Genomic DNA, 1,082,347 nt, shown 5'->3' on the forward strand with positions numbered 1-1,082,347 from the left:
TCACGAGGAGAGGTTTAGATTTCTGAGGGCTTCATGGAGCAGAACCATCTTACTAACCCTTGACATTTTACTTCTGGCCTTAAGTGAGAAAGAAATTTCTCTCATATTTAAGTCACTGTTGTTTTAGAACTCACACAAAATCAAACACAGTCTTACCTCAAACATCACAAAAACTATCTAGCACCTGGAACTTGAGAGCTAAAATGAGATTACTGCTGTATCATTTAACAAAATCAAAACAATAGAAAGTGTCTGCAATGATAATCAAAGTTCTTTATTTTCTCTATTAATTTCCTATATTTTGGAAAAATAGCTGTGTCTCCAAATGTACTTTCACTGAAGGAAGCTGATGACCAAAGCATTATTTGAGTAATTATGGGGAAAAAATTTATTACCGAAAAAACAAATGTTCCATTCAGTTTACATTTTACACATACTTAACACAAGCAGGAAGGAAAGGTCCAATGTCAGAAATAGAGACCATTCTCTTTCACTGAAACACCACTGCAGAAAAGAGCCTTCAGCAATTAGAGATCTGAATTTGAGAGATTTTAAATCTCATTCAAAATAAACGTTGCCTAAAAATGTGAAAACGCATACCATTTTCTGAAAGTCTGTTTTGAAGAATGCCTTTTTATCTTTGTGGTTGGCTTTCTCTTAGACATTTTGCAGTTTATTTAACTCAGCATTCTAGCTGCTTAACATTCAAATTTAGACACACTGATTATGTGCTCCACGCTTCTGAATAGTTAAGTATGCTCTATAAATAAACACATCATTTGTGTTCTATTACTACACTCCCCCAAAGCTCCACATAATTGGAATTAACCTAGTATTTACTTATCACTAAATATATTTTTGTTAGAAAGGATACACAGCATATGAAATTACAGGATTTTCATGAATTAAAGACAAATTTTAGAACTCTCAAATAATATTTACAGTGTAAACATCACAGTTATTACATCAGGATGAAGCAAATCACAACATTCACGACACTATATATTTTATTTGGTTTTGATACTGAAGTTGTGTTCTTGAATTACTTATGTAGAACTCAAAATATAATCACTTCGCCTATCGTTTTCCTTCACGAGTTCTGAAAAAGAAAGAATTGGTGTTTTGAGCATAAAAATATTTTTATTTACAGCTTCTTAGTTTCACTCACTCATCCACTCATTTGATAACATCTGTACCCCTGTGCCCCTTGTGAACAGCTTGTTATGACAGGAGATCATGGTCTGGGATATCAGGAAGGTATCTTCCAAAGGACTGATTGTCAGAAAGGGAATTAAAATGTGAAAAGGCACTTTAATTAGTCATTATAATTACCCATTTGTAATTTTCGCAAATGCTTGGCATGCAGGATTTCCCATTAAAAGGGTTTATCCAAAGTTACCCATTCAGAAAAGAGAAGAAGGGAGGACAGAATCTCATGTATGATCTTACAAAAGATGGAGGGATTAATCCTCCTTTATAGTTCAGTGCCCGTTGTATTTCTTGATTAAATGAAATAGCTTCTTCTTGTAAACTTTTTTTTTTCAAGAAGCTCTATGTAATTTTTCTTCTTTGAGCAAAGGGACTTGTTTCTCTGATGTGATAAGGCACGGGCGTGTGCAAGACCCTCAGCATACGTCTCTTGTGGACAAAAAGTAACCAATGGGGCAGATGTGGTCAGAGACACTAGCCCACTCTTGATCACTCTCACAAAAACCTAAGCCATCTGCTCCAGGAACTTCAGCAAGACCAAGGATTGCCTTCAGTCTGAGCGTGGGGCTCGTTTAGTCTCCTCGAGCCACTCAGTGTTTGTAGTCCAGCCTATCTTTAGGTTTCACAAATACAATGTTATGGTGAGACAGCAGCTCCCATTCATTTTACATGTTATCCTGGGGGTTCCATGTTAACCCACAAAGCCAAAATATATTCACTCTGTAGCCCTTTAGGGAAAAAGTTTACCAACCTCTGATACACTGATGATATGAAATTCCTTTAAGCACTTGCCCAATATTTTTATGAGCTAATGTAAGCATGAATGTAACTCAGGAAGGAATTACGTCTTGTATCCACATGTACATAAAAGCAACTGGGATAACAAGCTTACCACTTAATAGCAAAGGGAAAAGCCTGCATATGTTTTCTCTTTTCAAAAACGATTTTACCAGAAATACTATGAGGTCAAAGCACCTACACTCACTCAATAGGTGCAAGAAGCTAAATTTAACCTTGCGGCATGAAGCTTGGTATGGTTCAAGGAATACAGTTAGAACCAGAGTGCCCTGGTGTTTTCATAATAATGAACCATGCTGTAATTTAGTGGTATTTTTCTGCACCTAAATTAAATGCCGTGCTAACGGTCAATTGTGGGGCTAAACCTTAAATTAATAAAAGCAGTGTGGCTCAAGTCTCAAAAAGAAAGCCAGTTTTTCTCATGTGAGTCAGATTCCTCTGTTTGATATCTCAACCAGAAGGAGAGGAATAAGTCTGAGTAAACGAGGGGTACCATGCAGGTGGCAAACTGTTTACCCATTGTGAGCTCTCTCTTTTTTTTCTATCAGAGCACCGCATGAATCATTTCAAGTGTTTACTGGGCTGGGGTCCACTTCGGATAGAAGTGTCCTTTTCCATGAGGTCTCATTGTGAGAACTCTGAGATGTTTTTTACTAAGTGATTCTTCCCTATTCCAGTAATTAGATGTTTGCTATAAGAATAAAACAAGAATGGACAGAATATACCCACCACTGGGAAGCTGTCAACAGCTTTCTTCCAAGGGCTTTTCATTATTTTTCTAGCTCTTCGGGAAAGTCAGGTGATTCTCCCTCACTGCTGCACATCAGAAAAAGAACATCATATATGTTAAAGGCCTTAGATGAGCAAGCTTCCAAAGAAATGATGATGTATGACTTACGCTGTTCTCTGTGCTCTGCAAAGTGCACTGAGGGCTAGCCAATAATCTTTGAGGTTGGTTATTACATATGAATTTTTCCTGAATCATAAGGTATCTCAAATTATTTGTACAGAATTATAATAGTGGTGGGCAAAGGCATCCATCTTGTCTGATCTTCCCCAAGCAAGATTGCCCTTAATTCTGACCATTGAAACAAAAATAATTAGAAAAAAAAAAAAAAAGAGAGAGCACCCCACTTCCTCCTTATTATAATCCAATATTTGCACTCCATTAGAGAGACGTAAGTCTTACAGAATCTTAGAATACAAAAGTACTCGTGGTTTGATTTGGTAAAATAAAGATACTGAGTATGTATATGAAGGGAGTCACATATGGTATCAAACTGCTAATTGACTGCACTTTACATGTTTAAAAAGCTTAAACTTCTGATAAAGTTCCCAGATTTAGAGTAGATGTCTCTACAGTCATTACTTTTAACCCTGGACACACAGTAGAATCAAGTGGGTAGCTCCTAGAAACAAAAACAACAAAACAAACAAAAACAAAGCACCAATGCCTAGAGCCATACCTCCTACCTCTAGAGGCACTAATTACCTGACAATTGGTTTTGGGTAAGGCCCACACATCAGCATTTTAAAAATTCTCCAGGGTAGTCAAATGTCAGCCAAGGTTGAGAATTACTGTTTCACAGAGTATAGAGAGTGAGATAGAGAAATAAGTCTTCATATGTAGCTTCTATTTTTGAACTCATGTATAATTTCTCATTTTAGCAAGTTCTCTGTTTCTTTACCTCCTCTTCCCATTGAGAATGGAGTTCAAGTACTTCTTTACAGCCATTTGTTTTCGAAGGCGGGTATAGTTGTCGGTGAAGACTGCATCAGAGTGGCGCTTGATTGGCCCCTGGTCTTCTGTGATGCTATTGCTAAAGAATGCAGGGGAAAGGAATGCAAAGGATTTTAACAAGAGATAATAAATGTGCCAAAGTTCCAAATTTCTTGGAATAATTTGGATAAAATTAGATAAAAAAGAATTCTAATGCCCAACTTCTTTTCTATCACAAAAAGACTAAGAGAAAAATACATCTAAGCCCAAGGATAGGGGAGCAAGGAATAATCCAACGTATTTTGGCATTTACTGGGAGCCTTCATACACATTGTATATCAACTGTGCAAATAATTAACATAAAAAGATGGAGGGATAGTTGATGTTGTGTTCTGCCATTGGGAGGAATATTTCTTTAAAAGTTAATTCTTTAGAAGCTTTGCCACCCTGAACAGTGCCATCTAAATATTCAACAATTGGCCATTTAAAGAAAGAAACTTCATATGCTTGGTTTGATCAGGAATTAAAAAAACAAATACTATAGTAAACATTAAAATTTGCTTCAGTGTCTCATTTTTTTACTGTGTCTAGTTCAATTTGATTGCAGATTGATAAATGATTGCCACTTAAGAAAAATAAGTGTGTCTGTAGTCAATGAGTAGGATATCACTAAAAACATATTTCCCTAATCCATGGGCATGGTATATTTTATATAAGAATATAATTTTGGGGGTGCCTGGGTGGCTCAGTCATTAAGCTTCCAACTCTTGATTTCGGCTCAGATCGTGATGTCATGGTTTGTGAGATTGAGCCTGCATTGGGCTCTGCACCGACAACACTGAGCCAGCTTGGGATTCTCTCTCTCCTCTCTCTGTCCCTCCCCCACTCAGGCTCACACACTCTCTCAAAACAAATAAATAAACATTAAACATAATATAGATTATTTTTCAACCAAATTGTACATCATCAGAGTTATCAATTTTGAGCAAAGTAAATAAATTGCTAACAGTGAAAAAATAACTTGCAGATTAAATAATTATAAGGTGTTTGATAAAGATAATAAATTCTCTTTACCCAACCCGTTTTCCAATAAGGGATTCAAGGTATTTTTTGGCAGAAAGTTGACCCAAGAGTCTACTAAAGTCACTGGTGAACACTCCATCAGCATGTCTGGCATTCCTAAAATAAAGAAGAAGAATAGCCATTATTTTGTAAATGTTTTTCTAAAATATTATTTTGCCTCATGAAACAAGAAAGAAACTTCTCAGCTTCTTTGAAAGCTTCTCATGCAAAAGAAGGCTTCCTGACAACCTAATGAGGTATTTTCTTGTCACTTATATTAAGATATACTCCAAATTGTAGCTCACACTTTGAAAAATTAAAGAAATTAAATTTTTAGAAGTATATCTCAATATTAAGTAATGCTTCCTGGTAGAGTCTATAAAACTAATTCTTCTTCAATAAATATTGATGGGAAAAAATAATATATTTAAGTTAGTTTCTGTTTATTTATTTATGGTGCTTTGTTTCTTCTACCTTGAATAAAGATATATACAAGAGGAAACAATCTTGATTTTTAGCAAAAACCTTATTATACTTTTTGCTATTTCTTTTATTAAAACATTTGGAAACAAAACAATCTCTTAAGATAAAGAGGCCCTTGGGGACTATCAATCACCTTTCCCATCCAAATCAGGAACTTTTATGTTTTGCCTTCAGTGTAGAGCTACTCTGTCTATACTTGAATGCTGTTCTAGACAAAGGGTTCTGTGTAAGTGAATGATTTATTGGTCCTGGCTTTTTACAACTTCTCTATATGAAAATCATGTACAGTTGCTAGAGCTGCAATAAATCAGGCTGCATGAAGCCACAGCACATGGAAACCTGTAGTGTGCTGTAAAAATAGCTTCATGGTGACACAAAATGTAAAGCATTTATATTTCAAAAATATATATATATATATTTCAAAAACATATTTTCTAAAATAAAACTCAATAAACACAAACTCACCTGGACACATCGTAATAGGGTGTGTCATTTTCAGCTAATGCATTTTGCAAGATGTCAGTGTCTACTTTTAAAGAAACCTGTTCAGGTTCATTTGCTCCTTCAAGTGGTATTCTGTCATCTAACCTATTAGGGAAAAATATGGTAGAAGTGTAATATATTCCTTTCACAGAATATAGTGGAATATAGTGCTTATGGTTTTATAATCATTGGAAATAAGATACTCAGTATTCTTGAGCAGTATTACCCATTCACAATATATGGATAGCATAGTTAGACTTACTGACTTCTGTGGTTTAGAGTATAAATAGTGAAATTTTTGATTATCCCATAAAACAGATGCCATACAACTTTTACAAGCATAAGAGTTACTTAGTTCAATCGTGTTAGTGCATTAAGTAAAGTATACTTCATTAGGAATATTTTCACTTTGCAAAGTTATTCACAGGTGGAAAAATTTTGTACAAAATAGAAAGTTCAAAAAATTTCAAATATTCAATATGAAAACTAGGAGCAATTCATGTATTTATTGGTGTTTAGCATCATTTGTCAAACACTTCTCACTAGGTGAATATTAACTGCTTTTCCTTCTCTAGGTCTCTAAGATCTTTTTCAAAGATTCACCTTTGTGTGATAAATTTCTCTATATTAATCAAGTACAAAGAATCTCTCCATCTCTGAATAGTAACTCAAATTCAATACATTTTGTGAGGGCTTCTTATTTCTAGTATTATGTATTAATACAATTTTAGTGAGGAATGTACAATGCTTTACTGAATGACTAAGAATAATCATGCCTATACATGGACTGTGACTATATTTTTTAATGCATGCACATTTTGAACACCTGCACACTATTAAAATTATAAATGTGTATATTTTCACTGTTAGAGTAAACCTCCAAGGAGTATGTCAGCTCCTGGGGACTTATGTATCTTCTGGTGATGTAGTAGTTGGGGGAAGTAACAAGCAGTCTTCTTTGCATGAAACCTAGCAATCAATGCAAACTTCAGCATTCTTGTGATTGTTGTGATACGTAACATAACAATTCAGATAGAATCATTCTATTTAGTTATCAGAGCAACATAAGATCTGGCTTTAAGCAGTTTTCACAAACACTAATAGCTAAGAGATAATTCACTCTATTGAGTATAATTCTACCTTGAAAAAAGAATAAGAAATGGGAAAATGAGCAAAGAAATGATGATTTTGCCTGTAGATATAGTGGTGCCTATAAAGTGGAAGGAAAAAATCAAACTAATGTAGTTTTTATTTAGTGTTTACTTCTTTAACATAAATTTATTTCAGATAAATCTTTAAATAAGAGTTATGTTATAATTTATGAATTTGAAATATGAAATATAACATAGAGAACAGTAAAACTAAGGATTTATGGTTGAAACAAGATACATTAAAATTCACTAACTGGTAGATCAGTTATTCCACAATTTATAATATTGACAAATTGAATCTGGCTAGATAGGTAGGTCTGTCCAGCATGATTGTTCACAGCAATATGTTTCACTAATTAGCTACTAACCTTAAGGTTATTTACTGATTGATCTTGAAAAGGAACTTCAATGAAGCAGGCAACTAAACATCTATTTTTTTCCATCAGAAACTGAACTGAACTGAGATGACAGAGGATAAAATCTTATTACTTATCTAAAACCGGTTTTGAATTGAAAGAATGTCAAATCCTTCTTCCTTCTTGTTTGGAAAGGTGATCCACCCTAAGCTTAAAACTAGTCATTGACACTGTCTCTCATGCCCCGAGAGTGGATTCCAAGGTGCAGAACAGTCATATTGACTTGATGTTGAAAAAACTTGCTTAACACACCAACCAAAAGATTTAAATAAATAATACATAACCTAAAAAATTGAGTTGTCCAAAATAACATATAGGAAATTCCTATATAGATGAAGAAGGAATGTTCAACTGCATGTACTGAAGGAATACTTACCTCAGAGAAGAGGGTGCTCCAAAAAGAGGCCACGCCAACATTTGTGAGAAGAGCATGCTGACCAGCATTAGCAGCACAAGGGGCTGGGACTTACTTCTGGTTTCCATCTTTGTACCTTGAAAGGGAGAGAATCACATCAGCTTTTCCAACCAAAGATATCTCAAAGTAATTCCGAGTGTCTAGCAGTAATTTATGAAGGCTCCTGCAGAGTTTGGAAAAAGTAATTTTTATCTGGTAGAAGGAGTTAAACTGCAATATGATAACTTTTTAAGTCAAAAAGATTTTTTTTTGGTGGCAGGTGTTTGAATAAAAATTGGAATCCTTTTCAACTGCTGCCTATCACTTACCAGGCACATAGTGGGGCTGAGTGTATGTGGAATGCCATACTTTTATAGTGCTGGAAGTATCCATACAGCAGAGTTGTAGCACCCATGTTTAGTATCTTTCCTAACTAAAGAAACAGTTTAAGTTTCTAATGTCTAATTAATATAACACTGGAGTACCATCTATTTAATAATGCTTTGTCTATACATGTATGTATATACATCTATATATACATATCAGTGTAAAAGTTATACATGAATTTCTTTTTCCTCTTTTAATTGTAGATATTATTAAAAACTTATTTCCTTATGCCTGGGTTTGAACAACTTAACTCAATCGTTAAAATTAATACCAAAAATTATTATACCACATATTATCATTGAAATAATTTTTGCCATAAAAGGAAAAAGATACTAAAATTAAGGTTTGTGCTTTTATACAGCTAACCCACTTACATGTTTCATTTCCAAAGTTTCTAGATAGAAATTTAGGAATTTTGGCTTTGTTTGTCTTGTCTATAAAAATTGCAGAATTTAGACTTAAAGAGGAAAATAAATGCTTCCTTGATTCACATAACTAACATATGAAATAGAACAACACTAAAAAAAAGAAGTTGAAAATCTAAAACAAATGTACCCACTGAACCCTTCAGTCAAAAATGTATATACAAGCAAAAAAAATACTTTAATTCATTTTTAAAAAGACAGCATTGAGTAAAAGTATACAGTAATCCAGGCAAAATATCTTTCAACTAAAAGAGTTCAAAAAATCCACTGATATATAAGAAGTTGAAACGTTTCTATCTACACTCACCAGGTGACTTAAGAAACTTGTCTTTTGTTTTTTTAAAGGAGGAACACTATAAAATTCTTTTCAAGAGAAAGAAATATTCAATATACCCTGAGAAAAGTTTGAAAGCAGGAGGAGGGAAAAAAAGAAGAAAAAGAAAGATAAAGTTTTCACTCACCTTGCCAAGTAGTGTTCCTTGGGAGCTTTCTATAATCAAAGGAGATTCTTGGAGCTGTCTTAGGTGCTGAAGTCCTCTGAGGCCGAGAAAGTTTCCACCAGTTCTCTGCTCTCAGAGCTGAACCAGAACTTGGTACTGGTTGGCTATTATTGCAGGCAACTGCCTTTCACTCCACTCTGACCAGCATTTCAAAGCCCATCATTTTATAGGGCTTACACTTAGGGCTGAGCAATCACAAAGCTCTCTGAAAGACGTCACAGTAGTACTCCCACAGGATGAATAGGGCTTGTGTTCTTATTAAATTGTCATTACGTCTGATTTATATAAATTTATAGTGAGTAACTTCAAGATGTAAGATATAAAGAGGAAATTTACTTTTCTTTATGTGAACAACAAAAAAAAGGTACCAAGCTTAATATGAAATGTTTTAATCTTTGATTAGTAGTAATGAAATAAGAAAAATGGTTAGTGTTATAGCCAGGGCCACTGGGGTTCCTTCAGAAAACAGGAGTTCTATGTGTAGAAACAAATGTAGAAAAAAACCCAAATACTTATGTTAATTTTGTCTACAAATTCATAATTCCCCTTTATTATTAAATATCAGTTCTAAAGCCTTTAAAATTTTTTATGCTATTCACATAGATCCCGATTTAGTCTTTCTTGAGATCTATCCTAATTTTAAAAGCATCCAGAAATAATTTTCCATTTTTCTATTATTACATTTCCTTTGTGTTGAAACTAATCCCAAGATAAAAGTTTCTGAAAGACTCTAAAATAGTGCCATATGCACACTGTTGTCAAAAGTAGTCATGGTACTGCTATTTTACATTTGTACAAAATATCACAATTCCAATGCACTTTCACATACATGATCTCAAATAACCCAAAAAATATCAGGCAGTATATATCTATCTATCTATCTATCTATCTATATATATATATATCTCAATTTTCCTTCTTTCATAAGGGAAGAAATTTTCATCAATTGTATAATAAGTCTTTGCACCATATAGAATTATTTTGTTTCTGCCCTTCATCCCTAAATACACAGCCACACCAGCTTTTTGAACATTTCCAACTTAGTCAACTGGCAGGTTTCAAAGAACTAGTTGGAAAGCATCTGTGGAGTACTTTGATAAATTCTTCATTTCGGTTTGTGGGGCTTTAATTCAAATTAGACTATCATACATTCAATCAGAGTTTCAGGTAAAAATACAGCCACATGAACAACTTCATGGACAACAAGGTAAAACACCATCTTTCCCATAATTTTCTTTTAAATTTCCAGTGTGTGTATTCTTTTACATTTTTGTTCCTAAGTTCCTCAAGGGAGAAAGACTCTGAAGCCCCCTTTCTTTCTCCTGCTTTAAAAATTTAGTATCTACAGCTTAATTCAAATCCAGACTGATCCAGTAAGAGAATATCCTGCTATGCTTAATCATATTTTCTAATCCAGTTACAAGAAAAATTAAATGAATTAAATTTCAAAATGTCTGGAAATTTGTTTCCCAGTTGACAGCTCTGACTTAAGCCAGAGTTCCTGGGGCTTAATTCCAGGAAATCTTTTTTTACCTGATTATTACAAACTACAGGTTGAAACGGTTCTCATGTGGAATGTTTTATCCTTAGCTCTTCGTCACTCAATTCTCAGTGAAGCAACTTTATTTAAGAACAGAAACAGCAAAGTAAGTTGATTGAAAATAACAGAAAAACTAATGCTGAACGATAAGCAGAAAAATTTAAATGAAAAAAGACATAAAAGTTGATTATTATTTGGTCTAGGGAAGCATTTAGCATTCACAAAGAGTAACTACATTAGCTTTTTCCAGTGGCAAAAACAGTTTCTCCCATTATGATAATAAAACACAAAAGTAAGAGAAATAATTCAATTTTATTACTTCTGGATAAAGATAAACCAAATCAAAGGACCACATTTTTTTCCTATGAATGTAAACTAGAAAGCATAACTGAATTTCCTAATGGGATCATAGCACCATCTGCAGGTTTAAGGTCTTAATTCACAGGTTTTGGTTTCTTTGGTGTTTTTTAAAAAATGTGTTTCTTATCTTTTCTTTCAAGGAAATGAATGTAAATCAGAGGTCCTTTAGTTAAATTATGGATGCTTACAGAAAAATAAACATAAAATAATACTGTAGTTGAATTTATCCTGAACATTTTACTAAAAAAACTCAGTAAATACAAAAATACAAACATGAATTTATTCTTTTAATCTGCTTTTTTCCCTACTTTAACATATCTTTCCATAACTTTCCAACATATTTAATGAAACTTATTTCCTACCGTAAGGCTTTTCAATGAAGTGATGTTTATAAGAACTGTCGTTCATTCATACAGTTAGAACAAATCTCCAAGATTCTCTCTTTACAAATAGGTAAACTGACATCACTCAGGTGGTTAGTAACAAATATAGAATTGAAAGATAGCTCTTTGGATCTTGATAATAGCTTTCTTTCTGTTAAGAACTGGTGATTTTCTATAACTGTTGTTACCACCATTATCGATGCTAACACATCATAGAAGGAAAATAAAAACATATTAAAATATTGGCATCCCTCTCTCCTTTTTTCATCAACAGGACCAAGAGTAGAGAAAGAAAACTGGCATCCCAAACTAAAATATACTAAACGTAGAGAAGTCAGATGGAAGGAATTTTCAAGCTCAGGAGATAGGCAGAAATCTAGATTCACTCTTTTTTCCGTAGTGCGAAGAGCTAATAGAGAGTCCTTATTGCTGCCGTGGATGATATGCCCGTTGTGTCCCCTTTGGCCTCTTGGTGTGACAGCTTTGTTTTCCTAACTGACCCCAATCCACACCCAGCCTGAGACCTGGCCATCCTGCCTGGGTAATCCTAAGGGGTTATGTCAAGATGAGAAGTCTGTAAACCACTGGTTATGAGCCACATATGGCTGATCCCTACGATTTTTACATCTCTCAAACTAAAAATGATGTTTGCATGTTTAAAAGGCTGGAAAAAAATTTTAAAAAATATTTTGTGACAGGTGAAACATATTTGAAAAAAAATATGAAATTTAAATCTCAGTGTCCATAAATAAAGTTTTATTGGAACAGAAATGTCATCACATATGCATCATCAATGGCTGCTTTTGTGCTGCAATGGTCAAGTTGAATGGTTGTGACAAAATCTACATAGACCAAAACACCTAAAATGTTTACTAGTTGGCCCTTCACAGAAAAGCTTCGTCAATGTCTGGTCTGGAGTCTCCTGTCTGAGGAATTATTTAAGAGGTCATGTTTGTTTTAATATCCTTGAGTCCTCTAGCTATCTTTTTAAAAAAAAAATTTTTTTTAGTATTTATTTAATTTTGAGCGACAGAGACAGAGCATGAGCAGGAGAGGGGCAGAGAGAGAGGGAGACACAGAATTTGGAAGCAGGCTCTAGGCTCCAAGCTGTCAGCACTGTGCTGGACGCAGGGCTCAAACTCACCAATTGCGAGATCATGACCTGAGCTGAAGTCAGATGCTTAACCGACCAAGCCACCCAGGTGCCCCAGTCCTCTAGCTTTCCACTGGGAAATACATACATATATACACTTTTAACATATACTATGTATAATATACATATAATATGCATATATTCTGTGTAATATATATTTATGCATGTTTAACATACATTATGCACACCTGTATAATTTTCATATTAAAAGTATATGTATACATACACCTGTATATAATATTTGTGTTATATATTAACAGTATATAAGTACATATATACTTAAAAAAATTTTTAATGTTTATTTATTTCTGAGACAGAGAGAGACAGAGCATGAGTGGGGGAGGGGCAGAGAGAGAGAGGGGGACACAGAATACGAAGCAGGCTCCAGCCTCTGAGCTGTCAGCATAGCTGAGACAGCTGGGGCTCGAACTGACAGACTGCGAGATCATGACCTGAGCTGAAGCCAGACGCTCAACCGACTGAGCCACCCAGGCGCCCCAGTACATATATACTTTAAATATTATATACAATTGTTTATAATTTTGTAATGTGTAAAATGTATTTTGTATATTCTTTCTAAGAATATATATACTTTAAAAAAATTTTTTTTAATGTTTACTCATTTTTTGAGAGACAGAGAGAGGCAGAGCACAAGCAGGGTAGGGGCAGAGACAGAGGGAGACACAGAATCTAAAGCAGGCTCCAGGCTCTGAGCCGCCAGCACACAGCCCGACACCAGGCTCAAACTCACGAACCGCAAGATCATGACCTGAGCCAAAGTCAGACGCTTAACCGACTGGGTCACCCAGGCACCCCAGAGTATATATACTTTTAATCCCTTTAACTTAGAAAATTTGGGTTTACTTCCATGGTTCTCATATTCTCATATCAATGATTTGATGGGGGAAAAAATTAAGACGGAAGTAAATTTTCCCTTTAAAGCTACTACTACAATTCATTCTGGAGTCAAAAAATGTGTTACTAAATATTAAGCAATTGGACACTTAATTATTTAAATGATAAGCAGAGGACAACTTTTCTTTGAACTCTACAATGCCATCACCTATCCCACTTACTGATGCCAAGAATTTTATAGAAAATCATTCCTGTATTTCAGAATGTTCTTGTTTTAACCAAGACACGTGTAGTAAAAGTAATGTATTAAATGCTATAAGCCATTTATAGCTTACTTTAGGGTTGTGTTTATGAAATAATTTTTTGAAAGTAAATTTTGGAGGAAAGCTGTAGAAAAATCAAAAAACCACAGTATTCTAAGATGAGAATATTTACAAATAAAGTATTAAAGATTTAAGAACAAATCTATCTGCTTCCCATTGTCATATGTCCTGCATGTACTCCCCCATAGAACATTACATGTAACCAACTCGCTGACGCTCTCAGCTTGGGGATCAGAATATGTGAGGTCCACAAGGAGAGGGAGAAATTTAGAGTGTAAGAAATGAAAAACAACAGTGTCCAGCTCCTGGCTCTTAAATAACAATGAAGTCTGGATGTTGGAATGAAAGAATCGACAAAAATATTTACTGAATGAGTTCTCATGTCCCCTTCATCACTATATCCATCCTCCCCATAGAGGAAAAAGCCTCTGAGATGAGGAAAAGAGATTATTCAAGATGGAGAGGAAATTTTTGCCTGTAGGTTGGTGAGAGTTTATGGTAGATTTGAAGGAATGGGTAACAGAACCCTGTCCTATTAAAGACAGGGGGCTAAATAGTAGAAACTAAGTTGGTTTCTTTTCTTATCTGATTGCTACAGCAAACCATGGAGGAGCACTCTTTGCAATGGTATCAGAAGAAGCTGATAAACCTAGAGGACAAAAAAAACCCCACCATGCCCTGCTTGGTAAAACCCTAAATGCTGTCAAGGGGTAAAGAGTGGAAAGGCCCACCAGTCTACCAAGGCCAGATTATACCCAGGGATGAACAAACATTTGAGCAGATGACAGTATGGCACAGAGCATCTCCCAAGGGCCAAAAAGCAGCTTCCCAGATTTCATGTTGTTATATACACTCTCAGAAACTTAGATGCTACTCTGAGAAAAAAGAAAAGTAGAGCAAATCCTGAATTGGCAGAATTTTAAATCTTAGTAATTTCTTGGTAAATACAATAAATGTTTATACATTGTACATTTTCTGTGGAATGGGAGATCAAAATAGAGGAAATACTTTAAAACTAAATTTTTTTGTATGTCCTACTATGTGGTCTGCGAAAATCTATTCTTGCTATTGCTTTACAAATGACCTTGAGTTGTATATGATCATGATCTGCATAGGAGGAGCCTGTCCAGAACCTTGTATCCTACTTGGTATCAAAATAACTTTATAAAAGACTGTGAGACAGGCCATTGATCCATCGTAGAATAACAAGGCGTGCCCTTGAGTCTTCCTCTTACCCCCTTGTCCCCTTGGTCATTCAAGTTGATCTCCAGCTTCAGCTCTGTTTCCCTCCTTAGGCTTCCCCATCTTATTCTTTGGCCTTCAAGCTCTCACCCTCTTTCTTTCATTTTGCCTCAATCTTTCTATGACCTTGTAGTACACCCGAGTTTTGACTTGCTGTCAGGACAGATCTGATCCCACAGGCTGCAAACCCAGATGCTCCTCTCTGTTGGATACTCTCCAATTGCCCCTTTGGATCTTCTATTTGCTCTTCTCCACACTGCTTTTCATTCCCTAGAGGCTGACCTCCAGATGTATCCATGCCATGGGGTCTCTGGTTAAGCCAAAAGGAGGCACTAGTAGGAAATTAAAAGGACAGAAGATTAAAGGAAAGAGAGCTCTGAATATTTACTCCCCATAGACCACGGTTTGGTAGAGGTTACATTCCTCCACCAAGACCAACATTTTGTAGGTATTCCCTCAACTGCAACCCTACAGGTGCCAGCAGCTTCCTGGTGAAGCTAGTCCATAAGTTCTTTGCCACTTCATTGGTTCTTAACATCTTTATTAAACTCACTTCCATTCACCTTTGGAGAGAGCCATTTGTGTCCTGTCCTGTGCACTCCTACTTCTGCACCAGGACCTCACACTTCTAAGAATAACTGGACACATTTCATTTCAGGATTCAATAGTTTTAGAAGTTCTGCTCATTTTTAAAGTTGTAGTATTTTTAATTCAAGTTGGGAGAACTCTTAGAATAATTAATGTGGAAGCTTAGAGGAATGTCACTGTCACCCTGAGCAGGTCTGTCAGATTGGTGAACAGTTGGTTTTTGAAGACTGTGGCTGAAACACAGATAAACTAGAAGCCCATTCAGACCCTTGATGCTACTCAAGCCCCTTGAAGAAAAGAGGCTGGATCCATTGTGAGTCCTGGTGGGGAGGAAAGGTCAATGTGCTGCCAGAAGCTAGACATCAAAGCCTGATGGAGGTCTTTCCCGGGAATAAGTAGCAGAACGGCCCTGGGGAAGGAGATCTGAAGCAAACATGGCCTGCCACCTCTCCAGGCTCCTGGCGCCTCATCCTCAGGAAAGAAAACCTCACTGTCTAGGAAGCAGGAGCTCTGGCTATTTGATAAATTTGTTGCTGTTGTTTTGGTTTTTTTTTTCTTTCTTAATCATCACTCTAATATCCTGTATTTGTAGTCATTTCACTGTACTTTCCAGTCTGGGCAACTGATGTTCTATCTGACTCATGAAACCATAATTTTCAGTGACAAGAATTTAAGATAATTTAGTCCTGCTCCTTTGTTTTGAGAAATTGTAACAATTCTATGTCCCAAAGAGGCAAGTGACTCCAAATGCCTAGCAAAGCTGGGATTAGGACCCTTTCTTTTCTCTCTCCAAATTCACTGACTTTTCACTGGACTGTGAAGCCAGCAGATTAGCAACCCGTAGAATAGAGAATGGGTTGTTATGAGCCAAAGTGAGAGGGAAGAGAAGGGAAGACACCATGACTACCTTTGCTGCTGTGAATAATGTGGGTTTACCAGAGACACTTGACAGCATTGATGATATCAACAGATAGTTAACATCCAGTGATTTTCATTTGTTTGGAAAGAGTTCTCCCCCAAAATAATAACCAAAGGAAACTGTGTTGAGTGAAATCACAACAGGGAATGGCTTTCTGGGTCCACACTAGTCTCTTTGTGCCTCCAAGGTCTCTAGATTACCTCAAAGAAACACCAGGCACAGAAAGAGAAAGCCCATCCCTGCCAGTTTTTCTGTCAAATAGTTCTGAGCTTAAATATTAGATAGAAAAAGCATGTAGTGTTTCTTACTCTTCTTCACAGTAAGAAGAGTTGTCCTAGGCATTTTTCTTGAAAAGGGAATAAGAATTAGACACTTTTAAAGTTTTCTGTGTTTCTAGGCACAGATCTCAAAGAACTGACAATTGTACTTATATGTATATATGTGGGAGCTCTCATCATTTGAGGAGGGGGGAAAAGTCCAATGTGAGAATCCAGGTTCTCTGGAAACAAAACTGAGGAACCGCTGAAGAAGGCTGGGTCTCCATTCTCCCTCTCCTATGCTACTGCCTTAGTCTCCAGTGTGGCCCTACTGCCTCCAGCCTTCTTTTTAAACCCTTCTTTACAAGGTTGCCAAAGTGATCTTCACAAAACATATCTCTGATCACATCTTTCCCCTGTTGAAGCTTTTCTATGGGTTTCCCATTGTTCTCAAAGTATTGACCCGGCAGAGGCATGCAAGCCTGGTACATGCCACTCTCAATGTCTTCTTGCTGAGCCCACCCAATCCGGCCATCTTCTCAAGCCATGCTGAACAACCTTCAGTTCTTCAGAACTATCATATTCTCTGTTGCCTCTACTACTCACACGTACCATTTTCTCCCTCAGAAATACCCAATCCAATCTCCCCTCCTTCAGGTCTCAGTTTATGGGACACTTTTCCAGAAAGATCTCAAACCACTCTTCCATTAAATCTGGGCCAGGTGCTCTGCTTTGGGGTTCCCATCAATTCTGTATTTCCCCACAGCATAACACTGAACGCACTGTGTTATTGTAGAGTATTACATTTCATACACCCTGAGACAATTTTAACACATGCAAGCACAGAGCCTGACACATAATAAGTGCTCAGCCGCTATTTTAGATAAGTGGATGAGATTGAAGTTGTGTTCATTTCAACTTTATTCGGTTTGGATTTCAAATATCTTTATTTTTATTATTTTTTGGTTCTCTTGGCCCAATATCCAATATTTCTTTCCCATCCTCAAATTCAACCTAGTCTTTAGTACAAGATGTTATTTTTTCCCTGATATTACCAATTTTATCTTTTTAAAAAATTCTCAGCCATATCTATTATTTCTCTAGGGCTAAGTCTCACTAAATAACAAATAGGTTACATTTTAATCTTGAAAAGAAATACTAGGTTTTAGCAGCTCTATGACTAATGCTTGATTAGTATACTGGTGAGTATTTCAACTTGGATAAACATTGACCCAAGCCAGTAAAATTCTTATAAAAATAATATATTTTCATGGGGCACCTGAGTGGCTCAGTCAGTTAAGTGTCCGACTTCAGCTCAGGTCATGATCTTGTAGTTCATGAGTGCGAGCCCTGCATCAGGTTCTGTGCCGACAGCTCAGAGCCCGGAGCCTGCTTCAAATTCTGTGTCTCTCTCTCTCTCTGCCCCTCCCCTGTTCACACTCTGTTTCTCTCTCCCTTAAAATAAGTAAACATTAAAAAGAAGTTTTTTTAAGAATAACATATTTTCACAAAAGAAAAGGGAATGTTTTTCTAAAAAGTGAATGATTCATCACTCTTTTAGAATGTCTTTCCTCACCCAGCTAGACTTGCTTTTGTAGCACCTAATCTGTATTTTTCTTTCATAGTATTTTCCACAATGCACTCAAATGGCTATTAATTTAACTATGTCTCTACTGAAACTGAGTTCTATGCATCATTATATCCCTAACACCTGATACATTATAAGTTCCCCCCAAATGCTTACTGATCAGAAAGAACTTAATAATTTAAATGGGAAAAATGGAAAGGTGTTTCTAATTTAAAAAAATTAATTACCTCTGGTATTATTTAATCTTAATTTTGCATCTCTTCTGCTTCTAAGGCTGAAGAAAAACGAAAAAAAAACCCAGAAATTCTCTTCTATAAAAGAGTTCCAATTATTGTTTTTAATTTATAAAACCTCTAGAGTTGCATTCATTGGATTTATAGAACAAGTTGTTTGCAGACTAGTGTTCCAAAGAACTAGCTCTTCAGCTATGTGGTTGTACTGAAACCACTTCAAGAGTTGGGAAACTATCACCCATGACCAAGTCCAGCCTGCCACCTGTTTTGTATATCCTGCAAGACAAGAATGGTCCAAACACTTTAAATGGTTGACAAAGTCAAAAGATGAATAATATTTTGCGACACATGACAATGAAATGAAATTCAAGTTGTAGTGTCTATACACAAGGTTTTATTGAAGCAGAGCCATACCCATTTGTTTAAATATTGTCTATGCCTGCTTTTGTGCTACAATGGCAGAGTGGAGTCATTATGGCAGAAATTGCGTGGCCCACAAAGGTGCAAATATTTACTACAGGCCACTTACAGAAAAAAAACTTGTCAATCTTGGCTCTGTACCAACCAAAAGCTTTTTAACATCCATTAATTTTTCTTCTTCTTAGTGGAAATCTTGAAGTTAGTTACTCATGTACTACATTTATGGAAATTGTCTCATGGACAACAACTGTGAAATACTCCTTTCTGGCTTTACTAAAATGTTCATGCACTCCATGTTTGAGGCATTCAAAGAAAGGCCAAGCTATCTCTTTCTAAAAGGTGAGTGAATAAATAAAATGAAAAGCATATTTATTTGCTAGACAAACCTGATACAATAGTAGATAAACTGTTGCTTTTAGGGGCACCTGGGTGGCTCAGTCTGTTAAGCATCCAACTTTGGCTCAGGTCATGATCTTGCAGTTTGTGAGTTCAAGCCCCGAATCAGGCTCTGTGCTGACAGCTCAGAGCCCGGAGCCTGCTTCAGATTCTGTGTCCCAGTCTCTCTCTGCCTCTCTCCTGCTCGTACTCCTCTCTTTCTCTTCTCAAAAATGAATAAATTTCAAAAAAATTTAAAAAAAAGTAACCTGTTGCTTTTAACCATGGAAGAAAAGTAGTACTTTCATTTTCTATTTTATTTAAAAACATAAAGTTGAAAGCACCAAATACTCTCAGTTTTCAAGAAAAAGAAACAGTGAAAATACAGATATTGCATAAGTAATTATAAGGTGGATTGACCTAAGTGTATTGTGAGAACTGGAACAAGTATTTCTGTGCAAGTTATAGTGACACTGAGATTTATCGAGACCGTAGAACACCTTAAAAAATAGTAAAAGAGGGAAATAGGGAAGAATATTCCAGGTTTAACAAAGAATATTTGAGAAGGCCTGGAGGTATGGCATAAATAAGAAATTGATAAATTTCCTTACGCTAAAAGAGAGAAAAGCCCGTAAGTAGAGATATGATATGAGTGGATATTTGTTTCTAAAAGATCAGTCTGGCCGCTGCATGGAATACAGGTTAAATACAGACTGCAGAAAGACCAACCAATCAGTCTGAGAAAGACTGGAGTTCAAGTTTTAAAAAGAATATTAAAGCAGATTTGTCACTCAGAATGAAGAGATCTTTCATAGATGCTTCAATTCACAGACTGTGAGAAAAATGTAAGCAAACTTAATGTTGCCTCACAGTACATAGTAGGAATAAAAGTGGAGACATTTTGGTCACAAAGAGAATTAAGTTCCAGGCTCTTTCGTTTTGGTAGAAAAGAGATAGTAATTGTGCAGTGTTGAGTGGGTAGGCATACTGTCAGTACCCATTGTTCCTCAGAAAATTGGGTCCTTGTCTGGTAAACAGGACATTTTTTAGGATGCACAACAGAATCTGCATAGGCCTAGTGTGCCTTTTAAAAGGCCCAAATGGGTACAGTCCTTACTCTTTTCTCAGGTAGAAGGACTTGCAGCAGTTGGGGAGTTAACTGATTTGAAGATGATTGGACATTAAGTCATTCCACTGGCCAGATATTCAATGTCTGGAGTACCCTTTCCAAGAACAGCTCACCAGTTCTCTGAAGGCACCAATCTAACATGTCAGTACATGCTTATAATTCATAGCCATGGTACTGGTGCCTAAATCTGAATTGTTCTGCTTCAGTCAAACTATAGGAGCAGCCTTTACAGCTAATGGTTGTACGATCTGAGTATTCAATAATCATATAAAACAATGAAAGAATATTTCAAGACAACGGTTTTGGATGGTAATGAGTATGTGTAGATGAAAGTTGCTTAAAAGGGCATAGACCCCCAGGTGGGTTTTTCCCAGCAAAATCCTACTAAAGCAACTACTTAAGAGGTGGTACAAGTGAAAACACAGTAGTGGTTTGGCTTAAACTAGTAGCAGTGGATGGGTTGCTTAGTGACTCTGGAAATGGGGGATGTGAGAGGGAAGACTAAGAGGTTTCTTAGATTTCTAGCTTGAAATAAGTAGGTGTTGATAGGCTTGATAGAAGAGGAAATAGGGGGGAAGACTCAACTAGTGATCGGTACAATTAGATGAGGAGAATTGTTATAAAGTAAGGCCCAGATGTTCAATTTAAGGAGCTATAAATCCCCTAATGAGGTGTTGGAGGGGCATATAACTTAGGAATTCAAAAGAAATGTAGAAGTAAGAAATGTATCAGGTTCATCAACTTGACTAAGGTAAAAGAAACCAAAGGGCTAGGTTGGATTGCCTAAGGACAAAGTGTAGAAGAGAGACAAAAAAGATCAGAACATGCTTTACCACTAGGCATAGAAGGACAAGTGAAAAGAAGGCTATTGGTGGCCCAGGATAAAGCCAAGAATAGGGGTTGTAAATGGAAGGACTGTTTTCAAGGTGATCAGCAGTAGTGAATCTTCCTGAGGGTAATTGAAGTTTTACATAAAACTGTTTGCCATGGAGTCCTCAACAAAAGTGAACTTGGGGAGATGGGAAAGGACAAATCTTGGGATTTGCTGGGATGTCAGAAGAGAGTAAAAGAAGCCAGAAACTCTACTGAAAATTCTGGCCTTCAACAGGGAGGAGGAGGACAGCATAGTAATTGAAAAGAAGAGGCTTTTCACCATGAAGGAGCTTCCATGTATTTTAGTGATGATGGAAAGGAACCAGTAGAAAGTGGGGTATTGAAGATGTGAGACAGGGTAGGCTAATTGATAACTCTGGGTTTCTGAGAAGTCATTACGGCCTATTTACTCCATGGAACCCACAGAAAAGGAGAAAAAGTCTGATGTAGATGTGAGAATGTTTTGGTAGGAAGTTGAGCAAATTACATTTGGTGGCTCCTATGGAAAATAGAAGGTGAGATCTTAATCTGAGAACTGGCAGAGGTATAATATTTTTATGATGAAAGATAATTTTGTGAGACAGAGGGTTGAAAATATGCATTAAAAATTTAAGATAATTAGAAATGCACAGTGGAATATATAGGAAATGTTGAGAATCCCAATGATCAGGATTTTAATCATTTGTCCTTTGGTGGAAAATGAGAAATCTAGGAAGGGGAACAGATGTTAAAGGGATGATGATTCATTCTGTGTTGGAGAGGTTGTATCAGCCATCCCAATGCAGATATTTAGGAAGCAGTAGCTCATAAGGGTCTATAGTCTAGGATAAGAATCTGGGCTGGAGATATGGATTTGAGAATCACCAGCATTGATATAATAGCTGAAATCAAGTGAGTAGCTGAGCTTGCTCAGGAAGAGAGAGCAGAGTGAGAACAGGTCTAGAATAGACTTTTCAAGGGAATAACAATGTTTAAGGCATAGACAGAAGAAAAATAACCAAATAAGATTGAGAAAGAACAGCACAAAAGTAGAAGAACAGCAGAATAGTCCTAAGGAAGCAAAGGGGAGAGATTAAGGGTGGGGAGAATGGCCAGTCAGATCTCTGGAGCACTGGAAAGGTAGGGCCTGAAGAGTTCCCTGGATCAGACAAACATAAAGTATCTTTGGCTAGAGTCATTTCAGTGGGGCTGAAGGGGCAGAAGTCAGACTACAATAGCTTCTGGGTGATGAAATTGAAAGTGGAGAAATTGAAAAAAGAAGGCTTTCCAGAAGTTTGATTTTGTCATGAAGGAGACACATATGACATTACTTCAAGAGAAATTAAAATAAAGAGGTTTTTTTTTTTTTTAAATAGAAGAAAACCTGAGTATTTTTAACAGCTATTTCCTCAGGGGAAAAGAATGCCATTTTATTTCTATAAAATTTCAGTTAGCTCTAGGAGTTCTTATTTCTGCTGATAACAGAGTCCAGAACTGCTGTTGCAAGTTCACAGATACTTCTTAGATAAATAAAGACATTTTACATCAAGATTTAGTCACCTCCAGGGTTCAGACCCTTCCACTGCCTGTTTCTCCCCTTTTTTTTCTGAAGGTGGTCTAAGCTCCTGGGGGTCACCAGGAAGATGGGGAGTTGTGTGTCAGCTGTCCTCTGTCCACTGAAGGCAGCTAGTGCATCCCTCTTGGCAAGCCTGGAGGCTTCCTAGACCAAGGAGGAATACTGACCTAATGTGGTTAATGCACAGAGTCAGGTCCCCAGAAGAAATATTTATCTGTTATGACATCTAGTATGGTCCAAGCCAACTTAGAGGCTCCTGGGTAGCTCAGTCGGTTAAGCACCTGACTCTTGATTTCGGCTCAGGTCATGATCTCACAGTTCATGAGATCGAGCCCCAAATTGGGCTCTGCACAGTGCAAAGCCTGCTTGGGATTTTCTCTCTCCCTCTCTCTTTGCCCTTCCCCCACTCATGCTCTCTTCTCTCTCTCTCAAAACAAATAAACATTAAAAAAAAAAAGACAACTTGAAGAGAACCTATGACAAATTTGCCATAAAGAATTACAATTAGCCAATGAAAACAAAATTATAATTTGTTCTTGTATGATAGTAATTCTGCCAAAAATTATAAAGAATCAACTGTTTTTTCTATTACTTATTTCTACTCAATATGAGTTAGTGAAAATACCAACCAATAAACAGTCTACATTTACATTAGTCCACATTAGTCTACAATAAGATATTAATGGATCATTATCTTAACATTTTTAATGCTATAAACCACTGAGAAGCACTATTTAAAGATTTTTGATTTGGGGGCCTCTGGGTGTCTCAGTTGGTTAAGCATCCAACTTCGGCTCACATCATGATCTCACAGTTGATGGGTTTGAGCCCCACATCGGGCTCTGTGCTGAAAGATCAGAGCCTGGAACCTGCTTCAGATTCTGTCTCCTTCTCTCTCTGCCCCTCCTCTGCTCATGCTCTGTCTCTCTCTCTCTCTCAAAAATAAACCTAAAAAGATAATAAAAATATAAAAATAAAGAATTTTGATTTCTAGTGTAGCTGCTCATTAATAAGATACGTTAATTAAATTGGGGAAGATGTGGGAAAAATAGGAGAAAACTATATTGCAAAGATAGAACTAAAAAAAAAGAAAACTAAATTAAAATAAAGAAAGAACAGAAGAAAATTAACAAAAACAGAAAATTGAATGAAACTAATAGTAAATAAGACTATGGAAGGGGTAGAAGTTTATATGAAATTGGCACAGATTCCAGATATATCTTTGCCTTTTCTGACAACTGGACCTCAGCCAGCTCTACTGTCCACGGATTTACAGACTGCTCAATCTACCAAAACTGGATCCCATTAGAATCAAGAGGTTCCTTTACAGCAATGGAGGTGCAACAATGGCACATATCTATGGGACACACTTCCACAATTACATGTTGCTCCTCCCAGAAGCTGCTGGCCAATAGATATAATACTTGAGCTCAGAAACTAAGGAATAAAAGTAAGAATAATCTTGCTCATCACCATCATCCGTTATTCTCAGTGACCCACTTAAAGAATTTGTGGTTCCCATTTCTGCAAATCTGGGCTTATGAGTTTATTTTGGTATTGAGTACATAGAGGGAACAGGTTTCCACCTAGGAGCATGACAAGAGTCCCATTCAGTTTTAGGTTATGCTGTCTTTTAGTGCTCTTTTTCCATCATGTATATTAAATGGACAAATACAGGAGTCACAGCCTGAGGAGAGAATGGTGGCCAGAGACTCAGACATCTCACAGGTAAGAGTCTGTTTCATCCCGCCCCGTAGGTGTGCTGTCGAGTTGATCAGGTGTGCTAGTCAAGAACGAGGGGAATCTAGAATGAGTAGTACAGTAGTCCTCCATTATACATGGTTTTGCCTTCCATGGTTTCAGTTACCTGCAATCAATAGCGGTCTAGAAGCAGATGATCCTTTTTCTGACGCAGCGTCCGAAGGTCAATAGTAACCTAGTGCTATGTCACGGTGCCTACGTCATCTACCTCACTTCATTTCATCATGTCAGCATTGTATCATCTCACACCATCACAGGAAGAAGGGTGAGTGCAGAATAAGATAAATTGAGAGACCGAGACCACATAACTTTTATTACAGTATGTTGTTATAATTGCTCTATTTTATTATTAGTTACTATTGTTAATCTCTTACTGCGCTTAATTTATTAATTAAACTTTATCATTAGTATGCATGTATAGGAATAAACACAGCATGTATAGGGTTTGGTACTAGGCACTGTTTCAGACATCCACTGGGGGTCTTGGAATGTATCTGTGTGAACAAGGGGGGACTCCTATAGTGGTGACTATGAATTTCAGTCTCAATTGTGAGTTACATACAGACCAGGTGCAACAGCAGGGGCTATGTTTTGTTCCATTATCCTTTTACAATTTTCCTGAGAAGAAAGAATTATCAGTAACATGCTCCCACACACAGATAATTATTATGATGATATTGATGTATACTTTTGAAGAGCTTCTTCCTGAATGTGTTATATAAAAAGCTCTTACAGGGTATACATCAATATCACAATGATAATTGTCTGTGTGTGGGAGCATGTTACTGATAACTCTTTCTTTTCATCTACTTTTCTAAATTTTAATGTACCTGCATTTAATATGTACTATTTTTAGGGAGTACGTGAAATTGTAAAGAGGTACCCAAAAATAATTGAGTGGTACAAATACATTTCAAAGATAAATCTTTTGAGTGATGTTTCTATTCTTTCTTAAAACCAAAGGAGAAAAAAACAATTCTTGGGATATAGTAAGGAGAGATGCTCTTTCAAAGATTTTGATAGATGAAAAGTTAGAAATTGGAGGCTCTAATCAATTGTAGCTTCTTCCAAGAAATAGCAGATTTCAAATGTATTAGGATTACTGTGTCTTTACAAAAATCCCCAAGTGTCAATTCACCCATAAAGTATGATTTAAAGTGTAGAGAATCAAGATAATTCCAGAACTTAAAACCTTCCAAACTGGGGGTTTTTTTAAGCTGAAAGTTTTCTTTAGGATAAGCAGACATATTAGATGTCAAAATTTCTTGGTCACTTTGTCCTCTGAAACAGCTTGAAGTTAATGTACTAAACTAGGGACAAATTACTTAACTTGGGCTTCAGATTTGTTATACTAACTACACCCTTTTCCATTCCTATCCCCTATCCACTTTCACAGCGAGTAAAAAATGGCCAAGGTCTTTCTAAAACTTTCCTTTTAGCTTTGTTAACTTAAGTGCCATCAGATAATAGCTGACAGACATGGAGAAGCCACATGCTTTATGAAGTCAAATGAGAAAAATATATCTTAGCTGTTCCTCAATAGTTTTAATTTTGAATATTTTCTCTCATTCTTAGAAACTATTTGAAGGACCTAGAAATAGCTTGAAAAATAGCTAATAAATGAAAGACAGGATATATAATTATAATAAATCAAATAAGATCATCACTAAATATGGAGAATCATAAACTAGAGAAAAGTGAAATGTATTCACAAATGCTACACCAATGGAGGCCACATTAAATAGTCTAAAACTGGTGCCTCTGAGTTGCAAGATAATCACCTGCTTGCTTGTGTCCTCTGAGGAAGGTGGGGGTGAAGGTGAAGGTGGACATGTGACTAATCTGAATGGAAAGATCTAGAAAAGGGAAGACATTTTTTTGAAGTGCCCTTACAACCTTAACCTATAAAGACCTTTCAAAATTAACTTTTGCATCCCTAAAACCATTCTTCTTAAGAATGTGCTTATGATTAAAGGAAAAACAGATCTATAAATCAGATATGACTAAATATACTTTAATTTTTATGTAAAATATTAGCTTTTCGAACATAAAGGACATTTATCCTTTTGTTCTTACTTCCTCGTAAGATACCTCAATTCTAGAAAATTACTTCCTCTGAGAGAAGTCCTCTCAGAGGAGCAGAGTAATTTACTAACATAAAAACTAATTTGCATTTACTTCAAATTTTTACTTATTTATAAGATTTACATCATTAAAAAAAGATTTACATCATTTTGTAAGTTAGAACTATTTTATTCCTTTGTGCTTACTTTTCAAGTTTAGGCATCTCTTTATGTATTATGTCTACTTTTGAGTATTTTAGACTTTTTTGCCTGATTGCCTAGATTCCATCTGGCTCAACAGTAAGAAAAGAAATAAATTTCCAAGCACTTATCAGAAAATATGTACATTCTGAAATTTTCTTCCAGTTACTCAAATGAGAGTTATCATTTTTTTATAAAGGAAATAATAATCATAGCATTTCAGAATGTCTTTATTTCTTCAATTTTCTTTTTCTTTCCCTAAGGGAGGCATGAATTCTAAAAGGAAAAGAACTTGAAAGATGTAACATTTGAAGTGAAATAAAAATTGCAAAGGAAGTCATATGCTCATTTGAATACATATGCATTTAAAACTTGTATCTGTTTAAAAATATCAAATTTAGGGGCATCTGGGTGGCTCAGTAGATCAAGCATCCTACTCCTGATTTTGGCTCAGGTCATGATCTCTTAAGCAGGAGCCTGCTTAAGATTCTTTCTCTCCTTCTCCCACTGCCCCTCCCCTGCATGTATGCTCCCTCTCCCTATCCCTCTACCCCCACAAAAAATCAAATTTAAAATGGAAAGACGCTGGAAAAATAGTTGAAATATGGCAAAAAGTTAATAGTTTCCTAAACCAAAGCATTCATACAAAATGGTAATGAAATACAAAGTGCCTAAAAGAAAAGTAAGTAAACAATATGAATAGACAATTCACACATAGAAAAACTAAGATGGTTAATAAATACTGAAAAATATTCTACCCTGTATTTATGAAAAATGAAAGACTTTAATTGAAATAAGAGAAACTCATCTTTCAAAGAGTCTAGGTTTTGGGTTGTTTTTTTTTTGTCTTATTCTTTATTCCCCATTTATTCTTTGCCAGCAATGAGGTACATCAATCTATATCAAAACTGTTAAAAATATTCATGATTCATTTCTACCTCTAGAAAACCATTCTAAGAAAGTAATGAAATAATCTTAAAAGCAAAAATTATTATTGCAGAATAATTTTTATTTATGTTTTTATTTGTTTATTTTATGTTTTATTTTATGTTTTATTTTTAATAGTGAAAATCAGGGGCACCTGGATGGCTCAGTCGGTTGAGCGTCCGACTTCGGCTCAGGTCATGATCTCACGGTTTCTTAGTTCAAGCCCCGCGTTGGTCTCTGTGCTGACAGCTCAGAGCCTGGAGCTGCTTCGGATTCTGTGTCTCCCTCTCTCTCTGCTCCTCCTCTGCTCACACTCTGTCTCTCTCTCAAAAATAAATAAAGATTAAAAAACTTTTTTTTTTAAATAGTGAAAACAAGTACACCATTATAAACTCTTTCAATAATTAACTATCCAATTAATGCAATATTATGTAGTCATTAGTATTCTGTTTAAGGAGTCTATCTAGCAACAAAGAAAGCCACTTCTAATGTTAGGTGGAAATTGCAAAGATAATTTTATTACCTTGTGAGAAATACCTTATGTGTAGGAAACAGCAATGCTGAAAGTGACTTCCTCCCCCCTACAAATGTTAAAAGGAGCTGTATTTTTGGAGGAAGCCATTGATAATCTTTCTCTTTTTCTTGTTTTTCTCAATTTTTCAAATTTTTATTAATGAATTTAAGTTGCTTTTAATTGAAATGTCTTTTTTCCCCAAAACATCAGAAAAAAATTAAATTGTGTCTGACATGTGATAGAATATGGTGTTTGTTTTCCATGGAGACAAGTTTAAAAACAAACTAAGTTTTGTTCTGACATCTGAATTTCATCTTTTTTCTCTCACCATTAAAATGGTAGTATTCCACACATTAGTGGGAAATTCTAAACACATAATATAGTAGCTGAGTTTGCCTACCAACTTGGGTTTGTTCTTTTTGTTTTTAGGTTTTTTTTGTTTTATGTTTACTCATTTTTGAAAGACAGAGAGAGACAGCACAAACAGGGGTGGGGCAGAGAGAGAGGGGGACACAGAATCTGAAGCAGGGTCCAGGGTCTGAGCTGTCAGCACAGAGCCTGATGTGGGGCTGGAACTCACGGACCTCAAGATCATGACCTGAGCTGAAGTCTGACCCTCAAACAACTGAGCCACCCAGGTGCCTGCTGGGTTTGTTCTTTTTAAGCACATACTATGTAGTAGCAAACAAAGTCTTAAGGCTTGATTTGCATAATTTCCTTTGACCTAAATAATCCTATGAGGTATTGTTTTCTCCATCTTCAGAAGCAGGAAAAGGCGGTATAGAGAAGTTAATTAATTGGCACAATATTATCCCACTAATGAGTGGAGGAGCCAGTATATGAAAGGTAGGAAGTTTATTAATAACTGGTGAAACTTTGAAGACTTCTAATGAAAACCTAGAAACCTGTCTAGGAATTTTCAAATGTTAATCAGAAAGAAAAAAAAATCACAATGTTAAGGAAAGAATAACAAAAAATGTATAATTCCATTACAATATGACCTCATTTTTTTCCCATTTCCTTTACCCGTTTATAATTTTTATTGTTAAAATTATAATAGATGTTAGATGTTTATTTATAAATTAGTATTTGATATCTTTTCTGGACACTTAGCCAAATATTCTTCATGATTTTATAGAATCACTATGGTTCCTTATAATATTTTTAAAGTATTCCATTGTGTTGAGACAACTTTCTTTATCCCCCTTAATAGGAGACCTCTCAGGTTCCCTCACACTCTGATGTTTTCTTATATTTGGTTATAAATAAAGACAGACTGAATTTCTCCATGAATATAGCTTTTTGCTTTCCCTAAGTAATTTTATTGGGATGAATTCCTTGTAGTAGGAATTGCTGTGTTAACTTGTATAAGCAATCATGAAGCTGGCTAGAGAGATTTGAGAGGAGGATAAATCATTTAAGTGGACTCTCTTAATTATGTACAAATGCAGCCATCCTTCCTATGCTTAAACAGTAGCTGTGTAAGAGAAGACATCCAGCTATTACATTAGCTGTTGTGAAACCCTAAACAAAATGTTCACTATACGAATGGTCTTGACAGAGCAGTTAATTACTTCCAGGAGAAAATAACAGGGATTTTTTTTTTTTATGTTTCCTTGCTCTTTAATGACTGAATAGTATTTTGCGTGAAATAGATGCCTTGTTTCTTTATTAAATCCCTTTACAGACAGTGCAAAAGCAACATTCTTTTATTAGCAAATAATATAATTGTACTATTGCACATGGAGGGAGGCTAGCTTAGTGGCTAAGGCATACATTGTGGATGGATTGAATGCAAGCTCTACCATTTACATATGTATAAATTCACATACACACATTTACGTGCATATATATGCTTAATATATTTTTCTTAATACATAATATATAGTTAGGAAATCTTAATTCATACGTAAATTCAATAACACACAAATACATACACAAGATGTATAATAAATTTTTATATTACCTTTTTCTTTTTTTTTTTTTAATTTTTTTTTTTCAACGTTTATTTATTTTTGGGACAGAGAGAGACAGAGCATGAACGGGGGAGGGGCAGAGAGAGGGAGACACAGAATCGGAAACAGGCTCCAGGCTCTGAGCCATCAGCCCAGAGCCCGACGCGGGGCTCGAACTCACGGACCGCGAGATCGTGACCTGGCTGAAGTCGGACGCTTAACCGACTGCGCCACCCAGGCGCCCCTATATTACCTTTTATATTATCTACCTAAGACCTTAAGAAACTTAGGACCTGACTCCTTATTGCCAGAAAGAAAACTTTTAACTCATTTATAGCTAACAATCATATTCAGCAAGGTATCTTATTCAGTTACAGAGGAATACATTTTGCAAGCAATTTATATTAGTATGTTGTTCCAGGAAATTGTTTTGCTCAAAGCCAGACAGCCTAAGGGTGATTTATTCAACTTTTCTTTGGTAATGTTCAAAATAAGCCTTTGGTTACACCTGCTTTTAAAATACTCATGTTAAACTTATTAGCACACTATATGAAGTTATTTTTTTAATTTTATTTGAAATACACCCCAAATGATTTTCCGTAAAAATCTTTATCTTACCTAAAGAATATACTCTGGGCTCATCTCTAAGCATACATGAAGTAGATTTCTGTACCAATTAGCCCTAAGTCAGTACCTCAACTATCATGACAAGAAGCCAAGTCTGCCCTGGAGAGCTGACTCAGAGCATACATTTTCTTTTTTTTGAGAACGTACAGAATATTTTTCATTCTGAGAAGTGGGTAGAGAGCATAATCTTAAAACTCATTATCATATATATTTTCAAAAAGCTCATTAAGAAAAAGATATTCATAACAGATGAGCAGTCTCTTTGTTTCTGTGAATCAGTGGTTCTCAATTTTTTCTGAAGCAAATATCCTTCTGATAAAAGTTACAAACCCTGGGGCACCCGGGTGGCTCAGTCGGTTGAGCGTCCAACTTTGGCTCAGGTCATGGTCTCGGGGTTCTGGGCTCCAGCCCTGCAGCAGGCTCTGTGCTGACAGCTCAGAGTCTGGAGCCTGCTTCAGATTCTGTGTCTCCCTCTCCTTCTGCCCCTCCCCTGCTCGTGCTCTGTCTCTCTCAAAAATAAACATTTTAAAAAAATTTTTAATGAAGATATTAAAAAAAATACAAACCCTGTCAGAAAACTGCATCCATGTTCATAAATACCCACTAATGTACACAATTTACAGGATTCCTAGAATTCTTCCTTCAAAGTTTATGTGTCAACTCCCTTTGGGTTCTAGAAACCGGTTAATAAGGTTTGTTCAAGGTATTTCCAAAATCTCTTCGCAGTACCATTGAAGTGCTGATTACCTTGAAGATACTGTGGCATTTACCCCAATACCCGAATTTTCACAGATTTTTTTTTTGGTCAATATGACAAATGCCTAAATTAAGACACATCTCCATAAACCTCCTTGCTTTAGCTATCCTAAGGCTGTTGTTTAGGGTTTTGCTCATTACATGATACAGGATCCTCTTTAGGATAAACTTCAAATGAATGATCATTAGGACTTAAAATTAGAAATTATTTTGCTTCGCTTGGATGAACGCTTTCTCTTTATTTTAAGAGCACTTCAAATAAGATAATTGTTCGTGTTCTTTTTTTTTTTTAATGTTTTTATTTGTTTTTGAGAGAGAGAGAGAGAGAGACATAGAGGCAGAGGCAGAGCACGATCAGGGAAGGAGCAGAAAGAGAGGGAAACACAGAATCCAAGGCAGCTCCGGGCTCTGAGCTGTCAGCACAGAGTGCAACACGGAGCTGGAACTCACAAACCATGAGATTATGACCTGAGCCGAAGTCAGAGGCTTAACTGACTGAGCCACCCAAGTGCCCCTCATGTTCCTGTTTAAAAATTTACAGCTACTGTGCTGACAGCATGGAGCCTGCCTGGGATCCTCTCTCTCCCTCTGTCTTCCCCTCCCCCACTTGCTCTCTTCTCTTTCAAAATAAATAAATAAAATTAAAAAGAAAAACAAACAAAAAACCTTACAGCTAGAAAGTTAACAGCCAATTCTGTGGCCCCCGGCCAAGCTAGGTTTGGAATGTAAGACTGTTTTTTTTTTTTTTTTTTTTTAACACGAACCTAATTACTGGCTCTACTTTATTTCTCCTTAGCTTTATCATCTATTTCTTTTTTTTTTATTTTTTTTAGTGTTTATTTATTTTTGAGAGAGACAGAGCACAAGTGGGGGAGAGGCAGCTAGAGAGGGAGACACAGAATCTGAAGCAGACTCCAGGTTCTGAACTGTCAGCACAGAGCCAGATGCCGGGCTTGAACTCACAAACCGCAAGATCGTGACCTGAGCCGAAGTTGGACACCCAACCAAATGAGCCACCCAGGTACCCCTATCATCATTTCTTATTGACATTTTCTTGTTTAGAAGTCCTTTCATGAATGTTATGTAACAATGCAAAGAGGGAAGACATAAAAGATAAAAAAAAGAAGGAAAACAAATTTTTTTTTAACTGTTATATTTTTTTATATTTCAGTTCTTTCAAAGCAAGCAATTAATTAAATATTTAATTATGTTTATAGTTTAAAGTTTTACAAGAAACTTTAGAAAATTTAGAAAAGGGGTACCTTGATGGCTCAGTGGGGTAAGCGTCCACCGTGGGCTCAGGTCATGATCTCACATGTGAGTTTGAGTTTGTGAGTTCGAGCCCCATGTCAGGCTCTGTGCTGACAGCTCAGAGCCTGGAGCCTGCTTTGGATTCTGTGTCTCCCTCTCTCTCTGCCCCTCCCCGACTCGTGCTCTCTCTCTCTCTCTCTCTCTCTCAAAAATAAATAAACATTAACAAATTTTTAAAGAAAGAAAATTTGGAACAAAATAGAAACAAGTAATCATTCTTTTGACAATCGATATGTTCCAGTGCTGGTTGCTAAATCTCAACGGCCAAAACTTTATTTTCTTTTTTTAACTGCAAAACATTTTAAACATCTTTATTATTAAAACTTCCAAACATACAGAGAGTTAAGAAAATGGTGTCATGAACATTCACATCACCTAGATTTCGAAATTGTTAATATTATGTTGTATTGCTTCTTTTCCTTTTTTTCTGCTAAAGTAGTTTAGAGTAGATAACAACTACAATGTCTCACCTCTATCGATGTTAATGTGTCTCTGAAAAGTGAGGACATGTCTCTACATAATCACATAGCACTCTTCCCACTTAACAAATGTCATAATAATCTCCCAATAGCACTGGATACCTAGTCTGCATTCAACTTTCTCAGTTATCCTCCTCCCAAAAATATCTCTTACAACTGCCAAACTTCTTAGCCTCAGAAGGGGTGAAGTAAGCATACTCAAAGTGCCTCTTCCGCTGTGTTTAGCTATTTCCTTTACTTCTAAACATCAATGCACGTGGATCCCACTAACTGGCTAGTAAAAATGTAATGATGGAACAATCTTGTTGTGATTCCATTCAGCAGCAAGAGTTAACTCTAGACTATTTCAGTCATTAATAACAATTATTCTCTAGGAAAATTTCAACTTTCAATATTATTATAAAATAAGGTATCATTTAGTATAAAATAATCAAAGATTCTGTTAATTAAAATCAATATACATTGATTTTTAATATAAGCTCACCGTATTAAAAAGCTTATTTATTTACAATGTATATACCTTTGAAATATAAAAAGCTTTTCTTCCGATTCTTTCAGTAACGCTAAATATTGTCGCCCTGTTAACATTTGATTATACTCTCTGTCTCCCTTAAAAAAAAAAAAAAAAACTGGATTCAATACTAATAATTTACACCAGTCCTTGTATATTCCACCATTGAACATAGTCTAGTTCTTTTATGTGCTTTAGAATTATTGGCATAAATTTCTTTTTAAAAATTTTCTTTTAATAAAAAAAAAAATTTCTTTTGGTAGCATTACCTCATCATAAGCATTGCCTAATTTTATAAAGCATCTGTAGATCAGGGATCTGGCATATGTTGTCTTATTTTTAAAAACAAACTTCCAGTAAATGTAGTTTTCAGTTTACACTTATGAAGTCAAAATGTCAAGATGACTCAAAAACAATACATTAAATTACAAATGAACTTTACAGATTTGATTTGGTAAAGATAGCACAAGATTCAATGAGACCTTGTGTCTAAGATATGCCTGAGTGAGCAATCAGAGATCATTCAGGAAGATAATGTCAAAGTCCAGGCCCACATCACTTATGCAAATACCTTAGGGCGAAATTAATCTAATAGAATGAAACATGTTCTTCAAAAAAAAAAAAAAAGTCAAAGCATGTGGGAAATGTTACTGAAGTGTCTCCTCTAATGAAAATTTCAGTGAGGAATAAACTGGGGAAATGCATGCCTTTTGGGATATGGCAGAGGACAAATCGGTCCCTACACAGGTCCCATTATTTATTTCTACCCGGAGAAAACACCACTGAAGACTGGATTTCTCTGTGGCCAGGTGAATGGAAGTGTCTAAACACCAAGATTAAAATTTCCTCAAACAATATATTTGACCTTGATGTTTATCGCACATGAGCATCTCCTCATTCCAAGACCTTGCAGGAAGGTAAAGAACAATACATTCTACACCGTCCAGAAGACATGGATTTAATAAAGTTGCAGATTTATTCTGGAGCATTGGAGGACTGAAAGCCTTGCCTTATATGGTGCAGATTTTGAAATTGATACATTGACATGGCAGTCTATTGGTCATCAGTAGGCATCCTACATTTTGTTCCCATTTACAAGAGATTCATGGTTGAAGAAAGATATGCCAGTGAAATCTATCGACTCCTTAGAGAGGGTGGTCTTCGTTCCCACCTACTATTTCATATCGTAAGAAAAGCAAACCCAGGAGAAATCACTACAGTATTCTGGTGAAGGAGTGGTGGGATCGAGTTCTCATTTTTAGGAACTATGCACTTTATGTCAGTAGGCTTTCCTAGCAAGATTGTCTAAATACCAACATGTCAGTAAGCAGAAACACTTCTGGAGTGATAAAGGGCTCTGAAATTTTACTCCTTCATAAAACCAATGAGAATTCAGGTGAAAAATGAGACTTTTCCAGTACTCTGGAAATTAACTAAAGGCTTGAAGCAACCCAAGGAGCAGCTGTTCGAGCAAAACAACTGAATCTCCGTGCGAACGGTGGGCTAGGTGGCATTTTAACTTGCTTCTTCCCAGCCTGTTCTTTCCGGCTCCGTGGTGGTGTCGTCAGCAGCCCTGCAACCACAGTGTCTGTGAAAAACAACCTATCGGTCAGTGGGGAAGTCAAAACGGGTCTTGTCCCAGTAAAAATAGAGCTGGACGGCAGAGTGGTAAATCCAGGCATTGGGAAACAGGCAGCGCGGTGAGTTTGATTCCTTAAAGAAGGAAAATAAAGGAGGATAGCCCTACAATCAGATCTGGGGAGACGACACATTCCAGAGTAGGGAGAGGGATCCCAACAAGAGCATACTGGTCTAGGGACTTGAGGAGAGTGCAGAGTTCAGGGGGCTGAGGTAGCTACAAGTTGCTGCACAGTTATTGCACAGCAGGAAACAACCGGCTTAACAAAGCCTTTCTGACTTCGGGGTGGATAAAAATCATAAAATGTATGTCAACTAACCTGGATTTAAATTAAAAAAAAAAAAAAGAAACATTACACACTGATAAAATTGATTTCATAAAAATTAAGACCTTGCGTTCTTCAAAATACACATGAAAAAAATGAAAAGGCAAGCCACAGTTGGGAGAAAACATTTGCCAACACATGCATCTGATACGGGACTTTTACCTAGATTACACGAAGACCACTAAAATCTCAATAATAAGAAGACAACACAGTTTTTTAAAAGTGGCAAAGTATTTGCGAAGATACTTCACAAAAGAAAGAACATAAATAGCTAATAAACACCATGAAAGCCACTCAGAGTCTTTAGCCTCAGAAAAATGTAAATGAAAACTGTGACAACACCGTACATCTACTAGAATCAATGACATTTTATTTATTTATTTATTTATTTATTTATTTATTTATTTTAATTTTTTTTTCCAACGTTTTTATTTATTTTTGGGACAGAGAGAGACAGAGCATGAACGGGGGAGGGGCAGAGAGAGAGGGAGACACAGAATCGGAAACAGGCTCCAGGCTCCGAGCCATCAGCCCAGAGCCTGACGCGGGGCTCGAACTCCCGGACCGCGAGATCGTGACCTGGCTGAAGTCGGACGCCCAACCGACTGCGCCACCCAGGCGCCCCAACAATGACATTTTTAAAAACACAGAAAATAGCAAGCATTCACAAGGATGTCGAATAAAGGACAGCCCAGACAGCTCAGAGCCTGAAGCCTGCTTCGGATTCTGTGTCTCCCTCTCTCTCTGCCTCTTCCCCCGCTTGCGGTCTGTCTCTCTCTGTCTCTCAAAAATAAATAAATGTTCAAATAATAAATAAATAAATAAATAAATAAATAAATACAATGGTGCAGCCACTTTGGAAAGGAATTTTGCGGTGTCTTAAAGGCAGGCTTACCGTGCAATCCAGCAATGCTATTCCCCAGTATTTTCCCAAGGAAGCTCACGACATAGGTCTTGTAATAGTTTCCTATGGCTGCTGTAACGAGTGGCCCCAGACACGTGGCTTGCTACAACAGGCATGTACTCTCTCACAGAGAGGGGGCTGAAAATCCAGCATCTTTCCAGTAGGCTAAAAACCAGGTGCTGGCCCGGCCGCTCCTCTTTCAAAGCCCTAGGGAAGAATGTGTTCCTTGTGTCTTCCAGGCTCTGGGGGCTGCTACCATTCCTTGGCTTGTGGCAGTATTACTTCCGGTTTTAAGGCCAGCATCTTCACGACTCTCTCCTCTGTCTGCACATCACCTTCTCCTCCCCCTGTGTCAGAACTCCCTCCGCCTCCCTTATAAGGGCACTCGTGATGGCATTTGAGAGCCCACTGAGATAATTCAGGATAATCTCCCCTCCCCCCCCCAAAAAAATCTTTAATTTAGTCACAGCTGAAAAAGCCCTGTCTCCAAATAAGGTAGCATTTATAGGTTCTAAGGATTAGGATACTTTGGGAGGCCAATGTTCAGATTACTACAGGTCCATACAAAAATCTGTACACAAATATTCATAGAAATCTTATATGTAATAATCAAAAACAGGGAATAAAATGCCCAATAAGTTAACAAGCAAATAAGTCATAGTATAGGCATTCAATGGGATATTATTCAGCTATAAAAAGAAATGAATTGGGGCTCCTGGGTGGCTCAGTCGGTTAAACGTCTGACTTCAGCTTAGGTCGTGATCTCACGCTTCATGAGTTCAAGCCCCGTGTCAGTCTCTGTGCTGTCAGCTCAGAGCCTGGAGCCTGTTTCAGATTCAGTGTCTCCCTCTCTCTCTGTCCCTTCCCCGCTTGTGCTCTGTCTCTCTCTGTCTCTCAAAAATAAACAAAAACTTCAAAAAAATTTTTTTAAATAAAAAAAATGAAATGAATTAGCGAAACATGCAACATCATGGATGAATCTCAAAGTACTTTTCTTGAGTGAAAGAAACCAGCCTCAAAATAGTACATAGTGTAGGATCCCATTTGCACAAAACTCCAGGACAAATAAAACTAGTCTATAATGATAGGAAGCCCCATGTTTACTTGCGGCTTGGGGTAGAAAATGGGAATTGATCACGAAGGAGTATCAGGGAGCATGTTGTGATGATGGAAGGGTATATATATTGGTTATGGTGATGATACCATGGGCGTATACATATGTCAAAACTGATCACACTTCAAATGTTATGCTTCTTATTGTATAGGAATTAAATCTCAGTGAAGTTTATTTCAATTATGGACTTTAATAGGATTTGTTCATTTTAAAAATTAAACTTCTTCGGGTGCCTGGGTGGTTCAGCCTTGATTTCAGCTCAGGTCATGTTCTCACGGTTCGTGATTTCGAGCCTGGCATTGGATTCTGCACTGGCAGTACGAACCTGCTTGGAATGGTCTCTCTCCCCCTCTCTCTGTCCCTTCCTCACCTTCTCTCTTGCTCTCTCTCTCTCTCTTAAATAAACTTAAAAAAAAATTAAACAAAATTTTTAAAAACTTAAAAAATATAAAAATTAAACTTCAGAATGGAAAACAAAATCCTATATGCTCCCATCCAAATCCACTTAGAGAAGTTATTTTTTAATATGTGTTTCTTTCTTTCTTTTTTTTAATGTTTATTTAGTTTTTAGAGAAACAGAGACAGAATGTGAGTGGGTTAGGGGCAGAGAATCCGAAGCAGGCTCCAGACTCCAAGCTATCAGCACATAGCCAGCCCTATGAGGGGCTCGAACTCATGAGCTGGGAGATCGTGACCTGAGCCGAAGTCAGATGCTGAACTGACTGAGCCACCCAGGTGCCCCATAGTATGTGTTTATTTCTTATTTCATGTTGATGTTTACATTTCTTAGCCATGTTTAATTTATTCTTATTTATTTTTTTAATCTTTTTAATGTTTATTTATTTTTGAGGGACAGAGCACAAGTGGGGAAGGGGCAGAGAGGGCGACACAGAATTGGAAGCAGGCTCCAGGCTCTGAGCCGTCAGCACAGAGCCTGATGCTGGACTCAAACCCACAAACCATGAGATCATGACCTGAGCCCAAGTCGGAAGTTTAACCAACTGAGCCACCCAGGCATCCGGGATTTATTTTTAGATGAATGAGAAAGATTTTTTCTTTGGCCATCCAGTTTCCCCCAAAACATTTATAAAATCAATTTTTTTCACTTATTAGAAATTCCACCCTATCACAAGTAATTTTTCACATAATACCTGGCTTCTACTTCTGTACTGTTATTCTATTCAGTTGCTCTGTACACAATTTTTCTTTGATTTTGTTTGCATGGTATTTTAATTATTATTTTAACCCCAAGAATGCTTTGATATCTGGTAGGCTAATTCTCCTTTCCCAGAATTTTAATGACTTTGTCTCTTACCTTTTATTTCCACATGATTTTCTATTTTCATCTAAATTAAAAGACAAACACAAAAACAAAAACACCACAAAACCTAAATTGCCAAATTGGGATTCTGACTAAAACAATGCTGAATGTAAAAATTAAGTTACATAGAAAACATCTTAAAATATTGTGGCCTCTTATGCATACAGAAGGCATGTCCTGCACATAATATTCAAATATTCTTTTACATCCTCCACTATGCTTACAGTTTGTTTGTATAAAGACATTTCTGGTGCCTTGCTACCTAAGACAGAAAATGACTTATATCCTTATTGGGATTACGTTCCTTAATATTGTCAAGTAAGACGTTTTATCCTATTCTCGTGTTTCATCTTGAGTTTGACTTTTTCTCATACTGATAATAGCTATAGTCTAATATACATTTGCCTACCCTTTTACATTCAACTTTCCTGAAACACTTCATTTTGGGCAAGATTTACAACAACTGACAGTTGGATTTTTTGATCCAACTGAAGCCTGTTACTTTGTGTGTGTTCGTCTCATTTGTATTTAGTTTTGTAAACAATGCAATTGATTTGATATTAATTCTGACATCTTATCTTAATGCTTTCACTTTTTACTTTGAATTATTATTTCCTTTGTATTCTACCATTTTCTACATAATCTGTTCTTTCTCAACATGCCAATTTTCCTAAGCTAGATATTTCATACTTAATTTTACTAGCAGTTGCTGATATAATTTCTCATTTTATGCTTATACCCCTATTTCTCAATGTATGCTTCAAAAATAAAGCAGTATATACTAAATACTTATTTAGTTAGAATATTTTTGGCAAAATACTGTAATCTAAATCAATTTCTTTTATATAAAAATGGGAATTTGCTGGAAAGTTTTTGTGGTACCTGGTGAAATTTTAGAAAGATTTAATTGCTCATGCCATAGGAAGGAGAGGGATCTATGCAACCAGGCTTCAGGAACTACCAGAACTGAGAATTTCAAAGTGATTAGCACTTTTATTTTATTCTGCTTCTCTCTGTGAATCAGTTGAATTTCTTCCTTACCATATGACAGAAGAGAGCTTTTATTTATTTATTTATTTATTTTAAAGTTTATTCATTTGTTTTGAGAAAGAGAGCACAAGCATGTATGTGCCCGCAGGGAAGGGGAAGGGGGGGGTGCAGAGAGAGAATCCCACACAGGCTCCTCACTGTCAGTGCAGAGCGAGACGTGGGGCTTGATCCAACCAACCGTGAGATCATGACCTGAGCTGAGATCAAGAGTCCGACACTTAGCAGGCTGAACCACCCAGACGCCCCGACAGAAAAGAACTTTTAAATTTTACTCCTTACAGTTTTAGCCATCTGAGAGATATTGGCCCATCTCTCTCAGGATCCTCCCCCACAAAATCCTTTGGAAAGGGCCACTGGATTTACTTGATCAGATACGTTCTCCTAGAGCAATCATTGAGGTGATAGTTGATGCAGTGTTCCCGCCATAATCATATGAGTAGATTAGTCAGGGGAGAGAATGTGGTTTTCATATATATTCCATAGTCCAGCCATCCAGGCATGGACTATAGTTATGTTTTTAATGTTTATTTATTTATTTTGAGAGAGACAGAGAAAGAGTGCGTGCGCATGAGCAGGACAGGAGCAGAGAGAGAGGGGAGAAAGAATCCCAAGCAGGCTCAGATCTCTGTCAGCACGGAGCCTGATATGGGGCTCGCTCTCACGAACCAGGAGATCATGACCTGAGCAGAAATCAAGAGTCAGATGCTTAACCGACTGAGCCACCCAGGCGCCCTGAGAATGTCATCTTCAGAACAGTAGGGGTTTTGTTGGCAAAATGCTGTGTCCTATACATTCATGCTATGAAAAGTAAGGAAACTATCCCTCTTTTGCTCCCATCCCTCAGTAGCTAATTAATTTGGAAATTTTTGGCTTTACTTTTTCCCCTAATGTGTGATTGACATTCTTTTTTACATTATAAAAAAAAAAAAAAAAGAGCTGCATAACTTGTAGAGACAAGCAAACATAAGAGAGGGAGGGAAAAACATTCTGGAAAACAGTATGGAGGTTCCTCAAAAAAGTTAAAAATAGAACTACCCTATGACCCAGCAGTTGCACTACTAGGTATTTATCCAAAGAATACAGGAGTGCTAATTCGAAGGGATACATGCACCCCAATGTTTATAGCAGCACTATAGACAGTAGCCAAAGTATGGAAAGAGCCCAAATGTCCATCGATTGATGAATGGATAAAGAGGATGTGGTATATATGTACAATGGAATATTAAAATATTACTCGGCAATCAAAAAAAATGAATTTTGCCATTTGCAACAATGTGGATAGAACTAGAGTGTATTATGCTAAGCGAAATAAGTCAGTCAGAGAAAGACAAATATCATGTGATTTCACTCATATGTGGAATTTAAGATACAAAACAGATGAATATAAGAGAAGGGAAGCAGAAATAATACAAAAACAGGGAGGGGGACAAACCTTGAGAGGCTCTTAAATACAGAGAACAAACTGAGGGTTGCTGGCGGGGTGCTGGGCAGAGGGATGGGCCACATGGGCGAGGGGCATTAAGGAGGACACTTGTTGGGTTGATCACTGAGTATTATGTGTAAATGATGAATAACTAAATTCTATCCCTGAAATCATTATCACACTATATATTAACTAACTTGGATTTAAATTTTTTAAAAATTTAATTAATTCTTTAAAAAAAAAGAGAAAGAGGGAAAGAGACCTGGTATTTGAATCCATGATTGCAGCTTGTTTCATTTGCCTCTAAAGCCTGGCTTCTTCCCTGTGGGGGCTTCCTTGAGATACTATTATAATCAACTCCTACAATCATATTTGAAAGCTGGCTCAAATGAATTATTGTTGAGAACTAATATAGGGAATGCTCTATCCAGATCTGCTATGTGCGCAATTATAGTGTGGTGATAGAATCTCTTGTGTTCCTTACTTCTTTACTTGCGGCCCTTTGATCTTTTTCTGAGCACCCAAGATGGAGAACAGAATAGCTTCTGAATGAATATTTAACATGCCTTGTGGATAAAGCAGGGGGGAAGTCTGCAGTCTGAGATTTGACTCTACACTTTCTCCCTCATTTATAACATTTCCCTCAACTGTGGTCGTTTCTATCACATTGGGAGGATCTCCTGCCTTGTGTGGTAGAAATACCTTGGATTGAACTTAGTTCAGTGCATAATGTTTAACCAGATACTTTTGTGATAAGACATTCATATTGGAGGAAGATCCTTTAACTTCTTGAAACTTATCATATGTACATATGTGTGTGTACATTTTTGCTCTAAGACTATATGATGCATTCCTGAAAAATTCCAGGTTCTACAAAACTAAGCACTACAAATAATATTGCTTATAGACAAGATAAGTTTAGGGGCAAGCCACTCTAAAACCTAAAAGACCTGTGGAAGTTTGTAACTAGAGCGCTAGCAAAAGCAATAACAATCCTAATAATATTACTATGGCAGTTGAATGTCTAAATAGTATTTGTACCTAGCATCAGAGTAAGTCAATCTATCATAACTTGAAGCCTAAAGCAGAAGCTTCTTCATTCATAACATAGTCTTGGAGGACATTTAATTCTCTATTTTCATATACATTAAAAATCTGATCCAGGAGATAGTTGTCTTCATAAACCATTGTTTCAATATAGGAGAAACAGTTTTGCAACTTCTTCATCTATAATCACAGCATTACCAGAGAGCTCAACATATGGAAAACCCAGTGCTTGGTGATGCCAATAAGTCAGCCACTACTTGCACTAAAATTAGGCACTTATGCAGATTTTTACTGTTTTTCTTGTGATTTTTAGATGTTGATAGAGGTCTTTTTTTTCTTAATTTGAGAACATTTCTTACTGATCGCTTCAAAACATGAATATGCTGGGGAAAATCCCAAATGATCTCATAAGACTTTCTACTGATATTATTCCACCTACCAATCGTGTATGAGGCTAATCACATCAAAGTAGCAGAACAAACTTTACAAATATATTTCTCTGCGGGTACAAAGAGTTTGTCTTGAGACTTCAACAGTCTTTGATGGAAAACCTGCTTAGAGGAAAAAACAAACAAACAAATAAACAAACACCCCCCCCCCCCCCCCCCCCCGTTGGACAGAGTAATTATCTTGAGCTTTGTCAAATCAGTTGATTGGTCACTGTTTGGAGCAAGGAGTGGTTAATTTTTCCAACCACACACTTACGGTCTCCAGCCTGTGTCTCTTCACATTGGGTATTCACATTGCGTGGCAGAGTTTCTTCCATTTACCTGATTCTCTAAATATCACATTGTATCCCCGAGCTGGAAAGTGCATGTTATTCTTGGTGTCCCTTGTCAATCTCATCAGAAGTTTATTGATTGTTGCTATTCTTTGTGGATTGTTTGGTTTTCTTTTTCATTTTATTTTTTTAATGTTTGTTTGTTTATGTATGTATGTATGTATTGAGAGAGAGAGAGAGAGAGAGTGAATGGGGAAGGGGCAGAGAGAGAGAATTCTAAGCAGGCTCCATGCTGTCAGCACAGAGCCCAAAGTGGGGCTTGAACTCACAAAACGTGAGATCATGACCTGACCTGAAACCAAGAGTCAATCACTTAACTGAGCCATCCAGGCCCCCCTCCCACCCTCCTCACTCCCTGTTCTCTGTGGGTTCTCAAAAGGACCCACAACTAAAACTCTCAAAAGGTTTTAGTTTTCCTTACTTTCAGCATAAATGGAGTTTTGTTTTCTATTCAGGATTTTTTATTTTCATTTTCAGCTGTGAATTTCCTCATTTCCCACTGATCGTATGAGTGCTTTACGCAAACATCATTAACTCATTGGCACGCATTTTGTCCATATGGCCTCTCAATTTGCTCTTTAATTTGGAACAAACATCGTACTCTGAACACCTTTACCCTGGGATTCCCACGACCATTTGGCCGTTTGGCTTCTGGTTACTTACTAGCCACGAGCCCTAGCTTCTCCTCTCCTAATTGTAGCCAATAACACAAAATAAGTTTCAGCATTCCCACTGCCTACCTTTTGCCCTGCTAAGGTTTATCGACAAGCCTGGCTTTTTGTCAGTAAAGACCCTCTTTAATCATGGAGTGTCTGACATTCTGGAAATCCCACAATTCACGAACATACCCATTTCTGCAGCTGGTTTTGAGTAGTCTCAAAGTGAAGGCTATAAGCAGCACGGGCTTCTGGCTGCCGTGGTGCATACTAGCCCTGGAGTTCTACCTCCTGGTCAGCTGTGTTGGCACTAGGATCTAGTTTTTGCACAACATACCTTGCAAGAGCCACCATGTACGACAGTGTACTTAAATGGCTGCTTTCTAAGAGAGATCAGACACCTGTTCTTCCTGCACCCCTTGGATTCACTCTAAAGCTATAAGACTCAAAGCTCTTCGGTAACTATAATGTCTGAACCGCCAGAGTCAGAAATGGTAACCATTTATCACCTCAAAACTTGAACTATTTACTTTCCAAATCAGGTGAGGCAAATGTCTTACGTCTGTCTACATTATCTCAGCACACCTAGGGTATATGAGACTCTGGTTAATATTTTTTGTAGGGCCCTATTCTATTAAAAAAAACTTGACTTAAAATGTTTTACAGGAACCCCCTCTACTTTTCCCCCTCTGCTTGCCCCATTCATGAATCACTTAATAAAGCCAATTAGAAAAATATGACAAATAAAGTGTTTTACAAAATTCATGGGCACATGTGAAGCATAGAGATCTTTCCATAAATATTTAATGTGTTCAGAAATAACACTTAAATAGTGTTATGAAATCAAATAATGCATAAAAATTCAAAACACATAAAAATTCTTCATTCTGAGTTAGTTACCCCAAATTAGCATGTTAGTCCCATTCTGGTTATCTATCGAATTTTGATTCTACAACAGAAACAGGCCCCATTCAGCAAAAGTGGTGTGGTTACGGGGCGCCTGGGTGGCGCAGTCGGTTAAGCCTCCAACTTCAGCCAGGTCTCGATCTCGCGGTCCGGGTCACGATCTCGGGGTCTGTGAGTTCGAGCCCCGCGTCAGGCTCTGGGCTGATGGCTCAGAGCCTGGAGCCTGTTTCCGATTCTGTGTCTCCCTCTCTCTCTGCCCCTCCCCCGTTCATGCTCTGTCTCTCTCTGTCCCAAAAATAAATTAAAAAAACGTTGAAAAAAAAATTAAAAAAAAAAAAAAGTGGTGTGGTTGCCTAGACTGCCTCCTTGAACTGGGACCCAGCCATAAGAAGGCAGAAAAACCCAAAGATAAAAGCTGTAAAACTCCCAGGACATCTGGTCCATCCCACACATAGTATAAAGGATCAAAGAGCACCCCAGAAAGAAGAAACAGGGGACAAGACCCACCTGGGTTCTGATCCAGGCTTAAGACACCTTATCCAAATAGCATTGCCAGTAATGGCCCGTACAACACACTGACTTGTGACTTGGAAAATTTCAAGAAAGTATCCAAAGTGTGGAGTCTTGTGAGACATACAGCCCCCAGAGCAGTGATCCACCTGCCTGGGCCAGGGCAGAATTATCCCAGTAAAGACAGGCTAAGAGTCTATTTCTCATCACCGACTCCTTGAACTGGTTTGGGGGTTACTTTCTTTCAAGTATTGGAATCATAAATATAAATATGTAACCTTAAGTAATGGGGGTTTATTAAAAGGCTGCTGCTGTGTTTTTGCCCCAGGCCTTTGCTATTCATGTAGCTCCTTCCCCTTAGAGGTGGTGCTGCAGGGAATTCTCCCTCGCTCTCCCTTCATCTCAGTCTTGTCAGCCCAAAGCAGGAAAGATCTAATTTGGTCAGTTACTCACCATCTGCTCTGAGATACTCTGGTTCAGTCGTGCATGGTCGATTTAACAAGACCGGTCTCCCTAAATGCCCCCTGCCATCTTTCTCAAAGGAAATTGTGTACCTAGCAGACACTATGAGACTTCATGATCTGTCCAGTGCAAGACTCTTGATACATTTTACCAGACTGTAGTCCCAATTTACCTTGCCACCAGAAATGTGTGAGAGCATTACTCTCTCAGCATATTTGTCAACAGTGAGGGGATTTCATTCTTTTATAAATGATCATCTAAGGTGGTAGACAAAAATGCTAGAATATTGCTAACATATAACAGAAGTCCATGAGGGAGGGGAAGAAAAAAAAAAAAAGAGGTTAGATGGGGAGAGAGCCAAAGCATTAGAGACTCTTAAAAACTGAGAACAGGGGCGCCTGGGTGGCGCAGTCGGTTAAGCGTCCGACTTCAGCCAGGTCACGATCTCGCGGTCTGTGAGTTCGAGCCCCGGGTCAGGCTCTGGGCTGATGGCTCGGAGCCTGGAGCCTGTTTCCGATTCTGTGTCTCCCTCTCTCTCTGCCCCTCCCCCGTTCATGCTCTGTCTCTCTCTGTCCCAAAAATAAATAAACGTTGAAAAAAAAAAAAAAACTGAGAACAAACTGAGGGTTGATGGGGGGTGGGAGGGCGGGGAGGGTGGGTGATGGGTATTGAGCAGGGCACTTGTTGGGATGAGCCCTGGGTGTTGTATGGAAACCAATTTGACAATAAGTTTCATATTTAAAAAAATCAAATCAAATCAAATCAAATCAAATCTGTACCTCTGGGTGGATACAGAAAAAGACAAAAACAAAGCAAAAACAAAAACAAATGCAATTTCTTAGCTGTAATATTGGCTATTTCACCATATACTTGTTAATTAACTAAATTTTCTCTTTGATAAATAATCGCTTTTGGTCCTTTACTCCTTTATCAACTTAGAATGGAATGTTTTCCATGTCTATTTGTATGAACAAACCATAACCTAGAGATACTGGCCATCTGTTTGCTATGTTTATGGTGAGTCTCTACTCCTCCTCCCTGCTTTTAAATTTTGGCTAAGTTTATCTTTTGATGAACATAATTTCAGAATTTTTCAAAAATCAAACCTATTGATATTTTCCTTTGTAATTTATTCCACCCCTTTGGCTCTTAAAAAGTGTTCCTTTTCTGTGCATGGATTTGCTAAACATTTTAAGTTCCTCTCATTTTAATATTGATTTTATTTAAAATGTTTGTTTAAACTCAGGCATACAGAGAACACTTTGGTGGTTGCCGGAAGTGGGGGTGGTGAAATGGGTGGTGGTCAAAAGATACAAACTTCCAGTCACAAAATACATAATTTCCAGGGATGTAATGTGCAGCATGGTGACTGTAGTTAATAATAATGAATTGTATATTTAAAAATTACAGGAGAGTAGATGTTGAAAGCTTTCATCATAAGAAAAAAGAATTTGTAACTATATGTGGTGATGGATGCTCATGGCACTTGTGGTGATCATTTTGCAATATATACTTATATTGAATCATTATGTTGTACACCTAAATAAATGTAATGTTACATGTCAACTATATCTCAGAAAAAAAAGCTTATTCTCTACAATTTTAATTAAGTAATTCTGGAATTATTTGTTTAGTGAAGAAAGAGTCTAAATTAATGTGTTTGGGGGGCACCTGGGTGGCTTGGTCGGTTGAGCCACTGACTTCGGCTCAGGTCATGATCTCGTGGTTTGTGAGTTTGAGCCCTGTGTCGGGCTCTGTGCTGACCACTCAGAGCCTGGAGCCTGTTTCAGAATCTGTGTCTCCCTCTCTTTCTGCCCCTCCCCTGCTCATGCTCTGTCTCTCTCTGTCTCAAAAATAAATAAAACATTTAAAAATTTTTTTAATTAACTTTTTTAAAAAGTACTCATTTTACATCTGCATTATTAATTAAAACACCTTGTTCCATTTTTTATCATGTAACCTTTTTTTGTTACCCTTTTCTATATAAAATAAGTTTGTTTCTCAAGAATAGATAAAGAATGGCCTAGACTGAATTAAAATACCAAAGTAAATGTGATAGTCACAGGTCACTCAATAAACAAACTGTGAACCGAAATTGACATCAGTTTAATTTTATTGCATAATCAACTAAACATTTCAAATCAAACAGATACAACTTAAAAAGTCTCTAGTTTTTGCCTAAATTTCACATTTCATAAATTGCACAATATTTGTAAGATACTCATTTTGATTGTTTCATAATTGAGGAAAGGGGAGGCAACAATTCTGCCAGATGGTTAAATTCACCGCGGGATTTCTGCTCCCATTTTCCTAATTTGAAAGCTATAAAGCGATTTTTATCCCAGTATAAATTCTAGATAAAAGCCATATACTTTGTTTACTTCTCATATGAAACATTAAGGATGACCTGGAAGTAAACGATAGCTTTGTTACTAAGTTAATGCTCTCCTGAAATCTTAACTGGCTACATGACAATTGCCAGATTTGTTAAAAACCAACTTATAACTAATTGGTTATCCTGTGAGAATTTTTTCTTAATACCTTTCTTCCTCCTCTCTTCCTTTCTTCCTAACTGCTTTTTTGCCTCCCTCCTTTCCTTGCCTTTCTTTTTCTTTCTTTCTTTCTTTCTTTCTTTCTTTCTTTCTTTCTTGTTGGCATATTACATTAGACAGCATCAATCTATAGACATCATTAAGAATAATTGTCCTTGAGGAACAATGGAAAATAAATGCTAAATAAAAATAAAAAACAGAATGCCGTACAGAATCTCTTACTGTGTAAAAATTATTATGTTCTTGAAACATACTCAGACACTATTAGCTGTGAGCACTGCACTGCAGAAGCTAAAATAATAGTACATTTTTCTTCATGAAAAATCCCAGTGTTCAGAGAAACAAACAAACAGCAACATAAGCTAAATAGTCACTATATCAGAAATGAACTATAGGCCTTTTGAATAATACTCCAGTGAACTTGTGTCCTTACATGAAGAGGGACAGCCGTAAGCATCTGGTCACTGAAGCTCTCTGGTGCCCATATTTGGGAATGTACCTTGTTTTAAGAGGGTGGCCCTCTGTGGAAGTGGACTCCTTAAATAAGTGTCTGCACCAAAGACCATATGGCATGGTTTAATCATTGTACAAAGACTCTTCATAGAATGTGAGGTTGAAATTCGTAGAAAAGCAAACAAGGGATGATATCTGATGAGTCGATCCAGGAAGGAGCAATCTTCATGGTTGTCGCAATGATAGACTTCCTCCCTACCGACCCCCATTTGTCTGTGAAGTCACAAGAGATGGTCCCTAGATAAAGTGCTTTCCCCAATGGCTAACTTTATATCTAAGAAATAAAATATATCCAAGGAAAAATGTAAGCTTGGTGTTACTAAAGTTTGTTTTTTAGGTCAAAGAATTGGGTTTGCTGGTATTGCTTGTCTAACAACATAACAGTGAAGGAGAGTTAGATGATCTTAGTAAACCCAAGGATTTCGCCTCAATGATGTAGATAACTATTCTTGGGGAAGGCACCAAAAGAGGCTGGGGTGGGGGGAAAATAAGTGTCAAAATTGAAGTGTCCTATAACGCCCACAGAGTTTCTCTTCCTTTGCTTTGTTCCCACACTTGTCATAAATGAGTGCCATCAAGGAACTTTAAAATCTCTGTTCTGTCACTTTTGTGCTCATATAATCCATTAAAAATCCAAGACTATAAAGTGATTCATGTCATTCCGAGGAAGGTAAAATTAAAATTCTTTAGGATAGATTTTTTTTTAAAGTGACATAGTGATTTTTCCCCCTTTATAGTCACATTGGACAGTGAATGAGGATTGTAAACCACAAATATCTAAAGTTTTAATTTTAGTCTAAAATATTTATATACTGTATCACAGCCGAGTCTCAGATAAGAACCACTGTCTTTAATAACGTTCAGGTTGAGTTAAAAAAAAAAACAAACACATAAATATATACCTTTTTGGAAAACATTACTATTCTGTGAGACAAAAGGAAAAAGTGTATTCAAAGAAAATGTGTTTTACATTTTCTGCATTGAATTATATACAGTGCATGAACATAATTCAACTTGGAAACTCATCAGCTGTTTGGGCCATGCCCTCAAAATTCCGTTTAGCCTGTCTGTAATTTTCTTTCGGGAAAAGCCAAGAAAGGGAAGAAACAAATTAAAAACAAAAGCACCCTCCTCAGGAATCTGGGAATGCTTTTATAATTGAGTCATAGGCAGGTGGGGGCGGTGTGGAAAAGCCCACTCGAAGACTGTTGTTGGACCAGTGGAAATCCGGGCGGCTCAGACTGTGCGAAGTGCTGATGGTGTGAACCGAGCTGGAGGAAGGGAGAGTCACCAGCTGACTGTCAGTTTCCACCGGAAGTGGTGGACTTTGCAGGAAGGGATGGAAAGTTGAAGCCCTGAAGCTTGATTTTCTTGGAAAGGAATTTGCCTGCTCCAGGGAAGCTTGTCGCTGGAAAGTGAGGCTGGCCAGGCTGAGGTTGCTTCGCCGTTCGCAGCCACTGTGGCGGTAAAATCCAGTTCTGTTGAGGCCATGGTTGTAAGACCTAGACCGCCGGCTTGAACTCCACTGCGAGATGGGGGCACTGGCTCTTCTTCGAGACAAACAGACACACAGAGCCCAAATAAACCCTCCAATTACGAGCACAATTGTAATGGACACTGAGAAGGACGTGATAACATCCTCTGAAACAAACAAACAAAATCAAATAGGTAATTTCATTTGCAAATGGGTGTTCAACTAAAACCACAGGACAGAGCACCAACAGTAACTATGGAGTACATGATTAATTGAAAGCGATTTTGAATTAGGGAAATAAAAGACTGCGCTAGGTCCATATATGAATATCAGCTGATATGCTTCTATTTTTTAAAGCAAAAGGATCTAAAGCAACATTTTTAGCTGTAGCATTACACCTTGCTGATGCTATTTTATCACCTGTAATAAATGAGAATAGTCTTTTTGTTTTTTTAAAGGTGATTCTTCAGTTCATAAGTGTTTATAAGGTTGCAAATATAGTCCTAAGATTATTTCCTCTTGTGCTGAGGCAGTAATAACGTTTCAGAAATTGATAAAGGATTTTGTAGTCAAATTGACTTTGCCGTTTCCTGCCTCTGCTTTCATCAACCCCAGCGATGTCTCCCACCTGCAGGCTTCATGACGTCTCACTTCCTGTGGTCATTTTGTAACAGGAAGTGCTGAGCTAGAGCCATCTGGTGGGCTGACTGATTTATGGTCTATTTCCTGAACTCCTGGATTGTAACCTGTATCTCTGACTCATTGATGACATGACCCATGCAGACTACTGTGCTCTTTCTTGGACCATCATTTCCAGTCCATGCTGCTGTCATGCCCTCACTGTGATAATGACAGTTTTGTCCCCTGGATCCATAGAATCTCTGTTATACACCAGTATCCTTCCATTCACAGAACTTGTATTTGTTCAGATTTCCTGTTCAGGGGGTAGGGGAGTTGGTTTTCCCCAAATGGAAATTCTATCTTAATGCTTTTTCTTGTGAACTAAAAACCCCTTTTTGAAGAAAACTGGGGAGCAGAGCCCCTGCTTTGAATGTAAAGACATTCTGCACATCAGAAGACTTCTCACGTCTTATCACCAGCCTTGGAAGACCCCACCACATTTCCCCATGATCTAACCCACAAGTCATGCTGATTTTCTCACTATCCCAGAGCCTGTCTTTTTCTCTCAAGCTCTGTGCTTTTCCACGTATTTTTCCTTGTATCTGGACACAACTTTTAAATTTCTGTCTGAAAAACCTGTTCTTCAAGATCCATTTCAAGTATCACTTTTTGGTTTCATCAACAAACATTAGTTACTGTTTCATGAACAAAAATTAGTTACCGTGAAGTAAAGAGGTATCTTATCTCATTGCTTATCTAGGGATTCTGTACTGAGAGGGCCAGGGACTGGAAATTAGCTCAATGAGGTTTTGAGATAGTGAAAAAACAAAACAAACAAACAGAGAGGCTGCAAATGCTTTGAAGTTCCTCCCTTTGAGAGGTAGAATCTACTTCCCTGCCCTTGAAGCTGCGCTGGCTTCACAGCCTGCTTTTACCAATGGGATGCGATGGAGATCAAGTTGTGCAAAATGCAGCCTAAACTCCAAGAGGCCTTTCAGCTTCCACTCCAGCTGTTGTCAGAAGCCCTGTAATTGCCAGCGCCCAACAAACCCAGGTTTGCCTACCAGATGATGAGAGACACATTGGGCCAGTTACCCCATTGCTCCGGCCAAGACACGGCTACCTCCAAACACATGAATGGGGTCTTCCTAGATCATTCAGGTGTTAGCCTAACAACTATGACACATGAGAGAAGACCAGCAGAAAATCTATCTAGCAGACTGATCCCCATCCAGACTACTAACCCACAGAATTGTGAGCTGAATAGATGATATTTTTAAGCTGCTGTTGTAGCAGGATTCTCGCACAGAGAGTCGTGACACCGAGGCCTTTTAATTTCCAGAAAGCAACTTTATTCCTGTGGGCACCGCTCATTTGGGTTCGTACCCGAAAGAACTGAGCACTGAACGTCACGTGGCATAGTTTTTTTTAGTGCATTTTCTATTTCTTTGTCTCCCATATATGGTAACACACACAAACATGTAGTCTGATTAAATGGTCTCAGTTTACGAGGTCATGAGGGATGTTGTCACATAGGTGCATAGCCAGGTTATCTTGAAGTTTTGTGGGTTGTTTTGTTCTGGGTTTCTCCTTTTCTCTCTCTCTCTCTCTCTCTCTCTCTTTTCTCTTTAGGGAGGGGACCCTACCACACTATGTTTTGGGGTAGATTGTTATACAGCAAAAGTTAACTGATTCAAGATTCCCAACTCAGCTTTATCTTTAACATATTGTATGATTTTTAGGAAATTTGTTTGGACTCATTTTATTATGTTTTATTTATTTTTTATTTTTTGACATTTATTTATTTATTTTTGAGAGACAGAGCGTGAGCGGGAAAGGGCCAGAGCGAGAGGGAGACACAGAATCTGAAGCAAGCTCTAGGCTCCAAGCTGTCAGCACAGAGCCCAGTGTGGGGCTCGAACTCATGAACCGTGAGATCATGACCTGAGTCGAAGTCAGACACTTAACTGACTGAGCCACCCAGGCACCCCTCATTTTATTATGTTTTAAATGAAGAAGTTAGATTTTATGGTTATCAAGGTTATTTTCAGGTTATTGTTGCAATCTATGATAATATATAGAAAATATATAATGCAAAAATAGCAAAACAAACCAATGCTAATAAATACATAAGACTACTCATTGTTCCTTAATCTTAAGATATAGAAGCAATTAGTGTCCTTCTACCTTATGTTCATATTTATCTCCTGCGTCAAGACTATGTATGTTTTGTTCTACTTTCACAATTACCTTCACAAATGCTTAGATCAAAATCCTCCAAAGCAGTCGCTTAAATCAAATCTAAACAATAAATTCTTTGTAATAGGAAGAGGACTCTAAATTATAAGATGATTTAGAACAGCTCTGCTAGACCAAGTATTGTTCTCCCAAAATGTCTCATAAAAATAATATTGACTCATAGCCTTAAAATTCAATCTCTTGCGACAGAGATTTTAGAAAATTAGGCTTTATCTGGAAACAACAAATAAATAATAAATACAGTCAGAAATTAAAATCAGACTCATTGGTTATATAGTAAAATTCAAAATTCACTTGTAACTATCAGTGCCCCCAAATATTGGGAACCTAAAAAAGAAGTTATAGGAATTCTGGGTTGCCAAGGCAATGATAGCTGTGTAAATCAGAATGTCCCAGAATTTCTTCCAAAAAAACAATAGAGAACAAGATGCACAAATAAAACGATACAAAACCCATGCCTTCAGCATAATTAGAAGACAAAGAACATCCAAGCTTCAATTACCAAGAAAGTAAACTGATAAAACAGATATCAATACCTTCTCTCCCATGCTTCTATCTCAAGTCTTCATGGAGAGAAAGGATGGTTCCAGAAAAAGTGTAGAAATGATGAAAAGGTATTCTGTTCCATAAGCACACCCGACTATAGTAAAGGGATATACAAGTGCGTGCAAGAATGTGAAAAGACAGGGGTGCCTGGGTGGCTCTGTCAGTTGAGGGTCCGACTTCAGCTCAGGTCATGATCTCACAGTTTGTGAGTTCAAGCCCCGCATTAGGCTCTGTGCTGACAGCTCAGAGCCTGGAGCCTGCTTCGCATTCTGTGTCTCCCCCTCTCTCTGCCCCTTCCCTGCTCATGCTCAGTGTCTCTCTGTCTCTCAATAATAAATAAATGTTAAAAAAAAAAAAGAAAAAAAAAAGAATGTGAAAAGGCAGCCTTGGAAAGTAATCCTTCCCTTAGGAAGAAGAGGGTAAAGTGTGCAGTCAAAAGATCTCATCTTGTAAGATTCTATTTACAGGAAGTGTCCAGAAGAGGGGTAGGGAAACTATGGGGAGAGCAAGCAGATAAGTGATTGCCTAGGGCTGGTGGGTGGGGTGGGAGGGAACGGGAGGGAATACTAATGGCCATGGGTTTCTTTTTGAAGGCCAGAGTGTTCTCAAATTAGATGGTGGCAATGGTCACACAAGTCTGTGACTATAACAAAACCATTTATTGTACGCTTTAATGGGTGAATCCTATGGTATGTGAATTATCTCAATAAAGGGGTTAAAGAGAGAAATGACAGAGAAAGAGAGGTGCTTTTTGGAAACCACACAATGAAAAAGAAAAGAGGGAAGAGTGAGGGGAAAATTTTAGAGTCCTTCAAGACAAAAAATAAAATAAAATAAAAAACAAAGGACACATAATTCCTCCCCACCTCTGTCCTCTAAAAGTCAACCAGTAAAAACACCATACATTGCTACACTGAGGAAAGGAGGAATCTACAATGACTCCCGGGATTCTGGCATGGGCAGGCAAGGGTAGATATTAGCATCATTCATCCAAACCAAGAAGAAATGTAAGATTGTGGAAGATGCTGAAGTTGAGTGCCCCTGAGATACTCATTTGGAATCAGAGTTAAATAAATATGGAGCTTAAAGAGGAGCAGAATTAGGAATCTTTATAGTACAAGAGACTTGTAGCCATCATGGAAAGCACTTACACTAAAAGCAAGAGTGTGTTTAGAAGTGAGTTGAGAATAGATTTCCAGGAAAATCACAAGGTGGCAGAAGTAAACAAAGAAACAAAGAAGGACTAGTTTGGGAGGTCTGATCAGACAAAAAATATACTAGCACTGAATCTAAGTAACAATTTTAGGTGGAAGTGATTACCAGCTACTTGCCCCAGAGACATTTATCTATTCATTTATTTAACATATAAAACACCCACTAGATACCAAGCAGGGCTAAATTTATAGGCAAGAGTGAAGAAAACAAAATGTTAGCCCTGGTGGAGTTTACATCCTATAAGACTTCAATGAAGGTAAGAAAATGTCCTCTAAGCCTGCAATAAGGGAGCCGTTGGCCACTTTGCCCAGAGCAGATTGAGGTCAGATGATGGAGGATTATGAGGGCATCTCTAAAAAGTTCAATGTCTCTACTGTGGGCAGAGAGAGCAAAAAAGAGCCTTGAACAAAGTGACCTAATAGGGAGGATAGAATACAAAGCTAACCATGATAAATGATCGACAGACCAAGGCCCAGAGAAGGGAAGATAGTTGAAACAGGTCTGAACATTCCTGCCACGATCCAGATACCCAATAATAATAATGACTTAATGTGGGAAGTAACCATAAGAATAGGAAAGAAAACACTTAGTCACAAGAGACCCAAAGTCAAAAGAACCTAAAAATTATTCCAAAGGATTACCATCTAAAACACTAGAAATAAGACATGGGGGGAGTGGGGCTATAAACTGAGGTTTAGAGGTTCTTGCTCCTAAGATCTCGATTATGATGTTATTTTCTAGCAGTGATTTAATAATTGGATTAAATCATAATGTTTTAGAAAAATTTCAGTATCTTCTTACTTCGTGAGATTTATATGCCTTTACTATTTTATGTAAGTTTACGAGACAATAGATTTGCTCAAATTTTTATTGTTTCATAATCATTAACACTAAATTTCCTTTAAGTTTTGGCTGCATAAATTCTGTACCTCACTGAAAATGTGTTTTTTGCTGTTGTTGTTGGGTTTTGGGGTTTTTTTTTTTTTTGGCTTTTTTGTTTGTTTGTTTAATTTTAGAGAGAGAGAGAGAGCAAGCACGAGTGGGGGAGAAGGGCAGAGGGAGAGAGAGAATTTCTACACTGTGCAGAGCCTGACACAGGGCTCAGTCTCACAACCCCGGGATCATGACTTGAGCAGAAATCAAAGAGTCTGACACTCAACTGACTGAGTGACCCAGGCACCCGTCACTGAAAAATTGCTCTAGAAAATAAAGAAAAATCATGAGCTACTCAAATACTCGATAGAACTAAGTCTTTTGCCTTCTTCTCAAGTAAGTAGGTCTCTGAGTCCAGGCAGTTTACTAAGTTTGGTACTTTGGCTTAAAAAAAAACAAAACAAACCTAATTTTATCTATTTCAGTGAATTTTTGTCAATCTTTTTTTTTGTGAGATGTATTACATATAATTTGAATAATTCATTATTAAATGTTATTAAGTGATCAGTCATCCCTAGAAGAGTTTCTTTATAGAATAGTTTATACCCTGGAGAATCCATGAGTTAATTACGATGAGAAACACATTAACCAAAGAATCTGGACAAAATTACTCAGAAATGCTATCTTCCTATTTAGAACAATGAATGAAAGATATACCAAGGTTCATCTAGATGTTGTACTTTTGAATAGGAAAATAAAGCATTAGGTAGAGATCTAGTAGGCAAACTATTAGCTCCTTGAAGTTCTATTATTCCACCCCAGAAAGTTTTCATTAAACCTTTAAGTAATTTTGGGGCACCTGGGTGGCTCAGTTGGTTGATCACCTGACTCTTGATTTCGACTCAGGTCTTGATCCCATGGTTGTGAGATCGAGGCCAGCATCAGGCTCTGCACTGAGCATGGAACTTGCTTAAGATTCTCTCTCTTCTCCCCCTCTCTCTCTGCCCCTCCCCTGCTCATACTCTCTCTCTCTCTCTCTCTCTCTCTCTCTCTCTGTGTCAAAATAAATCAACATTAAAAAAAACTTGGGGAGACTGGGTGGCTCAGTCGGTTAAGCATCCGACTTCAGCTCAGGTCATGATCTCACAGTCCGTGAGTTCGAGCCGCGCGTCGGGCTCTGTGCTGACAGCTCAGAGCCTGGAGCCTGCTTCAGATTCTGTGTCTCCCTCTCTCTCTGACCCTCCCCTGCTCATGCTTTGTCTCTCTCTGTCTCAAAAATAAATAAACATTAAAAAAAATTTTTAAAAATACTTTAGGTAATTTCGATATTTGGAGGAATATAATTTATAAAACACGCAATCTTATTTTTATTTCATGATTTTGTTAAACACTATAGTATGTTTCTATTTAATTAACTTAATTTATAGGCACTGTTTTGCATGTATCATACCACTTAATTCTCAAGCAAACCCATAAGGGGAATACTTTATTTCTTAGGTGTGTTGTAAGAAAATATTAATCTAAAACGTAAGTGAAGAACTTAAAATGCATAAAAAATGTACTAATTTAATACCAGATTTGGTAGCCTGTTACAAACAGAAATACTTGGGGGAAATTGTGTTAAGGCAATATTATGCATTCTATAGATAACATTCTCCTGAATCAACAGCCTCTACTGGAGAATTTGAAATATTAACAACTTCAGGGGCACCTGGGTGGCTCAGTCGGTTAAGGGTCCAATTTCGGCTCAGGTCATGATCTTGTGGTTCACGAGTTCAAGCCCCACATCGGGCTCTGTGCTGACAGCTCAGAGCCTGGAGCCTGCCTGAGATTCTATGTCTCCCTCTCTCTCTGCCCCTCCCCTGCTTGTACTCTGTCTCTCTCTCTCTCAAAACTAAGTAAAACATTAAAAAAATTTTTTAATTAAAAAAGAAATATTACCTTCAGATATAGAATTATAGATAAGGGGTTTCAGCTAAAACTAACTCTTAAACTCTTGAACTCTTCTTGGTTCAGAATCCTCATTTTAATGATACTGAAACAGAGTCTAAGTTTTATGTGGTAGAACTAACACTTGATTTGTTTTGATGATTGAATACTGACAGCTAGCATTGGTCAGGGACTATTGCTTTCACTCATAAATGGAATAAAATGAGAAGACAAATATTCAAGTTTGCAGAGTATATGCCCCTGTTTTTCTGTAAACCAATGCTACCACTATGGTCTGATCGAGGATTCTAAATATCTCTGGCTATAAGCAGATATAATAGATGATATTAAAGAGATATATTCACTTCACTCCAACTAAATGGGGATAAAACTAGAATCTTTAAAGAGAAAATAGATTCAGTTACCCAATAAAGGCCTTTAAGGGTTATAGGAGTTCCTATAGATGGTCTCAGTGTTTGTATCCTTTGAGCCTCTCTATTGCTGTCTCTTCTGACAAATAAAATGTTCTCAGTGGTTTATCTTTATTGAAAAACAGCATAAGGTTTGGGGCGCCTAAGTGGCTCAGCTGGGTAAGCATCAGACTTTGGCTCAGGTCATGATCTCACGGTTCATGAGTTTGAGCCCCGCATCGGGCTCTGTGATGACAGCTCAGGGCCTGGAGCCTGCTTCAGATTCTGTGTCTCCTTCTGCCTCTCTGTCTCTCTCTCTCAGAAATAAGTAAAAACATTTAAAAAAGAGAAAAATAGCATAAGGTTTAATTTCAAGAAAAAAGTTAGATACTTTTCAAATGTACAATCAAGGGAAAATAATGTCTTGTCTCTGAAATCGATGGAGAAAATTAGCAAAGGCAACCAAAATACGCAGAGTAAGAAATATATTTATGTGCCAGATGACTAATTTCCAAAATATACTATTCTGATATAAGAAAACAAGGGTAATGTCCAAACTCTAGCAGACCAGTGTTATAGAATATATTCATTCATCAAAATTTTCTTAAATGAAAAATTTCAGTTTGTGAATAAAAGCATTTTTTGTGGCACAAAAACTAGAACAATATTTCTAGGAGTGCAATTTGACAATAAATCTGTTTTAAATTATTCTTCTTTATGGCTTTATAATATTTCTATATTATAATATTTATGATGTTATAATATTAAATATCATATTTAACACTGTAGATGTACCATCTATGCCTGAAATTTAGGGAAATGGCAGGCAGTATAGGTAATAATAACTCAAAATATCTTATTACTATTATAAATAGAAGACTGTATAGGGTTATAGAGATATCTGAAAAGATTAAATGATAAATTTTAAATGTACATGAGAATCATGAGAATAATATATATACATTAGTAATAAACCAGTTACATTTTGAATGAATATAAATTAAGATAAGATGGAGCAGAAGTTATAAAAGTCACAGAAAAAAATCATGCTGCTTTTATATGGATTTCCTTAATTTTTGTTGTTCACTTGAGTGCACATACCATGCAAATGGCTTCTTAACCCATGAAGTTAGTCAAATATTCATATTAGAAATTACCGTACTAATTCTTAGTATTTTTTTTTAACGTGTATTTATTATTGAGAGATAGAGAGAGACAGAGCGTAAGCAGGAGAGGGGCACAGAGAGAGAGGGAGACACAGAATCCGAAGCAGGCTCCAGGCTCCGAGCTGTCAGCACAGAGCCCCACCTGGGGCTTGAACTCACAAACCACGAGATCATGACCTGAGCCGAAAGCTTCACCGACTGAGCCACCCAGGCGCCCCAATCGTACTAATTCTTATGCTGCTACCATACGTGCAGAATTTTTTAATAACTATGAACTATAATAATGACATAAGAATGTCTAAGACTTGCTGAACTATATGGTAAAAAGCTTATCTTTTTTTTTTAATTTTTTAGTGTGTATTTATTTTTGAGAGAGAGTGAGAACAAGCAAGGGAGGGGCAGAGAGAGAGGGAGATGCAGAATCCGAAACAGGCTCCAGGCTCTGAGCTGTCAGCACAGAGCCCAATGTGGGGCTCAAACTCACAAACCACAAGATCATGACCTGAGCTGAAGTCGGACACAACTGACTGAGCCACCCAGGCTCCCCTTATCTATCTTCTTAAGCTCCCTTGCATCCAAACTGCATAAACAGTGTAAAAATCCAGAAAAGCAATAAGAAAGAAATGTCAAGTCATTTTTTTAAATTTTTTATTCAAGTTTAATTAACATACAATGTTCTATTAGTTTCAGGTGTACAAAATAATGATTCAACAATTCCAAACATTTCTCAGTCCTCATCAAGATCAATGTACTCTTAATCCCCTTTATCTGTTCAAGCCATAATTTTAGTAAAGCCTGTTCCAGAATGGTCTTCCATAGGGATTTTTTTTTTAATTCAACTGTAATTAATGATTTTTCTGAACCAAACTGGAATACAGAAAACGTATAATGAAAACAGCATCTCTTGGCCATGTAGCTTTAAATTTCATATATGTAATTCCATTCTGGCAGATTTTTGATAACAAATTCTGGAAGTCTTTTTTTTTAAATGTACTATTAAAACAGTATACCCAAAAAATATACACATATTGGCACAGATCCTTCTTTTTGAAGGACAATTTACCTTCTTATTTATCAATAATCTTAAGATCTCCCTTTGAAGGTAAAAGGTACACATTCTAACCTCAGTAAGGTAAAAATATAAATTAGATATCCTTATCCTGATTTTGTAATGTATATCTATACAACTAGCAAGGGGCTGGTATATAAGTCTTCAGTGAATAATAACTATTTCTACTAATGGTTGTATGACTTACTCAAGTCATTTGGTACTTGCTGACCTATAAATAATGGCCAGTATAGTATCTTTCAATTCTAAGATTCTAATATTGAATCTGGTTTTCAGTACATCAATGCTTCAAAGTCTGTCCATTAGTATTAAAATTTAGTAGAGGTCACCATCTAGTGGCTTTGAGTTGAATTGTTCCAAATCTGAAAAGTGATTTTATCAGTGTCAACAGAATGGAACATTGATCAATTCACAATACCTTTTGCAATTTTAAGAATCAGAAGCCCAGCTAATGCCAAATAAAGCTCTTCTGTTCTTGGTACCTTAGAGTATACAGGAGGATGATTCATGCAATAAGAAGAATTTGACAAAAATATTTTGAGAGAATAATAGGGCACAGAAAACTTGATTAATCATAATAAAATGAACAAAGTGTTGGTATTTTCTATGTGTAGCTTATCTGCCAGAAAATCCTATATGGTTTTTTCTCACAATATATGCAGAATTCAACTTCTATCTACTCTGTTGCCTCCCTAGTCCAACATGACCACCACCTCTGACCCTATCATTCCCACCATTCCCTAACAACCCTCTATTCCAATACAGTAGCCAAAGTGAACCTTCGAAAATAGAAGTCAAATCACACTATTCTGTTCTGAACCCTCCACTTCTCCCAGAGCAAAAGAAAACTCCTAAAAATTGTTCTTAAAGTTCCAAGTTGACCTGTTCCCAATTATCTTTGCTCATTTTTACCCTTCCTCTGTCTTAGCTCCATCCACACCACCCTCTTTGCTGTTCCTTCAACATACTGGATATGCTCCTGACTCAGAACCTTGCGCTGGTTGTAACCTATTTCTGAAATTCTTTCCCCAGGTATCTCTGTGGCTAACTTCAGGTTTTCATTCATACGTCACCTTCTTATATAGACTTACCCTGATTACCCTATTTAAAATTTCATCTTAATAAAATAAAATAAAATAAAATAAAATAAAATAAAATAAAAATAGATCTAACCCCAACTAATTCCAGAAGAAAAATCAATCCTTTCTAGAAAAAGATAAACTTACTTAGAGTCTAAAATTGTTTCTACAATGCTTCAGCCATTACTAAGCATAAATAACAAATTACAAAGCATTCCAAGAGACAAGACCAAATGAACAAAAACCAAGAGAATGACTATATCATAGAAAAATAACCATAAATTATCAAGATATTACAGTTATCAAACACAATTATTAAAATAACCATGAATTCATATGTTAAAGAAAATACATAACAAGTTGAACCATTTCAAGAAAGAATGGGACTTATAAAAATATTTGAATAAAAATATCTGATGAAAATTAGAAAATATTTTAACAGTTATATTAAAAATATGAAATATCAAAGCACATGATATGCACTTAAAGCTGTGCTTAGAAGAAAATGTGTACCTTTGGAGGCATAAATTTAAAAAGTAGAAAGGCTGGGGTGCCTATATGGCTCAGTCGGTTAAGTATCTGATTCGATTGCTGCTCAGGTCATGAAATCATGGTTTTGTGAGTTTGAGCTCCATGTGGGGCTTTGCAGTGACTGTGCAAAGCCTGCTTGGGATTCTCTCTCTTTTTCTTTCTGCCCATTACCCACTGGTGCTGTCTTTGTCTCTCTCAAAATAAATTTAAAAACTTAAAAAATTAAAAAAATAAAAAGAAGAAAGGCTGAAAAATCAATTATATAATCTTCCATATCAAAAAGCTAGCAAAAAAAAAAAAACTAAATCAAACACAAGTAAAATGGAATAATACAGTAAATAATAAGAGAAATAAATAAGAGAAAGCAGAATGTAAAGACATAGAAAAAAGAAAAGAAACAAAGAGGGAGAATTATCAAAGCCTAATGTGGTTTCCATGAAAAAAAATCTAATAAAAAATTGATTAACTGCTGATAAGAATGACCAACTGGGAAGAAGGGAAGGAAAAAGAAAAAGAGAGAGAGAATTACCAATATCAGAAATTAACAAGATGGCATTAGAACAGATTATATAGCCAGGTTCATTTGGTTAAGTATCTGACTTAAGCTCAGGTCATGATCTCACAGTTTGTGGGTTTTAGCCCTGCATCAGGCTCTGTGCTGACAGCTCAGAGACTGGACTGCTTCAGATTCCGTGTCTCCCTTTCCCTCTGCTCCTCCCCCCGCCCTCTCTCTCTCTCTTTCTCTCTCTCTCTCCCAAAAATAAAGAAACATTAAAAAAAATTAAAAAGAAGGAAGCCTCAAATAGCAGGCAGTAGGTGAATTTCCTAGTTTGAAAAACTTCTAGCCCGAGGACAGTTTCCAGTCTGAATTATGTGGGCAGTAACTGAACACCAACTGAAAATCTGCAGTATTTCCAATCTGGAGAAATAGAGGACAGAGGTTGTGGCAACCAGAGCTGTTTGAGTATGAGAGAGAAATTTTAGAAAAGAGAATACCAGAGAGAAGGGTCTCAAAATTTTATGGATAAACATATCCTGTAACTGTGCCCAACTCCAGAACTACACTGCATGTTTCATTTAGAATAACTAGAGAAAATAAAGAAATTAACTGAACCAAACTGAGACCTGAACTGCTTGTTAAACGACAGGCTTTATAGGTTTTTGTGGTTTGAGTTCCTACTATGTTATTTTCCCATGAAAACAAATGAGAAAAAAAGTAGTCTTCAGGGTAATATAGCCGAATCCAAAAGCCCATTCTAAATGTTAAAGATACAATATGAAATTACTTGACATATGAAGAAACAGGAAAATGTGACCCATTCTCAAGAGAAAAGGTAGTCAACAAAGGCATAGCCTGGAGGCATCACAATCCTGGACTTCAAACTATATTACAAAGCTGTAATCATCAAGACAGTACGGTACTGGCACAAGAACAAACACTCAGATCAATGGAACAGAATACAGCACCCAGAAATGGACCCACAAACGTATGGCCGATTAATCTTTGACAAACAGGAAAGAATATCCAATGGAATAAAGACAGTCTCTTCAGCAAGTGGTGCTGGGAAAACTGGACAGCAACATGCAGAAAAATGAACCTGGGCCACTTTCTTACACCATACACAAAAATAAACTCAAAATGGATGAAAGACCTAAACATAAAACTGGAAACCATCAAAATCCTTGAGGAGAAAGTAGGCAAAAACCTCTTTGAACTTGACTGCAGCAACTTCTTACTCAACATGTCTCAGGAAACAAGGGAAACAAAACCAAAATTGAATTATTGGGACCTCATCAAAATAAAAACTTCTGCACAGCAAAGGAAACAATCAACAAAACTAAAAGGCAGCTGATGGAATGGGAGAAAATGTTTGCAAATGACATATTAGATAAAGGGTTAGTATCCAAAATCTATAAAGAACTTCTCAAACTCAACACCCAAAAAACAAATAATCCAGTGAAGAAATGGGCAAAAGACATGAATAGACACTTCTCCAAAGAAGACACCCAGATGGCCAATCATGAAAAAATGCTCAACATCACTCATCATCAGGGAAATACAAATCAAAACCACAATGAGATACCACTTCACACCTGTTAGAATGGCTAACATTAACAACTCAGGCAACAACAGATGTTGGCGAGGATATGGAGAAAGAGGATCTCTTTTGCACTGTTGGTGGGAATGCAAGCTGGTGCAGCCACTCTGGAAAACAGTATGGAGGTTCCTCAAAAACTAAAAATAGAGCTACCCTATGACCCAGCAATTGCACTACTAGGCATTTATCCACGGGATTCAGATGTGCTGTTTCAAAGGGACACATGCACCCCCATGTTTATAGCAGCACTATCAACAATAGCCAAAGTATGGAAAGAGCCCAAATGTCCATCGATGAATGAATGGATAAAGATGTGGTATATATATACAATGGAGTATTACTAGGCAATCAAAAAGAATGAAATTTTGCTATTTGCAACTACATGGATGGAACTAGAGGGTATTATGCTAAGCGAAATTAGAAAAAGTCAGAGTGGCTAAAATGAACAAATCAGGAGACTATAGATGCTGGAGAGGATGTGGAGAAATGGGAACCCTCTTGCACTGTTGGGAATGCAAACTGGTGCAGCCACTCTGGAAAATAGTGTGGAGGTTCCTCAAAAAATTAAAAATAGATCTACCCTATGACCCAGCAATAGCACTGCTAGGAACTTACCCAAGTGACACAGAAGTGCTGATGCTTAGGGGAACTTGTACCCCAATGTTTATAGCAGCACTTTCAACAATAGCCAAATTATGGAAAGAGCCTAAATGTCCAACAACTGATGAATGGATAAAGAAATTGTGGTTTATATACACAATGGAATACTACATGGCAATGAGAAAGAATGAAATATAGCCTTTTGTAGCAACGTGGATGGAATTGGAGAGTGTTATGCTAAGTGAAATAAGTCACACAGAGAAAGACAGATACCATATGGTTTCACTCTTATGTGGATCCTGAGAAACTTAGCAGGAACCCATGGGGGAGGGGAAGGAAAAAAAAAAAAAAAAGAGGTTAGAGTGGGAGAGAGCCAAACCATAAGAGACTCTTAAAAACTGAGAACAAACTGAGGGTTGATGGGGGGTGGGAGGGAGGGGAGGGTGGGTGATGGGTATTGAGGAGGGCACCTGTTGGGATGAGCACTGGGTGTTGTATGAAAACCAATTTGACAATAAATTTCATATTAAAAATAAATAAATAAATAAATAAATAAATAAATACTACAATATAAAAAAAAGAAAAAGACAAATATCATATGACTTCACTCATGTGAGGACTTTAAGGTACAATACAGATGAACATAAAGGAAGGGAAGCAAAAATAATATAAAAACAGGGAGGGAGACAAAACATAAGAGACTCTTAAATATAGACAACAAACTGAGGGCTGCTGGAGAGGTTGGGGGTGAAGAGATGGCTAAATGGAAAAAGGGGTATTAAGGAAGACACTTGTTGGGATGAGCACTGGATGTTATACGTAGGGGATGAATTACTGGATTCTACTCCTGAAATCATTATTGCACTATATGCTAACTAACTTGGATGTAAATTAAAAAATAAAAATAAATAATAATAAACAAACGACATAGCCTAAAATGCCCAGATGTTGGAATTAGCACACAAAAATTTTAAAGCAACTTGTATATTTATGTTCAGTGATGTGAAGGACAGTGTTCATAAAGAATGAAAAGTCGGAGGAGTGCCTGAGTGGCCCAGACAGTTAAGCTGCTAATTTCGGCTCAGGTCATGATCTCACTGCCCATGAGTTTGAGCCCCCCATGGGGCTCTGTGCTGAAAACTCAGAGCCTGGAGCCTGCTTCGGATTCTGTGTCTCCCTCTATCTCTGCCCCTCCCCTGCCCACTCTGCCTTTCTCTCTCTCTCTCAAAAATAAATAAACATTAAAAAAACCTTTTTTTAAAAAAAAGAGTGAAAAGTGAGAAATATCAACAGAAAATACAAATTCTAAGAAAGAACCAAATGGAACTAAAAAGAACATCAAAACTAAAAAAAAAAAAAAAAAAATCACTCAATGAGTCTAACATTACACTTAAGATGACAATGAAAAGATTCAATAAACTTAGAAATAGGTTAATAGACGGGGCACCTGGGTGGCTCAGTTGGTTAAGCGGTCGACTTCGGCTCAGGTCATGATCTCACAGTTCATGGGTTCGAGCCCTGCATGGGCTCTGTGCTGACAGCTCAGAGCCTGGAGCCTGCTTCAGATTCTGTGTCTCCCTCTCTCTCTGCCCCTCCCCTGTTCACACTGTCTCTCTCTGTCTCTCAAAAATAAATAAATGTAAAAAAAATTATAAAAAAAAAAGAAATAGGTTAATAGAAATCGTCCATTTTGAAAAAGAGAAAAAAAAATAATTGGTGGGGAGGAACAGAGCCTCAGGGAATTATGGAACAATTTACAAATATTTAATAGAATGGAGCTAAAAACTATTTGAAGAAATAAGACTGAAAATTTTCAAACTTAATGAAAGAAATGAGTTTACAGATTCAAGAGTCTTGAAATATCAAGCAGAAAATATGTAAAGAACTGTACACAGGCACATCATAATCAAACAGCTGGAGATCAAAGATAAAATTTTTAATTTAATTAAAAATTAAAATGACATAATTAACATTCAGAAAAAACAATTATTTGAACAACTACTAATCCCCAATAGGATACCATCATATTTCAAAGCAACAAAAAAATCAATCAAACTAGATTTTCTATATCCTGAAAATTATCTGTTAAGAATAATGGCGAAATAAATAATCTTCCAGGTTTAGAGAAAAACTCATGACTAGCAGAACTACATTAAAAGCTTTGCTAACATGGATGAAACTGGAGAGTGTGATGCTAAGTGAAATAAGCCATACAGAGAAAGACAGATACCATATGGTTTCACTCTTATGTGGATCCTGAGAAACTTAACAGAAGACCATGGGGGAGGGGAAGGGGAAAAAAAAAAAAGAGGTTAGAGTGGAAGAGAGCCAAAGGATAAGAGACTCTTAAAAACTGAGAACAAACTGAGGGTTGATGGGGGGTGGGAGGGGAGGGAGGGTGGGTGATGGTTATTGAGGAGGGCACCTGTTGGGATGAGCCCTGGGTGTTGTATGGAAACCAATTTGACAATAAACTTCATATATTGAAAAAAAAAAAAAAAGAATCTCAAATGAAAAAAATAAAAATAAAAAAAAATAAAAGCTTTGCTAAAGGAAACCCTTAGATTGAGGGGGAATGATATCAGCTAAAAGACTTAGAGCTTCAGGAAGAAATAAAAAACATCAGAAATAGTATCAGTATAAATATAAGACTATTTTCTTTTAATTTCTTTAAAATAAGCACAAACACAGTAGATAGGTGATACCTATATATACAGATTAGACTTAAAAGTTTTTAAATCTGCTCAGCAAAAGACACTTTAGAAAATAAATAAGCAAGTCACAGACAGGTAGTAAACATTTACAAGCCACATTACAGGTAATAAACATTGCCTGGATGGTGTGTTGGTTAAGCTTCGGATTCTTTTTTTTTTTTTTACATTTCTGTATTTTGAGAGGCAGAGAGAGACAGAGCATGAGTGGGGGAGGGGCAGAAAGAGAGGGAGACACAGAATCTGAAGCAGGCTCCAGGCTCTGAGCTGTCAGCGCAGAGCCTGACGCGGGGCTTGAACTCACCAGCTGTGAGATCATGAGCTGCGAGATCATGACCCGAGCCTAAGTCGGACACTTAACCGACTGAGCCACCCAGGTGCCCCAAGCTTTGGATTCTTGATTTCAGCTTCATCTTTCAAGCCCCACATAGGGCTCTGTCTGCTTCGGATTTTCTCTGTCTCCCTCTTTCTCTGCCCCACCTCCCTCTCTCTCTAAAATAAATAAATAAACTTTAAAAAAAAAAAAAAACTTCGCAAATATATATCTGACGACTGACTGACACCAGAATATATAGAGGACTTTTATAATCAATAATAAAAAGACAGAAGAAGGGGAAGGGGAAGGGGAAGGGGAAGGGGAAGGAGAAGGAGAAGGAGAAGGAGAAGGAGAAGGAGAAGGAGAAGGAGAAGGAGAAAGATAAAGAAAATAAAAATGCGCCAAAGAAATGAACAGATGCTTCTTCAAAATATATATTCAAATTCCCATAAGCACAAGAGAAGATGTTCAATGTCACAATCAGCAAATTTTTGTCTTTAAAGGCCCAGGGAGCAAATATTTTGGGCTTTTCAGGTCATACGTTATTGAAACTACTCATAAACATCATAAACACACAATTGTCCCAATAAAACTTTATTTATAAAAACAAGTCATGCATCATATTTAGCCAGTAAGCCATACTTTGCCAACCTCTGCTCATCATCATCAGGCATCAGGAAGATACAAACTAAAACCACAATAAGATAAAACTAAATACTGACCAGAAAGGCTACAATATAAAGGGTTGAAAATTAAAAAAGAGCTATTGGAAAAGATCTGAAGCAACTGGAAACCTCATATATTTTTGCAAAAAGTAAATTGCATAACCACTTTGGAAAAAGGCCTGACAATTTTCTATAAAATCAAACCTACACTAAAGCTATGACCAGCTCTTCCACTTCTAGGAAGCTACCAAGAATAATGAAAACATGTATCAACAAAAGACTCTTACAAGAATATCTGTTACAGCTCTATTCTTATAGCCAAAAGAGTAAATCCTATATTATTTCATTTATCAGAAGTTCTAGAACAAGCAAAGCTAATCTGTTCTAGAAAAAAAAATCAAAGTAATGGTTTCTTCTGGGGATGTTGCAGACAGGAACTGACTGGGATGTGGAATTAGGGAACTTTTTAGGTTTGTGATAATATTTAATATCTATGATTGAAGACAGAGTGATTCAGGTGTGTACATGTTTGTAAAAATTCAGCAAATGTTCAGTTACAATCTGTGCACTTCATTATTATTTATTTTACACATTTCATTATAGGTAAATTTGACTTTAAAAGGAAAAAAACAGAAAAAATATTGAATTCTGATTAATGATATACATGCTGAAGTAATTAGGAAGAAGTATACTGACATCTTCAGTCTACTTTGAAATGTAAGTGAATAGGGGCACCTGGGTGGCTCAGCTGGGTAAGGGGTCGACTTCAGCTCAGGTCACGATCTCGCGGTCCGTGAGTTCGAGCCCTGCATCGGGCTCTGTGCTGGCAGCTCAGAGCCTGGAGCCTGCTTCGGATTCTGTGTCTCCCTCTCTCTGCCCCTCCCCCACTCATGCACGCTCTCTCTCTCTCTCTCTCTCTCTCTCTCTCTCAAAAAATGAAAAAAACATTAAAACAATAATTTAGAAAAAACGTAAATGATAGAACCTAAGGGGTATGTGTATGGGTATTCACTGTAAGCATCCTTTGATGTTTCCCTATATTTGAACATTTTTATAATAAAATGTTGGAAAAACATATGAGAGAGTATCCCAAACAACTTTAAGGCAATATATATGGAAATTTAATTTAAGTGGGAAAAGTTTTAGAAAACACAAACTTCCATAACTCGTAGAAGAAAACGCTTCCTAACTTGTTTTATGAGACCAGCCTAACACTAGTACCAAAGCCCGACAAGACTATCGCAAGAAAAGACTATTATAGGCAAATTTCTCTCTTGAATGTAGATACAGGAGTTCTAAGGTCAGGGACCTAGTAAACGGTGCAGCCTTCTAGGCTCATGCTTACTGAATCATAATCTCTGATCATGGAGCCCAGTGAGAGATGCATTTTCAAATTTATTTATATAATTCAGATGCAGCTGCTTTAAAGACAACAATTTATAAACACTTGTTTTTCAAGCTTTCTGGGTAACTGAGATAAGGGAAATAATGGGTAGGCCATTAATGTGCAATGATGCACACGTGTCCAATGATGGACACATGTTTGTTTTACAAATACAAATTAAAGACGCATTTGAAATATAATAACATTGGCTTGCTTTTTAGGAGGAGGGAATATAGAGGACATCATTGGGGTTTGTGTTCAATAAACTCTCTCTGTCTCCAGTTTCTCTGAGAACATCCTGCTCCTATCTACAGAGAGTAGACCTGTAACATTTAATTTAGTGTATTAAATGTAGACATTTTTCTACAGGAAATAGAACTTTCAGCTATTAACCAAGGTTTTCTCCCCCTGACACTTGACTACCCAATAAATCAGTTCACAACCCTTCATCTCTTCAATTACTTTGGAGAGGATTCGTACGGTCAGCAAGCATGCATAGGAAAAGTTGATCCTTGGAATTTCTAACTGGATTATCAAATATGTAGAATGGATGAAAACCAAATAGGTAAAAACCTTGAAAAACAGTTGCTTTACTGCAATCACTAGATATTTTGAGAGAGATAAGAGTGTTCTGTTTGTTTGCTAGAATTTCAAAATGCTAAGAGTCTAAAGGGCTCAAAAACATATCTTTTTACTCTAAGAACGGTATTGGGAAAAATGAACCACAGTCTACAAGTCATGTCCTTGTCAATGTGGGTTGCCGTACAAAATACTATAGCCTGTATGGCTTAAACAACAGGTCTTTATTTCTCTTAGTTCTTTGAGCTAGAAAGTCCAAGATCAAGGTGTCAGCATGATCAGGGTCTGGTGCAAGCTTCGTAGCTTGCAGGTGACCTATTTCTCGCTGTGACCCCACTTGGCCTTTTCTCAGTGCATGCTCACAGAGAGTGGGAGAGAGAGCAATCTCTCTTCCTTTTCTTACCAGACCATTAAACCTTCCATGTAGCCCCCACCCTCCTGACCTAGTATGTGACTAGTAAGGGACTAGAAGGGATCATCACTCCATCTCTGCTCATGATGAGTTATAGATTGATTTAGGGAATCCCAGAGAAACTGGTATCCATTCTCAGCTTCCTGGGGTCCGAATGCGGTCCAAATGGGGTTTTCCCTCTGAGAAACCCTGGGTGCCTGACAGGCAGAGTAGAAGTGGGGATGGTAGACATTGGTACATCTGGGCTTAGGGCACTTGATAAACAGCTTAACCTCAAGAGACTTTCACAACCCTCGGATTATGGGAGAGCATTCAATACCACTGAGACAGATGGAAAAGTCCCTGAATAAAAGGCAGTAGTAGACTAGAGGGGACATGAAAAAAAGGAGAAACCATGCCATTAACAAAATTTGCATAGACCACATGAGCCGGATTCTACAGTAAGAGCCCTCAGCAGTGGAAGCAAGGGAGGAAAGGGCAATGCCCTAAAAACAGATGAGAAATACTTATTGGTAGATATCAGCAGAGACCAGAACATGAGGTCAAGAATCAAAGGCCCTCTCCTTCCAATACCCCTAATAGTCTATAATCCCCCCACCTTAGGCCCTTTCCAACCTTAGGGAAAGGTCCTAAGGAAGAGGAAAACAGGAAGATCTAAAGTCACAAGATTGAACATTATTATGTTAAATCAGGTCAAATTTTTACACTGAAAGTACACAAAACTTTAAAAATATCTGCCTCAAGACATTCACCTCTACAGATGTGGTTCGTGTGCTTTTGCTTCTGCATATATGTTGGTAGCATTTCTCCTGAACTCCCTGAAATTGTCCAACTACGCCTTGCTTATATCACTAACACCTAACACATTGACTAATACATAATGGGTGGCCAGTCAATGCTTCCGAGTAAACTAATAAACTGATAGGTGAATGAATGAGTGAGTTAATAAGTTAATGTGGGGAAAATGATGATTAACAAGTCCTTCCTAGGATTATCTCCTTCTGTGAATCTTCTCCGACTTACAGGAACGGATAAAGCATCATTTTTTTTTTCTCTAAGAAAGATTTTGGGACCATTTTTGCCATTTAAAAAAATTGTATATGTTTACTTATTTATTTTGAGAGAGAGACAGAGAGAGCAAGTGGGAGAGGGGCAGAGAGAGAGGGAGAGAGAGAATCCCAAGTTTAAGGATGCGTGTCTACTGTTTCATGGAGGCAGGATGCCGCAAATTTTACAGGTTCTGGTTCCTGCTGCTTTGGTGGGGAATGTTCCCAGAGAAGAAAAATTCATTAAAGAAAGCAAAAGAGAGAAATACAGGTGGCCTTCAGCTGTGTTGGCCTCAAACCACTTTTTTTGCTTCCTCTTGCGCTAATGACTGTAATGCTTGTACAACATTAATGAGTCCTAGTGGGTGATTACTATGAAAATGCAAGCTATTATTATTAGTAACAACCTGGTATCATTATCTTATTTTTCAGCATTCATTAAAGTAACCCCCCAAAAACTGATATTTGGAAAACAACTTTCCATACATCTTAAGTGCGTTAAGTTCGAGAAATTTATATATTTCAATGCGCAAGTTTTCCTTTTCTCAGCAATTCCATCTTTATTCTCTAAATTCGAAATTGGACACAATAAAAAATGCATGGTAATGTACTTGATAAGATTTTCAAAATAATATTTTTGCAGAGTCAGTGATCAAAATAGATACCAATTTAAATATAAAAAGAAATAAAATTTAAAAGGCCTACATTTATATTTTAGGAAATTTCTACATTTACTATATTTCTGTTTAGATTTTTACATTTTACACTTAGTAGTTTTTACCCCAGAAGAAATAATGTGATCTTTCATATATTTCCCCCAAATCATCAAACAGTATATCTGCTCAACATGGTTGCATTGGTTTTGTTAATGCTTATCAATGTAACACTCCCCTTCCTGGTTTTCATTATTTCCATCTATTTTCCATTGCATTCACCTACTAAGACAAAAAAAAAAAAAACCCTTTAGGAACTATCTTTGAAACAGTAAGTTCGAATTCCTTCTCAAGCACAAATAACACACAAAAAAATCAGTGTTTTTAGGATTGGTAAATAGACTTCAATTAAGCATTGTCTTATTAATTCAGGTTTATTTTATGATTATTGCCCATGTTTTAGTCAGTGGCTAGTGATTCCTTTCACTTAAGTAAACCTGAAACTTAACTTCAAATGGTCTGAAAAAAAAATAGATCTGGCTTTCACAGATTAATTTTTGTAGTAAGAGCTACTTTACTTTTGAATAATTTGTATAGTTAATTTTGTAATGATGAATTTGGTGTAAACAAATTCTAGCTATTTTTCAGTGTGTGTTTAATGCGTTCACTTTTCTTATAAATGAAGACAGCAAGCAGTATTGTAACAAATATATATAATTAAGACTCCCACAGTTTTAAGGCTTATTGGCTGTTGGGTTTTCCAAGAATTACTTATTACCAAAGCCATTCTTAACAGTATGCAAACATAATTTACTTTCTTCTTATTTTTTAATGATTATGTTAGGGTGTTCACTAATATCCCTCCTTTCCGGGCCTGAAGCAAACATAAAGGGTTGATAGTAAAAAAGAAAAAGAAAAAAAGAATTATTTCCCTTCATGCACATTTTTGTGATGGCGGACAGCTAGGTGCTAGGTGAGGTTGTTAGGGACAGTCAATATTGCTGCTCCGTTTCACTGATAGCTCCCAAAGCATCCCCACAAATCACAAAAGAAAGTATGAAATAGTTCTCTGAGGGAATTAAAAATCTGTTCTAGACAAAAAATAAGGCTATTGATCTCTTCATAAACCCCATTGATTCCTTTAAATTTTTCTTCTGAATTTAACTGAAATAGTCCCCCTTATTTTTAAAATATCCCTGAATCCAAGAATACTCGTCAATTTACATCTTAGTCCATGTTCCTTAGCATTTTCCTTCTTTAGCCTTGAACAGCTGGTAATTTTGACCTCAACTCTACTCCATTACTGATATTTAACTAGTAGCTGTGTCTGAACTCAGCCAAAAAGTACTTTTGTATTGTTTCTTTTTTCCTCTGTGATAGGCTTCCTTTTAATGTTATATGTAATGTTATTTCAAGTGAACTTTTTTTATTATAGTTTTTTCTTCCTTTAATTTCACAATAAGATTCCTTATTTTATCTATGACATCACAGTCCTTAAGTATAGATTTTGTTGTTTTGATTTCCTTTGGAAAATAAAGAGTATGACATTGACAATGAAAAAATAACCTCTTCAGCAAGTCTTGATTTCATTAAATAAAACATATACTTTATAACCTTAAGACAAATAAAACTTAATTTTCCAACAAAATCCACATTATCATATTCTAAACAGCAATTATTTCCATCTTTTCTTTTTTCACATTTTTATTCTCATTATTTTCTAATTATATTTTGTAACGCCAAAATCTATACTTGTTGCCCAGATTCTTCTTGAGTGTCTCCAAAACCCACCTTAAACACATTATGTGAATATATTTATTATAATAAACTTATGAAAACTTAAGTAACCAGTTTATGGTAAACAAACTAACTCAGAGATTTTCACTCAATAAATTATGCAGGACCTTTTCTGCATCCTAATTTTAAATTAAAAACAGTTAAAGAAAGTATCTTACCCCAAAAGTTTTCTGGCCATGGACTCCCTAAACTTGTTGTGTTATTAGCCATAATATCCACAAGAAATAGAAGAGACAGAAAAAAAAAAGAAAGAAAAGCCAGTTTGTTCGAAAGAAGCACTTTGATTCTATGTCTTTGTGGTTCAGCAAGAGAAAAATAATTTTCACACAACCCCTCATATACTTGGGTTTGCATAAAAGGAAACAAGTGTATCATGTTTCCTGCTTTTATACTCAAATTAGCAACTGTTTTTCTTATCTCGGAACTCCACATGGTTCCTGAGACACGAAACAATTTCCTTCTCGTCATTTCCTCAGCTAAATTACCAAGTTTCTTCCTCTCTGGCTGCTTTTGGGCTGAGAGGCTCCATTTCTTCTTCTCCAGCTCCTACCGACATATATAGGAAGATTCCAAAATCTAAGCTATAGCACTTTGGGTTAAATTTCTATAGGATAGAGAAAGAGACTACTTTCCAACATTTCACAATTAGATTTATTCAGCAAATTGGGGGAGGGGGGTTCTCCAATTTCCAATTTCCAATTGGAAATTCATACTCCATTCAAGTACAATTAATTTTATCTAATACCCTTTTTTATAAATCTCAGTTATTTATTAAAATTCGTAACCTGTCTCTTTCTCCATTTGGCATATTAATTTTGAAAAGCTATTTGCTTCCTTTCATAAATAGCTACCTAAAATGTAACTTAGATTTAATTTGTATTACTCTTGAATTGGTACTTAAGTATGAATAGGATGATTTCCACACAGAAGGAGCCTGTTTAAAGCCAAGTAAGAGAAACATAAATGCAAACACGGAATTACAGCAGAAAGATAAGCGCTATAAATGAAGAGTACAATGATCACAGTAGTTGTTTTCATGGAGATGTCTAAGAACTCTGTGGGAAAGTATGAACATAATTTTACCAAGAGGAGAGAGTAAGAAGGCAGAAAGGATGATATAAACAGAGAAGAATCATCACAATTCACACAGGGGATATCGTGGGTGTGACTATAGGAAAGAATTATATGAAAATTTTCAGGAGATGTAGATAAGTTAAAATTTTAAGAGTCTTTATTAGTTTTAGCTTTATTCGCTTATTATTATTTTAATTATTATTATTATTTTTGAGAGAGAGAGAGGGCGCAAGTGAGTGAGGGGGCAGAGAGAGAGGAGAAGCAGGGCTCCTGTTCACCCAGTGTGGGGCTCCAGCTCATGAACCATAGATATGATGTGAGCCTAAGCCCTATACTTAATGACTGAGCCACACAAGCACCCTTAGCTTCATTAGTTTAGACCAGTTCCTCTAGCACTGAGGAACCTTGGAAGTAAAAGTCAAAGTTCCAGAATGCACTTAACTGCCCTAAACCCGGTTCAGACCCGGTTTCCTCAATCTTTGATTAAATCAGCCATTAACTCTTGCATTCACCCTAATTGTCATTAGACTGTGATTCTTAATGGAGCAGTAATCATCTTTCCAAGGTCTGTCATACATTTCTGAATAGTTCTAGGAACATCTGGGGAAAAAATAACATTAAGTTTACTCCATATTAATTTTTGTTGCTTCTGCTCATTTTCTTAATTTTGATAGATTTACATTAAGTATAAGTTTACTGGAAGTTAGAATATAGACACTCTAAAGGAGAATAATAGAATGCCATAGAAAATTTAGAGATTTCACTGAGCAAATGTGAAGACTCATCTCTATAATATTCTTGCTATGGTTTATTCCCATATAAGTTATTATTATTGAGTAAATAAAATATCCATTTTTGCTGAAGAAAAGAGAAAGGACTCACATTTTAATAGTTACCTTTACTTTTCGATATTTTTTGGCAAAATTTAAAAATAGAAAATTAAAAGACCATCTGATATTGGAAAATCTATAATACAGTGAAAGTACACTGAAATACTTCTAAATTCTTATAAAAACAGAGTGGGATTCTTCCATTATTATATGTATTTTTAAATACACATTTTGTGTTAATATGGCCTGTCTGACTCAATAAATATTAATTTCAAAAATGGATATTTTTTAAATTTTTTTTTAAAAAATGGATAAATTTTTATAAAGAGTCACATGGAGCACATTTGCCCCAAAACAACAAACCCAGTGAGTGGAACAGATGAGTTGGGGTGTGTTGAAACTGCCTTCTGTGTAAGACGCGGAGCTCGCTCCATTTCGGGGCAGGGATGTAGTCTGAGACTTCCTTTCATTGTTTCATGTTTAATCACCTAGATTTTTTCCTCCTAAGTTTTCACTTTTGCAGATGGTCAGAACCCGGTCAAAACTCTGAAGAAAACTTGATTTCTAGCAGTTTATGACCTAAGCGTATATATATATATTTTTTTCTGTTAACAGCTTATTGGTAGCATGAGTTCTTATCTGTGCATGTAATTTGCTTGGTAAGGATTTGTACTTTTCCTTGGCAGAGTTCCATATAACTGAGTGTCTATGTCTATGGGATTTTTGAGTCCCGTGACTTGTAATGCCAAAACAGGCAGTTGATTTTTGTCTTTACAACGTTAGGTCTGCTTTTCTACTGTTCATTATTTCACAAGTTGGGTCTTTAGATCTATCTGCATTCTCCAGGAGTCATGGAATACACTGGATTTGTTCTTCGGTAAGCTAGGCATGGGACTTACTTCCCCCATTCAGGTCTGCTCAGGTCACCTCCTTATCAGGCATTCATTAGCCACCTTGCTTCTTTTGCTTCAAACGTCCCCACTCTAACCACTGTCTCCCGCATCCTCATTTCCTTCAGAACACTTATCACTCCCTGATTCTCTGCTATACATTCTTTTGCTTTTTTTTTTTTTTTTTTGGTCTCTTCCAGCAGAAGTTGAGTTCCATGGGAACAGGAACTTTACTGATTTGCTCATCTCTGTTTCTCCTGTGGCTAATAGAGTGTTCTTAATAACAGTTATTGATGTTACTAAATAACACAACAGGCTCTTAATAATAGGCTCTTAATAAATATTTATCCAATAAAGGAAAGAATTCCAAGGAATCTGAAGATGAAAGTATTTTAGACATTCCCAGTCAGGTTAATAAAAAATGTCATTTGCACTTAAAAGCAAAAGTTAACAACCTCTATTAATAGGCATTTCAATGTTTTAAAAATTTGACATGCAACTTGATACAGAATCAAATGACACAAAGGACATTGTCACACTTAAGAGAAGATATTGTATTTGACTTTAAACTTTCATTTTTAGCTTCATCTTTTAAAATAATGCTGTGTTTTGTCTTCCTTGTATTAAATTGATCCAAACAATTTTGTTAAATGGAGAAAAGTGTCAGAACATACAAGAACTACCCACAAAAAATGAATATTTAAATCTAGTTGAAAAACATATCAAGTATTTAAAAAGTCACTTGGAGGATAAGTTAAAATGTAAACATGCTATTTTAACATATCTATGCCTTTTTTATTTCTTGTTTACATGGAATAAAGTTGGTCTTCTTTCTCCTTTCTCCTTAAACTCATTTCCTCTTGGAGGGTGATGACAAAACAGAGAAAGACAAAGTAGTAGAGGTCAGGTCAGGCGTGTGAACATCTCACTGCTGGGGCTTAGGGTTTTACAAACTGCAGGGTAAATAAAGATGATTTTCTGGGACTGGGGGAGGGGGGTATTGTTTTCTAAGTAGATATGTCTTCTTGAATGTCTGAGTGATGCTACGGTTGGTGATAATGGGAGAGAGGTGGGGAGCTGACGGACATGAACAGTGAGAATCTGGAGCCACAGGGTGGGAGCCTGGAGTTGATGTCCAGGTTAGGATGCTGTCAGCCCCTTGCTGATCAATACAATACAAACCAGAGAAGAAAAAGGAATTGTCCTGTAAAAGATTTGCTCACCTTGCCTCCACTCAGGGAAATGGGAGGAGAAAACTAGGCACCTCTGAGAATTCCTCATGAAAATCCTGTGCTGAGGATCAGAAAACATCACACTGGAAATTTACATTATTTAGGTGTATTAGCAGTAACCTACATGCTTAGAGAAGCAAACTTGCTAAAGGAACAGGCTTTAAACCAAGAATGCCCAGAGATAGTTGTAAGAAACAAGGGCTTACAAAACATAAGGAGACAAACATCAAAAAGCCCATCTCCACCAAGATGCCCACACCCTGGTCCCTGATGGAATGTTACATCATGTGGCAACGTAAGTAGGGAGATTATCTTGGATTAACTGAGTGGGCCCGATGCAGTCACATAAGATCTTAAAACCAACTTGTTCTGCCCAGAGTCGGAGAAATGTGGTGGAAGAGACACATGAGAGATGCAACCAAGACTAAGTCAGAGAGACCCCAGTTTGAGCAAGATTAACATGCCTTTGTTGGCTCTGAGATGTGGGGACCATGTCCGAGGACCAGTGGAGGCTTCCAGAAGCCAAGGGTAGCCCTTGGCCAGCTGAAAGCCAGCAAGGAAATGGGGAACTCAGTCCTATGCAACTGCAAGGAACTGAATTTAGCAGTCAATGACCTGAACGAGCTCAGAGCGGGTTCTCCCCCAGAGCCTCAAGCAAGGGAAGCAGCCCTGCTAAGGTTTTGGTTTCAGTTGGATGAGGTCTGGGACAGAGAAATCAGCTAAACCACATGGTGGACTTCCAGCCCACGGAAGTAGATTATTTCCAAAGGAATGAACTCCTCTGAAAGGTGACCTGTAATGGTAACAGTGGAAACCAGGAGAAAATGAAATAATATCTTCAATGTGCTGAGATAAAAAAATCACCTGTCTACTTAGGCATCTGAGTGTTAATGAACCTATCCTTTATTCATTTATGTTTTTAAGTTTAATTATTTATTTTGAGAGGGAGAGCACGTGCACCAGAGAGTGTGTGCATGGGGGAAGGGCAGATAGAGAATTCCAAGCAGGCTCCACATTCTCAGTATGAACTCATGAACCATGAGACCATGACCTGAGCCAAGATCAAGAGTCAGACACTTAACTGACTGAGCCACCCAGGTGCCCCATTTAATGAGTCTATGTTTTAAAGATAAAAGTGAAATATACTTTTAGGAAAATAAAAATGGAACGATTTTGTTATCCTAAGTTAATTACTATAGAAGTTTGTTCAGAAAGAAGGAAAATTATTCTTGATAGAAAATTTGATGAAACCCCCAAGCCCTGATAAATATGCAAATAAATCCAAATGTTTATGAGAATTATAATAATAAATTCTAAATTGTTAGAGTAAAAAAAAAAAATCAAAACAGGACTAAAAGCCTATAGGAGAATACAGATTATAAGTAAAAGTTTCAAAAGAGCAAAAGCATTCAAGTGTCTTAATTCTTCACTGATAGGATAACGATATTGATGATGAATTATAGTCTGAAGAAAATAATGGAACTTTCTTAACCTGAAATATAGTATGCATTAAAAGCATTCAGCAGATATTGGGGCGCCTGGGTGGCTCAGTTGGTAAGCGTCCAACTTCAGCTCAGGTCAAGATCTCCCAGTCCGTGGGTTCGAGCCCCACGTCGGGCTCTGGGCTGATGGTTCAGAGCCTGGAGCCTGCTTCTGATTCTGTGTCTCCCTCTCTCTCTGCCCCTCCCCCATTCATGCTCTGTCTCTTTGTCTCAAAAATAAATAAACATTAAAAAAAAATTTAAAAGCATTCAGCAGATATCATAATCATCAAAGAAATATTAAATATTCCCTTTGTAATTTTTTGTAAATATTTCCTCTAGAAACAAGACAAATTTGACCACCATGACTATTTCTAGTCAACATCAGACTGAACAATCTTGGTAGTACAATAATAAAAATAAATAAGTATACAATATAAAAGGATTAGAAAGATAAAAATAAAAGGATAATTTGTTGTAGATTATATGATTGTCTACATTACCACAAAATAAAATGTATAAAAGAAAGAAGTCATTATTAGCAACAAAATAAACAAACGAAAAATACAACAAAAATGTGCAAGATTTATATGGAAAATGATTATATTTTATTGAAGGACATGAAAGAAAACTTGTTTTTTAAGATTTTTTTGTTTTGAGACAGAGGGAGAGAGCAAGCGAGCATGAACGGTGGAGGGGCAGAGAGAGAGAATTCTAAGCAGGCTCTGTTTCTGTGCTGTCAGTCCAGAGCCCGATGCAGGGCTTGATCCCATGAACCATGAGATCATGACCTGAGCCGAAATCAAGAGTCAGTTGGTCAACTGACTGAGCCACCAGGCGCCCCCATGAAAGAACACTTTGTATAATATGTTCATAGATGGGAACATTCAGTACTGAAAAGATATCAGTTCTCCTCAACCTACAAATTTCTTTTAATTCCTAAAAAAAAAAAAAAAAAAAAAATATTACCATCTTTCTTCAAGAAATTTGGCAAGTTGATTCCAAAATATATATGGAGGATCAAAGGGCCCAAAATGGCCAAGGCACTTAAGAAAGAAAGCTAGGTTAGGGGACTTATAGATATCGTGACTTATTATACTGCTATGGTATTCAGTACAGTGTGGTTTTGATTCAGGGGTAGAGGAGCAGATCAGAGATGCAGAACAGAGAATCCAGAAATGGATCCAGGATAAATGGAACCTTGATACACACCACACCAACAATTGGTAGAACCTAAATCTGTGTAGAAAGATGATCTGTTCAAAAAACCACATGGTTGTACAACTGAGTATCCAAGGCGGGGGGTGAGGCGGGGGGTGGGGGGGAAATGGATTCGTAATTTGTGCCATACAAAAATAAGAGTTCCAGATAGGTAACTTTAGAAATCAAAATAAGGAAGAACCTGATAACGAAAACACACCAAAAACACAGACCTAAAAGAAAAGATTGAATAAGCTGATGATATTAGAATGAAGAACTGGTGTCCCTCAAGGAACTTCAGAAAGAAAAGTATAATACAAGCCACAAACTGGTATAGAAATTCAATTGACTTCGTATATTGATTTTACATCCAGCAAACTTTTGTCAGGCTCTTATTATTTCTAATAACTAGTCAATAGATTCTTTGGAATTTTGCATATAGATAATTACTCCATCTGCAAATAACTATAGTTTTATTTTGATGTTTCCAAAGACACTGTAGTATATAATGAAATGTCATATGTCAGGTGCCAGATGTGATAACTCACCCTTTATTTTGGAAGCCATAGGTGACTGTGTGGGAGAATTGAGGCAATTCCTACCATAATAATTCCTACCCACTATGGCATTACATACAGGTTGCATCCTCAGAGGTCCTTGACTGTGCTTTACTTGATAGACTTTGGGCCTAAAACTAAGTCAAGTCTGGAAACTAGAGGAGGGATCATGATTTTTCAGTGACAGATATCAACTAAGAGCTTTTACTATTAAACTATAAGAAGCAATGAGAGCAGTAATTTTATAGAATAAAACACCAAAATACCAAAAATCAGCAGTTTCCTTATATATCATAAATAACCAATGAAAATGTAATAGAAAGCAGTCATCTTCATGAAAAAAAAACCTATAAAAGAATACACTAGGATATAATAAGAAGCATTGTACAATAGCTATCTTAAAGAAATTATAAAATTGAGTTTGTTCATTGAAGAAAAAATAAATACTGGAAATAAACATCATGCTCTCGGAATAGGAAGACCATATAATATAAAGATATCAGTTATTTCTAATATTCTATGCAATACCGAAGATTGATGTACAATATCTATTTTGAAATATCTTATTAATAAGATTTATTTTATTGGATTTGATTAGCTGGTCCTAAAATTTTTGTGGAAGTGTAAACGTGCAAGAGGTATAAATGAATATATATTTAGACAAATAAGGACTCATTTCATAGATATATATCCATAGTTCACTGCAGCATAGGTCATGATCACAAAATGCAATATTTTTGTGGAAAAACTTTGAATTAGCAAAAAAGTTGGTAACAGCCTAAAAGTCCTTAATAAGATCAATTAAACATTTTCATACTATGGAATACTATGCATTTACTTACCAAATTTAGATAAATGCATGTGAAATGAAATAAAACAATCTCTAAGAGATATAATTAGAGGAAAAAAATCAAGCTGCAAAACAAGGGTAGTAATGTTTCATTTTGGTTAACAAAACAGGGCTAGATATAAATATGTATAATATATACGTAATTTACCTGAAATGCATAGAAGAAAGAATCACATGTTGGCAATGGTTAAGCTTTGGAGAGAAATGGATACAGAGCAGGACATACAGAGGACTTTTACTTTGCTCTATATTTAACATTTTTACAAATAGATTTTAATGTGCGGATTGCATAATTATCTTCAAAGGGAAACTGTGATGTACTTAAGAAGGTTTAATTGCTTGTTGTCTCTCCAATAAATATTCTCTTCTTACCTCAGAAAAAGAATTTTTAACTCTCACCTAGTGACCCCGCTAAATCCCACTAACCAGGTGTGTGCAGGCAATTAAGGGCTGACCAATTAGATGCGAACGGAAGTGAAAAGGGCCGCTTCCGGCCCCTGCCTTAGAGTCAGGTATAAATATCATCTCTCTCTCTCTCCATTTTCCTTTCTTCTTGCTGGAAAGCAGATGATGTGGAAGTTGCTGGAGCAGCCACCTTGGATCAGGAGATGAAAACCACAATCAAGAATGGTAGAACCAGGGGCTGAGCCTCCAATGCAGCTCAGTTCATGATCTTGGGGTTTGTGAGTTCGAGCCCCACATGGGGCTCGCTGCTGTCAGCTCCCAGACCACTTTGGACCCTCTGTCTCCCTCTCCTTCTGCCCCTCTCCTGCTTGTGCTATCAAAAAAATAAATAAATAAACTTTTTAAAAATATTAAAACAAAAAAAAAAGCTTGCCGTTTGTGACATGGATGCATCTTGAGGGCCTTATGCTAACTGAAATAAGTCAGACAGAGGAAGACAAATTCTGCATGATCTCACTTATATGTGGAAAGAAAGAAAGAAAGAAAGAAAGAAAGAAAGAAAGAAACCAAGCTCTAGATACAGAGAACAAGAGAACAGATTGGTGGTTAAAGTCATGGGGATATAATATATAGTATGGTGACTATAGCTAGTAATACCATATTGCTTATTTGAAAGTTGCTAAGAAAGATTTTAAAAGTTCGCATCACACACACACAAATTTGTAACTATGCATGGTGACAGATGTTAGCTAGACTTATTGTGGTGATCATTCTGCAATATGTACAAATACTGAATCATTATTTTGTACACTTGACACTAATATGAAGCTATGTGTCAATTATATCTCAATTAAAAAAAAAAGAATGGTAGAGTCCCCAAAAAGGACCCGAGTCCCTGATAATGTAGCTACCATAAATCGCCTACTAGCATTTTTCCTTTGCAACGTATTCAAATCTATTTATGCCCGTCACATTCAGAACCAACCCAAATGTGCCTGAACAATTCAGTACTTTGGAGAAGTCGGTGACGTTTTGCTGATTTGATGTCACTCGTGAGAATAATTCCCTTTGGTTGATACAACTATAGTTTAGAGTAAGGGTCCTAAAACTTCAACATTTTAATAAGAAAATTAATTTAGCATGGCATGGCTTGTTATTATTGCAATAATCCAGGATCCTAAAATGATCAGTGTTAATTCTTGAGTATCTATCGCCCTGTCCCCGAACCTCTCGCCCACCAAATCGTTCATTCAAAAACCCATTCTAAAATCTATTAGGGTTTTTGGCAAATATTTATCATAAATTTTAGGAACCAATTTTGTTCCTTTTAAAATTAAAAGCCTTTCCTATTCTCCATGATTTTCTAAACCCACATTTAATAAATTAGTATTCAAACTCCCATTACACTAGAATCCAAATTGCCCAAACCAGGAGATTTTACTTATTTAAAAGTATATGTTAATTTACAATCTTTTTAGTGACCAATGACTTCAATTCTTTTCTTTGCAATTCTTGGTTCCTTCTTTCAATCTAAATATCGTCATCCCTAACTGAAAAGAAAGAAGTAATGTCATTTTTCATTTTGATCTTCGGGCTCTAATCATAATTTTAAAAACCATGTATATGGCTGATGGTAATACATTTGCAAATTTCATTTTGTGCTTTTTACATTCCTACAAATATATATTATGTTCCCATATAGCCTTTTTTGTCTTGCACATTTCTCTTAAAATACATATTTCAGATCCACTTGTACTACAAATGATTTTTCCTACCACTTTTTTCACATATTGCCTTTTTCTTGACTCAGCTGCAGCTCTATAAAACCATTTCTCATCTATTTCTGAATTCCACTGCAATTTTAGTCAAGTGTAAAATTCTATAATTTATTATTTTCTAAATGCCTCCTGATATTTAGTTTTTTCCCTTTGATCATGATGCATGGTATTTACGTCCCTCATGTTTTAAAATCTTATACCATCTCTGTGGACAAAACATAGGTACTTAATAACTATTATATTTACCTAGAATACTCAATGACCAATATATGACTTATTAATTAACTATTTTAATCATTAGATGTCAGTTAACCTAGTAAAATCAATATTAGTATTTTACTATTATGCATTATCATAGACATAACAATATATTTCATGCATATTTAATAATGCATGATAAATGTTGATGATTTTTATGTGTATTGATTATTTCCTCATTGACTATTTGAAGGCTTCTGAGCGAGATATTAAAGCAAACTGTGAAAATGTCTTGAATTGATAATAAACTCATCAAATATAATTTTATTTCATAATTTACTATATATGCTCATACTTCCATAAATGGAATCTATCAGCTAAGAATTGCTAATTTTTTACAATTTTTTTATCTAAAAAAATTTTCTTTTAATGTTTATTTTTGAAAAAGAGGCAGCATGAGTAGGGAGGAGCAGAGAGAGAGGGAGAACAGAATTGAAAGCAAGCTCCAGGCTCATAGCTGTCAGCACAAAGCCCGATGTGGGACTCAAGCTCAGGGACCCGGAGATCATGACGTGAACCGATGTCGGACATTAAACTGAGCCATCCAGGCGCCCTGAAGAATTGCTTGTCTGACTTGTTTATATGACCTGTTTCTCTAGGTAATTGCACACTTGTCACAGAGTAAGAACCAATAAAATAATGGTTGGCCTGATCATTCTAGGAATGTCCTTGTATTTTATTGCTTTTTGAGGGGGGAGGGGAAGGGATGGAGTCCTTAGGTACAGAGGATTGTGTTGGCCATACTCTTCCATTTCAACACTCTTTCATCATCTGTCTGTGCCTCCTAACTTTGGTGTTTATTTGCACTTCTGTTATTTGTTATTTATTTATTTACTCCTGTCATACTCCTTCACCACTCTCCTATTTCCCTCCCCCTGATGACAACTGTTCCAGTGTGTTACCCAGTCATCATTTATTTAGACGTATCCTGGTAAAACACACAGTATTTAAATACATATATTTTTAATAAAAAGGGTTGTGCTGTATACCTCATTCTATTTCTTTTGTTTTCGCATATAACACATTTTTTAAGTCCTATCCATTTTGCTGTGTGAACACCTGGTCTGTTGTCAGCAGTATATGCATTATAGTGCTCTGTGGGGAGTTACCCCTTTTTACTTATTCATAAGAAACACATTTTAAAGGTCTCTCTCATAGACACACACTAGGTCACATTTACAGTCATTTGTTTTTTGATTATTATTATTATTATTATTACTTTAATTAATTAATTAATTATTTTGAAAGAGACAGAGACAACATGATGGGGGGGACAGAGAGAGAGAGAGAGAGAGAGAGAGAGAGAGAGAATCCCAAGCAGGCTCCTCGCTGTCAATGCAGAACCCAATGCGGGGCTTGAACCCACGAACCTCCAGATTATGACTTGAGCTGAAACAAAAAGTTGGACACTTACAACTGACTGAGCCACCCAGGTGCCCCTAATTACTTACCATTTTGAATTGAATTTTATTAAGTCCAAGTTCCTAGAACCTAAATGTGTTTCTGTTATTTTCTTAATTGGGTTGCATTCATAGTTGTTTATTTCCTCATGTATACGTTAATTTTGTGTGTGTGAGTTTATATTTGGCAGAAGATAATCTATGGGAATCTTGAGAGGTGGGATTAAGGGTGCTTTCTTCTAGAACGTATTTGGGATTTTTTTTTGTTTGTTTTGGGAGTTTTGTTTGTTTGCTTTGCTGGTCAGTGGGGACACTTTCAGCCTGGGACCACTAGAATTATCATAGTGTGAGGTTTCCCTTGAGGTACTATACATTTCAATCCCATACATACATGAGGGCAGTCAGTGATTACAAATGCTCCGAAGAAACAACTATGTCTCTTGAAATGTGAGAGCTTTGGCAAGGCAGACATTTTTCCTCTTAACTCTCTTTGCCCAAGGGCAGATTTCTTTTATATCTAATACTTTCACTAAAATGTAATCCTTTTAAGAGCTGTAGTTTTAAGAAAAGGTTTCAGGCTTATCTCCTCCTGCAAAGTGGGTCCTAGGACTAGTTTTCTTTTCTCTCTCCTCAGATTCCAAATCCCAAACTGGGAATTCCTGGTTTCAGCATCCGTTCCCAGACAACCCTAACTTTAGAGTTTTTCCTCCTTCTCCAGTCACAATTCCATGATGTTTGTCATGTTTGTGGTTGCTGCTTGTTTTTGTTTTTGCCTTTGGACATGGCTCTTACTTTCCAGAGAGCTCGGAGACTCATTTAAAAATATTGATTTTATTTTTATCCTAAGAGAAATGTCTATCGATTTGGAGAAATAAGGGAGTGCAAACAGTGTGTGTGAGGAGAGATGAACATAATTTCACTTCAAAAAACTTCTTTGTAGAATGGAAAACAGATTGAGGGGGGAAGCTGAGAAAAATAGGTAAATGAAGAGGCTATCTCACCAATCTAGGAAGAGTATTATGGTAGCTTATTCTAAAGTACTGGAAATAGGGCTGTAAAAAGCATTAAATTCAAAAGCTGTTGGGAGATAAAAATGGAAAATTGGGTGGGGTTAAACAGGTTTCCTGGCACATGTAAGTGACAGGGAAACAGGAATCAAGGTAGATTAGTGGGAAGGATCAGGGTTCAATTCTGGGTAAATTGACTTTGAGATGTCTCTGAGATATTCAAGTAGAGATTTCAGTTAGGCAACTGGGTACAGGGCCTGGGTTTCTGAAGAGAAGTTGGTGGTGGACATAATCACGTATGAGCCTGTTTCGTTTCGTGTTTCCGTTGGTCATTGAAGTGATGGATGTTGATGAGTTCATCTTCTGAAGCATACAGAGGGAAAAAAGATGAGATTAGGATCAAAATTTAAGAAGCTTTAGTATTTAACACCTAGGTAAATGAAGATGAGGCTAAAAGAGAGGATAAAATTGGTGGCAAAAGAGAGAAAACCAGAAGGGTATACTGTTCTGAAAGCTAAGAAGAAAGTGTATTTTCAAAAGAAAGGGATCTCAGTATAGTAAGGGTGTTATTTCTGTCTAAATTGAGGTGTAAGTTTACCAAAGGTTTTTGGTAAACAACCTTTGGTTTGCTTGAGAGAGAGAGGGGGAGAGAGGGATAGAGAGAAACAGAGCATGTGCACGCAAGCAGAGAAGAGGGCAGAGGAAGAGAGAGAAAGAATCTCAAGTAGCCTCCAAGCTCAGTATAGAGCCTGACATGGGGCTCATCCCAGGACCCTGGGATCATGACCTGAGCCAAAACCAGGAGTCAGATGCCCAACCTGATGAGGTTCTTGAGCAAATACCTAAGAAAGAATTCTTGAGACATCTTTGGTGCAAAAAGGTGATTTTATTAAAGCACAAGGACAGAACCTGTGGACAGAAAGAGTTGAACTGGGGTTGTGAGGAGTGACTGATTATATATTTTTAAGTTTATGGAGGGAGGAGGATAGAGATAAAGTAAGTTTCTAAGCAATTTGGAAGCAAGGCTTTCAGGACCTTGAAGGACTAGCTGCTGCTAAGATAAGGTTACTTTAATCTTTAATAAAACAAAACATTAAGGCAGTAAGGCAGCCGTGAGTTCCTTGAGGAAGGTCACGTTCTGCATGTTTTAAATGTCTATCAGTGGACTGCAGGCTGTAAGGAGATTTAATTTCAGCTACATTTTTCTTGCCTTTGTTTCCTTCATCAAACTGTGCCACCGAGGCACCCATGAGCCTACATTTGTGACAAAATTGCAAAGAAATAAGCACACACACACACACACACACCTGAATGCATGTAAAACTGGAGAAATCTACAGAAGATCAATGGATGTATCAATGTCAGTATCCTGGTTGTGATGCTGTATTATAGTTTTGCCAGATGTTCCACTGGGAAATACCAGATAAAGTGTACAGGAGATTCGTCTAAGGGAATGAATAGGAAAGAAGACACAGAAGGAGGTCTCTAGGAATGGAGTCTCTCTGCCTCGACAAACTTCAGAGACTATTGGAACATGAAAACGCCTAGTTTGCATAAACGTACAAGAGAAGTGGGAATAACAACACGGAGAGATTAATGATAAGTACGTACTTGTGCAGCACACTGCCCACTTTGCCCCGTAAGGGTTAAATTGTAGTGTAGGGCTAACCTGTAGCCTTAAGAAATATCAGCTAGGTTTTAACACTGTAGATTAAGAGATAACAGCCTTGTCCTATCAATCAAGGGAACAAAAGTTGAAGGAAAATCAACTGGATTAGTGTTTGATTGGATTGGGGCAAGGGCATGTCTGAACTGTTTCCACCCCCATCTGGGAACTATTTCTTTGTTCTGTTCCCAGGTGATGTGGTCGGCTCTAAAAACTCTACCCCGGCTGTTCGAGACTGCACTCTGGTCAAGAGTGTTGGTCGTGATCGGTTGGCCTTGCCTCTCATTGCAATAAACTTTGCTGTGACTGTCACTGGTGCCCGTAGCATTCTGTTTCCGGAGTCGTGTGGATGCAAGATAACCACTTCCTGTTTGGTGCTGCCCCATTGGAATTGTTTTCGGCTCAAATAAACTCTTACAATTTTTAATTCTTTGTATTTTAGAGAGAAAGAGAGAAAATAAGTGTGAGCGGGAGGGAAAAGGGCAGAGGGAGAGAGAGAATTCCAAGCAGGCTCTACGCTGTCAGCACAGAGCCTACATGGGGCTCGATCCCATGATCCTGAGATCCTGACCTGAACTGAAATCAAGAGTCAGCCATTTAACCGACTGAGCTACCCAAGCACCCTTAAACTCTTATGCTTTAAAAAAAATTTTTTTAATGTTTATTTTCGGGATACAGAGAGACAGAGTGGGGGAGGGGCAGAGAGAGAGGGGGAGACACAGAATCTGAGGCAGGCTCCAGGCTCTGAGCGGTGGCACAGAGCCTCACGTGGGGCCTGAACTCACAAAGCACAGGGTCATGACCTGGGCCGAAGTCAGACGCTCAACTGACTGAGCCATCCACGTGCCCCAAACACTTGTACTTTTTGATATGCCTTAGTTTGTGTGTGTATGAGGGTTTTGTTTGGGGGTTTGTTGTTTTTAGCAAATTTAAGAAGGAAAGAGCAAAGGGCAAGGAGGGCTGAAGATTGGGGGGGGTGGGGTGAGGTGTGGTGCATTAGTGATAAAGGCACTGCACACTGGAGACTTTTCTTCTCAGCAAATCACCTCCCACTCTGTCTGCCCCTCCTGCCCTCATGCAGGTTTTCACCTGGCTGCAAAGCACTCCATAGTCTCAGGTTCCATTGGGACGCAGTCAGAACATCACCTTCTGGTCTTGTCTGCCGTGACAGCAAGGCAATTGTTAACAATTAGAACCAGGAAGCTCTTTTCTGCTCTCAAATAATTGGAGCATTGAAAATGACTACAAAAGTCAGGAGGAAAGCATTCTTCTCTGATTTTCCCCTTCCAAAATCTCCTCCTCTCAGGCCCCAGGCCCTGGACCAGACTTTCTTATCAACATTCAGGCACTAAAAATGTCATTTTGTGACCTTGACCAACTCTTTTAACTACAATGATCTTTTTTCCTCACCTTTATAATGCAGCTCAAGGACTTAACCTAAAGCAGGTGTACCATTTGCCTTCAAAGCTTATTTTACATGATAATCAGTTGTCCAGTGCTAAAAAGATCTTACAAGATAACACTCCTGTGGGAAACAGGAGAGCTTCATTTTTATCTTTCCAATCATTTCTAATTTGATAGATAAGAAATTGTATTCCCTCTTAAATATAACTGTTTGGTTGTAATTCGAATTTGCATTCTTTCCACAATATGTTTTCCAATAACCCACACTTTTTTATTAATTTCCTGATTATATTCCTATCCCCCTTACTGAGCAGGTTCCTTCATGTTCCTCTGTGTGCCTTGCCCATCATGCACTGCGGGCATTCTACCCCCTTGGTTGCTTGCCTGTTGATTTCCTTCTTCCGTTCCTCCCACACCTTCCTATCTTTCTCTCTCTGAACTTACTTATTATTTTTTTTTAATGTAGTGAGAGGATAATACCCCACAGAGCTGAGAAGTTATTTTTTTAACTTTATTTATTTGTTTTGAGAGAGAGAGAGAGGAACACAGAGAGAGAACCCCAAGCAGGAGCTGCAGTGTCAGCACAGAGCCCAGTGTGAGGCTCGAACTAATGAACAGAACTGTGAAATCAGGACCTGAGCCAAAACCAAAAGTCAGGTGCTTAACTGACTGAGCCACCCAGGTGCCCCAGTTGAGAAGTGATGTAATGAATGGACTCCTGTAAAGTATTTAGATCCTGAGATCAATATATGGTAACTATCATTATGCCTGACCTATTATTAATGTCTCATAAATAACAACTTGGACTAGAAAATCTCTAAGAGGTGTTCCAGCTATTATTTTAATCTAATTTAATGGTGATTATTTCATAATTTTAATGAGTTCTTACATTATAATGAGCTCTCATTTTTTTTTTAATGGCAGGTTATTAACCTGAGAAGATAATGTAATAACGTTAAAATGATGCAGTGGTGGTGGGCTTCCACAAGGACGAAACTGGTTTTATTAAGTGCTCAAATACTCATTTTAGTAGAAACTGTGGTTATATAAAGTAACTTCAAAATTAAATGACTAAAAGAAACAGAAAAGACAAACAGCAAAACAAAGGTAGAAAATATTTTTTAGTGAATATTAAATCTTGGATATATTTATTGTCATTGTGACAGTGGCATGCTTTTATAATTTTGAATAATTTAAAATAAATTTTACCTTGAAGAAATATACCTAACCAATAAAAGGAGAAAGATAGTCTGTACTCTCCTATAGGTGGAAAAAAAAAAAAAGTCTTATCACACCTATCGGTCTTTGTGACATTCATGACTCATGGCAGGCTATGGCTAAGCATTCAAATACATTGTCCAGATAGAAAATATTCTCAGTAGTATTCTCTACCCAATGTACTTGGTTACAAATAAAATGTTGTCTAAGAATAAAAGAAAACAAAACAAACAAAAACAAAAAAAAATGCTAAGATTGAGAATGGTGTTATTATATTAAGAGGAATATAATGCTGTAAATAACTAATTTTTTTTCTCCAACTTTTTCTTCCATCAGCCTCTTTCCCTGTCTCTTAAGGCCATTAAGAATTTGAAAACAAAAAGCAAGCTAGCACTGTAGTGGTTGTTTTTAAGTTTTATTAAAGGCTCATTTCCTCTAACTTGGTTCACACCCTAAGAGAAGAATTCCTTGGGAGGAGACAGTTGAGCAATGTCCTTGAAAATCTTTGTATAATCAGTAGAATTGTATTCCCCTAGGAGTGATTCTTTTCTTTTTTTTTTTTTTTTTATCATGCACAGTTTACTTTAGTGGATAACAAATGCCCATACAGCCAAAGTTATCAATGTCCAAATACTTTTATCTTGTAATTGAAATTGTTTTATACACTCTAAAGTACAAATGTTTGCTTCATACAACTGTTTTGTTATTATCGTAACCTGAATTTGCCCTTATCAAAATAATTTTATGTTTCTCATACATAGGCAATAGATATACTCCTCAAAAGATAATTATAATATCTTTTTAATACAACATGTGAGTTCATTACTTAAAGAAACCTCTAGAGGAGTATTTTTGGTAAAGTCATGATTCATTTTATACTATAAAAAATCAAGCAATGAGTCGTATTTTAGAAACAAGGTAGATATCTATTACATGAGTTCATATTATATATTTACAAATTTTTAAGTTTTTATTTATTTTAAACCTATTTAATTGTATGTTTTAGCTTGTTAAACAAATATATGTTATGAATAATATCTTTTTAAAAGCATACATGAAGGGTGCCTGTGTGGCTCAGTCAATTGAGCGTCCGACTTTGACTCAGGCCATGATTTCACAGCTCGTGGGTTCAAGACCCACATCAGGCTCTGTGCTGACAGAGCCTGATTCTGTGTCTCCCTCTCTCTCTCTGCCCCTCCCCTGCTCATGCTCTGTCTCTCTCTGTCTGTCTCTCAAAAATAAATAAACATTAAAACATATTTTTAAAAAAAGCATACATGAAAAGCAGCTTATCCCAAATTCATTTTGAGTTTCTAAAAATGTTTTGCTACATAAATTATATGACACAGAGATGATACCCTATAATGTAGAGGATATAGCCTCAGCTTTTTTGCACATAAGCACTGAATGCATGAGAATAGAGCATACATACAAGAAATGAAGTTGTGCCACATTGAAAAGAAACTGTGAATTAGTGGTGTTAAAGGAAAACCTTTACATTACACATTAAAGTTAATTAAGTCCCAATTAAGAAGAAAAGTGTTAAGTTTTTAACATTCATTGAAAAGAAGCTAAGCAAGAGCAAAGATGTGTGATACCATAAGGTTTTTATTAGAAATTAACATTTAAGAGTAGTATCCAGTAACACCCGTTACCAAAATTATAATCAAGGATGCGAATTACTTTTTTTGCCTTTCTCACATGATTTCAAAGTGGCCAAACAGAACAGAGGATCTAAAAGTGGGCAAAGGATGCTGAAACACTGGTACAATAGGAAACAATTGCAAGAAAGTTTGTATATTCTATAGTCACTCTTTTCAAAATGGTAGCCAGTTTTGGCCATTTAAAATTAACTAAGGTAACATTACATTAGAGGTTGAATTTGTCAGTCACACCAGCCACATTTCCTGTGTTCAATACCTACATGGAGGCTGGGGGCTGCCATATTGGGCACCAAAGGTACAATTTCCATCACCATGGAAAGCTTTATTGGATAGTAGTGTCCTATAATTGCCAGATTTGGAAAAGGCATCCATGAAAATGTGGATTATTTTCAAATAGCCCCAGGGCTATTCAGACTTTATAAAGTAGTGATGACAGGGGCGCCTGGGTGGCGCAGTCGGTTGGGCGTCCGACTTCAGCCAGGTCACGATCTCGCGGTCCGTGAGTTCGAGCCCCGCGTCAGGCTCTGGGCTGATGGCTCAGAGCCTGGAGCCTGTTTCCGATTCTGTGTCTCCCTCTCTCTCTGCCCCTCCCCCGTTCATGCTCTGTCTCTCTCTGTCCCAAAAATAAATAAACGTTGAAAAAAAAAAAAATTAAAGTAGTGATGACATAGTAGTGTTACGGAACTTGATCTGGAGCACCTGGCAGAAGAACCAAGTGGCACTTGGAGATCGTGGAAGGCAGAAGGTTTATTTCTGGCGGGCTCAGAGGAGATCACTCTCCAGAGGTGGAGCCAGGTCTGTGCCACCAGAGCTTAGGCAGAGGGGACAATTTGTTGTCTGTTACTTCCGCATTCCTAGTAATTTGGCACCTGAGGCAAGCGGGGTAGGAATGAGAACCTGGAAGGGGAGTCTTCGGGAGGGGACTGGAATTACCCTATCATGAATTTTTCCCTATCAGTAGAAATAAGCACCTATAGTATTAAAAGGTAATATAGTCTTATGAGAAGAACACAAAATTTGGCCTCAGATAATTCTGGATTCAAATATCACCTCTGGTAAATGACCTTAGACCCATTGCTTTTAGTCTCTAAGTCTTTATCTTTTTATTTCCAAAATAGGATAACATGATGCTTACATCATAAGAAGTTTATAAGTATTAGAAAATTATGTATGGAAAGTGCTTCCTATAGTGGCTGACACATAGTAGGTATTCAGCTATGGTAGTTATTATTTTTATTCAAAAATGTTAAAAGAACAATGCAGCTGATCATACACAGAAGTTATACCCTTCAGTAAAATGTGAGTTTCTTTGCTAGGAAACGTTTTTTTATAAAGCCTCAGTTAATTTCAGAAGTTTTACACCAAAAAATATTTGTGATCACAGTAATCACAGGACAGGGAGGAAATGACCAAGCCAAGACAGGAAGATACATAACCTCAAAGAAATCAGTGAGTCTGGAGGAGGATAGTGAAAGAATAAACTGGTATGAAAGGAAAAGTAAGCGATGATAAAAGAAGGGTGCATATATCCAGGGGCTGAAAGGAGAAAAGCTAATCTCACATGAAGTGTCTCCCAGAAATATACCAGAAATAAGTATGAAGCATAATGACATAATCAAATAAGGAAAGAAAAGTCACTTCTCACTTACATGACTGTGAGGAAACAGTTTTTCTATAAAACTATTTGTCCTGTGCCAGAGAAGCAAATGTGTCTCAACGATTCAACAGAAAAAAAGGTGGCAAAACTGCTAAAGAACATCTACTCCTGGGGTGCTTTATAACTTTAAACAAGTCACTCAAAATTGCTGTGCCACTGTTTGTGATACACAGATTGCATAGGTTGGACCACATGATGCTTAATCCCTCCAGATTCAGTAAGCAAAATTTACAGTAGGTCATTTGGTTCTGAAACCAAAATTTGCACTCTCTGAGACCATTCATCGGAAAGAGGCATTCCAAAAAAAGGCATATAGCCCAATGTCTGGTGGCACATACGTTACAGATAACCCAAATGTCACTATGGCCAAACCATATTCTCCATAGTAGAGAATAAAGGAATCAAAAAGACAAAATTTCAGAGCTAGGAAGGGATCTCCGGTGTTGTCCGTATATTCCATGGAGAAAGCATCCAGCGTCTGAAATTAACCTGGACACTTGGAAAGACAGGATGTGTGGAAGAGGAAGAAACTCACTTCTGTCACAGAAGACTGGGGCTTTTTAATGCCCACTAGTAGTAGGAATATATTGAATGAAATGAGAAACAAGGTGAAGAACTTAGAAAACTGTTGAGGTGGCCCAGAGGCCTCAGAGTCAGGAATCAATTTCCATTTGATTCTGAAAAATGAAGTCAAGACTATATAAAGACAGTAACAAAACCTTTTATTAGTATTCAACATCTATACACTGACCACCCACGTGTGCCATGCATAAGTAGTGGTAGGTACTCGGAATGCCATGATGAACGAAACAATTACAATCCCAGCCCTTTGAAACTTAAAAACCATCCATGTCTAAAATTAGGGCATTTCACTTGTCACAATGTACACAGTCAGTTTAATAAACAAATATATTTGTGCCGATAAAAGCATTAGTTTAGAAAAGTCAGCCTCATTAAGGGTCTATTGTTAAACCTCATCCACCATGTGATGAAGCACTGGGAGGGGTTGATGAAACTGACCAGAAGAAGTTGATGAAACTGACCAGAAGGTGGCAATACAGAACTCCTCTCTCTCTGCTGTCCAAACTACTGTGGCCAAAAAAACCACATTGCTTGTATCTAGCCTACAACACCCCCGTTACAAGTGCAAATCATACTTTTCATTTTAGTCATTTGCATTAGGCATGCTATGTATATTTTTATCACCAGACAGTATAGGCATTGTCAGATTTATAGTTTTTTATTGATAATCAGCTAGCTTAAAACTGCAATGTTATAGGGGTGCCTGGGTAGCTTGGGTACATCCAACTTTGGCTCAGATCATGATCTCACATTTTGGGAGTTCAAGGCCCACATTGGACTCACTGTTATCAGCACAGAGCCCACTTCCAATCCTCTGTCCTCTTCTCTCTCTGCGCCTCCCCCACTCATACTGCCTCCCTCAAAAATAAACATTTTTTTTTTTAAAAGTGCAATGTCATAAAAATCTCAGTTCTCAAGGCCCATAGGAAGACATCTTTTGCAGTTACTCAACCTCTTCATCCTTTATCCATTTTCAAAAAGGTGCAGAGCAAGATTTATGAGCATAAGGTAGAATTCTCCTATCAAAATTAGTTGCTTATTTTTTGAATTAGAATTCTTGCCTTGAAATGCAGTTATTTGCTTATTGTATTATACAAATTTTCCAGTATATTTTATGTTTCCTGAAAAAAGTTCTGGTTTTGGCCTTCATTAGTTATGCAAAATAAGTTTACCTCTCCAACTGAAATTCAACATAAAAATATTGCAAAGTTGCTTGCTCTACTTTTTCCCATGGGACCAGCTAAATATTCAGCTGCTCAATTTTTAATCAGCTGGGTTTACTTGATAATAGATATAACACTGGTAATTTAAAATTATGAATTGGTCAGTCTCATTCATAAAAATGTGGGAGTACCTTGCTCTCTATCTAAGCAGCATAAGTACTACTCACTACTCTAGAAATCTAAAAGTAATTGGAAAATAAGGATTCATATTTAATTCCAGATGGTGCTATAGTTGCTTAAAGTTAAACCTCTGATAAAAAGAAAGACATAATAAAAACTGTAGATGTTTTCTTTTTGCAGAAGTGAAAAATACACTATAGCTCCTAGTATATAGGTCAAACAGGGTGTTTGTCAAAGATCAATGTGCTAATGATCAAGTTTAGGAAAAGGACCAAATAGTCAAGGAGAACCATTGAATTCTTTCTAAATTCATCACTAAAATATATAAAAAGACTAAAAAAGAAAATTTAAATTTCAGTAATATTGAAGTTTAAGCAACTTCCAAAATCTAGGAGGAATTTTATTAGCTATAAAGGTGATGGAACTGGGTAGGAAATGGAATCAGTGATAAGCCATGTTCTGCTACACAAAGAATAGAAAGAAAATTTATTCTCCCCTCTACTAGCTGAAGCTCTCCTTTTGTGATGAATCCAGAACCCAGACATGCATTGATAATGGGAGTAATAATAATAATGGCAAGAAAATTTTACAGGTTTGAAAAAAACTAGGTAGATCAAAAGTGCATATTTTTTACAATTGCAATCCAGAGGTCCTGATTTTTAATAATATATATATATTTGGATCATTAAGACTAATATTCCATATCAGGGTGCCTGGGTGGCTCAGTCTGTTGAGCATCCAACTTAGGCTCAGGTCATGGTCTCATGGCTTAGGAGTTGAAGCCCCACATCAGCTTTGTGCTGACAGCTCAGAACTTGGAGCCCACTTTGGATTCTGTATCTCTCTCTCTCTCTCTATCTCTCTGCCCCTCCCCTGCTTGCATTCTGTCTCTCACTCTTAAAACTAAACATTAAAATTTTTTTTTAAAAAAAGACTAATAATATTCCATATCTTGGAGGTCTGTCCACACCACCTCTAATCAGCAAAAATCCATGAATTTTATGGTTTTCCCTGCTACAAATATTTCTAGAAATCCTTTAATACATTTTCAATTATAGGGGCACCTGGCTGGCTCAGTCAGTTAAGCTTTGGCTCAGTTCATGATCTCATGGTTCATGGGTTCAAGTCCTACGTCGGGCTCTGTGCTGACAGCTCAGAGCCTGGAGCCTCCTTCAGATTCTGTATGTCCCTCTCTCTCTGTCCCTCTCCCACTCATACTCTGTCTTTCTCTCTCTCAAAAATAAAACAAACATTAAGAAAAAAACATTTTCGGGGCGCCTGGGTGGCGCAGTCGGTTAAGCGTCCGACTTCAGCCAGGTCACGATCTCGCGGTCCGTGAGTTCGAGCCCCGCGTCAGGCTCTGGGCTGATGGCTCAGAGCCTGGAGCCTGTTTCCGATTCTGTGTCTCCCTCTCTCTCTGCCGCTCCCCCGTTCATGCTCTGTCTCTCTCTGTCCCAAAAAAATAAATAAATAAACGTTGAAAAAAAAAAATTAAGAAAAAAACATTTTCAATTATAATCTGAATTCATAAATCATGGTGACTTTGATGAGCAGTCTCTATCAATCTTTATATAAGAGCTAATAATTCAAGTAATATACATTTATAAAATATCTAAACATAAACACTAAGAAAAAGAATACAATTAAATAATATTGATTTGAGTAGGAAAAGTAGGGGAAGAAAGAAAGAGGAAGAACAATAAATATGCATTGCTAATATTTAAGAGTCAGTAAATACCATCTAAATATATAGAACATGCAGAGACACTAAATTGTATTAGAAGTAGGTACTGGTATAAAGACAGCCACTAAAATAAAAATATGAAGCTATCAAATTAGCAATTAATTACACATACATGAAAAATAAAAGAAAACCAAGCTGTATAATGAAATATATTAACACACACACAGAGAAAACAAGGAGCATAACAAACTATGATGACAGAGTTAACACTAAACGTGTCTATCATATTGGGAAACACAAATGGACTAAACTCACCCATTAAGAAAAGACTTTCTGATCGTATCTCAAAGCAGACTCAACTCTCTGCTATGTACAAGAAATACATCTATAGTACAATGACTCTTAAAGTTTGAAATATTTTTACTAAGATCTAAAAATACCAAACAACAAGCATAAAAATAATAGGTCACATTCTCAATATCAGATGGAGTATGTTAAAAGCAAAAAAAAAAAAAAAAAAGAAGAGAGAGAGAAAGCATTTATATTGTTTAATTTTTTAAAAGAGAAAGCATTAAAAAAAGCATTAAACCACTTAAAAATTATAGAGAACAAATGCACACTAATAACTGGATATTTATCAACTATCATAGCATACAAATTCATTTATCAACATGTGAACTAAAGGACATCCATCCAAAATTTGTTTCCAATGTCAAGACTGATGATACCCTTCCCCCCAACGCCCCGCTGACATACCAAGAAGGTATGAAAGTTTTATCACTTAAAAAGTGAGGTTTTCTAGGTAGAGCAAAGTTTCCCAGGAGTGTCTAAAAGAAGTCAGAACAGACAGGACACAGGTTTGGGGGTTTCAGTGTGGCCAGAGATGGAGTGGAGCCAAGGTGAGGGCTCCCTGGAGGCAGGAGTTGATGCGGTTTCAACTTCCCACCAGAACCAAAGGAGGGAGCACGGGCTTTCTTATCAGCTTGTCCAGATTCAAGCAGAAGGAGGAGAGGTAACACACACCAAAATGTATGCAGTCAGCCTCTTTATTGTAGTATTAAAGAACTGAACAGCTAAACCGAGCATCAAGGAATTATAAAAATGGCAACTTCAGGAAACAGCTACCACTTCTGAAGCTGGAGAAACGAAAGCAAGAAGTTGGAATTATGAAACTTAGATGCTTCCAAGAAAGGGTCCGTGGAGGGGCTCTGGGGTGGCTCAGTCAGTTGGGCATCGGACTTCAGCTCAGGTCATGATCTCATCGCTCGTGGGTTTGAGCCCCATGTCGGGCTCTGTGCGCCTGCTTCGGAGTCTGTGTCTCCCTCTCTCTCTGCCCCTCCCCTGCTCACACAATGTCTCTATCTCAAAAATAAATAAACATCAAAAAAGAAAGAAAGAAAGAAAAAAGAAGGGCTCCGTGGAGCTGAAACTCTGAGTAGGGGTGTCTGCTTGACTGGTGCTGCTATCTCTCACCTTGGAGAAAGGCCATAGGGATAGTACCAGGACCTCCAAGAGAGCCAATAGGAATCGTTAGGTTTCGGCACCCTCGAATTTCTCTATTCTGGTCACACCTTCCAGAGAGGGACAGGGCTTACTATTGGGACAGCAAGAGGAAGTTGCAGCGGCTTCCACTTGATTCCTTCTACCATAATGTCCCTTCCTCCGTAGATCAGAGAGCTGGGTCCTGCCAGCTGTGCCACTTGCATATTCCAATTATGCATTCCATAAATGGGGAACTAACCACAAGATGAACCAAGGCGCCACTGTGATTCAAACTTGGGACAAAGCTCCATCTCTCATCTGACTGTGACCTTCACTCTGAAAGGTGGAACAAAACAGCATTTCGAATTCTTAGACATGAACATCAGTTTAGAGCTATGTGCCTGATAATTCTTGGAAAGCCAGAATATTTCCTTCTTTCCCTGTACATAGCCACTCTGGCGAATGACTCGGGGGGAATTTTACAATATAATCTTGTGTCAGTTGTGCAGAATCCTTCCTTAGAAGAAGAGTCTGATCTCCCCTCCGTAAGAGACTCTGAGCATTGCAATCGCCTCCTAGGAAACCAGATTTAGAAATACTTTTTTCTGCCATTTGGATCTAAAACATGTAAGTAGGCTGTCAATCTATTTTAGTCCGAAGGACACTGTGATCAAATAGCTTCCACCACGGATCCCTTCAGGACAAAATGTGCTGAAACTTTGAAACCTGGTATCTATTAGGGTAAATGTGTCCACCTTGTCTTTGGTGATTAGGAGCTGCCCCAGCCTCTGCCGCTCCGCCGTCTCCAGTGAAATGAATGAGCCCACCTCTCACCATCATATTCACTGGACAGAGAACAGCCGTCACAGAGCTTTTCAAGGTTGCTCCTGTTCCCCTCACCAAGGTGTTTCTCAATGCCTTAGTGAAGGTCCTCTTATATAACTGGGGCATTCAGGCAGCTCAACCTCATTAAATGTAAGTCACCACTGAATCTAAATTTTTGTCAACCAACTAAATGTTTAGAGAAAAGTGGGTTACAGAGTTAATACCTTAATGTTTAAGAACCTTTCCAAAAACAATAACATGCCTTCTTTAAAACATCACCAGAAGGTCATCTAGATCGCTACCTGCAGCAAAATATTTAAAAAAAAAATTTTTAATGTTTATTTATTTTTGACAGAGAGAGAGAGAGAGAGACAGAGCATGAGCAGGAAAAGGGCAGAGAGAGAGGGAGACACCGAATCCGAAACAGGCTCCAGGCTCCGAGCTGTCAGCCCAGAGCCCGATGCGGGGCTCGAACTCACAGACCGCGAGATCATGACCTGAGCCAAAGTCGGACGCCCAACCGACTGAGCCACCCAGGCGCCCCTGCAGGAAAATATTTTAAAGATCTTATTTTTCCCCTTCTTTTTTTAATATGTTGAATTCAAAGAGTAAATATTGTACTTTCCTCACACATAATTACCTTCAATAAACAACAACAAAAACACAGGCACTATCAGGGATACAAGGCTCTTATGTTGCCTAAGAGGTCCCAGATTACAAATCTGAGAAGAGAATAGTACACCTGAAACTTAAATAGTTTATTAACTCGCAAGCCTATGTCAGTCCGTGACAGAGCAAGTGGAAAGAAATAATAAGGTATATTAGTCTTCTAGGGCTAATGTAACAAATTGCCACTAACTGGGTGGCTTGAAACATGAAGAATTACTTCATTCTCTCAAAGTTCTGGGGGCCAAAAGTCCAAAATCTAGCTATCAGCTGTGTTAGTTTCTTCTGAGATCTCTAGGGGAGAATCTATTTCATGCTTTTATCCCAGCTTCTGGTAGCTGCCAGCAATCTGGTGTTTTGGGCTTATAGACACATTACTTCAATCTCTGCCTCTATCTTGAATTCCCTTCTTCTCTGTATCTCTGTGTCTTTCCTGCTTCTGAAAAGGATACTAGTCAGTGGACTTAGGGCCCATGGATAATCCAGGATGATCTCATCTTCACCTCCTAAACTGTTACATCTGCAAAAACTCTTTCTTTTTCCCCCCAAAAGGTCACATTCATAGGTGTAAATGACATATTTTGGAGGGGGTTGAGGACCACCATTCAACCACTACATGAGAAAAGTAGAATTCTGTATTAGGTGGGGGGGGAGGGCAAGGAACCCAATCAGTTAAAATAAGCAGAAGTACAACGAGCAATATTCCTTTTTTTAAAAATGTAATCATGCTAGTTCCAGTTGTGTTTTGGGGATGTAATCTCACTGCAGCCCATTTCTTCTGCTAATTATAACTAAAACTTTTGGTAAAATACCTGCCCGCCTCCAGCCAAAGCGACTACCTAAGGGCTATGAAAAATACTGACCAGAGAAGTAAGAAACAGAGAGAAACGCATAGAAAACAACAAAATGGCAGACTTAAATCCAACTATATAACTACATTAAATGGTAAGGTTCTAAACAAACACTGCCAATCTATGTCATTCAGAATTTCCTAGCAGTCACAGTAAACAAATAAAAAGAAACCCTTATCATGAAATATTGTAATTTCAACATGCAATCAATAATATAATTTATATATAATATATAATAATATAAATTATATATTATATAATATATAAATGATATATATTATACATAGCATAATTTATATTTCTAATACACAAAATATTAATGACATATATCACATTCTTTTTTGGTACTGTCTTTGAAATCTAGTATGTATTTTGCACTTAAAGTATGTATCAGGTCAGATGAGGCTTAATAGCTCAATAGCTATGCGTAGCCAGTAGCTACTGTATTGGACAGCAGAGCTCTGAACATACCAACTAAAATTGACATCCACACAGTTGATTAAAAAAAAAAAAAAAAAGACCTTATCGGTCTTTAAAAATACTTGCACCAGAATAATCATAGCAGCTTTATTTGTAATTGCTCAAACTGGAAGCAACCCAAACGTCTATCAACTGGCAAATGGATAAACAAGTTGTGATGTGTTCATGCAGCTCAGCAATAAAAAGGAACAAACTATTGATATAAACAACAATGTGAATGAATCTCCAAATCACTATGCTGTGTGAAAGAAGCCAGGCAACAGATGATACGTATCATATGATTCAACTTCTATCAAATTTTAGAAAATGCAAACTAATTCTTAATGATTAAAAGTAGAACAGTGGTTGCCAAGAGAGGTAAGAGTGGATTACCAAGGGGCACAGGAGGAATTGTTTGGAAGTAATGGAACTATTTGTTTACCGTGATTGTTGTGAAGGTTTGACATATGGGTATGTCAAAGTAAACCCTATAAATCCGTGAAATCTATCACATTTCATTTAGACTCTAATGAAGTTTTTGAAAAATTAATAAGTAAGAAATGAAACTAGAAATAAATAACACGTCAGACATCAAAATACCCTGCCACCTGGCAATTTTTATACTCTTTTAAACAATGATTCTGCCAAAAACAAATGTACAGTGCGTTTGGAGAAACCTAAAGAACAATTAGATAATAATTATTACAATAATAACAATAATTATTAAAAATTTTTTTTTAATGTTTACTTATTTTTTGACAGAGAGAGAGACAGAGCATGAGCAGGAGAGGGGCATAGAGAGAGGGAGAAACAGAATCCAAAGCAGGATCCTGGCTCTGAGCTGTCAGCACAGAGCCTGATGTGGGGCTCGAACTCACAGATTGCAAGATCATGACCTGAGCCAAAGTCAGATGCTCAACCGACTGAGCCACCCAGGCACCCCAATAATAACAATAATTCTTATAGAAATGATGACTACTGCCGGATGCTGCATACTCTGAACGTTAAAAACTAAGAGGAAAGAAAAATGTTTATCCCATCTTTCATAAACAGACTATCTCTGGGTAACCCCAGCTGAGGAAGCAAAGCTTTTCTTACAGAATATTTCCAAGTACTCAACATAGAAGAAATGATAGAGTTTTTTTTTTTTAAATCACCATTTTGTAACACCTAATGAAATAGTTCATTAAGCACAGGTTATCACTGAGTAGACTCAGTGAAACACAGGTTAAAAGGGAACATTACAATAAAGGTATTGGGCTGTCATCACCAGAGCCCCCTAAGCAATTTAGCATCATGAAAAGAACAACCGAACACACGCCTCCTAGTATGAGCCAATGTCAAGCTCTCCATAGCACTAAGAATTCCTAACAAGAAAGTGTATCTGGGGCATCTGGGTGGCTCAGTCCAGTTAAGCATCTGACTCTGCTCAGATGTTGATCTCTCCTGAGATTCAACCCAGCATCAGACTGCACTGACAACACAGAGCCTGCTTGGGATTCTCTCTCTCCCTCTCTCTCTGCCTCTCCTCTGTTCTTGTCTCAAAAGAAAAAAGAAAAAAGAAAGCGTGCCTGGATTTAATAAAAAATGTTAGAATGAACTCCCATTTATATGAAGTATGACACCATGAAAAAACAAAGAGATAAATCTAGAATGTCAGATGTCATGTAAGACAATTGGCTCCATTTCAGTAAGAAATCAATGGCAGGAGAAATAAGGGGGGAGGGGGAGGACAATTGCTTTAGGTATAAATATGCTTAAGAGATTTAGCAATTAAAGGCCAAGTGTGGACCATGTTTGAATCCTGAGTTCTAAGAAAGAAAGAAACAAAGAAACAAAGAAACAGAGAAAGAAAGAAGGAGAGGAAGAAAGAATATTGTAAGAAATAATTTTGGGGACAATTTTGAGCATTTAAGTATAGATTGATATATTGAATATTAGGTGCATCAAAGTGCTATTATTGATTTTGTCACTGACAATGTACTGCAGTTATGTAAGAAAATGTCATTTTTTTAAAAGACATGTATACTAAAGTATGTAATTATGAAATAACTTGACATCTAAGGTTTTCCATAAAATAGTTCATCAAAAGAAAAATAATGTTTAAAATATTGGATAAAGCAAATATAGCAAAATCTTAAAAATTGATAAGATAGATGTGTATAAAATTAGGTGAAGCATTCTGTCTACTTCTGGATTTGTTTAAAGTTTTTTCCATGTGAAATGTAGAAAGTCACAAATAATATCTTGTCAATATAACAGAAAAAAGTATCTAGTTCAAGACAGCAAACAGCTCACTCATTTGTCTTCCATCCATCCACGCTGACCCTGAATAAAATAAAAGAATAAAAAGAACAAAACAAGCACAAAAAAAGGATGACTGCAAAATGAGACAGATAATAGGAGAGAGTATCTTTAGTATAGGAGAGACTGTAACAGATTTCTGGAAGACCGAAGGATGTGTGTTAATGGATGAAACCAACAATGAAAACCAGAGCAGAAATACCCTATGTGGTTTCTATAGAGCAAATGAGATACCCTATAGGGATTCCTGCCCCAAGTCAGGAAGGTAAGCAGAGTAGGGGAGAGAACTAGTACTGGAAAGAGGAGGTTAATTGATGATCTATATGTACAACAAAGACACTTCTTTGCTTCTTTGCCATCTCACTGAGCTCATGTAGGTAGCCCACTGAGGGTCACTGTCTGTCCCAGTTTGCCTAGGACTGAAGGGAGGAGCAGGGAAAGGGAGGAGAAACAACTGTTATGACTCTTCCTAAAGAATTTTAATAAGCCTTTCGGAGGAAGCTATGGTTTCTAGTGTCAATATTGGTGCCCAAGAACAAAGTTCTCCTCAAACTGTTAATTGAGTAACCTGGAACTGGACAATCACTCGAAGTAATGGCTGTTCAGTGACACACAGCCCATGCTTCCTCACAGAGAGCTCTCAGTAAAAATTACCATTCAGGAAAAAGAGTAGCAAGAATAAAGACATTTATATTCAACAGAAAGGAAACCCACACCACGTCTTCGGTCTCTTTTCTTCAATGTAAAGAATTTCCAGCTGTTTGAGAATGAATTTCCAGCTATATGAGGATTGGCAGTTTAAAGTAGAAGAACCAACATAAGTACATAAATAAGCAAAAACTGTGCTCAGAGGTGACCAAGATAATTCAGAAGGCCAGATTAATATTCGGAGAGAAGTTTAAGAAGTTATTGTGTCTATAAATAAAACCAGAAGAGCATGAAAAGCAAAATGGAAGAAAGAACGCTTAAAGATTAAAATTATGATTGCTGAAATAAAAAATTAAAGACCAAAAATAGCGTCAGATAATCTTGCAGAATGTCTGTTAAAGAGATTTTAAAAAAAGAAAAAGAAAAAGAGCAGAAGAGACACAGAAGCCAAGCAAGCAGAAGATCTAATATTCAATAAATATTCTCCCAGGTATAGGGAACAAAGATAATGTAGATGTGTAAGTGTTCAGTAAAAAGGTAGAATAGAACGTCTCAGTAATAAGAAATTAAAAAATTAATTAAAAAAATGTATTAAATAAATACATTATCCTATTGAAATTCCAAAAGATTGAAGAAAAAAGAAAAGATTTTAAATGTTATTTGAAAGAGGAAACAACACCCACAAAGAACAGAGACTCAAACTAAGACTGGAGCTTTATTAGATTCCTCCTTTATGTTACAAAAATTTTTAAGACAATTTATTTCAAAATTTCATGGAAAAATTACACTAAGAGAAATGTTTTAGGTGTGTTGGGCAGAAACATAATGCAGTTGCCAAAGTGGGGATTCATAGCCTCGTAATTAGTTTTCAAATCTAAACCACTTTGTTAACTCTGAGTCTTTAGACTGAGAGTCTATAAAGGGTATCTTTGAAGAAGGGCCTTATACGTATAGTTGGCCATAAGTAAAAACTGTGAATCTTTCCCTGAAATTTCTCCAGAGAACCTGAGGCTATTTACTCCCAAGATTACTGGAGAAAGTTGAATAGCCAGTCCTTCCAGAAGAGATTTGATTCTGTCCTGAATCTGGGGACCCCAAAACACTTGATCCCATAGTCAGAGCAGGGACTTATGGAGTCAGTGACAGTCTTGTCTATGTCTATCTTCGAGGGCATGATAGATATACGGGAGTTTGCTCTACTTCTGTATATATTTATAAGCTTTCCTAACAACATATTTAAATATTATCCCAAAGTTCCAAAATGTCCAGTGGAAACAGATATAATTAGCATTTGGTAGAATCTCAAACTCATTCCCTGATACATGGAATGAAGTCCATTTTGGAAGAAAAGGAAGACTGGAAAGTGCTGGAATTGAATGGCTCCTACATCCTCACACTCTCCTCCAGGATAGTGAACAGTAGGAATGCCATGTACCTGGCGAATTGTCAAGATTAGTGCCACCATTAAAGACTTGCGAGGTGCAAGGCTAGTGATTCCTACCATATCCTCATCTAACAAATCTGATTTAGCTGAGCAAAAGCCAGATGGGTTACACAGAGTGGCAGTAGGTTATCGTTACTTTAACCAAGTAGCAAAACCAATCACTGCTGCATTTCCAGATGTGGTATCTGCTGGAGCAAATAAAAACAGCCCTTGATATGAAGGTACTGGCTTGGCAATTTTTCCCATCTCATCAGTGAGGGAAGAGTAGAAGCAATTTGCATTTATATGGTACAAACCAGAGTATACTTTTAATGGATCTTATCCATTCTTCTGCTATCATAATATGTAACTCAAGGGGACATTGATCATTTAGATATACGGAATACCTCATTGATCCATTACATTGATGACATTATTCTAATCGGACCTGGTGAGAAGGAAGTAGCCAGCACCTTAAATTCCTTAGTAACACCTATTAATTAGCCTGAGATGGGAGATAAACGTTACTGTAAGCTCTGCGTCCTGCCTCACTGGTTAAGTTTCTATGGGTCCAGTGATATGAGGCACATCAGAATCTCTCTTCTAGAGTAAGAGACATGTTGCACAGCCCAATATGGAGCAAGGAGAGTAATATGTGCTGAGCCTTAGATTTTAGAGGTAATACACATCTCATTCAGTCAAGCTTCTCCGGCCCATTTACTTTATGTAACCTACAATGTTGCTTGTTTTGAGTAGGGCTCAGAGAAAAAGAAGATCTACAGCAAGTCCAGGCCATGACAGTTGCCCTGATCTGTGAGCTTTATGATGCAGTAGGTAGTAGAAGTATCCAGGGCTGACAGAGATGCTGTATGGAGTCTCTGAAAAGTCCCAGTAAGTAAGAATGATAGTGCAGACTCTTAGGGTTTGGGAGTAAGGTCATGCCTCCTTCTACCAACCACCATTCTTGATTGGAAAAGAATTTTCTTGGCTCTGATAGAAACTGAACATCACACCAGGGGACCAGATATGTACAAGGTTGAATAGTGTCCCCCAAATCTGTGTCCTTCTTAGACTTCAGAATATGACTTTACTTGGAAATAGGGACATTGCAGATGTAATTAGTTAAGATAGGGTTATACTTGAGCATGGTGGATCCTTATCCAATATGACTGGTGCCCTTGTGAGCGGAGAAAAGACACAAAGACACACAGGGAAAAACACTATGTGACAGCAGAGGTAGAAGTTAGAATATGTGTTTACAAGCCAAGAAATGCCAAGGATTGTTGTCCACATCAGAAGCTAAGAAAAAGGCATAGAATAGATTCTTCTTTAGAACTTTCAGAGAGAACACGGCCCTGCCAACACCTTGATTTGAAACTTCTTATCTCCAGACTCTGAGACAATACATTTCTGTTTTATTAGGCCACCTGGTTTGTGGGTGTTTTGTTACAGCAGCTCTAAGAAACTAATACTATAGGCAAGCACACAATCTGTTACACACCTTGGATGAAACTGTAAACCTGCGTATGAACAGCAGCATGTCATTGTAAAATGGAAGTGTTATCTGTGAGACAGATCTGGCTCCAAGAGCTCTGGAGGGCATTGTCAAATGCACGTGGCTCAGCCTCTCATTCCACCTGCTCCTATCGCTTTGCTGTCTTTTCCTTATCCCACACCTATGACGTCATGGGGAATTTTCTAACACGTTAAAGGAAAAACTTGGGCCTACTTCCAAGATCAATTTCTGATATGCCAGCACAGGTGAAAGGAGCAGCCACTGTACTTAAGCCCACTCAGGGGGGAAGGAAAATCCTCCCCGTTGGCAGACATTGGAGTGCTACATACATTTGCTTTGTGTGGAAGGAGAGATGGCCTGGGCTGTCGAACTACACTGATTTATGGACAAATGAATAGATTGGTCAGCTGGGGTGGAACTTGCAAAGAACCAAGTTAGACAACTGATGACTAGAGGGATGCCTGGGTGGCTCAGTTGATTAAGGGTCCAATTTCAGCTCAGGTCATGATCTTGCGGTCCATGAGTTTGAGCCCCATGTCGGGCTCTGTGTTGACAGCTCACATTCTCTGTGTGTGTGTCTTTCTCTCTCAAAAAATAAATAAACATAAAAAAAATGATGACAAGAAAATCTGGATGAGAGCCATGTAGATGAATTCTTTGGAAAACCAAGAAAGTGTGAAAGTATTTGTTTTCTACCAAATGCCTACCAGAGGGCATAGCTGGTGGAGAAGGTTTTCAGTAGTCGAATAGACAAAATTGGTTTTCCTGTGGAGGTAGTGAGTCTCTTTCCCTTGCCTTGTGCTTGTTTAATGATCTATTCGATATGCAAAGTGATCAGATGGCAGAAAAAGAGGCTATGCATGAATGCAACAGCATGGGCTTCCCGTACTAAGGCCAGCCTGTTGACTACAACTGTTGAGTGCCCAATCTGCAAACGGCAGCAGCCAACTCTGATATCTCTGATAAGTCTGACACGGCATCTGTGATTAGGGGGCACAATTTGTAGCAAAGAAAATTGATAATCCCTTCATACCCATGAAATCCATTAACTTTCAATGTGCTTCATCACCCAAATGTAGCACTTTTTTTTTTAATGTTTATTTATTTTTGAGAGAGAGAGAGAGAGAGAGAGTGTGTGAGCAGGGAAGGAGCAGAGAGGGAGGGAGACACAGAATCTGAAGCAGGCTCCAGGTTCTGAGCTGTCAGCAAAGAACCCAACGTGGGGCTCAAAGTCATGAACTGCGAGATCATGACCTGAGCCGAACGCGGATGCTTTAACTGGCTGAGCCACCCAGGCACCCCCCAGATGTAGCTGTCTTGATCAAACAGTGATATGAAATGCTAAAGTCCTAGTACCACATGAGCTGGGAGACAATATCCTGAGACTGAGGTATTGTCTTACAGAATGCAGTCTATGCCTTAAACCAGAGATCAACAGATGCTACATTCTCCCCTATAGCATAGCCATGGTGCACAGGTCTGGAAATCGAGGCAGCAATTCCCCTTACTATAATCTAATTTCCACTGAAAGAATTTCTGCTGAAAGTCTTTATAGCCTTAGATACTGTTGCTTTGAAACTCTTATGGCCTGGAAAAAGAAAGTGTGTACGAGGTTGTGATACAATGAACTGGAAACTGATTACTGGCCATTGTGGGCTCCTCATGCTTCTGTAAAAAAGGGGCAAAGAAAAGGGTTTCTCCAACTGAGCATTATAATTGTCCCAATTCCAGAGGGCATTTGGGTTTCTATTATTCAATGGGATGTGATGAGCTATAATTGGAACCTAGGAGGGGATTTACTGGAATCCTTTAATACACACTCACCCAGTAGTCCTAAATTGAGTCCTTCAGCTGGACAAGACAAGCCCATCAAGTACTCAGATTCTTCAGGAATGAGGGTTTGGGTCACCTTCCCGAGAAAAACCCATCCAGCTAAGGTGCTGGCAGAGGAAAAGGACTTAGGTCTCATGGCCATAGCAGCTATGTTACCAAAGCTTCTTCCCCTACTTTTGCCCCCCAGGTACTTTTTATGAAGAACACAAGTCTAGCTAACACGTAGGTTTCAGAAGAGTCTGACTGGATTGACATCACCTCACACTCAATATGGTAGCTGGTGGGATACCTGATTCATTTGTCCACATTGAGAGGAGATTTAGACTCTTGGGCAGGGAAATCTGGCTGTTGAGGCTGTGAAAGTCTCATAAAAAATAAACAAACAACAACAAAAAAACAAGCTAACAGGGGGTGCCTGTTAAGCTTCTGACTTAACTGCTCCAGCCCCGCATCCGGCTCTGTGCTGCCAGCTCAGATCCTGCCTCCCTCTCTCTGCCCCTCCCCCATTCATTCTCTCTCTCTCTCTCTCTCTCTCTCTCTCTCTGTCAAAAATAAATAAACATTAAAAATTTTTTTTTAAAAAGCTAACAAAATATCAAGGAAATTGTTGATTCCTGAGAAACCAGGGAATTGTATGGGGAATGATGAGTAGTCACAGAGTAATCTATGACTCAACTATATACTCCATTCATCTGGTCATAGTAATATAAATACTGGATATTTACCAAACTAGAATTAAGATTATACGCCATTACGAACATGGAAGACAGGAAGTGTATGTGAATATAAGAGAGGTGAAAACCTCTCTAAGATAGAGTTAAATGCTCATTTTCCATGGTGAGAAGTCAATAGATAATGCCCCAGTATCCAAATCAGGAAGCATGTTATTTAAAGATATGAAGGTATGTACAAATCACACATACCTATAAGTATTCCAATTTGATGCCTTTGGGGAGAGAGAATAACAGGAAGTTATACTTCTGAGAATTTGAGTTTTCTTTTCATTTTGCATTAAAGGACACAGGACATTAAGCAGGAAATAAAGGTATCTTCAGACTGTAGGCTGATTTGGGTGATTCCCCTCACACTCAATCGAATCAAACATCCTGGAAAAAAAAATACATGCAGTTGGAACAACAATGAGTTTCAAAGTAATCATTTGGCTTTTACTCTTTACCAATGTTTGACCCAGCAAATTTTCAAGTTAGTCCAACCGTATTCATTTTTATGTTTCTCTCCTAATTTGCTAAGTGTTAATGGGCATAGATTTTGGTATAACAATAGAAAAAGAAGTTAAAATTAATTGTAAGATTTATTATCAATGTTAATTTCTCATTGTAAACCCCTATCAAATAAACACACAGGTGGTTGGATTGGTTTAGATGTGAAGTTGGGACTTACTTATTAATTTTTATCTTTAGTTCCTGACGAACACTAGGTAAACAAATAAGTATTTTTGTATGTCTACTGTGATAAGGATTTTCAGGATATAATGAGAAAGTATTTTTACCAATGTTCAACAGGTTTTAAATTTTTTGTTGTTTTGTTGTATTTGTTTGGAGGTCTGGATCTCATCTTTAACTCTATTGGCATGACATTTTCCCTTAAAATTACCTATAGATGTTCCCATTTCATCAAATTCAGATAGCAAAGTCAACAGAAGATCTCATCTGTTTTTTTTAAAAGAAACTGTAATAGTTTATGGGGCGCCTGGCTGGGTCAGTCAGTTAAGCATCCGACTTCAGTTCAGGTCATGATCTCACGGTTCGTGAGTTCAAGTCCCTAGTCGGGCTCTGGCTGACAGCTCAGAGCCTGGAGCCCGCTTTGGATTCTGTGTCTCCCTCGCTCTCTCTGTCCCTCCCCCGCTTGTGCTCTCTCTCTCTCTCTCAAAAGTAAATAAACATTAAAAAATTTTTTTTAATTAAAAAAAAATGTAAAAGAAACTACAATAGTTTCAAACCTTGTCAGATCCAAATCTGCATTGTCAGTGTTCAGCTCTTATGTGGGCCAAAGAAGGTATGGTTGTCCTCTTTAAAAGTGGCTAGATGTCCTCATCACCTGAGTTTATTTAAAATACAAATGTCAATACCTTATCTAAGGCCTGAAGAATCAAAATGTCGGAGGTTGGGGGCCAAGAAAATGTATTTTTAGCAATAAATAAATTAAGATATAAATTGTATTATTCAAGTGTATTTTTCTAAGTTTTGTGATTTATGTAATAGCAATGATTTTAAATACTGTATACTCACTTTGGGGAACTGAGTTCCAAAAGCTATACAGTTTGTAAAGTAGTGCTTTTTTAAAATTTCTGTTATGTTTCCCTCCTTCAAAATAAATTGCATTTAAAATAATCCCTTTATGGGGTGCCTGGGTGGCTCAGTAAGTTCAGCATCCAACTCTTGATTTTGGCTCAGGTCATGATCTCATGGTTCATGAGATCGAGCCACATGTTGGGCTCTGTGCACTGACCTGGAAGCCTGCTTGGGATTCTCTCTCTCCCCCTCTTTCTGCCCCTCCCCCACTTGCACTCTCTCTGTCTCTCAAAATAAAAATATATACAGAAGTAAAAACAAAAGCTTTAAAATGATCTCTACACATGCACATCATCAAGTAATAACTCAGACATGGTGATTCTCGAGGGCAGTAATTGAACCCCCAAGAGAAAGGGCACCAGAAATGAGCGTGGAGGAAGTTAACCAAGAAAAACAGACAAACAGCAAACAAATGAAGTAATCAAAGCAAATCACTGCAATGCCTGAAAATGTAGGAAGAGGGACAGAGCAGGGCACAGTGGAAGTGACACGAAAGATTAGTTTCCTGGAATTGTATTGCAAAAGATTAACTTAGTGGAGAATGTCAGACTTTCTGCTGCAGCTGCAAATTGGAGGAGACGGGAGGCAGAGAAAGAAATAGAGTGGTGCTGGTATCCAGAGAAAATGAAGGAAGGACAAAGTGAAAGAAACAACCACATGTAGAAAAAGGCCTTCTTTTTGTTAAAGGACAATATTATTCTGCTTGTCACTCAGGCTCAAGACTTCTGATTTATTGATTCTTCTCTCTCAGCCTCTATATTCAATCAGTTGCTTAGTAATTGTGGCTTTTCTCTATGAAATGTCTTTTTTAAAAGTTTATTGATTTATTTTGAGAGAGAGAGAGAGAGCACACATGAGCAGGGGAAGGGCAGAGAGAGAGAGGGAAAGAGAGAATCCCAAGCAGGCTCCATATTGTCAGCGTGGAGCCCAACATGGGGCTTGAGCCCACAAACCATGAGATCATGACCTGAGCTGAAGTCAAGAGTCAGACGATTAAGTGACTGAACCACCCAGATTCCCCCCAAATGTCTCTCTTATCCATCTTCTTTTCCTTGTCACTACCAGCACCTTAGTGCAGGTCTCAATTTCCTCCTACCTAGACTCTTAGAACAATATTCTTGCCTTTGATTTCATACCCCTCTGTTATGGGCTAAAATGTGCCTCCTCAAAATTCGTTGAAGCCCTAACTCACATGACTCATGTCATTTTGGAAATAGGATGTTTCAAGAGTAAATTAATGTTATATGAGGTCATGGGGGAGGGTCCCTAATCCAATATGATTGGTGGTGTCCTTATAAGAAGATGAGGAGATACCAGAGATGAGTGTGTGTGTGTGTGCGTGCGTGTGTGTGTGTGTGTGTGTGTGTGTGAAGACACAGTGAGAAGGTGGCTGTCTGCAAGCTGAGGAGAGAGGCCTCAGCAGAAACCAGTCTCGATCTGGAGACTTCCAGCCTCCAGAATTATGAGAAAATACATCTCTGTTGTTTAAACCACCCAGTCTGTGGTGTTCTGTTATGGCGGCCTTAGATGACTAATATGCCTTCACGGTGAAGGTGGAAAAAAACTTTTTAAAATGTGACACCTATGGTTACTCTCCTTCCTGCAAATTCTTAATCACTCCCTATAGAGATGTCTTACTCTGGTCTTTAGGGGCATTCTTCCCGGGTTTACCTTATGCCTTTCCCATGTTTCAAAAAGCAGGTCTCCTCACCATTTCTACACATCCCAAATAATGTCTCATTTCCATGTCTTATACAGTCTGTGCTTCTCTATCTGGGAAGGCACACCTTTTCTCCAACCCAGTAACAGGAACAGCAGGAATCTTGTCTGAAGAAGTCCTAGGGAGTAACCTCCAGTATAGTGACCAGACTCAATGCTTCATCAGAAAGTCATTGGAACAGCTCCTTAAGCTACAGAGGCTACAGAAGATCCAAGTAGATAAAAAACACCTTCTATATTTTATTATTGACATTCAGGTCCTGTTAGCACTTGAGTCTTTGACAGAGATAGCCTCTGGGTGCATTGTTTCAGGGTCTTAGCTTGCCTGGCTTCCAGTCATATAAACTGCTCTACTCCTCAGTTGAGTTTTGCCTCCATCTCTGAGACCAGCTCTGGCTTAAGAGACGTTATTCTGACTCTCCAGAATATCTTGGTGATGTGTTAGTGCCTTGACTCTCTCTAACTAGATCCCACTCTGAACCAATAAGTTGCTGCCTTCTTCCACAATGATCAGATTACTGCCCAATATGAAAGCCCATTAGAATCCATATTATGATCCATGCTCCTAGGTATCCCTGATGCCTCTCTGTCTAGATCTGTGCTGATCATCTGTCGTAGGTCTGCCAATCATTTTTTCTCAGTCACTCTGGCACCACCTCGATTCACTTTGGATCTCATTCTGAGTTGAGAAACGTTATTCTATCCATCTTGATTGGCCCAGAATTTCACTTGCTACATGCCCCATGAAAATGGCCCACTTAGACCTGTTAGAACTGAAATGATGTTTTCATGGAATCCTTTGGAAACACTCTGCCAGTCTTAATGTGTCTATCTCTCATGTGTCAATAAATCCTATAATCTCTCACTTACAGATATATTCACAGCATCTGCTCTGTCATCACCATAGTCCAATCCACTCACAATCTTTTCTCACTGGTGTTACTACAATGGCCTCCTAATTAGTCTTCCCGCTTCTGCCTTTGATAATTCAGGCTACGATCAATGTATTAGCCAGGATTTTCTTAAAATTCAAGTTACATCGTACCATTCTTGTGCTCAGGACTCTCCAGTGGATTTCCACATCATCGAGATTAGCACCAAAGTCCCTGCAATGATCTCCCAAGTCTAACGGATCTGTCTTTCACTACTAGCTGCTATTTCTCTGACCTCATCTTCTATGACTATCCCCATCACTCCTTGAGCTCTATCCATGACAACTTCCTTCCTATTCCTCAAATAGAACAGGGAGCTTTCAACCTCAGGGCCTTTTCATTTTCTCTTTTCTTTCCCCACAATATTTTCTCCAGATATCCCTATTGCTTCCTCATTTACTTCCTTCACTATTTTTCTCAAAAGTTACAGTCTCAGTGCTATTTTCTCTGGCCACATTACCTAATATTTCAACCATTTACTGGACACATTTTTGTCTTTTCTCTGCTTTATTTTTTTCTCCTTAGCAGCTATCATTGTTCAATGTGGTATATATTTGTATGTGTATCATTTATTGTCTGCTTTCCTTTCTGGAAGATAAACGTCATGTATGCAAGAATGTTTTCTGTTTTGTTCACAGCTCTAATTAATGCAAAGAATATTGCATGGAATGTACATAGTAGGTACCCAGTAAACACTGAATGAATGGATGAATGAATGAATGAATGAATGTTATGAGACTTAACTCTGCATATCTGCCTGGATTTTGAGTCCTGCCTTTTCTGTTCTAGCCTATCATTCCATGCTTGTGTCCTTGTCATGACATATGAAGGCTGGAGGGGAATCTGAGGACCTAAATGTGCAGTGCAATGCCTTGGTGATCTGAATCACTCTAAACTAGCTCTAGGTGAAAATGGAAAAATAGTTCACTGGCTCTACAACCAAAACAGCTGTCACTCTGGTAGTCACCCTCGGACACATTCCAGCTCTGTGACTGGAGAAGCAAAATCAATTTTTTATATCCATTCAAAGACTTGTTGGTTTTCTGGTTTATCTTAGAACATAGCAGAATCCCAAAACTGTGCTCAAAAGCATTCAACAGGGAAAATACTTTGGAGTTTAACATATCCTAGTATCAAGAAATTCTCCTTCTGGTTAATCTAAATATTTTGCGCTAATAGTAAAACATAGTTATTTTATGCTCAAGAAAGAAAATAGGAGATCTCTGTCATCCACATGATAATCTTATATGTGAAAAATTGTTTTGTCTAGGAAGTATTCCTAGAAGTTAAACACTTTGTCCCACCAAATAGCTATTATTCATTCTGTCTGTAGTTCTTAATACAGGTGATGACAATAAATATGGTTAATTAAGATAAATAGTTGGTTCATGCTACTAGTCTTAGGTAAGAAAATACTCATACACATATAGTGATATGTGTATGATAATGATATGATATGATATGATAAGTATTTTTCAGAGGCTTTGTCTGCCTTTAGAACACAAGTGGCTGCCTTCAATATCTTAAGAGTCTTTAGTAATATTAGTGAGCAAAATACTTCTGGTCTGTAGGAAACATTGTCTGCTCAGGATTTATCGCCCCTCCCCCACCTTCCTCACAGTACCGAAATTTTGATTCAATTACTGTACAGAGTACATGTCATTTATCTCCCCAGCTCTGTTCTCTGCCCTCTGCCCTGGAAGGCTGACCAGCATGGACCACATCAACGGGGCTCTGGCATCTTCAGGTTTCTGGTTTGGTTGGAACAATGACGAGCTACAGTAAAAACAGCAGAAAACAAGAATATAAGATTCTTACTTTCACGAGCTCCCTCTCAACCTCCTATGAAATGATCTGTGTTCCTAAATGGGTCACTGCTCTTTTTAACATGCTATCCTCCACAGGACTCCTCTTTCAGGTTCTAGTAATCTCTCTGTCCTCTTTTCCCTTTGGGTCTGAGATTGGTGGTGGTTCTGCTGTTGCTTTCTCCAAGTTCCTGTGATATGCCTTATAATTCGAGTATACCCCATCCACACCTTTGTAATTTGGCCCTTTGAGTAAAACAAAAACAATAGCAAATATATCTCACCTCAAAATATCCTAATTTAGTATGTATGATTTCTTTAAAAATTTTTTTTATGTTTTTATTTTATTTTTGAGAGAGAGAGAGAGAGGAGTGAAAGCATGAGCAGGGGAGGGATAGAGAGAGAGGGAGACACAGAACTTGAAACAGGCTTCAGGCTGTGAGCTGTCAGCACAGAGCCCGATGTGGGGCTCAAACCCACGAACCGTGAGAACATGACCTGAGCTGAAGTTGGACGCTTAACTGACTGAGCAACCCAGGCACCCCTAGTATGTATGATTTCTGATTCCTTCGGAATGCTGACAAATACAGACATCTATAACTTGTTCATGTTAGCACCTTGCTTTGGGAAAATATTGTGTCAAGTAAAATGCCAGGGATGGGTCCTGATTGGTTAAAACCAATGAGAACATTTAATTCCTCTTGGCTTGGTTGGAAGGACAGTATTAGGCACATAACCTAAGATGATTCAATTGGAATAAATATTATAAACTTTGCCTGGAACTTTTGGACACAAGTACTTTCTTTCCCAATGGGTAAGCCAAGAAGTATGTAGCCTATTATTTGTTAGCTGTCCTACAACTATAGGGCAATCAGCCTTACAATGAAGCCAACATGTGGGCAGGATAATAGAAAGTAGAAGATTGAAACCAAATCCTTGACTGAAACTTTCAGTGAATCCGGAAATCTATTTTTTCAGACTTTCATGAGCTAATAAATCTTCCGTATTGTTTTTGCCAATTTCAGCTGACTTTTCTGTAGCTTGCATCATAATAAGTCTATGAGTCTAAACTAACACATGTTCCCACAGAAACTTGATTCTGATGACTTCTCACAAATTTTCCAGCTGCAAATAGGTATGGGTAGTGAAATAAACCAGGAAGAAGAAATTGACAAGTAAGGCTCTTGTTTCCTTTCTGGGGGCTTTTTGAAGTATTTCCAAGTAACCAACAAAACTGTGTGTACCAGTGAGTTTATTCAGCCACTCTGGGACACTCTTTGTAGGAATCCAATTAAGAAGTTCTTCAATCCACATATCTTTTCCCAATTGCAAACTCATCTACAACCTGATGTCATTACTGGCACAATTATCTTGTAAACAAAAGCTCAATTCAAAACAGTATTTAGGAAAATCATTACACACAAGTGAGGCAGAATGGTGGTGGCCAATGACATTAATTTTTAAAGTATCCAGAAACTGTTAAGGTCCTTTGAAAAAGATAGAAACAAGGGCAGAGAAAAGGTAGAAGATATTAATATATGATGAAGAACAGACTCCAATATGCCTAGACTGTGACACAAACTCAAATGAAATATGAAAAGAGCACAAAATATCAGAAGTGAATTTATTAGGAGAGTTCAGAGATCAGAAGCCATTTCAGACCAAAAAAGGTATATCTAAATAAAGCAAAAGTACAGTAACAGAAGAAATGCTTTAGAGTAGTTCCAAATTTGTGAACCAGTAAGAAAAGATAGAATTAAGAGCTGAAAAGAAAGAAAAACATTGGTTTTTACCTCTTTCCATCATGAAACATAGAGATTATCCTGTGCTGGTGACCCATCGACGATCCAGCTGTTCTGGAGACTTGGGTAACCCATTTCCACTGGGTTTGATTATAACACATCAGGTATAATTGTATAATTGATGATTTGTGGAAATCCATAAGGGATAGTAAGATTGGTACATTATCCATTTATCTACTCAACAAATACTTATTTGGTACCTTTTATGTATCTGTTTTAAACGCTGAGAATATAAGAGTTAAGAAACACAAAACTATCTGCCCTCATGGAGTTCCATCCTAAGGGTAGACAGAAAATAAACTAGATAAGTAAGTAAATACATATACAATGTTGGTGCCCAGTGCTGGAGAAAGAAAAATGGAGAAGAAGTCTAGAAATGTCATTGCAGAGAGGAGGGTATTTAAGAATTTAATATAAGGCACCCAAGAAAGGCTTAGAAGAAAGTGACATTTGGTAAAAGACCTAAAAAAAAACTTAAGGGATAAGCCCTGTGAATAATTTTCAGGGTTGTATTTCTTGGCAGAAAGGATATTATATGGAAAGGTCCCAAAGCAGGTGCTGTCTGGTTCTTCAGGAGCACCGAGGAGCTCATGTGGCCTGCGGTACAGTGACTGAGCAAAGAGTGGTATTTGAGACTAGATAACTAATGGGAAAGTAGGAGCAAATCATGTAGCCCTCACAGATCATAAAGTAACTTGAGTCTTCCCTCTAAGTTAAATGGAATACTATTGAAGGGTTTTGAGCAAAGCGTGACAGCACCTGATTTATGCTGTAATAAGATGCAATTGGCTGTCATATTAAGAATATACCGGTGGGTAGCTCAGTCAGTTAAGCATTGGACTGTTGATTTTGGCTCAGGTCATGAGGTCACAGTTTGTGAGATCGAGTCCCAAGACGGGCTCCACACTGACAGTGAGGAGCCTGCTTGGGATTCTATCTCTCCTTTTCTCTCTCTGTCCCTCCCCCACTCGTGCTTGCTCTCTCTCACTCTCACTCTCTCTCTCTTTCTCAAAAATAAATAAAAATAAACTTGAGAATGTGCTAAAAAAATAGTCAAGAGATGATTATTTATGGTGGCAGGTGTAGAGCTAATAAGTAATGGATTTTAGATATTTTTTTGGTAATCCAGGGAAAAATTTTAAGAATATTGCAGGGAGCCTGGGTGGCTCAGTCGGTTGAGCGTCAACTTCTGCTCAGGTCATGATCTCACGGTTCATGGGTTTGAGCCCCGCGCGGGGCTCTGTGCTAACAGCTCGGAGCCTGGAGCCTGCTTTGGATTCTGTGTCTCCCTCTCTCTCTGTTCCTCCCCTGCTCTCACTCTGTCTCTCTCTCTCAAAAATAAATAAAAATTTAAAAAATTAAAAAAAGAATATTGCATAGAACTCGCATATAATTGTTTGCATTTTGTCCCATTTACTTTCTCCAAATCTATCTTTCATCACATTTTTTTCTTTTTTTTTTTTTTAATGTTTATTTTTGAGAGTGAGAGAGAGAGAGAGAGAGAAAGAGAGAGAGGGAGTGCAAGCAGGGGAATGGCAGAGAAAGGAGACAAGGAATCTGAAGCAGACTCCAGGCTCTGAGCTGTCAGCACGGGGCCTGACGAGGGGCTCGAACTCATGAACTGGGAGATGAAGACCTGAGCCGAAGTTGGACACTTAACTGACTGAACCACCCAGGTGTCCCTCGTCACATTTTTTTCTGGATCACTTGAGAGTATGTTGGGTACACCATATCCTACTACTAGTAAATATTACAGAGGTTGGTTCTGAAGAACCATGGATAGTTCTATAGATATATATGTTTAGGATGGAATCAACATGATTTGCTGATTGACCAAAGGTGAGAAATGGAAAAAAGAATTGTTAAGTGTGACACCAAAGCTTTAGCTTGAGCCACTGAGAGGATGGAGTGATCACTGACTAATGTGAGGAAGGAAGAATCAAGAGCAAGTCTGGAAAAGAAGATTACAAATTGTGGGCATATTTTATTTGGGATACCTTTTAAACTTCCCAGTGGAGATCCCGGGTAGATGATTGGATATTCAAGTCTGGAGTTCAGGAATGAGGTCCGGGCTAGAGACCTGAATTTAGGAACTCATAGTAGCTACGTGATACTTAACAGTATGAAATTGCTTAAGACCCCCTAGGAGCTGGGGTAGCTGGAAGACAGAAAAGTTCCAAGGATGGAGCTCTTGGTCCTTCAAAGTCCAGAGGTGGGGGTGGGGGGGATGACAAGGAAGTAGCAAAGGATCCCAAGAAGGAGTAGCCAGAAGAAGCAATAAGATGAAGGCAATGTGTGGTGGGTTTAGAAGGTAAGTGAGGAAAACATTTTAAGGAGTAGAGAGGAGACAACACTTGTCAAATGGTTCTGATAGGCCAAGAGAGGAACAGACCATTTAATTTAGCAAAGAAGAACTAGATAAGTGGGTGCTGTGAGTTCAAGAACAAGGGGACAAGAGAAATGCCAGCAGAATATAGACAACTCTTTCAGAGTTGACTTAAAATAGGGGTGGTATTTAGAGTTCAGGCCATGATCAAGTTGTTGTTGTTGTTGTTGTTGTTGTTTTGTAATATGAGACAGGTAGCAGCATATTTACATGTTTATGGTAATCAACTAAGAAGATAAAATAAATTAATGGTTCTGAGAAGAGAGAAAGTATCAAGAGAGGAGTTCATTAGTAGCAATAAAAGACAAGTTTGCATATTATACACGGCACTGATGCAGATAGTGCAGACAGTGGTGGGAGCCTCTCAAAACTCTTTTGATTACTTAAAATGTTCAAGGGAAAGAGGAAGAAAAGTTAGCAGTTGAAAATTTAGATGCGGGGAAAGATGTTGGAAGTTTGAGGAAACAGGAAAAAGTATGAAATTTGCATAGGGAAGTGGAGAGGTGTACTGGTTAGAGAAACAGAGTATTCTGGGGCATTTGATTTCGTGATCGTGAATACAAAAGTCCAGTCAGGATGATGGAGTTTTTCTCCAGCCACGTTCAGCAGTGTGAGTGTAGGCACTGAGTAGGCAGAGTTGAATTTAACAAGGTATGTGGTTTAGCAAAGTGAGTAGAGCAAAGTGAGGAGGAAAAGTAGTTGAGGATAAATGCAAGGAGGTGAATACAAGGATTAAACATGGAATTTAGACCAGTTTAAGAGCAATAAACATAAAAGGGACGATGGGCAATGAAAAACAATGGTGGGATCCACATATGGTTAATATCGTTTATGCACTGTATATACCTTAGAGTACCCCTTTCAGGTGTGTGCCATTAATATCTGGAATTGTATATTTATTCTAATAATTTTCTGAAGACGGCACTCAAATGTCTTGTTTTATGAAACATGGTTTATTATAGCAGTTTCCAAAAGATTCAAGTGAAATATCTTGAAGACTCACTAATTCCAAGACATCATAGGGGCTAGTAGTGGCCCTACCAGTGGATATGAGGTCCTGCTTGATTAAGGGATTATTGGAATTGGGGCACTGGAGGGTGTGGGCTGGAAACAAAAGAAGTGGTCAGAAAGTGGGGTGTTAACAGCTGAGATTATCATTACGGGATAGTTGTCATTATTGATAATGACAAGGTCAAAATTATGATTCTGGGAGTGGATGGCTAACGTAAGGGAAGCACAACAATGATCTAAGAAGAACAGCTTCTGAAGGAACCATTGGGAGAAAGTGACAAGAAAATCATATTTGGGAATTAATGTTCTTATCTTAAAATGTATCAGTAAGCTAAAGGTTTTATATTTTTTTAAAAAATTGTCTTAAAATCCTAACTTTTAGAATTCTAGAACAATATTAAATATGAGTTAAAATAGATTCAGTGTCTTAAACTGCAATTTTTCTGAGTTTTGATCGAAATAAATGTTTGCATTCTCCTGTTTACCCCAAGTCTGTGGCTATATTGAATACTGTTTTGTTGGCAAACAGCCTTCATTCACAATCTGTTCTATGTTCAGGGGCTGGAAGTTTGGGAATTACATTTCCCAGGATCCCTTTTCTTTGGGGAGGATGGATGAAATTTGCATTCTGCCAGTGATCTCACGTGAGATCTGAAAGCAAAGGGGACACACAACAATTCCCCCTCCAACCTGGACGGGAATTAGTTCCACAGTGGCTGGTGGAATGCCAAGCTCCACCACCAGGAGGAGCCTCAGAGCAGGGGCATTGTGATACTGCTGGCCATTTGCGGCAGTATCTTGACCTCTAGGCGGCAGCAGCAAGTTGCTGAGTTCTGGGCTGCCCCTGCAGGGGTGTCATCTGACATTAGTCATGCTAATGGTGACTTCTCAAGCTTTACCAACAACTTCTGAGCCCCTAAATCCCTGTGTCAAATCCTCACGTTGTTTTGATTTTTCTTTAACGAATCCTGATCGGCACAATATTTCACACCAAGACTGTTCCAGACCCACAAAGATGGGAATCTCATGTTGGTTAGTTGATCTGGTTGGGTTTGCATACAGTGATGATCTCTTTTCAATGCAAAATAGAATTCTAAGGAGACAGGGCATGCAGTGGCTAACTTACTTAAAGTATCACGTATTGATGCCTCAGGTTAAGGGCCTATTGAAGTCAAGAATTCAGGAACCCAAGTTGGCTACTGCTGTGCAATAGAAAAGAGAATAGAGGACTATGGAGTATGTCAGCTACTTTTGATTACAATCGAGACCATAGAGAAAGAAAATGACAAGCCCAAGAACTTCACAACCTTGGATCAAGGCATGGCCAGAGACCCATAAGGCTTCTAAAGGACCCTTATTCTTGTAGCCACATTGTTGGTACAACCAAAAATCAGACCTAAGGTCTGTTGTTGCAGGCTGCAACTTTATAATGCAAGATGAATTCAAGGCCTTGCTAGGTCTCTTACATGAAAACCAGGGCTTTTATTGTGAAAGTGGGCTATGTGAATTGGGAAAGAACCATTTTGGAGGATTTGGGTGAACTTAGTACTTCAAACCCCAAATCCTTCTGAGGCTTCCTTGCCAGCAGAAGTGAGCCCTTCCTCCCTGGTCTGTCCTTCATCCCTTGTTAGAAAACTCCACAAGCAGAAATTACCTAGTAAGGGGCTGCCAATCTCTTAAGACCCAACCAGACCATTACTGACTGCCTCGAGACCTTGACTGTAGCAAGTCCCTTGACCTTTGAAAAGTAAGAAAGCTGTTTGGTTTAGAGTTTTCCCGTTCGTACACAGAAGTGTGTTTTAAAGAGACTTCAGACTAAGGGAGGGAGGTGGAAGGGAAAATCCAGTTTTCAGTTGCATACATTCTCATACCATAAAGATACACTTCTTGTAAGGCCCTCTGCTGATCCTTTTGACAAATAAACGACATATTTTAATTATGGCAAGTATTAGCACACTTACAGAAAAGAGAAATGATAGAAACGTAAATGATTATTTTCAGATTTCATATGGGTACCAGAACTCTAAATTTACAAATACATAGACACAGTGATGCAGCCACTGGGGTAAAGCTGAACTGAACCCAGTCTGTGAGTTTTTGCCATTCTCTGGCACATCCTACTAATGGAGAGAAGGGATATTGGGGGTCTAGCTGCCAAGCTGCATGAGAATGGGACTCCATGTAAACTGAAAGAGTATGAAAAGAAGACAGATGAGGAGGACAGGCCTTGGCCTTGGTGGAAGAGGAAATTGGAGATTGCTACCCTGGCAACTGTTTCTTGGCCTGTGATGGTCCTGTGATTATATTTTTCTGCCCTTAGGAACTGGTATCCTAAAGCAATCAGCCTGTTGCAAAGTGAAGTAGACACTGTTTTCCCTTTATTTGACAACCTCAGAAGCATCTGGAATAGTAGCAATAACTATAATAATGATGGATTGTAATTATATTGCATATCCTGACCACATGCCAGGCACTGAAGTGAGAAGTGCTTTCCAGGTATCAGCTCATTTAGTCCCTGCAATAGCCCTATGAATGAGATATACTGTTATAATCCCACTTGTGGGTTTGTAAAATCTGAACTTGAGAGAGGTTAAATTACTAGCTACACATCACATTGGTAGCTAATGATGGAGCTGGAATCCAAACCCAGGCCTTTCTTGCCCCCAAACCCAAGACTTCAACCCCTGTACTATTCTGATTTCCTTTGGCCACACATGGCCTTACGTCCCATATATTTTAGCTATTAAACTGCCCTCAAACCCACCACCATTCTTCTAATAATGAATGCTATGATCTTCCTAAAGGGTCGCTGTAGCAGCTTTCTAACTCATCTACCTGTACTCATTTTGGCTCCAATGCCCAGCCTGTTTTCATATTACAGCCAATGGGACAATTTCAGAACATGAATCTGATCATGTTGCACCACCCTACTGAAAATGCTTTAATGGCTCCATGTAAAGACTCATCAATGCAGGCTGCTCTTTCAGGCCTGCACGGTGTGTCCATTCCTTGGAACCTCCTGGGGCCCGTTGTTCCCGAAGCTCCTTCCCCTCCCTTGCTGTCTCTTCTGCAGCTACACTGGTCTTCCTCGGTTCTCCAAATGCACTGTGTACTTTTCTTCCATGGAGCCTTTCCAAGAGCTCTTTCCTTTGGCATGCGTTTGCACACCACAACCCACCCCTTTTTCGCCTAGTTAATACCCCTTCTTCTGCCCATCACTTCCTACCAGTCTTTCTGATCATTAAACTAAGTTAATTTAATCCCTTAATCAAACTATTCTCCGAAGGCTCTCGTAACACGTGCCTTTTCTTCAAGGTTGGGGTTTTATAGTTATGCGTGTGGTTGTTTGATGAATGTCTATATTCCTGATCATGTTGCCTCCATGAAGGCAGGAACCAGGAAGTAGCCACAGTACTTAGGACAACATTTGGCATTTGATAGGCGGTTAAGCCAAAGTTGTTGAATAATGGGGCTACAGCAAACCTCTACGGGGGATACGAGAAAGACGAGCCTTTCCAAAAGTCTATAATGTGCTCGGCCCTTGTGTGGAGGATGAAGATCAGCTGAGAGTGGAAGGTCAGCTCATCAGGCAACCAGCGCCGGCCAGATGGCCCCAGATTCTCACCGCCTGAGCCTAGGAAGAGAGTAGCTAGGTCTCATCAAGGAGTTTCAGTTGGTGGGAGCAATGTTTGTCTCACAACTTACTTCTCAAGTGGGTCAACCTAAAGAGGCAACTGCTTAATCCCAGAGTCTCTTAAAAGAGAACAAACCGAGGGTTGCTGGAGGGGAGGTGGGTTGGGGGATGGGCCGAATGAGTGATGGACATTAAGGAAGGCACTTGTTGAGATGAGCACTGGGCGTTATATGGAAGTGATGCATCACTAAATTCTACTCCTTAAGTCTTTATTACACTATATGCTAACTAACTTGGATTTAAATACAATTAAAAATTAAAAAAAAAAGGAAGCAATTGCTTAACACACCGAGCAGTGAGTATGTAAAATACCTTCTTATCCTGTCTTCAACAGGCTTCAGGGTGAATTGGTTCGATAAAGGTAGAGACTGAGAGGAGAACCGAGTCTGATCCTTTCCTCGTGAGTGGTAGGCCTGGAAGTTGGATCTAAGTCTGGTGACCACACAGGAAGAGGGTGTTATCTGAAGACTGGGCTGCGGTGGGTTATCTCCATGATGAGTTCTGGGATGATGGTCACCCAGAGGTAGAGGCAGGGATACACTGAGAGCGATTCACCCAAACAGCGCCCTCTCCAGACCCAGCTTCCTGGTGTAAGGAATTCCACCATTCGAAATTCTCTGGTCTCTAAAAAAATGTAAATACAAGGAAAAACAGCACATCAGATCAGATTCCTTTCAGATATTGTGGTTTTGATGGGGTCTGGAAGAAGAAGGAACTTGAAGAAAATACACAGCTAAATCGTGGAGTGTTGGTGGCAAGTGAGCAAAAGGCAGGAAGCAACGAGAAACTTCATCAACTTAGGACAGTCCCTGCATTTAGCAAATTTAGAGAATAGGAAACTGTTTTGTTTGGATTAAAAATCTGAGGGATAATTATTATTATTAAAAATTTTTTAATGTTTATTTATTTTTGAGAGAAAGAAAGAGAGAGAGAGAGAGAGAGAGAGAGAGAGAGAGAGAGAGACACAGCACGAGTGGGGGAGGGGCAGAGAGGGAGGGAGACAGAATCTGAAGCAGGCTCCAGGCTCTGGGCTGTCAGCACAGAGCCCACATGGGGCTAAAACCCACAAACCTTGAGATCATGACCCGAGCCAAAGTGGAACACGTAACCAACTGAGCCACCCAGGCACCCCGGAGGGATAATTGTTATTTTTAAGATTCTTGCAACATAGTTTTCATTGAGTTGCCATAATCCTGTTGGACTTGGGTTTTGTTGGTGGTGGAGGGAGACTGTGTTTGACTTTGCTTGGAGACCATAAAACCACAACAAAATAGATTCTCCTGGATGCTACCTAGGCAACACCAGGACCTCCTCTACACCGTGAGACAGACTTGTGATGAAAGACGCGGCTCCACAACGAACGGCATGGATACAGTGCGTCTGAAGAAACTGAAGGTGGTTCTTCAGAATCATCTTAATGAGTAACCAAGAATATAGAGAATTTAAGATGTCAAGTGCCTTCTCAGGAAATCCAAGCTTTATCAACAACAACAAAAGCCTCTAGTCTGACCAGTCTCCCTAAAATTATTTGCCACTGTTCTGACAGCCAGAAAAGTCAGCTGTTATGATGTTTGTGAAAGTTGATTTAAAAGGAGCCTGCTAAATGTCCTCGTTGAACTGCATCACTTCCTTCCTGGGACCATCAGGGAACCTCCCCAGCCTTTCAAGACAGGTTCTGCCTAGAAAGGTCAACCGGGCAGTGGGAACCCCAGGCAAAAGTTAGCGGCTAGGGCAGCGCATCTCCTTCTCCGAGCTCTCGGCCATTCCTTCTCCTCCTCTCCCCCCGGGAGGTGGACTCCGTGGAAAGATTCGCCGAGAGGGTGGGTCACAGCTCGGGTTTGCAGCTGCGGAGAAGCGCCGGAGGCCGTGCATCTCCGGGAGGTAGGGGAAGCCTGCGAGAGAGCCTCCAGGCCCCCGCCCCCGGCTCTTCCAGCCACCGGCTCTTCCAGGGGCGCGGGGCGCGGGGCGCGGGGCCGGGGAGGGGTGTGGCGGCGCCAGGGTAGCAAAGGCAACCTGCCAGGGGCGCTGAACCCCCTCTCCCCCCATCCCCCCCCCGCCCCCGGGCCGACCTTCCCCTCCGAAAGGAGCACTCGTGCGGGGGGCGGGAAGGGGGGGGGAGGCCTAAAACCCCAGGGTGCATCCGAGGGGAGGACCCGACTGCAGAGGGAGGGCAGAGTCGCCGAGCAGCTGGGCGCAGGAGTGAGCGCGCGTGCGAGCGGCCCGGGGTGGGGGGGGGGGGGGGAGCGCGGCTGCGGATCTGCCGCGGGCGGGAGCCGGCCGGCGTGTTGTGCACTCTGTAACCCGGGCGGCCCGGCTCCCTGCAGCCCCGCCGCGGCGCCCGAGCTCCCGGGGCCCGCCGCTGGCCGCGCGCTCGCCTCGCTGCCGGGAACCTGGACGAGCCCGGGAGAGCGAAGGTAAAAGGAAAGAGGAAGAGAGATGGAGGGCAGGGGAGAGGGAGAGGGGAGAGAAAGCGAGCGGGCGAGCGAGCGAGCGCGCTAATGTGGGTGCTCGCCGAACAAATTGCAGAGGCAATTGTGAGCAAGTTTGTACTTGCATGCCGGGGTTGTGCGTGCTTCATGGGAGGGAGAGGGCGGCGATGGTGGCGGCGGTGCTGGTGTGCGTACGTGTGTGACACTCAGGGATGAGGAGATAAGGAGGTGGAGAGCGTCCTCCCTGCTTCTCGTACGTAGATATCCCTATTAATATCCCCCGCTCGCGTTGTCATTTCCGCTTGTGGCACTTCTCTTGGGCTCCAGTGATGCAGAAGCAAAAGGCAGCCACCCTCTTGTTGTGATGGCCGGTACTGTTGCTACTATCAGATGGGAGATGCAGGGCGTTGGGCAAATTCTAGGAGCCTCCCTTCCTCCACCCTCGACTATTTTAGGAAGGGCTGAGGGGGGCGGGAGGGGGGGGAGGGGAAATAGGTAGCCCCGGCCGAGGGCTGGGAGACCTCGCAGAGGCCGGGCTTCAGACAGTCACCTTGCAATTGCTTCCAGGCAGAGCCTACGCTAGAGGGCAAGATAACTTTCATCTCCTCCCCGGAAAGACACGTTTCAGAAATTTTGCATTGCTGCCCGAGGAGTTCTGTGAAATGGTGGTTCACAGGGCGGCAGGTGCATGGCGAAAGGGCAGGAAAGTAGTGCAGAATAAAGCAGCTCTCGGCCGCCAAGCAAAGAAAGCCCGGTGGGAACCGCGGTGAGGTGTGCCGCCTGGGGTGCCAAGAGCTTGGAGGCTGCAAGTTCAGGCCCAGCCCAGGGAGAAACACCGGCTGTGAAACCGGTGTTAGCATCCTGGAATGTTCTTTCTCAGCTTTGCAGCTTGGGGTGGGAAACCTGTCTGTATCTGAAATTCATCTGTGAACGTTAAGAAAGTTCTAAACGAATTATTTTTCTCTTTTTGAGTGTAGTTTTGTCTTCATCTGAGATCCGCTTTACTAAAGGAAGTATTTGTAGACAAAAGCCAGACTTGTGCAAGAGAAAAATGTAGTAATTTTCAGTTAAGCAACAGTTATTAATATGACCCACATCTGCATAAAATGCTGATTTAATTAGTCGTGAGGATTGTTTTTTAAGAGGCCTGCTGTTCCCCATGATGAAAAAGATTAATAGTATGGGTAAACAGTTCCTAATATTGCTAGAACATTGTAATAAAACACATAGCTATTTTTTTTTCTTGTGTTTTTGAGTCTGTTCCTTACTTGGTGGCAAATTGAGAACAAAATGTACCAGATCAATGCTAATTTAATATGTTTCATGCTGAGGATAAAGGCACATCTTCAGACTGACTCAGATAATAATATTGCTAGCCTTTGAAAATATTTGCTCAGCTATTACATTATAGACTCATTGTTATCTTTCTTGACTAATGATTTTTCACAAACTGGTTTGTTTCTGTTCTCACTGTCCCCACATACACGTTCTTGTCCCTGGATTCTTTCTTGCAAGGGAGCCGAGGTTGGGAAAAGGTAGTTTACCATTCAGGATTTTTCAGGACTTGCTTGTCTTAAATGTGGAGGGCACCACACTGGGACCTGCTCTCTAAAAGTAGGCAACACACATAGCTTCTTGGCAACGACAGGCGGTGTAAATTGAACAGGATGTAGGAAGCCCCTGACTGGGCAAAGTTGCTGGCGTTTTCTCAGCTCTAGATACTGCAGCCACACCCCGTGGCCTGACCTTGAGAATCACACAGGGCCCAAGACTCCCCTGTGAGGGAATCGTGTTTCTCCCCCTCTTCACTGTCTGAGGCGTCCTTCCTTGTGATCTAATCCAACCAGAACCAGTGTTTGGCAAGAAGTGCCACATATACTCTAGCAAAGTATGGGAGGAAGGTAATAGATATCTTTGGGCCTGATTTATACTGCAACCTTCCCCCAAAAAGTTGAATCATGACACGTCATATTTGTCATACTGATCCGCTCTGTACTTAGTCTTTTGGTTACCTGTTTCCATGTTTGTTCTTCCAGAGAAAGGGCCAATTCTTATTTGTTCCCCTGTACATTTCATAGTAGTGAATAATTAACAGTACTATTCACTGATAGCCCATACACATACATTAGTAATATATCTATATTCACTCCAGATGTCCCTTTTCTCCCTACTGCTTAGCCATCTTAGTGTTTATTAATTAGTACCATTGCTAAAGGATGAATAGAGAAAAACAATAATTAACTTTAAAATTAGACACTTACATGACTCACTCCAGCAAAGGACTTAGAAGGGGTGGATGTGTATTTATTAGCTTTTTTATTTTTGCTTAATAGTGAATTTTAATAGGGGCTCTATTCTTATACATATATAGATGTCTACTTCAGTAATATTTATATTTCATACGGCTGTGACCCTGTTTGTGTCTTATGGTCTCAGTGCATCTTTCTCAGTTAGAAATGAACCACATCATCTCTGGTGGTTGCAGGGTTTGGAATTTTCTGTTATCGTTTCCTAGTACCTAAAATTGTAGTTGCATTGCTTTAAGATGTGTTCTTAGGGCCTAGCAGTGTTCCTCCTAATGTTTTTCCTAACGCGTTTTTTTTTTAGGAGCACAAACAAAAAACTGCCTTAGCCGCGAGTTGTCCATTCTGCTTAGAGACTAGAGAAGTCCAGGTTTGATGATTCACTCGTGTGCTTTTTTCACGGGGGCTGGTGTTAGAAGAGTGTGGTTCAGATAGGAGAATCCCAAATAGCAGACAGTGTAAATTCCCACTGCATTCTGCACAATAATTGCAGCAGATGGTTATCGATTGGGTATTCAGTTTGCTCGAACAGTTCCCTGGATTTCTCCATGAGAGAACTCACCCTGCTTTGTTGTCATATTATCGATTTCATCTCCCCCTCTGATGCGGAAGCTCTACGAGGGGCTTATCTGTCTTGTTTACTGCTATTTACTCAGTACCATTGTCCTTTACAAATAGTTTCTCAATACCCTTTTGCTGTATGAAATGTACTGGGCTCTTACTTCTCTGCCTGGAGTGGTGGAAGGCCTTAGCTACAGACGGATCTCAGTTCCTTCTCCTGGAAGGATTTGGAGACGGTGCCGGGACTGCTAATTCATACACAACCCATCAATGTCTACCTGCTTCTCTCTTTCCATCCCAGTACCGGTCCCCCTCACTGCCCACGATATCCTGCACCTATTAAAAACTCTTTTAATTTCCCTGGGAATAGTGAGCTCGTTGGTGCTGCTGGACCTTCCTCTGCCCACAACCTCAACCGCCCACAATCGCTCAGTTCCAGGAGTGAATTTCAAGCTTTTGTGACCTCTGACCAGCTATTTTAGTGGTCACTTGTGCTGCCAGTGGTTTTGGACCTGGGGAGCACGCTCGAGGGCACCTCTCTCCACTTCTCATATTGCAGGTAGAGAAACTGAGGCCAGGGGAAGGAAAATGGAAACCAGTTATTTGCTGGACCTCTGCTACATGCCAAACAGTCTGCTAAGCATATTATATATTTATCTTTTTAAACTGATGCAGGATAAAATTAAACCAATAATTTAGCATAAAATGACTTCATTTTACAGATGAAGCCACAAGTGCTCGGAAAAGTTTACTTTTCTTCAGGTCACATGGATGGAGTTAAGACTCTGCCCCAGATCTTTCTTAGTCCATAGTGTGTGGATGTCGTGGTACCATACTCCCTGTGGTAGGTCGTTACTGGGGACTTCCAGCTCACACTCAGTCAGCTAGTTGGAACAAAGCTAAGCCTAGAACTCGTATCTTCTGACCCCCAGTTTCCTTTTCTTTTTATTTTATTTGTTTGATTAATTAGAAATTTCTTATATATCCCCCTGAGTGAAAGTATCAGTAAACAGCAAGACTATCAGAATTTCACAAAGGAGGAAATGCACATATGATGAAAACAAAATATTTTATCTTCTGTCTGAAAAAGGAAGGATATTGCATTTACTTCTTTTGCAGTGAGGAGGGAGGGGTTTTCTGTAAAACAAAAATGTCTGTTGAGGGCCTGGGATGTTCTCAGGGATCCATTTGGCATCGATGGTGAGATGTCAGAGTGAGAACAGTTATAGACTCTACCCTTGCAGAATGTTCACAGTCTACTTAGAGTGTGAGACTAACAGTGGTGGTGAATATAAGACAAATTATACTTATAATAACATGGGTTGTTAGTGCTCAGTGTGTACAGGAGCATTTAAGGATGGCTTCAAGCAGGGTGGGGGGCCTGGGCCAGGTATTTAGTGATCCTTGGGATCTGCTCAGCTAACAGTGCCCCACACAAGGGCGAAGTTGTTACCGCAAGCATATGAGTGTGTGAGGTGAAGATACTGGAAGTAAGATCTGCACAGCCCCTCTGGCTGCTGAGCTCAGTTGATGGTACCACGACCCACGCAATCTCCAGGCAGAATCCTGGGAGTTATCCGAGACACTTTGACAACCCCATTGCCCATTTCCTATCTCCCCTCCCTGACCAGTCATCAACTACTACACATTTGCCTCCTAGAGATTTTTCAGATCTTACCCTGTACTCACTGTCTTATTTTAGTCTGTCATCATCTTGACTCCTGAGATATTTTCCTTAGGGATCTTTCTGAATCTTTCAGTCTTGTCTCCTTCAAATACACCCTTAAAAACTGTACCTAGAATAATCTCAATTATACTTGGGCACTTCTAGCTTAAAATCCCCCGGTGGTTTCCTATTGCCTCCCAGAGAATCAGGATGAAGCTTCTGAGCATAGCACACAGGGCCCTCAACCGTCCGGTGCTACCTCCTTCTCCAGCCTCAGCTCCAGAATGTCACCTGGGAGAGTCCTTCGTGATCCAACTCTTGGTGCTTCCCACATAGAATCATCTGTTTCTTGTGTCCATGACTTTGCTCAAGTTATTCACTCCACCTGGCATGTGTCTTTCATATTTTTTTCCTGACTAGCTCATTTACCAAGATTCAGTTCAGGGGTGAGCTCCCTCCCAGGACACTTTTCCAGAACCTTCCGATTGGCTTAGCGCCCACCCTTTGTATTTTCCATCTCTGTATTTGGACTTGCCCGTGGTATTGTTATATTGTTTTTTTTTTTTTTTTTAATATGTTGTATCTCCCACTATGTTCTAAGCTCCTCAAAAAATAGAAACTATGTCATATTCATCTTGGTACCCCCAGCCTTGACCTCTGAGACTCAGAATGGATTTGTTATACTATAGAAGTAAGACTGAATACGTAACCTGAATTTAGACATAAGTAGAGAAATTCTGAGTTTAACATGGCCTTCAAAAGATAAATATATCATATATATATATGTATATATATATCTCAAGTATTTGTATCAAGTATATATATATTTATATGTATATATATGTATATACATTATATACATTTATATGTATATATATGTACATATATATTTATATGTATAAAAGAGAGGGAGAGGAGAGTTGGAGATTAATCTATTATATAACATAAATGTGAACGAGAAGAGGGTAGAAACATGGTGATCTGTAATGCAGTGACTTACAGAAATCCTTTTTAATTCCATAATTCTTTTTTTTTTTTTTAAAGTTTTTTAACGTTTATTTGTTTTTGGGACAGAGAGAGACAGAGCATGAACGGGGGAGGGGCAGAGAGAGAGGGAGACACAGAATCGGAAACAGGCTCCAGGCTCCGAGCCATCAGCCCAGAGCCTGACGCGGGGCTCGATCTCATGGACCGCGAGATCGTGACCTGGCTGAAGTCGGACGCTTAACCGACTGCGCCACCCAGGCGCCCCTAATTCCATAATTCTTGATTGATGGTGGGAGTCATGACTTTTATGAACTCCAGGGCTGATCAGAAGCTGGCTTGGGATAACTGAATTAACATGAATTTCTTCCTTCATCTCTACTTAGTATATATGTAGTTTTCTAGCCAGCTAGAGAAAGTTATATTCTTACATTTGGGGAAGTTCACTTTCTAACAGTTTAAAGGACCCATTTGTAATATCCTCAAGGCACTTCCCACTGCTTACTAGTCTTCAAACTATGGTAGCTTTTGCCTGTGGGCAAGTGGAATATTTTTCCCCAGGAGATGAGGGCTGCTAATAGGCACATAATTCCAGCAAGGCTAAAGGCCTTGATGCATGCCAGGCCAGCCATAAACAATTATTTCTCCTCTGAGGATCCCTTGGAAAGCCACCCGTTGAAAGGTACCTCTCTAGCTCAGAAGCTGCCAAGTTTTGGGTCCTCCTTCTACTAAATATCCTTTCAAGTAGCCAAGAGAAGTCTGCCTGTGTCTTCTTACCAGTTAAGGCTACTTCACTGTACCATCTCACCCTAACTTGTTAAGTGACCAAGTACATTCTTCTCGCTCCATTATACCTTTCGGATGCTTTTCCCATAGGGCAGCAGCAATATGCAATGTTTTGCATCCTTTTTGAGATAGTGTTCTAAAACAGGTGTTATCAGCTTTGCATTCATGCATTCTAACCGGATACCCATGCATGCTAATATTAATAATGCCATCTTAAAATTAGTCGTAATTTATAATATACTCTATCACACAGCCTCTGTCTCATAAATCATACTGTTTGAATGACCACACATTCAGGTTATAATATAGTTGTCGATAGCACTCATCGATTCCTCTTGGTTTCTTTTTTTTTCCTTCTGGCAGGTGGCCCTTCCACATGGATGTGCTTTCCCTACAGGTGTGTCTGTACCATCCTTCCCTGCCCCCGGCCCGTTCTTTTTCTTCACCTTCCTCCTCATAATGCACAAGTGTGCATTAATGCCTTGGTGTGCGGCCCCTTGGTTAAGTTTCTGTCTCTGGGTGCATGTTCAACCTCCTCTCCTTTCTTCATTATTTATCCTACTTCTGGCGAAACCTTCTCTTCACCTAACCTTAGGGTTAGGAAATCCTTCTTCAAACTAAATGTCTCAATGTCAGGATTTCAACTACTCTCTTAACCTTTCTGTCTCCTTGCCCAGTCCAGGATGATGAATTAAACTTGACCAAAGCTGAGAATTCAGGATGGGGTTAGAAAGAAAATGGCCTTTCTGCTCAAGCCACCCCTAACCCTAGCCTTACAACCTGTTTTGGAGTCTTTCTGTATGGGAAAAAAAGAAGCTAAATCAAATCCATGTTGACGTCTGAAAACAGAATATTTGAAACTCACATTTTTAGAATGAAATACTTTTCCATTTATACTGTTTTAACTTATCAAATAGTTATTAGAAGCTAAGATTTTTTTTAAGTTTTTATTTTTAAATTTTGATCCCAGTGTAGTTAACATACAGTGTTGTATGGGTTTCAGGTGTAAAATACAGTTATTGAACAATTCTGTACATTACTCAGTGCCCATCTAGGAGCTAAGATGTAATCTCATTCCTGGAAATTGTACAAATGAAACAGCAAAATATATGCACAAAGCAGGCTGAAATAGCATATATAAGAGAACTTGGGAGTATTAAGAAAGAAGACTCAGTATTGGACTTCATAGTACATTCACTTTCATAGATCAATGGAGAAAGATTATAGTTTAAAGAGAAAACATGGGATACGTGAACATTTCCTTTTTAGCAACCAACTTTATTATGTGTATCTCATGTACGTATTTATTTTGTCAAATATAAGAATTCCTAGCATTTGCGTAGTGCTTAGTAAATATTTTACCTGGCAATGAATTATCTATTCGAATTGAATACAAATAGTTTTCTTTTTAGCACTAGGATGATGTATGTAGTTTTTTTTTTTTAATATTGTACCTTTTCTATTTGTTTTTCAGATTCCTAAGAGAACAGTCTTAAAATAAAAGAAAGAAAAGAAGTGGCTCAGTCTTGGAAGTGCCATCTCCTTGCCAGCTGCTGCAAGCGCTGGGGATTCATTTACGACAGAATAGATCCAGAAAGCTCCAGTATGTTTTCGTGAGTGATATGGTGCTACATCGCCCGGGGACAAGAGTGTCTGCTGTCGGTTTCCTGCTGGGGGAGACAGCATGGCTGCCTCCAGGACGGCCTCACGGTCTCCCCGGGACATCGCCAATGTGATGCAAAGGTTGCAAGGTAAGGGACAGAAATGTCAGGGTTTGTTCTGTATTTTTAAAGTACACTTTAAATACCAACTTAACTCAGGATCTTTTCAATTTGCTTGCACTTTTATTCAATTTTATGAAACTACAGCAAGGGATCACAAAATGACGTCTCTCATGCTAGCGTTTTCAGACTAGTCATGCTGTTTGAAGATGCTATCTTTTTCACGTAGAAAAGAGACAAAGACAAACCTCTTTGTTTGGTTTTATGTCTGCATTAGTGTGATCTTTAGTGGTTATTCAGTGTCTAGCTGGGAATTCAGTTATCGCCAAACTGCCCTTCAGTCACCAATGACAATACAGTGCCGTGACAGTGCACAAGGGTATCATGACGATGGTGACAAAAAATTGTACGCTGTGGTCAGATAAGTCAACTAATAGTTTAAATATCCAAACTAGGAAGCCCTCAGAGATCTAGAAAGTCTTTTAGCAAAATGAGGCAAAGAGGTGCAGAGGGTTTAAGACGTGACGGGATTAATGGCGAGTGGCAGTGTGTGGACTAGAACCACCTTCCTCACCACTGTTCTTTCTCTAATAGCCAACTTTTCTAGAAGACAATTAGCAGTGAAATGTTATAGCAGCTTATAGATTAATTCGTAATTGTGAATTACACACGCATTGAAACATGTATATTCTTTAAACCATAAAAATAATAATCTTAGAAGACTATGAAAATATTGCTTCCTTGTCACAGTCCTAATGCTACCTCTCCCCAACTTGAAACGGATATAAACATATTCAAATTTTATAGGGTTTTTTTTTCCTGGTATTTGTTGGGAGAGCCTAAAATAATGTTACAGGTTGGCTTTTTGCTCTTCGAGTATCTCCAGCAAGCAAGCGATTGCTGTGGTTTTCCACCGCGACCATCATATTAATCTCTTACAATCCCACCTTCCTCATTTATAGTGTATTTGATGTGAATAGCAGTCATTTCCAGGTAAGCCCTCTTGACTTTCAAATACAGGTGAAACTCTGGACATTCGTGGCCCAGGGCATGCTCTCAGCTACAGAAAGCCACGAGCTTAGTGGAGCTGTGCGTTTCTCCATGTCAGACCGGAGACCACCACTGTCCCTGACACCCCTGCAATCACAAGGCTCCCATGCGTGTAGATTGTCCTGGGCTGGTTTTTGATGCTTCAGTGCCAGTGGCACTTATTTCAAGTTTATTGCTGGAAGATCTCATCGTCACACCAGAAAGAGCTTGGTTAAATAAAAGAACAGATCCTTGCTGAATATGTGGGCATAGACCTCCTCCATAGGCCAAAAACAAACAAACAAACAAACAAACAAACAAACCCTGATTATGTCTACACAGTGCTAAGGATCTCCAGTTTAAATTGTAGATCTTTTTTTGGGTAGATGGAATACTGAACTTAGAGTTCCATTTTTCTGTCTGTGTCTGTCTTTGTTGTTTCCTGGGCACAAATTCCTGAGCCATGTTGTGCCTCAGTGACCTCATTTACAAAAAGATGGAAAGGAAACCAGAGGCCCCTTACAAAAGATAAGGAAGATAATTAGGTAATAAAGCAGATTTTCCTTTGAGTTTACTAAATATGAAAATTCCCTGGATCATATATATGTATATGTATATATGTGTACATATATGTATGTGTACATATATGTATGTATGTGTACATATATATGTACATATACATATATACATATATACACATATACATATATATGTACATACATATGTGTGTGTATATATATACACATATATGTATATACACACACACAATAAAGGGAAATTGTACAGGGTAATTTGAAAAAGATTAAATAAGAATCAGATTATGATTGTACAAAGTATTTACTTTTTATTCTTATTTTGCTTTGAAATTTTTTTAGTAAGGTAGTGGTTAGGTTAAGAGGGGAGGGAAGAGTACTGTGCCTCAGTCTCTTATTATTTCTGTAGCGTATAGATATGTGGTTTTTCCTGAGAAGTGTGTGTAGTAGGGGAAGGACTGGAGCCCCTCACTCCCATCCCATGCCTGGCTTGTCCCAGTGGCTGTCCCATTTTAACATCTGTGCATTTCGAGACCCCACCTGTAAAATGCGGACTGCTCACACTCTGGATTGTTTCAAGCTCAGCAAGATGATGACAAAAAGTGCTTTAAAAACTCTACTCTCATCTAATGAGCTGTTCAAATAGCCATGGAAGAAAACTGGATGAAGAGGCATAGGCTTGATAATTTGTTGCAAATTTTTCTAGCCATGCAGATTTGAGAAGGAATGTTAGTAGTTTTATATATCCTGTGCTGTATAAAACTAGTAATTTTATTACATAATAAAGTGACTATACTCACTGTATTACTTTTTCCTTTGTAGTAAAAGGAAGAATTATAACATGTGATAAGGGTATCTGACAAACTCAGAATAATAAACCTTTTACCATTCGACAGTGGACAAAATTCCTGAGCACTAGATATTTATCATTAGTTTTTAGCATCAAATATATATACACATGTAGTTTTTAGCATCAATTATATATATACATATATGCATATATACATATATATACATATCAATTATATATACATATATGCATCAATTATATATATACACGTGTATATATATGCATATTATATATGTATATATATAATTGATGCTAAAAACTAATGATAAATATCTAATGCTCAGGAATTTTTTCTACTGTATATATACATACATATATATATATACACACACACACAAACACACACACTTACATTATTAATGGCAGCAAAATGAAAGGTCTGCACTCCCACAAGGTGCAGTGGACCTAGCCTACAGCAGTGGAAACAGAATGTAACAGAAGGTGATATGGTGGATATATCTGTTAGCATATTGATCTGTTGGGTTACTTGTGCTGAATTAGCTGGCAAGGTTTGTGTCTCCACTGCATCTCAGTTCTCATTGTGCATCCTGCTGATGCTTTGAGCCCAAACAAGAGTCAGCGTCCCCAGATAGAGGAGATCTATTTTCTGTCAAGGGTACTTAGTGTCTGTTTTTACCTGCTGGAACCTCCAAACCAGTGACCATGGTGCTAATTAACGGAGGGCTAGCATTATTGTCCAGATAATGAAGACAAATGAGAGAATATATTTGAGGAAAAATAAATCTGTTAACTTAAAATATAACCAGAGTTGCTATTTTCAAAGTTCAAATCCATGAGGACATTTTTCTAGAATCCCCCCCTTTTTTTTCTTAGATAATCCAAGTAACTGTGTTATCTTTCCCCCTCTTGAGTTTTATTGTCCTATTGGATCTGTGTATAACTAATAAAAATCATGTAGCTTTGCATAATGGCAACTTGGCTTTGCTCACTTGCTTATTTAGTTTATAACCATAATTGTTGACTGTTTTTCTGCTTTTAATTTTTATTTCTAGTGCTAGGAAATTGAAACACATACACAGATTGCTACATAATTTAGCTGCTACTGTAGTAGTTCAATATTTCACCTTTGCCAATATTTGTGCTTGTTTGAGCATAATGTTTTAGGCTGGGATCCTGAATTATGGATGAGCAGACAGACTGCAATGCAGACTTTCGTTTGCTCCTAAGAGTAATGAAGGTTTCTGTAACTTCCATCAGTTTAAATGTAACCTTAAAAGCAAATACAAGACAATAGTATGATACAAGAATACTAAAATTTTAAAAGCACATTGTATATATATATATCTTTTCGGCTCTTTAACAGCTAAGGGGTTCCATTTCACAGGTGGCTTATGGAGTCATTTCAGTTGTTAGTCACATCTAAAAAATACATGTCTGGGGCGCCTGGGTGGCGCAGTCGGTTAAGCGTCCGACTTCAGCCAGGTCACGATCTCGCGGTCCGTGAGTTCGAGCCCCGCGTCGGGCTCTGGGCTGATGGCTCAGGGCCTGGAGCCTGTTTCCGATTCTGTGTCTCCCTCTCTCTCTGCCCCTCCCCCGTTCATGCTCTGTCTCTCTCTGTCCCAAAAATAAATAAAAAGTTGAAAAAAAAAATTAAAAAAAAATAAAATAAAATAAAAAATAAAAAATACATGTCTGAACTCTTAAGATTATAAATTTCTTTAAGACAATGACAGTATCTTTGTAAATGTCATCATGCTGCTACATAACATTAGCTTAAAAAAGATTTGTTGAATGGCTTTTATCAAATACATTTTTGTCGTTTGAAGATAATCTATCAAAGTTTAAGGAGTTTTAAATGGACGTATCAGTGTTTGTTACTGTAAGCCGGGGCGGCATCAGTGTAAACTTATAAAATGAGTGGTAAATGCCAGAGAAGATTCAAAATGTGCATGCAAAGGTGTTGTGTAGAGATTACTTTGATAAAAAAGGAGGATTACTGATTGCAAGGTCGAGTTTTTATTTTTAAACCTGTGAATAAGGGGCGCCTGGGTGGCGCAGTCGGTTAAGCGTCCGACTTCAGCCAGGTCACGATCTCGCGGTCCGTGAGTTCGAGCCCCACGTCGGGCTCTGGGCTGATGGCTCAGAGCCTGGAGCCTGTTTCCGATTCTGTGTCTCCCTCTCTCTCTGCCCCTCCCCTGTTCATGCTCTGTCTCTCTCTGTCCCAAAAATAAATAAACGTTGAAAAAAAAAATTTAAACCTGTGAATAAATTCAAGACGAAAGAAATGAGAAAAGGGATAAATACGTATTCTTGGAGACGTATCTATGAAATTTGCTAACTGTTCAGTAAAACCTAATCATGCCTCCCTCTAAAATGGCTTTTATGGTTAAAGTCTTTTTTGGTTAAATATGACATTTCCTGTAAATCTATTATACTGTAAAATAAAACCTCAGCTAACAAAAAAGTTAACTGAAAAGTAGAATCAGGGGCACCTGGGTGGCTCAGTCAGTTGGCATCTGACTTCAGCTCAGGTCATGATCTCACAGCTCATGAGTTCGAGCCCCACATCGGGCTCTGTGCTGACAGCTCAGAGCCTGGAGCCTGCTTCAGATTCTGTGTCTTCCTTGCTCTCTGCCCCTTCCGGACTTACACTCTTTCTCTCTCTGTCAAAAATAAATAATACATGAAATGAAATGAAATGAAATGAAATGAAATGAAATGAAATAATAAAATAAAATAGTAGAATCAACATTAATAAATAAATGGCATAATTTCCTATAGTGTAACATTAAATAAACATCAGAGAAGGAAAGGTTTGTCATTTATGAGGATTCTCATTTTTTTACAGTGCCTTGAGAGATTAACTTCTAAATTTTATTACTCTGACTTAATGACTCTTCTTATATTGCCAAAAATCCATTTATTGTATTTAGGATGAAATTCTCTATTTGGTTTAATCTCTTTCTTCCTACAACGAATGTTGTGTGCTACTATCTCAAATTTAAATACTAAGCAAAATGCAGCACAAAACAGTGATCATTTATTTATGTTTTGGAACATCATGGTTAAATAAATCTTTAATGAATAAATGGATAAATCACAATCCCTAAATTAATGAATTGAAGATGAAATTAGTCAAGACATAATGTAAAAGCAAAGGAAGAAGCCAGTTAAATGGAATCCCACTGTATTTGCCCCTTCAAAATATTTTTTTTATCTGAATTTTATTTTTAATCAAACTTGGGTTATGATCATAAAATCATGTTAAGGACACACATCTAGCCGAACCAGTGCCTATGCTCAGCTCTCAGATGCATGTGTTGTTTTTTTTTTAACTTTCATGCTTTAAAGATATTTTTCCTTCCTAACGGCATATTACATGTTCATATTACTTTTAAATGCAATAAAGTGTATACGTTATACATTCATATAATGAATGCCCTGTCCTCCAAACCTGTCTGCAGAGCTGTTTTACCTATCCTGGGTTATGGAGAAGGTGCCTGAAGGCCTTCAAGATCTTCAAAGGCCTGCAAAAATATTGGCTCTCAAATAGAAAAAGAAAACTGCTAAATCAAAATTCACAGAGGTTTAATTCTCTCTCTGCCTCTCTGTCTCTCTCTCAAAAATAAATAAATAAACTTAAAAAAATTAATAGAGATTTACAAATGTATAATCATTTCAACTAGTCAAATGTAAATCAAATCAATTCAAAAATTATATACGGGTTAATGTATTTAAATATGCAGTTTGGGTACTCTATATTGCTGTTGATATAGTATGTGGCTGGCCTCTAGGCCTAAGAGCAATTGAGGCCTACAAATAAAACATAAAGCATTCCTACACATTGCTTTCAAATTAATTCCTTTTAATATACCACTTAATTTTGTCACTCCCGTGATGAAAATCTTCCTTGACCTCTTGACCTCCTTATTAAATCCCAACTTCTTGGCTTGGCTTCCTTATTCAAACTGTGTCTTAACTGCCCAGCATTTGTCTCCTCTCGCTCCCCTACCTAGCCCTAGATATCTACCAAATGCCACTATTTGCAGTGCTTTCAAGATGCCCTGACTCTTCTGTGATCTTCTAGGGAGCTTTTGGGAATGAACTCTCTTGGCTCCTCCTAAAACCCGACTTATCTTCAAGTCTCAAATTCAGCCTCCTCCATGAAGTCTCTGTTGCTGATAAAATCAGAAATTCTGTCTAAAGCCCTTTAGCACTTTGTAGCACTATAATAGGAATTATCTAGTATTGCTTTGCGTTATGTTATGTGCGTGTGGCCAACCACTCAGAATATAAACACATTGAAGGCAAAAATTGGGTCAATTTCACATCAGTGCCCTACAGATTGACTAGGCAGTGCATTTCATAATGTGGATTCTTCATAAGTATTTGTTGAGTGAATACAATATAAATATGTAATATCATACTGATTTTCAATGGTGGAAGCAGGGCGACCCAGAAGGAGGTAATTTGGGTAAATCACCAAGAGAGATTAGAGTAGCTTGGACTAGATACTAAACAGTGGAGGGGGAGAAAAGTGGTAAAAATCTAGATTTATTTTGAAAGTAAAGCTGAAATAATTTTCTGATGGATTGAATGTGGTGTATGAGAGAGAGGAAAGAAAGTTGGCCCCCTCATTTTTCATTTTGAAATGAGATAAGACAAAAGACTATTGGGAACAGGGTTGAGGAAACTCAAGAGCTTTTTTTGGATGTGTTCCATTTTAGAAGGCTGGTGGATAGCCCAAAAAGTGGCTGAGTATATATGACTGTAGACATCAAGGGAGAGGACACAGCTGGAGAAAGTATTTGGAGATCCTGAGCGCACAGACAGTATTTAAAGCTGTGGGGTTGATCGACACCACCTGGAGAACAAGGACACATAGGGAACATAGGTTGGAAAAACCATCCACCGTTGGTCGATGAGGTGGTGAAGGAATGAGGAAGGTCTCATATATGAGATCGAGAAGCTGCAGCCTATGTGGTAAGAAAAAGAAGAAGGAAGATCTGGAAGCCAAGAGAAGAAAGAATTCAAGGAGGGAGTGATCAATTATGTTAATGCTGTTAACATTCTTTTTATGTTCATGCTTCCAAATGTTTATAGTATATAAAAAGATTATGTGTTTATATATATAAATATCAGGCCTGAGTGAGCCAAGTACATGTGCATATAGTTTCAAATTCATTTCTGGAAGAATAAAAGAATAGCCCTGTGCATTCCCCATAAAGAGTTGCAAGATTCTTGGACGTTAATTGGATAAGAGCAATTCCTTAAGAATTTATTAAGTGTAATTCTGTACTTCATGTAAAGCCCAGTCAAAAATGCATCTTAAGAATAAAATGCCTCTCACTCTGGCTCTAACAAGTCCTGCATTCTTATGGAGCCGATGGTCCTCATGAGAACAGTGCTCCCACTGATGCCCTTTTGTGTGTGACTGTCACATCTCAGTGCCTTCCTTCCTTGTGCACCTTCTGCCCTCCAAAATCTCCGCTTGCACCCCTTGACATCATTTTTCTAGGTTCTTTCCACATAACAAAGTTAATAGCATTCCTCTTGTGTTTGGAGAAAATCTTCATGGAGTCAGTATCATGTATTTTCATTGCTTTGGTCATTGTTTAATTAGTTCCTCTAGGGCATAGTTTCTTGAAAAGAAAAGAGAAGGTATGACCCTGTAAGTGTTTGGGTTATCTGAAAGATGGGGTGGACTCTGGGATTTCTTCCCAGAAATCTAGGAGGTACCCTTCCCAAGACTGGAATGGTACCCTTCCCAAAAGGACTTGAATTTGGGAAAACTGCATTTGCATTGAGGAAAACTCACTGTGCTGGTGGCTATTTAACCCTGCTTGTGTTGGATCAGAATGGGTTCTTGGGGTAACCTCTTGCAGAAGGAGGAAGACCACACTGGTGCCCATGAACTTTAGTTCCATTAATGTGTAATTTAGGGTAATAGATACCTATAAAGGGGAAAAACATACTAGGCTTTAAATTTCAAGTGATAAATTTCTCCTGTATCTTTTAAAAATGTTTATTTTTTATTTTGAAAGAGAGAGAGAGAGCAGGGAAGGGTCAGAGAAAGAGAGAGAGAGAGAGAGAGTGAGAATCCTAAGTGCAGAGCCTGACTTGGGGCCCAACGCAGGATCAGTTTCAAGAACTGTAAGATCTTGACCTGATCCAAGACCTGATCCCAAATCAAGAGTCAGATACTTAATTGACCGAGCCATCCATGTGCCCCTATCTCCTATATCTTAAGAGCCTTACAAAAATAGTTCATATTCTGAGCAGTTATTTTTCTCTTTTATTTTCTTTCTAATTGGGGCTGATGAGAATATTGACAGATTCTTTACATGGTATTCGCGCCTAAATACAAAGCTCCTGATCTTTGTATGACATCCTACAATTTAATCAAGCAGTCATTACTCAGGTGTTCAGGTAATCATGTACTCATTTGGACAGTTAAGAAGTTATGGTATAAGAATATATTCAGCTTTGTCATAATGTTGAGAATAGGCAAATCATAATTTTTTTATTTGTCTGTAGTCAAATGAATGGAAATATCTGGAAAAAGGAGAAATTGGCAACTGCCTAAAATAGGGTCTGGGCCAAATGATTTATGTAAGATTTTAAATTCCTTATATTGAAGTTTGCTTCAGTATTTTTAAAATGGTTTCTATGGTAACTTGTGTTCTTTTTTTTTTTTCATTATTCACAATGACCTCTTGCATAAAAAAAAAAAAACAATTCCTTCCTCTACTGATATTAATCTTTAATGTTTAGTAAACACTGGTCTCCACCCATGTTTAAAACAAATTATTTACCTTGAATTACACAATAGTTCTCCATTCTTTCAGTTTCTTTCTCTTCAAGTGTCACCAACATCATTCACATGGCATTTTGATCCCTTTTATCTGTTTATTCCTTATTATACTATTGACTTGTTTACTAATTTGGGAAGAAGTTTCAGATTTCCAGGACTTATCTTGTGTTTTTGTTGTTGCTGCTATTATTATTTTATGAGCCGCAGTGTTTCTTTTGCTGAGAATTACGCTAGTTATATATTCATGGCCTACATTTCCAGGTCCTTTGCTTTTCTCAGACTTCTTGTAGATTGTATCGTTTTATCCAACTGTGGTTGATATGAGCATCCGTTGCCTCAGTATTGAACAGAAAATGTAGACTTCTCAGCCAGAAGCCTGGGCATTAAACTAGACTGCACCCTTGACATTGTAACAAGAGAGATCTTTCAAATACAACTCTGATTGTGTCCTTTTCCCTGTTTAAAAGCCTACAATGACTCATCGTAAACTTCCAAATAAATTCGTCACACAAAAAGGATCTTCATCCTCTGGCTCCTTCTCATCTTCCAATCTTTGTTTGGGATTATCTTCCACGACTAAATTTTGGCGTTCAGTCATCTGAAGCGCTTCTAGTTTTGTTCAGGCAAACTTCTCTCTCATTGCCATGTCTTTTCGCGTCCTCCAGTGCACCCCCTCTCCCTTTCCTTTCACTTACCTGGGCTTCTACTCAGGCTGCAAGACTTAGTTCAGACATTGTCTCCTCAGTGAAGCCCATCCCAATACCACCAGCCAAAATGAAAGGATTCCTTCTTTGTACTCCGAACATGCTTCTGTTCAAGTATTGATTACAGCAGTCTATGATGGTTTCTTTCTTTCTGTGTCCCGTTTGAATATTAGAACCTTGAGGGTAGAGGCTTTTATCTTCTGCCACTTTGGATATCCAGTACTGAGAACACTAACTTAACATTTAGTAGATACTCAGTTCTTTCAAGTGTACGTTCCCGCATTTAACTAATATGTTTTGAGCATTTACTGTGTCCAAGTCCTCTGACTACAGATGTGAACATGTATAGAGTTCCTGTCCTCCTGGGGCTGTAGTCTACTGGAGTGACGTGATAATTAATGAAAATTCTATAAACTTGGCGATAGGTATTGTGATAGTAAGTACGTGTTTGATGAGTAAATTTAATTTCCACAAAAACATGCAGTTGGAATTAAGTAAATTGACCATGGTAGCACACTGTTTAATGGTCTAAATTATTTTCATGTTATCTTTTACTCTGCCTGGGTTGAAAACCCTTAGTTTTTTTGTTTGTTTTTGTTTTTACGTATGTAGTGTCATTATTTAGATAGGAAAGGGACTTATAGTTCATAATTTGATCTTATTTTGTAAATGAAGTAACAGAATTCTAGAGCAGTGAAGTGATAGGCAAAGGTCCTAAGTAGGTATTTGAGGAACTCCCATCTCTGACAGAATTGAGGGATAACTCGATATTCATACAAGGTTATTCATTTGCACAGTTGCTAATCATCACTGGATCGTGATGGGTAGGAGGCAAGACTGGCTATGTGATTTTGCTATTTGGCCCCGAGTAAAATAGAACTGTGGCCCCTTTGTTCAACGGTTATTAAGAATAACTAATATGCAGATTAAGCCATGTGTGGAGCCCACCTTAGTGCAGAGCCCTGTGCGATAGTCAAGTCCCACACCCATGAGGCTGGTATGGATGGAGGAGACTTTGGAACACGTGAGACCCTGAAGACTTTAGGGCCATCATGAACGAGAAATTAAGAAGTGGGAAAGGATGAAGAGAGGAGGCAAAACATCAGAGAGCCATTAGCTATTTCAAAATAGTACCTGGGAACAATCGTGTCTAAAAGGCAGGAGAGAAGAGGAGGGCTCGCTCATCCTCAGCTCAGTGCAAGGCTAATCCTCAGGCACTACTGTTATTCTTAGTCACCTGCTCTCTGGATTAACACGCTGGGGCCCAGGGAGCCTTCCTGTCACTTGCAACCTTATCTTTCTAGGTTCACAATAACTTCCCACCAAAATGAATCCATGGTCTTCTAGTGAATTGAATTTGCCCATACGTTTCATCAAAGGAAAGATCATTTTGAATACTAATTATTTTAATATCCAGTTTTCTACCACAAACATTTAGGTCATACTAGATAATTATGATAAGAAACTAGCAATTATTTTTCTTATTTCTGGGCATATACTCATGCCAATTATATCCCTTTAATTTCTCTGTCCTTATCATTAGTAACATGCAGTCATATTTGTAAGAAACGTGATATATGGCATACAAAAAGTTTTGTTGGGAATGTTTTGTTTTGATTGCATTTTATTCAGTGAAGTTGTGAAAAGTCCTTAAAGAGTGCCTTGCTCTTGTGTTTACAAGTCAAAAGGTGTGAAAACATTTAGTTTGTGAAAGCACTGCCAAGTTCATGGGTCTCATACAAGATATTAGAGTCTTAAAGAGTTAGATATTTTGAGATCATTTTCCATTTGAATGTTATGATACTTCTTTTTTTATCTATATTTATTTTTGAGAGAGAGACAGAGTAAGTGGGGTAGGGAAAGAGAGAGAGGGGGACAGAAGATCCAAAGCTGAGCTGTCAGCACAGAGCCTGATGCAGGGTCCAACGCAGGAGCCGTGACATCATGACCTGAGCTGAAGTCAGATGCTTAATGGACTGAGCCACCCAGGCACCCATGACACTTCTCTATTTATATAATTTTGGTAGGTAGACACCTATGTCTACTTAATGAATTTAATAAATGAATATAAAGTGCCTTTACATCTGACTAGAACATGTATATACAAATAGCACTCTTTAACACTTTCTGTTTGGTTTTACTGTATCTGTTTTCTGTGAAATACATGCATCTCATCTCTATGACAGATGGCTCCTTTTCAAAACAATATCTTTCACCAGCACAATAATAGATAAAGAAGGAGTGTTATTTCTGATATATTTTAAAGCTTTTCATATTTTCATCTTTCAATACTTTGTACTTTTAAAATGAATAGTTTTATGACAATATTGAGTCTTTTTCTTTTGAATTTTTAAAAAAAAATTTAATGTTATTTATTTTTGAGAGAGAGAGAGAGAGAGAGCAGGGCAGGGGCAGAGAGAGAGGGAGACACAGAATCCAAAGCAGGCTCCAGGCTCTGAGCTGTCAGCACAGAGCCTGACACGGCACTCGAACTCACAGACCGTGAGATCATGACCTGAGCTGAAATTGGATGCTTAACCGACTGAGCCGCCCAGGTGCCCCAACAATATTGAGTCTTAAAGATATTTTTATGAGTTTAATATAATGACAGCAGTGGTCGCATGAAACTTCATTAATATCTATAAATATTTGGAAGATGGTTAGTTATAGTAAAAATCTAACAGTGGCTATTTAACTATTACCCATAAAAAGATCTGCATTTTTTAGGTTTCCTAAGCGATACGTAATAGTTGAAATCTAAGTGTTCTGGAAGACTTATAGAATCTCACAATGTTTGAGGGAAAAATCTTAAATGATCAAGTTGTTTAATTCTGATTTTAAAAATAAGTGTTTGAGATTCCTAAAGATTAAATGACTTAGGCAAAGTCATGCACTTAGTTGAAGCAAAATAGTACTAGAACCTAGATTATCTGATTCTCTCCAGAATTATGAAGTTTTGTGGCATTTTCCCCTCATGATAAAATTATATGGTTCATTACTAAGCATTGCCTTTTTAGCTTGGTTATGAGTTGAAAAGCAAGATTGGTATTTAGCGTATGCTTACTTTATATAACGTTATATGCTTTGTATTTACCTCTAATTAGAGCACTTAATTACGAATAATTGGAGCTGTTCAGAGCTGTAGCCAATATCTTTCAACTTGGCAAAACATGGTAAATATTCACTAAATATTTGTTGAATGGATGTCAGGTTAGTAAATTCAGAGGGTAAAAGAGAGAGATGAGGGGGGAGGAGGGAGAGAGGGAAAGAGAAAGAGAGAGAGGGATCTTTAGCTCATCACTTCACTTTTCAACTGTGCTTCAGTGGGTGTTGCAAAGATTTCTCTGTCGGTACAACTGACTTGCTATAGTCACTTGAGCTGATAAATATCAATTACTAGACTATAAAATACAGTGCTGTTCTCAAGGATGCGGTTTCTTCTGAAAATATTGCCACATGCTCGGTTAATTTATTTGCATGTGTGTGACCCTTTGTCGTGCTATGAATGCAGGAATGAGTGACAGTTCAGTAGATATTCCATTCGTACAGCAAATGTGAATTGAACACTTCCTGTGCTCCAGATACTGTGTTAAACATCAGAGATCTAACTCTGAAACTGACAGTGGTGTCCTGGCCCTTCAGGAACTTCAAAGCTAGTGACTAGGTTGTAGCCTCGATTGAAGAGTTTTGCAATGAGTCACTCTTGAACAGGGGGCGGAGGACCCTCAGGGAGTTGGTTGAGATCTTTCCTTCGCTAGCGTCAGGCGGTCCCAGGAGCCTCCCCGGCTACTGCTGTGCTTGTCCTCCGGCTTGGGCACTGGCCCTTCCTCATGTTAATTCGCATGCCAGGTTTTAGGAACTAGGCCACGTTCTGACAGAACTGCCAATGAGCTCCCCTTCTTGCCACACTCCAGATGGGCTGTTGGGTTATGGACAACAAACTGTGGCTCCTTCTCTCTAAGCACTGCCAGGCCACAGACTGTGAAGATGGTGGGTTAAAGGATGCTCACTTCCTACCCCGTGGCGCATCCATAATGTTAGCCTGTTCTTCATTATACTAGGGAAAGTTGGCTGTTGTTCTGGGTCCAAGAAATTTAGGAATAGTGATTATTAATTATTACTTTCCTGAGCTTCCTGTTTTAATTTTGGTTAGGGGAAGGTATGGACTAGTTGACTAGCACACTCTACCCATTTTATTTAAAACCAAGCACTACTCTAATAAACACACATACACATAGTTCCAAGAATAATTACAAAAAAAACAACAAATCTTTTTGAATTCGTAGAAGCCCCAAGACTTAATCGCAACTATAAAAATGTCTTCGAACATCTGCCTTTAGAAAAGTAAAATTGTTCTTACGTTCCAAACTATTAAAGAGAGCCTTTCTGCCCAGAAAGCTCTGTATGGTTTCAGCTTAGAATTGGTTTTAACTGGCTGAGTTACTGATGCCTCAAAAAATGGGGTTTTAAGAGAGAAATAAGGAATCAGACTTAAGTGCAGACCACTGAACTGAAGTGCTGTAATGCATTTCTTCTCGGCATACTTGCTTTACAACCAGCTACACATTAATGTGAGCTTTTATGTGTTTGATAAAGAAAACAATTTCCTGTTATCCAGAATAGCTTCTAATGTGGGTCAGATTATTGATGCAGAACGTTAGACACCCCCTTTTCGTTTCAAGGACAATCGGTACTTTGAAGTACCAAGTGGCCTTTGTTTCTAGTTTAAGGAAGGAGACACGAGTCCAATTTTTCATTGCTAGTTAGCTGCTTAATAATTTAACATAGAAAATATGATGCCTAGAAAATAGATTTTATCATTCCTTTTTTTAGCCACGTAGGCTAAAAGCAATGACTCCAAATGGAAAGCTAGTAAGATTTCTGTAGTTAAGCAAACATACATATTCTTCATACACTATAGTGGTTGTTTTTAGCATTCTGTCAGTGAGATTAACTAAAACAATATATTAGATAGGTTTCTGAATTGTTTTCCAAAATTTAAATAGCTTGATTTTCCCAAATTATACAAATAACTGTTTATTAAAGTTCACCCAACATAGAAAAGTATAAAGAATGAAGTGATAGTCTTTCCAGTGTCACTACATAGATAGATAGATAGATAGATAGATAGATAATAGAGAGAAAGAAAGGAAGAAAGAAAGAAGGGAGGGAGGAAGGAAGGAAGGAAAGGAAGAAGGAAGAAAGGATTTTGGTGGACATTTCCCCCCACCCCACTATCAATGTACTCACATTCAAATGAGGGGAAGGTCTTTTACTGTGAATGCTGTTTTATTCTCTATGGGGTTTTAATGGGGCAATATATTGCGCACATCTTCACACATCAGTAATCTACAGTGACATCGAATGGCTAAAGAATATTCTGTTTTAGATAAGCACTGCTGTTGGTTTAACCAATCTTCTACTCTGTCTAGCTTTTCAGTATTTTAGGTAAGACTGATAATCCTTTAAAACAGGATGCTTTTCTTTCTGCATTGAATTTTATTTTAAGAAACAGTGAATATGAGGTAGTTTATGACTTTTAAGAATCAGTTTATGGGGCGCCTGGGTGGCTCAGTTGGTTAAGCGTCTGACTCTTGGTTTCGGCTCAGGTCATGATCTCATGGTTCATGAGTTCATGCCTCAGGCTCTGTGCTGTCAGCGTGGAGCCTGCTTGGGATTCTCTCTCCCTGTCTCTCTGGCCCTCCCCCACTTGCACTTTCCCTCTCTCCCAAAATAAATAACAAACTTAAAAAAAAAAAAAAAAGAATCACGTTTATAATTAATTTTAATGAACAAGTTCCCCCCCACCCCCAAAATGAGATTGTGAAAGTCTAATAATCATTATCAGTGACTTAAAAGTTTGAATATAAGTTAGGATAAATTTTCGATTCCTTGTGGGGCATTTTTCCAATGAAGTCCCCACACTTTTTTCCCCAGAAACGGTCACACTACCTAACCTGAAAGCGTAGCTCTGGCGTCTGCACCCACTCAAAATGGGAACGTTTCTGTCAGGAGCTGACGCTTCCTTTCCTTTGATCAGACCAATTCCCATGGAGCTAAGGGCAGAGCCGTCAGCAGCATTTCATTTAAAATGACACAAACACTGGTGCAAAATAACACCACCTGTGTTGTTCTGAAGCTGAATTTAGTCCTTCCGTGCAGAACGAACACTGAAATCAAGGATGCTGGCCCAAACAAGTCTCCAACTCTGATGTGATAGGCAGGTCAACTAACTGTCTGAGCTCTCAGTTTCATGCTGGGAGTGGGAGTGAGAAGTTGTGGGAAGTCATGAAAATACTAGGGGCCAAGATGCTAACGTTTTGCCTCATGTTCCTGGCAACAGTTGTTTCACCTGCAGAATAGTTGCTTTGGTCTGAAGTACACGGATCCTCTCCCCTGCTGGCCCTGCTGCGGCCGCCCCTGCGTTCTGACCTCTCTCACGTTTACTTCTTTTTTGTCCCTCAGCTTATGATTAATGGTCACCAAGGAGGCGACTCTCCCTCCAAGTTAGCGCTCATAGTAGGACTCGGTCCTCCCTCCCTTCCGTCTCTCCAGATAGTAACTATTTAAAGCTCGACAGGTATGAACAAAAACAAACAAACAAACAAACAGCTCTCTCTGGGTCTGGTTTCAGATCATGAGGAATCTTTATTTATATCCAACTTGTTCCAGATAGGATTGAAAATAACAAAAATGCATACAACCAGATGCAGTTTGCTTTTAAATGAGGAAGTGAGCAACTTGGGCCCGTGGAAAGTACTAATTAACATTGCCTTCATTCTTGGCTTAACACAGACGTGTCCAGATTTTTCTAAAGCTGAGAGTTGAGAGAGTTGGGGTGGTGGAGGAATGGAAGGGGAAGAAGATCCACTCAGTATCTTATTTCCAAGTTCCTTACTGCTGACTTTGACATCAATCTAAGGCGCATAAGCACTGACCAGAAGGAGTGGGAATCAAGGGGTAAGACAACCCCAGACAAACTGAAAGTGGCCAGAGAGCACTGGAGATGAATCTCCAAAGTACGAGTAGCTTTTTGCACACAGCATGTGACTGATTATAAAGGGGATGGTATGGCATGAGTAAGGAACAGATAACCCATCACGCATACACGCTCATTTTTGACATGTTCTCACATTGCCCAGTGCTTAGATTTCATTCTGTAAACCATTTCTGCCAGTGCTGTTTACATTCCATTCTTACTGGAACTATTGCTAAGTCTAGTGACTCTCAAATCACTTGAGGTCATGATCTGTCATCTTTTCTATGGGTGTCCAAGGTGCCCCTCTGCTCGTGGCTTGCATTTCATCTTTACTCCGTAGCAGTTCAGCAGGAAGGACTGTATCTCCAGGTTCTTTGTCCTTTGGGAAAGGAAAGCATTTACATCCTTATCCTGCTGCGGTTTTCTGACCTAGTTGAGGCTGTTGTCTTTTATTTGCTCCTGTTGCCCCTACCAGAGATCTCAATGGCATTGGTTATCAAAATTCCACCTCAACCCATTGCTCCCTTTTCTGTGGTTTGTCTAAGATTAAGGATGATTAAGGATGAATACCCACTTAGGCGAACCTCAGTTTCTTCAATTAAGTTAACCCTGGGCCCAGCTAGGTCTACTGTTCTTGGTGTTGACAGCTGGCACAACAATTATCCGTAAATTCTGTCTTGATAATCAGCACATGCTTGTCTTCCTTCTATTTGAGACATTTAACTCCCTATTGAACTTCGTTCCTGTTTTTGGTATAAGTGAATGCTCCCTAGCTTGGTGTAAATCATTAGAAGATACCTCGTATGGTAAATGAACAGTTGAATGAACAAGGCTTCCTCACCTTGGACAGTCTCAGATAACCTCAGGCCAATGATGACCCTCTTACTCACAATTTCTCTTTGGCGTCTTAGATTTGGGAGGTGAACATATCCTCCCCAATTATTTGATTTTCGGCTTGCAACTGTAAGGCCACATAAATACATGGGAAGATTCATAGTACAGTTTCTATTAAGAGGGAAACTATTTGTTCATACCCTCCCTGGGTGGTGCGTTCCTTAGTGAATTATCATTTTGATACTTTACCATGGCTATATTTAAGTAAGAGCTTTTAATGTCATGGTGTGTCAATTCATATTCAGAATTTCTGAACACTTTACAGATTACATTTTTTTTTCCTTTTTGAAATAAAGAGCCATCTAGAGAGAAAAACTTTCCTCCATTGATTCCAACTCCTTCCCCTCTCAATTTCAAGGAGAATTTAGACTGCTAGAAGGCAAAACCAAGAAGAGGGAAGCAGTCGTAAGAGATGGAGCTAAAAGATTGTCATCAGTTCAAAGAAAAACACAGAGGCAAACTTTCAGCAGATTCATTTGCTGCTGCTGCTGCTGCTTCTTCTTCTTCTTCTTCTTTTTTTTTTTTTTTTGAACTATTTGTCAGCACTTTTCCCACAGAGGAGAAAAGACCAGAAAAGTTACCTGATCACATCTGATTCGAAACTTCTGCATCCCATTCTCCATACAAGATAAAGGAGATGCTAAAAAGAGATTTTCGTTTGTTTTTGGTTTCTTATTAGGAAACATTTTTATTTTACCCAATTATTCCCATTTACTAGCCATTTAAATAAAAATTATTGCTTCGATGGTACATTTTGTACTCTTGTGTCTGAAAGAAAGCTATGCAAAGGTGAGATTTGTTTGGACTATCAGTTCCTTCTCACATGGGTGGTAGCAGCTGTTCCTTGTTGCCTCTCGCCATCTGTTGTTTTGTTTTGTCACCTCTGCTAAGGTTGATAGGGAAAAATCTATTACAAGATGGCCGACAGGACTGATAGGGGATCTCCAGTCCCTGCCTGAAGACGCCCCTCCTGGGTTCTTCTTCCCACCCTGCTTGCTGCGGGCACCAAATTACTACTAATGAGGAATGCGGAAGTTAGAGATTGTAAATTGTCCCCTCTGCTTATGCTTGAGGCTCAGGCCTCTGGAGAGCGATCTCCTCTGAGCCCACCGGTGTAAAATAAACCCCCTGCCTTCCGAGATCTCTGAATGTTGCCTGGTTCTTCCGCGGGCTGATCCAGACCAGTTTCCACAGCAAGGTTTTCACCACATCACGTCTATCCTCTTGCTGTTAAACTGTTCGTCTTTGTTGCTATATGTGAAGTCTCAGGGCTTGTCAACTGCTACTCCATTTAATATACTGGTCAGTCCTAGGTAATATTACTTGCCTAAGGAGAGACATTTCAAATAAGTAACGGAATCTTCTCAAGCCCACATTATTTTGGGATTCAACCCAACTAATACTTTCCATTATCCTATTGGTTCTTATGTCTGTACTTACTTTATCTTCCACTTTTTACCTACTGGTTATCGTTCCGCCTATTTAGCACTCATCTGTTGACCTGTAATACCTTATTAGAGTGCCAAATACACGACTGAATGCTTGCTGTTGCTTTCTGGGGATAAGCAGACAATAGAAGACATGGTGATAAATAAAAATAATAACCCTAGATACACTTACTTGACTCAAATGAACCTGACCAATGGATTTTAATTCTTACCATAGACAAGCAGTAGAAATTCAGTTATGACCAAACCTCATGTAACTATTTGCACTTTATTCATCCTTTCTGCAAATTCAGAGGAAAAACACTGATGTATCTGGTTGCCGTAAATGATGTCCAGAGTACTAATGCCAAGATGCATGTCTGTCTGATGTTGAAAGATAAATTTACCTCCATATGCTTAAAGGGAAAACATCATGTTGTTCAAAACTCAAAAGTCTGTTGGTTTACTAAAATATCTAGAATCTTCCAGCACAGTGCATTTAAATGAGATCCACCATTTCACATTCAATTTAATAAAATTCCTTGTCTTACTCCTTTAGGAACCCAAGGTATTTTTAGTTCTTTGATCTGAAAGTGTCACCTGTGTAGAACTGCGCTGTATGTCAAGAGAGGGAAGTTCTGGAAAGCCTGTGGGTGTGTGATAACCTAAGGGCATCAGATAAGTAGATCCAAATAAGATTGCAAAAACAAAACAAAACCAAAAAAACCCAAATCCCCAAAAACCCATTCTTCCTCTGTATTCCAAGCACTTAGTATAGCAACCCACAGTGATGTTTTCCTTGGCAGGCGTACAGAGCATTTATCAGTCTAAAATTTATGACCGTTCGAGAGACTCACAGGGTGTGGACTTACAGCTTTAAATAAATTCAGAATGATGTTTTTTGTCCCCTAGGAATTTTCATTATTGAAATTATCAAACAGTAAACTTTCCTAGATTGGGTCATTTTTTAATTTATCTTCTATGAAGCTTGAAAATCAAATCCGTATGTTCTCTTTTTATTTTTTGAATATCGTGGAAGACTCAGAAGAGGCCTCTGATCTCTTACAAAAGACTATGACATCACTTGAAATAACTAATTATTCTGCTTCTCTCTGTGACACAGATGAACAGCAGCAAAACATGTGGGTTAACAGAGAACAGCTACATGAGCAATAACACTGTTAATTATCTTGTAAAACCTCTTGTTGGTCAGTGTCTTACCTGTCAGATATGGGTCAGTTATTGAATGTATACGTATATATTACTGTTTCTTGGTCTACCTGATTCTCTTTCTGTGTAAAGAGCAGATTTACCCAGACTCTTAAAAGCTGTCATTAGCTCTCAACAGTGGTGAGTCATTGATTGTCCCTTCCTCTTGTGCTCTACAAAGAGTAAGCTTTCTTTTAACCTTACACATTCAGAGTATAACATGTCCGCACGATGCTATTTTGAAAATACTGAGCCTGAAACCATGTGTATTTTGGGGAGACACTGCTAAGAGACCATTGAGTTGGTGAAAAATTGACCACAGTGATTTAATTAACTAAGTTGTTTAAAGAAGAATAATCTTAAAATTTCCATGTGTACATTCAGTTCCTGAATCTGAGCTCCAAGCCTGAGCTTCTTCCTGGAAGGTGTGTGATAGCCTAAGGCTAGGAAATATTTTCTGTCTCTTATTTTGTTTGATTATAATAAAAGGACAGTGCATTTGTTACCACTTCATGAACCCAGTGCTTTTACTGAGTTGCAGCTCATGGATGAAGTGTCAGTCTCAGGAAAAACAAGACAAAACAAAAAAAAAAATGCATATAAAAGAATCATCTCCATATAAAGTGTAAATGATACTCAATACCATAGTTGCCATTGGCACTATGAAAGAAAAAGGAGAAAAACTTTCCATTTAACTGCAAATTATATTACATATTCAAGCATGTATTTTACGTTTTTTCCCTTCTGAATATATTCATAATAATTACAACAAAAGAAAGAATTCCTCGCATGTGGCTGGTTTCTCATTAGACACCCACTCTACGATTGGATAATAGTTGATGTGGCCCCTGGAGCTTATGCACACTTTCTCTGACCACAACAGCTGTCTGAGCTACTGAGTTAAATCCGGCTTAACAGGTATTTATCTTGAACTTGCTAAACCATATTAATTTATAAGATAGAAAATTTGAGGGAAGGGAGGAAGATACTTAGTTTAATTATTGTAGCATTCATGTCTGTGTATTTGATGTTTAAAGATAAATTTGCCTGCATATGCTTAATGGGAAAACATGCTGCTCAAAACTCAAATGTCTGTTTCTTCATTAAAATATATGGAACTCTCCAGAACAGTGCATGCAAATGAAATGCACCATTTTACATTCAATTTAAGAAAAAATCATCCAGGGGCACCTGGGTGGCTCTGTCGGTTAAGCATCCGCCTTCAGCTCAGGTCACGATCTCACCGTCCGTGAGATCGAGCCCTGTGTCGGGCTCTGTGTTGACAGCTCAGAGCCTGGAGCCTGCTTCAGATTCTGTGTCTCCCTCTCTCTGCTTCTCTCTCTTTCTCTCAAAAATAAATAAACATTAAAAATTTTTTTTAAATCATGCTTCTTGTACACTTTCCTTTTCTGCCTATATATAACACTTACCTTGAGTATAACTACACAGTTAATTCCAGGCACCATATGTAGTGGAAGGCTTAAAGAAATAATAGTGAAGGAGAATCAAGTTAAAACTATATATAACATTTTTAAAATAAGAAAATAATAAAAAATATCTCTTCATGCAAAGTTGGCCTTTAGGTATATATTAACAATTATTTGTTTTTGTTTTTTACTGAAGTATAATTGACATATGACATTATATCAGTTTCACGTATACAACGTAAACGATTTGATATTTGTACATATTGTGAAATGATCACCACAGTACGCCCAGTTAATATCTATCACTATACAGAGTTACAGAATTTTTTTCTTGTGATGAGAACTTTTAAGATCTACTCTTTTAGCAACTTTCAAATATACAATGCAGTATTATTAACTGTAGTCACCATGCAATACATTATATTCCCAGGACTTATTTGTTTTATAACTGGCAGTGTACCTTTTGACTCCTGTTGGCTCACTGCCCAACCCTTGTCTCTGACAACCACCAGTCTGTTCTCTGTATCTGTGAGCTTGTTTTGGTTTTTGGGATTTTTAGATTTCACATGTAAGTGAAATCATGTGGTATTTGTCTTTCTTTCTCTGGCCTATTTCACTTAGTGTAACGTGCTCAAGTTTCATCCATGCTGTTGCAAATGACAAGATGTCATTCTTTTTTATGGCTGCATAATATTCCATAATATTTATACCACATTTTCATTATCCATTCATCTGGTTTTGGTTTTTGTTTTTAAAATTTTTTAATGTTTATTTATTTTTGAGAAACAGAGAGAGACAGAACATGAGTGGGGGAGGAGCAGAGAAAGAGGGAGACAGAATCCGAAGGAGGCTCCAGGCTCTGAGCTATCAGACTTGGGGCTTGAACTCACAAACCGTGAGATCATGACCTGAGCTGAAGTTGGATGCTTAACCGACTAAGCCACCCAGGAGCCCTCATTATCCATTCATCTGTTGATTGGTATTTCAGTTGTTTCTGTATCTTGGCTATTGTAAAAAAAAAAAAAATCAATAATAAATTCTTCTTTATGGAAGACCCAGATCAGAGAATTTTTTTGTTTTGTTTTGTTTTTTTGTTTTTGTTTTTGTTTTTTTAAGTCCTCCTTTTGCTCCAGGTGCACCCTTTTGGAAGAGAAGCCCAAGGAACACTGAAAAAGCCCGTTGGGCCCGCCTCAGCTCTTTACCTGTGTTGGCCATGATTAGGCCAGCCAGCTCAGCCCCTCATCTCATTCCAAGGTGCATATATATAAGCCAAACTCCCCAGTTAGTTACTCAGGCTGTAAAATCTTTAAAGCATAAAAACCTAGAATTTCAGAACTGGATGGGACTGTCGAGATCACGGACCCAACAGCAGCATCTTACAGGTGAAGCAAAGCTTAAGCTTTGTCAAAACCTAACCTTTGGGTGAGCTGCTGCTATTACACCCCCTTTGTAAAGTTTCCAAAGTTCCCACTGGGGGCAAATACAGAGCCAAGTACATTTTTCTGCAACAGCTCTGTTAACAGATTTCTGTTCTAGTGATTCCAGCTTCAGGAAAGAATATACAGTTTCTGGCAAGACAGTTTGGAATAGCTTGGGCAGCATTTTTAAGTATGATGATAAAAAGAGATCAGTGATTGCTCATTTATTCACTCGCTCACTATTTAATAAATGTCTACAATGCTACTGGAGATGAGGTTGTCAGCGAAGGCTTGTGTAAGAGTTAACATTTGATCAGAGACTTGAATAAGAAGGATGGGTCCTTGAAATGCAGAAGGACATTCCAGGCTACAAACAGCAAACATCAAGCTTTGTGGAACAAGTTTTGCCAGTATATTTGGAGACATGGAACTAAGTCTTGTGCTCTAGAAATGTTCATGTTGAGATGTTATGAGATATCCAGTGGCAACATTGAAAAAACTGTTTCATCAAACAGACTGCAGCTCAGGGGGGAATTCAAGACTGGGGATAGATGTTTGTGATTTAGGGGCATAAAGATGACATTTATCTGGAGGAGATCTCCTGAAGGAAAACTGTCAGCAGAGAAAGAAGGGATCATTGCTCCTTTGGTCCTCCGAAGTATTTGTAGTTTAACAAAAGGACAGGAGATAAGAGTGGAAACAAGAAAGGAAGGCAAGAAAACACAACAAAACAGGAGAGACGACTTGGAATCCATGTCAATAGAATTTCAAGAATCAGAGTATAACCATCAATGCTAGTGTGCTGAGAGGTCATGTAATCTGCTATCTGTGAATTCAGCTTAGGGTTTGGTAGGTGTAGGTGTGGCACTGGTAAGAATGTTTTCATGACACTACTGAGGATGAAAGTCTGACTGGAGTAGGCTCAAGAGAGACTGGGAAGTAAGGAAATCTGGGTTGGTGTATTAGAAATTCCTTGGAACTTTTTCAGTGCAAGAGAGTAGGGAAAATTGGTAACTGGAAGGAGACATGACATCATGTCATGGGAGGTATTTACTTAACGGATTTTAGTTATTTTTAGAATAGATTTATTGCACGATTCAATAATTTAAAATAATGACTCTGGTTTGTATAACTGAGTCCCATGCATCACCAAACACAAAAAAAGCTTCTCGAAGATGTCATAGATATATTTATTGATATCAAGTTTAATATAAACCTTACAGACAGTATAGTCTGATCTCTTCTCAGATCAGCAACTCTGTCAGTAAGGCAGCGCATTCCATCTTTGGATAGACTGAACAGTCAAAACCAAGTTCTTCATGTGTACCCAGCGGAAATGTCTCCTTATAACTTCATGTGGCTGCCCTGGTGATCCCAACAGGCCACACAAACCTTGTCTAGCTCTTACTGCATGCACATGAGGTCCTGGTCTTTTTGGTATTTCTTTTTTCCAGGTCGATGCTTCCATTCTCCCTGTCCACTCCTTGTATAATATTCACATCCCTTTTCCAATCTGACAGCAATTCATTTCCAGTGGCCTCCGTCCCCCATAAAACGGTATTAACAGCAGATTTCCTGTGTGGACTTCAGCTCCGGAAAACGACTCCCTTATTCAGCCCGTTATGCCTCTCCAGAATCCAAGTGAATAGCAATTGAGCAGAATGCAAAAAAAGAGCATATTTTCCTGGTCCAAAATCTTGTTAAAAGAAGTTAATGATAAGGAGAGTTTGGTGCAGAGGAAGAGTCCCTGTTGTCTTCTGACCTGAGTGATGAAAGAATACTTGTTTGTGGAGTCTCACTTTATGTATATGCTGAGAACACATCTAGGCACTCTGCTTAGCGGTGTCCTACATTTTCTCAGTGCTCTAAGCAGGTTTGTCTATCCCTGTTTAGTAAATGAGAAAATAAAGGCCCAGAGACTCTAAATAAATTGTCGAAAGCAACATTATTTGCAAGTGGCCCCTTTGACATTAAAACCAAAGTCTGTTTGACCTCAGAGGTTTCTTTTAGGCATGACCTGGGTAATTCTCAATGTACGCAGATCCCAGGAGCTCCTTGGAAGCTCCTTGAGCTCCTTGCTCTTTGAAGATGGTTCTTGAAGAAGTGTCATTTCTTTTTTTTTTTTTAATTTTTTTTTTAACGTTTATTTTTGAGACAGAGAGAGACAGAGCATGAACGGGGGAGGGGCAGAGAGAGAGGGAGACACAGAACCGGAAGCAGGCTCCAGGCTCCGAGCCATCAGCCCAGAGCCCGATGCGGGGCTCGAACCCACGGACTGCGAGATCGTGACCTGAGCCGAAGTCGGACGCCCAACCGACTGAGCCACCCAGGCGCCCCAAGAAGTGTCATTTCTTAATACATTTCACTATATTATACTTTCCATTATAGTGTGATTTTCATTGTACTATACTCTTCAGATGTTTTATTTTATAAAATATTTGATTATATTGTATTCTTCTATTGAGTATCTTCTCTGGTCTGGTACTATTCAAGGCTTGTTAGAAGATGCTAAGCTGGGAAAAACTCAATTCCTGTCCTTAAGAAGTTGATAGTTCTGTAGAAAAGATAATATAAATACACAAATAATTACCTAAGGTGAAATATGATGTGTGATCGGGCAGAGAGGCACTAATAAATTCTCTGGTCTCTGGATCTATGCATGGAATTGGGAGAACATGATCAACTGGAAGTTCTTGACATTCTTGACATGAGAAAGTTAAAATGTCAGATGAATGTGAAAGCATGGGTGAGTAAGATTGTTCACAGGAAGATACATTATGCATCTTGTGAACAGCTTAAACAACAGGGTGGAGGTAGGAAAGCCTAAGAAAATTCAGAGGACAGTTTGTGGTTTAGTTCCGCCGGGGGAAAGGGTGCCTAATGGGAGAGAGATCAATGGCAGACCAGTGAGGAAAGCCAGGAGCATATTGACCACGGTATGACTTTTCTTTTGCACCTGGCAACAAGGAAGCCATTCAGGATTTATTTTTTAAGAAAAGTAACAATTTTGCTACATGTAGGAGGCTAATTTGGGACGGGGGGGGGGGGGGGAGGGGTTGGTTCTGTTTTGGTCATTAAGAGAAATTATATTTGTAATTATTTTAAGAGTAGTTAATTGTTTTTGCCTGTTTGATACTGTGCAGAAACCATTTAACATAGAAGAACAGGTAATATGCTACAACCTATTCAAAGTAAGACATATTGGGAATTGATGGATTTGCCCCATGAGTTACTTAATTTATGAGCTTTTTTCCCCATATGAGACGTTGTTATATCTTCAGGTGATTAATTTATCAGATGAACACAATTAACAAAGTTATTGGTAATAAGAAATAAGTGAAATTTTAGAGGAATTAGTTCTAATTCCCCTCTTAAGCAAAGTATGGTTTTTATATATCAAGACTATGAGTTTAAATAAACAAACAGACTGGTGAAATATGAAAGACTGTGTATAAGAAAAAATAATCGATTCAACTAAGATTTGCTAAGTTATTATTTCATTTTGAGTTAATATTACAAGTGAATAAATGTAATTCATGTTTAGTTTAAAGCTCACACTAGGTTGTCATACTGGTCCTTTGCTGTCCTCCTGATGTCCCTCAGGATTAATGATTCTTGCTTGACTCAAAGCTGTCAAATATTAATGCTGATATAAATTGATGGATAAAATGTGCACTGCGGACTGAGACAAAAAGTCCCCCTTCGGTTCTATTTTTGTACTTTTCACATGGTAATTTATGCCCTGCACTTCTATCTATTTAGACCCATTTATTACCCAAACTCATTTTTTTGATTGATTTTCTGGTAAGAGGATGAAATTTTTTTCACATTAATGGGTTTTTATTTAAAGCTCATGGAAACTAAATATTTAAAAGAAACTAGATTTATATTAAAATTCCTAGTACCGAATGGCTTTCTGAGATTACTAGTAGTCTTTCCTAGATAACCAGAACTATTAATAGAATATTTCTTTATCACATATTTCTTCAATAATCCCATGCTAACAAATAGCTAACAAATCTCTTGTAAAAGGAAGGATTGAAATACAAGCATTTAAAACTCTGGGTTTTCCCAGTTTTGCTTTTGCAGTCTACTAGCTGAGTAACTCTCCTCCTGTGTAGCTGCAGAGGGGTGAGCCAGCTGTCTCAGAAGGTGCTGTTAAGTACTGGGTGCCCTCCCAAGGACCTTGCAGGGTGAATCTTTCCAGGACAGTGGTCCCCACAGGCCTATGTGGATGCAGAATAGGGAGGGGGAAAAAGTCAGCTAGGAAGCTTCTAAAAACCTGTGCATTATCTCCTCCTGTCCCCCCGGAACTACCAGGGGAGGGAGGGTGGGCATGTGTGTTTCAAAAGAGCTTTGATAAGTCTGATATAACTAACCTACTTCTCCCTCCTCCCCAGTCACTTGCATCAATGATGTAGGTGTAGCCAGGCCTTCTGAGAGGATTCTTTTTCCTTCTCCAAGTTTAATCATGGCCTTGCTTGTCTTAAAACCAAGTCAGCCACTGGCCAGGGGTGTCACTGGCTTGCCAATTTGTATCTACTCAGGAGCTGAAACCATAAGAGAACCTGGAGAATAGTTCCTGCCTTTCTATAGGGTACCATATCACTGATCATTTCAATCTTAGAATATTTTACGTGCTGCAAATTGTCAACTGTATGTTAATGACCTATTTAACACAGGACAGTGTAAGACTCTTCTAGGCATAGATTATGTAATAAACTTCTTTGCCCTTATTGCCTAGCGCAGAGCCTCAACTTTGCAGTTTTTGAACAGTTTCTGTGGTTCTTGTCGACATTGATCTTGTTTTACTCCCTACTGTCTGCCTTAGCCCTCCATCTAATTTGAGGCATCTGTATCCGATGAGGTAGGTGGAGGGTCAGTGTTGGAAAATCTTGAAGGCCAGCTGCACGGTTTAAGTCTCTAGGTTCTTTGAATAAAGGAAAAATGAAACATTTTAAAAACTTGTGGCCTCTATGTCTAAGAGAGGTGGCCAGTAAAATTTTGGCATCATTATTCCTAAACAGAACAGCATATACAAGCCCAAGGTAGGAGTTTACCTCTTTTATTCAGAGTGCCTATCCACCTGACTTTATATTGATGTACTATTATCATAATCATAATTTATGATAGTTGAATTCCATATCACGAAAGGAATTCACTCCAGACAACAGGTCTGACCTAACACACATTACTAATGACAACCCGAGTATTTTAGCATTGAGTGAGAGAGGTGTTCTAACCCCCCGTAGCAGTATTGCCACAGAGATTCTGTATGAGAGAGGATGTGGGAAGGAAAAAGAGAAGAAGACCCTAAATAAGAGGAACTTGCTAAAGAGATGAAGTTGCCTTTTTACTCCTTTCTTCCTGAGCAGCTCTTAAAAGTAGCACACCTTTTTCATTATTCTATAGGCATCCTCTACTTTTCTGGTACTCATTATTTTGTGTGATTGAATTGGATTTGCTCCAATCCTGGTCTTTCTAAAATTTCTTCTTTTCAGTGATATTTATCACAGTGAACATTTGGAACAACCTGAATGCCTACAAGTAGGAGACTGTTCAGACAATTAATACAGCCATACCCTGGGACAATGGACAGCCTTTAGAGCAATGGTGTAGGGGTTCTGGTAGTAGATTGGGAGAAAGGGTGTTTTTATTTTATATGTCTCCCTGAGATTTATCAAAAACAATGAAAAAGGATGAAAAAATGGTGAGAAAAAAAAGTCTTCTCTAGTGATGAAATTTGAAGTGGGGTTTGTGAGCGAATGGCTAAGAAGGAATTCTTGAGACGTTTTAGTGCGGTGAGGTTTTATTATAGCACTTCTCCAAAGCTCAAAGAGAGCTCAAAGAGGACTCTATATTTAGTTTTTCCCCATGATTATGTTCATTTAGAAAAATATGCATCAGGTAATATACAGAAAAAAAAATTTACCAAAGAGTTACAAGACAACATTGATTCTATCAGACATTGGGATATATTTAACAACCACAGTAATTTAGACAGATACGTCCTTGGAGCAGAATATGCAGTTCGAAATAAGCCCATAGACGTAGGAGATGAATATTCACAAAATCATTTGGAGACAATTGGATGACCATGGGAACGGGCAGGGAAGCAGCTGACTTATTACCACATGTCCTCATGTCTCACACAGGCATAATTACACATATTCTCTCTCTCTCTCTCTCTCTCTCTCTCTCACATACACACACACACACACACACACACACACACACACACACACAGTTTCAACTGGACCAAGAATTAAATATGTTTGTTTGAAATTGACATTTTGTAAGCTAACACCACTTGATTATTAGTGATTTTACATGGTTTAAAGTGTATTTCATTTATTTATTTAATTTTTAAAAAGATTTATTTATTTTTGAGAGATAGAGACAGAGCATGGGGCGGGGTGGGCAGAGAGAGAATCCAAAGCAGGCTCCAGGCTCTGAGCTGTCAAGCACAGAGCCCTATGTGGAGCTCGAGTCCATGAACTGTGAAATCATGACCTTAGCCAAAGTCAGACACTTAACTGACTGAGAAACTCAGGCGCCCTGGTTTAAAGCATATTTTAAAACATAAAACCACAAAATTAAAGAAATTATAGAGGTTATTTTTTTCTCCTTTATAACCTGGTAGTGGGGAAATCCTTCTTGGCTTGTCAAAAACCCAGAATTAAAAAGGGATTGAATTGTACATTTGTAGATATGAAAACATCAATGAGACAAAATGTATATATATAAACTAAATAAAAGACAAATGAAAAATTAGAGAAAAATGGGTGTCACATATATGACACAAGCTATATCATTTTTTTTAACGTTTATTTATTTATTTTTGAGACAGAGAGAGACAGAGCATGAACGGGGGAGGGTCAGAGAGAGGGAGACAAAGAATCTGAAACAGGCCCCAGGCTCTGAGCGGTCAGCACAGAGCCCGACGCAGGGCTCGAACTCACGGACCGCGAGATCATGACCTGAGCCGAAGTCGGACGCTTAACTGACTGAGCCACCCAGGTGCCCCAAGCTATATCTTTTGTAATAGACAAAGATCTTTATAAATCAGTAAGAAAGAAAATCAAACAGTAGAAAATGGGCAATGGGTATAAGAAAACACCTGTATGTAGGCAGCATTCCTCCAAGTGAAGGTGCATCCAAATGTCCAGTCAGTTGTTTTTATCCCATGGATCTATTTGCACTTGTATGCAAAACTAGATTACAAAGTTATTGATTGCAGCCTTTTGGTAGACACATATATATGTTTTAAACCTAAAATCATCCTAAGCTTCCCTATAGGGAACACTTCACAGATAGTAAAATGCATCCATACGATGAAATACTATGCATCTATTTAAAAAAGTGAGGAAGATTTATATGCAGTGCAATATGAAGATGTGAAAGATATATATACTTCATTCTTAAAGTAGTCTCTGCATATGTAAGAATGTGTGAGCATATATAAATATTAACTCATTACGTTAAACATTACAGTAAAAATGTAAGGATAACCAAGAGGCTATTTTAACATTTAGATACATTTATCAAGATAAATCAAATAGAAAAAAGATAAAATATAATATGACCCTATTTGTGGTCTCAGTTTTCTTCTCTCTCACTTGCTCATCAAAGTTATTAACACTGTGTCAGGCACTATTAAGTGCTTTACACGGATTCTCTTGTCCAAACCTCATGACAACCTTAAAGAAAGCTTTTGTTGTTATTGTTGTTTGTTATCATATGTCCCCACTTTAGCCAATGAGGATATTGAGGCTTAGAGTTTCGGACTTTGCCAAAGATCACAGAGCTAGCAAATGCCACAGCCAGGAGTCGAAGCCAGGCAGTCTGGGCTTCAAGAGAGCTTATGCTCATAACCTTTGGGAGTGAGGTCGTCCTGTACATAAATGCATGGACATATGTCACACAGATTCACATGTAAAAAGTGTTTGGGGGGCGCCTGGGTGGCGCAGTCGGTTAAGCGTCCGACTTCAGCCAGGTCACGATCTCGCAGTCCGTGGGTTCGAGCCCCGCGTCGGGCTCTGGGCTGATGGCTCAGAGCCTGGAGCCTGTTTCGATTCTGTGTCTCCCTCTCTCTCTGCCCCTCCCCCGTTCATGCTCTGTCTCTCTCTGTCCCAAAAATAAATAAATGTTAAAAAAAATAAAAATAAAAAAAAAAAATAAAAAGTGTTTGGAAGAATGTAGCGTGATAGTCTCTGCATAGGATACTGTAAGTAATTGTTTTAACTTCTTGTTTTTCTATATATTTTGTTCCACGACACGTGCATTTTCAGCATGACATTTTCAGTAGGGTGGTTTGATTTAAACCATACTTCCGTGTGTAAAGTATACCTCCTGTGGCCATTATGCAGTTTTACTGTGCTACAGAGTTTTGTCTTTTAAATCAGGCATGTCAAATCCCTCTATTGTATACTGTAAAAAACTGATGCAGCCGGGCCTTCCTTGTCCTCTAGTGGTGAATTCTAGTATGTTACCTGGCAGCTTGTTGCGGTATTTTAGGTTTATACTTGACACGAAGAAAGTGATCAGATCAATGCCTTCTTATGTTGGCATTCCTACATGCCTTTTATCAGTCTCTGTTTTCTTGGGGAAAAACTGCACAAAAAACAACTGTCTCCCTCTTAGGGTGTCTGGGAATGTTTTTGTTGCTTGCTTCAGGCTGAGTTTTATCCTTACTAAGTGTTTAGACAGTCGATGCCAAGTGCAGTTTCCTTAATTTACGTTTCTGCCTATACTTCGGTTTTTCTCTTTGCTCACCATTCCTGATTTTCTAAAAATACTAATTTTAACTTTGAGACTCAGTGGGATAGAAACATTTTGATTTGTTTCACGTTCGTACTGCTTTACAAGGCCTGATGACGGACCCATCTTGGTTCATCATTGTCAAAATTATGTTTATTGGCAGACATTTCTCTGTGTTGTGATTTTCTGTGATGATGTATAGAATGTTGTCAGAGGTGGCAAAATTTCATCATTTATAAGTCTTATGCCCTGGGGCGCCTGGGTGGCTCAGTCAGTTAAGCATCTGACTTCGGCTCAGGTCATGATCTCAGTTTATGAGTTTGAGCCCTGCGTTGGGCTCTGTGCTGATGGCTCAGAGCCTGGAGCCTGCTTCGGATTTTATGTCTCCCTCTCTCTCTACCCCTCCCCTGCTTGTGCTCTCTCTCTCTCTCTCTCTCTTTCTCTCTCTCTCTCTCTCTCTCAAAAATAAAATAAACATTAAAAAAAAAAGAACTTATATTTCCAAGTTTTCTGGACTGTTTTACAGATGAACTCCTTCCTGACCGTTTCCTGGGCATTACTCATAGCCAGGGTGCTACTGGTTCTTGCTCACATTACTCGTATCCAGAGATCTTCAAAACTTCTAATCTTAGAGGAAGTATTGTAGGAATTCCATAGCACGTGAATTTTTTTTTTATTATTCCAGTGGAATTATTATGTAGTTATTTTTAGATGAATTTTTGAACTTTAGATTGGCACGAAGATAGAAGCTGTGTTTTTGCTTGTCGTGGAATATGTAAAGCTACTTTTCATCTACTTCAAGCCACTTTGTATTCCAAAAGCTTATACTGATTCCGTAGCAGGTACCTAAAGGTATGCCTGCATGGTTGTAGCTTGAGTCTTATACTTGGCTACACATCATGGGTAATACTAACTCAGTGTTTGAGACAAAATCATTTTGCGTCACAGAGCTACAACGAAGTGTTGTTTTATTTGTTTGTGTATTTGGTTGGTTGGTTGGTTGTGGGAATGAATAGCTGGCCAGAGCCATACGTCCATACTAATGTCATGTGTTTATTTTTTTAAAGCTTTTATGAATTCTTACATAATTATATTACATTTTTGTTTTATACCCCAGGAGGAACTAGAAGGGAATCATAAATAGTACCCCACTGGTTGACAAAAATATACAAATTTCCCCCTTCCCACAGTTTTGCTTTCTGCAGTTTCAGTTACCCGTGGGCAACCACGGTCCAGAAACAGATGGTCCACCTTCTGACAAGTGTCAGAGGCTCAGTAGTAGCCTAAAGCTTTATCACACTGCTTTTGTCATTCACGTGACCTCATCTCATCACGAAGGCATTTTATCATCTCTCATTGTCCGAAGAAGAGTACAGACGGTAGAGTAAGATATTGTCAGAGAGACACCACACTCCTGTAACTTTTATTACAATATATTGTGATTCTTGTTGTATTCTGTTATTATTATTATTATTAATCTTTTGTGGAGCCTAACTTATAAATTAAGCTTTATCATGGGTATGTGTGTATAGGAAAAAACATAGTTAAATAAGGTTTTTTTATATATAGTTTCAGACATCCACTGGGGGTCATGCAAGGTGGATAAGGGGGAAGTACTGTAGATGTTCTACTCCAGTCCCAAGGAAAAGTTTGAACTAAATACAAAGTAACTAAATAGAAAACAGATAGTTTACTTAGGTAATTTGTATCAATCTTTGAAGATCAGTTTTTAGCAGGTGAGAGAAGCTTAAATAGGAAAATAAATAAGTAACATGGATCTTTATAAAATGCCAGTACATCATTATTATTTTGTTTCAGAAGTTCTGTATGTGTAAGCCATACTTCTGTGCTTTTCCTCCTGCCTTTTCTGTCTCCCCAGTGTTAGAGGGGTACCACAGGGTCATGGTTAAGAATTCAGGCTCTGTGGCCATCCTACCAGAATGTGACTCTGTCCTTCGCTGCTTAGTTGCACAACTTTGGATGAGTTAGCTAACCTCTCTTTACCCTTGTTTGGCCATATAAGGCACGTGTGTTATGTTAAGGGTAGACTTCTTGATTTGTTATGAGGATTAAATGGTTATCTGTGTCAAGTACCTGGAACTCGTAAGCACTGTGTTCAATCAATGTTGGCTACTGCATTACACGGACGCAAGTAAATTCAGCTGTATCCATTGAACACTCAATGGTTAGAAAAAGGAGGATGGAAGTTTGTCCAGATGTTTTTGCATTTTCCCTTGGCCCTAGAGCATGTTAGAGAAGAATTGACATGGGAGCCCCAAGCTGACTCTTCCCTTAGTTGGTCTTGACACCAACCTGCCTCCCAGGGCAGGCACCTCACCTCCCTAAGTATAGTTCTAGGCTTAAAGATCAGATTTTCATGTGAGGTGGCTAACACAGGCTAAGTGTATCAGTCTATGAAATTGCCTTCATGTGACCGTTTTGACCTATAAAATTAGCGGTTTCGTATGGTTCACCCTAATAAGTTATTGACTGCTCAGCTGGAAAATTCTTGGGTTTTATTTGTCTTGCTTTAGAATTTAATTACTAAGAAAGATAAGATACTATGTATGTTTTTCCTCATTATTCCCCCCCCCAACCCCCACCCCCCCCGGCTGCCCAGGGAGTATGTTTTATGTTTTTCTCCTTTGTTGGGTGGTAATGTCTATTTTTGAGGCAATTCTGAGTGGTGGGAATGTGTTTTTGACAATCCCTACCTCTAATCCATCTCTCCTTTCTGCTCTGCCTCAGGGCTCATGCATTGTCTAACCCACCCACATCTGCTCTCAGGAAAACACCAAGTAAATTCAGTCATGCAGAAGAACAAATGGCAAATAAGGCTGGTGTTCTCCTGCAAAAGTTGTGTAGATCTCAGTAGCCATCATCCTCTTTAAGGAGGGCATGAATCACAAATTATGGACTGAAAGGCTCTACTGAGTCAGTAGAAGTTTTCATCGAGCTGGAGGCTGGCAGTGGGGATTTATTTGTGTGGTTCGAGACAGGAGAGTTCCCGAAACCTGTAAAATCATATATAGCCCATTTCCCAGTCCCAGTTTCTGGAGGTAGGGAGTTCCGCTTCTCCTCTTTTTTTTTGGGGGGGGGGGCGATAAAAACTTTAAGACCACATGTTGGGATTGTTGTAATAAAATAGATACCATTTATAGATTTCTTATTGTCTTATACAATCCTCACAATATCCTTAGGCAGCTGGTAGACGCTGTTATGACCACCATTTTAGGATGAGGAAATGGAGATTTAGAGCAGTGAGGTAACCTACTCAAGGCCACTAAACTAGTAATGGAAATGTCACACTAAGTGGACAACTCTGGATCGGGGGGTGGGGGGGTGGGGGGGTGAGAAAGAGAATGTTGATTGAGATGGTCTTGCAGGCCGCTTGCCTCTGAGAGTCCTTGATTTGGGGTTGTGACCCATGAGGCCAGTGTGTTCCAGAAGACCTGGCTTATGGTGGTTCTTTAATGAGGGTCATTATTTAGAATCTGAGTGGAGATAATTAATAATATATTTTAATGTATTCTCTTTTACTGGAAGATAGCTTGTTTTAAATGTTTATTTAAAAAAATTTTTTTAATGTTTATTTATGTTTGAGACAGAGAGAGACAGAGCATGAGCAGGGAAGGGGCAGAGAGAGAGGGAGACACAGAATCCAAAGCAGGCTCCGGGCTCTGAGCTGTCAGCACAGGGCTCGATGCGGGACTCGAACTCACAAACTGTGAGATCATGACCTGAACCGAAGTCGGACGCTTAACCAACTGAGCCACCCAGGCGCCCCTAAATGTTTATTTTTGAGAGAGGGAGAGCATGTGCAAGCAGGGGAGGGGCAGAGAGAGGGGGACAGAGGACCTGAAGCGGACCCTGCACTGACAGCAATGAACCCAATGTGGGGCTTGAACTCATGAACTGTGACATCATGATCTGAGCCAAATCGGACGCTCAACCTACTGAGCCACCCAGGCGCCCCTGAAAAATAACTTTTAGTTTGGTAAATATATTACCAGGGAACAGCTTATTTATTGTTCTTTATCAATAATGATAAAATGTATGATAAGATTCGTAACACTTCAAAAGCCCTCTACTCTAATAAAAGTATTTATTTACTTATACTAGCACTCCATGATTTTGTCCATGTTTATGACCAAATGCTGAATATAATAATTTGATAGAAAACAATTTAAAATACTGAATGATTGCAACCATCCACCAAGTACTTAGAAACTAAGAAACAAAACATTATTGCAGAATTAGGAATATCAGCAAATGTTGAAAAGGCCATGGGATAAGTGGCCGGTAGTATTTGGAGTGCAAGAAGCTGATATAACACAGTTGTGCTAGAATGAAAAGTGCAAACTTTGTGTTTGAGACTATTCATAAATAATAATGAGTCATTTATTTTGTCAAAAAAAGAAGTATATTGTCTAGAAATTAATAAATAAAAGCCAGTTTCTTACTAGCGTTACTGCAACACTAAATTATATTTTGCGCAGTATTATTTGTGAATCGAGATAGCCATTTACATTTCAAAAGCCCTTTGAAACTAGACATTCATAGAATACATTATCACAAGGTGATAGAACATGATTTGTTTCTGAGTTTCCTGCTGAGATTACTTTATATTTACAGCTGTCCAGGACTGCCATAAATTATGTTTGATCTTTTTTAAAAGTTAACTCTGCGTGTGTGTGTGCGTGTGTCTGTGTGTGTGTGCGTGTGTAACACTTATCTGTAAGCACTTTTATGCAGCGAAAGGGGAAGAAAATTGTCATTATTACTGCAAGGAAAGGCGTCCTACTTAGTAGTACTCTGCATAGTACGAGAACTACTGTGGACGTGTTTAAGACAAGGTGCTACTGATTATGAGACGAGAGAAGGCGAACTTCGGGTATGACGATATCATGGGAGACCTTGCTTCTGAACTAGGTGCTAAGGAGGAGAATTTTCCCAGAAGCAAAGGGGAGGTACCCAAGGTGGCAGGGCCAAGCTGCATAAAGATGGTGCAGAGGCAGCTGCGGGGGAGGAACCGAGGCTGGGTGTATGAAGTGCGGAGAGGGTCGAGTCTGGCAGAAGCAAGCTGCGGTGCAGTACAAGTTGCTATGTGGGTTATTGGTGACATGACTAGAAAGTAGGTTGAGGCCAGATTGGAAAAAGTTTGGAGTCCTGGGATCTGGAATAAGAACCCTGCCAGGCAGTGGTAACCCATTTTAAGGTGGCAAGGGAATGATGTTATCAGAGTTGCGCTCTGAAAAATCAGTCTAATGTTAGTGAGTGGTACGAATCAGGTAGCAGAGAGACTGGAGTGCGGGGAGGCCAGACAGATGCGTCAGAATCGAGTCTTCACAAAAGTACCAAGCCCAGGTCCTACCAGTAGTGATTCTGATTCAGTAAGTCTGGAGGTGCCCAGGGGTCTGCAATACGAACAGGGTCTCCAAGTGATTCTTAGACCAGTGGGGTGCTGTGTACCCTTTAAGAAACATCAAGGAAGGGGCACGTGTGTGGCTCAGTAAGTTAACCATCAGCGTTTGTCTCAGGTCATGATCTCTTGGTTTGGTTTGTGAGTTCGAGCCCCATGTTAGAAACTATGCTGTTAGCACAGAGTCCATTTTAGAACCTCTCTCCCTCTCTTTGCCCCTCCCCAGCTTGCTGTCTCTCTCTAAAAAACAAATAAACTAAGAAAGAAAGAAAGAAAGAAAGAAAGAAAGAAAGAAAGAAAGATCAAGGAAGAGTTGAGAGGTACTTGAATTAAAACTGGAATGGGAGAAGCCTGAGGGTGGAAGGAATGACAACAATCAGTGGTGACAGTGACTGCGATGTGAAGTTGAGAATTGGTGCAAGAGAGAGGCTTACCTCCGAAGACAACTGTATTTATGGGGTGATTGCCTACCCGGAAGTCCCTGCTAGACAAGGGCAAGTGACCCGAGAGAGCCAGGCAGAAGCCTTTTTGCCTTTGAGACCTAGCCTCAGAAGTCACACACCATCTCTCTGACACATCCTACTTGACTCTCCTACAGTGCCCAAATCCCAACCAGTTTCAAGAGAAAGGAAGACAGTCTCTATCCCCTCATGGCGCAGGTAGCGGTGAGTTTCTGAAAGAGCATGTAGGACCAGAAATGGTATTGTTGTCTTCTTCAGAAAATATGGTTTAAAAAAGCAAATCCCTTATGTTGCAAAACGTAAACCAATGGAGCCTACTTAGGGGAAAGCAGCTGGTTAAGTATTATCATACCCGTGGATTTACGTTGCATGGTTATAGACATTATGAAATCCAGTCTCTTCGGAAACAAACTGGAATATTAAATTAATATCTGTTTCCAAAGACTTAATGGATTTTTAGGTGGATGACTTAGAAATAAGATGTGGCTCTCACTGTTAAAAAATGTTAATGAAAGAAACATAGAAGTGGCAGTGATATAGAATATTATTAGATGAATTCATGGAAGAGATATATGCACAGTACTTAGAGACCAAAATTCTTAATTATGAAGGTTAGCAGGAAGGCAAGGTTGTCACTGTCACAGGGTTAGCTAGCCTACAAGCACCCGAAGTCAGGAACCTTGGAATCAAAGTCAGGGTATTAGAATTAAAGAATATGAAATTTTTCATCTGATGAGTTTAACACAAGAACAATAGTTTGCTATTGTTTGGGGGCTGAAGACAGGCAAGAAGTGTTTCTGCTATCTAGATTTGCATATTTAATAGAACGACACTTTACAAATACACACACACATACACAGACACACACATATACGCCCACACCCACACACTGTGTCACATTATAGTTTATACAGGGAAGGGAAATGCAGGAAGTAAAGATGTGGGTCTTGTCCCAAGCACTGTTTGTTTCTGGTGTTTACTTCCTAAGAGAGCCCTAGTAGATGCTAGAAGTCTTCTTGTAAGTAGGTAAAATTTCGTGTAATAAATAAGTAAATTATTTTATTGCCATGTTGCTTGTAACGCTAAAACTGAAACAAAACAAAACAAAAACACACACACAAAAACCTCCACATAAGTCTGTAATAACGGGGAGATGTGAAACCAGTATTGTAGCTTTTCACTCTAAATCTGATCTGAACAGTGACCATAATGATTAGAAACATTTCGGTGTTAGAAATGTTTTTGATTTAAAATACCACAACTATGTCAATTGTAGATTCAGTTTGTTTTTATGGCTCTTAGCGAATTTTCTTTACTAACCGCAGGATACACAGCCTTTTGCAAAGCGTGTGGTGGTTTGTCCATATTTCTGCCTACAAACAAGGCTCTTGCTCAGCTGGGTGACTTCTCTAACGCCCTACGTTAATTTTAGGTCCTAAAAAAATTCTGTTACTAAACCATTTGCAACTATTAGTAAACTATTGGTAGAGGATAAAAAAATAAAAAAATAAAAAAAATAAACACTTAATAAGCCCCAGTCACTGTGAGTAGCTTGATTTAATTTGAAGAAAAGACAAGAACATCTCTTTTTAATGTATGAACAATTATTATTGTCTTACAATTAAAAGCTGGCATTTTATGTGTTCCTCCATTTTGTTTTTAAAAGCCCTTCTTGCGTAAAATGATCAGTGTGAAACAGTTTTGCTTTGGCTCACAATCTGTTTTCCATAGATCTTTTGTTAATGCTCAATCATTAAGTGAAATTGTATCTCCATTTCCTCTGCTTGCTTTGAGGGTTATTTACTCTTCTTTAATCTAATGGGACTAAATGAGATTAGATTTGGGAAGCACAAAGGAAGAAACTGGATTTTTCCACTGTGTTTTTGACAGCTAGATTTGGGAGAACGTAAAATAATCTCTGTACTTTCTCTAGCCGATTTTAATAGGAAGGTCAAAAATCTGGCTATTAATTCTTACACCTGCTGTGACCCCAAGTCTCTTGCCAAGGTTTGCAAAGCCCTTTGGTCCATGTGTCACTGTCTCACTTGGAAATACCTGTGTCTTTTGGGGTGAGTCACCATTTCATAGTCATGCTTCTTTAGCTACCTCTGACAAATTTAAAATAACAATACCAAATACCTAATAATGTATACCTTCGAAGTTATTTTGATGGAAAAAGGACGAAGTTTAGAGACGGGAACACACCAAGTTGCAAATGACTAATCATAAAGAACCCTGAGTATAATGTACTCTCAGACACCGATTTATCAAAACAAAAAAATAGCACCATACAGGAGAGTGTTGTAGAGTTGGTATAGCAGGACTCAAAAATCAAGGCTAAATATGTCCTAGCATTTCCGCCTTAAATGCCTCCTAATCAGTTATTCCCAGTCTGTACTTGGGAGCTGTGGCACAGTAATATTTTGCTTGCTCTGGACCACTTGAGAATCTGCTTATGCATAACAGTTGTTATTTCTTTTGGATATATCGTATGGATACAGAATGGGAATACATACCAGTAACTGCCTGAAGCAAGCAGCTAATGCGGATTGGATTAGATTTACCATTTGTTAGCAAAGATGGGTTGGCACCTATTAAAAAAGAAAGGAAATCTCAGTAGGAGTGATTTAATGGAAAGGCATGCACCGGCATGTTTGCTTGGGTAGTCAAGGTCCACTCTGTCTTTGTTAGCAGATTACGCAACAGTTGTTTCCCAGAACGCTACTAATAATGCTGCAAGAATGACAAAAGAAACTTTGTTAACCTAAATATTTTTCAAGAGAGGTATGCACATCCAGTTGCTAAAAGGGAAGGTAACAATAATAATAATAATACAATGTAACACAGATTAAGTGCCTATTATGTTCCAGGCCCAGTGCTGTATGTTTTATATATATGATGCTCTTTAACTCCCCAGCAGCCCTGTGAGGTAGCTGTTAGTTTCTCCAGTTTAGACGAAAGGAAACTGATGTTCAGATAGGTTAAGACACTTGCTCAATGTCATACAGCTTGTAAGGGGCAGCAAACTTAGGTCATTCTGACTTCCAAGATCATGTTTATTCTCATGACAGCACACTCTTAAAACGGAAAAACATCTTAGATGATTACTGAGCTGTATTGAAGCGCAATATCACTGCTCTCTTGAATATTGTCAGTAATTAACATAATTACAGTATCATACAGATATTCTAAGGATCTGAAGCACTGGTTTTTAAACCTTAGTTTAGGTGCACCTGGATGGCTCAAGTTGGTTGAGCATCCGACTTTTTGTTTTTTATCTATTCTTTAAAAAAAAAAAAAAAGTTTGTCTTTGAGAAAGAGCGGGGGAGGGGCAGAGAGAGGGGGAGACACAGAATGCGAAGCAGGTTCCAGGCTCCAAGCTGTCAGCACAGAGCCCCATGGCCCGATGTGGGGCCTGAACTCATGAACCACAAGATCATGACCTGAGATGAAGTCAGATGCTTAGCCAACTGAGCCACCCAGGTGTACTGAGCACCTGACTCTTGATTTAGGCTCAGGTTGTGATCCCAGCGTCATGGGATCAAACATGGAGCCTGCTTGGGATTGGCTGTCTCTCCTTCTGTCCCTCTCTGCCGCTCACTGTCTTTCTGTAAAATAAAAAAATAAAATAAACCTTAGTTTGGGTACAATTACCATGAGGAGTGTGTCCAAAGAAGACTTCTAAGCCTTGTCTGAGATTCTCATTCAGAAGATCTGCTGCAGAACCCAGGAATCTATACCTCCAACAAGCACCACATTGTGATGCCATTGGTCCATGAATAGCATTTGTCGATAAAAACCTAAAGAAATGTAATTCAGCCCAAAGCATCACAAAAAAGCTTCTTTTAAAATTGTCCTGCTCATGAATAAATAAATAAATAAATAAATAAATAAATAAATAAATAAATAAAATTGTTCTGCTCAACGTAGTATTGCATTAGGAAAAACCTTATCAAGTGGGTCTTCTTGAAATAGTCTTTCTTGAAATGTCCTTCTTGAGGATGTTTGTTACGTTCCCAAAATGGGGCCAGAAATAACCCATCAACTGGTTATACCACCAAGTGTTTTCAGGGATATAATTTATTCCTCAGATAAATTAGGAACTCTTACATTTAAGATTTTGATATGCTCACTCATATTTTTCTTACAAGAGCATGATTCCAAGGATTATTCTCTTAGAATACTTACATGGTGGCTTAAAAGCACCCAAAGCCACAGGGAAACAAAATAAAACAACAGAACAAACAAACAAAATCCAGCCCAAGCCCTCTCCTAGAAAGACTTGACAGGTGGATCCCAGAGTAGTGCCCTGAATGGTGTCTCCTTGAAGGAACTGAAAGCATTCGTGTTCCTGATAAAACCAGAAGTTGGCCTATGCATCATTTTGATTACCCAAAATACCTTAAATAATTGCTTATGAATGTAGTTAAAGAGCACGCCTTCAGGTGATGGCCAGCATATCCACTCAAGAAGCGACTCTGTGGCTGTGAAACAACTCTAATGCGTATACTCTTCACCTGTCAGACTCACCCCCTTCTCTGCCCTCAAAGGTTCATTTAGTCCAATTAATGAGGGGAGATTTGGACTGGTGACCAGACTGTTCAAGATAAATCAACTAACCAAGACCTGAAGAAAGTCCAGAAGGCAGTGAGAGTGAGGGAGGAGGAGAGGCATCCCAACTCTTTCTGTCCAACCTAAGCAATTAGCAGTCAGAAAAGGAAGGACAGGTATAAAAACAAAGAGGAGGTGACAATGCAGAATTGAGACTTTGCTATACACGGGGGTAGGCACACGTCTTAGACGACTCTCCAAGAGTCTCCTGCAAATATATGTGTGTATATATTTCCACATAGTAGGTCTTGTCTCTCCTCTTCATTCTTAACCCTGGTTTGAGGTTTAAATTGTAATTACAAAATGGTATCAGTGTCCATTTTCACAGGTTGGAATGAGGAAATTCTTGCATGCCTGGGTCTTGTCATTTGTTTTTGAGAATTATATCTGATAAAGAGATGACGCGGATCTTGGATGACTGTTGCTAATGTTTTTGCCTTTTTTTTTTTTAAGTTAAAATATATTCTGTGGTTCCAGCAGGTGAAACAGGGCTTCAGTGATAGTCTGCTTTTGCAAATGAACCCATTCTCTTTCTTCATCATAGAAATTTTCCTTCTGAGATAAATGTCATTTTATGATAGGTTGATGCTATTATCACAATTTGTTTGATCATCAGATTTTTTTAAAAAAATGATTGACCTCATTCTCAAACATCTATATTAGAGTGCCCAGGTCATGCACTTTTATATAGGGAAATTTTGAGCACATTCGTCCAGAGAAAGTTATGATTTATGAGAGTCCCAAGGTTACATGCTTAGCATTTCTTGAGGATGAGTTTTCTGAAAGCTCCTTGAACATCTATTTCCATATTCACAATTGGAGAATGACAATGTGGAGCCATCTAAGGGAAGGACAGTTGTGAGAAATGGAATTCAATCTACTTTTTAAACCTTTTCTCTCCAGCTTTTCTCTCTCTATAGGGATTTAAACCACCTCCAAGTGTCTCGCCCTTGGAAACATACTCCTTTTTCTTTCTTCACTTCTTAATTTTCACTGCCTGGGGCTATTCAGCAAGGCTAACTCTAATTAGAACAGCTGACAGTGAGATGTGAATGACAAAAGTCTTAACCTTCCGGGTAGGTGTTTACAATCCTGAAATGGTTATTAGACCAAAGGTGACTCCCTGCTTCAGAATTTGTGGCTGAGATATGTTTTTTTTATTCTGGTGTGCTTTCCCTGCCTACCCTAGTAAGCCAAATGACCAGGAAAATAGAACAACACACGTCAAAACACCAATGAACAAAATTCATGGGATCTGTTTTATTTTATAGATTTGGGGCTTTCCATGACTTCATTTTCTTTACTTCTCTTCTGTCACCTTCTAAGCGACTCTTCATCCCCTAGCAGCAAGTGAGTCACCTTTAGGGAAAGAGTTTTTCTGTAGCTAATCTTTCCACCTATAGAGAAAAGAGCTTCTGGGTATCTGATGGTTAGAAGCATGATTTCTGACTTCTTGTTGCTAACTGCTTTTTTGACATGGGGCAGGTCACAGATTCCAACTATCCTACAGTTCCTAACCTGTAGAAAGTGCTCTGATTCTGGAATTCTGCTATCCTATGAGTTCCTTTATTCTGTTTATTTGTTTTGAAGCCCTTCCAATCTGAATAATTTCTCCATGAGGCATATGAAGTGAACAGTTGGGCAAAAGCAAGACGTCTACAACTCAAGGGAGTTCTAACAGCTAACTAGATTGTTACCCATTTTGAATGTGTATAATTCATGGACTTCACCTGTAACGCGAGTGACAACTGAACATTAATTCACAAAACTGGCAAAAATATGAAAATATTTTGTAGAAACTTCAGTTTACGCAGATTGTAGTAAAAATTACCTCGGTTGTTATAGCCATGCCAGTAAAATGCTAAGTATTATGTGATGATAATAGCAATATCACCCAGACATTAAAGAATGTCATGAAAGATCTAGACATCCTATTTTTAAAAATATCGACTTCTGCTCACCTTCTAAAATGCTTAAGGCAAAAGGCCAGCCCAGGATTGTGGCTTTGAAGCTGCCCTCCTCATCTGCCTCAGTCAGGAAGTGACTGGAAAGAATTTTGTCAGTGTACCTACAAATGTGCTAATCTCTTCTCAAGGGCATCGTGAACATTTGTGATGATGCACAAACTACCATTAAGTTTTTAAAAACCATTAAAAATAATAAGTTAGTTGCACACAGCAAGTAAGCAATTTAAAAGTTGAGCCACATGTTAGTCTTTAAATTATTTGAGAAAACAAAATGCTGATATTCTTTCTACCATAGAAAATGCCCCTTCAATCATAGTAATTGGTCCGGTACAAATACAGCTATCATTAGACAGTCTTGTTTCTAAGACCAGTTCCCCTTCTTTCCTCCTCGTGGGCACTTCACAGTCACAGATTTGCAAACAAGTTAAATGGTATTGTTTTCATGAAAAGGTAATATGCATGCTCCTTTTTTTTCTTTTTTGGTTAGAGTATATATATATAGTATATACTATATATATATATATATATACTATATATATATATGTGTGTGTGTGTGTATACATATATATGTATATGTGTGTGTATATACATTCTCCCCTTCATCCTGCAGCTATTATGAAATGCCTCTAAAGTACTGTTCTTATGTGATTCAGTGTGCAATGGGTTCATGTACACACATAAATGCTGCATTTTTTAAGGAATCTCTTGGATCTTTTTTGTTTCTACACATGATGTTTTTCTTTCTTCTCTTGATTTTCTTTCCTTGAATACTCAGATTCAACAGAAGTGCCAGTTCTCAGCTAGAGCTCATTGCCAAGGCTGTTGTTTAAAAAGCAAGTCTAGTCATGAGTACTTTGTTTGCTGTTCTTAAGCAATCTCAAGACAAAAACAAAAACAAAACAAAACAAAACAAAAATAGCCTTAACCTCTTGGGTTAAGAGGAGCCTCAGAATGGAACACATTGTAAGGTAAAACTTATGGGTTAAATTCATTGAAACTAAGTCACTGAGAGACATTGTATTCCTGCAGTTTACAGATTCCAAAATCTCTGTATTCCTACCTGGGTCAAAAAAGAACAGATTAAGGGGCTCCTGGGTGACTCAGTGGGTTAAATGTCTGACATAGGCTCAGGTCGTGATCTCACAGTTCATGAGTTCGAGCCCCTCATTGAGTTCTGTGCTGACAGCTCAGAGCCTGGAGCCTGCTTCGGATTCTGTGTCTCCCTCTCTGTCTACCCCTTCCCCACTTGCATTCCCTCTCTCTTTCTCTCTCTCTCTCTCAAAAAATAAATAAACATTAAAAAAAGAAGACCAGATTAAGAATCAGATTAAAGAGGTGGTTTGATTTCTGAGTCCAGTCCCTTCCTTCTAGTTTTTCAACCAAAGGCATGAATCACCCCGTTTCCATCTCTTCTTGAGACTGGGCACAGGGGTGCCACACAAATCCTTCCAGATTGGGCCTGGGGTTATGGCACAGTGTCCTGGGCAGATGCTCACCTACTGACAGTCTCCATTCTGCTGTGGGTATGAGTTTGGCATTTTCCTTGTCAGTGATGTAGGCAACAAAGAAAAGCTTTCTTGGCGCGGTCCTAGGGTCTGAACCTTCCTAGATAGCACTTTGTGAATTTGTAGGAGGAAACGAATCTCATCATGTCAGTTGCCTCTGATGGTGGGAACAATTATTAGACAGGAAGTCTGACTTCATGGTGGTAGCAGGTGGAGGACCACCCATCCTATATTTGTTAAGGGAAAGGGCAGGAAGAACCCGGCACCATTTCTTATGCTGTGAGGAGAGACTAAAGATTCAAGATGGCCTCAGTGAGTCTTGCCCCGAATGATGACAAGGCTGGGCCTCACCAAAAAGTTTAAGTTGACCACTTTGCTCTTCAACAACCTCTGTTTTTTGTGGGCCTCAGTGACTTCCCCATCTGCCTGATCCTAAAGGCACAGGGAACTCCCTCGTTACTCTGTTCCCATGAAAGAAGCTGAATATTATACGCAGAGATGGGAGAGCACATATTTGGAATGCGATAGAAGAAACTTTGTGTAGGAAGATATTCAAAAGAATATTTGGAAAGCACAGCAAAAGATATTACAGTGTTTTGGACAATCAGATATCTACACAATGTAGGGGAAGTGTTAAGAATTTAAATTTTATGCTATCTTACTTAGTCTTGAGCAAGAGTGTTTAAAAGAAAATACAACATTGTGTTTTTCATTTATTTTGTTGTGACTTCGTGATGATTTAGTTATTATTAACAACGAAATAATTGAAGAATTTGGTGGAGCTGTCAGACAGGGTCTAGACAATACTGAAATAATTACTAGACTTGCACTTTTTGTTTTTATTTTTTTTTTATTTTATTATTTTTTTTAAGTTTATTTATTTTTGAGACAGAGAGAGACAGAGCATGAATGGGGGAGGGGCAGAGAGAGAGGGAGACACAGAATCGGAAACAGGCTCCAGGCTCTGAGCCATCAGCCCAGAGCCCGACGTGGGGCTCGAACTCAGGGACCGCGAGATCGTGACCTGGCTGAAGTCGGACGCTTAACCGACTGCGCCACCCAGGCGCCCCAAGAATTTAAATTTTATGTTATCTTACTTAGTCTTGAGCAAGAATGTTTAAAAGTAGAAAATACAACATTGTGTTTTTCATTTATTTTGTTGTGACTTCGTGATGATTTAGTTATTATTAACAACGAAATAATTGAAGAATTTGGTGGAGCTGTCAGACAGGGTCTAGACAATACTGAAATAATTACTAGACTTGTGCTTTTTGTTTTTAAATGAAGTCGGCACTGGGTTGTAAATCAGGTGAGCGACCGATGATAGACCGAAACCACCAAGATCACATCTTAATGGTAGGCTAAGATCATATTTGGATCACTTGTAAATTAATAAAGGGTTATTTATTATCTCAAAGTATGGCCTCAAGCCACATTTCCACAGCTACTTTATTAGCATAGAAAATCAAACGAACACGTCTTTGCCATCAAAGAGAGGAGTTTTATGTTCCCAGATTGTTTCAGATAGCACAAGAATTCACACTCCCAGGGTTTTCTCCACAAAGATCCCTGAATTACTTACGTGTGTGGCCCTCCATCGTCAGAGTACTTGCGATGCGGACTGTATATATTCTTTTTTTCTTTCTCTATATTCATCTCGTTTGTAAAGCTGTTGGCTTCCCTAGTTTTCTGTTACAGGTCGACAAACTGACTTGTCATTTTTAGTCGTGTAATTATTGATTATCGCGAAACAACTTTTAAATAGAAAATAATTTGTCTTTTATTTCTATTTACCAACAGAGCTAAACTATATAACTGAGCACTCTCTTGTGTGCTTTCCAGATGTTAACTCCTGTTACCCTCCTAACAACCATATGTGGTGTGTGTCATTATCATCCCCACTTTACAGATGAGGCAACTGAAAGATGGAGCGTGTGGGTAATTTGCCCAAGAGGTGGAGCTGGAACTTAAACCAGGCCCTTGGGATGCATGCCTTTAACCACAATGTTACAGAGTTTATACAGTGTGTGATCCATACGGGGATCCCCATACTTGTCGATTGTGCCTGAGAGGCACCAGTCTGGTTAAAACAGATTAGTGATCTGATTCTGTATGTCTGGGCTGGGCCTGGGTAATAATCTACATTTGTCCCAAGTTCCCTGGTGATGCTGGTCCAGACACTTTGAGAATCACCTGAGCTGTCATAATATTGAGGTTATGGGAAATAAATAGCTAATTTATCCATGCTGTTTTGTTTTCATGGTAATAATTGAAAATAGGAACTTTGGGTGGTGCGTGGGTGGCTCAGTTGGTTAAGCGTCTGACTTGGGCTCAGGTCACGATCTCGCGGTTTGTGAGTTCGAGCCCCGCGTTGGGCTCTGTGCTGACAGCGCAGAGCCTGGAGCCCGTTTTGGATTCTGTGTCTCCCTCTCTCTCTCTGCCCTCTCTCCCTTTCTTGTGCTCTGTCTCTCTCTCTCTCTCTCTCTCTCTCTCAACTGAATAAACATTAAAAAAAAATTAAAAAGAAAAAAGAAAATAGGAGCTATTTGTGGCTCAGTCTCTCTCTTAATTACTCCTGGATTTTATGCTTATCTCATTTTTTTAATATCCATTTTTTTACTGAAATAACTTCAAACCTTATTTTATATATTTTAAAAGCCATTTTGTGAGTTGCCTGTTCATATCTTTGTTTAACAATGTAGTATAGCTTAAGGTTTTTCTCATTGATTTTATTTGAAATTTTAACTCTTTATTATATTTTTGCAAATATGTTACCCATATAGTCTTCATGTTTAATTATGTTTAAAATTTGTCAAGTGTGTAGTTTTTATTTTTATGCAATGAAATATAGTCCTCGTCTGTTATTTTTAGGCCTAAATTGTCTTCAGTAAACATAGATACTGACTTTATTTTCAAGTACTTGTTACAGTTACTTTATTTTAATTCCTTAAACCATTTGGAATTTATTTTGGTGTGCAGTGAGGCTCTAAATTGATTTTTCTTTCTTTTTTTTAAAAGTTTATTTATTTATTTTGAGAAAGAGAGAGAACCAGTGGGGGAGGGGCAGAGAGAGATGGAGACAGAGGATTCAAAGCAAGCTCTGTGCTCTCAGCACAGAGCCCAATGTGGGGCTTGAACTCATGAACTGTGAGATCACGACCTGAGCCAAAGCTGGATTCTTAACCAACTGAGACACCCAGGCGCCCCTAAATTGATTTTTCTTTCTTAATTTGCCTACTAGTTTTGCCTAAGCCATTCACTAAATAATCTTTCTCATTTTTGTTTGGATAGACTGGGGTCTCTTTCTGGACTATGTTTTCCATTCCATTCTGCAGTTCTCTCCTTCTCTGTTATCAAACTGTTTCAACTCACTTAGTCTTTTGTTGTATTGGAATATTTGGTGGGTTGAGCCCTTTGCTCCCCCTATCATTATGTTTCTTTTATGTAATGAAGATTATCTTCATAAAGGAGTCAGAGCTCTCATTTTTTAAAGAAAGCATATAAGAAACTGTTTTTGACAACTTAGTAAAGATCACTATTTTCTTGGATTTTTCAGAAAAATCTGTAAATTCAAAGTTACCCTTATAATGACTCTGGCATTGGGACGGCAGCTGAGTTTTAGACTAAAGACATCATGACAAAAGAAAAACCATTATTTTATTCTTCCCTGTTGCCTTGGCTTCAGAGAATGATAGAAGGAGTCAGTGTCTCCAAAGAATGGAGACGAAGAATTTAATAGAAGCATCAGAATAATCTATTATATATATACTTCACTATAGGCTTGCAGAACAATCCACGGAGAGAGACCTTTCTAAAGAAAATTTAAAGAAATTAAAAATTAAAGAAAAATATGAGTTACAGAGGTGAGGAAAACAAAAGGACATACAATTTTTATGTTGTTGCGAGAAAGGAAAATACGTTTCATTGTTGAAGTGTTGGGCATGATTTGGTTCACGTTTAAAATAGTATGTAGGACACCAGTGGATATTTTACAGGCCACAAAAGAACCTGAGTCTGTAGATTGGTTTTCTGCTCCCGAAATTATACCCTTAAATGACGAGTGTCAGTCTTACAACTGCTGTTGTTTGTGAGAGTAATACCTGAGTCAGGCCAAGCTCCCCGTGGAGTATCCCTGTTGGAAGCAAACCTGGGGTTTCTCTTCCTGCCTCACGTCCATTTGGCGGCCTCATTCCTGATGATTCCACTAGGCCTTATCCTAGAGTACCATGCATTTGAGACTTAATGCCAAAAGTGCTATTTTAACCATGCTTTTAGTATAATTTGAAAGGTGGTGGATCAGACTAGAATTGCCTCTAAATATACAATGTGCTGCTCTTGCGTCTATCTTCCTGTGTTCCCTTTGCACCTCCTTCCTATCACACTTCTTTGCTGTTGCTATTTTCTAAGCCAGATTTTTTTTCCCCTTTATGTTGGTATTGTCTCTTCCTGAAAGGAAACAATATTGCCCTTGACAAACCCAAAAATAAAAGAGAAGGTCGTGCTGGTTCCTCTAGCTTGAGAAGAGAGAGCATGTTATTTGTAAACAAGCCAGCATCTTCGTCCCGCCCAAAGTCCTGCCTTCTTCACCTTTGTCTCTTTATCTCAATGACATGAGATGCTTCGCTCTGGGTTCCCAAGGCACCAAACTTTGGGAGCAATATAATAAAAACGAGGCTACTGTATTTGCTTCTTCCCCTGAAACACACAGACTGATGTATTGCTGTAGGGGGAAAGTACTCCTGAGGGATGTGAAGAGACTATGTTTACAAAGAGGCTAGGTTTAGGCTCTGTGTCTTCCTTTTTTCTCCTTGTTCACCTGTACTCAACCCCTCCAAAATTATCAATATACCCAATCAATACTTTACACATATTTTGTGTGTAGTAAATCTTAAAAAAAAAATTTAATGTTTATTTTTTATTTTTGAGAGAGAGAGAGAGAGAGAGCGAGCGAGCGAGCGCACAAGTGGGGAAGGGCAGAGAGAGAGAGGGGGACACAGAATCCAAAGCAGACTCCAGGCTCTCTGAGCTGTGGGCACAGAGCCTGATGTGGGGCTCGAACCCACGGACCAACTGTGCCAAGTCAGTTGCTTGACGTACTCAGTTGACCTGAGCCAACGTGAGATGTCAGATGCTTAACCTACTGAGCCACCCAGGCACCCCTGTAGTAAATCATTTTTAAAAGCTAGTTAAGAAATTTGGTCCTCCTTGAAGACTACAAACCCTCTTTAACCTAACGTTTCATTCCCACATTTCCTTGCCCTTAGTGATTAATAGCTGCTTAGCAAATAGAAATAAGGCTTACGTGAGAAATTTGAAAAAATAAGACAGCTTATTTGTAAATCCATGTAAATCATTTCTGTCTTACTTGTTTTCTTCTGTGTTTCTTAGAAATAATGCCCTTTTTTAGAGGTGGCTTTTAAAATTTCTTTCAGTAAGGGAAGTATCCAAGTAAGTGGAGATTCTAAAGTGATACAAAGTTGAGGAACATTTGACTCTGGGTCTTGAGCGAATACAAGTGAGAATTTCAAGAATAATAAGGGTGAAGACTCAATGTGGAATACATAGTCCTCACCCAATAAAGGATGAAAAAAAACCCAGTGCTGTGGTGCCTTGTTGGCTCAGTTGGTTAAGCATCTGACTCTTGATTTCTGCTCAGGTCATGATCTCATGGGTTGTGAGTTCGAGCCCCACATTGGGCTCTGCACTGACAACATGGGGAGCCTGCTTCGATTCTCTCTCCCTCTCTCTCTGCCCTTCCTTGCTCCCCTCTCTCTGTCTCTAAAAAAAAAAAAAATTAAAGGAAAAAAAGGAAAACCAAAACATGCCAGTAAACACAAACAAGTACTGTTAAGTCCGTACCTTGCACTGACTTTCCATTACAGCAAATGCCATACTGGAAGACAAACCCTTATGGGGGAGTGGTAAGCCCTGATCTCAAGGCTGTACGATTACTTTATTCCCAGTAATTAAATAACTTGGTCACTAGCCCCAACCATGTCAAGATAAATTAAATCTAATGGCTCAGATTTGTTCTGTAAATATATGCTGGAATGCATTAAACTTCACACCGAGCTCTGATTCTTAGTGTTTGGAACATGTAAATAGATACCAAATTTCTCCTGGCTTACAGAAATTTCTTAGTTTTCTTGCCTCTGTTAAATGCATATTCTAGTAAATAAAATCAAAGAAGGCAATGGTCGGTTCTTTTTGCTTAGCACAAGCTGTTGCTATCATATTTAAATTAATGAGTAAAAATGAATACGACAAAAACTAACATTTATTGATGAACAAATACTATGTGTTAAGCTTTGTACAAAACATTTAGGTAAAGTGTCTCATTTAACCTTTACAGTGATTTGTGGTACTTGTGTGTCTCCCTTTTACAAATGAGCCAACTGAGGCATAAAATGGCTGAGTCACCTTTTAAAAATCTTCTGGTAAACGCGAATGCTGGGGATTGCAAGTTAGGTCTGTTGTGCTCCCAGGGCCAAAAATTTACTCCTGATGGAATTAATTATTCCATTCTGCCTCTACTGAAGAGTAGTTTTATTGTTGTTTTCTGTAAATCATGGTAATAGCTATCATTCTTTATAAACACGCTTTGTAAACAAATTTGGTATTACAATAAACAGTCCTTACTCTAACTGGGATAGAAAAATGAAAAACATTTCATTACTAATATTGTTGTAACGTCGTTTTAACAGGCTTTACTATGGCTGCAACTGATTTCTATTTTACCTTGAAATCCCAGGTCAAGAAATTATTGTATTGTAGCTTGGAGAGACCCACAAATCTGTAAACATTTCTTGCTTGGGAATCTAATCTTAAATTGTGTTAGGAAGCATAAAATGGAACTTTTAAAATACTCTTTATAGATTCTTGCACCTATATTTGTTTGTCTTCCATAACTGATATTGTATATGCTTAAATAATGTAAAAGCTCTCTAATATTGTTTATAAATGTAAATATATATATGTAAATACATATACACAAACTATTTATATATATATATAATTATATATATATAAACACACACAGAGCAGTGTGACTACCTTGGTAACTTGTTATAATGTATATTTCTAATGAGGTAGTTACAATTTTTAACTTGTGTGTCACAGTATTAGCTATTTGGATAGAATTCTAGCAGGTTCAAAGAGCAAACTAAAAATAAGTAAGATTATATCTTGTACGAAAACAAATATGAGAAATTAAATGTCATTGTAATATTTGTCTACAAAGGATTCATATAGTTTCTTTCTCCTAAGTTCCAGAATTAAAACTTTATATATATATCAAAGGTTGTAATTTGGGACTTTTAATAATTTGAATGATTTCTTTTCGACCAAAAAGAAAAAAAACCCTTATAAGCTTTTGGGATTTTAACATAGTAAGAATGCCTGAATTCCTAAGTATAGACAAAGATGGTGTTATTTTTTTCCCTTGAAAAAAGCTTCTGAAGCACTTTTTATAAATCAATAGAAAAATTGTCTTTGTAGAAATGCTGGCATTGGAGAGTGGTGCATTTGGTCAGTAAGCAGGGGGTAAGGCTAAAGAATGAGAGAATAATATGCTTTTATAGAGGCGTTGCTATAGGGATATTTTAGGGAGAATGTTGCTAGCCGAGCTGGAAGTTCCCTTGGTGAAAGCTGTGTTTGATTTAGAAACTGATTGAATTAGAACAAATTCCAAAAGTAACTATAATAGGCGGGACATGATAAAACCAAACTTCAAGACTCCCGGTGCGATAAAAGGTACTTTTGTTATTATCTGTGTGTGTGTTTTTGTGTGTGTGTGTGTGCACGTGTGTGTGTGTGTGTGTGTGTGTACTTTTTCTTTTAATATAATTCCAGTTTGACTCCCTGGTACAAAAACTTTGAGATTGTATAAATAGACTTTTAAAACAACTCTAGGTTTAAATTGTTTTCTTCCTATTTTATCTGAACTAAGCACTAATGGGAGTGGAATGAATAGTTCTGATTTATGTTCATGATTTCGGAAAACCTAAACAAATATTTACAGTGTAAGCCTGAACAGTGAAAATTTATGAGGAATGCTGAGATAAGATAAAAGCTGAATTTTAGCATAGAAATTTAGGTGATTGATATATAGGTATTTTAAAGAAATGGTTTCTAAAACTTAAGACATCAAAACTGAGTATCTTCCTCAGACTAATGAACAAAAATACTCTTGAAACCTGAATCTGGTCAAGAATTCATCACAGTCTGTTAGTGACTCAACTTTTTCTTTTCTTTTCTTTCTTTTTTTTTTACTTCCAGTATTGTTGCTTTTAAAATCTAATTTTTAAAGTACATTGGCTTATTTCATATCTTGATCTGAATGTAATGAAATTATTTCATCTTCTCTTTTATTGTTTTCAGACTCCTATAAAATGTGATGATGACTCAGAATGTCACCACCTTACCACTGTGTTCAGCTAGAAGATGGCACCCAGATGCATTTTAGTTTGCTGCTGGGGTCACGCCAACTTTTTTTACATTTTTTTTCAGTGATTAGACCTCCAACCATAATTATGTAGCCGAGACATTTTTCTTACTAAGAAACAAAGGTGGATACACTAGGAAGTCTTATGCTCATGTTTGGCTACATGGAATATAGTGAGAGCATCAAGTTTGTTCTTGACATAGCTGATTGGTATTTGGAATCTAGTATTTGGTTATATATAATAACACCAAAATCGTATATTTTGTATACATTTATTAAACTGTGTTTCCTTGATTTAAATCTTTACATCATACAAGTAACTTTTAACTAATTCTGGTTGTTCTGAGTTTCGATGAAATAATTCAGTTGAAATAATGTATTTATACTAATTTAAAATACTTAGAGGTAGGGTGGATAAAGTGAACAGAAAACTTCTTCCGTTTTCCTCAAGGATAGAATTAAAACAGCCATATAGAAGCACCTGGGTGACTCGGTCGGTTATGCGTCAGACCCTTGATTTCAGCTCGGGTCATGATCTCACAGTTTGGTATGTGAGTCTGAGCCCTGTGTTGGGCTCTGTGCTGACAGTGTGGAGCCTGGTTGAGATTCTCCCTCTTCCTCGCTCTGTGCCCCTCCGCCACTCTCTCTCTCTTTCGAAACAAATAAACTTAAAAAAAGCCCAGCCATATAACAACCATATAATATAATATATTGTAATTAATATAACTAATATAATATATATATATTAATGTCATCTATATTATAGTATACATTATTATGTTATATATTTATTTTTTAGTTTTTAATAATTTTTTTACTGTTTTTATTTATTTTTGAGAGAAAGAGAGAGTCAACAACAGCTGGTAAGGGGCAGAGAGAGACGGAGACACAGAATTCAAAGCAGGCTCCAGGCTCTGAGCTGTCAGCACAGAGCCCAACGCGGGGCCCGAACTCACGTACCACAAGATCATGACCTGAGCTGAAGTCGGACGCTCAACCGACTGAGCCACCCAAGCACCCCTGTATTATATATTTATAATACATTATGTATTAAACATGATATATAACTTATATCATATATAATGTTTTATATATTACAAATTCTTTCCTTAAGGATGTAATTTAAATAATTGTATTAAAATTATAATAGCTTCTTTTTAAATTGGGAGAGTCTTTATTCTGCTTGTCACCTCTTCCTAAGATTTCTCATCACAACTGCTTTCTTACTTCACTTTCCACCTGTGCATATATGGAAGTCAAGTCTTTCTTTTTTCTAGATGTCTTAAAGTCAGTTACCTTCAGGTGATCTGAGAAGAGGCTGGTCTAAGAAAATGGAGAGTAATAGGTCTATGGAAAACTAGGAAATGTTAAGTCTCACCCCGAAACACTCAAGTTGAAACATTTTCTTAGAACGCTGCTGGTGAAAGAAAGCACATTTTGGGCCCACGTCCTGCCTACGGGCGGGCCAGTATCTGATGCTCCCTGTTTCTTATTTGCATAAACTCCTGGCTGGTGCCCTTGAGGAGCTGCTGAGGCCAGCATCAAGCATCACTTGCAGGGGAAGGAATCTGACAAGATGGATGGTAATATGGAGGCAGAACTAGACAGTGGTTGCTAGAGTTCTCTGGTTGGAGAAGCAGAAAGGGACCTCCTGTAGGAAAGCCCAGAGGGCAGAAAGGCAGAACCCAGCTTGGGTGGTTGGATTGAGATAGCATGTGAATTAGTGACAAAGCGTTCAGACTGGTGGGACTAAAGCATCTGGACGATTTGGAGAATGTGTGTAATTGACTATCTCATCGGAGGTGGGACCTTGCCATTTCTTTGAATTATAGGCTCTTTGCGGTGGATGTAGCACAAGCTGTAGGGTGCAGCACAGGTCCTGCCCTTCAGTCTTAGGGCCCTCATTTCCCCAGCTACCCTGAGCGTTGTTTGCTGGAGGTTGACAGCTGAGCCCCTCCCCGGGATGTGTCCTCAGCCCAAGGGATCTGCCCCATCCAAGTTATGCTCCCTTCCCCAGGGAAGCCCATATGCAGTGAGTGATCAATGCCTGGGTACAAAGTCCCGGCCCCTTACCTCAACTTAGGACTTCTCTGAAAGAGATCCCAGCTTCAGAGACCTAACTGCATCTGAGTTCAACATCTCCCTCTGCCCAATGCTGCTTCCTTCACACCCTTCAAAATGTTTCTGAAAGCACATGCCAAAAAACATCCTGCTGACAAGACTTCTAGAGTGGGCTTCTCTGTTAGCCTGACCTGTGACACATGCTAATACCAAGGCAGATACAAATATAGAGATGGAGAATGAAGAGATGGAAACAGTTGGAGAACTGAAGACAGCAGGTCAAAGTGTCACTGGGGAGAAGTCCTTATAGCTTGTAGCTCAGGAAGATGGGGAAGCAAACAGGATTTAGCTCGTAGGTACTCTATCTGTTGGTTAGATTCTAGCCAATTAGTTGCTCATACGGTGCAGGGGGATAAGGAGTCCCCCTGCACCATAGGAGTTGACAATTGAGTGTCAACTCATTTGCTGAGACAATTTATTTCTGAAAGTGGGTTGTTTAATCTGAGAGTTGGGGATAGTGTTGACTATCTCTAGGGTTTGGTAACAATCATAAGATATAACAAATTCTGGGAACCCCAATGGACAATGTGGATGTGAAAGTAGATTGAAGGCACAGGCTTTGGGTTGCTGCAGAGCCGTGCTTTTCCACTTGGTGTCTGTCTGTGTCACCGTAGGCAAGTTGATGAACCTTGATAACCCCGGGGTTTTGTTTTTGTTTTTAATTTAAGTTCAAGTTAGTTCACATAGCATGTAGTCTTGGCTTCGGGAATAAAACCCAATGATGCATCACTGACATATAGCATCCAATGCTCATCCCACAAGTGCCCTCCTTAATGCCCATCACCCATTTAACCCAACCCCCACCATTCTCCTCCCCTCTAGCAACCTTCAGTTTGTTCTCTGTCTCTCTCACGCTTTGCCTCCCTCTCTGTTTGTATCTTATTTTTCCTTGCTATGTTCATCTGTTATGTTTCTCAAATCCACATGAGTGAAATCACTTGATATGTGTCTTTCTCTGACTTATTTCACTTAGCTTATTACCCTCTAGTTGCATCCACATTGTTGCAGATGGCAAGATTTCATTCTTTTTTCATTGCCGAGTAGTTTTCCATTATTTACATACCACATCTTCTTTATCCATTCATCATCTGATGGACATTTGGGCTCTTTCCATAATTTGGCTATCGTTGATAGCGCTGCTTCTCTTCATAGAGATAGCCCTGGTTTTTTTACATATAAAATCCAAGTAGGGGGATATTTTCTCACAGGGTTGTTGCAAAGTTTAAGTTAGATAATATGGATCATGAAGGTACATAACATCATGACTGCCGCATGATACCTTCTAAACAGATGATAGCTATCGTAACTATTTAAAAAATTAAAAAATGACACATTACTCTACAGATAAGCTTGAACACGTGAGGCAGTTCATTTGTGACACTGGCACTCAGCAGCTGTTGTCTCACGCGGAAGCCTCCGCAAATGGCCGAGTGGCCGCAGGTTCTGTGATCCAGTGACTTTTCATTTATGACAAAGGTCACTGCCGTCGCTCCAGTCCTGAAGCAATCACAAATGGCACACCCTCTAGGGCTCTGTTTATGACTGGACACCAAATGCAGGTCTTCCGAGTGGCTCATTGAACGTGTCTACCATCCAGGGTTGGATATGTTTGGGATTGGAATTTCCGACGTCTCCTCCTCGAACTTTGTGATTCAGTCTTATGTTTCAGTTTTACTGTTTTCGGCTTTTCTTTTGATAATTTTGCCTCCATTTTAGATTCAGGAACTTCACTGTTAAGATTGTAGCCCTCTTTGCTTCTGACGGGGACATGCAGTATAAAATGGAAGATAAGTAAGATTGTGTCCAATTACTGTGTTGTTTGGATATTGATAAAAATAGTGAAGAGAGAGAAAAGGAAAATTTAGATCCCAAGGTGTGAATGAGAAATAGTATTAGCAATATTTTCAAATATAAAATCCCTAAATGTGGGATTGTAATCCTAAACCTGCTTAAGACAAAGGGCAGTATTTTGGTGAGAAAAAAACAAAAACAACTGAATTTTGAAGATCCTAGATAAGAAAAAGTCATATTTATTTGGAAAAACTATATGTGTTTTAAAGCCTAGACTAAATATTGAATGTAAAATATGTGAACGCTGTGATCAACTACTCTCTCCCGGCCCCAAATAAAACACTGTATGTTGATTGGTTGAAATACTAGTGTTGAAGTCCAGTTTAATGTTAAAATAGAGTGGTTGTACGAAGGAGGTATTTTAAGACATTTTCCGGTACCTGCTTTCCTTCTGCTACTCTTGTGTTGCTAAGTACTTAAACCAGGAACAGATTTCAAAGTTGTGGTAGTTTTCTTGCAAAGTCAGGAGTTGGGCCACTTTTTACAATTAGGGAGCTACACGTGACACGTTCGTCCAGGGTCAGCTTAAAACTTTTCCAAAGACTTCTGTGCTAACTGGAAGTAATCCTTCATCAAGGGGATCAGCTGTCCTCTGACTTTTATTTCTTATGTGACTTTTATTTGTAATTTATTAGAAAAAAATTTAGATGTAGAAGCAGCATGTTCCCCTGAGCTCCAATGCGAGCAAACAGTAGGGGTTGGCTTTCACTTTCTCTACGCTCAGGTTGCCGTTAATTTCATAACTGCGGTCTTTTTTTTTTTTCTCTGCTCACATCTTCCATGTCACTGTTTGTTGTTACTTTCTGCTGCACGTACAGAACCTGCAGCATCATTTCTTCTGATTCCTGTTCTCCCTACTGCAGTAGGAGGGGCCACACCATACTCTCCAATGGCATCCAGAGCTGGTCAGAGCAGGATGCTAGCTCACAGGAGGGGCGCGATGGTATTCATTAAATAAATGAATCAAACAATCAGCAAATAAATCTAGTGATAATTAGGTTAGCCTAGGACACAGACTATCTAATTTCTGGCTATAGTTCTACAGATCTGTAGCCTTTATTCCAATTTATAGATTACTGGTATTTTTCTTAATTCTCACCATGCTTCATTTCCTTATTTTTTTTTTTTTAATTAAAAAATTTTTTTCAACCTTTATTTATTTTTGGGACAGAGAGAGACAGAGCATGAACGGGGGAGGGGCAGAGAGAGAGGGAGACACAGAATCGGAAACAGGCTCCAGGCTCTGAGCCATCAGCCCAGAGCCCGACGCGGGGCTCAAACTCACGGACCGCGAGATCGTGACCTGGCTGAAGTCGGACGCTTAACCGACTGCCCCACCCAGGCGCCCCTTCATTTCCTTATTTACATCTCCGCTTAAAATACCTCCTGTGCCTACTAGGCCTGGTTCCTTGTGTGAATGGAATGAGAAGTAAACATGAAAACATGAGTAAATCCAACTGTTTTAAGGATATAAGGTATTTTCATTAATTCACAGGTTATCATTTTCTTATCATTTAAAAAAAAATTTTTTTTAATGTCTGTTTTTGAGAGAGAGAGATAGCAGGGGAGGGGCAGAGAGAGAGAGGGAGACCCAGAATCCAAAGCAGGCTCCAGGCTGAGAGCAAGCAGGGGAGGGGCAGAGAGAGAGAGGGAGACACAGAATCCAAAGCAGGCTCCAGGCTCTGAGCTGTCAGCACAGAACCCGATGCAGGCCTCGAACCTCAGGTGAGATCAGGACCTGAGGTAAAGTTGGGACGCTTAACCAACGGAGTCACCCAGGCACTCCTCTTATCAATGTTTATATCCACCAATCGTGGATACAAAAAAAAAGTGCCAGAAAACAGTGGATATAGTGACAGAAAAAAACACAAAAGCTCTGTTGAAACTATTCAAATGTATTGTCTCTGGAACTAGAAGATGTTGGAGGAGGCCCCTGGTGCGAACTGCCATAGTGAACTCTCATTATATTTATCACTTTTCTTTATTATTGATTATAATCCTCTGCAGGACACATCTTTATCGTTGTACTTCCGTATCATACACACAACCCTTTATGCAAATGTCTAAGCTTTGTTTTCCTAGTCATAATCTTTTGAATTTGGGGAATATAATATGTTGGGAATACCACATGTTATGTATCACCTTCAATCAGAGCACCTTGGAGTCAGAGGCATTAATATTTCTGCAGAGAAAACTGTTAATTTTAACATTGGGTGGGATAAAGATTATAAATAGTCTCTTCTCAATTCAGGGGAGGTGTGTTTTTTTTCTCCCCACAAAATGATTTTATTAAAAATTTATGAAATTAAGACCTAAAGGTTCAAGGCTGATATATCTGTTACATCCTCCCTCCCATATCTCCATCCACATGTGATTAAAATTCTTCCTGGAAAGAAAGCATTTTCCCCGTTATTGTATTGGGAGAGACTGTGGATAACAGCCTGGCACATTAGCTGATCTATGTGTCCTTAGAAACCCAGCCATATTCAAGTACCCTGCCCCAAACAAATCCATTAAAATTCTCTAAATTTTTAAATATTTTTTTTTATATTTGGCTGAGTGACATGCTATATACTTTTCCTGGTCTGACAGTGATAAAATGTTTATAATGAACATTAAATGTTAAAATGTTATAATCTTATAAATAAAAGGTTTAATGGTTAAAATTAAAATGCGATAATGAATGGTTCAGGCTATATTTTTAACTAACCAACTAAAGCCAATCAACTATTTTTGTTTTATTTTTTTAGAGTTCTGAAAAAAGTTTTTTTAAAGGGTTAGAATATAGTAAAATAAACCAAATACAATTTTAGGATATATATAACCTCTACCCCCCCCCCCATTCTGCACCACATAAGACATGAATTTCCAGATTTGAATGACACTGTACTTTGCCACTTCTTAAATAGATATATCTCAGTGTAAAGGATTTCGGCTTAAATAAATATATATACTGTGGGAATAACCCAATATGATAAGGACTTTTTGGAGTAGTTAATTGAACAATCATAATTCATTAAAAAAATATATATATATATATATATATATTCACTTAAAACACACACACACACACACACCTTCAAATATTCATACCAGTTTATTGCCATTGTCATCCATAGATGAAAAGGGCATAGTTTAGGTCACTGATTCTCAACTGAGGTGATTTTTCCCCCTTAAAATAATTGGCAATGTCTGGAGACATTTTTAATTATCACAATTTGTTAGGGGGGAGTGGGGTGCCATAGGCATCTAATGGGTAGATGCCGGGGACCCTAACCATCCTATAATGTAGAGCACAGCCTCTCGTGGCAAAGTTTGATCTTGCTCAAAATGTCAGCAATGCTGAGGGATGAGAAACTCTCACTTAGGAGCTGAAATAATGATTTTTTTTTCTCATCCTTTGTGCCTTAGATTCATAGTGAGATAGTACTAAATTTCATAGAAGTAACTTTAATGAAACAGGGCTTTCAGAATCTGGTCATTGGTTTTACATAAAAGAAATACAATTCTAATTCCAAAAATCTTAAGAGCAATATGTCTTTCTTGACATTTGCTTTACAAAAATTGAAGCAATGATGAGAGCACTCAACAGAGGCAAAACGCCCTAAGAATCCTCTTTACTCCTCTTTTTCCTTAAGCCCACTCTTCTGGTAGCTGTTTTCCTTCTCCTCTCCTTTCCTTCTGTGTGTCCCTGGTTAATCTATGCTTAACCATGCGGAGAATAACTTTGCACGTCTTGTTCTTTGCCACTTTTTTCTCTTTTACTCATCTGATAAGAACATCAAAGGCCCAGGAAGTGGACCCAACCAAGCAAGCCTAGAAACCTGTTGTAGAAGACAGAGTGACCCGGGGAGAAAAAGGAGGATTACTTGTGTGTCTATCATACAAGTAAATGCCTTTGTTTCAGTTAGCTATTGCTGTGTAACAAATCACTCCAAACTTAAAATAATCATAATTCATTTTTCATAATCTGTGGGTTGTCACACTAGTTCACAGTTAAACATGGATGGTTTCCTAAGGACCATCTTACATATACCTAAGACAACGTGCCAGGCAGTGATTTAGTCTCTTGGGATATAATGATGGGGAAAGTACTTTCTTGACATGAAGAATGTCTGGGTGTGGGAGAGAGGAGGTGACAGATGCATCAACCTTGAATCTTTTGGTCTCAGTTTGCTGGCTTCATCTGGGATGAGTTCATCTGCAGGGTTGGCTGAACTAGCTCCAAGATGACCTCACCCATGTGTCTGGAAGTTGGTTCCGGCTATACGATAGGGCATCTCAGTTCTTCTCCACATGGAATCTTGTCCTCCAATATAGACTTCTTTCCTTACATGGTGGTTTTAAGGCAGAAATCCAAGACAGCTAAAACAAACGGCAAGACTTCTTAGGCCTAGAATCAGATGAAGAAAGTCATTTTTGCTGTGTTATTGATCAAAGTAAGGTCAATACAAGATCAGATTCAAGGAGGGGGAAATCAATTCAACCCCTTGAGAGGAAAGACAAAGTCACCTTGTAAAAGAGGATGCATATTGGAACCAGAGGATTTTGTGGTCATAATTTAAAATCTGTCCTCTGGTCACTATTATTTATATTCTTTCCACATTAGAATACATTCACCTCCTCTCAAGGCCTCAGAAATCTCATCCAATGATGTCAACAAACTTCAAATCCAGTGTCATGTGATCTGCATCTTGTCATTTGTCTGCATACAAATAAGGCTCCTCAAGTATAATTCTTCTAAATCCCCAGGCCTATGAACTAAAAAGAGAAGCGACTGCATCCATTCATCCAAAATACAATGATGAGAGAGGAGCCAGGGCCATTGCAGTAGATGCCTCTGTTCAAAAAAGGGAAGAAGGGAAAAGAGATAACAGTCGTGGTCTGAAATAATTCTGAAATCCAGCCAGGCACGTGTGGCTAGTCCCTTTAATCCAGGGGCCAGTGACATTCCCTGTCTTTTTGATAAGAAGTGGTTCATGTTTATGGATGATTGCCTTCTTTTTAAAGAAAAAATTTTTTTAATTTAATTTTTTTTTTTAGAGAGTAAGAGTATGAGTGGGGTAGAGGGGAGAGGAAGAGAGAGAGAATCTCAAGCAAGCTCCATGCTTAGCGTGGAGCCTGAGGTGGGGCTCGATCCCATGACCCTGAGATCATGATTTGAGCCAAAATCAAGAGTCAGATGCTCAACTTACTGGGCCACCCAGGCGCCCCTGGCTGACTGTCTTCTTAGCCTTCTTCCTCATCATATTAAGTGTGGTTCCAAAGTCTTGTCTTCATTTTGAACTGTCCTGTCCCTTTAGTACAAGGTGGTGGTGTTTTTGCTTAGCAGATTTGTTGACTTCCTAAAAATCTGCTTGGAGTCATTCTGTGCCACTCAAACCCCAAATTTAAAACAGTTTTTGGACCATAGGTAAAGGCTCTGTGGTCAGTGCCCTCAAGCTTCTTAGAAGCTGGTTTATCTAGTTGAGAAGGTCATGTAGGCACTACCTTAAATCTTTCTGGGTTCTTAACAATGCAGCTTCCGAGTGTCTGCCTCTTGATTTCAGCTCATGTCATGATCTCACTTTCCATGGGTTCGAGCCCCATGTAGGTGCGGAGGCTGCCTGGGATTCACTCTCTCCCTCTCTGTCTTTGCCTCTCCCCAGCTGTGCACTCAAACTCTTTCTCTCTCAAAATAGATAAACGTCAAGAAAAACAAAAACAAACCAACAATGGGTCTTACAGTCACGCTCTTGACTTATTGTTATCCTAAAACCCTGTTTTACTTTGCAAATATTTTTCCAGGAAAGACTGGGAATGTCATACCTTCTAATCCAATGCAAATGAAAAAGGGCCTTCTTTACTTCATCTCTCTCTCTCTTCCAGTATCTCAGAAGAAGCCAGTTGATACTGTCAGCTTTCTGCAAGGAAATCTCTCTAGTCGAATGCACAAGTTCAAGTTACTGCAGATGACAGAGTAGACAGTACATAAAATACACGTGGCTCTTCTGATCTCTGAGAGCAGAGTCTGCTGTCCTTTCCAGCGTCTGCTAATAGTTTCTTTCCAGCCTCCTCCCCACCTGGTTCCAAGGCTAACACCACATGTTTCAGATCTTTGTTAGAGCAGCACTAGATTCCCAGTAGCAGTTTCTGTTTCACTTAGTCTTTGCTAAAGCACCACCAAAACTTAATGGCTTAAAGTAGTAACACATTATGGTTTCTCATGTTCCTGTGGGTGGGCTGGGTGTTTCCTGCGCTGACTATGCCTGAGCTCATTTATAGAAATGCATTCCGCTGGAGCATTAGCAGGGCTGGTGGGTCCACTGACTTGGATGGCTGCTAATGGTGCTAGCTTGCACTTGGGGTACCTCGGTTCTCCTCAACATGACTTTTTCCCTCTAGGGTGCTACGGCAGCTTCCTTGTGTGGTGGTCTCAGGGCAGAGCTCTCTACGAGCCAAAATGGAGCCTTTTCAAGGCCCAGCCTCAGAAGTCCTATAAAATCATGTCAGCCATGTTATTTGGTCAAAGCAAGTCTCCAGGCCCATCTAGACTCAGGGGGTGTGGCATCCACTTTGTGTCCGCAGGAAGAACAGCAAAATCACATTGCAAATGCTGTGATAATCCAAATGAGAGGACCTTGGACCCTACCCCTGTATAACAAAGTTAGCGATGATTTTAGTAACTGTAGATATACAACTGGGATCATATGATTCTGATCCCCAAACCAGTAATTTGGTTTCGACCATCTCATTGTGGCTGTTATTTAGTTAATGGTTACATTGTTACTCTATGCTTTTGTTGTTTTTCTGTCTGTAGCCATGTCATCTGGTTGTGCAAAAAGTCCAATCTACTTTCTACTTTAAAATTTCTTTCCAACTTTTTACTGAGGTAAATTCTTCTGCAGAAGAATTCTTCTGCAGAAATAATGAAAAACTTTATTAGGTATAATTAGGAAATTATAATTAAAAATTTTTGTTTTAAATTAGCATTTATATTTTCAGGTAATGAAAATCTGTAAGACGTTTGTTTAAGTCATCATTGTCATTCATGCACCTAAAGAATAGAATGACAATCTGCAAAACACAAACAAGTTAATCATAGCCTATTGCAAGTTATCAATGTATCAATATATGATACATTAATATTTTTGTCAAAGATTGCAGTTTCAGACCTGACAACTTTATCTACTTATTTAAGCAGTTTTTCTTGTTGGTGTTTTCTTTTTTTTAATTTTTGTTTAACATTTATTTATTTTTGAGAGACAGAGAGACAGAGCACAAGTGGGAGAGGGGCAGAGAGAGAGGGAGACACAGAATCTGAAGGAGGCTCCAGGCTCTGAGCTGTCAGCACAGAGCTGGATGTGAGGCTGAACCCACGAACTATGAGATCATGACCTCAACCGAAATCGGGCACTTAACTGACTGAGCAATCCCAGGCGCCCCTCTTGTTGGTAATTTTATATTAAGATGATATTAAGGATAAATATACCCAGGAATTCATTATTTTGATCTTTATGATTGATCATGACTGATGAAAATAGACATTGTTATGTGAGTACCCATTTATGAAATGCTCTCTCTCTCTCAGAAAGAAGTTCTTATAGAAGATTTGTTACATACAAAGAACATGCTGAGGTTGTTGGAGGGGAGGTAGGTGTGGGGGGATGGGCTAAATGGGTGATGGTCGTTAAGGAGGGCACTTGATGGGATGAGCACTGGGTACTACTCCTGAAACCAACGCTACACTCTATGTTAACTAATTTGAATTTAAATAAATACATTAAAAAATATATTTGTTAAATACATTGAAATATACCAATTTCAATTACGTTTAGTATTTTTGTTTTTTAATTTTTAGTATTTTTAAAGTCACCATCTTATTAGAAGGACATTGGCATATATTTTAACTTTTTAAAATTTAAGTAATGTTATTTAAAAGCTAATGACCATGGACCTCTGTCTCACAGTTTTACATGTTATGTATGGTAAATTCATTATATGTGGACTATATTTAATAAAAATACAACTAACATGTTTATAGGCAGCAACATTTTCATGATTGATTGCAAAGGCTCCACATAATCTAGGCCACTTTTTACTGTGGTCTCTTTGCTTGCACATACATGTGTAAGTCACTTGGGACAAACCACAGTTGTGCAAAATCAGCAAGTCACTGTTACTATGACTTACGACTCACCAGGAAGAAAACTGTTGACTATAGTCAGGTGTGATAGTTTGTTAATGGTCAGATTTAATCACTGTTGCCAAATTGGGCCTCATTTCTGCATGTGTCATGATCTTATCCTGAAATGGCAAAATACCTAAGAAATATATAACAGGACAAAGAAATCTAGAAATTGAATGTCAGATCCTGCTCCCTTTATCTTTCACTTGTTTCCAGAGAGGGATAGTCACTTGGAATGTCAGGATTATTTCTTATAACATCACCAGGGCCATGTTTGTATAATAGCCTTCCTACAGAGACCTCTCTTAAGACCTACAAGGTTCCAACTCCTTAGGTCTCTCAGACCAACTGCCTTTGAAACAGAACCAGTGATGGAAACCTCCAAGGTGAAGGACTTAGTTTTCATACCTACTGGTTTGGTTTGTTTGTTTTTGTTTTTGTTTTTGTTTTCTGTTTACCTCACACAGTCTGGCCTTTAGAAAGGAATCAAGGTTCAAATTTAGAGAGGAGGAGAATTGGAGCTGCTTCTGCCCAATCATACATGGATCAAAACTTGGCCTTAAATGGGAGGCTGTTACGGGTTCCTATCTGTGGGGCACCCACCTCCTACTCTTTCTGGCTTCTGAAGCCTCACCTCGCTTTTGAGCTGACACCACCATCTTTTCTAGGCATTTCGTGATGCGTTTGCAATGCACCAGAAACCTCATAATTCTCTCTCTGGAGCCTGCTACTTCTCTTTCCTTCCTTGGTTAGTGGCATCATTATCCAGTTGCGCATGAGAAAAAAAATATAGACAGCACCCTTAGCTCCTGTCCATTTCCAATTGTTGCCTTGCAGCCATCTCACTTACCTTGTTCATCCCTGTTAAAAGAATTCATCACTTTTTTTTTTTAATTTTTTTTTTTAACGTTTATTTATTTTTGAGACAGAGAGAGACAGAGCATGAACGGGGGGGGGGGGGCAGAGAGAGAGGGAGACACAGAATCCGAAACAGGCTCCAGGCTCTGAGCTGTCAGCACAGAGCCTGACGCGGGGCTCGAACCCACGGACCGTGAGATCATGACCTGAGCCGAAGTCGGCCGCTTAACCGACCAAGCCACCCAGGCGCCCCAAGAATTCATCACTTTTAACGTGCGTTCTGCTAGTATAATCCTAAATATCCTCCCTGCTCCCAGCCTCTTCTTCCTCCAAGTAAGCTTCTACACTGCCACTGGAGTATATATTTCTGTGTCTCAGGTCTCATACGATCATGTCTTTGTCCTGTCCAAAACCGTTCGTGGCTTCCTGTTGTTCAGAAGATGGAGACCAAACTCCGTGGCAAGTGATTCAAAGGCTTTAAGAACCTGATTGTTAGCTGTTTTCTAGGCTCACTTCCTTCTTTATCCTTCTCAAACCCTCTCTGCTTTATAATTCAGCCGTAACAGATTTTTACTGTCGCTTTAATACATCATGCCATGTTTTTAAGAGACTGCCGCTTTCTCCTAAAAAGCTCTCTACCTGCAAATTTCTACTTACCTGCTGATGTTCTATGTAACGACACCTCCTTTTTTAGCTTCTCTGACTCTTCCAGCCTGTGCCATTACCCTGTAAGAGAACTAGCTACTCCTGTATTTATGTTCTCTCAATATTTTATATGTTCCTCCATTATAGTAGCTGACACATTGCTTTGAGCTATTATTTCCATATTTGTCTTTTCCATTTATTACTAGTTCCTTAGAATAGGGCCTGTTTCATAGTCTCTAGCACTTCCTTAACAAATGCGTCCATTCATTTCTTTAGTAATTAAATCATCTACTATGCAATAATGAAGAAGACAGTGATGGATAAGTCAGATGTGGTCCGTGCCATATAATCTGAAACTTAGATTCTAGTGGTGGAAACGAATAGGTACCCAAAAGATGATGGTACCGACACTGATTTAGATGAGCACCAATACTGATAACAGCACCAATACTGATTTAGATGAGATATTCAGGAAATAAAATCCACAGCCGTTCCTTATGAGTTTGTTGGGTGGGGATGAGGATAAGTAAAGACCCAAGGAGGACCTCACACTGACTGGTTTAAGAACTAGGTGGATTTTAGTTTGTATTAATAGATATTAAGGAATAAAACTCTAAAAAAATTTTTTTTAGATTTATTTATTTTTAAGAGAGAGAGACAGAGTGAAAGTGGGGGAGGGGCAGAGAGAGAGAGGGAGACACAATCCGAAGCAGGCTTCAGGCTCTGAACTCTCAGCACAGAGCCCAACGTGGGGTTTGAACTCATGAACCGTGAGATCATCACCTGAGCTGAAGTCAGCCGCTCAACTGACTGAGCCACCCAGGCGCCCCAGGGAATAGAACTTGTAAACAGGATTAACTTCTTGTTCTCTGTGATTCCTAGAACTGGAGAACTGAGTTTACATGTGTGACATAGACAGAGTTCTCTGCATTTACAACTAGTATACATGTTCACCTAAATGTCCTAACGCATTACTCTTTTTACAGTTTTGTTGGAAATATTTAGCATGCATACATATGAACACTTGGTAAGGCCGTATCATGTTGTTCTAAAAAGCAGAAGATAGAAAAATCACTATAAGATTAACAATTAAATACATTTAAATAATACCCTATTAAATATAACTACTTATACACAGGAAGAACTATAAACCAATATTGTAGAGATTAGTTCAGTGCATCATCAACAGCTTTATAAAGAAGTGTTATTGTTCATAATGCTGTTTTAATGCAGTGTGGTAGACATTCACTTCATATTTCATAATACTTCCACAATTTAAACATTTTATACTGTTGTTATCAGATTTAACTACAAAATCCTGGACTAAATTATTTAGATTTTTATATCAAAAATGAGTATTTGCTGGGGCGCCTGGGTGGCGCAGTCGGTTAAGCGTCCGACTTCAGCCAGGTCACGATCTCGCGGTCTGTGGGTTCGAGCCCCGCGTCAGGCTCTGGGCTGATGGCTCAGAGCCTGGAGCCTGTTTCCGATTCTGTGTCTCCTTCTCTCTCTGCCCCTCCCCCGTTCATGCTCTGTCTCTCTCTGTCCCAAAAATAAATAAACGTTGAAAAAAAAAAATTAAAAAAAAAAATGAGTATTTGCTGACATGATGAAGTTTTAGGAATTTTTCTTTACTTGGGGAATATCGTAAGTACAATCAGAAAACATTTACTTAGAATTCAGTTGGCTGTGTCTGAAAATATAAAAAGTAGATTGCTAGAACCCAGTAAACTGCTTTTGCAGCTGTAATATAAAAGGAAACATGTAAAGAATTTGACACTTACATATATACAATGAATGCTACAAAAAAAAAAAACAACAACCATAATTTGGGCTTTCTAAAAAAAGACCTTTTTTGCCAAAGTCTAAATATAAACTCAGAGATTTACCATCAGCTGAAACTGGCACAATAGCAGTATTGTTTCGTTAAAGGTGAGAGTAGTAAAAATATAACAACTTGAAATCAGGAAGTAATATCAATAGTTTATTACATAAATTTCTAACTCATACACTAACACTGTGCTCATTTAAGATTTTAAAACACTGACATCTTGTAACATTAATAAAATTGTGTATAATCTCAAATTGAGTTTCAAAATTTATATACACTGTAACTGTAGTCTGTTTTAAACCTAGAATTGGATTTTATATATTATGGATAAAGTCCTGAATTCTATCAAATCTGGTTTGATTAATTAAGATTATTCTGCTGCTGCATGACTTTATTCATAGAAGCTAAAGATTTTAAGGTCAAACTCAAATTGATTTAACTATGAATTTATCATTTTAATCTGATGAATATTTGATATGACTAATATGGTAATTCCCATGCTATCCTTAGGCAGTAGTATGATGGTGTAAGAACCTGACTGTGGAGACTAAAGCTTGGCTCTGCCTCTGGGTGGCTTTGGTAAAAATGCTTAACGTCTACGTGCCTTGGTTTTCTTGTGAAATGGCATTTATAACAGTTCTTGCTTGAAGACTTGTTACAAGAAGTAAATGAGTTAATATGGATGTATTACATATGGTATGTAATAATTTATTATTAAATAATTAAAATATAACGGGATCATTAGAGAGGAAATATCAGTGCCTGGGTACACATGACACTAATACAATACTGTGTGTTAATTATACTGGAATTAAAATTAAAAAAAAAAAAGAGAGAGAATACTTCTGAAGAATAAACAATACCGTGACTTTGCCAAGAATATTTCTTAGGGAAAGAAAATGTTAATAATTTTGATGAAAGGATGATTACATATATGTAGATTCATCCAGAGTATTTCCTTGCTGAGTCATTGCAAACCGACCAATTAATAATTACTTTGATTCACTGGGGAAATAACACTACTAGAAATAATTAAAAGCATTTGGAACCAGAAGATGAATTTGCATTATCACTTCCCATACTGCGTATAAGAAGATGCTAAGGGGGCGCCTGGGTGGCTCAGTCGGTTGAACGTCTGACTTCGGCTCAGGTCACGATCTCGCGGTCCCTGAGTTCGAGCTCCACGTGGGGCTCTGGGTTGATGGCTCAGAGCCTGGAGCCTGCTTCCGATTCTGTGTCTCCCTCTGTCTCTGCCCCTCCCCTGTTCATGCTCTGTCTCTCTCTGTCTCAAAAATAAATAAACGTTAAAAAATAAATAAATAAAAAAGATGTTAAGACATTATGATTTATATTATCTTAGAGCACAGAATTTATATATTTTAGGTGACAACAAGCTGCTTTGGTGCTAATTGTTTCACTTAGCATTTGCCAAATCTATCACATTTTTGATAAAATAAATTATTTTTCATTTGTTTCCTTTATACCCTCCCTTGGTCAAAAGTAAATACATGTTGAAATGATATTTTTAAAATTTGAACTAAAGCATGTCAGTTTAGTATTTTAAAATTTACTTTCTATAGTTTCCAGTAAATTCTGTTTTTTGCTCTACGTTTAGTTGTCACCTAATCCTTAATATAATAGGCCATTCATATCATGAAAGGCCTAAAAATAAATATTTTTGTCAGAGTCAGATGTATCAGATACTCAAATGAAGACATGTAATACAAAAAATAATAAAGCAAATGAAATTATTAGAATTAAGCTTTCAGCAAAGTTTGACAGGACCTTGTCAGGGAGTCATACAGTTAATTCCATTACATTTTTCTTTTTCTGAGAACTCAGAGTGGCTGTATTTCCAGTTTGTTTTGTAGTTAAATTTGAGATTTTATCTGGGTTTTCCAAAAAGATATGGACAGAACTATTTTTATTTTTATTTTTTTTAATTTTTTTTTTCAACGTTTATTTATTTTTGGGACAGAGAGAGACAGAGCATGAACGGGGGAGGGGCAGAGAGAGAGGGAGACACAGAATCAGAAACAGGCTCCAGGCTCTGAGCCATCAGCCCAGAGCCCGACGCGGGGCTCGAACTCACGGACCGCGAGATCGTGACCTGGCTGAAGTCGGACGCTTAACCGACTGCGCCACCCAGGCGCCCCCTATTTTTATTTTTTAATGTTTATTTATTTTTGAAAAAGAGAGTGCAAGCGGGGGAGGGACAGAGAGAGAGGGAGACACAGAATCGGAAGCAGGCTCCAGGCTCCTAGCTGTCAGCACAGAGCCTGACGTGGGGCTTGAACTCACGAGCCATGAGATCATGACCTGCGCTAAAGTTGGATGCTTAACCCACTGAGCCACCCGGTGCCCCTGGACAGAAATCTCTCATCTTCTTTCAAACTCAGCCCTTTAAACATCCCATATAATTCTTAAGTTCTTTACAGAAAGAAAGAAAGAAAGAAAGAAAGAAAGAAAGAAAGAAAGGGAGGAAGAAAATAAATATCAGTGCCTGGTACAGAAAAAGTATATGCATTATTTGTTTTTGTATGTACTTGAAAGTTTTAGAAGTGCATGCCTAAAGTACATTCAAGATAATGGTATTCTGCAAGTTCTTCGGATATATTCAAAATTTCTCCAAATTAAAATGTTACTAATTTTCTGCATTCCTTCATTGCACAGTACTTTTTTCTCATGTTTGTAGGCATTGGGAACAAAGTTACTGTCCTCACGGGGCTTATATTCGCATAGGCAGTCAGATGTTCTCACTTGAAGCCCAGAAGAGGTCAGCTCCAGGGATGTGGATCTGAGCACACCAGCCCTCAAAGGGCAAGGAATTGAAATGATGTCTTGTTCAACTGTGTTCCTCCCAACATCTGGTCTAGTGTTTTATAAACAGTTGACACTCGGTAGATGTTGTTGGAATGAATAGAATTCACCTTTTCTTAAAAGGGGTTAAACTGGCCCCTCCCTCTCTGGCCTTCCTATCTTTATGCCTCTAATTAAAACCTTCTTGGACCCTACTTCTTTTTGCATCTGATGTGAATTTTCTCTTGGTTCATAAGAAATTACCACAAACTTAGCATTTTAAAACAGTTTTCTTTTATCATCCTCAAAATTGGTAAGTCAGGAGGCCATGCACAGCTTGGATGTGTTCTCTGCTCAGGGTCCCGCAAGTCGGCCATCAAGAGGACAAGTCTGCCATGTCAGCTAGGTTGCATTTTTATCCAGAGGCTGAAATAGGGAAGAATGCACCTTTGAACTCATTCGGGTTGTTAGCAGAATTCATTTCCTTGTGGCTGTGTGACTGAGGTCCCAGCTGCTTGCTGACTTTTGGCAGGAGACCACCCTTCCCTAAAGGCGGCCTGCCCTTCCCTGTCACACGGCCCCCTCCATGGTCAGTTCACAACATGGCTATTTGCTTCCTCCAAGCCAAAAGGAGAATCACTCCAGTTGGCCAGGATGGAATCTAATACAGAGTCACATGTCTATAGGTGTGATGGCCCGTTGCCTTTGCCATATTCTATTGGTTAGAGACAAGTCACATGTACTGCCTGTAGTCTGCCTACACAAGGGTGTGAACCCCAAGGGGTGGGATCTTTGAGGGTCACCACAAGAGTGTTCACCACACTCCCCAGATGGTTAAGTCCCTGTAATGCCTCACATACACAGCTCTATCTTATGACGTTAGTGTAGAACCCTCGACTATGCACCTGCCCTTGCTTGCTGTCTCCACTTCTAGCTATTTCATGGCGGGGACAATGCCCTGTTGTTTTCTCTCTATCTCTTTGCACCTAACATAAAACTTGGCACTTGGTTGGTCTCAGTGAACTTTTTCAGACAGCTTTATTGGGGTATAATTGTATAGTGAACTGTCAATAAGTGAATGAAGGTTAACATCGGGCTAACATATTGAAAATTTTGAAGCATTTGCTAATAATGTTTAAAGGATTGGGGCGCCTGGGTGGCGCAGTCGGTTAAGCGTCCGACTTCAGCCAGGTCACGATCTCGCGGTCCGTGAGTTCGAGCCCCGCGTCAGGCTCTGGGCTGATGGCTCAGAGCCTGGAGCCTGTTTCCGATTCTGTGTCTCCCTCTCTCTCTGCCCCTCCCCCGTTCATGCTCTGTCTCTCTCTGTCCCAAAAATAAATAAAAACGTTGAAAAAAAAATTTTAAAGGAATAGTCTAGGGGCGCTTGGGTGGCTTACTTGGTTGAGTGTTCAACTTCAGCTCAGGTCATGATCTCACGGTTGGTGAGTTTGAGCCCCATATGGGGCTCTGTGCTGACAGCTTAGAGCCTGGGGCCTCCTTCGGTGTCTCCCTGCCTCTCTGCCCCTCCCCCACGTGTACTCTGTGTCTCTCCCTCGCAAAAATAAATAAAAATTAAAAAAAAATTTTTTTTACATAAATCGGAAATAGTCTACTTGGAGTTGTACTGTCCCTTCTTTCAAGACAACAACTGGCAAAATGGGTTAGAAAACAAAATAATATGATTATTTCTAGAGTTTGTAACTGAATGTTTTTTAGGATATGACTTCACGGTATGCTGTGTTACCTAACTAGATTTATTTTTTTTCTTCTAGATGAGCAAGAGATAGTACAAAAACGTACTTTCACGAAATGGATCAACTCGCATCTGACCAAGGTAAAGGAAATTACCCAGAGTTCTATGTTTACTTGGTTGGAGCTGATAAATCACTGAATGCCAAGTGTAATAAAGGAATACTCTTGACGCTCTTGTCACTAATACTGATCAATGATATCGACAGTTCTGTCAGCTTAACCGTTGCCTACATGTGGCATTTGCTAACATTGCCTCTGAGAAGAAATGAATGCGCACCTAGGGTCATGAGGTCAGTTCTTCATGTCAATGCTATGAATTCTGATGAAATATTTTGTTCAGTTATTTCTTCTGTAATAATGTGTATGTCATATGAAAAGGAGAATTTGTGAGGTGCCTGGGTGGCTCAGTTGGGTAAGCGTCCGACTCTTGATTTCAGCTCATGTCATGGTCTCACAGTTCGTGAGATTGAGCCCCCTGTTTGAGTCTTTGCTGACAGCATGGAGCCTGCTTGGGATTCTCTCTCTCTCTCTCTCTCTCTCTGCACTCCCCCACTTGTGCTCTCTCCCTCTCTCCCTCAAATAAACATTTGAAAAGGAAAAAAAGGAGAATTTGTGCTGAATTTTGGTTTCTTTTTTTAATTAATTTATTTAAATTCAAGTTAGTTAGCATACACTGTAATATTGGTTTCAGGAGTATAACCCAGTGATTCATTGGTCGCATATAACACCCAGTGTTCATCCCAACAAGTTCCCTCCTTAATGCCCATCACCCATTCAGCCAATTTCTTTTGGAACAGAAAGAAGCAAGGAATGGTCTGTTGTGAGCAAAGAATTTAGTATGAGTAGATTATGACAGGATTTGGGTTCTCTTCTTAGGTGCCTTTAAAAAAAGGTTTTTTTTAATGTTTATTTATTTTTTTTAACTTTTTTTTTTTTTTTTTTTTTGAGACAGGGAGAGACAGAGCATGAACAGGAGAGGATCAGAGAGAGGGAGACACAGAATCCGAAACAGGCTCCAGGCTCTGAGCTGTCAGCACAGAGCCCGATGCGGGACTCGAACTCACAGACCGAGAGATCATGACCTGAGCCGAAGTCGGCCGCTTAACCGACTGAGCCACCCAGGCGCCCCAATGTTTATTTATTTTTGAGAGAGAGGGGGTGGGTGGGCAGGGAGGGGCAGAGAGAGAAAGACACACACAGAGAATCAGAAGCAGGCTCGAGGCTCTAAGTTGTCAGCACAGAGCCCGATGCGGGGCTCAAACCCACAAACTGCGAGATCATGACCTGAGCTGAAGCCCGATGCTCAGCCTACTGAGCCACCCAGGCGCTCCTCTTCTTAGGTGCTTTGATAGCCAAGTAACTGTGGTGTCAGGACACCAAAAAGACTAATCATTCTGAGATTATCCATGCCAACATGAGGTTGTATCACATGACTATGTATTTGCACATTGTAATGACTTTGAACATAAATGCTACTATAAAACAAATTCCAATATGGCTATACTACAAGAAAATTAGTCTCATAAATATGCAGTTGAAAAAAACATGTGAACCAAAAAAACATTGCATTTGTAAACGCAGACAATTGTCTGAATTCAGTTAATGGATCCTTTGCTGCGAGTGGTACCTCCCTACAGTGTTCCAGGCATAACCCCATGAGCAGCTTTTGGTCAGTCACTTCCCCAAAGCGTCTTTTACAGTTCAGAAGCAAACAAAGCATGGTGATTTATTGCGGTCCCATTGTACAAAGTAACTGCTTACTGTGTGTCTAAGGTAGGCTTTGGAGAGAGGAAAACGTTGGTGAGACACTTTCCCAGGCCTTGAGAGGCTCACAATCCAGTTATGACAGAAGACTAAACAATGTGTCTGGATTTGGTAAACTGGGATTGTATCTCCTTTCATTGCTTTCCAGAAGCCCCTTGATGAGAAGAGAATTCTCTGACATAGTGGTTGCCCCCGGAATCTGCCCTGTGAAAAGGCAGTAAATGCCTCCGGGGGCTCATTTTCTCAGGTCTTGGCTGGTGCCAGCCAGTCATTACTTTGCTACAGAATTGTCATCAATTGGGGAAGATTATTTTTTTTTCCAAAATGAAAATAGAGTTATTGTTTTTCTTCACATTGTTAAGAAAGTTACATGCTAATTGTAATAGTAATAACAACCCTCTTACAGTGTAAAGTAGAAATCAGCTCAAATCTCACGATCTTCACCTTAAATCATCACCATCACGTTGATCACCGTTTTTCTACACCGTTTTCTTTTTAGAGACAGGGAGAGACAGAGCATGAACAGGGGAGGGTCAGAGAGAGGGAGACGCAGAATCCGAAACAGGCTCGAGGCTCTGAGCTGTCAGCACAGAGCCCGGTGCGGGACTCGAACTCACAGACCGAGAGATGGACACACAATTTCACAAAAATGATTTGCAGGATACTGCTGTGTATGCCTCTGTTTCACTCAGCCCATATTTCCGTGTTAGTGGATACGGAGCTATGTAATAATTTTAATGGCTGAATAATATTTTATTAAAAATATAATTACTTATTATAAATTATAAATTAGCCTGTAGCTTATTGATGGTCATTTAAGTGGTTTTCAATTGTTTAATGTTATATACAGTACTACACTTAATGTCCTTGGGCATATATCTTTGTGCACTTGTGTGATTTTTCTATTTAAGATACATTTTCAGAAGTGGGTCAATAGTCCTCAGGTATACATGTTTGCAATTTTAATATATACCAAGAGCATATACAAATGCCCATTTCCTTACACTATTAACATTCTTGGTGGTTAATAGTGTTTCCTAATCTAACTGGCAAAAATATTTATTTATAAATATTTATAATTATAAATTATAAGTTACAATTTATAATTAACTTTTTCAGATTTTTAAAAATAGGAGTTGAGGGACACCTGGGGGGCTCATCAATTAAGAGCCCGACTTTGGCTCAGGTCTTGATCTCATGGTTTGTTGGTTCGAGTCCCGCAATGGGCTCTGTACTAATAGCTCAGAGTCTGGAACCTGCTTTGGATTCTGTGTCTCCCTCTCTCTCTGCCCCTCTTCCACTTGTGCACTCTCTCTCTCTCTCTCTCTCTCAAAATTAAATAAACATAAGAAATTATTTTTGAATAGGAGTTGAATATCTTTGTGAAAGTTTTTCAAGTAGAATCCTTGGGATACACTCATCTATGTACTGAATACTTAAAAAGAGGGGAAATCCGAATGTATGCCATGGTGCACAGTATATGAAGGGCCTTTGTGAAGGGACTAAATGCCAAGAGCTTGTTTTCAAATATCATTGTTTTACCATTGCTCCAAGTTACTTTACATACTTACGTGATAACTGGTTATTGGACTAGGCTCTACCAATGTGCATTTTTTTTCCATTCTGTTTTCCTGCCCTGCTTTGTAAGCTCACCCCTGCAATTTCCCGTCTAAATATCTATAGTCTTACCTTTACTGGGTAGTGTCAGCCTTTCTCATTCATGAAGTCATTTCTGACCACAGGCAAAGCAGTGAGGCTGTCTGTCCCCTAGCAAACGCTCCAAGCGTGGTACCCTTGCCCCTGCACCCCTCCTCCAGTGCCTCCCCCCTGCCTTCTCTGGTTTTCCTGCCTGTAGTGCAGTAGAGTGCAAAGTCTTAGCCCTTCTCCAGAACCTGTAGCATAGGTGGAGAAGTTTAGTATGTCTTAAAATTATTTTGAACTGTGTACCTCGCCTTCCCAACACCCGTGTAGAGTCTTTAAGGCATATGCTAATTCTCAGAATTTCTTTATAAATCTTAATAGCTCTAAGCACAGTGCTGCATACCAGACAGAGGTGATTAATACACCAACAGCAAAGAGTCTATCTTTTCTTATTTTGTTAGAATCGTAAGGCTATCACCTAGGGAAAATGATTAATCTCTGGTATTGAGCCAAGTGTTTTACACAGGTTATTTTATTGCACACATCTTCATACACCTCGTAGTTGGTGCTGCTGAGATTTTAATCCAGACCTGAATCTAAAGTCCACATGCTTTCCTGACTTTACACATTTTTACATCAATGGTATTGTTTTGAAAACCCCAGAAACTTATTACTTCCACAACTGCTCCATTATTATCTTATGTAATAGAGATTTTTTTGTTTGTTTTTTTCTCTTCTGTATTTTGATTTCTTTCTTTCCTGAGTCATCTTGAAAAAAGAAAACTGAAGCATAAGAATGATACCTATACTTGCCATCCTGAATTTATTTATACTGCCATTGTAGTACCTTGCCAAACATAGATAACACTCAAATTCATTTGAGAATATAGTCCTTTCTGGACTCACTTATATTTGGAAAACATTTTGAAAATCAAATCTGACCCATGACCCTTCCTTGGCAGAGTTTTAGAGTATCTATGTATAGAGTCAATGTTTGTCTGCATTTGTCTTAGCAACTAATCACATGATTCCCAACTCATTCCTTTCTCTTTCCCATCCTTTGCCCACCTTTGTCCTTTTTTGAGTGTTCCACTTCCAGCCCTTTCTCATTCCCCCACCTACCTGTCTCCTATCCCTGCACCATCTTGATCTTTCTGTCCCATCTCTTCCTCCGTTATACCTCCAAGCAACCCCCTTACTGTCTCTATCTTAATTTCCCCATTCCTATCTTTATTCCCATTTCCATCTCTTTCTGTCTGGACCCTAAACCCTGCAAAAACACATGCAACCTGCATATCTTGGGCTTCACAGTCTCCCTGAGGTCACCTTTACTTGTACACCCAAACTGAAATGGCAGCACACACTTCCCAATCCATTGCAATGGGCTCCCTTCTGAGAATGTTAATATCTCACTTGCAACAGAAAAAAAGGTCAACTTCGTATCTTTGATCTGACCCCTGAATCAGGACATTGTGTCACTTTTCGAACTGCTGCATGGTAACACTTGTTCCCCAAGCCATTCTGTGATGCCTGAGTGTGCTTGGTCCCATCACTCTAGCACCTTATGGACGTGGAACCCAGGCACGCATGTGGACACACACGTACACATACATCTGTGGTCAGCTAAGCTTTCGCAGAAGTTTTTGTTATGCTGAGAGTCTTATTACGTCTCTTGTGAAAGCAGCTTCTTGAGTTTTTGGTCCTTGGCTCCCCATCACCAATTAGCAACACCCAGGCTTTCAGTCACACGGAAGGCCATACTCAGGCTACAAACATTTCTCACTAGAAAAAATAGCCCACAAATAAGCAACTTGACCTGTCTCAATGTCTTTTTTTTAATCCACCAGAGCTTTTTGAAACACCCTTTCTCTCTTTCTTCTTGGTTATTAAATAATCAAGGTAGTGGCTTATACTACAACTAAGAGATAGTCTACTCCCAGCATGGAGACCTGAATTCTGTCGGCTTTGAAAGAACTGGGTCCCTTGTAGTTTGTTGGATCAGATTGAGTCTGATTTGATGTGTTGTTTGTGTGTTTGCTTGTTTACTTTGTCCAACAAATACGCAACAAATTTAGACCCTGTGTTAGTCAGCTCGGGCTTTTATAACAAAATACTGTAGACTGGGGGGACTTAAAGAACAAACATTTATTCCTCATAGTTCTGAGCCTGAGAAGACCAAGATCACATGCCAACAAGGTGAGAGTCCTCTTCCTGGCTGTGTCCTCACCTGGCAGAGAGAGAGGGAACTCTGGTCTTTTTTCCTCTTCTCATAAGGACACTGTTCCCATCCTGGGGGCATCATCTCATGACCTCATACACATGTAATTCCTTAATAAAGGCCCCTCTTCCTCTACTATCACACTAGAGGCTTCAACATGGATTTGGGGGACACTCAAACATTTAGTCCATAGCAGGCCCCAAGTTCATTCTGAGGTCTGGCTTGAAGCACACGAGTATTTCTTCCAAATTTATAATAAAGGAATGGGAACTCAATCCCGGCATGATGACATGAACGAGCTTGTCTCCTCTTTCATTTCATTCATTTCAATCCCTGTAGTGCATAGCTCTGTGCTTTGGGTTCATTTCATATCATCTCAGAGCCAAACTACTTAAAAGAGTTAAAATGCATTTTATTCCTATGTTGTGTTTGTTCCCCCTACAATTTTCTGTTGAAATCTACCAATAAAGGTAAGAAAATGACCCAGGTTGAAAATACTTTTTGTGCTAGTAACCAAGATACTAGTCTTGTTTCACCTATTTATTATGGTACATAATGTGCCAAGTTATTTTATCTCTAAGAACAAGAAAGGAGAAAATTGCTAAGTTGGGAGGAAAAAAAAGAGTTTCAACTTTTTCCTAGAATGCAAGTGGTAAATATTTTGCAGGATGTCAGTTGTCTGAGAGTATTTGCATAGTAGTCATGGGAATGTTTGTGGATTTGAACTGGAATGGTAGGGGCACCTGAGTGGCTCAGTCAGTTGAGCATTGGACTCTTGATTTCTGCTCTGGTAATGATCCTAAGGACCTGGGATTGAGCCCCACTTTGGGCTCTGTGCTGAATGTGGAGCTTGCTTAAGATTCTCTCTCTCTCTCTCTCTCTCTCTCTCTCTCCCTCTTTCTCTCTCTCTCTCCCCCCCCATCTTCTGCCCCCTCCCCTCCTTGTGCTTTCTCTCTCTTTTTCAAAAATAAAAAATAGAAACAAACAAACAGGAACTGTAAACCATTTCATCCATTTGTAAAACAAGAACTGTAAACCATTTCCAATTTTTTGGAAATTGACCATTTCCAGAAATAGCTTTAATAATCAGTTGTGTCAGGTTTTAAGAGCTAGAATGTTGAATTGAGAAGTAGAAAAATCGATTCTTTTCTCCTAAGGTCAGTCAATCTTTGGTGCATTAGGACATGTCCAAAAGATTTTTCATGGAGATGCATTTGGGGAAGGTTTTTAATGGGAGAATTTTAATTTTGTTCTTGGCTGCTTTGCCCAGTTGCAAATTAACAAACTATTTCCTTCTAATTAAACAAAATGATAAACTCTTTTACTGATGGCATTCCATTCTATTGTAACAATTCTTTATAAATATTATGACAGCAGTGTGAAGAGAGAGGGTGCTTATAAGTAAGAGAGCAATCTGTTTTCAAATGAATACTTCTCTTTTTTGTTTTAATTTTTTTTTAAGTTTATTTATTTTTGACAGAGACAGAGTGCAAGCATGAGCTGGGGAGGTGCAGAGAGAGAGAGGGAGACACAGAATCCAAAGCAGGCTCCAGGCTCCAAGCTGTCAGCACAGAGCCTGATGTGGGGCTTGAACTCACGAACTGTGAGATCATGACCTGGGCTGAAGTCGGATGCTTAACCGACTGAGCCACCCAGGTGCCCCAAATAAATACTTTTCTTAAAACAAAAACCTTACTGAATCAGGGAAAAAAACCTCAAGAATCTTCTGTGTATATGTGTTTTATGCCATTGTTAGTACACAGATGTAGATTATTCAAACTTGTGGATATAATTATCAGTTCATTTTTTTTTATGTTTGCTTTGTTTTCAAATGGAAGTCTATATGCTTCTACAATTATGCAAAACATTGCAAATCAGAAATTGTCAATATAATGTAATGTAACATTAACAAAAATTAGTGGGTTGCATTTATTTTATATCCCTGATAAGTCCTTTTGAGAATGGGGTTTCATCAGACATGGACTTTATCATTTTCTTCCTTTTCAGAAAGATACCAGACTCTTTCTTTCTCCTTTCAAAGAAAGTATTTGTTTTTTACTTTTTAAATTAGCAATTAGCAATCACTCCATATTGATTTTGAGTAATGTTTTTTTTTTAGTGTTTATTCATTTTTTGAGAAAGGGAGAGAGTGGGGGAGGGGCAGAGAGAGAGGGAGACACAAAATCCAAGACAGGCTCCAGGCTCTGAGCAGTCAGCACAGAGCCCAACGTGGGGCTTGAACTCAGGATCCGTGAGATTGCCACCTGAGCCAAAGTCGGGCGCTTCACCGACTGAGCCACCTGGGCGCCCTGATTTTGAGCAATGTTTTTTTTTAAAGTTAAGTACTGATTTAGTTCTAGCTTCTCATCACTCATTGCTAAAAATATTTCTAAGTTGCGGGCTACTATTTGTTGAACTTTTACCATGTGCCCGTCACTATGCCTTAGCGAATTTGTCTTTTATTTAGTCTTCACTACAAGAATCAAATATGAGTATTGTTTGCTACATCATACAGATCATAACCGAAGTTAAGAGTTAGTTAATAAATTCAAGGTCACATAAGTAGATGAAAAACCAGATTTTAACTGCACACCTCTGAAGTTTGGGCATTAACCGTTGTGTTGTGTACTCTCATGCTTCAATTGTTTATTTAGCTCTTTATGCAGAAGATACTTTTTAAGCACCTGTCATACACCAGGGGTTGTGGGTAGAGTGGTGAACAGCCCAGTTGTACATGCCTTCCTGGAACTGATAGTGTCACAGAAGAAACAAACAATTACAGCAAAGCGTGTGTTGGTAAATGCTATGCGAGGGGAGGTGCCAGGGTCTCAGAGAGCACCTGGCAAACGTAAGCAGCGACACAGGAAACCTGAAGGAAGGCATCAAAATAGGCTTTCAGAGACAAGAACATTTAAACTAGGGCCTGAGAAATGCCTTGGGATTGGATACGTGAAGGAACCAGTGTTTTTAAAAGTTGAGAGGTGAGAAAGAGCATGGTCCAGTAAAGGAAATGGAAGAAGTTTAGAGTGCCTGAAAATATGGCTCCAGGAGTGGGTTGGCAACAGAGAAAACTAAGAATTGGTCAAAGGCCAGTCATTAAGGGAACTTGGACTGTGTTATGGGCAGTGGGAGACATTAAAGAATCTTAGCCAGGAAAATTAAATGATCGCTTTGTCTCTGAACACCTCCATCTCTCTCTCTCTCTCTCTCACTCTCTCTCTCTGTCATAAATTAGAGCAGGAGCAAGTGACATTAGAGGTGGAGTAGGAGAAACGTAGACACATTGAAAGGTATGTAGGAGTAGACTCAGTAATTAATCAGAGTCTTGGAGAAGAAAGAGTCAAGAATGACATGTAGATTTCTGATACGAGCAAATGATTAAGCTCATTCACATACATAGAGAATACAATGGGCTTGGGGGAAAGCTAGTAGTCCAGTTTTAGACAGAGAAATTACTCAGTAGAGATAAACCCATTTGATTTGGCAGTTAGGAAGTCATTGGCCACCATGGGGAGTAGCCATGTTGTAACAGAAATCAGACTGGCAAATTGATGAGTAAATGAGAGGGAAGGATGTTAGGACACTGAATGTACATTACTTATTCGTGTGCTAGAGCATCAGCTAAAACAGAACATGGGGTTTGGTAAGAGCTGTCTTAATAAGGGGTAATTTTAAGGTGTGTCTACTAAGGGTATGATCAAGAACTAACAGGGAGGAAGAGGCTGCAAAAGAAGGGAAAGAAAGTCATTTCAGAGATACAGGATCTCAAGGAGGCAAGGTGGGAGAGAAAATCAAGAGCACAGGTGGAACCTGTAGGTTTGTACCAGAGGAGAGTCATCTCTCCTTTTCTGAAACCAGGGTGGAAATAGGAAGGGTGAGTGTGGTGTGCCTAAATTTGGTATCAACACGGAGAGGAAGACAGAGTTGAGGTAGACTTGAATTTGAGGAAATTCCTACCTAATGGCGGCCATGTTTTTTAGATCTAACAGGGTAGTCTCCATTTTCGAGCAAAGAATTTATGTTGGGATAAATGTTTTATAAAGTGACCGTTGAAAAGATGTTAGTTCTTTCGAATTTAAAATTTATCTTGGGGCACCTGGGTGGCTCAGTCAGTTGAACGTCCGACTTTGGCTCAGGTCATGATCTCATGGTTTGTGAGTTTGAGCTACATTGGGCTCACTGCTGTCAGCACAGAGCTTGCTTTGGATCCTCTGTCTCCTCTCTCTCTGCCCCTCTCCTGCTCTCTCTCTCTCTCTGTGTCTATCAAAAATAAATAAAACATTAAAAATAATCAAAAAATTTACTTATCATAGCAAATTCCTGAACTTTATGCAAGATCTATAGGCTGTCGTCACTATATAGTGACACCTTGGCCCCCGAAGGAAACAACTTAAAGATGTGTTTTTCAGAAAACTTTTAGATTAGATTAGATTATTTGTTTTCATTTTTAAGTTTATTTTTGGACAGAGAGTGGGGGAGGGGCAGAGAGAGGGAGAGAGAGAATCCTAGGCAGACCCTGTGCTGTCAGCACAGATACTGGGGCTCAAACCCACAAACTATGAGATCATGACCTGACCGGAAATCAAGAGTCAGACGCTTAACCAATTCAGCCACCCAAGTGTCCCAGGAAGTTAGGTTTTTAATTAGAAAAAGATAGTATAAGTAATCTTGACATTACCACTGGTTTCAAAATTGTGTAGTTTCACATTTTTTCTCATTTCATCAAATAGAATGGAATGCTCTATTTGTATTTCAATCTTCATGGTGTTTGTTGTAAATGAATATATGGTTTGATACTAAATCCTTTGGGAAAAACAAATAGGTCCCAAATAGTTTAGTCTCATGGTTTAGTGTTCCTGTTTAGTGCATGTTCCAATATGCAAGGAACAGCCCTTTCTCCGTCTGCCAGACCTATGAGGTTATTAAGAATAAGCACTACGCATTTTATTTTGTTTATTTTTTTAAGTTTATTTATTTATTTTGAGAGAGAGAGAGAAAGAGAGAGAGAGAGCAGGGAAAGAACAGACAGAGAGAGAGCGCGAATCGATCCCAAGCAGGCTCTGAAAGCTGTTAGTGCAGACCCTGACACGGGACTTGATCCCAAGAACCATGAGATCATGACCTGAGCCAAAATCAAGAGTTGGATATTTAACCGACCCAGGCACCCCAAGAATAGACACTAAACATTTTAACTACTGCCTTTTGGATGACCTCAGGCATGGTATGAGCATTTCCCCACTTTTTAGAAGAACTTAAAAAAGAGTATCATAAAACATTATTTGGGTTCTGTATTCATTTGCAAAATTTACATAACAAAACACCCCATACTGGGTGGCTTCAGATGGGGAATTTCCTGTCTCAGTGTTCTCAAGGCTAGACAGCCATGCTCCCTCTGACACCCTGGAGAGAATCCGTCCTTGCGGCTTCCTAGCTTCTGGTAGTGTCTGAAGTATCTGAGGGTCCTTGGCTTGCAGTTGTATCAGTCCAGACCCTGCCTCTGGGTCTGTCTGGGTCTGTGTCCAGATTTCCCCTTCATATAAGGATACTGGTCATATTGGATAAGGTCCCATCCTGATGACTTTATTCTAAGCTGATTACCTCTCCAAAGACCCTGTTTCCAAAGAAGATCACACTCAGAAGTACTGGGGTTTATAACTTCCATGTATCTTGGCGAGAAGGGGTGCAATTCAACCCATAATACATTCCAGTAAGAGCACATTTTGTCTTAAAATATCACGTTAGATTCATAAACTCCTTGAAAAAGAACGCTTTTGACTTTCCATGTTTTCTTTTAATAGTCTATGCTAATGATGACTTTGACATCTTCAGAGTCCTAAAGTATCTCTTCTGTGGCTGCTAACTTCTTCAGCTGTCTTTCCATCAACGGTGTTAAAAGATAATATAGAAACACTTTCATAATTGCATTTTATCTCCGTCTGTTTCCTTATACATCCTTTAGTGGGACCATTAATTGAACTAAGATTAGGACAAAAAGAAGCAAAGAGGAAAAGGAAAATGCAATAATTCCCCCTCTAAAATAATTCTTTAAATTTTTTAAATGTTTGTTTACTTTTGACAGAGAGAGAGAGAGAGAGAGCGTGAGCATGAGCGGGGGAGGGCAGAGAGAGAGGGAGACACAGAATCCGAAGCAGGCTCCAGGCTCCAGGCTCTGAGCTGTCAGCACAGAGCCTGATGTGGGGCTCGAACTCACAAACTGTGAGATCGTGACCTAACCTGAAGTCAGACGCTTAACCAACTGAGCCACTCAGGCTCCCTTAAAATAATTCCTTAGTTGTTTTCTAAAACTACTTTAGTTTGATAATCCTAAGCATTTGTTATTTCCAAATATGTAACTAAAAGATTACAAAGGAAAATTGTCATTTCAAAATGAGTAGCCCTTTTAGAACTCCTGGGTGGCTCAGTGGGTTGAGCATGTGACTTCGGCTCAGGTCATGATCTCACAGTTGGTGAGTTCGAGCCCCACGTTGGGCTCTGTGCTGACAGCTCAGAGCCTGGAGCCTGCTTCGGATTCTGTGTCCCCCTTTCTCTCTGCCCCTCCCTTGCTTGTGCTCTGTCTTTCTCTTTCAAAAATGAATAAACATTAAAAAAAAAAAAGAACATCCTTTGTTAATTCATTGGTAATAACATAGATATAGATGTAGCAACTTCTATGCAAGTGAATAAACATTTTGATAGTGTTTGTCAAAGCTCCTTCTCTTAGGGATACACTCTATTTATTCATACATTTATTCATTAAATATTTTAACATGGTGTTTACCTACTCGGCAGTGTTCTAGGTACCAAGAATGTAGCAGTGAACAAAACTGAAGAAAAAAATCCTCGCATCATGGTGCTTATATCCTGATGCGGGAGATGGATAGTCAAGAAGACAAAGAGGCTGTTATGTTGAGAATAGAGTGAAGAGGGGCAAGGGTGCAAGGAGGGACGTACGTTAGGAGGCTGTCGAAGTCATGCAGGCAAGAGACTGGTGGCTTGGACCAAAGTAATAAGCAGCGAAGGTGGTGAGAAGTGGTTGGATTGTGGATGAGCTTTGAAAAGAAAGCCACCAAGATTTGTTGATGGAGCAGAGATGGTGTCTGAGCAAAGGAGAAGAGTAAACGATGACCCCAACTCTGCACCGAATAAAACAAATAACTTGGGGAGTGTGATTCTTTTATGCTGTGTAGTAGAAAGAATTTGATTACACATGTAAATTGTTAAGGGCAGAGTTTTCCAAGCAGATTTAAAGTTGGGCTGAGAAGTAGTCATTGCCTTTGGGATATGTATTTGGAAATAAATTAAGTAATTAAGGAAGTGGAAATGATTAGAACTATCTGTCAGAGGAAACAGAACAGAACGGGAGCTGTCTTCTCACCTTTGACAAGCAGAGGTGGAAAATAATCACAATAGTGTTTTTATGAAGGCGGTGAAAGAGGAAGAGATTACATACAAAAGTTTTAAGTTACTTCACCTTGTTTCTGGAAATGTTGGAAACATCTAATTAGATTTTCCGAATAAGATGGCGAAACTTGTAGACATTGAATTAATTTGACGTGGCTACTGCCGGCGGTTATAATCATGGTTTGACTGCTCTGGTCCAAAGATACGGTGGCAGTTTTAGACATTTTAGTGTGGTTGGGCTCTTAGCCAATCTTTAGGGAGGTAACTCACTCCACATCTGCCGGTCAACCCCTCTTCCCTTCCCACTCTCCTCTCTGTTCCTGTTGTTTAACTTGCTGCTCCCACCCATCAGATGACCATCAGAGAATGTGAACACTATAGACTGGTCCTGGGATGGGATTTTTCCCCATATACTGTCTTGCAGCCTGTGACATCGTTCCTTCCTGAAACGTATGTAAACCAGAGATAGTGGTTTGTTTGGCTTTAGAAGTGACGGGTCATTCTCTATACAGAGACGTCAAGGGTGCACAGAGCACACCTTGCCAACCTCCCTTTGTCTTGAGACCTCTCTGCAGCCTGTGCAGAAGGCCATTTTCAGAGTATTTTAGGCCGTGATTTTGTGTTCTTTTCAGCAAGCCTGACATAGCACTTAGCAGTGTGTGTGTATCTCCATTGGAGCTGAGAGTAATCTGTGCCATGGGCTTTTACTTTAGGTCTTTTTTAGTTATTGGTATCGGTGGGTATCCAGCAATCACAAGTTTTAATTTTTTTAAATGTTTATTAATTTGTGAGAGGGAGAGAGAGACCGTATGAGTGGAGGAGGGGCAGAGAGAGAGAGAGAGGGAGACATAGAATCTGAAAAAGGCTCCAGGCTGTAAGCTGTCAGCACAGAACCCGACTCAGGCCTCGAAGTTGTGAACCGGGAGATCATGACCTGAGCCAAAGTTGGACGCTTAACCAACCGAGCCACCCAGGTGCCCCTCAAATTTTAAACCTTAGGATGTGTATTAGTACTTTAAAATAAAACACTAGAGCTTTTGTGTGTGTCATAAAATGTTTTTGAGAGCTCTTTCCCCAAGAGGAAAAGCGTTCAGTCAAAGAATGCCCAGTTGTTGTGAGATTAAAAGTCATGATGGTAAATTAGGACACGGGTTGGTGCTGGCATGAAACAGGAGATTTTACCCTTTTATTTGCTCAAAGCTAAATCCTTCATGCCATAAATCTCGTTGATCACTGTGTGATATTTGAGGCTAAGGCACTCTAAGATTCTAGCAGATGTGTAGATATCTGTTGATGAAATGATGATATGCTCGTAATGTTTTGAGGTAGATTTGTACTCTTCTCCATTTCTCAATGCAACCTAACACCTAGTGTTTCTTTCACCTTATTTGATGTGCATATGATTGTACATATGATTGTGCATATGATTGCAAACTTAAAAGTGGTAAAAATATTTTTAGTGTGTTACCATTTTTGTTATTTTTGGATATAGGCATACAGTTGTCCATGTAAAGTGGCTCTATCTATCTATCTATCTATCTATCATCTATCATCTGTCTGTATGTTTAATGGTTTATCAACAACATTCAGCTGTGTCTGCCTTCTTCATTTACCAATATCAATTGGTCAAAAGGTTACAAAACATTTTTTACATCAAATACAATTAGGTTCCCCTGAAAATGCACACTCTCAACAATAAAGCATAGATATATTTTCGGTCACTTATGTGGATCTTATCATGGAGTACGAGTCGAAGGACACTGAACGGTAAATTGTTACAGTCAGAAAGTGTTTACAAAGTAATAGCAAAATAGACCCTCCTGTCAGTGTGCTTTATTTTGTTGCAAGTAAATGAACTTGATTTAAAACTATTTAACCAAGAAGTGAAATCGATTGAAAGGGTACATTCTGACCAGGCAGGAAAGGTTAGCTCAGCAGGCGTGGGTTGCTCAAATTCTGTATATTCCAAATAAAGACCTGTCTTTGGGAATGGCCCTTGACCGGCTCTTGGGACATAAGCTCTGAGCACTTGGAATATTCTGCCTGAAAGGAGTATTTTGTATGCCCAGACCTTAGGCCTGCTGTACACTTTGATGAGATCAATTTATCATAACAATGTGTTTTATGGTGAACATGTACCTGGTTTTGCTGGGGAAACAGGGACAGGAGAAGGGCTGGATGGAATCCGAGTAGCTGAGGTCATTTATGAAAGCACTGTATGCCTCAGGGACAGGCATCAAATAAAAACCTGAGCACTGGGGCTCGAGCATGCTTTTTTGTTTGGCAACACTTCACACATATCATCCCGTAGCATCCTGGGAAAAATTAGGCAACATCCCATAGCATCCTGGGAAAAATGAGGCATGTTCCTATGTACTTACACTGTGAGAGAACAGGTCACTCATCTCTGGAAAGTCCTATATCTTTTCTCCTGGACTCTGCTTCATGAGCCTTGTCCATTTGCTGATATTATCGTGTCCAGTCACTGTAATAAATTGTGTCCATTCACTGTAATAAATTGTAACCATGAATATAATAGCTCTTTTGAGTCCTGTGGGCCCTTCTAGTGAGTCATAGAGCTGAGGATGGTCTTAAGGAACTTGACACACTGACTGACCCAATCTTCAGAAAGACAGAGGCAAGTGTTTCTTGGGCCTCAACAGCAGGACCCGATAACAATTGTATTTAGGTCATTGCCCGGTGACAACTTAACTCCGGCCATCTTCTGGATCCAAGCAGAGAAGGTGATGGGTGCAGCTCAGGTCAGTCATGTAACAAAAGACAGAGCCTTAGCACAAACATGACCATGAGGGGATACGGTATGAATTAGGCCAACTTATTGTCTATGCCAATATGTGTTTATATACATAATGCTTCTGTTATTACTTTTTAGTCTTTCTTATATCCATTCACATTTAAAAGCGGTTTTCTGTTAATATTTTGCTTCTAGTAGAGTGGCAGGCACTTTGCTAATTAGTTAATACTTTTCATACTGATATTAAATAAAAATCGCATTTATAGGTTTATGATTCATTCAGGAAATAGTTAAGTGAATACCTGCATTTTTATAGTGAACTTCCTATCTAACAGGTGGCTGAAATCTAATCATGTACTAGGGGTGTGATCTAGGCCCATGGTTGAACCTCTCAGATTCAGATTCCTTCTTTGAAAGAGGAGGTGATTTCCCATAGGTGGTGGTTATGAATATTCCATGAGATAACATGTATAAGCCCTCAGCATAGTGCTTGACATATGGAGATGTTCAACAGTATATTATTCCTTCTTTCCTACCTTCTTTTTCCCCCTTCATTCATATTTAAACACCTACTGAATTAGAATGTATAATCTCTAAGCCACAGAATCATAATATCTAGTAAATATTAGAATTCATGTATGTAATTTACAGTGGGACTACTTTGTCATACTTTGTGCATCAACATTTTTCATTTCATATATAATTTTTAAATGTGATTTAAAAGATTTCTTAAATTTTTATTTCATGCCAAATAGTTATATGATACCTTTTTTTCATTAAAATTATTCTCTTATTCCTTTTCCTCCAAGTAATATCATTGTTTCTAGGGTCATAAAATAAACATGTGATATAGCAAGCATGGTCATCCTTTCATGAATAAAAATATGAAAATAGATGGTAGATAGGGCTTAAAAATGTGTTGATGCTTATAGACTAGTAAAGTGACACAAGATACACACACACACACACACACACACACACACACACACACACACACATACACACACACACACAATGTTAGAGAATAGGATATTTTCCCCAGATAGAGAACTGGTCAGTAAAAATTATGTCAAGGATACCCGTACTTTTACATTCCATAAAGATCAAGGATGAACTTTGAATCTCATTACATGTCTTTAAAGGAGCTGCTTAGCAAAATAAAGGAAGAGTAGAAGAAATAGAGAAAAAAGTTCTGTGAAGTCTGTTTCAGTAATGAGTTAACTACCAAGGGTATTAGCCAGGCACAGAGGCATGTGTATCTTCCCAGCGTTTGTAGGGACTTTTAGACCAGACAGTCCTCTTAGAGCTGGAAGTTAAGGTTTAAACCTAGTTTGAAGAGAGCTGATAGAAGGGAGTAACCACAGAAGTGAAGTACCTCTTTCTCGTTTTTGTTCTCTCCCATCTTTATCTTTCTCTCCCCTCGACACAGTTGGGAAGTTCCCTTCCTTGAACAACCTCAGATTCAGTATGAATACATTTTGGTTCCACTATAGAATATCTAAATGTGACAGACAAGGCCAAGGAGAATACAATTTTAAAAAATACTGCCCCCCAATAAAAGCTTATTACGGTTTTACCTTAATCATAATTTAAAAATGATAATTGTGGTCTTGAAAAGTGCTTGATAGATTTCTGCCTGGTGCTTAAAACTGAAAATAAGTGGGCAATCAGAACAAAACTACATCATATCGATTTTTCAGTAAGTCAGGCTCCAGTAAGTTACCTTCATTTCCAACTCTTTCTTTTGGCGGCCAGTACCGTGACCTGAATCCTGCAGAGTAATCAGATTGGTGCTATAACTATTTATAGATGTGACAGGAGAAACATTTTAGCTGAAAGGTTTTTTTTTTATTATTATTAAAACACTGTCACAGAAAATAACTGTGAGTTAGTGACAATGGTAAATGACTCCATTAGTTGGTCAGTTGCTATATGTAAATAATTCTTTGTGCAAAATGGGATAGGAAAACTTGTCCAATAATTGCTAGAACATTTTTATTCTGGTGTAATTTTTGATAAGTGTTTTTGTGGATTGTGCACAATATTTACGTTATATGCAATTACATAGAACTTGTAGAAATATAAAGATCATTCTCTAGTATTATTTTGCCAGCTCTTTGCAGTAAGGCTGGCCAGAAGTTTATTTTTCTCCCTCTTTTACTAGTTGAGGCATTAAGTAAAAAATTGATTATATAATGCTTGGCCCTATAATCAGTGTGTTGAAAATATGATACCCGTGCATTACAAATTAAATTGATATAAAACATCTTTTTATTTTTTTAATTAAAAAATTCTTAACGTTGGGGCACCTGGGTGGTTCAGTCGGTTGAGCGTCCAACTTCGGCTCAGGTCATGATCTCCTGGTTTGTGGGTTCGAGTCCCACATCGGGCTCTGTGCTGACTGCTTGCTCAGAGCCTGGAGGCTGCTTCAGATTCTGTGTCTCCTTCTCTCTCTGCCCCTCCCCTGCTCACGCTCTGTCTCACTCTGTCTCTCAAAAATAAACAAATGTTGGGGCGCCTGGGTGGCGCAGTCGGTTAAGCGTCTGACTTCAGCCAGGTCACGATCTTGCGGTCCGTGAGTTCGAGCCCCGCGTCAGGCTCTGGGCTGATGGCTCAGAGCCTGGAGCCTGTTTCCGATTCTGTGACTCCCTCTCTCTCTGCCCCTCCCCCGTTCATGCTCTGTCTCTCTCTGTCCCAAAAATAAATAAACGTTGAAAAAAAAATTAAAAAAAAAATAAACAAATGTAAAAAAATTTAAAAAAATTATTAACGTTTATTTTTGAGAGACACATTGAGAGAGACAGAGCATGAGCAGGGGAATGGAAGACAGAGAGGGAGGGAGACATAGAATGTGAAGTAGGGCCAGGCTCTGAGCTGTCAGCACAGAGTCTGAGTGGAGCTCAAACCCACAGAATGAGATCGTGACCTGAGCCAAAGTCGGACGCTTAACCAACTGAGCCATCCAGGCGCCCCTGATATAAACATTTTTTAAACATTTTTATTTTAAGGAGAAATATTTTCTCCCAATTTCTATTTAGACTGTTAATAGCCACCAGACTACATCTCTTTATTTTGTGTAGGAAGACATTGGAGGAAAAATTTCCAGAACAACTCATATTTCCTATAAAAAGAGAAATTCTGCACTACGATCTTATTTATGGGTATCTCTAAGAATCCCAAAGATATTTGCAAACCAGCATCGCATATCCCTGTTGAGTGTTATTCACTCACGATTTACATGTTTACTGCTGACTAGTGCTAAGCACTTTGCCTGGTATTAGGTATACAAAGATACATCCAACTTCTTCCTTATCTTCAAGAAGACCCACTGTCTGAGTTCCTAAGGACACAGATTTGTAAATGACTAACTGTAATGCAACACGATCATCCTAACCTAAACAATGTACTTGGGGCCAAAGAAGTACTTAATTCCCGTCGGAAGACTGAAAAAGATTAAGTATAAGTAAGTATGAAAATTGAGCAGGAATTTGCTAAATGGAGAAAGAGAAAAGTGACAATATTCTGAGTATCTACTCTTGAAATAAAAACCATCTACCATTCTTTATCATGCACAGACTGGAAACTTCATTCATTCCTTCAACAAATATTTAACACGTGCCTACTCTGAACAAAACATGGAGACACAAGATACTTCTGTGTCTGTGTTGTGTTGCAGTCTGATTGCCTAGAAAGCGAAGAATATTTTCTTTACCCATTATATATGTACCACATTTTAAGAGCCATTAATATGGGCATAGGACCTACAAAGATATTTTTTTAGAAAAGTACATTTATTCATTCATTCAGGCAGTCATTCAGCCAACAATACGAACATTGAGTGCCTGTCATGTACTCAACAATGTTCAGAAGAGAACATTTACCTGGAAGGAAGGCTTCAAGAGTCCTATCTACCTGGACAAAATTTTGTAAAGAACAGAGGAGACAGGATTGAGCTTGGCGAGTGGCCACAGTCAGAAAGAAAGGCGGGAGAGAAGGAAAAGAGGCTTGTGCACCAGGCAGGCTGATCAAGGAGGTTTGGGGAAGAAAGATCAAGGAGAGTTTGGTACCAGCAGTCGACGCAGAGAGGCCGATGGGCTGAGTTGTTCAGTGGTCACTGCTTACCTGAAGATTACATCCAGGAGCATGTGTAGGAGCAACCAGACGGGAGAGGAAGCATGAGGGACACCAGTGGAGATGCAAGAAGAGAAACATGAGAGGCAGAAGTGGGGTCAAGAAAAAATGTCCTTCAAAGTGGCAGAGACGAGTTTGCGTGTGAAGGTAGAATGGATGGATGGATGCGATGTTTTGTATGTGTCAAATCTCTTGGAATTTTTATTATTCCAAGAAAATTCCCTGCTTTGTTTCATTTCCTTTATATATTTTCAGGATAACAATCTAAGAAAAACTTCATTTGCATTTGTTCACTGAATATATCACATATTTATTAACTTTCCCTCGTTGTTACACTGTATTTACATGATTAGGATACAAATGCAGGTGCCTGGGTGGCTCAGTCAGTTAAGCATCCAACTTTGGCTCAGGTCATGATCTTGCGGTTCGTGGGTTCAAGCCCTGCGTCAGGCTCTATGCTGACAGCTCGGAGCCTGGAGCCTGCTTCGGATTCTGTGTCTCCCTCTCTCTCTGCCCCTCGCTCGTTCAAGCTCTCTCTCTCTCTCTCTCTCTATTAAAAATAAATAAGCATTTAAAAAATTTTAAAAAGGATACAAATGGACATTATGAATGATAAATAGGCCTTATATAATGATATACATATATATATATATAGCTAATACAATAATTTTGATTCTTATCATACTGATTAGTTTTCCGTGTAGCTCACTTTATTCTGAATAATTTTATTTATATGCTTATAATATAAAATCATTATTACATTTTTCCTCTATAAATTATAAGCAGTGTGAATAGTGGAATTTAAAGGAGAAAGCCTGAAAACGAAAACCTGTTATTTTTGAATGTGTATTTCACAGCATCAGAACAAAATGTATTCAGCTGTTCATTTTATAAAGAGAGAAAATGCATTTCAAATTAGAATTGTGCCATTCAGAGGCTGTAATTAATGCAGTCATAGGAGAAATAGGAATGCTCCATATCAGTGGGTAAAGAAACAAAGTCTCATTTCAATAAAATGTTTGGTGATTAAGTATCTGTAAATAGAACTTTTTTCTTTTTTAGAAAGAAAGACAATTGAAAGTCAGGAATATGGCATTAGGCTTTTCACATGGTTCAGTGAGAAGCAGAAAGCTGTAGAGCTTGAACCCAGGTGATAAATGGAAAATTCTTATTCTGTAGAATTCTGGGGACACCTGACCTCCACTGGCATCAGCACTTCTCTGCTTTTGTCTGAGCCAAGATAGACCTTAATTAAAAGTTTGACCGGGGCACCCAGGTGGCTCGGTTGGTTGAGTGTCCAACTTTGGATCAGGTCATGATCTCACGGTTGGTGAGTTCAATCCCCACGTCAGGCTCTGTGCTGACAGCTCGGAGCCTGGAGCCTGCTTCGGATTCTGTGTCTCCCTCTCTCTCTGCCCCTCCCCCACTCATGCTCTGTCTCTCTCTCTCTCTCTCTTTCAAAAATAAATAAACATTAAAAAAAATTTTTTAAAGTTTGATGAACCCCAGTCATTGGGCATTTCAACGACCTTTATAAAAAATAAAAGACCCTCCATGAATTGAAAATGGGCTTTGACTTACTTTTCCAGCAGTGGTGGATCTGCACTGATCAGCCTGTGATCTGTGCCCATGATCCTCTGGGTTCAGTGACGCATCGTGAGAGAAGCTGTGCTACATTTGTCAGGTGGAGACACAGAACATGGCCAGCTAACCCACTGGAGACTAAATCTGCAACCTTGCTTGTGCTCACGGTGCTCCAGCAGCTGGCCACTGACCTAAGGCTATTAGTGTGGCTAGAATGGGCCTCGGAAGTGTTGGGCTTGGGAAAGCCCGGGTTCCGTGCTCGCCCACAGTGAAGTGTGGAGATTGGTCCAGTGTCTCTGGCCATCTCCTCTTCCCTGCTTAGGTCCTGTGTTAATGTCTCGCTTATCTTTTATGTTGATAGTGACTTCTTTTCCTTTCCTTATTCCCTACCATTTGAGTCTTAAAAATTCCTTTCTAGAAAGAAGCTGGTATGTATATGAAAGTCCAAACATGAAGTCTCCTCAGGTTTTCAGGGCAGATGGGTGGCCCCATCCGTTAAGAGTGGGATTCTTCGGCTGAGGTCATGATCTCATGGCTGGTGAGATTGGTTGGTGAGATCGAGCTCCAAATGGGGCTCTGCTCCAAATGCGGAGCCTGCTTGGGATTCTATCTCTGTCTCTGTCTCTGTTTCTCTGTCTGTCTCTCTCTCTCTCTGCCCTACCCCCCTGCTCCGTCTTTTATTCCTCTCAAAGTAGATAAACATTCAAAAAAGTCTCCTGAGGTTTTTGAGTATGTTTATTTCCAAAAGGTTGTTTTTCTCCTTATAATTGGTCATTGCCACTCATATCCAAAATAAAGAATTTAGGGTATTTAGAAACTGTTCCTCCAGATTTCACCATAATGAGTAGCAAAGGTATGTCAGAGAGAGAAGATGCACTTTTTGCATTTATTCATTTTTTTATCTTCTAGCGGAAGCCCCCACTGGTGGTAGATGATCTTTTTGAAGACATGAAAGATGGCGTTAAGCTGCTTGCTCTTCTGGAGGTCCTGTCTGGGCAGAAACTGGTAAGGATTTTTCCTGTGACCAGATTGTCAAACTGTTCCCTTTTGGGATTCGGAGGTTGTGGGGTTGGGAGTGTAAAAGGTGATGTCCTATAAAAGTGGGTAATACACTGGGAATACTAGTGTGTTAGTGTTCCACAACCCCTGAATATATCAGTCACTTCCGGGAGCAGGGAACACCTTTCCTTTCTAGTTCCCACACACATTTAGTGGATTTAAAACTCTATATGTAGTAGTAGCAACCTTAGAAGGAAGAGTAAAGAACTTCATCAGTTATCTATCATGCTTAACTACTGCATCTTATGCAATATCTATCCAGGAAAATTACTTACAGATTAACATTGACCTCACTTACAGAGTTTGCTTTCCGTTTGGAAAGGAATGTTGGTCCATAACTGTGTATTATTTATATACTTGTTTGTTAAAAATTAAGTTTGAGATCAGCATGACATTTGTCATACACTTGTGGACAGCCTCCATCATCAGTCATTTGTCACAGGAACGGCACCTTCAGAATCATTTGCTTTTTTTTTGTGCAGTGGAACCAGCAAAGTGAAAAACACATTGATAGTGAGCTACAGAATATACTTTTCTATGTTACTTAATAATAAAGTATAGACAGTCCCCAACTTACAGTGGTTTGACTTAACGACTTTTTGACTTTACAATGTTGTGAAAGTAATATGCATTCACTAAAAACCATACTTGGAATTTTGAATTTGGATCTTTTCCTGGGCTAACAATGCACAGGATGATCCTCTTGTGATGCTGGGCAGGGGCAAGGAGGCACCACTCCCAGTGAGCCATGCGGTCATGAGGGTAAAGAACTGGCTACACTTAACAACCATTCTATACCCACATAGCCATTCTATTTTTCACTTTCAGTACAGTACTGAATAAATTACATGAAATATTAAACACTCCATTATGAGATTGGCTTTGAGTTAGAGAATTTTGCCCAACTGCAGGCTAATGTCAGTGATCTGAGCACGTTTAAGGTGAGCTAGGCCAAGCTGTGATGTTCAGTAGTGTAGGTGTATTAAATGCAATTTTGATTTGCAGTTTTTCCAACTTATAATGAGTTTATCGGGATATAACCGCATTGTTAGTCGAGAAAGATCTGCGTTTTTTTTCTGGCTTACGTTTTGTTATTTGAAAGTAGTAGAGAGGTAAGTAGTATGTGCAAAGATAAACTACTTATAAATGATGTCTATCATAATGACGAAAAGATACTCAAGAAATTACCTTCAAAATGTCGTATGACGTGCTAGAACACAGTGTCCTAAATTGGGAGCACTTATTTGTTCTTTGTCTATTGCTTCTTGACAACAGCTACACAGCCGTGAAACTTGGTTAAGTGAGTTTTTAAACGTGTATTTGCCTAAACATAAATTTCCAGTTAATTTTGTGTGGAATCCTCAAAATAGGGTTGTTTGTTGAAAAACTACAAACTGATAATAATTTTGTGTAAATCATCTCTCTAACTTGATTCATATGGTAGCGGATGCTTCTGGTGCCCTTGTGCTATCTCAGCTCACCTCCAGCTTCAAATGACTTCACACAGTGGGGAACATTGCCTACACCCTCTAGTAGTATCTTGCCTCAAACACTGGTAGCTTGCCTCCAGGTTTCCACCCTCATAGCTTTGGTCAAAAGCACAAGTTGCTTAAAGCAGCCTTGAAGTGTAGAAGAGTTAATGGTCCCGAAGGTCCTTCAACCAATGGAGATGGGAGTCCATGAATAAATGCTGCAGTCTGGCATTGGGAAGGCAGACAATTCTGTGACATATTTACACATGTCTCATGGAGTGCTTGAGTCCCCAGTAGGATTGAGGCCCAGTTGCTCACAGTGGAAACCCTCAATAGCATTTTTCTTCTTCCCTGTCTCACACTCCATGCACCCCCCTCACTCTTGCTACCTGGGATCACCTCCACAGTAAACTACATGCATCCAAGTCCTGTCTCAGGTTCTACTTTGGGGGAAATCAAACAAAACATATATGAAAAGCCAATTTGAAATATGCATGAGCTAAATAAACTAGATTAGCATTCAGATGTCAAGTCAAATCATTGACTTGAGATATATACTCCCTTGATTGCCAGATATAATTGGGCATCTTTTTATTTCCTTCTGAATTAAGCTGTTTACTAAAAGGTTAAAGGAATCTTCATTCCAATTCAGTTGGGTATTCAGGAGGTATATCATTCTGTGTCAATATAATTTTGCCAGTATACTTGGCCAACAGGGTACAGAAAGCTTGATGGGCATTTAATTGCCAAGCTAAATGTCTCTAGAAAAAGTATATATTTTGACATAAGAGTCCTATTTCTGTTTAAGTACCCTACTCATTCAGACATAAATTATAAGACCTTGAAGCTAGAAGAGATTTCAAAAAGAATCTCAGCTTTCTCACTTAGCAGAGAAGAACTGAGACATACAAGGTAGTTTCCAGTTTAACCTTTATTATTTACTTGTATTGAGCCCTCCAAGATTCTGAATTATGTAAAATGAAATTGCTCTTAGATTATAAATAATCCTTGGAAATGGTTATTTAAATTTTGTATATGTATACATTATAATTCAGGACCACATTAAAATGAAAAGCATGAATTAAAAAGGAATGAGTATCCCAGGAATTCTTGTAGAGCTTTCAAAGGGAGAATGTGGGTAAGAGCATTTCCATCAAGAGTTCTAACACTATTCAGAAATCCTAAAATATCTCATAGGTGGAACTCTATTAACAACACTGTGCTTAACATCAGAGTTCACATAGCCTGGGACTCTGACTCTGACCATGATCATCAGGGAAATGTGGCCAAATGGCTTAGTATCCCTGCCTTGTCTGCATCTCAGGGTGAGGGTGGAATCGCAGTATCTAGTCTCCTTGAATAACCTATTATGACTCTCTTGAGAAAACTATGATTTTATTTAAGGACTTAGAGTATCTTTAACTTTTAAATTACTGTTCTTAGATTTCTCTACATTCTTTGATTATTTGTGGAACATTTTCTCTTTAAATGTATCAGTGGCTATGTATCTGTAATCACACATAAATATAGGAAACCTAAATTTAATTTCACACTTAGGATTTTTTTTAAGAATGTGAGGAATTGCCGTTGAAAAATTGGAAATAATAGAAGCAACATGAAGAGTTTAAGGACTGCCGAGAAACTTATTTCTTATCCATTTTGTTAACTCTCTTTTTTTAAACTCCTTAATACTTTGCATTCAGGAGAAGCCTAATAATTCACTTAAAAGTGCACAATAATAGAAAACAAAACACTAAGTCAAAACATACACAACCCCATGCTCATTGCAGCATGATTTACAATAGCCAATATATGGAAATTACTTGAGTGTCTATCAATGGATGAATGGATAAAGAAGATGTGAGATATATGGAATACTATGCAGCCATGAAAAATGAACTCTTGTCATTTGCAATGACATGGATAGATGTTAAGGAAATTATACTAAATGAGATAAGACAGAAGAAGACAAAGATTCTATGGTTTTATTTATTTGTAGATTCTAAAAATAAAACAAATAACAAAACAAAACTCAGAGATACGAAGAACAGATTGGCAGTTGCCAGAAGGGAGGGGAGTTGGAGTTGGCCAAATGGGTGAAGGGGATCAAGAGGTACAAACTTCTATTTATAGAATAAATAAGTCATGGAGGTGTACTGTACAGCATGGTGACTATAGTTGCTAATATTTTATTATATATTTAAAAGTTGCTAAGAGAGTAGATCTTGGAAGTTGTCATCATAAAAAAATTCCATGTATGGTAACTAGACTTATTGTGCTGGTCATTTTGCAAAGTATACAAATACTGAATCATTAATCTGTGTACCTGAAGCTAATATAGTGTCATATGTTATTATGCTTAAGTAAAGTATTTAAAAAGAAAATAGATCTGTAAAAAAAAAAAAGTGTCCAGTGGGCACTCTTAGGAAATCTGGAGCATCAAAGAGCCCTGAATGTTCACCAGGTGACTTTGTTAGCCATAGATCGTATATTTAGAATAGAACTCAAGTCTGCAACTGGGCTTGGCATTATCCACTGAATATCCATCCAGCTAACGTTTCTGGAGTTCTGTTATGGATAAGACACTACCTTCTACCCTCTAAGGAAAACAAAGATGAATGAGATATGGCCAATGCCTTTTATGAGTTTGAGGCCTACTATGATCACGATATTAGGGCAGATTAAATTGTGTAAAAATAGATGCCAACTGGAGAGGGACAATACAATAGATATTTATATCTTGCTCATTTTGCTAGGGGACATCCAACAAGAAAAGTAGACACATGGTGTTTGCTCCACCAGATATCAAGTCTTAGGGTAAAGTTGTATAACTTCAGATAGTGTGGCATTGGTACAGGGATGGACATACTGACAAATGCAATAGAGTCCAGAAACAGACCAAGGCATTGCTGCATTTGATGATATTAAAATTAAAAATGTTTTAAAAGAAAAACCTTTAAAGAAAGTGACAAAAGAAGTTAAAAATGGGTAGAATATATTCACAATACATGTAGTAAAAAGATTAAGAAAAGATTATGACAAGAATATATAAAGTACATATTCAAAATAGAAACAGTACAAACTACAGGGAAACCTGAGTGAGAGATGTGAAAGGGCATTTTACAAAAGAAACATTGTCAAGGAACAGAGGAAGAGAAGTTCTATCATTGTTGATCAAGAGATGCAAATGAAGACCACAGCGAAAGACCATGTTACATACATTTAACTGAAAGAATTTTTTTTCAATATCTGTCAAAATGAAGTGTTAGACAAGATATGCACCCATAGGATTATTCTTATTGTTGACAAGAATGGAAAGAAGCACAAACGCTTTGGAAAAGTTTGGTATTACTTCAGAAGTTCAAAGTCGCATTCCCTCTGACCCAGCAATTTCACTCTTAGGTTTACAACCAAGAAAAACTCTTTATACTTGTACCAAAGATAGGGTGTACAAAAATGATCTATCAGCACAGGTCACAATAGAAATAATCTGGAAATAACCAAGATTCACATCAAAAGGAGTGCAGAAAAGATGGCCAAGAGCTGTCAAAGTGAATGAAATACAGTGACAGCAACAACATGGATGAGTCTTAGCAATATAATATTATGTGGGAAAGTGAGCCTCAAAAGATTAATATGATGATCCCTTTATATAAAGTTAAAAACCAAAATAGATATTCTTTTCATGAATGCATGTAAAGGAAATGAATCTATATAAGAAGGAAAACATTGAACTGGATTTTATGATAGTTGTCTTGGGTATAGGAAGGCAGGAGGATAGAATGGACGGTGGTGGTGGTCATATTAGGGGAATGGCTTTCATACTTCATTTCCAGGCCCTGGCTTTGTCTTAGTCGGTAGGCTAATAGGTGCTTTTTGCATTACAGAAGATAACTCATTAAATGACCAAGTGGGCCATGCATGGACCAAATATGAGACCATTATGCACGACAAGGGTTCCCAAATAAAGGACAAATAAAAAGTAAAAAAAAAATTACATTTTCTATTTAAATATTTGTTTAAAATCATATCATAGAAACCATTACCGGGGCGCCTGGGTGTCTCAGTCGATTGAGCGTCCGACTTCGGCTCAGGTCATGATCTCATGGTCTGTGAGTTCGAGCCCCACGTCGTGCTGATAGCTCAGAGCCTGGAGCCTGCTTTAGATTCTGTCTCTCTCTCTCTCTCTCTGCCTCTTCCCCACTCATGCTCTGTCTCTCTCTCTCTCTGTCAAAAATAAATAAACATTAATTTTTTTTAAAACCATTACCTGATACACTATTAATTGGAATTTAAAAGATAGGCAGTTTTTTGAGTTTTAATGAGAGATTATGTAGAGTTTTGGTGTCATAGAGAAGGGACCAGGTTACCAGCTATGCAACCATGGAGAAATTACTTCACCACAGTTATCCATTTATTTCCTGCAAATGTAAAAGGCTAATTATATCTACTTAGTTGAAATTACTTTGAGTTTTAAAATTAACATTGTGGCACATAGAAAGCACATAATGCATTTCGGTAGTGCAAACACAGGTAAGTTAGAGTATCCTTGTACCAGACATGCTAGCATGTGAATACCATTTTCATTGTTGCAATCCTACTTTTTAACCTTGGCCCATGCGTGCCATGTATTTTGGTCATTCAAACCAAGAAATGTTACTAATACTCTTAATAATCTTTCATGTTAGTATGACTGCCAAAGGAAATGGTGTGTGACCAAGAGCACTTTTTTTTTAAGAGCTCTTTTTTTTTAAGGAGTTTTGAGTTTACAACAAAATTGGAGGAAAGTACAGATTTCCCGTATATCTCCTGCTCCCACACAGGCACCAAGAGCACTTTTCATATAAATGTTTCCTAACTTATAGGAGTGATAGTCTCAATAGGCAACATGGGAGTCTTGTGAATTTCTGCTCTTGGCATACAGAGATGTGAAAGGGAAGTGTATCAACTACACTTCCAAGCACTCCAAGCACTGTGGGGTAATGCTCCTTTGTGTATCTATTAACCCTATAGAAATTGAATAATGTTGTTCTTGAATATTCTTCAAGTATACTTTTAATCCATTTACATAGATTTTATAGTTACCTTTTTTAATGTGTGCATTTTTATTTATTCCTGTTCTTTCCTGTTTATAGCCTTGTGAACAAGGGCGCCGTATGAAACGAATCCATGCTGTGGCTAATATTGGCACAGCACTGAAGTTCCTTGAAGGAAGGAAGGTAAGAGAGAGACAAAACACTTAAAGAAGAGGTGTGGGCATACTGATGTTTTTCAACATTGGCTGTGCGGTAAAAGCATTACATGTAAATTATACAGCTAGAGATGCAATATTATTGTAGCATAATTTTAGATTTACAACAAAGTGGCAAAAAATGGCACAGAGATTTCATGTCTGTACTTCAGCCAGCTTTCTCTACTGTGAAGAACTTTTATACATACTGCACGTATGTATATATAGGACAATTATTAAAAATAGAATTTTAAATTGGTGTGATACTACTAATTAAAGCGTAGACATTAGGCTAATTTCATCAATTTTTTTTTCCCACTGATGTCTTACTTCTATTCAGGATCCGATCCAGTGATACACTTAGCATATAACTGCTGTGACTCTTGGTCTCTTCCACTCTATGACATTGTCTTTCCTTGTCCTTCGTGATCTTAATAATAAGTCCTGGTCAGTTATTTTGTAGAAGGTCTCTCATTTTGGATTTGTTTGATGTTTTCTCAAGATTAGATTGAGGTTATACATTTTTGGCAAGAATTCCAAGGATGTGATATTGTACTCTTCTCAGTTCATCACGTTAGTGGATGTAGGATTCTGATAGGTCTTATGGCTGTTGATGTTACTCTCCTTCACTTGGGTAAGGCTGTTTGCTATGTGTTTTATGATAAAGTTACTATTCTTCCTTTGTAACTGAAAAATAATAGGGGAGATCATTGAGATTATGCTAATATTCTACTTCTCCTCAAACTTTGCTCACTGATTTTAGCATTGATTGCCTTCAGTAATTATTTCTTTGATGTTTGTCTAATTGTGATTAGACAATCCTTTCACATGTGTTAACTGGAATTGTTTTGTAAGAAAAGGATGTCCTTTCTCCCTGCCCCCTATTTATTTTATTCAGTTATTTACTTTGGCATGAGTTTATTTTATTTAATAGGTACAATCCCATGCTGTGATTATTAGTTATTATTTTAATTTTTATTTGTTTTTTATTTATTTTTTTATAATTTGTTTATTTTTTAAATTTACATCTAAGTTAGTTAGCATATACTGCAATAATGATCTCAGGAGTAGATTCCTTAATGCCCTTTACCCATTTAGCCCATCACCCCTCCCACAACTCCTCCAGCAACCCTCTGTTTGTTCTCTATATTTAAGAGTCTCTTATGTTTTGTCCCCCTCCCTGTTTTTATATTACTTTTGCTTCCCTCTCTTATGTTCATCTGCTTTGTATCTTAAAGTCCTCATATGAGTGAAGTCATATGATATTTGTCTTTCTCTGACTAATTTCACTTAGTATAATACCCTCTAGTTCCACATAGTTGCAAATGGCAAGATTTCATTCTTTCTGATTGCCGAGTAATACTCCATTGTATCTATATACCACATCTTCTTTATTCATTCATCCGTCGATGGACATTTGGGCTCTTTCTATACTTTGGTTATTGTCGATAGTGCTGCTAAAAACATTGGGGTGCATGTGCCCCTTCAAAACAACACACCTGCATCCCTTGGATAAATACCTAGTAGTGCAATTGCTGGGTCATAGGGTAGCTCTATTTTTAGTTTTTGGAGGAACCTCCATACCGTTTTCCAGAGTGGCTGCACCAGTTTGCATCCCCACCAGCAGTGCAAAAGAGATCCTCTTTCTCCACATCCTCGCCAACAACTATTGTTGCCTGAGTTGTTAATGTTAGCCATTCTGACAGGTGTGAGGTGGTATCTCACTGTGGTTTTGATTTGTATTTCCCTGATGATGAATGATGTTGAGCATTTTTTCATGTGTCGGTTGGCCATCTGGGTGTCTTCTTTGGAGAAGTGTCTATTCATGTCTTTTGCCCATTTCTTCACTATATTATTTGTTTTGGGATGTTGAGTTTTATAAGTTCTTTATAGATTTTTGGATACTAACCCTTTATCTGATATGTTATTTGCAAATATCTTCTCCCATTCTGTCGGTTGCGTTTTAGTTTTGCTGATTGTTTTCTTCACTGTGCAGCAGCTTTTTATTTTGATGAGGTCCCAATAATTCACTTTTGCTTTTCTTTCCCTTACCTCCTGAGAGATGTTGAGTAAGAAGCTGCTGTGGCCAAGGTCAAAGAGGTTTTTGCCTTCTTTCTCCTCGAGGATTCTGATGGCTTCCTGTTTTACATTTAGGTCTTTCATCCATTTTGAGTTTATTTTTGTGTATCGTGTTAAGAAAGTGGTCCAGGTTCATTTTTCTGCATGCCACTGTCCAGTTTTCCCAGCACCATTTGCTGGAGAGACTGTCTTTATTCCATTGGATATTCTTTCCTGCTTTGTCAAAGATGAGTTGGCTATATGTTTGTGGGTCCATTTCTGGGCTCTCTTTTCTGTTTCCTTGATCTGAGTGTCTGTTTTTGTGCCAGTACCATACTCTCTTGATGATTACAGCTTTGTAATACATCTTGAAGTCCAGGATTGTTATGCCTTCATCTTTGGTTTTATTTTTCAAGATTACTTTGGCTATTCAGGGTCTTTTCTGATTCCATTCAAATTTTAAGATTGTTTGTTTTAGCTCTGTGAAGAATGCTCATGTTATTTTGGTAGGGATTGCATTGAATATGTAAATTGCTTTAGGAAGTATTGACATTTTAACAATATTTGTTCTTCCTATCCAGGAATATGGAATATTTTTCCATTTTTTTTGTGTCTTCTTCAATTTCTTTTATAAGCTTTTTACAGTTTTCAGTGTATAGATTTTTCATCTCTTTGGTTTGATTTATTCCTAGGTATTTTATGGTTTTTGGTGCAATTGTAAATGGGATCGATTCCTTGATTTCTCTTTTTGGTGCAATTGTAAATGGGATCGATTCCTTGATTTCTCTTTCTGTTGCTTCATTATTGTTGTATAGGAATGCAACCGATTTCTGTGCATTGATTTTATGTACTGTGACTTTGCTGAATTCATGGGTCAGTTCTAGCATTTTTTTTGGTGGAATCCTTTGGGTTTTCCATAGAGGATATCATGTCATCTGCGAAGAGTGAAAGTTTGACCTCCTCCTGGCTGATTTGAATGCCCTTTTTTTTTTTTTTGTGGATGCCTGCTATTCTTTTGGGTTGTCTGATTGCTGAGGCTAAGATTTCCAATACTATGTTGAATAACAGTGGCAAGAGTGGACATCCCTGTCTTATTCCTGACCTTAGGGGGAAAGCTCTCATTTTTTTCCCCATTGAGGATGATATTAGAGGTGGGTCTTTCATATATGGCTTTTATGATCTCGAGGTATGATCCTTCCATCCCTACTTTCTTGAGGGTTTTTATCAACAAAGGATGCTGTATTTTGTCAAATGCTTTCTCTGCATTTATTGAGATCATATGGTTCTTGTCCTTTCTTTTATTGATGTGATGAATCACATTGATTATTCTGCGGATATTGAACCAGCCTTGCATCCTAGGTATAAATCTCACTTGGTCATAGTGAATATTTTTTTTAATGTATTGTTGGATCTAGTTGACTAGTATCTTGTTGAGGACTTTTTCATCCATGTTCATCAGGGAAATTGGTCTGTCTCCTTTTTAGTGGGTCTTTGGTTTTGGAATCAAGGTAATGCTGGCTTCCTAGAAAGAGTTTGGAAGTTTTCCTTCCATTTCTATTTTTTTGGAACAGCTACAAGAGAATAGGTGTTAACTCTTTTTTAAATATTTGGTGGAATTCCCCTGGAAAACCATCTGGCCCTGGACTCTTGGTTTTTGGGAGATTTTTGATTACTAATTCGATTTCTTCACTGATTATGGGTCTGTTAAAATTTTCTATTTCTTTCTGTTTCAGTTTTGGTAGTTTATATGTTTCTAGGAATTTGTCCATTTCTTCCAGATTGCCCATTTTATTGGTGTATAATTGCTCATAATATTCTGTTATTATTGTTTGTTTTTCTGTTGTGTTGGTTGTGATCTCTCCTCTTTCACTCTCGATTTTCTTTATTTGGGTCCTTTCCTTTTCTTCTTGATCAAACTGGCTAGGGGTTTATCAATTTTGTTAATTCTTTCAAAGAACTAGCTCCTGATTTCATTGATCTGTTCTACTGGTTTTTTTTTGTTGTTGTTTGTTTGTTTGTTTTTTTTTTTTTGGTTTCAATAGCATTGATTTCTGATCTGGTCTTTATTATTTCCTGTCTTCTGCTGGTTTGGGGTTTTATTTGCTGTTATTTTTCCAGCTCTTTAAGGTGTCAGTTTAGGTTGTGTATCTGAGACCTTTCTTCCTTCTTTAGGAAGGCCTGGATTGCTATTTACTTCCCTCTTATGAAAGCCTTTGCTGTGTCCCAGAGGTTTTGGGCTGTGGTGTTATCATTTTCATTGGCTTCCATGTACTTTTTAATTTCCTCTTTAACTTCTTGGTTAGCCCATTCATTCTTCAGTAGTGTAGTCTTTGGTCTCCAAATATATGTTACCTTTCCACATTTTTTCTTGTGGTTGATTTTTAGTTTCATAGCCTTGTGGTCTGAAAATATGCATGGTATGGTCTTGATCTTTTTGTACTTGTTGAGGGATGGTTGTGTCCCAGTATGTGATCTATTCTGAAGAAAGTTCCATGTACACTGGAGAAGAATGTGTATTCCACTGGTTTAGTATCAAATATTCTGAATATATCTGTTAAATTCATCCAGTCCAGTGTGTCATTCAAAGCCATAGTTTCCTTGTTGATTTTCTGTTTAGATGATCTGTCCATTGTTGTAAGTGGGGTGTTGAAGTCCCCTACTATTATGGTATTATAATCAGTGAGTTTCTTTATGTTTGTGATTAATTGACTTATGTATTTGGATATTCTCATATTTGGAGCATAAATGTTTACAATTTTTAGGTCTTCTTGGTGGATAAGACCATTAATTATGATATAATGCCTTTCTTCATCTCTTGTTACAGTGTTTATTTTAAAGTCTAAATTGTCTGATATAAGTATGGTTACTCTGGCTTTCTTTTGTCAGCCATTAGCATGATAGATGGTTCTCCATCCCCTTACTTTCAATCTGCAAGTGTCTTTAGGTCTAAAGTGGGTCTCTTGTAAACAGCATATAGATAGATCTTATTTTCTTATCCATTCTGTTACTGTATCTATGTCTTTTGATTGCAGCGTTTAGTCCAATGACATTTAGAGTGAGTACTGAATGATATGAATTTATTGTGATTATGTTTCCTGTAGAGTTGGAGTTTCTGGTGGTGTTCTCTGGTCCTTTATAGTCTTTGTTGCTTTTGGTCTTTTTTTTTTCTTTTCTCCCCTCAGAGTGTCTCCCTTAAAATGTCTAGCAGGGCTGGTTTAGTGGTCATGAACTCCTTTAATTTTTGTTTGTTTGGGAAACTTTTTTTTTTTTTTTTAATTTTTTTTTTTCAACGTTTATTTATTTTTGGGACAGAGAGAGACAGAGCATGAATGGGGGAGGGGCAGAGAGAGAGGGAGACACAGAGTCGGAAACAGGCTCCAGGCTCTGAGCCATCAGCCCAGAGCCCGACGCGGGGCTCGAACTCACGGACCGCGAGATCGTGACCTGGCTGAAGTCGGACGCTTAACCGACTGCGCCACCCAGGCGCCCCTTTGGGAAACTTTTTATCTCTCCTTTTATTTTTGAATGACAGCATTGCTGGATAAAGAATTCTTGACTGCATATTTTTTTTGATTCAGCACATTGAATATATCCTGCCACTCTTTTCTGGCCTGCCAAGTTTCTGTGGATAGGTCTGCTGAGAACCTGATCTCTCTTCCCTGGTAGGATAAGGACGTTTTTCCCTTACTGCTTTCATGATTCTTTCCTTGACTGAGTATTTTGTGAATTTGACTATGATATGCCTTGTTAATGGTCTGTTGCTGTTGAATCTAAGAGGAATTTTCTGTGCTTCCTGGATTTTGATGTCTGTGTCTTTCCCCAGGTTAGGAAAGTTTTCCTCTATGATTTGCTCACATAAACCTTCTACCCCTTTTTCTGTCTCTTCATCTTTTGGGGCCCCTATGATTCTGATATTTTTCCTTCTTAATGAGTAAGTGAGTTCTTTAATTCTTAAATCATGCTCTTTTGCTTTAATTTCCCTCCATTTTTCTGCTTCATTTTTCTCCATAAGTTTGTCCTCTATATTGCTGAGTGGCTGCTCTGCTTCATCCATCATTGCTAGAGTGGCAACCATTCGAGATTGCAGCTCATTTATAGTAGTTTTTATTTCATCCTGACTAGCTTTTACTTCCTTTATCTCTGCAGAAAGAGATTCTATTCTATTTTCAACCCCAGAGAGTTTTCTTATTTTTGTGATTCTAAATTCTGGTTCAGACATGTTGCTTATATCTGTGTTAAGTTTCTGGCTGTTATTTCTTCTTGTTCTTTATTTTAGGGTGAATTCCTTCATTTTTATCATTTTGAAGGAAGAAATTAATGAGTTAAGAAAATAAAATTAAAAAAATTAAAAACAACACAAAAAATAAAATAAAGGATGCTAGATCCTAGGTGTGTTTTGGTCTTGTTGAAAGGAGCTTGATGTATTATAGTAAAGTTGGAAAGATAAGAAAAGAAAAAAAAGGAGAAAAAAAAGAAAGGAAAAAAAGAAGAAAATGCTTGAAAATTTGAAAAAAACGAATACAATAAAATAGAACAAAATGAAATGATGGAAGCAAAATAGAATTTGAAAAATTTACAAAAAAGTAAAAAAATAGAAAAAATTGAGGAAAAATATTTTTAATAAAAATGGAAAATAAAAATAATTTTCTCTCTTTCTGTATTCAAGAATAAGAAAAGAAAAGAAAAAAATTGGATAGATGGACCAGTGAACAGACTGAAATACGATTGAAATTACATTGGTTTCCCCTAGAAGTCAAACTATCAAGCACTTTATAGTCCATAAACTAAGCAGGTGAAGAGACTTTTGTTCCTGAGGAGAGAAGTTGGCCCAGTTGGGTGGGGCTTAGTGTAATGGCTCCGTTCTCCACTGGATGGTGCTGTTTAGCTTACTGGGGTGGATTGTTGTGGCACATGTAGTCATGTATGCCTATGCGTGGTAGGAGTGAAAATGGCTTCACCTGGCTAGCCAGTTTTTAGTATCAGAACTCTGTGCGCTCCTTTACTGGCAATCAAGCCCCCCTCCTTTGCCTTTGGCTTCTGTCCTCTCCCCTCTTTTATACTGTCTGTGACCAAGGTGTCAGGCTGCCAGGCGGCACCTCCCTCCTGAGTTTTATCTCAGATGTGGCTGTGTTTCCTAACCCCTCACTTCTGCGGGACTACAACTTTGACCTGTTCTGACCCTCTGGGGGGGTCTCGCTGAGCAATGGCTGGGTGCCCGCCCACCCCCTGGAACGTTCGCAGAACTATGCTGCTGATGTCCAGAGACTGCGGCTGGGTTCCAGCCTGCCCCAGAAAAAATTCACACGATCATGTACTGGCAGCATTTTAGGGATTATGGAAAATACAACATACAACTAGCACCAGGCTTCCCCCTTAACATCCTTGTTCCAACACCAGTGAATGTGGCTGTTCTCCAGGGTTCACTGGGACCTTTGCCTGTGGAGTGGCCACATATCCTCTACCAAATGTCCTCCCAGCAGGGAAACCGTGTCTCCCTGTGTGGCCCATGGACCCCTCGTACCTCTCTCTCTGCTCCTGGAGATTCACCCTTCCCATCAGAACACTGTCAGGTGTTGAGCTGTGGAGTTTCATACTCTGTGCTCCCCTGTTTATAGAATCTTAATGGAATTTAAATGCTTTACTTTCTCTTTTTTCCCCTTTTTGTTCAGTCCCTTGCGTACTCTTTGTTTTCTCTCCAGCTGCTTTCTGGAGGGAGGGGAATGCTTTCCCGTACTCTCCCCCTGTCTTCATCCTCTCTTAGCAAGCAAAAACACCTCTCTGCCCTTGCGTCAAGTCACTTCCCCTGGTCCTACCCCCCGTGCTGTGTACCTGCTGAGTTCTGTGGTTCAGGTTGTGCAGATTGTTGTGTTAATCCTCTAATCAGTTTTCTAGGTGTGCAAGATGGTTTCGTGTTGATCTCTGGTGTAGGCTGAATTATGTCACTCTGCCCAAATTCATATATTGTATTATTGTTATTATTATTATTCTCAAATTGTTCCAGCTTTGGCCTCTAAGAGTTCCTTCAGGCTGCTGCCATACTCTTTTGACATGGCTTCATCCTTTTTTAAGCATTTCCTTATTTTCTGAAACCACAGAGTTTCCATATTTACCTTATATTTTCCCTGCCCCAGTTCTGGAAGCAACCACTTTCCTAAGCAGCCTTTTTTCCTTTTATTAGTGAGTGGCATTTGCATGCTAGGTGTGCACTGAAACTTGCTACTGAAGTTTCATTGCCCTTAGGTTCTCTCAACAGGCAGATCTAGAAAATATCAATGTCTACTAACCCAGGTATACACATATATCTGTCTTTCTCTCTTTCTCTCTCTCTCTCTTTCTCCTGTGTGGGTGTGTAAACCATTAGTTTAAATGGATACTTCTGATTCCAGTCTAAAACCACAAGGTCAGTTACAGCCTTCGATGCTTATTTATTTCTGTTTTCTCTGAAAATAAGAAACCTGGTTTTCATCTACAATGCATTCACCTGTTTTTCAATCCTAGTACAGACATGAAATAGTTTAATAATTGCTCACCACACCCCTGTGAGAAACGGACTTACTAACTGGAGAACAGTGTGGTGTAGAGTTCTTTTTGTCTTTAGTATTACAGCATTCAGTCAAAGGACTGTTTTCAAAATTCACTTAGGTTACTTCTGTTCTTCTTCGTTCCCTTCAGTGTGATGATATTATACATTTGTAATAAAGTTAGGTCATCAAATCATATTCGGTTTGAAGTAACACTCCCTCCTGCCCTTTACACACATCCTAGTTGACTTTAATTATTATTATTTTTTATCTGGGGAACTAGGCATTACCATGATTCTAAGAGTAAAAGTTACACTTAGAGAAGGCACCCCCTCTTTATCTCTACTGTTACATTCTCATTCCTCTTCCTTCCATTCCCTATCTCCTCTTAGGTAACCAAGCTCTCTAGCTTCTGATTTATTCTGCCTACATTTCTTTTGCACCAATGGACAGATGTATTTTCATATACCATCTTTTTTTTTTACATGAAGGGTAACACCTTACAAAATACTCTTGCACTCTGGTTTTTCATGTAACACTATATCCTGGAAATCATTCAAATCAGTTCATGGAGATTTTCCTCACTCATGTTCACAGCTGCATCGTATTCCAATAGCTGGAGGTGCCAGAGTTTATTCAACTACTCTCTTATGAATGGGAATTTAGGTTGTTTCTAGTATTTTGCAACCAAAACAATGCAATTAATGACTATGCATAGTACTTTCCTATTATTGGAAGTGTATTTTCAAGTGTGATTGCTGGGTCAAAAAGTAAGTGTATATGTAGCTTTGTTAGGTATTGCCATATTTTCTTCCAAATGGGTTGCAAGAACCCTTTAGATTTAGCCTTTTCCTAACTTGTGGGAATTCAGGTGTCTGTGTTTGGAAATACCAAAAACAGGTGTATAAGTAGATATCCAGATACTCCTGGAAGATAGAATGATTCAACTATTTCCTTCTAAGTCTCTATGCACTAAATTAATTTATTTACTGCACAAATGCATATTTGAATACTTTCTGTATGAGAGAAATATTCTGAAAAATACAAAAGTACTTGATTCTATTCAATGAATAATTTGTATTTTGGTCAGGTGGTAGTGAGAAGAAACAGGATAAAGTCTAGTCAGTTGTGCAAACTCCCATGCCAAAGAGAGATTCTGGATGTTAAGATGGTAGAGAAAAACAATATTAGCTTCTTTTTTGTTTAATGTTTATTTATTTTTGAGAGAGAGAGAGACAAAGCGCAAGTAGGGGAGGGGCAGAGAAAGAGAGGGAGACACAGAATCTGAAGCAGGCTCCAGGCTCTGAGCTGTCAGCACAGGGCCCGATATGGGGGTCGAACCCATGAACCGCAAGATCATGACCTGAGTAACTGGTCATGCTTAAGTGACTGATCCACCCAGGCGCCCTAACAATATTAGCTTCTTACAGAATATTACTCATTGTTTCTAGATCACTCTGATATCACTATTAATGGAGTGTTTCTCTTCCTTCGGCTTCGTCTATGACTTTTTTATAGAAAGCTGAAAAAGCCATGTTGAACAAGATATTTATAGTTTTCCATGTTATTCAGTCTCCCATTTTACCTATATAACAATAGTGTCATGCTTTATTCTGAGGTATTCTTTATGACTATAAAAACAAAATTTCCCTTATTAATGCCTTGGAGAAAATTTAAGGACTATAAAGGCATTGTTTGCAAAGAGGACCAACGAGTCTTCTTTTTGCAGATCACTTGTTTTACACAAGACCATTTTCACAGAACAACCCTAAGTAATAAAAAATTGCCTGTGAGGAGAATGAGTTTTTTTAAGGCTCTTTGATGCCCACTTTCTTACTATTTATTTATTTATTTATTTATTTATTTATTTTTATAATTTAAGAACTTACATTTCAAATGTATTTTCAGGCATTTGTCTTTGACCTTTGGACTTACCTTGCCCTCTGTTTAGGTTTTTCTTTTCTTTAAATAATAGAATATTAGTCTAGTCCTTCTTGATTTAAGGAATAATGAGGGCACTCCTCAAGTTTTCCTGGAGAAAACTCTACCATTGTGTTTATTTTCCATTTGTTTACAGGGCATTTGAAAAAAGCCTACATTAGTACCTGATAGGGACCAGGTAACTGTGACTCTAATGAATAGATCCAACACCATTTCCCCCAGATTCTTTCTCCAATGAGGCGTCAGGTGGGTCCTTCTGAACAGTACCACAAGGAGCCAACCACGGACCATCTTTCCCAAAACTTCCCTGAGTGCAGACAAGCAACATGAATTCCAATTCCTATGAAGTTGGATAGGTGATGTAAAAGATGAAGCGAGTTAGAGGTTGCCTATGGAAACAGGAGAACCCAGCAGCGCTGTGCCCTGTCTGCAAGACGGAAGCCAACATTCAGTTTGAACTGTAGTTGCGTCAGTGAAATCAAGCACGGTGATCCCAGATTTTCCAACTGAACAAGAAAAGTCAGTGATCTGGGTTTTTATTGAAGTTTAATTATTTATTTGTTATTTATTAAGTGATTCGGGTAGTTGGCTACCTGCATCACTGATTAGAATGGCTCACCCCCCACCACACTGTAGAAGGCAACTAGCATAAAGTGTCAATGCATCTATTTGTTAGGTTTTCCAGTATATCAAGAAACACTAGTAATCTGGAGTTTCAACTGAAATTTTTTTTTGAAATTTATTCCTGAATAATTTGAATATTTTTTGGAAACATCCGTGGGCCTTGTCTCAGTATGCTATGGCTACCATTGCACTACCAGAGAGTGGATGGCTTAAGTAACAGAAATTTATTTTTTCACAGTTTTGGGGGCTAGAGGCTTAAGATCAAGGTACCAGCAGAGTTGGTCTCTTCATTTCTTTCTTCTGACAGATAGACACTTACTCACTGTGTCCTCACATGGCGTTTTTCTCTCTGTGGGTGTGGAAAGAGCTCTAGTGTCTTCTGCTCTTCTCATAAGGACACCAGCCCTATTGGATTAGGGCCCACTCTTACTGCTTCATTTAACCTTAATTACCTCCTTAAGGCCCTGTCTCTAAATGCAGTCACATTGGGGTTTAGGGCCTCAACATGTGAATTTGGGGGGAACACAAATGCAGTCCACATGGGCCTCTGGCTTGCAAAATCAAACTTCTTGAGATTACATGGGCCAAGTGCCATTGTCTAGTATGGGATTCTCAAACACTGATGTACATCAGAATCAACAAAACCTAGAAGTTTTGTTAAAGCAGATTCTTGGGCAGCATTCTCGCAGCCTCTGGGCCAACAGGTTGAAGGTGAGGTCCATCATTGTGATTTCATTCTCTTTCTGGTTTCTAGGAATTCTTTAGTCTCTTCAGGTATCTCTCTATTGTCCATCCCACTCTCCTGTGCTATTAAGAATTTAATAGGTTAAGTTTAGTAGGATTTTGCAAGGGAAGGGAAGCGAAGGAAAACAAACAAACAATCAAACAAACATGAACAAAAAACCTGTGCTCCACAAGCCCATTATGGAACATACAGTTTTTAAGAGAGAAAATAATTATTGAAAACGTTTTTCTTTTATTGTTTTTTAACATTTATTTATTTTTGAGAGACAAAGAGAGACAGAGCACAAGTGGGGGTGATGGGTAGAGATAGAAGGAGGCACAGAATCTAAAGCAGGCTCCAGGCACTGAGCTGTCAGCACAGAGCCCGATGTGGGGCTTGACCCATGAACCATGAGATCATGACCTGTGAGCTGAGGTTGGCCGCTTAATGCACTGAGCCACCCAGGCGCCCCTGAAAACCTTTTTTTCTTTAGAAGTTGAGTGAGTTATCTTTAGGTTCTATCATAAGTACAATATATTAAGTTCATGGTACAAGAAAACCTTTTTTTCTTTAGAAGTTGAGTGAGTTATCTTTAGGTTCTATCGTAAGTACAATATGTAAAGTTCATGGTACAATTGGAGCTGGATTGAGGTAAGAAATTCAACTTACCATTTTTAAAAAGAGTGGTATATAAAGAAAGAGAAATAATCTGCCCTTTATGGAATACATTAACCTTATGGTTATTAGTATGTATTATATATCTGTGCCCCGTGGATACTAAAATGGAGGTGGAGAAAATTCTAGAGTAGCTGTAGACAAGAGTAATCAAAATGATTATGGGCATTGCAATAGGGTTCTGTCACAAAATTTAAAAATGTGATGTTCTTTATTTTCCACAAACATGTATTATATGTCCTATGCTGTGCTAGGTTTAAAAGAAGTAGGCACATAAGTTTGCAATTTATGCACGTTCTCAATTTTTTTTTTCTGTCTTCAAACCTGACGAATGAATTTTACCCCCGAGACAAAATCCCTTAGGTATATTTCAAGTGATTTACAGTGGTTTTCGTGCTAGCATCGTGCTAGTCCTCTGATACATAACTAGTACATTTAAACTAATTAAAGTATTTTTGCATCTGATAATTTTTTTAAAGTAAACCATTTGCAAACTTCTGAACTTTATTATTAAATCTGGTCTAAGAATTATTGAGCTAGAAATCTACGAAGTACTTTATTGTTTTTTTTTCTAATTTGTTTAGAGATTCTGGAAAGGACAATGAGCAGTTGTTAATTGTGTTCTACCGAGATTGGCGGAGACAGACTTTACCATACAGTTCATTTTGCTGAGATTTAGGAAATAACATTTTTAATTGTTGGGAAAGTATTGAAATAAATAATTGTGGACAACTGTAAACAGGTTAACATCTATCCTGAACGCTTTACGGGTACCAGTGCCGAAAAGTAAGGAACTGAACCCTGACAGCCTCTTCTACTTTATTATTTCTTGGCTTTCCTGTATCTTTAAACTATATTCCCAATCATGCTCTAAATTTGCTATCTACATTTTTATTCCCTTTGAGCAAATAACTCTGATTTTGAAAAATTCTGTATGTATGTATATCATCTTCTTCCTTTTTTTTTCATGTCAGTCCATGTACAGAGGATCACCGGTTAGTACAAATTTTAGAACTTTTAACTCCTGGCTTTTATAGGTGAAAGAGAACATAAATTTCATGCTATTTGGTAACAAATTTCAAAGTAAGTGCATTTTTTTTAAACTACTGATCACAGTTTCTTTTACGTTCCAGTCAACTTCTGGATGTAAAAAATAACCCCCACCTTTTTTTTTTTTCCTGTCTGGTATTTTGTTGGTAATTCCTTGCATGATGTCATATGTTTTCAACTTTAAAGAAATTTTTGAAATTCACTCCAGAGTCGTTTTTCTTGTGTGCACCTAATGAATGCTCCTGAGATTTCCACTGAAACCATGTGCTTGTCTGTTTTGATGGCTCACCCTACTTACTCCTGTGTACCATTACATAGGCATGACCAAATTGTACTGATGTCTAATAAAGTGCTAATTATTGCATAATTAGGTGGTCTATAATCTTCTGGTATGTTACAAGTAGAGTTTTTCTTTTTGAACAGATTAAACTAGTCAACATTAACTCCACCGATATAGCAGATGGCCGGCCATCAATAGTTCTCGGATTGATGTGGACCATTATTCTGTATTTCCAGGTATTGAACTATAGCTCCCTTTGTGGTTGATATAATGTCATGGATGGAGGTAGTGGTGGAAATTTTAATAATACTCTCCTTTTCCCTACCTTGGAGATTGATCCTTATGTTAGAAGAAATGTGACCTTCACATGTACCTTTTGTTGTTGTTAGCAGAAGAATTTCCTCTTCCCTGCAAAGGTGTCATATATGTCATATATGGAACTCCTCCAAAACACTGTGGCATAGGTACTCAGTCTGAAAAGTGAGCAGGGCACAATGGAGATGAAATATTGGTGTATTAAAGAGCTTAGGAACATTTCTGCTCTCTGGAAAGGACCAGTTTTATGCTCCTATTAGACAGTAAGGGGTGAAATTAGCTCCCCATTCCATCTAGAATAAGTTTTCTAGCCATTGGGTTCGTTTTAAAACAAGTAGACTTGATTTTTTAGACCAGTTTTAGGTTCACAGCCAAAGTGAGCAAAAACTACAGAGATTTCTCACCATATACCTTGTGTTCCACACATGAGTAGCTTCTCCCGTAACCAACATCCTCCATGGAGTGATATTTGTTACAATTAACGAACCTGTATTGACTCATCATTATCCTTCAAAGTTCATTGTTTACATTATGGTTCAATGGGCGGTATACATCTCTGAGTTTGGATTACCATTAGGTTTTGTTTTAGTCATGCATTCATGTATGTAACTAGCAGTCGTGACTGTGTATAGAGTAGTCTTAGATGCAGTGGGAAGTACCAGGAAGAGTACCACGTCAATCATGCCCTGAAGAGCTTGCGTTGTCAATGATGTCAAGAGTGTGAGTTTAAGTCACTTTCAGTTGGAAAAGTAAAACATCCAAGGAAATAACAAGACAGTTCTTATATTTTTGGCCACCGTTAATTCACAAACAGATTGAGGAGCTGACCAGCAACCTGCCGCAGCTGCAGTCCCTGCCTGGCAGCACATCCTCTGTGGACAGCATGGTCAGCGCGGAGACCGCCAGCCCCCCGAGTAAGCGGAAGGTGGCCACCAAGATCCAAGGAAATGCTAAGAAGGCTTTATTAAAATGGGTTCAGTACACAGTAGCCAAGTAAGTGCCACAAGCTTGTTTAAATTGGAAACCCTTGAATAATTTAAGTTACCGGTTTATTGCTGAGTGCACTTTCCAATATTGCAGAATTTGAAGAGACATTTGAGTGAAGGGTTTACTTCCGGTTGTTGCATTCTTTCCTTGAATTAAAATATCAACAGAAACCATCACTAATACTCTAGGAAAGTACTGTCATCAAACGAATTCCTTCATTATTCATGTGATTGAGCCCAATTAATTGTTTTTTAACAACTACACTTTGATAATGTGAGGGCTAATCTATTTAGGTCATTGTTTGGACTGACTTTTTTTTTTTTTTTTTTATGTCTATTACTTTTGAGAGAGGGAGCATGAGAGCGAGTGGAGAGGGCAGAGAGAGAGAAAGAGTCCCAAGCAGACCCTGTGCTGTCAGCCCAGAGCCCGATATGGGGCTCAAACCATGAGATCATGCATGACCTGTCCGAAACCAAGACTCAGATGCTTAATCGACTGAGCCACCCAGTTGCCCCTGGACGTCCTGCTTTTATTAAATAATCTTTACGCAAATACAGTAGAGGTTTAAATGTGATCATTTCTTCATAAGACTGTTAGGTTCTATTTGATAATAATGTGAACTCAGGTCCATATTCTGAAGTAATTGTATTCGTTGTTGTTTCCCAAAACTTTCTAGCAATTTTATCTTTAAATTTTTTTTCCGTGGGTCTCCTCTTTTATGTGGAATATAGATTCCTTTGTCAACTTCAGCTTATAGACTGTGGATTTGCTTCTGGGCATAATAAATTTATATGTGTACATTCGTGTGATAATGCTGCACAGAATATTAGTACTTTCAAGGAGTATCTCTTCATAGCAATTTCAATAGCATTTTCAATTGAGCAGACCAAAGTTTTGTGGCCTGATGTGGTCAGTGATAAGATTTCTTCACAAAGAGGTTCTGCTTTTGTATGATTTTCCTAAATGACATGTCAAATTAACTCTCTTTCTGTTTTGTTTTTTGTGTGCCTAATTCTAATCTGAATCTTATTCCCTACTTCTGAAAAATAGTTTTAAACAAGCACTTATCATTATAAAATATTGAAGCACTAAGCATAGGGAGTTCTATTTTTAAAGCGGTTGAAGAGCAAAAATAAAAATTAAATATAGAGAAGATGTAATTAGTGTTACTATTTTACACAGTTTGGTTTCACTTTTAAAGTGTGTTGGTGGTTGTCTAATTTGGGATATATTTTTATGATTCAACTTGTACTTAAAAATTTTTTTGAAAGCAAAGCTTTGTGGCTTTTTAGAATCTGTAGTAGAAATGGAATTTTAAAAACCTGCCCACAGTGCTGGTATATTGTTTGCATTTCATTTACAGTGGCAATTACTGATCTCTTCTGCAGCTAATTGGGCAGAGAGAAGACATGTGCTGGGTAGGAAGAGACAAGTGACCACATGCTAGGACACTTGTCATGATGCTATTGCAATAAAACTTTGTAATAATGTCAATGTCATATTCTCTTGCCCATTGCTTCCCACAACATTAAACTAATCAAAAATAAATTGGTTTCTCTTAATATTATAGTTGTTTGAAGTAAACTGAAATTGAATGCTGTTGGAGTTTTTCTGCATTGGTTTTGTTCTACATATGGTGTTTTAGCTTCCAGAGATGTGCGGGGATCTAATAATAACTAAAAGTCATTCCTGCAACTTGTATATTTGTAACATCAGTGGAAGTGGTATTTTCCTTATCTGTATAAATGTTCATAAATGGGATTTATGGATCCCAGGGTTTCCCACCCATCAACATATCAGTGAGATCCATTTATTTTACAGCTGCATTAAGTGTAGAGATTTGGGGAGATGACTTGTCTAACATAAAAATTTTGTGCTGAACCCATGATTCCATTATGCCTACCAAATTGTTGATAATTTTTCTAAAAGCTATTTTTTTTACACTATCCTGGTATGTATTTTTCAAGTATTTTTTTTTTACCAGATATGGGTAAAAGACTTTAGAATCTATACCCCTTTCAGTATATGACATGTTTTTAAAATGATAATCTGTGAGACTCTGTGGTCTGAATGTTTATCAGTCTTAGAAGAGTGTAGATGATAAGAAAGGGCAAAACATCCAGTAAACACCAGACATTGTCAAAACTGTATTCATTGTTTTCATATAAAATTTTAAACTATGTGAGAAACAAATAAAAAAAGCCCTTTTAGTAAGGCAACATAATCCATCCTTCTCTCTCGCGTGCTCTCTCTCTCTTTTTTTTTTTAACCAATGTACTATCCTGTATACTCTCTCAGACATGAAAGCATTAAACTATAGCATATCTGATATTTGCATACCTTATTTTGAGGGGTCTAGGAAGAACAATGGTATTTTAAGACAAAACTTAGTGAGATAATGAAACAAATGAAGATAGGTACATCCAGATCCATTGAAAATGACTTGAGGTAAATTACATATTAGAAGTCAGAAATGCCTATAAACTGGATATACTTCATCATTTCTTTAAGTGATGTGTCCAAGTCTAAGTTTGTATCACTTCTGAAAGTGGCATACCTAAGTTTTCCTAGATTTTGTATTTGAGATTCTTAAATGAAAGGTTTGGACACAAACTTAAAACTTTTTAGAAATATCACCTACTGTTTTGATGTAATACAACACATTATAGGTGCGCGTGTGGGGGGAAAGGTGTATGTGTTCAACACATTATAGAAAAATAAAATGTACTGAAACTTCTAAAATTATTCCAATGTAGTAATATTTAGGGAAATATTTTATACATTTCTTTTTGAAAATACCTAAAACAATAAACAGGTTGAAGAAAATCAGAAAATATCTAATACATGATGAATATTTGTTAGCTAATTATTACTTACACCACCTTGTTTTGTTAAGAAATAATTTGAGGTGGCTGTGAAAACAAAAACATCTTTTTGTTATTATTCTTTAATTTTTTAAAACTATTTATTTATTCCTGAGAGATAGAGAGAGACAGAGCATGAGCAAGGGAGGGGCAGAGAGAGAGGGACACACAGAATCTGAAGCAGCCTCCAGGATCTGAACTGTCACAGAGACTTGAACTCATGGGTCTCGAACTCACAAACCGTGAGATCATGACCTGAGCTGAAGTTGGATGCTTAACTGACTGAGCCACCCAGGTGCCCCCAAAAACATCTTTAAATGAGAAAATGTGAAAAAAGAAAATGTAGATGGAAAAATAAGATGAAGCCGGAGGCAAATGTACAAAAAAAGAGCTAACAAGAACACGCTGTCCCACTTGGGTGGGGATCTGCCCGTGTGCCAGACATTGGCTGAAAATATTATATGCATACTACCAGAGATGGAAACTCTGAAAGAGCTAAGAGAAGATGCAAGGTTACTTTATAACTACTGAAATCTTACAAAATTGTTTTGAAAATATACAGTTATGAAGTCAGTGATGAGATCCAGTGATGCTATTTTTAGCATGTTGTACGCAGATGGAATGTACATTGGTAAAACAGGATTTCAAGTGAAACTTAAGTTGGCAGAGATAAAATTTAAGAGCATTTATTACCTTGTTGTATTAATCATGTATCAATCGTACATAAAGTATTTATTTTTATGAAAGTGTATTTTATGCAAGCTGAATGTACATTGGTAATACAGGGTTTAAAATGACTTTTTAGTTTGCAGAGATAAAACTTAAGGGCATTTATCGGGGCGCCTGGGTGGCTCAGTCGGTTGGGCATCCAACTTCAGCTCAGGTCATGGTCTCATGGTTTGTGAGTTCGAGCCCCGCGTTGGGCTCTGTGCTGAGAGCTCTGAGCCTGGAGCCTGCTTCAGATTCTGTGTCTCCACCTCTCTCTGCCCCTCCCATACTCATGCTCTGTCTCTCTCCGTCTCTCAATAATAAATAAACGTTAAAAAAAAATTAAGGGCATTTATCAACTTGGTATATTAGTCAGTGTTACCAGCCAAATATATCTGACAGCTCATGGAAATTTTGAGACTATAGTAAAAAAAAAAAAAAAAAAAAAAAAAAGATGTTACCTCTGCTTCATTTAGAAACAGCTGTAATGAGACTAATGTTTTAAAAAGAGACTGCCAGGATATTTATCCATTGAATGTCACCTAATTAATTGGTCACCTTTAAAGGCTCTAGACTTAACCAAGGGATGTTGCTTAAAGACATCTTTGCAGCTTCCTTTTTGGAGCTGCCTTTGTATATAGTTGACAAGTTACAGATAGAAAAACAAAATTCATTGTGATTTATCGCTTTTATTTTCAACAACAAAATATTACTACCAACTGGAATGATTCTTCATTATCACAATTGGCTTCAAATTAATCATATCCACCACAAAAGAACAAAGATTTGCTACAGGACATTGTTCTCAAGACAATTCCAAAAACAGAGTTTACAAAACAATTTGATCAGGAATGCCTGGGTGGCTCAGTAGGTTAAGCAACTGACTTCAATTCAGGTCTTGATCTCATGGTTTGTGAGATCAAGCCCCACATCTGGCTCTGTGTTGACAGCCCAGAGCTAGTTTTGGATCCTCTCTCCCTCTCTCTCTGCCCCTCCCTGCTCTCTCTCTCTGCCCCAAGACACAACCAACCGAACAAACAAACAATTTGTTCAAATAATTTGACAATGTGTAAATGGAAACTTGTCTGGACTCATGTGGAGTATAGGCTCCTGTGTGATTGATTTACAGATAGGATCACATCCATTTGTATTTGTTCATTCTAATGAATTGCATACAATTCAGCCATATTATCTTGGTATGTTAATACCTGTGCATGCACAACACATTGATATGTATCACTGTCATTAGAATTGTGCTAGATATGGGGTGCCTGGGTGGCTCAGTTGGTTAAGCATCCGACTTTGGCTCAGGTCATGATATCATGGTTCGTGAGTTTGAGCCCCACATTGGGCTCTGTGCTGACAGCTTAGAGCCTGGAGCCTGTTTTGGATTCTGTGTCTCCGCCTCTCTCTCTCTGCTCCTCCCTGGCTCACACTGTCTCTCTCTCAAAAATAAATAAACACTTAAAAAATCAGTAAAAAAAAAAAGAATTGTGCTAGATACTTCAAAAATATACAATGATAAATTACTATCAATTTTGGTGTTTCATAATTTTTTTCTTTTTTATTTTACCAGACATGTTTTCTCTGAATTAGTTTCCTTTAAAAAATGTGCTTTAAATTGGATATCACAATTACTGAAAAATCTAATATAGAAAACTCTTGCCATCTTGTTACCCTCTAACAATTTTGTTTTGCCTCATTTTTTTCAAGCGGCTGATATAGCTAACTGCACATCAGTCATTGTTGAGGATTAGATTTTGCATTAGTCCTTGAGGAAAGTGCATATTACCTATTCAGATTCAGAATGTGACATTATTTTATTTTATTTTATTTTATTTTATTTTATTTTATTTTATTTTTTATCATATTAAGGCAGACGGGAATAGACGTAAAGGACTTCGGGCGGAGTTGGAGAAGTGGAGTTGCCTTTCATTCGGTCATCCATGCCATTCGACCAGAACTAGTGGACTTGGAGAAAGTGAAAGGCAGATCTAACCGGGAAAACCTGGAGGAGGCTTTCACTATTGCTGAATCAGAACTAGGAATTCCAAGACTACTGGATCCTGAAGGCAAGTTGAATAATTCCTTGTTCTTGTGTACACACATCAACTCGGTAGGTTTCTGTTTCTTAACGGCAGAAATTCCAGATGATTTCTGAGACCTTAGTAGAGGCCAGAAGTTTTTAGAAAAGCAGTAAGAAATAGTACCTTCCTGCACTAATTTTCTTTTGGGAAAATATTTGCCATGATATATGGGAGCAAAATAACAGCTCTGCTGCTCCAAACAGCACTTTGACATTGCTGGTGTCAGCCAGGTGACGTGCACCTACTCAATATGGTAAAGGGTAGAATGAAAGCTTTAGAAGTGTGTGGACTTTAGGGGGAAGAAGAGAATCCAGGATAAAAGAATTACTCTACTTATTTAACAAAGAATCTGGAAGACATAAGAGATTAATGACCTAGTATCATATCTTTAAAATGTCAGCCTTAGAAACTTGGAAATGTTGATAATCATCTAGTGTTCTGGTATCAATGGGGAAAACCACACCAATGGTCAACTGCTATTTTTCATTAGAATTATCTGGCACCTTTTTGGTAAGGCTGTGAATTTTAAGACATTATGGGAATTGATTAAACTCCTTCAAGCCTTCAAGAGACAATTTTGATGACTTTAATAAACTGTAGTAAACTGTACATATTGTTTGTCATATTGAAATAAACGGGGTAAAAGTGAATTTTCCAAATGCTGCAGACAATTTCTTATTTTGGTTGGCAGTTATGAATATTTCTGTTAATGATGCAGAAAAGTCAATACAATGAAAGCAAGTTATTTCTAAAGATGAGATTTCAGAGTAAGCATGACTACCTCTAAAACAGGGTCTAAGTGGGACACTTGTGCCTGCAAGGTTACAGATACCTACAAAGCCCTGTTTGACTTCCCGTGAGATGAAAGCAACATGGAGATCCCTTGCCACTTTGGGAACCCGCAGGGGGCCCCCCACATTCACTAGGATAGCCAACAGCTTTCCACCTTGTTTCTGCACCACACACACACACACACACACACAGACACAAACCAGTAGTATCCAATATACTGTTCAGCTCAAGGAGAAAGCCACATACATTGAGCCCTCAATTTTTCCCAGAGTAGGCCAGGAGGAAGGTATAAATGGTTTTTTTCATACCCACTCGACCAGAGAAGCTTAATGTTTTTTCTTTGATGATAGAAACTGAAGTTGCCCAGATGCAGGGCTAGCCCAGATAGAAGGTGATCTTTTGTTTTCCTAATGCAAACTACCCCCTCAAAAAGTTATTGAGCTTAAACTTTTTTAATTGAAAAAATTAAAAGTATAAAAATTAATTAATTTTTGAAAAGACATTTAAAAAAAGTCATTTAGCCCACTTGAATGTATAAACTTTTTGGAATACAGATGAAATAGACCAAACTCTATTATAACAATTATTTTATGATTTCGTCTCATGTATACTTAAATGCACTTATTGTATTAAATCATGTGGTAAATTTTTTTTTTCACTTTTACATCTCATGAAAGTTCTTCTCGTTTTTCACATGTGTCTTCCACATCAGTGATCTTGTTGTTTCTGCAATCACCTTGGAGTCCTCCAGCACATTCCAGAATACATTATCACTGTTTCCTTTGAAGCCTTTGGAGTTGCAGCACTTTTTAAACTGGCACTGATAGTCCCTAGAAATTCTATCTCCCATCACAAGAAACATTACAAAATATTAGGGCAGTTTATATTTTGCTTTTCATGGCTTTTGTTTGGTTATATTTTTTGCTTTGTGGGTATTTGTAATCTCCAAATGTAATCACCTTCTCATTGCCTTTAAAAGAGATAGTTAAAAGATGATTGAAAACATTCAACACTTTTATGTATACACTCTTACCCCCAGTCTAAGCTACTGATTAAATTTGTATAAATACCTTTGCTTGATTTTTACTGCTTTTATTACACTTAAAAATATCTTTTCAGGCTCTGTGTTTCCCTCAGAGTACTTGACTATTCAAAGTATAGTAATTTGGAGAGAATCAAGCATAAGGGAGAGGCTATCCAAGGAACTGAACATAAGGCATCTCCCTCTTTTCTAAAATAAAACTTGTGGGGGCAAGACAGAGCTTATCTATATTTGGCCAGATACAGTATACAGGCTCTATAGTCACATCATTTACCTGTAAGTGCTTTTTACTCCCCACTTGCCCCTGTTGTGAAATTTACATATTATTTATATTTTATTAATGACACAGAACATCTGAATAATCATATAGGATCTCAGATTTCTGATGAATTAATGTTGAGATTATTTAAATTAAACATGAATTACTTTCCTAAAATTTCTTAGTTAAAATGTGTCATGTTTCTGAGTCATAATATTCCCATCATGTATCATCCAAACTAAATTGGTTTCCCCTCCCTCACCATCTTGAAATATTAATTCTATTTTTCTTCTGCACTGAGGGCACTCTCTTTTGGCATATTATCTAGATTTCAATATTGTTAGATTAGCACTATAAATAATGCTAATTAATCTATCCACATTTGGTTTTGGTTGTTCCAGATGTTGATGTGGATAAACCAGATGAGAAGTCTATTATGACCTATGTAGCCCAGTTTCTGAAGCATTACCCTGACATCCACAACACAGGCACTGATGGGCAAGAGAATGATGTAAGTACTTTTCTTCTTTGAGCACTGATAACACACTCAGTGATAGTGACCCAGATGTTTAAGCATGCTGCTTTCTAAAAATTAAATTTAGATGCATTTTTTATTTTACTTTATTTTGTTTTATTTTATTTTATTTATTTTATTTTATTTTATTTTATTTTAATTTATTTTATTTTATTTTATTTTATTATTTCATTTTGGAATGCATTTCAAAAGGAGAGCAACTGAGTAAAGAATAGATATCAGCAATTGGGGAAGAGGTTACCGGGAAAGATTTTGCTGGTGGGTATGTTGGATACGTCAGAGAGCATCAATGATAAATGCTTAGACGTGTAACACTGATGAATTAAAATTGAGGAAAGATAGCCATGTTGGGAAATTCATTTAGTAATCTGAGGATGAAGCAATTTTATATCTATGTCATTTGTGCTTCTAGAACTTGAGTCCCCATATTCTGTTCAATCTGAGAAAATCTAATTTTGACTTTTAGATTTATTATATAAGTCACTAGTCACAACAAACATATGGAAGTAAGGCAAACTTGTAAAAGTTCTAATTATTCACTGTGATTAGATTTTTTCAAGCTCTCAATAGTTTGAATAACATTTATATTTTTTATACTGCTCAAATGACATATGTTCATTGTCATAAAAAAGAAAAAAAGTGAATAAAGGAAAAAGAAAATTATTTGTACTTGATCTTCTAGAGAGACCCTGTCCTAGAGAAAAAAATTAATATGTGGTGTCAGTTACCAACATTTTTTATATGTATGTAGATGCATAGAATATTTTAACAAAAATAAGAATTATAGTATACATACAATTTTATCATTTTCTTTTTCTGTCAACATTATAAAAAAATTTCTTCTTATGCCATTCTCTCCAGGACATCATCTAGATGTACAATAATTTATCTAATCTTCATTGTTGAAAATTTCTGAATTTTGCCATTATAAAAAATATGTTTATGAACAATTTTGTAATAAAACATTGCTCTATGATTCTTTCTTAAAAGTGGAATTTCTAAGCTAAAGGGAATGTAGGTTTTTACTGCTTTTTGAAATGATTTTGTCAAATTTTCCTGTGGAAACTTTGTCCCATTTTACACTTCAGCCAGCACACCAGCATGCCTATTTTCCCAGACTTTAATAATCAATATTACCATTCTTCTCATTTTTTTATTATCATTTTTTTAATTATAGTGAGGTAGATTTACTACTGAATTTGAAATGAAATGTAAGATAAAATGACAAAAGGGAGAGAAATAAGTGGAATTTTCAAGATGTGTTAAAAAGCTACCTGTCTGATTTCACTGCTCAGGTCTCAACAAGAGTTTTCAAAGCAGTTTGAGATTATCATGAAGAGAAACCAGAAAAACATTTAATACGTTTTCTAAATAGAGACAAGTCTAAGGTGTCAAAGGCCAAGGGCTCATAACCCAAAGTGTTCAACCAGGAGAAGGTATTACACTAATAGAGATCTGTGACTTCATAAAAAATTAAGCAGAACAATGGTAACTGGCATTTCCTAGGTTGCTTGGTTGAAATTAATCTGGCTTTTGATATAACTATGTTAGGTTTTTAAAAGCTTATCATTTCAGGAAACCCGTTTTGTTCTTTGACAGGATTCAGGCACACATGTTGACCACTAGAGTAACTTATCTGTAGTTAGCAAAGTAAATGTTTCTAAGAAGACCCACGGGAGGCAAAAGCCGACTTTCTACACAAATCCTAGCATGGACTGACGCATGTGCTTTGGAGTCATTTGGGGCTTTCTGGGTTTTGAGAGTATAATCGAGTGTGGTTGTTGCTCTATCAGAAAGCGTATTAGACTTAACCCCCTACAGCAATGAGAAAATCAGCTTTTCATCTGATTTTCATATCAAAAGTTTTTGTATTACCCAATTGGATTTATTTCTGATCAGGTTTCTGAGTCTGCACTGTTTTAATTTCTGTGACATTAATCATCGCTCCAGATGAGTAAACTCTGTGACTGGCAGCGTTGGAGAAACAAAAGGATGTGCTTTTGTTAATGCTCATGAGCAAGAATTTAATGCCAAAACGCTTCAAGATTTGAAAGACACACATTCCTGACATAAGCCTGTTAATATGCTTTACTCAAGAGGCTTTATTATTAAGAGATTAATTTCATTGTCTGCAAAATAAGTTCTGATTGTTCTTTTCAAGTTTTCTCTATCCCTTCCTAAAAAGAGAATGCATATGATTCTTCAGGGTTATTTCAAAAATTAATTTTGAGGAAAATATATCCTAAACTTTGCTCCTTTTTTAATGTGGCATTTGTAATGGGAAATCTAAAAATGAAGATTTTCAAAAAGAAAAAAAGAATTTTATGTTTTTCATGATGTAGGGCTTCTCTTTGCTCAATGCAGCTAAATGGCCACCTAATTCTATCTAGTACAAACGTTTTGATTTTATTTATTTATATTTAATTATTTTATAGACTCTACACATTACAGCTATTGATGCCATTACCTCAAAATACTTGGTATTTGTCTAACCAAGTCTTGGGAAATAGTTCTTTTAATTCACTTTTATTTTGTTTTATTTTTTAAGTTTATTTATTTATTTTGAGAGAGAGAGCATGAGCAGGGGAGGGGCAGACAGAGAGAGAGGGAGAAAGTGAATTCAGGCACAAGCCAGCTTCCTGCTGCCAGCAGGAAGCCCAACACAGGGCTCGATCCCACGAACTGAACCATGAGATCACGACCTGAGCTGAAATCAAGAGTTAGATGATAACCAACTGAGCCACCCAGACAGTCCTCTTTTAATTCTCTTTTAAAAAGCTGGCATCGGCTCAGGTCATGATCTCACAGTTCATGGGTGCAAGCCCTGCATCGGGCTCTGTGCTGACAGCTCAGAGCCGGAAGCCTGCTTCAGATTCCGTGTCTCCTCACTTTATGGCTCTCCTCCACTCATGCTCTGTCTGTCTCAAAAATAGATAAATTTAAAAAAATGTTTAATTAAAAAAAAAAAGCTTGGCATCAGTGTGTCTCCAGGCTTCCATTTTTTGGTATATTTGATTGCTGTATCTTTTTCATGAGTTTATTTAAAGTGTATACTTTATAGATCTATTTTATTTTATTTTATTTTTTATGTATAATTTATTGTCAAATTGGTTTCCATACAACACCCAGTGCTCATCCCAACAGGTGCCCTCCTCAGTGCCCATCACCCACTTTCCCCTCTCCCTCACCCCCCATCAACCCTCAGTTTGTTCTCAGTATTTAAGAGTCCCTTATGGTTTGCCTCCTTACCTCTCTGTAACTTTTTTTCCCCCCTTCCCCTCCCCCGGTCTTCTGTTAAGTTTCTCAGGGTCCACATAGGAGTGAAAATATATGGTATCTGTCTTTCTCTGCCTGACTTATTTCACTTAGCATAACACTTTCCAGTTCCATCCACGTTGCTACAAATGGTCAGATTTCATTCTTTCTCATTGCCAAGTAATATTCCATTGTATATATAAACCACATCTTCTTTATCCATTCATCAGTTGATGGACATTTGGGCTCTTTCCATAATTTGGCTGTTGTTGAAAGTGCTGCTATGAACATTAGGGTACAAGTGCCCCTATGCATCAGAAGTCCTGTATCCTTTGGGTAAATTCCTAGCAGTGCTATTGCTGGGTCATAGGGTAGATCTATTTTTAATTTTTTGAAGAACCTCCACACTGTTTCCAGAGCAGCTGCACCACTTTGCATTCCCGCCAACAGTGCAAGAGGGTTCCCATTTTTCCACATCCTCTCCAGCATCTATAGTCTCCTGATTTGTTCATTTTGGCCACTCTGACCGACATGAGGTGGTGTATCAGTGTGGTTTTGATTTGTGTTTCCCTGATGAGGAGTGACGTTGAGCATCTTTTCATGTGCCTGTTGGCCATCTGGATGTCTTCTTTGGAAAAGTGTCTATTCACGTCTTCTGCCTATATCTTCACTGGATTATTTGTTTTTCAGGTGTGGAGTTTGGTGAGTTCTTTATAGATTTTGGATACTAGCCCTTTATCTGATATGTCATTTGGAAATATCTTTCCCCATTCCGTCAGTTGCCTTTTAGTTTTGTTGATTGTTTCCTTTGCAGTGTATAAGCTTTTTATCTTGATGAGGTCTTAATAGTTCATTTTTGCTTTTAATTCCCTTGCCTTTGGAAATGTGTTGAGTAAGAAATTGCTGTGGCTGAGGTCAGAGAGGTTTTCTCCTGCTTTCTCTTCTAGGGTTTTGATGGGTTCCTGTCTCACATTCAGGTCTTTCATCCATTTTGAATTTATTTTTGTGAATGGTGTGAGAAAGTGGTCTAGTTTCATTCTTCTGCATGTTGCTTTCCAGTTCTCCCAGCACCATTTGTTAAAGAGACTGTCTTTTATCCATTGGATATTCTTTCCTGCTTTGTCAAAGATTAGTTGGCCATACATTTGTGGGTCCAGTTCTGGAGTCTCTATTCTATTCCATTCACAATTGCACCAAGAATCATAAAATACCTAGGAATAAACCTAACCAAAGATGTAAAAGATCTGTATGCTGAAAACTATAGAAAGCTTATGAAGGAAATTGAAGAACATACAAAGAAATGGAAAAACATTCCATGCTCATGGATTGGAAGAATAAATATTGTTAAAATGTCAATACTACCCATACCAATCTACACATTCAATGCAGTCCCAATCAAAATTGCACTAGCATTCTTCTCGAAGCTAGAACAAGCAATCCTAAAATTTGTGTGGAACCACAAAGACCCTGAATAGCCAAAGTAATATTGAAGAAGAAAACCAAAGCGGGAGACATCAAAATACCAGACTTTAGCCTCTACTACAAAGCTGTAATCATCAAGACAGTATGGTACTGGCACAAAAACAGACATATAGATCAATTTTAAATTTAATTTTCTTAATGGAAGTAGACATTGCTATGCCTTTCTTACTCCAACCAATAAAACTGATAAACTTTTTCTCTAAAGGTCTTCCTTGAATAATTAGCACTCAGTGTATTTATAGAGAAGAGAAATGAATTAATATACCTCTTTTTTGTATAGTTCACCATTTAAATCGTTAATATTTTAACATGTAAACATTTATAAAATGTAAACATTGCCAAAAATTAAAACAAAACATCAAATACTAGAATACTAACTTGCCTTATTATATTTGAGCATTTTGATGCTTTCAAAAGTTATGACGATCTCTTAAAGTAACTATACCCATAAAATTATCATCTGTTTGTTTATGGATATATGCCTCTCCATTGATTTTTTTCTTATTTCCTATATAATCTTTTGTCCTTGATTTATATTCTTTTTCTATATGTTATCTTGTTTTCATATTGTTAGGAAATACTTCCAGGTTTTCCATCTTTTGCAAATTCTATCCAAAATTTTAAGGTAAGATGTAAATAATCTTGAATTAGTGACCTCTTTCAAACGTCCTACATTCCATAGCTTACTAGCCATTCCTTTGCATGTATTTGCTTTTATATACACGTTTCTTTTAATCCATTAATTCTGTTATTTCCTTTTCTTTCTAATAGAACAAATAACCTACATAAATGTTATGAAATGTTAGTTGTAGCCTGAGCCACTCCCATGGACTTTCCCACTAATCTTTAATTATAAGATGGCATCAATTAATTTCTTCTTAATAACACTTAACAGCACTAATGAAAGGAAAAATTTACAATAACAACATTTGGCTTCTTTATATGTGACATGCAAAATAAAAACAAAGCTAAAGATTTATTTTTATATTTTAAAATATTAAGTAGGAAATAATTACTTGAAAAAGGTAAGTACTCAGCTTGTATCCTGAGGTTTATTACGTCTCTTCTGCTCAGTGTGTGGCCACATAGTTTAGTAAAGTTCATGACACATAGTAGTGCTCAGGAATACTTGCGGGATTAATGACTGTGAGGTCTGTCCCAATTCTAAGTTATCCTATTTGTTTTCCATTTTTCTTATATTCCATCTAGGGCTGAGGTTAAAGATCTATCAATAAAATATAATGATGCCAACATTCAAATAACAAATTAAAAGTAACTAATTGTATATCAAATGTTAAAGTAATTTCTATTTCATGCTCCATGAATCGTGAGTTGATGTACATTAAACATACTGCAGAACATATAAAAGTGCCTGCGTGTATATTTGGGTGAAAAAGAGAGAAAGAGAAAGAGAAGGAAAGAGAAACAGTCATGAGAATGCTGGCATGAGTTCCAGGCAGGAATGTTGCTTGGAATTTAGGTGGTCTTCTCTAGACAAAGAGACCTCCATGTCTTTGAATGCTGGTAAGGTTACCAGTCGAAGAAAAGCCGCTAGACTAAATGAGCTCTGGGAATCTAAATATTGTTTGTATTTCAGTTTCCTCTTAAGAGGAGAATGTTGAGTGTGTAAATAGCTCCATCCTTCTTACCTTATTGCAATTTGCTTGACACTGGCCCACCAGTAGAAAAGTCATTTACTAGATGAATCCTAATGAAGTTAACTTAACATAATCCTTTCTCTAAGGTGACTTTGTGAAAAAATTTCAGTTGGTGAGAAACAGGTCATTGGAGGCTCACAGTGAGGTCCATGTCATTTCGATGATCCCCCTCGTAGCGGTCACGTTGGCCTCTGGTATCTTGGAGGTAAACCAAGAGCATTTTGTTCTTCTGAGCTCATAAGAATATGCCATTTGTGCTTTTATGGGTGTGATAGTCAACCCGTCACCTGGTAATAAACCATGCGCTTTGGTCATGTTTATCTGTTCATTCAAAAGAGCCATCTTGGGAAGAACTAAAACTTTAGAGTTTTGAGCTCCTGTTCATTTCTTTCTCTACTGACCTATATGACCAATCATTTATTCTACCATTGTATATTGAGTGAGACTGAGGGCTAGACACAATGTTAGGCTAGAGAAAAATAAGATAAGTAAGGGGTTTTTACCATGGATGGAGGGGAAGAGACAAGTGGACGATATAAAAATAGTGTTTTTCTAGTGAATATTTGAACTCAGGTTGTTACAGGATCAGAGAAGTATTCTTAAAATGTGGTCACTAGAGCAGCAACATTAGATTCACCTGGAAATTTCTTAGAAACACAGATTCTCAGCCTCCACCCCAGACATACCAAGCCAAGGAAGACCGAGGGTGGTGCCCAGCAATCTATTTTCAGAAGTCCTGCAGGTGATTGTCACGCATGCTGATGTGTGAGAACCGCTGGCACAGAAGAGGGATCCAACAAGACTCTGGGTCAGAAAAATCTTTCTAGAGAGGTTGTGTCTGAGCTGAGCTCTGAGGAAGGCATTATTCAGAGCAAAATGTTTCAGGCAGGACAGGATTGCTTTTCAAGACTGGAAAGTGAGAGAAGGTGTGGGTCATGACAGCAGCGTGTGCCAATCTCTGTGCTGGGTGTGCCGCACAGGTTTTCTCGAATTCTCCCCCAAACTGGGGAAGCGGTGTGTGATATCTACTCAGATGATGGTACAGCACTAGAGAGGATTTAAAAAACATTGTGTCCAAAGTCACAGAGTTGGTACATGTCAGAACCAGAATTCGCAACCAGGTTGACCTGCCTCCATGGCCAACACTCTGTCTACTTTGCCACTTCACCTGTCATCAGCCGTTTCATCTGTGTCACAGGGCTGTGACCAAGTGAGCTCCTGTAGTTGGAAGCTATTTGTAAGTGTCAAGAACCATGTTAAATATGTTTTTGATTAATTTGGCATTCTTACCAGATAAGAAGTCTTGATGAAAAATTAGGATATTTTCACTAAATCAATAATAGAATGGCTTGCTATTATTTGTGGAAAAAATTATATAAGATCTCTATTTTTTTTTCATTTTTGAGATGTGAGTGGTAGCCTGGATACATTTATTCAGCAAATATTTTGGTAAATATTTATAGGTGCTGTGTTGCCAGGGTCTAGTAATACCATATTGAACAAAATAAATATTTTCTGACATCGTGAAGCTTACGTTATAATCCTGAATAGCATTTTTAAATAATACTAGTCCACAATGTTACTGTGGCTGTCATTCCTTGGATTCAGCCAAAATTAGTCTCATCCAGAATAGTCTTCTGGGCTGTGAATGACCTTGGATTAAGAGCACCCCCAGGCCTATGTGTTCAGTCCTCTCCAGCCATTGCTCTTCCTGAGTATTTTTGTACTTAGGGCATTTCCTCTTGAGCACATTCTCTTAATTAAATTAGTGTTTCTTGAGAAAGTAATGGAGGTGGATAATTTCAATATTCAGCAAGATAATTAAGCTATTTTTCTAGATTTAACTTTTGCCTCTTATTTCCCAAAATAAGTGAGGGAGAGGAGAGAGAAAAACTTTCAGAGACAATTGGAACTTACTAAATATTTGGGGCATTTTAGAATCAGCCAGGTATTAATCAGCAATTAAATAAATGTACAGTCATTGATGATAACGTAATGTCTGCTGGTTTCTAGAGAGAAGACGGGCTAATTTTGAAGGAAACAAAAGTCTGGATAGAACAATTTGAAAGAGATTTGACAAGGGCACAGATGACGGAATCAAATTTACAGGATAAATATCAGGTAGTGTATGAAGAAGTGATTTCAGTTTCTTAAAAGCTTTTTAATCCATGTTCAGTCTTTCTAATGATACTAGTGAGAAAAAAAATCTTTAAAGAAATAATATGTATTATCTTAACTTTGCATGCAATTGTAATAATTGTCTGTTAAGCATCTAACTTTGGCTCAGGTCATGATTTTATAGTTCGTGGATTCAAGCCCTCCATCAGGCTCTGTGCTGACAGTTTAGGGCCTGGAGCCTGCTTTGGATTCTGTGTCTCCCTCTCTCTCTGCCCCTCCCCCACTCACACTCTGTCTCTCTCTCTCTCTCTCTCTCTCTCTCTGGAAAATAAATAAAAAATAATAATAATTGTATTTGTGGGTAAATAAGTAGTTTTAAAAAATATAATACATTTATATATTGTAATATGATTGCCCTTGTAGAAATAATTAGCACCTCCGTCACATTGCGTAAGTATTTCTTTTTTGTGGTTGGGATAGTTACATTGCAGTCTCTTAGCAAGTCTGATGACTATAATACAATATTGTCGTCTATATTCACTATACTGTGCTTTTAGATCTCTAGGATTTATTTACTACTCATCGGAAGTTTGTGTACTTAAATAATATCTGTCCTATCCCCCACCTTCACCCCCCATCCCTTGGAAATCACCATTTTAATTTGTCTTTATGAGTTTGGCTTTTTGAAATACCACATGGAGGTAATATTGTATATTATTTGTCTTTTTCTGTCTGCCTTATCTCACTTAGCGTAATGTGTTGTCACAAATAGGAGGATGTCCTTTCTATGATATTTAGAAATATAGACATCTCTCCTTCTCTCCCTCCCTCTCCCCCCATATCTCTATCTCTATCTTTATCTATACCTATACCTATATCTATATCTATCTTTATCTATATCTTTATCTATATCTTTTTCTATATCTATATCTATATCTATATCTATATCTATATCTATATCTATATCTATCTATATCTATATATCTATCTTTATATCTTTATCTATATCCTTATCTCTATCTTTATATCTATATCTATATCTATACCTATGTATATGTCTATATCTATCTCTATCTTTCTCTCTCTCTCTCTCTCTCTATGTATATATCTCATATCTCCTTTATCATTCATCCATTAATGGGCACTCAGGTTGTTTCCATATCTTGGCTATTGTGAATAATACTGCAATAAACATGGCAGTGCAGATACCTCTTCAGTATCCTGTTTTCGTTTCCTTTGGGTGTATCCCGGAGGTGGCGTTAGTAGGTCTAGGTTGTGTGTGTCCACCCTCCCTGTATGTAGAGCTCCGAGGAGGCTTCATGGCTTAGAACTCAGAGTCTTAGAGATGACCCAAAACACAAACATCTAGTTGTTGTTTTTCTACAACTCATGATCTGGCAGATGTCACATAACAAAAAAATCCCACCAAAAAATGAATTCAGCGCCACATTGAAAGCTACTATAGAATAAGCCGAATTTAATAAAGGCTTGCAACATGAATATTTGGAGTGAGCCCATTAATGGGATCAGTTTCTATTGTGACCTGCCTGGTTCGACACTGTTGCACTCAAACTGAGTCCAGGGCTGTTGCTGCTGCTGTTATTCCACGCCCCCCCCCCCCACCCCGCCCCATCTCCTTATACTGCCAGTACTTGGATTTTGGCTTCCAATTTTCACTATTAAGACACAGAGTCTTACAACAGGTTTTCCCCACTAAATTGTAATTCACTGTATGCAGCATGAACATTTTCCTATTTAAAACAGCATCGCATTTTAGTGGCCAAACTATAATATATCCTAGTTTATATTTCAGTTGGTTTTGCTACATAAAGAGGGGCAATGATATGAGACTCAACATGACAGATGATAAAAGATATAGCCATTGGCATTAGTGTGTGATTGTATATAACACATATAAATTCTTCCTGACTTTAGGTGGATAATTGCATCAATATTATATTATTTGAACATAGCAAAGCAATATGTATGTGTTTATATGTATGTACATTTTTTGCTTTGAAAGCTAGTGTAATCTTTTTTTTCTCAAAAATACAATTTTCTGGATGAGTCTCATTAAAAAATGATGAAACCTGTAAACTGAGAGTAGAAATACAACAACAGAGTAAATCTACTTATTAGACTAGTGTGTGTTTTAGTTTAGGCATAAATTATAAAAAATCAATTCCAAATTATGAAGTTACCTGTTGTACAGATGTTATTTTATAAAAGGAAAACAAAAGATTAGAAAAGCACAAAATAGAAACACTCCCTTCAGACCAAAGATGAAGGGCTGTTTCTTAAAAAAGGGTTAGAGAGCTTGTGAAATCTGAATATAGGGGACATTTTCGTCTGTGTGTTTCTTACATAATCAGCATTTTCTGTTTCTACTTATCATAACAGTGTATTTTCCACTTTTTTCATTCTGTGGAATAAAATTGAAATTCTGTCAAGTAAAATTAAAGATCAATTTTATGTTTTGGTATTTATAAATTACGTGAAGTTGGAGGAAACGGAAGATAAAAGTTGTGGTAAAATAGTTACTCACCGTCTCCCCCCAGTGTTCTTCATGTGAACTTACATGTTTGTTTACTCGGATTCTTTCAGATGTGTTACCTGCTAGACTCTGTAGGGCCATTCTTACGTTCTTTAACATAATTACACATTTTAGTGGCATGTTCATTTCATATATGGACGTGGAATTTTATTCCAGGATGTGCTATTTTAATGTAAATGTAGAACTTTTATTAAAATCACTACTTTTTTAGTTTAACATTTGACTTATGGTTAAATCTACATATTACAAATTTATGTTATACACACCACGATAAAAGAAATGTCACGATAATTAATATTTTAATGTCATAAAGTTAAAGCAAAATATTATTATATAAATGAGGTCCCCTATGTAAAACTCTTTAGATAGCCTTACTTAAGCACAAATTTAGATATCTTCAAATTAGTAGTACTTTGATGTATATAATTTGTATCTCTAAGTTATTTGGTTTATTATTTAACTGTTATTTACTTTGAAGTAAAGCAACTATTTTGATTATTAACATAGGTTTATATTCCTGTTTTCTACGATTTCTTGATGAGCATGGACTTGCACATAGATTATTTAACTAGAAATGAGAAATCTTAGGTTTTACTCCTGCCTCCACCACTTGCCCTTGCCAAGTTACCTCTGGGCTTCCTATGGTAATAATAATAGGGCATGTCGATGTTGTAGGGTGATGGAGAAAGCCAGACGAGATGATGTGCAAAGAGCAGTTAGCATGGGGCCAGGCTCATCATCAGGGCTTGATGAATGGCAGTGCTATCAGTATCACGACTTGTCATTATTATCAACAACGTATATTGAGTGTTATCCAAATATGAAGGATTGTTATTTAGGAAATGTGGTTTCCTTTGCTTTTGCTGTTTTTGACTCGTGTCCATGTCGTTTCTGTTTTTCCTCTTCTAGTCATTTAAGCACTTCAGAGTTCAATATGAAATAAAAAGGAAGCAGATCGAACATTTAATACAACCAGTACATAGAGACGGTAAATTGTCACTTGACCAAGCATTGGTAAAGCAGTCCTGGGATAGAGTGTCCTCCAGGGTAAGTTCTCTCGTGATTAATTTTACTAAGGCTTATGTAATTTAGTCAAGAACATTTTCCATCATGTTTTCTAAACAGTGATAGGTCATCTGATCCTACTGCCTCTAGCTGAGGAGGGAAAGACTTAGCCATGGGAGTTTTCCTTTAAGTTAGTGGAAGTACTGAACTTGGTTGAACAACTCTTCTGCTTTGTCTGCCCTACACGTAGTTTCTTTTTTCTGTTTTTATTTTTTGTAATATTTTTTAAAATTTTTTATTTATTTTTGACAGAGAGAGAGACACAGAATGAGCGGGGGAGGGGCAGAGAGAGAGGGAGACACAGAATCCGAAACAGGCTCCAGGCTCCGAGCTGTCAGCACAGAGCCTGATGCGGGGCTCGAACTCACGAACTGTGAGATCATGACCTGAGCCGAAGTCAGATGCTCAGCCGACTGAGCCACCCAGTTGCCCCAAACACGTAGTTTCACGTAGTAGATGATGGCTTGAAATCCTGCAAGACCACCTGGGTTACTGCTCACTTTACATAACTAAATTCTGGGTTGTTTAGAAAAGGTGGCTCTCCCAAGAATGGAGCCTCAATAACTTCTCTAAAGTCTATAGCTAGGTTTCATCAATAGTTAGTAATCTTTGTATATGCACATTTATTTTTACATGCTTTAATTTAAGCAAATCTTCTAATCTGGTCTTTCATGAGCCTGAAGAAAAACTGCTCAGTAAATTTCATGTTAATATTTTGCAAACTTAAAGACCAAGATTTCAAACTTGGTCACTGAAACTTCTATCACTATTGAGAATATTTGTCTTGAACTTCTATTTACTTCATTTTTATAATCTAATCTTTTCCCCACAAACTCTACCAGAGAATAGGTTAGTTCCCAAGCACCTCAACCTATCCCATCTGGTATTCCAGTAAGTTAGGAAACAGTGCTTAAGACTGGATAAAGTGGAAGGGCACCTGAGTGGCTCAGTCAGCTGAGAGTCTGACTTTGGCTCAGGTCATGATCTCATAGTTCGTGAGATCGAGCACCACATTGGGCTTGGTGCTGACAGCATGTCGGCACAGAGTCTGCCTTGGATCCTCTGTCCCCTCCTCTTCTTGCACTCTCCTCCCCACCCCCCTCCACCCCCCAAAAGAATTGGATAAAGGGGAAGAAATGAAGAAATGGTTAGGGAATTATAGTTTCATAGAAAGAATCCTGAATGTTCCTTTCCCTCCAGAGATATCTAGATGACCCTGATTTTTCTGCACCTGTTCCCCTGTGTGAGATTTTAAAGGATACGCAACAGTGTACCCAGCGTATAACAACTACATCCTGGAGCACGTCAGCAAACCGAGTCCTTTCCCTTTCAGCAAAAGCCAAATTGAAAAATCAGTGGGGGCTTTGTGCTACTCCTATAGGTAGAAAATTGTTTAAGCTCCCAATAATACCCTTCCATGTCTAAGGTGTATTTTGTTTCCTTAAAATTTGCTTGTAACTCTAATTTCCTCCTCATTCTCCAAGTACCGCATTCAGAACACAGATATTTTCTTACTTGATAGTTATTAAATTAACACAAGATGATTAAGTTAAATCCTTATGTGGGCTTTAAAAGTCATTTGAGGGAATTTAAGGAATTGTCCTCTGTCTGAGTGACATTGTTTTTCTACTTTTGTATTTCAGCTCTTTGACTGGCATATACAGCTTGATAAATCTCTCCCTGCACCTCTGGGCACCATAGGTGCCTGGTTATACAGAGCGGAGGTGGCCCTGAGAGAGGAAATAACCATTCAGCAGGTGCATGAGGAAACGGCCAACACAATACAACGGAAACGCGAGCAACACAAGGTAAGAGTTCTGGTGGGGAGACCTTCCTGCACAGCAGTCCTAGTGTTGTCTGAAGACTTGGCTGTTTAGACCTTCCACTGATGCGGGTCTCCCAAGTGTCCATTCATACAGGTTCTGAGATGTCGCATTTCCGTCTTCCTTGCTTGCTAACGACAGTTCCAGTAGATTTATTTTCTGAAGAATTTTCTGGGCAGTTATCTTTGTTATTGCCGTTGCTATATGTTATTTTTTGAAAGGTAAGCCCACAGACACATTTATGTAATAATGTGGTTGGCTGTTGGTTCTAGACCTCATTCCTGTCTCCATTCTCAAAGGAAGGCAAGCCAAGTTACCAAGTTTTTATGTCCTTTGCTGTGAAGGGGCAGGGGGTCACAGGAGAGTGGGGATTTTAGGAAGTGGTGGGATTAGGCGTTGATGACTTTTATTTGCGACTTTTTTAGTGTACTGCAGAGTCAGTTGTGCTTAGTATAAATTGTAACATCTTCCTCTTTGGGTTTTGTGGGACCTAACTAAAAATGCTGTTTTTCATTAACATCATATTAACTCAGTCCTGTGTTTCGTACAATTGAGTTTGTGTACCTCATTTACTGTCATCGTAGGGATACTGTATATGTGGAAATCAGACAAGGGGAGGTGACCAAATATGGGCAATCTGTGGCTCACGTATATTTCCTGCCAAGATAGGAATATTTTTTTACTGCTTCAAGGAAATAGACTGTTCTATGTTCTAAACTAGACTGTAAAGCAAATTCATGACAGATTTGGTTTCAGGCCCCTCTGGGACCTTATCTTTGCAACTAGAAATGTAGAGGTACAGAGGTGGCATGGAGTTTCAGCTCCTGGCCCTCTCGGCTCGACTCACTCACCCCAGATCCGGCCGCCAAACAAGATGGACACAACAAGATTTTGTGTTCCTGCACAATCGGTCAGGGTCCTTTCTGCGTTTATTCTTGGCCCTTCTTCAGTTGTAATCAGTATCTCCAGATACTTTAAGTTTTGCTGTTGATCTCTTAGCCTCTCCCCTTCTCACCACCGCCACCATACACAAAACAGACAGAGAACTCCCTAGAATCTGCTTCTCTGGTAAGCATGACTTTGGCGTCTGCTCCATCGGTGGAGATACACACACATAAAATCCAGTCTATACTGTCTCTGAAGATAGAGGATAAGAGATCAAGTCCCAAGATTTTTCTCTGGGACTGAATCAGGTTAAGTCTTCTTAGAAGCAGAAAAACCTGGGCTATGTCCTTGTTGAGATTCCCAGTATATTAAAAATAGAGAGAAATGCTGAGACAGGGTTACACAATAATACCGCTTCAACAGATTAGCAATTCGTTGTAACTACCACCTAATGCGTCATGTAACAGTTGAAATAGTGTGTAACTGAGGTGACTAATTCATACAAAAGAAGTTACCTTAGGGTTTAAAATCAGATGTAGAATGGGTATGGATTGTGGGTTAGATGTGCTAATTCTGTGAATATACGCCGAGGGCCTACTGTGTGCCAGTTTTATGTACAAGGTGCCTCCAATCTAGAAGTTTGAGACACAGCATGTGTTTGTTGTTTGCATGATATACTTAGGTCTGATTTAAATGCTCCACCACAGAGAAAATGTCCAAGCATATTGGCTGTGCTATTTACCAGTTGATAAGATTTAGCGGACATGTTGATTCACTGCACACTCTAGGCTGCAGCAACACCTGCTGAACGTTGAGTTTTAAGTTGGATGCACACACGCTGTCCGTGTGTCTCAGTGATTATATGAACTGAGGCCCCTCATGACTCTCCTGGCTCCTTTGAGAGATAGAGACCCTGTGCCAACCATCAACTGTGCAGCTGGAACCACCTTTTTTACCAGAGTGTAACGAACAACCATAAATACCAAAATGAAATGGAGTAGGGAAAGGGTAGGGGTAAGAGCTGGAGAAGATGCTTATCTGAGACTAAAAATCAGAAAGGACTGAAGAGAAGGTCAGGGAATGCAATGAAGAGACAACAGGAAGCAAGCAGAGGCAAGTAAGGGCTAGGACTAGGTCAAGGCAAATCTCCAGAATGATCTGTTTACTGAGGTAGGAACTTTTACTAGGTCTGGGCACGGGTACTGAGAGTAGTAGAGTCATAAAACAATGTTGTTGTTAATTATAAAATCAATTCTCATTTATTTAAGATATATTTATTAGGTACCTATAATAAGATAAGCTTTGATGATGTAAGCAGTTTGAATCATTGTTGAGATAACTAAAATTCTAGTCTTCTTCAATAGAAGAATCAGCCCATCAACTTGGGCTGGCTTGGAGATGCAGTTCTCACTATATTAAGAATAGGGGGAAATCTTGAGACAGGGTTACACAAATAATGGAAAAAAGGACAACATAATACTCATTAATACATAAGCAAGAATGTTTGAGAATATTGTCTACTTATCCCAGTCTAAAAGTAACTATGGCTTTTGCCATGAAAACTTAGATAGGCTATCAAGATCTCAAATTTTTGGTTTTCTGCATGGTTCACATCTTTTAAAAAAAACGTACCACATGACGATTGTCTCTTAATACATAATCAGTGTTTGAAAACGTGATTCAGATAATTTTTAATTTTTTTTTGCAAAGGGGTTATTTTATAAATGGTTCTACCAAAGTTTTTTTTTTTTTTAACTTAACTTACATGTAGGTAGGATCATATTATTCCGAAAAGCAAGATACACCTTTACTAGCTTTTCTATTTTCCAGATACCTTAATGCGTAGTTATCTAGGAAGATGACAAAAATAGTCATAGTTAACTATAATTGAGTATTCAGCTATGTTTCTGTCTTAAGTACTTTATTTTGCTAAGCAGTTGACATGCAGGATGTGAGACAACTATTATTATTATCTTCATTTTGTCAATGAATAAACTTCAGGCAGACGGAGTTTAAATGCTTTGCCCAAGGTCACATAGCTGGTAGTCCAGATTGTTTTAAACTCTAAACTTAACTATGCCCGCAAAACTATTGCATGTAATCCATGTAGAGTAATTAAACTTACTAGTTATTTTTTAGTAGTGGAGACTTGGCAAAGTAAGGCTTTTCGTCTTAAGGAATTATGAAAATAGCCATCAAACTCTACCACCTACTACCCATCCGTGTTGCGGTTATCAATCCTACATAGGTCACTTCCCCTCCTTTTTTGAAGATTTAATTTCCTGCATGGCAATGCATGCCATAATTCTTAAAAACTTCAGTAACCCATAGATGATTCTGCCAAAAACCTGGCCTCTTAGTTTCTTGATCTCCTGTCTTTCAGTGATCCCATCCTTCCCTCTATGCCCCTGATGGGCATAAGGCATAGTCTAGAACTTGTCATCACGAGTAACTGAAACTCCTTCAGTGTCTTCTTTAAGCATGTATCTCACTGTCCAATCAAACTTGCCCTGGCTCCAAAACGTATGGACTCCATGCTCTTTAATCCTTTGATTTTACTGAGTCTCACCCTCTTCAAGGCATCTGTTCCTTTTGTACTCTATTTAAATTCAGTGCTGAATCCGCAAAGATCACTCCTTTGTACATACGCTAATTGTCTTGACCAGGTTTCCTTTGTCCTGTTGTCCTGATTAAACATAACCCCGATTGAAGCCAACTCTCTACCTAGTCCCTGCCCACGCACATGCCGCTGAGTGTGCCTGCAGAAAAACACACCCCCAGGCACGATGACTAACCCAAGTGGGTCCTTACTGCTGCCTGGCACTCCAAAGGCGTTTCCCGATTCCATTGCCTCTTTATTTCAGGGACAACTATTCCATACCTTGTTCCTTCAAATCTTCCACACCTCCTCCCATATCCTTACTCTCAGCTGGTGACACTGCTTCCTATTTCTCTGAGAAAATAGAAGCAATCAAAAAAGAATTTCCGCCAGCTCCCACGACCACATCAACCCACCTACAAGCATCTGTGCCTGAATACCCAGTCTTCACTTCTGTTACTAGGGATGAACCATCTGTGCTCTGATCTAAGACCAGCCCCTCCACATGTGTAGTGTATGAGAGCCCATCCTCCCTGCTCTTCTCCAGTAAACAATTCCTCTAGTTCTTGCCTTTTTAATTTTTTTTCTCTTTCTGCTGGATTTTTCCCACCGACATAAAGTATATGCTGTTAATCTTCTCCTCTTAGAGATTATTTAAAAAATAAATAAAATTTAAAAAATAAAAATTGTCTTTCTTCCTCCTACTCTTGCTTCCAGCTACTGTCCATTTTTCCTCCTTCCTTTTTCAATGAAGCTCTTTGAAAGAGTTATCATGCTCATTTTGGTTTCAGAATTGTCTTTTCCAATTCTTTCTAGAACCCATTTGGATCAAGGTTTCTCTTGCCATGCTATTCACGTCAGGTTCATGAGAGTTCTCCTTATTCCTCACTTAATGGTCAATTCTCAGTCCTCGTCCTACCTCGCCTATTAAAAGGATTTCACATAGTTATTTCTGAATCCTTGAAACACTTTCTTCATTTGGTTTCCTCATTTTCTTTCTGCTCCTCTTGCTGTGCCTTTCTAATCTTTCCCGGTCTTTCCACAAATATTTATTGTGCACTCTCTGTGTGCAAAGTGGTGTTCTAGGCATTTGCGATACACCCAGAAGAAAAACAGACCAAAATTCCTACACTCATATAACTTGCCTTCTAATAGGGGGAGGCATATAAGAAATAATAAACATAAATAACTAATAAGTAAAATTTATCTTCAGTTAGAAAGTAAAAGGACAGAGAATATTAGGGGTGTTGCAATTTTAACGAGGGTTGTCAGTGAAACTTTACAGAAAAGATGATGTCAAACAGGCAAGCACATCCCCACCTCAACCCCTTTGCCCTTGCCATTGTCTTTTATGTTCTCTTTTCCTTGGCCTGAAACATCTTCCCACTGATCAGTCTCTCAGTATGTTCTTCCTTGTCTCCTTTTTTCCTTTACTGAAATGTCACCTATTAGTCAACACTTTCTTGGCCACCCCTTTGAAATCACAACTCCTTTTCCCTCTTCTCTATTTGATTTTTCTTTTAGTATTTATCTGCATCTCAACTGCTCTTTTAATTCTGTATCTCAGTTAGTGCTCGGTTTTCTATACTGTAATGTGAACTCTGTAAGGGCAAGAATTATTGTTTGTTTTTTCACAGTTGTATTCCCAGCCCCTGAAAATGATTAGAAATATTCAGGCTTTCAGAATTTTAACTGGGTCAATAACACCAATTTATACTTACTGGGAAATTGTCCATTTGACTACATTTTCAATATTATTGCCATAAAATTATTCAAAATAGTTGAAAATATATTTTTTTTGGTAATCCTTTCTGTGCCTGTAGTTAAGCTCCTATTTTTCCCCAATGTTGTTTCTTTGCATCTTCTTTCTTTCCTTAATTGCACTTTTGACACTGTTGATTTTCTTTGTTGGACTCTAACCATCTTTTTTCATCAACTTTCTTACCCAAAGAATGATGACATCACTCTGTCTTGTGTGAGAAAAGCCTGGCTTAGTAATAGAGGGTAGAAACCAGGGAACCAGTCGCAGTAATCCGGGTAGAGTGGCCTGAACCGGGATGGTAGTTCTAGAGATGACGAAAAATGGTCACATTCTGAATATTTTTTTTAATGTTTATTTACCTTTGAGAGAGACAGAGTGAGCAGGGGAGGGGCAGAAAGAGAGGTAGACAGAGGATCTGAAGCGGGCTCTGTGCCGACAGCAGAGAGACCTATGTGGGGCTCAAACTCACGAACCGTGAGATGGTGCCCTGAGCCAGTGTTGGATGCTTAACCGACTAAACCACCCAGGCACCCCTGAATATTTTTAAGGCAGAGCAATTTGTAGCATTAGATATTGATTGTGAAGAAAGGGGAGTCATATTTGACACTATGATTTTTCAACTGAGCAATTGGAGAATGGAATTTCCATCAGTTGAGGTGGAGAGACAGTGAAGCAGGTTTGGGGAAAAAGATCAACAGATTAGTTTGGGGCATGCTAAGTATGAGAGTTCTTCACATCCAGGTGGACATGTAGAGTAGGCAGTAAGAGATAAGAGACAGGAGCTCAAGACACAGGTAGAGGCTGGAGATAACTGTTCAGAATCATTGGCATATAGAAGGATGTTGAAAGCTTTGAGACTAAAGATATTAAATAAGGAAGCATAGACAGAAAAAACTGTCAAGAACGGAGACCTAAGGGAATCTAATATCCAGAGATCAAAGAGTAGAAGATGAACGAGCAGAAGAGTATGAGAAAGAGCAAATGGTGAGGTGGGAGGGAATCCAGCTCCTGTGTTGTCTTAGAAGCTAAGGAAAGCAACGTATCAAGGATAGGGCATTTTCAATAACATGGCCACAGCAATGCTTTTAAAATGCAAGTTTATTCATTTCACCCCTCTCAAAACTTCCCACTAGCTTCTGCCTACTTAAAATAAGCATTCCAAAATTCTTACAAAGGCCTGTGAGGTCCACAGATTGACAGCCCTTTTCCTCTCCTCCCTTCTCCCCTGCCCCCCACCCCTACTATGCTAGTACTTCTTTTGTTCCATCTCAGTGACTGAGAGAGGTGCACTGACTGCTCCCACAGCTGCATAGATTTGTCAGTTTCTCCCTATAGTCCCATCAGTTTTTACTCAATGCATTTTGAAGCTTTCTCTTAGGCATGTTTAGAATTAACATAGACACTAGTAAATTGGAAGTTTCATCCTTAAGCGATTAATGATATAATGATTTTTATTCTCAAATCTAGTTTGTCTGATATTGTTACACTCATACCAGTTTTCTTTTGTTAGTATTTGAGGGTTCTGGATCATTAGGATTCTGAGTTTTATTGTTACCACCTTATCCAAGTTCCAAGACTCAACTTCTGCAGTCATGGTATAGATTTTTGCCCCAAACAATCAGCTTTTCCCATTGGTTTTTGCTAGGTCTGTGATCCAGTTTGGGGTCATAATTTTTAAAATTAATTAATTATTTATTTTGAGAGAAAGAGGGAAAGAGAGAATCTCAGGCAAGCTCTATGTCCAGTGCAGAGTCCTGTACAGGGCTTGATCTCACGACTATGAGATCGTGACCTGAGCCAATATCAACAGTCAAATGCTTAAGTGACTGAGCCACCCAGGCGCCTCAGTTTTGGGTCATATTTTAACAGGAGTGGGAGACCTAAGAGATTTTCCTTACTTCCTGCAAGTGCACCAGTGAATTAAAGTCACAGACTGTGCTCAGCATCTAGCTGGTTTTTAGTGAGATGGCTTTTCAGAGATCCCAGCGACATCATGCCCACTATAGTTTCTTTATCATATTTTTAAAAATGTTTTTGTTTGTTTTGATACCTTGTCATGATATTTTCAGTTAACTAGATACTGACTATAATAAGGAAGACTTCTTAGAAGGCAACTGGACATATGGGTATTCCAATATAGTCAGAGACCCCTACTTACACATTAACATATAGTCACATAGAATAAATCGGAGCTGGGCGTGGTAATGGGTCTAAATTTGCTCTGCACTCACTTGAGTGGGTCTCAGCAAAGATCATAAGCCATAGAAATGTGCCAGGAGGTTATAAAGGAGGAAAAGAGTGACTGAAATACTCATAGCCATTAGTTGGTCTAAGACAGTCTTCTGTCCCCTGTGATCAGCTCCTGCACAGAATGCCCTCCCTCTGGGCTTGAGAAACTTGTGAATATCTGAGCAGTTACCTACAATTCAAGCAGATCAATATATTATAATAACAAAATTTACCAGGATAGAAATAGTTTTCCCTTGGATTTTTCTACAATGCAAAAGCTAATGTCCCTCAAATTAAAAGGCACAAACACATATGACCTTTATGTGAACAAATACATATGACTTTAACATTTTAATTTACATATGAGTGCCTTCATTTTTTCCCCCTTCCATCAAATGTCTCTCTTACTTGTGGCTTTATGCTTTTTATTGCTTCTATTTTGTCCAATTAATCCACAAAATCTTCGTGTGGGTTAAACTAAATGCTAATTTTAATGTATTATCCTGACGGGCTAATGGGTCTTAATATTCATTGAGTGACAAACGACTGGGTGTTTATTCTGTTATTGAGAAACAAACTAAACTCTAGAGAATATGGCATGAACCATCTTTCATCTCTCTTTGCTTCTATATGAGAAATTGGCTAGGAATTGTGAAATACCTGTGAAGTCTTTATATGAATAAGCCTACCGACAATGAAAATCTCAGAAAACAAATAGAAATAAAATATTAAAATTTGTGTAGTTCTATACAGCCTATAAAGAATATTTATAAACATCACATTTGATCTTTCCAGTCTGATTTCTATAGGACATTCCCTGTGCTTGTTTGAAATCTTCTAACCAGGGGCGCCTGGGTGGCGCAGTCGGTTAAGCGTCCGACTTCAGCCAGGTCACGATCTCGCGGTCCGGGAGTTCGAGCCCCGCGTCAGGCTCTGGGCTGATGGCTCGGAGCCTGGAGCCTGTTTCCGATTCTGTGTCTCCCTCTCTCTCTGCCCCTCCCCCGTTCATGCTCTGTCTCTCTCTGTCCCAAAAATAAATAAACGTTGAAAAAAAAAATGAAATCTTCTAACCATAAGAATATTTAATAATATTGTGATATATGACTTACTTTAGATGGCAAGCAAATTTCACTTTATAATAGTCTGCATGTGTTAGAAGTAAAATAAAAATAGTGATATATATATGTGTATATATGTATATATTTATATATAAAACCATTAAAGGGTTAAACTAGTTGTGCTTAGTGTTAAGCTTCTAAAAACTAAGGGTTAAACTAGTCTTGCTTAGTTTTAAGCTTCTAAAAACCAGTTTATTCAAAATCAAGGAAAGAGAAAAATCCTAACACATCATTGTTTATAGCAGCAACTACATTTTCCTTTGGACCATGTGCCTTTAAAATGTCTGAATACATTGCTCTGCAACTGTCGTGTGTGTTTAAAAGATGCCATAATTATTAGATACAGCTCTAGCACAGGTCTTAGGGATAAGCACCGGGGCTCCTGTACAAGGTAAAAAGCCTATGAAAGGCACCAAGCCACATCTGGATGGAGCAGCACGATGGAATTGTTGAGTACATTGACTCATCGGTACAAGCTGAAAATTATGCTTCCTAGCCTCCTGTGAACATGTTTTCTCATTTTTTATTTTTTTTTTAAATCGTGTCTTAGGATCTGCTTCAAAACACAGATGCCCACAAAAGAGCATTCCATGAAATCTACCGGACCAGATCTGTTAACGGGATCCCAGTACCACCTGATCAATTAGAGGACATGGCCGAGAGGTAAGAGAATGGCTGGTTTGAAATGAAGTGCCTTTTTTTAAAAACTCGGTGGTTGTTTCTTCCATTTCTTTTCTTTTCAATGAATTGACTGTTGGTTTTTTTTTTTAAACAGAGGTGCTTACATTTAGTACCTAAAAATTGAGCTCCCATAACATATGCTAAGAATGCTAACATCCTAATATGTTATTATTTGCAGAGAGTAAACCTGAATATCCCCACAGCCTGGAAATCACAGAAATGGTTTCTTCAGAGGCTGTATTTTTATTCAGCACCGTGAAGAACATTATGTAATATTGCAAAAACAGCTTATAAAAGAAACAGATGAGAGTTGTCTTGGCAGGGGAAAGAACTAAATTACATACTTAAATCAATCACGATTTGCCTTTAAATCCAGAGCTAGAAAAGGAATCAGAGCCCCTGATAGTGATTGATCAGCTAGAGTTTAGAAGACTTTGTGCTTGTATTATATTTAGCACTGACGTGTAACAGGTTAAATAAGCACTGCTCTGTTACTATTAGTTACTTACATTCTGTAAATTCTCGGTGTTTTATTTCTAGGTTTCATTTTGTTTCCTCCACATCAGAGCTCCACTTAATGAAAATGGAATTTCTAGAATTAAAGTACCGTCTGCTCTCACTGCTGGTTCTTGCAGAGTCAAAGCTGAAATCTTGGATCATCAAGTATGGGAGGAGAGAGTCCGTGGAGCTCCTTCTACAGAACTACATCGTAAGTCTCTCTGGTGCTTTGACAAAGAAATCAGAGGACACGTGGATTTAGCATTTAATACCTATCGGTTGCTTTGACGTTGTAATTTTTATCTTGAATTTAAACATGAAGGTACCAGTATGTTAAATGGGTTTGATAGAAGTTAGTAAGCTTTTCATGGTAACCTGAAATATACACTTATATTCTTTGGAAATACAGAAAGACTTAGCTTCATGAATCATACCGAACCATTGTGACTGGCTTTATTGCTTAAAAAAAAAAAAAAAAGTTTTTGCATTGCATACCCATGACTTTGATTGTGAGCTCACTATTGAAACTGAATTAAAATACTTAAAGATCATCCTCACGTCTCTAAGAAAGAATCATTAGTAGTTCAGAAAATTCTGTTATCCAAAAGGGGACTGTCTAGTTTTTAGGTTATTAGGTCCAGCATGTCTCTGAGTTTCATTGCTTCTTGTGTGCATTCAGGAAAAGTAAAATTCTGTCTGTGAATCTCTGTACCAATTAAATTTTTAAAGACTATCTTCTATTTTGGGCTGTCAGTATAAATAATTCTATATTTACATGGAATAGTAGCCTTGCGTTAATGAAGAAATTAGGTTGTTCTATCAGTTTTCATTACATGTAATTAGAGAGTTATTTATTAAAGGTAATTTATTTCTGTTAGCTAAACATACCCCCTCCAAATTTATCAGCAATACAAACTTGTTTTCAAAGTTCATATTCATAAGGCATCTCAGTCCTGTACTTCTCCACTTGTGTTTAATCACAAATTCAAACTGATAAATTAATAAGTTTAAAATACAAATCCATTTCTAACCTGACTAGTGAGCTTTGTAACTGGAATGATTGAATGTTGATTAAAACCATATCTTTGCTGAAGCATTCTAGAACCAGAATGTATTTTGCTATATTTTGATTACATTTTTAAAGTGATTACTGAACAAGATGCATTTGGAAAATAAATAGGTTTACAGTAAAATCTTCCTGTAGGTTTACTATAATTGTCTTGGAAACATTTGTCAAAAAATGTGAAATCTGTTATATGGTATGTTTCCCTTATTCATATTTAATTGTTATGGAAAGTCATGAAAAATCTTATTTTTTAATTTCAAGCAATTACGTTAGTCTTTTAAATATTAAATTACAGACATGCATTTATATTTTTGGATTTAGTCATGTCAAATGATACACTCTGAGCTCAGTAGGTAATTATGCAGATCTGTCTTTGTTCTAGCTATTTAAGGACAGCCAATCAGACTGAAATGCTTAATGGGGCTGTTCCACCAGCTTAATGTTCTAATACAATGATGTTAGTAATTCTCTTTGAACTTCTCAGATAAAAGATATGTAAGTAGAGAGTTGTTATAATGATAAAACTTTCATAAATATTAATTAAAGAAAAACAGTACTTCTGTTTTCTCCATGAAGAGAAGTTCACTAAGCTGCTAGATTTAAACTGCTACACAACTTAAAATACTTGGCAAACTTGATAATTATGCTACATATGTGACATTTTTATGACCATTTCTGCATATTCTTATTCCGTAGTGAAAAATACCGATTTATGGCTAACCCATCTTTTCTGAAAAGGGCCTTAAAGTATTTTTTTGTTTAATAGTTTTAATAACTGGGATGTTGTGTGTTGTCCATGAGCCCAGTGTCCTCCATGTGTGATCTTCTAACCCAGTGACAACCCCAGTGGCATTTTCACATGGTTTCACTGAGGGAATCAAGCCTTTCAATGCTCAACCCACACGTTTTAGGTGGCACAGTTGGTAAGAAGTAGAATCAGGATTTGAAATCACATCTTCCCGAACCAAAAGCTATGCTTAAGTACTGAACTTTTTACTAATCTAACAAAATTGGCTGTGAAAAGTTTTTTTTTTTTGAACTTAAAAGACCAAATAATTAACATGATCTCCTGTAGCTTAGTGAACTAAGGAGTATAGCTCATGTAAATATTAGTTCCATTTAATGTTAGCTCATATCTGACAATATTTTACACTAATATACTATAGCCTGATAGTGAGAGTTGTTATTATTTATGTTACAGGCAGCATGGTATTGGGGCAGGGGGTGGTGAGGTAGGAGAGATTGCGACATGATATTAATAGATAAAATAATTCATGTTACTAAATGCATGTTACATGGGAATGTGTTGAATCATGGTTCAGCTACTTACTACCCATGTGACTTTATAAATAACTTAATTTCTAGGAGACTTAGTTTTTCCCAAATTTTTAGTAATAATAATAATAATAATAATAATAATAAAAATAATAGGATAATAGGGGCTTTTGTAAGAAACAAAGATGGACACATATTGTTTTCCTTTCATCTCACACCCCTTAGAGCTTCTCTTATGCCTTTGGAATTTGTGAGAAAATAATTTTCTTTAGAACGGACCATTTCAAAGAGTGAAGACTTTCAAACAAAATAATAAAATCAAGTTCTTAAATCCAGTCCTTCCCTTGGTTTCTAAAAAAATTTATTGTAATGAGCCATATGCTGCTACATCATCTAATAACCAAAGTAATATGCAGGATGTAAAGGTTCCATAATTATCTCTTCCTTAGTTTGAATTCTCAATTCAGTCTTATTCATATGCAAAAAAATACATCATTTTTTAAAGGGTTAGAGAATCAAAAAATGTGCTTCCTACTTACCTCTTGTACTAGGTGCTCAGGTATGCAGCTGTTGTGAGCTAAAGAAATTCTTGGAAAATATTTCATGAATGCTTGTTAATTAAATCTAGGCCACATACTATTCATAAGAGATTACCTACTGTAATATAAGTCAGGAGATAATTGTTTTGGTTTTGCTGTCAGAATTGTTCTTGACATGGCCATGTTTGTTAACACATGCTTCAATTTTACTATGGAAGAAAGAAGATCATTCTTTTTCATAAAAGAAGAACTCTTAGAATTGTGGCCTATATGAATGCAACATAAGTAATGTGAATTTTTTTATTATTTGTAATTATTTTATCAATGTAAGTAGGCGATTCTGTTAAAACCTCTTCTCAAAGATGATTTTTAAAATATTAAATTACCTGGTTCAGCTCCATTCAAGTGAAATCAATAAGTGAAACTTACTTATTATCTCTACATTGATCTTCCACTAAGTAGAAGAGTAGAAGTTTAGTGTCTTCCACTAATACTTTGAATTTAGTGGGATAAAGAGGTATCTTAAGTTTCTTGAAGTGTTATCAACAATAACATGGCTTATTTGTTGAACTTGATATCCAAAAAGTAAGCCTTATTTTGAAAGAAATAAATTAATCCCATTATTATTTTAAGTATACTTTTGTGTTTACACCCTTCTGAGAGACTGTCCAGATAGCTCCTGGTGAAAAGGAGATTTAGCAGTCCTCCTACCAAAATGATATTAATAGATAAAATAATTCATGTTACTAAATGGATTTACTCTGTATTTGTTCTCGTGTTCATTCTTAATTAATTTGTAAACAACTCTAGGAAAGGCATATTTAATTAAGGCTTTCTGTCCAGACAGGTGCAATTTCCCATTCTTTTGACCCTTAGAACAATTGTTTTTCCATTAGCTTCTTGAAATTTGAGTCAAAAATAAATGGAGACTATTTTTTAAACATTGCCAAATATATTTATCTCTTCAGTGGTCTACAGTGTCTTACAAATTAGTTGTAACTTTCTTTTTTTGATCAAATTATGGTATGTTCATTTGGTTAAATTATGCTAAATTTAAATTACAGTAAGTTACTCTTCCCCCAGTTGGAGAACAGGGAAGGTTAATGAAGTAGAACAAAAGGCTGAAAAATTAATTAGCCAGACAACTATTGTTTTACTTCATTCTCAGACAAAAATAATACAGCCTATTAAGTTACTGAAGTAAATATTCATCATGGAATCCTTCATTCCAAGTAACTCAGAGCTTTCTCTATTCACTCTATTCCTGAAGAATAATTAATACATCAATAAAACATTTTATAAGCATAAAATGCTATGCAATGTGTTATGTATGTGATGCTTTTAAGTATTATCTTGCAATATGATAAACATTTATCAATGAAATTGAGGGATGTCTGTGAAATTTTTTATGAAGTTTTAGATCTGCACTCAAACATTTTGCATCTCCATATTAAGCATTCATCGGCATATTACACTGGACTTCAGCTGGTTTTTAAAGGCTAATTTGCATTTTATAATACACTAATCAAGTATTTTAGAGGATTCAAATCAGAGGAACTAATTATACTTAATAGAAATTAAAGAGCCTTTGGTGATATGTTGTTAAGTATAATTGCATTATTTTTTGGCTTTATAATAGCAGGACCAATCTTTGAAACAGGAGCTATTTCATATTTCCTGCAGTTAACAATAACATTTACCTAAGGATTTCTTGTGCGCTCTAAATTTTACAGTATCAGTTTGTAAATTACTATTACTCTAGTAATAGTAACAGTAATAGTAATATGTAATATGTAAATTACATACAGGTATAGATACATCTTATCTGTAATTTTTAAAAAAATTAATGTTTACTTCTTTTTGAGAGACAGAGAGACAGAGCAGGAGGGAAGGCCAGAGAGAGAGAGAGAGACACAGAATCTGAAGCAGGCTCCAGGCTCTGAACTGTCAGCACAGAGCCCAACACATGGCTTGAACTCACGAGCCATGAGATCTTGACCTGAGCCAAAGTTGGATGCTCAACCAACTGAGCCACCCAGGCACCCCAGTAATTTTTGTAATTGTAGATGAGATATGTGATTATTTAAAATTTTCCTACTAGTAAACATTTTTGTACTTTCTGTTTTGAGGAAAGTGTGCACTGTGCCATTTATTTGTAATCTAAGTTCCTCAGAGCCATCTTTCACTAGAATTAATGTTCAAAGAGCCACACAATCCCACAGCTGAAACACAGTTGGATACTAAAATGTTCTTCCAGATTTAGTGCTTTCTAAATGTTAGCCCCAGGTTGTCTGGAGAAACTTCAGTCTGTTCTAAAAACAAACCCTTGGGTGGAGAAGAAATAGAGTATTTTCTCAATAGTGCTGAGTTAGAATAAACGTGTGGAATCCGTTTATATTCTCAGAATAATCAGGTTATTTTATGGCAGTTGATTTAATTTGATGTATTTTTTAAAAAGGTTGAGGTTGGTAAATTTGGGCAAAATATCCATATATGTATCCTGAAGAAACTGACTTCGGTATTTCTACATATGCCTAGAATTTGCCATCTTCTAACCATTACCCCTTTCTAGTCTTTTATAGAAAATAGCAAGTTCTTTGAACAATATGAAGTGACATACCAGATCTTGAAACAGACAGCTGAGATGTACGTCAAAGCTGATGGTTCAGGTAAAAAACACTGACAGAATTTGTTGCGATGTTGAACGCAGTAGAATTTAGAACCTACAGGTTTCTGTGTGATCACATCATTTTTTGTTTTTTCCCCGAAGGATCTTTTTATGACCATGCCATTGGCCTGGAGAGCACATATTGGATTCACATATTGGATTCAGTCCCCTTGAGTTTGCGCAATGCCTGTCTAACCTGTGTAATAATGGGGTGTGTGTGTGTGTGCGCGCGCGCGCGCACCTGTGGTCTTCTGAGAAGGGGCAAAAGAAGTGTTCAGTGTCTAAACTGTGATTTTCTAACCTATTTGCAGTTCTGCGGATTAAGTGAAAAAAACAGTAACTTGAGTATCATTATCAAGTAAATGAAAAGTTAGTGTGGATACACAAATTGTAACTAACATATGTTGGCTTCATTTTGTAAATATATCTGTCATATTGAATCGAAAATGAACTGTAGCATTTGTGATCAATACTATATATGTGAGCATCTCTTTGAGTACATACAAAATCTGAACAAATATATATGTCATTTATTGCATCCCACTTATCAAAAATTTTAAATATATTATCACCTTTAATCTTTGTAAACAGCTGTGAATATGGTATAACACATCCCCAGCATTTGCTGAATAAAATTCTAACATTTCATCTGTTAACTTCATAATCTGAAGAAGAATTGTAAGTGCAAACCAGTATATAGACCATAGAAAAAAGGTTTGGTAGATTTCAAATAAAAAGTAAGGATTCTATTTTGGTTGATCTGTTTTAGTGGAAGAAGCCGAGAATGTGATGAAATTCATGAATGAAACCACAGCCCAGTGGAGGAACCTCTCAGTAGAGGTCAGGAGCGTGCGAAGCATGCTGGAAGAAGTCATCGCGAACTGGGATCGATATGGCAACACTGTGGCTAGTCTTCAGGCCTGGCTGGAGGATGCTGAGAAAATGCTAAATCAATCAGAGCATGCCAAAAAGGTAATGTCGCTTCCTACAAGAGAAACTGAGTACACACGAACTTAGAAATGAGTCTCTCAAAGCATAGTTCTCTAGAGACTGTTATATCTTTGCAAGTCTGACTCAAGAATCTTGACTTGCCTGAAAAACTGTGCCTTCAGGTTAGTAAATTCCTTTAGGCCAAGAAATGCATTGCTTTATAGAAGTTATATTAAAACAGTTCCCTATCTGATCAGTTCAGTGTTTTGCTTTTGTGTTCAGAAGAGGAGGAACCGATGGCGGGACACCCAAACCCAGTGGGCAACAGAGGTCGCTATACTCACTATAAAGTCTATACTTGAAAGGCTCTGACCTCTGTGGATTTCCTAATTGAAGAGAGGATAACATAATAGTGACTCTGTATAATGACACATGCCAGTTGAACATCTGGGCCATCACGTTTTTGTCTCTTTGGATATTCTTTTTTGCATTTTATCAACCCTCAGTCAAAGGCCTTTTTCCGGGCAAGAATGATCTTTTTCCTTTGATTCCAGGTGTGTATGTGTGTGTTCAAGAGTTACTGTTTTGCTTTAATGTCACTTACATTAAAATATCACATAAAATGGATTTATTATGTACTTCTTAATGGGAATCTGGCATTTTCCCATGAAAAATCAATTTATAAGTAAAAGATATTAAAATGCCAGACTCCCATTAAAAAAGTATAGTAAATACATTAGAATTAGTGCTTACTGTCCAAGATCAGTTCTTGTGTAATTGCGTTTTGAGAGTAGATGCATTGTTTTTAAATGTTTACCACTCTGTATTTCACCCAGATGAAAAATTCTTGTGTAGCTGAGGATGACAAGAATTGTATACCCATACAGATTTTGGCTTTTCTGATTAGACTGACAATGCCCTAGTAGATGTCATATGTGTTAATTTCATCCAAGGGAATATAACCACCAGAAACAGAAGTGTTCTCATCTATTTATGTGGGAAGTCCTCCCACACATGGTTTTATAAAATAGATTTTGAATTCTCTTTGGTATTCTTGGTTTATACTGTGGTGTATGTGTATAAGTATGTACAAGCACACATGTATTAACTTGAAATCAGCAGAAGACTGCTTCATTGTCAGGGGAGTAACTTTAAACGAATAAAAAAGGATGTTACTGTATTCAGTGTTCCTGGCCCAGATATTTAATTAAAAAATTGTTTTCAATGGTTTATATCCATGATTGTTAATTATCTTCATGCACAATATTCAGATTTTAAAATCAAAGGTAATAGGTCAAAGGTTTATTTATAATCCACAAAGAAAACTATACATTAGTCTAAAATGTTGTACCTTTTATATGACTCTGGCACTGGTGTTTACCAGCCTGAAGACTGTACAAGTCCTTTACACAACAAAAATTCGTTTTTTTATCTGTAAAATAGAAATGACAGAAAATGGTCATTATGTGTTTGTTTGTTTGTTTGTTTGTTTGTTTTTGTCTTCAGCAAAAGATATGGCCAAGCCGTTCTTATAAAGCGACACTCAGCATTTCTAGCTCCTGTTTTTCAACCTCTCTATTGAAAATTGCATTTGGAAAAAGAACTAAGATTTACCTTAAAATTTGCACAAGTTTAGAACAAAGATATTTCACATCGTCTGGTTACTTCCATATCATTTGTTGGGTTTTCGTTTGTGGCTTACAGTAATGTGCATCGTTTATTGTTTAGGATTTTTTTCGAAACTTGCCTCACTGGATACAGCAGCACGCTGCCATGAATGATGCTGGCAATTTTCTAATTGAAACATGTGATGAAATGGTTTCCCGAGATCTTAAACAGCAATTGCTATTGCTCAATGGACGGTGGAGGGAATTGTTTATGGAAGTCAAGCAAGTATGTCTTTCAAATCTATGTATGCTTAGAACATGCATGTGTTACAAACATGCTGATAAACAGTCCGTTTAGAGGCTGTTTTATTGTTGCAGCATGGACTTATTTAGGCAGAGTGCAGATGTGTTTGGAACTGTTATGTTTATTTTGGGTCCTTTATTCTTTCCCACTTACACATTACAGAAATGTATACTTTGGTTAAGGATTGTATTGACATATGGGGCCTCATGTTTGAAATCATAATTCTTCACTTCTGTGCTAGTTTTTTTTTTTTCACAGTAATTGGACTTCCTTCAAGTGTATCTAAAATAAGAATCAGGAATCAGTCTTTCTTACCATATAACAATTCTAGAAAGTATGTAAATGTGAGGGTTACAGGCTCCCAGAGGTCGGGCTTAACTGATTTTCCGTGTTGTGCTTCTCCCTTTCCTTAACAGTATGCTCGGGCTGATGAGATGGACAGAATGAAGAAGGAGTATGCAGACTGTATTACTGTCCTGTCTGATTTTGCAACTGAAGCCCATAAGAAACTTTCTGAACCCTTAGAAGTCTCTTTTATTAATGTCAAGTTATTAATTCAAGACTTGGAGGTGAGGGGGTTTCTGGACAACAAAGTGAAAACCTGTTCTGTTGTGAAACGAAAGATCATTCATGTTACTCAGATGGTTGCAAAGTTTTCCTGTCTCCTTGGCACCCTTCTGACATGTGTGCATATCCTGATTTGCACCTCAGAATTAAAGATTGCATTTAAATAAAAAAATTTATTTGAATTTTTTAATGCTCTATTTTTTTAAAGGTTAATTTATTTGAGAGGGAGAGAGAAAGCGAGTGAGCATGAGGAGGGAGGGGCTGAGAGAGAGAGGGACAGAAGGTTCAAAGCCGGCTCAGCGCTGACAACTGTGAGCCCAGTGTGGGGTTCAAACTCACCAACTGTGAGCTCATGACCTGAGCCGAAGTCGGAAGCTCAACTGACTGAGCCACCCAGGCACCCCTCTGTTTGAATTTTTTAAAGATATGTTTTGACCATACAGTAACTTCAAAATAGGTTTGTTTTTTTTTTAATTCAGAGATTTTTTTTTTTACAACCAAATTACAAAGGACTAGGAGAAAACAGGAAACATCTACATCCAACACCTCTACATAAATGCCTCTACTCTAACAAATTTATTAAATGAATTGTGCTATTTGCATATTTTGAGAACCTTGCAGCTCTCAAAAATGAAGTAGTAGAGGAATATGTAATGACATGGAAAGCTTTTCTAATATACTATTGGGAAAAGCAAAAAACAATATCCCCTTTTTTTGTGTAAATATAAAAAAATGGGTGTAAGTACACAGAGGGGGAAATGTTCATGATATAGTGATGGATGTTGGCTCTGGTTAGCACTGAGTGAGAAGCCTGGAAGTAACTTCAGTTTTCTTTTTCTTATCTCTAATTCATAAATTGTCTACAATGACCGTGTGTTGCTTTTTTTAAGATAAGTTGTATAATTGTTAAGGTCAGAGCAATTGCCCCAAATTAACATGCATTTACTTGATTTATGATGTTTACATACTACATTCACACATATATTTTGGAAGTGTAAACTTGATGCTTACTTAAGGATTTATGGTTGCTTTTAAAGGAAAGCTTTTATCTATTTTTAATATGATCTTACCAATATATAATATATTAGCAAAGAAGGAAAGCAATAACTGGAATCTCCAAAAGTTTCTTACAAGTATAGGATTTCATACAGTACACATTGATTTTTGTTCAGCCTTCTGCAGAATTCTGAAATTAAAAGGAAATGTACGTTGTGGTAATGTAGCTGTTTCAATGGCTCCTGCAGGACATTGAGCAGCGGGTGCCTGTAATGGATGCTCAGTACAAGATGATTACCAAGACCGCACACCTCATTACCAAGGAGAGCTCCCAAGAAGAAGCCAATGAAATGTTTGCAACCATGTCTGGGCTCAAAGAACGGCTAACCAAGGTGGGAAAATATGTTAATGCGAGGGGCCAACACTGCCTTGCGCGTGCCTATACCTCCTCTGGCCAACACACTCATGGGCAAAGTCTTTACCTGTTAAGAGATCATCCTTTTGTTGTTTATTGGGATTCTTGATTTAGTAACTTTGCCATTTAGGAACTTGGTCATGAAGTTTAACAAATGAAACTATGGAGCTGATGTCAAGTAATACCTCTGTTAATTTGGAAGTACTAGGAGGTTTATTTTAATAAAATCGATCGGTCTCTTCTGGAGAAATAAGGGGTCAGTGAAATGTCATCCAACAAGGGGGGGAGATAAGGAAGAGGAAGGAAGAGGAAGAGATCATACATTTAAATGAGAAAGAGTTCCCAAATGTCCTTTTTATTGAGGTTTATTTGACTGTTCTAAGAGTATTTATGCTATTTTCTGTGTGAATAGCCCAGAACGTGGAAATTCTGCTCTCTTCAGCTCACGGAGCTCACCTTAGACTTAAGATATATACACTTGTGCCACCCGTGTACAGGGAACCCAGTGAACACTAAACACCAGCCATAAGACTTTTCTGTTCTATTGGGGGATTTTCCTTAAGAGCTTTGGAAGGTTCCATTGGGATTTCTTATCTACCTGAAGTTGAGTTTTATGCAGATGGTATCGTTTGCATTTCAGTAATTAATTTTTAATAGGAGGTGGGAGGTAGTATAAATGAAGAGGAAAATTTTGTAATGAACAATTGAGAAACAGAGGAAAAGACAGCAGAAAAACCTGTAATTTAGGAGAGAACAAGCAGAAGGAGAATAACCCACATGAAGTCAGTAGTGGGCAATTAATGAAAAGAGGAATAAATGAGATAAGTGGAAAAAGGAAGAATCATGGTATTGAAAAAAAGAGAACACTTCATTCATATATTAGAATGTTAATTTGTAATTCTTTTTATTTTTAACATTCAAGTTAAATGTTATCTGTAAAGATTGGGTACAATTCAAAGTCAACGTTACTGATTTGATAACCTTCAAACAGCTTTCAGAGCCATATCTTGGGCTTGCACATCTTAGCCAAGGCCAAGTTTAATGATTTAAGGTGACCTGTGAGAAAGCAGATTCCACCTTTGAGCACATCTAAGTCATTCTGCTTTTTTAAGCTACTGCTTCAGTTGTAGCATCTTAGTAAGTGTTCAGCTGTATCTAGGAAAGATTTATAAAGCACACTGACTTTTAATTTATTTTTATTTATTTTGATGTTTATTTACTTATTCTGAGAGAGAGAGACAGAGAGAGAGAGAGGGAACGTGAGCAGGGGAGAGAGAGAATCCCAAGTAGGCTCTGTGCTGTCAGTGCAAAGCCCAACATGGGGCTCCATCTTACAAACCGTGATATCGTGACCTGAGCCAAAATCAAGAGTCAGATACCTAACCAACTGAGCCACCTAGGCACCCAGAAACCAACTGATTTTTATACGTGTTAGCAGATTCTCTTTTGTTCAGAATCATTTTAGAAAAGCCTTGTTGCAGTAGATCAGTAGCTTTCTTTTGGTGAGTTTACCCTTTAGGCAGTGTATCTGAGAGCATGAGAATATTCATAATTTAAGAAAAAAGAGAATGGTCTATTAACAAGTATTCCATTTCCTTTCGTTGGTTCCCAAAAGTATGAATAATATTTTGGGAGCAATTCTAAGTAAAATGAGTGGGGACAGGAAGTTCTTAGAGAACTACTTGATCCTGCATTCCAACATGAAGGTGTTAAGACAGAAACTTTATGGATCTCTTGATCTCCAGGAACGTATGGCCTCATCGTGAAGATCAAGCTAATATTAATACAAGTGTAGGGGCACCTGGGTGTCTCAGTGGTTGAGGATCCGACTCTTGAGTTTGGCTCAGGTCATGATCCCAGGGTCATGGGATGGAACCCCGTGTTGGGCTCTGTGCTGAGCATTGAGCTTGCTTGGGATTCTCTCTCCCCTGCTTGCACGCTCTCTTTCTCTCTAAAAAAAAAAAAAAAAAGAGTAATACAAGGGTATAAAGTAACAGCATTTTTTAAAAGACAAGTGACAGATGAGGCTGGGTCAGTTCAGACTAGGGAGACATCCCCTGGCTTGGGAACCTTTGTAAATAAACTGGTACATGACTTGTGCGCTTGGGGTGAGTAAGATGATTGGCAGAGGGTCGTGACACATGTTGCTGGGGGAGGTAGGGAAGCACAAGGCCTGTCTGGGAAGAATGAGTCAGCCAAGTTACAGGTCTGTCCGGAGTTTAGGGTTCAAGTTGTAGAGACCTTGAAAATAAAGTTGGAAAGTCAGTCTAGATAACGTCATTCATAATGATCTCAGGTCAGGTTTTGAGGCGGAAATGAAGATAAGTTGCACAGTTTATGAAGGAGAATTCGATGCCATCTGGCTCACTAACAGCCTCGTTTAGATGGGAGGGTGCCATCCAGATGGACCCTTTAGATGAGTCTTCCTGGGAAAATTCTGTGGCATTTATTTGTCTCAGTGATTGAGTAGTATTGTGTTTTTATATCAAAATGTAACAGTACAAAGGAAGTATCATTAAATAAGAGTCTTTGGAGATCTGCAAGCACCGAATGACGGCTTCGCTGAAGAAAATGTTCTCAGAGGTGTGAACAGTGCCCTGAGCTTGTGGTGCTTAGTGGCGTTTGACGGAATTTTTGTTTTTGTCTTTTTAAAGGTCAAAGAATGTTGCCCTCCACTCCTTTATGAGTCTCAGCAGCTGTTGATCCCATTGGAAGAACTGGAAAAGCAGATGACGTTCTTTTATGACTCGCTTGCGAAAATCCACGAAATTATGGCAGTTCTCGAGCGTGAAGCCCAATCCAGTGCCCTTTTTAAACAGAAACATCAGGTAAGGGAAAGTCCCCATGAGGAGACATGGTTATTTTTAAAGCGTGTGTAGTGGGACTGAGGTGGTGCCCACAGTGGCAGGAATTCAGTTAGGACAGGAGACATTTTTCTAGAGTAGCGCTGGCAACTCAAAACAAAAATACACATCTTGTCCAAATATGAAAACCCTGTCCACTAGAGATAAAATAAAATGTATCTATCTATGTGAATTTACATAGAGATAAAATTTTTATAACCAAATTAAAAATTTTTTTTATTTTTATTTTTTTTTTATTTTTTATTTTTTTTTATTTTTTTTTCAACGTTTTTTATTTATTTTTGGGACAGAGAGAGACAGAGCATGAACGGGGGAGGGGCAGAGAGAGAGAGGGAGACACAGAATCGGAAACAGGCTCCAGGCTCTGAGCCATCAGCCCAGAGCCCGACGCGGGGCTCGAACTCACGGACCGCGAGATCGTGACCTGGCTGAAGTCAGACGCTTAACCGACTGCGCCACCCAGGCGCCCCCCAAATTAAAAATTTTATGTATTTAGATATATATAAAAGTAAACAGTTGCATTCTATTTCTATCTGGTGTCTATAATCTATGTCTTTTTTAAATCTTTTTTTTTAATGCTCATTTATTTTTGAGAGAGGGCAAAAGAATGTAAGAAAGGAAGAGACAGAGAGAGAGGGAGACACAGAATCCGAAGCAGGTTCCAGGCGCTGAGCTTTCAGCCCAGAGCCTGATGCGGGGCTCGAACTCACAAACTGAGATCATGACCTGAGCTGAAATAGGACGCTTAACCGACTGAGCCACCCAAGTGTCCCTATAATCTGAGTCTTAAGAGATCTTTTCTTTGCCTCTGAGATTATACAATCATAAAGTTCTGGGAATGTGTTTGGAGTGATAATTATTTTTCTTTGTCTCAGTTTTAGTAAGCAGATCTCCCTGCAGAACAGCTTCCCTCTCTTGAAGTTAATTGACTTGTTTAGGTGGTTTATTACAAATGACCCCATCCATCAGAGGAGGGTGAAACTTAACGGGCAAAAGGTTTGCCACTGCCTTCATTGAAAAAGATTCCTGGAAGGAAGGCACCATCACTTAGTAGAAAGAGCCAAGAGTATCTGAAGTGTCATGTAGATATTTGGATCATAGATCTGATGTAACAAATTACAAAGCCTTGATTAGCTTTTATGCTTAAAATGCAGGTAATAATACCTAGTTGAGAGCTTATTGTGAAGATTACATTAGATATTCTATAATGTACTTAGCACACAGTGGCACATAATATGTACTATATAACTAGTTATTATTATTATTATTATTATTGATAATAGAGCCATGATGATTATACCACCAAACCCTGTTCTAGTGGGCTCTCATCCTATTGGATAAAGATTGTCTCTCACTTTGAGTCAGGTTGCCGTGTCTCACATTCTCAAATCACTATACATTGCCACCAAAGAATCCTTCCACAATTAAAATAACATTTGATAGTTTAGTAATAATAATACTAATAATATTTAATAATATATTTGTTAACATATGTTACTCTCTGACCTCCTAAATCTTCAAAAGGAAGAAGTGTGTCCTTATTCCATTTTGCCAAAACAAAACAAAACCCTTGGTCTTAATATTTGCATCTAGATTCCCAAAACCGGTATCCAAATGAGCAGTTTGAAATACTTTTACAAAGCAGTTGAGGATGTCAAAATGCAAATAGTGTGGCGGCTTCAAGTCAAAAAGTGACTGTTGGCCTTTGGGCTAATTTCCATGCATCTATCAACTGTAGAAACCACTATGATGCCAGGTTACGAAGCAGAGGTGGAAAGCCCTGGGTCACCATGGCTTCTCATCCGGTGACTGTGTGACACCTACATGTCCTCCCACACCCACCAGGCTGTTGCCTTTTGTGGTTAGGGTCTGGGGTCCCTCGTTTTGTTAATGAAAGGTTGACTGACAGCTTGTGAACCTTAGGAATTCAAATGTGCCTTTTGGGATACACAAATGATATGTAATTTGCTGCAGCTCTTTCAGTAAAGTATAATGTGCATGGGTGTTAAATTTATTTAGTCAGATTAAAACCTAATATGTAGATTAATTTTGTGATTGTTCTCTCAGTAAACCAAAGGCCTATGAGTTGGATGGACAAAGCAGGCACTAGAGAAATAACAACTTTGATGCCCTTTCATTTTCTTAATGGTAATAGCACAGGCATGAAATATATAAAAAAATCTCGAAAAGCTCAATGTGACATTTAAATGCCTTATATAAAAAGCACTGACTTCGGTGATTGCTTCAAATTGAGCTCTTCTGAAAAGAAACACTTCTCTGTACTTTTGATTTTACTTATAGCTGATTAATGGCCTAAAAGCTATATAATGTTGTTCTTATTGTTTTGTAATGGTTCCTCTCTTTCCTTCTTTTTCTCACTGTTTTAAATACTATTGTTGTGGGTTTCCTTTCCCTGTAGGAACTGTCAGCTTGTCAAGAGAGCTGTAAGAAAACCATGACGCAGATTGAGAAAGGCAGTCAAAATGTTCAAAAGTTCGTGACCTTGAGCAGTGTGTTAAAGCATTTTGATCAGACGAAGCTGCACAGACAGATTGCAGATGCCCACGGTGCTTTCCAGGTAAGCTCTCTCCGTGCTATAGAGACACGAGCCAGGGAAAAATACAAGGAATGAGGACATCTAACCATCACGTGTCATGCTTCCACTCTTGCTAAATGTCTTGCCTACTGAGGTTTGGAACCAATCATTTTACTTGTTTTCTTAATATTCATCAATGTTAAAAAGGAGTTGATTACTCTCATAATGAAATGTATTCCTTCCAAGTGTTTTTTTTTTTTAAAGAAACAATACTCTTTAACAAAATGATGCTTTCAGTAATCTGGAAGCAGCATCACATTATGATTATTTTTTAAATCAAGAATATGGTGAAGAAAATTGGAGACTGGAAGAAACATGTGGAAACCAATAGTCGCTTGATGAAGAAATTTGAAGAGTCTCGAGCAGAGTTGGAGAAGGTGCTACGGATCGCTCAGGAGGGCCTGGAGGAAAAGGGGAACCCAGAAGACCTCCTGAAGAAACATACAGTGAGTTTATCCTTCATGGGGCACTTGAGCTGAGGACATGGACAAGTGGTCTTGGGTGAAAAGTAAAAAGTGTGCTCCGATCTAATACTGAGTGTTTGAGGAGAACAGGGAAGAAGAGGTGAGTTAGGGAGGCAGAAACATTTTAGGTTATGAGATCTAAAGAAAAGGGCAGCAGCAAAAAGAACTTCAAGGGCAACTGATGAGCAGTATTATAATTGGCCATTCCTAAGTCCCTGAGGGAGTAGAGAGTTATAGGATATAGAATTCAGGCTCTCCAAATGACTATTCATTGTTAGGTGAGAAATTTTTACGTAACCAACATAACTCTTTTTAAGAGATAATTTTAGGTGGATGGCTAAGTCTCTGTGCTCATTTCATGAATCCTCCATATTGTAGAATGAACACCACGTGCCTTGAAGTTTGGTAGCTGATCCACAGCTTGTCCTATCGTGAAGCCATCTTCCTGTTAATCATACTCATTTAAGTCATTTCAGTATTAAAAATGTTAGTGATCAACGCCAAGTGGAGATGATGGCCCCTCTGAGAACATGTACTTTGAGTTATTTTCCCTGAAATTCCAGTGGATATTTGTATGAACCACACTACCGCATGATGACTGCAATATATTTGTGACGCAGCTGACTGTGATGTCTGTGACCAGCCAGCATCTCCTTCAGTTTAGACGCGTGGTGCCGTGTGGCACTTTCTGGTTTGAACCACTGTTGTTTCAAAATATCTCCGCGGACATACTCCTGAGTCTGTGTGAGACTTGGTCATGCGTCGATGTGCACACGTGTTGTATTTATCAGCATTGTGTGCCATATATTTATGCATGCACTGGGTGCTTAAGCAACGGGCACTTATTTTCTCACAGTTTGGGTTTGGTGAGGACTCTCTTCCTGGCTTGTAGATGGTCATTCTCACTTTCTTCTCGTAAGACAGAGATAAATAGGGAGCAAGATCTTTGATGTCTCTTCTTATAAGGGCACTAATTCCATCATGAGGGACCCACCCTCATGACCTCATCTCATCACCCCATAGGCCTCATCTCCAAATTTCATTACACTGGGGGTTAGGGGTTCAACATAGGAATCTGGCAGACGTCGGTGGGCACAGTTCTGTCCGTAGCCTGTGGGGTCGTGTGTATTCACCTGGATGTGGATGGAAATGGCTCATAATGAACCAGCAGGGCCTGAGACACATTGCAGCTAGGGTATGAGGAATTGCAAGGCTAAACACTAGTTTCTGTTCTGCTCTTCTGACTTTACCAGAGAGGAATGAAAACTCTATTATAGGGAATCAAGGTTTTTGGCCCCTTGGCCTTCCAGAATATTCTGCCAAATTTGAAAACTGCAAAGATATTTCTTTCTAAAAAATGAAAAGCACTAGTTGAATTTCAGATGTGGTGGCTTCTGACTCATAACTATAGATAATTATAGTTCATTCCTTAAAAAAAAAAATCATAGTTGCCAGCAAGGTTTAAAGAGGGCACTGGCTGGCTAACGGGCTCGTTTTGAGGCGTGACTGCCTGACTGTATGGTGTGTAGATGCTGCCTTTTATTCTGTCTGACACTCGTAACCACCTCCCCCTCCACGCCAGGAATTTTTCAGTCAGCTGGATCAGAGAGTGCTCAATGCTTTCCTGAAAGCTTGCGACGAGCTCACTGACATCCTCCCTGAGCAGGAACAGCAGGGCCTGCAGGAAGCTGTTAGAAAGCTCCATAAACAGTGGAAGGTGAGTCAGGACATAATGGATGCACAGACATAAGTACGTATCATGCATGATGGGACAGAGCATGAGGGGATTAAGGTTCGATTGTAAGAGAAATGTAGAAAGTCATGGAAGGTCACCATAGTTACTTCTCCCACTGAAAAAAACTGAACTTGAATAAAGCATGATAAAGTATGAGAGAATTTTGTTTTTCTCATTTTTTTAGTAGCATCAATTTTATCATATTACTTAAGAGCACTCTTTTTCTTTTCCTGCGTAGGTTTGGGGATAGGAATGACAAGGGCATTTAACTTATTCAGCAACATCAGTAAACCCACTTAAATAAATTATGTTAGAGATACTATAATAACATTTTGCTGTTTTCAAGGATTTTACCATCTGGTTTAGATTGTTACGACCTCAGAAATGTAAATATGAACATTTATTAGTTAAGGACTCAGCAATGAACATAGCATGATCCATTTCCCCAAAGAGCTTCGAGTCCAGTGGGGAAGATAATTAGTTGCAGATAATGAAAGTACAATATATAATAAGTCCCCAAAAGTGTAAGTAATACATATGAAAGCTTTTGTAGAGAGAAGTGGGCCTACTTGGGGAGTGGAAAGGAGTGAATCAAGTAACTAGTTTTGAGCTTGGATTTTAAAGAAGCAGCAGGGGTCTGGGGTACATGGGAGGGAGGAGTAACAGCAACTGGAAGAGGGAGAGAGCAGGAGAGAAAGCACAGAAGTTGGGGATGTAGGGATCCACTTGGCGGGTCTAACCTGAGTGCCCCACACTGGACTCATCACATGGAAGTCGATTTCAGAATCGAAGGCTGTCTTCCCCAGCCTGGAGAAAACCTACTCTAGCAACAGGTTGACCAGTGCTATCACGAGGTCACAGGGAGTGGCGAACTTCATGTGTGTTATATGAAGAAGTCACGGGGTCTGAAAGATAGGCAACCAAAACACTTTCCATCAGGTTTTGTGAATCTCTGGATTTTTTTGTTTTCTCCATCTCAGTAACATAGGCTATAAAATCAGCTCTATGCATAGGAAAAACTCAGTTAAGGACATAATTTTTTACTTGCTAAATTTGAAAATTAAAAAATCCTTAAACCCAAGTTTTCTAATATGTCTTTAAAACTTAAAATATCATAAATGTATTATAGAATAGAGATTCTAAATGAAAGCTGTATTTATTTTATACACACACACATTCACAACATTAAGCTCTCTAGGATATAATCTGGTCTAGTCTTTCCATAGCCCCAGATCATCTTTCTCATCAGTTATCTTAGTATTTTATTTTAAAAGTAACCTTTTAAATACCATAGCATAGGGGTACCTGGGCGGCTCAGTCAGTTAAGTGTCCAACTTCACTTCAGGTCATGATCTAAAGGTCCGTGGGTTCAAGCCCCACGTCAGGCTCTGTGCTGACAGCTCGGAGCCTGGAGCCTGCTTCGGATTCTGTGTCCCCCTCTCTCTGTGCCCCTCCCCTGCTTGTGCTCTGTCTCTCAAAAATAAATAAACATTAAAAAAATTTATAAATACCATAGGATACAAGTTAGCTAAAACTAATAATTGTAAGCCTGAAGGTAATCATATAGCTTATTCTTATATCAGAAAGAACATAAAACATTTCATGTTGCTTGCGTGCTGACTGCCCTGTTTACTTGAGGAATGCTCTAAGGAAAGAGACATGGCAGGTAGTCACAGGTGTGGGCTGTTTCACTCTGGCATTTTTACTAATAAAAGTTTTCTTATCTTCGCCTTTTGTGTAGTGAGTGTAATATAGGTTCTTCCTATCTCACAGGGTCGTTGACAGAATTAAAAAAGACATATGCTGGGGAGAGGGTATGTGGAATCAGGGCGTGATTTAAATTTAGATTCAAATCTAGCTTTTCTACTTACCCTTAGCCTCAGTGGTCTGACCTGTAAAATAGGAATATTAATATTGTGTGAGGCTGTTGTAAAAATTAAATAGAATAATCCCTGTGAAACATGTGCCCCCCAGGCAGAAAGGATTCATTGCGGTCCCAATACTTACTTGGAAGTGTACAAAGCACAATGGCCAGGTGCAGACGATAGTGATTAAATCACATTGGACCCCAAGGGAATATTTTATGGTTTTTGCCACTTCAGTTGAAAATGTGTGTAATCAGAAATGGTATCATATTTTTAAAATATTCCTATGGGATGTAGGACCTTCAAGGAGAAGCCCCATATCATTTGCTTCATCTGAAGATTGATGTGGAGAAGAATAGATTCCTAGCTTCTGTAGAAGAATGCAGAACTGAGCTGGATCGAGAGACCACGCTGGTGCCCCAGGAAGGCAGTGAAAAGATTATTAAGGAGCACAGGGTACGTCTCACACACCCCACGCGCGGGCACGCCAAGTCACATTGTCACCTAAAGGATACAGCCGGTACTTTGGTTTGGGTCTGAAAACACGAAATAGCTTAATTACTTGATACAAGTAGATTAAATGGGAATCTTCTATGAAAATAGGAAAGTACTGTGTGGATCCTCACAGGGATTATATAAACGTTTATTGCTCATTAGATTTTCTTCAGTGACAAAGGTCCTCATCATCTTTGTGAGAAAAGGTTACAGCTTATTGAAGAACTGTGTCTGAAACTCCCCGTCCGGGACCCAGTAAGGAACACACCTGAAACCTGTCACGTGACTCTCAAAGAGCTCAGAGCTGCCATTGACACCACCTACAAGAAGCTCGTGGAAGACCGGGACAAGTGGAAGGACTACACTAGAAGGTAGTTGTGGAACTCTTTCTGGAGGCGGATCTGACCTGTCCTAATACTGTTAATTCCGAGATCAGTGCAAAACAAGTAATGATGCATGTTTTGTCTTCAGCAATAAAGAAAATCAAATCGTGCGATCTTGCCCAGGCTCTTATATAAAAATGCTTCATTTAATAAAAATGGGCGTCAGTCAGAAACAGAGTGAAGCACTTTATTTGTGAGTGACCCAGATGTTATCTCTTTGAAGCGAATTTGCAGTTCCTTGCTCCCCGGTTCCCTCATAGTACTAGAGGGGGGGCCTCTGCCTCTGGGTTTCTGTCTCCATCTGCTGGAGACAGAAGAGGCCAGACCTCAGGTGCTTCCTTCCTCCACGTGCTCAGGCCCTGGGACACATCGTTTTCCTTAGCTGAACTCTATCTACTCTGCCTTCTCTTTCCTCCTATGTGAAAAGTGCCCAGAGGCACCCCTGCCCCAAGCTTCATGGTAAAGGAACAGCTCCTAGAAAATTTGTTACTTGACTTGCTAATCAGTTGATGGTTAAACTTCCATGAATAAAGTCAAAAGAGAAAATGTATTTTAACCACTGGGATATTTTCTCCCTTTAATAAGAAGATACTTGTGTTATTTCAGAATTTCTGAGTTCTCATCTTGGATATCTGCAAAGGAGACACAATTGAAAGGGTTTAAGAATGAGCCCATCGATACCGCCAACCATGGAGAGATTAAACATGCCGTAGAGGTTAGTTCTGGGCCATATTTTGTGACTGGAAAATTTTCACTAATAAGAAAATTAATGGTAGACAAATGATATATTTTTTTTCTTTCTGTAAAAAAATTAAGTTCTCGAAAACTGTCTTAAAAAGAAGTCTCCTCATGTTACTGTAGAGAAGAAGTATGGAGGATTTTCTATTGAATTGTTGTTAGCTTTGAGACTTAGTCATACTCAGGGGTACCTCTAATACATCTTTAGCTAATGGGAAATCTTGAGAGGAAAATTGCATGCGTGGGCACATAACACAGCAGAGATTTAAGAATTGTTGCGGAAAAACAAGAACACTATAGGTTTTTATACATTTTCAGCCATTCCAAAGGCAGCTCACAGAATGAGGGAATTGGGCAAGGTCTCTAAGCATCATTTCTCATGTCACATTCAGTCTGGATCGGATCAGCTCTGTGAGCGTGGGTACAGCCTGATAAACGGAGCCAGCGGACAGAACCTCAAGCCTGAACCCCAGTTCGCATCCTGTGAATGACCACAGCAACCTCCTCCTCCTTAGCATGGCCTATTCTGTCTTATAGGCACACGCCATTGTGCAAATCCTTATCTTTCAGCGTTTTGAGCTCATGCAAGTCACGTAGTAGCTGTTAATGAGAACGTGTTTCCTTTCTATTCCTATCTTCTGAGGTCCACGTTTTTCTAGTAAATTTATAATCCCTGTAAATGCTAGAGATCCTCAATAATGTCATGCTCTACCCATAGGAGGATATCTATATTTGTCATTGGTTGCTATTATATAGTACCAAAAAAAAAATTCACATCTTAGAATGAAGAGATCGCTTGGTTGTGGAACTGGTCATTTTCTGTTTGTGTGAATGTGCCCTGGAAGGTCCTCTGTAGCAGCACCTTGGGTTTCCTCATGCACCCGGAGCGTGTGTAGGAGGGAAAGGCTTCCCAGATCATCCCTCCCACAGTTCCCAGACCTTACAAGGGCCGAGGCCCCAGAATATTTCTGGCCTTGTCCTGGCCAGTAAGCCCTCCCTTCCTGGATTAGAGCTGTGCTCCTATTTGCACATCCTACTATCTGGAGAACTGACTTCAATAAAGTCACAAAAATGAGGCATAGAATCTAAGTCAGTTAAGTTAAAATCAATTTTTAGGGCATCCATAATAATATTCAACAACTAAACTCTTCAAACAAAAAGAAATCAGCTCATTAAAAAAAGGGCTCTTTCAACCTTTTTTCTTTTTCTAAAAATATCATATTCCTTCCAGCTAACAGAAAATAAGATAATATATAATTTCCAATTTTGGTATCACATATTTTTCTATAGTACTTTTAGAGGCATTTTTATTTGTGATCAAAGGAATATCTATAGATATATGACCATCTAGTTATGAACTAAGCATCTAGTTAGCTTTTTGTTATGAGAGGTTCGATTTTACATATCAGATTTTGACATTGGGAAAGTTTTTTGTTTTTTGTTTTTTGTTTTCCTAGCACTTAGGGACTTTCCTTAAAGATGTAAATGAAAAGTGAAATCAGCAGCCACTCTACTGATGAACAAATGCCTGGTTCTCCTACCTCCACCGTATGAACTTTCTTAGGCTGAGTCCTTTCTTGATTCACAATGTATTTTGCTCATCAAAACTGTTCTTTCATTCCAGGAGATCAGAAATGGTGTTACCACAAAGGGCGAGACTCTCAACTGGCTGAAATCCAGACTTAAAATTTTAATTGAAGTTTCTTCTGAGAATGAAGCCCAAAAGCAAGGAGATGAGTTGGCAAAATTATCTAGTTCTTTCAAGGCTCTCATAGCTTTGTTGTCAGAGGTATACCATTTACTCATACTCTAAATAGACAGTTCTGGGTGAGAAATCTGGAAGGCTCTTTTACTTTGGGTTGTGGTTTAAGAAGTAATTATATAAAGTATAGTTGAAACACAGTAGTGAAGATACTTATTCATATGAAGATTGGTGGGGAAGATGTTTGAATTACGGTTGGTGTCATTCTTGGATATGTTAATTCAGAATAATAACCTGTATCTAAAGTATAAAGCTTATCAGATCCACACTTTTTACCCTTACTAAAAGCGTTGGTTCATGGTCAGTTGAAGCTATATTATAGAGGTTAGGTACACAGGCTTGGGAGTTCAACAAACCCAAGGTTAGAATTTAACTCTGATAGTCTGCTTCCTATGTAATCTTGACCTTGTCATTTAACATTTCTGGGCCTTGATTTTCTTTCTTATAAAACCTACTAGTGCCAGGGCGCCTGGGTGGCTCAGTCGGTTAAGCGTCCGACTTCAGCTCAGGTCACGATCTCACGGTCTGTGAGTTCGAGCCCCGCGTTGGGCTCTGGGCTGATGGCTCAGAGCCTGGAGCCTGCTTCTGATTCTGTGTCTCCCTCTCTCTCTCTGCCCCTCCCCCGTTCATGCTCTGTCTCTCTCTGTCTCAAAAATAAATAAACGTTAAAAAAAATTAAAAAATAAAAATAAAAATAAAACCTACTAGTGCCTATACTATTACTATAGCACCTATACTCAGTGCCTGACGGTAAATGCTTAATAACCAATAGTTGATAACAATAAAATATTCCATTTTAACAGACCAGTAAAATCTATTTTATGCAAGACCTACTCATTTGAAATAACTTTTTTTTTAATGTTTATTTGAGAGAGAGCAACAGAGAGACAGAGCGTGAATGGAGGAGGGGCACAGAGAGGGGGAGACACAGAATTTGAAGCAGGCTCCAGGCTCTGAGCTATCAGCACAGAGGCTGATGCAGGTCTCAAATTCACAGACTGCAAGATCATGATCTGAGCTGAAGTCAATGCTCAACCGACTGAGCCACCCAGGCGTCCCAAGAGATACTCATTTTAAACTTCTTATTAATACGTTTCAGTGTTTATATTCCTCTGTGGATTAAAATACACAAACCTATCTCCTTCATTTCTGGTAGGGCCCTTTCTACCCTCAGCAAGAACATTTTCACTGACCAGATTGCCATGCAAGTCTAATGAGTTTGTGCACGCGAAGATAATGTAAGAATGGAAAGTTGAATAGACTGTTACTATTATTTCTTAAAGTCATTTATAAACTTGCATGGAAAAATGATCATCTGGATGGCTTAAAGTTCCCTGATGCTAAAGATTTGGAATTCTCTGTAGATGTCCTTAATCTAATAGTTTGATCAACTAACCTTTTATATTTTCAATGCATGTAGATCTGTTTGAGACTCTAGCAGTGAATTTTCGTAAGCTCAAAATACTCTGAACTGCATGTGATTTTAGTTTTATGTGAAAATTTTGATATTATGTGTCAGTTTTCTTAAGAATTTTTGACTAATTGAAAAGAGTGATAGCATTAGTCAAATTTTGGAACATGAGTTATTTCAATCCTTTTGATAACCATCTTTCATGACAATAGTCTAGTTGGTGCCACTGCCATACTTTAAGTAAAATTCTGACATCATTCTTCTCTATTCTTTCTTTGATAAAGAAGCTGGTAAGGGCAAAAATAATGGTTACAGTTTTAAAAAATAAATATATGTGCCAGTGATCTTTGATCCAAGACCTAACAAATAGTTTTAGTTACATCGATAGATGAGTTTATATTTTGTTCCACCCACACACACACACATAAAACACTTTGGCAGCCTTTAAAATTAGAAATTATCAGTCTCCCTAACACTTTACCAAACCCATTTATTTACTGTATCCTCTAAGTACTCTCATGACATTGCCCATGGGACTTGTAGCAAAAATCTATCTCTAACAAATAGACACATTAATTCTTTGCACACTCATCTACCTTAAACTTCTGCATAGTTTATATTCATACCTTTATATGTTACTTCATCACTAGTAAAAGCAAAGAAAGAATAATGGAAAACATTCATGTTGTTCATGTAAAGATTTATATTAAAAGATGGATTTGACACATTCAGTGCATCCTGTGATTATCAATCCATTTAGCATTTAAATTATTGTTGAACACGAAGTGTTTGTGATTGTCCAATGTAAGGCAAAAAAGGCTGTGGGTAGATTGACAATATGTAATGGTGAATCACTTCTTTCCACAAGAGCTGTGATTTACTGAGATCTGAAGTTTGTGGTTTTCATGGGTCTTATTGCTTTGTTTGAAAAATAGCACACTCAGGTTACCTGGGCCAAACTCAGAGCAGAAGCAGGTCAAAGAAAAAGATAAATTAGAGAAAGAGAAACCGAAAGCTTCTGTGGAACACAAATGGTACACAACGTGAAAATCTTAGTGAAGCTGGAGAACGACTGGCTTGGAAAAGAAAAGATGCTGGTGACACTGAACTAGAGGAAGCAGAAATTAGACAGAAGAGAAAGCTTAAAATTTAGGAAAAAGAATTCACTACATAGCCACAAAATTAGAACTTATGTTATGGTTATGTAAAAATACTGGAATTGCATTTTCAATAAATATTCTTTTAATACCCCCCCCCAAACTTTTTCTCTAATTACTTTGAATAGGGTGGATTCAACTTTTTTATAATGCACTTTTATAACTTATAATTGGATTTCAGTCATGGGATTGTAATCAAAGGGATCCAGGAGATAATAGCTACAATATACCCACTTTTGTCATCCTGCCTCAATTGCCAGGTTGAGTGGGCACAGAGCCCACCTCAAATGAGGCTTGCAATTCACATGTCAGTTTACTAATAACTAAATAAACCTCAAAAGTATATGAAAGAATAAAAGTTAGAGATCTGTGTATATATTTTAAGTTCTTGAGATAGACTTTACATGTATTCTTAAAATCTTTAAGATTACATGAGCATCATATGAGTTACAATTTTTCATGAAAATCTAGGTTGAAAAGATGTTAAGCAACTTTGGGGACTGTGTCCAGTACAAAGAAATAGTCAAAAGTTCCCTTGGAGAGTTGATTTCTGACTCTAAAGAAGTCCAGGAGCAAGCTGAGAAGATCTTGGACACTGAAAATCTGTTTGAAGCACAGCAATTACTTCTTCATCACCAGGTAGGACGCGCTTTATCCAAGGCACTTATGTGAAGTTCATTAGTCACTGACAGAGCCAGAGAGATCAAGGGAAATGTACGTCCACAGGATGAGGGCAAAGGGAAGGGGGTGCAGGAAGGAATCCACTTGAATGGTTAAAAAAAACAAAACAAAACAGAAACTTGATACCTCTGTTCTCTGTCCAGTATTAGCCATTTCAGAAGAGCCTGCAAGATAAATTCCTAGCCCAAGTGATTGAATGATATCAAAAAGTTCAAGGAATATTATAGAGAGAAAGCTGATTGAGTGAGTTATGAAAACGTTAATAAAACTTGCTCACTTGTCCTTTTCGTAACAGAGAAGGAAAGCATAGAGATAAAGTGCTTCATATTTAAGATCACTGTTCTTTGTCATAAGGTTAAAATCCTGCTCTTCAATTTACAACTTTGAATACATCTCAGTTTGGAAAATTATAAAGCACATGAAGTACCAGACTTTTCAGAATAGTATCTTCTTATGAAGGATTAGAACTGGAAGTAAAGAAATTCTGGTACATGTATTGATAATAAACAATTTGAGCCAACTTACTTGCCAAACTCAATATAAGTAGAAGAATGATTCAAATCAAATATTTTAATAACAAAATTCTGGCTAACTTAACGTATAGCAAAATGTTAGCTAATTTTATATATGATAATATATAAACATGGAAGTTGCATTAAGAGTGTGTGTGTGTATATATATATATATATATATGAACATGTAAAACTGCAGTCTCTAGGCTTTATAGACTTATTTAATAATTATAAAAAGGCTGTGAGCACAAGAAAACATAATGCTTGGTATTACACTAGTCTCAATCATGGTAAAAGTTGTGTTTGAGTGTCAGTTTAAGTCAGAGAAATGTGAGATTACAGATATTTACATTAATATTTCAAAACTGTTCACATTTCTTGGATCACATGCTTGGATATATGCCTTTGTTTACTTTGTGAAAATTCATAAGCTATGGATTTGAGGTTTGTACATTATACTTCAATAAAAAGTTTATTTTAAAACAGCTTTCCCAAAATATCTCGGCAGGTTTATCAATCTGAATATACCCCAGAGTTAAATCTCTTAATGTCAGCATTTTTACAGCATTAATGACTTAAAAAAATTAGGGTTGAGACTTTGTGATTTGGGGCAAAAAATAATTCTTTAAGGAGAATAAGGTCAAATGAATAGTTTCACCAAATTCCTTCCGGAGGAAAGGGCCCGCCTTCTACACAAAATGTGAAATGTTTAAATTTGTCCGCAGTTAAAACACCCAAGACCAAATTAATTGTATTGTTTATCATTAAGAACACAAAATATTTACAAATAATGTCCATTTTGATCAACATAGAGTCCCCATTGCCATTTTAACTGTTCAAGTTCACTTTTGAAATACAGTTTGGCCCCACACTGCCGAGAGGTTTTACCTTTCTGTACCTCTGCTAGAGTGCTGGTGTTTCTGTCCCTGCTTAGCCGCCCAGTGAGTAACATTTATCCCCATCTGTTGAACAAATGCTTCCAGCAAAAGACAAAGAGGATTTCTGCGAAGAAGAGAGACGTGCAGCAGCAGATAGCACAGGCTCAGCAGGGAGAAGGTGGGATGCCCGGCCAAGTCCGGGACGAGCTGCGGAAGCTGGAGAGCACCCTGGACAGCATGGAGCACAGCAGGGAGAAGCAGGAACGCCGCATCCAGGTAGGAGACCGGAAGTCTAGGGCGGTGTTAACTTCCGGGTCACAGGTGATGTCTCCTTCTAGTGGGAGCGAACGTTTGTTCCCGCCTCTGATGTTCCAGGGCCGTGTTAAGTTTTTAACATGAGTTATCTCTCTTAATCGTCACATTAACCTTATTAGATGGGTATTAGAATTAGCACATTTTGCCCACATGGAAGCTTAAAAAGAAAGGGATTGAGGACTTTCACAAAAGTCACAGAGCCGCGATCAGTAACAAAGCCAGAATTTTAATCCACACTTGTCCGAATCCAGGAATTAACACTGGATCGTTTCACTTTTCTGTGCAGTCCAGCAGCCATATGTTTATGCTTTGTTGTGATCTTGACACTTTTAAAAAGTTTCTGAAGAGTTGCTATCTGCTCATTCACTACCCCACTCCCCTCTCTTCTCTTTCTCCCTATTATTTTTCTTTTTTTGAAAGAGACTGGGAGGCTCTCTTTTCCTTTATCCCTTATCTGCATTTTGAGCAATATCCTTAGATTCATAGGACTTTACAGCTGGTAGAAAACTCAGGGTGCTAGTCTACACATCCGATTTTTGTAGGTGAATTGAGACTCAGAGTGAAATTCTTATAGGAGACATTAAGATCATCTTTGTTCAGCATAACCGCATGAAATATGAAGAGAATTAACTGGAAGTTGACAGCCTAACAAATGAATGGAAATGTGAACAGTATTTTGTGACATGCTTTGATAATCCATAACATGATATGTTTATTTTTTTTCAAATTTAGGTCACATTAAGAAAGTGGGAGCGATTTGAAACAAACAAAGAGACAGTGGTCAGATACCTTTTTCAAACAGGTTCCAGCCATGAGCGCTTTTTGAGTTTTAGCAGTTTGGAAAGTTTATCTTCAGAATTGGAACAGACAAAGGTATATCAATATGACTATGCAATCCCATGGTACTCATTATTCAGAAGAAAAGCTGTGTTTCTATTCCTTGTTACTATTAATTATTATAATTATTCATGTAATCAGTACTTATTGTTGACCTTCCACTCTTCAACACACTGGTCAAGTTGCTTTGGGAAATGAAAACATAATATTTAAACATCAAGAACTAAGAGAAAGTTTTCACTGAAGTGGGAAATGGGTCGTTCCCTCACAGGCGGATACATTTAGAAAAAATCTCTCTGAAGGCAATAATATTTGTAACTGAAACTTGAAGGGCAAGTAAGACATAGAAAAGCAAAGCGTGGGACTGCAAATAAGCATTCTTCTAATGGGAAATGGCAGAAATATAAGTGTATGGAAATTCGGTTTTAAAGCAGAAAGGCGCAAGTACAATTGTAATGGAAAGTTGACTATATCACAAAGACACGTGAAGGTCTAAAGCATTACTTGCTAGGCAACATGGAGCCCTTAAAGGTTTTTAAGAAAGAGAGCCACGTGATCAGAGCCGTACTTTAGGGAGATGCATTTTTAAGTGTTTTTAAGAAAATTGAAAGGGTGTAAGACTGGTGTCATGAGATCCAATTAGAAAGTTATTGCGTGTGCGTATTAACATGAACATGAGTCAGGGTAATGGAGATGGCAGTGGTAATGGACGCAAGAGACAGAGAGTAAAGGAAAAGATGAGGATCCCCAAGGTTCTGAGCCTAACAAACGCAATGAGAGTGAGACAGGAACTTGAAGGAGTAGCTGTCAGTTGAGGAAGATGACTGACACAGTTTAGGACAGACTGAGGTTGAGGCTCCAGTGGGACATCCAACAGAGAATATTTAGTGGGTGTGCTTCATGAGATCAAGCCTATAAGCTCAAATACCTTAGATGCTCAGAGTAGACCAATAAATTGTAGGAAGTATTTAGAGAGTTGTACGGGCTCTTTCGGTCTTTTTGCACATGTTTTGGGTTAATAGAATGACTGAGTTAGTAAAGAAATGTGTTAGCCAATGTATAAGAAAGAAGACTCATGTTCTTTGGTTAATAACAAGTAATCCCTGTGCTTCTTTTCTCTTACCAGAAAGGGCTTCTGTGTCTCTCATACTGCCAATTTTGTATTATTTCTTGTATCATTAACTCACTGAGGAGTTTAAAGTCTTATAAAGCCACAGATTTTTTCAATTCTGTATTATTTTCATCAGCCATTTAAAGAGAACATCACTTTTAATTTTAATTTTTAATTTTAATTATTTTATATATTAAAACTATATCAGGTATCTTTTATAAATACAAACAGATTCTGGGGGTTAATTATCATGGAGGTGTTTTGCCCAGATTCCATCCAGCACTTCTGATACCCTGTGGCTCTAATTCCTTTGAATTTGTGTATCAGCGGTAGATGAAACAAGTATAACCTTTTTAGTGTTATTATTAAAATTTTCCTTAGCCAGTAATGGTTTGGGATTGATTTAATAATGTGAGTTAACATTTATTGAATGTATACACATGCTTGTCTAATCACTTGATGTTTACCATCTTTAATCTACAAAACAGTCCTGAGAAATAGGTATCATTTTGAGTCCTGTTGGATAAATGAGGAAATACAAGGAACAAAGGTGTTAATGATTTTGTCCAAGATCTCAGGATTACTAACTGGTAAGGTTGGGAATCAAACCTCAGAAGTCTGAGTCCAGAGAATAAACCTTTAGCTACTAGATTTTTCATTGAAAAACTGAGCTACTTTACTGTTGATATGTGCTGTTACACAAACACGTCATCTAGAATAATTGTCCTCCACTTCTTTGCTCACTTGACATTGTTAATACAGCGTTCATTCCAGTTGTAGCCCTTGAGTGGTTGTGCTAAAGAACTTGAGTGCTTTCTGTCCACCAGCGTGTGGTAGGGAGTTCACAGCAATACCATGTTTATTCTTCACAGCAAGGCTTTACTGATGAGGAAATGAAAATTCAGAGTTCTGTGACTCAAGATCACATGGCTAGTGAAGGATAGAGCGTGGTTTCAACTCCAGACCTGACTGACTCCGGAGTCTGTCCTTTCCTGCTGTATCCTACTGCCACTCATATGTTTTCTTCTTAGGACTTAGAGATATAGCCTTATAACATTATTCTATTTTGGCTTAATTTGGTTTCAGTCAACATCGTTCTGTCCTTTGGATTCCTCCTCTGTATTGTTCTTTCCCAATGCATAGCTCCTACAGAAGGCTCTCAGATGGAGGGCATGTAAGCATTTGCAAACATAATTCCACTTTCTCCATGATTTTTCCTGGGCTCTGGGAATCACCAGGAGGGGGAGGGATACTATTTTATAGTTTTGATTCTGTTCTTGGGATTCTGAGAGATTATGATGGAATTCACAGTCTTCACAACTGAATCTACCTGACTGTAAGTTCATGTATAGCCACAGTAGATGCTTATAACCACAGAATTTAATGTGACATTAGCGAATACCAATTTTTAGGATATTATGTCTCTCTGCCATAAAAAGGAAGTTGTACTTACCCATTTTTATTGTCTCAAATTGCTGGGTATCTCTCTGAAGGAATGTTGATATTTCTATGAGGACTTTAAGCCTTTCAAGCATGAAGATACAATAGTATTATGTAGTAACTATCTTACGTGGCATTATGTAATAATTCTAGGAGGATGTCTGTGGGAAGAGGTGGCTATCAGAAGTCTTACCTTTGAACATTATTTACATCAGATTTCTTCATTACCTATTTTGGAGGAGGGGAGTTTATGATCAAAATGAAAACCTCCTGTGAGCTTCTCTTACATGAGAAGAAATGAGACACTAGTTTTTTCACACAAGATTTTTTTCACACAAGATTATCTCTGGGATTAGCTTTGCTATTCAGTTTTCAATACATTTACCTGACAGAATTCAGGTAACAGCTCAAATTTACCAGTGCCTCCACCATATTAAATTAATTTTTATATTGAAGTGGTTTGCTGTTAATGAAAATCAGTGTGTGAATTTTTAAACCATGTGCCACGCACTTCAAAATGAAATTGCTAATAAAATGCTAACAGTAACTTGACAAGAAAACCATTACTATCTGAATTTTATATGAAAGCCTGAAAAATAATTCACCGAAGTCAAACAACTAGTAATTAGCAAATCCAGAGTTCTACTCCAGGTTTGACTGGCTCAGAACTTAACTTCTTTTCATCGCATAGTGTGTGGGTATGTAGTCAATAAGATTTAACAGCATTAAGATCAGATTATCTCTCTTTTCAGGGAATTAGTTAACAAAATGTTTCTTTATGGGAAAGTATCAGTGATACACCATATTGACTAAAATAGTCTTTAGTTAAATAAATATTTATATTAATTGGCCTAGAACTCTCTTATCTCTAAGACTGAAAAAATCAGTCACTATTGATCATTGCCTGAACGGAGCCCATAATACACTAACATATTGGTGGGTAAGTTAGTTATTATAATGCGGCTTAAATTCTAAGCAATAAACCCAAACCAGGAAACAATGGAAAACATTCTTGTGAGAATTGTTGGATAATTATGAAGGTAGATATTTGACTGTGTATATAAAATGAAAATAATTTAGTGAAGTGTCTATTCTGGCCATGATGAAAATAAGTCGGGTCTTATTGCTAAGAATATTATATTCTAACACTCATACATGTATGAATCCATCTATCCATCCATCTATTCTGGTAGAGATTCTGCAAGGATGTGCAATTTATTTGAGGGTAGAATTTAATAGCAGATGCCTTCCTAACAATTATATTATCTTTTACTAGGAGTTTTCTAAACGAACAGAAGGTATTGCAGTCCAGGCTGAGAATCTTGTGAAGGAAGCTTCCGAGATACCACTTGGGCCCAAGAATAAGCAGCTGCTTCAGCAGCAGGCCAAGACAATCAAAGAGCAAGTCAAAAAATTAGAAGACACACTTGAAGAAGAGTATGTGCTTGACAAGTCCTAAACTTTCTTCTCTGAGATAAAGTTTCATACAGCCTTTCCTGTATATTGTATTCAAAATATTCTTTTAAAATCTCAAAGTGTCTGTGTATTTCAGCATGTTTTGAGGAAGCAACTCACAGTTCAAAAGGAAGTGTCACCAAGACAGAAAACCATCATCTATATAATAGAGCAGAAAAAGTATGAGGGATGTGGTTTTGGCATTGTAAACTGATCTTGTTCATGAGAAAGCCATATCTATTAAATTCTGTGGCCTTCGTACAATTTCAAAAAAAGAACCAGTATTTAAGATAATTTTTGTACTGCATTATTCTGCTGTCACCAGTGAGGAAGAAGAAGAGACACTTTTGTTGTGTAAATGCTAGGCTTAAATATAGGTAACACAGACCAAGTGTCTCCATCTCCAAGAAGTTTCCAGAGCTTGTTTACAATGCCTCAATATTTGAATTGTCACTGATTGATATACTATTTCCAAAACTCAACTTCAAAAATTTATTTTACTTTTAAACATTTAATATTGCCTATGGTATGCTATTATGTACAAAATAAACACACAAAAAATCTGGAGGGGGAAAATGTGTGAAGATACGGCCAACGTTCCTCAAAATAATATGGCTGCATATTTTTATTCAAAGTTCTTTACTGGCAGATCACGAACACCTATTATTCTTAAGATAGAGGACATAATTTCTAAGGTGAATTTTAATATGTGAAACTTGTTTTGAATACTAGTAACACTTGAAATTAACATTGTACATCTGCCTAAACTTTAAAATTTGTTAGATAGTCTAAAGGAAATTAGGACTTAAAACTTTGAGAACTTTATTTTAAATACTATCCATCAAGTTATGGAAAAAAATGAAACTTAGAGTTTGTTAGAAAAGAAGCTACTTTTATTAGAAATGCCCATTTGAATCTGTCTCATATGACAACTTGCAACATAACTTAGTTTGCATTACCTGTACTGATGAGAGCATTAGGCACATCCAGGGTATACATTTGAGACTGCAATATTATTTAATTTGACATTCAATGATGCCATTGCATTCTTCTTGATGTCTTCAAGTGCCTTTTGGTAAACAGGGAAATTCTTTCAGTTTTTTTTTTTAACCCAAGGACTTATCCGTTTAATGATACACTGTTAGTTTCTTAGTCTTTTTTCTAAACTAAAAGCCATAATCACATGATTATATACGCATAGCTAATACAAACTGAATATCTATAGTTGAAATTTTGTTCACTAGATTTATAAGAAATAAAACCCAAATTTTCTAAAAGCAGTTAGGGTGCTCATGTACAAGAATGTATAAGAGTCTTTTGGAATCAAGACTGTACAAACGTCTAAGAATAGCTACAAATCATTATAGATTATAAATTGCAGGTTTAACTCTAATGATAAAACAGTTCCTGCAAGGCAGCATGAGATTCAGATTAAAAGCTCTATCTTGATTCATAAAGATGCATTTTATAAAGATCTTTGAGTATAGAGCATCCTTGCAGATCTCTTCTCTAAGAGCAAAAGGAGCTTGTCCACAAAATCCAGACTGCTAAAAGGCTCTGTGCACTGGAATCTATGTGGGCGGCTTATTGAAAGTCCTGGCAGCTACTGGTCATGTGTAGAGTTTACCTAGATTATACCTGGATTCAAACCCCTTTGGACCCAGCAATATTTTGTTCGAAGCACAGTTCCTTTCATAACATAGTGTAGATACTACCTCGTTAAATGCTCATTCTCAGAGGAGATAGATAGGAAGACATGAGGACCTTGTACTCGGGTCGAATGTGCATTTTTTTCCTGTTCCAATAGTTTCAACTTGGACATGGTCACAAGTGTCTTCACTCTCTTTTCATCTGGTAATTTAAAGGAAACTGTATTGTTGTTTTCTATTAAAATACTGCATTTTCTTTACTTAATTTGGTTAATTTTAGTATTAAAACCATGGAAATGGTGAAAAACAAGTGGGATCATTTTGGCAATAATTTTGAGACCCTGTCCGTCTGGATAACTGAGAAAGAAAAAGAACTCAATGCCTTGGAAACTTCATCATCTGCCATGGACATGCAAATCAACCAGATTAAGGTGACCTGATCACACGTTACGTTTATAATCCATGTCTAGCTTTTAAGAACTCCTTTCTTACATTTCATCAAATGCTAGTGGCCCCACGACAAATCTCTCATTGCTATGTGACTCTATTAAAATTCAATTCACACAAAATGATGAGCTAAGAGGTCTTGATTGATACTGGGCAGCACTTTATAGTTGGAATTATGTATTACTATTTTCTGACTTATGCATTCAAAGTCAGCATTGTGTGCAATATCATTAAAATGTTTTTATGGTTACATTATTCTTTTCCTTGATTTTGAATTAACCCCACTGGAGTGTTCTGTTGATTCACTTATACAACATGAAATGTATTCATCATTTACAACTGTACTTTGTAAGTATTGTTCCAAATGTCTAGCTCAAGTATTAGTGGCAATTACCCTCCCAAACCACAAGGAGGAGAAATGACTTTCTGTAGGTGAAACAATCAGACTCTACTGCTCTAATGCTTTCATGTATGAAGGGCTTTGGGCACAAACTGAGATGCCCTGATACTTTAGCTCTCCCAGCTCTAAAATAACCATGTGCATAGACTGTCATTATTCACTTCATTCAAATAGTTTAAGAAGAAAAGGACTGAAAGTCGTGAATTCTCTGTCTTTGATGCATTTTTTACACGACACACTTACAGATTGCAGCCACTTCTTTTTCTATCTAATCTCATGTTTTTGGAAGGGGAAAACCCACTGCCATTTCATTCAATTAAAAATAGTAATATAAATACCAAGGTATTTCACAGTGTGGCTCAGAACAAGTCATTCCCGTGTGCGCTGCGGAAGGGTGCGATGGTGCTTAGCTAAGCTTACATTACCGTGCAGATTATCCTGGTTTATCACACATCTTTTGCACTCAAGGCTATGTGGAATCTGGTGTATGGAATCTGTTAATGTCTTGTGTGGTGGTATACTAGGGAAAATAGATGCCAATCCACTAAGAAGTATTCATGAAATATGTTTAATATCTAAGGCTGTTTTTAAAAGTTATCATTTAACCCTTTCACTACATCCTAAGAAAACAAAGAATAGCACATTTAAATAGTTTTATCAAAAATTTTCTTTCAAAAATTTTTGACATACCCTTTTTAATTTGTTTATTCTTGCCATAATTCATTTTATTGTTATTTCAACCTTAATTCATTTCCAGGACTTCTGAACTATATCAATGATCAAATGTCATCACCTCTTTACTCTTTGGGAAATAAAATGATTACACATTTTATTTTTAAATATATAAACATTCAATTGTAGATTTCCATGTTGTTAGATTAAAAAGACATTTTAATATTCCAATATGGTATTTTGGAAACTGTCTAAAATGTATCAAATGAATATGAATAATAGAAAAAAGTTTTTGCTAGAAATAAGCAAAGATGGTGTGGAATACATTCGTACTGTGGATTTAGGCTAATAGGTTCACTTTCTGTTTCCAAACCAAAGATGATATAGGAAATATTAGAAATAAGGTAACACGTCATAGCATTTCACTTGAAAACAACCTTAGGGTTAAACTTTATGAAGTATTTGCATTGTCACAAGGGTATTTATCTAGAAGCCCACTTTTATGTTTCATTACATGCTATTCTAAATTGACTGATTTTCCTATTCTTAGTTGATAATTTACAAAAGATACACTGGGTCCATCTTCCATCTACCCTTTTTGGATTAGAATCCAACAGTATGATTACATAGTTTGCATTTATGAATTTGTTGGTGACACGTATTACTCTAAAATCTAAGAACTTCAGTCTTAATGAAGATTGCTTCACTGAGACACCCAAAACCCTTTTTGGCACCTAGGGGACGTAAATACATATTTGTTGAATTTATGAGTAATTTTTCTACAACATATCACCTTGAAAAACAGCAAAACAAAGAAAGGTTGTGTTCATGTTCAAATAACAAATCTCTATTAGAGATACCGCTGTAGTTATGCATATGAAAAATAAAAATAAGTAAGTGATGAGCACCTGGCACTAATCTGATGTAAATTATTCCTGATTGTCTCATCTAGGCAAGTTATTTCTGACTGTTGTCTCATGTAGACATAAGTCACACATTTTTTTTTTTCCCTAGGGTAGTTGTATTCTCCATTTAACTTACTTGAAACTGAGACTTGTCTGAAGTTTTGGCTTTATTTGTTTGGAAGATTTGGCTCTTTTTCTCAGAGGAATCATGTTCATTCTCTTACGCATAAATAAGCCTCTATGTATATGATAGACATATTTCCTTCCCGCACCCACATCCTTAGTGGCCATCAGTGCTTTTCACGTGTTAGCAAACACATAAAGGATCGTCCCGCTCCAAATGGGAATTATAGTCTAGGTGCTTCACTGTAGAGGCCACAGCTAATGGATAAGGCAGTGGTTCAGAGTGGAGCCCGCATCAGTAGGAGCAGCAGTGCCTGGGTATTTGTAAGAAATGCAAAGTCTAGGCCTCACCTTAGACCTGCTGAGTCTGAGTCCCTGTGGATAGGGCCAGGTGATCCTAATATATTCCAAATTTGGAAACTACTGGCATAAAGACTAGATGATAAATTTGAAAAGTCTGGTTTTAGGTAAGAGTGGAATCAGAAAAGCTTTTGCCTTGGGAAAATATGAAATACTCAACCAAGTTAGAGGGAAATTGAGTGAATGTCAATACTAGCATTTCTATGAGTTATTGGAACACAATGCTCCCCAGATCCACTGGTTACAAGGCATAACTCACAGGTTAAGCGGGAATTCTCTGTACCTTTAGAGAGACTTCTAGTTTTCGGTAAGACATGAACTACAAAAATAAAAAAAAAAAAAGAAACACAGGGACATCTCTCTGCTCACTTCACTGCAACAGGAGTAGGTATTTCCCTTTATTCTCTATGCATTGAGCACGACCACCATCAGTTTGTATTTTTCAGACACCCTACACATCTCTCCTCCCCAAATAAGGTCAGGAAACATGATGTTTGTTCATAGTTGCTCTCTAATAGCCCAAGTATGTTGAAATGTCAGCTAAGAAAATCTCTCCTAATTTTCTCTCTGTGCAGATAATCTATTATTTCAGGAAGACAAGCTTGCTCAGCCTACATTGTCATTTTTCTTGTTTTAAATATTAGGTCATAATTCAGGAAATAGAAAGCAAGATCGGCTGCATTACAGAGCTAGAAGAAGCAGCTCAGTCTTTCGCTCAGTTTGTCACCACTGGAGAATCTGCTCGCATCAAAGCCAAGTTGACACAAATAAGAAGGTACTGGGAAGAACTCCGAGAGCATGCGCAGTGTTTGGAAGGAACAATCCTGGGACATTTATCTCAGCAGCAAAAGTTTGAAGAGAATCTGAGAAAGGTAAGAATGGGTCTGTGCGTGCCAAAGTTACTATTGCCTATTGCATTTATAATGAAATGCAATACATAGTCCAGAAAGAGTAGACTAAGGGAAGATACAATTTGCCAATCATTTACCAAGTTGTCAATGATGACCAACTTTTTAAATATTCACGGGGTTCCTTTGTTGAGGTAATATAAAAACATAATTATACATTGTGTTCAGATTAGGCATTAAGGCTTATCTATTCCTTTCAAACAGTGGGGCACATTGATTTTAGATTTTTTAAAAAATATATCTATATATAGTATCATTATATTGAAAGTTATCCAAAAAGATAGGCATGCTGCTTCCTCAATAACTTTTTCTTCTTTGACATGCATCTTCCCCACCATTATTTTTGTATTTCACTAATGTTTTAGATCCAGAAGTCTGTGTCTGAATTTGAAGATAAACTTGCTGATCCAATTAAAATATGTTCTTCAGCCACAGAAACATACAAAATTCTCCAAGAACATATGGTAAGAGGAATCTGATAATTCCTGCTTGAAAACATAGTAAATATTTTTATGACAGTTAAAATTGAAAGGATTTTTATGTTACTTGGGGAACGATACAGATCAAACATACTTCACGTAACACAGGAAATAGAAGTATGCAAGTAAATCTTTATTAAAAAATTCATATGAAAGGAGTATTCATTTACAATGTATTTCTCATAATTAAGACCTGTAACTTTTTCTGATTATAGCTTTAGTAAATTCTGTTACTTCTTGCAGGCATTATAAAAAATTAAATGTGCATAAAAAAACTGCCTGTGCATAGAAGATTTTAGATTCTAACTCACTACACCCAGATGTGCAAAGAATATGTTCTCACTAATCTCCCACTGATGACTAGTTTTTTTGGTCTGGTGCCTGAACTAGTAACTACTGTGAGGTGTTCTGCAAAGGAACAGACAGATGCCTTTGGTAAAATTTAGGGGAAGGAGCAGAGGGGGAGAATCAGGCATGAAAAAAAGCTAAAAAGAAATGTGTTAATTAATATATATATACACGTTGTCCCTATATATGTGCATGGATGCACACATATAATGTGCCTAGGGCAGGGGCTACAGTGATAGAAAGCAAACAGTTGACAAAGGAATACCTGCAAAGGGGAGTGGAATTTATATCATTTGAATACTTAAAATAAGAATGCATTTTTTTAGGGCACCTGGGTGGCTCAGTTGGTTCAGCAGCCGGCTCTTGGTTTCAGCTCAGGTCATGATCTCACGGTTTTCGAGTTTAAGCCCCACGTCAGACTCTGTGCTGACAGCATGGAGACTGCTTAGAATTGTCTCTCTCCCTCTCTGTCTCGGCCCCTCCGCCGTTTACACTCTTCCTCCGTCTCTCAATAAATAAATAAACATTAAAAAAAATAGTTAACTAAGTCAATAACTGAGTACCAGAGATGATAATATTCTATTTTTTCTAACATTTAGATTTCTTAAAGCAGATTATTTTTTTCTCTGTCATCATTTATGATCTGTACAATGAGGATATTGAACGATCACAACTCTTAAGATTCTTATGAAGATTAAATGCATTTATATGAAATGTACATAACATCGAGGCACCCTTATTATCACTCCTGTTAGCAAACATGTCAGCTATATCACTCCCCATATATTTTTGATAGAGATGATTGCATGTTACATATAGTTCTTACAAATTAAACAGAGCGTGTTTTAAAATATGTATTTGGGGGGCGCCTGGGTGGCGTAGTCGGTTAAGCGTCCGACTTCAGCCAGGTCACGATCTCGCGGTCCGTGAGTTCGAGCCCCGCGTCGGGCTCTGGGCTGATGGCTCGGAGCCTGGAGCCTGTTTCCGATTCTGTGTCTCCCTCTCTCTCTGCCCCTCCCCCGTTCATGCTCTGTCTCTCTCTGTCCCAAAAATAAATAAACGTTGAAAAAAAAATATGTATTTGGCATAGAATGAATAATAATTTTCACAAATTATCTGCATTTTTAAGGGAAAGTTGAAATTATTCAGATATACAGCAATAAATTCTTATTTGGGGAAAAACCTTTCCATTTTCATTTTTGACTTCTATATGCATGAAGTAACTCTCTCACTGATGATGTCTTGCTGAAGATCATGGACAGAGTCATTTTTATTCCATTGCTGGTTATCATGACTTAGGGAAAATTTGGGGTGGTGACGGGTCTCAAAGAAAGACGTAAGCCTCATTTCTTGATGTTGTGCTTCCTTTGCTTTCCTTTTGCCTCATGTCAGGATCTCTGCCAGGCCCTGGAGGCTCTGAACAGTGCAGTGACCACAGTCTCAGCCGGCGCCCAGAAGGTGGCTAACAGAGGCACCTCCTCCGTTCAAGAGGCCGTGGCCCTGCAGCAGAGGTACGAGGAGACACGGAGTCGGGCCAAGGAGAGGCAGGCTGTGCTGGAGAACCTGCTGGCCCACTGGCAGAGGTGAGCCACTTTCCTTCCTGAGTTGGCAGCATGGATTTCAACTGCCACTCGTAGGTAGGAAATTCTGGACCGGCTGTTGGGAAACAGTCACCCCAGTTGTAAAACACATCAACTCATGTGTCTAATATGGGAACATCTTGGTCTTTGTTAGATGATGAAGATCCCTGAGAGTGGAGAGGATATATATGTACCTTCGTATTACACAGAAACGTGTGTACAAATACATTTATGAACGTGAAGGGAATGGGCTTTTTATTCTTCTTTTGCCTTCATATCTAGGAATAATGTAACCAACATTGTATTATTTGTAATGGTTAGTGTTGGACCCTGCAACTTTGGAAAGGTTAGTTTTCTGGCATGATAATCTTGGATTAATTCGTTTCTCACCTCTGCTTTCTTTAGGCTAGAGAAAGAATTGTCAACCTTTTTAACCTGGTTAGAGCGGTGTGAGGCAATAGCCAGTTCTCCAGAAATGGACATTTCTGCAGACAGAGTCAAAGTAGAGAGTGAACTTCAATCAATACAGGCAAGTTTATGTTCACATTTTCTCCTTCCTTGACTTTGAGGGTTTCCCACACTCTTGGTCCTGCTGCCTTTCTGTTTTATTGTACACTGACATTGTTCATTAATCGCCCAAAGAGTCGCTCCTCAGAAGGAGAAGTCAGTCCCAGTGACTGTTTCCTGCCCTGAGGTTAGAGAGCAATCATCAGTCCACAATGAAAAACAAGTTCTTATTTTTTTTTAAAATACACCATAAGGTGTTCTAAGAAGGGAAGTCACAGCTCTTTTTCTTAAAAATGACACAAAGATATCTGGCCATATAAAACTATTCCTACACATCTCTACACAGAACATAAGTGCTATGTGGGTTAGGGGACCAGGAGGGGGCTGAAGGCTCTGAGATCCCTGCATCCGGGCACAGTATCTGCCAAACTGCCTCACACTGTGTTCTAACATTCCTTGTACATCCACACAGTCTGGCTGTGTGTGTTTTGTCCTGCTCAGCCTAGGTCCCAGTTCTGCTTTATGATCTTTCCTGCCATCCACAGGCTATGTACTCCTTCCTCTGAAACCTGTAGCACGTTTGCTTGTATCACACACATTGGCCTCATTCAGGAGGGGAAAAAGCATGGTGACAGGCATCTGCTATGTGCCACGCTACATTATAATCCCACTCAACGCCATGTTACGAGTGTTTATCTTCCATCTCGTATTAGATGGGAACCACAATTTTTATGCACCCCTCACAGCACCTCAGAGATTCGTTGCCTGATTAAAAATAAGTCATTCTGTGGCATGAAAACAAAATGAAGAGCCTTAAAGTTTTCCAGTTTGGGAAATATAGTCTCTAAAGGAAGAGGGAGACCATGTTCCTGGTACCCAGAATTCCATCTCTATTATTGTTAGAAATGCATTGTTTCTCTTTAGCAATAGCTTTTCTTTGATTCACTTGACCTCCTCCATTTCTTCATCTTGAAAGCAATTCTGCAGAAAGAAAGTTGCCTAACTCAATAGAACTCAGACTTCAGAAAATGAATTCAGGACTTAGTAGCATTTTAAATGTTTCATTAAAGGTTAAGCAAATTCATTCTCAATCGGGTAATAAAAACTCTCTTTAGGCCTGGTCCCAATGACTTCTGTTTTGCAAAGCCTTTGGACAATAACCACCTGTGTCACATGGTCCTTCTTAGTTGATCATGCTGGGATGAGATCTACAATGTTTTCTGTTTCTTTCAGGCACTGCAAAATGAACTTGTATCCCAGGCCTCAGTCTATAGCAACCTTTTGCAATTGAAGGAATCACTATTTTCAGTGGCCTCCAAAGATGATGTGAAAATGATGAAACTACATTTGGAGCAGTTGGATGAGAGATGGAGAGATTTGCCACAGATAATTAGCAAAAGGTTGGGTTTTCTAAAAAAAAAATAAATTATATCATTCTTTTTTAAAAATGGTTAGCATATAAGGTAAGAAAACAGAGTTTTGTTTGCTTTTACTTAACCAAGCTATTCAGATAAGTATAGATGGGGGAAAATTACTTTATCATTTAAAAAATAAAAGTGCTCCAGCAAAGGAAATAGTCAACAAAACTAAAAGACAACCTACTGAATGGGAGAAGATATTTGCAAATGGCATACCCAATAAAGGGTTAGTATACAAAATATATAAAGAACTTACAAACAAAATACATCAATATGTAAAGAACTTAATAACTGATACAACTCAACATCCAGAAAACAAATAATCCAATTAAAAAATGGGCAGATGACATGAACAGACGTTTCTCCAAAGACGTGGAGGCGGCCAACAGATACATGAAAAGATGCTAAACATCACTTATCATCAGAGAAATGCAAATCAAAACCACAATGAGACTATCACATGACATCTGTCAGAATGACTAAAATCCAAAACACAAGTGTTGACGAGGATGTGGAGAAAAAGAAACCCTCATGCACTGTTGTGGAAATGCAAACTGGTGCAGTCACTGTGGAAAACAGCATGGAGGTTCCTCGAAAAAATTAAAAATAGAATTACCATGTGATCTAGTAATTCCACTATTGAGTATTTACCCAAAGAATACAAAAACACATTTGAAAAGATATATGCATCCCTATGTTTACAGCAGCTTTATTTACAACAGCCAAATTATGGAAGCAGCCCAAGTGTCCATTGATAGATGAATAGACAAAGAAGACGTGGTATGTATACAATGGAATATTACTCAGCCACGAAAAAGAATGAAATCTTACCATTTGCAACAACATGGATGGATCTAGACAGTATATGCTAAGCAAAATAAGTCAGTCAGAGAAAGACAGATACCATATGACTTCACTTATATGTGGAATTTAAGAAACAAAACAAATGAGCAAAGAAAAAAAAAGAGACAAAGTTAAGAAATAGATTCTTAATTATAGAGAACAAACTGATGGTTACCAGAGGGAAGGTGCGTGGGGGAATGGGTGAAATAGGTGAAGGGGATTAAGAGCACTTATTGTGATGAGCACTGGATAATGTATAGAGTTGTTGACTCACTATATTGTACACCTGAAACTAATATAACCCTGTATGTTAACTATAGTAGAATTAAAATTTATTTATTTATTTATTTATTTACTTATTTAAATGTTTTATTATTTATTTTTGACAGAGAGTGTGAGAGTGCTAATGAGGGAGGGGCAGAGAGAGAGGGAGACAAATGATCCAAAGGGATTAGCACAGAGCCCGATGTGGGGCTCAAACTCACAAACCGTGAGATCGTGACTGAGCCCAAATCAAGAGTCAGACGCTTAAGGGACTGAGCCACCAAGGTGCCCCTGGAATTAAAATTTTTAAAAAAGAAAGAAAAGAACCTCAAAGTGCTCAAAAATTAGCATTTCTGATGAGTCTCAGTCCAAAATTTCAGTCTTACATTTAGGGCAAATGATCAAACTGGTTGAAATATATCGGAACGGGAAGGGTTGCTGATGTTTATTGTTTTTGCCCAAGCTGTTTGTGTACAGGAAAAAAATGGTAATTAGAATTTTGCTTCACATGGTATTCCTCCACTGAGGCAGTCGCAGTGTGGTGCAGGGCTGTATCAGATGAGGTCAGAGAAGTTGACTATGTGGGTCCCTCATAGACCACAATTTTGGTTTTGGAGTTCACCTTCCTAGGTGCTACAGGAAATTGCCTCCATGTTTAAGCTTGGCAGACAATGTTCTGGTTACATTAAAACCATTCCTGGCTGTTACCTAGAGAGTGAATTGTAGGGTCTTGATTTGTCATTGTATGTATGTCCACATCACTTTTGCCCTCGGTTTAAACTCACTGCAAAAATACGTCATTGTCTTTTTCTGTTCATCTGAGGGACGTTTTAACTTTTAACACCTTTCTCTACATAGGATTAATTTTCTTCAGTCTGTGGTCTCTGAACACCAGCAATTTGATGAACTGCTGCTTTCCTTTTCTGTCTGGATTAAGCTATTTCTCAGTGAATTACAAACTACTTCGGAGATAAGCATAACAGACCATCAGGCAGCATTTGCTAGGCACAAGGTAAAGTGCATTCTTTTAAGATCAAAGAATTTATTCATAAAAGAGAGTCCTTGAATTATAAAGAAAAGCAATATTTTTTTCAAATATCCAACCATTTGACAGCAAGTTAACCTTGCATTCATATGCAAATGTTTTAATAATTGAGCATAGGGGTCCAGGCAATGTGTTATGCAGATCAATTAAGCAGATAAAACCACTTCAGATAAAATAGGCAATCACCTTAAGACACTTACTTCGAAAAATGATTTCTAGGGTAAAGGGACCAGAATGTTCATTTTTAAACTTCTTGGTTTGTTTTGTTCCAATGTTGAAAACAAATGTTGCAGGATTTTTTACCTTAAGATCCAGGGTTCCTTGTCTCGCTGCTTTGAAGAATGAAGAGGTGGACACAGAATAAAATGAGCAGCGGCCACAAGCTTATTAGAGTTTAAGATCAGAAAGTAAGAATAGTATGAAAGCTCTCTTTGCAGAGAAGGGGCATTCAAAAGTGAATGGCTGAGACTAGGGGCACCTGAGTGGCTCAGTTGGTTGAACATCCGACTTCTTTCCCTATCATACTAATAGTGAATTCCAATGCTTTAATGATACAGTTTTTCTGAATTACTCTTTAGCTTGAAAGTTATTTAAAATTCACGATTTATTTTCCTTATTTATTTAAAAAAATTTTTTTTCAACGTTTATTTTATTTTTGGGACAGAGAGAGACAGAGCATGAATGGGGGAGGGGCAGAGAGAGAGGGAGACACAGAATCCGGAGCAGGCTCCAGGCTCTGAGCCATCAGCCCAGAGCCTGACGCGGGGCTCGAACTCACGGACCGCGAGATCGTGACCTGGCCGAAGTCGGACACTTAACCGACTGAGCCACCCAGGCGCCCCTATTTTCCTTATTTATAAATTATGTATAATATCTATCCTGGCATAAAAAAATATTTAAAAAATCAGATATTGATCAAGTATTGGGGTAGTTGGAGATAAGCTACATAATAAACTTATAACAATATTTAATGATAAAACATTTAATATTTATTGAGTGCTCACTTTGTGCCAGCTTTGCTAATTGGATTTCCCCAGAGGAATAGTACTTGCTCATATCATTATGACCTCAAGTAGTTTTATCACTTAGAGCAAGATGCCCACTGAAGTTGGGCTCCTACCCTAGAAAGAGACAGGGAGATGGGGGCACTATCTTCCTTCATGATTATATTTCAAAAGTGAGAACAAACTGAGGGTTGATGGGGGGTGGGAGGGAGGGGCGGGTGGGTGATGGGTATTGAGGAGGGCACCTTTTGGGATGAGCACTGGGTGTTGTATGGAAACCAATTTGTCAATAAACTTCATAAAAAAAAAAAAAAGTGTTACCAAACTGAAAAGAGTTCATTTGCCATCGTGCAACAGAAAACCAAATACCATAGCACTGGGCTTTTGCAGAGGGAAAGATTTATTGCCAAGCACAGAGATAAGAGGCTGGCTCAGATTTGTCTCCCCAGAGGGTTGGGGTTGGGTGCATTTAAGGATAAGGAGTTAGGATGGATATAGGGGAAAAGGGAGGTATTCTCCTTTCTGAGCTGTGCATTCAGGAATTGTGTCTTTCATGGGACACATGTTCATTAGATGGCGGTGTGAGCATGACCAGCTGGGGGAGATCGAGGGGTATATCATCATAGAGGTTACTCTATATCACTTTTGGTCCCTTCTGCACAACTGCAAGGATTCTTCCCAGCTTGCTCTAGTCTTTGCTCATCTGTGGTCACTCAGCTTCTACAACAAAACAAGCTCATAAATCAGTCACATCAACCAGAGTTTCCTTAGGGTAAAACCATCAAGCATTTGTTAACTCAGTGTTGGTTTGGAAAGGATGTCTCCCATGTTCCTGAGAAACATTCTTGGGTTGTAACTGTACAGAAACTTTTAAAAAGATTTCTATCTCAAAAGGGCAGAGAATGAATTTGTAAATTCTCCTAAGTCAAGGCTCAGAGAAGCTTTCTAAAGTGTAATAGTCAAGCTGAGGAGAATATTAAGGCCATTGTGGTCAAGATTAAGATAGTAATTTCTCTTTAATGGGAGCCATGCTGACATTGTTAGCAATGCTCTAAGAGATTTCAAACATGATTTATTGTGAGCAAGTCAGATTTCCTATACAATAGTCTCATGGAGTTCATATTCATTTCTGTAAAGGAGGGAGCTAAAACCTGTGTATTTTCATCTGCTTCACCCAGTGCCTCTGACGAGAGGCTAATCTATTCCTATTATTCTTTCCTACAACTCTGTTAGAATTAGCTTTAGTGTGTGTGTGTGTGTGTGTATTAAAATTTTCAGACTACAATATATTTTATATATAGTATATATATTTAGTATTGTTATTTTATATATATATATATACATATATATGTATATATACATGAGAGAGAGAGCAAGGGAGAGAATTGTTAAAAAACAAAAATTTAACTGAGTAAATCTGAAGATCTAACTGAAGATTAAATAATTTGTGAATCAGGCAGTATCTCGTCCAGCAAATAGGAAGGAGCTCAGAGGGGTTGTACAAAATGGAAGGTTTTCCCAGGAAGGAAAGTGGGACAAGGAAGTTCTTAGCAAAAGAAAAGAAAAGATCCTTTCAGGCAAGGTCACTTTCCCTTACGGGTTGAGCTGGGGTCTTATCTTGTAGATTACCTCATCTTCCTTGGATGGGGGAGGAGGGAGGAGAGGACCCTTGTGACAGATTACCTCATGGCCAGAAAACTCCTGACTGACAAGTTAACACTATATTTCTGGAGGGGTCTGAAACTGCAGTTGGGTTAAGTATGAAATGCCAGTTTGGTGACATGACCTACCATAAGTGACTCCGTTATGGGCCGGTGATTTGTTTTTCAACTATAAATATAAAATAGTATTATATATACTATAATATAGTATTTATATATTATATATACTAGAACTGTGTATATACATATATATTTTAAATCTTCCAAATTATGCATATATATGTATGTATTTATATAAAATTTCCTTTTACTATTTCTGTGCATGATGGCAGTCTTTTCCACGGAACAAATTAGTTTCAAATCAGAGTTGTGTTTCACGTGAAACATATAGACGAGAAAATGGGAAATTTTAACAACGTCTCTGAAAGATTCGCTATAGATGGCCTTTAAATCCTACACCATCCGTTGCATTTAAAATGTGTCTTTGTTTGGGGCGCCTGGGTGGCTCAGTCGGTTGGGCGTCCGACTTCAGCCAGGTCACGATCTCGCGGTCCGTGAGTTCGAGCCCCGCGCCGGGCTCTGGGCTGATGGCTCAGAGCCTGGAGCCTGTTTCCGATTCTGTGTCTCCCTCTCTCTCTGCCCCTCCCCCGTTCATGCTCTGTCTCTCTCTGTCCCAAAAATAAATAAAAACGTTGAAAAAAAAATTTAAAAAAATGTGTCTTTGTTAATTGTTTTTTTTTAAGTTTATATATTTATTTTTGAGAGAGAGACAGCACAAGCAGGGTAGGGGCAGAGAGAGGGAGAGAGAGAATCCCCAGCGGGCTCCGTGCTGATAAGCACAGAGCCTGAGGCCGGGCTCGAACTCACAAACTGTGAGATTGTGACCTGAGCCGAAATCAAGAGTGGGATGCTAAACGCCTGAGCCACCCAGGCGCCCCCATTTAAAATGTATGTTGACACCACAAATCCTGAATATGTCCGTGTCATTAGCCACAGGGTATCTGAGCCACCAATACCCCTCTCTTCCCTTCCAGGACCACGAAGCGGAAGCAGAGAGCAAAATGGGAGACTTGCAGAGGCTGCGGGATCACCTGGCGAAGCTGGGGGCTCTGGGTCGAGCTGAGGACCTCCACCTCCTGCAGGGCAAGGCTGAGGACTGCTTCCAGCTGTTTGAGGAGGCCAGCCAGGTGGTGGGAAGGCGGCAGCTTGCCCTGTCCCAGTTGGCTGAATTCCTACAGCACCACGCCTCTCTGTCAGGGGTTCTCCACCGGCTGAGGCACACGGTGGAAACCACCGACAGTATGAATAAGAAACAGACTGATTTATTAAAAAAGGACCTAAATCGTGCGATTCAGGATGCCAAAACATTAGAATCTACGGCCGTCAGTCTTGACGGCATTCTCGCCAAAGCCCAGTACCATCTTAAAAGTGGAAGTTCCGAGCAAAGGACTTCCTGCAGAAGTACAGCTGATCACCTCTGTTTTGAGTTAGAGAGGATCCAGAACCTTCTGGGAACTAAGCAGAGTGAAGCAGATGCCCTGGCAGCATTGAAAAAAGCATTCCAAGACCAGAAAGAGGAGTTGCTGAAAAGCATCGAGGACATCGAAGAAAGGACGGACAAAGAGAGGCTGAAAGAGCCTACGCGTCAAGCTCTTCAGCAGAGGTAGGAAGAAACCCGCCGGGGCCAGCTGTGCGGTCTATTCTTTCTTTGCTCTAGAATTAACTCTCGTGCAACACTTTAACAGGATCGTATTTAGCAACTTCTTTTAATATTCTGAGGGTAAAATTAATGACTAATTTGAACTTAAGAAGTACTAAAATTTAGGGGCGCCTGGGTGGCGCAGTCGGTTAGGCGTCCGAGTTCGGTTCAGGTCATGATCTCAGGGCTTGTGCTCTATGCTGACAGCTCAGAGCCTGGAGCCTGCTTCGGATTCTGTGCCTCCCTCTCTCTCTGCCTGCCCCTCTCCCCACTGGCACTCTGTCTCCCTCTCTCTCAAAAATAAATAAACATTTAAAAAGAATTAAAAAAAAAAAGAAGTACTAAAATTTCTTTGGTTTCCTTAAGGATTTTCCTAAGGGCTGTGTCTGTGTAAGCCACTCCAAGATCTTATTTATAACAGACTATACAGATTATATTATCTATTTTTATTTTTTTATTTACAAAATTTTTTTTTACTTATTATTTTTGAGAGAGTGAGCAGGGAGGGAGCAGAGAGACAGCGGGGGATAGAGGATGCAAAGCAGACTGTGCTGAGAGTAGAGCCCAAAGCAGGGCTTGAACTCACAAGCCGTGAGATCATAACTTGGGTCGAGGCCAGACACTTAACTGACTGAGCCACCCAGGCGCCCCGTGTTATCTATTTTTAAACAACGTTTAGCTGTGAGGAGAAGGGCCTCGTCTGCTGTAGTACAAATGAAGGCAGACGATCCGAGTCGCTTTGTAGTTCTGGTGGTAAAAATCTGAGGGAATTCTTCCTGGTGGCAGCCAGCCCCTCAGAAAGACTGGAGCAAGCTCATTAGCTGAGAGTGAGGGGCGGGATATTGGCGGGAAGAAAATGGTATAAAGTGGTTCTTCAGTAGGACATGGAAATGATGTCTCTGGAAGCTTGGTAAGGTTTGAGATTTGCATTCCTTCACTTAAAGTGAAACCAGTCAGCTTGGCAGAGCAGTTTTCACCAACTGCTTTTGACTGTTTGCTCAGAGGTATGGAGAAGGCAGAGAAGTGGGCTTAAGCTAAGGTGGGGTTTTGTCAGGAGAGTTTAATAGAGAACCGAAGGGATCAGGGGGTATTTTTCTACCGTAATTTTGAAAGAAATTTTTTCCTCTAATACTATAACCTTCATCTCAATCTTATTTCTTCTTCTTCTTTTTTTAATGTTTACTCATTTACTTTCAGAGAGAGAGAGAGAGCAAGACAGCATGAACAGGGGAGGGGCAGAGAGAGAGAGAGGGAGAGAGAGAATCCCAAGCTGGCTTCTCGCTGTTAGTACAGAGCCTGACGTGGGGCTTGATCTCTTAAACTGTGAGATCATGACCTGAGCCGAAATCAGGAGTCAGAGGCTTAACCGACTGAGCCACCCAGGTGCCCTCATGTTATTGTTCCTTCTTAAAAGTTTTTTTTTTTTTTTCACGTTTATTCATTTTTGAGAGAGACAGAGACAGAGCATTAGTGGGGAAGGGGCAGAGAGAGAGGGAGACACAGAATCCAAAGCAGGCTCCGGACTCTGAGCTGTCAGCACAGAGCCCGACGTGGGACTCAAACCCACGAATTGTGAGATCATGACCTGAGCCAAAGTCAGACGCTTAACCGACTGAGCCACCTATGTGCCCCTTATTTTTCCTTCTTAATAGACCTTTTTCCCCACTGTGTTCTCAGGGTCATTTCTCTTCCACTTTTTTCAGGGGGCAGAGAAACAGCTGAAATGTGTTCATACCAAGGTGTCCATAATCGACAAGGATTGTGTCGATCTTGCCAAGACCATTGTGATGTGCTTCCTTTTAACTGGAATCAAGCATTTAGCAAAGGCTTACAGTTAGATAATAATGGCTCTTGAGGCTAACACGCCTTGTGAGCAATAAGCTGACTAGTGTAACAACAAACTTACAGAAAGGAATACAATTTGAGATGGAAAAATAGCCTCCAGAGGAAAGACAAAATGAGGAGCCAAGTACAGCAAAAGAACAAAGAGCTCACCCAGGGAGTCAGCAATCGGGTTGGTGCTGCAGGGCAGAATGGCTCTCCCTGGCCTAATTAGGTTAGACAGACAGGAGATCCTAAAATTGCTGGAGAAGAAGGCCAGGATTGGGCTCAAGAGCCATGTCAATACCTCTAACACTGAACTCACCAAAATCACACAGATCTTATAGAAAATGTTGCACTGAATTGATGGATTTATTAAGCTCCAACCATACTTCCGCTTCACTGTGCAACCTTGGGCAAATCCCCTGTCCTCTTGTAAGGTGCAGATAATGATAATGGCTGCTCTTAACCACTTCATTTGGGGAATTAAATGGAATAGTGCATGTGCACTCACTTTATCAACTCTACAGCACTACACCAAAATGCAAGAATCTATGAGTCCATGGCTGCCTCTACATGGCCACATTGTACAAGTGCTCAAAGAGTACTATATTAGGGACAAAAAATAAAGCCATTTTTATTTGAAAGGAAACAACTGTTTCCTTAAATATTATTATTTTACATGAATTGGACCTCAGGGCACAGAAGGACTTTTTACCAAAGACTGGTGGTAAGGACTCACCTACTTTACCTACAAGTCCAGCCCTAGTCTTTCAAGTCTTATACCGTGAAAGCAAAATAGAAAGAGAATACAGCCTTAATAGAAAGTTGATGATGAATAGCGAAAATGACTTTAAATGTTTCCTAAGGTAGAGTATGAATTCTGCAAATTTAAGTTTAAAAGGCATCATTCTCAGTTGAGGCACCTTAATTTAATTGCTGTGTTAAAAGTTTTTCTCGATATCTGGGGCTCCTGGGAGGCTCAGTCTGTTAAGCGTCCAACTTCAGCTCAGGTCATGATCTCATGCCTCGTGGGTTTGAGCCCCACATCGGGCTCTGTGCTGACAGCTCGGAGCCTGGAGCCTGCTTCGGATTCTGTGTCTCCCTCTCTCTGCCCCTCCCCCACTCGCATCCTCACGCGCGCTCGTGCACGTGCGCGTGCACGCTCTCTCTCAAAAATAAATACACATTAAAAAATTAAAAAAAAAAAAAAGTTTTTCCAGATAGCTATAGGTGTGCTTTATGGAGAAGAAATATTAGTTCTTACCTTTAATAAGTTAATAATATAATAACATTTTAATTCACAGGTTGAGAGTCTTTAATCAGTTAGAGGATGAATTGAATTCTCATGAGCATGAACTATGTTGGTTGAAAGACAAAGCTAAACAAATTGCTCAGAAAGATGTGGCCTTTGCATCTGAGGTCGACAGGGAGATAAACCGCTTAGAGGTCACCTGGGATGATACCAAAAAACTAATTCATGAAAAGTAAGTAAAAATCCTCAGTTGTTGTTTTCAACTTTCTATTTTGTGGCATTGGGCTGTTGTCTGTTGATTTGCGTTGGTGTGATCGAGTTGAGTATCTTTTGCCACCTTAGGTATTCTGTGTCTCTCATACGTTAAAAATTTAGTCCTACAAAACTTTATTGAGGAAGATGTCTTGAAATAACAATGGTAGGTGAAACGTAGCGCTTAAAAGCAGGAGTTGTCAACAATTACAAAGGGCTACTGTGAGAGTCTTAACCTCTGATTTTCTTTTTTTGTTTTGTTTTCCTTGTTTATAATTAAGGTATGATATACGTATAATAAATTTCATCCTGTTAAGTGTATGCCCTTGTATGAGTTTAACACACATTCAGTTTATGATTACACACATACTGTGTAAGTATTACTATGATCAACTCTTGTATAATCATTCCACCACCTGAAAAAATCCTCCTATGTCTCATTGTGATCAACCCGTCCCCCATGTCTAGTCCCTGGCAGCTGTTGATCAGTTTTATGTCTCTGTAGTATTATTTTTCTCAGAATCACATACAAATGGATTTTTTCCAGTTTGGATGATTGTAAATAAAGCATCTATAAACATTCATAGTCAATTGGGTGCATGTGCCTAAGTTTTTACTGCACTTGAGTAAATACCTTCTTTTGCTTAGCATAATGTACATTGTTATGTGTATTAATAACATCTATTCTTTTTTATGGCTGAATAATATTTGATTTAATAGGTGTACCACAGCTTATTCATTCACCAGTTGATGGATATTTGGACTCTTTCCAGTTTAATGACTATCAAAAAGCATCTATAAACATTCACGTTCAGTTTTTTTATGTACATAAGGTTTTTTGTTGTATACTATAGATTATTAACGTAAGCTTTTAGAAAGTTAACTGTGTTGTAAAATTTTATTCCATATGATTGAATATTCTCTTAAATTGTGATTTGTTAGAGATTGCACAGTATTCAATTATAAGAATATATTAGAGTTTATTCAATTAATAGCCTATTTTGGGGACGCCTAGGTGGCTCAGTCGGTTAGGCATCCAACTTTGGCCCAGGTCATGATCTCACAGTTTGTGAGTTAGAGCCCCGCATCAGGCTCTGTGCTGATGGCTCAGAGCCTGGATGGAGCCTGCTTCGGATTCTGTGTCTCCCTCTCTCTCTGCCCCTCTCTAGCTCATGCTCTCTCTCTCTCTCTTTGTCAAAAATAAATAAGCTTAAAAAAATTAATAGCCTATTTTTAACATTTGGGTTATTTCTATTTTTTTCTCCTATTATAAATAATGATGTAAAGAATATAATTTTACCTCAATCGTAGTGTACATCTTTTTCTTTGGAAAAATTCCTACATGTAGAATTGCCTGCTCAGAGACATTTTATACTTATAAACAAAAACTATCTTCTTATTTTCACAATTTTAAGAGGATTCAAATTCAATGAAAATTTATGTCATTGAAATGGAAAACAACATCCTCATGTGTATTTTACTTATTAAGCAGTGTTATTTTGTTTGTTCGGTGTGGGGGTTTTGTTTTATTTTGTTTTGTTTGCTTCCTCTTAATACACACCACTATGATGCAATTAAACAACAAAAAAATTTTAAAAAAAACAAAGATTGTTGGTATCTACATAAGTTTTAGTTGTCAAGAACATATTTTTTCTTGTCATTGAGGTCACATATTTGTTTTAATGACTGTGTGCATTCTTCATTCACTGAAACAATTTGGCCATTAGAGTGAGTTGGCTTGATCAGCACTCCTTTGACCTCAATGGGTAGAAATATGGTTTCCTCTTGATTCCAGCAGCCATCTATGAATACATGTGTGTGGTTACATATCAAGTCCAATCATAGAGAATCCTTCCCTTTCATACATCATAATAAATGATATCTTTTCTTTAATTATTATAGCCAGGGTCAATGCTGTGGACTTATTGACTTAATGAGAGACTATCAGAACCTGAAGTCAGTTGTTTCTAAAGTCCTAGAAAATGCCAACAATGTGCTTGCAACCAGAACTACTATAAAAGATCAGGAGGATCTTAAATGGGCTTTATCCAAGGTAATAATTCAAAATCTATTTCTCTTAGGGGTGCTTGGGTGGCTCAGTCAGTTAAGTGTCCAGCTCTTGATCTTAGCTCAGGTCATGTTCTTGGGGTTTGTGAGTTCGAGCCCTGCATTGACCCTGCTGGCAGTGCAGAGCCTGCTTGGGACTCTCTCTCTCTCTCTCTCTCTCTCTCTCTCTCTCTCTCTCCCCCCCCATCTCAGACTCTGCCCCTCCTCCACTCTCTCTCTAAGTAAATAAACTTTAAAAAAAAGATATCTATATAAGTTTTTTAAAAATGTATTTATTTTAGTAGACTTAGTAGGTCTTATTTTCACTTATAATGAATTCTCTACAAAACTCTTGTCAGTACATATAGAGGTAGAACATTCATGCTGACAAACTCAACTTGTTTTGTTTTGTTTTGTTTTGTTTTGTTTTGTTTTGTTTTGTTTTAGGAATACTGATATCCTAGGATTCTAGCCATTCAAAAAGATATATAGTTCATTCATATCACTGGTTTCCGCATAAGGTCAAACCATGAAATAAATTTCTCAGAGGCAAATGGTTTTGAACACCTGACTTATCGCTGATTATTTTATTAATTAAAGAAACATTTATGTCCACAGCATGAAAGTGTCAAGAATGAAATGTGTAATAAACAGAAAGAATTGGATAACTTTACAAGTAAAGGAAAACAGTTATTATCTGAGCTGAAAAAAATTCACAGTAGTGATTTCAACCTCGTGAAAACAGACATGGAGAGCACTGTGGACAGATGGCTGGATGTAAGATAATCACCTGGATTGTATGAACAGTTTAAATATTCATATTTGTCTATCATATTTGGGGGTAAAGGATTATTCGGGGATGTGAATTTCATCTTTAGCTTTTAATGCTACAGGCAAAATGACATTTTTAAGAAAAACAATATTCACATAAAGTTTAGAATTAGTAAAAAAAGGTTATTTGATTTATTTTGTTAATATTCAGTGGCAGTTTTCTAGAATTTAACTTGGTAGCTTCAATCACAACAAATTTATAACTCCGAATGGTTTTTTTCCCCTCAAAACTCTGAGATTATGGATAAAAATTGAAGAATAATTTATAAATGTCCTACAGAATATTAAACTATAATGTATAATCACTTAGAGTACTAAGACTATATTTGCATTGTATAAATCAGACTTGTAGTTTACATCCTTGGGTATTTGTTCTTGCTCTGTCATTTACTAGTTGTGTGACCAGTGAACAACTTGATCTCTCTGGAACTCTACATCTCAATCCATACATGTTTTACGTTAACTTCCAGCTCAAAAATCTTGTGATTCTGTTGCCTTTCTGTTAACCTACAATGCATTACTATTGATTAAATTACTTAAACTATATTACTAAAGTTAGATATTGATAATTGTGTACTATAATCAAATAATTAGAGAACTGCAGGAAACCTTACTTGCCTCCACTTTAAAAAAAAACAAAACAGGGGCGCCTGGGGGGCTCAGTCGGTTAAGCGTCCGACTTTGGCTCAGATCGTGATCTCACGGTTCGTGAGTTCGAGCCCCGCGTCAGGCTCTGTGCTGACAGCTCAGAGCCTGGAGCCCATTTCAGATTCTGTGTCTCCCTCTCTCTCTGCTCCTCCCCTGTTCATGCTCTGTCTCTCTGTTTCAAAAATAAATAAACATTAAAAAAATTTTTTTAAAAAATAATAAATAAATAAATAAAAAACAAAACATCCTTGGTGTGCCTGGGTGGCTCAGTCAGTTAAGCATCTGACTGGATTTCGGCTCAGGTCATGATCTCACAGATCCTGAGTTCGAGCCCCACATTGGGCTCTGTACTGGCAGTGCAGAGCCTGCTTGTGATTTTCTCTCTCTCTGCCCCTCCCCTGCTCTCTCTCTCTCTCTCAAAATGAATAAACTTAAAAAAAAAAACAAACATACCTAGGGCACCTGGGTGGCTCTGTCAGTTAAGTGTCAGACTTCATCTCAGGTCATGATCTCACAGTTTGTGAGTTTGAGCCCCGTGTCGGGCTCTGTGCTGACAACTTAGAGCCTGGAGGCTCTCTCTTTCAAAAATAAATAGACATTAAAAAAATGTTAAAAAACATTCTTACTACAGGAAGAGTCTTAAGCAATAGTGCTTAACTTTAGACAAAGTTGGTTGTACAAAGTTGGTTGTTGTCCTACATATTTATTTATTCTATAAATATGTTCAAGTCTAATTTATGTCCACTTTTATACTTCAGCATTACAAATAAAAGTGCTTATTGTGTTCCTTTCAAAAATAAGTATAATACTGCCCTAGATGGACCCTTATCCTAGAGAATGTTATATTATTATTGACTTCAATAATCCTGTTCTTAGTTTCCCAACTTACAAATGAAAATCAAATGTCTCAGAAATTCAGTCAACTCTCCCAGTGACAGAAACAATTTATGTAATAGTTAGCATTTATTTGAGTCAAGTGCACGAATTCCCTTATAATAATTTTTGTAAAACTTTGTTTTTCAGTGAGAATATAGTTTTTGATTGAGGAAGCATTGACATTATTTAGCAATTTGGTGAGGCAGGGAGCATCTTAAAGCCTCAGACTAATAGTGACATGGCTTCTGTTTTCTGTCCCAGGTATCAGAGAAAATTGAGGAAAACATGGATAGGCTGAGGGCAAGCCTGACCATTTGGGGTGATGTACTTTCAAGTAAAGACGAGATCGACGGATGGTCAAACAATTCTGTTCCACAGTTGGCCGAAAGCATCAGTAACCTGAATAATAGCGTCAGAGCAGAAGAATTCCTTAAAGAATTTGAGGTAAATTGACCACATCTACATACGTGAGCCTGTGAGCTCATTGACCAGAATACAAGAAAAATGTGTCCTTTTTTAAAAGTTCATTCTTTCTTTCAGAGACGCATATGAATGTTACAAAAGTCGTAACTATCTTTTGCTATTTACTAGAGACTTGACTAGGCAACGGATAAGACTTTTTTTTTCTTTTTTTTTATCACTTCTTAGTTGGACCTCTAAACTTAAAATATTGGTAGAGAAGTAAAAGCCCATAAAATCTATGTTTTTTCCCATTTTTCCATTCATTTCAGACTATGGCACCTTCCTACTGGAAAACCAAATTGAAGGCGTTTGTAATTTAATCATATTTAGATTTTTTTTTCATTCAAACAAGATGTTTACTGAGTACCATGTGCTGAACACTTACCATAGATGCTGGGTTCTTCTACTTTCCCTCTAGAAATGGAAGAAAACTGGAGACGGGAGTGTGACAAGCTTCCCCAGAAAGTGGCCTTTTGAAAAGCTCTTGTCACCAATCTATTTTAAACTTTTTATTTCCATTCTTGCATTCATTTACTTATTCACTCATCAAATTCTTTTTTTTTTTTCTTAATGTTTATTTTTGAGAGAGAGAGACAGACTACAAGCAGGGGAGGGGCAGAGAGAGAGAGAGGGAGTTACAGAATCCAAAGCAGGCTCCAGGCTCCAAGCTGCCAGCACACAGCCCGATGCGGGGCTCGAACTCACAAATTGCAAGATCATGACCTGAGCCGAAGTCTGATGCTCAACTGACGGAGCCACCCAGGTGTCCCCAGATTCTTAACAAGCATGTCAGGCACTCTTTTAGACACTGAGAATAAACAGTAAAACAGACAAAGCCCCTATCCTCATGGCATTTACATTATTTACATAACAGTATGTATGTGAAATGTGCAGTAGTAATTAGGCAGGGATGAACAATGAAGCAAGGTCAGAGGAAATAGTGACAAAAGATAACTTGTTTCATAAAGCATATAGCCAGCTCCTCCCCATGAGGGCAGACCGGTATTCAACATTGCATGCCTGGGTGTTGGTACTGTGCCTGGCACACCGATGGAACATGACAGATAGATGATGAATAACTGCAGTCTGAAAAAATGTAGGTGAATCAACTGTATACCTAGGCTATCTAGCCTTGACGCAAAGAGCTTTCTGGAGAGTCTTAAATCAAACACGTATTTCTAAAGGCAAACAGAAGTAGAGGAAATCAGCCCAACTTCAAGTGCAGTCAGGAGAGTCTCTTAAGATGTTATCTTTGACGTTAAATGAACATTACGGCTCAAACAGTAGTGTATGCCTGAAGAGGGCTTGTACCAGCTCTTAAAAAAATTATCAAAATTTAAAGAATTTCGCAAGCCAGGGTTAAACACAACCATCACGGAAAATTAAATTGTAGATAAATTTACAGTTAATAGAATATAAAATTTATTATACAAATTTATATAATATATAAATTTAATATAAATACATATATTAAAATGAAGCTAATAAATACTTAAAACTTATAACTCTTAATTTCTGTTCTACACACAACTCTTATCTAGGCTCTTGAGTTATGGGTCCCTATTATACCTGCCTGGGGGACATGTGGTAGGATGTTGTACTGTGGGGCAATGCTTCCAACCCCACGTGCGGTGACATCGTGTTGTAGCTCAAAATGGGGGTAACTTTTGCAAGTCGGGGTCTTCCTCTTTTGGGGAGCCAATTATGTAACTGGCACACAGTACACTCCTACTACTGACCTCTGGGATCCAGGAAGCCAGTGGACATCAGCCCCACGTTCAGCGTGTCCGGCTTCAGTCACTCACAGGAGTGGGTTTTTATGTTATTGGCTGTGTGGTATGGCAACGAATACAATCAGTCAAGTGGGCTCAGCCCAGTGCCTCATAGTGAGTTGCTGCTGCAATTCAGGAGAGAAAGTGAGTAAGTGACTAGGTGTGATCTTTTAATTGTTCATCCTGCTCCTGGAGGAAGCCAGTGGGCCTGACAATTAGTTCATCATGTCTTACTGGGTAAGCAGATTGCTTTCTGGGTAAGTAAATTGCTTTCTGGACTGAAAGTTTGTTAGTGTCCCCCGAACACCAAAACATCATATTGAAGTTGAGAGGGATCCTTTATCAAAAGTTCCTTTGTGGCTCCAAATAAATAGTTATGTTTACAAGCATCTAATTTGTTCAGTAATGGTTCTTGACCCATTTTTTTCTTTTTTTGTGTGTGTTAGTGTGGGTGCAAATAAATTAAAAATAAAAAGGAAAAATATAAAAAAAGGCTTTTATTTAAAAAAACATTTTAAAATTTTATTTGAATGTTTCTTATGTATTACATATAGTTCACAGTTAATTAGGCACTCCCAATGTGTATGTGCTTTGAGATCCTTCCTCAAAGGAATTTCTCTGCCGTGGTAGCCAGTGATATTAATGCTAATGAATAAATGACAGTTATTGAAAATCCCCAGTGACTCAAGACTTTTTAGTTAGTGTTTAATTTTTTCCAGGAGCTTTTTTTTTTTTACAGGAAAAGGGGATGGGGAGAAAGTTCTGCATACTCCCTCACACTGGAAGCGAAAGTTAATGATGGCATTTTTCCACATTCGTAAATAATGATAGACTCAGAAAATGAAACAGAGATTTTTTTTTTTTAACCCTGGCTTGAAGTTAGGACATCATGTCAGAGTTAACTCTTGAAATTATTAAATGCTGACTGTAATACGTCAATGTTTGGACGACTTATGCTTTTCGTCTTTGTCTTTTATTTTGGCAGTCTGAAGTTAAAAACAAAGCGTTGAGATTGGAAGAACTTCATTGCAAAGTTAATGATCTTAAAGAGTTAACTAAAAATCCAGAAACACCACCAGACCTTCAGGTAAGTATTCAGTCAGGTTTGTAATAACTACCGTATACTAGACTCAACCTCAAATATAATCTCTAATATAATCGATATGTAATACAATAACAATAAATTTTATATGTCATATATATACAATATATATATTCTCATTATTATCATCATAATTCCAAGAAAAGACACGGCTCTTAACCACATATGGGGGTTAAAACATTAACACCTTTAGAATTCCTTGTGCTAGTATTAATAACACATGTCTGATACACATATTATATTTGTGTTGGAAGTGATTAGCACCCTTTTCCTTACTAAATTTTAGGAGTAGTATCATCCAGCTTGCCTCTTGGACCATTTTACGTCTGGGCAGGAGCAGAAACCACATTTATGAATGTGGATATTCTTCTAATTCAGTTACCCAGTCGTTGGGTTAGGAGACATTGCCATCGCAAACCTCATTTCGGGGCTCCGTGTTCGGCACAGATCCACAGGGAGCACGAGGCAGGCCGGGGTCGACCAGGAAGTCCGAGCTACTTCAGCGAGGGAGCTGTAGGAACAAGTGGGGCGGGGGTCTCTCGGCAGCCAGCACCACAGGCTCCAGGCTAAGTGTTCCGCTGCCTTCCTTTAACCTAAGCGTTTGTTTCTGCCCTCAGGGATTTCCTCTACATTTTCCTTCTTCCTGTTGTGCCTTTGTCCTTTACTTACTGCCTCTTGCTAACCCGTCTGTCATGCTTGACTATACTTACGCTCTGACCTGAGACTGCGTGTCCATCACTTAGCATCACGGGTGGATGATCTACATGTACCAGAATGTTAGAAGTTTCACCTGAGGCAACAAGAGGGAAAGGGTGCTAATAGAAAAGTGAAAAGGAGTGCTTATGCATGTTGCCTGTGTCAAGGATATAAATGGGCATCAGGTGGACTTTTGCAGAGTTAAGATGGAGGCAGGGCCTTGGGAGAGAGCTACCGTTGTCCTCTGCTTTCTCACCATCACCCCCCATCTCAAGGAAGAGGGATCGGGACACCTGTTCCTTACCTTAAAATAAAGGGAAGAGTTTCAGTGGTGTCATCTAGAGAGCATGACATGTGCCCCTGCAGTTGGTGGATGCCAGGGCTACTATCTAATTCCTCCGAGAGACCTTAAGGGTGAGAGCGAGGCTAGCCAACTGCTGATGTGTTTGCCAAAGGAGAAGTGATTATTTTGAGTGGCCTGCATCTCAGAATCATCTGTTGTGTGAATGCCAGAGTGTGACCTCTGGCCCAGAAGTGAATTATCAGAGGAAAGGAAAGGACAAAGCATCAGTGCTTGCATATCTCAGGTTACCTGCGAAGGCTTTCTAGGGAGGAACAGGCCTCAGCAGCAAGGTAAAGAGATGCCCGCAGGCTGTGGAAGGAGAAAGAGCCAGAGAAGAGTGCATTGCTTGTATCTAGACAATGTCAGTGGGAGGTCCCAGCACTGAGAGGAGTCACAGAAAACCCCACAGAGGAAGGCCTGTGACAGGAGAGAATGCTAAATGTCACCTGGCCTAGGAGCACAGATGCCAGCTCACAGTAGTTGTCAAAACTTTCAGAGCCCTTCCCCCACCTCCTGCTTGCCTGCACCTGCAGGGTCAGAAGCTAGAGAAAATGGGGAGATAGAAAAAGAGGCACTTGACACCTTTCTTCAGATGGGCTTCCTATTTGTAGCAGATCTAGGGTAGGGATAAGATAAAAGCTCTAACTTCAAGTTCAATTTGGATTATGAAATGGGCCTAGATGTTTTCATTGTGGAATTGAAAGCATTTTGCAGTTTATCATGATTATAAGTCCTTTTATGATCTGTAGGACCAGAGGAGTCAGGGGCCCTCCTGAAATAAGTCCTTCGGGAGAAGAGAACTAGCTTCACTGAATGCTTTCAAGTGGGAGACAAAAACAAAATTGCTTTATGATAAAATTCTAAAGTGGTGTTTGTTCAGAGTCGTGGTTACATCCGGACATACACATGTGAGTGTTTCTGGAGAAGAATTCAGAACCGGGTTTTAGTCACAAACTTGGTAACTCTGTGTAGGTTTAGCTCTGCTTTTGAAACGTGACCTTCCGTTTTCCTTGGGCCCTCTGTCAAAACTGCCACTTTAACATCCACTGTCAACTGTAAATACGTACTGTTTCCATTTTCCCGTCACTTAACATGTTTGACCCCTTGCACCCACTGGTTTTCCTTCTTAGAAAAGTTGAATTAGCCTCCATGGTTAGGTTGATGTGTTTTTGACAGTTAAGCTGCACAGGAACAGAATTGCTACCCAATGAGTGTCCTGGTCACCACAGATTTTAATGAAATCCTACTTTATGTTTAGTTTATAGAAGCAGACTTACGGCAGAAACTGGAGCATGCCAAAGAAATTACCGAAGAAGCAAAAGGAACCTTGAAAGAGTTCACCACTCAGAGTACACAGGTGGAGAAATTTATCAATGATATAACAAGCTGGCTCACAAAAGTAGAAGAAGCGTTGATGAACTGTGCTCAGACGGAGACATGGGAAGGACTGAAAAAAGTAAAGGTAGGTAATAACCTATCATGAAGCATTTATACTTCCAATGGTCATATTGGTTCTCCTATTTTGTGGTGACTGGAATGAAAATAAAGACTCTGCTCTCAGTTACCTATATTAACATCAGGCCGACTAACTCATTGGATACAGCAAAGTAAGTTAACAGGTAGAGAAATGAATGCAGGTAGTAGGAAATTGAAGATGAATCATCTAAAAGCAGAAAGCATGCTTTACTTACTGTAGGGCCTGCTCATAAGCTATGCTTGCCAATATGTTTCTTTAGTAAAAGAGTAGAGCCTGTAGAAGACCTGTTCAAATTTCCATGAATTTTTCAAATTTGAATGCAGAGTAGTTTTTCATTACTTAATTATTTTTGTTGGTCAGTATGACTGCTTTTATCTAGAGAAGGATATATTAAAAAAAAAACACAAACAACAAAAACAAAAAACCAACAGTCGAGAGAACATTCTACTTCCATGTCATCTGTCCATAGAGATAATATTACTGATCAACTGTCTGTAAAGCTTGTGAGTTGAGTTGACTGTTTCACATATGTGATCTGTTCTCTTGAACATATTTTCTTACTGTACTTAAGACTAAAGAGATGTATTTTAAAATTAACTACTGGTGCTTTTCCTGTGGCCTGTGAGCCTAAAACAAAGCCCTAGTAGTCCACTGAAGAATGTGAACTTAGGGGGTGACTCCATTAATAGTTTCTAATCAACTGACTAAACCCAAGATCATGGGCTGGAATCCCTAAGAACCTATTCAATTTGCTTGGAATCCTAGACCATAATCCAAATGCTACTACCTCTCAACCGCTGTTTGCACTTGTTCCCAAAGAGAACTGGGCAAAATTCTGAGTCAACACAGATCTATTACAAATACTGAAAAAAAAAAAAATCCCACAAAAATGCATACGTTACTGAGTGTATTTCAACAGCATCAGTTTCCCAAAAAAAGTACCATAGTGGAATAGATGGAATATTTCCCTTGAATGTGATGAATATCCTTCATGGCATTTGTTTATTCTGTAGGAAATACAAAAGGAACTTCAAAGTCAGCAAAGCAACATCAGCTCCACCCAAGAAAATCTCAATAGCTTGTGCCGCAAGTACCATTCCATTGAGCTGGAGAGCTTGGGCAGTGCTATGACTGGGCTGATAAAGAACCACGAAGCTGTGAGCCAGTTGTGCTCCAAAACACAGGCCAGCCTTCAGGATTTTCTGGAGAAGCACTTCAATGGTGAGCTCTGACAAGCCTTTGCATGAGTAGTTTGTTTATAAGAAAGAATCCAAACCAAATGCTGCCTAGAAACTGCCAGCAATAGTTGGAAAAAGCTTTCCAGCAGAATATCATTTTAAATTCATTTGTATGTCCAGATTTGAGCAGTGAAAGTGTTGTGCTTGGGCTGTAGCCATAATTCTTCCTCTTTCTCCTCAAGAAAGTAGGGATTCACCATTTTCAGGATTCTGAAACTCATCTGGATTTTCTACATATAGCTCATTTGGGTGGAAAATTACTTCCACTGCTATGATGAAGTAACACAATAAACTTGGATATTGGGCCATGAAACAGTGGTAGCCATGTAATTCGGGAAATTGCCGGTCAGAGGTCCCTGACTCGGCTTCCCACCCAGCTGTGTCTTTGCACTGATGAAGATGTGAAATGACTCTAAGTCAGCTGGGTGGAGAGAGGACACGGTTCCTTCCTTTGCCATAAAAATGGCTTCAACACCCCTAGAGCCTTTGCCCCTTTGCTCTCTTACATATTCAGACAATTATTTATCTTCCTTTACCAAAAGAAAGAAACAATGGGAAATCGGATATCTTAGGAATACAAATTTCTTTTCTGTCTTTTCTCTGAGGCAATTTCTCGATTCTGCCATGAACAGTCATAGTTATGGAACATGCTATAGTATATTCTACATGATTATTATTTTCTTTCTGGAATATTCTGTAAGGCAAGATGCAATGAGCTGAAGGCCAGCATTAATTCATTATGGTAATCCACGAAGCTCATTCAGTGTTTTGGATGTATTTCTCATTTTCATTACTTTCAAAAGAGTCTATGCAGGAATTCCAAGAGTGGTTTTCTGGAATAAAGGCAGCGGCGAAAAAATCATCAGATAGAACTGGCGACAGCAAGGTTCTAGAGGCAAAGCTCCATGATCTCCAGGTATGAAAGCCTTTTTCTTCTTCTCTAAACTGTACTCACGTGCCTTCAGGTCAGACCTAAATCGTCTCTTTCCCCAGATCTTCTGAACTTTTCTTCTTCTTTAACAGAATTAGATTTCTTGAGTCATAAAGAGATAGACAATATGAAAAGTTGAGAAAATAAATCAGAGCTACAGAATTTTTGATCCCATTTTTCTCTCTTTTAGCCTATTGACTATTCTTTGGAATTCATTCAAAACCAAACCTAGTTTTAATTTTTATAGCAGTAAAAATATAAGTAATTGTATCTATACCATATCACTATGTGGAGGAGTTTTATTTATTTATTTTTAAGTTTATTTTTGAGAGAGAGAGAGCACGCACACATGAGCATGAGCAGGTGAGGGGCAGAGAGAGAGAGAGAGAGAGAGAAGGAGCATCCCAAGCAGGCTCTGCACTGTCAGCATGAAACCTGGCATGGGGCTTGAGCTCACCAACTGTGAGATCATGACCTGAGCTGAAAGCAAGAGTCAGACGCTTAACTGACTGAGCCACTCAGGCACCCCTATTGTGGAGGAGTTTTAAAATGAAGACATGGCTTGTGTTTTTCGGTAACCTACAGTCTAAATTTTGATCTAGGACAAACTCAAAGCAATAGGTATTACAGGTTTTACAGGTTTTACTGACTACGAAAAATATATGAATTCAGGAAGGAGAAAGCCATTGTGTGGTAGAGTTGAGAAGTGACTGACTCAAATTGAGTTTTTATTGAAAACTTTTTTTTTCAAATTGAAAAACTCAATTGAGTTTTTTAAATGGCTGATATGAACAAAGCAAGTATCAGTTAAGCAAGTATCAGTTAAGTATCATTTAAAAATATATTTTTTGGTGGGGGGGGGCACCTGAGTGGCTCTGTCAGTGAAGCATCTGACTTCGGCTTAGGTCATGGTTTCATGGTTTGTGGGTTTGAGCCCCGCGTTGGGCTCTGTGCTGACAGCTTGGAGCCTGGAGCCTGCTTCGGATTCTGTGTCTCCCACTCTATGCCATTCTAACACTCATGCTCTGCTCTCTCTCTCTCTCTCTCAAAAATATATAGACATAAATTTTTTCAAATTAAAAACAATATTTTTTAAATTAATGAGGAACATGAGAATTTTGTGGCCTCATTGGTGAGGACAGTTACGTAGATAACTTATGAGAAGTCAGAGTAGGAAGATCATTATAATAAAGGAAGTTGGCTTTCCAGGAGGCGTGGTAAATTTAAATGTGGAATTGTCTCCTTTAAGCTTGAGATGCAGTGGAACACCACGAAGAAACGTCTGAGTGGCCATCGCAAATGCCACCCAGGAGCACGGGGGAGAAGCAGGGCTGGCTCAGCATTTCTGCTGTGTTCTTCTGCTCTGCTGAAGCCACGCTCATGCGTATGATCTCTCAAGCGGAGGTGCATACCAAGAAGAGAGGGGACCCGCAGGGAGGACTTTGTGTGCAGATCAGAAGAGGGGGAGGGGTGCAGGCAGCCTACCAGTTAGAGGACATCCCACTATAACACGTGAAGAAGTACAGCCTGGTCTGGGTCGGGACAATGAGAACGTGGAGAGGCTGAGAGCGAGACCTTGATGAGAACGGCCTCCTTTACAGCGTGGTATTGTCCACAGTTTAGTCCTCAGTGGTTCCAGTGACTGGCTGGCATCATCCGCGATTATGAGCCTTGATTCTATCTAGTTGTACATTCTCACTCCGACCTTATTTTCTTTTTTTAATATGAAATTTCTTGTCAAATTGGTTTCCATACAACACCCAGTGCTCATCCCAACAGGTGCCTTCCTCAATGCCCACCACCCACTTTCCCCTCTTCACCCCCCCCATCAACCCTCAGTTTATTCTCAGTTTTTAAGAGTCTCTTATGGTTTGGCTCCCTCCCTCTCTCACTTTTTTTTTTCCCTTCCCCTCCCCCATGGTCTTCTGTTAAGTTTCTCAGGATCCACATAAGAGTGAAACCATATGGTACCTGTCTTTCTCTGTATGACTTATTTCACTTAACATAACCCTCTCCAGTTCCATCCACGTTGCTACAAAAGGCCATATTTCATTCTTTCTCATTGCCAAGTAGTATTCCATTGTGTGTATAAACCACAATTCCTTTATCCATTCATCAGTTGATGGACATTTAGGCTCTTTCCATAGTTTGGCTATTGTTGAAAGTGCTGCTATAAACATTGGGGTACAAGTGCCCCTATGCATCAGCACTCCTGTATCCCTTGGGTAAATTCCTAGCAGTGCTGTTGCTGGGTCATAGGGTAGATCTATTTTTAATTTTTTGAGGAAACTCCACACTGTTTTCCAGAGTGGCTGCACCAGTTTGCATTCCCACCAACAATGCAAGAGGGTTCCCGTTTCTCCACATCCTCTCCAGCATCTATAGTCTCCTGATTTGTTCATTTTAGCCACTCTGACTGGCATGAGGTGATATCTCAGTGTGGTTTTGATTTGTATTTCCCTGATAAAGATCTCACTCCAGCCTTATTAAAGACTTTCTGACTCTGGGTTCTGGGCTCTGTTTTTCTTCTCTTGCTCTGCTATCTGAACTAAGAATTGCAGTCATTGCTCCCATGCTCCGGGGTCTCTGAATAATAGCAAAATATATTGTATTACCTTTATTTCTTGAAACAGAACATTTTGGACTCAATCAGTGATGGGCAGAGCAAGCTTGATGCTGTGACTCAAGAAGGACAAATTTTGTATGCACATTTGTCTAAACAAATTGTCAGTAGCATTCAGGAGCAAATTACAAAGGCTAATGAAGAATTTCAAGCATTTCTGAAACAATGTCTTAAAGACAAGCAGGCTCTTCAAGACTGTGCTTTAGAACTTGGGAGGTAGGTTGTTTTGATAAGTGTATATTTCATCACACACAGAATATGTTTCCAAAGACTTTGAGAAACCTTAAATACAGGTTCACACTAGAACAGTAATTAATTGCTTGGACTCTGATGGTTTTGTTTGGCTTTATTTTCTATACAGAAAAATTAAGGAATTATGCATAAATGCATGTATTTTTTGTCTATTTGGTTAACTCAAAATATTAGCTTTGGCAACCAGGTTTTAGATTATCCAAGTCTTTTCTTTGTGTCCACCTCTGTTGGGTTGGAGTGACGGCAAAAAAAAAAAAAACAACAAAACAAACAAACAAAAAAAAAAACAACCACCTGTCAGATTCCTATGAATCAAGATTCCAATCGGGAAGCAATGTCAACAGAAGTGAATATAAAATTAGAAGGAAAACAACTAGGGGGAAAAGAATGTCAGTATCATCAAAACACCTTTCTAGTCACAGAGTAAATTGCTTCACTCTTGCCAGGTTTCTTAGAGAACTTACATTCTTTTCAAAACTTAGAGCCCTTGTGCTCTTGGATCATATTTAAATCATCATAAGATACACGGAGATAACTTTGCCTCCTTGTCCCAGGGCTTCCACTGCCCTACTCAATCCATTGGAGTCCCCAGTAGTAAGACACAAAGTTAAGTGCATATTGACATAGGAATGTAATCTTGCTAATAATTACCAACTGATTACCAGGAAATCAATTTGACAAGATGGGGTGACTCTGCTTAGATCTCAAGACATGTGTCCACTATTTGTCATTTTGTTACTGAAATAAATGATAATTTGGATGGGTGTGTTGTTGAGTTTTCTTCCATACTTGAAAATTCATGAGATTTTAATTGCCATCAACATTGTGACCTCAGCTATTTGAATTTATTTATTATAATGAGTACAGAAGGATTTCTACAAAGTATTTTCTTTTCTGTAGCTTTGAGGATCAGCACAGAAAACTGAACTTATGGATCCACGAAATGGATGAAAGGTTAAGTACGGAAAACTTTGGAGAGAGTAAACAGCACATCCCTGAGAAGAAGAATGAAGTCCATAAAGTTGAAATGTTTCTGGGAGAACTATTGGCTGTGAGGTATGGTGCGTAAATGGAATAGGTCCTTGCTGTACTAACAAGCTGTTACTTCTCTGGTTGGTTGGCTCTTTGCTTTGGTTGTTCATTGGTTGGTTGCTTGGTCGATTGGTTGGTTGGTGATGGTGGTTGTATCTGTTTCTATCCCTAAATGTCTAGGATACAGATGATTGTGTGGTATTCTCTATGGCAAAGTGGTATTCCAGAGAGAGCACAGGGATAGAGGTGAGGGGCTATCTGCATCCCAGGTCCACCTCCCTTTGCTCAATAAATTGGACAGGCCACTCTCTTCCTGTATTTCTTGATTTTGCCTTTCAGCATTTTGCTGCTAGTAGTACCATACTTTGTTTTTAGAGGTTATGATAAGGATAGCAGGTCATAATAAAGGGTACTCTTCATTTATAAAAATAATGCTATAGACCCCAGTTTCCATACATTCTTCACATACTTGAGCAGCCCGTTTTATTTCCAATCCGTACCCATCCTCCTAACATTCTTAGTAATGCAAAAGCTATGGCCATTAAGTCTGACTGTCCTGGACGTTCCTCTTCTTCATTGCGGTATTTGTCTCTCCGTCGTCTCTTGGCTGAGCAAACATTTCTGGCTCCTTTCCCAGGCAAAGTTCTCTGGCCTGTGCTTTTGACTTCACCAGCTTCAGGGCTTTGCTCACTGAATTCACCATCCACCCTGGCATGTTAAGTTGCTTTGTTGGTACTTGGAGTGCAGGTTGACCCCAAAGTTCTTTTTTTTTTCCTTTTTTAAAATTTAATTTATGTTTTTAATTTACATCCAAATTAGTTAGCATATAGTGCAACAGTGATTTCAGGAGTAGATTCCTTAATGCCCCTTTCCCATTTAGCCCATCCCCCCTCCCACAACCCCTCCAGCAACCCTCTGTTTGTTCTCCATATTTAAGAGTCTTTTATGTTTTGTCCCCCTCCCTGTTTTTATATCACTTCCCTTCCCTTATGTTCATCTGTTTTGTCCCTTAAAACCCTCATATGAGTGAAGTCATATGATATTTGTCTTTCTCTGACTAATTTCGCTTAGGATAATACCCTCTAGTTCTATCCACGTAGTTGCAAATGGTTGACTCAAACCTCTTAACTATCCTCTTAATGAGCAGATGTACTCATCTGTGAAGCAGCAGAGGCTAACATCCAGCCTGCTTAATCAGACAAATCAGCAACAGTGATCAATTCCGTAAAAAATGTCTAACTCCAATCATATTCATTCCTTCTTTCAGCTGAGTCTTCTTTTTGGTCAAACTTGCCTAAAAAACAAACATGCAAACAAATACACAGACATAACCCATAGTGACAGCTGCTATTGGTGTGCTAGTTTGATGACTATTATAAAATTTTCCTGGAATGCTTTGGTCTCTGTGAGCCCTTACCACGGAGTAAATTCTTCATTGAATCTATACGCGCCAACCCCCAATAGTGAGTTCCTCAAGGTCAGGGACCTTTAGGTCGTTATCATTGTTATAGTCCCAATGGCTGGTATAGTACCAGAAAAAAAAAAAGAAAATATTTGCTGATTTAATAGAAGAACAGTATCATTCTAACTATATGGCTTTCTGAAAATTACACTGCACTTTATTTGCTTTTTAAATCTTGACTCCTGTCTAGATACAATGTAACATGACCACACCTACTTCTCTCTTTCTTCCCAACTGTTAAAATGACTTTACATATTCTTCTTGAGCTGGTATTCTCTGGTGTTCCAGGACCAGGGGCTAAGAATCCTTAAGTGTGTTTGCCCCCAGGCTCTTTGTAACTGGCTACTTCTCCGGACAATCGTAATGTAGTCTGCTGCCCCCCCCCCTCCCCAGGTCCTCCAGCTGGGTCACCTGACTTCTCCCTTGCTGGCCACTTGACCCTCCCCGTCCTCTGGATTGTTTTCATCATAATATCACACTCAACTATCTGGAGGGGATGCCTTTTTTTTTTCAAAGTGCCCCAGATTTGAGATTTATTGAACTTCTATCATCCATTAAGGAATTCTTTTAGCAACAAGTGATATCCGTCGTCTTGAATTATTTAACTCACTTTGTTGCTTAAGCCAACTTCTTGTCTTACCAGATTATAAGAAATGTAATTTAGAGTAGATATAATGTTGTACAAATCATATATCACAGAGGGCCACAGGATGTTCAGAAAAAAAAATGACAGACCTTGTAGGAGATAAAGTTTGTATTCTTTTCTCAGTACTCACAAGAGTTTGTGTTCACACATCTGCACTCTCCCTTTCGGTATCCTGGAAAATTTTTGATAGACATACTGATCAGAATTCAGAACTCTGTAGAACAAGGTAAAGCCAACCCTCCCACTAAGACTACACTTTCCCTTGACATAATTAACATAAATCCAAACTGAGATGAGCCAAGTACCCAGGATACAACAAGAAAACCCATCAGCACTCATATAATGGCCTTTTGGAAGAAACTGGTTTTTTGCACGTTATCTTTTGCACTGGGTCCTGGGGATATGGGATGAATGCAATAACCCTGGCTTCTGCAGGGTGAAAGCCTGAGGACTGAGACGGAGAGGGTGCATGAGGTCATAGAAAGGGACAGAGACAGAATGGATACGGACGAGGAGCCCTGTACTCTCCTCCCTCCCTGGGGTCAGTGCGATGCTGCCTGTGGAGGTGATGCCTGTGCTGGCATTTGAAAGGCCGACTAGGAAGGAAGCAGAGGAGAGTAGAAGGGTTTTCGCAAAGGAGGAATCCTCGTGTATGCACCAAAAAGCAGAGGGTCTGGGGACAACTCAGGAGTAGAGCATGCAGTCAGAACAGAGAAATGTTAGAGATGAGGCTGGAAAGGCAGTCCTGGGCCATTTTCCGATGTGAATTCCTTAAAATGTAGGGCGGGATCTATGCACAGCATAGATGGATTGAAATCCCCGGATGTGTATTGAGTGCATTCAGAGAAATCATAGGGGATGCAGGTAGCCAGCCCTGTGAAGGTCCCCGGCATCTTCCTTTTAAAGGCGTGTTAGCCGTGAGCTCTTGTCTGGCTGCTTCTTCAGGATCGACTATGTGTTGCACTCCCGAATGTCAGAATTCCACTTTTTTTTTTTTTTTCCATTTTCTTTAGAGAGTCTCTGGATAAGCTTTCCCAGAGAGGGCAGCTTCTCAGCGAAGAGGGTCACGGGGCTGGAAAAGAAGGACGCCTGTGCTCCCAGCTCCTCACCAACTACCAGAACTTACTCAGAACGACCAAAGAGAAACTCCGGAACTGCCAGCTGGCCCTGCAGGAGCACGAAGCCCTGGAGGAAGCTGTGCAGAGTATGTGGTCCTGGGTGAAGGACATTCAGGACAGACTGGCCTGTGCGGAGAGCACCGTTGGAAGCAAAGACGCCTTGGAAAAGCGGCTGTTACAAATAGAGGTAAGCGGAGAACAGCTGCCAGACACGGACAACTTCTAAAGACCAATTTGCTTAGATTCACAAATATCTGAGCTGGGTCCTAATTGTTCCGTGAGCCTCTCAGTGAAGATCATGTGGGCGAAACAGAGAAATTGGAGGAAGGGATATGGAGGGATCACGCTGCCCCTTCAGTAGCTTCAAAATAATTTTTTATTTCATTTAGTAAGTATTCAGCAGATGTTATGGGATGCTGACTCTACTCCAAGCACTATGCAAGTCATCGGGGAAATGGAGACAAAGATTCGTGCTTCCTTTCCAGTTCACAGTCTAGTGGGAGAGACTAACCTGGAAATAGTTACCTGCAGTAGCCCATGGAGACAGGGGCCATGACCAAAGCAAACAAGTGTGTCCACCAACCCAGCCTGCAGTCAAATGAAGGGGACCTTGAAAGATGGGAGTTAGCCAGGCAGTGATGGGAGGGGGCTGTTAGGTTTCTGACAAGTGTGTCTTCGTTTTTAAAATAATTTCTTTTTACTTTGAAACTAACATTCAATAAATGTACGCTTCTAGGTTAGTGGTCCAGAGTTTTCCAAGAATTTAAATTGGAGTTAATCCTTGACTCCAAGACTCCTGATATCTGATGTTTAAAATAATTAAGTATCTGGGGCGCCTGGGTGGCTCAGTGGGTTGAGCATCCGACTTTGGCTCAGGTCATGATCTTGCGGTTCGTGAGTTCGAGCCCCGCGTCGGGCTCTGTGCTGACAGCTCAGAGCCTGGAGCCTACTTCCAATTTTGTGTCTTCCTCTCTCTCTCTGCCCCCTCCCCCCATTCGTGCTCTGTCTGTCTCTGTCTCAAAAATAAATAAACATGAAAAAAAAATTAAATAAAGCATCATTTTGCACTAGGGTCCAGGGTTTCTTGTTGTGTTTTCATTTTAAAGTGAGCAAGGTTTCTCATGGGAAACATAACTGTTTTTAAAAATATGAGAAGGTTCTAATATTCCTACTGACAGGAATTCACTGTTCCTTCATAGGACATTCTCCTGATGAAAGGGGAAGGAGAAGTTAAGTTGAATATGGCCATTGGCAAAGGGGAACAGGCCTTGAGAAGTAGCAACAAACAAGGTCAAAAGGTGATCCAGACCCAGCTACAGAACCTTAAAGATGTGTGGGCTGATATCATGAGCTCCTCCGTCCGTGCTCAGAGGTACAGAGCCTATTTTTAGTGTTCATTTTCCTAAATAAAACCTCGTGGCTTAGTAAATGATGGAACAATGCTGAGAGTATCCTGTGGTAGAGTTACCAAGCATATTATTTTAGCTAGTTATATGCATACTTCTCTTTGCCTAGATTATACTTTCTGTAATGACAAAGACAGTTTTGTTTCTTTGCTTGTTTTGTGCATGTGTGCATGTGTGTGTGTGTGTGTGTGTGTGTGTGTGTAATATTTACATCTCCCATAATATCTCTCATGGAATCTTGCACACAACGTGGGCTCAGTAAGATCCCTCCTTTCAATTCATCAAAGCAAGGGTGTATGGTCTTTAATAACTTTAATAATGTTTCCCTTTTTAGAGGAACATACAGGGAATTAATTTGTTAGCAACTGTTCAGCTTAAGTGTTTATCTTTTTCTTAATCAGAAGTAATGTCACCCACAATGGGGCTGTGGAAATGTGTGTAGGCTTTTAGATTGTCCCAGTGATGGGCGCATCCCTGGCGTTCAGTGACTAAGGCCAGGAGAGCTTATGTCCTGCGGTGCGTGGGGACGTTCTCCCACACCCAAGGATCCTCCCACCTGGGATTCCGTAGAGAAGACAGCAACGGATGAGGAGCAAGCAGAGAAGATACTGATTGTTAAGCCTGGTGTTGTTGCCGTTAAATTTATGAGTGGAGAGTGCCACCTTCCTTTCTTTTCCACGTATCTGCAGATCATCTGGCTGGCTGGTGGGACCAATGACCTTCAGTCAGAATTCTACTAAATTACATTCCAGCAGGCATATTCTGAAAGCTGTATATACTTTTAGGTCGCGGGGGAAGTGTGTGCTTAATAATAAATAAATGAATAGCGAAGGAAACAGATGAATAAAAGATTAAAGCTCATCACAAAACAAAACATAACACAACACAACACTGCAGTTATCCACACCAATGCAAACGGTGAACCATGGTTATAACTACATTTTAGAGACTTTGTTTTGTTTTGTTTTCTTTAAATACAGAGCATAGGTGGTGACTCCCAAGGCCAGCAGGACTTTGAATCTCAGGAATAACTTATAATGGTCCACAAAGAAAGAAATCAGATCCTCTGGTTCTATTATTCTAGAATGAGGACTGCTGGAGCGTGAACCAAACCTCCCAGTGCTTGGCAATAGGCTGGCTCCATAAAAGGGAATATGAATGTGGGTGAATGTTTTTTGGACGTTGGAATAAAATGTTAAATACAAGAAGCAGATTCAAATCCTTGATTCTGCTTTTTTCCAGTAAGAAATTAAATTTGACAACCACATATTAAGCAGTAGCAGTGCTCCAATTATAGAGCTAAAATAACGAAAGGAAACAAAGTAGTTTTTGCTCTTTAAGTGCTCAGAGGATAGGGTGGGATGCTTTCTAAAACGCTCCGACTCAGGTTGTGTTACTAAGACACTGTGGGCTTGTAGGATAAGGCAGGGCCTGGGGGTGCTTCTGGAGACATGAGATTGATTTGGACTTTCTAGAAAATTCTTTAAGGAAAGGGTAGCACTTCAAAGTACCTATGTTGAGGTTTCTATTGGTGCAAAAGGAGCAATTTGAGGGGATGCTGGAAGTACATTTACCACAGAACTCCAGGATACAGAACTCCACAGAACTCCACCATAGAACTCCAGGATCATAGGCTTATATGCAAGGGATGCTTGGAATGGTCACTAAGATGAGTTTAGAGTAGTTTGTAAAGCTAAATAATGGCATTAACAGATTTTTTAAATCTGTTTTTAAAAAATGCCAGTCTGGAGAGCCTTTTATTTGACAGTCTGGAGAGCTATTTACTTGACTATTACTTATATGACTTATATGACTATGTTTCTTATATTATAAATATATTAAGCCCTTTTGTCCTTTACACATTCAACTCAGGAGCACTAAGCACTGTCCATTTTTAAATGAAAATCAATCTAATAATATTATGTACTTAGAAAGAATACCTTAAATTTTGAATTCTAGTCAAGAAATAGTTATCAACTGATTTTTAATAAGGTAAACTGGGTCCAAGAAAATTAAGAATTGGTATATATTAAATAAAATTTAATTGGTGCCCCAGTACTGATGTTTTAACAACAAAATACATAACTTTGCTTACTTAGGTCCATTAGCATTCGGAAGACAAATCTAGATGCCTGTATGACTGTAACATCTTACTTCAAATTCAACATAGATCTCTTTTCATTTGAGGAAACTATTGTGGGTCAGAGAAGCAGTGTTTTCATCACAGAATAGCCTTCAGTAAAAAAGCTTACATGGATGCAATGCCCTCCTACTAAGTTTTCAGTAGGCATGTCAAGATAACTTATTTTTGTGATGTGTGACATTAATTCTAGCACTTTGGAGTCTGTGATTAGCAAATGGAACGACTATCTAGAGTGGAAAAACCAGTTGGAGCAGTGGATGGAATTCGTAGATCAAAAAGTGGAGCATCCCCTACAACCACAGCCAGGTCTGAAGGAGAAGTTTTCCCTCCTGGACCACTTCCAGTCCATCGTGTCCGAGGCAGAAGATCATGCCGGAACCCTGCACCGTCTCGCCTCGAAATCCAGGGAGCTCTACCAGAAGACTGAGGATGAATCTTTCAAGGAAACAGCTCAAGAGGAACTGAAAACACAGTTTAATGATATAATCACTGTTTCCAAGGTTAGTATTTTACATTGAAGAAAAAACTCCAAGGGTTCAGGTAAAGAATATACTCCAGGTTGAATTATAGGGGATCTGGCTGCCCTAAAACTACTTGTATATTTAGTGAACGGTTATTACATAAAGATCATTACTCGCCAATGGATCCCCGTGAATCCTTCTCTTTCTGCGGTCTTGGGATTATTTTTATTCTTTGTTTTTCACCGTTCTCCACTTGGGATATTAGTCAGTCCATTTGTTTTCTTTGTTAAGACTGAGCCTCAAATGTCAGTATTTGCAGTTCTTCTTCTGTTGTTGGCCATTTGTATCTGTTGTATTAAATGCGAGTCTGTTTGCCTCCTAGATTTCAGTCGTGTACAACGTATGTTGTGCATTTCTCTTTGTAGTATAAACTGCCTTTTCCTATTCTTATTCTCCAGATATAGGCTCCTTTATGTAAAATCAGGATTGTTTTCAGTTCTCTCTGATTCTTTGCTTTCCCCCATGAGTTTCTTTTGTGTATTTGTGACAATGTTAAAGAAAATTAGGGAAAGATTTTTTTTTTCCCTTTCTTCGTTTTCCTTTGGGGAATTCTCTTTGTATTATTAACACTACAATTTTTAACATATGTGTTAGTTTATCTTAATTTTTATTTTGCTAATGGTTGATAATGGTTAAGCTCTGTGACTCTGAGGCCAAAAAGACCTAAATTTGAACTCTGCCTTTGACCCTCTTTTGGATGTGTGACTTTGGGCATGTTACTTAACCTCTGTGACCTTTGTTAAGTGCTCTTTCCTACAATATAGTGATAAGAGTATCTGTATGACAGGAATGTTGAGAGGACTAAATGAGCAGATACATTTAAAGTGCTGAGCAGAATACTGTCCGCAGTAATTACACTGTAATAAGACTCTAATAACATACCAATAATATACTGTATTGTTGCCTAAATAATAGTTATAATAATTATTAAATGGGTTAGTAGCGAGGGATGTTAGTGAACGTTCATTCCGCATAGATTTTTGTTCTAACCTAAAGTAAATTTAAAGGAAAATGGTTGCTTCCTTAAAGTCTTTCAGTCTAATTAAGATTTGATGTCTTCATTCTAAGATATTAAACAGAAAGTTCAATAATAGGAATGAAATCATTAAGACACCTGTTCTTTTGTCTGACTTCATATTCTCAAAAAATGCCCAGTGTTAAAGTATCCTTTTCTTTGTGCACTAGGAGAAAATGAGGAAAGTGGAAGAGATTGTGAAAGACCATCTCATGTATTTAGATGCAGTCCAGGAATTCACGGATTGGCTCCATTCAGCGAAGGAAGAACTTCACCGGTGGTCAGATATGTCGGGAGATTCATCAGCCACCCAGAAGAAATTGTCTAAAATTAAGGTCAGAAAGTGTACAGATATTATAACTTCATTGTTTCATTGGTTCTTGAGTATGCCATCCCTATGATGAAGGTTCTGTGGGTGAGATTGTTAGTTAAAATGTGTCCTATTTTCTATTTGTTGATGTTTATTACCTTGCACCTCACAAATTACAAACAGAAGCAAAAAGGATAAAAGGAATTCAAGACACTTTACACTTGTGAGCAGAAATGGAACATTGTGTATACTTCCATATGCAAATTTGCTCATGGGAGACTATGAAATATTAGCCAGCTTGGAGGGCTGATGGAACCAGATACTATTTTCTAGCACAGTGATGAAAAGGCTTATAACATAACTTAGTTAAATGAATTTGAATAATAACTTGGAAATGTCATCCTAGATGTTTTCATCTGCTTTTCTAGCCAACGGTTCAACAACATAATGGAAGGCAGTGCTTTAAAGAACATTAAAAGTCTCACCTAGTTTATTCCCTTACAAGGGAGCTGGACAAGTGTATTTCTAGTTATTTGAATATTTAATTGCAGTAATTGTCCCCCCCCATGGAAAAAATAGATTTTAATCTAAAAATTAAGCAATGATAGGGGCAGCTGGGTGGCTCAGTCAGTTGGGCAACCATCTTCAACTCAGGTCATGATCTCATGGTTCATGTGTTCGAGCCCCGCGTCAGGCTCTGTGCTGACAGCTCAGAACCTGGAGGCTGCTTCGGATTCTATGTCTGTCTCTCTCTGCCCCTCCCCCACTTGTGCTGTGTCTCTCTCTGTCTCTCAAATATAAATGAACATTAAATTTTTTTTTTAAATTATGCAATGATGAAACCCTAAATGGTTTAGTTGTGGATGAGGAAATGTTGGGAATAAATAGTGTAATTATTGTAGGAATTTAAGATTCACATTGTGTTCTGATCCCTGAACATCAGAATATAAAAGTCCTATAAATAATAGTTGATTACAACAATAATAACTACATTTTGACTATTTATTTATTTATTTATTTATTCTTTTATTTTTAATGTGTATTTTTTATTTTTGAGAAAGAGAGAGAGAGCGAGAGCACAAGCAGGGGAGGAACAGCAAGAGGGGGAGACACAGAATCTGAAGCAGGCTCACAGAGCCTGATGTGGGGCTCAAACTCACAAACTGAGAGATCATGACCTGAGCCGAAGTCGGACGCTTAACAAACTGAGCCACCCAGGCGCCCTGAGAATTTATTTTTAAGTGCTTAGAAAGTATGATTTAAATCTTACAGTGACCATGTAGGTTTAAAAGGAGATAATCACACAAAGCACCTTTTGAAATTCTTATAATCTGTGTGATTCTTTAAAATGCTTCTTTGATACATTTCTCACTAATATTTTAATTTATTCATCCATTTATTCAACCAAGGTTGTACATTCCCTCAAGAAACCTGCAGTGTAGTAGGGAACAATGATGCATAAACTGATGGTTATAAAATAGTACATCAGATGTAATGTGAGTTCACTCTACTTCTAGCTTAGGCTCTGGAATCAGATGCCAAGGCTGCATTCTGCCTCTATTGATTTTCTAGCTGTGTTGGGCAAATCACTTGATGTCTGTCCTCAAGCTTCAACGTCTTAATGGTAAATTAATAACAATAGTACCTCGATCACCTAGTGGTTTTGAGGACTTAATTAGATCATGCACATAGACCATGCACATGGCATACACTCAATAAGAAAATTCAACAGATTTGGTCAACGAGGACTTTAATTGGCTAGAGAATGAAAGTGGGGGAAAAGTCAAGAGTGATGGTCTAGACTTTATGCTCTTCCAAACATATGGGAAATGTAGGAGAAGGAGCTGGCAGGAAGAAATTGGAATTTGGGAAGGAGAAAGTGAAACCTGGCAGAGGGTGACGACACTCTGAGGTCCAGGTCAGTCCAGACTGGAGGCTGGTGTGTGGGTGGGCGGGGAAGGACCTTGGAGGAAATGAGCACCTCCTCTGACCTTCAGCATCATCTCCTCCCACCCCCAAGAGTAACCGCCAAGAAGGGACAACCTCAAAGCCAAATATGTGTGTATAAGGGGTATATGTGCATATGATATTTTTAAATAGTTAAACCCAAGACAAGGAAATACATATACAAGTCATTTCAAAACACTTTAAAGTGATGACATTCTTGTTCAAAATCCGGATGGGTGGAATTAGGGTTGCAAATATTGAAATGTCCCATTTTCTTGCCTAGGAAAACTGAGATAATGCATTAGAGAATGTTTTGGGAAAAACTGATTTTTGACTACTGGTACCGTTTTAACTCCAAATTTGAAATCACCCATAAAGGCAAATTATTAAGTATTTAAATCTAATAATTAGACATAGCTCTTTTTTAAAAGCTATAGTATTTTTTCCCCAAATCACTACTTAGTATAGCACTGATAAACAAGGAAGACTTTTAGAAACCTCCTGCCAAGAAAAGGGTGGGTATGTATATTAAATGCTAACTGTGTAAGGATTCATGTGATTGCCCTTTGGACTACGATATAACTAGATACTTTTAAATTACCTATACTAAAATTTGGCTCTTGTATATAAGTGCAAGAAGGTATATTTATTTTAAGCGAATCTAATGAAATATGAACTGAATTATATAGGTTCGTTAAGACAGTTTGTATTTAACATAATCTATTAAGCATGCTTCATACTTAACACTGCTATTTTTCTACACTTATTAATTTGTAATTGATTTTCCTCTTGAAGTTTTTTCCCTAATAATCATCTTTTCCTTCGATTTAAGCCAGAACGTAAGTCATAATTTTGTATTAATACTAACAAAAACTTTAGCAACGGATATATAAATGTATAAACAGCAGATGATGAGGGCGCCTGTGTGGCTCAGCCAGTTGAGTGTCTGGCTTTGGCTCAGGTCATGATCTCACGGTTTGTGGGTTCAAGCCGCATGTCAGGCTTTGTGCTGACAACACGGAGCCTGCTTCAGATTCTCTGTCTCCTCTCTCTCTCTCAAAAATAAATAAACACAAAAAATTAAAAAAAAAACCCACCAGATGATGAATTAAGTGAGAGATTTTAAGACTCTATTCTCAGAAATGCCGCTATTTTACCTAATTTGTAACACACATTTTATTTATTTTTTTTTCAACGTTTATTTATTTTTGGGACAGAGAGAGACAGAGCATGAACGGGGGAGGGGCAGAGAGAGAGGGAGACACAGAATCGGAAACAGGCTCCAGGCTCTGAGCCATCAGCCCAGAGCCTGACGCGGGGCTCGAACTCCCGGACCGTGAGATCGTGACCTGGCTGAAGTCGGACGCTTAACCGACTGCGCCACCCAGGCGCCCCTGTAACACACATTTTAATTTATCTTGTCCTTTAGAGTATTTGTGTACTTTCAGCCTAAAAGTTATACCTATGTTGTTAAACTTCTGGTGAGTTTCTTAAAAGTAAAAATGATAGCAATAAATGAACCCAGTCTAAAAGTTACTTTGCACTTTTGGCTACGCATGTCTGTGAAATATTCGTTGTAGTTACTATGAAAATGTTTATTTAAGGTGCCGCAGTATTTGACGTTGAGGAGGGCTCATTCTGTGGTTGTGTCGGCTTAGCGTTGAGTCCTGGTGGCACAGAACTGACCTAAGCCGCTATCTTACCAGAAGGGGATGGAAACGGGGGACAGACCACGAGCGGAGCAGGGCTGCTGCTCTGTGCCAGTCCCTGCTCACTCGTCTGTCACCTTAAGGAGAAAGAGCACATTTACACATTTATTGGAGAAACACACCACAGGTGAAAGTTTATATCCCTTTGTGTCAAGACAATTTCACATATTCAAACAAGGCCTGATTTCAGGGGCCCTGTTCAGTCTGTTCCAGGATGCTGCGCGTTCCCTGGCTTCTTTTGCCTGAAACCTCAGCGCTCACGAGGATAACTCTCTGCTCTCGCAACTTAGGGGTGGGCGGATGAATTGATTCCGGTCCCCGCTCTGTACACGCTTGTAAACTCGCGGCCCGAGTGACTCACAGCCTCCTCGGTTGCCACGGCGATGTTCCATTACAGGAGCTGATGGATTCCAGAGGGACTGGGGCAAGCCGCCTAAGCAGAGTGGAGTCGCTGGCTCCCGCAGTGAGACAGAACACAAGTGCCAGTGGGTGTGAGCTCGTGGACGCCGAGATGCAGGCCCTGCGTGCCGACTGGAAGCAGTGGGAAGACAGCGTCCTCCAGACGCGGACCAGCTTGGAGAACCTGGTGAGCCAGATGGCCCTTTCGGAGCAGGAGTTCTCCGGCCAGGTGGTTCAGCTGGAGCAGGCCCTGGAACAGTTCGGTGCCCTCCTGACAACCTGCGCTCAGCAGCTAGCTCTCCTGGAGAGCAAGAACACAGACAAGGAGATAGTGGAATGCTGGCGGAAAGGACAAGTAAGTTGGCTTCCTGTTTTCTCCTGGTGGTTGTGCTAACACTTTTGTTTGGTTCTCCTTGTGGCCAGAAAGCAATGCTAGCTAACTAAAAACATGCCACGTTCAGACTTGGAGAAGTATTTACCCAACTATCTTCACAGATCTGCTCGGTTTCCTTCTCTCAGAAGTCAGGCTGTTGTAAAATTACAGATATAGGAGAGAAGGAGTTATTAGTTGTTATAGGAAATGTCCACAGTCAGTGCAGACATTTTACTTTCATTCTTATGGTGTAAGAGTTTGTAATATTGTGTTCAGCCATTCAGCCTGAAAACTAGCCCGTGGGTAGAGGCATAAATAGACGGAGAGTCATGGCTGGTGTTCTGCCAGTGAATTATTTCCAACAATTAAACGATTGAAGCTATAGCTTAAAGGAAGCATTCGGTAATCTCCTAAAGCACAACTATTAGTTTGCACCCTGATTAGCTCTCCTCGGGGTGGTTTTGACAGCTGGGCCTGAATTAACCCGTCAACATAACTCCTGTGTCATGCTCGCTGGGTTGTCTCCCAGGTCTTTTTTTTTTTTTTTTTGCTTTTGTAACGAATGGCAGCTCTTTCAGAACATGAATGTCACAGAGCCTAAAAGGGATAGTAAAGACAGAGCAGAAGCTTGAAACCCTTTCTTTTACTCTTAAATGGTATCTCAAAAGACTGTTGATATTTGTAGTTTTGTAATGCTCGGAACCATGGATATCCTTAAAAGGAAGTTTCAGTGAAGTTAACTTCTCTGTTTCTATTTATGTTATAATCATTTCAAAATAGCTTCCGCCGGTAAGAAAGTCATGTAGTATTTCCAACATTGTCTTGTTCTAAATCAAGTATTTCAGACAAATATAGCACACGACAAAATAAAACTTTATTCTTATCTCTTTATGATATTTTATTTATAATGTTTCTAGCTTCTGGTTGCTTTTTTCCTGATGCCTGTGCTGTCCTTTAGATATAAGCACCAGAATAGAGTATAGAAAGCAATTCTGTAAAACAGAGACAAGTTGGTAATAATAGTTCCAGGTAGTCAGTATTATTCACTCTGTTATAAAAGAAATCAGTTATAATATTTTTATTCTCTTCTGTTTCTCTTCCTTCCCTACCATTAATATGAGTGAAATTTTTAAAAAGAAAGTTTTGGTGGTACTTAAATTATACTACTCTTCTGAGCTGTCGTTTTTTACATTGACACTATTAGTGAACATAAGTGAGGCCTATAGAAAATCCACGTGATAATGCAAAAGTAAATGTGGGTTTTCAGTTTCACTAACAATTCAACGATGACAGCCCTCTGCTTACTGCTTCTAGGTTTGGCTCCACGGCTCATGCTTTTGATGACAATAGTACGTTACCTCTCCAGGCTCAGCTTTTCTCTTATTTTTATTACTAGTATAAGGAAGAAATGGTAATTATGCAATGGGATAGAAGTGTTAGCTACTCCTAGGGGAGCAATCATTTTACAATATATAAATGTATCAAATCGGCACGTTGTACACCTTAAATTTGTGACAATGTTATATATGTTATATGTTAATTATATCTCAGTAGTGCTGGTAAAAAATGAAAAAGTAATTTTTAAATGGAGATAATACTTCTATTACAATGCATACATAGGAAAATGTTACAAAATAATGCATTTGTTAGGATTCTTAACAACATTGTTCTGCTCTTAGGGAGCAATCATAATAATCATCATCATAATAATAATTGTTGACAATCATAATAATAATCACAGACCTTCATAAGTATTTACTTTCTCTTTTGCAATTAAGTGATGATACCCAAGAAATATTTTAAAATATAAAAATAGATCATCTATAAATTATATACAATCATGTTGCAAAGAGCTTATTTGCTGTTTGCGAATTTCGTATTTCTTAATATCCATTGGGTTATTCGTGTTTGAAATTTAGCAAATTTCTTAACTTCCATAACTTCTAAGGAAAAAAATGCATCCCAGGACTTAATTGAAACAGAAATATATAACCTGATGTTTATATAATGAAGGACTCTACTAAGATGCTTTAATCTGTGATGAAGTTATGGGAATTTGTTCAGTATAAAATTTTGGCCAAAGCTTTTCACTTTTGATATCAACTACTTTCTAAGTAACTAATTCGAATCTCTATTTTTCTTTCTTTCTTTTTTTTTTTTTGCGTTTTTGGTATGTGGTTAGTTTCTATAGTTATTACTAAGTTCTCCCTTAAATAAGGGATACAATATGGTGTAAAATAGCAGTTACTAGTATAGCATTGGAGTTTCAGAGAGAAACTTTCTAGGTATCATAAATCTTGTAAATAAGAGTATGGTAGACTCCTTTGGCCCAGACGCTAAGATAAATAAATAATTTTAAAACCAAGAGAACACCATCCCTCCTCTCAGAATCACAGTCTAAGTGGAAAGGCCAATGGGTTCAAAGCCAATGGAATGCTTGATTGTGATGAGCTGACAAGGTGTTGTGTGTCTTCAAGTGAGAAGTCCCTACCAATAGGTGGGAAGGAGGGCAGAGAGTCCTTAGTGTAGTTGTCATTTGAGCTGAGTCTTGAGGTTTGTTACAGGTGACGTGGAGAAACAGTCTGAGGACCCAAAATTAGTGAGGGACAAGAAAACACAGGAGAGAAAACTGGAGAACAGGATTCAAATCGAGAGGACATTATGCCATGCCAGAAAGAAATGAAGGATGTGTAATGGAGACTGAGTCAGATACAGAGAGAAAGAAGTAACTGAAAGAGAGTTAAGACACATAGGCTGGACTTGGTTGTCTCCTGTCTCCTGGCAGGGCCAAGATGTAGCTTAGTTTTCTGATTTAGATCAGCGGGAGGAAATCGGGGCCATTTACTAAGATGAGGAATGAAACACAGACTTGGGTTGTTGAGAGGTGTGGTTTTCTGACAAATCTAGGCCATGTCTCGATAAATATCTGAGAATACTGACAGTAACACCAACAGCTATCTGAGTAGTTACTCATCTTCTTGGCACTCCTCCTTCCCCCTTAATGAATTATTTTTTTAAGTCTTTCTTTTTATTTTATTTTTTTATGTTTCACTTATTTTTGAGAGAGAGAGAGAGACAGTGTGAGCAGGGGAGGAGCAGAGAGAGGGGGAGACACAGAATCCAAAGCAGGCTCCAGGCTCTGAGCTGTCAGCACAGAGCCTGATGCGGGGCTTGAACTCATTAACTGTGAGGTCATAACCTGAGACGAAGTCAGGCGCTCAACTGACTGAGCCACCCAGATGCCCCAATTTTTTTTTTTTTTACTGTGGCAATACCATTATTTATATGGTCCCATTTAAATATTTGGGCATCATTTACAGGTTAGGCATTCATCAGTGTGCCAGGAATTGTGCTAAGTGCCTGACACTTGTGATCTCATTTGCTCCTTGTGACAAACCCATAAGAGCCCCTGTGTAACTCCAGGGATCATGGCCTTGATTTTAGAGATGTACTTGTCAAGTCTCAAGACTTTGTTTTGGGTTAGAGAGTCACAGTACTGTGATTATTCAGGTGCCTCTCTCATCTGTTAAATTGTGAGCTCTTCAAGTACAAGAATCATCTCTTCAGTCATTTGGGGGGTCCTAAAATCCAGAAAATTGATTGTCACATAGCAGGCATTTATCAAATATTTGATGACTGAATATGAAATGAATGAATTACTAGGTAAATCGGATAGGTGGGGTATAAGACATTTTTAATGTGAAAGTTAACTGTACATATTACATAAAATCAATTATTACATATATTTTTTAATCCAAAATAAGTATTTCTTTGCTTTGAAATGATTTCTCTTGGGACACCTGAGTGGCTTGGGACGCTCTTCATTTCGGCTCAGGTCATGATCTCACAGTTCATGAGACTGAGCCCCACGTCGGGCTCCATGCTGTCAGCGTGGAGCCTGCTTGGGATTCTCTCTCTCCTTCTCTCTCTCTGCCCCTTCCCTGTTCATGTGCCCTCTCTCTTTCTCAAAATAAATAAACATTTTTAAGAAGAGAAATGATTTCTCTTTACCTTTAAACAATATACATGTCTCCAATGGCATAGTCAGACTGTTATGAAGCAATTGAGGTTATTTCCTCTTTTCTTTTTCTTGTCCCACTTTGAATTATTTGACAACCGTATCATTTGATTACTTGGCAACATTTGATGCTGGAATGCCTATCCATGCCTAGAGAAGGATGGAAATAAGCCAAGTGCTCTTGCCTGGCACAAGGAATCTGGAAAATAGGATGTATTTCTTTACTGAATCTACTATGTTGATTCTTCCCTCATAATAATTTATAATATGACTTACGCACGTATAGTGTGAGGATGTGGAAACTACCCAATTTAAGTGCTTGCTTCTCTGTCTTGTTATTTTCTAATAGGAGATACTGGATGCCCTACAAAAAGCAGAGCCTAAAACAGAGGATCTTAAGTCTCAGTTGAATGAACTTTGTCGATTTTCCAGGGACCTGAGTACATACAGTGGAAAAGTTTCTGGCTTGATAAAAGAATATAATTGGTGAGCATGGACCTTATTGTAGTCAAAATATTTTTATACAAAGAAGTAGTCAGAGTTTGTTTAAGGCATGATAAATTGATCAGTAACTACATTACTAAATTTGACTGCCTATTCTAAGAATTGCTGATTCTACCAAACTTTATTTTAATCCATTTGTATCATTTTTTTCCCTCTCTTTAAACATTTCAAATCATGGTTTTAGCCTTTGTTTGCAAGCATCCAAGGGCTGTCAGACTAGAGAACAGATTTTACAGCAACGGTTTCAAAGAGCCTTCAAAGACTTCCAGCAGTGGCTGGTTAATGCAAAAATCACTACTGCCAAATGTTTTGATATACCTCAAAATATTAGTGAAGTTTCAACCAGTCTTCAGAAAATACAGGTAAGAGTGCCAAATATCAATGCTAATCACTGTGCTTAAGTGGATTAATAAGGCGCCTCTAGATCTTTTTATAAGCCCATTAAAAATTGTGTTCAGGAAACTCAAATTTCATATACACCCTTGCTTGAAACACTTCATTGTCTGTGTAAAGAGAAACTAGTTCATTCACCCAAATGCATCCTATATTTACATATGAATAGAGATGTAGACGCTAATAAAAGTTCTTTATATGTGACAAGCATTGTTCCTGAGCATGCTAAGGTTTTTCTCACTTAATTTTCACAGGAACCATATGAAGTACATGAGAGTATTATTCCCAGTGTATAGAGAGGGCACATTATTCCAAATGCGTAGAGGTCCTAGTAATTTAATATATGCAATAAAAATGGTTTATTTCATCTCTGTGCTTTTATCGAGGAATAAGTAGAAAGTCAATGTATTTTAAAGCACAGAGCATTGCATTAGGCCTAATCTTAGCATTTTTCTTGGTAGGAATTTTTGTCAGAAAGTGAAAATGGACAGCACAAGCTAAACGTGATGGTGTCTAAAGGAGAACTTTTGAGTACTCTGTTGCCCAAAGAGAAAGCGGATGGAATCCAGGCCAAAGTTGCCACTGCAAAAGAAGATTGGAAAAAATTTCATTCAAATCTGCACCAGAAGGAATCTGCACTAGAGGTATAATAGGCGACCACATGGATGGCTTCTCTGTAGTTTGTCGTTGTAGTCATTGTCAGTTAAAACCACACCTTCATTATATCCAAATACAGTGCCAATGATTTTTGGTCATTCCTCTCTGAATATTAATAGATAACCAGATAACTGTAGGAAACAGCTCAGTTTTAGAAGTGGGAGCCTCACCAAGGAATTCAATAGCTCCTTGCCTGGTAGGGGCTGTTATAGGCTTACACTGTCCCACCAGGAACTGTTGGTTTTTACTTTTAAACAATATCGCTTAATCATTCATGTGAAATCCCTCAAGTTTGGAAGTTGTTCAAGGAGAATGAACAGAAATACCCATGTAAGACTACAAAAGGCTATGGATGGTAAGGTATATTATAACTAATGTGGGTATCAAGTAGGAGGTTTTTAGGAGTTAAGTGTGCAAAGATCCAATGGTTATGCAATTTTCTTTTATTCAGAAACAATGTGAGTTGAATTTATTACAATCATAGCACAATTACTGCCACAATGCAATTGATTTTTTTTCTTGTGAGATCGCCTGTTTTGTATACCAACTCTTGTCTTAGAGGAAAATTCAGAAGCATGAAGAGTGATTTTTTCCCTTTCAACCAATACTTCCTGGCAGAAGAGAACCTTTATTTGATTTGATCATAATTAATGCAGGGCGGGAAAAAATAATAATAGAGAATATTGGGAAAGAGAAAAAGTGTGTTCCCTCAGTTATTCCCTAGCCTGACACTATTGTAATTCTTCTTTGTTTTTTTTTTTAATATAGTTTTTTTTTAATGTTTATTTATTTTTGAGAGAGAGAAAGTGTGTGCATGCACACGTGCATGGGCTGGGGAGAGGGGGAGGTGGGGGGACAGAGGATCTGAAGGGAGCTCTACGATGACAGCAAGAGCTCAAACTCAGGACCATGATATCATGGCCTGAGCCGAAGTCAAACACTCAACCAACTGAGCCACCCAGGCGCCTCTATAATTCTTCTTTCTAATGGTGGCTATTCCTTCATGGCAGGTATCTTCCATTTTATAGAGAGGGATAACCATTGTGCAGTGCCTAGAAATTTACTCATAACCTTACAGAGGTCCTTAGTGCGATGTGGCCTGAGCTCTGAAGCGTCTATTGTTGAAGGTAGTATATCTAGCCTTGATTACATGATTGCCTAGTTCAAGAGCTGCTCAGCCAGGAGATGAGTAGGTGAGGAATAAGCTCTTTTGGCTTCCTTATTTTCCTTCCCTTTTTTCTCCCTCCCTACCTTTCTACCTTCCTTTCTTCCTTACTTCCTTCCCTGTTTCCTTCATTTATATTAGGAATACAATAGAAACAATATATACCAGCCACTATTTTAGGAATACAAAAGGGCTAGTCTTTTCCCTCTGCTCAGGGAGTTTACTTTCTAGAGAGAGAAACAATATGTAAAGAGATGATTGCAATATAACATAGATACATTCAGGATATGGCCGTCAGTCAAAGAAGGATGCAACTAACTCCACTTGGAGAAATCAAGAAACGTTACCAGAAAGGTGACATTTTAACTGAACCTTGAAGGCAAGACATTCTTTGAATTTGCCAAGGCTGATGTGCATTTCAGGTAGAAGGAACTGAATGTACAGGGCCAGCGTGTTGTGAGTGTCAGCAGGGGAGGACTTTGGGAAGTTTGACATCCACATGGGGTTTTATGAGGAACAACAAAGATAAGATTGGAGATGAGGATTAGGGCAAGATAGGAAGTGTCTTGTGTACTAAGCAATTTGATCTTGACTCTTAACCAGGGTTTTTATCTGAACCCCTGAAGAGCATTTATGTTCTCAGTTTTCCCAAGGATGTAACATAACCCATACCATTTTAGATGCATAAGAAAATTACATAGTAATTACATAATTACATAGAATGGATTCTTTAGGACACTAGGGCTCAATTCTTTCTAAAAATCCTAGCTGAAAAGGTTGAGTGAGGAACCTGCTGGTCTTCAAGCTGGAAATAAACATGTCAACTCTGACCACAGTGTAGACAAGAGTGGGGAAGCTGGAAGACCAGGGAAAGCTTCTCATAATGGTCAAGATGAGAGAGCTGAGGGCCTGAGTTAAGGAAATGAGAACGGACAGAGAATTTATATTTAAGGTAAAACACAACAGGATTTGGTAGCTACTTCAATGAGGGAACATGGCGAAGAAGGGTAAGTTAAGTTTGAGTCTAATTTCTAGTTTGGAAGATGGTATGAATGGCGATGCTATTATCTGAGACATGAAAATGGTAGAAAAAGTAGTTCTGGAGGGGATAGCAAAAATTAAGTTAAATAGGCCTGTGAAATATTCAGCAGGTAATGCCAAGAAAGTAGCAGCAAATATGAATACCAAGTCCCAACAGAGAGGATGGAGCTGCGATAGGAATGATAGTGACCATTTACCAGTGCAGGCACTATGTAAATACTTCACGTGTATCAGTGCATTTAATCCTCATAACCGTTATCTGAGGTAGGAACTCACTTATTTCTATTGTGTGGATGAGGAAATTATGGCAAAAGGTGATTAAATAATCTGCCAAGTTCTCACTGCGAGGAGGTGACGAGATTCAAACCCAGGCACTCTGACTTAAAGTGTTGCATAAATACAGATCTATAAATAGGGGGTTTTAGGAGTTTGTAGGTGGCCATTGAAACCATAGAAGAAATAATGGAAAACACATGCAGAAGGAACATTTATTTATTTATTTTTAAATGTTCATTTCCTTGTTTTTGGGAGAGAGAGTGAGCACAAGTGGGGGAGGGGCAGAGAGGGAGGGAGACACAGAACCTGAAACAGGGTCCAGGCTCTGAGCTGGCAGCACGGAGCCCGATGTGGGGCTCAGACTCACGAACTGTGAGATCGTGACCTGAACCGAAGTCGGACACCTAACCGACTGAGCCCCTCAGGCACCTGAAACCATATGCTATTTCTTATCCCATCATTGATCAAACTCGACAAAATATTTGTTAATATTTACTTATATTTCTACGAGGCCCTCCCTTCACAGAGCTTGTAAGCTGGTTGTGGAGACAAGGCATGCCTGCATGACAATCCATTAAGTACATATTGACTGGCATAAGCAACAAATGTGATAGAAGTTGAGAAGTGGGTATGAGCTCTGAGGTGGATTGGATAATGACGCAAAAACTCCTTTTTGAAAAATTTGAGACTAAAAAGCTCTAAAAAGATGGTTAACATTTATACAGATGCTGAGGTGAAAGATAGAATGTTCTATACATCAGGAGCGGGGTAGGAGGGAAGAAGGACTAGGGGGCCAGACTGTGTTGGGCCTTGAATGCTAAGTGCTAAGTAAGACTTTGGACTTGCTATTCATTTTTTTTTTTTTAATCCCTAATGTGATCTAAAATCTGGTAGAATCTAAAGATCCAAATGAAGGACTTTGAAGTGAGCGCTGAGCCTGTCCAGGACTGGCTGAGTAAAACTGAGAAGTTGGTGCAAGAAAGCAGCAAACGCCTGTACGATCTGCCAGCAAAGAGGAGGGAACAGCAGAAGCTCCAGGTAATGAGACCATGTGCCCTTCTGGCCACGTCTTTACCCCTGTCCTCTGCACAACCTTGCATTCAGGCGCACCCTGGAATTAGGTCATGCTGTCTGGAGATGCAGCGTACCCTTGCCCTATTTCTGGCGGATTTTATGTTTTCTGGCTTTCCTCGGAGGTGTGATCTGTTTCCGTCCTGTAGTCTGTCCCGTGTGTAGCCTGGAAATTGTAAAGCTTTCAGGGCGCACCAATTGCACGCCATGTTTATTTCCACGTTCTTTGGGCCAAAGCTCCGTCCACGGTGTGCTCTCCCCCAGCCTCTTAATAGTAACTTGCTTGTGCTTTTCAGTCTGTCCTTGAGGAAATAAACTGCTACGAGCCTCAGCTCAACAGGCTAAGAGAGAAAGCTCAGCAGCTGTGGGAAGGACAAGCTGCCAGCAAGAGCTTTATGCACAGAGTGTCGCAGCTGTCTTCTCAGTATCTAGCTCTAAGCAATCTAACAAAGGTAACGCCTGCCATGTGCTGTGTGTGCGTGTGGTACCGGGGCCACCCGTCTGTGCAGGGTGTCTGCTGGGTCAGGGATAAGGCGTGTGAGTGTCTTTCCCAGCCTCCCAATTCAAGCCACGCATTCGTGCAGTAGATCTTCGTGTGATTGACGAGAGCTAGGGAGGCTTCAGAGATTGAAGAGATTTTCCAAGCTCTATTATTGCACAAGATCGTCTCCTCAACACTGAAATGGTATGTTTCCCAGAGCTTTTATCTTGAAGACTCAAAGTGGAAACGTAAGGCAAAATTCAGAGTTTGGGGCCTAAACAATCTTAGGTTAAATTATGTTAGAAAAACAGGAATTCAAAGCAGTTTAAATTTTAGTAGACTACATTATAAGGAGTTTGGATCTTTTTTTTAATTCGTCTGAATTCTTTATGTTATTAATGGTTCTCAAGGACGTGTTGGTGGAGAGTTTCATTTCGGATTCTAGAGCAGAGCTCAAAATTGGCAATGATCCATATAACTGATTAAATACGTTTTCTAACAGTTTAATGTAAATGGGATACCGCTATGACCTAATTTAGAACATTCAGCAGGTGTCATGCAGGCCCGTCTCGAACTTTGTGAGCTCAGGTCTGCCTTGAGCTTTATGTGGCTTTAACATTTGTTCCCTGTATTTTCTCTTTTGCATTTCAGATCTTAGAGTGTAGGGAACCTACTGTAATATGGCTTCATCTATTTTAGTGTGGACTTATTTCTGGTCTGCTAATTTGGGTCCTCAATAAAGCATCACTGACACAGTTATAACTAGTAGGGGTCTTGTTGTAAATAGTCTATGCTTACACCCATTTTTTCTATAAATAAGTTACTTTTTTGTCTTTAGAAAATCTGGCATATATCTGAAATTAGAATGAATTAAGGGCATCTTTATATTCCTTTGCATTTATTTAGATAGCAAAAATCAATAGATACTTGAATGCTTTAAGAGCTATAACCATAAAAAAAAAGAGCTGTAAACATAGTCAAAATCTTCACTGTGTTGGATATAACCTTTAGTTAATAACTAAAATCATATCCATGGTCCCAATTTTTGAAATGTAGAGCTATTACAAAATCTCAGATAGTTGAGCCAAATGTGGTATGGGAAAGCTAGAAAGTACCGTGATTCATCTCCCACACAAGGCATTAGGAAGAGATTTTGCCGATTCCGGAAAAATGTCACAGTTGTCATGAAAAAGAGTAGTGACTAAAGTGAGGGCAGTCAATTGTAATTGTTCTGCTTTTGGCCCAGTTATTCCGGTCACAAAGGTATTTCCCGCATCTCAGGTTAATACAGACTTGCGTCATATTTGTGCAGCATATGGACCCATGGCTGATTGCAACTACTTGAAACCAATGGTTAGCTTTACAATTTGAGTATCTGTAGGTTGTAAGGTGGAATGGACCGCTGGAAAACGATTTCTGTCATTTCCAGGAGAAAGTGTCAAGATTGGATAGAATTGTCGCAGAACACAATCAGTTCTCCCTCGGGATTAAAGAGCTACAAGACTGGATGACAGATGCGGTTCACATGCTGGACTCTTACTGCCACCCAATATCCGACAAAAGTGTGCTGGACAGCAGGATGCTCAAGCTTGAGGTGTGCATCTTTAGAGAAGTGTCTCTAATCTACAGAATTTGTCTTTCTCAGAATTTCTCAAGTCTCCATCTGTTTGGTGTGATTATGTCCCACTGTCTCCACAAGAAATCCAGGAATGCTCCGTGGGTGTGACCCTGTATGCAGAGGGGTGGCCTTGCCTAAGCATCCCTGAATCATTTGGCCCCGGACATATTCACTTCTAAGTACTCTACAAAAATTAAACAAAAATAGCAACCAAATGTGGTTCCTTCTCGGATATAGTTAAGAGGCGAGTTTCTAATTACATCATAGGACATTTATTCTTCGAAAATATTTCGATGAAACTTTTTTAGAGCAAGGCACTTCCCATTTTGGTCAACTCACTTGGCTGCCTGTATCGTTCAGTCAGTTCTTCTCCCATCCCAGGATTTTAGTTTATTTCACATTTGTGATAAAGATAATAATCTGCAGTCATTCACCTTCCATTCATATCCTGGGTGTCTTATAGGACATTGGCTCTCTGTCTTGAGACCAAGGATTCAAAAATGAATAAAATATGGTTATTGTCTTCAAGGATTTCATTGTCCGAGGCTGGGGGCTGAAGCAGAGAAGACAATTATAGCAGATTGGGATATATTTGTGGTGTTACAGACACACAGAAGAGTGGAACAGGCAGGAGGGATTTGGTTGAGAACTGGAATAGATTTCTCAGGAAGTCTCCTACCTAAACCGAGATTTGAGACTGTACCAGCCTAAGCAAAAGCCAAAGAAAACAAATAGCATTGTGTGAGAGAAATTGCTAGCAGTTCCTTCTTGCTGTGGCAAAAACTGACAGCCATGAGGAGCTGAAGCTGAACCTGTAGAGGTTGTCGGGGCCCGGATTAAGGAGAGGGATGAAACCTTGTCTTTTAAGTGATAATGCCAGTTTTAGCCCTTTGGATTCAAACTTCCTATTTGTATAGAAAAAGAAGAGTGCCGTGAAGACCTCGAAATATGTAGATTAATATATACTGTGAATTAATCTACTTCTTTGGGCTTGTTGTGCTGGAGACCTCAACATTATAAAGCCCTTTATCCTGTGACCTTTGAAAATCCGTGAATTCTATTGTAGTCTATTTTTCTCTTGTTGAAAACCAGTAAAACAAAATTTCAGTGGAAAGAAGGGATTATTCAGAGCAGAATCAAGCCCTAAGAAGCTGAGGCCACTTGGCGACCAGCAGGTGACCGGTGATTGGTTGCTGACACTCAACCAGCAAGTGACTCTCCCACCTGCCCCCCCAGTCAGCCTGAGAGGTTCATGGCTCAACCTGATTGCATGTCGTTCTCCCATTCAGGATCTGAAACATTTAAAGCCACAAATGCTAAACGTGCAAATGACAAAGGGCTTCTGTAATTTGCTCTTCTAGGCCCTGTTATCAGTGAAACAGGAAAAAGAGATCCAGATGAAAATGATAGTGACCAGAGGGGAATCTGTCCTGCAGAATACCTCTCCGGAAGGCTGGCCTGCTATTCAGCAGCAGCTACAGAGTGTGAAGGATATGTGGGCTTCCCTTCTGTCCGCGGCCATTCGTTGTAAAAGGTAAGGGGAACCACAGCGAACTATCATAGCGCCAAGCCGTTACCAAAAGATCAACAGAACAGCACGGTCCCCCACCATTCCTGGGGTTTTCTTGCCCTTCTTCTTTTCCTTCCCTTTGTCCCTCCTTTTGTTCCTTCCTTCCTCCCTTCCTCTCTCCCTTCCTTCCTCTCTCCCTTCATTTCTTTCTTCTTTTCTTCTTTCTTTCCTCTCCTTTTTCTTTTTAGAACAAAAGAAACTTGTAAGTACAATATTGCGTTTAGGTTGGCCTGCAATACCATACCTACACTTTAATATAACTACATATTTCTTTTTGTTATTGTTCACTGCTTCACAAGATAAAAGATAAACAAATGTGTCATCATGTAAAGATATATTATTTATAATTTTTAAACATTTATTTATGAGAGAGAGAGAGAGAGTTTATCTATCTATCTATCTATCTATCTGTCTTTGCGTGGCAGAGAGAGAGGGGGACAGAAGTCCTGAAACAGGCTCTGCGCTGACAGCAGAGAGTCTGACTCGGGGCTCGAAGTCACAAACGTGAGATGATGATCTGAGCTGAAGTCAGAGGCTCGAGGCTCAGTCAACTGAGCCACACAGGGGCCTCTAAAGATATATTATTTAAAGCAAGTAGTTGATTTGGGAGGTAACCCCAGGAAACACCAGGAGGGGATGGGAGAGAGAGATGAGAAGGGAAGAGCAGCTGATAAAGGGGATATTCTCAAGGCGGTTCCCGCAGGGAGCGCAGTGAACTCAGTTCCCGCAGTGAGCGCAGGGGACAGCTGGAACTTGATCTGCTGGGCAGTGCCTGGAGCCAGCACAGAACAAGTGGCTCAGAGCCACCCACTGAGGACAGAACTAGAATGTTTGTAAACAAACTTGCATGAGTCAGGAGGGCAGTTGAGGGCTACTCCCAGGGGGGCAACAATCCCAGGCACTTCTCACCTACATTGCCCTCCAGCTGAGCGAGCTCCAGGGACCAGAGAATGCCCTCCCGCCCAGGAGGAGGTGACGCTGGTCCTCACGGGGCAGCACGCTGCCTGCCGTGGTGTGGTAGAAGGGTAAATATGGGTGGAGCTCCAAGTGTCTGCTACAAAATAACCCAAAGCGTGGTAGTTAAATTAGGCACAAATGATTAATGGCGTTGAAAACATAACATCAGTAATTGAGAGAAGGAGTGCGTAATTTACCTGTAAGAGAAATAATCAGATTAGACCAGTTCAGAAAACGTTACCCTATTTTTCCATTGTGATTTTCTGATTTTTATTTTTTAATTTTTTTTTAATGTTCATCCATTTTTGAGACAGAGAGAGACAGAGCACGAACAGGGGAGGGTCAGAGAGAGAGGAAGACACAGAATCCAAAGCAGGCTCCAGGCTCCCAGCTGTCAGCACAGGGCCCGATGCGGGCCTCGAACTCACGTGAGATCATGACCTGAGCCGAAGTCAGACGCTCAACCGACTGAGCCACCCAGGCGCCCCTGATTTTTATTTTTATATTCTTTTATTTTGACAGACAGACAGAGAGAGAGAGAGAGAAAGCATGAGTGGGGGAGGGACAAAGAGAGGGAGAGAGACAGAATCCCAAGCAGGCTCTGCACTGTCAGTGCAGAGCTAAACAAGGGGCTCAACTCATGAACTATGAGATCATTGGCCTGAGCCAAAATCAGGAGTCAGATGCTTAACTGACTGAGCCTGCCAGGCACCCCATGATTTTCTGATTTTTAAATCTCATGCAAGATAGTTACTGTGCTTTTTCTTATTTGCTTCTTCCTTCCTTCTTTTATTAATTCCTTTTTTTTCTCTCCTCTGGACGTCCTGCTCAACTTGACGGAGTTAAGTATTGGTCCTCTTCCTCCCTAGAGTCTTGACTCCGGAAAAGCTTCCCACAAGGGATCTCTCCCAGTTTGGCCCTCCAGCCTCTCCCAGGGTCTCACATGACCTGCTTACTGATTCCAAGTTTTATGTCCAGTCCCACTTTTCCACCTATCAGCCTGGACTTAACTGTCCCTTGCTTCCTGAGGTTATGCTTTGTCAGGGACCCAGACTCAGATTTGATCAGCCCTTGCCTTTCCGCCCATCCCGACCCAGCCCCTGCCTGTCCTGATCTGTGGGCTCCCTGCTGGTAGGGTGGACAGAGCAGAGCAGATGGAGATCCGGCAGATTGGATTTATGTGGCTTCTCAATGTAGATTGTTGTCCTTTCGAATACCTTTCAGTCAACTTGAAGGAGCTCTTTCTAAGTGGACAAGTTATCAGGATGATGTTCGACAGTTTTCCAGTTGGATGGACAGTGTGGAAGCGAGCCTAAATGAATCTGAAAGGCAGTATGCAGAACTGCGGGAGAAAACAGCCTCTCTGGGAAAAGCCAAGGTGGGAGCTGGATTTCAGACTCCATTTGTCCTCCAACAGGCGTTTTCAGAATGCCTTAGTCACGTAAAAATATGATTAGCTGCATGCTAGCACTGTATACATAGGTAAACTGTATTTGGGGCTTTACTCTAATTTCTAATGGCTTCTTAAACCAGACTTTTGTTTGTGGCTATTTTACTAGTGAGTGAAAATTTTCTCTTTCAGGAAAACTTCAGATATCCATGTTTCATGATACATTTAAAATTTGGCAACTTGCAATATCTTAATATCTTTAGCCTGCTCATCATTAGGAAGTAAAAATGATTTCTTCTTATCACATCTTTTGTATTTCTACTGTCATACATTTTTCTGATGCTTATATTAGTGAGGTGCTACACATTTTTTAGATGGATAGACAGAAGATAGATATTGGGGATATGTTCTTAAACCTTTTTTATTTTATTCATTTATTTATTTTATTAAAAAAATTTTTTTAATGTTTATTTCTCAGAGAGACAGAGACAGATTGTGAGTGGGTTAGGGGCAGAGAGAGAGGGAGACACAGAATCTGAAGCAGGCTCCAGGCTCTGAGCTGTCAGCACAGAGCCCGAAGTGGGGCTCGAACTCATGAGCTGTGAGATCATGACCTGAGCTGAAGTCAGACGTTTAACTGACTGAGCCACCCAGGCGCCCCTATTCATTTATTTATTTTTAAATGTTTACTTATTTACTTTTGAGAAAGACAGAGAGAGAGAGAGAGAGCGAGCGCGAGAGAGCGCATGCATACCAGCGGGGAGGGGCAGAGAGAGAAGGAGAAACAGAATCCAAAGTAGGCATAGGCTCTGAGCTGTCAGCGCAGAGCCCAATGTGGGGCTTGAACCCAAAGCTGTGAGGTCGTGACCTGAGCCACAGTCGGTTGCTCAGCCGACCGAGCCACCCAGGCGCCGCAAATCTTTTTATTAATAGTGGTATTCAGACATAAAATTTTGGAGCCCTTTGATTTATATCCTTATTCCAGGGCATATTTATTGGATGACCTGTTCCACCTCAACCTTACCTATGTCCTAAGCAGTACTTCTTCCTTCTACCCCCAAATCCTTCACATCCTGATATTCTCAGTCTCAGTTCATTTGTGTCACCCCTTGCTGAGTATCTTGAACCGGAAACTTCATCATCCCCAGCTCCTGCTTCCTCACCCCACTTTGAAAGAGGCATTCGATCCTGCTGGTTTTCTCCCAGAAGTGTCTCCTGACCACAGTCTATCCTTCTTTTCCTCAATTGTGACAGACTTCTAATTGCTCCTTTTGTCTCTTGTCTCCATCTCCTGTTACCTTCAGACAAAGGTGAATGTCTCACTTTCCTGCCTGGGAGCCCCATTGTCCCATTGTCTGTAGTCTCTGACCGATCTTCCTCATCTGCTTTGTAAGAATTTTAATAATCTCCTTCGTCACCCTCATTTCCTTCGCTCCCCCACCCTCCTTGCACCCATGTACTTCTACTTCCTGAAAAGGCCACATTAGACGGAAGAGATTCCATGCCTCTGCGGGAATGATCTAGCTCGGCCTCAGCCACCAGCAACCTTCCACTCCACTTTCTGAATTAACACAAGTTGTTTTGTTGTGATACCTTCACCACCCTAAGCTTACTTAGTTCTCCTATCCTCTGTTGTTCATATCTTTTTATCACTGGTACAAAGTATATGATTATATCCCGCTCTCCCTCAGTGGCTAAAGGTGCTTAATATTTCTTTACATCCTATGCATTGGGCTCTCTGGCTGACACAGAGCAAATGCTTAATAAAAGTCATCTGAATGACTAAATGGCCTATGTGATTTACGCCAGATCAGTTAACATTTTAGAGTCTCATTTATGCATCCAAAAATTAATATGATCATAATTATCTACCTCATAATATTATTCTAATGATTTATTGGCTAATTAAATTATTCACTTATTCAATAAATATTTGTTGAGAATTTGCTGCACCCTGGCATTGTGCTCGATTCTGGGTAAATACAACAGAGAAGCACTGCATTCTGGTGGGAATGCGTACACCCACCCGAGTGCGTGAATAAATACACAGTTAGAACTGATGATGAGCACATGAAAAAAAAAGTGGCACGCTGTGAAAGAGTCATCTGCACGGAGCTAACGTGGATTGTTTGGAATGGAAGGAGGGACAGAAAAGTCCTCTGTGAAACAGCAGGCTTGTAGACTATGCCAGAAGGAATGTAGTGCAGAGAAATCAGTCTGGGGAGGAGGTGGGACAAGAGCAGTCCAGGTAGAATAATCAGCACATCCTCAGGCCCTGAGGGGGGAGAGAATCTGGCTCGACAGAGGAACTAAAAGAAAGGCCACATGTTGCCGGAACAGAGGATAAACAGGGTGAGTGCTGTTACGTGAGCTGGTAGAGGAGCAGGGACCCATCCACACATTGCCACGTGGGCTAGCCTGATGGTTTGCACTTGGTCCTGACAGCAGCGGGAAGATAGTCGAAGATTTAAGCTAAGGAGTGACAGGACTCCATTTATAGGCTTAAAATCTTCCATCACTCAGGCTGCTGTGTGGAGTATGAAAAAGGAACGGAGCAAGAATTGGTGGCGGGGAATTTGCCCAGCGGGATATTGCACGAGTCCAGTAAAAGATTGTAGCAGCATGGGCTAGAGTGTTTGCAGGAGACATGAGGACAAATGTCAGGATATAACGTGGAGACAGAACTAACAGGATCTCCTCATAGATGGCATGACAGAGCAGGGAGGGAGAAAGGGTGACTTCCAGTGGTCTGAGATGGCCATCTGGATGGGATGTGGTGGCATTTACTATCTGAGAGAAGACTGAAGGAGAAGGGGATTTGGGGGTTGGTGGGGCCTGGGAAGGTATGGGAATGGAGTGGAGATCAGGAGACCATTTTTGGACAAATCAAGTTTAAGATGCCAAAGTCGATTGGGATCAATCTCTCAGAGCGAGTTCTGAGCCAGATATCAAATATACTTACACACACGCTTTATACACACGTATAGACGGATGGATCTATCGAGCTACCTGTCTGTAGATAGAAAACCTGAGGTCACTTGTCAACAACACAGTTAAATTGTCTTAATTTCAGCAGTGTTACTGATGTGTCGGTATACTTGGTAACTCTTTCTTTTCCTTTAAATGTTCTCTAGTTACTAAGTGAAGAAGTGCTGAGTTACAGCAGCTTGCTGGAGGCCATTGAACTCAAAGGGGCTGGCATGACAGAGCACTATGTCACCCAGTTAGAGTTCCAGGATCTTCAGGAGCGATACAGAGCAATCACAGAGAGGGCCAAGGTATTGCTACCCGTGTTCCACGCAGGTGCACTGAAATAGGAGGGTTTAGACCTATGCCTACTTAAAGACTCCTTTACTTTCTGGAATGATGCTTTGTGAAAGCACAAAGAACAAATGAATGTTAGTACTTTGAACATTGGCAGAAACAAACAAAAACCGTCATTTGGTGTTAGTACATGAAAGTTGCAGAAGGAAAATGATTCTCGATAAAAATTCCCAGCAATTAACCAACATAAGAAAAAATTTGGATAGCATCACAGTGAAGATTTATAAGTGTTTTCATATGTCTGGTGATGAGAGTTTTCTGAAGCAGTAAATAATCACCAGTAATATTTATCGTTCTGCATTTAGGTCTCACAAAGAAAATAATAACTTTCAAGCACATCTTACTTCATTAGACAAAGAACATGGAAAATTAAATCCACACGAGTCCCAATCCTCACTTAAGGCACAATATAAGAATTTCAGTTTTCTTCATTAGCAAAAGTGTCTTCTTATGACAAGTAAGATTCATTCAGTGTTTGGCAAACCCATGTTACATTTCATAAGGAATTCAGAGATCGATAGTTAATTCCACTAAATAATCCTCAAGACCCCTTTTCATCCTGATATTATGTGTTTGTATTTTTTACTTAAAGCTAAAGTTTCATTCTTCTAGGAAATCGTATGCCAGTGATTTAATAATCATGTCTTCCTGAAATTCCAAAAGTGAATTCTTATACTACGTCAACACTGCATGTGGTAATGTATTCCTATCTTAACCATCTTAAATGCTCATCACAGGAAGCAGTAACCAAGTCGGAAAAACTAGTTCGCCTGCACCAAGAGTATCAGAGAGACCTAAAGGCATTTGAAGTTTGGCTGGGACAAGAACAAGAAAAGCTTGACCGGTATTCAGTTCTTGAAGGTGATGCTCACACTCATGAGACAACATTGCGGGATCTTCAGGTAAAGTCTACTTCATCTTGCAGGAATTTTCATCCTGAATATAGAATTATTATTTTAAGCAATGGGAAGTTAATAGGACCTTGAATCCTGTAAAGAGCTGATAGCCATTAAGGGAGATCCTGAGTTACAGCATTCTGGGATCTCAGTCGTATATGCTATTTGAGATCCTCAGGTGGACAATTTAGACAGAGCAGGACTGGGACTTGAGGAATCTGGTCAGCTACTAAGGTGGCCGCTGTCAGCAATGGCTAATGGTCTAGTTGATGGTGTTGACTGGCCCACCTGCCTGTTGCTCCCTAAAGGATGAATTGTAACTGGAGCCTAGCAGCAGGAGTCGGTAGAACATGACATTCCTCGAAGTCAAACTGATGGCACCATTTAGTTTCAGCCGAAAGCTCCCACACTGCTGAAGGAGAATTAGCTCAGGCAGGCAGGCTGCAATGCAGGGCGAGATGAAAGACCTAGTGGGGAAAGTGGCCCTAACTCATTTATTTATTTACTCGGTCAGCATCTATTGGATACCTAATGCTGTGCAGATGCTTTCCTGGCTACTGCACATAAAGATGATTAAAATATGATTCCTGCCCTCAAGGAACTTGCACTTTAGTGAGAAATAGTGAATCATGAAATGAAAAATGAACAATGTCATAAAGAATAGACTGGTTCAAGGGATCTTATAGGAACATCAAAGAGAGCCCCGCAATTTTACCTAGAGAGATAGGGAGGGGTTAGGAGGTGGCCCTGGAAGGGACCACGAGGCACACAGAGTAGAGAATGGAGAAAGGCCGGTGAGACAAATGCATGTGCCACCAGCTGTGTGTTGGAATTTATTGACATAGTATCAGCCCTAGTGGCTATCAGCTCTGGAACCCTGAACCGGTTCCAGATTGGGCAAGAGGTACCTATAGCTTGCACAAAGGGAAAACAACAGGGTCTCGGAGGTTATCACTGGCATGTAAAATTTCTGGCTATTTCACTTAAGTCCTGGGGAGTGTATGATGGCAGGAGCACAAGTCTGAGATTAGAAAGTTTGGACTCTAATCCTTGGTGTGGGACCTCACACTGGATGACTTGGGGCAAGAGAGAACCTCTCCCATTCAGGGTCCTCCACAGAGCTGTCCGAAGGAAGGGTTAAATGAGATGGGAGCAAAACTCATTTAAATGATGCTCCATTCATGAAATACCTATGAGGGAGACGTTAAAAGGGTCCTAATTTCATTAGCTTATTTAAGGATCTAATCGATTCTCTTTCAAAATAATAAGTACTCTGGTCTGCCACGTGTAGCCGTTGTCATTTCCTCTAGTAGGGTTGGCTTTGTTTTTGCTAAATGACCCCTCTCAGCACTTCACTTCAAATTCTTGGCAAGCACACACCAAGCTCTCTAGCCTTCTGTTTGGGACCTGGGACAAATAAGTCACTTGTCACCAGCAGATGTTTCTCTTGTTCTGTTTGGAGGAAAATGTTTCACTTCAGTCAGTGGTAGCACGGCCTGAACTGGGTACCTCTTTTCTCTCCACATGTTGGTTTTTACGTTGTCTTATTTCGAGTTGCCACAAATCTTAAGAAGGAGAAGAGACGTTAGTGGTGGAAATAGCTGATGGAGAACCGTGATATTTCATCTGCGTGGCAGAACTTCCTCAGCGTCCTGAGGTCCTACAGTACGCATGGTGGTGTGGCCAGCTGTCTGGGCCACATTTACAAGTTATTTTCTATAAACTGAAGGCTTCATATGGGTCATCGCACATATGGATTTGTAAAATATTGAACCGTATTTTTCCTTCAGAATAAATAAATACTTGAAACATGGGATATATAAGAATTTACCCAACATAGTGATGATTCGTATGATAAAGAAAACTGTTATAAAATATGGAAAAAGTGATATAGTGGGAAGATTAATAAATTTAGGGCAAGGACCAGTAAGCTACAACCTATGGCCGTGATACTTACATTTTAAATAAAGTTTTATTGGAACACAGCCTTACCCATTCACTTATGTATCATTTATGGATACTTTTGTGCTGCAGTGGCAGAGGTAAGTAGTTACAGCAGAGACTGTATGGCCTGCAAAGCCTAAATGTTTACTATTGTGTTCTTTATAAAAAAAAAAAAAGTTTGCCAATCCTCAATTAAGAGAAAGTATTATACAAAGTTAAGTTTTTTAAAAAATGATGAATTTTGGAATAAAATTTCTGTTGGTGGACATTTTGATTAGTATTTCACCATATATCTTGTTCTTTTCCACTTATAAAACATTCACATTACAACATTCTTAGAGTGGCATCGTAGCTAAGAAAAAAAGTGTCCATTTGTTTGAACCACATGACATGGCTATCTTTGTAGATTAAAAAGATGGTCAGCTCAATTTCAAATGGCTTGAACTTATATTGAAGATTTAAAAAATACTATGTATTTTAACTAAACATGTTGGTACTTCTAACATTCTTAATGAGATTTCACTGGGTTCCTTTCAATTTTAGATGATCAGATCAAGTAACAGTATAGATTCCTTATACATTAGAAATACAAGTATGTAACATTCTTTTGCCAACCTCCTTAAGGAGATGAGATTTTCTTTCTATAAAAAGTAGTGTTTGCTCTTTAAGGCTTGGTTCATACCAAATTTGTAGGGTAAATCTTTGGGGCTTATGCTCTGGTGGAAGAAAAGGTATTTTGTACCTGCGAGCAGCTACGAGGCAGTTATGAAGATTGGCCTCCCAGGTTTGTATGCCCTGTACTCTCCAGATCCAACTTCTCTTGACCATCACGTTCCCTAGAATAGCTCTGGCAAAGGATCTCTCCTAGCAAAACAAAGGGTGCATGGTTCCTTTCTCAGCCACAGTATAGACTGACCCCATTAATGTCAAAGCAAGAAGCCTTAGGCCTTTTTGTAGTTTATGAGCCGTAAGAAGATTTGGTTATTCTTTTAAATAAAACCGCTTTAATCACAGGTATTTTTGCCTGGAAGCTGAAAAGCCAAATTTCAGAAACTTTCTAAGACGGTGAAGACAAATGTTGGAGTATACGTGTGTGTAAATTTGTGTATTTGTGCATTAGGATTATTTTACTGGAAATACTTCTGAGTCTTCTGACTTGAGAAATGAGGTTCAGTGTTAGGTGCACATTTCTTATAAGATCGAGAATAAAATAATGATTTTCTAATGTGAAGTTCAAGCTGGCACTGTTGACTTGGGTGAGACATGATAACTTGTGCAGGTGTAAAATATGAATGAGGTGTGACAGCCACACGTTTCCCCCACAGGAGCTACAGGTGCACTGCGCTGAGGGGCAGGTGCTGTTGAATTCGGTGCTACACACCAGGGAGGAAGTGATCCCATCCGGCATCCCTCAGACAGAAGACCGGGCTTTAGAATCCCTCCGGCAGGACTGGCAGGCTTACCAGCAGAGACTGTCTGAGACCCGGACTCAGTTCAACAATGTGGTCAACAAACTGAGGCTGATGGAACAAAAGTATCAGCAAGTAGACGAGTGGCTCAAAACACTGGAGGACAAAGTGAGTCTCAGGACTGGACGTCAGTCTAACCGGGCAGCCAAGGAGATACAGTTACATCAGATGAAGGTACAAAGTCTATCAGTTCTTGGTCTTTGTCAAAGTAGCAATGACCTTGCGTAGCGTGTTTCTTTAAAATATTCAGTAACTTTTGTCCAAGGTTTAAATTTTGCAAAATCTCTTTCTGCTTACAAAAATGGATTACTTTATGGAACATTTTTCTAACAGCAAATGCTCAATAGAATCCTAAATTAGTCTTTAATAAAATATAATTTAATGAAATAGTTTGTATTTTCTTCCCATACCCTATTACCTTGCTTCGTCAAGATATATGAATGATAGTATTGAAATCATTTAAGTTTATGGCTATGATTTGAAATTGCTCTAATGTAGTGCATTGAAATAATACTTGGTAATTAGTTTTATTCTAACTTTTATGCAAATTCAGTAGGCATGATCAAAATAATACTTAGGCCTTTGGAATTTCTTATCGTTATTCATCCAGTTTAAAATTTATCTACAACAGAACAGACAACAGAAGACATAAAAATATATGTGACTCTGTCTTTTTAAAAAAAAAAAAGTTTTGGGGCGCCTGGGTGGCTCAGTCAGTTAAGCGTCCGACTTCAGCTCAGGTCACGATCTCGCGGTCCATGAGTTCGAGCCCTGCATCGGGCTCTGGGCTGATGGCTCAGAGCCTGGAGCCTGCTTCCGATTCTGTGTCTCCCTCTCTCTCTCTGACTCTCCCCCGTTCATGCTCTGTCTCTCTCTGTATCAAAAATAAATAAACGTTAAAAAAAATTAAAAAAAAAAAAGTTTTGAGCCAGTCTAATACATAAAGTATTCAAACTCATAAAGAGTATGGTTTTTATCGTGCTATTATAATACAATTTTTCATGAAGGTTATATATGACACATTTTCAAAATTATATCTCAGAATAAATATATTCTAAACATACACTAGAATCATTTTATATATTAGTGATGATTTTATATATATTTTTTTCTTATACTGAAGTGTAATATATACAGAAAAGTGCCCGAATAAGAAGGGTATAGTTTTTATATTATTTTTCATAAGGGACATATAGTATATTTTCAAAGTTGTGTCGCAGAATAAATATATTCTGAACATACACTGACATCATTTCCTATTATGAAGATACATGCATTTGTCTTACACCCTAATGCTTGAGATTGACCCGGTTCCTGCAACATTTACATCGTTTCAGAAGTGGCACGAGGAAGTCATCGCGTACAAAGATGAAGTTGAGGATGTGGGCGCCAGAGCTCAGGAGATGCTGGACGAGAACCATGTGAGCAGCAGCATGGGCTGTCAGGCCACCCAGCTCACTTCCAGATACCAGGCCCTTCTTCTCCAAGTGCTGGTGAGTGCACCACCAGCGGCTCACGACCGGCCAGCACATTTCACAGGCAGAAATGTTCTCCCTTCCTTCAACTTCTGGTGAAGACACACATTTATCAAGAAAGGGCCTGGTACAGGTCTCTAATTTCCTGTCCAATTCTGTTTTTCCTTTTAAAGGAACAGATACAATTCCTGGAGGAAGAGATCCAGAGTTTGGAGGAATCAGAATTATCCCTAAGTTCCTATTCTGATTGGTACAGCTCCACTCATAAAAACTTCAAGAACGTGGCCACCAAAATTGACAGAGTAGATAAAGCGACGATGGGGAAAAAAATGAAGACGTTGGAGGTAGGCGGGCATACGTTGGACTTGTCTCCCAACCTCAGTTCTTGCACCCTGTTGGCCCTTTCCCCCGCACAGGTATTGGGAGCATGTGTGCTCATCCTGTTCCCCAAGAGGAGTGATGGTCTGTGGCTCACGCTTCCCTCCAAATATTATGTTGTAATCTCTGTAAGGCCAAAAGTTGGCTTTCGTTGATTTGTGATGTGATTTCACCTGAATGACTCAGACTTGTTGCTCAGGTCTGAATTCCAGTTTGATGCTTAATTTAAAAAAAATTATCTCAAATTCATGGCACCACGTATTAACAAAAGAGTTTTTACTCAGATCTTTAGGAATACTACTGAGGATGAGAAGAAGGTCAGGTTTTTATTTTTGTTGTTGTTGCTTTAAGTCTCTGATTTGGAAATAATATATTGTTCAAGACTTGTTAAAACCTATATTGAAGTAAGGAAAAGAGGACTCTGATTCGTGGCAGGTCACGTCGGGTTACAAAACTTCAGCAGTGTATTTTAAGGGGAAACTCGAGAATGGAACTTGAAAGCCTTTTCTTTAAAAGGAAAGAAATAATTTGCTTCCTGCTCCCTCTCTTCCTCAGGGTTTGCTAAAAGACATGGACAAAGGCCACAGTTTGCTGAAATCAGCCCGAGAGAAAGGAGAGAGGGCTCTTAAATACTTGGAGGATGGCGAGGCAGAGATGTTAAGGAAAGACATCCATGAGCATGTGGAGCAGTTGAAGGAACTGACCAGCACCGTCCGGAAAGAGCACATGACTCTGGAAAAGGGCCTTCTGTTAGCAAAGGAGTTCTCGGATAAATACAAAGCACTAACTCAGTGGATATCAGAATACCAAGAAATTCTACACACTCCTGAAGAACCCAAAATGGAATTATATGAGAAAAAAGCTCAGTTATCTAAATATAAGGTAGGATGTCGTTCCTCATTGACAAATGCTCGGGGAGGTCATGCCTGTAGGACTGGGTGGAGGAACATGATTCCTGGTGTGTGTCACCCTTCGTGGGTGCTGGAAAATGTCCTTAACATGTCTGTTCTACTGGCAGTGAGTGATGCAGATTTATTTGGCTAGATGTGGTACATCAGGCTTAGTTCTCCATTCGGGAATCATACCTGCTTGATACTCAGATTGTATCAGTAAATGGCGATCTTTTCTGATAGTCTGATTCAGGTATATGGGTACCCGAGGTAAATCTTCCTAGCGTCAGGACCTCATATGTATGAATTTTATCTCTTTTGTATGGAGTCTTTCCTTCATGTTGTGGTACCCAATGCCTATAAGCTGATCTGTGGTAAACTGAGAATGAGATACCAAGTTTGTAAGAAAATAAATTCTAATTAACCACCGGAAGCTTCACATTTTAGAACTTAATTTTTGAAAGAATAAGTGGTGATATGGATACAGCTATACATGACATATAGATAGATATAGGTATTTCACCTGCTCAAATGTTGAAACAGTTCATTGAGGCTTATATGTAGAATAATATGTGTGGAATACATTTGACCCAAATTATTTGGCAACAGTTTTTAAGAGTTACAGTGTGGTGGCTTGCCTCACAGCTTTTCCTTTCCGAAGCGTTTCATCCTCCAGCCATATGTCTATTCCCGTCCTGGGTTTTTCTGCCAAGGGTAACAGTGTGCCTTTGAAAATGCCACCTAAGCATCACAACCGGTTTTCCTCCCTCCCCCTCACTGAGTTCTTGATATATTTAAATAGCACGTTTAGCCTGTTATAGCAATGTAGTTGCTGGAATCCATCCCTCTAACTTCACATCTAGCTCAAGCTGCAATTAATTGCATGAATTCACAGTCAAATGATAACACCTCGCTGCCTTTTGTATTGAGTTTTTTTTTTTCCTCCAGTGGAAGAAATGAGGTGGAAAACAGAAATATGAACTATGTTAAATTTAGCCAAGGGTACGTCTTTTCCATACATCCCTCTCCACATGTGTATGGCTATGTGATGTGTTACTTTTATTCTGTATTTTAAAACTTTATTAATCATAAAGATTATTCTGTAATGTTTCACACTTATTGATTTATAAAATATCTATGAGATCTTTATTTGAGGTAGATAGTCTCACACACGGCACAGACATATGTATATATTTACTTTGATCACATAGATGAGCTGGCTTTTTTTTTTTCCTTTGTCATTCAAGTCACTTCAACAAATGGTGCTGTCCCATGAACCATCAATAAAATCAGTGAGAGAGAAAGGTGAAGCTCTCTTGGAGTTGGTGCAGGATGTCACTTTAAAGGACAAAATGGATAAACTTCAAAGTGATTACCAGGACCTCTGTGGTGCGGGAAAGGTAAGGTGAAACCAGAAATTCAATGAAAATGTGACTGGGGCACCTGGGTGGCTCAGTCGGTTAAGCGTCCAACTTCAGCTCAGGTCATGATTTCGCGGTTCGTGAGTTTGAGCCCCACGGCAGGCTCTGTGCTGACAGCTGGGAACCTGGAGCCTGCTTTGGATTCTGTCTCTCCTTCTCTCTCTGCCCCTCCCCTGCTCATGCTCTCCCTCTCTCTCTGTCTCTCAAAAATAAATATTTAAAAAACTTTTTTAAAATAAGTAAAAATGTGCTTATTTGCCAAAAAGGAGTTTTGACTTTATTTCTCAGAATATTAAGGGCTCGTATGAGTCAGGCTTTTTCCTTTTATCCAGATAGGGATTTATTTTATTTATTTTTAAAGTTCATTTATTTATTTTGGGGGTGAGTAGGGGCAGAAAGAGAGAGAAAGAGAGAATCCCAAGCAGGCTCCGCCCTGTCAGCTCAGAGCCCGACTCAGGGCTTGATCCCAGAAACCGTAGATCATGACCTGAGCCGAAATCAAGAATCAGACACTCAACTGACTCAGACACTCAGGTGCCCCTCAGATGGGGATTTTAAGTTGTATGATGATTCTTTGTGTTTTTTCTGCTCCTAGTAATTTTTTGAAATATGTAACTGTACTTACCGTATGAGTTGCACTGGGTTTTAAAAAATATAAGGCAGTCAAGAGTAGATTTTTGCCTTGAAGTTCATCTCCAATGTGTGCCTGGCTTTACAGGAGCACGTCTGCAGTCTTGAGACGAAAGTCAAAGACCATGAAGATTATAACAGTGAGCTCCAAGAAGTAGAAAAGTGGCTGCTACAGATGTCAGGCCGACTGGTGGCGCCTGACCTCATGGAGACAAGCAGTCTAGAGACAATTACCCAGCAACTGGCTCACCACAAGGTACGCCTGTCTCTAAAGCGCTGAAGAATGCAGGGTGGCTTTAACAGCTGTGCTCTTGTGTGTGTGTGTGTGTGTGTGAGAGAGAGAGAGAGAGAGAGAGAGAGAGAAAGAGTGTGAGCACACATCTCTGGATCATAACAACTGTACTTAAAGAATCAGGTCTGAGTTTCAAGAACATCTGATAACTGAGAACAGTGGAATTCAGTATTTAAGTGAAGCGACAACAGTTCAATCCTGGCTTTCAACTTCTAGACACATCGTGGTGTTTTTCCCAGCTAATAGTTTCCCCCCAGCCCCCCGAAGAATTTAATCTTTCTAAAGTAATTTATCAAAGGAAGATATTAGCTTTATTTTAGAAAAGTGTGGCCAAAGATAGGGTACAGGAATAGTAATCATAAGGTGCCTGGATCCTGGCCAGACTCTGTTCTTCCTAGCCAGGGGAACTTAACCTCTCTGAGACTCCTCCTTTTGCTGTTCTCTAAAGGGCAATAAAGATACCAGCCCGGTCACGGAGCTGTTGTGGTGTCATGGTCATTACAGGAGATGATGTACACGAAAGCATTTTGTAAACCACGAAGCACGGTTACTGATATGCACTGTTCTGACCTTTATTATTATGTATTGGTAGTAATTATATGTGCCAGATGACAGATGTCATGCAGTCACAATTTTATGGAGCAACTTTGGTGACCTTAATGGGAAACTGAATTTTAGTCACAATGTGCTCAATATCTAGTGTGTCTTAAGAAAGCCAGTTAACCTCTTCAGGCTGCAGGATGCCTTATATTGAGGAGGAAATTTTATGTAGCAAATAAGAATAGAAAAACAAGTACACAATATATTCTACTAGGCACCGAGGAAATGCCCTCAATAACCTCATGGTGCAGTGGTTCTAGAACAACTCAAAGACAAACGGTTCTTTTCGATATGGTGTGTATGCGATAACCATTAACCCAGCACCAGTTCAGAACATGGTGGACTGTGGGCTGCTGAGATCCCATTAGAGTTTCTCTTAAGTATATCGACGTGTCAACCCAGGAAACCTGGTGTTGGAATGTGCCACTTGTCACTAGTATTGTATCGCCGTAAGGAAATTAAAACCTGATTTGAAAAAGTTGGTTCCCCCTCTGTAAGGGATCTGTGAAAATGCTCACTGGAGACCACGTATGGGGATGGGGTGTGTACAAGCTGGAGTCAGGCAGAGTGGGGTCCAGAGCCTGGGGCCCTGCCATTTACTGATGATTTGACTTGGAGCATGTTATATAACCTCTCTGTGCTTCAATCTCCTTAGCTGTAAAATGATGATGATAATATACACTTATTAGGGATATATATAGTTCCTAGACTATACCAGGTACTTAATAAATGGTGCATGGTAAATATTATTTCTATTAGTATAAATACTATGTAATGTAAGTTAGGTATTATATAACTATAAATTACTAATAAGGTAGTCAATTATTATATCGTAGATATTATATTATTAATTAGATATTAGTAAATTAGATTAAGTAGTAATTGGGTTATTTTAGATGTAAATTATACCTGAGTTATAATTTATAGAGCTGCAAAATGTATGGACACCCATTTTGCTGATAATAATACCATGGAACAGATATCTCTGTAACTGTATAACTGAGGTCATCCATGAATTCACTCTCGTCTTAACGGTTACTGCATCATCCCTATATAACGTAATCTATTAAACTGATTACCTCTCCCCATGAGAGTATCGTTAAAAACAGATTTTTTGTTTGTTTGTTTGTGAATCTGGTCACCAAGGCAACATGCGAAAGTCTTTCAAAAACATCGTTAAACAGGGAAATGATTGATTTTAAACTTTTTTGATAAATTGGTTATTTAAAAACTGAAGGTGAAATTATGAGAACTCTGTGTTTTTTTCCATTTTTGCAGGCAATGATGGAAGAAATTGCAGGTTTTGAAGACCGTTTGAACAACCTTAAAAGTAAAGGCGACAATTTGATCAGCCAGTGTGCAGACCACCTTCAAGCAAAACTAAAACAAAATGTGTACGCTCACCTGCAGGGCACTAAGGACAGTTACTCAGCTGTCTGCAGTACAGCTCAGAGGGTGAGTACCCCTAGAATATTCTAGAATGACAATGAATTAAAGAGGAAGTCTGTATAATCTAGAGCTTTTAAAAAATAACGTTGATCGGGGCGCCTGGGTGGCGCAGTCGGTTAAGCGTCCGACTTCAGCCAGGTCACGATCTCGCGGTCCGTGAGTTCGAGCCCCGCGTCGGGCTCTGGGCTGATGGCTCGGAGCCTGGAGCCTGTTTCCGATTCTGTGTCTCCCTCTCTCTCTGCCCCTCCCTCGTTCATGCTCTGTCTCTCTCTGTCCCAAAAATAAATAAACGTTAAAAAAAAATATTAAAATAAAAAAATAACGTTGATCTTCAGTCTTCAGGATAACTTTGTTGCATTTCCAGATAGGAAATAGGACGATAGGTTTCATAGCCTCTGTGTGGACACACAATCACATATCACACATTTGATCGATGTGAAGATACTCAGTTTTCCCAATCCCTTTATTTCATAGATTGATTGTGAAAATTTTTAAAAATTTTGTTTTCTTTTGATTTGCACACTATCAATACTTATAATTTGCCATTTATTCTCTAACACCAAAGTAAGTTTATTCTGTACTTTTCACAATAATTGTTTTCTGTTTAACTCTAGGTTCTAGTCCAATTCAACATTTCTATGAAATCATGTAGAACTTGGATAGGGGAGGGGGGCCTGGGTGGCTCAGTCGGTTAAGCATCCAACTTCGGCTCAGGTCATGATCTCACAGTTTGTGAGTTCGAGCCCCGCGTCGGGCTCTGTGCTGACAGCTGAGAGCCTGGAGCCTGTTTTGGATTCTGTGTCTCCCCCTCTCTCTCTCTCTCTGCCCCTCCCTGGCTCACACTGTCTCTCAAAAATAAACATTAAAAAAAAAGAAAGAAATTGGATAGGGGTGCCTGTGTGGCTAAGTCGGTTAAGCATTTGACTCTTGACATTGGCTCAGGTCATGGTCTCATGGTTGTGGGATCAAGCCCCACATTGGGATCCTCACTGAGCATGGAGCCTGCTTGGGATTCTCTTTCTCCCTCTCTCTCTGCCCCTCCCCCACTCATTCTGTCTCTCTCCCTCTGTCTCTGTCTCTTCCCTGCTCTCTCTCTCACAAAAATAAATAAATAAACTTAAAAAAAAGAAATTGAATAAAGGAGTTAGTATCAAACTTGAGACATAACTTAATGGGTGTTCTTTTTTTTTTAATTTTTTTTTAAACGTTTATTTATTTTTGAGACAGAGAGAGAGCATGAACGGGGGAGGGTCAGAGAGAGAGGGAGACACAGAATCCGAAACAGGCTCCAGGCTCTGAGTGGTCAGCACAGAGCCCGACGTGGGGCTCGAACCCACAGACCGTGAGATCATGACCTGAGCCAAAGTCGGACGCTTAACCGACTGAGCCACCCAGGCGCCCCTTAATGGGTGTTCTTAATGGAATTCTTAATGTTATAGAAATAGTCTAAGATGGATAAGAATCACTCTTCTAACAAAAATTAGTTAAAATCAATGAATTGCGTTTTATCATTTCAGAATTTTTAAGTGGCATGGCAAAACGTCCATTATTTTTGTTAGTGGGCTAGCCAGTAAAAACTGGAGGTATACACGTGACATGGGAAGAATGCTCTGTCTTCATCATGATTAAAAAAAGATTCTAGGTGACATTAGTTGACTCACTGGACTTGAAAAACTCACATTCAAAAAATTAAGAAAGGAGTGGCTAGGACTCAGTTGGTTAAGCATCCAACTCTTGATTTTGACTCAGGTCATGACCTCAGGGTCATGAGATTAAGCCCACGTCAGGCTCTGTGCTGAGCCTCAGGAGTCTGCTTAGAATTCTCTCCCTCTCTCTCTCTCTGTCTCTCTCTCCCTCTGGCCCTCTCCCCTGCACACCAGAAAGTTCCATGCTGTTTTATTTCATTTCACTCCCTTTTTCCCTCTATGTCATCATCTGCAATTATTTGTTAGATTTACTTAATCCTTCAATAGAGATTTTTTTTGAACACTGATTTTGTAGCACGCATTTTCTACACATTAAGGATATTGTTTAATTGAAAAAAACTGGTAAATTTTCAAAGACAAACACATAATTTTAAAATAAATTTTTAAAAACTGATGAAATTCTAAGAACATAATCAGAACCTTGTGATTAATGTGTGTAAAATGATAAAGAAAACTAAACACCTTATCTCTTTTTAGTTCTGCTAGAATAAGAATAAATAAGAGACAGTTCCAATATCAGATGAAAATGGTGAATTTAACAGATGACAGAGAAAAGCAGAATTCATTGTTTCTCTTGTGTTAAAAGAAGAAAAGCCATGCTAACTTCATTTCCTTCTTTTTTCTTTTCTTTCTTCTTTGTTTTTAATAGAATAGTTTGTTCAGAAAAACATTATAGGTATATTTCACCTTGATTCCAAGGAGACACGTAATAGTTTCTTAGTATGTCATTATGGATAAAATGGAAATTGGTTGGCTGGCTGAGGATTAATGAATTGAGTAGACATACTAGAAGATGTTTGGATTACTATGGATTATTGTTGTCCTGGAATACAACTTCTAAAATGAAATGACGGCATCCAACTTTCCCATTCCCTATGTTACAGTTTAGTTCCAATTTGACCATATTCTTAAAGCAGAAGTATTTGAGTTAGAGAAATACTGGTTGCCTTTTCATGATGCGGTGTTTTATTTTTACGTTTAGTTTCTAGCTTAAACAAAACATACAATATTTATTAGATGGCGGTGGTGGGAGGGACTGCAAAAGCTCTGATTTATGTTTGACAATTGACTTCAAAGGTTTCACGTATTCTACCCATTTCTACTGTTACATTAGCCCTGCCCACATTCTCTTCCTCTACTCAAGATATTATAACACGCAGGTTGAGAAGTGATAAATTAAAGATGGCCATTGAGCTTTGCCATATTTTGGAACATAAGCAGACTCCTTAGATGTGTATATGGTACTGGGGAGTCCTGTGGATAAAATCCATGTAAATGGTCCGGTCAGTGTCTTTCATTTGAGTCCGGTGATCTTTATAGAGATCAACAGAGATTTCCTGATCATCCTAATAACCGTCCCATGATTGTTTCGTCTCAGGTGTATCAGAGTTTGGAACATGAACTTCAGAAGCATGTTAGCCGACAAGACACTCTACAGCAATGCCAGGCCTGGCTCTCTGCAGTCCAACCAGATTTAAAGCCAACCCAGCACCCACCTCTGAGCAGAGCAGAAGCCGTAAAGCAGGTAGTAGAGTCCTGAAAGTTTATGTCATACTGTGATTCACTCATTCAGTGAAATTGTGTTAAGTATTTACTATGTACCAAGTTGTGCTGACTCCTGAGGGCATAAAAGTATAAATAAAATCTGAGCTTCACTGTCGTCGAGTTCACGTTCTAAGCTAGGAAGATGGACACAATACTGACGGTCAGCCTGATAGAACAGAAAGAGCACAGGCAGTGTAACTGAGACATCAACTTTAATAACTACTCAGCAGCGTAACCATGGGTAAGTCACTTAATTTTTCTGAGCCCCAGGGTCCTCGTATGTAGTGATGATTGTAAGTATATTTACTTCTGAAGGTTTTGAAGAAATTCACGTGTCATACTGCAATGTACATGATTTGTAAACAGAAAGGAGCGGTGATTTTTTTTCCCCCATGGGATATTTGGCCATGTCTGGAGACCGTTTTGGTTGTCACCACGGGGAGTGTTGGGGATGCTGTTGGGACCCGCCAGGGAGACTGCTGAGCCCTGTGCTGAACAGGGCAGCCCCCACAGCAGAGATTCACTTGGTTTCAAATGTCAATAGTTCTGAGGTTGAAAAGGCATAGAGGCATAAATCCAACAAATTAGGTTGTAGGGTCCACTCCCCTGTGAGGTCTTCCATGGTCTCCCCCCCCCACCCCCCCCCACCTCTTTGACCTTTGCTCCTACTGGGTCACTCCACGCCAGCCTCAGGGCTTTGCATTTGCTGTGGATTCATCACCTGCAATGTTCTTTCCCCAGGGCATTACTGGCTCCCTCCCTGAACCAATTCCATTCCTCAGAGAGCTCTTGGAGGTACACTCCCCAAAAGAACAGCACCTCTTCATCCTACTTCCCTACCTTTACTCTGCTACATGTGTTTATTGCTACCAAACATCGCATTGCATGTTCATTTGTTTACGTATTATCTGTCTCTCTCATAAGAACATAAGCTCCATGGAAACAAGGGTTTTGTTTTCGGTACTGCAAACCCAGTGTCTAACATAGAGCTTGCAGAGACTCTGAGTCTCTTCACAGAAACACATCTCTCTGTGTTTCTGTGTATAGATTAAAGATCCACCCGGAGAGGCCTTCCTTAGGGCTATGGAAAGGGAAGACCACTGCAGGAAGTTTATGCAGAGGAAAAAAGCCCAGCCATCTTCACTTTTACTAAACTGGAATGAAGTTTACAAATGCACGATGACCTTTTCTTTCTGTCTCTAGAATGTGAAGAAGCAGGCTAGAGTAGGCTACTGATTCTTCCTCTGAAATGGAAAACAAGCTAGAATGTGAGCAGAGAATCTGGAAAGACGGTAGAAGTTTCTTATGTGTTCTCTTTCCCAGACCATAATTACGTTGAGAAGCAGCCGCTGGGCAGCTGGATCCCTGCCAGTGTGTTTTGAATTCCTTCCTGCGAATCACTAATATGCATCATTTATAACAAGGGTGAAAATATTGAGCATAGCAAGGTTATTTTTGGAATGTCAACAAGATACTACAAATGGTACAAATATTTGCTCTGTAAACATGGCATGTTTCTCTTTCACTCTGACAAGTTTGGGGTTGTTTCCAGGTCAAACACTACAGAGCTTTGCAGGAACAGGCAAGGACTTACTTAGATCTCCTCTGCTCCACATGTGACTTGTCAAGCTCTTCAGTGAAAACCACAGCAAAAGACATCCAAGAAACAGAGCAAATGGTAAAATGTTTAAAAATCACATTGTATTGGTCTGTTTTATTATATTCTCTTGCTTCAATGTTAGAAGTCAAAGAAAATATTTCCTTGGGTTATTCTTTCTATTGGATTCTACAGCCATTATAATAAGTAGATATTTGAATTTCAACTAAGTCACAGAAAGTAAGCACAAGGATACCGATGCCACTGAATTGGAACATTTAGTTGCATTGAACCACTCATCATTAGTGCCTCTTTCCGCTCCTCTTTTCTCAATTACCATTCTCTCTTCTTTTCTGATTTTTCCACTCCTTTTTGTTTTTCTTTTCTTTTTTTCCAACTTTTCCTTTAGATAATACTAAATATGAAAAGGATCCCTGATCCTTGCTTTATATTACGGATAGGAAAGAGCATGCCATCTGTCCAGGCCCTTCTAATCCATTCACGGTGACTGAGGGTGGTGTTGAGAAGGATTCTGAAGCTGTGTCTGGGCTCGTGTTGTGAGAACAACACGTTGTGAGAAGTCAGCAGTACTTGTCCGCAGCAGGTGCCAGCACGGAAGCCGTGTGTTCGCCAATGCTGCCTTAAACGTGTTAAGGCCACACGCTTGGGTTTAAAACAACAAAACTTAAAAAAGAGTCAGGTTTGATATTTAATTGACTAAATATTCACAGAATAGAGAAAGGATATAAAGGAAAAAAGTATGGGAGAAATTAAATAATTAATAATGTAGATATTAAAATCATTAGAATCGTGTGTGTTTTTTTTTAACTTTTATATTGTCAAAACAAATCTCTCCTTAAATCCCTATGAAAGATGATAAAATTCACATATCTTCTTAAAGACATTATTTACTGAGGAGCGCCTGGGTGGCTCATTCGGTTAAGCGTCCGACTTCGGCTCAGGTCCTGATCTCACAGTTCGTGGGTTCGAGCCCCGCATCGGGCTCTGTGCTGACAGCTCAAAGCCTGGAGCCAGCTTCAGATTCTGTGTCTCCCTGTCTCTCTGCCCCTCCCCCACTCATGTTCTCTCTCTCTCTCTCTCTCTCTCTCTCTCTCTTTCTCAAAGATAAATAAATGTTGAAAAAATTAAAAAAATTATTTACTGAAATAAATTATACAGTTTCAAAAGTCAGTGAAGGCAATCTAAAAATACATCCAACACTTACTTGGTGTCTTGTAAGTATCAAGAAACGCACAATCAGGAGTAATATAAGTCTTTTCTAGTTAACCCCAAGACCGAATTCATGAGTCAGTCAAGCAGATATGTCTACTGAAATGCCCAATGTAAAAAAACAGCTTTGACCTAATACATTGTTAAAACTTCCAGAGCTTTACAACTAATTGAAATCATATGGCATAAGTCTTAGACATTTAAAGTCTTCAGAAAATCTTAACATAAAACCTACTTTTCTTGAAGCAAATGAAGAATTCCTTTTGGGTTTATGACGGAGTGGGTGTGTGTGTTCGTGCACACGCATATGTGCGTGTCTGTTGGCCTGTGTACACGGACAGCCTGAAGAATTGTATCTCTGATTGACTAAACCTAAATGTTTCTACCGCTGCTAAGTTTTGCCTCTGTGCTCTCTCAAGATTGAGCAAAGGCTTGTCCAGGCCCAGAACTTAACTCAGGGCTGGGGAGAGATCAAACACATGAAGGCTGAACTTTGGATTTACCTCCAAGATGCTGACCAGCAACTACAGAACATGAAGAAGAGGCACTCAGAACTGGAGTTAAACATTGCGCAGAACATGGTTTCCCAAGTGAAGGTAGGAATTCATGGGGTCCAGGGGAGATAAAGGCGACTATGACCTATGACCGGCTTATGTCAGTCACTCCTTCAACATTAGTATAGCTATTTAAGGAAGGAGATAGAATCAGAATAACCTTGATTCGAAGCCAGGAAAGGACAGACGAGAAAGTAAATATTTAAATATATTCTCAGGGCTACAGTTAGCTACTTGGATTGAAGGACGTTCACTAGGTAGTTCGTTTCTGAACAAAACAGCTGCGGTTTAGCCGAAAGAGCTAGAAGACTCTGCCACTAAACAAACGTGAAGCCTTATTATTTACTAGCCTTTCGCCACAATATTGCTAAAGCTGTAGGATTGTAAATGTATCAATTAATTAAATGTATCTAACCTATAAAATATGTATTAATATATGATTAATGCGAAATATGATATGAATAGGACTTATATTATAGTTTAAATATAATAGAAAATTATTTAAAGTATATTAACTTGATTAGAAGCTGTACCAGATTTTTGACAAACTTTAAGATTTAGTTTTGTCTGTCATAGTGAGCCATTTATATTTTCTACTGGACCGTTGTTTGCATATGCAGAAAAAAAAGAATAGAGATACATTTTTTTCTCAAAAGATTTTTAGAAAACCAGGGCTGCACTTAAAGATAAAATACTGCCTTTTTTCCCTTAATGACTGCAGTATTGTTTCAGTCATTGTTTCAGTCATTGTTACAGTATTTATCTGTTTCTCTTTATACTTCTCAAAGTAACATAGCAAAGGAAAATACCACAGTTACCCTTTGATTCTTACATACTTGAAAATATTCATAAAGAGCTACGATTTTTAGATGTCCTCTTTGTCCTTCATGACCCCTTCATTCTACCTTCTCCAGCTACTTGAAGTGTGTGCAAATAGTATGTCTATGTGTCACTCTGTGTTTATTGGGGGCATGGGAGGCTTATTACATCTAATCTATTTTGTTGTTGTTATCCTTCAGGATTTTGTTAAGAAGCTACAGTGTAAGCAAGCATCAGTGACCGCAATTACAGAAAGGGTGAATAAGTTGACCAAGAAGCAGGAGTCTCCTGAACACAAGGAAATAAGCCATTTAAATGACCAGTGGTTAGATCTGTGCCGTCAGGCTAACAGTCTGTGCTTGCAAAGGGAAGAAGATCTTCAGAGAACAAGAGATTATCATGACCGTATGAATGTTGTTGAAGAGTTCTTAGAAAAATTCACTACAGAATGGGATAACTTAGCCAGGTAACAGCATTTCTCTAGCGGCTCACGAAAACGCTAAGCCGGAAATGTCCTCCTTTTTATAAAAATCAAAAATGTCTTACAATTTAAACATCCTATTGTCTGTCGTTGTAAATACTGATGAAACATTATTAAGAACCTCATGTTGTCCTGTGGATACAGAGTCACGGTTTTCCTCACTCGGTGTTAATGTAACCAGTGACTAAAAGGAAGATGTTTGAAAAAAAGCACCATTTTCTGCCATGACCTGAAGAGACATTCCAAACACTATTACACGGTGACTTCAAAGAATATCCCAAGAATATGTCTAGTTTTGTTTAATTATCAGCTATGAGACTATCATCAATTCATGAAATGAATCCTTCTTGAATCTCTGTATTCCATAGGTTTCTTATCATTTCTGTAAAGTGTTACATACTATATAATTCAGTCAAGTTTCCTTGTACTTTTGGAATTATAGAAATTAGTGAACAATCCAAATTCAATCAATGTGTGTCCTTTGTGATTTTGTGGCAATTGAACCCCTCTTACCTTGTTTGAAAAGGATTTCCTTCTTCCCCACATATACTGGGTCATCATATATAAACTTCTGATCACTGTAATTGTTAAAATCCACACTTCTTCTGCCTAGATTTATTAATTTGTAGCAATTAAAACTAAAAACATTATTCTAAAAAATTTTTTAACGTTATTTATTTTTGAGAGAGAGTGAAACAGAGCACAAGCGGGAGAGAGGCAGAGAGAGAGCGAGACACAGAATCCAAAGCAGGCTCTAGGCTCTGGGGTGTCAGCACAGAACCTGACACAGGGCTCGAACTCACGCACTGCGAGATCATGACCTGAGCCAAAGTCAGATGCTTAACCGACTGAGCTACCCAGGTGCCCCTAAAAACATTATTCTAGATATAAATTATAGTGCTTTTTCTGGAAGGAGGTACACTATTTCCTGATTTGTTTACCTTTCCTTGATGCTCAGCATTCTACAAGTCTTTGAGACAAATCCAGCCAGTATCAGTAAAAACCCTTGATTTGGGTTTATAATAGGCTCCTCCATCTGGTTGACACAGGTACCTCAGACTTCCTAAGTCCCAAACAGAACTCATCATCCTACGTCCCAGCCCTGTTCTTTATGCTTCAGAACTCATTGTTTTGTAATTGAAAGAGACTTATAAGATTTCTTTTATCACATGTGTTTTGTAGTCAAGGGTTGAGAGTTCTTTACGTTTCACACTTACTTTTAAAGATTCCTGATGACAAGCAAACAATATCTAAGTACATAGATGAGTAGCTGTTAGAGTTATTGGTTATATCTTACAGATTAAACTATCTAGTGCTTTATTGTTGGAGCTTCTTCTCATAGGAGAGCATATAATTCATGAATGACTTATTCATTTCTTTTAAGAATGCAGTAGATTGGTGGGGCGCCTGGGTGGCGCAGTCGGTTAAGCGTCCGACTTCAGCCAGGTCACGATCTCGCGGTCCGTGAGTTCGAGCCCCGCGTCAGGCTCCGGGCTGATGGCTCGGAGCCTGGAGCCTGTTTCCGATGCTGTGTCTCCCTCTCTCTCTGCCCCTCCCCCATTCATGCTCTGTCTCTCTCTGTCCCAAAAATAAACAAACATTGAAAAAAAAAATTAAAAAAAAAAAAAAGAATGCAGTAGATTGGTGTGCTTGGGTGGCTCAGTTAAGTGTCTGACTCTTGATTTTGGCTCAGGTCATGAGATTAAGCCCCGTGTTGGGGCTCAACGTGGAGCCTGCTTAGGATTCTCTCTCTCCCATTCTCTCTGCCTCTCCCCTGTTCATTCTCTCTCTCTCTCTCTCTCTCTCAAAAAAATGCAGATCAGTGCTAGTCAATATTTAGTGTTTACACAAATCATCCGGGGATGTTGTTAATATGCAGATCGTGTTCAACTGATGAGAGCCAGAGGTAGAAGCTAAAAGTTCAGGTCAGATGTGATGGGAGGGCAGCATTAGCCTGAAGAAGAAGCACAGAGAAGTATCTAGGCAACTTGTTTTGGTGCAGCTTCTGATATAGAAATATATGAGACATTGGATCAGATGGACTTGACAGATATATTTAGAACTTTGCATCCCAAAGCAACAGAGTATACTTTCTTCTCCAGTGCACATGGAACATTCTCCAAGGTAGATCACATACTGGGTCACAAAACAGCCCTTCATAAGTATAAAAGAATTGAGATCATACCATGCACACTTTCAGACCACAATGCTATGAAACTTGAAATCAACCACAGGAAAAAGTCTGGAAAACCTCCAAAAGCATGGAGGTTAAAGAACACCCTACTAAAGAATGAATGGGTCAACCAGGCAATTAGAGAAGAAATTAAGAAAATATATGGAAACAAATGAAAATGAAAATACAACAATCCAAACGCTTTGGGATGCAGCGAAGGCAGTCCCGAGAAGAAATATATGGGTCTTATATTCCATAATAATCACAGAACCTCTTCAATAAACCGTGAACGGAGCTGCTGTAAGCTAAGAACACCCACTTAAAGAAAATGTTGAAGTGTAATTTAACATGGTAGGAACGACCATAGATATTCACTGAAACTAATTTGTCTTTGTATCTTTCAATGTACTGACAGGTCCGATGCAGAGAGTACAGCCGTCCACCTAGAAGCTTTGAAAAAGTTAGCGCTCGCACTGCAGGAGAGAAAGCAGGCTGTGGAGGATCTGAAAGATCAAAAGCAAAAAATGATAGAACATCTGAATTTAGATGACAAAGAATTAGTCAAAGAACAGACAAGTCACCTCGAACAACGCTGGTTTCAGCTTGAGGACCTCGTTAAAAGGAAACTCCAAGCGTCAGTCACCAACCTGGAGGAGTTAAATGTGGTGCGGTCCAGGTTTCAGGAGCTAATGGAGTGGGCAGAAGAACAGCAGCCCAACATCGCCGAGGCCCTTAAGCAGAGCCCCCCACCCGATATGGCCCAGAACCTCCTCATGGACCACCTCGCCATCTGCAGTGAACTGGAGACCAAACAGATGCTCCTGAAATCGCTCATAAAGGACGCTGACAGGGTGATGGCTGACCTTGGCCTAAATGAGCGGCAGATCATCCAGAAAGCCCTTTCTGATGCACAGAGACATGTGAATTGCCTCAGCGACTTAGTGGGCCAGAGACGAAAGTACTTAAACAAGGCCTTGTCCGAGAAAACCCAGTTCCTCATGGCGGTGTTCCAGGCAACCAGCCAAATTCAACAACATGAGCGAAAGATAATGTTCCGTGAACACATCTGCCTGTTACCGGATGATGTGAGCAAACAAGTCAAAACGTGCAAGAGTGCGCAAGCCAGCCTCAAGACGTACCAAAACGAGGTCACTGGACTTTGGGCTCAGGGTCGTGAATTAATGAAAGGAGCCACAGAGCAGGAAAAGAGTGAAGTACTGGGTAAGCTTCAGGAATTACAGAGTGTCTATGACACCGTCTTGCAAAAGTGTAGCCATCGGCTCCAAGAACTAGAGAAAAGTTTGGTTTCTAGGAAACATTTTAAGGAAGATTTTGATAAAGCCTGTCACTGGCTAAAACAAGCAGATATTATTACATTTCCTGAAATCAACCTAATGAATGAGAGCGCTGAGCTGCACGCCCAACTGGCCAAATACCAACACATTCTTGAACAATCTCCAGAATATGAAAATCTCCTACTTACGCTGCAGAGAACTGGGCAGGCCGTATTGCCATCGCTGAATGAAGTCGATCATTCCTACCTCAATGAAAAGCTAAATGCTCTTCCCCTGCAATTTAATGTAATCGTTGCCTTGGCTAAAGACAAGTTCTATAAAGTCCAAGAAACAATTCTTGCTCGGAAAGAGTACGCTTCCTTGATCGAGTTGACAACCCAGTCTCTGAGTGAACTTGAGGACCAGTTCTTAAAGATGAGCAAAGTCCCCACTGACCTGAGAGTTGAAGAGGCCGTGTCTCTTCAGGAAGGCTGCCGAGCCCTGTTGGGAGAGGTGGCCCGCCTCGGGGAAGCGGTGGATGAGCTGAACCAAAAGAAAGAAAGTTTTAGGAGTACAGGACAGCCTTGGCAGCCAGACAAGATGCTGCACGTCGTCACCTTGTACCACAGGCTGAAGCGACAAACGGAACAAAGGGTTGGCTTACTGGAAGACGTCTCCAGTGCCTATCAAGAGCATGAGAAGATGTGCCACCAGCTAGAAAAACAACTGCAGGCTGTGAAAACGGAACAGTCCAAAGTGAATGAGGAGACGCTTCCCGCAGAGGAGAAGCTCAAAATCTATCACTCGCTGGCGGGAAGCCTTCAGGATTCAGGAATCGTGCTAAAACGAGTGACCGTGCATCTTGAAGATCTGGTTCCACACCTTGACCCCTCGGCTTATGAGAAAGCCAAGCAGCAGATCCAGTCCTGGCAAGAGGAGTTAAAAGTCTTGACTTCTGCCATTGGCGCAACGGTGACGGAGTGTGAGAGCCGCATGGTGCAGAGCATAGACTTCCAGACAGAGCTGAGCCGCTCCCTGGACTGGCTGAGGAGCGTGAAGGCAGAGCTAAGGGGGCCGGTGTGCCTGGACCTGAGCCTCCAGGACATCCAGGAGGAGATCAGAAAGACCCAGATTCATCAGGAAGAGGTCCAGTCCAGCCTGAGAATCATGAATGCCCTGAGTAACAAGGAGAAGGAGAAATTCACGAAAGCCAAAGAGCTCCTTTCTGCAGATTTTCAGCACACTCTTGCTGAGCTCTCAGAGCTGGACGGAGACGTTCAGGAAGCTTTACGCACCAGACAGGTTGGTTTACTAGGGCCTTCTCGTCCTGTTTTCCACTCTGCTTATTTGTAAACAGTTGTGAGAAATTCCTTGGTTTTTATTTTGGGTTAAAATCGCTTCGTTCCGGAGTTCTTTTTTGATATTATAGTGAGTCATCTTCAACCTGACTTTTAAAAAGGTCCTGATTGTTTAGGTGCCTGGTATTAATCTCATGGGATTCCACATTGACTTTTCCTTAGTTATAACACATACCTCAGTTGTCTCTCACCTTTAGAAAAGACGATACAAGATGGCACTAATATAATCATATTAATATAATAATATAATCACGTATGAGTACACTCATACTAAAATTAATTAATTAGCAATGAATAAGTAGAGATGCCTTTGTTAAACAATCTGAAGCCTGGTATGTCTAAGATTAGCGCTGGAGGCATTATAGAGAGCATGCAGTCCTGACCCCATGCCGAGCCACGTTTCTTGTGGGGTCTCTCACCAATCGCCTCATCTCTTCACCCTTTCCTCCTCTGCTCTTCCTTCCCTGCGGCACAGCAAAAGCAAGCCTCGAAGGTTCATCATGACTTTATTTGGGGATAACAAAGAAATGGGAGTATGCACAGAACTTCTCAGTTTGACCTCCCAATTGCCCCTTGTTCTGGGGCCCGCAAATTCTGTGTGTTCAAAAATAAGAGATCTAAGAGCTCCCAGACTATTCTGTTCTGACTTATCCTTTGGACCTTTTTTTTTTTTTCTCTCCCACATCTGTCCTCAGCCCCTGATTCTATGGGATTTCAGCCAGCCATTTAAGTAAAAGATGATTTTCTTTAGGATAACATAAGAGCTAAAACTTTAGGGTAAAGCACACCTGAGTTTTAATCTCAGTTACTTGATCTTGGGCAAAGTACTTACATCCCTTAAATCTCAGTTTCCGCTCCGGGGAAGAGGGATAATAATATTTCCCTCTTGGACTTCTATTCTCTGCGTAGGGCCTGGTGTAGACAGAAATATCCCGCAGTGAATCTTAGCTATCATGTAACTTTATTTTCCACATACATTAAGGTTAACACTAAATAGATTTTTTTTTTTTTAATTTTAACATTTGGGTAAAATCTTACTAAACGTCATCAGCTAAAGTTCTGACTTCTCAAACTATAGTCTATTTAGTGTATTTTTTCCCTTTCATGTTGATTCAAGGTCATTGTTAATTTTTTTTTTTTTTTTTAATTTCCCTATAGCTATAGCTATAGAGCATTTAACCTAGAGTGAAGAATCAGGACAGAAGTTACCTGGAGTTTTCATTCTCGAGAAACATCTGTTCTATAAGCTTGCATCTGTTGATCTGATGATTTTTGAACCAAAATCTCGAATCTGTTAAGGTGATCTTGTGATTGATAGTCTTAATTGATTCTCTTGGCCCATTAACTAAAGGTTGTGGTTCCAGGGGCATTTCTAATCTCCGCCATTGATTCTTTGCTTGTCCATACACATTCTTTCCTTCTTAAGTGCCAATCTTGTATGCACTTTCTGTGTCTGCTTGTACAATGATGGCTTGTCTTGTCCAGTCACAGCTGGCTGGTTACAATGTTTCCTTTCCTTCTGGATTTGAATGGATTTCATTTTATGGGGTCCGCTTTCCATTCTTAAACTTTTCTGTTTCAGTCTCTATTCAAGACTTATGGGCCACTATTTTACTTCCAGAAATTGCTATTTAGTGTGGTGAATGCTAGTTTGGACATTTGGTGTTGTTGTACTTCCTTCTCCCCACCCCCATTTTTATTGAAGGTTAACTGACAAATAAAACTGTAAGATATTTAAAGTATATAATGTAATGGTTTGAGATGTGTAAACATTGTATAAAAATTTCCCCCATTGAGTGACTTAATACATCCCGCACCTCACATTTTTGTTTTGGTGAGAACACTTAATTCCTAATGTCTTAGCAAATTTCAATGAACAATCCAGTGTTGTCCACTGTCGTCACCATGTTACACATTAGATCCTCAGACCTCATTCAACTTAAAACTAAAAATGTACACCATGTTACCAACGTCCCCTATTTTTTTTCATCCCCCAACCCCCCAGCAACTACTTGTCTGCTTAATTTCTATGATTTCAACTTTTTTTTTTTCCTTTAGATTCCACATGTCAGTGAGACCATGTGGTATTTGTTTCTCTTCCGTCTGGCTTATTTTGCTTAGCATTATACCTCCCAGGTTCATCCATGTTTTCTCAAATGACAGGATTTCCTTGTTTTTTAAATAATGTTCATAATACTTGTTTTCTTTTCTTTTTTGTAGTTGAAGTATGGTCGATATACATTACATTAGTTTCAGGTATACAACATAGTAATTTGACAAGACTATATATCATGCTATGCTCACCATGAATGTAGTTACCCTCTGTCAGCATTCAACACTATTACAACACCACTGGCTATATTCCCTAAGCTTTTTACCTTTCATCCCCACGACTTACTCATTCCGTAACTGAGAGCTTGTACCTTGCACTCTCCTTCACTTGTTTTGCCCATCCCCCCTGCCCACCTCTCTGACAACCATCATTTTATTCTCTGTATTTAGGGGTGTGTTTCTGCTTTTTGTTTGTTTTTTCATTTGTTTTGGTTTTTGATTCTACATATAAGTGAAATCATGTGGTATTTGTCTTTGTCTGACTTATTTCACTTAGTCTAATACCCTCTAGCTCCATCCATGTGGTCGCAAATGGCAACATCTCCTTTTGTTTTTACGGCTGGGTAGTATTCCATTGTGTATATGTACCACAGCTCCTTATCCATTCATCTGCTGATAGATGAATTTATCATCTATGGGTAGCTTCCATATCTTGGCTACTGTAAATACTGCTGCTATAAACATACAAGTGCATATATCTCTTGAGTCAGTGTTTTCATTTTCTCTGGGTTAATATTCAGTAGTGGAATTACTGGATTGTATGGCATTTCTATTTTTAACTTCTTGAGGAACTTCCACACTGTTTTCCGCAGTGGCTGCACCAGTATACATTCCCACCAACAGTGCATGAAGGTTCCTCTTTTTCTAAGTCCTTGGTAACACTTGCTATTTCTTGTCTTTTTGATGCTAGTCATTCTGACAAGTGTAAGGTGATATCTCATTGTGGTTTTCATTTGCAGTTCCCTGATGATTAGTGATGTTGATCATCTTTTCATGTGTCTGTTGGTCATCTGGATGTTTTCTTTGGAAATATGTCTATTCAGGTCCTCTGCCCATTTTAATTGGATTATTTGTGTGTGTGTTGGTGTTGAGTTGTTTAAGTTTTTAAAATATATTTTGGCTATTAGCCCCTAGTTGGATATATCACTTATGAATATCTTCCATTCAGTAGGTTGCCTTTGTGTTTTGTTGATCGTTTCCTTTGTTTTGTAAAAGCTTTTTATTTTGGTGCAGTCCCAACAGCATATTTTTGTTTTCGTTTCCTTTGCCTGAGGAGACATATCTAGAAAAATGTTGCCAAAGCCAATGTCAAAGAAATTACTGCCTATATTTTCTTCTTGGAGTTATATGGTTTTAGGTCTCACACCCAGGTCTCTAATCCATTTTTAGTTTATTTTTGTGTATCACATTTTCTATAGCCATTCATTAGTGAATGAACACTTAGGTTGTTTCCCTACCTTGCCTAGTGAAAAATGCTTCTCTCGACATGGGAGTACAGATATCTTTTTGAGATAATGATTTCATTTCCTTTGGATAAACACCCGGAAGTGGGATTGCTAGATTATATGGTGGTTCTATTTGTAGTTTCTTTAGGAACTTCCATACTGCTTTCCATAGTGGTTGTTATCATACTTCCAGCCAAGTGAGGTATTATCTCACTTTGGTGAATATTCAATCTGTCACATCTTTCAAAGCATATATATTTTTACAAGAGAGAGAAGTTTCAGATATAGTCAAGATACCACTAATACATTTCTTTTTTTTTAACGTTTTTTTAATTTTATTTTTGAGACAGAGAGACAGAGCATGAACGGGGGAGGGTCAGAGAGAGAGGGAGACACAGAATCCGAAACAGGCTCCAGGCTCTGAGCCGTCAGCACAGAGCCCGACGCGGGGCTCGAACTCACGGACCGCGAGACCATGACCTGAGTCGAAGTCGGACTCTTAACCGACTGAGCCACCCAGGCGCCCCAATAAATTTCTATTCCACTTCTGGCCTTGTTTATTTATTTTAACTGCCATAATAAAATCTTAGTAAGAATAGCAGAAGGAAAAAAAAGATAATAATGAATCGCAGCCACCCCCCCCTCACAAAATCCACCAACGTATCAATTCATTTGTACACATATATCCACTTGACTGAGGACTGGAAAAGAAATGGAAAAAATTAAACTATTTATGGCAAATACATTGCAATTGAGAGTTGACTGTGTTTGCAATTACTGTCTTTCAGGCTGCCTTGACCCAAATATATAGTCAATGTCAGAGGTACTATCACGTATTTCAAGCAGCTAACGACTGGCTTGAGGATGCTCATGAAATGTTACAACTGGCAGGCAATGGCCTAGATGTGGAGAGCGTAGAGGAAAATCTCAAAAGCCACGTGGAATTTTTTAGTACAGAAGATCAGTTCCATAGTAATCTGGAGGAGCTCCAGCACCTGGTAGCCAGCCTGGACCCACTCATCAAGCCAACTGGGAAAGAGCACCTAGCACAGAAAATGGCTTCCCTGGAAGAGAAGAGCCAGAGGATAATACAGGACTCACATGCCCAATTAGATCTCTTGCAGAGGTATTAGAGTTGTTTTAGTCTTTATATTTCAGTGAAATGAAGTTTCACATGGAAAAGAATATACCAATGATGTACATTAGCACCTAAATTCCTTCTTCTTAAGTGTCATTAGGCATACTGACATCAGAGCTCTGCATAGAAATGTGAGTTTATGTTGCTTACTGGCTTTTGTCTGACTTTTTTTCAAGATGTGCAGATCAATGGCAGAGTTATCAGAAAGCAAGGGAAGAGGTTATCGAATTGATGAATGAGGCAGAAAAGAAATTGTCTGAGTTTTCTTTACTGAAGACTTCTTCCAGTCATGAAGCAGAAGAAAAGTTGTCGGAACACAAGGTTAGTATTGTTGTTTGAAATGTCCTTTTGTTGTAATTGTAATTGTAATTGTAATTGTAAACTCTCATTATCATATGAGAGTTTTAGAAACAGGTCAATAAATTTTCATTTCCACCTGGATGTATTTAAATATGAGAAGAATGTTAAATATGAAAAGGATTCATTTAGCCACATTCCATAGCTTTTTGAACTTAATTAAATGCTATCACCTTTTAAGGATTCCTGTTGAAATGCATAGCTCGGTTTATAAAAAGACCTTCAGAGAAATTTGCTTCTGATAAGATGTGGCACATAATAAATTTCTGTAAATACATTTTGGTAATAATATAGATAAATTCAAATAACATTCAGACATTAATAACTGAGTCTCACTCCTATATCACAGCAGTATCAGGTGGAATATAATATACTTAAATATCAAATTCAGTTCACTTATATTTTTGCTGCCTTCTGAAATTGGGAGAATGTTATGTCAAGTAGCAAATAAACTTTTCTTTTTAACAAATAAATAAAATATTTTAATATATCAATTTTTAATAAAGACACAAATTCACCTTACCTCTTTAAAGAATTCAAGTCTAGGGGCGCCTGGGTGGCTCAGTTGGTTAAGCGTCCGACTTCAGCTCAAGTCACGATCTCGCGGTCCGTGAGTTCGAGCCCCGCGTCGGGCTCTGGGCTGATGACTCAGAGCCTGGAGCCTGCTTCCGATTCTGTGTCTCCCTCTCTCTCTCTGCCCCTCCCCTGTTCATGCTCTGTCTCTCTCTGTCTCAAAAATAAATAAATGTTCAAAAAAAATTTTTTTTAAATAATAAGGAATTCAAGCCTAAGTCAATTAAAACTTAAGTGTAAAAGTAAGAGTTACCAGAGGAAAATAAATATATGTGGGAACATTTCCTTTTGCAGGTAATTTGGGGATTTGCTGAAATCCATAGAACTTTTGAAAAATCAATCTCTGCTCATAATGTCTCTTATCATCTCCCTACCTCAGGCCTTAGCATCAGTAGTTAACTCCTTCCATGAGAAAGTTGTGGCCCTTGAGGACAAAACTTCACAACTGGAAAAAACCGGAAATGACGCAAGCAAAGCAGCCATTAGCAGGTCAATGACAACCGTCTGGCAGCGCTGGACCCGTCTCCGTGCTGTGGCTCAGGACCAGGAGAAGATACTGGAAGATGCAGTAGATGAGTGGACGAGCTTTAACAATAAGGTAACTTCCATGACTGAGGGGTTCAAATAGTTGTTTCCTTGCTGACGACGACGTAGTTTGAAAAGCAGCATTTTGTCCTTTTTTTGAAATTGGCTTTATGAAAAGCAACAAGCCTTTCTTTTTTTAAGTCTCTGTTTTAGTGCCATGAAAACCAAATTATGAAGCAAAATACATCATGCAATGTGCAATTTAATTCTAAGTTGAGGTCTGATTATTATAACGAGAAAACCAAGCAGTTGAATTTTGAAAGGAATGTAAGTCCAGTTGCCCCCATTTGCTACGCTTTTAATGAAATCTTCTTACCTGGCCCTGAAAAAGCATAAAATACTTTGTCTTTGTCATGAAAATGAGCAAGAATTAAACTCATTTCCCAAATCTTATATTTAATTCCTTTTGTGTTTTAAAGTAGGTTTCAGTGTTTTTAACTACATCTTCCTTAATGACTCAAGGCACATATTCATGTTAACAGAAATATTGGAAAGAGTTTTTCTTTTATTTGTTTCGTTAAAAAAAAGCAAAACAACTTTTCTGTTATGCAGTCTCTGATCACCCTATTATTTTGAGATTAAATTTTAAAACCCAGAATAAGAGGTGGTCTTCCTTTCCACGTTAAGGAGATTGTTCACATTTGGTCCCTGAAATTTAGAGTTTATACCATCATCTTTAAGTGCTTCAGTGCCCTAGTGGCAAATATGGCATTTATTGGAATTGGTCTGTCTTTTCAGTTTAGTTTTGAGCTTAATAGTATATACGTCTGTCATCAGGTTAAAAAAGCCACTGAAACGACTGATCAGCTGCAAGATAAACTGCCGGGAGGTTCAGCAGAGAAAGCCTCAAAAGCAGAGCTCTTAACGCTTCTTGACCATCATGACGCACTCATTCTGGAACTGGAACAGCAGCAGTTGGCTTTAGGCATGCTGCGACAGCAAGCGCTGGGCATGCTTCAGGACGGAGTCCCGCAGCCTCCTGGAGAAGAGCCACCCACTGTCCAGGAGATCACGGCAATGCAAGACCGGTGCCTGAAGTAACTATACACCTGCTCTCCTTCTCTCTTACTAAACTTGGCCATGACCCAAAGGGATAAGTGTGGTATTAGAGTCTGGGGATGCTCCATCATGCCACCTGAGAACCGTGGAGAACTATTCCCGTCATCCCTGCTTTTCAGCTTTCTTAACTCTTGAGTCATTTTTCTGACAAATATATACTAGTAGGATTTAGAAACATAGTGATGAGCTGTACAGATTCAGTGTCTACCTTCATGAAGTTTACACTCAAACAGCAGAGACAGACAACTACAGAGGCGTTTAGGTAGAGCATGGAAAGAGTGGTAAGGGCAAGCTACCCTAGGAGAGGAATCAAGGGAGGCTTCCTGTCAGAAGGAGTACTTACACGGAAGACTGAGCGCACTAGAACTAGTGAAGTGGGAGGAGGGTTTTGCAAACAGGGGAAGAGTATGTAAGAAAGCTTGGAAGTGAGCGTGTCACTTTGAAGGAGCTGTTGGGTGATGGGACAATTCATGAGAAATGAAGCTTGAAAGGTAAACAGTCGAGAGCTATCAAGAACTGCATTTTTATCAGGCTTGGTAACTCATTGGCTAACTTGGAGGGCAGGGAGATCAGAGCAAGGAGAATACCAAAGTCCAGATAAATAATAGCTATTTACCAATAGTGAACTTAGTGGAAAGAGAAAGTTAATCTGAATGATGCATAATCAGCCTGATTCACTTGTTGAGCCAGAGAAGAAATGTCAATAGATAATTTTATCCTATATTAACTAACGTTACTCATTCATAGCCTATATTCACCTCTTGTACTTACAAATGAATTCAGGGTAATCTGATTTCACTTATTTAACTTTTTAGCCAAGCTTATGTCAATTCAAAAGGATGTTGAACATTATTAATTGCCTAATTTCCAAAGCTTCAGACTTTATTTAAAGACTGGCCTCTAATAGCCAGAAACGTTCCAATTACACATTACTTTTAAATGCTGATGATTCTGCACCATTTGAGTAGATTTCCAAAGAGGGTGTAAAGAATCAAACAGTCTCCAGTTGACTTTAGATAGGAAAATTCATTGCATTGTAGTGGCCTGGGAGTGTGTCACCTCTCACCTTTCTAGGGATAAATCATTCACTTCACATGACATCTAATCTTCTGTTGTATTTGAGCTAAAATTAAGCGTTACTGAATGTTATCTCACAACTTGAGGGTGTGTCTTTACATGCAAAAAAGATATGAGGCTTTACTTTTTTTTTATGTCTGCTTTTGCTAATACGATGTCATGGATTAGGGATTTCCTTTCATTTCAAATCCACTTCTGGTTTCTCCCTTTAATGTTCCCAAAGCATGCAGGAGAAAGTGAAGAATACTGGAAAAGTAGTAAAGCAAGAGCTAAAGGAGCGAGAAGTTGTGGAGACCCAAATCAATTCTGTGAAATCTTGGGTTCAGGAAACAAAGGAATATTTGGGGAATCCAACAATAGAAATAGATGCTCAACTTGAAGAACTTCAGGTATAAAACTCTCCTCATTCCCTATACCCATCATTTAAAAATACTGTCCTGATTTTAATGAGATATATTTGTGCTGAAAAAAAATGTTTATTTATTTATTATGAGAGAGAGAGAGAGAGTGCATGTAAGCACATGAGCCAGGGAGGGGCAACCAGAGAGGGAAAGAGAGAGAATCCAAAGCAGACTTTGTGCCATCAACACAGAATTTGATGCAGGGCTCAGTTTCATCAACCTTGAGAGCCTGACTTGAGCCAAAATCAAGAGTTGGATGCTTAACCAACTGAGCCACCCATGTACCCCAAGAGATTTGCTTATATTCAATGAGTATTGAATTAAAACTTTTCATAAATGCACTATATATAAGGCTTTTAGTATTATCTCAAGGAACTTTCTTTTGTTCCGTAAAAAGGGGACATGCTTCTCCCTAGAGACTAAAGAATAGTTTGATTTTTTTTTTAAAGATGTTTCTGTAATTCCACACTTCATATATTGTTGAAAAATACACAGTCTTGTCTCTGTACCCAGAAAAATGAATTTCCTCATCAGGCTTCCAGAAGTTTCTTACTTTGATCTTTTCTTTAGCTTCTCCTAACAGAAGCCACAAATCACCGACAGAGCATTGAGAAAATGGCTGAAGAGCAGAAGAATAAGTACCTGGGTCTTTATTCCATATTACCTTCTGAACTCTCCCTTCAGTTAGCTGAGGTGGCACTGGACCTAGGAACTATCCATGATCAGGTACACGTACGGTCATAGAAGCGTGCCTTCCCATTCTTCTGTAGTTCTTGATTTTCACAACCAGGTCTCCATGTCTTCATAATCATGTCTTCCGTATAAAACAATATTAAATTAGGGTTCTTCTGTGGTGGCAAGAAGCACGTCGGATGATCACAGTTGTGAACAATAATGTTATACGATAAAAATAACTTACCTAGTTCACCTTTTTCTTAAAAGAAAAAAAGACACAATTTTTTAAAACAAATATATTTCAAGTACTCAACAAAAATTCTTGAGTACCCACGATCTGCCGGGTACACTTCTAGCTGTTATTTTGGGTTCAGCAAGATGTAAGTTAAGTAGGTGAAGATAGTTGGAGAAAGGGAAAATCAAAGTAATAAATAAATAAATAAATAAATAAATAAATAAATAAATAAGGTAGAGCCAGGGAAGAAGTTACTACCCAAAATGCATGTTGGTGGATCCTATAATGTCGCTAGAGGAAGGCCCATCAAATAAACTCTAGCTTTTAAATAACCAAAGAAAGGTGTGACACATAATCTAATCCATGTCTATGAATTTTAAAACAAATAGCTTTTTCTTTCTTTTCTTTTCTTTTTTTTTTTTTTTTTTTTTTTAGACAAAGAGATACACATAGTCATTCATAGGACTGAGATCAGAGGGACATTTCTATCATAGATCCCCAAAAGAGGGCACACTTTTACATAGTGAAAATGGCTTTGGGTGCATCTGTATGGAAACAATGGTTTTTTAGGACCTCCTCGGTGACATAACGCCACAGTTAAGGTAAAAGCAGTCAATAGAGGACAGAGAGAAGGTATCCCACTAATTCTAAAGTGCTACACGAAATGCAAAGTAGTATTCCCTCGCAGCAAATTATAAAATTCATACAGGTACACAACATCTTTTGGACCCTCTAATGTATAAAGCAAAGTGTTTTAAAAATTTCATGAAAACTCAATGCCCCTGCATCTAAATGTCTAAATAAACTAAAATGTTATTTTCTGTTTTAAGTATTTAATTGGCCTGCTTGGTTTTTCTTCTTGGACATTGGAAGGTCTACTGGGAAGGATGACTTCGCAAGTTCAGATTTTTAAGAAAAAGTTTAAATTTAAGTTTTCTTTCTCGCTGGATAAATTTTCTCTATATTAGAGTTATCCTCATGCATTTCATTTACATTGGCACTCAACTCAAAATAATCAAGTCCAAAAAAAGTATTATTTTAATGGTGTGTTTCCTCTATACTCAAGTGATTTTTTAAAGCCTTCACTTATATAAAGAAAATGTTACTTTACCATTTTCTCTCACGCATTTCATTATAGGCAGAAATATCAATGTTATCAAATCATTAGAAACTTGTAAACATTAACTGTTCCTTTTTCACCTTTCTTTCTATTGGATATGCTTAACACTGTTTTGATATATTATTGGGATGTACTTGGGAAGTTGGAAAAAGAGTTAGCAGATCACCAACATCTACTTATAAAAAAGGTGCTTGGAAACAAATCCAGGTGCTTCTAATTATCTGGAAGGGTTTTCCATTTTATGGAGACAAAGGCCTAAAAGAATTTGTGTTCCAAAGTTAGTAAATGGAGAAGCTGAGATTCAAGCTCTACCGTGTACACTTCTAGCTAAAATGAGTATTCTGTAAACATTTGATGTGTAGCTCACTATACATGCAACGCTTGTTCCTTTGCTGAAACAGCAGCAGTAAGGGGTGGTGAATAGCAAGGCCGCAGGAAAGCCATGAGAGCCAGTAACGGCATGTGGCTGGTCTGACAAAGTGCATCGATGCCAAAGTGGCGTTAACCAACTCAAGAGTCTCTTGTCAACATCTTAAGATTGAGGTTTTTAATAGCAATTATGCAGTTTTAATCATGGTTGGTTTCGTTGTTCTCACTGATTGTTTAGATCCAGGACAAAGTAAGAGAAGTTGAACAGAGCAAGGCCATGAGCCAGGAATTCAGCCGGCAAATTCAGAAGATAGCCAAAGATCTCACAACTATCCTCAGTAAGCTGAGAGCAAAGACAGATAATTTACAACAAGCTAAGATCGACCAAAAGGTAAGGAAGGAGAAGTGGAAATATAAGAGGTGCTACTGAATGAATTCCATATATTTTGGAGTTATTTTGGGGATATAGACAGAGAAAAAAAAAAAACTTTCTTGATTAGCAAGCTTCAGTAAAACCAGATAGTAAAGCATATATGTGCTATTATACAGATAATAGCATAGATAACTTACATCATATACCTCATCATTCCAATGGAGCTGTATTAATAAATGTACCTGCACGTGCAGGGAAGAGGGAAGAGTGTCAAAAGACCAAATAATTATTGGGGAATATAAATATATAAATTCCAAAATAAAGGATGACCTTGGTGGTGCTCTCACTCTGCTGATGAGTTAAGTGACTAATCCTTTCGGGGTGGGGCAGAAGGAAACATTAGCCTTCTCACTCAGCCTCATAGGAAATAAACACCAGCATAACAAAACCTCCTGTCTGCTCTGCCTTCCTTTTTTTTTTTTTTTTTTGAATTTAATTTTTTATTTTTTTAATTTACATCTGCTCTGCCTTTCTAACTGAAGAAACAGAAATGACTTGATCATGTAGAAATATTCTTTATAATACTTGGCATTTACAAAAAACATTTAAAATACCACCCTTTGATCTTGGAAAAGCTGGAGAAATTTCTGTAGTCTAATGTTCTTTTATTTGGATTACCATCTAGGTGCTAGGAGAGGAATTAGATGGCTGTAATTTAAAATTAATGGAACTAGATGCAGCAGTACAGAAATTCTCGGAACAGAATGGCCAACTGGGTAAACCACTGGCCAAGAAGGTAGGAAAACTGATGGAACTACACCAGCAGACCATTAGACAGGCTGAGAATCGGCTCTCCAAGCTCAGTCAGGTATGTCTTCCAGGCCAGGAATCAAAATCCTCTAAGGTAGAAATTAAGTGTTTGCTTTTTCTTTTGAAAAATAAAAAGATAATATTGACAATGATGAGGGTGGTTTAAGGGTAGATTATTACATACCACACCTGTTTAGTATCCTAAGATTTACATGGAAACTTGCCTTTGTTTTATATCAAACCATATGAGAAGTTCATTGACAAAGGTGGTCATATAGATGAACTTTTGGAATGAATATTTTGTAAACTAGAAAAGCACTTTGTGAAATAAATACTCATCCATGAACATGTTTTATAAAATCAGTTTGGGGTGTATTCAACTATCTTAAAGTTATAGATATATGTGTGTGTGTGTATATATATGTGTGTATATATATATGTATACATATATGTTTATATATGTATATGAAATAAAATACATAGTGCATGTAAATAATATATATAAAGATATAAGACATAGATATATCTATATGTAGATAGGTAAGTTCAGGTCACACATTCATCATAATTATTGACTGTAGACTCGCCTTTACAAATTAATTATGTATTTTTTCTGTAATCAGGGACAAGTTAAATCAAGATTGGCAACTAATGAATTACAGTACAGAAATCTGGCATGCTATAATCCCCCCACCACCTCCTTCATCAGTGGAGGTGGAATAAATATGGAAGGAGGGATAGAGAGGCACTAGATAGATGACCAAGGGATAAGAACAGAGCATATTTTTAAAAGAAAGATTATTCAAGCATATTAAGAACTTGAATTTTATCCTAAAGTCACTGGGAAGCCCTTGACAGATTTTCAACAAGGAGATGATTGTTTGTGATACCTTTAAATATCACAGATGTTATAACAATCAACCCCTAGGATTATTGTATATAAAGAGAAATAGAAGACTAATTTCTAGCTCACAAAGCAGAGTTTACATATGTTATCTGAATGTTAATGATTTTTTCAGGCAGCATCACATTTAGAAGAATACACTGAAATGCTTGAATTCATCTTGAAGTGGATTGAGAAAGCCAAAGTCTTGGTTCATGGAAAGATTGCATGGAATTCTGCCAACCAACTTCGAGAACAATACATTTTCCATCAGGTAACTTTGGGAAAAATCGTTTTCAAAGAGTGACTAAGAGAGCAATTTGATTTAACTGGCTGGCCTGACAGAAAATGTTGAGGGCCATGACATAAAATTATTGTAGGTGCCAGATAAAAAGAAAGCTAAGGTAGCCCTGATGGCTTGTCCAATGGTTTGAAAGAAAGTGGCTACCCATAAGATTTCATAAGACTGTATAAATAATAGATATCCTCTATCTCCCCTAGACTTTTTTTTTAATAGGAAATGTTAACTCAGTTTTCCCCTAGACTTTTCTTTCTCCAAGACCCAAAAGAATCACCTTTGTATAGGTCTCTCTTTTTTTGCAGCTTCTTTGAAACAATCATGTGTAGGGATGTGGTGGGAAATTCTTCCCCATGAAGAGATATGACGTGTGGAAAGATTATGGGCTCCAGACTCAGACTGATCTGAAAACCAAGCTCTGCTATTTAGGGCTATGAATTTGGAGCAAACTAATCTGCTTCCCTGAATTCAGTCTTCTCATCAGTAAGATAGAGACGTAAATGATATTTATATTGCAGAATTATCGTGAAGATTAAATGGTTTAACATACGTGCAAATATCAAGCACACAACCTGCCACGTGGGTGCCTCATTCTTCTCAGCATTCTGCCTGGTCTCAGTTGTCTGATTTTCCACAGGAAGTAGGGGTCGGCTGGGAAAGAGCAAAGAATCCATATCACATAGTGGCTGTGTTACTTCATTTCCTGAAGTTTTCTTCTGGTCACATCATCCAGGAAATTATTTCATCCTTTTATTATCTTAAGCTTGAATTAGATACAAACATCTAATAGCCCAGTTAGTTTATGGTACAATACAGAATGATTTGTACTTAAGTTGCATGGATATCCTCAAGTATTTTAGATCTCTCTCTTTTATTCGATTTATGCATACTCCTTATTTTTAATGTTTATTATTTATGGGGGGGGTGGAGAGAACACGCATGAGCAAGCGGGAGAGGGGCAGAGAGAGAGAGGGGAACAGAGGATCTGAAGCAGACTGTGCGCTGACAACAAGTTGCCCAATGTGAGGCTTGAACTCACGAACTGTGAGATCATACCTGAGCTGAAGTTGGGCGCTTAACCCACTGAGCCACCCAGGGGCCCCAGTATACTCCTATCTATACTCCTATTCCCTTTTCCATTCCCGTATGCAGGGTTCTAGATCAAAGCCTTATTTTCTCCTCCTTGGAATGTGTTAACAGATGCTAACCCGTTTCCCTGTGTACATAATCTTTCTTCTCATCAATCTTTATACTCTTCTGGAATCTTTAGTAAACCACTCCTGTCTTCTGCCTGAGGATATGCTCATATATTAACTGACAAGACTCAAGATACAATCGGTTGTAAACAATGAAAAAATATTCAACCTCATTAGAAATCTAGAAATGAAAATTGAAAAGAGAGAACACTTTAACCATCAAATTAACCCCATTTAAAGATTATGTAAAGTTCATATTTAAAGAAGTGAGAGCTCTCAAACACTGATGGCTGCTTGTTAAAATCTTTTTGAAAAACAGTCGGCAAAATGTATCATGAACATCAAAACATTACTACTCCATAATCCAAAATGTAGAAAATATACAGTATTAATAACTATAGTAGAATTTTAAAGCAAACTTAAAGGTCAAGGTCACTTTTCTGAATGAATTTTTAGATATAATAGAGTATAATGTAGTCTCTAAAATGACCATTAAGGGTTTTGTTTTTGTTTTTGTTTTTGAATAGGTCTTGCATTCACTTATTGTTTCAGCAAATATTTATAGAATGCTTTCCAAAGCTAGGAATTTCGTTAGGCCTTCAGAAAACAAAGAATATTCCCTGTCCTTGCCCCCAGGGAGTTGATAACGGAGACAAAAGATAGATCTAGACAATTGCCAACAGTGTGATAAGTGCGGGAAATGAGGGTTCGAGGTGTTGATGGAGCCCACAGGGAGGTGCTCTGCCCACACTGCCCAGAGTCTAGGGGAAGCTTAAGGAGGCCTTCTTAGGAAAAGGTAATTCTGGGCTGAGTCCTGAACAACAGGCTGCCTACTTGCTTGAAATGCATTTTAAACAAAAATACATGTGGACATCCCAATTGTAAGAGTGAGGGGTGCTCTGTTCCGTGCAGTGGAGGGCGTAGTACGGGGAAGAGGTGTGGACGAAAGCTGGAAAGAGGCATGAGAGAGAAGAATAGAGAGAGAAGAAAAGTATTGAAAGGCCTGTTAAGAACTTGGGCTTTACCCTATAGTCACTGTGAAGCCTCTGACAGATATTCTGTAGGCAAGCAACAAATCCCGGCTTGTATTTTAAGAAAGATGAGTTAGCAGCCTGTGGAAAACAGACTGAGGAAGGTAAGACAGGATGGAAGGCAGTGGCAGTGATATTCTAGAGAGTGACAAAGACTCTTTAGAGGTTGAGAGAAGAGAGAATCAAGGGCTAATACTGAGCTAGAGTTATGGACTCTGGAGAGGAGACTCTTGGATGTGGGTGGAAGAGAGGGAGCAGCCAAGGAGGGCTCCTAGGTGTTTTGACTTGGGCAGTTGGGCAGATTGAGTGCATTGGGGACACAGGACAGACACCACACATCCCACAGACGCTCAGGAGAGAACTCAGTCTGTAGATACTCTTTTGAGAGTTCTCCCGTGCCCACCTTAGGTAAAGCTCCCAAAGGTTAGCCAAAAGCAGTAAACAGAGAGAATACAGGTGTTCCTCGTGTCAGGTGGAAAAGAAAGATGGAAAATTATAGTATATGATGATCTCAATTATCCAAATATATACCCAAATGTAACAGCAGTTATCTCTTAAAGTTACCTCTGCCATATTGTGGAATATTTGATTTTCTTCTTTAGATTTTCAGTATTCCCTTTCCTTGTGAGGGAAAAACTGTACTGTATTTTGAAATTAAAGATCTGTTGCTCAAGGATAGTATCCCAGCTTCCATTTCTCTTCTTTACACATCGCACATCCCGGGAACTGAACATTTTGTGCTCACTCACCTCTGTGCCTTTGCTTATGCTGTTCCGCCTCCCAATCCTCCTGCAAGTAATATTCCGTCATCTCTAGTCTTTCTTCTCTTTCACTCTGCTCATATAATGCACATTATGTGGTTAACAATCCATGTGTATTATTAGTCCCACTGGAGGATACTATCCAGAATGACCAGGGCTGTGTTTTATTCCTCTTGCTAATCTCAAGTAGCTTCTACCCTCTTTGTTTCATTTAAAGCAACTGTTCAAAAGTTTTTTTTTGTTTGTTTGTAATGCTCTTGTGTTTTCATTTCTTCGATCGATAAGTGTCTTAGATCTTAGACATAGAATATGAGAGCTAGAAAGCATCTCTTGAGTAAATAGGAGGAAAAGTAAGCTCAACATCCTGACAAGAAGGCCTAATGTGTCAGAGCACAGATATCCCTGAGATACTCGTGTCCTGACCCTCATCAGGGAGCAGCTTGGGGTGGTTGACAGAACACGAGCCTGTCCTACACTTAACAACATGTGGCCTCAGTAAATGGTTGGCAGTTCCTAAACTTTGATTTCTTTTTCTGTGAAATGAGGAGAAGCGTAGGTGGGGAGTAGGCACAGGGCTGGGAAGGTTAGATACAAGAAGACACATGGAACCTACACGGTGTGCATGGGCACTGAGACCTGGCACTCCCTCCTAGTCTTCTGGCTTACACCACACCAGATTGGTTACCTGTACGCCTCTGCCTCCCTGTCAATGTCATGACTATTGGCAATTCCCTCTAGACCATGCTGGAAGAATCTGAAGAAATCCCCAGCAATCTGGAAGCAATGATTGAGAAATTACAGTGCCTTGCTAGCATCTACTCCACAGAAAAAATGTCTCAGCAAGTGGCAGACCTGGGACGGGAGTCTGAGGAGCTACGACAGACGATCAAAATTCGTTTGCAGAATCTCCAAGATGCTGCCAAGGTGAAACTAATAATAACAGTAGCTTAAATTAGAAAGTCTATCATTTAAAAAAAATGGTGGGTCCATAGTGGAGATGTAGTACTCGCCTCTGATATGCCTTCTTGGTTGTGAGGTTATTCTTCTCCCATGACTTTGAACTTCCAGGGCTTCTATATTGACATTCATACTGCTTTTACTCTGTAGGATATGAAAAAATTTGAAACTGAGCTAAAAAACTTACAAGTTGCTTTGGAGCAAGCCCAGACAACCCTGACTTCCCCAGAAGTCGGACGTCTTAGTCTCAAGGAACAACTTTCGCATCGACAGGTAAGCAAGAATAATCCAGAGGAAGTGAGTGGGGAATCTGTCTATCTATCTATCTATCTATCTATCTATCTATCTATCTACCTATTTTTAAAGAGAAGATAGTGAGGGAAAAATGACTTCTAAACTCAGCTATAGTCTTAGGACTCTACACGTTACTTAAAGAAAATCTCCTTGGAAAATGTTTATAACGTATGCCGGAGCTATCATTTAGTAAATGTCTCTTGCTTATGAAAGAAGCTATTCAGATAGAAACATTTTAAATTTTTTGCGCCATATAAAATGTGAACCCGTACTTGCAGCATCTGCTATCTGAGATGGAGTCACTCAAGCCAAAGGTCCACGCCGTGCAGATCTGCCAGAGTGCCCTCCGGATCCCCGACGATGTGGTCGCCAGCCTGCCGCTCTGCCATTGTGCCTTGCACCTGCAGGCAGAGGCCAGCCGACTGCAGCACACGGCTATCCAGCAGTGCAACATCATGCAGGCACGTGGGGCTGTGCCCGCCAGCGTCCCTCGCAGTCCCCGCGCCCACAGAGCCACAGCGAATGAGTCATGGGCTGCTTTTCTTAGCGTTGTGTGGGCTCAGCCATCAAAACACACCCAGAGTGTTAAATTTGACAGATTGTTGTGGTTATATAAAATAAGGAGATGAAATGCTATCATTTGGATCACCCGCAAGAGCCCGGGGAAAGCTCTATAAAAAACATCCTTTGGTGACAGCTATCTTGTAGCAGTATATTTTAGTAAAGAATGACTTATGCAAGTTAATTTTATATTCAGTTATATATTTTTATCTCTTATTATTCATCGGAGAATCCTCTAACACCTTGTAAGAAGCCTTTACTGCTAGTATAGATTGCAGATTTTTTTTTCATATTTCAGCTTATTGATGCGGTAAAGGCATTTTCTTGCCTGAAAAGCAAACCCCGTGTGACTCTCAGCCTCTTCAGCCAATAAGAGAAGAGTCGTTTACGAGGAAGGAATGATGCTACCCACCTCCTATGCCCTTTCAACTAATCTTTCACCTGCCTTATCCAAAAGTTGCCTACGTAGGTTCTCATTAAATAGCTAAGGGTTTCCTTGGTCAGCTATTCTTGCACCTTGGATTATCTTGTAATTTGTTACATAGTAAATTCCTGAGGCTGGAAGTCATGCTTCCTTCATTTTTTGATCTCCCACCCCAGCATTTAGTCAAGTGCCTCACATATAGATTTAGTATTTCTTAGGTGGAAAAATGAAGTAATCACGTTTTTCATACCGCTTCCCACCCTGACGTTGTTCTGACTAGGACATTGCCATTTTCAGCATAATTTGAATAGGGAAAAGAGAGAGGATCTAGCCACTTAGCTGCTTTGAGTCCATCCATAATCCCGGCGAACTAGTTTAGAGACAAGGCTTTGAAAGATCTGCATAAAGTTGAGGGCTCTCGTCATCCAGGGACTTGACCCATCCTTTCTTTATTCCCTAGATGCCCAGGTAAATACCACCTAACGCCATAGACAGCAGTACAGAATGGCCCACGGTGATTGATCTAGAAAGATAACCGTGCGTCTTTTTTTCTTTCAAAGGAGGCCGTGGTGCAATATGAACAATATGAGCAAGAAATGCAGCACCTCCAGGAGCTTATAGAAGGAGCTCACAGAGAGATTGAGGACACACCCGCGGCCACCAGCAACATCCAGGAGCTGCAAGCCCAGATTTCTCGTCATGAGGTGAGACAGGAAGGCAGGCAAGACACTGGCTTGGTGAGAAAATGTGATTGGTTTCTAGTGAATCAGAGAGAAAAGTTTTCCCTGGCCCGCACACAGTGTGCTCCGTTCTCGGGTAGCCCCTTTGACGGTCTTTGCATCTTGAGGGCTGTTTTTGTGGATCGTTTCCAAGACCCAGGAGCATGAGTCTGCCCCTTGATGCCAAAACTCTTTACGTGTTACTGATGACATATCTCACCTGGGATCCACCGTCTCCTGCACCCAAAATTCTCACGGTTAATACACCAAACACAGTCCACTCTGTCTTATAAAACCTGTTAGAAACAGTAGTTCCTAAGACTTTGCTGCTTTGATCACCCTCTTTAAACAGAAGAGGTATTTCATATTAAAATCAAAATCATTTGCACTTTCAAATGTAGGTTATTTCAGTTCCTACCACCAAAATCAGAGTGTAGTCTTTTTTTTTTTTTTTTTTTTTTTTTTTTTTTTTTTTGCTGATTCCCAGATTGTGACTGTTAGCATCTTCCCCATTTTCAAAAAAGCCTTCTTTCTTGTATTTATGACTTCATTATGACCTGAGGACTTGGACACCCCTTGTACAGACTTGGTCTCAGAGATCAGAGACCTTGACTGTTTGGGCCCATTGATTCTTAGCAGTGAATGTCCTTCTCTGACCTGTCAATTCCTATATGAGTTATTTCCTCTTTCCCTTGGGGACTGGCTCATAGCATCATGAATCGGGGGAAGCAATGGGATGAGAGTATCTTAATTTCTCTGTGCCAAGGGTAGATATTTAGTTTATTCTTTATCGGCTCTATTTTAACTTTGTTGTCATAAGAGCAACAAACTATTTTTTTCCAAACTAAGTATCATAGTGAGTTTCTCAGAAGATTCAATTGTTGCCTTTGAAGAATAAAATATACCAGTCTCCAAATGCAGTTCTTTAATTTTTTGACATGTCAAGTGCATCAGTAACTTACACTTATATGTGATTTACAAAATAATGTAAATAAATATCACACCTACATTTACTTCTATACTATAGATAACATCTACATTAACTATTGATTTCTTATGCCATTGGTTACATGAAATATGTTACCCAAATATTTGAGACCACTGTTTATACAATTCATACATTAGACTATATATTATAAATTAATTTTGATACTATTTTTAATCTCATTTTATACGATCCAGAATTTTTTTGTAACAGCTTTTCTATCATAGTACAGAAAGTATATATTTTTAAAATCTTATCTGAAAGAACATTATTATCATTACTATAGTGTTTTTTGGGGGAGGGCTTTTTAAAAAACAATTTACAAAGTTGTTACATTATCTTTTATAACAACTCTGTGAGGTAAGGATTTTTTTTTTAATCATCTCCATTTTACTGATAAGAAAACAGAAACTGTTTTATTAAAAAATTTTTTTAATGTTTATTTATTTTTGAGAGAGAGAGAGACAGAGTGAGCGTGGGGAGAGGGGCAGAGAGACAGGGAGACACAGAATCCGAAGCAGGCTCGACTCTGAGCTGTCAGCAGAGAACCCGATGCGGGGCTCGAACTCACAGGCTGCGAGATCATGACCTGAGTGGAAGTCAGACGCTTAACTGGCTGAGCCACTCAGGTGCCCCAAAACTGATATTTTTAAGTAACTTCCAAGGCTCCCAAATCTGTGCCTCCAAATTCCATAGTTTTTCCAGTGCAGCAGAAACTATTTGGACTATGTTATTGCACAGAAGAGAAGAATAATGGTCCAGGAAGATACATGACTTGTCCAAGGTCACATATTTGGCTCTCAGTACATTCAGCTGAAGACCATCCTCCAGGCTCTTGTTCAGTGATCTGTTCATTTTGTCACATTTTCTCTTTCCAGTTCTAAACATGAGTGTATACATTTGCAAGTTTTGTCATGTGACTTAGAGTACATTATCATAATAATGGCATAGTCATGTGAGAGTCTCATTGTATGTATAAAACAAACACAGGAAGGAAAGTGCTGAGTGCAGAAAGCCTGATTTATGATAACGTAAAAATTTGGAAGCCTGCTTTTTCCTGTATTTTCTTTTTTTTTTTATGTTTTATTTATTTTTGAGAGTAAGAGAGACAGAGCACGAGCAGGGAGGGGCAGAGAGAGAGAGAGAGAGGAAGACACAGAATCCAAAGCAGGCTCCAGGCTCTGAGCTGTCAGCACAGAGCCCGATGTGGGGCTCAAACTCACAGACTGAAAGATCGTGACGAGCCGAAGTCAGATGCTTAACTGACTGAACTGCCCAGGCGCCCCAGCTTTTTCCTTTTTTTTCAATCTCCTTTTAATGGAATTTCAATTTTGAGGTGAATCTAGTATCTAGAAGACTAGCTGTAATTCATAAAATTACTTGATAATATACTCACTTCTAAAGAATTCACATTAAAAATTTTTTAATGTTGGGGCGCCTGGGTGGCGCAGTCGGTTAAGCGTCCGACTTCAGCCAGGTCACGATCTCGCGGTCCGTGAGTTCGAGCCCCGCGTCGGGCTCTGGGCTGATGGCTCAGGGCCTGGAGCCTGTTTCCGATTCTGTGTCTCCCTCTCTCTCTGCCCCTCCCCCGTTCATGCTCTGTCTCTCTCTGTCCCAAAAAAAAAAACAAAAAACAAAAAAAAAAACGTTGAAAAAAAAATTTTTTTAATGTTTATTTATTTTTGAGAGAGAGAGAGGGAGAATGCATGAGCTGGGGAGGAGTAGAGAGAGAGGGAGACACAGAACCGGAAGCAGGCTCCAGGCTCTGAGCTGTCAGCACAGAGCCCAATGTGGGGCTTGAACTCATGAGCTGTGAGATCGTGACCTGCGCTAAGTTGGATGCTTAACCAACTGAGCCACCCAGACACCCTTTTTCTGTAATTTTTTAAATGCTGCATTTGATTTGAGAAAATTATCCTGCCACTTTTAAATCATTGGAGAGAATACTCAGGCCTCTTTTTTTTACCTTATATACAAGACCTTCTCCTGAGGGCGGGACACTGGTCACAGAAGGCAGCTTTCCTCAGAACAGCCACTTTACCTGACATTCCCATCTATTTATGTTCATCCTTGGTAATCATTTTCAGAAATATCCAGTAAAAGTTAAAAATACATATGCCTCCTGAGAATAGTGAACACATGAACCCATTAGGGCTCCATTTTAATTTAGTAGATTTAACCACCCACTAGTTGTTACGATTTAGACAGGTTTTATTATTACAGAAGGAAGTCTAAAGACCTATTTCTCCAAGGGGGTCATATGAGATGACTACAAAATGCCTCCTAATCAAAATCTTTTGAAGTGAAGACCAGAATTGGATGGTTAACAAACAACCCAATTAAGTTTTATACACAAGAAAGTTACAACTGCAGTTTAGGAGATGGATGTTTGCTGCCAGCATGGGCACGCCTCTGCAGGGTAGAGCAGTAGGGGGCCACGACCTTCCATGTAGGCAGAAAAGGTGAAGGACTGAAACTAACTCTACTTCGCAAAGATTCTTCAAATCTACCCCAGTGGGGCAAGCCATCATAAGAAGGTTTAGTGATTTTTCCCATGAAAACATGGAGTTCAAGGAGTCCATTAAGCTGGTAGATGCCTTCTATATGTGCATGTTAACTAATTATAATAGAGTAACCACAAATTAGGCACTAGGCCAGATGTAGTAAATAGCTGTTTAATCACTATTTTAAAAAAGCCCTCTTAGGTTTAATTAAGTACCTGCAACTCTAAAAGGTAAAAAGTGATCATTTCTACTTTCTAAATTCTTGCTTTAAGGGCATCTGGGTGGCTCAGTTGGTTAAGGGTCCGAGTCTTGATTTTGGCTCAGGTCAAGATCTCATGGTTCATGGGGATCGAGCCCCATGTAGGGCTCTGAGCTGAAAGCATGGAGGCTGCTTGGGATTCTCTCTCTCCCTCTCTCTTTTCCCCTCCTCCCTCTCTCTCTAAATCAACTTCAGAAATAAATAAAAGTCCTTCCTTTAAATATTCTTGTGCTGTAGTAGAAGTCAAGAAGACGGGCTACTGGCTGAGTTCTGCTGGATCATTTTCCCGTCCACTTACTCAGCTTTCGCTGGGACGGGAGAAACAAAACGGCGGTAACAAAATGATGTATATGTGTGTCTGCACAGTGTGGAGTCCTACACAGGGCTCAATCCCCCCACCATGACATCATGACCAGAGCCAGTTAAACAACTGAGCCACCCAGGTGCCCCTGTTGTCATTTTCTTTCTGAACTTCCAAGTTCAAAGCTCGAGTTTGAATGTCAATGTGTTTAAGACGATAGTATTTGTATACATACATATACATGCATAGTATGTATATGTGCATGTATGTAGGTATATACACACTCTTGTTTCAAAGAAATTGACATTTAATGTTTTTGTTGCAAAATGCGTTATGTACAAACACTCAATGACAGCTTTTCAGGCAAAGGAGCCAAATAAAAGGAATAGAAAAAATGGAGTAGTTTGGTACTTTAGGATTAAGGTTTTGGAATATACATCTTTATTTTTGATGAACACATATGCCTCTTTTAAATTTTTTTTTTTCAACGTTTATTTATTTTTGGGACAGAGAGAGACAGAGCATGAACGGGGGAGGGGCAGAGAGAGAGGGAGACACAGAATCGGAAACAGGCTCCAGGCTCCGAGCCATCAGCCCAGAGCCCGACGCGGGGCTCGAACTCCCGGACCGCGAGATCGTGACCTGGCTGAAGTCGGACGCTTAACCGACTGCGCCACCCAGGCGCCCCACATATGCCTCTTTTAAATAAGAAAGTATAAACTTAACATTTTAGAATCACCATTTTAGATTATTATTCTTTATTTAGTATTTTAGATCTTTAAGACGATTTTTAATTTTTAAAATTAAACAATTTTTACAATTTTTTCAACCACAAATGAACTTAAATTTGAACTGAGCTTCAAGTTCAAAGCTCTAATTTGAAACATTAGAAACACGCAAGGCACGAGGGGAAAATGTGATGAGTGTACAAAACTTTATTTGGGGAATAATCTGCATAAATAATTAGGGTCTCCTGTGCGCTATTTAGCTGCTTACAAAAAAAGACTCCATGGGCCACAGGAATTGACATGCAGTTTACTTTTGTGACACCATCTGTAACAGATGACTGCTCTATCTGATACACAGTATGGTCAGAGCTGAGCATTGCATTTTTTGTAGTTTTAGTCATCACATGACCTAATTTCCGTGGCATGAACCATCTGGCAGTTTCAGATTGTTTAGGCATTTTAAAGAAAGTTGCCAGTTCTTAAGGTTACATAAGTTCCGGCTTGCACCCGCAGCCTCTCCCGGGCTTAGGAGCCGGGCCGCGGGGCACTCCTTCCCGGCCCGCGCGCAGCCGCTCTTCCGGCCCCGCCGCGCCGCGGTCGGTCGGGCTGCGGGTGCGCTGCCGGCAGCCCCCTGCACTCGCACGTCCACATCCTGCCTCTCCGCCGCGGCCCTGCCGCCGGCTGCCGCAGCTCTGTGATTTCATTGGCCAGCGCTGGAGGAAGATGAACGCCACTAGTTCTGTTTCCTTTTGATGCTGCTCTGACACACGGTGGGGGGGGGGGGGGAAATGTTTCCCCAGGAGCTGGCTCAGAAAATCAAGGGCTACCAGGAGCAGATCGCCTCTTTGAACTCCAAGTGCAAGATGCTGACGATGAAAGCCAAGCATGCCACCATGCTGCTGACGGTGACGGAGGTGGAGGGGCTGGCGGAGGGGACGGAGGACCTGGACCGGGAGCTCCTCCCCGCGACCTCGGCCCACCCCTCTGTGGTCATGGTAAGTAAGGGTCAAGGCCGGGTTTGATGGGAGCCGGCGCGCTGCGCTCCCTTCTGACTGTCCCCCCCTGGCTAGCGGTTCTAGGTTCCCTCTCCGTGGCTTAACTTAGGGATCGGTGCTAGGTCTTGCAGATCAGAATGAGGAACAGTCTCAACTCTCTGACTACATTTGGGCCAAGGCCAGTTTTTGATGCCTATACCCTAAACAGTGACAATTAAAATGAAGCTGTTGGCTTGAGGCGGCTGAATTATTTAATATGCGTAAGGTTGGCCCTGCATTTGTTTATAATTCAGCAATCACACTGAAAGGCTCTGAGCTTCCAAAAAAAAAAAAAAATTCCTTTGCACAGTTTTGTAGATTTCTGGGAGATAGGAGAATCACGCTACACAAATTTTTTGTGTATGTTTTCCAAGCTAAAACACTGGCCAGCTAGATATGTTTGTGTATTCTGTTATACAAATGTTTAATAAAATATAGAAGAAAAGCTGTTATTAGAAAAATAAGAAAATAGAAAATCCAAAGTGTAGCTTTGGATTAAAATAAGTAGGTTCCATTAATTGCTGTTCTGCAGCATTATTTCCTTATCACTTTGTATCTAAAAATGCATTAGTTGTTTTGGGAATGACAGTGTTTTCCAGTGCTGCATATTTTCCACACATATGTGCTATGCCTCAGATAGTGTATGTACCTGGACTCTTTTGGCAAAATATTACTTTGGGTACAGTTATGTCCCTAGGACATTTGGAATCCGAGATGTCCACAAAAGACTCAAGTTTTATTTTGTAGACCCTTCTGTCCCTTGTATGATCCACGATTCTACTACTTATTTATAAAGACACAAACAAACATCAAGGAAAGGAAAACACTGAATCAACAACAAAAGTCTTTAATGTGATAGGCACCCTCTTTCCCTGTTTGTTTTACAAATGGTCCCTAAAGTCTTATTAACTTGAAGACAAAACTTTTAAGTACTAACGCAGAATTCGTATGTAGATTCGGGTCTCAGTATTTCTAACTCTTGGTATATCCTTACCTTTGTTTTGACCTGTGCCTGACTAGGTCTTTTGTTAACATAGCTAACTGATGTTCTGTTCGTGTCCTTTGGGCTACGTTTTATGTGATAGATGACTGCGGGTCGCTGTCACACTTTGCTGTCACCTGTCACAGAGGAGTCTGGGGAGGAGGGAACCAACAGTGAAATTTCCTCTCCACCTGCCTGTCGCTCCCCTTCACCTGTGGCTAATACAGATGCTTCTGTTAACCAGGTACCACGATTTGGCATTCCTCTAGCTAGGATCTCTGGATGGATGCAGGACTCCATTCCTGTCCTTAATAGACTGTGGGTATGAATCTTAGACTTGAGGGACACACCATTAGGTGTGAAATTGCACAAACTGTGATTGTCATGTGATAACCACTACGGGCTCAGCACACCGGCTCCTCTTCTGGGCTTCCAGCAGTGACATGAGCAAAAATTAGGTCACAGAAATTATAGCTGGAGAAGGCCATGTTATAAGGCATTATGGCTTGAGTTCTAACAGCTATCTAATAGGAGTACTGCATCCGAACAGAGAAAGAAATGTTTATGTCATTGTAAAATAGCATGATCTCTTTGTATTGTAACATTCATCGAACGTGGTTTTGACACTGATAAGCTCAGATTTTAAAGATGAAAACCTTCTACTCTTTCTTTATTTACTGTCAACCAATTTAAGGGGGATGGCCTGGTGTATATATTGGAATGTCTAAGTAGACTTGTGTTTTTTATCTATTTTTCAATAACGTTAAATTTTGTTTCCTATAAAGTGGAGATGATACCTTGTTATGTGGTGCTTTTTAGCATACATTATGTTAGATTCAGATTGTGCTAAGTTAAATATGTTAAAGAGTTTTCATCAAAAATATTATATAGAAATAAAAAATATGCTTTTACAATAGCCAAAGATTTTTAATGCATGTTAAGTACTAGTTTCTTTTTTTTTTCCTTTAACCAAAATAGTTTAGTTTTTTTTTTTTATTTGTTATTTTTGAGAGAGAGAGCACAAGCAGTGGAGGGGTGGGGGCGGGCGGGGGGGAAACAGAGGCTCTGAAGTGGGCTCTGTGCTGGCGGCAGCAGCAGTTTGGTGTGGGGCTCGAACCACAAGCCGTGTGATCGTGACCTGAGCCGAAGTCTGACCTTTAACCTGCTGAGCCACCCAGGCGCCCCTAGCCAAAACGGTCTTTAAAAAAGTTTAATGATATTACTGTGAAATTATGTAAGTGTTCAAAGAAGTGGAAATTTATTATTAAGGAAGAAGCGTTAAACAGAACAAATGTTCTATAAGCTATCTTACAAATCAGTTACAATTATTTTTATTTTAAAACAGAGCATTCAAAATAGTATTTCTGTGATTAAAAAAAAACACAAAAAACCTTCTTTCCCTAAAACAGGAATATAAAATTGATGAATGTTTTAGGTAAAACAATTCTCTTGGCAAACTGTATGTAGCTCTAGGAAGTTATGAATTTATTCATTCATCAGACACATTTTGAGTACCTGCCTGGCATGAAATGTTTTCTGGGTTCCAGGCGGGTGATAAAGGAGAAGAAAACAGTGGCCCCTGCCATCAAGGACCTCATAATTTAGAAAGGTGGATGTGGGATGACTAATAACAAAAGAGATGAGAAGAGACTAAAAACAAAACAAAACAAAACAAAAAAAAAAAAGAGAAGTTCAGTGTACCCTGGGGGAAACTTTTCTTCAGATTCTGACTTTAAAATATGTATTACTCATTCTTTGATGCTGTGTTCTTCCCTGTGGTCACAGATGTTATTAGAATCAGAGAAACTTGGCTATAGTCAGCTATTGTATAGGAAAAAACTATTCTATATAATAAACTTAATGTTCTTAAATTTTTCAAATGGAACAATAAACCGAGGCCTTAAGATTAACACTGTGGGGAGAATATCCCTGGTCTAAGATGGTAAGCCTCCATGATACTTCTTGTAAAGTGTCTCTCAATGTACATATAAAAATGCCTCGTGAATGATAAAATACACAAATGTTTTCATATTATGGTTACTTCAGCTGTCAAACTCAGTCAAATCCTAAAATTATGAGTGAGATCTTTCTTTGTTTTAAATAGATTTTGACACCCCTCTGCCATCAAGGGAAAGCATCAATTAAATCACATTGTGAACGTACTTATACGTGATACTGAAGATTAGCAAAAAAAAAAAAATGCCCTTACTCAGAGGAGGCCCTTAAAAAGCAAATGTGCTATGCTTGGTGTTCAAGCAGATCAACCCCTTCATTAAGGCCACGTGTTATTCTTGTACAATAATATAAGTCAGAGGAAAATGAACAAACACTACAACCTGGCCGGGGATGTGCTGGATTTGCAAAATTTTCTCTTGTAGTTGAGGAGGACGTTTAGAATCCTCATAAATTGCACTTTTCAGACTCAACATACTGTATAGAATGTGTGCAGCTGTTTTAGGGGGCAGCCAAATATAACTGCTGTATAAAATTGCAGCTGTTAAAGGAAGGTTTTGTGCTCGCTGCTTCTGTAAGTAGATCTCCATTATGTAACGGAGCGATTCCCCCCAACCCCGTCCACCCCCCCACCCCTCTGCAGTCAGTGGGTTCTGTCTCTCTGACAGTAGCTATTAGCTCAATGTGGTAACAGTGTAGCTTACTGGAGAGTGGAAATAACCAGGCAACCCCAGGATTTGCTGCAGGCTTCTTGATGCTATTAGAAGCAAAGCAAGAGGCGAGCTCCTTGGCAGAGTTGACAGAAGCCAAGGTTTGTACCTGGTAGAGCGCCAGGCTCCAGGTTAGAAGCTCAGCATGAGTCCCGTCTCTTCTGCCTGTAAGCTGACTGTACCTGCAACGTCCTTTAGCGGCCTCATTTGTAACGGCGAGCAATGCTACTTAATTCACAAACTTTTAAAAATTAAATGTGATGTGAAGCTTGAAAATACTGTTTAACCTGGACAATGTAAATGAAATAGTAACTGTAGCTTTCCAAATTCATTTTGTTAGGAATCCACTGGATAATAACTCTCATATCTTAAGTACAAAGCAATAAGAAACGTCTTTCTGAGGATGATTCTTTGCTATGCCAGTTAAGGCCTCCATTTTGTAATTAGAGGATTGTTTTATTTTATTGAATATATGTGGCCCTCAAATATTCAATTCAATATTTGAATATATGTAGTCCTCAAACTATTCATCTACAAAAGGCGATACTTTTTCAGGTGCTTTTAAGAAACCAGGAATTTTCTTTTTTTTTTTTTTTTTTTTTTTTTTTTTTTTTTATGAAGTTTATTGACAAATTGGTTTCCATACAACACCCAGTGCTCATCCCAAAAGGTGCCCTCCTCAATACCCATCACCCACCCGCCCCTCCCTCCCACCCCCCATCAACCCTCAGTTTGTTCTCAGTTTTTAACAGTCTCTTATGCTTTGGCTCTCTCCCACTCTAACGTCTTAAGAAACCAGGAATTTTCATTCCTGTGTAATAGGCCTGAGCAATACACATACATACCACACTCGCACACACACACACACACACACACACACACACACACACAGTCTCTCTCTCTCTCTCTCTCTCTCTCTCCCTCTCTCTCTCACCTACAAAAGAACCAGAAAAAATATTTTTTTTGTAACAAATGTATTTTATTCTGGCTCTTTTGGGGGGCTTCCTTATTTATAAAAGAGTATTTAATTTAAAAATTGTACATTTAAAACAACTTATTGCTTTTCCTTGTGGACCCAGTAATACTATTACCTTTCTTGAGGTGCTTGAGTGTCTCAGTCATTTGAATATCTGACTCCTGATTTTGGCTCAGGTCATGATCTCATGGTCATGAGATCCAGTCCGGCATCAGGGCCCATGTTGGGCTCCTGGGCTCCCTGCTGGGTGCGAAGTCTGCTTATGATTCTCTCTCACTCTCCCTCCTCTCTCTTCCTTTCTGCCCCTTGCCTCTCTCTCCCTCTGCCCCTGCCCACTCAAAAAAAAAAAAAGTACCTTCTGTGTATATTAAGTTTACAAAAGTGCTTTTATATGTATGATGCACTATAGATATATATGCCTGCCTGTTATTTGCCAAACATCCTAAGACCTGCTCAGAGTCAGAGACAAAAGGCACTTCTCCGGTCTTAACTGAGCTCACAGTTGGAGTGAGTAATCACAATAGAATGGGACAATGGCCAGGATGGGGAGAAACACTGCATGGTGAGGGCAGATTTGGAGTGCGCCCCTGAACCTGGAGTTCAGGATGGGTCAGAGGGGGCACCCTGTAGCTTTAGGAAAGGAGTGCAAGTTAAGCAGTTAGTGTGCACTAGAGTGAGGTGACGTTTTTCAGGCAAGAAGGAAAGACATATGGAAAGGTGTGGTGGCAGGAAGGAGGATGGCCCATCAAGACAACTGCAAATAGGGTCAGTATAATTAGAGAACCAGTTTCGGAGGAGGAGGGAGAAGGGGAGAAAAGAAACTGAGAGGGCTGAAGGAAACACATCATGAAGGACCACACACACACACACACACACACACACACACACACACACATTGGACTTTATCCAGAAGCTAATAGTTAACCACAGAGGGCATTTAACTAGAAGCTATGTACAGAAGTAAGTCTGAGAACAGATCATCCTGGGTCAGTGTGGACAGTAGAATAGAGATGGACAGATTCAGACCCAGAGAAGCTAGTGAGAGACAGAAGTTGCACATTCTGATGCCTGGCCAGGGCTGTGATGTCAACGGCCGGGGAATGAAAAGGACCCAAACAGCACCTCTGTTCATAAACCAGGCAGCCTGTCCCCTGTTAGAACTACCATAGTCCTATGGACACAGAGTCCAGTCTTATGTACCTTCTGGTTTGCAAAAGGAGCTATGAATCTGGATTCTTATTAAACCTCTCTACTTCGATGACATTTTCAACAGTATCATACACTGCATAAACCGAACTAAATGTGTGCAAGCCGGAGGCAGCCTGCAGGCTACGAGTTTGCAACCTGAGAATTGGGCAGTTGTTGTTCTAATGAGAACTTGAAGCAGTGCTGGGGCAAGGGTATGTGTCAATAGAATTCATCCTAAATAACCTGTGGATGGGAAGGGAGAGAAGAGATAGAGAATAAATCCCACGATCAGAACTTCTGCATAGAAGTTCCATTTATTGAAAGATGGATAGAACATGATTTTTTTTTTTTTTTGTAAATTTGTTATTTCTCATCCTGGATGTTTTTGTTTTGTTTTGTTTTATTTGTCTGTTTTTGTTTTTGGAAATGTTGAGTTTGAAATGTAAAAATGAAGATGTGAGTGCAGAGCTTATAAATAACTGAGGGAAATACACAAGTGAAAGCTTGAATGACTGGAGCTTGGAGGAGAACAGATTACAGGGACAGTGTTTCCAAAAGGGGACAGTCAGAGGTGTGGAATGCTATCGAGAGGTCAGGCAGAAGAAGGGCTGAAAATAATCGTTTTATTTTACAGAAAAGAATCATTAGGGTCAAAGCACAGCTGGGTATTTAGAAGTGGATTGGGGGGTGAGAAAGTGAACATTATCAAATGTAAACTACCATTTTCAGAAGCTGGATTATCATGTGAACAGGAGAAAAGGAAGAAACGGCAATCACAACTATGTGTTTGTGTGTGATGACCCATCACTTTGTGATTTGTGGACTTTTCTAACACGTGACACCCTGTAAGAAAAATGCCGAAAAAGAGTATGTGTTTTCAGACTGAAAAGATTTGCCTCTATTTATATGCTGAGGAGAAAGTCAGTAGAGATGGAGAGGATAGTAATGCACCAAGGTCCTTGAAAGAGTGAAAGTGGATGGGATTCTGGGAGTAGGTGGGAGGGTTATCGTCCAGCCGGGAAACTGGCAAGTATAAGATAAAGGGGAGTCTGAGCATAGACAGATTTTTGGAAATTTGAGGAGTTTCAGGGGTATCTCCTCGATGACTTCAGCTGTGTGTTTGTGTGTGTGTGGGGGGGTGTGTATATGTTCATGAGCATGTACACCCATGCGCCCTGGAAAGTAAAGTTGGATTGAGTCCTGCCTGGGATTTTCCAGGTGAGTAACGCAGAGTTTAAAGGGGCAAAGAAGGCAGCGGTGTTGGCAAGAGGAGAGTTTAAGTAACTTTAGACATAGCTGGAAGTGCACATGGGGTGAGCCTATTCAGTGATGACAGGCTATCATGTTCAAGGGTGCGGAGGACTGAAGCGGGGTGAAAGTAGGTGAGGGTGAATGGATAGAGCTTAGCAAAGACTTGAGAAGAGCAAAGTAATCTACCCAGGATGGTGACAGGATCAGGAACGAGGAGGAACCAGTCTCCATGTTCCAGTGTCTTCAGTAAAGGTTGGGGACTTACCTAGAAGTGTCAACAACAAAATAAGTACCAGGTCTCATGGCCACTCAAATATGACTTCATTTAATCCTCAGAACTCCCCAGTGTTACACACATGAGGGAACGGATGCATGAGATGTGAGTGACTTTCTCGTTATACAGCTACTTAGGAGAATTTCAACTGGAATCTCAGCTCTGACTCCTCCGGTGTCAGACTCCTGTCTGAACCCCTTTTGCCCCACAATCCTGCTTCTGTCCTCATACACACCCCCAAACACCAGCCCTTTCCTGTTCTTATTTTGGTTTCTCCAGTGTCTGGGTCCTTCTTGAAGACTTTTTACCAAGACCTTATCCATAAGACCTTACCTTATCGATAAGGCTCAGGTATTTTCCATTCAGATACATTATTATCTCCAACAGTACAACTGCAAAAGTAGTCAACTTTTTTTAATGTTTGTTTATTTATTTAATTTTTTATTTTTAAAATTTTATTTAAACCCAAGTTAGTTAACATAGAGTATAATAGTGATCTCAGGAGCAGAATTTAGTGATTCATCACTTACATGTAACACCCAGTGCTCATCCCAACAAGTGCCAGAGACAGAGACAGAGAGAGAGAGAGAGAGAGAGCGAGTGAGCATGGGCATATGCACACACGTACACACAAATGGGGGAGGGGCAGAGAGCGAGGGAGAGAGAATCCCAAGCAGACTCCACACTCCCAGTGCAGAGCCCAGTGCGGGGCTCAGTCTCACAAACAGTGAGATCAGGACCTGAGCTGAAATCAAGAGTCGGAGGTTTAACCAACTGAGCCACCCAGGTGCCCCAAAAGTAGTGAACTTTGTAATAGAAATTCCCAGAATATAAACATTACTCCCCAATTCAATTTCTATTAATACACATAAATATGCATAGAAACAATTGAAAACACATGATTATATGTCTTGATGTAGGAGAGTCCGTTATTAATACTATAAAATATGTAATGTTACTTATAACCCAAGAAATAATAAAAAATTCAAAAGGTTTGTTTTTCATCATTCACTTTGATTATTTCCAGTGTACTTCCAGGAAGTGATGAGAAGGAATCGTTTTTATTATTTCTTTCTTAGAGTAGTTTTAACTTCCCGATTACATTTTCCTTTATTTAATATTAAAAGAAGTTAATTCCTGTGAGTGATGAACTCAGAGATACGGAAGATCTGGCTGTGCCTCAAAAATGACTTAATATTATTTAAATCAAGTACTTTTTAAAAGCATGCAGCACTTTAATCAATACGTTAAAAAACAACAGTTTAGGAGATAATTTAGATTCTCTTTTTTCGCCTTATTAGTTCATCTTTTCAATATGTGCACCACTCTAATCTTTTGTATTTCTGTTTTACCAAATATAAACCAAGAATGAGTTTGGCAACTTGAAATATTTGTTCTTTTTTTTTTTTATAGAAGCCAAAATTCAGGAGCAACCGTAGTGTGCTTTGACACAATCTTTGTCTTCTCGTCACAAGAATTACACAAACCTCGATAGTTTATAGCCCCTGTTATCGCCCCTATAATAGTTTATAGTTTAGGTGAATCCCACACCCTTCCTCCACAAGGCAAACAATACAGCACACGTTAACCTAAATTTGTCTTCTTCTTGAACCCAACACCGGGCTTTGCACCCGCAGGACATTGCTTATTACCAAGCCTTATCTGCTGAGAGGTTGCAGACAGACGCTGCCAGGATCCACCCCAGCACGTTGCCATCGCCGGAGTTCTATGAACTAGGACTGGAGCCATCTGCTACCGCTAAGCTGGATGATTTGCAGCGTTCTTGGGAAACCCTGAAGAATGTGGTAAGTCTCCGAAACGTGGAAGTGTTTAACTCCGTCCACCGCACACGGGATTACCTGAGCGACTGTCTTACGAAACCCACGCCCGGAGTTAACACACTCCGTGCACAGAGTCGGATACCGTCTGTTGGGCCACAGACGTCAGGATGTCGCGTGAGGAAAGAAGTGTAGTAACCTAGAAGATAAGAGGCTAGGAGACATTTGGTAATATCCTTTTCTTCTTTAGATCAGTGAAAAGCAGCGCACTCTCTATGAAGCTTTGGAAAGGCAGCAGAAGTACCAGGACTCCCTCCAGTCCATCTCCACAAAAATGGAGGCCATCGAGATGAAACTCAGTGAGAGTCTGGAGCACGGCAGGGGTCCAGAGAGCCAGATGGCGGAGCATCAGGTACAAGTAGCGGTGACTTCGGTTTCCCGCATGATTAGGTAGTGCCACTCTGGTGACTGGTTGGCTCAGCATGTGTTTGGGAGAGGAGACTGACTTTTTTGTGTTGCATTAGATCAGTGCTTACAGAGTAAACAAGATTCCACATGGTGGTTGTTTCCACCACTTCTTCAGGGAGGGATCCAGGAAGGAAAGACGGAAATGCAGACCTTGAATTGAAGCAAAGAAAGCCACATGCCCGACGGGGCTTCTTCACTGTTATCACACAAAGTGCCTTTCCTAATAGTTGGCACGTTGTGTTGTTGCTGTCGTGAACTGTTGTGGGGATAAAATGTACTTTCATCTACCTCCTCCGGTTACTGTTGTCTTAAGAAACTTAGCCAGTATGGGCCTAGCACCTTTCCGTGATCACTTCAGAGAATAGCTCTCAGACTTAAGTGGGCAAAGAAGCAGTTGAAGAACAGGACTTCAGAGTCATAATCTTATGGTTGTACCTGACTTGAATCGTTTTTTAAAATGTTACGCAAACAGGCAAATCTTTGGCTTGACGTGAGAAACAGAGATGATTCCACTAACCTAATTCAGAAAGATGTTAAAAATACATCAATTTAAAATGCACGCTAGGGGCACCTGCATGGCTCAGTTGGTTAAGCCTCCGACTTTGGCTCAGGTCGTGATCTCACAGTTCGTGAGTTCGAGCCCCGCATTGGGCTCTGTGCTGAGAGCTCAGAGCCTGGAGCCTGCTTCAGATTCTGTGTCTCCCTCTCTCTCTGCCCCTCCCCACCTCGTGCTGTCTCTCTCTCTCAAAAATAAATAAACATTAAAAATTTTTTTAAATCTATGCTAAGAAAATGCATATATTAAAATCCAGTAAATTCTTTAGCAGTATGATCAAGTGTACTGTTAATGCACAGTCGGGTATAACTGAGAGCCAGGGGTACTGAGGTGTTCACTGAAATATCCAGTCACCATGATATGGGGAAATACTACCTGCCCTCCCCCTCGCACCCCTGCCAGAATGGAGGAGCATGTACTAACCCTCTAAAAAGGCAGAGGAAAACAAAGGTATTTTTAGATGTAAATTAAGTGCTGTAAAACATGATGTGATTTGTGTATCTGTCAAGGATTTGGGAAATTTATTAGCTTTAGGCATGAAACTCTGCACTTTTTTTTTTTCTTTGAATCCAGGAAAACCTTGGAATATATTGGTTGCTCATATATGTAGTGAAGATAAAATTGCATTCTTTTACATATATTAAGAATATATGTGGTGTTCTTGCAATATAACCCCAAAATGAGCATATTTTATCTGGAGACAGTGTATTGAGAAATAGTGGCTTCAGGTTTTTGACACTTCTGTAACTTCTTAAGATAGAGATCAAAGCGTGTAGCACCCGTCTTTAGGCCTTATTTTTGTAAAACTACCTTCTGTGGGGCTTTCTGCTCTCCCAAAGTCGTCCATAGTCAGTCTGGTTTGGGGAAGGTGCTGTACAAATATAGAGTTAGGGTCAGTCTTTGTTTACCTGGACTAAACCAATCATGAGGACAGTCCAGGGACTTAGGTGACTATTACAATGTAATTTTCTTTCAAGCACCATGGTCCTCTTTAACTGATACTCCAGTTATCGACTTGTCAACTGCTGCCACCTTACTGTCAGCTGAAAAAGTTGCCTGTGTAGAACCAGTGTGCCCCCTGGGGTTCTGTCTGCTCAGCTGCCCCTCCGCCCCAGCCCCATGCTTCACTATGCCTGGAGGGGCAGGACAAGTGACCTCCGTTTGATTATAGTTTCCTCTAAAACTTCAAAAGGAATTGAGCATAAATTACCCAAAGGCTACTGTAGTGTGAATTTCAGTATCACACTGTCAGGCCATCACGAACGAGCAGGTGTTCCAGGAGAGGGTTTACATAGTTTAATTCTCTCTACTTTTGGGTTATCTCGGCCTTTGTTCAGGGTGCATGCTTCTAGTGTCCCAGGTGACTGACTGCAGCCCCCAAGACCTTTCACTGGGTCCCCCAGGATTCAGGAACTGCCTGAAAATAGGATCGTGGTGGTCTGTCCTGACATTCCAGGGTTCCTAATTGAAAACAGAAATTAGCTCCCAACCACCACCCTGCCTCTCGGGCGTTGGGATGAAAACGTGCATAAACTGAATGTAGAGCAAAATTAGTATTTTCAAGGGATTTAATGGAGAAAACACAAAATTGCACGTTAATGCTAAGTAAGTATTAACTGTTAGAATGAATGTGGGACTTTTCTTGTAATTAAGGCCAGCCGCATGAATTTCTGTCTCTTTCTAAGCTGGGAGTGGTCATGTGAACAATTCTAGCAGCGAGGAGATGTAGCTCATTTCATGATTATTACCCATCATGGGAACTTAACATATTAATGCTCTGCTGAGAGGCAAAGAAAGTGTGAATTATGTATTGCTTTTCATATCACCCCAAATCTAAAATTTTCCATCTGACCTACTTTTGCCATCTGTACCTCAGTTCTACAAATTCTGGGACAGAGCTGCCCACGTGAAAAGCTAACAGTATCTCAAAGTCTAAATTAGCTCTTTGCTTCTGGAATGGTATTTTAAAAATTCCAAGAAGTGTTGTAGAATTACTATTTCTAAGTTCCACTGAATGTGGGTGAGGCAGTCCAGTATACTTTTTATATTTTCTAAAAATTAATAGAAACCCTTCAGTTGTTATTTCTTTCCCAACATTCTCTTGAAAGTATTAATGTTTCTTTAAGGAGCTGACCTAATACCTACATTTTTCCTCTACTTACTTGTCTAAATCTACTGAATTTGGGTAGAGTGCTGGGCCTTTCCTGTTATCTTCTCTAAATTGTATGGGGGATCTAATTTTAACACATTAATGCAGGGGAACCTGGGTGGCTCAGTCGCTTGAGCTTCCGACTTCGGCTCAGGTCATGATCTCACCGTTTGTGAGTTTGAGCCCTGAGTCGGGCTCTGTGCTGACAGCTCACAGCCTGGAGCCAGCTTCAGATTCTCTCTTCTGTCTCTCTCTGCCCCTCCCCTGCTCACTCTCGCTCTCTTTCTCCCTGGCTCTCCCTCTGTCTCAAAAATAAACATTAAAAAAAATTTTTTAAGACAGTAATGCAGTTCATAAGCTGACTTGTGGCTGTTCTAAGTGATAAGCCCTCTGTGATAGGGACCTTCATGGTCATGGGCAGCTAATGCTTTGTGGGCCTGTGTTGTCTCTGCCACATTAAGCTCAGTGATGGATAGTAGGCAGAGCTCTGAGGTAAATTTGTTTCTATTTTTGCTTTTTCATTATATATGACAACTCAAAGTTTGAAACCAGCTGTGCTGATGTTAATAGTTCTGAAAGTCACAATGAAATTCACATTTACCTTTGGTGTTAAGCCAAACATGAACTCCATGTTGTCCCCAGAGTGAGTCATTTTAGAGAAGCCTAAGGTACTTTTGTAAACCACAGAAGTGTGGTGCATATACCCTCTTTGTAAACACAAGTCAGAAACCCAAAGATGTGTGTTTCTTCTCCTCCTTAGTTTTGAGTCAGATGTTGTAAGGAGACAGCTGGCCACCAGCTGAGACAGTTATAGGGGTGAAGACATATTTGATTGTTGGATCTTTTTGTTTAAATTGACATGATACTCCACTCACATAAAATTAACCACTTTAAACTGTACAGTCAGTGGCCTTTGTTTTTTTTAATTTTTTAAATTGTATTTATTTTTTATTTTTTTAATGTTTATTTTTGAGAAAGAGACAGAGAGAGAGCTTGAGCGAGCATGGGGGGGGGTGCAGAGAGAGAGAGAGGGAGACACAAAATGTGAAGCAGCCTCCAGGCTCTTAAGCTGTCAGCATGGAGCCTGACTCAGGGCTCAAACCTGTACCATGAGACCATTACCTGAAATGAAGTCTGACCCTTAACTATCTGAGCACCCCCCCCCCGCCCACCGCTGGCACCCCTCAGTGGCATTTAATAATTTCACTATCTTATACAACTTGTATAACTATCTTATACAACTATATAAACCCTCTATCTGGTTTCAAAACATTTTACATCAGAAAAAAGTCCCGCCCCCAGTATGCTTGGCTGCTGGATCTTGAAGTTTAAAACTATAGTTACCTTCCAAAACCATCCTTGAGAGCAAAAATCTCTCCCTTGAGAGTAAACTGAAGCATGAATAGAGAGTCTTGACTCTAAGAGGATGAAAACCCACAGTTTTAGAATTCTTAATTCCTTTATTCCTTACTGCAGAACATTCAGAGGACTGTTGCAGACCATTGTGAGCCTGAAAAAGAAGCTAGTGACTTCCCTGTATACTGGATTGGTCAAATCCACTGAGAGTAAATGAGATGGCTTTTTTCTTCCTGGTTGCTTCGTGATTGAGATACCTGTTTTATCGATCATGAATTAGAATTAAGTCAACTAGATGTGCTGAGCACCTAGTATGCATGCAGCTAAAAAGGACAGACTTTCTCATTAATATATGATTGAAAAGTGTGCTTTAGGGGTGAAGGGAATTACCAACACGTTGTAGAAAAACACAATGGGATTGTGGGTTATAGATAAAGGTAAAATTTCCTTTTATCTACAGATGGAGACAAAAGGAAATTCTATGGGGTCTTTCGGGAAGCACAGATTTTAAAAGTTCAGACTGACAACAGGAGTGGGTGGAAGGCGCTATAAATATAAACACATGTGGAGAAAGGTGCAGAGGAGACAATGAGAATGAACATGGTTTAAGATAATGAGGGGCTCTCCTTCCTTGCACAGAGGATCAGTGCAAAAAAAGACATGATGGGGTCAGTCTAGTTATGGACAAGCCTTTAAAAGAGGCCATATAAGGGGCACCTGGATGGCTCAGTCAGTTAAGCACCTGACTGTTGGTTTCAGCTCAGGTCATGATCTCACAGGTTTGTGGGTTTGAGCCCCACGTCAGGGTCTGCACTGGCAATATGGAGACTGCTTGGGATTCTCTGTTTATCCTCTCTCTCTGCTCCTTCCCCACTCGCACTGTCTCTGTCTCTCTCAAAATAAATAAACTTAAAAAAAAAGAGAGACCAAATAATACGAATTTTGTATATTTGTCAGTAATCAAAATATGATTATGAAGTAGTGGAAAGTAATTGGCTGGAGAAAAAGCGTTTTGAATATATAACAAAGTCAGTCTTTAAATTCATTACAATCTCATTAAAATATTCCAGTAAGGTCTTTGGTGGAGATTGATAAGCTAATTCTGAAATATATTACAAATGTATAAGAGTCAAAAATAGCCAAGACAATCTTGAGGAAAATGAGTAAGGTTGAAGAATGTATCCTCCCAGAGAGTGAGACTTATGGAGCGGTAGTAATTATGATAGTGTGGTGTTGCCACAGACAGCCAGCTGGGTCAGTGGAACAGAATTAGAAGTCGTAGGCACACAGACACATACAGACACTTGGTTTATGTCCAATATTATACTGCAAAACAATGGATTAAAAATATTATTTTCAGTAAATTAGGCAGAATCAATTGATATTAATAAGAAAAAAAAGAATTTTGACCCCTATCTATGGCTGAACACAAAAATTAAGTTTAAGGGTATTGTAGTTCTAAATGTGAAGGTTAAAAAAAAAAGAGTTTTGCAACAAGGTTTCTCAAACTATTTGTACTAAAAAAACCTTATTTAATTTTTAAAATTTCTGACCCATCACAGACCAATATTTTAGAAGATAAAATGCTGCTAGGACATGTCAATGTCCAGTTGCTTTACAAGTTTCTTGACACCTACAATATCTCTATCTTGTCATGAATCGGTAAACATTTTGCATAGACTGATACTATTTTATAGGCCACACCTTGAATACCATTTTTCTAGAAGGTAACTTGGGAAAATATATTCATGACTCTGGGATAGGCAAAGATCTCTTAAATCGGACACCAAAACCTAACCCTGAGTTTTCCAGTGAAGGAAAATACTGATATTATTAGACTGTAATAAATTTAAGAATTTCATTTTATCAAAAGGCACCAGTAAGGAAGTCATTCCCATTAAGGGACAGCCATGTCACAGAGTGGGAGCAGATATTTGCAATACACAGAACCAAAAGGAACGCAGGCACTCCTATCCAAAATATATAAACAACTTTACACATCAGTAAGAAAAGGAAAGACTCCAGTGGGCAAAAGATTTTTAGCAGGCAATCACAAAAGAGGATAGCCAAATGGCTAAAAAGCATAGGAAAAGTGCTGAATCTCGGGGCACCCGGGTGGCTCAGTTGTTTGGCCATTTGACTTCAGCTCAGGTCATGACCTCGCACTCAAGAGTTCGAGCCCCATGTCAGGCTCTGTGCTGACAGCCCAGAGCCTGGAGCCTGCTTCAGATTCTGTGTCTCCCTCTGTCTCGACCCCCTACCCTGCTCATGCTCTGTCTCTCTCTCAAAAATAAATACACATTAAAAAAACATTTAAAAAAAGTGCTCAATCTCATTACTCATCAGGGAAATGCAAATTAAAATTACAGTGAGGTACTACCGTGAACCCACTAGAAAGGCTTCACCGGAAAGGATCCAAAACCAGGTGACAGTGGAGTGATACGCAATGATGAAAATGATCGTCATCAACATGCGTACCTTTCACAACCATGACAGGGAGGGAAAGAAGCCAGACAGGAAAGTACTTCAGGTATGATTCCATTTTTATAGAGCTCAAAAAGAGGCCAAAGTAACCTATGATGTTTACAGGTAACACTGTGGTGATCTTTGGCAAGGAGGGAGGTAGTAACAGGGAGGAGATCAGAAGAGATTGTAGAGTCCTGGGAATGTTCTGTTTCTCGATCTGAGTGGCAGGAGTGGGTATGTGCAGTTTGTGAAGATTTATAGAGCTCTACACTTAGGGTCTGTGCACTTTTCTAGATATATAGAATGACTTCAATATAGTTATTTATTAAAAAAAATCAACTGTATATGATGACACTTAATATTAGGAGAAGAGAAGGGGTTTTTGTTATTTCGTTTTAAAATATTCATTGAGAACCCACGGTCAGGAGGCACCGGGCTTGCACTGAAGCCTACCGTCCTGTGGCAGAGCTGTGAACTATGTAAGTGCAGGTACATCGGAAACTATGAAATATTGGTAAATATAAGCCTGTGTTCCTTTACTTGATATCTCGGTGCCCTCCTGTGGTAGGACCTGTTTTTTCTAACATGCCATTCAAATCCTACATAAGAATTTCTCCTGTCAAGATTCCAGTTAAAGAACGAATCATAACATACCAAAAAAATGAGAAATAAAAACCATGTATATAATTGTGATGGATATGAATAAAGAAATTAGCGTGGTATTTGCCAGAAAGAGCTGGAGGTCCTGGACTGAGGGCAAAAGGCAGGAATGTCACGAGGGAGAAGGGGGTGTGGTACAATGGCAAAAAGTGGTGAGACATACAGGTAAGATAAGGAGTTTGGCCCTTATCTTACGGGCAATAAGCCACTAAGTATTTAAAAGCAGGAAAGTGAGAGCTTTTTAAAAGCTCACCCCAGTTGCTTTGTGCAGAGTGGACTGGAGAGACCAGGTAAGCCTGTAAGCAGGTAGGCCAATCAGGAGACCATTAGAGCCATTCAGGTAAGAGAGTTGGCTCTGACTTGGGCTGGGGCAGAGGAGACACATCGGATCCATAGTGCAGGACTTGGTGTGGGATTGGATATGGTGAGGGAAGGAGAGGAGGTGTGAGGCATGACTCCTAGGTCTTGAACTTGAACAGTGAGAGGGTGTTAGCTTTCAGTGAGGTGAGGAAGACAGAGGAGGAAGCAGGCTTTACACATAATATGCTGGAGATACCCGTGAAATGTGTGTGTTGCGTATAATCCCTAAAATTTAGGACAGATATTTGGGTTAGGAACATGACCCTGGGAGCCTTCAGGGTTAGAAAACATTTGGAGCCTCAGGAATGGACACCCCCCCACCCCCCACCCCCCCCCAGCCCCGGGAGAGACTGTGAGGAGAGAAAAGAGGGACCTGGAAGTTAGCTGAGAAACTTCAGGTTTTAGAGCTGGGAAGAGCAGGCGAAAGTGAGGAGAGGGTGAGAACACAGAAACAGGTGACCGATCGCCCTGGTCTTGTGTAATGTGAGCTTTGGGTTAAAGCGCAGTGTTGTTGCTCAGACTTGGGGGAAATTTGGAGTGGGAAAAATCGTGTTGAGGAAGAAAGTAATGAATTCTGCTTTCAATATAGAGTCATAGACTCAGACTCACACTGAGCAAGCTCCCCTCCCGGACTGCAGATGAGCCCAGTGAAAGCCAGAAGGATTGACGAACTTGTTCAAATTCATTTACGTTAGTGACACAATGGTTTTGAAACCGGAAACTGCCTGGCATTCATTCCAGTCCTTTCATTTCGGAACCTGTTTGCTGGTTAAAGGACTTCCATGTGAATTATCTTCATTAATCTCAACCGACGTGAGACTCAGCTAATGACACGATGCCTCAGTCCAAAAAAGTACATACAGGAGTGTGATTCCACAGTCTTCTCCACAGGCACTGATGGATGAGATTCTCATGCTTCAAGAGGAGATCAGTGAGCTCCAGTCGTCTCTGGCGGAGGAGCTGGTGTCCCAGTCTCCCGAGTCCGACCCCGCGGAACAGCTGGCCTTGCAGTCCACACTCACCGTCTTAGCCGAGCGGATGTCCACCATCAAGATGATGGCGTCAGGGAAGCGACAGCTTTTGGAGGTAACAACCCTGAAGGTGCCGCTCGCGTCCAAATTAACTCTTCAAGTTGTGTTGCCAAGCATGCGGGTTTTTTACGTGATCTACATTTTTATAGTTTCCCACTCAGAAGAAGCTGGTATTGTGTGTGTCTCAAGGAGGGTCTCATGAATAGAGCACTGAGTGGACAGCCATGAATGTGTCTTTTCACCACTTTCTGACTCATTTCAGCATGAAAAATTGAGAATGCGTAAAGGAAAACTTGGTAGACATGAGCCTTGTGAAGAATAATTGTAAAAGGTTTGCATAAGGGTTTGCTATGTTTGAATAAAAAGCATTTTATGAGTAGTATTACTAATACGCTGAAGAATAAATCCTTAGTCATTCTTAGCCAATTCGAGCGCGTTAGTTCATGAAAATAGTTTTGCAATTCTGGTTCTCGTGTTACTTCAACATTATTTAATAGATAAATTTTGGTAACAATAACATGGGTTAAAAAATAAGTTATTTTGCTTTTTCTTTGTTCCCTTGTAATTCCTGGTCCTAAACATACATGATGTTCATGTTGTGGCTCCTATAAATTAGACAAGAGATCTCTTTAAGGACATTTAGAGTGTCTCTCTCCTTGTATCTTCAGGGTCAAATAGCTTCTCTGGCACATAATCAGTTCTCCATACATTTCTTGTTAAATGGACTTAACATTATGTTTTTTATCTGCTGGTTATGCCGTAATTCAGTAGAACACAGACCTGTTGTTGGAGTGTATAGGCTCTTTCCAGTTTTACCTATTATAAGATTCATCAAATCATATATTTGTATATTTTTTGTTTGGGAGACATTTAAAATCAATGTGTCAGCTTTATTTAATCTCCGTTTTCAACTATTCAATAAAAATTTTAATTTAAAAAATAACAACAGGGGGCGCCTGGGTGGCTTGGTCGGTTAAGCATTCGACTTTGACTCAGGTCATGATCTCACGATTCGTGAGTTCGAGCCCCACGTCGGGCTCAGTGCTGACAGCTCAGAGCCTGGAGCATGGTTCCAGATTCTGTGTCTCCCTCTCTCTCTGCCCCTCCCCTGCTCATGCTCTGTCTCTCTGTGTCTCTCAAAAATAAATAAATGTTAAAAAAAAATGTGGAACAGACCAAAAACTCTTATAAAAAAAAAATAACAACAGTAGTAAGTCATTAAGGAACTAATTTTTAAAATAAGGTGTTTAGAGTATTTACCTTAAGAATTCCTTTTTTAACTCATTAATATTCTCTGTCATCACTCTAAGAAATCTGTGTGGAGTTTTAAATGAAGTGATTGGCTTGGATTTTTTTTTCTTAAATATGAATTATTTGCCATCAGTGAGAAAACCCAGAGATGTAACCAAAAAATTTGAATTTCTGTCTTCACTCAAGAAACTTGTCCCCTGGAAACCACCCCCCCCCACCTTTCTGTAGGGGGTGACTTGCTTTAAGCTGTGTGCTGGTGCCCTGACCATGCTTGCCACTGTCCCCACCACTCCTTGCAGTTCCCCAGACACGTATCTATTGCCGTTTACCGCCTTATGCCATTGTTTTGTTCTAATGCTTGGTCTGTTTCCATTATTCGCATTATTTGCCCAGCCCTGTAGGTATATTACATAAGACACCTAACCTTAATCTTACCTGAACCTTTAGGCGCACATGAGAATCGTCAGAAAAGCTTTATCAAAATACTAATCCTGAGACTCACTTCCAGAAATTCTCATTTATTGCTCTGAGATGCGGCCTAAGCATGTTTGTTTTGTTTTGTGTTTTTAAGTTTCACACGGGATTCTGACGAGCAACTGGGGCTGAGAACCTGGTTCTATTGTGTTGAACCCTAACGACTGTACCTCTCGGTGATCTGTGTCACATTCTACTTAATTCATTAGGAGAAGTTAAATGATCAGCTTGAGGAACAGAGACAGGAGCAGGCCCTGCAGAGGTACCGCTGTGAAGCTGACGAGCTGGACCACTGGCTCCTGAGCACCAAGGCCACTCTGGACACCGCACTGGGTACAGCCCAGGAGCCTATGGACATGGAAGCCCAGCTGGTGGATTGCCAGGTACAAAAATGGTCTGGAGGAGATACTCCAACAGCACCAACTACTTTGTTTAAGCACAGAAAACGTAATAGGAAAAAGACTTGGTATGGATGTATGATTTTTTTTTTTTTTAATTTTTTTTCAACGTTTATTTATTTTTGGGACAGAGAGAGACAGAGCATGAACGGGGGAGGGGCAGAGAGAGAGGGAGACACAGAATCGGAAACAGGCTCCAGGCTCCGAGCCGTCAGCCCAGAGCCTGACGCGGGGCTCGAAGTCACGGACCGCGAGATCGCGAGATCCCGCAAGATCGCGAGATCGTGACCTGGCTGAAGTCGGACGCTTAACCGACTGCGCCACCCAGGCGCCCCTGGATGTATGATTTTTTTTCACAATCCATACCTTTGTATGTTTAGAGTAGAAAAACAATACCTTATAAAAGCCTAAATGAAATCCAGAATTGGACTTAGTCTTTTGAAAAATTTTGCCGGTAGTATCTACTCTTTAGAAAATTTTCAGCTTCGGGGCACCCAGGTGGCTCAGTGGGTTAAGCTTCTGACTGGCTCAGGTCATGATCTGGTGGTTCGTGAGTTCCAGCCCCGCATTAGGCTCTGTGCTGACAGCTCAGAGCCTGGAGCCTCCTTCAGATTCTGTGTCTCCTCTCTCTGTCCCTTCACGTCTCTCTGTCTCAAAAATAAGTAAAACATTAAAAAAAGTTTAACTTCAGCTTCCTAAAGGACATTTTTTAAAGACCATAAATACCCAAAACACTTATGGTATCTATATTTAGTGGCTAGTAAAGAATACAAACCCAATGAAAAGAATTAGTATCAGCCAGTCAGACTGTGGATCAACACAGCAAGGGGTGTTCCTAGGTGCTCTACTGCAATTTTGGTTCTAATTCTGATATATTACTTGGACAACAGTATGCGTGAATTGATATTTCTCCTAATTGCAATCAGAAAATATGCAAACATTGTTAGTGAACACTATCTTTTTTTCTTAATGTGTAGCATGCTATTTTGATCATTCCTTTAGTGATTTGGGATTTACTGTGATATTGATCACTAGAACTTGGATTTTTATATTTTTCAGGCAACTTATCTATGTGTATTCAAAGCATTGTTATTCTCTGCCTTGATGACAGAGAATAGAGGACCACATGTAAATGTTTGCTATTCTTTAGATCATCTTTTCTAAAGTTTCCTTGCTGAAAAGAAACATCCATTTTTAGCACTCCCTTCTAGTGCTTAAAATTAGCACATGTACTAACTAGCATTCCAAAATTATGTTTTGCCATTACTCCCACCTCTCCCTTTTGGATGTCTCTATTTTTATAGCTGTGTGTAAAGTCCACAATTCAGTTAATATATTTCAGGATACTTATGAAGTATTCAAATGGTATTTTGACGACATTTTTAGAAACCAGAAGTAAACGGAACCATACAAGTACCCAACAGTTCCTCACTCAGTTAAAATCTGGTGTTTAAGCCAATTGTGTAATTATAACTGTGGCTATTACTAGGGTCACATTATGACTTTTGGGACCCTCGGCGCTTTGCTTCTGTGGGCTCTGCCTCTATAAAAGTGCTAAATATTTTATTTTTATAACTGCCTTGGTACAAAGACTAATATGAGCCAGGATGGATTCATTGTTACACATTCATTATTTTATTCATTTTTCTCTTCTGATTTTGAAAGAAATTAAAATTAAGATTTTTATTGGGCCTCTAAAAGTATCATGAGCCCTCAGCATTGTGGTAACTCGGCCTAATGGAAAAGTCTGTCCTCCGTAGAATTATATTAGTTTCTCAAAAATAATCTTTAGGAAATCATCCTTTAAACCCCATTTCATTAAACATTTCACACTTCCACTTAGTTCTAGTTATTTGGTTCAAGCCTATATTCTTAAAAGGTGGTGGCAGTTTTTCTGATTTTGCATAAGGAAATAAAATATCTTTCCTCATTAATAAATTATTTACTTGCATATAAATTAGAGAGTTAAGGAATATAAGAACAGAATGATTTGTGTAGAAAATAAAATGGCTGTTACTGGTTTAGCTTTGATGTTTTTATTTTGTTCTTGTTTTAGTTTTATTTTATTTCCATTCAAATTTTATTCTTTGAGTTTTTTTTTTTATGTAATTTATTGTCAAATTGGCTAACATACAATGTGTAGAGTATGCTCTTGGTCTTTGGGATAGATTCCCATGGTTCATCACTTACATACAACACCCAGCGCTCATCCCAACAAGTGCCCTCCTCGTGCCTATCACCCATTTTCCAAAGACGGAGGGAGGCAAACCGTAGGAAACTTTTAAATACAGAGAACAAACGGGGGATTGACGGTGGCTGTGGGAGAGGGCAAAATGGGTGATAGTTTTGTTTTAAATCTTACCTTGGAGGAAGGGAGACTATTTTGCTCCTTCTTGGGATTTAGCTTCTATTTGAGAAGAAAAGGCAAGCCCTCGAGAGTTGTCACAGAAAGTGAAAGTAAAATTCTTACGAAAACTTTTAGAAATGTAAGCTTAAAAATACATTATGTACAAAAAACATTGAAAACCAAGAAATAAAAGCCAATCTGAAAAGGAAACAGGAAAAAAAAAAAACACAAAGAAGCAATGTCTTAAAAGAGAGAATCATCTTTAAACTGACAAGAAAGTGTTGATCATATGATGTCTTTACTGCTAATAGTCATAAGCGTCACAGTCTCACACTAAAATAATAACATAGTTATAATAATGGGATAACACTAAGGAATGGTCTTTTCTCCTTATCCATGCTTTCCTGGTACTTTTCCAATATGTTTTCCACTATATAGTATCTAATGTTAAAGGAGAGAAATATTAGGAAGCTCAAGGAATCTTTAAAAATCTGTAACTACTCTTCAGGTCGGTCAGAAAAGTAGGAAAAAACCATGAAGTCCTCTTCTTTTGGTGACAGGAAGTGTGATGTTTATCTTTGAGAAACGACGTTTGTAGTGGCTGGCGGGATGCGTGAATTTCATCCATATTTCTGTCGTTCCAGAACATGCTAGTGGAAATCGAGCAGAAGGTGGTGGCCCTATCGGAGCTGTCGGTCCACAATGACAACCTGCTGCTGGAGGGCAAGGCCCACACCAAGGAGGAGGCAGAGCAGCTGGCCGTGAAGCTGAGAACCCTCAAGGGCAGCCTCCTGGAGCTGCAGAGAGCCCTACATGACAAACAGCTCCTCATGCAGGTGAGGGCTCCAGCCACCCACAGTAGGACAGGGCCACAGCACCTCCCGGTCCTGGCTCACTGCTGCCGGCCTTCCCCAGCCTGGGGTCCATCAAGGGAGAGCTGGGGAATGATGCATACTTAGGTACACTTCCACTTTCCACAAACTTTGGCATAGGTTTTCCAATAGGTTTTGTAAGGACTGTTTGAATCTGTAGACCTGAAGATGGCAGGATAGGAAAACAAAAGAAAATGAAAACAAATACCCAAATTTAGCAGCTATGCTATTTAAAAAAATTTGTTTTTAAATGTTTGTTTATTTTTGAGAGAGAGAGACTGTGTGTGAGCAGGGGAGGGGCAGAGAGAGAGGGAGACACAGAATCTGAAGCAGGCTTCAGGCTCTGAGCTGTCAGCACAGAGCCTGATGTGGGGCTCGAACTCACAGACCGCGAGATCATGACCTGAACCGAAGTCGGACGCTTAACCGACTGAGCCACCCAGGCGCCCCCCCCCTTTTTTTAAATTTTTTTTTAACATTTTATTTATTTTTGAGACAGAGAGAGACAGAGCATGAATGGGGGAGGGCCAGAGAGAGAGAGGGAGACACAGAATCTGAAACAGGCTCCAGGCTCTGAGCTGTCAGCACAGAGCCCAACGTGGGGCTCGAACTCACGAACTGCAAAATCATGACCTGAACTGAAGTCGGACGTTTAACCGACTGAGCCATCCAGGTGCCCCACAACTACACTTTTTTAAAAAGTATTTAAACATAGGTCATAGATTAAGATATTTAATAACATTTTTTCCATGTTTCTTTCATTCTCCTACATTCTACTTTTCAGAAATACTCAGACTTTTTAATTTAGGGCTCATACCTCTAACATTGTCATATATTTCAGGTGAATTAAACATTTTTACTCTCATGTAGTGACCTTATTGTTCCCTAATAGTGATTTTCATTTTATATCACTGGAGCTTTTGGGGGATAATATTTGCCTAGTATATCCTTTAACTTTCCTTTGATCTCACCTTTCAGCGTCCTTAGGTTTTAGATTTGCTTCCTAAAAAAACATTTGGCTGTACTTTGTTGGTTTTAAACATTTATCTAATCAGAAAATCTCTGACTTTTAAAGGACAGGGTTAGTTCATTTAAATTTACTGTGATTACTGATATGTGTAGACTTCTATTAGCTTACTTTTTGGTTTTGGTTTTTGTTCTCCTCTTTTTATTCTTTTTTTCTTCTTTTCAACCTTTATTTTTAAGTGATTGAATAATTTTCCCCCCAATATCTACTCTTTACCACTCATACCTAAAAATTCTTTTTTTTCTTTTTAATGTTTATTTATTTTATTTTTGAGAGAAAATGCATGCACATTTGAGAACGGGAGGGGCAGAGACAGAGGTAGAGAAAGAATCCCAAGCAGGCTCTGCTGTGCCAGCATGGAACCCAATCTGTGAGATCATGACCTGAGCCAAAATCCAGAGTCACATGCTTAACCAACTGAGCGACTCAGAATCCCTAAGTTTAAGTTATTCTTAACTAAAATACTATGCTTTTGGATTGTAACACAAGGATACAAAATGTGAGAAAATGATTCCAGGTTTACCTGGAATACAATAAATGTGAAAATAACCGTAATATTCCAAAACTGAAGAGTTAGGAGCAGCTAATTTAATCTTACCATATATCAAAGTACGATATTACAATAATTAGAATAGTTTGACATCGGCCCCATAAATAGATGAACAAAAAATATTACAGAATAAATATTCCAGAAAGAGACCCCAGTATTTAAGGAAAATTGATTAATGGTAAAGGTAACATTTCAGATCAGTGGATAAAATAATAAGAAAGCAATAGGTGAACCACTTGAAATATGATAAAATCGATGTTTTATCCCATTCTTTACAGGAAGAAAAAAAAAAGCATTACAGAGGTACCAAGTATTTAAACCTGAAAAGTTCTGGATATATGGGTATTTAAAAAAAAAAAAAATCTTAGAATGGGAAGGATCTTTGCTGGTATGCCCCAAACCCGGAATTTTAGTTTCTGTAGGACCAAAATGAAAAATGAAACAGTTCTGTATGACCAGAAAAATGGAACTAAATGAAAAGACATAGACAAATAGAGAAGAAACTGTATAGATCACATGACAAAGAATTAATTCCCTTAATTTCTACAAATCTTTTGTAAATCAGTAAGAAGAGGTCACAGAATAGAAATATGGGCAAAAGTAGGAAGGGACCATTCAAATGAGGAGAAATACAAATGGACAAGGAACTAATGAAAATATATTTGGTTAAACATTGGTTAAATAAATGCAAACAAAGACGAAATACAGCTTTTCACCTTAAATTTACATACTTAAAAATGTACATGCGGGGCCCCTGGATGGCTCAGTCAGTTGAGCATTGGACTCTTGGTTTGGGCTCAGGTCATGATCCAAGGGTCGTGGGATTGAGCCCTGCATTGAACCCAGGGTCTGGCTCTGTGCTGAGCCTAGAGCTTGCTTAAGATTCTCTCTCTCTCTCTCTCTCTCTCTCTCTCTGTCTCTCCTCCTCTCCCCCTTTCTCCCCCTCTGCCCCTCTCACCCTGCTAGCATGCTCACTCGCTCTCTCTCTCTCTCTCTCAAAAATAAATAAATAAAACCAAAATGTGCAATCTGACTTTATAGATTAAAGCAAAAAGTAAAGCATTAAAAATATTCAAATTAGGGAGTAGGGAATATGCAGATTTTAAAAAATTAATTAAAAACTAAAAATATTAAAATTGAACAGAATGAGAATGCTTTTCTAACTGTAAAAGTTTATAGTAATATACTTGGTTGTATTAAAAAGTATTACTAATCTAATACATAATGCTTTTTTTTCCCCCCCTAATGGTGGTATATAAATGAACTTGACTTCTAAAGGAACCAAATCAGAGGGAGAGACTTCAAGGTTTCACATCTGGTAATAGTTATTATTTAGAAGGCTGTGATTGTGCCCTACCCCTAGAGGCAGGGAGGAAGGGAAGGGACAACCTGATACGCAGGTGGCACAGGTCAGGATTAAAAGGGGGTTGGCGGGGTGGGGTGGGAGGATAAGGGCACAAATTCCAGGCCCTCAGGGCCTGGGAAGGGAATATAAATGAGCAAAGCAGGCTCAGTCAGGGGCTTGGCAAGCTGGTCTCATGTCAGAGAAGCAGCAGTTACTGAGCTCCAACTATTGTCATTTAAGAGTTTACAAGCAGCATTGCTAGACCTTCCAGACAAGGGACATTTGGATTTATATCTAAAACATCTCCACTTAATTTTAAAACTTAGTGCCAAACAGAAGTCGGACTAAGTTCTTAGACCATCACTTTGGGGCTATTCTTTCAGTCTTCCCATCCTGGTATACCACCAGCAGTCAACCAGGTGACGTAGGGCAAGATCCTTGAACTTGGCCTCAACCTTTCTGACAGATCAGTTTTCTTACAAATCAGTTTCTCATCTGTAAAACAGGGATCTTAATAGTGTATTCAGGGGCTCCTGGGTGGCTCAGTCGATTAAGCACCTGACTTCAGCTCAGGTCATGATCTCATGGTTTGTGAGTTTGAGCCCCACGTCAGACTCTGTGCTGACAGCTCAGACCTAGAGCCTTCTTCAGATTCTGTGTCTCCATCCCTCTCTGCCTTCCCCTGTTCACTCTCTGTCTCCCTCTCTCTCTCTCAAAAATAAATAAACATTAAAAATTTTTTTGTCGTATTCAGCTTTTAAAATTCTGAGGATTTTAATGCAAGTAAGGCTCACAGTAAGTGCTCAAATAGCAGTGACTATAATAATGAACAACAACCACATCCTTTGGGAGGAAAGGAACTCCTGACATGCTGAAAAGTTAAGTTTGAGATGGCGCAGGGCAGGGCTGAGCTCCCTGAAAGCCTGGGTCCTCACACCCAGCAGATCCTTCCCATGGCCACGGGGATTCTTCATACTGAGTAAGATCCTGTCTTTGCCCACGAGTGGAAGGATTTGCTGAGGATACTGCTATAAAAAGTATAAATACTGGAAAATGTGGTAGCGTTTCACTGAATTGAAACTGATTATTGTTTGTTTTTAAGTATCTATGAATTCCCTCATCTTGAGTCTAATGAGTTTCCAGCATAGAAAATACGGATTTTCCTTTTTTTACAATTAGAGCCATTTGAAGAGATTATTTTTCCAACTGTAGGAATAACAGGAGCCCTGTTTACATTATTATTACCATGAGAAGGATCATTTGCCTTCAAAATTCAGAGTTGATCTGAAATTAACAAATGTTGATTGGGGAAAAAAAAATCTTCCATTGAACGTAGATCTCGGTGAGGTTGTACCCTCCACTCGGGGTTTGCGTGATTCAAGATGGCTGGAGTTGTGTGCCCATAAGCACACCATTTCTCAGTGCCACTTGCCTACAAAATGGTCATATCTGTCATGACTATACTTTTAACTAATTGGACTTCTGTATGTATCAAAGAATAACCAGTCCCTTTAGTTCCCCACCTACCCCAAATAGGTTCCTTCTCTTTGTGAAGGGACATAGACGTAAGGGCATGTAATGCTGTCTCCTAAACTACATGGTATCTTTCCTCATAAAAAGTTTAAGTTATTTTCAACACTATCAGCTTTTGAAGGAGCAGAAAGTTTACCCAATATAAATAATGAAATGCTTTATAAAGAAATGTTTTATTTAATGTTTAGCATTTCCAATCCTCACTAATCTTCTAAAGAATGTTCCTGGCAAAAGTGATTACTTTTCTAGTATTTCCAAATTAAACAGCTTATGTAGCCCCACCCTAGGGGAACTCTGGTGACAGGCTGCCTTACTTCCTATTTCCTAAGTAGGAGAGATGACGGGTTATCAAACCTTTTAGCACATAATTACCATTATTCTATTCCTTCTGTCAGTGCCTTCTCATCCCAAGGGGAAAGGGAATGAAATTTGAACTGTATTCTTAATCATTTTTTGTTTCCTGTGGTCCAAGTCTTATGTTTCAAAATGACTGAATCAGTCAAAGAAAAATTTACTAGCTGAAAAACGGAACCAAACCACATAGAAAATACATCCTAACATCTGCTTTTGATGCTTCTTAATTTTTGTTTCTCTAAAGCTGTGGATTCAATTAGTGAAATACGACTCCTCTTAGATTTTAAATCTTAGATTCTGAATATGTGTCTGTGCATGTAAAAGTAGTTAAGCTGTTCTTAAGCTCTAACATTTCAGTTGTCATTTTTCCAAGCAGAAATTTGGTGTGAGGAATTGGAAAAAAAAAAAAAAATCTCTCAGTTGGACAAGAGTAACCTGCGTAGAAGGGTGAGGTGGTGCCCCTAAAGAACTCACCACATGAGTCTCCAGGCTGGACTTTGAAAACAAACTTTTGCTAAAGAGCAAAGCAGAGGGGAAGTGAGTGGGTCCCACAAGAGTCAGCAGATCGTGGCCATGACCACTGTTTTGTCAGCTGGGACAGGTCTCACTGGGGACAGCTTTCAGCCTGGTACACTGACTTCCTTGGGGTCATTCTCTGCAGGTCCCTCTTGACCTGCTATTTCATCCTTACCAGAAGAGCCAGGATCTTGCAGACTTTATGTTGGGTATATGGTGCATTCTCAGATGGGAGAGAATCTGTTTCATGTGAAATTTACGGGCTTCAGTGCTGAAGAGTGCCCATGCACCCCATACCTCCCACCTTCAGGAAAATCACTGTTTATCTGTACGAGGCATTCCTGGGGGAGTGGGGTATATACTAAACTGGGTGTCACTGGTCTCCCATTCTGAAGGTCCTGTGAAATGCAAATTGCATACTTTAGACCAATGGCATCCCCACTGTTCTGTATGAGCCATAGTCTCTTGCTGGGAAGACGGATCATCTTAAAGGAAAGGAAGTTAGCTGTGAGCTAAGGTGGCTCAGAATCTGGGAGAAGATTATGTATAATATTACCTTTGGGGTTCACAGTTTCTGTGCATTCACTGTACTTCAAGAAGCGATACCAACATTGCAAAGTTCATGATCTCCACATTATCTCAAACACTTTGCAATTTAATCGTAAAATTCTAATGAAGAAGACAGAACGGTAAACAACTCCATGTATTTCCCTGAAGATTTAGTGTAGAATTCTGAAAATAAGAGGAAGAGAAGGGTCTTTGTGAGAAGTCACGCTGGATGACTGGAGCAGCCAGGTGCCATTCTTTGGTCAGATTTGATAGTGAAGATCCCAAGGTCTGGAGCCGGAGGGCAGGACTGCGCCTCTGTGGAAGCCACCTATAAACTGTCTTTCTCTGCCCTCACACTCCAGCCACACTGGCCCCTTCACTGGCTTGCTGTCTTTGAGATGCCAGATTTCTTTCCCCTCATGGTCTTTGCTCCCGCTGTTCCCTCTGCCTGGAGGGCCCTCCACCTCACCTAGGTCTTTGCCAGGCAGGCGGTTTCTCATCATTCAGGGCTCAGTGCAGTTGTCTCTTCTCCAGGTGTTTTCCCTGACCAGCCTAGGAAACCTTCCCCTTCACATTCTTTCTCTACCGCCCCCGCCCCCACCCCACTGCCACCCTTTTTTGTATGTTTATTTATTTATTTGGAGAGAGACAGAGACAGTGCAAGTGGGGGAGGGGCAGAGAGTGAGGGGGAGAGAGAGAGAGAGAGAGAGAGAGAGAGAGAATCCCAAGAAGACTCTGTGCTGTCAGTGCAGAGCCTGATGCGGGGCTCAAACTCATGAACTATGAGATCATGACCTGAGCTGAAACCAAGAGTTGGACGCTTAACCGACAGAGCCACCCAGACTTTCTAGTTTCATGTTCTTTGCAGCTCTTAACTTATCTTGTTTGTTTATTGTCTGTCTCCCCAGCAGGGCCCTTGTCTGGCTTCTTGGCAGAATATGCCTAGAACAGTGGCTGACACACAGCACATGCTTATGTAATAAGTAGTTAGTGAATGAGTTATATGAAGATTGTGTAATTTATCCTTTGACATATACATACATGTGAGGAGAAAGGCTCTCGTTCTGAACTGATGCCATCCTGGTAATGCAGTATTAGAGGGCCTTTCAAATTCCATCAGAATAATCAAGCAGGAAAGATGAACTCTTGCCTAGGTAATGAGTAATTACTCCTGTCTTTCTCCTTTAGCCAAACATTATCCAAGCCACCAGTGGCACCAGATGACAGTGGGGTCTGGTCTGGGTGGTGATAGTAGAGGAAGTGAGATCTAGAGTTATATTCTCATGGAAAACATCCTGGAATATCTGGCGACCACATCAGTCAGCTAAAAAGCCTAGCCTCTAAGTAGACAGTTTCCCCCTCAAATATTTGAGTATAATCATCTATTTATTGTTCTCCTTTCTGCAAATACCATAAATCCAATGGGTTTTGTGTTACCTTTTTTTTTTTTTTTTCCATTGTGGTTTCATGTCCGAATGGATCTACTTGGGTATCATTATACAGACCACACTAAAGTAGCATTTACTCCATTTGGTTAAGGTTTTTCTGTGGGGAGTATGACTCTTGAATTCTGCCTCATTAAAAGCAGGGAACAGCCCAAGAGAAGGAGGAGAGCCATGCCGACCTCACCGCCAGTCAGAGCCCCGGTGTCCAGGAATGGCTGGCCCAAGCACGGACTGCATGGGCCCACCAGCGACAGAGCAGTCTCCAGCAACAAAAAGTAAAGCATTTCTGACCTCTCTGCCAGGCAGACACCTTGAGAGAAATGTTTTAGATGGACAAGTTACTTCTGGACTAAACACAAAGCCCCCCTTTATCTTCTCTTTGGACAGAAACGAGGCGTGGCTGTTTCAGCGTACCTTCTTATGAGCACTAGAGTGGTTGGTCCTTTTCGTTAAGAAAAGCTTGTGCTCAGTTTACAAATCGCGTGACTCAATGATAATCTGCCTTATGAAGGGTACCTACCCTATTTTCACCTTTGCCCTAATTTGAGCCTATCTTAGGAAGGCCTTTGAGAATTGGCCAAAGCCTGAGTTCCATGTTTTTTAAAACTCTGTGAAAACTGCAATTTATTTTTCACTCTTATGTAGATACCATCACAGAATAGGATTGCAAATTATTGGATAGTGAAACAAACAAGCTTTGTTGAGTAAGAATGATTTCTCATTGATACCTTCTCATTGCTATGCTATGGGGCATAGCAAAATCTTTTATTTTCTCAAACAGAAAAGACATTTTTTCATAAGTAGTAAAAAAGCAAAACAAATCCATTGATTGTTCAATTTATCAAGGAAGTGGGGATTTCAAGGATTTGTCTCAGTCAGAATAGGCAGTATTGTGCACCACTTGAGGGCGCCATTGTCCAGCAGAATTTTTTTTCCTTTTTTCTTTTTTTTTGCCCCCCGCCCCCCACAGGATTTTTCGGATATCTTTTATCAAAGTCAAAGAAAGGTATAGAGTATTTTGGAGGCATGTTTGTGCATTTACCTAAACCACACCTTTTATGCAACGTCCAAACTTGTAAACTTAACTACAGGAGTTGTCTGAGAATTTTCGAGACATAGAACCATGATTATAGGGAATAATCACAAAGTACCTAATATTTTCATTTCTCCTTTTCCTTGAGCAGGAGTTGGAACAGGAATTAGCAGAGCAGAAGAGCCTCCTGCGGTCAGTAGCCAGTCGTGGAGAGGAAATTCTCACCCAACACTCAGCTGCAGAGACCTCTGCTGGTATTGGGTATGTTTCAAAACACTTTCTCCCAACTTGCCCTGATTGGAAGAAATGTAAACGTCTCACTCAAAACTTTATTTTAAGCATCTGCGAAAATTTAGGCATTTTGTTTTCACTTTATGATATTAAATTTACTTGCATTTAGAACCTTTGCTGTGCAGCGTGAATGTAGCTAGTAATTATGATGGCTGATGGCCGACTTGTTTGCCCTCTTTCCAGGATTCTGAGCATGTCTATCCAAAGAAGATGCTTATGATTTTATTTTTTATTATTTATTTATTTATTTATTTATTTATTTATTTAAAGTTTGTTGATTTGAGAGAGCATGAGCAGGGGAGGGGCAGAAGGAGAGAGGGAGATAGAGAATCCTAAGCAGGTTTGGCACTGAGCCTGAGGCTTTATCTGACAAATGCAAGATCGTGATCTGAGCCAAAATCAACAGTCAGATGCCTAACCAACTGAGCTACCCAGGCACCCTAAGTTAATTTTTTAGAATCAAATAAGAAATGCATTCTAAAGTCAGGTCCAGTGTGTTTCCAACTCAACGATTATAACCAACTGCAAAAGTGTTTTCTGTAAAAGAACTTGTCTATCCCAGCATCACTCTGAAAAATACATGCATGTGCCTTCTACATGTCTTGATTTTTCTTGATGATGTGTGTCTATAACTTCTACATGGAAAGTCATTGAGTTTTGAGGACTGGTTTGGAATGTGAGACTGAAAGTCTCATACACAGAGAAGTGTTAAAAGAAAAATTAAGGAAGTTGGAGAATTTTCAACTTGAAGATGCTGGTTTAAAAGGCAGGAAGGAAAAGGAGCCACAGCAGAGTTGAAATCTCCCTGCGTTTTGAGTCCCGCCTGGGTTTTACACCAGCTCTACAGATGTTACTGTGGAAAAGTAACTCAACTCTGAACTTCAGTTTGCTCATCTCTAGGATTAGAGTGATAATTGACCACCTCCATTTTAGAAGGGTTACGAAAGCAGTAGATACAACTGAGAGAATATGTATGGAAAGTTTAAAATCCAAAACGTTAAAAGTAAGTTTCAGTGAAACCTCTGTGTTCATGTATTATAAAGGTTATAATTTAGTAGTATCCTTTGACAACCATAATGTGGCAACTAGCTTTAACTCCACTGACTCCAGTGTTGTTGTTTCTGAACATTTGTTTGGAGGAAATAACCTAAAGGAGGGAAATACATATTATGGAGATGACTTTTGAAATATTATTTATAATACCAAATAATAGAAAAGATGGAAATACCTACCAGTATAAAAAAGCCTAGGAAAAATTTTATGCATATGTAATCTTAACAAAAAATTATATAACAATACCAGAAAGTGTGTATGTGATTCTAAGTTAAAATATGTTATAAAATTGTATGTATAGTACATGTGTGGGCAAAAAATAGACTATAGAATGTAGATTATCAAAACCAACTTTGGAGGGGCGCCTGGGTGGCTCAGTTGGTTATAAGCATCCAATTTGGGTTCAGGTCATGAGCTCACAATTTGTGAGTTCGAGTCCCTCATTGCACTTTGCGCCGACAGTATGGAGCCCTTTTGGGATTCTCTCTCTCTCCCTCTGGCTCTGCCCCTCCCCCACTCTCAAGCTTTCTCTTTCTCAAAACAAAGAAACAAACAAACAAACAAAAAAACCCAACTGACTTTGGAGAGGATAGAATTGGAGATTTTTCTTTTTTTTTGTTTGTTTGTTTGCAGTTTAGTCGACGCTCATGTAATGTTACTGACATATAACATCAGTGTTGACTATATGTATAAATGTGTATATTTACATGTGCAGAATGATAGAAACCAAACTACAAGGCAATTGCAATAGACATTATGACATAATATATAGGAATTAGTATGTCATTCGAGAAAAGAAAAATGAAACAAAAAGTAAAAATATTGATAAAACTAATATATCAATTTAAAAGAGTACAAATGGAAACTATTATGACATCAATAGTCAGGAATTCCATTAAAATACCCTTGAAACTGTAAAAATTGTGTTAAAATAATAAAGGAGTTTTAAAAATCTTGATTGTTTATCATGCTTAAAAATGCTGATAAAGCCATAAATACGTGTGACTGTATAAATCCAAAAGGAGAGATGCTGTTCCTTCCATGCTGACTCTAAGTCAAGACTTGCCTTCACTTTTCATTTTCTATTCTGTTTCCAATTCTTCTAAAGCATTTATTCATCTTTCATAATTTTCTGAATATTTTTGCCAAATCATATTTTTACAAAGAACCCATTCACACATAGCCTCCTCATCATATGAATAGTCACAAAAAGCAGAAGTAGGAATCTTCTGTAACTTTCTTGCCATGATATTTTTCTTTCCTTGGCCTTTAGCTTTGGAAAGGGTCCAAGTGAAAGACAAACAACTATAAATTCCTGTCTCAAATACAAAAATATTTTAAAGAGAAATTTGCAGGGCAATACTGCCTTTATACACAAGATGCACTTTACAGACTGATTATGTATTTTTAAAGTTTTATACAAAATCTTTAGAAAAGTCAATCTGTTTGATTACAGTTCAGCCATGCGCTTCAAGCCTCTGGGTAAATAAGGCAAACAAACAAACAAATGTAAATTAAGCAATACCCAGAAACCAAAAAAAAATGTATGTATTTTTTAAAAGAGCAAAATAACATTGCTAGGGAAAATAAAACTTGTATTCAGACTTTAACTTATTAGCTGATTTCTAAGACTATCATATATGAATTGGTTTATGTAATAAAACCCCAATGGGAGGGGCATGGCTTGCTTCATGGGTACAAATTTAATATGTAAAGAATAAGTACGACGTGATATACAGAAGCATTGATGGAGGGGCCTTCTAAGATAAGGAAACTCAATTGGATATTAATATAAATATCAAAGGGAAAGAATATTTTTCAGGGGAAATGAAAGGCTTGTTCTAATCAAAGACAGATTTGCTGGTGGCACTTTATATGTGTCAATGATTAAGTAAAACAATATAAAAATTGACTATCCTCTGGTCTTGTACTAAATTATTATGCAAATATAAATGAATTAAAAATGATGCATTACAGGCCATTACAAAAGACATCACAATAAAGAAATTCAATTTCGTAAGAAATTTAAAACTTGCTTTTTGTTTAAAAAGCATTTTTAAAAAAACACACAGAGAAGTGCAGAGACTAATATGATAAACAGAATTAGATATACCAACTTGATTTTAGCACGTTTTCACTTAATATTTTTAAAATCAATCCATGCTGATACATATAGATCTAGTTCTTTCATTTTAACTGCTTAATAGTATTTTATCTTGTGAAAATAGTTCACCCATTTTTTTATTGATGGGCATTTACCTTCCTGCTACTTTTTTTTTTTTTTTTTTTTTTTTGCTATTATTAGTGTTGTTGAACTTAACCTTCCTGTGTGTCTCTAAGTGCACAGGCGGGGGAGATTCTCTATTGTATTCTAGAAGTAGAACATCTTCATTATAGCCTTATAGATAACTTTAAAATTTTTTTTAACATTTATTTATTATTGAGAGAGAGAGAGACAGAGCATGAGCATGAGAGGGACAGAGGAGGGGGAGACAGAGAACCTGAAGCAGGCTCCAGGCTCCGGGCTGTTAGCACAGAGCCCAACATGGGGCTTGAACCCACAAACTGCGAGACCATGACCTGGGCCGAAGTCAGACGCTTAACTGACTGAGCCACCCAGGCGCCCCAAGATAACTTTTAAAGGCTTACTTCAGCAGACTTACCGAAAGAAACTATTGTATTCATTACTTATTCTGAGAAGAGTAGACTTTGGGGTAGTGTATAGTATTATCCTGCCAATGAACTTGTTATTATTATTATTTTTTTTTACCTAAGCAAAAGTTCTGTCGAAATATTAATTACTATCTAGCATGTCTTTCAGATGACATGGTTCTAGTTAGGTCTTTAAAACTCCTGACAAATGAGGATCTACTGGAACTTGGGTCCCCCAGACTATAATCATTAGGTACCATTTATTGAGTGGCTATTATGTTTGAGGTAGGGTCATAGGCATTATGCCTGTCTTCTCTAAATGTAATTCTCATATTTTTGCAAGATAGATACTGTGTTCATTGTAAAGAGGAGATAATTGAGGCTCTGGGGAGTGAAGCAGATTACTCAAAATCACAAATCTAATGTGCTGGAGCAGAGATTCCCACCCAGATCTGTCTCACCCCCAAAGCCGACGTCCTTCTCTGATGCCACCTGCTGCCTGTCATTAAAGATGATACTTCAGTACCTTCCTTCCACCCTCTGTACTTCTATTCCATGTCCTGAAACCTTGTCTGGAGCATTTTCTTTGGACACAGGATAAAAACTCTCAATAGACTAAGCAACATTTTTAGAGTTTTTAGATTGCTTTGCAGGCTGTTTGTTAAAGGACAGTAGTCTAATTGTATGTACCCTTTCCCATTCTAAAAGTTACAGTTATTTTTTATCTTTAATACTGAGCTGTTTTCAATGAATTGTTGGGTTATTGTGCTCATAGTTCAGTTAATATGAGAATATAATTATTTGTCTCAAGTTTTCTATTTAACTGATATTTTTAAAGGGTAAGCTAATGACTACAATAATCTAGTTCCAATTTTAGAGGCCAGATTTAGTGTATACAATAAGTTTCCTAGAGCTTAATGCCTTTTTGCACACATTGTAAACTTAGATTATTTATTCTTCTAATAGCGAAAAACCTGATGTGTTATCCCAGGAGTTGGGGATGGAAGGGGAGAAATCAGCCTCTGAAGACCAGATGAGAATGAAATGGGAAAGCCTACATCAAGAATTTAGTACCAAGCAGAAACTACTACAGAATGTTCTGGAACAGGAACAAGAACAAGTGGTATCCCAACGTTTTGCTTTTATATGTTAACCGATACAAAAGATGGATAGCTTATGCAAATAGAATATAACTGTGCAGTAATCTATGCATTATCATTTCTAAAATGAGATGTAAGTTACTCATATTTTTCTTAACAAGCATATTTCACATTTCCCTAAATAATTATGTATTTATATGTGGAAATTTATTTGATTTCTAGATACTGTTTTTCTGAGAGATGATTAATAGCTGATGACTCATTAGAATAAACCATTAAATTTTTAGTGCCCCCCTTTTTTTCACTACCTTGAGAATTAGGGTTGCAAATCAAGGATACATACATCTAGGACAAGAGAAACTCAACACAATTGGTTATTTTCTGGAAGTAAATGGTCAAGTTATCTTATTTTCCATTGCTGTTCCCACTATTTAATAGTGTCAGAAGATCTTAATGAGAAGCATATTGGTACCTCAGTGGATCCAAGAGGAAGGAGAAGCCAGTGGTCAGCTAGAGTGGTCACTGATCCACCTGTAGGCTTGTTCCCAAGATGGGTAGATACTGTGTAATGTTGGACTTGGTTTCACCATGCAAGGCACATCCAGTGGAATTGAATACAGCTACAGAAGGTTCCAGGTAGATAATAGCTATTAGTTCACTATAAGCAGAGCCAGAGAATAGTTCAGAGTCAGAGGAATCCACCCTGGAGAGAGCTAGTACATAAGGTGGGAACCCAGGCAGGCCTGCAATATTTACCACAACTATGGCCCAGGATTTTGAAGCTAGAAGCTTAATCCTGGGTTCTGGGCCAGCAATGCTCATCTGGGCCATTCTTTGATGCCAGTATTATCACAATAAAGTCTAGGTCCTTTACTGTGGATCTGAGGAAGCTGTTGTTTGCACTCCTCTGACTAGGACTAGCTTCAGGGCTGGGAGAGACTGAACCCAGAAGTGAAAGGGTTTCAGTAACTGCAGGGCATCTGGGGAAGGAAAGGCAGGGGCTGACAGAGCAGGCACGATAAAACAGGTACGGCTTGTCAGGATTACCTGAGATACGGTAATATTCAGGATACGGCCTGAAGGTCACAGTGTGTCCCCTTATCTGTGGGGAACCATGTGTTAGTGTTCCGTAGCCATTCCTGTCTACCTCATTTCACAAACCCTTATGGAATGCCACCCTTTCTTACTCCTCTACTCTGGCCAGGAGTCTTCTTTGTCACTGTCCACAGGAATAGTCACCAACACCAGCCCTGGGGAACATAAAGCATTCCATTTGTGGAGGTAGTTATCGCAGAATCATCTTCTCCCCTGACAAGTGGTGCCTCATACCTTTTGCATTGACCTCCTCCCTGTTTAAATTAATCCTTCTTCACATCCTTGATCAAATATTTCTAATACTTACAGCCTGAATTCTTGATTCCTGACATAGCTTTCCTGGACTTGACTTCTATCTCACCTTCATGTTAGAGTATTTCCCCATGCCTTTGACTGTATGGGATATTTACAGTCTTTCCTGACTATCCTAAGTCAGACAAATCTAAGGCATTTGTAGGCATATTCATGTTTCCTTACTATTTTCCATTCATTAAATGCCCAACCCCTGGAATCTACCTATTGTCCATCCAGCCTAAAGTATCTGTGTGATTCATCCAACATTGCAGACTTCCTGGGTGTCTCCTCCATTACCCACTCTTACCTCAGAGACCTACTTTTTCTGTCCATTCCTTGGTCACCCCAACATCTTCCATGTGAGCCTATTGGAAAGGCCCTGCCTGCTGCCACCAACGTTCCCACATGATTCCTGGACAGTTAGAAGTTTACGTTCAGGTTCATATCTCATTGCCCTTTGGAATTGGAAAAGGAAAGCATTGAATGTACTTTATTTTATAGCATTTTTTGCATTTGAGTGCTTTCTTTCTATAATTACTGGTCATTTGTCCTAAGTACCTCCTGGGTGGTTTTCTTCTCTTTGGTGTGAAGAGGAAAAAGGTGAGGAAGAAGTAGTTTGAGAGTTTCCAACAAGAAAGGGGATGATCATTTAGTGAGTATATTTGGTGTATTAAGTGTTATTACTAGCAACACTCCGGTGAGGTTGACCTTATCTCTACTTTGTGGATCTGTAAACTAAGGCTTGAAGAGATTAGATGATTTCTCAGGGTCTCGTGGCTGAAAAGAGGCAGAGCTGGGATTTGAATGCAGGTCTGTCCAACTCCGAGTCCCTCCCCCATTCCTAGGAACTGTAACCCAACCAAGGAAATAGTTTATACATTTCTGAGAAATTAGGCAACCATGGTAGGCTCCATAAGCAGGAATTAAAAAGGAAGCTGAAGTAAAAAAAAAAAGTAGAAAGCCATTGTAGTAGGTGTGGAATTTAAGGTGATAGATTTTAAAGGGTTTGTGGTGGATGTTCTAGCTACAGCAGGAAATGAGTTGGGCATGTTTAGAGGATAATGAGTAACCAGCCTGAAAGGCAAGGTGAGAATGAGACATTCTATAAATTATGGGAGCAGGGTTTGTTTGGAAACATTATTCAAAAGTTTGAGTAGTAAGCGGTATCATGTCCTTGTCAGGGAGACACTGTGTGTGCCTGTAAGAGTTTAGGAGAGATGAAGTGAATAGGCATCAGCCTAGGTCTGGTATCTAGGAGGGATGATTTCATCATGAGTAGCTTGAAACCAAGAAGACCAGTTGAGAGGAAGGCTGTGATAGATTTCAGGCATTTTTCCCACTAGTTTTGTTGTTGTTGTTTGTTTGTGTGTGTGTTTGTTGTCCATCAGTGGAAATGTTACCATTAATTTGGTCACCATGTGTTAGTAGACATGGTATGTTGAAGAAGTCATATTTCTCTAGAAGAGGTTTCTATAAGGACGGTTTTTCCAGCATCTGCTTCAATGTGCAATTCTAAATGACGAAACCTGAACATAGTACGTGGGCTCTTGAATAAGTGCCCCTGTTTTCCTACAGCTCTACAGCAGGCCAAATCGGCTCCTGTCTGGCGTGCCACTGTACAAAGGGGATGGGCAGACCCAAGACAGATCTGCAGTGACGTCTTTACTGGATGGATTGAACCAGGCGTTTGAGGAGGTTTCGTCCCAGGTAGGGCTACACTGTTGGTCTGTTCATGCATCTTGGTCTCCGTGAGGTTGGCCCACCTTTGGGCATGAACGGCGGAGACCCTACACTAGTGATTAGCCCTGAAAGGCAGAGCCACTGCACCATGGCATCTCATCCTGGTATTTTTCTTTGATGCCTCAGACACTGTGATTCATTCCGTGTTCCCCTCTTTTTTCAGGGCGGGGGGACAAAGAGGCAGAACATTCACTTGGAACAGAAGTTATATGATGGGGTCTCAGCTACCTCTACATGGTTGGATGATGTTGAGGAACGCTTATTTGTTGCCACAGCACTTTTACCAGAAGAAACCGAAGCTTGCCTCTTCAACCAAGAGGTACGTTTGGCAGCTGGGGTCTGTGAATATGTGATATTACAAAGCACTTGAAGTTTTGGTATTGGATAATTAATGTATAAGGAAGGTCAAATGTAAAGTAGTTCTGGTAAAGTACAAATCAGGCTTATTTCCAAGCAGCGTAATGCAGAAGAGAACTGCCTAATGAGAGTTGCATGTTTATTCTTTATCTTGTGTATGTAGCAGGAGGAAAATAATGGAGGACTCTTTGTAAAAAACTTGTTGTATATCACAGATTTTCTACATATGAAACACAGGCTAAAAAATAGTGTATGAGTTTCTAAATAGCCCTTTACAAATCTCATTTTTCACCAAAGACATATTATTATTAGCTAATGATATAAAGTTTCTGAGAAAAATCTCTCCAACAGCAACTTGCCTAATATTTATAGATGTGAAAGTGATTCATCTTGCCTTTGATAGAATTATTGCTGAATAGTAAGGGAGATGTATATAGTGGACTTTCTGTGAGGAAATGACTTGGTTTGTATATCAATTCTTGGATGTAAACATTGAAATATGCTTTCTCTTTTATCAACCCTAGACTCTTGCCAAAGATATTAAGGAAATGTCTGAAGAAATGGATAAGAACAAGAACTTGTTTTCCCAAGCATTTCCAGAGGATGGTGATAACCGAGATGTTATTGAAGACACTTTGGGTTGTCTTTTGGGCCGGTTATCCTTGTTAGACTCAGTAGTGAATCAGCGATGTCATCAGATGAAGGAAAGACTTCAGCAAATACTAAACTTCCAGGTAAGACATTATCAAGAGACACTTGACCATTCTCTAGCTATATTTGATAATAAGCAGGATGTCTTAATGAGGTATGATATAAACCTTTTTTTTTTCCCCGCAAATGTACCCTGAAGAGCAGGAACATTACAGCAAAACAAGGGAATAGAACCCTAGGATTAGAACACTAAGAGTTTTATGTTCCTAGAAATAGAGGGTTGAGAAGACCAGCCAACCAAACTAAGGGCTGAAAGGGACTTTATATTCAACCAATAAGTCATACGACTATAGTTATAACTTCCAATTGATAATAGTGAAGTGTAAAAACATATGACCAAAGAAACATCAGGAAGTGCCACAGTACAGAACCCCAGACTCCAGTGCTTAGGAGCCATTGAAAGTGACCATGGCCTAGTTACTTCTTACCTGTGTTAAAAATGTACAGTGACTTCCCAATCCTAACTCTGGAGACTTTGTGCCTTTCAGCCCTAGACTAGAGTTCTGATGCCAGCTGAGTAATTGTCTGTTTATGAAACTTTTCCTTTGACTGTAAACTTCAGCAAATGCAAAAAGCCACTGATAAACTTTGAGTTGATTTTCATGCCTAATAAAAAGCATTCTTCGGGAATACCTAAGTTTTAATTGAGCTTTATTTTCAACAAACATACAAGATTTATAAAATAGATACATGTAATTAGGGCCAAGAGTTTGGTACAAATTTTGATTTGTAAAAAATTACTGTTAAAATGTCCAGAGTAGCATCAGACAAGAAACAGGGAGTTTTCTAGACATTCACCTAGAGGGACAAATTATCGTTGCTTTCCAGCAGTTTGTATTCTTAAAAACTACAAAGTAAAATTATCAGAAAAAATTGTGTATCGTTTTGTTATTCACACAAAAAATTCACACATATTATTGTCTTCAGTCTTTACAACATACCTATTAGCTAAGCATTGTTCTAATATTCATTTGCAAAGTTAGAAGAGAAAAATTAAGGATAGTCTCTAAAACCAACCATCTTGGGTTCAGATTCTGGCTTTGTTACCTACTGCTCTACATACCCTTAGCTGCCTTAGTGTCCTCAGCTATTAAGCCACACCCATAGTAATTGTCTCTTGGGATTTTGTGAGTATAAAGTTAGTTAAAATGTGTAAAATACTTTCAACAGTGTCTGAAACATAGTAAGCACTCAGTAGGTTTTGTTATTGTTGTTAATAGTAGTATTCATTATAACACATGTAGAATCTGAAACCAATATAAAGGTTCACTTACTTCTCCAAGACTATTCAACCACCAAAGGAGCACCTGGGTGGCTCAGTCGGTTAAGCATCCGACTTTGGCTCTTTCCATGATCTCATGGTTTGTGAGTTCGAGCCCCGCGTCAGGCTCTGTGCAACAGCTCTGAGCCTAGAGCCTGCTTCAGATTCTGCATCTCCTTCTCTCTCTGCCCTTCCCCAACTCGCACTCTCTCTCTCTCTCTCTCTCTCTCTCTTTGTGTTTCTCTCAGAAGTAAATAAACATTAAAAAAATTAAAAATTAAAACTAGAGCCAAGAGTTGACTCAAAGAATATTTTTATGTTTTATATTGTTAGGGTGCCAACAGGGGATATGGAGAATAGTATTCCTATTCAAGATATATTTTGAAGGCAGAATCAATAAGGGTGCATTTGTGTGTGGTTTAGATGTGGAGCATGTGAAAAAAGGGCACTGAGAGGCTCAGGTTGGCAGGTCTGGTGGATAGCAGTGCCATAGACCAACGGGCAAGGCTGCGTCACTGGCTGGACATAGATGGGCTATAGAATTAAGATACTCAGGTGAAGAATCACAGTACACATTTGGCTATCAAGTCTGTGGCTTAGAGGAATGGCCTGGACTAGATATGTGTGTAGGTTATGTTGGGTAGTACATAGAGAGGAAAGCATATTCCACTTGGAATCAGAAAAGTTGGGGGTGATTATTTGGGTATTTTGTTTTGGATGTGAGATCTGATTGCATGTTCAGGTATACTCCATCTGTCTAAAATCAGCAAAATTGTTGGGCAACTTATGGAATCTTGTTTCATTACTCTAAAATTCACCTTGCCCAAAATAATAGGCCGAGTTTCAACAGCATTCTGGTCTATCAGCCGTGAGCGAGGGGGTTTGAAAGTACAAATGTGTGTATCACTCGGAAGCATATTTCCCTTTTCAAATTACATTTGCTATGATAGTGTGTTTAGTACTTTAAAATTTTTATTGGTAATTATAGCCAGTCAGAGTAAAATATGAACTAAGCATGAACACTCTGGAACTGATTTTCCGTAGAGAACCAAGAGGAGAACATGTAATCATGAAATTCTCTTTAAATCATGTTCTCTATTTTTCTCCTGCCAACAAGTTTCTACTTGTTGGTGGCCAGCTCATGAACAACAACTGACATTTCAAAATGTTTGTGTTCCAATTTAATGGAAAGAAATAGTTCCAGGGCTAGAGTAATTAAAGGTCAAGTCACAAACCATTGTGTTTTACTTTGCACCAAGCACCTGGTATATTGTCAGTGCTCAGAAGTTAATGGAATGATATGCCTTTGTTTTCCATTTAACTTTTGAGTATCAGCTTTTGCCAGAATATGAACATTATCCTATACTCACGGACAATCTGGAAGTACGTGTTGATGTAATGTAAATGTATCTTATCTCCATGGAATCACAACAAGTCAGTTATCAACTGTTCTGTTAAAAAAAGTTTTTGCCTATAGACTTAACCCCAAATAAATTTAGTGGACATTTTTATAATTGAGTATTTTAAGTTATTTAAAAACTAAAAAAATGAAAGCATTCTTTATTAAATGGATGAGGCAGCACATAAAACTCGAAACCTTCTGTATACCTGTTTGTCAAAAAGCAAGAGTCCTGCCTCTTTATGTCCTACAAGCAATGCCAATGACTGTACAATAAAGCTTGTGATGTCTGATATGTGTGCAGTGTAGACCTACCTTAACTGGCTGCCGTGTTCCACGTGTAGTAACAAAAAATGGTTACAGTCTTCGGATTTTCATTTTTAAGAAAATGTCAGCATTCATATGGTTATTAATACATTCTAAAGTCTTTTATTTAGTAATTTTTAAATCAGTCATATTATCTGCCTTACTGTCTTCTTGACTGGCTCCAGTCAAGTGAGGCCTCCAGAAATGTGAACTCAGTTTTCCATTACCTTGAGTCGAATAAAATTAAGGCAGAAAATATGCTATTAAATGTGTAAACATGATGTACAGGAAATATATCCACAATCTTCGTTTCTTTCTTTTTTTTAAGTATTTACTTGGGTAATCTCCATACCCAATGTGGGGTTCGAACTCACGATTCTGAGATCAAGTCGCATGGTCTTCCAACTGAACCAGCAGGTGCCCCCACAATCTTCATTTCTAACTCATGATATATTATTTACATTTATCTACTCATTTAGAAGAACTGCGTTAATGTTCTAAGTATATGTAGCTAGTAAAGACTTTTTCTTTTGAATCTGTTCAAATGAATGGAAAACATCTTTTCCTAGGCATACAAACAGATAAATATGTCATCGTTCTAATGGCCCACATGGCCTCCCCCTGAGCACAGTTAAATAATACAAACAGTGCTATAATTCATAAGCAGCAACGTTGTTTCTGGCATCATTTTTTCAGGGCTGTTATAACAGTCTCCTAGTGAATCCACAACTAGGTTTGCAGACTGGTTTGGGTTTTGGTGAGTGACAATTATTCCCTCTTAGGATCTAATGCTTTTCTCCAATGTTCGTGTTCAGTGTAATTTTTTTTCTTTTTTTCTTTTTTAAAATTTTACTGCATAGTTCACTCACTGTTTTGTTTTCTAGCTTTGAATTTTGTGTTACAAGGCTGGCACACATCCTGAAAGATGTTTTTTCTTTCTTGGCATGATTATCCTTCTCCTTGTAGATGGTCAGATTTTTGCATCTTGGTGATGTGTCCTCGTATATGTATCGTCAGCTCCTGGTGAAGGGGACGTGATGAGTCTGACCTCATCCTCTGCCAAACAGCCAGCCCATCATATATGTTTGCTGACCAATAAGAAACAGAAGCTTATTTGCTGACATTTCAGGGAGAAAAACTAGAAATTGTATCATTCCAAGTTTGTTCCAATTCATTATTCCCTGTAGAACTGAGCACCAAAATTGTGATCGTTATCTTTCTTTTCGTATAACTATAACACAACATAAATATATTTGGACTTTCAAGTGAGTAATCTTTATGAACAAAAGCCTTTGCTAAGGTCTTTTTGTGTTGTCTTTTCATATGTCTTTGGTCATCGTGGATAAGATTTATTTTCTACATTCCTGGGTGGCTTTTTATAAGCTTGTGCAAATTCTCTGAAAATAGGAGAAAAAAGGAAGTGAGAGAGTGAATGAGGGGAGAGGGGGAGAAAGGAATTATAGTATTCTTAAGGAATCACATTTTTTCCCAAATAAGGGTAACACCTATAGGTGGTTTTAGTAAATAGAAGTCTTTAGTGTGATATTTCCACTACAGTGTTTAAATGTGCACCTTTATTTCAAACATGTCAAGAAGATTAGGGTGACTAGTATTGCCTTTTATTTGCATACCCAATTTCCATTTGTGTTATGTTGGAAACGGTAAATTCTTTAAAAGCCCATTTAACACTTTAAGATAAATTGTCACCAGTTTTTTTTCCTTCCCACAGGACAGTATTGTTTCTTTTGGGCATTAAATTCCTACACCTGTATGTTATTTCTAAGAATGCGTGTAATATTTACAGCTGTTTCAGATTCCCTGTTAGATGTGTTAATTCTCCCTATTTACTTTCCTCTTTAGAATGATCTGAAGGTGCTGTGTACATCACTGGCCGACAGCAAATACATCATTCTGCAGAAACTGGCAAATGTGTTTGAACAGCCCGTGGCAGAGCAAATTGAGGTACTTACACAGGAAGAGTGAATGCAGAGAGTAAATCTGATTTACTAAGACATTTCAAATATTCTGTGAAAGATTAATGGCTCATTACAGCATTTTTGTTGGTCATACATTTTGTCTTTAAGTGCTGGGTTTGAGTGACTGGCCAGGTTCCGTGGAATCTGTCCCTCGCTTCTGTATGGAACTAGGGAATAGGAGATGGCTAGAGGTGTCAGTGACAGATGCTGACCCGAAGAAGTTTGCCACCTAACAATGAGATTAGACATGAGCCTCAAAGACCTAGGACAGAAAGTCAAACTGTCCTGGGGCGATTCCAATGAAGCACTAATGGACATTCAGAAGAAGGGCAGATTGCCTCCAGCAGGGTAGGATCGGGGGAATTTTGTAAAGGAAAATTTGAACCAGACTGAGAAGTTTGGGCACACAGAGACTGGGAAGAAAGATGTCCAAGTAAAGATGACAGCAAGAACAAAGGAATAAATGTTAGACAATTCAGAGCACTTCTGGAGAAAAGCAAGGAATCCTATTTAGCTGACTTTATGATGAATGAAAACAACGGAGGGGAAATAAGTTTGGATGAGTACATTTGTGGCAGCTTGTAGATTCTTTAGCATGTCAGAATATTTGGACTTTCTTCACTTTTCTCTGAACTTTATTGATTGCATATCTCATTAGTTAAAAAGATCAGCACACACCATAAGTATTTGTGTGTTTACTTATTTATGAGTTATAAGCAGGTACTGTGTTAGAAAGCATACACAAAAATGAAAATTCGAAAGAATATGGTTGAATGTAAGTGAAAGACATAGCGTTTCACCCTCACAAATCATCTCATACACTTTTTTGGGTACTTGCGCTCACCCTGGAGACCACTGGCAGTGGAGAGTCACTGGGGATGTTTGAAGGTGAAAGTGAATGTCAAGGCCAGATCCTGCTCCTGGGTGGTGGACAGGACATTGCCAGGTCAGGAAGCAAGATACACCTCAAGAGGCTTCACTGAGCTTTACTGATGAGAAGGAAGGAGAATTCTAACTAGTGTGATGTCACTGAAAACAAGGAGGAGAAAAGAAATGGAAAGGATGTTACATAGTATCTCCCATTTCATAAGCTAAATAATTTGAAAAGTGTGTGTTTTAATGGAATTTCTTAACCTAATTTCAGTAGACCTCTAAGGGTTCTATGAGTAGACTACAGAGAATTATCCGTGATACAGATCCGAAATATTTCTCTAGATAGAAAGCCAGATCTATCTGTCCATCCATGGGAGACATCACCTAAAATAATTTGCAAAACTATATGTGAATGTCCATTTTTCTCGATCAGAATTTCATCTGTTTTTTTAAATCCCTCATTTTCCTCAAATTAAAAAGCATTCTTCTGTGTCCTATCTTCTACCTAAAAGGAACTTTTTAAAATTTATACTTTTTAAAAATTTTTTGGCTTTTAACATACCTGATTACAAAAAAAAAAAAAAAAAAAAAAAGATTTCAGCAACTATAGTGATGGTTTTCCTTGAATTTCTTTTTTTTTTTTTTAATGTTTATTTTTGAGAAAAAGAGAGACAGAGCGCAAGCAGGGGAGGAGCAGAGAGAGAGGGAGACACAGAATCTGAAGCAGGTTCCAAGTTCTGAGCAGTCAGCACAGACCCCAACGTGGGGCTCAAACTCACAAACCGTGAGATCATGACCTGAGGCGAAGTCGGTCGCTCAACTGACTGAGCCACCCAGGCGCCCCAATTTTCCTTGAATTTCTAATGTGAAATATAGGACATGTATGATCACAAGTAACATTTTTTACTAATTATTGACCAATATCACTAAAGTGAATTCCACAGATAAAAATAAATAACTATACCATTTTTTTTGAATAAGGGGGAAAGTGTGCTAATTCCATCCTACCCTCGGTTAAAAAGGTAATAATAGCAGGAGGCATGAGAGTGACACCTCTCGGTATATTCATCTTTTGAGCCATGTCATTCTGACCTTGAACAGACATGTCCCCATAAGCCTGACTTCCAGGGACCTCCCTTTACCATTATTCTGAGGATTTCCGTCACTTCTCCCTCTGTTGGATATTTTCTTTTCTGAGTCTCAAGTCTGTCTTTATTGTATGGCTTCCTTGTTTTGTTAGTACATATCCTTACTAAGAAAGGATGCATACTGGGTACATTTTTTGATAGTTTGCATATCTGAAAATGTTATTATACTATGTTCACACTTTACTGATAGCTTGGCTCACTATAAAATTCTTGCTTGGAAATCAGTTTTCTATAGAGTTTTGAGGCTTTTGCCTCATTGTTTTCTAGCTTCTGGTGTTGGCTTGAGGAACCTAAAATTGTTCTGATTCCCAAAGATGTCACAGTGGCACTCCTGGGAAAGGGTCTGTTTTATCCACTGGGCTGGGCATTCCATGGGCTGTTTTGATTTAACAGCTTTCCTCTTTCCGTCTGGAAAGTTGTCTAATGATTGATTTAATATTTTTTATTTCTCCATTTGATCTGTCTCCCTTTCTGAAACTCTTTTTATGCAGATGTTGGATATTCTGGTCCAGTCTTTTAATTTTTTTTTGTTGTTGTTGTTAAGAGATATTTTGCTCTATATTTTGGAAGACTTCCTAGATTTCAACTCTATACTTTTCTATGGGAGTTTTGTATTTCTGCTCTCATGTGTTTAATTTTCCCTGAGCTCATTTTGGTCTCTGAACAATCCTTTATTCTGTTCTTTTTCTAATAGATGCATTATCTTTTGTAGCCTCTCTGGATAGATTATGATTTTTTGGCTCAAGTTTTATTTTTCCTGTATGGTCTGTCTCCCTCCAGCCTGCTTTTATTTGTTTGTTTACTTTAGTCTCCATCTTTTGTGTTAGAGGCTTCTGAGATTATGGAAATCTTTGTTGTCTCTTCACATTTAGGATGGAGAACTAAACAGCTGACAGAGAACTTTGTGTATGGATGTGGCTTGACAGTTTTGAGAATTACTGAATTGTGTGGGCTATTTATCGGAAAATCTAGGCTGCAGTACTCTAGAAGATGCCAGGGCTCCCCATGTAGCTTTCTGTGGGCATTCAGTCATGTATCTCTCTGTTTTCCATCAAGTACTCAAATCTGCAGCTGGTTCCCCCTCATTCCAGAGACTATCTGTTCCACCTTCTCTAGAAAATGAACTCCCTATCTTTCTCTGGGAAGGAAAGGGGCAGTGTGGATTGAGAAAGGGGCTCTGGGAACATAATTGCTCTTTAAGCAGCTTTTTTACCAGCCCTCTTTGTTTGGCTCCCCATCCTACCCACCCGGAGTTCTAGAGACTCCTGTTGCTGTAAGCCTGGTAATGTAGATCTCCTGTGAGTTTAGGATTTGTCTTTCTCAGATTTCTTGCTTTAAAAAAAAAAATTAATGTTTATTTCCTTTTGAGAGAGAGAGATACAGAGTGTGAGCAGGGGGAGGGGCAGAGAGAGAGAGATGAGAGGGAGGCACAGAATCAGAAGCAGGCTTCAGGCTCCAAGCTGTCAGCACAGAGCCCGACATGGGGCTCGAACCCACGAACCATGAGGTCATGACCTGAGCCAAAGTCCAACACTTAACCGACTGAGCCACCCAGGCGCCCCACACTTTCTCAGATTTCTTAAGTCAATTATCATGTATCCTGAATTCCAGCTTTCAGACTTTTGCTGGTACTGTCTTCTTTCCTGTTTCTTTATCCTTGTAGATTTGGGTGGGTGGGAGGAGGCGGGTAAACAAAATATTTGCTGTTTGTAGAGGGGATTCAGGAAAGAGAAAGCAAGATGCGTATGTTTCATCTGCCATCTGGAGTCCATGTTCTTTTCATCCTTCAGGGCAACTGACGTTGTTTCTTGCAAAAGTCTACTTAGCCTGCTCCAGGATCCAGTGCTGTCTCCCTTCTCCAAACTCCTCTAACAGGGATGAGTTACCGCGAGTTGAGTACCTGATTGGATTCACCCTTGTTTTGTTTTGCTCTGTTTACTCTGGCTTCCTAACCAGACTGTGAGCTCCTTGAAGGCCTGGGTGAGAGCGTGTTCCACTTCTACAGACCTCACACTGGGAAGAGAAGGCTTAGCACCAGGGGCCACTGTAATAGCTGTCGATTGCTTGCTTTTCCACTAAGCAGAGAGTAAGCTTTTCCTGACCACGCTGACATATTGTCCTCTTGCCTTGCTGACTCTCTCTCCAAGGATGCTTAAACTGCATTTCAGGAGACCAGAACCTGTTCCCCTAGAAAATCTTGGGCAAACACCTTTGCTAACCATGTCCTAAGGCATGCTTCTCTTTTAGGTGTTGCTGTTCACAAATTCCCTTATTTGTTTAAGAAAGTGATTGTTCTCCCAACCCTCCACACAGAGTCCCTCCTGCCTCCTTACCTGTAAGTCAGCTGACTGTGGTGTAACAAAGGGCCTCCTTCTCTTTTCTGTATACTAGATGGTCATGGTTTTATGCTGTATTGAAAGGAGTCTTTTTGTAGGCATTGAAAAAGTTTGATGTGAAGGCAAGAACAAATAGATATAATAATCACATTGTGCGTGGGGAGTTGTGGGAGTTCTAATGAAATTTCATAAATCTTACATAGGCAATACAACAGGCTGAAGATGGGCTAAAGGAGTTGGATGCAGAAATCATTGAATTAAAAAAGCGTGGTGACAAGTTGCAGATTGAGCAGCCTTCCATGCAGGAACTGTCCAAACTTCAGGTATGGTTTTCTACTAATAGCATTCAGCTTCGATGATACATCCTAACTGGATATCAAGAAAAAAATTATTTTGTTTATTTTCTTGGTTTCTCTCCATAAAATTCATGTCATTTCATTCCTAATCTTTTCTAATCTCTTTTCTATTCCTAAAATTTTCTATTTTCTGAAACTTTCACCTTATTTAATGCAATGAAATAAATTGTATTCTCATACTTCCAAGATTCCTTTTCTGATATTTGCTTTATTATGATTCCAATGGCTAAGCATTGTGGTATAGGGTAGTTGTGGCATATTATTTTCTACACTAGAAAATATAAGAATTATAAATCCTACCTAGAAAAGTTAAAAGAGGGATATTTACCCTGTATTATAGTCTACCTGAGAAAACTGTTTTAAAAACAAAAAATGCTCAAACTAAGACTTTTTAGAAAGTAATTTTTCTCAGGTGTTCAAAACTATAGTTAATCTTTCATACATGTTTGAATGGGAGAAAGACAGTGTTTCAATTCCAGAACAACAACAAAAAAATTAAACTAGAATGTAGTTGAGATCTCAGCAGAGTTCCCAGCTTCCTCCTGGAATAGGAAATGATTTGGGCTTAATTGGCTTTCTTAGATTAGGCAAAAATCCGACCCCCGGGGGTGGTCGGGAGAACCTGGGATATTGGACCGGCAAACTTGAGCATTTGATGGGCAACAGAGTTAAATTACATTAAGAAAAAGTGATACACACATGTTAACTTTTCTCCGCATGCTTGTTACAGAGCTGTTGGGGATTAATAGCATTAACTCCAGCACAGGGTCACAAGTTCTTCCTTTTTTGAAAATAAAATAGCTCTTATTTTAAAAAGAACATTTTTATTTTAACTGTCTTCATTCCATTATCTCACATTTCATAATGTCACTAGCCCACAGCCCCCACTTTGCACTTAGACGGTTTTCCAACAGTGCTTAAATGTCAGGTGTAAGAGTCAAACGTCATAGTTGTAAATAGGCATTAAAGTTGAACTTTTCCAGATTGAACCATTTTGGCCCGCGAAACCTTAATATGATACGTTAATCAGGTCCATATGGTTCAAATAAATTTTGTTTGGTGTATCATCATCTCCTAAAATGTCTTTCCAGTTTAAATAGTTATTTATTTACTCCACCACATTTGGCAAAAACATTGCCTTTTTAAGTCCTAAAGTCCTTCTGCTCACATTAACCTCCTCTGTTTCCCTAGCTCTTTATTTAGGGAATAGTCCAAAATCTGATTATTCTGTAGCAGACGAAATATGAAAGATGCTACAGTCAATGACTCTAACACTATGTAAATGTTAAGAACATTATAAAAAATTAGAATTACGTTTACATGTCCCTCAGCCACACAAACAACTTTTCAGCATTTCAACCCCACATCGCACCATAAACTCTTGACGCCCTGAGAAGAGAGCTGTCGAATCTACCTCCTTTTGAAGGAAGTTTTCGAAGAGGCTCATGAGAAAGGCAGGCAGAGCCTTTCATACAGAGCATCACCATCAATCAGATACCTGAAGGAGTATTTTTGGTGGGTTGTGATCTTGGGAGGGAGTATGCTTTTCAGAGAAGGGCCAGCACATGACCTGAGAGTGAGTATCACGGTCTCTGTTTCGTAGGACATGTATGATGAACTGATGATGACCATTGGCTCCTGGCGGAGTAGTCTGAACCAGAATCTTGCCCTCAAGAGTCAGTACGAAAGGGCCCTACAAGATCTGGCTGACCTGCTGGAGACTGGACAGGAGAAGATGGCAGGTGACCAGAAAATCATTGTGTCTTCCAAGGAGGAAATTCAACAACTGCTTGACAAACATAAGGTAAAAAGGGACGGGGGGGGGGGGTGAGGTGGGGGGGTATATAGTTGCAAAAGCATGTTCTTAATCACTGTTATTTATACACACACACACACACACACACACACACACACACATATATATATATAGTAAAATAGTAAAACCTATTATTATCAATCTTTTATGAGTTCCTCCTTGCATAAATTACTCTTTAAAATTAAGCAACAAATGTATGTTCAAACCCATGGGCATTCAGTAGCCCAGGAAAATTATAGAGGATAGGTTTCTATAATTTTGTGAGTTGAAAAGAATACCAACGTTCCTAGTAATTTTAATTATCACTTCCTCACTAGTATTAGCCAGGCTTTCTCCTATCATAAATTACAACCAGTGGGAAACTTGGGGACTTTCTTTGAAGTGCCCAGCTTCCTTCTTAATTCTGCTTTTGTCCTCTGTGTCTTTTATGCCCATTTATTCCTCTAGTCCTAGGTGTTTTCTCTGCCTTCTGTTGCCCTGGACAAAGGCTCCTCTCTGTGCCCTGGGAATGCAGAGCTGCCCACTCGGCTGTGGGATGGGGTTTCTGTCTCTTACGTGTATCACTCAGTTCCTCTGGCCCTTAAGTACATGCTCCTCTGGTTGCTGTACATGCTCCTCTGGTTGCTGTAGGCCTCCAGAGTTTATTCTTGGGGACACTGAGTCCTCTTACTACATGATCAAACCTGGGGGGCCTGAGATTGCCATGTTCCATGGCCAAGCTCAGGTTAGACACTACTCCTTAATAAAGGAATGCCTGTTTAATGTGCACACAACAAATAACTCTTGCATTATTAAAATGATTACAGAAAGAAGAGTTTGCCAGTCTAGAAACCCAAACTCTCAGACTGTAGGAATGTCATATGCATGGAAACTTTGAAAATCCCGTTGGATTATAGATAGTTAACATTATGCTAGTTAACATGTAGCTCTTAACATGTGGTGTCTTATAAAGGTAAATTTTGGGGGGAGGGGGAATTGCACTTCTTGCTATTTTTCCCAGGGAGTTTTGTCCAAAACTTTGTGATTTATTAAAGCCTTATCATTTGGCTTTGAAAACATTGCTTTAAAGTTCACAGCTGGTTTTCCTCAAATCTTTGACAACAGCAATAAAGTATCATGCTGAGTTATTCCAGAGAGGAAGCTAGGATCAATGAGCGTAAATAACAGAGACGTAGGCTCAATAGGTAAAGAACTCTAGAAGGATTTGGTTGCATGGAACAGATAACTCTCCTGGCCATGGGAAGACCATCCAAGGCCATTAGCAGGAGATTGGGTTGTAAAAGGAATATCAGTTTTTGGTGCATGTTGGGCTAAATGACCTCCAAGTTCTCTTCCCACTTGAAGAGTCTATGATTTAATAGTTGTCAGTGAAAAATGAAGATACTGGCTTCTGTTGACCAGACGTTTTCTGAGGGAGAGCTCTATAGTGAACATGTTCTATATAGACTGGGTGGTTCAGGGTCCTCACCCACAAAATGGGAACTAAAACTACCTACCTCATAGAATTGTTACAAGGTTAACTGAGTTGGTCAGTAAAGCATTGGTAGAGTTTTAGCATATAGCACACACTAAATATTGTTATCAACTCCCAGCCCTTCAGCCCTAACCACAGTGGAGGGAACAGGAAATGGGATGAGCTCTGTCTCCCTCCTCTGGGGCCTGTTACACATAAAAAATTAACATTTAAAAATACATTTGTAGGACTGTGCAAGGCCTACCATTCTGTCGTGTGTAAGTATAATAAAAGGGAAATTTAAAACTGCGTAACAGCAATCCGTACATGTCAGGCTGTGCTTGGCAGTGAGTATTGGAGCACAACAAATGCTCTGGGAATTCGGAAGAGTAGAGTTCAAGCCCAACCATAAAGGAAGGAAAGTCATGAATGTGTCAAGTGAGGACATCTTGGGAAGTATGGCATATACACAGAGGCCAAAGAGGGGAGACTGGTTGCCAATGTGTCTGAGGGACAAGGGAGGCCAATTTGTGTGGTGGAGTTAATGAGAGTCTTCCAGATCGTATACAGGGATGAGGCATTTGGAGAGCAGAGGAGTTTTATCAACAGCTGGTCCCATCCGAAGGGCTCTGTTTGCAGGGACAGAGTATCTACAGCACATCACATGTCAGTGCACTTGAGGGGAGGGATGAGAGGCCAATTAAGAGACTGGAGTTCCCGTCTCTGCAGGAAGCCATGAGTGCCTACGTGAGGCAGGGTCTTGCAGAGGTGGGAAGATAATGCTCATATATTGCCTGAGTTCCATCAGCTTTTACATGTGAAGCGGCTTTTATTGTAAGGTGGTATATGAATGAGTCCCTGACCTCTTTCTACCTGACAAATTGCAGGAATACTTTCAAGGCCTGGAATCTCATATGATCCTGACGGAGACACTCTTCAGAAAGATAATCAACTTTGCGGTCCTACAAGAAACGCAGTTCCACACAGAACTGATGACACAGGCTTCAGCTGTACTGAAACGGGCCCACAAGAGGGGTGTGGAGTTGGAGTACATTCTAGAGGTGAGACTCCTGATGTAACATCTTTCCTACAGCAGACTCAACTGCAAAGCATACCCTTAATGGAAGATGTATTTATTCGTGCAATTCACCTCAGAATTGGAACTCCCAATTCTTGGAGTCCCTCAGACTCAGCCTCGTGTTCTGTCTTGTTTCCCTTGTATTTCCTATTTATGTTTGGAAAAGGCTGTGCCATGCCGTGAGTCAGCTAGATTTATCGAATACTGACTTTGGACAGGGCGTGATGGTATTTGGGGTTTTGACAGTGAGACTAAAGAGTGGCCGATCTTTGCTATCCATTATTGAAAAAGACTTCACATGATTTTTAAGAAGACTTTCCAGTTTCAAATAAAATAAAAATGAGAATTTAGGAGCAAGTGGTTTGGGATTTCTCCTTAGTAGAATGTCTATGCTATATATGTATATTTATTAAATGTTTGTGGTAGCTTTTTTTGTTGTGAATGTAACATATTTACTTTGCTTTACTACATGAAGTAAACACACCCTGCCCTTTTGCTGAAATCATGCCCTCATCATTACTGTGGTAAAGAATGAAACCACGCATATCAGATGCCTGATATGTTCCAGATGCACTATGTACATTATCATTTCATCCTCACGATGGACAAGATAGTTGTTATTATCCCCATTTGTTTAATGTTATAAATTAAACATTTTTAATGTTATACATGTTATAAATTAAACTTCTCTGAGGTTCAGAGAAGTTTCGTAACTTGCCCACGCTCATACTGCTGGTTGGTTATAGACACCCAAGCGTGTTTGCAATGCTTTTCAGGGTCGCCATCTGATTACTTGCTTCAAAGCCATCTTTTGCTTCCCAAAGCAAACCAAACACAAACATCTCCAACTAACTATGTATTTTTTATTTTTTAATTTGTTTTGAGTGAGAGAGAGAGAGAGAGAGAAAGAGAGAGCAGAAGAGGGGCAAAGAGAGAGGAAGAGAGAGAATCCCAGCTCAGAGCCTGACACAGGGCTTGAACTCGAACTCATGAACCATGAGATCGTGACCTGAGCCAAAATCAAGAGTGGGGTGCTTAACTGACTTGAGCCACTCAGGCGCCCTTCCAACATAACTTTGAAGTGAATCTGTTGAATGCGTACTTTGCACAAAAAGAAGATCGTGGTTCTTTAATGAGGATTTTTTTTAAGTTTTTATTTATTTTTGAGAGAGAGAGAGAGAGAGAGAATATGAGTGGGGAAGGGGCAGAGAGAGGGGGAGACACAGAATCCGAAGCAGGCTCCAGGTTCTGAGCTGTCAGCACAGAGCCTGACACGGGGCTCGAACTCACAGACCGCGAGATCATGACCTGAACTGAAGTCGGACGTTCAACTGAATGAGCCACCTGGGTGCCCCATAATAAGAATTTTTTAGCTTACAGACTGATACTGTGTTTCTAGACATGGTCTCATCTGGATGAAGACCACCAGGCGCTCAGCAAACAGCTGGAGGTGGTGGAAAGTAGCATCCCAAGTGTGGGATTGGTGGAGGAGAGCGAGGAGAGGCTCATCGACCGGATAACACTCTACCAGGTCAGCGTCCAATGGCATCTCAGTGTGAAAAGTTGCCACATTTCCTTTTGAAACTTCCCTGTGGTTTTAACTGAATCTAAACAAACTTGTAGTCAAATATTTTATTAAGTACTTTTACTTTTATTTCAAGCTATTAACATTGTTGAAAGCAGATAGATTTTAAGTATTTGTTTTATAATAGGAACATAAGATCTTTTTTCTTCTTTTTTTTTTCCTGTTTATTTACTTTTGATAGAGAGGCTGAGTGTGAGCAGGGGAGGGGCAGAGAGAGAGAGGGAGACAGAGAATTCGAAGCGGGCTCCAGGCTCTGAGCTGTCAGCACAGAGCCCGACGCGGGTGCTCGAACCCACGAACCGCGAGATCCTGACTTGAGCCAAAGTCGGCCATGTGACCAACTGAGCCACCCAGGCGCCCTCTTTTTTCTTTATTTAATGTGAGATCTCTTTTTGAAAATTCAACTGAGCATTTTCTGTGGTGCATGTTGGTGTTACAGCTTGATAGTTTTAAATGTACCTAAAGTTACTACAGAAAAAAAAAAAGAAAAAAGAAGGGCATCTATACTTAAATATAGGTGAGCCATCTCAACGTTTCTTGGGTGCAAACGGTTGAATTCTGACTAGTAGGGAACGGAACATTACGAGCACCAGAGAAACTATAATTCTTGAAGAGAAAAAAAATGCATCATCCAAAGTTTTAACCTGGTATTTTCAATCAATTTTAGCATTTGAAATCCAGCCTTCATGAATACCAGCCCAAATTATATCAGGTGTTAGATGATGGGAAACGACTGCTCATATCCATTAGCTGCTCAGATCTAGAAAGCCAGCTCAATCAACTGGGAGAACAGTGGTTGGATAATACCAACAAAGTGTCGAAGGAACTTCACAGATTGGAAACAGTACTGAAACACTGGACCAGGTAATACAATGGCTGTTACACATAGTTTTAGATTAGTGCTGCGGGCTCTTTCTAACACTAGTGGGTATGGGCTTAAAGAAGATAAGGTCCCCCTAGGCACTTATCTTGTAATTTGGAAAATAAAGGTGAAAACAAAGGCTTCCCTCCCTTAGATTCTTGGACAATTGTATAAACACGCAAGTAGAAGTGGGCAGGGAAGCAGGTACCCAATGCCCCTTACCTTTGAGCTCTGATCCTCCCTTGCCTATTGGCTGTACATGGGTGTTCACAGGAAAACCTTAGAAGGGGACATAGAATGAAAGTATGTTCGAGAAAGTAAGGGCAATGGGAAGTATTCAGGAGAAGTGGAGGGTTGATTTTACATCATGAAGTACTCTATTTCTATGCCACCTTTACTTCTAAGAACTTTTAATAATAGTCATCTAATATTTTCTAAATATTCTCATTGTGAATGAGTAGGAGAAAGATACATACTTTTTTTTTGCATTCAGCTTAGAAATGGGAAAGCTGAAGCTTGCTTAATGTTTAAATTTGAAGGGAATTTGAGAGTGTCCCATGCAGGGCATTATTCTCCCAGACCTGTTGTATCTCTTGTTTTAAAATTGGCCTTGCTGAATAACATGGGTTAGCAGAAAGGAGGTATCAGAGGTTTACTTGATAGATGCATTAATATAATTACAGATATCAAAGCGAATCTGCAGAACTTATTCACTGGTTACAGTCTGCAAAAGACAGGCTAGAATTTTGGACTCAACAGTCTGTGACAGTCCCACAAGAACTGGAAATGGTCCGTGATCATCTAAATGCTTTCCTGGTAAGCCTAAGAATCTAAAACATTTGATTCAATTTTATATACTTAGTAAGCCAAGCTGAAGAGAATTTGTCAATGTTAACTATGTGTGGTCAATAATTATGCAAAATACTAGGGTTCAACATTGCCTCATTAAAGTAATTTTCAAGGAATGGCTTCATTGTTGGCTTTCATTCGAGGCAACGGTATACTTTCTTTTTTTTTTTTTTTTTTTGGTCCTCTGGAGTGCTTAGCATAACTCCTCTTGAAGACGTATAGAAAAATTGTTTATGTAGTAAATGGTTCTCTTTTCTTAAATTAAAGGTCTAACTATTTAATCCTGATTTGAACATTGCTGCTCCTTTTAGGAGTTTTCCAAAGAAGTGGATGCGAAATCTTCCCTGAAATCATCTGTTCTGAGCATCGGAAATCAGCTTCTTCGATTAAAGAAAGTGGACACGGCTTCCCTACGTTCAGAACTGTCACACATTGACAGCCAGTGGACTGATCTGCTGACAAATATTCCGACTGTACAGGAAAAGCTCCACCAGGTATAGAAATAATCATAGGTTTAATTCATAACCATTGATTTAAGCAGTAGTCAATGGAAAGAGTGCTAATCTGCTTTTGCTTTCAAATGGAGATCTGCTCTGTCATGGACAGTTTGCCTTTTCTCTCTTCCATTGTTCTGCACACTAAAGGTGAGCTGTTCTACAAAGCCATACCTACAAATGTCATTTCTTCCAAGGACAACTTCTTTAGTGTGTGTGTGTGTGTGTGTGTGTGTGTGTGTGTGTGTGTAGTTGTAGTAGAAACTTCATCTGGCCTTGTGTAAACTGTTTCTTTGTAAAATGTGGGTCGCTCCACTTCCCTCATAAAGTGAATAGTTACAAGAATTCAATCACAATGTATTTTCAAGACTTATAATCTCGCCCATAATAGAGCAACTGGCATTCAATAAATTTAAGTACTTCCCTTCTCTGGAAATATACCTCCCTTCCCTGGATCCCAGACAATGTATATTTACCTCTCTTTGATATTCATCGCTCTACCAGGTATGATAGCTGTGTTTAATGTTTGGGTCTTATCCCTCCTAGTCAACAACTATATATTTCCAGGAGGGGCAGGAAATATCTCGCAATCATCTCTATATCTTTCTGCACCACATAGAAGTTCATAAATATTGTAAATGATTGCCCTTGTTCCTCCAAATCATTGTAATAAGTAACTGCAAAAACGTATGTTAGATTAAGTAAGATTCATAAATCTAACTATATTTTAGTTAAAGAGTAAGGAAATTGGCCATGCTCTTAGGAATAAATATTAGAGTGCCAAAAATCTAGAAAATGATAGTTTGTAATGTGGTATTTTTCTTTCTTCCTTTAACATTCCTGAGTCATAATACACAGAAATTTTTACAAGATAATTAATAAAATACATCTGTTGAATGTTTTGTAGTTAGGTTTTTTTTAACTCATAAAACTAGCTATAAAATAAGAATAATATTTCCTTCTTGCTGGTATTTTGATTAATTAGTTAGTGTTTATACAATGTTTATAGTATTGGATGTCAAGTGAACATAAGATGCCTATTATTGTTCATTGTTTGCCTGATGTTTAATTTCAAGCTTGTAATAAGGTTAAGATCCAAAAATGTCATTAAGAAGTGTTATCTCTTTTGGCACGTCAATAAATATTAACATAGGGTTTTGGGGTTGGCAGAAAGTTGGTTTGAATTTTAACCCTTGTGCCTTCATTCTGTCTCTTACTTGGGCAGCTCCAGATGGATAAGCTGCCGTCCCGCCATGCCATTTCTGAACTGACGACTTGGATTTCTCTAATGGAAAATGTTATTCAAAAGGATGAAGAGAACATAAAAAATTCGATAGGTTACAAGGCATTTCATGAATACCTTCAGAAATACAAGGTAGTGGAATTTTTTTTTTCTTTTAACTTTTCATATTTTAGGACTAGCTCATTCAAAAGAACTCAAAACTCAAATTATGCACATCAGATTTTGGAGTGGATGTTTCATACATAGTGACCAGATAAGGGTACAAGGGTAAAAAAAAACTGCCTCCCTAGTTGTAGACATAGAAAAGCTGTCCGGTGTTAGGAATAATTTTTAAAAATTTTTTTCAATGTTTATTTATTCTGAGAGAGAGAGAGAGACAGAGAGGGCAAGCCAGCAGGGGGAGGGCAGAGAGAGAGGGAGACAGAGGATCCTAAGCAGGCTCCACTCTGTCAGTGCACGGCTCGATGCGGGGCTCGAACCCATGAATTGCAAGATCATGACCTGAGCAGAAATCAAGAGTCGGTCGGTTAATCAACTGAGCCACCCAGGTGCCCCAGGAATAATTCTGAATAAGATTTTGTGTCATTTAAAAAATAATAAAAATAAATGCTATAATTTATGAGTATGTTATAGTGAGGTTAGACAATTTATCCAATTCTACATACATTCTCTACCTAAAATGTATACATATATTTATATTCAATATATTAATAAATTCAAAATTTTATAAATTTTTATATATTCAAGTCAGTAATTTATACTTTTATAAATTCAGTATGTTCATATATGTATATATTCAATTTCTGATAATAACGAGTTATAGAATTATAAGCAGATTGTGTCATTTGGACTAAATCACAGAAATGATAAGATTAAAGTTGTTTAAGGCTTTCCAATTCCTGATAAAATATAAGACATTTATGTGCATAACCTTGTTTCTTTATTTCCTCCCTTCACTTTTCAGGGTTTTAAGATAGATATTAACTGTAAACAGTTGACAGTTGATTTTGTGAATCAGTCCGTGCTACAAATCAGCAGTCAGGATGTGGAAAGTAAACGCAGTGACAAGACTGATTTTGCTGAGCAACTTGGAGCCATGAATAAAAGTTGGCAAATCCTGCAGGGCCTAGTGACTGAGAAGGTAAGCCACGTGGCTCTTGCTGTCCAACATGCCAAGACCAGGGACGGTCTGTAAAGAAAACTCATTTCACAAGCAGTATAGCTTCACATAGCACACAAACGTTTCTGAAGGGGACACCACTGAACCCCATTGCGCTAAATATTCTTCACTCTTGTTCATGATTTTCTCTTATTCGTCTTCTACTCTTCACCCATTGTACATTGTTTTACTTTTTTAAAGGTGCCCCTTAACTTCTTTTGCCTTTCCAAGTTGACTTTACTTAATTACCAATACTAGTTAGTCACCGACTTATACTTTATAAGATTTGTTTTTTAATCCTCTATACAATAAGCTGTATCTTAAAAGCTCTTAATTTAGAGGGAGTAGTGGCTTGAGTAATTGGAGGAAATGGTGGCTTGAGTGCCAGTGATTTGATTTTAAAATAAAATTGCAAACTTCATTTCATTATGTGTGTTCAGATCCAGCTGTTGGAAGGCTTATTGGAATCTTGGTCAGAATATGAAAATAATGTGCAAAGTCTGAAAACTTGGTATGAAACCCAGGAAAACAAACTAAAACAACAGCATCGAATTGGAGATCAGGCTTCAGTTCAAAGCGCAATGAAAGACTGTCAGGTACGTTGCCCGGGGGGCTGACAGGCATTTGTCATAGTTTCGTGGCAGGTGCCAAAGGAGTTTTCTGGCCCTGGGAGCTGAGAGTTAAATACTGAAAAAAGTTGTATTTGGTAATGAATTTCTCTGATTATGTGAGTTTATGAGGTTTTTTTTTTTAACTATTATGTTTTTCACCTATTTAAAATAATTTGAAATTATGAGAATCTTGAGACACGCTCTGAGGTAGACACAGTGCTACCAACTCCTACAGGCTGCTCATCAGATTTAATACTTAAACATTTTGACATATTTTCCTGAATTACTCCTTTTTTTTTAATATTTTATAGTGAATCCCAGACATCATGTCATTTTATTCCTGCATGCTACAATACACATCTCTAAGAAGTTGACATTTTCATACATAAACATAACATCCTTATCACCACAAAAACTTTGACAATAATCCCTTAATGCTATTCAATGCTCAGCTCATAACACCGTCTCTACAATTTTCTTTAAAACGTCTCTTTTTTTTCCGGTTAATTTATTCACATAGGGATACAACAATGTCCACATGCTACAATTGTTATTAGATCTCTTAAGCCTCCTCAGTATTTGTTAATAAAACTAACTTGTTGCAGAATCTGTAGACTGGTCCCATGTTCAGGATTAGCCTGTGGACTTCCTTTAAGATGTCCTCTGTATCCCCTGTATTTCCCACAAATGGACGTTAGCGCTAGAGGCTTGACTGAGTTCTGTTTTCAACTCTAAGGAGCAGAGTGCTCCTCAGACAACAGCGTTACTTTCTCCCACGTCCTCTGGGAAGCTCCAGCAGCATCCGCTCATTCTACCCTTAATGGTGAGAGTCTCTCCTGCAAGTGGAGTGAACATGCTCTAAATGGTTTCCAGTGACTTAGGAACACTCAATATTTGCTCAGGTATTCTTGTTTATGCAAAAGAAAGTGAGTTATTGCAGGTAATGCTGTAATAAAATTTTGAAATAGTTCAGTGATTTCTAATACACGGAGCAGCTGTGATGGTTCTCTGTAGTGTTTCCCAAGAACAGCCGAAGACTCAACTATAAAATAACTCTACAGGAACGCACCTTTCCCCAAATCTTGTTTTTATATTGTAGACTCCGAAAAGAAAGGCCTTTCATAACAATCTTCCTTCCAACTGGCAATTTTTTCTGGGGGCAGATGTAAAGAAAGATCTATTTAAACTCTCAGTCAAAGCTTTTCCATTTAGAAACGGAAGAGCAGATACCTTTGTGCTGGGCTGACGCGCTAATAGATTGTAATTTCCAGCGTGCATAAATACGGCAGAACCAACATATAGAGAAATACCCTGAAATTAAAAATATGCTTCTCATCAGAAGATGGGTGTATAAAAGACTGAAGACCAAAATTATGCCTCACCTAGCCTCATAGCATTTCCGGGTTTCCAGGAGCCAGTAGTGTTTCTAATTTCGGCCATCAATTTTTGTCTATCAAAATGCGCCAAAAAATCCAGAATTTCACAATTTAACTTTGAGGGATGAGAAGTCTGACCTCTTAAGCTCCTGAGTGTTTCCATTAAAATGAAATATAATTAGCAACATTAGTGCTTCTTTGTTCTGTCATTGTGATAAACTTTACTGTTAGAAGTGAAATAATGCATTAACTTTTCCTTTTTAAAAAAATTCATCTTTAATTTTTATTTATTTTTCAGAAGAGCATGAGTTGGGGAGGGGCAGAGGGAGAGGGAGACACAGAATCCGAAGCAGGCTTCAGGCTCTGAGCTATCAGCATAGAGCCTGACACAGGGCTTGAACTCATAAACCATGAGATCATGACTTGAACGAAAGTTGGGCACTTAAGTGACTGAGCCACCCAGGTGCCCCTAGCTTTTCCTTTTTACTTCTTTCTCTCCTACTTTTTTTTTTAAGTTTTTTTTTTAACATTTATTTATTTTTCAGACAGAGACAGAGCATGAACAGGGGAGGGACAGAGAGTAGGTAGACACAGAATCTGAAACAGGCTCCAGGCTCTGAGCTGTCAGCACAGAGCCCGACGTGGGGCTCTAACTCGGGAATGGCAAGATCATGACCTGAGCTGAAGTCAGATGCTTAACTGATTGAGCCACCCAGGCACCCCTTTAAAAAAATTTTTTTTAATGTTTATTTATTTTTGAGAGAGACAGAGACAGAGCACAGGCGGAGGAGGAGCAGAGAGCTCCTCTTTCTTTTTCATCTCATTAATGTACTTTTTGCCTGCCATTTTCCATTTTGCTTTTTTTTCATGACCGTACCTTTTATTTAACAGAGATATTACTACCAGAAAACGAAGTGGAGGTTTGGCCAAGTTTTACTCCTTTTCGGACCCAAATTTGAGTCTCTCCCGGAAGGTCACACAAGGCAGTGTCAGGAGGGAAAGCTTGAAATGTGGTTTAAAGAACTTCACACCAATCCCAATTAGTGATTTCAAATTTAGTCATTTTTTTTTTTTTGAAACAAAGAACAGAATGAAAGTAACCCACGCAGTTATTTTGGGGCATCACGTATAAATCACCACAGCTTAACGGCAGGTTCTATTTGGCAGTACCATAAACCTTGATAAAAATTTATTGTCATTTTTGAGAAATTGTTCCTCTGGACCAAAGTGTGATGTTCAAGCCAGCAGACTTAAATCGGTGACTGGATTCAACCATTATTTTGTTTAGAACATCTTGAATACTTTCCCACTCTTTCAGAGGTGATTTATTCATTTAAACCAACATAAAAAATGATACTTATGAATTAACTCAAGTTAAGAATGATTTATTATAGCAAAAAAATGTTAGGTTTGGCTTCTTTCGTCAGTGATCAGAAACAGAATCATCTTTTAATTATTATTGAAAGGAAAGGAAAACACACTTTCATTTTGCACAAAATATATATTTCAGTCCTGTTTCCTTCCTGGATTTTGCTTTTATGCCAACATAAATGTGCAGGGCATTTTAGGGATGTGTTTTGAAGCAATGGGTCATTCATTTAATATTGCTCACTAAAAAAAGTTAACATCTATGGGTAAATAAGGATAAATTTATTTCCAATGGTTGGATTTTAGAATCCTATTAGAGACATTATGGTTAATCTTTTAAAGAAGTAGAGAGAGAAATCCTTAAATAGTGAAATTAATGGTGTTTTCTATACTGCATAGAGGACCTATAACCCTAGTAATCATTATATTCATTCTCTGGTTAATTATCAAAGCTGTCAAAATATTGACAGAATTATGAAGTGGAAATGAAAGAACAATATTAAAAATGAAAGTGATCTCTTCAGGCTACTAATTGCATGAATTTCTAATTACTACATCAAGAAAAAAATAGCTTCATGATAATTAAGGAGAGAAAAATAAATAAATTGGTACTGACTCATGGCTGATTACCAAATAGTTGACTATAATAATACTATCCTATGTGAACCAAGTTTTTAACAGCTTTAAAAGACATTCCATATATTCATTATATATATTTCATATATATTATTTTAGAATTTTCTTCACTTTAACCTCCATGGCTACATACCTACATATCTAGTTCTTTTTTTTTTTTCAATGTTTATTAATTTTTGAGAGACAGAGACAGAGTGCAAGTGGGTGAGTGTCAAAGAGAGAGGGAGACACAGAATTCAAAGCAGGCTCCAGGCTCTGAGCTGTCAGCACAGAGCCCGTCGCGGGGCTGGAACTCGTAACCGTGAGATCATGACCTGAGCCAAAGTCGGATGCTTAACTGACTGGGCCCAGAATTCCATTCTATTGCATGTCAGCCTAGGACTGTGTAACTTTTCCAACACAGGATATATGATTTTAAGAACATAAATCATGTTATTATTTTTCACATATATTTCTTTCCTTCTGAATCCTTAAAAAAACTTACCTGGTGCTATGTCTTTATCTAGTAGGTAATCAAATTTTGCTTTTTAAAAGTTATGCTAATTTATCTTGGAATAAAAGGACTATTTTAAAAAATTTAATGTAGGAACAAGTAATGCTGTGTGAAAATGCTCTCCTGAAAATGACAAATTTTTTGTATCAATAAAAAATTGCGAGGATATGAGACTGTAATGGCTCAATTTCAGTGGACTGCAGAGTTCTGTAATAGAACAATTTAAAGTGACTGTTTTTAATCTCTCAGGATCTAGAAGATTTGATTAGAGCAAAAGAAAAAGAAGTAGAGAAAATTGAGCAGAATGGACTTGCTTTGATTCAGAACAAGAAAGAAGAAGTCTCTGGTGTTGTCATGAGCACGCTGCGGGAGCTCAACCAAACCTGGGCAAATTTAGACCACATGGTAATAACTGCTTGCAGAGACCTGACATTAAGACCATGTTTTTCTTCTCGTGTCCACATGTGTCATGGGTTTTGGTTTTCCTGAAATAGCTGAGTAGTTACAGAATATCAACCTTATCTCTTTGTACTAAGTCTACTTTATTAATCTCCCTTAAAAAAAAAAAGTCTAGCTTTGGATATTTCCTATAACAGACATTATCATGAACATTACTCTCTTAATAGTCTCATCCATTCCCATGTCCATAGATACCACCTAGGTACAGACAGTTCTCAAATGTGTCTCCCCAGCCTGGATTTCTTTCCTAAAGTCTAGACAGAGACAGAGAGAGAGATGCAACTTATAGACATCTCTTCTTACAGGACCAGTAGACATCTCAAACTTGCATGCCGAAGCCAACTCCTAACTCTTGCCCCACAAACCTATGCTTTCTGCCATCTCAGTGATTGATGGCTCTGCCCGGTTGCTTAGACAGAAGACTGTGTGGTCATTCTTCACTCTTCTCTTTCTCTCATTCCCCATGTCTGGTCCCTCAGCAATTTTGTCAGCCTTCTTTTCAGAAGAGATCTAGAATCCAGCCTCTCCCCCATCTCTGTAGCCTGCACCTCGGTCCAAGTCAGCATCATTGCTGGCTTTGGTTATTTCCGTGGCCTCCATGCCAGAGAGAGGTCCTGTTAAATGGAAGCCAGATAAAACTAGTCATCTGCTTAGAACCCCTCGATAGCTTCTTGCCTAGTTCAGAATGAGGCCAAAACTTGGCCCCATGACCTGGGCTCCCATAGTCCCTTTGACCTGTCCTCTGCTGCTGTCCCACAGGTTCCTATTGCTTTTGATCTCTCCGTACTCTTGAACTCCAATGGCCCGTTCCACACCCAGGGACTCTGCATTGACTGTTCCCTCCATCTGGAACACCCTCTCCCAGTATCCTCATGGGCTACTCCCTCTCCTCAAATTTCTTGTTCAAGTTCATCATCTCAGTGAGGGCTTTCCTGTCTACTTTGTTTTAAATGACAGCTTCCACATCCCTATCTCACCCTCCCTGACTCTCTTCTCTGCTTTGCTTTTATCTATATTATTTATCAATTTCTAACTGAGGATACAGCCCACTTGTTTAAATTTCTCTCACTAAAATGTAAGCTCTATGAAGACATTTGATAAATACATGCCAAATGGAGTGCTGAATCCTCCAATAATAAATACATGTAACAACAGATACTGCTCTGTACACACCTGTGTGAGTAGTTACCATCCATACTTTGCAGAGATGCGGGCTAAGGCACAAGCAGGTTAGGTGACTGGGACCCTTGGAGCACAGCAAACAGCTCCTTACAGTCTATGTACTCGTCCAGGTGCAGCCTTCGAGTCTGTCCTTACCTTGTCTTTAACCCAGTTTTAAATCTATTTTATTTCATTTTATTTTATGCATTTTTATAAACAATTACAAATCTGGGAAATAATTTACTCTTATCAATTAAGTGATTCTTTCACAGAAACATCTTTTCATGAAAAACCAACAAAAATGATACAAAAACTAAATAGACTGTTTAAAAATTCTGATTAATCTCCTGGCTTTTTTTTCCTGTCCTCCCCTGACTTTCTGGGTGAAGTCCGCCCCCTCTCCGGTCTGCGCCTCTGTGCTTTATACCATTTGTGAGACAGCACTTTTGTAACCCTGTGGCCTATTCGATAGTAGTTTGGTTGGTTTCAGCATTTTTCGTTTATGCTAAGAACAAAATCGGAGAAAGCAGGGACAAATTAATTTATATGATCTATTTTCTTAATTATGGCCATACTTACTCCTTATTCAAAAGATTACATTTAGAGGATTAAGGGTGACATCCAGGAAGTCCAAAGTAGATATCTTTATAAATGATACAGATCAAACTAAGAATTAACATTTTCTATTGCAGATAAGTCTAGGGAAAGAATGTTCTTAGATGTTTTGTCTTAAGATAGGAATTTGAGGGTTTGTGTGCATGTGTGTGTGTGTGTGAGAGAGAGAGAGAGAGAGAGAGAGAGAGAGAGAAGAGAGCATGCATACGTGTGATGGAAGGAAGGAAGGAGGGAGGGAGGGAGGGAGGGAAGGAAGGAAGGAAGGAAGGAAGGAAGGAAGGAAGGAAGGAAGGAAAGAAGGAAGGAAGGGGATAAATAGATATTTTTTATTTCATTTCTTGGGACCAGAGTGCGTAGATTCAAATCTAGAACTCTCATATTCTGATAGTAGGATCTCAGGTGATTTTCATAACCTGAGGTGTCTCAGGTTTTTTATCTATAAGATGGAGATAATAATTACAGCCACCTCATAAGGTTATTATAAGGATTGAATGAGTTCATGCATTTAAAACCCTCATTTAATATATTTCCTAAACTGTGGTATTAAATATATTGACCTTTTATCACTTTTATATTATATAGATACATAGAATGTATATTATGTGTATTACATACAAAGGTCCTATATTACATTTTTAAGCATTTAAATTTAGACAGTAGTCAAAAGTATGAAAGACATAAATTTCAATATTGCTACATATTTTCAAATCTTTTTTTTCTAGTTTATTTATAATGCCTGAAACCCTGATGAAGTTCTTAGATACTAATGTTGCTTCCATCAATTCAATATATATTCTATCATTTTTTGTTGTTGTTTATTTATTTTTGAGAGAGAGACATACAGAGCACAAGCTAGGAGGGGCAGAGAGAGAGGGAGACACCGAATCCAAAGCAGGCTCCAGGCTCCGAGCTGTCAGCACAGAGTCCGATGTTGAACTCACAAACTGTGAGATCGTGACCCGAGCTGAAGTCAGACACTTAACCGACTGAGCCACCCAGGCGCCCCTCCATCATTTTGAATATTATGCAATTATAAGAAGTTTCTGTCTCTTTCAATAGGTTGGGCAGTTCAAGATACTGTTGAAGTCCGTGTTTGACCAATGGAACAATCACAAGGAGGCCTTTGATGAGATAAACAGTTACCTCATGGAGGCCAGATATTCTCTTTCCCGCTTCCGCCTGCTGACTGGTTCTTTAGAAGCTGTACAAGTTCAGGTAGACAATCTTCAGGTAAGGAATGAATTTAACCCATCTTTCATATTCTCTTTAGTTTGATAAAATTAAAAACAAATGTGAACATCATCCTGGGATATTGCTATATATTGTTTACATTTAATTATTTTTAAATATTTAAAATTATCTTAACCCGCTTTATTTTCAACTTAATTAAACTTGCCTGTGGATAACGCATTTCTGGATTAGTTGGTATATAACCAAATGATTTAAAAAATTCTATTACATAAATATCCATGTGAATATATTTTATAGAATGATTTTACCTTCAAGCCAGCCTCCCTGACCCATTGTCGCTGCCTTGTGTCTTCCCTTTCTCTCTTTATCCTGCTTCTCCCAACATATTCTAAGGGATTAAAAAGAAAACAAAGAGAAAGATAGCAAAGTGGTAAATTTGTAAACTATTAAGTTGTTTTCCTTTCGTTCAGCATAGTATCAGTGGTCTGTCTGATGTGTACACATAAGCCTCTTTTTCTAGCACTTACTGCTTGGTTTCCTGTGTGCCTGTCATCACTGTACTCATATAGAATGACATCGCTGCTGTTTGACCCTACAGAGCACTCTCTTACCTCAGGCCACTGCCTTCAAATCAGCTATCACTCTTACTCCCCTGTGCACTGGGCATTGACCGGGCACTGTCACCTGTGGCCGCTCTTTCTCCCTGGCTAACTCCTGCAGACTACGGGATGGGCAGGACAGGCCCTCCGGGGAGGGGATGCCAGCAGGAGCCCAGCATGTACCGTCCTTACATTAGTTCGTTTCCCTGCTTGGCAATGAAAGTTCATATGCTGCCGACCTCATACGCCGCCTCTCTGAAGGGAATGCTTTTTCTTGTGGATGGGATAAGAGGGAGGGAGGATAAAACATACATATATAATTTCTTTAAACCTTAAATAGTTGTTGCAGATACTGAGAATCATTAAAATGTGCTTTGAGAATAGTAAGTTTGAAAACATATTTTCTAGCTTTGCGGCAATTAGAAGTACTTTTTAGTGTAGCCTGTTCTATGTCTAACACCTGCATATGCTGTCTTAAGATACAAAAGGATTTTGATTTGATGGCAATCAGATATTGGTGTTAAACAGAACTCGGTTTTTGTAGCCTACTTCACCTAGAGAGTTTTACTAAGAACTGAGTCTGTCACCTCAGCAGTATTTCCGGGGAAACGTCTTCCTTCAAGGTGCTTCACTGGTCCTTGGTAGAAGACTGTGCCAAGTCTATAATCTGCCCAGTAAATATTCCTTGCAAGGAAGAACACCCAGATATAGAACTTATAAATGGTACCCGGAATCATCATGACTTCTTAAGGTCTAGTTATTGGGAGTTTCTGGTAGAACACCTGTAGGTATGTAATACAAGGGAGACGTGGGTTTTGACTTTGAACAGCAAAGAGAACCAGTGTGACAGATGGCATGGCTTCCTACCAGTTGACGGACAGGGACACTCCTGCAAGCTTTTCCAGCAGAATTCCAGATGCCACTATAAGAAGGTTCAGTTGCTAGGAATCCCTTCTTACACCCATAAGAGCAAAATCATTAAAAGAAGAAATGATTATCTAATGAAAACTTATAAAGCATTGGAACAAAGTCATGGTTTGTGTATGTTTATGTACGCATTTATGAAAACAACTCTAAATTACTTTTAAACTCGATTATTAGAATTTGCATCCTGTCACGTCATCTGTGGCACTTTTTTTTCCCCCCCCTTGGGAAGAATCTTCAAGATGATCTGGAAAAACAGGAAAAGAACTTACAGAATTTTGGTTCCATCACCAACCAACTGTTAAAAGAATGTCACCCACCTGTGACAGAAACTCTTACCACCACATTAAAAGATGTCAATATGAGGTATGGAACATGCTAATTTTACACTGTTATGCATTATTTTACATTACAGCCTTATTATAAATAATGATAGAGCTAAAACTTGCTGGCATTTTGAAATTGAGCTTTAAAGACTCTATTCATGTTTTGATTTTCACAAATGAATTTAAGGTAAGAAAATGCAGTGAAGAGGCTTAGAAAGAAATGAGAGCTGCTATATATCCCAAGATTGACCTCATTCCTACTATCTACCCCTGAAATATGAGTGAGCCATATTACATGATACAATTATGTCAGATTGAGACGAGACATCCTGCATTATTTCCATATTCACGTGAAGCAGGGTCATGAAAAATAATATAGTAAATAACGGCATTTGTTGAGAGGTGTTAATCTGCCCATGAGTGTTGGCTGTTGTTTCCAGATGGAATAACTTGCTGGAAGAGATTGCTAAGCAGCTGTGCTCCAGCAAGGCACTCCTTCAACTTTGGCAAAGATACAAGGACTACTCCAAACAGTGTGCTTCTGCGGTTCAGCAGCAGGAGGATGGAGCCAGTGAGCTCCTGAAGGCAGCCACTAACAAGGACATTGCCGATGACGAAGCTGCGACGTGGATTCAGGATTGCAACGTATGTTTAGGAACGCTGGCGCTTTCCCACCACGCGGGTCTTAGACATCTCGAGTTTAGCAGGGCTCGGGCTGATTGTGGGTAAGCTTCTGGTACGTCTCAGTATGTGGGACAGCTCTCCAAAAATTGTTTGTAAGTATCAGCGAGGCTCCTAGGTTTTCAGAACACAGTTGCACGTGTATCAGATTTAAGAGGCCCCTCCCACTGTTTCGTGTTTAGAGAGGAGTGGTTTTCCCATTTTTTCCTAATGGCATCCCATCCATGTGAAGATTTGGGCTGTTTTTCCAGATTTGATCAATTTGAGAAATGACCACATGGAGAATAATGTTGTATCTTTTAAAAATCTGTGAAAAGTATTATCTATATCTTATGTAAGCATTAACATCATTATTTCTTCTAAGAATTTAATAGTAGAAAGAAGTCTTTCTCTCCTGACTTACTGGAATACTTCTTTTTAATAAAATATTTCTCTTTTTTACTGAAGTTGCCAATAACCTACTTTAGGTTTTCAGGAACAGTTCTCTTGTTTCCCTCATTCCATGCTTCTGACTCTTCGTCCTTATTTGTCTTTATTTTAATGAACTTGTTTCAAAGACCTTCTTGTAAACTTTCCCAAATCGATGTATTAGAATTAGGCAAGTTGTAAAAAGCACATAAATAAAATTTCAACCTATCCTAATACCTTCACATAAATACTGAATAAATTACCTTAGAGCCAAAGTTTAATATTTACAGTAAAGGTAACGTAATGCTTTTCTCCCTGACTTCCACATTTTATCTTTATAAGATTCGTGATTTTTTTTTAAAGTTTTTTAATGTTTATTTTTGAGAGAGAGAGAGAGAGAGAGACAGACAGAGAGCACAAGCAGGGGAGGGTCAGAGAGAGAGAGAAGGAGATACAGAATCGGAAGCAGGCTCCAGGCTCTCAGCTGTCAGCACAGAGCCCAACGCGGGGCTCGAACTCACAAGCCTTCGAGCCATGAGATCATGACCTGAGCCGAAGCCAGCTGCTTAACTGACTGAGCCACTCAGGTGTCCCAAGATATGTCATTTTAAAGTTTCAGTCCTCCTGAGTTGATATACACATACCTGTTTTAGAGGGCAATGCTCCAAATTATTTCTCTGAATTTGTTAAAAATCTATGTCAAAGTCAGAGGTGCCCCGCCCCCCCTTTTTTTTCCCTCCCTTTCACAAGAGTCAATGTATAGGCATAGCAAGCTTTGCTCTTTCCACCGTGTCTGGTGGGTCAAGAACCAGTCATTTGTCATCTCTTAGTGGTAGAAGGAAACTAGAAACAGGGAATTTCCATTGGCTTAAATTTTGAGCATATGAGTGTCCCACAAAGAAATGGAGGCAAGAGAAACTATGGCAAAGAATGAAGATACAGTCTTCTTTTTATACTGCTTGACTCTGCTCACCAGGGCCATTGCTGGGGTTCTATGCCCCACTAAAACAGGAGGGCCCATTGTAACCACTATAATGTGACCACGCACACAGAAGATGCTGTTGACAAACTCATCCCTTGTGTGTATAATATTAATTAGAAACAGGCAAAATGTAGCACTGTGGGGTTTTTTTAACTTTCTTTTTTTAATTTTTTTTAACATGAGATTTATTGTCAAATTGGTTTCCACACAACACAAACTCATCCCTTGTGTGTATAATATTAAGTAGAAAAAGGCAAAATGTAGCACTGTGTTTTTTTAACTTTATTTTTTTATTATTTTTTTAATATGAAATTTATTGTCAAATTGGTTTCCACACAACACCCAGCGTAGCACTGTGTTGTTGATTTGATATCAACTACAGGAAAAGATAGGAAAAATGCCCAAATGTTTCATTATTGGCTCTACTTGTAGTCGTGTTTCTTCTTGTTTATGTATGTTTCTCTGCAGTTCCCCCGATGTCCTACAATGAACCTAGGTGATTTTTATTATAAGAATAGCACATTTATCTCTAAAAATGTTAGCACCCATCTGGTTTTAAACATCAGATTTAATGCTTGATCATTTTTCTGCAGGTGAAGGTGATTTAGTGTAATAAATCGACAAAGTAAGAACTGAGTGCTTCTAGACGTGTGGACCTTTGCTGATTATCAGTTTAAGGAGTACCCTTAGCATGTTGTTGCATAATGGCATATTTTCATCGTCTATAGGATCTCCTCAAAGGCTTGGGGACAGTGAAGGATTCCCTTTTTGTTCTCCGTGAGCTGGGAGAGCAGCTCAAGCAACAAGTGGATGCTTCAGCAGCATCAACCATTCAATCCGATCAGCTGTCCTTGAGTCAACGCTTATGTGCCCTAGAACAGGCTCTCTGCAAGCAGCAGACCATGTTACAGGTGTGTTATAAATCGGGCGTTCTATAACATCTGAGCCTCAACACAGGAAAAGAAAATTTTTCCATCGTTGAGACCTTGCCTCTTTCAAGAGCAAAGAATTAAAAAGTAGACAAACTTGGAAGTTCCAGTGGGGACAAGGGAAGGTGGGAGTCTTGCACTGTCCTTTCCAATGTAATTTTGCCCCTGAACCAATGCCTCCTTCTAGAGTACTGAGTAAAATGTGTTTAACTAATAAACACTAAGTGGCTTTAATATTGACATTCATGTTTATATAGCAAGTTTTTGCCAAGAATCATAATATATTTCTGTTTGGAAGTATATTTTACAAATAACTTTAGTTCATTAATAAATGGTACATAGGAATAATTCTGTTTTCTTTTTTTTTTTTTTTTCCAATGTTTATTTATTTTTGGGACAGAGAGAGACAGAGCATGAACGGGGGAGGGGCAGAGAGAGAGGGAGACACAGAATCGGAAACAGGCTCCAGGCTCTGAGCCATCAGCCCGGAGCCTGACGCGGGGCTCGAACTCACAGACCGCGAGATCGTGACCTGGCTGAAGTCGGACGCTTAACCGACTGCGCCACCCAGGCGCCCCAAGAATAATTCTGTTTTCAAAAAATTACGTTAATAAAGAGAAGAAAGCTTAAATCATACAGCCTTGTTTCTTTAGGAAAGACATCTTGAGGATGGCACTTTGACACAACGATATGAAAAGTAATTTCAATACCCACTTACCCTTTAACTAGATTCTAAATATCAATTTTCTTTGTTGGGAAAAAAAAAAGGCTGGAGTTCTTGACTATGAAACCTTTACCAAGAGTTTAGAAGCTTTGGAGGCCTGGATAGTAGAAGCGGAAGAAATATTGCAAGGGCAGGACCCTGGCCACTCTTCTGACCTCTCGACCATCCAGCAAAGGATGGAAGAACTTAAGGTAAGTGCTTTCAAATCCTAGCCCCAGATCTTCTATCTTTTGTCCTCAAAATCTTAAGGAATACTCACAACTCCTAAGATAGGCCTACTTTTTATTTTGAGCTTCCAAAGAAACCCTTGCCAGCTCTGTTTTCCTGGAGTGAGCACACACTGATTTCACAGACTGCGGTGGGAGCCTGGCCAGGAGCAGCCCTAGGACCCCAGCTCAGTGCTGCTTCTCACCTCTTCCCATGCCCAGTGGGCAACCTCCTCCTTCACAGCCCATGGAACCTCCATCCCCGTCTCTACCTTCCTCTCCTACACAAGCCCCCTGTCTCTCGGATCCTGGCAACAGCCTCCATGACTCTCCTTGCAGCCACTCCTCCCCCTCCAGCCCACAGCGGCCAGAATGATCTTCTTCTAAAAGGTTTTACTTAATTATGAACTATTTTAAACAGTCAGTAAATAAAATAATACCATAGACATGCCAAGTTCATTGTCTTTTTCCTCTGCTTAAAACCCTCCGCGGGTTCCCACTGCTCTCCCAGGGTGAAGACCGGTGTGGATTATCAGGCCCAGGGTACCTGGCTTGCACCTTCTTTAGGGCCTCATCCATCTCAGCATCCATCACAGTGCTTCTGTGGAAACACACTATGTTCCCCTTTCCGGAATTCCTTTTTTTTGCCCCACCAACTCCCTTCCCACCAAAAGGAATTAACTTTCGGTCATTTTGTTCAATGTCACTCTCTTAAGAAAGTTTTTTCTTTTGTTCATGGTCAGGGTCCCCAGGGACACACTTCCAAAGTACACTATTTTTTTTTCTTAAATTTTTTTTCATACCAGTTAATTATGTTCATGTGATCAGGTGACCACTGTTGTGGAATAGTATTGTGACTCTATTATTAGAAGAGTATCTTACAGTCTGTAAGCCCCATGAGAAAGACCATGGCATGTGAGTTTTGTTCATGTGATATCTGTGCATGGAAATTCTGCCATTTGGTTGTTAAGCTTTTGGCTTCAACACTTGGGAAGATTTATTCTGTCTGCAGGGTAATGAGCCTATTTCAGAGCATGAAAAGAGAAAACACACAGCCAAAGGTGTCCTGACATTTCCTTCCTCCTGTAGCTGGTTTCCTAGATGGGGTTATAGATGCCCACACGAAAACAGAAAAGACAGCCTTGTCCTATGTTTGAGATCTGAAAGCATAGATGGCATTGTCAGCTGAGTCTCACCAACTTTGGGATTGGGGCCAAGGACCTAAAACTGAAGCTGTGAAATAATGTGTGGTGGCTTCCAAACTTGAATGGGATCGTGTTCCATCTAGCAAGAGGTCCACAGCTCCTGTTACCCAGACCTGCCACCTGCTAGCTGGGGGGCCTTGCACAATTTACCTACAGATTCTCAGCATCTTGTCTCCCATCCTGAAACCGGAATAGTAGTGGTACTTACCTTATGGTATTGTTTTGCAAATGAGTTATTACCTGTAAAGCTCTTATAATAATACTTGGTTTATAATAAGTGCTTAAGGAATGGTAGCTATTACTATTATAGTTGTTGCTATTATAAATATTATTATTGGTGTTAGATAATAATGGAGCAGAATAGCACAGATACATGGAATATACAGGGTAAGAAATAAGCCTTCTCAGTCATCAGCATAATTTTCATCCTTCATCAGTTACCAAGAATTACTTATGAGTAAATAGACCAAGTAAATAATACACATAAACTACCTACATGTTCAGTGAAACCAAGTAAGTAGCTGTAAAAGCAATTGCAGCAGAAGCACTGGAAACTGATTAGGAGATGTAGCTCTTTTTTATTTGCAGCTCTGGAGATTACAAGTAAGTGGCCTAGAAATGCATAGGAGCCCAAAGACTGGCTTCTTCCAGAAATCTGAAGTCCACTGTGCAGCGTGAAAGAACTCTGCCTTTTCTTACCATAGTGCTAAATTGGCTTTTAAATCTTGCTTTCAGGGACAGATGTTAAAATTCAGCAGCATGGCCCCAGATTTAGACCGTCTAAATGAGCTTGGATATAGGCTACCCCTGAATGATAAAGAAATCAAAAGGATGCAAAATCTGAACCGGCACTGGTCTCTGATCTCCTCTCAGACAACAGAGAGATTCAGGTAGAGTAACCAAGAGATGTTTTGACCACTCCGATAGATCAGTAGAAATGAGTGCATGGCTTGTGTACATTTATAAGTTCCGAGTCTTTCCAATGATACTTACAAAATTTGAACCAGAAGTGGCAAATTCAGTGAAATGGTTGCCCATGCCTAAGGTACTAAAAATTGTTGGAACAAAAAAATTTTAAAAAGAAAACTCATATAAGAATTATTAAAGATACATACATAATTTTATCATTCTTAAAACTTACCACTTTAAACTTTTATTCTTTTTTTTTTTAAATTTTACTACCTGAGGTGAAAACTTTGTGGTGGTCAATTTAGAAGTAGAGGCAGAGGATATTCATTTAATCTAGTTTTATATACTAACAATATAAGAACAAAAACATAATCATATTCTCTTTCCTTTGGTCTGTCAGTAAGTTGCAGTCATTCTTGCTACAACATCAGACTTTCTTGGAAAAATGTGAAACATGGATGGAATTCCTGGTTCAAACGGAACAAAAGTTAGCAGTAGAGATTTCTGGCAATTATCAGCATCTTTTGGAGCAGCAGAGAGCACATGAGGTAGGTTATGCCAGTGGGTTTTCGGGTAATAACAATGCCATGTGGAGGAGTTCAAACACTGTATCTTGTGTTGATAGCTCTTAAGCTTGGAGTTTTCCCATCTTAATTACAAAAGTGTGGTCCAGTTCTTTGCTTCCATAGTTGGCTTTAAAAACGTGTCAGGCGTCAATATCCTGTGATGTATACTGCCAGAATTGTGGTAAAAGTCTCCTTATGGGGGGTAAAGGGTGGGGAGAGGGATCACGGGTGTGTGTGGAAGGAATGCAGAAAGACAATTTTTGAATTGAGTTACATACTACGTTAATATTGCCAAGGCTAGTTGATTAAGAAATTATGCCTTGATCACGAGTCTTTGATAAATGAAAATTGTGTGTTCTGTAAAAAGCATTTCCATACCAGATATCTCCAAGTGTACCTCTTGGTCAAGACTCATAATTATTTCTTAAGAAACACTGAAGAGAGAACTGTGTGCGAAAAGCAAAATAATTACTTTGCTATTAGTCTCGGTTTCCTGGTGTAACTAAATTGTCCCATGTATTTATGAAATATACGCAAATGGAGAGAGAGATAGGATTTACCTAAAAGCAGAGAAAAGCTTAATGCAGAGCTTGAAAGAGAATGAAACTAGGGGCATCTGGGTGGCTCAGTCAGTTGAGCACTGGACTCTTGATTTCACCTCAGGTCATGATCTCACAATCGTGAGAGCAAGCCCTGCATTGAGCTCCACATTCAGTGTGGAACCTGCTTAAGATTCTCTCTCCCGCTCTCTCTCTCTCTCTCTCTCTCTCTCACTCTCTCACTCTCACTCTCACTCTCACTCTCTCTCTGTCCCTCTGCCTATCTCCCCAGTTTGTGTGCTCTTGCTCTCTCTCTCTCTCACACACACAAAAAAGAATAAAACTAATTTTAAAGCATTTTCCTTAAATTTTAAAAATAGAGAATTTAAAAATGTAGAAGGTATTTTTAAGTCCATTTTTATCAAGGTGACTTAGAATGGAATAAAAGACAATGAATCAAAACTAAAGTCAGCTATCTCTTTATATCCACTATGATGACTATGATGAAAAAGACAGCATGTGTTGATGAGGGTATATAGAAATTGAATCCTCATGCTACTGGTGGGGATGTAAAATGGTGAAGCTGCTTTGGAAAACAGTTGGACAGTTCCTGAAGATATTAAACAGAGTTACCATATGACCCAATAATTCTACTCTTAACTTTATACCCAAGAGAAATGAATATATGTGTCCAGAAAAACTTGTGCAAGAATATCGTCCATATCAGTGTTATTTATAGTAACCCACAAGTGGGAACAACTTAAATATCCATCAGCTGATGAATGAATAAATAAAATGTATGGAATACTATTCAGCAATCAAAAGGAATGTGGTGATGATACATACTTCACATGGTCAACATTGAAAACATTATGCTAAGTGGAAAGAAGCCAGTCACAAAAGACAGGCAGGATGCTATTTACATGAAATATTCAGAGTAGGCAAATGCATAGACACAGAAAATGTTAGTGATTACCTAGTGCTCATGGACTGGGAAGAAATGGAGAGTGATTGCTGAGTGTGGAGTTCTTTTCAGGGTAATGGTCTAAAGAAAATAGTCTAAAATTGATTGTCGTGGTGTGTGCCCAACTCTGGGAACATAATTAAAGTCCTGAAATTATAGACTCTAAGTAGGTGAATTGTTAAGGCATGTGAATTATTATCTCAATAAATTTGTTTTAAAAACTGTGGAAAGGGGCGCCTGGGTGGCGCAGTCGGTTAAGCGTCCGACTTCGGCCAGGTCACGATCTCGCGGTCCGTGAGTTCGAGCCCCGCGTCGGGCTCTGGGCTGATGGCTCAGAGCCTGGAGCCTGTTTCCGATTCTGTGTCTCCCTCTCTCTCTGCCCCTCACCCGTTCATGCTCTGTCTCTCTCTGTCCCAAAAATAAATAAACGTTGAAAAAAAAAAATTTTAAAAACTGTGGAAATAATTTGAAAAACTTTCTGTTGAATTTTTTTAGCGAAAAAATTTTATTAACCAAATTAAGTTAAAAAACAGTGACTTAAGAAATGGGAGGTTTTAAAATCTTTTCAACTTTCTAAAAGATCTTAAGCTATTCCCTATCTGAAAAAAAAAACAGAATACTAATTATGTGTTGACACTTAATGTTATTAGGTGATTTTGAAAGAAGTGAAACATAATTCTACCTTTAGTCACTTAGTTTTACTAAACAAAAATGAAACTTTAAATATATCTTAATTGGTTGTTTAAAAATATATTATTTCGGGGTGCCTGGGTGGCTCAGTCGGTTGAGTGTCCAACTTGGGCTCAGGTCACGATCTCGCGGCTTGTGAGTTCAAGCCCCGCGTCAGGCTCTGTGCTGACAGCTCAGAGCCTGGAGCCTGTTTCAGATTCTGTGTCTCCCTCTCTCTCTTTGCCTGTACCCCACTTGCACTCTGTTTCTCTCTCAAAAATAAACATTAAAAACATTTTTTTAATGCATTATTTCTATACTGCAGGATTTTACACATATCCTGATTCAACTGGAAACATTTTTCAAAGCTTTGCTAAAACCAGAATTTTTGGAAAGTTACCAGAAAACTTGTCACTGAAATTGGGAACTCTAAAGTATGTTTTTCTATTTTTCAAATAATAGTTGTTTCAAGCAGAGATGTTCAGTCGTCAGCAGATTTTGCACTCGATCATTATTGATGGGCAGCGTCTTCTAGAACAAGGTCAAGTTGATGACAGGTAGGATCCTTGATATATTATTATGAAGAAAGTTTCCAGTGAATTAGTTATTTTCTTTTTAATGAGCAGATTAGAGGGCATGTATCTAATCTTCCTAAGGCAATTGTGCTGCAATGGAGCCTCAGTAATTGAAGGAGAGGCTTGTCTGAATCTCGGAAATGAGTGAGTATTGAGTCTTCTTTAAGAACTGCTGTTATATAAAGGACATAGAGTAATTGGAAATCACCTAGCCAACCTTCTCCAGACCTCTGCAGGAGACTGGAATTAATGAATAGATCAGAACAAATTGTATCGATGATGTATCAATGGTTTATAAACAGATGCTTCTAATATTCTCATACAGCTACAGAAATTGTATCCTCAAGGGAGCATAGAGATCACTAGATCATCTCTCTTACTTATAGATGAAAACTTGAGGTCCAGAAATGTGAACTGATGTGACCAAGGTCACTCAGCTACGTAGCTGGTTTTTAGTCGGAACCAGACAGCTTTCCCATAGCATGGTAATTCCAGGTTTGAAAATGGTTTGCTGCCTTAAGGCAGCAGACACACAAACTGAAATCCTGCTTCCTCTTCATTTACTTAGCAGATTGCCTCTTTATTGAAAACGAAGAGGCAAAATCTAGCTCATCTTTCAACTTCTGGTGTGTGAATTGACCATTTCATACCGTGTTTACATTTCCTGGGAACAATGGCTAGTCTATTGCATCTACTTTATGTGGTGATATTGGAGTATAACTGCATTTATTACATAAAAACATCTCTCCCATATTAAGGCCCAGTAACCGTGATTAGAATTAACTTAGTGTTTTTTTCAAAAATGAAAAAACAAAAAACAAACAAACAAAACAGAACATAAATCATTGTTTTTATTAAAAGGGGTTTTAATGTTTTGGAAGCAATTTCAGTTTTGAGTGGATATTTCTTTGGAGGTAACATGGAACATTTTCATGGTCATGCTATGGAACAACAAAATATGATACCGTATTTATTCTTTTCTAAAAAATTATGTATTTAAATTCAAGTTAGTTAACATACAGTGTAGTATTAGATTCAGGGGGACAACCCAGTGACTCATCACAACCCAGCAATTGAAAACTACTCGGTATTTATCTAAAGGATACAAAAATGCTGAATCCATATTTATTCTGTTCAAAGTGAGCCAGACTTAAACATGGGCTTTACTGAGAATTTAAGGCCTTCAAAATAAAACAAATTCAAATTCAATTAGCTTATTCTTGCTTTAGCCTCCCTTGATCAACTCTATAACAGTATTATAAAAGTTTAAGTGAGGAAGTAAAACAAAATTTAAAAATCATGTACAAGCCAACATCTATTCAATTGTAAATGTTAACAGTTAAGGAGAAACACCAAAAAGAAGAAAATGGGAGGGTTGAACCAAGGATAATTCTCAAAGTTGAAAGGAAAAAAAAAAAATTTTGGATTAGAGCACGAAAGCACCAGATTAGGAATGTATTGTATTTTAAAAGTTCATTTCTAAATTTCGTGTTGAGAGTTCAAGTTCAGCCACAGGAACAGTGTCATGTGTTAAGTATTTCCTCACACTGGCAGGAAGCTCAGGACTGTTGAGGACAAGGGCTCCAAAGACATGGTGGATGGTGGCCTGAGGGGGAAAGTACTGTGTGAGGGTACTTTTCATGTTGCAGGACGTTCTCAAGTCCTCCAGTTAAATGTTTTCGGAGATGATGGATGCTTGTAACTTCTGGGGGAGTTTCATGAACCTAATTCATCACATTTGATTCTACTGCAATTAGATTATTAATATCAGAATTTCCTTTCAGAAGCAAGAAGCACCAATAATACATTTGGTTTACAAAACCAAGGTGTATAGTGGGCCTAGATAATGAGAGGTGTCAAGAATGTAGGGGTCCAGAATAGTCAGTCAAGCTCAGATTGGAAGCCACACTCAAGAGGAGAAAATAGTATATGGAAGGGAAGAAAAGGAAAACTTACGTGATAGAGAAAAAACAAGTGATGTTACACTTTAGTATTCAAAGGTGAATAATGCTCTAATCTACAGAGAAATTCATTCTATTTGATATAGGACAAACGAATTGTAGAACCACAAATTAAAACTTCATAGAGAACTACCAACCCTTTTTAAGGTTGAAAACACAGATGTAGGAAGGACAAACTAAAAGATCTGAGATTATTTAGCCTGAAGTTAAGAACACTTACATAAAACTTACTCTTTTTAAGTATATGGACAACCTTCATACAGCCAATGATAACTAGATAGTTTGCATTTTTCTAAGAACAAAATGAAGTAGGCTTAACATGTAGAGGGGACGATCTAGATTCATATGTAGAATAATTTGCTAAAGATTAGGGCTGTTTACTGTAAGAGAATACAGAGAGTTTCCAAGGGCAGTTTTAAAGAAACATTTTTAAATAACATGGTTTTATTTAAGTGGCTTATGATTCTGGCTGAAATAACCCCGTGTTGTTCATCCAAAGTGGCTTATAATTCTGGCTGGAAACTGAAGTGCATAAATAAGTTTTGGTCCTCATTTTCTCCCGCTGTAGCACAAACAAGATGTCGCCTCCTGCTGCATACACTTCTTAGGGTTTGGGCACATTCCCGTGGTGTCACTACCCAATGCTCCCCACCTCTTGTGTACTCAGGGAGAGAATAGATGACAGTGACTTTACAGATATGCCTTTAACCTGTGCTGAGACATGAAAATACTCACTGTTTGCCAAAACCAATAGTTTGACTGCTATAAATTTTAAAAATGACTTGAAATAGACCCAGTAACAGATCCTGGAATGATATTTGAAAACCTCTGCCCTAACTCACTTCTCAGGGCTTAGGGTCACCAAGCATATGCACATTGTGTGTAGACATGTCTGCTTATGAAAATGTACCCAGGGTAACAAAGTTTCCTCCCTATGTAATTATTTCTGCACCAGGGATGAATTCAACCTGAAACTGACCCTTCTCAGCAATCAGTGGCAGGGAGTGATTCGCAGGGCCCAGCAAAGGAGGGGCATCATCGACAGCCAAATTCGCCAGTGGAGGCGGTACAGGGAGATGGCAGAAAAGCTTCGTAAATGGTTGGTTGAAGTGTCCTATCTTCCCGTGAGTGCTCTCGGAAGTGTCCCAATACCACTGCAGCAGGCAAGGACCCTCTTTGATGAAGTGCAGGTAAGGTGCAAAACACACGGTCTTTAAACCTCTTCTGTGTTTCCACTGCACGCTTTACCCTCGCCTCAGTTCTTCGCAAGGATTCTGGAGTGACACTGGAATGAGGACAATCATTGTTCCCGAGTGTCAACAGTAACACACAATACGATTGCATTACAAAGCCCGTGTAGAGTGACGACACTCTGTCTGGCCAGGCCCAGCTGCTTACAGACCCTCTCCACTTTCCACATCAGTGCCTCCCAGCAGCTCACTAATCCCCAGCATGGAGGCAAAGACAATGGCCGGGAAAGGAACACCGCATTGATTATACTCACGAGCAACATAAATGTGTAACTTAAGCATTCCAGAAAAGATAAAAGTCTAGGTCCTGTCTGAGCTTTTTGTCCACTCCTGGCTTGGCTCCGTACTTCCATCTATCTGGGAACTGGGGACTCCAGCCCCTTAGACAGATACGTCCTAGTGCTCTTATCAGTGCTTCCCAGTATGTTTTATGGTCTCCTTTTGCTTTGGCGGTCACTGCTCTCTGCTTTCTTTCTCCTCGCTTCTCTGGGAGACCTCATCCACACATGTGTCTGCCTGCTACCAGCAGAGAAGGGCCAGCGTGGTATCTTCCAGTCCCATCTACCTCCTGAGCTTTCAACTTATATATTCAGATTATACATGTGTGCATACAGACCTAGTGTGCACCATGGGTTCCAGCTTCCAGCAGGGCCTGTGATCTCAGGACCAGCCATTCTCCAGCAGTCCATTTCCCACATCCCCAGCTCAAGGAAATGTCTGGCAGCGGCTAACGCTTCTATCACTTGGACCCTGGGAGGTGCTCTAGAGCTATTTTCTTTTCCTCTCCCTTCCCATATCTAATATATTCCCACTGCCACTGCCTTAGCCGTGCTCGTGATAGATGATAGCTTTCTTCTTCTTCTTCTTTTTTTAATATTTATTTATTTTTGAGAGAGAGACAGACAGAGCATGAATGGGGGAGAGGCAGAGAGCGAGAGCGAGATACAGAATCTGAAGGAGGCTCCACGCTCTGAGCTGTCAGCACAGAGCCGGATGCGGGGCTTGAACTCACAAGATCATTACCTAGGCCGAAGTTGGACGCTTAACTGACTGAGCCACCCAGGTGCCCCGTAGACGACAGCTTTCTAACCTGTTAGTATATCCAATATATGCCCACCTGCCATTCCGTCTTCTACCCTCCTGCAAAGTGTTGTAATCCAAACACATCACTTCCTTGCTTAATATTCCCCTGTGAATCTCGGTCACTTTCACTATTTAAAAAAAAAATGCCTTTGCAAGCGTGGTCTTGTGTCCTCTTCTGCCGCTCTATCACACGCATACTGCATTCCCCCTGAAAACTGCATCCAGGATCCCGAATTCATCATCTTTATCTCAATGGCAAATTTTCCCATCTTCATTTCTCTGTGTGGAAGGATTCCCCTGACTGACTCCTGGCCTTCCTCACACCAGGTCCTTCTTAATCTAGTCGTGTTCCTATGTCTCTAAGACTCATGAAGCCTTTTCCCTTCAAGGAAGCCTGTCTTGCATCCACATGGGTTAGATATTTGAGCACTGGTCTTTCTTGGAATCAGTTGTTTGTATCAAACAAGTGTCCTAAATGTTTTCGGCAGAAGAAATAAAAAGACCATAATAAAACTTAAAATATGTAGGAGTGGGTTCCCTACGCATCAGTCTCATGGGGCAGTTTTCATATTGCATTGTGACTGCATTTAATTTGGGGACAGAAACTAAGCCTCCCCCTGTCGAATCCTCACTCATGTGTATACATTGCTTCATTCATGCCCAGAGTACGCGCTCAGTAATGTTTGTTGTATCGAGGGGGCGTGCTATGTATGAAAACCCGTAGGGTGGTTTAAAAATCCTTGGAATAGGGATATGGTGAAGAAAAGAATGAGAAAGTAAAAAGCAACGGTTCCTTTCAGTTCAAAGAAAAAGTGTTCCTGCGACAACAAGGCAGCTACATCCTAACAGTGGAGGCTGGCAAGCAGCTTCTGCTCTCGGCCGACAGTGGAGCTGAGGCCACCTTGCAGGCGGAACTCGCTGAAATCCAAGAGAAATGGAGATCGGCCAGTGTGCGTCTGGAGGAACAGAAGAAAAAGCTGGCCTTCTTGCTGAAAGTAAGTTCATCTCCTTCCTCCTAGAGACCTGATGCAGTTTAAGGAGCCACACAGGTAGTTGCGCTGCTTCCTCCTGTTGCTAGCTTTCGAATCGGATGATGCGAAGATTAACTCACACCCTGCAGGTTTTTGATACCCTCTGTCTTATTTAAGACTTTGTCCTGTCTTGCACGAGCTGGAGAAGTTTCCTAGTTTTCAGCAATGTGTCTTGCAGAAAAATCCCCCCACTAAGTAGTTTTAAGTCTAATAAGACTGTCCAAGTGATGAATTCTGATTAATGGTCCGTGCTAAGCCAAGAACCGTGTGATGACTTTATAAATCCAAACAGGAATGGAAGGAGTAGATTCCACTCCCTGATCTGAGACTCTAAAGTGGTTTTTAAGATTGATATCTCTTATTTTATAGCCAGAAAAACCTATCCAAGAAGATACTCTTGATTTCATTTTCACTTATCCAAGCACGTTGCTATGAGATAGAATTCGGGAGGTATATTAAGCCTTTCGTTGGATACAGAGAGCATACTGATCACACTGCAAGTTCAGGGAGATGTAGATTTATCCAGATCCCCCACAATCCAGTTTTCTCCCCCCTCACTTGACAATACTATATATAAAACATGATGATACATGCATTGGAAAAAGAGCATGGTCTCTACTCAGATGAATCCAAGTTAAAAGCATAATAAACCAAGTAACCTGGTTAACTCAACCTGTCTAAGCCTCAGTTTCCTCCTCTATAGGGTGGGTATGATAACCCCTCCTGCACATGGCATTGTGAGGATTTAATGATATAATGAAGGTAAAAACAGGCAGCACGGTACCTGCACATTTGGGCATTCAATAAATGATGGTAATTGTCATTGTTGGTATTATTATCGTATCAAAAAGTGAACAGAGCTAAGGAGTAAAGGTTTGTATATGTTGATAATGACCAACACTTTAACAAAATTATCTATTAAGTTTGGCCTGCCACTTTTTTGGATCACAGGTAATAACCAAAGGGAATGGAACACGTTTTGCTTTTATAATACTTAAAGTATGCACACCCATTGGGTTTATTCTGTTGGATTTTATTTAATAATATATTACCTTCTGTGTAGGAAACACTCCATCAAAAATACCACTGAACGTTTGATAAAGAACTTTTATTTGCGCACAGCACAATTCATCAGTAATACAATACGCCTGATTCTTTTTTCTTCTTTTTTGCTTTCAGGAAAGGATTAAAAACATTGTAACTCATTCTGTAGAGATCATGTTAATCCTATATTTTACTTTATTTGCAATGTGATTTTTGGACGCACCCCTGAGAATTTAATAAGGCGAAATGGCTGAGTCACTGCATTTACTTTTCTTGCCAGTCTGTCTGTTGGCGTGTAAGATGTCCGTCCGCTTTGATAGATGATCACAGACCATGCCATCTTGCTATTCCCTTGTAATTCATGTAGCAAAAAGACTGGGTTATAGCTTCAGAATCCAAGCCATCCTTGGAAAGGGGAATCCTTATTCTTGTTAAAGTTGATTTTATTTTATTTTTTAGTTTATTTTGTTAAGTTGATTTTATTTTAAATCAGACATGAGGACCTAATTGCCTAAGAAGAAATTTATGCAGCTAAATTCTAATGTTAATGTCATTTTCTTTATTTTAGTGTATCTTCATACCACAGCTATGGTGCTTACCTGTGTTTAGCTCTTGATTTAATGCTCTGGGTAAATATGCCAGGAATACAGTGATTATATAATTCTACGGCCTATCTGTTCACATGCTTTCCTGTTGCCTCTTAGTTTTATTATGGAAAATAGGAAACTGGCCTTTTCTCGTTTAGATCAATGAACATTTATCGATGGCATGTGGATAGGTTTCAGACTGTGAAGAGTTCATGGAGAATGCTGCTGAATTTAGTAAGAAGATCTCACTATGCTGAGCATTAATGAACTCGTTGTAGCCTGGGAATACTGAGATACTTCAGCAGGGGGGAATTGGAACAGATCTGTCCAAGACAGACAGTTTGTGGGTTTTTTGTTTGTTTTTGTTTGTTTTTTTCTGGTAAATGGAAAGAGAGAATGTGGTTATGCACTCTAGGAAGTTCCCTGTAGGAATTTAAAAGTGCAGTGAGAAACTTGGGCCAAATGCTCAGTCTGGTTAGAAACCAAAAGACCTTTTGGGTAGGGAGGTGCTTTAGTCAGCACTTCTTACAGAAGACAGGTGCGCTCATAGCACCTATGGGCTGCTGCACTAAAAATAAAGTGTCAGGAGAGGAGATAGAAAGAGCCCAGATGAGAAAAGACTGGTGACAAAGGAAGAGATAATGTGAGGGAAAAGGTACCATGCTCACTACCGAAAGCATTTCTAGTTGTCTTTCTGTGGAGTCCAGTAATTTAAGTTGTGGGGAGTGGCCACTGGACGTGGGGGTGGGGGTGGGGTACCAGAAAGGGGTGGGGGGGAGACAGGAATGGGAGGTAGTAGGCAAGATTAAGGAGATCTATTTAGGTAAACTTAATTTGAACTGTCTCTGAGACACCAGATAGGACTTAATTTGTAGATATGGTCCATTATGGTTCCTTTAATAATTTTTTCTTTTACTTTTTTTTAATAAAGAAAGAAATACATGTGTCAGAAAAAAATGCAGGTAATAATTGAAGTATGTAGAGTGAAAAATGAAATTTCCTCTCTACTGCCACCAGAGGTATCCACTGTTACCAGTTTGGCGTGTAACCACCTGAAATATAACCACATAATGTATATTCTTTGTCACTCTGTAGAGATCTACCGATCTACCCCTCTGTATACCACCAGCCTCTATCTACCACTCACCTTGCGATATTCTTCTTCGGAGCACTCATTAGTGTTTGGCATACTAGATGTATATTTTTAACATTTTGCCTTATCTCTCTTCTTCCATTTGCTGATCGTTTCCCATTTTATGTGTTATATACTCAACCCTTTGTGACATGTTTCAGCAGGATCAAGATAGAGCCCACCAAGTGCCAGCCTTTTGTAGTTGTGTGTTTCTACTTCTGTAACAATTCAAATTTATGTGCCTCATACAAGTCATATAATGAATTGAATCAGAGTCAAGGTTATATTATTTTTACATTTCATCTCACTTTTCTTATTCAAACACATTTCATCCTGAAAGAGATTCCATATTCTCTTTTTTATCTCTTCTAGAACATTTGAGGTAGTGTAGACACATCATAGATGGGGCTAGGAAAGGGGCAAAATGGTACAATTATACTCTTAACCCCTGCGGATTGATTCAGATCCAGATAACATTTTTGAGTCCCCGTAATATTCTGGGCATTGTATTTGGTGCATTCACACCCATTGCTTCCTCCAACCCTCCAACAATCATCAAGTCTGTATGCCCATTTTCTTTTTTTTTTTTTTATTTAAAAAAAATTTTTTTTAACGTTTATTTATTTTTGAGACAGAGAGAGAGCGAGCATGAACGGGGGAGAGTCAGAGAGAGAGGGAGACACAGAATCTGAAACAGGCTCCAGGCTCTGAGCGGTCAGCACAGAGCCTGACGCGGGGCTCGAACTCACGGGCCGCGAGATCATGACCTGAGCCGAAGTCGGCCGCTTAACCGACTGAGCCACCCAGGCGCCCCTGTATGCCCATTTTCATAGGGAAAACTGAGGCATAGCATAAATGTAGAACTCCCGCTGTTCTGATGCTGCCTACGTGAAAATGGATGTGGACTCCCCTTCGCGTTGTTCACCAGGGTATCTGTATTGTTTCTGTGGGATTCAGGAGAGTGTTTAGCTTTCATTCCAGTTTCCTACAAAGAAAAAATACCATGAACTTTCTTTCTCCTCCCATTCTAGGACTGGGAAAAATGTGAGAATGGTATAGCTGATTCTCTGGAGAAGCTACGAACTTTCAAAAAGAAGCTGTCTCCACCCCTGCCAGATCACCACGAAGAGCTCCATGCAGAGCAAATGCGTTGCAAGGTGAATTACTGGACTGACGTTTTAGCCATCACTTACCTGTGTGCTTCTGCTGTAATGTTGCCTCTGAAAGCCTAATTCTGTCAAACTGCTGTAGCTGTCTACATGTAGATGCACGTTCCTAGGATATTGCGTTAGGGCAGGCAACTCTGGTGAAACTTGGTTGTTGATTTATTGCAGCTGATGAAATTATAGGCTAGTTCGTGGATTATCTTGAGAAAGCAAATGACAGTGGAAAACACAGCATTAAAAGATATTTAAAAGCTGGATCAAGGGCAATAAACACAGTCTTTTTAAAGCATCTACACTGGGGAGTTGTTGCAGCAGAATAGTCTAGTTTACGGAAAGAAGAGCGAGGCTTGGCAGCCTGGAAATTCTGCAGACAGTGACCGTTGGAGGAACACCCTGCCCTCCAGACTCTTCCATAAGGAAAATGGGACTGTAAGTAGCTGATTTCAGTCAGAGCATGGAGAGACACAGTCATTCAGTTACTCTCAGGGCCCTGACTACCTAAAGAGCAAGGTCAACCTGTCAAGTCACCGTTGGAAACAAATCAGGAGCTGATACAGACCCCTCCCTGCATCATGAGCTCATGGAGACGAAAATGACCTAGTGGCTGTAGGATTTGTTCTGTCCATGCCCATCTAGTCAACTGAAGTCTTTGGATGGCAGTTCTCTGCTGAATGATGTGTGCAGATCTAGTAAAAACTGTCTTTGCAAATGCTTTTTCTCCCCCAAATAATGCATGTCTTTGCATTCCCCAGTCATTTGCAAATTACTGCTCTAGAGTAATGCTGTTTAAAACTTCACACGTACTTAAATGATTTGGATTTTAAGCAGAAGTTCTCTGCTTCACTCTAAGAAGTCATAAGCATTAAAGAAAGGTTGATTTTTTAAAAAGTCTTAAAATCATGAAAAGTCTTAAAATCATGATGTCAGAATTTTCCACCAGTATTAAAATTTAAGGATATTCTTTGAAACTTGAAAGAGGCAGGTTTAGGAAAAATAAGAGATAATATACATTAATTACATCATGGATGGCAAATAAGGAAAATATTACCTTGAGATGTAAATTCAGAAATATGCAAAGATTAAAGCGTTTGTCAGTTTATAAGAAGTGATGAAAGAAAATTTTGATAAACAGAAACGAGCATCAATTGGGCTCCTCCGATGTGCCAGTGATTATGCCAATATTATCTCAGTTGGCATAAACACAAGCTTACAAGTACAATCTGTTATTTCTGTTTTATAGATGTGAAACCTGAGCCTTCTAGAAGTTTAATAATGTCTCAAAGTGAGTCAGTATCAGGGCTGCCTGAATCCAGAGGCTGTATTTTTACTACATGGACTCATCTAATGTAGTCCGTGGGTCTGAAACAGTTGGTTTTTGGTGGTGGTGGTGTTTCTTTTATAATCCTTACATCGTGGGTTATATCTGATGTTTGGGTTAGGGCCTAGAAATTGGAATTAAAAGGGGAAAAATCTTTGCATTGGTTTAACAGTTTAATGTCTGCAAATATAAGCAGAAATACTGTATATTTAATCCACCTGGATGGTTTGGTCTTTCAGCCAAATACTGTTACCATGGGACCTCGTCTCCTAAAATACAACAGTTACAAACATACCCTGCTATTAAGTTCAGAGATTAAAAGGATGCATTTTGGTCCAGCTCTCTGCTACTCTTCCCCAAAGCACCCTTTGCAGCAAAACAAAGCAATTACCTGGAAAATTCAGACTAAAATCTTGTTTGTCTAAATTGCCTGAGAAGTTAGCCTCAAACAGTACTGTTAATTGCCTTTGCTTTTGGAAACTTGTCTCCTGTGTGAAGAGACAAAAAGATAGGGGAAAAGCCACGTGAAATACTCGATTTATACACAAAATTGGTTGGAATCTAAAAGCATCAACAGCTGGCAAAAAGCAGGTTATACAAATTGCAAAACTGGTCATCTGTTCAAAGCATGCAAAAACCAACGTCAACTCATCCAAATACTATTTTATGGATTTGTTCTTAAATTATTCCCCAAAAGGACAGAGTACATAATTTTCTTCAGTAACTTGAAGAAATCTGTGTTCCTAGAGGAAATGTATTTCCGTTATTTTCAATTGAGTAATAATAGCAATGGATCTTTTCAGCAACTGTGTTAAGTCTCTATCACAGACTATAGCAACTTCATAGTGTTTGAAGGTGAAAGTTAACCTAGGAGTTTGTTTTTTTGAAAATATTTTGTTAACATGATCAGTAACTCAGGACAAAAATAAAGGCTGGATCAGCCGTTTATGAAATCGGTTTAAAAGTAAAGAAGATCGCGCAGTGATGAAACTTCAGCTTAGAAAAGATGTGCCAAAACGATCAATTAAATGGCAAATAGATCATAGGAAGATTCTGCAAGCAACCGCGGGTTTTGTCAGTAGAACTTGGCCAAGTATCAGATTACATCAGAGCAAATAAAGTACATACCAAGTGAGATGTTCAAATAGAATGGGATGGAAAGATCATTGTACCAAGAGGGGATTCCTAATACACCTCAGAAATTGATGATAGATATCCATGGGTATTCACGTTTTCGGGGGGGGGGTTGTTGCTTTTTTCTTTAATCTAGGAGTTGGAAAATGCAGCTGGGAACTGGACAGACGACTTGGTTCAGTTGGCTCTTCTGAAGGACACCCTCTGTGCCTACATCAGCGCCGATGATATCTCCATCCTGAACGAACGCATGGAGCTTCTGCAGAGACAGTGGGAAGAACTGTGCCACCAGGTAGGATGAAGTCTAGACTCCGCGTTAGCTCGGTAAGGTGGAAAACTGGAAGATGGCTTGGAGCGTCAAATGGCTTGACCCACGTTTGGACCCATCCCATAACTCAGAGTAGACACAGAGGAAGAACTCTGGTTTTTGTGAGCATATTTCAGATTAAGTCATTAAATCCTAATATTATATTTGAAATGCATCCAAACTGGATTCTCTTGCTGTCCCTTTCACTGGCCAACAAAACAGTGTAAGAGGAAAACCAGTTTTTTGGTTCACGGATGGGGTCTTGCTAGGTGGATACTGGTGGTCTTTTTCTACTTGAACATGTGAAAAAGCTTTGTTTTATTTGCAACTTCGGCTAAAACTGTGGGGGTGGTTTTGTGTTTGGAATTATCGTGGCTTATTGATTTACCAGAGTTGTTTCCTCGTAATTCATGTGTTTGGCATTTTTAGTCATACCTGATTCGTACCTTCTTAATAGCTTAAAAGAGATCCCAGATTGGATTTTGATTTTGAAATAAGAGGGAAAGATTGGCAGAAAGGCAATGAGAAGGCATCCAAAGTAAAGAGGAATGACAGAGATCAAAGGCCCACAAGTGAAGAACAGACTCTGACCGAGGGCCTTGAGACCAGACCCTCTGGGAAGCTGGGAGCGTGTCTATAGTGTCCCTTCCTTCACCTGACTGCTCTGCTTGGCACATAATAGGCTGTGATGCATGGTTGATATTTGTTAAATGGGTCAGTCACATGAATTATTGTGAATTTCACAAGCTATAGCAGATGCTCCTACAATCAAGTTTACAACAGAGTGGAGAGGAGAATGAGTCCAGAAGAACTTGTACAGTGAAGAAGAAAACTGGTATAAACAAGTTAAAACAATGTAGAATGATGTAAGCAAACTAAGGGCAGTTTGGGTTGCAGGGAATAAAGGAAACGCTTGTTGCAGCAGATAAATCTCGAGCTGAGTGCAGGGAGATGGGGAGCAGAGGGGACAGATTGGTGTGCAGGGAGCAAGCAGATGGGTTGCACGAGGTCACAGCTTGAATAAAGGTACAGGTGTGGAGTAGACAGAGGACCTGGCTGGGGAGAGGCAAGTGTTGGATGGATGAGGAAGGGGCTTTTGAGAAAGGTCTCGGTGCCTACCCAGTTTCAGGCCAACTGTGCTATGCTAGAGACCTCTTCTCTGCCATCCTCCCCACTTTTTCTGACTTTAGAGGTGCTTATCTTCATGCTTCAGGAAACATTAAGCAAAGTTTAAGAGGCTCAGAGCCTCCTAATTGATTTGACATCAACAAGAAATTTGTTGTTAGGTAAATTTCTCTGTATGCTTAGATTAAAACTGAGATACTTTTCAGACTATGAGCCAAAGAGAAACCCTGGAGCACACTTTGTAAATGTGTGAAGAATTTCCTATGAATATGTACTTTTAAAAGGCAGGAATGTAAGAGATGATGTTGAGTTCAAAATTAATTTAGCCAGTTTTTATGGAGCTTCATAGTCTTAGTGAACACAATGAGAAACTTACATGGAGTGTAATAATACTAATCACAATAGTATATACCTCTCTGAATTATTCAAGCCCAAATCAATACATTAATATCCAGTAAATTGTCATATAATTTTCTAATGTAAGGACTTTATCGTGGCATATCATGTAAGTGAAATATAATTTGGTGGGTACAAATAATGGAAAATGATCACATTCAATTACTTTTATGAGCCTTATTCATTTGTTTTTCCTAAGATTGAGAAAACTCCATCACTACTTGCTGACTCAACACTTTTCAGTGTATCTGTGAAGTTAATTTTACTGTATCTGTTTCTCTGGCTAATTGATGTCTACAGAGCCTTCAGAGAGATAACACTTGAGATATTGGCTTCCATTCCTTTTCCAAACCTGCCATGAACTTCCCTACCCCAAGATCTTGCTCAGATCATTCTTCCTGCCTAGACTGACCATTCCTTCTCTTCTAATTTTAACCTTTTTTCAAATTCCATAACCCCTGTGATGCCATTGTTTGAGATCCTCAGACGTCAGTATTTTTCTATTCCTCTGAACTCCCATTTCTGTTTTGTCCAAACCATCATGTGACAGTGAGTTGTTCCTCTCTTCTTCCTCCCTTTCTTTCTTTCTTTCTTCTTCTTCTTCTTCTTCTTCTTCTTCTTCTTCTTCTTCTTCTTCATGTTTGTGGCTTTATTTCAAGACTATGAGGCCCTTGGGTCACCTGAGTGGCTCAGTCAGTTAAACGTCTGACTTCAGCTCAGGTCATGATCTCACAGTTCATGAGTTCAAGCCCCATGTTGGCATCTGTGCTGACAGCTCAGAGCCTGGAGCCTGCTTCAGGTTATGTGTCTCCCTCTCTCTCTGTTCTTCCCCCGCTCATTCTCTGTCTCTCAAAAATAAATAAACATTAAAAATTTTTTTAAAAAAGACTATGAGACCCTTAAGAATTAAGACCATTTCTTTTTATCTCCAGTGCCTAGAACAGCTAAGTGTTCATAGGTACTATTAATTAAGACAAGACTTTAGGGTATTTGTTTTATGTCATAATTCTTACGTTCTTCTAAATGTAAAATAATGGCAAGGTCTCTGAATATTTTGAAAGTTAAGATTATGATTGTGCAATATTTTTTGATTTAGGAAAACTGGTACTGGGTAAAAATGCTATGAGACACAAAGGGCATAAACTTCTAGTTATGAGATGAATGAGTTCTGGGGCTCTAACGTACAGCATGGTAACTATAGTTAATAAGACTGTATTATATACGTGAAAGTTGCTAAGAGAATAGATTTTTTAATTTATTAATCAATTTAAAATTTTATTTATTTTTTAAAGTTTATTTTGAGAGGGAGCACATGCGCACACTTGAGTGGGGGAAGGGCACACAGAGAGGGAGAGAGAAGCCCAAACCAGCCAGTGTTATCAATGTGGAGCCGGAAGAGGGATTTGAGATCATGAGATCATGAAACCAAGAGTTGAAACCAAGAGTCAGGAGCTTAACCGACTGAGCCACCCAGGCGCCCCAAATTTTTATTTATTTTTCAAATTCCAATATCCGTAGCATACAATGTTATATTAGCTTCAGGTAGGCATATAGTGATTCAACACATTACTCAGTGCTTGTCAATATAAGTGTACCTTTAATCCCCTTCACCTATTTCACCCGTCCCCTACCTGCCTCCCCTCTAGCAGCCACCAGTGTGTTCTCTATATTTAAGAGTCTTTTGTTTGTTTGTCTCTTTTTTAATTTGTTCATTTGTTTTGTTTCTTAAATTCCACGAGTGAAATCATATGGCATCTGTCTTTCTCTGACTTATTTCACGTAGTAGTACAGCCTCTAGATCTATCCATGTTGTTGCAAACGTCAAGATTTCATTCTTTCTTATGGCTGAGTAATACCTTAAATGCTCTGACAGCATACACAAAAATAGGAATCACGTGAGATGATGGATGTGTTAAGTAATCTTGAGGTAATCGTTTCACCGTGTCAATGTATATCACAGCACCACGTTGAACACCTTAAACTTACACACTGTTGTAATTCAATTCTATCTCAATAAAGCTGAAAAAAAGAGAAAAGGGGACAAAAATTTATAATGTTTACAATTGCTCACCAGACTTAGATATATCTAGGCAATAGTCTGTTTGGAAATACAGTTTGAAGGCTGCTGTTATCATATAATGTGCCCTGAAGAGATTAATACCTTGCACCTGTGAGTGGACTAAGTCAAAAAAGAGGAAGCAGATTGACTACATCGTGTTTCTAGAAACTTTCTAAATTGAATGTCTTCAGGCATGAAGGTAAAGCATACTGATCTGACGTTACTTCAATCTAAAAAGAATTAGTTAAACCAGTGAGATTTTAGGCATGGGTAGTCATACAGAGGTGTCAGGATGTAACTGTAAGTAGGAATATAAATTAGTTACTAGTCCTTGAGTGAGTTTCCGGAGTACTTCTGTCAAGTATGAAACCACAAAAGGAAATGAGCTTGGGGCTGTGTCTCATTTTAAAAGTTAAAAACTTCAGTTAAACATGGCATTATCCCACCGTTAAAGAGCAAGTCGTGTGTCCGTATTCCAATGGAAGCAGTTGATGAGAAGGCAGGAGTGATTGGGGCTGCCGGTGAGAGTGAGGAAGACACACTGTAAGTAAATGTTTCAGGGGAGGGTCGATAGTACAAAAGTAAACTGTTTATAAACCGACTCCCCAAATGGTCTGTTGTGCCCATGTACAGCCTTAGCTTATCTTTGTCCTGATTCCTGTTTTGGTTCGTAGATCTGTGTGTAATTCTAGTTGAGACATAAATATATCACCATTGTAATTGCTTGGTGTTTTTCAAATTGTCATGGTAAAAATATTTGAAGTAGAAAAGGATGTATTTCCTGTTCAGCTGCCTCAGGCTCTGGAGGTTTTAGCTGGTTCTTGCCAGCTGTTGGCAACGCAGTGTGTGTGTATACCGTTGAGAAAACATAAATGTGTGCTAAGCTGATCAAGAATTCGAGGGTTTCGGCTGAACCCAAAGACAGAGAGGGTAACGTTCACTTATCATATAGCCTGAATATCAGTTTTACAAACCAAAAGGACAATGCCATCTCCATCTTGAATGTAAGTCTTTTGAAACGCTTTTGGTGGCACTTTGCAACCACTGCTTGTGGTCTACCTGTTTCTTTCCTCTGTTGCTTTAGCATAATAAGCAAATGAAAGCAGTGCTTTCATGGTGTGTAAGAAACCCAAGAGCTTCTTAGTGGAGTTATTGAATACATGGGGGTCAAGGAGAAAAAAAATACTAAAAATTCAAATGATACCCTGTAGTAGTAGCAGCAGCAGTCGTATGTTAAAGGCCGGCTTTTGTTAGATCTTTAGTATGTACCAGTGGCCTTCTTAAATTGTTTTCTTGTTCATATTCTATTATGAGCCTTCTGTATTCCAGGACACATATCAATGCTTGGCACATAGTAGACACTTGTTTACTGCAAACAATAAACATTTGCTTAATGAAATTTGGAACAGATGAAAATTCATTTATAATGAAGGAAGTGAGGCTTAGAGATGACAAGTGACCTTGCCCTGGTCATATCCTTAGTAAATGATAGAGACTGGTTTTTTGAATCTCAGCTGCCTCTGGTTATTTGATCGTAATGTTATATCGCAGCCTGTATCAAAGACTCCAGCTTTGCTGGCTCTATCTCATACGGACTATAAGCAACTGCCTCAACTTTGTCTAACCTTCTCTTTTCTTATCTTTGGAATGGGGATAATAAAACCTACTTCTCAAATCGTCTGGGATGTGGTGATCTTCCTTGCAGATGTTGAGACAAGCCCTGGAATTCATCCTTGCTCGTGGCCAAGATTTGGGGGAAAAGAAAAGGAGGAGCTACACGTAGCAAGACCTATTAATCTTAAGTCTGAAGGGCAGGGGTTTTTGCCCTTTCCTTAGAAAACAGTTGCTTTTGGAGGTCCCAATTACAAAAATATAGTTTCAGTTTGGACATCACTTAAAACAGAATTTGAATGACCAGCCACACTCTTGACTCTGATGCTCTGTGAATGAGACAGAAAAGTTCTTCACCAGAAAATTCCAAATCTTAGCATTCCAGCAGAAGATCGGAATACACTCTGCTGTCAGAGTGTGAGAGGGAAGGGATGCTGGAAGGATCATGCGCTTAGCTGAATTTTAGCTCCAAAAATTTTTAACCCGCCTTTTCTTAGCCTTTTCCATTCCTGCCAGTGAATTTACCCTAAGTAAATTCATTTCTCTTTGGCTGTTCTGTATTTTTCTGCCTCAAAGAAAACAATGATAAACTGACTTGTACTATTGGGGAAACACTCAAGGGATTCATCAGTGTCACCCTACCCAGAGGAACTTTTGTTTTAAAAGCTCATAATTAATTCAAAAGACTGAATTTGTGAAGACTGACATTTCAGAAACTATGTGAGGTTATGGGGCCCACTGTCTAAGCAGTTCACTCTGACTAGGCCCAGCCCTAGCATAGGGAACCTGGTCTCAAAGCCTAATTGTTTTCTTAGGTGTAGAATCATAGACATTTTGGGTTTTGTGGGACCTTGACTCATTAACAGAGCCAACTACAGGCAGAATTGCTAACTAGGAAGTATATAGCACCTTAAAAACTATTTTTATTTTGATTTTTTAAAAGGAAATTGGTTTGAAGTATATCACAAAGTGAAATGGGTTGATGGGTAAGGAATATATGTATTAAAGCAAAATGGAGCAAAATGTTAACAATTTGGGAGTTAACAATAGGGAACATGTTATGAGTGCTTGCCATTACAACTCTTTCCACTTTTCTGTATGCCTCATGTTTTTCATAATAAAATGTTAGTGAAAAAAAAGAAAATTGAGAGGTAGGTGCTTAATGTAATGGGATGACTGATAGAATGTCGAGCGTTATCAGCATGAATGCGTAGAATATCCATAAAGAAGGATCATCTCATTGCCATTCAAATCACATGATATTTTGGTAACAGGTAGTTTAGCCAACTAAAAATATTCCTTACGATCTTAACCAGCCCTGCAAAAACAAGACTATTATGATGTCAGAAAATTTTTAAGTTATGGAAGGGATCACTCTAGGCCCACAGATAAGGAACGGGCCCCTTGTGTTTCTAACGCAGAAAGGGCTGTTACAACAGCCCCATTCAAAAATGGACAAGGATTTGACTAAATAGTTCCCTAAAGAAGATACACAAATGGCCAAGAAATGTGAAGAGATGCTCAACATCATTAGCCATCAGAGAAATGCAGATCCACATCACAGTGAGATACCACTTCACGTCCACTAGGATGACCAAAATCAAAAAGGCAGATAATAACAGGTGTCGGTGAGGATGTAGAGAAATGAGCCCCCTGTTGCTGGTGGGAACGTACGCTGGCACAGCCACTTAGGCAGGCAATCTGTAGCACCACCGTGTAACCTGGCAATTCCACTCCTAGGTGTATACCCCTAAGGCCACTAAACGTGTGTCCCCACACACACTTGGACACAAGTGTACAACAGCAGTATTACAGTAGCCAAGAAGCAGAAACAACCCAAACATCCATCAGCAGTTGAGTTGGTAAATAAAACGTTGTCTATCCACACGATGGAATATCTTCAATAACTAAAAGGAATGAAGCACTGACCCATGGTACAACATAGATGAACTTTAAAAACATGCTAAGCAAAATTGTATGGTACGTGAATTAAATCTCAATAACGCCATAATGCAAAAGAAATAGAGAAGGAAAAGACACAAAGGTTAATAAATAAGACAGAAAGCAGGAGGGAAGTAAGAGAACTTGGCCAAAGTAAAAGGACTGGTATAGAGCTGAGCCACAAGGGATCCGTCCTCCACTTCTGACCTCTTGCCACTGTGTCGTCTGTTCCAATCTCTCCAGATACCTGAGATTCAGTTCTTGCTTCCTTTTTTCTTTCCTCCCTTCTTTTCTTCCATTTCCCTTTTCTTCCTTATTCTTTCCTTTCCTTTTCCCTTCTTTTATCCTTTCCGTTTTTCTTCTCTCCTTTCCTTCCTTCATCTCCTATCCTTTCCTCTCTTTCTTCTTTCTACTTTCTCTTTCAATAAAAGTACATTAATGATGGTGTAGAATCTCTACAGGGAACCAATCACAGTGTGGGGCTGGGTTGTTCAGAACCTTTAATGAGTGAATGTGCATGCGTCTAACTCTTCAGGAGGCAAGTACAGGGTTGGATCCCCACCCTCCCCCCTCCCCTGGCATTTAGCAGCGGGTCCTTGTTGTGAAAAGTGAAAACTTGCTGGGGATTCCCTCCTGGCACTGTGTCCCAGGGAACAGTGACCTAAAGAGATGCACAGCTAGTGCTTATTCCAGTCCACCCAACTGACTTTATTGGCTTTTTTCCTCAGGGTACAAGTTCTACTCTCATTATCCCTTTACATTTTCTCCCATTGAAATTTTTCAGCTCTCCTTAAGGCGGCAGCAAGTGAGTGAGAGATTGAATGAATGGGCTGTCTTCAGTGAAAAGAACAAGGAGCTTTGCGAATGGCTGACCCAGATGGAAAGCAAAGTTTCTCAAAATGGAGACATTCTCATTGAAGAAATGATAGAGAAACTCAAGAAGGTACAGGATGCATGGCTACATATGTTTTCACTCTTCGTGACGCTTAGGCATACTTTTAATAGGTATAAAAAGATGGTCTTACTCATTATGAAATTACTTTCCTGTAAAAGGAGCACTATATTTTAAACGTTTGATCTTTTTAATATGAAATAAACTTGCATGGAAAGGCCTCTTTTACATACAAAATATATGGATGTGATGAAGTTAATTATCTGCTGGTAGACAAATGTTCAGTATTTTTTGGCTTTAGCTACCTGTTCAGAAGGAATCATTTATGTATATTGCTTTTGTGGTTTTGTTTTTGTTTTTAAAGAGGTAAAATCACTTGAGAGAAACCAAAAGAAAAAATTCTTAGGATTAGTTAAACTGGCATTTTCTCTATAAAACATAATTCATAGACAGTTACAAGAATGAAGACTTCCTGAGAATTTTGCTTCATATTATTTTCAGGTTGTGTATAACTCGCATTATTTTATACATTCATGTGACATGGATGTTTTTCATGTCAGTGTAGGCTGATCGAATTTACTAGCATTGAAAAATGTTTTTGATGAGATCGGTGGTGCTTTTACATTATTTTTGGACAATGATTCATTTTTACTTTTGTTTAGTTTATGTTCCTTGTTAGCACATATCACTGCCAGCTTTATGGTGTACTTTCCCTACGTACTTGTTTCTTATCCCTGTTCAGTGGAAGCCCCACTGGATTATAAGCTTTGCTGGAAGTGTCTTTGTCTATTTTGTTCATTGCTGCATCTCCTGACCCTGAGCAATGCCTGCCTTCTCATAAGTCCTCAGTCACTATTGAATAAGTGAATTATAGCCTCGTTTGTCCTAAAATAAATGTAAATAGTAGGAAAAGATATCTTTATGCATGCATACACATAAAGAGAAAAAAAAAACTCTAATGTGTCAGCATGCGATATTAATAACCTTATAGGCCTCCACTTAAGATATAAAATTCTGGGGGCTCCTGGGTGGCTCAGTCGGTCAAGTGTCCGACTTCAGCTCAGGTCATGATCTCACGGTTTGTGGGTCCGAGCCTCGTGTCAGGCTCTGTGCTGACAGCTCAGAGACTAGAGCCTGCTTCAGATTCTGTGTCTCCCTCTCTGCCCCTCCCTTGCTCTCTCTGTTTCTCTCTTTCTCTCTCTCTCTCTCAAAAATAAACATTAAAAATAAATAAATATATATATATATATATAATTCTAGCAATAAACATTTGTATATTTGATATTGTAAACCTTTAAAATGTGGACTAAGCTAACACAGATTTCATTTTACTATCTGCCCATACCTTTGCCCTTTGATAGTTTCTGGATACCAGACAATGCTCTTCTAGACATGATTAATGTCCTATAGGTATTATGGTGAAGTTTGCTATAGAAGAAATTTTGGTTAAGTGTGTATCTATACTCTCATTGATTTTCTTCATGAAATTTAAGGTGGCGTATTTTGGGGGTGTGGAAAAAAACTATCTCTTGAACAAAATACAACCACAATTTAAAATTTAGAAAAACGTTAGTTTTTCACATAATTTTGTTATACTATCTGGCACAATGTCAGAAATAATCTTTAAAATATTAACTATACTATTCTTATATAAAATGAGTTAAGGGATATAAAAAGAAGTCTTTATGAGCTTTCTTCTTGTGGTGTCAGTGCATCTAGTGTTTTGGTCATAGAATCCCACTGTATTGAAGTAACATAAAATGGAGGACAGGTGCGTTGGGGTTGCTGGGCCTAAAGAGAGCACTCAACACTGAGATAGAATAAAATTGCACTGGCTTCTCCCATTTCTTTGGAGTCTTCTTGCTTCAGTAACTGACTTGAGGGGATAACCTTATTGCCACACTAACTTTAGATCAAGAGAAAGTTAAAATATCCGTGGCCCTATAATACCTATCTTTGTGTATTATTTTGCTGAGATAATATTTGCTGCACGACAGGAGTTTAGCCCAAAATTGAAAACGGTGATTCTAAAGATTGGCTCATGTCACTGTGGCAGGAGTAAGAGGATCATTGGTCAGGCAGTGAGAGTTGGAGAGGACAGGAGATGTCCATTCATCATCACTTTAACCATACCATTCAGTGGACTTTCTCTTGCATATGGAGCCAGTGTTTCCTTATCCAAAACAATTTTTAAGAGGAGTGAGTGCAGAAACTGGGTGAATGAAGAAGATTGGAGACCCACTGATCCTCTAAGACTAATGGTTATCATTCTTGTGAGTTAATTTGCCATGATTTATGTGTTGTAAAGTATTGACATGATATAGAGGATAGCTCTATTAAATGAAGGTATTAATTCTTAAAATAATCTGCACAAATAATTGCCAGAAACACATATATGCTTTTACATATATATACATATATGTCAGTTGTACATATATAATTGCGCAGACACACACACACACACACACACACACACACACACACACATCTTCTAAGCCTCTTAGCAACTATTTGTATGAGGATTGATTCTAAATATAACACCAGGTTGGTGATTACAACAATAAGATACAATTTCCCAGCATTAAAATGTTTCAAGTTTTGTCTTTTATATCTATGTATATACTGTTAACTGCTTTTTAAATGCCCATTTTATGTAAAAAAAAAAAAAAAAAAAGGGGCGCCTGGGTGGCGCAGTCGGTTAAGCGTCCGACTTCAGCCAGGTCACGATCTCGCGGTCCGTGAGTTCGAGCCCCGCGTCGGGCTCTGGGCTGATGGCTCGGAGCCTGGAGCCTGTTTCCGATTCTGTGTCTCCCTCTTTCTCTGCCCCTCCCCCGTTCATGCTCTGTCTCTCTCTGTCCCAAAAATAAATAAACGTTGAAAAAAAAAAAAAAAAAAAAAGCATCTCCATCCTCTTTAAGACCATCTCTATGAAACTTCAATCGAGAGTCTATGTACATACTGAAAATAATAGGTACCATTAATTCTTGTGTACATGGACTGGTAATCACACAGTATTCTTCCTGCCCAAACTATTTCCAAGCAGTGGAAAACTGTAATTATCATGTTTCTAGTAGAGCCAGGCTGAATGCATTAAGACAATGATTTCTGACCTCTGTGATTGCTATTTATTATGCAGGATTATCAAGAGGAAATTGCTGTTGCCCAAGAGAACAAAATACAGCTCCAGCAAATGGGAGAACGACTTGCTCGAGCCAGCCATGAAAGCAAAGCCTCTGAGATTGAATACAAGCTTGGAAAGGTCAATGACCGGTGGCAGCATCTCCTGGATCTCATGGCAGCCAGGTACAAAGGATTCTGGTCAAGGGGCGCCTGGGTGGCGCAGTCGGTTAAGCGTCCGACTTCAGCCAGGTCACGATCTCGTGGTCTGGGAGTTCGAGCCCCGCGTCAGGCTCTGGGCTGATGGCTCAGAGCCTGGAGTCTGTTTCCGATTCTGTGTCTCCCTCTCTCTCTGCTCCTCCCCCGTTCATGCTCTGTCTCTCTCTGTCCCAAAAATAAATAAACGTTGAAAAAAAAAAATTAAAAAAAATAAATAAATAAATAAAAAACAAAGGATTCTGGTCAATAGGACACATGTAGGCAGAATTTTAAAGCATTTGGTCCACCTTTCATTACAGTGAATCTTCCTCTGTGTTCTTTCTCCCCACTGATTTTAGGCTTTTCTCATAAATGTCACTTTCATGAACTTTGAAATTCTCCTTCGTATGTAATAAATTCAGTGGTGTTGCCACTTAGCTTAAAGTCATATCAAAACAAAACCCATTCTCAAAAGGAAAATTCTGTGTTTCAGAGCTTCATGGGTATTTAACCTTCTATGAGGAAGGAAGTAGAATGGCTGGCTAGTATCCATGGAGGGTATTTTTGTCTGCAATAGGAAAAAAAGTTTTATATATATATATATATATATATATATATATATATATATATATATATAAAAGTGTATATATTTATATATGTACATATGTGTGTACATATTTATATTTGTATAAATTTATATTTATATAAATTATATATTTGTATATGTACATATATACATATATATGTATATATACTTATATACATGTATATATACCTATATATATACATATATATGCTTATATATGCTTATATATATGTACTTATATATGCTTATATACACACACATTCCTACTATATTTCCAATTAGCAAAATGTGGGAATAAAGCTAATTATTGCCACTCTGCTTAGCTGTAGAAATAATCTGCTGCATTATTATAATATTGTGTTAGGTTTAATAACTGTAAGTGTCTGCCTTGTATCTGGGAGGAATATTCAGTTGCTGCTGGAGAAGGGCAGGGTGAAGAAAAGAGATAAAAGTAAAGAAATTAAAATATATAAGGGCCTTTATTAATAACATAAAAGTCTGATATAATTAATGAGGCACTGGGCTATTTGTTACAAAGGGAATGACTAAAGTAAATGCTTTATTTGAGGTGAACTTGGCTTCATGTTGGATGTAGGTTCCATGAGGGCAGGCATCTCTGACCATTCTATCCACTGTATGTCATGACCAAGAACAGTGCCTCAATTTGGGCTCAATAAATATTTGAATGAACAAGTACTTGAATATTTGAATGGGTATTATTTTTTTTTTTAATTTTTTTTTCAACGTTTATTTATTTTTGGGACAGAGAGAGACAGAGCATGAACGGGGGAGGGGCAGAGAGAGAGGGAGACACAGAATCGGAAACAGGCTCCAGGCTCCGAGCCATCAGCCCAGAGCCTGACGCGGGGCTCGAACTCACGGACCGCGAGATCGTGACCTGGCTGAAGTCGGACGCTTAACCGACTACACCACCCAGGCGCCCCGAATGGGTATTATTTTTTATGGCAGTTAGGAGATTTAGAATATTACAAATGCTTCTGATTCACAGCCATTTTGGATATAACCAACAATACACTTTTTAAAATCTGGGTTCTTTTCCTTAGTCATGCTGCATGAATTTAGACCTGAAATAGTGCCTTTTGAATACTGTGTGCCCACAAAAATTGCATATGGTCATGGCAATTCCATATGTTGATTGTGGAAATAACTAGCATATTTTTTTCCACAGAGGGAGTTATCCAAGAGAAGCTAATATACAAAGATGAGATTATAATTTATGCTAGCAATAATGAAACAAAAATGGAATCAATGTTTATCAGTTTTCAAAATGTTTAACAACAGCACTGTGATGGCTAACATTTATTGAACCCTTAATTTGTGCCAGCGACCATGCTATAGGCTTCATACATGTCTTCTCATGTTTTGTTCACTGCACCCTTTGAGCTGGGCATTATTATTGTACCCATTTTCCTGATACAGAGGCTGAGGCTCAGGCTTGTCCATGGCCCCTCACATGCTAAGTGGCCTAGCCTGCACTCTCTGATTCTACAGCCCATGCTCTGGAGACTATATTATGCTGTCTGCCAAACTTATGACTTCCTTGTCCCTGCTCTAAAGAATGCAATTACAAGGAAATTAGATTCTGTTATTTATTTCAACAATCTAGTTTCCCAATCCTTTGTAAAGTGTTGACATCAGCTCTGAGACATTTTGAGGCTACAAAGACAGAGGTTCCTTTCCTTGAGAAGTTCATGGTGGGCAGAGAGACATGCAAAAAGAAATCAAGTAAAGTGATGAGCTAAATGCCCGGGTAAAGGTACTACAAAGAAATGGAAATGTACGGTTCAGCTCACCTACTCCAAGTATTCCAGTGTATGTAGGTTTTAGAACCCCACTGCTATGTTTAGCCTCACTTCTCAGTCCGTGATAACCAAATCTTATTTCAGAAGGACAAACTGAAGCTCTTTATTCTATAAATACCCTTCTTAGGGAAGCCGCCCAGTTGGTAAACATCCCTGGATTTTTTTGGTCAGATTATGACTCATGGGTTAGCTTACATTGCCATGTAATCCAGTTAAACTAGTTAATGTTCTTTTCTAATCTTTAGTGGCTCAGTGGTATGGAATATGGGGGATATACTATGTTAAAGATGTTTTAGATGGAATCTAATATAAGTTAATCATAAGCAGCTAGTTTAGTATATGAACTAAATTTACATTACATCAAATGAGGTAGGTGATTTCTCCTCAAAGTCATGTTTATGTATAACTTTTCTGTTGTTCAAGTGAGGATTTTCTAGGTGTTATTTATTTTTCCAAAGATACACTAGTAAACTTGAATCAATCAAATATTTATAAAATATACATGCTTTATACTACAGTCACTAAAACACTCATATGTTTCTACGGTTGTAGAGTCTTACCACACACAGATGCAGTTCCTACAGGAGATTCTGTCGATACGCTGTCCATTTCTTTTTGCCTTCTTCTGACGTGTACCAGCTGATGTGCTCACCATTCATTTGCTCTAGAGTTTAGTGCCACACTGGATTCATAGTCTCCTTGAAGCCTCTCCTAAATGACACTTGGCCGTCACATTTACTTTCCATTTCCTTGTTTATCAGAGCCTCGGGAGTACACAGACCAGCTGACCGTTCCCCACACCCATCTTCAACTATGACCTACCCGCTCAAATATCAAGTTTCTATGGTTCAGTCTCATTCACCACTCTTCCCTCTTCCAACTTTGTTTTCCTTCCACACTGATTCATTAATGCAGAACACAACTTAGTTGAGCCTTTTGATATTTCTGTGCTGTTTTGGTGTTCTTGTGGGAATGGAGAGGTTATTTCTGAAGATTATATTTTCAGGTGCATAGCTTTCCTGCTAACAGAAACAGGAAAAAGAAAAGAAAGAAGATGCACTGCTAATAAACCTGTTGCATGCAAATAGAATGTATAACTTTGAGTCAACTTCCTATCACTAGTGGATTAGCTTAAACCATTCTGTCTAACACAAAATAAATGTGTTTTGCATTGAATTTTTAAACTGTCACTAAGAGTTGTCAGCTTTTTAGGGCAACAAAATTTGCTTAGTTATTTTTAGGTCTTAGGGGATAATGCTCTAGTATCCTGACCATAGTTTCTAGACCTGCTCAGTTTAATGTAGCAGACACTAGCGACCCGTGGGTCTTTAAGTTAACTTAAATGGGATATAATCAAGCTATGGTTTAATTTTAATTATAGTCAGTTGCGCTAGTCATATTTCCAAGGCCCATTTGCCATATGAAGATAATGGCTACCTTATTGGGAACTGCAGATACAGAACATTTTCTTCATCCCAGAAAGTTCAGTTGCTCAACACCAGCCATGACAATTGGCCAAAGCATTTCTGAGCCCTTGGCTTTCATTAAGAGTCAACATAAGAGGGGCACCTGAGTGGCTCAGTCACTTGAGCATCCGACTGTTGATTTTGGCTCATGTCATGATCTCATGGTTCGTGGGATCAAGCCCCTCTGTACTGACAGCGTGGAGCCTCCTTGGGATTCTCTCTCCTTCTCTCTCTGTCCCTCCCCCTCTCACATGCTCTTTCAAAATAAGCAAATAAACTTTAAAAAAGAGTCAGCACAAGAAACAGTCATTGATGTAATTTCTTTAAAACTGTCTGCTGGGAATCTGGCTCTCATTTTGTCAATGAACTGCGAAAAAATCCACATAGCAGTTGTTCTAGAGTTCAGCACTAACAGGAAATCTGTCTCTTAGCATTAGTTGTTCAGTGCTTTTTATAAGAGACAATGCATTATTGAACTTTCCCCATTTTGGTATCTAGGAAGTTCAGACTTAATTGTGTGCTCTGTTGTAATGATGTTTGTTGTTTGTTTTTTGTTTTTTTTTCATTAAATCTACTCTCTAATATAAGGATATTGCTCTTCCCTCTATCAAACCTAAATCCCCATCACCAAAACCAAAGCACACTTTAGTTATTTGGCTTTTATTCTTTTCAATAACATCTTCATTGAGCTCTAACTCATGTAGCATACAACGCATCTATCACAAGTATACAGTTTAGTGATTTTTTTAGCACATTTAGAGACCTCTGCATCCATCATCACGGTTAATTTTAAAACATTTTCATCACCCCCAAATAAAAGCCTTAATCACCTTCTTCCTCTCTACCCTCCCTCCTTCCGTGGCCCCAGCAACCACTAAGTCACTTTCTGCCTCCACAGGTTTACCTGTTCTGGACAGTTCGTATACATGGAATCATGCAATCTGTGGTCCTTGGTCATTGGTTGCTTTTAAGTTTGCTTGGCAAACTTTCTGCACAAGACTATCTAGTAAATATTTTTAGCTTTGAGGGCCAAACGGTCCCTGCCGAAACCCCTCTGCCATATCATAAAAGCAGCCTTACGCAGTGTGGAAACTGAAAAATAGAGCTGGGTTCCAATAACATTTTATTACCCAAACAGGTGTCTAGCCTAGCCATAGTTTGCCGACACCAGCTCTAGGGATGTAAAAATGAGAAGAACGTGGTGTCTACCCAAGTAAGAGTAGAAAGCAGGTATACATGACTCCTCACCACAGGCCTTCCTTCCATCTTCCTGCCCGCTCTCTTACCCCCATCTGGCGTGGCCGCTCCTAATTGTTCTTCATGTTCTTCCTGTTCTTTGGATTAGGTGAGATTCTTCTTACCCTATCAGCACGCTTTCTGTACTGCGCTTAACAGAATTTTCCTCTACTATAATCAGTATCTCGTGTGATCAGTTGTTTGCAATTCCTTTTCTCTCCTAAGGTGTAAGTGTGTCCATAGCAAAGCCGGAACTTAATATTGTTCTTTGCACATAATGGTCACTCCAGTAATTGTTCAGTATCTCTAGTCTAAGACATAGTATGGCAAGTGCCATACATGCAGATAGGAATAAAGCAGAGCATGGGCTTAAGGCCTCCACTGCTTGAAATGTTTCTGCTTCAGCTACGCTGAAATGTTAGGCAAGTTACTTATCTTCTGACTACCTCAGTTACCACATGTGTAAAAATGTACTCGGAGCATTACATGAGACAGTACCTTAGCACTGCCAAGTGCTCAGGGACCGACGCTTTCTCAGCCCAGAGGGAGTTTAGAGGCTGTGTAGGTAAAGCGCACACGCAGTGCAGGGAAGCCTTGGTCAAGTTGCAGCAGCTGCCCCCAGAAGGGATTTGGAGTTCCCCCACACTCGAGGAAAAAGAAAACTTGATTCTTGGAATCTATGGCTGGCTTTATCTCAAGGTGGCCAATTTGGAAAACTCTGGCCAGGATCAGGAATGTATGGAGGCAGCAAGCACGGATACAATGCAGAACTAATCAAGAGGCCCGAGTCTAGTCCGCCTCGTTCTGCCTGTGTGACCCAGGGCTCGCTGCAGAAGCTTTCTGAGCCCTAGACTCCTCATCTTCAAAATGTTCATAAGAATAACTGCCATAGCTCCAAAGAGGCAATGCCGGAGAAGGACCGTGAATACTCTAAAATGCCACATATGCCAGTCTCGTTCTTTTAGATAGCTACAGAGTATTCCATAATATAATATAATATAATATAATATAATATAATATAATATAACATAATATAACATACTGTGTATAATATATAATATATATAATAATATATATAATATGTAATATACTATGGTTTATCCAATATTTTCCCCACTGATGGGCATTGATATTGTTATCATTTTTTGCTATGACAGTAATCGTGTCTTTAAAGCCTTGCTTTATATTTCATTTGTTGGCACAAATATATTGTCCTAATGATAATGAGCATGGGGAAAAAATTTTAACCCATGAGGAGAACTAAATAAGGTAAAAAGGAATTGAACTAGGAAAATAATGGCAGTAAAAGTTTTCAAAGATCCCAAGTTTTCAGGAATGTTAGTCATAATCAAGAAAAAATAAATTTCCCTAGTGTTACGGAATCATGGCCTACATATCTCTTTAACCAAAGCTTAGATGTTTATATTCCTGATTGTTAAAAATAATAAATTATAGGAGTGATTGTTTTATAAAGAATTCACAGTAAGATATCTTTATTTTTTAAAAATTTTTATGAATATAATATATTGTCAAATTGGTTTACATACAACACCCAGTGCTCATCCCAACAAGTGCCTTCCTCAATGACCATCACCCATTTTATCTTTAAATAGCAGGATTTGAAAAGTAATTTTATTAAAACTAAGTTTTCTGGACTGTATTTCTTATGTAAAATATAAGCTTGCTTCTTTTAAAAATAAAATGTTTCTGTTTTAAAAGCAATTATCTCACATAACCAGAACCAAATGCTTTCTTTTATCTTGCAGTTCATCACATAGGCCTTTTAAAAAGAACTTAGAAAATGTTCATTATTATTTTTGTATTTATATGTGTGTGTATATATACCTTGATCCAAAAAGGTTTTAAAGCAGCCAGCATTCACCACATTTTTTGAAATTACCAGTAATTAATAATTTGAGAGGCTATTTTCTTTAAAAGCTTAAATTATGAAATTACTATAGATGCAGCGCAGAAAATTTGAAACTCTTGAAATTCACAAAATAAATTTATCTGAATCCCACCAAGCCAATGAACGGATGCTTCTTTTTATTACCTTAAAATGAAAATGTTATTTGTGTCGCTGTACATCATTATTTTTAAAAGGACGAAGGTTTTGAATATTAGGGGAGGAATAATATTTCTTCAGGTACTCTTTTGCTTAAACAGTCTATTCAAAAGTGAAGACCAACTCCTTTTCTACTGAGTATCTTTTCCATCCCACCTTCCCAAACAACCCCTAAAACTCCTACTTACACCATGTAGCTCGCATTTCAAACAGCAGACAAAAAGAAGTTGCTCTTTTTTGCTACTACAATGGGCCGCGCTTGTGGAGGTTTTGTTTGTTTGCATTTGGGCGATTTATCTTTTTCGAATATCCTTTCCAACTTAGCAAACAGCCCACAGGAAGAGTTGACTGTTCTTCCAGAATGGCAGTGTCTACAGGCCAGCCTTATTTTTGATATCCTTCTTTCTTTAGAAAGCCTCCCCCTCCTTTGCAGATTACACTGAGCCTTTTCCCCTTCTTACACTCGTGGCCTACATTCCAGGAGATCAGGCCTGGCACATGTTAATGAATGTAGGTTTTATTTAGAAACATGACCACTTGTCACTGCTCAGTGTCATATTATCAGGCAGAGACCTACCGACATTTGTTTAGAGTGAGCATTTTCATACTTCCATACGCAGACAAGGGGAAGCTTTCATCCCCACGCAGGATTTAGCCTTTTGCTCTGCAGACCTAACTTTTGCAAGTTGGAAGCTTCATGGTGGTGGCGGAAGATCTGTGTGCCCTGAGGATGGCAGAGGACGGCTGTGTGGACTCAGATCTCCCAGAATGTAACTGCGATGTCACAAGGCAGGCATCTCCTTGAGTTTCTTCCATTGTGCATAGCTTTCGTGTTACGTGGGGTTCGTAGGATAGATGCTGGATCTTTAATCCATAATTGTTTTTGCCAGTGTTAAGTGGAGATGATTTGGTGTTAGGAGCTCGTTGGCCGTGGACTCCCAAGAGTTATTTGTCGGTTTGTTTTCTTGTTCCCCCTACTGGGCATGTGGAGCCGGAGGGAAAGGTTAATGAACTTGGTTATGGCTTGGTATTCCAGTTGTCTCTGGACCGTATGCGTCATACGAGGGGTATGGCCGTGGCAGAGAGGCTGAGGCGCAGGAAAGAGATTCAGAAGGAGACCCAGTAAGATGATCCAGTTGGTCTATCATCTGCTATTTAAAGGATGGGCTCCTGATGAAACTGAAATTCAGTCTTAGCCAGTTCCCGGCTTTGTGGCTGAAAGCTTTCCCTTTATTAAATAAAGATCTCATATTGCAGGGGCCCAGAGGGTTTTGTGTATGAGAAAAGCCATTTCTGTATAGGCTTGCCAGTAAGTTTTGGTCACTGACTAGTATAAAGGTTTTAAAACATACGCCAAATGTAAAAATGTATGTCGAAAATAGTAATTCTGTGTATTATGCAAATATTTATTTCATGATATTTTTCTGTTAGAATAATGTCATATCAGGAATTTTAGCTTCATTAAAAAAAAATACTATTCTTGTACCATAACATCCTCCAAATAAATTCCTATTAACGAATAGGATTTACTAATGGTGCTTTTGGTTCTATTCTATTTAGAATATGAAATTTTGTTTTTGCTTTTGTTGATGGGTCTACTAAACTAGTATGAAGGAAGATAGTGATAAATATATACATGTAACGTGTATATGTGTATATAGATATTCGTGCAACAGTGTTCAGAAGCTGGACAACTGGTTTCAGTAGTAGAATCCTTCTCAAAAAGGGTGAAGTCCTGTGAGGCACACTGGACTGTGCAAAGAGACCCATCAGCTGCAGGGATTTACAGATTTACAAGACTTTTGCTAAACAACTTACCCAGACTTGTGACATCGGCAAACATCCATTTTGAATTATAATCCTGGATGCTACCAAAAGGAATGTTGCTCAAACTTCTTACAGTGATAGATGAATAGAAATATTGTGACACTTTACCCAAGGATTTCCTTTAAAGAAATAATGGAAAAAAGATGGGACATTTCTTAACAAAGAATGACTCATGTCCTGCAAATACCGTGTCTCGTAAGGTCAAGGAAGATGTATGGGGGCTTTACTACCCACTTCCTCTCAGCTCACATCTGCTCCCCCCAACACACACACAATGCATTTTGCTGTTTGTAGTCAAATGCATGTTTTAAAAAATGAGAAAGCAAAACTACTTAAATGCTCACCCCCATTGACTTCACTAAGATTTACACATTCATTTGAAAGAGGAACTTGTCCCTAATGGACTATATGAACAAGCATTTCCATGTCACGATGCCCTTGACATATTGCACACTAACTGCTCTATGGGAACTCATTCAATATTATACAAGATTACTAATCTTGTAAATTATTTCACTAGTGTAGACAATATCTGGGGGAACAGTATTTACTCGCATTCTTTTGTGCCTTAGATCTTTTGATAATTTTGGTAAATGAATTTTGAAACAAGGGGATGAATGAATTTTAGTACTTGACAGACCATTCGCAAACGTTGGACTTAGAGGGAAGATTTAAGTATGCGTTTAATATCAATGAAATTAAAAATAAACTGTGCTAACTCAATAAAAGTCTTTTACTTAGGTAGAATACTAATTATTAACGCTTATCAGGCATTTAAGTAGTGCCCAACTTTGTGCCAAGCACTGAGTTTAATACGGCAGGGGAAGGGGAAAACCAAAAGTAGAAATTCACGGTTCCAGCTTTCCAAGGAACTTAACATGGGGAGAGGAACTTGTGTATAAATAATACCAGGGAGTTAAAATAAGGGAAAGAAGGAAGCAAGCACTGAATGAGGTGTTCTTCCAGTCTCCAGCTCCACACGAAACCCTGATGATATTATGAGGTTGCTATAAAGCATGTGTCCCAAAGCGTGGTCCGCATTCAGATGCTACCAAATCTGAAGACAGGAAGCTGGTCAGATGGGAGAGGTTCCCGAAAGGACTTTCTTCCAGAGATAAAACCGGGACAGACATCTCAGTGCAGTCTCCTTGTGTTTATTGACTGTTAAAGGACAGTCTAGTCCTTTCAACCTGGGCCACGGAAGCAGGATGGCCAGGGCCGTGTTAAATTCCAAGCCCGTGCCATGGCCATTGGTAACGTGCACCTACAGCTTTGTATCCAGTAGCTATTCTAAAACTGTTATTCACTGGCTGACAGTCAAGTGAGTTTTGTCTTATATGTGAGAAAATGTGAGTAGGTTGTACGTAAACATTCTTGGAATTATTATTGAAGGTCAATACCTTGGACTTCCCTGGGAACAGGGTACAATTTGTATTTACAAAAATAACTAGAGAAGTGTTAGCTTGAATAGAATTATGAGTCATGATAAACAGAGAGCAACACATGTTTTCTGTTTCCTATCAATAGAATATATTGTGGAGTATGAACATAATTTTTAAATACATATTTTTTCCATGCAATGTAGGTAATGTACCTAAGAGTACCTTTACAAACTGAAAATGTTTTTCAAATATAGGTATTGTAATAATTAATGAAATATAGGTATTATTATTAATAATTGGCCATAGTGAAAATCCTTTTAAAAGCATTTGTGTGACAAAGAGAAAAGTGATTACATCATGACTAGACTTTTATTTGAGAGAGAAACATTGGTTTGTAAACATTCTATTTATAATGGAAGTGGTGATATCAGTTTTAAGTAATTAAAAATAAAGGAAAATGCTGGGGCGTCTGGGTGGCTCAGTCGGTTGACCATCTGACTTCAGCTCAGGTCATGATCTCGTGGTTCATGAGTTCAAGCCCTGCATCAGGCTCTGTGCTGACAGCTCGGAGCCTGGAGCCCGCTTCAGATTCTGTGTCTCCCTCTCTCTCTGCTCCTCCCCCACTCGCACTCTATTTCTCAAAAATAAATAAACATTAAAAAAAAATTTAAAGAGGAAGGAAGGAAGGAAAGAAGGAAAATGCTGCAAAGTCTTTGGTTATAAGACATTTTCTTCAGAGCATGGCTCTTTACCAGAGCAGCTTCTCAGAGTCCTCCAAGGAGGAGTTTGGAGGAGGTGGGAAGAGAGTTGGCCGGTAGCGTCTGTGCTTTGAAAGCACCCCTAAGTGATCCTGGAACAGCCCCTCGCTTGAGAAGCCCCTCTCTGCTGTCTGAGAGTAACGGAGCTGAGAAATACTTGATGTCTCAGGGTGCAAGTCCTCCGTCTCTGAGAACATTCTTTATCGATTCCTGCCTTGGAATATGTCACCTCCCTGGAGTTCTGCAAAGTCCCATTGCCAATACCTCTTCAGTTGAGCCAAGTTGGCACCTCGGAAGTTGATGTATTTTGCTCATCTTCATTCGTCTATGTTATAAGCAGCGGCAATAAGGTGACCCTGTTTCCTGAGCTTCGGGGAGCACTCATGGCCTGAAAGCAGAAGTGAATTTTATTTTTTTTTAATGTTTATTTATTTAATTATTGGAGGGGTGGGGCAGAGAGAGAGGGAGAGAGAACATCCCAAGCAGACTCCGCACTGTCGGTGCAGAGCCCGACGCAGGACTCACACCCACAAACTGGGAGATCATGACCTGAGCCGAACTCAAGAGTTGGATGTTTGACCGACTGAGTCACGCAGGCGCCCCAGCAGTGACTTTCAAATATGGGCTGAACCTGAAATCACTGACCGTGTGCTTTTCACCCCCGTCAACCTTTTTCTTTAGAGCAATCTGGATACTCAGCCGTGTCAGGCCCGCACCAGGGTCTCATTGATGGATTTTTGCTGCTAGCTATTACTTGATAATAATAGAGCTGAGAAATATTGCCTGTGGCCCTCCCAAACTCCTGCTTACAGCCTGACTCAGTAGGAAAACACCTTCAAAAGTACCCCTGCCCTTGTGTCCTTGACCACCTACTCTGCATCCTTGTGCCATCAACTGCTTTCATCTGTCATTTCTCTCCTCCTTTTTCCTTCGGTCATTGGCTTCTTTCTCACAAGTTCCTTATTCTCTGCTTAAAAACATTCCGGAGTTATTCCAAATATTAAACTGCATTAAACAAAACAAACAAATCAATGTTTCCTTGTAGCCAGATCGTTCTACAGGTTTCATACCATATTTACTCACCTTTACTGCCTGGTTGAAAAAAAAAATTACCAATACTCCTTTACCATAACTGTATTTCTTAAGCCAAATGCATTGTGTTTAGGTATTTTTAGGTCTCATTATACTATCCTGCTGTTCGTTTGACAGAGGATACCATCGGTCCCCGAACTTTAGTGTATCTAAGACTCCCCTGGAGTGCTTGTGAAAAGTGCCAGTTCCCCGGCCACACTCCCAGAGGTTCTAATTCGGGAGAAGTGGATTGGAATCTAGCCAGGAGTCTGCATTTATCCATTTATCTGAGGCCAACCAAGTGAATCTAATCAAGGGGGCATTCAGATCACTAACCAACACTTCTTTTTAAAATTTTGTTATTGAATATATGTGACATGTACCATTGTGTAAATTTAAGGTGTACGATGTGTTACTTTGATACATTGATCTGTGATAGTGTGGTTGCCCCTGTAGCGATAGTTATCACAATTCATAATTATTGCACAATTATTGTTGTCTTTACTCATTTACTGTGCATTAGATCTGTACAGCTCATTTACTGCTTGTTGTAAGTTTGCACCCTCAAGCAACATCAGTCTTACCCCTGCCCCACCACTACTACTCTTTCTTGCAGTTTTTCCTGCCTTTGGTTTCATGCCCCACTTTTCCTCGGTCACCTTCTTCCTTTATGAATTTTTTTTCTTTTTTTATATCTCTGATTCTTCCTCCATGAGTCAGCCTTTTAAAATTCATTCTCTTCATCCATTCCCTTTCAGGGTGAAATACATCCTTTCATTGGGCCTCGCTCTGTGCCAATAATACCTAAAGCAATGGCATAAACCCTGACCTCTCCTCGACATCTGTGCACTACACTTCTATGCATGTCTACCCGACCCGCAGACTCATCATACTGCAAACTTCCTGCACCATTGACCCCATGAACTTGTTCCTCATCCATTCCCTCGGAGACGGCAGCATCCATATAATCACATCATTTTTAACTCCTCCTGCCTCCCGTCATGGCAGTTCATGAATTTAGCAATCCCCGCCCCACCCCTGTCCCTGGCTCCCCAAGTGCAGGCTTTTGATGTAGCTGCTTGGGTTATTCTGTTTATTTCCAGAATGGTCTTCCATACGAGCCTCACTTCAAACTCACATACTCAAAATCAGAACTGATCCTGTCATTCCTGGGCTAATACGTCTTGGCCACATTCCTACTTATCTTTAAAGTTCACACAAAGCCAGTATGGTGTCACAGCAGGCCTTTTATAATCTTAGCCTATCCGTCTGTCTTGCTTCAACACAACTACATCTCTCTTCGGCTTCTCTTCCCACCACCCCCACCCCCCAGCCCCCACCCCCCTATCATTATGGCACTCTGCCTCCCATATCTCTGATTTTCTTTCCTGTGTTTCCTAGGCCAGAAATCTTCTGCTTGGCTAGTATCCACCTGTCAAGATGCAGCTCAAATGTTATTTCTTCAGCAAAGTCTCAGCTCCTCAATGGCTGGGATGAACCTTCAGTCATCACTGTATTTCTGTCGCCTAGCTCCATGGCTACCTAGCATCATAGATGTTTGTAGAAAGAATACAGACCTGAACCAATGGAGACTGAACAAGCGAATGAATGATTACTGAAGACGGCCAGACAGAATTGATTCCTCCCTATTTATTAGCCAGGGACTTGGTTCATTAGTTTAGTTCTTCTCACACTGTGTTATGTTTCACTGTTGACATGTCCAGCTTTCCAGTCAGATCGTGCATTTCATAGGAAAATAATCAAGTCTTATTTATTTTGTCTTCCCAGCATCTTACACATAGGATGTCCACACAGGATTGTTAGATAAGTGGCAATCTTAAGCAAACTGGTTTTTACTTCTTCCTGGAAAGAATGGGAAAACATTTTTTAAAAACATACTGTGTAGAAAATACTGCATTGAACTAGGCTTTGCAGGCGAAGACTAGATGGTGGTCGGCCCTGGATCTGCCCTCTGCTGCTTGTAGCCCAAAGGGTCCTCGGTTACCTGTAACGAGATCTGGCATTAAGTGCATGTGATCGCTCACTGATCATTCGTCTTAAGTGTGCTTTCTTCTTTTAGCTGAGTTTGCCACAAGGGTGCTGAAATAAATCCCACCAGGGCCGGAGTAGTCAGAACCATGAGTGTGTTATCTGTTTTGGTGCCGACCAATTGGAAATGTTCATTTTTTGCTCCCAGGTATTCTTCAGATTAGTATAAATTACATAATTTGTGGAAATAGCAATTTTGGTGACCACCATAGTAACCTGTTACTATAGCTATGTCGAACATCATCATAGCTGACATTTATTGAATGTTTCCCATATACCCTGCATCATTCAACTCATTCAGATCTCACACATACTCTTCCTTTACCTTCATTTTATAGAGATGAGGAAATGGAGACCCAGGGAGGGTGTACAACTGCCCAAAGTCACAGCCAGTAAGTGGCTGAGCTGAGCTGGACTTTGACTTTAGGCAACTTGGCTTTAGACTGAGTGCTCACTTTTGCTCACAAGGGAAACTTGAGTGGGGCCTCTCACTGAAGGTGAAGTCTCTCCTCTGCCCACAGGGTAAAGAAGCTGAAGGAGACCCTGGTGGCCGTACAGCAGCTGGATAAGAACATGAGCAGCCTGAGGACGTGGCTGGCTCACATCGAGTCAGAGCTGGCCAAGCCCATAGTCTACGATTCCTGTGACTCGGATGAAATACAGAAAAAGCTTACTGAGCAGCAGGTAAAACTTAAATCAACTAAAGGAAGTAAGTAGGCTCTTGAACATCTGTGCTCCTGGCCAGGATACAGAGGTGGATGTGAGACGGTGAATGAATCGAGAAGGAAAATCAGGAGGGAGCTAGACAAGATTGCCGAGAAAGGGGAGGGAGGCTTGGGCATGGCAGGTGTTTGGGGCCAATAGGTCCCACGTCACCAAGGAGTTAAGTCTTAAGAAGCTATGCTATCTTAGGGGTTAATGTCATTGGTCCACGAAGAAGACATCCTAAACTGCTTGGGTTGCAGTGATGTCTCCATAACAGAGCAGGCAGTTTTGTTTATTTCTGTGTAGGTCACTAGCCCACCACTACATGCATAGAAAGGAGCTTTTTTTTTTTTCTGCATTTGGTGTTTGAATACAGATTACAGTGCATTCTTAGAGTTTTTAGAGTCTAAAACAATGGTTTTGCAAGGAGTGTTCCATGGCCTACAGAACACACGCTGTAATTTTACCGTAATGTGTGCACCAAAGGCGGCACATCACACTGGCCTACAGTACACCACCCGCCAGAGCAAAAAAGAGTGACCATGAAAAGTGAAAAATGCCCGCATAAAGGAATTTTCCCTCCTACTCTCCTTCGTTGTTCTTAATAAGCATAGCAGACTCCAGTTGTTAGTAGAAAAGACCAAAAATCCCCCATAAGAAATATTGCTACTCCATGCCTTTAGATTGTCCTCGAAAATTCTGTCCACGTTCTGGTTACTTCCATTACATTTAGGCCATTATAGCCAAGTTGCTTAATTTAAAAATACTACAAAATATAAACAGACCCATTTATCAAATCTTACAAAATAGTCTATGTGCTTACTTCATTTCATGAACTATTTAAAGCAGTACAACTAGATATTAAAACATAGGTTTTAGATAGTGGGAATAGTTTAATATTTAAATCAACATTTATTTTTTAAAAAAATGTTAGCAGGACACTTTCCCACTTTTGTAAGATTAAAGCCCTTGATGGATTCTCTTGTGTTTGAAATTCTGATAATTGAGCTGATAGCGGTTTGGGTTGGCCTCCAGCTCCCTGAATACTCCTGGAGAACATGGTAATGATCTCCACAAGTGAGAACTGGTTAAAAACAGTGACAATTCTAATAGCCAGTATTGTAATTTAGCAAACGTAAAAAAATCTAAACTGTATCTAAGTAAATATGGCAAATTGATCATATACATTTATAGCCTTACCCACTTCTAAGCCCCAGTAAAATGAACGTAAAGGGAAAAGAAGGTCAAAACCCACAATGGCAAAGAGACGAGGAAAGAAGATGAGAAAGATGACAGACACCCATTAGAATTTTGGAAGACCAGAGTGGATAGATGAATAGTTACTGCTATCAGCAGGATGGAGGATGGAGAAAGCTGATTCATGCCATGGAAATACAAGAAGACTGGGTGGCCTGGGTGGCTCAGTCGGTTCAGCGTCTGACTTTGACTCAGGTCATGATCTCACGGTCTGTGAGTTCGAGCCCCGCGTCGGGCTCTGTGCTGATGGCTCAGAGCCTGGAGCCTGCTTCACATTCTGTGTCTCCCTCTCTCTCTGCCCCTCCCCCACTCGTGCTGTGTCTCCCTCTCTGTCAAAAATAAATAAACATTAAAAAAAATTAAAAACAACAACAAAAAAAAGAAATGCAAGAAGACTCATGAAGTGCAGACAGCAAGTCTATAGGACTTTAAAATGGAAAATTGCTTGAAAATTTGAATAAGGAGCGGTTTGACTGGCAGATCCCCCTAATCCTAGGCAACTCCTGTCTGTTGACTCCAATAGAAAGCCCAAGGATCTCCCTTGGAGAGGGCAGCCCAGAGGGACTTTGGGTTTGGGGCTACGGGGCACCATTGAGGCTGGAGCCACTATATGAAAAATAGATTAAATGAAATACTCTGTACCTGACGATATGACTCCCACTGCCCCAGCTCCCACCATGTTACTAGCCAGGTTTATATCACAGCCAGGATTAATGAAAGAATTTTAAAATCCAATTTAGTTATTCCATAATAGTCCCCCACAAAAAGTTAAAAAGGAAGAAATTATCAAATTAGTAATGTAAAAAAGTTTCCCAAACTGAAAAGCTTATAGAGTGGACCCTTGAACAGCAACGGTTTGACCTACATGGCTCCACTTATATGTGGATTTTTTATGCAATAAAATATGTAGTACTACAGATGTATTTTCCCTTCCTTACGATTTTCTTTTTTCTAGCTTGCTTTATTGTAAGAATACAGCATATAATACATATAAAATGCAAAATATTTGTTATTTGACTGTGTTTTTGGTAAGGCTTCTAGTCAACAGTTGGCTAGTAGTAGTCAAGTTTGGGGGGAGTCAAATGTTATACACAGATTTTCAGCTGGTGGGGAGTTGGTGCCATCAAGCTCCGCTTTGTTCAAGAATCAGCTGCACTTCTAGAGCATAAACTTACAAATGCCCAGGAAAATTAAAAACAAAGCAAAACCATTATAAAATTTCAGAACATGGCCGACAAAGGGAAGATCTTTATGGTTTCCAAGATGAAAAAATCTGATCCTTCAAAACAATGCTGGAAGCTAAAAGTCAGTGACACGGTGCCTCCCGAAAGCTGAGAAAATTATTTATAATTTAGAATACTGCACCTGCCATTTAATATATAAAATATTTACCTCCTATGCATATATTCTCAGGAAGCTAATGAAAGATGTCACATATACTAAAAAACGAGAAGAAAAATAATATAAAACCTGAGAGAGAAGAAAATTCCCAGGACAGATGGTGAAGGAACATCCCAGATGCCAGCTGCCCTGAAGCCTGGAGAATCCCTGTTCACATTGGAGTAGGGAGTTGGCTCCTCTGGGATGGATGTCTACTAGGAGTAAGACAGTTGAACTAGATAACCTAATGGGCTTAACCATAATGGAAGGAGTTGTATTAACTCCATAAGAGAAAGGATAGAGGCTAGGAATGTTCATGTTTTAAAGAGAGGAGAGAGCTACTGATTCCATAAATGCTATATATATATATATATATATATGCATTCATATATATATATATATTCATATATATATGCATTCATATGTATATATATTCATATATATATGCATTCATATATATATATATATGAAAAGAAATATAACCGTAGTATAGGCTGTTGCTCAGATGTGAAAAATATTAAGTAATCATGTTAAATAACCACGGTATTGCTCTAGCTAGAAGATGTGCTCAAACAGTAACTGGAGCCCTGGGAGTCAGGTTAAAGTTGATTCCGTCTCTACTATAGAAGCATAGATAATGTCGAAATTTTAAAAATCAAGAAATAGCAACATAAACTTGTTACTTAGAAATACAGAAATTAAAACAGGAAGACAGAGCTCCAAGAGATGGAAATGGTTATTTCTGGAAAATGAGAATCAGGAGTGAAAAGGGAACTAATTCACTGGAAGCTTGGCAGTAGTTTCTGACTTTTTAATATTTTAATATATGTTCATATTGCCTTTTAATTAAATTTTAAGTTAAAGTTGAAAAAAAAAAAAAAAGGAAACAACTATATGCCAGTGGTTAGAAGTAAAGACTCCCTGGGTTCAAATCTGGGCTTCACCTCTTTGCTGCATAGCCCAGGGCGATGTAATGAACTGTTTAATCCTCAGATTCCTTATATATAGAATGCTGATCACCAGAGTGCATGGTTCACAGTGTTATTATAAAAATTAATATGAAAATTATTTAGCACAGCACCTAGAACAAAGTGGGTGCTTAGTAAATTTTACTTCAATTCTATCACATTCACTACAGTTTCTTTTGTGGCAAATGTTAACCATGATTCTGTAAAAAATTATAGCATTTGTGATCCATGTTGTAAAAGGCAGATAAGTAGTAATCTGTCTCCAAAGGGGAAAATTCCCTTGAATATTTAAAAAGAGATTAAACTGATAAGAAATGCATGTTCTTCTGTTCCCCTCTGTGGGGTTTCTATATGTTTCTCTTGCCAGTGTACTTAATTATTACATACTTAATTGGGCAGAAATATATGTAGACTTGAGATGGGTTCAGAGAACATTTTGTCAAATTTCTCTGTGTTATGGATGAATAAGGATAAATTCAGAAACGCTGTATGTCAATTCAGGACCATTATCAATGAAGGTTAAAGCTGAAACTAAACTCTTTATCTGTATTAGAGCATTTAATCATAATTATAACACCCCTCAAGCTTATTTCATAAATTGATTTTAACAGAAACTTTTGAGCAGATGCACAAGGGGTCTTTTCTCTGATATTTACTGTGGGAATCTGATTGAGCTCCTGGATGTAAATTTCACAAAACTGTGCAGCCCCACCCATGACTGGGTCCTCTGGAATTTTTAATTCAATTGTCTATATTGGGCCTCCAGCAATCTGTCAGTTACAGTTCTGGTTTTCATATCCTGGCCCTTGTTTCCACAATGGTCTCCCCATGAGTGTCTGCTCCAGGGTAGAGTCACATCGTCTATATGGCTATATAGGTTATTTCTGACTTAAGCCTCCCTCACAAAAAGGCCAGCAAGCAACTATCTATAAACAAGGTACCACTGTAAAATTCCCAAAACCCAACCATGAGGATAAAGCACCCACTTGGACCCCAGAGACCAGAAGGACCACATTAAAAGGGTAAGAGGAGTGACCACACTCTGACCACATTGCACTGAGAGGGCACCTCGTGGCCAAGATGGGCATCTGGCTTCCCTGGCTCCCACACCCTTCTCAGGAAGCCCACTTGGATCTCATCTCGTAAGAATCACTAAGGGATCTTGTATAGCTTGACTATTGGGGATGAGTTAGTGAGTGAGAAGGGGGCTGAGGATTATGGCAGCCAGCACTCACGTCTTGGCAGACTGCATTCCTGTTTGCAGCTGCACCCAAGCAGAGATCCCAGCCTGTGTCTCTGCCCATCAGCAGGCCCAGCCAGTGGCCCTGTCTGACCTGGGAGTTCACTTGGCCGTTTTGCCTGATTTGGGTCCCCAGACAATGGGCCATACTGACTTTGGAGCCCTAGAAACCATCTGACCTGGGTAGGGAAGCCAATTCCTAGCCCTGCCCAACAGCTGAGCATAGCCTTCATCCTTCCCCACCAGGAAGCCTGGCCAGAGAACCCAGGCAGCCACGGAACCCATCCAATAGCCCTGCTTGAGCAGGGAGCCAAGCCAGGAGCCCTACCCAACTGCTGAGCATAGCTTCTGGCCCTGCATCATCAGGGAGTCTGGACAGTGACCTTGGACAACCTCAGAGCTCAACCTACAGCCTTCCCAGCCACAGAGCCCAGCCTACAACCTTACCCAGCCATAGAGCCCAGATGGTAACCCTACTCAGCAGTGGAATCCAACCTATGGCCTTGTCTGATTGCTGAACATAGCATGCAACCTTATTCAGGCAGGGAGCCTAGCCGTGACTCCAGCCAACCACCAAGCATAGCCTGTGATCCCACATGACAAGAAAGCCTGGACAGTGACCCAGCTCAACCACAGAGCATAGTCTCTAGCCCCACACACTTTGTGATACAGCTGAATGTCCATCTTTATCAGAGAGCCCAGCCAGTAACTTTGCCCAGTAGGGTAACACAGCCAGTGGCCCACCTGATGGCAAAGCCAAGACTATCACCTCACCTAATCCCAGGGCATAGCCTACAGCCCTGCCTATGGCTCCACCTGAACACAGAGTCCAGCCGGTAGCACCATGTGGTCTGATAGCACGGCCTGATATCCCACTTAACCAGGAGTGATCGTGGAGCCCGGCCTGTAGCCGTACCTAATCACAGAGTCCAACCAGGCACTGCCTTGTTAGGGAGCACAGTCTGTGACCTCACCCAACTAGCGATGATCACAGAGCCTCACCAGCAAAACAAGTCTCAACAAATTCAAGAAAATGTAAATTATATAAAGTGTCTTTTCCAACTACAGTGATGTGAAACTGGAAATCGAGAATAGGAAGAAAGCTAGAAAATTCACAAATCCACGGAAATTAAACAGCACACTTCTTCTGATCAAAGAAGAAAACGAGGAAAATTAAAAAATATCTTGAGCTAAACAAAAAGGAAACACACAACATACCATAACTTATGGAGTCCAACAAAAGCAATTCTAAGAGGGAAGTTTATAGTGATAAATGCTTATATGAAGGAAAAAATCTCAAATAAATAACTGTACCTCAAGGAACTAAAAAGGAACAAACTAAACCCAAAATTGGCTGAAGAAAGGAAATAAGAAAGATTAGAGCAGAAATAAATGAAATAGAGAATAGGAAAACAGCATAAAAGATTTAAAAAACGGAGCTGGTTCTTTGAAATGATAAACAAAATTGAAAAACCTTTAGCTAGACTAGCCAAGAAAAGCAAAGACAGAGGACCCAAATAAGTAAAAACTATAAATGAAAATGGAGACATTACAAGAAATACAAAGGATCATGAGAGAAATGGGTAAATGCCTGGAAACATGCAACTTGCCAAGACTGAATTAGGGAGAAATAGAAAATATAAACAGACCCATAATGAGTAAGGAGGTAGAATCAGTAATCAAAACCCTCCCAACAAAGAAAAGTCCAGGACCAGATGATTTCACAGGTGAAATCTACCAAACATTAAAGCCATGTCTTCTTACTGTTCAAAAAAATTGAGGAGAAGGGCACGCTCTGAAATTCATTTTATTAGGCCAGCGTTACCTGGATACCAAAGCCAGATAAGGACACTATAAGAGAAGAAAACTATAGGCCAATATCCATAATAAATACAGGTGCAGAAATTCTCAACAGAGTACTGGCAAACCAAATTCAACAGCACATTAAAAGGATCATACACCATGATTTAGTTGGATTCATCCCTGGGATGCAAGAGTGGTTCAGCATATGCATATAAAAATAAATGTGATACTTTACATTACTACAATGAAATATAAAAATAGTATTACCTCAATAGATGCAGGAAAAGCATTTCACAAAATTCAAATGATAAAAAATTCTCAACAAAGTGGGTCTATAAAGGAAATGTACATCAACATAATAAAGGCTATACGATTAGCCCACAGCTAACATCATACTCAGTGGTAAAAGGTTGAAAGCTTCTCCTCTAAGATCAGAAACAAGACAGGGGTGCCCACTTTCACCAGGCCCATTCACCATAGTACTCAAAATCCTAGCCAGAGTAATCAGACAAGAAAAAAAATAAAAGGCATCTAAATCAGACAGGGTGATACAAAATTTTCTTTGTAGATGACATAATCTTACATATAGAAGATCTTAAACACTCTACCAAAAAACTGTTGGAACTAATAAATTCAGTAAAGTTGCAGGATACAAATTTAACATACAAAAATCAGTGGCATTTCTTTTTTTAAGTTTATGTATTTATTTTGAGAGAGAGAGAACAGGGGAGAGGCAGAGAGAAAGAGAGAGGGAAAGAGAGAATCCCAAGCAGGCCCCACACCATCAGCTCAGAGCCTGATGGGAGGCTCAATCTCATGAACCATGAGATCATGACCTGAGCTGAAATCAAGAGTCGGATGCTCAACTGACTGAGCCACCTAGGCGCCCCAGTTGCATTTCTGTACACCAATAATAAACTACCTGGAAAAAAAGAAAAGAAAACAATTCCTTTATAATTGCATCAAAAGCAATGAAATACTTAGGAATAAATCTAACCAAGGAACTGAAAGATCTCTACACTGAAAACTATTAAGACACCGATGAAAGACATTAAAGAAGACACAAATAAATGGAAAGATACCCCATGTGTGGAGATTGGAAGAATTAATATTGTTAAAATGAGCATACAGCCAAAGCTATCTATTGATTCAATACAACCCCAGTCAAGATTTCAATGGCACTTTTTACAGATATAGACAAAATAATTCTAAAATGTATATGGAATCACAAAAGATCCCAAATAGCCAAAGCAATCCTGAGAAAGAACGAAGCTGGAGGTATCACACTTATTTATTTCAAACTATGTGATAAAGGTATAATAATCAAAACTGTATGATACTGGCATGAGAACAGACACATAGACCAATAGAACAGAATTGAGAGCCCAAAAATACACCCATGCATATATGGTCAACTAATGTTTGACAAGGGAGCCAAGAATATCCAATGGGGAAAGGATAGTCTCTTCAAAAAATAATCTTGGAAAAACTGGACATTCACGTGCCAAAGAGTAAAGTGGACCCCTATTTTATACCACTTACAAAAATTAACTCAAAATAATGTATTAAAGACTTACATGGAAGACCTGAAACCATAAAACTCCTAGAAGAAAACACAGGGGAAATTCTTGTTGACATTGATTTTGGAGATGATTTTTTAGATATGGCACCAAAAGTACAACCAAAAAATAAATAAATAAACAAACAAACAATTTGGATTAAATGAAGCTAAAAAGCTTCTGCAAAGCAAAAGTAATGATCAACCAAATGAAAAAGCAACCTCTGCAATCAGAGAGAATATTTGCAAACCACATGTCTGAGAAGGATAATATCCAGAATATATAAGGAACTCCTACAACTCAATAGCAAAAACAAAAACGAAACAAAACAAAAATAATCCAGTTTTACAAATGGGCAACAGACACGAGTAGGCATTTTTCCAAAGAAGATATTAAAATTACCAACAGGTACATGAAAATGTTCAACATCATTAATCATCATGGAAATGCAAATCAAAACCACAAAGAGATACCACCTCACACTTGTTACAATGGCTATTATCAAAAAACCAAAAGATAAAGATGTGGAGAGAGCAGAGCCCTAGTGCACTATTGGTGAGAATGTCAGTATCATCACTATGGAAAACATTATGGAGGTTCCTAAAAAAATTACAAATAGAGCTACCATATGATCCAGAAATTCCACTTCTGGGTAGATTTTGGAAAGAAATGAAATCACTATCTTAAAAAGGTATCTCCACCCACCACATTCATTGAAGCATTATTTACAACAGTGAATACATGAAAACAGTCTAAGTACCCATAATTTGATAAATGGATAAAGAAAATGTGGTATATATGCAAAGTGGAATATTCTTCAGTCATAAAAAAGGAGATACTGCCATTCCAACAACGTCGATGAACCTTAAAGTCATCATACTAAGTGAAATAAGTCTGACAGAGAAAGACAAATGCTGTATGATCTCACTGATATGTGGACTCTAAAAAAAATTGAACTCATAGAAACAGAGAGTAGATTAGTGGTTGCCAAAGATGGGGGTGATGGTGAGGGAAATGGATGAAGGTTGTCAAAGGGTACAAACCTGTAGTTATAAGATGAATCCATTCTGGAAATGTAATGTTCAGCATGACTATAGTCAACAATACTGTGTTGCATATTTGAAAGTTGCTGAGAGAGTAGATCTTAAAAGTTCTCAACACACACACACATACACACACTGTAACTATGTGAGGTCATAGATATTAGTTAAACTTATTGTGGTAATCATTTCACAATATATACATACATCAAATCATCACATCATGCATCTTAAGTTTACACAATGTTATATATCTGTTATATCTCAATAAAGCTGGAAAGTACTTTTTTGAGTACTTGGGGGAAGTTAAATCAAGTGCCATAACTTTTTAAAATGCATTGATTATGTTGATGTACCTAACACTACTTACAAATGTATATCCTTCTACAAAAGGCACTTTAACACCTAAAACTTACTTGGTGATCTCATTCACAGATGTCTCTGTCTTCATCTTTGAGTAAATATTGAGTTCAATTTTATATTTTTTAGACCAGCAGTTCTTGTGATGATTTCCCCATAACTGAAAGTGATAATGTAAGAGATCTGAGAGGACTGTTAGTGAAAATAGAAATATTTTTTATAGAATCTGTCTTCTGTCTAGTTCATAAAATCTCCAAATATTAATCAAAGGTACCATTACTGCATTTGACAGTAAGCTAATGTTTGCATAGAAGACCTAGTAACGGCGTGTTAAAGAGAAAAATAGGAGGAAGAATATACACACAAAAATATAAATCTCAGCTATTTGAGTCAGTTGAGGAATTCTCATTAGAACAAGAATAAAGTTAGGAAAAATCCAAGAATAGTTTTAAAGGCAAGGAAAACACAGTAAGGACCTTGATGAATAGGGCAAGCAAAATTACCAGTAGCCCGCTTTTGATAATGAAATACTTTGAGCAAATTGAGTTAAAAGCTTAATAGAAGGGGCGCCTGGGTGGCGTAGTCGGTTGGGCGTCTGACTTCGGCTCAGGTCATGATCTCGCAGTTTGTGAGTTCGAGCCCCGCATCGGGCTCTGTGCTGACAGCTCAGAGCCTGGAGCCTGCTTCGGATTCTGTGTCTCCCTCTCTCTCTGCTCCTCCCCCACTCACACTCAGTCTCCCTCTCTCAAAAATAAATTAAAACATTTAAAAAATTTTTTAAAGCTCAATAGAAAAAGTAACATACATTTTGCATTTACATTTTATGCAGTTAACATGAAGACTCTACGTGGTGGAATACTGGGGAAATTCAGTGCCTTGATTATCATTGTCATCTTTCTATTTCTGCCCTACCTTTAAAATTGCTCCCTGAGGAAGCTGTTGATGTTATGATGTCATACATGATAAGAGAACCTAGATCTTTTAAATCATGGTACTTTTAGTGATGGTGGAATTAGCTGTTTTAAGCAGTTTGCGGATCTTTGGAGATGAAATCCCATTTCTTAAGTGGCAGTACTTAATAAGAGCACATGTATTCCTTTGATTGCTTGATCGATATATTGGAATGGAAGTGGTAATCTGTCTGGGACAAGATTTACTTTTCAATCACTGAAGAAGCTAGTTTTACTCTTAATGTAATTAATGTAGTTTATTTCATTCGTTCCATTTATATTTTGGCATTGCTCACCTAGCCAGAATTTTCCTAGATTCGTTTTCTCATATTTTTGAGGTTGCCGTATTTTGTAAATGAAGTTGAAGAAACCTCATGCAAGGAAATAAGGTGTCTGTCAGGGTTTTGCCTAACCATTTATCAGTCAGTGAATACTGCTGCATCTCCTCGCATCTGTGGCCGAGTACTTGAATCAAGCATGGCTCCTTCCCCACAGGAGCTTCAGAGAGACATCGAGAAACACAGCACGGGTGTGGCATCTGTCCTCAACCTGTGTGAGGTCCTGCTGCACGACTGTGACGCCTGTGCCACAGATGCGGAGTGTGACTCCATCCAGCAGGCTACGCGAAACCTGGACCGGCGGTGGAGGAATATCTGTGCCATGTCCATGGAGAGGAGGCTCAGGTAAGCTGGGAGGTTCAAGGAGCTGCGGCAGAGGAAGGACCAAAAAGAGAAAAAAGTGACCACCCAGAGTATCCATTGCTTACCACTTCCTTTTGTTTGCAATGTCCAAAAATAGCACTGGTTTCCCCAACTTGCCGTCTTCTACATTTAGTTGGAAAACAAGTAGGTATACAGGTATTACAGTAGTCTCCCCCCACCTTGTCCCCCATTTCTCTTTCCATGGTTTCAGTTACCTACGGTTGAGCAGGATCCAGAAGCAGAAGATCTCGCCTTCTGATGTACAGTCAGAAGGTCAATAGCAGCCTAACGCTAGTCCCAACACGTAGGTCATTCCACTAACTTCATCCGTCAGCACATCATCACAGGAAGGGTGAATGCAGTACGATAAGATATTTTGAGAGACAGAGACGACATTCACATACTTTTATTACAGTAGATTGTTATGACTGTTCTGTTTTATCATTGGTTACTGTGGTTAATCTCTTACCGTGCCCAATTTTTAAATTAAATTTATCATATGTGTGTCGAGGATAAAACAAAGGACATTTAGGATTTGGTGCTGCCCACAGTTTCAGGCATGTACTGGGAGTCTTGAAGCATATTCCACACGGATAAGGGGGGACTACTGTATGTGAATATAACAAGCCAAACTATGCCTGACCTAATAGTTTAGATATAATTCAAAAAAATAAAAATATGCCCTTGCTGAACAAGTACGTTATTGCAGAATTGGAGGTGTGAAAAATAATATTATTTTTATTAAAAATGAAATAATAAAACAAAGAGCTTATCTTTGAAAAAAAAAAAACCTTTGAAATTCAAGGCAGTAAAAAGTAGTGTTGGGTTAGAAAATTACCATAACGATTTACAGTAACATGTAATCTTCTGTACTGTTCGGAGAACTCTTGAAAAGTTAATATTTGCCTTGCTGTCATAGGTTAATTTTGATGAGGGTGAGTTTGATTTTGGACTTAAATGCGTTTTCAGACCTTAGTTTGATTTCAGTGGAACCTTGGCCGTGAGTTTTCCCTGCCAACATGGTGTTGTACTTCTGAACTCCCTTGCACATATATAGCACAGGTCACTTTATGTGCTTGTAATACACAATTTGACTAATTCCAAATCCAAAGCTGCAGGATGGGTTAAAAAAAAAAAAAAACCAAAACACACAGCTGTTTCATTTTAGCTCAAACAGTTGTCTCTTTTTCACTCTGGTCAGATTTGGCTGAAGGCACAGTTATTGTTTGGCACAACGGATGGTTGTTTGGGCTCTCTTAGCCCTGCTGCAGGCATCAAACAGGGTTCTGGAGCCTAAACAGTCCCCAAACAATCAGATTCTGTTTTTTCATTATCTGTCTCAGAATTGAAGAGACGTGGCGATTGTGGCAGAAGTTTCTGGACGATTATTCTCGTTTTGAAGATTGGCTCAAGATTTCAGAAAGGACAGCTGCCTTCCCCAGCTCTTCCGGGGTGCTCTATACAGTTGCCAAGGAAGAACTAAAGAAATTTGAGGTGATTTTTAATTCCACATATTTCATCCTTATTTTGCAATGAGCATAGCCAGCTAGTCGTTGGCGTCTCAAGACATAAACTAACTGTTCGCCCACACATTATTTGTTCAAACAACTGGGTGATGACTTTGTGGTCATCTTTATTACTGCCTCATAAGTAGGCAACGAAGGGAGGAAATGAGGTTTTTAGTTAAGAATATCAAGAATTACAAATTAAGTCACAATGATAAGAAATTCTATTACAAAACACAAATCATGATTCCCCAAAAAAGATCTTGGCATTTTTTTATTTCATAATTCTTCACTATCAACCACCTAAGATGAGAATATGATGTTGTTTCATACTATCAAAATCTCTCTTCATATATTTTTCTTGACTTTTGTTTTACCTAATTAGAGAATAGGTATATATATTTTTATTTAAAAAAAATTTTTTTTAATGTTTATTTTTGAGAGAGAGAGAGAGAGAGCGAGCACGAGCAGGGGAGGGGCAGAGAGAGAGGGAGACACAGAATCTGAAGCAGGTTCCAGGCTCTGAGCTGTCAGCACAGAGCCCAACGTGGGGCTGGAGCTCACAAATTGTGAGACCATGACCTGAGCCGAAGTCGGATGCCTAACCGGCTGAGCCACCCAGGCGCCCAGGTATATATATTTTTAAATCGTGGATAAAGTAGAGTTGGCTCCAGAATTAAGTAAGATAATTATAAGCCATTTCTAATGACAAATGAAGTGCAGTGCCATTCTTGAGTCACTAAGACGTTTCAATTACAGAGACAAAAATAGCAGGCAATATAATCGTATTCATGAAGGAAATGTTCACTAACTGACCGCAGTATCTGGCCTGTTTGTGTGACCTCAAGTCTCCTGTATCCCTGTGGGATGGTGATACCCCAACACCTGCCTCTCATTTTCACGGAGGAAGCGACATAGCCTAAAGTTCACCATGTTTCAATTTGAAGTTTCTTTTTCCATCAGTTCCACTGATAGGCAGATGTGTGCTCCTAGATACTGACAGCAAAGTTCTGGTGCATGTATCTTACAAAAGTCATTCTTGGTTACTAATTCTGCCTCAGGCTTCTTGAGATGTTTAAAAATAAGACTACAGGGGCGCCTGGGTGGCTCAGTCGGTTGAGCGTCTGACTTCGGCTCTCTTCTGCCGGCACAGAGCCTGCTTTGGATCCTCTGTCCCTCTCTCTCTGCCCCTGCCCCACTCATGCGCTCTCTCTCTCTCTCTCTCTCTCTCTCAAAAATAAGATCATGATGATAAAAAAAAAAAAAAGACTAAAAATCCAGCCAAATCCAGCTGAATTCATTTTTACCTTGTAATGTCAGTTTACCTGGCTTTTTTTGAGGCCAGTTAGAGTAAGCATGAAGTTTGTTTTTTGTGCTTGTGGGGTTTATAATCAAAGAGTCATACATGAGCAGCTATCTGAATCTATAAAAATGCTCAAATACTATGTAAAATAAATAAGAGTTATCCTGATGTCTGAATATGGATTCATGTGTCACTCTGCCACTGAATTCCAGGAAAATAATTTTGTATCTAAAATGTTTTCCCTTTGAAAATTTCTAGTGCAAAACCACAGTGAGCTACACAGTAGAGTTGAGGTCCTCCCGGTGTGAGCCAGTGCTAGGGAGGTATCCATGTAATCCCATCTTATTATGCTGTGTTTCATAAAGGTTAAAACCTCCTCTAATTGGCTTATACTACTAAGCAGATTATGTACAGTCCTTTCTGATGCTATTTTAGACGCTCAGATTTTATGGCAAAAGTTAGCCATATGGTTAGCTTCTATAATAAATGATTTTATCATTTATCTTTTAGTTAATGTTCTTAAGAGACAGAAATAAACTAAAGAAAAAAACAAAACAAAACAAAATTTGAGGGCAGTCTTTGCCTGTTCAAATGCGTGCAGATTTGGGATGGACCTGGCTACCTACCCGTGGTGCCTGTCGTCACGCCAGTGGGAAAACATATTCTGTGACTCCCAATAATGGCAAAAGCTGAACTCTCCTTACCACTTCCTTTTCTGGAGAAATCATTTAAATTGTTTTGTAGAATAGGAGATTAGCTTTCCTAAGATGAAGTCTCTTAAAGCAACTCTCCAAAGGAAAGCCATATCTGAGGCACAGATGTGCTAGAAAGTAAACAGTGTGACGAGCCAAAGGAAGAAGAATTTGGCGATTTAGAGGAGTTCAGACCACTTCATCGTACAATTTTCTGTGTGTTGTTGGGGTAAACATCACGAATAAATCATACACATGAGTTTGAAAACAAAGCTTCATTTTATATTGGCCAAATGATTCTTAATGGAGAACTATGTTGTACTGCAGAGAGCAAGAAGAAGAAAGAGTTTACCTTTAGCAACTTGAAACTATTGCATAGGGTAACCTCAAAAATAAATAGACACAAGAGGTCTACATTTTAATCATTTAAAAACTATTTTTTAATGTTTTTATTTTTGAGAGGGAGACAGAGTGACTGGGAGAGGGGGCAGAGAGAGAGAGAGGGAGACACAGAATCGGAAGCAGGCTCCAGGCTCTGAGCTGTCAGCACAGAGCCTGACGTGGGGCTCGAACTCACAAGCTGTGAGATCATGACCTGAGCCTAAGTTGGATGCCTAACCGACTGAGCCATCCAGGCGCCCCTAAAAACTTGTAATCATTAAAAGTGACAGTGTGGTTATGAAATTTGTCCCAGATATGTGAACTGTACCAAGAATGAAGGATGATTGATAAAACATGGTAGAAATAAATGATTGTAAAAATAAATAAATAAATAGACATTACAGCATATGGTGGTGCATAAGCTCTAAAATGTTTTATAAAAAAATGAATAACTCATGGGAACAACAAAAAAGAAATAGAGCATGTTCCAAACTTTTCTCTCAGGTTACGTGAATTTTACTATACTGTTTTTCTTAAAAGTTAATAACAGCTTGCATTTAGAAACCTTCTGCAAAGAAGTGTTTTTAGTTTTTTTAATGGACATCAGAATTGAGGCAGTTTCTAGATCTTTAGGAGATTGCATCTTTCGCAAATAAAGAGAAATTTCTGTTACAGACATCTTTGCTCAGTATTGACATCAGAAATTTTTGAAACTTTCAGCGCACATAAATATTTGTGTAATTAGTATGTTTCATGGGAAAATTTTTTCAAGCTGCTCATCATTTAAAAAACTATAATATATGAACATATGTATATCATACATGTGTATGTATTTGTATATATCCATACATAGTTATTAATATTTACCAATTCCTTTCATATTTTTGTTTGATCTACTTCCTTCCTTTAAGCCACACTGGTCATATTACTCTGCTTATTAATAAGGGGAAGTAAACCCTCATTAGAAATTGCCGTTTTTGGGGGCACCTGGGTGGCTCAGTCAGCTGAGTGTCTGACTTCGGCTCAGGTCACGATCTTATGGTCTATGGGTTCGAGCCCCACATCAGGCTCTGTGCCAATGGCTCAGAGCCTGGAGCCTGCTTTGGATTCTACATCTACCTCCCTCTCTGCCTCTCTCTCTCTCTCTCTGTCTCTCTCTCTCTCTCTCAAAAATAAACATCAAAAAATTTTTTTAAACAAAGATGAAATTGTCCTTTCCCTGCCACTGCAGTATGAGGCCATATGGAGTGACAGCTCTTCGCCAGTGCCCTCTCTGACATGCTTCTGTGTGGTCTTAGGCTTTCCAGCGACAGGTGCACGAGAGCCTGACCCAGCTGGAGCTGATCAACAAGCAGTACCGTCGCCTGGCCAGAGAGAACCGCACCGATTCTGCCTGTAGCCTAAAGCAGATGGTTCACGAAGGCAACCAGAGATGGGACAACCTGCAGAAGCGGGTCACCTCCATCTTGCGCAGACTCAAGGTCTGTATCACGTCTTCTCTGTCTCTTAGAGGCCCAGAGGACAGGATTGAGCCACGTGAACACATTAAAGACATAACCTCAGTGATTTTGTAAGATTGGGATGGGAAGAGTGGTATCCAGAGTCAATTGAAATGGGAAACGATCGCAGAGTTCTCGCTGCTGAGAGAAAATGACTTTCCAGAAGGACATTGGAACTGGTGGTGCCATCTCCATGTGAGCGTGTGGTCTTTAATTTTTATTGTCTCCTTTTGACATCCAGCATTTCATCGGCCAGCGTGAGGAGTTTGAGACTGCGCGGGACAGCATTCTGGTGTGGCTGACAGAAATGGATCTGCAGCTCACTAATATTGAGCATTTTTCTGAGTGTGATGTTCAAGCTAAAATAAAGCAACTCAAGGTAATGTAGTCGTGATTTCTCAAATTGCAAAGAAGGTCTGAAGAGCAAGGGATTTGTAGATCCTTTTGTGAAGAACACAGTCAAGAACTTTTTTTTTTTAATTTTTTTTTTTAACGTTTATTTATTTTTGAGACAGAGAGAGACAGAGCATGAACGGGGGAGGGTCAGAGAGAGGGAGACACAGAATCCGAAACAGGCTCCAGGCTCCGAGCTGTCAGCACAGAGCCCGACGCAGGGCTTGAACTCACGGACCGCGAGATCATGACCTGAGCCAAAGTCGGCCGCTCAACCTACTGAGCCACCCAGGCGCCCCAGTCGAGAACTCTTTTTAAAAAAATCATTCTTGATTGACAAAAAAATTCAGAAAATACTAAATATACTACAAATGAAAAAAGAACATTACCCAGAGACAGCTACCATTAACGTATATACTTTTAATTATCAACTTCATTGCCAGGGTGTTAGGAATCTTGTCTGTTGGCTGTTGTTTTTGTTTCTAGCACTTTGCTTCTAGCACCTTCAAATAGTTTGTTTGACCTCCATGGTCCAAAGCGATACAACTTTCTCATGTGGGGATTTCATTCCACATAGTCCACATCCTTAGATGCCAAGTTAGTATTTGTAAGCATATCTGACACGTTTCACAACACAGTTCAAATGCAGTGGCTAGTTAAAAATGTAAATAGGAGTGATATACCTTAGGAATAAGGAGCCCCCAAGAGAAGAGTGTTTTAACAACTTGAGTATTATGCAAGGCAGATCGTGAAATTTTCTTCTCGAGACAGATTTTTTTTGAAGAATCATCATGTTGCCCATTAATTTTTAGGTCTAATAATAATAGAAGGAAGCTACCCTTAATCATAGATTCTTAGGATGAAAACATCATAAAATAGTGAGCCCTGATAGTGTGCCCAACCTGTCTCTTCACACCCTCCCCTTCCTCCACTGACTTCCAAATCATCTCACAAACAAATCAGTATTTTAAACCTTCAACAGGAAATTTCTACCAAGAGGTAGTTGAATCTTCTTTTTAGACTCTGGAAGAATCGCAGAACTTGTTACCATGCTCCTTTTTCCCCAGTAGCCTTTTCATTAATGGACAATTTCAACTATTCTAGAAACTATCTTTATGTTGAATTAAGATTTATCCCTGATACCTGTCCCCACTAACTTAACTCCTTTATTTTTTTAATATTTATTTCTGAGAGAGAGGGAGCGAGAAAGACAGAGGGTGAGCAGGGGAAGGGGCCCAGAGAGAGGGAGACACAGAACTCGAAGCAGGCTCCAGGCTCTGAGCTGTCAGCACAGAGCCCGATGCAGGGCTCCAACCCACAAACCGTGAGATCATGACCTGAGCTGAAGTCGGACACTTAACCAACTGAGCCACCCAAGCTCCTCTTAACTCTTTTTAACTGTATAGAATGAATCTAAATAATCCTCCAGAATTCCTTGTTTTTCAGTTAGTTATAATCTTTCCTGGTTATGTCCTGAAACAAGAAAAGAATCATCTGAGAAGAATTGTATCATTAATTATCATTTGGATGGTTTCTCTTAGTCATGTTTGACATATGATCAGGAAATCTAAAATTAAAATATTTGCTATAACTATCTAAAATGTTAAAGTTATTTCAGTGGCACCATACTGCTTACCATTGCTTTTCGTTAGGGATAACCAGTGCTATCAACTTTATGATGGGTTTGAATGTTTTTTCCTGTGATTCTCTACCCACACTGTCCTTGGTGGTAAATTTTATTAGCCAAAGGCGCCTTTCTGGTCGTGGAATTCTGACGAGTCCATTTCTGACTCCTGTTCTGATTTAAAATTTTTATGTTTGACTTCAGAAAGTAATAGTCCCTTGGCTTGTCACTGTATATGGCAAATTCAATATCCCCCTGCATGGTTTTCCTAAATGCATATCTTATAATTATTTCATGTCACTGTGAACAATAGAAAATTACATGAGATTTATGCTCCCTAGGCCTTCCAGCAGGAAATCTCACTGAACCACAATAAGATTGAGCAGATAATTTCCCAAGGAGAACAGCTTATAGAGAAGAGTGAGCCCTTGGATGCAGCGGTCATTGAGGAGGAACTGGATGAACTCCGACGTTACTGTCAGGAGGTTTTCGGGCGCGTGGAAAGATACCATAAGAAACTGATTCGCCTGCCTGTATGTAACTTTTTTTCATTATCCCTAAACTGAAAGAAAATTAGTTACGTGGAGTTAGGTAGTATTGTACAGCGGGTAAAAGGCCAGACTCTGGAGCTAGAATGCCTGGGTTCCAGTCTCATCTCTGACACAAGTTAGCTACATAACCTTGGACAGATCACTTCACGTCTCTTGCCTTGGTGTCCTCACATATAACGCTGGTTTACTAATACTACCTACTTGGAGACAGGATTCCTTTGGACATGATATGAGTTCATATATGTGTAAAAAACTTAGAGAATACCTGGCACGTATCTTCTATGGAAGATAAAGCAGCTGCTAGTAGAATCAGGAGATGAAAGTGAGCCATGTAAACAGGCGCTCTGTTCATGAAGTTGTTTAGTTGAATTTTTTTTCTCTTCCATTTTCCTAACTGCTACCATGATCATATCACAAGATGTTATTATTACAATATTCAGAATATTCTGTGATAAAATGCATTTTGCATTTGGGATGTAAGGTAAAAGAGGACCAGCCAAAGTTTTATTAGTAATTTCCTTTTGTTCCTGAAATGGGCCATTGTGTGTCTCTTATGTTGCAGGTACAAGGCTGCCTTCATTTACATCATCTTACTTAATCTTATATCAATTATTTGAAGTAGCTTTCAATATTATTTAATATTAAATAAGTAAACAGTAATAAAACTGGAGCTTTGGTAGGTTAACTTACAAGACATTTTTAATAGTGATCAGAAGATTCTTATGTACTCGATGATAGGAAGTTACAAATTACCCCCGCTGAGGTAGATAAGCTTGAACCCCGAGACTTGGTGAGGTGAGAGACAGAACAAGAAGTGGTAAGGGCATCATCTGACCGCTGCGGTAATGGAATTGGCTTGACTGCATTTCTAGCTCCCAGATGATGAGCATGACCTCTCTGACCGGGAGCTGGAGCTGGATGACTCTGCAGCTCTCTCGGACCTCCACTGGCGGGACACCTCAGCAGACAGCGTGCTTTCCCCCCAGCCTTCTTCCAACCCCTCCCTCTCACTCGCCCAGCCCCTGCGGAGCGAGCGGTCGGGACGAGACACCCCTGCCAGTGTGGACTCAATTCCCCTGGAGTGGGACCATGATTATGACCTCAGTCGGGACCTGGAGTCTGCTGTGTCCAGAACTCTGCCCTCTGAGGATGAAGAGGTTGGAGACGATAAAGATTTCTACCTCAGGGGAGCTGTTGGCTTATCAGGTAGGAAAGAGCTCTTCCTATAGGCCAACTCGAAAGAAAATGAAAAAGACTGAAGATTGGATTAGAAATGTATAAGCTAAGCGGAATCATCTTCTTCCTTCTTCTGTTAAAGCCAATTGCACAAAATAGAATAATTGGATATTAATGTGCTTATCAGATACAAAACTTGGCATGACCATTGATTTATCCCACATACACTTCCATTCTTACTATGTGACAGACACTTTATAAGTATTGGGGGATACATGGTCCCTTTTGTCCTCAAAGAGCTTACACTCTAATGTGGAACACAAACAGATAAGAAATGGCTGTGTGAATTGTTGGTGCTAGGGCAGTAACGTACATGTGGTTGTACAGAAGCACAGCCAAGGGGTGACTAATCAGAGCTTTGAGAAAAGACTCTTGAGCTGAGACCAGAAAGGTAAATGGCGGTGAGATAGACACAGTGAAGTTCAGAGAAAGAAAGGAGAGGGTGCCCGCCCAAGCTTTATGATTAGCCACAGTGCTTTTGGTCACCAGAAGTTTGCCCAGAATGACAAGGCTGTAGATTGGGAGACACAGAGTGGACAAAGAGGAGGTAGAAAGGCAAACAGGGGCCTGGTCATAAAGCGACCTACTCACCATGGAAGGGAGTTCTCTCCTGAAGGCACTGGAAAGCCACTGCCGGTCTCTAAGGAGGAAGTGATATGATCAGATACATATTGTCAGAGTTTGTCTCAATACTGTATGGAAGGGAGAACATTAGAGAAGAGCTCAGTTGGAAACATTTTACGATCGAGGAGAGAAATGATAGTGGCCTGAAGCAAAGAGTAGCACTGGGGATGGAGAGAAGAAAAGGGAAGTGAGAAATCATGAGAAGTCCCTAAGCGATGATCGATTGAATTGGGATTGAGGAGAATTTCGGACTTGGGCATCTTGGTGAAAGATGCAGGGAGCCCTAGGCCCTGAGGACCAAAAGAGGGAGAGAATGTTATGGGTGTCTGTGGGTCAAGGGAGGGCAGGGCAGTGAGAAAGGGGGAGGTGATGGGTCAGCTGTGCACACCCTGAATCCAGGATACTGTAGAATATACAAATGGAATCCCCAGCAGTAGATGCATGGGTCTGAAGTTCTAGAAGTGGAAATGCAGATTAGGTGGCCATCCACATATAAATGGTAATTGTCCCTGAAGGAATGGAGGAAATCACCCAGGAAGAGTGCATAAAGCAAAACAAGAAAGACAGAACCCCAAGAAACACACAGAGGGAAGGGAAGGACAGAGAAAGAGGGACATGGTAAGGAAAGTAAAAATAGAATAAATAATCAGAGGCCAGTTCGTAGCAGTTGTAAATGCATTTCACACATTTTCCAAAAGGCTGTCTCTGCTTGACTCTGATGGTTCACATTTGGATTCCCAAGGGTATGATCCTGTATGAAAAGAAAATGACTTCCCTCGTTTCTATTTCGTTTTTACAGTATAGCCTACTAGGCATTTCTCATCTACAGCAGTGTGGTCTAGTACGTAGCCACCAGCCACATGTGACGATCAAGCCCTGAAATGTGACCGTGCAAAATTGGGATTTGCTGTGTCAAATGTACTTACAGGAATCCATAAATTTCAAAGACGTGGCACAGAGAAAGAATGTAAAATATTAGTAATATTTATGTTGATTACATGTTATAATTCAGATGCACTGGTTTAGTAAAGTAAAGCCTTAAAATTATTTTCATCTGTTTCTTGTTACTTTTTTTAATGTGGCTCTTTAAATGACCCTTTAAAATTACATACATGGGCTCGCTCTATTGCTATGGGACAGTGCTGCTCTAGAATCTGACCATCTCGGTTGAAATCCCGGTTCTGCCGATTACCAGCCACTGAAACTTGGATAAGTAACTTAATTCCTCTGGACCTCAGCTTTCTTATCAATAAAAGGGGAATGAGACTTCCATGCTCCCTGTAGGGGTTTCTTCGAAAATAAATGAATGCTCAGAACAGTGCTTGGCTCATAAAACATTCTTAATGTGAGCTCTTATGGTTTATTTCAGGAAGCCTTTGGTGAACATATTCACATGCCTCTGTATATTCAAGAGCTGTCCGTCTAGAATGACTAACTTCCTTTTTTTTCCCCAGGAGAGTTATTTTCCTGCCACCAGGAATCTAGCTGTCAACTTAGACTGTGCTCTTTTTGCAGATGTAATGATCCCCGAAAGTCCTGAGGCCTATGTAAAACTCACAGAAAGTGCAATCAGAAATACCTCTGGTAGGCAAGCCTCCCTCTGAGCCTAAGCAAGCCTCCCTCCCTCACCTGTAACAAGCCTCCTCTCTGAGCACATCTGCTGAACCTCTCACAGCTCTGTGGCACCAGCATGTTAAGGGACCACCTTCTTCTCTTACTGCTGCAGTAGAAGCAAACAGACAAAAAAAATCCCCAGATATTCTGTTGCTCGACACCGAGAATAAGATTTCAGTAATCAAGTTTCAGTGAAATAACTTCTCAGTTTGTTCAATGAGAATGAGTCTCATTAGGTATAGACCTATGATGCCCATGAACAGCAGAACATCAAGTTGGAAGTACTCATCTTCAGCATCCGTGTCCGACGCCCTGCTTAACTGTAGCAGTTCAGTTGGTGACTTCCGGGGCTTGTAGACTCACGTCTGCCTCGGCAGTCAGGGCTCAGGGCCCCTGTCCCAAGTCCACCACCTGCATATGTGGTCTCAGGCCTGCCGTTCATCCTCTTGATCTCAAGGGCCACGTAGAAGACAAGGGGCGAGACCAGATGTTTGGCTCTAAACACAAATTATAATTGAGTTTAATAAGTCTTACCCTGTACAATAAAGGAAAATGGAACCAGTTTTGGTTAATGTTGCACTAGACAAACTATGGTTCGGGGTAAGCGATTTCGAGGAAGGTGGAGAGAATAGGGTTCAGGCACAATGATATAATATGAATTTCAGACTTCCTAGTTTACACTTACGTGTTTGAAGAAAAGCTAAAGGACAGGGAGCAAAGTAGCATTACCCTAACAGTGACTTCCTGCGTGACTCCCAGTGAGAGACCTCTTCCAGATGTATTTAGAAGACCTTTTTTCAAAAAACAAATTAATAAAGCTTACTAATACATGTTCTGCTTTCACCCTGTGTTAGCTTCACTGTGACAATCAATGTTCTTGTTCAGTCCAAAAATTATAATACACACACACACACACACACACACGCACACACACACTGACATTTCAAAAAGGTGTTACATTGAAAGGCAATGAGCCAGGAGTTCCAGACTATGACTAAGAGCATGCTTAGATACAAGTGCTAAAATCTCAGCTTTCTCCTGGTTTTGCTTTGGGGTTTAAACAAAAGCAAGCCAGTGGTAGTTTGGTATCTCCACCCATCTCTAACCTGAGTTGGTCTTTTCCTGGTTAACGTAAAGTCCTGCTTTAAATGAACGGTGCAGCCATCTGGGACTGTCTTCTACTGAGCACCGTCTTCTACTGAGATGCAGAAAGAAAACAGGATTGTATCTTTTCCTGTGTGTTAAGTGCCTGCAGAGAGAGCACGAGAGATCGTTGTCTCCTGGTTTTGGAGGAGCAAAAGGTTTTTAGGAGAGGCTTGCCACAGCTACAGCATATAGATTTCCAGGGAACCAGCTGGAAGAGGAGCAGACACACGGGCTGCTAGAACCCAGTGCAGAGTCCTTTTGCAGCATCTGGTCGGCTGGGACTCTGTAGCCAAGTGCATTCATTGATTGGTCTGGTCACTTGAACTTCTAACTCACCAGCACGTTAGTACTAAATTTGCTTGGTAATTATCCACACGTACGCCATTTCTATACCACCTTAGCTGAAGTAATTTCTCCGGCTTCTCAATGAATGTCAGGGGTGTAAAGATTCTTGTGCTTCACACTGCAGGAGCCCCCAGTGCCTTAGAGTCACAGATCCGACAACTAGACAAAGCCTTGGATGAGAGCCGTTTTCAGATGCAGCAAACTGAAAACATCATCCGCAGCAAAACCCCCACTGGACCAGAGCTAGACTCCAGCTACAGAGGCTATGTGAGTACCCTGACCCTTGCGATCCCAATATGTACCTGGAAATCACAGTTGTGTGACAAAGAACGGTCCGTCTGTGGCGCAGGGCTTTCTGAGCTCTCTAAGCACCATGCCACCCTTGAACTCACGGGCTTGGGGTGTGTACAAAACGAAGCCCCGCTATGTTACCTTTTGAGTAAAACTGGTCTGTCTCAGACCCACTGAACTACTACAATGACCAGCCTGTTCCTTTACCCGCAGAACTCAGTGAGATCCATTTAACTGAAAGCAACAAAATGCTTTGGCTCCCAAAAGTGATTGGCATTTTTCCAAATTCAGCTAATAAGTTTTGGGCCAAGGTTATCCTTGGAGCAGCAGATTTAGCTAATAGATTACTAACATGGAGATTTTATTTAGTTCTTCTCTGGGGTTTATTGATTCACTTACTGGCCTTGGGAATGTTTTTTATCCTCCGTTGTCAGTATGCTCATTTTGGAGAAAACAAATCTGACTAACAAGAAGGATTTGGGGAAAAGATGGCAAGAGATTGTATATTTTACTAAGTTCTGTTTTCAAAGTTCCCACCTAGTAAAGTATATATTAACTTTATTTGCTCTGCTCAACTTACCAGCCAACTTTTTCCCAGACAACTACCCATTTTCCTGTATACACTTGAGCAAGAGAATGTAAACGTAAGTCTCTTCAATGGCTTATTCCATCTTTTCACACCCAAAAGATTGCCGAGTAAAAGGAAAGAAAAATTAATTTCCCTAAGTCTTGAAAACTCAACTTTTTGAAACCAAGGAAGAAAACTGGCCCTGTATTTTTGGTGATATTAATGTCTTCACAATTATAGAAGAGTAATCAATCATGAGTTTAATTCCTGTCCAATTTGTCCTGTTAAACCTGTTTCTATTATAGTGAAACCTCTTTTTTTTTTATTAAGGTTTTGGGGAGCCTGGGTGGGGCCGTCAATTAAGTGGCCAACTCTTGATCACGGCTCAGGTCATGATCTCACGGTTTGTGAGTTCGAGCCCCACATCAGGCTCTGCGTTGATGGCAAGGAGCCTGCTTGGATTCTGTCTCTCCTTGTCTCTGCCCCTCGCCCACTTGTGCTCTCTATCCAAATAAACTTTAAAAAACATTTTTTTAAATATAATAAGTTTTCATGGTGACCATGCTGACATCACTAAGATTATACTCAACCTCAATCAAAAATAGTCCAAGTAAGCAAGGTGATTTGTTAAAGGCCTTGAAACGTGACCTTATGGTTGGTATAGGAGGAGTGCTTTGAATACTGTGCATGACATTAAATGTGGAGTTACCCTTTGATGTTAGAGTTGACTCCCTTAACACCTATTAAACATTGCTTCAGTTTTCTTATGAACAGCTGGCTTTAATAGTACTTTCTGCTTTTAAGTATTTTAATTATTTAATGCAAAAAAATGTTCCTTTGAGATTTGTGGTAACATTATTGTTCCCACATTTCAATTTAAGAAAGAAGAAGCAACTTGCCAAAAATTATACATTGTGTTGCCAGCTGAGAGCTCCGAGTTTTAAATCCCAGATTGCTTTTTCGTCTGTTTTGATTCAGAAATTTAAAAGAGATTTTGAGGGATTCTCATGCAAAAGGAAGTATGCAAACTGTATCTTCAAGGCATTGCCTTGTGTGTATATGACTATGTCCTATGTTTAAGGAGCATGTTTTTGAACTTGACTTTTTTTTTTTTAAGCAGATTTTTTTTCCCCCACACACAACAGTGAAACACAACCGCTGTCCTTTTTAAGGAACTAGAAAGACATTTTCCCTAGAAATTCTTGCCATCGTGGGAATCTGAGAATTCCCTGACGGGGCCTGTTTGCTTTGTCTTAACAGATGAAACTACTGGGTGAGTGCAGCGGCAGCATAGACTCCGTGAGGAGACTGGAACACAAACTGAAGGAGGAAGAAGAGAACTTTCCAGGCTTTGTTAACCTGAACAGTACAGAAACCCAAACAGCTGGTGAGTGAGTGGTGCTCAGTTGAAGAAAATGAAATAAAAGAACCTGAAGCATCTGTGTTACACTGTGCTGATCTCATTCCACACTGTTCTGTCTAGAGAACTTTCCTTCGTGTTACAGTGATCTCCTGACAGGATAGAGGGGTCAACAGAATCACAGTGTTTTCTTCCACATGCCATTTATTTTATTTTATTGTTTTGTTTATTTTTATTCCTGAGACAGAGACAGAGACAGAGAGAGAGAGAGAGAGAGAGAGAGAGAGAGCAGGGGAGGGGCAGAGAGAGGGAGACAGAGGATCCTAAGCAGACTCTGTGCTGACAGCAGAGAGCCTCATGCCGGGCTCGAACTCATGAACCATGAGATCATGGCCTGAGACAAAGTTAGATGCTTAACTGACTGAGCCACCCAGGCACCCCACACATCCCATTTATTTTAATGCTCTGTCTCTAACATCTCTTGTCTGCCATTTTTTATGTATGCTCTCCCAGTTCTTCTGCAGAAAGAAACCAACTGAATGTTATCTTTGTGCACATTACCGCTTATTACTTCCTAAAGCTCTTTATGGTATTAAATCCTATGTAGTTTTCTTTTACCGCATTACCATTAAAAATGCAGATAGGGGGCGCCTGGGTGGCTCAGTTGGTTAAGCGTCCGACTTCAGCTCAGGTCATGATCTCACGGTCCGTGAGTTCGAGCCCCATGTCAGGCTTTGTGCTGATGGCTCAGAGCCTGGAGCCTGCTTTGGATTCTGTGTCTCCTTCTCTCTCTGCCCCTCCCCTGCTCATGCTCTGTTTCTCTCTGTCTCAAAATAAATAAAAATATTTTAAAAATTTAAAAAAATGCATATAGGATAAACACAGCCACTATACTGGGGTTTTTTGTTTTTGTTTTCGTTTTTGTTTTTTTGTTCTTTGGGTTTTTTTGTGTTTTTGTTTTTGTTTTTGTTTTTTTGCTTTTTTTTACAGCTGACAACAACAGAAGTCCCTGTGAAAATTACTTTTCTTTCTGTTGCTATTTAAAGTTAGCCACCAGTGTATGTTTAAAGCATTTCCCACACATTCTGCCTGGAGAAAGACAGCTCCCTATCCTGTGTGTGTCATGTCCCGCCAGGTGTGATCGACCGATGGGAACTCATCCAGGCGCAGGCCCTGAGCAAGGAGCTGAGGATGAAGCAGAACCTCCAGAAGTGGCAGCAGTTCAACTCTGACCTGAACAACATCTGGACGTGGCTGGGGGAGACGGAGGAGGAGCTGGAGCGGCTGCAGCACCTGGAGCTCAGCACCGACATCCAGGCGATCGAGCTCCAAATCAAAAAGCTCAAGGTAGCTGCCCTTGGCCTCTCCCAGCGCGGCCAGCCAGAAAGCTGCCACGTGGGATGCCAGGTCCGATGAAGCCACTAGCTCTGGCTGGTCTGCTGTCACCTAGCAGCAGGGGAGCTGTGAACAGAAATGAGCAGGGATGCTCTCCTCTCCCCCAGCATCCCAAGTCAGTATTTATAGAGAAGGTTTGGAAGGGCAGAGAGATGCACCACGTTGCAGAACTAGCCCTCCCCCCCCCCCCCCGTAAATAACCATGTATGATCTAATGACTTGGTTCCTAAGAGATGACCAATTAAAAGTTCACGAAACATCCAGGTACCTCTGGGACCTATTTAACCTCTTTCAAAGGAAATACGGAAATGACCAGGTTCCTGCAGGTCTCTCTCTAGAGCTAGAATAGTTTCCTCTCCAAGATCATATCTTGTGAGTTTGCAGAGACCTATTGAAATTGTTCGGCATTCTGGAATCAGCAGGACATCTGAAATAGATTATAGTAATGGCAGAAGGAATTTTCAGTGTAACGAATAAAACAAAACGAAACCATGGGAGTAATTACAGTAAAACACCTGGCACGGGCATTTGATTTTGGCCTGGACGGGTGCAGTGCCCACGGTAGTGTTCTTTAGCTCTGTCTCTAGGTCTTAATGGTCCACCTTAGCAGAGCTCTTGAAATGCATTAATATGTGGGGACTTTTGCAAGAATACTGTGGATTGAGAGCTCAGTTTCGTTTTAATAGCTCCTTCAGTCCTTTCGTTTTGTTTGGAGAACATCAAGATGTGCTCTTCCTTAGAATGGAGTTACCCAGGTTCTCTAGGCTCAATGATTAAGCGTGCTGCCTTTGTGTCTCACTGGTTTCATGGACGTTATTTCTTTGGGGGCGACGTTTCTGTGGCTTATTTCGGTTGTTGTTTGGTTTAAATTGTCAAACAGAAAAGTTTGTTGCTCAAATGTCTTCATATAGAACAGCTGCTGCACTAGCCCCATCAGTTTCCGGATGAAGCATCAGATGGGAGATGTGATTTACATTATTTGGATTATAAAATGCATTTTTCTCTAGAGGACTTAAATTATTTTAGTTCGTCTCTGGGAAAGTGTAAGGCAGTGTGCACTATGACCAAACTCCTTAAAAAGTTGATGAAGCAAATGTTGGCCAGAGTCTGAGACCTGAGTGAGATTAGGGTGGAGAAGTGAGACCTTGAAAGTCAGCTTGTGTGATAAGAAAGAGCCACCCTCTGCCTTCCCAGTCCTTCCTATCTGTTTACTGAGGATGAATCCGTGGAATAACCAAGTATCTTTCCACAATATCTCTTGATCTTATAATATCTCTGTGGCTGAATCTATATTACTGCATTTTAAGAATCTAATGAAAAATAAAGTTAAGACAAGCTGGAGACATAACAGAAATGTTGAGGACTTATAAGAAAATGTAGCTGGCGTAGATGTGATTTGCTGACCCTAACTAGTCTGAGGATGTTTAAACAGTACCCAGATACTGAATTATTAATGCATAATCATGTGCTGCATGAGTTCTTAGAAAAGTTGTAGATTTGTGGGAAATGCGTAAAGCAAAAGCCAGTTGCCTAGTTTTCTGTGATCTCAAACTAATTTGGTTAGCTGTTGAAATACCCAGTCCATTCTCTTTGCCATCACAGGAATGTGGCTTGTGACATAGGCAGGGTTCTCACCCTGTGGGCCACTATCTGTGCCTTTCGAGTCACAACAGCTGGAGGCTAGGGCCTGAGAATCTGCTTTCTTAGCAAGTTTCCTATTTTATCCTTCTGCACACAACTGTGACTACCACTGGTCTAGTGAAATGGGATTCTCACGCTAGAATATTCCCTGCTGTTGAACTCCTGTGATGTGAGTCGAGTTAATCATTCCCCTTAGTTCATTACACAGGGTCATTGATGCTTCCTGCAAAGTTACTCTTAATTTTGCTTATTTTACCTGTTTCCTCCACTGTTTTTTAATCTCCATTCCCGAAGCCTATGGCAACCATTCGTAAATACTTCGCGAGTATTCTTACTAAATTCTTGGTTCATTTATGCATGAAAAACATGGATTTGTGTGTGTGCACATGCATTTTAAATCACATGAATGCTAGTTTACAACACACATTGTTCTGTTTCTGACTCTTTCACTCTACCCCGTATTTTAAGATACATTCAAGTTGTCGAAAGTACATCTAATCCATTTCCTCTGTCGTCCTCAGTGATGTGCACCACTCTATCCTATCTAGCTATTGTGTTAAGGCCGGTTTTAATTAATGGATCTCTTAATTTGAGTGAAGCATTTCCTGAGGACTTAAAATAAGTTTTACTTGTTTTTATTGCCATATTCTTTGTTTGGTTGTTCTCCTTTCTCTTTGTAGGAGCTCCAGAAGGCTGTGGACCACCGCAAAGCCATCATCCTCTCCATCAACCTGTGCAGCCCCGAGTTCACCCAGACTGGCAGTGAGAAAAGCCAGGATCTGCAAGATCGCCTGTCCCAGATGAACGGACGCTGGGACCGCGTGTGCTCGTTGCTGGACGAGTGGCGGGGCCTGCTCCAGGATGCACTGATGCAGTGTCAGGTTCGTGGGGCTTTGGGCGGATTATGCTCCAGAGTCCGTCATTTCCAGCGTGGCTGAGTCTGTGATTTCATGTATCAAGGTCACTTACAGGGATGCAATTACTTCCCAAAGTCACGATTTGAATAAGAGAACTTTGTGCCCAAACTATTCATTATACTGGAGAATTCGTACATCTGAACAGGAGTTCAAGCAGCTGGACCCCATCTTTTACCCAGCTAACGAGATTATTCCCACAAGTTTATCTCAGCCCCAACTCATTCATTCATTCATTCATTCATTCATTAAACACATGTTTACTGAGCACATCGGCAGACATTTCCTGAACGTGAAAGTGAGCATTACAAATATTTACTTACCCATTCTACCACAATTATTTGGTGAGTTCCCACTCTGTGACAGATATTGTGCAGAGCGGTCAGGATACAGCACTGTCTCTACTTTTGTTGGAGAAGACAAACCATAAAAATGCAAATAAATGCTTAATCAAGGTGCTTACAGGTGTGGGTGATAAGAGTAACTGAGAAAAGCCACTTTGGGAAAGAGGTAAGGAAATGTCTGAGTCTTGGGGCTGACACAGAAGGGATATTGCCATGAAAGAGACAGAGCCAATGGGATGTCCCAGAAGCAGGAAAGGGCTTAGTGTCTTTAAGGTCAGAAAAGAGGCCAGTGTGATCAAAATGTAGTCAGAGAGGCAGGGAGTGATAAGAAAGATTAGGGACATGGTCAGCAGCCAGATCATGCAGGACCTTGTAGGTCCTGGCCAGGAGTATTTTGCATTCTGAGCACAACATAAGCCTTCTTTCCAGGTTTGTATGTGCCCCAAGAAAACCTTGACAGCAGGTACCCAAGCTGTTGTTTCCCCCTGCTCCCCCGCCTAGTCCAGTGCCGTCCACACAGAAGATCTTCAGTAACTATACATTGAATAAATGAATGAACAAATGGATGAATGAGGGATATAAGGGACTGGATCAAGGCCTTACAAGAGGGGGAGGTTTGAATACAAAGAGAGAGGAACAAAGCTGCTTCCTTCCAAACTGTGCAGTGACCCTAGAAATTGAGTATTTGATGCCAGTTTTTCCTTATGTCCAAATCTCCCTCACATAATAGACTAGATGCTTTTGGTGAGAATGTGAACTTAGATCATTACAACAGTGCCAGTGCCTTCCTCAGAAAGGAGTCGTGTGTAAGATCTTAAATCCAATGTGTCTTTGCCAGTGGTAGCAATTGTAAAGAAGGGAAATTTAAGCTGCGAGGGAAAGAACAATATATTAAGATGGTTTTATACTCCATGTCCCCCCCTCATAGGATTTCCATGAAATGAGTCATGGTTTGCTTCTTATGCTGGAGAACATTGACAGAAGGAAAAATGAAATTGTCCCTATTGATTCTAACCAGGATGCAGAGACACTTCAGGACCATCACAAGCAGCTTATGGTAAGATATGTGGCCTCCTGCAGCCTCTGGTTATTTTTAGCAGCGATCCGTGTCATTTACAGAAAAAGAATGTAGGTGATTATATATAATACACATATATAAATATATAAAATATATATAACATATATGTATAACATATATATTATATGTGTATATTTACCCTTTGCATACCAGTCTCCAACTTCCTCTTTTTTATTCATCATGGTTTCCAATTTACATGAGGCAAACATGCCCGTAGGAGATGACATCCACCGTCTTTAGAATCTGCTTCTAAAGTCATTGCTCAATTGCAGAGATCTTAGAAGTTCTTCATCTTAGTAGATTGTTTTTATTAAGAGATCTTTGGCACATTATACTTATTTTTAATTTAAACTGTATTTGTTACATCTACGTATAAAGTAAAAGTATATTGGGTGGCTTAAATTTTATTTTCATTAAAACTATTAAACAGGAACTATTAAAACAGGAAACTATTAAACAGGAAACTATTAAACAGGAAAAGATGCTTAAGACTTCTTAGAGGAAATTAAGGGTACCAGATTTAACAGTATCCTTGTCACCAAGTTTTGTGAAAACTAAGACAAGGGAAATATTAAAAGTTATTTTCATCACCTGACAAAAAGAAACCATACCAGTTCTCAAGGAGAAAGGAACTTATTCTAGCACTGAATTCAAAAGGAAATTTGCAGAATCTCTATGTAGATTCTTATACAAAGGACTTTGGACAATATAATGCAAGTGTACTTAAGGGACTTCATAGAAGACAAAGAAGTATATTTAAGTTCCATTAGGAGAAAATGATTTGCGTTTTGTAGCTTTCTGTATTTTTAAAATGTTATTTCTGAACATTAAGTACTCACTAACCTAACCAACAGAATTGGTAGCTTTCAATTTAGTACCGCAAATGTCTTAGAAACCAAGAGGAAATAGCTATGCAGTGGCATTTTTACTGACTTTTGACCTGAGACATTAGTTGTAAATGATGAATTACTCATATTTCCTTTAAAAAAAACCCTGAACAAATCCAGAGTATACTTAGACATGTGTATAAAATATTACATTATTAAAAATATTTGTGGGGCACCTGGGTGGCTCGGTTGGTTAAGCGTCCGGCTCTTGGTTTTGGCTCAGGTCATGATCTCACAGTTAATGAATTCAAGCCCCGCATTGGGCTCTCTGTCTCTGCTTGGGACTCTCTCTCTCTCTTCTCTCTGGCCCTCCCCTGCTCTCTTTCTCTCTCTCAAAATAAATAAACAAACTGAAAAAAAATTTTTTTAATATTTGCTATATTTATATGTTAATATTTCACTGTTTAAAAGAATATCTTATGTCTCATTTGCATACTTTCTATTTTAGGCATTTTCACATTTATTCACCAAGTTGACCCTTCCAATATACTTACTGTGGACCAGGCAGGAAATAGTATTATCATTTTACCGAATGGGAACACTTGAGATTGGAAAGGTCCAGGGGCCTTATAGACTGTTTTTGGCAGAGGCAGGGTTAGAACCCAGACCCCTTATTCCCGAATCCATGGGCTGCTTCATTCTTCCCCATGTAAGCACAGCATTCAGATACTCAGGTATAATTGTCCACTAGGTTAAACTGGTATCATCCCGCCCTTTGGGAATTTCCCCCGCTTATCAGAAATTCTTCGTAAAATATTTCTTATCGTATGCATAGCAAATAAGGCATGAGCTATTGGAATCCCAACTCAAAGTGGCCTCACTGCAAGACATGTCTTGCCAACTACTGGTGAATGCTGAAGGCACAGACTGTTTAGAAGCCAAAGAAAAAGTCCATGTGATTGGAAATCGGCTCAAACTTCTCTTGAAGGAAGTCAGCCGACACATCAAGGAGCTGGAGAAGTTATTAGACATGTCAAGCAGTCAGCAGGTAAGCTCTAAGCAGGCATCATCGTGTAGTGTTTCTTACCAAAGAAGCATCATCTTCATCCATTTTTAGAAGGACTTTGAATGTGGTACTTGTCAGAATAGAGTGCCCACTCTCAGTCACTGCTCTTACGAGTCCTGTGTCAAAAGAAAGCGACTCAAACTTTTGTGATAGGACACTGCTTTTGATTCTGTTACATCAAAAAGACCTCTTGTGATCGTTACTGCTAACCCTTCACCATCACTATTGTGGCATTGTATTTTACCTTGTTGGTTTAAGAATGCGCATGTTTTCAGTAACACAGCTGTGGCAGATCATAACCAGTCGTCGCATGAGTTTTGTGTTTGAACCGTAGAAGGCACGAATTCTCCTGGCAGCAGTTAATTCATGGAAAATGTCCTCTGCTCATTTGCCTTTTATATATTTTTTTTTCTTAAATCTACTACCTCGTGGTAGTATTATGGGTTTTGAGAAATTCATATGTAGATCCAGAGAGGCTGGGTAAGACTTCAGACATTCAACTGTGAGATCCTGTTATGAACACACAGACACCCTGCCCTTCTCTAAGCATGCAAAAGCACATGCTACTCTGAATAACAGAGGAGTGCTAGAAATACTACAAAAGCGGGCTCCCGGATGAGTATCTTTTGCTTCTAACTCAAATGAATTGGTTTCTCTCTGGCCCGAGAGGCCCGTAGCTGAAAGACAAGATTCCTTCCCCTCCTTCACTTCCACTCGTCCACATCCACGTTGCTGAGAAACAGTAAAGCTACAAGCAACATAGTAGTAGCAAAACTATACCTATATTTTCCAGCCAGACCAACTTTACAACCAGGAAAGCCTAATCCCCTAGAAGATTAGGTTCTGTTCTTGTAGTTGTCTGATTCTGTTTTCCCCAAGGAGTGGTTTGGTTTTTGTGGAGGGTGGGTGGGGACGAGCTGGGAAATGCATTGTGTATCACCAGGCCATCACAGCTTTGGAACACAGAGCCATTAAAAGAAACTGTTTCCTATGTAGGATTTGTCTTCCTGGTCTTCTGCGGATGAACTGGACACCTCGGGATCTGTGAGTCCTACGTCAGGAAGAAGCACCCCGAACAGACAAAGAACGGTAACTTTCCACTAGTCGTTTTCACTTGGCCCGTGGGAGGGAACACCGGGGAGTGAGAGTGTCTATACCTACCGCAGGGACCACAGGCTCCCCCGGGAAAGCAGGAGTCCCCGTACGGAAGAGGGTTATCACAGTAACACAGAGAAGAGTTGTTTCCTCAGCCAGGCCGCGGGCCCTCCCCGCACGCACTCGGGAATGGAAAAGAGCAGTTCTGGTTTTCAAAAAAAAATAGGGCTCAACGTGTGGTTGGTACAGGGAGACAAATTACTTCTCTTGCTCCGAGGGCCATCGCTACAATGGTGTTCCCTTGTTCCTTTGGTGGCTCCTCCCTTCAAACTACCACCACCATAGTCCACCTAAAAAAGTAGGTTCCGTGTAAAGGGGCGCCTCAGCCAGAAGCAGACAAAACTGTGAGTGTCTCATGAGACCATTGAATTTATGAGACAAGCGGAGGTTCTGTTGACTCGCAAGCAAAGAGACTCCTGAAGGTGGTTCTCCAGGTGTTTGTTGACTGTGCTGCCCCCCAAGAGGCAACAGCTCAAGAAGACTCACCCACAAAGCCTTTCAGGGGCTGCCTCACTGGCATTCTGTGAGGACAAAAAGACGAATCTGGCCCCTGCTCCCCTCTATACTTTGATTTCTCTGTGTAATTAGAAGCTTGTTCTGTTTTGTTATTTATTTATTGATTTTTGTCTGGCTTTATGATTATAGTCATTTTTATTCCATCCCATTTTCCTTAGTTTTTAGAAATATTGATTTCATTTGTACTTTTTTTGTTATAAACACTTAAGTTCTATGCTGATAAATGTTATTATCTTATTTAGGATTGTTTTTTACTACATTCGCTAGTTTCCTATAGATCCTAGTTTAAGAATGTGAAGGAATACTGGCTTTTCGTGTCAAATTTTAGCCCTTATTTAACCGATCAGGTCTTCTTCCCTCTACAAAGAACAGTCTCCTATTGCCATTGTTATTTTTTAGCTGCCAAGGATTTTAATACGAATTCAGTGTTCTAGAAGATGAAAAAATATGGCGTGGCATGGCATATGGAACTTTATATTTATTGTAAGTAAATACAGAGAGATCCTTGGCTTGTGTAGAGTCATTTGTGTTTCTACCATGCGAAGTGGGGGAAGATACACCCACTGTGGTGGGGACTTCTGAGCCACAATTCATGTTTATTCAGTGACTAATGATAGAGATGTGAATCTGTTTCACTTCTTCAACAAAAGAAAAGCCAGTTTCCTGACTTCATGGGTACTGATCATTTCATTTGATTTGTTTTTCTTTTGCTGCACTTTTAGTTTAATTTTTTTTTCAGTAGCTTGTCTTTATTTGCCTGGACTGAACATTCTTCTTTCTTTACCCCTGTTCATTGCAAACAGCCACGAGGCAAATGTAGTCTCTCACAGCCTGGACCCTCTGTCAACAGTCCACATAGCAGGTACCTTATTCTCCTGGTTTCCACACTGTTCTAGAACTCAAAGAGGATGATGAAAATTGTCCATGATTTAGGTAGGCCTCTATCTGGTCTTCCTCAGGGTAGTTGAGAAATTACTTGTTTCGTCCCACACCCTTTCTCTACTAAATTGGGAAAGACTTTTCTAAGTGCAAAGTATAAGTAAAGCTCAGAGCACAAAACATCTGGATCCCACCAAAATTTTATCTAACTATACGTAGGCCATCTGGTACTTTTCACCAAATTGTATTCTGCGTGCGCTTAAGGATTCCATGCGATGGATGGCACAGCCACCGTTCGATTCATGGCAGACTTTCATCATCCTCTTTATTTCTAGATTTTACAATAAGACAGGTAATAGATCAATGAATTATTTACCATTCACAGAACCCACAGATCTGAATAAAATATACTAACATCCCCAGCTTTTTATTTTATTTTCATGTTTTATCCAGATTGTGGGTTTTGAATTCTCAAAATGGCAAGTCCTAACTTGGTATTATTTAAAACTTATAAGCACCTTCTCTCTTCTGCTTATCCTAAAACGTCTCTTCTGCCAGCACACTCAGTCACTCACCTTCCTGACACTTGGCAAGCTCTTTCACGCTGGAAACAAGGGCAGTCAGTGCCCCTGCCCGGGAACGTCCAGAGAGCCTACTCACAGCTGCCACTCCGCGCTTTACATCTGGCTTCCAACAGTCCATTGTTTCCGCACTTAGCGGTGCTTTGCCTTCTTCGTTGTTGGTGTGATGTCTGTGCTCTCCTGCCCTTTCACTAATCAGTTCATATTCCCTGAGACAACTTTTTAAAAAATGAAAACACTGTCTTTGGAGCTGATTTTTCATTCCAGTCCCAAGCAGTTCACTGCTAAAGTAGTTTGCCCCTCTGGAAACTTCTCACCACCGAGCTGGAATCTAAATTCTTGAAAGGAGGGTGAGGGGTAAGGAAGTGTAGAACTGTAAACAACCCCTGAGTAATAGTTTTAGTTTTCCAGCTGTGTGCTGAAGAGACTGGATATTTTATTTGGTCATTCCTACTCAGCCGAAGCAATGCAGAATGTACTTTGATGTGCTTTCTGGTTTTAAGTCTCCCTTGACTGTACTTTTTCTTTTTTTCATTCCCTTCGGTTTGGTTTGGAGACAGTTTTGGGGGGGGGGGTTTGTCCATAATGAAATACCAATAATGAAATATGAATGGAGAAAAACTCACAAGGATTTTTGAAGCTAATGATGGACGTCTACCAGTGCCCTGATGTTGTCTTAGTCCCCTACAAGAAAAGCCTATCATCTACTATAGCCAGATCATTGTTTTGTCCATCTTTTCTCCACAAAATGCTGAGGTGCCATGAACAGAGATGGGGACTGTCCCCATAGCAGTCCTTCTAGGATACCAGAGATGAATTCTTTGGCTGACGTACATGATGGTGATGAGAAGGGAAAAGCTCTTACATTATTCTGCGACACCAATGGCAACCGCCTTTTGGTTTCCCGATACCTCATCAGTCTGCTCCCCCAATTCTTTCAGACAGTCGCACAGGTCTTCTGAAAATGTCAAAGGCATCGTTTCTTAGGGCAGCAAGTGTTTCAACACGTCTCCTAACAGGGCTTTGCAGCTGGGACAGCCACATTCTCGCTGTGATATCCACAAGGCGCCTTTCAGCTCTGCTCTGTCCAGCGCTGTTTATTAACATCTTTCTGAGCACACGGCACAGTATTTACTTTGCTACTTAGAGGGTCTGGAATACAAGTGATCTACACCCGAATGGCAGACGTCATCAAACACCTTGGCAGACAGGCTGTGGTTGAACATTCTTGGACCTCTTGACTTTTTGGCACTTCTGCTTGGGTGCATCCAACCCCGACAATGGAATGCAGAGTCTGCTGGGAAAGAATTAACTTCACTCATAATCCAGGTTGTCACGGTGTTCCATTACATTGACACTTGAGTGTACCTTGTGTTTGATCTTGCACTGGTCCAGCAAATTTGAAAGACTATAGCAGAAGCACAAAGTTTAGAACGTTGACCCCAGCAATCTACAATAGAAAATTTTAGACACGTGTTCTTCCTAAGAGACGGAAGAGGTGGAGGTGGAAGAAAGTGGGTATCAGTTTGAAGGAAGGGGTTCTTATATTATTTTTGTTGTTTAAGGGCTGATGTGAATGCAGTCGCTTATCTGCTCTATATGGTTTCAGTTTGATTTTATGGCCGCTGTTCTATGTCCTCTTACATAATATTCTAAGCCCACATATAGATTGATGCCATTAGTTGCTGTACACATACTATGTTTAGACCCTGGGCTTATAAAAGTAATATCGTATGGCTCCTGCCATTAAAAGACCTGCAATGTCTCAGAATCTACAGATTCCCTAAATCAATTACAAGGAGCTCCTCAAGACTCCTGAAAAATTATAAACAGTTGAAAAATATCATGCGTATATTCACGGTACCTATTCATCATTTTTTAGATTAGAGAGATTTAAGAAGTAATGCTTACGATGGTCCAGCCGGACTTTTTTCCTACTTTTGACTTAAAATTGTCTAACTCGATCACCAGGAAGTCTTCAAAACTCTACTGTGGATTATTTGAAGTTGACAAATAGAAAGATTTAACTCCAAATTCCAGAAAGACAAAGGAATAATTGCCCTGTAGTCTGGATACAGGGAAGTGATGACCTCATTCCAAAACCTAACCAAAAATTCTAACATGCAAAACTTCCTTGGACACCTTTGGTCTCTAGCACCTTCTGCACAGAGGACCCAGATGGAATGAGAAGTCATTCCATGAGTCAGTTTCTTATGGAATTTTTCTTCAAGTCTTTTCTGTCAGGCTGCTCCCTGGGGACCCGCTTACTCATAGCCTTCAAAGAGCCTCCCTTCTAGGACAGGCTGGCACCACAGCTGAGGACAGTTATGGGATAAGGCTCCAATATGTTTTTCTTTTCTAATATTTTGAGGTATGCATTCCCAGTGTTTCCCAGGAACAAGTCAGCCACTTTGGCAAATGTGTCACATCTTTGAAGGCACTACTAATGAATCAGGACTATTTTCCTGGGAGAAAAGGCGGAGTACAGCTGATTCCCAATGGTAGGAGTTAGCACACCTTTGCTTCAATAGGATGATGAGATAATAATGATAAATTGTGACATTTGTTTAGCACTTAAAGTGTCCTGAGCACTATGCGAAGCACTGAATATGCATTACCTCATTTAACCCTTACCACACCCCCAGGGCATGGCTATATTCCCAATTGTACAGACAAGGACACTGAGGATTAGAGGCATGGAGATTTTTTTTTTTAATTTTTTTTTTCAACGTTTATTTATTTTTGGGACAGAGAGAGACAGAGCATGAACGGGGGAGGGGCAGAGAGAGAGGGAGACACAGAATCGGAAACAGGCTCCAGGCTCCGAGCCATCAGCCCAGAGCCCGACGCGGGGCTCGAACTCACGGACCGCGAGATCGTGACCTGGCTGAAGTCGGACGCTCAACCGACTGCGCCACCCAGGCGCCCCAGAGGCATGGAGATTTAAGATTTGAACCAGGTCTACCTGACTCTGGATCCTAGCTCATGAATCACTTCACTCTGCCAAAGGGCTGTTGGTGGGTGGGATCCTTTACACAGCCAGCTCCCAGGCTTGGATTACCACAGCCTGCCTTAAACTGCTTCAGACGAGCCAGTTCGAACAATAAAAAATATTATTGTTTTTTTGTGGTTTTTTTTGAGAAGGCAGAAATCCTAAATTGATTCTGGAAATTTGTCTTCTGTGCCACATATGCAGGGAACAAAGATTATTCACACAAGAGCAGGCAGCAAGATCAGACACAACCTGGGTATCTCCTCAAAATAAATTCCTACTACTATCCCGGCAGTGTTAACTAACAAGTAACAAAATGAATTGAGAGTTTCTTTTCGCTTGCCTTTAAATAATTTATGCCCACAAGTAATTCATTTTGTTCTCCTTGATCGTGTAAACGCTTTGAGATGAGTCATCCTTTGTACACGCTGTCAGGACTCTTACGTGCCTCGCTCATACTTTTCTTTTGTGCGGTGTGTTGTTCTATACAGCTTCCTCGGCTACCATCTTCCTTCTCCCACAACTATGCGCATTTTGGGAAAGAGATGAAAGCAACTCCTGGACAAGTCTTTACCCCAAAATTTGAATGAGTGAGAAAAATTATAAAATAAATATTTACTTGTAGAGAATAAGCACACTTTGGCTGGACAGAAATACCTCCATCGATTAAGTTCCTTGGATAAGTTTACACATTTCATTTCTTCCTCCTCTATAAACACAGTTTCAGCTGGCATCCACTGATGTAGTAAGGCCATTGGAGAACGATGAGTGACCAATGAGTTGTCTTTGTTCTTTCCCTTGTCAAATTTCCCAAGACTTTTGATGCAGGTGGTCTTAGGTCAATAGATAAATACTAAAAGTGCCCCCTGGTACCATTATCCTGTTGGTATCAGAAGCTGTAGCTCAGGCTCGTCCTAAGAAGAGGCAGCATTGGGCATGTTGACACCCTGGTAGTTGCCCCCAGTGGGTGGCAGTTTTTCTCAGTAGATAACGTGGACATTTCTAGGAGCAGTCAGCTGCACAGAAGCTTACTAATCACTGTGTGTTCTCTTTGTCCCTATCTCGGCCCATTACGTCTCCCTAGGTTAGCATTTTCAACATTAGAAGGCACACACTAATTACATTTTAATAAGGAATGCTCTGATGCTGTTAAATGTGCCATGTCCTTCAACAGAGCCCATATTCCAAAGATGATGACCTTTCTAGTTTTTCTCAGGAGTGGACTTGTCAATGGGCAGCCCTTGTTTTGATCTTGATCTTTGGCTTCATTGCTAAAAGAAGATAATAATTGACAAACAGAGGCTATTCACCTCTGTCAGCAAAATTGCATTATCAATTACACGCATAAATGTGTCCATAACTGATGTCCTTAAATGTCTTCTAAAGAAAAAGGCTCAGTTGGAAATCCCCTCACTTTATTTAAATGTTGAATAATGAGGAAATGTGGAGCTGTCTTCTGTCCTCCTGTTGTAACTCTCCCAGTGACAGGTGGCAAGTGTTGTTTGTCCGGGCATATTTTCAGGTCAAGGGAAAGATATATTGAAGGAAAATTCAATCCAGAGTTCGTAGGTAGCTGTCTCATTCTTCTCACGACACTTTAAGGCAAACCATTGAATTCATACACTGTCACAGCCAAAATGATTTTAGGATATTAATGCACCCTTGTCTTTGCAAATGAGAAACATGAAGACCAGAGAGACTAAACTACTTGCCCAAGGTTGCACAATTGCCTCAAACAAAATGCCCTCGTGTCCATAGGCTGACTTGATCTGTGGGGCTTCATGATTAGAGGCATTTGGTTTAGACACGAGGAAATCACTCACTTCCAAATATTGTAAGATACAAGTATCGTCTCCTTTGTTTCTACACGTGAGATACCTGTGACATAAATGTGACCTGGACAACTTTCATTTGTGTCACCAAACAACAGAATGTTGCAGAGAATGTGGTTGCCGAGCAGGGACGTGAGAACCCTGGCTTCCTGCTAGAGCTCTTCATTTAATTGTGTGATTTGTGGCCAGTGATTTACCCTATCCATAGAGGCCAAGTTTGGGGAGTTAAAAATCTCAGGGTGGAAATCTCAGTTCTGCCACTTGCTAGCTGTATAACCTTGAGCCAGTTACTTCCTCTCTCTGAGTCTCCTTTCCATCATCTATAAAATGTAGATAACAAGCACACGGAGGAGGACTATAATGGGGATTAAGTGAGAGAATAGGATAAATGCTTAGTGTGTTGCCCAGCAATTAGAAGAGTAGATGTTAACTCTCCTCAGCCACTTATCTACAAAGTTAGAAGGTGGATTAGATATTCTCTAAGGCTTTATTTCACCATGAATATTTTATAATTATGTAGCTTGAGAAGTTTCTATTTTTTCCTTCCATTAATAGCTATGTGACATACTTCATTTATGCTCTACTATATTTTCACCTTTCCTATTCAGTTCATTAGGAATAACTCATTGGTCTTAGCATGAGGGCAGTTAATCAGTTTGACCACTAGATGGTGGTTAAACTCTTACGGTCTCTCAGTTGGTAGATTATTTATACTGACCAATTATTAGAAGACGTAAAATGTATAAAATATGGAACTTCCAAGTTGGAAGGCCATCTAACCTAATTTGAAGGGTTTGAAGAAGTTGGCACGTAGAGGTGAAATGAGTTGTTCAAGGTCACACAGCCATTAGTTTTCGACTTTGGAAAAGAATACAGTCCCAGTTTGGGCCAATGATTTGTTTTTTCATTACACTGCAAGAACTGTACCAGAAACACAGTATGGTATGTGGCTGCTTGGGGCTCCTGCAGGACTAACCTGTTCGTCTCACACCTGTCTTTGATGGTGTCATAAGAAAGCTTTGAGTACTCCCTCTGTTCCTTTTTTTAGGGGGATTATGTCTGCTTTTTATCTTAACAGTCATTTTCTTTGGGATACCCCTTCTCCCCCACTTATATGAATGTGATGTTTTCAGACATTAATGGCTAACAGGATATAGCTAGAAACACAATGTTTTCGTACGAGAAAAATGTACAGAGTAACCAATATCGTTTTTCCACCTTCATATCTCTCCAGTGGCCTCACATTCAGTGTCCTTACTCTTAGTGATATTATAACCATTAGGGAACTCATACTAGGTATGGAGGAATGTGTCTCATTGGTACATAAATTCTTTCTGCTCCTGCAGTGTTTTGTGTGTGCGTGCATGCATGTGTGTTATGTGTGTATGTACAAATGCCTCTTGTAAATAACATTTCCTTCTATGACTTTTCCACTACTAACCAAACAAGACATCAACAGATGATCACAAAGAGAAAACAGTGCATCCTATAGCCAGGACTTATTTCCATATTCAATATTTTGCCGTCTTTCTTGATTCATACCTAATCTCTAATGCACTATATAAAGGGAGATGGAAAAATGGAAGTAGATAGGAAAACTTGGAACTTTGAGTCTAGAAGGAGCCTTCAAGAAGACAACCTGTTCTGCTCAGAAAATGGTGTCCATTTCCCGAAGTCACAGAGCTAGTGATAGATGGGATCGGCCTAGAATCCATGTCGTTCCACATCAGTGTCCTGTAGACCGACTCTGCTGTCGCCTTGTTCCTACAGCTTTGGAACCCACTTGGGTCAGGGTCAGATGCTGATTCAGTGCAAGATGAAACCAGGGTATGCTCTAAGATTATTTAAACTTGATGGGTCTCTGCAAGATGGCCGTGGATGTTCTTATCCTTGCTGCATGGATTTCGGCACATCCAGGATGGCTAGATGGGATACTTTGTATGATTCTGACAGCAACTAATTTTGCCTAATGGTGCTACTGATACTGTGAAACCAAAAATGTCCCACATCAAGCATCCACATTTGAATTATCCTGGATCTACTTAATCTATGCTGGTAGAATGTGTATAGGGCAGTTATCTTTGTTGAAGGGAAATGTTTCACCAAATTAAGGGGTGGAATTTGAACCCAATGAGCTGCCTTTAGTTGACTGACTAAATGTTTATTTTTCATCAGGGAAGTTTCCAAAACACTCTTCATGTGGTGGTGGGAGATCCCCTACCGCAGAAGGCTGCCAGCTAATTGACGGGTTGGGTTGTGTTTGGCATGGTCCTCTAGCTTCCAGGAAGGTGAGGAAGCAAAAAGCAGCATCCATCCAGCATTTGAGATATTTGAGTTGTTTATGTTGATTCTCCTCTCAGGTCCATAAAAGGTGGCTGCGATTCCTCCCTTTCTGAGCCTCGGCCAGCTCGGTCCGGCCGGGCCTTCTTACTCAGAGTCCTCCGCGCGGCCCTTCCACTCCAGCTTCTCCTATTGCTCCTCATCGGGCTCGCCTGCCTCGTACCAATGTCAGAGGAAGACTATAGTTGTGCCCTCTCCAACAACTTTGCCCGGTCATTCCACCCCATGCTCAGATACACAAACGGCCCTCCTCCACTCTGAACCAGGCCGATGCCAGCCGCATGTAGAGGATTTGGCCAAAAGCAATCCTACGCTAACCCAAAGAGGACCTGCATCTTGGCAATGCCCTGGGTGTGGCAGCGTTAGCCCTCCTCTGTAGCCTCTGTGTGCAAATCATGGCTTCGGAGGGGGATGGTAAATAATGACAGGAGGAGAGCAGACACGACAGGTTGGGAAGAAATTTTCTTTGAAACTCTGAGCCTCAGCACTAAAGAGATTAAGGACCTCCATTGTTCTCTGGACGCATGAGTTCTGGGCCACTGGCCCATTCTATGCATACCCAAGGACTTCAGTAGACTGTCCGGGCACCTTTCCCACGGTGCTGCTCCATCCATTTGGTAAAGGACTCTTCCAGAATGCCATGTTGGCATCGAACAATCTACCAACCAATCAGTGCTGCAGAGATTTTAGAACCTTGTAACATACAATTTTTAAGAGCTTATATGCCACCTTTCTGTTTACCTTGTTTTCCTTTGGGGCATGATGTTGTAACCTTTGCTTTAGAAGCACAAGCTGTAAATCTAAAAGGCACTTTTTTAAAGGTATAAAGAAAAACTGGATGTAATAAATAAGATCATGGAAGGCTTTATGTGAAAAAAAAGTTGAATGTTATAGTTTAAAAAAAGATATTTATGTATGTACAGTTTGCTAAAGCCAAGTTTTGTTTGTATTGATTTCTTTGCATTTATTATAGATACTATAAAATATTTTGTCTGTGCTTTTTTTCTTCCCCTTAAACAAATGACTCTACATTTACCTATTAGGCAGACCCTTATCAGAATGTAACCTAAATGATCGTTTTTGCAGAATGAGTGAAACTGAAACATAAGTATATGTTAAGAGGATGATTACAGGTAGTGCACATTTAGACATAAAGGATTCTGGATGCTTCCTTTCACCCTCCTTTCCCATAGCTAGTGGTATCTCCTGACCTCTTATTCCCCAACACCTTTCACAGCCCCCTTTCTTCTCTATTCCCTTTGCCCAGTTGGAAGAAACCCCATTTAATCTCCTGACTGAGACCCTGTCTCCACTCCATCCTAAGGATCCACAATAGCCATGTGGATTTTCCTAAAGCATTCTTGTTCATGTCCCTACTGTATCCAAAGCCTATTGCTTTTCGTTGTCTATCAGAAGAAATACGGTTTTCATCCATCATTCAATTCCACATACAGTAAGATTTTACTCTGCCCTTCTGATCTTGCCAAGCCTTGGCCCTCATGGAATTGTTTGGTGCCCATGGTGTTTTAATCCATCCTTGGATAATTGGAAGAGGAAGGTTTATGTAACGCCCAGGTCTCCAGCTCCTCCTGAAAATGGAAAGCTCCGATGTATTAGGTGCATATTCCTGCGTGACGATAATTGCCAGGGTGATGTGGTTTCTGTCCCCTGAAGAACAGGAAGAGACCGCTTCTACATTCGCTCTTCTACCCTCTCAACTCCTGTCACCACTTGCACCGGTCTAACTCCTGTAGGCATTTCGTTTACAAATCCTGCTCGCTGTGGACAATTTCAACAAAGCGGAGGTACTCAAAACTGCCTGAAACTGCCTGCTGCGGTTTCCATGATATCTGTAGCCTGAATGCCATCTCAGCTCGGGTTCTTGAGGTTTACTAGGTTTCCCAGTTCCTGGGATCACTGCAGACCTTCTCATCCTATCCGTGGGGGTACCACCTGGCAGCTTGCCTGAGGTGAGTGTAGCTCTACTGACTGTTGAAAAGCACTGCCTTGTACTGTCTTACCTCCACAGTTTTCTTCTCACTGCTCCATGTCTCCTCTCTCCCAAGACTCCCCTCACAAGCCACCAGCAGGAAGACTCTCCTGATCGCTGTTGGACTATCTTTAAGACTTCCTTCTACTGACCTTTCCTCACGTGGCTCTTCTGCTTTCTACTGTCAGGTTATTCCTGTCTCATTCCCCATGAAACCCCACTCAGGGATCAGATCGGAGTTGCGTTGTTCTTTTTTAAGGAAGAGAAAACTGTGCCGCAGCCTCCCATCTTCCTGCTTCTGGAAAGGCGGTGAACAGTGGCTGAGATTGGAGCTGCGGGCAGCCTCACCTGAGATTGGGCCTCGGTCCTCCCTCGCTTCCCTGCCACTCCTGCTCCGAAAGCCAAGAAGTGGTGGGCCGGCCTCAGGAGCAGTCCAGCCCTTCCAGACACGCACGTTGCCCCTGTGAGGGCAATCGCCACACAAGGAGGCATTAGTCGTGGAAAAAACCCAGCATCACAAGACTGCAGAGCCGTCCCTTCTCCACATTATGATTCACTGACTCACTAGGCATCTCCCATCACTGAAGACAAGTGTTCCATGTGGCTGAGAAAAAAGTTCGGTTTTAAGAAAAATCTTGAGTGTCGTCTTTTTGTGCCTTTCTAAAAACCACCGTGACACACACAGGGTTGCATGACTGGTGTTCCTATTAAACTTTAGAAGACTCAGACAATCCAGCATCGGAACAGAACAAAGTGGAAAGTTCTGGCGAATGTTGGCATTGAAGAAGCCACGAGGTCATGGCTTCTTCCCCCAGGTGGTGATATGACTGGTCTAGTGAGGACCACACCAGCCACAGTCAGGTACCTCTGCCTGGAGCCCTCACCCCTACCTACCTTTTGAGGAAGGGGACGCCGGACAGCATTAGGAGCACCCTTACCTGTGCCCCCAGCTATCCTGTTAACAGAGACAGAGAACATGTTCAGCAAAGCCTTCGGGGATAAGATGAGGCTTTTAAAAGAATGTACAGGGGGTTGAAGGGCCCTCATTCCTGGAGTAAGGACTGTCAGGAGCCCTGCTGTGGCCTGGAGGTAGCGGGTGATCCTGAGGGTAGTGAGTGAGGAAGAGAGGCCATCAGCTGACCAGGAATATAGAGTTAATTACATTTGGATCATGAGATTGGCACAAGCAAACCGAAAATGTTAGAAATGGTGAGGAAAGAAAAAGTCCAGAGCTAACATGGAGAAACGAAGGTTTGGAAAAATAAAAGCAGTGACTTAACAGGAAACCCAGGGAAGAGTGAAAGCTTTTCTGGAAAACTGCCCCTGGGGAGCAGGAATGTTGCTGCCTGGAAAATGGGGTGGCAGCCGCTTCCCTTGTTTTTGTAAGAAGAGAGAAGAGATACCTTCAAAAGGCTTCGGTGAGAAATTCAGCAAGCTGAGGTCTGAGATTTCCTGTACAAAAAGGAAAAGATCTTCCTGTAAAAAAAAAAAAAAAAAAAAAAAAAAAAAAAAAGACTGATTTACAGCCTATTCCCTGGGGCCAGTTATTAAGAAACTAAAGCTACAGAATTTTATTGACAAGCCACAGAAGAGACCGTAAAGCAAAAAAAAGGTGAGGCGAGTTGATGTATGAAAACTGATCACGGCCAGAAACACAGGGTCTCCAGGAGCTGGTGTGGATGGGCCCAAGACCAGTCCTAATAATTGGGATCTCTGCCCCCGCCCCCACCCCCAGCATCACCGGCTAGTCCAGCATCACCAATGTGTCCTCGGGGAACTGTGTGGCAATGTGAGTCTTAGAGCATGTGCTGAATAGGTTCCAAAACTCCAGGCAGAGGAACATCCCCTCATATCATGGTGTTTATCAAATGTTCACAACGGTGTATGACCTGCCTCAGACCTCGGGAGGCCAGTCTCAGCCAGGACCCTGTCACTTCTTGTTTAATTACCCATTGAGGCAACCCTTACAGTGCCTTTGACATACAGAAGAACCTGTACTTTCCTCCACCGGTTATATCCCAAAACTTGGGGTGAGCGCAACTGAGGAGACTAGAAGGGAACCTGATAGAAATGATATCTGACTTAGGGGAGAAGAAGGAGATTAAGTCTGTTAGATCCGTCTTAATTTTCTGTCAACAAATGTCTTCTCCCTTTAACTTCTTTGTCACCTGATTTCTGTTGCAGTGGGGTGCGTTTCTGAAGAGCGTGAATGTAAGTCTGTGGAAACGGAGACAGGTGCAGTGATGTACGAGCCTGAAGGCCATTTCCAGCTTTGTCACGTGCAGCACCAAGTTCGGGCGATGCGAAGGGGCGTTTCACCAGGAGTGGTCATTTACATTTTAGATTTAATAATACGCTGTGATAATAGACTGGTTGTCAGACCTAAATTAATCCAGAGACGATGAAACTTAAAAGGAATGGCTTTTATTTTTCAGTTCCTGGCTTCTCACCAACCTCTCGCCCAGAGTTTAAAATATCTGCCGGGAATCCATTCGGGAATGCCACAGGGGATCCTGAAATTTGGGAAGAATCCTCCTTCAGAGGAGCAAGTGGAAGAACTGGGTGAGTGGGAGGCGCTTGCTGGCCCTGAGCGGGACGTTGGGCAAAGGCAGGCGCTGGAAGAATTCGTTTGAACTGTGTTGAGGAAGGCGCATCTTGGAAGGCTAGAGAAGTCAGACAGTTGAGAATTTCTAATAAAAGCAAGGCGGGATGCGTGACACCATGGCACACACTGAACAACGAGGGACATTTCAGCTGCGGAGCTGAGGAAGCCGGTTGGGATGTGGACATCATCTTTCCAAAATAGGAAGGCCCCGCAAAATAAGTCAGCCTTGCAATTTTGTTTTTAACCTGTGACCTGATACGGGAGCAGGAACTGACTTTGAAAACCGCAATTATCAGAAGAAGGTCCTTGGTCGGCTGTGCCACACCTTGACTGCGTTGATGCCACGGGTCTCCCTGCTGAATCGTAGTTTCAGGGCCTCACAGGTGCACCTGCAAGCCCAGGTCCAAATCCTGCTGGGCACATCCTTGAGGCATTCGCTGGGCTCAGAAGGTAAAGCTGCCGAGGGGACGACACCATGGACAGTTCCAAGCAGTCACCCCAACATGGCTTACCTCCTGTCCCGGCCACACCCCTCTGTGGAATTTACAGGGATGCCTTCCGCTATAAACCAGCCTGTCCAGGCCAGTGGGCTCCAAGTGCGGCTCAGATCCACAGCATCAGTGCCGCCTGGGAACTTGTTAGCGAGGCACCACTTCGGGTTCTAGGCCACCATCTGCCCCAGACTTCTCCATCTTGGGACCGGTCAACTCTCCCTCGCTGGCCACATGGCAAGTGTCGTAAGCGATTGATTTCCACATCCTCCCTCACAGACGTGTGATGCTGCGTCATCAAATGATAGGTATCCATATAAATCTGGAGTTTTGTGCTGGACTGTATCCTATGCTATTGATCTATCTTTCTGTTGCTGTCTTAATTATAGCAGTATATAGCAAAACTGATTTCAAAGATCATGTATATATGATATCTATAAATATCTATAAATATATAATCCAGATATAAATGTTATAATTATAAATGTAATAATATATATAAATGTAATATATATAATATAGATATATGGTAAATAAATAGTATAAATATGACTCTTAATATACGATTAATATACCAGCATAGTGTGTCACATACTTTGTTACAAGTTTTAATACATCTTAGGACAAACCCCATTTCTTTCTCTTTTTTAATTAATTTTTTTTTCCAAGAGAGAGTGGGAGCAAGCCGGAGAAGGGCAAAGGGAGAGAGAGAACCCCAAACAGGAGGGTCCCGCCAACGTAGGGCTCAGTCCCACAACCATGAGATCATGACCTGAGCTGAAATCCAGAGTCAGATGCTTAACTGACTGAGCCACCCAGACCCCCCTCTTTCTGTTTTTCATATGTGTCTATTTTAAAGGCTAATTGTTTTTAAAAAAAATCAACCATTTGAATTCCGAAAGTCTCTCTTGTTTTCTTTTTTTTGTTGTTGTTTAATGTCTTATTTATTTATTTATTTTATTTATTCTGAGAGAGGGCAGAGCAAGCAGGGGTGGGGCAGAGAGAACAGGAGAGAGAATCCCAAGTAGGCTTTGCACTGTCAGCACAGAGCCCAATGTGAGGCTCCCTCACAAACCATGAGATCATGACTTGAGCTGAAATCAGAGTCGGGGGCTTACTTGACTGAGCCACCCAGGTGCCCGTCTCTTGTTTTCTAAAGAAAAATGAACATTTTCTGATCTCCTTCTCACTCATCTCCCAACTTGATGTTACTTTTTTGTTTTAAGTTTATCCACTGAGAGAGAGAGAGAGAGAGAGAGAGATGGAGAGAGCACAAGTCGGAGAGGGGCAGAGAGAGAGAGCAGGAGAGAGAATCCCAAGCAGGCTTTGCACCATCAGTGCAAAGCCCGATGTGAGGCTCAAATTCATGAACCGTGAGATCATGATCTGAGCTGAAGTCAGACACTTAACCGACTGAGCCACCCAGGCGCCCTTGATGTTACCTTTCTCTGCTTTTCTCATTTCTTTATTCAAATGGTGTACACATTTATCTTTATTATTCTGTGACTTGCATTTTTAACAGTATTCCACAGACATCAGTACATGTGTGTTCACTTCAGTGGACATCTCAGTATCTTCCTTTAACGGTTGTTTCCTTCCAGGTTTTTGCTGTCAATGCCGCAGGAAGCATGCGTGCGTGTATTTGCATGCAAATCCCTGTGTAGCACTGCTATCTTTTCCCTAGGGTGCATTATTCTAGGTATAATTACTGAATCAGAAAGTTATGTACATTCTACGTTTTAATCAATTTGCCGGATTATTTTCTGAAAAGCTGTAGTGATTTACAATCTCCCCCCACAGTGAGGGAGAGAACCCTTTCCTCAGAACCGTCCCCCTAAATCCAGAGCAACGATTTCCAAATTATGGGAATTATCCCCAAGTTATTAATGTCCAAATTCTGCACATGAGTATCTCTCAGGGAACTGACAAAAATGTAGAACCCCACGCCTCACGATAAAACGATTAAATCATGGCTTCTGAGGATCAGTATTTGAAGCTTTCTGGTGATTCCCGTGTGTTAGGTAAGTTTGGAAGGGCTGGACAAGATGTTATCATTTTTCTAAAATATTGCCCAACTGAGGGCAATAGTACTCAGTGTTTTTAAATTTTACATTTCTGGGGTACCTGGGTGGCTCAGTTAAGCATCTGTCTCTTGATTTCAGCTCAGGTCATTATCTCACGGTTTGTGAGATCAAGCTCTGAGTTGGGCTCTGCACTGACAGCCAGGAGCCTCCTTGGGATTCTCTCTCCCTCTCTCTGCCCTTCCTCCACTCTCTCTCCCTCAAAAATGAATTTTTTTTTTAATTTTTGAGGGGTGCCTGGGTGCCGCAGTCGGTTAAGCGTCCGACTTCAGCCAGGTCACGATCTCGCGGTCTGTGAGTTCGAGCCCCACGTCAGACTCTGGGCTGATGGCTCAGAGCCTGGAGCCTGTTTCCGATTCTGTGTCTCCCTCTCTCTCTGCCCCTCCCCCGTTCATGCTCTGTCTCTCTCTGTCCCCCCAAAAAATAAATAAACGTTGAAAAAAAAAATAAATAAAAATTTTTGAATAAATAAAATCTGCATTTCTACGACCCACTTATATGATACTTCCATCTGTATAACCTCTGTGTTTTATTTATATGTCTGTTGCAGTCTCTATTTTTTTTCTTAACTTTTTTTGTATATTTTCCAAGGAACACTTTGTATATGAGAAAAAAAATTTTTTTTATTTTTTTTTTATTTTTTATTTTTTTTTATTTATTTATTTTTTTATATGAAGTTTATTGACAAATTGGTTTCCATACAACACCCAGTGCTCATCCCAAAAGGTGCCCTCCTCAATACCCATCACCCACCCGCCCCTCCCTCCCACCCCCCATCAACCCTCAGTTTGTTCTCAGTTTTTAACAGTCTCTTATGCTTTGGCTCTCTCCCACTCTAACGTCCTTTTTTTTTTTTTACCTTCCCCTCCCCCATGGGTTCCTGTTAAGTTTCTCAGGATCCACATAAGAGTGAAACCATATGGTATCTGTCTTTCTCTGTATGGCTTATTTCACTTAGCATCACACTCTCCAGTTCCATCCACGTTGCTACAAAAGGCCATATTTCATTTTTTCTCATTGCCACGTAGTATTCCATTGTGTATATAAACCACAATTTCTTTATCCATTCATCAGTTGATGGACATTTAGGCTCTTTCCATAATTTGGCTATTGTTGAGAGTGCTGCTATGAACATTGGGGTACAAGTGCCCCTATGTATCAGTACTCCTGTATCCCTTGGGTAGATTCCTAGCAGTGCTATTGCTGGGTCATAGGGTAGGTCTATTTTTAATTTTCTGAGGAACCTCCACACTGCTTTCCAGAGCGGCTGCACCAATTTGCATTCCCACCAACAGTGCAAGAGGGTTCCCGTTTCTCCACATCCTCTCCAGCATCTATAGTCTCCTGATTTGTTCATTTTGGCCACTCTGACTGGCGTGAGGTGATACCTGAGTGTGGTTTTGATTTGTATTTCCCTGATAAGGAGCGACGCTGAACATCTTTTCATGTGCCTGTTGGCCATCTGGATGTCTTCTTTAGAGAAGTGTCTATTCATGTTTTCTGCCCATTTCTTCACTGGGTTATTTGTTTTTCGGGTGTGGAGTTTGGTGAGCTCTTTATAGATTTTAGATACTAGCCCTTTGTCCGATATGTCATTTGCAAATATCTTTTCCCATTCCGTTGGTTGCCTTTTAGTTTTGTTGGTTGTTTCCTTTGCTGTGCAGAAGCTTTTTATCTTCATAAGGTCCCAGTAATTCACTTTTGCTTTTAATTCCCTTGCCTTTGGGGATGTGTCGAGTAAGAGATTGCTACGGCTGAGGTCAGAGAGGTCTTTTCCTGCTTTCTCCTCTAAGGTTCTGATGGTTTCCTGTCTCACATTTAGGTCCTTTATCCATTTTGAGTTTATTTTTGTAAATGGTGTGAGAAAGTGGTCTAGTTTCAACCTTCTGCATGTTGCTGTCCAGTTCTCCCAGCACCATTTGTTAAAGAGGCTGTCTTTTTTCCATTGGATGTTCTTTCCTGCTTTGTCAAAGATGAGTTGGCCATATGTTTGTGGGTCTAGTTCTGGGGTTTCTATTCTATTCCATTGGTCTGTGTGTCTGTTTTTGTGCCAATACCATGCTGTCTTGATGATGACAGCTTTGTAGTAGAGGCTGAAGTCTGGGATTGTGATGCCTCCTGCTTTGGTCTTCTTCAAAATTCCTTTGGCTATTCGGGGCCTTTTGTGGTTCCATATGAATTTTAGGATTGCTTGTTCTAGTTTAGAGAAGAATGCTGGTGCAATTTTGATTGGGATTGCATTGAATGTGTAGATAGCTTTGGGTAGTATTGACATTTTGACAATATTTATTTTTCCAATCCATGAGCAGGGAATGTCTTTCCATTTCTTTAAATCTTCTTCAATTACCTTCATAAGCTTTCTATAGTTTTCAGCATACAGATCCTTTACATCTTTGGTTAGATTTATTCCTAGGTATTTTATGCTTCTTGGTGCAATTGTGAATGGGATCAGTTTCTTTATTTGTCTTTCTGTTGCTTCCTTGTTAGTGTATAAGAATGCAACTGATTTCTGTACATTGATTTTGTATCCTGCAACTTTGCTGAATTCATGTATCAGTTCTAGCAGACTTTTGGTGGAGTCTGTCGGATTTTCCATGTATAATATCATGTCATCTGCAAAAAGCGAAAGCTTGACTTCATCTTTGCCAATTTTGATGCCTTTGATTTCCTTTTGTTGTCTGATTGCTGATGCTAGAACTTCCAGCACTATGTTAAACAACAACGGTGAGAGTGGGCATCCCTGTCGTGTTCCTGATCTCAGGGAAAAAGCTCTCAGTTTTTCCCCGTTGAGCATGATGTTAGCTGTGGGCTTTTCATAAATGGCTTTTATGATCTTTAAGTATGTTCCTTCTATCCCGACTTTCTCAAGGGTTTTTATTAAGAAAGGGTGCTGGATTTTGTCAAAGGCCTTTTCTGCATCGATTGACAGGATCATATGGTTCTTCTCTTTTTTTTTGTTAATGTGATGTATCACGTTGATTGATTTGCGAATGTTGAACCAGCCCTGCATCCCAGGAATGAATCCCACTTGATCATGGTGAATAATTCTTTTTATATGCTGTTGAATTCGATTTGCTAGTATCTTATTGAGAATTTTGGCATCCATATTCATCAGGGATATTGGCCTGTAGTTCTCTTTTTTTACTGGGTCTCTGTCTGGTTTAGGAATCAAAGTAATACTGGCTTCATAGAATGAGTCTGGAAGTTTTCCTTCCCTTTCTATTTCTTGGAATAGCTTGAGAAGGATAGGTATTATCTCTGCTTTAAACGTCTGGTAGAACTCCCCTGGGAAGCCATCTGGTCCTGGACTCTTATTTGTTGGGAGATTTTTGATAACCGATTCAATTTCTTCGCTGGTTATGGGTCTGTTCAAGCTTTCTATTTCCTCCTGATTGAGTTTTGGAAGAGTGTGGGTGTTCAGGAATTTGTCCATTTCTTCCAGGTTGTCCAATTTGTTGGCATATAATTTTTCATAGTATTCCCTGATAATTGTTTGTATCTCTGAGGGATTGGTTGTAATAATTCCATTTTCATTCATGATTTTATCTATTTGGGTCCTCTCCCTTTTCTTTTTGAGAAGCCTGGCTAGAGGTTTGTCAATTTTGTTTATTTTTTCAAAAAACCAACTCTTGGTTTCGTTGATCTGCTCTACAGTTTTTTTAGATTCTATATTGTTTATTTCTGCTCTGATCTTTATTATTTCTCTTCTGCTGGGTTTAGGCTGCCTTTGCTGTTCTGCTTCTATTTCCTTTAGGTGTGCTGTTAGATTTTGTATTTGGGATTTTTCTTGTTTCTTGAGATAGGCCTGGATTGCAATGTATTTTCCTCTCAGGACTGCCTTCGCTGCGTCCCAAAGCGTTTGGATTGTTGTATTTTCATTTTCGTTTGTTTCCATATATTTTTTGATTTCTTCTCTAATTGCCTGGTTGACCCACTCATTCGTTAGTAGGGTGTTCTTTAACCTCCATGCTTTTGGAGGTTTTCCAGACTTTTTCCTGTGGTTGATTTCAAGCTTCATAGCATTGTGGTCTGAAAGTATGCATGGTATAATTTCAATTCTTGTAAACTTATGAAGGGCTGCTTTGTGACCCAGTATATGATCTATCTTGGAGAATGTTCCATGTGCACTCGAGAAGAAAGTATATTCTGTTGCTTTGGGATGCAGAGTTCTAAATATATCTGTCAAGTCCATCTGATCCAGTGTCTCGTTCAGGGCCCTTGTTTCTTTATTGACCGTGTGTCTAGATGATCTATCCATTTCTGTAAGTGGGGTGTTAAAGTCCCCAGCAATTACCACATTCTTATCAATAAGGTTGCTTCTGTTTATGAGTAATTGTTTTATATATTTGGGGGCTCCAGTATTCGGCGCATAGACATTTATAATTGTTAGCTCTTCCTGATGGATAGACCCTGTAACTATTATATAATGTCCTTCTTCATCTCTTGTTACAGCCTTTAATTTAAAGTCTAGTTTGTCTGATATAAGTATGGCTACTCCAGCTTTCTTCTGGCTTCCAGTAGCATGATAAATAGTTCTCCATCCCCTCACTCTGAATCTAAAGGTGTCCTCAGGTCTAAAATGAGTCTCTTGTAGACAGCAAATAGATGGGTCTTGTTTTTTTATCCATTCTGATACCCTATGTCTTTTGGTTGGCGCATTTAATCCATTTACATTCAGTGTTATTATAGAAAGATACGGGTTTAGAGTCATTGTGATGTCTGTATGTTTTATGCTTGTAGTGATGTCTCTGGTACTTTGTCTCACAGGGTCCCCCTTAGGATCTCTTGTAGGGCTGGTTTAGTGGTGACAAATTCCTTCAGTTTTTGTTTGTTTGGGAAGACCTTTATCTCTCCTTCTATTCTAAATGACAGACTTGCTGGATAAAGGATTCTTGGCTGCATATTTTTGCTGTCTAGCACCCTGAAAATCTCGTGCCAATTCTTTCTGGCCTGCCAAGTTTCAAAAGAGAGATCAGTCACAAGTCTTATAGGTCTCCCTTTATATGTGAGGGCACGTTTACCCCTTGCTGCTTTCAGAATTTTCTCTTTATCCTTGTATTTTGCCAGTTTCACTATGATATGTCGTGCAGAAGATCGATTCAAGTTACGTCTGAAGGGAGTTCTCTGTGCCTCTTGGATTTCAATGCCTTTTTCCTTCCCCAGTTCAGGGAAGTTCTCAGCTATTATTTCTTCAAGTACCCCTTCAGCACCTTTCCCTCTCTCTTCCTCCTCTGGGATACCAATTATGCGTATATTATTTCTTTTTAGTGTATCACTTAGTTCTCTAATTTTCCCCTCATACTCCTGGATTTTTTTATCTCTCTTTTTCTCAGCTTCCTCTTTTTCCATAACTTTATCTTCTAGTTCACCTATTCTCTCCTCTGCCTCTTCCATCCGAGCCGTGGTGGTTTGCATTTTGTTTTCCATTTCCTTTAAAGCGTTTTTCAGCTCCTCGTGACTGTTCCTTAGTCCCCTGATGTCTGTAGCAAGAGATTCTCTGCTGTCCTGTATGCTGTTTTCCAGCCCAGCGATTAATTTTATGACTATTATTCTAAATTCACTTTCTGTTATATTATTTAAATCCTTTTTGATCAGCTCATTAGCTGTTGTTATTTCCTGGAGATTCTTCTGAGGGGAATTCTTCCGCTTGGTCATTTTGGATAGTCCCTGGTGTGGTGAGGGCCTGCAGGGCACTTCCCCTGTGCTGTGGTGTATAACTGGAGTTGGTGGGCGGGGCCGCAGTCCGACCTGATGTCTGCCCCCAGCCCACCGCTGGGGCCACAGTCAGACTGGTGTGTGCCTTCTCTTCCCCTCTCCTAGGGGCGGGATTCACTGTGGGGTGGCGTGGCCCGTCTGGGCTACTTGCACACTGCCAGGCTTGTGATGCTGGGGATCTGGCGTATTAGCTGGGGTGGGAAGGCAAGGTGCACGGCGGCAGGGGGGGCAGGCTTAGCTCGCTTCTCCTTAGGTGATCCACTTCAGGAGGGGCCCTGTGGCAGCCGGAGGGAGTCAGATCGCTGCCGGAGGTTTGGCTCCGCAGAAGCACAGAGTTGGGTGTTTGCGCGGAGCGAGCAAGTTCCCTGGCCGGAGCCGGTTCCCTTTGGGATTTTGGCTGGGGGATGGGCGGGGGAGATGGCGCTGGCGAGCGCCTTTGTTCCCCGCCAAACTGAGCTCTGTCGTCCGGGGGCTCCGCAGCTCACCCTCCCTTTGTCCTCCAGCCTTCCCGCTTTCCGAGCAGAGCTGTTAACTTATGACCTCCCAGACGCTAAGTCGCGCTTGCTGTCGGAACACAGTCCGTCAGGCCCCTCCGCTTTTGCAAGCCGGACTCGGGGGCTCTGCTTGGCCGGCGAGCCGCCCCTCCGCCCCGGCTCCCTCCCGCCAGTCCGTGGAGCGCGCACCGCCTCGCCGCCCTTCCTACCCTCTTCCGTGGGCCTCTCGTCTGCGCTTGGGTCCGGTGACTCCGTTCTGCTAATCCTCTGGCGGTTTTCTGGGTTATTTAGGCAGGTGTAGGTGGAATCTAAGTGATCAGCAGGACGCGCGGTGAGCCCAGCGTCCTCCTACGCCGCCAGCTTCCCAGAATCTCTGTATATGAGAAAAATTAACCCTGTATATCATTTGTCTTGATTTTATGTAGCTCTCGTTACACAGAAAGTTTTCATTTTTACGTCATCAAATCTGACAGGTTCTTTTTCCTTTATAGAATCTGGATAGTCTATATATTTTTAAACTGTTTTTAATATTTATTTATTTTTGAGAGAGAGGGAGAAAGCAGGAGTGGGAGAGGGGCAGAGAGGGACACACAGAATTCAAAGCAGGCCTTCGGCTGTGAGCTGTCAGCACAGAACCCGATGCGGGGCTTGTACCCATGAACCGAAAGATCATGAACTGAGCCGAAGTCAGACGCCTAACCAACTGAGCCACCAGGTGCCCCTGGATAGTCTATATTAAGTCCTTTTCCCCTCCAAGATTATGAAAATAATTTCTTGTATTTTCTTCTAGTAAGTTTATAACCTATCTGGAGACATTTTTTGTAGTTGCTGTGATGTAATACACTACTTTGTCAGTTTCCAAATAGACAATTGTCCCAATGCCTGTAAGGAACAAAAGGAGATGCCTCCTTTTATCACTAGCTTTTAGCAACCTAAAAGTCAGTCTGGGGCTTCTTGAATAATTACAGTGCATACCTACTGTTTACTATGATGCAACTATTTTTTAAATGAGACTATATTGAGGAAGATGTTAAATTTTTAAAAAAAGATATGGAATAGTTTCTATAATACGCTCCCATTTTTATAGAAATAAAATCCATTAATTGCATAAGGCAAGGAAAAAATTTAGAAAGACATATGAAATTCAAGGCTTAACATTATGAATAGAATCATCAGGGGAAGAAATAATTTTAAACACATTATTTAAATCGTGACAAAGAGCATGATTTGTTTTTGAGATTCTAATTGCTGTAATAATAATGATAATTTTTAAATGAAAGAAAATGGTACTTCTGTTCTTGCATGAGAGACATTTGATTTTCTTTTTTATTGAAGAAAAAAATTTTGGTATGCTCAAAATAGGTGGTGAGGGGTCATTTATTAAAAGTGGCATCTGAATGGCTGACCCTGCTCTGGGTGGTCATCCTGAATTTATTGTTGGTTCCAGTTCCAGCGTGTAGGAGCAAAAGTGGGCAAGCCCCCGTTTTCAGACAAGGAGGCTCCCTGACCAGGGTACTGGGTGAGTCCTGGAGAAGAGCTTTCCTGAGAGAGATGTCCGCCCAATGAGACTCGTTTGTTCAAGAAAAACCTCAGCTTCCTAAGCTATCACCTCCTCCAGAAATCACTGCTTGCAAGTGAGCCCAGGCCTGATCCCCGCAAGTGGTGGGGGCGGGGTGGGGACAGCCCCTCAGAAGGCCCCAGCCGCCACTGATTCACCTGCTGGACTTTTTCCTTTCTCCTCCTCATCAACAGCCTCCTTTAATATTCTGCCTCCTCAAGACGGGCTTTGGGTGGGGCTCAGCCCCTCTCCTCCACCATCTTCGCGGAGTCTGATGATCAGAACGACAGGGGAGCAAAGGACCTGGAAGTTTATAAAGTCCTTTTTGTCCAAGTCTTACTAAGGAGGATTCACCTACAGCAGAGACTCCGGAGGCAAAGTACATGTGCTCAGCCCTGTAGCTGGGCCACTTCCTGGCTGTGCAACCCGAGCAAGTGACTTAACCTTTCTGTTCTTCAGTTTCCTCCTGAGGCATAATAGTCCCTGCTGCAGAAGCATGTTCTGTGCGTGCTGTCTGGTGCATGGCAAGTACTGAGGGACGGTAATGCTGCCCAGTTGATGACTGTTTCCTCTAGTTTCTAGTTGATTCCAGAAATAGCGATGGGGAAGGGTTTGCAGATCTTCTCCCTCTTGTTTTTAAGCTTTTCTGGGAGGAAAAAAGGCTCATAGAATTTTGAAAGCCCTATCAGAAGCTCTGGAATGAGCCAGAGGGAATAGAGGACCCTCTCCTGATGTGTGCGTTTCCAGGTCCTCCCGCTGCCCTTTCCAGGTGGGATTCCCTCAGGAATCACCTCCCCGGACTCTTGCTGTCTTCTTAGCTGGGTGGGGAGGAGGGGACTTGTGGCCTAATATGCCTGACAAAGGTCACAAAGTATAGAATAAGATGAAGGTCAGCAAACTGCAGCCTGTGGCTTATGTTTGCAGGCCTTTGACGTAAGAATGGGTTTCGTATTTTTAAAGGGTTGTAAAACAAAACGGGCAAAAAATGTTTACAGGCCACATTAAGTGAGGTGCATACTCTCTGGCCCTTTAGAGAAAAAGGTTGATGGCCCACAAGACACAGTGGCCTAAGACCAACACCGCTGGTGGAAGTGCTGCCCTCAGCATGACCCTGGGGCCGTTGGGACTGCCTCGTCTTGATAGGACTTCTCAGAATGACATCCCCACTGGAGTGGCTCCACACTAGATCAACCCTCTCATACCTCAATCTGGCTGCCGTTTGGGGTTCCTCCCTTGAAAACACTTTTGTGGCTTCCCTGAAGAATTCTTTTTACCCCCAACTGTTTTTGTTGGATTTTGTTGGGGGTGGGATGGGGCCAGGGCCGTAATGTCGTCTTTGGGATGGAAATGGCATCTCCTTTCCTGGGTAAGAGACACAGAAGTTTCCACAAATCTTCTAGGCTCTCTGAGATCATGTTGTTCATGTCCTAGTCGGAGCACCTGCCAGGTCAGTGGTCCTCATTCTTCCCTCTGTGAGTGCCGACGTCAGGAGGGCAAGTGTTCTGGCCCCTGTACAGAGTGACTTTCTCAGGGCTGGGGACGTCCCACTGGCAGAGAGAGCGCACAAGGGGCTTCCGGAGCTCAGCAGGAAAGGGAGGATTGGGACCAGGATGGTGACATAGTTTGGCAGGTGATAAACCTAAAATATCCTAAAGGATATTTGACTGGATATGGAACACGGGAAATTTGAGAGGGCACCTGTTCTATCTTTCTGCCTCTGTGCAAGCATAGAAATTAAAAAATCTCCATATTGCCTTAACTCTTTGATGTTGTCTTTCCATTATTTTTTATTTTTTATTTATTAAAAAAAATTTTTTAACGTTTATTATTGAGAGACAGACACAGAGTGTGAGCAGGGGAGGGGCAGAGAGAGAGGGAGACATAGAATCCGAAGCAGGCTCAGAGCCCGACGCGGGGCTCGAACTCACAAACCATGAGATGACCTGAGCCGAAGCTGGACACTTAACCGACTGAGCCACCCTGGTGCCCCCCCTCCGATTATTTTTTAAAAATTTTTTTTTTCAACGTTTATTTATTTTTGGGACAGAGAGAGACAGAGCATGAACGGGGGAGGGGCAGAGAGAGAGGGAGACACAGAATCGGAAGCAGGCTCCAGGCTCTGAGCCATCAGCCCAGAGCCCGACGCGGGGCTCGAACTCACGGACCGTGAGATCGTGACCTGGCTGAAGTCGGACGCTTAACCGACTGCGCCACCCAGGTGCCCCGACGATTATTTTTTTAAACACAATTCAAACTTAGCAGCCTCTTCCCGTAGTAAGAAGCCTGGAGCCACCTGGGGTTCCGTTGTTTTGGGGTTCAGGTCTTTGTACTTCCTGGACCCGGGCTCCCGTGATCCTCAGCTAGAAGCAGTTGGTACCAACATGGCCAAGTGATGAAAACAAGTTTCTCCATCCAAACCTCCTGTTTTTTTCTCATAAATCTACTCATGCTTTTCCTTATATGCATTTTTTTTTTTTTTTGCACTCAAGAATGGATTTGATTGTAAGGATAGTTAGGGGGTGTTTTTAAACATTAAGTAATACTTTCAAACATAAGCAAATGGGTCACTTGCTCTGATTTGTACTCCACTCTTAGTGAAGCAGGTCTCAGTTCATTTCGGCACCTTTGGCCCTTCCCTTCCTTTCGAAGGATGTGCTCGCGCGTGCAGTGGAGCCCCAGAAACCCAGCTGCACCTGGCGTCTTCGGGGGCCTGGGGTGACACACACATCAGTTCCCGCTCATAGTCACAGGATTCCCTGCTGTGACTGCGCCTTCTTCTTTTTCCTTCCTCCCCTCCAGCCTGTGACCCGGGCCCTGGGTATTCACACATGTTCTTTCTGCTTGTAAATGTGGAAAAACTCAAGAATCTTTACAGCTTAACCTCTGTTGAGCCTGGGGCGAACCCAAGAATTCAATCAGCCCATAAAAATGTTTACCAGCTCACAAACCTTTCATTGGCCTTTCCCACAATTATTGATTTCCCCACGAGAAAGGCATCTGATGACATGTTGAGTGCTGTAGAAAGCCCAGCAGTGCACAGAGTCTGGAAAGTCACCCAGAGCACTATCTCGTGCCTTCTGAGTAGCTCTTGGCGGTGTCCCGAATTGGCCACTTTGGAGCCCTTTCCTCTGCTCCTAGCTGGCCGGGCCACTGAGCTTTTCCCGCCATTTCAAAATCACTCCTGAAAATGTTTCCCTGAATGCTTCCTTGCTTCAGTTTGCTGTTTTTCCCCTTTACTTTCATCTAGTTAGGATGAAAGCTACCATTTTGTCAGTTCTGCACAGACCCCGGAGGCCTTGGCTGTGCGCTGTGGCCTCGCTCCTGGGCCATGAGAGAGGAGCTGGTCTTGTGCCAAAGGGAGTGAGCCCAGCCCAGGGACAGTCGCCTCTGAAGGTGCCGTTGCTGCTAGGGTGCCGCTGCCTCAGACTTCAAGGTCTCAGGTCATCAGCTGGAAATAGAGCTCCTTGTGGTGCCAAAGGCACAGAGGAAAATCACTCCGCAGCTCACCTGCTGCTCCTGGCCGAAACCGGGGGCAGGAAGGGTGCCTGGTACAACCTCAGAAACCAAAAGGCTGGCCCTGAGTGCCAGGGATGCTAGCAAAAGAAGTGCTTCTCAAGCTTTCCTATCCAAGGGGCACCGCCAGAGAGGGGGACACAATTTTTTTCAGAACTCGGACATAGCGTCAGGCTTTCTGTCCGAAATGCCACATTTCTTTTTAAAGAGTCACATTCTGCCTTAAACGTTCATGTGAATTTTTCTACCTCTAAAATGTCGAACTTGTTTAAATACAAAATTAGCACTTTTATCTGGTTTTGATTAAAATGTCATACGTACTATGTGGCTGTAACCCCCAAGAAGCGCAAGCCCCAGTTTTTAAAGTGGGAATCTTTTTTCCAGTCAGGAGAACTGATCAAGTGGCCACCATTCAGGAGGTTTCTGATCCTGGGAGCCTCACTTAACTCTGTCGATCCTTCGTTTCCTCTCCTGCAAAGTAAGGACCCTAATATATCTACCCTCGTCTCACAGCTGTAAAGGTTACCTGGAAAAAAATTTGTAAAAAGTGTCTATCTTGAACAAACATCTCTCCCCTGGACTTACCACTACTCTTTTGGTGGTAGCTATAAATATTGCAATTTAAAGCAACCATGAGTGTGAAAACTAGCTTTTTTTAATTTTTTCTTATTTTTTAAATTTTTTTAACGTTTATTTATTTTTGAGAGACAGAGAGAGCGCAAATGGGGGAAGGGCAGAGAGCAGGAGACACAGAATCCAAAGCAGGCTCCAGGATCTGAGCTGTCAGCACAGAGCCCAACCCCAATGCGAGGCTCAAACCCACAAACAATGTGACCATGACCTGAGCTAAGTCAGTTGCTTAAGTGACTGAGACGCCCAGGCTCCCCATAAAACTAGCTTCTTAAAAAAAAATGTTTATTTCTTTTTTAGAGAGAGCGTGAGCATGAGTGGGGGCGGGGCAGAGAGAGGGGGAGAGAGGTAATCTCAAGCAAGCTCCAAGTGTCAGCGAGGAGCCTGACATAGGGCTCAATCTCGCAAATTGCAAGATCGTGACCTGAGCTGAAACCAAGAGTTGGACGCTTAACCGACTGAGCCACCCAGGCGCCCCAAGGAGAAATCTTGAAAGCACCAAGGAAAAGGTGACTCATCAGATACTGGTGAGAATCAGAAGGATTGAAAGAGTAGAAGCCAGGAGTAGGGTGATGCCTTCAAAGTGCTCAGAGCAAAACTGTCAACGAAGAATTCTATATTCAGAAAAATCACCCTTCAAAAATGAAGGTGAAATAAATACGTAACAAGATGAACAAAGAGCATTCACGGCTGGTAGACTTGCCCTGCAAGAAACACTGTAGGAATTCCTTCAGGCTGAAGGAAAATGACACCAGACAGTAACTCAAATCCACAGGAAGAAATGAAGAGCATCGAAAATGGTAAATATATGGATTGATATAAAAAAAAGTCTGTAAGTATATTGTTTTCCCACTTTTTGTATTTAAGTTGTATAAGCCAACAAGAATAACATTTTATAGTTGGGTTTATGCCACATATAGATAGGACACTTATGACAATAATACTATAAAGCACAAGGGAAAGAACAGAGCTATATTGGAGCAAAGATATTTTATTTTATCAGATTTATGTTAGTATGAATCTGAAAAGACTGTGACAGATTAGGATGCACACTGGAAGAGCAATCGCTAAGAAAATTTAAAAATAGTAAAAAAAAAAATAACCAAAAATCTAGACTGGTACCCTAAAGATATTTATTTAAACAACAAAAAAAGAGGAGGGGCCAGTAAGGAGGAATACAGGAATGAAAGAGACAGGAGACATGTACAAAACAATAACAAAATGGCAAATGTCAATCCAAACCTGTCAGATTCCATTAAATGTAAATGCTCACAGAGGGTAGTAACAAAACAACAGTGCTAGCCAATACCTACAACAACTTACTACCTGTAGGTCATGTAGCAGGCACTTTAGATATTTCTCGCTTTTAATCTTCATGATAGCACTATAGGGTGAGTATTATTCTTATTTCCATCTTATTTATCTATTTATTTATTATTTTAGTATTATTATTTTAAAAAATATAATGTATTGTCAAGTTGGCTGACATAGAGTGTATACAGTGTGCCCTTGGTTTCAGGAGTAGATTCCCATGATTCATCACTTACATACAACACCCAGTACTCATGCCAACCAGTGCCCTCCTCAATGCCCATACCCATCTTCCCTTCTCCCTCACCCACCCTCGCCATCAATCCTCAGTTTGTTCTCTGTATTTAAGAGTCTCTCATGGTTTGCCTCCCTCTATGTTTGAAACTACTTTTTTCCCCTTCCCCTCCCCCATGGTCTTCTGTTTAGTTTCTCAAATTCCACATATAGTGAAAACACATGGTGCCTGTCTTTCTCTGATTTATTTCACTTAGCATAATACCCTCCAGTTCCATCCATGTTGTTGCAAACGGCAAGATTTCAGTCTTTCTCATTGCCAAGTAGTATTCCATTGTATTTATAAACCACATCTTCTTTATCCATTCATCAGTTGAGGGGCATTTGGCTTGTTTCCATAATTTGGCTATTGTCGATAGCACTGATATAAACTTTGGGGTACATGTGCCCCTGTGAATCAGCACTCCTGTATCCTTTGGATAAATTCCTAGTGGTGCTATTGCTGGGTCATAGGGTAGCTCTATTTTTAATTTTTTGAGGAACCTCCACACTGTTCTCCAGTGCGGCTGCATCACTTTGCATTCCCGCCAACAGTGCAAGAGGGTTCCTATTTCTCCATATACTCACCAACATCTGTTATTTCCTGAGCCGTCCATTTTAGACATGAGGAAACAAGGAGAATTGGGTTCAAATAACTTGCCCAGGGATGATAGGACTAGAATACAAAAGAGCTTCTTGAGTATCAAAAGGACTCAACGATGTGAAAAACGTAAAGTCCCTCTAATGAAGAAGTGAGTGCAGACATGTGGGAGGAGAGGCCTCAGGGGAGGGAGAAGCTGTACCATCCACTGTGCTTAAGTGCTTTCCATGAGTTACCCCATCTGGTCTTCACAGCCACACTTCAAGGCAGGTGACACTGTTCTTTCTCTTTACAGGAGAAGAAACTGAGGCACTGTGCAATTACTTGGCACCAGGTCACACAATAAATGGGAGAATGAGTCTTCCAACTGAGTAACCTAGCTGTAGAGCCTGTACTATTGTATCATGTTGCCCCTTAGTCACACTATTTTCCCCCACCTCATCCATTAAATTACAGAGAAAAGGGAAAAAAAGGAGCCTGCGGGTAGCTCTAAAAAAGGAGGGGAGTCCTAAAATGGAAACCAGAGGTGGGATGGGGTGGGGATGCACTGGTCATTCGTGTCTTACCGTCATGATGGGGAGAGGGTTTTGAGCAAATTATGTAAGTTTCGGATTGTTCATTCACACTCACTCTTTCATTCACAAGTAACCACTCTCAAGCTTCTTTCTTCCCCCTTACAGGGGATGCGAGAGGGTTAGCTATTAGAAAACAACCAGTTTTTTAAGAAGCACCTCATGGAATCTTCCCAACTACCCTGTGAATTAGGTGTCACTGTCACGTTTTGTTGATGAGGAAGCGGAGGCTCTGAAAAACTCATTGCCAATGATCATAAACCTCATATGTGGTGGGCCCAAGCAGTGAGGCCAGTCTGCCTGCCTCCAGTGTCCACACACCTCCTCCTAGGCCTGGTGAGAGGGATCCTGGCATCAGACTGATCTTTAAGAGTCACTGTGTTCTTCAGATGCATTCCATCACCTTGATTTGAGGCAGTCAGTGGTGAGCCGTTAGCAAGAAGGGAGTTTACATAAAACAAGCCTGTTGTCATTTGTTTAATTTTTTATTTGAACATCAAACAGATTGAGAAAATTGTTTACAGTGCTTGAGCATCCCACTGGACTCCTTACTTTTTAAAGGTGCAAAAGAGGTTTACAATTGTGTTCCATTAAACAAAGCAAAGCTGCAACAAAACAGAATCACATCGATAATAGTATGCATCAGCGAAAAGGCATATTAAACCGTGAGACACAATTTGGCATTTCAGCCTTTTCCCATAAAACAAGAGCTCTACATTGAAGAATATGTTGTGTACAAAAAGCATTGTTTATAAGCTGTGAGAGAACATAAACTGGCATAATGTCACTTATGAATTCAAGTCTCTATGACCAATGACCTCTCTGTAAATGCAAAGGGGTCCACATCTCAGGCACCTGCTCATGGGGCTGAATGTTGTTTCCAGGGTACACAGCTCTATACAAAGACACTGAAGATGGATTTGGAACATGGCAGCATTTACATATTTAAAAAGTTCAGGCACATTTGGATGCAAAAAAAAAAAAAAGAATAGAAATTTTTCTTCAATCTCTGAAAGACAGTGCAAAATTGAAGTGCCATAACAGAGGCAGCGATTACTTAGAAAACAATTTTAAACGACTTAGAAAGAGGCCACACTCACTTTAATCCAGATGAAAAGGAAATGCAGTTAGAAACAGAGGAATCACACTAATGAAAAGATGAATATTTGGGACCAACCACAGTTTAATTCATTTGCTCCAGTTGAGAGTAAGTTTTCAGGGAGTTCACCTGGGAAGAGTGCAGTGGATTCTGGATCATCCTCCCAAGCCTTGTACTGAAAAGAATCATGGTTGCCTCATAAACTACTATACAACTCTATTTGCCTTCCAAATAACTAGTTTCCCAAAGCAGATTTGCCTGTGAATATTAGACATTACTACGGTCCTAGTGACCATTCCCGGCATCCACAGGCCATCTCAGAGTAGGAAAGTATGAATAGGAAGGGATTTGGAATTGGTTTCATGTAGGGGTACTCTAAACCGATGGCCTAAATCAGTGGCCATTTCAATGTATAAGATTTTCATGCGAGAACACCTTAATGTGATCAAGAGTAAATTATCGGTAAGTCCCTTATTTGTTCAGCCCCCAGAAGGCATGGGATATGGCATGGTTAGACGGCCTTGCAAGATTAACAGGAAAATCTAACCAATGACTGAACTTCCTTAGGGACTGGATTTTGCGACCTACGTAGGGTCTTCTCTTTGGATGAACTAGCCTCTCTGATTGTTGCATGACAGCATTACGGAATCATTACCATAGTAAACTGCAAGCCTGGAGCTTGGCAATGGCCAAAAGAACCATAGACCGCTAGCAGTTCCTTAGACTTAGACCTTAGACCGTGGATGACGCTTGTTCTTCCATAGAATTCCAGCTGCCATTTTAGAAATGGCTGTCATTTGTACTTTACAGGACACGAGTGGAATACAGAACCCCGGTGCATACCCCAGGTGCCAGTATCGATCTGCCTCAAAATACTTTCAAGGCTTTTATTACTGTATTTCCCACTCTCCAAATTCCTGACCCTAGTTCCCCACCCTACCCTAACCCCAGGTTGATTATGTCTTTCAAAACTTAAATTGCCTCCGAGTGTGGAGGGGGTGGGGAAGACAACATGTTCCCTACCCCCAACAGCAGTATCAGCTGCAAAGTGTCAGCTGTCCATTAGTGGCACTTCAAATAAGAACAAGAAGAGATTTCTAAAATTATTTGAGATTCCTGGGCTAACACTCCAACCATCTGGTGTTCTCTGCCCATTTCAAATGTAGTAGTATCTTAACATGAATACAAACACATTAGATGAATAATGTAAAGCCCTCCACTTTATTATTGTTTGGATTTAGCTGGTATTACATCATCTATAGTACTAGAATTTTTTTGTCTGTTTTTATTTTTTTAAAAGAAAATCTAAGTATAAACATTAAAAAGAACCCACTGACCCATTAGGTACTGTCCAAAAATATTACTACTGATATTTTGGTAAAGCAAAATTAGCTGCCCTGAATAATTTTCCTTTGCAGGCATAATCTCTGCTACATAAGATTGTCTATCATTCAATATCCAACAATAGGCATCTGGATTAGTGCTATTTTGTCTACTGTGGATACAAAAGTTGATATGAAATGTGATCTTCATTTAAATGAATAATCACCAGGCCTTAGGCATCAATGACCGCATACATGACAAGGTAGCTCTACAAAAAAAAAACTAAATATTTTTCGTGGGTTTTGCATGTTAACCCAGTCAAATTAAATCCAGAACGGAATTACTACATTCAATTGTCTGATAAACAAGCATTGCAATTTCAAAAACAAAATATATTATACTACATAAGGTGCTTCTTAAACAAAAACAAAAGAATTATGTTCTAAACATATCCTTACTGCAGATACACAAAATTGCCCCTAAATTCAGATGCACATAAAATGAAAAAAAACTTAACTTTTTTTTTTTTTTTTGGCCCTCCCAGGTTCCCAGTCCTTTGGTGATCGCTTACTAAGTAATCAAAAATGAATGAAATCCACCTTTTGAAACAGGCGTCCCAAGAGATGCCCTCGAAGCTTGGCTGTGTTGTTGGCTAACACATCACCTCTCAATGGGGTTCAAATCATAGAAACTGAAGTCACTGGAGGAAACCAGACTTACTTTTTGGCTGAGAAGAAGAGATGACCCATAGTTGGCTCTGGAGATGCAAAGGCCTGGGGAAGACTGCCCTGTGGCCCCAGCGAGCCTTTCTGGTTTAGCCTATAGGTCAACGGACTCCTATGGCCCAACTTTAGACATGCGCGCTTGGCTTATGAAGTTGGATGAAATGAGCTTTGGGGGAAGTTTGTTCCCCAAGGCCAAACCCTGGTTGTTGGATGAGCTCTAGACAACCAAGAACACACGTAGGCTGACCAGGTCCCCGGCAACCCCAGTAGGGTGTCTCTGATCCCGACCCTCTGGCCCCGTCACCCCAAAGTGTGCTGGGAAAACCTCAGGAATGCGGCTTTCTACTGCTGCTGCTGCCAGCCAGGGTGGCAAGGACAGAAGGGCTTCCCACGGATCCCAGGGCAGCCCCACAGTGCACATGGGGCCTGCCAGGGGCTCTCGGGGTTACCTGCGGCCTGTGCAGGTCCACCATGAGCCTCTCAGGTTTATCTGGTTTCTGCCCTCCTGTTCTCCAAGACTTACAATAATCGTGCACATTTACTATTTACCCCAGTTCCCCAGGGCTAAAGGTGTCACCAGGGTGCCCACTCTTTTGAACCGTTCTTGGTCATATGCTGGGCACTACAAGCGACTAATTCACCTTCCGTGTGAAGTCACACACCAGGGAGATCTGAGTAGAGCGCCCTCTGCTGGCAAGTGTGAGACCACACCAGAACAGGTCCTGAAGCGGATTTACTTCAAGTCCTGAGGGGAGAGGGCTTTCTCTCATAAAATGAAAACAAAACAAAACAAAACAAAACAAACAAAACAAAACAAACAAAACACAAGAATTTATCCCTCAAAGGGAAACTGGTATATGTAGAGGTGACTTAATTGGGATCAACTTGCTGTTGATGGGTCCATGGGAAGCAAGAATTAACTGGAACCCATGACCTGTGTGTACATAGTGTTCTCAAAAACCAGTGGAGGAGCATTCAGCAAATCTGAAGGTGCAGTGTATTAAGTTGACAACGTTTTGACAGGGGACCTTCCTTCTCTGTGGGCATCTTGTATTCCTATAGGGCAAATGAATAGACAATCACTGAACATTCTGCCTACAGCCATGCAACAGAGCAAAAGCTTTAAGGTATTACTTTAATAAAACGATCCGTTACTATAGGAATACAAGATGATGCCATAATGAACCCTTGACCTAGCTTTCTCCAAGTCAGCAATTAAAGGAGCCACTGTCACGCCTTTCCTGTGGCTTTTTCTTAGAGCCAGTAAACGCTTCACGGAGATGAAATGTCCACTCTCCAGGCCTGGGTCTCAACGAGTAGCTTAAATGCACAGTCACCTGAGTCCCAGCTCATAGACTGAGTTCAGTCATGAAAAGTTACAGAATCCTCATGCTTAGCAACGTAGCAAAGGGGGCAGAGAGAGCCATTACAAAGAATTTAGCCCTGGAATCCCTTTGGCTGTTCCCAAAAGAAGGCGTGCCACTAAGAACTGAGCAAGCAGACGGATGGCCACTCATATTAGGAAGCCACGATGGCGGATGCATGCCGAGTGCGAGTAGGAGAACTCTGCTATCGTGATGCATGATGTGGGTAACGTGCTGCAGGGATTCTCAGGACCCTGGGGGAGCCTGGGAGCTCTCAGACTGTGGTGGGGAAAGCCCCTGCCTCCTCGGTGATGTAATATGCTTGCAAGGAATGTGCTGAAGTTGAGCCCGTGGTGGCCAGCTGGCTCTGGTTCGTCTCCTCCATGGGTGCGCTCCCCCGGTTGGCTGGGGCGTGCAGGCGGTGGGCGTCCAGCATCTCCAACAGCAGGTCGTAGAGAGGCACTATGTTTTTGCACTTCATGTTGTACAGGTGCTCCATGCCCTTGTTACTGCGGGTGGGAAGACACAAAGGGGACCGCTTTAGAGCGTCGCAAGCTCGAGGCCTGCCGAGACTCCAAGGAAGGGGAAACTAGGGAAACTTCAAAGACACCGGCATGCCGATCTTTGTCCCTGTTGAAAGAGCCATTCCAGGATTTGTTATGCGGGCGACTTCCTTCCACTGACTCAAATGAGGTTCTGTTCCCCGCTATTGCATCTAACAAGAGAATGGAGATGATCCAGTCACTCTAGTCATGTAGAAGGGAGGTTTTTAAACGTGTAGAACAGTTCAAGAACTTCCCTTGTTTAAAATGTTCCAGCTCTTTGCCATTTTGTCGGAATACGCTCTAAATTTCTTTCCATGCTCTGCAAGGTCTAACTGATGTGCTTCCATCTACCTCTCCTAGCTCCCCCGGCCTCTCTCCCCTAGCTCACGCTCTTTACTTCTGCTGAGCTTTCTAAGAAAGAGCTTGAAGAAAGTGAGCTCTTTACTCCCAGACTCAGGTATCTGCCCTTTCTGTTCCCTCTGCCTGGATGTTCTTCCCCTAAATCTTTTTTTTTTTTTTAACATTTATTTATTTTTGAGAGAGAGAGAGCGCGCACACGTGAGCGGCAGAGGGGCAGAGAGGGAAGGAGACACAGAATCCAAAGCAGGCTCCAGGCTCTGAGCTGTCGGCACAGAGCACGACGTGGGGCTTGAACCCACGAACCATGAGATCATAACCTGAGCTGAAGCTGGATGCTTAACCGACTGAGCCACCCAGGTGCCCCTCTTCCCCCAAATCTTCAGACGCCACCTCCCTTGGAAGTCCTTTTGCTGCCACAGTGGCTGTGACCTCAGGGCCTACAGCGTTAGCTGCTCTCTTTCACTTACTCTGTTTTCCTCCCAGCACTATGACAACCTGAAATTGCTCTCTGTACATATGCATGCTTATTCCTTCCTCCAGGCATGTGTGCCCACATAAACACACACACACACACACACACACAGGGCAGGCTCCTCGAGGGGCAGTAATTTGCCCATTCTGCAGGCCTGGAACAGTGCCAAGAATGTGGTAAATGCTCAGAAAATATGGGGCAAATGGATACAGGGAAATGTAGGCAAATGGCATTTCTCCTTTTAACCGCTGTCCCCCGCCCTCTGCCAGCTACAACTTTGCTCTTTCTCCCACCACGCCACCCATAGAAAAAACACAGAACAACCATTTAGGGAGCTTGAAATTGTTTAGAAAGAATGATGTGTCATGAGTAGGCAGGACCAAATACCCTAGAAAATATTGGCATTTTTAGTAGGGGAAAAGTCGCATGAGCTGGAGACATGCCAGAAAAACACAGCATCAAACTATTCAGGTCTTACAACACCACAACCTAATTACACATCTAAGTGTGTGTGTATGTGTGTGTTTTTTTAATTTAAAAATGCTGTTAATGCTAAATGCCCACTGGATCTCACACTGTCTTCCTCTTGCAACCTAATGAATCATTTATAGTCACATGAAATCTGGGTGTTAAGTTCTCTGAGTAACAACATATGGCTGGGGCCAACCTTAATAAAACAGAGCTAGATTGGCTGCAATAAGGCACCAAAAACATTAGTGTGTGTGTGTGTGTGTGTGTGCACCCAAGTGAGCGAGAGAGAAAATGCTCAAATCTAGTAGATTAGCAGCTTCTCTCCAGCTTTTGCACAATTGAGACAAACTCTTCAGAGCTCTCTCACCGCTGCTGCCCTCTACATAGGCCGACAAAAGTACTAAAGCCTATAAATTTAGTGCAGACATATTTGGGTATTCGCTAATCAGGCTTGCTAATGCTGAAAAGCAGTTGACAGATTTGAAGACTCAGCAATTCCTACCGGAGAATAAAAACCTTCATCTGTAATACATGGTTTCCATGACATCTTTGAAATTCCCAGCCCAGAGTAAATGTTAACACACTTCTTCTAGGGGAAGGTTCCTCTCTCAGCCAGGTAACGTGGTAGAGGGTTGTTACTCTGACGCACTCCTGCTTCCCTCTTTGTAATATTCATAAAAATAAATGGGAAAGGATTAGAAATGTGTGGGCTGAATGCAATCTTGCCGCTTGATGCTTAATCTTGAGGTTTGAAAGCGCCTTACAAATTAAGCCAACCCCTCAGACACCATGCCCTTCCCTCATAGCCACTAAGAGAAGAAATTACATTTTCGTTCCGAGGGTCTGAGTGTAAGCCCAAGGTCATATAGACGTCATCATGCATGGCTCTCTGATCTCTCATTTCTAGGGCCTTTCTGGAGTAAAGAATATACCAACTGCTTATTTCTTCCCTGCAGCCAGAGTTCTGTTCATGGGAATAGTATCCATTAAGCGTCTAGCCAGCCACATGACGTGACCATTTGAAATAGAAATGAAGCCACTTTGTCCTTTTGGCACAGAGAGGCTCTTACTTCCTCTGCTAATACCCTTCCTTAACCCCTACACAAAATATTTATCGAGTAGTTACTATGTGCCAAGCCCTATGCTAGGACGTATTAGGTGCACAGATTATGCATGATGGATTGTGACAACTGCCTCAAAGGGTGTACAGTCTAACTGGGGCAGAGAGAAAACAAGACGCGAAATAACGATCAGGAAGAATAGGGTATAAATCCCAGCTGGGTTAAGGGTCAGGAGATGCCTCCTGAAAAGAATATCTCAGCCATGATGGATTAGCTTACTGTTCTGAAATACTCCCTCCCTGTGCCCATGCTCCTGATCTTGACTTGAAGCCTCATCAAGTGATGTGTTGGCCAACAGAATGTTGTAGATATCACTTAACTAAAAGATCAAAATGCACTTGCCCTTATAGGCTTGCTTTCCTGTACCTCTGCCATTGCCGTGAGAACGATATGTCCCAGCTAACCTGTGGGGACAGGAGGATAAAGGACACACGGAGCAGTCACCTGGCCAGCCTGCAGCTTGAAGCAGAGTCCCCCGGCTGTGCCCAGCTGTCCCACAGGCGGGAGGGAACCCAGCGGGGATGGACAGAGCTGCCAGCCGATGTATAACCTGGAGTTGCCCACCCGTGACTCAGAGAACAAAGGTGCCTGGCCAGAGCTCGGACTACCAGGAAGTTAAGTAGGAAGTTAAGTAACCGCTGGAGCACAGAAGTTGTACAAGCAAAATAAAGGAACTTACACTTGTATCTAAAGCGATGGGAAGCTGAGGGTTTTAAATAAAGGAATGGGGTGATCAGATGTGGTATTAGGACGGCCACTGTGGCTCTGGGTGGAGAATGGGTTAGGAAGGGTCAAGACTGAAGGCAGGGAGGTATGTTTGGTGGCCTCTGCAGAAATCCAAAAGGAAATGATGGTGGCTTGGATGAGGGTAACAGCCGTGAGGGGTGACAAGAAGGGATCTGAGAGGAATGGAAGAATCAATGGCGATTCTCTGTGCGCTGTAGGGACCGAGATTCTCTCAGGATTTCTTTTTTCTTCTCTTTTTAAAAAAACATTTCTTTAATGTTTCTTTTTGAGAGTGAGAGAGCATGAGCTGGGGAGCGGCAGAGAGAGAGGCGGGTTCAGAGGAGCCAAAGCAGGCTCTGTGCTGACAGCAGAGAGTCTGATGCGGGGCTCGAACTCATGAACCGTGAGATCATGACCTGAGCCACAGTCGGACGCTTAACCGACTGAGCCACCTGGGTGCCCCCGGGTTTCCAACTGTAAATAGGGGGAGCGTGATGCAGGAACCGTAATGGACGTGCCGGGTGCCTTCAGAGGACAGCTGTGTTCACGCACCCGCCTTGAGTGGTGAGATAAAACGAATGATCAAACATTGCCATCCTCCCTCTGCCCGCACACCACACACTCCTCCCCCCATCAGACCTTGTGCAGGCTTCAAACTGGGTGCAAATATCATTTCCTCTATGAAGCCTCTCTGACACCTGCCCCACGCCCTAGACAGATTTCCTTCTTCCCTCCTCCGTCGTCCCATAGCGTTTCTGCTTATTATGTCCTGGGAACTGTTCCGAGGGCGCTATCTGTATTCAGGCGTCAGCCCTTCCCGGCCCAGCGGTAGCACGTTTGAGGGCTTGTGTTCATTACGGGGCTCCCGGGGGGGGGGGGACCCAAGGATGCCTCACCTCATGTGCCTGATGTGGGACAGGATGAGGAGGAGCTGGGCCAGACGCCGGTGCTGCTGCTGCAGAGACAGGCCCGCTTTGGCCATCAGGTGGATCAAGGTGTCTGTGATCTTGTCCAAGACACGATGGATATGGTCCTTCTCTTCCAGAGACTTCAGGGTGCTGGACAGAAATGTGTACACTCCTGAATGCGCAGAGAGAGAGTGAGACAGAGAAACTCCAAGACGACGAGGTCTAGGAGACTGGCAGCACGTGCGGGATATAAAACCCAGCCAGCGCCAGTGCCCCCCCACCCCCCACCGCCCCCAGCACAGCAGGGCAGGAGTCTGGGACCCGCTCCATCTGAGCAACGGCATGAAATTCCTACTCAGTATACATGTCTGAGAACACCGAGAAACCTATCAGGCCTCCCACGTGTGCGCCAATTTCTGGGACTTGTCATCACGATCCCCAGGAATGGCACTGTTAGCCTCGGGGTTGTGATGGTTATACCAGCCACTCCTTCTCTGTCCCGTCTGACATCAACATAAACTATCCCACTAACGCTGACGACAAACCCCTGAGAGAGGCGTTATTATTCCTCTCCCATGAAGAAAACAAAGGGCAGAGAGATGCATGAACCTGCTAAGAAAACTTAGGACAAAGCAGAGCCGGGAAGGAAGCCCAATGCACTGACTCCACATGTGATCATTATCATGTGACATTCTTGTGAGATGCACAGACAGCAAGAATGACCTGTGAAGTGACTGACAGGTAATTTTCCCAGGTAGGATCTACCTTGCTGTTATGTTTCAGATGAGGTTTCAGATGAGGCTTAGGCCCTTCCTACTTTTCCTCCTCAACTGAAAGGTTTATGGTGGGTGGGCGCAGAGGACCACGGGAACTGTTGTTTTTCACTGGGAGGCGTGTTTTGTTTTGTTTTGTTTTTTTCCCTCTTGCCTTTCTTCTGGAAACAGATCCTACTCCCTGGGCCACAGGTAGACTCAGGACTGAAATGAGACAATCAGGGGATGCCTGGGTGGCTCAGTCAGTTGGGCATCTGACTCCAGCTCAGGTCATGATGTCACAGTTTGTGAGTTTGAGCCCCACATTGGGCTCCCTGCTGTCAGCACAGAGCCTGCTTCAGATCCTCAGTCTCCCTCTCTCTCTGACCCTCTCGGGCTCATTCTCTCTCTCTCTCTCTCAAAAATAAATAAACATTAAAAAAAAAAAAGAAATGAGACAATCAGGCCACTCTATTCTTTGGGACAGTATTAGCCCTGAGCTAGACAGTCAGAGCTTTTTCTGGAGTTGTATATGGACGTTGTGAAACAGAAACTCTTTCCTCTAGATTGCTGAGCTTGGAGGGTGAGAATAGTGACTCTCAGGTGTGGCACCATCCCTGCTCATGGAGCTCCCATGTGCAGAACGGAGCTGAGCAACAGAATGCAGAAGTAATAGTTATATGAGGGGTAGGGGGGAAATCCCGGTTCAGGCACAAGGTCCTATTCTCACACTGTTTTCTTTTGACCTTATAACTTCTATAGTATCCTTTCTAACACATGAACCCATAAATTCCCTTTTAAAAACTTTTTTTAACATTTATTTATTTTCGAGAGACAGAGCACGAGCAGAGGAGGGGCGGAGAGAGGGAGACACAGAATCGGAAGCAGGCTCCGGCCTCTGAGGTGTCAGCACAGAGCCCGATGCAGGGCTCGTACCCACGAACCGTGAGATCATGACCTGAGCCAAAGTCAGACGCTCAACCAACTGAGCCACCCAGGCACCCTATAAATTCCCTTTTTTGTTTAAGACAGTGTGAGCTGGTTTCTGTCACTTGTAACAAAAAGAATCCTGATCATCTGAGTTGGGAACTCAGCCCAAGGACCAGAGGAAGGTGAGTGATAAAGAGGCGGCAAGTATTCAGAGCAAGAGGAGGGCAGGATGGGTCAATCCTGTCATAGGACCACAAAGATGGATTTTCTATCAAGTAAACACTCGAGAAATAAACTCCATTCTGCCGAATCATACCGTCCTACAGAGAGCAGATGATGCTGTATTTTTCTCCAGGTGATGCATTATGTATTTAGCAACATCTTTTTCAGTCTTATTTCTTCTCAGCCCACTGGCCCCCTCATAGATTTCTTCTCCTCCCCATCCTCTCCCCATCCTCACTGGTACCTTCAAGCTAAGTCCCCTACGTTTATTAATGTCTGACTTTGTACTGCTACAATTCTTTCCTTTAGCAGGCTGTGATGTGATGACAGTTACTGCCCACACCGCAACCCGGAGGTCGGCAATGGGGAAAATACCTATGCAGTGGAACTCATAGTAAACAGTGGTGATTGCCCAGAATGGAAAATGGCTAAGCTTTAGAACAAATACAACAACAACAAAACCAGGATGGTCGGGATCTTGGCTTACATGCAGTTGAATACAATATGTAGCTTTTCGTACCCAGAGGCACTTGGATCCAAAGCAAATAGACCACAGAATGAGTAAGCAATAGACAGGCAGTGAAATAAGGAAGAAATTGCCGGATTCCTTCACTTAACGTTCCATGTGAACTGTTGACAGAGAAAGAACGTGTCCGTTAGAAATTGGGCAACTGTCCAGTGGCCTCGGGGTTGGCCTGGAAGTGATGGATGGCAGGAGGGTTGTGCACCAGTGGGTTAGGGTGAGGGGCACCTCCGAGCAGCCCCCCGCCCTGCCTCGCACTTCCCTCTCTGTTACCACACACGTTCCAGCCTCCCGTCTCCCAGAGGCCCTGCATCTAGCTGTATGTCCTGGGAACCTGCCCAGGCCACAGAGCTGAGTTAATCCAACTTGAATGATGCGTTTTCTACCAATTTCCTTTTTTGTCACCACCCGGGATGCTGGCCTCATACACCAACAGTCCTGTTCTGGTTCAAGAGAACCACAGAATCGAGGAGCAACCTGCTTCAAGGTGACATCCAGCCACACGGTTCTTCTTCCTTGTGCACCCAGGGGTAGAATTTCAGACCTCTTCTGCTTGAATCTCAGACACCTTGAGAGCCAGCCTCACATCACGCTCTTCCCAGTGAAAGAACCGTGGCCCTCAGGCTGCAGGGTGGGAAGTTTTCTCCAGGGCTACTGATCGCCCATCTTCCTTCAGGTGCCTGCACACATCGATTCTTTCCTTTAGCAGACTTTCATTAGGGACCTACTGTGTGCATGCACTATGTTACTTGATAGGGATTCCAAGTCCTATTTTAAGTGTTAATGGCTTTTTAAATGATTTATTTATTATTTTTTGAGAGAGAGAGAGAGACAGAGCACAAGCGGGGAGGGGCAGAGAGAGAGAGGGAGACACAGAATCCGAAGCAGCCTCCAGGTTCTGAGCTGTCAGCACAGAGCCCGACGTGTGGCTCGAACTCATGAATGGTGAGATCATGACCCGAGCCGAAGTCAGTCGCTTAACTGATGGAGCCACCCAGGCGCCCCAAGTGTTAATGTTTTGCGTGCAGATATTGCCTGTGGAGAAAGGATTTTCTTAACACTGACTCGAGATGCAGTCCATTCGCAGAACAAGCCTGTTTTTCTAGTCCTGTTTTGGCATGGATACAGCTTATCATTTCATCCTTGTCAGCAGATGCTTCCTAGCTGTGTAAATATACTCAGAAATAAAAATACAGTCCTGTTGAAATGCCAATAATTGACAACAGCAGCCATCATCCTTTTGGGCTTTTCTGGCAAAATGTGGTCCATGTTTGTTGCCTGCTGCCCCTAAGGGGGTGTTTGAGAGAAACAACAGAAATTCAAATTCCCAGAATGCTTCAGGTGCTCCAGCGAATGCAAAACCGGGCTGCTGGTAATTTCCATATCCCAGGTGGTCCCCGCCACCCTGGATGGCTGCACCACTGTGCCCAACAGCACAGAGCCAGTGATCAGTGAGAGCCTTGGTGCAAGAGCACCAAGGCAGGTTTTGCAACTCCCAGAGCTGCTCCAAATCCCAAAGATGGAAAAAACCAATCTGTGTGTCATTATCCAGTCTTGAAGTATTATTAGCAAATCTGAGCTTCTCCATATTCTGAATCTTGGCCAACACCAGGAGATGTAGGAAGAGTCTGTGGAGAAATCTGGTGGTAGAAAAGAATGGGGAGCGAGACCACGAGGACACCCCCATATATAAGAGATCTCAATTCAATCTTTCTCACACTCTCTTGCTCTCACCGACTCTGAATTTCACTCTCTCCTCTAATTCTGCTTGGATGCTCTCCCTCTGCTTTCTTCCTTTTTTCTCTTCACCCCACAGGAGCCTCTCCCTACCCCCATCACTTTTCCAGATAATAGAGACTTCTGGAAGCTGGAGGAATGCAGTCATGGACCCTGCAGGGCTTATATGTACGTGGTCGTGCCCAGAAGGGAGCATAGCACAACCAACCATTGCCCTCCACTGGTGGGCACATCTAATTGTTCTAAACAAATGAAGAATGCTGAGGCCATGGTTTACCAGATGCTTAAGGCCAAATTCTTCAAGCAAGGACATGTTTTCTTTTCCAAAAGGAAGAATGTGACACTGGACCCTGGGAGAATCCTTCAGCCTATGGTAGTTTGACCAAATTAAAAAAAAAAAAAAAACAAAAAAAAAACAACAACACAACTCAAAGGGAAAAATTAGCAAAGAAAACCCCTCAAGTCCATGACTATAAGTAGTCCGGGCCAGCAAGCTGCCACTCTCCTTGCAGGGACTTCTCTTTTTATCCTGTTCACCCAGTGATTAATCCGCAGGTCAGCCTTTAGGGGTTTTAACTGTAAAACAAGTAATGAGCATGTCTGCTCAGAGGGCCTTCGAGACTGACAGTTTGATGAACACTCCATTTGTTTTGTGCTCCCGCCGCGACTGCTGGTCTCCTAGGGGATAGTACTGCCCCTTGTGGAGTGTTGTTGGGACAGTTTGTGGTTGCTACAGCCACTTAGTGGGAGAGACCTGTCGGATGTCCTACAAAGTGTCAGACAGTCCCAAATAATGAAGGGGTTTTTTTTCTTAAATGTATTAACGAATCAATCCTACTACAAACAATTTTTTAATACTTATTTATTTATTTTGAGAGAAAGAGGGAGAGCTTGAGTTGGGGGGGGGGGAGAGAGAGAGAATCCCAAGCAGGTTCCATACTGTCAGCACAGAGCCCAACAAGGGGATCAATCTCATGGTTCATGAGATCATGACCTAAGCTAAAATCAAGAGTTGGACACTTAACCAACTGAGCCACCCAGAAACCCCTACAAATAGAAATTTTGCAGTGAAAAGTTCTGAAAAGCTTCTACAAAGGCTGTATAAAAAAAGGTCCAGTATTCAGTTTGGCTATAGAAAGGGAAGCTTAAATGGAATACCTTTTCTCAAAATTATTAAGTAATTTATTCACTTTATGCAGCCAATTGAATGTATTACATAAGCTGTCCAACTATACACGGTTTTAGTGCAGGTATACAGGTGCCACAAAAGCCACACAACTGGTTGCAATATATAGAACAAGACTTAAGATTCTTCTAAACAAAATTAGAATCAACTATTACAAAACAGTAGACATTAATGAAATACTGTGTTATTGCTCCTATGTGTTTTTAAATAATTTTTTGGCATAATAAGAAATACGCTTTGTGAAAAGTACATATTAAAATTATTTTGGAGTTCTTGTCTTTCTGTCTTGGATTAACATTGTCCCACAGATTTTTGATCACCTCTTGTATGTATTACTGTTTATTTTTCCAATCCATTATCTCTTTTCCACTGCTTATCCAAGGGATATGATCTCCAAGGTCTTTTTAAGTTCCATACACTGAATATCTGGAATTTGTGAGCTTTTAAGATAGGATATATGTTCATATAAGAGACTTATTTCATATCTAAGGACATAACACAGATGGAAAGAGAAGGGATGAAAAAAGATATTCCACGCCAACAGGCAGGAAAAGAAGGTGGGTGTAGCTGTACTTATATCAGAAAATATAGATTTTAGAATAAAAACTTTAAGAAAAGACAGGACATTACATAATAATAAAAGTATTGATCCAACAAGAGAATATAATACTTGTAAATATCTATGCACCCAAAATAGGAGGTCCTAAATATATAAAGCAAATGTTAACAGACATAAGGAAGCAATACAACAATAGCAGGGGACTTTAACACCTCACTTACATCAATGGATATATCATCCAGACAGAAAATCAATAAGGAAACACCAGCCTTAAATGATACATTAGACCAGATGGTCATAATGGATATACAACAGAGCATTCCATCCAAAAGGAGCAGAATACACATTCTTCTCAAGTGCACATGGAACATTCTCCATGACAGATCACTTTATAGGCCACAAAACAAGTCTCAGTAAACTTAAAGAAGACAAAGCATGTCTTCTGACCACAATGGTATAAAGCTAGAAACGAAGTACAAGAAGAAAACTGGAAAAATCACAAATACATGGAGATTAAATAACATGCTACTAAAGAACCAATGCATCAGTGAAGAAATAAAATATCTTGAGACAAATGAAAATGGAAATACAATGGTTCAAAATCTATGGGATGCAACAAAAGCAGTTCTAAGAGACAAGTTCATAGCAATACAGGCCTACCTCAAGAAACTAGAAAAAATCTCAAATAAGCAATCTAACTTCACACCTAAACGAACTAGAAAAAAAGAACCAATGAAGCCTAATGTTAGTAAAAAGGAAATAATTAAGATGAGAACACCTGGGTGGCTCAGTCGGTTAAACAGCTGACTTTGGCTCAGGTCATGATCTCACAGTTCGTGGGTTCGAGCCCTGCATCAGGCTCTGTGCTGACAGCTGAGAGCCTGGAGCCTGCTTTGGATTCTGTGCCTCCCTCTCTCTGTCCCTCCCCCGCTCATGCTCTGTCTCTGTCTCCTCCCTTTCAGAAATAAATAACCATTAAAAAAAAAAGAAATAAGATTAGAGCAGAAATAAATAAAAACTGAAACAAATAATAAAAAAGGGCAATGAAACTAAGAGCTGGTTCTTTAAAAAGATAAACAAAATTGACAAACTATCTAAATTCACCAAGAAAAAAGAGAGAGAGAGAGAGCACAAATAAATACATTCAGAAATGAAAGACAAGTTATAACTGATACCGCAGAAATACAAAGGATCATAAGAGACTGCTATGAATAATTATATGCCAAAAAATTGGACAATCTAGAAAAAAATAAATTCTTAGAAGCATACAACCTCCCAAGATTGAATCATGAACAAACAAAATCTGAACAGAGATCATATGCTAGAGATTCAGCGATATTTATCAATTTAGTATAATTTTTAGTGAAATGTACTAGAAGTTCTAGAAGGTAAAAACGTGGTAGGTCAATACATTCAAGCTGACTCAAAGGACAAATCCTTTAATGATTTCAGATCGTGAAACTGACAAACTGATTCAACTGACCTGAGAAGAAATCTTAAATGTACACTTTTTAAGAAAATAATTTAAGTGGCAGCCATGTGTCTCAGTTTTTTATTGAAGTATAATTGACATACAATATTATATTAGTTTCAGATGTACAACATAGTAATTTGATACTTACATTTATTACAAAATGATCACTGCAGCAAGTCTCATCGCCATCTGTCGCCGCACAAAGTTCTTACAATATTATTGACTATATGCCCTGTCTGGATGTTACATACCTATATCTTATTTATCTTATAACTGGAAGATTGTACCTTTTAATTTCCTTCACCTATTTCGTCCATCTCCCCACCTCTTCCCCTCTGGCAATCACCAGTTTGTTTTCTGTATCTAGGGCTCTGTTTCTGTTCTACTTTGTTTCTTCATTTGTTTTGCTTTTTAGATTACACATATAAGTGAAACCCTTTGGTATTTTTTTTTCTCTCCTTCCACTTACCATAATACTGTCTAGGTCTATCCATGCATGTTGTTGCAAATGGTAAGATCTCATTACTCTTTATAGCAGAGTAACATTCTATTGTATGTCTATACCACATCCTCTTTATCCATTCATCTATAGATGGACACTTGGGTCGCTTCAATATCTTGGCTGTTGTAAACAATGCTGCGACGAATGTAGGAGTGTGTGTATCTTTTTGAATTAACATTTTCATTTCCTTTGAATTCTTTGAATTCCAGCAATCCTCCAAAAAGAATTGCTTTTGGAGGATTGCTGGAACATACGGTAGTTTTATTTTTAATTTTTGAAGGAAACTTCATACTATTTTCCGCAGTGGCCGCACCAATTTACATCTCCACCAACAGTGCACAAGATTTCTCTTTTCTCCACATCCTCTCCAGCACTTGTTATTTCTTGTCTTTCTGATAATAGGCATTCTGACAGGTGTGAGGTGGTAACTCACTGTGGTTTCAATTTGCATTTCCAAGACGATTCATGATGTTGAGCACCTATTCATGTACCTGTTGGTCATCTTGGTGTCTTCTTTGGAAAAAAGTCTATTCAGGTCCTCCCATTTTCTGAAATTGGATTGTTTGGCTTTTGCTATATATTTCGTGTATCGTGGATATGAACTCCTAATAAAGGGGACACTTTATCTGCAAATATGTTCTCCCATTCAGTGGGATGTCTTTTCATTTTTTCGATGGTTTCCTTCACTGTGCAAGGGCTTTTAATTTAACATAGTCCCATTTGTTTGTTTTATTTTTTTTTTGAGTTTATTTATTTTGACAGAGAGACAGAGAGTGCAAGCAGGCGAGAGGCAGAGAGAGAGGGAGAGAGAATCCCAAGCAGGCTCCACACCATCAGTGCGGAGCCCAATGCAGAGTTTGAACTTACACACCATGATCTCATGACCTGAGCCAAAACTGAGTCAGATGCTTACCCCACTGAGTGACCCAAGTGCCCCCTTCCATTTGTTTATATTCGCTTTTGTTGTCCCTTACTAAGGAGACAGATCCAAAAAAAAAATAATGCTAAGACCAATGTCAAGGAGCTTACTATGTTTTCTTCTAGGAGTATTATGGTTTCAGGTCTTACATTTAAGTTTTCAATCTATTTTAAGTTTATTTTGTATAGGCTATAATAAAGTGATTCGGTTTCACTCTGTTGCCTGTAGCTTTTATATATGAAATTGCAATTGTCGGGGTGAGGGGTGCTGGGCAAGATGGGTGAACGGGAGGAGATACATGCTTCCAGTTATGGAATGAATAGGTCACAGGAATAAAAGGCACAGCGTGAGGAATGTAGTCAATGATACTCCAATAGTGACATGTGAGGTCAGATGGTACCTACACTTGTGATGAGCACATCACAATGTCCAAACCTGTTGATCATTACCCTGTACACCTGAAGCTAATGTCACATTGTGCCGGGGCACCTGGATGGCTCAGTCGGTAGTGTATCTGACTCTTGAGTTCAGCTCAGGTCATAATCTGGCACTTCGTGAGTTCAAGCCCCACATCAGGCCTTGTGCTGACAGCTCAGAGCCTGGAGCCTGCTTCAGAATCTGTGTCTTCCTCTCTCTCTGCCTGTTCCCCACTCGTGCTCTGTCTCTCTCTCTCTCAAAAATAAATAAACATTAAAAAAAAAAGTCACATTGTGTGTCAACTATACCCAAATTAAAAAAAATTCCAGTTAAAAATTTTTGTAATAAATAATATTCTAGCCTTATACCTTTTAGGATAAATCCATTATGGATCTATGTTTTGCTTAAAAGCCTTATTTAGGTTAGTTGTATCAGTAATATAGAAGGAAGCAGCCAGGGTTCTGATTCTCCAATCCCTCAGTCAATAACGAGGTTTCTGAGGTCAAGATGTTCTGGAGGGACATTAAAAAATTTTTTTTGTTAATATTTATTTATTTTTGAGAGAGAGACAGAATGACTGAGGAGGGGCAGAGAGAGAGAGGGAGACGCAGAATTTGAAGGTGGCTCAGGCTCTGAACTGTCAGCACAGAGGCTGACATAGGGCTCGAACCCACGAACCGTAACTGAAGTCAGTTGTTTAACTGACTGAGCTACCCAGGTGCCCCTGAAGGGCCATTTGATGGAAAATGTGCAGCCCATCTATCACACAGGAATCTATTCACAAGGTTCCACTCAGAATTCCTAGTCCCAAGGAGCTGGTCTGGCCTTGAGGGTTTCATTTTTTCCCCAGGGAAGGTAGGCCAAAATAGTCGGCATAAATTCATTTCCCTGGACCTTTCCTTTTCTTGCTTGGCATCTTAAGGGCAATGGAGCAACAACACAGAGCAGGAAGCAGCTCTTACACATTGGAGCAGACTGTATTTTCCAATGTGACCACTACAACATCTCCTATCCAACATGCCGCTCAACAACATGATCCTGACACTCTTCCCACAGAGGTGTCCAATCTATGCCCTCCTTTGAGTCTGGGTGGACCCATGACTTGCTTGTAATTAAAAAAAGGGGGAGGGCTGGAAGTGATGCTGTGTGGCTTCTAAGGGGCTATCCTATTAGGCCATGCAGCTTTTGCCTTGTCAGCTGGGACAGCTGCTTCTGGAGCCCTTGCCACCTTCTAAGAGGTACACTGCACCAGGCTGTGTGGGAGTTACGGGAGAAACCATAGGTACGCATTTTAGTCAACAGCTCCAGTTGATGTCCTAGCCAGCAGCCAGCATCAATTGCTACCGTGTGAATAAAGGCACATCAAGATGACCACGCCTACAATTACCAAATTATCCCAACATTATGAGGCTCCCCATCTGAGGCGCTAGACATTGTGGAAAAGAGACAAGATGTTCATTCTGTGCCCTATACAAATTCATGGCCAAGAGAATCCAAACTTTTTTTTTTAACTTGTTATGTTTTGGGGGTAATTTATTACACAGTAGCAGTAGGCATAATATAGCTGGATATCTGCACAAAACACTTTGACGGGAATATGACAGGCAGATTAGAGATTGGGCTCCTGTTCTGGTGTACCTGAATACTCTCTACTCCACATTATAAACCCTATTGCCTATCAATGCCTTAATCCAGCCCTTGACCTTCATCCTTGGTACAACTGGTGAGGGTTTTAACTCATCCTGTCAGATACTGTGTGCAGTTAACAACTTTCATTGGAAGCTATTACACCTGGCCACCGTCCAGTTGATCCATCTCAAAACATATGGATCTGCCCCTAACTGGCACCCCAAAACATCTGCATCTGGTCTCTCACCAGAGTATAAAACACTCTGAATTCTTGGTTGAACAATCCTTACCCAGTCCCAATTGTGAGAAATAGACTTTGTAGAGATTTGCCCGAAGGAGAGTGTTTTATGTTATACAACTGGTCTATTTGCTTTTATTTTTATTAAACGTCTGTGAACCTTATAATGGAATGTGTTCTCCTCTGTGCTTTGGCCAAGTGAGGGAGATTTAGAGCCAAATTTGTGGCCCATTCCTAAGAGCTGTACAGATGTACTTCTGTGCACTAATTAGGTTCCTGGATTTATTATTCACTTTATTTTCCTTTTTCACAGATTTTGTCAATTATTGGTCTACTCCCTTTGCATTACATAAAACTCAGTAAGCCGTTTCAAATTCCCTGTGGAATAGGCAATATGTGAATCAAAAAATGAAAAAGATATCCCTCCATCTTCTGCCAAATCAATAAACAGTGTTAGTGTGAATGCAAATGTTTACAAAACATCATTAAACATTCATCTGAGTGACTTAGCTTCAAATCCAGGAAAAAAAAGTGACATGTGATCTAAGAATATATAATAAGCTGAAATGCATGTGAGCGCATCATCCTGAATTGAACAGCACAACTGTTCCAAACCCTATGATGTTCAGCACTGGTTGCTAACAGATGAAGGTTGCACATTCTTGGTTCTGACTTGTATGTTTATCTCCAGAGTCACAAAATTTCAGATAATACTTTTCCCCTTTTACCTAGATATAAAAGTGAAATGGCTGATAGTTCCCTCTGATTACTTCGGAAGAGATGATTAGTTTCAAAAATTACTGTTTTGAAGAGACAAGTGGGCATCTAAATGGCACATATTCCTTAGGGTTATCAGTTTCTCCATTTCAAGTGAACACTACAGTAGATGAAAATTATATCGAAAAAGTGTCACATGACTATGACAGGTTTATCTCATTTTTCCTTGAGAAAGGTTATATTACATTGCAAAAAGGAGACATAGAATTCCAGAATTCTAGACTTAAAAAGGGCCTACGTTCATCTAAGTCAGTAGTTTTCAAACTATTTTGAGGATCAAAACCCCTGAAAACTGTGAACCTCTTATAAAAACTTCATATATAAACTGGGTGTAGTAAAACTTTGGAAGCAGAAGAAATAAAGGTGCGGGGCTGGATCTCACTCACTCAGCTTCTCCTCCTTCACCAGAGTCTCCTTCTGGAACACAAGTCTTGAAACAGAAGAACATTTAAAAACCAACAATCTAAAAAGAGTGAGAAGGCAAGCCATGACTGGGAGAAAATATTTACAAAAGACATATCTGATGAGGAAGGATTCTTATGCAAAATATACAAAGAACTCTTAAAGGTCAACATAAGAAAATGAACAACCCAATTAAAAAATGGGCCACAAAATTAGAAGAATTAAACTTAAATTTGTATGGAACCACAGAAGACCTGGAATAGCCAAAGCAATCGTAAGAAAGAAGAACAAAGTTGGAGGTATCACAATCCCAGATTTCAAAATATACTACAAAACTGTAGTAACCAAAACAGGACGGTACTGGCACAAAAATAGACACACAGATTAATGGAACAGAATAGAGATCCCAGAAATAAACCCACATTTATATAGTCAATTAATCTATGACAAAGGAGGCAAGAGTATACAATGGGGAAAAGACAGTCTCTTTAGTAAACGGTGTTGGGAAAACTGGACGGCTACATGCAGAAGAATGACACTGGAACACCAATACCATACACAAAAATAAACTCAAAATGGACTAGAGACCTAAATGTGAGAACTAAACCATAAAAATCCTTGAATAGAGAGAGCACAGGCAGTAATTTCTCTAATATCAGACAGAGCAACATTTTTTTAGATCTGTCTGTTAAGACAAGGGAAATAAATTATTGGGACTGTATCAGACTAAAAAGCTTTTGCACAGCAAAGGAAACCATCAAGAAAACAAAAAGATAACCTACTGAATGGGAGAAGATTTTTGCAAATGACATATACAATAAGGGGTTAATATCCAAAATATATTAAGAGATTATACAACTCAACAGACACACATGCAAACAAACAACCTGACTAAAAATGGGCAGAAAACTGGCACAGATCTTTTGCCAAAGAAAACATACAGATGGCCAACAGATTCATGAAAAGATGCTCAACATCACTAATCATTAGAGAATGCAAATCAAAACCCTAATGAGACATCTCTTCACAATTGTCAGTATGGGTAAAAATTAAGAAGACAAGAAGCAACAAGTATTGATGAGAATGTGGACAAAAAGGAACCCTCATGGAAATGTCAACTGGTGCAGCTACTGTGGAAAACAGTATGGAGGTTCCTCAAAAATTAAAAATTGAAATACCATATGATCCAATTATTCCACTATTGGGTATTTACCCAGGGAAAACACAAACTCAAAAAGATATATGCACCCCTATGTTTATTGAAGCATTATTTATAATAGCCAAGATATGGAAGCAACTTAAGTGTCCACCAACAGACAAATGAATAAGAAAATGTGGAATATTGCACAGCCATCAAAAGGAGATCATGCCTTTTGAGACAAAAATGGATAGACCTAGAGGGTATTAAGTGAAACAAGTCCAACTAAGAGAGACAAATTCCATATGATTCCATTCAAAATCAAATCTTAAAAAATGAGTACACAAACAAAAAGCAGAATCAGACCTATAAATATGGAGCAAAACTGATGGTTGCCAAAAGGGAAGAGGTTTAGGAGGTTGGGCTAAATGGGTGAAGGAGAGAGGGAGATACAGGCTTCCCATTATGGAATGAGAAAGTCACAGGATAAAAAGCAGAGCATAAGGAATTCAGTGATACTGTAACAGTGATGTAATGGGACAGATGGTAGCTGTATTTGTGGTGAACATGGCATAATGTAAAAACTTGTCAAATCACTAAGTTGTACACCTGAAACTAACATAACCTTTGTGTATCAACTATACTCAAAAAAGTAGGCAAAGGACCTGAATAGACACCTCATTAAAGAAAAAATATACAGATGACAAATAAGCATATGAAAAGATGCTAGGGGCGCCTGGGTAGCTCAGTCGGTTATGCATCCGACTTCAGCTCAGGTCATGATCTCATGGCTCGTGGGTTTGAGCTCCTCATTGGGCTCTCTGCTGACAGCTCAGAGCCTGGAGCCTGCTTCAGATTCTATGTCTCCCTCTCTCTCTGCCCCTCTCATTCTGTCTCTCTCTCTCAAAAATAGATAAACATTAAAAAAAAATTTTTAATGAAAAGATGCTCCACATGATGTGTCATTAAGGAACTGCCTATTAGAACAAGACACCTCTTAGAGAGCCCAAAATCTGGAACACTGACAACACCAAATGCTGGCAAGGATCTAGGAAAATGGGAACTCTAGAAGGAATGAAAAATGGCAGAGCCTCTTTGGAAGACAGTTTGGCAGATGCTTACAAAACCAAATACACCCTTACCATAAGATCCAGTAATCATGCTCTTTGGTATTTACCCAAATGAGTTGAAAATCTATGTCCACGCAAAAACCTGCCGGGGGGTATGTACAGCACTGTTATTTATAATTTCTCAAACTTGGAAGCAATCAAAATGCCTTACAGTAGGTGAATGGATACATCAACTATAGTACATCCAGACAATACAATCTTATTCAGCACTAAAAAGAAATGAGCTATCAAGCTATCAAAAGATGTGGAGGAATCTTAAACACATATTACTAAGTGAAAGAGGCCAATCTAGAAAGACTCTATGCTGTATGATTCCAACTACATGACATTCTAAGAAAAGGAGAAGTATGGAGAGAGCAAAAAAAGATCAGTGGTTTTCAAGGCAGGGACGGGGAGGACGTATGGGCAGAACACAGGATTTTTAGAGCAGTGAAACCACGCTGTCTGTTACTATAATGGTGGATATGTGCCATTATCCACGTGCCAAAACCCACAGGACGTACAATACCAAGTGTGACTAATGTAAACCGTGGACTTTGGGTGATAATGGTGTGTAATACAGGTTCATCAATGGTACATCAAACGTTCTGGTGAAGGATTTTGATAGTAGGTGTTAGTGTTAGTGTGGGAAGAGGAGAAATCTCTGTACCTCTCACTCAGTTTTGCTCTAAACTGCTCTATAATGTACAACTGCTCAAAAAAATAAAGTCTACTAAAAATAAACAAAAATAAAAGTTTTTAATGTAAGAAACTCCCAAACCTGCTCCACTTCAGTTACTTTTAATCATTGGGAAACAGGCTCCAAGAGGTTAGGGAACCAGGCTAGTAGATGCTAGAAAGAGCTGAGAGGGGTTTTAGGCAGGGCAGCTAGGCTGGGCTTCCCTTGGATCACCCTGTCAGTCAGAGCTGGAGCCAGAACCCAAATATCCTTCACACCCAGTCCACTGCTCAGAAGCTACACAAAGAATTTCTTAGCTGCAAGGTTTGCGAAAAACTAGAAATGATTGCCAAAGGACTCACCTCCAGAGATATTTGAAAAAAACTGATCATTTTCCTGGAATGACTTAGGAGCAATCCAGCTTTTCAGAACTGTGCAGGACAGTGTGGAGAAAGGAAGGAACACTGTGCACACAGACATCTTCTAAGAGTCTCTTTAATTAAGAACTTTCAACAAACCGTTGACAATGATTACTTTTGTGTGGCAGAATTATGATTCCTTAGGAGATTATTTTTCTTGGTGGTTTTTCTGTATTTTCCAAGTTCCCTGTGTTGGGCATGCATGATTTTCATAATTTGGTGGAGAAAAATGTTATTAAAAATACAAAATCAAAGCCCCTTTCATTTCTATTATTTCATGAGCTTTGTCAATGCCTGGACTGATGAGAGAGAAACACAGCTGGTGAATGGAAATACCAAGGAATAAGGAGCTTGCTGTAGGGATATTACTTATTACTCTTTTCATAATATTTCTATCATCCCTAAGGCTGTTCCCATTTCTGAAACTCTTCAAGGCTTGCTATTTTGACAAGAAGTAAAACTAACAAATTTGCCACTAAAGCTTCTGAGTTTATTTATTTATTTTTGAGAGAGAGAGAGAGAGAGAGAGAGAGAGCAAGCAGGGGAGGGGCAGAGAGAGAGAGGGAGACAGAATCCCAAGCAGGCTCCATGCTGTCAGCACAGAGCCCAGTATGGGGCTCGAACCCATAAACAGTGAGATCGTGACCTGAACTGAAACAAAGAGTGGGACACTTAACTGACTGAACCACCCAGGTGCCCCCTGAGAATAATTTTCCTAGTGGGAAATGCTTCTGACATATCATCAATAACCCGAACTACATGTCGAAGTGCAAAAAAGATCAGCTTCGAGGATTAGCTTTTTGTCCCCAGAGAACTTGTAAGTTGGAATGCAAAGAAAGCGCAGCATTAAGGTTTTGCTAGAAGGTCCTGAGTGTTGGCTTTCACTGAATGTAAAGGTTATGTTACCTCGCTCAAAGAGTAACGTTTGCTATACTAAGGAAAAGAGCAGATGCTTCACCTGTCAAGATGAAAATGAATTGTCCATTCCGGGGTTAATTCATCATTGCTGTTGATGCCAATTTGAAAGAGTAAAGAAACTGCTCCTGCCAGTCCCTTCCTGACACACATGCGTAGCCATCCTCAGGGTTGACTATTGTTCTGAGCTGGACCAGGTTTCCCAGCATCTGTCTGCTTCCAGTTGTGAGAATCTGGAAACTAGCCTGTACTTGGGGCATCCTTGGGGCATCAACAGCATTGGACAGGGAACTCTTGAACCAGCAGCCAATGAATAGCCTGTCTGGAGCCGTAGTGGGTTCACATGGTAAGCTGCCTCTTCTAAACTCATTATGGGCTAGGAAAGGTATGCCAATCTCACAAAGGCCCAGAATCCAGAGCAAACGAAACCACTGGAGGCACCAGGTTTCTTTCCCTAGATGAGTTTTGAAGGGAGGGACACTTCCAGCCATTCAATCTGGTGTCTTTCTTTTTATAAATACCACTTTTAAAAAAATCAGTGGAAGGGACCAAGGGCAGAAGGTGAGACCAAAAATGCCAGCTCCTTGTGCACCCTGACAGTTTGGAAGAAGAGTAGTTCCCCAGCACAATGTCTGTATAAGTCACAAACCTGAAACTTAACACAACAGGCATCTATACAGACAACAAAATAAACAAAATTCTCTACGTGATAATTTGCTTCATAAGGAGTGAACTTGGGAGGTTCACAACATGATGCTTATAATATGACCTACGTAGAAATTGCTGACTATGGGTCTTTCACAAAAGAGGGCAGTAGCTGGGCGGGAGGAAGATATCTGCTCTCTCCAACTGGCCAGCGGTCTGCACTCACCTCTATCTCTCACGTTGCATGATAAGGTTACATTCATGTAAAAGTGTAATTTGATAAAGCCTTCTGGAACAGTAGGTAACATGTATCAAGAGCCATAAGAATTTTTATGGCCTTTTACGAGCGACTCTACTTCTACAAATATCCAGAACCATAAGCAAATGTAGGCAAAAGATGTAATGAAAGAATGCAAAGCAAGCATAATTTATAACACCAAAAAAGAGAAAGCACTTAAATGTTTAACAGCATCAGGTTGTGGAATTAATGATGTTATGTCCTCATGCATGATTACGCAGCCATTTAAAATCTTATTTTTAAAGAAAGTACATGAGTATAATACTAATTAAAATGCGTAAATACAAATATGGTTATATTCACAGTATGTCAAGAAAAGAAAATACTACCTCACACAAATGGAGTGTCGGTCTAAGTGGCATTGTTTTAGGAGCTAACTCGTATTAGCAGGTAGGTGCTATTATGATCTCCATTTCATGGGCCAGGAAACAGAAGCACAAAGGGTGTAAGCAGCACCTGTCCATAGTCGTACAACTAGGACGTATCAGAAAGGGGATCTGAACATGGAACCAGAGTCTCCTGCTCTTACCCTTTCCACTATATTGCGATGAGGTACATCGCAATGTCCGGATGGTTGGTTGGCTTTGGGTTGTTGTTGATTTCCTTAGTAACGTATTTGGTATTCTTAAATGACCTCAACTGAACATAAAGTTTTATAATCACAACTTTATTTTTTGAAATATAAATTCTCTTTTTATATCTGTCTCTGTCTTTAGACCATGAGGACTTTGAGGTAGGAACTGCCTTAGTAATCACTGCTATTACTATCATTATTGGTATGACCACTGAGTCACCTTGACGGAACAGTCCTTAGGTGCCAGGGAGCAGTCCACGTGCCTCACTTCATGGAAACCACAGGGTAAAAACTACTACAGATAAGGCAACTAAAGGCAACTGTGTATTTCCAGCACTTAGCACATGCCTGGAAAGTAGTGAATACTCAGTAAATGGTAGTTAAGCTAACAAATAATAGCTTATAACAGCCATGGGTATCATTTGGTCCCATGGGGGTACTGATGTCTTTCTTACATGCCAGAAGAAAACTCAAACCCAAAAAGTAGATGTAAAGTAAAAACTCAGAGAAAATAGGCCTGAGGTGGTCTGAATCTACCTCAACATACAGAAGTAGCCACATGCCCTCTCGGGGAAAGTGCTGGAGGAAGCTAAAGGAATGCTGTGCTCAGGGGCCCCATGGGAAGGGGGATGGGAAGACAGAAACTTGCAGCAGGAAGTCTGTTTCCCCATCTTTCTTTCACCAACAGAGAAGGAGTATGGAGCCACAAGGCCACGAGTGGAAGGCTAGACCAGAAGTGGGTCTTCCAACCAAGTGCAGGGATGTTTGGTTTAGACTAAAACTTTACAGGACAGTTCGACATTCCATTGAAATGTTTCAGGAAGCATACACATTCTATCATGGCTTTTACTTATTCAATGAGCACCTTGTGGGGAAAGATAAACCCATTAAAAACAATATTTTATTTTACTTGTGAGCTCGAGATATTAGTGGGATTTTATTGTCATTTTTCTCATGGTTTTCTTCAGTTCAAGTGTCAAAACACTTTTAAACTAGAGGCCAGGCATGAAGGTGAAAGGAGGGCACCTAAGGCCCTTCCAAATATAGGCCCTGAGTGTACTTCTAGTCCTTTGATTAGAACAGGGAGATCTTGACACCAAAATCTTGGTAGGATATTTGATTGCCTAATAGTTTCCCTTTGGAAAAAAAAAAAAGACTATACTAGTAATGATGATATGATGTTTATATTTTTAAGCTACCTTGCTCTGTCATAACAAACACATAAGTTTGGAAGAACTGTTTGTTTTTTCTTTTTACTGGTTGAGGAAACAAACGACGAGAAGTCCAGTGACTTGATGAGATCCTCACTGCTAGATGAATGGTGAGGCCATTGCCCCTTGTCTTGCTTCTGACTCCAGCTAAGTCCTGCTCCTCCTCAAGATTTAGCTGACCTATCAGTTCCCATGCAGGGATCCTCCTGTCACATGCTTATCTACATCACAGCCCTTATGTCATGATGTTGAAATAATGAGTCTATTATCTGTGGCCCCAGCTCTGACTCACTTTTATGTACAGTTCTGAGCACGAGCGGCTGCCTCCTCACTCTGCAGAATGGTTAGTTTCATGATACACTAGAGGACTCTTCTAATGTAGGTGAAATATCATCATCTATACCGGTAGTTTTCAAACGACGTTTCACATATTCCTGAGAATTAAAAATTTATTCTTCAAGGTCTTTAAATTGTCTTATAATTTTAGGATTTTGTGCTTTCATTGTAATCATCTCTAAGAAATACCATTAAGACATTAATATCAGAATGTTCTGAATCACTTACATCAATGGTTCTCAAACCTGATGAGGCTGAAGTCTTGGTGGGGAGCTTTACACAGTACTAATACTCATGAACCTGAATTATATTTGAATCAATTACATCAGAATCCCTGGTTGTAACATAGAGACATTTTTTAAAAGACCCCCAGATGATTGAAATGTGTGAAGCACTGACACTCACCAAACTAGATAATCCATATAATTTTTGTTTCCTGAGTAACACATTTTCCATCAGTACACTTGCCTCAAATCCAACAGTTATATTTTAAGTATCTCAGATAAATAAAATACAGAATGGAAGCAAACAAAATACATAACCAACATGTTCTGCCAAAGCCAGATGATGTCACAGCATGCTGCACACAAGCAGAGGTTTTGTGATCATTCTGAACACAGGAAAGAGGTGGGGGAATGCAGTCATCACAAGAGTGGTAGACCAGCAGACCAGAGGTCTACCCCAAGCATGTTATAAACAGCAATTCAATTGCTGCAAAAAACATTATCATCACTTTGTCTTTTAGTTTGTATTTCATTTGTGAGTTTATTTTGGTTTTGTACTTATATGAGAGCTATAAAGGAAGTTTATACTTGGTTGTCCATTTAAATAATAAATATGATTATTCATATTTCAGCAGCATTATAATACAAAGAACAAGAACATTTTGCATCAGTATTAGGGGAGTCTGTGGCATTTTTTCCTTTTAAGTGGGTCAGCCTTAAGAATACTGATTTCTGGACCCTGGAGTAGGTGGGTCCAACGGGTGGTTGAATCAGGGACCCAGAAGATGGCTTCCCCCTTTGTTGGGGCTCTTGTGAGCATAAAATGATAAGCAGCTGTCCCTCCCCGAGGTTCTGAATATAATGTAAAACTGTTCCTCGTATTGGAACACTGCAAGGATTTCCAGTCTCCCAACAGCTGCTGCATTTTGACTCATCCCATAAAGGCATATTGGGACTCCCCCAACCAAGTCTTTCCCAGGCTACAAGGAGTCGGCTGGCTTCCTCAGTTCCACAGAAGCTCTGAGAGGTGTCTGTAACATGATACAGGACCCAATCCACCTGGTCTGGGATCTAAGGTTGTCCATTCACAAGAAGGATATTTTGGTCATGAGAACACAATTTTTTAACCCCAAATGGCAGGGGTGAAATCCCACCTCAGAATTTCCAGCCAGGAATTTATGTGCTATCTATCTGCTAAGAAGAACACAGAGATTCCTCTCATAGAGAAGCAGCTTATCAAAGGGCATCCTTCATCCCCTAAGTGACAGAGTTGCTTGTCTAGAATGCCAGGCCTCTCTAATGACAAAGTCCACGCCACACCAAGGAAATCAGTGGAGACACAAGTCTTGTTTCAAGCCGCACCAGAAGTTAGTAGCAGGGAAAGACTCTAAGAGTTGAGTAGACTGCCTATAGAATCTAGTCAGCCAGGGAGAAGGAGTTGATGAGCCACTTAATTATGAAGTGGCATTTATCTCAAAATCATAGCAATAGGAAGGCTCCCCGTAGAAGAAGCTTGGCATTACAAAGAACTCAAGAGATAATATAATTAAATCTTCTCCACTGTGACAACAACAGCATAGCATAGCTGACAATGTGTCCATTCACAATCTCAAAGGCCTGTGCCTGTCAGAAACTTTCTTTTTTTTAATTTTTTTTTTTCAACGTTTATTTATTTTTGGGACAGAGAGAGACAGAGCATGAACGGGGGAGGGGCAGAGAGAGAGGGAGACACAGAATCGGAAACAGGTTCCAGGCTCTGAGCCATCAGCCTGATGCGGGGCTCGAACTCACGGACCGCGAGATCGTGACCTGGCTGAAGTCGGACGCTTAACCGACTGCGCCACCCAGGCGCCTGTCAGAAACTTTCAACTGAGAATTAATGATCCTCATTGTTTATAGCCAATATGTTTTTAAAATGTTCCTTCCTCTAAATATAGGGACTCTGAGTCATTGTCTTATTTCCCACTTAAAAATATAACTGCTCTAAATAATTGTTTAATAATTAACAGTGCAAAGAATTCAGCTCTAGACAGAGCAAATATTCTTTGTGATGAGAGCTGGTTATAATTGATCATGAAGTAAATGCTCGTCTGCCCAGAGCGTGGCCTCTGGTGAACACATATGGAGCAAATGGATGCCATAGCTTCAGTACTGGAGGTTCCATCGAGGCACCAAGATGACAACACTCGCTATATTAGCAAAGCAGAATTAGATGACAGACAAGAGAGCGCATCGTTTTTATGTTTATGCTTAAAGTATCCATGCCAATTCAATACTCCATATCCCTTTTTTCTCTAAATGAACACCAGGGTACACACTTTAGAAACGTGGCCATAATTCTTTCTGGTATTTTGTTTTCCTTTTCACCCTGCATTGCTGTTTGCTTTTCTGTTTTTTGGTTCTTACCTTTACTCTTCTTTATTACTCCACCAGTGGAAAGGGAAATGGTGTCTGAAGACAGTTGTGATAAAACGATAACCAGTAATACAATATTTCCGTAGCATAAGACATTTCAGGAGGGGCACAGGGGACAGGGGAGCTGGAGTCTGGTGGTCTGTTGGGTGGATAAAGTGACCAGGGCGTGAGGTGTGTGACACTGTTTGGAATTACTGGGGAATATAAAGAACTGTGGTCTGTAACAGGTTCAGAAAAGGGGCATAAAGAATTATTAAGTTGAATGCTGAAGGCCAAACCAAAGATTTATTGTATATTTGTACATATTAGGCTTTGACTTGCGAATTTCTCCGAGTCTTGAAAAACACCCACTAAAAGGGTAGTGATCCAAACAGGAGTGGACTCTGAGGAGTTTGTGGGACTCACATGTGGCGGGGGGAGGGGCATGAGAAGAAACACAGTGAACAGATGAATGAGCTCACTGTGATTTGTCAGTGGCTCACCGCAGAGTTTTCATTAAGGTCAGCCAGTATTAAGGTTCAATTAACAATCAGATATCATCCATGAGATCAATCTTGCTCTAAAATTTCTCTCAATACAATTAAACAGTACAATTAACCAACTGTCAGGGGAACAGTCTCAGTCTCTATTGTTATTATCACCCTTGAGTCCTTGCATACTTTTTAAGCCTAGCGAGAAACCTTTAAACGAAAGCACTTTATTATATTGAAAAAAAGGCATGGGCTGGCTCCTTTTGAGCCAGAGATTCCCAAGTGATGATGACAGCTGTCACTGATGGAAGTCTACTGTGTTCCAAAAACTGCATTAGACATTGTATATATAGTTTCCCTCTTAGCTCACAGTAGCCCAAGGAAATGGACATTATTTTTCCCATTTAATAGTTTGATATTATCTGGATCTGAAAAGGATGATATGTTTCATAATAGTAGAACCAGCATGTGACAGATGGGAACTTTCCACAACGCTCTGGTCATGTCCAGTCAATAAGCATCTATTAAAGCACTAGACGGTATAACATCTGTTAACAGTTCACAGGTTAGAGACTGTGAAGAATGTAAAAAAAGTACAAATAGTTTATAGGGAAATCAGGATACACATGCATGAAGAACCAATCTAAGTTAAATTTAAAAACTGAAAGAAAAAAATAAGCCAAAAACCTATGACATTCATTTTTGTGTATTTGGCACAAAGTGTCTGAATTATTGAACAAATGAATGAAATCAGTCAACCACTGACCAACTGCTAGGTTGTATGGTGCTGGCTCCATGAACTAAGTCTAGTGAAGGAAAGCTCATTATGGACTTGGGTGGTAGCAAGATTTCCTGAATGAGATGAGGTCTGAGCTGGGCCTGGAAGAATTAAAAACACTGGAATTATCAAGAAGGACTGAAGTCCCACCAGGTAGGGGGAATACAGGAAACAGGCACAGATGACCCCTTCCCTGCCCAGGGTCCCCTTCTGCAGCACCAGCCCCGCCTCCCGCCACTGTTCCCTCTCAGCCTTTTTGCCTGAGCTCATCTGCTCCACTCCCTTGTTTGAGTTCTGTTCCAGCTAGTTCTCAGAATGCCTTGAAGCTGGCATTGATTTTGCGAAGGCATCTCTGGATTAACCAGGAACGCCTCTGGCCTTTAGTGGAGAGTGGAAAGATAGTGTTTGTCCTATGGATGATTCTAGGCTTTTGTAAGCAAGGTAATAAATTATTCTTAAATCGTGATGAGTATCTCCCATTAAATCATGATGAGTATCTCCCATTCCCAAACAGCTGTGAAGGGGGCTTCCCATGGGAACTCTGGCATTTGGGAGACCCTCCTGAGTCTTGCTGAAAGTCATTCCTAGCAGGCCACGGAACAACTTTTCAACTACCCTTGTGCCTCTGCCCCAAAGTCAGGGCCAATGTAAAACACACCCTCTCAGACTTTGGTGACAGGGGCTCAACACAGAACCCGAGGTTCCCCCCACACACTGAGGTCTTGTTTCCCATCTTCCCACTCAGGTTTCCTGAATCCTGTCCAGCTTCTGTCAAGAGATTCCTGGAACGAACGTCACTTTGTTCTTTATCTCATGACAAGTGAAGAACTGCCCTGCATCGGAGTCATGAATTGGTTCAGTTTTTCAAAAGCTCCATACCTCCAAATGTGGACTAAGATTGTTAGGACTGTGGTAACCCTCATATGACTGACTGCTTTTTTCACTCTGAAAAATCTCCCAGTACCCTATCATTGTGCTAAAGTCGTATCCTCTTTGATTCTGTCTTTCAGGAACAATATGAGACACTTGGAGCTGTGCTCAGCAGCAGAAACTGCTTTTCCAAACATAGCTCACTTCAGGAGTAAAAAGAGTGGTTTCCCTTTTTTACAGGTTGGGAGACAGCTTCTGTTTTGTTACTGCTCGCGAGCCAGCAGTCCCGTCCTCGATAGAAAAGACGCGTTGCCGCCCCGATGTCTCAAGAGAAAGACAGCTGTAAACCCTGTCAAAATATAGTGCTTCGTGTTTCCAAAATAGTGTTCCAACCCATCAGTGCAAGGAAGCTCACAGAAGATCCTGAGAAATAAGTAGAAGAACCAGGATGGAGTAGGAAAGTTTACCCAGTGGGAGGAAAGCCAGGTGGAGGGGCCAATCCTGCGGTGGGAAATATGTTTTGAGATTCTGGGGCCAGTCTTTAACAAAAGACTTTCTTGTGAGGGCTGACGAGTTGTTTCCTCTGGGATTTAAAACACCTGGGTCTACGAAGCCAACATTTTCATAGCAAAAGTCTTGCCTTTTTTATATATATACAATATTAAAAAAAAAAAAAAAAAAACCCTGTCATAGGAACAGAACGGTAATGTAGGAAGAGGCTACACAGATTTGAAGGAAAAATTTTTGGGTACTAAGATCAGAGCATTTACTTGTGTTGGTTATAGAACTCTGGCTAATTGTCACTTCCTGTCTGGAGTATTATTTCCTGGTAAAAGTGTGGAGGGGGGTGGGGCGGGGGAAGTCCCAGGCCTTGATAGGCCTGTTTGCCCTGAAGTTTCCAGATTGCCCACACGGAAGCGTCAGTGTGTGCCAGCCCTCCACTGAAGAAGGAGCAGGTTCAAGACCTGGCGCTGTGCAGACGAGTGGCACTGCTCCCAGAACTGTCGTCCAATAAAGAGCCATTGTGGGATCTGACCCCTTCGATGCGCTGGACAAATGACTCAAATGAAAAGCACAATGCATGTGAGTGGAGCCAGAAACTTGAATGGAGTGGTAATCACTTCCTTAGTGTGGATCACATCATTGTTCACGTAACTTCATTCTGTAATTCAGTCCTGGCCTCGTGGAGTAGTACAGATTTCCATTCACCGGTTGATAAGTGGGAATGATTACTGTGGTAACCATTAAGCGACACAGGGATACAGGTGACTAGCGCTGGTGGGGAAGGGGAGTGGAAAATGGCTAGGGGAGGTGCAAAGGGGTTAGCGTTCATCAGGAAGACACAAAATATCTACATATGTGATCGATACAAACTGCTGTTCAGCTATTGGGAAATTGGAGACTGCATCTGGATTCAAATCAGGCCTAGGGATTAAAAATAGCTATGGTTTCTATGTGAGAATGAGGTCAGATGCATCAACAGAACCAGGGATAGGGGTAAAGGTCCAGGCTAAAACTGTGAGGCTGACACCCAATTGTTGAGCTTTGGGTCCTACAGACTGGATATCTAGTGCTTAAATCCAAATACTGAGGGCCAGAAGGAACAGGGTGCTAAGCCACACTTTCCATCTGGGTGACCTGGAGAATATCTTTACACAACAGCCAACCTTACTGCGAACAAAAACAAAACAAACCAGAAATCCCCTACCCAGATGCTGCTCTCAGCTAAGTTTTCTCAAATGAATCAGTAGGAGGACACAGTTGACTTGGACACCAACAGACCAAATGAGAACTGCTTTTCAGCTGGACCACCTTACCATACTCCACATGCCTCAGTTTTAGGAGCAGGTGTTTCTAACTCTGAGCCAGTTATATTTGTCACCTAATCAGTTTTGACCAGAAACACGGTCAATCCCAAATAAGCCTCTTTCCTTCTTGGATCCTTACTGATATTGGTCACTTGGTCCACTTCTTTTCTGACACATATAGCTATCAACAGATGTATCTATACACCAGTTCCATTTTAATAAAAACATCCACCCTAAAATATGAATAGAAATAATAAAATAAAAACATCCCCAGTGTCTGTAAAAGGATGCAAACATTTCAACGAAAAGTCCATTTGATTCAACGTCCAATTTTTGTTCTTCATTCATCGGATTTGACCAGGACAGGCTCCACCTCCCTAAGTGGTCTACAATGACAACAGGTTATTTTAAATGTGCGTCAGTTGTTTCTTTCAAATTATATTATGCCTCCGTAACAGACAGCCTGTATCTGGCGGAAAATACAAGTAAATCTTTCTTCCAGTAACCCAGCATTAAATTCCCCCATGTTATCAACTAACCAGAATTAAGCAAAATGATGGATTTGAGACACACGAACTCCTCTCCCTGGAGATTCATCATGCGAAATCGAGATGACGTAGCCAGCAACATGTCAAAGATCTCCACCATCCCCTCTACACATTTTCCCTGGTTCCTATGAAGACACAGAAAATAAAAAGAAAAAAAAAAAGTATTAAAGCACAGATAAACTTTCAGATCCATGATAAGGTTCACATTCAAAAAAATCTACTGGCTCCAAATCTGTCACAAAAAACTGCAGCCCCTTCTCTTCATGGAGCATGAACATTCATTTGAATTCTAGAAGGCAAAACCAACAAAAAAAGGTTTTCCATCAATGAAACATTTCATTTCAAGTTCTTAGAAGAGACATACTGTTCAATTCCAAAATATGCCATGTTAAATATGGAGTTCTTCAAAGAGAACACAGGCAGTAACTTTTCTGACGTCGGCCATAGCAACTGGTTTTCTAGATAGGTCCCCTGAGGCAAGGGAAACAAAAGCAAAAATAAACTACTGGGACTACATCAAGATAAAAAGCTTCTGCGCAGCAAAGGAAACAATCAGCAGAACTAAAGGACAACCTGCTGAATGGGCGAAGATATTTGCAAATGACATATCCAATAAATATAAAGAACTTACAAAATTCAACAACCAAAAAACGAGTACAATTAAAAAATGGGTAGAAGACATGAACAGACATTTCTCCAAAGACATACAGATGACCTACAGACCTGAGAAGATACTAAATAAACATCACTCATCCTCACAGAAATGCAAATCAAAACTACAAGATATCACCTCACACCCATCAGCATAGCTAAAACAAACAACACAGGAAACAATAGATGTTGGTGAGGATGTATAGAAAAAGGAACACTCATGCACTGTTGATGGGACTGCAAACTGGTGCAGCCTCTGTGGGAGCAGTATGGGGGTTCCTCAGTAAGTTAAAAATAGGCCTGCCCTGAGATCTAACAATTACACTTTTGGGCATTTACCCAAAGAATTCAAAAGCACTAATTCAAAGGGCTATTTGCACCCCTATTTTTATAGCAGCATTACTTACAGTAGCCAAGATATAGAAGCAGCCCAAGCGTCCATCAGTTGATGAATGGATAAAGAAATGGTACATATAAACAATGGAATATTATTCAGCCACGAAAAAGAATGGAATCTAGCCATTTGCAGCAACATGCGTGAAGTGACATGAATTATACTGACATTCCCTCAGTATAATGCTGAGTGAAATAAGTCAGTCAGAGAAAGACAAGTACCATGTGATTTCACACACACGTGGAATTTCAGAAACAAAACAAATAAGCAAAGGGAAAAAAAAGAGACAAACCAAGAAACAGACTCATAACCATAGTGAACAGATGGTTTCCAGAGGGGAGGTGGGTGAGGGGGACGGGTAAAATAGGTGATGGGGATTTAGGAGTGCACTGTCACGATGAGCACTGGGCGATGTACACAAGTGTTGAATCACTATATCATATACCTGAAACTAATGTAACACTCTGCTGACTAATTGGAACTTAAAAAGAATTAAAAAATAGTTCTTCAACTTATGGGTAATCAAAAATGACTAAGATTCGGGTAAATGATTTTTCTAAGTACTTATTGATTTGCTACTGTATTATAGGCATTGTGCTAGTTATGGGAATAAAAGGAGGGCCTCTGCTCTCAATATGCTCATAACCTTAAAATAATATAGTCGGGTCTAACAGCTTGTATAAAGTGCTTTTGAAATACAGGAGAAAGTATAGCTGGGAACTGTGGCTGGATGAGAACCATTTATGTTGCCATAGGTGGCATTTGAGTTGATAGTTTAAGAAATGTAGGCTTTTCCTCAACAGGAGTGTGAAACATCACTGGAAGAGAGTCTTAAAGATGGAAAGGACGAGCAGAGTGAAGGAACACAGACCAGTGTGCTAGAGGTATGAAAGAGCTAAGAGATTAATCTGGGAAAGCAGGAAAAGGTCAGGTGACCAAGGATGTCCTACATTATAAGAAATTTAGGCTTTTTCCCCGTACAACAGAGCCTTGGCATGGAGGGTTTGACATTAGTAGTTGCAACTATTAATTGAGCAAACCTGAAGGTTTGTAATATGTAATAATTAGAAAAGAAAGTATTAGTATCTTTTTTATACGGTTGATGCAGAAATTAAATGAGATCGTACATATGACAGGAATCTGTGCATGTTTTTGTTCACAAGCTGGATTTGGGGCATGCTGTCTTTGAGGGGGACAAGAAGAATTTAAAATATCCTATGCTGGGGCACCTGGGTGGCTCAGTGAGTTAAGCGTCCAAATCTTGATTTCGGCTCAGGTCACGATCTCATGGTTCATGAGATCAAGCCCCACTTCAGGTTCTGTGCTGACAGCACAGAGCCTGCTTGGGATTCTCTCTCTCTCTCTCTCTCTCTCTCTCTCTCTCTCTCTCTCTCTCCCCCCCTGCTTGTGAGCACTCTCTTTCTCTTTCTCTCAAAATAAACATTTGAAAAAATAAAATAAAGTATCCTATGCATATGTAAACATACATTTGTGAAAAAATAATAATATAAAACATGAACAGTAAGCACATTGTCCACCACCTCGTTGTATTTTTTATTAATGTGTTTTGGAGTTCTTCATCAACTGTTTTTAACAGCTGCATAACTGTTTTTAACAGTATATGTTTTTCACTGAACAAAGCGCTATCTTTTTTTTTTTTTACCACTTCTTTGTTGGTTGACATTTCATTTGACTTCAAGTATTTTGCCGTTACAAACATTTCATGCAAAAACTATTCTTATGTTTGTCTTCAGACACAGGTACAAATAGCTATAGAAAAATTTCTAGAAGTAGAATTGCTAGATCAGAGGACTCATGAATTTTTAATATTGATAAATAGTTCAAACATTGCTTCCAAAAAGTGTGTACCAACAGGCTTTTGCTAGAAGAATATATCAGTTTAAACTCCTTTTCTGGGAGGTCTGCTCTTATCCTTTCCTGATATTTTTCTGTTAGGTTATTAGTCATTTTCACATCGATTCTTAAGTGCCCTTTATATATTATAGTAATTAGCCTTTTGTTCTGTGTATGTTCAATCCTTTTCTAATGGTGTGTCATGTTTTTCTTTTGTTTTATTTTTTCTGGTGTTTTCTTCTGCAAAATATTTAATTATTACATAATTGACTTACCAACCTTGTTTAGAAAAGTAGGTCTTGCTTGAAAATGTCACTTCCCTTCCAATAACATATAAAAAATTACCTTATGTTTCCTTCTAGTACAGCTCCATGTTTTTATGTTTAAGTCTTTCATCATCTGGGATTTATTTTTTGCAACAACCATACTTAAATATAGTCACATGTCATATCATTCACTCATGTGAAGGTGCACCTTGGTGGCACAATTAAGCATCCAACTTTGGCTCAGGTCGTGATCTCACAGTGCATGAGTTGGAGGTCGACGTTGGGCTCTGCGTTGACAGCTCAGAGCCTGGTCCAGCTGACTTTGGATTCGGTCTCCCTTTCTCTCTCTATCCCTACCCGACTTGTGCTCTCGCTCTCTCAAAAATAAATTAATAAACACTAAAAAAAATAAAGTATACAACTCAATCGATTTTATTATATTCACAGAGCTGTGAATTGCTTAGGATTTACTTTGTGTAAGACATGAGACAAAGACTCAGCTTAATATTTGTCCCAGGCAACTAGTTAGTTTTAACACCATTTATGTGACAAACCATCTCTTTATATATGAGTTGAAATATGCTAGGCACTTTCAATAAATTCATTTACTTTTTACAACTGCCCTCTAAGGTTATTATTTTTGCCATTGTCCAAATGAGGGAATTGGGACTCAAAACTGTTAAGTCAAACCATACTACCTACCACCAGAAGGAAGAATTCCAACAGTATTTTCTTTGTTTTTCTTTCTTGCTCTACTTTAATTCATTCAAAAAGATTTGCCGAGGGCCCATTACACATCAGGCCTTGTGTTAGACACTTGGGTACAGAGAAGAAAGACATGGATCTTGTTCATAAAGGTGTCCCAGGGACAGGGACAAGGGACAAGACAGACAAGGTGAAAGACCATGGAATACATTCCCCCAGAAAAGGTAGAGAAAGAAAGTCTTACGCCTAATGGCAGCCCCCCCCCCCAAGTTTAACCCCACCAATACTGAAGAAATGGCCACAGTCTTCTCCAATAAAGGTAAGTGGGGTCTTATGTAAAGTGTATATCATGGTATGTGGTACATCGTAGCAGCTATATTTAACTATTACGATCATATATGCAGATAAATACAGCCACAGATGTTAAGGGAGAGGTTGGCCTTTTGGACTCAAGTATCCAGAAAACAATTACCACAGTGCATGTTGGTTTTACTGCCATATCCGGCTTCGTGGAAGCTCTACCGAAGCAGAGGGGACTCTCTGTGTTGCTGAACAGGGGATGAGATAGTGGTCACAACCAAAGGGTGACTTGGCCTTAAGGAGGGACAGCACACTAGAAGGGAGTTTTTCTTGTCCTGTAGTCAAAAAAAATTTTTTTTATAAGCAGCACATTTTCTTTCTAGTGAAAAAATAAACAAGGATAGGGGAAAATGTTCAGAGGATGAAGCTTTAAAAATAACAACTCACAGCCAAAATAGAGAAATGTTCCTTTCTCAGTATAAAGTCTCTGTTTACTTAACAGACTGCACGCCGGCAGGGGAGGAACTCTCAGTGTGGGAGGGAGCCTGTGCTCACCTGCTGTGAGCAAAAGTTCAGTGCAGAAACTGAGAAAGTGGAGCCCCAGCAGTTCTCTTTCTTCTGGTCCCTTCTCAACAGTCTCCCACATTTTCCCCGCACGATGCTCGTTCTTATCCCCTCCGGCCAGAGTGGACCCCTCTCAGCCTCTTCTTACCGGATATCCTGTCAATTCTAACCAGCAGTTCTCACCTGCCCAGGTCCGCTGCTTGCTCTGCACATACCATAGGAACCATAGCCGGAGCCCCAACAAGGACACAGACCCACAGCTGTCAATTCCTTTCTCGTTCTGTGTGTGTGTGTGTGTGTGTTCCTATAGAGGATGTGGAGGGAGCAGACATTAAGTATAAAGCATTGAAACATTATGATAAGAAGACCCTGGGGCTGACCTTCCACGCAAACAAAAGTGCTTCTTAACTTTGAGGGCTCCTGGGGGGATATGCAATCCAGTGAAGCTGCAATTTTCTAAGCAGTGCTGTAAGAGTCTTGAAGAACTCGAAGCTGATGCCTCTATAAGAATAAACTCACTGTCCTTTCAATGGGAAAAACTCGCTTGTTTGAAACACTTCAGCGATTCTGCTCTTTGTGTAATAAATTAAAAATATGTGCTTTGATGGCCCTGAAGATGTTTCTGGTATATCACTAGAACGCTGTCCTCTTGGAGATAACTGCCTGGTTGTGTGGCATGCATGAATCTCCATGAGCATCGCTGGCACAGGTGAAAAGGCTGGTGATGTGAGCTAGTGAGCTGATGATGTGTCCCTTTCAGATCAGGTACAAACCTATGTGGACTTTAAAGGTTAGACAGACACCTGTTGTCTGCCGAACACAAAGGAACACTTTATTGTCCACTGAAGTCATTACATGCTGGGGTCAGGGCTTCATTTTCCAAGTCCTGCTGAAATACTGTCTACTAACCTTAAGGAGTCAATCAGACTAGAGCATTTAACTCAATTTCAGAGGGGACAGATGAATCAATAGCACCAGAAATGGGTGATTATACGAATCTGGAGGTAAAGTTGCCACAATAAGAGAAAATTAGGCTAAATCCATGAGCTGCTCATGAGACAGAGAAACACATAGGGTAAGGACCAACATTTATTTTTAAAGGAAACACAACGTCAGTCATAAATCAGAAGCAGTTTACCAAGCAGACCAACCCATGACCCCCACTGTGAGATGTGACAGCTGTGACAATGAACTCCTCCACCCATTACATCAATCCCTGTTCAGCGCACCTCAGAATCCCCTCGTGGGGAAACCTTGTTCTGTACTTTACCGTCTTTAGATGCGGTCCATCTGCACTTAAGTAGTGGGAGAAGGAACTTGAAAGAACATTTGCTTACGGTATGTCCCGGAAGTTTATCCTTTATAGAAATGAAAGCCTATTTCCACATGCAAAACAAAGAATCCTAATGCATGTAGGCAGATCAAACCTGCACTTGTATATCAGACAAAAGGTTAGTATCCAAAATCTATAAAGAACTTACCAAACTCAACACCTGAGAAACAAATAATCCAGTGAAGAAATGGGCAGAAGACATGAATAGAAAATTTTCCAAAGAAGACATCCAGATGGCCAACAAGCACATGAAAAGATGCTCAATGTCGCTCCTCATCAGGGAAATACAAATCAAAACCACCATGAGATACCACCTCACACTGGTCAGAGTGGCTAAAATGAACAACTCGGGAAACAACAGATGTTGGTGAGGATGTGGAGAAACGGGAACCCTCTTGTACTGTTGGTGGGAATGCAAACTGGTGCAGCCACTCTGGAAAACAGTGTGAAGGTTCCTCAAAAAATTAAAAATAGAATTACCCTATGACCCAGCAATAACACTACTAGGAATTCATCCAAATGATACAGGTGTACTGACTCATAGGGGCACATGTACCCCAATGTTTATAGCAGCACTCTCAACAATAGCCAAATTATGGAAAGAGTCCAAACGTCCATCAACTGATGAATGGATAAAGATGTGGTATAAAGGTATATATACAATTGAATACTAGTTGGCAGTGAGAAAGAATAAAATCTTGCCATTTGCAACAACGTGGAGGGAACTGAAGGGTATTATGCTAAGTGAAATAAGCCAGTCTGAGAAAGATATCATATGTTTTCACTCATATGTAAAATTTGAAAAACTTAACAGAAGACCATGGGAGAAGGGAAGGGGAAAAAATAGTTTCAAAGAGAGTGAGGAAAGCCTTAAGAGATGCTTAAATACAGAGAACAAACTGAGGGTTGATGGGGGGGAGGGGGAAATAGGCAATGGGCATTGAGGAGGGCACTTGTTGGGATGAGCACTGGGTGTTGTACATAAGCGATGAATCATGGGAATCTATTCCCAAAGCCAAGAGCACAGTGTATACACTATATGTTAGCTAGATTGACAATAAATTATACTTGAAAATATTAAAAACAATAAACTAATCTTACAAAATGTAGTTACCTCATAGCCTCTCTTTGTATGAGAAGACACTGATGGAAAAAGAAAACCAGGGAGATCAACATAAGACATTTAATTAAGTTGTCCTGCAAACAAAGTGCAATATGAGTAGAAAAAGATTACAAATTAAGGTGCTGTTGAAAATCAATAGTAGTAGGTTTTGTTGCATTTAAAGAGTTTCTATATCTTTGATGCCACAAAATCTCTCAGCATATGCTCTGAAACGCCATGACTCCATAAATATTTGTATGATCAAGAGGTTTACATACACAACTCTTTGGCATGTGGAACAAAATGCTGAAGACAGAAAATTATAAGCAATATATCTTGAAAGATGCAAAATGTGAATGGCTGTATCTCACAGCTTATTACTTGAGATGAGGGTGGTTAAGACTTTGGTGTCTGACTGCCAGGGTTCAAATCCTGGTGCATCTGTTTACCAATTATGTGACCTTGAACCGATTACATAAGGTGCCTGAATGAGCATATAGACAGACTCACCCACATTGGACGTAAGTTGAACAAGAAATAAGTACTCCATTGGGATGTGGTAGCTGTTTGATCCAGCAGGTTTGCCCGTGTGGATCAATAAAGAAATAGTACCGGAAATGAGGCAGTGCCATAAGAAACGTTTGCTCCCTTGGTGCCATCTTCCTTGGTAGGTGACTTTCCCTTGCAGGGACCCAAGATCCTTCTGACCTCTAGTTCTGCCCTGTCCAGGTCCTTGAAATGTTCTTCATTTGCACAGTTTTTGGGGAAAGGGCTGGGGTGGGCACAGAATGTGCATTGGCAGGAAGTGCTGTGAGCACCGGATGGCTCACGCAAAGGACAAGCTTTTCACCCCTCACTTCACATATGGCCAAAAAGAATAGTGGGAAGAAAGAACCTCCTAGAAGGTGAAGTCAGAGTACACGGAGAACAATGGAAAGCTCCTTTTCCCTAGAGAACAGATTCAGGGACTCAAAGAACTTTCAGGATCCTTCCCATAGAAGCCTTCCCTCATTCTGCCCAGTAGGATTTCACAACTGCTATGAAAGAGTGATACTGACTATTCCCCCTTCCCTTTTTTCTCAGTGGGAGCTTTAACTGCAGTTACTTTGCCCTTACTCCAACACTGGATATTGAGTGTATTTGTGGGGTGAGGCTGCCAAACTAGAAGTCACATCCATGCTTGATGGAGTGGACTGCACATCACTGAGAAATCTTTCAGCTGATGGACTTAGGGTGGGTACAGCGACAGCTACAACGTTGAACCATTTCCCTAGGGGAAGAGCAGTGTGTCCTCTACATATGGGAGAAGTGGATATGTGCTAACCAGAAGTGAAGACTGACAAAGACTGATGTATTCACCAAAATGCATTTCCTTTTCTCCTGCATTTCCCCCTAGACAACATTTCCCAGCCTCCCTTGTACTTAAGAGTGGCCATGTGCCTGGATTCTGCCTAATGAAAAGTGCGTGGAAATAATGTACATCACTTCTGTGATGAAAGAGTGAAAAATCAGGTGTGCCTTTCCTAGTCTTTCTCCTCGGTCTACTGCCCAAATGAAGAGCATCTCCAGGACCCAAGTAGAATCAAAAGTTGGAAGGATTCTGGTCTCTGAATGAGAAGATCACCTATCAAGATGCCTACACTGGACTTGAGTAAGAAATAAACTTTTGTGTGTTGAACAGCTGAAATTTTAGGGATATCTGTGGCAACTGTTAGCCTGAACTCCATGATAGAGAATAGATTCAGGAGTCTAACTACTCCTGCCCCAGCACACTCTTGACACACTGACACACAAGCACATTTAGAATACAAAAATATACTTACCTTCTGTAGACATGGCTACTGACTGATCAAAGGGATATAAGAAATATATTCTACGGCACCTTGCTTTATAGATTCTAATCACTTCCAACTGACATGATTAGGAAAGATGTCAATGAGTCTATGGCATTTGATGTAGGTCTCCAAGGATAGATTGAGTAGGAGGAAGAAAATCGCAGGCAGATTAACTCGAATCAGTAAAATTTGACAGGCGGAAGTAATGGCAGAGTCATGAGGAATCCAGCTGGTAGAGTTTGGTGTTTATAAGGAGAGAAACTTAGAAAGAGAGCTTAGTCAGCATGTGGTACGCTTGACAAAAGGCTTAGGACATAATATATAAGAAAAGATCATGGAAGGCTTATCAGTGAGTGACATGATCATGATGCTTTGGTATATTTAATTTGGCGTCAGTGTGCAGAGGAGAGTGAGGGAGAGAGGGGAGTCTGGAAAGAGACTGCAGGCATGAGGAAGGAAGAGAAGGCAAAAGACTGTGACCATGGTTACAAAGATAAACAATAGACAGTTTGGAAGTCTTCCGTGAAGGAACAATCAACAGACTTGGTGAATGATCCACAGAGTTGGGCAAAGAAAGGAAGAATTTAAAAACACCCTTGAAACTATATACCAGGATGACTGGAAAGATGATGGAAGAAATAGAAAAAATCGGAGGGCCTGGGTGGCTCATTCGTTTGGGCCTCCAACTTTTGATTTCAGCTCAGGTCATGATCTCACAGTTCGTGATCAGGCCCCATGTGGGGCTCCATGCTGGGTATGGAACCTGCTTACGATTCTCTCTCCCTCTCCCTCTGCTTCCCCACACATTCACACTCTCCTTCTCTCAGGAAGAAAGAAAGAAGAAAAATAAATAAAGAAAGGAAAGAAAGAAAGAAAGAAAGAAAGAAAGAAAGAAAGAAAGAAAGAGGAAGGAATGGAAAAAAATTGAAGAAATAAAGAAAACTAGAGGATTTATCATATGCCAGTAGAAGAAAAAATTCCTTTAAAAATTATTGAATTTAAAATTTCACAGGGCTATCTACTAGACATGACACCCAGGAAACTGTTTGTCTAGAACTTGAGAAAGAGGCCAGAACTAAATGTACGAAGTTGGACTAGTTTTTTCCACTTCCTACAGTGGGCATCTTTTCAAATTGGCACATCAAAATACAGCTCACCTTTGAAAATTTTTTTAAACATTCATTTATTTTTGAGAGAGAGTGTGATCAGGAGAGAGGGAGAGAGAGAGGGAGATACAGATTCTGAAGCAGGTTCCAGGCTCTAGGTTGTCAGTACAGAGCCTGATGAGGGCCTTGAACTCATGAACTGTGAAAGCATGACCTGAGCTGAAGTCAAATGCTTAACTGACTGAGCAACCCAGGCGCCCCTCACCTTTTAAATGAATATCTAGTATTTTACTCTATTTGTATTTATTTAAGTGTTCCCCTATTGATGGGCATTTATATTGTTTTCCATTTGGGGCTACAACAAACAGTGTGCAATTATCATGCTTGCACACATATTTTCCACACTTGCAAAAGTGTACAGAAAAATTCTTACACATATAATAGCAGAGCCAAGGAGTAAAAACATGTAAAACTTTAATAAGTATTGCCTAAATGTCTTCCAAAATAGTTGTACTAATTTACATTGCCCCAAACAGAGCATGAAAAATGTCTGGAAACAGATTTGGGAGGTATTTGAATAGAGACGGTTAAAACTGGGAAAAGGTGTGAGCCCATTAAGAAAAGCAGAGAAAGAGACAGAGACAGACTGACAGTGAAACAGAGAGACAGACAGAGAGAAAAAACAGGCAGAGGGAGGAAACTGGAGAGCAACAGCATCTCTGTCATGGAACCAAAGTGGAACCAGTCAAAAGGAGGAGTGGTCAGAGAAGTGGCAGAACAGGAGAGGCCACGATGCTGAAAGTTAGAAGGTCACCAGGAAAGGGTGTAGACTGGGATGGACTACAGAGAGGGACTGAGAGGGAGGGAAGGAGAGAGACATGGAAAAGTCAATGAGTGCAGACTTGATATCATCATAGAAGGTATGCCTTTTTCTAACTGAAGAATAAAAGAAGAAAGTGTGTGAAATGGGAGAAATTCTGCATTTACTGTTAGAAATAGTATCATTTCAAATTGTTTACTAAATAGGAAGTGATATTATTTGCAGAAAATGTGGGGAGGTAGATTGAGGCTGGAGATGTGAGGACACGAGAGGAAACCGTAAACGGTGTTAGGGGCCTGGGATTGGATAAGGCTTAAGCATGCCCTTGGATTTCTGGCCCTTGTCCAGTCTTCTCAAGTCCGTTTCTTACTGCCTACTTTGCAATTCTCACTGCACAAAACTTCTGAACAGACGATCCACAGCATTTGCTTGTGATGTTTGGATTATCATCCCCATCCTCCACTTCCTGCTCTTGGATATCTCTTTCTCACCTTTCAAGACTCAGATAGGTATCTCCTCTTCCAGGAAGAGACGTCTACCATTCTCTACTGTGTTATATACTCTTCCTCTGTGCTCTGAGAGTATAGTTTATATCAGTGGTCAGCAAATGCTTTCTCTATAAGACCAGAGGGTAGATAATTTAGACTTTATGGGCAATACAGTCTCTTTTACACTGACTCAACACTTTATGGTGAAAGCAGCCACAGACAACATGTAACCAATGAGCATGACTGTGTCTCAATAAAACTTTATTTACAAAAATAAGAGCAGACTGGATTTGGCCTATAGGCCATGCTTTGTTCATGTCTGCTGTATACATTGTCCTGTATTCAATGAATTTATTGAGCACCAATGATGTGCCCATGTCGGGTGGTGAGAATGTAATGAGGAGCAAGATAGGAATGTACCTGCCACAAAAGAACTTACAATCTACTTAGGAGGCAGATAGTTAAAAAGAAAAAGAAAAAAAGGAATAATTTGATACAGTTGTGATTCGTGGCATGAAGGAGGAAGAAAACTAGGTGTTCGGGGAATGAAGAACAGGGAGCCCTATGTGGGACAGAAGTCTGAGATGGCTACAGGGCGTCCTAAGAGATCTCAGAGACCTGAATGAAGCTCAGAAAAACCTCTGAGTCTAGAGATTCAGCTCTGGGGGCTGCCACTGGAGAGTGTCTGAGAGCAGAGAGAGAGGAGCAGACACCATGATGGGGAATACTGCCTGAAAGGAAGACAAGTCTGCGGGAGACACACGAGAGGACCAGTGCGGAAGATGGAAGAGAACCAGGGAGGAAGATGCGAAGAAGTACCGAACAATCTCTACATATTGGGTCAAGGAAGACAAGCATGGGTTTGGGCCAGATCAAGACGGTATCCTGGCCTTTTCTAGCAGTGCTGAGTAGCCTGGGGCTGAAAGGGAAATAAGTAGATGGTGGATAGGCACTGAAGCAAGCAAACTGACTCTTTAAGGATGGAGAAAAGTTGAGGGGACAGAGATTCTAGAGGGTAGTTTGCAGTGACTGATTATGGGGCTTAAGATGGACCAGGAGGAAAATAAAATCAGAAAACTGTTTGTAATCAAGAATAGGAGGTGTTAAGTATCAAAGACAAAGAATAGGTCCAGTAGGAAGAAGGGATAGTGGAAGCAGGAGCTACAGAGACTATATCCTGGAGAGTGAGCTTCCAATTTAAGATGTTGCTGGTGGTAGCGTTTCCAGTGAGTGGCATATACGAAAGGAGAGATGAAACCGAATAGCTGGAATGTAGAACCTTAAGAACACTGAGACTAATGCCCCTGTCATTATAACAAAGCACAGTATTAAGTAGCTGATTAAGAATTGACAAAAGATCTGTTTTAAAAAATTTCTCAGGGCTGGGGCACCTGGGTGGCTCAGTTAGTTAAGTGTCCAGCTCTTGATTTCGGCTCAGGTCACGACCTCACAGTTCGTGAGTTCGATCCCCACATCAGGCTCTGTGCTGATGGTGCCAATAGTGTGGAGCCTGCTTGGGATTCTCTCTCTCTCTCTCTCTCTCTCTCTCTCTCTCTCTCCCTCTCCCTCTCCCTCTCCCTCTCCCTCTCCCTCTCCCTCTCCACCCCCCCTTTGCTCCATGTGCTCTCTCTCTCTCAAAATAAATAAACTTTAAAAATATCTTTTAAAAAATAAAAAAATAAAAATAAAAATCTCCTGGAACTCATTTGTTTCTGACTCTTCGAAGACCTCCCAAGTGTTAGGTCTTTTCCTTGTAAGACTACTCCAAACAAATGCAGTGATCTGAAGGCTCCCAGAATAGGCACCACAAATTCTCTAAGAGGAAAGCTTATTTCTCTCATGCCCAGCCTTCCCTCTGCCCACCTGTCAACATGTAAACCTCGTGGTGTTTGGCCAAATTCCGTGCTTTATATGTTAGTGTCCTTTATCACATGCTATATTTCAAGGCAAATGAGCTAAAACATGATAATAACTAGCAAAAGATGCCATTCCTTTCAAGAAGGGTACCGTTTAGGCAGAGAATTATAGGGGGATAAAATGGAACAAAAACCAATAAGGCAAATCTTAAGAATATGGCCAGAAGACCATCCTCGTAGAGTTATTCTGAAAAATGGAGCTAAACACCATGTTGTCTGACTCATAGAAGGATTAGATTTCAAGGGGAAATGGATTTGGGTCCATTTCCTTGAGAAGAGTTGCTATGAGACTGAGAGCCAGCATTCTCTTCACTGAGTGTTTGAGGGATAAATGCACGGAGCAATTTAGCAGCATTTCAGAAATGTAAAGTTCTCAGAAGCCACATTCCAAGTGAAGCAGATATTGCTGAAGAAGTTGGGATGTGTGAGTCTAAAAAGAACGTTTTGAGCCCTCTGCTTCTCTTAGCTTAAATCCATATATGGCTTTGTTGCTGTTGCTGCTTTCATTTTAAACATAACCAAACAACACTGGTGCCCAGGAAATGGACTTCCAATGAGAGGAGGGAAAAGCCAAAAAGATTCTTTCAGCATAAAGAAGACCAGGCTTGTTGAAATCAAAGAAAGGGGTGAGTATTTCTCTCAGGCAGTGTCCTTGGGAGATTTTTACCTCAAGGTAAAAAATGATGACTTACGTATGGAAGAGTCTGCTATAGTTACGAGGCCACCCACACTCCATACCCAATCCCTTCCAGAATGAAGGCCCTACCCATGCCCCCTACTCATGCCCCGACACAGGGCCTGGGGACTCTCATTCCCTCCTCCTCTCTTTTTATATCTGTCTCCAGGGGTGGGCTCCAGCTTTGCAAAATTTGTTGTGAGCCTCCCTTTCAAACCTGGTGCCAGGGTACAGATAATTGATACACCTATTACTCACCCAGAAGGATTCAGACTCTTTTTTATCGTGCCAGTGCAAATGGTTGTCATGAAAATTACACAGGAAACATTAGCTTGACCCCCCCCGAGAGACGTGTCCAGATATTAGCTTCCGACACTTAGTCACCTCACGTCCATTTATCTTTATTAAGCTATCTGTCATACAGGAGTAAGACTCTAAGTAACTCTTTGCTATTTACTTTTCCCACATCAGGAGGCCAATAGGCAAAACAGTTTTTAAGCCAAGAGATATTTTCTAATAAATAGAACACACCCTAACATGTTCTCTTTCCCTATACTTTTGGGTGCTAAAGTGGCGAGAAAGGAGGTTAGAGTTGGTGATCACAGAGGCTTCTGTCAGAATGTGAAAAACACACTTCTAGGTTTGAATGATTTGTCAAAGGAAGATGGAATTCTATACTTTCAGATAATGATCCACTCAAGTTTGCTTGTTCAGTGTGTACAGTTTAAAGCTAAAGCAGGTCCCCAGAGGAAAATACACCAATGGCTGTGTCTACTCAAACACCCAGCTGAAAAGAGATTCAATCAATCTTTTAAGATACCGATAATCAAGTACATAAAACATAAAGAAGAATGCCTCAGTTATTCGTTTTTCATTTGGATGTTTTGGAATTATACAAACAAGCAAATAGGTAGTTTTTCTCCACTGTACTTAGAGGAGCAGATTCTGTTAATGGGAGTGAAGGTAAACGAGCGAACAGAGAGAGTGCCACCATGCTTGGATGTGAGAACAGGCTTTCTACTTTTGATAAGCCATTCTTTGTTTCTCCATAAAGAAAATACAATCAACACCTCATGTCTTCATTAACTCCCTTTTAGCTGTGCGCTATTTTTTTTTGAGTCCATTGTATATGTCAGTCTGTGTTAGACCCTAAAAACTCAAAGATCAATTTTATTCATAAATATTTATGGAGTCAGAATCTACCTACCGTTGTAGGCACTGAGTTGTGTTGGGGGTATAACAATGAGCACAACATTGCCCTACTGCAGTATCTAGTTTAGTAAGGTAGGCAGATATGAAACACACACACACACACACACACACACACACACACAACAATAGAATAAAACTATTAACTGCAACAAGTTCCAAGAAGGAAGAGTATGGGGTCTAATGAGAGTATAACAAGGGAAGTATGATAGGTAAGGGGAATGTGGGTGTCAGAGAAGGCCTCTTTGAGGACATGACATTTAATCCGGAATTCAAAGAACTAGGAGTTAGACGGGACAAAAACTGGCAAGAGTGTACCAAAGAGAGAGACTTGTGTTTAGGTTTTAGAAGCAAGAAAATGCTTGATGAGTTTGAGAAACTAAGAGCAGGTCAACATCCTGAAACTCTGGAACTCGGTGGTCCCAGGCACAAGTGGTCCTGGGTGAGACTGAAGAAGCAAACACAAAAACTGGGCCTCAGGCTTTGCTCAGCAAGGTGGTCTTTATCCCCAGGCCAAAAGAGGGCACAGCACTTTCATGAGAATTCCTAAAAGAATTTAAGAGAAGGGTGACCAGAGATGAGACTCACAGGGGGAATATTCCCTCAAGTCTCTACAGCAAGAAGAAAACAAAATTCATATTTCTTAACCTGGTCGTCCCAGTTGCAAAAGTTCTCATGCACACAAAAACCAAACAAAATACACCACAGTCAGTCATGGCCATTGAAGTGCCTGAAGAAAACACAATTCTTTTCTTTCCCTTTTTTTTTTTTTTTTGATATGAAACCTTCATCTATTCTCTATCCTTTAAGACAAATGGCACATATCTGGTACAGAGTGTTGGAATTCCAATAACTAAAACAATGGCCTAGAATTCTCATAGGGATTCTAGTTACTCATCCATTTGGGATTTATCCCAAGCACAATGCAAGTTAGTCTAAGTCCCTAACTTGCCTGAAGCTTCCACTCGAGTGGTGGAATCAGATAACAAATAAATATAGACAAAATAATCTTGGATTGTGATAAGTGCTTTCAGGAATTAAAACAGGGAATGGCAGGTGAATTGGTAGAGGGCCACCTTATGTAGCTTAGACGGGTCCTTGAGGAGGTCACATGCAACTGAGGCCTGAGATGTTTTGAGGCAATCCAGACTCCATTTTTAGAAGAGAAGTTTTTCGTGTTTTTCATTAGGATAAGAAATAGAAGAAGGTAGTTATTTTAATGGTTGTTTTCAAGGTTAGGAAATACTGTTCTGGCTTTGAAATCCAATTAAGACCAACAAACGCATGCCCTTTGCCAAACAATCCAAGAAATTTGAATTAATAAAGTAGAATCAGAAGTGACCTGAGCACCACCTTCCTCTTGGAATCTTAGCCTTTTCATACTAAAAGTATAACTGCCACCATGAAGAGAATAACAGCTTCCCCTAAAAGCCAGTGAAACAAACAAGGCCCATGAATAGAGTTAACCAAAGCTACCAGGACTTTTTAGCTCACATTTGAAACAATCCTGCCTAGTGAATGCATCTTTCTTTAATGTTTACCGTTCTTTTGGAGTGCTTTTGTTCCCTTTGTCAATTTCTTTTATTATCGACAATCTTTGCCTCGAGTAAACCATATAATTTCCACTTTCTAATAACTTCATGTAATGTTTCCGAATCTAAGTTTGAATCAAAGGAAAATTTGGACATAAACGTATCTATTTCAAGAAGGGTAAGTGATACCAAAAGCTGCTTCCAGCATGGTGAAGGCAGTGGATATGTATCTGCCGAGTTATTGGCAGCTGTTTCTCGTAGCTCTTGCATTTAGGTGCTCAGAGAAGTGGATTTTTACATTTTTCTCTGGGTTTTGCTAAAATCTGAGAAAGGTAGCCACCGTGCACTGGGCTGCAATTGGTAGCATCATGTAACCAGTGCTGTACCAGGAAAGGCGGATCTGTGTTCTCGGCCCCCCTCCGTCAGTAAATGGCTGTGCAAATCACAGCCCCTTTCTGCGATTCCATTTGGGCAAATGTGGGCAAATCGCTTCCCCTTTCTGCAATTCCATTTCTTCATCTGTAAGCAAGGAGGCCAGAACCCATCAATGGCATTCACACCATTCTTAAAAGTGGTATCCTGATTAAATAATATATGCAACTCTCCAATTATAAAACAGAATAAAGCGCCTCTGCTTTGGGAGAACTGTGAGCATGTCCCAGGGACCCACTCCTACCTTCCTCCAAGGCCACCTCTTAGCCATCTCCTTGGAAAGACCCACGGAAGACCAGTTTGAAGAGGACCACCCTAAGCCTTAAAAGCTATTTCCGTTCTTGAATAATGATGCAGTGACTTTGTAAGTGCAGATAAGGTAAGTCCCCAAAATAACACCTCATAGAATCAACGTTACCTAGACTTACTAACATCTGCAAAGAAGGTAAAAGCATTTACTCACTCTCTTTCATTACTTAGCTCCACTTTTGGTGACGAAACTTCTTAAGATACGGTTACTCTTTTCTTGGCACCAACGGAATCTCACACATTAGGCCATGACGCAATTTAGCTCCGCTATCAATCCAAACAATAGGAACAGAGTCACAATATCTCTTCTCACTGTGTGCTAACAAGCACGGTCTAAGCACTTGACATCCACTCATCGAATCCTTATCAAATTCCATGAAAAGGATATTATGATTACAGAAAAAGAAATTGAAGCATGGAAAGGTCAAGTGACTGCCCCAAGTCACAGGTAGTTAATAGCCAATCTGCAGTCTGGGTCCAGAGCCTGGGCTCTCAGACATCACACACGACGGCCCCTCCGCAACCATCCAGCTGAGCTCGCGTTCGTGTGCCTTCACTCTCTTTTGTGCCCTCTCCCGGGCTGAACCCTCCTTCTCTCCGGGAGCCTCGTCACACACGCATCTGTGGATCTGAACACGAGGGTGGAGAACCGTGGCCTGGTTGATCTCCACGCTACTGCTGTGCTGAGACTTTAAAGATTCCTACAACTCTCTTCTCAACAGGTTCCAAGGTGGGATTAATGATCAAGTGCGCCGTGCCTGTCCTGGGACCGAGACACGGAAGCTCGGCCCCAGATTCATAGATTGAAGACTCCACAGCACTCCTTCCTGCACCCTGGGAGTGAACCATACATTTGCCCACAGTAAATAACCCTACGCTTTGCCATCTACTACTCCCTGTGCCACTTTTCCCAAAATTAGGCCTGGACTATGTGTGCACCTACAGACACACCGCTTCTTCCCCTCATTTGGTATTTGTCTACTTTTTATGGACACATGAAGCCTTATATAGTCATGTAATGTCCTTTTCCCCTCAATAGATTATAGACATTCGGAGGACAGGGTTGTATTTTATTTACCTCTATATTCCTAATGCGTAGGAAAATATTGATGTTAATAATCAGCACCACTTATTTATGGTACAGTGAGAAAGCAATGGAATTGGAGTAAGGAGTCTTGATTCCTGCCACTAGCTAGCCTTGCGATCGTAAGCAGATACCTTAACGGCTGTAAATCATATTTTCCCGAAGGGAAGATGAACATTATAACGTCTATCTTGATATCCTCAAAGAGCTGTCCTAAGGATAAGTGAGAGAATGTGTGGGATAGCACATTATAAAGCATGATCATGACACATAATGTAGAATCATCATCACACTGAAGACTTACCCTTTTTTTCTAGAAGGGTTGATGCTGAGGCCTTTTTTAAGCAATGCGATCTAACAGAGGGAAAGGTCATAAATGCTTATTAGAAACTGAAATGAAAATCAAGAAAATTTCACTGAGTTTCATTAACAGCAAGGCTCAACATCATCTATGTGACTTCAAAGGCCATATGAACCTGTTCTACTCAGAGCAGAGTCATATATACTGACATTTTCAGGAAAGAAATGAAGACGATCTATGTGTCATTTATGGGTAAATGTGTCTTTCTCATCATCCTTACCATAAAGGGCAACATTTTGGCCTTCGGTTTGTTGTTCATTTGTTTTTATGATATCTCCCTCTCTTTCATTTTCTCTTTCCCCTTATTAAATATTTCCAAAGCTTCAGGCCACAGTACACGCAGAAATTATATCTTTAGTCTAACAGAATAACACTAAACTGGGCCAATGCCATTACTCTAAGTTACCAGAAACTTCTTTAAGAAACTAAAGTAGGGACTGAAGTATAATCCTATCATCTCATCAGTGGTTGGCACTATAGCGTTTGTTCTGGAAACAAGTGGTAAACAAAACTTGAGCCCATCCTTGGGCTTTTAGAAAAACATTTTTATCCTTTTTCCCCTACCCAATGTATTCCCAAGGACTCCATGCTGCACTCTGACCTCCCAGGCCTCAAGGATGGCTAAAATTGATTCTGAACCAAGGTAAACAGGGTTCCTCCCAAGGGCTTGGAGAGCTCCAGTCTGCAGAAAGCTAATGAAGCCCTTGAACTAGCATGCTTCTCTTCTACCCACACTTTATTGAAATGCTTTTGAGTCTTATTGTGTTGTAATTACATACTATAGAAAACTCAACCAACATCTATTTCAAGGATTGGGCCCATGACTCTTACTAAAACATTTCAATTCCATTTTCCTGAGCATACAATCTCTAAATGCATCTGTGAGGGCCCTCCACATGTATTTTCATTTCACATTTCAGAAAACTTAAAATGATGCAGGTTCCTGACTTTGCTGATGATGGATGTAAAGAGTATGATGCTGTGGGCTGTTCAGATTGTTCTCTTTCTTCACTATAGTTTCAGTGTAATATTTGATTCACACAAAAGAATTTTAACAATATATATGTTTTGTAAAGCATAATAAAAAATGAATAGCCATTTATCTACAACCTACCTTCTTTTTATTTTCTTTATAAACCCTGTGAATTGTAGAGGGATCAATTTTATCAATATTTCTTTCACAGCTAGTAATTTTTGCCTCATTTTTCCAGACATAATTGCCAACACTGAGATAGACATTTTCTTACATTTTCTTATAAAAATTCTACCTTTGTCTCTCAATTAAGTCCTTCATTCATCCGGAATTAGTTTTTTTCACATGTTATGAATGAGGATCAAATTTGTTTATTTATTTTTCTATGTAGGTGCCCAGTTGCTCCAGGACCATTACTGAAATTGTTCTTCTTTTCCCTTAAAATCTCAATGTTCTCTCTCTCATAGGTCAGTTGTTCATAAATGTCAGTTTCTGAGCTCTCTTTCCTATTCCATCAGCCAATGTGCTTATTTCTATGCCGTACCACATTGTCTTAAATATAACAGCCTTATGACGTTGTAGCTTAGTTATTAGAGGTTTTTTAGCCAACTTCCCCACTTTAATTTCAGCCTTCAAAAGCATTTAGGCTAACTTGGTCTTTGACTTTTACCACATATATTTTACAATAAACCCAGAATTATGATTGGAAATGCACTGAAGTTATAGATCAATTTGTGGTGAACTGATACATTTTCAATAATGAAACTTCCTAGCCATAAACATAGTATAGCTTTCTTTTTAATGCTTTATATTCTCAATGTCTTTCAATAGAGGTACCTAACGGTCTCTAAAGAGCTCCTGCCATTTCGTTATTAAATTCATTCCAAAATACATTATAGTTTCTATTACTACTATAAAAAGGATATATAATTTATAAATCATTCTAAATATATATATATAAATATGTAATATTTAATTATATATGTATAATATATTACGTATATATTTTAATTTCGTGTTTGTTGCTAATGTAAAGAAATAGATTTGTATGTTGATTAACTGGACCTTATAAACATTCTTCTGGAATTGAGTATCAGAAAGATAACAAGGCAAGTTCCTATCTAGGACTGTTTTAAACTGGATGTATCAAGTCTGTCTAAATTGCTCATGGTAAAAAACAAAAACCTGGGATTTTTTATTTTATGGGATGCAGCTGTTAACAAATGGAACCTAATCTCATAGGCTTTTTTTCTTCATGACTAACAAAATACAGAAACTGAGTAGCACAGGCCATCTTTCGCTTGGATCCTTTGCTAGTTGTTAGTAAAAACCTGGTGTGTTGAGACCTGTGATTCACTGGCGTCTGTGACAATTCAGCTCTTGGAGGTACTGCTATCCACAGAATAAATGAAAACTGTAGCTCTATATTTCAGAATTAAAAATACTGAAGACAATGCCAAAAGCTTTGAGTAGATGCACATATTATAAACAGAAAATATAGAAATGATATGGTCAGGCAACAGAAACAAAACAAGAACTGAGACATTTTAGAAACAAATCTGACAATCGAGGGAAAACATTCAGAAATAGCCTAGATCAGACAGGACATAACAGCAAATAGGCTGTATGGGCAACATGATGTGGGGGACAAAGGATGCATAGATAAAGAGTGAAGGAAAAGAGTAAAAGGATTTAACAGAAAGTCACAAATAGGAACTAGGGGTAAAAAGTATCCTTTGTGTGTTTAAATGGGCCCCTAAAGAAGTAAACCAAAACAATGTAGCTAAACCATTATTTAAAACTATAAATTAAGAAAGTCAAGGAGTAAAAGAAGATTTCAGTCTATGTATTCAAAAGCCACACCAGGTACCCAGGAAAATTGACTGAAAATGGTCAGCAAAGATATATATAGCTTCATAAGATTACTAAAAATTTAAGTCCATGGGGGGAAAAAACTGTAGCATTCAGACAGCATCCAAATCACTAATAAGGAAAAGAAAACCAGACTGCCATCCAACTTCTTGCCAGCAAAATTTCACACTAGAAAACAATGGAGCAATCATTAAAAAATACTTGAGGAAAAATGTGAGCCAAAGACTTTATATATAGCCAAACTTTCCACATAAAGGACACAGAAAAACAATTATAAACATTTTAAAACTAAAAAAGTGTCCTCGTGAACCTTTCCTGATAAATGAGGCCCCAGATAGGGGCGCCTGGGTGGCGCAGTCGGTTAAGCGTCCGACTTCAGCCAGGTCACGATCTCGCGGTCCGTGAGTTCGAGCCCCGCGTCGGGCTCTGGGCTGATGGCTCGGAGCCTGGAGCCTGTTTCCGATTCTGTGTCTCCCTCTCTCTCTGCCCCTCCCCCGTTCATGCTCTGTCTCTCTCTGTCCCAAAAATAAATAAACGTTGAAAAAAAAATTAAAAAAAAAAAATGAGGCCCCAGACAAATCAAAACAGAAAGATTAGGAAACCTTCAGCATATGGTCTGAGAGTGGTCATTAAATATGTTAATGATAGTTAACGCTAAAAATTGGGGTGAGGTGTTACAAAAAAAGCATCTAAGTATCATAAGTTCTAACAGTGTATAAAAATACAAATGATGAAAAGGGAAGAGTCATAGGCATTATTAGCTAATAATTACCTCATAGGTATTAGGTGAATAAGTTGATAATATCTGTAAAGCTTAAGTATATGTAACACTACAAAGTTTAACACTAAAATAATCCTAGCGGCTAAAAACTTGGACCATGGTTGAGGATGTTAAATTGCTAGCTAATTTCACTACTGCTCAAAGTAGCAAATAAACAGTTTCTAAAGGAAGAACTGACTAAATATATACAAATCTAACAACCAAAAACAAAAATGCAAAAGACCTAACAACAAAAGAAAATAAACAAAAATAGCAAAGAGACCTTTTAATATGTGGGAAACATAAAATAACAGAACTCAGAATTTGAATCAAATATAGAGGTTGTATCAATAAATATACGTTGGCTTTACTCATCTATTAAAAATATTCCCAGCTTGACTGTTAAAGTAAAATCCAATTAGTATGAAGTAAAATCCAATCTAATTTACTATTAAAGTAAAATCCAACTTATATAGACTCTATAAAATAGAGACCTAAAGCAAAGATAGTCAGGTATTAAAAATCAAGAATGAAAATAATACATTAAGTAAGTGAAAATAAAAAGACCCCAGGGTCATGATCTTGATATTAGATGGTAAAATTCAATGCAGAGAAAAGAGCAAATGAATAAAAAACTTTGCAACACAAAAATCTATACTGGGCAATAAAGATAAAGCAAATATAAGTATCTGTAAGATAAAAGGTCATGGATTCTCATTAAGTAGAAATGATGAATAAGATAAATGATGGATAAGAAATAAACATAGGCAGGCAGATACTTTACGTTCTACCTTAATAAGAGTACATGGACTTTCATAACAAGTGTATATGGAACACTGTGTATATGAAAAACTGAAATTACATTAGGTTACAAACAAAAACTTTAATAAGTTCCAAGAATAACTGAAATAATATAAGCAGTACTCTTTGATTCCAAAGCAAAACAAATGTTTATTAATAACAAACAAAAACAAAAATTACCCTTTAAGCCTGGAAATTAAACTGTTTATTAAACAACTCTTGAATGAAAGGGAAAATAAAATGTGAAATTGCTGAATTTTTAGAAAATAAGGATAATAAAAGCAACATAGAATCTATGGGGGACAAAAGAATCTATGGGACATAACTAAAGCAGACCTTTGAGAAAACTCTTTGCATTGACTATATTATGAAATGAAAATAAACAATCTTAAAATCAATTCAAAAAGTGAGAGAAAGAATTACAAAGTTAACTGACTAAAGCAAAAGGAAGGTCTTAATAAAGCTAACAATATAATGATGAGTTAGAAAGTAGAACACTGGCAGAACCAATAAAAGAAAAATTTAAGCTAGTCTTTTAGGGAAAAGAACTGACAAAATAGAGAAACCACTAGCTGACCTAAGTTTTCTAAAAGAAGGCTACAGACACAAAATAAATTACAAGGTGGAAGTAACCATCAAGCCAAAGAAAAAAATTTAAAAATCATTAGAAACTACTTTGTCCAGTTCAATGCAATAGATTTGAAAAACTCAATAAAATGAATAACTTCATCAGATTTATTCACCAAAACTGACTCCAGAAGAGGTAAACAGTCAAAAGATACGAATTACTACAGAAGAATTCGTTTCCAGAAAGCCACTGGGTCCAGAAGATCTTGAAAGGGAATTCTATCAAAATTTGAAGTTTTAAAGATCAAATAATCCCAATGCTACTGAAACTTTTCAGAGCACAGAAAAGAAAATTTCCAAACCAGTTTTGTGAGACATGTGTAACACCGATAACAAAAACTTATAAAGACTACACAAAGAGACAATTTTATACCAAATTTTCTTATGAATTTTAAAGCAAAAACAATAACCTTCATTCCTAACAAAAACACCTAATACCATAGAAATCCATAGAAACTCTTGGAATGTGATTATATAGGAATGAGGAGACTGGTGCCTACTTTGCTATTTTTACGATGTATTAGAGGTATTACTCAATACAGCTAGATAAGAAAAAAACACCTCAATGCTTAGGGATAGAGAGGAAGAGATAAAACAGTCTCTAATCTCTATTCATTCACAGATGGTATGATTACATATTAAGAAAGCCTATTGAAATTAATGGAAAAACTACTCTAAACAGTAAGTGAGTTCAGTAGTAGTCTACAGAAATAATATGTAAATATCAGATATCTACAGATGTGCAAACAATATGTACATTTATTTATATTAATATTATATATATATATAATAGCGAGGCATAATCTCAAAAATATGTGCAAAATATATATAAGGATACATGAAAACACTTCTGGAAAGATACATGAATATAATCTGAACACATGAGAGGCATACCTGTTCTTAGAAAGATTCAACCTCACAAAGACATCAATACTCCTTAAGCCCATTTATATTTAACATGATCCTAATAAAATTACCAAAAGTTTTTCTTTTGGAGTGCCACAAGTTAATGCTAAAGATCACCTGTAAGAAACCAGGGAGAATCACCTGTAACCCCCTGAAAAATCAGCAGGCAGCATTGGAAATACAGCCTGACCAGGATTAAAACCCAATCTGGAGCTGCCATAAATAAAGCTCTGTGATATTGATTCGTAAGTAGATAAACCATAGAAGATACGTAAAATTTCATAAAAGGACTTGTAAGTTTATGAAGAAATCAAGCATGTAATTAAGGATGCATCTCAAATCACATGAAAAAATAATTGACATTTTATAAACGGTGTTGGCAATACTGAAAAGTTATTTGGCAAAATATATAAAAATCAATCTTAATCGCACTGTATATCAAGATAAATTCAAAATGGATAGACCCAAGACATAAGAGTAAAAAGTACTAAAAGCAAGCAGAAGTATATAATTATAACAGAATATAATTTTGACTTCGGCACAAGGAAACCCTTCCAATAAGGTAAAAGATTAATGTACTTTTGTTATAAAACTTAACTTACAAAAGCTTTTTGCATGGCAAAATCCTCCATAAACACTTTAAAGGCAAATAAGAAACTGAGAAAAGATGTTGGCAATTTATACTGAGAAAAGCTAGTCTGTCTCTCACATACACGCAGCTCCTAAAAATCAAGGAAAAAACAAGCTGGTACAAAAATAGCCAAAAATGTGAATACACAGTTCACAGAAGAATAGATGAAAAGGCCTTTAAACATAAATAAGATGCTTAACTTTATTCAAAAATAAAAGGAAATGTAATTAAGACCATTCTGAGATACTTCTTACCTATCAGATTGGCAAAAATCCAAAAGTTTGACAACATATTCTGTTGGAGAGGCTGTGGAGAGACAAGGCCTCTTTTAAAAAAAAAAAAAAAAATTTAACGTTTATTATTTTTTGAGACAGAGAGAGACAGAGCATGAACGGGGGAGGGTCACAGAGAGAGGGAGACACAGAATCTGAAACAGGCTCCAGGCTCTGAGCTGTCAGGACAGAGCCCGACGCGGGGCTCGAACCCACGGACCGTGAGATCATGACCTGAGCCAAAGTCGGACGCTTAACCGACTGAGCCACCCAGGCGCCCCAAGACAAGGCCTCTTACACATGGTTGGTGGGAAAGCACAATGACACAGTTCCATAGGCAGTAAGTAAAATTTCAAATATCTAACAAATTTAGGTATGCATGTACCTTTTTTATCATTTATTTTATTTTATTTCATCCTAAGTGTACTCTTTGAATTCTATCCCCAATTTCCCCCATCCCCTCACACACCACTTGTCTGGCAACCATCAGTTTGTTCTCTATAACTGCTTGTTTCTTGGTTTGTCTCTATCTCCCTTTTTTTTTTCCTTTGCTCATTTGTTTCTTTTTTTTTTTTTTTTCCAACGTTTATTTATTTTTGGGACAGAGAGAGACAGAGCATGAACGGGGGAGGGGCAGAGAGAGAGGGAGACACAGAATCGGAAACAGGCTCCAGGCTCTGAGCCATCAGCCCAGAGCCTGACGCGGGGCTCGAACTCACGGACCGCGAGATCGTGACCTGGCTGAAGTCGGACGCTTAACCGACTGCGCCACCCAGGCGCCCCTGCTCATTTGTTTCTTAAATTCTGCATATGAGGGAGATCTTATGATATTTATCTTTTCTGACTTACTTATTTTGCTTAGCATTGTACATTCTAGCTCTATCCATGTTGTTGCAAATGGCAAGATTTCATTCTTTTTAATGGATGAATAATATTCATATATATATATATATATATATATATATATAAAATATCACACCTTCTTTATCCATTCATCTATCGATGGACACTTGGGATGCTTCCATAGTTTGGCTATTGTACATAATGCTGCAATAAACATAGGTGTGCAAGTATCCTTTGAATTAGTGTTCTTGTGTTTTGGGGGTAAATACCCAATACTGTGATTCCTGGATCATAGGGTAGTTCTATTTTTTTTTTTTTTGAGGAATGTCCATACTGCTTTCTACAATGGCTGTGCAAATTTGCAGTCCCACCAACAGTGTAAGAGGGTTCCCCCTTTTCTACATCCTTGCCAACACTTGTTGTTTCTTGTGTTGTTAATTTTAGCCATTCTGACAGGTGTGAGATTATATCTCATTGTAGTTTTGATCTGCATTTCCTTGATGATAAGTGATGTGTTTACATGTATCTTTTGACCCAGTAACCCCACTTCTAGGAATCTATCGCAAGGACAGACCGAGAAAAGTACAAAATGACTTATTCACAAAGTTATCTACTGTGGCCTTTTGTTGGTGTTGTCTATAGTATAAGTATGGGAAGAACCTACCTGCTCATCAATAAGGGATTCCACACAATGGAATATAAAACAATCACGGATAGGAATAAGTTCTTTATACACATACATGTCATAACTTCCAAAGCAATATGCAGAATATTATAAATAATAATTACTTTCGTATATGGGGTGGGGATATGAAGATATAGCTTCAAAGGTGCTCATTTTCTAATTTTATCCACCGAAAAGGCCTAGAAGTAATGGCAACTCAAAAACAGTGAATAAACCAAATGCCAAGATTGAGTTCCAGACACCAGTTTCTCTGAAACAAATGGGTGCTCCTTGTAGATAGAGTTGGCTCCAGCTCTGGGAAAAAAATTTACAAGACGAGATTGGGACATGTTTAAGGAGGCATCACAGATGAATGATTTATGCCAAAATGACACAAAAGTCACATGAAGGAACTCTATTAGCCCCAGACGGGACAATTGAAGCACCAAAGAAGGATAATAAGTCGATTGATACACATTGAATAAACAATACCCTACTAGCTCATAATGCCACTAAAAAATTCTCATGGGACATCACTGGAAGGAGCTAGGACAGCAGTTCCCTTGATGCGGCTGCTGCTGGGTGCTACAGCTCCGTGCCTTTTTACCACCAAAAATTTCAAAAAGCTAGTTTATATTTCCTTTCTCTCATTTTTCCTGCCCATCTTCTCTTATATACATTATACTTTCATTGAACGCACTGATACTCTGGTTGTTGTTGTTTTCCCACCTTTTTTACTAAAAATGTCCTCTTTAGGGGACAACTGTGATCCCTAATTAACAAATGCTTAGTCCCTTCCTCTTGGTTCTGTGCACCTCTCTGTGGTATTTGGCAAAATCACCACGTTGTTTTTTTTTTTTTTTTAAGTCATCCCTCCCTTGGAATCAGAGACTGAACTTCTGCTTCTCAAACTCTGCCTTAGCCCCAGGTTGGCAGGCTGGGATCTGTTTCTACTTACAACTCCTAAAAGTCAGCCTTTTAAGAGGTCTTCCCTCAGCCCTTCGGACACCTTCTTCTCCACCATCTTGCCTGCTTATCACATTCATTCCACGCTTTTAACTAAGGAGGTGACTCAAATCTTTTATATCCATCTCTCTTCTGACTTCCACCTTCCACCTTCTGACTTTCATCCCTGTACCTTGAACTCGACATGAATAAGGAAAAACACATCAGATCTCTCTAATACCTACTCTTTCCCCTGTCTTCCTAACTCCTATCCATAGCGCTGCCATCCCTTCAACGGCCAAGACCACAGATCTTGAAATCTTCTTCATCTCAGTGCTGCATGCTATACCCACAGTGGAGTAACGAGGGTTTGCTCAGGCTCTGCTCTCCTCAGAGGCTGAGGTGGATTCAGCCGTGGCCTCAACTGCTTGTCCTGACCAAACCCAGAGGATGTAGGAAAAGCCCTTCTCCACTCAGGAGTATGGAGTAAGTAACCGTTCCTTACCATCATAACATGTTTCTTGCATCTTGTTTTCCAATGATAAAGTCATGATGGATCTTAGAATCAGTGGCAATGAAAAGTGAAAAATCATGTAAACAGGTTAAGAAACTGATTCTCTACTGTGGTATAAAACCAAGGAAAATACTAATGGTATTTTTTTACATCTCTTTTCCATTTGAAAATACAGATTAAATAACAAATAGGAATATTTAATGAGTTAAATTGACTCTAGAAGCATCAGAACAGAAACTTTAACCTTATTCTTTGTAATAAGAGCCCACAAGGAGAAGTCAATAATACAGAAGAAGAAGAAGAAGAAGAAGAAGAAGAAGAAGAAGGGAAAGAGGAGGAGGAGGAGGAGGAGGAGGAAGATGAGGAAGATGAGGAGAGTGAGAAGGGGAGGAGAATGGAATGGAATGAGAGATCACAAGGTTATTAGTAAAGACAATTTTAACTCTTAACAGGACATGGAAACAAACATAGTGACTTCATTTACCCTGAAGCCAAACCTTGATGCACTCACAGAATTAAGAGCTGTCATCAATAGGAAAATATCCAAACAGTACTAATACCTTGACATAAGTAATATTTCAAAGGTGTGTAATCTGTGATCATTGACCTTGATAAACCTTTGCCAAAACCTCCTGCTGCCCTCCTGCCAGCTCCAAAAGAACCAACATAGGGAAAGATCTCATTTTTAGACATATCTACATCATAGAATATTGTAGGCAAGATAAATGTGTAGTAAGTATATTTATGCTAGCATGGGAATGTCAAGAGTGAATCAGTATATAAATGCAAGTGTAACCAAGGATTGATTTTTACTCGGAATCCATAATCATTAGAAACTGATGGAGGAAAATACACTAGACATGAATAAATTGGGGTGTGGTGGGGCCCGCTTACATCTTGTTTTTGCTTGCATTCGTTTGTATACTAATATTATTCTACCACTAGATAGCACATTCCCTGAGGACCAGTCTGCTGCTTATACATCCCTTTTTCTCATATCTTCCAGTATCATGCAGACCCCTGGAGACACGGTGGTACTCAATAAGTATGAGTTGACTTACACTGAATCCGAACTAACACAGACTTGAAGTTGGCCATCTTCCTTTATCATTGGATTTTTTTTTTAATTTTTTTTTTCAACGTTTATTTATTTTTGGGACAGAGAGAGACAGAGCATGAACAGGGGAGGGGCAGAGAGAGAGAGGGAGACACAGAATCGGAAACAGGCTCCAGGCTCTGAGCCATCAGCCCAGACCCTGACGCAGGGCTCGAACCCACGGACCGCGAGATCATGACCTGGCTGAAGTCGGACGCTTAACCGACTGCGCCACCCAGGCGCCCCGATCATTGGATTTTTTAATGGGACTCATGAAAATGAATAAGAATCTTTCCAATGCCAACTATGGAGAGGTATCTGTGATTAACGCAGATCTGAACAAGATTGCTTGATTATTCTTGTGTAGCATGTATGATTTAAATAATATTAAGACACTTTGAAATTAAACTTTTAGTTTAGAGTGTCTGACTCTTGATTTCTGCTCAAATATTTGATTATATTTTAAGTCAGTTAAGGTGATGTTTAATTGTTAATAACAAACGGCAAATACAAAAATAATGGGGCATGTAAAAATGTAAGAAGTCAAATTAACCTCCTACACAGGGTTAATTCTTAGGTTGGAATTATGCTTTTCCCTCTGGGGCAATTTTATATTGAGTGGATTTTACATTGAGTGCATCCTTACTGTTTACAGGCTTATTCCTCTTGAGAAATTAAAAATTTGCGGCCTAGCAAGGTTTATAATATAGTACTACTTAATTGTTTTTGTTTTTAAGGAGAAACCTTGGCTTGAATGTTTAGGGGTTTTTTTACCTTTTTCTTTTTTTTTTTTTTAATTTTTTTAATGTTTATTTATTTTTGAAGGAGAGAGAGACAGTGTGAGTGGGGGAGGGGCAGAGAGAGAGAGAGAGAGAGAGAGAGAGAGAGAGAGGCACAGAATCTGAAGCAGGCTCCAGGCTCTGAGCTGTCAGCACAGAGCCCAATGCAGGGCTAGAACTCACAAACCGTGAGATCATGACCTGAACCGAAGTCGGACGCTCAACCGACTGAGCCACCCAGGTGCCCCTTTGCCTTTTTCAATAGAACTCCTACAAATACTTTCATGACTTGATGGTCAAAGTGACTTTTCCTGAAATTATAATATGTGTGTGTGTGTGTGTGTGTGTGTAATATCTTTCCTGAGATATAATTTGCGTATCATATAATTAGCCCATTTAAAGTGTATAATGCAATTGATTTTTAGTCTAATAAATTCTTTGATTCATTTTCAATCACAGGTAAGCAGTAATAACAGCACTTTGGCTAATTTCTCCATTTTGTTTGGCCTCAACATTTCTCCTGTACAGTTTACAGTTTCATATTCCCAGGATTTTTCAGAATGCTAACTGCAAGACTTTTACATATCAGTCAATTGGCATCTGCTATTGAGTAATGAAGGGCTCAGAACTGGACAGGACCAATGGATTCAGCGTCAGAACATAAACCCTTTTCCCTATATTCTCATACCAGTAATGAGATATAGTATAGAAGACAGTCCAGTGCAGTACTGTACCGATTAAAGAAGCTCGATAAATGTTGGCTCCTTTTCTTTTCTCTTTTATCCAATTCTATAAAGTAGAGTGAAAGAAGTGTTATGAGCACATTTCTTGAAATACAAATGAGGCACACAGGCATGCAAACCAAAGCATACCTGGAGAGCTATGGAGGGAATCCAGTAAAGCTACCTGAGCAACTCAAAGGATCTCCTGCCCAAGACTGACTTTTCTGGTGGGTGGATCACTCGTTCCCCATGCACTGCACCTGCTTCCCCAGCTACTACAATGCCCCCAGCCCCTCCACGTGGCACACATTTTTCAGAGAGGAGAAAGCTGAAAAGGGAATATATAGGGAGGTCCTTCTCATCATACCCAAGAAACCTTTGGACAGATTACATTCTGAATTCATCAACTTATTTCAGAACTTTATTTTTTTACTCTTCCAAGTAAAAAATCTGCAAAGAACTTACATTGAGCTTTGGGCACTTAAGGGGCTCAGTCGGTTGAGTGTCTGACTCTTGATTTCTGCTCAGGTCATGATCCTGGGTTATGGGATTGAGCCCCATGTTGGACTCAACACTGTGTGGAGCCTGCTTAGGATTCTCTCTCTCTCTCTCTCTCTCTCTCTCTCTCTCTCTATCTCTGTCTCTCTCTCCCACCCTCCCTCCCTCTACCCCTGTCCCCCTCTCATGCTCTCTCTCTCTCTAAAAATAAAAATAATTTACATCAAGCCTTACACACACACACAAAGAGGCTAATTTTTCTAAAAAGCCAACATAAGTGTTGCTGGAAGCATTGTTTTATTCGCATGTTTTTATTTACATGTTTTTTCCTGAATTATTTACAGTAAACAGGCTAAAATGAGAATGTTCTTGTTTCTAGAAAAGACTTTTTCTTTTCCATTTCAAATGAACGTATCATCTGGAAACAGTCTGCTCTTTAGTAGAAGAGGCCAAATGTTCTCTGCTGCAGCAACCTGTTTTCCTCTGAAGGAACTTATTCCTATCCCATGCCTACAAGTAGAAGTTTCCGCCGTTTAATACTGTTTCCTACAGGCAAAGCCTCCTGATGCGGGAGCGAGGTAAAGAGCTAGATCAACAACCCTCTGGCCAGATGCTTGGTGAAGGGAATATTCTGCTGGTCCAATTAAGCTCTCCTTTTTAAATGCATGAATAGTTGTTTCTCTGAGAGTGAACGGGACTCAAAACTTGAGTGCTTTGGCTTCACTGAGAAATCCGCAAATATTTCTCAGAACTTGTTAGCACTGATGGCGCCAGGGAAGCAGAATTAGACTGTCCCTTGGAAACCGGATAGTCTTAACTGAACACGCAATTTACATTGTTTCCTCTAACACTATGTCTGCCTTCCAGCGATAGTAAACTTCGCTCCTGCAAGAACAAAGAGACCCCACCAGAAATGATCTATGTTGAACACTTTTGCTTCTGTTTTCCGTCTATGTTTTTCCAATGCCAGCACTCAAGCAGGACTAAACGAAGAGATGCATTCCTAGTTGACACAGAGGACATATTTTGTGTCTTCTGGTGCCAAAACACACCAGAGGGTTAGGTGCTAGAATGGAAAATAGTTCTCTCCATTTCCTGATGACTTTCGCAGGCATTCTTATTATCTTTTAACTTTCCTCTTGTAAAACACCCCCCCACACACGCACACGCAGCACGAGAAATTACTGGGTTCTTTATTTATGCCTTATAATAACTTTTATTTCTTGGTTTTCACAGGCAGAGACAACTGCATTAAGTGCTTGGAACTCACTGCTGCGGGACACAGGGAAGAACTGGAAACTGTGGGAAGGCTAAGCGCGCCAGGGGTAAAATTAGCCTTCAAGCATATGACTACCAGGAAAGCTCAGAACTACCAGAATCAAGATATCATGGGTTGTCATCAGGGAGTAAATCAAGCAATAACTCTTTTTGAATAGATGCAAGATAGGAAATATGTCTGCTGTTCACAAATGTGGGATGGCAACCCAGCAGGTTTTTATACTCCTGTAATCGCTACACCCCCATTTGCCAGTACTAACATCTGAGTAATTACAAGGAAAGACTGCGGTAAATTTTATCCTCCTGATGGCCTTGCAAGGCACAAGGTTTGAGAGAACAGGACATAATCGCAATCAATCACAGATAAACCCTGTCTCTGGTTAACAATGGGTGACTGGACTGTGTGGGACTTCTGGCTTTCCCTTTTCCCTGTTTGTATGCAGATGTAAACAGCCTATGGAGGCGGCTGGCTTTTCCCAGGTAGTGTCACAGAGCTGGAGCAAACACTGAAAGGAGGAAGCTAAGACTCGTTTTGTGCTTACCTGCTGTCAAACAGCTTTGAAATTTAGAGACTTCCTCATTTTGTCACAAAAAACGTTTGCTGTGTGCACCACGATGGGAAAAGAGCAATGGGGAGATCGGAGTGATGTATACTAATCAGAGAGGTGAATGTTATCAAAAGGGTTAGGAGCCTGCAGGTAAAAATATACACTGTGTTCTCAGCTGTCACTCAAAACCATCTTGCAGATGTATGAAACATCAAATGGGCTCCTCATCACATATTTTTTACTGTGATGCACAGATCAATGTCATCAGAGGGAGCCATCACTCCAACACACAGGCTAATTTAATAATACTGAAACTTCATAATATTTAGGTGCATGTTAATTAGAAAAGTGTAGAAAATTTTATAGCATATATCATATTTTATTTTTTATATTTTATATTATTTATATAATTTACATTTATTTATATACTCTTCTGATTACCAAGATGTGCCTGAGTGTATTTAAATGCATTAAGCTCTTGAGTTTACTGGATGGCGCGTCTAGTTATGGGAAAAAATGACAATAAGCTTATCCCCATTTGGAATTTAGAAGTCCTAGAACAGGTTGATGGAGTATAAGCAGAAGCGTAAGCATATTTAGTAATTTTACAAAATCCTTTCAAAATAGATGGATATTAATTTCTGTGCAGTCTTTAGGGGACAAAGCCAGGAACTGATGAGTAGTAATGAATGAGAAGTGAGTGAGTTTGATGATAAGAACAGCTGAAATGCGCATCAGAAGATGTAGATTCTATGGACTGTCACGAGCCTCCCGGGTGACCTCAGCCATTGCGGTTAACAGACACTTAGCTGGGAATCATAGAAGACCCTGTACATTGGAGGGAATGAGAAGGTGAACAAACTCTGGTTCTTCTGCCCACAAGAGGCGTATGAGCTGGTGAGGAAGAGAAGACACACAATCACAACATACACGTGGCAGACCAGAACTAAGAACAGACCACACAGAGGGAGAACTGAGACCAAGGAAAGGCCCCCTTCACCTACAGAGGGAAGAGTGTGAAGGAGAATTTAATGGAAAGTACCATCCGAAATGAGCCATAACAAACAAATGTTTGACAAGGAATCCTGAAGGTGGAGGACCTTCAGAAAAATGTGAAGAAAAACTGCAAGAAAAGCTTTGAAGTGTGAGGCCAAATTCAGTACCCAGGTGTTTTTAGCCTGGACAAGAGCTCGCCAAAGTCACCGAATCCTCAGAACTGCCTTTTGGACTCATGCTCCCTGCCCTTCCTCATTTACAGCATTTGACTGGCGTTATAGAAGTTTGTGTTGAAAGAGTCATAATAAGAGAGCCATAGTTATCAAGATAAGAAGTCTAGACCATTTCTTCTGTGGAACAGGAAGAGCCAATTAAAGCTGAGTCAGAAGGCATCAGGATCATAGCTGTACCTTAGAAAGAAATCTGGGGTGGCAATGTGGGGAACAGAATGAAAGAAAGAGGGGTAGTGGTCAAGAGAGGGAAATGGTAGTGGAAAAACAATAATCTGAGGAAGGGACAATGAGAACCTGTGCAGAGGTCACACAGGCGCAGAGGGATTGAGACCAAGGGGAGGTATGGATTTCAGAAACAATGCAGAAATGACTTGATAGCTGGATAACCTGGTGGGTGGGAGGAGTAGAATCCATGATTAATTTAAACTTTATGGCTTCAGTGTCCAGGTGATTGTTGATGCCGCAAATATAGAGAATAAAGAAAAGGAACAAAATGGATAAGGGAGATAATATATTCAAGTGAGGGATATGGTAAGTCTGAAGAGCTTACAGGGCACTGAAGGAGAAAAGTCTAGAAGAGTTGTTCTCAACCAGGGTCAATTTTGCACCTTCCCTCCTGCCACCCACGGGGCACGTTTAGAAATGTCTACAGACACTTTGGGTTTTAACATTGGGGAAGAGGGGCATCACAAGCCTCTAGTAGGTAGGGTATGGGGTGCTGCTAAGCACCCTAAAATGTCCAGGACAGCCCCGACAAGGAAGAATGAACCCCCTAAAAATGCCAGTAATGCAAAAGTTGAGAAATCCTGGTCCACAGGAAGTGAGAGCTTCAAATCTGGAGTTGAAGGAAGTAGGAACGGAGGGAGATGAGAACTTTCGCGCAGTAAGCATGCACTTTCTGCAGCAAAAGACTTGAGAGAAGATTAACCACAATGAGAGTGCATGGAAAAGGAAGAGAAGCAGGTGGCTGACAAAATCCTAGGCAATGCCATCACCTAATTAACTGAGTTCTTTGGGGTGAGGTGATGTCAAAAACACTTTCATATTCATTTTTTTAAGGAAACCCTACCCTGAACTCACAACCCCAAGATCAAGAGTCGCATGCTATACTGAGTAAGCCAGCCAGGCACCCTCAAACCCTTTTATATTTAAAACACAGCGTCATGGGGCGCTCCGGTGGCTCAGTCGGTTAAACGTCATGATCTCACAGTCCATGAATTCGAGCCCTGCGTCAGGCTCTGTGCTGACAGCTCAAAGCCTGGGGCCTGCTTCAGATTCTGTGTCTTCCTCTCTCTCTCTGTCTCTCTGTCTCTCTCTCTCTCTCTCTGTTCCTCCCCTGTTCATGCTCTCTGTCTCTCAAAAATAATAAATAAATGTTAAAAATATTTAATAAATAAAATGCAATATCCTGATGCCTGTTTTCATCAAGAAGATAGATAGGAATGAAATGGGGGATCATGGAGCAGATCAGTTATGAACATCCCAAAAAATTCAGCATTGAAGATCCACCCCAGTATGTAGCAGGGAAACAATGTATGTGGTCTGCCAATTTGTTATAACTTAGTCACATAACCACATGACTGTACACAAGAAAGTTAAGAAGAAAATTGGAGGAGGAGGAGGAGGAGGAAGGCAGGGGGAGGAGGAGGAAGAGACGGATGAAAAGAAAAGAAAGAAAAAAGAAACAAAGGAAAACAAAGAAGAAAAGGGGTGGCAAGGGAAAAATGGCAAGATAAGAGAGACAAGGGGAAGGGAGGGAGGGGAAGGAGAAGGGTAGAGACAACGCTAAGAGACTGACAGGATACGGAGTAAATGCAGGTCTACCCCGGCCACCCTCAATAATTCTGTGAAACTGTAAAATGGGAATACATTCCACCTATAGCAAAATCTGCTTCTTGAACAGGGTCATCACTATTTTTCAAAACATACATAGCGCAAAATGACAGAAGAGTAACCAACACTCGTACAATTCTCCAGGACTTCAATAAATTGTGCTGCAACTCTGCTCCAGAAGGCTGAATGAGGGTAGGGAAGCCTCGAGCGGGACAGGCGACGGGGAGGTGGTGTCAATGCTCCAAAGCAAAGGAATGTGGAAGGATGCATCACAGGCAACCTTGGAGTGCTGACCAGAGACAAAGGAAGTCTGCAAGAAACAGAAGATGGTCCTTTCCCATTCAAACCATTATGTGGCCTGCATATACAGGTAGGCTTGGAAACCAACCAAAGGAGACATCACTGGCCATGAAAGAGGACGAAGCACATGAACACAGGAGAGAGGTGGTATGAGTGTTGAGCCAGATACACGTTTAATTCCAATCTTGGCTCCACCATTAGCTAGTTTGATGCTGTTTGCAAGTAGCAGAATGGCTCTGAAACTTAGCTCCTTTCTGGTAAGCTTCCCAAGCGTGCTGTCATGATCAAAGGGCATCATGTATGTAAAGCACTGAACTTGGAGTTAGACATTATTCTACAGCAGCTACCACTGATGGAGGGACTCCCCTTCCATCAGTGGTAGCTGCTGTAGAATAATGTCTAACTCCAATTTCTCTAAGCAATGACAAAAAACAGACCAATAGGACCCACGTTCTAAGTCAACCCAAAATAGAACATGTTAAATAAGGTAACACATTTGAAAACTGAAACCTTCGCTTTTGAAAATGAGCAAGTAACTTTTATGAATTCACAGCAATGAGAGTGGCCTTTGGAATGCTGGTCAAATTTCCTCTTTTAAGTGATTGAAAACTCAGAAGGAAATGAAAGGTTATTGTAGTTTGGATGTATGTGGGCCAAAAGAAACTTTAATTAAAAGGAGGCTATTTATTTCAATTTTTTAAATGTATGTAACACAAGATTAAGGTGGAGTTAGAAAATTCTAATTCATAATGAAGTTATATAGATGTGCGTATGTACACACACATACTTATGTGTATACACATACATACATTTTATATGTATATGCATGCACACAAATTATATATGTACACATTAGGAACAACAGAGCTCCTCTGAGGACGCTGTTACTGATGTGTAGCGTCATCTAAAAGATGTTCGGCTAGAGATATCTAGCAGAAAGTTGTCCTTAGCTTTCTGTGAACCTGACTAGACTACATCTCCCAAATTCATCCCTTTGTAAAGAAAACATATTGGATAAAGTTCTCGAGTGCTTCGTGGAATACTGAATAAAAGAGCTTCGGGAATAAAGGATGTGCTTCCCCCAAGCTCCATCCAGGCCACTTACCTGTCCAGGAGCAAGTTGGGAGCAAATAGGAGCTTCCCTGGATGCTCCATGGAGCGCCAGACAAGTCCAATCATCAGGATCTCTAGCCAGGCACATTCCAGAAGGTGAACCTGATCGTGGAGGCTCAAATCAACAAAGCCTAGAACAAGACAAGGAAAACCCTGCTGACTTAAACTGAAAAGTCATTATTAGTGAAATGAGAAAATCAAGGATTTGAGCTCGTGAGGTCTATTTTCTAGTAGTATGACATGTAATGGAAGCACACTTGATAGGAAAGTCAAGGTTTTTTTCAAACCTAGCATATCAATGAACTCTAATGTAACATTAGCTTTCTTAGTGCCTTAGCGTCACATCTATAGACAGGTACTACCTTGTACAACCCTCTTAGCTTTCTATAAAGTTCTGTACTTAAATAAAACTGAAATCTTAGACATCTTTTTTTCACTTAGACATTTCTAATAGCCCTATGTGATTACTGCACTTCATTTCTGATTCAGTTGAAGATATTTAGGTACAAGAAATTTAAACAACTTGCCTAAACCAAACAGGCATTGGAACACAGGCAGGACCAAAATCACTACATTTCTATTTCTTTGCTTCACTACTAAGCCATGCTCTTTTTTTTTTTTTTTAACACCATGTAAAAGGAAGACTAATGAAATAGTGTGTGTAAATAAATAACGTGAGGGAGAATGAGTCAGAGGAATAAAGGTGACATTATAATTACTTCTGGTAATAAATACTAATGTGCCCTTGTTTTCTAAAGGCTTTAATGGGAGATTAAAGCTTTTCCTAATCATCACTGACAATAATGGTGGATGCCTCATGATAACACCAACAACAACGAGGAGGAGGAGGGGGAGAAGGGGTAAAGAGGGAGGAGGAGGAGGAGGAGGAGGAGGAGGAGGAGGAAGAGAAAGAAAAGGAGGAAAAGGAGAAGGAGCAGGACAAGGAGGAGGAGGAGGAGGAGGGGGGAGAGGAGGAGAAGAAAAAGAAGACCAATTTATTGTGCCATGACTATGGTTTTGAAGCCATGCTAACTATTTCCTGAATAATTTTTTAAATCTTTATTAATACAATAACTCTAAGAGGTAGAAACTGATGGGAATGCCCTTTTACAGAAAAGAAAACAGATGTTCAGAGAGCTTATATATTTGTTAAGATCAGAGATGGGACTATAATCTCCAGAAGCTGTGCCCTTGATTACAACTGATACTACCTCTTATGAGCTGCAATTAATTGTAGAATTTGGATCAAATACTAAATAAACTCAACCACACAAATCAAGATCCACCAGAGTGACAGGCATTAAATGAACAAAATGACCATAAATCTTGCTGCCTCCCAAACCAGCTCCCAGACCTCTTGCCCTGAGGTATCACATCAGGCTATTTCCTTCCTCTCTCCCTCTGCCTTCATCCCTTTGTTCTCACTCATCCATGAGACTGGCTCTAGAAACCCCTTTTCTGGTGTCCTCTTATTTTTTCTATTATTACACTGTTGTTAGTTATATATTATGTTTATTAAACAGCCAAAACCTAAGTTTATTTATGTAAGCAGTCAAGGATGGATGGTTTGCCAACTGGATGTTTTCTCTTGGGTGTCTTGGAGCTATCACAGGATCAGCATTAAACAAGTAGCTCATTTCTGATGCATGGAAGAACCACTCTTACCGCTAAATAGGTGACAATCCACATAGAGAAACCCCAACTAGAGAAAGACCTCAGAGTCTATGCCTCCTCCGAGCCATCGTTCCATAATCAAGCCTCACCGATTCTATCTTTCAAGTAACACTAAAATTCTTCCTCTCTTTTCTATATTTCCAATGTTACTATTTTAATTTAATTCCTAAGAGTCTCTCACCTTTCTGTCTGACTTTTGTAACTTAAGTTATTTTGAGACTTACCCATGGTCTTGCATGTATGAATAGTTGATTCTTTTTATTGCTGAGTGGTATTCCATCGCATGGATATACATGATAAATAAAAATACAATGTACATATCCTTTCATTGGACTTTTGGGTTGTTTCCAGTTTGGGGTTATTACAAATAAAGCTTTTATGAGTAGTCTATGTACTACTTCCTTGTATGAACATAGGCTTTCATTCTTCTTGGGTAAAGATTTAAGAGTACAATGGCTGGATCATACAGATCTACAGGTATATGTTTCATTTTCTAAGAAATTGTCAAACTGTCCATTTCGCTTCCAATCCAACAGATTGAACACAGTTCTTATCTTATCCAACAGATAAGAACACAGTTGTTCCATATCCCCCCTGATACTTGGTATAGTCAGTCTTCTTAATCATAGACATTCTAGTAGATGTACAGAAGTATCACAGTGGCTCTGTGGCTGTAATTTGCATTTCCCTAATAACTAACGATGTTGAGCATCTTTTCATGTGCTTCTAGCAGATCATTACCATACATGATATTCATGTTAATTATGCATATATCTGTAAATCCTGCTAGATTGTGTATTCATTAGGAGAACCAGATGCATGATCCTATCAAATTCTGCTTTTTAAAGTCCAAATTTATTGCACCTTTTCCAACATCAATCAACCATGCCACGGCCCATAACAGGGTAGACTTTACCAGAGCAGGTGTCTTCCCATTGGAAAGAGTGGGTTTCACTCACATACAGCAGGGCCTGCAACTGGAGAGAAAGTGGGTAGCTTTGTTCATTACACAAACAAACAAAGAACAAAACTAAAAGATGAAAAAACAGTGTGTTTCAGAAAAAAAAAACTTCTGAAAAGAAAAAGGAACAGGTATGTCTACAACCTGCAGCCATATACCCCCAGAGTGCACTGGGTCAAAATGGACTACCTTAGTTCTGGAAGAAACACTGCCTGAGGTGACAGGAAATGTTTCTTTTTCTCAGTACCCAAAGTCTGATGGGATAAACCGACTCCAGTGGGCAGTACTTAAAAGGAAAGCTCTCAAGGAAGTTTTAATTCCCTAAGATTTTACCCCAATCTTTTGGGTGAAGTCTCATAATAGCAATGCAAATGACACTGTAAATTAAACTCACTTTCAGAAATGTTGACATTCGAAAGTGATGTCATTTTTCATGACATTCACTGTTTTATATGGGGAAAAATACAACCATGTGATAATGTCACCCATGATGACACCTACACCACATTATCCGGTAACCTCCACAAACCTCAAAAAATCCCACAGGATGAGATTTGGGAGTATCTTGGGAGAGAACTGCAGCTGGCCACAAAACCATTCGATTTTGGAAAACCAGAGGAGTGTTCTCTGGTAGCAACCTTACATATTAAGCTGAATCATACTTTTTAATTCTCACTTCGAAACTTCAGTGCTACTTAAGTCTGACAGTTTTAGTGGTCTTTTGGGAACCTCAGAAGCTCACCATAGCCATTTGTACCACACAAGTCTGGCAATTATGAAATCTGTCTGAAGTATGTCTGTTAGTAACAGTTTTCAGTCCGAGCCCAGCAGAACTGCTGGGGCCTTCTGTTGAGATGATACAGACCTCTCAAAAAGAAACAGTCTATTTAATTATCTTTCCCAGCTATGCATATTGCCCGTGGACAAGGGTTATTGTATCTCTTGCACAGTATCCTCTGCAAGTTCCTGGGGCAGGGGCGGGGGTGAGGGTGCAAAGAAGACTATCAATCGACCTTCTCGATGAACGTGAAGGCTACTGAAGACTGTCCATTAAAGACTCTCAATTCATAACCAATGGAGAAAAATAATGTACTCAATCCCAAACAAAATTATATTGTCTATGCATAGACATCAAGTTTCAACCCTTGGTTATTTTCCATATAAACAAGAAGGATGATCTAATGTGCCATTTTAGGTGGATCTGATATAAAAATTTAGAGGCATTCAACAAAACCTTCCTTGAGCACCTGAAAGTGATGGAAGTATGAAGATGGAAGGGAGCAGCATCTATGCGATATGAATAGAGGCATCGGTGACAGGTCTTAGGACAGGTGACACAGTGAGAGATGATTCACCCCCCATCACTTGGGGACTTCCATCTTAGTGACAGTGGACAGTGAGAAGGCGCCCTGGGCCTGCGAATTCCACGTGACTGCAACAGAAAGCATAGCTAAAAAGTAGTAACAATGGATTGCTGAGACCAAAGGAAATCAGATGCAAGGAAATCTCATTTTATAAAATAAAATTTTTTCATGTTTACTTATTTATTTTTGAGAGAGAGAGAGAGAGTGCACAAGCAGGGGAGAGGCACAGAGAGAGGGAGACAGAGCATCTCAAGCAGGCTCTGCACTGTCAGCCAGGAGCCCAAAGCAAGGCTCAAACTCATGAACCATGAGATCATGACCTGAGCCGAGACCAAGAGTCAGACGCAACCAAGGCACCTGGGAGCTCCTATAAAATAAAATTTAAAAAAGAAGCAAACATGGGTCTGTTTCTCTAGCCTGCATTCACAGGCCTAGTAATAAAGTATCTGGAGATTGGGTTATACTGGAAACAGACAGAAATGCCTCAACTCCTACTTTCCACCCACTATGTGGACAGGGACCTAACGAAGTTGAGGGAGGTCTCTTTTATGAAGAAATAGCCTCCCTGTCCATACAACAAGTCCATCATCTCCAGCTTCATCACCACGTAAAGACATTCCTGCCTAACTAAGAAAGATTTTTAAACTTTCAAGATTTTTAAGGAGCTCATGACATGTCCTCCTCCTTCCCTTGGGCCTCATGAGATCCTAAACCCTCTTCCCCACTCTGCTGGAAACTGCTGGACAAGTTACTTAATTTGCCTTGACACACAGGAGATCTTCACCCTCCCTGACAGGGTATGACAAGGCTCTTAGAAATCACATTGAAAAGTGTGCTGAGATCCTTAGGCAAAATGACTGATATAATATGAATGCTTGTAAAGTTCCTCACTGTGGTGGAGTAAAAGGTAAGTCACAGTGGCTCTTCAGTACAGGCATGAGAAAAAATAAGCACTACCGTAATTATATTTCCTATTTCCATGGGATAAATCTATAGAGATGCAAAGTGAGGTAGAAACCCTGTGGAAGAAAAAAGGCAACTTCTCCATGGCTGCATTACCTACAAAACCAGAAGCCAGGTGGTTGGTTCCCTTAGTAAATCCACTGGAAAAAAATAGTTTCCTGACCTTCAGAAAAAATGAATCATGTTCTCAGTCATATGATGACCCCAATGCTCTCCAAAATGTCACTTATGAAATTGCCTATTGCATTTTTTTTGTATTGCTTTAACGCAATGGAAAAAGATTTAAATAATTCTTCTCTTCCTCTGGATGCCAAAGATTCAGTGAAGAAGAAGAAGAAGAAGAAGAAGAAGAAGAAGAAGCAGCAGCAAGAGGAGAAGGAGGAGGAGGAGGAGGAAGAAGAAGAAAGAGAAGGAGGAGCCAAAGAGGAGGAGGATAAGGAGAGGAAGTAGAAGGAGGGGGAGGAGGGTGGGGGGAGGAGGGAGAGGGAGAGGGAGAGGGAGGAGAAGAACGGGACATGACACTGTAGCATAAAGACAGCTACAAGCTCAACAAAATTTGGGATTTCTGGGAGAAAGCCTATAGAACAGATAATACCAGAAGAACCTAGATCCCAGTTCAAATGCTAAGCAGTCTTCATGCCCTCCATTTTGTAATTTTTTCTCTTTTTCTCCAGAAAATGGAAACTTGATGCCATACTATGGACATGTACCCCCATGGTATGACCTCCAGCCTCCAAATCAAATTTTGGATTCTCTTTTTATGCAGTCTCATTATAGAGAGACCCATTAAAACTGTCATTCCCATTCTATAACCCTTTAAGCTGTATCCAGTAACACACAAGCACTGAAAAATTCTTTTTTAGGAAATGAGCATAATCCATTTAAATACTGTCATGCACCACTCTTACCAAATTTATGCCACTGTGACAAAGTAAAATAAATGGCAATAGGTTATCATCATTTAGAAATACTGAATCACAACGCAAGAGCATGGGTCTCCCCCCCCCCCCCCCCCGCAGCAAGCCCTACATCACCACATTTGTGTGTATTCCAGCTTTCCTCCGCTATAATAAAGACAAGTGTGCATAGGCCACCTTCTAGCACAATACCACTTATCCCATCAGTGGATTAGCATGCGATCACCATACTAATAGACATCCACCTTGCCAACACCAAGCTGACACTTTCTTGAGGCCACAACAGCTCTTGATCCTCAGGCATGATTATGGGGTATTTCCAAGTCACCTCCCAACGTGGGACTTTTGACTGGAAGGTATACTCCCTAGCCCATCCTCCCAACAGAATGAGGAGGAGAGAAGTAATGAAAAGAGTATGAGTCGAAAAGTCAAGTGGACCTGGCTTGAAATTCGTCTGTGGCTCACGGCCAGTTACTTAAGATCTCTGAAAGTTCTTGCCATCTGTAAAATGCAGATGGACCGACCTACCACTTTGGGTTATTGTAAAAATTAAAGAGTTGGCAGATGTCCCAGAGTAGTGGAGCTGCTACTCAGTGAATATTCGTTCCCCTTCCTATTCATCCCAACAGGCCTGAACTTTTTCCCAACAGAAGGGAATATGACTTATGCAAAGCACCAACATTAAAATATTTTAGATTTAGAGCTTCAAGCTTAAATTGGGCACTGTGTGTTTGCCCTAAGTCATGTTGTTTTCTGTTTATATTTTCCTTTTTATTTATATACAAAAATAACCTAATAAAAAGGATAAAAGGCTTCCTGGACATCAAACAGCTCTTACAAAACAACATTTTCATGATTTAAAAGTGGAGGGAACAAGAGCATGTGGATTGTATTTCTCTTAAAGTACATATGTGAAAAAATGCAAAAAGAAAGCACGTTTGGGGTTTTATTACGCACAAAGCATTTCAAGATGTTTAGCAAATCCGGAACGCAGCTGTATTTGTACACCCCCAATATAAATGGTCAATGGTTTTCTACTGAACTCGGAAGACATGCACACTGTGTTTGCTGCTCCTTATTTGCCTTGAGAGAGAATGAAACTTGCCCTGTGGTGGCTATACCTGCCTTGGGAAATAAAGCAGTCTCGGGGCCACACTAAGCAATAAAAACCAGTGGTACATGAAGAACTGAATGTGACAAATTTGATATTGTAAAAATATGTCACATTTAGCATAATTGACAGCCAATTAGGGCAGAGACTGGAAAATTCAGGGCAGAGTTTTAAAAGTAAACAAAAGTAGTGCTGTTTACAATCAATGGTGTAGATCTCGAATGCCCCTTATTAAGATAAGCATATGTTGAAAACTACAGATGATGAGGTCATGATATCTATATAAATCCACAAACTTTCCAATCTTGACTTCTACAGCCTGACAAGGGCACCATGTTTTGACACAATATAATGAAGACATTTTTTACATCATTACCAATTCAACTGATGTTGGGCTTTGACTACCATCTCCCACACTACATTTAAGGAACTGCACTCCTTATAACACTCCCTTTGAAAAATTATTAGGCTTACCCATGGAAGTGTATTCAGATTCCAAAATTTTCTAGCCATTTTTTTTCCTGCTCTCCATGCTTCTAGGTGTGTATTTGTGTGTGTGATACATTGCAGCTATATTTTACCTACCTACAAATATTTGATTAGTTTTGAACATCAACACATAGGATATGAAAAGGTAAAAAGGCAATTATAGAACTTCTCTGATTAGAAAGAAAAGTAGAGCTATATTGAAAAGCACCTTAGTGTCTTAAGGTTTAGGATTATGTATTGTCACGTATGTAAAATAATTACAATACAAAGAAGGAAATTATTCTTGACCTTAAATAGGAACCTCATAAAATATTTCCCTTAACCTTTATTTAGCAATTTCATTGATAACACACTTTAAATGGCCAGATACATATTTCCTTATTTTTCCGAGGCTGGATATATCTTAATTGTGATCCTAGCAAGTATACACTGTGAAATGGTGAATAATTTCTGTTTAAACCTTATGTTGTTGTTTTTTTTTCCAACGTTTATTTATTTTTGGGACAGAGAGAGACAGAGCATGAACGGGGGAGGGGCAGAGAGAGAAGGAGACACAGAATCGGAAACAGGCTCCAGGCTCTGAGCCATCAGCCCAGAGCCTGACGCGGGGCTCGAACTCACAGACCGCGAGATCGTGACCTGGCTGAAGTCGGACGCTTAACCGACTGCGCCACCCAGGCGCCCCTATGTTCTTGTTTTTGAATATGTCATTGCATCTTTGGTAAAGGGGTGTATGAAGCTATTGGATTGTATCCCTCATGCATTCATTTACTTGGAAAATTTCTCTCTAAAGTTAATAATAGGAAAAGGATTTTCTCCCCTAAAGGACTGATGCGTTTGTTTTGATGGTAACTAAGAAGAACAGAACTTACTACAAACTGCACGAAGCCCTACTGTCAGGAATCCCAGATATTAACACAATATTCAAAGGCAATAAGAATTTTACCTACTCTCTGGGAAAATTACTGTCTTACTCCTACTTTTTCTGACCTTGCTTTTGACTGTACTATTGAATTATAAGGCCCTTCATATCAGGCTTTGCCAAATGGATAGAGGAATAAATCATTAAAATATATATGCTTGTTTTCACACAGACATAATGATCCCTCCCCCTTTTTTTCTCCATTTAATAGTAAACACGTTATGTGATGACAGATGAGGAAGTGGTTTGTGAGAAGAGAATTAATCTCACAACTATATCTGACTCCAAAAAGAAAAATAAGTCAAAACTTTCAGATATAAGATCAGACGTGGGGATCAAAAAGATATGTCCCTCACAGAAAACAAAGCAGATGGCGACTCTACCTTGTTACCAACCCCCATCTGTATTACACTCAGAGCCTTAGTTTATGAAGAGATGGTTGTCATGACAATAAGCATTTGAGAAGAGTTCTGGAGAATCTGATGGATTGAAGAGTGTCTCCTAGCTTCCCAATTTTTGAAACACACACAAAAAAACCCATCCTCCCCCCCCCATCCACCAAATAAGCAATTCTATTACTTCTTGTATTGGCTATAATTATTCTCTCTTGCCAGTATACATTTTTGTATTCTCTCATGTCAAAATCCTCCTTGGAAGGACAGGAAAGCTCTTTACTCTGATACAGTACAGCTTGAAGGTAAACTAGTCTTTTATTTTTATTCAGCAAGGGCAACTGTATTAACTACAGCTTAATTTTTTTTTTCCCCTTACAAGCTCAGAAAAAAAATCAATTTCGGCTTAAATGGAAAGGGGGGGAGGGAAAGTAAAAGAAATTACTTTCCAGTTTCTGAGAGTAGATTGCAAACTAAAGAAGGAAAAAAATTAATAAACTATAAAGTAAAGTACTTAAGCCTGTCCTTTGACGTGCTCGGCAAAAGCACAGGAAGGCCAGCACTGAGGAGCGGTGCTGGGTTCGCTCATAAAGAGCATGGACTGGCTATGTTTGAAAAGTCAACAAGCACTTGTACCTTGGAACATACATTTTTTCCTGTCTACCTAGAAGCACACCTACAGAAGCATTTCAAATCCTATTGTCATCAGTCTGAGTTTTCCGGATAACTATGCTCCCGGGAAACACTACAAATGTCAACACAAAGAGGAGAGGGAAGGAGTCAATTCTTTTTAAGCAAGTCCCTCAAACAAATGGACAATGATGATTCCCTCCTACCTCCACCCTGCCTAAGCCCCTCAACGAAACCCAAACTGATGATTATCTTACAGTTTTAAGGACTGTATTCTGACATTCACACACACACAAGCACTTGCTAGAGGAATACCTGTTATTGCCAATGACCCAGAGACGTCTATTTCTGGAATGAATTAGGAGCACAAAATAGGCTTATTCTCTCACTGTTACACTTAAATTCAGAAGGTTAAAATGAGAGTCTTACAAGGCAAAAACTCCAAAAAGTAACACAAATGCTGAGTATCAAGTCACAGAACAATACTGCCTCTGAGAAACTGGAGGCCAAGGTACAGGACCTCATACGAAGGCAGCCCCCAGTCTGAGGTCAGTGAGGACCTGAGAGTCTCACAAACATATGGGGGATATATTTAGAAAAGTTTGCTTCTGGGGCACCTGGGTGGCTCAGTTAAGCATCCGACTTCAGCTCAGGCCATGATTTCTCAGTTTGTGGATTTGAGCCCCGCGTCAAGCTCTGCGCTGACAGCTCAGAGCCTGGAGCCTGCTTCGGATTCTGTGTCTCCCTCTCTCCCTGACCCTCCCCGACTTGTCCACTCTCTCTCTCTCTCTCTCAAAAATAATTTTTTTTAAGTTAAAAAAATTTTTTTAAATAGAAAAAAGTTTGCTTCCTCCCTTCCAGTCTCCCCACAGTTTCCTACGTCTCACATTCTTTCCATTAACCTACATAAATTTCGGCCCCAGAGAGAACAAACAAAAAATAAAGGAGATAATATAAAAACAGGGAGGGGGACAAAACAGAAGAGACTCATAAATATGGAGAAAAAACTGAGGGTTATGGGGGGGGGGTTGTGGGGGGGTGGGATAAATGGGTAAGGGGCGCTAAGGAATCTACTCCCAAAATCATTGTTGCACTATAAGCTAACTAATTTGGATGTAAATTAAAAAAAAATAAAACATAAAATGAAAGAAAGAAAGACAGAAAGACAGAAAGACAGAAAGACAGAAAGACAGAAAGAAAGAAAGAAAGAAAGAAAGAAAGGTTTTTTCAGCCTCTTCCATCCCAGATCTGAAGTCAGTCAACACTGACCTTATTCACACCATTGTAGAGAAAGACCATAAAGAAATTAGAAAGTCAGACACTATTTTCCTTTAAGTCATGGTAAACCCTTTTTATAAGCACAGCAGATCTGGCCAGACAATTAAATAACCATGCTAAAAATAAAGTGGGTAGCTAGGAGAACCTATAAGAGAGATTTTCTGAATGCTAATTACTTTCAAAGCAAGAACTATTTCGTTTCTTATTAGTTCAACATGGCCCTTGGTGTGGCACTTGGTCTCATTAATAGTGTTGACTTCCCAAGGATTTTAACAGAAACTACAACTATATTTCCTAATAAAAATAAATAGTAACTGTATTAGTCTGGTAGAGCTGCTATAACAAGATACCACAAACCAGGTAGCTTAATAAGAAACAGAAATCAGGGAACAACAGTCCTGGAAGCCAGGAGTCTGAAATCAGAGTGCCATCAGGGCCACGCTTTCTCCAAAGATACTAAGGGAGAATCCGTTCTATGCCCCTCCCTTAGCTTCTGGCGTTGCTGACAATCCTTGGCATTCCTTGGCTTATAGATGCGTTATTCCAATCTCTGCCTCCATCATCATGTGATGTTCTCTGCGTGTCTTTGTATCTCTTCTCTTTTTATAAGGATACCAGTGATACTGGGTTAGGGCCCACACTAATTGAGTATGACCTCGTTTTAACTTGATCTCAAAATACTTTCAATAGTAAGAATTCAGAAATGATCTCTTAATCATTCCCACCTGGGGTGATGCAACACTTCTACTTTCTCATATTAGGGGATGAGCTTCAGCAGATCATCTATGTTCCTCTTCTCTAATCCAAAAGGAGTTCTGAGGGGAGATGGGTTCTCAGCTCCAAAAAGCGTCCCGTGCCTGGAGGTCTGAGCTGGCGTCCTCCCTCCCCACTGGCCTTGTGAAGGTGCACTGAAGTGGCAAATGCAGCCTTGCCTTAGCAACGATGTCACCTCATGTCTCCCAGCAGACCTTGCACCAGCTTCCTCTTTGGTGGGGGCAGGGAGCGGGGGGAAGCCGAATGTGGCTGAGCTGTCCTGAGGGGTGCCAACCTTGAGACGGCCATGCCCTCCCCTACGGGAAATGAGCAGAGCCACTGGGACAATTTTTTCTCACAAAGCCGGCAAGCAAGGTGACAGCCTGGAATAAAATTTGAGGAAAATAAAACTCAAAATTACTTTGTGTATTTCGTGTTTTTGGAGCTAAAAAGAATGCTGAACAGAATTATTTTTTTTGCTTCTTAAACAGAAGTTTTCTATATTTTTATAAGTAAAAATTGAAGAGAATATCCATAATTTTGGATTAGTCAGATTTCTAATCTATATTACTGTCATAAAACCAAAGGGAAGAATTTTATCTACTATCTATCTATATCTGTCTATCTTTCTATCACCTATCTACCTATCACTTATCTATCTATCTATCTATCTAGCCTTTCTCTTCTACCACCTATGAAGCAGTTAGGAAACTCTCCAGGGAACAATGGCCTAAAATTCCTGAGCATACTATCAATAGCTCTTAGTGTTATGGTCAGCTTCTCAAATCAGCTTCCAATCCAGAAAGAGGAATTAAGCCAGAATTGGAGATGGGCATGGAGGTGGTTCTTTTGGTTCACAGAAATTGTGCTTATCAGCATGAACCTGTCTTACATTTAGCAGTGAAAATAAACTCTGTCGTCAAGATTGTAAAGTATCTTGTTCTAAGTATTTCAGACCACAGATAAGAAAATCTTAAGATCACTAAAAAACCAAAACAATACCCTTCCCAAACCAACAGCACATATATCAAATTAGAAGCAAGGTTTATGAATAGTTAGCAAAGCAGAGTAGATATCTTTTCTTGGATACAAGGACATACAGATGCCATCACTGAAATGACATATATTCTTATTCTCTCTCATGATGACAAGAATAGTGAAGGTCCGAGAAGAGAATGGGCTTAATCCAGAAAGTCACTGAGTGGGTTCCGGTTTCCTCAGACAATACTAGAGTGAAGAAAAGCATGAGCAGAATTACCACTTTCCTGGAAGACCTAATTATGTAAAGAGAAAAATTCTGTTGGCTACCCCCTTAGAGTTTCATGTTCCTCAATAGGATTTTTAACATTTCAAATGTAGAATGAGATGGTATGAAGATGTGTGTGTGTGTGATGGGAGGGTTGATGGGCTTTGCTGAGACCACATTTGCCACTTACTAGGTATGTGACCTTGGGTGAATTATTTCATCGCTGGCGCCTAGCACAGTGCCTCTCTTGATGCGTGCTCCGTGAATATTTTTTGAATGAATGAATTATTCTGGACTTCACAGTGACTTCTTCTACCAATGGGAATGATAACAATATCCCTGCAGTACATTATGATGACAACTAAAAAGTATACAAAGAACCTATCATATTGCCTGGAAAATTCTGGGAGCCTACAAATAAATGATACCTGCATTGCCTTAGTTCCTTCTTGTCTTTTTTTAAAAGATTTTATTTTTTTTAAGGATTTTTTAGGTAATCTCTATGTCCAATGTAGGGCTTGAACTCACAACCCTGAGATCAAGAGTTGCATGCTTTATAAACTTAGCCACTTACATGCCCCACTTTAGTTCCTTTTTAATAATAAAAGTGCCAAATATTATGCACATGATGAATTTTCCTCCCATACCCTGACCATGAGTTTCACCATCTACAATGCAGAGCTTCAAATACAGTTATGACAGAGTTCTCAAATATCTTTGTTCAATTTGGAAGTCTTTTCTCAGAATAAGATTCTAAACGCATGAAGTAAAATATTTAAAGTTCACAAAATGAAACCAACCAAACTGAAATCCAGTTCTTTTTAAAAACTCGGTGTGTCCATGGATGCCAAGTTAAGAACTCCTCACTGGGGAAGGACAGAAGTCAATGACTTCACAGGTGATCAAGGGCTGCTAGTATTTTCATGCACATCACATTACAAGGACCCCCTTGCCCCTTCCCCCACTTTTCTTGGAATGCTCTCATAAAACTATTGAAAAGAAAAAAGAATATTACTATTTGGAATACTGTCTGGACAAGAAGATCTGGGGGGGGGGGGGAGTAAGGTTGTAATACAGACCAAGTAAAACAACTGCTATTTAAGAGCATACACAGGAGTTGGCCTTACTGACTCACTTTCAACGACTCACTTCATAAGCTATTAAAGGAAATTATTAATCTCCTTACTTAACTGAAGGATATCTGTGGAAATTCATCAGGATTCAAAGACTGAAGGTAAATGGCAAGTCTTAAAGAGATTATTAATTTAATGACTTATAAAATGACTTTGCCATATCAAAAAACCCATTTTATTTCTTTTAAGAGATAGCAAAATCTGTTAATAAGTAGTTATGCATGAAATGGACAGGTAAAACCTCAAAAATACATACTTCTCATCTTTCATGTCTCTCATAAATATTAGTCAGATGTGTGAGGTTTTCTCTGGTGCCTGAACATAAATGGCCAGCTGAGGACTGGCCATGAGGACCAGAACACCCACCATGTCATTAGCTTCGACAAGACCATTATGAGAGGTGGTCATAATGGATAAAGAACTGTCTACCCAGTCCACATTGAATAACTTCCATGTATTCTGTCCAAGGCATCTTAGATACTAATAAGGGTCAAATTTTAGGACTAGAAATTGGTAGCAAAGCCAGATCATCTCAAAAGCATACAGCTGTGTGAAAGGACTGTGCTTCAGATAGAATGAGAATGTAAAGAATACCTAAATTTCTGAATGGGAGCTGACAGAAAGAAAGTAGATCTTACTCAGAAATACATGGAGAATCCTAGATCACATGGGAATTGATTATATTTGTTTACTCAAACCAAGAAGATCGTCTCTATCTGGAGTCTGCAAGATGGTGCATTATTAATGGCATGCTTTCAGAAAAGTGTAATTGGTTGGTTGTTTGAAAAAGTTTTCTGATTCTTTTTCTCAGCCTTTCTCAGTCCTAGAAGATGTCACCCCTCCAAGTATGACTTACTGGTCATCTCTAATTGTAGACTTACTAAAGAGGAAGATGTAGACTCATTCATCTTCGCTTTCCCCAAAGAATTCACAACTGTGCTTTTCAGAAAACTTACATTTGAAAAGATTCTGAGTGAATCTTTAGCAGGGAGCTAAAAAAGAATAGAGAAAAAGAAACAAACTCAGGCTGACTTTATTGGCAACTATAATATCCTAATGGTATAATCTCCTAGGCCGGGCCTCATTACCTTTGTATGTAAATGGCATTTTTACCTAAACATTTAATATCCTCCCCAAATTTGGATACTTCGGAGAAATAACAAAGGTAAAGAGACAAAGAAAAGTCCTAGCTATGTTGAAAAATGTAAAAGAAATAGAGTGAAAGTAAATTATTTTCCTAACAACAAAATCCTAACAAGTAGCGAGAAGGGTTGGGAATACCTTCATCACTTTTGGAAGACTTCAAGTACACTCCCAAGCGCTCTTTCGGGATGACGGCATCTCTAAAGCTCCTCCACTCCCTTTTATTCTCCTTCTCTTATTTGCATGGTTTTCTCTCCTGCTACCCTGTCATCCAATGGAGTTTCGGCAAAGTGAACATGATTTAAATTTTGAACTCTAAAAAAACTTCAAATCACTTTTGCCCTACTAAAAGCACAATGTCAAGAAAGAGCCAGAAAGTGGCACAATGATTGGTTGAAAAATAACTCAGATTCCTGGATACATCTGCTTCCAGCAATCAGAACTACTCGGACATTACTTCTCAGGGCATAGTTTTCTCCTGACACATTAGTATTAAGAGTTGTAATGGGCAATACTTGTCCTCCTGAAGTGCTTACAGGTATAATATTAACCTTTCAGGAAACTATGTGTCTTCTGTCTCATATAGCCATCCTGGGACTGAGACTGAAAAAAAATTCTTTTAAAATTTAAGTGTAAAAAAAATTCTAAATTTCCTCAGGCTGCTACAAAAAGAAATTATGGGGGCGCCTGGGTGGCGCAGTCGGTTAAGCGTCCGACTTCAGCCAGGTCACGATCTCGCGGTCCGTGAGTTCGAGCCCCGCGTCAGGCTCTGGGCTGATGGCTCGGAGCCTGGAGCCTGTTTCCGATTCTGTGTCTCCCTCTCTCTCTGCCCCTCCCCCATTCATGCTCTGTCTCTCTCTGTCCCAAAAATAAATAAAAAACGTTGAAAAAAAAATTTTTTTAAATAAAAAAAAAAAAGAAATTATGTAAGTTGAGCACGAGGGTTTGTGTGCAGTTATCTAATGTTTAATTTCTATGTCTTGAATGATCTACCACAGATCCTTTCACTTAGTAGTTGATTGGTAGATTGTATGTTAATTGAATAGATGAAACAATAAATAAGAAAATTCAGAATCCAGATATATATCAATACTGATTTCCCTGAAAGACTGATTAAATCTAGTCCTACCAACTAGATTTGGGCAAAACAATAAACAGTGAGATGTTTTTTTGCATTATATTTTTGTTTTACTTTGCCATTTTGATTTTGTTTGGGCCAAGACTAGGAAGAGTATTTATATAAGGAGACACAATATCTGCTTGTGAAAGGTTCCTATTGCCCCATTTTGCTAGCTGTGATCAAATACAAGAATGACACCTTTGGAGGGGCTGGAAACCCTCTTGTCATCAAAGCTCCTTTGTCCTTAAATAGATGGTGAATGGCTCCCTACCTATTTGAAATGACCCAAAAGATCAGCTTCTCTGTACTTCACTGTGAGTGCAACTCTTAGGGATTTGCTCAAGCCAACTAATACACGTAACAAAAAATTCCACCCTTCAAATATTTATTGAAGGCCTATTACATTCGAGGCACTGTGTTAGGGACTGAAAGTAGTGTTCACTAATTTATTTTGCATGTTGTATATGGACCCCAAAATTCCAATTCTGCCTTCTATATATATGCTTATCACTCCATTGCTTAGAAGCAAATGATATATAAAGAGCTATATATCGTCTCATACTACAAAATGAAAATAAGGACTACAAGACTCAGCACCCAATCCAGAGGCATAAGGTATAAGTTTAAAGAGTTTTGGAGAAGAGGAAAGTCAATGGAGACAGGTGTACTAATGGAGAGGGGTTTGGTGCATCCCATCAGACACAATGGAAATGGAAATGAAAATATAATGACATAAATGAAAACAGCAGGGTAGAAAAGATGTGCATTTTTGTGGGCAAAGATTAAAGCACAGACTTCTATTGGGTCATGAGCATAACACATCTAGATGATAAGGAGGTGACTACCCTGACTAAATCACTGAGAACAGAAAATATTTGCCTAGATGGTTGTGCACTCAAATTGAGGAGAGTCTCAATGCCTTGCTGCAAAGGTTGAATGAGATTCTGTAGGAACCACTGTGACAACCACAGCTGGCAGTTGTGAAGTCGCTGTCTTTTCTAGGAAAATACTGCTGGGTATTTTCACTGGGTGTGTTTTGTTTTAATTTCAAGTTTTTATTTAAATTTAAATTCCAGTTATTAGCATGTGTCCCATCACCCATTGAATCATCCTCCCACCCACCTCCCCTCCAGCAACCCTCAGTTTGTTCTATATAGTTAAGAGTCTGGTTTATGGTTTGCCTCTCTACTCTTTACCCCCTATGTTCTTCTGTTTCGTTTCATCTGTTCATTTCTTAAATTCCACATGAGTGAAATAATATGGTATTTGTCTTTCTCTAACTGACTTACTTTGCTTAGCACAAAATTATCTAGCTACATCCATGTCATGCAAATGGCAAGATATAATTCTTTTTCATGGATGAGTAATATTTTGCTGTATATATACCACATTGTCTTTATCCAGTCATCGGTCAATGAGCATTTGGGCTCTTTCCATAATTTGGCTACTGATAATGCTGCTGTAAACATCAAGGTGCATGTGTCCCTTTGAATCAGTATTTTTGTATCCTTTGGGTAAATACCTAGTACTGTAATTGCTCAGTTCTATTTTTAACTTTTTGAGGAACCCCCATACTGTTCTCCAGAGTGACTGTACAAGTTTGCATTCCAACCAACAGGATAAGAGGGTTCCCTTTCTCCACAACCTCACCAACATCTGTGGATTTCTGTGCTGTTAATTTTACCCATTCTGACAGGTGGGAGGTGGTATCTCATCATGGTTTTGATTTGCATTTCTCTGATGATGAATGATGTTGAGCATCTTTTCATGTGCGTGTTACCTGTCTGGATGTCGTCTTTGGGAAAATGGCTATTTATGTCTTCTTCCCATTTCTTAACTGGATTATTTGTTTTTTGACTGTTGAATTCGATAAGTTCTTTATAGATTTTGGATACTAACCCTTTATCAGATACATATTTACAAATATCTTCTCCCATTGCATAAGCTGTCTTTTAGTTTTGTTGATCATTTCTTTCACTGTGCAGCTTTTTATTTTGATGAAGTCCCAATAGTTCAATTTGCTTTTGTTTCCCTTGCCTCCAGAGACACGTCTAGTAAGAAGTTGCTACAGCTGAGATCAAAGAGGTTGCTGCCTATGTTCTCCTCTAGAATTCTGATGGTTTCCTGTCTCATATTTAGGTCTTGCATCAATTTTGAATTTATTTTTGTGTATGGTGTAATAAAGTGGTCCAGTTTCATTCTTCTGCATTTTGCTGTCCAGTTTTCCCAACACCATTTGTCTTTTTTCCATCAGATAGCCTTTCCTCCTTTCTTGATTAGTTGAACATATAGTTGTGGGTCCATTTCTGGGTTTTCTATTCTGTTCCATTAATCTATGTGTCTGTTTTTGTGACAGTACCATACTGTCTTGATCACTACAGCTTTGTAATATAACTTGAAGTCTGGAACTGTGATGCCTGAAGCTTTGCTTTTCTGTTTCAAGGTTGCCTTGGTTATTCGGGGTCTTTTGTGGTTCCATACAAATTTTAGGATTATTTGTTCTAGCTCTGTGAAAAATTCTGGTGGTATTTTGACAGGGCTGCATTAACTGTGTAGATTGTTTTGGGTAGTATAGACATTTTAACAATATTTGTTTGTCCAATCCATGAGCATGGATGTTTTCCCATTTCTTTGTGTCATCTTCAATTTCTTTCCTGAGTGTTCTAAAAAGTTTTTAGAGTACAGATCCTTTACTTCTTTGGTTAGGTTTTACTCCTAGATGTCTTATGAGTCTTGGTGCCATTGTAAAAGGGACTGATTCCTTGATTTTTCTTTATGCTGCTTCATTATTTGTGTATAGAGATGTAATAGATTTCTGTTCATTGCCTTAGTATCCCGTGACTTTATTGAATTTGTGTATCAGTTCTAGCAATTTTTTGGTGGAGTTTTTGGGTTTTCCACATAGAGTATCACGTCATCTGCGAAGAGTGAAAGTTTGACTTCCTCCTTGTTTATTTGGATGCTCTTTATTTCTTTTGTTGTCTGATTGCTGAGGCTAGGACTTCCAACACTACGTTGAATAACAGTGATGAGAGTGGACATCCCTGTCATGTTCCTGACCTTACAGGGAAAGCTTTCAGTTTTTCCCCTTTGAGGATGATATTAGCTGTGGGTCTTTCATATATGGCCTTTATGATATTGAGGTATGTTCCCTCTATCCCTACATTATTGAGGTGTGTTTTTTTTATCAAGAATGGATGCTGTACTTTGTCAAATGCTTTTTCTGCATCTATTGAGAGGATCATATTGTTCTTATCCTTTCTTTTATTAATGTGGTATACATTAGCGTCCAGTAATAAATCCCACTTCATTGTGGTGAATGATCCTTTTAATGTATTGCTGGATTCAATTTGCTAGTATTTTGTTGAAAATTTTCACATCCATGATCATCAAGGATATTGGCCTGTAATTCTTGTATTGTGGGGTCTTTGTCTGGTTTTGGAATCAAGGTAATGCTGGCCTCATAGAATGAATTTGGAAGCTTTCCTTCCATTTCTATTTTTTGGAAGAGTTTGAGAAGTATTAACTCTTCTTTAAATGTTTGGTAGAATTCTCCTGGGAAGCCATCTGGCCCTGGACTTTTGTTTCTTGGAAGATTTTTGATTACAGATTCAATTTCTTTGCTGGTTGTCAGTCTGTTCAAGTTTTCTATTTCTTCCTGTTTAAGTGTTGGTAGTTTATATGTTTCTAGGAATTTATCCATTTCTTCCAGACTGCCCAATTTGTTGGCATGTAATTTTTCATAATTATATTAATATCATTATATTAAATATATATAAATATAAAATTATGTTTCATAACTGTGTTTCTGTGGTGTTGGTAGCGATCTCTCCTCTCTCATTTGTGATTTTGTTTACTTGGGTACTTTCCCTTTTCTTTTTGATGAGTCTGACTAGAGGTTTATCAATTTTGTTAATTCTTTCAAAGAACTGGCTCCTTGTTTCATTGATCTGTTCTACTGGTTTTTTTGTTCCTATATAATTTATTTCTGCTCTAATTTTTATTATTTCCCTTTCTCTGCTGGCTTTACACTTCATTTGTTGTTCTTTTTCTAGCTCCTTTAGGTATAAGATAGGTTGCATATTTGAGATTTTTCTTGCTTCTTGAGTAGGCCTATATTGCTATACACTTCCCTCTCAATGACCACTTTTGTTGCATCCCAAAGGTTTTGGACCTTCATGTTTTCATTATCATTTGTTTCAATGAATCTTTTTTATCTCTTCTTTAATTTCCTGGTTGCCCCATTCATTCTTTAATAGGATGTTCTTTAACCTCCATGTATTTGTGGTCTTTCCAAATTTTTTCTTGTGGTTGAGTTCAAGTTTCATATCATGTGCTTGGAAAATATGCATGATATTATCTCAATCTTTTTATACTTGTTGAGGCCTGATTTGTGACCCAATGTGTGATCTATTCTGGAGAATGTCCCATGTGCAATTGAAAAGAATGCGTATTCTGCTCTTTTAGGATGAAATGTTCTGAATATATCTGTTAAGTCCAGCTGGTCCAGTTCTTCATTCAAAGCCAATGTTTCCTTGCTGATTTTCTGCTTAGATGATGTGCTGATTGTTGTAAGTGGGGTGTTAAAGTCTCCTACTATTATTGTATTATTATCAATGAGTTACTTTATGTTTGTTATTGTTTTATATATTTGGGTGTTTCAAGTTGGGGGCATAAATATTTACGACTGTTAGATCTTCCTGTGGGCTACACCTCTTTATATGATATAGTGCCCTTCTTCATCTCTTGTTACAGTCTTTGGTTTAAAATCTAGTTTGTCTGGGGCTGCTTGGGTGACTCGGTCAGTTAAGTGTCAGACTCTGGCTCAGGACATGATCTCATGACTCGAGAGTTCAAGCCCTGTGTCGGGCTCTGTACAGACAGCTCAGAGCCCAGAGCTGACTTCAGATTCTGTGTCTCCCTCTCTCTCTGCCCCTCCCCCACTTGCACTCTGTCTCTCTCTCCCTCTCAAAAATAAACACTAAAAAAATAATTTAAAAAATTTATATCTAGTTTGTCTGATATAAGTATGGCTACTCTGGCTTCTTTTGACATCCATTAGCATGATAAATGGTTCTCCATCCCCTCACTTTCAATCCGCAGGTGTAATTAGGTCTAAAATGAGTCTCTTGTAGGGAGCATATAGATAGGTCTTGATTTTTTTTTTATTCATTCTGACACCCTATTTCTTTTGATTGGAGCATTTAGTCCATTTACATTCAGAGTGATTATTGCTAGATATGAATTCAGTGCCATTATATTACCTGTAAAGTTCATATTTCTGTAGACTTTCTCTCTTCCTTTGTACCCTTTGTCACTTTTGGTTTTTCTCTCCCATCAAAGAGTCCCCTTTAATATTTCTTGCAGGGCTGGTTTAGTAGCCACAAACTCCTTTAGTTTTTGTTTGTCTGGGGAACTCTTTATTTCTCCTTCTATTCTGAATGACAACCTTGCTGGATAGAGTATTCTCAGATGCATATTTTTCCCATTCAGCACATTGAATATATTACGCCATTCCTTTCCAGCCTGCCAAGTTTCTGTGGAGAGATCTGCTGCTAACTATTTTTCTGCCCTTATAAGTTAGGGGCTTCTTTTTTATTGCTGCTTCCAGAATTTTTTATCTCTATATTTTACAAATTTAACTACAATATGTCTGGGTGTTGGTTTGCTTTTGTGAATTTTGATGGGAGTTCTCTGTGCCTCCCAGATTTGGATGCCTGTTTCCTTCTCCAGATTAGGAAAGATTTCAGCTATAATTTTCTCCAATAAACCTTATGCCCCTTTTTCTCTCTCCTCTTCTTCTTGGACTCCTATGATATGACTATTATTACATTTTATGGAGTCATTGAGGTCTGTAAGTCTACATTCATGACTCAATATTTTTATTTCCCTCTTCTTTTCGGCTTCATTATTCTCCATAATTTTATCTTCCATATCACTTATCCATTTCTCTGCTTCTTCCATCCTTGTAGTCATTACATACAGTTGGTTTTGCATCTCAGTTATAGCATTTTTTTATTTTGGCTGACTAGGTTTTAGGTCTTTTATCTCTGCAAAAAGGGGCTCCCTGTTGTCTTATATGCTTTTCTCAAGCCTACCTAGTATCCTTATGATTGTTGCTTTAAGTTCTGGATCAAGCATATCACTTATATCTGTTTCAATTAGATCCCTGGCCTTGACCTTTCCTTGTTCTTTCTTTGGTGATGAATTCCTCCATCATGGCATTTTGTCTAGGTCTCTATCTTCTTCTGTTTGTTAGGAAAGCCTATTATGTTTCTTGCTCCTGAGCGTAATGGCTTTATAAAGTAGAGGTCATATACTGTCCAGGGCCTGGTGCTTCAGGAATTGTTTCTGGTGTATGCTATGTATACTCTGCTGCTGTGTTTTGGCTGCTCTTTCCCTCAGGTCAGTCCTCTGCAAAGTTTCTGCTTCCCTGCAGTGGGGAGTGTTTGGACCTTGGCCAGAGTGTGGCAAGTTTTAACTAGACATGTTCTGTCTGATCTGCTTGTTAAAAGAGACCTCATGCTATTTCCACTGGAGCTGTAACTTTTCAGAAATCTGTGGTAGATGTGGTGCATGCATGGGGTTTGCATCTTCTGGGGGAGGGGCTCACTGCTCTGGTTCTCAGGCACACTTGCCTGAAAAAAGCAGCACCATCAGAGTGCAGGAGGTTGGAACTTGGTATAAGTGGTTTAGGCCCCCACCATTCATGCTGTGCTGCTTATTGAAGTTGGTTTATGCTGCATGGGTGGAGAGAGAAATGGCACCAGGGCCATCCCGCATACCAGAAAAGGGAGTCTGTGGCTGAACACTGGGAAGCCCTCTTGAAAGAGCAAAAAACCTCCTCTGTGTGTCCCAGTCATCCCTCAGATTCCTGCCTTCATCCTGACTGTGTCTGTGCCACCTGCCAACCCAGCAGTGCCGTGCACCTCTGTTCTGTCCCAGGCAGGCCGGCTGAGTTTTAAAACTCCAAACTTTAGGGATTTGGCACGGTGGAGACCCACGCTGGTCCTCTGGGGGAGGGTCTCACTGTGCTGGGACCGATGCTGGTTTGTCCAAGAAGGACAGTTGCATCAAAGTACAAGGGGGTAAGGGCGCCTGGGTGGCGCAGTCGGTTAAGCGTCTGACTTCAGCCAGGTCACGATCTCGCGGTCCGTGAGTTCGAGCCCCACGTCGGGCTAAAAAAAAAAAAAAAAAAAGTACAAGGGGGTATATTTTGGAGTAAAGAGCAGCAAGAGCCAGTGTCCAGGTTAGCCGTCCTCCACAGGTGTCTCTGTCCCTACGTCCTGGAGATCCTCAAATCACACTGTCTGCTACTGGGCTATCTTCCCTTCTCCACAGGAGCACTGCAGCACCCACAAGGCTCCATACCAGCCACACTGAGCACTGGGTGTTATATGTAAGAGATGAATCATTACACTCTATTCCTGAAACTAATATTACACTACATGTTAACTAAATGGAATTTAAATAAAAAATTGAAGCAAACAGAAAGATTAAAACATAAAAAATAAATAAAAAGCCCCTGCCCCATAAGGTTACCATAATAAGTAAATGAACCAATAAATAAATACGAAGTTTTAGAACAGCTTCATTATGGCTCAAGGTGACAGAACCAGTTTTGTGTAAAAGAATTTTTGCCTCTAGGATAACCTAAACTCTTGTCATTCATGTGAAATAAATGAAATAAAGTAACAATAATACTGATATTGAATTTTTGAAGATTTGACCAAAGAATGTATAACTGGAAAACAGAAATTAAGAACACAGCGTGTTGAGAATTATAATGCTGAACTTTAAACTATTCTCAGAGGAGAATTGGGAAGATGGCGGCGTAGGAGGACGCTGGGCTCACCGCGCGTCCTGCTGATCACTTAGATTCCACCTACACCTGCCTAAATAACCCAGAAAACCGCCAGAGGATTAGCAGAACGGAGTCACCAGACCCAAGTGCAGACTAGAGGCCCACGGAAGAGGGTAGGAAGGGCGGCGAGGCGGTGCGCGCTCCACGGACTGGCGGGAGGGAGCCGGGGCGGAGGGGCGGCTCGCTGGCCAAGCAGAGTCCCCGAGTCCGGCTTGCAAAAGCGGAGGGGCCTGATGGACTGTGTTCCGACAGCAAGCGCGACTTAATGTCTGGGAGGTCATAAGTTAACAGCTCTGCTCGGAAAGCGGGAAGGCTGGAGGACAAAGGGAGGGAGAGCTGGTGAGCCTCCGGATGACAGAGCTCAGTTTGGTGGGGAACAAAGGCGCTCGCCAGCGCCATCTCCCCCGCCCATCCCCCAGCCAAAATCCCAAAGGGAACCGGTTCCTGCCAGGGAACTTGCTCGCGCGCAAACACCCAACTCTGTGCTTCTGCGGAGCCAAACCTCCGGCAGCGGATCTGACTCCCTCCGGCTGCCACAGGGCCCCTCCTGAAGTGGATCACCTAAGGAGAAGCGAGCTAAGCCTGCCACTCCTGCCCCCGTGCACCTTGCCTACCCACCCCAGCTAATACGCCAGATCCCCAGCACCACAAGCCTGGCAGTGTGCAAGTAGCCCAGACGGGCCACGCCACCCCACAGCGAATCCCACCCCTAGGAGAGGGGAAGAGAAGGCACACACCAGTCTGACTGTGGCCCCAGCGGTGGGCTGGGGGCAGACATCAGGTCGGACTGCGGCCCCGCCCACCAACTCCAGTTATACACCACAGCACAGGGGAAGTGCCCTGCAGGTCGTCACCATGCCAGGGACTATCCAAAATGACCAAGCGGAAGAATTCCCCTCAGAAGAATCTCCAGGAAATAACAACAGCTAATGAGCTGATCAAAAAGGATTTAAATAATATAACAGAAAGTGAATTTAGAATAATAGTCATAAAATTAATCGCTGGGCTTGAAAACAGTATAGAGGACAACAGAGAATCTCTTGCTACAGAGATCAAGGGACTAAGGAACAGTCACGAGGAGCTGAAAAACGCTTTAAACGAAATGCAAAACAAAATGGAAACCACCACGGCTCAGATTGAAGAGGCAGAGGAGAGAATAGGTGAACTAGAAGATAAAGTTATGGAAAAAGAGGAAGCTGAGAAAAAGAGAGATAAAAAAATCCAGGAGTATGAGGGGAAAATTAGAGAACTAAGTGATACACTAAAAAGAAATAATATACGCATAATTGGTATCCCAGAGGAGGAAGAGAGAGGGAAAGGTGCTGAAGGGGTACTTGAAGAAATCATAGCTGAGAACTTCCCTGAACTGGGGAAGGAAAAAGGCATTGAAATCCAAGAGGCACAGAGAACTCCCTTCAGACGTAACTTGAATCGATCTTCTGCACGACATATCATAGTGAAACTGGCAAAATACAAGGATAAAGAGAAAATTCTGAAAGCAGCAAGGGGTAAACGTGCCCTCACATATAAAGGGAGACCTATAAGACTCGTGACTGATCTCTCTTTTGAAACTTGGCAGGCCAGAAAGAATTGGCACGAGATTTTCAGGGTGCTAGACAGCAAAAATATGCAGCCAAGAATCCTTTATCCAGCAAGTCTGTCATTTAGAATAGAAGGAGAGATAAAGGTCTTCCCAAACAAACAAAAACTGAAGGAATTTGTCACCACTAAACCAGCCCTACAAGAGGTCCTAAGGGGGACCCTGTGAGACAAAGTACCAGAGACATCACTACAAGCATAAAACATACAGACATCACAATGACTCTAAACCCGTATCTTTCTATAATAACACTGAATGTAAATGGATTAAATGCGCCAACCAAAAGACATAGGGTATCAGAATGGATAAAAAAACAAGACCCATCTATTTGCTGTCTACAAGAGACTCATTTTAGACCTGAGGACACCTTTAGATTCAGAGTGAGGGGATGGAGAACTATTTATCATGCTACTGGAAGCCAAAAGAAAGCTGGAGTAGCCATACTTATATCAGACAAACTAGACTTTAAATTAAAGGCTGTAACAAGAGATGAAGAAGGGCATTATATAATAGTTACAGGGTCTATCCATCAGGAAGAGCTAACAATTATAAATGTCTATGCACCGAATACCAGATCCCCCAAATATATAAAACAATTACTCATAAACATAAGCAACCTTATTGAGAAGAATGTGGTAATTGCAGGGGACTTTAACACCCCACTTACAGAAATGGATAGATCATCTAGACACACGGTCAATAAAGAAACAAGGGCCCTGAATGAGACATTGGATCAGATGGACTTGACAGATATATTTAGAACTCTGCATCCCAAAGCAACAGAATATACTTTCTTCTCGAGTGCACATGGAACATTCTCCAAGATAGATCATATACTGGGTCACAAAACAGCCCTTCATAAGTTTACAAGAATTGAAATTATACCATGCATACTTTCAGACCACAATGCTATGAAGCTTGAAATCAACCACAGGAAAAAGTCTGGAAAACCTCCAAAAGCATGGAGGTTAAAGAACACCCTACTAACGAATGAGTGGGTCAAACAGGCAATTAGAGAAGAAATCAAAAAATATATGGAAACAAACGAAAATGAAAATACAACAATCCAAACGCTTTGGGACGCAGCGAAGGCAGTCCTGAGAGGAAAATACATTGCAATCCAGGCCTATCTCAAGAAACAAGAAAAATCCCAAATACAAAATCTAACAGCACACCTAAAGGAAATAGAAGCAGAACAGCAAAGACAGCCTAAACCCAGCAGCAGAAGAGAAATAATAAAGATCAGAGCAGAAATAAACAATATAGAATCTAAAAAAACTGTAGAGCAGATCAACGAAACCAAGAGTTGGTTCTTTGAAAAAATAAACAAAATTGACAAACCTCTAGCCAGGCTTCTCAAAAAGAAAAGGGAGATGACCCAAATAGATACAATCATGAGTGAAAATGGAATTATTACGACCAATCCCTCAGAGATACAAGCAATTATCAGGGAATACTATGAAAAATCATATGCCAACAAATTGGACAACCAGGAAGAAATGGACAAATTCCTAAACACCCACACTCTTCCAAAACTCAATCAGGAGGAAATAGAAAGCTTGAACAGACCCATAACCAGCGAAGAAATTGAATCGGTTATCAAAAATCTCCCAACAAATAAGAGTCCAGGACCAGATGGCTTCCCAGGGGAGTTCTACCAGACGTTTAAAGCAGAGATAATACCTATCCCTCTCAAGCTATTCCAAGAAATAGAAAGGGAAGGAAAACTTCCAGACTTATTCTATGAAGCCAGTATTACTTTGATTCCTAAACCAGACAGAGACCCAGTAAAAAAAGAGAACTACAGGCCAATATCCCTGATGAATATGAATGCAAAAATTCTCAATAAGATACTAGCAAATCGAATTCAACGGCATATAAAAAGGATTATTCACCATGATCAAGTGGGATTCATTCCTGGGATGCAGGGCTGGTTCAACATTCGCAAATCAATCAACGTGATACATCACATTAACAAAAAAAAGAGAAGAACCATATGATCCTGTCATTCGATGCAGAAAAGGCCTTTGACAAAATCCAGCACCCTTTCTTAATAAAAACCCTTGAGAAAGTCGGGATAGAAGGAACATACTTAAAGATCATAAAAGCCATTTATGAAAAGCCCACAGCTAACATCATGCTCAACGGGGAAAAACTGAGAGCTTTTTCCCTGAGATCAGGAACACGACAGGGATGCCCACTCTCACCGCTGTTGTTTAACATAGTGCTGGAAGTTCTAGCATCAGCAATCAGACAACAAAAGGAAATCAAAGGCATCAAAATTGGCAAAGATGAAGTCAAGCTTTCGCTTTTTGCAGATGACATGATATTATACATGGAAAATCCGACAGACTCCACCAAAAGTCTGCTAGAACTGATACATGAATTCAGCAAAGTTGCAGGATACAAAATCAATGTACAGAAATCAGTTGCATTCTTATACACTAACAATGAAGCAACAGAAAGACAAATAAAGAAACTGATCCCATTCACAATTGCACCAAGAAGCATAAAATACCTAGGAATAAATCTAACCAAAGATGTAAAGGATCTGTATGCTGAAAACTATAGAAAGCTTATGAAGGTAATTGAAGAAGATTTAAAGAAATGGAAAGACATTCCCTGATCATGGATTGGAAAAATAAATATTGTCAAAATGTCAATACTACCCAAAGCTATCTACACATTCAATGCAATCCCAATCAAAATTGCACCAGCATTCTTCTCGAAACTAGAACAAGCAATCCTAAAATTCATATGGAACCACAAAAGGCCCAGAATAGCCAAAGTAATTTTGAAGAAGACCAAAGCAGGAGGCATCACAATCCCAGACTTTAGCCTCTACTACAAAGCTGTAATCATCAAGACAGCATGGTATTGGCACAAACACAGACACATAGACCAATGGAATAGAATAGAAACCCCAGAACTAGACCCACAAACGTATGGCCAACTCATCTGTGACAAAGCAGGAAAGAATATCCAATGGAAAAAAGACAGTCTCTTTAACAAATGGTGCTGGGAGAACTGGACAGCAACATGCAGAAGGTTGAAACTAGACCACTTTCTCACACCATTCACAAAAATAAACTCAAAATGGATAAAGGACCTGAATGTGAGACAGGAAACCATCAAAACCTTAGAGGAGAAAGCAGGAAAAGACCTCTCTAACCTCAGCCGTAGCAATCTCTTACTCGACACATCCCCAAAGGCAAGGGAATTAAAAGCAAAAGTGAATTACTGGGACCTTATGAAGATAAAAAGCTTCTGCAAAGGAAACAACCAACAAAACTAAAAGGCAACCAACGGAATGGGAAAAGATATTTGCAAATGACATATCGGACAAAGGGCTAGTATCCAAAATCTATAAAGAGCTCACCAAACTCCACACCCAAAAAACAAATAACCCAGTGAAGAAATGGGCAGAAAACATGAATAGACACTTCTCTAAAGAAGACATCCGGATGGCCAACAGGCACATGAAAAGATGTTCAGCGTCGCTCCTTATCAGGGAAATACAAATCAAAACCACACTCAGGTATCACCTCACGCCAGTCAGAGTGGCCAAAATGAACAAATCAGGAGACTATAGATGCTGGAGAGGATGTGGAGAAACGGGAACCCTCTTGCACTGTTGGTGGGAATGCAAATTGGTGCAGCCGCTCTGGAAAGCAGTGTGGAGATTCCTCAGAAAATTAAACATAGACCTACCCTATGACCCAGCAATAGCACTGCTAGGAATTTATCCAAGCGATACAGGAGTACTGATGCATAGGGGCACTTGTACCCCAATGTTCATAGCAGCACTCTCAACAATAGCCAAATTATGGAAAGAACCTAAATGTTCATCAACTGATGAATGGATAAAGAAATTGTGGTTTATATACACAATGGAGTACTACGTGGCAATGAGAAAGAATGAAATATGGCCCTTTGTAGCAACATGGATGGAACTGGAGAGTGTGATGCTAAGTGAAATAAGCCATACAGAGAAAGACAGATACCATATGGTTTCACTCTTATGTGGATCCTGAGAAACTTAACAGAAACCCATGGGGGAGGGGTGGGAAAAAAAAAAAAAAGAGGTTAGAGTGGGAGAGAGCCAAAGCATAAGAGACTGTTAAAAACTGAGAACAAACTGAGGGTTGCTGGGGGGTGGGAGGGAGGGGAGGGTGGGTGATGGGTATTGAGGAGGGCACCTTTTGGGATGAGCACTGGGTGTTGTATGGAAACCAATTTGACAAGAAATTTCATATATTGAATAAAAAATAAAATAAAATAAATAAAATTAAATAAAATTTAAAAACCAAAATAAATAAATAAATAAATAAAAAATAAACTATTCTCATCAAATACTAAATATACATTTTTAAGTCATAAGCTTACTTTAAGCATCATTTCCTATATGAAATTTTTTCTTAAATATGATTTCATGCCCCTAGAAGAATTGTGTACAATTCTTTTATATCTCTTGCATACTTTCTGGCACATAGTGCTCAATAAATTTTCAGTGGATGGATGGGTAGATTAAGGAAGAAAAGCAAACAGTTAGGCAGACCAGGAAGGCTGAGCCAGTCGCTCTCCCAGAATGAAATGCTTATAAAAAGGAAGGCATTTGGTGTGAACCATATCACACAGAACATCTAAATTCAGACTAAATACTCTCAGACTTTTTCCCCTAATCAGACTGCCTCTGTGACCTCAGGCAACTTATTCAATATCTCTGTGTCTCAGTTTGTCCATTTGTAAAAATTGTGATAATAATAGTGACTACCTCATATGGTTTTGGAAAGACTAAATAAATTATTACATATGAAGCATTTACAATAATATCTTGCAACTGGCATTCTAGAAGTTTTTAACTATTGCCATTATTACTTTGCAGTATAAAAATTCAAGAGAGATCTAGTATCAAATTTCTAATATTCCTTCATCTAGAAAGAAAAACTAGTACCAAATTAAGTGACAGTGTGGTCTAATGTAAGGCAAGGTTGCACATCCTAGCTTCTCTATTAGGTAGCTGTGTGGCTTTACTCCAACCACTCAATCTTTCTAAACCTCGATTTCCTTAACTGTGCAATGGGGATAATAACACCCACTCTACTTTCTGCTATATTGTTGAAAGGTTCCGTTGAGATACTAGATAATAATGCAAGTTGTAAATTTCTAAATTCTGTGTACATCAGGAATCAGAGCAGGAAATGGAGTCAAAGCCAGAAAACTAAAGAAGAGAGTTCTCAACAAGGACCTGGGAGCTGGAGCTGGTCCCAGGAGCTCAGGAATAAATCATGCATCCTTCTCTTGGCTTGTTTCCCTGTGGAATTAATTTTGTAACAGTCAGGAAGCTATGACTTGTGAGAAAGGGTAGGTTCTGTTCACTTGGTCTGCGCTAGATCTGACCCAGAGGAGAGAAGATAATATTAGATCAACACATCTTGTTCCATACCTTGCTGACTATACACAAGGTGTTAAATGTCCTTTTGGATAACATGACAGTAGCACTTTGCAGTTGAGTGTGGTTTTGTTATCTCAATGGAGTTCAAGACGGTTCTCACACTTTCAGATGGGTAGCTGCCCAGGACAACTATATATATATATATATATAGTGTGTGTGTATGTATGCTTATATATACATAGTATGTATGTATATGTATATGTATATGTATATGTATATGTATATGTATATGTATATGTATATGTATATGTATATGTATATGTATACGTATATGTATATGTATACACACACACACCTTAGATTATAGAAGGACCAGATTATCTAATTTGTAAATTAACTGCCTAAAAATATATTAACTCATTTTTATCATGGAATACTGTTCACTTCACTAAAAGTTCCTTTTCCTCTTCATAATTTCATTTTTAAAAAGTGTGAGTAAGGAGGGGTGCCTGGGGGGCTCAGTCGGTTAAACATCCGACTTCAGCTCGGGTCATGATCTCATGGTTTGTGAGTTCGAGCCCCACGTAGGGTTCTGTGCTGACAGCTCAGAGCCTGGAGGCTGCTTTGGATTCTGTGTCTCCTCCTCCCTCTGCCCCTCCCATGCTCATGCTCTGTCTCTCTCTGTCTCTCAATGATAAATACATTTTTTTACACACAAAAAATTTTTTTTTAAGTGTAAGGAGAAATTATTTTCCCTCATACCAACATTTTGCAATGCAAGCAAAATCACCAAAATTAGTAAACTAAGTATACTTAATTGCACAACACAATGTGCTCTCAGGTGGACACTACAAATAGTAAACAACATATAGTATATCAGACATGTTTACAAAAAACCAGACACTCCCTATTATTTCAGGCTCTACTCCCTTTTTAATCTGCTTCTCTTCTCTACCATTGCGGTAAAGAGCCAGGTAAATAACTAACGCACTGGGATGAGGAAGTGTCCCTCCCATAAGCCACAAGAGTTATCATTCTTAAAATAGGAATAAGCATACTCAGGAAAACTTAAGACATTTATCTCCTCAAAACTTTTCAGTGGCCCATGACCACTTACTGAATAAAATTCAAACTCTTGAGGAAACTCAATGCCTCCCCATTTCTGCCCTGCCTACCTCATCAACCTTATCTCCCCCAATCTTCAAACTCTAAACTACAATGTCCTTGTCCCCGGAAAACCCTCTTGTGTATGACAAGCTATTTATTTTTGCTCTTCTACTTCCATCCAAAAAACATTTTTTACCTTTCATGTGCTGGGCACTATAAAAAATATCGAGATCGAAAAATTCTTGTATTTTTTTAGAGAGAAAGAGTGCACGTTGGTAAGAGGAGCAGAGACAGAGAGAGAGAGGGAAAGAGAGAGAGAAAGACTCTTAAGCAGGATCCACACTCAGCATGGAGCCTGATACAGGCCTCAATCCCACGACCCTGGGATCATGACCTAAGCCAAAATCCAGAGTCAGAAACTCACCCAACTGAGCCACCCAGGAACCCCAAGAAAGAGCTAAAAATGAGCAAGACAACATAGATAAACCCTGAAAACATGCCAAGTGAAACAAGCGAGGCACAAAAGGATAACTACTGCATGATTTACCTATACAAAGTACCTAGAATCGTCAAATTCATAGAAACAGAAAGTATATTAGAGATTACTAGGAACTGTGAAGGAGAGGGGGACAGTGGGGAGCTCTCGTTTAATGGGTTCAGAGTTTTTCTGGGATGAAGAAAAGTTCTGGAAATGGAGAGTGGCTGCACAACGATATGAATGTACTTAATACCAGTGAATTGTACACCTACAGTGGCGGAAATACTAAATTGAATGTTTATTTATATTTTATCACAACAAAAAATAAGCATAACAAAAAATGAATAAGACACAATCTTTGCCATCAAAGAGTTCACTGTGTAGCTGGGTGACCAGACAACCATAAAGCAAAATGGTAGAAGCAGTAATAGAAGTATGTACCACACTTCACGGAAAAGTTCCCCTGGATGAGGTGATTGCCTGTTCACGTCAGCCTCACAGGATTAAAAAGCAAACAAACTAGGAGTTTGAAGATGTTTAGAATGAGAAGGTGGAGGGGACGAGGCAAATGGGAAGAACAGCGGAGAGAGCACAGTTGTGCCATGGGGCACCCTGAAGGAAGAGAAGGCTCTAGGTCTGTGTGGGGTGCTTTAAGCACTTTAGTGCCACAGAAGGCAAGAAGCAGCACAAGAGGTACTTTTATTTGTAGTATCATATCCACCACATTGTCCTTTGCCTATCTTCCCCTGGCCCCTCGTCCCATCTAGACAAATCTGATACACCCTTCAAACACCTCTTCAGGGCCAGTTTTCCTGTGAAATTTTCGCTTTCCAAGGTAATTCATGATTATCTTCCCTTTCTCTAAAATCTCATAACATTTTTTCTACCACTTGTTTTGTTCCTAATCATACATTCTTTTGGGGTCTTACATTCCCTCAACAGTACGGTGAGCCCCTTGAGGTCAGAAACCATGTATTGTTTTGTTCCCCACAGCACCTAGCAGGTGAGAGCCAAAAATTATTTCTAATAAATGTTCTTGGAGTTGAATTCTCCTGTCTCCTAAGAAATAAAAATGAAACTCAAACACAAAGTCTACAGAGGAAATGCTTCCTCCTGAGAAGTAATTCATATATGGATACAGCGATTCAAGAACACCAGCCCGCACTGAACAGTGATTCGAGTTCTCCACATATCAGAGTTATGCAAAAGTCAGTCATTATTTTCTCTGTCATCACAGAAAATCAGGAGTAACAGATCCTAAGAAATTCATATACCATCAGTACGGAGCTAACGTAAATTGGGCGTTTTGTTTAGCATTCTCTTTTAAAACACCATACTCCTAAGGGAACATCAAAGGCAAAAATTCAGTGCATTGGTAGAAGTATGGAATTGGATTTAGAAGATATGGTTGTGGAAGATCGTAAGGGAGGGGGTAAAGTGCTTTGTTCACCACTAAGCAGTAGTGTGTTAAAATATAGAGAACAGCAATGCAAGCTGGTGCAGGCACTCTGGAAAACAGTATGGACATTCCTCAGAAAACTAAAAATAGAACTACCCTACGACCCAGCAATTGCACTACTAGGTGTTTTTCCAAGGGATACAGGTATGCTGTTTCGAAGGGCCACAGGCACCCCAATGATTATAGCAGCACTATCAACAATAGCCAAAGTATATAAAGAGCCCAAATGTCCATTGATGGATGAATGGATAAAGAGGATGTGGTATATATACACAATGGAGTATTACTCGCCAATCAAAAAGAGTGAAATCTTGCCATTTGCAACTATATGGATGGAACTGGAAGGTATTATGCTAAGTGATATTAGTCAGTCAGAGAAAGACAAATATCATAGGACCTCACTCATATGAAGACTTTAAGATACAAAACAGATGAACATAAGGCAAGGAAAGCAAAAATAATATAAAAACAGGGAGGGGGACAAAGCAGAAGAGACTCATAAATGTGAAGAACAGAGGGTTACTTGAGGAGTTGTGGGAGGGGGGATGGGCTAAACGGGTAAGGGGCATTAAAGAATTTACTCCTGAGATCATTGTTGCACTGTATGCTAACTAACTTGGATGTAAATTAAAAAAAATATATCTATCTATCTATATATAAAATAAAATAAAATAAAATAAATATAGAGGAAAAGAAAAGAATGACGTCTTTATTTAAAATTTTGACATTTTGTTCATCATAAATGTGTGCATTATTTTTTTATTTTTTTATATTGTATTAAAATGCTCTTTGTCTTGAGTATGAGTTTTTTGACTCCTCCTTAAATTTTGTGCCAGAGGCGAGTGCCTCCCCAACCTCACCCTAGCCCTGGCCTACAATGAAGGCAAATAAGGGCACCCACAAAATTTTCACACTGTAGACATTCTCATCAGTAATACAACTATAACACTTACCTACCTCATCCCACCACACCGCACATGTAAATAACACACTTGAACACTGAGGCAAGGAAAACTGGACCAAGAGAATTAACTTACTATGTCTAATGCCTGAGGGCAAGCAAGTGCTTGCCACTTAAAGCTTATACTTGTTTCCCTGTTTAACATGGTATAAGGCCCGTATCTGGATGGGAAAGCTCCTTCCAAAGATCCACTGATGACATTGTATATAGATGATGTTCATTGTCAAAGATGGATTCCCTGATGGTAAGTCCTGCAGCATAACATCCCACTAGCATGGAGACAGACTGAAATGCAGTCCAGTCGCAGTGAGCACATATATGCTTATGCTGAGTAAGATACTTCACTTGTTTAGTACTTCATGGTATGATATTTATAGATTCAGGGGTATTCTATTTCATATTATATCAACCTCATGAGGTAGGAATTAGTATCTCCCATCTTCACGATGAAGAAGCTAAGCATGAAGAAGATTAAATTACTTATGCAAAATGATGTAAGCAACCAGGTGTTGAATTCAGGTTTCAGGGTCAGTGTTGTTTCCTCTACAGTTGTCTCAAAGTATCCAAGTATGGTAAGCTAATGTAGGACAACATTTAAAATAGGAGAAAAAAATTAGGATTTCTGAATATTTGTTAAAATTGTCTGAGATTTCAGCAGGAGTAGAGATTACTTTGTAGACACAAGGATGCTCCAAACACAGCATACGTCTATAAGGAATGATGTGGCTTATTTAATAAAGAAAGGCATCCCCAGTTCTGAGATAAGGAAGCAGAAACAGAAATAATACGTGCAAACAGTAGCTCACCAGTGCTCAAATTATATGACTCAGAGTAGACGGCAGGTACCGGAGCCAGACTGTCTACTCAAGCACAGCTAGGATATCATAACAGGTAAAAATCACTTCGCATTAAAAAAAAAAATCCACAGTTATACACATAGGGCACATAACTGTTGATTTTAGCCTAGCTTTAAGTGCCAACATGGCTCACCTAGTTTGATATTTCTAGTATTTGGGTTCTCACAGCAAATCCTACTTAGATATGTTCACTTGGGTTTGAATAGCCTTGCTAGATTTTTACAAAGAGCCTCTGATTTCACCTTCAGTCATATTTCTCAGAAGGTGGGAGACTCTCATGACTGATGGGAAGTAGCTTTATTAAAAAACATCCAAGAGGAAAACAGACATACAGATTAGATTTTAGGAAAACCTTCCTGCAGCTAGGAGGATTATGAGATACCAAGAAACAAAGATGGCAGAAAAAGTCTCCTTTACTGAATATTGGAAAGAGTAAACAATTATGGTGTTAAAAATAATCTTAAGAATCTTTCTAGATGTACCAGACTGTCCTTGTCTGTGTTTTTCTTTTGTTTCATTTTGTTTTTCAGCTTATCTGTTTCTTCTTTAATTTTTCCTAATCTTAAGGGTGAGCTGGTAAAAACAAAGCAACAGGCAAAATCCACACTAAGTCACCTGAAGAGAAATGTGCAAATTTGGGAGTTTACTTGATTTTACTAGGGATTCGGAATTGCGAAATAAGCAATACACTGAGGACTCTGTGAGGGCCTTAGCTAGCAGCGGAAAGGAGTCATCTGAATCTAAATCATCTTCTATTTGTCTAGGGAACAGCTCTAACATCCCAGATAGGTGACAGAACAGCAACCACTCCCACAACTGCCCCAGGTTCTCAAGTAAAACAGCCCAAAACAGGAATGAATTTGGTGCAGTTTTGGTTGACAGTTGAAATGCCAGCAAGCAAATGACTAGTAGACCCCAGACACGACAGAGAACTCTCAGTATGGGCCATGTCATCTTTGCCAGTCACGAGCAATAATAAACAAAACAAAACAAATAGCTTTTCTTTCACTAGAAATAAATAAGCAAAGGAAAGTTGTTGATACCTCAAAAAAAAGAGGTCTTATTCACAAGGAAATCTTGAAGGTGACAAGCTACAAATCTGAGCTACAGAAGCAACAGCACTGTGGCACACCCAACACCACACCCATAGCCACCTCTCTGAAAAATGGGACCATGAATGATATTCAGACTTTAAGCTACTTGAACTCAGGACTATAACTATCTGCCTGAAGCCCCAACACCTAGCCCACGCACCTGACATAAAGTGCATTCAGTAAGTTAGTGTTAAATAATTAGAGTCTACTGTTGCTACTCTCCGTGCTTTCAAGAGATCAAATTGGAGACTCTTCCCTCTTCCTCTCTACTTGGTACGTTCCTACTGGGTTTCCATTATCCACTTCGCTAATTCCTTTCTTAATTCACCAGAGCTCTCTGCTCGTGCCTCTATCGTTGCATTTATCATACCAAGTTGTCATCTTTGAGCTGGACTAGCCAGCATGAGGGCTGCCAGCCACCTATGGTTGTTGAGCACTGGAAACGTGGTTAGTGAAATGAAACTAAAGAAGAGAATTTTAAATTTTATTTGATTTTAATGCACTTAAATTTAAGAACCGGTACTCAGTTCAGTCATCTAAACACTTTTATGTTTATTTGGCAAAACTTAAGTATGTGAATCTACTTTTTCAACCCTAAAATTTATGAAATTAAATGCAGATCAAATATTATTCTCAATGAATATTTAACATCCAAACTGAGATGCTGTAAGTGTAAAATAAAAATTTCAAAAACTTAGTACAAAACAAAAAATTCAAAATAGCTGATGAATAATATCTTATACTGATTACATGTTGAAATGCTAATATTTTGTATATATTGCATTAAATAAAATATATCATTAAAGGTAATTTCACCTAAACCCCCAAAGAGATATCACCTCACACCTGTCAGATTGGCTACCATCAAAAAGACAAAAACTAACAAATGTTGGCAAAGATGTAGAGAAAAGGGAACCCTTGTACATTCCTCTGTTGGTGGGAATATAAATTGGCGAAGCCACTATGGAAGACAGCATGAAAATTCCTCAAAAAATTAAAAATAGAATTGCCATATAATCCAGCAATCCCACTTCTGGGTACTTATCCAAAGAAAATTAAAACATCAATTCAAAGAGATATATACACCCCTTTGTTCGGTGAAGCACTATATACAATAGCCAATATATGAAAGCAACTTAAGTGTCTACATCGATAAATGAATGGATAAAGATGTGGTGTATATACACAATGGAGTATTACTCAACCATAAAAAAGGAGAACTTGTCATTTTGACAACATGAATGGACCTGAGGGGCATTGTGCTAATTGAAATAAGTCCGAGAAAGACAAATACCATATAATTTCACTCACATGTGGAATCTAGAAAACAAAACAAGTGAAAAAACAAAACAAAACAGAAACAGATGCATAGATTCAGGAAACAAACTATTTGGTTACCAGAGGAGGGATAGAGAAATTAAAAAAAAATTAATTATACCTATTTCTTTTTACAATTTTAATGTGGCTAATAGAAAACTTTAAGTTACACATGTGGCCTGAATTATATTTCTATTGGACAAGCCCTGTTCTAGACATTCTGTGAACACTTCCTCATGACAGCCTAAATGACAGATAGGCTGCTGGGAAACCAGGTGGATGGAAGAACAATGTCTACCAAGGACATAAGAAATATTAAAAGGTTGCATACATCTGAATTTTTAAAGTCAATAGAGTTGAAATTGCTCAAGCTAAAGCAAAAATAACTTTATGTGAACAGTTAGGATAATCATATTCTTAGGTTTATATTTCACAACAGACTTTTTTTTTTTTTTTTTAATTTTTTTTTCAACGTTTTTATTTATTTTTGGGACAGAGAGAGACAGAGCATGAACGGGGAGGGGCAGAGAGAGAGGGAGACACAGAATCGGAAACAGGCTCCAGGCTCTGAGCCATCAGCCCAGAGCCCGATGTGGGGCTCGAACTCACGGACCGCGAGATCGTGACCTGGCTGAAGTCGGACGCTTAACCGACTGCGCCACCCAGGCGCCCCCACAACAGACTTTTTAATAGACATTCTACACATAGTTCACAAGGTCAGTTCTATTGGCCTTGATCTGTCACTAAGGAATACTTACGCTTAAACGTGGATTTGTTTTACAAGGAAAAAACTCAGGTTCCGTAAGAAGAAGGAGAATATAGAAACTTTACTCTTGATCCTTCCCTTAGATCAAAAGTTTCTGGAACACTATTTTCCTTATTGTCATTTACTTATCTAAGAACAAATTCAATTCAATCCACAAAAAAATCAGTCAAATGCTTGCTGGGTGCCAGTTACCGTGCTAGGTGCTGGTTATTAAAAAGTGAGTAAGACCATGAATAAGAAACTCCTCCAGATCACTAGGTTTATCATTGCTTTCCCTTCTTACCCACTACTGGAAATTAGTCATTACTTTGGGAATGGCAATACAGGAAAAAAATAAAACAAGTTTGTAAAGAAGCAAGACAAGAAAAAATACCTCTAAACCTTAAAATGCAAGTAGAGAGTGAACAGGAAGACTAGCTCTGCTGTTCAACTACAAATAGAAACTGCTCAGAACATTCTGTGCATGACATGAGAAACGAAGCATAACCCTAGAGTAATGGTCTGGTCATTCTTTCTAATCATTAGAAAATAAAATTAGTCTCCTACAAAGACACCTGCAGCCATTTTAAAACTTCAGATGGCTCCAGTTTGCAAGGCTCATCTATCTGAATTTCTTTGGGGCAAGATAGCTTAGGCATATTGGATATTACAAACCACTGGCCTGATTCTGTCTTTAATGGCTACCCCAAGGAGAAAGGATCTTAATAGTAGTTAACTGAGCCAATTAGTTACCTATTTTTCATTACCTATCTAGAAAAGTATTTTAGAATATTTAGACAAAAATAGTTTGTCTTTTATTTAAGAAAAAAAATACACATTCATTCTTTCATTGCTTCTCCCTCTCCTCAAAGTCAAAAAATTGTCCTTGAACAGATGCCAGGCACTGAAAATTACTCAAAGCATTACAGTGACACATCAAAGAAAGAAGAAACCAGGAAATTAATTGCAACAATTTCTTTTGAACACTCTAACAAGTGCTTTAACTGGTGTGTAGGAGTGTCAAAATCCAAGAATGCAAAAGGGGAGGACTTGAGAGGAAGAATACAAATTGGAATGTAACTGACCATTTGAATTTATTTTCTTGTCTAGTGAAATTAGCAAACGATGTGTTCCAAGAAAACCCATCACTTACCAACCAACTAAAGGCTATTTTTTCTTAAGATCCCTTTCCAAAATGTGACAAATCAAAGTGTGTTGTATGAATCTTTCAAGTCCAGACATGCACATATTGAATAAAATGGCTGTCACCAAAAAAATTATGTACAATTGACTAGGCAATACCATTATACAATTTGGGAAATCCATCCTCCTGGTTATTTTTAAGGTTCTTATACAATCCCCTGTATAACACAATAAAATATTTCTCATTGAAAAACCAATAGCAAAGATTACGCCTGGTGAGATCGCAGCACTAAACACTCATTAACTTCTAATTCCACGTGCAATTGGCATGTGGAAGGCAAATGTATCCAAGATTTATGTTCCATTATCTAGACGAAAGCCAGATTAATCAAGAAAACCAACACTACAAACAGTCATGAAGAGAAGGAATATTTATCCTGGTTAAAACAAATTATTTTCAAGAATTTTAGAAGAACTACAGGTAATTAATTTTTCATTCTCAATCATGTTTATCTATTCATTAGAGCAAGTTCCACACTCTACTTTCCTAATGTGAGTCACCATACATTATGGAAAGTAAATTGAAATATGATTTTTTTATGATTTTATTTTTATAGAAATAGTTTTATAACATTAAGGTAAGAAGTAGGAAACTGAGTTATGATTATGAGCCTATTATGTACTTTATTGAGCTTTTTTTTTATTGAGCTTTTTAAACATGTCAAGACACTAATAAAATCATAAAGGACACAACCTGATATGTTTAATATCCACTTTCTTCTAAAATCATCTTAAATTAAATAGACAAGCTCAATCCTCCAAAATAACTTTGGTCTCTGCCTGTTCCAGGAGATGAATTTTACTGCAAAGATTGCGTTTATAATGATTATGGGTTGAATGATGTTCCTCTCAAATCGATATTTGAAAGTCCTGACCCCCAGCACCTCAGAATATGAATGCATATGGAGATAGGGCCTGTAAAGGGATGATTAAGTTGAAATGAGGCCATTAGAGTGAACCCTAATCCCCTAATATGGTGTCCCTATTAGAGGAAATATAGAGACATGGGAGACATCAAAGGTGCAAGGTTCATAGAGTCCCTCAAGTCTCATCATCCCCTTCTCAACTTCTACACTATTATTGTCCCATGTTTTAGATCTGCTCAATTATTTAATCCTTAAACTAGACATTGCTTGATTAGTCAAACCTTATTTTATTTATTCACATATTTCTCAATCTTTTACTCATCATTCCTCCTCGCATAATCAAACATTCCTTCCAGAAATTTATTTCTTTGACCTAAAATAGATCTTCCAAAATTTCATTTAGTGATTGCTGTTTCCATTTGATAGTGTCAGATCACTTTCATCCTGGAAAGACAAGTTTACTATGTACACAATTCCAAGTTCAGTTAATATGTTTTCTCAGGTATCGAAAATATCATCTCACCAGCTTCTCACTTTTCATCATGACTATTGAGAAAACAATCATCTAATTGCGACTTTCTTTGAAGGCAATCTGTCTTTTTTGTCGGGCTGTATTTAAAATAAGCTTTACGTCTTTGATGCTAGGATGCATTTTGCTGTGGACTGCTTTTCACTTTTTCTGCTGGCAAATGGTAGGATTCTAAAACCTGAGCACTGGTGTCTTTCAACATTTCTGGATGATTCTCAGCCACTATGTTTTTTTGAATATTGTGTTTTTCCTTTCTCTTTACTACCTCCTCTTTAACCTCAATCAGAATTTATTACACCTTCATAGTCTATCCTCCATGTCTCGTAAACTGAATTTCATACTTGCCATGTATGTATTTCCCTAAGCTTTATTCCTGATCAACTGTCTGGATATGTTTTTCAGTTCACTAAATTTCTTCTGCTCTATCCATTCCACTGTGTAACCCATCTAATGATCTTTTTTCACTAGAATTATTATACTTTTTTATTTCCAGATGCTCTACTTCGTTCTGTTTTCAAATTTGTTTCATCATTTTTTTACAGCTTCTTACTACTTGCTGAACTATTCAATTTCCTTTTTGCTTCTTAAACACATCTAACATACATCTTTTGCGTCATGTGTCTAAATCTCCAGTATCTGAAGTTTCTGCATCTGATTCAGCTGTCTCTCTTTTTTCCTGCTATTTTGCTGATGATAGTTTGTTTTTGGAAAGGGTGACTGGTGATTTCTGACTGTGGATGGATACCCTTTGAAACTTTCTTATTGGTAAACTTTTGAAGCCCAAATTGAAATCACATTACCCAGTGAGGATTTGTATTTTCTTTTCCCCATGCCATACAGACACTATCAACCTGGGTCCACATTAAAGTATAAAGTCTGGCTGTGTTTTTTGTTAAACTACATGATAACCTCACTCCTAGCTGCAAGCTGACATGAGGGACAATGTGTGGTTAGCATTTTATAAGAGAGATATTTTCCCTTCCTCTATGCAGTACCCAGGTTGGATCAGAAAAGTTTGGTTACTGTTCCATACAGAAAGTCAACGTCTCATTCATTCTAACACTGAGGGTATAGTTTTTAGAGCCCCGGATTTATGTAGGAATCTCCGACTGGACTACGGGTAGGTCAAAGTGGAAAATTGAAGCCATCAGTTTTCATGAATATCTCCAGTCTCTCATTGCCCAGGATTCCTGCTTTCATTTTCTTCTTCTATACTCTTTAATGTCATACTCTCTAGCCAGCTCAGTGATGCCTTTTGAAAGATATTATTTAACATGTAATCTGGCAATTATAGTTGCTTTCAATGGATTATCCAGGGTATATAGTCAACATACTACCAACAAAGAAAGTCTCTAAATAAATTCTGAAGGACTTCAAAGAGCCTCAATTCAAAATTTCCTTACTATTTTGAGTGGTATATTTTATTTTTAACTATATATTTATATAGTTATATATATTTTATACATAGATACATATAAACAGTTTAAAGTTTCTGTGAGTACTAAAAGGGAAAGAACTGTCAAAACTTTATACTGTTAAAAGAGTACCCAAGTGAAGGGGAGAACAATGCAAAAAGGTTAAATATTTAAGATATTAGATGAGGATGGCTAATATAAAAATAACTTACTTTCTGTCAATGGTTAAAATTGTGCTTTTAAAATTTTATTAGTTCTATGCTATAGGAATAGGAAATAAAAACTGAATGTAAGAGAGTTATTACTTTTATGCTATTTCTCAGTTAACCCAAACCAAGACATAATGAAACATCACAAAAAAATACTGTTCCCATGAGATACTTCACTGTACTTTCCAGAGAAGTAGCACCTATCAATCCAAATATGTCCTGAAAGTATCAGTAACAAGTAAGGAGATGGAATCAGTAACCAAAAACCTTCCAACACACCAGATGGCTTCATTGATGAACTCCACCAAAAGTCTAAAAAAGAATTAACACTAATCCTTCTCGAACTCTTCCAAAAAATCGAAGAGAAGGGAATGCTTCCAAACTCATATTGTGAGGCCAGCATTCCCCTGATACTAAAGCCAGATGAGGAAAAAAGAAAACTATAAGTCAATATCGCTGATGAATATACATGCAAAAAATTTCAATAAAATACTAGCAAAGTGAATCTGACAAACCATTAAAAGGATCACACACCATGACCAAGTGGGATTTAGCTTTGGGATACATGGCTGGTTCATCATGTACAAATCAACAAATGTAATAAATACACCACAGTAACAGAATGAAAGATAAAACCACATGATCATCTCAATAGATGCATAAAAAACATTTCACAGAATTCAACATTTCATGATAAAAATTCTCCACAAATTGGGTATAGAAGGAGCATACCTCAACACAACAAAGACCATATATGGAAATCCTACAACTTACGTAATACTCAACAGTGAAAAGTTGAAAGTGTTTCTTCTAACATTGGGAACAAGACAGGGGTGCCTACTCTCACCAATCCTATGCAACATAATAGTGGCAGTCCTAGCCAGAGCAATCAGGCAAGAAAAAGAAATAAAAGGCATCCAAATCAAAAAAGAAGAAATAAAATTGTCTCTATTAGCAGATGACATGATATAATATAGAAAACTCTAAAGATTCCACCAAAAAACTATTCGAGCCAATAAATGAATTCAGAAAAATTGTGGTATACAAAATCATGATACAAAACCAACTGTATTTCCATAAAGCAACAACAAACTGTCCAATAAAGAAAACAATCTAATCTATAATAGTGTCAAAAAAACAAAATGCCTAGGAATAAATTTAACCAAAGAGCTGAAAACTATAAGACACTGATAAAAGAAATAGAAGAGAGAAATAAATGGGGAGATATCCCACGTTCATGCAATGAAAGAATTATTATTGTTAAAATGCACTTACTACCTAAACCGTATGCAGATTCAACAGATTCCATACCAAGGTTCCAATGGCATTTTTTACAGAAATAGAAAAAAAAAAACAATTCTAAAATTTGTATGAAACCACAAAAGACCCTGATAGCCCAAGCAATCCTCAGAAAGAAGAACAAAGTTGGAGGCATCACACTTTCTGACTTCAAACTATATTACAAATCTATAATAATCAAAACAGTATTCCTTTGGCATAAAAATAGTCATATAGACTAATGGAACAAAATTGAAAGCTCCAAAATAAACACACACTTATAAAGTCAATTGATGTTCAATAAGGGAGTGAAGAATACTCGGTGGGGAAAAGGACAGTCTCTTCAATTAATGGTGCTGGGAAAACCAGATATCCACATGCAAAAAAATGAAATTGGATCCCTATCTTACACCACTCATAAAAGCTAACTTGAAATGGATTAAAAACCATGTATATACATATGTGTGTGTATTGAACTCCTAGAAACAGAAAATAGAATGGTGATTATCAGGGGAGTGGAGGAAATGAGAGATATTGGTCAAAACATACCACCTTTCAGGGGCGTCTGGGTGGCTCAGTTGTTAAGCATCAGACTCGTGATTTCAGCTCAGGTCATGATCTCACTGTTCACGAGAGAGTCCCACATTGGGCTCTGTGCTGACAGCACAGAGCCTGCTCGGGATCCCAATCTCTCTCTTTCTCTCTCTGCCCCTCCCCGTTGATGCTCACACTCTCTCAAAATAAATAAACATTTTTTTGGGGCGCCTGGGTGGCTCGGTCGGTTAAGCGTCCAACTTCAGCTCAGGTCATGATCTCACGGTCCGTGGGTTCGAGCCCCGCGTCGGGCTCTGTGCTGACAGCTCAGAGCCTGGAGCCTGTTTCAGATTCTGTGTCTCCCTCTCTCTGTGACCCTCCCCCGTTCATGCTCTGTCTCTCTCTGTCTCAAAAATAAATAAACGTTAAAAAAAATTTTTTTTAAATAAATAAACATTTTTAAAAAACATACCATCTTTCAGTTATAATATGAATACATTATGGGCATCTAATGTACAGCATGGTGACCATAGGTAACAATACTGTATTATATATTTGAAACTTGCTAAAAGAATAGATCTTAAATGTTCTTACCCACCCACCCCCAAACACACAAAGGTAATTATCTAAGGTGATGGAGGCGTTAACTAACCTTATCGTGGTAATCATTTCCCAATATATACATACATCAAATGATCATGTTGTACACCTTAAACTTAGACAATGTTATGTGTCAATTATATCTCAATAAAACTGGGAGAAAAAGAATAAATAACCCAATTTTTTTTTAATTTTTTTTTCAACGTTTTTTATTTATTTTTGGGACAGAGAGAGACAGAGCATGAACGGGGGAGGGGCAGAGAGAGAGGGAGACACAGAATCGGAAACAGGCTCCAGGCTCCGAGCCATCAGCCCAGAGCCCGACGCGGGGCTCGAACTCGCGGACCGCGAGATCGTGACCTGGCTGAAGTCGGATGCTTAACCGACTGCGCCACCCAGGCGCCCCTAAATAACCCAATTTTTAAAAATGGGTAGCTTTTAGGGGCGCCTGGGTGGCGCAGTCGGTTGGGCGTCCGACTTCAGCCAGGTCACGATCTCGCAGTCCGTGAGTTCGAGCCCCGCGTCGGGCTCTGGGCTGATGGCTCAGAGCCTGGAGCCTGTTTCCTATTCTGTGTCTCCCTCTCTCTCTGCCCTTCCCCCGTTCATGCTCTGTCTCTCTCTGTCCCAAAAATAAATAAACGTTGAAAAAAAAAAATTAAAAAAAAAAATGGGTAGCTTTTATAATTTTCCAAAGTTATGTAAAAGGAGAGAATTTTCATTCCCACAAACATCATCTAGGATAGTTCCATAATTTTACATCTCAAATTACGGTCTTTTATTTTTCCGTTCAACTGTTTACTTGAAAAGACAAATCTTTAGCTATCTGTTAGAGTTATTATGCACATGTAATACAAACAGTGTAGAAAATACAAAATGGAAGTTAAAATCTCCTAATTCTACTCCTCAGAGATATCATATTTGATCATGTCAATTTTTAGTTTTGCTGGTTATTCACACTGCACCAAATTACTTATTTTCAAAAAAGGCACATATCCTGAATGTTTACCAAAAGCCTGAATTGTGTACAAAATAATGTAGCATATTGTGTCACTTTTACTAAGAGAAATTGTGCCATCATACCTCATAGAATCACTTTACTGAAATTTTTAGCAGAGTTTTAAAATGTTGATATATAATGCAAAAGTTGTTTTTTAGTACATGACACAACCATGAACATCTTCACTGCAATCATCAGTAAACATACATTAAAATATTTACATAAGTTCATATGAATAACTTTTATGCCGCATAAAATCTGAAAAAGCTTTTAAGTTGATGTGGTGCTACAACGTTTAAAGAAATAAATTTGCTTTTAAGACCAGCTTAATCAGAATTCAGGAAGATTATGTTATGCCATAAATGTATAAATGTTAGGGGAAACAAAAAAATCTGAAAATGGATACATTCAAATGTAATGTCCCCAGCTTATTATTCTGGGATCATTATGAAAGCATTCATTAACATTGTCTTCTTTTAATTTTCAACCACATAGTTGAACTCAATCCTCCAACTTTCCAATCATCGAATGATCCTCCAACTTTATGGTTATTAAAACCAAGGATTCAAATAGGGATGGTGGGGTGGTAGAAACGTATGTAGGTATGGTGGAAAACAAGCAGTTGATTAAATCAAGCCACTGAAAATGTTAAGTGTCTGACTTAGTATTTTTTTTAACTCTCCTTCCCCACCTAAATGTAACTAGTATATGGACTACTATTTGTGTTTCAACTGACCCAAATTATTGAACTCAGCCAAAACCTCACATAAGCAAAACAGAATCTCTGAACGTTATGTGAAAATAGTTGTGACACCATCCAATAATAGTCGATCACACTTCTATAGGTTGCCTTCTTCTTTCATGCAGAGGGTAACCTACAGAAGTGAGATACAAGAAGTGCGCCATAGGAATCCTGCCTGTTGGGGCACCTGGGTAGCTCAGTCAGCTAGGCAAGCAGCTCTTGGTTTGGGCTCAGGTCAAGATCTCCTGGTTTGTGGCACTGAGCCCCACGATGGGCTCCACACTGACAGCATGGAGCCTGCTTGGGATTCTCTCTCTTCAACTCTCTCAGCCCCTCCCCAATGTCCTCTCTCTCTCTCTCTTTCTCTCAAAATAAGTAAATAAACTTTAGGAAAAAAGTTTAAAAACAAAGGATTCCTGCCTGAGTTTCCAGTCTGCTAGTCTGCCCTATAGATTTCAGATCTGCCAGCACCCACAATCACATGACCAATTCCTTAAAAAGATTAGATAGACAGAGAGATAGATACCCTATGGGTTCCTTTCTCTAGAGAATCCTGACTAATACCAAATAGATACAGACTTTTGTTATCTAAAGAGGTAATAAAAGAGAGGTGAGTTAAAAATAAAGGAGGAGGGGGAACCTGGGTGGCTCAGTCGGTTAAGTGTGCCACTTGATTTCGGCTCAGGTCATGATCTCACAGTTCATGGGATTGAGCCCTGTGTTGCGGTCTGAGATGACAGCATGGAGCCTGCTTGGGATTCTCTCTCTCCCTCTCTCTCTGCCCCTCCCCTGCTTGCACACACGCACACACACTCTCTCTCTCTCTCTCAAAATAAACAAAAAATTAACAAATAAAAATAAATAAGGGAGGCATTTACTAAGCACAATATCGTAAAGGAACTGCCTGTGTGGAAAAGGAGCAGCATTCAAGAACATCTCCATCCTTTTTCTTTCCTTTAAGATGGGGAGATGTGCACCATGGACCCGTTAGTTTGTTGCCAACATCTGGCCAGAGGCTGTGTGCAGGGGATGGATGAGATTGGGGAGTGGGGGCCTCAAAACCATACCAGCCAAGCTGACCTTTAACAAGACTTGGTTAAACTAGGATAACACATTTGAACTCTAGAAAAACCTAACTATGCTTTCTCTGACCTTTAGGCTCACCTCTACCCACCCCACGTCCATCCAGGTCAAGTGATCTAGGAAACACCCTTTTAAAAAAGTTCAATCTTGCTTGGCAGAGCCAAGGATAAAAAGAATGAATGGGACACCTTTTCTTCACAGCAAAGATGGATCTGGATGTAGCACAATAAGCACCTAGGAAAGGCGAGTACTGTAGGGCAGAGAGAGACCAAGGAGGAAGGGAGTGAGGATGGCTTAGGTGTTGACACTCTTACAAATCTTAGCGTTTCAAGAACTTCATTGCTGTCCTGAAGTTTTTATTTCACGTGGAAAACAAGACTAAGAATATCCAAGTGACGGACTAAAAACAAGCGTATAGTGTTTACAGTTTGTAAAGCACATTCATGCACCCTTTTATCTCTAAGCAATCTCTAAGGTTGGTAAGCCCAGTTGTATAATCATTCCCCTATTATTTGTGGGGAAACTGAGGCTCAGTGCCAGTATAATTTACCATAGGATGGAGTTGGGAAGTGAACCCAAATTTCTGGTCATAAGTCCCCCGCTTTTCCTTCTCAATTCAGTATCATTATTATAAGTATTGTTGCTCATGGATCCTGCAATTAGACCACCCGTATTGATTTATCAGTGACATGTGAACTCTCACAGACTATTTAAGCTCTCTGAGACTCAGTTCTCTCAGCTTAAATGGAGATAATAATAGTGCTTGCTTTACAAATCATATAAAGCATGTAAAGTGCTTAGCAAAGTGCCTGACATGTAGCAAACACTCAGTGTTAGCCATTATTACGTCAATTATTAAATTAGATGGCTGTGTCATCAACCTAGTTATTTCCTGCCCAGTAAGTTTCAGAAAAATATAGAAAACACAGAATCAAACACAGTGACATCTACTAAGCACAGCACATTTTGTCTTTGCTTTAAATCAGGAGTCAGGAAACTACAGCCCAGGCTGACTCTTCATTTTTTCAATAAAATTGTATTTGAACACAACCACACCCATTCATTTACGTATTGCCTGTGGCTGCTTTCAGGTCTGTGGCAGTTGAGTAGGTATGACAGAGACTGAATGGCCCACAAAGTCTAAATTATATACAATCTGGCCCTTTACAGAAAAAGTTTGCCCATCTCTGCTTTAAATCGATGATGCAAATGGAAAGAAGACAAAACTAACAACCTTTCTAGACTTCTGACAAGAGGTAAAGGGAATTACAGAAACAGAAAGAGTCTATGAGCCATCTGTGAATCAAGAAAGTCAGGGAACTGTGTTGTTCCAGTCCTGTCTCTATTCAAGAAACATTCACTGGGTGTACATAGGATGCAAAACTTCACTTTCTACCAAGATGCACTCATTGGCCCTCCTATAGAATTCTGTTTTGTTTCCAAAAGCATCTGGGAAGTTATGGCACCTCACACAATGACTGTCTTAACACCTGCCTCCAACATAGTGGAGGAGGGCAGGAGGCCAGGGAGCATGTGAGGTTGGTCTTAGGAACACAGTAGGCACTTGGGAAACTATAACCCTGACCATGTAGCAACAGCTTTGTGTATCCTAAGCACTGAATATGGGAAACCACTCAAGGGAATTCCCTGGGACTCCCTAAAAGCAAGATCGTCTACCTTTGTTGACTTTGCAGTGTGGTAAGCCGGGTTACAAAAATGGGAGTAGGCTGAAAATCCAGTTGTATTCTTTAGCTTGCTTACAACTCAGGAACTAATAAACCAGAATACACTTGTGAACACAGAACACAGTGGTGCTACTATTTTCGACCAGCTATGTAGTCTTACGAAATATTTAATTTCTCTAACCCTGGTTCCTCTTCAGTAAAATGAAAATAAATACCTACTTAACTCACAGAGTTACCATAAGGACTAAATGAGCTAATCTTATGGTGTTATTAACATCTGTTTTTCCAAGCAGGCTATCAGCTACATTTAAATTTTAGCTACCAACATCCTCCACCAGATTAGAATCTCTACTATCCAGGACATAAATGATGCCAATATAATACAAATCCAGCCAACAAGAATCTGTTAATTATCTGTGGCATATAAGGTACTATGCTAAGCACTACATGGAGTCCAAAATGAATGAAAATTTGGAAGACCGAGTTGGAAAGAAATATGGCATATCTACAAAAAATTCTGGTATAGTTGAACCATAATATAATAAAAATGGAAACAGCTAGGAGCACCTGGGTGGCTCAGTCAATTGAGCGTCCAACTTCAGCTCAGGTCATGATCTCACAGCTAGTGAGTTTGAGCCCCACGTCAGGCTCTGTGCTGACAGCTCGGAGCCTGGAGCCTGCTTTGGATTCTGTGTCTCCCTCTCTCTCTCTCTGCCCCTAACCCACTCACATTCTGTCTCTGTCTTTCTCAAACATAGATAAACATTTAAAAAAAAATTTTAAACAGCTAGATGGATCCAAATTTTTATTGGGAAAAGGGGAGGACTGTCATAGAAAAAGTAGCATTTAAACTTGCCGTGGAGGATTTGAAAAGCACTATAGGGGAAGAAAATAGAGTGGAGAAACACACAGGAAAAGGAAAACAGTGAGTTTAGCAGAACAGGAAGTCAATCCTTTGGGCAGGAGCTCAGAGTGTGAGGAGAACAAAAGGCACTGGTACCCGAAGACAAGAGGCTGGCTGCCGGCCAAGGAGCAGAAACTTCAGTTCTTTTAAGTGCAGAGTTTCCTGGTCAGTCACTCAGTGCTTCCCCATATTCTGTCACAGATAATAAATTGTGAATAATTCCTCTTAAAATATAAATTAAAGGAAATCCAAGGCAATTTTTGTCATAACATTTCTTTCACTAACTTGGATCTTCGTTCCAGAGTGGAAGAGAAAGAGGACAACTTCCCAGAAGTACCAGGGCTGTCTGTGACTGCCCCATCACCAGGCTTATTTATCTTCAGGAGGTCCAGAAAGAAGCCTTGAAGGGATTTGCTTCCTGAAAACTTCTTGTCTGTTTTCATGAAATTTGGGTATGTTCTTGGGAAGGCTTTCCACTTCTAAGTGTCCTTGGCCATGCATGTCATGACAGAAAGACTCAGAGATTCCAGAGGCCGCGGTGGAGGAGGTATAGGGAGGGGACAGTGGTAAAAAGTAAGTTTCTTTGACCTACAGTTTCTGCTGACTATATATCACAATCCTTCACTAACCTTATTTACTGAATGCTGGTCACTGTGATGAGCAGGTAAAGGACCGAGTGGTAATCAAACAGAAAATTATCCAATCTAGGTCATCATCAGAGCCATACACTGACTGGAAGGGCCCCTCTGGAGACACAGGGTACAGATGACAGGAAGGAGAAGCAATGAGAAGGCTGAAGCCCAGTAGAGAGACTAGCACTAGGGTCCAGGACTACAAAACACAAGTGTCACTAGAAAGCAGATGACCCCTAGGCATGACAATGAATAAATTCACTTAAAGTTGGGGAAAACGTTTAGCTATGTTTCAAAAGGAAGGTCGAGCAGGGAGGGAAAGTAGCACCAACAAATAAACATTTGAACAGGATTGGGGGTGAGGGGAGGGACAATGAGTTCAGCTGAATTTCACGGAGTTCCAGAATCCTGAAATAACAAAATATTTCAGGGGTTTATTGCTCACATTGGGCACAGGCTAAGCAAGTCAACTGAAGCTGCCCCCACAGCTGTTTGAGGGAGTTGTCTGCTGCAAGAGAGGAGGTAAATGGGAGGGAAAGTCATTTCTTTCTGACTCAATACTTCACTCCTATTGTTGACATGGCTGGCTCCTGAACAGATTTCTACCACAGCCAATGGCATTGCAAAAGGAGAAATTACTGCCTGTGTCTGGTGGATAGTTAGATAGGAGGAAACATGGAAAACTGCAGTGTGTGTGTGTGTGTGTGTGTGTGTGTGTGTGCGCGCGCGCGCACGCACATGGGCACTCACACAAATTCAGGGGCTCATGCCTGTTATATATCTGAATGGCTCATCTTGTATACTGAATGGCTCATCTGAATGGCTCATTCTCTGAATGTTTGAGAAAAACATCTCAAAACATTTTGGAATACAGAACTTCATTTTGCTCTGCTCCTTCCTTGCACATGAAAATAAAGGCTGATTTTTGATAGACTCTGAACCCAAACACTAGTAATCTACAACAATAAAGTTTGGGAGTCTGCAAAAACATAAAATCTTATTTAAAATAAATCAGAGGGACAGGGCGCCTGGGTGGCTCAGTCGGTTGGGCGTCCAACTTCGGCTCAGGTCATGATCTGGCGGTCCGTGAGTTTGAGCCCCATGTCGGGCTCTGTGCTGACGGCTCAGAGCCCGGAGCCTGTTTCAGATTCTGTGTCCCCCTCTCTCTCTGACCTTCCCCCATTCATGCTCTGTCTCTTTCTGTCTCAAAAATGAATAAACGTTAAAAAAATAAAAAAATAAATAAATCAGAGGGGCTTCTGATTCAGGGAAAGGGACAGAGCATACCTAGGTTGCCTCCCTTCTCTCCTGAGGTTGGACTAGCACAGAAATCAGAGCAGAGGAAACCTAACACACCAGAGGTAACTGGGTTCTTTCTGGAAGCTGGAAATACACAAATGCAAGGCACCCTGAAGCAATTATTAGAGTAGTTCATAAAAGAACTGAATTTCAGAAAAGCTTAGAAAACTATGTCCTCCCCCCTCCCACCCAATAAACCTGGTCCTTTAAACCTGCACCCAAAGCCTTAGCTCTGTGTGTTAAAAATGTGGGTGGCCTGAATGAAGAAGGTTCCTGTCAGGGGTTTTGATGCCAGAGAGAGACCAAGAAACCCTACATCTTAACTATAGACTGAAAGAAGAAAAAATAAATCAAGAAGGCAGCTCTGACCACAACCATGCACAGAGGAAGTCTTCTCTAACTTGACATTGTTCCAACCCACCTTTCTGCTTGCTCTCTCCCATCAGCCTAGAGGTATGCCCGCAGGAGGAAATGCTCCATCCACTGACCCAGAACTAGATCAGTTCACCCAGTGTGGGAAGAGGCATGTCAGGGAAACAGATTCCCACAGCCACAGTGAAATCTATGACCAGCTACTGTACCAACCTTGACTCTAATAAATGTGAGCACTACAAACACCACAATGGACCATTGGCTGTTTAAAGAAAACCAAGAGCAAGAAAGAACGAACATTAAGATGAACAAACAGAATTAATGAGCCATAAAAAAATAAATTAGAGAGCATTCTGGGACTACAAGAATACTTTTACAATTCTTTTCTCCATCCTCAGATCTACAACAGGTTACTGTATCCATAAAACAGGAGAAGACTTCAGGGAAAAAGGAGTATGGTGGGACTGGATTCTTTGTTCTTCACAATCTTTATTTTCCTGACCTCGTTCTAAATAAAGGAAAGCAAAGCAAGATGAACAAGGCAGATCTGAGTGATGACAGCAACATGAAACAGAGATTGGTTGATCCCACGCAAAGAGTGATAGCAAAATAAAAGTTGGAACTTAGGGATGATGGTGGAGGCGGAGTAGAAGATATAGTAAGGATGTTGAGGGAAGTAATAATTCTGGGCTTTGAGGGGACCTGAGGACAGAAACAAAATGATTGTGCCATCACGTGCTGCACTCTAAGTGTACTCCTAATCAGCTACAGATAAGAGTGAGTTGTTCCTAAGTACTGTGGGATGTAAACGTAGGGTTTCAGGAAAAAGTAGAATGCAAATAACACATTCTTAAAAATGAAAACTATGGTTACCAAAATTGAAAATTTTAAATGCAAAGATAGATTTAATAATAAAATTGACATGACTAAAGATCTCATAGATGGTGTCCTAAAGTGAAAAGTATTCTAAACGTAGTGTAAAAAGAAAACAGAGATAGGAAACTATAAGACAATCTCAAAGACATGAAAGATAGAGATAGGAAATCCAGTATCTATCAAAAACCCTTTCAAGAAGGAAAGAATATACACAATAAAGGCGAAGAGGAAAACCAAAACATAGTAGAAGAAAATTTTGCCGAGCTGAAGAAGACTTCAACTGAAAGGCTTATTGAAGACCTACAGGATTAAACAAAATGTCTCACGCCTGGGGACATGATAAAGAAGTTCCATCATTCAGAGGATAAGTTAACAGTTTCCAAGAAGAAACTGATTCCTCAAAGAAATAAGACTCAGACTGATGATACCAGCATTTTTCAGGGCACCCAGCTGGTTCTGTCAGTTGAGCACCTGACTCTTGATTTCATCTTGGGTCATGATCTCACAGTTTGTGAGTTTCAAGCCCCATGTTGGCTCCAGGCTTACGGTGCAGAGCCTGCTTGGGATTCTGTCTCTCTCCCTCTCTCTCTCTCTCTCTGCCCCTCCCCTGCTCACTTATGCATTCTCTTTCTCTCTCAAAAATAAATAAACCTTTTTAAATAAATTTTAAAAAATTAAAACATCATTTGCAATTGCACCAAAAGAATAAAATACCTAGGAATAAACATAGCCAAGAGGTGAAAGACTTGTACTCCAAAAACTATTAAACACTAATGGAAGAAACTGAAGATGACACAAACAAATGGAAAGATATTCCAGGCTCATGGGTTGGAAGAATTAATATTGTTAAAATGTTCATACTACCCAAAGCAATCTATAGATTCAATGCAGTCCTTCTCAAAACACCAACAGCATTTTTCACATAACTAAAACCAATACTAAAATTTGTATGGAACCACAAAAGACTAGCCAAAGTAATCTTTAAATTTTTTTTAATCTTTATTTATTTTTGAGAGAGAGAGAGAGAGAGAGAGACAGCATGTGAACAGGGGAGGAGCAGAGAGAGAGGGAGACACAGAATCTGAAGCAGGCTCCAGGCTCTGAGCTGTCAGCACAGAGCCTGACGCGGGGCTCGAACTCACAAACTGTGAGATCATGACCTGAGCTGAAGATCAACTGACTGAGCCACCCAGGTGCCCCATAGCCAAAGTAATCTTGAGAAAAGAACAAAGCTGGAGGTATCACAATCCCAGATCTTAAGATTTATTACAAAGTTGTAGAAATCAAAACAGTATGGTACTGATACAAAAATAAACACATAGATCAATGGAACAGAGTAGAGAACGCGGAGATAAACCCACATTTATATGGTCAATTAATCTATGACAAAGGAGACAAGAACATACAATGGGGAAAAGATAGCCTCTTCCGTAAATGGTGTTGGAAAAAATAAACAGCTACATCTAAAAGATAGAAACTGGACCACTCTCTAACACCATACACAAAATTAAGCTTAAAATGGATTAAGGTCCTAAATGTAACACCTGAAACCATAAAAATCCTAGAAGAGAACATAGGCAGTAATTTCTCTGACATCAGCCATAGCAGCATTTTTCTAGGTATGTCTCCTAAGACCAGGGAAACAAAAGCAAAAATAAACTATTGGAACTACACCAAAAGAAAATATTCTTGCATGGAAAAGGAAACCATCAATAAAATGAAAAGACAACATACTGAATGGGAGAGATATTTGCAAATTATATATCCAATCAGGGGTTAATATCCAAAATATACAAAGAACGTACACAACTCAACACCAAAAACACAAACAATCTGATTTTTAAAAAATGGGCAAAGCACTACTAGGTATTAATCCAAAGGATACAAAAATACTGATTAAAAGGGGCACATGCACTCCAATGTTTATAGCAGCTCTATCAATAATAGCCAACTTATGGAAGGAGCCCAAATGTCCATCAACTGATGAATGGATAAGAGGATATAGTATATATATATACAATGGAATACCACTCAGCAATCAAAAAGAATGAAACCTTGACATTTGCAACAACATGGATGGAACTAGAGTGTATTATGCTAGGTGAAATATGTCAGTCAGAGAAAGACAAATATATGATTTCACTCATATGTGGAATTTAACAAACAAAAAAGATGAACATAGGGGAAGGGAAGGAAAAAGAAGATAAAAACAGAGAGGGAGACAAACTATAAGAGACTCTTAAATACAGAGAACAAAATGAGGATTATTAGAGGGGAGGTGGGGGGTACGGACTAAATGGGTGATGAGCTTTAAGGAGGGCCCTTGTTGGGATGAATACTGGGTGTTATATGTAAGTGATAAATCACTGGGTTCTACTCCTGAAACCAATACTACATTGTATGTTAACTACCTTGAATTTAAATAAATAAATTTTAAAAATGGGCAGAGGACCTGAAGAGACCTGTTTCCAAATAAGACATAGAGATGGCCAACAGACACATGAAAAGATGCTCAACATCACTCATTATCAGGGAAATACAAATAAAAAGCACAATGATATCCCCCCTTACACCTGTTAGAACAGCTAAAATCAAAATGACAAGAAACAAATGGTGGAAAGGATGTGGGGAAAAAGGAACCCTCATGCACTGTTAGTAGGAATGTAAATTAGTATAGCCACTGTGGAAAACATTATGGAGGTTCCTTACAAAATTAAAAATAGAAATACCATATGATCCAATAATTCCATTTAGGTATTTACTCAAAAAAAATGAAAACACAAACTCAAAAAGATACACGCACCCCTATGTTTACTGCAGCATTATTTACAATATCCAAGATAAGAAAGTAACCCAAAAGTCCACTGATAGATAAATAAAGATATATATAATAGAATATTACACAGCCATAAAAACGGTTGAGATCCTGTCATTTGAGACAAGATGGATGGAACTAAAAGGTATTCTGCTAAGTAAAAGAAATCAAACTGAGAAAGATAAATACCATATGATTCCACTCATAAGCGGAATCTAAAAAAAAAAAAAAAAAAAACCCAAATGGATAAAAAAACAAAAAGCAGAATCAAACCTATAAATACAGAGACTAAACTGATGGTTGCCAGAGGGGAAGGGGCAAGGGATGGGCAAAGTGGGTGAAGGGGAAAGAGAGATACAGCCTTCCAGTTATGGAATCAGTAATTCGTGAGAATAAAAGACACAGCATAATGTAGTCGGAAACACTGTAATGATGATGTAATGGGACAGATGGCAGTTACACTTGTGGTGAACATAGAATAACGTATAAACCTGTCAAATCACTAAGTTGTACACCTGAATCTAATGTAATATCGTGTGTTAACTATTCTCAAATAAAAAATAAAAAATATAAAATAATAAAAAAAATTGTTAAGGGCTCCAAGAGGGATACAAAATAAATGACCTCTATGCTTAGCAAATTCTTCTTTCCCTTGTGCAAACACAGTAACTCATATCCACAGGATAATGTTGTGAATGTCAGTGATGGAATCATTTTTTGTGTAAACCATGAACATATTTTAGAACTACAGCATAGTAATCAGAAATCACGACAATCTTGAAGGGAGTGGTTTGGAGAAGCAAAACAACATATCCTTTGCTTCTTAACTTACAAACTTCTTTATCATTTAGGTTTCTTTAGTAAGTCTGTGTATATCACATAACTAAGAAAGTAGTCATGATCAAGAACATGATCAATATATTACTCCTAAACAAAGAAAGTTTTTCACGTCAGTATAAAAAGGTCTACAACAGTGTATCATTTAATTATTATGTTAACTTTAATATAGTGCTAGGCAAAGCAACATCTATCTCTGAATGGATAGCACCAATTGCACACTACAAGAACCTTAACAATTTCACAATCAATGAGTTACCCAGTTTATTATAGGAAAAAAACCAATCTGTATCTGTAAAGTAGTTACCATCTTTGCAGATTATTTACATACTTCTTGCCCTACAACCTAAAATTCTTATCCTATGTTGACACCCTGGGGTTCAATGTGGTAGGGATTGACAAAGAATGTATCTAATTCATTTCACATTGCTTTCCAGAAGAGCCATAAATGACTGGAAGATCCTGTCTTCTTCAAGGTAAACAATGTATCTCCCTTCTACTCAAGAGTATCGTCAAGAGATCACCATGAAACTATCTAGAGGGACTACCAAACACCACAAAAATCAAAATTTAGGGGCCTATGTGAAAAGGCAGTGCAGTATGTTGATTTCAATTTTTCTTCTTGAACAAGAGTAATTATTATAAAATTTATTCCCAGTATTATACAAATTGGCTGGTGAGGAGAAAGGTAGCTGGAACAGAATTAGTGACAAATCAGCTAAAAATGCCTCACAGAGACCTTGACCAAATAATCACAGTACGTTATGCTAAAAATCACTCATAATGAGTTATTCTAAAAAAACACTCAAGACAAAGGATTCTCTCGTTGACTCTGACAAATATCAGAATTTTCTACAGATTCTATTTACTTATACCGATTTAGGTTATTGGCTACTGTGCCATATGGTAGAAACTTAAACTTATAGCTTAAACTATAAATGGTATGGAAATGACTTTATACACAGAAGAGCAAAAGGTAAAAAGAAAATTTTTATCAGCCAATTGTTATACAAATGGAAATCTGGTTAATTAAGTCCTTTATACCACTTAAGGGATCATAAAAACAGCAATATAATGATATGCCAGGCTTACAAGTTGGGTCTAAAAGAAATTTTATAATATTTTCTACAATATTTTGAGAAATGCAGCAATAATGGCTCAGCTAGATAGTTTCTCAAGTAGAATTGAAGGTCAGTGTTCATTTGGAAGCATCAGTTTGCATTTTTTTTATTTTAATGGACATTTCTTCACATTATTGTAAAGAATCCTGTATGGAACAGAGAATTGAATAATTCACTCTGCCAATGAAAAATATTATCAGGTAGAGGTACTTCCGGCATGTGATACTGTACTTTGAGCTTGTAGCACTTTTTAAACTTAGAAACAAAAGGATTTGGAATCCCTATGGCCAGTGGGCCCTACTGTGTCTCCAGTCATGAGAGAGCTCTTCCAGCAGAAAGCAGCAGATAGGCAGCCAGAGAGAAGTGCTTCTAATGGGGAGAAAATTACATTTCTTTTTTGTATTGAGAAAGTGTCTAAAAGTCAGCTTCTAAAATAGTTTTATCGTTTTAGGGATGACACAAAGCATAGAGGTAGAAACGAGTATCAGTGAGAAGCAAGGTAATTGCCCCTCAGAATCGCAAAATGGCTTAGAGGGCTAAAGTACCACATAGGAATTGGCTAAGATACCAGAGGAATTGAAGGACAATCTGTACCTCAGTTAAACGAACAGGCCCACATCCTACCCATCAACATCAGCCTTCACATTTTACTTCCTGCTCCCTAGCCCCCATATATCTGTCAAGATACTGTAGTTTTATTTTCTAGCAAAAATAATTAAGGAGTTTCATACTTAAGGATAACAAGTGAGGTGAGGGCGGTAGAGGTCCAAGGACAGCAAACCAGCAAATTGATGAGTCTGCATTCTGGAGGTGGGACTTAATTCCATCCTCACTTGCACTCCCATAAGGTAACTCCACAGGCAACAGGATTTTACTCCCTGAAAAGGACAGGAAAATCATAGATCTGGAGAACCTAGTCAGTCCCAGAAAAGCCTTGTTGTGAGACCCACTATTCCAAAACTCAGCTCAAGCCACACTGAGAGTCTCCAGTCACCATTTCTAGTTCCTCATGGTTACAATTGAACGGATGGTAAAATATTTGTGATAAGCTTCCAAAAACAAGAGCAAAAGAAAAGGAAGGAAGGAATGGAGAGACAGAGGGAGATTAGGGAAAAGAGTTAATTCAGGTAGCAGAAGACAGGTGCTTTTAAAACACCTATAACTAACCTAACTAATATCCTCTGGGAGATTAAAAAGAACACTGTAACAGCGAGCCAAAATCTACACCAAGGAAAATGTATAAATTATTCATTTTACATTTTTTAAAAGAAACCTTTAGATGACAAAGAATATCTCTTAGAAATTAAAAATAGGCCAGAAATTACTTTTTAAAATTTACTGTAAGAGTTGGAAGGTAAAGTTGAAGAAATCTAAAAAAGTAGCCTTTATCACACCCACCCACCCCTGCCAAAAAAAAAAAAAAAACAAAACACCCCAAAACCTGAAAGGATCCTCTGAGTATGTGGCCAGCACAATGAATGAAAAAAATACATAATCATGAAACTTCAGAACACTAGAGATAAAAGGGCCAAAAGGCTTGGGTGAGGGAGAGGACTGTGGTAAAAGAATCAGTAATAATACTAGTAACAGATTACTCAGTAGCAATAAGGAGAATTAGAAAACAGTGGATAAATGGCTTCAAGAGAATAAAGGAAAATTCCATACCCAGTCAAACTATTATTTTCCTAGAAAAGTAGGAAAGAAAACATTTTCAGACATGGAAGAAGTTTAAAAATGTAGTTAACATGGGCCCTCTCTTAGGAAGTTCCTCAGGAATTTATCCCATAAAGTGAGACAAGAAAATAAGCCATTTGAAGGGGACATAGGATCACAATTAGAGCAGAAAGATGGAATATTTTTGTCAGGTATTACTCCAGGGGTAAAAAGTGTAACTTTGTATTTGAGCATGTGAAAAATATTATTGATTAGCATATCACATAAATGTTGAAGTATGCGAGAAAAAAATCAGAGTTTAAAAACTGGGCAAGGGAGCACGTGACACAGTTGTTAACCAAGAAAAATTGAAACGTTTGAAGAGAAAGAAAAGTGTAGCTATAATTCCCTACGCGGTTCAGCAATGGGCACTATTTACGTATCACAGTAACGATTTAGTCAATAATTGTGATATACTTATATTGGAGGAGAGGAAGAAAGAGAAAATTGTGTTGAGTGGGGAGGAGCTAAATTATGTTGTGAGTAAAGAGTTAATGGGTCTTAAATTGATAAAAAGGTCAAGAAATGTCTGCATACCACAAACCCTATATAACTGCAGCTCAGCTTCTGATACCAGGGAAAGGGCAAGAACATTGGAAACTTGTTTCTGAAGTGCGAACACGAGAGAATAGTTATCTATCATAAAACTTAGTATGGCACTAGACTGTCATAACTAAGGATATCTATTGTCTCAACACTTACAACAACCCTAGGAAATGTATACTGGAATAGAGGACAAAAGGCTCGAGAGATTGATTTACCCAAGGTGAATCACCTGATTAGTAGAAAAATGAGATTTTCAACTGAAGTCTGACTCATGAGTCCAAATGCTTTCCCAGTGCCCAACCAGCTTCAAACAGGCTGCTTCAGACTACCTCTGAAAGGACACTACTGTATAAATGACATCAGTAGTTGAAAGCTTTGCCCAAAGTTTCTCTCCAAATCTGTAAACCACTGGACCAGTTCCATGTCAGGAGTTTTCTCCAACCCTGTTTCCTCCATCCATGGAACACTGTGATGGCACAGTTCATCAGTAGCACAGCTATACAGGAAAATCACCTATGCTCATCTCTTTTCTCCCCATTTATCGGTAGAAAAAGATCTCTGCGCCTCTTGTCTTACAGAAAATCAAAAATTATCATGTGGCTCCATCTACAGCAGTCACTTAAAAACCATGTCTTTTGCTTTCTAGTAACAGCCCCTGTGGTCTGGAAGAGTCCCTGGGATAAACCGTACTGGTTTGATTTAGTGAAGAAGACAATAAACTCACATTAGTATTTGCTTTTGAGCATGTGTGCAGCAGAAGTTTCGTTTATAAGAAATCTCAAGTGCCTAACCTCATTTACTGGACTATTTCAGGGCTTCTGGCATTTAGATGCTCTTTGCTTTTTCTTGTGTTTGTCCATTTGTTTTCACTTGTCTCCCACCCCTTGCTTTCGGTTTGTAAAGAAAGAAAACTCAATGACTATTTCATTCCTTGCCCGATAGCTATAGAAGATTCATTTGTACTACAAATGTATTAGTCAACTAGAAGCCCTACATCACACCCGAGGATACGTGCCAAAGGCCGTGGTCACATCAAGGCAGGCAGGAAGGTAGCAGATCAGAAAACCCGTTTGGGGGAGCTCCAGTGGTCTTTGCAGGGAACACAGAGTGCAACTAATATGGGCATAGGTAACCCACTTCAGTTTCAAGCAACCACAGAGATTCTCCTCAGTCTCCTAAAGGGCTTCAGGATAAAGCTACACAGAATGTAGGTCTTTCAAACACATCTCGGAGCAGATTTCAAAGCATCCATGAGGAACCCTACTTCAGAGACTCCCTGAACCAGCAGAACTCCTCAAAGACGCAAGAGGTTCTTGACCTGAATTATAAGGGACAAGCAGCATGCTTATGAATCCTACTCCCTCTCTTATGAAACTGCCATCCTGATTAAATGCAACTCTCCACCAGCTACTCATGTAGCTGAACTGACTGAAGAGAACAGACTCCTCAACCTCTCACACCTTTCCTTTCACCCCCACTCAGCTGATGACGTTCCTCTCAAATCCCTAAGACTTGAGGCAATCAGAGAAGCCCCACAGGACCATGCCTGCCCACCTATGGACCCTGCACCTAAACTCTGCCCTCCTGCCCACCCTCCTACCAGAAAACAATCTCTTCACTAGGGCACTAGGTTCTACCCTCCTTCTACTCTGTGATTCTTCCCCCTCCCCGCTTTGCAAGGGTTGTTTGTACTTCATGTTTTCAATTCCTTTCCTCTCAATCTCTTATGAACTCACTCCAATTAGACCTTCACCCTGACAGATCCATCAAAACTGCTCTTGCCAAGATCATCAACGACCTCCAAGTTGCTAATTCCAATGCCCAGTTATCAATTATCAGTGTTCTTGATGTAAGAGCAACATTTGACACAACTGATCACTTTTGCTTCCTGTACTTTCTTCACTGTCTTTCAAGATGCCACAGGGAGAGGGGGTCCATCTCAATCTCCTATGTCAGGTCCTCTTCTCTCTGACTTTGGTCTTTGGTCTCTCTCTCTCTCTCTCTCTCTTTAACTTTGATGAAATCATGAATATAGGCAACTATTGGTGACTAAAACTATTAGAAAAAGGTTCATAGAAAACTTGATAATGGAAAAATTGTTAACACTTGATTAATCTTAACATCACTAAAAATGGTATTTCCAGATTTTATTGCCTCCTGATGCAACTCAATAGTTTTCTTACCAATAATATTAAACCGGACTCTAATTAAACCTTAAGAACTAATGTTAGCAGGTAATAAAGACAATAATGTTAAGAGGTAATAAAGGAGGAGATTATAAGAGTTTATGCTAAATGCTGTCATAAAGATTCAATTGGCCAACTCCCAAACTGTAGAATATTTTACAGGAAATATGTTCTATTTCTTCAGAAAATAAATTTTTTTCAGTAAGAAAAAAAAAAGGAAGGTCATGCCAAACAAATGCACTGTTTGGACTTTGGACCCTAACTGAAACAAACCAACTATAAACAGACATTTTTTGAGGTGAGCGGTGGGGAAACAAGGAACATAATCTTACAAAATTATTACTTATTTTACTGTCAAATATTCTCATGTATGGGGTTGTATTTTTATTTTTATTTTTTCTAAATTTTTATTTAATTCTAGCTAGTTAATATACAGTGCACTACTGGTTTCAGGAGAATTCAGTGATTCATCAATTGCATACAACACCCAGTGCTCATCACAACAAGTGCCCTCCTTAATATTCATCACCCATCTAACCCATCTCCCAACAACCTCCTCCATCAACACTCAGTTTGTTCTATATCATTAAGAATCTCTCATGGTTTGTTTCCCTCTCTCTTTTCCCCCCTCCCGTATGTTCATCTGTTTTTTTTTTTCTTCAATTCCACATCTGAGTGAAATCATGTTGTATTTGTCTTTCTCTGACTGACTTATTTGGCTTAGCATAATATTGTCTAGCTCTGTCCTCATTGTTGCAAATGACAACATTTCATTCTTTTTGATGGCTGAGTAATATTCCAGTGTGTGTGTGTGTGTGTGTGTGTGTGTGTGTGTGTGTGTTATACACATACACCACATCTTCTTTATCCATTCATCAGCTGAGGAACATTTGGTCTCTCTCCATACTTGGCTATTGTTGATAATGTTGCTATAAATATCAGGGTGTATGTATCCCTCTGAATCTGTATTTTTGTACCCTTTGGGTAAATACCTAGTAGTGCAATTGCTGGATCATAGGGCAGTTCTATTTTAACTTTCTGAGGAACCTCCATCCTGTTTTCCAGAGTGGCTGCACCAGTTTGCATTCCCACCAGCAGAGTAGGAGGGTTCCTGTTTCTCTACACCCTTGTGCTGTTTCTTGTCTTGTTAATTTTAGATACTCTGACAGGCATGAGGTGGTATCTCATGATGGTTTTGATTTGTATTTCCCTGACGATGAGTGATGTTGAGCATCTTTCATGTGTCTGTTAGCCATCTGGATGTCTTCTTGGAAAAACTTTCTATTCATGTCTTCTGCCCATTTCTTCACTGGATTATTTGTTTTTGGGGTGTTGAGTTTAATAAGTTCTTTATAGATTTTGGATACTAACCCTTTATTAGATATTTCATTTGCAAATATCTTCTCCCATTCCATAGGCTGTCTTTTAGTTTTGGTCATTGTTTCCTCTGCTGTGAAGAAGCTTTTTATTCTGATGAAGTGCCAATAGTTAATTTTTGCTTTTTTCCCCCTTGCCTCCAGAGACATGTCTAATAAGAGTTGTTACGGCCAAGGTCAAAGAGGTTGCTCCCTGTATTCTCCCCTAGGATTTTGATGGCTTCCTGTCACGTTTAGGTCTTTCATCCATTTTTAATTTATTTTTGTGTATGGTATAAGAAAATGATCCAATTTCATTCTTCTGCATGTCACTGTCCAGTTTTTCCAACACCATTTGTTGAATAGACTGTCTTTTTTCTACTGGATATTCTTTCCTGCTTTGTCAAAGATTAGTTGACCATATAGTTGTGAGTCCATTTCTGGGTTTTCTATTCTGTTCCATTGATCTATGTGCTTGTTTTTGTGTCAGTACCATAATATCTTGATGAATACAGCTATATAATATAGCTTGAAATCTGGAACCATGATGCATCCAGTTTTGTTTTTCTTTTCCAGGGTTGCTTTGGCTATTCGGGGTCTTTTGTGTAAGGCTATATTTTTAAAAGTCCTTCTCTGGTAAGGGTATACACTGAGGTATTAATATTTATGGGTGCAAAAATATAATGTCTCAAGTTTTCTTTTTAAAAACTCACACATTCACACACAAATGTGTTGGAGGGAATTACATAGCATTCTCTTCATTTTTTTCATATGTATGAAAAATTCTAGATGCTAAGAAAAAGTGGCATAATCTAACAATATAGTAGATATATGATGAAAAAGAAATATGAAAACTCTAGTTTCCTTCCCTTTTCTCTTTATACACACTCTCTTGGTGATTTCATTCATTACATCTTTGCTGAGGACTCACGACATTATATCAAGTCCAGACCCACTCCCCAATCCCAGATGTCACTACCTGGATGGTCTGAAAACATCTCAAACTCCGCATAGCCAAAACTGAACTGAGTTCCCCCTAAGAAAACTTCATTTAATTGTAGACTTTCCTATATCAATTGTTGACACTCCACTTTCTAAGTATTCAGGTGAAAATAACTTGACTCATCCCTGATGCTGTTCTCACACTCAGTACCCAGTCCATCAGCAAATGCTTGCCAGCTCTACGTTAAGATATATCAAGATATAACCATTCCTCACTGCTGCTCGATTACCACCCTTGTCAGAGTCACCATCAACCCCTGTTTTTCACCAAGTTACTGTAATGGTCTCCTAACTGCTCTTCCTGCTTCAACCCCTGGCTTCCTTTGAGTCCCTTCTCAACCCAGCAAGCCAAGGTGAACTTGGCTTGAACTTGACTTGAAACATAAGGCATATCTTGCCTCTTAAAATCCTGCATGAGTTCCCATATGCCTCAGAATAAAAGCCTAAATCTTAGTTGCCACCTGGACTCATGATCTCCTCTCCATTCACCTCTCTGACCACATTTTCTTCCACTCTTAATTCCTGCCTTCCTCTGTTCTACTCAAGCTGGTCTCCTAGAATATTCTAGAGCTGTTCTTTCAGGACTCTGCACTTTCTGGGCCCTTTGCCTGGAATACTGCTGCCCCTGGATGGCTCTCTCATTTCCTCCTTGAAGGGTTACTCAAATGCTGTTACCAAGAGGCTAACTCTATCCTGCTTCTCCCCTAATTCCAGCATTCCTGCTCCCCTGTCTCTAGCTCTTGTTTTCCTTTGTCCATAGTACCTGTCTCTTCCAAATATAGAAAATTAACTTGTTCATAGTGTTTGCTTTTTTGTCTTCACCACCTAGAATGTAAGCACCAGGGAGGCAAGGCTGGATGTATCCCAGAACAGATCAGTGCTGGGCTCCTAGGATGCTCAACAAAAATCGCTAAACGATCAAAGCCATCAGTGAATCAGTAACTTCCATTTCCAACCATACTATGGACTCATTAGGGCAGGGTTTATACCACTGTTTTAAGTGCAGAGACTCCATCTGAACATCAGAAAAGTCCAAGGACAATATCCGCAACACACACACATAAGTTAATGTCCTTCCAGTAAGAGTTGATGGAAAAAACACATAATAACCAAAAAAAGACTAAGATCGATAATGCGCAGACTAAATCTGTATTTTTTCCTTGCTCCATGAGTCCAGGAAATGAATTTGTATTCATAAAATATCATTATGCAGTGTCATCAAATATTTAATAGGCACCTATGTGCCGGGTACTGTTCCAGGAACTAAAGATAGTGACAGTCTGCCCTCAGAGAACTTACAATCTACTGCCTCCATCAGTTTGTAAACATTCGGAAACATAGTTCATACATATGTAAGAAGCATTATTGTGCTCATACCTAGTAGTGGATCTCTTATATTAATGCATTCTCATCAGGGCCATTATCATCTCTGAGGGACAAACCTTAGTTTTGGAGGATCAAAAAAATCTTACATATTACAATGGTTTTTGGTCTTCTAAAGCCCAAGTATGTAACAAAATCTTATTCCTTAGTATTCAATCGTTCCACCAGATTAAATTAGATTTTTCAATTTAGGGGAGTCCATTCAAAAAGATTGAGATACACGGTGATAATGTGTCAAGTCCCCTGGGCTCATGGGTCTCAGATGCACCACCCCTGCCCCAGCCCAGCTTTGCAACCTCTGAGGGCTGTAGGTCCCTCAAAAGTTAGTTGGTGGCTAGATAGCCACCCACAGCACAACACCACCATGGGACACAACATGGAGACATGTGGGAATATAGAGACTGAGAAAGGTAAGATTAGGAGAGAGGGAGACACAAGGAAAGAGGCTGTGATTCTTTAGCCTAAGAAACTTTTTTTTAGAGAAAAACCCATGAGAAAAATCAGTATTTGAGTTTGTTCGTGAGTAGAGAAAGATGTGTGCCGCACCAGTGATTTCTAACAATTACGAGTTTATGCTTTTTCACAGATGACTAAGTGATCTCTCACTAAGGTTGATTAATGGAATGATTCAAACAAAGATAGAAGAAACAAGCCAACCTCTACATCTAAAAAGGTGAGGGTTGAAGAGGGGGAATTTCCTGTTAAATATTTCATTTCCAAAATGCCAGTTCATACACTGGGGTGTGTACATATTTACACAATTAGGTAAGTGATTGTCAAGTCCCTGAATGATGCCAGACCTGGCCCCACAAGCCCTTTCCCTTCCCACTCTCCTCCACTCCAAACCACTCTCCTCTCTAATGGCAGCACCCTTGCAGATGCATGGAACTTCTCTCTTTAACCACACACACACACACACACACACACACACAGAAACTCTGTTTCTTCCAATGGAAGTACTAGGATACTACCTCAAATTTATCATATTTTAATCCCAAATAGGAGAAAAAGCAGCAGCGTGGCAAAAACCTCAGGCCATTGAAGCTGTTAGCTCTCCACTCCACTGACGCTGGGTTCTGGAACTCAAGGTATCAGTGCTTTCTGAAAACAAGTATGTGATATTTGTTCACCACTTACGCTCAGAACACATCTTCTCACATACAGAAAATTTTCCTTCAATATAAGAACTGCTCTCAGAGTTAAATGTGAGTGTGGGTAATTTGAACCACTGCATACATTTAACAGAATATTCACACAGTACAACCACAAGCGTACAGAATCTCGATGGTCAAATAGTTCAGCCAGAATTTTTCACAAGATGATAAAGTGATAACTGATGCTCGAGATGACCAACTGTAATATCCCGAAATACTCTGAGTTACAAAATGCAATAGCATCAAGCAATGGCCTTGTGGGCACACGGTGAAGAACCAGACTAACCAGTGCCCTGCCACTTCTGAATTCATGCCACATTCGGGAAAGGTACTTATCTTTTTATTTATTTATTTATTTATTTATTTATTTATTTTGTGTGTGTGTGTGAGAGAGAGAGAGAGAGAGTGCAGGAGGGGCAGAGAGAGAGGGAAAGAGAGAGCATCCCAAGCAGGCTCCGCACCGTCAGTGCAGAACCCAATGCGGGGCTCGAACTCACCAACTGTGAGATCATGACCTGAGCAGAAACAGAGGCAGATGTTTAACTGACTGAGCCACCCAGGCACCCCCGCTATGTATCATTTTGATGTCTCTGTTTTTTTACCTGCAAAATGGCCACAATGATAGTACCTAACTCATTAGGATGTTGTGAAGATATTTCACATGATGCTTGACAATATACTCAATAGCTGGCAGCTTTTTTTTTTTTTTTTTCCAATATGGCTTTCATGTGAGTTTGATTTTCTGGTGTTCTGAATCTTTCTTTCTTTTTTTTTTAAATGTTTTACTTACTTTTGAGAGAAAGAGAGAGAGAAAGCTAGGGAGGGGCACAGAGAGAGGGAGACACAGAATCTGAAGCAGGCTCCAGGATCTGAGCTGTCAGGACAGAGCCTAACGTGGGATTCGAACTCGTGAACTGCGAGATCATGACCTGAGCCGAAGTCAAACGCTGAACTGACTGAGCCACCCAGGCGCCCCTGAATCTTTCTTAAAATGACCTATGATATATGTTGACAGTAAGTCAGAATACTTATTAAAGAGGACATCCATTATTCAAAGTATGGTTTGAAGCTTACTGTTGTGGAGAGACTGCTATTTGCCCACCAAATATGCACTCAACTCTTATTATTCTGAATTGACCTCAGATTTTATTCCATGTATAATGCACATAGCTTAAAGACTGTATTTCCCAGTGTGCTTTGCAGCTGGATGAAGCCTAACTTCTGACCAATGGGATATAAAAGGAAGTGCTAAGAGTTCCTAGAAGTCTCCTTAAAGGAACCTGCTGCAGCAAAGTGTGTCCCTAACTGACGTTCTCCTCCTCCAACTTTCCAGCAGCCTGTAATGCAGCTGTGACTACCAAAGCTCCCGTAGCCCGTGGGACCAGGAGATGACCTTGAAAATGGAAGCCTTAAGCTAGGATAGGGAATAAAAAGTCAGAAGGAGCTTAGGTCATTTTGACTGCAGAGCTGCTGTGCTACTGGTAAAGGAGTCCAGATTTATTTTATGTGAGAGAAAAATAAACTTTGTCTTGTTTAACCCATTATTATTTTGGTGTTTTCTCTCATACGGGGTTGATTCTAATCCTAAAACAGTTATACTTGAAATAGGATTTCTACAGCATATACTATTTCTTACCCTTCTAGTCTTTCCTATTTCACTTTAATATTTGTATGTATAAATACTTTAGGCTAATAGGATAGCTTAAAGCTTCCAAATGTAGGCAAAATCTCAAGTTATATTAACTCAGAAAATTGGCAGGAGCTGACATACCTCAGGAATGTTTTTTCCTTAATTGTAACACCATTTGTTTCTATAAAAACAAAACAAAACAAAAACAGAGAAACAATAATCAAATCTCAATTAATTTTGGTTAGTGGCAACAAGACTGCTTGAAAAAGAATAGGAGCATGAGGACAGATTTAATAACACAAGTAAAAAGAAATACATGTGCTGAATGTTAAAAAAATACATTCAGAAAAACTAGTTTCTAGCCTAGTTTTCAAAATGCCAGGCTATCTCATAATTTTATTGAATAGTTACAAAACAGTCTTAAAATTTTGACTCAAAATAAATTATATCAAACAACTACAAACCAATAACTACAGCATTAGCTAGTATTTATTAAATACTTACCTGTGGGCCAGGGTTATCCAAAGACAGAGGTCATGTTATATAGACCCTCTTGATGATGTCTATGTTATATGGCACGATAGGGGAGAAGAGAAGGTATTTTTTAAGAAATCAAATAATGTTAAAATGGTAAAACTCTTTTATTTTTTTAAGTTTATTTATTTATTTACTGTGAGATAGAGACAGCACGAGCTAGGGAGGGGCAGAGAGAGAGTCAGAGAAAGAATCCCTAGCAGGCTCCAGGTTCCACACTGAGCCTAACACGGGGCTCAATCCCACGACCTGAGCCTAAATCAAGAATCAGACACTTAATCAACTGAGCTACCGAGGCGCCCCAAAATGGTACAACTCTTTAAATTTACGCCATCGCTTTTTATCCTACTCTAAGAGCTTCACACAGGAAATTGTTCTAGAATTGAAACTGTTTCCCTAATAATTAACTCTATTAGTAACTTCTCTGTGCCTCAGCTTTTCATGCATACATACAATAAGGAAAATAAAAGCAATAAAAACTGAGTTAATGCAGGTAAAATGCTTAGAACAATACCTGCCATAATTAGCTACCATTTGTAACAGGTAAATTACAAAACTCATCTCAGCGCGCCTGGGTGGCTCAGTCGGTTAAGCGTCTGACTTCAGCTCGGGTCTTGATCTCACGGCTGGTGGGTTCGAGCCCCGTGTCAGGCTCTGTGCTGACAGCTCAGAGCCTGGAGCCTGCTTCGGATCCTGTGCCCCTGTCTCTCTCTGCCCCTCCCCTGTTTGTGCTCTCTCCCTAAGTCTGTCTCTCTCTCTCAAAAAATAAACACTAAAAAACAGAACTAAAAACACCTCAGCCGTGCTTCTACTCTTTCATATGTAAACTGGTCAAACCATAACACAGCTCCCATTCCTCACATGGAAGTTCCTGGAAGCAGAAATGTTACCAGTTTTGTTCCTTTGTACATCCTTACACATAAAGCAATACCTAGCACATGCAAAGAACTCATTAAATTGCTGTCAACTGAATAAAACTGGTTTTGTGCTCTTACTACAAAAGACTCTCTAGAAGCCTAAGGCATGCCTGTTTCGATTGCATCATCCCACCCCCCTTCATTGGTTCATAAATTTACCTTCTTGCGCTGTGCTTATATTCTCATCTAAAAGTCAAATTTAAAGTTTTGGATCAGAAAAATTATCTCTGAATTTAGGACCATTTTTATTTATTATTATTTTTTGCAATGTGATGCCTGTCTCCTTTTCATATATCTTAAAGTATTATACTTCCTTTTAAAGTATCCTCCTTTCATATAAAGTATGATACCTAAAGTATTATACCTCCTTTTAAAGTATCCTCCTTTCATATATCTTAAAGTATTATACCTCCTTTTAAAGCCATGTTTAAAGTGTACAATTCAGCGCCATTAAGTACATTCACATTAGGCAACCATCATTGCTATCCAGCTCCAGAATATACTTCCTTTTCAAAACTATGGCTCCTGGTATATATTCTTAAGTTCCTCTTATTAACAATAGTTAAGACAAATCAGAAATTGGCTAACTAGGCCAATAATAACCGTCTTCCAATTTTTACAATCACTTCTGCAACAAATAGTCCCTCAAAATGGTCTGCTATTTGTTAGGCGAGAAGATGAAAGATATTTAAAAGTTAAGTCTTTCTGATCTCAGGAGATTGGGAGTCATGTGTTTTGACACATATGTATCAGACCCTAATTGACTAGTCGATTATACATCTATCTGTAAACCTTTTAAATTTGAAGTCCTTCACAATCTAAGTGGAGTCTTCTAATCCTACAGACCCTATATAATGACAGCTTTGTTCTGGATCACAGTGTGGGGAATTTTAAGATCTACTCAGGAAAGCCCAATATACTTTTCTTTTTCAGTTTATATCTCTGAAATGTGCACAGTAATACAGAAAAAAAAAAACCCAAATGTGTTTATATCCTATTTCTGCCTTATTGATACAAGAAGAGAAACACTGCCAGACACAACTTGAATGCCTGCCTTGGAAAATATTCTTCCACTGCTCAAGGTCTTGGATGAGAATGAGTTCTAAAATTCATAGCATTTATCTGCTGGTTTCCAAATATGCATTTCAAATGCCCTAAGCAAATCGAGGCAAACATCTTGACCAGGTAAAAAGAACCAATGTCATTGCGTGACATGCTCTTCTATGAAGAGACACTTTTAATATCCTCCAGAGAAGGAAAATGCCCACCACTTTATTAGATTTCGTGTTTATGAAATGGCTGCACAATAAACACACGCTATACTACAAAGAGAATCTTTCATTTCCTCTAGAGAAGGGCACTGCCACCATTTTAAATTTCACCTTTACTTAGCAATCCCACTTCCAATTGTTTGTGGCATTGTGTCAGGGGCTTTGCAAGGTGCAACTAAGGGATAAATCCTAGCCCAAAAGGACAAGGTCACTTGTTTTCTTACTACATCATGAAGAACCTGTCTCAAGAATTGTTTTTCTTCATTTTTTAACGTTTATTTTTGAGAGACGGAGAGAGACAGAGATGGAGTGCAAGTGGGGGAGAGGCAGAGAGAGAAGGAGACACAGAATCCAAAGCAGGCTCCCAGCTCTAGGCTGTCAGCACAGAGACAAACATGGGGCTGGAACCCACGGACTGTCACGAGATCATGACCTGAGCCGAAGTCGGAGGCTTAACCAACTGAGCCACTCAGGCTCTCCAGCCCCAAGAATTTTTAAACAGAACTTATATTTCAACACATGAGGTGATTTACTTACAAGGGAGAATGTTCCTAAGAGAAGTACCCATTCAAAGTTCAGCAAATTGCATGGAACAGATTAGTAACCAAGGCAACAGAACTGAAATCCTAAGATTCCATGGAACCAGGGCTTCCAAACCAGGAACAGTTAATTCTATAATTCATCCTTTTGACGAAGATGAACTGAACACCAATCAGCTTATCAACTCAAGTGACTTTAAAAATTAAACACAAACAACCCCAAGGTTGTGTCTACTTTACAGTTAATGTTAAAATACCACAGGCAATAAAAGGACTTTACCACTGCAGTGTTTCTAATTTTCCACCCTCTGTGTGACTGCAGGGATATAGAGCAGGCATCTATTTACCTAATGACTATTACCTTTCAGCTATGAATCACCTTAAGAGAACTGTTACACTGTCTTCTCTAGGAAATAAGGTATTTGATTAAGAGAAAAGGACCGTGTAGCTATGTTCTACCAGGCAAATACGAACACTTTCCAAACTGTTTCAATGTTCAACCACTTGCTAGAAGCAGTGAATTTATTTTCACATTAGCAAGAAAAATGCTTAACACAGGAGTATTTGAGAGCTAAGCAGTGGGGTGAGGAGAGAACAATAATAATTGGGCCAAAAATAAACAGTCTTTCTGGACAACAGTCTAATATAAAGAGTACAGTTGTAAACCTATTAAAGTTCTCTGGTTCCTGCAAAAGAAAACAATAACATAGTGGTGATATGAAACAAATTTCAAATCTATTTATGGAGCCTTCTCTAGAAGTCATTGGTGAGATAGAAAGGTATATGGGGCGGGGGGGGCGGGGTGGAGGAAGGTGAATTCTTTTAATTCTACTCCACTACTGAGAATGCTTCCAAGGTTCCCGTTGTTTTTTTATGGCTCCACGTAACTTAGATCTCATTAGGGCCAACGCTGGTTTTCTCCCCCTTTTGCAGTTCTCTGGTCTCCAACTCCCTAAAGTAAACCAACATCTTACATCACTGAGGGGTACCCTCCACCAGATAGCAGGGAAGTTGAAACTTTAGCTTAGGATACACAAAGGCTAAACCCATAGGGGGTCTAAACCAACTACCGTCAGCGGTAAACAGACTCCATAAATCTAGATATAGAATTGGTTATGCCACAAGTTCAAGTGTAGCCACTCCAGAAAGTCAGGCACATGTACCCTGGAGAAGCCACACAGTTTCAGCATCGTTCTGAGAATGAAGCTATACACAGCCAGGCCAAATGCTCATAGTGTTAAGAAATCTCAATTTGTGAAGAGTCATAGTCCAATAAAAGAAGAACTTTTGTTTTGTCAAAGGAATGCTCACTTCACATGATTTTCTACAGTAGGCTTTATTTAAATGAAAGGCACACTACAGTTAAAATATGATTCATCTAATATAAACTCATTTTTCACATATACAACTTTTAAAAATAAGTTCATGGCCTAAGCAAGTCAAACTCAGATTGTAGAAATACTTTTCCCTTGACAAATTCCCCTAGACAAAAATAGATACCCAGCCAATAAAAACTATCCATCTTTCCATTTAAAAGAAGAAATCCAACCATGGTGTAAATGAATCATCCAGCAATAAATCTACTATTAGTGAAATAAGACTATGGTTTAAGAGCTGCTACTGTGTTTTAGACCCCAGTTGATTTAGTTCAGCAATATACATCTGAGAAGACACTGTGGACCATGGACTGGTTGTCCTGCCACAGCAAACTCAATCCATGATTATGTTGGTTAAAGTCATTTGAAGTTTCAGAAAGTAAGTAGAAGTTGAGCTGTCCCTTTGCGGCGGTAGGGAATGAGCATAGAACTGAAATAGAGTGAGGGAGATGCAGAGATTCAAGCAAAAAAAAATGAAATGAATGCATTTTGTGAAGGGGAGAATGGCCAGCAGAGAATGGGGCCAGGAGATCATGCTGGAAAGTAGAGCTCAAATAAGATGGGAGAGTGCCAGTTGGTGAACAGTTTTTCTACTATTAAAAAAAAAAAAAAGAAAAAAAAAAGGCTAACCTATGGTCAGGTGCCTTGAGGCACAAGTTGAATTCTAGGCTTCAAGAGACACTATCATTTATCTGTTAAAGCCATTACTAAGTTAGACAATCAAGTCCACTGCCAAATTTTTAACTGAATGGTTGTCTCCCCCCACAAAATCCGTACCAACCCAGAACCCGCGAATGTGATTTTATTTGAAAATAGGGTCTTTACGGATGTAAACAATTAAGATGAGGTCATACTGGATTAGGGTGGACCCTAACTCTAATATAACTGGTGTCCTTATAAGAGGAAAATTTGGACACAAACACAGAGGGAGAACATCATAAGACACCAGAGGCAGAGATTAGAGAAATGCATCTGCAGGCCACGAATTCAAGGATAGACAGCAGCCTCTAGAAGCTAGCTAGAAAGAGGCATGGAAGGATCCTCCCACAAAGCCTTCAGAGAGAGCATAGCCCTGTTGATGACCTTGATTTTAGACAACCAGCCTCCAGCACCGTAAATTTCTCTTGTTTTAAGCCATGCAGTTTGTGAAACATTGTTATGGCAGCCGTAGGAAACTAATGCAAGGAGTGAAGCGTTCTGAAATGATGATTCACAGAAATTATTCTGGCAGTGATGAATTGAAGGGAGGAGAAGCTGAAACCAAAAAGACCAGTTAGAAGGACATTATAGTAATTCAGTCTTAGAAAACAAGAAGGATGTGGGCCAGGCTAGCAACAGAACAGGAAAAAAAGCCAAACTCTAGAGATGTCGAAGATGAAGAACTGATAGTACACGGTGAAGAAGAGCCAGACGCAAAGATGATTCCAAACTCAGACCCAGAAGAGTGGAGCCTCTGGCAGAAGTGGAAAGGCGCAGGAGAAACAAATGAGCTTGCTATAAAGCGGACAAAAGGCAAATGGCAAGTTTCAGATAGGTATGTTAGTGGAGACATGACATTTAACTGGTATTCTGTGGGCACCAAAAGAGTGGAACTGAATATTTAGGTGTCAGGACCTACAGAAAGAATTCTGGAAATCATAAATCTCAAAGTTAACAGGTGAAGCTCTGAATGGGGTAACCTTTCAAGTTGGTTATAAGCAGCATTGGCACCTAGAGCAGAGTCCTTGAATATTGGGAGACACCTACAACAGATGGGAAAAGAGAGAAGGAAAGCCTGGTATATCCTTCTTCTCTCCTGGGAACAATTTTTCTGTCCTATGAATATTGAATGGTAACTCACCCAATCACCTCTTATCGGCACTGGGCTTTTCTAAATGTATCAAGTCTCATGAACTTTTGCCTCTACTTCTAAGATTAATGCCTCTACGTCTATTATTCCATTAATGGAAACATATCAGCACAGGACAGACTCATTTATATTCAGTTATTATAAGTGAAGCAAAAATATGTAACTTATGATCAAATGGCTTATTTTCCTTTTCCTTTTTCAAAATTGGAAAAAGTAACCAAACATGTAAACCAATATCTGTTTACTCTACTTTAAAAGTTCTAGGGACGCCTGGGCGCTTCAGTCAGTTAAGCAGCTGACTCTTGATTTTGGCTCAGGTCACGATCTCATGGTTCAGGAGTTTAAGCCCCGCATCAGGCTCTGCACTGACAGCATGGAGCGATCTTGTGATTCTCTCTCTCTCTCTCTCTCTCTCTCTTTCTCCCCCCTCCTTCTCTCCCTCTCTCTCACTCTCAAATTAAATAAATAAACATTTAAAAAAATAAAAGCTCTAAAAAATAGTAAACTTGGAAGGTCAACTGTAAAGGAAGTCTTAAAAATACTTCTGTAGGAAGCTGTTCAAGAAATGGAATTGAAACACCTGTGCAGCCATCTGTATAAAAACAATTTTGGAGCCACACCTCACAGTGTATACTGAAATGAATTCAAATGGATCAAAGATAGGAATATAAAAAGGGGAAACTATTAAAGTACGAGATTAAAACATTCTGCGGGTTAAAATTTTCTTAAAGGTATTTGCCAGGTAGATTCATGGAACTGTTAAAATTCTAAATCAACTTCAAAGCCAGAAGTTCAGTGAACCACTTGGGCGGGCAAAAGAGAGTAAATGATTAGCCAGGCCTACACCAGGTGAGCCAAACATTCCTCTTTAAATCAAAAGCTCCTTATTTCTGTTGCCTCAAAATTACAGGCACCCTTTCTTTTTAACACAATGTATAATAGTTTCCTAGGGCTGTCATACAAGGTACAAAAAAGGGGGTGTCTTAAAATGACAGAAATGTATTGCCTCACAGTCACAGAGGCTAGAGGTCAGAGACGAAGGTATCGGTAAGACCAGACTCTCTCTGAAGGCTCTAGGGGAGGACCCTTCCAGACCTCTTCTAGCTTCTGGTGTTTATTGGCATCTTTGTCATTCCTTGGCTTGGAGATGCATTGATCCAGTCACATGGCCATTCTTCTTCCTGTGTGCTTTATATCATCTTCCCTCTGTGCATGTCTATCTCTACATCCAAATTTCTCCTTTTTATAAGGACTGGGGCCCACCCCAATGACTTCATTTGAACTTGGAAGACCCTAATTGCAAATGAGATCACATTCTGAAGTACCAAGTGTTAGAATTACAGCATATCTTTTGGGGGGAACACAATTCAACTCATTTCAACATACCTTAATAGTAATATATCTAAATAGTTACAAAAACCTGGCATTCTAGAAGTAGCAGAGCCACAGGCCAACACTTCCGACAAGGTGGCTTGAGGACACCCAGCACCACACATCACCCAGCTCAAGATAAACATTCAGATTCTGAGGCCCTGACTCAGGCCCTGACTTACTTTTTTTTTAATTTGAGGGAGACAGAGTAAGCACATGCAAGAGCTGGAGAGAGAGGCAGAGGTAGGCAGAGAGAGAGAGAGAGAGAGAGAGTGAGAGAGAGAGAATCCCAAGCAGGCTCCGTGCTCAATGTGGAACCCAGTGTGAAGCCCAATGTGGGGCTCAATCCCACAACCCTGGGATCATGACCTGAACCAAAATCAAGCGTGGGACGCCCAAGTGACTGAGCCACCCAGGAGCTCCCCGGAAAGGGATTTTAAAGGCTTAAAGCATCTGGGCTAACAAGCATCAATGGGGCATCAAAGTTTCACATGAAAGACAAATCTAGTAAGCAGCTGCTGTCCTTGGGCTTCAACCAGAGCTCCCACAGGAGTAGTGAAAAGCTGTGCTGGGCTGACTTAGAAGTGGAACACTCCAAAGAGAGCCCTGCATTGCCAGCCCAGAGGGGCTGCCACCATTCATGCTAGGGTAATTCCAACCCAGTCCTGAGGCTCTTCTTTATAGAATGGTTGCAAAACCTAAACTGCAAATGTTACTCTTAAACATATGCATTCGTCACCTCTCCAGGATGTCACCCATACTTGCATGCCATGTTATTGCTCATTACCATACTATGCCAAAATGGGCTGGAACGCTATGACAGCCTGAGAGCAGAGTCTACTGGGCTGATCACAGGTTGGGTATCAGAGTACTAGATAGGAAAGCCAAGTCCCTGGAATCCACAAGAACCTCCCATAATAGAATGTGTTCCTTGAAGATGCTCCCAGTTCCCACAGTGAGGTATTGTGCCCTCTCCTTGCCCTCTTGTCCCTACCCATTCTAAGTTTTCAATTACATACCCTACGTGAAACTAACTCGCTGCAGGCCAACTGATGCCTGTTAAAGTCCTCCAAACTCAAGCTCTGTACATTCCTCTGAATATTGATCCCTTACAAAAGAGAGCCTGGAAATGAATCTCACTAAGGCAGATGCTACAGAGATATTAGAACATCAGGTAGATTCTGAAGAGAAGAAAAAGAGAATAATAGCACAGCTCTAAATATCCTTCTTCTTTATGGAAAAATTGTGTTCTAACAGGGCTCAGAGATTTCTTAAAGTCAGAATTTTCAAGAAACACCCTTTATTCATTCATTTATTCATCCATTCAATAAGCATTTCCTGTGCTTCATTGCTGATTTGAATGATGAGGATGAGTGTTAGAGTCAGGGAAGCTAACTCCTGGATTCCTGGTGAACACAGGAGCAGAAGAAACCTTGAGCCCTGTAATGGCGAAGACAGCCACACACCATCAGAGACAACACAAGAAGCTTCTGAGAAACCTGGGCTTGTAGCTGGTAGGAGGCATGTCCAAAAAAAAGTGTATCCTTTCTCCCCAGGGGTAAAACTGAGCAAGAATTCAAAGAAAAGTAGTGGGGAGTTGGGGCCCAGAAATAACTGGGGACTCATTTAGCATTGAGAAGCCAGGGACTGGGACAGGAAAGGGGAAGGAGAAAGGTTGCCTATATTGCCACCAAAAGAATGAGGAAGTGGTTAAGGTAGCATGTTTCCCATGAAACTGAGCTCGACTGTCATTTTCCCTTTATTTTTCTTCCTGGGCCAACAGCTTTAGCACACCTTCCCAGATTTGTGCCCAGCGGTCAGTGAGACTGCCAGGCTTCTGGCTATCAGTTTTTAAAAGACAAGAATAAGCTGAGGACTAGATGTTTATCTAAATATTCATTAAATAGATAGAACTAGAACTTGGAAGTATGAAATTACCCTTGAGATATTTATAATGACAGTGAATTTTGGAAAAGGTGTAATTTTTAATAAATCAAAGTAACAGTTACATGATGCAATTCAAGCTTCCAGGGGAAAAAAAATCAAATGTACTTCATTAGCACTGAAACTAAGAATCAGCCAGGCAATGATGCAGTTGAGTGTGATCCAGACATTAAAAACGTAACAACTTCACATTTTTGCCTTTTTTGACCTTCAGATAAACAATGTTATACTTGTTAACAAGTTTTCACCATGTATAGAATAATAGTAAATTAAGATTTAATAATCTAACCCTTTTAAAATTAAATCTCTACCCATGGATAGATTACATAGAGTGATTTTGTAAAGATTAACAAATTTCAGAATGAAAAATAAAGAGAAAAGCCTTTTCTACAGCGAGATAGCAAAAGACAGATATGTAACATGTGTTATAAAAAAGCATCCCTTGTCAGAGCTGAGCAGGTAGGTTTTATCATTCTTGCTGCAGTTGTTTTTAAAGTGTAAATGGAAAAAGATTAATTTCTTGATGTAAACTTTTGCTAGGTCTAATACAGATACTCTACAGATTGAAACCTACCAAAACTACATGATGCATTTTATCATAATGCTCTTCGTATCTTGAGTCTAAGTAAAGAAATGTATTATCAAGTAAAAAAATATGCTCCAAATGTTAAGGAAAAGGAAAATTCAAGCTAAAATCACCAACATCTGAAAATTCTGACAATATTCTATTAGTAAAAAAAAATTCTCAAACTACTAACATAGACAAATGAACTGATTATTTTTATTAAAATTCATCATGCAAAATGAAGTCAATTTTGGGGGGGGGGTAGTTTTCCAAGATGGAGACATAGGAGATTCCTGAATTCACATGCTCCCATAGACATACCAAATCTCTAGCTACACAATTTCTTCTGAAAGACATCCAGAAACTAGCTGAATGATTCCTACACAGTGGGGAAATGAAAAAATACTTACATCAATATACACCCCTGGTACAATGACACACAATCAAGAGGGAACTCAAAACTCTCAGTTTCTCTCTGAGGAGCAAAGATTTGGACCCAACATATACACTCCAGTTTTTAAAACTTTCACCTAAGGGGAGAGCCACCAAAACAGGCAGTGAAATACATGAGAAATATAAGACTATAGAAAACAAAGAAACTTCTTAATGGGCTCACAAGATTACTGTCCATCTTCCCAAGTTTCATCACAGAAATGAACATCTCCCAGTCTTTGTCTGATAGAGATCTATTTGCATATTTTAAGACATGCTACCTGTGGGCCAGGTTCTAATTTACTGTCATCTAGAGACTAACTATGATCCTGTCAGAGACTGGGGAAACCCTGTGGCCTGCTCCAAAAATCACCTATCTCTCTCTAAACGGAGCTTGTACATACATCTGGCATCCCAACTTTTTTGGCTGCCATCCAGGGAACTCATCCTTTGATCACCTGGTTCTATTGATCAGAAGAGCTTGTGTTTGCCAATCCCATAGACCTATAGCAAACAATTCCTAAAGCACTATCTCCGAGGCACAGCACAGAGGGAGCAAACAGACACTCTCATATCCCAGTATTTCCCTGAAAGAGATATATTTGTATCCTTTTAAAGCTGTTACCTGAGGATCCAGCTACCAATCAGCCTGAATCTAGGTGTTCAGCAAGATCCTCCCCTTTGGGATATTGACAGGACTTGGCATACCCTCAACTCTTGGGAACCACTGAGAAGAAAGAAGGCTGCCTAGGCAATCATAATAGTTTGAGAGACAACCAAGAGCTCAGGATAGGATGAACAATAAAGTTTGTCTCCTACTCAATCAAGACTAGGAAAGGGGGCTATTTTATCTAATGCACAGGAACCAACACAGAATCAAGTAAAATGAAGAAACAGAGGAATAGGTTCCAAACAAAAGAAATGAGATAAAATTACAGAAACAGACTAGCAAAGTGGAAGTAAGTGCTTTACCTAATAAAGAGTCTAAAATAATGATCACGAAGATGCTCACCAGAGTGAGGAGAACAATACATGAACAAAGTGGGAATTTCAACAAAGAGACAGGAAATATGAGAAAATACCAAACAAAGGGGTGCCTGGGTGGCTCAGTTGGTTAAGTGTCTGACACTTGATATTGGCTCAAGTCATAATGTCACAGTTGTGAGATCGAGCCCGCACTGGGCTCCACACTGAGAGTGGGGCCTGCTTGGGATTCTCTCTGTCCTTCTCCCTCCCTCTCTCTGTCCCTCTCTCACACACACATGTGCTCGCTCTCTCTCTCTCAAAATAAATAAATTTTTTAAAAAAGAAAATACCAAACAAAAATCACAGAACTAAAGAGTACAATAATTGCACTGAAAAATTTAATGGAGGGGTTCAACATCAGACTAGATCAAGCTGAAGAAAGGATCAACAAACTCAAAGACAGAAGAGAGGAATTCATCCGATCAGAGAAGTGAAAAGGAAAAAGAAAAAGAATGAAAAAGAGTAATGACAGTTTGAGGGACTTATAGGACAACATCAAGAAAACCAGCATTCACATTATAAGGGGTCTCAGGAGAAAAAAGAATGAAAGGGACAGAAAGCTCATTCAAAGAAATCATGGCTGCAAACTTCCCTAATCTGGGGAAAGAAAGAGACATCCAGATCCAGGAAGCCCAAAGAGCTGTAACAAAGATGAACCCAAAGAAACCCATACCAAGATGCATTAAAATTAAAGTATCAACAGTTAAAGACAGGAAGACAATCTTAAAAGCAGTAAAAGAAAAACAACTTGTTACACAAGGCTATCACCAAGTAAGGACATCAGTAGGTAACACTATCAGCACATTTTATAGCAAAAACTTTACAGGTCAAAAGACTGTCATAATATACTCAAGTGCTGAAAGAAAAAAACCATCAACCAATAATACTCTACCCAGCAAAGTTGTCCTTCAGAATTTTGAGGGAGAGGTCAAGAGTTTATCAGAAACAAAAGCTGAAGGAGTTCATCACCACTAGCCCAGCCTTACAAGAAATGTCAAAGGTACTTTTTCATGCTACAATAAAAGGATCCCAATTAGTAATAGGAAAACATATTAAAGTATATGGGGTGCCTGGGTGCCTCATTCAGTTAAGCATCTGACTTTGGCTCAGGTCATGATCTCATGGTTCATGAGTTCAAGCCCCACATCAGGCTTTGCTCTGACAGTGCACAGCCTGCTTGGGATTCTCTCTCCCTCTCTCTTCTCCTTCTCCACTTGTGTGCATGCTCTCTCTCTCTGAGTGAATAAACTTTAAAAAAAAAAAGAAAGCATAAATTTCAATAGTAAGGCAAATATAGAAATAAATTCAAAATACTCTAAAGTTATGGTGATGGATAAATCATTTATAAATCCAGTAGGAAGGTTAAAAGACAAAAGTAATAAAAATAATTGGGGCACCTGAGCAGTTCAGTCAGTTAAGTGCCTGACTCTTGGTTTCAGGTCTGGTCATAATCCCAGGGTCATGAGACTGAGCCTGCATTGGGCTCCATGTTTGAGGTGGACTCTGCTTAAGATTCTCTCTCTCCCTCTCCTTCATCCTCTCATGTTGTCTCTCTCTCTCCCTCAAAGAAAAATAATTATAATTATAATAGTTTGTAATGGATACACAAGGTAAAAAAATGTAAATTATGACATCAAACATAAAACAGGGGGGGAGAGCAAAAATTAGAACTTTAAAATATGTTCAAACTTAACTGGTCAAAAATCACCAATATATGTTATAAATATAAGTTGTTACATGTAAGCATAATGGTAGCTACAAAGCAAATGCCTACAGTAGATAAACAAAAGATAATAAGAAAGGAATCTAAGAAAACCACTGTGAAAGTCATCAAACCACAAAGGAAGAAAGCAAGAAAAGAAAAAAAAAAAAAAAAGAGGAACTACAAAACAACCAGAAAACAATTAACAGAATGGCAACAAGTACACACCTATAAATAATTCTTTAAATGTAAATTAACTAAATCCTCCAATCGAAAGACATGGAGAGATTGAATGAATAATAAAAAAAAAAAAAGACCCAACTATATGCTGCCTACAACAGACTCACATCAGGTTTAAGGACACAAACCGACTGAAAGTGAAAGGATAGAAAAATATACTCCATGCAAATGGAAAGCAAAGAAAGAAGGCATAGTAATACAAGATAAAATTCAAGAATTTAGTTAAAGACTGTAATGAGACAAAAAATCACTATATAATGATACAGAGATCAATCCGACAAGAGGGTAAAGCACTGCTTTCTTTTTTTTAATATTTATTTATTTATTTATTTATTTATTTTGAGAGAAAGAGTATGAGTGGGGAAAGGGGCAAAGAGAGTGAGAGACTCCCAAGCAGGCTCCGTGCTGTCAGTGCAGAGCCCAATGTGGGGCTCGATCTCACGAACTGTGAGATCATGACCTAAGCTGAAGTCAAGAGTTGGATGCTAAACCAAGTGAGCCACCCAGGTTCCCTGAAGGTAAAGCATTTGTAAATATTTATGCTCCCAACAATAGGGCACCTAAATACATAAAACAAACATTTAACAGACCTTAAAAGAGAAATAGACAGCAATACAAGAATAATAGAGGACTTCAATACCCCATTTTCAACAATGGATAGACCATCCAGACAAAAAATCAGTAACAAAACATTGAGCTTAACACACTAGACTTAATGTGAATGATAGTTCATGGTCATGGATTGGAAAAAATAATACTATTAAAATGTCTATACTACCCAAAGCAACAATATACAGATCCACCGTAATCTCTATCAAAATTCCAGTTAGATTTTTCACAGAAATAGAAAAAGAAATCCTACAATTCCTATGGAAACATGAAGACCCTGAATAGTCAAAACAATTGTAATAAAGAAGAACAAAGCTGGAGGCATAAGCATCACACTTCCTTATTTTAGACTATATTACAAAGCTATAGTAATCAAAAGAGTATGGGATTAACATAAAAACACTGACACGGAACAATGGTACAGAATAGAAAACCCAGAAATAAACCCAAGCATATATGGTCAATTGATTTATAACAAAAGAACTAAGAATATAAAATGAGGAAAAGATAGTCTCTTCAATAAAAGGTGATGGGAAACTGGATAGCCACATACACAAAAATGAAATTGGATCACTATCTTACACCATACACAAAAATCAATTCAAAATGGATAAAGGACTTGAAAGCAATACCTGCAACCATAGAACTCATAGAAGAAAACATAAGAGAAAGAGCTCCCTGACACCAATCTTGGCAATGCTTTTTTTTTTTTTTTTTTTGGATTTGACACCAGTCAGCTTTTGATTTACAACAGCTGTATTTTAATAGTACACACACACACACACACACACACGCACAATTTCATTTCTGCCTTTATAATTCCTTTTTGTTTTTTAACCATCAAGTAATAAGATATAGTTTGGTCCAAGAGTTTGAAATCGTTCAGGTCTTTTAAACTAATATGATCAAGTGGGTTTGCTATACATCTCATTATTATAAATTTGTTTAGTTCTGGGTTTAACAATGGGATAGCTAAACATGGATATATTTTCTTCCCCTTGACTTATGTCTCCATTTCATTCCGAAATTTGGAAGATTATTGCCATGAATTCTTCATTTACTGATGATGTATTTGAACTTCATTCCAGCTATTTCACATGCCCTTCAAGTATTATAAAAATGTCATGATGGAAATCTACTGATAAGTATGAAAAAATATATACTTGAGTTCAACAGTGCTCTGGAATGAATAGTGACAAGACTTCAAGAGGGAAAATATATGCTTATAGGACAATAAAACTTAACAGCAACCGAGAGTTGGCTCTCAGGTATATGGCTATTATTTGTTTCTTGTTTTTTCTCTTCTCCCAAAGTATTCTTTAAAAAGGCAATAACAAATATAAAGAAAAAAGTTATTACCACATTTAGATTCTATTTAGATTCTAGTTATTACCACACTTAGATTCTATTAATTGTTTATCATAGATCTGCTTCACATGAGGATGCGAAGCTAGGTTGGTGCTCAATAAAACTCTTAATTTCAAAGATGGCCAAGACTTTTTATTTGCCAGTTGGACTGACCCTAAAAATCTAAATATGCCTGTCAATCCCCATGTTTCCATTTAACGCAATCTTTACCACCTACATGGATGCCCTCTATCAAGTTGCGATCAAACATTGCTGCCTCCTTATTCAAAGAGGTTGCCAACTTATTCAAAGTTTACATGTTAATGGATGCAAATACACAAAATCGTCTCTAAGGTCAGACATTTGTCCACTTGGTCTACAATCGGTGAACTTTGCAATACAAGTACAAAGCTCCACATTTATTTAGTTTAATAAAAAAAATCCCACGCTTCATAGGTAACAATTAATTTCTCATATTAAAAGAAACCAAATGAGATGATCTCTGCCTAAAACCACTACTCATTTGATCTATAAGCCCAGAAAAAAGATGTAACTTCCTCTTGCCTTGGTTCATCTATGTTAGCTCCTGAATGGATATGTTGGGGCATGGAGGAGGTCATTTTCTAGTCTTGTTTCCATAATAACTAGAATTCTTCTCCCTGAACAACAAGAGCAACAGTCAAGTTTTGAAGGAACACCAGTTCTGAGAGAATCAACTGAAGGACCAAGTGTCACTTCAGCCAGTGTATCTTTCTACCAGCTCCTCTCAGGGATGCGAACCTATTTTATTTTTCTTTTGTATTACCTTTCTCCTAAAATATTAAGAATAGACAGTGGAGTACATAATTGGCATTCAGTCAAGACACCCATTATTATCTCTTTAGCCCACAAACATCTTAAAAGTTCTTAAAAGGTAAAACTGTTTATGAGTACCTGAGGTATGTTGAACAAAAGTCATCAATATTACAAATTTGTAGTACCTGGATCACTTTATGTTAAACATTTCTGACAGCGTGAAGATATAATATTATACGCATTTATTATGTAGTGTCCTTCCCAGAATTTTTAGTTAATATAAATAATGTCAGGTTAAAGACTTTAATCTTCTAGATTTTGATTTTAAAACATTGTTTCCTAACTGCCAGGAGAATTACAGTATGTTGATAGTGAAAATTAACAAATTGGATGTAACCATGAAACCAGTCAGATAGCAAGCTGTGGTGTCCCACGGCTCCTCCCATGACAGCTCAACCAGTTGGTGAGTAGTTTCAACTCCTAAAATAAATGTTGAGCTTAGTGTTCTTACCTGGCACCCTCTTTGCCCAGTTGATCATGTGAACCAGCTCCCTGTCAGCAAGGTTGGTCAGCAAGCCCATCATCGAAGCCTCACTGAAGGGTCTGGAAGGATCGTAGTCGGAATAGATTATGGGGGGCTCAGCCTCCAACAAGGCACTGACCATCTGATCGGCTGTCAGGGACAAGGCTGGGCTGTTCTTCTTAGTATGCTTAATCAAGAGAGGGCTTGGCCAAAGGTTGGAAGCCCTCACATCTCCGGAAGACCCCACTTCATTCCTGCCCTCCCCCTCATCTCTCTGGCGCTTGTGTTTCAACATTCTTCCTCCTCTTCGGTCTTTCCGTATTCCTGAGAACACAGAAAAAAAAATACCCAGTTTATTTTTTTCTCATGTAAACTTTCACACTAAAACCAACTTCCATGCTAATAGCCTTTCTTTTATTTACATAGATATTTTGAGGCACAAATTTGCTAGTAGGTGTTCAACAAGCAGCTGCCTAAGAGGAAAAAAAAAAAGGCTTTGATTTGTAGCATTCTCCAATTCCATGGTGTAAATACTCCCACCATGGCAAATTTCAAGCTACTTGTCTGAACTGGAGCGGCTTACAAAACTCCTGAAAAGTTAACAGTAGAATTTTGTGAGCCAACACAAGTTGGATCTGACAAACTGTGTGTGTGTGTGTGTGTGTGTGTGTGTGTGTGTGTGTAACAGATACTACAAAAAGAACAAAATCATACTGATTAGTTATTCTTGAAATGCGGCTTACCATCAAAGACAGCTTCTGCTATGAATATTCTTTTAACAGTAAATTTAAAAGGCACTGAGAAAAGCACTTTGTTACCATCCTATCGTCCAAGTAGGTCTCTTACTGGAAGACACGGAAGGGGAGTGACGTATCTGAAATGTATCTGACAGCCTCAGGATCCCACAGGTCCTCAGCGAGTCTTTGATTGTTGCTAAGCTGCACCTGATCACCTCAGTACTTCGCCTAAGACCTCCAAGTAGTTTACTTGGTTCTTAGATTTTCACAAATGTATTTCTCTTCCCCTAATAGAAAAGCTTTAAAATAGCTGAAAATAATTTTCCCCCAAAGGTTTACCCAGCTGTGGTTCTCACTAACTAAATTATAAACAGAAGGAGAATCCAGTCTCTTGCAATGATTCTTTGTGGTCCCATCTCGGCATCTTAACCTGGAAAAGGCCATGCTGTGGCACTGAAATGTATCAGCAGAAACAAATATCTTACAAAGACAAAAATTAACACAAGCTTCTGTAGTTTCAAAACTGGCCACATCAAAAGAAATGTTCATCTCTCCAAAATAAGCTGGACAGCAACATTTTTTAGGTTTGTATGAAAAAAATAATTTTGGTAAAAAGCTAATACAATTATTTTTAATATTAAATACATGAGCAGTACACACTCTTTATAATATATTACCTTTTCTCTCATAACAAATGAATAACTAATATCAGAAACTTGTTCTATTCTGTTCTAATTTGTCAAGGAATTTGGACAAATATGTGGCTGTGAATTTTTTACGTGTAACTTTTAAAAATTTTTTTCATAGGGGCGCCTGGGTGGCGCAGTCGGTTAAGCGTCCGACTTCAGCCAGGTCACGATCTCGCGGTCCGTGAGTTCGAGCCCCGCGTCGGGCTCTGGGCTGATGGCTCAGAGCCTGGAGCCTGTTTCCGATTCTGTGTCTCCCTCTCTCTCTGCCCCTCCCCCATTCATGCTCTGTCTCTCTCTGTCCCAAAAAAAAATAAATAAACGTTGAAGAAAAAAAAAAAATTTAAAAATTTTTTTCATAAATATTTTTAAGTGTTTATTTTTGAGAGAGAGGAGAGACAGAGAGAGAGTGAGTGGGGGAGGAGCAGAGAGAGAGGGAGACACAGAATCCAAAGCAGGGTCCAGACTCCGAGCTGTGAGCACAGAGCCCAATGTGGAGCTCAAACCCATGAACCGTAAGATCATGACCTGAGCCAAAGTCGGACGCTTAACCAACTGAGCTACCCAGGAGCCCCTTATGTGTAACTTTTATTCTTATAGGTCTAGATTATATACATTAGACAACGCCCTCAAAATATAATGAAGTCATAGACCCTTCCTATTTGTTCAGTATTAAAATAAGCATTTCTCAGAACTCTTGTAATAAGTAATAAAAATAAAGATTATTATCACTAATACACACGCAGTACTTACTCACGATGTATCTTAAGCACTTTATATACACTTTACATGAAAGCACTTTACAATTAATTTAACCCTCACCATAATCTCGTAAGGTTAATATTCGGAAACATCTATGTAGAAAGGTTAATGAACTTGTCCAAGACCATTCTCAACCAAGTATGATTCGAGATCCTGGCCCTAAAATGAAGAAGTCTCTCCAGTTAACAGTTTTAGAATTTTACCAATTATCGACAAAGTTGACAAATTCATGAATATCCAGAAGTAAAATAAGTTGGATGAGAACAGTTGTATTTGACCAGCCATTGTCCTTAGTCAGGCCTTTCAACCAGTTCATTGCTAGATATGCTCATGAGATAAGAGTATCTAGATTAAGAAAGATGATTCACTCTACTCTCAGGTCATCAGTGCATACCCGGAGTTATCACACCCATGGCTGAATACTGCATATATAAGCAAAATAGACTTATTTAGATTGGAGTAACTAGGATGGTGGGGAGGTGTGAAATCTCATCACACAGAGATCAACTGAGGAACAAAGAGTGGTTAGTGTAGAGAAAAGAAGATTTAGAGGAAACATGAGTGTCTTCCTATAAAGATGGTGTTATAGTCTGAAAGCTTGTGTCCCCTGAAATTCACATGTTGAAATCAAAGTGGTGGTACTTGGAGGTGGGGCCTTTGGTAGGTAGTTATGTCATGGGAGTACAGTCCTCATAAGTGGATGAATGGCCTCATAAGAGGCCAGGGAGCTAGTATGAGCTTGCTCTCTCTACTATGTGAGGATACGAGATATCTGTGAGCTATCTGCAAGCCAGGAAGCAGACTCTATTCAGACACCAGATCTGCGGCACCTTGATCTTGGACTTCCCAAACTCCAGAACTTTGAAAAACAAATGTTTGTTGTTTAAGCCATGAAGTCTTTGTCATTTCTGTTATAGCAGCCCACACTACCTGGGAGATGGGTTTGATTTGCTCTTCTGTGTTTCTTCTGTAATACCGAAGAAATATGTGGAAACTGTAAGTAGAGTTCAAAATAAGGAGGCAGTTTGCAATAGTCAAATCAGACAAAAAAGGTAGAATCTGCTGCCATAGGAAATGCTACATTGGATCACTAGAAGCTTCCAATAATAGCTAGCTGAAGACTTAAAAAAAATTTTTAATGTTTATTTATTTTTGAGAAACAGAGAGACAGGGTGTGAGCAGGGGAAAGGCAGAGAGAGAGGGAGACACTGAATCTGAAGCAAGCTCCAGACTCTGAGCTGTTAGTGCAAAGCCCAACACGGTGCTCCAGCTCACGAACTGTGAGATCATGACCTGATCCGAAGTCGGATACTTAACCAACTGAACTACCTAGGCACCCCTAGTGAAGACTTTATGGAAATGTTACTGAAGGGATTAATTATTGAGTGAGCATTTGCATTAGGTGACCTTCAATATACCTTCTCAAGACCACATGACTCCATTTGGAATGAAAGACCAGTAGCCTTGGAATGAAAAATGGGGGGTGGGGGGAGAAATCAAAAGCAAAAATTCCTTTAGAATCACATTTCTCAGGAAATTTTGAGGTCAGAATTTTGAAAGGATGAATTCTGATTGGTGTTTTACCTACTCTGGGTGGGCACCGGGGTAAAAATACTGCATTGTTTTTCAGTCATTAGTATATTATTCGAATATTTTTTATTTCTCTATAACTTTAGAAGGAGATTGGGAATGTGAATAGATCTTATAGGAAATCTGCAACAGCAAAGAAAATTTTTTAATATCAGATCTATGTGGAAAGATAAAAGCAAGGGATTTGACTAAAGCAAAAAAATGGTTAAAGATGATACTGTTTTTCCTTAGATGAAATCAGGAGTTATCTGATTACAACTACACATAAGCATTTTACTTTTTAAAGTCTATGCTTTCTATTATAAATGTAATTTATTTTTTAAAGATTGCAAAAGTAAAGACAACTAGACAGAAAGTTAACAATACAAAACATAGTATTACTACCCACTTTAAAAGGCCCTAGCAGTCTTGGGGCGCCTGGGTGGCGCAGTCGGTTAAGCGTCCGACTTCAGCCAGGTCACGATCTCCCGGTCCGGGAGTTCGAGCCCCGCGTCGGGCTCTGGGCTGATGGCTCAGAGCCTGGAGCCTGTTTCCGATTCTGTGTCTCCCTCTCTCTCTGCCCCTCCCCCGTTCATGCTCTGTCTCTCTCTGTCCCAAAAATAAATAAACGTTGAAAAAAAAAAAAATTAAAAAAAAAAAAAAAAAAGGCCCTAGCAGTCTTAATACTGATATATGATTTCCAGAAAAAGGATTTTAGACTCAATTCAGGTACTAGTAGAAGCAGTTATCAAATTTATCAAAGCCTTTATTCATTTGGTAAAAAAAAATTGTTCACTATTTATAAGGTATATTCACAGATGATACAGTGATAAACAAAGACAGATTATGTTACCCTCCAGCTTGGAAGGAGAAAGACATCAATTTAGAGTATTCATTCATTGGACGAATGAATGAATGAATGAATGAACTTCCCAAAACACAATGGAAGGGAGGAGGTGAATGAAGGAGGAGGAGACAAAGCTTCTGTAAGGGAGGGAGTTACATTTAAGCCAACTCGTGAAATTTCCTTTCTCGGAGAAATTTAGGCATAGTCTACTCAGAGTGAGTTGAGTCTCACAAACACATGATCTAGGATGTTGAACCCAAGACAAAAATGGCCCCAGGTTTGGCATGTAGAACAATAAGACACAAATGGAGAGATCAAAGAGAGAGTTGAATATTTATGAAATCATCAAATAGTCAAATAGGGAACGATGGATTCAATTAGCACTAACCAATATTTTCTCTAATGTACCCCTAAGTGCACTATATTAAATGCCAAAGTCCCTACAAAGTGTACAAATAGAACAAAAATAGAAAATTGTGCCTATTATGTGGCCAACTACATGTGGTAGGATCCTAAGGCACAGCTCAATGAGGAAGGCATCTTTTTCCACTTATAAGTAGTAATTGTCACATTACCAGTGACATACCAATGCCATTTACCAGTGACAATATTACACAAATATTTTATAGTACTTCAAAAAAATCAAACTGGAATTGAGTGGAAGAAGGTAAAAAAAAAATGACCCAAATCCTACTTCTCTTTTAACCTAGGTTAAATAAGAATTGCAGGTCAGAACCAACGATTACAGGTTGTGTTGCTATGGCACAGGCAGCCAGTTCTTAATTATACACAGTGATGGGGCATAGGAGTGGCATGCATAATTGAAACCCAAAGTAAAATTAAAACCTCTATGCTCCCCACCAAGACATTTTCCAGAATTATTTGGAGAGCAGCAACCTAGATTGATATGTATTTTACTTAAGCTGGCTTCCCTCTGTCGAACTTATTTTAACTATCAGTGAAAAAGACCAAAAGAACAAAAATAAGTTCACAAAGCAGAGGGATAAAAACGATTAGCTTCGATCATGCAAATATTAAACAGGTTGGCTCTTAACAGTCAAGACATTTATCTTGTGCATTATCTTATACAACAAATAGCATTTTAGCCTGTAACGCCATAGAAACAAGATGTAGTGGCATTCAGTACACAAACGTGTCCTTTTCCAGAATGACCGAGTAAAATATTCAGCAGTACAGTACAAATGTCCTGCAATGGATATACTAATATACACAAATTAGCCTTCAGGTTGTGGAACTGATTAGACAATACTTACATCAAAGCAAATTTCTCTACACTCCCTTTTTAAAATGTTAAGCTTGCAATAATTCAAGGATTACCCACTGGTTTCATATAAGGGACCAAGAAAATCAATGATCTCTCCATCAAGCAAGCCCACCATGAACTGTGAAATGCCACCAATGTGAATTTTATCCCCTGGGGTTAAGCCTTCTCTAAAATGCTTGTCACACTGTCGTAAGGATTTAGAAAGGCTGGGTATAGAACTTCCACTTAGCAGCACTCAAAGTGAATTTGAGTTATTCTAATCCACTAGGAAGTGTTAACATAAGGGAATTTGTTAAATTAAGGAACACAGGCAACTGTAATGGGAATAAAAGGGAGAAAGAAGGTGCATGGGGCTCTCTCTAGGTTAAGGTGAGTAGTAAGGAATCTCTTCCAAGGCTGCCTGGGATTGGAGAGGTTGCAAGGCAGCTCAGGGGCTCAGTTCTGCAAGGAGAAAGGGTCTGAAGACATATCAGTTGCTTAAACAATTATATTCTGGCCCTAAAATAAAAACCTCTGTCCTAATGTATCACACTAGATAGTCTGAAAGATCACTTCTAATTACTCTGGAGTTCTATTTAATCATTCTTTCTTTTTCATTCTTTAAATTCTTTGGCTTGACCATTATTACATCACAAGAAAAATTAATATGTTATCTGACTACTCACTAAAGAATTCATTAGATTGTTTGCTTCAGGTGCATTCTCCTTTTAAATTTTTCTTTTCCCTAAATGATCTTTTTTCTTAACACCCTGTGCCTCTACAAAAAGCTAGTATAACTTTAGTAATTTTTGCAGTTCCCTAAGACTACTTTAATGTATCATTAAATATTTCAAACATTTGCATAATCACTTCTCTTTTGTTTCTCAATAATTTCACATTATTCATGAGATATTAAAAAGCCAGATAAAGAAACACACTAAAAGCTTTTTAATTCAATATGTTGAGGAAAACAGAAGTGCTAATTAGTTAAGAATTAAATAAAGGTAAGAGCTAATAAGCTAAGAGCTAATAAACTTGCTCCAGAGAAATTCCCCTGCATCAGTTCTAATGCTTTATCTTCAAATACTAGAAATGAATCCTATAAAGTAGGAGCTATTACAGTCTCCCATCTAACAGAAGAAATTAGCTTACAGTAACTAGCATGCCATAGGTCACACCAAGAGCAGCTCAGAGATTTGCACTTAAGTAAAGTATGTAATTGTAAATTATTATCAATATTGTCATAGTCTCTCAGTGTACAAAGTCAAGGGACTATGAGTTATCCCATTCTTTTAGAGCTACTTAATGTTCTTTCCCCCGCTTCTTTCACATCCAACAAAACACTACCACCTAGCATTCCCTCATGTATTTCTTCCTTGAGTCTCTTCCTTTCTGTCTTCACTGCCACCATCTGAGCTCAAACTCCTATCCCTTCTTGCCCAAATCAATGCAGCAGCTCCTAATTCGTTTCCTTGCCTACCTCAATCTCCCTTCTAATCCAATTAACTGGTAATTGATTAATCTCCATTACACCCTCATTTCATCCTGTTACTGTCTGTCTAAATCCTTCAAAGACTTCCTTAGCTTACAACAGTTTAACTATGTGCTAAAGACTTAGCAGTTCTGGGGAAGTATCAGAGGTGATGTGGTTGGGACTTCTGGTCACCCCATTCTTCCCATTTGTCTAAAGAAGCTATGTGAGTGTGTGTGTGTGCGTGTTGCGTTAGGATTAGAAGAATAATTTATGTCTAAGAGGGTTTACTGTTTTATTTTACATTTAAAAAGCCACTGACCTACTGAATAAAATCAAACATTGCACTGAGACTCGTGAATTTCCACAAATAACCCCAAAGTACTTTTTTAAGTCTATTTTTACAGTTTCCCTCCACAAACCTTCATTTTTATGAAACAGGGTTGGACCTGTACCACTTTTTATAATACTTTCCAACATCACCATCTTTGCTCTTTCCACTCTCTCTTTTTTTTTTTTTTAACATTTATTTATTTTTGAGACAGAGAGAGAGCATGAACAGGGGAGGGTCAGAGAAAGAGGGAGACACAGAATCTGAAACAGGCTCTAGGCTCTGAGCTGTCAGCACAGAGCCCAACGTGGGGCCCGAGCCCACGGACCGCGAGATCATGACCTGAGCCGAAGTCGGACGCTTAACCGACTGAGCCACCCAGGCGCCCCTCTTTCCACTCTCTTATACTGGCCTCCAAAACCCAAGTAAGACCTCATTTCATCTGGGAACAACCAAGATGTCCTTCATAAATGACGGAATAAACAAAACAGTGGTACATCCATACACCTGAATAATATTCAATGATTAAAAGAAATAAGCTATCAAACCACGAAAAGATAGGGATGAAACTTAAGTGCATGTTGCTAAGTCGCCAGTCTGAAAAAGTTATATACTATATATGATTCCAATTATAGGGTATTCTAGAAAAGACAAAACTATAAAGATACTAAACAGATCAGAGGTTGCCAGGGGTTGAAGATAGGAGGGAGAGATCAAATGGGTGAAGCACAGGAGATTTTACAAGGTAGAGAAATTACTCTATGTTACAGTAATAGAAACTATTTTACAGTAGTATGTTATCGCAATGAAGAATATAAGACCTTAAATATTTTCCAAAACTATAAAACTTTATAGGGCAAAGAATAAGCCTAATATTTGCAAATGTTAAAAATCATTTAGGAAAGCAGAGGATTCTGGGATGAAATGAAGAATGTTACAAAAGAATCCAAATATACGGAACAATTTCACTGAAGGAGATAAAGAAATAAGGTGCTAACTTAAGTAATTCATAAAGAGTGGAATCTGTAAGACTAAAAAGGAACTGGACACAAACACTGTTCTCCAGTTGATGGATTGCTCACAATTGTGAAACCACTATATAGTATAATAGAATTAAATGATTAAGTAAATGAATGGCAGATGGGGGAGCCATGTTTCACACTGGAGGAGAAAGCAATAGATACGTAAGAGGGGACTAGAATAATCCATGCTATAATGGTTACAGTTGGAGACACCAGTATATATTCATGTTTACCTTAACATAGATACAGATGGTTATATATAAAAATGTTATAGATATGCATATATGGATGGGCTAATATACACACATATATCTCCTTGCATAGTCAGCTTAGAGGACCTACAGGTAACAATATCCCAGTAACAGCAAGTACATCTACTACCCAGATCTTGGCTTAAAATGAGAGAACCATCATTCCATTAAAAAAATGGCTGATTCTAGGGCTGAGGCAAGAAACACACTAAGAAGAGTCTGAACCATCTTGTAGTGACAGAAAGCAAGAAAGTGCTCCACAACAAAATCCTGCAATGATAAGTGTACATCAAAGAAAAACACTAGCCAGCTGAAAGAGCCGCCCATGTCAAACCTGGAACAATATGAGCAACAAAATAAATACAACAGTGTGAGATTATGCCCCAAAATATAAACATCCATGAGTCTAAACTTATTCAAAAAATGACTGAATAAATAAATTAACGGGAAAAAAACCTGGCAATCCCAAATAATTTAGGCAAATACTCCACCCTTGAGGCAGAGGAGCATAACTCCCCACTCCTTAAGTATGAGTTCACATAGTGACTTCCTTCCAAAAAGGACTGTATGGAAAGGGAAAAGAAGAGTAACTTAACAGTACAGACACCTGACAAATCCTGCCTCAAGTCAGGTGACCAAGGTTAACATCAACAGCAATAACTCATATTGATAGTATAACCCTTGATATGATGCGATGACAATGCCAGTTTACCACTGTGCCTCCCTCCTAAAAACACATTCTCCCTAGTCTAACCATGAGAAAATATAAGACAAATCCAAATTGAGAGACATTCTACAAAATATCTGACCAGAAATCCTCAAAACATATAATGTAAGATACTACCAGTAGAGGAAACTGGGTATGGGGTACTCACGAACTCTCTGTACTATCTTGGCAATAATTCTGTAAATCTAAAGCTAACCTAAAATAAGAAGTTTATTTTTAAAATCAAGAACAGGGGCACCTGGGTGGCTCAGTCGGTTAAGCGTCCGACTTCGGCTCAGGTCACGATCTCACAGTCCGTGAGTTCGAGCCCCGCGTCGGGCTCTGTGCTGACAGCTCAGAGCCTGGAGCCTGCTTCGGATTCTGTGTCTCCCCCTCTCTCTGAACCTCCCCCGTTCATGCTCTGTCTCTCTCTTGTCTCAAAAATAAATAAACATTAAAAAAATTTTTTAAATAAATCAATAAATAAAATCAAGAACAAAATAGTGATCAAGAAATTCTTTTAGCTAATATGAAAATAAATTTTATGCTGTCCCTTCATTGTTTGGAATAACTAGTCAATAACTGGTCACTGCCTTTCATGCTGCTATGTTGAAGGAGACGTTCTGAATCATCCTACCTGAGAATCTGAGTCAAAATATAATTCTAGAGGCACCTGGCTGGCTCAGTCGGTTAAGTGTCTGATTCTTGATTTCAGCTCAGGCCATGATCTCATGACCTGTGAGATCCCCATGTTGGGATCTGTGCTGACAGCATGAAGCCTGCTTGGAATTCTCTCTCTCCTCTCTCTGCCTCTCCCCCTCTCACTTGCACATGCACGTGCTCTCTCTCACTCTCTCTCTCTCAAAATAAATAAACATTATATATATACATATTACATATATATAATTATAGATTTATAGAATTTATAGAATCTTTATAGAAGATTCTTTATAGAAAATTTACAGATTTATAGAATCTTCATAGAAGATTATAGAATTATATATATTTATTCACTTATATTTATATATATTTTTATGTAATATATATAGAATTCCATAATATTATTATATATTCTATAATATATATAATTTCATATATATATATAAAATTCTATAATCTTCCAAGACTGAATCATGAAAAAAGAAAATCTGCATAGACTGATTACAAGCAAGGAGATTGAATCAGTAATCAAAACAGATCAAAAACTCACAAAAAACAAAAGTCCAGAACAAAATGGTTTCACTAATAAATTCTACCAAACATTCAAAGACTTAATACCTACCTTTCTCAAAATCTTCCAAAAAGAGGAAAGAATGCTTCCAAACTCGTTTTATAAGTCTAGCATTATCCTGCTACCAAACCCAAACAAGGCTACTACAAAGAAAGAAAATTACAGGCCAATATCCCTAATGAACAGAAATGCAAAAATCCTCAACAAAATATTAGTAAATTAGTAAAACAGACACCTAGATCAATGTAACAGGATAGAGAGTTCAGAAATAAACCCCACACTTATATAGTCAATTAATTTATGACAAAGGAACCAAGAATAAACAATGGGGAAGACAGTCTCATCAATATATAGTGACTGGAAAACTGGACAGCCACATGCAAAAGAAGGAAATTAGACCACTAACTTATACCACACATAAAAATTAACACAAAATGGATTAATGACTTGAATGTAAGACTTGGAACCATAAAAGTCCTAGAAGAAAACGTAGGCAGTATGCTCCCTGACATTGGCCTTAGCAAAGTGTCTATATGCTCATACTATACTGTTTTCATCATTATTATAGCTTTGTAGTATAGTTTGAAATCAGGAGTGTGATATCTCCAGCTTTGTTCTTTCTCAAGAGCGGTTCAGCTATTAAGCATCTTTTTGTGGTTGTGCACGAATTTTAGAATTATTTGTTCCAGTTATGTGAAAAATGCCATTGGGATTTTGATAGGGATTGCACTGAAAGTCTAAATTGCTATGGGTAGTATGGACATTTCAGCAATATTAATTCTTACAATTTATGAGCATGGAACATTTTCCGTTTCTTTGTATCTTCTTCAATTTCTTTGATCAGTGTCTTGTCGTTTTCACTGTACAGGTCTTTCACCTCCTTGGTTAAATTTATTCCTGGGAATTTTGTTCTTTTTGATTCAATCCCATTCCATTGTAAATGTAATTTCTTTCTCTCTCTCTTTTTCAAACGTTTGTTCATTTTGAGAAGAAGAGAATTCCAACTCCCCCTCTCTCTCTCCCTCTCAAAATAAATAAACATTAAAAAACCCATTAACTATATAATGTTGTGCACATGAAACTTATATAATGTTATATGCCAATTGTACTTCAGTTATATATATAATTCTATAATAATGATTGCATTGTCTTTGGAGAAGACCATAAAGTTGGTCAAGAGGAAAAGTTAAGGCTATCAGAAACAAGAGCCATAAATGGAAACTACAAAGATTCAACTTTTGCTGCTTAAAAAGTTTTCATCTCCATCTTCAGGATGCAGAATAAGCTTTGTAATTGGACACATACATTTAACCCTGTTATGTCTTTTTATCTTTTCCTAAAATATAAGGATAGAGGGAGACAGAGATGGATAGAAAGACAGAGAAACAGAAGTGAAGATAGAGGTAGAGAGGGAGAGAAAGAGAGGTCTAGAAGGTTCTTCCTCTTTCATGTACTCTCTCCTTTCCCTTGTCTATTTGACTATTACTTATCTCTCTGAATCCAGAGAAATGTCCCTTCCTCAAGGAAATTCTCTCTCATCCTCTATACTAAACAATCAACTAAATGCTGTGTTCATAGTGCCCAATGCTTCTTCATAGCACTGACCAAAATTACAACTAAAATATCAATTTACACTTTAATATTTAAATGACTATGTAATCCCAAACTGATTACAAGGATGGAGTCAACATATTCAATATGGAGTCAAAATTTTGTAACCTCTAAATCTAACACAATTCTGTAGTGGACCTCAACATTTATTGTACGTATGAATTCAGTATGCTTATCATTTTCAGAGCTAACATCCTCTTCTAAGACCACTACAATAACTACTGCAATAAAATTGGCTACCAGATATTCAACAACATGATTCCAAAAACTACAAGTGTTTAGGATATATATATAATATATACTTAATATATATTAATATATATTAAATATATTAAATAGATTTATATTTATGTTTTATATTATTTAAATATATTAAATAAATAAATAAATAATAACTATAATATATTAAATAAATATAATATTTAATATATTTAAATAATTCAAATATTTAAAATTTAATGTTTTAATTTAAAATTAATAAATTTTAAATAAATAAAATTAATAAAAATAAATAAAATTAATAAAATACTAATATTTAATATTATTTATTAATGTTTACTATTATTAATAAATTAATAAATACTTTAATGTTTAATTTTAATATTTAAAATTCAATAAATAACATTTAAAATATTTAAATATATAAAAATATTTATATAAATATATATACAACCCAACTTTATTGGACACTAGATTTCTCTTTAAATGGAAAAGAAAAACTAAGTGTTGCTGAGTCTCAGAAATGTACATCACGTTTTAATTTTTAACACTGAGCATAACACAAGTCAAAATTATAAGCTTCTCTAATTAAAGAAGTAAAACAATCACAACAAAATATCAAAGACTACTCAGTCACAAACCACATGAGAGCAGAGACTACATCTGTCTTGTTTACTATTAGACATAATTACCTCTTAGACCTCAATAGATAAGCTAGCTGAGCACATAAATTAGTCTTGGTATAACCCAAAATCACACCAAATATATTAATAATACAAATTGAAGATATTAAAAACATCTTGGCTACCATCAGTTGTTGAAATTTTATTATGGCAGCCTCCAAATAGGTCTTTCTGGTAAGGCAATTCACTGTACATAATCAATTTAAAGTATGAGAACTCTTAAATTGCTAAATAAAAGAAGTAAGTTAGAATCGGTGTTTCTGCATCTCTCCTGATCCAGCTCTGTAACCTAATTAGCCTGTAATCTAATTTATGGTTTGATCCCTTTGTCCCCTCCTCACATTGTTAAGTTCTGTTTTCAGAATCTTCTACAACTTTGGAGTAATCTATTAATAGTGGGGAGAAAGTTGTGTACATGATATAAGTAGGGTTGGTTCATTAATTCAGTTTTCTTTAAAGGTAGTTAATTACCAACTTTTCCATCATGCCACTATCACAACCACCAGTTAACTCCAATTGTCCCCTGTACTGTTTACCAACTTTGTCCTTCTCCCAGCCCAGCAGCTTATCTACCATCTTCTCAATAAATGGCTGTATTCATGAGGAGACACACTATCCCATGATGTCATCCGCCAGCATCCAAATTCACATAAACTGGCAAGCTCTCTTAACACTAGGGTCCATTGTGAATTTATTGTCCTTGATGAGTCTACTTGGATACCGATGAGCAGTGGTTCCTCCTGATGGTGCAAAGGGCACATCTCCCCCTTTCCTCCTGATCTAGAACTCCGGTCACACCTGCTCTAATTGTTCCACTTGCATAGGAGTAACCAGGGCTCACCATGGTGGCCCATCGCGTTACCCAAAGCCAGTCTGGGCTCTCTATCATCCCAGGCCCCAGAGCGAGTTTCCTATTTACTGTGACAATGAGAGCTCAGCAATGATGGAAGGGAGCAGCTGCAGCACTAAAACTGAAGAAAACTTAATTCACATGCCGTCAGCCCTGCCCGGTCATGCCTGTTCCAGCCCAGAGCGTGTGCCCACAAGTTTACAACAACCCAGGTCTCTGCCCTGTTGAGCTAGACTTCTCCGACCCAAGAGCACTTGACAAACACAAACTGCAAAATAACACAGCGATTCTTCTTGGCAATTAGCATGTATTTATGTTTACAATCAGGAAAGTAAAAACCGGATGTGTTATTGTGTATAAAATTAATTTTTCTGTAAAGCAACCTCATAGAGTATTCATCTCCCTCGTTGCCAAATCATATAGGAAAACTATAACTGACTTTGACAATATTTATTTCAAATTTAATTTTTAAAAAGATGGCACGGCTCCTCTCCTGGATTGTTGCTGCACTTAAAAAAATAATAATAATAAAAGTCCCTGGTAGAAGCTGAAGCAACTGAAGAGGTAGCCCTCATATAAGAATGCCTTGTTTTGGAATTCTCCCAAAAGTCTGGGTAGGGAGTGCCAAGACTGGAAAATCAATCACAGGTCACCACACCTTTAACTGCATGTCAAATCATGTCGCCTCATCCCAGCAAAGAAACTAAGATTCAAGGCCCAAATCAAGCAAAGGGTGTGTAACAACCACATGTGTTCCCAATGACATCCCTTTTTCTTAATTCTTTTAATGTTTATTCATTTTTGAGAGAGAGAGAGAGAGAGAGAGCAGGGGAGGGGCAGAGAGAGAGGGAGACACAGAACTCGAAGCAGGCTCCAGGCTCTGCACTGTCTGTGCAGAACCCATCATGGGGTTCCAACTCACGAACCGCGAGATCGTGACCTGAGCCAAAGTCGAATGCTTAACCAACTGAGCCACCCAGATGCTCCTCAATGACATCCATTTTGACCTAAAAGTGTAACGTTCACTCTTAAAACTACTGTACACTTTAGTAAAAAGCCTACTAATAAAGCCTTGTTTCTAGGGACAGCTGTAGCAGGCTGTTCTATAAGAATATGATTTATTAATAACAAAATTTATGGGGTGAGGAGAAAAGCAATACATATTTTTCTTGCCTGGCTTCATTCCCCTGTAATATCTTAGCGATGAGTCTCCCGCTGGCAGGCATTCTGTAGCCAGGAGGAATAAATAAGACACCAAGGTTCAGCCTGTGACGTTCTCTCTCTTTTCTCCCATTCTTTAGCTGTTCCGCAACTCAGACCTGCAGTTTTCCTTCTCTGACTTGTAAAAGAAACAGTTTGTCTCCCCACTTCTCCATGGGTCTCTTCATGTCATGATAATCTGTGCAGTTAGATACAAATAAAGTCCCTGTTGTCTTTAATTTGGTCATGGATGAGTCTTCCTAGCCTTGTTTGAGTCACCAACACCAAATTACATTCTCTTGGACAAGAAGTGCCGGCCAGTGGGACAGCTTCAAACAATAATCCTACAACTGGATCACAAACTAGTTCACCCATAGCTGGTGACTTAACAAGAGCATGTCAGATTTCTTGAAGCTTAAAGGGGGTTATTCCTTTCTCTAAAGTTTCACTTGTGAACTCTGTCACCTTAAGTAAGAGACCTCTGATATGCTCTACAGTCCTGAGGCTCAGGGTTGGACAAATTAAAGGCTCAATAAATAACCTGTTAAATGATGAATTCCTGTCATATCCTAGTGGCTAACAGAAATACCTCTGGCTCCTTTCCTAAAATATTGATCTGAACAACTACCAATACTAGAAAGATGATGAATTGACAATTATCAACAGCCTTAATGATCACAAAGTTCTACCACCCTTATTTTCCCCCCACTCCTCTACCGTTTTAATAGAGAGCTAAGCAAAAGGAAATACCTCATTCTTATCACTGATATATCAAGAACAATTCTTTCTTACATGCTTATGGCAAAAAGTCCTCTATCGCCCTAAGCCAGAATACTTTTTTTCTCTGAAACATGCCTAGATTTAAAAGCTTCTTAATATTGAGGAGGGCACCTTTTGGGATGAGCACTGGGTGTTGTATGGAAACAAATTTGACAATAAATTTCATATATTGAAAAAAATAAATAAATAAATAAAAGCTTCTTAATAATAAGGACTGCACCTAGTGCTTTGTATTTCCCACTAGTCTTAACTCTGCATTTGTACATAAATTAGCTTTCTTAAGTAATGATCAATGAATGTTTTATGCACTAAACTGAACCCGTGTCTTTCAAAGACAACATTCCACTGTGGGCAGGGGGACCCCAGGACCAGCCTCTCCTCTACAGAATCTCCATGTTCCTTTTCTCAGGCTGTATTTCAGTCTTAGTGACCCCTCATTCAATCCAAAGTAGCCAATTCATTATACTGTGATTTATTCCTGAATATCAACTATCTCGCCCCATGGCTGATTTGAATTCCATTATTCACTCTCACAATTTCTTAATCGCTTTTCTGAAAAATTAATGCATCTCGATGCAGGCAGTATGTCCACATCTGTTTACTTTACCAAATACCAACTGGATCCTCTGCAATTGGCAGAGCTGAAACTGTATTGAAAATATCTTACACAGCTTGTTTATCAAATGTTAAATGCTAAATATATGCTGCTCCAGAATACTTGTCCTTCAGTGGGAAGACACTTAGCAACCTGACATAACTACCGGTTTCCTATAAAACCTAGATATTACTGCTGGAGACACAGGAAGAGAGAGAAAGAAAGAAAAAAGCCTTTGGTCAAAATGCAAACGCAGATATTAATGATGCCTACAATAGTTAGGGTAGCAGAAGAAATTCCAAAATAGGCTGGCCAGAAGAACCCTCTTAAACCCAGGTAAGACACATGTGTAACCTTAAAAAAAAATCTGTGAAAACAGTTTAGGGCGTAGGTAAGCCATCAGGCATGGTTAAGAATCAGTCAAACTTAGAGTGAGGTCCATTTCATCATTTGATTCTTTGAAGTTCTAATTATTCGGAAAAGATAATTAAGTGGCTACCTGGCCTTATACTTACTGCACCAGTATCCATTTCTAAAGGCCATTCATTCTGCCCACATTTGGTAGAAGTCAGAAGTTTTGATAAAAGATAAAAGATCAAAAATCAGAGTGAATGCTGCAGCCCAAATGAAAAATAAAATGCTCCTACTGTTGTAATTTCCAGAGAAAACTTCTTAGATCTTATTCATAACTCACGAATTTATAGATAATTAGTATAAGTTCCAAAGGAAGATATAGGTGGAAAATTAATAAGCAGATTTCAAGGTTTCTTGGTAATGAAAAGGCTTCCCTAGGAGCATACCTTCCTTTCTGGAAAGAACATGAGCACTTCTGCCCTTTTTCACGAAGCTAAGTGCGACATACATAATCAACTTCATCAAATTTTTTGATTGCCGACAACTGGTAAATGTACCCACCCTGTAAGCTTACTATATTTTTGGAAATGGTTATGGTATATAAAGTATACCTCTATTGCGGCTAGAGGTCTCCAATAAACAATGTGAAAATACACTGTTTAAATTGGCAGGGCCTTGATTCAATTAAGAAAGAAGCTATGGAGTTGGACACATAGACTTTTAGGTTTAGTCATAAGGTTACCTCAATGTCTCAGACCTCAAGCCTTCCAGAAAAGGCTTGTGTAATCGCTAAGTCAATGAAAACCGCCCAAATGGTCTATCTAGGGGGAAAGGCAGAAGAAATTGTTTCAAGCCAGGTGACAGACTTGCTTTGTGACTGAATTAGAAAGACTTTTAAAGCTACAAAGAATATTTAGTTGAGATTGAATCAGATGGGCTAATCAACTTCATACTTTCTTTAGAGCTGATACCCAAGTTTTAGTTGGTAAATGAAGCGAAACGCAGCTTAGCCACCCATGTAGCACATTCGTGTAATAATGATTTCTTTTAAAGTGTTCTCTTGTTAAAAAATGATTTTTAAAAATGTTCTTTTATTAAAATGGTTATATCCAGTCTAAAGTTCATCTACCCAGAATTTAAAGCAGAAGTGTCCACACTTCTCTAAAGAAGACATCCAGATGGCTAACAGGCACATGAAAAGATGCTCAACGTCACTCCTCATCAGGGAAATACAAATCGAAACCACACTGAGATATCACCTCACGCCAGTCAGAGTGGCCAAAATGAACAAATCAGGAGACTATAGATGCTGGAGAGGATGTGGAGAAACGGGAACCCTCTTGCACTGTTGGTGGGAATGCAAACTGGTGCTCTAGAAAACAGTGTGGAGGTTCCTCAAAAAATTAAAAATCGATCTACCCTACGACCCAGCAGTAGCATTCCTAGGAATTTACCCAAGGGATACAGGAGTGCTGATGCATACGGGCACTTGTACCCCGATGTTTATAGCAACATGTTCAACAATAGCCAAATTATGGAAAGAGCCTAAATATCCATCAACTGATGAATGGATAAAGAAATTGTGGTTTATATACACAATGGAATACTATGTGGCAATGAGAAAGAATGAAATATGGCCTCTTGTAGCAACGTGGATGGAACTGGAGGGTGTGATGCTAAGTGAAATAAGTCACACAGAGAAAGACAGATACCATATGTTTTCACTCTTATGTGGATCCTGAGAAACTTAACAGAAGACCATGGGGGAGAGGAAGGGGGGAAAAAAAAGTGAGAGAGGGAGGGAGCCAAACCATAAGAGACTCTTAAAAACAGAATAAACTGAGGGTTGAGGGGGGGTGGGAGGGAGGGGAAAGTGGGTGATGGGTATTGAGGAGGGCTTCTGTTGGGATGAGCACTGGGTGTTGTATGAAACCAATTTGACAAGAAATTTCATATTAAAAAAATAAATAAACAAATAAAGCAGAAGGGTCCATTTTTTGGAAGGGACAGAATTATCATCAGGGAAGCCTTTGCACGATGTTCTGTGGAGGGTGCTTTACACATCACTTAATTGAAACACCTGAGATATTAGCCCCCATTTTATAAGTGAAAGGCTCAGGGAAATAACAATGGCTTAGCCCAAAGGCGCACAACTAGGGACTGACAAAACGTTAAACTCAAGACAGCCAGTCCCAGAATTCATGCGCTTCTCCCTGCTCTGCCATCCCTGATACTCATATGATTTGTCACGTTTCTAATAAAATGGTGACTTCCCTTATAGACTCGTTGACCCAGTGTGCGACATAAGCAGATTCTCATTATCATTTCTTGATATTATATTCATTATAAGCTATTTCACTTCAGACTCACTGCACATAATGTAGTAACCTGAACATGCTAGAAAATTCTTTCACAGTAAATGATGATTTTTGATGCCTTTAGAAGTTATATATTCAACATGATTAAGCATGATGGAAAGCTAGTTTCAATCAGTAAGCAAATGGGTTTTAAATATAGCCATACACAGATGATGAAATCACAAAAGGACTGAAGGGTGTTTTTTTTTTTTTAATGAAAAAGTAGACACAAGTACAAAGGATAATCTAAGAAACTCAAGGAAATTGTGAGCCCTGAATTGCAGAGAATGGAGCAGAGTATAAAGTTCCTTACAGTAGGCAGAAGAAAAAGAAGAAAATTGGCTTGCTGAAAATGACGAGAGAATTGGAGACAGGGATAAGGAAATGACAGTTATTTTTCCCATGATTTTAAAGTGAAGGAATAGAACACAGAGCTCCTGAAACTAAAGATTTTATTTTTCAGGAAGAAAGCACATAAAAACCACACACAGGAGAGGAAAGAAAAATGTAAGTTTTGATGAAATGTCCTGAATAGAAACAGGAAGAATCGGGGACGGGGGTTGGGGGGGCGGAGGGAGTTTCTAAAGATGCTACTTTGAAAATTACCAGATGATCACAACTTTTTAAAAGGGATCACTTTGTAACTAAGGGCCTGATTGTCACAAGAATTTTCTGGTAATTTGGTGATGCTTTTAATTTTTAGTTCAGTAGGTAAAAAGAAGATCTAATGTAATATGTTATTCTTCATAATATTACAATTTCACAAAATCTGAAATATCACACTGGAAAAGACTCAGCCTTCTTTGGGAGAACAAAATGAAATCTGACAGATGAACTGCAGTGGGGAAGAAAGATCATATTGATCACCAGGTCCTATCAGAATAAGTTGTTCTACTTAATCTTCGTAGGTATTCTAATAGAATAAACTTCCTCGAGTTACTAATCTGGATATCATGAGCTAACAATTACAATTACTGAATACAATAACTAGCTTATCTGCCAAAGATATTAGTTAAACTGTCATTTGAATAATTCTTCTTTGTACCACTGAATGTCATTATTTGAAATAGGGTGAAACTTAACAGAATGAACTTGTTAAAAATGAAGCGTGTGCATCTACAAAAGCTTAATTATAATTACACAGTCAATTGTGATCATTTTCAATAGTTCTTGGCAGAGACAAATGACTATAATGAGTTCCATTAATGGACTGATGTGTTCTGTGTATATGCCAGGGAGGGACTTAATGAAAGTGTCCGAAATAGGAAGAGGGCATATGAAAGGAAATACCAGGTAAAGGTGAAAATCTGCACCATGCTGTGAGTAGAACCATCATACAATGAATGAAATTTCAAGTTATTTGAGAAAGTGATTTTCAAATTTACATACCAAAAGTCAGTGTGTAAATCCTCAGCTGGTAAAATGGCTACTTCTGGCTTTTAGCTTCCTAATAAGTGAAAATGATATTAAGCTTGATATTCTCTCACTCCTAATGTTCCTGTTATCATAAGACTCTGCAGGAGTGGGAAACGAGGATATTTACACCGACGTATTATGAGAGCATGAGATATGTCTGTCCCTCCCTGGAATACAAAAATGTCATGGTGCTGGGCAATGACTGACACCATATTTTCCTTTGGTAGGATTAGAAACCTTGTGACTACTTTTTCACCAGCTGTCTACCTCTTCCATAAAACAATATAGATTTCAGAAGGGATAACCTCCATGATTCAATTGTCTTTAAAGGGCACACCTAACAAAAAACAAGTCAGGGATTGAGGGAACTGTGGCCACACTCTTAACACAGGAGCAAGGTAGGCTAAGCAAATTATCAAATTATATCAATCTTTATCAAATTAAATCAATCTTTCACTCCATTAGCCAAAATTCATTTCAACCGAATTTACAAAATGAGGATTCACAAACTAAGTACCACATGTAATGTAAGATACAGCATCTACCAACCAGACAGAATGCTTTGGGTTTCTGTTAATGGGACCCTCCGTCCTTCACTTCTCCAATTTGATGTCTCCCAATTGTTAGCATGGCTCAATAGAATTCTCTGGTGATGGAAATGTTCTGTATGTAGCTGGGTTATACAATAAAGTAGCCAGCCACTAGCCACATGTAGCTAGTGAACATTTGAATGAGGCTCATGTAACTGAGTTGCATCGATAATGTTATTTAATTTTAATTGATTTAAGTTGAAATGGCCACAAGAGGCGAGTGGCCACCTACTGGGCCATGCAGTGGACCAATGTGTAACTGATGATGCTCAACAGCGCTCAGGGGTAACAAATGGCAGCCATCTCAATGGGGCTCAACTCCAGATGCACATTAGAATCATCTGGGGAGGGGCGCCTGGGTGGTTCAGTCAGTTAAGCATCCGACTTTAGCTCAGGTCATGATCTCATGGTTTATGAGTTCGAGCCCCACATTGGGCTCTATGCTAACAACTCAGAGCCTGGAGCTTGCTTTGGATTCCGTGTTTCCCACTTGCTCTGCCCCTCCCCCCGCTCACACTCTGTCTCACTCTGTCTCTCAAAAATAAATAAATGTTTAAAAAAAAAAACCTTAAAAAAAAAGAATCATCTGGGGAATATTGAAAATAATTCTGGGACCCTGCCTCAAGCTACTGATTTGGAGAAGGGTAATGGAAGCAGGATTGCCATCTCTACGTCAGAACAATAAATGAGTCTAACTAAGTAAGGAAAATGCACCCAGGACTCCAGTTTCTGGAACTGTATTCAATTTATATTACTGTGGATGCGGCTGTGAGCAGGAGGGAGGCCCTTCCAGAATGAGAGCAGGTTACAAAGTGAGACAGCAGAGTTTTAAGGCTTCTGATTGATTTTCAGAGAGAGTTAGTGGGAGCTATAAGGATTTAGGAAAAGGAAATATAAGAAAGATACAGACATGGGAAGAAACAGGAAAACTCACTGAGTAAAAAACAAAGAAAGATCCATTTGGGTTTTGCCCTGCTCTATTTTTGTAACCATTAATTTATTATTCTCTGTATAGGGTTTGCGGCTACCACTTACTCTAGCATCTAGATCTGCTCTGCCCAATCCAGCAGGCACTAGCCACATGTTGCTGTTTAAATTCAAATTTAATTGAAGTGGAATGGAAAAGTTCCTCACCCTAGCAACATGTCAGGTGCCCAATATCCCCATATGGCTAGTGGATACAAAAACGGGTGAAGGCCATCAAGAGGTAAGAACTTTCAGTTATAAAATAAATAAATCACAGGGATAAAAAGTATAGCATAGAGAATGTAGTCCGTAATATTGTAATAATTTTGTACGATGGCAGAGGTTAACTACATTAATCACGGTGAGCACTGAGTAATGCGTGTCATTGTTGAATCACCATGATGTACACCTGAAATGAATATAATAGTACGTCAATTATACTTCAATATGGAAATAAATAACAAAATAAGGTTGGCTTTCAAGTTACTTTTGGCCAAGGCACCACATGCTGTAGAAAAAAGTATGGAATTTCTAGCTGGACAAACACGGAGTTCAAATCTTCACTCTACTGCCAACTAATAGTCAAATTACTCAAACTCTCTGAGACTGAGCTTGGTCATTGATAAAAGTATTTTAAAAATCTACTGCACTTGGGGGCACCTGGGTGGCTTGGTCGGTTAAGTGTCCGACTTCGGATCAGGTCATGATCTCACGGTCCGTGAGTTCGAGCCTCGCGTCGGGCTCTGTGCTGACAGCTCAGAGCCTGGAGCCTGTTTCAGATTCTGTGTCTCCCTCTCTCTCTGCTCCTCCCCTGTTCATGCTCTGTCTCTCTTTAAATAAACATTAAAAAAAAAATTTAAAAATCTACTGCACTTGACGGTTGCACAGTCATGGGAATGTGCTCAATACCACAGAATTGTACACTTCAAAGTGGTTGAAACTGTGAATTCTGTCATGTATCTTACACCACAATTAAAAAACTCTGCTGCAAAAGAAATGGACAGAACAGAACATTTCTATTATTCTAAATTTCTAACAGAAATTCTATTAAGCAGTGCTACACGAAATATGTGGTATACCCTTCCGGAACCGTCAGAAGTGACAAAGATGTTGCTGCCAGCGGAATATCGTCTCCGCCTAGTTTTTGCAATAACGATAACTGGTCACCACACCTTCTCTACCCCCTCTCTTATCGTCCGTGTTTCCATGTTCATAGCACCTTCCTGCTGGATTGGCTTGTGGTCTCCACCTCCAGTTCATTCCCTCCCTGTCCAAAAGCCAGCCAATGCAGAGAAAGACAATATGTCAGCATTCCTACCTGTCCGTCTGGTGAAGCGTATAATTAAATCATGCTCCCAGATAGAGACAGCAAACAGTCCACATCCACACCCAAGGCCTGGGCAAAAGCTGCCTTCCATCATCAAAAACACAAACATGACCAATAAGCATATTAATACCCCAAACACCAGGGATCTGATACTGATATCTCAACATTATGATGATGCGTTGAATGAACTCATTCAATGATATCTCTGAGCTCACCTAAACATCTCCCACTCCTCACCCACACCACTCCCTAACAGCTCAGTTGGCCCAGAGGCTATGCTTCGCCCAAGCTTTTCGGCCCTGAACCCAGTGGTAGCTAGGGAACTACTTATGGCACTTGCCCACATGCCTTCCAGAAATGGTCTCCATTCCCAGAACCCTTGCCTGCTGGTGGGTGTCCTGCCCCTGTAGACAGATATCCTGACACTGGCTTATACAGTGACTCCATCTGCAAACCTCCCTAGTAGCTGAACCTGGTCTTTTCTTTGCTATACCCATCGAATGCAGTGCCTTGGACTGACACTGACTTCGTGAAGCTCATGTAACTTTTCTCTTCTTCCCCTGTTCTCTGGCCCAAGGTACAAGAAGGCCTCTCATCCAGACTCCGTTGGCCCTCTTCCTTGGTCCCATAACTAGTTTCAAGTTGGAGAATTCCTAAATTATGACAAAATTCACTAAAATTCCCACACCTCTTTGCCCCACAGCAAATGGCTAGCACATACCCCAGGGAATCTGTGCCAATGTGATGAGGCTTTTGCTTTGAGTTTCAGTGCCCTATATGGAATAGAACCCATGACCTTGGTGTCATTAGCACCAAGCTCTCACAGGCTGAGCTAACACTCTTCTAAGTTTCAAGAGAAGTTTAAGGTCACAGAGATTGGATTGCCCTTTTCCATTTTATTCTCTGAAGATAAGGTGAATTACCTTGATTGCAGAAGTTGCCCAAATAAAAATATTTCAACTTGGTGATTTTTTGGAACAGTGTGTACTCTGAGTAGATGTGGGGCAAGCAATCAGAATAAGCTACCAGGTATCAGTTACAAAATCCCTCTGAAGAGAGGCCTGATGACAGTGGGGTGTCTTGCTGAGAAAAAAAATTACTTTAAACATAAAACCATCCAACTCTTCACCAGTCATTGCCTTAAGAAAACACATTCACATAAAAGAATGGGGCATAAGTCATTGTTTCAAAACAATTTTTTTCTCGATTGTTCAGAAAGCTTTCATTGTTCGTGAAAGCTCTTTGTTCCTCACTTAGCTTTGTCCCACTTGCCTTCAAGAGGGATTGAAAACATGCTGATAAGGAATGGAGGAGTTAATTTATTTGTCCACAGCTTCATGAAGTATCTCCACTAGTCATTGTTGCTTTAGTTTTAAGCAAGGAGGGGGCAAGGTATGCAGTTAGTGGCTTTCATGTGTCCTTGCCATTTGCAATGACAGCTGCCTTCCATCGTCAAAAACACAAATATGACCAACAAGCATCTTATTAATACCCCAAACACCAGAGATTTGATACTCATATATCAACATTATGGTGATGAGTTGAATGAACTCGTTCCATGGTATTTCTGAGCTCACCTAAAATATAATTAAGTACCAAATGAGGAAGAAGATATTTACAGTTGTGAAATTTATCAGCTAGATACAATAATAAGAATGTACACAGTTGTTACAGCAAGATAGCTGGTCAATCTCACTCCCAAAAGAGCAGAAGAGACATAAAAAGAAAAAGAATTACCATGAATAAAATTTCTTAAAAATGAAAAAAAATGGAGAGATGTTTTCCCACTAAATCTACATAAGAATATCAAAGCTTTTTTTATTTTATTCATAAATAATTCATGCACACTGTTGAAAATACAAAATATGCAGAGAAATAAAAAGTGGAAAATAAAAACCATACATAATTCCCTTACCTAGGACTAACTGTTGCTACCCCTTTCTTGTCTATCCTTCCAGAATCATTTATGCATTCATTTATTCACTATTTTCTTTATTGCTCAGTACAAACCTATATAAATTAAAAGGCTTAAATACTATTTGTAATTTACTTTCCTCATTTTGGCAACATACATCAAAAGTGTATACATCTTGACTCAGCAATTCAAGTTCTAGAAATGAATCCTAAATAAATAATTACTGTGGTGTCCCAAGATTTAACAAGAAAGCTGTTCATAGTCTTGTTTAAAATCATGACAGTTAGGGGTGCCTGGGTGGCTCGGTTGGTTAAGCGTCTGACTCTTGATTTCAGCTCAGGTCATGATCTCATGGTTTGTGAGATCGAGCCCCATGTTGGGCTCTGTGCTGACAGTGCAGAGCCTGCTTAGGATTCTCTCTCCCTCTTTCTCTGCCCCTCCCCAGCACTAAATAAATAAATAAATACATCAAATAAATAAATAAATAAACAAACATTTTTTTTAAAATCTTGAAAGTTAGGTGCTTGCTTCAGCAGCACATATACTAAAATAGGAAAGAAAATCATGAAAGTTAGAAGCAATATAAATACCAATAATTTAAAAAAATAGTTAAATAAAGTATGCTATGTCTATACCAGAATAGTAATACAGCCACCCTAAAAATCTCGTTTTGAAGAATATTGAATAGCATGCGAATACATTGAAACAAATAGGCAATATAACCCCAAATTTATAATTTTTTAAGAAATATATGACATATCTGAAATAAGATAATAGAATTTTTTAAAAGGTATGTCTTAAAACTATCAATAAAATGAGATACGTAGGAATATTTTTTTTTACTATGGAAGGGCTTTTGGAGGAAATTTTACAATATTACTGAAGGCCATTTAAAAAACCCAAAATTAATAGCTTTATAATGTCAATGGCTGGGAAGACTAAATATCACAAAGATGTCAATAGTCCCTAAATTAATTTATAAATTCAATGCAATTTCATTAAAAGTTAATTTAAAAATTCCACTGGAAGCAAAAATAGCCATGAATAGCCAAAATAATTTTGAAGAAGAACAAAGTCCTTTCTAAGAAGGATTATAAAGTCAAAGTAATTACTAAGTTATGGAAATTGAAACTGGTTTTAGTGAAGGCATAAACAAATAGAGGGGAAAAAAACAGCAAAGAGAGCTCAGAATCAGATTCTCATACACAGGAACTTCATAGATAATGGAGATACTTTATAGATCAATGAGAAAAGAATATTATTTAATTAATAGCTCTGAAATAATCTGGTTATCCAGATGGAAAAAAAATTTATATCCCTACCTCATATCATAAACAAAATTCTGTTTCAGCTGGAATAAGTAACAAAATGTGACAAAAATACTTGAATAGTTTTAAAACAGAACATAGATAAATAACTGTATAGTGTTCAGACAGGGAAGGATTTATTAAACAGAATTCAAAGCACAAACTATAAAGAAACAGTATGATAAATTTCATACCTTAAAAATTAAAATTAAAATTCTATGAAATAGATGACACAATAAACAAAACAAAGACAAGCTACATACTAGGTGAAAACATTTGCAAGACACAAAATAAATAAAAAATTAGAATCCAGAATATACAAAGAACTCTGAAGAATCGATAAGAAAAGACAACCCAGTGTTTCTGTACATTTTCCTTGCTGGCGTTTTGTTGCTATTGTATTTGGACATTAAAATTCAGAGCTGTTTATAGGTGTCAATTTAAGGGACTTTTTTTTTAAATCTAGTTCATTATTTTTAACACTTGCCTAATCCAGTTTCACTTAATTTTAAAAATATTTATGAGTCCTAAATAAAATTCACTTTCAATTTATTTTTAATGGTTTTTTAATGATTTTTAATGATTTTTTAAAAGATTTTTAATGATAATTTTTAAAAATTATGTATTTTTTATTTCCTTTACTGGATTTTCAACTGTTTCTTTCTTAAATCATTATTAATCTTAACTGATACAGTTTCTTAAAAAACAGCCATCTTAAACAAAATGTGCTTCAATTTCCTCACCTGACTAAGTGAATTCTGTCATTCAAGGGCAGGATACAGAGTTCATTGTTTGGGTTTCTTCTCAAACTGTTTCACCATCTGTGTAAACAGCTTTTTAAATGTCTTATAGGTCTCAATCTCCTATAATTCTTTTAAAAATGGCATCTAATGTAATCATTTATTTTACCTTCTAACATCAACTTGTTAATTAATCTGTTACCCTTTAAAATGTCTTACATCTGTCTTCCACCATCTTTTCAGATGTGTGTGTGGGACCTAACAGCGAAGCATGATTTAAATTTTCACAAAATCTTTAGTCATTCAATTTTACACTGTATAAGTCTTCAGCTAATATCTTTCTGCTTTCATATAGAAAAGTTAGCCTGCCTATAAGCTACGCTCGTGGTGCTCAGGAATCTTTCTTGATTTCTGTATTTCTTCTTTAAATCCCTAGATGCCTCAGATATGGAGAAGTAAACTCATGGAACAGTTTCACATCTTGCCTCGAACACAAAAGTTTCTCTGTCTTTTTTTTTTTTTTTGATGGGACAGCAGTCTGGTTTTGAGGATTATGCCCCAAACCAAGTCTTTAGTTACAAGGAATATTTTATTTAATACGCCTTGATGTCTTTTCCTATATCATCCAATTATTTGAAGTTCAAACCTGTTTTTTCCTATCATTAGGTCCACCTGTTCTGCCTGAATTATCAGCAGCTCTTTGTGTGGCTCAGTTATGCGCACCCACTTTGCATTTCACGTCCTCCTCCGGTCTTATTGCTTCTAGCATCCCGAGCACATTCTGAGCACAGTTCCCTTGTTAGTCCTTACTTCCTTTGTTCCCCTTCTGTCTTTCAAAGTAGCATCATTTCATCCACCGCCCCTCCAGATGCTGTCTCATGGCTGTGCCCTAGGTGGCTTTCCTCCAACCAACTCTGCCTTTTCCTATTTCAGCATTCATTAATTGGACCCGAGTGCTTTGTTGGGGTATTTTCTTTTTTATTTTTTTTTTTTTAAATTTTTTTTTCAATGTTTTTTTTATTTATTTTTGGGACAGAGAGAGACAGAGCATGAACGGGAGAGGGGCAGAGAGAGAGGGAGACACAGAATCGGAAACAGGCTCCAGGCTCCGAGCCATCAGCCCAGAGCCCGACGCGGGGCTCGAACCCACGGACCGCGAGATCGTGACCTGGCTGAAGTCGGACGCTTAACCGACTGCGCCACCCAGGCGCCCCTGTATTTTCTTTTTTAAATATTCTCAGTATTTTTAAAATTTATCTTGCTAGGGTTTGTTCTGCTATTTGTTTTGTGTACTTTTGTTCTCTGTCCTTGTATCAGACATTTCCTTATGACTATATAACAGATATGGATGGGAATTTTTTCTGACCCATTACCACTGCTACAAGCCAGAAAGCCACATTTCCTTGGGGGTAAAAAAAAAAAAAAAAATTCTATGTGAAGTGAATCAATTCCACATGTACAACATTTAATTTGGGGAAGGACCCCACTGAATACCTGGGGAACCGCGGCATTGGAGCAAATATGGTTATTCCAAAATCAGTTATTAAAAATTATTGAAACTATTTTTTTAAAAAAACTTTCATGTAATGAATTAAAACCATATTGAGAGAGGGAGAATCAAAATGTGTGTGAATACACTAGAAAAAATTGAGCTAATATCTGCTTGCAAGAAATAGTATCTGGAAAATGCATGATGGAACAGCCACACCGCAACTAATATTTTATAGGAAACCCCACATACAGCATAACAGGCATATTTTTGAATCCTCTACAAAACAATATAATAAACATAAGAATTAGGCTAAAAGGGAAAGACAGAAGTTGACATTCAATAATAAAGATGCTCCACCTAGAACTTCTCAAAACAAATACCTATAAAGAGTTTCAGCCATCAACAAACCAGTTTAGTTTTTCTGTGGTTCTGAATATTATTAATGTAATTCAATGATATGGAAATTTTATTTTAACTTAATAGTTCTGGAAATGGATTTTTTATTCTCTTAAAATGAGCTTTTTTTTGGTGCGTCCAGGTGGCTCAGTCGGTTAAGTGTCCGACTCTTGGTTTCAGCTGAGGTCATGATCTTGTGATTTCCTGGGTTCAAGCCCCACATCAGGCCCTGTGCTGGCAGCGTGGAACCTGCTTGGGATTCTCTCTCCCTCTCTCTCTGCCCCTCCCTCAATTGGGCTGTCTCTGTCTCTCTCAAAATAAATAAACCAAAAAAAAGAGCTTTTCTTTGACTACATGTATAATTTTATTTATTCTTTATGATAGTTGTATTACTTGGTGTTATTACTTTTCATGTTCAAAACTGCATAATAAGTTTTCCACCAGTCTATGCATACGCAAGAAGAGAGGGGGATGAGAGAGAGAGAGAGAGAGAGAGAGAGAGGTAATTATAGTAGTGGTGTGAATTTAGTCATGCTTATATGATCTGAAGAACAGACTTAGTCCAAGGGAATTGTTCAGCTAAACCCTAAAATAAGCCACCTCTTCTCCTTTTTTTCTGTCATCATCAAACTCACCATCAGTAACAAATATTCACAAAAACATCACTGTGCAGAGAATAAAACAAGCAAATGACTGTCCTGATAGAAATTAAAAATCTCATTGGAAAGATAGGAGATAAACATATTTTTAAAATACAATGCCAAGTTGTTAGCTTGGCTCAACTACTGGAATTCAGAAGGTGCAGCAAGTGTTCAGTAAATAAAGATAGATTATATGCAGCACCAGGCAGTTGGCTGGATGCTGGTGGAATAGCACAAAGGTCCGGAAAATGACTGGCAGGGCACTCTGCCAGTCAAGAGGCCAGGCAGCAGAGAAGACTTGGTGACAACGTTGACCCTAGAGCTAGGTGGTTGGCATCTCTATGGGTAAGTAAAGCAAAGTCTGTGCACCATCAACTCTACCAATGAGAGAAAATGAGCAGTCAGATAAATAAGCTAGAAGTCAAAAATCAAAGCTTCTGTGTAGATGGGGTCATGTCAAAGCTGAGAAATGGAGGTGAGGCAGAGGACAGATGTTGCAGTGTATGCTAACATCAACAGAGCTGAGGTCAAGCAGGAGTCAAGTGCCAAGACGGTGGAAACTGCCCTCTTGCAGTTGGAATTGACTCCACGCCAATGTGTCCGTCTTGTCTTCAGGCTGTCAGGGATCAAAAAGTTCACTGCCTGGATTAACACAGGGGCTCTAACAGCAGCCCAACTGACCCTCTGATTAGCACAGAGAAAAAATATTATTAAGTATTCAGAGGAAACAGGGGATGATTTCCAAGGAGTCCTAAATGAGTTAAAGAGATGGACTTTAGTAAACAGGAACATTTATTACTAATAAATAAAGTATTAATAACCAACTTGAGATTGAAGGGAGGCATAAAGGGACAAGGTACGTTCTGTGGTCAATGAGCAGCCAAAAGTTTCTTAGGAAACCTGGTTGCTGCAGCCAACAATTTCTTAGGAGAGTAGGAAAGAAGCATGAAAAAATAGGTGAGATTTAGCGGGTGGAGAAGTTTGAATGCCAGGGTAGGCAACAGGCAAATTGTAGATTCCTTAGGGCTAGACACTACATCCTACATATTACTGATTACTTTGAACTACATGCTTAATAACTAAGTTACTTAATAATTCTTGATGGACTGAGATGATGATGATAATCTAGTGGAATTGCATTTTATTTGGACATTAGATTAGGTACATACGGCAAAAATTGTGTGTGTTCTTTATTATCTGTTGTGAGCAACTTTCTGGTTGGATAAAAGCCAAATACAATACTGAAAGCTATACCTTCATTCCTGCACAACCTTATTAGCAATTATTATTATCCTCATTTGACAAAATAAAGGACCTGAGGTTCCGAGGGCTTAAGTATCTTGCTCAAGATCACACATCTCTAGACAGATTTCGAAAGCTGAAGACCAAAATGCTACACCATATATGAATTATAATGCCTAACATCTGCCAATTCATAATTATCAAAAGATAACTTATGCATTCTATTCTCAGAATAGCCTGATGGGGTAGTTGGTGTTTTCACAGAAGCATGTTTTCTATGAGACTGAGACCCACAAAGAAAAAGAAATAAATCTAGGGTGGGCAGGATGTAACTTGGCAATACGACATATTTCCAGGAACATCAGCCAGAACTTGAAAGTAAATACAATGGACCAGCTAGCACACTTGAGCTTGCTCGATTCCTGGGTGCATTAACATCAGTAGGGTCCAAACTGGTGGGTGAGCTAAGACAGCAGGAATTTTTAGGCCCACTCCAATCCTAGGTCTCTTGCGGGGATGTTAATGGTTTCTTTCCACCTTTAGATGAACTGGACTTTGTGGTCAGGGACCACATTTTACCCTTGTGTCTCCAAGACCTTCACATAGTAAATGCTCAGTAAAGGTTATCTGTAAATGATTTAGGCTAAGAAGTTTGGATTGACCTGGCACTTGTTATGTAAAACGTTCTAAATAAAACTGCCTAAAAGTTATTAAAAATAAATGCAATTATAGCCAGTCTTTTAAAGTAAGCTTCTAAAGATATAAACACCTAAGTATAATTGTGTGTGCTTCTCGCCAACTTTTATTTGCTCAAGTCAAGTTTAAACTAAACCGCATGTTGCCTCGAGGTGTAACCAGACTTTTCTTTATACACAACTCCACACTTTACCTTAGGGTCTCTCAGGGCTGGCAAAGATGTCGCAGAAGTCTGACCACAGGTGTGTTGGTTCACACTTACTGAATACGTTTTCAAGCAAACATCACCAGACTACCTTGTGTGATGCTTAATCAGGAACGTCTCAGAAGTCACAATCTAGCCTTTTCCTTTGTCCCATGAGGCAGAAACTAGAAAGTTTCACCGGTTCTTGGGACTCACATCTTAGGCATAACTATTACATCTCTGATAACAGAAAAGAGCGTACTTATATTGAAGACCTATCCCAACAAACTTAGTTCTTGAATTCTTTCATTTATGTCGCTATATAATTGGTAGTGACATCACAGCCACGTTGTATAGTTTGACCATCATGATGGCAGCAACACACAGATTTTTGTGACACTCCCCACTCAGGAGAGATTCTCTTTCTATACTCATTACTGAAGAGAATCGCTCTGGCCATTCCAACAGGTTTTTCCTATCGCTAGCTGCTCTGCAAATTTAGTTTGAAATATGAATATGATGGCTGCTGAGGTCGTTCCTCATATCCAGAAATGCATATACACTATCTTTGCCTTTCGATTCTGACCTCGTCAGTATTAATCTGAACTTAGATTGTACATCATAAAATTTAAGATTTGAAAGATACTTTAGAGACCACTGAGTCCTGAGCTCATTAATTTTTCAAAACGAGAACTGAGTCCAGAAAAATGAAGTGACCTGTCTAAGGGTCCTCAGAAGAACCAGCTCACACACTTGATCCTTAGCCAGGCCTCCTTCTACCTAGCATAGTTGCCCTTTTTTATATAAAAAGGAAAACAAAGAGACTTTGCAACAAATATTGAAATTGTTATTGGAAAATACTGGAAACCTGTGGCCTGAAGGAGAAAATGTCCTTTTTAAAATTGCATTAAATATTAAGCAATAGTAAGTAATTAAATATTAAGTAACTCTTTAAAGAATATCCATCACCATATAAATTTATTACGGTACATTAGCTGTGCAACTAAGCCAAATGTGTTGATTAACGTTCTTGTTGAAAAGTAGTATTTTGTGTCCACAGCAATCATTCCTAAGTCATAATTGTGGTCTATCTGATGTTAATATTTTACTTTTGCATGTGTGTATCTTTCACAATGATCTAAATAGCTATAGTTCAGCAAGGCAGTGAGGTGCAATGAAAAGAGCACTGAACTAGGAGTCATGAGTCTTGACCTCTTGTCTGAGCAGTTAACTAGCTGCGTGAGTTGGATATGAACAATAAGCTGAAAACCAAGGAAAAACAAACAGGCTGGGGCTAGGTGACTTTAGTTCTTCTCAGCTCTAAGCACCATTCATTATCCTCATCACCATCACTGAAACTAAAAGTAAACACATGAAAATTCGTGAAGTCTTTGCTTTATAGAATTTAAGAGCAGCAATTCATTCATACAATTTGCTGTCCCCCAAATTCTACGTTTTATAAGTTCTATCCTCAAGAAAGGCTCTCTACATCATTCCAAGGCCAATTTACTTTTGCAAGAGCAAGTTATAGGAACAAGAGAGAGCCGTCCTGAAATTTCTGCCTGGCCTCAAAAGCCTGTCAGCATTCCCTCTAACTTTCCAGGTCATTCTTAGAAAAGTAAATAAAGATCCCTCTTGCCATCCTGTAAGAACTAAACTGACCTCTAAATAAGCAACCAAATTACTTCAGGATAAAAAAAATTAAAATTGCATTCTAACTATAACTTAAATAAAAATGAAATAGGATTGTCGATGAAGTCTTTGGTCGATTTTATGCAGGAAACTCCTACCGAAATATTAAATAGCCTTACCTTTAACCGCTTTTTAAACCACATTCGTGAGCAGTTGTCGCATTCACGTGCAGACCCTAAACCCACATCTGAATAAATTAGTGAAATCTAGCCTATCTGAAACGAGCCCATATACTTCCAGGAGTACTGGCTCACATCTGCTTCGGGGTTTTTCTCCCTCATGGTGTCCACTCGTCCTATATCTAAGGGAGGCATGAAAATGGAATACCTGTTGTTTGCAGTGCTCCAACATAAGCTGTCAGGAATGTGACATGCAGGATTCCCACACTGAGTGAGGAAGGGGAAATAAACCCAGTGGTCACCCCCCGCCCCCGCCACGTCTGAGGTTTTAGGACGCTATAATTATTTTTCAGTCCAAAATCTGAAAAGGTCATATTTCTGGTTGTGATGAATTACAAACATGGCCCTAATTTTTCAACCCCTGCAAGCCTTAGGGACTCAGCCATTTGACTTGTTTTGGCCTATTGGGTATCACAGATAATGCAAGCAAAGGCTTGAAACAGGCTTGTGATGTGGGGATGTTCTCCTTTGGGCCTCTGTCATCACCATGAGGATATGCCTGCACGAGCCTGCCCGGGGAGGAGAGACATGCCAAGCAAAACTGAGTTCATCCCAGCCACTGGAGCCAAAAGAGCCAGACATATGAGTGCGCCCAGCAGTTGCCCAGTGGACCTCCCTGCCATGTAATAGATGTTTGTTGTGTTTGCCATTGAGATTTTGAGGCGAGGTTCTGTGATACAGTAGAAGCTAACTACTATACTGCAGGTTTTAGGTTCCCAGCAGATAGTTTCCCTTAATTAAAAAAAAACAAAAACAAAAAAAACCCCTCCATCTTTCAATCTATTCAGAGTTCTAACAGTGATCATGTACTTTCAGTTCATTCATTCATTCTAGTAATTCATGCATACGCTACAGCTATTTATTGGCTGCCTATTATATGCAGTCACTGATCGATGTGCTTGTAATATATCAGTAGACCAAATACACCAATGTGTTTTATTTGTTCGTAAACACCCATCTGGAGCTTACTTTCTAGTAAGAGAGACAGACATCAAACAATAAACATAATCTAAAATTAATCTTATGGTATATTACAAGGTGGAAATACAATGGAAAAACAAAGGAGTGGAGTAGGCTGGGGGGCGTAGGGAGGTAAGACTACTGCAGAATGTGTGGGCAAGTAAACTGTTCTACTAAACAGAACGGTCAGGGCATGCCTCACTGACAAAATGATAATGGAGCAAAGAACTGGAGGGAGGTGAAGGAGTTCTGCACACAGGTCTCCAGGGGAATGGCATTCCAGGGAAAGGGAAGAGTCAGAGTAAATGGTCCAAAAAAGAGTGTGTCTGGTGTTAAGGGTGCCCCCAGAGCTCAAGTAGAATGAGCAAGAGACACGGTGACAGGAACAGAGGTGAAAGAGGCAAACATAGGGAGGAAGTAGATGACAAGGGACTTCAGGCCACTGTAATGACATTGGCTGAGTGAACACAAACCCGTGCAAGGTTTTGAGAAGGGAAGTGGTCTGATTTGATTTCCACTTTTAATGTGTCTGCAGGGGGAACAGACCATAGGGAAGCAAGGGAAAAAGCAGGTAGTGCTTCAGCAATAAAGTAGGAGAAAGACGATGGTGGTTTAGACCAGCATGACAACAATAAAAGTGGTGAGAAGTGGTCAGATTCTGAGAGTATCTGAAGGAAAAGCCACCGTAGCTTCCTGAATGTGAGGTACGAGGAAAAGAGTCAAGGATGACCCAAATGTTTTGGCATAAGCCATTCAAAAGATGAAGTTATTAGCTAAGACGGGAAAGATTGAAGATAAAGCATATTCGAGGGAATATATAGGGGATTCGAGTTTGACCAAATGGAGTTGGGAGATGTTTATCAGATACCCAAATGAGGAAGTCACACGAGCAGTTGCATTTAGGGTTGGAAGTATAAATTTAGGAGTCGTCAGCATATAAATGGTATTTTTTTTCTTTTTTTAAACTGTACTTAAATCCAAGTCAGTTAACATCTAGTGTAATAATGGTTTCAGGAGTAGAATTCAGTAATTCATCACTGACATATAATACTCAGTGCTCATCCCAACAAGTGCCCTCCTTAAAGCCCTGGGACTAGACGATACCAAAAAGGAGTTGAGACAGAGAACAGAAGAGGTCCCTGGACTAAATAAACCCTGGGCCACTCCAATATTAAGAGGTCAGAAAAGATGATGAGAAACACACAAAGACCTATAAATGAGTGACCACTGGGGAAGGAAGAAAACTAAAAGAGTATATGGTTCTGGAAGCCAAGTAAAGAAAGTAGATTAAGGAGGAGAGGATTATCTACTGTGTCAAAAGCTGCTAACTCGTCAAGATGAGTACTGAGAACTGTGTGTTGGATCTAGAAACGTGAAAGTCGTTGGTAACCCTGACAAAAGCAGTCTGGGTTGGTGTAGTCAGTAGGGCATCCATCTTCAAAGTGAGCTGATCCCATCATACTCTGCCAAATCTGTAAGGAAGCTGTTCTGTCTCCATCAAGAGACCTGAAGGCAGCATGGTTCTTACAGGCGTGGCAGTGCTGGGCTACCTGCCATCAGATTTCACCCAACTGAACTAAATAGCCACAGATGCTGACCTGTCTCCACCCCTATTAGGCAGCTGAGAGCACAATGTATCAGGACATCGCTTCATTGTTACCAGTGTTTGGATAGAACGACTTGTCATCTCATTTTCCCCATTCATGCTAAACTAATGGATTCCAATGTTGTCATTACCCACCTCCTCTTTTCTCTAAATTCAGAGTTAGTCCCGACACACTCCACATCCCCTACTACTGCCATTGCTTCCACCACTGCTAGAGCAGAAAGAGGCAGCTATTCATAAGTTAGCTATGAACTTGGCAGGCCCAATGACCTTAGCTCCCCAGGTCAACAGATCACTGAAGTCTTAGTATCACCATGTTCTCTAGAAGAATAGAACAAGGTGGGTTCTTTTCTCTGGATTTCTTCTGTCTGGAGTATGTGTACGTGTTTGCGTACCTTAACTTAGTGATATGCCACCCATAGTTTTAGTCAATTATTTTTCATGTTAAATGTGAGTGGCAGCATGGAGTACTTACTATAAACAGGTGTGCTGGAAAAAAGAAAGAACTCTGAATCTAGAATTCTAGGCTCAATTCTTCTGCTAGGTAGTTCCGAGACTTTGATCAAGTCACTTAATCTTTCTAGCCTCAGGTTTCTTACCTAGAAGATGAAGGAGTTAGATTAGATCCATGGTTTGCAAACTGTGTTTTTTCGCGCCCTGGGGTTCCTAGAAGGTCTCTCAGGAACACCAAACTGAGGGAAGAGAGTCTATGCCAAATCAGCTTTCATCTGTCTTATAGACTGATGTCTGTAAGTCTTATAGACTTCTACGGCTGGTAGAAGCATTTGATTGCTTTAAATGTTGCAAAGCACTGAATTTGTCATCTTTAAGGTCCTATATAGATTCAAGGACTTAATTCAGTATATTGCTTTGTCTGTAAATGAAAAATGATCATATGGGGGAAATCTTGAATAAATTAAACATCATGATATGCCTTAGTAAAATAATATTTTAATAGCATAAAGATAAAGGTACTTAAAACATAAATATATAGGTGCTTAAATATGTATCCGTTGCTTAAAACGTGCAGAATCTCTTTGGTCAAGAGCAGCTAGCTTTTCTTTAACATTTTGCTTAAATCAGACCCTAAACAGGAAGCCCTAACCCTGCCTTCTGTAAAATCCTCAATTCACATGCAGTTACAATTCTCACAAGAATTACTGGACAATCCCAAGAAAGAACCTCACGTTTACATTCTCAATTCATTGATTTGGTTCTACCATCATTCATATTAATAATCAGTCAATTACTCTTGGTAAAAGATAGCCAATGTAGGATTAAGGGAAACCTAATTTCCTGGAGTGGGAGCTTATCCCTTCAAGACAACGAATTATAGTAACTCATGATGAGAAATATTAACCTGAGGCAACAAGGAAATATTTTATTTTCCAATTCTTCATTGGGCTTTTGAGTTATTTTGGACATATAACAGGTATCTCCCCATCTATATTATTAGTATCTTTTCACTTCTAAATTGTAACAACTTATTTAATTTATTTATTGTCTTGGAATAGTTCTCAAAATCAAACTATAACATTTTATCAAAATAAAGACTAGTCAATATTACTTTATTTCAAATTTCTTCTTTTTTTTAAGTACAGCTGACACACAATGTTACATTAATTTCAGGTGCACAACAAAGTGATGTGACAAGTTTGTACATTATGCTACACTCACCACAAATATACCTACCATCTGTCACCATACATCGGTATTAAAATATCACTGACTCTATTCCCTATGCTGTGCCTTTTATTCCGTGACCTATTCATTCCATAACCGAAAGCCTGTATCTCCCACTCCCCTTCAACCAGAATCGGCAGTGCATGTCTACCAATTAATTTCCTCCATCAATTAATTTCTGTGTGCCAATTTCCTCTTTTCCTTTTTCAATGTGGAAAATGAAAACCGTGCCACCAACACATTTTGAGTCTATTGTGAGAAAAGAATTTTAACGGGTTTGTGTAATAAATCTCTGACATCACCAAAGGAAAAACACAACAAATCTCACTCCACATGAAGCTCTATCCAATGTGTGACTCCAAAACGAAAAAAAAAAAAGAAAAGGCAGATGTGGCTGAGCCAGGTTTTTATTCCCCGCAAAGGAATTAGATATTCATTTCCCATGACAAGTGATGAAACTGCCATTCTCTTTTTTCCAACAACAACAAAAGAGAGAGAGAGAGAGAGAGAGAGAGGAAGAAAGAAAAAAGAAAAGATAATAGCTAACACTTGTGTGGTACTTTAAATTTATAAAGTACTTTCATATGTTATGAATTGCAATTTTTGTAACAAACTTGTTAAGTAGAAATTATTTTTATTTTACATCTGAGGATAATGAAGCTCATCAAAGTGACTATACCAGGATTGCTCAGCAAGTCTGAAGAGCAGCAGGACTTAGACCAGGAAATCCAACTCTGAAGCCTCCCCTCTTTCCACAAAACACACTAGAATAGCAGATTCTTTGATAACAATTGTACCCCTTGGGAGTCAGGTGGTCTGAGTAATATGCTGGGTCGGACTAACCCAGGAGAGGTTGGCTAAAGCTTTGAACTTCCACTGACCATTCTCATCTTCAGCTTCCAACCCAATCTCAACTTGTCTTCTGGCTTTTTTGCCACTTCATATGCAAATGTCCTATTTGTACTGAAAAGACAGGACACTGGTGGAAGGGACTGGGTCTTCCCTTCCCCAGCCCCAACCCCAGTACCTTAGAATTATGTTTGCTGTCTCCATAATAGCTCACGCGTAAGAAACTCTAGTTGTATGTAAGTGATGAATCACTGAATTCTACTCCTGAAACCAATATTGCACTGCATGCTAACTAAAATTTAAATTGAAAAAAAAATTTTTTTAAAGAAGCTCTCAACAAGTAACTGTTTAAGTGAATTGAGTCATCCATCTTGAACACTTATTCTGTGACTTGCTATGTCCTAGCTCAGTAAACAGGACAGAGAGAGAGTCCCTGCCATCATGGAGTTTATGGCCAGTTGTTGAATAGCTAACAATAATAATTACAGTAACTAGAGAAGAGCTATTTGCTATCAAAGTTGAACACCGGGAACTAACCCAGCATGAGGCAACAGGGAAGGCCTCCCTGAAGAAAAGACATTTAATCTGCCTTCTAAGGTTGAAGGGGAGGGGCACAGGTGAGGAGGAAAATGCAACTGAGGCAGAGAGACTAGCATGTGCACAAAGATGGGGAAATGCATCCCCTAAAGCACATCTTAAATCCTGCATCTTGGGACATCTGGGTGGCTCAGTAGGTTAAGCATCCGATTTCAGCTCAGGTCACGGTCTTACAGTTTGTGAGTTCGAACCCCGCATCGGGCTCTGCGCTGACAACTCAGAGCCTGGAGCCTGCTTCAGATTCTGTGTCTCCCTCTCTCTCTCTCTGTCCCTCCCCCACTTGTGCTCTTTCTCTGTCTGTCAAAAGTAAATAAATAAACATTTTAAAAAATTTTTTCAATCCTGCACGTTACTGAACTACCTTGGCTCAGAACCAAATCTAATAATGATGTCAGGATTTTCAGGGTAAAGTAGGCATCGTAAGGAATTCAAATAATTTCCTCATGTAGATAAATCATGTACTCTTTCAGATCTTTAGAACATTTCAGTAAATTTTTTCAGTCTTGCTAAAAAAAATACGGGGTAGGTGTAGGGTTCTCTCTCTTTTATCTGAAACTAATTATTTTATGTCATATGTAGAAATTCAATATTCTAATTGGTGTCAAGTCTGGTTAAGAAGCTGGATTCTTAGGAAACCAGTAGGAAATGTTGTAAAGATTTATTTAGTCACAGCTGTTTTTACAAGTAATTTCAAATTTTATAGTTATAATTGTACTTCCAGTTGTAAATTAAGTCTTCACTAGGATTTGGGGAGTTGTTATACAAGGTGTCATGAGGTTATGTGTGTGGTATTCCATGTTGTGGAAAATACAATAAATTACATTGCTATAAAGGTAAACACTTTACACATATAATTAAAGTGGAATGTTTGCACAGCCTATAATTTTACAACTTTAAAGCTTGGCATAAAACTTACATATGTATACAAACTGCCAGAAAGACACATGTTTTTATTATATGTAGACAGATACTGAATAACCACTGAGAAATCCCTCTGCGATATTAAGTACTGAGTTTTGTTTCCTGTCCCCCCCTCAAGTTTATGTTGAAGCCCCAACCCCAGTACCTTAGAATGTGACGTATTTGGACACAGAGGCTTTAAAGAGATAATAAAGATTAAATAGGGTCATATAGATAGGTCTAATCCAATAGGCTGGTGTCCTTATAAGAAGAAGGGAAAACACCAGGGACGTGTGAATACAGAGAAAAGGCCATGAGAGGACACAGTGGGAAGGTGGCCATCTTCAAGCCAAGGAGAAAACCCTCAGATGAGACTAAACCTCTGACACCCTCACCCTGGCCTTCCCAGCCTCCAGAACTGTGAGAAAATACATTTCTGTTGTTTAAGCCATCAGGTCTATAGTATTTTGATAGAGCAGCTGTTACAGATCAGATATAAATAATATCATATATATAAATAACATATATATTTAAAATGACATATATTTATAAATATATATTATTTCCCACCAAAATTCATATGTTGAAGTCACAACCTGCAATGCGACTGTATTTGAAATAAGGCCTTTATGGAAGTACTCAAAGATTAAATAAGGCCATAAAGGTGGGGTCCTAACCCAGTAGGACGGACACCCTTATAAGAAGAGAGACAATACCACAGAATGCTTCCCCCATGTCTGTGCCCACAGAGAAAAGGACGCAGTGAGAAGGCAACTATCAGAAAGCCTGGGAGAGAGGTCTTATCAGAAACTGAATTTTCCAGCACCTTCTTCTTGGACTTTTAGCCTCCAGAATTGTGAGAAAATTAATTTTGTTGTTTAAACCGCCCCCGCACCCTCCCACCCCCTGGCTATAGACTTTGTTAAGGCAGGCCAACCAAACTAATACAGCAGCAAACTAACACAGATACAGATTTCGGTCATAAATACACACGTATGAGTATATGCATGTACATGCAGACTAGCGAGGTGCGGTCAGATTATCTAGAGTTGGATCTGACGACGGTGGGAAGACTTTTATTATGTCTTTGCATATTAAGATTTTTGTCAGACTACAAATGAGTATACATAATTTATGTTTATGCAGCCAGACCGTATCTGGATATAAATTAGGAAAGACAGAATTGTTTTTATGAAGTGGGGTCAATGCATGGGTACTCTCAAGGGAAAACATGCTTTGGAAATATTCACAAATTGATTACTGCAGCTTTCAGAGAGAAAGGAAGAGGCTGGGCTTAATCTACCTGACGTTGTCAAGAAAGCACATTAAATTTGGACTCTACTGGTTCAAATTAAACTTTTTACATGTAGATGTTATATTCCTGTCACTTATCAAGTTACCTTAAGAAGCTTTTTATTAAGCCTGACTAATTCTCTAATGGTACAAAGAAAGATGAGTTCCTTAAATATTTAATCCATTTGTGACTCAAAGTGTCACTTTCAGAATGTGGCTGTTAAATTCTTAGAATTAATTACCCTTTGAATTAAAACTGCTTTGTCAGACATTCAAGACATATAGTCACAGCTCATACAATGCATAAATTCAACATTTCATCTGTTCATCAAGAGACTTTATTCCAAATGCTGTATTTAAAATCCCAACCTGGCAGTCTTGTTTGTGACCATGGAACTCAGGAATCTTCGATGGTAAGATTCCTACCCACCAAGTTCTTGGTCTTTCTCCTGCTTCCTCCTTCATCCAAGTGTTAATGAGCTAAAGGTTAGCCACCCTCTATCTGCACAATCTCTATTCTTTTTCACTGTATCTCTGTTCTCCTTAACCCATCCCGAATCTCGTCTCCTTCAGAAAGCTTTTCCCCTATGACAGCAGGCAACCACATCATAGGCCCCTCTCCCCCTTTGTATCCTCCTAAAACACTGAATACGCCATGACTTTAATTACGCATTTTTTATCTGTTCTCTCTCAGTACCTTGAAGGCTACCCGAGACTAGCATCTGTGTTCCTCAAGGCTGGATCCCCAAGAAGACAAGATCAATCAGGCAACCACATCAATGGAGCACCTTATACCCCCAAAACCAGACACTGGATTCCCATAAAACAAAACTGGAAGACTGGATACAAGAGGGGACAGAAAACCACAAATACACACACACACACACACACACACACACACACACACACAGCCATTGCCACAAAGACACAAGCACACAGGCACAAATCCTGAGTGCCACATGATTTGTTAGCGCTCAGGATTCATTCCTGAGGTGCTGCTCCCAGTACCATGCCAGGTGCTAAGGTTATAGCAGTTGCTGGTTGAGTCCATTTCTGAAGGAGAAAGCTATCTTTTGATTGAAACTTAAATTCCCTGAGGGATGTTGAGAGATTGGAAGATTATACATTAGCTATTTAGCTTTCACATTGACAAGTCTCAGTTTAGGGAAGACCTATTCTCAGACACCGTTTTCTAACGTTAGCAATATAAACAATCACTGGAAAATACTTCGAGCATAATTCCCTGAGCAGGCTTCCTTTCCTTCCACCACCACCTCCCACACCCTTCTGACTTAAAATATAAGTATTTACACGTAAAATGTAAAACACAAAATGGCATTTTAGAATCTCCAGTTCCAGTCAGTTTCTATTTTTTTTACAAAAAAAAAAAAAAGCATGTCATAAAAAAGACTTCTGTTGCAATGAAAAATAGAACTAGGAAACAACTAATTAGAAGGGAGAACACTCCACTGCCAGGGTTGTTGGGACAGAAACAGCCAGGGGCGCCTGCGTGACACAGCCAGTTAGGCATCCGACTCTTATCTCGGGGCGGGTCCTGATCTCATGGCTCGTGAGTTCGAGCCCCCCATGGGGACGTGCGCTGATAGCGTGGAGCCTGCTTGGGCTTCTATCTCTCTTTCTTTCTGCTCCTCCCCAGCTTGTGCTCAGTCTCTAAGTAAATAAATACACATTTAAACTTTTTTAAGAAAAGAAGAGAAGAGAAGAGAAGAGAAGAGAGAAGAGAAGAGAAGAGAAGAGAAGAGAAGAGAAGAGAAGAGAAGAGAAGAGAAGAGAAGAGAAGAGAAAACAGCCAGTGCTGGGCGACAGGCATGCACTCCCCCGGCAGGCAAGCACCCTGGCTGGCAAGTACCTACCGCCTTTCATCATGCCTACTTCATAGCACTTCCGGAGCCGGCAGGCCTGACAACTCTTCCTCCTGTTCTTATCGATCGTGCACTGGTTGGTAGCTGGACACATGTAGTCATTATGTCCTAGTAAGAGCAAGAGAACAGAATTCACATTATTTCAGGAAACAGAGCCAGTCAGAATCGACAGAGAAGCTGCCTGTTTTCCTATCACTCACTTGCGTTGCGACTTTGCATGCCATCCTTTTCCTGCCCTTCTCAAAGTGTGGGAAAAAATTCCCCGAGACTTGATTTTTGTCTCAGCCAATCACTTCCGGAGTTCTCTGGGCAAAAGTCACCTTCAGTTCATACAGTTGATATTTGGAGGCACAAGGTTTTATGTACACTCACACACTTTCTCAACAAAGGCTTTTCTTTTTTTGGACTCAGGCCACTAGCTAAAATCGTCAAAATAAAACTGTTGGAACTTTCAGACAGTTTCAAAGTGGCCTTTCTTACGGTATAATTGGAAGAATCTTTAGGTAGGTATTCAAATGCAGCCCGGAACACCTAAATTCCAGTCCAGGGTGCTGAGCTGGGGTGGCGGCCAAGTTCAGTCCTTAAGTTGATAAGTTAGTCCGTCACTTACTGGCTGGAGGACACTGAGTGTATTAGTTAACATCTCCAGGTCTCACTTACCCCTCTCTCGCCTAGAGAAAATGATGGTGCCCACTACGTGGCATTTTTCTAAGAATTAAATGTGAGACTACATGTCAAGGGTTTACCAGTGCCCTGGATGTGGTAAGCACTCAATAAATACTGTTGCTGTTACCGTTTATTAATCCTCTTTCTTTATTAATCCTCTTTCTTTTCCCTCTTGTTGACTAGTCTCCCTATTGCTCAACTGCTTCTCATTCATGTTCATCACGTGTGACTCTGTCCCACAATAAAGGGCTCCCGTGACCTCACATCACTCTCAAACTTCCATCTTACATCCTACCCCTTCTTAGTTCAACTCCTCAGAGACATCTACACACCTGAGGTCTGCTTTGTCCTCACCTCTCCTGCATGGCTCAACCCATGCCGGTTTTCTCCCTTAGCTGTCCCACAAAAGCCGCTTAAATCCTGATATCACCAATGACTCCTATTACTGAAGTCAACAGGTATTTCAGCCCACATCATACTTGACCTATCAGAAGCACCTCACAATTCCTCCCTTCCTCCTGAAGCATGCTTTTCCCTTGGCTTCCATAAAACGAAACATTCCCGTGTCCTTCCTACCCCTCAGGACATGGCTTCCCAGTGTTATTTGCAGATGCACTCCAACCAACATTAAGCTAATCTGCACGGGGCTCAATGTCAGGCCCTTCTTACGACTCCAAATTCTCACAGGAGAATCTATTCCACGGCTACAGCTTCCCTTATCATAAATGCAGATGACTCACAGATTTATACGCAGCCCAACTCTTCTCTGAGTTCTCGGGACATACAGCCAATTGCCCACAAGAAGTTTCTTTGGGGCGCCTGGGTGGCGCAGTCGGTTGAGCGTCCGACTTCAGCCAGGTCGCGATCTCGCGGTCCGTGAGTTCGAGCCCCGCGTCGGGCTCTGGGCTGATGGCTCGGAGCCTGGAGCCTGTTTCCGATTCTGTGTCTCCCTCTCTCTCTGACCCTCCCCCGTTCATGCTCTGTCTCTCTCTGTCCCAAAAATAAAAATAAACGTTGAAAAAAAAAAAAAAAAAGAAGTTTCTGCTCTAAGATTCAGAGGTCACGTCCATGTCTTTATCCCTCAAAAGCAGTCTGGTTTATACTGTGCAGAACATTAAACTCCACAAATTAATAAATATTGCCATGGTTTTATGAAGAAGTCCATGTATAGAAGTCTAAATTCTTACACCTGAATTTAGACTGTGGAGATGACGTGCACTATTTTAAAATGTTTCCCATTCTCAAAGAAAAAAATGAGGAAATATCACACCCTGTAATTCAGATCATCTGTGTCTCCACTTTCCCATTCACTAAAGGCAAGATGCAACATGCAGTGACATATTGTGTGGGTTTTTTGTAAGTTTATTTATTTATATTGAGAGAGAGTGGGGGAGGGGCAGACAGAGAGGGAGAGAGAGAATCCCACGCTATCAGCATGAAGCTGATCCGGGGCTCCAGGAAGCAGGAAATCATGACCTGAGCACAAATGAAAAGTCTAATTAATGCTTAGCCAACTGAGCCACCCAGGCGTCCCTGCAGTGAAATGTTTTAACTACAGAACTCTTTGTTCTTTATTCAATTGAAGGGCCAATCTCAAGTAGAATAGGGTGGGTGGGGCTTTAACAAGAAACGCTGGTCTCATAAAACTTGGTGCTTCATCTTTAGACATACATTATAAAAATTGCTACGTGCACAGGCTTCAGATAAAATTAACATGTACATTCTTCTTTTGTATATAGGAACTAGCAAACTAGACAGAAAAATTGTAAACTGACAACTTTAGTAGGAGACCACACACTGCCTCAAATATCCAGGCACAATTATTGTGTTTAGAATTGCCTTCATTAACCGGGACAAACTGAGGAAATAATAGAACCAGAAATGAAATTTACCTAGACAGATGTTAACTTTAAGCAAAAGGTGCAGATTTCTGATACCTCAAGGAAACTTTCAGTGTTTGGTTTCCTATGATGTTTATGCAGTACACGCTTTAACACCAAAAAAAATGAGGTTACATTTAAGCCTCAGAAGAAAACAGCCAATGATCATTCAAACCAAGAATTAACTTTGATTCACTTTCCTCCCAAAAAGGGTTGTTTTGCAAGCCAGAAGACAGGAGAGCTGAATGGGGTCAGAGGCCAATTGGCTGAATGTTGTATTTGCATTGGTCATCCATTGTAGATGTGTATCTTTATAGAACCAAGTGAAATTCCTGAACTGACATGTTTAACAGATAAAAGACGCTAGATTTGTGCAATTGAATTCATCCCTTAACAAGAAAAGAAGTAGGTGCAGAGCAGAATCTGGTTTGTAATACAAGCCTCTGGGGACAAAATGGATTTTCTCCTGCCCCCAACTACGTTAAAATTTAGAATTGGTAAATTGGCAACATGAAAAAAAAAAAACGAAGAGGTAATATATTTGATATATACAATTAAAACAAACTCTTCTGAACCAAACACCATTAACAACTATTTGCACGTCTTCAACTTACATCAAAGAAGGAAAACCACAAGGTAGTTTTTTGTTCCCTGAGGATAACTTGGTAAAGGTATGTAATTAAAGCAATCGATTTTAGTTTCTTTAAGAAGAAACTTCATTTTACATGTTATTATTTACTCTTATGAAAACAATGCCTATGAAAATCCTATTGTAAGAGAGCTAATTAAAAAAAAAAAAAAAAGACTGAGGACCCTAAAGAGCTCCCTGTACCTGTGACCAGATGAGCCCCAAGGTGCCTTTCCCACAGGCCTGGATGAAGCGCAAAAAGCCAAAGCCAAGATGTTAGGCTCAGGTGAAGTTTTGGAGAAATTATCACTATTTTGTTGCCCATCAAAAAAATAAAGATAAAGCCTTTGCACTAATGTGGGGTCTGAATAGTTGTAAGTGGAGAGAAGCGGAGATGAATGAACCCTAAGCAGAAAGCTAGAGGAGCGAAAGGAGAGTCGTCCAGGAGCAGAAGCCACCAGGCCCACCCATAGCTCCTGGGCCAGCAGATGAGCTCACACACAGCTTTTTCTCACACTTCTCTGGGATTCTTCCTCTCGACTTTCTGTTTTTCCTTTCCTTCTTGTTTTTCTCTCCGTCAGTAGCAGCTGTTTTTGCATCGTTACCACCACATAGAAAGACTCCATTTGCCAGTTACAAAAATAAGCAATGACCCATCGTCAGTGATTCAAAAGAAACATAAAACAGACCAAATTAAAACAAGCAAGTGACGAGGTACTGTTGGTGGATTGTAAACTGGTGCGGCCATTGCAGAAAACAATATGGTGGCTCCTCAAGAAATCACAAATAGAACTACCACATGATCCAGCCGTTCCACTACTGGGCATTTACCCAAAGGAAACGAAATCATTAGAGATATATGTACTACCACGTTCATAGAGGCATTATTATTAATCACCAAGGTATGGAAACAATCTTAAGTGTTCACTGACAGATAAATGAACAAAGAAAATGTGGTCTTTATATAAATATATTGGGGTATTATTCACCCTTAAAAAATAAAGAAATCCCATCATTTGGGACAACGTGGATAAACCTGGAGGGGATTATGTTAAGTGAAATAAGCCATACAGAGAAAGACAAATACTGCATGGTATCACTTGTGTGGAGTCTTGAGAAGAATAAGGTCTGAGGATCTGATGTAGAACATGGTGACTACAGTTGATAACAATGTATTGTTATCAGTGAAATTTGTTCAAAAAGTAGAACTTACATTCTCACTACACACACATACACACACACACACACACACACACACACACACACAAGGTAAATAGGTAATGGATGTGTTAACTCAGTGGAAGGAATCTTTTCACAAGGTATATCAAATCATCACAATGAACACTTTAAATATCTCATAATTTGGTCACTTAGGTTTCAATGAAGCGAAACAAAATAAAATAAAACAAAAAACCCAAGCAGTAGCCTGAGGGGAATTTAACACTGTCTATCTTTCCTTTTGCCACACAGCATATTTTCCCCTCAGCATATTCTGGCAGACATGTCCGACCAAATCTCTTTGCTGAGCTTCCCACCCATACACCTACCTGCCCACGGTCCACGGAGACTTGATTTTCTCACAGTCTCGTCAAAATGAATGTGTCCCAAACACAACCGTCAATCATCTTTCCTCATCAATGTCTTCCTATCTGCCACCACACCACACAGCCTGAGACGTGGTGTTACTCAAGATTCTCTACCCTCCTCCTCACTCACATGCATGCACACACTAATCAGATCGATTATTTTTAAATTCCTTTTCAAAGCAAAAGCAATTTTTCCTGGGCCCACCATCCCTACCCACAGCTCATACCATCTCCAGTCCCCATTATTGCAACAGCCCACTAAGCCACCCCCTGCCTCCCACCTTCCCCTGCCAACCATTGCCCACTGTGTTGCCAGGGGGCTCTTCTAAAATCGTACACTGCCATGGCGCTACCCTGCTTTAATATGCTGGTGCTCCTCAAAGCTCTAAGGATAAAATCAAAATGCCTTAAAACAACTTACCAAGCTGTTCCTGATCAACCTCCTTTCCTGCCTTATCTCTTACCAGTCTCTAAGTTCTAAGCATGTCCTCCCGTTCAACCATGCTCCTTTTGAGCCCCAGGACTTTGCACACACTGTTCCTTCTTGTGGAAACAGACTTTCCCTACTCTTGGCTCAAGTGACTCCCACTAATCTTTCAGGTGTGTCAATCGAGACGTCAATTCCTCTGGGATTCCTTTCTGCCCCTCCAATGATGCCTCGCTTTTATCCTGTCACAGTGCTTACTACATTGGACTTTAGCTGTTTGTCACAATCCCCAGGTCACTTTAAGTGTGACAAGGGATGAACTACACCTATCTCATTTATCACCATTAATCCTGTGCCCAGCACATTCTCAGGCACACAATGGAGCTCAGCAAGTATTTGTTATCTGAACAAAATGAAACGTTGCCAAAGCTCTGTGTTGCCTCCCCCCCACCCAATCCCATCTGGAGCACAGGCCTCCCAAGCGGGGCAGGTTGGAGTTCAATGAAAGAAGTAATGACTGAGAAGTCAATGGTCCCAAATAAAGAGATGGCTGCCACACCTCAGGACCCCAAAACTCAGGTCCACAGGGGCAAGACTTGGTCCTAAGAGAACTCGTTGTAGACATGAGCGTTCCAAAGAATTTTTAATAAAAATCAGTATTGATTTTCAGTAGAAAATGCAGGATTAAAAACATTCAAGGTAATGCCAAGGGGAAAAAAAAAACCAAGCTATGCATTAATCATCTCTGAGTAGTAGAGCGGGCAAGGCAGAGAGAAGATGTAAAAAAGCTTGACGTAGCTTTGCCAAATTCTTAGGGCTAGAGAAGGAGGAATGGGAGGAGAAGGAGGTCAAAGATTCTGGTGGCTTGTGCCAGGATGTCTCAAAAGTTATTCTTAACATTAATCAAAAAAGAGGATCTGATCAGGGAGTGGGGTGGGAAGAAGAGATGTGGAAAAATTTTAAACATGTGATATTTGAGATTTCAGTAGCACACCAACAAGCACAACTACCCAACAAACTATTATAAATGTAGTCCCAAAGCTTGGGAGGCATGTCAAAATGAAGTTGGAGATCCCATGATCCAGAAATTCCATTTCTAGGTATATGCCCAAAAGAACTCAAAGCACAGACTCAAACAGATATTTGCACACCCATGGTCACAGGAGCATTATTCACAACTCAAATGTCCACTGACAGATAAATGGATAAAAAAATAGGGTATATACATACGACGGAATTTTATTCAGTCTTAAAAAGAAATAAAATTTGGATACATGCTACAACACAGATGAACCTTAAAGACATGCTGAGTGAAATAAGCCAGACCCAAAGGACATATATTGTATGATTCCAACTAAATGTAAAGTACCTAGACTAATGAAATTCATAGAGACAGAAACTTGAACAAAAGGTATCAGAAGTTATAGGAAGGGGGAAATGGGGACTTTATTGTGCAATGAGTACAGAGTTTCCACTTGGGATGACGAAAAAGCTCTGGAGATGGACAGTGGTGATAGTTACACAACAATGTGAACAACTAAATACCATTGAACTGTACAACTGAAAACGATTAAAATGGGAAATTTCATGTTATGTATGTTTTATCACAATTTTTAAAAATGAAGTTGGATGCATAGGAAGCATCTCCATGAGGCAGGGCAGGAAAAGAAATCAAAGATGTGCATGTTAAGTCAGCCTGTTCAGATTTTCCTCTTTAAAAAATGCCCTTGGGCCCAAGGACTAGCCAGCAGTATTGGCCATGTGGTCCGCTTAGACCTGGCACCACGCCAGATGACTTTAGCCCTTTATCTCATCTAAACATCAAAACTGACAAGTCAGGTCATTGTCACTCCCATGTTATAGAAGCAGAAACTGAGACCCCAAAAGATTAACTAACTTGTTCAAGGTCACTCAGCTACTACAGGAAGGGCCATGATCAAAGCCTCTTACTCCAGGAACACCACCATAGGGCTGATGACGTGGAAAGAACTCGATACCTATCTAGCCAGATGTCTAAATACTGTCACACTTTAAACTATTATCAAAACATTTTTCCCTAACATAATTACAATATCATATCACTAAGAGGGCATTTCAGAAGCAGCAATGAAATTATTTCCAGGACCTGTGATTCCTAAGACTCCCAAAGTTAAAGATATGAGAGATTGATCCCATGAAATATATTCATCAGTAGATAATGGCATATATTATCAAAATCTCCCTGGAAAACCTTTCAGCACATTCCAGCATATAATAGAGAGAGAGTAGAAGGCAAGGTATTGAGGAAATAAATAAGAAATTTACTTTCTGTAAAATAACAACTCCAGTATTATGTTTGGAAATAAATTTTGACTCAGATATTAAAGTGAATATTCTCTGATTTATAGCCAGTGCAACCAGCCAAACAAAATGAAACAGACTTTGGCTGTCTCAGTGAACACATTCCTAAAAATCCAGTGAGGACATTCAATGTGCCATGATTTGAACTATTTCACAACCACATCTGTATGTAATGGCATGCAAATAAAAACGCCATGCCTTCATAGTGCAGCCCAAATTATATTTTTACAGCTAGTCAATTCTATGTCTTACCAGTGACAACAGCCACCTTCAAAGGGCAGCTTGCCTTTATTTTTTAAGTGAAGTAAAAACATTATGTGCATCGAAGGATATTTTTAAAAGAAAAAATATTTAAAGGAATTCTAGGAAAGATGATTGTCCTGGAAAGTGTCTTTTTCTAAATGAAAACGAAGAGGAAATCCGTTCTTCACCCTTGTCAGACCCCAGTCTGCTAAAAATTTTAGCCGGGGCAATGACATGATCCCTCTCCTTGTCCAGCCTTGCTTACCATCTGCGAAACCACAATTGTTTTAAGCACCTGGCACAGGACCAAACCAACAGCTGCAATAAAGGAAAATATAATGAAATCAGTGACCACCATCTCATTGTAATACACCAGAGACAACGAACCAGTTTCAATAATGTTTCTTAAGGCTCAACAAATAAGTGCAGTTCCACAGCCCAAAAAAGGACTTTCTGAAATTGCTCCTTCTGGGACAATAGATAAGCATCACACCAAAGGGAGCGCTGTGACAACCAGTGTGACTAGTTCAATGCCAGGCAGCATTCAGCTCACCTCCAGACCCCTCTCCTTTGCTCTGTTCCATTGTTTCCAGAGAGTTTCCCAAGCTTTCTTCCTACTTGGAGTCATTTAAAGTCCAAACACTGGTGTCCAAGAGCAGTAGGAACTATTTCAAAATGTTCTTGTCCAAAGCTGAGGACGCGAGTAAGAGGGAAATGGGTTGGCGATCAGAGCGAGAGGGCACAACCTCAGAGACCCTGAACACCATTGTGCTTACTGCCCTGGATTTCTGGAAGCACTAAGAAGCTCACTGCCCCACCCTCCCGCTCCTGGGCAGGTCACTGCAGTGCTTTAGGTGAGAAGGGAAAGGGGGGTGAGGGGGCTTACAAAGATCTGATGTGGTGTGGACTATGAATGTCCCTTAAGCTTCTGGCCACCTAACCACTAAATAAGGGGTTTCGTCTGTCTTCAGGAGCCCTCCAGAATGAAGTCCCTAGTAAAGTTCCTCCAAGGCATCCTGATCAAAGTCATGAAAGAAGAGGCAGGAGCTTCTGCTTCAATGGTCAAAAGATTCCTCCAGCACATTTTAACATGAGCTCAGTTATTCCCTTTCTATCTTTAAGTCCACTTCAAAAATGAGGAAATAAGCCAAAAGATCGTCTGTCAGATTTAGCAGTAATGACTAGTATACACTCTCAGCTTCAATAACAATTTCTCCCAACAAGCAGAAATAAATGGGTTCATTCGTGGTCTTGCCAATGAACCTTCCCACGATGGTTGTTTGCGTAAGACATCTGTGCATAAAGACAACTATTTTGTATTTACTTGTACTTATTCACGTGGTAAACTTAACCCAGAGTAGCACAGATAATCTCACGTGTTTTCTAGGCCTCGTGGTTGGGGATAGCTTCTCCCACACGTGCTGCATGCAGGAGCCCAGCGGCCCAGAGAAGAGCCGGATGAATGTTACACGCTCAGTGAACAAATATGTGGGAATATGTTAAATCCACACGTCCTGGGTATCCAGATAGCTCAAGTCTACGGTGGCTAGACGGCCCTATGAGGAGAATTCTCCCAGAAGGGCCAGTTTTCTCATTTCCCAAGAAGAGAAGAGTTTTCTCATTTCCCAAGCGTGTTCGGGCTCCTCCGTCTATATGCTTGTCCACACCCCCACTCCCCATTCCAGCTAATGAAAACAAGAGAGCCTGGAAAAATATAGTCTCCTCTTCCACCCAACCCCAAGAACCAGCCTCCAGAAAGAAGATGTCCTGAGTGTCCTGAACAAGCTAAGCTGCTGGATTCTTGGCCCCAGGTTCTCACCTCTAAAAGGAAAGGGAAGAAGAACCCATTCTGGTTCTAAACTTTGATCATTCTCTCTTTTCTCACCTTCCTCGGGGATATACTTCCTTTTTATCTGGCTTCTTAGGGTTCAAGTTTGGTGATTTTTTTTTTTTTTTTTTTACTGCTTAAGGTTTTTGTCTCCATTTGTGGTTGCTGCACTAAACGGAAGGAATAACAGGCATATATGGAGAACGTCACAGGGCTCAGAGCACTGGACTTGTGTATATGAGTCTAGGCGCGTATGTGTCATGGGATCCCAGGTGAACCAGGCAATCCCTCCTGATTATTTGACACCTTCCTTAGTGGCTGCTATGAGGCCCTGACAGATAATATATGCAAACATTTGATTCACCATAAAACTTGTACCAACAGAATGTATTAATTACTATGGACTAAAATACAGCCATTTGAAAAAATGAGACCTATACAGACTGATAATGGAGAAATCTCCAACATGTATTATTCAGTGAGAAAAGCTATTCACAGAATAATGTGTAGAGTATAATGCTACTTATATAACCAAAACATGTGTGCATGCATGTGTGTGTGTGTGTGTGTGTGTGTGTGTGTGTGTGCACGCGCAATTTTGGGATGAAACTATTAATAGTGTTTACCTATCAAGAAAGGAAGAAGCACAGACTTGGGTATAGGACCAGAGGTAGGCCTTAACTTTCCATCATGTACCACATTGTACTGTTTAACATTTAACATGTGTATTTCTAGGGGTTTTTTTAATAATAATAAAACAGTGTTTTGAAAATTTCTAACCAAAACCTGGCATTAACAATCTTCATTCCTTTTCTGGTTCCACCACCCATCCAGGGGTTATTTCTCCCTACTTTGCAGCCCACAGACTAAGTAATAAACTTAGCCACCAGAACCTTGTTGAGCAAGGGAAAACTACCACGCTTCTTTTATAAAAAATAGGAAAAGGGCTAAGTGGGAGCTGTGTTTTTTGATCTGCAGATACCCCAGCAAAGAACAAGTAGCAGACACCCAACCACAGACAGAGGCTCCAGTCTGTCTCTGCTCCTGTCACAAAGCCATCCTGAGAATCTGCGACTCTCCTCCTGCCCCAGCTGGGCCTGGCTCCCCTTGTTTTGCGCTGACCCAAACCTTTATCCCTGAGGGACCTAGGTCTCCTCTCCATATAGAGGGGGGAAGTCATCAGTAACCTTTCTCCTTTGCCACGTAGGATATAAGGAGGCACACGGGGTATCCCGGGTTCTACCAATGCACGGTAATAGCCCCATCCCCCTTGGCAGGCAGGACTGACCCCAGCCAACTCTGTATCCCTTGCCTTTAAACCCAGCGAGACAAGGAGCCAGCTATAGTGGCACTCCTCACGTCCAGTGTCCCATTTAAAAGGGTTCCATCCTTGAGGGAGTTAATAGAACACAATGGGTTCTGTACTTCCAACTAGTTGGGTTCAATACTGGTTTTAGTTCTTAAATAGCCCCACTTTCCTCACCTATAAAATGGGAGCAATTGTAGAGCTGGCTTCCTAGAATTTTGTGGAAGATTAAATGAGATGATGCATATAAAACCCATAACGAAGAGCCTGGTGCAGGATGAGTACTCCCTAAACGTTAGTATCATTATTATTATAATGATACTAAATCTCTAGATTGGCAAAGCTCTAATTTGTAGGGACAGTGCCTGAACAACAATACCCTCAAATCAATCTGTAATAACCTATCATTTTCTTAGTAGCTAAATAATCCTTTTTTTACCCTGAACTAATTCTCTTCACATCATATAACTTGCTAGGTTACATTTATGCAGTCAAGTGTAAATCATCCAAAACAGTTCGTCATGTCAAAAAAATTCACTCCAGTCAGCATAAGGCTAACTATCAGAGCTGGAAACTATTCTAGTGCTTGAAGAAGCAAGCAAAACTGTAAGAAAAATAGCCATGTATCTGAGCTCCTTAAAATACATTCAAACACCTTTTTAAGCAACCAAGAATTACAGTCTAACTGTCCAGGAATGTGGGGAAGTCATAACATGCCTCTTCGAGAAAAGCTAAACTACACTAAGAACTCACTTTCTGGGCTTTAAAGAGAATGTGGCTGTCTCTCCTGTCCAAGAAGATAAAGGACAAAAGTCTTCTGTAGCCAGAAGTAAGCCCCAAACTCTTAAGCCAATCTGTACTCTGATTTCTGATTCAAGGTACCTGAATTACCCTTCTTGCTTACAAATAAGAACAGGGAAGAGAGACTATATTTACTTAACAGAATATATTTCAAGAGGTGTTGAATTTGGTATAATTACCTTTTTGAAATCTACTCTCTTTTTACTGATTAATAATTTGGTGTCACTCCAAATTCCCATTTTGAAGTGGCAATTATAAAGGTTATTATGAAGTTGTTTTTTCTTCTCATTTAGTAAAAAATTCTAGGCTAGTTTGGAAGCAGAGCTTTGGAAAATGCTCTCTTTGGGAAGGCTTCCATAGAAAGAGATTATATTCTTCGGTGTCACCATCAAAGACACGGCAAGGTTTAAAACAGGCTATTTAGACTCCCCCAACCATAAGATAAAGTCCATCCCAATAATCTATACATCCAGTGTGTTTTAATTTAAAAAGTGTTTACCTCTAATTCTATACAATGCAAGTCAAACACTGTATTTGTTCTTTTTTAAGGATATTCTAAGGGAAGACTAGATAAAAATTTTCAAAAAAAGAAGTATTGTAACAGAAAAAAAAATTCATTCAGTCAAGGAATTTTGAGTCTCCACTGTATGCAAGAAGACACATATAGATTTCCACCCCTTCCCATCCAAAAGTAGAACATTCCTATGAAACTTTTTCATAAGACTATATGGTACACAGAGTCTCTGCTACTTTCCAAAAGTTTCCATTAAAGCCATATCGCTTTTACGAAAGATCTATATTAGTATGTGCTTTTGCTAACTGAAAATAATCTAAAGAGGATTTTCTCTTTTACAATAAAAGCTATTACTAATTAGGTCTTTCATAAGAGAAGTGGCCTAACAGGAACTTTTAGAAAAAAAAGTACACTTGTGCTTGATATTTTAAGAGACCTGAGGATGGATACACTGTTTGTGCTCTCCAAAGCTTGACATTCTTAAAATAAAGAAGCGTAGGTGGGGTGCCTGGGTGGCTCAGTCGATTGAGCATCTGACTTCAGCTCAGGTCATGGTCTTACAGTTCATGAGTTCTAACCCCGCATCAGGCTCTGTGCTGACAGCTCGGAGCCTGGAGCCTGCTTCAGATTCTGTGTCTCCCTCTCTCTCTCTGACCCTCCCCTGTTCATCCTCTCTCTCTGTCTCTCTCTCTCCCCACCCCCCTCTCAAAAATAAATAAACACTAAAAAAAAATTTTTAAGAGCATAGGTAAGAGGTAGACAACCAAAGAGAAATTTTCAAATCTATGACTCTCTTTCTTTGGTTTTGAAGTGGAAATGTTAACTAATTTTCAGGTGCTGGCTATGAGAAAGAAATTTATGTTTAAGAAGTACGATAACAAGTGATTTAGAAGCAAAATAATGAAATGTTAAGGTATTTGCTCTGCTTAGCTTCAGATCAGAAAGATATCCTAGGGGAAACTGACAGAGCCAGTTGGAGGTAATAATGATGATGACTCTTGGGGTGCCTAAGTGGTTCAGTTGGTTAAGTGTCCCACTCTTGATTTCAGCTCAGGTCATGATCTCACGGTTCGTGGATTTGAGCCCTGTGTCGGGCTCTGTGCTGACAGCGTGGAGCCTGCTTGGGATTCTCTCTCCTCCTCTCTCTCTCTCTCTCTCTGCCCCTCCTCCCTCTCAAAATAAATAAACATTTTTAAAACATGATGGTGAGGACTCTTTACAGATTAAGCATAATCTCTAACCACTGCCTCCGTCCAGCAAGGTAGAAATCACTGTGTCATTTATCATCAAGGAGATGGAAGTTCGGAGACATCAGGTAAAAACCAGGGGGGTCTGGCTCATGATGCTATCCTTTTCTCTGGAAAAGGTGTGTCCCTGACCAGAGATGAGCCAATCAGAGCCCTTCCACTCCCTATTATCTGCTAACTGGAAGAGGGTCACAGGATGTGAGGCTTGGCAGCTGCCTCCAGCCCTGCTTCCCTCCTTAGGGAAAACGGAAGTTGGTGGAAGGCGCAAAGCTGGCACACAGTGGAGCAGAGGCAAGGCTGGAGTCCTGACAGGCTCACGGTCATGGAGGTCTGGCTGTATCCCTGCCACAATTGCTGGTAACCAAAACGTATTCTCTGGTTATCAAAGAATATCAAATATTCTTCCACCAAAACGTATTCTTTGACCCCCACCCCCAAGCTTAGTTTGAACTTACATTTGGTCACTTAAAATGAGGAGATCTACCTAATGCATAAAATAATTTTGCTAAGACTTCAGAGTTGATAAACCATAATAATGATGACTAATATTTTTACGGCAAGTTATAATTGTACAGCAAAGTCTCATGTGATAATCATTTTTATTAGCTTTCCTTTATAAATTGTGACAAACTAGGACCCAGATTAAAAATGTGAAAATACACGGAGGTAAAGAATCGTCCTACTAGGGGCGTCTGGGTGGCTCAGTCAGTTGAGCATCTGACTCTTGATTTTGACTCAGGTTATGATCTCAAGGTCATGGGATGGAGCCCCACGTCAGGCTCTGCACTGAGCATTGAGCCTGCTTGGGATTCTCCCTCTCTCTCCCTCTGCCCCTCTCCCCTGCTCATGCTCTCTCTAAAATAAATAAAGTAAAGTAAAAATAAAATAAAAATAAAATAAAATAAAATAAAATAAAATAAAATAAAATAAAATAAAATAAAATAAAACAGCCATGCTATTTTGTATGTCATGAAAGTCGAAAAACATAGGTGAAAGAAGGAAAAAGTAAGACTTAATGAAGAGCAAGCCCTATTTTTCTGACCCCTTCTGAATTTACTGCCATATCACCAGGTACAAAACAGCCCCACAGTGACTGCTCCTGTAAGATTTTCTTGGAAGAATGCTCCCACAGCCTGACTCACTCACCTTTTTATAACAGTTCACTCCACTTAATTGGTAATGGAAACAAAGCCGATTTTGAAGAAAGGAACAAATCTCCACTAAGTCTTGCAGAAATAAATCAATCTCACCCGTTATTTCTTGGTAAATGACTCGGTCTTTAATTTCCATTCCTTTCACTTTAAATATACTATTAAGTACTTAAACGACGCATACCACAAACCATAAATCACAGCAATCCCTAATTCAGTTATAGCTTTAAGCAAAAGGGCGGTCCTAAACGGGACAGAGGCCAGGTGTGAGTGATCTTGTTTCTACTTAAAATACAGAGCTAAACTCCTTGGGGGGGCGGAGGGGGGGAGTGAATCAATTGAAAGTAATATGTCAATTCACAGAGAGGATACTAAAAACAAACAGGAATGGGTCAAGAAGCAGGGTGGAGGGCCAGGACCCATCTCAAATTCAACTCCCAGGCTCATTGCTCAGTCATCAAAATGCATCATTAAAAGAAAAAAAAAAAAAAACCTCAAGGGGCACCTGGGTGGCTCAGTTGGGTAAGCAGCCGACTTCGGCTCAGAGCATGATCTCGCGGTCTGTGAGTTCGAGCCCCGCATCAGGCTCTGTGCTGGCAGCTCAGAGCCTGGAGCCTGCCTCCAGTTCTGTGTCTTCCCCTCTTTCTGCCCGCTCGCACTCTGTCTTTCTCTCTCTCTCAAATAAACAAACATTGAAAAGAAAATTTTCTTTAATTCAAGCATCCTCGACCCACCATCTCAGTATTATCCCCCTCTTCTCCCTCAAAATCCAGTCTGTTGTGATCCATTGCCAGGTCTACTTCCAAATCGGCTGCTGCCTCTCCTCCAGCACAGCAGTCCCCCCCCCCTCAGAAGCAGGACCCCCATCAGCTGCCAGGCTGCACATCCCACACTCCTCTACTGCTCCCAGTCACATCCAACTTTCTTTACCTCTCACCTTGCCTATGTCATTGGTTCCTTGGCTCTGACAGCTTTCACTGTGCACCAGCAGACTATGCAAGAGAAAAGGGGGCTAATCTAATAGCAGCAGGAGTATTTTAAAAGAGCTGCCTTCTCAAGGAGGTGAAAATGAAGAGCTTTAAAAGAGAATAGCCTCAAAAACTAAACTTAATTTGGATAAAGAAGCTCCAGCATTATGAGAGTCAAGTGAGAAAATTTAATATCTCTAAAAAAGAAAATCACTAAGACATTCTGGATATTTCTCAGAGTTAAGGCAACAAAATATTCTCTCTGCCCCAAGGCAAAAAGAAACAGCTTCTCCTCGGGGCACATTAGTGCAGAGAAGACCCTCTACATTTGCACTACTGACCCTGAACTAGGGTAGCCAGGAGCGGATGCAAAGCTCAGAACTCCCTGGGACTTCAGATAGTTTATCCCAAAATACAGAGGGTCAGCTCCTTGTCACTGGGGAGTTTTCTATCGCAAAGTCTCCTTAAAGGTATAGAGTTATTATTATTTTTTTTGTAACAAAGAAACAAAACAGAATCATTACAGTGATTAGTCCACCGCAGTCAAAGATAACGGGCAAAAATACTCTTTGCTTTCAATTTTTCCAGCTACTTCAAGGTGACTTTCTTTTTTTTTTTTTAATTTTTTTTTAATGTTTATTTCTTTTTGAGATAGAGACAGACAGAGCATGAGCAGGGAAGGGGCAGAAAGAGAGGGAGACACAGAATCTGAAGCAGGCTCCAGGCTCTGAGCTCTGAGCACAGAGCCGGACGCGGGTCTCGAACTCAAAAACCGCGAGATCGTGACCTGAGCCGAAGTCGGATGTTTAACTGACTGGGCCAGCCAGGCTCCCCGAGGTGACTTTTTTTTAATCCAACTACTTTCATAATAAAAAATATACAAAATTTCTAAATCAAGAAGTGGGAGCAGAATGAATTGCTAGGGTTCATTTCATCAGTTGTTCCCCATGCCACTGGCATGGAGTTAATGGCAAAGGGCAGACTATTAAGGTAAGGAGCAAGCGCTGTCCCCAGACTGATTTAACAAATGTCGTCCATTCAAATGTGTGTGGGCTTTATGGCAAACAGACGATGCAAATGCATTGGAAAGCCCCACTCCTTGTGTGAAAGTTTGTCAAAATGCCTTTTCTCAATTAGGGAACGCTGAGGAACAGTATAACCACTGTCGTGTGCAAGTCTTCAAATTTTATCCCCTTTCAAAGTGTTCCTTGTTCTTGAAAGGCCTTGGCAGTGCTCTTCTAATGCATACATAGTCTAGTGCCTTAAACACAAAGCTAAGACACCAAGGGATAAAAGCCACATTCCAACTCAAAACTTGATGAATTTCAATGGCTGTACTGCCATATTCAAATCAAAGGGGGAAAAACTCTTACTAATCCTAATTCTCTTGAATGACTACATTTTAAGACTTTGAGGACATCCTTTGGAAATACAAGGAAGCCTTTCGAAGGTAGTAGGACTTGAGAAATATGAAAAGGAAGTTAAGAGCCCCTACCCCGGGGCTCTTGCAATTGCCATTCCTCATTTCAGGAAGGTTTTTCTGTTACTGTGCAACTGCACCCGCCCGGAGGCTGGGTCCTGCTCTCCAGGATGTATGGTTAGAGGACACAGTCACTGTTTGGCTGCATGACTCCAATATTTCATCCTTGCTGGTCAGGCCAGCTGCTGCAAAGACCTAGATCCCTGTTGTTATCATGGACACAAGTCCTTTCTTTCTCTTCCTTTGTCATAACTTCTCAACAATCCAGAAGAAATGATATTTTGTTGACCTCGGCTACCTAATGTTCACCTGATGCAATTTCACTTGGGGTCATGAATGATAAAATGAAAGCTGCACTTCAGTGCAAACTTGTCCTCTTGCAAACAAAGAATAAAGACATTGAAAATAAAGTATGAAGACTTGTAGGATACGTAACAATCTTTCTCTACTAAGGAAATCAGTTCATCAATTGCAACATGCATTTTTTTCTAAAGTTTATTTATTTTTGAGAGAGACAGAGACAGAATGCAAGTGAGTTGGGGCAGAGAGAGAGGGAGGCACAGAATCCGAAGTGGGCTCCAGGCTCTGAGATGTCAGCACAGAGCCCAACGTGGGGCTCGAACTCACGAACCACGAGATTATGACCTGAGCCGAAGTCGGATGCTCAACCGCCCGAGCCACCCAGGTGCCCCGCAGCATGGATTTTTAACATAATATTTTTATTAAGTAAAGAGGCTTATTGTAGAAAAAAATAGTAGATGAGCAAAAAAATAAAATTTAGCTATAATCCTATCACTCAAAGAGTCATAGTTAATATTCTATAGTAGATATCTCCAAAGTTTTTACATACTTCTTTCCCTCTCTCTATATATATATGTGAATATGCATATTTATGTATGTACCTATGTGTGTATACATGTGTATGTATTCACACACAAAAGAAGTGTTTACAAGAAACCTTTCACTCAAGCTCTTTCTCCTGTCTTGTATTCAGAAAAAGTGGCCACCTAAGAAGTATTTTATGAGCAAAGAATGGTCCATAAGACTTTTAACAGTACTTGTATCTTTAGGAAAAGTGGGTTCAAACTCAGGTATTGTGACTCTGATGGCCTTAATTGGTTCAGTAAGTAGATGTGAGAAGAAGAGCAAGAAAAAAGGAGGAGGGTCCCTCAGCCCCAAACCCAAGCCAGCATGCACTTTGCTCCTCCTGTCCTTCCCCTGGATTTACAAAACTTCAGGGAGGAACACTGGCAGCAGAATGGCAGCAGAATGGAAAAAAGCCCATTTTGGGGATCTAGGTTCGTATACTTCTGTCATCTCATGCGTTCACACCAACTGCTAAGATAAATTACTGTAGAAAGGATGGAAGGAGGGGAAATGAAGTCTTTCAAACATCCTATACACAATTGATAAAAACTAACCAAACCATTTTCTTCCTTCTCCAAGATCAGGTTTACTGCCATGCTTTTAAAAATTGAAGGATGTATCTAAGTTTATCACTTACTAATGGTTCACATTATGGGAACGTTTATGTCAATTCTTGAAAGCAGAAGTCTCTGGCCATTTTCATAGATATCTCATAAAGCTAAAACCACGAAAAATATCAAGAAAGTTGCAAACATAAAAATTATGAAGTCAGGGGCACCTGAGTGGCTCAGCTGGTTGAACATCTGACTATTGATTTCAGCTCAGGTCACGGTCCCAGAGTTGTGGGATCAAGCCCTGCGTCAGGCTCCACACTGAGCCTGGAGCCTGCTTAAGATTCTCTTTCTCTCCCTCTCTCTCTCTCTCTCTGCCCCTCCCCCACTCATCCTCTCTCTCTCTCTCTCTCTCTCTCTCTCTCTCTCTCTCTCTGTCTCTCTTTCTCTCAAAATAAATAAAAAACAATTATGAAGTCTATGTTGAGCATCCTAAATACATCTTAGCTTGGGAAAAACTGTTTTCTTCCACATCAAATATCAAATGTATTTATCTCCAGAACAGCTGCGTTATTATTACTACAGAGGAACATCTTTAGATATTTATTAACATCACTCATGTCAAACTTCAAAAATAAGCTGAACTAAAACATTACTCACATGTTGCAAATGAGTAAAGTATCATCAACTTCTAGACACTGCTAATAATAGGCATGCAGATATACACGTGGAATTATGTTTTTAAAACATATTACACATAGTGGGACGCCTGGGTGGCTCAGTTGGCTGAGCGTCCTACTTCAGCTCAGGTTCTTATCTCACGGTTCGTGGGTTTGAGCCTCACGTCAGGCTTTGTGCTCACGGCTGGGAGCCTGGAGCCTGCTTCAGATTCTGTGTGTGTCTCTCTCTCTGTCCCTCTCCTGCTCACACTCTGTCTCTCTCTCAAAAATAAACAAACATTTTAAAAAAACATTTTTAATAGGTTACAAATAGCAAAACACCCATGCTCTTCTAAAACACTACGTAACACTCTACAGCATTGAAGGTGCAAAAGGGAGGATCCAATCACAGCAAATCATGGCACGCTTACAACGAGGCAGAATTCCCTGCCTGGTCCTCAGGACTGATACCACTTTCTTCTTTTTATTTATTTATTTATTTTTTAATGTTTTTATTTATTTTTGAAAGAGACAGAGAGAGAGAGAGAGAGAGAGAGAGCACAAGTGGGGGAGGGACAGAGAGAGAGACACACAGAATCAGAAAAAGGTTCCAGGCTCTGAGCTGTCAGCACAGAGCCCGACGCGGGGCTCAAACTCGTGAACTGTAAGATCATGACCGAGCTGAAGTCGGTGGCTTAACCGACTGAGCCACTCAGGTGCCCTGGGACAGATACCACTTTAAGCACCATCTCCTCCACAACGTCTTCGAGTTTGCTCCAGAGCAGTGTCTGCTCCCTCCTCTCAACTCATAACATTATCTTCCGAAATACTCTTCTGTCCCTGTATCCTATTTTGAGACGTCTCTGGCAGTGCAGAGTTGAGCTCTTCTGTGGTGTAATATATATTTCACAACCTTTCCCTTTGTGCACAAGCTGAATCCTTCCAAGGATTTCAGGGTCTCTGGCTTAAATGTTTTTGCACTTGTGAGGAACATGAGCAGGGAGGTCTGTGGGTGCGTACAGGTGTGCTGGGAAGAGTACGGGAAGGAAAAACAAGGACTGAGTCAAGTAAAAGAGAGACCACAGTCCTTAGAAGGTCAGGCGGTGAAAAGGGAAGAGAATGACATGTGCCAGAAACCACAGGTGAAGACACACAAATCCCACGAGGGTCTGGTGAAGCCATATTGCAAATTAACTTAATAAACACAGAAAAAATATATAAACAAATAAATAAACACAGAAGCCAGTGCAAGGGATTGTGCACGAGGTAGAGGGTAGACAGGGCTACTCTGCAGTGGGAAGGCGTACTTGGAGTGACTGGCATCTTAGCAATCAAAACCAAAACAAAACAAAACAAAACGAGGCACCTGGGGGCTCAACAGGTTCAGCGTCGGACTCCTGATTTCAGCTCAAGTCATGATCTGCCGGTTCATGAGGTCAAGTCCTGCATCAGGCTCTCTCCCTCCCTCTCTCTGCCCCTCCCCAGCTCATAAGCACACATACTCTCAAAATAAATAAATGCAAACTTAAAAAAATAAAAATAAAAATAAAAGAGAAGACCATTGTTATGGTGACAATAACGTACCACCATGGCCCTGGTTAATAGAAGTGGCAAATGCACTTTTACATAATTTTCAAGTGAATCCCCTTATTAGTAACTTGAACATGTCAAAGGAACAAAACAATCATGAATTTCTATTATCTTACAAACCATAATTTATTTTCCCTGGTGTATAAGGAAAATATTGTGCACTTAATGAGATACACTAAAGTGGTGTAGCCATTCTTCCAGGGCATTGTGTTTAGATTTCAATTACCAAAAAATTCATATTTATAAATGTAATCTAGCCACCCATTCACTCCATATTTCCTAATACATGACACATGATTCTGAAACTGCCAAATGAATCAGATAAAAATGATGCTCATTTGGATAAAATTTTAAATCTGTATACTCTTTCTCAAAGAAAACAGAATACTACCTATTGTAGAGAGACATTATAGTTAATAATAACAATTGAATTATTTTCCTCTTTTTTTAATTTTTTAATTTATTTTTGATAAAGAGAGAGAGAGACAGAGTGTGAGCATGGAGGGGCAGAGACGGAGATGGAAACGCAGAATCGGAAGCAGACTCCAGGCTCTGACCTATCAGCACAGAGCCTAATGCGGGGCTCGAACTGGTGAACCAAGAAATAATGACCTGAGCTGAAGTCAGCCGCTTAACCGAGTGAGCCACCCAGGCTCCCCGACAATTAAATTGTTTTCTTCTTTGATCCTTTATTTCTTAGCAACTGAAGACATGAAATCTCTTTCTACCAGCGAGAGGAAGATGAAAATGTGGGGAGAAATAAGAGGTATATTTTCCCCGCTCTATTCTCTCTCAAGGAAAGCAGTTCTTCCCTTCAAAAATATCAAATCTGCTCCATAATTTGCACATGAGCAGAGAATTAACATAACAACAAGAAAAAGTTTTACCAAGTAAATGATAGATTCATGAAATAGATTCTTCTTGAATGTTATTTTTCCGTCAAAAGGCAGGTTATAGGGGCGCCTGGGTGGCGCAGTCGGTTAAGCGTCCGACTTCAGCCAGGTCACGATCTCGCGGTCCGTGAGTTCGAGCCCCGCGTCAGGCTCTGGGCTGATGGCTCAGAGCCTGGAGCCTGTTTCCGATTCTGTGTCTCCCTCTCTCTCTGCCCCTCCCCCGTTCATGCTCTGTCTCTCTCTGTCCCAAAAATAAATAAACGTTGAAAAAAAAAAAAAAGAAAGAAAGGCAGGTTATAGCATAACCTGTATATACAGACCTGAAATAGTAAAGTAGAATATATTGTTCAGAAATGAGCAGCCTACACTCAAAGTATACTTTTCTCTGAGCATCAGGAAAACAGGCCATGCTCTTTAAAAGGATAGAGCATTTTAAAGGTATTGACAGCAGCTTTCTATGAAGGAAAGAAATTCGGGCAGGATTGGGCCATGGGCCACCATTGGTAGGTTTTATAAGAACAATATGAGCACGTAATTTTGAGGGGTAGTTGATGCCCTCTGAAAATGTGCCAATTAAAGGCTATGTATAATTTTGCGTGAAATTATTGCCACTCGTAAGTAAGGCTTTCTACTGGCATTGTTGATATGCTTAACCACTATATACGGGCACAAAGTCTACCACTTTAATGGAAATCGTCGATGCCATCACCAGGACAGAACCACTTAGTAGGGAAATTGGAAATTTAATTTCAATCAGATGAACAAAAAATGAAGAGGAACGCTTGAAGCGGTAACATAAAAAACACCAGCGATTAAAAACATTTGGAACCTTTGCTTACCCTTCAAAGGCATTTGTTGCCATGGTTTTTAAAGACCTCTGAAAGCTTCAGCTGTGTCCACAAGAGCTGCCAAGAAATAGGGGCTCTATACTGATTGTATTTGTCAAATGCTTTTTGTCTTAATTATCTCCAAGGTAAAGATTACTTGGCCAAAGGGAAAAAAAGGACGAGCTGCTATCATTTCACAGGTAAAAAAGACTATGATTTTGCTCTTCTGAGCCCTTCCTCCAATGCATGCGTGCGGGTGAGAACACACATCTAATTTCATATGATGGCAATCAAGACTAGCAAGTACCTAAAAGTGGTAATGAGAATGACATTCTTACAAGGAAAGAAGTTCTGGGGTTTGAATCTCGGGGCGGGGCCTTTCTTTTCGTCTGATGAGAACCAGGAGCCAAACATCTAGCAAATTTACCAATACCTGGGGGTCAGGCCTTTCTTTCATAAAGTTTCATTAAAATACTTTCATTTGAAAATTACATAATACTCGTATGTGTACACGGTGAAATTCTTCTGCCCTCAGCCTCACGTGACTACAACATGGAGAGTAAAAATGAGAAGTGGAAATAATGGAAGGATTAGGCAAGCTCTGGGTTAGAAAGGATGTCTGTGGACTCCCACAGTATAAATAATTTGGGGGGAAAAACCTGCTTTTTATTTGAAAATCATAAAAATGCTTATATTTGTTCCTGCCGTCTACTATTTGTACAGCTTAATGTGATGGAGCCAGCATGTTCTTTTTTAAATTGTAAGCTCCTGGAGAGCAGCATTTGGCCCTCTTGGGCTAATTTGTGATTTTCCTCTTTAGAAGGGCCTCAAACATACACTTTTAATAATAAGAGTGTTTCTTGCAAGGTTTTGGTAAGATGCAGGGAGCTCATAATACATTATTATGAGAATCAAGAGGAAGTTTCTGGAGTTACTTCTCCATTATTAATAATGGGCAGCCCTCAGGAAGCAGTTAAACCATTCTTTTCACTAAGTTTCTTTAAAATTAATTGAGGAAATTGATTCAAATCCCCACCCCTGGATCGTCTGCAGAGTACTGATTCACTTTCTGCATCTGCTGGGTAATTCTGCCTGGACACCCAGCTATCGTGTCAAATTCAGTATGTCTGGAATTGAACTCACCCCAACCCCTCTCTAATTGGCCTTTCTCTTGCTCTTCTCAGCTCAGGTGATGACACCATTATTCTTCCTCTGTGTCTGATACTTTTTAACCCCCTCCTCTCCCAGACATCCCATGCTGAATCATCTTAAAGCAATGTAGATTCTTTCATTATAATACCTTTCAGTCTACTTCTTTTTTGCCCCATTTCACAAATTCCCAAAAGACAAGATTTTTAGCCATTCTAAGCTATTGGAATACCAGCCAACGTAGTCATCATGTTTCCACTTTCTCCTTCTGTGGTCTCTCCTATATGCCTCTGGTAGGTTAATCCTAATTAAAGTGTGTTTTGTCCTATCTTTCTTATTATTGAAAAAAAAAATGCAATGGTTTTGTGTTACCTAAAGCCCACACACTGATTCTAACCTCCTTTCATACTTTTGTTTATTCACTGAATGGCTCCTATAAAACAAAGACTTGGGGAGCCTGGGTGGCTCAGTTGGTTGAGATTCTGACTCTTGATTTCAGCTCAGGTCACGATCCCAGGGTCATGGGATTGAGCCCCATGTTGGGCTCCATACTAAGCATGGAGCCTTCGTAAGATCTTTCTCTCGTGCACATGCTAAAATAATAATAATAATAATAATAATAATAATAATGAAGATTAAGCCTTGATCTGGGCCTTACCTGTGAGATGCTCACATTCTGTAACAGAAAGACACATCTACACAAATACTCACAGTCCCAGACAATGGGAACAAGGTAACACAGAAGGCCACAGGGGAGAACTTCTGCATTAACAGCAGAAAAGATTTGATCACAGTAACTTTTGACTAGAATAGAAAGAAACTTTACTGTTAAGTTTGGAAAGAAATTCCCAGCAAAGAAATGGAATGCTCATATTTGAGTAACAACAAGTCAAAAGTAGAAACAGTGATTTGGAAATTCTTGAATGGTTGCCTAAGGATTATTCCATGGGCCAGGAAAGTCATTAAAGCATTCTTTATATACAAGGTATTGACATGATTAGTGATTTGCTCTAAGAACATTAGTAGAAGGGCAGTGTGCACAATGGCTTGGAAGAAGGAAAAACAAATGAACCCAATGGTTTAGGTGAAAGAGAAGGCAAAAGGAAAAATCAAATGACTGCAGTGATCCTGGAGAAAGTTAGCGGGAATTGGATGAAGTTAGGGGGAATGAGAGACATGGTCTCAACAGACTACACAACAGTTCTGCTGGGAAACCTCAGGGGCGGTGCCGCACAGCGAGCAGGCGAAGAGACTGACTGCAAGGGCTGAAGTACGGGTACCTGAGGGTACAATCGGGAAACAGACACAAACAGCACTCCTGGGGAGGAGTGGCTGGTGTCCAGTGATGACACTTGAGGAGTTGCTACATGAAGCAAGGTGGAGGCAGGAGCTAGCTGTGGGAGATATTTGCATAGTTGTGGCACTTAAGGGCTTAAATATTGTTTCCCTAGGGCTTCCATAACAAAACACAAGTGAGTAACTTAAAACAACATGAAGTATTGTCCTGCAGTTCTGGAGGCTAAAAATCTGAAGTCAAGTTGTCAGCGAGATAACATGAAGTGGTAGCATAGCTAATGGTGTACAGATAGACTTGGGATTCCACTGCACACACTCTCTGAACGCTGTGGAGAACACCACTGCCTTGCCTCTTCGTAGCGTCTGGCTTTTGCCAGCAATCTTTGGTGTTCTTCGGCATGTAGACACATCACTCCAATCTCTCTCTCCATCGGCTCATGGCATCCTCCTCCCTGTCTCTGTATCCAAACGTCCCTCTTCTTATAAGGACACTAGTCCTATTCAATTAAGGGCCAATATGACTTCAACTAATTATATCTGCAAAGACCTTATTTCCTAATAACGTCACATCCTAAGACACTGGGGGCTAGAACTTCAACATGGCTTTTGGGGAAGCACCCATAGCAGATATGCCTGAGACTATCTAGGAAACTGGGTGGAGAAAAAAAAGGATGGGAAAATGAAAGGAAAACAGATTACAGATGCTGGGGAGTGCCTACTTCCAAAAAGCTGTAAAGGAGGGATGCCTGGGTGGCTCAGTCAGTTGAGCATTTGACTCTTGGTTTTGGCTCAGGTCACATCTCACAGGTTTGTGGAACGGAGCCCCATGCGGGCTCTCTGCTGACAATGCAAAGCCTGCTTGGGATTCTCTCTCCCCCCACCCTCTGCCCCTTCCCACTGTTCTCTCTCCCTCGCCAAACAAACAAACAAACAAACAAACATTTTTTAAAAGGCTGAAGAGAAAAAAAAAAAGAGGTAGAAAGAGAACAGTAAGCCCCTGTTCTCTCAAGACTTATTTACTCAGTTTCCACTGAGCTTTTCTTGGCTTATGCTACTTCACATTTCTGGAATTATTTTCCAGACTTCTTGTTGTCTATGAAAATCCTTCATTTCTTTTTAGACATATATTGAATACACCATTTGCATTAATGCTTCTCTTAGTGGCCTTACCGAATGAAATTTCCTCCTTCTCTAACGTCCTATAGCAGTCTTTATCTACCATTCTTTTGACCTCTTGTCACAGTCTATTTGTTTTTTTTTTTTTAATATTTATTTATTTTTGAAGGAGAGAGACAGAGCATGAGCTAGGGAGGGGCAGAGAGAGACAGAGGGAGACACAGAATTCAAAGTGGGCTCCAGGCTCTGAGCTGTCAGCACAGAGCCCAATGTGGGGCTCGAACTCATAAGCAGTGAGATCATGACCTGAGCTGAAGTCAGATGCCCAACCGACCGAGCCATCCAGGTGCCCCTTGTCATAGTCTATTTAACAGAGATGTGCCCAACACTACCAGAGGCACTGGTACAACAGTAACTCACAGGGCAGACCAGATCTGAAACCAGCTTTCACTGAGCCTACTTACATTCAAGTTTGGGTGGGAACATGGGGAAGCAGCACCTGGTACAGACAATCATCAACCAAATGAATAAATAAAAAAACTTCATTAGGGGCGCCTGGGTGGCGCAGTCGGTTAAGCGTCCGACTTCAGCCAGGTCACGATCTCGCGGTCTGTGAGTTCGAGCCCCGCGTCAGGCTCTGGGCTGATGGCTCAGAGCCTGGAGCCTGTTTCCAATTCTGTGTCTCCCTCTCTCTCTGCCCCTCCCCCGTTCATGCTCTGTCTCTCTGTCCCAAATAAATAAACGTTGAAAAAAAAAAATTTAAAAAAAAAAAAAAAAACTTCATTAAGGGTTTAAGGCCCTTAAAGTAAAAATAAGGGTAATGGAGTAAACATTAAAAAAAAAAAAAACTAGGGGCAAACATTTGTAGGGTTACTTTGGCTAAGGTAATCAGGGAAGATTTCTCTGAGAAAGCGATCTTGGGCAGAGATCCAAATGACAAGAAACCAGCAGAGTAAAGATCCAGATGTTGCACGCAAAGGGGAAAACATGCTGAGGTCCTGAGGAAGGAACACAGTTGGTGTGCTGGAGGGAGAGAAAGAAGGCCACTGTGGCTGGATTGCAGTGAATGGGGAGGAGAAATAAGCAGGACTAAGGGAGTGAAGAGTATTTTAAGCCATAGAAGGGAATCTGGACTTCGAGAGCAGTGAGTTTCAAGACCACATGACCTGATTAATATATTTAAAAGATTTCACCTGCTGTTCCATGGAGACTAGACGGTAGAGGGGCAAGTGTGAAATATGAAGATCAAAGATTTAGTATTTTTATGTGCATATACTGCCAGACCTCAACTTTGAGCCATATCTCTGAAAGGATTCCAGAGAGAAAATAGTTACATAATGAGAGAGCAGCCTCCACTTATCCCCCATCCTCTGGACTTTTCCCAGGCATGGGTACATATGTCAAGCCAGAAGATAGCCAGAAATAGGAAACTAAACATAAAAACTAATACAGCGTGGGTGAACAAGGGTGAGTTCCTAGGCATGAAAGAACTAAGTTCTCTTTTAATAAGCTCTACAAAGTGGATGGACCCAACTAAGTGGACTGAAGGTCTTCAGAAAGTCTCTGCATATCCTCAGCTGCTGTTGAAGGAGCTATCCAGGGTGCTGGAATGTCTCACCACCCCCTCCCAACCTCCCCCCCCCGGCCCCCCCAGTGCTTTCTAAGGCCTGATAGATAAAGCTTCTCAGTTATCCTTGTTGGACCCAAGACCCCACTGTCTTGAACCATAACCAGACTCCACCCTGGTATCACCCTGATGTCCTTAGGATCTTACCTCACCTTTAATCCAACACCTGCCTGGACCATGTCTGTTTGATCTAATGGTCACCATCTTCTATATACACATTAGCGAGATAACATGAAGTGGTAGCATAGCTAATGGTGTACAGATAGACTTGGGATTCCACTGTACCTCAGGACCATTTGAAATGATAGTGTCAGGGAAGAAGTGAGTTCAGGGGAGTCCTTTTTCCTCAAAACAATACTCAAAAGTAGTACCTGGCTGTTGAACCAATCATCACATCTGCTTATATAACTCATCCAAAGTCTCTGCTTACAATACATCTTAAGAAACACTGATTCTCCACCTGCAATGATTAACAAGTTCCATATAATATTCCATTCACCCCTTCCTTAAATAGTGTCTCTGACTTTTCTTAAAAAAAAAAAAAACAGTATGTTTAACTGAAGGCCATTACTCAATTTCTTGAGTAATCAAGTTTATACACTAAGTAGTGGATGAAAATTTGTATGCTTTCAAATCAAACACTGTACCTCTTCAACGAAAACACTTAGAGCACTAGAGCAATCTGATGGATACTCATTTCTAGCTCTTTTCTTAAGTAACAAGAAAAACAGGGACAGCTACAGCATCTTCAGAAGTTTCTACCTGCATGTCAGACCCTTCACTGTCCTTAAATAGGTTTGAGGGGCAGTGTGACTTATAAAGAGCCAAAGAAGTTCAGTAAAACTTTAGTTGCAAGTTATCAAGACTATCATGAGAAAATGGAACAAGAAATCACTAAACGTGCTCTTGTATTCCCTCTTATATGAACAAACACATCAAATACATAGAAATGCTACTCAAGTAAAAAGGAAATAAACTACTTGGTTTCTACATAACCTAAGAATATATACATGGCTCAAGAACGTCTTTGTTTAATCTAAGGGTCAATTTTATTAATAACTATTCACAGAACTCCCCAAACTCCATTTCACCTCCTGGTCTTTGCTCATATGCTCATTCCTGTAAGTGAACACCCATCCCATCTTTCTTCATTTTGCTCACTTGCCTCATCCTCCAGACTTCATTTTAAATCAAGAAACATCCTCAGAGCCTGACTCACACCCACCAGCACTGAAACAAGTTTGGACTCTTGTAACACCCTGCACTCACCCTCATCTTGGCGCTTTTCACACTGTAATTTGGTTGCCAATTTATTTGTCCAACACTCCCATTACTTTTTAAGGTCTATGAGAATAAGGACCATGTCTTTCCTATAATTGTGTCTCCAGGGCCTTGTACAGTGTTGTGCTTAGTAAAGGTAATCAACAAATAAATGAATAAATAAATTTAATCATTTTAAGGTCCTCCCTATCTCTAAAAGTTAATATCTCTGCTTCAAATCTATGCTTCTTCCAGAATATTGAAGTGGGTTCAATATTCATCTCACTTAATAGACCTTATTTAAGTGATTTCATACCATGAAGTTTTTGAAGCCAGGTAGAAATTTACTTTATACAATTTATACATAGTACAATTTTATATAGTATAATTTATATTACAATGAAATCCTACTATTTAGTCTGTGTATACAAGATGGAAATGAGACATGTATTTTAACCATCAAAAAGCAAGCAGAATTTTTTTAAATATTTGAACTTAAGATAAAGCCATACCAATAAAACATTTATTTTTATTAGCTCACATTTCCTTCACTACTTTTTTACAAGTGTATCTTCCTCTTTTCTGTGTTTTTTGTTCTGATGCCTTAATGCTTAGAGACAATACTAAGTTTGATGTGAAGTTATATAGTTCACTCTTCAAAGCAGAACAAAAGGATGAAAATAATTTGTGAGAATGTTGCTATTATTCCTTGAAGAAAGGTCATTTCTATCTTTAATCTTAATAATTTGATTTTTATAACTAAAACAGTTCTTTTCTTATATTCATCTATTATTTTCCTTATCTTTATCATATAATAGCACTTTACCTATACTGACTTACTTTAATCATATCATAAAACAAGTACCTTTGCCTCCCCAAATAAATTTCCCAAATAAACTCCAAATCTTGTAGGATTATGGATTATGTTTTACACATATTTTGATTTCCCTCAGAACAACTAGCACAGGTACAAAGTAAGTTTTTAGTAAACATGAATAGTCAAAACTTCAGATTTAGAAACAATCTATTCCCTTTCCATACATTAAATCAAGGGTCAGCAAATTATGGCTCACAGGTCATTTCTGGTCAGTTCTGGTCTGTTTTTGCATACAAAGTTTTATTGGTGCACACCTATTTATTTATATATTGTCTATGGCCCCTTATAGGCCACAATGTCAGAGTTGAGTAGCTGCAACAAAGTCTATATGCAAAGCCTAAAATAGTTACTCTCTGACCTTTTACAAAAAAAAAAAAAAAAAATTACTGAACGCTGCTCTAAATCGTTTTTACAGATGAGAGAACTCAGTTTCAGATAAGTGACTTGTCCAAATTTGTAGTTGAACCTGTTCACTAAACTTACCCCTGTCAGATAATTTGTCAACACCAAATTAAATGTTTGATGAAAATAATGCTAGTTTAGAATTTACAAAAGCAAATAAACATTAATATCACAATTGAAGATGGCTGTCGAAAGACCTTTATGGGCTTATGCTAACCAAAACCAAAACAGAAATAACATTTTTCTAAATTAAGATAGTATCGCCGGGGCGCCAGGGTGGCTAGGTCAGTTGGGCATCCTACTTTAGCTTGGGTCACAATTTTGCGGTCCGTGAGTTTGAGCCCCACATTGGGCTGTGCTGACAGCACGGAGCCTGGAGCCTGCTTCTGATTCTCTCTCTCTCTCTCTCTCTCTCTCTCAAAAATAAACATTAAAATTTTTAAAAATATAGTATCAGTTGGTAAAATTAAATAATCTATGTTGCTTGAACACATAGATATAGGTATACATGTGTGTGTGTATTTATTTATATATATCTTTGTGTGGATACATATATATATATGTAATATATATATAAACAAAAATTTACTATCAGAGAATATCATTAATTTTATTAAGAAATCCAACAAAAAAAGTCCAAGTATTACAGAAGATTTCTAAAAGATGTTGAAAATAATAACTGTCAAAAAACTGCTTTTAAAATGGACCAAGACAAAGTTAATTCAGCTAACCTAAACTCCTATCAGATTGCTATTCCTGTCAGACAAAGGAAATTTAGCACAGATATTTTCAGTAGTAAAAATGAATGGTATCCCCCCCAGGGCATACTCTAAAATACAATAATATAGACACTCTTGGCATAGAAATAAATTGTAGCTGGCAGTATAAAGGAGAAGCTGTACTTGATAAACCATATACAAGAAAAGGATCAAGCAGACAGGTGAATGAAATGTAACAAGTAAGTACTTAATAAAGGCTTATACAGATAATATGCCCCCCTATTACAAGTCACAGCTATTGTGTCTTCTCATTTTAGCAAAAGGTCATTTCATCCACTGAGACAACAAAGAGATGGAAGAAAAGCGAGAGAAGAACAAGTTAAATTAGAATTGGTCCGGAGCAAAGATCAGAACAGAATACATGTCTGGACACAGCCAAGGTGGAAAGGTAATCATGTACAGACAATTAACATTACACAGTATCCTATAAGCTTAGTTGCCTACAACACATGAATATCCACCTGCCCTTCCCTCATCAGGGCACAAACATATCAATACCCAGCTACTGGAGTCCTCTTCCCGTAGGGTTGCTCAAGACTGCTCGGATCTTGCCAAATGGAGGAAGCGTAATTACTCAGTCTTTGTCAACTCTTTCTCCTGAGAACTTTTTTTCCACTATCTTTCTACCAGAGATACTAGTGGACCTACTAGGTATTAGTGTTCTTCGACAAATGGCTGCTCCTATGCCTTCCTTCTTCAGTGGCTTCCCCCCTCAGGATTAAAAGTGGAATAGGTCGCTTTTAACACACTATTACCTTGAATACTTCTCTTGAAGAAGGCCTTACAGCCCTCACAGGACCATACTCCATAATGGTAGCCTGAGGCATAGTCATTGCATACTGCACAGTAGCGGGTCTCCTTGGCAGACTCCATGGCCATGCTTCCCTTATCACCAGTACTGGACAATCTCTCTCGGCCACTCTGGCGCCGATTATCTGAATTTGGCCTGGAAAAAAAAAAATAGGAGAAAATAAAAAACAGTGAATCTATTAACATTAGAAAAGCAAAACATGTACCCTCTTCCAAAGAATAAGAGGCTTGGGGGATGCAGAAGATCCACTTTATTCTGACATTTTGAAATAATGAATCATAATGTAAGCTAATCTTTCATTACCTCTTGCCAGCTGTTACAGCAAAAGGTGTTTGCCTATTATATTAACCTTGACGGGAAATTGTTTATTGCAAACTTGCTTAAAAAATGGACTGCCTACACCAGAATATATTATCTAGAAAATGACAAAATGAAATTAAGTGGTTTCTAATAGATTTATTCATTTTTTTCAGGGATTCAAAATTAATGCAGAACCATTAGAGACCAATGCTCATTCTAATTCTAGACACATTAAGAAGCCTTAGGAAATAGAGACAAAGTATAAAGCAGCTGGGGCATTTGAAACTCGAATGAACTGACGAACAACTCTGAACATGTATAGAAAGATAGCAATTCACATTTTCATGTCATTGTTACCATGTAACCCTTGATATCAATTTTTACAACTTGACTCTAATTTAAGGATGCCATTCGATATTCAATACTCCTTTTTAAGAATGCGTAGAATAAGGGGCGCCTGGGTGGCTCAGTAGGTTTAACATCTGACTTCGGCTCAGGTCATGATCTCATGCTTCATGGGTTTGAGCCCCACATCGGGCTCTATGCTGACAGCTCAGAGCCTGGAGCCTGCTTCAGATTCTGTGTCTCCCTCTCTATCTGCCCTTCCCCCACTCATGCTCTGTCTCTCTCAACAATAAATAAAACATTAAAAAAAAAAAGAATATGTAGAATGAGAAGAGCAGAAGAACACATGCAATTACTCCAACCTATAAAAATTTCACAGAGGAAACACACCTCAGAAAGAAATGTGAGAATGAACAGTTCTGGAAGAACCAAGGAAACGGAGAAGTAAAAAGTTTTAAAGAAGTAGAAAGCTTTCAGAAGGTAGATGGATTAATAGTGCCAAATGGGGCAGAGAAATCCAATAAAGCAAGGACTGATGAAATGAAGTGAGAGTTGACAAAGAGGAACCTCAGCAAGGAGTTTGGGCGGAAGAGTACAGCACAAGCCAAAAGCCAGTGGTAGAAACGTGAATGGAGTATGAGGAAATCAAAATGAGAGAAGGCCATTCCTTTGAGACTCTGGATGAGAGTGAGCAGAGACAGAGATGGGGTGGTCACTGAAGAATATAGGGATTAGGAGGATTTTTATTGGCCAACAGGGCAGAGAAGTAGGGGGAATCCATACTTCCTGCGTCTCTCAAACAAAGCAGTGTAGAAGCCAAAGGACTTTGAACCCCAGAGCCTGGGAGGAAAAGAGACTGAATCTACTAGGAAGAAAATGAGAAACTCGAAAAGAGATAGGTGGGTAACTGCGAACTGGGGGAGATAAAAAAAGGCCCCGTGGGCACGGAGGGGAGAGAACCCCTTCTGCGGAGAGACAAAGGGAAGAGAAAGAGCGGGTAGGGAAGTGCAGGACCGTAGCTGGCCAGGAGAAACACCTCGGATTGAGACTGAGAGGCATCTGATTCTAACTGCGGGGCTTTCTCTGGACTGGGGCGGGCTCCCTATTCGCACACCTGGGGAGGAGGGGCACCAGCCCTGGGTACCGTGGTAGGTCAGGGCTCAGTCCTCAGCTGGAGAAAGTGGTTCCCTCCCTGGAGGGCTGCGCGATAGCACAGAACCTGCCTGTGTCCGCCACCCTGCGCGCAAGTGGCTGGGCGAGAGCTCAGTCTGCAGGAGGAAAAGGCGGCCGTTTCCCTGGAGTGCCGTGGGAAAAGACAAAGCCTGCCTGCGTCTGCCACCCGGGGGCTACCGGGGAGGGCAGCGGCTCAGTCCACAGTAGGAGAAGGCAGTCCTCCCTGGAGCGTGGGGGGTGGGGGGGGCACAGACAAAACCAGCCCAGACCACATATCACGCACCGAGAGGCGCTTCCCCAGCGCCAGAGCGCGCGGAGCAGGACTTTGAATCCTAGCCAAGCGCAGGGTCAGGGGAGTTGGCTGAGCAAGAAAGAACCGCCCGGTCTGCGCCCGCGGTGTGAGGACGACTCAAACTGAGTCCAGCGGGTGGGCTCCGTGGAGAAGAGACTGAGGGATCACCATCCCCCCGCCCCCAACCAAGGCGGGGCCTCAGGGATCACTCCCCCGCCCATAGTGGAGGTGGGTCCACATTACGCCAAACCACGCCCCCTTGCGCTGGGTAACTGCGTAGCCACCAGATGGGCCCAGACCCTGCAGACGGCTACTCCCGACAAGCGGTGCGGCGTTGCCTGGATTAACTCTAGGTCAACTCTGGATGTATACATATATTCCCCCTTTCTCCTCCTTATGTCTTCCCTCCCCTAGGCTGGTTACTCTGGTTATTGGTCTCTCTAAACAGACATATTTAATCCATTGTCTTGATAACATGTTCTACACCTCCTTCTTTACACTCCTTTCTCTCTGGAATAATCAAGCCATAGAGTTTCTCTGTCTGGGTAACTTTATCTTCGTTTCATTTTCCCCACCTCCTTCTTTAATTTCCTTTCTCTCTCTCTCTGGATTAAGTCTTTTAGTCTCTCTGCCTAAATCAGTGTTTATTTTTTCTACCCCCCTCCATGCGTTTCTCTCCTTGTATGTGCTCTTCCATCAGCACCACCAACACCCTCTTTACTTGTAGTCAGTGTTTTTGGGTTTTCGTTTTTAGTCTTTAGTTTTTTGTTTGTGTTTATTTGTTTGTTTGTGTTATTCGTGTGTTTGCGTGTTTTTGTCTCCTGTTTGTCTGTTTTCCTTTATGGGGCTACTCCAAGGAACAAATCAAAGCACACCTGGTGGAGGGTCAGAAATATCACTATGAGTAGAGTAATAAAATAACCAAAGTCACAACAACAGAGAGCAAGTAACAATCTCCGAATAAACACCTCCTGAAGGGCCAGGCTCTGGACAGTGTATGACCCTCTTTTAATACAGCAGTGCTCACAGGTGCAGAGCACACAAACTTTTAAAACGCATAAGGGACAGAAAACTAGACAAAATGACGAAACAGAAGAATTCTCCTCAAGAGAAATTCCAGGAAGTAGCGACAGCTAGCGAATTGATCAAAACCGATTTCAGCGATATAACGGAACAAGAATTTAGAATAATAGTCATAAAATTAGTCGCCGGGCTTGAAAAAAGCATAGAGGACAGCAGAGAATCTATTGCTACAGAGATCAAGGGACTCAAAAATAGTCATGATGAATTTAAAAATGCTATAAATGAGGTGCAAAATAAATGGAGGTGGCCACTGCACAGATTGAAGAGACAGAGGAGAGAATAGGTGAATTAGAAGATAAAATTATGGGGAAAAAGGAAGCTGAGAAAAAGATTTAAAAAATCCAGGAGTACGAGGGGAGAATTAGAGAACTAAGTGATGGAATCAAACAGAACAATATCTGTATCATAGGAATTCCAGAAGAAGAAGAGAGAGAGAAAGGGCTGAAGGTGTACTTGAACAAATCATGGCTGAGAACTTCTCTGATCTGGGGAAGGAAACAGGCATTGAAATCCAAGAGGCACAGAGAACTCCCTTTAGACATAACTTGAATCGATCTTCTGCATGACATATCATAGTGAAACTGGCAAAATGCAAGGATAAAGAGAGAATTCTGAAAGCAGCTAGAAATAAATGGGCCTTAACGTACAAAGGTAGACACATAAGGGTAGTAGCAGACCTATCTACTGAAATTTGGCAGGCCAGAAAGGAATGGCAGGAAATCTTCAATGTGATAAACAGAAAAAATATGCAGCCAAGAATCCTTTACCTAAAAGCCCGTCATTCAGAATAGAAGGAGAGATAAAGGTTTTCCCAAACAAACAAAAACTGAAGGAATTCATCATCACTAAACCACCCCTACAAGAAATCCTAAGGGGCACTCTGTGACTAAAATGTTACAAGGACCACAAAGGACCAGAGACACCACTACAAGCATGAAAACTACAGAAATCACAAAGACTCTAAACCCATATCTTTCAATAATAACACTGAATGCAAATTGACTGCATGCTCCAATCAAAAGCCATAGGGTATCAGAATGGATAAAAAACAAACAAGACCCATCTATTTGCTGTCTATAAGAGACTCATTTCAGACCTGAGGACACCTTCAGATTGAAAGTGAGGGGATGGAGAACTGTCTGTCATGCTATTGGAAGTCAAAAGAAAGCTGGAGTAGCCATACTTATATCAGACAAACTAGACTGTAAATTAAAGGCTGTAAAAAGAGGTGAAGAAGGGCATTATATAATAATTACAGGATCTATCCATCAGGAAGAGCTAACAATTATAAATATCTATGCATCAAATTCAGAAGCCCCCAAAATATGTAAAACAATTCATCACAAACATAAGCAACCTTATTGACAAGAATGTGGTAATTGCAAGAGAACTTAATACTCCACTTACAATAATGGATAGAACATCTAGACAGAGAATAAAGAAACAAGGGCCCTAAATGATATATTGGGTCAGATGGACTTCACAGATATATTTAGAACTCTGCATCCCAAAGCAACAGAATATAATTTCTTCTCAAGTGCACATGGAACACTCTCCAAGATAGATCACATACTTGGTCACAAACAGCCCTTCATAAGTATAAAAGAATTGAGATCATACCATGCACACTTTCAGATCACAGTGCTATGAGACTTGAAATCAACCACAGGAAAAAGTCTGGAAAACTTCCAAAAGCATGGAGGTTAAAGAACATCCTACTAAAGAATGAATGGGTCAACCAGGCAATTAGAGAAGAAATTTGAAAAATAAATGGAAGCAAATGAAAATGAAAATACAACAATTCTATGCTTTGGGATACAGCGAAGGCAGTCCTGAGAGAAAAATATATTGCAATCCAGGCCTATCTCAAGAAACAATAAAAATCCCAAATACAAAATCTAACAGCACACCTGAAGGAAACAGAAGCAGAACAGCAAAGACACCCCAAACCCAGCAGAAGAAGAGAAATAATAAAGATCAGAGAAGAAATAAATAATATAGAATCTAAAAAAAACAGTAGAGAAGATCAATGAAACCCAGAGTTGGTTTTTTGAAAAAATAAAATTGATAACCCTCTAGCCAGGCTTCTCAAAAAGAAAAGGGAGATGACCCAAACAGATAAAATGATGAATGAAAATGGAATTATTACAACCAATCCCTCAGAAATACAAGCAATTATCAGGGAATACTATGAAAAATTATATGCCAACAAACTGGACAACCTGGAAGAAATGGACAAATTCCTAAGCACCCACACACTTCCAAAACTCAAACAGGAAGAAATAGAAAATTTTAACAGACCCATAACCAGTGAAGAAATTGAATCAGTTATCAAAAATCTCCCAACAAATAAGAGTCCAGGACCAGAAGACTTCCCTGGGGAATTCTACCAGACATTTGAAGCAGAGAAAATACCTATCCTTCTCAAGCTGTTCCAAAAAATAGAAAGGGAAGGAAAACTTACAGACTCATTCTATGAAGCCAGTATTACTTTGATTCCCAAACGAGACAGAGGCCCAGCAAAAAAAGAGAACTGCAGGCCAATATCCCTGATGAATATGGGTGCAAAAATTCTCAACAAGATACTAGCAAATCAAATTCAACGGCATATGAAAAGAATTATTCACCATGATCAAGTGGGACTCATTCCTGGGATGCAGGGCTGGTTCAATATTCACAAACCAATCAATGTGATACATCACATTAATAAAACAAAAGATAAGAACCATATGATCCTGTCAATCGATGCAGAAAAAGCATTTGGCAAAATTCAGCATCCTTTCTTAATAAAAACCCTCGAGAAAGTCGGGATAGAAGGAACATACTTAAACATCATAAAAGCCATTTATGAAAAGCCCACAGCTAGTATCATCCTCAATGGGGAAAAACCGAGAGCTTTCTCCCTGAAATCAGGAACACGACAGGGATGTCCACTCTCACCGCTGTTGTTTAACATAGTGTTGGAAGTTCTAGCATCAGCAATCAGACCACAAAAGGAAATCAAAGGCATCAAAATTGGCAAAGATGAAGTTAAGCTTTCACTTTTTGTAGATGACATGATATTATACATGGAAAACCCAACAGACTCCACCAAAAGTCTGCTAGAACTGATACATGAATTCAGCAAAGTCGCAGGATACAAAATCAATGTACAGAAATCAGTTGCATTCTTATACACTAATAATGAAGCAAGAGAAAGACAAATAAAGAAACTGATCCCATTCACAATTGCACCAAGAAGCATAAAATACCTAGGAATAAACCTAACCAAAGATGTAAAAGAACTGTATGCTGAAAACTATAGAAAGCTTATGAAGGAAATGGAAGAAGATATAAAGAAATGGAAAAACATTCCATGCTCATGGATTGGAAGAATAAATATTGTTAAAATGTCAATACTACCCAAAGCAATCTACACATTCAATGCAATCCCAATCAAAATTGCACCAGCATTCTTCTCAAAGCAGGAACAAGCAATCCTAAAATGTGTATGGAACCACAAAAGACCCTGAATAGCCAAAGTAATATTGAAGAAGAAGACCAAAGCAGGAGGCATCACAATCCCAGACTTTAGCCTCTACTACAAAGCTGTAATCATCAAGACAGCATGGTATTGGCACAAAAACAGACACATAGACCAGTGGAATAGAATAGAGACTCCAGAATTGACCCACAAAAGTATGGCCAACTAATCTTTGACAAAGCAGAGAAGAATATCAAATGGAAAAAGACAGTCTCTTTAACAAATGGTGCTGGGAGAACTGAACAGCAACATGCAGAAGAATGAAACTAGACCACTTACTTACACCATTCACAAAGATAAACTCAAAATGGATGAAGGACCTGAATGTGAGACAGGAAACCATCAAAACCCTAGAGAAGAAAGCAGGAAAAAACCTCTCTAACCTCAGCGGCAGCAATTTCTTTCTTGACACATCTCCAAAGGCAAGAGAATTAAGCAAAAATGAACTATTGGGACCTCATGAAGATAAAATGCTTCTGCACTGCAAAGGAAACAACCAACAAAACTAAAAGGCAATCGACAGAATGGGAAAAGATATTCTGCAAATGACATATCAGACAAAGGGCTAGTATCCAAAATCTATAAAGAACTCACCAAACTCCACACCCGAAAAACAAATAATCCAGTGAAGAAATGGGTAGAAGACATGAATAGACACTTTTCTAAAGAAGACATCCAGATGGCCAACAGGCACATGAAAAGATGCTCAACGTCGCTCCTCATCAGGGAAATTCAAATCAAAACCACACTGAGATATCACCTCACGCCAGTCAGAGTGGGTCAAATGAACAAATCAGGAGACTATAGATGCTGGAGAGGATGTGGAGAAACGGGAACCCTCTTGCACTGTTGGTGGGAATGCAAACTGGTGCAGCCACTCTGGAAAACAGTGTGGAGATTCCTCAAAAAATTAAAAATAGATCTACCCTATGACCCAGCAGTAGCACTGCTAGGAATTCACCCAAGGGATACAGGAATGCTGATGCATAGGGGCACTTGTACCCCAATGTTTATAGCAGCACTTTCAACAACAGCCAAACTATGGAAAGAGCCTAAATGTCCATCAATGGATGAATGGGTAAAGAAGATGTGGTTTATATATACAATGGAATACTACTTGGCAATGAGAAATAATGAAATACGGCCTTTGTAGCAATGTGGATGGAGCTGGAGAGTGTTATGCTAAGTGAAAAAGTCAGGCAGAGAAAGACAGATACCATATGTTTTCACTCATATGTGGATCCTGAGAAACTCAACAGAAGATCAGGGAGGAGGGGAAGGCAAAAAAAAAAAAAAGTTACAGAGAGGGAAGGAGGCAAAACATAAGAGACTCTTAAATACTGAGAACAAACTGAGGGTTGAGAGGGGGTGGGGGGGAGGGGAAAGTGGGTGATGGACATTGAGGGGGGCACCTGTTGGGATGAGCACTGGGTGTTGTATGGAAACCAATTTGACAATAAATTTCATATAAAAAATAAATTAAAAAAAAGAATATAGGGGTTAAAAAGGATTTTCAGAATGGAAGAAGCTTGAGGAAGCCTCATCTAGACTGAAGGGCAATAGGTAGTAGAAAGGGAATCGCTCGGAGTACAGAGAAGGGAAAAACAACAAGGTCAAGGGAAGTACAGCAGTTGGGATTAATGATACAGAAGGAACAGCCTCAACAAAGACACCTTGAAGAAGACAGGGAGAAAAGAAGAAAAGGGGCAGATGAGACAAAGTTTGCATCTCTCATTTAACCTGGTATAGGATCAGAACTTACATCAATCCAGGATTTACTAGGCATGTGCAATTGAATAAAGCCTGTGTAAGAGAATCAAGGGTATATGGTCAGAGCCCAGCACAGTGCCTGCTATGTAGTTGGCACTCAGTAATACATTAAAAGGAATTCATAGAATGTTTCAGTGTACAGGAAAAATGAAAGGTAGAAACATAGTGAAAGGATAGATGGAGTGAAGGCTCCTATAAGATATATAAAAGAAAGAAAGAAAGAAAGAAAGAAAGAAAGAAAGAAAGAAAGAAAAGAAAGAAAAAGAAAAGAAAAGAGAAAAGAAAAGAAAAGAAGAAAGGAAGGAAGGGAAAGGAAAGGAAAGGAAAGGAAAAGGAAAAGGAAAAGAAGAGAAGAGAAAAGAAAAGAAAAGAAAAGAAAAGAAAAGAAAAAGAAAAGAGAAACCTAGTATGAAATAAAGTGAATTGAAGATAAGTTTCCATGTTCTCTGATTAAAGAAACCCATGCTTCCTGCTTCCATTCCCCACCCAAAGAACCAGACCACACTGACTTTTTCAGTGATCCTCCCCTTCACAAGCCCTGTCTTCCCTTTTAGCTCAAATTGTATTACCCTTCCTTGACCTGATCACTCATTAATACTGTCCACAGTTTCATGGCAGTGCCTCTCAAACAACACTTGCCATAATACTCACAAAATACCGGCTCATGTTGAGTGCGTTTGACTTGGCCTATTTTTTCCATTCGAAATGACAAAGCTCTTAGTTTGACAGCCTCAAATGGAAGTTCTTTATTTTTTAATATCTTTAGAGAGGACCGGCTTGCAGTTTTCAATTCTAGTTCATATTCTTTTGCCCATCTCCTTCCATTTCATCATGATGCTGTTGAACTCCCCCCCCCACACCCCCAATCAACCTCAAACCTTTGTACTGTTTGTTTACTAACATCTTATGCATGATTCAAGTCAGTCGGAGGCAGCTGTGAATATTTAACTACAGAAGCTTAGTGCCTTTGGGGGGCAGTGTGGTTGGCAAGAATGACACTGACAGATTCAGTGCCTTATAAATCTTCAGTCTTGCAGCCTCAATCCCTAGCTCAGTGCCCAGCACACAGCAGGCATGCCGTACATGTTCGTGGAATGAAGGAAGGAAGGAAGGAGTGAATATAAGAAGTTCAAAGTACCAAGCACCCTCCACCCATCCCTGCATAATAAACTACTGCAAACTTAAAAACTGTGGTAGGATAAATATAACATAAAATTGGCCATCTAATTTTTTACTGTAGAGTTCAGTCATGTTTAGTTATTCACCCTAGTGTGTAACCAATTTCCAGAATTTTTCCATCTCACAAAACTGAAACTCCACACCCATTAAACGACTCCCATTTCCTCCTCCCCCCAGGCCCTGACAACCATCATTCTGCTTTTTTTTTTTTTAAGTTTATTTATTTATTTTGAGACACAGAGAGGGAGAGCACATGCACGCAGAAAGAGAGGAAGACAGAATCCCAAGCAGGCTCCAAGCTGCGATCCTGGAGCCTGATGTGAGGCTCAATCCCACGAACTGTAAGATCATGACCTGAGCCAAAATCAAGAGTCGTACACTTAACCAACTGAGCCACCCAGATGCCCCAACTACTTTCAACCTTGCACTTGACTGTTCTAGATAATTCATATAAGTGGATTCATATAGCAGTTATCTTATTGTAAATGGTTTATTTCACTTAGCATAATGTTCTCAAGGTTCATCCATGTCATAGTATGTGTCACAATTTCCTTTCTGTTTTAGGCTGAACAGTATTCCATTGTTATGTATATACTATACTTTTTTATCCATTCATCCACCAATGGACATCTGGACTGCTTCCATATTTTAAATAATGCTGCTATGAACATGGATATTCAAATATCTCTGTGAAAGCCCGTTGTCAATTTTCTTGGATATACACTACTATTTTACTTTCCCGCCAACAATGCACAAGCGTTCCAATTTCCCATAATCCTTCCCAACATTTGTGGGGTTTTCTTCCTGTTTTGTTTTGTTTGATAGTAGACATCCGAACAGGTGTGAGGTGATCACTGCATTTTAAGGTCACCTCTCTTACCAACCACTCCTAACTCCACCCCTGGATAACTTATGCCTGTTCAGAACTCAATAGCAGATTTTTCTTTACTTCTCTTCTGCTACTTGCAATATTCTTACTCTCTGAGTTGTACATTCAGTGTGTCCCCATTGCTGCTACGTTCCTTGTGTCTTATTCATCTTTGAAACCCTGACAGTTTATAGCATAAGACTGTTTACAGCGTAAGTGCCTCCTCATGCAGAAGAGAGACTCAATAAATATTGGTATCAAATGAATTAATCAATGACTGAATCAATTAAGTGATCATTTTCACAACATAAATGGAATATGCAAATGTTTTTAACAGTAATGGTAAAAAAGGTAATAGCAAGAGCTCATTTCCCCAGATCTAGCAGAGATGTATGCAGTCAGCAAAATGCCTTTCATCTACACTTTGAGATGTCCCCGGAATACTGAAAATCCACTGCAGACATAGGGCATAAAACTAGAAGGCCTCCAAACATAAGAGAGGAAATTACACAGCTATATTTTCTCTCCATAAAGGCACTTTTTTATCCAACTTGGAAATTCATGTATGTAACACTAGCAGTTATCATTTGGCCCAGGCCTGCTCTACGAATGCTCCTAAACGGGGCTGTCATGAAAAATATAATCCAGATCCACCTAAAAGGCAAGTGAGATCTTCTCACAGGCTGCAAAGTCATGTGGTGCCTTGAAATATGTTCTGGTTTTCTTGAGTATCCATTAGGCAAAGGTAATTCAGCCCTACTGCCTCCAGACAGAGATCTGTGTCCCCAGAACGCAGACTAACTTGGCCTAATCATCTGCAGTGGAAAGGAACAGAGTGGGAGGCATCTGTGCCTGGATTCAGACCAAGCCACAACAGGAGGCCAGGCACCAACCTGAGAAGAGGCTTTAGAAACCCTAACCCAGCCCTTATCTCTTTATTCTACGTGAAGATTTAACTAATTCTTTAGCCAGATCTCTAAAGCATCTCTCTCTCTCTCTGTAAAATTCTTATCCCTTTCTCACTGAATTGTCACCAACCTTCTATAGTTTCTCATCTTGGGCACTTTCTCATAAGACTCGGGTAAGCAGTTGACTAGTTTGCCAGGTTAGATGTTCTTCAGCCTTACAGGTATGTTTAGAGATTCTCTGAAAGCAAGACAGAAACTTCAGTGAAAAATGGAGGGATGTTTTGTCAGTAACTTAACACACAGCAACTCTGAGGCACACAAGTGCTAAAGAATAGAGTGATGGCAGAGAAAAGAAAGGCAGAAGCATGAGAGATCAAATAATAAGAGGCAACACCCTGCACCTCCAGGAACTGAAAACTCAACTGACTAGATTCAGTTCCAATTTCATTACATCCATTGACTACTAAATATTTCCCAATGGATGCCCCACCAATATTACATATTCAATATGATTAAGAGAAAAAGTCTGAAGGCATTCATATCGGGTCCAGAGAGTGGACTCTCTTGGACCAAGAAAGAATGGAGCATAATAAAAAGCATTTATCCAGAAGATTTTCATTAATCAAAGGAAAAGTTTAAAGCTCAGTGTAATCAAAAACTGTTGGTTTTCCAACCATAAGTCATGGTACCAGCCACCCAAAAGCATTATTCCCCTGCTGAGTCAAGCATTTTTAAAAATTTTTACAGCTTGGTTTCTAGAAGAAATGTTTTGCAAAGCTAAATTAAAAGAACCAACAGAGGGACACCTGGGTGGCTCGGTCGGTTGAGCGACTGACTTCGGCTCAGGTCATGGTCTCACGGTTTGTGAGTTGGAGCCCTGGTCAGGCTCTGTGCGGACAGATCAGAGCCTGGAGCCTGCTTCTGATTCTGTGTCTCCCTCTCTCTCTGACCCTCCCGCACTTATGCTCTGTCTCTCTCTGTCTCAGAAATAAACATTAAAAACAATTAAAAAAGAACCAACACAGATATCCATTCCCTAGAGATGTGGGATAAGTAAGTGCCAGTGGGATAACCTCATGAGGCTCAGATCCCCATATCAAGTTCCCAAAGTTATGTGCACTCATAGTGCCTTACACTTTTTCTTGATGGCACTTACCACAATTTCCAATCCTACATTTGAGTGGTTATTGACAAATATATGCTCCCCCTAATGAACAGTAAATTCCCTGAAGGCAGGGATCATGTCTCATTTGCTCCCAATTTTAACTGACACATATTAGGTCCTTAATAAACATTTTGCTAAATGTACCTCTTCCATCTAATCCATCACCAAATTGTGTCAGTTGTTTCTCCAAAACACTATGCCCATCCTCCTTTGCATTCCTTGTTTTCATCATTCTTGCTTAAAAAATAAATAACCCTACATCTGAATTATTAAAAGCAGTCTCCTGCCTCCCACAAGTCCTCAAACTCATCCTGCCAGCCGCTGTCAAAATAATGGTCACAAAATACAACTTTTATCTTTCAATAACTTCTCATTACATAGATCTGTGGGTCATTACTTTTTTATTTTTTTTTTTTTTTTTTGCCGGGGGAGGGTAATCAGGGACCTATTTGACAATACAATGAAGACTCTGAAACTGTCTTTTCTAAAAACCACATATAAACAAACCCTCAAACTTCTGCCTATAATTCTAGAGAAATTATAAACCTGGAAAAGAATATTTAAAAATCATCAACATACAGAACTAAGCCCAAATTCTTGAATTCCCTGCTCCAACCAGTATTGGTCTCTCTGTAGGTCCCTAAGCAAACTTTTATCAACTCCACCTCTGAAAGATTGTTCACACAGCATTCCCTACAGTCTCTGCTTCCCATCATCCATACACATCTCATCTGTCATAGAAAACCAGGCTTTAACTCCCCTATCGTCCATAACTTTTATGAGTATTCCAACTCACACTGGTTCAACTTTGAACTTCTACAGCACTTAAAGTCTTCACCACTTCTCTTGACACTTATAATCTCTCTGACAACTACTCTACTTCTATTTCCTCTGCAATATTTTCTTCCTCTACCAGGCTCCTAAATGACAATGTTCCTCAGGTTCCTGCCCTCAGCCCTCTGTCATCCTTCGCTGACATTTTCTCTTTGTGGGAATCTTAGCTATGTGTGTGGCCACACCCAACTGCCATCCCATATCCCTCTCCTGGACTTCAGATGTCGATTACACACTTTGCAGCTCCTCTTGAATGACCCAAAGAAACCTCAAACTTAATGTGCACAAAATTAAACTCAGTATCTTTTCCAAAAAGCCTGCTTCTATTCCTGCATTCCCATTTTGGCCCCATGGTTCTAGGATCCAACCAAGGCATTCAAGCATACCACTCCCTCCACCTGGCCCCTGAATAATTCCTATTTATCCTGCAGCCATAGCTTGAACTTAATTTCCTCCAGGGAGTTTTGTTGACTTTCAGGACCTAGGCTATATGCACCCTGGACTCTCCATAGTGGAGTAGCCATCTTTTCACTCCCTGTGATACTGTGATTTATAACAAGAAATATGTATTTGGTCTTTGTCCTGCTTCTTGCACAGAGTTTCTAAAACCCTTGGAAATTCCTAACTGATGAGAGCAACAAAGGTGTCTTTTGTATGTTAATGAGGTGACTTTTGGACCCCACTTAAGGATGAGGGCTGTTGCCAGGGAAACCATCTTGAATAGAGGGTTGGAACTTTCAGTCCCCTGCCACCCATCCACCACCCACAGGGAAAGGAGGGAGCTGGAGGTTGAATCAATTACCACTGGTTGATGATTTAATCAACTATGCTTATGTAATAAACCCTCCATAAAAACCCAAAAGGACCTGGTTCAGAGAGCTTCCCGGTTGGTGGCCATATGGAGTTGCTGAGAAAAGGGCGCACCTAGAGAAGGCATGGAAGCTTCATGTCCTTTCCCCGTGCCTTACCCTAAGCATCTCTTCTGCCTAGCTACTCCTGACTTCTATCCTTTTATAATAAACTGGTGATCTAGTAAGTAAAATGTTTCTCTGACTTCTGTGAGCCACTCTCCATATTAATCAAACCCAACAAGGGGTTTGTTGGAACCTCTGATTTATAGCTAGTTAGTCAGGTAACAACCTGGGCTTGTGATTGGCATCTGAAGTAGGGACCATCTTATAGGACTGAGCCCTTAACCTGTAGGGTCTGATGCTATCTCCAGGTAGGTAGTGTCAGAATTGAGTTAAATGCTTGGTGGTATGTTAAACACACACACACACACACACACACACACACACACACACACACACACGAGTCAAAGTCACACTCCCCCATTTAAAACCCTTGGCAGCTTCTCACCACATCAAGGAAAGAATTCAAAAACTCAGCACGATCAGTGTCCTGCCTGTCACTCCAACCAGGACTCCTCACACTCCTTCCCTGAACCCCGAGTTCCAAGAGCTGAGTCATGGCTGCTCCCAGAAACACCGAGCACCTCCAAGCTCTGAGTCCTCCCTGACTTGCTCCCGACTCCATGCAGTTCGTCACCTTATCAAATGCCTTTTCTGACCTGCTGAAGTAGCCTTTGTATTATTTCCACCCTCTTATACCCATTTCTTTATTCCTTATAGCACTAATTACTACCTACCATACCAAATTTTAACTTATTATGTGTCTTCCCCACTGAAATGTAAGCTTCATTCCCCAGCACCTTGAAGAGAGCCTAGTATAGAAACAATGGTTGGAAAAGTGCATAAATAAATGTTGACGCTATGAATCAGCATCTTGTTATGCTCTATTTAATTATCTATCTTACCCCATGCACCATAACCTACACTACAGCAGGGACCGTGGACACCTTACGTACTATGCCACCCAGCTTATGCTTAGCAGCCTGACACACGGTAAAGTGATTAATCAGTATTTGCCATCTGGATGAATGCATGGACATGGTGAAAATATTCCGAACTCCACACCTACACACTCCCATGTCACAAACCTGTCCTCCACACTACAGCAAGAGTGATGGCTCTACCCTGAAAAATGGACCCCTATTTGAAATCCTTCATGAATCCTCAACATCTATGATACGCCTTCTTAGTCTTCTTTGGATGGTGGGCTCCAAGAAAATACCCTACTTACAGAAACACAGATTTTGCTTATAATCTTATGGTACTCATTGGCCTCTGAAGTCCATGAAAGGTCTCCCCAAAAGACGTCAGGCCAAAACCTCCCAGCCTACAGGAGAAATGCAGACTCCATAGCACAGCCATTGTGACCTTGTCACTGTCCCATCTCCAGCCCTATCCCCTCTGTGATAGTTAATTTTATGTGTTACCTTTCTCTGACCAAGCTAGTATATCTCTGGACTTTTGCCTTCTATCTTGGCCAAAAGGCAAAATCCCCTGAGTGAAAATGCCCACTCAGGTAGCAGCCACTGAATTTCTAAATAGAATCAACATGTGCTCCTAGAATATCACATATATAACTATTCTGGAATGGCCATCATCATCGTATGTGTTCACTGTGAATCTCCAGGAAAGAGATCCTATTACAGTCACCTTCACTTCCCAGTTTCCAGCAAACTACTGACAAATAGTATGCATTTGATAGTCAATTAGGGAATGGGTAAAATTATATGTCCCAAACTATGTGTCTTGCTTCTCCACTAGGCTATAAGGTTTTTAAAAGTATGGAAACTATATATTGTTTTACTTTTTTTTAACATTTTTTTTTGAGAGAGAGAGAGAGCTCAAGTGGGGGAGGAGAGAGAGGGAGACACAGAATCTGAAGCAGGCTTCAGGCTCTGAGCTGTCAGCACAGAGCCCCATGGTGGGCCTCGAACTCACAAACCTCAAGATCATGACCTGAGCTGAAGTCAGATGCTTAACCAACTGAGCCACCCAGGGACCTGTGGAAACTGTATTTTAAATATTTTTTATCATCACCAAAACATCTGGTATGGTATCTTGCACAAAGAATGTATCTAATAAATACTTACTGAATACATTAATTAACAAAGAATTAAGAACAACTTTGTAAGAGGTGTAGTTGAATCTGTTACAATAATAGAATGCTGTATCAAGATGAGAAGCCAATTTTTGATGCCTGTGTGTGTACCAACACACATAGCATCTGAGAGTGGGTTCTTGTGTACTTCTCTCTGCTTTAAATATAAATATGAATATGAATGAGCATACATTACTAGTGGTTTGTGCCTAAGATCAGAATGTACCTGTAGGTATTTCCACTATCTATGAAAATTTGGATTTTAATATAATCTCTACTTATTTTCCATGGCAGTAAATAAATATTCGTTTAAAAAATGGACAAGTTGATCTAAAATGGTAGAGTCTGGAAAGGAAAAATCCTCAGTCTTATTTTTAGAAAAGCTCAAGTTAACGGAGTCCTGGGCTAGGTTTGGGTAACCCATTAAGCCATGTCATAGGTATTTTCTGGGCAAGTGTCTTAAGCAATTTGGAAGTATTTTAAGCAAGCTACAAATTATTTTCTGGATGACAAAAATAGGTCCTTCCAACTTTTGGAAATCAAAGACTCTAGTCCCTTGACGCTGTTCCTCTGAAAACTTCACCTCTTGCCTCATGTTATTCATTTAATGAGTGTAATTTTTGTTTGTATTTATTGTGTCTTCTAGTTAATAATCAGAGGCAGCTGATATTCTTCCCTACAAGCTAAAAAAAGAAAACTTCTTCCAAAAAATGACTGGTGATACATATAGTTCAATGCAGCTCCAGGAAATGAGTGAGGGAGAGAGTTGTAGCTGCCATCTCAGCTTCTGTCCCAAGTTCAAACCACACCCTGGATTCTGGAAGACCAGCACAACCTTACTCATTAGAGCAAGATAAGAGGAGCCTGGGGAAAAGGCAAGCAAAGTTTCACACTACAGCAATGGCTGTGGCTGCACTACTTTTAGTGCCTTACATGTAATGAATTACCTTAGCCCTCAAACTACCACAAGCAGTACTATTATAACTGCAGTTGTTTTAGGAATGAGGTGACCAAGGTACAGAGAGATCAGGTAACTCAGCAAAGTCATATACAGTCAGGCAACAGTGGAGTCAAAGAATCAGGCAGCCTGATCCCAGAGCCTGGACTCCCACCAGAGAATGGAATCCTTGGCAACTCCACCCAAAGGCAGCAAGAGCCAAGGACAGAATGTGTCACATGCTCTGGGAACAAAATCATTACCTCAGATATCATCCCTAATCTCATAAGTAATAATCCCATTTGAAATTGCCCACAATTATGTATTACAATGCCAATAATCCTTTTTTAAGGGAAAAAAGTTAATTCAATTTTTAGTAAAAGGTTGAGAATTCCATTGAGTTCCATGAAAACAGAGTTAATGGAGCTGATAGCCATACAAGAGAATAGTGTGGTGAAAGTTTGAATATTTCCTTAACATATTACAGAAAATACTTATTTTAACTCATAAACAAATGAAAAACGATGTGTTGTTAATGTTTCATATATAAGAGTTCTGAAATTCTTTATGCACAAAGAACATTAACATTTCACCATTCAAAATGTAAGGCTCTCTCTAAAATGTCAAGAGGTTTTCCCACTCACTTAAGAAAAATATCGTCACCCCCAAATACAAGCAAGTGTTGATTTTCCACACTAATAGGAAACAAGAATAGCCTGGCATAAAGTTCCCCTAAAACCCCCATTTAGTCAATATCTTTTTATCTGTTCTCTGTTACTAATGTGTAACCAAATGACCTGATTTGAGTTTCCTCACCTCTCCTTTTTCTATTCACACCAACCTGTTGCAAGTGCTAATGAACGGTGAGGACAGGAAGCCCAAAGTGAGATGCAAGAAACAAGGATAACACAAAGGAGGGAAGTCAAGAGAGAGCTGTGGTTTGACACCACACCTTCTAGAAACAAGTCTGATTTCCAGCCTAATTTCCACAGAAAATGTGACATATGTTACGGTAACAATTACCTACGCATACACAGTAATACTATTCATTCATTCATTCAACAGCTTTGCAGAAGCATCTATTTAATGCCAACCAGGGAGTGTACTAGGACAAAGGACAGCTACAAAAGGAGGAGGGGAGAGAGGAGGAGCATGAAGAGAGGGAAACAGAAGGAAGACGAGAATAGCCTCTGCCCTTGGAAAGCAGATTAAGCAAGGAAACAGACTTGGGCCTCTGGGAAAAGGCCCTACAAGCCCAGAACTCCAAATACCAAAAACAGTCCAGTCCAACACTGGCCTCTGGTCGCCTTTGGAGTAGGATCCATAAATCATTCCATTTATGATTCTATCCAAGAGATAGGAACAATATGTCATCACATAAAAAGTCCACACAAACAGGTCCAGAGTTGCAAATGGAAATTTTTACGTACAAAAATCATTTGAGGAATCTGCATGTCATTAAAGATCACATTGAGACAAATATAATACACTTCAGGAAAATAAGGGAGTGTTAAAAAAGAAAACCACAGGCCCGAAATGGCATCACTTAGGTTAAAGCCTGGAGTCTGTAAACCAGGGCTTAAATATCTGACCTAACTGCATCTTCACCCTCTCCTAAGTCCTAACCTAAGTCCTAACCTATCAAGGGATTTTCTGATAAGCACCAATTAGGTACTCTGTCTCCAAGGAAGATGAGGTAATCTGCATAACAAGACCCCCTGCATGCCCTTTAAGAGGAGATCTTACCTGAAACAATCGCTCCTTTTCTTTGCTTATAACTCTTGCCCCACCCTCCTTCCTAGAAAACCTTTCATTTTGTACGTCTGGGGAGCATCCCTCTCTTTGCTAGAAGAGATACACACAGCCTGATTCATGAACCATTTAATAAAGCCAACTTAATCTTCAAATATACTCGGTTGAATTTTGTTTTTTAACAAGAGGCAGAGTGCTGTGGTAGAAAAGTTCTAGACTGAATCAGAATTCCTGGGTTCTAGACAAAAGGCTGCCAATCACAGCTGCATGGCTGAAACAGGTCACCCAACCTCTCTGGTTTCAGCTGCTTCTCTGGAAAATAAGAAACCCCAACTACGTTTTCTAAATTCCTTTCCAGCTCTCTGATTGTATGACCGTGATTCTGCCCTGCGCCTCTGACCAACATCCATCTGTAGCTAACTAGAATGTCTTCAATGGATCCCATGAGTGCACACACCACTTAACAAAACTCTTTCCCAAGAGTCATCAAATGTGTACAGAAGAGTTGGGGAGAGGGGGTAGCACCACATTTCGGTCTGCTCAGCACCCCCTCCTGTGACGGATCAAAAATGACAAACACCTACCCCATCACAGGGAGCTGTCAGTGTTGGCCATCGTGTTTCGAACCACTACCATGATTTACCCAGAAAGAAGTCACTTCTCTAATATGGAGACATGAGAAATAGGAGGAAAAAGAAAAAACTGGAGGGGAAGGACAACAAGAAATGCAGAGACAAATAAAAGAGGGAAAACAGCTCTGTATATTTAACATTTTCTTAGTTCATTAAACTCCATCAACAATGCTTCAAGTGGGAACCCGAATAGAAAAAAAAACTCAGCTGAGATATCAAAGGCAGCAAAATCCATCTGCTGTGGCCCTGCCCGGACTAGCAGGCATTTCTGGAAAGAGTTCCAAAGCAAATGAATGATTCTGGAATGAGAGACAATTTAGATATGGTTTAACATGAACAGAGGTTCTTTTGCACGGAATGACTGCATCAAATTCTTAAGCATAATCAGTGACCAGGGTTGTAACCCTTCTGGAAAGGTACTAAGGGCTCTCTTCGATGTGGAAGTGAAAACTGAATCTTCAGGATTACTCTTCTTTGATCTTCCAATCCACCCAAAGGAAGCAAGCTGAAAGAGCCGCCCATCCTTTTGCTGATTTCTAAGAAGATACAGTAGATCACTCATGATGTAACAATGACCACGGCTGCAGGTTGTATCATCCAGAGACACCAGGAAGCTGTGAGATGCACATAGACCCACACACCATACAGATCTCATGGCAAAAGAAGACCGGGTTGGTGTGTGTGTGTGATATGCCCTTTCAGGGACCACATGTTTCAGGGAGTTCTGATATGCTATTACTATCTCTTTGACTAAGGGTAACATCTGCAAGGTGCTCTCTGGAAGCCTCATACGTTTTCGCCATAAGCATCTTTGCCACAAGCATTTTCACCACGTAACTCATTCCCCATAAGGACATAATGAAACATGAAAAGTAAGTAACAAGTTAAAAAGACTTGATTGCAAATACAAAATATTTGAGCACACTCAAAATGTATAGTGCAGATTTATACCAACACTGTGCAAATAACTGATTTTATTTTGTGGACTATACCTAAGCACTTGTCTTTAAAGTCTTTTGAAGACTTTTTTTTTTTTTGCTTGTTGATTCATCTCCTCATTGCACTTTTTTTTTTTGCTAAAATTCCCTCCTTCGTTAAGAGAGACATCAGTTTCCCAACACAAAGATGCATCTTTGTATAACATTGTGAAAGCCTTCTGCACTACTATTCATTTTTGGCTTATGTCACATGTTCATTAAGATATTCCAAAACGCTACCGGAAACGTGTGTTCAAAATTCTGCACCACTATATAGACCATAATGAGGTCTGAAATTTATGTAATAAAAAATGAGAGCACTGTGTCAACAGAGACAGGAAACCAGACTGTCGATCAAACCAAACTATCAATCCGTTATTTTTTTTTTCTTTTATCTTTTATGGCAAAACTGCTTCACAGCCGATTATGCACTGAAAATGTTTGCAGCCAAAATGCTTGCAGCAAAGATGCTTACAGTGAAAGTACTTAGAACCCTCTGGAACACCTCGGTCTCTTTCTCCAGACTCACCACCTGTTGCTCCTTTGCCCACCTTCCAGCAACAAATATGTGCCAATTACTTCCCCACCTGCCATACCTTTGCTCCCGTCACACCTTTGCTCACATTGTTTCCTACCAAGAATACCCTTACCCAGCCTGGTGAGCCTAAAGAAATCCTAATCATATCCAGACTCAGCCTCTCCATTCTGCTACTTCTGTACATCATGCCCACATCTTCTCAGCCCTCCCTAACACTGCGTGGCAATAAATGGTTACACAGGTTGTGTGCCTGTTAGACTATGAAATCCCTGTGAGCAACATCCAATATATAGGAGGCAGCCAATAAATCTTTTGAATATACTTAAATGGAATTCAACTCAGTGAATTATATTCGACTGGTTTCACGATATCCACAAAATAACTAGAAATACCTTAAGAGGTGAGCAAATCAGGCCTGATTTTGTGTTCAAGTGCCTGCCCAAACTTCCCACAGACAAGAACAGATCACAGAGCAAAAGAAATATCAAGTTTGGAAAAGTCGCTTCCGGTTTGCCAGGAACTGGCAGTTTGACCTGAGAATAAATTCCTCATCGTGTAAGTAACAATGCCATTTCTCCTCATTTGAAAATAGGAATAACACTATTTTCCGTAGCTGAAGAATTAATGGCATTGGATAATGTTTGCGAAAAAAACCCCTAAAAATCCTGAAGCCAGATACTGGTGTTAATCTATAAACCTATTTTAAAGTAAGCATACAGGGGCGCCTGGGTGGCGCAGTCGGTTAAGCGTCCGACTTCAGCCAGGTCACGATCTCGCGGTCCGTGAGTTCGAGCCCCGCGTCAGGCTCTGGGCTGATGGCTCAGAACCTGGAGCCTGTTTCCGATTCTGTGTCTCTCTCTCTCTCTGCCCCTCCCCCATTCATGCTCTGTCTCTCTCTGTCCCAAAAAATAAATAAACGTTGAAAAAAAAAAATTAAAAAAAAAAATAATAAAGTAAGCATACAGTAGTCTCACAATAAGTTGTGCAAGAGTGAAGGGTATTTTAAGTACTATGCAAATCTTGACCCTTCTTTCACATGCTGTATGAAAACTACCAGAAAACCTCATCTGCTCCACCTTCAAAATACCTACCAGTTCAAATTCTTGACATTTCAAGAAATAGTGTTAATTTTTAAAAATCAATTTGTGTGGTTGTGTTTTTTAAATAGTCATTATCTTTTAGAAATGCATACAGAGGGGCGCCTGGGTGGCGCAGTCGGTTAAGCGTCCGACTTCAGCCAGGTCACGATCTCACGGTCCGTGAGTTCGAGCCCCGCGTCAGGCTCTGGGCTGATGGCTCAGAGCCTGGAGCCTGTTTCCGATTCTGTGTCTCCCTCTCTCTCTGCCCCTCCCCCGTTCATGCTCTGTCTCTCTCTGTCCCAAAAATAAATAAATGTTTAAAAAAAAAAAAAAAAAGAAATGCATACAGAAATATTTACAAATAAAATATAACTGTCAAAACTGGGTATTGAGTACATGAAGGACCATTATATTATTCCATTCCTGTAAGTATTTGAAAACGTGCAAAATAAAAAGATCAGTTATTCCTCTTTCCAAACCCTCTTTTGGCTCCCCAGCTCATTGAGTAAAAGCCAGAATCCTGACAATGGCCTACAGAGACTCTACTCACTCTGACCACCAGAGTCCTCTCGTACTCACCTCCAGCTTCTTATTCTATTCCAATCATCCCGGCCTCTCCAATTTTTACACACCAGGCATGCTCCTGCCTCAGGGCCTTTTCACTGCTATGATCTCAGCTTGAAATGCTTTTCACTGGGATATCCTTTTGGTACCATTCCCTTCCCTATTTCAAATCTTTGCTTCAGTGTCACCTTCACAATGGAACCTTTACTGCTTTGTCCGATTTTTTTACCGGTCTATTCTCAGTGCCTAGAACAGTGCCTGACATACAGTAGTTGGTCAATGAATATTTGTTGAATGAACAAATGAATGAATGAATGAATGAGCAAACTGGGTTAGCCATCCAGTGAACCTAGGTGGAGGTTTCACAACATCATCACAGTGAAGTTAGAGCCTGTCAGCAGGCCGCATTGATCACTTTAAACCAGATGCCCAACAGTGATTTCGATGGTCCAATGTGGCGCCCAGGAAGTGAGCAAAGTACATACACTGATGTTTTCCAGAGCCTGAGACTGAAGGAGTCAGAACACCCACCAGATCCCTGAGCCGATCCCAAACTCCACCAAGAACTGGCCACCACCATCAACTACCTGATCAACCCGATGGAAACCTGGGCCCGCAGCCATCCCACACCTTCCAGAACATCATGACATTCTCGAAAACCAAACTCAGGCATTACAGACAGGTCGGCAAAGTCCTGCCCTGTTGTCTCGCCACCATGGAGGCCACCATGTGAAGTTTGAACCGCTGACCACTCCCCCCCCCCCCCCCCCCGTCCCCCATACATCCAGCTGAGAAGAAGGTCAGGGCTGGGGTTCTGGAGTCACAACAACCCTCTAGAACGGATATGCTTGAAAAATTTGCCCAGGATTGAACAGAATTTGTTTTTAAAAGGCTTGGTTCATTTGTATAATTAAGAAGACAAAAAAAAAATGTTGTAAACTGGAGTTATATGATTTGAGAGAAATTTTCAAATGATTTTTTTTTAAACAATCTGACCTTGGAAATGGAATTACTAAATGCCGTGACATGAGGATGGGGTGGGGGGAGAAACAGCTGCTCTTTTACTCCTTGGAAACATCAGGGCCTCAGGCTTCCCAGCACGGGCTGGCATGTTATAGCCTCCGCATCTGTAGTTTCCTCTCGTTTCTGGACAGCAGCCTCTAGTGTTTCCTGCAATTAATAGACAGTATCCTCCGGTGGTCTTATCTAGACAGCAGAGTCAGAAGCAACCTGAAATCTCTGGGGATAAGGACTCAGCTTTTCAGTCTCTACCCCACTTACTCCACCTTCGTACAAGACTTGGCCTTGGTCAGAGGAGAATCAACATTACATTATCTTTATTGCCCTTGTAAGTGGTATTTATAACTTTTTATATTTACCTCTGAAGAACTCTTCCTGAATCTTCTGCTATAGTCCTGCAAGGTATAAGCCTGCTCTGAAGCCAAAAACAAACAACCAAACAAGCCAACCTTTGATTCACTACCTTCCCATCCCCAGTACTCTGCCCAAGCCTGGCTCACATCCAGTTGGGACGAAACCACTCAGCTGTTAGCCAGTGGCCTCAGCTGCCACCAGTCAAAGCCACTAGTTTCCTAAGCAGCTGAGAACACTGGAGAAAACCCTTCTAGCCTTGCTCAACTCTTACCTCCAAGCTATGTCTTGGGGTATGACTCTGGGGGTTCTTCGTGGTCCTTGGGTTGGGAGGGAGTAAAAGGAAATATTTCCAAGGACTTGGGAAATTCTCGCTCATATTCCATTCCCTGTGGTCTCACTCAAAAGACTTCAGAGACATCCCCCCCCACCCCACCCCCCCAGAAAATGACACACATACGGCTAACTCACTCAGAGTTACACTCAGAAGATTACACTCTGAACTACACTCAGAAGATTATTGGAGGATTTCTTATACCACTGACTCCAGCGCACCTCCTTTTTCACCCCACAGCCTGGACTTTTTTGCAATCTCCCTCAAGGGAGATCCCCACGCCACATTCCTTCCCCATAAGCCCCCACCCAGTCTTCCAAGCCACGATGTCCAAGCGCAAGCTCTCTATCCAGTCTACCACCCCCACGTGCTGCAACCCAAGGAGTGGAAGAGGGGAAACACAAATCTATTTAACGTGTTATCTAGATAGGAGTGGTGCGTTCTCCTTCCAAATCTTTCACACTCGAGAAGAGAGCGCTTCAGAGAATAATCTTTCTACACTATTTTCTGAAATCTAATAATGACACAAAAATATAAGAGAATTCCCCCAAGACAACCAAGAAAAGTGTTGTTTCTATAGCACTCACTTTATTACTCAACAAAAGCTACTAATTAGTAGTTCTGGCCACAAGGTCTCTTTTAACCAGACCCTACTTGTTGATTTTCTCCTCATGCAAAATTGTAATCTTGTAATATTAACGTTGGAATGTGTGCCCTTGTATTTCATGTATCTTGTCAGGGGATACAATGAATACCTATGTCATTCTGTGTTTACTCTAAACCCTATGTCCTTAATTACAATTAATGACAATGGCAAAAATAAGTGTGCAAATTCTGTATCAGCCTGCCTCCTTTCCTGTTAGGGAAAAGACAGGCAGGTATCTGTGTACTTGCTAGAAGGGGAAGCCATAAAAAATAACCTTCAGGCTTCAAAAATGAAACACAGTAAACAGGCAACACCGTTATGCCTGCCAGATTTAACCAATAAAAATTCAAGATGCCCCGTTAAATTGAATTTCAGATAAACAATAAAGATTTTTTTAGTATAATGTCACATAGGACATGGTTATGGCTAAAACTTTTTGTTATTTATCTGAGGCTAAAAATTACCGGCACATCCGATATTTTGTTTGGCAATCTCAATTACAATGCTTTTCAGAGAAGACAACAGAGATCCAAAAATCCGGCAGAAATTATAGAGTTGAGTTCAGGACAGTGGGGAAGGTTAATCATAACAGGCTTAACCATGCTTTTCTCATCAAGAGACAAAAGCCGGTTTTAGATAAAATTAGGCAAGCTAAAGGTGCATTAGGTCTTGGGCCAATGGGATATCACATTAAATTAACATTCACCCATTTACTAAAATTACCTAGGAAGTTTAAAGACTAATGTACCTTCTGATTCACACAGCTTAGGTCATTCACAGGTAAGTACTATCTAGCAAAGTCCCGTGAGGCTTGGGGCTTTAATTGATCTTTCTCACTTTCCGTCCTCCTGCTGCTGCTCTCCCTTGCGTAGATCCAATTAGAAAGTTTTAGCCTGGACTCTGAGAAGATTAAAATAATCATCTTCCGAGGAGAAATATTGACTTAGAAATAGTCGCCACTGACCTAATCATCATTTCTGTGTGTCACATCACCTGTTCATAAGGAGCCACCAGAACATAGATCGCAGGGCAGATGCCTCTCAAAATATCACTGCGGTAGCTGTGTTTTCAACTTCTTAGTGGAGATCATTTTGCTGAGAGCATATTGATGGCACTTTCACAACCGGAAGTAAATACATTTTGGTCTACAATTTTTCACGGAACAGAAAAGAAATAAGAAGGGCAACCTGAAAAGTCTATATAGTAAGTTCTATCACCTCAAATTATTTTTCTTCCATACATACAAATGCCACAAAATGTTAATAAAAACAGATTTAATTTCTACATGATTCTCTTTACACTGTTGTGAATTACAAGATTAATATCTCCTTTTTATACATTTTACCTGACGAGTCTAACCGTTACAGAGCTGTTAAAATTGATTAACAGTTCAGTAACATTAAAAGAATTGAAAGTGAAAAAAAATCTATAGTTTTGTTTAATTATAAATCCTGCCTTGATAAATATAAATTTCTATAGAATAAATGGTGTCAAATGATCTTAGGTTAGTACAGTTATAATCCATCGGCCACACATGCCCTTCTTTAACACATTTATCAGGAACATGAATTATACTTAGGACATATGGTTCCATCAATTGCCATTCTTATTAAACTTACATTTCATTTCCTGGAGCAATATTAAACTACAAAGGGAAACATTTAATAGTAAACAGTATATAACCAACATCGGGCTTACTAATTACCTGCAAAGAAGACGCATGTTTTTCAATACAGGACTGCATTTAAAAAAAATTATATTGTAACCAGGCTGCTGGGTCAAGCACAGACTGAGCTACTTCTTTTTTAATTTTGCCAATACTAAGGTGAAATATCTATTATGAAATAATGCAAGTTCCATTTTCACATTTGTAATTGTGAAATAAAAATAGTGCCCAACTGCCTTAGAAATCTGAAAAGAGTCAATATAAGTCTCTAGAGAAATCTAGTCATTCCTGTTAAGTCCTGAACAAAGAAAAGAGAAAACAAGAAAGGCACTCTTCAATCACTAAGTAAATAAGATACAGTTATTAGAACCGAGAGGACATGATCTGAATGTAAGGACAGGTAGTAAGTTTCTACTAGGGTCTTGAAACCAAAGTGCCAAACCAAGGGGCACCTGGTGGCTCAGTTAGTTAAGCGTCCAACTCTTGATCTCAGTTCAAGTCATGATCTCAGGGTCCTGAGTTCAAGCCCTATGTTGGGCTCCACACTAGATGTGAAGCCTACTTAAAAAACAAAACAAGCAAACAAACAAAAAACACTGAAGTGGCAAACCAGGATCATAAATTCTCCCTCGGACCATATGCCAATTAAACAGATGGCCTGTCCAGACAGGCAGGGCTGGAACACTCACTTTTACCATCATTACAGTTCTGCAGCGATCACCATCAGGCATTCCTCCATTCCACTCTGCTTAAGCTTCCGCTCTCCATGCTAGCACCACAACAATGTCCTCAGTGAATGGAGGCTGGCCACACCTCCATGTGTCAAGTATGAAGTCACTGGCTGGAGGCAACATGGGTTCTCTGACCCCCCTATAAGCAACATGGGTTGGTTCTCTGCCCACACTGATATTTTGGGGGAGCCCCTTCACCTCTCTAGATTTTAATCACTTTGCCTGGAAAATAAAGAGGTAGGAACACATCATGCGTAAGGTCCCTCCTAGGTTTAAAATACTGTAATTTCATGAACTTTTCTGTGTAAAGAGAGGATTGAACCAAATGAATGCTATATTTCTGTCCAGATTTAAAATTCTTTGGTGAGTTTCACATACAGAAAAAAGCATTAGATTCCTATCAGGAATTCTGTGTAGGATTTTGTTCAATGGCTCCTTCTGATACTAGAAAGGAAAACCATCCTCCTACTTAATGGGAAAAATGTTGAAACATGCTTTTAGCAAATATCATAAAAACATTCATTTCCCATAAAACTAAAAGAAGCAACCTGGAGACATAACCTAAGATTAAAGCGTTGTCACAACTAACTATAAAAATATTGCAAAGAATTAACAAACCAACTGCCAAGCAAACCAGTCAGCGACAGAAGACATCCTATCAATTTTTCCGCTTATACTCTAGTGGGTAAAACTTAAGCTCCAAAGTCCAGCTTTTAGACTTAGAGTCCCTGATCTTCCATTACTGAATTATGACTGGCTGTGTGACTTGGGCAGGTCACCTCCCCTCTCTCGGTCTTAGCTTTGTTAGCCGTAAACTAAGAATAATAACAGTACCAGCATCTTGTGGTTGGTATAAGAATACCAACGCGATCTTCCATGTAAGGCTTTCAGCAAGGTCCCTGGTGCACTATGCTCAAAAGAAACTAGCAATGGCTATTATTCAAGTTATTTCTCTGATTCTTACCAACTTAGCTTTATTTGCTGAATTCAACAATTTGGCTCTGTAAATTACTGAGCAGTTATTCTGTCAAAGGAACTGGGCTGGAAACATAGGAAGGATCAGGCAGTAGGACCCAGCATCTCTTTACAGCCTCACCTGCCCTTCTCTGCCTGGCTAAATCCTCTTTCCAGTAAACCTTTTGGACCTCTGCATTCACAGATGGGGGCTGTCCATCGGGTGAAGGGCCCCTCCACAGTCTACTGGTGTCTTCTCTGTGACGATTCTTATTCTACTGTTTTTTTAACTGTTTACACATTCATCAATCTCCCTCTTTCAGTCTATAAGCAACTTGACAACAGATTTGGCATCCAATATCTACATGGAGGTCAGTACCTGATCGACATTTAATAAAGTTTGCCAGAAAAAAAAAGATCGCCGAGTGAATATATCCATTAATAAATTCTATGACATTACTTTAACCTATAAAATTAATAAAATCCATAGACAAATTTAGCTACAGCCATAATGAAAGGCATTCTGTGTGGGAATTTCCATTGTAGAAGTACCAAAAAAATTTTTTAAAAAAGGTGCTATGTGCACCATGAACATCTGAGAGAATGCCAGGTGGAAAACCCAGCTGGTAGGGGCAACATTTGAGCTGAACCTTGACTCCTGGTCTCACAGAGATGGGACCAGACGAAAGAAAGGTACACACTAGACATGGAAATAACTGTGAAGCAGTGGGAAGGGCCATTTAAATATGGTTTTGAACAGGAGCTTCGTGGATGAGAGGAGATTAGTCAGAATCAAATTACAAGGGCTTTGAATGGGGTTTGCACGTGTTCTGTGACGAGTGAGAAGCCACAGGAGGGTTTTGAGCAGAGGAAGGATCAAATCAAGTATATACTTTGGGTAGTAAGCTGAGGTAGCAAATTGAAAAATCAGAGTGTGAAAGCTCGAAAGCTGAAAAGCCAATAAGGAACTTATGGCAGCAATAACAGAGAGCTGGCCATGTGTGGAAAATGAGAGAATGACATGAGAAACATCTGAGAAGAAACTTCTTGTCTGTGTGTTTTCAGATGTTATAAATGACTGGGACTGCGCTTCTGGGACCTACAGCTGTTGGATACAGAAATGCTAGAACAAGTGAACGCTTCTCCAAGTTACCTGATCACTTCGCTAGCCATTTCCCAAGGTCAAACACAGACTTCTTAGAAAAGCAACTCTGGTTTCATCGGTCACAGCTGCTGAGCACCAGAAGCAAAGAACAAGGAACCAGAAAGCCCCACACCGTGTGGGGCCTACAACTGGCACAGCAAGTCAAGTCGTGTGGGCACTCAAGGAGACTCCAGTTCGCTGCTAATCCAAGGAGTCGCACTGAAACCTGTGCTGAGATTTCAAGGACTTGCTTTTAGCTGATGACTCTTGGCAGTCACATGAGGAAACGGCAGCCATGAGAACTGAACAGCGTGGGGAAGCCTCACCAAACTGCACCCTGGGCCTTCACGTCCCACTGGAGCACCTGGATACCACCCATATCCCTTATTGATAAGTGAGTTTTCTCAAACGCAAAGGGTGGGGGGGGGGGGAGTGAAGGAAGGAAGCATTAAAAAGTGCACACATTCTGGGGCACCTGGGTGGCTCAGTAGGTTAAGCATCCAACTTTGGCTCAGGTCATCATCTCGCAGTTTCTCGGTTCGAGCCCCACGTGGGGCTCTGTGCCGACAGCTCAGAGCCTGGAGCCTGCTTCAGACTCTCTGTCTCCCTCTCTCTCTGCCCCTCCTCTGCTTATGCTCTGTCTCTCAAAAAATAAATAACAAAACATTTAAAAAATTTTTAATTAAAAAATTGCACACATTCTATTTGCCAAAAACATTCTGCCAAATACTTCATGACAGAGTACACGAAGGGAGCTTTAAGTAAGTCCTCCACGTCAAAGCCTCCAGGGAACTTTCCAAACATGCAACTGGAAATTTGGTGCAATGCATGAACTGTACTGATATTTAGGGGTTTCAGGTTGCATAAACCATGCTGGAGTCTCGTGTATGGCAACTCTCTGAAGAGTTAAAGCAAAGAGGACCCTGGCAGGGGTGGGGTTGGGGGCGGGGAGGTCTAAGGGTTTCAATTACTGTCAATTATCTAAACCCTCAACACAACCCTACATCACGAAGGCTCCAGGGCACAGGTGTGTGCGCGTTTCCTAATTTCATCACATCCTGTGGCAAAAGTCTACCGCCTCATATTCCTCAATTTCCCCACTTTGCATCCGGTCAGCACCCAACGCACCTGCCTACCTCAAATCTTATTTTGGAAAGACGATGAGTAGAAATTAATGTCACAGTCACTCTTCTCCCTCAGCACTCTTTTTACCCTCTGCTTCTGAGACCCATGTGGCTGGATGAACCGAAGACTAGGAAATCGGGCAGACCTGGCTTTCGACGGTCCCCCACAGGGCCAACACGGCAAAACCACCTGGGTGATTCTGAAATCATCCTTGATTCCAACGTGCAGCCACGGTTGAAAATGCACTTTCGCAGACGCGCTATAATGTTCACCTCCGTCCCTCTCCCTTCTCCGTGTTCCTGTTTTCCAAATCACAGACAAATGCCTTCCTTGCCCTCTGTACGCCATAGCCTCTCCACAAACTGCTTACCACATTCTCAACCACTTCCCTCTCTGGAACTGGTCCAGCCCACAGTGCCTAATGCCCCTCACTTTTTTTATTGATATACTTATTTTTACTCATTTGGAGTTTATTACAATTGCTTTGTTTTGTTTTTCTAGAATACCACCTGGCATATACTAAGCATTCCAAGAAATATTAGCTTCCTGCTTCCTTTAGGTTGAAAGAATTTAGCTTCTAATCACAATAGGGTATTAAAGTTTGTCCCTTGAAGGCAAAATAAACAAACATAGGGAAGTCACAAACATTCCAGAGCCTTAAAGAGCCCTCATAGTCACCTTCTTCGGGGTAAAGATGCCAACTGTCTTCTCAAGCAGTCATAAAAATAATGACTTGCTATGTGCCAGGCATGTTTTCAAACCTCTATGAACTTGTTTAATCCCCACAACAACCGAAAGAGATAGGTCCTATTTTGATTGGCATCTTACAATCGAGTAAACTGAGGCACGCTTGAACCGGAGATTACAGCTAGGCAGGAGTCAAGCCAGAAACTTAAGCTGCCGGCCTCCCAAATCTGTACTGAAATCACTCTACCGCATAGTAGCAAGTCTCATTATTTGCGGTAGTGGTGACTTTAAAGTTTCCATGAACAGTAAATCAGTGAATTCTAACCCACTGCTCCAAGGGGAAATATGGGATTAGGTTCTTGCAAGCCTCTGATCATAACATTCCCATCAACCAATTAATACATAGCCTCATTTCATGTGTGTTTCTGTTTAAAGATATCATATTTAACACGTATTGGTGATTCATTAACATTGAACTCACAGCCAACAGCACTATAACTCATGCTCAAAGTTTACCTAACACACTCATTTTCTCTACATCAGACACATCACAGCCTTCTTGCACTTAGGAACATTAGACAGCATTCCAGCATTAGGCTTGGGGGTCCTTTTAAACAGCAAAGTCACCAACAGAGAGCACAAAAATGCCAAAAAAAAAAAAAAAAAACAAGCGTGGCACTGCATGGACCCACACAGGACACTTGTTCACAGTAGGAGAGCTGACACAAGAAGGCAGCGTGTCGCCTTGTTTGACCTCAGCTGGGAACATGCATGTCAGATGACTCAAATTTTTCCCCACTCTGCACATGTCTGCGAGTGCCCGAGAAAGTGCCATGAGTACTGATTTGGGGGTTATAAATAAATTTTAGCAAGTAGGCAAATTCAAAAATATGGAATCCCCGAATAATGAGAATCAACTGTACTTGGAACATCCCTCGGACTCCTTTCTACCTTTATTCCTGAGGGAGAGGGATTCACAAACTCCCCGCACTCCTCCAATCACATCTAAAGACCCCCTCCTGAATGGCCATTCTTCCAGTAAGGGACATGAACGAATCCGTGTAACTGATGTTTGCTGCCTACCAGCAGCCATCCACTCAGCTAAAAGCTTCTCAGGACTTCCACGTGCCACGCACGTTGCTAAGAGCTGAGACGAATGCATTGAATAAGATACATCTCTGTTTGGACCAGTGCTCAGGGATTCCTCCTATTAGAAATCAAACAGATTTCCAAAGGTCCCACGGGGTTTTCAGAGAGTTAAAGAAAATAATTTCTCCATGTAAGTAAATTGTATCTTGTACTCAGAAGGTACATCCTTTCTTTCTGAGTTGCTTGAAATATTCTTGCAGAAATAAATGTAATCATTTGTAAGGTCTTCCAAAAAGAGGCAGAAAACGTAAAGTTAACAGAAAGGACCCTTAAAATCAATTATGTTTCTGGCAATGTCGTATTGCAAGAATTTCACAAAAGCAAAAAACAACAACAAAACCAAAAAAACACATCAATGAAAATACTTTAGTGATATAAGTAAAATGAATCATGGGTGCACCTGACTGTTCAAAAAGGAGTGTTTTTGTTGACAGAATGAAAAGTTCCAGTGAGCTTTAAATGACTTGTGTAAATTCACATGGACCTAGAACTTTGAGAGAGACAGCGGCCAAGGCTGCCCTTCAGTTATCTCCATACAAACACACATGCAGAAGACTGGCCCTCAGGCTCCCCCCATCCACACACCTACTGTGCGCTAACACTGATATGTGAACTGCTAGGAATACAAAAATGTGTTTTATTTCATCTGTGCCACTGATGAACTATACACGTGAGACAAGGTAACCAAATGAACGAATAAATGAGTGAACTGTCAAAGCAATCCCACTTAAGTGAAAATTTCTTTCTGATTTTGTTTTGTTTTGTTTTTAATTTCTATCCTGAGAGACAAGAAAAAAATTGTTTTTAAAGCTTTTCCTGTAGTTAATGCTATTCTGGGTTATTCTTATAACACTGGCTTTCCCGTCCTAGGTAGGAACTCTATTGAGCCCCGTTCCAAATTTCATTAAAATAACAGATGAAACATGTCAATAAAGAAATAAACCAGAATAGGTGGAAGAAAAAAAATCTGGGAATATGCAGAGGGAGCAACTAAAACAGAAAAAGAAAGAAGAAAGAAAGAAAGAAAGAAAGAAAGAAAGAAAGAAAGAAAGAAAGAAAGAAAACTAACTTGATAGGGGGAAAGAAGCCAAAAAGTTTAAATAACATTAGAAAATAAAGCAAAGAAAGGAGAAACTATGAGAACGGATTACTTAAAAAATCAGCAGAGAACAGAGGAAGTATGCCAATGCAAAAATTACTATTTCTAACAGCATTTAGTTGCAGGGAAATTAAAAGAAAATTGTCTTTTACCTCCAGGATCTTAGGGAAAAAAATCCCAAGTCTTTCTATGAGAAAAGTGAGTCAAGTTGCCAAGAAAACTGCCCAGGAAGTGGTGCCTGGCACACCCACATCGGCGGCTGGGGGCCTACACAAGCCGCTGTTTGGCAACTGGCAGAAGGAGCCCCCCAGCTGGAGGAGGATGCAGGCTGGGAATGGCAGCAGGGGGTTTGGGACCAGACCCCTCTGGAGCTTCTGAGCCGGAGGTGAGAATCTGAGCGTTAAAATGCGGAGGCCATTCTCTCCCCCCCTGAAACTGACAACACTTGGGGAACTGTCTAAAAGAAGAGCCCTGGGGCGCCTGGATGGCTCAGTCTTAAGCGTCCCACGGCTCAGGTCACGATCTCACGGTTTGTGGGTTTGAGCCCCGCGGCGGGCTCTGTGCTGACAGCTCGGAGCCTGGAGCCTGCTTCGGATTCTGTGTCTCCCCCTCTCTCTGCCTCTCCCCTGCTCATGCTCTGTCTGTCTCTCTCTCTCTCAAAAATAACTAAACATTACCAAAAAATAAGGAATAAAAAAATAAAAAAGAAGAGCCCCATCCGAGTTTATCCAGGCTTATTTGGAAATATCTAGTCCTGAACGTTTCTTAATGAGCTTTATTAGCTTTAAGTGAACTTCTATTTTTCCCAAGGCGTAATTCACAGAAAGTAGAAAATTACAAGACAAAGTAGCCTACTATCTCATCAATGAGCACACAATTAAAATAGATGTTGCAGCAGACTAAGGACCCAATTCTGTCCCTCGAAGAAGTGCAGAGGGAAAACCAAAAAAAAAAAAAAAAAAAAAAAAAAAAAATCCAGGCTTGTTTGGAGATTTCTTTTCAAATTTTCTGCATAGTAGTCATAAGTACTTATTAGATTTATGGTAGTCATATAATTAATAATATCATCATTGAAATATTGACTATTTACTTAAATTATAACCACCCCAAAATAAGTGAAGTACATTACAAGAATTTGATTTCAGCGTGGGATAAACCTCTCCAGGCTATGAAACAGACATCTAGAACAGCTGCCTACCCCAGCTAACACCAGAACTTCACTGCCACTGTCCCTGCCTTCTCATCCTCACCACCCCCAGTACCACCCGCGACATTATCTCTTCAGCACAGCACCACATCACTTACAAGTGGCAGTCACACCGTTTCTTATTTGACACAGCTTCTTGAAATTATTTACCTTCTTAAACTACATCCAATTTCGTCAGCTGGGACCAAAAGAGTTGTCTTTCTACTTTTCATATTCTTAACAGGGTCTAGACATATACATATAATTGAAAGTGTTGCTGATTAATGCAGAGCCTCCCTCAAAATTCCTAACAATATTCTCCGAGGTGCAAAACTCAGCTAGTATGGTTTCTTTCCTCATGAGATCAAGAATATCATAAAGGGGCTTCACCTCCAGCCCACTGAATTCTCCGGATTTCAGAGTGCAGCAGGAGCGTCGCGTTTTAGGGGTGGAGCAGGGAACAGCTCAAACACACCTTTTCAAAAAATGGCATTATCTGTCAATGCACTGGCAATGCTTAAAATATAAAATAAAACTACTTGATGGCTTTGACAGGCTGCCTCCTTTCTATGAAATCTCTCACACTTTCACTTTGGTCAGTCTGTGTTCAAGTGTCTGCATTTTGGGGATTTATAAAGCATCTTTCTCTGGAGTGTGCGTCTTGTGCTAAACAGTTGTGGCCGTTCTATGCTTTCCTTCTTCAAAAAGCAAACAGTGTCTTGGAATGAAGCTAAATGACTAATTTGTCCTGTCCATTCAATGTATCCTGGAAAAGAGAGGAACACATTTAGCATGCGGTTCCTTGTGCCGGGTTCTTCTAAAGTTACATTAAAAATAATACTAATGTCGCAAGGAGGAGTCAGATGTATTAGTTTTGTGCTGAGTAGGTGTTTTAGAAAAAAATATAATTATAATTCATGTCTTTCCTTGTGTAAAACTATTTTCACATAATCAGGGTTTTGACTTTTTAAAATGTATCTATAAACAAACGTTATTTATGAGAAGCCTGGCTGCAAACAAATATTGCGGATGGTGATAAAGATTTTATTTAAATTTGACTTCCACAGAAAAATTATCTCACATTACCATTAATTTATATTTGCAGTGCAACTCCTGACCACTTAAATTTGTCCTTTCCTACTATCTTTTAGCTTGCAAAAGCACCAGAATGAATATTACTGGGTGAAAGAAATAATACAATATTGAACTCTTGGATAGTTTATGCACTGCTTTCATATATATTATCCCACCTGACATAATTATTAATATCTTATCATTAACAGAAAGTTTGCCATCTTGTATAGTTTTTCCTGATGTGTATGTTTCCCGCCATTGTTTTCTTGCCCCCTGCCCCCTTCTTTTATAGTCTTAAAACAATAGGAAACCAAAATGCTAAACCGGGATCTTCCCAAATCCTGAATGTCCCATCCGAAATATATATATTCACAAAAGCCATCCAAGGATCCAAATTAACTGAGTGCGAGAAAGCAGATTAGAATAAGTGGCAATTATCTCTCAGAGGCTTTCTACCAAACAGGTACAAGCCACATGGAGTAGGTGAAAATGAAATGGGGATTCAAGATGTGATTCTGCTTTCAACCTAAAATCCACTCATTCTCGAGGCAGTATGTGGCTCCTTCAACTATTCTTAGACCAGCGCAAAATGTCAGGTAAACAGTAACAACTTAAATGAATAAAATGAGAACAGATATAAAGGGTCTTAAAATATCACCTAAATACAAGGAAAGAATTATTGGAAACTTGAAAATTAGCTCTTCAAATCTCTCCCTAGAAATGAGCTTTATTCGAAGTTGAGAAATAGTTTTAAATGATCACCAAAGAACATACTATTCACTCAAAATATGCACACAGCCAGCATACCAATTACTGGGCATGGACTCTGATGCAAAAAATCGGTGTGTTTGCTAAGTTTTGGGGAAGAAGCGGGGGCAACATTGAGTCTTTAAGAATATTGAGTAGTAAAACTGAAATGAATGCGGAGCACTAAAGACTTAACCTGAATTTTTAAAAACAAGGTGGATATAATTACATTTCACCTTTAGTTTTATTCAAACCTCCTAGGTTGTTTGAACACTATAAAGAACTGAGGCTGAGATGACTCCCAGTTGCCTTCACTATGAAATTTCAGGTAAGACACATCTTGCAAAGTCACAGCTCTGCCTGTTTACAAATATATTCCCTCTCAACAATTGGTTGGGACGCGTGACCATCTTTCTCACATTATTGTATGCCCAGGGCAGTTTTATCTGTTACATTCCTCTATAGATCGATACGGCTGCATATTGTGGCCCCTAGAAAGAAAGTAACCATAATCTCTTCATGCTAAATGATGTGAACTTCACATAAATTCTCTGAACATCCCAGCGGGACATTCGGCGGGACAATCCACATGACAGCACCATTTTACAAATGGAAACGTTAAGAATCACAAACAGTAAAGCTTAATCTAACTGACCTGAAGACACCAGCTAACTTCTAGGGGGGAAATAAAATAAAGACAATTTAAATAGGTTTTTAGTTTGTGTAGCTAAAACGACCAAACACTTACCCTAATTTTTTGTCTCTACTGATCGTAACACGTTAGGCCACTAACTTTCAAACTTCCACAGCAAGAAATACATTTTACATCATAGTCAGCTCATACAAGCATATATAATTAAAACAAATTTTCCAGAACAAAACCCACCCTTACTAAATATCATGCACTCTGATATCTTCTGTGATATTCTTTTCTATTTTATTCCTTAAGAAAAAATGCTCTGGAATCACTAAACTGATTTCATGATCCCCAGGGTTATGACAAGCAGTTTCAAAACACTGCTTTCAACTCCCAAAACTTTGGAAACTACTGAAGACAAGAGACAGTTTCTACAAAAGCCTGGTCAATTCTTTGTACCCAGAGTTACTCAAACACGAAAACTGAGAGGGTAAAAATATTAAATAACATCTGTCCATTTGAAACAACACCTGCATGAAGTCGTCTCTTCTGCCCTGGTTCCTGAGAGGTAGCATTCAAACCAAGGACGTTATAGGAAATAAACTACAAAGAAAAAAATCATTCTAAAACGGAGTTTCCACATGGAATCCAACGTGTATGAGTTTTTACTTCATTATTAAAGTTCCGTGTCATTTTTTTTCACTATTCCAAACATATCTGAATATCATCCAATGCAAAAAGTTTAAGATGGGGCATATCATAGTGATATTATTTGCCACTGGGATGATGAACAATTCTGAATAAAATGTGGTCCCCTCTTTATGTGACCATGCTCACTTTGTAATTAGTAGCAAGGCAGTAAATAATCCACCAAGGAGCAGTCTCATTAGTGCCCATTGAATTCAGTAGGATTAATTTGCAATAAAAGAACTGAAAATTAAATGGAGAGGAAAATAGTTTCTGGAGTCCACCAGAAGGTTATGGAATTCACATCATACCAGTGCCTTCCTTCACATTGAGGAGTTTAAAAGGTTGTGAGAATAAGACTTAATCGTTATATTTTGTTCTAACACTTAAAAAAAAAAAAAAAAGGAAGAGATTCTTTCTCTTTCCATTTTAACCCTGAATTAAAACAAGTAAAATTAATTCGAAATACGCCACCTTTTTAAAGTTTTGTTCATTCTTTGTCTTTTAAGTAATAATTCAGTCTGAACCTCTCTGGCTGTGGGATGCTCTAAAGTCCTTTGAGAAGGTTGAAGGATAGGGGGTGTGTTCAGATACCCCAAGAGGATGCCCGTCAGTATCATCTGGGGCCAAACTGTGCCTTCCTCCTGTTTCTTCTGCTATGAATACCTCTGGAAATAGAACACTGAATAGAAAACAGTCTACGGCTTGCAATGCACAAGGGTCCAGGTGAGGGCAGGAGGCCAGTCCAGACACCAGTCTGCAGTCTGTGCCTAACTTAGTACCCAGCCATGTGGGCACCCTGAGGCCTTCCAAACCCACTCCAGAGTCTAGCTGGCCTTGGGTGGCTAGGGCACAGGTGTTCATCAGAGTCACCCACCTAAGCCCTTCCCAGGTCCATCAGAAAGAGAACAGAGAAACTGTCAAAGGGGAATGGGAGAAGGGAGAAAAGTATAATCCTGGGGATGGGGGTGGGGGTGGGGGAGAATAAAGACACAAAACACTGGCCACTTAAGTCACAAATGTGTTACTGCATGTCCTGGAATGCTCACACCGCTTCTACAGACTGAAAGGCACAGAACCCACCTGAGCCCGCACACCACTGGGTGGGGGGGTGGGGGGGGGCGTCGGCATTCTCTGCCCGGTAGGCCAGAGATGTAACTTAGCTAGAAGAGTTATTTCAAAATGCTCTTTGATGCCACATGTTGTAAACTGACAAGACACCTATAAATCTTCGACTGTCAGAAGTCATACGCCAGCAATCTGCTCCAACACTGACCCAGCCAGATAACTCAGAAATCAGAAACTTGTTAAGACTCATTCAATTCTTCTAGTGCTCATCTGAGGAGCGCAATTCAGTCCAAAAGCCCTTGAACTTGGGATGGAGAGGAAGGGGGAGAAAGTAGGTGCTGGGAATTGCTTGCTAAAACAAACAAACAAAAATCATCCTCACCATAATAGTAACGTGCATATTTCTAATCCGAAATTCTAGATGAAAGGAAATTTTGCTAGCACATTAAAAATAATTGCAAATAACAGTAGTAATAAATTAAACTCGGAGCTCCGCTAACCCCAAACACCTCTAGCCTTAAATACCAAAGCAGGACATTGACTAGGGACTCCAAGAGCTTTGCTGGGGTTTTTGTTGTGGGTTTTGTGTTTTGTTTTGTTTTTGCTTTGGGGTGTTTCCCCCAACAAACAACCGCCGCTTTATACGATTTTCCAAAATGAGTTAGGAAGCCCACGGGTTTTCGGAGCTGCCTCTTACGCAGATGGTAGGGGGTGGAGAACAGCATTTTCTTTAAGCTGCCAAGCGAGAGAACTTGGCTCTCGAACCAAGATCTACAAACCACCGCCGCCCCCCGACCCGGGTCGGGCCGCGCGTCCCGCAGCCGCTGCGGCCGGGCTGCCCGGTTTCGGCCCCGCAGCCTGCGGCCTCCGGCGAGCTCCCGGCGGCGCGGCCCCCTCCCGCCCTCCCTCCCGACCGCCGGGCGCGCGGCGGGCCACCCCGACGTGGCGCGGCGCGGAGCGGCGCGCGGCGCGGGTACCTGTAGAACGCGGGAGGACCGGCCTCGCGCACGGCGTAGCCGCTCGGCTCGTTCTCCAGGTAATAGGGCACCTGCTGGCCGTGGGGGTGCAGGAAGGGCGAGAGCTGCGGCGGCGGGTGCAGCAGCACCAGCGGGCTCGGAGACACGCTGTTGAGCGGCGGGAAGCCCCCCAGGCCGTTGGCGCCGAACGCCGCCGCCTCGGACCCGGAGCCATAGGCGAGGCCCGACTGGCCGTAGACCGGCGCGGAGGCGGCGGGCGCGGCGTTGAAGTCGTACGCGGCGCCCTCGGGATAGTTGTACACGGCGGGCTTGCTGCCGTCCACGTACACCTCGCCCAGGGGCCGCTCCAGGGGGATCTTGAGCTGCGGGCGGTTCAGGGTCTCCAGCTCGTTCCCTTGGATTTGATGCAGCAGGGCCATTCCAGACGCTTTGGTGTGGAGGGTCATGGTCATGGTCAGTGGCCGTGGGCAAGGCGCACACGGTCTCCCCGCGCGGCAGAGGGCTCAGCAGCCGACCGGCCACCTGGAAGAAGAGCACAGCCCGCGGTTAGAGGCGGCGCAGCGCATGTCCCACCGCGAAGCGAGCTCTGGCCCTGCCCCGGGAGCCGGCCCGTCCCGCGGAGCCCGGCGGCCAGACGCGAGCAAGTGCAGCCCGGCGCGAGCGCGCTCAGCCAACTCCCGGGCTTCGAGTCTCCAACTTTAAGTACCGGTCCCCCGCGCTCGTATGCATCACAAAGGTGCTGGAAGCCGGCCAGGGGCTGTTGCCTTGCACTGACATTGGTTTAAACATCACTCCGGGCAGCAACTCGTTTTGGAGCGAGCCCAAAGAGCAGCTTCCCTGAACTTTACTTTACTTGTCGCTGCGGGTTGGAGGCTAAATTTCACTGCAGGAGGAGGACAGGGCGGGGGGGTGGGGGGGGACGCAGCGGGATCTCCTAAAGGTGGCCCAGGGAAGACGAGGTTTAAAACAAACTCGCGAGCCTAATCCAGGGACCGGCTTTCTGTCCGGTGCTGCCTTATGTGCCCCAAGCCAGACTTCGTTCTATCTCTGTTTGTCTCTCTTTCTGTTTGATTCACTCTCCTAGTTGGCTGGAAATATGTAGTGTGTACATAGAATGACCCTGGGGAGGGCCACTCTGTAACTGAGATATGGCAGATAGAATAGGGTGTGCGGTTGCATGTGCAGCCAGCCACAGACAGCTATATTTAGCAGCTGCAGGCACTGAGAGGAGACATGGGGGGGGGGGGAAGGGGGACGGAGATTCAAAGGTGTACCTACAGGAAGAGCTGCACTCTGCCATCAGAAGCACAGTGCCAGACCTCAGTTCCTCATCTGCAGAATTGCCCCAGAGTGGTCTTCTAGCCACGACCTTCTGAGATGCTCCCAGCCTGGCTTGCATGTTTGTGTTGGACCACAGTACTGTACTTGCTCCCATTATGAATTCTCATGTGAACGATGATTCACAAAAACCTCTGGTTAGGCACACATGGGTGTTCGTGTCTTCCACAGGTTATGCAACCAAAACTTCAGAAAGTTGAATATGAAATGTGACCTTTTCATACGAAATGTAACCTCAATTCATTAACCAGCTCTTTGGCCACTATGTTACACTGGTGGTCTAACCAACAAATTTTGACATGCAATACTACATTTCTGTTCTTTAGTCCTACAACTGGACCTTTTCCGTTCACTTCGGCTAGGCTATGCAGAATCAAATATTCAGATGAAAAAGAAATAGAAAAAAAGTTTGTAACTGAATTAAAATCTAAGCATACACACACAAACAACATATATATCTGTATACACCACACAAAAGATATGGGTAATATATTGTGCACCCACAGTCCTCGGTAATTTATACTTTGTGATAAACTTCCTTTGCCCCAGCCTAATAGACTCTGATACAACTACCTGATCTGATCATCAATGCTTTGCTTTAACTGCCATTCCAAACACCCAACAGAGTACCCAACAAAATGTTCGTGGCACAGATAAATGCCAAGGTTGCTGTTACTAAGAGCAGGTGGTTTTGGGTGTTTTTTTTTTTTTTAAATACCAATAAGTACACATTTTACCTAGTTCTTACAAGAACAGACAGACGATTTTTGGACAATATGAAGATGTAGTTAGTTAGTTTAATATGATGACAAAATTGAGCTTAGCATCAATAGCCATAGATTGTAGGCAAAGAAAGGGTTAAAAACACATTAGGTGAATCACAGATATGTCTCTTTATGGCCAGCAACCATTACTTTCCAAAGCAATTTTTTTACAGATGATTTCGTTTCCATAAATCACACTTCCAATTTTCAAATGTCTTTTTTAAACACATGCAAAAGCACTTCATAGGGCTCTTAAAAATCAGTACCCACCCAATTATACATAAATTACACAAAGAATCCTACAAGTCCTGGAAGGAAAAGGAGATACACACAGAAGCCAACTGAAAGCAGCAAATCCTCATCTCCCTGCTAGGATACAGACACTGGCCAGAAAGGTAAGTTGCTTTCTCAAAATGCTAAAGCTACAAAGACAGAAATCAAAACAACCCTACCCTGCTGGATCAAGAGCGTCTTTCCAGAAATGTTCCATGGGCTTGTAGAAGTCAGGGGCTGAGACAGAGAATGAAGGGAGGAATGCGCTCGCGTGTGCGTGTAGCTCCGTGTGTGAGCGAGGCAGAGCGTGTGTGGATGTGTTTGTGTGTGCAATGGCAGGGATTCGGGAGGCAGCCAGTAGGCAGGGCACTTGGCAGCCCCTCCCGGCAGGCACGGCAGCCCGAGCTGCTGCACCCAGCTGGATGGATGGCAGGGGGGAGTGAGGAGAAGCTTGCTGTCTGCTCCCTGAGAGCAGAGTGGCACAGCCAGGGTCAGCGTTATTGGGGAGAAGCAAAACCCGGGCCCCTTTTGCTCCTCATTCTTGGAGCCCGGAGAGCGCCCCAAGCTTTCTGCTGCCACCCTAAGCAAGAGGGAAAACAGGCTTGCTGTAAATCATACGCTATGGCTAAAATAGAATGCCAGTCAAAAGTGTATGGATATCAAGTTTACAAAATGTGACATGGGCGGTTTTTCCTGAAGAATGTAATTTAACAATAAAAGCCTTCTGGAATACGCTCGGATCAAATGCTTTGCTGGCCCCAGCCCCCCCCCCCCCACCACCCCCGCCCCAGCCTCCGAACAGACACACTATTGCCGTGTGCCTCCGATTGCACCAGGAATCCAGACTTTGGAATAAATGTTTTGGCATTCTAGGGATGTGTTTCCAGCTGAAATGTAATACTCCTCCACCTCGTTAACCAAACCCACAAACCTTTCCACGAATAGCTCAGTTGACTGCTTTCTGTAAACATACAAAAAAATAGATATATATTATTAAAAGCCTGGGTATGAAGATAAGACAAAGGTGGGTATCGCTACTTGAAACTGATTTTAGGCTTTCTGGTTGCACGGGTATTGATTGTGGTGAGGGTCTGTCACTTCTCAGCAGTGCCCTGGATGGACCCGCCTGGTCCTCGACTTTTCTCTTGACCATGGTACTGACTCACAATAATAAGGTGCTCCCTTTTTGCCCTCACCCAAGGTCCCAGGACATGTGACACCTAGAGGAGCTTTTGTTGCCAGACGTTAGTCATGGCCTTGGGTATTAAATGACTCTAATCACAATGCCAGGAGTGGCCAGTCTCTGGCCCTGGGATCTCATGCAGTTACCAAGATATTATGAGTGGCTCTTGAGAGCAGTACAAAGAAGTAAAAAGTTGTGTAAAAAAGAGTTAGAAAAATGTTAACGTTGTCACATCGCAAATATATGCGTCATGCTTTAACAGACCCAAAGTGTTACAACTGTGGGGCAGAGATGCTCTCCCTCCTCCACAATCAGTTGTAAAGACAAATATTGAAAAGACAGTTACCCCTTTGTAGGTGACAGTGGTGAATCCTAACTCCTCCTTAGGTCAACAGTGGCCACCCATGCCGTAGGCCAGTCCAAAATAAAACAAGAACGTGCAAGGAAGGAAGAAGAAGGGAAGGAAGGAGGGGAGAAAAGAAAGAAAGAAGGGAAAAAAAAGAGAAAGAGAGGGAAGGGAATCTGCAAATAATCATAGGCTTTGATTATTCTGAGACCAGCAATCAGGGTTAGTCCTCTAAAATCAGTTTTCTTGAATGCTTTGTCTCCAGCATTCTCTTTCCTCTTCCTGGTCCATCTCCCAGGCTTGGGGACAGGGCTGGGGGAGGTCCGGCACCTTGCCAATTTTCTTTCAGTGTTTCTGGCAAACAACCCCACGGTCCGGCTAGCTCCCAGCTCTCTCCTCTTCCCTCTCTCTCCACACTGTCACGCTGGACATGCTCACCCGCTGCCGTGACTTACAGGTACTTGTGGGTGAAGAAGGGCCACGTCTCTTTCTCCAACTCCACCACTGAGTGTACATCCAGACCCACTTTTCCAGCGTCTCCTGGGCATTGCTGGCTTGCTCAAAATGAGTCATCATCGTCTCTCCCACAAACATGACGTTCCTCTCCACTCTGGCCTATGAACAGCATCACTGTCCCTCCTGTCGGCGAACGACTGTCTCTCAGTTTCCTGTGACGGCTGTCCCTCCCTCTCTTGTCTTCCACGTTGCTGAGCATTCTAGACTTGCTGCCTCTCCCTGTCCCCCCACTTCCATCATTCTCCTTCAGCCGCATTACCTGACCTGTTGGGAGAGCCTCCTAGCGACCTGCCTGTCTCTTCCTTCCCTCTACTTAGATTCTGTCGCCTTTTACTTCCTCGGTCCTTACTGCTTCAGGACCCATCTTCTCATGACCCGGCTGTACCTCTACCCAGATCGTAGCTTCCCCCGGAGTTCAGGACTTTCTCCTGCCTAGTGTATCTCCTCCGAAGTGTAGCCTGTGCTGCAGCCCAACAAAACCCTTATGCTCCGACACTCACAGCTTTCCTGATGACATTCTCTCTGCCCACAACCCCCGTTTGCTGCCGTCAGGGGAAAGCACACTCTTCTTTAAGGCCCAGCCCAAATGCCACCACACCCATAATGTCTTCCTTGATTCCTTTTTTAAAAGGAATTTCCTCTCCATTGAACGCCAGTGGTATTCTCATGCATTTATTACATTCTTCCTTGAACGAATTATTTATATGTATGTTTAATCCCCTTGTCCTGCTGAGAAGCTCCTTGAGAACATTCTGCCGAGAGTTATTTGGGAATTCGCTGCGTGCCTAGCACTGTGCCTGGTCATATCAGGTCATCACATACTGGCTAATTGATTAATCCAGATACTTAAAAGAAAAAAGTAACAGCAAATTTATCCACCAGCCATCTCTAAAAGCTAGCTTTCCATGTAACATTCTACCATTTTCAAGTGTTTTTGCTAAAAGATTATCTTTGTATCCTCATACCGACCAAGGCCATAAAGTCAAAATTCAAATTCATACAGTCTTGAAGATTAAGCCTACAATTCTTAGCAGCATGACTCACAAGAGAGCTCTGAATTCTTAGTTCATAACCAGATAATACTATGACTGAACATAGCTTCTTCTCCAGCTCTATTCAAAGCATTTTACATTTACAAAAACATGATTCCTACAATAGAGACATGAAAGAAAATACATGCGGAAATATTTCCAAAACAGCTTATAGTACTAGAAATGGTGCCTTCAGGGGCACCTGGGTGGCTCGGTCGGTTAAGCATCCAACTTTGGCTCAGGTCACGATCTCACAGTTCATGAGTTCGAGCCGCACGTCGGGCTCTGTGCTGACAGCTCAGAGCCCGGAGCCTGCTTCAGATTCTGTGTCTCCCTCTCTCTCTGCCCCTACCCCACTCATGCTCTATTTCTCTTTCTCAAAAATAAATAAACATTTTTAAAAAATGGTTCCTTCACTCTGAGACATGAGGGTCTAGCCATGTCTAAACTGATTATTATTTTTGATTAAAAATGCTCTGGGAGCTTGTCTTTGTGCACTTATTTGACACCATCCATTTTCCTCTAAAGGAAAATGACGAATTTCCTTTTTAGTTTTGCTCATTTTATTTTTTTTTTATTTCTTTAAACCACTTTATTGATGAATGATTGACATACAAAAAGCTATACTTATTTAATGTGCACAACTCGGTGAGTTTAAGATGCGACTGGTTTTTTTTTTGGGTTTTTTGTTTTTTGTTTTTAAATTTACATCCAAATTAGTTAGCATCTAGTGCAACAATGATTCCAGGAGTAGATTCCTTAGTGCCCCTGACCCATTTAGCCCATCCCCCCTCCCACCACCCCTCCAGCAACTCTGTTTGTTCTCCATATTTAAGAGTCTCTTATGCTTTGTCCCCTTCCCTGTTTTTATATTATTTTTGCTTCCCTTCCCTTATGTTCATCTGTTTTGTCTCTTAAAGTTCTCATATGAGTGAAGTCATATGATTTTTGTCTTTCTCTGACTGACTAATTTCACTTAGCATAACACCCTCCAGTTCCATCCACATAGTTGCAAATGGCAAGCTTTCATTCTTTCTGATTGCCGAGTAATACTCCCTTGTATCTATATACCACATCTTCTTTATCCATTCATCCATCGGTGCACAATTGGGTAGTTTTGCTCATTTTAAAGAATTCAGCCTGTTTTAAGGGGTTTTAATTAGCTCGTAGACTTTTTTCAACTGACCTTTGATTTTTGTTTTATAAGGAAAAACTTATATGCAGGGAAATGCACATATCATCCATGTCCAGTTTAGACATGAGTTTAGAGAAATGGGTATGTCCTCAGTGAGGTCATGGAGTGTTTCTATCATGCCAGAAAGTCCCCTTCATGCCCCGCCCTAGTCAACTCCTAACCCCTGCAGGCAACCACTGTTCTCTTATCTATCACCATAGATTTATTCTGCCTCCTGGCCCAGAATGTGACCTCTTACAAACTGGAACACATATACCCTATTTCCAGCCAATGACACAGCCAGCCTGGTGCTGGGCAATGCAGTTCTGCCAAGGCATCCAAGTTCAGAGCTAGGTTTCTCTCAGTCAGAAGCCTTTCCCTGGGGCTCAGCTCCTTCAAGGCCACAGAATTTTCCCAACACCCTATGCATGGACCTTTTTAATTGTAACAAACTTTACATAAGCCTGCAAAGATTCAAGTTACTAAGAGGCCAAGTGGAATCCGTATTCTTTAACATGTTCTTAAACAGCCTTTTCTTCCCATGTCATTCCAAAACCAAATTTTGTATTTTAAAAAATGACTTATAAACCCAGAATCAAATCCAAGATCCTTAATCTCACAAATTCTGGGACTTCAGATGCCATTTCCTGGCTTTCTACCCAGGAGCTGATAGAGAGTTTGGATATTTGGTTGTCAGGCAGAATAGCTACTCTTCATTATAAATCAGTGAATGATTCATATTTAATTCACCAGATTTAACAGAATTTAATAACTTTCACCTTACATTTTCCTGAAAAGATTTTTTAAACATTCTAGAATCTTTTTTAGATAATTTACTTATATCACATATGGCAGAAGACTCATTAGAAAGTACTTTCACCGTAAGTGCCGTGAATGATAAAAGAATTCCAATTATTCCAATGGTTATTACACTGTGTCCCTTTTCCTCCCTTTATCTGTTATGTATTTGAGGAATCTCATTGCCAGTTTGGGGTATTCTCTGTCAAGAGCAATATCGAGATTATAGCTAAAGTCACATTGATTTAAATAGTCCCATCTAATGTTGAGGAGGACCTTTGCACACATACATGCACACACACAGACACACACACAAATGTACACATGCCTAGTAATCAACCAAGTTGCAGCCAAATGGAAAAAAAAAAAAAGAGAGATTTGTGCATTCTGAGCCTTTTCAGGTCTTTTTTCCCATTTTGTCACCTCACTCATTGGGCAAAGTGGCTCCTTCCCACTCTCTCTAAGTACCCAAGACCCCCATGCTAGCCAGTCTTCCTCCCTTCTCCCAACTTCTTCATTTATAATCACACTGTCTCAAGAAAGTGACGTATTTACGAGTTTGCCAAGGAATGACTCATTCATTCAGTTGACTCGGAAAAATATATTGATAATACAATGTTATGTCAATTATATATCAATTTTTTTAAATGTTGACTAATTACTATTTACCAGGACCATTTCTAAGTGTTGGACACTACCCTAGTTAGCTCAGGCTGCCGTTACAAAATACCATAGGCTAAGTGGCTTAAAAACAGACATTTATTTTCTTACATTTCTGGGGGCTGGAAGTCTGAGATGAGAGTGACAGCAAGGTTAGATTCTAGTGAGGGCTCACTGCCTGGCTTTCAGAAGGCTGCCTTCTCCCTGTGTCCTCACATAGCGGAGAAAGTGCTCTCTTCTTATAAGGCCACAGTCCTATTGGATTAGGACTCTATAACCTCATTTAACCTTAATCACCCCCTAAAGATTCTATTTCCAGACACAGTTAACCTTGGAGGTCAGGGCTTCAAGATAGGAATTTTGGAGAGACAATTCTGTCCCTAGCAGTCACCCAAATATAAGCAAAAGGAATATCTCTGCCCTTACAACACTTACCTCTAGGGAGTTAGTGTTTACTCCTATTTAATGACCTCTCTTACCCTGCCACTTTCAAGAACATCTCTGCCTCTGTCTGCCCTCAGGGATTGATATTCCTCCAGGTTCATCCCCTAGGCCCCCCTGCCTTCTCTGTACTTCCTCCATTGGATGATCTCAATCATTCCTAGGGTTTTAGGTTTCATCTTTACATTAAAGACTTAAAAATGGAACTCTCCATTCAAGATCTTTTGCTGGCTAGGAGAGCCAGCTAGTAGAGAGCCTACTAGACCTCATTTTTACTTGCATGTTCATTTATTCAATAAATATTTATTGAGCACCTACTATGGACTGGCCATTTGAAGCTCCACTTGTCCAAAATTAACTTTTCTTTTTCCCCAGACCAACTCTACCTTCTGTCTCTTAGCTCAGCAAATGGCACTGCTGTTCACGTAACTGTGTAAACAAAAAAATCCAGCCTCAATCTTGCCCCTCTTTCTCACTCTCTAGGTTGGACCCATCACAAATCTTTCTTATTTCCACCTCCCTGACTGCTCTAAGTCTACTCTCTTTTCTGACCATCTTATGATGTTCAGGCCACTCTCTTCTCTCCAAGCCTGCCTCCAGGCTTTTCCTTTCACTGCCCATTCTTCACACTGCAGGAAGAGTAACCTTTCTCCACAGTAAGAGAACTCGAATTGTTATCCTCATTTCTCTAGGGTCCCCACCCACTCTCCTACAGATATTGTGCTCCTGCCATATTGAATTCCTTTCAAGTTTCTCTAACCCTCTGGCTCCTGTGTAAGTCCAAAAAGTCACATAGGTGATTTACTCTCCCTGGAATCTTCTTGCCACCTTTTCATCAGATTTACTCCTAACCATCCTCCAAGTCTCCCTTGAGACATCCCAGCCACCAAGAGGATGGCTTCCTTGATTTCCTAATGGGTGCTTCTCTTATACATGTCCATACCTCCCTAAACATCCCCAGTTATAGCCTTTATGCTGTTGGGATTTCCTGTATATTTTGTGGTATCCTCCCACTGACCTATAAATTCAAAAAAGGCATACAGAGGCTATCTTTTTCCAAGTCATAAGTCCATCGCCTAGTACAATGCCTGATGTGTAGTTGGCCCCTAATAAATATTGTTTAAAAAATGAATGCTTAAACCCCTCCCAGATATCACATTTGCATTGTTAACTGACTTTTCAATAACTAACACAAAAGGAATGAACGTAATGGCTAGGGTTTAGAACGAGAGTTAGGAGAAACTTTGGAAACAGATTCATATTTTCTAAACAAATTAGCTTTTTTTTTTTTTTTTTGAGAGAGAGAGGGACAGAGAACAAGCAAGGAGGGGGCAGAGAAAAAGAGGGAGACACAAAATCTGAAGCAGGCTCCAGGCTCTGAGCTGTCAGCCCTGAGCTGGTTCATGGTTCAAACCCATGAACCATGAGATCATGACCTGAGCTGAAGTCAGATACTTAACCAAATGAGCCCCCCCAGGTGCCCCAACAAATAAGATTTCTTAACACATAACAGGCTATTAGAATCGATGGTCTCTTTATGGATTATTGAGCCCAATCTCTTCATTGTATTTATAAGAAAGCCAAGACCCAGAAAGACATAGGAGACTTGCAGAAGGTCATATGGCTAGGGGACATGGATTGGAAACTGGACCTTCAAACTGAGGGTTTCTACCCCACCTCAGCATAACCAAGTGGATAATGCATTCTTTCTTCTCTTCATGTGGGCCATGAATCACATAAATCAAATTAAGACATAAACTTGGTGGCTTGATGAGCTATTCTTAGAGTCTTAGAAATCCCCAATTCTTTGGAAAACACAAGACTGCTTGCTTCCACGTTCTCAAATCACTGGTAAAGAAATGGGGAGAAGGATTTGAGAACATAAGTTAAAAACATTGAAACAACTTGTGGTCAGATAAATAACTTGCCTTATAAAACATGAAGAAATGAGTTATGCTACTCAAATCCATTACTCCACAGAAGAGAGTCCATTTAGGTCTGACTCTTATGACCATAGAATTTGAATCAAACTTTCTAGCTAAAAACAGGCAAACAAATAAAAAACCAAACAAACAAACAAACAAAAAAAAAACTTTAAATCCTTCTTCTACCAGTTAAATTGTACAAACTTACAAACAATTATTCCTGTAACCAAAAAAAAAAAAAAAATTGCTTTACTTTATCTGATATATTTCAACTATCAAGAGGATCCAATTTGAATGACTTAAAGGAAAGACCCTTCCCATTACTCATCAAGAAAACCACTTAATGATCAAAACATACTAGCCTTCCTAAACCCATAGTCTCTTCAAAGACCTGGAAAGATTATTAGAACTAACATTATAAACACTCAAAGATTTAGAAGAATTTAGTGGCAAACTTTTGGCCAGTTCTCAAGTAAAGACATCACTCAGTGACATTTGCCAACAGCTTTTTGCACTACAAATACAAAGAAATAGTAATTCAACAAACTTTTCTGCCAAATGCTATTAAGTGGCTAACTGTACAAATTGTAATTTCTCCCCTTTTCTCTACCCTGCCCTTCCCCTTAATTTTCAGTCCTTAATACATGTTTACTTCTTCCTTACCTGCTGGTAAGCTTCTCTCTTCTTTGAAACCTTTGCCAGCCAGCCCTAATCAATGTAGGTCACCCCACTGAGATCCAGAATTCTAACGTAAAAAATATCTGTCCAGCCAATGTGTTCTTTCTTACTTGTGTGTCCTCAACTCCCTCGCCTTCCTTTTCAATGGCCCCAGTCATTGATACTCCTTCCTCAACACAACAGTCGCAGACCCAGGTATAAGTATTGGTGAGGTGTCCCAAGTTCAAGCTCAACACCTCCCTCACCCTCCCAACTCCCTATCCTATCAAAACTCCAGGTTGCTCAAGGTCTTAATTTCAGTTTATAGAAATGCATCTGATTGTGCTAATTTCCATCCTTACCTGACATACAGGTATTTGAATTTTAAAAAAGGAAACCTTATTAAACCAAGGAAATCTCTCCTTGTGGAAGTACAGGAGCGTGACACTCCTGCTCCTGCATGAAAGTGCAGAGCAGAGTGTAGGGTCGGGGAGGAGGTATTCAGAAATGGCATACTGTGCTTGTCTTTCTCCAGAGGTTTGAAAATTCGAAATGGAAATGAGTTAGCTCAAACCACTCCTTGGTTAACCCTTGAGGTGCCACGATAAAGACATGCCCTTCCTCCTCACAGGGATAGTCTTTGTTCTTGCATAAGCAATTAATCATCTAATATGAACAATCACAGTCAGTTCCTAGGGGCCAAGTTAGGGCTTTCATAGGACATGCTCCATGGCAACAGTCCAATCAGAGAGAATGACCATTTTCCCAAACGAAAACCAAAGGTGAGACATTCCAAATACGTAATATTTACTTCCTTGCTCCTTTGTGATGCTGGGGACAGAGGAACATTCGAGCAATAAAGTCATGTTCTAGATGCTTGTGTCAAACGTCTCAAGTTTAAGTCTGACAATCCCCTTCCCATGGGCTTTTCTTCACGAAAAATGTGGTCTCAGACTCTTGGTGACACGATAATTTAGCTTTTTCACAGAGGGCATCACAGCAATTAAACTAGAGTTTTGCTCATGAACCTAGACATGCTGATTCTTGAAAATAAATGCTGCATTCATTCAAATGAATGTTTCCCAATTGACCCTAAACCACCCCTTACTATATCCTTAACATCCTTTTACATCTCTGCCCGCCAGGCAGAGTTATTGTTTTGGGTAATCTAGCATTTGCTGAGTGGCCAGGAGCACTCACAACCTCATACTCTTCACATGGTGTAAAGGAATTTCCATAGAAGGTCTGAGCCAGAACCTCCTGAGTCCCAGCCTGTACCACCTTGGGGCCTCATTCCCAGTGGCCGTGATGGAGTTTCATCACCTATCACCCCAATCTGTATGTGGGGAGGAAAGACGTTGGCAAAGGAAACCAGATTGTCTCCACCTCTCTGTAAGCTGGTTTGGTGGCGAGGATTATTCCTGTTCACTCTGAGCTAGTGCCATATGAGCATGATCACCAATTTGGGGACTCTTCTTCAAATCGTCCCCAAAACATCCTTTCTCCTTTCTCTAGAGTTCATTTCTTTACTGATATCTCTAAACCTTGTCAGAGGCCAAAGGTAAATCCGGATGTCTGCTAACTGAGTATCACATGCTTTATAGATATTACTTCACTTTAAGATTTTAAGTATATAGGGGCACCTGGGTGGCTCAGTCTGTTGAGCATCTGACTTCGGCTCAGGTCATGATCTCATGGCTCGTGAGTTCGAGCCCTGCATCGGGCTCTGTGCTGACAGCTCAGAGCCTGGAGCCTGCTTGGGATTCTGTGTTTTCCTCTCTCTCTGCCCCTCCCCTTCTCATGCTCTGTCTCTCTCCCTCAAAATACATAAACTTTTAAACAAATAAATAAATAAAAAATAAAAGTTTCCTTCCTGAGATGGTTCATGCAAACAGAAAACACACCTTTACACACACACACACACTCTCTCTCTCTCTCTCTCTCTCTCTCTCTTTCTCCCCCACGGTCTTTTTTAAAAATCCAAACAGTAGCATATAGCCTGTTTTCTGTCATGTGTTTTGTTTTCTTTAATAATATATCTTGGATGGCTTTCTATTCTGTTACAGATACATCTTCCTCTTTTTTTATGAATGCATAGTATTCCACTGCATGGAAGAAACATAATTTATTTTAACAGTTCTCCATCAATAGCCAGTAGGTCTGTGCCCAGTCTTTTGCCATTATCAACAATGCTGCAATCAGCCAATCCTCATGGATGTAAATACGTGCAATATCCATCTTAGCAGATGTTGCCAAAACACCCTCTACAGTGGCGGTATAATTTGTACCCCCACACCCTCACCAATATGGTGGATCTTTGAACTTTTTGATCTTTCTCAAACTAGTATCTCCATGTAGTTTTTTTTAACGTTTATTTATTTTTGAGACAGAGAGAGACAGAGCATGAATGGGGGAAGGTCAGAGAGAGAGGGAGACACAGAATCTGAAACAGGCTCCAGGCTCTGAGCTGTCAGCACAGAGCCTGACGTGGGGCTCGAACTCACGGACGATGAGATCATGACCTGAGCCGCAGTCGGACGCCCAACCGACTGAGCCACCCAGGCGCCCCATCTCCATGTAGTTTTAACTTGCACTTTCTTACAATCAGTGAGACTGAGCATCTTTTCACATGTTTTAGTAGGAATACTAGCCCTACCACCTAGAGGTTGGGTGAATTTGAATAAATTAAAGTCTTTGCGATCTATAAAGTTGGGACGATTCTTACCTCAAAAGGTTGTTGCACAGATTAAATGCAATGATATAGGAAATGCATGTTCTACTTGTTAATTTTCACCATTATTTATCCAGTAGTTAATAATTACTGGGGCCCCAGAAGCACAAGCTAATAATGCATTAAAGGTCACAGGAAGTGTGATAAAGGGGAGAGTTGTGTGGCCCAAAGGTTTTCGATGAAATAAAGAGCTGTTGTTGAAGGTTTGCTTACACCATTCCAAAATGACAGTTGGTTTAACACAACATCATTGAAATTCAGTACAAATCAGGACTGTTTCCGTGAGGATAAAAAATAACCATGCATAGTGGCACCTTAGGTGTGGAGTAGAACATTAACACCAGAAGCAAGCTATGTAAACTTGAAAACAGAAACTCACTTATGAATCCAATGTGTTTTGGGAATGAATTGTTGAAATGCCAGCTTTGACTATTTTACGTTTTCAGACCCATTGCAAACCACCTTCTGTCACTCCCACTGAGGCATTGTACAGCACAAGTAAACATCCATCAGCGGATTTTAAACCTCTGTAAATAAATGGTAGATTGTTGACAAAATTGTGGCTGTCGTCTCAGGAAAAAGACTGCAGCTTCCATAAAAATAAAAAGAACTATTCTGAGGCAGACTATCGATATCAGGTGTTAGATGCTTTGATATACAATTAAAATGCTTGAACCTCGGGGTACCTCGGTGGCTCATCGGTTAAGCGTCTGACTTCGGCTCAGGTCATGATCTCACAGCTCATGAGTTTGGGCCCTGTGCTGACAGCTCAGAGCCTGGAGCCTGCTTCAGATTCTGTGTTTCCCTCCCTCTCTGCCCCTACCCTGCTCATGCTTGCGCACGCGCGCTCTCTTTCTCTCTCAAAAATAAACAAATATTTAAAGAAAATGTTAATAAAAAGTAAATAAATAAAATGCTTGGAACTCAAATGGCAAATGTGTCTACAATCTAATTTAGAAACCCTCTATGTACAAAATTATCGGTAAAGTTGAAACCACAAATCACCCAAATTTCCTTAATCATATCTTTTAGTCTTTCCATTTATATTGTATTAATAAATACAACCATTGGATTTGGAGACTGTGGGTTCCAAGAAGAGATAGGAAAACAATGATTGTGACCTTCAATGTATTTTTCATGGAAAGAAGAGGTTACATATTTATATAAAAATATTTACATATTTTTCATTTTTTGCAAAAGAAGCCAAGTAATTGTTTTTATATTGGAAGGAAACTCTATTGTTACATATTTATAAGTTTTCTGATCCATAGCATAGACATCAAAGAAGTTTAATACTCAGCTTCCTTTCCATGGTTAAATATACTCTATTCCAAATTTTTAGAAATCCATTAAAAGGAAAGTAAATGGGCTATCATTAAAGATAGCATCCTTTTCCCCTAAGATTTTTTAAAATGTGTTTTTACATTACAAGTACATAGATGTAAAATGAAGAATTTAACCAAGTTAGATTTAATCTTCCATGGGGAGTAGGTAGGCAACCTACTGTTAACAGGATTTGTCACTTTGAACCACACATATCGTTGTAGTGTTCTGTTTCTTACAAGATTTTGAGATCCTGTTGGGTCTCTAGCACACTGCCTGGCACTTGTTTGTACCCAGTAAATATAGGGAAAGAGAATGAATGAATGAATGAATGAATGACATTACTCACATTTCTTTTTTAGCTTCATGTAGATAAAAGGTTTCTTTGACATTTTGCCTGTTGTTTTGAATCACATAGCATTTACCAGGGGTTTATTACTATCTGAAATATTGAGCAATATCCATTCCTCAAGAAGTATAGGCTGAGAATACGTGTTCTGATCAGCAGATGTCCTGAAAGCCACACGTCTCCAAGTGTCTCAGCCACACCAAGATAAGCTGTCTGTGGTACGTACACTAAGTCTCCCCTGAAATTCTTAAGTCCCAGCTCAATGCACAGCGTGGGCTTCTCCTCCTAATGACCTCCCAGGAACAACATCGCCCAGTGGCCACAGTCTCACTACATGGCTGACAAAGTCAAGAGGAATGAATAGAATGGATCTGAGGGCCCCTAACACCACACACTTAGCAACAGGCCAGCTAGCTCAGAGGTGCTCTATTCACAACCAGATGCGATGGTTCTACCCAATCACCATGAACTCTTCATTATCAGTTAAGAGCACTTGCTGCTTATATAGGTATTTTGGGGAAATCTCATGATATCCAGCTTTATACAGTCTTTTATTTAGGCCCAGAAATTTCGATTATAAGGCTAATTTTCTAAATAATATTATAAACTCCTTGGAGGTGAAGACTAAGTTCAGGAATCGGTTCAGGATGACGTGATGGAGACTCCTGGTGGTAGAAAGATTGGCCTCCTTATTTTAGTCTTTTTATTAACTGAATTAAATGATTTGATGGTCAACAGGTTAAAAAAACTGAACCATGTTGTTTTGGTCAAATATATATATATTTTTTTATATTTATATACAAACAGAATGTATATCTATATACACACAGAATGTTAAAATGGAACCATTTTGTCACAGTGTTGGGCTAAGGTCCCTAAACATTATATGCCACAATTCAAAGTGAAACCTAAGGCTGCCATGCAATGTTGGGGGGAGAAAAAGAAAAAGGTAGCAAGGGAGATTTCACTCTTTCCTCTCACGCATCAAGGATATAAAAGGATCAGGAGTTGGGAAATTAGAGGACTTTCAGAGAAAGTAATTTGCTGTGTGTCCCCCTCCTCCTCAGACGGAAGACGTAGGACATGCCCACATTCATTCCAAGCCCTGAAAAGGGGCTGCAACACAACATAGACTCGAAAAATGTCTTCCGAGAACTGGCAGACACAATGACCTCGTGGGTCTGATCCACTTGGAAATCTGAAGGACAAGAGAACCTGGCCCCCTACTCTGTACACAAGCCAAGGGAAGACGGTCCTGTTGGGACTGGGTTCTGCCCACAAAGTTTGTGGAAGCGAAGCATGGCGCTGATGGCCACTGCTGGAGAGAACTAATGCAGGTTCCATGTGGATTCGGCCCACGAGGACAGCCTGAAAGGGGACAGGTGACCTCAACAGGAAGTGCTTCGTTGACACCTGAGACTGAGGAGGAACCATCCATAACCTGCCAGAGGCTGTGATATTACCTGTGGAGGGAACCACAAGTGAAAGATCCCAGGAGCTGGGGCGGGGACGTGTATCAGAAGCACCTGTCGGGCGCCTGGGTGGCTCAGTCGGTTAAGCGACTGACTTCAGCTCAGGTCATAATCTCGCAGTTTGTGAGTTTGAGCCCCGTGTCGGGCTCTGGGCTGACAGCTCAGAGCCTGGAGCCTGCTTCCGATTCTGTGTCTTCCCCCTCTCTCTACCCCTCCCCTGCTCATGCTCTGTGTCTCTCTGTCTCTCAATAATAAATAAATAAATAAAAAATTTTTTAATTGAGAAAAAAAGCACCTGTGAAGGAGCTCCTAACACCTGCCAGACCTAGAAAGCATGACACCAGCTCACCACAGCATTTTCACCCCCCTTTTCTCTGCTCTGGACACACCCATCCGAACCCCGCAGGGGTCAAACATTCAGCTGGCAAGATGCACAAAGAGAAATAAATGTGAAAGACGGAAAAAGAGGCCAACTGCCCTCTCCCCTGCTCGTGCAGCAAGCTTGTTTGAGGCCTGAACTGGGAAAGGGGAAGAGATGTGACAGTAAATGAAACTCACACAGTTTGATATTTACATTGGACTGGTTGTATTAATTAGTGACTGGAGGTCCTTTATTACTTGGAAGGGACCAGAAAGTCTTGAGATTTGCTTTGCATTTCATCCAGGGAAACAGCTGGCCTCTCAGAACATATTTAAAGGCACAGTGAATACTCTCTTATATTCCATGAGACCCACTTTTCTGTGTAACGGTCACATTTACAGTCCTTCAAGGAATTCAAGCTTCTCACACCCCTTTCCCCTACTGCCTTCAAGAAATAGAACAGATAGATTCCATAACTGGTCATTGAGACCAACTGGCGTGAAATTGGCTAAGCCAAGGAAGTCAACACATCTGCGACTTCTTTTCAAGGATACACTGATGCCCAGCAGAATTAAATGTCTTGATAATTCTTCACTTGTCAAATTACAGATTTTTTAAATAAGGCAACAAGAGGCACTCCAAGAGGTTCCATTTATACCTCTGTAGAAAGAGGTTTATACCCTCGTGTAAAGCCACAATGCCTTCTTCAGCAACATTTGTATGTATGGATGCTTGTTAGTGCCGTTGTTTAAAAATACAAAACTGCAGGGGACAGGGGTCTGTGTTTTCATTAACCACTCCCTAAATCAAGTCCAGCAAGGGTGAAATGAAGAAAGGGTATATTCAGTTCACAGAGCACCAGACCCCAGTGGCACGGCTGCTCTCCAGCACAGCGCCCTGCCTGCAGCATGTCTGGAACTAGATCAAGGGCAGAAAAGGCAGCCTCTTGCTGCAGGATGGACAGGAGACTCAGGCACGCAGGGCTCGCAAAGAGCATCTGACTTTGTCCGTTGGTCCTGGCCCCGCCAGAGTCAGGAAAATTCTCTCAGGAAACAGACCACTACCGGCCACCTCTGTAATAGCTGTTATCTAGAACAGCCTGTGACTTTAAAATCATGTCAAAGTCAGGAGCATTGTGAGCATGCCGTGAGAACGAGCCAGGCAACCACAGGGTGTGAGGGCTGGACAGGATCTTAGGGGTCATCCAGCTAAACCGTTATAGTCTTCCCCACTGCCCATTCACACAGAGGGTGAGACTCACGGGGTGTAGACATCCCTCTTCCAATCTTGGGCTCTCTGCGACCCTTCCTGCACCAAGATTCTTCTCCCGCGAAAAGGACATTGATCTGGGAATAACCCTTTTGCACGAAGTGCATAGACATCATTTGACAACAGAGTTCTTGAGTCCTACTGCCTTGGCAAGTCTCATTCCACAAGTCTGTGGTCACGGAACAGTCCAGAACTGTGTGCGTCCATTACACCTTTTCTTTGCATAGACTGGGTACAGAGGCCCTCATGGGTTGAGTGACAACATAGAATCATGGTCTCATAGCTCGTTACAAATGGATGAAATCTGTGTTTAGTGTCACCTCCCAGTAAGCCCAGTGCTTACCTGCTGTGGCCAGTTCTCTTTGCTCTGTCCTAGGATCTTTGAGTGCTTTCCTTTTGAGATTTTTACCCTCTCAACAAAATTCTCAGCTTCTCAGGGCACAAGCAATAGGGATTTTGAGGGAAATGATCACTCTGAGATGTTAAGGGGCCATCCCAGGATCAATTATATAATAAAGGGAGTGTATCCTTAAGCCACCATGGTTCTCAAAATATGGTCCAAAGCAACTGCATCAATGTCATCTGGGAATTGGTACAAATGCAAATTCTCAAGATGACTCATTCTTTCCCTTCTTTACTTTCTTTCCATATCTCAGTTCAAATGTCATCTCTCCATGACCACGCCAACTAAAGTGCTCCCCCCTGCCCCTTCTTCATTTGCATCTCCATTGTCCTGTCATTATGATGTTTTCTTATTCATAGCCCGTTTCTATCTTGATCACTATAATGGTTGGTTTGATGCGTTAACTTGGCTAGACTGTAGTACCCATTTAATCAAACACTAATCTAGGTGTTTCTATGAATGTATTCTGTAGATGTGGTTAACAATAACAATCAGCTGACTTTAAGTTGCCTCCCATATTGTGGGTGGGCCTCATCCTGTCAGCCGAAGGCCTTAATAGCAGAAACTGAGGTTTCCCAGAGAAGAAGAAATTCTACCTGAAGACTGCAGTGCAAACTCCTGCCTAAGTTTCCAGGTGGCAAACCTGTCCTACAAATTCCAGATTTTCCCAGCCACCACAATTGCAGGAACCAATTGATAAATATTACTGAAGCATGAACAGCATAAGTTTGAGGTGAGGGGCACTGATGTAGGAACTTTCTAAAAAGAGAAACCAGTATATGCAAAAGCTTTTCGGTAGGGAAAATAGCATGTTAAAAAAAATCTTAAAAGAATCCTAAAAAGTTTCAGTAACTGGAAACCAATGAGGTAAGTGACAGTGAAAGTGGTTACTATGCCGTGTAGCCTAAGAACCTTTAACCCAGGAGCAACAGACTGCCAACAGATTCAGAGAGAAATGAGAAAAGTATATCTTATGACACTGAGTCACACATTTGCCTAGCTCAGTCTTTTTTTAAGTTTATTTTTATTTATTTTGACAGAGAGAGAGAGAGATAGAAAGCGAGCAGGGGGAGGGGCAGAGACAGAGGAGACAGAGGGTGACAGAATCCCAAGCAGGGTCCATGCTGTCAGCACAGAGCCTAATGTAGGGCTCAAACTCACGAACTGTGCGATCATGACCTGAGCCAAAGTCCAGAGTCAGACGCTTAACCACCTGAGCCACCCAGGCGCCCCTTGCCTAACTCAGTCTTGAAACCTTGTCACTTGTCCTCTGATCTTAGCACAACAGAAAATAAACACTAATTTTTAGATTACAAGCAATCAGAATTTTCTTTGATGGAATAATAGTATAAATGAGACCCATTGAAGAAAATAAAAAGCAGTTTCTCCTGTTACTGAAGTTGATACAGTTCTTTGATAGAGGGTTTTTATATTTTAAAATACATATGTTCTCCCAAAGCTGAACATTTTGAGCAACAAAATGAAGTAATATTAGATTATAACTCAAGAGTATAAAATAAATACCCATGAATCTATACTGATAACAATAAATGATTGAACAAATAAATGGGGGAGAACAGACAAATCTCCCGAGTAGAAGAATTCCAAATAACTTCTGTACATACTTTATCCTTAAGGAGGGGGAGCATAACCCCGACTCCTAACAGTGGGTTGTGCATAGTGACTTTCTTGCAAAGAATACAGTATGGAGAGGGAGGAACCTTAACTGTAGAAAACTCACAATGCTACCTCAGCCAGATGGTCAAGGTCAACATCAATAGTCATAAATCATGTTGGTAGTGTATACCTTTGATATGATGTAAGGAGAATGCCATATGACCTCTGTCATCTTCCTCCCCAAAAAACCCAAAATCCCTGTCTAAACGTGAGAAAAACACCAGACAAATACCAACTGAAGTATATTCTACAAAATACCTGACCAGGACTCCTCAAAAGTGTCAAGGTCATAAAAAATAAGGAAAGTCTGAGAAACTGTCATAGCCAAGAGACACAACAAAATATAATATGGCAGTCTAAATACTGGAATAGAAAGAGGACGTTAGGTAAAAAGTAAGGAAATTGTTACAAAGCATGTGCTTTCATTAATAATAGTGTATTAAGGGGGCGCCTGGGTGGCGCAGTCGGTTAAGCGTCCGACTTCAGCCAGGTCACGATTTCGCGGTCGGTGAGTTTGAGCCCCTCGTCGGGCTCTGGGCTGATGGCTCAGAGCCTGGAGCCTGTTTCCGATTCTGTGTCTCCCTCTCTCTCTGCCCCTCCCCCGTTCATGCTCTGTCTCTCTCTGTCCCAAAATAAATAAATAAATAAATAAATAAATAAATAAATAAAACGTTGAAAAAAAATAATAGTGTATTAGGGGTGGCTCAGTCAGGTAAGCATCTGACTCTTGATTTGGCTCAGGTCATGATCTCACGGTTCATGAGTTTGAGCCTTGCATGAGGTTCTGCACTGACAGCTCAGAGTCTGCTTGGGATTCTGTCTATCTTTCTCTCAAAATAAATAAATAAACTTAAAAATAATAATAATAATAATAATAATAATAATAATAATAATGTATTGGTTACTCACTTGCAGTAAATATACAGTTCTAATGCATGATTTTACTAATTGGGGAAACTGGGTATATGGAACATATAGGAAACTCTACTATCGTCACAACTTTTCTATAAATCTAAAACTGTTATAAAATTAAAAGTTCCTTTAAATACACACACACACATATATATCTTCTATGAAAACTGAAATTATTTTCTAAATGGCCACATGCAGAATTTCAGACACCGCTTCTTGTTAGAAGACTCTGGAATCAGCTCATCTGAGTTATTGTCCATCCACACGCTTATGAGGCTCCTGCAGCCACTAGAGGGTTTCCTCTGTCCGTCTGGCTCGGCACAGACCCATGGCATTTAAGAACCTGGCTCCTGGCAACATATTGCCCGTCCTTTTCCAGCCAGCAAGATAACTGGCGTGTCCCCAGCAGAGGGAGAGGTGGCCCTCAGGTATTTTATACTTTTGAGTTATTACTTCATTTTGTTGCTCAAAATACCTGTCAGCCGTTGCCCTGCAAGAACTGGGAGATTGTCCCTTCCTCCAGGCACACACAGCAGAGGTGTTTGGTTTGGGGAGCAGATCAGAGCTGAACGACAGCCACTACTTGCCCCCACAGCCCGGCACAAGTTGTTGTCACGGCCTCCGAGGAGGCAGGGTGTCTCGTCTGTAGGCTGCTGCTGGGTGACGCAGAGGCCAAGGGGCTGGAGCGGTGAAGCCAGCCCGTGCCGCAATGAAACTAACCTGAACAAACCCCTGGCTTATAAATCTCAAGTGTCATGTAAGATAAGGTGAAATTTTATTTCACAATCTAGTAAGTGCAGGTAGGGTACTGGGAAGGGCAGGGACAAGGTAGAGGATAGAGGCGTATTTAGCATTTTAGTTGACTTTGATTTACCCTTAATGCTTTTCCACATTTGCTCTGAACTTAATTGCCTATTCATACACACTTCCCATGTTTATTTTTAATTTTTTGATGTTGATTTATTTTTGAGAGAGAGAGACAGAGTGAAAGCCAGGGAGGGGCAAAGAGAGAGAGAGACACAGAATCTGAAGCAGGCTCAAGGATCTGAACTGTCAACACAGAACCCAATACAGGGCTCGAACTCACAAATCATGAGATCATGACCTGAGCCAAAGTTGGACGTTTACCTTACTGAGCCACCCAGGTGGCCCCACACTTCCTGTGTTTAAATGATTAGATTTCTGGAGGGGAGCTGTAACATCAGGGAAGCTTGACTTGTAGAAGGTGGCCAGAACAACGGAGAGCGGAAAAATGGACACCCACTCCCACCACACATACACACACACACACACACACACACACACACTCAAACACACACAAACTCAAACACACACACACACACACAAACTCAAACACACATAAACTCACACACACACACACACACACACACACAAACTCAAACACACACAAACTCAAACACACACACACACACACACACACACACACACACTGTCCAATCGGTGCACACATTTCTGGAGGGGAATATGGAAGTATTTATCAAGAGTCTTACACATATTTATACTTGCAAAATTATCTTAAAGAACTAACCTAAGATACACACTAATATAACAAAGACATGCTCGTTGAAGTGTCACTTACTAAACACTTGGAAGTAAACTAAAAACACAAACATCTGCTAACGGAGAAATAACTAAATAAATCATTATCCATAAATAAATTCAATTATAACACTGAATTGTAATGCTATTCTTAAAAATGAATTGTTCAAAAATAGGCTTGCCATCTCATATAAAGAAACCAGGCTATAAAAATGCATGATGTGTTTGCCTCTTCATAGTTTTTACTATTTTCTATACTTGTATTTCTGCATGAACGTACACTGCTTTCATAAATAAAAAGAAAACAAGAACTGATAAAGTTCTTTCTTTTATTTCTTAATATCCCAAGAAAGAAGGACGGAGAATCAGATTTGAGTTCTACTTCCCAGGGGTTGTTTGGATGACCTTTAGTCAAGAAAACTTTTAAGTCCTCATTTTTATTTTTTATTTTTTAAAGTAGGCTACATGCCCAGCATAAAGCCCAGTGTGGGGCTCGAACTCATGACTCTGAGATCAAGACCTGAGCTGAGATCTATAGTCAGAGGCATAACCCACTGAGCCACCAGGCACCCCATCCTCATTTTTAAAATGAAGGGTTTAAACCCAACAGTCCAAGCTCTGAACTTTTCATAATTCCATGATTTACATGACTGTAATAGACATTTCGATAGCTGATTACAGTTAAATAATTTTGCCCAAATGTATCTCATCTTTTAGAATTTTAGTTATTTGTTCAGTACCACCTACCTCTGCTTCACACTCTTCTACAAAAAAAGCAGAGCTACAAGAAAATCAGTTATACCAGCTACTCTTAATAGCTTTGCTGTTTCCACTAAAAATTTAATTTGGAAAATACATCCTATCCTGAAAATGTATCTTTTTCACAGTACTTTTTTAACAAATATTTTCACTGTTTATTGGAAAGATATTTTCTTCTGCTCCGCTAAATAAAAACTTAGTCATTCTGATCTGCCCGGTACATAATTTTAAAGAAAAGAATGGAAAGAGAGGAGAGCATGGGTAGCATGCAAGAAAAAGAACACTCTGGGTGGGAATTAGTGTGTTAAGGTCCTAGTCTCAGTTTCTTTGTCCTTTACTAGCTGTGTGCCCTTCGATAAATCACTTCCTCTCTTGGAGTCTTGGTTTCCTCATCCGTAAGATTAAGGCATCATATTAAAATAATTTTCAAGGATTCTTCATATAAAATTCTACCTTGAAAGAAGTTTGGAAAAGAAATGTATAGTTTTAAAAGAAAAAAAGGGAGGGGGGCACCTGGGTGGCTCAGTCAGTTAAGCATCCGACTTCAACTCAGGTCACGATCTCACGATTCGTGGGTTCGAGCCCCGCATCGGGCTCTGTGCTGACAGCTCAGGGCCTGGAGCCTGCTTCAGATTCTATGTCTCCCTCTCTGTCTGCCTTTCCCCCGCTCATGTTCTGTCTCTCTCTCTCTCTCAAAAATAAGCATTAAAAGATTTATTTTTAATAAAATAAATAAAAGAAAAAAAGATTTAGTTTTGCTAGTACGTGCATCCTACAACAATAATTTAGGAGCCACTTATACTTAATAACTCTGTTAGATTTTGATTAAAAAACATGTAAAATAGGGGCGCCTGGGTGGCGCAGTCGGTTAAGCGTCCGACTTCAGCCAGGTCACGATCTCGCGGTCCGTGAGTTCGAGCCCCGCGTCAGGCTCTGGGCTGATGGCTCAGAGCCTGGAGCCTGTTTCCGATTCTGTGTCTCCCTCTCTCTCTGCCCCTCCCCCGTTCATGCTCTGTCTCTCTCTGTCCCAAAAAAATAAATAAACGTTGAAAAAAAAAATTTAAAAAAAAAAAAACATGTAAAATAAAGACACAATGTCTAGCTGGAAATTTCTACAGTATGATTATATAGACAAAGTAGCAAGAACAGTCTCAGGACTATACAGAATTAGCAAGCTAACGGTGGGTCAATGCTTTGTCCCATGATTTTGTTATTAAATGCTCTCCTGGGGCTGCTGAGCAGACTGACCATTAATAACCCATGAAATCAGCCAATAACATTGAATCTAATCTTTGCCTGAATTCTGCCCACGGCTAGGCTTCACCTTTTTTGGAAGTACAGAGAAACTTGAAAGTCCAGCGGCTTTTAGTTGGCTACACCTTAGAATCGTAAGAAAAGCTTTTATATAATATACGTAGTGGCCATGCCATACCCAGGAAATCAGAACCTTGGGAGAGTTAGCTATAGGTAGTTTTTTAGAATCAGAGTGATTCTAATCTGCTGCCAGTTGAGAACCACTTGGGGAAATATTGAAACATATGAGTAAATGTAAGAAGTGAGAAGTATTCAAAAAAAAAAAAAGGAAAGAAAAAAAGGACAGGCTTTTCTTAGCAATGTACACGTGCACGGGTTGGGTTTGCTATTCTATACTCTGCACTGTACAAAAAATAAGGAAAAATGGGTTTAACCATGAGAACTTGCGTGACAAAAAAGGAAGATGCAAAGGGACAGCTGCGTGCGATTTCCTGAGGAAAGTGGAAACTTCTTTTAAAAATTAGGCCAGGAACTAATTCTGTCTTGGGTGGTTGAGAATCAAGATGTGGATTCGCTGGGTTTACACACTCTCCTGCACAATTCACTCCTTCACAGTCATCCATTTCTTCGGTGTTAACCATGCAGTCCTCCCGTTCACCTCTCATGATTCCTCATTCTTAACATTAACACCATTCTAACCACAACCCCTGGCTCCTTCCATCATCAGCATTTAACATTTGTTAAATACCTAACTGAGTGAAATACCTAATTAGTGAAATACCTAATTGCTACTTTCACCCCTTCTCCCCAGTTTCCACAGCCATCACCCTCACTCATGCCCTGATTTGAGACTGGTGAAAGAAAAAAACAAACCCAAACCTCGAAAGCAGACATGCCCTCCTCTGGCTTCTGATGCTCAAAGCTAGCTCCCGCAAAAGCCTGGGTTAACCCTTCTCGGATGCCATTCTCATCCTCAAAAAACCATCCTGGAACTTTCTGCTCATCACATAAAACCTACTCTCTACCTGCTAGCCCATCCCATCAACCCGATTGTTCACATCTCTCAATACGAACGTCTTTCTCCAACCAGTCCAGTCTGCAGCCAGTCCTCAGAGCACGTTTCCCCTGCATCTGTGTAAGGGAGAACTCAGTGCTATTTCTCCTGTGACTAACAGCCACAGGTACCCAAGGCTCTACGCTTCCCTTTAGCTGCCAAACGACCCTGTCGGTCTGTTCACGTGGACACAGAACAGACAGCCTCTGTTTTGGTATTTATCATAAAACTGCGGCAGGAACCACTGGCATTGACCCCAGAATTCCCTTCCACCCTGAATTGAATTCCTGGGACTCCTTTTCCTAATATTGCAGTACTATGCTTTCTGCCTGTTTGTGCTGGCCTCTTTCAGCCGGGGTGTTCCCTATTTCCCCAAACTATTCTCTCCTCCTCCCCTGTGCTCTCCAGGAGGAATTCCAGCTAAGGTCTCTGGTTCCTGCTGCCAGATCCACTCTGACCCAACTTCTTCCCTCAAACTTGCATAACCTGTTCTTTCCTGCCTCTGAAGTCCTGAACCTTCTTACTCGAGTGACTAAAATGGCCTATTTGGGGCGCCTGGGTAGCTCAGTCGGCTAAGCACCCGACTTCGGCTTGGGTCACGATCTCACAATCTGTGAGTTCAGGCCCCGCGTTGGGGTCTGTGCTGACAGCTCGGAGCCTGGAGCCTGCTACGGATTCTGTGTCTCCCTCTCTCTGTCTCTGCCCCTCCCTGCTTATGCTCTTGCTCTCAAAAATAAATAAAACATAAAATGTGTTTAATTGCCTATCCATCCTTTATTTCTTCACTCTACCTCCCTTCTCGGATTTAAGGAACCTCACACACCCATTCCCATAGGAGCTGACTTTCTGACCACAGCCCTTGCTGTCCAAGTCTTAAAAATCCAGCACATCTTCTGGCCAGACCAGACCCCGGGGCCTGGCTTCTTGGCCTGCCCAGGCCTGGGGCTATCTGAGACCTAGCTCCAGCAGGCCTTCAACACCCATCTCTCGCAGGAGATTTTGTTTCTCTTCGTCCACTGCTCTAAGTTGTAACCTTTGGGACTATGTTAACTTGCTAGAATTTATCTCCATCAATAAGCCAGTCTGCTGTTTGGGGTACGTCTGCTCCACGTGACAGGTTGTTTTCCTTTTAACATCTTCCTGTGTCTCTGTACAAATTTCCCCCTTTTATAGGGACATCAGCCATATCAGATTAGGGCCCATCCTAATGACCTTATTTCATCAGCTCTGTAAAGACCCTTATCTCCAAATAAGGTCACAGCCCTTAGACACTGTTGGTTAGGACAAGACATCTTTTTGGGAGGATGCCATTCAAACTGTAACAGAAAGATTTTTAAGAACCTGAAGGAAAAGGATGTTTAATAATCCAAGAAGCAATGGACTTGAGGTATAGGCAAATACAGACAAGAATAGTTTAGGTGAGCTGGTAAAAGAGTACTGGTATTAATGCTTTACAATTTGTCCACTCTCCTACCACTCAGAGCCTTGATCTTTGTAAACTCCCCGTCAAGCAGTCCTGTGGTATCGCCATACGTTATTGAGACTCTCCATCTGATAAGAATAGAAAGTTTTCAGTTGTTGGGTCGCAAATCTGGATTTTCCAGCTGACAAAATTCAATATGAAGGTGCCCACCAGCAGGGAGGTTACCATGAAGCAATCCTCACTCTACCCTGTAGTACCCCGGGCTGGTTTGCTCTCAAAGCTCCTCCAAAGAGAATCTCTGCCATAAATCCCCTGAAAAATATATCATGTCTGTTTGGTAAGTAATTGAAAGAATCTGCCACATGTTTTGCTAACCTCTGCCTTAAAACTTAAAACCAAAAAGGGAACTGAGTCTAGCTGGCTTTTTTTTTTTTTTTTTTTTTTTTGCATGTGTCCGTGAGCACACAACATACAACCCACCCATAGTACCATGATGCAAACGTTATTAGCAACTCTGTTCTCAAAAAGCTCAGACGGATTCAGCTTGGTGCATAAATTCAAAGAGTCGCTCTTTCATGACATTGGGTACATGTCACAGTGCCCAGTACAGCTGAGACCCTATAGGCGCTTCACTTCCTATTGTTCCAAATCTCCCTTCCTGCTCCCGTTTGATAAATCAGCTACAGCAAAGCATGGTTTCCCATTGACTTTGGCAGTGGGCACTGCCCTGTTAAACACCCACATTCCTTGATTTACCTTCAAAACCTGCATGCGGCAACAAAACCAAAATTTAGGCTGGAGGTGGGAAGGTTGGGCTGTTCATTTCATTAGAAACATTCACCCTTCCTTTTCAAAGCAACCTGCTGAGAAAAGGAAGGGAGTTTTGACTTAGCAAAAGAAAACAATGGTCAAGCAATGCATCAACAAATTAATTATTTAAACATGTTCCATCCCAAGTAATTTCTTACTACCTATAGTTTTTGTCAGTTGTTTTTGTTTAGCTACAAAATAGCACTTGCTCATTTTTTTAAAATTTGAACAATACAGAAGTGTATAAAGTAAAAAGTGTAACGTAAAAAGTAAAAATCCGTCCTCAAGTTGTGTAAGCTCATTCCCCAGAGGTAATCACCATTCATAATTAAGCAAATATCTAAACATCTATGCTTAGATGTTACTTATAGAGTTGCTTATTCAAAAAATAGAGTATATTTGGCATTTGCACTGTAACATGGGTTTTTTTTTTCACTCCACAATGTATTATGAACTCTCTTCATGTCATTCCATGTTTCTTTTGAGAGACTACAATTTTATTTTTTGATCAACGGTGAAATAGAGACCAAAGGTGTAACTATGCGAACATGGACAGACGGCCCGCCACAAGAAATTCCAGCTTTATTTCTCGAGCAGGACTAAATTCTCAACAGGTTATACTGGGAAAAGTGGAAACTTTAGAACAAAGCTGAGTGAACAGTATTTCCTGTGCCGTGGACAAAGGTGGGGGATTTCATTACTTCCAAGTGCCCAATTTTTCTACTAAGAGAGGATAAACGCTTTCAATTACATGAATTCCCATCAGGCAGACAACAATAGGCATGGACACAGTTCTATAGCTCTTGAGCAATAAAAAGTATATCATAGGATGGAGAACAGACAAAGGGAAACAGCTCTGCCTCCATAATAAGGTGTAGTGAGAATCGTTATCTGCAAAACGCTGCGGAAGCACATTACCCGAAAATTTTAAGCAAATAAGTTGTACACTATTTCTCCGTGATTTACAATACTTATGTAGCAAATTCTAGTACAATCCATGTTGCTGGTACATATCTGGCATATCTTACCAGTTTAGGTGCTGCTGTCTTTGTATTTCTACTGGGTTTTTTTTTTTCCCCCTTCAAACTTTTTTCCCTCTGATTTGAACACTTACTTCCTTTTTTTTTTTTTGTCAGAAACAACCGAAATAATCACACTAATCATCTCCAGATCTAATGTGAGGTACAGAGAGATTTCTAGAGCCTTCATCTCTCTAATCTTCTTTTTCCCCATTATGAAAGAATCTTTGTAAAAAAAAATAGACCCACTCAAATTTATAACAAAATTACATAAATAACTAATGAATTATGCCAAAAACACTTTTGTCTAAAATTCTAATATTGGCTTAATTCTTCTTTCCTTTGTATATACAGACCTAATCACATGACCATCACCTCTCGAAAAGCAGGGGTCAGTTTTAGAATTCTTCTTTGGATAGTTTAAATGTTAACCTTTTCTAGTTATTTTTATCAATTATCTTTAATTATAGTTATCTCAAATTAATTACTACAGTTAAATTATATATTAGTTACAGTTGTATATCAATCATATTTAATAACTGGAGGGTTATAAAAGTCAACATTATGTCTGGCTTTGTTAGCAGTGACAATATTTTTAATGCTGCATAATAAATATTGTTAGAGTGTCTTACCCTAATTTAGTAAATATTTATAGTGAAGTCTCTTCCAAACAAACTAGTTTTTCCATTTTAACTGCATTAACATTCTCAGTGTAGCTCTCAGAAAACTATAGCAAGTATTATAAAATATTTTCTTATTTAGAAATGAAATATTAAGAGTGCCTAATGCTAATGTGACTTCACCTGAATCTACTACAATGTCACATAATTTATATTCACAAACCACTTGAGTTGGTTATTGAGGCAAAGAATTTCTTTCCTTCTTTTTTTTTTTTTTTTTTTGAAAGAGAGAGTGTGCCAGAGCTCATTTATGGTGAGTGGGGAGGGGCAGAAGGTGAGGGAGCTAGAGAATCTTAAGCAGGTTCCATGCTCAGCGCAGAGCCCGATGATATGGGGCTCTACCCCATGACCCTGGGATCATGACCTGACCCAAAATCAAGAGTCAGATGCTCAGTTGACTGAGCCACCCGGGTGCCCCAAAGAATTTCTTTCTTAATTCAACCATCATTCCAGTGTCCCTACATTGCACGATTCCATCCAGGCTGATATAACCTGAGTCCACTTATCCCCGTTCAGTGCTTTTCTGTATAACTCTTCCATAGAATGTCAGGCCATCATATTTTATTAAGATATTCCTATCCTGATATTTATTTATTTTTTCTTTTTTTTTTAATATGAAATTTATTGGCAAATTGGTTTCCATACAACACCCAGGGCTTCTCCTAACAGGTGCCCTCCTCAATGCCCATCACCCACCCTCCCCTCCCTCCCACCCCCCACCAACCCTCAGTTTATTCTCAGTTTTTAAGAGTCTCTTATGGTTTGGCTCCCTCCCTCTCTAACTTTTTTTTTCCCCCTTTCCCCCCTCCCATGGTCTTTTGTTAAGTTTCTCAGGATCCACATAAGAGTGAAAACATATGGTATCTGTCTTTTTCTGTATGACTTTATTTCACTTAGCCTAACACTCTCCAGTTCCATCCACGTTGCTACAAAAGGCCATATTTCATTCTTTCTCATTGCCACGTAGTATTCCATTGTGTATATAAACCACAATTTTTTATCCATTCATCAGGTGATGGACATCTAGGTTCTTTCCATAATTTGGCTACTGTTGAAAGTGCTGCTATAAACATTGGGGTACAAGTGCCCCTATGCATCAGCATTCCTGTATCCCTTGGGTAAATTCCTAGCAGTGCTACTGCTGGGTCATAGGGTAGATCTATCTTTAATTTTTTGAGGAACCTCCACACTGTTTTCCAGAGCAGCTGCACCAGTTTGCATTCCCACCAACAGTGCAAGAGGGTTCCTGTTTCTCCACATCCTCATCAGCATCTATAGTCTCCTGATTTGCTCATTTGAGCCACTTTGACAGGTGTGAGGTGGTATCTCATGGTGGTTTTGATTTGTATTTCCCTGATGAGGAATGATGTTGAGCATCTTTTCATGTGCCTGTTGGCCATCTGGATGTCTTCTGTAGAGAAGCGTCTATTCATGTTTTCTGCCCATTTCTTCACTGGATTATTTGTTTTTCGGGTGTGGAGTTTGGTGAGTTCTTTATAGATTTTGGATACTAGCCCTTTGTCCGATATGTCATTTGCAAATATCTTTTCCCATTCTATCGGTTGCCTTTTAGTTTTGTTGGTTGTTTCCTTTGCAGTGCAGAAGTTTTTATCTTCATGAGGTCCCAATAGTTCATCTTTGCTTTTAATTCCCTTGCCTTTGGAGATGTGTCAAGTAAGAAATTGCTGCAGCTGAAGTCAGAGAGGTTTTTTCCTGCTTTCTCCTCTGGGGTTTTTATGGTTTCCTGTCTCACATTCAGAAAAATTCAGCATTCTTTCTTAATAAAAACCCTCGAGAAAGTCGGGATAGAAGGAACATACTTAAACATCATAAAAGCCATTTATGAAAAGCCCACAGCTAATATCATCCTCAATGGGGAAAAACTGAGAGCTTTCCCCCTGAGATCAGAAACATAACAGGAATGTCCACTCTCACCATTGTTGTTTAACATAGTGTTGGAAGTCCTTGCCTCCGCAATCAGACAACAAAATGAAATCAAAGGCATCAAAATTGGCAAAGAAGAAGTCAAACTCAGTTTTCACAGATGACATGGTATTATACATGGAAAACCCTTTCCTGATATTTAAAGAAGTCTTAAAAAATCTTATTTTCTCTGAAGCTTATTGATGGATGGGAATATATACATAAATATTCAACTTTCTATTTGATATCTTCACATGAGCATTTTACAGAAATATTATTATGGATTGAATATTGTGCCCCCCCCCAAATTTATATGTTGAAGCTTCCCCCACCTCAGTGTCATGGTATTTGGAGTTGGGACCTTTCAGAGGTAATTAGGATTAGACAAAGTCATAAGGGTAGTGCCCTCATCATGGGAGTAGTATTCATATCAGAGGAAGAGACACTCTTTCTCAGGGAGCATACAAAAAAGAGGTCATATGAGGACAAAAGGAGATGATGGCTGTCTGCAAGCCAGGAAGAGGGTCTCACCAAGAACCAAAGCTGCCAAAACCATGATCATAGTCTCCCAGCCTCCAGAACCATGAGAAATAAATGTCTATCATTTAAGTCACCCAGTCTACGGTATTTTGTTATAGCAGCCCAACTGACTAAACCAAACCTCAAGCTTGGTATGTCCCAAACTGAACACATAAGGTACTCTGCCTATCCCAATCTTTCCCTTTCAGTGTCCTCTATGCCACTACATTTGCTCACATTCAATTACTTTCAAAATGTAGAAATTCATTGTCCATTCAATCACTGAGTCTGTCAATGATAGAACCTACATGTTTTATGTCATTCTATGACTCATGATGTCAGCTGCCATTTTGATAATCTATGGGAGAAACAAAGATGGTATCTATACAACAGTGTTTGTTAAGATCCATGTACCAATAAGGCTATTAGGATAAGTGATGCTAAGTGAATCAACCTGTTGGCTCAGGCTATTTGACCATTTAAATGTTAGGGAAAGCCCACCCCAAACAAAGAGTTTAAGTCTGAGTAATTTACTGAGTTGTCCCTTCTGATAGCAATAAGCCACAGTTCAACGAGCTGTTTGCAAAATTTCTAGCTGAGAAACAATACATTCATGGCATCAGTACCAAAGAAATATTCTTCTCTTCCATTTCCATAACAAGCTGGAATGTGTTGTTTGCCTGGCATTTGTATCACAGTGCTGTAGTGTACATTTAAGAAGTAAATACAACGCATTAAACATACCACTGAAAACAAATTAATTGGTCTACTAGACTATAAGCTTTGCAATATCTAAGACATTGTATCACTAGCAGTTAACGCCATGCATAGCATGTAACATGAACTCAATAAATAATTGCTGAATGTATGCACAACTTCACTGTCTCCTCATTTTATTAGAATAGTGTGATACAAAATCCAAAGGACCAGTAAGAGTTCTACATTAAGATAAGAGTTTGAATCACGATTATTTCTAGCTATGCCATTATCGGCTATCGAAAAGTCAACGGGCGGGGCGCCTGGGTGGCGCAGTCGGTTAAGCGTCCGACTTCAGCCAGGTCACGATCTCGCGGTCCGTGAGTTCGAGCCCCGCGTCAGGCTCTGGGCTGATGGCTCAGAGCCTGGAGCCTGTTTCCGATTCTGTGTCTCCCTCTCTCTGCCCCTCCCCCGTTCATGCTCTGTCTCTCTCTGTCCCAAAAAAAAATAAATAAACGTTGAAAAAAAAAAGTTTAAAAAAAAAAAAGAAAAGTCAATGGGCATCGAAGACAACTTTGAATTTCCTGAATATTTCTTTCGAGCTGATAAATTCTGTGTCATATGACAAGTAGTGACAGTGTGTCCAAAACCTATGTGTTCCTTACAGCTGACACCACTGCTTCCAACCACAAATCCGTTTCCTTTAGTTTAATGGAATCCCAATTTAAATCATGTTATCCTCCCCCACCAAACCATCCCCAGCTTAGAGGGAAATCCTGGTTAATTTAAGCCGATCCATTGGTCCAAGGATGAGTACAACACTTGAATTGAACTAACCAGACTGAACAGAACAACCAATGCTTTGGGGAGGAGTTTTGTCTCTGCCCCCTTATTGATGTGAATAAGAAAACATATTATTCCAGAGGCGGGTGGCAGCAATTTTTTGACAGTGTGGTGATCCAGCCTCATAGTAAAGCAGATACACGGAGCAGAAAGCTGGAAGGAACCTGAGCCTTTGATAACACTGTTAAGCCAGTGAACCAACCAACTGTGGATCCACCCCACAGCTGGAGTCTCTGTTATGTGAGATAAATTTTCTAATTATCTCACCCAGTTTGGCTTTTCTGCTAAAATGCATACTAATAATTCCCTTACAAAAGATAGCTTGTTCAGAAGAGAGCTGATACAGGCTTTTGGGGGTAATGGTCAAAGCACTAATCAAAGTCTGTAATGTTACTGAGCAAAGGATTTCCCATTTAAAGATAAACTTGACCTTACTTTTCATTTATACTGAAAGAACTATCCTGCAAGAGTAGTAAAGAAGGTAGAAATGGAAAGAATGACACTTTTTCATTTTTTCCTTATTCGACAAATATTTATTTAAGCAGTTCCTGATTAGGTACTGTATCAACTATTTCATTTGATATCCACAAAAACTCTATGAAGTAATTACCATTAATCACATTTTAGAAAAGGAAACAAGTTAAACAACCTAAGACCATGGAATCCCTAAGAACTAAGACCAGATCCTGGAACTAACTTCAAAACCCAACTACTTGTCGCCTTCCATAATTAGGTTTGGCAAAAACTGGTCTCATTCTCAAATTCAGTAAGCTGATGGTCAAAAATGGTTAGTGTTGGGGCGCCTGGGTGGCGCAGTCGGTTAAGCGTCCGACTTCAGCTCAGGTCACGATCTCGCGGTCCGTGAGTTCGAGCCCCGGGTCAGGCTCTGGGCTGATGGCTCAGAGCCTGGAGCCTGTTTCTGATTCTGTGTCTCCCTCTCTCTGCCCCTCCCCCGTTCATGCTCTGTCTCTCTCTGTCCCAAAAATAAATAAACGTTGAAAAAAAAAATTTTTTTTAAAATGGTTAGTGTTCATTTATATGGTGTGCGTACCCCACTGCAAACTAGGAATATTATATGGTAAGCCTATGCACATACACACACACAATAGCTAGCTAATCTGTCTTTGCATATTCTTGCATATAGCAATCTTACTCCTGAAAATTTATCCTCAGAAAATAGTTCAGGGGCACCTGGGTGGCTCAGTTGGTTAGGCCTCTGACTCTTGATTTCAGCTCAGGTCATGATCTCACATTTCATGAGTTCAAGCCTTTCTTCCAGCTCTGCACTGACATCAAGGAGCCTCCTTGGTATTCTCTCTCTCCTCTCACTGCCCCTCCCCTACTCAGGCTTTCTCTTTCCCTCAAAATAAACAAATTAAACTTTAAAAAAAAAAAAGAAAAGAAAACAGTTCAATAGAAGGGAAAATATGTAGACGATCCTAGGAAGATAGTTATCATATTTTCAATTGGAGGAAAGAATTTCATATTCTAACAATGATGGACTGCTTGAATGAATTCTGGCATAAAATTTAATAATAGGATATTACATATGTGGTACAAGTAATTATTAACACTATGTAGCAACACTGAAAATGATTTATAAGTTAAAAAGCATAATGCAAATCATATGCCTTGTATTTAAAGCTACAAAGCGTAAATCCATATGAGAAGACTCCAGTGGAATCCACATACACACACACAAAATAAATCATTATTAAGATGGTGGAATTTTGCATGTTTAAAATTTTTTTCTTTAGTGCTATTTATAGTTAGACTTAGTTTATTTTTATGAGGTGTACAATTCCAAATACATTTTATTTGCTTTAAAAAAATTTCTTCAAATAGATTTTAATCCTGGATTCACACCATTTTCTGGAAACTTTCTAAAGTTCCTAGTAATTAGTTAATTATATTAATTATGGAAATATAGCTCTCAGCAAAGAGACTCAAGTAAGGTTGTATAGTTGACTAGTTTTTATCAATAGAAATTTACATCTTTATAATTCCTCTAGAAATACTAATGCCTGAGAAAAGGTATACTAAAACAGCCTACAGCATTGCATCAGAGAGATGAGCCCAAACTAGCCCACTGATATTTAATACATGTTTTGAACAGATAAATTGTTTATATAATGCTCTAACCTTCATAAAATTGGGGTCGCTTCAACTGGATTTTATTTGCTATGGAGCAAAGAAAACCTATTTTATGGCTTGACAAAAACAAATCTAACATGTGAAGACATCAATTGAAAGTGGATCTTCTACAAAATATGGCTATGAGCATGCTACCAGTAGGTTACTTAAATGTGATCAAAATGATAAATAAAACTTATAGGGATCTTTAACTCCACTTTTACTTCCTCACCACCATAACCTGGTGTGTGTGTGCGTGTGTGTGTGTGAGAGACAGAGAGACAGAGACAGAGACAGAGACAGAGAGACAGAGACAGAGAGAGAGTGGGAGAGAGAATGCATGCACGCACACACACAATAGACACATACATGTAACCAGAGTCAACACCAGGGATATTGAGGATCCGAATAAGTTTAATAGTAAATCATCACTTCTAAAGAGTGTAAAATGACTATACCGGTAGTTCCTTGGTAAGAGATGAAAGTAAATACTTCCTTAGATTCGCAGAAGCTGCCATTCAATATTATAAGCTTCTGTTCATAAATGAGTTTGATCAGATCTTTTCTGCTGTGGTGCAAGAAGCCATGCTTGAAAAGATGCCTTGGGGAAGTAAAGTTCCAAGTCCAGATTCCCCAGTGAAGTCTTAGCAAAGTCACTGACAATCTGACATTCAAATCCACCCAAACATATAAGCTGATAGCAAAATAATAAAATGTTCCAGAATCTGTGGGATTGGTATGCAAATTCTTGGGCAATATCCATACAATAAAGCACTCCAAATTACTCTTATCAGGAAAATAGATCAAAATATGGAGAACTTTCTTCTTTACAAATGGCTCAGAAACTCCTAGGCTTATACTCTGGTATAAATAGAATACCTGTGACCAATCCAGTTTATCACTTCCTCAGGGTCTGTGATAAAGAGGAAAGCACAAGGCACATAAAAGTTTGGAACATCCTCCTTGGTTTTATAAGAGTCAGGCTTAACCATATTTTTATTTTAAATTAATTTCAGACTTTAAGGGAAAGCTTACAAAAATAACACAAAATATTCCCATATATGTTTTACCTAGATTCTCTAAATGTTAATATTTTCTCACACTTACTTTATCATTCTGTGACCTACCTACTATCATTCTGTCGTCTATCTATTCTTTTTTCCTGAGACCTTTGAGAGTCAGTGACCCACGTCAGTGTGTATATCCAAAAAAGAAGTCATTTTCTTTTATTTAACCACAGTACTCTTTATCAAAATCCACAAATTCACATAGATACAATATTGTTCCCCAACCTGCAGGCATTATTCAGATTTTGCCAATTGTCTTACTTACGCCCATTTTCTGATTTGATATCCAATCCAGAGTCACCCTTGTATTATTGGCCATATGTTTTTAGCCTCTTTTAATCTGGAACAGTTCATGATCTTGACAATTTTGAAGGGTTCTAGCCAGCTCTTCTGCAGAATGTTCCTCAGTTTGGGTTTCTCTGATGTTCCCTTATGACTAGATTCAAGGAATGCGTTTTGGGCAAGAACACCACACAAACGATGATGTTCTTCCTTCGTGCGTCATATCAGGAAGCACAATGTTAATCTGCCCCATTACTGGCGAACGTCACCTTTGATCACTTGAATAAGGTGGTGCCTGCTAGATACTTTCCTCTCTCTAAAGTTACTATTTTCCCTTCACAATTATTAGCAAGTATCTTGGGTGAAACTACTTGAGACTATAAAAACATCGTTTCTCATTGTGTCTTTCTTTACTGCTTTGAACATCCATTGATGATTCTTGTCTAAAATAATTATTGCTCCATGATCCCCACAGCCTACCCTCTTCCTGGTCATGCCACTGAAAGTTTCTGGCCCTTTTTCTCAGAGAGCCAGTACGGCTAGTTCTAGCCCATAAGTTATGAGCGTAAGTGGTCTATGCCCTTTTCTGCTTTGGCCTCCATTATCCCACAAGGCCTTTGTTTGTCGGTCAATTGCATGCATAAGATCTAGTAAAGGGCTCAAAGAAGCTAAGGTAATTGCGGAGTCACTAGAAATTTAGATCCATACCATACAAAGAATCCTACAAAATTGGATGGGGAAAATCTTTGTTTGCATAAACCTTTAACTGGAATTTGTCATTTCCTTCATTTATGAACGTGGGCAACAATTATACTAGTGTTAGCAAAACGTGGCTTTGTAATAGAAATCACGGATATTTTACATCATATTATACTTGATGCATATATCTTAATATATGCATTGACCTATTGCTAATTTGAAATTAGCTTTGAATTTTAGTGATTAGACCTGTCACTGTATCTTTTTTTTTTTCTTTTTCACATTTAGAAACATTTTTCTTAGAGGTGACCCACGGACATCACCAGATTGCTAAAGGGCTCTGAGACAGGATAAGTAAAGACAGAGAGAGCTGACTCCTGAGTCACCACTTGGTGGGGAACCACCAGGAAAGCAGATGGGGAATATCTGCATTAGAATTTGTGTGCAAAAGAGAAATAGGCCGCTGAGATTTATGATGTTGTTATTCATTCAGCAATCATCCTATTCCAACTAGTAGAAAGAATCAAGTCACTAACGTGCATGGGAAAATAGTTGAAACCATGAGATTGGGTATGATAATTGAAGAAGAAAAAAAAGCAGAAGCCAAGTGTTGGACTTTGGACGATTGTTACACTTTGAGGAAAAAAAAGACAAAAAAAAACTGTTAAGGAAGTGGAGAGAAAACTATCTAAACAGCAGAAAGACAACCAGAAATTTATGGTGCAAGAGATTATAAAATGACACCATATTTTAATTTCTCAATAAATTAAATTTGCTAAACAATAGGTATTGTACTTCTCTAAGTCCAAGATTCCTTATCTGTAAAAAATTGCTATTCAGATTAAAAGAGGAAATTTAAGCAAAATACATGCCTTAGCACAACTTCCTATGTGTACCTGTCACAAGAAAAGGTGTCTTTTTCTCCCCAAACTTTCCACTCTGCTCTACCATTTCACAGAATATGTTCAAGTTTAAGACAAGAACTAAAGAGTACATTAAGAAAACCATAATTGTTTGAGTCAGAAGCATAGATATTAGACTTGTACTAGTTATAGTATGAAATTCAGTATGACTGAATAAAACTAGAATAAGCAAAATCATGATTAGAATTCAAACAGAACCTTGACATTCTATTTGAGAAACCGACTAAGTGATAATTATGGGAAAGAGAGCCTGTGATTGCGAAATGCCAATCAAAGACAATCAAGAAAACACACCACAGTTTGCTGGGGTTTCCTCCCAGAGGGCTCTCGGGTGCTGTATACGAAGATAGGCATCAGTCCTCAGGAAACCCACCTTGATTTTCTCCAACTTCTCTTGTTGATAGCTCATCCTAATCTCATGTTCCTTTATCACGAATGTGATGTTAAGGTGAAGGGAGAAGTGTTTTGAAACGTAAAAACTTGAATCTTATACAGATATGTATAACTTACACTTATATAATATGAAACCCTGCAAGCATTCTAAAAATTTCAATTCCAAAACCGCTGGAAAATGAAAGAACAAATAGATCAACATTGCCACAGTATGTAAAACAAAATCTACCTCTCATCTACTTTGAAAAGTCTTATTAAGTGGCACTTGGAATCACCATGTCCAAAGTGCGGATCTGAACAAATAAAGCATTTTGATAAAAGTCCTTTAATTGCATCTTTTTCTCCTCTCACGGAGTGCTTCTTTTCTCTTACCCAAAATTTAGGAACATGCAATTTTCTAGATTAGAAGATCAGAGACTGTTTTCATAATCAACAGCCATCTGTACAGAATGACAACAGAACGGAAAAGATTCTAACCTACCAAAGAATTCTCCACAGAATTGACTCTTTCTATGAAAATGCTAGAATCTGAGAGACAAGTCCTACCAACTCCTCCCCTTTACACTTTCAGGTAGAAAGTGCTGCCATCTACAGGGAGCCTACGGAACTGATGCCTACAAAAAGGATAGCGTTTGGGGAGGTTTAAACTTTGTAATCAGTTAAAAAATTAAAAATGGCAATAGCATGACAAAGAAGAGTAATAAAATGTGCAGTGAGTAATAAAATTAATCTTACTAAATGTATTCTACTCATTCACTGTCCACTACAGCAGCCACTAGCCATATGTGGCCAGTAAGCACCTGAAATGTGGCTAGTTTGACTGAGGAATGAGGGTTTTTTTTTTAATTTTTTAAATTTTATTTCATTCGATTAATTTAATTAATCTAACTTATAAAACTGACACCGATTCAGTCATTGGAAAAGTCATTTAAGTATGTTTGTAACAACGTAGATATATGAATCCACTTTTTAACTGCATATTTTAAGATATCTACATACAGATCAAATATTCCTAAGGAATACTTAACATCTGAATTGGGGTGTGCTATCAGTAAAAAATACACACCGAATTTCAAAGAGTGAGTACAAGACACAAAGAATACAATATATCTCATTAGTGATTTTTACATTGATAATGCTTTGAAATTATGGTCCTTTGAGCATATTATGTTAAGTAAGATGTATGAAGATTGGTTTCATTGGTTTCTTTTTACTTTTTAAATTTTTTTTTTTTTCAACGTTTATTTATTTTTGGGACAGAGAGAGACAGAGCATGAACGGGGGAGGGGCAGAGAGAGAGGGAGACACAGAATCGGAAACAGGCTCCAGGCTCCGAGCCATCAGCCCAGAGCCTGACGCGGGGCTCGAACTCACGGACCGCGAGATCGTGACCTGGCTGAAGTCGGACGCTTAACCGACTGCGCCACCCAGGCGCCCCTCTTTTTACTTTTTAATATGACTACTAGATAATATTCAATGATACATGTGAATCACATTATATTTCTATTGCACAACACTGTTCTAGTTGATTTAAAGATTTTTTTAAAAAGAGGTAATATGTTAAGTGTCTACAGAATCACATGAAGTACTGTATATAAAAATATTTTTAGGTCCTATCTGACCCCCAGGTTAATGAAAAGCATGCAGCAGACCCTAGCACTTGTGTCAGTGAATAGACATAAGTTTTCGACAAAACGATCGAAAGCTGTCTTCAATGAACCTCATTGCTACTCATAAATACCTAAAAATGGTAGGAAATTTGGATATCGATGAATATAATTACATAACCATCTTCCTCATGGTTAATGAACTGATAATGGAAACCACACATTTTTAAAGAAATTCCACTAACTTTGTCCCCGTTCCATATTTTGCTCTGTTTCTTCTACCAACCTCCGGTATTCTGTCTCCAGACTGTATATTTCAAGGACTGTACCCCCAACAATCTCCCACTGCCCTTCATTCTCACCAGCTCTGGGCACAGGCTGTTCTCTGTGAGCCCCCCACTCTTTGTCCTTCTCTGTGGAAGCAACCCTCCGTTGTAAGAACAAGTCTTTCATCGAGAATGTCCTCTTCCCAGCTACAAAAATCACACCTTTCCCTCCCTCCTTTTCCATTTCCCAACTTTAACACATTCTTCTGTTACTCAGACAGAAAACAAAACCCAAACCAACAGGCCCATGATTCGGTGGGTGGATGCCCACATAAAGATAGGGTTTTCAACCATCAGTATTGAAAGTCTCATCATCAAGGAAACCAGGACAAATGACCATCATCCTTGCTAATCTGACCTGTTGAGAGAGACAAAGCCTCACAAAGCAAGAGAGGGACAAGCGTCACAAAGTGAGAGAGAGACAAGTTTCACAGCTTGTGCTCCAGCCACACTCCACTGCCTTATTTCCCTGCAGTTACCAGCCTCTTTCCCTTTACCCACAGGGCTGCCTTTCTCCTCACCACCCCCTTAATTGGCCTGACTTATATTCATCTTTCAGGCATCATTTCCTCCCAGAATCCTTCACTCATTCACCCAGGCTACGGTAAGTGGTTAACTTCTAAATTTTTAAATTGTCCATTCCCCAAAGCTCCATCAGCTGTGAGGTCGTTGGACTTAGAAATGGTGTATTCATTTTTGTATTCTCATATAAGCTGAACTTGTGAATGAATGGATGAAGACTGATATGTCCTAGAAAAGGACCTGAGCTGTGGGTAATTTCTTTGGCCTTCTTCCAACTAACTCACCCCTCTTCTGCCGTAACAACCAACAATGAACTGTTTTCAAGCCTGGATGTCCATTTCTCAACCTTGGAGAATCTTTCCCTTTACTTAGCTCCTCCAACACAAAAGATAATACCAATGCATCACTGACCCCTGACTGACACCATGCCACTCTCCCTCCGCTTCCAGGGGGCGGGGAGGGAGAGAGATATACCCCAAGATACATACACACACTAAAAAGCAACAGCAACAACAATCCCTCCCACAAAAACAAACCAACAAAAAGACAATTTTGCCTTTGCCTATTGGAATGGCTCGATATGCCTATTTCTTTCCACCATAAGAAGAGGAATCTGTCTACGCCACTGAAGAATGCAGCAAGATGGAGAGAATGTGTAGACGTAATGAAAGAAGTATACCTAGAGGTTTCTGCATATGGAACAGTGGCAAGAGGTTCACTAGGTGGTGTGTACTAAGAGAGGTACAAAAGATTAGACACAATCCTACTTTTCCAGGAGCTACAGAGGACATTATTTGGAAATTATATACATATGCTTTGTAAGGATTATAGAAAACATAGGAAAATACACTGCCTTTAGAAATACAGAGAAACATTTAAACACACATTAAACATCCTAACATTAATTTATATATATTTGGTATGTATTTTAAGCTTATACAGTTCAACATATTTTTAATTTACATGTCTTTATACATAAATAACATTGAAATATACTCAAAGTGGTTTTGATTTCAAATATGTTTTAAAACACTAGATTATTAATGGTCATTTTTGCGTGCTAAACACAAACAATAACTTTACCCATCTGATTCTCAAAACGCTACCAATTAGGTTCTGTAATTATTCCCAATTTACAGAGAAATGTGTGGTACAGAGAAATGAGGAAGCTCACTCAAGATCATAGAATTTGTGAATGGAAGAGCTGGGGTTTAAAGTCAGAGCAATCCTCTGGATGCAAAGAAAGATGCCTACGGTGTTCTCCAATAATAAAATGACAAATAAGCAAAACTAATTTGTAAGATAATCTGGCAAGTCCAAAGCAATTTTCAGCCATGCCATGTGGTTTTGCTACAGGCTGAACAACATGTGCCCCAATGAATGCTCCGAAGACAGATATGCACCTTAGTAAAGAAATGCTTCTTTTTCAAGGGGTAGACCGGGCATGAAAATAGAACATAGGGTCTTCCTGATGAATTTATTTTCTTCTTCATTGAGGTTAGAATTATGGGCATTTTTGACCTGGAAGAGACCTTTGAAGTGGTTGTCAACCTTGACTACTCATTGGAAGCATAGAAAGAACTTTAAAGCTATGCAGACATGGGTAGTGCCCGTTGAGATTGTGATTTCATTGGTCCAGGGTACAGCCAGGCATGGGGATTTTAAACTTCCTCAACGATTCTAATGTGCAGCAAGGAGAATCACTCACTGCTTAGTTTAAACTAAGGATTCTCAAAGTGTGGTCTCCAGATCGCCAGCATCAGGAAACTTGTTAGAAATGCACATTATCAGACCCCATTCTAGATCCACTAAATCAGAAACTCTAAGGGTGGGGCCCAGAAATCAGTGTTTTAACACACCATTTAAGTGATTCTGAGACATGCTTAAGTTTGAGAACCACTGAACTAGTTCAATCCTTTCATTTAGAGGTAACTGAAATCCAGATGTAAATAATTTGCTCAAGGTCACATGACTGGAGCCGGAACTAAAATGCTAATAATAATAGCTAACATTTATTGAGGGCTTACCATTAGCAAGTAGGTATACTATTTTGCATCGCCCTATTCATGTAATCACTGCAACAATCCAAAAGGGATGTGTACTATTATTATCCTATTTTACAGATGAGGAAACTAGGCACAGAAATTACTCAAGATCAAAGAGCTGAGGAATAGAATAGCAGAAGACAGATTTGAACATCTATCTTTCCAGTCAGGAATGCAATGGAAATATGCCACAGAGCCCATGAATCTTACTCTATCTAAGAAAGAACAGTGGCTGGAGTTTAATTTCCTCTGCAAAGAGTTAGGAATATAAGTGAAAGAGATATTTGAAGGAAGTGTTTGCTTAAATTTTCATTTCCATGTCTAAATTTCCATTTCCATTCAATAGCTTCTATCGTTTTATTTTTGTTTTTTTTATTTAAAAATTTTTAAGTTTATTTATTTGAGAGAGAGAGTAGGGGAGGGGCAGAGAGAGAGGGAGAGAGAGAATACCAAGCAGGCTCCACGTTGTCAGCACAGAGACTGATGCGAGGCTTGAACTCATGAACCATGAGATCACGACCTGAGCTGAAACCAGGAGTTGGATGCTTAACCGACTAAGCCACCCGGGTGCCCCTAGCTTCTACTATTTTAAACTACTCCATGAGAATGGTTATTACTTTCATTTTAAGATTATTTAATACGTATCAAAAAATATATACAATATATGTATAAATAAAAAGTAAAATTAAAATGAATACTTAAGTGATCACCACTCAGATATTGCTGCTTAATTCTTTATATTTTTGACCGACAGCTCTGAGCTCTGTGTGTCAAATAATTAGCCATGAGAAAAATGGTATAGGGTAAGGTACTAAGAAACATCTGAATAACACTGGCCCAGAGACTGTTCCTCAGTAACTGAACAGCATGTGAGTAGAACATTGCACATATATTGCATATATTTATTGCATATATATATGTATATATACACACAGTGTATATATATCTTCTCAAAAGTAATACCCTTAACCATAAATGTAAGAGATGTGTAGTGAAATATATTGATATGCAGAATATCACACACGTATGGCACATATATTTCCACCTAGATTTCCAATATTCCATAGCAAGAACTCAATCATAAAGAATAAAGAGTTTGTATCTTTTAAGAGGTTAGCAATTGAAATTTAAGGGATCCATTGATATTTTATGAGAATCTTAGCATAAAAACAGTGTCTACTGATTTGTCTAGCACTTTTCAAACAGCCTGCAGTTTCACAAAGAGCTTTCACTTAGTTATCACAACAGTCCCTGGTTTAGGTATGTGGAGGGAGTTTACCGTCATGGAGTCAGAAGAGGGGGTAGATTCTGGGAGGCAGCAACTAATCTAGAAGGACTCTAGGTCTCTCTTCTTGCAAAAGAGCATTTAGGAAGCAGGGCAGAGAAGCAGTAAGAAACCCATCCGGGAATTCTACATTTACCATAATAGATCCATTGTTATAACCAGGTATCTACAGGCACGCCAATATTTCTACTCTAAGATTCTTCCTTTAACAAAGATCCACATAATGGTCATTAACAATTTTTTTACAACCCATATTTCTTCATGAAAAGCATATGACGTTTAACTACCTTGGGACCATGAACATTTTTCTAAAGCAAGGAGAAAAGCTATATTCTAATTCACTGCCCTTAGCAACGTCTATACTCAACTTTACAGATAGCATAAAAGAGCCACTTTGATTTTGGGAGAAATACCATCAATGAAATACTAACTATATTACACTTCACCTGTTGCCCCTCTGTTTAAACCAATCTTGATATTCTGGCTACCTTCTCACGAAGAGAGAAAGTATTCATTGTTTTCCTGGCATAAATAGATCCCACACTCCTGAAAGTTGGAATATTTTGCAAGAACAAAAAAATATACCTCATCATTTCTAATTAAATGGTGTACATGCATAGAACAGATAGCTTTTTGTTGTGGTTTTTAAATTCAGGTAACAATCATATGGGGGTATTTCTGGATCCCCACTCATTTTAGTAGTGACTCATTTTACCGGTATACCCTCTGCACAGTGGGCAAGAAAAATTAAAAAGCAGAACCCCAGTTCCTGCAAACAGAGACGACACTGATTAGGACAAAACAGAAGGTAACCAGACATAACATTTGAGTAATAGGTGAAGACTTTATGAAGGAACACTCAACCTGGAATTTATTTCTTCCACGCCCAAGCCAGAGTAGCTAAAATTCCCATTGCTACAGGGAAGTTCAGAGGCAGATGTTGCTATGTACATAAAAGGGCTTAAAAGAACTGCACTTCCATAATGTGCACAGAACCGGATAGAAGTTGTAAAAAGAAATAGCTAGAACTATACTCCAAAGACTGTACAGTGAAGTCAGATCCTCAAGCAATTGCAAACAAATTGAATTCTCTCAGTGATTGGTACAGTAGCTCATATAGAAGGAGAAGCTCATTTGAGATGGATGAAATCCAAAAAGGAGATTGATTGAAGATGATCAAGTTAGGTCATTAAAAGAAGAGGACCCAGATTTAAAAGACAGCAGGCAACTTCCCCTTAGCTACCTGGGGCTAAAACATTCACCAATCTTAATGAGAAAGGACTAGAATTAATACCAGGACCATGATGTTACTTGAACTGTGCATTAACTGTAATTAAGTGTGTGTGTGTGTGTGTGTGTGTGTGTCACAAGTGGCGCCTTGCAGGGGGGAAATATTCTTCACTTAGAAAAATAATTCAATGGCACACTGGGTTGTTGGTTTGGTTTGATTTGGATCAGGTTTTAATTTCTTTGTTCTGTTATGTTTTTGTTTTGTTTTTTTAGTGCATAGAGTCAAGCAAGACCATAAGGAGAAAACGAAACAAAGAATTAACCGAAATATTACATAAGACGACAATACCAAAAGCACTACTACTGAAGTTGGGCTTGCTCTCAAGATGGATAGAAGGAGAAAAGTAGACAGGAGAGTTGAGGGCACCAGGGATGTTAGAGTCTGAGTTGGACAATGGATTTTTTAAGAAGAGGGATTTTAATATGCTGTTTCCAGATGCTTGTTTGTTGTGCTGTAAACTCTTCTTTGGTAGGGTCTGGCAGTAACTGCAAGGTCTTGTCTGAGTGGCCTGTGCAGAAATAAAAGAAACAGAATGAATTCCACCTCTGAATCTACTCAGTATGGAACATGAATGTGACCCACAGGAGGATAAAATGACCTGCATGGAGTTGATTCAAGAAGAAAGAGCTAGGGGCCAAAGATAGCCTGAAAGAAACAAGTCTCCTGGAAATGTGTGTATATTGAAGGGATAGGGAAATTGGTCCACACAAATCAAAGGTTGTGCAATCTTACCTAGATTTCAGCTGGTAGTGACTCCTGTCAACAGCTTGTTCACACATCTGTGTGTGTACTTTAGTTAGAGCGCTTAGTAAACTGTACATAGCTTAATCTGTAGCGTAGATTCAGACTCACTTGACTAAGATGTTACTAACTTTATAATGTTCAGATTTCCACCAACCCTTTCCGGTTCTCATAAAGAAAGGTTCTAGAAGGATCCAACTTTCTGATACCAGAGAAGAGAAGTGGCACTTCTGTAAGACTGACCCCTGAGCTTTCTTGAGTATGCCACCTCATTTTAAAACATCAAAAATATTTACAAAGTGGAGTCACAACATTGTGCCAAGTTTATCAGAAATGAAAAAGTGTCCCGAGATTTCCATTGTCTAGGTTCTAGCCACCAACTTCAGCACTGCAAAATTCCACGGCATGGGACGGCAGGGCTCCACGTGCCCAGGAAATATCAAGGAAGCTTGTTGAGCATTTAAATACAATAATAAGAATCTAACATAAACACAGTTTTGAAAATATATGAGCAGTACCATGTTGTCTCATGCAATGGAAATCACAGGAAGATGCTGGTTTTATTTTTGGTTCTCTAGATATATAGTAGGTCTTGAATATTTTGTTGTTTAGTTACTTCAAAGTATGTAATAATTTTTGTTTTTCTGGATGATTGGAAAAATAGAGAAAGGCTATTTTCAAAAATAACTTCATGTTATTTCTTCATTTTGAGAAATAGCTCCTTTGTGACTTAATGATCAGAACAGCTGACAGAGACTTGGGGAGACAGATTTAATGCCCAGTTCTGCCAGCAATTCAGTGTAAGACCTTGGGCAAGTTACTGCCCATCTTTACTTTTCCTCTTCTGTAAAAATAAAGGATTGGGCTAGGTGTTCTCTAAAGTCCCCTGGAGCTCAAACATGCCACCATTTTATGATTCTAAATGCATCATTATTATTATTATTACTATCCTGTTGCCGTATTATATAACAACTTAGGGAGAACAAATTGAATGTTAAATAAATGCATAAAAAAGAACTGAAGAGATGGGCATATTTTAAGCCCCATTGATGAAAGGAGCCCCCCCTAAGACATCTTATATATTTTGGTATATGTTTGTTTGTTTGTTTGTTTGTTTGTTTGTTTATTATTTATTTATTTATTTTGAGAGAGTGAGCAGGGGTAGGAGCAGACAGAGAGAGAATCCCAAGAAGGCTCAGCACTGTCAGCAGAGAGCCCGATGTGGGGCTCAAACTCAGGAACCATGAGATCATGACCTAAGCCAAAACAGAGAGTCAGACACTTAACTGACTGAGCCATCCAGGCGCCCCATTGGAAGCATCTATATTAATAAAAGCAGTTTGCTTCTTTGCATCTGTAGTGATACCTCTATTAAGAAAAACAAACCAACTCAGCCTGTAACTAACAAATTTGCACAAAATCCCTGCTAAATTTCCATCATGCAGGTGTCTCTAAAGAATGCTAAATGGCCAAGACATAAAACAAAAAAGAGTTCACGTGGCATGAACATTGAACTTCAAAACTCCTGGCGATTTTGGAGATTTTGCTTTATATTCCTAGGATTTTATAAACTGCCATATGGTTTATAAACTACCTCGTTTCAGAATACAGTTGAGGGTAACGACCACTCTACCTCGAGCCCTAGAAATGGCCTCTGTGTTTGAAAGCATACTTTAATAGGTTCCTCAAGGTCAGACTATTGCCTTATTACAGGAAATGGATGAAGTCATTACTGGCTTTCAGTTTGTCTAAAAAACTACCTGCTTTCCAGTTTAACAGACAACACTTCACTCTGTGTCTTTGCCTACATGGTTGTGGTACCTGTTCTCAGAACTGGAGCTTTCTTCTTCGTTCCAGCCGAACACGAAGAGACACATGGGAGAAGGCACAAACAAGGAAAGCATCCAAGTGACAACTTACCTTTCTAGGGGGAAACAACAGCTAAATGAGTTCTCGGGAATGTTGAACACTCAAGAGCTCATGCTGTTAGAAGCAATAACTTGTGCAGCAGTTCTGAAGGCAGGATCCCAAGTTCTAGGCCAGCTTCACCCCAGTCTGCTCTGACCAGAACACATTTCCTCCAGACTTTCAGGGTCTTGCTTTTGACCATTTGGGGTGCAACAAAGGAAGATGAGAAGGAAGGCAAGAGACAAGAGAGATGGAAACTTTTTAATATGTCCCTAAAAGCCTCTTTTATAGAGATGAGTAATAAAAAGATTGGGGCCAGCAAATATATTCAACCTTTCCACATTTTCTTTACACAGTTATAAAACTGAGAGTCTCATAAGGTCAGAATTAAAGTAATACAGCCTTGTTTTTGTATTTTAAATGGTTTTTAATGGAATGTTAAAATAGCCTCGGCATTAGTAAAAAGAGTGCTCGACAGTAGTTTTGATTTGACTCAGGCGTGGGTGATGGGACCCACCAAGTACGGAGGGGAGATTACTGTCATGTGATAACCCACCTTAATGCCGAGCCTGGGTCCCTGAAACCCCTCTCCCACCACACATGCACGTCCCTTCTCATCCCATCAAGGAATGATACACTGTGTGGTCATCTCCTTTCTTTTGACTAATCATCATTTATTATTTTCAACACATTTATTATTTTCAAAAAGCATTAACTGAATGCTACTACTTGCCAGACACTGAGTCCTAGGCATACACCAATGGACAAAACAAAGAACCTACCCTCACAGAACTTATATTCTAACATAAAGAGACAGAAAAATAAGTAAAGCACACAGGAAGTTGGAAGGCGGTGACAAGAGAAAATTAAGGAAGAAAATGCAGTGCATGCAGGGAGGAGGGGAGAAGATGTAGAGGGTGGCCATTTTCAATAGGGTGGTCAGGGAAGAGCTCACCCCAGATAAAATATGAATAATGGCCTCAAGAAAAATGAAGGGGCAAGCTGTGTGTTTGTGAAAATAGCAAATGCACAAGTTCTGAATCAGAGGTATGTACAGCATGTCCAAGGAACAGTGTGTGGAGGCCCGTGTGCCTGAGGCAGAATGAATACGAGTTAGCCATAAGTCAAAAAGGTAAGATGCGTGGGGGACATTTTGGCTCTTCCTGGTGAAAGTGGAGGTCATTGGGAAGTCTTAAACAGAGTCGTGACATCATGTGACTTCCATTTTAAAGGACCGAGCTGACTGTTTATGAGCAGGAAAGGCGGAAGCAGGGAAAGCGGTTACCTACAACACTCCAGGCAAGAAATAATGTAGCTAGGACCAGGGCGGTGGGGCTGGCAGTGGTACAAAGTGGTCAAATTCCAGATATATTTTTATCATAAAGTCAACAGGATTCTCTGGCATTCAGATGGGTGGTATGGAAGCATTAAGAATTACTTTAGGGTTTTTGGCATGAGAGGTGGAAAAAAGATTTACCATAAATCAAAGTGGGATGTGTTGTGAGATGAGCAGGCTTAGAGGGGATATTAGGAATGCGTTTTCAGGCATGTTAAGTTTGAGAAATCCCTTAGACCTCCATGAAAAGATGTAAAGCAGGTGGTTGGATGGACAAGTCTAGAGTCCAACGGGAAAGAGAGTGGTATATGATATGTATGTATGTATTTAATCAAAGTATAATCGACATACGGTGTTATATCAGTTTCAGGTTTACAATATAATGATTCAGCAATTCTATGCATTTCTCGGTGCTCCTCATGATAAGTATACTCTTAATCCCCTTCACCTATTTCACCCATCCCCCCACCCACCTCCCTTCTGTCAACCACCAGTTTATTCTCTGTATCTAAGAGTCTTTTTTCTCTCTTTTTTCTCCCTGTTTGTTCATTTGTTTTGTTTCTTAAAGTCTACATGTGAGTGAAATCATGTGCTATTTGCCTCTCTCAGTCTGACGTATTTCACTTAGCGTTATACCCTCTACGTCCATCCCTGTTGCTGCAAATGGCAAGATTTCATTCTTTTCTATGGCTGGGTAGTTTTTCACTGTATACATACCACATCTTCTTTATGTATCCATCTACTGATGGGCACTTGGGTTGCTTCCATATCTTGGCTATTATAAATAATACTGCAATAATATGCGATAGGGTGTATATATTTTTCTAATTAGTGTTTTCTTTTTCTCTAGGTAAATACCCAGTAGCAGAATTACTGGATCATATGGTAGTTTTATTTTTAATTTTTTTTGAACCTCTATACTATCTCCCACAGTGGCTGCACCAACTCACATTCCTACCAACAGTGTACAAAGTTTCCTTTTTTTCCCCACATCTTCACCAATACTTATTTCTTGTGTTTTTTATTTTAGCCATTCTGACAGGTTTAAGGTGATATCTCATAGTGGTTTGATTTGCATTTTCCTGATGATGAGTGATGTTGAGCATGTTTTCATGTGTCTGCATGTCCTCTTAATAAAATGTCTATTCAGTCCTCTGCCTATTTTTTTTATTGAATTATTTGTTTTTTTGTTTTTTTGTTTTTTTTGCTGCTGCTGAGTTGTGTAAGTTCTTTATATATTTTGGATAGTAATCCTTTATTGGATATATCAATTGCAAATATCCTCTCCCATTCAGTAAGTTGCCTTTTTCTTTTGTTGATGCTTTCCTTTGCTAGGCAAAGATTTTAATTTTTGCATGGTCCAGGGCGCCTGGGTGGCACAGTCGGTTAAGCGTCCGACATCAGCCAGGTCACGATCTTGCGGTCTGTGAGTTCGAGCCCCGCGTCGGGCTCTGGGCTGATGGCTCGGAGCCTGGAGCCTGTTTCCGATTCTGTGTCTCCCTCTCTCTCTGCCCCTCCCCCGTTCATGCTCTGTCTCTCTCTGTCCCAAAAATAAATTTAAAAAAACGTTGAAAAAAATTTTTTAAAAATTTTTGCATGGTCCCAATAGTTTAATTTTCTATGGCCCAATGTCAAAGAACTTACTGTCTATGTTTTCTTCTAGGAGTTTTATGGTTCCAGGTCTCACATTTAGGTCTTTAATCTACTTTGAGTTTATTTTTGTGTGTGGTGTAAGAAAGATAGGTAGTATTTAAAGCCATGACACCAGGTATGATTAATACTAAAATAAAATAAAATAAAATAAAATAAAATAAAATAAAATAAAATAAAATAAGCTTAAGGACTGGATCCTGGGGAGCTCCAACTTTGAGAGATTGGGTAAATAAAATAATAACCAGCAGAGGAGACTGAGGAGAGGAAAGAAAGCCAGGAGAGCACAGAGTATGTTGGAAACCGAGTGAAGGGGTGTCTCAAGATGAAGGGAGTGATCAACTGGGTCACATGTGGCTGACAGGTCAGATAAGGACTGAAAACTGACATTGGGTTTAGCAGTTATCCCAAGTCAGGTCAATGAGAACTGACTGGGGCTAAAAATGGCTGCCAGCCTGAGCAAAAGAAACTGATCAAGATTTTGGCTAAATATTAGATCTCCGAGGGGCAAACTTTATCGTACTCAGTTGCCCTTTATTTCATAAACATTACTTTAGAAAAAGAGATAATTGTTTTTCTCTCCAATGACATACTTAACAGGAACACTTCTTAGCTAATAACAAAAGGTTTAACCTCATGGGAGGTACAGACACTTTCTGCTTTCTAGATTTAGGGAATTACAGGTGATTTTTCTTTATTAAAAATAAACTTTTCGCCTTTTTCAAATCATACCTGGAATGCCAAAATGTATATTTCTGTTGACTATCTTGCTGTAACTTTCTGTCTTCCCTGCTAATTCTGAAGACTTAATGTTTGTGTGAACATTTCAGATGTCTCCCCCCCACCCCCCTCCCCGTCTCATCCCCTTGCAATCTCAGACTCCTCTCCAGTGACTCACTCTCCACTCACCCATCGATCCGATCTCATCATGAAGTTCTACTGCTTGTCGCAGCGGCAGATTTGATTTCACTGACAGAGGTGACAGATTCTAAGAACGTACCAGCAAAAAGCAAAGTAAGCAACAGCAAATGTAGGTAGGGAAAAAAAGAGAGAAGCAGGAGGAGGAGGACCTAATTGTGTGTTTCCATTATTTTCCACATAAACAGGATAAACCAGGAACTGCAGGATTTAGAAATTCCATGTGAATAAAGTTTAGCCAAACTTTTACCTAAATAAATGCATATGCCCAGTAAATACTACAGCAATAATCTATGCACTTCAACTGATGATCCTGGTTGGGGACCAGTCTATTCAAATTTAATAAAATAACCAATTTCAAGAACAGCTTCATATTTGCATAATTTTTCCAAGCTGGTTTATGCATATAGAAATTGCAGAGTTCTCAGGGCACCCGGGTGGCTCAGTCACTTAAGCAAGTGACTGACTCTGGATTTTGGCTCTGGTCATGATCTCACGGTTCATGGGATTGAGCCCTGCGTCAGGCTCTGCACTGACAGTGCAGAGCCTTCCTTGGATTCTCTATCTTTCTCTGCCCCTCCCATGCTCATGCTTTCTTTCTTTCTTTCACTCTCTCTCTCTCAAAATAAATAGATGAACTTAAAAAAAATTGCTGAGTTCTTAAAAATTGGCAGTACAAACCAAAACAGTGACAGTGTATAGGATCTTCACAATCTTAACTTTAAAGCACATCAACAGTTGAAGATGCCAATTATTATTCATTACATTACAGTGAATCTCAGTATATGATCTGGAAAGGTCAGAGTTCAGACTATTCATCCTGTCTCTATAAGCTTTTGTTCCAGGAACCCAGATTTATTTGAGGAGAAACCTGGAAAACTGACCCGTAGAAAACTGAACTGTATGTTCTACATCAGATTTGATTCTTTTGGTGTTCTTGGCACTTTTAAAAGAATTATGACTGAGAATTTTTTTAAAGGTACAGTGGCAATGAATTATTTTCTCAGTCTATTAGTCTTACTAGAGACTTGTACCTTCAGAAAATGCTTAACTCAACAGATGTCTTTCTTCTACTGTATCTTTTAAAATAGAGAAAGCAGGAAAGTGCAAGGAAGGACATTATACTACCCAGAACTCTCAGAGATGCTTTCAGAGTGTAAACATTTTCAGGACAAAGGTATCAAATAATCAAGGGAAAATGCTGGAAAAAAACCTTTAAAATAATATATATTGAAAATAACATTTTAATAGTATACAGGAGTCCTTTCCATTACAGTGAATTTGAAATCTTGAAAAGAAGTTGAACATTTTTTCTATGTCTTCGAAATTTGGAACTGTTGTTTTTATCATCCTGGTGAACGATTTTGCAGAAAATGATGGAAACATACACAAGGAACCAGTGTCCATATTGTAAATTTCTAAGAAAACAACGGCAATATTCATATGAAAATGGAATTCAAAATTTGGAAATAAACTGTGAGAAAACAGCATTTTTAAATAGTACGGTTTTTAAATTGCCACTGACTGCACACTTCCCTCTATATTCTAAATCAATATTAACAATACATTTCAGAGTGTTTCCATTTGGCCATTGCTCATTTTCTTTATTCTCCCAGGGTATAAGATTTTTGCTATTTAACAACAACAACAAAAAAGGCTGCATTAAGATTCAGCCTCCAAAGAGGCTGAATGCCTAGTAACTGCAGGTGCATGGCACTTACTGCTAATTGGACGTGGCTGCTTTTAGCAAATCTGGTAGCTGCTAAAAGCTACTGGTGCTGTAGTGCTGCCTCACCAACCCCACAGGGCAGACGTACCCCTCTCCTCTTCCAAAGTTACACATGCGCAAAACTTGCCTACCATAATGTAGAGCCAACTCTTTCGCTTAAATGCATAAAGACAGAAATCTTAAAGAGCCACCTACAAGGTCACTATAAGAAACAGGGGATCTCCTATTGCACATTAAATATTCCCAATAAAATATTGCTTCAGCAGAGTTTCTTCCTATTATATGTTGTTTCAAGTCCCCTATCTGGTAGAGTGGGCTACAAAATGAATTGCACTCTTTTTTTAAATTTTTTAATGTTTATTTATTTTTGAGAGAGAGAGAGAGAGAGAGTGAGTGGGGTAGGGTAGAGAGAGAGGGAGTCACAGAATCTGAAGTAGGCTCCAGGCTCTGAGGTGTCTGCACAGAGCCCGATGCGGTGCTCAAACCCACGAACTGTGAGATCATGACCTGAGCCGAAGTTGGACACTTAACCGATTGAGCCACGCAGGTGCCCCAAAATGAACTGCATTCTTAATTATCTTCTCTCCAGTGTGCCATACCAACTGGCCAGTAGACTGTAGTTTGGGGAAAGATCGTGCACTAAATTCTATCTGTATCTCATATCATCATTTGTCTTTATCTAGGATGTTTGTTCTGAGAAAACTAAAAACACTTTGTTTAAATTGGACCACATTTTACCAGCTAAGTAAAACTTACCATGTAAGTCTTCTAGTTTGAATATTACCTCTTTCCACTTTTTTTCTCTAAATTTGCAGCTTACATACAGAGAAAGACAGGTACCATATGTTTTCACTCTTATGTGGATCCTGAGAAACTTAACAGAAACCCATGGGGGAGGGGAAGGAAAAAAAAGAAAAAAAAAAAAAGAGGTTAGAGTGGGAGACAGCCAAAGCATAAGAGACCCTTAAAAACTGAGAACAAACTGAGGGTTGATGGGGGGTGGGACGGAGGGGAGGGTGGGTGACGGGTATTAAGGAGGGCACCTTTTGGGATGAGCACTGGGTGTTGTATGGAAACCAATTTGACAATAAATTTCATATATTGAAAAAATAAAAAATAAATAAATAAAAATTTGCAGCTGACATACATTCTACCAATACTCTCCAACAATAATGCCAAAACACTTTCAAAGCCCAACAAAAATGTCCTTTGTACATCACCATTTCTATTCATATTCCAAGACTCTTTGTGTCTTATTGTTTGCATTAGATCCCTTCTAGGAGGGTAAGTGGAGTTATTGCAAGGAAGTTACTGAGGACAAGTGAAGAGAGAAAAATCCAGAAGTAGTAACTTGAACTCTCTAATGTCCAAGGAATGAATTTCCCAGCTGTACAACTATTGACCAAATACATGTAAATATTAGGTCATCATATGCTCCCTCCTGTTTCATAGCTGGGACCCCACGGATCATGACCCACGGGGAATCTCAGTGGAGATCCTTCCCTAAAGAAGTTAATATTACCCATTTCCAGCAAATTTGTCCACAGTCATGACAACTCAGGGTCATCCAAGATTGAATCCATTAATGATGACGCCTGGAAGATTATCATGCTTCCTTAAAGATCTAAACGGTCTACCAAGTGCTGCTTTAAGTGTCTGAAGACTAAGACAAGACCATTCATACTATTTAGATTTCAGTTCCTTAAGACTGTCTGCTTTTACTGCAGTTCACATAAAAGCAATTTTGTTTTCTCTGTTTGGGTCAGTTTTCCAGGTTTCTCCTCAAATAAATCTGGGTTCCTGGAACAAAAGCTTATAGAGACAGGATGAATAGTCTGAACTCTGACCTTTCCAGTTGAAAGAACATGATTTTTTTTTTAATCAGAGTCATAAAATTAGACCTGATTTCTAGAACAAAGCTTGGCAATGACTTCTCCAATCCTGTATCTTCAGAAATTGTACATTTGATGCCCAAATACAAAACCCACCTGAAAGGTTTTGTTTTAGGGTTAGCATTCCAAAGGAAAAAACTACTACGACTCCAAGAAAATCAGAGGATTGTTTCTCACTCTCAAAACTTGGAAAACTTGACAAAATTATACTTGGTCACTTGAAAGAAAAGATTTTCATTGGAAACCTGAGAAATATTCTTCATCAGAGATATCCTTCTGCTGGTTCTAAAAGAAAAATGGCAAAATATCCCTTTTAAAATACCTAGAAATAAGGCAATCCCTACCTAGAACACTGAACACTTTTTGCTCATCAGTGTCATTAGGGAGCATTGACCCAAACCTGGGAAGAAGGTGGGGAGAAGAAACCAAACAGCATTTCTCCTCCTCGCCCACTGTCCCACTAAATATGCTCTACAGATTACTAGCTATCAACTGTCCATCAAAGTCCTAACTGCCACAGCTTAGAACTACAAAATCATCAAACTACTCGATGACCAGGATTGGCTACACGGGTAACTGTGGCTCTCTGGAAAACTTCTGCTGTAGGAAAAATACACTCATAAATGCACACACACCCCACAATTTAATTCCCAATAAAGGCGGATATAAAGAATCATAGCCATGTTTTTCATGGAGAGTTTTGAATATAGAAAACCATGATTCTGCATTTAAAAATGAGGCATGAAGAAATAGCCTTAGTAGGTATTAGTTGACATAACACAATCAAACATATCTTAAAAAAATTTTTTTTAACGTTTATTTATTTTTGAGACAGAGACAGAGCATGAATGGGGGAGGGTCAGAGAGAAGGAGACACAGAATCTGAAGTAGGCTCCAGGCTCCGAGCTGTCAGCACAGAGCCTGATGCGGGGCTCAAACTCACGGACTGCAAGATCATGACCTGAGCCAAAGTCGGCCGCTTAACCAACTGAGCCACCCAGACACCCCTAACAACCAAATATATCTTAAGGGTCATTTCTGGATGGCACCAATTCATACCCATCTCTCCCTCCCTCATTCCTTTTATATGTAAGCATGTATTTCACAACCTGGCATTTTACATAAATCATGTTACATAGCATTTGTTATATGATCCTGTGAATCACATTTATAATATCACCATAAGATTTTACATAGAATAATCTTGTTGATGAATCACGTGGGGTCTCTGTGACTTGTTATGCTATGAGACCACAAGCTCTGTGTCGACAAGGAACTGTTTAAGCACCGTATAAATCTGTTAGTTATAATTTGATCTGAAGTCAGTGGACTAGGCAATGTGGCACAAATGTTTTCCATCTAAAAGAATTAAAAATTAAAAATAAATGTGGTACATAAGGGGTTAGATTTCAATTACATGGGAAATTATATGTAAATAATCTTGAATACATGAAATATGACTCTAATTTTTAAATGCAGTTAATTTTTATTGTCCACAATGGAAGTAATTAAGGTAAAATAATAATAATTAGTCTTCTTCCAGATTTTAAACAAAACGATTCTAATGCTTGGTTCAGAGTTTTCTGCAACATGGTTTTCAAGTCATGAGCTCATTACGACAGTGCTACTGGAGAGATATAAAATACAGTGTGTGCTAATACTCTTTTTCTCCCAGAGCGTCAAAACATCACGGTGGCACAGTAGCTGCCCCTCTCTCTGCCTCCCAGACTGTGGAGCCTAGATCCAACCTCCCCTTCCTCCAGGTGAATATGGAGGCATGGGGTCACCCAGCTAGGGTTTATTTTCCCAGCCTGCCTTGCAGCCAGAAGTCGCTTGCCAATGGATCTTGAGAAGCAGTGTGAACAACTTCTAAGTTTCTTGTTCAAAACAGCACACTGTCCATAACCATTCTTTCCTCTTTTCCACAAGCTTGTTTCATCCCTTCCCAAAAGCAATCCCCCAAGTATCTGGGGTCCTTTTTTTTGAAACAGTAGTTTAGCCTGTGGCCTAATAACACACAGCTTACATATAATTGTACCTGCCTCTGTTTCATATCCTTTAGGAGGACTGGCCTATATGTGTCTCCCTTAGTAGACCATATATTCCTTGGAAGCAATATGTGCTTCTCACCGTCCTTCCACTCTCTAGACTGAAAGTTCTGCCTGGCATATAGTAATAGCTGAATAAATGTCAACTGAATAGATAAACGGACCAGTACACTGTTTCATCTAGCATGGGTTTAACTAACTATTAAGGTAAATTCAGACTCTTCTCTATGCCTGAATTTATTTCAGAAATTTGAAAGCTTAACCATATTATCTGGGGTTCAACTTCAATACGTTTGGAAGGCTTAACTTCAAGCTTTATAACAATATACATTTAATTCACTATCGTAGGTCAAATTCACTTTTATTAAGCTATTTTTCACCTACCACATTGGCCACAGTGGGAAAATCTGATGGCGCTTAAGGTATATTTGATATGGTATTATGTAAAGTAATGCCTACTTTGGGGGATATTCCTTCATGCTTTATTTTTAACATAGAGTCATGGGTTTCAAATGTTGGAGAGACCATGGGCCGACAGGCACTCTCATCCCCTATGGGTAGGAACATGAAGCAGCATCATTTACTTTTTGTGAGTTTCTTCACAAATTTACTCAACGTTTATTTATTTTTGGGACAGAGAGAGACAGAGCATGAACGGGGGAGGGGCAGAGAGAGAGGGAGACACAGAATCGGAAACGGGCTCCAGGCTCTGAGCGGTCAGCCCAGAGCCCGACGCGGGGCTCGAACTCACGGACCGCGAGATCGTGACCTGGCTGAAGTCGGACGCTTAACCGACTGCGCCACCCAGGCGCCCCCTTCACAAATTTACTCAAAGACAACTGCACAAGGATGCTGAGGGGAGCATTACTGTAACAGCAAAATACTGGAAACAATGCAGACGCCCTTCAATAGAAAAGTTGTTTCTATGAATTGTTTATATCCTCAAAAAGGAATGCTCTGCTGAGAGTAAGAACATTGAGGTAGATCAATACATTCTTCTACAGAAATTGCTCTAAAATAGATTATTAAGTGAAAAAGAATAATACAAAAGGACATACTCCCGGATATGTTCTTTTCAAATGATATATCTAAGGGTATATAGTATATGCACAGGCCACTTTGGAGGACTACAGAAAACATTACAACTCTGGGAGGTAGGCTGGACCTGGACAGTATTTTCTGTACTATTTACATTTTACTTTTACTCTATACCACTTTTTTAAGTTTGAAAATAAGCATTTCACCACTTCTTACCAGTTGCAATGGCTAAAATCAAAAAAGCAGACAATAACAAGTGCTAGCCAGGCTGTGGAGAAATTGGAACCCTCATACAGTGGGGACACAAAATTGCGCAAGTACCTGGAAGCTCCTCAAAATGCTAAGCATAGAGTTACATATGAGTCAGCAATTCTGTTCCTAAGTATATATCCGGGAGAATCAAAACCACGTCCACACAAAAACATGTACGCAAACACTCATAGCAGCACTAGTCAGAAGAGGCAAAAAGTGGAAACCCAAATGCCCATCAACTGATGAATGGAAAAACAAAACGGGGTCTATCCCTACAACAGTCATAACTTGGCAATAAAAAGCATAAAACCCTGGCACCTGCTACAACATGGATGACCCTGGAAAATATTATGTTAAGTGAAAAAGCCAGACACAGAAAGCCAGATATTATACTGTTCCCATTCATGTAAAATATGCAGAATAGGTCTCCATAGAAACATGAAGAAGTTGAAAATGTTCAGAAACTAGATTATGGTATTAGTTGCATAATACTGTGAATACACTGAAAACTCCTGAACTTTATATAGTTTAAATGGGTGAATTTTATGTTATATGCAACATATCTCAATAAAGCTGTTAAAAATGGTTTTTAAAGTACTATCACATACATTATCTCATTCAATCGTTATATTTGTCCTGAGGAAAAACGGCTGTGAAGAGCAGATAACATATGACAAAACACAGAAGAGAAAAACAGCAATTACTTTAAAATCAAAGAATGTCTATAGTCATGAAGAGTGGGCATTTCCTGCTCAGAAATATTTCTATAGTACAAGAAAAAATTTACTAGGGGTTTGCCTCCCACAGCCCATCTGCCTATTTAGTGATTCATTCATTAAAGACTCTCACAATTACCCAGAAAATATTTGTGATGCACTCACTGAATCTCTAGGTGTTCCCTGTACATTCACAATCTAAGAGCTTTTGGGGTACAAAATGTTCAATCCATCATTCTTTCAACTTACACACTACTAATTGACTAAAAGGAAGGGGATTTTAGAACTTCGGTTAGTCCAGATTTTTAGAACCATTCAGAAAGAAGAAAATTCTATTTTTTGCAGATGATAACAACATTGATGCCCAGGATGATTCAAGGAATGTAGAACAATCTAAGAATTTGCGGCTGGTGCTAGAAAATCAATAGCAAAATAGCAAAATCTTATATAGCACATCCTCCCTAATAGTCATTGTTCTAGAAAATTACATATACTAATTTATCTAAATGCCATAGCAACCCATTACTAACTGTAGTTTACAGATGAGAATGTGAGGCTCTGAGTAAGTAGCTTGTCCAGTGTCTCACAGCTAACAGGTGGCAGAGACTGGTTTGGTACCGAACACCGATTCTGGAATCCCTGCCCTTGATCTATTCTACCCGCTCCTTATTGAAATCCCAGTTTGACATGGAAAAGAGACAATGTATTATTTTTTCTCTAATAATATTTTTAATGAAAATAAAGCTGAAAATCAAATGCATATAGTCACCCTGATTTTACCTTCCATCTACCTTCGTCTTCCTCAATCGGATTCACTCATATTGCATTTAGCACTTCACTTTCAACCACCACAGCAAATGTAATCACGGCCATGTTATCTGTGAGCTAGAAGGCTTGAATAAGTATCTGTGCTCTGTATTTTGATGGAAAATAAATCTGAAATATTAAAAAGTATACCTCTGAGGTTAAAGTACATAGGATATGTTAGAAAAACACAAAAATTATTGAAATCCCTTCTAGTTTTTACAGGAACAGTTTTAAATAATCATCCTCTTTATGCACTATGTCTAAAAATGATTGACTCCTCACAATTCTACAGAGACGAAGGTAGACTTAAATAGACAAAATATTGAGATATTGGGGCTGCATACTTCTTTAAAAAGGAGAGAGAATGGAACTCCTTGTTCCTTTTTCATTAAGATGAGATATTTGTCCATGAATTGCAAAATGTCTTCTTGGAGTAACATAGAGCTAGTCAATAGCCCAGTGGTAACAAAAGTAATTTACCTGCTTATATTTTAAGGTCTGAAGGTTTGGTTAACTTTAGCACTTACACTGTTTGAAAAAGAAAGCATAGGCAGGTGGCATTCACATAGTAACTTGTCCATAGGTACCCTAATGCGGTATGTCTTAAAAGAAGCAAAATATAGAGATAAAATGTCTAAAAAACAATGAAAAGCCTAAATCAAGAAGTAGGAGTCACTGGCTGAGAATCATTTGATTGTTTGGTGAGTTTCAGAAATTGCTAACTGTGAGCCCAGAGAATCCAGAGGAAAATATATTGCCTTCATTTTAATGATCCATAGAGTTGGTTCCAAATGTTCAACCTAAAGAAATAGAAAGCTATTTTCTTTGATAGTCATCTTGGTATATGCAATCCTTACAAATGTATAAAGGTGAAAAAGTGTGGTTTGACAGTTTCCTATAGGGAACATACCTCTTAAAGCTATAAAGACACTGGCGGCACACAGCTAACACTAGAGACAAAAACGTAACTTATTACGCTTCCTTTAAGGTCAACTGGAGAATTAATGTCTCTCCTTGCACAGCGTTGGTGGCATTATAAAATGATGTGACCACTATGTAAAACATGGAATTTCCTCAAAAAATTAAGAATATAACCATCATATGATCTAGCAATCCCATTGCTGCCTATATTCCCAGCAGCACTGAAATCAGCGTGTCGCTGAGGTAGCAGCACACTCTTGTTTATTGCAGCGTCATTCACAACAGCCAAGAGGTGGAAGCAACTTACGTGAACACAGCCAAATGAATAGTGCATCAATGTACACTCAGATATCCTCCTATCTCCCTTCTGTGTTCCCAATCAGCCCGTGAGGTCTGAAGGAAGGAAATCAGGACTTGCATTTCTTTGTATCTGTAGTACCCAATACAGTCATTCACACGTTCATTCAAAACTATTGGTTGAATCCTTCTATATCCTCAGTCCCATTTAGGTATAACAACCATCATTGTACAAAACATGCTTCTTCACCAAATGAATGCGTGGTGAACTTGATTATAATGATTCTGTTAAACTGGATTCAACACATTATAATAAAAGCTTAAATAGCACTTATTATATGGCCTAAACTGTTCTCAGCATCATTATAAGTTGCAAGAGAAAAAACTGAGGCACAGAGAAGTTAAGCCAGTTACCCAAGATTACACAGTTAAGGACTGGCGAGGCCAAGATATGAACATCGGCAGGCTCGTTCCAGAGTCTGCGCTCGTGACTACTCTACTGTGTTTGTTCCACAGGAATACTCTGCTAAGCTTAAGGGAAAATGATATTAATAATACCCTGCGCTTATCCTGTATGAGCTCAGGGGTTAGCAGGGAAGAGAGAGTTATAATCTGAAATGGTAAGTGCTGTAACACAGAAATAGCCAGAGAAGCACAGAGGAGGATTCAATTAATTTTATTTTAAAATACGCGGCTTCATGATGAGAAACATTTAGGGTCAGCCTTGGAGGAGAGGGAGAAACATAAAGGAGCCAGGAGGAAAGAGAGGAAGGAGAGAAGAAGAAGTAGGAAGAAGAGACAGGGGAGAAGAGAAGGAAATGGTGATGAGACTGGAAGAATTGCCACCAGGGATAGAAGAAGAATGGAAAATCAGCATCGTTGGGGACTGCCGGGGAGCAGCCGTGAGCACCAGACCCACGTCTCGGGCCCCAGTCAGAGGTGGAGCAATTTTCTCCCCAGTAGAAGCCCGGCTGCCAGTGGCAGGAGCCCTACCGCTGCCTCCATCAGCCCTGAGGAAGCCACAGGTGGTCATGGGGAGCAGAAATGGTGCAAAGCCTGCTGCTGAAGCATCGGTGGTCCTTGGGCCACACTCGCCCACCTGAAAAATGCAACACCTGCCCTGAAATTCCTTAAGTAAAAGCCTAGGGTTTAAGGGGAAGAGGTCGAAATGGCAAACAAATGAATAAAGAGAAATTTTCAGAGTGAACCACATTCTGAATAATTGGCCATGAGATTCAAAGAAGTGTCAACCCAGACACAGACATGCATGCCAGAAACAAGTTCTTGAAATAGTCTTAGTTTAAACATAAAGAGAGAGAGGGAGAGAGAAGGACAAAATACTTACCAAAAAAAAAACAAAAAAAAAAAACAACGAAGGAAGCTCCAAGAAAATGTGGAAAATGTTTGTGGAGAATAACAAGAGAGGCTCAAGACAGAGGTGGAGGCCAAGGTGAGAGCCATTTTTTCAGCTACAGATGCCACAGTGGACTAAGGACCTGGCAAGCAGCTCGAATACCAGTCCATTCATAAGTAGCAGAAAAAGGCAAAGATCTTCAGAGAACCTTGGTTGCAACATGCATAGGAGATAGAAGGATTCTTGTGATAATATAGCCATAAATCTCAACTGATCGGTTAATCCTCAGTGACAAAACCGTGTGCGGTCCTGATCTTAAGGAGGTCAGTGCTTTTCACACAGTAGATTCTCACTAAACATTTGTGGATGGAGAATGGACAAAAATGGATGGAAGGAGGGATGAAGGGAAAGAGGGAGAAAGGGAGGGAAGAGACAGCAATGAGGACCATACAGGAGATGATCACGGGTAGATTGCTAAGAGATAAAACTAAAAGGTAAGAAGGAAAAAACTTCTGCTGAAGAAGTTGAAGTATGATGCCTATGTATTAGGAAAGAAGTTCAAAATCAACTCAGAGTTTGAACAACAAGGTGAATAAAACAATTTAATCAATGGCATGGCCTTATTTTGGAAATGGGATCAAAGAGGTTTGGAGTTACATCCCATAGGAACTTCTTGTCACTTGAGAGTAGATGGCCTTGAAACGTATTACACACAACATGCTAAAGGCTTTTACATTCCTGACAACCACTGTTTTTTCACTTTGTTTGATAATATGCAGTCAAAACTGGACTTGGCATTCCCTCATGTTCATGAGAAGAAAGGAAGGAAGGAAGGAAGGAAGGAAGGAAGGAAGGAAGGAAGGCAAGCTATACTGAACATAAACAGAAGATATCTGGTGTTAGTAAAATTCTAGAAAGAAAGCCATGCTGGGGCGCCTAGGTAGTGGGTTGAGAGTCCGACTTCAGCTCAGGTCATGATCTCACCGTTTGCGAGTTCGGGCCCCACACTGGGTTCTGTGCTGATAGCTCAGAGCCTGGAACCTGCTTCAGATTCTGTGTCTCCCTCTCTCTCTGCCCCTCCCCTGCTCACGCTCTTTCTCTCTCTCTCTCTCTCTCTCTCTCTCTCTCTCTCAAAAATAAACATTAAAAATTAAAAAAAAAAAAAAAGAAAAAGAAAGCCATGCCATGGTTTTAGACCTTTATCTTCAATATCTGGAATAACAAATAAAATCTGATTGGCTTCAGCTCAGGACTACAAAATATAACAACATCAACACCCACTACGTTAGATAACACCGACATGCCAGGGACTTTGCTACATTGCTTTTCATGCCTTCGCTCATTTCGCCCTCACGGCAATTCTGTGAGGTAGGTACTAGTATTACTGTCCCTGTTTTAAAAGTTAGATATCTAACAATCACCAAGATTACCAAGCAGAAAGATTAAGAAAGCTGACCCTGAGTTACCTCGCTCAAGCCAAAATGGTCCCTCATCTTATGAATAAGATAAAGTATAAAATATTAGAAGACACTCAGGATGGAGAAAGCTCTACCAATAGCTCACATTCCATGAGGTGAAACATGGCAGCAAGCATCCTGCTGCCTTCAGTCACTAGGCAACACCTGCTGAGTGCTGAAAGCAGGCCCAATATTCCAAGCGAACAGAAGCAAGAATGGAGGTAAACAAGGTCTCAACGTTGTCCCAGTACCTCCTTTAGTGGACACATCACCACCACCAACTCCCAAGTCAATATAAAGCTAATCAGTCATTTCATCTTAACCAACTTCAATTCAGACTCAAGCCCACTATGACCACAGACATTGAATTTCAGTTTTATGCTCATTAGAAATAATTTTATAAATGAGGCATACATAAAATCAAACTAATCCATAAGAGACAAAAGCCTTCCAACTATAAGTTCTCATGGACTCATTGTAACTTATGATATTGCTTTTCTGGAATATGTGAAACTGGAAGGATGTCACTTAGAAACCATTTGAGAAATGTTATATTCAAAACTGTTGATTCTCACATCCATTATGATGGCTTCTATCAAAAACCCAGACAATACTGTAGTGCCTGGGTGGCTCAGTCGGTTAAGCGTCCGCCTTCGGCTCAGGTCATGATCTTGTGGTTCATGGGTTCGAGCCCCGCTGTGCTGACAGCTCAGAGCCTGGAGCCTGTTTCAGATTCTGTGTCTCCCTATCTCCCTGCCCCTCCCCTGCTCGCTCGCTCGTTCTCTCTCTCTCTCTCTCTCAAAAATAAATAAACATTAAAAAATTAAAAATTAGGGGCACCTGGATGGCTCAGTTGGTTGGGTGTCTGACTTCGGCTCAGATTATGATCTCACAGCTCGTGAGTTCGAGCCCCGCGTCGGGCTCTGTGCTGACAGCTCAGAGCCTGGAGCTTGCTTAAGATTCTGTTTCCCTCTCTCTCTCTACCCCACCTCCACTCATGCTCTGTCTCTCTCTGTCCCAAAAATAAATAAACATTTAAAAAAAATTTTTTTAATTAGAAAAACAGAAAATATCAAGTGTTGGCCAGTTGGCGAAGAAATCAAAATTCTAAGTGACTATCGGTGGGATTGTAAGATGGTACAACCACTATGGAAGACAGTCCGGAGATTCCTCCAAAACTTAAAAATAAAATTACCATGGGAACCAGTAATTCCATTTCTGTGTGTGTATCCAAAGGACTTTAAAGCAATGCCTCAAAGAGGTATTTGCACCACCATGTGCATAACAGCATTATTCACCCTAGCCAAGAGGTGGGAGCCACCCAAATATCCATCAACAGGTGACTGGATAAACTGGCGTGACATATACACATAATGGAATATCACGTGGCCTTAACATGAAGGAAATCCTGTCACGTGCCGCCCCCGAAAGGCATTATGCCAAATGAAATAAGCTAATCACAAAATGACAGCTCCCATATGATTCCACTTATACAACATATCCAAAGTAGTCAAAGCCATAAAAAAGAAAGTAGAATGCTGCTTGCCAGGCACTGAATGGAGAGGGGAAATGGTAAGCTGTTTCATGAGTCTCAGTTTTGTGAGATGAAAAGTTCCAGGGATGTGTTGCACAACAACGTGCATGTACTTAAAAATAGTGAACCGTATGCTTCAAAATGGCTAAGACAGCAAAGGCATGCACACACATCACCGGAAGGTAAAGCTTCCATACTGTTTGGGGTTCTGTTTTGTTTTGTTTTGTTTTGTAACATTGTCTTAGAGATTTTAAGGAATACATCTAAACTATGAATTGCTGGAGGTCAAGGAGGAATAAAAAAGGAAAAAAATATTTTTAAAAATTGAATGACTGTCCATAGAAGAGAAAACAAATCTGTTTTGTGTTTATTAGGAAGCCAAAGCTAGACAGAAGAGTCAAGGAGTTGGGTTAAGGTTTATTCAGTAAAAGGCTTTCGGAAAACCAGACCTGGCCAACAGAATGGGTTTTAAGTTAGTAAGCTCCTGGTCACAGATTCATTCAAGCAAAGGAAGACCTGTATCTATCAGCATTTGTTACATGGGATTTTTCCCTGACCGGAAAGTTTTCGTCCATTAACTCTAAGATCTTTCTAGTCCAAATCCCATGATTCTATGTCAAAAGAATTCAAGTAAACAGAGACAGTGGTAACCTTTGATCATCCAGGAAAATCATTCACAAGCCAAACCAAAAAGATTGACAGTTTTCATTACATAAAAAATCTTCTCCATATCCACACCAAAACAAACCAAACAAAAACTATTACCGCAAACAAGATTAAAAAGCCAGCAATGAAATACAAAATAAAATTTGCATTCATTTAACACAAATGGCCCAGTAACCTCATTGCACAACAGTTTTACAAATCACCAATGATAACAAAAAAATTAAATCCACAATTTTTAAAAAGACTCAAAAAACACTGACGGGAAATCACAAAAGAAGAACGCCCATAGCCAATAAATAAATGTTCATATTTGCAACCATTTCCTTCTAACGCAATGGTATGCAGATATTGGGGCACCTGGGTGGCTCAGTTGGCTAAGCGTCCAACTCTTGATTTAGGCTCAGGTCATGATCTCACAGTCGTGGAATAGAGCCCCACATTGGGCTCCACTCTGAGCGTGGAAACTGGTTAAGATTTTCTCTCTCCCTTTTTCTCAGCCCTTCCCCCACTCATGCATGCTCTCACTCTCTCTCTCAAAATAAGTAAATAAACATTTTTTTAAAAAATAGTAAGCAGATATTAAAATAAGATAGTTCTTGGGGCGCCTGGGTGGCGCAGTCGGTTGAGCGTCCGACTTCAGCCAGGTCACGATCTCGCGGTCCGGGAGTTCGAGCCCCGTGTCAGGCTCTGGGCTGATGGCTCAGAGCCTGGAGCCTGTTTCCGATTCTGTGTCTCCCTCTCTCTCTGCCCTCCCCCGTTCATGCTCTGTCTCTCTCTGTCCCAAAAATGGAAAATAAACGTTGAAAAAAAAATTTAAAAAAATAAAAAAAAATAAAATAAATAAAATAAAATAAGATAGTTCTTTCTTTACTGATACGTAATAATCTATGAGATATGTTGAGAAGTGAAAAAAGCAGAGCCAAACAAGATGTATAGCACGCTTCTGTTTGTGAAAGAAAAATAAACACACGTGTGTGCACGCATGCATGCACGCACGTAGACACACACGTGTTTGTTCACCTGCATCCTTGCATGTATATGAATAATTATTTTAGGAAGACCACTAGAAAAAATGGTAACATCCAGTGGTTGCCTTCTAAGAGTTACTGATGGTTGTGTGGGAAGCAGGTATTGGAGGTACATATAATTTTCACTGTATAATATTTTGTTTCTTTAACATTTTGAACCATGTATACTTATTCAAGGCGTAAATAAATAAATTTTTGTTAATTTTCGTACCTCTCGCAAATCAAAAAGATGCACAATGAACTGAGAATTTTTTTCTTTTATTCTGTCTTTTTAATAAAAATAGTAGGAAGAATAATAACCCAGAGGCATCCAGTATCCAGGCAAATAGGCACTCTTGTCCACTGCTAGCACTCATGTAACTTGAGACAATCCTTCTGGAGGACAACTGGCAAGATAAATGAAGGACTTAAAGTGTGTACACCCTTGGGGCGCCTGGATGGCATCTGACTTTGGCTCAGGTCATGATCTTGCTGTTTGTGGGTTCGAGTCCTGCATCAGGCTCTGTGCTGACAGCTCAGAGCCTGAAGCCTGCCTCAGGTTCTGTGTCTCCCTCTCTCTCTGCCCCTCCCTCTCTCTCTGCCCCTTCCCCACTCGTGCTCTGTCTCTCTCTCTCTCTCTCTCTCTCAAAAAATGAATAAACATTAAAAAAAATTTTTTTTAATGTGCATATCCTCTGCCTTGGCCTCAATCATTCAGATCCTAGGAATTTGTCTTTAGGAAATAACCAAGGTCTAAAACTAAGGTGGCATGACATTTATTACAGATTTAGAAACAACACAAATGCCTTTTAATAAGAAATTTAATTTTGTAAATCATGTACTTCTACATACAGTAGAGCTTTATGCAGCCAAAAAATTATGGTGGAGAAGAATAATGGGACAAGACAAAGTACAAAACTCCAAAATAATATGTGCAAATGAACTATCATTTTATTTTGTAAAAGTTTATATGCACACGAAAATTCAGAAAATGCAGGTAACTAAGTTCTCTTCCCCAGCTCTACTGAGATGTAATTGACATCTAATATTGTGTAAGTTGAAAGTGTACAATGGGATGATTTCATACAGGTATACGTAGCTAAGTTTTAATTGTTTCCTTTAACAGGTATTGTTGAATGGTGGGGGGATGGGAACTTTTTCTCTTGCTTTCCCCACGTTCTGGCACTTCTCTGCATTAAATGCAGTACAATTGTTAGGAGGATGGGCTTAGAAGTCAGGCTGCTGGGATTCAAAAGCCTATGCTGCTACTTGCTACTTTGTGCAAGTTACACAACCCTTCTGTGCCTCCATTACTATGCTTCACTTTCCCATCTATGAAATGGGGTAATAATACTTACTACCTCAAAGGGCTCCTGTGAGTTCAAGGGGTTAATAGAAGCATACCGCTTAGGAGAGTACCTAGAATATAGCATCTACTAGTGTTGCTGTTTCTTTTAGAATTAGGTGGGAAATCTTTCAAAAACTCAAGTTTATGATCTAGGATAATTTCAACTTTTACTTTATATCATGTTGCTAAGAATAAAAAAAATGTGTAAGTTTTAGAGAACAATGAATGAAAAAATATATTTAATAGAGGAATCTTGCAGTGGAATGACTGCTATTAATTTGGCCTTTCAAATTAAAGAGGTTTAAAGAGCCTTTATATTATTCACGCCCTTAAACAAAATCAAACAAACAAGCTGAGATGAGGCTTCTGCAATGGGATCTCCTAAGAGAGAACCTTCTCATTTGGAAACCCAATCACAGATTCACAAGCAAGGTATGTTTTTCTATTTAACTGGTGGGAGAGCAGGCTCAAAAAACAAAAACAAAAAAGAAATGCTCTAGGGATGTTCTATAAGTAAAAAGAAACAACAAAAAACTTTTACCAACCTGTGGGAGACCGTGATCAGGACAATCCTACTTAAATGAGAAATCTGTTGCTAGGATTCCAACGTCTCAAAAATCTGCAGGACAACAGGGGACTGATGAGGTAGGCTTGGCAAAAAGAATCACAGCCCATGAGGATCACGACAATACATTATGCTAAGAAACCCAGTTCAGGACTATGAAAAAACCTGCAGATGTTTTATTAGCTATCATCTATCCCCCAAATAACACAATCATGAAAGACAAGGCTTTTGTCTGGTGAAGGAATGGCCAAAGTATATAATTTGCTCACAGCCTGCTTTTTAAATGTTTTATTTTAGTCAAGGTTTAAATGGTCCAATGGCCCATTAGAACCCGGAACTCATTTCGGTTTACACTTTCTTTGTTTCTTTTGGAGCTTGGCTTTGCCTCTGTATAGAAAGCAGCAAGCTGCCCAAAAGTGCAACAATTCTTGAACCTTCTGGCCCAGGTTGTAAGGCCCCCACCCCAGGGGATCAGGAGTGATGAACTGGGTCAGGTGCCAGGAAGCAGCAAGCTGCAGTTCCTTTGAAGTTTTCCTAAATTAACCTTGTTATAGCAGCTGAGGTGGTCACAACTTGGCATTTGAAGGCATTGGGACCGTCTCCAAAGGCAGCTCAAGGGGAAATGCCCTACGGTGACCCTTGGAATCTTAGCTGCCACTCTGGTCTTGGCAAATCATGAAGATGGAATTAACACTGGATTATGCCTACTTCTTTTTCTGCGTCTCCCTTATACATAATAACCCCTCACAACCCCGTGCAAGCAGTCAGGCTTCTTACGTGGCCAGCTGGCTGTCCAAGGAAGGCCAGGGAAATGCTTCATTATTTCAACACAAGTTTGTCTTTCCTAAAGTATCCCTATGCTCCAAAATAACTTCTCAGTTCTACAGCCATTTAAAATTCCCATTCCTGCACTGATAGGAGCTGGTGTGCTACGAGCAAAACAATCTGATTCAAAAGCTTCATGCTAAGTTGGAAATTAAGTAAACGGTCTCTGTTTTAAAATGGGAGGGATAACCCAATTATCCCAAATGAATATATAATAAACAGAATGTGTAGAAGAAAATAATTATGTAAGGGGGAGGCATCCAGCAGAGGACAGAGGTATCCTTGTGACTCCAAGAAAACCAGGATGAACATGCCATCACTTGGTGGAGACAGCTACACATGACCTGAGCATTCTAGAATATAATATGAAGAAGAGAGAAATCCTAACACATGGGAGAGCAAAACTTATCATGTCATTGTTTTGGGTTTTTTTTCACCTACTCAGTTCCTTTTGTCTTAATTAATTTAGCACGTAATGGACAGTGGTTAAGGGAAAAGATTCAGAACCCAGTGAAGAGGGTCTCAAATTCCCATTCTACCACTTCCTAAATGCAAGGTCTTTGAACTATAAAATGGGGATAATGTGAGCCTCATTAAACAATTATTAGAATTAAATCTAACTATGTGAAGTGTGCCTGACACATGAATGTGCCTAAGATGTGGGAGATGATGATGATGATGACGATGACAGTGACGATGACAATAATTAACAGTTATAGGGCACCTGCTATGTGTAGTCCCAGGTGCTGGAAACGGCATATATTTCTCATCACAGGTAACATAAAATAAAGCAGAAGAGACAGACATGCACTGAGTATTTATACTATGTGATGGTGCCATACATTTGATTTGGGTTCAAGGTGCAGGATAATGTGATGGCCAATGACATGGGTTCTTGAGTTGGACTGCCTGGTCCAAATCTTGGCTCCACTCCTTGAAAACCATGTTATTTGGAACAAGTCACTTAGTCCCTTAATGCCTCAGTTTCCTCAACTATAAAACGGGGATGTAAGAGAACTTATCTCATTGGGTTGTTACGAAGACTGAAAGAATCAGTACATGTAAAGTACCTAGAACAGTGCACAGGCTATGGCAAGTGCTCCACACCTGAATGCTACTTGTTATATACATCCCATGTAATCACATATACACAGACAAAATCAAGGAAACCCTATATGAAAATCCTGAAAGTAAAAATTATTTTTAATTTTTATCGAAGAAATAACCATGGTTTCTTACTCATAACCAGAATGACTTCAATTAGCAAATACAAGCAAGTTCTTAGTGCTTTGGAATTATATTGTCAAGACTATGAAATCTTGATCCTATTCCAACAGAAAAAAATCATACACAATCCGTGACAACAACATATCAATTACTTTTTTAATTTAATGACTCATACTTTTTTTACAATATAAATTAACTGCCCTGATAAGGCTACTACCCTATGAACTTGAGCTGGCTATTTATGGAAGCAATTTAATAATTGAAATAAAAATGTAAGCCTGGAAGAAAAGAAGCATAGCTTTATAAAATCGTATTTAAAAAGTTACTTATTATACCTTGAAGAAACTTACATTTTCAGATTTTATCTTTCTTAAAAAAAAGAAAACTGTGAACAGACTTTCAGAGTAAACTGCAGCAGTGAATAACGGGGATGTAATATATAAGGTGGAGAGGGCAGTTCTGGGCATCTTCTGCCCCTCCTTATAATTCCACATACCTGGTTTGTTTCATACCTTCCATTCACAGTGGGCCCATTTAATTATGACATGCAATTTCTTTTTCCGATCAGTGGGAAACAGAATTTTCTACTAATGTAGGTACCTGCTGCAGTCTATCAAGACATAACCAGAGATTTAACCTCTATCTGGTTCTTGCAACTGCATAATGAAAGTGGCGATGTAGACACCTTCTTTTGTCTCCCTAATGAGGGAAAGAGGAGGATTATGAAGGTTAGTAGAACTCAAAGGCCCTGCAACTTAATCTCACTGTGATTCCCTGGCTATTATTCCATTATCCATTATTCAGGATGAAATTTAATCAGTATTCCATTACAGGCAAGCCATGGCCGAGCCATGGGATTGGTGTAAACTCTTAGAGAATTTTATAGAAGTCTTGTGCAAAAACTCATGCGGGGCGGGTTGGGGGAAGCTCCTGGGTGGCTCAGTCAGTTGCGTGTCCACCTCTTGATTTCAGCTCAGGTCATGATCTCATTGTTCATGGGTTGGAGCCCCACATCAGACTCCATGCTAACTGTGCGGAGCCTGCTTGGGATTGTCTCTCTCCCTCTCTCTCTGCCCCTCTCCTGCTCACACAAACTCTCTCAAAATTAAAAATTAAAAAAAAAAAAAAAACTTATGTGGGGAGCAAGCATTGGCAAGAAGTCACAGAGACCAGTGATGTCTCAAACCTCTTCCCATGTGGCTTCCCTGTGCTAGGCCTCCCCGTGGACCCTACAAGCAGCTGTTCCATTGTCCACACTGCTCTAGGTGCCTGGCCAGCCAAGCCCAATCCTTCTAAGGACTTAAACTGTAAAACCTTTTTTCAAAAACCACATATGCACCCACGTTTCTGGCTGCTAACCAATTGCTTAGGAGCAGAGGAAAAAGGCACAAGGAACAAGTGTGCCCCTCACCCTTGGGTGACTCAGCAGGTGACTTCCTGGAGAAAAGAGGCAAGTAAAATGTCTTTTATGATTCTTTTTATACAAAGATTCTTCTCACTGCAGTTTGGCTAGACAGAGAAAATTGAATCTATTTAATTTAATGACCTATTAAAAATTGTGTGAGCATGGTCTCAGAGATAAAAGGACAAATCAGGATGAGCGTCTCACCGGGGAACACTTGTAGGGATGCCTGCGGTGCTATGCTTCATGCTTTTGACCATCACATCATCACATGTCCGTGAAACACAGGTAACCTAGTTCCTCTTGGTGATGTCAAGTCATTCAATATGAGATATTGCTTCCTCGAACCTACTGGACCTGAGAGAACTCCAAACTGGAAGTGATTAATTCTGAAGAAGACACATATTTGTTTGTTAATGACTCATGCAGCAAGGCCAAAGCTAGATCAAAAAAAAAAAAAAAAAAAAAAAAAAAAGGAGAGAACTTCCAAAAAGAAAGTAGTGGCAAAGTCAAACGAGACAGGTGAGACCCAGGTGTCTGTTGGCCATAGGACTTGAACAAGCAAAACCTGAGCCCCTCTGAGAAGGAGCAGCACTTAAAGATAGGTCAGTGGTAGAAAATGGAAGGCTGGCCCAGACCAAAAGAAGAAGGTTAGAGCCAGCAGGACCTAGGAATGGGCCAGACCCAGGCAACAAGGCCAGGTTGGGAGTTCCCATCAAGAATCATGGGTTCACAGAGTTTGAGATGAGGCAGGGGGAAGTACGCAGGATGCAGGGTAGAGCCAGAAGATGGTCACATCAGGGTTTTAAAGGACGCAGGAAGGGAAACCCCAGTGAGTGCACTAAGGACCCAGATGCCTGGCTCTGGCCTTAGGAAAAAGAAGAAGGGCAAGACAGGAGCCTCAGAAATTCTCAGATTGGTGTGTATAAAAACTGGACCTAGGAACGAGGTGGAGGCTTACAGCAGACACCAAGAAGGAATTAGCCACCGGGTCTAAGGTATAATTCAGAGCAAGGATAGCAACAAGATGCGTGTGATGCTGAGTCACAGAAGGAATGACCCCAAACTCTCTTCGTTCCCCTTTGACACTTTCAACCTTGACACCGATGACTCTGAACCTTGGACAAGTTACTTAACCTCTCTGATCCTCGGTTTCCCCATCTATAAATAGGTAATAGAACCTATCCCATAGACCTGGGGAGAAGTTTAAATAAGACAATGTGGGCAAACCATATCAGCATGGCATCTAGCACATGGCAGATCAAATATTCTTACTTTCCTTGACACTACTAGTCTTTCCACTTTATTCCCACTAAACTCTAAGTTTCTTAAAGATAAGTCCAAGCCTTATTCATGCCCCTGCGTATCTTGCCTAGTTCTGCCCCAATGCCAGGGACACATAGGCCCATATCTTCCATGGTTATCCAAGCGGCAGCAAATGGACAGTGAAAGGATGGTCCAGTGGTCGTGGAATATAAAAGTGATTGTCTATCCCGGAAGACCTAGCCTCGCCTTACTCACTGGAAATCAAACAAATACACGCTTACGTCTACATGCCTTTTTAGCATCGCCTTTCTGGAAAAGTCCTGTATTTTAGTACTGGGTGTATACGTCTCAAACTACATCTATGTCCATAAAAAGCCAGAACTCCAGAGTGGGGAAGCACTTTTTCTGTCTTTCTCTATGGGGTTTTCAAGGCAGGATCACACTGCCCCAGAGCACCAGCAGCCATTTCTTGGGGGCCGGTAGGGGAGTAAGGGAGGTGCTTCTGGGATGAGGGATAAGTTTTTTATCTTGATTACAGAGATGCTTTTTTAAGTATAAATATATATGTCAAAACTTACCAAATTGTACAATTTCAATACGCACGGTCTGTTGGGTGTCAATGATACCTCAATAAAGCTGTTGTAAAAATTTAAAGGTTGGAAGTCATCGAAAAGTCCAGATATTATAAATTAGCTTTGAAAATTATTCAGGGCTTTGGATCAAGTCAACACATCAAACAACTACTCAGTGTTTTCTGCTGATGAAAATTTTTCTGGTAAATAAATTTAAAGATTTCTCAGTATCCAGTTGAACTTTCTATTTAGAGACTGTCAGGTGAGATTTTTTCTAATCATAATAAACAATAATAGTAGCTGGAATTAAATCACTCACGATTGTCTGGAATGACCTATACACTTTAATGTGTTGTGCCATTTAGTCCTCAGTACAAACCTATGAGGGAAACAGAACATCATCCTGATTTACAGAGAAGAGCCCTTAGAACTAAGATCACACTGGGGCGCCTGGGTGGCGCAGTCGGTTAAGCGTCCGACTTCAGCCAGGTCACGATCTCGCGGTCCGTGAGTTCGAGCCCCGCGTGGGCTCTGGGCTGATGGCTCAGAGCCTGGAGCCTGTTTCCGATTCTGTGTCTCCCTCTCTCTCTGCCCCTCCCCCGTTCATGCTCTGTCTCTCTCTGTCCCAAAAATAAATAAACGTTGAAAAAAAAAAAATTAAAAAAAAAAAAAAAAAGAACTAAGATCACAAACCAAGTAAGATGTGAAACTGGCATTTCGAACCAGCAATCTGAGTCCAGAACTCATGCTTTTAGTCACAAAGCTATGCTGCCTCCTGATTTGACTTTGAGGAAATCCTTCTTCCACTGAAGACTGCTAATCAAGGGACTCTGTCTTCCCCTGTCCTAAGTCCTATTTTTTTCTGAGTTTGATTCGTCAACTTTCAGAAAAGAAAATATTTCACAGTCAAGTTGGATGTAGTTCAGAAAGGAAAAATTCATTTAAAAATCAACTAATGTAATTCATCATATTCCTCATATTAACAGAGTACAGGACAATATTCATATGATCACTCAATAGATACAGAAAAAACATTTGATAAAATTTATTTTAATTAATAACATATTAATATTATAACAATAAATTAATTTGTTAATTAAATTTTATATTAACTAATGGCCTTAAAATTAACTGTTACCCAACTGGTTAACTACTTTAACCTGATTTTTTTTTAAGTATCTACAAACACCTGTAGATAAACATCATTCTTAATGATAAAATGTTAAAAGCTGTCCCTCTGAGATCAGAAATGAAAAAAGAATGCCCACCATCACCTTCTATTCACATTATTTTTAAAGGTCATAGTCTGTGCAATAAGGCAAGAAAAAAAGACTAAAGTTGTAATGTCAGTAAAAAGAAAGTAAAACATCACTAGTCATACATGCTATGATTGAACACTTGGAAAATTCAGAAGAATCTATGGACAAAATTATTATAATTAATAAGCTAAATTAGCAAATTTGCTGGACAAAAGGACAATATGCAAAAATCTATTGTATTTCTATGTAGCATCAACAGAAATTAAAATATTTTTTAAAATACCTTTGACAATAACAAAGCTATCAACTCTCTAGGAACAATTGGAATAAAAGATTTGTAAGTCTTCTACCCAGAAAATTATTCAACTTGTAAAAAAATAAAGAGAAATTAAGTGAGGCTTAAATAAATGGAGGGATATATCATGTTCATGGATTAGAGACCCAATATTATAAATTCTTTTTCTGCCTAAGTGAGTCAAAGTTGGCTTGAGCTCATTACATCCCAAGTACCCTGCCTGGTCCAGAGGTTTTGAATTGACGGTGTCCCTCCCCCCATACATCCAATTTCCTTCTCTCAATCAGATAGGCCCTGCGATTTTCCACCTCTTCATTTTTACTCTTTTTCTTCTCTTTCTGCCCAAATCCACTCCTCAAACACAATTCCACTTTTTAATAAGTCCTTCCTTTTGCAACTCAATTTAACTTCCTTTCACTTGCCCTGAGTGCTATAATTTTTGACATATAATTAGTCTTAATAATGTTTAAAAATTCTTATAGCATTTGCTATGTAAATATTTGTTATTCAACTTTTCACAACTCATATCCCCAACTAGAATGCTAACTCCAGGAAAAAAAATACTCAGACCTTATATTTCTTTGCTTCACTTTTGCATAATGCCTTCCACGTAGGAAATACTCAATACACATGTACAACTGAGATTTGTTTTATATGCAATATGTGGCTACAATTACTGGATAAGAGCTAGACAACACATTGCTTCCAACACAAGTAGATGCAATAGCCCAATATCTTAGAAACCTAAGATTTATATGGCTTTTTCTCTATTAATTTGAACAGTATGACAAACAATCATCTTGGGAGCCTTACCAATTCCTAAGAATTTACCCAGAAAACTAAGAATTGGAGACTTTACCCAGAAACTCTATAGCCCCAAATCAAAGAACATAGCTGTAAAATTTCCTGGAAAAGCAAACAAAAACTCAAGACTCTATTAAATCAATTCTGTGTTCATGGAGTTTTACAATACTAGAGGGACACAATTAAACATACCACCCCCACATGACCTCAAAACACATGAATGGCTGTTCAGCAAACACAAAAGTTAAAGCCCCAATCAACAAAACTACTTAGAATGGACCAATTGCCCTAAGGGGAGAAAAACATGGATTTAATGAGTTGTCATGGAGAAGAGTCTGCAATTCCTTGATCTGAGGCCAGAGGTGGGAGAATTATAATAAATCTATGGCAGAAAAGGCCTCCATGGAATCACACATGAAATGAAAGGTCTTATCTTTCTAAATCCTTCACACTGAATATGAAATATGAGGCAAAATGCATAGAATCACAGCAAATGAGTTCCCTAATCTCATTTTGCTGACACTATAGGATAAAATACTTATGATCCAAGAACTTAGCTCTTAAAATGACTAGACAAAAGAATATTTCCTAGGTTACCTGATATTCCTAGAAGATGAATTATGAAAACAGATTCATACATTTGTTCTAGGTGTTATAATCTGTAATAAGTCTGGATTTAAATCTGGAAATGAGAAAGAGCAGGGACAGGGACCAGGATGGACCCAGGACAAACACTGTTGCTGCTAACACCAAGCAGATTTTTTCTGCCTCACAAACATCTGTCTGAAGGGTGGAGTGAGCTTAGCCGCAAACACTTGCAATCATTCCTTTTGGCAAATAGTAGCTCAAGGAAGATACAAGATGTTCTTCATCCTATATAGTTTCTCAAACAGAACTTAAGCGTGTGGGTGTGGGTGTGGGTGTGGATGTGGGTGTGGGTGTCTATCTTTTGTTGCCAGTATTATCTGGTGATCCTTGGTTCTCCAAGAACATTTCTGTGTGTGAACCTCTAGAAATCAGGAGGGAACCTAGTCATCTCATTGAGAGACCATGAACTGTCAGTTTCTGAGGGTCCTCTCTCTTGGACTAGTTAGTTCTCTTTCTCAGAGACCACTCCAACTCCTGCCTGGATGATACAAGCCTTGCTGTATTGAGCAAGTATTGAGGTGGTAGGTGCTGGGGGGCGTCCAATTCAGCGTGACAGCCTTTACTCAATCTCTCTACTTTCAAGAAGACATTTACCACTTTCCACTGAACTATAGAGGATTCTGAAATCAGGAGGTATCTGTGGCTCTGGTCGTTCCTTTTAAAGACTTTCAGAAGCAGCTCGGTGGCTCAGTCGGTCGCACACCCAACTCTTGGTTTCAGCTGTCATGATCTCACCGTTCATGAGTTTGAGCCCCACATCAGGCTCCGTGCTGACAGGGCAGAGCCTGCTTGGGATTCTCTCTCTCCCTCTCTCACTGCCCCTCCCCTGCTTGCTCGCTCTCTCTCTCTCTCTCTCACTCCATCTCTCTTTCAGAGTAAATAAACTTTAAAAGAAAAGACTTTCAACCAATTCTTCTATTTTCAGTTGCATCCCAACCTTAGCCTTGGGAGGCAACCATTGCCTCTAAATGCCAAGCCTCTCTGGAGTTCCATAGCTTCATGGAATTGCTTTTCAATGGCTCTCCCTACCCCACGGGCCTCGGTTTCACCTGAACTGGTCTGCTTAGTTGGTTACCAGTCACCCATCAGCTTTCCACATTCTAGAATTTCACGGATCACTCCAGTATGCTGCCGTCTCCAACTCCAGTATATTTCTATCTCAGTAGTTCTGGGACGAGTCTGCTTTATTTTTTCTGGGGCTCCCTTCTAATTCTTTTCCCTACTGGTGAATTAAGAAAGGAAGAAAAATTTACAAAACAAAATTTAGCTAGAACTCTGAGGGAAGGTTAGCCACATAGCAGTCTGCTTGCCAATCAAGTTTTCACCTGAAAGTGAGCTTTATACACAGTGTGAAAACAAATTTGAGAACGTTTCCACTTAAACTTACTCAAAGCATTCCCTTTTGGACTCCCCAGTGAAAAGGCAGTGCACTGACCCTGGCTCTTCCCTGACCCCTCCACCCTCTCCCTTGCCGGGCTCCAAGCACACTGCCTCCTGGGAGGAATGCTTCTACCCCAAGGCATAGAGCACTGACCCTTCCCTCTGCCAGGAAATTCCTTCCCCGAGTATCCAGTGTCTCACTTCACCTCATTCATGTCTCTGCTCAACTGCCCCCCTTCTGAGTGAGGTTTGCCTTAGCCATCCAGCTCCATCCTCCCTCCACACTGGCACAGCCCCTCCACCTTTCCGTGCTCTACCCTTGCTCTTTGCTGGAGCACCTGTCATCTACGGTAATGACATCTGTCCCTGCTCGTTAAGCTTACTGTTTGCTGGAGTACGGACGCCTCGGCTTGCAGATGAAGGCAGAGCTTGCTGAAAGAGAGGTCGCAGAGGGAGGGATGAAGAACCAGCAAGATGAGTTCTTTTCTTCTTTCCCTGACTCTTCCTGACTCAGGCTGTTTCTGGGAATCCCAGAGATGGTGAGGAAGGGAACAAGAGGGGAGTGAAATAATAAGATGATAAAAAGAGGAAGAACTGCAAAGGACACTCATCCGAAAAGAGGCGGAAGGAAGTTTAAACCTTCTAGCAAAACGGTGAGCAGCATCCCACCCTCCTCAGCTCCTCGTTTCTCTTGCTGGAGTGGAAACTAACGGAAAGATATTTTTAAGGCCCAATAAGACAGCATGATTTAAACAAACACTACTAATTATCAGCAAGCACCAAGGACTTCCTTGGGGCACCATCACCTGTTTTGCAGTCATTTAGGTAGTAAAACCACTCCATCACCTCTGCATTCAGCCCCTTGGCAAGGACAGATGTGAATTTTTTTCTCCCAGTCCTCGTATAATTTTTCTCACTGGTATAATATTTCAATAATAGGTAGAAATGCAGAAATCCGTTGCGTGTTTAAAAAATGAGAAGCCTAAAAAAATACTCAATTCTTTGGTCACCCAAAATAACTTTTTAATTATTTTTGATTAGTTTTTAATTATTTTAAAATATCTTTAATTAGTTTACCAATCCGCCTAGAGTACTTATTCAGTGCTACTCTCTGTGCTAGGTACTAAGATAACAAGATGGGACTCTTCATTGTAATTCCATGCAGTGTTTCTCATCCTTCGTATAAATAGATGAATCTCATGCTCCCCCTCCAGATAGAACCCTTGGGCAGAATTGGCTTCCTTAGTACAACTTTTTATTACTGATACACAGAAGAGAATGTGTATCTTTCATATATTCTCACCAACCAACAAGATATTTTTATTCAATTCCAATTTCTTATTTCACATTAAGAAAACACTAGATTTTCTTTGTTTTCCAAATATAAAATATTAAAAATTTTTGTTAAAATGTTTTATAACACTCGTTCATTCATCAAATGTCCAGAGTGCTCCTAGATACCAGCTAAGTGCTAGGTTAAAATGGTGAATAATAAAGAAAATGTTGTCTTAAATTGCATACATAATATGAACAAAGATTTCCTCCCTATGTCCTACCACCTTTCCTCTTGAAAATCAAAGATCCAGGGAAATAACAAGTCCATGAGGAACTATTGTATATATAATTTTCCAAAACATTATTATTCCCATTTCATTTAAAAAATAAACTTTATTGGGACACCTGGGTGGCTCAGTTGGTTTAAGCATCTGACTTCATCTTAGGTCATGATCTCCCCGTTCCAGAGTTCGAGCCCCACGTTGGACTCTGTGCTGACAGCTCAGAGCCTGGAGCCTGTTTCAAATTCTGTGTCTCCCTCTCTCTTTCTGCCCCTCCCCTGATCACACTCTGTCTCTCTCTCTCAAAAATAAAGAAACATTAAAAACATTTTTTAACAGGGGCGCCTGGGTGGCGCAGTCGGTTAAGCCTCCGACTTCAGCCAGGTCACGATCTCGCGGTCCGTGAGTTCAAGCCCCGCGTCGGGCTCTGGGCTGATGGCTCAGAGCCTGGAGCCTGTTTCCGATTCTGTGTCTCCCTCTCTCTCTGCCCCTCCCCCGTTCATGCTCTGTCTCTCTCTGTCCCAAAAATAAATAAACGTTGAAAAAAAAAATTTTAATTAAAAAAAAAAATAAATAAATAAATAAACATTTTTTAATAAAATAAACTTTATTAACTTCCTACCATTATAAAAATAATACAAGATCACTATAGAAAGTTGGAGAATACGGAAAGTGGAAGAAACAGAAATAAATCATTCATAATCCTACCACCAGGGCCAGCTAATGTTAATGGTTTGATATATCTTCTTCCAGTTTTATTCCTCTTACTGGATTACTTTTACTCTAAACGGAAACATAACAAGAAAGATACAACACCAATATGAAGAAGAAGATTAACCCTATGGAAGAATCTAACACAAAGTCTAAACAACTGTAAAGACACAAAGCTGTCAAACCACTAAAAATTAGAGCATACATATAAGTTAATTACAATCATAAATCCAATATGCTTTCCTCTTATTTGATTTTCTAATAAAATTTCTTTAGTTTTCATATGGAAGTCTAGATGTTGTAAACTAGACCAAAACTAGGATGAAGAAGGAGAGGCATCAACTTGACAAACGTTAAAATATACTCCACAGCTATTATAAGCAAAGCAATATGTCCAGGCCTGAAACTATAAAAATAGAACAGTGGACTAGAGAAAAGAATTTAAAAAACAGACACTAGTAGTATATGGAGAAATTTAACTTACTAGAGAAAAGATAGTTGATTAAATACATAATGCTTAAACAATTGGCTATCCATCTAGAAGGCAATACAGCAGGACCCTCTACCTTTGCATAAAAGCAAATTCCAGATGGAAAAAAATATTGAAATGTTCAAAAGAGAAAAAAATACTAATTAGAATTTAAATTAGAAGAAAATTTAAGAAAATAGATGGGAAGACCTTTTAATGTAAGTCAGGAAACCCAGATTTTGTAAAGGAACAGAGATAGATGTGATATCACAAGACTATCTTTTTTAATTTTGTGGCAGAAAATTACAAAAATAAAATCAAAGAACAAATTGTTGGCGGTAAAAGATATAGCAACTAATGTGACAAAAATAATCTATAATATTCAAAGAGATTTTACAAATTAATAAGGAAAAAGCAACTATATTAGGAAAAGTGGGCCAAGGATACTTACAGGTAATTAACAGATAAGGAAATCCAGAGGAACAATAATAATATGAACAGACACTCAATCTCATTGAAAGTTAAGAAAATTAAAATTAAATTAATAGTGCAAGTTACTCATCAGATTAGCAAAAATTATAAAGTGAACAAATAGAAGCCCTAGTGAAGATGTGAGGAAAATAATATTCTTCAACATTGCTGCTGGTGGGAATGTGACTTGCTATATTTTTAGAGAATAATATGGGAAAACCCATTAAAACTTAAAAATACACATACCCTTTGAACCAGCAATTCTATTTCTGGAAATTAAACCATAAAAATAAAACCACCAATAGCTAAGAATATGTGTCTACAAATATTTGTAGTGACAGCACTTTTTTACGTGTTGAAAACTTTTTTCACAACAGAATGCCTACTGATAGCAGAATACTTGAATAAATTGTAGCAAATTCGTATCTCACACAACTATGAAAAGAAGAAAATAGATCTATCTTTTTCAGTCTCCAAGATGTATTTCAAAGTGAGAAAACCAAGATACAGAGTAATACACACACACACACACACACACACACACACACACACAAATATACTGTGTATATAACCTGATAGCACATTTTAAGATAAGTAAGGTCCACTCCCCTGGATAGGGGTATATGTGTCTGTATCAGGTTGTGTGAGCACAGCGAAAGAGGTAGAGGACACACATCAAACAGTGTTCATTGATTTCTCTAAAGGTGTACAGGCAAGGCAAAAAGAAGGAAGGAGAAGGAAGAAAGACAAACACTATAGCATAATAGAAACTATGCATAGTGCGATAACAAAAAAAAAAGTACAAAAAATTCTATCCATTATATTAATGGAAATAATAACAGAATAAGTTCATGGACAAGGACCACAGGTGACCTGGCCCAAAATAGTCATTTCCAGATGGAATTGTAGATAATTTTTGCTTGGAAGCTTTAAAGAGGGTTTTTGCAATATAGTTATGTTTTAAAAGGAAAGAGAAGAACCCAAAACCAGCAGAAGACAGAAAATAACAAATATTAGAGCAGAAATTAATGCTATCAAAACCAAAAAAACAAAACAAAACAAAACAGTAGAACAGGTTAAGGAAACCAGAAGCTGGTTCTTTGAAAGAATTAACAAAATTGATAAACCACTAGCCAGTTTGATCAAAAAGAAAAAGGAAAGGACCCAAATAAATAAAATCAAGACTGAAAGAGGAGAGTTCACAACCAACACAGCAGAAATAAAAATAATAATAAGAGAATATTATGAGCAATTATATGCCAATAAAATGGGCAATCTGGAAGAAATGGACAAATTCCTAGAAACATATACACTACCAAAACTGAAACACAAAGAAACAGAAAATTTGAACAGACCCATAACCAGGAAGGAAATCAAATTAGTAATCAAAAATCTGCCAAAAAACAAGAGTCCAGGGCCACATGGCTTTCCAGGGGAATTCTACCAAACAGTTAAGGAAGAGTTAACACCTATTCTCTTGAAGCTGTTCCAAAAAATGGAAATGGAAGGAAAACTTCCAAACTCTTTCTATGAAGCCAGCATCACCTTGATTCCAAAACCAGACAGAGACCCCACTAAAAAGGAGAACTATAGACCAATTTCCCTGATGAACATGGATGCAAAAATCCTCAACCAGATATTAGCCAACCGGCTCCAACAATACATTAAAAAAAATTACTCACTATGACCAAGTGGGATTTACACCTGGGATGTGGGGCTGGTTCACTATCCACAAAACAATTAACGTGATTCATCACATCAATAAAAGAAAGGACAAGAACCATATGATCCTCTCAATAGATGCAGAGAAAGCATTTGACAAAATACAGCATCCTTTCTTGATACAAACCCTCAAGAAAGTAGGGATAGAAGGAGCATACCTCAAGATCATAAAAGCCATATATGAATGACCCAATGCTAATATCATCCTCAATGGGCAAAAACTGAGAGCTTTCCCCCCTAAGGTCAGGAACAAAACAGGGATGTCCACTCTCACCACTGTTATTCAACATAGTATTGGAAGTCTTAGCCTCAGCAATCAGACCACAAAGAAATAAAAGGCATCCAAATCGGCCAGGAGGAGGTCAAGCTTTCACTCTTTGCAGAGGACATGATACTCTATATGGAAAACCCAAAAGATTCCACCAAAAAACTGCTAGAATTGATTCATGGACTCAGTAAAGTTGCAGAATATACAATCAATGCACAGAAATCGGTTGCGTTCCTATACACCAACAATGAAGCGACAGAAAGAGAAATCAAGGAATCGATCCCATTTACAGTTGCACAAAAAAACATAAAATACCTAGGAATAAATCTGAACAAACAGGTGAAAAGTCTATACACTGAAAACTATAGAAAGCTTATGAAAGAAATTGAAGAAGACCCCAAAAACTGGAAAAAGATTCCATGCTCCTGGATAGGAAGAACAAATATTGTTAAAATGTCAATACTACCCAAAGCAATCTACATATTCAATGCAATCCCTATCAAAGTAACACCAGCTTTCTTCACAGAGCTAGAACAAATAATCCTAAAATTTGTATGGAACCAGAAAAGACCCCGAATAGCCAAAACTATCTTGAAAACAACAACAACAAGAGGCATCACAATCCCAGACTTCAAGCTATACCACAAAGCTGTAACCATCAAGACAGTATGGTACTGGCACAAGAACAAACACTCAGATCAATGGAACAGAATACAGAACCCAGAAATGGACCCACAAACGTATTGCCAACTAATCTTTGACAAAGCAGGAGAGAATATCCAATGGAATAAAGACAGTCTCTTCAGCAAGTGGTGCTGGGAAAACTGGACAGTGGCATGCAGAAGAATGAACCTGGACCACTTTCTTACACCAGACACAAAAAGAAAATCTAAATGGATGAAGCACCTAAATGTAAGGCAGGAAGCCATCAAAATCCTTGAGGAGAAAGCAGGCAAAAACCTCTTTGATCTTGGCCACAGCAACTTCTTACTCAACACATCTTCAGAGGCAAGGGAAACAAAAGCAAAAATGAACTATTAGAACCTCATCGAAATAAAAAGCTTCTGCACAGAGAAGGAAATAATCAGCAAAACTAAAAGGCAACCGACAGAATGGGAGAAGATATTTGCAAATGACATATCAGATAAAGGGTTAGTATCCAAAATCTACAAAGAACTTCTCAAACTCAACACTCAAAAAACAAATAATCCAGTGAAGAAATGGGCAAAAGACATGAATAGTCACTTCTCCAAAGAAGACATCCAGATGGCCAACTGACACATGAAAAAATGCTCCACATCACTCATCATCAGGGAAACACAAATCAAAACCACCATGAGATACCACCTCACACCTGTCAGAATGGAGAACATTAACAACTCAGGCAACAACAGATGTTGGCGAGGATGCGGAGAAAGAGGATCTCTTTTGCATTGTTGGTGGGAATGCAAGCTGGTGCAGCCACTCTGGAAAACAGGATGGGGGTTCCTCAAAAAACTAAAAATAGAACTACGCTACGACCCATAAAATTGCACTACTAGGCATTTGTCCACGGGATGCAGGTGTGCTGTTTCGAAGGGACACATGCACGCCGATGTTTATAGCAGCACTATCGACAATAGCCAAAGTATGGAAAGAGCCCAAATGTCCATCCATGAATGAATGCATAAAGAAGATATGGTATATATACATGTATATATATATATATATATATATATATATATATATATACATGTATATATATATATACATGTATATATATATATATGGTATATATATATACATACACACACACACACACACACACACACACACACATACAATGGAGTATTACTCGGCAATCAAAAAGAATGAAATCTTGCCATTTGCGACTATGTGGATGGAACTGGAGGATATTATGCTAAGTGAAATTATTCAGTCAGAGAAAGACAAAAATCATATGACTTCACTCGTATGAGGACTTTAAGAGACAAAACAGATGAACATAAGGGAAGGGAAACAAAAAATATATAAAAACAGGAAGGGGGACAAAACAGAAGAGACTCATAAATATGGAGAACAAACTGAGGGTAACTGGAGGGGTTGTGGGAGGGGGGATGGGCTAAATGGGTAAGGGGCACTAAGGAATCTACTCCTGAAATCATTGTTGCACTAGATGCTAACTAATTTGGATGTAAATTTTAAAAAATAAAAAACAAAATTAAAAAAATTTTTAAAGAATAAAAGTAGAAAGAAATGAGGAGGAAAGCATTGAGAAAAAAAAGGAAAGAGAAGAAATCTGGCAATATTCCCTCAAGAATCTTGAAATTGACTTTGCCCTTGACACTGTATTTCTACTTTTAAGAATTATTTTTAAGGAAGTAAACAGATATGTGGATAACAATGCTTATTAAAATACCTAAGTAATTAAATTATGTTAAATGAATTCTATAAGATACATTATTTCAATTTGCAAAATACACACCTGTGTATATGTGTATACACAGGTGTGTATTTTTATACTATGTTATACATATATACTATGTAATATTAGTGAAAACCCAAGGTACACCAAAATTTCAATTTTTAAAATACGTATTTTGTATATATATGTGTATTTTGCACATGGAAATTATGTTGTATTTTTAGTTTTGTTAACATTATATTGTAGAAATTTTTTTCATTTTACTTAATATGCATACATACATATTAAGGAAATGACTATAAGAAAACATACTAAAATATTATTAGTAATTATCTATGACTGGTTAGTATATAGGTGATCTCTCTCTACATCTTTATTCTTTTCTTTTCCAAATTTGTTAAAATTACTATGAAGTCTACATTACGCAAAAGCACAGTAACTATTTCAAAATGGAAGCATAAGAGAGGTAATGGATTCATTTGAAAACAAAAACTGTTCAATTTTAAATGTTCAGAAGCATCATTTCCTCCAAGGCTCCTTCAACTTCAGAAAGCTGGGTGCCGGGGCTCTCATAATGCAAACCTGTGTCTACAGCACAGACAAAAGCTGAAGCACAGAATCCCCTAGACTGACAAATATCCCTTCCGTATCATACAAATCCTCAAGTTTCCAGGATGAATCTCTCAGGTAGTCAGGTGCCAGAGAGGCTACACGGACAGCCTTCCCATGCAAACCAGCAAAGCTGTTTTTTCTATTACCTCTACTGAACAACATTCATAATTTATTTCTTCAGATTTCCAGTTAGACCAGATTTCTATAGTTTGGGCTGAGGTCTCAAAATTAAAAACACTTGCTCCATTTTCTCCCTTGGGTCTCCTCCTGGGTAGAAAGTGTTTCAGCTGAAACACAAGGCAAAGGCACTAATGTGCGAAGAGAAAAACAAGCCTGCAGTGAAGGAAGCTGGTGAAGTCTCATGGCACAGCAAGGACGACCAATGAGCTTTGTTCTTGTCCCAGAAAATCCTCCATGAGAGGATCCGACAAGCCAACAAGATAAACATGAACCCTATGAGCCATGCTTCTCTCCTCCCACCTTCCTTCCCACTCATCCCTTGGAAGGTCTTTTGCTTTGCGGTTGACGCAACAAGGATTCCCCACACTACATCTTGTTCCAGGAGGATTGAGGAAAGATCAACAGAAACATGAACAGATTTCTTCAAAACACACTGGCCAATCTCTCCTGTTAGCAAAGTAAGTGGAAAAAAATGTGTTCTGCATGTGTGAGTTGAGTAAAAGTCATAAAACCATTCTGAAAAGCTTTCTAATACTCAACTAGTAACAAAATACGACTTATGCTTTGAAGGGCATGTTTACATTGGTGCCAAAACAATGGCCTCATGCTGCAGTGGGAAGAAAATGTAGACGCGAATATGTGCATGCATGTCCCCAGTTGATTCTAGCTCCTGGTGTCTGGCTCTCTTTGGCATCATGGACCCCAAACTTCCAGATATCTAAGATTTTCACTTCTCATGAGAATGCATTATTGTTGTATACATGTAGCTTCAGACTGGATAGAGAATTCTAGTCCATCTTATTTACTACGATGTGTCCGGTCAAGAAGATGAGTAGAAAACTACTGCAATTAGCTGTGTGGCACTGTTATGTAGACAGGCCAGTTGAACGAACAAAACTGAATCTGTTAGACTCAACCAACCATAATCTAAGTGTGTATTAGGGCTCCTATTAGCACACATCCAGACAAATAAATTAATAAAAGACGTCTTTTGACACCTGGCATAAAGGCGAGAATTACAATAAACCATACCGGAACATATTTACTGGGTTGCAATTTACCTAGAGACAAGAGTAGAGCCACAAGATAGAGTCAAAACTGGGAGAAATCACAGCAAATAAGTACCAGTAAGAATGGAAATATAGCAGAGAAGTATTCTGACCTAAATGGAGAGTGAAGAGAGCATAATGGTAGCTTCTTTATTAATACAGAGGAACACATATTGTTATATTGTATTCAGTTCTTGATGATTCGTGAGTGATTTACCAATTTTGTGGATTATCCTTCCCTCCGCCAGTCCTTCTGCATCTGAGCCATCTCTTGCCATCTCTACATCATACGTGTCCAAAATAATGTTTACCATTCATCTATGTCAAATTTGATTAGCAAAGCAAATATGACTGTTGTGGCTATGGTTTACTGGTCAAAGAACCCCTCCGCCTCTCTAGTTTGAGATCGAATCTGGTGACACATTTTCATTAGTGGGAGAGAAGTCAGAATGGGAATTGAACTTGATAAATCAAGACATCCGTCAGCTAAACCTTGCCTGTTGTCTTTTTGCTAAGTAAAATTCATCCAGATATAATCAGTCAACTCTATTAAATGTCATTTATAGGCCAGAAAATGTACTCTTATGATAATGAAAAAGGAAAGTCACTGCCCATACCTTCTAAAGGCTTAGACTCAGAGTTTTTGACTTGAGTGGATGAATTCCAACAAGTAAAAAGAAAATCATAAGAATTTGTCCCATGCAGTGGAACACAAATACCATTTCACAGTGGAAATTTGAGCTCTTCATTCTAGAGGAGCTCAAGGCCAGAGACTTTTCCTCTTTATACTGCTTCTGCATGTCCTTCAGCAGCTAAGCCCTTCGCTTGCAAATATAACCTGAAAAAACCCACATTTATAGTGGCCAAGATCTTGAATTTACTGTTCTAAGTTCAAACCTTATTATGCCATTTATCAGATGGATGAACTTGAGTAAATTATTTGATTTCCCTAAGCCTGGGCTTGCTTCCCTAGAAAGTGGGTATAACAAGATCTACTCCTAGAGATGTCGTAATGACTAAATAAGCTGTTCTCTGTAAGGCACAAAGCACCATGTACAGCAGAAAAATATGATCAGTAAATATACAGGTAGTATTACTGACCTTACATTAGTTATTTGACTGAACTGATGGACTCCAGAAATGAGCAAAGTAGATCATAAGAGAAATAGGACTTTACAGAATTGATTTTTGTAGTTTGAGAGAGAGAGAGAGAGAAGGAAAGAAGAGAAAAGAAAAGAAAGAAAGAGAGGGGAGAAAGGAAGGAAGGAGAAAGAAAGGAAGAAAGAATGCACGCACATATCAATGCCCACATGTGAGTACCACACTAACCTACTAACATATATTTTATGTATTTTATTCTTTAGCCCTCAGATTCTTTCTACCTAAGACAACACTTAATATTAAGAGAGCCAATTATCTTTCAGAGTGGGAGAAACACTGATGTTATGTGCCGTTAATAAATGGAAAGGCAATAAAAATGGGGGGCTATGACTCTGGTGTTATTGCCTAAGTGACATAATTATTCAGAGAGACGCACAACGAGCCCCAGGTTCAATGGCGCCGGGAATCCCAACGGTTTCGTTCCAGACCTTTATCAAAGTCCCAGCAACGGCACAACCCCAGGCCACTCCAGAAAAATGTATTTTGAATGCAGAACCTTGATGTGGGAAGAGAAACTGCAGACCACCCAGAGACTGACAAGTGTGTGCAAGTACGCAAAATTAAGAAAGGAAGCAGACTATTGAAAGCTGTGGGGACCCAAACTCCCAGTGATTTGCACTGCTTCTACTGTCTTCAGCCCCAGTGGGTAGAGGACTTTTATTTGTTAAAAACCTTCCCTTCCTTCCTCTTTCTTCACTGTCTCCCTCCTTGCTCTCCAAACTAACTGTCTGCCCTGAGCTGGCAAATAGCTACAGGCACTGTCTCCTTGGAAGCCGAACCTACAAACTACAGCAGTTCACCTTGCCGGTGGTTCTGCGATTCACATGAGAGTTCGTTCACAGCCGCTCAGACTCCGACTATCAGGAATAAAACTATCAGTAGTCAAAATTCCTAAGCCAGAGGAGGTTTTGCGGTGCTTCTAACAGCCTGCAGTCAGCCGTGCCTTTGCAGATGAGGCTGACAGCTCCGCGTGCCCAGAAACAGTCGTGCGTCCCCACCCTTGGAAGACTGGCCCGACCAGTCCCACTGCACTTTTGAGGACAGTGGTAAAGCCCGGAATTGGTGATGTTATTAAACATTTTGGTTAGTCACTAAGTAAAGTCTTTGCCTAGAAACCTTCATTTCCTGTACAGCAGGATAGACAAGGTCCAAACAAAAGTTTCCTGAAATAATTCATTAAAACCAGCCAGTTCTACAATGAGGAAGGTACCCCCTCCCCACGCCCCGAACAATACGGGCCTGTTCGGTCCTTAGTGAAATCAGGTTTAGGCCGCTGGCATCTCCAGCTGATTGGCAGACAGACCTGTGTCCCACTCCCAGCCCTCCCTTGCAATTCAGGCAGGTTCCATAAAAATAAACCTTATGGTACTACTCCCTGACTCAGACTTCCTGTGCTTTTGGCCATTTTGCAGGATGGATGGTATTTACAAATAAGAGAGGCTTTTGATCTTTTATGTCACATGCCCGGTACCGGGTTTGCAAATTGCTAAATTAATACACAGCCCCTCTAGTTGACTTCCAGGCAACGCTGACAACTTATTCTCTCATTGTAATATATGCACGTCTTTTTAAGAGGTTTGCTCACGAGCTTAGAAATGTTCTGTCCAGGAAATGAGAAATGGACTTGAAAGTCAGTAAGTTATTCTCTCTTTTACGTTTAAATAAAAACCGATGTGATTACTTGGCGATCACAAATACAAGTGAAACGGTCACCTCTTCTCCGAATAGGCTTTTTTTTTCCTTATGAAACTGCCACTTGTCATTTTGAATAATTAAATTCAATAGAAATATCTCAATGACTGAGAATATAAGAGTCGTGTCCCTATTTTGGGGTGGGTAACTGAATATACGAAGTCTATATTCTGAAGATGTTCTATTTTAGGGTTAAGTTAGACACACATTTTGCTTCTTATTAGCACCGTACAACTGGCAAGAGAAGGAGGTTGTGCAATTCAAATCAGGAAATGTTTTCACTTACTGGCAGCTATGGCTGAGCTCTGAGGGAAAAAGAATTAAATAAAAGAGGGTTTTTTTTTTCCAGTTTGGGTCTTCTGTATGGTGAATGGACTATCGGATACTGTAGATAAATTTGTTAACCTTCCTGATGACAGGTAAGGAAACTTCACCCACACACACTGTAGGCAGGGGATTTTTTAAAATGGTGGTAGCTTATAGACTGTATCCTTCACTTCAACTCAAGAAACACCCATGGAGTGTTCATAGACCCCAGTGTACTACTAAGCCCCTGGCAATACATCCTTTATAATCACAGAAATCAAAGAAAAATCATTTTCCAAACTGAACAGCCAAATTAGATCTTATGTATTCGTGGAAGAAGTCAGGAGAGAGAAAGAGGAAACGAATATATTCACACATACCTCAGTGGTGATTCAAAATTCAGATTCATATCTACATCCTTTCTCGAAAAGAGCTGCACTAAGATTAGGTATTACAGTCCTGGACAATATTCAGAAATTTTTGTGCCTGAGTCTTTCTGGTTTTCTTCTCCATTTTGTTTTTAACTGGGAGTGAAAGGAGGCTATCGGTGGTTTCTGAAGATTTCCTTAGTTACAGCTGGTTTGATTTCTCACTAAAGTGAAACAAGGTAGTTAAAGATCAGAGCGGTCTCACTCATCAATAGACACTAAAGAATTGATGTTTCACTTGTCCAGTTCAAATTCCTTGATCATAATCTTTGTTTTTAATGTTTACGTTGAGAGAGAGAGAGCACACACGTGCCGGTGGGAGCTGGAGGAGGGGCAGAGAGAGAGAGAGAGAGAGAGAGAGAGAATCCCAAGCAGGCTCCACACTGTCAGCACAGAGCCCGATGTAGGGCTCAATCCCTCAAACCATGAGATCATGACCTGATCCAAATTCAAGAGTGGGGACACGTAGCCGACTGAGCCACCCAGGCACCTTGATCATATTCAAAGCAGGGCATAAGCTTTTCACCATTGACGCCATTAGCAAGCATTTATAGAGAATGCATATACCACCATCGGCTATACCAACTCAGGTCCATAAGATCACTTCCACTTCTGTAGATGGGTTTTGCCATTAGAGCAAAAAGTCTTGACCCACAGTACCTCAAGTATGTGTTCAGCGGCAGAGGCGCACCTGCTGTGGCTATGTGGTATGGGTTTACCACAGATTCAGCCGTTGCTATATAATGGGAAGAACGGTCACTGTGCAGAGCAAGTGAGGAATTTAGCAATGCCACTGAATACATTCTTTTACACTTTTACTTATAAAACAGCTTTCTTAATCCTTACTTGCGAGTAAAATTCTTCCTAAATTTTTATCTTACTATAAGATATTCAAGTAGATTCCCTTGGAGTGCTTCAAAAATATTCCTTGGGCGATTTTCACTGTGGATTTCAAACATCAGACCTAGCTATTGATAAAAGGCCCTGGGTTATTTTTTGTTGTTTCTAAAATGCTATACAACAGTTTCAAATGTACAGGATATGAGAGAGTGAAAAAAAATAGTTTTTTGACTTAACTTTGTTTTGCCATCTGAAATACTAGCATGACTGTGCTTTTTCCTAATTCTAAGCATCAGTGAACCCGATTTATGAATATTTTCTCAACTAAAAAACAAAAAATGGCAAGTTTAACATTGAATTAAGGAGTCTTCAGGATTAACAGGTGTATAATGACAGATTTATAGGGGCCAATGGACTGATAAGTATATTTTTGGTCTAGAAAACATCTGCTCAGAGTAAGTAGTTTATGATTTCCACATCAAATAAGAGGAAAAAAACACATTAATCTAAGACTTTGGTAGTTTTTTTCTTAACCAAAAATAATGCAAATCCTGTTACAGGGCGCTTGTATGCTTCATTAATATGTTCTACTAAAATCAAGGAGATACAGAAATTGCCACATGAGGGAATGATAAAATAGGAGAATACCAGAGTTTTCAATGGGAAATTCATAAGCATATGCTTGGGGTGGGAGCTAATTAAATATAACAGTCAATTAATCTATAAAAGAAAATTTTTCTGCTTGTGAACCTACAGATAATACAGGCTTCTTCAGCCACCTCAACCCAGTAATCCAAAAATAGTAAAATGCAATCCCTGGAAATACTCAGAACTAGACATGTCACAGATAGTAAATACAGATACAGAGAAAATTTGCACAAACATGCAACAACCTTGGTAATGAACTCATTTTTTTTTTAACCCAGTCTTTTAGACTCGTTCTAAATAATAATTTATGAAGCAAGGAATTGGCTGTTATCCAGTGAATCTGAACAGTGGACACTGACCAAACTGTTTGACATTCTACCCCCATCCCTTCTATTTTCAGTCCACATTTTCCCTCCATGGTGACTTTCTGGTTGTGCGTTATCTGGTTTTGGCTGTCTCTACTGCCCACCCCAGATAATTGCTCAACTCTCCACTTGGCTTCTTGCTGGGTAGGCTTGACCTAAGAGAATGGAGGGAGAAAGAGCCAGCATTTTCCTTTGATCTCTTAGAACGCAGGATTCCATTGTATAATCTACCATAAATCCTGGCAGTAGAGATTGACATCAACCTCCAAACTTGCCATAATATGACACTCCTCGTTGATTCATTATGTATTCTGACATTTCTTAATTAACATGAACTCAGTACTTCAGTGTGTCAGTGATAAGACATTTTTCTTAGTTGCCTTCTCAATATTTTTAAGGATCGCCTTGATTAATTTTTCTCTTCTGCAATCAAAGCCTCATATGCCAAATGTTCTAACTGGCTAACTGCCTCTAAGGTTTAAGCTCACAGATGTTTCCTTGTGGCCACAGCAAATACTACTCCTCTGAGAATAAGTCTGATAAATAAAATTGGCAATAAATTTAGAACTAAAGAGCTGGATAAGAAAATCAAGTGCAGCCCTCATTAGCTACACTTTTGTGATTCTACAAACTTGTCTAATGTACTCAATTCTCAAGTATGGATGGTGGTGGATTCTAGGAATCCCATCAACAAATTAAAGCCTTAAGCTATCCAAAACCCTCCTTCTATTTGACAGTATAAATCCCTCTCCCACTGAACATATTACCATGGCTGCTAACAAGTAGAAAATTGGCACATTTAAATCTCGTTTCTATTCCAAGCGCTGAGGGAGGAGTAAAATGGATAGAATCCAGATGGTGAGGAGAGAGTAAAGCAAGGGCCCTGCACAGTCCGCATGTGAAGAATTTGCAAACTGGCCCAAATGATTAATATTCAACATTAATATTATTTAGGCAACATGAATGCCACAAGCAGGAGACCTTTTGCTTTCTACTTTTTCCTTTCCTAGAAAACATTTTTCTAGGAGCCTTTGCCTTCACAAACTAGATTTGAAGTGCCTCTTTGCTTGATTTATGAAGCCTAAATGACATGAAGGTATAGACCAACAAACCAATATGAACAATATTCCTCATGCTGAATATTATGATGTCATCCTCTCCCTGAACTTCTGCGCTTGAAATTCGAAGCCCGGGCATTGCCCACCATGGAATATTCTCAGGAGGGTAATATCATCACTTGAGATTTATTGCAATTCAAATTAACTTATTTAGTGTGTTCGGCCTTTCTCACCACCACTCTGCCCCATACCCTAGTAAGTCTTTGCCTTTTCTTTTGATTGGCATCCTTGCCTTTTATTATCCCTAGAAGAAAAGGAAAAGGAGGCAAATAGAAAACACAATCTGCCTGCTTCCCTCTATCCTCAAATCACTGGATTCAGCTCCCCCATTCTCATTAGCATAGAGCATTTTGGTCAGTTGCAAGAGAAATCACTATCTTCTTTTCCGACTAGAGTCCTAAATCAATGGAATGATGACATATCTTTCTTTTATTCTCAGTATAGATGCCTGTGGTTTTGATGGTACTTATGATGGAATCTCAGCCCACTGTTCTAAATGGAGGTTGCTGAAAGCAAGAATTATAGAATCATTAGGTATGACCACAGGAACCATACAGCTCTTCACATCCAATGCCTCATTCAACTGGTGAGAAAAGGGGGCCTCAAAATTGTAAGATTTATCCAAGCAAAGCTGGTGGCATCACACTTCCTGATTTCAAAATATATTATGAAGCTACAATAATCAAAATAGTAAGGTGTTGGACAAGGCAGACATATAGACCAATGGAACAGAGTAGAGAGCCCAACATGAGTCCACATGTATACAGTCCATTGATCTTCAACAAGGGTGTCAAGAACACACAACAGGAAAAGGATAATCTCTTCAACAAATGCTGTTGGAAAAACGAGATATCCACATGTAAAAAAATACAATTTGATGTCACCTTACACTGCACACAAAAATCAACTCCAAATGAATTAGACTTAAAGGTAAGACCTGGAACCGTAAAACTCCTAGAAGAAAAGAGGACAAACTTCATGACATTGGACTTGGCAACGATTTCATGTATATGACCAAAAGCACAGATAACAACAACAACAAAATTAAAATTTTAAAAACACAAGCGGGACTATACCAAACTAAAAAGCATCTGTGCAGCAAAAACAATCAACAGAAGGAAAAGACAACTACATAATGGGAGAAAATATTTGCAAACTATATATGTAATATGGGGTTATTTCCAAAATACATAAGGAACTGTGCAACTCAATAACAGAAAAACTAATAATCTGATTAAAAATAAGCTAAAGACTCGACTAGACATTTCTCCAAAGAAGACATACAAATGGTCATCTGGTGTATTAAAAAGTGCTCATCATCACTAATGATCAGGGAGATGCAAATCAAAACCACACCAAGATATCATCTCATACCTGTCAAGATGACTATCACCAAAAAAACAAAAGACAAGTATGGGTAAGGACGTGAAGAAATTGGAACCCTTGCACACTGTCTGTGAAAATGAAAAATGCTGCAGCCATGATGCACCATCTTCAAAAAATTAAAAATAGAGCCACCATACGATCCAGCGACCCCACTTCTGGGTATATACCCAAAAGAATTGAAATCAGGAAACTGAAGAGCTATTATCACTCCCCTGTTCCTTGCAGCCCTGTTCAAAATAGTCTGTTTGAAACAAAAACAACCTAACTATCCATCAACAGCTGAGCTGATCAAGAAAATGTGGTATATACACACAACGGAATACCATTTAGCCTTAAAAAAGAAGGGTATTCCACAATATGCAACAGCAATAGACCTTAAGGACAGCACGGTAAGTAAAAAAAGCCAGACACAGAAAAGCAAGTATTGCATTATTCCACTTCTATAAAGTAACTAAAATCATCAAATTCCTAAAATCAAAGATTGGCATGGTGGTTACCAAAGGCTAGAGGAGGAGGAAATAGGAGTTATTAATCAACAGACATAAAGTTTCAGTTAAGTAAGATGAATAAGTTCTAGAAAGCTGCTGTACAACATTGGACCTATAGCCAACAATAATGTATTGTACACTTAAAATTTGTTAAGAGAATAGATCCCACATTGACTGTTCTCACCACAATAAAATTTTTCTAAAGATTTGTTCAGTACCCAATATAAAGTACCTATTGAATAACTAGAAACAAATTATAATAATCATAATCTAATCTTATAGAAATATGAACTATTTTCTTCTGAATCTATGTCTTGTCCACATAAAATAATTTTGCTCTAACAGTATTCCAAGTTAACAGCATTTTACACATATATGAGGTGTGTAATTTTTCAAAGTTCCATCACTTAACCTGCATTGTATCACTAATGGGATCTTTGATAGGAGTTTATAATTGCCATGCCCATTGTACAGTTGGGAAAATAGAGCACTGAGCATGCAAGTTGTTAACTAAGGTAACTCAGCACATTGGTGGCATAGTAATATATTTTGACCTCCACCCTTCTTTCTCTGCTGGTCACTTTTGGAACAAAATCTTCTTTACACCCAAAAACAAGCATGATTTCAAAAAGCACATCCTGAAAGATTTTTTAAGCTTTATTACACCTCTCTTGAACTATTCCAATCACCTCCAAATTGATGTATTCACTCTTCATCTGAAAATGTCAATCTACACAATATTTCCCTAAGATTACGTTTTTATCTCATCCCAGCCCTACCCGACAATCTTTAATGTCTACACAATCAAGTCCAAAGGTGTGGTCCTAAATTATCTCACACAGCCTCCCAGCACGAATCTCACTTCTGTTTCGCAGGTTGGTGGATGATTCCCCAACCCCTTTCTCCCCGTGCCTTTGCGTATGTTCTTCCCTTTCCTTACATCTTCCTGTACAAACATTACGCATCCTGAAAGCTCATGGACAAATGTCTATATGAAACTTCCTGCATGAAGCCATCCTTAAGCACCTCCTGTCCATCTCACTTCTCTCCCCAGCCCGTCCTCCACCGCCCTCAACCAGAAATAATCTCTGTGCTTTCACACACCTTGGTGCTTATCACTCTTAAAGCACCCATCACATTCTACTGCACTGCGTTACTTCTGTAACATTACACTGTGTAGCACCCACTACACTTATTAGGTAATAGTCGTATATCATATTATGTGCCTTACGGACCGTAACTGACAGTCAATGTCAAAGCACATGTCAGGCCCTACTGAACACAGCAATTACGTCCCAAGCCTCTGGTGTATCCCGATGCGTTCCAAGGGACAGGAGTGCAAGCCTGAAAAAAAAAACCCATCTTTGTTGTAATATATACATATAATAGAATATCACTCAGCCATCAAAAAGAATGAAATCTTATCTTTTGCAATGTTGTGGATGGAACTAGAATGTATTATGCTAAGTGAAATGAGTCAGTCAAAGAAAGACAAATACCATATGATTTCACTCACATATGGAATTGAGGAAACAAAACAGATGAACATAGGGGGAGGAAAAAGAGAGAGAGAGAGAAAGGGAAGCAAACCATAAGAGACTCTTAATTGTAGAGAACAAATGGAGGGTTGGGGTGCCTGGGTGGCTCAGTCAGGTAAGCGTCTGACTTCAGCTCAAGTTATGATCACACGGTTCATGGGTTCGAGCCCCGCATGAGGCTCCGCACTGACAGTGTGAAGCCTGCCTAAGATTCTCTCTCTCTCCCTCCCTCTCTCTCTTCCCCTCTATGATTCATGCATGCTGTCTCTCTAAAATAAATAAATAAAATTTCAAGTAAAAACTGAGTTGATGGAGGGGAGGTCGGTGGGGGAATGGGCTAAATGGGTGATGGGCATTAAGAATGGCACTTGTTTTGATGAGCACTGGGACTTATATGTAAGTGATGAATCACTGAATTATACTCCTAAAAACAATATTACACTGTATGTTAACAAGAATTTAAATAAAAATTTGAAACAAACAAACAAACCCATCTTTGCACTTGAGTTTCTTTTGGTTTGTGTAGGAGCAGAGACTCTGGGACAGACCTTAATAAACTACAACAGGGCCCTTAAAATATTACTTCTTCCTTAAGTAAAATCAGATAGAGAATTTAACAGTGTGTGTCAAGTTAAACTATACTGGATTCTGAATACCCCTAATCTCTAAATATCTTTTATAAACTCGAAGCAAGTAGGATTTTCAAAAATCCATATAAAAAATGGATATCTGCACTTTTCACATAGTTGTTTTTGTTTTGTTTTGTTTTGTTTTGTTTTGTTTTTTGTTTGAGAGAGACAGAAAGAGCACAAGCAGGGGAAAGGGGCAGAGGCAAAGAGAGAGAATCCCAAGCAGGCTCTAAGCTCAGCATGGAGCCCATCACAGGGCTCATCCTGCAACCCTGGGATCATGACCTGAGCCAAAACCAAGAGTCAGACCCTCAACTGACCGAGCCACCCAGGCGCCCCTGTCACATGGTTTTAAAGAGAAATATATTTAAGTGGATTATTATATATATTGTGATCATCTTTATCAAATACCTTTCTGTAAATCGTTTTATGAAAATGAATCTTGACAAATGATTGGCTGTAGTAAATAAAAACGAGGATACAAAAGACAAATGTTTTCTGTGAGATAAACAAATTTTCTTTGGATTTCTTGGCGTCTTTATCAAAATTCTTTAAGGAAATAGCCCGATGCGATCATTTCTAGGAACCACAGAGGGAAGAAGGGTCTCAGAACTGCTGACCGCCTATTTGTAAAAGGGTTTCAAGGGCTTCCTCTGAACCAACCTAGGGGAAGAGGTTCATTTAGAGAGCTCAGCTAGCTGCTGGCCATGTGATAAGAGAAGAGTTTGGTGAGAACAGAGGAAAAAGAAATGCCAAAATCCCAATGGCAACATACTATGCCAGCAAAGGGCAGGAACCCTACACTGTTCGTCTTCCCCAGGATTGTCATTTTGTTGTGGCCTACCTCTTCCCCCTTGTGACTGGCAGTGCCCATAAAGGGCCTATCATCTTCCAGGCAGCAAAAAAGGGGTTGTGCCTCATTTGTATCCATTCTTAGCAAGAAACCCCAAAGAACTGAGGGTTAGTGACAGCTACAAACAGGAGAGTAAAGTCAGATTAAGCTCCTGAAGGCTGGGGTTAGGGAAATGGAGCTCCAGGTGTATAACCAATACAAATCATTGCGGTTTTTACAACAGAAAGGTTAGGACAGCTTCTAGCCACTTGTCTTCTCGAAGACGTCGGAGAGAATCTCGAAGGCTCCAGGGAGGTCCCAGGAAGAGAATTACTGAGAGAAGTAACATGCTGGCTCTGTCTGCCTCTCTCCCTCCAAAACCCCACCCATCCTGCCTGCCACACTCACACACTTGGCCAGCCACACTTTCACCACTGTGCACACGCTCAGTTCTTTAGGACAGAAGTTGACCCACCTCTCGTGGCTTTTCATAGCACCACACCAAGGCTACTCTCATACACTTAGTGACAAGATTTTACAGGTAACTAAGTAATAAAGTATGCGTTCCATAGAAAAACTTATCTTTTATAAAACTGAATATTTTACAAAGCTCTTATATGTATTATATATATATATTATATATATATATAATATATATATATATAATTTAATTCTTACCAATAGCCATAAAGCTTCTATAGGTCAGATTTATTATTTATTTTTCTCCCTTTACAGATGAAGATACTGCAGCATAGAGAAATCTGCCATTATCTCTTGCCAGCCCCAGATGTTCACCTTGCTTCACCAAGGCAAGGACCACACTGATCTAAACCTTCAGAAAATTGCATCAAGTCATGGCTGAGAGCATGAACTTTGCAAAAGGATAGGCTTATCTTCAAGTCTTAGGACTGTCATTTATAAAGCTTTCTAACGTTGGACACAGTACCCAACTTTGCAAAGCCTTACTTTGCTCACTTGTAAAATTGGAATCATAATACTGTTTACCATCTGGAGTTGTTATAAGGATTAAATGCAATAATACCTATAAAAAGTATTACGCGAAGAGCTCCCTAAACCTCAGATGCTAATATAATTGCTATTACTACCGTCTCATGGGCACTAAGTATTTGTTACAGAGCTGTTGAGTGAGAGACTAACTCAGGTCTTGGGTGTTACACTGAATTAGAAGTTAGCATACAACTCTACATGTGAACAGACTCAGGCCTTGTCCAACAAACAAGGAAAATGCTTCTTTTGACATCAAAACGGATGTGAAGCATTTGCAACAAGTTTTTGACATACTTGTCTCAGCAAGAACTTGCCCATTTTCTTTGCTACTCTTCTCATCACAAAGGAAAGTAGCTGTCCCCACAGGCACAAAGGAAAGGAATAAGGGAGGGAGGGAGGGAGGGAGGGATGTTAGAGGCGTCTGTGTTTCTTCCAACACTTCGTGCTCATTACAAAAGCGGTGGCATTTCTACAGGTGCCACGCTTAGCTGACTGGATTGATTGCCCTCTTTTTTCAGATCAAGTTCCCGGCTACAATCAGATGAATACACATTCCTAACAGCGATGGTGTTGACCATGAGTTTGGTCATTTATTCTACCAACACTTATTATCAGGCACTGTACATGCTTGCAATAAAAATGACTCTGTCCTGTGTGAGTTTCTAACACCTGAAGACGACAAGTCATTTAATGAGTGGTTCAATCTCACTTATTCCATACAATTACATCCGTAGCTACTTTCATTACCCCTACGTTGCAAGTGAGGCATTTGAGACCAGAGGTGAACCACACAGATTGGGGTGGGGGGATGGGGCCCCGTATGGCTTGGACTCAGCCATCTCTTGTGGATTGGTGAATTGAACTACCTAATGTCCGAACCCTCACCAAAGAGTTACTGCTATGGAAGACCTAAGCAGAAGTATAAGCTTTCTGGCAAATGTTTTCATGGGTGAATAGACAATGTAAGCCTCTTCATCCTCTAAAAAAGTCACATGCTTTCAGAGAAAAAAAAATGTTATGCTCCTTAGAAAGAGCCATAAAACTCACTGATGTGCAAGGTTTTGCAACTGTGGTCAGTGGGAATGATTCAGAGGGAGTCTACTGGGATGTCGCCCAACAGGCAAACCCCCCACCATCACCAGAAGCCACCTGTAAAGTACCTGCCTTAAAACATAGCACTGTAGGGAGCTTCACAGGGGATTAACAAGGGAGACACAGCCTTGATAAAGACAGGTGGGCCGGACCGCGTCTCAACCAACATCGATGAAACATATGCTAGGACTGTTTCACAATGTGGATGGTCTACTCCGAGCTGGTTACTCCCATCCTTGCCTATTTTTCTTTGTAGCCAAACTGCTACCATGGAGCACAACTATCCACTGTTCAAAGCAAACCGAAGCCCAACCACCGGGCCCTCAGCCCAAGCGGCTGCTCTGACCAACTGGGCTGAACGAACATGGACAGATACTCAAAGAACCCACAGATAACTGTGTAGCAGACACCCACTGTGAATATTTATGTTTACAGGGGGCTAAGGAGAGTGTTGGCGGGGAGGTGGTGGTAGCTAGCTCTAAATCCACAACTGAATGAAAAGTCAGAGTTAATCTACATGGAAGATAATTTTTTTTTTTTTACTGTCCTTGCAGCAAGTTTAAGACACATGAGCTTTATCCCTTTCCTCGAGTGTCATCAGCAATAAAACAAAACAAATATTTGCAAGGGCCTAAGAAAAATATCCTGCTGGTAAATGTGACCCTTACATTTATAATCAAAATTTTGCACTTTTTAAAGACAGGTTGTGTCTCTGATACCTACCTTATGCTTATTCCGAGCTTCCTTGAAAACTTAACAAGCTCTGCAGCATCGCATCTAACCTCTGAAGTCTTATAGCCATGCGTGCCAAGGTCTCCATAGGATCGTAACAAAATGGGAGCAAATATTTGCTTTTGAGAAACACAAAGGAGTTGTATGGAGTAGAAATGGGCTCTGAACCCTTGGTCTCAGAAGTTCCCATCCAATTTCATTTCTTTTGGCGCTCTGAGCTTTTTAAGATAAAATTCAAAGACTTCTACCTCATATTCATAAGCTCATGCTCAACATTAAGCTACATCATACATAACATTAATATATGCCACATTCAAAACCAGAGGACTTTCCCAGCAACATCGTGTTAGGAGTTGCTCTGCAAGCCTGTTAGATCTGGCCCATAAAGCCAACAGAAATTTGAACAGGAATCAGTACGATGATCCCAAGTCCCGATAAAGCCCAACCCTTATTTAAAAAAAAGAAAAAAAATCACGTTGGCTTCTGTGAGCATGTCTGAAACCAGCTACCCTCTTGACAAAGCCTGAAACTTACAACTTAACGCACATTTCCTGAAACGTGTGGCGTTCCTCTAACCAAAATGAAAGTATCCTGCCCTGTCTTTTGTGACTGCCACATCATTACTCAAGTAGCACGCTGCCATATGTGGGGGAGGAACTGATGCACACACCATCCCGCCGAAAACAAAAATGACCACTAGTTTTTTCACATGAGAGCAGACTGGGGCAGCAAGACTCCAATGAACTTGCCTAAAATCGCAGGGCAATTTAAAGGCGGGCTGTCTCGCTTTTGTGTTGCTAGATTGCGTAGCTTTTCAGAAACCTTGGCTGCGACGGGAAACCAATAATGGCTTATTCAGATTGCTGACTTCAAGCTCAACGTAAATTACGCCACCAAAGTTTAAGAAAACAGGTAGCGTGCTCGTGCTAGCCTGTGATCAGCCCGATTAAGAACTTCTAAAAGTCCAGCCCTTTTCTACAATACAGTACTCAGAGCTAGGACTGGATCCAGTAAGTGTACGTTATCTGAGGCAGGCAGACAGCCTGAGAAAAGGGTAGCTGTGTTGCCCTCTGACTCAGCTGAATATTATTCCAAAAGTGAGTTTCCACTTTGTACCAAGTTTAGATTCAACATTTTAATGCCGTAGTCATGCTTGCCAACAACTGAGCAAATATCCCTGGAGCATTAAGAAGAAAAAAATGAACATCTTTTAACATGAGAGGGAAGCTCTACAGTTACATCACGCTTGTAAATAGTAGCACATATAGCAAGAAGAAAAAACTTACATTGAGGAAAAGAAATGGGAGTACCTACTCGAGGAGAAGAATGTCACTCAAAGACTGTCTTCTTATGCTACAGAATGGGCAAGAGAAAGGAACACTAACCTTTCAAGCCCGTTAAGAAGCTTCTGAGCATGGAGACTGCATTTTCAGTTTTGGTGAAATCCGTTCTGAAGCAGTAGACAGGAGGCTGTTATGACCATGAAATTAGGAAACGCAGCAAGTCAAAAATAAAGAACTAGCACCACCATTTGACTAGGAGTGGAAACTCTCCTGTACAGAACAGAGGAGGGGGCGGTCTTCCTTTCTCCACACAAGACCTGACCCTCACTTTCTTAGCACTTCAGGCAAGAGAGACGTTTAACAAAGGGTAAGTAATCTGTTAATCTGCCTGAATTTTTTTTTTCAGTAATCCAGCTGATTTTTCTCTTCACTACTAATAAAGTTTGAGGTCTAGACGGGCATGTCGAGTTGGGGAAAAAAAAAAAAAAGAAAGCATTCATTCAGCACATAAATTTTGTTAATCCAAAATTAGTTACAGCTCAGCGCAGGAGTGAGGACATGTCTTCTGCGAGCATTTTTATAACTTTCCCATTCAGCCATTGACTCAACAACCCACTGCATTCTTGTCACTGATTAATTAGGTTCCTGACTTCAGTAACCTGCAGGGACTCAGCTTCTCGCCAACTCTTAGGCCATTCCTTCTGTCATTTGATCTTTCCATAAACTGTCTGGCATTTCCCGCAGCCATTTAAGAGTTTGTGCGGTGTTTCATTTTGTTTACACGGAGATAAACATCCTGAAATAGAAAATGGGCTAGGAAGTATATTGAAGTTAAAGAAATAATGTTAACATGGTAATAGCTTATAAAGCCGGCTGTGCTCCACATAGTATTTATTGTAAGGATTTTTAAAAATATGTTAGATGTTTCTACTCTTCAAGGTCTTAGGAAGGTTAGGTTTTCTGGAAGTGAGAACGGTAGAGGAGACGATGAAGGAGCCTATCTTGCCACTGGGCTTTCTAGAACCTCCAAGAGCAGGTTGACATCTGTAGGGCAGGGGATGCAGCTCTAATCTGTCTTAGGATAGAAAGAAAATCAAAATTCTCACAATCAACACTTTAAAACATTTCTAAATAAAGGATCTTAACTGTCTTCAGTCTCCTCTATACATGTGAGTTAGCCCATAATATAATTTGAATATGCAAATCAGTCTGAAATTAATTTCTCCAGAATATGTAGAGCAGAACATCTCAGCTAATATGTCCAGTATTTAATTTTGGTTTAAGAGACACAAATTTCAACAAGATCCACTTACAAAAAGAACAATCATGAGTACTAGTGCAACATTGGGGTTTTATTAGCTTTTAATTATTTTTATCAGGGTTTCTGGAGAAAGGTACGTTCTTCAGTAAGATGTTTTGAACAGTTTAAACATTTTAAAAGCAAAATATCTTTGTCTAAGTTCATGAGATCCTTCAATTATTTTATTTGCCAGAATGGATGAACTATGCTTTCCAAATACCATTTAGCTACCTGTTAAAATCCAATGTACCCATCAATACAGAGAAGAAAACCACTGACAGCAACAGTTCTCAAAATAGGACAGCTGGTGGGTTCTAAACTGAAGGTTATAGATTACTTTCTTTTATTGGAAAATATAAATGTAGACTGTAAAATTCCTATAAAATACAAATTAGGTTAATTATCTTTAAAAGACCATGATTGGCATTTATTTGCATTCCAATATGTGCTTTCTCAAGTGGGGAAGAAAAAAGAGTAGCAAGTGTCTCTGGACACATACAAGAAGTCACATACTGTTCTAAGCACTTTTACAACAACCCAGTGAGGTAAGTACTACCACAAACCCATCATACAGAGGAGGAAACCATAGGATGCCAAGATGTTAGAGCTGGAGTCAGCATTCAAACTCAGGACATAAGCACCCAAGTTTATCAGTGGATGGCTAAGAATAGTTTCTATAGATTGATATTGAAGTGTTATTATGAATCATCTTAAAGTTTATCATTCTAAAAAGCTCACTAAAAAATTAAAATGTCGGCTTAGACTAACACTGTTTTAAAATATCCTGTGCTTTTTGGGGCGCCTGGGTGGCGCAGTCGGTTGGGCGTCCGACTTCAGCCAGGTCACGATCTCGCGGTCCGTGAGTTTGAGCCCCGCGTCAGGCTCTGAGCTGATGGCTCGGAGCCTGGAGCCTGTTTCCGATTCTGTGTCTCCCTCTCTCTCTGCCCCTCCCCCGTTCATGCTCTGTCTCTCTCTGTCCCAAAAATAAATTAAAAAAAAAAATAAATAAAATAAAAAAATAAATAAAATATCCTGTGCTTTCTTATAGGAAAAAAAAAAAAAAAACACCTCTCTTGAGGATAATTTTCTAATTAAATTAGATTACTAGATTAGACTGAATACTAGATTACTAGATTAGGCTGAATAATGAAAAAAACAAGTAAGAAGAAAAGAACAAGTAAAACAGTATAATACTATTCTAGAAATCTTTCCAGGTTCCAACCTTGTTTTATTACATTTTCTCATTCCAGAAGTAACCACTAACAGCCCCGTCTCCACAAGCAAAGTAAAGCAGAAAATTGATGCAATCTGTCTGGGTCATTCAAGCAAAATCCTGCTGTGATCCGGGTGATTCGGGTTAAAATAAAAATCAGGTTTTTGATTTGGAGTGTGTGTTTTTGTCTAACAGCCCAGATGACAGCAGACTCAACTGGGACTCAACTACATCGATAATGGCCCAAATTCTTCACTTGTCCTCATTAGCAAACATGTTTCCATTGGGCACTGCTCTAAACACTATCTGAATTCCATGACAGTATAAAAGCAGCTTTGAACTTCTGGTTTTCCTCATGAAAAGCAACCAAAATTGAAACTCTGCTTGCCTTGAAACACCAGTTAGTACCTGAGTATCCACTCGCTCGTCTTTCTAAGGTAAATTGCCCAGTCCTTCCCCCATCCTGTTTCTGAAACAACCAACTCACATCCAGGTTACAGCTAAATGGGCCAGGGATAGGAAACTAACCAAGATAGGCAGTGACCAAGGACATGACCTACTGTGAAAAGATGAACTTGACCAATTGTATTCAAGCTCTCTGGAGTATGAATTTTGGGAACCTAGACTGAGCTAGTGAGGCACACGGGCAGGAAGAATGTTTTGGGGTAGACTGGAGACCACAGTAAGCAAAAGCCCTTAGCGAGTAAAGTTATGGGGGAACAGAGAAACCCAGGGTGTCAATATGAGCAAATATGGGGCACTGAGGCCCTGAGCCATGGCAGGGTCTGGCTATAGATGCATTGGTCACTAGTGAGATTGTGGACATCATACAAATTCTCTGCTAACCCTTATCACCAGGCATCCAGGGGAGTCTCTGTTCCTTCCCATCAAGAGTGTAACTAAAACATTCATCCTGGACTGCGGGTGCCAGTTTTTGTAGCAGAAGGTGCAAAACCCAACAGTCCTGTGTGTAATGTACATACAGGTCCGGGATATTTGAAAACATATTAGTCATATGACTAATGCCTGATGACTCTTTCTCCTGTCATTTAATCAACATCGATGCCCTGTAGTTGAAGTTGATAGGGATAAAGATAGTCTCTTCCAATACATACATACATACATACATACATACATACATACATACATAAGAACTATCTTTCTGAAGATAAGTTCAAACAGAAGAAACTTATGGAGAAAAACCAACAAATTCAATGAAACTTTATACTTCATCTTTAGGAAGACTTAAACCTGCCTTCCTAAATCACATGCCTCTTCTTTATATAGAAAAAGATATATATCAAGCCACAAACATCCCATGTGAAGAAATAACTATTGAAAAAAATTCTACTAGAAGAGGGCTTTCATATTTATTGAGGCGACAAAAGAAATCACATCTGAGGAATAGGATGATTTTAAATGGACAAGCTATTCACTCTCCTGAGCACAGAAAATAGCTCTCTGACCCTTCCTGCTCCCCAAAATATCCTGCCCCTTAGTTCTTCTTCTCCCCAAATACCAGTTTCTAGCCACCACCCGACTCAGTAGCCAGATAGATACACAAACTCGCATACTCCTCCTCAGAAGCAAAGTCTCAGCCAGGATTCAGAGAGTGGTAGCCCTTTCCAGTAGTTTATTTTCATCGACTACTAAAGCGTACTTCTAAGGAGAAAAGAGAACTCCACAAATTTCATCCAAGTTCAAGGAGCCAGGGCCAGAGAACAACGATTTTTAAGTACAGCATAGGATCGGTCACTAAGTTCATCAGATGCCCAATCAGCACAAATGCCTGAATCATAGCAAAAGGGGAGATTGCCATTAAAAGCTGAAAAAGATCTCTGTAAGCCATGGAGTGCAAAGGGAAGCCTCGATGCCTCAACTAGATAACAATTAGGAGTGAGGAATACTCCGCACTTGAGGATATGGCCAGCCACCTTAGCAGCAAGTGGGTCCTGCCCATGTTGGCTCCTCTAATGGGCACTGGCAGCAACAACCTTGGCCAACCCTGTGGCTTCTTCAGGCCTGCAGTGAGGCTCAGCACTCGTGACAAGTTCTCCAGCAGCTGCTTACTCGCCAGGCACCACAAGGAGGAAGATTTTGAAAGGGCTGCAGATTGCAGAACCGTTGATGGAGAGCAAAGCGAGAAAAACAGTACTTCATTTTGTTGCTTTCTTCCTATTTTTGCCCCGGGCTGGCTTATCCTAGGGAACTGTGGATTACAAGGACCTCAGACCCCACCTCCAAAGTATCTCCAGCCTCCGTCCCTTCTGTTGCCTTGTCCATATCGCACTACTTAAGCCTTCTTCAGCTCTTGGATGAACCGTGCAGGGGTGCCTGACTGATCTCTCCCATTTCTAACCAATTGAACACACCTTCACCAGGTCACCCTCCTGACAAACGTAGTACAAACCACCCACCTCCTCCCTGCTAATCTGGGCCCAGCCTCCCCACCTCCAGTATCCTATGCCTTGGTCTCTAGTTTCTTTTGCCTCTTCCCTGTCCAGGTCAGTTATGATCCTACCACTTCGTCCAGGTTCATCTCAAAGATCGCCTTCTCCATGCAGCCTTTCGTGATTGTTCGACATCCACCTGAGTCCCCACAGCACATTGCTTACACCTCTCCCTTCTGGCAACAAGTACTTAGGAAGCATCTCCTCTGCCAGACAAAGATGAACAGACCTGACCCGGAAGAGCTTGCATCTGGGAAGGGAGATCGATACTTCAACAGATGAATTGTATGACACCCTGGTAACTGATGCATCAGAACGGAAACATACTTTTACTGGACACTTGATAACACTCTCAGATAAATGGCAAATTCAGTCTAGCCCCAGTTATTTGTGTATCTCCCGCATCTCCTACCTCCAATGACGGCAGTGGATTAGGAATGCATCTCACCCCATCCAGATTCATGACGGTAATTCACACAGTGCCTGGAAGACAGATTCTTCTTTTCATTCAAACAAATTTCAACCTGAATAGAACTTCAATAGAATGGAAAGACCTGTTCATCTCCAGCCCACATCACTCTGTCATCTCCAATGGCCGAGACACCTACCTTCACCGTGCTCTCTGAGCAACGGAATAGCAGAGCTTGACTGACCATTTATGGGCGCTGAATAGCCCCAAGTACATCCCTGTCTGGGTTTGGAAAGCTTCCTCTGCAATGTCAAAATCTATACTGGAAACTATTTTTCCCCAAGCTCCAATACCTTCAAGGTTCTTAAAATAGGGACAAGGAGTAAAAGATAAAACGTAGGAATCAAGGAACCAAACTAAATAATTACATCAGAGACAGGACACAACATAATTAATTGCACAGTTTGGGCATTAAGTTCAATGGGAAGATAATAGCATATAAAGAGCAAGCGTGAGGTCACCATAAATGTAAAGTATGCTTAAAATAGATAATAACAGAAACATGATTTCATGCCATTACTTGGCAATTAATGTCTTTAACATCATTTTCCTCATAACTAAATTTTGGTTGATTACTGTACATTCATATATCTCTTTCATAAATGCATTCCAGCCTTTACTGGTTTGCTAACTCCACTCTCTAAAGCAAAGATCCACGAAGGCCCTGAAACCGTATCCAATCTTTTGAACACATAAACACATCTGCATTTTTCTGAGAACAGTCTGGAAACTTCATCTGATTCTTTAAGAAGCCCAAACAAGATTAAGAACTACTGAAGGAACTGGCTTATCATTGTAAATGGAATGTTTACTCCGCTACCACATAATTGTTTCTGTGACATTTTAACACTGCCTAAATGATTCGTTTTCCTTTTGAAAATCAGTGCCCTTTACCAGATTAATAAAGTTTTACAACTTGTACTTTTCTTCTAAAACAAATTGGGACAGTTTCTCGTTTTTGAACATTTTCCTTGTAAAACTCCAAAGAGATCTTGATTTTCCAAACTTGAGGTCTCTCCAGCCGTGTCCACCTGTTATACAAAGCAGCTCCTGGAATTTAGAATGAGTAACACCCGGACATCACCCCCAAAGAGATCCAATTCTATCCTTTACACCAGTAACGCTTAGTCTCTGAGGAAACGAAAGATGTACCAGTGTGTTGAATGCACGTTTGACTTAGAATATTTTCAACCTAGGATGGGTTTATTGAGACATAAACCAGGTAAGTAGAGGAAGATCTGTGCCAAGTTATCAAGTAAACAGTTGTCCAGTGAAGGCAGGGCAGACGGCTGATACGGCTGTGTTTGTAACTCCGGGTCTATTAAACTCTCCGTTTCCAGTGCCTTTTCTAGGGGGGCTTCTACCCTCCAGGGAGGTGTGTAAGGAGCAACAGGAGATTTCCGGCTGTGAACAGCCAGAGCTCGGTCCCAGCACATCGAGTGAGCCATCTTCCAGGCACCACAACCGCCACAGTGGGTCTTTGTGCGCTGCTCGTTGAGACATTTAAAAGGTGTTTTGGCAGAATCCACACCCCAAGAAGGAGCCCTGAGGCAAGACCTGGCCCAGGCCCAGCTGCTGCGAGCCGCGGGCCACCACCAACCCAACAAAAGCAGCCGGATCCCTCAGAAGCGCTTAAACAGAGGAAGCAGCCTATCCGAAGAGTCGGTGTCCTATTTATCCAGGCAGAGAAAGGATATTCATTTCAACCAGCAAGGGAAATGTTAGATTATGTAACACTGAGGCTGAAGAGAATGAGGCTGGCTTGTTTCTTTTTCCTTTTTTTTTTTTTTTTTTTCTTTTTTTACTGGAGAGAAGTGTTGTGAAATAGTCTAGGACAACTTCCAGTTTCCAGAGTCACTGCTGCCCTCAGAAGCTTCTGTGAGCCCCGGGCTCTGGGGTTAGGGTTAGAGCTAGAGGAAGCCACAAGACAAATGGCAGGCGCAGGGCCCTCCCCTCCTTCCCCCCGACCCCTACCGCGGTGTCCTCCCCCAGGAGATCCTGTCGAGGCCGTAAGGAGTTTGGCCACACACTGTTCATGCGGGTTTCAGAGCAACGACGTTCGGATGATCCTGAAGCACATTTTCCACCTTCTCAAGAATGCATCCTTAGAAAGAATCACGTTTCATGCGGTCTGCCGGGAGGAACCAATTGAAGTATACCTAAAAATTATTAAAATGGATGCTCAGGCGGGACTGGGGTTGACCAATATATCAAAAACTCCAGGAGATTGGTGGCTGGGTGGCTTGGTCCGTGGAGCGTCCCACTTCGGCTCAGGCCACGATCTCAGGGCTCGCGAGCTCGAGCCCCTCATCAGGCTTGCTGCTGTCCCTGCAGAGCCTGCTCCGGATCCTCTGTCCACTACTCTCTGCCCCTCCCGTGCTTGCACACGCCCACCCTCTCTCTCAATAAACAAACAAACCAACAAACACGGAGAGGAGCAGCTGGTGAGGGAAAGGGGCGCTTGTTTAAGTAAGCAGTAAGAATACGAGTGCAAGCAGGGTCTCAGCCAGGGGTGGGTGCCGAGAGCCGGAGGCACATGGAGCTCAGGGCTACCAGTGAAGGCTCCGAGCCAGGACCCCGATGGGCTCAGGCGGTTGGCAGAGCTCCAGCGGGGGCAGGACAGGTGAGGGGGTGGCACAACAGGCCCCGGAGCCTCAGGTCTCAGGCTGGGAAGTCCTTCCTCCCAGAGACAAGGGCATACGGCCAAGACCGGGTCCACAGACGAGCAAGGCAAACCCAGTCACTTGGACGGGATTGTAGAGCTTACCCAGGACACCGGTTCATTTTTTTCATGTAGTAATTCTTTACTGAGTACCTGCAAAGTTCCAGGTGTTGGGGACATAGCAGCAAACAAAAGAGACAAAAATCCCTGACCCCGTGAAGTTGATATTCTAGTGCAGAAAGTGGAGGAATAAATGATAAGCAATAAATACAATATACAGAGAAAGCCAAACGGGGACAAGGACAGAGGCGAAATAAAGCCTGGAAGGAGACACGTACAAGGGCAAGGGTTGAACTTTAAAAAAAAAAATTTTTTTTTTTTAATTTTTTTTTTTCAACGTTTATTTATTTTTGGGACAGAGAGAGACAGAGCATGAACGGGGGAGGGGCAGAGAGAGAGGGAGACACAGAATCGGAAGCAGGCTCCAGGCTCTGAGCCATCAGCCCAGAGCCCGACGCGGGGCTCGAACTCACGGACCGCAAGATCGTGACCTGGCTGAAGTCGGACGCTTAACCGACTGCGCCACCCAGGCGCCCCAAAAAAAAAAAAATTTTTTTTAATGTTTATTTACTTTTGAGAGAGAGAGAAAGAGAGACAGAGCGTGAGGGGGTTGGGGCAGAGAGAGAGGGAGACACAGAATCTATCTGAAGCAGGGTCCAGGCTCCAAGCTGTCAGCACAGAGACCGACACAGGGCTCAAACCTGCAAACCCACAAGATCATGACCTGAGCCGAAGGCAGAAGCTTAACCGACTAAGCCACCCAGGCAAGGGTTGAACTTTTGAGGAGGGCGATCAGACAGGGCGACATGAGACGACATCGAACAAACACCTGAAGACAGTGAGGACGCAAGCAGCTGTCTGGGGGAGGAGCATTCTGGGCACACGGCAGCCCAACCGGCAGCCAGTGCCAAGACAGTATTGTCCTGGGCACACCCAGGAACAGGAAAGCAGTGAGAGTGGCTGAATTAACTCCACAAGGGAGAGGAAGGAGGGGAAGGGAGGGGAGGGGAGGGGAAAGGTGAAGGAGCACCAAGTTGGGTAGGACCTCTCAGGCCATCCAATGAGGGATAGACTTTTACTCAGAGCACAATGGAAAAGCACTGGGGGCTTCTGAGCAGGACTGACATCATCTGACTCACGTTCTAGAAGTCTCGCTACCACGGATCAATATGGGGGCGCCTGGGTGGCTCAGCTGGTTCATCAGGCTCTTGGTTTCTGCTCAGGTCATGATCTCATGGTTCATGGGCTCAAGCCCCACGTCAGGCTCCATGCTCATAGCACAGGGCTTGCTTGGGATTCTCTTTCTCCCTCGCTCTCTGCCCCTCCCCCTCCTGCACTCTTGCTCTCTCTCAAACAAATAAACTTAAAAAAAACTGATCAGTATAGACTGGAGTGTGGGTGGGGAGGTGGGAGAGGCAGGGATCAATTAGGAAGCCACGGCCACAATTCAGGTGACCACCGACGGTGCTCACATCAGGAGTTATGTTTTCAGTGCACTTGAAAGGTAGAGCCAACGTATTCACTTATATATGTGATGTTCCAGTAGTGAGAGAAAGAGGCGAGGCCGGAAGCGAGGCTCCCAGGATGCTGGCCTCCAGAATCTTGGCACAGAGCTATCATTTGCTGAGATAGGAAGACCCCAGCTGGTAAAGAGCTGGGGGAAGACAGGGTTCCAGAGTCCAGTTTTAGGCAGGTTAAATCTGAGATGCCAATTTAGAAAGCAAAATGGATATGGCAATCTGTCAACTGAAGGTCAAGGGAAAGGGATTGCATGGAAATATAAATTTGGAAGCCATCGGTATATATGGTATTTAAAACTTTGGCGACTATGATTCCAGATTGGTGGCCCTGAATGTGGGAATCACTTTTCTTCCGGTCAGCCTCTTAGAGACCCTGCCCTCCCTATTCTCAAGTTGTCTATGCCCCTGTGGTCTGGCTTCGCTGGGGTTGGCTGGCCCTGCTCCTGGCTCTTACCTCCCACTTTACCCCAAACACATTTACCTTTTCTGAGTCCCATTCTCTCAGAGAGCTCTTCTTTGGGTATAACAGACTAACAGATAGAAACTAAATTAATGGGTCTAGATGTCTATAAATTGCCTTTCCAAGCTAACATGAGTTCTTTTAAACAGGGGACTTCTAGGCCACATCAAGGGAAGGAAGCAGTTCACATTTGGGACGTGTGGCATCTTTTAAATTGCATGGGAGAAGACAGACCGAAGGCGTTGACTTTAATGTACAAAATATACATACAATCCATGTTCAAAAAACAGTCTTTCCACATTTGGATCAGGACCTTTATTTTTTAAGTAGACTTCACATGCCCAGCGCGGAGCCCAACATGGGACTTTAACTCATGAACCTGAGATCAAGACCTGAGCTGAGACCAAGAGTCGAACACTTCACCGACTGAGCCACCCAGGTGCTCCTCCATTACAGTTTCAATAAAGGCCACCAATATTATTTGATGCATCATTTTCACCGTATCCTAAGTGCTCCAAGAGGTCAACTGAACTTTTGAAAGTTCAGGAAGAGCCAGATAGCACAGGAGCCAGAAGAGGAGGTCTGTTCAGAGCTAGGTAAAATCCACAAGTGTATGTTGGCCCAGACAGGTACCTGGTACAAGGCGAAGACCTCCGGCCTGGAGACACTTCTGAGAGGTGGTTTTCTATTGGTCATCAGTAGTTCTCAATCCTGTCTGTCAACTGAGGAGTCTTTACAAATGTCTGTGCCTAGGGTGCCTCACTGACTCAGTCGTAAGCATCTACTTTGGCTCAGGTCATGATCTCAAGTTCATGAGTTCGAGTCCCACATTGGGTGAAGCATGAGTCCCACTTTGCATGAGCCCTGCTTCTCTCTCTCTCTCTCTCTATCTCTCCCTTGCTCACTTGCACCCCCCCCTCTCTCTCTAAAACACACACACACACACACACACACACACACAAACACACACAAATGTCTGTGCCTAAATCACACCCTAAGACATTCTGATTTCAGGGGAGAGAACTGAGCATCATTTTTTTAATCTCCAAGTGATTCTAATGTGCAGTGAGAGTTAAGAAGGACAGATCTTTCCTCTCCATTTCTATAAATCTGTCCTATTCAAGCCTATTCATGTACCTCACACACGTATAATCCAACCAGGCCACAACAGAGCCAGTTCCCCAATTTACCATTTCTATATGCTTACTCTTGCTTCTTTCATTACATTTGCCTTAACATTTTTTATTGTTTATTTGTTTTTGAAAGAGAAGGAGAGACAGCGTGCAAGTGGGGGAGGGGCAGAGAGAGAGGGAGACAGAGAATCCAAAGCAGGCTCCAGGCTCTGAGCCGTCAGCACAGAGCCTGAGGCGGGGCTCGAACTCAAGAGCCATGAGATCATGACCTGAGCTGAAGTCGGACGCTTAATCAACTTAGCCACCCAGGAGCCCCCATTTGCTTTAACATTTTACATTGATTTGTTAACCAGTTTAACATGGCTTAGAGTACCACTTGAGAGAATAAGTGAATGTTCATTTGTGAAAAAGAATAACTCCCAAGAAACAGTTGTAGCATCTGAGAAAATAAAGCTAAAACAATACAATATTCCAAATTTACACCAAGCCCTCCTCCCTTTGGAAACCCTGCTGCAGAAATTACTGTGTGCACCCCATTCCCAGAGTGGTTCTGTTGTTGACAGTGTGGGTAAAGGAATAAACAAAACAAAACAAAAAAGCCGCGCTCATTTCAAGCCACCAAGAGACACAGGCCAAAAGAAAAATAAAATCAATCAACCTTTGCCAAGTGGAAAAGAACAAAACCAGCAGGGACTGAAGTTCTATATCCAGCTTTGAAAAGCATCTTTCAAACAATAGAGAACAAATACAGGGTAATAATTAAAAAGATTTACAAACAATGCGACAGAACAATGCAAAATGAGTCAATACCACTGGGCATGTGTTTACCCTCGAAAGAAAAACTGGACACCCTGAACTTCATTAATGGAATGTTCTGTTTGCACAGTAACCCTCACTCAGAGAACCACTGGGCTGTCAATAACAGTCTTTATCTTACCTTAAGGGAAGTTTTTGGAAACATTGTCGGCAAGCACTTGAGTGTCCATTTTACAAAGAGGGAGATAAAGACAGGAAAAGGTTAACTACTCTGAGGGATAAAGTGGCAGCCAGGCTGTCTCTGGCACAGCTAAGAGTAAGCGCCTGTCTCTGTTTGTTGGTGTCTCACTACCCAGAAAATGCCCATCCATTCTCTCAAGTACAGTTTTACATCTACAGCCTAACCCAAATTCTCCTTCCTTCATAAGAACTGTCTTGTATTCTGCCTTTGTCTTTCTTTCTCCATGCTCGGTCTCCATTTCCAAATTGCCTTCCATGATTCCAACTCTGTTAGAATTAGCTCTAAGGGACTATAGAAAACTCTTTTCACTGCTAGGATTTTGGTGACTATCTGTGTCTTGAGATAAGCAGCCATCTGCTAGGACTTGGTAGTGTTGTTTATTGGATGACAGATTCTCTGGTGAGGCAGCTTACTTGAGTGGTAAGGGGTAGATGGAGAGGGTACAGATAAGGCATCTCCAGAATGCCTTCCCACAAGGAATGCTAAATGCAGTGTGTGAGGATGCCAAAGCAGGGAAGGGCATGGTGCCCATGCGTTGGCCCTGTTAATTAGCACCATTTCTGAAGATAATTATGACAAGACCACACGGGGAGAGCATGATGTTTCAAGTGGAGTAGACCAGTAAGTAAACAGGAGTATTGAAGTGTATTTCCTGGGCGATTGCGAGAAATCTTCTAAAAGATGGACAGGAGGATGCTGAGGGCTTCAGTTCTTTGGAGCAACCAGAAGGAAGAGCCCAGGCCAAATTGCATCACCACACCCTGATCACCACCAAATCATCCCGAGTTTTCTCCACTTGTTTCAACACTTGTTCATAAAATAAGAACTTTAATTACATTCTCAGCTCAAAGGAGATACAGGGCTGACACCTCCCATATCTCTATTCAGTAAGAACCACTGCCCTTGGAAGACCAAGCAGGACCAAGCAGGACCCTGGCCACTCTGCTGGGAGGGCACTGGGAGAAATGCTCGAGAGGCAGGCTGCCTTCTTCCTGGTTCCTCCTGTCTACCCACCCATACTGGCCTTCCTGTTTCTCCTGCTCACTTTGCTTCTGCCACCCAGCTCTTGGACTTACATCAGTCCTACTTCAATCCTTGCTTCCCTTGCATTCTGATCTTTGTGATAGTTCTAACGCTCTTGCTTTGCTCCCTTTCTCTCAAATACAGAGTCTTAGAACCTTGACTCTACTCCCTAACTCATTGCCACCTCCACCTGTACCCTGGGATCCCAGGGGAGGCAGCTCTCTGCTGCCCCCACCTGGTCCATGGCAGCATCCACAGATGGTAATCTGACAAACTAGCCCTTAAATCCAATGCAGCTTCACCTGATTTCTGGCAACAACTGGAGTGTTGCTAATTTTGTTTCACTGTAGCCTGACTTAATGTGTGGGTTCCAAAAAATTCTTCATTTTTAATAGCCAAGTTATGCTTGTGGGTAAGGAGTTATGCGAATGGGTAAATGAGCTACTTTAAGGAAAGCATTTTATTTTTTAAGGTAAGTGCAGAAGAACAGTGGTAGTGTGGCAAGCATTCTGAAAGGTCCAGCCTAAAATGACGGCTTTTTTAAAAGTCACTAGGACACACCATATAAATGTAGAGTTATTCCAAAAAGCAGCCATTTATGTAACATTAATTTATTTCTACGGGAACCCTCTTGCGCTGTTGGTGGGAATGCAAACTGGTGCAGCCGCTCTGGAAAACAGTCTGGAGGTTCCTCAAAAAATTAAAAATAGAACTACCCTATGATGCAGCAATAGCACAACTAGGAATTTACCCAAGGGATACGGGAGTGCTGATGCATAGGGGCACATGTACCCCAATGTTTATAGCAGAGCTTTCAACAATAGCCAAATTATGGAAAGAGCCCAAATGTCCATCAACTGATGAATGGATAAAGAAGATGTGGTTTATATATACAATGGAATACTACTTGGAAATGAGAAAGAATGAAATCATGCCTTTTGCAGCAACATGGATGGAATTGGAAGGTACTATGCTGAGTAAAATAAATCAGTAAGAGAAGGACAGATATTACATGTTTTCACTCATGTGGATCTTGAGAAACTTAACAGAAGTCCATGGGGGAAGAGAAGGGGAAAAAAATAGTTACAAACAGAGAGGGAGGGAGGCAAACCACAAGAGACTCGTAAATACAGAGAACAAACTGAGGGTGGATGGCAGGAGAGGGGAAAGTGGGTGATGGGCATTGAGGAGGGCACTTGTTGGGATGAGCGTGGGTGTTGTATGTAAGCCAATTTGACAATAAATTATATTTTTTAAAAAGTAGCAGAAGCAACCAATTAAAGTATCATTATAAGAGTTACAGAAGAAAAAATAATTTATTTCTTGCCTTCTATTCCAAATTTCCTAGAGTAGTAATAATAAGAGAGGTGGGAGGAAGAAAGCAGAGGAGGAAGAAACACTTGGTTTTTGAAGCAATTCAGAAACTTGTTACAATAAATTCCAGTACCTGAAGCCACTAACTTCATTATCAAAATATGATCATGAATTTGGGCACAAAGAATATGTTTAGAATTTTTCAAAATAAATATAGGTTTACCTGACAAAAGATCTGATAATAATTTAATAAAAGCTCAATAAAAAGAGGTAAACACTCTTCACATGAAGAGTAGGGTATATATACTTAACTAACCTTTAAAATTGAAGAAATCAAAGGTTCTATTCAAACTGTTTTGAAGGCAATGAAAAAGACGCTTCAGACCAAAATCTAGGGGTCACAAAAGAAACTGACTTAAATGAAGTTTTATATAAAATATCATATATACAATACATGTAATTATAATGATATCTATATAGATAAGTATATAGATATATATTATGTATATGACATAGTATAAAACAGTCTATAATACACATAATATATCATATAAATTATATAATATTATACGTATAATTTTATATATGCTACATAGAATAATATATTGCAATACATTACGTGTTATAATATATTGTGTATCACAATATATTACAGTAAAACCTCGGTTTGTGGGCATAATTCATTCTGGAAACATGCTTATAATCCAAAGCACTTGTATATCAAAGTGAATTTCAAGAACCATTGACTCAGTTGTGATCATGTGACATTTGGTGTTACATACCACTTGCATTGCAAGACATCGCTTGTTTATCAAATTAAAATTTATTAGAAATGTTTGCTTGTCTTGCAGAACACTCACAGAACAAGTTACTCACAATCCAAGGTTTTATTGTATATATAAAATAATTATATGTAATATAATATATATTTATATATAATAGTATATGATTATAGATATAATTACACAGATATAGTTATATATATTATATATATGTGTGTGTATGATTTAATAATCATTTTAAGAAATAGGAAATTAGCAAAGTAAATCCAAATAATAGGAAAAATTAGAACCCAAAGCTAACAACATCTATTGAGAGGATCATGTGGTTTTTACCCTTTCTTTTATTAAGGCGATGTATTACATTGGTTGATTTGTGGATACTGAACCAGCCCTGCAGCCCAGGAATAAATCTTACTTGACCATAGTGAATAATCCTTTTAATGTATTGTTGGATTCGATTTGCTAATATCTTGTTGAGAATTTTTGCAGTGAACAAATCGGCAAAAGACATGAACAGACACTTTTCAAAAGAAGACATCCAGATGACTAACAGACACATGAAAAGATGCTCCACATCACTCATCATCAGGGAAATACAAATCAAAACCACCATGAGATACCACCTCACACCTGTCCAAATGGCTAAAATTAACAACTCAGGCAACAACAGATGTTGGCAAGGATGTGGAGAAAAGGGGAACCCTTTTGCACTGCTGGTGGGAATGCAAGCTGGTACAGCCACTCTGGAATACAGTACAGAGTTTCCTCAAAAAACTAAAAATAGAACTACCCTACAACCCAGCAATTGCACTACTAGGCATTTATCCATGGGATACAGGTGTGCTGTTTCGAAGGGACACATGCACCCCTATGTTTATAGCAGCACTATCGACAATAGCCAAAGTATGGAAAAAGCCCAAATGTCCATCAATGGATGAATGGATAAAGAAGATGTGGCGCATATATATATATATATACACACACACACACACACACACACACACACACACACACACAATGGAGTATTACTTGGCAATCAAAAAGAATGAAATCTTGCCATTTGCAACTACGTGGATGGAACTGGAGGGTATTATGCTAAGTGAAATTATTTGGTCAGAGAAAGATAAAAAAATCATATGACTTCACTCATATGAAGACTTTAAGAGACAAAACAGATGAACATAAGGGAAGGGAAACAAAAATAATATAAAAACCGGGAGACGGACAAAACAGAAGAGACTCATAAATATGGAGAACAAACTGAGGGTTACTGGAGGGGTTGTGGGAGGGGGGATGGGCTAAATGGGTCAGGGACACTAAGGAATCTACTCCTGAAATCATTGTTGCCCTAGATACTAAGTAATTTGGATGTAAATTTTAAAAAATAAAAAATAAAATTAAAAAAAAAAGTAAAAATAGAAATACCCTGCAACCCAGCAATTGCACAACTAGGTATTTATCCAAAGGACACAAAAATGCTGATTCAAAGGGGCACATGCCCCCCCAATGTTTATAGCAGCATTATCAACAATAGCCAAATTATGGAAAGAGCCCAAATGTCCATCAACTAACATAAGGATAAGGATAAAGAAGATGTGGTGCGCACACACACACACACACACACACACACACAAACAATGGAATATTACTCAGTGATCAAAAAAGAATGAAATCTTGCCATTTGCAACAATGCGGATGGAACTGCAGTGTATTACACTAAGCAAAATAATTCAGTCAGAGAAACATAAATATCATATGATTTCACTCATATGTGGAATTTAAGAAACAAAACATATGATCATAGGTGAAGGGAAAGAAAAAGAAGATAAAAAGAGAGAGGGAGGCAAACTATAAGAAACTCTTAATTACGGGGCGCCTGGGTGGCGCAGTCGGTTAAGCCTCCGACTTCAGCCAGGTCACGATCTTGCGGTCCGTGAGTTCGAGCCCCGCATCGGGCTCTGGGCTGATGGCTCAGAGCCTGGAGCTTGTTTCCGATTCTGTGTCTCCCTCTCTCTCTGCCCCTCCCCCGTTCATGTTCTGTCTCTCTCTGTCCCAAAAATAAATAAACGTTGAAAAAAAAAATTAAAAAAAAAAAGAAACTCTTAATTACAGAGAACAAACTGAGGGTTGCTGGAGGGGTGTTGGGTTGGGATTGGGCTAAATGGGTGATGGGCATTAAGGAGGACACTTGTTGGGATAAGCACTGGGAGTTATATGTAAGTGATGAATCATCAAATTCTACTCCTGAAATCATTATTACACTATATGTTAACTAACTTGGATTTAAATAAAATTTAAAAATAAAAAAAAAGAAAACAAAAAAAAATAGAAAGAATAATCTGAAAGCAGTTTCTTTGAAAAGGCCAATAAAATAAACTTAAAAACCCAACAGAGACAGAGGAACATGGTGGCATAGGAGGACGCTGGGCTCACCGCGTCCTGCTGATCACTTAGATTCCACCCACATCTGCCTAATTTACCCAGAAAACCACCAGAAGACTAGCAGAACGGACTCTCCAGAGCCAAGCATAGACGAGAGGCCCACGGAAGAGGGTAGGAAGGGCAGAGAGGCGGTGCGCGCTCCACGGACTGGCGGGAGGGAACCAGGGTGGCGGAGGGGCAGCAAGCCCACCCCGCAAGGCAGAGCCCCTGAGTCTGGCTTGCAAAAGTGGAGGGGCCGGAAGGAGTGTGTTCTGACAGCCAGTGGGACTTAACATCTGGAATGTTATAAGTCAACAGCTCTGCTCAGAGAGCAAGAGGGCTGAAGGACAACGGGAATGAGAGTTGTTGAGGCCCGGAGGACAGAGCTCAGCTTGGCAGGGAACAAAGGTGCTGGGAAGTGCCATCTCCCTCACCCATCCCCCGCCAAATCCCAAAGGGAACCAGTTCCCGTCACAAACTTGCTTGCACCGCGCAAACACCCAACGCTATGCTTCTGCGGATCCATCCTTCCGACGGGTCTGCCTGCCTCCCTCCCGGTGCCTCAGGGCCCCTCCTGAAGCACACCACCGAAGGCAAAGCGAGCTGAGCCTGCCCCTCCCGCCCCTGTGCACCTTGCAGATCCACCCCGGCTAATACCCCAGATCCCATCGAAGTAGCACCACAAGACTGGCAGTGTGCAAGTAGCCCAAACAGAGGCCACACCACTCCACAGTAAGTCCTGCCCCTGGGAGAGGGGAAGATAAGGTACACACCAGTCTGACTGTGGCCCCAGCGGTGGGCTGGGGGCACATCGGGTCTGACTGCGGCCTCGCCCACCAACGCAAGATACTCCAGACAGCACAGGGGAAGAACCCTGCAGTTCCACGCCACCCCAGGGACTATCCAAAATGATGAAATGGCAGAATTCTCCTCAAAAGAAACTCCAGGAAGTAGCGGCAGCTAACGAACTGATCAAACACGATTTAAGCAATATCGCAGAAAATGAATTTAAAATAATAGTCATAAAACTAATCGCTGGGCTTGAAAAAAGTATAGAGGACAGAAGAGAATCTATTACTACAGAGATCAAGGGACTAAGAAATAGTCATGAGGAGCTAAAAAATTCTATAAATGAGTTGCAAAATAAAATGGAGGTGACCACAGTTCGGATTGAAGAGGCAGAGGAGAGAATAGGTGAATTAGAAGATAAAACTATGGAAAAAGAGGAAGCTGAGAAAAAGATTAAAAAATCCAGGAGTATGAGGGGAGAATTAGAGAACTAAGTGACATAATTAAATGATATAATATACGCATAATTGGGATTCCAGAGGAGGAAGAGAGAGGGAAAAGTGCTGAAGGTGTACTTGAAGAAATCATAGCTGAGAACTTCCCTGAACTGGGGAAGGAAAAAGGCATTGAAATCCAAGAGGCACATGGGGCGCCTGGGTGGCGCAGTCGGTTAAGCGTCCGACTTCAGCCAGGTCACGATCTCGCGGTCCGTGAGTTCGAGCCCCGCGTCAGGCTCTGGGCGGATGGCTCAGAGCCTGGAGCCTGTTTCCGATTCTGTGTCTCCCTCTCTCTCTGCCCCTCCCCCGTTCATGCTCTGTCTCTCTCTGTCCCAAAAATAAATAAAAACGTTAAAAAAAAAAATTAAAAAAAAAAAAAAAAGAAATCCAAGAGGCACAGAGAACTCCCTTCAGACGTAACTTGAATCGATCTTCTGCACGACATATCATAGTGAAACTGGCAAAATACAAGGATAAAGAGAGAATTCTGAAAGCAGCTAGGGATAAACATGCTCTAACATATAAAGGGAGACCAATAAGACTCGTGATGGATCTGTCTACTGAAACTTGGCAGGCCAGAAAGGAATGGCAAGGAAATCTTCAATGTGATGAACAGAAAAAAATATGCAGCCAAGAATCCTTTATCCAGCAAGTCTGTCATTTAGAATAGAAGGAGAGATAAAGATCTTCCCAAACAAACAAAAACTGAGGGAATTCGTCACCACTAAACCAGCCCTACAAGAGATCCTAAGGGGGATCCTGTGAGACAAAGTACCAGAGACATTGCTACAAACATGAAACCTACGGACATCACAATGACTCTAAACCCATATCTTTCTATAATAACACTGAATGTAAATGGACTAAATGCGCCAAACAAAAGACATAAGGTATCAGAATGGATAAAAAAACAAGACCCATCTATTTGCTTTCTACAAGAGACTCATTTTAGACCTGAGGACACCTTCAGATTGAAAGTGAGGGGATGGAGAACTATCTATCATACTACCAGAAGTCAAAAGAAAGCTGAAGTAGCCATACTTATATCAGACAAACTAGACTTTAAATTAAAGGCTGTAACAAGAGATGAAGAAGGGCATTATATAATAATTACACTGTCTATCCATCAGGAAGAGCTAACAATTATAAATGTCTATGCGCCGAATACGGGAGCCGCCAAATATATAAAACAATTACTCACAAACATAAGCAACCTTATTGATAAGAATGTGGTAATTGCAGGGAACTTTAATACTCCACTTACAACATTGGGTAGATCATCTAGACACAGGATCAATAAAGAAACAAGGGCCCTGAATGATACACTGGATCAGATGGACTTGACAGATATATTTAGAACTCTGCATCCCAAAGCAACAGAATATACTTTCTTCTTCTCAAGTGCACATGGAACCTTCTCCAAGATAGATCACATACTGGGTCACAAAGCAGCCCTTCATAAGTATACAAGAATTGAGATAATACCATGCATACTTTCAGACCACAATGCGATGAAGCTTGAAAGCAACCACAGGAAAAAGTCTAGAAAACCTCCAAAAGCATGGAGGTTAAAGAACACCCTACTAAAGAATGAATGGGTCAACCAGGCAATTAGAGAAGAAATTTAAAAATATATGGAAACAAATGAAAATGAAAATACAACAATTCAAGTGCTTTGGGATGCAGTAAAGGCAGTCCTGAGAGGAAAATACAGTGCAATCCAGACCTATCTCAAGAAACAAGAAAAATCCCAAATACAAAATCTAACAGCACACCTAAAGGAAATAGAAGCAGAACAGCAAAGACACCCCAAACCCAGCAGAAGAAGAGAAATAATAAAGATCAGAGAAGAAATAAACAATATAGAATCTAAAAAAACTGTAGAGCAGATCAACGAAACCAAGAGTTGGTTTTTGAAAAAATAAACAAAATTGATAAACCTCTAGCCTCTTTCTCAAAAAGAAAAGGGAGATGACCCAAATAGATAAAATCATGAATGAAAATGGAATTATTACAACCAATCCCTCAGAAATACAAGCAATTATGAGGGAATACTATGAAAAATTATATGCCAACAAACTGGACAACCTGGAAGAAATGGACAAATTCCTAAACCACACACTTCCAAAACCCAAACAGGAAGAAATAGAAAGCTTGAACAGATCCATAACCAGCGAAGATATTGAATCAGTTATCAAAAATCTCCCAACAAATAAGAGTCCTGGACCAGATGCTTCCCTGGGGAATTCTACAAGACATTTAAGGCAGAAATAATGCCTATCCTTCTCTATCCTTCTCAAGCTGTTCCAAAAAATAGAAAGGGAAGGAAAACTTCTGGACTCATTCTATGAAGCCAGCATTACCTTGATTTCCAAACGAGACAGACACCCTACAAAAAAGGAGAATTACAGGCCAATATCCCTGATGAACATGGATGCAAAAATTCTCAACAAGATACTAGCAAATCAAATTTGACAGCATATGAAAAGAATTATTCACCATGGTCAAGTGGGATTCATTTCTGGGATGCAGGGCTGGTTCAATATTTGCAAATCAATCAACGTGATACATCACATTAATAAAAGAAAAGATAAGAACCATATGATCCTGTCAATCGATGCAGAAAAAGCATTTGACAAAATTCAGCATCCTTTCTTAATAAAAACCCTCGAGAAAGTCAGGATAGAAGGAACATAGTTAAACATCATAAAAGCCATTTATGAAAAGCCCACAGCTAGTATCATCCTCAATGGGGAAAAACTGAGAGCTTTCTCCCTGAGATCAGGAACACGACAGGGATGTCCACTCTCACCGCTGTTGTTTAACATAGTGTTGGAAGTTCTAGCATCAGCAATCAGACCACAAAAGGAAATCAAAGGCATCAAAATTGGCAAAGATGAAATTAAGCTTTCACTTTTTGCAGATGACATGATATTATACATGAAAAACCCGATAGACTCCACCAAAAGTCTGCTAGAACTGATACATGAATTCAGCAAAGTCACAGGATACAAAATCAATGTACAGAAATCAGTTGCATTCTTATACACTAATAATGAAGCAACAGACAGACAAATAAAGAAACTGATCCCATTCACAATTGCACCAAGAAGCATAAAATACCTAGGAAAAAACTTAACCAAAGATGTAGAAGAACTGTATGCTGAAAACTATAGAAAGCTTATGAAGGAAATGGAAGAAGATATAAAGAAATGGAAAAACATTCCGTGCTCATGGATTGGAAGAATAAATATTGTCAAAATGTCAATACTACCCAAAGCTATCTACACATTCAATGCAATCCCTATCAAAATTGCACAGCATTCTTCTCGAAACTAGAACAAGCAATCCTAAAATTCATATGGAACCACAAAAGGCCCCGAATAGCCAAAGTGATTTTTAAGAAGACCAAAGCAGGAGGCATCACAATCCCAGACTTTAGCCTCTACTACAAAGCTGTAATCATCAAGACAGCATGGTATTGACACAAAAACAGACACATAGACCAATGGAATAGAATAAAAACCCCAGAACTAGACCCACAAAAGTATGGCCAACTAATCTTTGACAAAGCAGGGAAGAATATCCAATGGAAAAAAGACAGTCTCTTTAACAAATGGTGCTGGGAGAACTGGACAGCAACATGCAGAAGGATGAAACTAGACCACTTTCTTATACCATTTACAAAAATAAACTCAAAATGGATAAAGGACCTGAATGTGAGACAGGAAACCATCAAAACCTTAGAGGAGAAAGCAGGAAAAGACCTCTCTGACCTCAGCGGCAGCAATTTCTTACTTGACACATCCCCAAAGGCAAGGGAATTAAAAGCAAAAATCAACTATCGGGACCTTATGAAGATAAAAAGCTTCTGCACAGCAAAGGAAACAATCAACAAAACTAAAAGGCAACCAACAGAATGGGAAAAGATATTCGCAAATGACATATCGGATAAAAGGCTAGTATCCAAAATCTATAAAGAGCTCACCAAACTCCACACCCGAAAAACAAATAATCCAGTGAAGAAATGGGCAGAGAACATGAATAGACACTTCTGTAAAGTAGACATCCAGATGGCCAACAGGCACATGAAAAGATGCTCAACGTCACTCCTCATCAGGGAAATACAAATCAAAACCACACTCAGATATCACCTCATGCCAGTCAGAGTGGCCAAAATGAACAAATCAGGAGACTATAGATGCTGGAGAGGATGTGGAGAAACGGGAACCCTCTTGCACTGTTGGTGGGAATGCAAACTGGTGCAGCTGCTCTGGAAAACAGTCTGGAGGTTCCTCAAAAAATTAAAAATAGATCTACCCTATGACCCAGCAGTAGCACTGCTAGGAATTTGCCCAAGGGATACAGGAGTGCTGATGCATAGGGGCACATGTACCCCAATGTTTATAGCAGCACTCTCAACAATAACTAAATTATGGAAAGAGCCTTAATGTCCATCAACTGACGAATGGATAAAGAAATTGTGGTTTATATACACAATGGAATACTACGTGGCAATGAGAAAGAATGAAATATGGCCTTTTGTAGCAACGTGGATAGAACTGAAGAGTGTTAGGCTAAGTGAAATAAGTCATACAGAGAAGGACAGATTCCATATGTTTTCACTCCTTTGTGGATCCTGAGAAACTTAACAGAAGATCATGGGAGAGGGGAAGGAAAAAAAATGGTTAGAGAGGGAGGGAGCAAACATAAGACACTCTTAACATAAGAGACTCTTAAAAACTGAGAACTGAGGGTTTATGGGGGTGGGAGGGAGGGGAGGGTGGGTGATGGGTATTGAGGAGGGCACCTGTTGGGATGAGCACTGGGTGTTGTATGGAAACCAATTTGACAATAAAGTTCATATTTAAAAAAACAACAGAAATAAAACAATGAAAATATCAAAACTAAGAGTGAAAAAACAGTCACACTTAAAAGAATTCCACATGCAAACATAAGGCAATCAAAAACCTACTGGCAAATCTCCCCAGAAAAATTTAAATTACTTAAATTGACCCAGGCAATTGTGGGAAAGGGGAGTAGATCGATTATCATAGAGCAGTCATGGGAAAGGTTATAGAGTGCTGTCCTTGCAAAGAAGTCTATGACCTAATGGGATCGCAGCTGAGTCCTATGTAACACATAAAGGAAAGACTGATATGAGAAAACCTTCATTCCCTAAGTGCCCTGGTCAGGTTCTCCCTTGTCCAGGGGCAGAAGGTCTGGTGAGACTAGAGCCAGAAAACACCCCCTCTTCATTTGCACATTTACTTTGTGGGTCCAAACCAACAATGAAGCTTGAAGCCAGGCCTGTGTGAGCAGCAGCCTTGGAAACCCTGCCCTGACCAGTGTTTGAAAAGTGCAGATAGTCGGTAGAGCAGAGTGGTTAAGACAGTACATGCTGGAGTCAGGCCTGGGATTGGTTCCTGGCATTCCCACTGACGAGCTATTTAACCACTGTAAGCCTCAATTTTCTCAGCCATAAAATGGGAATAATCATGGCACCCACTTTAGGGTTTCCTATGTTAATGAAATGAGCAAGAAATGCATGCATGCAAAGATTTACCAACATGTCAAACACATGGAATATGCTCAAAAGTGTTAACCATCATTGTTACTTCAATTAGGCCAAGAAAACTACAAAAATAAAAGAGAGAACAAAAAGCAAAAAGAAAATAGCTATCATCAAGAGCAGGAACTTCTAACTCCTGCTCACCCATTTAGAACTGGGAGTTCCCAGTCCTCCTCTCCAAGAACTTTCTTCTCCACCTGCTGGGCACATAGCTGTCCCATAACTTTCTCTCCATGAATCACTCCATAACCTCTTGATTCCTTAAGATATTCTTCTGAGATCTATTCTGAGCTTGGAGCCTCAGTCTCACCCCCCTCTTTTCTACGTATTATTTTACATCATGATTAGAGACAAAGAAAGGTAATATGGCTCCATTTCCTCAACTTCCTCTCTCTCTACTTCAAAAGATGTCCTCTTCACCTACACTTGCTTCCCATTTTTCTCATATATTACAGAAATATTTATTCATTCATTTGACAAACACTTCGCTGTTTTTCCACCGTGTGTAGAAGAAAGTCATCATGACAAAATGTAAGGGGTCCTTCCCCAGCAAAGCCCATACCCAGTGCAGACAGCAGACAATGAACCCATAAATAAATAAACAGGAAAGCATCAAGCGGTGATAAACTCAATATAGAGATGGAAAGTGAGTAATGGGATAGGCACTGGATGGCTGCTCTGGATTGGATGCTTAGGGAAGGTCTTCACAAATTTAAAGAGAGAGCTAACCCGGACTTCAAGCTGTATTACAAAGCTATAAATCATCAAGACAGTATGGTACTGGCACAAGAACAAACACTCAAATCAATGAAACAGAATACAGAACCCAGAAATGGACCCACAAACGTATGGCCAACTAATCTTTGACAAAGCAGGAAAGAATATCAAATGGAATAAAGACAGTGTCTTCAGCAAGTGGTGCTGGGAAAACTGGACAGCAACGTGCAGAAAAATGAACCTGGACCACTTTCTTACACCAGACACAAAAAGAAACTCAAAATGGATGAAAGACCTAACCATAAGACAGGAAGCCATCAAAATCCTCAAGGAGAAAGCAGGCAAAAACCTCTTTGATCTTGGCCACAGCAACTTCTTACTCAACACCTCTTCAGAGGCAAGGGAAACAAAAGCAAAAATGAACTATTGGGACCTCATCAAAATAAAAAGCTTCTGCACAGTGAAGGAAACAATCAGCAAAACTAAAAGGCAACCAACAGAATGGGAGAAGATATTTGCAAATGACATATCAGATAAAGGGTTAGTATCCAAAATCTGTAAAGATTTATCAAACTCAACACCCAAAAAACAAATAATCCAGTGAAGAAATGGGCAAAAGACATGAATAGACACTTCTCCAAAGAAGATGTCCAGATGGCCAACTGACACATGAAAAAATGCTCCACATCACTCATCATCAGGGAAATACAAACCAAAACCACAATGAGATACCACCTCACACCAGTCAGAATGGCTGACATTAACAACTCAGGCAACGACAGATGTTGGCGAGGATGCAGAAAAAGAGGATCTTTTGTACTGATGGTAGGAATGCAAACTGGTGCAGCCACTCTGGAAAACAGTATGGAGGTTCCTCAAAAAATTAAAAAAAGAACGACCCTATGACCCAGCAATTGCCTACTAGGTATTTATCCAAGAGATACAGGTGCACTGTTTCAAAGGGGCATATACACCCCCTTTATAGCATGGGGGTCCATGCTATAAATCGCAGCACTATCAACAATAGCCAAAGTATGGAAAGAGCCCAAATGTCCACTGATGGATGAATGGATAAAGAAGTTGTGGTATATATATAATGGAGTATTACTCGCCAATCAAAAAGAATGAAATCTTGCCATTTGCAACTACATGGATGGAACTAGAGGGTATAATGCTAAACGAAATTGGTCAGTCGGAGAAAGACAAATATCATATGATTTTGCTCATATGAGGACTTTAAGATACAAAACAAATGAACACAGGGAAGAGAAGAAAAAATAATATAAAAACATGAGGGGGGACAAAATTTAAGAGACTTAAATATGGAGAACAAACAGAGGGTTACTGGAGGGGTTGTGGGGGGAATGGGCTAAATGGGTAGGGGCATTAAGGAATCTACCCCTGAAATCATTGTTGCACTATATGCTAACTAACTTGGATGTAAATTTTAAAAACAAATTAAAAAAATAATTAATAAATAAATAAATAGAGAGAGAGAGAGAGAGAGAGCTAACGATAACAGAGCAGCCACCAAGTAAGGATTCGAAGGAAGGTTACTGTGCAGAAATAAATTAGCTAGAGCACTGAGACAGCTGAGAACAATCTCTGCAGAGCTGAGAAAATGCAAGAAATGTAAAAGGCAATACAGCTATCCCCTGTATCTGTGGGGATACTTTCCAAAACCCCCAGAAGATGCTGGAAACCACGCATATTACCAAACCTTAAATAGTCTATCTTATACTTAAATTCCTATGATAAAGTTTATAAAGTAAGAGATTAACAATGATAATTCATAGTGAAATAGAACAATTATAACAATATACCAAAATAAAAGTTCTGTGAATGTGGTCTCTCTCTCTCACCGTTATCTCATTGTACTGCACTCTCCCTTCTTCTTGCGAGGATACATGATAAAATGTCTACGATGTGACATGATGTCAGGAAATGACGTAGGTGTTTTGGCACAGCTACTGACCTGACACCTGGTCAGGAGGAGGGTCATCTGTCTCCGGATCAGACTGCAGTTGACCCAGGTAACTGAAACTGGAAAGGGAAACTGCCCCTAAGGGAGGTTCCTGCAGGGAGAACAAAGCAATTGTAGCCAGAAAGCACATAGGAGGCAATTCCTAGGGGGCTTCAGAGGCCCAGGTAAAGAGCCTAGATTTTATTCCAAGTGCAAAGCGAGGCCATTTGTCCTCCCTCTGGGACTAGGTTTACCCCCACGTACTTACTCTAATTTACCTCCAGCAAACCCTCTTCTCTTGCTCCCATTTCTTCCCTCTCCCATGTGTCCTTCCCCTCAACTTTAAACATGCTTAAAGATCTCCCACTAATTAAAAGAAATAATGTTCCCTCAATTCTGCTACTCACTCCAACCAGTCCCATTTATGCTTGTCTTCACTAAACTTTTTAACAAGCATCCTAATGATGACAAACACAGACACAGTGCTTATTACAGGCCAAGCTCTGTTTCAAAAGCTTTATGTTTATTAACTCATTTAAGCCTCACAATAACCCCATCAGGTGGTTACTATTGTTATCCCTATCTTACAAATAAAGAAACTGAGGCACAAGTAGTTAAGAACTTGCCCAAGTTCACAGCTATCAAGTGGCAACCCAACATCCCAACCCAAACATCCTAGTGTGGAAGTCTTCCCTCTTAGTCCAGACTCGGTGCCCCGGGACTTGCCAAGTGTCCCTCCTCTCTCTGGAGTCAGACTTCTGTCTCAAGTTCCTCAAGCAATCTTCTCAGGGATGTCATGTTCCTCTTCTTCTCTACCTTCCTCAAGTCCTCTGTCAATTTCATATTGGTGAATACTTTCTCCATGGTAGGACTCACTCCTCCTGTGGTTCCTCTACAGCCCACATTTAACCATTCTCCTTCCCCTCTCCACCAGCATGGCCCCATTTCCAGAGGTCGGCACCCCCACCCAGAGCTCAGTGTAATTGTTTCCACCCAGGTCCCATCTCAGCCCCAGCTTACCCACCACTGCTGTGAATCTGAGGCCCAGCTGCAGCCAACACCATGCTCAGATATCTGCTCTGATCCCACACTTTCCACAGATCCAAGTCCAAATGACTTCAGCCTGGTCACAACCTGTCTTTCCAAACCAATTTGCCATGAGACAGCTTCATGTAGCCTGCTAGAGCCGAATGGAACTCCCACCATTCCCAGACATGCCAGGTGCTTTTCCACTGTCCTTGGTCTTCTCTCCACTTAGGATGCTACCTCCAATCTCTAAATACCCAAATCCTGCCATTCTCAAAGGCCAAGCTCAGATATCACTTCTTCAATGGCAGGAGTACCGTGGGGCAGGAAGTAACATTTCTTTCCTTTTGAATCCTTAGTACACAGGAAAACCAAGTGGGGAAGACTTGCAGAAAAGTGGAGTACCTATCTTATCCCAGTTAACATCTTCTTTGCTGTATTTTCAGTGTGCATATGCCTTTCTTCCCCATCCTTTCTTCATCATCCCTGAAGTCTGATTTATCTTTATCTCCTTAGCACCTTGCCCAAGAATACATTCAATAATATTTGCTTGCCAAATGACTATATACATACAGTAATAGATGTGTGTGGATATAATCCATTGCTCTCTCCTTTTCTGGATCATTCTCTCTTACCACTGTAGGATCAGGCTTGTCTTTGCAGTAAACTTGCCAAGGCTCGTCAACATATCTTCACGTCCACAATAGATGTATGGACAACTTCGTCTTTCCATAGAAATGGCTCATTGCTCTCTTCCTCTCTCTCATAATGAGAACTGGTCCTACCCTTCATTCTGAACAACCCCCGCCCTGGCCCAGTCCAAGGTCCTGCCTGTATAAACAGTCTCCCAGGCAGTCACAGTTTGCATTATAAGATCTTCTGGGTCTTCACAGACAACATCCCTGTCTCCTTGGGTACCATGTAGGTGCAAAGTCATAGTAGACTAGTGCTGGGCTGGGGCGTTTATGTATCAACCTGACCAAGTCCTTCATAGTGCAGATGAGGACCCTACAGCCCAGAAACCTGAAATGACTTGCCCAAAGTGCTAGACTTTCAACAAATATTTAGTTATTTATTATGGACAGCCATTACTATACTAAGTGCTAGTGTCATCATGAAAAAAAAAAAAAAAAGATGGACCCTTCATGACGTTGTCTAACAGGAAAGCTAACAAAAAGCAATTTCAATAAAATGTTGACAAGTGTTCTGATATACAAATCAGAGTTTTCTATGAGAACATACAGCCTCCTTGAGAAAGAAAAGCATGTGGAAGTAAAGGGTGAGCAGAGACAAGTCAGCAAAAGGGAGGGGGGAAGGTTCTAGCTAGCTAGTGAGATGTGGGCCAGGTAGCAATTCCATGAACTTTTGTCTTCCACACTGTTTCTGATTCTAGTTCCATTTCCCACCCTCTAAATCTCTTCTACCTCTGAATTCCTATGACACTCCAACTACTCTTCCATCTTTTCCGCCTGTCTTCTACTCCCTTCCTCCTTTCCTGCCTTTCCCCCAGCCTGTCCCATCCAGCCTCCATGTATTCCCATGAGCACATTGCAATCCTTACACAAAGAGTTAAAGACACTTTGCTGAGTTGAGGTACACGGCGAGGAATAACAGAGCCTTCTTCCTCCAGCACGCGCAACGACCACTCCACAAACACCGCCAAACATGTGTCTCTTGGGGGGGAGAGGTGAAGACCTCATCAGACTGGGTGGGAATGGCCAAGTGAAGGTCAGCTTCACAGTGGACATGTTCTAGCCAAAGAAATAGATGTGTGAAGACCAGGAGTCCCAGCACTTTCAAGGAACTCAAAGATTACAGAGCTAGATTAGGTTGAAGACTGCAGTAGGCCTGCGGGGTCGGATGCGGGAGACAAGTTGTCCAGGGGCAGTGTGTGCCTCTGTCATACTCATCCACTGGGAACGTGATTATTGCTTCCTCAGGAGAGCAGGAACATGCACTTTTCTCTACAGAAGTAGTTGAGATTATTAACCCAAAAATACTCTCAACCAAAAAGCTTCAATAAAATAACAGTTAAAGGAAGAATGTGTCTCTCCTTCCACACCAGCTTTGTGGTTTCTTTATCTCACTTCTGAACCAGAGGGCCTGTATTTGGGATCATCTGGGCATGGGACTTTTTTTTTCTTTTTTTTTAGTATCTCCAAACCTAAGATTTAATTTTTTTCGATGTAGCTTTTCTTCCCCTCTACAACTTGAAATCAATTTCAGAATGCCAGTTGCTTAGGGCTGATACATTTCAACAATTTTCTATGAAAAGCCCAAAGAAAGACAGTGAAATTAGCCAATTTCTTCTGATCACTATAGTTGTGCTAATGGAATTCTTTTTCAATAATTTCTTAGTTTTTCAATGCAATTCTTTAGACTCTGACAAAGTAAAATATAATTTTTAAGTGACACAAGAAAAATATAGAAGGAAATAACTGTCCAAGAGATTTGGAGGAATTGAAATAAAATAACTAAAATGATCTGAGAAGTGAGATGGTGTAAAATTCTTGCCTCTGCCTCTTTGGAGTGATAATTTGAGATAATGTCTCAATATCCCTAAAAGAGAATGTGGATAAGAATGAAATCACTTCTTAATATGCCATTCTGCTTTTGGAAATGTGATAAAACATTTTATGTTAGTGGTCCGCGGTGATTTGGGAATCATTTATTTTTGAAGTAGGTGAAACCTTTTAAGTCTTGCCACTGGAAAAGGGAGGGAAGACGTATTTTTAAAAAGAAGACATTTTAATAGCTGCACAGAATGGTGGAAAAACTAGAGCTGGCCTGCCGAGATGACGGTGGGGCTAGCCATCCCTGTCACTGTGACCAGCTGGCCGTCACCCCCTCCCCAGCCCCTTCACCTCCAACTACGGCGTCGATAAAAAGAAGGGGCACTAGATCAATATTTGATTGCCAAATATTTGATTGCCCCAAAAAAGCAAAGTTCACCCTGAATATAAAATAAACTGTCAATATTTACTCCCAGTAAGCTCGAGGCAGACTGACAGAAGAGCGAGAAGAGGCAAGCGCTGCCATGAGTAAACCGTTGTGCAGACGGGAGCGGACCACGCAAAGAGCAGGCAAACCCGGGGCCCCAACCATGGGGAGCTGCGCCTGCGCAGGTGGCTTCCGGCCACCTTCCGGCTCTGGAGTCCTGTGCTTCCCAGTTCAGAACTCAGGATTTTCTAACCGCATTGTCCGTTTAAAACAAAATCTCTCTGAGGCCAGTTTAATGATGACGTTAACAGTGATTTATGTCATGAAAGAAACTTCTAAAAAACAAGTCACTTAAGAAATCAGTGGACTGGAAGACGCTTGAGTTCGTGTCCAATTCCCTGCTACCCTGCTATGTCTCTGACCACCCCGCCCCCCATACACACACACACCTCGTTTTCTTGTTTAATAGAGGGGGCTCCCAGCCAGGAAAATGAGATCATGAGAGCAACTGTGCAGGACACAGCTGTGAGCAGGGAAGAACATTAATTCTGCTCCTTCTAAACTACCCCCACACACTCACACAAATGGAATTGTGGGTGTTCACAAAACTTGATTTGATTTTTATCACTGCTATTTCTGTTCATAATAACAATAGTAATGCTACAAAAAACATTTTCAAGACTCCAAGTCTTTTAGCAGTTAGATTTGGCATGTTTTCTACCTAAAATTGTACCTATTTTACAGTCGAAGGCAGTAATTTGGGAAATGCTTACTACTTTGTAAACTCAAACTCTTCGTAATAATAAAACAATCATGAGAGGTATCCCTTTTCTTCCTAAGACCATTTTAAAGACAATTCATAGTTTTCCTTTCCTATTTTCTTCTTAACTTAGAAATGAGAGAGTTTTGCTAGAGGTGTTTGAAAGAAAAGGCTGAAGGCAGAAAAAACCAGGCATATCACATTCATCTTCAGTGATGCTCAGAACACCGATTGGTCTCTAATATGAAAAAAAGAAAATAAAAATTTACACACAGGAGAGAGAAATTCAGCTTATTGTTTTCCAAACATTAAGAAAATGGTGCAATGTGGGTTGAGAAAAAGAATTTCACTGTTTTTGTCAGGCAGGTGCTGTGTGTATGAACTTGTTTGGGTGTTCAGTCGTTGACCTTTATCAGATGGGCTGGAGAGCAAGGATTTGAGCAGGTCAGGCTGTCAAAGATAAATATGTGCCTGGCACTTTTCTGCCTAAAGAAACATTACCTTCTCATGTTATCTAAAGCTTTGTCCTTATCATAACCTGATACATTTGTAATGGTTCCTTCTTGGTGATCATTTTCCAATAAGCTACTGGGTTTAATAGTAGATCATTTAGAAACCATGACGATATCAGTACTACTTAAGTTCTCTAAGTTGACTTACTTGAAACTATGGTAATGGTGTCCTTGTTTTCGCTCATACAGGAGGCTGGTCTTCTCCCAGGAATTGGTTAAAGCAGTGTTCGCCTCATCTGGTGGTAATGTGAGTTTTCAGCATGGCCTACAGTCTAAAATAAACACGGTCTTCTCCATGGGATCTATATTCCCTCCATTCTAAATCACCATTTTAATCTCCCGGTGGGGAGGAGGCGGGGGGTTGGGAGGGTTGACCTTTAAATTATGCTTACCTTTGCTCACCTATCAAGAGTGTGATGCAAATGGCATGGTATCAAAGAATCTAAACCAAAGGGCAGTGGGGAAACCGCTAAAACGCATTCGGGATGCTTCTCAGAAAGGACATCTCTAAAAATCAGTGTCTGAGGCAACCACCAACAAAGGGAAGTCCACACTAAACAAAAGGGCGTCAATGAAAATTTACATGCTCCGAGTTCCCTTTTCATTCGTGTCACTTTTAGGTCGCCTATTCTTTCAGAGTCTTACTTCTTCACAATCTGGAAGAATTGGTGATTTGTTTTAGACCACAGTCATAAAGCACATACAGTCCAAACTTCTGTTATATTTTGCTCTTTTGTCATCTGTTCTTCTTCCCTAATTGTTCCACGTGGAAGGCTTTTTGTTCCCACAAGATTGCCATCCCCTTGAATATAAGACCATACTTTTTGAGGCCACTCTTAGACCTCACACCGTTCCAGGGACACAGTGAAAGCTCTAACAGGAAATGAAAGGAACTGAACAAAGGAGAACAAACCTAATTTGCCTGTCAATGATTAATAACCCAAAGAAACTGCACTAATGCTTCAGTCATTATGTGCAGTTAATGTGAAAAAACTGGAAATCAAAGGCACCGACCCTTTGGAGGGAGCAGAGTGTAAGTCTGTATTAGTCCAGTTCTTACTGACCCTCCTGAGCCACGAAAGTGCTGACATAGACTATTGTCCAGAACTCTCCGTCACAACAGAAGGAAAGGTCTTGAAATAAAAGTGACGACTAGAGAAATAGGAATGTATTTATTCTAATTTTGAAGTACCCAACCCATGTGATGAGCCACAGGCTCTTCATTAAATAACTAAAATTAATTTCTAAACCAACTCCTTCCTGTAGTAGAGACACAATTTTGGCCCCATGTGTCCCAGACACCGTATAAAATGCTCTCGTTGTGTTGCAACATTGAATAAATTGAATTATAATTGAATAAATCACCAAAAAGGAAACTGAAGCTCAAATAGGTGAGAGAATGTGCCCAAGAGCATGCAGTCTGGTTGCCTTGCCAGTAGACCAGCCCAAACTCTGTGTTTAATGGAGGAGAATCATGAGGTTCAGGTAGTTTGAGACTTGGCCGGTGTCGGTGAATTGGGGACTGAACCATTCCTAACACCAGGTTTCCTGACTCACACTTCAGGCATGCTTTCCATTACATAGAATAAACAATGACTTCATTTACTAGCTGCACAAAAGTTTAACAAGAATTTTCCAGAGAAGGATGGGAACGCTCCACATTTTTTTTTCATAAACAAAAGTCTTTGTTTTCCAAATACATGCTAAAGACTTTTAAATCTATTCTTTGCAACTAATTTTGAACAGAAACTGAGAAGTGTTGCCATTGTTACTCATTTCTATTTCCTGTACCCTGAGTACCAAGGGCTGCTCCACTGAGGAGGGAGTAGAATTTCTCCAAGTACTGGCTGCTGTCGCCTCACTCACCTGCAGCCTTCTCTGTCTGCATTTCACCTCAGGAGCCGTGGATTCGCTGATGCAGAAGCGAAAGATGAGGAGGCAGGGACAACTGGCAGCAGCATTCCTAAACAATATGGCACCAACTCCAAGCTCAGCTCAAGACTCAGACAGATCAGGGTTTGAAGTCTGGTTCTTTCACTTCCTAACTGTGGACTGGGGGCAAGTTATTTATCTGCTTCCTCCCTCTTCAAAGTCATGCTCCAGGGGTGCCTGAGTGGCTCAGTCCATTAAGTGCCCAACTCTTGGTTTCGGCTCAGGTCGTGATCTCACAGTTCATAGGTTCAAGTCCTCCATTGGTCTCTGCCCTGACATTGTGGAGCCTGCTTGGAATTCTCTCGTTCCCTCTCTCTCTGCCCACCCCCCCCCTCACTCTCTATCTCTCTCTCTCAAAATAAATAAACATTTTTTTTTAATTGTGCTTATCCCAAGGGTTGGTATGAGGATGAAATGAAACAATCGGTTCTCAAGAAGTGTTCGCTACGACTATTATTTCCCAGAACTGGAAGTAAAGCAGTGTTGTTGCCCATAGACTGTATTCTAATGGTGAAAGCAATGGTATAACTTGGAGTTCTGTGACGAGTAGTAGGCGGAGCTAATAACTACCCTGTACACACCAGGAAGGCCATGTAGGTTGTTAAAATATCAAAATAAATCCACACCGGTTGTTGAAGAACCATGAACTCAAGCCCCTTTAGTGCCTTTTTGTGCCACCCCAGCTGCCGTGGCCCCTCCCATCTAACTCCACCCAACCACTAAAGGGTTAGCACCTGGCACCCTGCTAACAGGGTGGTAGATGGGTGGTGGGGGAGATACCCTGGACCCTGCTCATGGGCCACTGGCCACATCCCTGCTAGTTGGTTGGCACCTACACCATACAGGCTGTGTCCATACCTATTTTGAATATTTATTTGTGTCTCAAGGAATATTTTGTGACATTCAGCAGTAACTTTAAGGACTAAAATGAAAGCCATGCCTATGGGACCAAAGTAAGCACCTTTGGAACCTTTGTGCAAATAGGAAAAAGCACTACTTCCTCCCAATGGAAGCAACCCCACACCAGGAGGCACACATTGGGGAGACACATTTTGGGGAGCCAGCTAGACTTTAGCCTGCACTTATCTTTCATCTGGAGACACTGTTGCAAGGCATGGTCTCATTATACAGCAGCTCTCCACTTGCCACCCTAATCTCCAGAATATATACTTCAAAACAGAAGCAACACTAAGCTGCAAAATCTTTATAAGAAAGTCCAACGAAGTTATGGTTTTTCCCATGATATGTACATGGGTGCTTTCTTTTTTAATCTCAAAAATTGAGCTAGTTTAATTAGTGTCTATTGCACCAATTCTTATAAAGTAATTCCACTATTGGTTAATTTTAATTTCACATTAGAATCACCTGGGAAGCTTTTGTACAAACTATCGATGCCTGGGCCCAAACCCAAATCAATTAAATCAGAATATTTGGGGGTGGAACCCGAGCATTAGTAGATATGTTAAAGCTCCCCAGGAGTATCTAATGTGCAGCCAAGATTTAAAACCACTGTCCCACAAACCGCTAGAAATAGCATTCAGAAATGAAGCAGAGTATTGGGGCTTACCAGTGTGTGTGTGTGTGTGTGTGTGTGTGTGTGTGTGTGTGTGTGTGTTCTATCCATCTCAGTTGTATTTATAAATATTTATTGTGAGTGAAATATACATACAAAAGATCCAAATTATATGCATGTTTTTTAACTTAAAACAGTAAAAAGATAACCCAAAATACGAAACTTATTGAGTCCACTCAGCTAAAGAACTGAAACATTTCCAAAATACGCAAAGCCTATTTTTTTGTTCCCCTATTTTGTTCCTCGCTGGCCAGGTAACCACTACCCAGAATTTTGCTTCTATCCTTTGCTTTTTTCTGTTTTTTTTTTTTTAGATTTTGCATTTCTAAACAAAATATTGTTTACCTCTGCCTGTTTTCAAATTTTTATAACTGATTTCCCACTGCATACATTCTCCTGTGCCTTACTAATTTTGTTCAAAATTATGTTCTGATGAATTTTATGTTTTTCATTTAATGCCCTCAACAACCCCATAAATGAGTTATTGTAGATAAGAAAACTGAGGCTTGAAAGGGCAAGTACTCTGCCCAGAGCCCCACTCTAACAGTAGCAGAAATGGAGTCAGAACATAGATCTGTCCACCTCGAAGCCTGGCCATTGAACCATACAGTGGCTAATCATTGTACTGAACTTGCCACAAAATCATGAATAACAAAATTAAGAGTTAGAAACACAAAGAGTTAGGAACACAAACACAAATTATGCTATTTCACCATGTCTAAGCTATGCTATGTTCACTGAAATTGCCAGAAGTCATAAAGTCCTGTGCAGAATTTTGGGAATTTTACATCTTCCCTTAGAACAGATGTGTTCATTTCACCTACAAGGCAACTGTATAGACCTGATATCCATTCTGATTTCTTTGGAATTATTGAACTTTAAAGTGCTAAACTGATGACGATATAGACATGTCTATTATAAGATGGATCTATTGTACAGTATAACCTTGGATCTGTGTTTCATAAGACAAGCAAACATTTCTAATAACTTTTAATTTGATAAACCAGAAATGCATTGCAATACAAGTAGTGTGCAATGCTGAGCATCACATGATCACAACTGAACCAATGGTTCATCTCTCTCTCTCTCTCTCTCTCTCTCTCTCTCTCTCTCTCTCGTTCTCTCTCTCTCTCTGCCGGATTGTGGGTGATTGTCTGCCATGCTCAGATGTTGGGTCTCAGGCAGAAATCAGTGATTTTTCAGAACATTGGGAGGTGCCCACAACTGGCTCTCGTGTATTTTTTGTCACTTCAAAGCACTTATGGACAGTCCTTTGCTTTTCCATACAAGAGTAAGCTTAGGAATGCTTTGCCTCATTCTAGATCAGACTGCCTGCAGATAGAGACCCTTTCCTCTGCTGCCTTAGTTCCAGTTATATTAAATACAGTATACGACAAGAGTTTATTAATACTGTACTGTAGTCAACATCCGTGCAAGTATATACAATGGTCCCTGTGCAGAAAAATATTCCATTGAGCCAACAGATAGCAGTGAGTCTGTTAGTGATAGTGAAAATCATCCTACACAATAACCCTCTTCTCTCTTGTCTCTCTCACACCAGCCACAAAGGTTTTCAAAGGTAAGTGCAAGTTAATTTGTTTATTTTTTATATTTTGTATTTTCTTTATTATTTTGTATTATATTACAGTATTGTAATCATTTTTATATGAATACTTTTGGGTTGTTGAATGAATCATCTGAGTTTCCATTATTTCTTATGGTGAAATTCGCTGTGATATATAAGTATTTTGGATTACAAGCATGTTTCCAGAACAAATTATGCTCACAAACCAAGGTTTTACTGTATATAGATAAATGCTAGCAATTCTCTTACCTTTTTACCACATTAGATAAATTTTCCCACAAGCAACTGTGAATAGTAATGTGTTACTTTAAAGGCAAATTATGCTTAATAATTCCTGTTTGCTTTCTATCTGTTGCCTCCTTAATTTGGTTTGATTATCAGCCATAATCTGCTATAAATTTCAGGAGTAAACATTATGACCTGATGTATATATCATATACATTCTTTTCTATTCTTTTTTTTTAACTTAGTTGAGATTCATACTATAAACCTTCAGACTGTTTTTCTTGAATAGAAAGTTCTTGGTGAAGTTGGAGTGTTGGTCAAGACATTTGTTTTGATGAATTACTCCTATCAAGGTTCTAACCCCCAGATCTTGCCTACAGCTAGGGATTGGAGCCTTCTTTCACAGGCCGATTCACCGAGTCCTACAGATAAACCCAAATACCAATTTATTCCTTAGCCATGAGAAAAACTCAATGGTAAAAAGGTCTAGGACAATGGCATTGGGAAAACCAAATAGGAAACCTTATGAATGGAAGTTTGCAGGATCAACAATGGAACCAGAGAAAGGGGAAGTTGCTGGCTGATTCTATGTAGGAGAGGCTTGCCACTGGGACTGAAAGGGTATGGGGTTCTGGTATCCCCATTTACTGGTCAATGTTTGGCTTAGCATTTCCTAGTTCATGTTCCCTAGGCTTCTCCTTGGTAAGCCCTGAGCTGGCTATCTTCAGGAAAGCTTTTGCTGGCTTGTCTATGCACATTTGAACTGGATTTAGATGCAGGCATGGCTGCTTTTCTAACTCTGTGATCTTAGTTAGACATAAGTGCTTTAAGCCTGGTTTCCTTATGTGTAAAGTGAAAATAATATTCCTTCCTTTCAGGATTATATGAGGATTAAATGAGACAATAATTTTAATGCACTTAGTACAGTGCCCATGACGTAGTAGGGGCTTACTATATGACATCTACTATTATTTTTAAAAACAATTTTTAAATAGAAGCATATATTATTTAAAATATATATCTAATATTGGCATCTAACTTCTTCATGGAAGGGAAAATGAAGCAATGTTATCTGCTCGTTGAAACGAACAACAGTCTTTAGAATAGAGCTTTGTGGGGGCACCTGAGTAGCTCAGTCGGTTAAGCGTCCAACTTTGGCTCAGGTCATGATCTCGAGGTTCATGAGTTTGAGCCCCATGTCAGGCTCTGTGCTGGCAGCTTGGAGCTTGGAGCGTACTTCGAATTCTGGCCCCTCTCTCTCTGCCCCTCCTCCTCCCTCTCTGTCTCTCAAAAATCAATAAACACTAAAAAATACATAGGGGCACCTGGGTGGCAACTGATTTAGGCTCAGGTCACGATCTCACAGTTCATGAGTCGAGCCCCGTGCTGGGCTCTGTGCTGACAGCTCAGAGCCTGGAGCCTGCTTCAGAGTCTGTGTCTCCCTCTCTCTCTGCCTCTCCCCTGCTCACACTCTGTCTCTCTCTCAAAATAATAAATAAACATTAAAAAAAATTTGTTTTGATATAGAGCTTTGTTCAATACTGGGGGTTACCTATTTTTATTAAAGAAGGAATATTTGTGGGCACAAATTTAATCAAAGCAAAAACCAAAAGCACGGATTATGTCTGCGTGTAAGGATTGTAAAATACTTCTTAAATTTAGAGTTCAGAAATGCAGAAAGGGAAAAAGCCTTCAGGGTCAAGAAGTGTTTCTGTGGGTCATTTCATCTACATCAAAGAGAATATTTAGAAAAACTAAAAAGGTCAAAGTAACCTGAACCCAGATTTTATTGACAAAAGCTTAAGTTAGCTTTACCATATGTCATCAAAGCATAATCAGGACCATCAACAAATATTAACTGAGTGCCTACTGCACTCCAGACACCGCAGAGTGGGCCATATTTACGGTCAAATGACTTGGAGAATTACTAAGGCCTAGACAATAAGGTGTAGCTTAACTAATTACAATCTAATTTGGGGAGACAGGACAGAGCATAAAAATAAATCTGTAAAATTTTTATGGAAAAAAACAGCTTGCAAAATTTTGCAATGTTTTTTAGAAGGTGCCTGTATTACTGTAACATAGAAAAAATATTTTAAAACATAGATCTTAAGATAAGGGGAAGACTACACAATTCTCTATCACAAATTTTTGTCAATAACCTCACAAAGATTTTAGATCGAATGATATGAAAATGCCAGTTTCAACCATTTTTTTAAACATGGGAATGAAATTTATATGGTTCAGCCTTTGTTTCAGTGAGTCATTTTTTTTTTAAGTCAAATAAATATTGGTCTATGTTTAATACTTATAATCTATCTACTCTAAAGTCCTGCTTATTTCTTCTGGAGTCTTTTCAGATACGAGGGAAATTTGGGAAGAAAAAAAATTACTTAATGTTTAAACTCAGGGATTAAAAAACTAGCATCAAGAGTTAATCAGTGATGCAGAAAAATTTCACCCAACACATTTCATAAGGGACAAAAACTTAAATGCCCATGGGAGATCCACCCCAGTAAACCTTGTTAGTACAGTGATATTCTCTAACAATCAAATTTAAGAATAATATCCCCTCAAAAGAATTTGCTCTGCTTTGAAGATTATGCAGATTGTGAACGTTTGTGGAATATAATTGCCATCCCAAATATATAACTTCACAATAGATAGTAAATTGTTTCAACGTCATATAATGGAAAAAGTTTTATTTTTAAAGGTTCGTATCTTTAGAAGTTGTCCAATTTGACTAATACCCCTTTTTTTCGTGGTGCAGTGAATCTTAAAAGCCAAAACTCATCTACATCTTGTTATGTATTTTCAAAACAATTTTAAATTCCCACACAACATTAAGTTATTTACAACCATAAATCTAAAATCTGAGTTTTTAAGAATGACATGTGATAACCTTACCTGAATAAACAAAGAAACATTAAAGCAAATAAACAAACAAAATGTAGATAAGATATTGACTTATTTAATATAGTTAAAGAGTTGCTTGGCTATCATCCCTCGATAATCTAAAAATTCTCCTACTGTGAAAGATTGTCATCATAACTTATGAGCTCTGAAAATCTGGGAGCCACCTATCAAGTCCTTGAAGACACCAACCACTATGCACACAATATATCCCACATTCATGGCTCAACGTCATTTCATAAGAGACAAATGTTCTTTCACTTTATGTAATTTTAACACAATATGTGAGGCACTGGTCTGATTACATCTTTTCCTAGCCACTGTAACGTTAGATTATCTGACGTAAATTTAATAACATAGAAAAAACCCTAAAACTTACCTTCTTTGAGAGCTAGAGAATATAATTCCTAATCGAATGGATTGGCATCAGATTCTGAAGATATTTGAAGCTACATGTTCATTTATCTGACTGCTCAGAACCTTAGAACATACCAAAATAAGATCTATAAACCAAATGGTTTTTTTGGACAAAGCTAACACTGTTTATTTAAGCATTGATAACTTGCCCGGGAGATTCATTTCTGCTTTGAGATAAATTTTGTTTACTAAAAGAAAGCACAGGACAACTATCTCAAAAAACATCAGTAACTTTTTTCCCAAAAGATGGCAAATGTGCTATTCATAGGGAAGGGGTGTGCTAACTGCCACAGGAGTTCATGGTAGAGACACCACAAGCTAGTGACAAAAGTGGAGTTGCGAGTAACAAATATCTTTCATTCTGAGCCTCAGAGGTGAAAACCTGTACTGAGGAAAGAGATGCTGCAAAATACTACTTACAATGGACAATGGGTTAATATTCTTAATAGCTAAAGAGCTCTTTAAAATCTATTTTAAAAATAGAACATGTGAGGGGCGCCGGCGTGGCTCAGCCGGTGAAGCATCCAACTTCAGCTCAGGTCATGATCTCATGTTTCGTGAGCTTGAACCCTCCACATTTATGGTCTGATGTTGGGGAAATAGGCACTTTGAAACACTACCAGTGGAAGCACAAATTGTTACAGCCTTCCTAGAGAGAACTGACTTCAACTCAAAATCTCAACACACTGAAAGAAAGAAAAAGCTTTCCTATTGTCTCATCTACATTTCAGAATAATATAATTGAAAGTATACTTCATTCATAAAAGCAAAAAAAATCCATTATATACGTAGCTAAAATCTCTAAAAATATATAATGTTACAGACTCAGAAACCTAATATTATAAATGTAACCATATTTCCAAAATTAGTTTCTAAATTGAGGAATAGACACATGAAAATAGCCTAAACATATATGAAAAGAAATAAGAAGAGGGTTACCCCACAAGTTATTGGCAAGCATTATTTGAGAACTAAGATTGATGCAGTGAAAGACAGTTCATTAATGAGACCAAATTATAAGTTGGGACCAAATGTGTCTACCCAAAATTCATATGTACCTCAGAATGTTGATTATTTGGGGAATAAACTCTTTGAATAGGTGATTGAATTAAAATGAGTCATTAGGGTGCACCCTAATCCAATAATGACTGGGGTCCTTATAGGAAGAGGAAATTGGGACATGTAAAAACTGGCAAAATCAGAATAATGCCTGTAGTTCATTTAACAGTATTTTACCAATGGCAATTTCCTTACTATAATGATGTGCTATGGTTCTATGGGATATTACCATTGAGGGAAGCCAGATAAATATTACAGGGGAACTCTCTGTACTGTTTTTATAACTTTTTGTAAATCTAAACTTACTCTAAAAGAAAAAAAAATTTTAGAAGTCTACGTTGTAATAGACCTTTGGGGAGGGCAGGGGGAGGCCCCCTTAGTCGACCATCCCTTCTTTCTGAGATCATTTGATTTCCTTCTAGAGAAAAATGGTATAAATATTCCCCCACTGCACACAGACCATGGGATTCTAAATAAAGGAGCTTTTATACTTCCAAGCCTAATGCGTCTATATTGTCCATCACATATGACTTCAGCAAGAAAATTTCTCTCAGCTACAAAACAGATGAAGGGGAGGGAAGCGAAAATAATATATCAGAGAGGGGGACAAAACATAAGAGACTCTTAAATATGGAGAACAAACAAAGGGTTGTTGGAGGGGTTGTGGGATGGGGGATGGGCTAAATGGGTAAAGGGCATTAAGGAATGTCCTCCTGAAATCATTGTTGCACTATATGCTAACTAACTTGGATGTAAATTAAAAAATAAATAAATTATTGGGGCACCTGGGTGGCTCAGTTGGTTAAGTGTCCGACTTCGGCTCAGGTCATGATGTCACAGTTTGTGGGTTCTGGCCCCGTGTTGGGCTCTGTGCTGACAGCTCAGAGCCTGGAGCCTCCTTCAGATTCTGTGTCTCCTCTCACTGCCCCTCCCTGACTTGTGCTCTGTCTCTGTCTCTCAAAAATAAATAAATGTAAAAAGTTTTTTTCTTAATAAATTAATTATTAATTTAAAAAAGAAAGAAAGAAAGAAAATTCCTCTCAGAGCCAAGTCCTAGGGACATGATCCAAGCCGGTCTAATCAGACTCTCCAAGGGCTTTTCAACTTGGTCAGTGATGCAACAAAGGAAAGAGGGTCAGAGGTCATCCATTCCTAGGTGCCCACAAAGTGCTTGTTGCCCTGGTCTTCCAATGGCTTGTTACCCTGTGATCTACTGAGCATTTTTCCAGTATATTCCCTCTTGCTTGAGTTAGCAGAAGTGGGAAACAAAGAACTATAATTGAATAAATGGCGTCTTATCCAGGCTTATTTTAAATAAAGAGTTAAGGGAACTGGTCCTCCTGTGAGTTCCCTTCCATTTAGGGACAGTTGGTCACAAAGTGTCATTTCTTTGAATGAAAACTTAAAATATTTTCATCTCTGTCAAAAATGAACAACAGATCCTTATCATTTGCGTCTCTTGCGTCTCCAGACTGAGACTTTCACGAAGCAGTTTTGCCTGCCAGGTCAATTATTGGGTCAGACACCTGAAGATCTTGGTTTCACCTCAGGAAAATTCTCTATCAAAACTAAAAAACTTCAAGATTTCTGCACAATTCTCTGGCACTTTATTTAAGCAAAGGAAATCAATAAATTGATCACAAGTAGGAAGACAGACTTTGGAATCCAACAGACCTGATCGGACACTGTCATCAATTACTGCGTACTGGTATTCAGAGCTTGGGCAACAGACCCGACCTCTTTGAGCTTCTGTTTCCTTCTTCAAAAACTAAAGGTAATAGCATTATCTTGTGGATTATTTGGAGTATTAAATAAGAGTTTCCAGGGACACCTGGCTGGCTCTACCTGATTGGTAGACCACATGACTTTTGATCTTAGGGTCATGAGCTCAAGTCCCATGTGGGGTGTAGAGATTACTCAAAAGAAAAAAAAAATTTTTAACAAATCAGTATATGCAGTTGGATCTATTTTCCCTTTTTAAAAATGTTTTAGGTTTTTTTTTTTTTTTTGAGAGAGAGAGAGAGAGAGAGAGAGAGTGAGCACAAGTGGGGGAGGGGCAGAAGGAGAGGGAGAAACAGAATACGAAGCAGGCCCCAGGCTCCAAGTTGTCAGCACAGAGCCTGATGCTCATGAATTGTGAGATCATGACCAGAGTCAAAGTCAGACACTCAACCCACTGAACCACCCAGGTGCCCCTGGGTCCACATTTTGTTAGAACAACTACTTTTTACGCACCTACAACCATCTGGTTCAGAAATATCCTACTCCCATGTCAAATATCAGGATATAACTATCACTGGTACTGTAACTTGAACAATCTCTTTGGCTATGTGTGTACAAAAAAAAAGTTTTATACTTGTATAAAAGTAATAGATACTAAAATCATCCCCTCGTCTAGTCATAAAATTGGGACAATTATATAGAAAATATTTCAGATTATGTTACCTAAAGGACATAATTATATGGTATATTATGTGACATATCCTTCTGAGCTATACCAGCTATCAAACGAGGCCAGAACAAAACCCGACTTCTTAGTGCTCCTCTGTTAGAGAAAAGATGGCCTCATAAAAAATTCTCTCTCCATATTTTGTATTTTGTGATTTCAATAATATCCCACTTGGGGTAGGAAAAGCAAGATCATTCTAGCAAATGTATCATTGCAATAAAGTACGGCAATAAAAGAAGACATAGACCATAGAATAGCTGGCTCTCATCACAATTTCAATAATACAAGTAAGAGTCTGGAGTATTTATCAAAAGTTAATCTATCGATGGAGGCACAATGCAAGGTAGGCTCATAAAATGTTAGATTTGAAGAAATATTAAGGATTATGACTATAACCATCATCCCCCTCCTCCATTTTTAGATCAGGAATCTGAAGATCAGAGAGGTTCAGTTAACTTTGCAACATAAATCCAGACCAGTAAAATGGTGGGAAGATTTCAAGATCTGGACTCTGGAATTTGAGTTGTGTCTCTGCCTTATGCCACTTATAGCACCTTTCATGTGTTGTTTAATAATCTAGATATAATCTGTAATAATTTATATTTTGGCACTTGGGGGGAAATAGTCCAACTGTTTTCTCATTGTAAAATGGTATAATGATGAAAAACCACAAAAATATTCCTAAATCTTAGGTTGTAGTGAGAATTAACCAAAATGCTCTTGTATTAAAAAGCACTTTATAATCTATAAATTTCCATGCAAATGTTGGTTATTAGTAATAGGACGCTGAGTGATGGAAATATCTTACTGTTTTCTCAAACCATTGGATTCTGCTGAGAGTTCCAAAAATGCCAAGATTTTCTTATTCACCATTATTTCCAGGAAACCTATCACAGCGTGTGGCATACAGAAGGCAGTCAACAACTATCTGTTAAATTGGTGTGTTATTTTTGGAAATTATGCAGTCAGATTGAATAGAATATATCTTATTTCCATAGTTCACATTACTACATAATTCTCTGATGATTTTTCTTTTTGATCTCAGGGAAAATCTCTGTGTCCCCCAGAACAGGTTTTTCAGTTAGATTGGAGGGAAACAAGATTGTGGAATGAACTGCCTCCTCCCAACTGCATATCACTAAAAACGAGGGGGGAAAAAGGTAAAGTCCAGTTCTACTTTTTTTTTTAATGTCCTTTGGGCTACATTCTGAGAAAATGCTTTGACCTGATTTTCTAGTTCACTAGCTTACCCCTCATCTGGTCTTGGATTCTGTTATTCTTCTCATCTATTGAAGTCTTTTGTTTCCCAACATCACATTTGTATTTTCTAAAGTCTTTATTTTTTCTCTCTTACAGACATGGTATCATTCACGTCTCCCTGAAGTGTTTAAAGATATGTGATAGAACTTATTGTAAAGTCTGGTTCTATTTGTTCTATTCGCTCTGTTGATAGAGTTAGAAGCCTTTTTCTTTGTTGGTGATTTCTCCCCTAAATGTTTAGTGTTGGTTTCCTACTTTGAGCTTTGTCACTAGTTTGTCTGTGAAATGATTTATCTTTTTGTCAAAACCTCTTCTTGGAGACATCAGAGAGTGGAATATACTGCCATAGGTAAAGCCATTACTAGTTTGGTGCATGAAGCTCCCTGTTACTCTTAGGTGATGGCTGACTGCCAGGGGACTTCATGCCTGTCTGAGCCAAGCCTCCACATTCACAGTTTCTTCTGGAAGATAACAATTTTGTCATTTGCTACTTGACTGCTTCCTGCCTCTTCTTGGAGCTGTTTCTCAACCTAGTACCCTCTCCTGTGTCTTCTCAGTCCCCCCTCTGATTAGGGACACATCTGGAGCCACTTCTGCCTTGCTAGCATTCTTCCCCTATACATGTCTTGGGCAGTATTTTCCTCCTATATGTTCATCTCAGAACATTTGTTTGGTATGTCTGGGCTTTCTCATAGCTCTTGGCCTACCAAGGTTGTCCCTTCTATTTCTAGCATGGCGATTGGTAAATTTTTTTAATTTCATTTTTAGGCCAGATCGAAAAATTCAAATATTTGAAAATGAGAGTGCCTGAAAGAGAGAAGAGAGAGAATGGAAGAGAGAAAACACTCAATGCAGTTGTAAAAAGAAATATTCCAGAACAAACAAGAAAAAACCCCTCAGACTAAAAGGCAAAGTGAATAAAAAATGAATCTCACTACACATTACTGTAAAAATTTCAGTACACCAAATGCACAGAGAAAATCCTGATGTCTTTCAAAAAGAGAGAAAAAATAAAAACAGATCATCAACTAAGAAACAGAATCATATGGACATCGGACTTTTCTTTAGTAACTGTGAATGAAAGATGACAGTGAAGTAGACATTTCAAAGGTCAGAATACAAATATTTCTAAACCCAACCGAGGTGTAAGAGCAAATAAACACATTATCACACTCGTGGGGTCACAAAAATTCATTAGCCACAAACTATCACTTAAAGCATTACTGGAAGGGCACCTGGGTAGCTCAGTTGCTTAAGCGTCTGACTTCAGCTCAGGTCATGATCTCGAGGTTCATGGATTTGAGTCCCCCGTTGGGCTCTGTGCTGACAGCTCAGAGCCTGGAACCTGCTTCGGATTCTGAGTCTCCCTCTCTCTCTGCCCTTCCCCCCACCCCCCACTCTCTCCCTTTCAAAAAATAAACAAACATTAAGAAAAAATTTTAATAAAAAAATAAAGCATTACTGGAGATGTTTTAAAGAAAAAAATTAACCCAAGACAGAGATGTGAGAGCAAAAAGCAATGATGATGAGTATAATGAGAGATATAGACCAATGGAATAGAACTGAAAGTCCAGAAATAAACACACGCATTTATGGTCAGCTGATTTTGATAAAGGTACCAAAATAATTCAGTGAGGAAAAAAAAGAGTCTTTTCAATGGGGCACCATTAGATAGTAACATACAAAAGAATGAAATTGGACAACTACCTTACCCAATATACAAAAAAATTAACCCAAAACAGATAAAATATCTAAATGTAAAACCTAAAATCATAAAACTCTAAAAATAAGTCAGAGGTATAAATCTTCATGCCTTTGAGTATATTTTCTTAGATATGACATCAAAAGCAAACAATAAAATTAAAAATAATGATCATTTGGACTTCACCAAAATTAAAACCTTTGAATTCAAAGGATGCTACAAAGAAAATGAAAACACAAAGAATGATAGAAAATATTTTCAAACCATATATCTGATAAGAGATTTGTACCTAAAGAGCTACAACTCAATAATAAAAAGACATACAACCCAATTTTATAAATGGCTAAAGATCTGAACAGTATCTCTAAGGAAGCTATACACATGGCCAATGAGCACCTGAAATATGGCCAATATCACAAGTCTTTAGAGAAATTCAAATCAAAACCACAATGAGGTATTACTTCACACTCACTAAGGTAACTATAATCAAAAAGATAGACAACCGCAGATATTGGAGAGGATACGGAGAAATTCCCTCATGCATTGCTGGTGGGAATGTAGAACAGTGCAGTGGCATTGGACGACAGTTTGGCAGTTTCTCAAAAAGATATATATAGAGTTATCATATGACCAGCAATTCCATTCCTAGGTATATAAACAGGAGAAATGTAAACAAATATCTACGCAAAAACTTGTGTAAAATGTTAGAGCAGCATTATTCACAATAACCAAAGAGTTAAAGTAATCCATATGTTCACCAACAAACAGATTTAAAATGTATCATACTGAGGAGGGGCCAAGATGGTGGAACAGCATGGAAGGGTTTTTTTGCCTCTCTCATCCCTGAAATGCAGCCAGACCAACACTGAACCAACTTGCACACCTAGAAAACTGAACAGAGGATTAACACAACAATCTGCACAACCTGAACCACAAAACTCAGCAGGTACCCAGCACGGAGAGGTAAACTGGGGGGAGAGAGAAACCGAGGAGGGCAGGGAACTGTTTTTCGCTTGTGGAGAGAGGACAGAGACTTGGGGGGAGTGTGGGGTGACTGGAGAGAAAGTGGAAAAGTGGAAACAGCCACAGGGACTGAACAAAATAGGGAGAAAGGAGGAAGGAGAGCTGTTTAAATTCCATTGAGACTCTATAAACAGAGGAAGAGTCTAAAACTCCGCAGCTCAATACCTGGCACTGCTCCGGTGGGAAGGGCGAATCCCCAGGAGTGGAGAGGAGAGCGAGGTCTGAGGAGTCCACAGCCACATGGGGAGTGGCAGTTCCCCTGCTGGCAGGACATTTGGTAGAGGCTGTGCAGCCACCCCACAGGCAAAGGTCCCAGTGGATCCCGGAGAACAACCACATTTGCTGGTGTTGGAACAAGAAAGTTAAGGGGGAGGCCTGGTGATAGATGTGTGTTGTGAATTTCCATAAACCCTGAAATGCTGCTGCTAAAAGATCACACGAACTTTTTCTGGGGTGGGCTGGCACCCAGCCACAGTCTCTGGGCACGAGCAGCAGCGCGGTCGCGCAAACGTTCCGGGCAGCAGGCCGGCACCCAGCCATTGCTCAGTAAAACCCTCTCCCAGAGGATCCGAGCTGGTCAAAGCCACAGTTCCTCAGAAGGGAGGGGTTGGAGGGAAGGGTCAACATGGCAGAGACGTAGCAGGATCCGAAGTTCCTTGGTGTCTCGAACAAAGCCGTGTTGAGGCCAAAGGACTTTGAACCCCAAGAGTCCAGGAGGAGAATAGGCAGAGTTGCTTCCAGGGACCCACAGGACAGCCTGATGGGCCATAGGTGGGGCGACTTCAGAGAGGCGGCTTCAGAGAGCTGACAGCCGGCCCACAGTGGAGGCGGGACCTGTCTACACCAAGCCACACCCCTCCAGGCCTGGTAGCTGCGTATCTACTGGAGTGGGATTGACACTGATGAACGAGACAGCCCTTCCTCCAGACCAGCACTGTTGCATTGCCTGGTTTAACTCTCGGAACATTCTTATTATATAGATATATTCCTCCTTCCTTTTCTTCTTCTTATCTCTCCTCTAGTCTGGTTACTCTGGTTGTTGGTTTGTTTAAGCAGACATATGCAATCCATTCTCTTGATACGTGTTCTACACCGCCTTCTTTATTTTCCTTTCTCTCTCTCTGGATTAAACCATGTAGTTTTTCTGCCTGGCCAATTTCGATTTTTTCTTTTTCCCCTGCCCCCTGTCATTTCTCTCTTTGTATGGGATAAGGCCTCTTCCATGAGCACCGCCTCCACCCTGTTTTTTTACTTGTAGCTGGTGTTTCTTGGTTTTTGTTTCTGGGTTTTTTTGGTTTATGTGTTTGCATGTTTTTATTTTCTATTTGCTTGTCTGTTTGTTTTCTTTTCCAGGGCTACTTCAATGAACAAATCAAAGCACAACTGGTGAAGGGTCCAAAACATCACCACAAGTAGGGAGATAAAGTAACCAGAGTCACAACAACAGAGAGCAAGTAACACTCTCCAAAAGGCACCCTCTGAAGGGCCATACCCTGGACAGTGTGTGACCCCTCTTTAATATAGCAGTGCTCACAGGAGCAGGACACACAACAAGCTTTTAAAACACATAAGGGACAGAAAACTAGCCAAAATGACAACACGGAAGAATTTTCCTCAAAAGAAATTCCAGGAAGAAATGACAGCAAAAGAATTGTTCAAAACAGATATAAACAATATAACTGAATAATAATTTAGAATAATAGTCATAAGATTAATTGCTGGGCTTGAAAAAAAGCATAGAAGATAGCAGAGAATCTACTGCTGCAGAGATCAAGGAACTGAAAAATAGTCATGATGAATTGAAAAATGCTGTAAATGAGGTGCAAAACAAACTAGAGGTGGTGACAGTAAGGATTGAAGAGGCAAAAGGGAGAATAGGTGAAATAGAAGATAAAATTATGGAAAAAGAGGAAGCTGAGAAAAAGATAAAATTCTGGATCATGAAGGAAAAATTGGAGAACTAAGTGATTCAATGAAATGGAATGATATCCATATCATAGGAGTTCGAGAAAAAGAAGAGAGAGAGAAAAGGGCCAAAGGTGTACTTGAACAAATCATAGCTGAGAACTTCCCTGATCTGGGGAAGGAAACAGGCATTGAAATCCAACAGGCACAGAGAACTCCCTTCAGACATAACTTGAATTGATCTTCTGCACGACATATCACAGTGAAACTGGCTAAATACAAAGATAAAGAGAGAATTCTGAAAGCAGCTAGGGATAAATGGGCCTTAACCTATAAGGGTAGACACATAAGGGTAGTAAGAAACCTATTTACTGAAATTTGGCAGGCCAGAAAGTAGTGACATGAAATTTTCAATGTGATGAACAGGAAATATATGTAGCCAAGAATCCTTTATCCAGCAAGCTTATCATTCAGAATAGAAGAAGAGATAAAGGTTTTCCCAAACAAACAAAAACTGAAGGAATTAACCAGTAAACCAGCCCTACAAGAGATCCTAAGGGGGATTCTGTGAATGAAATGTTGCAAGGACCACAAAGGACCAGAGACATCACTACAAGCATGAAACCTATAGATAACACAATGACTCTAAACCCGTATCTTTCAATAATGACACTGAATGTAAATGGACTAAATGCTCCAATCAAAAGCCATAGGGTATCAGAATGGATAAAAAAAAACAAGATCCATCTATTTTTTGTCTACTAGAGACCCATTTTAGACCTGAGGACACCTTCAGATTGAAAGGGAGGAGATGGAGAACCATATATCATGCTACTGGAAGTCAAAAGAAAGCTGGAGTAGCCATACTTATATCAAACTAGATTTTAAACTAAAGGCTGTAACAAAGAAGGGCACTATATCATAATTATGGGGTCTATCCATCAAAAAGAGCTAACAATTATAAATGTCTATGCACCGGGAAGAAAGTTTTTTGTGTGTCTCACGTCCATGAAATACAGCCAGACCAACACTAAACCAACCTACACACCTAGAAAACTGATTGGAGATTAACACAACAATCTGCACAACCTGAACCACAGAATTCAGCAGGTACATGGCGTGGAGAGGTGAACTTGGGGACAGAGAAGCCAGCGGTGGGCAAGGAACCACTTTTGCAGGCAGAGAGAGGACAGAGACTGGCGGGGGCGGGGGGAGGGGAGAATGCGGGGAAAAGCACCCCTCCCCAAAAGCAGCTGGAGAGAAAGTGGAAAATTGGAAACAGCCGCAGGGACTAAACTAAAAAGGGAGAAAGGAGAAAGGAGAGGGTTTAAATTCCATTAAGACTGTAAACAAGGGAAGCGCAAAGTCTGCAACTCTGCAGCTCGATACCTGGCGGTGCTCTGGTGGGAAGGGCGAATCCCCAGAAACAGAGTGGTGTCCGGGAGGTTCTCGGGCCACACAGGGAAAAGCGGCTCCACTGCTGGAAGCACATTTGGTGGAGACTGTTGAAGCCACCTGGTCCCAGCAGACCCCAGAAAACGGCCACATTCGCTGGTGCTGGAACAAGGTCGTTAAGGGTGAAGCCTGGTGCCAGATGCATGTTGTGATTTTCCACGATCCCTGAAAAGCTGCTGCTACACTATCTCGCGAACTTTTTCTGGGGCGGGCTGGCACCTGGCCACAGTCTCGGGGCACCGGCAGTAGCAGGGTCCAGCAGGTGCTCCTGGGTACAGCCGGCATTTGGCTATTGCTTGCTGACTCCCTCCCGCAGAGGGGCGGAAGGGGTCAAAGCCGCAGTCCTTCGGAAGTAAGGGGCCGGGGAAAACAGCCGCATCTGAGACAAAACTCGGGATAGAGGCAGCACCTGGGGCTTGGTCACGGACAGTGAAGAAATGGGGAATGGAGGAAAGCTGAAGACAGAGAACAGGTGCACGATTGCTGATCGGGGAGAACGGAGTTCCAATACTGGAGACTGGGTAGCTGGGTGGAGCCATTTTCACCGCTCCCGTGCATGCGCATACGCACCTACGAGCACCGCAACAATCCACCCCAGTAGGCAAGCAGCGCCATCTAGTGGAGAACGGAGCAGTTACACTGAGCCCTGACCAACTGGGCCAACCTCGTTCTTCAAAACACAAGTCTCACCACCTACTTAGTTTATGGACTATAAAGCGCTACATAGTCTGACTTCTAAGGGAAAACGAAGTAATTTCAGTCCTATTTCAATCTGTTAGTAGGTCCATCTATTCAATTGTCTTTCTTTTTTTCCCTCTTTTACACTACTTTTCTTTTTCTTGAATACAGAAAGAGAAAAAATTCATTTTTATTTTTAATTTTTATTAAAAATATCTTTATTTCATTTTTTCTACTATATTCGTTAATTATGTGTAAATTTCTTCAAGTTATATTTTACTCCAATCATCTCATTTTAGTCTACATCAGTGTATTCATTATCTCAAATTCTCACGATTTCCCTTCCCCCCCCCCTTTTTTTTCTCTAATCTGTCAAACCACTTTCAACACCCAGACCAAAACACACGTAGGATCTAGCATCATTTATTCGATTTTTGTGTGTGTGTGGTTAATTTTTTAATTTTAATATTTTTTTAATTTTAATTTTTCTGCCTCATTAATTCCTTTTCTCCCTTCAAAATGACAAAACGAAGGTATTCACCCCAAAAGAAAGAGCACGAAGAAATGACAGCTAGGGATTTAACCAACACAGATACAAGGAAGATGTCTGAACCAGAATTTAGAATCACAATAATAAGAATACTCGCTGGAGTCAAAAATAGATTAGAATCCCTTTCTGCAGAGACAAAAGAAGCAAAAAAAGAATGAAATTAAAAATGCTATAACTGATCTGCAATCACGGATGGATGCAGTAGCAGCAAGGATGGATGAGGCAGAACAGAGAATCAGTGATATAGAGGACAAACTTATAGAGAATAATGAAGCAGAAAGAGAGAGGGAGATTAAGGCAAAAGAGCAAGATTTAAGAATTAGAGAAATCAGTGACCCATTAAAAAGGAACAACATCAGAATCATAGGGGTCCCAGAAGAGGAAGAGAGAGAAATGGGGGTAGAAGGGTTATGTGAGCAAATCAATGGAAAAATTTCCTAACCTGGGGAAAGACACAGACATCAAAATTCAGGAAGCACAGAGGACCCCCATTAGATTGAGCAAAAAACGACCATCAACAAGACATATCATAGTCAAATTCACAAAATATTCAGGCAAGGAGAGAATCATGAAAGCAGCAAGGGAAAAAAAGTCCCTAACCTACAAGGGAAGACAGATCAGGTTTGCAGCAGACCTATCCACAGAAACTTGGCAGGCAAGAAAGGAGTGGCAGGATATATTCAATGTACTGAATCAGAAAAATATGCAGCCAAGAATTCTTTATCCAGCAAGCCTGTCATTTAAAATAGAAGGAGATGGGGCACCTGGGTGGCGCAGGTGGTTAAGCGGCCGACTTCAGCCAGGTCACGATCTCGCGGTCTGTGAGTTCGAGCCCCGCGTCAGGCTCTGGGCTGATGGCTCGGAGTCTGGAGCCTGTTTCCGATTCTGTGTCTCCCTCTCTCTCTGCCCCTCCCCCGTTCATGCTCTGTGTCTCTCTGTCCCAAAAATAAATAAACGTTGAAAAAAAAAATTTAAAATAGAAGGAGAGATAAAAAAAAGTTTCCCAGACAAACGAAAATTAAAGGAGTTTGTGACCACTAAACCAGCCCAGCAAGGAATTTTAAGGGGGACTCTCTGAGGGGAGAAAAATGAAAATAAATATATGTAAAGAGAGAAATAAATAAATAAATAAATACCAAAAGCAACAAAGATTAAAACGGCCCAGAGAACACCTCCAGAAACTCCAACTCTACAAGCACCATAATGGCAATAAATTCATATCTTTCAGTACTCACTCTAAACCTCAATGGACTCAATGCTCCAATCAAAAGACATAGGGTAACAAAATGGATAAGAAAACAAGATCCATCTATATGCTGTTTACAAGAGACACATTTTAGACCTAAAGACACCTTCAGATTGAAAATAAGGGGATAGAGAACCATCTATCATGCTAATGGTCAACAAAAGAAAGCCAGAGTAGCCATACTTATATCAGATAATCTAGATGTTAAAATAAAGACTGTATCAAGAGATGCAGAAGGGCATTACATCATAATCAAGGGGTCTATCCACCAAGAAGCCCTAACAATTGTAAACATTTATGCATCAAACATGGGAAAACCAAATATATAAATCAATTAATCACAAATATAAAGAAACTCAGCAACATAATACCATAATAGTAGGGGACTTCACCACCCCACTCACAGCAATGGACAGATCATCTAATCAAAAAATCAACAAGGAAAGAATGGCTTTGAATGACACACTGGACCAGATGGACTTAACAGATATATTCAGAACACTTCATCCTCAAGCAGCAGAATATACATTCTTCCCCAGTGCACATGGAACGTTCTCCAGAATAGACCATATACTGGGACACAAATAAGCCCTAAGTAAGTACAAAAAGATTGAGATCCTACCATGCATATATTCAGACCACAACAATATGAAACTCGAAATCAACCACAAGAAAAAAATTGGAAAGATAACAAATACTTGGAGACTGAAGAATATCCTACTAAAGAATTAATGGGCTAACCAAGCAGTTAAAGAGGAAATTAAAAAGCATATGGAAGTCAATGAAAATGATAACATCACAACCCAAAACCTCTGGGACTCACTAAAGGCGGTCATAAGAGGAAAGGTTATAGCAATCCAGCCCTTCCTAAAGAAGGAAGAAAGATCTCAGATACACAACCTAACCTTACACCTTAAGGAACTGGAAAAAGAACAGTGAATAAAACCCAAAAACAGCAGAAGACAGGAAATAATAAAGTTTAGAGCAGAAATTAATGCTATCGAAAACAAAAAACAAAAAACAAAAAAAAACAAACAAAAAAAACAGTAGAACAGATTAAGGAAACCAGAAGCTGGTTCTTTGAAAGAATTAACAAAATTGATAAACCACTAGCCAGTTTGATCAAAAAGAAAAAGGAAAGGACCCAAATAAATAAAATCAAGAATGAAGGAGGAGAGTTCACAACCAACACAGCAGATATAAAAATAATAATAAGAGAATATTATGAGCAATTATATGCCAATAAAATGGGCAATCTGGAAGAAATGGACAAATTCCTAGAAACATATACACTACCAAAACTGAAACACAAAGAAACAGAAACTTTGAACAGACCCATAACCAGGAAGGAAATCGAATTAGTAATCAAAAATCTGCCAAAAAACAAGAGTCCAGGGCCACATGGCTTTCCAGGGGAATTCTACCAAACAGTTAAGGAAGAGTTAACACCTATTCTCTTGAAGCTGTTCCAAAAAATGGAAATGGAAGGAAAACTTCCAAACTCTTTCTATGAAGCCAGCATCACCTTGATTCCAAAACCAGACAGAGACCCCACTAAAAAGGAGAACTATAGACCAATTTCCCTGATGAACATGGATGCAAAAATCCTCAACCAGATATTAGCCAACCGGCTCCAACAATACATTGAAAAAATTACTCACTATGACCAAGTGGGATTTACACCTGGGATGCGGGGCTGGTTCACTATCCACAAAACAATTAACGTGATTCATCACATCAATAAAAGAAAGGACAAGAACCATATGATCCTCTCAATAGATGCAGAGAAAGCATTTGACAAAATACAGCATCCTTTCTTGATACAAACCCTCAAGAAAGTAGGGATAGAAGGAGCATATCTCGAGATCATAAAAGCCATATATGAATGACCCAATGCTAATATCATCCTCAATGGGCAAAAACTGAGAGCTTTCCCCCTAAGGTCAGGAACAAGACAGGGATGTCCAGTCTCACCACTGTTATTCAACATAGTACTGAAAGTCTAGCCTCTGCAATCAGACAACACAAAGAAATAAAAGGCATCCAAATCAGCCAGGAGGAGGTCAAACTTTCACTCTTTGCAGAGGACATGATACTCTATATGGAAAACCCTAAAGATTCCACCAAAAAACTGCTAGAATTGATTCATGAATTCAGCAAAGTTGCAGGATATAAAATCAATGCACAGAAATCGCTTGCATTCCTATACACCAATAATGAAGCGACAGAAAGAGAAATCAAGGAGTCGATCCCATTTACAGTTGCACAAAAAAACATAAAATATCTAGAAATAAATCTAACCAAAGAGGTGAAAAATCTATACACTGAAAACTATAGAAAGCTTATGAAAGAAACTGAAGAAGACACCAAAAAATGGAAAAAGATTCCATGCTCCTGGATAGGAAGAACAAATATTGTTAAAGTGTCGATACTACCCAAAGCAATCTACATATTCAATGCGATCCCTATCAAAATAGCACCAGCATTCTTCACAGAGCTAGAACAAATAATCCTAAAATTCACATGGAACCAGAAAAGACCCCGAATAGCCAAAACTATCTTAAAAAAAAAAAAAAAGCAAGAGGCATCACAATCCCAGACTTCAAGCTGTACCACAAAGCTGTAACCATCAAGACAGTATGGTACTGGCACAAGAACAAACACTCAGATCAATGGAACAGAATACAGAACCCAGAAATGGAACCACAAACATATGGCCAACTAATCTTTGACAAAACAGGAGAGAATATCCAATGGAATAAAGACAGTCTCTTCAGCAAGTGGTGCTGGGAAAACTGGACAGTGGCATGCAGAAGAATGAACCTGGACCACTTTCTTACACCAGACACAAAAAGATACACAAAATGGATGAAACACCTTCATGTAAGACAGGAAGCCATCAAAATCCTTGAGGAGAAAGCAGGCAAAAACCTCTTTGAACTTGGCCGCAGCAACTTCTTACTCAACACGTCTCCAGAGGCAAGGGAAACAAAAGCAAAAATGAACTATTGGGACCCCATCAAAATAAAAAGCTTCTGCACAGCGAAGAAAACAATCAGCAAAACTAAAAGGCAACCAAAAGAATGGGAGAAGATATTTCCAAACAACATATCAGATAAAGGGTTAGTATCCAAAATCTACAAAGAACTTATCAAACTCAACACCCTAAAAACAAATAATCCAGTGAAGAAATGGGCAAAAGACATGAATAGACACTTCTCCAAAGAAGACATCCAGATGGCCAACCAACACACAAAAAAATGCTCCACATCACTCATCATCAGAGAAATACAAATCAAAACCACCATGAGAATACCACCTCACACCTGTCAGAATGGCTGACATTAACAACTCAGGCAACAACAGATGTTGGTGAGGATGCAGAGAAAGAGGATCTCTTTTGCATTGTTGGTGGGAATGCAAGCTGGTGCAGCCACTCTGGAAAACAGGATGGAGGTTCCTCAAAAAACTAAAAATAGAACTACCCTACGACCCAGCAATTGCACTACTAGGCATTTGTCCACGGGATACTGGTGTGCTGTTTCAAAGGGACAGATGCACACCGATGTTTATAGCAGCACTATCAACAATAGCCAAAGTATGGAAAAAGCCCAAATGTCCATCAATGGATGAATGGAAAAAGAAGAGGTGGTATATATATACAAAGGAGTATTACTCAGCAATCAAAAAGAATGAAATCTTGCCATTTGCAACTATGTGGATGAAACTGGAGGGTATTATCCTAAGTGAAATTATTCAGTCAGAGGTAGACAAAAATCATATGACTTCACTCATACGAGGACTTCAAGAGATAAAACAGATGAACATAAGGGAAGGGAAACAAAAATACTATAAAAACAGGGAGGGGAACAAAACAGAAGAGACTCATAAATATGGAGAACAAACTGAAGGTTACTGGAGGGGTTGTGGGAGGGGAGATGGGCTGAATGGGTAAGGGGCACTAAGGAATCTACTCCTGAAATCATTGTTGCACTAGATGCTAACTAATTTGGATATAAATCTAAAAAAATAAAAAAAATAAGTTTAAAAAATTTAATGTGAAATTTAAAATATTAATATATATATATATATATATATATATATATATATACACACATACCAAATTTGGAAGCACCCAAATATATAAAACAATTAATCACAAACATAAGCAATCTAATTGGTGAGAATATGGTAACTGCAGGGGACTTTGATATTCCACTTACAACAATGGACAGATCATATAGACAGAAAATCAGTAAGAAACAATGGCCTTGAATCATACACTGGACCAGATGGACTTGACAGATATATTTAGAACTTTTCATCTTAAAACAGCAGAATGCACATTCTTCTCAAATGCACAGGGAACATTCTCCAAGATAGATCACATACTGGGTCACAAAACAGCCCTCAATAAACATAAAAGAATTGAGATCATACCATGCACACTTTCAGATCACAATGCTATGAAACTTGAAATCAACCACAAGAAAAAGTTAGGGAAACCTTCAAATGCATGGAGGTTAAAGAACATCCTACTAAAGAACAAATGGGTCAACTAGGCAATTAAAGAAGAAATTTAAAAATATATGGAAACAAAAGGAAAACACAACAACCCAAACCCTTTGGGATGCAGCAAAGGCAGTCCTAAGAGGAAAATACATTGCAATCCAGGCCTATCTCAAGAAACAAGAAAAATCCCAAATGCAAAGTCTAACAGCACACCTAAAGGAACTAGAAGCAGAACAACAAAGAAACCCCAAACCCAGCCGAAATAAAATAATAAAGATCAGAGCAGAAATAAACAATATAGAATCCAAAAAAACAGTAGAACATATCAATGAAACTAAGAGGTGGTTTTGTGAAAAAATAAACAAAATTGTTAACCCCTAGCCAGACTTCTCAAAAAAGAAAAAAGAGAGGACCCCAATAGATAAAATCATGAATTAAAATGGATTTATCACAACCAATCACTCAGAAATACAAGCAATTATCAGGGAATACTATGAAAAACTATACGCCAACAAACTGGACAACCTGGAAGAAATGGACAAATTCCCAGACACCCATACACTACCAAAATTCAAACAGGAAGAAATGGAAAATTTGAACAGACCCATAACTAGTGAAGAAATTGAATCAGTTACCAAAAATCTCCCAACAAATAAGTGTCCTGGACCAGATGCTTCCCTGGGGAATTCTACCAGACATTTAAGGCAGAGATAATACCTATCCTTCTCTATCCTTCTCAAGCTGTTCCAAAAAATAGAAAGGGAAGGAAAACTTCTGGACTCATTCTGTGAAGCCAGCATTACCTTGATTTCCAAACCAGACAGAGACCCTACAAAAAAGGAGAATTACAGGCCAATATCCCTGATGAACATGGATGCAAAAATTCTCAACAAGATACTAGCAAATCAAATTTGACAGCATATGAAAAGAATTATTCACCATGATCAAGTGGGATTCATTCCTGGGATGCAGGGCTGGTTCAATATTTGCAAATCAATCAGTGTGATACATCACATTAATAAAAGAAAAGATAAGAAAGAACCATATGATCCTGTCAATCGATGCAGAAAAAGCATTCGACAAAATACAGCATCCTTTCTTAATAAAAGCCCTCAAGAAAGTCAGGATAGAAGGAACATACTTCAACGTCATAAAAGCCATATATGAAAAGCTCACAGCTAATATCATCCTCAATGGGGAAAAACTGAGAGCTTTCTCCCTGAGATCAGGAACACGACAGGGATGTCCACTCTCACCACTGTTGTTTAACATAGTGTCGGAAGTCCTAGCCTCAGCAATCAGACAACAAAATGAAATCAAAGACATCAAAATTGGCAAAGAAGAAGTCAAACTTTCGCTTTTCGTGGAGGACATGATACTCTACATGGAAAACCTGACAGACTCCACCAAAAGACTGCCAGCACTGATTTCAACAAAGTCGCAGGGTATGAAATCAATGTACAGAAATCAGTTGCATTTTTATACACCAATAATGAAGCAACAGAAAGAATTAAAGAAACTGAACCCAATTACAATTGCACCAAGAACCATAAAATACCTAGAAATAAATATGACCAAGAATGTAAAAGATCTGTATGCTGAAAATTATAGAAAGCTTATGAAGGAAACTGAAGAAGACACAAAGAAATGGAAAAACCTTCCATCCTCGTGGATAGGAAGAGGAAATACTGTTAAAATGCCACACCAAAGCAATCTACACATTCAATGCAATCCCAATCAAAATTGCACTGGCATTCTTCTCAAAGCTAGAACAAACAATTCTAAAATGTCTATGGAACCACAAAAGACCCCAAATAGACAAAGTGATATTGAAGAGCAAAACCAAAGCAGGAGGCATCACAATCCCAGACTTTAGCCTCTACTACAAAGCTGTCATCATCAAGACAGTATGGTACTGGCACAAAAACAGATACATAGACCAATGGAATAGAACAGAGAACCCAGAATTGGACCCACAAATGTATGGCCAACTAATCTTTGACAAAGTTGGAAAGAGCATCCAATGGAAAAAAGACAGTCTCTTTAGCAAAAGGTGCTGGGAGAACTGGACAGCAACATGCAGAAGAATGAAACTAGACCACTTTCTTACACCATACACAAAAATAAACTCAAAATGGATGAAAGACCTAAATGTGAGACAGGAAGCCATCAAAACCCTAGAGGAGAAAGCAGGCAACAACCTCTTTGACCTCAGCTTCAGCAATTTCTTGTCCAACACATCTACAAAGGCAAAGGAACTAAAAGAAAAAATGAACTACTGGGACCTCATCAAGATTAAAAGCTTCTGCACTGCAAAGGAAACAGTCAACAAAACTAAAAGGCAACCGGTGGAATGTGAGAAGAATTTGCAAATGACATATTGGATAAAGGGTTAGTATCCAAAATCTATAAAGAACTTACCAAACTCAACACCTGAAAAACAAATAATCCAGTGAAGAACTGGGCAGAAGACATGAATAGACACTTTTCCAAAGAAGACATTCAGATGGCCAGCAGACACATGAAAAGATGTTCACCATCACTCATCATCAGGGAAATACAAATCAAAGCCACCCTGAGATACCACCTCACACCAGTCAGAGTGGCTAAAATGAACAAATCAGGAAACTACACTTGCTGGTGAAGATGTGGAGAAACGGGAACCCTCCTGCACTGTTGGTGGGAATGCAAACTGGTGCAGTCATTCTGGAAAACAGTATGGAGGTTCCTCAAAAAAATTAAAAATAGAACTAGCCCATGACCCAGCAATAGCACTGCTAGGAATTTACCCAAGGGATACAAGAGTGCTGATGCAAGGGGCACATGTACCCCAATGTTTATAGCAGCGCTTTCAACAATAGCCAAATTATGAAAGAGTCTATAGGTCCAACTGATGAATGGATAAAGAATATGTGGTTTATATATACAATGGAATACTACTTGGCTATGAGAAAGAATGAAATCTGGCCATTTGTAGCAATGTGGATGGAACAGGAAGGTACTATGCTGAGTGAAATAAGTCAGTCAGAGAAGGACAGCTATGTTTTCACTCATATGTGGATCTTGAGAAACTTAACAGAAGACCATGGGGGAAGGGAAGGGGGAAAAATAGTTACAAACAGAGAGGGAGGGAGGCAAACCACAAGAAACTATCAAATACAGAGAACAAACTGAAGGTGGACGGTGGGGCGGGGGGGGGGGTGGCGGGGGGAGTGGGTGGGTAGAGGGAAATGGATTATGGGCATTGAGGAGGGCACTTATTGGGGTGAGCACTGGGTGTTGTATGTAAGCCAATTGGACAATAAATTATATTAAAAAATAAAATAAAATAAATAAAATGTATCATATTATCCATGCAATTGAATAATATTTGGTCATAAAAAGGAATGAAGTACTTATGCATGTTACAACACGGATGAACCTTAAAAACGTTATTCTAAGTGAAAGAAGCCGGTTATAAAAGACCACACATTATAATATCCCATTTATATGAATCATCCGGAATAGGCAAATATATAAAGGCAAAAAATAGATTAGTGATGGCTTAGGGGGGCGGGGAAGTGAAAAGGAGAGAGGGAATGGGGTTTCTTTCAGAGGAGACAAAAATATTCTAAAATTAGATTGTGGTGTTGGTTGTACATACTGTGAATATGCTAAAAACATTGAATAATACATTTTAAATGGATAAGTTGGTAAACTGTATATTATATGAATTTTTCTCAATAATGCTGTTTTTTAAATAACTAGATATTTATAGATAGTGTTATGAGCATCGGTATAGGTTGAAAAGGATAACAATAAGCTGTGAAGAGGGGAAAGCCAAGGGTGTCCCACTAAAGCAGTATTCAGGGGAAAAGTCAGTGCCTTAAATGTATTCATTAGAAAACCAAAAAGTGGAAGGAAGGAAGGAAGGAAGGAAGGAAGGAAGGAAGGAAGGAAGGAAGGAGAGAGAAAGAAAGAAAGAAAGAAAGAAAGAAAGAAAGAAAGAAAGAAGAAAAGAAAAAGAAAGGGAGGGAGGGAGGAAGGGAGGGAGGGAGGGAGGGAGGGAGGAAGGAAGGAAGGAAGGAAGGAAGGAAGGAAGGAAGGAAGGAAGGAAGGAAGGAAAGAAGGAAGGAAGGGGGGAGGGAGGGAGAGCGGGGAAGGGATGGAGAGGGAAGGAAGAGGGAGAGAAAGCAAGAAAACCAAAAAGACCAAAAATAAATTAGGTAAGCCTTCAATTCAAGAAATTAACAAACAATTGGGGCACCTGGGTGGCTCAGTAGGTTAAGCATCAGACTTCAGCTCAGGTCACGATCTCATGGTTCTTGGGTTTGGGCTCCAAGAAGGGCTCTGTGCTGACAGCTCAGAGCCTGGAGCCTGCTTCAGATTCTGTGACTCCCTCCCTCTTTGCCCCTCTCCCACTCGTTCTCTCTCTCCCTCTCTCTCTCAAAAATAAATAAACATTAAAATTTTAAAAAAAGAAATTAAAGAACAAAATACCTTCCCAAAAAAGGTAGAATAAATGAATGAATAGAAATGCAGAAATCAATAAATCAACAAATAAAACCACACAGTTAATTTTTAAATTGCTAATCAGTAATACAGGTTTTTTTCTCTTTCTTTTCTTTGAAGAAGACGGTAAGATAGGCATCAGAATATGAAGAGGTGCTCTCTTAGGACTTGCTTATTTTCTATACTCTCACTGCGACGCTCTCCCCAAACCACCTCCTCACACAACGCATCCCTCTCCCAACCATGCAAAAGCAGCATCCATCCTCTTCCACTACCATCTCCGATGACGTTCGTGGAAACCACCTCAGCCAGTGTGAAAGTTCTCCGACATCACACCATCCCCAAGGTTGTGAAAATGTACCGCCAAGAGGAGAGAGCAAAGACAGTCGGCGGGATGGTGAGGACCACTGATGAGCCCTCACTTTGAGCCCTCACTTTGAGACACCCCCGCTGAAGTTCTGAGGGCAGAACAACTGATATCAAGGTGATCTCTGGTATTGGCGTAGTGATGAACCGGCAGTTGCTGAATTTCACAACAGGATCTTACAAAAAGCACATCAACGATTACATAAAGTTAATCAAGACAAACTCAAGGAAACAAAGCCATACAGAGGACAACCTCTACAAGCAGAACTACAACAGGTAGAACTTACCTGTTCCGGACACCGTTTTAAGTTCTTTGCATGCATTCACTCATTTAATTGGCACAATATGGCAATATAAATACTACGATTCGCTCCGTTTTACAAATAAGAATCTGGGGCAGAGTGTTTAGTTTATTTGCACGACGTCACAATGCTAGTAAATGGTAGAGCCAGGACTCGAATGCAAGCCTCTAGCTCCAGAATCAGAGCTCTTAGCCACTCTAAATAACCCTGGTAATTTAAAAAGCAACAACAGATATGAATCCAAATGGCAGTAGAACACTTTACCTCAGTAAATGATTTTATGGAGAGTTTTAAAAAAGGAAAATATCAGGGCACCTGGTTGGCTCAGTCATTTGAGCATCCAACTTTGGCTTAGGTCATGGTATCATGGCTGGAGGGTTCGAGCCCCACATCAGGCTCTGTGCTGACAGCTCAGAGCCTGGAGCCTGCTTCAGATTCTGTCTCCCTCTCTCTCTGCCTGTCCCCCTCACGCACTGTACCCCCCTCTCTCAAGTACAAATAAAAACATGTAAAAAAAAAGAAAAATATCAACAAATTTGACCTATAAAATGTCATCATAATTGTTTATTGCTTTCTTTATCCACAGAAAATCAAGATTTAGACAATGAATTGATCACACCTTGAGTTCTATACATACATTTTGATTTATAGTTGTTTGTAACAGAGGCTTTTTTAAAAAATTCATGTAGGTTATCCAAAATTAAACATCAGTTTTTAAAAAGTGGAATAAAAAATGCAGTATATATAGAGATTTTGAAAAGTAAGAGCACACTAGGTAAAAATTGGTAGCAAGAAAAGTGAAACAATGTAATATGGTTAAACTTCAAAAAAAAGAATTATCAATTTTGATACATGAGTAAATAAAGTTAAACATACCAGTAATTATAGAATAAATTAGAAAGTTAGTCAAATTCTATCTCCTAAGAAAAGCACCGTGTCTGAATAGTGTTACAGACAAATTCTACAAAATTCTCAAGTAATGGGTACTGTAAATATAACCAATGGTCAGGAAACTACAGCATATGTTGGCCTGTCACCTGCTTTTTGTAAATAAAGTTTTATCAGTACACAGACACATGCAGTCATTTTGTACAAAGGCTATGGCTGCTTTACTGCTACAAAGGGAGAAGCCTGAAATACTTGCCATGTGACTCTTTCTAGAAAACTTTACCTAGAGGAAGGGAATCCAATGGTCAATAAACATATGTGCTGGCCATGAAAATGCACCACTCAGATCTTCTGCTGTGGGGGGCATAACTGATAGACATCCTGGCTGCTGTGGCCAAATCCATTGCTGTGTTCATACCGAGGCCATGATTCCCTTGAACTGCTTCAAACCAGTGACTAAGCAACTAGGCAGGGCTTCTAGGAACAGATTTCCTGCAAGGCACAGGCACGAGATTCCTCCGACAGGTGACTTCAGCTCAAGAGCTCCACATCAGCTTGGGTGAGGTGTCCTTAGAACCACAGTGTAGTCTGAGAGTCTGCCTACCTCACCCACCTTCCCTCTCCTTGGCTCTCCTCCTCCACCTCTCTCTTTTGCGGGCCTAGACCTGCATTGCGGTCTGACTACCGCGTTTGCGCTCTCCTCCTTTCTCCTCCAAAGGATTTTCCCTAATAAACCTCTTGCACATCTAATCTAGCCTTGGTTTCTGCTTCTCAGAGGACCAGAACTAGCATAGCATGTAAAAATTCCTATCCCTCATTACTCCTGCATCAGGGAAATGCAAAATAAAACAACCAACACACTACTTTCCACTCACTCAGATTGGCAAAATTTTCTAAATTAGATCCTATCAATTATTGGTGACTGTGGAGAAATGGATTTTCTCATACTCTTCTGGAAGTAAACCGGTTCGGCCACGTAAGAAAGCAACTCGAGAAGTGAGTGCACATGTTAACCCAGCCATTCTGCATCTCCATAGCTGTCCTAGAGAAATACTTGAAATATTTACAATAAGCATACATAAGGTGTTTCATTGCAACATTGCTGGTAATCATGAAAAACTGGGAATATCCAATGGTATGATTATACAAGTTATGAAATGTCTATGTAATGAGATACCCTGCAGGACACCATGAGAAGAGAGATACATCTATATGTATTGAGAGATCTACAGCACATCCTATTAAGTGATAAAAGTAAGATGTAGAGTAATACATACTATGTAATACCATTTATGTTTACGATACACTAAAATCTCTCTCTCTCTCTCTCTCTCTCTCTCTCTCTCTCTCTCATACACACACACACATTTGCAAATTGGTATCAGTGATCATATTTAGTTAGAGGAATAGAACTAGGGTGGTAATGGAAATTTTACTTTACTTGATATTTTTCTAATCTTCACAAGAAGATTTTCATGGAAAAATATATGTGTTTTCTTTAATTCAAGTGATAGCAATTCTTCTTTCTCTCTATGGAGTGCTGGGCAATCCCTGAGGCTTCATAAGCACTGCGTGTAATGGCATATATTACATATGCAGGATCTAGAAACTCGTCCAAAGGTCAAGGGTGCAAAGAAATCACATTATCTAAGAGTTCTGTGTCTACTAATTCAACACAAAAACACTGCATGGTTATCAAAGAAGAATCCCTAGAACTCCTACTTCCAACAAACTTTATAAAAGAGAGCACTTACTCAAGACAACTAGATAGGTGGATAGATAGACATGTAAAAGACAGATAAGAAGAAACACATATAGTCAATAATTATCTAGATAAATCAAAATATACATTACACTATTGTTTGTAATTTGTAGTCCTTGTGACCCAGACTAAGCATCAGATAGAAAAACCTGACAGGTCAGGATCTGTAAGACCCACTGGCTGTCATTCTTTGAATGTGGCAAATGCTTCTGTCCTTGAGACTCAAAACTAGACAAAGTATTTTGTGAAGAATAAACCGGGAACCACAGAACGCTACCCAGACTGTATGCTGGTTCTTTTTCTACTTAAGCAGCCTTACTTTCATGAGACTCATTTACTGGAGATGAGATCATCTATTTATCTGCCCACAGTTCTCCATCTGCCCCTATTATCTCTCCAGTGAAACCTTTTAATACTACATGAGCGGGACATCAATTCCTAATAGCAACAAGAGCACATTTTAGCTTCCTCTGTAAAAACATCAATAACTCTAATAGTTAACTTCTTGTCACCCTTAGCCCTCTCTTCCATATTAGGCCACAGAGTAAACTGTGGAGCAGGATTGAAAACCATGTAAGCAACAATGTTTTCTTAGTGATTGGGGTTTTATGACTGTTGATAGCAAACTAAGAGATCCTTGGTTGTTATGAATTGATCTGAACCCCAGGAGTTGGAAACTCAAGGTTCTGTAGGAGCCTTGTAGGGTCTATAAAGACTAGTGAGTCACTTCAGGCTGGCAGTGACTTCTAGGAGCGAAGTTGGCTCATAATCTTGTCCCTTTACCCACTCCCACCCTGCCTAGTCAGGAAATGCCTGTGCCACTGGAATCCCAATGCGCAGTGTCCTTGGCCTAAAGTCAACTACAGTATAGAGAAAGAATATCAGCAGAAAGATATGCTCACCCAGTATACCCTGTACCAAGGCAAGGTTCACTCATGCCTCCTAGCATTTTGTCCTATTCTAACTGTACCTTGGAATTCCTGTCCCTACCAGGGGTATGCCTACCCCTGCCAGCGAGACTTGGCATTCCTCCTTCAACTTGTGCAAACACAATTTTATTATTGCTAATGCATCAGTTAGTCTATTTTATTTATAACACAATAATGACCAACATCTGTTGAGCTCCTACCATAGGCTAGGCACTTTCCACCAGTGTTCTTACATAACCCTCACAACCACCCCAAAAGACAGGCATTACTTTTGGTCCCACTTTACTGCTGAGGATAAGAAAGATAGTTTACCCAGGGGCGCCTCGGTGGCTAAGTCAGTTAAGCATTCGACTCTTGGTTTTGGCTCAGGTCATGATCTCATGGTTTCATGAGTTCGAGCCCTGTATCAGGCTCCGTGCTGACAGTTCAGAGCCTGCTTGGGATTCTCTGTCTCCCTCTCTCTCTGCCCTTCCCCAACTCACACTGTCTCTGTCTCTCTCAAAATAAATAAATAAACTTAAAAAAAAAAAAGGAAAGAAAAGAAAGAAAGATACTTTACCCAAGAACAGCTTGAAAGTGGTGAATCAGAACTCAGAGTTGGATCTCTCTGATTTCAAAGTCCAAGCCCTTAACCACTATATAGTAGGGTCTCCAATTGTGTTAGTACCCCAGGCTGGTCATCAAATAACATTTAAGATTGTTTCTGACAGATCCAATTTCATAGAGACTACATCATTTTTTAAAAATGTTTTTATGTCTATTTATTCTTGAGAGAGGGAGACAGACAGAGTGCAAGCAGGGGAGGGGCAGGGAGAGAGGGAGACACAGAATCTGAAACAGGCTCCAGGCTCTGAGCTGTCAGCACAGAGCCCGACCTGGGGCTTGGACTCGAGAACAGCAAGACCGTGAAGGTGAGGATATATAAAAATTCTTTGTGAGATGCAAAAACGTAGTTATGAAAATTATCAAAAGATAATCCAGTAAAGGCTGAGACACAGGGGAAATCTGTTGAGCAGAGGCAACTTGGGGGTATATTTCCATTGCTTTGCTTCTATCTCATTGGGTTATGGTGTGTGTGTCTGTCTCCTCTGCCAGACTGTGAGCACCTGATATATAATATCTTCCTGATAGTTGAATCTTTGCTGCGTCTGTGATGAGACAGAGCAGAGCTTCAATTAATCTTTCTGGAGTGAACAAATGTATGCATGAACGTATACTAATTTAAGCCATTCTGTAGTCTCAGGGGTGCCTGGGTGGCTTAGTCGGTTAAGCGTCTGACTTTGGCTCAGGTCATGACCTCACGGTTTGTGAGTTCGAGCTCTGCGTCGGGCTCTGTGCTGACAGCTCACAGCCTGAAGCCTGCTTCGGATTCTGTGTCTCCTGTCTCTGCTCCTCCCCAGCTCATGTTCTGTCTCTCTCTCAAAAATAAATAAGCATTTAAAAAAATTAAAAATGGGCAAAAGATCTGAACAGACACCTCACCGAGAAAAGATATACAGATGGCAAATAAATATACGAAAAGATGCCCCACGTAACATTTCAACTTGTGCCAAATTAGGGAATTACAAATCAAAACAACACTGAGATACCACCATACACCTATGAGAGTAACCAAAATCTGGAATACTAACAACACTAAATGCTGGCAAGATGCTGGCAAGGACGCGGAGTAGGAGGAGCTCATTCATTGCTGGTTGGGATACAAAATGGTACAGCTCCTTTGGAAGACAGATTGGCAGTTTCTTACAAAACTAAATATGCTCTCACCACATGAGCCAGCAACCATGATTCTTAGCATTTACCCATGAAAACACGTCCACATGAAAACCTGCACACAGATGTTTATAGCACCGTTATTCATAACTGCTAAAACTTGGAGCAACCAAGATGTTTTATGAGTAGGTGAATGAATGAATAAACAAACTTTGGTAATCCAGACAATGCAATATTATTCAGTGCTAAAAAGAAATAAGCCTACCCAGCCATCAAAAGACACAGAACAATCTTAAATGTATATTTCTAAGTGAAAAAAGTCAGTCTGAAAAGGTTACATACTGTATGACTCCAACTATAGGACATTCTGGAAGAAGCAAACCTACGGAGACAGTAAAAAAAAAAAAACAAAAACAGATCAATGGTTTTCAGGGTTTGAGGGGAGGGAGGGATGAGTAGGTAGAACACAGAAGATTTGTAGGGCAATGAAACTACACTGTATGCTGCTATAATGATAGGTACATGTCATTATGCATTTGTCAAAACTTCACAGAATGCACAAAAGCAAGAGAGAACCCTAATGTAAACTACAGACTTTGGGTGATAATGGTATGTCAAGGTAGTTTCATTGACTGTGACAAATGTACCACTCTGGAATGAGATTTTGATAGTGGGGGAGGCTAGAGGTGGGGAGGAGGGGAGGAGAGAGTATGTGAGAAATCTCTATACCTTTTTCACTCAGTTTTGCTGTGAACCTAAAACTTCTCTAAAACGTAAAGTCTATTTAAAAAAAAAAAAAACATCCTGTTCATTCAAAATGGATTTTGTTTTGTTTATTCTATCCTAGTCATGGATTAAATGTATTTTCTCCCTAAGGATTCATAATCCTCTCCAGTGTCCAAACCACTCAATTTACTTCAGCTAAATGCAATGAATAAAAGCAGTTCCAGAAAGGGAATCTGAATCACTGAGACGAGTAACGTTCAGTGCATGTACCTGAGCCGGTCCACGTAGCAAGATTAAGTCACAGGTCACATCTATTAGGCAGCCGCAGGGCAAACAGGCTCTTGTCCCTTCAAATACAATAACGTCCAATATTATTTAGTCAACCTCTCAGGGCTCTCTGGAAATGGCCAAGTCCTTCCTCTACTCTTCTTACTAACCACATGTTTTGGAAAAGTACCATTAGGGTGCAACCAGCACTGACATTTTCCAAATAAAACATTTATTTCTGAAAATATAAATTGCCTTATTTTTCTGTTGTAAGCACCGGTTTTGTTGGCAAATGGAAATATGAGTTCAATTATTGTGGCAAGGCGGTTGGAGCGCCTGTGGGTTTTTGTCGTATTTCCACAGGCTGACGGCCACGGCGATGGCTTTCCCACCGAGCAGAAGTCCTGGCAACTGATGCCTCCTGATCGACTTCTTGGCAACAGGACATGGGCCCAGGATGCAGATGTGCTACTTTAATTTCCTTGAAAACTCATCTCTTTCTCCACAGAAATACAAATCCATTGGGATTATAGTATTTCTGCTGTGTTTTTATTACCACAGGTTTGGTAAATGGTTATGTTTCACAATATTATCCTCTGTGTATCACAGAGGGTGTCTCAATCATCCATTGCTACATAGCAAACCACTCCCCCCCAAAATCAGTGGCTTAAAACAATACTAATTTATTATTTCTCATGATTATATGGGTTGTCTGGGCAGTCCTCCCACGCATTACTGGCATCCCCCATATAGTTGCATTCAGAGGAAAATCTGGCTCAGGGTTGGGCTCAACCAGAACACTGGGATGGTTATGCCTCTCTCTCTGCGTGATCTTAGGATCTCTCTCAAAGACCAGCCAGACCTGGTCTTTCTTGCACACCTGTGTTGCACGAGGGCCAGTCCCAGTGTACAAGTGCTCATCAAACCTCTGCTTTCATCACACCTGCTGATGTCCCATTGTCCAAAGCAAGTCATATGGCCAAGCCCAGAGTCACTGTGAAGTAGGGAAGGGTTGTACAAGAGTAGCAATACCGGGACGTGTGATCCATTGGTGTCCATCCATGTAACGGTCTACCCAGAAGGAGGAAAACATAACTATAACTGTCTGGTTGAAGTGATTTAGTTTCAGAACAAAGGTATTAAATATGAAAACATAACTGTTGGGCATATAAGGGCCTAATACCAATAATAACTAGTATATAAACTGACAGTTATGATATGCCAGGCATTGGACTGAACATTTCATACTTATTACTCCCCTTAGCCCTCATACCAGCTGTCCAAGATGGGTACCATTAGAAATCCTCATTTTGTAGATGACAGAACCAACGCCCAGATACGGAAGCCCACGGGAAAACGTAGGGTTCGGGTGAAAGTCCAGTGAACACAACTCCAAAGTTCATGCTCTTAGTCCTCATGTTATCGTACTTCTAAACAAGTGGCATAGAGGTCCCCACTGTAGTAGCAGGTCTTTAAAAATTAACCTTTAGGGGCGCCTGGGTGGCTCAGTCGGTTAAGCGTCCGACTTCAGCTCAGGTCACCATCTCGCGGTCTGTGAGTTCGAGCCCCGCGTCGGGCTCTGGGCCGATGGCTCAGAGCCTGGAGCCTGCTTCCGATTCTGTGTCTCCCTCTCTCTCTGCCTCTCCCCCATTCATGCTCTGTCTCTCTCTGTCTCAAAAATAAATAAACGTTAAAAAAAATTTTTTTAAATAAAAAAAATAAAAATTAACCTTTACCATTAAACTGAGGGCAATCATCCTGGTTCCCAAACTAGCGAGTCAGAATCTCCTGCTGTGAACACAGCTCTCTGCTGAGCAGACTTCTTTCCTCCTCGTCCAATTCACCCAGACTTCTGGCTAACACACATGCACGGATACAGGTCCCTCTCATACAGGACGGAGGACGACCTGTCCAGGCACCCCCTCTTCGGGGCCTGGCAGTGGGCTCCTCTGTGGAGGAGGAGGAATAGGACGGAAGGAAACGCACCAAGCAGACCACCCAGCAGCGTGATCTGACACCAGACTTAACCTTAACCTCCCTTAGACCATTTCTTCAGCTTCAAAACAATTTTTTTTTTACATTTATTTTGGAGACACAGAGAGAGAGAGACCGAGCACAAGTGGGAGAGGGGCAGAGAGAGAGAGGGAGACACAGAATCCGAAGCAGGTTCCAGGCTCTGAGCTGTCAGCACAGAGCCCGATGCGGGACTTGAACCCACAAACCGTGAGATCGTGACCTGAGCTGAGGTCGGACGCCCAACCGACTGAGCCACCGGGCACCCCACGTTTCTTCAGCTTTAAAAAGAGGCTAATAACAGTGTCTGCCTCAAGAGCCTAGGAGAAGATTAAATTAGATAAAGCTTACAAGGAGCTCCACTGCAGTCTCTGGTAAATAAAATAAATGGTAACTATTATTATTAAGATTAAGGGCTTTTCAGAACTTCTTTGGAAGCTGTCTTTTCCTTGCCAGTCATATATTCTGTGAGAAGCATCCCAGGGGCTTCCTCCAGTGGAGGAACTTTCTGAGGACAATCAGCAGAGCCACGTAGACTGTATGTTAGCTTACTTATAAGAAATAATCAAGGAAAAGTTTTAAAGAAGCCACTTGACTTGGCCAGGGGGAAAAAAAGGCAACGTGGTTCTCAAAACTATGTGAACCGTGTTTCCCAAAGTCATCTATTATATATCCCGTCCGTTTCTATGTCAGCTCAACCTCTGTACTGAGGGTAATGAAATCAAATTGCATGGGTGAAGAATCACGTTGAAATGTGTTCTTTTAAATCTAACGTTTTACTTAATTTTATGTATACTCGCTAAAAGAAGAAAAATTCAAACACAAACACTGAGCTAAGAGTCTAATGAGTCCTTAAAAGAGGCATAAACACTTTGTAGGGGTTTTTTTTCCCATGTATTTTACAAGTTTAGCATTCCTCACATTGCAACAACCGTGAACAACTAAAGTTCCACATGGATGACAGGTCATTGAGTCAAGGTCACAAAATGGGGAAGTATTTTATAATTACTTACAAACTCTTCTGGTCCCTTTAAATACTATCACAAGCAAAAGGAAACCATGAAAGATATGAAACCAAAATAAAGCCCACAAGATAATCTTCACAATTCCCTGTTGCTTATAGATATCAGGGTCCTCTAAAGAGCTGAGGGTGGCTTAGCAAACTTTTAAGTAAATATCCATTCAAACGTCTCTTCTTCTAAAACATGAAAATTCCAGTCTTCTTGATGACGCCTGTTTTGAGTACTCTTTTCCACTTTCAGTCACCTTGAACAAATAATGAAAGCAGTAGGGACAGGAGGAAAAGCGAGAGCTGAGTCTGCCAGAACTGGGTGCAAATCCCACATTCTTCCACCTGTTCATTTAACGACCAACAGCAAGTCCCTTTTAATCACTTTAACCCTTTTCCCCCTCATCTGCAAAAATGAGAATTCTAATTCTTCCTTTAAGAATTCATCTGGGGATGGGGTGCCTGCGTGGCTCAGTCAGTTAAGCATCTGACTTTGACTCAGGTCATGATCTGTGGTTTGTGAGTTTGAGCCCCGCGTCGGGCTCTGTCACGGAGCCTGGAGCCTGCTTCAGATTCTGTGTCTCCCTCTCTTTCTCTGCCCCTCCCCCGCTAGTGCTCTGTCTCTCTCTCTCTCAAAAATAAATAAACATTTTAGAAAAAAAGAATTAATGTGAGGATTAGATGAGTCATCACAGATGAAAATGCTTGGTACACCATTTGGCACAGAATAGGCATTTGTTAAATGTTTATTCTGTTCTGCTTTCTCAGTAGGCTTTTCTTTCTTAACACCAATTACCTTCAAACCTACAGCAAATTAGGAGAAAAGTCCTTATTAAAAGCCTTAGTCATTGGCAAATATAAGCTTTTACCTAAAAGCGCTACATTAAGGGATTAAATTCTTTGCAAACCTTAACAGAAAAATTAACAATCACCTTCCAAACATGGGGCAGGTGAACTAATCGTACAGTTCACATTCAATACATACCATCATAATTTGAGAATGAATCATTAGATTTTACGCCTATGTACATAACCAGGAACTGAATTGAAGCCAACTAATTTTTTAAGGAGTACAATAGTTGATGCACAAGTGTATTTGCTGCTAAGATGGCCTTGTGGGCTTAATCCGTCCTCTACAAACAAACAAACAAAAAATCACAAGATCCCAATTATCCACTCTCTCAATTTTTCCAGGTAGGGGTCAGTTAGGTCATTAGCACACCGAGCTACCCCAACGCTCTATGGAAGGAGAGACAGCTACCGGAAGGACTGGAACCCATTCTCCTGATTCCCTGGCCACTGCACACTGTCACATCACTAAGTCCCTCCCTGAGCAGACTTAAATCATTTTTGTTAATCCAGAGGCAGGAGAGGGAACAATATAGTAGAGTGGATATCGTGGATTAGCACTCAACATCCACTTCTCCCTTCTTATAGTATTTTTTTTTCAAACTGCCATTGCCATCCATTAGTTGGTCATGAAGTCAACTTAGGGGGTCAAGACGGGCATTTCTTCATGAAGTGGCATAGCCTACAGGAGTACAGAATTGCACAGCAGAGACTAGAATAGAATCTGTCAGGGCATCCCATTGTCTTGTGAATCTTTTATTTCAGGCAGACATGACTGTGACTCTGTGTGTGTGTGTGTGTGTGTGTGTGTGTGTGTGTGTTGAATTTTAGAGTAAAGTTTATCATAAAGTTTGAAAAACATTGTTGCAGTATGCCTTTCTGCACTTCTGATATTGGGAAGCCAAATACTGTGTTTCCCAGAATCCCTTCAGGAAAGATTCCAGATATAATTTGGGTTTTGCCAGTTAGATGCCCAAATGTGAGATCTGGAAGATGACAGTAGTCACACCTCTACTGCTACAGCTACTCCTTTTGGCAAGCAGAAGAAACACTCTTGGTTTTCTGCGTCTTCATTAGCAGAGAGTCACAAGGTGCCTGGATTCTGAGAGATGAGGCACAAGGCGCCCATTTCCTTCTGGCCCAGGTGGCAGCAGGAAATGGAGCGAGCAGCAGGAGAGGAGGCACCGTAAAAGTGGTAGCTTCCAGATCTTGGTAGTATCAATGAGATTCTGGATCCTCTGGCTTTCTGACTACGGAAGTAGCAGCAGCTTTTGGTAGTCTCATTCTGTGGCGTACCTTTGGGAATTGCTAAGGAAAATTCAACTTCAAGTCTATTCTTCAGCCCTCACATGATTCTGCAAGCCACTTAATACCCTCTAATAAATCCTTTCTTGGTTAAGCTACTTGGAGTAGTGTCCATTCTGTACTCTGCACTGTTAAAACTAAGAGGAAATGGAAATATAGAATAAAATCTTTTGGTACTCAACACTCTACTGGAACCTAGTTATGAATCGCTATAGAGAATTCTGAAGAGAAGGAGATAACCAAGTAATTTAAGTCATTGATATTTGGGGGCTTTTTTGTTGTTGTTCTAGTTTTTGTGGATCCTATACCACCAAGTGATCAACAAACACGTATTCATTGATAAAACAACATGATGGAAAACATCAAATGGCTTCACAGTTTCATAACTAGCTACAAGAAGAATGAATTAATCTGTCAGAAAGACCTAAGACCCTACAAAAGGGTCCTGGAAAGACCCTGAGATGGGAATTTGGAGGCAGAAGTTTTGTTGAATTGCAGTTAGAACAAAACCTGTAGGAAAGTAAGAAAGCAGACTGGGCAGAGGAAGCAGTTGAAGTATAATGCACTCGCAACAGAGGATTTGGCTGGTCTTACGGGCTGGTGTAGTTCTGAATATGACATGACCGTTCAGAGTGGTCTTGAATTGAGGAAAGAAGGCCAGGTCTTTGTACTCCCACACTGACCAGTCACTAGATACAAACTGCCTTTGGGAAAAGTCTGTGACCCAGGATGAGGTCACTCCCTTCAGCCAAGGGCAAGTCCTTGCAAGGAACTCAGCTATAGATTGTCAAGAGCCAACAGCTCTGGGCAGCTGAAGGAGTGCTTCAGTCCTAAAGGGAGGACCTGGATGGTGAATCACAGCATCTGCTCAGCACTCAGAGAAGTCTGAGTGAGTAAAAGATAATGGGGTATAAGCTGCTGTGATGTTAATGTGGAAGGAAAGTGTAGATAGATAAGAGAGAAGACAGGAGGTAGAGCAGACAGGGCTTTGTGATTTATCCGATATGGGAGGAGGGAGAGGAACAAGTCAGAGTTCCCTCCCCAAACTCTGTCTTGGACATTTGAGCAGATGTCAGGCCATTGGCTGGGGCAGGGAGCCAAAAAGAGAAAAAGGCTATTGGCGAGAAGATGATGGAGTCAGAAGTTATAAATTCAACATTGCAAAAAAATAAACTAATTAAAATAAATTTTTAAAAATGGGGCATCTGGGTGGCTCAGTCGGCTGAACATCTGACTCTTGATTTCAGCTCAGGTCATGATCCCAAAGTCGTGGGATCAAGCCCTGCATTTGGTTCCTCAGGGAGCAGACAGCCTACTTAAGATCCTCCCTCTCTCTCTCTTTTTCTCTCTCCACCCACCCCTCTCTTCCATTCTTTCTCTCTATAGATAGATAGATAGATAGATAGATAAAATTCAACATTGCATATGCTGAGTTTAAGATTCCTATTGGATATAACAACATTCATTGAGCACTTGTGACATCCATGTCCTAAGCTGCAAACCTTATATACATTGACTCATTGAATCTTTATATAAAGACTCTGTGAGGAAACTAGTCTTATTATTCCTATTTTAGTCCTGAAGCACATGGGTTTTCAAAGTGGTTAATCAAACAGCCCAAGTCACTCAGCAGAGCTTATATTTGAACCCAAGTCTGTTTTGCTCAATTCCTACAGGTGTCCTCTCCACACCATCCGGCACCAGCGAGATCAGGACAGGAGTCTGATCTAGAGAGACAACGGTTGACATCATCATTGCATAGATGGTAATTAAAGCCACAAGAATAGATGGAACTAGTTAGCAA

General features: G+C 39.5%; 4 protein-coding genes and 3 long non-coding RNA genes across 16 annotated transcripts; 1 reads left to right on the forward strand and 6 right to left on the reverse strand.

Annotated features, from left to right (window-relative positions):
* Positions 1-2,777: 2,777 nt before the first annotated feature.
* VIP (vasoactive intestinal peptide) lies at positions 2,778-7,805 on the reverse strand. The gene is made up of 5 exons (XM_047101479.1): positions 7,699-7,805; positions 5,738-5,860; positions 4,802-4,906; positions 3,696-3,827; positions 2,778-2,823 (listed from the first exon to the last, which is right to left on the reverse strand). The coding sequence occupies exons 1-5, from the start codon at positions 7,803-7,805 to the stop codon at positions 2,778-2,780; spliced, it is 513 nt and encodes a 170-aa protein (XP_046957435.1).
* Positions 7,806-48,159: 40,354 nt separating this feature from the next.
* Positions 48,160-74,932, reverse strand: MYCT1 (MYC target 1). Of its 2 annotated transcripts, none has more exons than XM_047102431.1 (2): positions 74,722-74,932; positions 48,160-50,770 (listed from the first exon to the last, which is right to left on the reverse strand). In XM_047102431.1, exons 1-2 carry the CDS (start codon positions 74,915-74,917, stop codon positions 50,262-50,264), a joined length of 705 nt encoding a protein of 234 aa, XP_046958387.1. In that variant the 5' UTR covers positions 74,918-74,932; the 3' UTR covers positions 48,160-50,261. The 2 variants fall into 2 exon arrangements, with proteins under 2 accessions (XP_046958387.1, XP_046958388.1); XM_047102432.1 differs by having other exon boundaries at positions 48,160-50,679; positions 74,722-74,804.
* A 12,366-nt stretch (positions 74,933-87,298) lies between these two features.
* On the reverse strand, positions 87,299-129,226 carry LOC124529027 (uncharacterized). 3 transcript variants are annotated; one of them, XR_006966272.1, is made up of 6 exons: positions 128,962-129,226; positions 126,724-127,035; positions 117,338-117,489; positions 112,711-112,808; positions 111,674-111,856; positions 87,299-87,885 (listed from the first exon to the last, which is right to left on the reverse strand). It is a non-coding gene; the product is annotated as an uncharacterized LOC124529027 (long non-coding RNA). The 3 variants fall into 3 exon arrangements; XR_006966270.1 differs by having other exon boundaries at positions 87,299-87,888; positions 128,962-129,225; XR_006966271.1 differs by lacking the exon at positions 87,299-87,885 and adding an exon at positions 98,469-98,508 and having other exon boundaries at positions 128,962-129,225.
* SYNE1 (spectrin repeat containing nuclear envelope protein 1) lies at positions 128,203-601,448 on the forward strand. 5 transcript variants are annotated; one of them, XM_047102922.1, is made up of 145 exons: positions 128,656-128,825; positions 136,615-136,891; positions 211,320-211,381; positions 233,703-233,798; positions 240,460-240,543; positions 254,571-254,663; positions 255,557-255,735; positions 261,177-261,373; positions 263,883-263,992; positions 272,425-272,532; positions 275,993-276,130; positions 277,792-277,956; positions 287,115-287,227; positions 287,786-287,954; positions 293,196-293,292; positions 294,061-294,263; positions 295,950-296,114; positions 296,549-296,701; positions 297,944-298,087; positions 300,765-300,938; positions 303,394-303,552; positions 303,852-304,016; positions 305,617-305,751; positions 307,932-308,090; positions 308,292-308,500; positions 309,119-309,227; positions 310,875-311,039; positions 314,052-314,219; positions 315,757-315,927; positions 316,699-316,839; positions 320,631-320,791; positions 322,739-322,889; positions 326,010-326,237; positions 326,639-326,737; positions 328,493-328,683; positions 329,086-329,209; positions 330,421-330,587; positions 332,571-332,724; positions 336,457-337,085; positions 340,250-340,429; positions 342,352-342,502; positions 343,114-343,272; positions 345,112-345,294; positions 348,070-348,171; positions 350,484-350,687; positions 351,716-351,923; positions 352,744-352,856; positions 355,505-355,710; positions 356,647-356,802; positions 359,900-360,191; positions 361,204-361,376; positions 363,744-364,053; positions 365,260-365,424; positions 369,453-369,809; positions 374,195-374,331; positions 374,534-374,711; positions 375,204-375,386; positions 378,776-378,919; positions 379,249-379,404; positions 380,863-381,027; positions 382,413-382,585; positions 384,803-384,956; positions 388,103-388,246; positions 389,030-389,194; positions 392,458-392,775; positions 393,939-394,094; positions 394,250-394,420; positions 395,010-395,336; positions 396,592-396,744; positions 397,484-397,651; positions 399,566-399,742; positions 402,821-402,967; positions 404,540-404,665; positions 406,234-406,410; positions 407,388-407,653; positions 410,257-412,417; positions 416,819-417,156; positions 417,345-417,489; positions 418,478-418,696; positions 419,461-419,720; positions 421,043-421,208; positions 421,791-421,946; positions 423,858-424,010; positions 424,678-424,860; positions 425,822-425,959; positions 429,710-429,895; positions 430,079-430,201; positions 430,501-430,683; positions 431,768-431,911; positions 437,504-437,698; positions 438,823-438,963; positions 446,709-446,876; positions 447,100-447,261; positions 455,756-455,950; positions 457,830-458,003; positions 461,010-461,201; positions 468,697-468,831; positions 469,741-469,850; positions 474,552-474,708; positions 477,650-477,781; positions 477,978-478,133; positions 478,696-478,905; positions 483,709-483,810; positions 488,385-488,504; positions 490,141-490,341; positions 492,694-492,867; positions 494,284-494,415; positions 495,137-495,333; positions 496,015-496,147; positions 496,492-496,674; positions 497,900-498,049; positions 498,882-499,058; positions 499,517-499,672; positions 503,810-503,965; positions 506,855-507,025; positions 508,742-508,875; positions 509,276-509,480; positions 511,635-511,817; positions 512,604-512,750; positions 514,706-514,860; positions 515,280-515,427; positions 518,080-518,174; positions 521,109-521,343; positions 523,287-523,481; positions 527,312-527,437; positions 530,035-530,190; positions 538,122-538,280; positions 541,366-541,532; positions 556,329-556,491; positions 567,565-567,752; positions 569,114-569,264; positions 572,950-573,132; positions 573,392-573,529; positions 575,509-575,700; positions 576,591-576,924; positions 579,094-579,162; positions 580,808-580,950; positions 582,803-582,929; positions 584,038-584,249; positions 586,619-586,819; positions 588,125-588,253; positions 589,937-590,149; positions 591,164-591,256; positions 592,642-592,700; positions 600,483-601,448. In XM_047102922.1, exons 2-145 carry the CDS (start codon positions 136,825-136,827, stop codon positions 600,721-600,723), a joined length of 26,421 nt encoding a protein of 8,806 aa, XP_046958878.1. In that variant the 5' UTR covers positions 128,656-128,825; positions 136,615-136,824; the 3' UTR covers positions 600,724-601,448. The 5 variants fall into 5 exon arrangements, with proteins under 5 accessions (XP_046958879.1, XP_046958878.1, XP_046958881.1 ...); XM_047102923.1 differs by lacking the exons at positions 128,656-128,825; positions 379,249-379,404 and adding an exon at positions 128,203-128,292; XM_047102925.1 differs by lacking the exons at positions 128,656-128,825; positions 136,615-136,891; positions 211,320-211,381; ... (90 more) ...; positions 455,756-455,950; positions 457,830-458,003 and having other exon boundaries at positions 461,113-461,201; positions 474,577-474,708.
* Positions 601,449-625,271: 23,823 nt separating this feature from the next.
* Positions 625,272-899,803, reverse strand: ESR1 (estrogen receptor 1). The gene is made up of 8 exons (XM_047103088.1): positions 899,294-899,803; positions 859,028-859,218; positions 827,306-827,422; positions 783,223-783,558; positions 696,248-696,386; positions 658,106-658,239; positions 631,399-631,582; positions 625,272-627,316 (listed from the first exon to the last, which is right to left on the reverse strand). Exons 1-8 carry the CDS (start codon positions 899,743-899,745, stop codon positions 627,082-627,084), a joined length of 1,788 nt encoding a protein of 595 aa, XP_046959044.1. The 5' UTR covers positions 899,746-899,803; the 3' UTR covers positions 625,272-627,081.
* Positions 899,804-946,078: 46,275 nt separating this feature from the next.
* LOC124529028 (uncharacterized) lies at positions 946,079-955,088 on the reverse strand. Of its 3 annotated transcripts, XR_006966275.1 has the most exons (4): positions 955,048-955,088; positions 952,554-952,632; positions 948,671-948,849; positions 946,079-946,517 (listed from the first exon to the last, which is right to left on the reverse strand). It is a non-coding gene; the product is annotated as an uncharacterized LOC124529028 (long non-coding RNA). The 3 variants fall into 3 exon arrangements; XR_006966274.1 differs by lacking the exon at positions 955,048-955,088 and having other exon boundaries at positions 948,671-948,845; positions 952,554-953,025; XR_006966273.1 differs by lacking the exon at positions 955,048-955,088 and having other exon boundaries at positions 952,554-953,025.
* A 41-nt stretch (positions 955,089-955,129) lies between these two features.
* Positions 955,130-972,936, reverse strand: LOC124529029 (uncharacterized). Its single transcript, XR_006966276.1, has 3 exons — positions 972,758-972,936; positions 970,174-970,247; positions 955,130-955,157 (listed from the first exon to the last, which is right to left on the reverse strand). It is a non-coding gene; the product is annotated as an uncharacterized LOC124529029 (long non-coding RNA).
* Positions 972,937-1,082,347: the final 109,411 nt, after the last annotated feature.

Source organism: Lynx rufus, unplaced genomic scaffold (assembly GCF_022079265.1).
Source record: "Lynx rufus isolate CCGP_SWC_20201006 ecotype Redwood Valley unplaced genomic scaffold, mLynRuf1.p SCAF_6, whole genome shotgun sequence".
In the NCBI taxonomy this organism is placed as follows: domain Eukaryota; kingdom Metazoa; phylum Chordata; class Mammalia; order Carnivora; family Felidae; genus Lynx; species Lynx rufus.

Coding starts and splice junctions, on each gene's coding strand:
- VIP (XM_047101479.1), bottom strand. CDS start 7,805: ATGGAAACCAGAAGTAAGTCCCAGCCCCTTGTGCTGCTAATGCTGGTC. Junction 5,861..7,698: donor GGAGCACCCTCTTCTCTGAG/GTAAGTATTCCT, acceptor TTTCCCTAATAG/GTTAGATGACAGAATACCAC. Junction 2,824..3,695: donor ATTCTCAATGGGAAGAGGAG/GTAAAGAAACAG, acceptor TCTGATGTGCAG/CAGTGAGGGAGAATCACCTG.
- MYCT1 (XM_047102431.1), bottom strand. CDS start 74,917: ATGCAAACCCAAGTATATGAGGGGTTGTGTGAAAATTATTTTTCTCTT. Junction 50,771..74,721: donor ATGGCCAGAAAACTTTTGGG/GTAAGATACTTT, acceptor TGTTTGTTTCAG/AGGATGTTATCACGTCCTTC.
- ESR1 (XM_047103088.1), bottom strand. CDS start 899,745: ATGACCATGACCCTCCACACCAAAGCGTCTGGAATGGCCCTGCTGCAT. Junction 859,219..899,293: donor GGTCCTCCCGCGTTCTACAG/GTACCCGCGCCG, acceptor TTTTTTTTCCAG/GCCAAATTCAGATAATCGGC. Junction 658,240..696,247: donor CCCAACTTGCTCCTGGACAG/GTAAGTGGCCTG, acceptor GTGTCTTCATAG/GAACCAGGGAAAATGTGTAG.
- SYNE1 (XM_047102922.1), top strand. CDS start 136,825: ATGGCTGCCTCCAGGACGGCCTCACGGTCTCCCCGGGACATCGCCAAT. Junction 304,017..305,616: donor ACCTCCTGAAGAAACATACA/GTGAGTTTATCC, acceptor CCTCCACGCCAG/GAATTTTTCAGTCAGCTGGA. Junction 488,505..490,140: donor AGGAACTGTCCAAACTTCAG/GTATGGTTTTCT, acceptor TCTGTTTCGTAG/GACATGTATGATGAACTGAT.